This window comes from Moschus berezovskii, chromosome 2, assembly GCF_049115385.1.
Source record: "Moschus berezovskii isolate FMDL1 chromosome 2, NW_MosBer_1.0, whole genome shotgun sequence".
In the NCBI taxonomy this organism is placed as follows: Eukaryota; Metazoa; Chordata; class Mammalia; order Artiodactyla; family Moschidae; genus Moschus; species Moschus berezovskii.
Window position 1 is genome coordinate 77,075,996 of NC_142461.1, and position 1,153,433 is coordinate 78,229,428.

General features: G+C 39.1%; 1 protein-coding gene, 2 non-coding genes and 2 pseudogenes across 3 annotated transcripts; 3 read left to right on the forward strand and 2 right to left on the reverse strand.

Moving 5' to 3' along the window:
- Window positions 1-18,444: 18,444 nt before the first annotated feature.
- Window positions 18,445-972,161, forward strand: THSD7B (thrombospondin type 1 domain containing 7B). The gene is made up of 27 exons (XM_088842327.1): window positions 18,445-18,590; window positions 230,681-231,491; window positions 276,301-276,549; window positions 294,438-294,607; window positions 353,810-353,965; window positions 365,035-365,232; window positions 465,379-465,570; window positions 467,743-467,977; window positions 474,993-475,108; window positions 511,131-511,260; window positions 515,972-516,075; window positions 651,788-651,982; window positions 675,960-676,223; window positions 707,767-707,945; window positions 841,834-841,967; window positions 848,046-848,196; window positions 918,022-918,163; window positions 919,477-919,592; window positions 923,216-923,333; window positions 941,901-942,046; window positions 948,984-949,143; window positions 950,249-950,422; window positions 950,522-950,617; window positions 953,370-953,452; window positions 956,871-957,063; window positions 960,760-960,847; window positions 971,688-972,161. The coding sequence occupies exons 1-27, from the start codon at window positions 18,452-18,454 to the stop codon at window positions 971,767-971,769; spliced, it is 4,821 nt and encodes a 1,606-aa protein (XP_088698453.1). The 5' UTR covers window positions 18,445-18,451; the 3' UTR covers window positions 971,770-972,161.
- On the forward strand, window positions 516,547-516,653 carry LOC129538700 (U6 spliceosomal RNA). The gene has a single exon (XR_008682257.2). It is a non-coding gene; the product is annotated as a U6 spliceosomal RNA (small nuclear RNA).
- Window positions 522,970-523,042, forward strand: TRNAR-CCU (transfer RNA arginine (anticodon CCU)). The gene has a single exon. It is a non-coding gene; the product is annotated as a tRNA-Arg (tRNA).
- Window positions 972,162-1,030,138: 57,977 nt separating the features above from the next.
- Window positions 1,030,139-1,030,451, reverse strand: LOC148778551 (alpha-ketoglutarate dehydrogenase component 4 pseudogene; annotated as a pseudogene).
- A 2,265-nt stretch (window positions 1,030,452-1,032,716) lies between these two features.
- On the reverse strand, window positions 1,032,717-1,033,756 carry LOC129538534 (vigilin pseudogene; annotated as a pseudogene).
- Between the last annotated feature and the right edge of the window lie 119,677 nt (window positions 1,033,757-1,153,433).

The window sequence follows — 1,153,433 nt, forward strand, 5'->3', positions numbered from 1 at the left end:
GCTTCCTACTTTTTCTGTACTTGAAGAGCTGGCTTGATTTTCTGCTTCATGGACTTGAATACCAACTTTAATAGGCCTGATTTTCCAGATGACCTCTCTAACTTGGACCCCTCTCAGCTCTACTTCTCCAGCTCCCCAGTAGATGCTATTGCTTGAATGTTACATCGTTATATTAAAGTCATGACAAAGCTAAACTTGTTATCACTTTCCTTTACCAACTTCTTCCAACTCTATTTCTCATCTTGAGACCTCATTGTTAGCTATGGACACTTCTTTTCTTCTGTCAGTTTGCACTTCATTTGTCTCATCTCTTGCTGCCTTTCCATTTTTCTTTTTCTATAGTGGTCTCTCTACAGCTCCAGCAGGTCTTCTTCACATATGAGTTACTTCCAGTATCTTCTACTTTGAGTTCATTTTCTTTAATCTGCCCAATATATTGTTGTCTGTTATATCCCAAAGTACAGTGTTAAGTTGTTTCCTCTTGGAGAAACACTTGATCACTTCACCATTGCCTATTGAGTAAAATCAGAAGTTTTTACATTTCAGATTATTTACCTTGTGGTCAATTTATTTCTAAAGCTTCACCCCCAATATCAGTACAAGACTTCATGCCATTCCCTTTCTTGAAATTCCATGTATTGTCCCATGTTTCAGTTTTTTTAAATATCTACCTATTTTTCAAATTTTCCTCCTTGAAGTCACCCTAGAAACACTGAGGATACTTTTGGTCTGTAATGGGAAATTGGCACTTCACTTACTATATGTTCAGTTCAGTTCAGTCGCTCAGTCGTGTCCGACTCTCTGTGACCCCATGAATCATAGCACGCCAGGCCTCCCTGTCCATAACCAACTCCCGGAGTTCACTCAAACTCATGTCCACAGAATCGGTGATGCCATCCAGCCATCTCATTCTCGGTCGTCCCCTTCTCCTCCTGCCCCCAACCTTTCCCAGCATCAGAGTCTTTTCCAGTGAGTCAACTTGTCTCATGAGGTGGCCAAAGTATTGGAGTTTCAGCTTTAGCATCAGTTCTTCCAATGAACACCCAGGGCAATTATAATTCCTTGGTGAACATGCTAGAAGGGGCCGTCTGCAACCCTTCTTGTTTTCACCTGAGTCCAACACTCTTCCTTTGTCTCTACATTCTGGTATTTATTAAAGATTTTATGATTACATTCTTTACTATGAAATACTGCATTAGAGGGTCTTCCCTTGTGGGTTAGCTGGTAAAGAATCTCCCTGCAATGCAGGAGACCTGGGTTTGAGCCTTAGGTTGGGAAGATCCCTGGAGAAGGGCAAGGCTACCCACTCCAGTATTCTGGCCTGGAGAATTCTGGGGTCGCACAGAGTCGGGCATGACTGAGTGACTTACATTTCACTGTGTTAGAGCAGGAACAGAATCCTGAGGTTCTGTTCACTGTGTTGCTGAGATGTAATATCATGGAGTTACGTTTGTGTCAGATTTTAACAGCATTCAGGGGACCATCCAGATGCTTTTGTGCTAGAATTCATATAATATTAAGTGAAATCAGCTGGCAGTTGGCTGGGGGAAGTGACTATCACTATGGTAGAATTTGGCCCCAATTTTCTGACTTGCCATCCAACTGGAGCACAGAATGTTGGGAAAAGATATTGTAGTGGATTTGGGTTGGCTTTGGAGACTAGGAAGTGGGTCCCATGGCTGGCTGTAACTATGAGGAGTGGGAAAGGAGAGCAGAAAGGGTAGACATGTTGATCTCTGATTCTAAGCTTTCATTGTTGAGCCCAGAATCGCCTTCAACACAAATAAATCAAACTTAGATTCCCTTCTTGAAAGAGGAAAATCTTTTCCATTTATTTTAATTTTCATGATAAAAGATATAAAAGTTAACCCTGCAACAAGCCTTGATTATATCTGTGGGATCATAAAACCCAAGGGTCTGCTTCCTGTCTTGCTCGAAGTCATTTCCATTAAAAGTTGATGGTAGCTGTGTGTTTAGATGCACTTTGTGAAGCACATGGGAGTGGGGAGCACATCCCCTCTTTGCTACTTGGGGAGGAATGGCTACACGGGGAGACAGCACTATTTTAAAAACAGTCATTAAACTTTCTTCTGCGGCAGATTATTTTTCTTCCTGGGAAAAACATGGTTTCGTTGACAAATTGCCAAAATCCACACAGTGCAGTGAAATGGCCTGACTGAGCTGGCTGCTTCAAATAGGCACCAGGTGCTTATTGAGCATGCAATACACTGTCCAAGTTTGTGCCTCGTTTGGTGTTGGGAAAACACAGTATTCTCCAGGTTTGCTTTCAAGAACCTGTAAAATGAAGGTAGTCTGAAAGCATGAGTGAGTAAGGACACAAAGAGGAATAAAATCTCTCATGTTTCTACCACTTAAACACAACTAACATTCTTCATGTGGTTTTTTTTTTCTGAAATAAATGTAATGCATACATTTTCTCTCATCATTTTAATCACATATAATAAATATTGAAGTTTTAAAAAGCATATCATATGCACAGTTTCCATATTTTTATACCCTTCTTAACAGCATGACATGGTTTTGAGATGATGTAACAGTGTTAATCATTTCTTTTGAATAAACATTTAGGTTGCTGTCTTTCTAATTAACATTAACCATGTTTCTAATTAACATTAATAACAATCCCCGATGAGAATACTTCTGTGCACAACTTCCCCTCCTGTTTCTGGGCCAGTCGTTCCCCCACTCAAATCCCCTGTACATGGCCAGTGACTGTGATTCTGGATGCCAGTGGCTCACAGCCCTGTCCTTCTCTAGAGAACTGACCTTCACCTTCTGGAGGCATGTCTGGATAGAGAGTTCATATTGGTGAAGGATGTGGAAACCAAGAATAATGGGCATTAGTTGAAAGAGCTGGACATGTTTAGCCTAGAAAAGAGGAAAGTGGAGTTTTGTCTTGTTGCAGACAGATGAGATATCCTTTAGCTATAACTACATAGGGAAGAGTTAAGATCGAAAGCTTTAGATAAGGAAAGAACAACTATTCTGGGTTAAGACACATGTCCTAGTAATTGAAGCTATCCCCAAATAGAATGGGTAGCTTTGTAAGGCATTGAATTAATTCCCTGTCACTGAAAATATTGAGTTACTGCTAAGAGTATTTGAGAAGGTTTGAGTTATAGAAATCTCTTCTGCTGCTGCTGCTGCTGCTAAGTTGCATCTCTCTTAGTGACCCCATGGACTGCAGCCCACCAGACTCCTCCGTCCATGGGATTTTCCAGGCAAGAATACTACAGTGGGTTGCCATTGCCTTCTCAAGAAATCTCTTCTAACTTCCTTTTAATTCTTTGACCTTTGTGTTTGTGTCAGTAATATTAATATTCTTTTACACGTTTCAGCATTGATTTTAGCATCCATTTTTTGTGTTTGTGAGCTAGAAGGTGCAAGAAAAGTTGCTCTCCAGGAAGAGAAGAAGCAGGTGTATAGAAAACCAGTGGCATATATTGGAAATTGTCAAGGGACTGTGAAATCATCAGTTAAGAAGTGATGTCATCATTGGAAGCTGACATCACCAGTTTGAAGTGGTATTCTTCTCGTAAGACTATTGATCCTATGTAAATGTCAAAGATTTAAAATAGTGTCAAAGATTTGTTGGAGTGAATCACCTCCCCTTATATAGGCTTAGTCAACACCCTTACCCTTTGACAATGAAAATTTCTAAAGCAGATGGTGTATTAAAATACATCTGTGGCCACAGAACAAAGTGATAAAAATGACCCACAGGTGACATATTATTCTACTTCTTGTCTCATTAATGTACTATTCCACCTGAGTATGATTTGATCAGCTTGGATGATGAACTTTATCCTCTGCTTCACTCCAAAATATTAACACCTATGGAGTTAGTGTGGTTGTCACTTTTCCAGTGACATGACCAACAGGTTGAAATGGAGATTCCTTTTTTAAATATTTGTGAGAATGGGTGTTTTAGTTTCACTCTTGTCATTTACCTAGTTTTTCATAAGCTCATCTTGTGCTTGCATTAGTGCATTCAGATTCTATTATTTTCATTTGAATGACTTTAAGAGGTTTCTCTCTCTCAGACTATAGCTTTTATTCCCACATACATCTTTTCCTGACCTTCAGATTTCTAAGCATTATTCCTCTCCCTGTAACCAACTAGAGGTCATAACAGGTTGCTGTTAATATCTGTTGCTCTGTTACAGCAAATAGAGAAGATGTGTAGGAAGTTATATTTTGAATTTTAATAAAAAACACTGTGCTTACATTAAAGATACAGATCCTTTGATGGCTTCCTGAGATTTATTTTTAACTCAGGAAAAGTGAGTCATTATTTCTAGAAATTATAAGGCATCCGGCAGTTCAACAAAACTACTAGTCCAGGGGACACAAATAATTTTATTTTCTTTATGAAATTTACTAATGTTTGCTTGTTTTATCAAAGTATGTGCTTGGCATTTCATTTTCCATGTACTGTTACACTCAGAAAAGTTACCCTCCATGGGACCCTAAAGGTCCTGCAACATTGCACCTCATTCCAACTGTGGAATTGGCAACAGTCTGGAAAGTGTATGTTAGAAAAAGTGTAATGTTGACATTCTGCATGCTCAGTCATGTCTGATGCTTTGTGACCCCATGGACTGTAGCCCACTAGGCTCCTCTGTCCTTGGAATTTTCCAGGCAAGAATACTGTAGTGGATTGGCATTTCTTCCTCCAGGGGATCTTCCCAATCCAGGGATCAAACCCTTGTCTCCCAAATCTCCTGCATTGGCAAACAGATTCCTTGCCACTAAGTCACCTGGGCAATCCCTAATGTTGACAGGATGGAGAATAAACATTAGATCTAAGAAAGTCTGTGGGAATGGAATTTTTCAGTGTTCAGGGAGAAGTGTAATTAGAATAAATATGTATTTTTTTTGCATCTGTTTGAAGTTACTGGCTTTCTGAGCCCATTTTTTTTCTGTTAATTATGATTTTATTAGAATAGAAGGCATCCTTTTGTACCTTTCACTGCATTAATTTCTCCATTTATTCAACATTGGCTTTGTACCTACTGGGTCTAGATAAGAGACTACAAACTCAAAATACAAAATGGAGAAAATATGACCCCTGCCCTTAAGGAAAGAACTTTTTGGTTGGACATTACAGAAACTCAGGAATATTGTTGAGGATTTTGAAAATGCGTCTTTAACAACCTAGTGAAATGGCTACCCACTCCAGTATTCTTGCCTGGAGAATCCCCAGGGAGAGAGGATCATGGTGAGCTACAATCCACGGGGTCACAAAAAGTTCGACATGACTAATTAACTAAGTACAACAATCTAGTGAAAGTGTTAGCCATTCAGTCATGTCCAACTCTTTATAACCCCATGGACAGTAGCCCACCAGGCTCCTCTGTCCAAGGAATTCTCTAGGCAAGAATACTGGAGTGGGTTGCTATTCCCTTCTCCAGGGGATCTTACCAACCCAGGGACTGAACTTGGGTCTCCTGCAATGCAGGCAGATTCTTTACCATCTGAGCCTCCAGGGAAGCCCCGACATAGTACCCCAAGTAAATACTTGAATTCATGCCAAAAATGGAAGTGCAGACAAGTGACATAATTAAACTGATCTTAGCCATCCTCTTGGTTGTTCCTAATGGACCAAGCTAACATTCAGTGTACTTAGGTGAATAACTTAGGTGGTCACTACTGGCTCATTTGACTTCTCCTGAAGCCCATGGGTCTTCATGCAGTGAGGAACCACTTCTGGCTCAGTTGACCGAGGATAGCAGGCAGAGATGTTTTTTTCATTCCCACATTTTACCAGTGGATCTTTTCTCTCCTCCATACCCACAATTTTCTGCCCTCATAATGAAGGTTTAAACATACTTTCCAGAGTGAATGGTTTCAAAGAATTTATTATTAATATGTAGTAAATATTTTTAATGAACTATGGGTTAATAGAAATATAATTTCACAGAAGAGATGCATCCTATTGCTGTTTAATTAAAATCTTTCTGCTGATGGAGAGTTCTCTCTCTGGTGTTTTCTTTAATGCATTCATGATGTTTCTGTCTGGGCTCCCCTGCTAGAGATATTTTTCATTATAATCCACTTATCTAAGTTTGTAATTAAACTTCTAAATGTAAAATTTCCAGTGGAAAATTGCCAGAGTACCTAGTGAACTTTTCCTTTTTCTCTGAGAGAAATCACTCTTTGAAAATTTTGGTTTTTTCTCTTGGTCTCTTGGTCATTTTATTATTTTAAAAGTATCTGTGGGTGCATGCATGTGTATGCACTTTTGTGAAGTACTTTTTATTTAGTATGATCAGTTTCTGCCTGTTTCTGTGAAATTGGAGGTAGATGGTATTGATTAAATAAATGTACTGCATTTTTTTAAGGTATGAAGGTGGTAAATGAAATGTATTTCAAAACAAGTGCCTTCAGTCTTTGTTGATCTGTTTGAAATGGCTAGGAACAATGAAAAACCAAAACAAAACCCTTGGATATGCTGGTAGAAAGAATATAGTCCATTTTCCATTGGTCAAGCATGTTCTTGCAACTTTCCTTATAGTTTATGCAATAAAGGAAGAATCTAAAAACAAAATGTGCACTTCAACTTCGTTTGAAATGTTCTCTTGCTGATATCACTCCATCCTTTTGGGAAGAATGACATGATACAGGATGAAAATAATTTCTATCAAATCTCCTGCATGTGATGAGCAACTTGTTAATGGTCAATGCCCAGTCGTAATAAATGAACATTTATAAAACATAATGGAAAAGACTGCTGGAGAACTATTTTATAGGCTTATAAATATGTTATTATTTTTATGTCAGCTGTTAACACAATTCAAAAAGTTCCTTTGCAACAGTAGATGCATAATTAATCAAGAGAACACAAAGCTATATTTACAATTTAGCTGTATAATTCTCCTGACATTAAATATTTAGAATCTTATATTGGAGAAAATATTACTGAGTAATTATTTTTTTTTTAATTTCAAAGGTCAATAGTGTTTGAGCAGAGAATTTTATCTTGTTCACACATTCAAGTTCTCCTGAATTCTTATAAACCTCTTTAGAGTAACTGTTAAATATAAGCCCACATAAAATTATGCTGTGTCTACACGCATACATATAAAACACATATAAATGAATATTTATCTGTTTGTAAGATTTGGTAAAAAGAGTTTATCAAATCCTTCCCTGCATCTTCAAAAGGCTGGACTACTACAGGCTAACACCATGAGGTGCCTATTTTATTTCCTAAACTATCTCCAGAAGTGATTGCACTAATTTTATTACTCTTCTAGAATGCAATGCTTTAAAATTGAATGCAATTTCTTTTTATTAACCTAAGCTGCTCTGAACAGGAGATGACATAGATTTTATTTTTTCTCTAATGACTTCATTATGTTTTTTTCATATAATTTCCATCAATCTATTTAACTTTTATTTTTTTCTACTTTGTAAAAAAATAGATTATTTTGCTTGAGGATTTAAAAAGTATAGACCATATCAAATTTTTTATTCTTTGGATCTTTTCTTAGTAGTACACTGGGATGTTTGTAATTTATTTGTAAAGTAGAAAGAATCTTTCAGCTATCTACTGTTGCTCATACTGATTTTTACAGTTTCACAAGTTATCTAAATTAACTTTACTGAGCACAGAAAAGAGAATTGAGAAATTCAAACCAATGTGGAAATATGGGCTTCTCCATCCATCTATCTCCCATTGTATGGAAAAGACTTTTCCTCAGGATTGTGGTCTGCGATCAAGAGAATTTAGGAAAAAAATCTACAAATGTAGACTCCGTAATCCTTTCATTTGCTTAGCTAATATTGAATGAACACTTACTCTTTTCCAAGCAATATACTAGGTGCTGGGCATATGACAATGAGCAAGATAAACTATTTAGATGATACTAGAGGAGAGGAACGGAGAAGGCAATGGCAGCCCCCTCCAGTACTCTTGCCTGGAGAATCCCAGGGACAGAGGAGCCTGTTGGGCTTCCATCTATGGGGTCACACAGAGTCGGACACCACTGACGCGACTTAGCAGCAGCAGCAGAAGCAGAGGAGAGGAAAATAAACAAACCAATACACACTAGATTGATCAGTCCTGGGTATTCATTGGAAGGACTGATGCTGAAGCTGAAACTCCAATACTTTGGCCACCTCATGCGAAGAGTTGACTCACTGGAAAAGACTCTGATGCTGGGAGGGATTGCAGACAGGAGGAGAAGGGAACGACAGAGAATGAGATGGCTGGATGGCATCAGCGACTTGATGGACATGAGTTTGAGTGAACTCCGGGAGTTGGTGATGGACAGGGAGGCCTGGCATGCTGTGATTCATGGGGTCGCAAAGAGTCGGACACGACTGAGCGCCTGAAATGAACTGACTGTCAAGTATAGCTTTTCTAAGTGTTACAAAGAAACAGAAGAAACACACATCAAGGGGATGGAGTGCTTGCAATTGTGCTGAACAGATTGGTTTGGGAAAGCCTTTGAGGTTAATGAACTGAGGAAGCAAGTCATGTGAATGGGGACCTAAGAAACAGTAGTGCAAGGACCTCGAGAAGACATATCCTTGAGGAACAAGCAAAGGTCCAGTGTGCCTGGGCTACAGAAATGAATGGAGAATGGTCAGAACGAGAGAAAGCAAAAGTCCAACCAACAGAATCTTTAAGTTTTATTCTAAATTGGAAGTCATGAGAGGACTTTAAAGAGGAAGGTGCATTTTTCTTCCTAAAGATTATCCTGGATTTTCCGTGAGAATGCCTAGAAACACCCCAGAGTGAAGGCAGGAAAACCAGGTAGGAGAATATTACCATGGCTCAGGTGAGAAATGATGGTGGCTGGCCCTGAGCAAGAGGATGGGAAGTGGCTTGATGCTGAACAGATTGGGAAGGTTTTGCCCACTAGTTTCACAGATGGATTGGTTTTCAGGTATGAGAAAAAGAAAGGAGTTTAGGAGAACTCCTGGTCTTCTGGGCAGTGTGATGCCTCTATGGAAATGGGGACACTGAGGGGAGAATTAGACCGTGGACAATATAGAATCAGAAGCGTCTTGATGTATGTTCCATGTGAGTTGCTCTCAGATATCCAAGTGGTGATATTCACCAGTAAGTTGAGTGTGTGAGTTAAGGAAAGAAGTCAGGACTGGGGATACGGGATTGAATATGGAGAAATGAGAAGCATGAAGTATGGTATGTAAAACTGAATGGCTACATACGATCTATTGGGGAGTGAGCAAAGCTAGAGAAGAAGAGGAATTTGAGGATCTTGTTAGAGGTATACTCATTTAGAGCTCAGAATAAGAGGAACTATTTGGAAAGGACGCTGAGAAGAAGTGGATAGTGAGAAGTTAAAAAATAGAGAGAGATTTGGTGGCTCGGTTCTGACTTAAAAAAAGCCATTAAGGAGGGAATCATGAAAGATTTGAGCAACAACCAGGAATTTAGTCATGAGGATGTGATGCCTTGAGGTATCAAGATGATTTTCCATCAGGTGATAGTGAGTTGGTTCCAAAATTACAAGAATGTGTCTTAATACCTTCCAAACCAGGGGGACCTTGGCAACTGTGTAGAAGGTTGCTCCAGAAATATGTTCTTATTTTAGACTCTGTCTCTCTGGGTGGATTGTTCTTATTGGGGAATCCGAGGCAGTTTGCTAGGATAATTGCTACCGTTCTCTCTTACATCTGATTCATCATAGAGGACGTGCCCCTTTTTTCACTGTGACGACACTCATGAAAATAACGACATATCTGGCTACTTTTCTTTGGATGATGCATGTATTACCTAAAAAAGCCAGCATGGGGAAAAAACCAACCTCGCTTGCTTTGAAATGGGGACATACTTGTCCAAGTTTCCAGAGAGGTTAGGTGTGTTGGTTGAATCATGAGAGATGTTGTTTCAATCTATAGAAGTCGCAGAGACAGAAACACACACACAAATAGGTCTGTCTATAGATAGACACCATGAATCCAGGGACCTTGGTGCCGTAGGTGTTAGAGTTGCTTTCAGCTCCTGTAACAGAAAACACACAAAAAAGTGGCTTGGAACAAAGGAGTCTGTTTTTCACACAAATCAAAGTCCAGAAACTGACAATCTAAGACAGATCAGAGAGTCCAGAAGTAGTGGCTGTAGCTCCATCATGGGGTCTGAGTCTCAGGCTTTGTCTGCCCCCTGCTCCATCTCTCTTAGCGGATGGTGTTCATCCCATGGTTTTCGGATGCCTCTGGCACCTCCAGACATTACTGTCTGTGTTCCACGCAGGGGTCATAGGAAAAGGGGCCAACGGCAAAGAACCACATTTATTCCCCAAACTTTTGGGGGGTTTTATATATATATATATATATTTTTTTTTTTTTGAAGAAAAATTGCCTCCTCTCCTTGACACCTGTAGATCATTGGCCAGAACTGTGTCATGTGGCCACCTTTGCTACAAGGAAATCTGCAAATGTGGTTTGTTTTCAAACAGGGCTGGTGGACAGTCTTTAAAAAGTTGTAATTCTGGAAGACAGGGTAAAAATAGCACCGTCTGCCAGAGCTACCAAGTTGGTTTTGGCAAATTGATTTCTATCAGTAGTATTTCCTGTGGCAAACATTTGTTTGGAGATATGTAAAGCATTTGTGTGTATTTTGTGAAAAATTTTCCGAATTTACTATGTGATGCAAACCTATGGCTTTGAGTCGTACTGTAAACCAAAAAACATGTGACTGGATATTTTTTGTGATCTTCTTACAGGTCCCCCATGCTTGTATTTGATATAATTTAGGATTCTGCACAGAAGTTCGTGGAGGAAGAGGCTGGTGGTTAAAAGACTTAAGGAAGTTACTAAACATCTTGTGATTGTGAGGCTAGAGGTTACCCTCTCATAAAATAGAGATGATAATACCTGTTTTCTCCTTCACAGTGTCAGTGTGAATCTTTAATGGGGCTCTTGGTATAGAGTGCTTTTAGCTCTTCAGAAATAAGGCACAAAGTCACAGATAGGGGAGGTTGAAAATATCATCCCCCAGTCCTTTGTCACTGGGCAGGATAACATTCAAACCCTCCCTGAAATGTTCCTTTTGTCAGAGTTTTATTTTTTCTTTTATTTAATATTTATTATTTTATTTATTTGGCTGTGCTGGGTCTTAGCTACAGCATGTGAGATCTTCAATCTTTGTTGCAGGATTTGGCATCTTTAGTTGAGGTGTGTGGGATCTAGCTCCCCAATCAGGGATTGAACTCTGGCCCCTTGCATTGGGAATGCAGAGTCCTAGTCACTGGATCACTAGGGAAGTCCCACAGGATCAGGGCTCTTCTGAATTTTGAGAAAATCATGATATTAGGGAGCCTCCCCAATGGCTCAGCAGGTAAAGAACCTGCCTGCAGTGCAGGAGATGCAGGAGACTTGAGTTCAATCCCTGGGTAGGGAAGATACCCTGGAGGGGGAAATGGCAACCCACTCTAGTATGCTTGCTTAAAAAATCTCATGGACAGAGGAGCCTGGTGGGCTACAGTCCAAAGTGTTGCAAAAAGGCAGACATGACTGAGTGATTGAGTATGCAGGCACTCATGATAATAAGACCAATGATTCCCTTTTAGGGAGTGCTCACTTTTTGGCAGTTGCCTGGCAGGTGCTCATCTGGGAATCTTCCCTCCATTATTTGATTCCATCCTTACCCCCCTAGGACTGTGGGATGATGGCCTTCATCAATTCGTAGGTGGGACCCTGAGGCTCCCAGGCTGGTGACCCGCCAGAGTCACCATGTGTGATGCTGTAAACAGATATGGGCTGTGGGGTCAGGGCCATTTTGTAATTCAGCTTTGATGTTTTCTAGCTGAGGTGACCTTAGGATAATTATTTAACATCTTCAATGATCAGTCTCTTTTACATTTGAAAAATAGGAATAGTTGCTCATAGTATAATGTGAGGATGAAGTGGAATGATATGTAAATTGCCTTGTACAAGCTGCTGAGAGACCCTACACAGGGTTAGAAAGGATCTACATTTTTAAGGCTATGAAAAATGACTTATGTTGGCATTGGGTCACTGAGATTAATCACAAACAACTTACTGCCTTTGTGCCCTGGGGCTTGTCACTTACCTCTCCGTGCCTCAGTTTCCTTATCTCTAAAACAAGGGATAACATGAATATCTATTTCATTAGGCTATGGTAAGAGTTCAGTGAAGTGCTTAGGTCAATATTTTGTATATTGACAGATTATGCGGGATGGAATGCAGTGCACAATACTGCAATCAGACATTAAGCAAATGGCTGAGAAAAAGGAAATGCTTCTGTAGTTTCTTTACCAGTGTTTAGTTAACAATCACTTGCCCTTGGCAACTGGTTGGAGTTCCCATCCTGGTCAACAGAGTTGATCTGAACAGTGGGCATCCTCCCCTCTAGCCGCTGCTACTCAGGCATCTTCATTGAGCCATTGTCTCTGCAGAGTTGCCATGAGGTGGCGCTATGGGGATGTGCACAGTCAAGTGTGCGTTTCTCCTCATTGCTGTTCCTTCAGGCTGTAAGCAAATTGCAACAGTTTTTATTTTATTTTAAAGTTTTTTACCTTTTTAAATATTCAAGGACTTCAACGATAAGAATACACTTAAAGGAAAATGAAATGCATATGAAGTGTAAAGCACATTTTTCATAGTTTGAATGGCCTTTAAGTGATTAGAAAACTGAGGCTAAAAGGAGAAACTGTTTGTTTTTTTTTTAATTTCTCTTAGTATTCATCAGTTTAGAGCTAACCTTGCAAATACATTTTGGATGCTAAGATATATAGTAAATAAGTTGATTTGGAGACTCAACGACCTTCCTGATATAAATTATTCATGCCGTCGTGAGTAGCACATGCTTCCTGAATAATATATTTTTTCATGGCAGTTACAGCATTTTTCCAGTTGTGTTTTACAAACAGAGAAGTGGCAGCTCTAATTGTTTCTAGTTTCCTCTCATTGTGTTTATTGTGAACTCTTGTGTGGCTTTTAAAATAATGGATACAAGTATGGCTCCTAGTGTCTTCCCAGGAATAATTTAGTGAGTTTCAGGTCTTTAGAGGGAATAGAGGCAGCATAGTTTAGTGGAGTAAGACAAAACTGTGTTCAAACTCCATGCTATACACTCCGTCAACTCAGCAGAGATTCTCCATATTTACTAGTGGATGTAAAGCATGGTAAATGGTGGAAACTTCTTCAAACCTCATTTCTTGTCCTAGTTCTCAAGTTTCTTGGGAAAAGAGACGTAACGAGGTATAGGGTTTTAGCTAGTACAGATGCTAAAAATGTGTGGATGTTTTTAGGAGTAAAATTGCTATGGCCTCCTGAACTGAGATGCTTTGGTACATTCTCTAAGATCTCCATTTCATTTTTTTTTTAAGTCAAGATTAGTGGTAGGGTTCTACTGTCACTATCCTTTTTTTAAAATTAATTTTATTGAATTATAGTTGATTTACAATATTGTGTTAATTTCTGCTGTACAGCAAAGTGAATCAGATACACACATCAGTTGAGTTCAGTTCAGTTCAGTCGCTCAGTCGTGACCAACTCTTTGCGACCCCATGAATCACAGCACGCCAGGCCTCCCTGTCCATCACCAACTCCTGGAGGTTACTCAAACTCATGTCCATCGAGTCGGTGATGCCATCCAGCCATCTCATTCTCTGTCGTCCCCTTCTCCTCCCACCCCCAATCCTTCCCAGCATCAGAGTCTTTTCCAGTGAGTCAACTCGATGCATGAGGTGGCCAAAGTATTGCAGTTTCAGCTTTAGCATCAGTCCTTCCAATGAACACCCAGGATCGATCTCCTTCAGAATGGACTGGTTGGATCTCCTTGCAGTCCAAGGGGCTCTCAAGAGTCTTCTCCAGCACCACAGTTCAAAAGCATCAATTCTTCAGCGATCAGCTTTCTTCACAGTCCAACTCTCACATCCATACATGATCACAGGAAAACCGTAGCCTTGACTAGACAGACCTTTGTTGGCAAAGTAATGTCTCTGCTCTTTAATATACTATCTAGGTTGGTCATAACTTTCCTTCCAAGGAGCAAACGTCTTTGAATTTCATGGCTGCAATCAGCATCCACAGTGATTTTGGAGCCCAAAAAATAAAGTCTGACACTGTTTCCACTGTTTCCGCATCTATTTCCCATGAAGTGATGGGACCAGATGCCATATCTTTGTTTTCTGAATGTTGAGCTTCAAGTCAACCTTTTCACTCTTCTCTTTCACTTTCATCAAGAGGCTTTTGAGTTCCTCTTCATTTTCTGCCATAAGGGTGGTGTTTGCATATCTGAGGTTATTGATATTTCTCCTGGCAATGTGAACCGTGAACTTCCAGATGTTCAAGCAGGTTTTAGAAAAGGCAGAGGCACCAGAGATCAAATTGCCAACATCCGCTGGATCATGGAGAAAGCAAGAGAGTTCCAGAAAAACATCTATTTCTGTTTCATTGACTATGCCAAAGCCTTTGACTGTGTGGATCACAATAAACTGTGGAAAATTCTGAAAGAGATGGGAATACCAGACCACCTGACCTGCCTCTTGAGAAACCTGTATGCAGGTCAGGAATCTACAGTTAGAACTGAACACGGAACAACAGACTGGTTCCAAATAGGAAAAGGAGTACGTCAAGGTTGTATATTGTCACCCTGCTTATTTAACTTATATGCAGAGTACATCATGAGGAACACTGGGCTGGAAGAAGCACAAGCTGGAATCAAGATTGCTGGGAGAAATATCAATAACCTCAGATACACACATAGATGTGTATATAGTTCTTTATATGGTTTATCACAGGATATTGAATATAGTTTCCTATGCTACACAGGACGACCTTATTGTTTATCCATCCTCTATATAATAGTTTGCAGCTGCTGGTCCCAAAGTCCCAGGCTCCCTCCCTCTTGACAGCCACAAGTCTGTTCTCTGTGTCTTTACTGCCATTATCCTTATTAATGAGTGATAGCCAGGAGATAATGCTGAGGACAGGAGTCTGTAAGACCCTCTCTTCAGAGTTCTTCCACTGGCTTAGGTGAACACAAAAGGACCCTTAAAGCCAGTGGGTCCCTTTGCAGAGTTAGTACAGAGCCCTGTGCCAGAGAGGAAGCCTACTTCTTGTAGTCTCACAGCAACTCTGTTCAGGTCTTGCAATAAAAAACCAAAGATTGATGAAAAATTCAAAATATTTTATATTCATTTATTTATACACAAATTATTGGCTAATCAATCCAGCTTACATGCAGTCTCACTGGAACTCCAAATCCTTTTAAATCTTTTTTTTGGCTTCTCACTTGTGGCCATTTAGAGTTGAACAAACATGCTTTTGGCCCTCCATCTCTTTGGCTTACCTTGTAATGACATGAGTATGCTCTTAGATATGCCGAAAGTCTGTCTCCTACTAATGAGAATGAACAAAGTCATCACCTATACCCTGGTGATTTCCTATCACAAAAGAAGTGGTCTCAGTAGAGAGCTGGTCCTGCTGGTTAATTAGTATATTAACAGTAATAATAATAGCATAAGATCAACTGCCCTAAAACACAAATCATCCTTTCATCAAAAGTTCTCTAATGTTACAATGACTTAAATCCATCATTATACAGAAAGCCAATTCATTTGCTTTCCCAGGGATATATGTTTTTTTAGCTAATTTGATTTGTAGGATTCACTAGGAAGTTATCTTGTCTTAATTTTTTTTTCATTGAAATATAGTTAATTTACAATTTTGTATTATTTCCAGGTGTACAGCAAAGTGATGCAGTTATACATTACATATGTATTCTTTTTTAGATTATTTTTCATTATAGATTATTAAAAGATATTGAGTATAGCCCCCATGTTATACCGTAGGTCCTTGTTGGTTATCTCTTTTCTGTATAGCAATATGTATATTTTAATCCCAAACTCCTAATTTATACCTCCCCCTTTTCCTTTTTGGTAATCAAGTTTGTTTTCCCTGTCTGTGAGTCTACTTCTGTTTTGTATATAAGTTCATTTGTATTATTCTTTTTTAGATTCCACATATAAGAGACGTCATATGATATTTGTCTTTCTCTGTCTCCTCTAGATCTACCCATGTTGTATTACGGGGGCAGTATTTAGATATTTTTCAGCTGCCTTTCTGGAATTAATGGCAATGTTACCTTTTAAAACATGTGCACACCAAAGTTTTTGTAGCAAATCTATATTATGAGGAATGAATTGACTACTTGCATGCATGTGTATGTGTGCAGACTTTAAAATATCATAATTAAATTCCCAAACCATTCCTTGTTGTGTTGCTTGTTAAGCACGTGGTTTCACCATTAGCAACCTGAAATACCCATCATCTAAAGTGCATGTGTGTATATGTGCACAAAGGTGTCTCATGTAAGGGTACAGCGTGTGTCTCATCCAGAGGTTTATGAAGTGTGTCCAGTAGTGCCTCACAGGTTCCATGGGATAGTCTAATAGGCCACTCCTGGGAACAAACAGTCAAGCAGAGGAGCTCTGTTTCATTTTATCGGCAGCACTCCACTCTTTCGATATTGGTATGCAATGCAGAAAGAGAAGAGAAGCTTTGGTTGCTTATCCAAGTCTTCTCTTCATCCCTGGACCAAGTCAAGTCATCAGAGAGCTATGTACTTGAACTTCATTGCTTGACTCCTTGCAACATCATTTTCACTGACTTGTACTTTGTCACTGTACCCTTCGAGTGTTCTACAAGAGTCCGAGACCCCACTGACTACAGATTGCTGTTGTCTGTTTTATTGATGAAGGGATGCATTGAGTGCATGACAGCACAGCATCTGTGTTGATGAGAACTCTCGGGGTTAATTCCACCACTGCTTGGGAGCAGGGTGATGGCTTCTCCTAAAACAATATGAAAAGAACATATGCTTTACTCCTCTGTATATGAGGGCTGTAGTAGCCACTTTTTTTGTCTTTTTTTTTTTTTTATCTAGGAAATTCACAGTCAGACTTGCTCCCCACTTTCAGCAGTTCTTTGGTAAAAGTTTATGGGCAATAACTTCTGTCCTTGACAATCTATCTTACTGTTTTATCTTTTTATCACCTTTTATCTATCAGTATATTTGTCTAATATATGTAACATTTTTCTAACATATCCTTTTTTCGCCTTTTACCTATCAGTATATTTTTCTAACATTGTGTATTGTGGCAGGTCAGGAAGATCCCCTCGAGATGGAAATAGCAACCCGCTCCAGTATTCTTGCCTGGGAAATCACCTGGACAGAGGAGCCTGGCGATTATGGGATCACAGAGTCAGGCACACTGAACCACCAACTTTCATGTTCACCCTAGATCTCTTTACCTCGGTGTAGAATCTTCTTACGTCTTTTGGGAAACTACCTGCAGGATTGTGTCCTGCAGGCACATCTGATTTGATATTCTCTTAAGGAAATTGTTTTTATCTTCTCTTGAAAATCTGCCCCTCTTCCTGTTTCTCCTTTTTGGTGGAGGAGTCCCATCAGCTCTGGAATCTGTCTTTTCTATCTTATCTCTCTCATACATTCCATCCAGTTGGTAACCAAATCTATCACACCTAGCCTGTAAACTAAATTTTGAAATTTCTTCTGATCCTTTCATTTACCAGTACTTGTCTGGAATATTTACCTAGTTTCCTAACTGGCCTCGATTTCTCTGTGATCCATTTTGTTCACTGATGTCAGTTATTTACAATTAATCTGCTGTCCTGTGATTCTTATTGTTATTTACCTAATGGACCCCAAAGCCCTCACATGACATTCAAGGCTCTTTATAATTTGCTCTCCGACATACATGCTAGATCTCATCTCTGTCCATTCCACCCTCCCTTCATTGTAGCCACTGGCCCACTCCCCAGTCCCAAATTCAAAATGCGTTTCAGCACCTAGTCCTCTCAGCCAGCCTGAAATGCCTTCCTGACACATGCAAGCCCTTTTCCTCTGGCTTGTCTCAGATGTTACCTTGTGTGAGATTTCCCTATTTTGTTTTTTTCTCATCACAGAAGAAGTAATTGCCTCTTCTAAATCGTTTTCTCTCACTTTCTTAATACCACTGTTAGAGCATTCATTGCTTTATTTTGGACTTTGCTGTATATGCTAATCTTTCTCCCCAAATCATGGGATCCTCAAGGAGTTTGACTCAGTAGGAGAGAGTATACTAGGTATCTGCCAGGGGGACTGTGGATAGTGCACTCACACACAGAGTCCTTAGAATTGATAGCACCTTCCATGGGTAAGGGCTTCCCAGGTGGCACTTGTGGTAAAGACCCTGCCTCCCATGGGAAACGATGGAAAATATGGAATAATTCACGTCTGACCTTAAAATATTATTAACAATATTCTATATACTCTCTTTATGATCTTGAACATTTATAATGCCATTTTGCTAAAAGTTCTAGCGGTTGAAGTGAGTTTTTGTAATTTCTTTACAGAAGAAACTTACATGATGTTCTTTTTTTCTTTTAGGAATAGGAAAGTCAAGAGGTTGAATTCTGAAGAATGTTTCCAAAGTGTAATCTGGCTGTCACTGGCTGGGTATGGAGGAGCATGAGGAAGCTATTTCTGTTACTTTCTCTCTTGCAGTCCCATGCTGCTCATTTGGAAGGCAAAAAGGATAATCAGTTCATCTGGAAACCAGGTAGGAATGTCCTGGATGTTCCTTTGTCCCATTTTCATTAATGAGAAGAATATTCTTTCCATTCTTGTCCTTCTTACTCATGGAGGAGTGGGAAATCTCCAGAGAGGAAAAAAATAGGTTCTTCTTTATAATACATTTGATTCTTATTCCTGTATAATTGTCACCGCCATCCATGATGCTTGTTATCCTTCTGAATTTTCATGTTGTTGTCAATTAAAGTTATGATCTCCATAGTTACGTCTGCTTCTCCTTTGTCAATATAGCACCACTGTGTGGCACATTTGTAGTGAAAATGGCATCTGAATTTAGTTAATATCCTCAGTTGATATCCTCAAAATGATTTGAAATATTAATGTATGTCTCTTTCTTTTACAGTATAAACTAGCTAGGTATTCATTATTGTACATTTTCTAGCATACATTCTGTATTTCTAAGTTTTGAAGCATGGAAAATTATCCCAACAGCTTTGCCCATTATTTGTGATTATACAGTGGCCTCAATGTGTTTGGAGATCCTTAGCTACCTTGAACATAAGTATGAATAAGTTGAGGTTTGGAGACTTGCATATAAATTATGTTCTTTTCTAAATATTTCCTTAATGTGACTGTGGAAGAGCACTGTTTAATTTTAAAGGCTAATACTTTATCAACTTATAAACCCAAACATCTTGGCTCTTTGTATCACTAATGTTTTTCTTTGTTATAGCTTTTAATTTTCTTCAAGTTTCACAATCAGATCATTTAAAATACATATTACTGTTTCAAGAGTCCATTCTAGCAAATACAGATAACTTATACACCTAATATCTTAGAATTGGAAACTGTGATGTCATAGAAGATCTATGGTCCTTGGAGAATTTTCATTTTAGGCTCATCATCTGTAAATTGAATAGACTGCAAACATATTATGTCACCATGGAAATATGTATAAAAGTGATATTTGTAATATTTAAATGGCTTTGCAAAAATGAAAGTGAATTATGCTTTAAAGTAAATTAAGTAAAACCCCAGCACCATTAGAGATACAGTCTGGAGGAAATTTAATTGCATTAAAGCCCTTATAAATTAATTTAATTGTGGACTCTAATACCACATTAGTGATTTTCATTTTTTACCTCACAGTAGTTTTAGAAAGCTTTGGAAATAGTTCTAAAAGTTATGATTGCATTTTTGCAAAGGGTCTGTTTTATTTTAGTCAGAAAAGACTACACATTTTATCAAATCTAAATAAGCACATTTATATGGATGTACTCTGGTCTAAAGTTCTCAAAAAAGTGCCATTAAGATGAGAAGTAGAAAATCTGAAACGTGAATGGGATGTATTAAGAAAATGGGTTTATTTTGAAGCAAATTTTAAAAATAGGTCTGCTTTTCTAAAAGTAGGTCAATGGAACAAAATGGCACAGACCCACTCTACAGTAGGGGACGCTGTGGTTAACTGTCACACTTAAGTTTTAAAAGTGAGAATCCTTCCCATCAGATGCTTTGCACTGTTCAAAATGAATGTCCATGTCATCACTCTCATTTTCCCTGGTATTCATTACTTCTTTTTCTCATTTATGTGCCATCAAAAAGGTAATAATGTATGTTTTCCTGTGTGGTTTCATTTATAAATTGTCAATTTATTCCTTGTATGTGATCAGTCATTTTAAAAGTAAAAAAGATCTCAGAGATATAAAATTAAAAGACAAAGTATAGGCTATGTATTCCAACTTCTTATATATCCTTCAGAAATATCCCTTGCACATGTAAGGAAGTACCTCTCTATGCATAGTTGTGTATATAAATCACACAAAATATACACACATATGTTTTATTATTATTATTACTAGTTATGGTTCTGACTTCTGGGTGGGAAGCTGAGTGTGGAATGGTAGAGAATGTGGCTGTGAAAATTTCTGATTTGTACATACCTCTGTGTACATATGAGCTTCTCTGGTGGCTCAGTGGTAAAGAATTCTCCTGCCAATGCAGGAGATGCTGGTTCGATCCTGGGTCAGGAAGATCCCCTGGAGAAGGAAATGGCAACCCACTCCAGTATTCTTAGAGCCTGGGAAATTCCATGGTCAGTGGAGTCTAGCAGGCTACAATCCATAGGGTTGCAAAAGAGTCGGACACAGTTTAGTGATTAAACAGCAGCAACAATATGTGCATACAGACAAACAGTACTTCATACAATCAGAATCATGCTTGGCGGTATCTTACTCTGCATGTTGCTTTCAGCATGGAATGATGACTTGGTGAATATTACATACTAGTGCACGTGGGTCAATTTCATCTTTTATTGGTTACATAGTTTTCTTTTGCAGTTTTATGAATTTATTTAATCAGTGCTCCATTTGCTTATCTATTCTTCCTCTATTGCATGGCCATTTCACTAGCTTTTAGTTTTTTGTTATTATGAATAATACTGATGTGAATGCACTATTCTTTTAAAGATAAGAGATAAATCAGTTTGAGAAGTCATATACCCTAGAGCAATTCTGGGTTATCACCTTGAAAGACAACCTCAGGGCTTTCCTAGGTGCTGCTAGTGGTAAAGAACCTGCCTACCAATGCAGGAGGTGCCAGAGACATTGATTCAATCCCTGGGTCAGGAAGATCCCCTGGAGGAGGGTGTGGCTACCCACTCCAATATTCTTGCCTGGAGAATTCTGTAGACAGAGGAGCCTGGAGGTCCATAGGGTTGCAAAGAGTCAGACATGACTGAAGCAAGTTAGCCTGCTTAGAATCTGTACCTACTTATGTGTGATTTATTATATTTTATTTGATTTAAAAACTCAATTGCAGTTGAAATTAGCTGCATTTTTGGAGTATATTATCAAACCCAACAACTCAGGTCCAGTATAATCTGGAATTTGAACAGATTTCCATGGAAACCCAGATAAATATACCTTATTTTAGAAACCTAGAAACCATTCTCCCTGTTTAGATTGTAGTGCCAGTCATTTAAGCTCTTTGCTTGTATCTATTGTCTTTCCCGCATCCATAGATTAGGTATTAGTCAACCTCAGCCAAATCAGAGGCATTTCTAAGTGTGTCTTGGCTGTGGAAAAACAATGGTTTGATGAATAATAAGTGAGTGATATATTATGTTGCTATGTTTTCTCTACTAAGAGAGAGTCTGGTGAGGTACAGGCTGTGGGGTCATTGATCCAGCAAGGCTATTGAATGCCTGTCATCATTGTGATGAGATCCATTGATCTATATTTAGTGTTTGGCTTCTGTCAGCCAAGAAAGAAGGATCATGTCAGCAAAAATATCAGTGATGCTGTTTGTTGTTTTAGGTAAACATATACTATTGCTGTCTGCTTGCTTCCTGGAGGTTTGAGCAGATTATGGTCTCTGAAGCTATGATAACTAGTGATCTCTTTAAAAATTCCTCAGTACTGGTTCTGAGAGGTTGCTTCATTCTTCTGATCCTTGATGAGACCTCACTATGTGCCAGGTCTCTTAGAAATAAGTTGAGCATAAAAGAGACAAATCCTTGATCCTCATGAACAGATTAATAAACACAGTCCAGAAGTTAAACAAGAGTGTATTGATTGGTGATGAGGGCTTAGAAGGAAAGGTAAAAAAAGGAGGAGGGATATGTAATGAAAGATGAGAGATGACTATTTTTTTTTGTAGTTTTTAAAATTTATTTTTTATTAGAATATATTTGATTTGCAATGTTCTGTTAAGTTTCAGGTGTTCAGCAAAGTGATTCAGTTATATGTATATTCTTTTTCATATTCTTTTCCCATATAGGTATTACAAAATGTTGAGTAATAGTCCCTGTACTATACAGAGGGTTCTTATTGTTTATCTGCTTTATGTATAGTGTGTATCTCTTACTCCCCAGTTCTTAATTTTTCCCTCCTCCCCACCTTTCCCTTTGGGTAGTCATGGGAAATAGATGGAAAAACAGTGGAAACAGTGTCAGACTTTATTTTTTTGGGCTCCAAAATCACTGCAGATGGTGATTGCAGCCAGGAAATTAAAAGACGCTTACTCCTTGGAAGGAAAGTTATGACCAACCTTGATAGTATATTAAAAAGCAGAGACATTACTTTGCCAACCAAGGTCCGTCTAGTCAAGGCAATGGTTTTTCCCGTGGTCATGTATGGATGTGAGAGTTGGACTGTGAAGAAAGCTGATCGCCGAAGAATCTATGCTTTTGAACTGTGGTGTTGGAGAAGACTCTTGAGAGTCCCTTATACTGCAAGGAGATCCAACCAGTCCATTCTAAAGGAGATCAATCCTGGATGTTCATTGGAGGGACTGATGCTAAAGCTGAAACTCCAATACTTTGGCCACCTCATGCGACGAGTTGACTCACTGGCAAAGACTCTGATGCTGGGAAAGGTTGGGGGCGGGAGGAGAAGGGGACGACGGAGAATGAGATGGCTGGATGGCATCACCGACTCTGTGGACATGAGTTTGAGTGAACTCCGGGAGTTGGTGATGGACAGGGAGGCCTGGCGTGCTGTGATTCATGGGGTCGCGGAGAGTCGGACACGACTGAGCGACTGAACTGAACTGAACTGAACTGAACTGAAGTTTATTTCTGTTTGGTAAATAAGTTCATTTATATCAATTTTCAGAGTCCACACTTAAGTGATAGGCGAGAGAGTGACATTTGAAATAGGTGGGCTAGGGGCTCCCTCACTGAGGAAGGGAATTTGAGTAAAGACCTAAAGGAAGTGAAGGAGACAGCCATGGGAATATCAGGATGAATATTCCACAGGAAGAGAACCACAGGGTCAAAAGGTCCTGAGCCAGATGTGGGTGTGCCTTGTTTGAGGACCAGAGAAGAGTCCAGCATTCTGGAGCAGAGCAAACATGGTGGGCAGTGATGGGAGGTCAGGTCAGAGGAGAAAGTGCACCCACATCAGGTATGTCTTCATAGATCAGGATACAGTTTTGGCTTTTGCTCTAGGGTGAGATAGAAAGGCATAGGGAGTTTTTAGAGAGTGGTGACATGATCTTTTTTTTTTCCTTTTTCTTTTGTAATACTTTTTAAATTTTTATTTAATAAATGGTACAAAGCACAATGCCAAAAACATTAACAGTTAAAATTTCAGCAAATGAAAAAATACTATAGAATACACAGTTGTAAAAAGCTGCTGCTGCTGCTGCTGCTAAGTCACTCCAGTCGTGTCCGACTCTGTGTGACCCCATAGATGGAAGCCCACCAGGCTCCCCCGTCCCCGGGATTCTCCAGGCAAGAACACTGGAGTGGGTTGCCATTTCCTTCTCCAATGTGTGAAAGTGAAAAGGGAAAGTGAAGTCACTCAGTCGTGTCCGACCCTTAGCGACCCCACGGACTGCAGCCTACCAGGCTCCTCCATCCATGGGATTTTCTAGGCAAGAGTACTGGAGTGGCTTGCCATTGCCTTCTCCATGTAAAAAGCTACATTAAGTTATTTCACAACTGCCTCAAGCTGCAAAAAGAAAAAAAAACCCAATGCCATACCTAAGTTATCTGTCTCTCAAAATAATGCCATTTATGTTATAAACCATGAGCACCCCATCAAAAGATGGGAACTGCTTTTGTTAATTCATATATATATATATATATATATATATATACATATGAATGTATCACTTTGCTATACACCAGAAACAAACACAACACTGTAAATAAAATATAGTACAAATAAAATAAAAATAAGTAACAGACCTTTGGGACTTTACACAAAGTTAGAGTTCCTATCAGAGGAATAACAGCACCACAGCCGTACTGAATCCACATGAAGGAGGCACACGAATGACTGAATTACAAGAGTTACAGGAATGAGAGCTGGTCACTTCCCAGAAACTACAGCTCACAGAAAGCCAAAAAAGGCACAAGATACAGACCATTTACTTATGAATGTGTAAAACTCAAGAACTACACTTATGAATTCATACACTTATGAATGTGTAAAACTTCCTAACCAGTCTCCTTGTTTTCACTTCCTAGACTGACCACCCAATGTAATACTTTAATAGGATTATCTTGGGTGATCAGTCTAGGAAGTGGAAACAAGGAGACTAGTTAGGAAGCTACTCTAGGAGTAAGGACAGTTGATGATAATAGCTTGAACCAAGGTCATGTCAGTGAAGGTGGTAAGAAGGAGTTGAGTTTGGGCTATATATAAGGTCTGGTTTTCAATCAGGGAAAATTTTGCCCAGCAGAGGACATTTAGGATTGTCACAACTGGTTGTCACAACTGGGGTGTGCTACCAACATCAAAATAGAAGCCAGGGATGTTGCTAAATATTCTAAAATGCACCAGACAGACCCCCACAACAAAGAATTATCCCTCCCCAACTTGCCAATAGTGCCCAGGTTGAGAAACAGTGTTTTAAGGTAAAACCATCATGATTTACTGATGTGGGGAGGAGGAGGGAAAGCGATACAAGGGCAGTGTCCTGAAGCTTTGCTTTGAGCAGCTCGGAGAGTGGAGTTGCCACCATTTAACCTGGGCTGACTGGGAAGGAGCCTGCGTGGGGGAATATGAGGAACTTGGCAGAGGACAGGTTGGATTTATAAGCCTGTTGGAAATTCGCATGGATATATTGATCAGGAAGTTGGGTCTGAATTCAGGAGGCAGGTTTCTCCCAGAACCAGATGTTTGGAAGTCCATATCAGCGAGGTCAAATTTAAATGTACAATGTTAGAAATGTAGAGGCAGCCTTGAAATCTGTAATCCTGTGTAGGTAAAGGGTAAGTTTCTAAAGTATTTCCTTGGGGCCAAATGCCTTTTAAAAAAATTGCGGTGGTAAAATACACACAACATAAACTTTACCATTTTAACCGTTTTAAAGTGTACAATTCAGTGACATTTAGCATATTCACGGTGTGTTGGAAACATTGCCACTATCTAGTTCCAGAACATTTTCACTATTCCAAATTACATTTTACAAGTATTTATAAAAAGACTGGAATACTATTTGCTATGAATAATGAGGTATGAAAGGAAAAATAAATCTGTATTTGTTTCTTTGTGAGAGGTTGTTCTTTTTTATTTTTAATATAAAAGTATTTATTTTAATTGAAGGCTAATTACTTTATAATATTGTACTGGTTTTGCATACATTGACATGAATCCGCCATGGGTGTACAGGTGTTCCCCATCCTGAACCCCCCCTCCCACCTCCCTCCCCTTCCCATCCCTCTGGGTCATCCCAGTGCACCAGCCCCGAGCATCCTGTATCATGCATTGAACCTGGACTGGTGATTCGTTTCACATGTGATTATATACATGTTTCAATGCCATTCTCCCAAATCATCCCACCCTCACTCTCTCCCACAGAGTCCAAAAGACTGTTCTATACATCTGTGTCTCTTTTGCTGTCTCACACACAGGGTTATCATTACCATTTTTCTAAATGCCATATATATGTGTTAGTATACTGTATTGGTGTTTTTCTTTCTGGCTTACTTCACTCTGTATAATAGGCTCCAGTTTCATCCACCTCATTAGAACTGATTCAAATGCATTCTTTTTAATGGCTGAGTAATACTCCATTGTGTATATGTACCACAGCTTTCTTATCCATTCGTCTGTTGATGGACATCTAGGTTGCTTCCATGTCCTGGCTATCATAAACAGTGCTGCAATGAACATTGGGGTACACGTGTCTCTTTCAATTCTGGTTTCCTTGGTGTTTATGCCCAGCAGTGGGATTGCTGGGTTGTATGGCAATTCTATTTCCAGGTTTTTAAGGAATCTCCACACTGTTCTCCATAGTGGCTGTACTAGTTTGCATTCAGTCTTAAGTCATCTTCAGAGATCACTCAGTATACTAGGCAGAGTGTACTTTGTATACTTAGCACACAGGAAGACTCACATTCAAGTCTGGATGAGAGGAGAAAGTTCTTTAATCTGTCTGAGCCCTATTCATCTATCAAAATGAGGGCAGTACATACTTCAGAGAACTGTTTTGAAAATTACAGTAAAACAAATGTATTGAAAAACCTAGTGCATAGTAGCTCATAAATGTTAGCTGTTATTTTTATCATTGTCATACATTATTTGATATTTGAAATATTTATTCTTGCTTTCATGTTATACAATTTTGTATAGTTTTTGCGTTTAGACTCAAAAAAGAGGTGAGATCAATCTGACAGCTATATGTTCTTTATTAGTAAATGATCACAAGTAATTTGTCTGACATTTTAGCTCTAAAACTTTCTATATGAGACTATTGGAAAGTTTAGTTCAGTAGATCCTTCCCAGTGAATAAAAAGGGTGAAAAAAATGACCTGTGTTCTAGGAACCAAGTAGATAAGTCAAAATTAATCAATCTTTTTGGAAGAAAAAAAGATTATGAAAACGATGTTGGATAAGAAAAAAAGATCTTAGATTAATATTTAATTATAGATTACATAATAATGTTTTCAGTGTTGAAAGCACTTTAAGGAAAAATGGTATTTTATATATTTTCATATATTTAAGTTTAGGAATCTTAGAGACAATACAACTTTCTTAGGAGAAACCTGATTTTTTTAACATGTGCTAGAATTTTGTGAAATATTTCTTCTGAGAATTTGATTAAATTGGAATCATTTAGTTACATCTATTGATATTAATTTGTCTTAGAACCATGTGTGTAGTAAATTCTCAGTGGTGTTATTTCTGTGATATCAAAAAAACACAGACTTACATGGCATGGGATTCACTTCTAATCATTTTTCCTTGGGGACCACAAGCACTAATTTTATAATACTCTCAGTAAGCCAGAAAAAGTCTATATTACCTAAATAATTTGAACTAAATTACTCTGATTTTTTGTAAATAGTACTAAATGGAGGCTCCCTGAGGAAAGAGATGTTATTGATTTTATTCACTGATACATTCTTAGTACCTAGAACATGAGTAACTGTTGCACAAAATATCCCTAGCACATTAAGTACTTGAGAATGACAGCCACTGTGTGTGTGTGTGTGTATTTACGGAAGTTGAGAAGTAGAGTAAAGAGACTGAAAAAATAGAACATAAGATCCGTGTTATTCTAGAATCTTAAATACATATCGAGGAAAGGATATGAAATGATGAAAACCCAAGTCAACCTTATAAATCAGTAAATATGAAAATTAATGACCCTTATTTTCTTGTTCCTTGGTTCCAGTACCATTTTTGATCATCTCTAGAAAAGGTATTGAACACAACTGTTATAAAAAAGAAAATAGGTACACAGAGTAAGAAATTTATTTCTGTAATTTTTATGTTGAGATATTACAGTTGCATGTTGTCTTCTATTTAATTTCCTCAGAGGCAACCAGTTTTGTCTTTTTGCTGTTTATCCTTGTGTTTACCTCCATATTTCTAAGTAATGTACTGATTATTGATGTTCCTTGATTTATATGTTGAATATTTGCAATTGATTTTCTCTTATGTTAGTTGAGACTTTCTCTCTCATCTACCTATCTCTTTCCCTACTTACTGCCTCCCATGAAAGCAGTTATATCAGAATACTTACAACAATGAACAGTGACTGTATTATTATTTCTACATAGATACCGTTCTCTGCTGAGTCAAGCAGTGTACTACAGCCTCCTTTCAACTTTTTGTTTTATATAGAAATTAAAAATTACCTCATCTTTTCTTTGCTTTGCCTTCTTCGAGTTTATGCTGCTTTCCCCCAATACTCCAGTTGACATGCTCATTATTAGTTTTTGAAATTTCAGCACAGTTCCAAACATTCTATTATATTTTTTCTTTGGGAGATATTTCCACAGCCCCGTGTCCTCCATTCAGTGTGGACTGCTGCAGTTTCTCATCCTGAACTCCTTGTTTTCCTGGTTTTGTGTTTTTCTGCTTTTGTTGCTTTATTTTCTAGAACTGCTAAAATAGGATACACTAGAAGTAATTTTTCATGTCTGAAAGGGTCTCTGCTTGTCATATACTTGACTGATAGCTTGGGTGTAGAGTTCAAGGTTAAAAAGCACTTTTCCCTCAGAATTTTGAAGGTTTTGCTCGACTGTATTCCAGCCCCCTGTGTTGTGGCTAGGAAGGTTTATGTCATTCTGATCTCATCTCTGTATGTCATATGTTTGTTCTTTTCCTCTTTCTGAATCTTCTTTTTATCCACAAAATTCTGAAATTTCTTAATTATGTACTTTGGAGTGAGTCCTTTCACCTTTATTTTATTGGTCATTAGGAGAATATTTTACCAGTATGCTCATGCTTTGCAGTTCTGAGATTTATTTTGTGGTCTGTCTTCCTTCTGAAACACCTTAGATAGGTGTTTTACCTCTCTAATTGATCTTCAGTTTTCCCGTTTTTTTAATTTTGTTTGCATTTTTATTGTAATTTGTAAAATATTTGTTTCATCTTTCAGACGTTCCTTTGAATATTTTTTATTTCAATGAGTTCTATACTTTTAAAATTTTTAAAAAAGATTTCTTTGATGTGGACCATTTTTAAAGCCTTTATTGAATTTTTTACAGTATTGCTTCTGCTGTTTATATTGTAATCTGTTTGCAATGGGGTATGGGGGATCTTAGCTCCCCAATCAAGGATTGAACCCATACCCCCTACATTGGAAGGCAAAGTCTTAACCACTGGATCACCAGAATAGTCCCTGTTCTGTAAAATTGAATCTTCTTCACAGATGCAGTGTGCTTTCATTTAGAGGATGTTAATAATAATTTGTTTCCTTTTTATGCTCTGTACCATTTATGCTTCCTCTAAATCTATTTTCTTCTTTTATTAATTTATTTGTTTGACCATAGCTTCTGCTGTGGGGAGCTTTCTTTTAATGTCTGTTGATCATTGGCTACTATCTCTTTAGTGTTTTTGATTATTGAGGGTGAGACATTAAAAGCTGATTGACATTCTGTGTTCCTGACTCAGACGTTTGGGCTTTACTGTCAGACTCTTTTAAGTTGTGAGCTGGTTTTTTTATTGGAAGATGGGTTTCTCAAAAGTTTATATCCATCAGTACCTGAAGGTCTTTTCTTCAGGGCCTATTATGGGTGTTATTTAAAGTGAAGGCTAAGCTGCTGTAACAATGATGATCCCAAATATATGGCTTAAAAAAATTAGCAGCTCCTATCTCACTCATGAGAAGGTTTCTTTGTGGGCCAGATTGTCCAGTGGTTCTGCTCCATATGTTCATTCAACCACAAAGCTTTCTTCTATCCTGTTGAAGGACATCATCATTCTTTGCCCATTCAAGCTGGATCACAGACATTTCCATATTTTGGTGATGAAAAGAGCACAGAGCTAAAATCTAAGAAAAGACATTTCAACAAATGACATAGAAGTTCCATACATGTTCCAGTTCTAACAGCCACTCCAAAAGTGGTTTCAAGCAATTGCAGACTGTCTTCAATTTGGCTTTTGCATCTGGGGGTGGGTGGGTGCAGCTGGGTGTTCTCCCTTGTGTTTGGATAAGGGCAGAGAGTGGCTCATCTGAAAGGCTTCTTTATCCGCTTATCTGGTACCTGGACCGGGAAGACTCATACAACTGAGGCTGGAATGATGGGGACTTTCTCTTCACATGTCTTTCTCTGCGTGGCTGTGTCTGAATATTCTCTCTATGCGGAGGCTGCAGGGTGATGGGAGTTCTTACATGATAGCTGAAGCTTCCAAAGAGAAACAGGCAGGAGTTGCATGGCTTTTTCTAATGTAGACTAGGAGTCACTCATGGTCACTTGTGCTGCATTTTTTTGGGGTTGGAAGGGCACCTTTAAGCAGGGGACCTAGATTTCATCTTTTGACTGCAGGAGTGGCAAAGAATTTGCAGATAGATGTTTTAAATTTGACATGATCCATCATTTCTGGTCACATTCCATTGGTGAGAATGTGCTCCTATGGTTGCTGCTAGCCAAAAGGGAAAATACGGAATGTAGTTTATAGTCGGACAGTCATGCGAGAAAGGCAAATAGATTCAGTCATGATTCAGTTCAGTTCAGTCGCTCAGTCGTGTCCGGCTCTTTGTGACCCCATGAATCACAGCACGCCAGGCCTCCCTGTCTATTACCAACTCCCGGAGTTCACTCAAGCTCATGTCCATCGAGTCGGTGATGCCATCCAGCCATCTCATTCTCTGTCGTCCCCTTCTCCTCCTGCCCCCAATCCCTCCCAGCATCAGAGTCTTTTCCAGTGAGTCATGATTAACAGTCTTTATAACATGGACTATTCAATGTTTGGGTCATTCAGGGATTTCCAGAGAGAGAGGAAGACAGAGAGGGAGGGGGAGGCAGGGGAGGGATGGGCCTGATTTAGTATAAGGAATTGGCTCATGCAGTCATGGAGGCTGAGAAGTCTGGAGGCCAACAGGAAAGCCATTGGTGGAGTCCAGCCTGAGCCCAAATACCTGAGAACCAGGGGAACTGATAATATAAGTCCTAGTCCAAGTGCAAGAGGAGAGCAGTGTTCCAGTTCGAACAGGCAGAGAGTAAGTTCTTCCTTCCTTTGTATTAATATTTTTATCCTATTTAGACTTCCAACAGATTGGATGATACCCACCCACACTGAGGAGGGCCATCTGCTTTACTCAGTCCACTGATTTAAGTGTTAATCTCATCTGAAAGGACCCTCATAGATACACCCATAAATAATGCTTAGTCTTGGCATTCTGTGGTCCAGTCAAGTTGACACATGAAATTTACCATCATAGTGTCTCCTGAAATGAACCCTGCCTACACTGGACTACTGATAAAAGAATAAGGGCAGAATCTTAGCAGAAATGGCTCAACGCTTAGTCCTCAGCATTTCTCTTAATTCCTCTCTTTTAAACATGATACCTCGTCACTCTCTTTGACTTTGTGTGCTTGCCTCAAAAATGTCCTTATTGAGTGCTGAATTCTGTTGTCTCTTTTCCTACAGATGTTGAGAGAGGGACAGAGCAAATGACTGGGGGGCGGGTAGAGGAAAGGATTGTGTGTGTGTGTCGGGGGGGGGCTAATTGACTTCATTTATAGGCTTTAATTATCCCCCATTTCAAGCCATAAGCCTTATTACTTTTTTCTTAGGGTCTCTAGGTTTCAACTTGCCCAGAGTTCTGCTAGTATAGATTAGCTTTTTCTGTTGTATTCATCTGTGGGCAGAATCTCTGGTGTCCTGCACATTTCAAATTACTTACTGCTCCTCTACTTGCTCTGAATGTTCCAAAGTTCAGTGCTGCTTATTCACCTCTCACTCTATATTTTTGGCCCTTATTGAGTTTTATCTTGTAATGCCTTTACTGTCATTTCAGGAGAGTGTCAAGAGAGGAGTGAAAAAAAATATAGGTGTGTGTGTGTGTCATGTCCTCCAAGTTAATTGGACATCTTTAACTTACTTGTCCTAAAACTTCTGTTTTAGGATATTTATTATGGAATAAAAGGATGTTGAAATGTTAATTTTTTGTGGTGACCAACTCCCTTATTCTGTTTGGGCATGTACTAAAAAATCTGTTTATAACAAAACTGACCAGACTTTTCCCAGGTTAAAATTTGTTTTAATTTAAATGTTCACTGGGTCTGTATGATTGGTTCAGACTGAGCTGTTGGATTAGAGATAAATACGGGGAACAATTTCTCCCTAAAGGTCAGATTATCAATGGAGATTTCTTTATGACTCCCTGAAAATTATCTTCCTTCAACTTTTCCTTTCATGGTAGAATTCAAATATTTAACATAAGATTGAATTATTCTTAACTAGGAAAATAAAGGATTCCATTCAAAGAAATAGAGAAGTCAAAGATGAAAACAAGTCTGATCTAACAAAGTGGGACTGAAATATGAATTAAAGACCAAAAGGCAGTATTGCAAATTCATAAAGCAACCTGAAAAGCTTATATTATAAAGCTCTTCATAATCTTATTTACCATGAAGCACAGGCAATGTTGATTGGAATTAAAAAAGGAAAAAAAAAAGCCTACCTTCTTGTAGCTTGATTATGGATTTACTCAGTTCATTAAGTTATTTTGATATATGAACAAAGTTCTCCAAACTACAGCCACAGGTGACATCTGTGTGATAGCTGTTAGTGCCACTGATAATATCTAAGACTTAATCAGAGAAATAATTTCAAAAGTGTATGTTTAACACCATTCATGTTTATTACTCTCTTTAATACTATATCTGTTAAAGCTTATTTTCATAGCAAGGGTATGAAAATGAATTAACCATCTCATCCTTTTGTTTCTTTTCTTCTTTGGAATTACTATGGTAACCAAACTGTGGTTCCTTTAGGGAATCTGTGATATTATTACCCCCTTATCTTGATTCTCCCAAAAGAGGTGACTAATAAGCTGTTGTGGAAATAAGTAGCTTTATCACCCAACGGTGAATTTCATTCATGGATACACTTCACTACAAAAGCAACACAACAACTGGTAGCAATAACATATGGATGTGTTTTTTTTGTGTGGATTTTCCCTCAAGGTTAATAATTTTTTTTAATTGAATGCAGCTGCTCAAGAATTTTTGTTGCTAAGTATGCTCACTTTTTGAAAACAAATGCTTCCTTCTAAATCATTTTTAGATAAATGTTTTGAGGCTTAATTACCTAGCTGCATTTTTAGAGAACCAGTAAACAATAGAGATGTTGGCTCCATATACTAGGTAGGGTGATGGGGTGGTTCAGATCAAAGATACCAAAGTCAAAACTGTCCAGGTGCTATGTGAAGGTGTGTGACCGCAAACTTATGCCTTTACTTTCTCATCAATAAAATGGGAATAAATGAAGGAGTCTATGTAAAGCATAGTTCATATTTTATACTACATACTAAGGTATACATTTCTATACTCAAAGTATTACATGATAAAAGTTACATTAAGTACTCAATTAATGCTACCTTTTTATTTGTATTTAATGGATGCTGCTCTAAGAGATTATTTCCTATTCCTCCCACCTGACATGTGGAACTCAAGTTAGTTTGGATATATAGAAATGCAGCTATAATGAATGTAATTTCTCTCAAGATGTCATTTGCTATTCTTTTTCTTCATTTTAATGTTCTAAAATAAGTTATTTTAAAATTTTCCATTTTATTGCTTATTTCTACTGGCCTTCATTATGAACTAGCTGTTTCAAATATTGAACCTCCAATAATATCGTCCCCTGATATTTGTTTATAGAATTCTTTTACTGTTTTTCAAAGCAAAAGCTGGAGATGTTATTCAAAATGGTTACCGAGAGTAGAATATGGTCTCCAAGCTTTCTAAGAGCCAAGAATGTGTAGCCTGTTTCACCAGACTTAAGATTGAACTTCAGTTCAGTTTAGTTCAGTTCAGTTCAGTCGCTCAGTCGTGTCCGACTCTTTGCGACTCCATGAATCACAGCATGCCAGGCCTCCCTGTCCATGCATCTATATGATTGACTTTCTTCATCTTCAAATTTGGAATGAGAAAAATCAAGGATGTGAGTGACAACTTCATATTTGATGATAAGTTCAAAAATTAACATAATGCCTTCTCTTTTATCTCACATGGTCCTGACAATAGCCTGAGATGTTCTGGGAAGGGTAGGGAAGAAACCAAGTTTGAATAGCATACATATTAAGTGATGGAACCAACACTAGCCCACTGCCGATTTCAAAGTTTGGTTAGGTTTTCATTATGCAAAGGTTTTTCCTTGTTTGAAACTTTGAACTTAGAGCTACTTATGGTGTTTCCATTCTCAATAGAAAGGCTTGTGAATCAAAAGAATTACCACTTTTTAGTCCTTAAGATTTCACATTAGTTGGTTATCATTTTGCTGGTTGATAATCCAGATAAATGTTTTATGCCCAGTGGAGGCTTCTCTGCAGCATTCTGTGCTGTTACAATACTAGTAATTATTAGCATGAAAGAATGATTCCTTTTTATCAACTTTATTGAAGTATAGTTTATATGCCCAACATTTACCCTATTTTAATTATTTTTACTACTTTAACCAAGTTGAGCAACTATCACTACCATGAAACTATTTACAGTTAATCCCTATTCCTATTCTCCAGCCTTAGGCAAGAACTGACCTAGTTTCTGTCTCCATGAATTTGCCTTTTCTGGATATTTTATGTAAATCGAATCATACAGGAAGTGTTCCTTTGTGATTGGCTTATTTCACATAGCATAATGTTTCTGAACTTCATATTATAGGACTATCAATGTTTCATTCCTTGATATTGCTAAATAATATCATGTTCTGTTGTATTGATATGGCATTTTTAATCCATTTACAAGTTGATGGACATTTGGGTTGTCTTAAATTTCTTTGGCTACAATGGATAATGCTGCTGTGAATATATGTGTACAAGTCTTGGTATGATCATACATTTTCATTTTTCTTGGGAGTGGTATTGCTGGGTTGATGATTAATTTTTTTAAGAAATTGAAAGCTGTTTTCCAAAGTGACCAGAGCTTTTACATTACCACCAGCAATATATCAGGGTTCATATTTTGTCATACTTTCTTGCTAACAATTGTTATTGTCTATATTTTTTTATTAAATTTATTTTAGTGGGTATGAAATAGTATCATATTTTGATTGGCATTTCATTAATGACTAATGATGATGTCTTTTCATGTATTTATTAGCTATTTATATACTTTTTTTGAAATGTGTATTCCAGTCCTTTGTGCATTTTTAAATTATATTAGTTGTCTTCTTGTTATTCAGTTTCAAGTGTTCTTTTTATGTTCAAGATACAAGACCTTCATTGGATATGAGCTTTGCAAATATTTTCTTCCTCTCTGTGACTTGCCTTTTTGGTTTTTAATGATGTCTTTGAAGTACAGAAGTTTTCAATTTTGAAGTTCAGTTTATCAATTTTTCCTTCATTTATAGATTGTACTATAGCTAGGATGACTGAGCGACTGAACTGAACTGAACTGATAGCTAGGAAATCTTTGCCTTATTCAAGTTGTCAGATATTTTTCTTCTGTTTTCTAAAATTTTTGTAGTTTTGACTCTTGCATTTAGGTTTGTGATAAGTTTTAAAATACTTATTTTTTTTGTACGGTGTGGGTAAGGGTTTAAATTCATTTTGGGGGTCATATGGATATCCCATGTATCAGCATTGCTTATTGAGAAGACTATACTTTCCTCATTGAATTGCCCTGCATCTTTGTGAAAATCAATTAACTCTAAATATCAGAGCTTATTGCTGGACTTTGAGCTCCGTTCCATTGATCTATATGTCTATTCTTATGCCATAACTACACTGTCTTGATAACTGTAGCTTATTTTGATAGTTTTATAATACATTTTGTAATTGGAATGTTCTCCAACCTCATTTTATATAAAAATTCCTTTTGCTATTCTGAGTCTTTTGCATTTCTGTTTCCATTTTAGGATTAGTTTGTCTGTTTCTGTAAAGCTTGCTGGACTTTTGATAGGGGATTATGCCCAAATCTATAGTTCAGTTTAGAAAGATTTGCTATCTTAGCAATATTGAATCTTTAATTTATGAGCATGGACTGTCTCTTAATTTCTTTTATTTCCCCTGGTAATATTTTGTAATTTTTAGTGGATAAATCTTATACTTCTATTATTAAATTTATTCATAAGTATCTTATTCATTTTGAGTGAAGTTGTTCTCTTGATTTTAAGATTATTTACTGATAGTACAAAGAAACGAAGTTTAATTTTATATTGATCTTGTATGTTGCTAGGATTGGTTATTAAGCTTATTATTTGGTGATTAAACTATTATCTGATTTAAAATTGATCATACTAGGGAACTATGTAGAATTTTCTGGACTGCCAGGATCTTAAATGTAGGGGTAAAATTTATTTGGACTACTTCCTGCCTAATAAAAGAAATGAGCTTGTAGTGTGTTACAACTCACTTGGGATATAATAGTGGGAAACTGAGCCTTTTAATGATCTTTGCTACCTCTTGTGCCCAGAGGTTTCTCCTAGTACCTTATCAAGGCAAAAACCTTTTTTCCAGCTAACCGATAGAGAACACATCCTTTAAAGTATCAATGAACCATGCTACAAAAAATACCCTTTGTTAAGTGAATAGACTATTAAAACATAGATGAATTTATGTTTATAATATATTAGGGTTTTTTTCTTCTTAAAGCACCTCTACCATTAGCAAAGATTCTGTAATAAGTGAAAAGCTCTGATTGCCAGCTGAATTGGGAGCTATTCTCCATTAACTCCTTCTAAATACTAATTTACTTTAAAAAAAAATGACATAGCAGAACTTGGCCAGTTTCTTTTAGCTTATATATATTTAAGTGTACCTGGCTTGTGTGGAAAAAAAATGTATTGTTTTTCTGTTTCCTAAAACTCTTTAAAGATCAGTCCTATAGTCTGTGTCTGGTGCTCTATTATTCTAGCCTCTTGGGAGTTAAGTGTCTTGTTTTTGTTTTAATATCTATCTCCATTGTGTATTATTATATGCTTCAAGTAACTACTATTTATCATTTCAACTATATAATGTAAAGATGTTTATTGCATTCTTAAATGTGATTTTAAAAATGTATTCTGACACTGTAACTTTTATTCTGGGGACTCTTGTCCAGTTTTATAAGATAAATCTGTTGGACAGCATATTTCAGTTAACAAAAACTGGTTTTGTTAAAAAATATGCCTTTAGTTTCCAGTGAATCAAGCTATATTTAGCTTCCTGAAATAGTGGGAGGTTTTTAAAAGTTCAAAAAGTAGCAAGTAGGTGCGGAGAAGCCAATGGCAACCCACTCCACTGCTCTTGCCTAGAAAATCCCACTGATGGAGGAGCCTGGTGGGCTGCAGTCCATGAGGTCACTACGAGTCAGATGCGACTGAGTGACTTCGCTTTCACTTTTCACTTTCACTCACTGGAGAAGGAAATGGCAACCCACTCCAGTGTTCTTGCCCGGAGAATCCCAGGGACGGGGGCGCCTGGTGGGCTGCAGTCTATGGGGTTGCACGAGTCGGACATGACTGAAGCGACTTAACAGTAGCAGCAGCAAGTAGGTGAGAATCTTGTACCTTGCGTTTATGTTAAAGCTGTAAGTGGGGTTCCTAAAATTGTTGGAGGGGAAACTTAAGAATTATGATTAACTAGATATTAATGTGTTTGATGGGTTTCCAAGGTGGCACTAGTGGTAAAGAACCTGCTTGCCAATGCAGGAGACTTAAGAGACTTGAGTTCAATCACTGGGTCGGAAAGATCCCCTGGAAAAGGTCAAAGCAACTCACTTCAGTATTCTTGCTTGGAAAATCCCATGGAGAAAGGAGCCTGGCAGGCTATACTCCAGAGGTTTGCAAAGAGTTGGACACGAGTGAAGGGGCTATCCTGGAATGTGAAGTCAAGTGGGCCTTAGGAAGTATCACTGAGAACAAAGCTAGTGGAGGTGATGGAATTCCAGTTGAGCTATTTCAAATCCTAAAAGATGATGCTGTGAAAGTGCTGCACTCAATATGTCAGCAAATTTGGAAAACTCAGCAGTGGCCACAGGACTAGAAACGGTCTTTTTTCATTCCAATCCCAAAGAAAGTCAATGCCAAAGAATGCTCAAACTACTGCACAAATGCACTTACCTCACACGCTAGTAAAATCATGCTCAAAATTCTCCAAGCCAGGCTTCAGCAATACGTGAACCGTGAACTTCTAGATGTTCAAGCTGGTTTTAGAAAAGGCAGAGGAACCAGAGATCAAATTGCCAACATCGGCTGGATCATGGAGAAAGCAAGAGAGTTCCAGAAAAACATCTATTTCTGCTTCATTGACTATGCCAAAGCCTTTGACTGTGTGGATCACAAGAAACTGTGGAACATTCTGAAAGAGATGGGAATCCCAGACCACCTGACCTGCTTCTTGAGAAACCTGTATGCAGGTCAGGAAGAAACAGAACTGGACATGGAACAACAGACTGCTTCCAAATAGGAAAAGAAGTACGTCAAGGTTGTATAGTGAAACCCTGCTTATTTAACTTATATATAGAGTACATCATGAGAAACTCTGGGCTGGATGAAGCACAAGCTGGAATCAAGATTGCTGGGAGAAATATCAATAACCTCAGATATTCAGATGACACCACCCTTATGGCAGAAAGTGAAGAAGAGCCTCTTGATGAAAGTGAAAGAGGAGAGTGAAAATGTTAGCTTAAAGTTCAGCATTCAGAAAACAAAGATCATGTCATCCGGTCCCATCACTTCATGGCAAATCGATGTAGAAACAGTGGCTGACTTTATTTTTCTGGGCTCCAAAATCACTGCAGATGCTGACTGCAGCCATGAAATTAAAAGACGCTTACTCCTTGGAAGGAAAGTTATGACCAACCTAGATAGCATATTAAAAAGCAGAGACATTACTTTGCCAAACAAGGTCCGTCTAGTCAAGGCTATCGTTTTTCCCGTGGTCATGTATGGATGTGAGAATTGGACTGTGAAGAAAGCTGAGCGCCGAAGAATTGATGCTTTTGAATTGTGGTGCTGGAGAAGACTCTTGAGAGTCCCTTGGACTGCAAGGAGATCCAACCAGTCTATCCTAAAGGAAATCAGTCCTGGGTGTTCATTGGAAGGATTGATGTTGAAGCTGAAACTCCAATATTTTGGCCACCTCATGCGAAGAGCAAACTCATTTGAGAAGACTCTGATGTTGGGAAAGATTGAAGGCAGGAGGAGAAAGGGATGACAGAGGATGAGATGGTTGGATGGCATCACCGACTCAATGGACATGGGTTTGGGTGGACTCCGGGAGTTGGTGATGGACAGGGAGGCCTGGCATGCTGCAGTTCATGGGGTGGCAAAGATTCAGACACGACTGAAACGACTGAACTTAACTGAACTGAACTGAAGGGGCTTAGCATGTGTGATTCTGAAAAAATCTTATTATATTAGGAAAAGAAAATACCCTAACATATTATAAACATAAATTCTGTGTTTCAATAGAAATGCACATGTGTTTAGTACTTACCAGCCTTTATGTTAATTTCAGAGAATCAGAAGGATTTTGATATTCCTAGAATACTGCATGATAAGTATTATATGTTAAGATTCAGTCATAGAATAATTTAAACAAAGTATAGGTACTATAGGACTTCCTAGGTGGTACAGTAGGAGAGAATCCACCTGCCAGTGCAGGAGCTACAGGACATATGAGTTCAATCCCTGGGTCAGGAAGATCCCCTAGAGTAGGAAATGGCCACCTGCTCCAATATTCTTGCCTGGGAAATCCCATGGACAGTGGAGCCTGGCTACAGTCCTTGAGGTCACAAAGAGTCAAACACCACTGAGTGACTAAGCACAAACGCATGCACGCTCACACACGTATGTTCTATAATTATTAACATGTTGATAACATGCTTGTGGATACTTCGTTGGCTGCCTTGGTAGTGCAGCCGTCTGAACATAGCATGTCTGGTATGACTGATCATGAAGAATGACTTTTCAAATTAGAATTTAATAAACAAAATTTCCTGGTTTGAACACGAAGCTCTCCTCCCTGTGTGATGAGTGGTTTCATTTCTTTCTCAGCAGTTGGGTAATGATTATGGCTCCAGATGCAGTGAGAGTGATAAAGAGATTGATTAATTTCACTTGAAAGGCCATGTGTTCAAAGAGCATCCTATTGGAGTGCCATGAATGAGGATCTGACATCTTTGTAGTGGAGAGTTATACCTTTACTTGGTATCCCACCAGTGCTGGAAACAGGATCTCCAAACCAATGATACTTATCTACTTGATCTATCAAGTAGTGAGTCTGACTCATAAACTAGTGCACACTTGTGTGAGTATATCTCTTCTTGCTATCTTTCTCTGAATTTGCAACAAGCTGTTTTTGACTGTTGAAAAGATTCCTTCTGCTCCTTTGCCCTAGGGATGTCTTTGAGTTGTATGTTGTTATTGATTAATAGCACCAAAGTTGCTTCAGAACCATGGCTTAATTTAAGACACACACACAGACATAGCACATAGCTCAGCACAGTACAATGAAGACTCTCTATATTTTAGTGTGGAAAAACATTTTCAATATTAAAGCAGTGTGATCGTAATGAAAACCTTTTATTACATTTTATAAAAATCACACAAAAAAGGGTCTATTTATCTAATGCTTTGTCAGCTTGCATCTATTTGATACTTCATAGTTTCAAGGAACACTTATCTTAAATATATCTTTTACATACCACTCCCTTTCATTTTCATATATTCTGTCATTTTTAAAATAAATCTGTTATTACAATTTAGTAAGAAGTGACTGAAAATTTAATTTTTAAAAGAAAAATAAAACATCCATCAAAATTGACTGTCTCAAATTTTGATGAAAGAAAGATAAGGATGCACAGCTGTGATTTTAGCATGAAGCTTAAACTTAATGAGTTTTGTTTCTGAGTCTGAAAATGAGTGGATGTGTATCCCTGAATAAATAAAATACATGCATCCTCTTAAAATACATGCAATCTCTCTCTCAAGGCATGAAGTGAGAGGATTGTATAAGTTGATTATGCTTTGAAGATCGTCATAAGAACTTATACTCAATGCTTCTATAAATCGGGAAAGTATTCTCACTCCTTGGATTTGTTGATTTTAAGTTTTAATAGAGACGTTTTGATCTGTGATATCTTAGCTTTTTTTTTTCTCTTGCCTTTATGGTTGAGTGATCAAGTTCTATTCATGCAGCAAATATTAATAGTTCTTGAGTGTGTGCTGTGAAAGTTACAGAGTAGAGTAAGACACAGCTCCTGTTTTTAGTAGGAAGGCTGCCGTTGACTGATTTCAGCGTGGAGCAAATAGACCACGGCCCACGAAGACCCATTCTCAAAAAACACCAAGATCGTTCCTCTGAGTTATATTGATGACAAAACTTTGGATATTTTAAGAATACATCCTTTCTTTAGTGCTTCACACTTTTTTTTTTTTGTTTTTTAAAGCTCTGGGATATTTTCTGAGAAAATCCAAGTACTTCCTAATCATTGCATTGTGAAACAGACAAGGCCAGTAAAAGGTGGTAACAAGATGACTGGAAAGGGGATGTTTGAGAAGAACTTAAGATATACTTGAACATTCCTCAGCCCTTAGGTAAAAATGTTATAATTTATTGAGGATATCGTTTTTGCTCTCTAATCAAGTTTTTCTGATATTTTGAGGATATTTCCATTAGGGTGAATTTTGACAAGGAGAGATGCTTCCCAGGGAGTTTTATTTGTAGCACTCAAGAAAAATATATATCCTCAATAAGAGTTTCACAAATTCAGGGTATTTTTTTGAAAGTATTTTTGAAGATAATTTTGTACTCAATATTAAAGCCACTCATGCATTCAAAGGTAGTCTTTTCCATCTCATTCCATTTTTGTTGGACTCTCTGATTTGTTTGTCCTTGATTGATTTTTAAATAGGTGTGCCAGCTTTCAGAGCAGGAGAATGATTTAATTATTTCAGAACCCAAGGCCCCAAATCAGATTTGATGGTGTGTTGAAACAGAGTTCAGGATGAGTTAGTGAACAGCTGTGGTGTACATGTGACTGATATCTGATATCCCCGTGGTGACCTAACAGTGGTGCCTTTCCTTTTAGGTCCTCAGTTCTACATGTCAAAAGGTTGAATTTATTGGTGCCTCTTAATCTGGGATGAGTCCATTTAAATCTCATCATGGAAACTGGGGGCTGATAAATAATCTAGAGCTTAGACAATGGAGGTGATGACAAATGCAAGATATACTTAATTTCCTGGATGGGTAGAGGCCACACCATAGGATGCTTAGATTAGCAGCCTGAACACAGATACCACTGCTGACACCAGACGTTAGTTAATGTACAATGCATTTTCTAGTGGCTTCAAAAGTTATTATGAATTATTTGGACCCTTATGAGACATGTATTTAAGCGTACATTTTCATAGAGTTTTAGAGCTGGAGGATGGAACCTTGAGATCAGCAAACCTGGCCTTCTCAACAACAGGTGAACAAACTGAGGGCCAGGAAGGCAGCTTGGGGCATCAAGGATGGGATGGGAGATGGAGGCTTTCAGTCCATCCTTCGCACTCCCTTTTAGGTATAGTTCACTTTCCTCTTCCACATGTGCTGATGTTAGAAAGACCAGAGCCTGGATGTGGGGGAGCAGATAGTGGATTTTAGTGGTTTCCATTCCACATTCCATAGTCTACATAATAGCAGCTCATTAAAAGTGAAAGCTGAAATCAGTGAATTCATAGAGTCCTCAGGAAAAAAGATGGATGAAACATACAGCAGAGATGTCCAGAATGGCTTGCCAGAAGGTCAGGATTCTTCTCCCATCATTAGATAAAGGAGGAGCATCTGAGAACCTGGACCGGAGTTGGCAGCTCTAGAACCTGATGAAGAAACGTGGCTACTTAAAAATGTTTATGTGGGGGAAAGCTCATTTAATTTTACTTTATTTGGTTTCTTTTTAAATTGAAATATAGTTAATTTGCAATGTTTAGTTTCAAGTGTACAGCAAAATGACTCAGTTATGTATATGTGTATATATATATTCTCATATATGTATGCTTATGTATATATTCTTCTTCAGATCCTTTTCCATTGTAGGTTATTACAAGATGGTGAGTACAGTTCCCTGTGCTCTATGGTAAGTCCTTGTTTATCTGTCTTATTCATAGTAGTGTGCATGTGTTCAGCCCAAACTCCGTGTATCTCTCCCCTTACCCCCCTCTACCACTATCCCTTTAGTGGCTAAACTAAACATTGCAAATTAACTATATTTCAGTGTAAAAAGAAACCAAAAAAAAAAAAAACAGTAAAAGTAAATGAGCTTTCCTCCACATAAATATTTTTAAGTAGCCACCCCTTCTACCACTATCCCTTTTGTCTCCTGTGTCTGTGAATCTATTTCTATTTTTTTTAATAAAATGAAACTTCATTTTAAAATCAGTGCCAACAAGTTTAGGCCAGGACAGAGGCATTTCCAGATTGGATGAAACTGGTTTGTGTCTGAGCTTCGTTCTTATTAGTTTGTGAGTGTGGGCGACTTGTGCATCCTCCCCATGCTTCAGTGTTCTCCTTAGATCTGTCTTCCTTCCCCCACTCACTTGATAAAACACTTATATAGCATTGATTATGATCTCTATCATATTTTTCTTTCAAATTGGGTTATTTATATGTACCCCAGAAAGCTGTTTTAAAATGTGAAATTGGATAAAGTAGTAAAATATTTAGCAAAAATTAGGAGATAAATTTGAGCTGGAGTTGCACTGTTGGCATGGGGAAACCATGGTGGCACCTGGCTGAGGCTTCCTGTCCTGTGGCAGGTGCCGTCTCTGGCCTGACCAGGACTCCCAGGTGTGGGGCAGCTGGGGCTGAATCACTGATGGTGCATCCCAATTGGGGAGGAGTGAGTATGGAGACTTTAAAAAGCCTTCAGTGATTAACCCTCAGATCTCACTGGGAAGTAATCTTGGAACAGATGAAATAATTTGGACAAAGGAGTTAGCACAAACTGAGAGAAAAGAAAAAAAAAAGCCTCCAGCAAATGTATGTTTCATTTGATGTAATTTTGTTTTCATTCATCTGAGAGCTTCTTTAGCAGCTCTTTTGGTGTAGGAATTCCTCAGACTCTTACAGTGCTGGATCCAATACACCGCCTATTTTTTCAGCTAAAGAAACTGCATCTGTGGGAAGGGAAGTGACTCTGTGATGGACCCTTTGGCCTTCATCTTCATGTTTGTCTAATGTGATCCTTATAGCAACTTTAGGGGACGTATAGGTAAGTTTGGAGAAGGCAATGGCAGCCCACTCCAGTACTCTTGCCTGGAAAATCCCATGGGTGGAGGAGCCTGGTGGGCTGCAGTCCATGGGGTCGCTAAGAGTCAGACACGACTGAGCGACTTCACTTTCACTTTTCACTTTCCTGCATTGGAGAAGGAAATGGCAACCCACTGCAGTGATCTTGCCTGGAGAATCCCAGGGACGGGGGAGCCTGGTGGGCTGCCGTCTATGGGGTCGCACAGAATCGGACACGACTGAAGCGACTTAGCAGCAGCAGCAGCAGCACAGGTAAGTTATTGTCTCCACTCCATGTGGGTTGCTTAAGATATTGCAGGAAATCATTGGTAGAGGTGGAATCAAAATCCAGCTTTCCAGATCAGTAATTGAGTGCTCTTCTCATCATCCTACTTCATTGGTAGTGAACTTTGCAAAACTTGACCTTCATTCCTTCAGTTGACTGTCAGATATTTATGAAGTGGTTGCCATGGTATTTACTGTTATACTTGCTAGGCCCTGAGGGTCCAATGATGATATCCTTTTATTCACATTCAGGAAGTTAACCATCTAGTTGGTTACATAGCACATTAAGCAGACAATTACAGAAAGAAAAGCCAACAAAGATATCAAAGGCATTATGAGAATATTGTATGAATAATAATGCTTTGGACAGTGGAAAAGAACTATCATCGTCTGCATACCAGACACTGTGCTAAATGCTTTGCACAGATTATTTTATAACTTAGAAGTTTTCATTGGTCCTGAGTTAACATCTAGGTTTATAGTCATCCCCCGTAATCAAGATAGTGCCCGTTCTCTTAGCATATATCAGGAATAACACATCACTTTTTGTTGTGGGCAGATAAACCAGTGATAACCAATTTGAGACAAACTCCTCATTATACATTGAAACACATCATCCTGGATTATCTAAAATCAAGGGAATATGCAGTCTCTTGCAAAGACAGAAAAACAGTGGGAGTCAGATGGAAGGGGACATTTGCAGCTAGCATGAAAACGTCTTTACACTGGGGCAGAGGGGGAGACATGCAGGTGGCTCTGAATGTTGGAGAACAACGGGAGACACTCCCAGCCACAAGCAGAGGCAGACTGGGGCATTTTCCTGTGAATGAAAAATGAAGTTCTCGGTTGCTGGTAGGAGAACCCAGCCTCAGCATTCTGGACCATTTATCCTGGTTTCCCCCACTTTCTCTGCTCTCCTTTTTGTGACCTCTTTTCTCATTTCCTCTCCATTTCTTAATAAAAGTCTTTACAGTGTTCCTTATTCCCATATTTGTCCTATTTCCCTTGTTTCAGGTGAATTTTTAGGGAAATCTGAGGTTAGGAATGGACTTTCAATATTCAGCTGCAGGCAGATATCCTATGACAGTCTCCTAACTTAAAAAATATCTGGCCTTCCAATGTGTGTTCTGAATATTATATAGAAATAAAAAGTATGTGTCTTTATATATATATATATATAGCATATATGTGTGTGTGTGTGTGTGTGTGTGTGTGTGTGTATGAAGAGGTAGAGGGAGAGGTGAGAGTTGAGGGACAGGGAAAGGCAGAGAAAGGTGTTTAAGTGGGGAGAGTGCACACATTGACTTTCTTGTACTTGCAGGGTATTCCCTAGTAGAGAAAGAGGATTTATTTGAGGCAGGATAGGGGTCACATAAAATAAAACTGAAAGTTTGGAGGTCATTATGCATACAGCCTTTTCCTATTTGGAACCAGTCTGTTGTTCCATGTCCAGTTCTAACTGTTGCTTCCTGACCTGCATACAGGTTTCTCAAGAGGCAGGTCAGGTGGTCTGGGATTCCCATCTCTTTCAGAATGTTCCACAGTTTATTGTGATCCACACAGTCAAAGGCTTTGGCATAGTCAATGAAGCAGAAATAGATGTTTTTCTGAAACTCTCTTGCTTTCTCCATGATCCAGCGGATGTTGGCAATTTGATCTCTGGTGCCTGGACAGGGAGGCCTGGCGTGCTGTGATTCATGGGGTCGCGGAGAGTCGGACACGACTGAGCGACTGAACTGAACTGAACTGAACTGATGCATACAGCCATTATGTAAAACAGTATGGAGGGTCCTCAAAACTTAATGTGATCCAGCAATCCTATTTCTAAGTATATATCCAAAGGACATGAAATCACTATCCTGAGATACCTGAACTCCCATGTTCACTGCAATATAATTTACAATAACCAAGACATAGAAACCACCTAAGTTACTAGTGACAGATGAATGGATAAAGAAAATGTGTTTTACATAGGAGCATGCACACACACACACATGAACACACACCCAATAGTATTCAACCATAAAAAAGGAAAAGTCTGCCATTTGAGACAACATGGATGGATCTTGAGGGAATTATGCTAAGTGAAGTAAGCTAGGCTACAAATACAAATACTGTAATGATTTCCCTTATATGTAGAATTAAACACATACAGAAAATTTCTAGATAAGAAATGTGAAAAAGGTTTCATTAGCTCTGTGATTAAAAATGGACAATGAAGGAAGCATGTAGAATTAAGTAGTCTTCAAATTTTATTCATTGAATCAGTTGCAAAAGTAGGAAATATTGATTATTTTTAAAATTTTAAACAAATATTTAAATTTTGTATTTTCAAATCCATACAAGTCAATACATTTCAATCCACTTGTTTCTTCACCTGCATTGGATCATTGGCTTGATAACCAAGACAGAAAATGCAAAACAAAACAAGACAATGATAAAAAGAAAATATAATAAAAGGCATAGAATAATTTTGATTTTTAATGTTTAAATAATAAAAATGTATTATCTTAATAAAATTTACACCTAGAAATAATTGACAATTTAGCTTCGTGAACTGTTTTGTCAATTTACTATAGTAGTGAAAATCGACTTAAAATCTGAAAATTTTTATTTTAAGAGAAGCTAAAGTGAAAATTTAAAGTGATAATTTAAAGTGATAATTGGGCTTCCCTTGTGGCTCAGCTGGTAAAGAATCCTCCTTTAATGCAGGAGACCTGGGTTTGATCCCTGGGTTGGGAAGATCCCCTGGAGAAGGGAAAGGCTATCCGCTCCAGTATTGTGGCCTGGAGAATTCCATGGACTGTATAATCCATGGGGTTGCAAAGAGTTGGACATAACTGAGCGACTTTCACAAAATGATAATTATGGTATTAAATAATGAAGCATTGTTTTTCTTCTTCTTTGGAAAAGACAACTGCTGTATTTCACTGGCCTACAAAGCTTTCAGTTTAGAGGTTTTTGTTTTTCCTTCTTAAGCTGAAAAATAAACATCACCAACATTGAACAGTGGGATGTCAACTTTGGTGCAGTATTTTAGATGATAGGTATGACACTAATAGTAGAGGAAATTTGACACAGGCAGCTCTATCTGATGAAAAACATTTATCTGAAGTTTTTTATTTGTCTGAAAATTTAGTATCTTAAAGTTCTCAAAAATTGATTCAGTTTTCATTTAATCTTTTCAGAGAGTTTATAAGACAACTTTGATTTAAAACACTTCATGTTTTTTAATAGTTTTAATTTTTTTTATTTTGCAGAGAGTGTTGAGTAGAGATGCCAAAATTTGCTTCCTAGGCTCATTTAAAAATCTCTAGAGCTACATAAAATACTGTGTCATGCACAGAATTAATAACCTATAAAGTAAATCTTATAAAAATTCCCACAGATGTACTAGAAATAATAGCAGTGATAATAATATTTATATTGATTGACCAGTTATTACACCCTGGTTTCTTTTAGTTGCTTTATTTCATTGACACTTCATAAATATCTTATGAGATTATTATCTCCAGTGAAATCTGAGGAAACTGAGTCACACAGGGAGGTGAGTAGTAGATTGGACTTTGAACTAGAATATTCTTTGTTCACTTTTATTGGAATATAGTTGATTTACAATGTTTTATTTCAGATGTACAGTAAAAGTGCATCAGTTACACATATGTCCAATCATTTTGTGTGTGTGTGTTCAATTAAGTTTATTAATCAGTAGAAAAACAACATGTATTCAATTTTAAGTTAATCCACATATACTTCTTGGTCAAATTTATGAAAAGCAGACTAGGTTTAGATTCTTTTCCCATATAGTTCATTCAGTTCAGTTCAGTCGCTCAGTCGTGTCCGACTCTCTGCGAACCCATGAATCACAGCACGCCAGGCCTCCCTGTCCATCACCAACTCCCGGAGTTCACTCAAACTCATGTCCACAGAGTCGGTGATGCCATCCAGCCATCTCATTCTCTGTCGTCCCCTTCTCCTCCCACCCCCAACCTTTCCCAGCATCAGAGTCTTTTCCAGTGAGTCAACTCTTCGCATGAGGTGGCCAAAGTATTGCAGTTTCAGCTTTAGCATCAGTCCTTCCAATGAACACCCAGGATTGATCTCCTTTAGAATGGACTGGTTGGACCTCCTTGCAGTACAAGGGACTCTCAGGAGTCTTCTCCAACACCACAGTTCAAAAGCATTAATTCTTTGGCGATCAGCTTTCTTCACAGTCCTACTCTCACATCTTACAGAGTATTAAATTCCCTGTGTTATATAGTAGGTCCTTAATAAGTTCTCTGTTTTATATAGTAGTGTGTATATGTCAGTATTCTTAATAAAAGCCTTGTGCTCCTAACCAATTGCTTTTAAAAATGGAACACTGAGTCTGCAGATGGGAGTCCATCATGGCCATCATGAACCTTGGAGTCTCATTTGGAGGAGACAGCCTCCCCTAGATCTGTACATCATACACATAGGGCATCACTTGCACATGCATGCATGCCCATAAATTGTAATTATTGAATGGATAGATAGAGAACATAGTTTTGAATGAAGGACCTTATACCTTAATCAGTTGCATTGGCTGTATCAACTGACTACAAGGACTAAGTGAATTGGAGTTTCCTGTATGGAGAAGAAGTTGGACATTTTAGAGGCATGTTATAGAGACTTATATTTTCTGAATACATAAGGCAGAATATCCCTTGATAAGACATGTTATGGAGACGATGGGGCAGATTTATTAAAAGTAGTACTGCCCTCAAAAATGCCCCTGAGTATTCCCTTTAGCTTCTGTCACCAGAGAGTAGGACAGGAATGAAATGGGAAGTTCAGGTGCCTAAAAGATGGCAAGATATGAGAGGGGTCAGATAAATGAAGGGTGGAGGGTGAGAGATGAGGCAGGGGGAAGTGCCAGAGAGACAGGAAGAGGATGTTTCTTGTCTTGTCCATCACAGATAATTTCTGGTACCTGCTGTTCACACTCCTAGAGTAGAAACCCTTTGTGGGCAAGAATATTTCTTACTCATCTTTGTACTCCTCATAGTTTGATTCCAGAGTCTTGCTCAGTTTTTTAAAACTTAATTTTTATTGGAGTACAGTTGATTTACAATGTTGTATTAGTTTCTCCTGTACAGCAAAGTGAATCAGTTGTACATACACATATATCCACTCTTTTTAAGATTCTTTTCCCTTATATATCGTTACAGAATATTGAGTAGAGTTCCCTGTGCTGTACGGTAGTCCTTACTAGTTATCTATTTTAGATATGCTGCTGCTGCTGCTAAGTCACTTCAGTCGTGTCCGACTCCGTGTGACCCCATAGACAGAAGCCCACCAGGCTCCCCTGTCCCTGAGATTCTCCAGGCAAGAACACTGGAGTGGGTTGCCATTTCCTTCTCCAATGTGTGAAAGTGAAAAGTCAAAGTGTAGTCGCTCAGTCGTGTCCGACCCTTAGCGACCCCACGGACTGCAGCCTACCAGGCTCCTCCATCCATGGGATTTTCTAGGCAAGAGTACTGGAGTGGCTTGCCATTGCCTTCTCCAATTTTAGATATAGTGGTGTTTATATGTCAGCCCCAGTCTCCCAATCTTTCCCTCCCTTCCCCTTTCCCCCTTGATAACATAAGTTTGTTCTCTAATCTGTGACTCTGTTTCTGCTTTGTAAATACGTTCATTTGTACCAAAAATCTACAAGAAATAAATGCTGCAGAGGATTTGGAGAAAAGGGAACACTCCTACACTGTTGATGGAAATGTGAATTGTTGCAGCCATTATAAAGAATAGTATGGAGGATCTTTAAAAAAACTAGAAATAGAACTACCATATGATCCAGGAGTCCCACTCCTGGGCCTTTATCTGGAGAAAATCTATAATTTGAAAAGATATATGCACCTCAATGTTCTTGTTCGGTTTTGAAGTGAATGAACCTGCAGTGAATAGGAGAATGAATGCGTGACAAAATACACACGTGCTTGAAAATCCAGTTTGAGCTTCTATTTATTTTTAAAATCCTGAATATATTTAGTTTGTTTAATATATAGTAAAAAAGAAAAATAAGAAATAAAGGGAAATGTGGCATTGTTAATGGAAATTGTGTGAATGTGCTGTGACAATGTTCAAAATTCAGTTCAGTCAGTTCAGTCGCTCATTTGTTTTGGACTCTTTGCAACCCCATGAACTGCAGCATGCCGGGCCTCCCTGTCCATCACCAACTCCCGGATTTACCCAAACTCATGTCCATTGAGTCGGTGATACCATCCAACCATCTCATCCTCTGTTGTCCCCTTCTCCTCATCTTTCCCAGCATCAGGGTCTTTTCAAAAGGGTCAGCCCTTCGCATCAGGTGGCCAAAGTATTGGAGTTTCAGCTTCAACATCAGTTCGTCCAATGAACACCCAGGAGTGATCTCCTTTCGGATGGACTGGCTGGATCTCCTTACAGTCCAAGGGACTATCAAGTGTCTTCTCCAACACACAGGGCAAAAGCGTCAATTCTTCGGCACTCAGCTTTCTTTATAGTCCAACTTTCACATCCATACATGACTACTGGAAAAATCATGGCCTTGACTAGCTGGACCTTTGTTGACAAAGTAATGTCTTTGCTTTTTAATACGCTGTCTTGGTTGGTCATAACATTCCTTCCAAGGAGTAAGCATCTTTTAATTTCATGGCTGCAGTCACCATCTGTGGTGATTTTGGAGTCCAGAAAAATAAAGTCAGCCACTATTTCCACTGTTTCCCCATCTATTTGCCATGAAGTGATGGGACTAGATGCCATGATGTTAGTTTTCTGAATGTTGAGCTTTAAGCCAACTTTTTCACTCTCCTCTTTCACTTTCATCAAGAGGGTCTTTAGTTCCTCTTCACTTTCTGCCATAAGAGTAGTGTCATCTGCGTATCTGAGGTTATTGATATTTCTCCCGGCAATCTTGATCCCAGCTTGTTCTTCTTCCAGCCCAGCGTTTCTCATGATGTACTCTGCATATAAGTTAAATAAGCAGGGTGACAATATACAGCCTTGGCGTATTCATTTTTTAGTATTCATAACATGACAATTGACTAAGTCATTTTATGTTGTTGTTTTGTTCTGATTTTGGCTATTGTTGCTCTTCATTTTTCTGCATGATTTTCTTGAGGATGAACACAAATTACTGACATTTTGGGATGACTCAATGAGAACCTTGAGAGTAGAATAGCCTATGAAGGAGTTGTTGGCAGGCAGAGAAGACAGTCATGTTTTTAGATTTATATATACTGCTGGGGCCCCTGTGGAGTAGGGGACTTTCTCCCTTGGTTTGAGCCACTTTCAAGAGCAGAGCTGAGGTTTCCCAGGAAAAGAGGAATCAAATAGTGTGTCATCTATGGAGAATTCTGTGGGAAGGGAGAAAACATCTTCAGCTACAAACATCTAGAACTGAGACTAGTTTAGCAACAGACGTGGGGCAGGAGAGGAGCCAGAATTAAGAGAGTTCAGACAGGAAGGGCTGAGAAAAGCCAAAAATGTAGATGGTCCTGAAACTTGTCCTTTTCCATGGTACAGTCATTCTAGAAGGTAGCATACTTCTAGGGATAAGGGGCAATGTTCTGGTAGGGACTTACTCACCTCCATGTGGGATTTGATGGTTCCTGTATATATTTGAGAATCTAAAGTAAATTGAAACTCAAGAGCATTTTCTAATTTGCACGTGGGTTTTGTGGTTGATCATGTATGGATAAAGCTTCACTGAATCTACAGAATTCATGGTCCTGAAGCATTAATTAATATTAAGAAAATATTTATTTATTCAGAGGGTTTTTTTGGTGCATGGTGGAGATTCAAAGTACTTTGTGTATACAGACTGTTCTTGGGGTTATGAACGTGGGTTCTGGAAACACACAAACATGAGTTTGAATGCTGGCTCTGCCATCTCATAGTCATATAATTTGGGGTAAATTTCTAAAATTATCTTACTTTCTTTGTGTATAATGTTGCAGTTTATGGTACCTGAATTATAAGATCAAACAAGATAATACATAGTTCATGATTTATTCAATAACAGGTACATAATAAGGGATGATGCTAAAAGAACATGGGGAGATATTAATTTTGGGTCAGCAAAGTCAACTTGAAGGCCAGCTTTTGTTGAATGAATATATATGCCCTTTCCTCTAACAGTATCAAATTTATGTTTTGCTCATGGAAATTTTTTAATATTTTTGCCCACTGAGAACATTCAGAATGATGACTATGTTGATATGACCCAGATTCACATCGAAATTCCTCTCTAAATACCATTCTTTAGTAATTATTTGATCATCTTTGTGTTTAACAAAATTGATAAAATTGCTTTCATTGTTTCTTTATAATATAAACCTTTTGGTGTTCCTCTGGAGATTGTATTGATAAACTCTCCCTTAAGCATACATCCAAATTAAATGTGAGAACCTGCAGCTAAAAGAAATTGCTTCGAGGCAATGATTCAGTAGCATGAAAAATCAATAGCAGTTTCATTAAGGAAGGAAAAATAGTTTAGACATACACCTACCTGGCTTTCTTCTTAGTGAAAGAAAAGAATAATTGTTGATCATGTCTTTCCTTTCAGATATAATGTTCATATCTTTGTAACGTGATCGCTCTGTAGTAAGATTGTATACATCCCTTCAAATCTCCTGGGTTTCTTGAATAAAGCCAGTTGTTAGGTTTTGAAAAATTGATACTCATTGAAAGCACTGTTTCTTTAATAATGTATTCTATGCTGAACCTACTAGAAGTGGGCACTTTACAGCCACCAAATCCTACTGATATATTAGAATTAGTTAAATTCCAAATTTCTTTCTAAGCAATGCTTAATTCCTTCTTCTTTCCCCTCTACTGCTTGGTTGATAGCTGGATGAGGAGACAGGCAGATAGACAAAAGGAGAGATGGATGATGGAAGACAGAAAGGAAGGAAGGAATTTGAACTTAGGGTAGTGGTAAATGTGCTTCCAGCGCTGTGCTTTCCATCTCTACGACCCTGAGCCACTTACTCACACTCTCTCTGCCTCACTATTATCACCTTTGAAAAGGTCATAATAATAGGCATATAATATTGACTGTAATATAGTGTTATATTATAGTTCTATGACACTTGATATTGTATAGTATTATATAGCTATTATAATATAGCTATTACTATGACTTTATAACATAACTATTATGAAATTGAAAATGAGTTATGTGAATTGTGATTATTCTGTACCCAGTGATAGGTACTTTATAGTTATATAATTTGAGCTATATGATTAGTAACATTACTGAAAAGATTAAGAGATAGATAAGATAAATACAGTGAAACTTTTAAGATGCCCTTTTGTACTAGGACAATTGAAGATAATAATTGCACTCTGGCTAGAGGGAACACAAATATGGCTTCTGGGTTATCTTAGATGTTGTGCAATAAAATATCCCAAATAGAAGTGTGTGAGTAACTCAGTTGTGTCTGACTCTTTGCAACCCTATGGACTGTAGCTTGCCAAGCTCCTCTGTCCATGGGCTTTCCTAGGAAAGAATACTAGAGTGGTTAAAGTGCTAGATCTTCCTGACCCAGGGATTGAACCCGGGTCTCCTGCATTGCAGGCAGATTCTTTACCATTTGAGCCACCAGGGAAGCCCATATGATATTAGATATTGTATAATATTACGATACTATTATTATGACTTTATGACATAATTTTATTATCACAAAGGTGAAAATGAGTTATGTGAATTGTGGTCAGTGTCTATCTGATGATCTGTATTTTATAGTTATATAATTTCAGCTGTGATTAGTAACATTATTCAAAAGAGGGAAAAGAGGTAGATAAAGTAAATACAGTGAAATTTTTAAGATGCCATTTTGTACTAGAGCAAGTCAAGATAAAAATAATTGCACTTTAGATAGAAGGAACAAAAATATGACTTCTGGGTTATCTTAGATGGGAGATGGTCTGTTTGTGCAATAAACTGTCTCAAACAGAAGAGGGTTTTATCTGTAGGGTGGGATTTCAGAGAGGTGGAGGGAAACCACCTCCATGCAATGGAGTGAGGTACCAGTCTTTTTCAGGACACTTCAGTGTGAAGGAAACATTCATATTGGGGTTAAACTACTCCAAAATGAGTTATGAGACTTAAAACAATCTTTTTCAAAGCAAAGTGCAATGGTTAGTTTTTCAGTGTAGCGATGATCAGGGCACTCAGTCAAGAGACGGAGAGATCACTTTATCATACATTGCTTTATGTCCTGTATCAGGTGTAAATGCGGTGATAGGATTCTGTCTCTCCTGTGTTGCAGCAGGCACCATGAATATGGGAGAGTTTTTCAGTGACTTTACTATAAAATGTTGTTTCAGACTCTCAAGAGTTTAGCACAACCAGTCTTTATTTATCACATTTCTCTCAAGACCTATGGGATTCACTCAGTAATAACTAAGCATAACTGCTAACATTTACTACTTTTCTTAACAGTAAGGCACTGTTCCAATTGCTTTGCATGCATTTTTGTATTCTTTTGTGGCTGGTGCTATCAGTATTTTGATTTTTGTCAAACTGGAGACTGAAGTGCAGAAAGGTTAGATACTTAACCCCAGGTCACACAGCAAGTCAGTAGTAGAGCCAGGATTTAAACCCACTCTGATTTCAGAGCCTGGATCCTAAACTAATGCCTTATAAGTGCCTAATATTTTCAGATGGTTATGATAATATCTACAGTTAAATATAGCCAAAAAAAAAAAAAAAGACATCTCTGCTCAGCATGACCCTTCATTTCCAGGCTTGTAGGTTTCTGTCAAGTGTGTGAACGTGAATCACATTTAATAATGATCGCAGAAGTAACCGACCATTCCTTTCCCTTCTGGGGAAACAGAGTCAAAGCGCCATTCTTCCTTTGCCTATACTTGTTTGATTGCTTTCTTTTTGATTTAAATTTTGCTAAAGGGAGGAAGGAGATCAGAAACTGCAGGATTTTTAGTTTTCAATCTACTTCTATCTACAGAAAGAAAATTACTAGAAAGCATATTTCAGGGTGCTTGTTAGATGTAAGGTTGTTTTGATTGTCTGTGGTTGTCTTTGATTGGATAGGAAGAGCATGTTCTAGCCTCTACCCATGATGGACAATGAGAATATCAGGTTTATTGGTTCAGATTGAACTTTGTGGTCTTGAAAGGATTTGGTGGCTACAAACAGCAAGCACAGAAAGAAAGGTTCTGTTTGTGGAGGAGCTACCACACCAGGTAGACTAGTTAAGCTGTGTTTTCTCATTCCTTACAACAATGTCAAGAAGACATGGTTATCCTATATTGTAGATGAGAAGAGCAAGGCATCAAGAAGTTCAGAAATTTGCTCCGAGTCACAGAGCTCATGAGCAACAGAGCTCAGCTATGAACTTAGATCTCTGGAACTCCTACCCACTTCCCACCTCTCATCGTGCCTTTTATAGTAGTCCAAGCAAGTGATATGGAAAATGTTTTGTCCCCATTGCTTCTCACTGGACATGAAGAGTAGCTTCCAGCAAATGTGGTTTTTCTGGAGTCTCTCACCTCTCCTTGACTCCTTTTTGATCCCAGTAGTTCAGCCGTGTTGGAGCTGCATCTGGACACAGCATTTAGCCACGCTGCACACTCATAGTAGGGATGCAGAAGGCCAATAGCATTTAGTACTTTATAGTGGAAAAGGACCTGAATTCTGATCCTGGTGGCCATGAATCAGTGGTTTCATTCTCCAGTGATGGCATTGCTCTTCTTTGAATTAAAACTCAGGGCTCCTAATTAAATGGCTATTTAGTGTTATCCAGCCCATTATAGTCAGCATTATTATGAGGTTCTCAAAAGAAATTTTGTAGAAATAACTAGAAAAATAGCACTCAAAATTGAGGCTGGTAGTAGCAATCCCATACAAGAAGCAATTTGGATAAACCATCAGTTAGTTGCATAAGGAACATTTCAATTATACTTTGACTTTTTCCAGATGATGAAAGTACCCATTCTCAAACTTTGGAGCAGAACTTTTGAATTTACATGAGCTCTCTAGGATGGTAGTATTACCATTCCCCACTTTATTCCTATTCTTCTAGTTCTTCTTAGTAAATGGACATATATTTGCTGCTACAGTGTTTGTAGATATTCTTTAGCTTATGGAGATAGCATATGTTATTGGGTTCTTTCATGTGGGAATGACAAAGGCTGATGGATGTTTGGTTTTGTCTATGGCCTCCCAAAGCTAGCTCTTGTCTAATTGAGTCAGTGAGTCAGCTTCTATTTATTGATCTCTCAGCTGGGAGTAGGGTAGAACCAGGCATTTTAACCAGAACTGAGCATCTTCTCAGTACATTAGTAGCATGAGCCTCCAGACTCTGGCTAGCCTAATGGACTCTCCACTGTGTCTCTGCTGTTGAACAGTGATTACTATACAGATTGGGGCATATTTGGTTTCAGTTCAGTCTGTTCCCACAGATGAGGCCTGAGTATGATCACATTGTATAAATTTTTTAAGGTGCGGCATCTGTGTAACCTGAGCCATAAGTAAAAGTTGGCCCTCCGTCTGTTCTGTCACCCTGGAGGACTCTTTGTTTTCCAAAGGAAATAGTCCATCTTGTGAACTGACATCATTAGAGTCATAAAAATTCAAATGTGCCTTGAGCTATTTCTTTACTTTGGCATAAAGTCTCAAGTATAATATCCAAAAGCTTAACATCCTTTCACTGAAATACAGTGATTTAGGTTTGGGTGGAAGAAATTTCTGGAACACTAATAAAGCAGTGCTACCAATTGTAATCTGCAGAAACTTGAATCTGTACACCATTCATTTTTATGGACTCTGAGAAAATATTTTTTCATTTGTAAAATTACTTTGATTATAAATATATTTAGTCACAGATTACTTGGAAAATGAAACAGAGCACAGAGATTTTTCTCCCATAATCTCTTTAATTTGAATGTGAAGAACTCTGGGTCTAGAAACAAAATCTACTTGTTGAAGTTCACACCACAGCCTAAGTCACCTGATTTCTGGAGTAACCTTTCTGTTACATCGTGTCCCACTCACATAATCTTATTTCAGAAAAGAATCAAAGTCTGGGTCTCTTTCACATACATTTCTCCACTCTCTTTCAGCAAGTTGGAAATAGAAAAGTAAAGAGGAGCTAAATCCATCTCCCCTTTCCTCTTTTTGAGTTACTTGCTAAATATAGTCATTACATTCTATCTATTCTTATCTTTGTCTGCATAAGACCTGTTCATTGAGCCTGTCCTTATGTTTTCCTAAATGAGTGTAATAAAGACATTGGGGTAGAGTGTAGCAAGGGACAGCATCCCTGAAGTTATAGGTCTCATAGTTGTAAACTCTTGCTAAAGGATTTATAACTTGCACTCCTTGCAGTGAAGGATAATGACTGAAAGTGTCCGAGGCTTTTCATTCTTCTCTGTGATAGGTCTAAATTTGAATGGAGGGGACAAGACGGGGAACCTGGCCTCTGGTGATTTTCCAGAAGTGCTGTATTAAATTGGCTGTCCCACTTAAGGAAATTATCTAGTCTCAGCCAATGGAGTTCAAAGGAATGTTAGTTTCTTCAAATTGATCTCTTCCCTTTCTTAGTATATATACCGTCCTTGTCTGGCCTGGGCGAATAAAAGTAGACAGCTCCTTTTTAACACTCAGAGGCCTGAGGCGTGAGTGTGGTGAGTTTAGTGCTGGCAAGACTTAGCATTCTCCAGTGGAGGCATTTTAACCTCAGGTCTTCCTTGTTAAACACTCTATTTAGAACTCCTTTAAAAAGTAGCTTTAAGTCCTTTAAAGGACTTTAAAGAAGTGCTTCCTAAACCCCAAAGCAAAATTATTTCCCAAATGATGAATTCCTTAAAAATGCATGTGATTTAGGATAGCCTAGTAAATAATTGGCAATTCAATAGCTTTAGTCCTTTTTACTCTCTTGAAACCCTTGACTGAAGATGGCACTCAGATAAAACCACCATAAAAGAACTAGTTGCTTAAAATAGTAATACCATGGAGTATATTCTTCCCTCTGCCACAATGGATTCTTGATTATTTCCTGGTAATTACCCCTAATCTCCTGCAGGACCAAAGGAGGTGATTTCTCTTGCAGGGCTCCCCTTCCCTTTCTTATCTACACTTATTTTAACCTTAAGCATTCTGCTTTTTAGGAGCCTGGCTTGCTACATTCTGATGACCCAGATCAAGTTATGTTAATGACTGTTTATCCTGTCATTTTTTTCTCCTAAGAATGCTTACCTCCCAATAGATTTATTCTAAATGTGCAGTATCTTAATTCAGAGGACTCCATCTGTGATTGTGGCAGCAGGCGTGTCCAAATAGAAGTTCACGAAATATTTCATCCTGGAGACTAACAAAGAATATAGTATTGACAGTCATCCCACTTTGCTAATGTGCACAGCTTTCATACACAGCAGAAACTGGATTTTATTTCTCTTGTGAGGTCACATAGGCCAGGTAAGAATACTAAGCTAGGGAATGTGGAAAGCACAGTTTGATAATAAAGAAGGTAAAATGTTTGGAATTTGTTACAGACGTTACTAACTCCTGACAGTACTGTCTTAAGGACTAGATGGCAATTTCAATTTGGCATTTCCTTGGTTATCTAGGTTTTTAAGATTTTTTTCACATTTTCATAATTATGAAATTAATTAGCATGTTAATGGAAAATCATTAGATAATGAAATTCATAAAGGCTCTGTTTTTGCAAACCATCGTTTACAAAACAGAGCACTGTGGTTTTAGTCAGTAGAACATTGGGCCAAATTGAACCCTGTCCCTAGACTATGAGGACTTAAATATCCCTTATCTTTCTGATTGGCTGTCACTTTGCACAGGAATGGATATTTTACTTAAAAGCTTCCGAGTTGTAAATCTTTCTTGGAGAAATTGGAGCCTGGGTTTGCTTCTGTGTTTTATAATATTTGTTTCTTTTTAGTTTTTATTACCTAATCTCAGGTATGTTTTCATGCACCTTAGCAAAGGAATAAAAGGCTCCAGTGTTGTCTGCAACATTTGTTTTAATTGAACTGTAGTTGATTTACAATGCTGTGTTAATTTCTGCTGTAAAGCAAAGTGATTCAGTTATACACACACACGCACAACCCCCCCCCCCCCAACACACACATACACATACATGCATACACTTTTTTTTTACATTCTTTTCCCTTATGGTCTATCAGAAGACATTGAACGTAGTTCTCTGTACTATACAGTAGTACCTTGTTTTCTGCAATATTTTTTTTTAATTTCTCCTTCACTGCTTGACTTCTTGGTTCTCAGAAACCTGCTTCCCACCTCTGATGGAACTGAGCGACCAAGTCCAATGTGACTATGTCTGGCATGGCATCAGTTTTTCCTTAATTCCCTCTTGGCTACCTGGTCTACTGTGTGAACTCAGAGTAGATGGCTACTGCAGCCATTCTCAGACCAGAAGGACTGATGCCACACAGTGTTATAATGTGTCATGTAGTTATATATCATAAATTTAGCCCCCATTCTCCCACCTGATTCTACTGGGATCATGCCCTTCCTATTCCCTCCTCCCCATAGTCAGTGTCCCTAGGTAGGAATTTTGTGAATTCCAGCTTTCTGAAGGTATTGGAAAGGAAAAGGGAAGTGTATCTAACAAGTTACATTATTTTGAAGGGGAATATCACTTATTTGGCTATGATGTAATTTCCAGTTGATAATCTTTTCAGCCTATAAACCAGAAATTATACTTTAAAAAATGTAATAAGCTTCCTTATCTCTATATGTTTCCATTTTCAGTTTCTCCAGTCAGCTGGAAATAAAGAGATGAGATGTACATTCTGTTTGCGATACTTGATTGATAACTGTTGTTTGCTACATTTAACTTTTAATGTAGATAACCTTGACAGAATTATATACTTTTCTAAAGTAAAACTGTGTACTATGCTCTTTTCCATGACTAGTCTCTATTTTTATCAAGCTAGCTATAGCCCACCTTTGCAGTAAAATAACAAAGCCAAACTTCTAACCCCTTTATTTGCAAGTCAGAGAACATTGCTGCCCTATAACATTTCTTTCACCCCAATTGCCCTTCCTCTCTATGTTCACATGAGCCTGTGGTTGTTTTCCAGTATTTTTTTATTGGGGTAAAAAGCACGTACCATAAAATTTAACATCTTAACCAGTTTTAACTGTGTAGTTCAGTGTAGTTGCATATATTCACATTGTTGTGCCACAGATCTCCAGATCTTTTTCATTTGTAACACTGAAGTTCTTTACCCATTAAACAGTAATCCCCCAACCTCTTCCTCTCAACCCTTGGCAACCTACCTCTGTTTCTTTGATTTTCACTACTTTAGTTATTTTGTATGAGTGAAATCACACAGTATTTATCTTTTGTGACTGGCTTATTTTGCTTAGTAAAATGTCTGCAAAATTTATCCATGTTATAGCATATGACACTATTTACTTCTTATATAAGGCTGTGTAAGATTCTGTTATCGGAGAAGGCAAAGGCAAGCCACTCCAGTACTCTTGCCTAGAAAATCCCGTGGATGGAGGAGCCTGGTAGGCTGCAGTCTGTGAGGTCGCTAAGGGTCGGACACGACTGAGCGAATTCACTTTCACTTTTCACTTTCACACATTGGAGAAGGAAATGGCAACCCACTCCAGTGTTCTTGCCTGGAGAATCCCAGGGACGGGGGACCCTGGTGGGCTTCTGTCTATGGGGTCACACAGAGTCGGACATGACTAAAGTGACGCAGCAGCAGCAGCAGCAAAATTCTGTTATGTTTATATAGCATATGTTCTTTATCCATTCATCTACTGAAGGACATTTGGGTTGCTTTCAACTCTTGACTGTTGTGAATAAAGCCATGATAAACATGGATATGCAGGTATTCCATGGATATGCAATCTCAAAAATGACACAATGATCTCTGTTCATTTCTAAGACAAACCATCCAATATTACAGTAATCCAAGTCCATGCCCTGATCAGTAATGCTGAAGAATCTTAAGTTGAATGGTTCTATGAAGACCTACAAGACCTTCTAGAACTAACATCAATAAAAGATATCCTTTTCATTATAGGGGACTGGAATGCAAAAATAGGAAGTCTAGAGATATCTGGAGTATCAGGCAAATTTGGCCTTGGAGTACAAAAAAAAGCAGGTCAAAGGGTAATAGAGTTTTGCCAAGCACCCTCTTCCAACAACACAAGAGAAAATTCTACACATGGACATCACCAGATAGTCAATACCAAAATCAGATTGATTATATTCTTTGCAGCCAAAGATGGAGAAGCTGTATACAGTCAACAAAAACAAGACTGGGAGCTGACTGTAGCTGAGTCTTGCTAAATTCAGACTTAAATTGAAGAAAGTAGGCGAAACCGCTAGACCATTCAGGTATGACCTAAGTCAAAGCCATTATGATTATACAGTGGAAGTGAGAAATAGATTCAAGGGATTAGATCTGATAGACAGAGTACCTAAAGAACTGTGGACAGAGGTTCATGACATTGTACAGGAGGCAGTGATCAAGACCATCCCCAAGAAAAAGAAATGAAAACAGGCAAAATGGTTGTCTGAGGAGGCCTTAAAAATAACTGAGAAAAGGAGAGAAGGTAAAGACAAAGGGGAAAAGGAAAGATGTACCCATTTGAATGCAGAGTCCTAAAGAATAGCAAGGAGAGGTAAGAAAGCCTTTCTCAGCGATCAATGCAAAGAAATAGAAGAAAACAATAGAATGGGAAAGACCAGAGATCTCTTCAAGAAAATTAGAGATACCAAGGGAAAACTGCATGCAAAAATGGGCACAATAAAGAACAGAAATTGTATGAACCTAACAAAAGCAGAAGATATTAAGACGAGGTGGCAAGAATACACAGAAGAACTGTACAAAAAATTTCTTCATGACCAAGATAATCACCATGGTATGATCACTCACCTAGAGCCAGACATCCTGGAATGTGAAGTCAAGTGGGCCTTCGGAAGCATCACTATGAACAAAGCTAGTGGAGATGATGGAATTCCAGTTGAGCTATTTCAAATCCTGAAAGAGGATGCTGTGAAAGTGCTGCACTCAATATGCTAGCAAATATGGAAATCTCAGCAATAGCCACAGGACTGGAAAAGGTCAGTTTTCATTCCAATCCCAAAGAAAGGCAATGCCAAAGAATGTTCAAACTACCACACAATTACACTCATCTCACACACTAGTAAAGTAATGCTCAAAATTCTCCAAGCCAGGCTTCAACAGTATGTGAACTATGAACTTCCAGATGTTCAACCTGGTTTTAGAAAAGGCAGAGGAACCAGAGATCAAATTGCCAACATCCGTTGGCTCATTGAAGAAGCAAGAGAGTTCCAGAAGAACATCTATTTCTGCTTTATTGAGTATGCCAAAGCCTTTGTCTTTGTGGATCACAACAAACTGGATAATTCTGAAAGAGATGGGCATATCAGACCACCTGACCTGCCTCCTGAGAAATCTGTATGCAGATCAAGAAACAACAGTTAGAACTGGACATGGAGCAACAGACTGGTTCCAAATTGGGAAAGGAGTACATTAAGGCTTTATATTGTCACTCTGCTTATTTAACTTATATGCAGAATGCATCATGCAAAATGCCAGGTTACATGAAGCAGAAGCTGGAATCAAGATTGCCGGGAGAAATATCAATAACCTCAGATATGCAAATGACACCACCCTTATGGCAGAAATTGAAGAAGAACTAAAGAGTCTCTTGATGAAAGTGAAAGAGGAGAGTGAAAAAGTTGGCTTAAAACTCAACATTCAGAAAACTAAGATCATGGCATCTGGTCCCATCACTTCATGGCAAATAGATAGGGAAACAGTGACAGACTATTTTTTTATACTCCAAAATCAGTGAAAATGGTGACTGAGTCCATGAAAATAAAAGATGCTTTCTCCTTGGAAGAAAAGCAATGACCAACCTAGGTAGCGTATTAAAAAGCAGAGACATTACTTTTCCAACAAAGGTCTGTCTAGTCAAAGCTATGGTTTTTCCAGTAATCATGTGTGGATGTGAGACTTGGACTGTAAAGAAAGCTGAGAGCTAAAGAATTGATGTTTTTGAATTGTGGTGTTAGAGAAGATTCTTGAGAGTTCCTTGGACTGCAAGGAGATCCAACCACTCAATGCTAAAGGAAATCAGTCCAGAATATTCATTGGAAGGACTGATGCTAAAGCTGAAACTCCAATAATTTGGCCACCTGATGCGAAGAACTGACTCGTTTGAAAAGACCCTGATGCTGGGAAAGATTGAAGATGTGAGGAGATGGATATGACAGAGGATGAGATGGTTGATTGGCCTCACCGACTCAAAGGACATAAGTTTGATTAAGCTCTGGGAGTTGGTGATGGACAGGGAAGCCTGGTGTGCTATAGTCCATGGGCTCACAAAGAGTTGGACACGACTGAGCGACTGAACTGAACTGATCCACGTATCTGTTCCAGTTCCTGCTTTGAGTTCCTTTGGATGTATATCAAGGAGTGGGATTACTGTATCATATAGTAAATCTTTTTTTAAATTTTTTGAGGAACTCCCATACTCTTTTCCATGAAGGCTGCCTTGCTCTACATTCCCATCAACAGTTCACAAAGATTACATTTTCTCCACATCCTAAAAAATACTTGTTATTTTTTGTTCTTCTGGTAGTACCTTTCCTGATGGGTGTGAGCTGGTGTCTCAGTGTAGTTTGGGTTTGTATTTCTCTTATGATTAGTGTGTTGAGCATCTTTTCATATGCTTGTTGGTAATTCATACATAATGTTTTTTTAGAATTATCTACTCAAATGATTAATTTGACTACCCCTTTTCTAAATTAAATCATTTTTTTTTGTTGTGGAATTGCAGAATTTCCTTTTATACTATGGATAATTACCTTTATCAGATATAAAATTTGTAAATACCTTTAGCTTTTCTGTAGATTGATTGCCATTTCACTCTATTGTTTCCTTTGTTGCACAGAAATTTTAACGTTTTGCTGTAGTCCCATTTGTCAGTTTTTGATTTTTGTTGCCTGTGCTTTTGATGGCATATCCAAGAAATCATTGTCAAATCTAATGTTCTGAGACTTTCCTTCTGTGTTTTCTTCTTAGGAGTTTTATAATTTTAGTGCTTACATTTAGGTCTTCAATCCATTTTTAATTATGTCTCCCGGATTGGAGGTAGACGCTTTAACCTCTGAGCCACCAGGGAAGCAGATTAATTAAGTTTAGTATATGGTTTAAGGTAAGGGTACAACTTCATTTTTGCATGTGGATATCCGGCTTTCCCAACACCATTTTTTGAAGAGACACTCCTTTCCCCATTGCGGAGTCTTGGTTTGTGGATAATTATCTGAATATATATGTAAGAGGTTATTTCTAGGTTCTCCCTTATGTTCCACTGATGTATAGATCTGTCTTTATGGCAGTTTCATATTGTCTTGATTACTGCCACATTTTGTACTGTGTCTCCAGCTTTGTTGTTTTTCAAGATTGTTTTTTCTGTTTCAGGTCCCTTGAGACTCTGTATGGATTTTAGGATTTTTTTATATTTATAGAAAAAAAGTCATTAAGATTTTCATAGGGAATGCACTGAATCTGTAGATCACTTTGGGTGGTATGGACATTTTAGCAACATTAAGTCTTCCAATCCTTGTGTATGGGGTATCTTTGATTTATTTGTACCATTCTTGAGTTCTTTGAACAATGTTTCATAGTTTTTAGTGTGCATGTTTTACACCTCCTTGTTTAGGGGTGAGACCCCCTTTTTAGGGGTTTATGTTTCTAAATACTTTATCCTTAAGATGTCCTATCAGTTCAGTCGCTCAGTTGTGTCCGACTCTTTGCGACCCCATGGACTTCAGTACGCCAGGCTTCTCTGTCCATCACCATCTCCCGGAGCTTCTCAAACTCATGTCCATTGAGCTGGTGATGCCATCCAACCCTCTCATTCTCTGTTGACCTTTTCTCCTCCTGCCTTCAACCTTTCCCAACATCAGGATCTTTTCCAATGAATCCGCTTTTCTCATAAGGTGGCCAAAGTATTGGATTTTCAACTTCGACATCATTCCTTCCAGTGAACATTCAGGGTTGGTTTCCTTTAATTGACTAGTTTGATCTTGCAGTCCAAGGGACTCCCAAGAATCCTCTTCAAGACCACAATTCAAAAGCATCAATTCTTTGTTGTTAACCTTCCTTATGGTCCAACTCTCACATCCATACATGAGTATTGGAAAAACCATAGGTTTGACTATATGGACATTTGTCATCAAAGTAATGTCTCTGCTTTTTATTATGCTATCTCGGCTCATAATAGCTTTTCTTCCAAGGAGCAAGTGTCTTTTAATTTCATGGCTGTAGTCAACATCTGCAGTGATTTTGGAGCCCAAGGAAATAGTCTTTCACTCTTTCCATTGTTTCCTCATCTATTTGCAATGAAGTGATGGGACTGGATGCCATGATCTTCATTTTTTGAATGTTGAGCTTTAAGCTAGCCTTTCCACTTTGGTTCAAAGTTATCTTTATAAAATGCACATCTGCTTCTAAAGTTTTCCTTTAGAAATTCTCTACCAGTTTTAGTATAAAACCTGGATTCTTTTGTATACCAATATGTACAATATTATACTCCTTATATTATATCTTCTGTCTCAGCTTTATGTTCTGTCTTCCATCACATTTGTGCAGTTGCAAGCCCTTGTGCTTCCAGAAAAATAAAGTTCTCTTCATTGTTGTTTTTTAACCCTCCCTCTCTTCCTCTGTTTCTTTTCTTGTCTACCCCCTTCTTCTTCATTCTCTCCTGCTCTTCTCCTTCATTCCAATTTCTGACTTTCTTATCACTACATCCTCTAATTTCTTATCACTTCTCCAGGGGCTTCCCTGGTGGTTCAGATGGTAGAGTGTCTGCCTGCAATGTGGGAGACTGGGTTTTATCCCTGGGTCAGGAAGATCCCCTGGAGAAGGAAATGGCAACCCACTCCAGTACTCTTGGCCAGAAAAACTCTATGGATGGAGGAGTTGAAGAATTGATGTTTTTGAACTATGGTGTTGGAGAAGACTCATGAGAGTCCCTTGGACTGCAAGGAGATCCAACCAGTCAATCCCAAAGGAAATCAGTCCTGAGTGTTCATTGGAAGGACTGATGTTGAAGCTGAAACTCCAATACTTTGGCCACCTGATGTGAAGAGCTGACACATTTGAAAAGACCCTGATGCTGGGAAAGATTGAAGACCGGAGGAGAAGGGGACAACAGGGGATGAGATGGTTGGTTGGCATCACCAACTCCGTGGACATGAGTCTGAGTAAACTCTGGGAGTTGGTGATGGACAGGGAGGCCTGGAGTGCTGCAGTCCATAGGGTCGTAAAGAGTTAGACATGACTGAGCTACTTCACTTTCTTTCTATCGCTACATAGTTAACTCATTTTACTCTTTTGCTACCAGCTACATCTTTTACTACCTGCTATATGAAGGGGACGACAGAGAATGAGATGGCTGGATGGTATCACCGACTCTGTGGACATGAGTTTGAGTGAACTCCAGGAGTTGGTGATGGACAGGGAGGCCTGGCGTGCTGTGATTCATGGGGTCGCGGAGAGTCGGACATTACTGAGTGACTGAACTGAACTGATATGAACTTTACCCTCACCACCTACCTTGCACACATACACACTTGGTCAGAACAGGCTTACTGCAGTAGGACATTCAGGCATGCTGATTTCCACGGGAAATTGACTTTTCATTGTCATGTTGCCTAAGACATGGTTTGAGTTTCAGGCAAATTGACTTCTGGAATGCTAACAAGTGGATTTTCTTCTACTGCTGCTTTACTAGACTGAACATCTTTTGACCTTTAGATAATGGTATGGGATCTCCACTAAATGATTGGCTTCAGAAATGGAGCACTTGTTCAAAGTGCAGAAAAGATAAAGCCACCTCTATCTGTTTAAGTTTCAAAGGGCTTAATATTGTCAAACTGCAGGGCATTTAATTAGCATTTCTGAGCTGTGGGTGTTGACTTCTGAGAAGGGTTGACTTGAAGTGGAGATTTTCCAGATCAATTTTTGACAAAGCTTATTTCAAAACATTTGTTTCTAAGGTGTGGTCAAGTTAAAGTCCTTTTGATAGTCTGTCAGGCCACACTGGATTATATCCATTCTTTTCATTTGCATCCTCTCCAGGACTGAAGATCAGGAGGGAGGGAGGTGGGAGAAAGAGAGGCATTTTGTATACATATATATATTTTCTTCTAAAAGTCAGCCTCAATCTGATTTTTTACAACTTTGTATATAGTCATATAGCTTTTAGTATTTTGAGAGCATTTGTATAGCTTGTTTTTTTTTTCCCCAGTATAATCCACTGTATTCTACTTTTGATGTTATCTTAAATCAATTTACAATCATATATTAACAACAGTATATGATTATATCCCTGGTATAACTCAAAGATTATATAGTTAATGGTCTAGGTTTGAAGAGGCATTCCTGATTTGGAAAGGTAATCATTTATTTATGTTAGTGATTTAATGAGATTATAACTGCATTTTACCTATAGATGTATAGCCCCAGAATTCATAGTTGAGTGGTATGCATCTTATTTCATTTTGAGGAATTCTAATAGTAAAAGATCCATTCAGGGGAAAAAAGAAAACAACAACAGCAAGTATTTTTAAAAGGAAAGTCATAAAATAAGTTTATTGCAGATTTTGAGGAGCCCAACTCAAATAAATCTACAAAGTAGGCTGATGGAAGAGTCGTAATGCATACAAAAAGGAAAAGAGCTATGGAAAGAATCACACTTCTCTTTTTTCCCCTTTATTTTAATTATTAAAAATCATGGAAATTGTTCTATAAACATGAGTGAGCTAAAAAATATTACCAGAGTATTAGTTACTAGAGAAACAGAAATGAAATTTGGAGTTGAGATTTATCATCTTCTCACTTTAATTTGTACTCCTGCTGTACTGTAAATGTAATAACCATCAACATGAAAAATGTAACAGATTGATAATACCATTGAGTTTTAATTAAACCGCTGAAATGAAGAGGACCCAGATGGATAACTGGGAAATGTAGTTATCCTTTATGAAATGTGCTAGATTGCCCGTTTGTTCTGTTTCTTATAAATTAATGCTCTGCCAAAAACAGTGCCCCATCAGAAGATTTACTAAAAATTAATCATTTCAGTTTATAAAACAGATGGTTGCTTTAGTTTATTCAATTTGGGTTTGAAACACTTATCACTGCAAATCAGCGGTTGTTACTTTCCTGATCTCTTCCTGATCTGACTTCCCATTTCTGTGCTTTCTACCTAAATAGATCAGTACATATATTGTGTTTTTCTGCAGGGTCATTGGTCTAATCTCTTTGCTTCAGAATGACAGGTGTCTGCATCTAATTTTTAGTAAGTTTTATGTTCTCGGGTATTTTTCAGCTAAGAAAAGAAAAAGAAATGGCAGCGTAAGAAGCCACTCAGTTGGAAAGTTTTCATCACTCCTTCAGAAAGTAGCGACAACTGACATCAGTTCAGTGAAGACATGATGAACTGGTGTTTTTCTTATTAGCTTGATGTAACGCTGAACTGGCTACTTAGGATTCAGGAGTTAAGGTTTTCAGATATATTTAGGAGATGGTTACTGGTGAGATGGTTACTGGTGTCCCCATGGCAGACTGCTGCCGATCTGTTTGTGTGAGAGAATACTGGGTCTCCCCTGTGCAGGAGTTGCATGGCAGGAAACGGTTGTAAACATGTGCAATTTCCAGCTCCTAGCTCCCCCAATATCACATGACCATCTGAAGATGACCTTTATCTAGCAGCAGAATTGGACTTAAATGTTGAATTAGAAACATAACATTTTCATGATAGCTATAGAGAAATGAAACAGATGAGTTTAATCACAGAGCAGTTCTGTTTGTTTTTATCCTAGGGTTAACTGTTTAGGGCATCAAAGTTCTCTGTTTGCAAAGGAAAATCTAATATTTGTTGTTGGTGCTGGTTATGCTTGGTACTGTGAGGACAAGGTTTCTAAAGGAGGTATCAGAGAGGAAAGTGATTCTGAGATGTGTGTGTTGTCTCACTCAGAGCACCTGTAACCTAAATGGAGAGATGGAAAAACAAATAAATAATAAATTGTTATATAACTGAATCCACTTGGATGCTGTAAGAATGCAAGGGCAGGGAGGATCAGTATGAGTTGCATATCAATACAGGACAAAATTGGAACATTCGTTTGTAATGGATGAGTGGTATTTGGAAATGGAAGAGAAGATGAGTTTAGCTAATGAGATTAGCATAATCAGAGGCTTGGGGGAGAATGATTGTGACATGACAGGGAATATTAAAGTATTTGAGAAGAATGGTTCATCTTAAGGAATAAGGATGGCTGTAAAGGACAGCCAGACATTAAAGGGGCTTTAAGGCTGTATGGCAGAGGTTTGATTTCTTACGACAGGCCACACAACCATTGTTGGTTCTTGAAAACTGAAAGTAATCTGAAAGGACAGTGATGGGAAGATGAATCTAGAAGTGGTACCCACCTAGAAAACTACTGCAGTCGTGCAGGCTGATCAAAGTATTTGAGCCATGAATAGTGATGAAGTTAGTCACTAAGTCATGTCCTACTCTTTGTGACCCCATGGGCTGTAGCCTGCCAGGTTCCTCTGTCCAAGGGACCTTCCAGACAGAAATACTGGAGTGGGTAGCCATTCCCTTCTCCAGGGAGTCTTCCTGACCCAGGGATCGAATCCAGGTCTCCTGAATTGCAGGCAGATTTTTTACCATCTGAGCCAACAGGAAACCACCCCTCCCCCTCACCCCCCCAAAATGGAAGAGTATATTAATTTTAGAAAATGAGGAATCCAAGATGCCAAGGTGGTCTTTGTAAAGACCAGCATCCATTTCCCCTCAAGAGGCCCACTCAGTCTCTGTTGGCTGAGACCTCATGCTCCTTAAGTCCTGCTCCAGCTGTTTCAGTACATTAGCACATTCCCTAGGGTAGAGAGATTTGTCTAGCCTTAAATATTTAACTCAATGTGGGACAATAAGAGTGCTTTCCCAGTTTTTTTTTTTTTTTTCTGATTATCCTACTTAGACAAAATCCTATTTTCCCTCTGGTCATGAAGCTGTAAAGATACAAGATCAGATCTGCCTGACGCTATCCTTCCAGCTTCCTGGGAGAGCAACCTGAGAAAGTGAAGTCAATGCAGGAAGATGGAATGAGATCAGTGATTAAGGATTTGGGGGGAAATGTGTGTGTGTGTGTGTGTGACAGAGAGAGAGAGTATGTGTGCATGCACGTGTTCATGAATACATTAGTGCAGTCCTAGGAATATAAGCCTTTCTAGCTCCATTTAAAGAAAAAATATTGAAATGCAGTTGATTTCTGATGTTGTGTCAGTTTCAGGTGCTTACAGCCTCATATTGCAGATGAGGAAATCATTGCTCAGAAAACCAAGCAATTTGGTCAAGGCTAAATAGCTACTAATCTGGTAGATTGAGAATTAAAACCTAAGTTTAATTCCAAACCATCGCCTTTTTTTTTTTTCTTTATGAGACTGCCTGTTTTTATGGTGGTAGAGGGTCTGTTCAAACTAGATACATATTAGTTGCATCTTCCTGGTGTTTCTTTTATGCTTCTAGGGTATATTCTCAGCAAACACAGCCATTGTCATTCTGCTCTTTACTGTAGGAAGGTGATATTTTCTTCTTCACGTCCATGTGACTCTCACAAGAATGACACATGGAGAGCTTTTCTGTCTAGAAAAAGTGTCACAAAGAGTACTGAGTCAAACGTTAGCCAACAAAAGTCTATCATCCATATTACAATCTGTAGTAATAAAATATTCCGTGTTAATAATAAAAAGTGGAATGTGGTGTTGCCAAAGAAAAAGCAGCAAAATTAAACTAGGACTAGCTTTTGATGTGTAACACTTATAATATACAGGTTAAAAGGAGTTAAAAGGTTTTTTCTAGATGGGGAAACAGTAGTGGAATTTTCTAATGACATTGGAGGAGCTTTTCAAATTATTTAATATAGACAGTAGTAACTGATATCTTCTCCATTAAATTTAGTGTAGATTTACAGGTCTAATGTTTTTAAAAATTACATTTAATGTAGAGAGTACTTGTGATATTTATTTTAATTACATTTGTAATTTTTTTCTCAGTATAGTTATGTCCCATTTATGTCTCTTTGGTATAATTTTCTAAAGTTCTGGCACCAGAAATAATACACTTATTAGTGATTATTTACCTGAACCATAAGCTCATTAATCCATTTTTAGCTCATTATGGAGATCAAAGTGAGGAGGAAAGAAGGGTATAGAGCAAGTTAGAAAGTTGTTTTCCTAAAGAAAATTTCCTGAAAGTTGGAAGAGATATAGAAGTTGAAGAGATAGATAGTTATGGGAATGAAACTGAATATTGATTTCTTGAGGTGAAATTATTTGAGTCAGACTGGAAGACATAGAAACTGTGAAAATACAAAGTGAATTCTTTAAGATGGTTAAGGAAGCAAGAGGGATCAGAAGTTTCCCTTTCTGGCCACCAGGGGATGGTGATGTGCCAAAGAAGCTTGGAGGGCACCTCACTGGGGTGAGGTTATAAGAAGAGAAAAGTAATACTTGTAAATTTGGTTTCTATCACTCAGGGGGTATCTTAATAGCAGACTTTATTCAGGGGTAATTACTTCATTTATAGATTGCCTATTTTTTTTTCTATTTAGCACTTAACTATTTGTTTCTTTAATGCATTGTGTTTTTTAAATGACAGACTTTTTTTCTATGACTTTTTAAAAAAATGAAGTATAGTTGACTTTACAATGCTATGTTAGCTTGAGATGTATAACACAGTGATTTGGGTATATGTATTTATATTAATCTATATATTTTTTAGATTTTTTCCCCTTGTAGGTTATTACAAAATATTGAATATAGTTCCCTGTGCTTTGCAATAGGTCCTTATTGGTTTCCTATTTTATGTCACAAACTCTTAACTTATCCTTCCCTCCTCCTTTTAATACATTCTTACGTAGGTTGGACTCAAAAAACAAAAGCTAAGTTTAGATCTATTGTGATTGCTATATGGCGGTGGTCATAAAAAATTCTTTATTTGTGAAGAGGTTCCTAGATAGATTTTAATTACATGAATCTCACTTCTGTAATCAATATCTTTGTCTCTTTTTCTCTGCTTCCCATCTGCAATCCTGCCCCCAGTCATTCAACATTATCATAGAAATGAACAATTCTACTCTTTTTTCATATCCTACTGCTGGATTATATTAACCTAATTGGTTGTGGACCTAATTGATTGAATTTTAAAACAATTCCTAATCTATTCTACTGACCTCAAGTGAAGTCGCTCGGTCATGTCTGACTCTTTGCGACCCCGTGGATGGTAGCCCACCAGGCTCCTTCATCCATGGGATTCTCCAGGCAAGAATACTGGAGTGGGGTGCCATTTCCTTCTCCAGGGGATCTTCCCAACCCAGGGATTGAACCCAGATCTCCCACATTGCAGGCAGATGTTTTAACCTCTGAGCCACCAGGGAAGCCCTGACCTCAAGTGACAAGTAAATAAGAAACAGGTATAAAAGTCCATGGATCTTCCAAATCCATAGCTATTTAGGTTATGCTGTTAACTGAGGTTCCCAAACTAGAAGTGTGTTAATTTCCCCCCTCTTTGGAGATACATCAGTTCACAAATTCAGACAGTTTGTCAGGCAGCCTTTCTCTACAAGCCAGTCTACATGAAAGGCATTAGTCTAATTAAATTAGGGGCTATTAAATCCACAAATTAGCATACAAAGTTAGAAAAATCAATATCTTATTAGTTTCAAAACCTTTCATCTAGCTCCTCTTGAATTTTTTCCAGAAACTTCTTGTACTGAAAAATTTGATTGAAAGCTTTCCAAAATTTGATAATCAATAATTGTTTTCTAGTCACTGAGAAATTCATTAACCTCTGTACTTATTGCATTGCCACATATCCGTATTGAACTCTCTTCTAATCACCACATTATTCTTGACTGAAAACACATTAGCTATAAAAATTCATGAAATGAGAAACATAACATTATAAAGACTTTGTTTAGGTGTAGTAGTTAATGGATTGTGCAGAACTCCGGAACACTCTCTCATTTCCAGTAAAAATAGATTTATATCTTCCATTGTTTTATGCTTAAACATGGATAACTTTACTGCTATATCTTTGCATAAACAAATTATTGCCAAATGAGTTTGTAGACCCACAGAATTTTTGTCTAACATGATGCGGGGATCTTAGCATCTCTTTTAGACGAAGATAGACAACAATTGTATATGCACTGGGGAAAATTCATTTTTAATAAAGAGAGATTATTGATCAGAATTAACTTTAGAAAATAGATGTAGGGTAGCAAAAAGAAATGAGGGATACCTAAGCCATTTAAGTATTTTAGCATATAATTTCCCTTCTTTTTTTTCTGGGTGCATGTTAAATTATAATCATTTCAGTCTAGTTCAAAATTTCTACCAGTTCATTCTATAAAAATGCTAAATCATGTATTTTGATTTTTATTCTTAAAGCACATCATAATTTTAGCTACTGAATAGGCAAGCTAATGCTGACTTTATAATTCATTATTTCTAGAGCTTTCAGGAAACTTTTAAAATTAGGATGAATGTAAAACTGCTGTATTTATGCAGAATGTGATCATGAGAATAGCTTATGGATCCAAAGAAAATTAAGGGTTCATTTTCATACTTGAAAACTTCCAAAGATATTTAAGAAATGATTCAGATAGAAAACTACCTTCTTGTCTATGTTCTGACTTCAGCCAATGTTTGTACTTATGTACAATTCTACTCTATTTCCCTTTGAAATAGTTTTTGATAGGCTTTGGGTCAGATAGACCTTCTTGAACTACTTCCTATTGGTGGGGAAAATATTATTCTATACTTTTCTGAACCTCAACATTTTCAATCTATATGATAGGGGTTCTTATACCTCTATCATAGCATCGTGGTTAGGATTTGATGAGGAGAGTATCTGAAAAATGCTAATAATAATGCTAATAACAATGTAGTTAGGCTAGTTTTATTATGTCATTTTTATAACGTAGGGGATAGAGCTAGATGGAGTATATTGAATATATTCCAGGATCCACCAATCACTAGCCACTTCAAGATATTTGTATATCAAGAGAATGGATGAATTTGGGGACACATGTTTATAATTTTTTTTAATTTTAATTTTTAAAATAATTGTTTTCAATTAATTATTTTAGTTGGATCATTACTTTACAGTATTGTGATGGCTTTTTGCTATATATCAACATGAATCGGCCATAGGTACACATGTCCCTCCCATCCCCTCCTTCTGGGTTGTCCCTCCCCACCCCATCCGTCATCCTTCTGGGTTGTCCCAGAGCACTGGTTTTGGGTGCTGTGCTTCATGCATGGAACTGGCACTGGTCATCTGTTTTACATATGGTAATGCACATGTTTATAATTTGATGGAAACGATCCATGGGCTTAAAGACAGCAGACTATTGAGATTCAGATATGCTGTGAACTTAGTTTTGTTTCTCTAATATGAAAAAAATTCAGATGCAACTAATATAGTTTGTTCTTCCCAAAACCATGATGAATGTTAACCAAGTCCATGCTGAGTGTGCTTAGTCACTCCGTCATGTCCGACTCTGTGACCCCATGGACTGTAGCCCGCCATGCTCCTCTGTCCATGAGGATTCTCTAGGCAACAATGCTGTAGTGGGTTGTCATGCCCTCCTCCAGGGGATCTTCCAAACTTTGGAATAAAAAAGAACATTGGTGAGAAATATATTCTGTACTCTGTGAAGAATGCCAGGGAGTAGACTTAAGGAACAATGATGGTCACACAATTTTTGGTATATGCAGAGATATTTGTTAGATTTTAGACTAATTATAAGAGAGAACTTTGAAGATCCTTCAGTGACAAGGATTGTCAAGACCCTTTTCCCTCCCTTCTTTGAAAAAACAGCTTTATTCAGATAGCATTCGTGTACCATAACACTCAACCATTTAAAATGTTTGTTACACAACTGTATTCTAGCTTTAAAATTTTTGTCACCCCCCACAAAAGAAGCTCCATATCTATTAGCAGTCATTTTCCACACCCCGAGTCCTGTTATAGGTAATCACTGAAAGTCCCTTGGACTGCAAGGAGATTCAAGTCCATCCTAAAGGAGATAGTCCTGAGTGTTCATTAGAAGGACTGATGTTGAAGCTGAAACTCCAGTACTTTGGCCATTGCGAAAAACTGACTTATTTGAAAAGACCCTGATGCTGGGAAAGATTTAAGGCGAGAGGAGAAGGGGACGACAGAGGATGAGATGGTTGGATGACATCACCAACTCAATGGACATGAGTCTGGGTAAACTCCGGGAGTCGGTGATGTACAGGGAAGCCTGGCGTGCTGCAGTCCATGGGGTTGCAAAGAGTCGGACACGACTGAGTGATTGAACTGAACTGAATCTATTTCCACTTTCCCCCCTCATTTTTGAGCTTTCTCTTGCATTTTCTCTGATTAGAATCTCTACTCCAGCCTCTCTGCTTTACTTCAGTTCTCCAGGAAATGGTTCTGCTTTGCCATTTCTGTCTGTCTCATCATTTCCTCCCTCCCTCCTCCTTGCTAACCATGTCTCTTTCTTTTCTAATTGTGTCGACCCAATTAATCCTAGTTCACATCTCATCTCCTCTGTAAAACCTTTGCTGACATCTCAGGGTGAATTGAATTATGTCTTCTCTGAGCCTGGATCACTTCAGTTGCCAGGCATATTTTATACAGTCTCATGCCAAACCTTCCACTGTTTTAAACGGAAATCTTATTTAATTGTTCATATGTCAGCGTTATTTTCCTAAACTAGTTACAGGATGCTTGATCCCTAAGTATCCTACAGAGTATATAATTGTTCCTTGTATGGAATGGCTATTCAATAAATATTTGTTCATTTTTATCTTAAAGCACAAATTAATATTAACTATCTTCTCTATTCACTCATCTGTTTGACACAGTTACTCAAATGAAGCTTTAAGTCATTTCAATTTTGTTATGAAAGAGATCTGTCTTGGACCTATGGTGGATACTTTTTGTCTGGAAAAAAACCTGTAACTTCACTAGCAATGGAAGAGATCTTGAGTTTAGCTATCAAAGAAACAGTTGAGTTGAGCACTTGCTTGATTTTGTGATTGATTAAATAAAATATGTGCATAGTTGGGCAATGGCCTTAAATAGGTACATCTCTTATGAGTAGAGTTTGTATCAAGACACTCTGCTCCTATCTTACTTGATGCGGTTTGAGTTTGAGTAAAGGAAACATATAAGGATACTAAAACAGGTAAAAGATGTCCACCAAAAAGTATGAGGTACAGGAAAAGGTGAGAAGTCCAACTCAATTAGACTTGAGCTGTGCTTCAGAATCTGCCTTTTGGCTACACTGAAGGATACTGACATGGATGGATGGTCCTAATAACTAGAGAGACAGTGCCAGGAGAGAATAAAGTGCCCATCCTTTGTAAACAGCTGAATATGGGGTTTTAAGAGGAGGCAGGCTTGAAAAGAATAAAATAAGCCTTAGTTACTAAACAGATGAGAATGCTAAGACAGGAGAGGAGAAGGAAAGGAAAATTGCTGAACCTAGAAACTGAGGAGCCAAAGGAAGATAAAGGGCATAGTTCAGTTCAAGTTTATCCTTCAGTGGGTAAAGGCAATCAGAAATGTTTTATCTTCCTTTATTTAAAACACTTAAACCTTAATATTGGAGAAGGCAATGGCAAGCCACTCCAGTACTATTGCCTAGAAAATCCCATGGATGGAGGAGCCTGGTTGGCTGTAGTCTGTGGGGTCGCTAAGGGTCGGACACGACTGAGCGACTTCACTTTCACTTTTCACTTTCACACATTAGAGAAGGAAATGGCAACCCACTCCAGTGTTCTTGCCTGGAGAATCCCAGGGATGGGGGAGCCTGGTGGGCTTCCGTCTATGGGGTCGCACAGAGTCGAACACGACTGAAGTGACTTAGCAGCAAACCTTAATATGGACAGGGAGGCCTGGCATGCTGCAGTCCATGGGGTCACAAAGTCGGACATGACTGAGCGACTGAACTGAACTGAAACCTTAATATTAAGGCTTCCCTGGTGGCTCAGATGGGAAAGAATCTGCCTGCAATACAGGAGACTGGGATTTAAACCCTGGGTTGGGAAGATTCCCTGGAGGAGGAAATGGCAACCCACTCCAATATTCTTGCCTTGAGAACCCCATGGACAGAGGAACCTGGCAGGCTAATTCATGGGGTTACAGATTCAGACACCACTGAGCGACAAACCCTTTCACTTTTCAACCCTTAATATTAGCACTGCCTCATTTTTCCTCACATGCAATATTTTTATTCATTCCATATGTGTATCATACCCACACACACACATTTTTTCATTTGCTTCACTTTTATTCAGGTACTTGTGGTACGTAGGATCTGAAATAGATGTTCTTTTCCTTTAGTCTGGAGTCACATCAATGTTCTTGGCTATTGTTACAACAGAGATTAGAATGTATTGAAACATATTTTCCCTTTCTATACCATGATACATTGCTGGGAAGGCTGTTATTTGATGCTGCAAGGAGTGGACAGGGCTTTTGTAAAGAAAAATAAGATGAAGACCTGAATTGATGAAGCCTTCATTGTGTCTGTGTCCGTAACAGAGTAATGATGAATAAACCAATCTGACTTTGTGTGGCATAACAGAGATGGCTGCCAAGATAGAACTTTTGTTCTCATGCAGTCAGAGAATTAATGGGGAAAAAAGAAAATAATGCAACCCACAGTGTTACAGAAGGCAAGATACATCTATGCGCCTTGACAATAGTAATGGAAAGGATCTTACATAACTTCTTTGCCGTTCCTTGATTCACTCCTGGTCACTCATCCACCTGGCCATGCAAAACAGGATTCCATGGCATCTTTCAGCAGGTTTCAATAAAACTGACTTTCTCATCCCTTTCATTGGCTTCATCATTTATCTGGTTACCTGAGTTCTCATTCCTATTGATCCTAGTTCCCTCAGTTCCCTCATTTGTCTCTCAGGTCTAATGAATTTCCATGTGAGACTGAGAATTTCTTCAAATTACCTTCGCATTCCTATTGCTGCCACCCTAGAAGCAGCCTCTAGATTTTTCTGCATTGTCTGAACATGTTCTTCAGTAATCAACTCTGGAATGAAAAACACTTGATTCATCTTCTCCAGACACAAACGCTCATATGTTATCCTGCTACTGGGGTTTTTTAACTACCCTCAGGCCCATTACCTATAGTTAGGAGTCCCTTTCACTTTACCAGCCTTTATGACTTTATTACTTGATGCCCTGTGATTTTTTTGTCTTTTCCTTTAAAGATTTTTTTCATTTATTTTTTTGCCTGCACTGGGTCTTTTTTCCTGTACACGGGTTTTCTCTAGTTGTGGTAAAGCGGGGGCAATTTTTGGTTGTGGTGCTCAGGCTTCTCATTGTGGTGGACTCTGTTGCTACAGAGCATGGGCTGTAGGGCATGGTCTCAATAGTTATGGCACATGCGCTTAGTTGCACTATGGCATGTGGGATATTCCCAGAACAGGGATTGAACCCATGTCCCCTGCACTGGCAAGCAGATTCCTAACTACTTGACACCAGGGAAGTCCACCCTGTGATTTTCTAGAACCATTCATAACAAGTTAGATCTTTCCTATTACCATAAATGTGTTAGACACCTTTCTTCAGTTCAGTTCAGTTCAGTCGCTCAGTCGTGTCTGACTCTTTGTGACCACATGAATCACAGCACGCCAGGCCTCCCTGTCCATCACCAACTCCCGGAGTTCACCCAAACTCATGTCCATCAAGTGGGTGATGCCATCCAGCCATCTCATTCTCTGTCGTCCCTGTCTCCTCCTGCCCCCAGTCCCTCCCAGCATCAGAGTCTTTTCCAGTGAGTCAACTCGTCTCATGAGGTGGCCAAAGTATTGCAGTTTCAGCTTTAGCATCAGTCCTTCCAATGAACACCCAGGACCGACCTCCTTTAGAATGGACTGGTTGGATCTCCTTGCAGTCCAAGGGACTCTCAAGCGTCTTCTCCAGCACCACAGTTCAAAAGCATCAATTGTTTCTTCACAGTCCAACTCTCACATCCATACATGACCACTGGAAAAACCATAGCCTTGACTAGACGGACCTTTGTTGGCAAAATAATGTCTCTGCTTTTTAATATGCTATCTAAGTTGGTCATAACTTTCCTTCCAAGGAGTAAGCGTCTTTTAATTTCATGGCTGCAATCAGCATCCGCAGTGATCACCAGCTATTTCTTGAGCCTCAGCTCATCTCTTCCATGAAGTCTTTGTTTCTCTCTGACACAAAGCAATGGTCTTTTTCTTTTCAAAACCATCATAGCAAATGCTCTTTTATAACTCTCATTATTGTAATGTAGCTGCATCTCACCATCTCCCATCTGGACTGTTTGCTCCCTTCTCTCTGTTTCACAGACAGAAATTGTACCCCTAACTCTGTTCAGCCCTCTTGTAAAGATGAAGCATTTATTAGAGGGACCTCCAGGCAAGATAATTTAAATTATTTAGTACTCCTTCTCCCCTCACTTCCTACCGACTGCCCCTGCCATCTCATTCCAAAGGACTCAATGGTGATCCAGAGCTTTAATTTTTTGCGTAAAAAGATGCATATATTAATGTGTGTAACTGCTATCCTAGCCAGGACATCTTTCCTTGTGTGTAATAAATGGGGTTTGAAGAACTAATCATCAAATAGGTTATTTTTTAATATAATCTTAATATATGTGATTTTATGTAGCTAAGATAAAGTCTTTCTTCAATCAGGGAAAGTATCGCAAACTTTATTTCCTGTTTTTTGCTATCAGGTGTTACCATATTAAAAAGCAAAACTGGAGAGGTGAAAAATGGCACAGACAGAAAGGGTAGTTAGAAATATTTGGTTAATTGAGATATTTGAATAATTTTTGAGATTATTTTTCTTCTCATGTTGTAAAATCTCTGAATATTAAATATTTCTTTCACCTTTAAAATACTTCCTTAAGCAAACAGGTGAGGGCATCACATTTCAAACTGTTTTCCAAATTTGTTGGAATGTCTTCATAAACAATGTTACCTTTTGTAACAGAGAAAAAATATATCAAATGCCCATCAAGGATTGAATTTCCATTTAAAATACTCTGTTATAGATTTCACTTCCTGGAGGGGAGATAGGTTAAATATAGGGATTTGTGTTAACAACCTACCCTGATCAGAAAATTATCCAATTTGAAGATTACTTTGGTTTCTCACTCTCTTCTGTTTTTCTTGGTTCTGGTCATCTCCCATTAAGTGAACAATCAAAAGAAAGGAAATCCTACTTTGATCATTGATTCTAAGATGCATATATAAATACATATGCATCAGACTGAACTTCTATAATCTGTTAATTTCTATAAATCATGAGGGATTTCTATAGATCACTTTTTATAAAATAGTGGCTCTGTGTGTAATAACTGATGCATTTTTCTCTGTCACTTTTTCTATCTTGTAAACATGGCACCCTAAATAGACCATTCACAAATATGTCTCTCCCTGCCATGTTCCAGCTTGCCAAGAATGTCCTGCAGGTATGTCACCTTCAGTTCAGTCAGTTCAGTCACTCAGTCGTTTCCGACTCCTTGCAACCCCATGAATCACAGCACGCCAGGCCTCCCTGTCCATCACCAACTCCCGGAGTTCATTCAAACTCATGTCCATCGAGTCAGTGATGCCATCCAGCCATCTCATTCTCTGTCGTCCCCGTCTCCTCACACCCCCAGTCCCTCCCATATCAGAGTCTTTTCCAGTGAGTCAACTCGTCGCATGAGGTGGCCAAAGTATTGGAGTTTCAGCTTTAGCATCAGTCCTTCCAATGAACACCCAGGATTGATCTCCCTTAGAATGGACTGGTTGGATCTCCTTGCAGTCCAAGGGACTCTCAAGAGTCTTCTCCAGCACCACAGTTCAAAAGCATCAATTTTTCGGGAATCAGCGTTTTTCACAGTCCAACTCTCACATCCATACATGACCATAGCCTTGACTAGATGGACCTTTGTTGGCAAAGTAATGTCTCTGCTTTTTAATATGCTATCTAGGTTGGTCATAACTTTCCTTCCAAGGAGTAAGCATCTTTTAATTTCATGGCTGCAATCAGCATCCGCAGTGATTTTGGAGCCCCAAAAAATAAAGTCTGACACTGTTTCCACTGTTTTTCCATCTATTTCCCATGAAGTGATGGGACCAGATGCCATGATCTTTGTTTTCTGAATGTTGAGCTTCAAGCCAACCTTTTCACTCTCCTCTTTCCCAAATGGGCTCTGTCACTTCTGCCCCACACCTGATTCTTGGGCCTATGTGAATGATGTCACCATCAGCTCTCTGTTGATGTGAATATCTTTGTGTTCTTTGTAAACTGAGTCTTATCAGTGTTGTAATCAAAATCTAGGAAAGCCCAGATAGTAACTTCCAAGTCTACATGATCTTATTTTGTTGGGAATGATGGTATGATAGTGATGATGGGTTTTTGAATTCAGATATTTCAGTTAGGGTAGTCAGCGGCATTATCCTTGCTCCTTGATGGTCAGAAAGAAGAGCTATTAAAATTTCACCTAAATAATAAATCAACTTCTCTCTGCCATTACAATGCAAGTGACATCATCAAGATTTAAAAAAAAATTCAAATAAAGATACTTTATTAAGTAAAGAGTAAGCAGGAAAAAAGTAGCACTTGCAATGTACTCATTTAAATCCCATTCAGTTCAGTTCAGTTCAATTGCTCAGTCGTGTCCGACTCTTTGCGACCCCATGAATCACAGCACGCCAGGCCTCCCTGTCCATCACCAACTCCCGGAGTTCACTCAAACTCATGTCCATCGAGTCGGTGATGCCATCCAGCCATCTCATTCTCTGTCGTCCCCTTCTCCTCCCGACCCCAATCCTTCCCAGCATCAGAGTCTTTTCTAGTGAGTCAACTCGTCGCATGAGGTGGCCAAAGTATTGGAGTTTCAGCTTTAGCATCAGTCCTTCCAATGAACATCCAGGATTGATCTCCTCTAGAATGGACTGGTTGGATGTCCTTGCAGTCCAAGGGACTCTCAAGAGTCTTCTCCAGCACCACAGTTCAAAAGCATCAATTCTTTGGCGATCAGCTTTCTTCACAGTCCAACTCTCACATCCATACATGACCACTGGAAAAACCATAGCCTTGACTAGATGGACCTTTGTTGGCAAAGTAATGTCTCTGCTTTTTAATATGCTATCTAGGTTGGTCATAACTTTCCTTCCAAGGAGTAAGCGTCTTTTAATTTCATGGCTGCAATCAGCATCTGCAGTGATTTTGGAGCCCAAAAAAGTAAAGTCTGACACTGTTTCCACTGTTTTTCCATCTATTTCCCATGAAGTGATGGGACCAGATGCCATGATCTTTGTTTTCTGAATGTTGAGCTTCAAGTCAACCTTTTCACTCTCCTCTTTCACTTTCATCAAGAGGCTTTTGATTAACTAAACCTATTTCAGTGGATCATGATATGGAAATAACTTTGGGATTTAAATTGTTCTTTGTCAGATTAATTATTTTAATGAGCTTGTCCTGTACTTGATGTGAGTTATATACTGTAGCTTCTTTTTCTCAGTTTCTATAAAAGACCATAAATGCACTGAGAAACATAGTCTGGGTAGAAGACTGTCTTGTGTGTGAGTATTGTTACCTTGTTGTTTATTGAATCTCCTTTCCTAGAAATCTCTGAGTTGATTTAAGTACAGGCTTGTTCAGTAGCAGAGTACTAATATTTGGAGGGTTTTTGCATAGAAAAGTCTGAGGAACCAGCAAATTGCCAGCATCCATTAGATCATAGAAAAAGCAAAAAAGTTCCAGAATAACATCTACTTCTGCTTCATTGACTATGCTAAAGCCTCTGACTGTGTGGATCACAACAAAGTATGGAAAATTATTTAAGAAAGAGGAATACCAGACCACCTTACCTGTCTCCTGAGGAATCTGTATGCAGGTCAAAAAACGACAGTTAGAACTGGACATGGAATAATCGACTGTTTCCAAATTGGGAAAGGAGTATGTCAAGAATGTATGTTGTCACCCTGCTTATTTAATATATGCAGAGCCCATCATGAGAAATGCTGGACTGGATGAAGCACAAGCTGGAATTAAGATTGCCGGGAAAAATATCAATAACCTTAAATATGCAGATGACACCACCCTTATGGCAGAAAGTTAAGAGGAACTAAAGAGCTTCTTGATGAAAGTGAAAAAGGAGAGTGAAAATCTGGCTTAAAATTCAACGTTCAAAAAACTAAGATCATGGCATCCGGTCCCATCACTTCATGGGAAATAGATGGGGAAACAATGGAAACAGTCACAGACTTTATTTTCTTGTGCTCCAAAATCACAGCAGATGATGAGTGCAACCATGACTTTAAAAGACACTTGCTCCTTGGAGAGCTTCCCTGGTGGCTCAGATGGTAAAGCGTCTGCTTGCAATGCAGAAGACCTGGGTTCAATCCCTCGGTTGGGAAGATCCCCTGGAGAAGGAAATGGCAACCCACTCCAGTACTCTTGCCTGGAAAATCCCATGGATGAAGAAAGCTATGACCAACCTAGACAGCATACTATAAAACAGAGACATTACTTTGCTGACAAAGGTCCATCTAGTCAAAGCTATGGTTTTTCCAGTAGTCATGTATGGATGTGAGAGTTGGACCATAAAGAAAGCTGAGAATGGAAGAATTGATGCTTTTGAACTGAGTTGTTGGAGAAGACTCTTGAGAGTCCCTTGGACTGCAAGGAGATCCAACCAGTCAATCCCAAAGGAAATCAGTCCTGAATATTCATTGGAAGGACTGATGCTGAAGCTGAAACTCCAATACTTTGGCCACCTGATGCGAAGAACTGAGTCATTGGAAAAGACCCTAATGCTGGGAAAGATTAAAGGCAGGAGGAAAAGGGGATGACAGAGGATGAGATGATTGGATGGCATCACCAAGTCTATGGACATGAGTTTGAGCAAGCACAGGGAGTTGGTGATGGACAGGGAAGCCTGGTGTGCTGCAGTCTGTGGGGTCAGAGTCAGACATGACTGAGCCACTGAGCTGAACTGAAGACAATAAATCGTCTAAGAGGCCTAAATTTATCTTAATGTTTCTACACTGTGAATTACTAATACTGTGCCAAATGCATGATTTATTGCACCCTGAAGAACTTCTCAAAGAACTTAAAATTCTTTGCGTATTTTATGTTGATTATGGTAAAAAGGTGTTATTCTTTTTTTGCCTTGATGATGTTCTCTGGAATAAAATTCTATGAAGATCTTTAATCCATTTCACCTTTGACTTTGGACAGTCTGTGAAGTTTGACACTCTAGAGGTACCCATGAAGGACATTGAGATAGTGGATTACCTTCTCCCTTGTGTATATCTGAAATTTGTAATTAGTGGGATTTAAATACTCTAGTTGACTCACTGGAAAAGACTCTGATGCTGGGAGGGATTGGAGGCAGGAGGAGAAGGCGACGACAGAGAATGAGATGGCTGGATGGCATCACCGACTCGATGGACATGAGTTTGAGTGAACTCCGGGAGTTGGTGATAGACAGGGAGGCCTGGTGTGCTGTGATTCATGGGGTCGCAAAGAGTCGGACACGACTGAGCAACTGAACTGAACTGAACTGAAACCACTTAGAATTACAGTTTCATATGGATGCTTTCAAAACAAATGTTTATGTTAATTGATAACTTTAACCAAATCACTTTAGATACATCACATGTCATTTGGATAAAGCTATACATTCCTTAGGAGAAATTAAAGAACAGGTAAATAAAGTAATATGTGATCTTGTGTTAACATGGCAAGAGACTCTATTACTGAGCCAATAAACAGTGGCAGAACATTGCGAAATTAAAGGAGAAAATGTATAAATAGAAAAATAGTAATAAAAACGTGGTCAAAATCTTTCACTTACAGTTTTTAACTTGTACTTTAAGAACAAAGGTATAGATAGTCATAGACTCTCTCTTGGTATGAAAATTCACTCCTAGATTAATTTTGTAGGAAAGACAAGCTTCTTTATTTGACTTAAAGGCTAAATAACTCCTTTAAAGACCCTGCTGCTTAATCTGATTACTGATTTCAAAGAACACATTAAACTATTTTCAGTTCAGTTCAGTCGCTCAGTCGTGTCCGACTCTTTGTGACCCCATGAATCACAGCACACCAGGCCTCTGTCCATCACCGACTCCCGGAGTTCACTCAAACTCATGTCCATCGAGTCGGTGATGCCATCCAGCCATCTCATTCTCTGTCATCCTGTCTCCTCCCGCCCCCAATCCCTCCCAGCATCAGAGTCTTTTCTAATGAGTCAACTTGTTGAATGAGAGAACAACTATTTTCAGTTTTGGGAACTTACCATCATATTAGTTTACAGTATTTACTACCCAAGTAATAAGGGACTCAAACAGAGAAACAGAAAGAATTATGTATCCTAATATTTAAGCTTTTCTGGTAAACGCAGAGATTATTTCTAGAGTCATTTCATTATTATGCTGCTTTGCTTATTTATAGATGCATGTGACTCATTAGTGGGGGATCATGTGGGTCAGGTTTAAATGGATCATCATAATGGAAGAAGGATGACCCCTCGGAGCCAATCCACCATTTTCATGCATCAGCCAATCATCACTCAATTCTTAATTAATCTCCTCCACCCTGAAAAACAAGTATGCATGTATTCCCAAAGCACCAATAATTCCTAATCCTTAAATAGCTTTGTTATTCTCCTCTGAGAATCTCATGGACATTATTTTGTTTACTATGCTCATTCTTTTCTAAGAGGTTGAGAGTAGTTAAAATTGCCGATATTGCCAGAGCTGGAATGGGAGATATGTTTGCTTAGTAACAGACATGTCAGAAATACAGCCTCACCCAGTCATCTAAACAGTGATACGCTTCAGAATTTTATTCTAGAATCATATTCTAGGGGATGGGAGAGTTAGATGGTTCATTTAGTTGTTCACTCAAAAATTGCTTAGTGTGTTATTTATTGCATGGCTAAATGCTGGGGAAGTAGGCAAGATCCATGCAGTCACTGAGTCTGCAATATAGTAATCAGATATTAAAAAAAACAAACTTTATTCATCATGAAGTCTTGATTGTAAAATGTGCTCCAAAAGAGAAAAATGGACTACTATAGGAGTTTAATGGGGATGGAGTGGTGGGCGGCTCATTTGGCCTGGGATTCAGGAAGGTTCTCTGAGGAGGTCATGTTTCAGCTGAGATTTAAAGAAACCCATCAAAGGGTAGCCAGGTGAAAAAAGGTAAAGTGTTTTGCAAATATTCCTTGGTTTATTCATTTCATAGTAATTTTCCTCATAATTTGAAATATTGACTAGTTAGTATCTCTACTTTGTTTTTAAGACATTACATAAAAGGTTTCCTATTCTTCTGTTTTTTTTTTTTTTTTTCTTGTCTCTTCTATTAGACAGTAAAGCAATACATTTCTGGGTTCTCAGGTTTTATGCTATAGTATCCAGATCTTTTGTTTCTGATTGAATATTTGCATATGGTTGCCTGTAGTCATTTCTTTGTTTGAACAGGCTCTAGAGTGCAACCATTTTAGTTTTTATCAGTAGATTATAATCTTGCTGTCTTAGTGGTTTTTTATCCTTCAATGAAATCCAGCTATTTGTATTGATTTTATCAGTCCACCTGGAAGACTATGATAGAGAGTGAAGGGGGGATCAGTCATCCTACTGGTGTGGAAATGAGGACCACCCATTGGTAAACCTACGTCCCGACTTGGGAAACTCTGCCCTTTTCTGAAACCAAAGACTTAGCAGTAGAATTGTGTGCAATTTAAGGTGACTCTCAAATAGCAGGAATATATTGGGTCACCTTGATAGAGCTGATATATAAATGGAAATTTCAAGAGCTATTGTTTGCTCTGATCTTTAACTGAGTAAGTTTCAGCCTGTAATAGCCAGTTGTTGTAACTTAATTTAGAAAATCACCTAGCTAAATTAGCCTCACTCCAGAAGGGAATTGGATTTGATATGACTAACATAATCTACTCTGTATAGATTCTTCCCATGTGTTAATAATAGCTTCCCATGTTCCTTAGAAAGGAAACTCTCAGAGAAACAGATGTGCCGTGTCAGGAAATCCAGTCACAGAATCAGTCCTCAGAGTTCCTATAAAACTGTGGGTTTCTTAATTTTTTCAGTATCAATTAGTTTTAGGATGTGTTTTTTAAATCATTTTTTTTTCAAATTTTAAATTCTATAGAAATTACCTAGAGTGTGTGTACAAGGGATGTGAATATAAAAGTAGGTCAAAAGTGAGAGCATTTCATCCATAAGAGGCAGCAGAAGAGAATATAAAAACTACGTGTTTTCTTGCACATAAAAAAGTTAATGTTCTTACTCTCAGGCAGTAGAAATTTAATAAAAAAAAATCAGGCATGGAGTAAGATTAAATTTACCGTCAATTCTTTAAATACATAAAGAGGCCAGCTGTATGAATTCTGAACTAAACCTTTGATCTCTAAGGTACTTTGCAAAGCAGATATGACTGGTTTTTAACTGCCCGTCAGCAACATCAATTCTTTGGCCTCACACAGTACCAGTTTGGCCCCAAGTGAGAATGGAACTTACATTGGCTGAAATGGAAAATGCGATTGCATGGCTTGCAAATCTGAAAGAGATCTCTTGGCTATTTGCACCTGGAAACATCGCAAGCTTGCCTATTAGTCTCACTGATAGCAATCTACCTCTGTTTTATCTGGCAACGTGTTGTCTTGTGGGGAGCGTATCGTAAGATTTTGATGACGCTTACATAGTACCCATCTGAGGTTTGGGCCCATTCAAAATCCATTGGCTCTTGTTACAGTAGCTCAAATTCCCACTGCCTTCCTCAGATTCCTTCCACTGCTTTCCTCCTGTATCCCAAAAGCATGTGAGTTGTTCTGGCCAATCAGTGTCATTTAGTTCCTATGTTGGTTTATTTAGTTATTCCCAGACCTTGAGCTGGTGTTACCACAAGGAGGCATGCTTTTCCAACCAGGAATTGATTCTAAGAAGTCTTAGAGTACCAGCTACTAGACCCCACCTTGATCCCTTGTGCAGCCAGCATGGAGGGAAACAGAACCCAGAGATGAAGAGAAACTAGGTCCTGATGGTACCCTGTGAGCCCAGAATTCTGCTGTGGGCCTTTGTAGACTTTTCAGTCAAATGAGCTGATTCAATCTGTTTTGCCTTGACTGGTTCAATGATCAGCATCATTGTTTTCTAAGAAATATTTATTTGTGTATTTTATGTGGCTGTGTAGGGTCTGAGTTACGGCTCACAGGTTCTGTAGTTACAGCACTCTGGCTTAGTTCCCCCTCAGCATATGTGGGATCTTAGTTCCCAGTAAGGGATTAGACCTCTGTTCCCTGCACTGGAAGGCAGATTGTTAACCCCTGGACCACCAGGGAAGTCCCTGATTGTCATTCAGTTCAGTTCAGTTCAGTCACTCAGTCGTGTCCGACTCTTTGAGACCCCATGAATCACAGCACGCCAGGCCTCCCTGTCCATCACCAACTCCCGGACTTCACTCAAACTCATGTCCATCGAGTCGGTGATGCCATCCAGCCATCTCATTCTCTGTCGTCCCCTTCTCCTCCCGACCCCAATCCTTCCCAGCATCAGAGTCTTTTCCAGTGAGTCAACTCTTCGCATGAGGTGGCTAAAGTATTGGAGTTTCAGCTTTAGCATCAGTCCTTCCAATGAACACCCAGGACTGATCTCCTTTAGAATGGACTGGTTGGATCTCCTTTCAGTCCAAGGGACTCTAAGGGTCTTCTCCAGCACCACAGTTCAAAAGCATCAATTCTTCGGCGATCAGCTTTCTTCACAGTCCAACTCTCACATCCATACATGACCATGGGAAAAACCATAGCCTTGCTAGACGGACCTTGGTTGGCAAAGTAATGTCTCTGCTTTTTAATATGCTATCTAGGTTGGTCATAACTTTCCTTACTATTACTATTTTCTTTCTGAATATTAAGCAGAGTCCCATGAAAGAGTTTTGTTGGTCTGACTGAAGCATTTCATTTTCTTTGTTGTTAGGTTGCAAAGAGCCTCATGAGTTTTGTATCTGGATTAAGCCTCTCTACATCTGCATTAATGTGGTCATGTACATTTCAGTACATTACATGATGCCATATCTCATCAGTTTGTGGGTAAAATTTGAAAAACTTGACCCAAATGATAGTCCAAAGCTAGAGGGACTCTTGACTAATGAAGGGCTGTACTTGAATTGTGAGGAGATAAGCTGCCATATTACCCAATACTAGTTGCTAATAGCATGCCTTAGGGCTGGTAGTAATTTAAATCTTGTAGAATTTTTCTCAGCATTTTGCATTTAACCATTAATGAAGACATTTATGAGTGGGACAAAAGCGAAAAGTGATGATTAATGTTTTGCATACCTAAATCAAGACATGCAATGGTCTTCAATAACTAGGGTAATTATTTTATGTAACAAGGTAAAATTTAGTGGAGTTCTAATTTTTTACAGTGGTACACAGAGGTAAGATTTGTCAAGCTTGTTTTTCTTATTAATTACAACACATTTGAGCTTCCCTGGTGGTCAGCTGTTAAAGAGTCTGCCTGCATTGCCGGAGACATGGGTTCAATCCCTGGGTTGGGAAGATCCCCTGGAGGAGGGCATGGCAACCCACTCCAGTATTCTTGCCTGGAGAATCCCCATGAATAGAGGAGCCTGGTGGGCTACAGTCAGTGGGGTCACAAAGAGTCGGACATGACTGAGCTACTAAACACAATACAACAGGAACAGCATGTTTAATGTATTTACCAAAACAAATTAATATTTATTTCCATCTGAAGTAATTTACTTTCTGGAGACAAGTTAAAATGTAGAAGTAATGAATAAGGAGACAAGAAAGATGTTTTTTAATTTATCAAAATGCAGATATTGGAAAGTCCATTTTTTAAAAAAAGTGAAAGCAAAAGTAGCTCTAAGGATTTCTGTAAGTACAGATCTAGAGTTATGTCCTTCAAACAAGCTGCAGACTGCCTGAGCACATGATAAAGAAGGTGTGTGGTTCAGCAACAGCACTATGAAAATAATTCAGTGGTTTCAGTTGATTGCAAGAACAAATGACTTAACAATCTGGTGTACTGGCCAAAGCAGTTAATTTGGACCCATAGATTCAGATGTATGTTGGTTTAATTCAGTAGGGAGGTAAACAGTCACCTTTTATTCTGGGATCATTATCCCTCATCTGAAGAATCAGGTGGTTGTTTTGGCTTTGTGCTTGATGGATATTGATGAAAGTATGGGCTCAGAGGAAAGGGAAAACAAGGCGGAGAGAATCCATCATTATTCTGAGGAAATTAGAAATGTTTGCCTTAGAGGACTGAAGACTTAGGGTGAACATAACTGTCTTTAAATATTTGAAAGGTGCTTATACTGGAGAGCGAGTCAGTTTATTCCAGGCAACACTGAGGAACAAAACTGGGTCTAATATCCTAGTAGGTTTCCTAGGAGTCTCATAGTCAGAACTGCCCCACATTGGGCTGAATTTCCTCCAGAGTGGGTTCAGACAGACAGGTGTCAGAGAATGGCAATGATGGTGGAGGAGGTTGTAGGGAGGGACATTGTTCCTGGCTTTTAGGATTCCATCCATCCTGAGAGTCTGGAACATTCTTTCAGAAGTGGAATAGGTTCCAAGTGGTATCAGTGGCAAAGGCACAAGGAAACATAAGCGATTAGACTCTGTCTCAGAATCCTTAGCACATCTGAGAGCCAGGAACTACTTTGATATAACACAATTTCAACTCATTTGCTTCAGTCATGATGGCATCATCATTTCCTGCTGCTTTGTCTGATTGTCCAGCTTTCTTCTCAGAATAATAGTCTTGGTCGCTTGTGATGCTCTCAGTCTTGTCTGACTCTGTGACCTCATGGTCTGTAGCTCGCCAGGCTTCTCTTGTCCAAGAAATTTTCCAGGCAAGAGTACTGGAGTGGGTTGCCATTTGCTACTCCAGGGGATCTTCCTGACCCAGGGATCGAACCCACATCTCTTGAGTCTCCTGCATTGGCAGGCAGATTCTTTCCCTGCTGAGCCACTGTGGTCACTTAGGGCAGTAGAAATTGATTCAGATAAGCTCCTGCTCTCTGCTTGGAACATAGCTCAGCATCTTTTCACTCCAATTTACAGCATTTGTCGAAGTGAATCACTGAACTGTACTCTGATGTCCTGTCTCTTCTTGTCATGGAACTTCTCATTCTCTGAATTTACTGCTTCATTTTTCCCATAAACACAGGTTTTAGAGAAACCTGCTACTTTCCACATTCTTTTAAAATTACCTGGTTGTCAAAACACTCATTGCATGAACTTTTTCAAATAACGCATTTTATTTGGTTGGAGGAATCATTTTGAGTTTCTTTGTTGGTGTTTCAACAGAGTGGGCTGAACTTCAAGTCACTTAAAGCCATTTACAGCTCCTCAGCCAAATGTTTTTTGACCTGGAATCTGAGTGACCAGAAATAGACTGCACATCTAAAAAGATGGAGGTGTTCCTGCCCCTGTCAATTCCCCAATACATGTATTGCAGAGTTAGTTTGGAGTGCTTCTGTGCTTGAAATAATTCTGAAATTTTTCTTCAAGTGGAGTGAAGTCTGGCAAGAAAAGCAAATTCTGTAGGGGGACTTCAGAGACTTCTACAGGCATCAGATATTAAGTTTGTGGAAAGGACCAGGACAATGGGCTAGAGGAAGGATTTCCTGATGTAGAATTATGATCGCCCAGATTAAGAACTCAGAGCTGAAATGCTCACCATTCTGAACTTATGATTCTAGATGGTGTTTGGGTGATACTGCAGTGGATGGATGACTCATAGGTTTCCAGGGACTGTTTATCCCTGCTGGTAAAGATAAGACGGCTTTGGGATAGGAATGCCTTTAGGCTTTCCATGAGCTTCTTCAGCTTTGCTCTGTTCTTGAAAAAGGGTATTTCACTGTCCTTTCTGATAAGCACTTTTCAAAGAGTAGCTTTTGTGCACAGCCCTTCATGCCAGGGCTTCCCTAGCCAATGTGTTTCCTATCCTGTTTGTGTGGAGAAATTCAGGAGCTGCCACTGTCACTTTTGGTCCAACAAATGAAAGAATGGAGGATGACATGTGGGCTTGTGGGGGTGGCGGTTGGGTGGGGTGGGTAATGACTTAATGGAAAATGTGAGACCAAATATTTTGGAAAGTTCTCAGGTAAAAGTCAAGGTTTTTGCTTCTGATGGAAAGCTGTCATATTGACTTATACGTGTTATTGGAATTTCAGTTCAGTTCAGTTCAGTCGCTCAGTCGTGTCCGACTCTTTGCGACCCCATGAATCACAGCACGCCAGGCCTCCCTGTCCATCACCAACTCCCGGAGTTCACTCAAACTCACATCCATCGAGTCGGTGAAGCCATCCAGCCACCTCATTCTCTGTCGTCCCCTTCTCCTCCTGCCCCCAATCCCTAACAGCATCAGAGTCTTTTCCAGTGAGTCAACTCTTCGCATGAGGTGGCCAAAGTATTGCAGTTTCAGCTTTAGCATCAGTCCTTCCAATGAACACCCAGGACTGATCTCCTTTAGGATGGAATGGTTGGATCTCCTTTCAGTCCAAGGGACTCTCAAGAGTCTTCTCCAACACCACAGTTCAAAAGCATCAATAGTTTCTTCACAGTCCAACTCTCACATCCATACATGACCACGGGAAAAACCATAGTCTTGACTAGACAGACCTTTGTTGGCAAAGTAATGTCTCTGCTTTTTCATATGCTATCAAGGTTGGTCATAACTTTCCTTCCAAGGAGTAAGCGTCTTTTAATTTCATGGCTGCAATCAGTATCTGCAGTGATTTTGGAGCCCAAAAAAATAAAGTCTGACACTGTTTCCACTGTTCCCCCATCTATTTCCCATGAATTGATGGGACCAGATGCCATGATCTTTGTTTTCTGAATGTTGAGCTTCAAGTCAACCTTTTCACTCTCCTCTTTCACTTTCATCAAGAGGCTTCTTAGTTCCTCTTCACTTTCTGCCATAAGAGTTTAGGCACATGATTTTAAATGTAAATAGTTCAACTAGAAGGCATAACCAGAATGGATCAATCCTGGCAGGACTTGCTGCCCTTTACTGAGGAGGTTTTCCAACATATGCATGTCCAACTGAAGCAGGGGGACATTTGTTTCTGTGCATTTATCGATTCTTTAGCTTTATATTTAAGGAAGATAAATGATCACAGAGGAGGGAAGCCCAAGTGGGCTGGTTATGAACAGGGCAGTGTGGTAAGCTCCATTTTCTCTAATAATGGAAGAGAATAGAAGCCTCAGACAACTTCCAATTACTTACTCTATCAGCAAGGGGATTGAGAACTAAAGGAAATGAATTTGAGAACTTAAAAGAGATTTCTTAGATTTTATCATCTTTGTTTCTGTGGTAGGCAAAATAATGGCCTCTTTGCCCACCTAATACCTGGCACATGTTGTGTTACATAGCAAAATGGAACTAAAGTTGCAGATAGAATCAAATTTGCTAATCATTTGAACTTAGAATGAGGAGATCATCCTGGATTTTCTGAATGAGTCCAACGGATGCCCCAAGGTGTTTCTACATGAAAAAAAGGAAGAGTGAGTATTAGAGTGAAGCCCCATGAAATGGACTAGACTGGCTATTGCTGGCTTTGAAGATGGAAGGAGGCTGTGAGCTCAGAACATAGGTAGCCTCTAGAAACTGCAAAAGGCAAGTGTGTGGCTTCTTCTCTATAAGCTCTAGAAGGAGCATTGCATTGAGTACATCTTGATTTTAGCCAAGTAAGACCCATTTTAGACTTCTGGCCTCTGGAATTGTAAGATAATAATTTTGTGTTGTCTTAAGCCACCAAGTTATTGAAAGTTTGTTATAGCAACATAGGGAATGAATACACTCTTTATATTATTAAAACCTGTTGTCTGTTTCTTCACAGTGGATGACAATGTAAACCCTAAAAGTTGAGTAAGCTCTTGCCTTTAGAAACACCATAGTTGTGAAAAGCTGGGGTGACTTTACCCTACCCCACAGTCAGTCTTGAGTGGAAAGGATGAGGGCAGCAACTCTGAAATAGTGCCTGTCATGTCAGTCTCTGAAGACACAGCAAACAGTGTTGTAGATGGTTGAATAGAAGAAAGGGAGGGAGATAGGAGTCACTCTGGGCTGGGGAAACTTCCCTAAGACTTCAGTGTAGAAATACAAGACGTTTGAGGAAAAATTCTCGGTAAAATGGCGTTACATTACTATATATTTTTGCTGAGAAATTTAACTTCATAAAGTTAAATGATCTATGATTTTTCTTATGGGAATAAGTGTGTAGCAGTATTTTTGTCATTTGTAAAATGTCCATACATGAAAAAGAAGTATTTGTATAACCAAATCATGTTTCTATACAGCAGAAATTAACACAATATTGTAAATCAGCTGTACATCAATAAAATTTGAAAAATACATAGAGTTTGAACAAAGGAGCTTGAAAACTAATGCTTCAGTTTTGATTATAAAATGTTTTTCTTGAAATTCAGGTTTTTGTTGTTGTGTTGATGTGCTGTTTGTTTCAACAAAAAATCAAAGTATAAGTTCCGATGGAATTGCAAATAGAGTTTATAGTACTGCTTCTGAATATTATTCCAGAGATAGAGGTAATAGTTCAAAATAATGCCCTTTGATTGGTATAAGAATCGCATAATGAAAATTATATCACAGGGATGAATGTATGAAATTTTACCATTGCTTTCCTGTCCCATGGAAAACTTTGAACTGGCCTGTTTGGCCTGTATTGTCTCTTACATCTTCGCCACCCTGCCCTTCCTTTTATTTTGCTGGTTACAATAATTAGTAGGGAAGAATAAGAGAAGGAAAGATAGAAAATTTATTGAAAAGGCTCAGGACTTGCTCAAGAAAAGTGAAAGGGATGAAGACAACAGGAAAGGGAAATGAAGATAAAGGAGCAGCCCCTGTTCCTTCCCTGTGTCACGGACGTTTTGACTGGGAGAGTTGAATAAATTGTGGCAGAGAGTTTCAGGGTATCCCTGGGTGAGAGAGTTACTGAACAGAATGGGAATGTAGTGTTCATATGGTTTGAATTGCATCTTCTCAAGTGTTCTTTGAAAGGTATGAATAAATAATTCCTTCTGATTACTAGACTTTGTGTATGTCTGGGTTAATGTGCTAACGTGGTTAGACTAGGCCATAGGAAGCTCTGCTGTTTACCTGGGTTGCAACTATATGCATCACTGTTATCACTGCTAGTCCTGGTGGTTAAACCCAACCCTTCATCCACTAAACAGTTGCACCCGTGCAACTGAATATAGCTGAAAAATATTCCTCAATTTTGCTACTCAGTGTTCTCATTTAAAATTCCATACCCCCCAATTCCCATTGGCACTCAATAATATCTAAGGATTTTATACATTTCCTTAGTAGATTCTTTTTCTCACACCTATGGTAACTTTTTAGATCTTATTTTTTTTTCATATATTCTTAAATCAGACTCCGTTTTCCTTTTACTAAGAAAGGAATCAGAAGAGAATTGCCTTATCTTTAGTCAATTTGCATCCAGGCTAGACGTTGCTGCCTTTCCCAATGGGGTCATTGTCTTTCCTTCTGATTAGGGGGCTGCAGTTCCAACCATGTGCATCAGAATTTACCCCCTCTTGACTTTGAAAGTGAAAGTGAAAAGTGAAAGTGAAGTTGTTCAGTCGTGTCCAACTTTTTGCGACCCAATGGACTATAGCCTACCTGACTCCTCCATCCATGGGATTTTCCAGGCAAGAATACTGGAGTGGGTTGCCATTTCCTTCTCCAGGAGATCTTCCCAACCCAGGGATTGAACCCGGGTCTTCTGCATTGTAGTCAGACGCTTTACAGTCTGAGCCACTAGGGAAGTCAGGGTATCATTTTATTAACTAGCCCGCTTCTCTTCTTTTAATAACTTGAACATCCTTATACAAATATTCTATAGCATCACCCATCTCCAAATAAAACAAAACCAAAGACATCTCTCTATCATCTCATTTCTCTTTTTCTCTATATAGCAAACCTTCGGAGAAGGCAATGGCAAGCCACTCCAGTACTCTTGCCTAGAAAATCCCATGGATGGAGGAGCCTGGTAGGCTGCAGTCCGTGGGGTCGCTAAGGGTCGGACACGACTGAGCGACTTCACTTTCACACATTGGAGAAGGAAATGGCAACCCACTCCAGTGTTCTTGCCTGGAGAATCCCAGGGACGGGGGAGCCTGGTGGGCTTCCGTCTATGGGGTCACACAGAGTCGGACACGACTGAAGTGACTTAGCAGCAGCAGCAGCAGCAGCAAACCTTAGAAGAGTTGTTTGTCCTAGGTTTACCTCCTCCCTATCCATGAATTCTTTTACCCATTCCAGCCTGGTATTCTTTTATTCTGCTCATTTGAAATTGCCCTTGTTTAGGTCATCTTCCAAAATCATGTTGTCCATTCTCTGTCCTTGTGTTATCTGGCCTTTCTTGTAACGCAGTTAATATACCTTCCTCTCGATATACTTTTTCGACTTAGTTTTCAGGCCATCCTCTGTACAAGCACTGTTCTAGGTCCTGGAGTGATACACACTAGACATAAGTTCCTGCTTTCATGGGGTTTATATGGGATGAGATGGAAAGAAAAAAAATATAAGTAACATGCATGGTGATAAGTGCTGCTGTGAACATAGAGCATGGGGATGAAGGAGGAGTGCTGAGGGCTGAAGTTTCCAGTAAGAGGATTAGGGAAGGTTTCATTAAGAAGATGACATCTGTGCAAAGATATGAAGGAGGTGAAGGAGCAGCCATGGGGAAGAGTGCTCGGGTAGAGGGGACCAGTGCAGAGCTCTCCCCTCCCAGTGTGGCTTCTCTTCACTTCACGTCAATGGAACTGCTTTCCTAAAGTGTACCAATGACTTTCTGATTGTTGATGGCATTTTTTTTTCTCAACTTTTTTTTTTAAATTGGAAGCTATGAACTGAACTGATTTATTTTACAATATTATATTGGTTGGTTTTGCCATACATTGACATGAATCTGCCCTGGGTGTACATGAATTCCCCTTCCTGAACCCCCCTCCCACATCCCTCCTCCCCTTATCCTCCCTCTGGGTCATCCCCGCACACCAGCCCCGAGCATCCTGTAACATGCATCGACCCTGAACTGGTGATTCATTTCACATATGATAATATACATGTTTCAATGCCATTCTCCCAAATCATCCCACCCTCACCCTCTCCCACAGAGTCCCAAAGACTGTTCTATACATCTGTGTCTCTTTTGCTGTCTCGTATACAGGGTTCTCATTTGCATCTTTCTAAATTCCATGTATATGCGTTGGTATACTGTACTGGTGTTTTCCTTTCTGGTTTACTTCACTCTGTATAATAGGCTCTAGTTTCATCCACCTCAGTAGAACTGATTCAAATGCATTCTTTTTAATGGCTGAGTAACATTTTAAAGATCCCTTCTGTGTCCAATTCTCCTTGACCTCTTTGTTGTATTTTCACTATTAGTCTTCCTTCAATCACTTTTCTTTCTAGTTGAGATAATCTTGTTTTCTTTATTTATTTATTTGAGTTTTGTCTCTTATTTTCTTGGAATATACCTTAAGTTGTTTTATTGTGAAAAGAACACTTAATGTGAAATCTACTCCCTTAATGGGTTTTTTCCAGATGACACTAGTGGTAAAGAACCTGCCTGCCAATGCAGGAGATATAAGAGACGTGGCTTCAATCCCTGGGTCGGGAAGATCCCCTGGATAAGAGCCTGGCAACCCATTCTAATATTCTTTCCTGGAGAATCCCATGGACAGAGAAACCTGGCAGACTACAGTCCATAGGATAGCACAGAGCTGGACATGAGTGAAGCAGCTCAGCATGCATAGGATCGTTAATTATAGGCACAGTGTTGTATAGCAGATCTCTTGATATTGTTTTTCTTGCATAAATGAAACTTTCTATCTGTGCTAGCTGAGGTATAGGGCTGAGGGTAGTGGGGAGTCGCTCATCATGGTAATTCTTAAATGTTTTTCTTCTTCTCACTTCTAAAATTTGTGCATTTCTTCTACTTTCTCCCTATAATGCTTTTTCTCTATTGTTAATTCAAAGTTCCTGTAATGATATGCCACACGTGGTTGGTGCTTAATACATGATTTTTCAGTAATTTCATTAGAGATCCTTTTACTTCTCTAGATTCAGCTTCCACTTTTCTGTGCATACATCTTCTGCTGAGCTAACTTTTTTCCTGAGTTAATGTTTTAATTTTCCAAGACCATATTGGACTTTTGGGCTTGATTAATCGGGTTCTGTCTCATTATCTTCTCAGTGCTTAAAATTGAACTTATGTCTCTCTCCAGAATCTCCTCTTCCTGCCAGCCTTCTTTCTCACAGTGGTCTCAAGGGTCTTGCTGTCTAGACTTTAGACCTCAGAGGTGGCTTTAGGTTTTGTCTCCCCTACCAGCAACTTTATATTAATTTTTCCTAAATAATATTCTTGAGCCAGTTTCTTCAGTTTCATTTTTAGCTCAGGTCTTTGTATCTTTTTGTCTTGACTGCAATAGTACTACGATCTCTGAACGGTGTTCTTTATCTTCTGTTTTCTCATCTCCTCTTCAGCTAATGAAAAAAAAATTTGGCTTCATTCTAACATCCCTATGTTGTGTTTGCCGTTCCTCTAATTCTTCCCAGACTGGTTTGTTTAGTGTCTTCTGAATATACTATTTAGCACCATCTCTGACTGGAAATACTTTTTTCCCCCTTCTATCTAAGTTCTATTCATGTTCCAAGATGCATATCAAAAGAATGACCAGTCATAAATGGTTTCCTTTCTCTCGCCTACCTGTCCAACCATCTATCCTTCCTTCTCCCCTATTAAACTCTCTGTCACTCATCATCTCTTTAATTCATTTACCTTTGCCTTTTATTTAACTGTTATTTCCATTACATATGATCCATGTCCTTGGCTAACATTTAAGCTTCCAGGGGAAGAGTATACTGCTTATGTTTTAATTGTCCTTTACAGTACTCAGCATGGTACCTTGTAAGTGGGAGGTCCTTGAGAAAACAGTTCTGGGTTGTCTTGAAAGAAATGATTGCAGTGGAATTATATTCTCAATGAGTATTTCAAGCCTATTGGGTATCTCTACAGAGAAGTCCACAAAAGGGGTTAAACTCAGTTTGCCCGAGCAGTTCTTATCATCCTCACCACCCTTCTCCTGTTGGGTGAACTTTCCCACCTCCCTCTATTGTACTAGATGGTGTATTTATCCTACTAGTCACCTAAAAACCATCTTGAAGATATCTCTACATCTGTTTCTCCTTGCTATTGCAACTAGCCATTCACCAAATCCTTTCAATTCTGTCTCTATTGTGGTAACTCTCAGATGCATTCCTTTCCCTCCTCCTCTCATTGTCCAAGACCTCAGGTCTCCTCCTGAGTTGTTGCAATAACCCATTTTCAACTTTTGATTTTTTTTTCCCTCCAAATCTGTTGCCTTATTCATGTATTCAAAATCTTTATGTATTTATTTTGTTTTTTGTTGGTTGATATTCTTAGGGAAAATACATATAAATGTAGGTTTATAGAATAATTGTAAAATGAACCATGACGCAACCATCCACACCAAGAAGTATTGTCTGTACCCCCATGTGCTTTATCCTTATCACAATCTACTCCTTTCCTTATCAGCCAGAGGGAAGCACTTTCCCTGATGTTTGTTATAATGTGTCAATTTCTTTTCTTTAGAGTTATCACTGATGGATGCTTCCCTAAAGAAATTGCTTGGTTTGAACTTTATGTGAATAAAATGAAATTCTGTGTGGATATTCTGTGATTTGCGACTTTTACTCCACTTGGGTTTCTGAAATTCATCCATGTATCACTGCATGTTGTTATTGCAGCATTATTCTATTGAATAAATATTCTATAAGCTGCTTTCTCATTATGTTATTAATGAACATTCAGATTGTTTGCATTTTTTACTATTGTGAATGGTACTGCTCAGAACATTTTAGAGATTTATCATAATACAGAAGTGCATGCATTCCTGTGGGATTTGCGTGTTGGAATAGATTTGCTCAGCATGTATCTTTTTTCTTTTCCATTATGGTTTATTACAAACTATTGGATGTAATTCCCTGTGCAATATACTATGACTTTATTGTTTATTTATTTTACACCTAGTAGTTTGCATCTGGTAATTCGAAACTCCTCATTTATCCCCCACCTCCTTTCCCTTTAATAAGCATAAATTTGTTTTCCATGTCCTGTGAGTCTTTTTATTTTTTTAAATAAGTTCATTTGTACTCTATTTTATATTCCACATGTAATTGATACCATATCATATTTGTCTTTCTCTGTCTGACTTACTTTACTTGGTATGATAATCCCTAGGTTCATCCATGTTGCTGCAAATGGTGTTTTTTTTTAAATGGCTGAGTAATATCCCCTATATATATGTACCACATCTTCTTCAACCATTCATCTGTTAATGAACATTTAAGTTGCTTCTATGTCTTGGCTATTGTAAACAGTGCTGTTATGAACAATGGGGCACATGTATCTCTTTGAATTAGAGTTTTCTTCATATCTATGAACATGTATATCTTTAATCTATCATTAGTGACAAGCTTTTTCCAAAGTGATGAAACCAATTTACATTAGCTTTGGCATTACATGGGTGTCTGTATTATTCTATAAACTGATAATATATGTTGTAACCAGCCTTTTACAACTTTTGTTTTTATTTATGTGTGAATATCTATGTGTTTAAAGTCTTTATAGCTGTTTGTTGTTGGCCTCATTGGGTGGCATGTGGGATCTTAGTTCCCTGATCAGGGACTGAACCTGTGCCCCCTTCTAGGGAGCCACAGAGCCTTAACCACTGGACCACCAGAGAAGTCCCTCTGTTTGTAGTTTTAATTAGCATTTTTGTGATTGCTGGTGAACTGGAGGATCTTTTCATGTTTATTGACAATTTGGATTTTCTTTTTGCTAAATACCTCTTCAAGTCTTTTTCCCACTCATCTATTTTGTTTTCCCTTTTGCTCACTTATGTAAAGAATTCCTTATATGTCCCTGCATTGAACCCTCTGTTGGTCATATGTAATATACGTGTATTTTCCTGCTATATATTTTCATTACTTTTTTAAAAATCGAAGTTAAGTTTAATATAGACAAATTTAATCACTTATATTTAGCACACTTAGAATCTAAGAAATCCTTTTCTATGCTGAACTTATGCAGATTTTTTTCCCATATTATTTTCTGGAAGCTTTTAATACTCATCTTTATTCTATCTTTGGTTCTTGTTTAAGCTGTTAAATAGAAGGAAGCAGCCTTTTAACTCTTTTTGGTTTGCCCTGTAGTTTCTCTCCCCTCTCATCTACCATATTTTGTGCCAGACTCATGGTCTCTAAAATAATAACTTGGATGGTTTATGTGTGGAAAGTATGCAGCGTATAAGTCAGCACACTGTAAGAATTAACCTCAAAAGTCTAGCTCATTCTCAAAAGCTTTCCAAGTCCCTTTGGTGGGATATGTCTGCTCTGCTCTTCTACTACCTCATCGTGTCTCCCAGCGCTGGTTAAGGAACACCTCTATTGCCGGACTTCCCTTTCTGAAATACCGCAGAACAGATCTTGTTTTAAAGTTGGTTGTGCTGGTGTCTCCCTCCTGAAGACTGTCAGCTGTTTTGCAGAAAATGTTTAAATCTTAATTTTTGAATCTCAGAGAGCATCACACCTGCCTTACATATTGTAGGATCTCAAAAAAATATTTTTTGAATCCTTTTGATCATCAGTTCATCCTCTTTCTTTTTTTTCTTAATATGAAGTTATAAAGGTTATCTCATTATGAGTAATTTGTCCCAAAATTATTTTGTGAAAAATAGTGAAAGTGTAAAGAAAGGAATAAATGGAGACCTCCAGTCCTCATTTGCTGTACTGTTTCCAGAACATGTCAGGCAGGACATAGAGGACTTTTCTTCAAAGAAACTGGAAAAGCTAAGAGTAAAGTCCTAGAAATACCAGTATTGGAGAAACCAAGGTTCCCCTAACAAAAAGCTACCACCTAATCACCTTAAGTGAAGCCCATCAGTTGACAAGCTTCCAGCCAGCTTTTCAGTGTTTCATGTGCCATATCACTGAAAATCCAGGGAACACTGTACATGTGAGAGAAGCCTGCAACATGAAAGTCACAAACTGGAATAACGAGGCAACACACACCACAGCAGCTGGAAGGAAGACGAGACAATGCAGAAAACAAAATACTTTCTGACATTAATATCTTGAGAGAAATAGGAGAAAATATTGAATGCATGACACAAAATCAGTATACTTAAAAAAAAAACCCTCAGAATATTGATGTGCCTTAGAAAATTAAAAATAAAAGAAAAAACATCAGACAGTGATGTCACCAATATGGTGATATAGATCACCCCTGACTTTGCTCCCTCCATAAGAGCAACTAACAGCTGTTTAAGCCTGAGAGGCCACCGAGAGAACCCCCTGCGCAACAGAGACTGAGACTTCATCAGAAGAGTCAGAGGAGCGGCTGCACACGGACCGCCCCCCCAAGGCCAGCACAGCGCTGCAAAGAGAGGTCGCCCTGAGCTGCTGGTTCCTCCAGTGGGAAAAGAGAACCCCAAGTGACAGGTAGGTACCCCCAGCCTTGTAGGTTTCTTTTTGGCATCCCCTACCGACTCTGTGGACATGAGTTTGAGTGTACTCCGGGAGTTGGTGATGGACAGGGAGGCCTGGCGTGCTGTGATTCATGGGGTCGCGGAGAGTCGGACACGACTGAGCGACTGAACTGAACTGAACTGATTCTGATCTCACCTCCACCCTGCCCCCTAGGGATTACAGGGAAATCTGATGAACTGGACTGTTGGGATGTGACTGTGACTAAGGAGGGAGGCACTTGTAACAGCCAGCACATGGATACTGGCAAATAAGTTCATCTTTGCAGTGCCCAAGGAGTCATCCCATCCAAGGCCTTTGCTCATTTGCAGAATCAAGTGGTGATGCACTCTCTCACCAGGGACCTTTACAGGTGCCAATTTGCTTTAGTTTAATCCTCAAATGAGGAATTTTGGTGGCCCTAGAGCCTGGTTTAGTCATGCCCAAGCAAGGAGCTGAGTCATAGCCCCATCTGCTGTGGAGAGTGTCTCCTGACCACACCTAACCAGAGGGGCTGGTGGAAACACCTGGAAGCTGTGTACCTCAGTTATCCCTGAGCTGAGAGGTGAGTTGGTGGAGCTGATTGCCTTTCGACCAAAAACAATACTGGGCAAGGAGAGTTCCCTTGCAGGGAGTACCTCCATAAGCAGGTATTAATTCAGAACCACGTCTGAGATTAGCTTCTGCTGCTGCTAAGTCACTTCAGTCGTGTCCGACTCTGTGCGACCCCATAGACGGAAGCCCACCAGCTCCCCCGTCCCTGGGATTCTCAAGGCAAGAACACTGGAGTAGGTTGCCGTTTCCTTCTCCAATGCATGAAAGAGAAGAGTGAAAGTGAAGTCGTTCAGTCATGTCCAACTCTTCACGACCCCATGGACTGCAGCCTACCAGGCTCCTCCATCCATGGGATTTTCCAGGCAAGAGAACTGGAGTGGGGTGCCATTGCCTTCTCTGGAGATTAGCTTCTAGCCACTTCCAAAAGAAGAACCTGTTGTGAGTTTGTTACCTGGAGTGTCCCATCCCCTTCCCACTCAGACAGGGAAACAGATAAAGCCCTACCCACTGAGGCTCCTGGTCCCATGTGACCAGAAGGGATGGCAAGAATATCTGCGATCTCTGTGGTCAGAGGTGCTTGAGCTGAGAGGACAGGCAGAACTGAAGTTTGTAGAGCAAAGTCAATAGTCTTGTTCAGGCATGGAACTTGGGGTGCAAGTTAGCTTGATTTAAGGCATGTAGGGCTTTACCAGGTTTGGTGATACAGCTCTAACTATGGCCAGACTAGGAAACTAATCCATTACCATGCTCAATGCTGAATACAGTCTTCAGTCTACCTGACTAGGGAACCTAACCATAGCATATGCGAAGCTATGTAGCCCATCTAGCAGCTCTGTTTACAGTGACACTTAACATAAAGCACAGCCTGTGGCTTTCCATGTCTGGAGGGTAAAACAGATGGCCTCACCTGACCAGGGAATGCAGGGCACATTCTTGCCTGAATAAGGTCCCTAAACAATTAGCCATATAGGACCTGGTTTCCTTCCTATTGCCCTGATAGGGAGGGAAGCTAATTCATTGTCCCATCTACTGCTGTATAGAGTACCCAGTCCTGACCATCTAGTAATCTTGACCAGGGAATTCTGGCAACTGTGGAGCCCATTCTCAACTGGGAAGTAAAGCAGGCTAACAGTCCTATCCAGCTATTCTTAGCCTGTATCACACCACCTGCTTGGACCACAGAGCTTGAATAGTCACCTCATCTCAAAGTAGATCACAGCAGTAGGCCTCACCCAACCATGGACATTACCAGCAGACATACCCAGAAACCCAACTGAGCTATTTAATAAGTGGTGAAGATCTGTCTTTACCAAAACAAACCTATAAAGTTTGGAAGAGGAACTCAATTATACAAGTGCACAGATACCAATGGAAGGAATGAAGGAACCCCCTCCCCCCAAAAAAATAAAACAGGTAAATATGATACTACCAAAGGAAACTAACATAGCCCTAATCTGTTCTGTGCATATGGTCAGTCGCTTAGTCATGTCCAAGTCTTTGTGACCCCATGGACTGTAGCCCTCCAGGCTCTTTTGTCCATGGGATTTGCCAGGCAAGAGTACTGGAGAGAGTTTCTATCTTCTTCTCCAGGAATCGAGCCTGCATCTCCTGCCTTGGCAGGCAGATTTTTTTATTACTGAACCACCTGGGAAGTCAAATAATAAAGCCCTATTAACTGTCCTTAAAGAAAAGGAAATCTACCAAGCTTAATACAAGGGATTCAGAATAATTATCTTAAAGAAGTTTAGTGAACTACAAGAACACTCAGACAACTACATGGAGTTAGGAAAATGATGCATACACAAACAGGTTCAACAAAGCAATAATAGAACCATAGAAAATGCTGAGGTCCTAGAGTTGAAAATAAAGAAGCTGAATAATGCAGCAGTTTCAGAAGACTCCACTATGTAGCAGAAAGAATCAGTGAACCAGAGGATAGGACTTGAGAAACCTAGTAGAAGAGCAAAAAGAAAAAAAGAATGAAAAAGTGAAGAAAGCCCATGATACTTATAGGACACAATGAAAAGAAATACTACTTACATTGTGTGAATTCTCTAGAAAGAGAACAGAAAGGGATAGATAGTATATTTAAAGCAATCATGGGAGAGAACTTCCTAATCCTGGTACAGAAATGAACATACAGATCCATGAGGTCTTGAGGACCTCAAACAGGTTGAAAATGAGTAGAGCTCCACTGAGAAATGTAAAATTAAATTGTCAAAAGTCAAGGGCAAAGAAAGAATTTTAAAAGCAGAAAGAAAAGGGAAGTTACATACAAAGGAATCACCATAAGACTGTCAGTGAATTTTCTTAACAGAAACATTTCAGTCTAGGAGAAAATGGTGTGACATATTCAAAATGTTGAAAGAAAACTACTGTCAACCAAAAATACTGTACCTGGCAAATCTATCCTTCAGAAATAAGGAGGAATAAAGATTCCCAAACAAAAGCTAAAGAAAATCACAATACTAGCTTCTCTTACAAGAAATACTAATAAGAGTTATTTGAATGGAAGTAAATGGATGCTAATTAATGTCATAAAAACATAAAAAGATAGCCTACAACTTACTGCTAATGGTAAATACATAGTCAAAGTTAGATTCTGTAATTTGATGATGGTGGTACATAATTCACTTACAGCTCTTGTTTAAAAGGCAAAAAAATGCACATAATAATATCAGTAAGGTATTAATATCCAACATCTATAACCATCTCACCCAATTTAACATGTAAAAAACAACTGATTAAAATTGGGCAGAAGAGCTGAATAAGACATTTTTCTAAAGAAGAAATGTAGATGGCCAACAGTCACATGAAATAACACTCAACATCACTAGTCATTAGGGAAATGTAAATCAAAACCACAATGAGATATCACCTCACAACTGTCAGAATGACTGTTGTCAAAAAGTCTATAGATAATAAATGTTGGCAGGATGTGGAGAAAAGGGAGCCCTCCTACACTGTTTGTTGGAATATAAACTGGTACAGTCACTGAAGAAAACACTGTAAAAAGCTCTTAAGTAAAAATAGACCTATCATATGACACGGCAGTTCTACTGCTGAGTATATATATCCAGAAAGCACAAAAATACTAACTAGAAAAAATACATGTACTTCAGTGTTCATAGCAGCATTGTTTACAATTGCCAAGATATGGAAGCAACCTAAGTGTCCATTAACAAATAAATGGATAAATAAATGTGGTGTGTGTATATATATATATGTATACACATATATATATCAACAGTAGAATACTATTAAGCCATAAAAAGAATAAAATTTTGCAGCAACATGGATGTACTTGCAGGGTGAAGTAAGTCAGAGAAAGAAAGGTGCTGTATGATATCATTTATATGTAGAATCTAAAAAAAATAAAACAAACTAGTGAATATAACAAAAAAGAGGATTAAATTATCTAATCAAAAGATATAGAATGGCTGAATGAATTTTAAAAACCAATATCCACTGCCTCATTACAGAATTTTAAAAGTATTTAAAGAATTAACACATTCTTCTTCAACTCTTTCAAAAACTCAAACAGGAGGGAACAGTCTCAAACTAATTTTACAAGGTTGACATTATCCTGATACCAAAACCAGAAAATGATACTACTAAAAAGGAAAATGCAAACCACTATCCTCGGTGAATGTAGATGTAAAAATTCTCAATAAAATACTGGCAAACCAGCAGCACATTGAAAGGCTCATTCACTATTATAAAGTGGGATGCAACAGTGATTCAAATGTATCCAAATTAATCAATGTGATACATAGCAGTAATTCAGTTCAGTTCAGTTCAGTCGCTCAGTCGTGTCCGACTCTCTGCAACCCCATGAATCACAGAACGCCAGGCCTCCCTGTCCATCACCAACTCCCGGAGTTCACTCAAACTCATGTCCATCGAGTCGGTGATGCCATCCAGCCATCTCATTCTCCGTCGTCCCCTTCTCTTCCCGCCCCCAACCTTTCCCAGCATCAGAGTCTTTTCCAGTGAGTCAGCTCTTCGCATCAGGTGGCCAAAGTACTGGAGTTTCAGCTTTAGCATCAGTCCTTCCAATGAACACCCAGGATCGATCTCCTTTAGAATGGACTGGTTGGATCTCCTTGCAGTCCAAGGGACTCTCAAGAGTCTTCTCCAGCACCACAGTTCAAAAGCATCAATTCTTCGGCGATCAGCTTTCTTCACAGTCCAGCTCTCACATCCATACATGACCATGGGAAAAACCATAGCCTTGACTAGACGGACCTTGGTTGGCAAAGTAATGTCTCTGCTTTTTAATATGCTATCTAGGTTGGTCATAACTTTCCTTCCAAGGAATCAGCGTCTTTTAATTTCATGGCTGCAATCAGCATCTGCAGTGATTTTGGAGCCCAAAAAATAATGTCTGACACTATTTCCACTGTTTTTCCATTTATTTCCCATGAATTGATGGGACCAAATGCCATGATCTTTGTTTTCTGAATGTTGAGCTTTAAGCCAACCTTTTCACTCTCCTCTTTCACTTTCATCAAGATGCTTTTTAGTTCCTCTTCACTTTCTGCCATAAGGGTGGTGTCATCTGCATATCTGAGGTTATTGATATTTCTCCCAGCAATCTTGATTCCAGCTTGTGCTTCTTCCAGCCCAGCGTTCCTCATGATGTACTAGTAACTGAATGCAAGAAAAGAATCATGTTGTCTCAACAGACACTGAAAAAGCACTTGACAAAATTTAACATCCATTCATGTTTAAAACTCTTAACAAATTAGGCATAGAAGGAACATATCTCAACATGATAAAGATGTTATATGACCAGCCCTTAGCTAATGTCATACTCAATGGTGAAAGGTTGAAATCTTTTCTTTTAAAATCAGGAACAAGACAAATGTGTCTGCTCTCACTACTCCTATTCCTTATTGTACTGGAAGTCCTAGTTAAAGCAATCAGGAACAAAAAAGAAATAAAAGTATCAGAATTTGAAAGGAACAAGTAAAATTGTCTCTATTTGTGGAAGCCGGTTTGCAGATTACATGATTTTATATAGAGAGGGTTCTAAAGACTCAAAAAAACAAAAACCACATTTTTTTAAAAAAATTGGAGGATAATTGCTTTACAATGTTGTGTTGGTTTCACTGAAAAAAGCTTTTAAAACCTATCAAGTAATTCAACAGTGTTGAAAGATACAGAGGTAGTGTATAAAATCAGTAGCATTTCTATATATTCCCAACAGATTTTCTGAAAAAGAAATAAAGGATTTAATCTCATTTACAACAGCATAAAACAATGAAATTCTTCAGTTCAGTTCATTTCAGTCGCTCAGTTGTGTCCGACTCTTTGCGACGCCATTAATCACAGCATGCCAGACCTCCCTGTCTATCACCAACTCCCGGAGTCCACCCAAACCCATGTCCATCTAGTCAGTGATGCCATCCAGCCATCTCATTCTCTGTCGTCCCCTTCTCCCCCTGCCCCCAATCCCTCCCAGCATCAGAGTCTTTTCCAGTGAGTCAACTCTTCGCATGAGGTGGCCAAAATATTGGAGTTTCAGCTTTAGCATCAGTCCTTCCAATGAACACCCAGGACTGATCTCCTTTAGAATGGACTGGTTGGATCTCCTTGCAGTCCAAGGGACTCTCAAGAGTCTTCTCCAGCACCACAGTTCAAAAGCATCAATTCTTCGGCAATCAGCTTTCTTCGCAGACCAACTCTCACATCCATACATGACCACTGGAAAACCATAGCCTTGACTAGACAGACCCTTTGTTGACAAAGTAATGTCTCTGCTTTTTAATATGCTGTCTAGGTTAGTCATAGCTTTCTTTCCAAGGAGTAAGCATCTTTTAATTTCATGGCTGCAGTCAGCATCCACAGTTATTTTGGAGCCCAAAAAAATAAAGTCTGACACTGTTTCCACTGTTTCCCTATCTATTTCCCATGAAGTGATAGGACCAGATGCCATGATTTAGTTTTCTGAATGTTGATCTTCAAGCCAACTTTTTCATTCTTCTCTTTCACTTTCATCAAGAGGCTTTTTAGTTCTTCTTCACTTTCTGCCATAAGGGTGGTGTCATCTGTATATCTGAGGTTATTGATATTTCTCCCGGCAATCTTGATTCCAGCTTGTGCTTCTTCCATCTCAGTGTTCCTCATGATGTACTCTGCATATAAGTTAAATAAGCAGGGTGACAATATACAACCTTGACGTACTCCTTTTCCTGTTTGGAACCAGTCTGTTGTTCCATGTCCAGTTCTAACTGTTGCCTCCTGACCTGCATACAGGTTTTTCAAGAGGCAGGTCAGATGGTCTGGTATTCCCATCTCTTTCAGAATTTTCCACAGTTTGTTGTGATCCACACAGTCAAAGACTATGTGATCCACATTGTCTATGAAGCAGAAATAGATGTTTTTCTGGAACTCTCTTGCTTTTTCCATGATCCAGTGGATGAAATGTTTAGGGATAACTTTAACCAAGGAGGTGAAAAATCTCTATTTTAAACGTGATAATACTCTGATGAAAGAAATTGAAGACACAATTTGAAATGTGTTCCTTGCTCATGATATCATAATATCAATAATATTGTTAAAATGTCAGTACTTCCAAAAGCTATATGTGGACTTAATGGAACTCTTATCAAGATTCCAGTGGCATCTTTTGACAGAAGTTAAAAAAAAAAAAAAAAAACGGTCCTGAAATTTATATGGAACCTCAAAAGACCTTGAGTAGCCAAAGACATTCTGAGAAAGAGCAAAGCAGAAATTTTCACACTTTCTGATTTAAAGCTATACTTTGGAGCTATAAGAATTAAAGCAATATGATTTGATATAAAAACATACCAGTTTTAACAGCCTAGAAATAAACCTAAACATGTACAGTTATTTGGCAAGGGAGCCAACAAAACTCAGTGGAGAAAAGACAGTCTGTTCAATAAATGATGCTGGAATAATTGGATATTGGCATGTGAAAGAATGAAATTAGACCTATATCTTAACAGTGGAAACAGTGGCTGACTTTATTTTTCTGGGCTCCAAAATCACTGAAGATGGTGATTGCGGCCATGAAATTAAAAGACACTTACTCCTTGGAAGGAAAGTTATGACCAAGCTAGACTGCATATTGAAAAGCAGAGACATTACTTTGTCAACAAAGGTCCATCTATTCAATGCTATGGTTTTTCCAGTGGTCATGTATGGGTATGAGAGTTGGAATATAAAGAAAGCTGAGCACCAAAGAACTGATGCTTTTGAACTATGGTGTTGGAGAAGATTCTCAAGAGTCCCTTGGAATGCAAGAAGATCCAAACAGTCCATTCTAAAGGAGATCAGTCCTGGGTGTTCATTGGAAGGACTGATGCTAAAGCTGAAACTCCAATACTTAGGCCACCTCATGCGACGAGTTGACTCATTGGAAAAGACCCTGATGCTGCAAAAGATTGAAGGCAGGAGGAGAAGGGGACGGCAGAAGATGAGATGGTTGGATGGCATCACTGACTCAATGGACATGGGTTTGGGTGGAATCCAGGAGTTTGTAATGGACAGGGAGGCCTGGCATGCTGAGGTTTATGGGGTTGCAAAGAGTCAGACACAACTGAGCAACTGAATTGAACTTATGCCACTCACAAAATTAACTCAACATGGATTGAAGACTTAAGACCTAAAACCATACAACTTCTGGAAGAAAACATAAGGAAAAAACTCCTTGATATGAATCTTGGTAATGAATTTTAAGATGTGACACAGGCAGCAAAGTAATTCAGTGAGACTATATCAAACCAAAAAGCTTCTGTACAGCAAAAGAAACCATCAACAAAGTGAAAAGACCACCTGTGGAAGGGAAAAAAAAAAACATATTTTCAAACCTTATATCTGATAAGGGGGTAATACTCAAAATATAAAAAGAATTTATAGAACTCAATAGCGACAAAAAGAACAAGTAATCCAATTTAAAAAGTGGTCAAGGAACTGAATAGACATTTTTCCAAAGAAGATATTCAAAAGTCCAGTTGATAGATGAAAAGATGCTCCGCACCACTGCTTATTAGGGAAGTACAAATTAAAACCAAACCACAGTGAGCTATCACCTCACTCTTGTTAGAATGACCATTATCAAAAAAGATTAGGGATAACAAATGTGGCATAGATGTTAGCTGAATCTATTGTGGTAATCATTTCACAATAAGCAAATCATCATGCTGTATGCCTTAAACTTATACAGTTATACATATATATATACATATATATATATATATATATCGTTTATTTCTCACTGAAACTGGAAAAAAACAAAAAGATCAAATAAAAATTTTGAAGATAAAGTTGAAGAATGCTCAGAATCTAATAAAACACACAAAGGTAACAAAAGAAAAAATGTAAGAAAGAATTAAAGCAAAAGAAAATATAAAACCATTAAAAAATTCAACTTTAGGGGTCTAACACTTGACACATAATTTCAAAAATACAGAACTAAAAAAAGAAGTGCTAAAATAGTGTTATAAGAAATTTCCCAGAATTGAATTATATCAGTAACGAGATTGAAAATTCCTGTCAAGTTCTGACTCACTAAGCTAATGAAACAAATCTCGTCCGAAAGCTCCTCTGTCCATGGGATTCTCCAGGCACGAATTCTGGAATGGGTTGCCATACCCTCCTCCAGGGAATTTTTCCAACCCAGGGATCAAACCCAGGTCACCCACATTGCAGGCAGATTCTTTACTGTCTGAGCCACCAGGGAAGCCGACTCCAAAGTATAGATAATGAGATGCATAACATCAGAAATAAAGAGAACATCATGATTTTTTTTTTCAGAGAAAAAGAACGAAAAAAATTTTATATACTGAGAACTGAGAATAAAATTGCTTTGGACTTCTGGACAGGAAGATATTAAAACTTTTAAAATTCTAGGCAGGTAATTATACTTAAATATAGAATAAAGAAACTTTCATACTTTCAAAAATTAATTTTTCAGGAAGCTACTTAATGATGTGTTCCAACAGAGCAGTGTACTTCTCTCAGAAAGCAGAATCTACTGTAATATATTCTCTGCCTAAATAAAGAGAAAAGCAAAAGAGACATATACAGAATATCGAAAACAAGAAGGAGTAAGACAAAGGGAATTCCCAGGAAATCTGTGATGGGACGTTTCAGAACTATGGCTTGCTGTCCTAAAAAGCAACTGGTCTAGTTTGTGGCTGGAGAAAGGGGAACACAAGGAAGGAGCTCCTTAATTAAAAGTATCTTGATAGATTATTAGGTGTATTTATGGAGACTGTCTTGGTTTTCCGGGTACAACCCTAATTTATGCTGTTGTTCTGGTACAATCATTGATAACACATACTTTCACCCTTAGAAATGTCCCAGGTAGGATATTAAATTATATGGTCACACCAGACGTGTTCTATCATGTGAAAAATTATCACTAATGACTTATGTATGGTATAAGAAGAAAAAGATATAGACACAAAGTAAACTAAGCAAATGAAAAATGTGACACTTTTAAATTCCAAGAAAATTAGCTATTGCATAGAAAAGCAAACATAAACATTGTTAGTCATGGTACAAAACAGTCCAGAAACAGAAAGAGGATCATCTCTGCAGAAACCTCTTTCTTAGGATCTAGGAAACCTTTCCCAGTAACAACCCAGAAACCTTTGCATCAGTCTCCATGTCAGGATTAGTTATATGCCTGCATCTAAAACCCTGTTACTGTCAAGGAGAAAGGACCACCACGATGGGCTTAGAGTCTTAGAGCAAGGCTGAAAGTTGGATACGTAACCAATATAATGCTGAACTTGGCTGCATACTTCTGAATTCTTCCTATAGTGAGAGATGTGTTCTGATATACAGTGGAAGTTAGAATACGATGTTCAATTTGATGAATTAAGATATAGAAGTATGAGTATATTCTTTAGAAATTTGGTGGTCGGTATCAGCAGTAAAACCAATTTCAAAGCAGTTACAGGAAACAGGGACAGTAAAAGTTTTTTTTTAGAAAATACTTTATTATGTCTTTCAGTGTTATTTGGTATTTTAAACAATGTACATGCATTTGATAGAATTCAGTTTAAAAAGTAGAAAATAAAAGATCTAATACCATAATTTTAAGTAATAGCATAACCTTCCATTACATAGTTTCCCGTAACATTTAACCAGATTATTATTGGTTGAAAAGTATTTAGATTGTTGAAAAATTTTCCCATTGTAAATCATGACGGGATCATGAAGTGTGACCTTTAGTTCATTGAAAATGCTTCAGACACACTTATAAATATTAAGTAACCTTGGGTTTAAGGCAAGTTAATATTAGGGAGAAAGTTACAGAGGGTTAAAGTGGTGGCTTGATTCTCAAATGGTGTAGCACATTTGCATCATCTGCAGGGATTTTCTTGTTGTTGTTCAGTCATTAAGTCCTGTGCGACTCTTTGCCTCCCTGTCCTTTGCTATCTCCCAGAGTTTGTTCAAATGCATTTCCATTGAGTTGGTGATGCCATCCAACCATTTCATCCTCTGTTGCCCCCTTGTCTTCCTGCCTTCAATCTTTCCCAGCATCAGGGTCTTTTCCAAAGAGTAGGCTGTTCGCATCAGGTGGCCAAAGTATTGGAGCTTCAGCTTCAGCATCAGTCCTTCCAGTGAATATTTTATAATATCTCAATACTAGGGCTGTACCCCAGAGCAACTGCATCAAAACTTCTTTTGGGGGTGAGGCAGATTCAAAGACATGTGTTTGTTTTGAAAACTCTTCCAACGCAGATTTGAAAATCACTGGATGCAGGGAGAACATTACCCTCCCCCTCCAAAAAAATCATGATTTAAAACATTCATTAAGACACTAGCATAAATTATATGATTCTTACACCCATTACTTCCCAATAAATAATCTTCTCTCATCTCAGTCTCGCCCTTCCTGGTCACTCACAGTTTTACCCCCATGCCTCAAGGCAAGGAATATTGGAAAGTGCAAAGGTTATAATTGGGAGGTATGGTTTCTTTCTTCGTCCCTTCCTTTATATTGTCACCAGCCTTTCATTTTTCTAGAGGAATAGATGATGTCTTGTCTGTACTGGCTATTCAAAATTCTGTGCTCTTTCTTAACTGACCTAATTCTCTGGAGTTAATGTCTTATCCATTTTTATACCCCTCACATTTGGGTTCTTTTACTATGAAGGGGTCCTGGATTTCAACATGGAATACTTAATTTTGAATTTTACATCCTACTTTGGCAAATAGATTGAATTTAAAGATTAACTATTTGGTTGGCCAAAAAGTTCATTCAAGTTTTTCCATAAGATGACACAGAAAGACTGGAATGATTTTTTTGCCAATCAAATAGCTTTGTTTTTATTTATTCTGTACTTTTTTATAATGGTGTTTTTAAAAATCAGTGTTTTTCATTATAGGGCAAGCACAATTCATCATTTTCCAAAATTATTTGTAAAAATAGATTTCTGTCTTTAACATATTCATGTTATTATTGTACCAGTAGAAAAGTGTTTTCAATTTACTTTTCTGATCAGAACCAAACTTGACAAATATATTGTACTGCTATGCCATCTGTAGTAAGCTGTTGTAATTGCCCATCTGTTTCAAATTGCTGTTTTGTTAGCACATTATTGCATTTGGTGTTTTCCATAATTAAGTTCATTAAAGTAACACCCTTGAGTTATAATATTTATGGTAATATTTTTGAACTCTAGCATTCTGGAGAGTACAAGTTATTATGTTGGGTTTTGGTGAAAGCAGTTATTTTATTCCTTAGTGACCTGTATAGGTTAGGGAAACAATATTTTGAAACTAAAGTTCCATGAGAAAATGCTCTCTATAGCCACAGATTTCAAAAGAATTTTATCTTTAATGGAAGTAGATCAAATGGAAGTGGTTAAATAATGATGATTCAGATTATGCTCTTTTGCTTGTTATGGTTTATGTACGAATTTAATGAATATTCATCTGAACTTATGACATTTGTTTATCCTGCTATTGAAAATTATTTGCTCCTTACATTGTATATTGTTATATCTGTGATATTTTGGTATTCTTAGGATTCAAAAATGCTTTTATATGGTTTGTGTCAAAATATGTGTGTGTTTGTGTGTGTAATGTTAATTGTTCAGTTGAGTCCTACTCTGTGGGACCCTATGGACTGTGGCCCTCCAGGCTTCTCTGTCCATGTAATTCTCCAGGCAGGAATACTGGAGTGGGTTACCATTCTCAAGATAAACCATTTTGCTTGTATAAAAAGTTTTATACCTTATATTTTATATTGAAATAATGTAAAAATGTGAATTTATTTTTCTTAGGTAAAATTTAGTAATTAAGAAACTAGAGATATTTAAGTTTTTTTGAGTAAAGGTTTCATGTTGATCTTAAAATATAAAAGAATAAATGTAGACTATTCTGTGATGCTTTGTGTAAAAATCACAACTTTTTCTATATATTAAATTTTAGAATTATGGTTTATTAGAAATTGATTTTTTTTCTACATATGTTTTGCAAATATGCACGATCATCTGGCAACACTGGATAGAATGTTGCATTTGGTGGATAATAATAATGATAATAATGTAAACATCTATTGTTTTTCACATGCCAGAAACTGTGTTGAAGCATTAACCTGCATCTTTTCTTTTAACCTCATCTAAAACAAACAACAATAATAATAACTTATTTTATATACATTGCTATTGTATTTAGTTTATATGAGAGAATAGAGGTTTCCCAGGTGGTGCTAGTGGTAAAGTACTCGCCTGCCAACACAGGAAACATAAGATGCCCAGGTTCGATCCCTAGGTTGTAAAGACCCCCTGGAGGATAGCATGGAAATCCTCTCCAGTATTCTTGCTTGGAGAATCCCATGGAAAGAGGAGCCTGGAGGGCTACAGTTCATAGGGTCACAAAGAGTTGGACACAACTGAAGCGACTTAGCATGCACACATGCGAAGACTTAGAGGTTATGGAATTTTTCCAAATCCATATGTCTAAGGGCAAATATAAGTTAGAAAAAAATTGTGTGTCTTACTTACTCTTATACATTTAACAATTGCTCTTTCAAAATACATTATATAGTATGTTAATCATGCTCCATTCAAGATAGTACATATTGTAGGTACTTAAAACAGAATAACTTTAATATGCATGAATGCTCAGTCACTTCATGTCTGACTCTTCGCAACCCATGGACAGTCACCAGCCAAGCTCCTCTGTCCATGGGATTCTCCAGGCAAGAATACTGGAGTAGGTTGACATGCCCTCCTCCAGGGGATCTCCCTGATCCAGAGATCGAACCTAGGTCTCCTGCATTGCAGGCGGATTCTTTACCTCTGAGCCACTGGGGAAGCCCTACTTTAGTATAGGTATTGGGACATTGAGAAAGTATCAGGTAGACAAAGAGATAACCAAGAAATGGCTACTTGTAATTGTGGAAAGTATTAACAGCTAATACTCCTATGGCTGGGGTAACAAAGGGAAGAGGTCAAGCCATGAGAACCTAAGTAGGTCAAGGAATGGCCACCAAGGAAGCAGGACTGGTAACTGAGAAACACTACTCAGTGGGCTAGGACCTTTGGGAGAGTTCTGCAAAGCTGGTCTTGGTCTTCCGGGTGGGTCATGGGGCTGCTCCTCAGACGCCAAAGGGAAGGGAAAGAGCCAGCCACTGTTAGAAGAGTACCGACAGGGTTTGGAAACAAAGCCCTGGCTCTCCTTTGCTCTCCTTTCCATCTTGCTCGTCTTCCGTCAGTCTCCTATGGACAGAAGCTAACCAAAAGGTGACTGTCAAGGGAATCTGAGAAACATATGTAGTTCTCAGACTTCTAGCCCCAGTGTCACAAAGCAGAGCACAGAAGGTGTGGACTTGGGTAGATACAACTGATAAATAAATGGAGCATATATTCTGAAGTTTGAAAGACGATATGTCTAAGATTACCCCTGAGGAGATAGCTTATTACTTTGTTTTGAGACGAAAAAATGTTAATTATTGAGCAGTTGATCAGATTGTTGCACAATGTGTGTGATTTGTTAGGCTGGTCAAAATAAATGAATTTGTGCATCTTGGTAACTGAACAGAATGGTACAGTGATCAAATTTCTTAAGAATTGGCTACTATTGCCAAATGGCTGAAATAGTTGGGAAATGATCAATTTGAGTTTGTCATATCATTCAGTTCAGAAGCATAGTGAAGGAGAGAGAAAAAGTATATAATTCAGTTTTTTAAAAGAGTGTTTTGTTTGATGTAATTTGTCTCTATCGTTTAATTTGTTTGCATTGCCTAATATCATTATTTGTTTTATATATGAATGCTTGTGTGTAGGTATGCCACGATAGAAAAATAATGTTACATAGGAATTGGAGTGAGTAATCTAAAAAGGTGTAATTACTGTTAATCTATAATGCCTTTGAAAATACTTTGAAACAAAAAAAAATACTTTTAGGTAATTGTTTATATTTTTTAAAATGCTTCCCAAAGTTTTCTAAGACGGACAGTTGCTTTAGCTAGTATATACCCCTCTGTCTTCATAGTTGGTTCTATGAAAGGTGCATGCATGTCTACTCAGTCATGTCCAATTTTTGTGACCCCATGGACTGCAGTCTCCCAGGCTCCTCTGTTAATGGGATTTCCTAGGCAAGAATACTAGAGCAGGTTGCCATTTCTTCCTCTAGGGGATCTTCCTGATCCAGGGATTGAACTTGTGTCTCTGTATACTTTTAAATTTGGGTCTCCTGAATTGCAGGTGGATTCTTTCCCATCTGACCTACCAGGGAAGCCCAAAAATATATAGATAGTATAAATATACTCAAACCAAGAGGTGACAAAATAAATGAATCCTAATCTTGTTAGACATGTAGGGAATACAATTAAATATTGTTATTTTTCTTTAAAAATTACCTTTTAACTCAAAATAAATACATGCTTTACAAATATGTTTACTTATTTGGCTGCCCCAGGTCTTAGTTGCAGCATGTTGGATCTTTGATCTTCATTGCAGCATGTGGGTTCTTTAGTTGTGGTATGAGAACACTTAAATGCTGCATGTGGGATCTAGTTCACTGACCAGGGATTGAACCAGGGCCCTGCATTGGGAGTCTTAGCCATTGGTCCACCAGGGAAGTCCCAATACATACATAATTTAGATATTAAAGTTAATTGTCACCTTACACTGTATTTTGCAGAGGTCAGGTCTCTATATTATTATTAGCCATGCCTTATCTTTATGCTGCTGTTGCTGCTGCTGCTAAATCACGTCAGTCGTGTCCAACTCTGTGCGGCCCCACAGACGGCAGCCCACCAGGCTCCCCCAGCCCTGGGATTCTCCAAGCAAGAACACTGGAGTGGGTTGCCATTTCCCTCTCCAGTGCACAAAAGTGAAAAGTGAAAGTGCAGTCGCTTAGTCGTGTCCGACTCTGCGCAATCCATGGACTGCAGCCTACCAGGCTCCTCTGTCCATGAGATTTCCCGGGCAAGGGTACTGGAGTGGGTTGCCATTGCCTTCTCCATCTAGGAGAAGGTTCAGTTCTTCAGTTCTAACCTCTATGCTAGGTTCAGTTTTATAAATCTTGAATGAGTACCTTCTATGTTTTCTCTCTATACATTTTCTCTTTGTTATGAACTTATCTGGAAAATCTAACCTGTCTCCTTTGATCTTTTCCCACTCAAGTTTGCAGGTCACCTGTGTTACAGAGCCTCATGTGCCTTCTTGTGATCATTGGTTTACTAACTCTCTTTCTTATTGTCCACTGACAGGAGGACTTTGTTTTACTCATCTGTTGTCTGGTGCCTATCATACTGCCTGACTCTGACAGAGGTCTTGAGAGCCATTATGCACTGGGTTGTGTTTTCAGGATACCACGATGAATGTGATTCCATTGTGTTCTCAAGGAGCTCACAACCTAGTTAAAGGGCAGATACACAAATCACTGACACATAGTGTGAGATATTTGTCTAGAAGATTTCACTTATATGTGGAATCTAAAAAAAATTATATAAAGGAATTTATTTACAAAACAGAAGTAGACTCACAGACATAGAAAATAAATTAATGGTTACCAAAAGGGAAAGGGGAAAGGCATAAATTATGGACTTGAGATTAACAGATATGCAGTACTATAAATAAAATAGGACACCAACAAGGACCCCCTGTAGAGCACAGGGAGATATATTCAATGTCCTGTAATAAACTTTGATGGAAAAGAATGTGAAAAATATTTACTACATATGTTTTATATATATATATATATATATACATATATATAAATCACTTTGCTGTACATCTGAAACATTGTAAATCAACTATATTTTAATTAAAAAAATAGTATGCAGAGAAATGTCCTGTATTAGAATGAAGAAATAGCATGATATACATGATGTGGTAAATAGAATGTGATAAGTCCCTCCTTTCAGGAACCATTGTTTGCTAATCTGGACTTCAAGAGTGTGCTTAGTACATAGTGCAGCCATGTGGAATGGAAAGTCTGGACAATCCAACACCTCAAATTAATAAAGGTTCATTGGGCATTGAGTGTGCAATCTGATATGTTTTGTAAGATGCAAAGTGTAAGCATACTTTTTGCCCTTAAGTTAGAAATCCTCAGACAGGAAAACAGGATATGAAAGCGTGGAAATAAAGCCTTTTTAAAGAAATATTCCATAAGCACTAACAAGAAAGTCTGATAATTTATCAGATGGACAATGTGTATGATGTATGAAGTCCATGTTTTTTCACTTCAATAGGTATTATCTGTGCATTGCATCTTATATAATTGTCTAGCTGCAAAGAATGTGAAATAAGCAGGTATGCAGACACAAATAACATAGGCCTGCAAAGGTAGAGGTGGTTGGAATGCTTCTCCTGGATTTTCTACAGAAATGTCAAACAGCAATGATGCTGTTCAGAGTCAGTTCAGTATATGTTATCTGAGAACATGAATCACAGGGTAGGTAGCCATTCCTGCCAGCATGAATGGGAATACCTTTGTAAACCATCATCTGAGAAAGTTTATTTCTGTTACTGTGTCAGTTCCTATTTGTAAGAAAGTATGACTCTAAGGATAACGTATGATTTTGGAAATAGAGCTAATGCTATTTTGACACACGAAAAATTTGTCTAGTGGGTTTGGGGAGTAAGTTAGTGCCATCCCAGACCCCAAGATACTGGTAACAGCCAAAGTGGGGACCGTATTATTTCAGTTCAGTTCAGGTACTCAGTCATGTCCCACTCTTTGCGACCACCAGGACTGCAGCACACCAGGCTTCCCTGTCCATCACCAATTCTGGGAGCTTGCTGAAACTCATATCCATTGAGTCGGTAATGCCATCCAACCATCTTATCCTCTGTCATCCCCTTCTCCTCCTGCCTTCAATCTTTCTCAGCAACAGGGGCTTTTCAAATGAGTCAGTTCTTCACATCAGGTGGCAAAAGTATTGGAGCTTCAACTTCAGCCTCAATCCTTCCAATGAATATTCAGGACTGATTTCCTTTAGGATTGACTGGTTTGATCTCCTTGTAGTCCAAGGGACTCTTGAGTTCTCCAACACCACAGTTCAAAAGCACCAATTCTTCGGTGATCAGCTTTCTTTATAGTCCAACTCTCACATCAATAGATGACTCCTGGAAAATACATAGATTTAACTAGATGGACCTTTGTCGCCAATGTCTCTGCTATTTAATAAGCTGTTTAGGTTGGTAATAGCTTTTCTTCCAAGGAGGAAATGTTTCAATTTTATAGTTGCAATCACCATCTGCAGTGATTTTGGAGCCCCCACAAATAAAGTCTTTCATTGTTTGCATTGTTTCCCCATCTATTTGCCATGAATGATGGGACCAGATGCCATGATCTTAGTTTTTGAATGTTGAGTTTTAAGTCTGTTTTTTCACTCTCCTCTTTCACTTTCATCAAGAGGCTTTTCAGTTCCTCTTCATTTTCTGCCATGAGGGTGATGTCATCTGCATATCTGAGGTTATTGATATTTCTCTCAGCAAACTTGATTCAAGCTTGTGCTTGATGCAGCCCAGCATTTTGTGTGGTGTACTCTGCATATAAGTTAAATAAGCAGGGTGACAGTATACAGCCTTGAAGTACTCCTTTCCTGATTTGGAACTAGCTTGTTTTTTCATGTCCGGTTCTAACTTGCTTCTTTGTCTGAATACAGATATCTCAGGAGGCAGGTAAGTTGATCTGGTATTCCCATCTCTTGAAGAATTTTCCACAGTTTCTTGTGATCTATACAGACTGGAGATCTACAGAGACTGTAGGTAAATTGGATGTGGTCAAACAAGAGATGGCAAGAATGAAGATTGACATTTTAGGAATCAGTGAAGTAAAATGGACTGAAATGTGTGAATTTAACTCAGATGACCATTATATCTACTACTGTGGGCAAGAATTCTTAGAAAAAAAGGAGTAGCCATCATAGTCAACAAAAAAGTCCTAAGTACAGTTCTTAGGTGCATTCTCAAAAATGACAGAATGATCTCTGTTCATTCCCAAGGCAAACCATTCAATATCACAGTAATCCAAGTCTATGCCCCAACCAGTAATGCTGCAAAAGCTGAAGTTGAATGGTTCTATGAAGACCTACAAAACCTTCTAGAACTAACACCCCAAAAAAGATGTCCTTTTTATTATAGGGGTCTGGAATGCAAAAGAAGGAAGGCAAGAGATACCTGAGTAACAGGCAAATTTGTCCTTGTAGTACAAAATGAAGCAGGGCAAAGGCTAACAGTTTTGCCAAGAGAATGCACTGGTCATAGCAAATACCCTCTTACAACAACACAAGAGAAAACTCTACACATGGACATCAACAGATGGTCAACACCGAAATCAGATTGATTATGTTCTTTGCAGCCAAAGATGGAGAAGCTGTATATAGTCAGCCAAAAATAAAAATAAAGAAAGACTGGGAGCTGACTGTGGCTTAGATCATGACCTCCTTATTGCCAAATTCAGACTTAAATTGAAGAAAGTAGGGAAAACCACTAGATCATTTCAGTTCAGTTCAGTTCAGTTGCTCAGTCGTGTCCAACTCTCCGCGAACCCATGAATCACAGCACGCCAGGCCTCCCTGTCCATCACCAACTCCCGGAGTTCACTCAAACTCATGTCCACAGAGTCGGTGATGCCATCCAGCCATCTCATTCTCTGTCGTCCCCTTCTCCTCCCGCCCCCAACCTTTCCCAGCATCATTTAGGTATGACCTAAATCAAATCCCTTGGGATTATACAGTGGAAGTGACAAATCATTCCAGGAATTTCATCTGACAGAGCACCTGAAGAACTATGGACAAAGGTTTGTGACATTCTACAGGAGGCAGTGATCAAGACCATCCCCAAGAAAAAGAAATGCAAACAGGCAAAATGGTTGTCTGAGGAGGCCTTATAAATAGCTGAAAAAAGAAGAGAAGCTAAAGGCAAAAGAGAAAAAGAAAGATATACCCATTTGAATGCAGAGTTCCAAAGAATAGCAAGGAGATATAAGAAAGCCTTCCTCAGTGATCAATTCAAAGAAATAGAGGAAAATAATAGAATGGGAAAGACTAGAGATGTCTTCAAGAAAATTAGACATACCAAGGGAACATTTCATGCAAAATGGGCACAATAAAGGACAGAAACAGTATGGACCTAAGAGAAGCAGACAATACTAAGAAGAGGTGGCAAGAATACCCAGAAGAACTATACAAAAAAGATCTTCATGACCCAGAACCACGGTGGTGTGATCATCCACCTAGAGCCAGACATCCTGGAGTACGAAGTCAAGTGGGCGTTAGGAAGCATCACTGTGAACAAAGCTAGTGGAGGTGAGGAATTCCAGTTGAGTTATTTCAGATCCTAAATATGATGCTGTGAAAATGCTGCACTCAATATGAAAGCAAATTTGAAAAACTCAGCAGTGGCCACAGGACTGGAAAAGGTCAGTCTTCATTACAATCCCAAAGAAAGGCAATGCCAAAGAATGCTCAAACTACCACACAATTGCACTCATTTCACACGCTAGCAAAGTAATGTTCAAAATTCTCCATGTCAGGCTTCAACAGTACATGAACTGTGAACTCCCAAATGTTCAAGCTGGATTTAGAAAAGGCAGAGGAACTAGAGATCAAATTTCCAACATCCATTGGATCATTGAAAAAGCAAGAGAGTTCCAAAAAATCTACATGGCTTTATGGACTACGCCAAAGCCTTACTGTGTGGATCATAACAAACTGTGGAAAATTCTGAAAGAGATGGGAATACCAGACCACCTTACCTGCCTCCTGAGAAATCTGTATGCAGGTCAAGAAGCAACAGTTAGAACTGGACATGGAACAGCAGACTGGTTCCAAATAGGGAAAGGAGTACGTCAAGGTTGTATATTGTCACCCTGCTTATTTAACTTATATGCAGAGTACATCATGCAACATGCTGGGCTGGATGAAGCAAAAGCTGAAATCATGATTGCCGGGAGAAATATTAATAACCTCAGATACACAGATGATATCCCCCTTATGGCAGACAGTGAAGAAGAACTAAAAAGCCTCTTGATGAAAGTGAAAGAGGAAATGAAAAAATTGGCTTAAGACTCAACATTGGGCATCTGGCCCTATCCCTGCATGGCAAATAGATGGGGAAACAATGGAAACAGTGACAGACTTTATTTTGGGGGGCTCCACAATCACTGCAGATGGTGACTGCAGCCATGATATTAAAACACTTGCTCCTTGGAAGACAACCTATGACTAAACTAGACAGCATATTAAATAGCAGAGACACTGGTGACAAAGGTTCATCTAGTTAAATCAATGTTTTTTCCAGTAGTCATGTATGGATATGCGATTTGGACCTTAAAGAAAGCTGAGCACTGAAGAATTGATACTTTTGGACCGTGTTGTTGGAGAAGACTCTTGAGCATCCCTTGGACTGCAGGGTGATCAAACCAGTCAAACCTAAAGGTCCTGAATATTCATTGGAAGGACTGAAGCTGAAGCTGAAGCTCCAATATTTTGCTGCCTGATGTAAAGAATTGACTCATTGGAAAAGACCCTGATGCTGGGCAAGATTGAAAGCAGGAGGAGAAGGGGATGACAGAGGATGAGATGGTTGGATGGCATCACTGACTCTGTGGACATGAATTTGAGCATGTTCTGTGAGCTGGTGATGGACAGGGAAGCCTGCGTGCCACAGTCCATGGCGTTGCAGAGTCAGACACACCTGAGCAACTGAACTGCACTGAACACAAACTGTGTTCTTTAGTCCCTTGAAATTCACTCACTTGTGACAGCATCATGTTGTTGTCTTCATCCCTGTCGTCAATACAGGAAGGTAGTTACCATTATCTCCATTTCTTCAGTGAGAGCCCTTCGATTCACAGTGGTTCAAAGAATATTTCTATATGTCCCAAATCTAGATCTGTCCCAAATGGCAGTCAGAATGTGTCCTAGAGAGCAATTGAAAGAGAGCTCTTTTGATTTTTCAGTCATTAACCAGGAAAGATAACTATGACTGCTACAGAATCAAAGACTGTTATGTCCTTTTTGGGAAGTAAACTGGTGGAAACTGCCGGAGTATTTATTACCTGATACATAAATAAATTTTTTACCTGCAAAAGTGTAAAAAAGAAGAAAAAGTGAAAACTGAATCAAAATGTCACCACAGGGAATGGTAACAACAGAATAAGAAATCAGCATATTAGGCCAGGTTTAAATGGGAAATGATGATCTCATCTTTACTACAAGGAGAGAGAGAGAGTTGAAGCAACCTTCGAGATTAGAAACATTAAGTTGGGAAGGGAATAGAAATAAAGGGGTGGAAGGCCATCATTTTTAGCAGTATTTCATCACACAACCAGGCTTCTGACTTTTGCTTCAGACTGGTGTCAGTTTAACTCAGTTTGGATTATTCACTCAGCATTTCACATAACCTCGTAATTGTGTCCTTTTGGATTTGATCATGGATGTGTGCCAGATTTTACTTTCTGTTTGCCAAAAAATTAGTAAAGAAGAAATGACACATTATTTTTTGGAGTGAAAACTACATCTCTAGCAATATTGTCAAGTGGTTTATTAATAAAGGGTCCTTAGATTCAACTGAAGGAAGAAAAGAGGAAAAAAAATCCTTTTTCACTATATGGAAATACTGTTCTGCTTGAAACTGAAAGCCAGGGAAACCCAACTGATTAAGACCAAAAATTTAATTTTAAAGCAACAGCAGCAAAGCTTTATTGAGGTCTATTTTACATTCCATAAAATTCACCCATTTTTAAGCATTCAATTTAATTGTTCACCCAATTGTTTCTAATTCTTTGTGACCCCATGAACTGCAGCACACCATGCTTCCCTGTACTTCACCATTTCCTGGAGTTTGCTCAAACTCGTGTCCACTGAGTTGGTGATACCATCCAACCATCTCATCTTCTATTGCCCGCTTCTCCTCCTGCCCTCAGACTTTCCCAGAATCAGCATTTTTTCCAGAGTCTGCTCTTCACATCAGGTGGCCAAAGTATTGGAGCTTCAGCTTCAGTATCAGTCCTTCCAATGAATATTCAGGACTAATTACCTTTAGGTTTGACTGGTTTGATCTCCCTGCAGTCCAAGGGACGCTCAAGAGTCTTCTCCAGCACCACATTTCAAAAGCATCAATTCTTCAGCCCTCAGCCTTCTTTATGGTCAAACTCTCACATCCATACATGACTACTGGAAAAACTATAACTTTGACTGTATGGACATTTGTTGGCAAAATGATATCTCTGCTTTTTAATATGTTGTCTAGGTTTGTCATCGCTTTTTTCCCACGGAGTAATTGTCTTTTAGTTTTGTGGTTGCAGTCACTATCCGCAGTGTTTTGGAGCCCAAGAAAATAAAGTCTGTCACTGTTTCTATTTTTTCCCCATCTACTTTCCATGAAGTGATGGGACTGGATGCCATTATCTTCATTTTTTGAATGTTGAGTATTAAGCCAACTTTTTTACTCTCCTCTTTCATCTTTTTCAAAAGGTGCTTTAGTTCCTCTTTGCTTTCTGCTTTAAGGGTGGTGTCATCTACATATCTGAGGTTATAGATATTTCCCTCGGTAATCTTGATTCCCACTTGTGATTCATCCAGCCCAGCATTTTGCATGATGTAGTCTGCATATAAGTTAAATAAGCAGGGTGACAATATACAGTCTTGATGCACTGTTCCCTCAATTTGGAATCAGTCTGTTCCATGTCCTGTTCTAACTGTGGCTTCTTTTCCTGAATATAGGTTTCTCAGGAGGCCGGTTAGGTGGCCTGGTATTCCTATCACTCTAAGAATTTTCCACATTTTTTTGTGAGCCACATGGTCAAAGGCTTTAGCATAGTCAATGAAGCAGAGTAGATGATAATGTTTGATATATATACTGAGTTACCAGGAAATCATGAAAATTCAGATTTAGGTCACATCCACCAACCTAGTATGATCCATGGTGCCCTTTTTTAGTTAACCCACTTCCCCTTCAGCCCAAGGCAACCATGAACATTAGATTTCTACAGATTCACAAAGGCTTTACTTTAAGGAGAGCAAGATGGACCAGGAAGATTTTAGGTTGAATTTGGTTGTCTCTGACCTCAGAAGTAGGATGGGGATTCTATGATCAGGTATTATAATCTGAATTTTATAAGACTTTTGGTTTTTTATCTATTTTACAAGAGATAGACACGAGTATTGGAAGAAACAACATGTAATCTGAATTTGCGAGGAAAAACTCACAAGCCCAATTGTGGAAATCCATGAGAGGTTCTCAAGGTTATAGATAAATTTCTCTGGAAAATGAAAATATTTTCAGAAGATGAGGACAGAGTTCTCTGATCTGTACACTCCGAGGACATTCTTCGCTGGAAGCTCTGCACACATGAGCCAGATTACTACATCAGTGGAGGCCAATAGTGGAGGCCAGAATCACCTGAGGCCACACTCTGGCCAGAGAAAGGACAAAACAATATCAATCCACACTTTTGAAAAATTAATTTTTATGGAAGTATGGTCACTTTATGATGTACTTTTACTGTACAGAAAAATGAATTAGCTATATTTACACATATATCACCTCCCTTTTGGACTTCCTTCCCATTCAGGTCACCACACTGCATTAAGTGGAGATCCTGTCTAAACTTCTGAACTCTCTCCCTGGCAGATTTAGAAGTAAGGATGGCCTGTTGTTTATTTTCCATTCAAAATCTGTTCCTCTCCGTTTGTATTCAGAATCAAGTCTGCCAAATCTCCAAGAAGGCTTTAATGCTCTAGTAACTCTCCTTCTTTTATTCATTTATTGAACAAAATTTTGTCATTGAGAACACTGTTCTGTTCTGGATAATAGGGAAACAGGTGTGGATATGGAAAAAGAAAAAAAAGAAGAACAAAACTTTTCCTAGAAGTTTCCCAAAAGTTGTTCCCCAAAAGTTTATGTTTTAATAAGGGGGAAGAAATAATAGACAAATAAATATGGTAAATTTAGACAGAGGTCGATGATACAAAGAAATCAAAGTGGGGTCTTAGAAGAGATGTGATTGGTGATGCAAGATGGCATGGTTAGTATAAATAGGGTATCAGGAGAAAGCCTCTAGGAGGAGATGGACATTTTAGCTTAGACTGGAATCACATAGGGAGCCAGCCATTTGAAAGTTGGCTAGATGGGCATTCTAACCAGACAGTGTAGCAGTCACCATAAGTAGAAGGGCATGAATTTGGCGTGTTTGAAAGACCCAAGCAAGATGTCTGTGGCTGCAATGCAAGAAGTGAGAGAGTGATCCAACATGAGATCAAAGAGGCTGGGCCCTGTGGCATTTGGAATTTATTCTAGGTGAAATAGGAAGCCATGGGGGAGAGAGAGGGGGGATGTGATCTGATTGATACTTAATCGAGATTACACTAAGGGTTAAGTATAAAATACTGTCTAGGGCTCGTGGGAGGAACCTGGGAGATCTGTTTGGAGGTAATAATGGCAGTCGCTCATATTAGGATCCTAGTGCCTTCTGGCAGTTTCACATGTTGATTCTTCTTTTTTTTTAAAAATGTATTTGGCTGAGGCAGGTCTTAGTTGTGGCCCATAGCATCTTGGGTCTTGTTGCAGCATGTGGGATCACTAGCTGTAGCACTTGAACACTAGCTGTGACTTGCAGTGTCTAGTTCTCCAACCAGGGATTGAACCCCAGCCTCCTGCATTGAGAGCCCAGAATCTAAGCCACTGGACCACCAGGCAAGTCCCCACATATTTATTCTTTACATGGTGCTTTCTCTCCTCATTCTTGGTGCATCCATCCTGTTAGTTTATCTTTTTTTTATTTCCTTTTTTTAAAATAGTCTTATGCAATTGGCTAACTTACAGTGAAGATGACTTTAATCATTGAGTTAGAAATATTCTTAGAGATAATATAGTGCAAACTCCTTATTTTAGAATTAAGGCAGCTGAGGTTAAGAGCAAAATTGATGACTTGTTTGAATTTCTACATCTAACTAATGATGGAGTCAAGATAACTCAGGACTCCAAGTATTTGATTGCTCCTTCCCCTAAGGTCCAGCCTGATTTCTGTGCTCAAAAAAATCTACTCATTTTAGTATTCTGTGATATGAGGATCAGACAGATGGGTCAATGGAAAAAGAGGCCTGAGCTAATAGGACATGCTGGCAGAGTTGATCATTGTGCCTGTCAAGGTGATCAAGATGCCTGAACAAGGGTGGTGGAGAGTCAGCAAATCGACGGGACTTTAAAAGGTCAGAGCGATGATGAAGACAGCAGATGGACAGAATGGTAGGGGGCAAACGCCAGGCAGGGAGCCAATGAACCTGAGCTTGTCTAAGGACATTACAGGACAGTCAACAGCTTGGATGCGTCGACACATGGGGTGCATGGCACTGTCGTTGACACTAATTACTTGTGATGGAGATGCTTTTCAAAACGTGGGGGGAAATGGCCTTATTTCATAGGATATTTCCTGTTAGGCTGGACAAGTTCACAACAACTTTTTACACTAAATGCACTTGATTGAGAAACCAGAGAAGTAGTTGCAGTTTGCCCTCCCCCTTCACATTCCATGTTTGAGATGAAGAGATACCAATTAGGACCAAGGTCTGGCCAGTGGTATTTCTTCTCAGTACTGTGCATTTTCACAAATTGAAATTCCCTTAAATCTAAAATATTCAGAAGTGAAACAGTGCAAACCTGATAGATAAGGTGCTTTCTTAACACAAATCAGCAGTTAAAACAGGAGATTCAGACATAGGAAAGACATTGAAACTATCACAGCATCTCCGTTGGCACAGTTGGATAGCAAAAAAAAAAGAAGAAGGATGTGTGAATGTGTGTTAATTGCTCAATCAGGTCTGACTCTTTGTGACCCCAAGGACTGTAGCCCACAAGGTTTCTCTGTCCTTTGAGATTCTCCAGGAAAGATTACTGGAGTGGATTGCTGTTTCCTTCTCCAGAGGATCTTCCCGACTCAGGGATTGAACCCTCGTCTCCTGCATTGCAGGCAAATTCTTTACCATTTGAGCTACAGGGTTGTCTGTTAAATGTAATGAGTCTGAACAATTACAGGATTCAATATAAAGGCTATGCTTTTTAGCTTATCAAGAAGTACTAGATGATAATTCAGTATTTTAACTCAAGATTTTTCTTTTTTCTGAAAATTCTGAAAGAGATGGGAATACCAGACCACCTGACCTGCCTCTTGAGAAACCTGTATGCAGGTCAGGAAGCAACAGTTACAACTGGACATGGAACAACAGACTGGTTCCAAATAGGAAAAGGAGTACGTCAAGGTTGTATATTGTCACCCTGCTTATTTAACTTATATGCAGAGTACATCATGAGGAATGCTGGGCTGGAAGAAGCACAAACTGAAATCAAGATTGCCGGGAGAAATATCAATAACCTCAGATATGCAGATGACACCACCCCTATGGCAGAAAGTGAAGAGGAACTCAAAAGCCTCTTGATGAAAGTGAAAGAGGAGAGTGAAAAAGTTGGCTTGAAGATCAACATTCAGAAAACAAAGATCATGGCATCTGGTCCCATCACTTCATGGGAATAGATGGGCAAACAGTGGAAACAGTGTCAGACTATTTTTTGGGGGCTCCAAAATCACTGTAGATGCTGATTGCAGCCATGAAATTAAATTGCAGCTTACTCCTTGGAAGGAAAGTTATGACCAAGCTGGATAGCATATTAAAAAGCAGAGACATTACTTTCCCAACCAAGGCCTGTCGTCTAGTCAAGGCTGTGGTTTTTCCAGTGGTCATGTATGGATGTGAGAGTTGGACCGTGAAGAGGGCTGATTGCCGAAGAATTGATGCTTTTGAACTGTGTTGCTGGAGAAGACTCTTAAGAGTCCCTTGGACTGCAAGGAGATCCAACCAGTCCATTCTAAAGGAGATCAATCCTGGGTGTTCATTGGAAGGACTGATGCTGAAGCTGAAACTCCAATACTTTGGCCACCTCATGCAATGAGTTGACTCACTGGAAAAGACTCTGATGCTGGGAGGGATTGGGGGCAGGAGGAGAAGGGGATGACAGAGAATGAGATGGCTGGATGGCATCACCGACTCGATGGACATGAGTTTGAGTGAACTCCGGGAGTTGGTGTTGGACAGGGAGGCCTGGCGTGCTGTGATTCATGGGGTCACAAAGAGTCGGACATGACTGAGTGACTGAACTGAATTGAATGGGCCAAATGCAGTGCTTAGTTCTGGTGAAGCAAAGTTAAGCACCGTAGGATTTTAGATCTCAAATCTCTCACCAGTAGTCAGGTAGAACACATACAAATTTTTTCTAACATAACTGCTATTATGGAGGTAGGTAAAAAATGCTTTAGCCCCATGAATTATAAGCTTCTGTGATAATGAGAGTGAGAAAATATATTAAAATATTGAGGTCATTTTGAGAAAGATGAGTTGACTCAATGCTACATTTGCAAAAAATAGTCTCTTCTTTAGTTCCTTTGGTGTTATTGGAAGGTATGAGTCTAACTGGGTGGGCAGATAGAGGTGAAATAGAGGCGACCTCTTCTCCCTCCCTTTCTGTACACGCATCCCTTTTGCTTCCAAGTAAAAAATCTCTGAGTGGTAGCTGGGTGAGTCCCAGTGCATCCCTGAGGAGCTGGAAGAGATGGGTAAATTGAGTCCCATGGGTCCACTGGTTTGTAAGCCGGTTTGTTTCCTAGTCCTTGTTAAGGCAGCAAGAATTACAAACACTACGTAGCCCTGTTTGCATTTAGTCGTCATTGCCATTCTTTCATCCCATCAATTTTTCTTCTGCTTCTCTTCTTTCCTTCAAATTTTCTTATTTCCTAAGTCAGACAGAGAAAGACAAATACTGTCTAATATAACGTATATGTGAAATCTAAAAAATGCAGCAAGCTAGTGAGTAAAACAAACAGAAAAATAGACTCACAGGTATAGAGAACAAAGTAGTGGTGGCCAGTAGGGAGAGGGAAGCAGGAAGGAGCGGACAGGGGTAGGGGGTAAAGCAGCTATTATGGGATCATATGAAACGATGTGTGTGAAACGTTTGAAAATTGTAAAGTACTCTAGAATTTAAAGGATCTTCAACTCAGTTTTTGAAAAGCCAAAAAAAACCTCTCATTTCCTCACTATTGCCCCATGACCAAATGAAATTTGTCAAGAGTATTTTGGAAGTTATGTTTAGGTTCATAAACTGAATGCCAAACCACCACATTGGTTTTCACAATTTTGGGAAGCTTGTCTGGCCCTCAAACAGGGTTTCTTCGTTGGTTTCTGCCTCTTACATTAGTCACTTCACTAGTGTTAGTCGCTCAATCGTACACTTGGTGTGTGTGTACACTTGGTCATGTCCAACTCTTTGGGACCCCATAGACTGTAGCCTACCAGGCTTCTCTGTCCATGGGATTCTCCAGGCAAGAATACTGGAGTGGGTAGCCATTCCCTTCTCTAGGGGATCTTCCAGACCCAGGGATCAAACCCAGGTCTTTTACCATCATGAAGATTTCAGAGTCCCCTTCAGTAGTTACGTAAGCTACAAAGTGACACTCAAGAAAACAAATTAAATGTTATCCTCACTGTCTCTATTTCCCAACACAGCAATACGTAATTTTATCTCAGACTTGGAAAAAATCATTTAGTTGATTGATACAGCAATAAAAAGACATTTTAGATCAACCAAGATAAAAAGCTTGACTAAAGAGTCTTTGTTTCACAATAATCTTCCTTCTTCAGTTACCAAGACCTTATTTAAATTACTAAAGTATGGCACATAAAATTTGTTCTCCAGCAAAACTCCTACTGATGGAAGGCTGTAATGGATCTGAAAGTATTTCCATCTTAAAATGTCATTTGGGCTCTGTGGAAATCATGGGAACCAATTTACTTGTTTGTTTCATGATAGTCTAGTATTTCTAATGTACATATTTACTGTGGGTCTTCCAGCAGCAGATCCAAAGGTCAGAATTGAGGGAATAAAAGTTACTTGGTAAGTATAGGAAAAGCCTATAGGTGTGCTATTAAACCAGCCTTACATTGGGTGTCTGGAATATAGTGTAAAACACACAGCACCCTGAATCTCAAGACATTGATTGAAGACTGCCCTGTCCCCAAGGGTATTAGCTCCTTGGCACTTCTGGCCTGCCATGCAGTAGCACATCTGGGCACACCTTTATATCATTTCAGGAGCAAATTTCAACCGCTGGCAGTTGGCACTCAAACTGCACCCAGCACACAGAACGGTTCCAGGAAAATGCAGGGGCCATTGACAGAATCTACTACAATTGGTTGGTCCATTTTTTTTGTTGTTGTTGTTAAGTCACTAAGTTGTGTAGGACTCATTGTGAACCCATGGAGTGTAGCCCACCAGGTTTCTCTGTCCATGGGATTTCCCAGACAAAAATACTGGAGTGGGTTGCCATTTCCTTTTCCAGGGGATAGTCCATTTTTAGATTATCAGGAAAACTGAGGCGTTTTTAAGCCATTAGTTGTCTTTTCTATTTATCTATAGTCTAATCAAGAGATTTGAGTTCCTTCTATTTATACTCTTGCCCTGGAGGAAATACTCAGATGATCAAGCAGTGGGCAAAATGAATAGAAACAAAGCTACCTGAATGATTCATAAACTGGGGAAGCAGACCATGCACAATCAAGGGTTGTCAGAACAGGCCTTTTCAACTAAGAGGATACTTTAGCTATTTCAGCTGAATATAAGAACAAATCAGCTAGTGCTTGTATCACTGTCAGAATGTCATACATGTAGTAGGGATCTCCATTTGAATATGACACTTTTAGGCAATATAAAAAGCAAGTCAAACCAGTGTTCTTCTTGCCTCTTGGAGTCTAAAATCTGAGTAACACACTGAAATGCATATAAAGTATAGTTCAGGGTGCACAAAAACAAGTGCCCATAATGGCCATGAAGGTAAAGTGAGTTAAAAGCAAGCCAGGCATAATATGACAAATTAGTAGGTAACACTTAGCCTCAAGGTCAAGAATGGAATAGTGAGAAGTGATGTTCTTGAGTAAAATGAAGAATTTGAGCTCTATCTTAACTGAACAGGTTGCCATAAGGAAATGTGGTCCCTGCAGTTATGAATCAACTGGACTTTCCATGTTGTTCAGTAGATCAGTCTTGTCCAACTCTTTGCAACCCCATGGACTAGCATGCCCTCCCTGTCCTTCACCATCTCCTGGAGCTTACTCAAACTCACGTCAATTGACTTGGTGATGCCATCCAACCATCTCATCCTCTGTCACCCCCTTCTCCTCCTGCCCTCAGTCTTCCCCAGCATCAGGGTATTTTCCAATGAGTTGACTCTACACATCAGTTGGCCAAAGTATTGGAGCTTCAGCTTCAACATCAGTCCTTCCAATGAATATGCAGGGTTGATTTCCTTTAGGATTGACTGGTTTGATCTCCTTGTAGTCCAAGGAACTCTCAAGAATTTTCTCCAACACCCCAGTTTGAAAACATCAATTCTTGGGTGTTCCGCCTTCTTTATGGTCCAACTCTCACATCCATACATGACTACTGGGAAAGTCATAGCTTTGACTATGTTGGTCTTTGTCAGCAAAGTAATCTCTCTGCTTTTTAATGAGTTATCTAAGTTTGTCATAGCTTTTCTTCTATATGGAGCAAGCATCTTTTAATTTTATGGCTGCAGTCACTATCCTCAGTGATTTTGAAGCCAGAGAAAAATAGCCTTTCACTGTTTCCATTGTTTCTCCATCTATTTGCCATGAAGTGATGGGACCAGATGCCATGATCTTCATTTTTTGAAAGGAGTTTTAAGCCAGCCTTTTCACTCTCCTCTTTTCACCTTCTTCAACAGGCCCTTCAGTTACTCTTCACTTTTTGCTATAAGGGTGGTGTCATCTGCATATCTGAGGTTATTGATATTTCTCATGGCAATCTTTAAGGTTTGTTTCTTTCTTTTAATTTCTTTATATTTTATTGAAGGATTATTGCTTTACAGAATTTTGTTGTTTTCTTTCAATCCTCAATATGAATCAACCATAGGTATACATATATCCCCTCCCTTTTGAACTTCTCTCCCATTTCCCTCCCCACCCCACCCCTCTAGGTTGATACAGAGCCCCTGTTTGAGTTTCCTTAGCCATACAGCAAATTCCCGTTGGTTATCTATTTTACATATGGTAATGTAAGTTTCCATACATCTCACCCTCTCCTCCACTCTCCCCATGGCCACAAGACTATTCTCTATGTCCGTTTCTCCATTGCTGCCCTGTAAGTAAATTCTTCAGTACCATCTTTCTAGATTCCATATATATTCATTAGAATATGATATTTGTCTTTCTCTTTCTGACTTACTTCACTCTCTATAATAGATTCTAAATCCAGCTTGAACATGTGGAAGGTCACGGTTCATGTATTTGTGAAGCCTGGCTTGGAGAATTTTGAGCATTACTTTGCTAGCCTGTGAGATGAATGCAATTGTGTGATAGTTTGAACATTCTTTGGCATTGCCTTTCTTTGGTGTTGAAATGAAAACTGACCTTTTCCAATTCTGTGGCCACTGCTAAGTTTTCCACATTTGTTGACATATTGAGTGCAGCACTTTTGCAACATCTGTTAGGATTCACTCCAGGATGTCTGGCAAGTGATCACACCATCAGGGCTATCTGGGTCATTAAGATCTTTTTTTGTATAGTTCTTCAGTGTATTCTTGCCACCTCTTCTTAATATCTTCTGCTTCTGTTAGATCCATACCATTTCTGTCCTTTATTGTGCCCATCTTTGCATGAAATGTTCCCTTACTATCTCTAATTTTCTTGAAGCGATGTCTAGTCTTTCCTATTCTATTGTTTTCCTCTATTTATTTGCATTGTTCATTTCAGAAGGTTTTGTTAGCTCTCTCTGCTATTCTTTGGAACTCTGCATTCAGTTAGGTATATCTTTCCTCTTCTCCTTTGCTTTTAGCTTCCGTTCTTTTCTCACCTATTTGTAAGACCTCTTCAGAGTACCGTTTTGCCTTTTTCCATTTCTTTTTCTTGGGGATAGTTTTGATCACTGTTTCCTGTACAATCACAAACCTCCATCCATCGTTCTTCAGGCACTCTGTCTATCAGATCTAATCCCTTGAATCTGTTGCTTCCAGTGTATAATTGTAAGGAGTTTGATTTAGGACTTTCCATGGTGGGTATATGGATGCTCATGTGACATTGTTGAAAGTTTCAAATGAGTAGGTAATTCGTAAACATTTAATAAACACTATGGAGCCCAAATAAAATATATTTTCTGTGAAGATTCAGCATACAGGCCAAATTTAGTTGGAATTCTCTGACACAATGACATATATGACTACCAGATGACTTCCATTGCTGAATTGGAAGAGTTGTGTGTGTGTGTGTGTGTGTGTGTTCATATAAGACAGACAGAATAGCCTTTGGTTCATGAGGAATATATATATATAGTGAGTAGTAAAGCCAAAATCCAAGAGAAGCAGAGACCAGCATCCCTGAGAAATGGAGAGAGTAACTAGCAGTGTTTATTCTTCTCTTGATTCTCTGAGATAAATACATGTATATTTATGTGTATAAATGTATACATATATATTGAAAGCAATGAAATAAGTATATTTTCTGAAGGGATAAGTAGGGAGGATGTACACCTGCCATTTAAATCATGTTCCCACTCAAGGCCAATTCAACTGTTGCTACATCACTGACTGGAGAAGGAAATGGTAACCTACTCCAGTATTCTTTCCTGGAGAATCCCATGGACAAAAGAGCTTGGTAGGCTACAGTCCATGGGGTCACAAGAGTCAGGCATGACTTAATGACTAAACCACCATCACCACATCACAGACACCTTACCTTTATCAGAAAAGATTTTTGCAAGAGGGATTTCTTGGCATGCACACATATTTGGAGGGAAATCCACAATTGGATGGATCTGGTGAAAGAGGTTTACCCTGCTCATTTTGTAATAGAGGGGAAAGCATGAGAGGTTTGTAAGGACTTCAGATCATGGTTTGAGAAGAGAAATAGCATATATCGAAAGTTTCTGGGTACTGAGTCCTGAGAGAGGTATTTTGCCATTGTTATGTCACTTGGTTTCAATAACAATCTGGTATGGTGTTAAGGGACAATTGTAGGAAAGGGAAAATATTCCCCTCTATTTATCCATGGACGCAAAGACCTAGAGTTTAAATAACTTGCTCTAGATTATATAAATAATGCATATAAGTACCAAGGTTCCCATACAGATCATACTCCTTAAAGTATGTATGCAGTCCTGTATATATGGTTTTCTAAGCATCCAGAATTGTTTACATTTTCCAGAAAGTAGGACACTAGGCATTAATTTGTATTTGTGTATTATATTCTGGTCTGGAAGGTAGGTTGATAAACGCTCTTCAATTTGGGGACTTTCATAGAGCTTGTACCTTTCATGGTTCCTGAGCTAACCTGACTGCATTATTCCCCATGACCCATTTGTCTTGCGGAGTCTTTCCAACAGTTTAGTTCAATTTTCAGAGCAGTGTGTTAAGCTGTCAAGAGACATCTGAAGCATTTCAATACTTGCCCCTGGCGTAGAGGAGGAGGGTCATTCTCTTTAACCCAGAACCTGATGGCTGAAAATGGCTGCCTCAGAGCAAATTCTGGTGGGCACTGTGACCAGAAGGTGGGACATGGATGTTTGCCAAAGGCCACTGAATGGGATGTGTCACCAGAGCAGCAAAAGTTGGGATGGATGTCGAGGCGGAGAAGGGGAGATGAACAGATTGTGAGTAGTAAAGTCAAAATCCCAGAGAGACGCAGGGACCAGCGTCACTGAGAAATGGAGCAAGTAACAGTGCTTCCTCATCTCTTGCTTCTCTGGGCTCAAGTTCTTCTTTCTTCCTGTATTTCAGTTTTCTTAATTTTTCCACTAAATAGCTATTTTTAATTCATACTAGTCTGAGTATGTTTCTCTTTCCTGAAACTGACTGACCCGATCTGAGGGGGCATTTCTTGAGGGAGATGTGATTGTAAATCAATGTGGAAGCCATCATTTTCTCCTGACTTCATCCTTTTCATTGGGAAAAGGACATGATTGTCACCTTCTACTGACTTCATCATCTTCCAAGGACCCCAAATCTCATGCATCTCACTAAGAAAGAAAGGTGGTTGTTATCTGCTTTTGTCCTTCTCATTTTAGTGAGGAAATCAAGGGAAAAAAAAAAAACTTGTTGAAGGCAGAATTCTACATGCTATATTGAGTCGATTTTCAGGGCTATTCATTTTTAATGCTAGATCTTATTTATAGCTGAGTGGAAGGAGAATAGAGTACATGTCATCACTGAAATCAGAATCAATAGTAGTGTGTCCCATGTTCAAATTTTTTTTCAGCCCTCATCTTTAGATCCACCAACTGATTTTTCTCCTAAAGGTTTTAAGGAATTTGCTTTATTTTTCTTCATCTCATGTAATATTTTGCATCTTTGAACAACAACATATAATTTTAAAATGTGAGGGTGTTATTTTAAGTTACACTAATTTTTTAATGCATGAATCCTGTATGTGTTGACAACTCTGCTAAGATGCTGCTGGAGCATTAATTTCTATTTTCCCTGATCTGTCTGCACACAAGGTTAGCAGACAGGAATAAGTTACTTCACAATTCAGTAGGTAATTGGAAAAGACATTGCAACTGTTTTAATAACTAACAAACGAGTCAGACTATGTTTTTAACACATGATTTAGAAACACACCTAAAATGCAGATTGGTTCTTTTAATAACAGAATTTCATCGTTAATCGGTACTCATTGGCTGCCTTGAAAAGAGTGTGTTACATGCCAAAAAAATACATCTAGCACATATATAAAAGTGTAAATAAATGATTGAGAGAGAGCTATCCTTTAACTTTACTAATAAAATATTGTAGCTCTCTCTGATGTTGGCCTGAATTGGAAATATTCATGATTACATTTTTATGCACTGGAGTGATATAAGGGAGAGGGTTATCTTTCTGAATGAATTTTCTAAGTAGTAATGGCAATTATTTTTTCTTACTTATTTTTGAACATCTCTAATGGTTCATCGTCCTGAGAAAAACAGTCTAGTTATGAGCTTATAACTCTAGATTTCAGAATCTTCTTTCAGTACTACAAAATTAGTCATAATAAGCATCAAGGATTATATAAAATTGAGGAGTAGAATAAACTGTGGTGAATCTGTAGCAAGCTGAGAACATTTCTCGTGTGGGAATGTGCTTCTATTTTCTTCCTCCCTCTTTATCTCCTCCTTATCCTATGTTTCTCTGCTTCCTTTTTAAGTTAAAATCCTACTTACAAAATTGTTTTATTGACATTTCCTTTATTCTTGTAAAACTAGAGTACAAATAGAAGACAAAATCCATATGCTTGAGTGATTTGTTTAATCGAGGCTTAAAGTATAAAATGGTGATTGCAGCCATGAAATTAAAAGATGCTTACTCCTTGGAAGGAAAGTTATGACCAACCTGGATAGCATATTGAAAAGCAGAGATATTACTTTGTCAACAAAGGTCCATCTAGTCAAGGCTATGGTTTTTCCAGTGGTCATGTATGCGTGTGAGAGTTGGACTGTGAAAGAAGCTGAGCACCAAAGAATTGATGCTTTTGAACTGTGGTGCTGGAGAAGACTCTTGACAGTCCCTTGGACTGCAAGGAGATCCAACCAATCTATCCTAAAGGAGACCAGTCCTGGGTGTTCATTGGAAGGACTGATGCTGAAGCTGAAACTCCAATACTTTGGCCACCTCATGCAAAGAGTTGCCTCATTGGAAAAGACCCTGATGCTAGAAGGGACTGGGGGCAGGAGGAGAAGGGGACGACAGAGGATGAGATGGCTGGATGGCATCACAAACTCGATGCACATGAGTTTGTGTGGACTCCGGGAGTTGGTGATGGACAGGGAGGCCTGGCATGCTGTGATTCATGGGGTCACAAAGAGTCAGACATGACAGCAACTGAACTGAACTGAACTGAAAGTATAAAATACCTTTTACAAGTTATGGCCTTTATTTTGAGTGCATGTTATAGCCTCAACTCAGTGGGGACAATGTTTTGAAAATATATAAACAATGTAGTTTTTTTTTTAATTGTCTGTATCCATTGATTTTCTGGTCCAAACACTTGGAAAGTGGGAAGCATGTGCAAGGACACCAGTAGAAGGTGGCAGAGGAGGTGATGAAGCCTTGAATCTGAGAGTAGAAGAGTGAAGAAAAGTAGAAAAAAGTAGTAGAAACAAGTGGTCAGTCACTATGTCCTAGTTTTCGCCCTTTAGTCACAGCAAAATAAAAGTGTTTGGTCACAGAGATGTGTGTGCATGCCAAGTTGCTTCAGTCGTGTTCGACTTTTTTGTGACCGAATGGACTGTAGCCCATCAGGTTCCTCTGTCTATGGTCTGTGGGGAAGTGTCCTGGAGTGGACTAAGAAAAAAAAGCTGGAGATTCAGCAGTCACATCTTAGCAACAACTTCACAAGTACTCAGGAATGGGTAGCCTAGCTGAAGACACTGACTGAAGACCCACGCAAAAATCAGGGACCCCATTTAATCCCCATGGCATCACCTAGCTCTCCACTCCCCTTAAGATGCCATTTTGGGAACAGATTTCATTAGAAACCCCTAAACCCTATAATTTATCAATAAAAAACAGAGTGTACCTCCTAAAATAATCTTAGAACGCAACGGAAAGAACTTGTGCGTTCACCCTTAAATCTGCCTATTTCCCTGGTGCCTCACCATTCCCATAAACAGACTGTGAGCATCCAGACCAGGTGACAAGGTGCCCCTTGCCACAAATTCTCCTTCTGACCTTCCTCTGAGTGACCTAGTGACATTCATTCACGTTGGTGTGGACCCCGCCCCCCCCGACCCCGGCACACACACTACTCCCGAGCAAGCCACTTGCCCCCAGCTCCTCATTCTCTCTGATTCCCACCTGCTTGGCTGAGCCCACTCCCTGGGCGCTTTCCACAGGTCGTCCCGTCATGGACTGATGTAACTGTCTCTCTGGGCTCTCTCAGTATAATATATTCTGTTCTCTCCTGAGCCTCTTTTCTATTTCCTCTGTGTCCATCCCTGATTGATCATCTCATAAAAGAATATAAAACAAGACAGAGGGAAGAAAAACTGAAGACACCTCAATTAGAAAATTTAACATTCTTTTCTCCTTGCTTTTGATGGAGTATGAATATGTTTTTCTGTACATCTGATCATGACATGTATAAATTCCACCCCCTAACTCCCATGGGAATGTCTAAGACTCTCTTCTCTGCTTCCTGTCTGTAGAGAAATGGGAGAAGCACTGCTAATGGTGGAGGTTGGAAGATTTTGTAAAGTTGTAATGAGAAATTTGACTTTAAACTTAAAGCTTTATAGGATCAACTTATGTGGAGTAGTGGTTTACCTGAACACCTTTTTGAGAGGGAATCTTTGCTGGCTAGAGTAGCAAATGGTCCTCCTGGCATTCATTTACAAGCTTGCTTTCATTTACTGCTTAGGGCACTTTGTGGTTCCTTTCAGGAGAGTGGGAAGGTCAGGTCTCAGGTTCTTAAGTCCTGAGTCTAAAGCTGTTGCAAGAAGCAAAAACCTAAGTGACAGCTTTGAGAAGCTTAAAAACACAATTAGTGGGTAAAGAAGAATTTAGTGGCATTCATTTTTGTCGTCATCTATTTTATGTTCCTTGCAATAATCCTCATCACACACGCATACATGTGCTTGCTTTCCTTTTGTCCAAAGTGCAAGTGTGGGGAAGATTCTGTTCAAGACTCTCGTTGTTGGAGTCCTAGCCACACATCTCATTCCTTCTTTTCAGTATCTATTTTTTTGCCTTCCCTATTTATGGACTCATTTTGCCTCAGGAGTTATCAATAGTATTATGAGTATTGCTGCTTCCTCAAGAAAGATGATAAACCCCATAAAGACAGCACCCATGCCTTATGATCTCAGCCTACACTTCTGGGCACAAAGGAGATCACCTGAATCTTGATAACTAAAACAAAAGCCATGCAACTATCCCAAATATAGAAAAAATCTTTTAGACATTCCTGGTGAATCCTTTTAATCAGCTCTACTAAATCATGTTTAATAAAAGATTGAGCGTGATAAATTTGTGTGTTGACAAAAAAAAAAAAAAAGGAAACAGAACTAGGAACTAGGAATGTTCTGCCTGAAAGTGTGGAAGGTGATAGATGAAGTCAGATTTTGTTACCTGTTCAATCATGGTGATGGTTTTGATTTATCCCTTTGGCATATCTGTGTGAACTTTGCTGAACTCACCCTAGAAATACTGACAAATGACAGCAGGTAAGGGATTAGTTAATTCCCCAAATCTAAAAGCCTGTTCCCCTATCCTCCTAGCATATGATTTTGGCATCTGTCTCGGCGGCAAGCTGCTATGAATTTGCAGTATTGTGAGAAGAAACTCAAAATATTTAAGAAATACGAGCATACTGTTTAGATTACATATTTCAAATATTGCACCTCCTGCTTAATGTCTGACTAAAGCCCAGCTGGGAACTCATTTTCGTTCAGTGAAAGTTGTATGCCAATTTGTATTTTTCAAGTTTTACTTCAAGGCTCAGTCAAGAGAATCCATCCTGTGCTAACGTGCTCACTTTGGTACTTTTTGGAAATAGATGGAGAACAGTTGGAGTTCCAAATCTAATTATGTGAAATAGTCCACACTTTTTAAGGGTGGATTCCAAAATTCCATTGGAGAAATTTCACTGGAGAGTCCTACTGTGTTAAGAAAAATTCTATTTACTGACTTTTCAGAAATTGCAACAGGAATGTCTCAATACATATATGTATGTATATATATATATATATATTTTTTTTTTTTTCCCTCTCCAGAGGGGTTCAAAACCATTTCACGAGGCTGAAAAAGGAAAGGAATCTTACAGACTTAGGATGTTATGGACAAGACATTACACTTGCTTGTTACGCTCTGAAGGTTGCAAAGCAAAAATGTTTACTAAGTTCTCCTCCCCTTTACTTTTTTCCCTACGCTTAATTTTTCAAAAGTTATGGCCACTATAATTGAATTTTGTTACATGATCTAGAAACTGTGGAATTCATACCTCTCGGGAGCTGTGTTGACACCAAAGAACCTTCAGTATCTTGGAAAGTCTTTAAATGCTTAATCTCATTAAGAGTAGCATATTTTAACATTCTTTACAATTGTGACTATCTTTAGCACTTAAGAAAGAAGACTGATCCAGTGAGGTTTGATTATTAACTCAGTTTTTATGTTCCTGGTATATTCATGAAGATGTTTTGTAATGCACCCATAATTTATTTTTATTTTTTATTTTGGAAGCATTGTTATAGGTTAATTGGTTCTATATTTTACAAGTTTGCATCACTAATACCAATTAAAATCTGTTGATATTGTTCTTCTGGGATTCTGATTGCATTAAGGAATGATTAGTCCTAATTATATTCTGTAGTCTGTGCTAATTACAATCAAATAAGACTTTACATAAAAATGTGAAATCGTGAAGTCACTGCACTTTTGATTGTTAATTAAACTACCAGGTATACCTTTGCAGATGTTCTTATTTTATTTTATTTTTTTATTTTTAGTTACAAGAAGAAACTTCAGCAAGCCATTGCATTTTGAGTGTTTCTCATAGTTGTTACATAAATAATCTGGTTAATTATAAATGTGAGTGATGTTCTTCTATTTTACTCCTCCTGAGAACTAAACTGACCTCAGTTGTTTCTCATCCACCCTCCAGGTAGTAATATTATGTTTATATTACAGAATAAAAATGGGAGGCTGAAGGTTTTAAGAGCATGTGTTCTATTAGATTGCCTCATTTAACTTTTATGCACTGAAGTCCTTTTCACGTTTGACATTTCTTTGAGTTCTTTTTAATGCCATGGATTCATTTGGCCTCTCCTGTGTGACGTGGTAATGATACCTCTACCCGTTCTTCCCTGGTGTGGTGACAACTAATGGAGAGTAGACTTTTGCCCTAAACACCTAGCTTTTGTTAATAGTCTTGCTTACTAGGAGTGTTGAATTTCATATATAAATGTGGATATGGCAAGCAGGCTGGAATCACAGCTTATGGCCACTTACAACTTTTTCTCTTCTTTCACAGGAAGTACTGAATGAGATGGTACCTTTAAAATAGCTTGGTTCCTGGTGCATGGAAGGGTTCAATAAATGTTAGCTCAGATTATAATTATTGTTTGAATTAATCGCATTTGCTATTTCTGGAAGTCCAATTTTAGGCTGATGAATTGTTTTTGAGCTTTAGGAGGAAGAAAATATGTTTTATCAGAATTTTCCAACAGTTTCACTTCCTCATCTACACTCGTACTGCTTGGAGATGCTGCAAATTTGGCAGTTAAAATATTTGCAGAAGCCAAACTCTTTTGGCTGTTTCAATGACCCTGAAATGCCCATTTTGATGCAGTACTTAAGGCTGCAATTCAGAAATAATGCTCGATCTCTGACCATTTATCTAACTTTTAACCTGAATCCGCTTTTGCTAAAACACCTCCTCATTCATATCTCTTGTTTATCAACCCAACAGCTATTTTTCTACTTTTCTGACTTTTTATTGTTGTTGTTCAGTCACTCAGTCATGTCGGACCCTTTGCAACCTGATGGACTGCAGCATGTGAGGCTTTCCTGTCTTTCACCATCTCCTGGAGCTTGCTTAAACTCATGTCCATCAAGTCGGTGATGCCATCCAACCATCTCGTCCTCTGTCATCCCTTTCTCCTGCCTTCTATCTTTCCCAGCACCAGGGTCTTTTCCAGTGAGTCAGCTCTTCACATCAGGTGGCAAAAGTATTGGAGCTTTAGCTTCAGCATCAATCTTTCCAATGAATATTCAGGATTGATTTCCTTTAAGATTGACTGGTTTGATTTCCTTGCAGTCCAAGGAACTCTAAAGAGTCTTCTCCAATACCACAGTTCAAAAGCATCAACTCTTTGGCTCTCAGCTTTCTTTATAGTCCAACTCTTAACATCCATACATGACTACTGAAAAACCATAGCTTTGACTTTACAGACCTTTGTAAGCACAGTGATGTCTCTGATTTTTAATACGCTGTCTAGGTTTGCCATAGCTTATCTTCCAAGGAGCAAGTGTTTTAATTTCATGGCTGCAGTTACCATTTGCAGTGATATTGGAGCCCAGGAAAATAGAGTGTGTCACTGTTTCCATTTTTTCCCCATCTATTTTCCATGAAGTGATAGGACTGGATGCCATGATCTTAGTTTTTTGAATGTTGAGTTTTAAGCCAGCTTTTTCACTCTCCTCTTTCACTTTCATCATGAGACTTTCTAGTTCCTCTTCACTTTCTGATGCAAGGGTGGTGTCATCTGCGTTTCTGAGGTTATTGATATTTCTCCTGGCAAACTTGATTCCAGCTTGTGCTTCATGCAGTCCAACATTTCACATGATGTGCTCTGCATGTAAGTTAAACAAGCTGGGTGACAGTATACAGTCTCAACAAACTCCTTTCCCAATCTTGAACCAGCCCATTGTTCCATGTCTGGTTCTAATGTTGCTTCTTGATCTACATACAGGTTTCTGACTTTTAATTGCACCTAAATTTCTTTGTTCCCTTTGTTCAAACATTTTTCTCTTGCCCCTAGAAAATATTTTTCTCATTTTTCAGATACTCTTTTCATTATTTTATACCTATATATTTTCTGAGGTTGCCTTGTCTCCACTTGAGCTTCTGGTCTCCAAGACTCTCCCCTATTTCCCACCTCTCATTATTGTTATTTCTGACTGAGTCCACATGGCAGCTGACCAGGTAGGAGTTCTATCTTTTTCATATGTTTCTCATTTCTTGCTTTGGAGCTTTTTACATTGTTTTGCCTATAATTTTCTCTTTGACACTTTGTCAATAATCCACTCCTCATCCTCTTTTAAATTATACTCTGCCCCATCTCCCACAGAATAACTAAATACATATATTTCTATTTATCCATTTTTACCACTTAATCTATTCTGAAGACTGGGTCCATGCACACTGAGGCATAGGTCCATCATTCCTTTTAGTTCACTGTAGTTAATTTAACCGTTAGCAAACTTCTTTATGAACAGACATTTAGAAACTATACTTAACAGCATAAATTCTATAATCAACCTGCTTGAGTTTGAGTATGATTTCAAGCTTACCAGCTGGGAAACATTGAGTAACTGCCCTTATAAGGTTCTTGTGCCTTGGTTTTCTCATTACTATATAGGGGTGATATAGACTATCCTTAGCCAGACATCTGGGAATTTGAAGTCAAGTAGGCCTTGGAAAGCATCACTGCGAACAAAGCTAATGGAGGTGATGGAATTCCAGTTGCGTTATTTCAAGGATGATGCTGTGAAAGTGCTGTACTCAATATGTCAGCAAATTTGGAAAACTCAGCAGTAGCCACAGGACTGGAAAAGGTCAGTTTTCATTCCAATCCCAAAGAAAGGCAATGCCAAAGAATGCTCAAACTACCGCACAATTGCACTCATCTCACTAGTAAAGTCATGCTCAAAATTCTCCAAGCTAGGCTTCAGCAGTACATGAACCATCAACTTCTAGATGTTCAAGCTGGTTTTAAAAAAGGCAGAGGAACCAAAGTTCAAATTGCCAACATCTGCTGGATCATGGAAAAAGCAAGAGGGTTCCAGAAAAGCATCTATTTCTGCTTCATTGACTATGCCAAAGCCTTTGACTGTGTGGATCACAATAAACTGTGGAAAATTCTGAAAGAGATGGGAATACCAGACCACCTGACCTGCCTCTTGAGAAACCTGTATGCAGGTCAGGAAGCAACAGTCAGAACTGTACATGGAACAACAGACTGGTTCCAAATAGGAAAAGGAGTACGTCAAGGTTGTATATTGTCACCCTCCTTATTTAACTTCTATGCAGAGTACATCATGAGGAACGCTGGGCTGGAGGAAGCACAAGCTGGAATCAAGATTGCCGGGAGAAATATCAATATGCTCACTTATGCAGATGACTCCACCCTTATGGCAGAAAGTGAAGAGGAACTCAAAAACCTCTTAATGAAAGTGAAAGAGGAGAGTGAACAAGTTGGCTTAAAACTCAACATTCAGAAAACAAAGATCATGGCATCTGTTCCCATCACTTCATGGGAAATAGATGGGGAAACAGTGGAAGCAGTGTCAGACTTTATGTTTTTTGGGCTCCAAAATCACTGTAGATGGTGATTGCAGCCATGAAATCAAAAGACGCTTACTCCTTGGAAGGAAAGTTATGACCAACCTAGATAGCATCTTAAAAAGCAGAGACATTACTTTGCCAACAAAGGTCTGTCTAGTCAAGGCTATGGTTTTTCTAGTGGTCATGTGTGGATGTGAGAGTTGGACTGTGAAGAAAGCTGATCACCGAAGAATTGATGCTTTTGAACTGTGGTGTTGGAGAAGACTCTTGAGAGTCCCTTGGACTGCAAGGAGATCCAACCAGTCCTTTCTAAAGGAGATCAGTCCTGGGTGTTCATTGGAGGGACTGATACTAAAGCTGAAACTCCAATACTTTGGCCACCTCATGCGACGAGTTGACTCACTGGAAAAGACTCTGATGCTGGGAGGGATTGGGGGCAGGAGGAGAAGGGGACAACAGAGAATGAGATGGCTGGATGGCATCACCGTCTTGATGGACATGAATTTGAGTGAACTCCGGGAGTTGGTGATGGACAGGGAGGTCTGGTGTGCTGTGATTCATGGGGTCGCAAAGAGTCATACACGACTGAGCGACTGAACTGAACTGAACTGAGACTATCCTCAAACCATGGTTATGATGAGTTAGAATTTGCATGTGTAAAATAGTAACAACACCTGGCACAAAGTAACCACTCAATAAAGTGACTTTTTTAAAAAAAGTGATATTCTTTCAATAATTTTTTTCTCAGTTATGGAGTATGCCCCCTCGGTAAACCGGACTTAGATCTCCTCATGTTACATGTGAGAAAACTGAGGTCCAGAGTGACTCACTTGGGTGGTCCCAGGTCATGAGAACATTTAGTGTCAGAGCAGGGCCTGGGTGACTGCAAATTCCATGCCTTTTCCTTGAACCTGATGTATCTCAGACCAGTCATGCATGCACCTTTTCCCATCTCAGTTTTTTTAATAAATTCTTAACAATTGGTAGCTATACCTTTTTCTTTTTGTCTTCCATCATCCTCTATAATACTGAACACAAATTGAATTCTCTAGAGGTATTCACTGAATTTTGATAAATGACACTAAATATTGTCTAGATCACTCTACTATTTTTGTTTTCTGTTTTCTTTAGAAATATAGTTAATTTCTATTTTTTTTTTAATTTGACATCATTGTTCCCATTTATTTTCCTTCTTTTTCTCTGTTTTTTGGCCCATTCCCATTACGTTGAAAGTTATAGTAATCTAATTCATGCTAACTTTATATTTTGTGCTCAGATGTTTTTCTTATATTTCTCATATCTTATCTAGGTTTTAGTTAGAAAATTAAAGGTAGTTTATGACTTCTTTTTTTAAGCAGGTGAGCAGCAGAGGGTCAAGTACTATGGAAATGTAGAAGCCCTTAAGTTTTGTTTGGTATCTGAATAAATTAAGCCTCTATGTCTAGCTCAAGTCTTTTGTCTAGTCAACAGTAGTTCCTTCATGAACTTTTGATGTTCTTGACATTTTTCACTGGGAAATTTATTTATTGGTTTGTAAGCCAGTTAACAACAATATGGTAATCTGCCTAATGGGAAATTTATTTATTGGTTTGTAAAATAGTTAACAATGTTATGGTAATTTGCCTAATGGTAAGAGTTGAACATGATGCTATTTTTCTGTGTTGACATAATGGGAGCATCCAGACATTACTTTGTATTTTTTAACTTTTTTTGAACTTTTAATTTTATATTGGAGTATATATACTGACTTAAGGACATGAGTCTGAGCAAACTATGTGAAGTAGTAAAGGACAGGGAAGCCTGGCATGCTGCAGTCCGTGGGGGTTGCAAAGAGTCAAACATGACTTAGCCATTGAACAACAACAGCAGATACCCAACTAACAATGTTGTGATAGTTTCATGTGGACAGCAGGCAGTTCAGCCATTCATATACATTTATCCATTCTCCCCCAAACCCCTTCCCAGACATTGCTTTTTATAAATGCAAAACATAGAAAACTCAGATGTAATTTGTCTTGAGTCCTACTCTTTTAAAACAATATTGAAAAGGAAAAGTTGAAAGTTCTGCTAAGGAAGTGGGAAAACCATTCCAAGAATGAGAAAAGGCAGAATTAACTGCTTAGAAGAGAAGGCGGGAGCAGGTTACTGTGTTTCCTGCCTTTAACAGACATGAGAGAGTGGGTTAAAGAGAAAATAGGGTCTCCAAACAGAAGAGTGCTCAAATTCTTGATGTCAGTGAGCAAAAATCTCCTATTTGGTATCAAAAGGAAATAGAAGGTAAAACATGGCAGCTGTTGGGATGCAAACTCAGTTAAATGAAAGTTTCTTTTCCTTTGCGAAACTAGAAAGGCTCTGACTTTCAAGTTAATTTCTTTGAAGTACCTTCTCTGGATGATCTTCTTCACATAGACTCTTCCTAAGCCCCTGCTTAATGTACCTACTCTGTGTTACATCTTGCTTTGCATTGATCAGCTTATCAGTCATCACAGCTAGTCCTGTGGGGTGTGTTATCAGTTCCATCTTGAGGAAAAGGGAAAAGGGTTACCAAGAGTCAAGCAACGTGCCCGTGGTTAAGCAATGTAGATGGTAAAGTGAAGGTTCAAATTTGACGTTTAGTCTGACTTTACAGCATTAAATTTTTTTCTCCATGTTTTTTACTTCTTGGTATCAAACATATAAGTTCAGTTCAGTCGCTCAGTCATGTCCGACTCTTTGTGACTCCATGAACCACAGCACGCCAGGCCTCCCTGTCCATCACCAACTCCCAGAGTCCACCCAAACCCATGTCCATTGAGTTGGTGATGTTACCCAACCATCTCATCCTCTGTCATCCCCTTCTCCTCCTGCCCTTAATCTTTCCCAGCATCAAGGTCTTTTCCAATGAGTCAGCTCTTCGCATGAGGTGGCCAAAGTATTGGAGTTTCAGCTTCAACATCAGTCCCTCCAATGAACACCCAGGACTGATCTCCTTTAGGATGGACTGGTTGGATCTCCTTGCAGTTCAAGGGACTCTCAGGAGTCTTCTCCAACATGACAGTTCAAAAGTATCAATTCTTCAGCGCTCATAGGTTGTGTAAATTTTAGTCACAAAACACTACCTGGCCTATTCTTTTCCTTTGATGCCAAAAAACAACACCCTTTCCTTCCCCCACCCCTACCACTGCTTCCTGAATGTAGTTGTGTGGTCAGATTCAGTTATAACTCTGCCTTCATGTCTCAATTGTGAAAAGATGGAAAGTCTCTGGAAAGTCAACATTAGCTGATAATTACAGAGGGAATTACTTTTTATCAGTCAAAAGAAAACATGCCATTGCATTGAGGGTTCAAAGATGCCTTTGTATAAAATTAGAAGTATGCACATTTACATGTTCATAGATAAGGTTGCTGACCTTTATCCACCTTTATCCTTCTTTCCCTGATCGAGTATACACATGTATGCACACACACACGCACACACGTGCACAGACATACACACATTGTCACTCACACATACTCATACTCATCATTCCAGAAGAATCACTGTAAGGTCATGTGGCTATACCTCTTTGTTCTATGAATCACATTATTTGTTCTTAAGGGGCCAATTATTTACTTATTGGTTAGTAGAGGTTACTAAAATATTTCAAAATACTACCTAAGATGGATTTTTAAAAAGCCAGTGAAATACAAGGAATAGGCTTTCTCCATAAAGGAGAAAACAGCATAATCTGACTCAGATATAGTTGTCTTTCTGCAAAATTATGATTCTGTACCAAACTATGAAAAAATCCCAATGACAGTCTTCTTTTGGATAAATATTGTGATGATACAATTTTAAATTCTGTTCAAAATAATCAGTCAGCCACATGGACACTTCACTGAACCCAATGATTAGAGAAAAATTTTCAATTTTCTTATGAATACTACTTTCAAGACTATACAGTCTTCATTTGTTAGGTTTTTATAATGATTTGAAATATATTCATGAATTCACTGAACTTTTATTGTAAAATGTATTCCAACTTACTTAGATCATATTTAAATCATTATATTGTTCTTTTTTGAAGTTGGGTATTATGTAAAAGTACTATTTCCTCATTCATGAAGTCATTTTATGACTTTTTTTGTAAAATATTTTTATAAGCTAAACATAGTCTTATTAAACAAATATTCATCACTGCTTAGAAAATCCTATGGAATATGTATATTATATACCACAGGAGACTCTTGTGTCAATCCTTTAAAGCACTATTTGGTACAAACCAGGAGAAATGGAAGGTTTTCAGGATATTTAAATGAAAATATGGTTTTAGTTCTCGGCCAATTTAACAATTGTTTTCCTCCTGAGCCAACAAATGTTTATGAAGAAGTCAGCTGATGGAGTTGAAAGATTTTGAAGCCTGCCAAAGCATGTTGGTTGTTTTATGTTTTAATTCCTCAAGGACAAGGAAAGTAGGGTATGAAGCAGAAAATGTGTGTATTATTTGCTCAGTCGTGTCCAACTCTTTGCAACCCCATGGGAAGCAGAAAATATCATCTGCTATCTTGTATCCCCAGGGCATTAGCTCTGTTTGGCCATCAGTGAAACTGCCCATCCCTTAAGACTTTGTGGTCTCCTTGTGACCTTTAACATCAGCTGAACTGTGAGATGTTAGAAGACTTGGAAACCAGGCTACATGTGTTGGCATAATTGTAGGGAGAAATTGAGATATCTGAGCAGAAGTGATTGTGTACCCATATTGATGACTTCTCTGTGCCCTAGTGACTTCTGAAGATGCCAAGTTACATGAATTTCAAGTTAGCCAATTAATATGGTTTCTGGTATAGAAAAAAATGAACCTGCAATCAAGGCTTCTCATTATATACAGAAGAGGAAGAAAAAGCTTATTTTTCTAGATTCTTTTGTACATAGCTCAAATAGCACAGTTGTTTTATGATGTTAACTGAAGTTTCACCTTCAAAAGAATTTCTTTTTGTCTCTGCTTGAAAATTAAGCTAAATCAAATGAAGTATTGATTACATAGTTTTATGTGTTACTGGAGTGAAGAGAGAACTCATTTGAGATTTTATGTGTGTATGTGAGTGTGTGTATACACATTTATAATAAATCATAGAATTTACATCTTTTTCAAATTGTTAATAAAGATCTGAGCTAATAACAATATTGAATATAATAGAAAACCATTTTCACACCTCTAAATACAAAGGCAGTGAGAACTGTCTCAAACAAAAAAATGTGCCATCTGAGCTGTTTAAGGAATAAATCTGGGTTGTTTGTATGAAGCATGTGCATTTGATTGTGACATGGACTAGAATTTGTGTAATGAAAGTTAAAGAATGCCTCTTGTCATTTTCATCCTACAGGCTTGACAAGTCTGTGCTGTACTTCTAATCCATCCTCTGCCACTAATGTTGAAAGAGAAGATGTAACCAACTCTCTTAACATCAGGAGGACATAACTAAGTAATTAAATATTTATTTCAACTTAGGTTAACCCTGTAACTGCTGCTGCTAAGTCACTTCAGTCGTGTCTGACTCTGTGTGACCCCATAGACGGCAGCCCACCAGGCTTCCCCATCCCTGGAATTCTCCAGGCAAGAACACTGGAGTGGGTTGCCATTTCCTTCTCCAATGCATGAAAGTGAAAAGTGAAAGTGAAGTTGCTCAGTTGTGTCCGACTCTTAGCAACCCCATGGACTGTAGACTACCAGGCTCCTCCGTCCATGGGATTTTCCAGGCAAGAGTACTGGAGTGGGGTGCCATTGCCTTCTCTGAACCCTGTAACTAATATGAATTAATTAAATGTGACATATCTCATTTCATATTTATTGGCCATTTTACATTTTTCAAATTTTGGGTCATTTAGTTTTCAGTGTTCTCTATAGCTCTATAGTTCAAATATTTCTCAACATCAGTTCAGTTCAGTCGCTCAGTCGTGTCTGACTTTTTGCAACCCCATGGACTGCAGTATGCCAGACTTCCCTATCTATCACCAACTCCCAGAGGTTGGTCGAACTCCTGTCCATTGATTGGGTGATGCCATCTAACCATCTGATCCTCTGTTGTTCCCTTCTCCTCTTGCCTTCAGCCTTTCCCAGCATCAGGGTCTTTTCTAATGAGAAATCTTCTCATTAGAGATTGGAATATTTTTGAAATTATAATCATGGCCTCTATGAATCTGTGACATCAAAGGCTAGAATATAAATAATTTAAAGTAAAGTTTTCCATGATAAAAATGTAAATTTTGCTCAAATCCATGTTGTCCACAACATTTTCTTCCTAACTGTGTAGTTGATGGGCAAATTAATCTTAGCGTCCTTTTAGTTTTGAAGAAATTACATTTAAATTCATTAGGTATATACAGAGTGAAGTCAGCCAGAAAGAAAAACACCAATACAGTATACTAACGCATATACATGGAATTTAGAAAGATGGTAACGATAACCCTGTATACAAGAAAGCAAAAGAGACACAGATGTATAGAACAGTCTTTTGGACTCTGTGGGAGAGGGCGAGGGTGGGATGATTTATGAGAATGGCATTGAAACAGGTACATATCATATGTGAAACGAATCGCCAGCCCAAGTTTGATGCATGATACAAGATGCTCGGGGCTGGTGTACTGCGAGGAACCAGAGGAATGGGATGGGGAGGGAGGTGGGAGGGGGGTTCAAGAAGGGGAACATATGTACACCCGGGGCAGATTCATGTCAATGTATGGAAAAACTAATACAATAATGTAAAGTAATTAGCCTCCAATTAAAATAAATAAATTTTAAAAAATCCATTAGGGTAACTTAAAAAAATTTTCTATGTCACATCATTGCCTGTGACTAATAGTAAAAATTTGCATGCAGACAGATATTCCTGGGTGTGAATGTGTAGGCTGTCTCAGTTCTAAGATGGCAAATATTCATATTATAAAAAGGGGCAGTAGTGAATGAAACTGGAGTTAAGTCAAACATTTGTCACTTTAAGGGAAAGTAAATTTGTGGGCAGCTTAAATTAGGTTTGAGAAAACTTTGATGACTAAAATGTATACTAATTATCACAGGAATGTTTAAATTACACTGTAAAGTATTTTAACAATTAAAAGTTTCCTGTGGATTTGAATCACATTAACAAAAGTTCCATCTTGTCAAGGCTCTGGTTTTTCCTGTGGTCATGTATGGATGTGAGAGTTGGACTGTGAAGAAATCTGGTCACCAAAGAATTGATGCTTTTGTACTGTGGTGTTGGAGAAGACTCTTGAAAGTCCCTTGGACTGCAAGGAGATCCAACCAGTTCGTTCTGCTGCTGCTGCTGCTGCTAAGTCACTTCAGTCGTATCCGACTCTGTGTGACCCCATAGACAGAAGCCCACCAGGCTCCCCCTTCCCTGGGATTCTCCAGGCAAGAACACTGGACTGGGTTGCCATTTCCTTCTCCAATGTGTGAAAGTGAAAAGTGAAAGTGAAGTCGCTCAGTCATGTCCGACCCTTAGCGACCCCATGGACTGCAGCCCACCAGGCTCCTCCATCCATGGGATTTTCTAGGCAAGAGTACTGGAGTGGCTTGCCATTGCCTTCTCCGCAGTTCATTCTAAAGGAGATCAATCCTGGGTGTTCATTGGAAGGACTGATGCTAAAGCTGAAACTGCAATACTTTGTCCACCTCATGCTAAGAGTTGACTCACTTGAAAAGAATCTGATGCTGGGAAAGATTGGGGGCGGGAGGAGAAGGTGACGACAGAGTGAGATGGTTGGATGGCATCACTGACTCGATGGACATGAGTTTGAGTGAACTCCGGGAGTTGGTGATGGACAGGAAGGCCTGGCATGCTGTGATTCAAGGGGTCGCAAAGAATCGGACGTGACTGAGCGACTGAACTGAACTGAACTGAAAGACAGATGACCATCTAATGGAGGAATGAAGGCAGGGACTCTGTGGAAAAAGATTAGAAGTGCCTAATTTAATATGCTTCCATATGATAGCATAAGCAACTCACAAAAAAAGTACAAGCTGAAAGAAGATCGCTTGTAAAGTTTGCGTCAATGAAAAAAAATGAAGTCTGTAGCTTAGCCAGACCTTGAATTCTATCAGTTCAGTTCAGTCGCTCATAGTGTCTGACTCCTTGCGATCTCATGAACAGCAGGACACCAGGCTGCCCTGTCTATCGACAACTCCCAGAGTCCACCCAAACCCATGTCCATCAAGTCAGTGATGTCATCCAACCCTCTCATCCTCTCTCGGACCCTTCTCCTCTTGCCCTCAATCTTTCCCAGCATCAGGGTCTTTTCAAATGAGTCAGCTCTTCCCATCAGGTGGCCAAAGTATTGGAGTTTCAGCTTCAACATCAGTCCTTCCAATGAACACTCAGACTGATCCACTTTAGGATGGACTGGTTGGATCTCCTTGCAATACAAGGGACTCTCAAGAGACTTCTCCAACACCACAGTTCAAAAGCATCAATTCTTCAGTGCTCAGCTTTCTTTATAGTCCAACTATCACATCCATACATGACTACTGGAAAAACCATAGCCTTGACTAGATGGACCTTTGTTGGCAAAGTAATGTCTCTGTTTTTTAATATGCTGTCTAGGTTAGTCATAACTTTCCTTCCAAGGAGTAAGTGTCTTTTAATTTCATGGCTGCAATCACCATCTGCAGTGATTTTGGAGCCCAGAAAATTAAAGTCTGACACTGTTTCCATTGTTTCCCCATCTATTTCCCATGAAGTGATGGGACCAGAGGCCATGATCTTTGTTTTCTGAATGTTGAGCTTTAAGCCAGCTTGTTCACTCTGCTGTTTCACTTTCATCAAGAGGCTCTTTAGTTCCTCTTCACTTTCTGCCATAAGGGTGGTGTCATCTGCATATCTGAGGTTATTGATATTTCTTGTGGCAATTTTGATTCCAGCTTGTATTTCCTCCAGCCCAGCGTTTCTCATGATATACTCTGCATAGAAGTTAAATAAACAGGGTGACAATATACAGCCTTGACGTACTACTTTTCCTATTTGGAACCAGTCTGTTGTTCCATGTCCAGTTCTAACTGATGCTTCCTATCCTGCATATAGGTTTCTCAAAAGGCAGGTCAGTTGGTCTGGTATTCCCATCTCTTTCAAGGCTTTGGCATAGTCAATAAAGCAGAAATAGATGTTTTTCTGAAACTCTCTTGCTTTTTCTATGATCAGCAGATGTTGGCAATTTGGTCTCTGGTTCCTTTCTCTTTTCTGAAACCAGCTTGAACATCTGGAAGTTCACAGTTCATGTACTGTTGAAGCCTGGCTTGGAGAATTTTGGGCATGATTTTACTAGCGTGTGAGATGACTGAAATTGTGTGGTAGTTGGAGCATTCTTTGACATTGCCTTTCTTTGGGATTGGAATGCAGACTGACCTTTTCCAGTACTGTGGCCTCTGCTGAGTTTTCCAAATTTGCTGGCATATTGAGTGCAGCATTTTCACATCATCATATTTCAGTATTTGCAATAGCTCAACTGGAATTCTATCACCTCCACTAGCTTTGTTCATAGTAATGCTTCCTAAGGCCCACTTGAATTCACATTCCAGAATGTCTGGCTCTAGGTGAGTGATTACACCATTGTGATTATCTGGGTCATCAGTTCAGTTCAGTCACTCAGTCGTGTCCGACTCTTTGCGACTCCATGAATCACAGCACACCAGGCCTCCCTGTCCATCACCAACTCCTGGAGTTCACTCAAACTCATGTCCATAGAGTCGGTGATGCCATCCAGCCATCTCATTCTCTCTTGTCCCCTTCTCCTCCTGCCCTCAAACTTTCCCAGTACCAGAGTCTTTTCCAGTGAGTCAACTCGTCACATGAGGTGGCCAAATTATTGGAATTTCAGCTTTAGCATCAGTCCTTCCATTGAACACCCAGGATTGATCTCCTTTAGAATGGACTGGTTGGCTCTCCTTGCAGTCCAAGGGACTCTCAAGAGTCTTCTCCAGCACCACAGGACAAAAGCATCAATTCTTCAGCGATCAGCTTTCTTCACAGTCCAACTCTCACATACATACATGACCACGGGAAAAACCATAGCCTTGACTAGACAGACCTTTGTTGGCAAAGTAATGTCTCTGCTTTTTAATATACTATCTAGGTTGGGCATAACTTTCCTTCCAAGGAGTAAGCGTCTTTTAATTTCATGGCTTCAATCAGCATCTGCAGTGATTTTGGAAACCAAAAAAATAAAGTCTGCCACTGTCTCCACTGTTTTTCCATCTGTTTCCCATGAAGTAATGGGACCAGATGCCATGATCTTTGTTTTCTGAATGTTGAGCTTCAAGCCAACCTTTTCACTCTCCTCTTTCACTTTCCTCAAGAGGCTTTTGAGTTCCTCTTCACTTTCTGCCATAAGGGTGGTGTCATCTGTGTATCTGAGGTTATTGATGTTTCTCCCAGCAATCTTGATTCCAACTTATGCTTCTTCCAGCCCAGCGTTCCTCATGATGTACTCTGCATATAAGTTAAATAAGCAAGGTGACAATATACAGCCTTGACGTACTCCTTTTCCTATTTGGAACCAGTCTGTTGTTCCATGTACAGTTCTGACTGTTGCTTCCTGACCTGCATACAGGTTTCTCAAGAGGCAGGTCAGGTGGTCTGGTATTCCCATCTCTTTCAGAATTTTCCACAGTTTATTGTGATCTACACAGTCAAAGGCTTTGGCATAGTCAATGAAGCAGAAATAGATGTTTTTCTGGAACTCTCTCGCTTTCTCCATGATCCAGTGGATGTTGGCAATTTGATATCTGGCGCCTCTGCCTTTTTTAAAACCTGCTTGAACATCTGGGAGTTCACGGTTCACGTATTGCTGAAGCCTGGCTTGGAGAATTTTGAGCATGACTTTACTAGCGTGTGAGATGAGTGCAATTGTGCAGTAGTTTGAGCATTCTTTGGCATTGCCTTTCTTGGGATTGGAATGAATATTGACCTTTTCCAGTCCTGTGGCCACTGCTGAGTTTTCCAAATTTGCTGGCATATTGAGTGCAGCACTTTCACAGCATCATCTTTCAAGATTTGAAATAGCTCAACTGGAATATCATCACCTCCACTAGCTTTGTTCATAGTGATGCTTTCTAAGGCCCACTTGACTTCACATTCCAAGATGTCTGGCTCTAGGTCAGTGATCACGTTATCGTGACTATCTTGGTCGTGAAGATCTTTTTTGTACAGTTCTTCTGTGTATTCTTGCCACCTCTTCTTAATATCTTCTGCTTCTGCTAGGTCCCTACCATTTCTGTCCTTTATCGAGCCCATCTTTGCATGAAATGTTCCTTTGGTATCTCTAATTTTCTTGAAGATATCTCTAGTCTTCCCATTTTATTGTTTTCCTCTATTTCTTTGCACTGATCACTGAGGAAGGCTTTCTTATCTCTCCTTGATATTCTTTGGAACTCTGCATTTAAATGGATATATCTTTCCTTTTCTCCTTTGCTTTTTGCGTCTCTCCTTTTCACAGCTATTTAAGCCCACCTCAGACAGCCATTTTGCTTTTTTGCATTTCTTTTTCTTGGGGATGGTCTTGATTCTTGTCTCCTGCACAGTGTCACGAACCTCCATCCATAGTTCATCAGACTGTCTGTCAGATCTAGTCCCTTAAATCTATTTCTCACTTCCACTGTATAGTCATAATGGATTAGATTTAGGTCATACCTTAATGGTCTAGTGGTTTTCTCCACTTTCTTCAATTTTAGTCTGAATTTGGCAATAAGAAGTTCATGATCTGAGCCACAGTCCACTCCCAGTCTTGTTTTTGCTGAATGTATATACTTCTCCATCTTTGGCTGAAAAAATATAATCAATCTGATTTCAGTGTCGACCATCTGGTGATGTCCACGTGTAGAGTCTTCTCTTGTGTGTTCAAAGAGGGTGTTTGCTATGACCAGTGTGTTTTCTTGGCAGAACTTTGTTAGCTTTTGCCCTGCTTCATTCTGTACTCTAAGGCCAAATTTGCCTGTTACTCCAGGTGTTTCTTGCCTTCCTACTTTTGCATTCCAGTCCCCTATAATGAAAAGGACATCTTTTCTGGGTATTAGTTCTAAACAGTCTTATAGGTCTTCATAGAACCGTTCAACTTCAGCTTCTTCAGCGTTACTGGTCGGGGCATAGACTTTGATTACTGTGATATTGAATGGTTTGCCTTGGAAAAGAGCAGAGTTCATTCTGTCATCTTTGTGACTGCATCCAAGTACTGAATTTCGGACTCTTTTGTTGACCATGATGTCTGCTCCATTTCTTCTAAGGGATTCCTGCCCACAGTAGTAGATATAATGGTCATCTGAGTTAAATTCACCCATTCCAGTCTATCTTAGTTCACTGATTCCTGGAATGTCAGTGTTGACTCTTGCCATCTCCTGTTTGACCAGTTCCAATTTGCCTTGATTCCTGGATGTAACATTCCAGTTTCCTATGCAATATTGCTCTTTACAGCATCAAACCTTGCTTCTATCACCAGTCCCATCCACAACTGTGTTTTTTTTTTTTTTTTTTTTTTTTGCTTTGGCTCCATTCCTTCATTCTTTCTGGAGTTATTTCTCCACTGATCTCCAGTATCATATTGGGCACCTACCGACCTGGGGAGTTCATCTTTCAGTGTCCTATCTTTTTGCCTTTTCATACTGTTCGTGGGGTTCTCAAGGCAAGAATACTGAAGTTGTTTGCTATTCCCTTCTCCAGTGGATCACATTCTCTCAGACCTCTCCACCATGACCCGTTCATCATAGGTGGCCCCACACGTCATGCCTTAGTTTCATTGAGTTAGACAAGGCTGTGGTCCATGTGGTCAGATTGGCTAGTTGTCTGTGATTGTGGTTTCAGGCTGTCTTACTTCTGATCCCCTTTCTTAGTGCCTACTGTCTTACTTGGGTTTCACTTACCTTGGATGTGGGGTCTCCCTGCGTGGCTGCTCCAGCAAAGCGTGAATTCTATATTCAGACCATTGATTGTTGCAAAGGTACAACATAAGGAGATGAGAATTACAAAAAGAAATTCTGTGCCATTTTTATGGTGACATAAAAAAGTGGAAATTAGGGCATACACTATAGTAGTATTTCTATACATATCATATTGGCAGTGAAAAAGTTGGACAAAGAACTCCATGTGGTGAATTCATGAGACTAGAAGTCTTTTGATATACCTATCAATCGTATAAATATCACTTTAATTCCAGATTAATTGATGATATCACTAGTTCTTTATCTATGAAACAAATGTCCATTAAAATAAGGAGTGATGTGTGGACTACTTTTCTGAGCATAATTGATGTTAGTTGGCTTGGTTTCAGCAGTAATCACTTGAAGAATTCTGCTATCCAGATAAATTTTATATGATGTCAAAGCTATGAGCCTAAATGGCTTACTATCTAATCCATTCCATTAGCAAGGGCATGAATAAGTATTGTATTATCAGAAAAAGAATATATCCTAGAGTGGATAAGGAAAATATCCTGTGGCCAAAATCTCTATTTGCAACTCAGAGTGGAAAATTCTTTCCAGATCCTCTACCTTTTGCAGGGCATTTGTTAAATTATTTCATGATAAAGGAGTGGATAGGATAACATCTTAATGAGAATGTTCTTTTAACAATGAGTATATAGAAACAAATGATTTTAAGAAGTCCCATATTGTACAAAAAGAGTTAAATAAAATATAAGATGGAAATTAACTTTAAAGGGAAACAATGAAACACATCATTAAATCTTTTGGCTACCCTGCATTTTCAAATGTCTGTCTCTGTTAGTTGTTAATAAAACTGAATTTATAACATATAGGATAAACTACGGAGAAGGCAATGGCAAGCCACTCCAGTACTCTTGCCTAGAAAATCCCATGGATGGAGGAGCCTGGTAGGCTGCAGTCCCTGGGGTCGCTAAGGGTCGGACACGACTGAGCGACTTCACTTTCACTTTTCACTTTCACACATTGAAGAAGGAAATGGCAGCCCACTCCAGTGTTCTTGCCTGGAGAATCCCAGGGATGGGGGACCCTGGTGGGCTTCTGTTTATGGGGTCACACAGAGTCGGACACGACTGAAGTGACACAGCAGCAGCAGCAGCAGCAGGAGAAACTAAAGTACTTGGTTTATTTCTTTAGTTCTCCACATGAAGTAGGGTCTCTCAGTTCTGTTCAGTTCAGTCGCTCAGTCGTGTCCGACTCTTTGTGACCCCATGAATCACAGCACGCCAGGCCTCCCTGTCCATCACCAACTCCCGGAGTTCACTCAAACTCATGTCCATCGAGTTGGTGATGCCATCCAGACATTTCATTCTCTGTTGTCCCCTTCTCCTCTCGCCCCAAATCCTTCCCAGCATCAGAGTCTTTTCCAGTGAGTCAACTCATCACATGAGGTGGCCAAAGTATTGGAGTTTCAGCTTTAGCATCAGTCCTTCCAATGAACACTCAGGATTGATCTCCTTCCATCACTTCATGGAAAATAGATGGGGAAACAGTGTCAGACTTTGTTTATTTGGGTTCCAAATTCACTGTGGATGCTGACTGCAGCCATGAAATTAAAAGACGCTTACTCCTTGGAAAGTTATGACCAACCTAGATAGCATATCGAAAAGCAGAGACATTACTTTGCCAACAAAGGTCCGTCTAGTCAAGGCTATGGTTTTTCCCGTGGTCATGTATGGATGTGAGAGTTGGACTGTGAAGAAAGCTGATCACTGAAGAATTGATGCTTTTGTCCTGTGGTGCTGGAGAAGACTCTTGAGAGTCCCTTGTACTGCAAGGAGATCCAACCAGTCCATTTTAAAGGGTCTCTCAGCATAAGATTAAATTTGACAGCTCTTTTGTTGATGTGGTTGATTTCTCTGTGTGTGTGTGTTCAAAGTAAAAAGATAGAACTCAACTTTTCTATAAGAGCTTATCTTATAGTAAGATTTCTATTTACATAGATATCATAATTTACAGAGCACTTTGTCTAAATAGGGCTTCTATGGTGGCTCAGATAGTAAAGCGTCTGCCTGCAATGTGGGAGACCTAGGTTTTATCCCTGGGTCAGGAAAATCCCCTGGAGAAGTTAATGGCAACCCACTCCAGTACTCTTGCCTGGGAAATCCCACAGAGTGAGGATCCTGGCAGGCTACAGTCCATGGGGTCACAAAGAGTTGGATATTACTGAGAGACTTCAGTTTAAATTTGTCTAAATAAATGTGTTGAGTCATATTAAAGTGATAACTGCTTATGAAGGATATCAGTTCAGTTCGGTCACTCAGTCATGTCCGACTTTTTGTGACCGCATGAACCGCAGCATGCCAGGCCTCCCTGTCCATCATTAACTCCCAGAGTTTACCCAACTCATATCCATTGAGTCAGTGATGCCATCCAACCATCTCATCCTCTGTCATCCCCTTCTCCTTCTGTCCCCAATCTTTCCCAGAATCAGGGTCTTTTCCAATGAGTCAGCTCTTTGCATCAGGTGGCCCAAGTATTGGTGTTTCAGCTTCAGCATCAGTCCTTCCAATGAATACCCAGGACTGATTTTCTTCAGGATGAATTGGTTGGATCTCCTTGCAGTTCAAGGGACTCTCAGGAGTCTTCTCCAACACCACAGATCAAAAGCATCAATTCTTCTGTGCTCAGTTTCTTTATAGTCCAACTCTAACATCCATACATTACTACTGGAAGAACAATAGACTTGACTAGATGGAACTTTGTTTTCAAAGTAATGTCTCTGCTTTTTAATATGCTGTCTAGGTTGGTCATAACTTTTCTTCCGAGGAGGAAGCGTCTTTTAAATTCATGGCTGCACTCATCATCTGCAGTGATTTTGGAGCCCCCCAAAATAAAAGCCACTGTTTCCCCATCTATTTGCCATGAAATGATGGGATCAGACACCATGATCTTAGTTTTCTGAATGTTGAGCTTGAAGCCAACTTTTTCGCTCTGCTGTTTCAGTTTCATCAAGAGGCTCTTTAGTTCTTCTTCACTTTCTGCCATAAGGGTGGTGACATCTGCATATCTTAGGTTATTGATATTTCTCCCGGCAATCTTGATTCCAGCTTGTGCTTCCTCCAGCTCAGCGTTTCTCATGATGTACTCTGCATATAAGTTAAATAAGCAGGGTGGCAATATACAGCCTCAAAGTATCCTTTTTCCTATTTGGAACCAGTCTGTTGTTCCATGTCCAGTTCTAACTGTTGCTTCCTGACCTGCATATCTGTTTCTCAAGAGGCAGGTCAGGTGGTCTGGTATTCCCATCTCTTTCAGAATTTTCCACAGTTTATTTTGATCTACACAGTCAAAGGCTTTGGCATAGTCAATGAAGCAGAAATAGATGCTTTTCTGGACTCTCTTGCTTTTTTGATGATCCAGCAAATGTTGCCAATTTGATCTCTGATTCCTCTGCCTTTTCTAAAACCAGCTTGAACATCTGGAAGTTTACAGTTCATGTATTGCTGAAGCCTGGCTTGGAGAATTTTGAGCATTACTTTACTAACGTGTGAGATGAGTGCAATTGTGCAGTAGTTTGAGCACTCTTTGGCATTGCCTTTCTTTGGGAATTAAGGAGATCAGTTCAGTTCAGTCACTCAGTCGTGTCCGACTCTTTGTGACCCCATGAATCACAGCACGCCAGGCCTCCTTGTCCATCACCAAGTCCCGGAGTTCACTCAAACTCATGTCCATCGAGTCGGTGATGCCATCCAGCCATTTCATTCTCTGTCGTCCCCTTCTCCTCCTGTCCCCAATCCTTCCCAGCATCAGAGTCTTTTCCAGTGAGTCAACTCGTTGCATGAGGTGGCCGAAGTATTAGAATTTCAGCTTTAGCATCAGTCCTTCCAATGAACACCCAGGATTGATCTCCTTTAGAATGGACTGGTTGGACCTCCTTGCAGTCCAAGGGACTCTCAAGAGTCTTCTCCAGCACCACAGTTCAAAAGCATCAATTCTTCTGCAATCAGCTTTCTTCACAGTCCAACTCTCACATCCACACATGACCACGGGAAAAACCATAGCCTGACTAGACGGACCTTGGTTGGCAAAGTAATGTCTCTGCTTTTTAATATGCTATCTAGGTTGGTCATAACTTCCTTCCAAGGAGTAAGCTTCTTTTAAATTCATGGCTGCAATCAGCATCCGCAGTGATTTTGGAAGATAGTGATAGCTAATATAATGCACCCCTTTTTCACCACTGGAGATGTAAGTGACCTTAAGTGGTCTCCTTTCTTTCTTTTCTTTTTGAACTAAATCCTTTGTTCTACATTCATGTATAAACTACTGTGTAATTTCTGTTATTTGAAACATCAGCATGGGATGTTAAGAAACCATTAAGAAAATAATTGACATAAAAATGCTTCTGACAGTCTCTAAACCTAAAATGGCGCATGGGGATTTTTTCGTCCTACAGAGAGTAAAGAACTTGAATGAGGTAAAAATCACTGGGAGTGAGTTCTATAAGTCTCTGATGTAATACCTGGCACTAGAATTTAAGACCCAGATACATTATAACATAGGAGTCATTTTGACTGAAAGCTAATGTAGAGAACCACAGTTTCCTCTTCTGACTTTCTCAGGAGTCTGGAAACAGGTACTGCTTCCCTAGTGCTTCTAAAGCATCTTAGTATTGTCTATTATGGGGCTTAGCCTGTTGAGAGTCTTTGAGGGCAGAATTTCTTTCTTGTGAACTTTATGATCTACACCAGGGTTTCTCAAGCTTGGTACTGTTGATGCTTTTATCCAGATAATTCTTTGTTGTGGGCCTGTTAAGTCGCTCAGTTGTGTCCGACTCTTTGCGACCCCATAAACTAGCCTTCCAGGCTCCTCTGTCCATGCAATTTTCCATGCAATAGCACTGGAATGGATTGCCATTTCCTTCTCCAGGGGATCTTCCCAACGCAGGGTTTGAATCTGTGTCTCCCGCATTGTAGACAGATGCTTTACCATCTGAGCCACCAGGGAAGTCCGTGCTTTGGGACCATATCTGACCTCTATTGATCAGATGCTGCAATGCCTCACCCAACAGTCATGACAATCAGAAATGTCTCCAGACGAATAACAGCTTGATATCTGGCACATAGTTTACATTAAATATTTTCTGGCAGTTGATGATGCTTCATAAAATAATACTAGTGAACCCAGTAGTCTATTCTGGGCTTAAATGACTCTGAAAGTATCATTTGGTCACATCCGAGGGTTTCCCTGGTAGCTCTGCTGGTAAAAAAAATCTGCCTGCAATACAGGAGACCCCAGTTTGATTCCTGGGTTGGGAAGATCCCCTGGAGAAGGGATAGGCTACCCACTCCAGTATTTGTGGGCTTCCCTGGTGGCTGTGACAGTAAAGAATCTGCCTGCAATGCAGGAGACCTGAATTTGATCTTGGTTTGGGAAAATCCCCTGGAGGAGTACATGGCAACCCACTCCATTATTCTTGCCTGGAGAATCCCATGGACAGAGGACCCTGGCGGGCTGTAGTCCATAGGGTTGCAAAGAATCGGACATGATTGAGTGACTAAGCATAGTCATGTCAGAATGGAAAGGCAGACTGATTTCCAAACCCCAATTCTGTTATTTAACTCTGAATGAATGTGGATGGCTTCCCCTGTTGCCCTTTCCATTCCCTCCATGTTCCTGCTTTGGGACTTGTGGCTTTGCAATGCTGGCAGACTGCTGACAGTGGGTCATCTCACTGTGTAGACAACTCCAGCTCATTTTGACTTGAGAAGTGGTAGAATACATTACAGTCAGATACAGAGCCATGCATAGACACCCTCAGAGCCAGCACAGGTGGAAGAAACTAGATATTGACAGAGTGAAGATGAAACTCCATCTTTACTTATGTGTGTACTTCCAAATAATAACATGGTACAAATCTTAATATCTAAGGTGTCTGTATATAGTTATGAGAATCTCATCTTCACCTTTAAACTGTGTAATTTTGGATGATTCTGCTTAGCTATCTGACCTGCTATTTTCTCACTGATAAAATTAAAAGAATAGTAATATCTGCCTCCCTTGACCCTGTTATGGATCCCTATGATTCCCTCTTACTCTCAATATTCTGTATTGGAATATGTATCAGTTGGTCATAATTTTTCCATTGATTGCACTCTTTGATCTCTTACTCACCAGAGTTAGGGTCACAATACTAGTGCACGTTATTCTTGAAGTAAAGACATGAAAAATGAAGTGAAAGTGAAAGTGTTAGTGACTCAGTCATGTTCAACTCTTTGTGACCCTATGGACAGTAGCTGCCAGGCTCTTCTGTCCATGGGATTCTCCAGGCAAGAATCCTGGGGTGGGTTCCCATTCCCTTCTCCAGGGGATTTTCCCAACCCAGGGATCAAACCCAGGTCTCCCGCAAGTGCAGGCGTATTCTTTATCATCTTAGCCACCAGGGAAAGTGCTCTGTAATGGGAGAGGCTATATAAATGTTAGTGTGCATGCTCAGTTGCTTAGTCATGTCTGACTGTTTGCGACTCCCTGGACTGTGGCCTGCCAGGCTCCTCTTTCAATGGAATTTTCCAGTCAGGAATACTGGAGTGGGTTGCCACTTCCTACTCTAGGGGATCCTCCTGACCCTGGGATCAAACCCACTTCTTTTGCATCTGCTGGCATTGGCAGGTGGCTTCTTTACCACTAGTGCCACCTGAGAAGCTCCATAAATGTTAGTAATCATCATTTATTCATTGAATAAATGTTTAATGAGCACCTTTTCAAAGCCAAGTTGGGGGACTTGGTAGATCCAGAAATACCTATAGCAGGGAATAGATGAAAGTGCCTTCCTTCAGGAAGCTTGCATTCTAGTGGGTCAGGCAGTCAATAAGAACCTAAACCTCTATTCATCATCTCTCTACCAGTGACTTACCTATCTTTTTAATAATTTCTGATAGCTGTAAAATGGGTAAGTGCTATGAAAAATTATACCAAGATGAGATGAGCATGATGGAGGGACCTATTTTATAGAGAGTGGCAAGGGAAGGTTTCTCAGGAAGTAATAAACATCATAATTTTTTGTCATTAGCATAATTAATATTACCATCAAGGTGATGCTATTAGTCTTTAATTAGGATAACTTGTGCTTTGACTTATCTTCCTTATAGAGATGCTGAACTACTCACATTCTCTGACCGGCTTCCCCTTGAGACCAACAATAGGAAATAAGGTTAGGGGTAGATCTTATTGCTTTCATAAGACATATTCACAGAGTGAATCAGACTTATGGCCAGTAAGTCTTACTGGCCTCAATAGGCCAGTGTGCATAGGAAGCCCTCTATAAGGAAGCTTTACTTCTAAACTTAGAGGTAAATTTATATACTGTTTGTTTTCTAAACAGCCCCCTTTCTCCATTGTGTTTCTCTCTGCTGGTATAAAGATGGCAAGTTCAAAGGTAGCATGACTGAACAGTCTAAGAAGGCAATTACAGTGAGCCATTTCAATCCTTTTAAATCTCTTCTTCAAGCAAGGTTTCTCAACCTTGGCACCCTTGGCATTATGGGGCAGGTGAGGGTTGTTGTGTACATTCTAAGATATTCAGCAGTATTTCTGACCTGTACCCACTAGTTGCTATCTCTTAAGAATTAAAAATGTCTGTGGACATTGTCACATTACCCTTGAGGACCAAAGTCAGCCTCAGCTGAAAAGTGGTGTGCTGTATGAATCTTTTCAGTCTTTTCAACTGTCGTAAGCAGTGCCTCCTGCAAAGGCTGTTGCTTCCCCAATCGTGTTTGCTAGTGGAGCATCACAAGCACCTTTATCTTCTTCCATTCTATGAATCCTCCCCTTTCTTTAAGAATCAGTGAGAGCTTTCCCTACTGCCTAAAGCCTCCTCGACGCACTCTAGCCTGTTTCATCTCTTTTACTTCTGAATTCCTATTTTGAGTCTTTCCTGTTTGATCATTCTCCATCTTCATCCATTAGCCAAGCCTACTGTTATTTATAGAAAGTTTACAGCTTTTTATCTAAACTCGATTATAAATTCTTGGAGAGACCATGCCTTAGTCACCTGTGCATGAGCACCTAGAAAAATCTTCCACCAGCAGTTCCATCCTTAACAAAGAGAAGTGACAGATGACCTATGGTATTGTCTTCATAACTATCAGCCATTCTGGGAAGTTATTTTCTCTAAATCCAGCATCTGATTCCAGTGTAGCTAATACCATGGAGGCTTAGTAACTGATACCAGAGGGATTGAACTTAGAGGACTATATGTTCTGAAGGAAGATAATAACTAGGGTGAGTCAGAGTTTGGAGAGTCAGACACTGTATGTAGTGGTCTTTTACCTCAGCAGTGAGAGTCCACCTAATTTAGCTCTATATGCAATAGGTGGTCACATAACCATTTAGGACCCAGAGGTTGACCATTATTAGTAACAAAGTAAAGAGGTCTTTTGAGGAGAGTATTTGGAAAGGGACATCCATTCAGGCAAATTGTACATGTATCTTTCTAGAAGTTGATGTGCATGCTAAGTCACTTCAGTCATGTCTGACTTTTTGCAACCCTATGGACAGTAGCCTGCCAGGCTCTTCTGTCCATGGGATTCTCCAGGCAAGAATACTTGAATGGGTTGCCATGCCCTCCTCTGGGGATCTTCTCAACCTAGGGATCAAACCTGAGTCCCTTACATTCTCCTGCATTAGTAGTGGGTTCTTTCCCACTAGAACCACCAAGGAAACACCTAGAAGTTGATGGTTTGGATTAACTCTTGGAGGGAAGGCATATAGGTGTCACTAGAAGAAAATCCTGCGTATTCAATTCTTTATCTGTCTGGGAACAGCTTTTAAACAGATTTTTATTTATTTGGCTTCATTGGGTCTTCATTGCGGCAGGCAGCATCTTCACTGTGTCCTGCCGGATCTTTTATTGCAGCGTAGGAATGCTCTAGTGGTTGCAGTGCACAGATTCTCTAGTTAAGACACACAGGCTCAGTAGTTGCAACACGTGGGCTCAATTACTCCACGGCAGTTGGAAACTTAGTTCCCCAACCAGGGATCAAACATGCATTTCCTGCATTGCAGGGCGCAGATTCTTAACCACTGGACCACCAGGGAAGTCCCTGAACACAGCTTATTATTCAGAGTGTATCGATTTGTTCAGTAAATTCAGTACTCATGTGACATTCAGGTGATTGTTAAAGGTTGGTGAACCCAATTCAAGTTCTTTGTAATGACATTTGAGAAGCGTAGGGCAACCAAAGCTTTCTGACATCACCTTCAGGTCTCCTGGTGGTTTTCTTCCACTTAATGTCATGACTGATAGCTATTCCTCTGCTTTCAGATGCACATTTCACAGGCTGTGTAGGGATGTCTGAAGCACAGTCCTGTCTCTTACTGCTCATAAATAAATTCTTTTAAATTGTCAAGTAAATTGTTTTATTTCCAAATATAACAACTGGATATAAACTGCCTGCGGTCTGCTGCCGCTGCTGCTAAGTCGCTTCAGTCGTGTCCAACTCTATAGACGGCAGCCCACCAGGCTCCTCTGTCCCTGGGATTCTCGAGCAAGAATACTGGATTGGGTTGCCATTTCCTTCTCCAATACATGGAAGTGAAGAGTGAAAGTGAAGTCACTCAGTCGTGTCCGACACTTTGCGACCCCATGGACTGTAGCCTACCAGGCTCCTCCATCCATGGGATTGTCCAGGCAAGAGTACTGGAGTGGGTTGCCATTTCCTTCTCCAGCCTGCGATCTAGACTTACCTAAGAATTCCCAGTGTGGTGATAAAGGCCATACTTACCGAGACAGATTCATTTTAGCTGTCAGGATCTTTCTGCATAAAATTAAGCGTTTACTAAAATCATTGTGAGGGTACAGTAAATGTCTAGGTTATAATATCTGGATTATTTTATGTGCTAGGTGATTCAAATGTAGCCATTAAATAAATCCTAAACAAAAATTTTCATGAGGTTTCCCTGTAGAGGATCCCCGTTTGGGGGTTGCTTCTCATTTTCTCCCTCCAAGAGAGCTCTGGGGCCAGACAGGTGTGTGTGATCTACTGCCCCTAGGACAGAGGTGGGCACTGGGGTTCTCGCCTGGGAATTAGGAGTTATGGTTCGTAGAAACTAGTTGGTCTCTTTTAATAACTAAATGTTAACCCAGGGGTTATGGAGAGCCACAGTTCATCAGGTTCAACGTGGAGGAACAGAAGATGTGGAGGAGAAAGTAAAGGGGGGTGGAGAATCAGAGCCTTTGAGAGAGTAATTATTTTCCACCAGCTTTCTTGTTTCTGCTTCCATTCCCCTGGGAGACCTGACTGCACGTCCTACCAGCAGGTTCCATGTCATCATCCACATTCTGAAAACAAAGTCATCTTATTTTCCTTGTGTTGGTTGACTGCGTTTCTGCCTGCCATAGAGCCTTGAAAGACCATTTTCTGTTTTCCTAATGAGAAAAGTTCAAAGAGCCTAGTAAGTCACCCAGAGCCATGCAACTGGAACATGGCTGAGTCAGGATTCAATCCCCATGCACAATGTTCAGATATTGCTGCTGGTTTCCATAAGTGAAGATTAATGTGGCTGCAGATAATTTTAAAGAATAGATTCGTTGTGAGTGGTCTTGGGATGGAACATTCATGTGCCTGGTGGTCCTCACTTTGTTGCTGCAATACCTGTGTCCAGTGGGCTTGTTGCTTAGGGTGCATCTCCTCTCCTGCAGCCCAGGATTGCTAGTTCTCTTTTCTGTTTTTTCACAAGAACTTAGAGCCGTGCCTGCTCAGAGTCATTCATTCTCTCAGCTTAGAGTTTTCAAGGGTTATCAGCCCTAGAGTACTCTTATTTTGTCCATTAAAAATGCAAATACCTCTTTTAGCTTAGGCTATTTTAATAAAATACCCATAGTCTGGGTGGCTTACACAGAACAGGTATTCATTTCTGACAGTTCTGGAGCCTGGAAAGTCTGAGATCAGTAAGCCAGCATATTTGAGTTCTGGTGAGGGCCCACTTCCTGGTTGGTGAATGGCTGTCATCTGGCCCTATCCTCACATGGCAGGGGGGATGGGAGGTGGAGAGAAGGAGAGGGAGCTCAATGGTCTCTTTTTTTAAGAGCTCTAATTCCATCATGAAGTCTTCTGTCACTGTTTCCACTGTTTCCCCATCTATTTGCCATGAAGTGATGGGACCAGATGCCATGATCTTAGTTTTCTGAATGTTGAGCTTTAAGCCAACTTTATCCCTCTCCTCTTTCACTTTCATCAAGAGGCTCTTTAGTTCTTCTTTGCTTTCTGCCATAAAGGTGGTGTCATCTGCATATCTGAGGTTATTGATATTTCTCCTGGCAATCTTGATTCCAGCTTGTGCTTCATCCAGCCCAGCGTTTCTCATGATGTAATTATCATCCAATCCTAATTCCCACCCCAAATCTGTCTCCCTAGTATTATCACAATGATTATTAGGGTTTCATTATATGAATTTTATGGGGACATGAGCATTCAATCCATGACAGTACCCTGGACTAGAAATATTTCGTATCCAGTAGGGGAGAAATCTATTCCCTAAATCAATTTCCATTTAATGCCCTCATTAATTTATAGGAGCACATACCACCCAAGGGCTTATACATTGCCACCACATCTAGCTCTTTCAAGCTTTGCCCAGGCTTCTCTGGTCCCCCTTTATGGTCCCCATCCAAGCTGCTCAGCATCTGCCTCTCCCTCATCTGATCCCTGAGGGCTTTACCTGATTTTCATGGTCATGGCAGCAAGGACTGCCCTGACCTAACCATGAACTTCCCTGGTCAATTCATGGGAGTCATTCAGAAAAATTTGTCATCCTCAATCAGACCTCAGCCTCCCACAGACCTCATTTAAGTACATTTCCTTCTTGCTTTCTGTGCTGTAGTCTAACTAGACATCTTCTGTTTCCTTAACTACATCACATTCTCTCTTCTTACCTCTGGAGCTTTGACCATGCTGTTCTCCCAACCTGGCACACTTCACCTGCCTAACTCCCCCTCACATTTCCAGGCTCAGTTTTCTGTGCATTACCTCAGAGAGGTCTTTTCTGACTCCTAGGCTTGTTTCTGTGCTCTTGAATCCACTTTTATCTCCGATTTCCTGTATCATATGAACGCTGCTTATTAAAATTACTGTTAAAGTTGTCTCTCTCCTTTATTAAATGATAAACTCCCAGGAGCCAAGTGACCCTATCTTCTGCTCACTCATGTGTGCCAAGCATTTATCACAAATAGGAGTACAGAATCATAATGCTGCTAACTGAAGCAGAGGTTTTCAGTCTTATCCTAAGAAACAGGCGTCCAAGAAATGTGGCCTTTATTTATTGCTATGAGTCGACATAATTTTTGATTCTGAGTTACTCTGATAGACTGTTAGGGAATTCCACTTGGTTAGACTTGATTGTGTCATAACATTGGAGGTTTTCTACTTATTACTTCCATCCCATGTGTCCACAGAGATTAGATCCATTGTTTCTACAGCTTTCTGGTGTTTTGGTATCATGAGTGGGACTAGAAATCATTGGTGAAGATGGATACCTCAAGGCCTTCAGAACTCACCTCCCTCGACATACCATATTTCACAAGAAATTCTGTATGAATTTCATTCTCCTTTGTCATACCACATTTCATTCTTACTTGAAAGTAATTTCTGCCTCCATGGGTGCAGTCAGTGTCATAAGAACTGAACACTTATTATTCTAGAACCCAAGACTTCTGTTATTACTCCTCCTTTAAAGTTTCTTTCTAGTTTCAGGAGACCTCTCTTTGCCTCCTGCTTCTATGACTCTATCTCTTACTTAAACACCAGCCACTCTCTTTTCTTTCCAAAGTAGACTTTGGTGTCCTATAAATTTCAGCATCTGAACTAGTAGCACAGAAATCAGTTCCCCTTTCCTGGAGATCAGGGAGGGCTTAATCATCAAAACTTTCTGAGAAATGAAGAGAAATGGAAATATTTGTGTTCCTTTCTTCTAGTGCAATTGTGAGTGGTAAAACAAAATAATTGTATTTGCATAAGAGCCCGAATATTCAGGTTCTGCTACACTGACATTTGTTGAATGCTTACTTACACGTTAGGCACTCTGTTAAATGCTTTGCATAGAAAATCACGTATAATTGTCACAAGAACCCTTTGAGGTAGGTAATAATCTCACATGTGAGGAAACAGAGGCTCAGAGAGGTTAAGTCATATTGACTAAGGGTTTGTCAAATGAATAATTAGATAAAGGAGACCCTTGAGAGCTTCCCTAACCAACTAATACTAAAATGAATTTATACTAGCAGCTTTTTGGAAACAGGTAGCCTATTTTATTTTCTAAAATAGAAGAATAACAACAAGTTATAGCCTGAAAGTTTCAGGCTATAAAGAATATTGTTTCCAGTAGACTTTTGGAGACATTTTTGACAAATATCACCTGTCACCATCTCTCTCAAAGTATGTCTTTTAGAGAGCTTCAATTTTGACCTCAGTTTGAAATGATGGTGCATATCTGTTACTCACCTCCATGGTAAGTTGGACAAACATTGACATCTGACTGGAAAATTCTGTCACTACTCTACCCACCTTTCTGGGCAAACTGATCTACAAGGCTCCTAGCTGGGAGAGTAGCCATGGTGATTCTCTCTTTTTAATCTGTTGATTCTCGTGGGAATCATCAAGGTTTATTTTATTAAGATAACTCTCCATACTTACACCAGAGGACATACTCTGAGAATATTAAATGGTATTTGAAGAGTGTCTAGACATGTTAATGTACCTTAATGTCATCTTGCAGTGTGAATTAGACCACAATTCTTTAGACGGCTTCTTAAGTTGGAAACCACGGGTGTTTGAAATCAGCCTCTGTATTTATCAAAGACATAGTGTAGATACTTCTGTAATTGCTCCTAAATATTGAGATTTATATGAAAGATAGTACAGGTTTATAGTTCTTTCCTCCAAATACTCGGGGCCAGATGTTTTCAAAATACAGGTGTTTTAAAATGTAATAGAGTGCACACAGACTTTATGTTCTAGAGCACCCCTTCCCCAGGACACTGTGTCAACCTTCCAGATAAATATTTCCACAGCAGAATATGATTCTTCCTGTCAAGTGTCATTTTAGATTTTACTGCCAAATTAGAAGATCAGGTGTGGACCTCAAATGAGTTGCAAAATAACTTGTTGATTTTTCACAGCTTTCTGTACGTTAGCATGTGGATGAGAGATTGTGCACTTACAGTATGTATCCCCTGTTATTAACCAGAGAGAAAATAAAAATGATGTAATCGTAACTTGAAGCAAAACTGCAATTGAAAGAAGGGGTTCTGTGTGTTCTCTGTGTCTTTCTTTTTGTAAGAAAAATTAGTCATTAGTAGGGATGGAAACAAGTTTGGGAAGAACTTGAAAGAGAGACACATGCCTTTGAGAGAACAGGAGAGAAAGGACGGCCAACTGTCAGGCAGGAGGAGAGCATGAGTGAAGGACTGGCTTGTGTGACTTGAATGGAGGCGGGACATTGAGGTACAGACCTGGTGCTCTGGTCCTCCAGTTATTGTGTGTGCGTGTGTTAGTCACTCAGTCACGTCTGACTCTCCGTGACCCCATGGACTGCAGCCTGCCTGGCTCCTCTGTCCCTGGGATTCTCCAGGCAGAAATACTGGAGTGCGTTACCATTTTCTTCTCCAATGCGAATTATAGGGGCCTAAATTCCCTGATGGGTCAGATGGTAAAGAATCTGCCTTCATTGCAGGACACACGGGTTCGATCCCTGGATTGGGAAGATCCCCTGGAGAAGGGAATGTTTACCTACTCCGGTATTCCTGCCTGGAGAATTCCATGTACAGAGGAGACTGGCAGACTACAGGTTCATGGGGTCACAAAAAGTTGGACACAACTGAGCAACTAACAATATCATCTGCTCTGTGTCAGAAGGGCAATATTCAGGTTGGAAATGGCAGATGCCAATGTGTGAAACAGACTGTCAAGCAAAAGAACAGAATAGAAGAGACAGCTGAAGGGTGGATTCCTGGTTCTTGCACTTTTGATGTCAGGGCATCCCTCATGTTTTGTCCGCTGTGTTGTATAGGCCTTATTAGTCCCTGGGGTGTTATGGGTACTTCTCTCCTCAAAGTGATATGGTGTCACTGTGTCGGATGCTTCCATGGCTTTTTTTTTCCCCACTCCTAGTTTGAAAAGTTTTCGAAAATCATTTTTAGCTTCTAAATGTCTCATCAGAAAGGAATATCCAATTCCTTTTTCTTTAAATCCTGAGCAGTTGGATTAAAAATTGATGCTGCATCTTAGTTTGCACTGTTATAAATATGCTTCCAAGGTGTCTGGTGTATGAGATGCAGAAAGAGAAATTATTAACATCTGTGAGGCCAAAGGAGTAGATTCTCCCCTTTCCTCAATCAAGAATTCTGCTGTTTTTCAGCCTCTTTAAATGCCAATAAATGATACTGTGCATTGAAAAACTGAGTCTTCAGTTCTCTCTTAAAAAAAAGAAAAACAGCAATCTGTCCTTAAATTGTAAGGAAAATGCATTATAAATGCATTTTATTTTACTTTATTTTTTTTCATTATTTAGAGAATACTTTATTAGTTTCTGTAATCAAACCCATGTAGATAAGACCTTACATATTTAATACAGCGCGTTACCCCTGTACAAATGGAAAAAATTATGTTTAACGTTTCTAGACCAATATGGCTGTTAATTTCTGTACAATGCCAACCCAACATGGTACAACTGGGATACTTTTTCCAAAGTTGACAGCACAGCTAAAGTTTCAAAAAATTCAAGTTATATATATATGTGTGTATATATATAGATTTATTTATATAAAAAGACCAATAGCAGTATGTTATGCATCAATAGCAGCAACAGCTTTTCCAAGTTCTGCAGTCATCTGAACAAAATTATAGAGACATCCAGCACACTCCATTAAAAAAAAAAAAGGTAAACAAACAAAACCTCAGAAAACAGCAAAGTTCTGTTACTGTTGTGGTACCTGGCACCATTTTTTTAATTACGTTTCTCAATCATCATCTGGAAAGAAAACATTCTAGAATAACATCATTAAAAACAGATCTGATAAAGCACGGTCACTACTACATATCATAAAGCAGGTACAAGATTCACAGAGGTATGATACAGTACTGTCCTACATCTATAATACTAGAGGATATAATTAAAAAGGCATTATTTGAGACTTAATAACACACAGATAGCATTTTAAAATTTGTAAAAATTTGAAAACAATTTAAGAATATTGTAAAATAAGACAGCAGAGTATACTTAGCGCTTAGTATGTTTCCACATAGGCATGAGAACGTTTGTAAGATTTCAAAACAATGATTTATTGGTTGGTAATGAGGTTACAAAGATGGTAGTTGCTGCTGCTGCTGGTGCTGCTAAGTCGCTTCAGTCATGTCCGACTCTGTGCGACCCAGTAGAGGGCAGCCCACCAGGCTCCCCCATCCCTGGGATTCTCCAGGCAAGAAGACTGGAGTGGGTCGCCATTTCCTTCTCCAATGCATGAAAGTGAAAAGTGAAAGTGAAGTCGCTCAGTCGTGTCGACTCTTCACGACCCCATGGACTGCAGCCCACCAGGCTCTTCCACCCATGGGATTTTCCAGGCAAGAGTACTGCAGTGGACAAAGATGGTAGTAGGTAGATCCAAAGAAGCCTAATAAGACCATAGTTGAGTACTGAAAACAAGCTGAGTTTATCTTTGGAAATGTAATAACTATGCTCTAAACACAAAACTTTGAGAAACACACAAGTATACATAAGCACACATCTGTCATGTCAGAGTGATGCTGTCATCAAATGAAATATAACTTCTAGAAAACTCCATTGTAAACTTGTAAGTGCAGGTTACAAATTTGCAATGAATTCATGTTTTGCTGTGCAAGAGACCTAGAGCAATAAAACGAATAAAATAGGATTTGTTATTTTAGTAAGCTCAAACATGTACTATTTCGATAAGTGAGATGGTTAAATATTTACCATGATTGCTAACAGATCCAGTGATTAGTATTAAAAAATAATGTAAGTATGATAATATTATCTGGCATTCCATTTTTTCTTTCCAATATTTTTTCTATTCAATTTTCTGTTTGTTTTGTTTGTGAATTATGGGCAGTTTTCTCTTATTGTGTACAAAGCTGAATGTAGACTCTTCTCTGCAAACTTACTGTTTTTTCTGTTCCCAATACCTTGCCTCTCTATGAACTCAGTGGACTAAAGATTTGCATCACAATGCCTACTCTTCTCTCTACTTCTTCCTTGATCCTGCCCACTTCTCTCTGCTTCTTCCTTGTACTGATACTTTCTACTAATATTAAAACATTAATATTATTTACTAATATCAATTTTTACTAGTAAAAATTACTAGTAATTTTTTACTAAATATTTTAATAATTTTTATGAGATAACTCTCAACTGTTCTCAAATATATTTTCAATTCCCTCATTTTATCCCCTATCTAACACCTTCTGGTCCATCCTTCAGTCACTCCTAGAGTAACATCTCCTCTGGGGAGTCATTTCTGACACCTGTAACCTCCTGCCATTCTGACCAGTGCTCCATCCTCTGTGCCTCCTATCACCCGGCACACAGCTCTGTCCAGAAGTCACTCTATTTTTCTCTGATTGTTAACTTATTTGATTCTTTCCACCACCCAACTGGAAACTCTTATTTATATCTCCAATTTCAATATGATACTTGGTACTTGATATATACCTAAATATACTTGATATATACATGTATAAGTGAAAGAGGTGCCCATGTGTTCTGACCACCTTGTGCCAAAAAAATCCTTTCTGTGGCTCTGTTACCCACAGAATACCTTCCAGCTCCTGTGAGTGACAAAGCGAGCCCTTGTAACCTGTCCTTGACAGTGTTTCTCTCATGCTGCTGGACTATTTTCAGCCCTCTGTGGACTTTTCTAATTCCTTGCCTTTGCACATGAGTTTTCTTCATCTAGACTATATCACCCTGTATCTCCCCACCCCCATGCCATGACTTTGATCAAGTCCTTTCCACCTGCTAAACTTTCATACATCTTGCAAACCCACCATAAATGGCATATTTCTGAGAATCCTTATAATTCTTAGGTGAAGTACATATCTTCGCCAAATGTACTTACTGTATTGCGACCATATTTAATTTATCATTTGTTGTGTCCTTAGAGCCTAGCTCAGGGCCTAGTGTCTATCAGATGCTCTGCAAATGTGGTTTGATTAAATGATGTGTCCTGAGTTAATGGAATAGTACAGGAATAAAAGTTAGGCTTTTTGGAGCCAGAAAAACAGATTTAGTGTGAGTACTGGCTATAACAGTCATCCAGTGTGTGACCTTAGGCTAGCTACTTAATAGCTTTCATCCTTAATTTACTTGTCAGGAAAATGGGGGTAATGATTCACACCAAACAGGTCTGTGAGGATGAAGTTAAAGAATAGAAAAATGCCATAGAATTGTCAATAGATAGTTGCCCAGCAAAATACAGCTCTTATTAGCAATAGGGTCTTTCAGAAGGCAAGGTCATTCACACTGAGGGTGTATTTCCAAGAACTGTGGTTTTTGTTGGTGTTCAGTCACTCAGTTTGTGTACGATTCTTTGTGAACCCATGGACTATAGCATGCCAGACCTCCCTGTTCCTCACCATCTCCCAGAGCTTGCTCAAATTCATGTCCATCGAGTCAGTGATGCCATCTAACCATCTCATCCTCTGTCATCCCTTTCTCCTCCTGCCTTCAGTCTTCCCCAGCATAAGAATCTATTCTAATGAATCAGTTTTTCACATCAGGTGGCCAAAGTATTGGAGCTTCAGCTTCAGCATCAGTCCTTCCAATAATTATGCAGGATTTATTTCCTTTAGAATTGACTGATTTGATCTCCTTGCAGTCCAAGGGACTCTCAAGAGTCTTCTCCAACACCGTGAAGGAGGAATGAGATCCAAATAAAACTAAACCTTTTTTTGGGGGGGTTATGTCAACAGAGTTGACTCACTGGAAAAGACTGATGCTGGGAGGGATTGGGGGCAGGAGGAGAAGGGGATGACAGAGAATGAGATGGCTGGATGGTGTCACCGATTCGATGGACATGAGATTGAGTGAACTCTGGGAGTTGGTGATGGACAGGGAGGCCTGGTGTGCTGTGATTCATGGGGTCGCAAAGAGTCGGATACGACTGAGCGACTGAACTGAACTGAATGTCAACTCTTATTTTAAAAAGGGTGTACATTTCAGTGTTCATAGCAGCACTATGTACAATAGCCAAGACATGAGGCAACCCAAGTATCCATTGGTGGATGAATGAGTAAAGATGTGGCACATATACACAATGGAATGTTACTCAGTCATAAAAAAGAAAATAATGCAATTTGCAGCAACATGAATGAACCTCGAAATTGTCATATTAAGTAAGTTAGACAGAGAAACACAACTATCATATATTGCTTGTAGGAGGAACCTAAATAATATACAGATGAACTCATTTACACAATAGAAACAGACTCACAGACATAGAAAACAAACAGTTACCAGACAGGAAAGAGGGGGAGGGATAAAATAGGAGTTTGGGATTAACATACACACACTAGATAATCAATAAGGACCTATTATAGAGCCCAGGTAACCACACTCAATATTTTGTAAAATCCATAAGGGAAAATAATCAGAAAAAGAATAGCTTTATGTCCCTTCTGATTGGTGTGAGGTGATACCTCATCATCAAAAAGGCTATAAATAATAACTGCTGGGGAGTGTATGGAGAGAAGGGAACCCTCCTGCATGGCTGGTGGGAATGTAAATTGACACAGCCTTTATGGAGAACAGTATGGAGATTCCTTAAAGAAAACTAGGAACAAAACTACCATGTGACCCAGCAATCCCACTCCTGGTCATATACCCTGAGAAAAATAACAATTTAAAAAGACATGTGTGTCTCTTTTGCTGTCTCGTATACAGGGTTATCATTTGCATCTTTCTAAATTCCATATATATGCGTTAGTATACTATATTGGTGTTTTTCTTTCTGGCTTACTTCACTCTGTGTATAGAACAGTCTTTGGGACTCTGTGGGAGAGGGTGAGGGTGGGATGATTTGGGAGAATGGCATTGAAACACGTATGTCGTCATATGTGAAACGAATCACTAGTTCAGGGTTGATGCATGTTATAGCATGCTCGGGGCTGGCGTGCGGGGATGACCCAGAGGGAGGATAAAGGGAGGAGGGATGTGGGAGGGGGGTTCAGGAGGGGGAACTTATGTAAACCCGGGGCGAATTCATGTCAATGTATGGCAAAACCAACCAATATAATATTGTAAAATAATTTGCCTCCAGTAAAAAATAAATTAATTACTTAAAAAAAAAGACATGTGTACCCCACTGTTCATTGTAGCACTGTTTATGAAAGCAAAAGACCCTGACACTGGGAAAGATTGAAGGCAGGAGGAAAAGGGGATGGCAGAGGATGAGATGGTTGGACGGCATTACTGAATCAGTGGACATGAGTTTGAGCAAGCTCCAGGAGATGGTGAGAACAGGGAAGACTGGCGTGCTCCAGTCCATGGGGTTGTGAAGAGCTGGACAGGACTGAGCAACTGATTAGCAACAAGGACATGGAAGCAACCTATATGTTCACTGACAGATGAATGGATGCAGAGGATGTGGTGCATATATGCAGTAGGGTATTACTCCACCATAAAAAGGGGTGAGGTTGAGTCAGTTGTAGTGAAGTGGAGGAACCTAGAACCTATTATGCAGAATGAAGCAGTCAGAAAAACAAATATTGTATATTAATGCATATATACAGAATCTAAAACATAGTACTGATGAACCTGTTTTCAGGGAAGGAATGGAGATGCAAACAGACTCGTGGGCACAGAGGGATTAAGAGAGTTTGGGATGAATTGAGAAAGTAGCATTGACATATGTATACTATCATGTGTAAAAAAGCTGGTGAGAAGCTGCTGTGTGACATAGGGAGCCCAGCCTGGCACTTTGGGATGACCTAGGAAGGTAAGATGGAGGGGAGGGGAGAGATACTCAAGAATTGTCAATAGACAGTTGCCCAGCAAAATAAAGCTCTTATTATTATTATCAATAGGAGTCTTTCAGAAGGCAAGATCATTCACACTGAAGGTTGATTTTGCATTATTTGTATGGTGGAAACCAGCACTACATTATAATTTCCCTCCAATTAAAAAATAATTTAAAAAAGAATAACTTTATGTATAATAAAATCATTTTGCTGTACATCTGAAACTGACACATTATAAATCAACTTCAATTGAAAAAATAAAGACAAAAATAAATTATTTTTAGAAAGATAAATGAAACAGGTGTCACTGTAGACAGAGGGATAGCCTGAGCAGTGTTAAAACAGGTCAGCCAGGCAGGGTTCTGAGGGAAGAAAGGAAATAAACCAAAGTGGAGGGTGGAGGCACATAAAGGCAGCAGGCAGAAAGGTCCAGATGGTGGGGGGCCTTGCTTGATAGACTGAGGGGCTGTTGACTTCTGTCCAGAACTGCTCAGCTGCTGCAATCTAAAGAGACCATTGTTCCTGCTGATTTTCTCGCAATGTGATCCGTTGCTGTCCAGTGAAAAGTCACATGGATCACCCAAGTCCCCACCGATGGGAACATACATAAGTAGTGCAGCACATTGAAACTGTGCCAGGCTTCCCATTATTTCCCAGAGAAACTAACCACAGTGGTCACCCAAGAGAGCAGAGCCCCTGTACCTCTCAGTTGCTCCCTTAGCAGAAGACAGTCCCCACCTGTTTCCTGTGGCCCTTCTGTGTGGCCGGCAGCCAGTGCATGGAGGAGCCACAATTTCATGTCATCTTCCAGATTCATTTGTCAGCTTGTCAAAGAGCCTGTTGAGCTGAGCATCAGCTTCTCTTTGTAAATGCGTGTCATCTCTGCTCATCATGCTAAACTGCATTGTTCATGCAGAAATAGGGGTTGGTGGGGGGACGCCGTAATCTAAAATAATTACCTTTTATTTGTTTTAATCATTTTTTTTAAACAAGCGAGTTTAAGGAGGAAATGTGCATCTTGTCTAGGAGACAGCATCCTGTTAGCTGGCTGAGGAACTGTCTAGAGAACAATACATCTCTATAAGCAGTTTGTCACAACTGGTTAGTTTTTAATACCATGGAGGCTTCATTACCTCTTTTGGAATTGCAGAGTGTTTAGAATAGAAATGTTCGTTTCTTTGTAGGAAGTATGCTTTCTGGGAGTAGTATTGTGTGGCCATTTTCCTTTCTAATGCCTCAAATTTGGCTCTATTTTTAGTCGTCCTAGCCCAAAAAGAGGATCTCAAATTACTCTGTATAATGCTTTGACAACTAGTTGTATGTGGCAACCCACTCCAGTATTCTTGCCTGGAGAATCCCAGGGACGGGGGAGCCTGGAGGGCTGCCGTCTACTGGGTCGCACAGAGTCGGACACAACTGAAGTGACTTAGCAGCAGCAGCAGCATTGGGTACTTGAAATGTGACAAGAGGGATTAGAGGATTGAATTTTTCATTTTTAAAATTTAAAAACTGATATTTGGTTCACTTATTGAAAGACTTTCAGCTATTGGAGAAACTTGATTATGTGAATTATTTTTATTAAAATTAAATGTTTTATTTTGTAGATGTACATGCAGGTGTAAGAAATAGGAGAGAGAAATCCCATGTCTCCTTTACCCAGTTTCTCCAATGAACAATACCTTGCAAAATTGTAGCACCAGACCATAAACAGGACCTTAACATTAATGCAATTAGAATCAGAGCACTCCCATCACCAGAGGGGTCCCTCATGTGCTCTTCTGTACTTTCTTAGTCATATCACATCCACACCTCCCTCCCTCACTTCTGACCTTGGCAACCACTACTCTGTTCTCCATTTCTGTAATTTTGTCATTCCAAGAATGCTATAGAAATGGAATCATAGACTAAGCATCTTTTTGAGTCTCAATCCTTTCACTAATTCATTTGAGAGTTACCCATATTGTTCCATGTTTCAATAGTTAGTTCTTTTTCATTGCTAAGTAATAGTTCATGGTTTGGTTGCATTACTGTTTGTATAACCACTGACCTGTTGAATAGCAGATGCAGTTTTTTCAGGTTCAGGCTATTATGAATAAAGCTATCTTAAGCATCTGCATACAGATTTTTGTGTGATCATAAATTTTTATTTAACTGGGATAAAAGCCCAGGATTGCAGGGTTATGTCATGGTGTAGGTTCATGTCAGTTTTATAAGAAACTGCCAAATTATTTTCAGGGTCCCTCTACCGTTTTGCATTTCTGCCAGCGTTGTGTGAGTGAGCCTGTCAGTTTCTCTGCTTCTTGGCCAGCACTTAGTGTTTGTGACTGCTTTTTTGTTTTATTCATTCTGCTAGGTATGCAGTGTGAATCTGCTTTTTCAATTGTAGATTTCATGGTATCTCCATAGAGTTCAAGTATTTGTTATGAAAATTTAGCATCCAATATGAAATGTGCTTACGTATAAAATCCTCCCTGAACTTTGAAGATTCAGTACTAAAAAATGTAAAATATCTCAACAGTTTTGAGATCAAACCAATCAATCCCCAAAGAAATCAACCCTGGATATTCATTGGAAAGACTGATGCTAAAGCTAAAGCTCCAACACTTTGGTCATCTGATGCAAAGAACTCACTCATTGGAAAAGACCCTGATGCTGGGAAAGATTGAAGGCAAAATGAGAAGGGGGTGGCAGAAGATGAGATAGATAGCATCACCGACTCAATGGGCATGAATTTGAGCCAACTCCAGGAGATTGTGAAGGACAAGGAAGCCTGGTGTGCTGCAGCCCATGAGGTCACAGAATCAGACAAGATTTAGCAAATGAAAAGCAAAAGGATTATAGGATGCATTGGTCTAGATTAATAAAATAGATTTATATTTTTAAAATTAATTTAACCTGTTTGTTTTTTTGAGTATGGTTACTAGAAAATGTAAAATTACAAGATGTCTTAGACCAGGGGTTCCAAACTTCCTTAGGAACTGGGCTACACGGCAAGAGGTGAGTGGCGGGTGAGCAAGCAAAGCTTTATCTGTACTTACAGCCACTCCCCATCAGTGGCATTACCACCTGAGCTTTGCCTCCTGTCAGACCAGTGGTGGCATAATAAACATGAAATGTGCTTGAATCATCCCCAAACCATCCCTTCTACCCCCCTGCCCAATCCATGGAAAAATTATCTTCCACAAAACCAGTCCACGATGCCAAAAATGTAGGGGACTGTGGGTTTAGACCATGTTTCTATTGGACAGTGCTGGTCTAGACTGATTGGATCACATAGCCCACCTGGGCCTCTCAGTCGAGTGTCTTGTTTTATTTATTACAGGAATCAACGGACATGTTCTACGAAAGGCCAGCCAGTAACCATTTTAGACCTCCATGTGCCATAAAGTTACATAAAGCTTTATGCTCTCAGAGTCCATCTGGTGGGAACCACTGCCATGTTGGGGGCTTCCATTAAGGGTTGGAACTACAGAGAGAATGATTCTTACGTGGGAACACACTCTGGAGGAAGTCCGCTGGCTGCCAGAGTTTCCCCCACTACCTTCTGTGTCTCCAGTCTTCCACAGGTGCCTGGCAGTGAGTGGTCTTACATCAGGAATGGAATCTGACAAATGTGGTGCCCCACAATGTGCAGCAGAGCCTGGGGTGCATGGGGATGACATCGGAGGGCAATGCCTTTTCAGTTCACAGATTGAACGTAGATGTAGAGGGAAGTAAGGGACTCTGAGTTAGACTGGTGGCCAAAACAGCCTTTTGTGCCACATATTTCCTCCCTTCGTGTGCACTTTTTTTGAGTATTTTTACAGGTTAATCCCTCAGGGAAGATGGTTGGTCAAGAATAAGATAAAAGGCCTGAGGACTAGAGTCTTCAGAAAAGTGAAAGTCGCTCAGTCGTCCCCGACTCTTTGCGACCCCATGGACTGTACAGTTCATGGAATTCTTCAGACCAGAATACTGGAGTGGGTAGCCTTTCCCTTCTCCAGGGGATCTTCCCAACCCAGGGATCAAACCCAGGTCTCCCGCATTACAGGAGGATTCTTTACCAGCTGAGTCACAGGGAAGCCCAAGAATACTGGAGTGGGTAGCCTATCCCTTCTCCAGGACCCAGGGATCGAACTGGGGTCTCCTGCATTGCAGGTGGATTCTTTACCAACTGAGCTATGAGGGAAGAGTCTTCAGATGGAGTTATCAATTCTGTCAGTAAATCATCAGGAGCATTGAAGATGTGAGACATTGATGGAATATGAGCTGGCAGTTTGTGGCTGGAGGAAGTGTGACAATTTTTCCTTCTGGGTATGAACCACCATATAATATGAGATTGGAAAATAGGAAAACAGAATTTCACCCCATGTCCAGCTAGTGGACTTTTTTTTTTTTCTCTTCTAGTTTTTTGCCTTTTTCTCTTACTACCTGAAAGAAGGTTAAATCTCAATTTGGCTTCAATCTCTTCCTGAGGTCCAACAGCTGGGTTTGAAAGTGTAAAGGAAAAGGCCATTGATGACATGTTCATTCTTCTCTGAAATGATATCCATCCATTGAAAATTTCTCTCTTTTCTCCTCATTGTATCCTGTGGTTTAATGTGGAATAATTGTATCCTGTGGAATAATGTGTGGTTTCAGCACTTTTGGGCTTGTTTCTTCGAAGGCAGCATTGGCATAATCTGAGTATATGTTTAGGGACCTCACTTATAGTGTCGGCATGCTTTTGTTCAGAGCTGCCTGCCACAGGTAAAGAAGTGGGGCTTAATATAAGTAGGGGTACTTAGTTGAGGATCTAAATTTATATTCCCTAATCAGCATCATTCATTATACATGTGATATTTAGATCTCTGTACAGTTGCTCCCTGGATTTGTTTATTAGTTGGTTTCAAATTTTGGAAGAGTAGAGGGATATGATAAATTTATCTAAATCTCCAATGTTAAGCAGCCCTCTATTATTCTAATAGGGGTGATCTGAGAGCAAAAGACGTATATTAGCATGCCTATATTCAAAGTTGACATTTAATGCATTACCTGTGTCAGGGACTCTGATAAACACACACACACACATGATTCCTAGTTCTCTCACATCTAGTCAACTGACTATTCCCCCAGTTTTTCAAATCTCAGTAAATAACAATACTATCCACTCAGCTTTTCAGGTCAAACATATAAATATCATTGTTTTCTCATTGAACACATGAGAAATGAGGATATCCACAATATCCAATCTATGATTTTCTTCACCCACAATACCCATATACAGGCGATTTCAGCTGTAGCTTCAAGGTACAGCCCAACCTGACCACATCTCGCCATCAACACCACTGGTCTTTGGATACCACCATCCCCCCCAGGCCTTGTCTTGCAGTAGCCTCTTGTCTGATCCTATCCTTCCATTTTGCCTTCCTAAAGCCACTTTCCATGCAGCCAGAAGGATAAACTACATCATTTATGTCATGCTTTTGCTTAAAACCTTCCAAAAGTTTCCTGTCAGACATGACTGAGTGACTTCACTTTCACTTTTCACTTTCACACATTGGAGAAGGAAATGGCAGCTCTCTCCAGTGTTCTTGCCTGGAGAATCCCAGGGACGGGGGAGCCTGGTGGGCTTCCGTCTATGGGGTCACACAGAGTCGGACACGACTGAAGTGACTTAGCAGCAGCAGCAGACTTAAATCTAATTGTCTCACCAAGTAAGACCCAGACACTGGCTAACTCTCTCTATCTCCCTGTGCTCGTCCACATGGGCCTTTTTGTTTTTCCTCAGAAAGCATAAAATTGGTTTACACCTTAAATGTTTCACATGCTATAGTTTTTGCTCTGACACTTGTCCCATAGATTTTGCCAGACTACTCCTTGTTCAGCTAAAATTAACCTCTTTAGAGAGACCTTCTCTGATCTTTGTATTTCAAGAGGTCACCCCAACTAATTGGGTTATAGTTCTATCCATCACCCTGTTTGGTTCTGGTTTTTCCTAAGACTGTCACTATTTGGAATTTTATGTGTGGATGTGGATTATTTAGAAAAGGCTAAATGGTAGAAACAGAGAGATCCACAAATAGTATCCTAGTTGTAACAGTACAGAAGTTAATTTGTTGCTCATGTAATAGTTCAAGGTGGGTGGTCTTATTTGGAAGACCACTCCCCTTCTTGTGAGGCTTCAGAGTCCAGGTGCCTCTCATCTTGTAACTCTGCTTTTCTCTTGAGTCTGTAATCAGCAGAGGAAGAAAATGAGTGTGTGGGAAGCATGCGTGCATGTGTGTATGCTCAGGCACTCAGTCATGTCCAACTCTTTGCAACCCCACAGACTGTAGCCCACAGGCTCCTCTGTCCATAGGATTTCCCAGGCAAGAGTACTAGAGTGGTCTGGCATTTCTTATTCTAAGGGTTCTTCCCAACCCAGGGATCTAATCCGTGTCTCCTGCATTGCAGGCGGATTCTTTACCCCCAAGCCACCTGGGAAGCCCATATGGGAAGCATGCATTTTCTTTTTTTCTCACGAAGAGCATAACTCATGCTCAGCCAGATATTTCAAAGCTCCTTTTCAGGTACTGCATCCATCTCAACATCCGGAATCTCTGAGCCATGCTCAGTTCTTTCCATCCGACCCTGATATTGTTTGTCATGTTCTGAGGACTTAATTGGAAGATGAACTACCATCTCCTACTGCTAAATAAGACAGAAGAACAGGGACATAATGCGTACGCCCCGAGACCCAGTCAAAAAGGGAAGATTGAGATTCACACAGTCCATAGTGCAGAACAGTGATAGAATCTCTGGGACGGGGATCACAGACTCTGCTTTTGCAGTGAAGGAAGTTTCCTCCTTGGAACTTAGATTGCACTGGGAGGACTTCCCTCATCCATTGTTCTCTGTGGTTCTTTAGTTTGCCTTCTTAGAAACTTCCCCTTGCTCGGTTTCTTCCACGGCCATATCTATAGTGAACTTTGCGAGCTGGACTTCCTTGGATTCTGTGCAAATTTTGCAACTTGTTTACTGCTCATAGCAGATGTTTGGGAAAATATGGACGGCTTTAAAGATTTGAGAGTCCAAAGATTTTTAAAAGCCAAACTCATTGTATCTTCGGCAATAAAATTCATCAATACTTATTAGCCTTTTCATCTGTTTGCTTCCAATCAGAATTGTGTGTCTGCTTCTCTACCCATTTTTCCCCCCTATTTATCCCTTTGGAAGCTTCTTTGGTTCTTTGCTTCTTCAAGCCTATGCCTCTCACTCACGGCCTGACAGCAGCCTCCTGAAACTATATATTGGAAAGCAACACTCATAATCATACTTTTGTTTCTAGCTGAGTCTATCTGTTTAAATTAGAATTTTTAATAAACATTCGTTCTCATTTTTTATTCTCGTCTCATGTTTGTGGTCATCGATCATTTGTCTCTCCACCCCAGCAGGTCCCCTAGTTTCTGTTTGCTAAGCAGTCACCTTTTCCCCCAGTTTATTAGTTTTTATTATACATTGGAAAAAGCAGTAGCTATAACCCAATACTAACTAATACTCAGAAGTTATGCTTCTTGGAACTATAAGCTAAGTAGATCCTAGGTCAGCCTTCCCAGTTGTTGTAGGCAACAGTGTTCTCAAGTATGTAATTTTATATTATAGAGCTTCATATTCCTAGTCTGTGATATCTGTTCCACGCCATTCAATGCTTGGCCATTAAATTAATGCAACGTATTTAGGTTATTTTCATGGCAGGAACCAAATCAAGGCACCACTTTCTTTATGGTTTAGGATAGTGTTAACAGCTTTAACAAATAGTGTGTGTGTGCTCAGTTCCTCAGTTGTGTCTGACTCCTTGCAACCCCATAGACTGTAGCCCGCTGGGCTCCTCTGTCCATAGAATTTTCCAGGCAAGAATAGTGGAGTGGGTTGCTGCTTCCTCCTCTAGGGGATCTTCCTAACCCAGGGATCTAACCCGTGTCTCCTGCATTCGTGGGCAGATCCTTTACCACTGAACCACTTAACCTCATGTTATAATGGCTGAGCCCATAGTTGGCTGTTTGGGCTTCCCTGGGCAGTTGGTAAAGAATCCGCCTGCAGTGCAGGAGATCCAGGTTTGACCCCTGTGTCAGGAAGATCCCCTGGAGAAGGGAATGACAACCCACTCTAGTATTCTTGCCTGGAGAATTCCATGGACAGAGGACCCTGGTGGGCTACATCCATGGGGTTGCAAAGAATCAGACGTGACTGAGCAATTTACACACACACACAAACATACATGGCTGTTTATCACTCACAGAGTGGTCCAGGATATGTCTTCCTGATTGGCAGACATCTTTCCTTCAAGTAGTGATTTAGAAACTCAGGCAAATTCCCTGCAGAGGCTCCTCTATTTCTCAGGACTTCATTGTTGTTACTGTCTTCATTCATATCACAGAAGGAAGATGATAGGTGGGGATTGCACCCCACACCAGATTTCTTGAAACCTTTGTTGAAGAGGAACACAAATCTCTTTAACTCACATTCAGTTGGTAAGAAGTAGTCACATGGTCATATCTGCATGCCAGAGCAACTTATAAATTTCATCCTGGCTGAACAGCTGCTTCCCAGTGGCAAATATATTCTATGAAACAGGAAATAAATGTTTTGGTGGACTTTCAGCCATCTTTGCCATATGCCTGCCTGTGCTTAGGTTTCTGTCTATCTTGATTAAAATGTAAGCTCTAGAAGCCCAGGGACTTTCTGTTTGCTCTGTGTCTTGGGAATATACCAATAAACAATGTCTTGATTAGAGTAGGTACTCAGTAAATATTTGTAGAGGGAATGACTGTGATTAATAAGTTGGACTCTGGGATATATAATCCTGACTCTGGCATTCATTCTAAACTTAAGATAGTTGTTTCAATTTCCCCATCATCAAAGAGTAAAATCTTATTATCTACTTCATAAAGTGAGGGTTAAATTAGATAAGTTATATATATATATATATATATATATATATATATATATATATCACTTAGCATCATTTCCAGCACATGGTAAGCATCTAGTACATGTTAGGTATGTTAGGTAATATTATTATTATTCCTGTTATACACACACACACACACATATCCCAAGTACCATATCTTGAAAATTTGAGGAAAATTTAATAGAATTTCACTAGAATTAAGTATTAAATAGAATTTAAAAGTTCCAAATAATTCACTGTTTTGGACTAAAAAACTTAGAGGATTTCATTCTGAAAGTAAAAGTGTTAGTCATTGACTCGTTTCCAACTCCTTGTGACCTCATGGACTACAGCCCGCCAGGCTCCTCTGTCCATGTCATTCTCCAGGCAAGAATACACTCTAATATGAAGCAAATTAAGAGCTTCAAACAGGACTACCTATTAACATTATAGTACCTAGGTTGTCATGCTGATAAAATGTAACAAATAGCAGCAGTGCACATATAATCTTATAGTACTTAGTCATGCTGGGAGAATTATGTAACAAATAGCAGTGACCCCTATTACCCTTTAACTTCGTATGGAGGAAATGACTTATAGATAAAGTTTCCTGGGAAATTTAAAGTACTGGCAAGTTATCCCAAAAATCAGCTACCTTAATGAAAGATATCACTTAAAGGGGGGAATGATCATTGTTGTTCCAGAATACTGATATTTCTTTGCCACACTTTATGCAACACATATAGGAAATGAGAAAACATCCAAACTTTCAACTTTTAGTAAATGTTTAACACTTACAATGTACATACAATCACTGTGTTAGACACTGGCTTACAGTGATGAACTGGAGACATCTATAAACCTAGTCTAGAATGTCAAGAAACAAGTGTTGAGAAAATGGAATTCTAGGTTGTAAATGCCATGATTGGAAAGAATGCAGCATAGGGTGTCTACGGCAGATATGGATTCCTAGATGTTTTCTCGGAAGAAATTGAATCTAACCTCAGACCTGAAAAATAAGGCTAGTTAGGTGAATAAAGCTTTGGCTCCCTGATGACCTATAGTTGGCTTTTTATTTTGCAGTGAGTTATATTCAGATATTAAAATATAAAAAAAAACATACAGATACATGCATATATTTTATGTATCCCATCAACTAAAGAAACAACTGTTAACATTCCAGTTTATTTCATCCATATATTTCTGGGTAAGTTATATATAATTGCAATAGTACAATATAAAATATTTTGTGTTTTTTCACTAAGAATAATATTAGAAGCATTTTGCATTTTCTTAGAAGCATTGTTTTAATGGCTAAAAGATAGCCCATCTTTTGAACAAACCCAACTGTTACCTCGTTAGTGTATGTTTAGGTTTTTCCATATTTTCCATTTTAAAAATCGCTGAAAATTAATATTCTATTCTAAAGACATTCAAAGGTATGCAGTAATACTTGGTCATAATATGGCAAAATCTGTATTTATTGGGGATAGCTCTAAAGGTAAAATTAAGGAAGAGTTAATATTCTCTGGCTACCATGACTGCATAAGTAGAATCTTCTGATATTTTTAATCTCTCTATTAAAAATATCTTATAGCATCAGTATCCCCCTCTTTCCCTCTGTGTTGTGTGAACTGAGAGGGTTTTTAGAATGTTACTTTGTGTCAAAATAGTTTATTGTGGGATTTCTTGCAACCATTAGTGTGCAAGCTCCCTTGCTAATCTCCAAAACAGGAAGTCTCTCACCCCATGTGATTCCCAAAGATATTTGATCATGGTATCTTACTTATGTAGAGCTCCTGATAGGGCTAGTGTTCTATGGAGCATAGATCTATAAAGACTGATTTATTATAACTTGTAGGCAGCCTGCTGCTGGGTGAAAGATTATGTTAGCGAAGGTAGGAAGAGGTGTGCCTTAATTCAACTCATGTTTGGAAAATATTTGTGTACTATTTAATACTGAGCTACACCCCTTGGGGTATATGTTGGCATATGAGAAGCAGATCCTGTCCTTAAGGGCTGAGTGTATCAAGATAGCTGTTTATGAGTGCATGTGCATGTGGGAGGGCATGAACGTATGCATATAGAGAAGGCTTAATGTTATAAACACAAATACACAAATGTCTATAGTATACACACTCTGTCATGTCTGACCCTTTGTGACCCCATGGACTATAGTCTGCCAGGCTCCTCTGTCCGTGAAGTTCTCATCCAATCAAGAATACTGGAGTGGATCGCCATTCCCTTCTCCAGGGGATCGTCCCAATGCAGGGATCAAACTCAGGTCTCCTGCATTGTAGGCAGATTCTTTACCATCTGAGCCACCATGGAAGCCCATATTGTATATAGAGCACAATAAATACTCCAGGAGAGAGACATATAAATACTTAGAGAAAGGAAATTTCATAGCTTGCCACAGAGCTTAGGAAAATATATTTTAATATACATGTGGGTGTTGGGGGCATTTCCTTTTAAACTCTTCACTGTTAGTGATATGAAGTATTAGATTAGGTTTAACCAGAATATTTATAGATACCAGTCAAGAGAGCCTGCTGGTTAAGAATTTAGGCTGTGAATCAGAAAGTTGTGCATGTAAATTTGATCTCTGCAATTCAGGAGCCAGGTGAACTTGACAGATATTTTAACCTTGCTAGGTCCCAGCTTCCCATATGGGGATAATTGGTGTATTGTGAAGATTTAGTGAAAATATATGTTAAACACTTGACACAAAGTAAATTTTCCATAAACACTAGATTGTAGTTCTTGTCATTACTATTATATTAATTTTTAATACTCATGCCCCTACTACTGGCCTACCATAAAAAACTAGAGTGAAATGTTAAAACAGCAAACAAATCTTAATGTACCATTACCAATTCTCTGTGGCTAGTGGTCTCTTATTTTTATTGATGCCCTTATATTTTGTCACCTCAGAAACAGTGTGATAGGGATGACACTACAGTGTGATCTCCATGAGAACAGTGACTCCATGAGGACACATATACTCAGTGACTAATACAACATCTAGCTAACAATTGGACCTCATTAAATATATGCACAAAGGAGAATAATAAAATATATTTGGAAAATATATCTGCTTTAAAATTACCCATGTCAACACATCACATACATTACATCATTACTGAACCACTGCATGCTTTTTAATAAGCTGGGACAGGGTCTCAGAAACCTTCTTCATACAGTATTTTCTGAGCACTCTGATCAGTTGAGGCATGAGGTTTAAAAAGTATCCTTTGTTTTGTGATGATATTTGGCTGTGGGTCTTTTGTTTGTTACTTAGATCACTGACTCAGACTTGATCTCTCTAAAGAGATCACATTTACTCAAGGACAGCAGCCTTGTCTTCATTATCTCTATATATATTCATATCTAACACTGTACCAGGCGTGTGATAGGTGCTCAGCAAGTATTTTTTGAGTATGTAAATGTTGCCAAATCCAAATTCATTCTGCTTCCTACACTATAGGCCAATAAATTGGGAGATAAATTTTTGGGACAAAGAATAATGACGTTGTTTGGAAAGTCAGCAGACTGAGAGGATGGTGGACTAGTGTCCCAAAGAACAGTCTTATCCCAGTCACAATTCAGGCTTCTTTTATATTAAAAAAGAGAGAAAGGGTGATTGTTTGCTGCTGTTCTTGCAGCTGTCCATGTAGGTCAATTCATGATGTTCCTGTAAACCTCCAACAAGACAGATGTTATTCTCTGTTCTGCGATGTTTTTTCTCTCTATGGACTCTTAAAGATCAGAGCCCTGATGGTAGGCTATCCTCTATATATCAGGCTATACACTACATTCCTTTTCAAGTTGTATAGAGTGAGCATGACTAAGCAGAGGCCACAGAGCACAAAGGTTAAAGAGAAAGAAACAGATCCAACATGGAGTCAGATTTGCTCTTCCCTATTACATAAGGGATTGAGTAATTCCCAGCTGGTAACTCATAATATTCTCTGTCAGTTCCAGGTCTTCCCCCAAAGGAAAAATGCCTCTCCCGCAGATGGTCACCAGTGCCCCACTTCTCCTAGAATAGCCTCATGACTTCCTTAGGATGTATTAGAATACTTAGTCAACTTAGCTCTCTACAACTTGGCACAAAAATTCCTCCAGTAAGGCCCTAGTTGGCCTGGAGTCCAGATAATAAAGTGTTCCCCTATCATACAATGTGTTTCCAAAAAATTGCTTGAAAAGTAGATTATTCAAAAATTAGATTATAGTTTAAATGCCTATTAGAGCCATCTAATAGATTTTTTACAAAGCATGGTAATATCCTATAATATGTCCAGTACTCTCTAATTTGTCATTTTTATAATTGTGATTTTCATGTCTAGCAAAATTAAGATTATATGGCACCCTTATGAATAAACCATACTGGATAATTGGAGTTTTCAGAGGTTTTGGACTTTTTCCTTTTATGTATTTTTAATGGCTCCTTCAATGGAAATACCTCTAATGTGTTCATGTATCTTTGCCTTACTCACAAGAGGATCAGGGTAGAATTTAATCTTTTCTAGTGATTCAAGTTCATCATTATGCAACAGATAATATTTGCTGAAATTCAGTTACATTAGTTATTCAGTTCAGTTCAGTCGCTCAGTCGTGTCCGACTCTTTGCGACCCCATGAATCACAGCACGCCAGGCCTCCCTGTCCATCAACAACTCCCAGAGTTCACTCAGTCTCATGTCCATCGAGTCGGTGACGCCATCCAACCATCTCATTCTCTGTCATCCCCTTCTCCTCCCACCCCCAATCCCTCACAGCATCAGAGTCTTTTCCAGTGAGGTTATTACTATGTAACAAATACTTCAAAATCCACTGGCCTAAACTAATAATTCTATTATTTTATTTGTATCTGCAGACCAGCTAGGTGGCTCTTCTTATTTGAGCTGGACCCAGCTGATCTGGGCTGGACCTGCTCTTATATCTTTAGTCAGTGAGAGCATCTGCTAGAAGTTGGCTGAGCTAAGATGGTCACAACTGGTATGATTCATGTCTGCTCCACATGGTGTCTCATCTGCAAGCAGGCCAGCCCGGGCTTGTTCACATGACAGTGGCAGAAGTGTACAGGAAACAGGGGTATAAGGCCTCTTGGGACCTCTGTCAGAACCGGCAAAATTACTTCCTCTGCATTCTTTTGCAAAGTAAGTCATGGGGTTAGCTCGGCTTCAGGAGGTGAAGAAGTAAATAGCACATCTTGATAGAATTGCTGCATAGTCATGTTGAAAAGAGTATAGATGCAGGGAGGGTTGAAACTTTCGGGGCTCTTTCTTGCAAATAATCTACTATTGCATCATTAAGAAAGCATGAGCTCCAAGACTTCAGCACCTGATGCTAATTGGCTTCAGACTAGTGTGAACGTTGAGTTTTTCTGTTTGCTTTTGGGGGAATTGTGTGGGACTCTTCTCTTTAGGCTCTCTAAATTATCCTCACTGTTGATGCACCTGCTTCTCAAAGCCATTCAATTATATCTTTTCTGATTTTCTTGGAAATTTTTTACGAATTTTTCTAATTTTACTTGGATTCACTTGCTTAGAATCCCATTGACGAACGTGGGTTAGGGATCTGGGTAAAGTTAATTCTCAGAAAGGTTTATGGAGGAGCTGTGCTGTCTGTAATGCATTTTTACTACTTGGAAGCTTAGATATTTTGCTGCTAGAAAATATTGTTGAGAGGCATGTTTTCAGATTTCAAGAGTGAAATCCAAATCAGAGGAAAGGTATTATATTGTTTTGTTTCCCATAAATGAAAGCATTTCACATATTTCATAGTAAGGTTCAAGAGGGAGGCCAGGAATGGTGCCTTTAGTATTTCCACAGCATTCTATCCCCAGGTCCTAGCATAGTCTGAAGCTCATTCTAGTAGCGTGAATGAATAAAGGCATGAATGATTTAGAGTATTTCTAAACCTAGGTAGACTTGTGAAAATCCCCAGTGCTCTTTATTTTCTAAAAAAGGTTTTGTGGGTATACTTCCTTGCCTCTGAGGGTATTTGAAGGCTTAACTAATGTCAGGAAAGGGCTTTGATAAGTCTAGATGAAGGGCGTCCCATAACTATAATGTTTTATTGTTATAATACTATAAAATGCTTTTTGGGACATATAGCTTACATATTTTCCATAAAATTAATCCATAAATCATGTGCAAAATGTATCAAATCCAAAAGAAATAGCTTTGACCTTAGAATTGCTGCAGCGGTGGTTTGATGATATACTACCTACTACATCAGCAGTACTCCAAAGTACATAAAATGTGCTTCCATATATTCAAAATGTGCAAACACTTAAAACAAATGACTAGCTGCTTTCAAAAAAAAAGATTAAATGATTCAGAGGTTTTTCATGTGCAATTATTTTTAGGACTATCACAAACACTGCAATTTTTAGTTATTTTCACCAGTTCCCTTGAAATACTCACTAATCACTTAAAAATATTTGCTAGAGCTATCTTATGATCTCTCTCTTTTATTTATTTATTTTTTTTAATTTTTCTTTTTTTTTATTTTTTCAAAAGCAATTTTAGGAATCTTTACTTAAAAACAACCTTATCTTAAAATGGAGTAACTTTGGTTTTACGAGCAGCAAGCAAAGTACAGAAGCAAAAATGCATTACAGGAGCATTAAGTTCTACATTAGGTCACAGCGTCTAATCTGAAATCACACCCATAATATCATTTTTCAGGATATCTGAGAAATAGTTATTTCCCAGGATGTCTGAATGATAGCTACTCTATTTTGACTTTTAATTGTAAAAAAAAAAATTTTTATTTTTTAATAGTCATAGCAGATATCACCATTAATGACGTCAGTGTTTTTCTAGGTATGAGAAGATGCAAGAATTGGAACTCATAAAACCTTTTTCTGAAAAGATCTAACTATCTGAAGGCCTGTTCTGCCAGTTTTTTTTTTTTTTTTTCAGAGCACAGAGTGCCTCATTCCTGACTTTCACCCTGAACTTCTTTCAAGGGGTGTTGAAGGTCAGCAGCTTGCAATGGTCATGATGTAATCTTTGTAGAGGCAGCTGGCAAGTACCAACTTCCAGTCAGCAGGGTCCCTTCATAGCCACATATCTGACCATGTGACACCATTTCATGGCCATTGTGTCCCGCGTTGCTGGGAAGGCTCATTCCCAGGTCTAGGGAAGTGATGGGGCCACTCAGTGTGCTAAAATTGGGCCAGGCCTTGCAAGTAGCAAAAGTCTCTGGACCACTGTCTTACTAGCCTCCTGGTCCAGGAAAATATTTCCTCTTGTTGCTTTTTCCCATACCCAGAGTCACATTATTACAATTATTGATCTCATATGGAACTGTCAGTTCAGCATTATATCACAGGCTCAGTGAAACAAGTGACATAGAAAATAATATAGCCATAGCTGACTTAGCAGCAGCAGCAGAAGCAGTTATTAGTAAAATAAGAATTATAAGTCAAGAACTTTCATTAGATAAAGCCTGGTATACCCCAAGTCACCTGACTTCATTCGTTAAATGATTATAGTCTGGTATTAATCTCCTGGTTGTACATTATGGAGCATCCGACCTTTATCTGAAGATTGGTTACTGAGATAAGCCTTAGAAACTAACCTGGAGTGTCCTTTTTAATAACTTAATTAAATCTTTTAGCAGTATCACTTAACAAGGAACTGTCTCAGCAGTGAGTCTTAGTAAACACTGCTGCTGCTGCTGCTAAGTCACTTCAGTCGTGTCCGACTCTGTGTGACCCCATAGATGGAAGCCCACCAGGCTTCCCCGTCCCTGTGATTCTCCAGGCAAGAACACTGGAGTGGGTTGCCATTTCCTTCTCCAATGTGTGAAAGTGAAAAGTGAAAGTGAAGTCGCTCAGTCATGTCCGACTCATAGCGATCCCATGGACTGCAGCCTACCAGGCTCCTCCATCCATGGGATTTTCTAGGCAAGAGTACTGGAGTGGCTTGCCATTGCCTTCTCCGTAGTAAACACTAGACATTAACAAAACTAGAAACTTAATTTCGGAGAAGGCAATGGCAAGCCACTCCAGTACTCTTGCCTAGAAAATCCCATGGATGGAGGAGCCTGGTAGGCTGCAGTCCGTGGGGTCGCTATGGGTCGGACACGACTGAGCGACTTCACTTTCATTTTTCACTTTCACACATTGGAGAAGGAAATGGCAACCCACTCCAGTGTTCTTGCCTGGAGAATCCCAGGGACGGGGGAGCCTGGTGGGCTTCCGTCTATGGGGTCACACAGAGTCGGACACGACTGAAGTGACTTAGCAGCAGCAGAAACTTAATTTAACAATTTACAAAACTTAATATTCTGTGATTTTTCATTATGGAGGCCCTGTAGCCAGGGAGGCTTTAACCCATCAAATAAAAAATGAGGTTTGTCAGGGAGCTGGAAAAAGCCATGCAGCCATCTTGGATTTCCCATAGCCCTGACTGATTTCCAGCTATTGTTTTTAATTTTCCAATTTAGAAGCAAACTGTTGCCATGGTTTAAGGACATTAGGATGGCACGAGTCTATCCCAGTTTGTTAATGGCGGTCTACCAATGGTGGTCTTCACTGGTGGCTCAGAGGTTAAAGCGTCTGCCTGGAATGCCGGAGACCCGGGTTCAATCCCTGGGATGGGAAGATCCCCTGGAGAGGGAAATGGCAACCCACTCCAGTCCTCTTGCCTGGAAAATCCCATGGAAGGAGGAGCCTGGTGGGCTACAGTCCATGGGGTCGCAAAGAGTCGGACACGACTGAGCGACTTCACTCACTCACTCATTCACTCACCAATGGAGGTAATAAGACTCATTTCTTGGATAGTTCCTTGCTGTTATGTGATATTAATGTAAAATTTAATTGAATTCTTAAAGAACACCCTAAGTTTGTTTCTGAAGCTTATCTCAGTGATCTATCTTTGGATGAAGATCAGATGCCTCATGACCTGCAACCAGGATTAAAAAAAAAAAAAAAAAAGACATAATTTAAAGGACTGTCTCTAACCTGGATGGAAGGACTTTTTTCAGAAGAAACTACACTACACCAGGATGAGAAGACGACATCAGAGGTAGACAGCTTGCCCAAGATGCTGGACCTGATTCCTATGATCATTTATAATGTTTTCTTGTCTTCTTAGCCCTCTGCATATAAATCAAATGCTTTTCTACCATAGGCCTGATCCTATGCTAGTTTTAGAAATTAATCCAATTGTCAGGTTTGTAGACATGTAAAAGCTCATTCTGCTTATACAAAATCGCTTTTTTTTAAAAGATGGTCTTTATTTTCTGATGTTCCTGCTTAATAGCTGTATTAAATATCCAGATGTACAAATGTACAAATGTCCAGAAAGGTTTTAATGGAATGTCAGCACACATCATCTTTTGGTTACACCTTTGTTTTATGTCACCAACATGGTAAGTATGTGTGCAGTTTTTTTCTGAGAAATACTAAATTTCTCTTTTTTTAGCTAGACTATCCAACTTATGAGGGATGAACTGTGAATGATGGAAATGTTATCATCATTACCAGTGTTGCAAAAAGTGGTTATTCACTTACATTGAATGAACTGTAACAACTTTCTGTGATTTTTCAAAAACGTAGAAAGATATACCTGTCACAAGTAGAATTTTTGCTTAAATAAGGTTATTTTGAATACGACTGAGCGACTAAACTGAACTGAACTGCTGCATAGGGTCTGTAGAAGAACATCATTCTACAAGTATTAAATCAGAATGGTGTGTTCATTCCATTCCCAGAACAACTTAGCAAAGGGCTGGAATATCATTGAAAGGGTATTAAGAGGGTATACCTATCATGAATGCAAGGTGAAAAAAAAAAAAAAAGCTGTCACGTTTAGAGGGATGATGACTCATCTCTACCAGATTTCTCATCTGTTTCACTGTGGCTGAGTTGAAACCTTCTCTCTGCTTCCCTCCCATTTGATTAAAAAGATCAAGACACTTTGGAATGAATTGCCCACATCATTCCCATTTTCAACCTCTATCTTTGCAAAGAAAGTGTGGTTATCACTTTCTTCTGTTCATGAGATATCTCATTTTCTGAGTGAATAATTTTTCAGATTCAAGGTTTCTGAAGGTTTTGTAGGTTGGATGTGGAGCAACTACTCATTTTTCTTTATATTAACATTATTTTAGCTAAGTTTTCTTCCTCTCTGTAATTCTAAGCCATCTTAGGAGGTGGGAGGGGGGTTCAAGATGGGGAACACATGTACACCCGGGGCGGATTCATGTCAATGTATGGCAAAACCAAGACAATATTGTAATTAGCCTCCAATTAAAATAAATAAATTAAAAAAAAGAAATGACTTCTTGTGTATCAATTTTTGATATTTCTAATTTAATTTTGATATCTGTATTTTCTTCTTAGCATTTTCTTAATACTAAGTTGAATTAAGTATATATATGAATACTATATATAGTACTATAATGCTACAGTAATAAATAGTATTACAGTGCTAATTATAGTACTTACATTGTACTGTGATGCTATTTATAGTACTTAATACTGAACTGAATATTTTATATAGGTAGATACTTTTACAACTCTTCAAATATTTTATGCATATATGCTTTAAATATAAATAGACACTAGATTATTTTACTTGGACTCTGAAGGGCCATGTGAAATAAAGCTCATGTTTTTTGAACTGAAAATATATATGATATTAACATATTGATTTAAAGTATACAGGACGATGTGCATAAGTTCCATGCAAATATTATACCATTTTATATATGGGACTTGAGCATCCATAGATTTTGGTATCTGTAAGGAATCCTAGAACATATCCCCTGCAGATACCAAGGGACTATTGTGTAGAAATATTATACACACACACACACACACACACACACATATATGGCTTCCCAGGTGGCACTTCTGGTAAAGAACCTGCCTGCCAATGCAGAAGACATAAAAGATGCGGGTTCAATCCCTGGGTTGTAAAGATCCCCTGGAAGAGGGCATGGCAACCCACTCTAGTATTCTTGCCTGGAGAATCCCATGGACAGGGAAGCCTGGCGGGCTACAGTCTATGGGGTCGCAAAGACTCAGACATGACTTAGTGACTGAGCACACACGTCAGCATACATTACACACACACACACACACACACACATATATATGGCTTCCCTAGTGGCTCAGACAGTAAAGAATCTGCCAGTAATGTGGGAGACCTGGGTTCAATCCCTGGATTGGTAAGATTCTCTGGAGAAGGGAATGGCTACCCAGTCTAGTATTCTTGCCTGGAAAGTTCCATGGACAGAGGAGCCTGGTGGCCTATACAGTCCTTAGGGGTCACAAAGAGTCTGACAAGACTGAGTGACTAACACTACTGCTACTATTTTATATATGTATCTATCTATATTATATATATATATATATATATATATAATGAATATTGCACTTTTATGCTAAAAGGACAGACCTTTGTGAATACAGTTTGTTTTACCATGTAACTAGTCTGCTGTTTTTAGTTTTCTCACTTCTGTATCTGAAAGTCTTGTTTTTATTTCCCAACAGGTCTTAACCTGTTGTTCAGTCACTCAGTCATGTCCAACTCTTTGTGACCCCATGTACTGCAGCACACTTCCCTGTCCTTCACCATCTCCCAGAGGTTGCTTAAACTGATGTCCATTGAGTCAGTGATGCCATCCAACTATCCCATCCTCTGTTGTCCCCTTCTCCTCCTGCCTTCAATCTTTCCCACCATCAGGGTCTTTTTTAATGGGTCTGTTCTTCACATCAGGTGGCCAAAGTATTGGAGCTTTGGCATCAGACCCTTCAATGAATTTCAGGGTTGATTTCCTTTAGGATTGACTGACTTGATCTTCTTGCAGTCCAAGGGACTCTCAAGAGTCTTCCCTAACACCACAGTTCGAAAGCATCAATTCTTCAGTACTCAGCCTTCTTTATGGTCCAACTTTCACATTCATACATGACTATTGGTAAAAGATAGCTTTGACTAGATGGAACTTTGATGGCAAAGTAATGTCTCTGCTTTTTAATATGCTGTCTTGGTTGGTCATAGCTTTTTTTCCAAGGAGCAAGCATCTTTTAATGTCATGGCTGCAGTCACCATCTACAGTAATTTTGTCACCCATGAAAATAAAGTCTGTCACTGTTTCCATTGTTTCCCCATCTATTTTGCCATGAAGTGATGGGACCAGATGCCATGATATTCATTTTTTGAACGTTGAGTTTTTAGTCAGCTTTTTCACTCCTCTCTTTCACATTCTTTTTCACATTCCTCTTTCACCTTCATCAAGAGGCTGTTTAGTTCTTCACTTTCTGCCATAAGGGTCGTGTCATCTGCATATCTGAGGTTATTGATATTTCCACTGGCAATCTTGATTCCAGCTTGTGCTTCATCCAGCCTGGCATTTTGCATGATGTGCTCTGCATATAATTTAAATAAGCAGGGAAACAATATACAGCCTTGACATATTCCTTTCTCAATTTGGAACCTGCCCATTGTTTCATGTCTGGTTCTAACTGTTGTTTCTTGACCTGAATACAGATTTCTCATGAGGCAGGTCAGGTGGACTGGTATTCTTATCTCTTAAAGAATTTGCCACTGTTTGTTGTGATCCACACAGTCAACAGTTTTTGCATAGTCAGTGAAGAAGGTGTAAATGTTTTTCTGGAATTCTGTTGCTTTCTCTATGATCTAGTGGATGTTCACAATTTGATCTCTGATTCATCTGCCTTTTCTAAATCCAGCTGAACATTGGAAGTTCTCGGTTCACATACTGTTGAAGCCTAGCTTGGAGAATTTTGAGCACTACTTTTCTAGCATGTGAAATGAGTGCAATTTTGAAGTAGTTTGAGCATTCTTTTGCACTGCCTTTCTTTGGGATTGGAATGAAAACTGACCTTTTCCAGTCCTGTGGCCACTGCTGAGTTTTCCAAATGTGTTGGCATATTGAGTGCATCACTTTAACAGCATCATCTTTTAGGATTTAATATAGCTCAACTGGAATTCCATCATGTCCATTAGCTTTGTTCATAGTGATGCTTCCTAAGGCCCACTGGACTTCTCTCTCCACTTGATCTGGGGGCCTAGAAATCACAATTTTGTTTTTTCCCCTCTTCTCTTCAAGAGAGGAAGAGAAGATAAATAAGTTCTCTTCAAGTCTTAAGGAGATAAATATGGATTTACCTGGCTAAAGTACTTACTGCAGTAACAAGTTGTATCTTCAGATTGCTTTTTCCTACATACTCACATGATTCCAATGTGAGAAGGCAGTATAAATAGCGCAGTTTGTTCTAGCTGCATTCTTAGAGTATGGTAAAGTGTATTTAGTTAGTTAGTTCAGTTGCTCAGTTGTGTCCGACTCTTTGCGACCCCATGGATCACAGCATGCCAGGCCTCCCTGTCCATCACCAACTCCTGGAGGTCACTCAAACTCATGTCCATTGAGTCGGTGATGCCATCCAGTCATCTCCTTCTCTGTCATCCCCTTCTCCTCTTGGCCCCAGTCGCCCCCAGCATGAGAGTCTTTTCCAGTGAGTAAGCTCTTCGCATGAGGTGGTCAAAGTATTGGAGTTTCAGCTTTAGCATCAGTCCTTCCAATGAACACCCAGGACTGATCTCCTTTAGAATGGGCTGGTTGGATCTCCTTGCAGTCCAAGGGACTCTCAAGAGTCTTCTCCAACAGCACAGTTCAAAAGCATCAATTCTTCGGCGATCAGCTTTCTTCACAGTCCAACTCTCACATCCATACATGACCACTGGAAAAACCATAGCCTTCACTAGACAGACCTTTGTTGGCAAAGTAATGTCTCTGCTTTTTAGAGGACATTAAAAATAACTTTAAAAATGTTAAGGAAGATGTTTTGAAATAGGGCTAATATGTAAAGCAGAATCTGCTTTGGTCATATCACCTATGGGAAGGATAATCCCGAGTGTTCTTATTTATGTGTGAAGATTTTCATCTTATTTAATGCTTCAGAAAATAAAAATGTTTTGTTTGCCACTGTCTTCGGAAAATCACTCAGAATTTTTTTCTTAACTTGGTATAATTTTAACCGAAAACAGAACTCTTATTCATAGTTTTTCATATCATTTTGCATTTGGGACTCAAAATGGTGATAGAGTTATTACTCAGTTTGGAATTTAAGGGCTGTGTTACTTTAAAATTGTCCTTTCTCCAGAATGTTTCTTGAGTTTTTAAGTTGTAGAAGTGGAAAGTGATTGGAATATTTGACATTTTCTCTGTGAGATTTATTTGAGCATCTTGTTAAATGTCCGATTCAAAGTCACTACATGGAAAGGGGTTGAAAGCCAGTCAAGTTCAAGCACACCTGATGAGAAGGAATTATTCCTCTGTGCTGCGCAACAGGAATTTGCTGCTCCCTTGTGGGCAGTTCCCACTGGTTATAAGCCTGGCCCCTTTCCTTGTACAAGAGCCACCAGTGCTTTTGGCCATTAACAGGCACGATTGCTGGGTCCATTTCCACAGTCTCTTAGTCATAAACTAAATGGGCAGTTGGGTTATGTTTGACTTGTGTTCAATTTGTTGAGGAAGTTGGATTTTAAAAAAATTTAGAGTGTAGTTGACTCACAGTGTTGTGTTAGTTTCTGTTGGGTATTGCAAAGTGTACTGTTAGTTTGTTGTGTACTGCAAAATAATTGTTACTCGTGTACATACATTCATTCTTTTCCAGATTCTTTTCTCATATAGGTTAATACAGATGATTGAGTGAGTTCCCTGTGCTGTACAGAAGGTCTTTATTGGTTGTCTATTTTATATTTTTGATTTGCGTTTCTGTGGGGAAGATATGACAAATCTTTAGAGCTTGTGGATGGGCAGAGTATACTGAATGAAGGGGAAAGCACCACACGGCCTGTGCTGGGGGTTCTGCAGGAGAGGGTTGAGGGCAGGGTTTCGCTCCACAGCTCCAGTCGTGTACCTTTTACAATTGTGCTCTGCATAGCAGGTTGCCCGGGAGAGATGGCTATCTACTCACCTGGGAAGTCCACAAAATCCAGTTTGTTTTTGTGTAGGATACAAAGGTGAGATTAAATTACCTGCCTGAAGCCACATAGCTAGGAAGTGGAAGAACTGCTGTTCAAATCTAGGCTGTTGGATTGCCAAGTTCAGGTTGTCTTTGGAGGGAAGGAGGAAGAGGAAGGTAAAGTGGACCTTAATGAAGTAGCACTGAAATATGTGGGAGGGTAGCCCTGAAAATATGATTATTGAAAGTTAATAAAAATGGAGTAAAGGTGAGACCTCTAATCACATAAACCTTGCTTTGGCCACTCAGAAGTTGAACTTAGAATGCTGAGTACACATCAGTGGTACTTCGATTCGTCTTCTTTAAAAAATACCCATTTTAAAGATGTGGAACGTAGGAGTGGAGTTCAGGCTCATGCCCCAAGGTCCTGGATCTCCCCTTATTACTGCTGGGATCCATCACAGTTCATGTGGCTTCTTTGTAGAATGGACAAACCACCCATCTCCAAGGGTTTTTTTCAGGAATAAATGATGCAGTGATGATCAGGGGTTTTCACTTGGGGCACTTTTGCTCCTAGGGTGCATTTGGCAGTGTCTGGAGACACTTTTGATGGTCACAACTGGGGATGGAGGGGTACCAGCGGCATTTAACATGGAGAGGCGAAGAATGCTTCTAACCATTGTGTAATGAACAGAACAACCCTCCACACAAAGAATCATCTGACCAAGTGTCAAACAACAAACCTGAGGTCAACAAATGTGTAAGTCAAGAGCCTGGTAACATATAACACCTCCCACGTGGACCTGTTGTTCATTCAGGGCTCACTGTGTGCCAGGCACTGTGTCAAGGAGCTTTACATACATCATCTCAGTTCTCTCCAGCCTATAGGTTAAAATGGTTGAAGATAGAGTCCAAAAATGCTGCTCAAGGTCACAGAGTGCTGAATGGCAGAATTAAGATGTGATCTAAAGTCTGCATACCTCCGAAGCGTTGCCTACAAACCTTTCTTCCTGGTTTAACGTAGTTGTTGTCCTTGGCTCTTCACTTTAGATGGTTAAAAGAATAAATTAACAGAAGCGTTTAGGGTGAGTTTGTCAAGATGTCCCACCCAATACACTGTGTTTCTGTCCACCCAAGCCTGGGTCATCAGGAAAGGCCCTAATGTTCTCATTGTAGTTACCTGCGGCTTCTTACTCCCTAGTCAGGACAGGCCTCCAAATGAGTGTTCCATCTGTAGTCAGCCCTTAGTAGAGCTAAAAGTTTGGCCACACCATGAGTGATGCCCTGCCTCCACTGTTTGTTGCAGTTGTCACAAGAAAAACGTATGTCAAAGAGGAGTTGAGTAGTTCACTCCCAAAGGGGCTGTTTAGTGATGACTCCAAAGGCTGACCAGTACTTAAAATGTGTTCCAATGGAAAAGCAGACAGGACCTCTGGGATCACCGTCACCACCAGACAATATATAAAAGCTAATTTTGATACTTCCTCTCCCCTAGATGAACAGCAAAGACATAGCATGATCTCTTTCTAGGACCTAGTAGATCCCTTGCCTGGCCCATCCCATGGTTTATGTGGTCCAGTTGGAAAAAGTAAATGACAGGGATACATGCTGAGACTACATCTGTCTTGAACAGAGTAAGGGGAAAAAAAAAAAAAAAACTCAAATAAATCTTAATGTAGATTAGGAAGTGTGGACTTCAATTACTTCCAAGTGGTATAAGCTTTTGATAATGTGTTTCAGCAGGGTAGGAATTATGAGGTGCTCAGACTAATTCTCTGAAATCACAAGAGGGATAAAGAGTTCTAATAGCATGTTACAGTAAGCTAGTGCTCAGGGAGTCGAATTTTATGGTTCACATTAAATTTCCTCACATCAAGACCATGAATTAAGTATTGATTTTTGGAGAACACAGATTTAACAGAGTATAGTTCACTCTAAAATGACAATGAATGTAAATTAATCATTTTGTGCATGATTCAGTAATTCAGCAGTTTCTGTGTGGTCTCTCTATGGAGAGAGAACAAAAGTTTCTTACATGTTGAATATTAGTATGCTGATGTTTGTATTCATAAGCATAGTATTTTAACTAACGGAGATAGTTGCCCATTTGTGTAGAAGAAAGAGAAGCAGAAAAATGTTTCTTGAGGTCCTTGGTGGTGGGATGAGCTTGGCAGATGCTGAAAAGCAGTTCTGTCTATAATTGAGTTGATGCATATTAGGAGGAGTATTGAGATGTGGGGATGACAGAGAATGAGATGGCTGGATGGTATCACCGACTTGATGGACATGAGTTTGAGTGAACTCCGGGAGTTGGTGATGGACAGGGAGGCCTGGCATGCTGTGATCCATGGGGTCACAAAGAGTCGGACACGACTGAGTGATTGAACTGAACTGAATGAAATATACTCAGAGGTTAACAGAATCAGTAGAAAACATACATGTGTCATTGTGTGTGTGTGTATGTAGGTATGTATTTATACATACACATGAGCTCAATACAATGGGAAAGACTAGAGATCCCTTCAAGAAAATGAGAGATACCAAGGGAAAATTTCATGCAAAGGTGAACACAATGAAGGACAAAAATGGCATGGACCTAACAGAAGAAGAAGATATTAAGAAGAGGTGGCAAGAATACACAGAAATGCTATGCAAAAAAAGATCTTCATGACCCAGTTAACCACGATGGTGTGATCACTCACCTAGAGCCATACATTCTGGAATGTGAGGTCAAGTGGGCCTTAGGAAGCATCACTACAAACAAAGATAGCGGAGGTGATGGAATTCCAGTTGAGCTATTTCAAATCCTAAAAGATGATGCTGTGAAAGTGCTGCACTAAATATGTCAGCAAATTTGGAAAACTCAGCAGTGGCCACAGGACTGGAAAAGGTCAGTTTTCATTCTAACCCCAAAGAAAGGCAATACCAAAGAATGTTCAAACTACCACACAACTGCACTCATCTCACACGCTAGCAAAGTAATGATCAAAATTCTCCAAGCTAGGCTTCAACAGTATATGAACCATGAACTTCCAGATGTTCAAGTTGGATTTGGAAAAGGATAAGGAACCAGAGATCACATTTACAACATCTGTTGGATCATCCAAAAAGCAAGAGAGTTCCAGAAAAGCATCTACATTGCTTTATTGAATACACCAAAGTCTTTTACTATGTGTGTCACAACAAACTGTGGAAAATTCTTCAAGATATGGGAATACCAGACCACCTGACCTGTCTCCTGAGAAATCTGTATGCAGGTCAGGAAGGAACAGTTAGAACTGGACATGGAACAACAGATTCGTTCCAAATCAGGAAAGGAGTATGTCAAGGCTGTATATTGTCACCATGCTTATTTAACTTATATGCAGAGTACATTATGCAAAATGCCGGAATGGATGAAGCAAAAGCTGGAATCAAGATTGCCAGGGGAAATATCAGTAACCTCAGATACACAGATGACACCACCCTTATGGCAGAAAGGAAAGAGGAACTAAAGAGCCTCTTGATGCAAGTGAAAGAGGAGAGTGAAAATGTTGGCTTAAAACTCAGAAAACTAAGATCACGGCATATTGTCCTATCACTTCATGGCAAATAGTTGGGGAAACAGTGGAAATAGTGAGAGACTTTATTTTGGGGGGGCTCCAAAATCACTGCAGATGGTGAGTGCAGCCATGAAATTAAAAGACACTTGCTGCTTGGTAGAAAAACTATGGCCAACCTAGACAGCATAATAAAAAGCAGAAACATTACTTTGCCAACAAAGGTCCATCTATTCAAGTCATGTATGGATGTGAAAGTTGTACTATGAAGAAATCTGAGTGCAGAAAATTTGATGCTTTTGAACTGTGGTGTTGGAGAAGACTCTTGAGAGTTCCTTGGACTGCAAGGAGATCTAATCAGTCCATCCTAAAGGAAATCAGTCCTGAATATTCATTGGAAGGACTGAGGCTGAAGCTGAAACTTCAATACTTTGGCCACCTGATACGAAGAACTGACTCACTAGAAAAGACCCTGATGCTGGGAATGATTGAAGGCGGGAGGAGAAGGGGACGACAGAGGATGAGATAGTTGGGTGGCATCACCAACATGATGGAAATTAGTTTGAGTAGGCTCCAGGAGTTTTAGATGGACAAAGGAGCCTGGCGTGCTGCAGTCAATGGGTTCACAGAGTCGGACACAACTGAGTGACTGAACTGAACTGATAAGCTCATACACATGTATTCAACTCATACATATGTACTGTGTCTATGGTTTTATTGTAATTATGTGTTTATTTATATACTACATAGTATATATAATGAAATATGTAAACTCTTGTTTGCATAAGAAATGTTGTTGTTTAATCCCTCAATTGTGTCTGACTCTTTGTGACCAAAGGACTGTCACCTGCCAGATTCCTGTCCATGGGATTTCAAAGTAAGAATACTGGAGTGGATTGCTATTTCCTTCTCCAGGGAATCTTCTGGACCCAGGGACTGACCTTGCATCTCTGACATTTACAGGCAGGTTCTTTACCACTGAGCCAGCGGAGAAGCCCCGTGCATAAGAAATAGAATTGTCGAAAATGTATAATTTATATATAATATTAATGTCATGTGTACTATATATTTAATATAATATAATGCTAATATAATTACATAAAATATGTATAAACCAGTCCTGTTTGTTGTGTTTTATTGTAGAATATCAGATTCATGTAATAGTCCCTGCATGTCATACAGTCAATAAGCTGTGTTCCAAACTTGGAATCAATAATTACTTTGTTGCAGTTCACTAATGTGTTTCCCACAATTTACACTTTGTCATATCCTGAAGTAAAACCCAACATGGTGGCAGTTGGTTGTTGAGTCACTCAGTCCTGTTCATTTCTTTGCAGCCCCATGGACTCTTTGTACAATCCTCCTGCTAGGCTCCTCTGTTCTTGGGATTTCCTAGGCAAGAATATTGAAGTGGGCTGTCATTTCCTTCTCCATGGGATCTTCCTGACCCAGGGACTGAACCTGCATCTCCTGCACTGCAGGCAGATTCTTTACTGACTGAGCCCCAGTGAAGCCCAAAACCCAGCATAACACAAACTATGTCTGAAATGATACAGAAAACCTAAACCTTGATGTGTACTACATTTTGAATCCTTTTATTGAGCTGTAAATTAATGATGTGTTCAGTGACTATTCTGAATTGGCTCGTGCCTTTCTGCTGTTAAGCCTTGTCACATTCCATGTGCTTTGATCTTGTGTTTTGGGTCTTTGAAAGTGCTCAGCTAGTGCCTAACAACTGCTATCTCTGCTGTGTGCTTTATGTCATCTCCTTCTTTGTGGACAGGTGGCAGATTTCTTACTTCTGATGCATTCTTTGCTATGTGGTTTTGTGTGCTTGTATCCTGGGAGGAATGTATGTGCTAGTCTTCGGACTGGAAGTTGCTATTTAACCTTAACTTAAGATATGGACTCTGAAATTAAAATTATAAAAATGTTTTTCTTTCATGTTATCTCTACTTATTAAGGTTATAAAATATGATCAAGTACCTCAGCTAACAAGAGAAAAGCATCACATATGCAAAATATTTTTTCTGTGTCTGCCTCTAGGGAATGAGTGAAGTAGGCAAAGATACTTCTGAGTTGTACACACTAGGGATAAATTGTTAGAAATTCACCATGTACATTAAAAGATTTTACATAACTTTGCATCGTCTCCAAATTTATTTAATATCAGAGTCCTTCTTTGGATTTTTATCTCAGAGGATGTCTTTGTTCCTCTGAAAATATTTTAGGAATTCCTGAATGATGACATGTCATCTCTGATGAGAATCTGAAATGGTTAAAATCCAGCAGGTTTTTTTTTTCTTGATTATTTGTGTATTAAGTCTACAAGTGATTATTAGTTGTCGTTCAGTTGCTAAGTCATGACTGACTTTTTGTGATCCCACGGACTGCAGGACACCAGGCTCCTCTGTACTCTGCTATCTCCTGGAATTTGCTCGAATTCATGTTTATTGAGTTGGTTATGCTATCTAACCATCTCATCCTCCATCACCCCCTTCTCTTCTTGGCTTTAATCTTCCCCGGGCATAAGGGTCTTTTCCAATGAGTCATCAGGTGGCCAAAGTATTGGAGCTTCAGCATCAGTCCTTCCCTTCAGGGTTGCTTTCCTTTTGGATTGACTGGTTTGATTTCCTTGCTGTCTAGGGGACTCTCAAGAGTCTCCTCCAGCACCATGTTCAAAAGCATCAACTCTTTGGTGCTCAGCCTTCTTAATTGTCCAACTTGCACCTCCATACATGACTACTGGCGAAACCATTGCTTTGACTATATGGCCCTTTGTTGGCAAAGGGGTGTCTCTTTTGATATGCTCTCTGGGTTTGTCATAGTTTTTTTCCTTTCCTTTCACTTTCCTAAGTGACTCAGTCAGTTCAGTCGCTCAGTCGTGTCCGACTCTCCGCGACCCCATGAGTCACAGCACGCCAGGCCTCCCTGTCCATCACCAACTCCCGGAGTTCACCCAAACTCATGTCCATCGAATTAGTGATGCCATCCAGCCATCTCATTCTCTGTCGTCCCCTTCTCCTCCTGCCCCCAATCCCTTCTAGCATCCGGGTCTTTTCCAGTGAGTCAACTCTTCTCATGAGGTGGCCGAAGTATTGGAGTTTCAGCTTCAGCATCTGTCCTTCCAATGAACACACAGTACTGATCTCCTTTAGGATAGACTGGTTGGATCTCCTTGCAGTCCAAGGGACTCTCAAGAGTCTTCCCCAACACCACAGTTCAAAAGCATCAATTCTTCGGCGATCAGCTTTCTTCACAGTCCAACTCTCACATCCGTACATGACCACTGGAAAAACCATAGCCTTGACTAGATGAACCTTTGTTGGCAAAGTGATGTCTCTGCTTTTTATATGCTATCTAGGCTGGTCATAAGTTTACTTCCAAGGAGTTAGCGTCTTTTAATTCCTAAGTGACTATTATCTTATAATAATTATTATTATGTGAATGCAAACTACCCCCATATCTCAAATGACATTTCTTCAGTTCATTTTCACTGTAAATTAATTCCCACAAAGCACTCTGGGAAATTCCCATCATGCATGAGTGGGTGGGTTGAGGGACTAAAAGGAGTTGTCCCAGGCTTCAGGCCACTGCCGTGTGCTCACCTAGCTAGAAAAGAATCTTGAGGATGGATTTTCTCAGTGTGCTATCGAGCAAAGGGCTTGAATGTCCCATAGGACTCTCAGCTTTAAGGATGCTTGGGACTTTAATTAGTGTTACTCCTCTGATTCCCTTTTACTGTTCTATGTGGTGGTGATACTCGGTACCCATTGCAGCTAAGAACTTTGGGTGCACCACTATGTAGACTGAATAGATCATGAACCCAGGTAGGTCTTCTTCATCTCATGTCAATCCATGGCCACTTATAAGAATGTCTGATATGCCCCTGCTCTTGAAGACATAGGCTGCCAGTTCTGCCAATGGCAACCTTCACCTTGATGAGATGCTTTCTTGAGGTTCCGCTTCTTCCAAGGAGGACAATGTCTATTCAAGGTTTTCTTGTTTAATATTTAGGCAGCCAAGTATTCAAGTTCTTTGTCCTAATTTTTCTTGAGCTCAGAAATGAGTCAGCTTTATCTGTTCTTTGGTGACTGATTTTCATTTTGTTCCTCAGTCTTGTTATGCCCAGAATTAAGCACTGGCCTTAGAATGAGTGGCTCAGATGGTAAAGAATCTGCCTGCAGTGTGGGAAATCTGGGTTCAGTCCCTGGGTTTGGAAGATTTCCTCATGAGGGGAATGGCTACCCACGCCAGTATTCTTGTCTGGAATTCCATGAGCAGAGGAGCCTGGCAAGCTACAGTCCATGGGGCTGTAAAGAGTCAGACATAACTGAGTAACCTTCAGTTTACAATGAGTAATGACAAGGAGTGATTAGTTCCTCTATTTGGAGTCCACCAGGGACCAGACCTGGTTGGCCTCACCCTTTATCGCTCTACGCTCCTGCTTCTGCCTTACTGACTGGATGCATTCTAATGGCATTATCCTTCTAGTTTTTGCAAGATTTCCTCAGAATAAAGGAGTGAAACACCACCAGAAAATTTAGGTATGCAAAAAATACATTTTTCATTCATCTTTAGATTAGTTTGATTATTTGAGCCCTCTTACCACCAGAGTCCCTCCTCCTTCCTCTGGGAGGGCTACCTATTCCTCAACCATCAGTTCATACTGGCCACCACTTAGATGGCCCTTATTCTTGACAGGCTAGCTGTCAACTCTCTCTAGAACTTCTGTGTCATAACTGATTCTTTGTGTAACTTTTCCACTGTGCTGGATCTCTCAGAGGTTCCCATTGGCCCTGGCCTTATCTTCCTGGACATCCACAACTGCCATTTTCTTTCTGGGGAGGGAAGATACAAGGTCTCTATCTCTCTCTCTCTCTCACTAACATCAGGATCTCTATTATTATCAGTTTTGTTCCAGGTAGCAGAAACATAAGGGATAAACTTTTATTTTTGAGCCAGGAGGCATGTGCCAGGGGAAGGAGACCCATTCCTCAGGAACATCCAGCAGAAACTTAATGGACTAGACTTCTGTCTACACAGAAGTCAGAGGCTCATTGTGCTATGTTGGGTTTCAAAAATATCTTCAGATCACCATCTAATAAATCTCTGTGCTTCTTTAAACAAAATATACCTTTCAACCATGGTTCTTCCATCTGTCAACCCCATAGGAATGTGGGTACTGGGTCTTTGACCTAAACACCCTTCTGAATAATGTTGCCACTCAAATCCCCCTAAGATGTGAGCATAAAGGTATTTCCATAGAATGTTTGTGGTCCTGTATCATGGCAGGTTTCTCAGCTTTACCTCTGTGTCTGGGGCTTCCTCCTCAGGCTGAGCAGTGTCCCAAGTTAACAGTTTTAAAGCAAGTCTTCCAGACTCTTCTTTTCTTAGGTGTTTTCCTGGGTGTCTGAGAATGTTATCATGTCAAGAAATGGAAAAGACCATATTTGCTCTCTTTTTTCTCTTTCTGTCAAATTTCCTGAAAATATCTAGGGAACTTAGGGCATCTAGGAGTTCTTTCTAAATTAGCCTACTTTTCAAGGCTGCTTTTGGGATTGAGTAACATGATTGTTATTAAATATCAGCCACAGTGTGTACTACTGTGTCAGTGCTATTATTATAACAAGTTGTGACCACCATGATAATTCTACCCCCTGTCACTTTTTAGGGTTGTGAGCCATAGACTGGGACGATAAAATCTGATATATAATTCTTTTTTTAAAATTTTTATTGTAGGCTAATTATTTTACAATATTATATTGGTTGGTTTTGCCATACATTGACATGAATCCGCCCTGTGTGTACATGAGTTCCCCCTCCTGAACCCCCCTCCCACCTCCCTCCTCCCCTTATCCTCCCTCTGGGTCATCCCCGCATACCAGCCCTGAGCATCCTGTAACATGCATCAACCCTGAACTGGCGATTCATTTCACAAAAATAATATACATGTTTCAATGCCATTCTCCCAAACCATCCCACCCTCACCCTCTCCCACAGAGTCCCAAAGACTGTTTTATACATCTGTGTCTCTTTTGCTGTCTCATATACAGGGTTATCATTTGCATCTTTCTAAATTCCATATATATGCATTAGTATATTGTATTGGTGTTTTTCTTTCTGGCCCACTTCACTCTGTATAATAGGCTCCAGTTTCATCCATCTCATTAGAACTGGTTCAAATGCATTCTTTTTAATGGCTGAGTAATAAATAATTCTTATTTATTTGAATACTCTAAGAGAAAAAGGATAATAACATCTTGTTCAGTAATGTGCCTGAAGCAATTAGTATATTCTGATTAGAGCTATGACTAAGATCAACAGTATTTCTGTAGACATGTATTTCATTTAACTAACAACCTTGAGAAGATTGGACATCCTGTCCCTGATTGCATGGGCTTCATGGAGCCTGGCAATAAGGAGTCAAAAGAGTTGCAGCAAAGAATAATGGGTATTACAGGTAGAGTTTTGTAAAACCAACATTTAAGAATCCCATTGGGCATTATGTTGGATGTTTGTTCTTTGAAGCATAAGCTAAGGAAACACAGGAGCCTCCGTGGTGACTCATTGGTAAAGAATTTGCCTGCAGTGCAAGAGATGTGGGTTCAATCCCTGTGGTAGAAAGATCCCCTGGAGAAGGAAAGGCAATTCACTCTAGTATTCTTGCCTGGGAAATCTGATGGACAGAGGAGCTTGGAGGCTACAGTCTATGGGGTCACAAAACAGTTGGGCATGACTTAGTGACTAAACAGTGACAAATCCAATGGACTATTACTCAGACATAGAAAGGATTTATGTTTTCTTAAAGCCTACATGCATAATGCCAACATTGCTGCCTTTTCCGTGAGCCTCTAATAGACAACAATAGGCAAGGCCTTCCTTGTGAAGCCCAGCACATATTGATTATTCACTGTGGAACTTGGTTCCTATTTTCTGGGTGGAGGCACAGCCTACAAATTTCAACATCCTAAGCATTTGCTCCACTTTGCTTTCTCTGTGGTATAAAACAAATACATCTCTGATCCTCCTGAAGTGTCATCACTGCCTAGTGATAAATAAGGAAAGGGAGAAAGTGCTTTAGAATACTGGGCAGAGTTCAGCTTTACTCCATGTCTGGCCTACTTTTCATTGCCGTTCTCACTTAACTAATGCAAAACAGCTGGATAAATGATTTGTGTGTGTGTGTGTGTGTGTGTGTGTGTGTGTCTTCAGGGAATTGAGAGGGCTTACCTGAAGTGTTTACTGCAAGTAAAGTCAAAGTTGAGTGGAGCATATATATGGGATGAGAACATCACATCAATATCCCTTGACAGGTATCAAAGCCCCATGAGTTCTGGGGCCATCAGGGAGCTGGGCCATTGAGCTGGGACTCCAGCAAGGCTGAGGAGTGTAGGCAGGAGAGGAAGAGCAGGACTCCGAGCTCCTCACACCAGCTACCCTCAGAATAGTCCTCCTCCTAAATATATTTTACGTAAGGGGCTTTGCATGGCTTTATTTGCTCAAGAGATACGGCTTCTAAAAATAGGTAAACTGCAGTTACAGTGGGAAATATTTGGAGTCGATAAAACTGAAGAGTACAGTGTCAGGACAACGGAACCATTTACCCTGAGAAAGCTCTTTGACCTCAGGCTTTGATGACCTCATCGAGCACAGCACACCAATCTCCGTAATGATATGGCTGCTGCTAAGTCACTTCAGTCGTGTCCGACTCTGTGTGACCCCATAGACGGAAGCCCACCAGGCTCCCCCGTCCCTGGGATCCTCCAGGCAAGAACACTGGAGTGGGTTGCCATTTCCTTCTCCAATGTGTGAAAGTGAAAAGTGAAAGGGAAGTCGCTCAGTCGTGTCCGACCCTTAGCGACCCCACGGACTGCAGCCTACCAGACTCCTCCATCCATGGGATTTTCTAGGCAAGAGTAATGATATGGGGAAGATAGTAAATGTTGCAAAAATGACAGCTGCTACTATTAATGCTATATTTATTCTAAGGACACATCACTTCCTATTGGTGCCTGTGACTTTCTTTGAGTGCTGAACCCCTGAGCCTTGGTGGATGTATGCAAATAGTAACTTTGTCCATATTATCACACACACAGAGGCAGGCAGGATCCCATTTCATGTAATCAACTGTGAAGGGCCTCTGGGAAGCTGTGTGTTCCTAGCTGGCGATCTAGGAAATTAAATTCCCTCAGCATTCACAGTTAGTTTGTTGCTTATATAAAGTGCATTTTTATGGAATTTCCATTTGTTTGTTCTGTTTTTCTTCCCTTTCTACCTTGGATGGCAGACCGTTGATGGAGCCTTTTTCTCCCCTTGCGGTTGTAGAGTGTTATGACAGAAACCAGTGTGATACACTGTAAAGAGCACTGAATTGGGCTTCTGGAAGGCCATCATCCATTCCATTTCTGCTCCAAATGACTGTGTGACCTTGAGCAAGTCATGGAATTTGTTTGGACTTCATTCACTGCCCCAAAAACTGGGCTATAAGATTTCCTTTCCATTCCCACAGTCTTGGTGGTTTGCAGGCTGTAGATGTGAGGGATCTGAAAAGACTCACTTTATGTCAGGATGCAATGAAGTATATGAGGTTTGAGATGCCCTTTTAGGCTTAGAATTTTTAGAAACCGGAAATATTAATAAACAGTTTTTAAAAGGTAGTTTTCTGTCTCTGTGGTGTTTGCATGAACTGATTAGTCATTCAGAGAGATTTCTAATCTGCTCCACTGTCAAGCTTCTTTTAATGGATGTTCTGGCTACTGGCAACTAATAATTTATAATCATAAATGATAAGTGACAGAGGCATCTGCCCATAACTATGAAATGGACTTAGAATGTGCTGTTAGATGTCAAATAGAACACAATCATGCAAAAAGAACTTGGGATGTTAACAGCAATGTATATGTTTACTAGAAGTGTAAATATGCAGTACGGATACTCTGTGGTGCTCTGGAATTTGAAATCATGAAGAATATTCAAAAGTATATCTTTATGCTTATGAAAATAATGTTTAGTATCTCTCAACTGTTGCTGTTAAATTTTTCCACACTTATTTTTCAAGGTCCCAAATATGTATTTTTAAAGTAGCTTTAGTATTAATGAGGATTTTTTGATTGCTATGAAAAGTACAAAGGAATTTTTTTAAATGCTATTTTATGCTTTTTCAGTTCAGTTCAGTCACTCAGTCTTGTCTGACTGTGACTGCAGCACTCCAGGCTTCCCTGTCCATCATCAACTCCCGGAGCTTGCTCAAACTCTTCTCCATGGAGTCGGTGATGCCATCCAACCATCTCATTCTCCGTCATCCCCTTCTCCCGCCTTCAATCATTCCCAGCATCAGGGTCTTTTCCAATGAGTCAGCTCTTTTCATCAGGTGGCCAAAATATTGGAATTTCAGCTTCAGCATCAGTCCTTCCAATGAATATTCAGGACTGATTTTCTTTAGGATGAACTGGTTGGATCTCCTTGCAGTCCAAGGGACTCTCAAGAGTCTTCTCCAACACCACAGTTCAAAAGCATCAATTTTTCAGCACTCAGCTTTCTTTATAGTCTAATTCTCATACCCATACATGACTACTGGAAAAACCTTAGCTTTGACTAGAGGGACCTTTGTCAGCAAGGTAATGTCTCTGCTTTTTAATATGCTGTCTAGGTTGGTTATGGCTTTTCTTCCAAGGAGAAAGTGTCTTTTAATTTCATGGCTGCAGTCACCATCTGCAGTGATTTTGGAGTCCAAGAAGAGAGTCTGTCACTGTTTCCATTTTTTCCCCATCTATTTGCCATGAAGTGATAGGACCGGATGCCATGATCTTCGTTTTCTGAATGTTGAACTTTAAGCCAACTTTTTCACTGTCCTCTTTCACATTCATCAAGAGGCTCTTTAGTTCTTCTTCACTTTCATCCATAGGGTGCCATAAGGGTTATTGATATTTCTCCCGGCACTCTTGATTATGCTTTTTTATGTGATGGTAAATGGGAATGTTTCTCTGATTTCTCCTTCTGATCCTTTATTGTTAGTGTATAGGAATGCAAGATATTTTTGTTCATTAACTTTATATCCTGCAACTTTACCAAATTCATTGATGAGTTCTAGTTGTTTTCTGGTGGCATCTTCAGGGTTATCCATGTATAGAATTATGTTATGTACAAGTGATTATAGTTTTTCTTTTCCAATTTGGATTCTTTTTTATTTCTTTTTCTTCTTTGATTGTCATGGCTAGGACTTCCAAAACTATGTTGAATAATAGTGGCCAGAGTGGACATCCTGTCTTATTCCTGATCTGAGAGGAAATGCTTTCAGTTTTTCACAATTAAAATGATGTTTGTTATGGGTTTGTCATACATGTCCTTTATTAAATTGAGGTAGGTTCCTTCTTTGCCTACTTTCTGGAGAGTTTTTATCATAAATGGGAGTTGAATATTGTCAGAAGCTTTTTCCACATCTATTGAGATGATAATTTTTTTTTTTTTAGTAAATTTTTCTGTCTCTTTTAATTTATCTTTTTCTTGGAGGATATTTGCTTTACAATATTGTCTTGGTTTCTGCCATACATAAACATGAATCACAGGCATACATATGTCCCTCCCTCCTGTAAGCCCTCTTATCTTCCTCCCCATTCTACCCCATCCTGCTCTGAGGCTGTCACAGAGCCCTGGGTTGAGCTCCCTGTATCACACAGCAAATTCCCACATCCTATCTATTTTACATTTTATCTATGGTAATGTATATGTTTCCATACTATCCTCTCAATTCGTCCCACCCTCTCCTTCCCTGACTGTGTCCACAAGTCTGTTCTCTATGTCTGCGTCTCTGCTGTTGCCCTGCAAATAGATTCATCAGTACTATCATTCCAGATTCCATAAGCATGTGTTAATATTCAATATTTGTCTCTTTCTGACTTAACTCTGTATAATAGGCTCTAGGTTCATACACCTCATTAGGACTGACTCAAATGTGTTCTTTTTAATAGCTGAGTAATATTCCGTTGTGTATATGTACCACAATTTCTGTATTCATTTATCTGTCAGTGGACATTTTTCGATGGATCGTATGGTTTTTATTCTTCAATTTGTTGATGTGGGGTGTCACATTGATTGATTTGTGGATATTTTAGACTCCTTGTATCCCTTGAATGAATCTCAGTTGATCATGGTGTATGATCCTTTTAGTGTATTTTTAGATTCAGTATTTTGTTTAGAAATTTTGCATCTATGTTCATCAGTGACATTGGCCTATAATTTTCTTTTTTTTTGTGGTACAATATCTTTATATGGTTTTATTATCAGGGTATTGGTGACTTTGTATAATGAGCTTGGGTGTGTTTCTTTCTCTACAATTTTTGGAAGAGTTTCAGAAGGGTAGGTGTTAATTCTTTTCTAAATACTTCATAAATTCTCTTGTGAAGTCAGCTAATCTTAGACTTTTGTCTGTTGGGAGATTTTAATCACAATCTCAATTTCAGTACTTGTGATTTCTCTGTTCATATCTTCTATTTCCTTATGGTTCAGCCTTAGAAGGTTGTACCTTTGTATGAATTTGTCCATTTCTTCTAGGTTGGCCGTTTTATTGGTGCATAGTTGCTTGTAGTAGTGTGTTATCCTTGATATTTCTGTCATGTCCATTGTAACTTCTCCTTTTTCCTTTCTAATTTTATTGACTTGAGTCCTCTTCCTTTTCTTCTTAATGAGTATGGCTAAAGGTTTTGTTTATATTCTCAAAGAAGCAGTTTTTACTTTCATTGATCTTTGCTGTTGTTTTCTTTGTCTCTATTTCTTTTATTTTTGCTCTAATCTTTATGGTTTATTTCCTTCTACTAACTTTGGATTTTGTTGGTTCTTCTTTCTCTAGTAGCTTTAGGTGTAAGGTTGGGTTGTTTATTTTAGATTTTTCTTGTTTCTTGAGTTATTATTGCATTGCTATAAATTTCCCCCTTAAAATTGCTTTTGCTGCATCAATTGTTTTTGGATCATTGTATTTTCATTTTCATTTGTATCTAGGTATTTTTTGATATTCTGTTTGATTTCTCCAGTGATCCACTGGTCATTTATAGCATGTTTAACCTTTGTGTCATTGAGTTTTTTACAACAGAGACATGGATAAAGAACATGTGTTACATATATACAGTGGAATATTGTTAACCCATAAAAAAGAATGAAATAATGCCATTTTCAGCAATGTGGATAGACCTAGAGATTGTTATGCTGAGTGAATTAAGTGAGAGAAAGACAAGTATCATATGATATTGCTTATATGTGGAATCTAAAAGAAGGGTACAAATGAACATATCTACTGTGCAAAACAGAAACAGAGATACATACGTAGACTACAAATTTATGGTTACCAGGTGTTAAGATGGGGAAGAATAAATTGGAAGATTGGGATTGAAGTATAGCTACAGATAGCTAATAAGGACGGAGAAGGCAATGGCAAGCCACTCCAGTACTCTTGCCTAGAAAATCCCATGGATGGAGGAGCCTGGTAGGCTGCAGTCCGTGGGGTCGCTAAGGGTCGGACACGACTGAGCGACTTCACTTTGACTTTTCACTTTCACACATTGGAGAAGGAAATGGCAACCCACTCCAGTGTTCTTGCCTGGAGAATCCCAGGGACGGGGAAGCCTGGTGGGCTGCTGTCTATGGGGTCACACAGAGTCGGACACGACTGGAGTGACTTAGCAGCAGCAGCAGCTAATAAGGATCTACTCTATAGCACAGGGAACTCTACTCAATACTCTGTAATGGCCTATATGGGAAAAGAATCTAAAAAAGAGTGGGTGTTTGTATTTGTATAGCTGATTCACTTTTCTGTATATCTGAAACTAATGTGCTGTGCTACTTGGTAAGTTGCTTCAGTTGTGTCTAACTGTTTGCAATCCTGTGGACTGTGAGCCTACCAGGCTCCTCTGTTCATGGTGCCCTCCTCCAGGGATCTTCCCTATCCAGGGGTTGAACCAATGTCTCTTGTGCCTCCTGCATTGGCAGGCAGGGTCTTTACTACTAGCACCAACTGGGAAGCCCACTTGAAACTAACACAACATTGGAAATCAACTATAATAAAAAAAAAAAGTCTAATAAAATCCATAAAATAAATGAAATGCATTAGGGTTTAAATTCCTTCCCATTAATTTTTTTTTTTTTGTCTCTCCCTTTTCTGTGTTGTGTGCCTGTTGCTATCAGAGGCATAACTCACAAATGGATATATCTGATGAGCAGGTTTGTTCTGAAATGTTAGGAAGTGTTGGGTGACTTTATACATCCCCTGCTAGTGGAAGTTATTAATTATCATAATATATTTTGAAACGTAGACTCAGGAACTATCATCTCTTCTGACTTTCATCACTGTACCTGCCTTCAGTGGTCCCTCTCAACTTCTGGGCTTCTGCTTTCAGTTTAATAAACTCTGGGAAACCAAATTAAGATTGTTAATACTGTGTACAAGCTAAGTGTAGACAACCCGGAGGGGCCTGATGTCCTTTCATAAGCATGTAGGCATTATATTTAGTGCACAGTTATTATGAGATGTATTTAATGTCTCATTCATTTTTATATTCCCAGAGTCTAATACACTACTTGTCAAATAGCAGATAATGAATAATGGTTGTTTCAGTGAGTAAATGCTCACTCACCACTTTTTCTCATCCCTTGGGTTCTTTGATGTATTTTAGAAAGTGTGATTTCCTAGATAATTGTCCACTGTGTAATGGAGATATTACTTTAATTTCTCTATGATCAGTGTGAAAGCTTTTTGAGATGTGAAAGTTATGACAGAAATTCCAAGCAATTTCTTGTAGATGAGACATCTTACAAGTGGATCAATGCTGTTTTATGTCACATTGTGTAATGCTCAGGTTTCTGAGTGCTTTGGTACAGTAATTATCCACCAGTAATTTGTTTAGAACAGTAAAGCTCAGCCGTGTCATCCATGTCATTCCTCAGTGTTCTTGGTCAAGTTAAATATAAACCATTGTCGGGATAATAAAAGCTGTGGTTGAAAGAAAGTGAATAATAAAACAAACATCTCTTCCTATTGTATGAATGGTATTAAATCAAGTTTGCTACTTCAAATAGTGGCAAGAACAGTGTGAACACTCCTGGGACTATGTTTATTTCCTGTTCTCTGGAGTGCTTTTTTTCCCCCCTTGGTTGTAGGCTTCTTAACACCACATCTAAAATTCAGGCATCCAGTGGGCTGCCTTAACTGTGATGATTTAGATTGGGTGATACATTCATCAGAACTAATCCACTTAAGGATAACTTAATTAAGAGAATACAATTTGCTAGCACTTTTCTACTTTTAGAGGAATATTACATTAGAACATTCACAGATTTGCACTTTCTTCAAAAACCCAGACCAAAAAAAGTGGAATCATAGAGTTTTAAAGATGAATGTAACTTGAGATTTCATCAGTGATACCCAGTGTCCAAAAATTTTACATCTATACAAAAATATTAGCATGTTAATTAGAACTGATGTGACTTGAAATAATTCACAGTTTATTGCAGAGTAGCTGTGTTTATCTCATAGAAAGGGTAATGAGTCACAGGTGGATGGTGATTTTATATAACCTTAGTGCAGGTAAACAAGTAGAGAATTACTATTCCTATTACACCATTGAAATGTTTTCAAGTTTTAGTTTAAAAATTATATATGTAATTATGTATGTAATTAAACTTTTAAACCTTTAATCGTTCTCAATTTAGTTTTGTGTTTGTTTAAAATTTTTTATTTTATATTGGCGTAGATTTGATTTGCAATGTTGTATTACTTTCTGCTGTATAACAAAGTGATTCAGATTCAGTTCAGTTCAGTTGCTCAGTCATGTCTGACTCTTTGTGACCCCATGGACTGCAGCACACCAGGCTTCCCTGTCAATCACCAACTCCCTGAGGTTACTCAAAGTCATGTCCATTGAGTTGGTGATGCCATCCAGCCATCTCATCCTCTGTCATCCCTTTCTTCTCCTGCCTTCCATCTTCGCCAGCATTCAGTTCAGTTCAGTTTAGTCGCTCGGTCGTGACCGACTCTTCGCGACCCCATGAATCACAGCATGCCAGTTCTCCCTGTCTATCACCAACTCCCGGAGTTCACTCAAACTCATGGCCATCGAGTCAGTGATGCCATCCAGCCATTTCATTCTCTGTTTTCCCCTTCTCCTCCCGCCTCCAATCCTTCCCAGCATCAGACTCTTTTCCAGTGAGTCAACTCTTCGCATGAGGTGGCCAAAGTATTGCAGTTTCAGCTTTAGCATCAGTCCTTCCAATGAACACCCAGGATCGATCTCCTTTAGAATGGACCAGTTGGATCTCCTTGCAGTCCAAGGGAATCTCAAGTCTCCAGCACCACAGTTCAAAAGCATCAATTCTTTGGTGCTTAGCTTTCTTCACAGTCCAACTCTCACATCCATACATGACTATTGGAAAAACCATAGCTTTGACTAGATGTACCTTTGTGGTCAAAGTAATGTCTCTGCTTTTTAATATGCTGTCTAGGTTGTTCATAGCTCTTCTTCCAAGGAGCAAGCATCTTTCAATTTCATGGCTGCAGTCACCATCATCAGTGATTTTGGAGCCCCCCCAAATAAAGCCTGTCACTGTTTCCATTGTTTCCCCATCTATTTGCCATGAAGTGAAGCAGAGACATTACTTTGCCAACCAAGGTCCGTCTAGTCAAGGCAATGGTTTTTCCCGTGGTCATGTATGGATGTGAGAGTTGGACTGTGAAGAAGGCTGATCGCCGAAGAATCGATGCTTTTGAACTGTGGTGTTCGAGAAGACTCTTGAGAGTCCCTTATACTGCAAGGAGATCCAACCAGTCCATTCTAGAGGAGATCAATCCTGGGTGTTCATTGGAGGGACTGATGCTAAAGCTGAAGCTGCAATACTTTGGCCACCTCATGTGACGAGTTGACTCACTGGAAAAGACTCTGATGCTGGGAAAGGTTGGGGGCGGGAGGAGAAGGGGACGACCGAGAATGAGATGGCTGGATGGCATCACCGACTCTGTGGACATGAGTTTGAGTGTACTCCGGGAGTTGGTGATGGACAGGGAGGCCTGACGTGCTGTGGTTCATGGAGTCGCGGAGAGTCGGACACGACTGAGCGACTGAACTAACTGAACTGAACTGATGGGACCAGATGCCATGATCTTAGCTTTCTGAATGTTCAGTTTTAAGCCAACATTTTCATTCTCCTCTTTCACTTTTACCAAGAGGCTCTTTTTTTTTTTTGCTTTCTGCCATTAGGTTGGTGTCATATGCATATCTGCATATATATATATGCACATATATATATATATTCTTTTTTCAGATTCTTTTCCCATATAGTTTATTACATAGTAATGAATAACATTCTTTATGCTGGGCAGTGGGTCCTTGTTGATTATCTGTTTTACACATAGTTGTGTGTATATGTTAATTCCAACCTCCTAATTCATCCTTTCTTCTCCCTCCTTTTCCCCCTTGGTAACCATAAATTTGTTCTCTAAGTCCATAAGTTTCTGTTTTGAAAATAAGTTCATTTGTGTCATTTTTAGATTCTACGTTTGTCTTTCTTTGTCTGACTTCACTTAGTATGATAATCTCTAGGTCCATTCATTTTGCTACAAATGGTATTATTTCATCATTTTCTATGGCTAAGTAATATTCCATTGTATATATGTTTATATATATATTATATATATATACATTATATATATATATAAACACATCTTGTTTATCCCTTCATCTGTTGATGGACATTTAGGTTTTTTTCCATGTCTTGGCTATCGTAAATAGTGCTGCAATGAACTTTGGGGTGCATATATATATTTGAAGTATGGATTTCTACATATATATGCCCAGAAATGGGATTTCTGGATCATATGATAGCTCTATCTTTAGTTTTTTTAAGGAACCTCCAAACTCAAAATGAATTAAAGACCTAATTATATGACCAGATTGGAGAAGGCAATGGCACCCCACTCCAGTACTCTTGCCTAGAAAATCCCATGAATGGAGGAGCCTGGTGGGCTGCAGTCCATGGGGTCGCTGAGTCAGACTTGACTGAGTGACTTCACTTTCACTTTTCACTTTCATGCATTGGAGAAGGCAATGGCAACCCACTCCAGTGTTCTTGCCTTGAGAATCCCAGGGACAGTGGAGCCTGGTGGGCTGCCGTCTATGGGGTTGCACAGAGTCAGACATGACTGAAGCAACTTAGCAGCAGCAGCAGCGTATGACTATGCTATAAAATTCTGGAAAACATAGAACACTCTGACATAAATCAGAGCAGTATCTTCGAGGGTCCATCTCCTAGAGTAATGGAAATTTTGTTTTATTTGTGTTACTTGAAACTTATTTCCAATTAAATATAAAATGATTATTGTTTGCACATAGGTTTCTCATTTATTTGTTTATCTATCTCAGATGTATATTCTGAATATAACCATATGTTTTATATATATGTCAAATTTAAAAGTGATATTCTTTTTCTTCATGCAACTGCTCAAAATTTTAATCAGCTCTTCTATTTCTGCAATTGGACAAGGGATTTAAGATTTGTCATACTGCAGGTCATATTTTACTTCAGTATGCATGTTTTTTGAAAAGGCAAAATCCCTCAGGGCTGTGCTATTTTCACTATTGTGTGTTTTTTAAGTTCATAGCCAAACACAACTGAATAAATCATGGGACACATTTTTCTCTCCATGTCTGAAAAATGCAAATTGTTATAGGTCAGTTGCTGAGAGGTCTTGTCATATCTCAGATGTCTTGTTTACAATTTGTTTTTCCTTTTTTCCAAGCATAGCCAATTCATGTTACATTTACTTGTTATTCAGATTCTTTTCAGTTGTCTGCAAAGTTAGCTTTAACATGTGGAAAAACTATTCTCCCTCGACTATGCCTTCCTAAATGCACTGACTAAAGTTTATAAACATGCATGTGTCTTAGTATGCAAAAACTGCTGTCCTAAATTCCCAGGGTCAAGAGGGGGAAATCCTGCACTGCCACAACCTTGATGACTTGTTCAACTCACATCCAAAGGAATATTAACAAATTGGAGAGATTGTAGCTAAGTGAAGAAATGCATTTGCCTTGTGATTTTAGGATCACACATACCAATGAACACCATAGAAAAGGGTTTTTTCAAATGTAGGGCAGGAGCCCAAGCATTGGGTCTCACAGATCTGGAGTTTCATTCTAGTCCATCACACACTAGTTGTGTAACTTGGGTGTGCATTGTACCTTCTATGAGTTCCATTTCCCTCAACTGATAAAATGAGCAAAGTAGCCCCACTTCATGGGATTGTTATAAGGAACAGAAGGAAGGAAGGCACTTATCAAGTCATCAGTGATGTAAGATAAACCAACTGGCTCACTGTTTAAAAAAAGAAAAAAAACCTTCATTTGCCTTGATTTGTGGTGTGATGTAAATATTCCCACCATGGCTGATTTTAAATCATGAATGATTTAATGACCACCTGGTAAAATTCCTGAATTTTTAACAAGAAAACAAATATAGCCAGCAACACTACTAGCCTTTAACAAATGGTAGTAATTATTTCTTTTTATTTATTTGTTTTTAATTGGAGGAAAATTGTTAATAATTATATTTTGTCTTCCATTGATCTAGAAAAAAAATTTGGCTGTTTGGAAAATTCTATGTAGATGGATGGAGAAATGAAATGTAAGGGAAGAATAGCAATTTATATAGTTTAAAATATTAATGATTTCAAATAATAAAAAAACAACAATTTTGAAAATGGGCAAAAACTTAGAAGAAAACAGAATGTTAATAGTAAGAAAATATGTTAATCAAATATTTTAAAATTAAGAATAAGGGTCACTTTGTACAAAGTTCTAGATTGATTAAATTTACTGTTAGCTTTTCAAGATTGGTTAGAAGAGGCTCCACTATTTTGGTCTTACATTCTTTAATATACGGGAATAAATCCTAAGTATAAAGTTGTGTATACTTGATACCGAAACAAATAGAAACTTACAGCCTATATTTTAAAACCCAGTGTTTTTGCAAAAAGAGCTTTGTTTTCATTTTAACTAATGACTGTTTTAGATCATTCAGAACAGATTTTATTTATTTAATTGAAGTGTAGTTGATTTACAATGTTGTGTTAATTTTGGGTGTTCAGCAAAATGATTTAGTTATATACATGTTATATACATTATATATATAGTTATTATCTATACTTATATATATTGACTTCCCAGGTGGTACCAGGGTAAAGAATCTGGCTGCCAGTGCAGAAGACACAAGAGACCTGGGTTTGGTCCCTGGGTCAGGAAGATCCCCTGGAGTAGGGAATGGCAATCCACTCCAGTATTCTTGCTGGGAAATCCCATGAATAGAGGAGCCTGGTGGGCTACAATGCATAGGGTCACAAAGAGTCAGACATGACTGAGTGACTAAGCACATAATGCAGTATGTATATATATAAACTGAACATATGTACATATCAACTATATATATAGTCAGTTTTATATACATATATATATTGTCATATAGTCAGTTACATATATAAACATTTTTATATATGTTCTTTATATATATATATATATACATACACACTATATATATGTTTTTTCAGATTCTTTTCCTATGTTGATTATTATAAAATATTGAGTACAGTGCCCTATGCTATACAAAAGGTCCTTATTGGTTGTCTATTTTATATATGCTAGTATGTATATGTTGGGCTTTCCTGGTGGCTCAGGCAGTAAAGAATCTGCCTGTATATGTTAATCCCAAACTCCTGGATGGATCAAAAAAAGTTTCCTACAATCATATATTTTTTGAAATAGTAACCGTGGATTTGGGTTTTGTATTTTGTTTTTTTAATAATAGTAAATATTCGCATGCATGGTCTGGGATGCTGGAAAGCGGGTGGCATATTGAACCTGAATCTGTTCCAGAACATCTAGACACCTGGAGCCTGCAAATAACTATCATGTCACAGTGAACATTTCAGTGTACAGAATACTAAGCTGTGGGTGATTCAGGAGGAAATAATCAGAATTAAAGATGATTGATTCAATCAGCCTGTGTTGAATGCTGCACTTTCCATGCACACTGACTGTACCTGAGGAGACAGTGCAGGGACAGCTCACCCAGGAAAGAGTGTGGGAAACCAAAGGGCATTTTGGTGATTGTAGGCTGACTTCATTCAGTAAAACTCTGTTTCAATAAGAAATGGAACACCACATTCAAGTGTGGGGGTACCAAAAGAAGATGAAAGTACATTTTATTCTCTTTCACAAAGTGACAGAAATCATCAGCACTGAAATTATCAACATGTTACTGCCTAGAATAGTAGGTCTGCACACCCAGGGCTCGGGGAAAGAACTGGTGGACTTTACATTACATTAAATTACAACCTCAAAAGTATTGCCTTGCCACAGTGAGAGATCCTCATTGCAGCAAATGCAAATACCTCTTTCTCTGGGGAGGCACATGTCTCTTCCTAAATGCATGTTACTATACACATTTACTGCTCCTAGAAATGTACTGGATGTGCTTGAAAATACATTCCAGGGACTAATTAAGTGACATGTTGGAGTTTGATCAGATTTGAGGAAAGAAAGACCTCACCTTCTTTCTCTTGCTTGTGGAAATTAAATGATTTATCAGGGTGTGAGTTGCCTTTATGATGATTCCAAACCTAGTAAAGGGGCAAACATACAGTGATAAACTTCTTTTTTCAGGCTCTTATTAAATATTTACGTAAAGAGAAAAGGAGGAAACTATTTTTTTCCCATTAACACAAATGTGATTACTTGCTGTCTTTGTGGAAAGATCGATGATCAGCCTAATGGACGAGGCCAGCTAGTGTGTTTATAGTTAGGATGCAAAAAGAAAAACAAGAAACATCAATGGGTAGCTCTTTTATCTGTCCATTTCTTGAAACTTTCTCATAAAACTAATTCATTAATTAAAAGATTTGGCATATTACAAGCTAATGTTGGAAGTTATTGTTGTTTAGTTGCTAGGTCATGTCTGACTCTGCGACCTCATAGACTGTAGCCCGCCCTGTTTCTCTGTCCTTGAAATTTTCCAGGCCAGAATACTGCAGTGGGTTGCCATGCTTCTTCTTCCAGAGGATCTTCTTGACCCAGGGATCAAACCCTCGCCTCCTGTCTCCTGCATTGGAGGATTCTTTACCACTGAGCCACCAGGGATGCCCTTGGAAGCTTTACCCAGCCAGTATATTTCAGGGATTGTAGGGGCTGAATTTCCACAGACAGTTCAGTGCTGCTACTTTTATTAACTTCACTTTTACCCCTGTACATATTTTTTTTTTCATTCTGTACTTAAAAACCAAAACTGAGGACAGTATTTAGAAAGCGAATATATATTTAGGATGCTTTTGAAAGTTATTTTTTAAAATGTCTTTTTCTTCTGAGCTTATTATACTTAGGTTGTGAGCTGAAGAATTGGAAACATGAAAAATCCTAGTTTATTAAAATCCTGGATTTGGGGCTTTTCTTTTAGATGAAACTCTCCCTAACTTTAATTATCTTCTCCTGTAAGTGGGAAACTAAGACTTAGAAAGTTGAGGTAATTCACCCAAGTTGACATTGCTATAAGAGATGTATTGGCGATTTCAAGAAGGGCCAACTGATGTAGAATCCACTTTCTTAATCACTGCTGCTGCTGCTAAGTCACTTAAGTCGTGTCCGACTCTGTGACCCCATAAACGGCAGCCCACCAGGCTCCTCTGTCCCTGGGATTCTCCAGGCAAGAACACTGGAGTGGGTTGCCATTGCCTTCTCCAATGCAGGAAAGTGAAAAGTGAAATTGAAGTCACTCAGTCGTGTCCTACTCTTAGCGACCCCATGGACTGCAGCCCACCAGGCTCCTCCATCCATGGGATTTTCCAGGCAAGAGTACTGGAGTTGGGTGCCATTGCCTTCTCTGTCTTAAACACTTTTTTTTTTTTTTTCGTATTTCACACTGCTTGTGTCTCAAGATGTACAGATTGACCTGTTTTTGTGTGAATGGTGGCCTGGGATCTTGGAGTAATCGCCTCCTTTGTCTTTTCTGCCCGCAGGCCCCTGGGGAAGGTGTACAGGGAACTGTGGGCCAGGCGGAAGCCAGAGTCGTGCCCTGTGGTGTTTCCACTCTGAGGGGTGGACGAGCCACCTGTCTAACTGTGATGAGCACAGCAGACCTCCGAAGGAAAGAAGCTGCTTCCGAGTCTGTGACTGGCACAGAGACCTCTTCCAGTGGGAGGTTTCCGACTGGCACCGCTGTGTACTCGCTCCTCCTGCCCTGGGCCCAGCCAGGCCTCGGGCCGCAGAGTGTGTGACCGCCCAGCACGGGTTGCAGCGTCGGACGGTGCAGTGTGTTCAGAAGCTGAACAGAACCATGGTTGTGAATGAGATATGTGAACACTTTGCCCCTCAGCCCCCCACGGAACAAGCGTGCCTCATCCCTTGCCCGCGGGATTGTGTGGTGTCTGAGTTCTCGCCGTGGTCTCCGTGCCGCAATGGGTGTGGGAAGCAGTTACAGCACAGAACTCGCTCAGCCATTGCCCCTCCTCTCTATGGAGGGTCACAGTGCCCTAACTTGACCGAGTCAAGAGCCTGTGATGCTCCCATTTCTTGTCCGCTTGGGGCAGAGGAATACACCTTTAGCCTTAAAGTTGGACCGTGGAGTAAATGTAGACTGCCTCATCTCAAAGAACTTAACCTAAGTGGAAGACCCGTTCTGGATTTCAGCTCTGAGTCGAAGGAGTTGGTCACTTTCAGACATCACAGTTACAAGGCGCATCACCTTTCCAAGTCCTGGGACGTAGAGATCGGTTATCAAACCCGCCAGGTCTGGTGCACAAGGAGTGATGGAAGAAATGCTGTGTTAAGGTAGGAGGTCTTCAGTGTTTATATCATGATTCACCTAAGTATTTTACAGTGTAATTTTATAAAAAATTTCTTCATGGTTTTCTACATTGGGAAAATTGTAATCAGGTTTGGGATTTGAGTTTTTAAAAGTTTCTCTAGAAAAGCTTTCAATGTCAAGTATAAAAATTTTTGAGTCTAAACCAGAAGTACCCTGCACTCCAGAGTAATTAATAGTGCGACTGTATAGGATAAGTCATCCATTTTCACATTTTATCAATATATCAGTCTGCTAAAAAATTAGATCTAGTGCCCTAAATGCTCATTAAGAGATGAATGGAGAAAGAAGGTGTGACAGTAGAATACAGCTCAGCAATAAAAAAGAATGAAATTCTGGCATTTGTAGCAACATAGATGGTCTCAGAGGGCAATATGCTAAGTGAGATAAGTCAGAGAAAGACAAATACAGTATCATATCATTTATATGTGGAACCTAAAAAAATACAACAAACTAGGGAATAAAACAGAAAAGAAGCACACTCATATTTGGAAGACAAACTAGTGAGGTTACCAGTGGGGAAAGGGAAAAGGCTAGGATAATATAGTATTAGGGGGGAAAAGGGTTATTATAGGATTACATGAAATCATATGTGTAAAATTTTGAAAATTGTAAAGCACTGTTGAATTTAAAGAATCTTTCCTTCTGTAAAAAAACTGTTTTTTTTTTTGTTATTACAGTAATAGAAATACTAATTGATTTATTATAATGACAAAATTTAAATAATTCTCAAATTTAGGATATAAACTATATAAATATTTTTCATTTAAACTGATTTTTGTTTGTTTACTTTGTGTTGAGGATTAAGAAGATTCTCTTATTTCTGGGTTGTAGATATTTGATAGTAAGAATAATACCAATAAGTTAATCCAAGAATGTTTTCTTTGGCATTGATTTGATAGAAATATTATCTTGCACAGCAATAATTAGAAAGACAGATTTTAGAGGGAATGGACTAAAACTTTTAAAAGCAATAGTTTAGGCTTCAAAATTATTTGCAATTGTTTTACTTTGCATTGTATTATAGTGTCATGACATAAACCATAAAAGTGTATTAAAAGTAGTATCTGTTTAGTTTTCCCTCAGAAGTTCTTAAGTGTAATCACTGGTATATTGCTAAATTTCTTCCAAATTAAGATGGCTTTCAATAGTTGGAATTATCAAACAATGAAACACTCATGGATGAAATTAATCATTATCATCAGTTGCTGTTTTCTTAGGATCCACAGCTGGCTCAAAGGATTATTTCTGCTATTTCAGAACAAAGTAATGCGATGGTTGTTTTTTGTTTTTTTTCCCCCATTCTGCTTTACAAATGAGAATATTTTGTCTTTGATGCTTCATTCTGATTTATGCCATATAACTTGGCAAGTCCATTGAAGAGTGATTTTCTGCCTTTTATTGCCTGCCTCTGTGAAACAAAAGATTAAGCAGATGATTGGGGTGATTATTGTCTCAGTATGTATGTGGGATCTGTACAAACATTGTTTGTTAATATTCTCTATTGGAATATTATATAGAATGTTTTCAGCCTATACTTGGTTTTTTTTTTAACTAAAAAATGTTGGCTTTTTTCTGTTTTTAAATTAATTTCTGTTTAAATTAATAGACTTTATTTTTTAGAGTGATTTTGTGTTTACAGAAAAACTGAACAGCAAATCTAGAGCTCCCATATATCTCCTCATCACTCACTCTCCACACATATACTGTTTCATACATACATCTTGCATTAATGTAGGTTGTTTATTACATTTAATACAATGGATGAACCGATACTGATACATTACTGAAACTCATGGTTTACATTAGAGTTAACTCTTTGTGCTGTATGTTCTGTGAACTTGGACAAATGTATAATGGCATGTATCCAGCAGTATTATATAATACACAATAGTTTCACTACTCTAAGAATCTTCTTTACTGTCTCTACTAATCCACCTTTCCTCTCCTCAAACCCTTGGCAATCAGCGATCATTTTACTATCACCACCAAGTTTCAGCAATTTACTATCACCACCAAGTTTCAGCAATTATAAATAAAGTTGCTGTAAACATTAGGTGCCAATTTTTATGTGAATGTAATTTTCAACTGATTTGCCTAAATACCAATGGGCACTATTCTTGCTATGATGATGAATTTATGTTTAGTTTTGTAAGAAATTGTCAAACTCTCTTCAAAAGTTACTGTGTCATGACAGCACCTTTTGCTTCACATCCTAGCCAACATTTGATGTTATCAGTGTTTTAGATTTTAGCTATTTTAATAAGTGTGTAGTAGTATCTTGTCTTAATTTGCAGTCACTTCATATCATATGATGTTTAGCATCTTTCACATGCTTATTTTCCATGTTTTTCTCCTTTGGTGAGGTGTCTATTCAGATCTCTTATCTGTTTTATTTTTCTTATTGTTGTGAGTTTAGAGTTCTTTGTATATTTTGGATACCAGCCCTTATCAGATATATGTTTTGAAAGTAGTTTCTTCTAGGTTTTGATCTGTCTTTTCATTCTTTTAACAGTGTCTTTAACAGAGAAGTCATTTTTTATCTTAATGAATTCCAATTTATCAATATTTCTTCCATGGGTTGTTCTTTGGCATAATATCTGAGAAAGCATTACCAAACCCAAGATCAACTAGATTTTCTTCTATGTTATCTTCCAGGAGTGTTTCAGCTGTGCATTTTACATTTAGGTCTATGGTCCATTTTGAGTCAATTTTTATGAAAGTCTTGTGTTCTGTATCTGGATTTTTCTACATATGGATGTCCAGTTGTTCTAGCACCATTTGTTAAAAAGACTGACTTTTCTTCATTGAACTGCCTTTCCTTCTCTGTTGAAGATCAATCAGTTGACTATATTTGTGTGGATCTGTTTCTGGTCCCTATATCATTATTCCTTTCTTGTATTTATCTATTCTTTTCCAATAGCACACTGTCTTAAATGCTTAATCTTTATAGTAAGTCTTCAAGTTGAATAGTGTCAGTCCTCTGAATTTGTTTATATTTAATTATTGTGTTGATTTTTTGGAATTCTTGCCTTTCCAAATAAACTTTAGAATCAGTTTGTCTGTATTTACAAAACAATTTGCTAGGATTTTGATTTGAAATGATTGTAATGTATAGATCAACTTCGGAGAAACTAACATCTTGATAATATTGCATGTAGTCATATACACGGAATGTTTCTCCATATATTTAAAACTTCTTTATTTCTTTCATCAGTTTTGTACTTTTTCTCATATAGATCTTATATATATATATATAGTTAGACTGCTACTTAAGTATTTTATATATTATTGGTTCTAATGTAAATGTATTGTATTTTTACTTCAAATTCTAATTATTCATTGTTTTATATTAGAAAGCAGTTGACTTTTTATATTAACCTTATATCCTGCATCTTGTTATAATTTATTTGTTCCAGAAGGGTTTTTTTTTTTTTTCCATTTTGGTTATTATTGTTTTGTTGATCCTTTGGAATTATCTGTGTAGACAAGTGTGTAGTTTTCAAAAAAAGACAGGTTTATATCTTTCTTTCCAATATGACACATTTTATTTCATCTTTTTGCTTATTGCATTATCTAGGACTTCCAGTATGTTATCAAATAGGAGTAGTGAGAAGGGACATTCTTACCTTACTCCTCATCTTAGCAGTACAGCATCTGGTTTCTCACCTTTAAGTATGATGCTAACTACAGGTGTTTTATTGATATTCTTTAGCAAGGTGAAAACTCTTCCTATATTCCAAGTTTGCTGAGAACTTTTAAACATACATAAGTGTTGGGTTTGTCAAGTGCCTTTTGTGCATATGCAGGTATGATTATATGATTTTTTTCTTTTACTTAGTCTGTTGATAGGATAGATTACATTGGTTGATTGTCATATGTTGAACCTATATTGTATACCCAGAATAAATCATACTTGGCTATGATGTATTACTATTTTTATATGTTGTTGGATATTATTTGCTAATATTTTATTGAGAATTTTTGCATACATGTTCATGAACAATATTAGAGAGTCTTCTTTTTTTATAATGTCTTTGTCTAGTTTTGGTAATAGAATAGTGCTGGCCTCATACAATGAACTGAGAAATCATGTCCTCTGTTTTAATTTTTAGAAGTAAGTTGTCAAGAATTGATAGTATTTTTTTTCCTTCTGGGGTCACAAAGATCCCGTGACTGAGCAACTAACACTTTCTTTAAATTTTTGGTAGAATTCAACCCATCTGGGCCTGATTCTGCTTTGGTAGGTTATTAATTATTTATTTTCTTTAATATATAGACCTATTCACATTATAGATTTCTCCTCGCGTGAGTTTTAGCAGATTGTGTGTTTTAAGGACTTGGTTCATTCACCTAAGTTAAGCAGTTTGAGGGTGTAAGTTTGTTCCTAGTGTTGTTTTAGTATCCTTCAGTAGCCTGGGAATTTCAGCGGTAGTCACGACCTCTTGTTCGTTACTGGCATCAGTGCTTTGTCTTCTCTCTCTTTCTCTTATTCCCTCTCTCCTCCTTCTGTTCCTCCTTTGTTCTTAGTTAACCTGTCTAGAGGTTTATCAATTTTATTGACTTTTTAAAAGAAACAGCTTTTGCTTTCAGTTATGTTCACTATTGATTTTCTGTTTCTCATCATGTTGATTTCAACTCTAATTTTCAGTATTTTCATTCTCTTATGTGAATTTAATTTGATTTTCTAGTATTCTAAGGTAGAAGTTTAGTTTATTGATTTTAGATAATTCTTCTTTTCTAATATGTGAATTCAGTGCTGTAAATTTCCCTCTAAGTGCTGCTTTTACTGCATTCCACAAATTTTAAAAAGCTCTATTTTCATTTTGATTTAGTTCAAAATAATGTTTAATTTATTTTGAGATTTCTTCTTTGCTCATGTAATATTTAGAGATGTTCTATTTAATCTTCAAGCATTTGAGTGTTCCACAACCATCTTTCTGTTTTTGATTTGTAGTTTAAGTGCATTGTGTCATGAAAGCATGCTTTGTATGATTTCTTTTCGATTTGTTAATGTGTGTTTTATGGCCCAGAAATATGGTTTGTTTTGGTGAATGTTCTTTATAAGCTTGAGAAGAATGTGTATTCTGCTATTGTTAGATGAAATATTCTATATAAATGTCAATTATATTCAACTGATTGGTGGTGCTGTTCAGTTAAGCTGTGGCCTTAACTGATTTTCTGCTTACTGTATCTGTATGTTACTGACAGAGGGGTGTTGAGGTCTTCGTCTATAATAATCAATTCATCTTTCTTTCTTTGCAGTTCTATTAGTTTTCGTGTCATGTCTTTTGATGCTGTTGTTAGGTGCATGCATATCAAGCTTCTTGGAGAATTTACCCCATTAGAGTTTTGCAGTGCCTCTCTTCATTCCTGATAATTTTCCGTGCTTTCAAATCTGCTCTCTCTGGAATTAATATAACTATTCCAGCTTCCTTGGATTACTGTTAATATGATATTTTTTCTCTATGACTTTACTATTTAATCTGTCTGTATCTTTTTACTTAAAGTAAGTTTCTTATAGACAACATATAGTTGGATTGTATTTATTTATCCACTCTGAGAGTCTCAGTCCTTTAATTGCTATATTTATATCATTGACACTTAAAATGATTATTGTTATAATCGGATTAATAGCTACCACATTTATTGTTGTTTTCTGTTCTCTGCTGCTGTTGTTCTTTGTTCTGCTTTTTATTTTCTGTTTTCCCATTTCTCTAATTTTAATTAATATTTTATAATATGCCATTTGTCTCTTCTAGTATCAATTTATATTTTTTGAAATCTTTTTCAGTGGTCACCCTATGATTTGCCATGGAAATTCATAACAAATCCAAGTCACTTTCAGATACAGTATACCAGGTCACACATAGTGAAATGCATTATAGAGTATTCCCCATCCATTTTCCCCATCCCTTGAAATACTGTTGCCTTTAATTTCACTTACCCATAACCTATAATCACCAAATACATTGTTATAATAATTTTGAATAAATTATCTTTTCTCAATTAAGAAGAAATAAAATATTTTATTTTACCTTCATTTATTCCAATAGTCCTTTATGTAGATCCAAGTTTCTGAGTATCAACAAAATCCGTAAACAAGATATAGTGAGGAATAGAAGAGAGTTTTACTCAAGCCAAACTGAGGACTGTAGCGTGGGAGATACAGATTCGAGAAATGCTTGAATTGTTTTCTATCAGACTACAAAATGGAGGAGACATGTATAAATGAAACCACAAAACTGCATAATTTATTTGTCAAGAATTAGGGTTGGAACTGTCAAGAAGTGAGGGTGCTTGATAAGCAAGTTTGCATAGTTACCAAGGGGGAACTTGAGACTGCACCAGGCAGCTGCTAGCAGATATTTTTTTTGAAAATGGCTGGTGGTGTTCTTAAGTTTGATATATTTCAGAAAACTCAAGCTTTCAGTGATGCAGGAACATGGCTGAAACCATGTTCATAGTGGCCACCTGGCTCCAGTTTGGATGCCTGAGCCTTAGTTACTTCATTTTTATTTTAAAGTATGGTCATGAGCTATATTATTTTCATTTCTCCGAAGAGCTTCTTTTAACATTTCTTGCAAGGCAAGTCTCCTGGTGACAAATTTCCTGAATTTTTGTTTGAGAAAGTCTTTATTTCTCAACTTTTGAAAGATAATTTCACTAGATGTCAAATTTAGGTGGTGGTATTTTTTCTTTCAACACTTCACTCTCATTTTGCTGAAATGGTTTCTGAAAGAAATCTGATGTAATGTTATCCTTGTTCCTCTCTAGGCATTATTCCACCACCCCCATTTCCATACCCAGTTTCTTTCAAGAATTTTCTCTTTGTATTTGATTTTCTGCAATCTGAATATGGAATACCCAGGTGGTATTGTTTGTTTTGTTTTTATTTATCATGTGCTATCTGTTCCCTGAGTATCCTGGTTATGTGGTTTGGTTGTTTGTCATTAATTTTGGAAAAGTATCACTGATAGTTACTTCAAATAATTTTTCTATTCCTATTTTTCTTTTCTTCTAATATCCCCATTAAACGAATGTTACACCATTTTTATTTGTCTTATAGTTCTTGGATATTCTATAATGTCTTTTTCACTCTTCTATTTTCTTTACATTTTAGTTTTTGGAGTTTCTATTGATGTTTTTCAAACTCAGTGATTCTTTTCTTACCTTTGTCCAGTTTATTGATGAGTCCATCAAAGGGCATTCTTCATTTCTGTTTCAGTCTTTGATACCTTTCAGTTCATTTTGATTCTTCCATTGAATTTATATCCCTGTGCTTGTAATGCCCATCTTGGGTTGCACTTTGTCATTTTTTATTTTTATTTTTTTAACTTTAGAGTCTTTAGCGTATTAATCATAGTTGTCTTAAATTCCCATAGTTGTGATAATGCCAGAATTTTGCTATATCTGGGTCTGAATGGGGTGCTTCCTATATCTTTTAAACTGTGTTTTGTATTTTAGTACATCTTTTGTTTCCTTTCTTTTTTGGAAAGCTGTACTTAATGTACTGAGTGTAAGGAATGGCGATAACTCGATTTTTAGTGTGCACTTTTGTACTTACATAGCTAGGAGTTAGGTTGTGTTTGCTGATGCTATAGGTGTTAAAGTCTAAAATTTTCCTCTGGTGTCCTTGTTATTTTCCTCTTCCTTCTTTTTCTAGGGGAGATTCCTTAGAGAAATCTCCCTAAACCTAGGACATGCAATTCTTTCTGTTTTAATCTCCTTTTATTATGCAAGACACTTATTGATGATATGTCAGATTTTGAGGAGAGGAGGAGTGTTTTCTAGTCCTATGATTATATCTCAATCTTTTATTGAACTTGTATCCCAGCAACATGGTCTTCACAAACACTCCTCAGTCCTTCTTCCCCCAGAGGTAAAACAGGAAGACTAGAGGGTGGAGTTGAATGTTTTCCTTCCAATAGGCTAATTAGGCTTGGTAAAATCCCAGCTGGTTAGGCTTTGGTAAAATAGTTTCCTTTGAGGACAGGCCTTTAAAAAAAATTCTCTGGGTGTATTTCAAAATGGCTAGGATTCCCATTCCCTGCTGGAAGCATGAAGAGATTTTTATCTTCACTATGATAACCTGGTAGGACTTCTGGAAGTGAAACTTGTGAAAATGTAGATAGGATATCTACTAGGACTCTCCCCATCTACCCCAGAGATTGTAACTGAAAACCTTGTCCATACTGAACCATCAGTATGAAATTTGTCAATTTCAGTTCAAGTTTTCCTACCCTGGTACTGACTCCAGTGGCAGTTTCTGCTTCTGGTCTGCTCTTGCAATAGTAATTTGTAGTACCCCGTATCCGCCTTTGTCTCTTCAATTTTTGGAGCCGTCATCTGCCTTGTGACTACAGTTCTCTGATGGATCTAAGATTTTTAGTTTGTCCAGTCCTGTTGTGAGGACGGGAGTGATGCCTTCCAAGCTGTTTACATGCTGAAATGGGAGCCAGAAGTCACCCTGTTCTCTTTTGAGCGTGTTTGTGCTCAGTCACTCAGTCGTGTCCAACTCTTGTGTGACTGTAACCCACCAGGCTCCTGTGCCCGTGAAGTTTTCCAGTCAAGAATACTAGAGTGGGGTGCCATTTCCTACTCCAGGGAATCTTCCTGATCCAGGAATCAAACCACATCTCTTGCATCTCCTGCATTGGCAGGCAAATTCTTTACCAGTAGTGCCACTTGGGAAGCCCTCTCTTTAGAGTACTAGGCAGCGTATCAAACCAAAGCAACCTTTTTAAAACCATTATCCCATGAAATTGATTGTATTCATTCCATTTAGTCATTGAAGCATTATAAATTGACTCATGAACTAGGGAAATATGGTGTTGCTAGACTTACTTAGGAAAATACAGTGTTCTGTTTCTCTCTCTTCCACTGTAATCAACAGAAATATTATCCTAGAGAGTTATGTGGTTGAGTTATTGACAATATTGTCTTATTTGTATCAAACCTGATGAACTATGTAAACATAGTCCACAGGATTTTTGCCAAAAAGACTCAAATCCATTTCTAAAAAGCAAACATTTTTCTTTTTGTGGGTCTGGTTCATTTAAGAAAATATTATCATTTATATGTGATTGTTGACCTCTAGGATGAACTTTGTTTCCCTTAATAGGTACCAGTTTTCCTTAAGTACAGATACCTTTTACTCTGTACTTGTTCCACCTTTAGATGACTTATTTTGGTGTCCTCTGTGATACTGTAGGAATAAATGTCATTTTGCTTCCCCTGTTTTGATTATGGCAATGATTGTCCTGGCATTTAGAATAGGAAGACCTCATCTTTACTTCCATAATGCATGTTCCTGCTTGTGCCTTGCTGGAATGTCATTTTATTCATCTAGGAAACCACAGAGCTTTAATTAATGTCCTTTGGTAGCTCTCTCATTGATTTCTTTAACTTTTGATAATCACATCAAGCAATTTTCCCTTCAAATTTAAGTTTGCAATGTGATAGGCAGTTGTGTTACTCATGGTGCCACTCTGCTCCCTCATCATTGATTTGCCTCTTGGGTTTAAAGATCTTTTGTTTTTAATTGTCTCATTGCATATCCTATTTTTCCTTTTATTTTGACAGGACTTTCTCTGAGGTTTCATTATTACATTTTAAAATAGCTGCTTACAGCCTGTTAGCCATTCCTTTTCTCAAATATCAATGATACTGTTATTGAGCTTTTTATAAAGCCTGACTTAATGAGATGAAGTAGTTTTCTCTATTCAGGTTTTTTTTTTTTTTTCCTTAATGCTTCACTTTGTTTCTTTTACTTTATTTTCTTTAAGTAGAAGGACATCTGAGTTAGAAATTCTGATCTGGTGACTAGACAATCTGTTCATATGAGTAGGAAAATGATTCTTATATATTTTTGGATGAATAAAATTCAGATGAATGAATTTTACTTTTATTTTAATATAGAGGGAAATTTGGCCTGGACAATCTTTTATAAGCTGTAATCATTTGATTTTTGTTAAACATGCCTTCATTTCTCTGACCACTGTGGTTGAATAAATACTTTGATTTCTCCTGAAAAGAGTTTCTGAAAGATAATCAATTTTAAGACTATAAAGGAAACATCATTTCTAAAGCTCAAATATTATTGTTACTGTGTTTGTTTGCATTTTATCTCCACCACAAAAGTAGATTTGGAAAGAAATTTTCTATTTTTATAGTCCCCCAAACATAAAAAATGCAGACCCAAAATGAAAGAATTATTTTCATACTTTGTTCTTTGAAAGCAGTAGAGAATGTTTTTGTGGTAGGATTAGAATGGAAGCAGAGTGAGAACAAAATAAATTTTGTTTGTTCTTTTTTTCCAATTTTAAGTTTTATATTTTAGTTTTCCCCTCCTCATTTTATTGATTTAATTTTTTAAATGGTGTATCATATATCTAAAGCCAAATGTATACATAAAGTTAAATTCAAAGAAGTATTACTCCATTCAAAATACTTTCATCCTGTCTTCTACTTCTTGTAGATAATGTACTTTCTTGTTTTCCAGCTTTTACTCCTTGTATTTCTTTATATTTTCTCTTCTTTTTTACACAAAAGAAAGCATACTATCTAATCTCGTTGGCATTTTTTTTTTTTTTACTTAATATTATTTACTGGAAATTGTTCCACAATAGTTACTGAGTGGTTCAAGGTGTTCTTCCTTTTTTGACATTTGCTTAGAATTTTGTTGACTCCCTAAACCGCTTATTTGAACAAATTTCTATGCTTGGCCATCTTGGTAGTTTCCAGTATATTTTAATTACAAATAATTATTTGGCAAGTAAACTCTGGATCATGTATTTTGATACTGTTGAAGGTATATCTTTAGGATAAATTCCTAGAGGGTGATAGCTGGATGAAAGGATTAATACATACAAATTTTTTTAGGTTTTGCCAAATTTCCCTTCATGGAAGGGAACAAATTTACAAAGAGAATGTTTTGTCAAACTTTTGGAATTTTTGCCAATCTGAATTATGAAAAATGATATCATAATTGTATTTCTCTTAATATGTGTGAATTTGAACATTTACCCATATATTCAGGGGCCACATTTCTAGTTCATTTTGTAAATTGTCTATCTGTTTTGTTTGCCTGCATTTCTATAGGAAGTTTTGTTCAAGGTGTCATTTCCAAGTCTTTGTATCAATAGTTAAGGATATTAACACTTAATCTGGGATATGTGTTTTCACATTGTCTTTTGGTTGCCAATTTGTGTTTCAACTTTGCTTATGATATTTTTTATGTAAAAGTTTAAAATTTTTTCTAAGTAGTCTTATTGGTCTCTCTATATAATTTATTGCATTTGAAGTTTAGTTATCGCCTTTTCCAAATCCAGTTTGAATGTGTTTATGGTTTCAAGGTGCTACTAATATTTATGCCAGAACAAATGGGTAATGTGGGATTTTCCCAGGCCATCTTTTTATTATGTCACCCTACATACCCTTTGTGCATAGACCCTAGATAACCTCTTGACTGTGGGTCCTGTGTGTGTGTAAAGTTACTATTTATTTATAAGAGCAAGATATAAGGAAGAATGTCAAAAGGGAATACCATAACTAAAACTTATAATACAGAACACTAAAGAGCAAAGAAAAGAAATAAACTAGATTTCTCTGTATATCGAGATTCATAGATATCCAAGATATAAATGTAAGGTGTGAATACAAGATTCTAGAATGTTATGGATAAATATATTTTTTACATAATAGTAACTGATACTTGCAATTAAATACAGTCCCAAGTTACAATAGTGGTTCCTTCTAGTACTTGGAAAAGGGAGTCCTGGTTATGGTGTAAGGGGAATTAAGCTATTATATTAACATCTTATTTTTTTGAAAATAATTTGAAGCAAGTATGACAGATGTTAAAATCAATAGATCTAGATTAGGGTGAGGTTGATGCTTTTGAACTGTGGTGCTGGAGAAGACTCTTGAGAGTCCCTTGGACTGCAAGGAGATCCAACCAGTCCATTCTAGAGGAGATCAATCCTGGGTGTTCATTGGAAGGACTGATGCTAAAGCTGAAACTCCAATACTTTGGCCACCTCATGTGACAAGATGACTCACTGGAAAAGAGTCTGATGCTGGGAAGGATTGGGGTCGGGAGGAGAAGGGGACGACAGAGAATGAGATGGCGGGATGGCATCACTGACTCGATGGGGGTGAGTGTGAGTGAACTCCGGGAGTTGGTGATGAACAGGGAGACCTGGCGTGCTGTGATTCATGGGGTCGCAAAGGGTCGGACACGATTGAGCGATTGAACTGAACTGAAATGTATATTTTAAGAAACATTATTCTTTATATTTTCAGTGACTTTTTTTCTCAAAATAAAGATAAAATAACTCCTCAAAAGTGTATCCGTGGTTTTGATAGGTTACAGTGAATGGTGTCGGATTCGTGATCTCTGAAGAAGAAGATTTAACTTCAGGACCAGGGACCAGGCTTGATCACTCAAGAACTTTTGTATAGCAGAGTTTTATTAAAGTATAAAAAGGGGCGGAGAAAGCTTCTGACATAGACATCAGAAGGGGAATGGAGAGTGCCTCTAATCCCTAGTCTTAGCAAGGGAATTATATACTTTTTAACTGGTTATTACAATAAATCAAAAGAATGTCTCAAGGTTGTAAAGATCTTACTAGACCCACTCCCATAATAAACATTTTAAGATAACATGATTAATCAGAAGGTTTTCACGAAGGAGAAACATATCCTCAAGCAGGATACATTATTCTTATATAATCCTTACTAAGGAATGTAGAAAGAAATATTTGTCGTTTCCTCCTCCTTAAGAATTCCAGACCACTTTCACCTCCTTGGGGATCCTGGACTTCTTATCAACCTGCCTAGGACTTGACTCTCTCTTTCCCCCTTTTCTTTTAGCAGAATTATGTTGCCAAGGGAAAGCAGTGTCGTTTTCGTTCCATAACCACTTTCTGCTATTGAGGGGCATCAACCCTAAATTTGGAGAAGGCAATGGCAAGCCACTCCAGTACTCTTGCCTGGGAAAATCCCATGGATGGAGGAGCCTGGTGGGCTGCAGTCCATGGGGTCGCTAGAGGTCGGACACGACTGAGCAACTTCACTTTCACTTTTCACTTTCACACATTGGAGAAGGAAATGGCAACCCAATCCAGTGTTCTTGCCTGGAGAATCCCAGGGACGGGGCAGCCTGGTGGGCTTCCGTCTATGGGGTCACACAGAGTCGGACATGACTGAAGTGACTTAGCAGCAGCAGCAGCAACCCTAAAGTGTTGAAGCAACATATTCTCCTAATCTTCATATTAAGAGTCTCCAATCTATGGGCCCGACGTAATAGTTGGAGGAGGCTGTGGTACTCACAGGAGCCTGGGCAACCATTTGTAACTTAAAAGCTTTCAGACAGTTAGAAACAAACCCTGTTTTACAGTTACGGATGTAAGGTAAAATAATCATTAAACCAAGTAAAAACCTAATCAAAATTAAAAGTCACATTATGTCCATAGTTGAGGTACAATATGTTTATCTTAGGATTGTTAGATATCATCAGATCAAGAAGAGGTGTCACATACAATTGTTGTTGGTGAAGGTATTCGAAGAGTTGAAGAAACTTGCCTTGAAGTGGAGAAATCCACCATGGGAAATCTTCAGTTGATGAGGAGATTAAGAAGCTGAAAGTTGAGTCACATAGTTAGTTACAAGGCTTCAGGATCTGTGACAATATCTGTGTGCAAAAACAGTCTGTCATAGAGACAGACTCTTCTTCTTTAGGGTGCTTTATAAGAGCTATGGGGAAAACTTTAAACAAACTTGTAGTTCCTGAGTTAGCTTTCACAGATGCCTCTGAATAATGTCATTAGCCTTTTTAACTTTGAGACAGCAAAAGAGACACAGATGTATAGAACAGTCTTTGGGACTGTATGGGAGAGGGTGAGGGTGGGATGATTTGGGAGAATGGCATTGAAACACGTATGTTGCCATATGTGAAACGAATCACTAGTTCAGGGTCAATGCATGTTATAGGATGCTCGGGGCTGGCATGCGGGGATGACCCAGAGGGAGGATAAAGGGAGGAAGGAGGTGGGAGGGGGGTTCAGGAGGGGGAACTTATGTAAACCCGGGGCAAATTCATATCAATGTATGGCAAAACCAACGAATATAATATTGTAAAATAATTTGCCTCCAATAAAAAATAAATTAATTACCTAAAAAAAAAAAAGGCTATGACCACATCCCTTGAGTTACAGTAGCTTTAAGACAGAATATTGTTGCTCTGAACTTTAGAGTTTAATGATTTCTCAATCATGAGAAGTCAGTACAGTAACATTTTGCCCATCAGTAAACTTATGGGCTTTCAGTTCAGTTCATTCAGTTCAGCAGCTCAGTTCTGTCTGACTCCTTGTGACCCAATTAATCACAGCACGCCAGGCCTCCCTGTCCATCACCAACTTCCGGAGTTCACTCAAACTCACCTCCATCGAGTCACTGATGCCATCAAACCATCTCATTCTCTGTCGACCCCATCTCATCCCACCCCCAATTCCTCCCAGCATCAAGGTCTTTTCCAGTGAGTCAACTCTTCGCATGAGTTGGCCAAAGTATTGGAGTTTCAGCTTTAGCATCAGTCCTTCCAATGAACACCCAGGATTGATCTCCTTCAGCATGGACTGGTTGGATCTCCTTGTGGTACAAGGGACTCTCAAGAGTCTTTCCACCACCACAGTTCGAAAGCATCAATTCTTCGGCGATCAGCTTTCTTCACAGTCCAATTCTCACATCCATACATGACCATGGGAAAAACCATAGCCTTGACTAGACAGACCTTGGTTGGCAAAGTAATGTCTCTGCTTTTTAATATGCTATCTAAGTTGGTCATAACATTCCGTCCAAGGAGTAAGCATCTTTTAATTTCATGGCTGCAATCAACATCTGCACTGATTTTGGAGCCCCCAAAAATAAAGTCTGACACTGTTTCCACTGTTTCCCCAACTATTTCCCATGAAGTGATGGGACCAGATGCCATGATCTTTGTTTCTGAATGTTGAGCTTCAAGTCAACGTTTTCACTCTCCTCTTTCACTTTAATCAAGAGGCTTCTTAGTTCCTCTTCACTTTCTGCCATAAGGGTAGTGTCATCTGCATATCTGAGGATATTGATATTTCTCCCGGCAATCTTGATTCCAGCTGGTGCTTCTTCCAGCCCAGCGTTCCTCATGATGTACTCTGCATATAAGTTAAATAAACAGGGTGACGATATACAACCTTGACGTACTTCTTTTCCTATTTGGAACCAGTCTGTTGTTCCATGTCCAGTCTAACTGTTGCTTCCTGACCTGCATACAGGTTTCTCAAGAGGCAGGTCAGGTTGTCTGGTATTCCCATCCCTTTCAGAATTGTCCACAGTTTATTGTAATCCACACAGTCAAAGGCTTTGTCATAGTCAATGAAGCAGAAATAGATGTTTTTCTGGAACTCTCTTGCTTTCTCCAGGATCCAGCGGATGTTGTCAATTTGATCTCTGGTTCCTCTGCCTTTTCTAAAACCAGCTTGAACATCTGGAAGTTCACGGTTCACATATTGCTAAAGCCTGTCTTGGAGAATTTAGAGCATGACTTTACTAGCGTGTGAGATGAGTGCAATTATGTTGTAGTTTGAGCATTTTTTGGCATTGCCTTTCTTTGGGAATGGAATGAAGATTGACCTTTTCCAGTCCTGTGGCCACTGCTGAGTTTTCCAAATTTGCTGGCATATTGAGTGCAGCACTTTCACAGCATCATCTTTCAGGATTTGAAATAGCTCAACTGGAATTCCATCACCTCCACTAGCTTTGTTTGTAATGATGCTCTCTAAGGCCCACTTGACTTCACATTCCAAGATGTCTGGCTCCAGGTGAGTGATCACGCCATCATGATTATCTGGGTCATGAAGATCTTTTTTGTACAGTTCTTCTGTGTATTCTTGCCACCTCTTCTTAATATCTTCTGCTTCTGTTAGGTCCATACCATTTCTGTCCTTTATCGAGCCCATCTTTGCGTGAAATGTTCCCTTGATATCTCTAATTTTCTCGAAGTGATCTCTTGTTTTTCCTATTCTGTTGTTTTCCTCTATTTCTTTGCATTGATCGCTGAGGAAGGCTTTCTTATCTCTCTTTGCTATTCTTTGGAACTCTGCATTCATAGGCTTATATGTTTCCTTTTCTCCTTTGCTTTTCACTTCTCTTCTTTTCACAGCTATTTGTAAGGCCTCCTCAGACAGCCATTTTGCTTTTTTGCATTTCTTTTCCATGGGGATGGTCTTGGTCCCTGACAGAATGTGGTTCACTGGAGAAGGGAATTGCAAACCACTTCAGTATACTTGCCTTGAGAACCCCATGAACAGTGTCAAAAGGCAAAATGATAGGATACTGAATGAGGAATTCCCCAGGTGGGTAGTTGCCCAGTATGCTACTGGAGATCAGTGGAAAAATAACTCCAGAAAGAATGAAGGGATGGAGACAAAGCAAAACAAATACCCATTCGTGTATGTGACTGGTGATACAAGAAAGCTCCAATGCTGTGAAGAGCAATATTGCATGTGAACCTGGAATGTTAGGTCCATGAATCAAGGCAAATTGGAAGTGGTCAAACAGGAGATGACAAGAGTGAATATAGATGTTCTAGGAATCAGTGAACTAAAATGGACTGGAATGGGTGACTTTAACTTAGATGACCATTATATCTACTACTGTGGGCAGGAATCCCTTAGAGGAAATGGAGTAGCCATCATGGTCAACAAAAGAGTCCGAAATGAAGTACTTGGATGCAATCTTAAAAATGACAGAATGATTTCTGTTCATTTCCAAGGCAAACCATTCAATATTACAGTAATCCAAGCCTATGTTACAACCAGTAATGCTGAAGAAGCCGAAGTTGAACGGTTCTATGAAGACCTACAAGACTTTTTAGAACTAAAACCCAAAAAAGATGTCCTTTTCATTATAGGGGACTGGAATGCAAAAGTAGGAGGTCAAGAAACACCTGGAGTGACAGGCAAATTTGGCCTTGGAGCATGGAATGAAGCAGGGCAAAGGCTAATAGAGTTTTGCCAAGAGAACACATTGGTCATAAGAAACACCCTCTTCCAACAACACAAAAGAAGACTGTTCACATGGACATCACCAGATGGTCAACACTGCAATCAGATTGATTATATTCTCTGCAGCCAAAATGGAGAAGCTCTATACAGTTAGCAAAAACAAGACCAGGAGCTGACTGTGGCTCAGATCATGAACTCCTTATTGCCAAATTCAGACTTAAATTGAAGAAAGTATGGAAAACCACTAGACCATTCAGATATGACCTAAATCAAATCCCTTATGATTATACAGTGGAAGTGAGAAATAGATTTAAGGGACTAGATCTGATTGATAGAGTGCCTGATGAACTCTGGACGGAGGTTCGTGACATTGTACAGGAGACAGGGACCAAGACCATCCCCATGGAAAAGAAATGCAAAAGAGCGAAATGGCTGTCTAAGGAGGCCTTACAAATAGCTGTGAAAAGAAGAGAAGCGAAAAGCAAAGGAGAAAAGAAAAGATATAAGCATCTGAATGCAGAGTTACAAAGAATAGCAAGGAGAGGTAAGAAAGCCTTCCTCAGTGATCAATGCAAAGAAATAGAGGAAAACAACAGAATAGGAAAAAACAAGGGATCACTTCAAGAAAATTCGAGATTCCAAGGGAACATTTCCTGCAAAGATGGGCTCGATAAAGGACAGAAATGGTATGGACCTAACAGAAGCAGAAGATATTAAGAAGAGGTGGCAAGAATACACAGAAGAAATGTACAAAAAAGATCTTCACAACCAAGATAGTCATGATAACATGATCACTGACCTAGAGGCAGACATCTTGGAATGTGAAGTCAAGTGGGCCTTAGAAAGCATCACTACGAACAAAGCTAGTGGTGGTGATGGAATTCCAGTTGAGCTATTTCAAGTCTTGAAAGATGATGTTGTGAAAGTGCTGCACTCGATATGCCAGCAAATTTGGAAACTCAGCAGTGGCCACAGGACTGGAAAAGGTCAGTCTTCATTCCAATCCCAAAGAAAAGGAATGCCAAAGAATGCTCAAACTACCGCATAATTGCACTCATCTCACACACTAGTAAAGTCATGCTCAAAATTCTCCAAGCCAGGCTTCAGCAATACAAGAACCATGAACTTCCAGATGTTCAAGCAGGTTTTAGAAAAGGCAGAGGCACCAGAGATCAAATTGCTAACATCTGCTGGATCCTGGAGAAAGCAAGAGAGTTCCAGAAAAACATCTATTTCTGCTTTATTGACTATGCCAAAGCCTTTGAGTTTTTGGATCACAATAAACTGTGGAAAATTCTGAAAGAGATGGGAATACAAGACAACCTGACCTGCCGGTTGAGAAACCTGTATGCAGGTCAGGAAGCAACAGGTAGAACTGGACATGGAACAACAGACTGGTTCCAAATAGGAAAAGGAGTATGTCAAGGCTGTATATTGTCATCTTGCTTATTTAACTTATATGCAGAGTACATCATGAGGAACGCTGGGCTGGAAGAAGCACAAGCTGGAATCTAGATTGCTGGGAGAAATATCAATAACATCAGATATGCAGATGCCACTACCCTTATGGCAGAAAGTGAAGAGGAACTCAAAAGCCTCTTGATGAAATTGATAGAGGAGAGTGAAAAGGTTGGCTTAAAGCTCAACATTCAGAAAACTAAGATCATGGCATCTGGTCCCATCACTTCATGGGAAATAGATGGGGAAACAGTGGAAGCAGTGTCAGACTTTATTTTTGGGGGCTTCAAAATCACTGCAGATGCTGATTGCAGCCATGAAATTAAAAGATGCTTACTCCTTCGAAGGAAAGTTATGACCAACCTTGATAGTATATTAGAAAGCAGAGACATTACTTTGCCAACCAAGGTCCATCTAGTCAAGGCTATGGTTTTTCCCATGGTCATGTATGGATATGAGAGTTGGACTGTGAAGAAATTGGATCGCCGAAGAATTGATGCTTTTGAACTGTGGTGTTGGAGAAGACTCTTGAGTGTCCCTTGTACTGCAAGGAGATCCAACCAGTCCATTCTAAACGAGATCAATCCTGGGTGTTCATTGGAAGGACTGATGCTACAGCTGAAACTCCAATACTTTGGCCACCTCATGTGATGAGTTGACTCACTGGAAAAGACTCTGATGCTGGGAAAGGTTGGGTTTGGGAGGAGAAGGGGACGACAGAGAATGAGATGGCTGGATTGCATCACCGACTCTGTGGACATGAGTTTGAGTGAACTCCGGGAGTTGGTTATGGACAGGGAGGCCTGGCGTTCTGTGATTCATGGGGACGCAGAGAGTCGTACTCGACTGAGCGACTGAACTGACATCCAAAATAGGAGTGTTGCATGGACTATAATAGAGAATTAATAGCCTTGTTCTTTAAATTTTCAGTGATGTATTTTAACCCTTCCTTAATCTCAAGCATTAATAGATACTGCGTTTGATGTGGACATAAGTGAGTTTCTGTGAGCTCGATAATGACAGGAACAGCATTTTGTGCTCGACCCACAGTTTTTCCATCAGCCCAAACTGTAGTATTTACATTTTGTTCAGTAACGACAGTGGGTTCCATATTCATGAAAACAGAGGCCTGGACCTTCTTCAGTATATCCCTCTTTAGAAGGGGTGAGGGATACTGGCACAATCAGAAACTCCTGTGAAAATAGCACAGAGTCCCAGTTGCAGCTTAGAGGATGACTGAAATAATAATGTTTGGCTTGTCCTGACAGTCCCGTTACAGTAGGGGATTGGAAGCAAAGCAGGCCAGGGGCTTCTGTGAGCACAAAAAAGCTGCCCTAGTGGCCAAAAGAAAATCAACTGATTGGACCCCCACAGTTATTAATACCCAGGATTCCTCAGGTGTTTTTAGGATGGGAGCTTGTGTGGGGATGCCCAGGCATCTTCAGTCCTGATTGTCCTGAGGTCCGACCCCTGGGGCCTACGCCTCTGGGGGCAGACTCTCCTCCAGTATGGCCCTTTACCGACCAGACATGGAGCCAGGGGTGGCTTAGATGCCTGAGGGCAATCCCGCTAGAGATGCCCCTCCTTTCCACAGTAATAGCAAGTCTGTCCCTTTTCACCTGGGTACCTCTGGGCATTTTTCCTCAGCCTGTTTCATCGCAGTTTTCATAGCCATCACTAGAGCCTGGGCCTTGTGTTTGGTTCTTTTCTGTTGTCATTTTCCTCCTCATATTCTCTACTGTAATATACTGTCTGAGTCAGCTGTAACAGTTTTTCCAAAAGACTGATTTGGTCCAAATGCCTGTTTTAGTAGCTTACAGCAGACAGCTGGAGTCAACTGAGTGAAAAATCTGTCTTTTAAGATTATTTCTCCCTCTGAACTTTTGGAATCAATGTCAGTAAACTTGTGGCGAGCCTCCCATAGTCTATCTAGGAATTTACCAGGAGTTTCGTGCTCTCCCTGTCTATGTTAGCCTACTTAGCATAGTTTAAAGTCTTAGCATGTGTTTGCTTGAGTCCTACAAGGATACATCCAGCAAAGTGGTTCTGTTACGGGAACTGTTTGCCTCCCAGTAGGGAGGAGAGCTATTTTGTGTTCCCTCTTTCCCTTTGTCTCATGTACAAGCCATTCGACTCCAAAAGTTAGTCGCTTCCCCCAAAACTCAAGCTCTTGAGTCTGAAGTCAGCGTCTGTCTCAAGACATACATTACATTTCTCCAAGTAAGCTCATAAAGTAAAGTTAGTCCCATAAAGGCTTCTGTGTATTTTCTGGACCCTCTCAATAATCTTGACTGCAATTGGGACTGTTTGCATTTTTACCACGACTGAGGCAACCCCTTCTGGAAGTACCCTGATTCTCAGTCTATTCAATTGGGAGTCTCAGATACAGGGGCAAAATAAGAGAATAAGAAGGAGCTGAAGGTTTCATACCCAAATCTGTACACTTAAGACATAAATCTGGCATGTCTCGCAGAGAGATAAAGAGCAACACATACGTCACTTCTGCCCATTTGTCTTGTTTTGTACAGAACTGATCTAATTGTAAGACAGTATTATAATTGTGATTCTTTAACTGGCCAGAGTTCCCGTCTTCCAAAGGATACTGTGGCCATTCAGTATCACATAAAAAGATCAGGTGTGTCTTTTTAAATTCTGGGGATCAAACTTGTCCCAGTTTTTTGAATACATTTTAAAGAAGTGGTTCTGGAACTGTTAGCTCCCATCTGTAAGAGAGAAAAAAAGCGGCATCCACAGCTGTGGCTTCTTTCCACTGGAGGTGTCCCTCCCTGTTCTAGATGAGGGTGTTCAGTTCAGTTCATTTAGATTGCTCAGTGCTGTCCGACTCTTTGCAACCCCATGGACTGCAGACACACTTTACACTGAGGCTTTCCTTCCCAGGTTGGACTTAGTCTGTCCCTTATGAACACAGGTGCCATACTCGTCCCTCCCAGCTCTGCCACCAAGGTGGGGTGGAGATGCACCAGGGGTAGACATGATGTCATCCCAGACTGATTTAGTTCCATCCCACCAAGACCTTTGTTTGATTTGCCCTTTTCTGTGATGCCACCTGGGGTGGAGCAGAGTAGATTTTGGAATGTTTTCCAAGCTAGTGCTACTAGGGGAAGCATCTGTCTTACCTGTGCACATTCCTGAGTACGGTCCTGACCTCAGTGGAATGGTGAGTCATAAAGGGATGAACAACACTAAGATGTCCCTTCTGAGTGTCACCACACCAGTATAGCAGAAGAGGTGGTGGAGGGTTGGCCAGCGAGGAAGAAGTGATATTTGTCCTCAAGCTACTAGGGCCAGTCCTTCCAGTTAATTCCCACAGATTTCACAAAATGAATATCTAGAGAGTTGAGACAAAAGCCACCAGAGGGCCTCCTCTGGTCCACTAGGAGCTAGCACTACCGAAGGAAGAAGCTCATTGCACTTTCAATCTGACCATATCCTGCAATTCCCAATCTGTGTCCTCAAATACCTTATGGTCACCAGCAGTGCTTCTATCCACATAGATTGGAGTAAAAACCATGACAAAGACTCACTTTCAGGTCACTGGTCCCTGAGGTAGCCAGCCAAGAGTGTGATCTCTAGCCTGAGAGACGTTCCTGGAGCTAGAGCTTTGACCTCAGTCCCAAACGTGCTCTTGTAATTTTTGGCTCCTAGCAAGACAAGGCGCTTCCATACATGGGGTCTAAGTAAAAGTGCATATTAACACCATGGATCACAAGTCTCTTGAAAGCCTATGATCTGACAGATTAGGTTAGTAGTTCTAATTCCCCATGAAATTATGAAATGGTCAAAGAAACCAGGAAAAGTTGACCAAGAAAGGAAAGTTTGGTTCACATGCTTCGCCCATTTCTGGCCACTCCCCTCGCAGGGACCTTGGGGTCTCTTGGCAATGGTAGGTTGGTATAACCCCAGCCAAGTTGCCCCTTTCTGGGGCTGCCTTCAGTCATTATGAGGCACTGTGAAACTGCAAAGCAGGGCTCATCTCTTGCTTTGAATCAGGGCATGTTATTCATTCACACAAGCACACCTTAGAGTTAGTAAGTGAACTGAAAGTCACTCAGTTGTGTCTGACTCTTGTGACCCATGGGCTACATTCCATTGAATTCTCTAGGCCAGACTGGGTAGCCTTTCCCTTCTCTAGGGAATTTTCCCAACCCAGGCCCACACTCAGGTCTCCCACATTGCAGGCAGATTTTTTACCAGCTGAGCCACCAGGGAAGCCCTGGTGGAGTAAGTAAAGTAAAGCAGAAAATTTGTTTACTGAGAAAGCAGAGTCTAGAGCTCTGAGTGTTCTTACCTTGTCCTGAAGATCCCAGACGAGCCCCCAAGATAATAGCTTATAGTGAACGGTGTCGAATTCGTGATCTCCCAAGAAGATTTAGCTTCGGGACCAGGCTTGATCACTCAAAAACTTTTGTATAGCAGAGTGTTATTAAAGTATAAAAAGGGGCAGAGAAAGCTTCTGACACAGACATCAGAAGGGGGATGGAGAGTGCCCCTAATCCCTAGTCTTAGCAAGGGAATTATATACTTTTTAATTGGTTATTACAATAAATCAAAAGAATGTCTCAAGGTTGTAAAGATCTTACTAGACCCACTCCCATAATAAACACTTTAAGATAACAGGATTAATCAGAAGGTTTTCAGGAAGGAGAAACATGTCCTCAAGCAGGATACATTATTCTTATATAATCCTTACTAAGGAATGTAGAAAGAAATATTTGTCCTTTCCTCCTCCTTGAGAATTACAGAGCCCTGTTTCCTCCTTGAGAACCCCAGACCCCTTTCTCCTCTTCGGGCACCCTGGACTTCTTATCACCCTGCCTAGATTTGACTCTTTCAGTTTCTCCTAGTGTGTGACTAATTTTGTTTTTATGTTTGAATCTTTGATCAACTTACACTGGGTTCTTATATATGATATAGAAAATGGATCTTATTTAATCTTTTCCTGAAAGTCTTTCCAGTGTTCCAGTTCTATTTATTTTTTAAAAACGTGTCTCCCTTTGACACTATAATTGAGATACTACCTTTATTATGTATTATATTTTTATACATAGTTGGGTCTCTTACTGGGCTTCTATTCTGTCTATTTATGAGCTGCTGCTGCTGCTAAGTCACTTCAGTTGTGTCCAAATCTGTGCGACGCCATAGATGGCAGCCCATGAGACTCCCCCATCCCTGGGATTCTCCAAGCAAGAACACTGGAGTGGGTTGCCATTTCCTTCTCCAATGCATGAAAGTGAAAAGTGAAAGTGAAGATGTTCAGTCGTGTGTGACTCTTAGCAACCCCATGGACTGCAGCCTACCAGGCTCCTCTGTCCACTGGATTTTCCAGGCAAGAATACTGGAGTGGGTTGCCATTGCCTTCTCCATGTATGAGCTAGTCTGGAACTATTTTAATTAGAGGGTCTTTGCTAACATAATATCTCATTGGGTAGTTATTTCTCATAACTATTCTTTGTATTTCTTGACTTATTTGAAAGATAATCATTCCTTATAAAATTTGTGATCAATTTGTCTAGCTCAATAAAGTTAGCTTACTGGAATTTTTATTGTGATTACATTAAATTTATAAATTAATGTAGAACTAACGTTTTAAATAATACACATTCCTTTATTTTTTATATCGAGATATATTTTATAACATTATGTTATATATATAGGTATTCAGTATAATGATTCAATATCTGTGTATATTGCAAAACAGTCACAATAGTTTTAGTTAACATCCATTGCCATACATAGTTATAAAAGTATTTTTTTCTTGTGATGGGAAGTTTTAAGAACTACTCTCTTAACAACTTTCAAATATTGAATACACTGTTATTATTAACTATAGTAACCGTGCTGTACATTATATCTCCATTTTTATTTTAAAACTGGATGTTTGTACCTTCCTTTACCCATCTCTCCCCTCACTCACTTCCTATCTCTTCAAGCACCAATTTGGTTTCGTATCGATGAATTTGGTGTTTTGTTTTAGATTCCATATGAGATCTTGTGTTATTTGTCTTTCTCTGCCTGACTTACTTCACTTAGCATATTGCCTTCAAGGACCTTCTGTATTGCTGCAAATGGCAAGATTTCATTCCTTTTATGACTGAATGATATCCCATTATATAACATTATATGTAGAATATGTAATATATATGGAATTATATAGATACACAGGCTTCCTTGATGGCTCAGAAGGTAAAAAATATCTCCCGCAATGGGGGAGACCCAGGTTCGGTCCCTGGGTCAGGAAGATCCCCTGGAGAAGGGAATGGCAAAATGCTCCTTAGAGAATTCCAAGGATCGAGAAGCCTGGCAGGCTGCAATCCACGGGGTTGCAAAGAGTCGGATATGACTGAGCGGCTAACACTTTCACCTTTGTATAGATACACAGATGGAGAATTGCTAGGTTCGTATGGTAGTCCAACTTTACTTTATTGAGGAACCTCTCTACTGCTTTCCATAGTGACTGCACCAACTTACATTCTCAACAACAGGGTACAGTGGTTCTCATTTCTCCACCTCCTTGCCAACATTTGTTATTCTTTGTCTTTTTGATGATAGCCATTCTGACAGCTGTAAGGTCATACCTTATGATTTTGATTTGCATTTCCTGAATGATTAGTAATGTTGAATGGCTTTTCATGTACCTGTTGGCATGTACCTATTTCTTTTGTCTTTTGCGGTTTCATAGAAATGTTAGGACTGTTTGTTCTAGTTCTGTGAAAAATGCTGTTGGAATTTTGAAGATATTGAATTGAATCTGTACATTGTTTTGGCTGGTATGGACTTTTTAACAGTATTAGTTCTTCCAATCCATGAGTGTGGAATATCTTTCCATTTATTTATGTCTTTTTCAATTTTTCGTCTCCTTAGTTAAATTTACTCCTAGATATTTTCTTCTTGTTTATGCAGCTGTAAATGGGATTTGCTTTCTTAATTTCAGATAGTTCAAAGAACTAACATCTTCACATTGAGGCATCATAACTATAAGCAAGGGATGTTTTCATTTGTATCGTCTACTTTTGAATCTATCAGTTTTTTATAATTTTATTTATAGGATTTTTTAATAACTCAATTCTTGTTTTCTTAAGAATTTTATTTTTTTGTTGCTATTATAGATACTATTATCTCATAAGTTGTATTTGCTAAGCAGTTAATAATAGAAAATGCTATTGATTTATGTATACTAATTTTATAATTTATATCTTATTGAATCATTTTATTATATGAGTCATTTTTATCATTTATTTTATACTGAGTTTCAAATATAATGTCATGTTATCAGTAAGCAGGGACTTCCCTGGTAGCTCAGAAGATAAAGAATCTGTCTTTACCAGAGACTCAGGTTTGATCCCTAGGTTGGGAAGATTCCCTGGAGAAGAAAATGACAACCTACTCCAGTAGTTTTACCTAGAGAATTCCATAGGCAGAGGAGGCTTGTGGACTACAGTCCATGGGGACAAGACTGAGTGACTAACACTTGCACATTAAAAAAAATAAAATCTAATATCATGCCTCTCATTTTTTTCTTTAGTCCAATGTATTGAATTCAGAAAAAATATTAAATAGCAATAAAGACAGCATTCTGACCTTTCTAAAACTCATTGAGAATGCCTCCAGAATTTTTCCATTAAGTGAAATTCTTATATTAGGACTGAGGTGTTTGTTGGCTTCTATCATTGCTGTAACAAGTTATTAACAATTTAGTGGCTTGAAACAATCTTTTATTATTTCATCGTCTGGACATCAGAAGTCTGGAATGGATCTCACGAAAATACGATTAAGTTGTCAGCAGGCTGCTTTATTCCAGAGACTCTAGTGGAAAATCTGTTTCCTTGCCTTTTCCAGCTTCTAAAGACTGCTTGTGTTCTTTGGTTCAGAGTGTAGTTTCTTCAAGTCTTCTCTGAAATGTTTCCGTGATTCTCACCCTACTGCATCTCTTTTCACTTATAAGGAACCTAGTGATTACATTGGGGTCACCAAGAAATTCCAGGGTCATTTTCCCATTTCAATATTCTTAATTTAATCCTATATGCAAAATACCTTTCTGTCATTAAGATAACACATTCACAGGTTCTGAGGATTAAAGTATGGACCTCTTGGGGAAGTGGTCTTCTCCCTGTCACAGGTGTGTGTGTGTGTGTGTGTAGTCATATTCAGGTGTTATCAAGCCATTCTTGTTTTTGCCAAGAGTTTGTATTAGGAATGAATATTGAATTCTGTCAAAGACTTTTGGTGTCTTTGGATATGATCTTGTGATATTTTGACCCTATTAATATGGTGAATTGTATCAATATATTTTTGAATATTGAATAATTTTCATTTGTAATACGTAAAGTCCAATTTGTCATTTTCTTTTCCACTTTTGCTCTTTTTATCTAGTTGAGATATTATTATACTTGCTTTTTAAAAATGATTTGGAAGTTTTCCTTGATTTTCTATGTTCTAAACAACTGACATAGGTTTGGGACCATTTGGTAGCTAAAAGTTTGGTAGAATTTCTTTGGGAATCCAGCTGGACTTGATACTTTGTGAGGTACTTCTTTGAAAAAACTTTTTTTTTTGCCCTCCTATGGAAACTAGTCTATTTGTACTGGGAGGAGTTTTGGTAGACTATCAATATATTCTTAAGAGAAATAACTCATTTCCCCTGTATGTTCAAACATGGAATAATTTAGCATATTGGTATATTTTTCTATATATCCTATAATTTGGTTCACAGGCATTCAATACTTCTATATCTTCATTGTGGAAGGTGACTTTTAGCATTATGAAGTATCCTTATTTGTTTCTTCTTGGCTATTTAACTTTTTCTGATATTAGGAGCACAGCATGTACATTCTTATTGTTTTCTTTCAATTTCCTGAAAAATATTTTTCTGTCCCCTTTTAGCCTTTTTTAATCATCTTAGTTTAGACATCTCTCCTACTCAGCATCAGTGTGGAGTTGAGTTTTGCTTTGTGAGTCAATGCAAATGTTAAATTTATTTTAATAAATTACTTTAAAATATTTTATGTATTTAAATTTTAGGGTTTATCTTTGTATTGACACTTATTATAGTGCTCTTCGCTCCCATATCTATTACTGTGCATTATATCAGTTTTTAAGTGACTTCCACCGAAGACCTTTAATTTTATTTTACTTTCCTGTTTTCTCCTCTCTCTTATCTTTCCATCTCTTAGGTGAGTTATTTCTACTTGTCAGAACACATAATGTTTACATATTATTCCTCTATGCATGCTCCCAGCCTCACTGTAGTCTTAGATTTACAGTTATATATGTAACATGTTTGCCACAGCTTGTTGTTCTGAGTCAGATTTCCATGGTACCTACTGGGCCCTTTAAATATATTGATTTAGGTCTTCTTTTTGTATAGATTTATTGGGGATTAGAACATAAATTTTTTCCAGTGTATTGATTTATTTTTTTCCCAAGTATATGTAATATATATGTGTTGGACCTCCTTGCCTACTTTTCTACTTTCTCTGACCTATTTTACTTGTATTTCATCTTATTTCTCTTTGTGTTTTTCCCCCTATTTTCCTACATTGGAATTGTTTTCATTTTAATTTGTTCTTTCTTGGGCATCTTGTAATACAGTATTCATTTTTTAAATGATCTTTTTCCTTCTATTTTCTTCTGAATTCAGTGAATTCTTATTCTTGTTTTAAATCCATTGTGGTCTTAGTTTTTGTATTTCTACTTCAAGTTAAGTTGTTGTTGTTTAATATCTTTAAATGTTTATTTGAGGATATTTACTACAGTTTCATGTGTTGAATGATAGTGTTTTTCTACTTTGTTTCTGGTTGTTTAGAGCAAACTTCTTACCTAAAGAAAATTTTTCACACTTTTAGAATTTTGGTTGTAGTTTAGAATGAATGTATTGTGCTCTATTTCTGTTTTTATTGATTTCTTGAACACGTTTCTTATTTCAAAAATGTCCTCTTATGCGAGTACTGCCTTCTTTTGTGATGTGTCATTTGTGGGCCTTGTTGCTGGTGGTGGTGGGGAAAGTTTGATGTGTCTTATTTCACCTTTTTTTGTGTGTAGGATCCTTAATTTCTTCCATTCCTTATTTTCCTTTCTTGCCCCATCTCCATGACTACCAGCCATTCTCTATATAATTATCCTTCAAAAGAATAATTCTCCAAGATTGCCCCTTTCAGTCATGCATACTTTTGAGCTCCTCCTCCATATTTCTGCTAGGACTACCAAATTCTGACCTGTATTTTGTGTTTTGAAATTTGATGAACTTACTTTTTCTGGAAAAGACTTTTCTGTGGTTCATCTAAGTCTTTAACTCCTCTGTACTTTCTCTCAATTGAAGTATAGTTGATTTAAAATGTTGTTTTAGTTTCAGGTGTATGGCAACACACACACATATGTATATATATTTTTTCAGATTCTTATCCATTATAGGTTATTACAAAATATTAAGTGTATTATCATATTACAATATTACAAAATATTACAGTATTATAAACTATTGAGTATAGTTCCCTGTGCTATGCAATTGGTCCTTGTTAGTTATCTATTTTATCTATAGTTAGTGTATGTCTGTTAACCCCAAACTCCTAATTTATCCCTCCCCCAACCCTTTCCTCTATGATAAACTTCCCAGGTGGTGCTGCTGCTGCTGCTGCTGCTAAGTCACTTCAGTCGTGTCCGACTCTGTGTGATCCCATAGATGGAAGCCCACCAGGCTTCCCCGTCCCTGGGATTCTCCAGGCAAGAACACTGGAGTGGGTTGCCATTTCCTTCTCCAATGCGTGAAAGTGAAAAGTGAAAGTGAAGTCGCTCAGTCATGTCCGACCCTTAGCGACCCCATGGACTACAGCCTACCAGGCTCCTCCATCCACGGGATTTTCTAGGCAAGAGTACTGGAGTGGCTTGCCATTGCCTTCTCCGCAGGTGGTGCTAGTGGTAAAGAATCTGCCTTCCAGTGGAGGAGATGTAAGACATGTGAGTTCAATCCCTTTGTCAGGAAGATCCCCTGGAGGAGGGTGTGGCAACCCACTCCAATATTCTCACCTGGAGAATCCCATGAACAGAGAAGCCTGGTGGACTACATTCCATAGAGTTACAAAGAGTTGGACAAGATTGAAGTGACTTAGCACACATACGTGCAACCATAAGTTGTTTTCTATGTACGTGGATCTCTTTCTGTTTTGTATATAAATTCAATTGTATCATTTTTTTAGATTCCATATATAAACAATGTTAGTTGTCTTTATCTGTCTAGCTTACTTCACTTAGTATGATAATCTCTGTAATCATTATCATGGAATCTTTTAGAAGACCTGTCCTCTACTTTCTGCACCCAGTAAATTGCATCTGAAGGGGGTCAGTGGATAATCTGTTAGAATATTTTCTGTTTACTTGTGATTTGAAGGTAAAGGTGTGTGTGTGTTTGTGAATTTTTATGTGTGTATGTTCTCTTTATCCAGTAATGGTGAACACAACGGTAATGTGTGGTTTGTTTAACTCTTACTGTTTTTTGGTGGGTAATTGTGGTAGGAGAAATTCAGAGTTAGGTAACTACCATTGTTTTCCAAACCTGAAGTCAAGATAGACTTTTTTAATGCAACTTTCAGGTCTTCTACATTTGAGTCTCTAACAAGAGCTCTGACATGGATCAACTGTAAATAAAATTTTAGCTTAAAAGCCAGAGAAATTTAATCTTAGTCTTGGCCATTCTGTATTCTTGCTGTGTGCCCATTAGAAAATCACATAACATTTTTGGGACATGAGTGTCCTTTTCCATAAATTGAAAGTAGAAGCTAAGACCTTCAAATGATTGCTGATATTGCTTTCATCTCTAAGCATTCACAAATATATACCAACATATCATTCTTAGTACTCTAAGAAATTTGGAGAAGATAAAATCCATTTTATTCTGAGACTTATACTGCACTTTAAATTCTGTTGAATAATGTTTTCTGGTAACAGGAAATGAGCACAATACTAAAAACATTCACTTTTGATATAATATCACTCTCAAGGATATTTCTTCTCAAGAATGTAATATCTCAGTCTGTGTTCTGATCTCTTTATCTGTAGAAAAATCTGTCTATCCCACAGAAGCAACTGAACAGCATATTTAAAATAGAATTTCATGTTGCTATTTTAGCTCTAGTGCATGAGTTTAGGTTTATTATCTATTGAATAGTTTAAAATGATATAAATCACAATAAGAAATTAAGATCATTTTAAGAGCTCAGCTTTACTATATTGAGGATTAGAAGAAACAACATATATCTCAATCAGAGGCTCCCATTAGTAATAAATTCTAACCTAACATAAATGCCTTTTGTCATATAAGACATAAATTATCTCAGGTTACTGTGACCAGGAAGGGCGTTTATAAAAGGAAACTCGTAATATTCCAGTTAAAATTTCTCAGGAATTCTTAATTATTTTCATGATAATTTAAAACTGTTTCTTAAATTTTCAAAGTTGGTTTCCAGAAAAAATTTATAAAACTCAACTTTTTCCAATGTCTTTACTCATTGAATCATACAGGTAGTAGGCAGCTTACTTTTAGTCTAGTTTCTGAAGTGGCCAGGGATTTCACATAAACCTGATACATGCATGTTTTTCTTCTTCAGGTTATTATTCTTATTTTCTCAGCTATTCCTATTAGTTTGACTGATGGGAGAAAAATGCAACCAATTTGGAGTCAAAATCATTAAAAAGAAATAGCATATATTCTATCTGGTTTCCCAAATTTATTCTCCCTTAAGCCTGTCTGGCTTCTGATTCTTCTTTCTCCATTTTACCATTCACATTTTATTCCCTGGTGTTATTTTCACAATGTGATCTTGCAATCATTCTCTAAGTTAGAATGTGTAAGCCCTAGAAGCAACTGTTCTCTGCTTATTATGCTATAATTTGGGTAGCTGCTACCATATGGATAGCAGTATTTTTGCTAAATAATTGGAATATCTGTACATTTGAACAGCACCCAGTTTTATTAAGCTTGCTAAAGTACTTTCTTAGTTAGTTGCAATTGTGCTTCTATAAAAATAACCTTTTAACTGTAAAGTGTATTTTGCAAGTACTAAAGCCTATAAACAAATGTTACATAATTTAGAACAAGCATAATGGAAATGAAAATTCTCTCACAATTCAATATTTCACTCATCCATTTTTAATTACTTCTAGCCAGTGTTTTTCCACATGTAGGGAAAATTGAGCTTTGAAGGAATATGTTGATTTATTGAATAGATAATTATGTGGCTTTTGCAAAGCTTTGTGTCAAACGACTTTTTCAGTTTTTGGTTAAATACATCAAACTGAGCATAACCATTTATTACTGCTGTATTCTGGAACCCCACTTAAATAACAGTAAAGGAATAAAAAAGGCATGAACTCTCAAGGAGAAATATAATAGAAAAGGATATAATAGTTTAAATGAAATGTCAGCAAATATGGGAAGCTGGAAAGTAGATGGATACGTGGTGGTTTACCTGGCAGGGTGGAAAAAGCTGAATGTTCCCCCTTCAGTTGGACGACCTGCCAAAAGCAGACCAGTTTACATGACACAGCTGTATCAGACACAAAGCCATTTTCCTGTCACATTTTTGCCTCTTCCATCACACACAGGATATTTCACTATGCTCTTCGCAGTTACACTGGAGCCATTTGATTGAGCTCTGGCCAGTGCAATGTGGGCAGGAGTAACATAAGTCATTTACAGGTCAAAATCATAAATCACTTTGGGCTATCCTCTTGCTCTCTCTACCTTTCTACCTAAAGGTGAACTTGGAAGCCACATATTCTAGACGGTCCAGTGGCTAAGACTCCATGCTCCCAGTGCAGGGGGCCTGGGTTCAACCTCTGGTCAAGGAACTATATCCCACAAACTGCAGCTAAGAGTTTGCATGCCACAACTAAAGTTTGAAGACCCAGGGTGCCACAACTAAAGAATCCACATACCGCGATGAAGATGCAAGATCCTGCCTGCCACAGCGAAGATGTGGCAGAGCCAAATTAAAAAGAGAGAGAGAGAGGAAGAAGGGTATGAACTGAGTCCTGAAGTCTTTAGGTAGAAGAGAGTCTTCTAGGAAGGCTGATAAACTCCATCAAAGACCAAAGTGTTTGTGAAGGGAAAATGAACATTTATTTTTTTAAGTCATAGAGATTCCAGGGTTTATTTGTTACCAGAATATAACCTATTCTACTCTCACCGATATAAGATTCTTAGAAGGTTTAAGAATTATAGGCAGTAGTAAGCAACTCTGATGACAAATGTGTTCAGTGTGCCTAAAATTTATTCCCTTCTCTGCAGAACATAGTCTTAAGTGTGAAACATTGTCCTCTGCACATGCAGGTTAAGTGAAAACCCCTCCATAGTGTGTGAGTATTCTGATAGCTCTTTCTCTAATCAGTTTTCATAAAGCTGATGACTGGCTCTATACACATAGTGCAAGAGATAGCAGAATTCCTATCTTAGGGAAGATGTGAGCTACAGAGTAAAGACTGATGGAGACCAACATTTGATGGTCTCCAATAAAATAGTCTGAGTTCTGCATAATCAGCCAACAGAAATGTTTCAGTGAACCTCACCTGTGATCAAAGAGCTTCCCATCTGTGCTTATGGTACTTCATTTTACTCCATAAGAGTAAAGGATCACTAAAGTAAAAAAAAAAAAGTTATGTGTATAATATTGTCAAAGATATTAAATATTTCATTCATGAAATAAAAGTAAAATAATATAAAAATAAATTAGGAAATAAGAAAGAAATATTGGACATTAAAATTTGACTGTAAAATATGTTTAAATTAAAAGTTTAAAGATAATTGAGGAAATCTCTTTGAAAGAAAAAAAATACTGAAAATAGGGAAAAAACAGAATTATATAGGTTAAACAAGGACAAATGTGTTTAATGTTGATGTTTCCAAAATAGGAGGTCCTTCCTATAAAACGCCACATATGAAAATATATATCAAATTGAGTGATAACCTAAATAGTAAATCAGAAATGTAAAAGTTCTCTAGAAGGAAAAATATGAGAGTATAACTTGTGACATTGGGATAGGAGAAAAAAGTTTTGTACATGGTGAAAAATAAAAAGGCACAAACTATAAAGGGAAAGACTGAAAAACAAACTATTGCATACTACAAAAAACACTAGATACAAATTAAACATAATATTATGAAAAAGTTATTTGTAGCATAAAGAAGAAACAACAGGTTACTATGTAGAATTTGTATTTCTCTGTATTTACTTTTATCAGCTATAATGTGTGTAAGTTTTCATCTTAAATAAGAAAAAGTCATCCCACTAGAAAGATGTATTAGTTTCCTACAGATTCTATAACAAATTACAATAATTAAGAGGCTTAAAACAATGTAAATGTACTAACTTATAGTTTTGGAGGTCAGAAGCCTTAAGGTTAAGAAATCTTGAAATGAAGATATTATTCTGCTTTTCTCTGGAGGTTCTGCTGCTGCTGCTGCTAAGTCACTTCAGTCGTGTCCAACTCTGTGTGACCCCATAGACGGAAGCCCACCAGGCTCCCCCTTCCCTGGGATTCTCCAGGCAAGAACACTGGAGTGGGTTTCCATTTCCTTCTCCAATGTGTGAAAATGAAAAGTGAAAGTGAAGTCGCTCAGTCATGTCCGACCCTTAGCGACCCCATGGACTACAGCCTACCAGGCTCCTCCATCCATGGGATTTTCTAGGCAATAGTACTGGAGTGGCTTGCCATTTCCTTCTCCGCTGGAGGTTCTAGGGGCGAATCTATTTCCTTGCATTTTTTCTGTTTCTAGAGGCTACTCACATTCCTTGGGCCATGGCCTTATATTAGCCCAGCCTCTGATTCTGTTGGGCTTCCCAGGTGGTGCTAGTGGTAAAGAATCCACTTGCCAATGAAGGAATTCATGAGACACAGGTTCTGATTCTATTGTCACATCTGCTTCTCTGTCTCTCGCCCCTTTACCTCTCTTGGGACTCTTTTATAGTTACACTGGGCTCATCTCAATAATCCAGGATCGTCTCTTCCTCTCAATATCTTTAACAGTTGCATCTGCAAAGTTTCTGTTGGCAGGTAATGTTCATAGCTTAGACGTGTTCACAACTTTCAGGAATTAGGATATGGACATATTTGGGGGACCACTAGTCTACCTATCACAATGCACAAATAATATGAATGGTAAATTCATAGGATAGAAACCTGAGTAGTCACTAATGATTCAAGAAACATGTAAATACAGCTCAGTGGTAACCTGGAAAAAAACAAATACAATTACTCAACATTTGGGAAAAAAATAAGTCTAATAGTAGCAAGAAATTTAGCATGTAGGAAAGGAAAAATATCACAATACTTATTATTTTGCTTTACATGAATATTTATGGCCCAACTTCAGGCAAAAATACTAGGGTATTTGCTCACAGATGTATAGCAACACAGAGACATGCAAAGGGAAGTTTAAAACCTAATCCTGTGGAATCAAAAGAAATTAAGCACAACCAAAAGGTATACTAATTAGAACATGAATAAATAAATTGCCCTGTATTCTTGTTGGAATATTGCTCACTAATAAAAATGAATGTGCCATATCTGCATTTTTCAAATGGATGTAGAAGTCATAATATCAAATGAGAAAAATGATTTCCAGAGTAATAGGAATAATAAAGGAATATTTAAGTAAAAAATTTGAAAACATACCAGACAATAAATGTTATTACTGAACGTATACGCACTTAAAATATAAAAATGTGTAGAGAATAGTAGAAATCAATTTCAAGATAGTGGCTGTGTATGAAGAAGAGAGATGGAACTAAGATTATAAAAGACATAGGTTATTTACCTGAATTTATAATTTTTAAACATTTATTTAATGAAATCTGAAGCTAAAAGTTAGCTTTTGCTAGTAGAGTGTGGGAGTGTTTGTTATATTTCTCAGCTTTTATGAATGTTTCTTTAATATTATCTTAAAGTAGTAATTGAAGCGTAAATGAAATGAGGGTAATTTTCTGTTGGTTTTTATAAGTGTTTCTGTCCTTATTTTGTAAGTAAAGAGATTTCCTTACATTTCCAGAGGAAGTAATATTAACTAGAGTAATTTTTGGTTTCAAAGGTTTCCTTTACAGTTGAATACTTGTGAAGTAATTTGCAAATGACAACATACTCTATAAATGTCAAGGAGGTTTAATTACCTTGGCTTTTCTGTCTTTTTTTTAAAGTTAAATTAGCAGTATATGTCTGTTTTATTAAAAAGGCATATCATCTTCTGTGAAAGAATTGAGTCTTATTTGTGTATCGACAATAATCTTTGCTTGGAGCTTTAGTTTATAAGGTGACTCTACTTGGGCTGAAAGATGTTAATACTATAACTCCGGACAGGGTAAGCAGATCACATTTTATTATTCTTTTTCCCATAGATAATGAAGCCAAGTAAAATTGAGACTAAGGTCATTCAAATGTTTTTGACACAGAATTCAGAATACAGATATTTCTGATATACCATTTAGTGCTTAATCCACTATTTCAGAAAAAGAACTAATCTCACTGATTATGTTAGACCAGGGCTCTATGTGGTACCTTTCATGATTACTCTTTTCAATAAAGGAGGTAAGTTGGTAAAAATAATATTAAATATTGCTATTAAATTATAACATTAAAATAGTAAATATGTAATCATTAAAACATATGCCTTTCCTAATTCCAAGAATTAGAAGCTGTTTTCAGAATTACAAAACCCCTTGATTAATTCATCAAACTCCATGCAAATGCTTGTACTGTTGGAGTCTTACCCCTTCTTCTGGTCCAATAGGAAAAGTTGGTTCAGGGAAGATGAGAATGACAATTGGTAAATAGTGAGGAAGAAAGCACTACTTCTGTAGACAGAGAACTGTATAGTGTGGAATCTTCATTATGAAAAGAAGAAGAAAATCAACTTTGGAAATTAAAACTCTTTAAAAGTATGCACAAATTTAAAGACTTTATTAAATCCATTTATTCAGTTCAGTTCAGTTCAATTTCTCAGCCATGTCCGACTCTTTGCGAACACATGAATCACAGCACGCCAGGCCTCCCTGTCCATCACCAACTCCCGGAGTTCACCAAACTCATGTCCATCGAGTTGGTGATGCAATCCAGCCATCTCATTCTCTGTGGTCCCCTTCTCCTCCCACCCCCAATCCCTCCCAGCATCAGGATCTTTTCAAATGAGTCAACTCTTCACATGAAGTGGCCAAAGTATTGGAGTTTCAGCCTCAGCATCAGTCCTTCCCATGAACACCCAGGACTGGTCTCCTTTAGGATGGACTGGTTGGATTTCCTTGCAGTCCAAGGGACTCTCAAGAGTCTTCTCCAGCACCACAGTTCAAAAGCATCAATTCTTCGGCGATCAGCTTTCTTCACAGTCCAACTCTCACATCCATACATGACCACGGGAAAAACTATAGCCTTGACTAGACGGACCTTGGTTGGCAAAGTAATGTCTCTGCTTTTTAATATGCTATCTAGGTTGGTCATAACTTTCCTTCCAAGGAGTAAGCGTCTTTTAATTGCATGGCTGCAGTCACCATCTGAAGTGATTTAGGAGCCCCCCAAAATAAAGTCTGACACTGTTTCCCAATGAAATGATGGGACCAGATGCCATGATCTTAGTTTTCTGAATGCTGAACTTTAAGCCAACTTTTTCACTCTCCTCATTCACTTTCATCAAGAGGCTTTTTAGTTCTTCTTCACTTTCTTCCATAAGGGTGGTGTCATCAGCTTATCTGAGGATATTGATATTTCTCCTGGCAATCTTGATTCCAGCTTGTGCTTCTTCCAGCGCAGCGTTTCTTATGATGTACTCTACATATAAATTAAATAAGCAGGGTGACAGCCTTGACGTACTCCTTTTCCTATTTGGAACCAGTCTGTTGTTCCATGTCCAGTTCTAACTGTTGCTTCCTGACCTGCATGCAGGTTTCTCAAGAGGCAGGTCAGGTGGTCAGGTATTCCCATCTGTTTCAGAATTTTCCATAGTTTATTGTGATCCACACAGTCAAAGGCATTGGCGTAGTCAATAAAGCAGAAATAGATGTTTTTCTGGAACTCTCTTGCTTTTTGCATGATCCAGCGGATGTTGGCAATTTGATCTCTGGTTCCTCTGCCTTTTCTAAAACCAACTTGAACATCTGGAAGTTCATGGTTCACGTATTGCTGAAGCCTGGCTTGAAGAATTTGGAGCATTACTTTACTAGCATGTGAGATGAGTGAAATTGTGTGATAGTTTGAGTATTTTTTGCAATTGCCTTTCTTTGGGGGTGGAATGAAAACTGACCTTTTCCAGTCCTGTGGCCACTGCTGAGTTTTCCAAATTTGCTGGCATATTGAGTGCAGCACTTTCACAGCATCATATTGCAGGATTTGAAATAGCTCAACTGGAATTCCATCACCTCCACTAGCTTTGTTCATAATGATGCTTCCTAAGGCCCACTTGACTTCACATTCAGGATGTCTGGCTCTAGGTGAGTGATCACACCATCGTGATTATCTGGGTCATGAAGATTTTTTTGTACAGTTCTTCTGTGTATTCTTGCCACCTCTTCTTAATATCTTCTGCTTCTGTTAGGTCCATACCATATCTGTCCATTATCATGCCCACATTTGAATGAAATATTCCTTGGTATCGCTAATTTTCTTGAAGAGAGCTCTAGTCTTTCCCATTCTGTTGTTTTCCTCTATTTCTTTGCATTGGTCACTGAGGAAGCCTTTCTTATCTCTCCTTGCTGTTCTTTGAAACTCTGCATTCATATGCTTATATCTTTCCTTTTCTCCTTTGCTTTTCGAGTCTCTTCTTTTCACAGCTATTTGTAAGGCCTCCTCAGACAGCCATTTTGCTATTTTGCATTTCTTTTCCATGGGGATGGTCTTGATCCCTGTCTCCTGTACAATGTCACAAACCTCTGTCCAGAGTTCATCAGGTATTCTATCAAATCTAGTCCCTCAAATCTATTTCTCACTTCCACTTTATAATTATAAGGTATTTGATTTAGGTCGTACCTGAATGGTCTAGTGGTTTTCCCTACTTTCTTCAATTTAAGTCTGAATTTGGCAATAAAGAGTTCATGATCTGAGCCACCTTCAGCTCCCGGTCTTGTTTTTGCTAACTGTAGAGAGCTTCTCTATCTTCGGCTGCAAATGATATAATCAGTCTAATTTCAGTGTTGACCATCTGGTGATGTCCATGTGTAGAGTATTCTCTTGTGTTGTTGGAAGACAGTATTTGCTATGACCAGTGCATTTCTTGGCAAAACTCTGTTAGCCTTTGCCCTGCTTCATTCTGTACTCCAAGGCCTAATGTACCTGTTACTCCAGGTATTTCTTGACTTCCTACTTTTGCATTCCATTCCCCTGTAAAGAAAATCCATTTACTAGGGCTCAGTTCAGTTCGGTCGCTCAGTCGTGTCTGACTCTTTGCTACCCATGAATCACAGCATGCCAGGCCTCCCTGTCCATCACCAACTCCCGGAGTTCACTCAAACTCATGTCCGGGCTTCCAAGTCGGTGATGCCATCCAGCCATCTCATTCTCTGTCGTCCCCTACTCCTCCCACCCCCAATCCCTCCTAGCATCAGACTCTTTTCCAGTGAGTCAACTCGTCACATGAGGTGACCAAAGTATTGAAGTTTCAGCTTTAGCATCAGTCCTTTCAATGAACACCCAGGATTGATCTCCTTTAGAATGGACTGGTTGGATCTCCTTGTGGTACAAGGGACTCTCAAGAGTCTTCTCCAGCACCACAGTTCAAAAGCATCAATTCTTCGGCAATCAGCTTTCTTCACAGTCCAACTCTCACATCCATACATGACCACGGGAAAAATCATAGCCTTGACTAGACGGACCTTGGTTGGCAAAGTAATGTCTCTGCTTTTTAATATGCTGTCTAGGTTGGTCATAACTTTCCTTCCAAGGAGTAAGAGTCTTTTAATTGCATGGCTGCAATCAGCATCCGCAGTGATTTTGGAGCCCCCAAAAATAAAGTCTGACACTGTTTCCACTGTTTCCCCGTCTATTTCCCATGAAGTGATGGGACCAGGTGCCATGATCTTTGTTTTCTGAATATTGAGCTTCAAGCCAACCTTTTCACTCTCCTCTTTCACTTTCATCAAGAGGCTTTTGAGTTCCTCTTCACTTTCTGCCATAAGGGTGGTGTCATCTGCATATCTGAGGTTATAGATATTTCTCCCAGCAATCTTGATTCCAGCTTGTGCTTCTTCCAACCCAGCATTCCTCATGATGTACTATGCATATAATTTAAATAAGCAGGGAAAAAATATAAAACCTTGACGTACTCCTTTTCCTATTTGGAACCAGTCTATTGTTCCAAGTCCAGTTCTAACTGTTGCTTCCTGACCTGAATATATGTTTCTCAAGAGGCAGGTCAGGTGGTCTGGTATTCCCATCTCTTTCAGAATTTTCCACAGTTTATTGTTATCCACACAGTCAAAGGCTTTTTGGCATAGTCCGTGAAGCAGAAATGGATGTTTTTCTGGAACTCTCTTGCTTTCTCCATGATCCAGAGGATGTTGGCAATTTGATCTCTGGTTCCTCTGCCTTTTCTAAAGTAGGAAGTCAAGAAACACCTGGAGTAACAGGCAAATTTGGCCTTGGAGCACGAAATGAAGCAGGGCAAAGGCTAATAGAATTTTGTCAAGAGAATGCACTGGTCATAGCAAACACCCTCTTCCAACAACACAAGAGAAGACTCTACACATGGACATCACCAGATGGTCAACACCGAATTCAGATTGATTATATTCTTTGCAGCCAAAAATGGAGAAGCTCTATACAGTTGGCAAAATCAAGACCTGGAGCTGACTGTGGCTCAGATCATGAAATCCTTATTGCCAAATTCAGACTTAAATTGAAGAAAGTAGGGAAAACCACTAGACCATTCAGATATGACCTAAATCAAATCCCTTATGATTATACAGTGGAAGTAAGAAATAGATTTAAGGGACTAGATCTGAAAGATAGAGTGCCTGATGAGCTCTGGACGGAGGTTCGTGACATTGTACAGGAGACAGGGACCAAGACCATCCCCATGGAAAAGAAATGCAAAAAAGCAAAATGGCTGTCTGAGGAGACCTTACAAATAGCTGTGAAAAGAAGAGAAGCAAAAAGCAAAGGAGGAAAGGAAAGATATAAGCATCTGATTGCAGAGTTACAAAAAATAGCAAGGAGAGATAAGAAAGCCTTCCTCAGTGATCAGTGCAAAGAAATAGAGGAAAACAACAGAATAGGAAAAACAAGAGATCTTTTCAAGAAAATTAGAGATATCAAGGGAACATTTCATGCAAAGATGGGCTCGATAAAGGACAGAAATGGTATGGACCTAACAGAAGCAGAAGATATTAAGAAGAGGTGGCAAGAATACACAGAAGAACTGTACAAAAAATATCTTCATGACCCAGATAATCATGATGGCATGATCACTCACCTGGAGCCAGACATCTTGGAATGTGAAGTCAAGTGGGCCTTAGAGAGCATCACTACGAACAAATCTAGTGGAGGTGATGGAATTCCAATTCAGCTATTTCAAATCCTGAAAGATGATGCTGGGAAAGTGCTGCATTCAATATGCCAGCAAATTTGGAAAACTCAGCAGTGGCCACAGGACTGGAAAAGGTCAGTCTTCATTCCAATCCCAAAGAAAGGGAATGCCAAAGAATGCTCAAAATACCACACAATTGCACTCATCTCACACACTAGTAAATCATGCTCAAAATTCTCCAAGCCAGGCTTCAGCAATATGTGAACCGTGAACTTCCAGATGTTCAAGCAGGTTTTATTAGGGCTACCTTAACAAAATACCATAGAGTGTAACTTAAACAACAGACATTTATTTGGTCGCAGTTCTGGAGGGTGGGTCAGGTGTTAGCAGGACTGATTTCTTCTGAGACCTCTCCCCTTTGCTTGTAGAAGGTTGTCTTCTTTCCATGTCTTCTCATACTCTTCCCTCTGTTTCTCTTTGTGTCCTATTCTCTTCTTATAAGGGCACCAGTGATACTGGATTAGGGCCTACCCTCATGACCACATTTTAACTTAATTGCTGCTTTAAATACTCTGTCTTCAAGTACAGTTACATTTTGAGGTACCGAAGGTAGGACTTCAACATATGAATTTGTGTCAGGACGTGACTCAGCCAATTATGATTTCTGAAAAGTCAAAACCTAGAAACTTGTTAATCAACAGCTTTCTGCTCTGTCATAAGTTTAAAAGAGGTGGCCCTTCCCTCTGTTCTCCCCATTGTACAGTGATGGTATATTATGATTTAGGTGGGAAATTTTGAACAAAGGTTCTTCCTATTTTTCTCAATCCAAAGACCCCAAAATTTCTAATTGAAGTGAGTAATAATAATGAGGTATACATTGCTTTTTTCATTTTGAAGGGGATCATATGATCCAAATAGACTTTAAAAAATATTGTACCAAAAGTTTGTATCATTGTGAAATTTGAAAACCATACTAACTCTCTGTAGTTTCATGAAGGATGCATGCACGCATGCTTGCTGTTTTTTTAGTCATGTCCGACTCTTTGAGACCCTATGGACTATAGTCTGTCATGCTCCTCTGTCCATGGGATTCTCCAGGCAAGAATACTGGAGTGGGTTGCCATGCCCTCCTCCAGGGAATCTTTCCCACCCAGAGTTCGAACCCATGTCTCTTATATCTCCTGCAGTGGTGGGGTGTGGTAGGGTTCTTTACTGCTAGTGCCACCTGGGAAGCCCCTTCATGAAGGACATCTGTATTGAAATTTTACCATATTTTACTCATTGATCTGGCCAAATATAAACATATATTATTCTCCCCTGTACTATCTTCTATAATCTATTTCTTTATTTGGCTCCCTTAATTTTCATTATTTTTCCAAGTCAGAAATTTGGAAACATTTTAATACTTCGGTTCAGTTCAGTTCAGTCGCTCAGTCATGTCCAACTCTCTGCGACCCCATGAATCACAGCACGCCAGGCCTCCCTGTCCATCACCAACTCCTGGAGTTCACTCAAACTCACGTCCACAGAGTCGGTGATGCCATCCCGTCATCTCATTCTCTGTCATCCCCTTCTCCTCCCGCCTCCAACCTTTCCCAGCATCAGAGTCTTCCAGTGAGTCAACTCGTCGCATGAGGTGGCCAAAGTATTGGAGTTTCAGCTTTAGCATCAGTCCTCCAATGAACACCCAGGATTGATCTCCTTTAGAATGGACTGGTTGGATCTCCTTGCAGTCCAAGGGACTCTCAAGAGTCTTCTCCAGCACCACAGTTCAAAAGCATCAATTCTTCGGTGCTCAGCTTTCTTCACAGTCCAACTCTCATATCCATACATGACCACTGGAAAAACCATAGCCTTGACTCTTTTTAAATACATACAAAGGTAACCCTTGCCAAACTCTGTTGGTAGCTATTGCTCCACCAGGTTTCATAGGCCCAGTTTTGAAAGTCAGTGTTTGAACGATGTTTGAATACTTTGTTTGATTTATATTCCTGTCAAAATTATGCTTTTCTTTCTTCCTAAGTAATGGATGTCTTTGACTGAAAAAGGGAAATACTAACAAAACAAAATGAAAAAAATGAATGTCAATTAATACTTAAATTATTATCTTCCTACATGAATCTGACTTCCTCCACTTAAAATTATTTAATACTCAATTAAATTCAAAGTCCTTAGTCCATGACATGAAGCTTTTCCAGACATACGTTTTACATAACTACATTCCTAATATTTATCCACTTTTCTCTTTGAATTTTATGTGCCATAAATATGTCCCTTTATGGTTTTTACTTTCTCCTATTCATGTGCTTGTGGATATTTGACCACCAGTTCTGTTGATTGAAGGGTCAGGATAAGGTCAGGGGCTTGATTGTAGCATTTGCTGATTTCTGTAGTGTAACTGGAGAAGGCAATTGCAAGCCTTTCCAGTACTCTTGCCTAGAAAATCCCATGGATGGAGGAGCCTGGTGGGCTGCAGTCCATGGGGTCGCTAAGGTTCAGACACGACTGAGCGACTTCACTTTCACTTTTCACTTTCACACATTGGAGAAGGAAATGGCAACCCACTCCAGTGTTCTTGTCTGGAGAATCCCAGGGACAGGGGAGCCTGGTGGGCTTCCGTCTATGGGGTCACACAGAGTCGGACACGACTGAAGTGACTTAGCAGCAGCAGCAGCAGCAGCAGTAGTGTAACTACTCTGACCATGGCTAATTTTAAGCTAGTTACATGAAATCAACTGGCTTGCAAAATGCTGAACATTTTACAGTTGGTCCTTGTTGAATAGTATATCCAGTTCTAGCATACCACTGGTTCCTTTGCCCACAGATCTTATCTCAAGGCTTCAAATATTCTACTTCTTGACTTAATTTTAAGTCTTCTTCTGTGCCTGAGAAGTTTGCTTTAATTTTTTAAAGTGTGTTTCAGATGTCCATCTGTTTTAGAATTGCCCCCCTACCCTTACCTCCAGCTTTCCAGTGTAGTCTATCACTGCCTCATTAGTTTTTCTCTTCATCATTGGAAATGATTTTATGTTGAGTTCACACATTATCATATCTTTTTATTTATTTATCTGTTTTCCAATTACATTGTTAGCATTTAAAAGCACTTCAGTTTTTCAGATGAGGAAATTGATGCGCAGAGCCTAACAATATGGGGAAACATAATGCCACATTTGTTTATTCTTAATAGACCAGTATGTAAAAGAATGGACAGATTAATGCTCAAAAACTTACATTTACTTTTCTGTGACCTTACACAAATGATTTAGCCTTCCTGACCCTAAGTTTTCTCATCTACAAATGGACGTAATAATAGGTAAACTCATGAGACGGTTGTAAGGAAACGCCTGTGAAGCACAGTGCAGTATGTGACACCGAGGAACCACTGAACAAAGAATAACTGAAGGCTGTATCAGAAAGTGAAAGCACATGAGATGAACCTCCGTTATTTTGGAGGATGCTTTGGACAAGGTGCAAGATAGACTCATCTTACTTATGTGTCTTGTGAGAGTGAAACATTGAAACTTGACAGTTTCAGATGAAATCCCATGTTCATTCTTAATGTGAAAGACCTTCAATAGGTTTATCATGATGCCTCTAACATTTAAAAAAACATTTTTTTTCTCTTACTTGAGAGCTTATCTTGAAAACTTGAAAAACCCAGGTTTCAGGTTTGTTTGTTTTTTTAATCCAGACTAGGTACTTCATAATGTGATTGCACTCATTTAGCCCACGGCCTGCTGTTTTCTGTTTCTGTTCCTTCAGCCTTTGCATGCAAGATTCCTTCCCTTTGGCTGTCCAGTCCTGCATCATGCCGAAAGACTGTGAAACCACTGAGTGGTCTTCCTGGAGCCCCTGCTCTAAGACCTGTCGTTCAGGGAGTCTCTCACCAGGATTTAGGAGCAGGAGCCGCGATGTGAAGCACGTTGCTGTTGGAGGTGGGAAGGATTGCCCTGAACTTCTCGAGAAAGAAGCCTGCATTGTCGAAGGAGAGCTTCTGCACTTATGTCCCAGGTATTGTGTATTCTTTGCATGAGTGTTCAGTTGTTCCATATAATCTGATTTTATGTGATATAGACATGTTACCAATCACTGTGGCTGTGTCTCACACTTGTCGAGTCTTTACTCAGTGCAAAGTTTCATATTAGGCAGTAGAATGCAGTGGGGTAAGGGCATAGGCTGCGTTGATTCCCTGGCCTCCAATCCTACTTCTGAGACTTTCCAGTTATGTGCATTTTTGCAAGTGAGTTAAATCTAGTGCCTCACTTTACTCTTCTACTAGCCGTATTCACTTCATCTAGCACCTGCCACATCATAAATGTTTAATAGCCATTAATTCGGAGAAGGCAATGGCAAGCCACTCCAGTACTCTTGCCTAGAAAATCGCATGGACAGAAGAGCCTGGTGGGCTGCAGTCCATGGGGTCGCTATGAGTCAGACATGACTGAGCGGTTTCACTTTCACTTTTCACTTTCACACATTGGAGAAGGAAATGGCAACCCACTCCAGTGTTCTTGCCTGGAGAATCCCAGGGACGGGGGAGCCTGGTGGGCTTCTGTCTGTGGGGTTGCACAGAGTCGGACACGACTGAAGTGACTTAGCAGCAGCCATTAATTATCATTACCTGATGTGCCAGACCTAATTTTTCTGATAACCTAAGAAGTCATTCATCAGCATCTTCATTTTGTAAATAAGGCCATTGATGCTCAGAGAGATTGAGCAATTTCCGAGGTTACACAATTAATGAATGACAGCCCCCTGATTCTAATGACACCCTTTCTCTGAAATTCACTGCCACCTTGGGGCACTGCTTCTATTTCAGGTCCCTAGGGAAATGGAAAATGTTGGAAAAGGGTTGACATGAATTAATAGCTAAATTGAAGACCTTGATATTGGTTATATTTTGCCTGATTGTGTTGCCTTTGGTGAAGACCCCAGTGTATTTTCATCTGGTTGTTGGCTTACAATGGACTCAGTCTGACAGTGATAGAAGTTGTGCATTCAGTTGGGGATGAATTTGTGATAATTCCTGCTGCACAGCTGCCCTGAACTATATCTTAAGTCTGTAGTTATATTAGATCTTTTCTAGTTTCTTATTGTTTCTAAGATTTGAGACTATTTCCTCAAATAGTGAAACAGTGAAAAAAAACATAACTTACTGTAGGAATTAATCACCTGGGATAAGTGTAAGCAGGTTACAGACTCACCTGGTGTTGTTAATGGGCCTGGCTATTCCTTATACTTGAAAGAATGTACGTAAGAGGAGGGCAGAGGTCGGGGAATTGGGTATTCCTGAGCAAGTTCCTCTTTTCACATTCTTGGTCTCTCACTTCTTCCACCTCACCATAGAAATCTGGGTCGATTCAACATACTCCTTACATATTGATTGTTCATTTTTTAGTAAGATGACTACTTAGATTTACATCATTTCTTGCCTGAAAAAGCAGAGAACGCAGATGTAGTTCCTGATTCTTGACAGGTTAACTTATTGTCACAGAATCCTTCCTAATTGTACTGAGTATATGTTCAATCTTTCAAGACACTAATTTTGGGGCAAAGCATGAAGTTGGAAATAAAAGCTGAGTCCTCTGTCCATTTTGAACTTGGATAGACCTTGGGTTAAAATTGTATACCATTACTTACTAGCTTTATATGTTTGAAAAAGCTGTACAACTTCTTTAAGACATTCCCTGCTTCAATAACATGTGTAAATATGCTGCCTGTGTTGGAGGTTGAAGAGCTGCAGACTAGCACTGTTTATCCCACTGCTTAGCACGTAGGAGGCACTACAGGTGTATTGATTCTTATTGTTGTTATTTTCAGGTGGGTTCATTTCCACCAGTAAGAGAATCTCCTCTTGGGAGGTATACTGTAACGAGTTCAATTCAGTTGCTCAGTAGTCTCTGACTCTTTGCAACCCCATGTACTGCAGCATGCCAACCTTCCCTGTCTATCACCAGCTCCCTGAGCTTGCTCAGACTCATACCATCCAACCATCTTATCCTCTGTCGTCCCCTTCTCCTCCTGCCTTTAATCTTTCCCAGCATCAGGGTCTTTTCCAATGAGTCAGTTCTTTGCATCAGGTGGCCAAAGTATTAGAGCTTCAACTTCAGCGTCTGTCCTTCCATTGAATATTCAGTACTGATTTCCTTTAGGTTTGACTGGTTTGATCTCCTTGAAGTCCAAGAGACTCTCAACAGTGTTCACCAATATCATAGTTCAAAACCATCAAATCTTTGGCACTCAGCTTTATAGTCCAGCTCTCACATTTGTACATTTATACTACTGGAAAAACAATACCTTTCATTAGATGGACCTTTGTCGGCAAAGTAATGTCTCTGCTTTTTAAGATGCTGTCTAGGTTGGTCATAGCTTTTTTTTTTCAAGGAGCAAATGTCTTTTAATTTCACGGCTGCAGTCACCATATGCAGTGATTTTGGAGCCCAAGAAAACTAAGTCTGTCACTATTTCCATTGTTTCTCCATCTATTTGCCATGAAGTGATGGGACTGGATGCTATGATCTTAGTTTTCTGAATGTTGAGTTTTCAGCTAGCTTTGTCATTCTTCTCTTTCACTTTTTTAAAGAGGCTCTTCAGTTTCTCTTCACTTTCTGTCGTAAGGGTGGTGTCATTTTTATATCTGAGGTTGTTGATATTTCTCCTGGCAATCTTGATTCCAGTTTGTTCGTCATCCAGCCCAGCATTTCACATGGTATACTTAAATAAGCAAGGTGACAATATACAGCCTTGATGTATTTTTCCCAATTTGAAACCAGTCCATTTCCCAATTTGAAACCATTTCATGTCTGGTTCTGACTGTTGCTTCTTGACCTACATATAGATTTCTCAGTAGGCAGGTGAGGTGGTCGATATTCCCATCTCTATAAGAATTTTCCAGTTTGTTGTGATCCACACAGTCAAAGACTTTGGCATAGTCAGTGAAGCAGAAGTAGATGTTTTCCTGGAACTCTCTTACTTTTCCTATGATTCAGCAGATGTTGGCAATTTGATCTCTGGTTCCTCTGCCTTTTCTAAATCCAGCCTGAACATCTGGTAGTTAGTTCTTGGTTCTCGTATTGTTGAAACCTTGACTTGGAGAATTTTGAGCATTACTTTGCTGGAGTGTGAGATGAGTGTAATTGTGTGGTACTATGAACATTCTTTGGCATATTATCTATTCCATAATAACTTAGTAGAATTGAAAGTTATTCTTCTGAGTGATTTGAAGATTAGTTTTTTCCCCATGGAGGCCTCGTTTAGGAAGATTCTCAATGTTAGGCTGCCAGGAATAGAATCTGAGTTAAATGATAACTTCACATGTGTACTTTTTTCCTTCATCCTTTTCAAGGAATGGCTGATGACCTTTTCCTGATATTTTCAACAGTTTTTTGATTTATAAATATCCTCCATTTTTCTCTTTTCTTTGTCAATAACTATGCAATTCTCTTGTAAATAAGAGTGGTACCTCCCTGAAGATGTTGAAAAAGTTGAGTTGTATCAACTTTTGTTAAGAATGACTGTCTTTTATTGAGTATATGCTTTAGGTCAATAACTTTACCAGAGATGTTATAAAGACTATTTAGAATGATACGAGGTTTATCATCTAACTGGGACATGTTTAATAGTAAAAGTGACACAAATTGGTATTGTCTCTTTTGATTCAAGTTCAAGTCCATTTGGCTTCAAGGTCAGTGATCTTTTCAATACCTCAACACTGACTCTCATGTTAGTGAAGGCATACATCCAGATGAGGGTATCCGTTCCGTTCCGTCGCTCAGTCGTGTCCGACTCTTTGCCACCCCCTGGACTGTAGCCTACCAGGCTTCTCCGTCCATGGGATTCTCCAGGCAAGAATACTGGAGTGGGTTACCATTTCCTTCCCCAGGGGATCTTCCCGACCCAGGGATCGAACCCGGGTCTCCCGCATTGGGGGCAGACGCTTTAACCTCTGAGCCACCAGGGAAGCCCAGATGAGGGTATCAGTTCAGTTCAGTCGCTCAGTCGTGTCCGACTCTCCGCGACCCCATGAATCACAGCACGCCAGGCCTCCCTGTCCATCACCAACTCCCGGAGTACACTCAAACTCATGTCCACAGAGTCGGTGATGCCATCCAGCCATCTCATTCTCCGTCGTCCCCTTCTCCTCCCGCCCCCAACCTTTCCCAGCATCAGAGTCTTTTCCAGTGAGTCAACTCGTCTCATGAGGTGGCCAAAGTATTGGAGTTTCAGCTTTAGCATCAGTCCCTCCAATGAACATCCAGGATTGATCTCCTTTAGAATGGACTGGTTGGATCTCCTTGCAGTATAAGGGACTCTCAAGAGTCTTCTCCAACACCACAGTTCAAAAGCATCGATTCTTCGGCGATCAGCTTTCTTCACAGTCCAACTCTCACATCCATACATGACCACGGGAAAAACCATTGCCTTGACTAGACGGACCTTGGTCGGCAAAGTAATGTCTCTGCTTTTTAATATACTATCAAGGTTGGTCATAACTTTCCTTCCAAGGAGCAAGCGTCTTTTAATTTCATGGCTGCAATCAGCATCTGCAGTGATTTTGGAGCCCAAACAAACAAAGTCTGACACTGTTTCCACTGTTTTTCCATCTATTTCCCATGAAGTGATGGGACCAGATGCCATGATCTTTGTTTTCTGAATGTTGAGCTTCAAGCCAACCTTTTCACTCTCCTCTTTCACTTTCATCAAGAGGCTTTTGAGTTCCTCTTCACTAGATACACATATATGTGCATTCATATGTGTTGTTTTTCCCAATAAAATACCATGGAATGGTAATACTGCAAGATATTCAGTTCAGTTCAGTCACTCAGTCATGTCCAAATCTTGGACCTTTGTTGGCAAAGTAATGTCTCTGCTTTTTAATATGTTGTCTAAGTTAGTGATAGCTTTTCTTCCAAGTAGCAAGCGTCTTTTAATTTTGTGGCTGCAGTCACCATCTGCAGTGATTTTGGAGCTCAAGAAAACAAAGTCTGTCACTGTTTCCACTGTTTTCCCATCTATTTGCCATGAAGTGATGGGACCAGATGCCATGATCTTTGTTTTCTGAATGTTGAGTTTTAAGCCAACTTTTTCACTCTCCTCTTTCACTCTCATCAAGAGGCTTTTTAGTTCTTCTTCACTTTCTGCCATAGGGGTGGTGTCATCTGCATATCTGAAGTTATTGATATTTCTCCCAGCAATCTTGATTCCAGCTGCACTTCATCCAGCCAGGAATTTCACATGATATACTCTGCATATAAGATTTATCCAAGATTAATTTCTACTTTGAGCTTCATTTGATTGAAACTTCACATCGGAAAACAGGTCCTGACAAAAAGTTCATTGGAGATTAACCTGGACCTCTAGATCTGCTGTATAGAAATGTTACTGATTATGATGTTTTCTAAAAACCTTCTCAAATAGTGAAATTTGTAGAAGAGATGAGTCTTAAAAAATTCACTGAATACCAACCAGTTTTTCCTAGGGAGAATGATGTGTTTACAAATGATTCTAGTTGGTGGTGGGAAGGAGCACACTTAAATAACAACAGCAAAATTAACATTGGCTGACCTTCTTCTTTGTCTGAGATTTGAGCTGTGGCCTCTACCTCAGGAAGGCATAAAGACTATATGTTAACTTTTGTTGCTAGTTTGACACTGGTGATTAAAATTCATCACCAACAAGGGAAATAGAAGAAAAAGTCTCTTAGGGATCAAAAATGTCCATTTCTCCTTTCCCAGAATTCATGAGCACTTCATATGTATCAAGAAATTTAATTCACCATCCTTCTCCTTAGTAGGAAAATGTCCTCTCTTGGAATGTCATTTGGTTTTACCCTTCTATCATCTTTGCTGTAGGAAATGTTTTCCTTTATTCAGTAAATATACTCTTAAACTCTTGCCATGTGCCAAGCACTACATTAAATGTTTGGGATACCTCAGAAAATAGATTGGACAAAGTTCCCTGTTAGAGTCCGGAGTCGCCCTTCCCTCAAAGGAACAGAGGACACTCATGATAATGCAAGACACACAGCGAGGTTTATTTCCAGCTAGCTGGGGTCCAAGTGTCTGCCCGACGCAGCGGGTTTCAACAAGGACCCTGAGCACTCAGAGCCAAGGGGTTATATAGCATTTTCAAATCATGATATTTCTAAATTACCTAACTCACAGGAATTTTTCACACACACACACACACACATAGCTGTGCATATCTCTATCCTGGTGTCTTAACAAGATAAACTTAGCAGACCTGTTTACCTAATTTTCAGTGTCGCAGCCGCCCACATTCTTGGTATTTAAGATTAACTTGTTTCCCAGGTTTTATCTAGTTCTTCTTCCCTCAAGTCACATACTCAGTAAAAATGGTTTTTCCATCCTCTAAGATGGCCGTTCTTATGCTAACCCATTCTTACATTCTCTTCCTATTATGGGACCTAAATTTTAGTGAAGATATACTAAATAAATGTAATAAATAAAATAAACTATATATTTTGCGTATGAAATATAGAAAAAAATGAATCATTAGAACAGGGCAAAGATAGAGACTTCTGGAATGATGTAATGGGGGTCAGCTCAGGTTATAGAATTAAAAAGTGTCATTAGAGAAACTTCATTTGAACGAGCATGATCAGGGACTGGGGTTTGGGGGAGGACTTGAAGGAAGTGAGTAAGTGAAAGTAAGTGAAGGAAGTGAGTAAGTGAAGGAAGTGAAATTAGCATTTCAGTTAATGAGAGGAAGAATATGTGTTCCAAGAAGAGATGAGCTAGAGATGTGCTTACTTCCTACTTCCTCCAATAATAATACTGTTCACAATGGTTTTTAGTTGTGTAATTTGGGGGCAACTCTTTTCACTAGCTAGACTCCACTAATCAACATTTTCACTTGATCACTGTGAGTGCCAGTCCCTGAGACATGATTCCATGAAAGCAGTTGTGACCACGAAGAACCCCTGCTGGAAGAGCGCCCTGACTCCGAACACTTTGGCGATTCCTTGAGGCACTGAGCATAAGTTAACCTGAAAGGCTGAGGCCAGCCTGTGTTAAGCTAACTTGGGAAACTTTAGAACTACAGTTGATACTTGAACAACCGGGGTTTGAAATGTGCAGGTCCTCTAAGACACAGATTTTTTTCAATACTAAATCATACAGCACTACAGAATCTGAGGTTGGTTGATTGCATGGATATAGAACCTTGGATACAAAGGGTGGACTAACAGACCAAATTTTCTGACTATGTGGAACTTCATCACCCTTAACCTCTTATAGTTGTTCAAGAGTCAACTATATAAGGGAGTTAGCAGTATAGCTTTAAGATCTTTGTGAGAGAAAGAGCTTAAGGCTACTTTCACAGAGTCATACACGACTGAGCAACTAACATACACACTCATGTACACACACATATAGCCTTAAGTTTGTTTTCAAAAGAATGCTGTTTTCCAGTCTATTTGCCATGAAATGATGGGAACAGAGGCCATGACCTTCATTTTTTGAATGTTGAGTTTTAAGCTAGCTTTTTCACTCTCCTCTTTCACTTTCATCAAGAGGCTCTTAAGCTCCTCTTCACTTTCTGCCATAAGGGTGATGCCATCTGCATATCTGAGATTATTGATATTTCTCCCAGCAATCTTGATTCCAGCTTGTTCTTCATCCAGCCCAGCATTTTGCATGATATACTTTGCATGTAAGTTAAATAGGCAGGGTGACAATATACAGCCTTTGCATCCTCCTTTCCCAATTTTGAACCTCTGGTTACTGGATAGCATAAGAAAAGGCAGAGGACACAGACAACTGGGACCTGACCTGATGCTACAACAGCTATGACTCCAGACCCTCTGTACTTAAGCAGAGAGCCTGTTCTGGCTGAACACACTGTAACAGACAAGAATACTGAAAAATGTCAGCATCTTTCTTGGAATTGACACCTTGGATGACCTACCAGCAACTTCTACAATCTCCCCAGGAGACAACAGCTTTCACACTGAAAGGACTGTTGTATTTCTTAAATGTTAATTTAACATTTAAAATTTAATTTAAGACAGTGCTGTTAAAAGGAAACAGTGACCAATATAGAATGAAACTTTTAGGATCTCTAGGCAGACACTATGTGGCTGATATTTCACATAGAGTGTGTGAATTACTGCCCAGAAAAAATAATTTCCTAAACATTGCTTCAGCACTCTAGTCTGACACGGAAAAATATGTGGCCTCATAAACTGTCTCTCCTTACCTCTACTATGTGTTAATTTATCTCTGTTTTGGGTGAACTAGAGATTCTTCGCAAAAGGTCTGTCTGTGCAGACTCTGAGAGGTCTATGTGGGTCTTCTACCCACTTTGATATGCTTTTAAAACAAACAACCTGCTGTGGCCAGGCTCTTCCTTCCTATTTTCTCTTTAAGGTATTGAAACTGATTTTATGTTTTCTAGATAAAGTTATTTTTCCTTGAGAAAACTCTGGGGATCAATTGATGACATTTTTTTTTTTTTTTATATATAACTGTTAAAGCCAAGTAATGGTGCCAAGAGAAGGGATGGTGGATAAAAGTTGGCTTAGTATTTGGCTTCCTTTGCCCATTGTAATGAAGTGAGTTTTAGAAGAGGGATGTTGTGTTTTGAAGAGATGGTTGTTCAACACCTGCTTAGCCTTCACTGTGCTAATTGGTGGAGGACTCAGGATATTTTAGTCTGTCTTAGTTTATTCATTTTAAGACTCCTGTATAATACTCTCATTAAAAACTAGTGTGTCTTCAAACCTAATAGCTATGTTCTTTAAGAGTGTTTAATAGTTGCTAATGTTCCCATTACTCATCCCAAACATATGGATTTTTGCTAGTTGTTTTTTTTTTTTTTCTGCCTCCTCTACTTCAGAGTGGGTAGCATCTAAAAAAGTGCCTGGCTTAGAGTAAATGCTCAGCAGACAATGGATAGATCATCAAATGTAGGGCAGTTCCAGAACAATTTTATGCACAGGGTGCTTTATTCCATGCTGATACTTAATATGACATGTGTGAAGAATTCAAGTCAGTTTGTATAACAGGCATCTAAAATTGGCTTCATAAAGAATATTCAATATGGACATCTACCCAGGGAAGAAATGAACATATAGAACTTGATGTAAAGTGGTCCCTGGTGGCTGCCTTGCTTTTGCTAAGTGTGTCTGGATTTCCAGAAAAGAAGTTTCTGTCATCATTGGTTATAAGAGTAGGTTCAAGAAGGGTGAGAAATGAGATCACAATTAGTCAGTTGTGTCCAACTCTTTGTGACCCCTTAGACTGTAGCCCACCAGGCTGCTCTGTCCATGGGATTTCCCAGGCAAGAATACTGGAGTGGGTCGCCATTCCCTTCTCCAGAGGATAAAGGGTCTCCCATATTGCAGGCAGATTCTTTATTTGTAAAAGTCTGACTTCTGGAAAAGAATGGCACCCACATTGCCTACCACATCTATTGATCTTTTCCCATTGACTGTCTACCATAGTCCCTAACACCTTGCACATAATAGAAGCTCAATAAATGGTGGTCAAATGAATTAATGAGCTCTTAAAGGAAGCTTTTTAAAATTGTTTTAATTAAGCAGCTTTTCTACAGCACTTGAGGAATAAAGGAGTCATGGCCTGGAACCCTCAGGAGAATCTGTTTGGGAAAGAAATAGCAGTTTCAAAGAATCTGTAAATTGTTTCAGCAGAAGGAGACTGATGCCTTTTGATTGAGTCCATCTTTTATTGGTGCATATTTTTTCATGAGTCCCTGTTGTGCCACTTTCAGTTCTCCTGGTTGGAAGATTTGTTCCCCTGTTAGTGTAAGAAAGCTAACGTATTGCTAAGTGCTGTGCATAGTGATAGAAATCTATTAATAATGCATACATGGAGTTTGACTGGCAAAGTCATCTGCTGAAGAGCAAAGAGCTTTGAACTTGAGAGTAGCTTACCATAATCAATAGTCCCACTCTATTCAATAAAAAATTACTAGAGCGTAAAACACATAAAGCTCGATCAGTTCTCTTTATTTTGGTCTTCTGTTCAGCAAAAAATGACAAATTAATTTTTTTCTAAATGCATTTACAATTTTAAAAGGACAACAGACATTATCATAAATTAGTCATGCTGCAGTACACTGATTTTTAATATATGCACATTTAATTTGAATGCATTGCACTAGGGTTTCAATTCCAAGAGTGTTTGCAAAGCTATATGTGCTTAGTCAAAACATGACCATTCACTAATACAATTATTCTTTCAATCTGTCATTGTTAGATCACTGAAGATTCTATTCCATGTTACTTTGCTTTAGATCTAAGCCTTTAGAAGGAGAAAAGAATTCCATGCTTTGTAAGCAATTCTAAGCCTTCTGAAAGTGACAAAGCATACATTCTAAAGGGCAAGGGTTGCTATAAAACTCTGATGGTCCTGCCATACTACTGCTATTAAAATCAGTTTATGTCACCTTAGTAGGATGAAAGTCTTTTTAAAATAGTCACTAAATGTACCTACTTTTCTAATTTGACTTTGCTAATTTAGAATGTCTCTATTCCTTGCTTCAGAGCAATACATTCATTCCTTACCCTTTCTAGTCTTCCCCTATAAATTTGGAGAATAGTTTGAGTACAGGATTCCTAGGGTTAGACAACAGTACTCTCAGGAAGACAAACTGGCTATCCAGGGGATGAGATTTTCAGGCCTTGAGGAGCTTTTCCTAATCCAGAAATTGTCTCTTCTATTTCTTTGTGGAAATATGTATTCCCACCACTAGAGATTTCTTTCTTTGGTTTAATCTTGATTTCTTCTTGTAAATTGCATATACCTTTTCAGAATGATGAAATATTTAATAACAACTCTTAATATGTGGAGCTTCCTAGGTACCACAGTTGGTAAAGTATTTGCCTGTCAATGCAGGAGACACAAGAGACCTGAGTTCGATCGCTGGATCGGGAAGATGCCCTGGAGTAGGAAATGGCAACCCACTGCAGTGTTCTTGCCTGGAAAACTCCATGAGTAGAGGAGTCAGGCAGGCTATAGTCCATGGGGTGGCAAAGAGTTGGATATGACTGAGAAAGTACACATGTGTAACTTAATATGTATCCCATGAATACATTTATTGACCATTTCCTAACAGTAGACTTAAATTATGGGGGACATATGAAGAAATTGGCCAGTGAGTTCCAGGTGTGGGAGACAGCTTCAGAAAGCAGAGTATAGAGTGAAATTCAGGTTTTATTCATTTATCTGATAGCTGAGTTCTTGTCCCCTTTCCTGGGCTGTTTCAGGTAAGAATTCAGTGCCAAGAAACTGTGCTACTAGTACTTGGGGCAAAGTAATTTGGAATCGTTCTTTTTTATTTATTTATTTTATATGGCTACACCTGGTCTCACTTATGGCATACAGAATCTTTGGTCGTGGCATGCAAACTCTTAGTTGAGGCATGAGGAAGCTAGTTCCCTGAACAGGGGTTGAACCTGGGACCCCTGTATTGGGAGTACGAATGTTTAGCCGCTGGACCACCAGACAAGTTCCTGGAATTATTCCCCACTCCTCTCTTTCTCTCCCACTTGTGTTTAGTTGCTCAGTTGTGTCCAACTCTTTGCGATCCCATGGACTCTAGCCTGCCAGACTCCTCTGTCCTTGGGATTTTTCAGGCAAGAATATTGGAGCGGGTTGCCATTTCCTTCTCCAGGGGATCTTCCTGACCCAGGAATCGAACCTGCATCTCCTCTGTCTCCTGCTTTGAAGGCAGATTCTTTACCTGCTGAGCCATTGGGGAAGTCCTCTCCCACCCACATCTAATCATCAGAAGGCTGTCTCCACCTTCACAGAATATCCAGAGTCTGATCACTTCTCATATTCACTGTGAGTGCCCCAACTGAAGCCTTAGCAGCATGTTTCCTAGAGTAACAAATGCCTCCAAATTTATCTCCCTTCTTCTGCTCCCCTGTAGTACGTCCTTCGGTCAGTTGCCAGGATGACTCTTTCACCCTCCTCAAAACTTGACAGTGATTTCCTAGCACATTTGGAATAACACTCATAGTCCTCCCTCCATAGCCTGGCCCCTGTCTGCCTCTCCCTCTTTCTCCCTCCTACCTTGACCTGCTTGTTCCAACCACACTGCCATCTGAGCTTTCCTACAAAGTGCAAAGCATTCTCCTTCCCTGGGACCTGTGAACATACTCTCCTCTAGAATGCTCCTTGTCCATCCTTCTTGTGCCCACTGCTTTATTTTATTCTGAAGGCTTTCCTGGGCACAGCATTGAACTTAGCTCTCCTCATCCATCTGTCTCTGATAGATGTTATCTGGTGCCGTCTTCTGTTTTGGTTCATTTCTGTCTGTCTACCCCACTAGAAGTTCGTCTCTTCAAGGTCAGGTGCTTTCTCTTGATCATTGTTATGCATTTCTATTGTCTGAATCCAGCCTTGACATATAATTAGAGTTCAAGAATTACTTCTTAAAAGAAAAAAATAAATGCATGGTTGAGTAAGTGATTTGCTTACTATTGGGCAGGCTTATTTCTGTTCCTAGGGAGTCCTGCTTTTAATTCCTTTCTGCCATCCATCTCACATACGTACCTTAGCATTGACTGAAATATTCTTACACAAGTTGTTTCCCTTCGGTATTCAGTATATAAGTGGCTGACAGTGTGACGTCTCACTAATGGTGAGATCATTGGAATCATGTTCACATAAAAGGTTGATGGCAGGTTTCCCTTACACTCACAGAAACCAGGCAGCAAAACAGTGAGTTTGATTTCAGGGATTTGAAAAGACATTAGTCTTCAAAAAAACTGTCATTTAGGGACACCTGGCGTGCTGTGATTCATGGGGTCACGGAGAGTCAGACACGACTGAGCGACTGAACTGAACTGAACTGAACTGAATTTTTACAATTAGATACATTTATTTGGTTTATATATTATTTTTCTCTTTAACTTGTTCTTATCTCCTGAAAATGCTCGAATTTGACCCTATGTGACCACAGTGTTCAAATTCTAATGGTGTGCTTTAGTCCATGGGGTTGCAAAGAGTCGGACATGACTGAGTGACTGAACTAAACTGAACCTAACTGATGATATTCTCAACAAGTCTCTTTATAGACTTGTTGGGAAGACTACATGAAGTTATACACCTAGATTTGCTAATGCGGTGCCTGTAACAGACTTAGCATGCAGAAAACTTCGATTGTTATTATTGCTTGGGGTATATGTCAAGCGTCTTTTAATTTCATGGCTGCAATCAGCATCTGCAGTGATTTTGGAGCCCCCAAAAATAAAGTCTGACACTGTTTCCACTGTTTTTCCATCTATTTCCCATGAAGTGATGGGACCAGATGCCATGATCTTTGTTTTCTGAATGTTGAGCTTCAACCCAACCTTTTCACTCTCCTCTTTCACTTTCATCAAGAGGCTTTTGAGTTCCTCTTCACTTTCTACCATAAGGGTAGTGTCATCTGCATATCTGAGGTTATTGATATTTCTCCCAGCAATCTTGATTCCAGCTTGTGCTTCTTCCAGCCCAGCGTTCCTCACGATGTACTCTGCATATAAGGTAAATAAGCAAGGTGACAATATACAGCCTTGACATACTCCTTTTCCTATTTGGAACCAGTCTGTTGTTCCATGTACAGTTCTGACTGTTGCTTCCTGACCTGCATACAGGTTTTGCAAGAGGCAGGTCAGGTGGTCTGATCCACACAGTCAAAGGCTTTGGCATAGTCAATGAAGCAGAAATAGATATTTTTCTGGAACTCTCTTGCTTTCTCCATGATCCAGCGGATGTTGGCAATTTGATTTCTGGTGCCTCTGCCTTTTCTAAAACCAGCTTGAACATCTGGGAGTTCACGGTTCACATATTGCTGAAGCCTGGCTTGGAGAATTTTGAGCATGACTTTACTAGCGTGTGAGATGAGTGCAATAGTGCGGTAGTTTGAGCATTCTTTGGCATTGCCTTTCTTTGGGATTGGAATGAAGACTGACCTCTTCCAGTCCTGTGGCCACTGCTGAATTTTCCAAATCTGCTGGCATATTGAGTGCAGCACTTTCATAGCATCATCTTTCAAGATTTGAAATAGCTCAACTGGAATTCCATCACCTCCACTAGCTTTGTTAGTAGTGATGCTTTCTAAGGCCCACTTGACTTCACATTCCAAGATGTCTGGCTCTAGGTCAGTGATCACGTTATCGTGACTATCTTGGTCGTGAAGATCTTTTTTGTGTATTCTTCTGTGTATTCTTGCCACCTCTTCTTAATATCTTCTGCTTCTGTTAGGTCCATACCATTTCTGTCCTTTATCGAGCCCATCTAGATATCCTAGAAGCCTTAATAAACGAACGCCTTGTCTCTCCTGTTCAGTCAGGCCATGTGACAAGACAAACCGCTCCATTCATGAGTAGCCATATTCATGAGGGGCTATGAGGATCGACTAATTGGTTTCATGTCATGGCCATTTACTTTACTTGAGGCATTTGTACAGTTGGTTTCAAAGTGTTCTTTATTGACAAGAGGCAAGATCTTGGCCTTTGAGACACCTCCTGTTTCTCTCTTGAGCAGAAAGACAAAGTAAGGCTTGAAAGGCAGCAGAGTTGGGAGAGAGAGGGTGGAAAGGCCTGGGCTTTGATGTGGACTTGGACATTGATGAGGATGTCCCTTGCAGTCAGGAAGCCAAGTTGTCCAGAGGCAGGAGGGCTATTCCTGTCACAGCCTCTGAGGGAGAGAGAGCAGGCAACATTTAGCTGAGAAGACTCCTTTGATTTCTTATTCTGTCAGATCCTAGAGATACTTTCCCAGGTTGGATGAGTTCCGAATGTTCAGTTTTCCTGGCTTCTAGGTGATTTGTGACTGAACATACTGCATTTGAAAATAAATAAATAAATAAATAAGCAAAGACTATGAAAAGACTGGCATGTTAAAAAGGAATATAGAAGTCCTTCACTAGTGTGCTTTTTCCTTTGCCTCTTGCTAGGTTGGTATTTTCTCTGAGGTGGTAAGCAATAGCAATCATGATAAATGTCTTCTTCTTTTCTCTTTTTTTTTCTTTATGGAATTTATTGTTTGCCAGTGAATGGAATTTGAGTGTGTTTTTGGTTAAAGAGCTACCACCAGGGTTTTTGTTACTTTATAGAAAATCATAGTCATTAAACTTTTTTTTCATTTATCTCTAAAATGACTTCCAAAATTTCTCCATTGCTAATTCTTATAGGGTCATGATAAATTAATTGAAAAAGCAGTTTATGCAGCATGGCCCATTCCTTTCAAACAAGTGAGCAAATTGCTGTAACTTGCTATGATTCTAAATGCTTCAAGTTTCTTTTATGCTCTTTATTGAATTTTGATTCTTGGAGGTAAGACTATGGCTTTCCTGGATCCCTAATATTAACTTCTGATAAAAGCAATTAAGTTCTCATAAGTACAGTGTTGGGGTTTGTGTGTGTGTGTTTTCTATGTCAGCAGGAGACCAAAAAACAGGTGTAAAAGGACATAAAAAAGGGAATTAACATTTACTGAACGTTTGTTATGTGCTTTGATCCTCATTAAGTGTTATTACCCTTATTTTACAGATAGGAAAATAGAACTGAGCCAAAGTCACTTGACTAGTAAGTGGAAAGGCTCAGATTCAAACCGTGTCTGTTTGATTCCAAGGTGTGCTTGTCGTCCACACCTTCCTGAACCTTTTCTCCACCTTATTTGCTCACTGTATCATAGGAGCTTTAGGGTAGGACTGCATCTGACCTCCTTAACAGCTAGAGAGCTCTTTTAGGCAATCAGTGAGGGGGGAGAGGATTTGAAATTAGAATGAGGTAACTGTCCAACTAACCCACTACCCCTACCACACTGTGCCTTGCTTTAGAGTCCAGAGACAAGAGAACTTACCTGTGCCCTGAGACTCAGAGACGCAAGCGACAAGCCTTCTGCCTGAGTGACCATGGAGTCTAGGTGACCCCTCTGTCTAGTGAGGAGAAAGAGTTTTGGATCATCATCACCTCTGGAGGAGGACCATCTCTGGAAAGACTTAGGCTTTTATCAATCTTTCTTGCCCAGGAATTAGAAACATATAATTCTCTATATTCACCTAGTATAAGCAGGACTTAGCTCTATACTTCAGACTCTTGTCCAGCTCTCTGACTGATTTTCTTTTGGAAAACCCTGTGAAAATGAAGTAGTGAGGCAAAGGGAGCAGAATCCTGTTACAACAAACCCCACAGGATTATCCAGATTCTTTTACTACAATGGGCTTTTCACAAGACTGATGATCCTCAGCTTTCAGGCCTTTTAGGATGACAACCCTCATTGTCAAGGGCTTTGCTCACTCTTAGGTATTTTAGAGATTTGCTTCGTGATTTTGATGTCTGTTACTTGATTTCAGTTTTACTCTGGTTTCTATAAGGCCAGAGCCTTGGTGAGGTATGTTTATTTTTTAGTGCTATTATTTTCTTTGAATAATCCTCAAACTGAGAAATGTTTCCTAAAATATGAAATGGGACAGCAGATATGAGAATGTTCTTAGGTTTGTTTTGTTACTCCAGTAACTAATGAATCTGCTGGTATTTATGTGAATTCTGTAGGGTTATATTAATGACGTGGGCTTGAGGAATGCTCTCATAAACCACAAAAGGAGATTCTGTCTGAAATCATTCTCTAGGTATGAATGTAGTCTTATTATCCTTTGATTTTCTGTAAGTTGCATAGAAACTTCATTATGTCTTCCCCCTTATTTGCGTGTGCATGTGCATGTCTATCGCTGTGTGTCTCAATCAGCTGTAAACCAAGAAGGCATATTCTAAGTCAGTATAACAGTGGCATGTCTGTATATGTGTGAAAAAAAGAAAAACAACTCACCAATTAAATATAGTGGTGCATGGAAGCTGAGCACTAAAGAATTGATGCTTTTGATCTGTGGTGTTGGAGAAGACTTTTGCAAGTCCCTTGGACAACAAGGGTATCAAACCAGTCAAACCTAAAGGAAATCAGTACTGAATATTCATTGGAAGGACTGATGCTGAAGCTGAAGCTCCAATACTTTGGCCACCTGATTCAAAGAACTGATTCACTGGAAAAGACCCTGATGCTGGGAAAGATTGAAGGCAGGAAGAGAAGGGGATGACGGAGGATGAAATGATTGGATGGCATCACTGACTCGATGGACATGAGTTTGAGCAAGATCCAGGAGTTGGTGATGGACAGGGAAGCCTGGTGTGCTGCAGTCCATGGGGTCACAAAGAATTAGACACGACTAAGTGACTGAACTGAACTGATGGTGAACTCATTTTTAATACATATACCTTTATTCCAATGGGGTCGAACTGATAGAAATACCTGTATCAATAAGGTTGAAAAGTTGGAGGTAGTCTCTGTTCATTTAAAATAATATACTCATACATTCATATACTGTCGTACTAATTAAAAAAGAAAGCCCAACTTTCACACAAAGTCATCTAAAAGTTTGTGGAATTAAACCTCATGATGAGTTTACCTGCTGGGAATTAAGCTCATTTGGTTTCCAGCTCCTTCCTCTGATTTTTTTGGCCATGCCACGTGGCATGTGGGATCTTCGTTCCCCAGCTATGGATCAAACCCATACCTGTTGCATTAGAAGCATAGAGTATTAATCACTGAATTACCAGGGTCCTTTCTCTGATTCTTTATTCTCTTAGAGCTTTAAGTCTGAGACATCTCTACTATTTACCCATATTTTCCTTCACTCAGTCTTCTGGTCCTGTGCTATTAGCATGATCGACTGCCTACTTTTTCTCAAGGAAATAAAAGAGGTTTAGTATTCAAAGCTGGTAAATGTCTTTATCCATAGGCAGATTTGATACTAGAAAGAGAGATGATTACATACATTTGATGTCAATAACTTGAGTTTCCTGTGGAATTCTGTGTTTTCCTTACTTCTTCTTCTTCTTCTTTTAAACAAATCACACCAAACAGGTATTCCTGGAAGACCTCTGAATGGAAAGAATGCCAAGTCTCTCTCCTTCTCGAGCAGCAGTACCTCCACTGGCATGAGACGGGACCCATTTGTGGAGGTGGGATCCAGACCCGAGAGGTGTACTGTGCCCAGAGCACACCAGCGTCCACAGCACAGAGGGCCAAGGAAGGTAGGCAGCCAGTACTGGGGCTAGAGTCTGCTGCTGATTGGAATGGAAATGCATTCCAATACCATCTCCTCATATTCTCCTTGGTATAATGGACCTTCAGCATTCACAAATTTAAAATTTTATTGCCTATTTGCCAACTATCCTTAAGTTCTGCTACTTTCAATAGTTAGGAATAGTTAAAAAATCCTAGTGATAATAATTTCCTCAATTGCAAAGGATCATTGTGAAAATTAAATGAGAAAATAGACCTAAGATCAGGAAGAGAAATAAATGCAACATGCTAAGGGGATAGTACATGCCAAGAGGATAGTATGCTGGAGTCAGCCAGTTGGCAAAGTAGTAGTAACATTCTTTTTCTTTCTATAAGAGATTTTTTTGTGAATGTGAGAACTTCTATGGACATATCATTTTCAGATATCAAGGATCCATTCTCTTATTGTCAGAGTTTAAATAATAAGAAAATAATAAGAAAATGGGGGAGGAAAAACAACTTTCTCCATGGTAGGCTCTCATTAGGTGTATACAGTCCTTTTGTTTCAGAGTTTGGCACGGTGATAACATATAAAAACTGAATAACTGGGCCAGATTTACTTAAGTCAATGGATTGAAAAGCCAAGAGTGTGCAGTAATGCTTCCAGTCTAGAAAAAATCTACAGTCTGTACCAGACACATTGGAGGGGCACTCAGCAGTGCCCTCTGTAGAAGTGGTCAAGATGGAAATGCTTCCTTGAGAATGTGCATGTACATTTCTCTACTGTAGAACTTGGTTAGGAAGAGAGATGTGAGTTTTCTTACTGTGGTGATATATCCATTTTATCCTGTGAAGTTTTTCGTACCAGGTGCCTTTTTTGTGTGTGACATGGCCTCTCATCGTTTCAGAGGCCATGACCATAGCCTTCTATGATTCACTGCATGAGTAATACAGGGGTCAACTTTACAGACTCCTTAGAATTTGCTTCAACAATTGAAGTTACAGTGCTGCATTTATAGGGTTAGAATTATTTAATTCGTGAATTGTCTTCCTTCTCTAATGTCACTTTTGGAAAGTGAAAATTTACACACTTTCTCTCCTAGGATAGACATGACTATGCTTACTTTTCTAAATTTGGAGGAATAGAATTTAGATTAAAAAATTCAAATTTTTCTTTCAGACCTTCGTGATCTTTCTATTTCACTTTCTCTTTCTTCCCCTTTAGTGTTGTCTACAGTAATAGGGTCTTCAGAGGTCAAAACATATATAAGAATTTTTTAGAATTTATATATTATGATCTATTTTCAGCTTCAACATTGAATGTTGTATTGACATCTTCCTAAAGTTTCTTTAGTAAAAATAGCTTTCTTATCTTCAGTTCAGTTCAGTTCAGTTCAGTATCTTATGGATCAACTATTTCTAAAGTTTTTTCAACCTTAGTCTTTCCAGCTTTCTTAATGGAAACATGCTGGTCAGGAAGTTTGTAATTAGGAGGAAATTGGAAGGATGGTGTTCTAGGGCTGGGAATCATATGCTACATGTTGGGAAATGTTAAGTAGAGGAAGGACGTTAAATACACATTTAGCAGCCTATTAAGACCCAGTGCACTATGCTTCAAGCACCTAGAAAAGAGGCAAAAATCTTAGGACAAGGTATACTTCTAAATTAATACTTCGGTTCACATGGAAACAGAAAGTGATTAGAAAGCCTAAACTTGGTAACCCAGGTCTTGGGGGGTGGTTGGTGGAGATGCTTAGATGTGGGGACAAGATACATACCCATGGATGTATATGATGAAACCATGTATTCTTGTAGAAATTTGAATAAAGTAGTCAAGCTGTTGCTGCATTGGAAAATACAGGACAGCCATATTGGATTAAAGGCATGGTATAGCTTACTACTTATATTTGTAGTCATTAACAAAGGTCTGATTTTGCTGTTGTGTGGAAGTGAACAGAAATATTATTTATTAGTTTTGTTTCTTATAAATGTTTTCATTTTCTACTGTTATCTTTTATGGATTGTTGTTTAGTCACTAAGTTGTGTCTGACTCTTTTGCGACCCCATGGACTATAGCCTACTACGCCCTTCTATCCGTTTCCTCCAGGGGCTCTTCCTGACCCAGGTATCCAACCTGTGTCTCCTACTTGGCAGGCATATTCTTTACCACAGAGCCACCTGGGAAGCCTGTCATTTATGGATCAGTTCAGTTCAGTTCAGTCGCTCAGGTGTGTCCGACTCTTTGCGACCCCATGAATCACAGCACGCCAGGCCTCCCTGTCCATCACCAACTCCCGGAGTTCACTCAAACTCATGTCCATCGACCTGGTGATGCCATCCAGCCATCTCATTCTCTGTCGTCCCCGTCTTCTCCCGCCCCCAATCCCTCCCAGCATCAGAGTCTTTTCCAGTGAGTCAACTCCTTGCGTGAGGTGGCCAAAGTATTGGAGTTTCAGTTTTAGCATGGATATACCTTGACAAATCTGGTAATGTGAAAATTTCTTCTTGGCTCAAGTAAAATACAAGAAAACAATTGAGTTGCAACTATAAGAGACCAAAGAGTGTGTTTTCATAATTAAAGAGGCAGAATTTAAATATTTCTAAACTTTCTGCTAATGCAATAACAAAGGCCAAACTTGGTAACTTTTTTTTAACATTTATATTTTTGTGAAAATCAGCTTTTTTTTCCCCCCATTATTGTGTCAGATTTTGTTTTGAAGGGAGAGGGACATTTAATGGCATTGATTTTGGTAAACTTTTCTCAGTCACAATTGACTTTCCCACCATGTTAAGTTTACCTTTGGCTCCAGAATATTCTGCTTACTTTCTGGAGTGGAATTTCTTGATTTGTCTTCCTTGAAAATCCCACCATCCACTGGTAACTAGATGCTCTGCATTCCAAGAATCTGATCTTAGAGGAACCTACAATCTTCAAAAAATAAATAAATAAATAAGGTTTATTTCCAGGATCTCTCATGAGATAAGATGCAATATAATTTCTAAATACCAGATGGAAAAAAAATTGAAAAGACTACTGATTCTCTCCCAAGGTCCTCCAAGTCTCATTCTGGATGGTGAGGCTGAATTAGGACCTCAGTGCAGTTCTGTTGTCAACTTATTCTTGTTGATAGCCAATTCTCCATTTGACCTCAGTTCATCGTATGTGTCGAAGTAGTGTAACGTGGCATATTTACCTGGTTCTGCTATTCATTGACCATGTGGTATTTTAATTGCACGCAAATTAATGCTGTAATTGAATATGAGAAGTGTTGCTAGTAACAGTAACAAGCCAAGCCAATAGTAATAGTAATAGCCAAGTCAATGTGTGACTCAAACTATAGCAGAATATTTATGATTTTGTTTAACAGTTGCTATTGTAGTAGAGAAAATTGTATTCAGAAGCACCTGCAAGAGTGATACTTACCTATGAAACAACACTTGAATTTGTTGAGACCATTTTCTTCTTGCCCCTTTCTAAGGTGAAATTAAAACCACTCACCCTACATTCAAGAGTCATTTCTCAGATGGTAAAATGTTGAAACAAGGGACATGCCATCATTAATCTAATAGAGACAGGGAAAAATGTATTTCATTCAAGATAATGTGGCCTAGAGATTGGCATATCAACAAATGCAGGTTGAAATAGCATAGAGATATAATGTATTTATATGGTGAATAAAACAGAAACATAAAAGCTAAAAAAGAAAGACTGGAAAAAGATACTGGTGTGGTGGCAGTTAATCAGAATATTACCTAGATATTCTCCCATGTTTTAGATTTATTATTTGCCATTAAATGGACTCAATGACTTCAGAATGGACGCAGTTTAGCTTTGAATTGTTAAGTATATTTAGTTCACCACACCAGTTAAGAGTAAATAGATCTTGAGAGTCCTATGTCTTTATGAAGCTAGGCCCAGAGTTGGCATTAAGGCAGTACATGATATGTCCTAGTTTTAAAAGTTCTGGTTTGTTGAGTAAAAAAATGGATGATAGTCACACATACATTTTTTTTTCCCAAATTATTTGTTATGTATTAGCTATATTTTAGGTCCTATCCTAGACACAGGAATATAAAGATGCCTCATTAAATTATAGTCTTTTAATTGTGACAACAGTTGTACTAACAATTATGCTATAGAGTCTTCAGTTCAGTTCAGTCGCTCAGTCATATCTGACTCTTTGCGACCCCACGAATTACAGCATGCCAGGCTTCCCAGTCTATCACCAACTCCCGGAGTTCACCCAAATTCATATGCATCGTGTCAGTGACACCATCCAGCTATCTTATCCTCTGTCATCCCCTTCTCTTCCTGCCCCCAATCCCTCCCAGCATCAGAATCTTTTCTAATGAGTCAACGCTTCACATGAGGTGGCCAAACTACTGGGGTTTCAACTTTAGCATCAGTCCTTCAAATGAAACCCAGGACTGATCTCCTCTAGGATGGACGGGTTGGATCTTCTTGCAGTCCAAGGGACTCTCAAGAGTCTTCTCCAACACAACAGTTCAAAAGCATCAATTCTTTGGCGCTCAGCTTTCTTCACAGTCAAACTCTCCTCCATACATGACCATGGGAAAAACCATAGCCTTGACTAGACGGACCTTTGTTGGCAAAGTAATGTCTATGCTTTTTAATATGCTGTCTAGGTGGGTCATAACTTTCCTTCCAAGGAGTAAGCGTCTTTTAATTTCAAGGCTGCAATCAGCATCCACAGTGATTTTGGAGCCCCCCAAAATAAAGTCTGACACTGTTTCCACTGTTTCCCAATCTATTTGCCATGAAGTGTTGGGACCAGATGCCATGATCTTAGTTTTCTGAATGTTGAGCTTTAAGCCAACTTTTTCACTCTCCTCTTTCACTTTCATCAATAGGCTTTTGAGTTCCTCTTCACTTTCTGCCATAAGGGTGGTGTCATCTGAATATCTGAGGTTATTGATATTTTTCCCGGAAATCTTAATTCCAGCTTGTGCTTCTTCCAGCACAGCATTCCTCATGATGTACTCTGCATATAAGTTAAATAAGCAGGGTGACAATATACAACCTTGACATACTCCTTTTCCTATTTGGAACCAGTCTGTTGTTCCATGTCTAGTCCTAACTGTTGCTTCTTCACCTGCATACAGATTTCTCAGGAGGCAGGTCAGGTGATCTGGTATTCCCATCTCTTTCAGAATTTTCCACAGTTTATTGTGATCCACACAGTCAAAGGCTTTGGCATAGTCAATAAAGCAGAAATATATGTTTTTCTGAAATTCTCTTGCTTTCTCCATGATCCAGCGGATGTTGGCAATTTGATCTCTGGTTCCTCTGCCTTTTCTAAAACCAGCTTGAACATCTGGAAGTTCATGGTTCACATATTGCTGAGGCCTGGCCTGGAGAATTTTGAGCGTGACTTTACTAGCGTGTGAGATGAGTGCAATTGTGTGGTAGTTTGAGCATTCTTTGGCATTGCCTTTCTTTGGGATTGGAATAAAAACTGACCTTTTCCAGTCCTGTGGCCACTGCTGAGTTTTCCAAATTTGCTGGCATATTGAGTGCAGCACTTTCACAGCATCATCTTTCAGGATTTGAAATAGCTCAAGTGGAATCCCATCACCTCCACTAGCTTTGTTCATAGTGATGCTTTCTAAGGTCCACTTGACTTCACAATCAGGATGTCTGGCTCTCGGTTAGTGATCACACCATCGTGATTATCTTGGTCGTGAAGATATTTTTTGTACGGTTCTTCTGTTTATTCTTGCCACCTCTTCTTAATATCTTCTGCTTCTGTTAGGTCCATACCATTTCTGTCCTTTGTCGAGCCCATCTTTGCATGAAATGTTCCCTTGGTATCTCTCATTTTTTGAAGAGATCTCTATTCCTATTCTATTTTTTCCTCTATTTCTTTGCATTGATTGCTGAGGAAATCTTTCTTGTATCTCCTTGCTATTCTTTGGAACTCTCCATTCAGATGCTTATATCTTACCTTTTCTCCTTTGCTTTTTGCTTCTCTTCTTTTCACAGCTATTTTTAAGTCCTCTTCAAACAGCCATTTTGCTTTTTTGCATTTCTTTTCCGTGGGAATGGTCTTGATCCCTGTCTCCTGTACAATGTCATGAACCTCCGTCCAGAGTTCATCAAGCACTCTATCTATCAGATCTAGTCCCTTAAATCTATTTTTCACTTTCACTGTATAATCATAAGGGATTTGATTTAGGTCATATCTGAATGGTCTAGTGGTTCTCCCTACTTTCTTCAATTTCAATCTGAATATGGCAATAAGGAGTTCATGATCTGAGACACAGTCAGCTCCTGGTCTTGTGTTTGCTCATTGTATAGTGCTTCACCATCTTTGGCTGCAAAGAATATAATCAATCTGATTTCAGTGTTGACCATCTGGTGATGTCCATGTGAAGAGTCTTCTCTTATGTTGTTGAAAGGGGGTGTTTGCTATGACCAGTGCATTCTCTTGACAAAAGTCTATTAGCCTTTGCCCTGCTTCATTTCGTGCTCCAAGGCCAAATTTGCCTGTTACTCCAGGTATTTCTTGACTTCCTACTTTTGCATTCCAGTCCCCTATAATGAAAAGGACATCTTTTTTGGGCGTTAGTTCTAAAGGTCTTGTAGGTCTTCATAGAACTGTTCAACTTCAGCTTTTTCCACATACTGGTTCGGGTATAGGCTTGGATTACTGTGGTAGTGAATGGTTTACCTTGGAAACAAACAGAGATCATTCTGTCGTTTTTGAGATTGCATCCAAGTACTGCATTTTGGACTCTTCTGTTGACCATGATGGCTACTCCATTTCTTCTAAGGGAATCCTGCCCACAGTAGTAGGTAAAATGGTCATCTGAGTTAAATTCACCCATTCCAGTTCATTTTAGTTCACTGATTTTAGAATGTCAATGTTCACTCTTGCCATTTCCTGTTTGACTATTTCCAATTTGCCTTGATTCATGGACCTAACATTCCAGTTTCACATGCAATATTGCTCTTTACAGCATTGGAGCTTGATTTGATCACCAGTCACATCCACAACTGGGTACTGTTTTTGCTTTGGCTCCATCCCTACATTCTTTCTGGAGTTATTTCTCCACTGATCTCCAGTAGCAATTGTGCACCTATCAACCTGGGGAATTCCTCATTCAGTATCCTATCATTTTGCCTTTTCATACTGTTCATGGGGTTCTCAAGGGAGCAATACTGAAATGGTTTGCCATTCCCTTCTCCAGTGGACCACATTCTGTCGTATATATATATATATGTATATATTTGGGCTCCAAAATCACTGCAGATGCTGATTGCAGGCAGGAAATTAAAAGATGCTTACACCTTGGAAGGAAAGTTATGACCAACCTAGATAGCATATTAAAAAGCAGAGACATTACTTTGCCAACTTTGGTCCGCCTAGTCAAGGCAATGGTTTTTCCCGTGGTCATGTATGGATGTGAGAGTTGGACTGTGAAGAAAGCTGATCATCAAAGAATTGATGCTTTTGAACTGTGGTGCTGGAGAAGATTCTTGAGAGTCCCTTGGACTGCAAGGTAATCCAACCAGTCCATTCTAAAGGAGATCAATCCTGGGTGTTCATTGGAAGGACTGATGCTAGAGCTGAAACTCCAATACTTTGGCCACCTCATGCGACGAGTTGACTCACTGGAAAAGACTCTGATGCTGGGAGGGATTGCAGACAGGAGGAGAAGGGGATGACAGAGAATGAGATGGCTGGGTGGCAACACCTACTCGATGGACTTGAGTTTGAATGAACTCCAGGAGTTGGTGCTGGACAGGGAGGCCTGGCGTGCTGTGATTCATGGGGTCGCAAAGAGTCGGACACCACTAAAAGACTGAACCAAACTGACTGATGTATATATATATATGCGTATGTTATATATATGATGTTGTTTTGTCACCAATTCATCTCCAACTCTTCCGCTATCCTATGGATTATAGTCTGTCAGGCTCCTCAGTCTGTGGGATTTCCCAGTCAAGAATACTGGAATGGGTTGCCATTTCCTTCACCAGGGGATATTCCCAACCCAGGAATTGAACCTGGGCCTCCTGCACTGCAGGCAGATTATTGCTGAGCAACTGGGTAAGCCCCATAAAAGTGGCATAGTTAGAACCATTTAATGATGCCTGACATTAATCTTCACAATGCAGATGATGCTTAAAGAGAGTTTGGAGAATCAACAGGAAAATAAGTCGAGATTGGGAGAACAGATGAAAATATGTAGAAATGTTTATATTCAACAGTGGCATGTGAACTGTTATAAGAAGAGCATAGGAAGTTAGATACCACTTCAAAACTAGGCTCTGAGAAGAACATTACATAATGATTAAGGTATCATTCCAAGTTGAAGATACAACAATGTATATGCATGCAACATAGGAACACCGGAATACATAAAGCGAATAACAACAGATATAAAGGGAGTAACTGACAGATACATAGTAATAGTTGGGGACTTTAAGATCCCACTTACACCAATGGACAGATCAGACAGAAAGTCAGTAAGGAAACACAGACCTTTAATAACATATTAGACCAATGGACTTAATAGATATTAATAGGTCTATAGAGCGTCCAGTCCCAAAACAGCAAAAAACAAACAAAAACATTCCTTTCAAGTGTACATGGAGCACTTAAACAGGATAGACCACATGCTAGGGAATAAAATGTCTCATTAAATTTAAGAACATTAGAGTAATATCATGCATCTCTTCTGGCCACAAAGATATGACTCTATAAATCAACTACAAGAAAAAAATATTCAGAAAATATAAAGACATGGAGGTTAAACAATATACTACTGAACAGCCACTGAAAAAAATAAAAAATACTTGGAAACAAATGAAAACAAATAAACTAAAAAGCACAATGATCTGACACCTGTGGGACACAGGAAAAGCAGTTCTAAGAGAGAAATTTGTGGGACTTGTGAATCTATGTCAGCTATTTGTAAGGCCTCCTCTGACAACCACATTGCCTTCTTGCATTTCTTTTTCTTGGGGATGGTTTTGGTCTCCACCTCCTGTATAATGTTATGAAACTCTGTCCATAGTTCTTCAGGCACTCTGTTTACCAGAGCGAATCCCTTGAATCTATTCATCAACTCTACTGTATAATCATAAATTATTTGATTTCGGTCATACCTGAATGGCCTAGTGGCTTTCCCTAGTTTTTTCAACTTAAGTCTGAATTTTGCAACAAGATGCTGATGATCTGAGCCACAGATCTTGTTTTTGCTGACTATATAGAGCTTCTACATCTTTGGTTGCCAAGAATATCATCAATGTGACCTTGGTACTGGCCATCTGGTGATATCCATCTGTAGAGTCATCTCTTGTGTTGTTGGAAGAGAGTGTTTGCTATGACCAGTGCATTCTCTTGGCACAGTTGTTATCCTTTGCCTTGCTTCATTTTGTCCTCCAAGGCCAAACTTGTCTGTTACTCCAGGTACCTCTCTACTTCCTACTTTTGCATTTCAGTACCTTGTGATGAAAAGGGACATCCTTTTTTGGTGTTAATTCTTGGAAGTCTTGTAGGTCATCATAGAACTATTTAACTTCAGCTTCTTCAGCATTATTGGTTGACGTATAGATTTGGATTACTGTGATGTTGAATAGTTTTCCATGGAAACAAACTGAGATCATTCTGTCATTTTTGAGATTGCAACCAAGTACTGCATTTCAGACTCTTTTGTTGACTATGAGGTCTACTCCATTCCTTCTAAGGGATTCTTGCCCACATTAGTAGATATAATGGTCATCTGAATTAAATTCACCCGTTCCTGCCTGTTTTAGTTCACTGATTCCTAAAGTGTCAATGTTTACTCTTGCTGTCTCATTTGACCACATCCGATTTACCTTAAATTATGAACCTAGCATTCCAGATTCCTATGCAATTCATTCTTTATAGCTTCAGACTTTACTTCCGTTACTATATGAAACCACAACTGGGTGTTTCCACTTTGGTCAGCCTCTTTCCCCAGTAGTATATTGACCATCTGCTGACTTAATGAGGGGGGTCATCTTTCAGTGTCATATTTTTACCTTTTCATACTGTTCATCAGATTCTCAGGGCAAGAATACTGAAGTGCTTTGCCATTCCCTTCTCCAGTGGACTATGATATGTCAGGCCCTATCTAGCAGAGACATGGCCTTCAGTCACTTAATGTAGCTGGATGACATGCCTGGTGCCCTGGTTGTCCCATGCTGGTCCTTGTTAGGCATGCAAACCATTTTCCATTGAGTATCGGTCAGTGTGTGCCCAAGGGTGGAGGCAAAGGTCCTGCTAGGGTGGGTGGGAAGAGGGTCTGGAGAAGGCTGAAACTAATGTTGGAGGATGCCCAGGAGCAGAGGGTATCCTGGCCTCATCACTGCTGCTGTTGCCTACTGAATGCAGAGTTCCAGACAATAGCAAGGATAGATAAGGATACATAAGAAAGCCTCCTTAAGTGAACAATGCAAAGAAACAGGAAAGCAGTAGAATAGGAAAGACTAGAGATCTCTTTAATGAAATTGGAGATACCAAGGGAACATTTCACACAAAGATAGGCACAGTAAAGGACAAAAACAGCCAAGTACATAACAGAAGTAGAAGAGATTAAGAAAAGTTGGCAAGAATAAACAGAAGAACTGTGCAAAAATGCTCTTAATAACCCAGATAACTACGATGGTGTGGTCACCCACATAGAGCCAGACATCCTGGAGTGTGAAGTCAAGTGGGCCTTAGGAAGCATTACTACAAACAAAGTTAATGAAGGGGATGGTATTCCAGCTGAGCTATTTCAATTCCTAAAAGATGATGCTGTTAAAGCACTGCACTCATGCTAGCAATCTGGAAAACTAGCAGTGGTCTCAGGACTGGAAAAGGTCAGTTTTCATTCTAATCCCAAAGAAAGGTAATACTAAAAATTGTTCAAATTACCATAGAAATTGCACTCTTTTCACATACTAGCAAGATTATGTTCAAAATTCTTCAAACTATATTTCAGTAGTATGTGAACTGAGAACTTACGGATGTACATGCTGGATTTAAAAAAAGCAGAGGAACCAGAGAACAAATTGTCAACATACACTGGATCATAGACAAAGCAAGGGAATTAAAAAAGAAAATCCACTTATGCCTCATTGACTACTCTAAAGCCTTTGACTGTGTGGATCACAACAAACTGTGAAATATTCTTAAAGAAATGGGAATACCAGACCACCTTACCTGCCTCCTAAGAAACCCGTGTACAAGACAAGAAGCAACAGTTAGAACTGGACAAGGAACAACAGACTGGTTCAAAATTGAGAAAGGAGTATGTCAAGGCCGTATGTTTTCACCTTGATTATTTAGCTTATATGCTATGTGAAATGCCAGGCTGAATGAATCACAAGCTGGAATCAAGATTGCTGGGAGAAATATAAAAAAACTTAGATATGTAGATGATACCACTTTAATGACAGAAAGTGAAGAGGAACTGAAAAGCCTTTTGATGAAAGTGAAAGAGGAGAGTGAAAAAGGTGGCTTAAAACTCAACATTCAAAAAACGGAGATCATGGCATCTAGTCCTATCTTTTCATGGCAAATGGATATGTAAAGTGTGGCAATAGTGTCAGGTTTCATTTTATTGGGCTCCAAAATCAATGTGGACAGTGACTGCAGCCGCAAAATTAAGTGTCGCTTGCTCCTTGGAAGAATAGTTACGACAAACCTAGATAGTGTATTGAAAAGCAGAGACATCACTTTGCCGACAAATGTCTGTATAGTCAAAGCTGTGGTTTTTCCAGTAGCCATGTATGGCTGTGAGACTTGAACAATAAAGAAGGCTAAGAGCCAAACAATTGATGCTTTTGAACTGTGGTGTTAGAGAAGACTCTTAAGAGCCCCTTGGACTGCAAGGAGAACAAACTAGTCAATCCTAAAGGAAATCAACCCTGAATATTCATTAAAAGGACAGATGCTGAAGCTCCAATACTTAGATCACCTGATAGAAGAGCCAACTCATTGGAAAAGACCCTGGTGCTAGCAAATATTGGTGATGAATGGAGAAGGGGCAACAGTATATGAGATGGTTGGATAACATCACCGATTCAGTGGATATCATTTGAGCAAACTCAAGGAGACAACACAAACAGATGGAAAGATGCACTGTGCTCATGGGTTGGAAGAATTAATGTTGTGAAAATGGCCATACTATGCAAGTCAGTCTACAAATTCACTGTAATCTGTCTTAAAATTCTAGTGGCACTTTTTATAGAAGTAGAACAAATAATTAAAAAAAATATGGAACCACAAAAGACTAGCCAAACAATCTTAAGAAAGACAAATAGAGTTGGAGATATCACACTATCTGCCTTTAGACCATGTTACAAAGATACAATCATCAAAATAGAATGGCACAGAAACAGACACATAGATCAACAAAACAGAATTAAGAGCCTAGAAGTAATCACACACACTTGCAGTAAATTAATCCATGTCACAGGAGTCAAGAACATACACTGGGGAAAGGACAGTATCTTTAATAAATGGTGCTGGGAAAATTGGATGGCTACATGGAGAAAGAATGAAATTAGAACGTTCTCTAATAGCATACAAAAATAAACTCAAAATGGATTAAATACCATATGTAACATTGGAAACCATAAAACTCTTAGAAAATATAGGCAGAACACTCTTTGACATAGATCATAGCAATATTTTTGTATCTGTCTTCTAAGGCAAAAATAAACATAAAAGCAAAAGTAGGACTTCCCTGGCAGTCCAGTGATTAAAACTTTGCCTACCAATGCAGGGGGTACAGATTTGATTCCTGGTTGGGAAACTGGGATCTCACAGCCCTTGTGGTCAAATATCCAAAATATATAATAATAAGAAGGAATATTGCAACAAAGTAATTTAAATTTTTAAAAAACGGTCCACAAAAAGTCTTTAAAAAAATAAAAGGAAAAATAAATAGGGCCACATTAAATTTAATAGTTTTTGCACAGCAAAGGAAACCATCAGTGAAATAAAAAGCCAGCCTACTGAATTAGAGAAAATATGTGCAAATGATGTGAACAATGAGGGGTTAATATCCAAAATATATAAGCAGCTCATACAACACGACTTCAAAAAAAAAAAAATCATCCAATTAAAAAATAGAAGACCTGAATAGACACTTTTCCAAAGAAGGCATACAAATGGCCAAGAGACACATGATAAGATGTGCAACATAATTAATCATCAGAGAAATACAAATCAAAACCACAATGAGATATCCCCTCATTGTCAGAATGACCATAGTCAAAACGACCAGAGATAACAAATATTGGCTAAGATTTAGAGAAAAGGGAACCCTCATACACTCTTGATAGGAGTGTAAATTGGCACAGCTTCTGTGGAAAGCAACACTGAAGCTTCTCAAAAAACTAAAAATAGAACAAACCTGTGATCCAGCTATTTCACTCCTGGGTATATATCTGAAGAAAATAAAACACTAATTTAAAAAGATATATGCATACCAGTGTTCATTGTGCATTATTTATAATAGCCAAGTTATGAAATCAACCTAAAAGTTCATCAAGTGTATGAGTGAATAAAGAACATTTATACATTTATACAATGAAATACTTTTCAGCCATAAAAAAGAATGAAATTTTTTGTTTGTAAAAACATGGATGGATTTGGAGAATATTCAGTTCAATTCAGTCGCTCAGTCATGTCCGACTCTTTGCGACCCCATTAATCACAGCACGCCAGGCCTCCCTGTCCATCACCAACTCCCGGAGTTCACTCAAACTCATGTGCATCGAGTCGGTGATGCCATCCAGCCATCTCATTCTGTCGTCCCCTTCTCCTCCTGCCCGCAATCCCTCCCAGCATCAGAGTATTTTCCAGTGAGTCAACTCTTCGCATGAGGTGGCCAAAGTATTAGAGTTTCAGCTTTAGCATCAGTCCTTCCAACCAGTCCATTCTAAAGGAGATCAGTCCTGGGTGTTCATTGGAGAATATTATGTTTATTGAAATAAATCAGGAAAAGACAAATAGTGTCCTAATTCCATAATGTTATATGTGGAACATAAACTATAAAGCAAATGGATGAATATAAAAACATAAATAGACTCAGATATTGAAAACAGCTTAATAGTGGGGAGAGGGTAAAGCGGAGGGGCAGTATAGGGGTAAACGATTAAAGAGTACAGATGTCAGTGTGCTAAGAGAATTATTATGAATGGTCATGTCCTATTTGCAGATTTATTTGAGTATACAAGAATGTTTTGAGATATGAAATAATGTACATTATAAACAGATGAACAGATTTCTTAAGAGAAAGTTGAAGGAGCTGCTCAACCATCATTTGAAGGTCTAAAAATGTCCTTTACCTGTGTTTCGAAATTGATTGAAAAGTCAGTAACCTCATTGGGTGTGAGAAAATTGTCAGAAAAATAATGTGCTTAGAAATTTCCTTAGTGTCAGTCTTCGTTCCAATCCCAAAGAAAGGGAATGCCAAAGAGTGCTCAAACTACCGCACAATTGCACTCATCTCACACGCTAGTAAAGTCATGCTCAAAATTCTCCAAGCCAGGCTTCAGCAGTATGTGAACCGTGAACTCCCAGATGTTCAAGCAGATTTTAGAAAAGGCAGAGGCACCAGAGATCAAATTGCCAACATCCACTGGATCATGGAGAAAGCAAGAGAGTTCCAGAAGAGCATCTATTTCTGCTTCATTGACTATGCCAAAGCCTTTGACTGTGTGGATCACAATAAACTGTGGAACATTCTGAAAGAGATGGGAATACCAGACCACCTGACCTGCCTCTTGAGAAACCTGTATGCAGGTCAGGAAGCAACAGTCAGAACTGTACATGGAACAACAGACTGGTTCCAAATAGGAAAAGGAGTATGTCAAGGCTGTATATTGTCACCTTGCTTATTTACCTTATATGCAGAGTACATCGTGAGGAACGCTGGGCTGGAAGAAGCACAAGCTGGAATCAAGATTGCCAGGAGAAATATCAATAACCTCAGATATGCAGATGACAATACCCATATGGCAGAAAGTGAAGAGGAACTCAAAACCTCTTGATGAAAGTGAAAGAGGAGAGTGAAAAGGTTGGCTTGAAGCTCAACATTCAGAAAACGAAGATCATGGCATCTGGTCCCATCACTTCATGGGAAATAGATGGGGAAACAGTGGAAACAGTGTCAGACTTTATTTTTTTGGGCTCCAAAATCACTGCAGATGCTGACTGCAGTCATGAAATTAAAAGATGCTTACTCCTTGGAAGGAAAGTTATGACCAACCTAGATAGTATATTAAAAAGCAGAGACATTACTTTGCCAACAAAGGTCCGTCTAGTCAAGGCTATGGTTTTTTCCGTGGTCATGTATGGATGTGAGAGCTGGACTGTGAAGAAGGCTGATCGCCGAAGAATTGATGCTTTTGAACTGTGGTGTTGGAGAAGACTCTTGAGAGTCCCTTGTACTGCAAGGAGATCCAACCAGTCCATTCTAAGGGAGATCAATCCTGGGTGTTCATTGGAAGGACTGATGCTAAAGCTGAAACTGCAATACTTTGGCCACCTCATGCGATGAGTTGACTCACTGGAAAAGACTTTGATGCTGGGAAAGGTTGGGGGCAGGAGGAGAAGGGGACGACGCAGAATGAGATGGCTGGATGGCATCACCGACTCTGTGGACATGAGTTTGAGTGAACTCCGGGAGTTGGTGATGGACAGGGAGGCCTGGCATGCTGTGATTCATGGGTTCGCGGAGAGTCGGACACGACTGAGTGACTGAACTGAATTGAACTGAACTGGACCCTTAGAGGAGAAATGAGACTGTTTAAATGGGGTTACAGAGTTTTTCCTTGTTTTATAGTAATAGAGATGCACAGATAACTAGACAAAGTAATTCCTGCCAATTAATAGCTGGGTATTGAATGGCAGTTCACATGAGACCAAGAGACAGGAAGGTCTGCTGACCTACAATCTTTTTACCTTGGAAACATACTCAATTATTGGGAATATATAGCGTATATGCGAATGTATTTCAAATATTCTCTCCAAAAGTGTGAAAGCTAAGAAAAGTTGAAAATGAAATACTTATAGGGAATTAGGTCATGAGGAGTCTAAATTGAGATTGGTTTCTACTGGTTCTGTTTCACTGCATTTGTATCTCTGATTTTTTAAATCAAGTGTAACAAACATCTTAGTATTATATAGCAAATGTTTTGAATTATTGAACTTAGTAAAAATTTTGAAGAGTGTCTACTTTAAACATTCATTAGATTATCAACTTGTTCTCGACATTTGTTGCTGTTTTTCAGTCACTAAGTCGAGTCTGATTCTTTGCAACATGGACTGCAGCATGCCAGGCTTCCCTTTCCCTCACTATCTACACGAGTTTGCCAAGTTCATGTCTATTGAATCAGTGATGCTATCCAACCATCTCATCCTCTGTTGTCCTCTTCTTTTCCTGCCTTCAGTCTTTCCCAGCACAGGGTCTTTTCCAATGAGTCAGCTCTTAGTATCAGGTGGCCAAGCTTCACCTGAAATTGAAGGAGCTTCAGCATCAATGCTTCCAGATGAGATGACAAAGAGTCTCTGTTCCCCAGTCATGTCATCTCACTGCATTATAATTGCACTGCTTGTGTTCACTGTTAACCAGGCTACTGTGCAAGATCTGTGAGGTCTGTGATGTCACTGTCCCACCACCCCAGCACTTAGCACAGTATCTGACACATAAAAGATGCTTGAACTAACTCAAGCTTTGTCCTCTCTCATGTTTCTTTTACCACCTTCATCTTTCTCTTGGCTAATGCTCTGCAATAATGTGATTCTTAATCCACTTTCAGACAGGTAAAGCACCATGTTGTTGTTCCTGGGATCTGGCTTCCTGAGCAGCAACTGAGGGGCTGGATAGTTCAGACTGGGAAATAAAACCCAGGAGGAGAGGAGACTTGGATCCTTGAGGAATGAAACATCATAGGAGGGAAATACAATTTAGGAGTGACGTAGGCTATTCCTGGGGCTTCCCTGGTGGCTCAGTGGTAAAGAATCTGCCTGCCAATGCACAGATGGTCTCTGGGATGGGAAGATCCCCTGGAAAAGGAAATGGAAACCCACTCCAGTATTCTTGCCTGGATACTTCCATGGAGAGAGGAGCCTGGCAGGCTACAGTTCATGGAATTGCAAAGAGTCAGACGCAACTTAGCAACGACAACAACAGGTTATTCCAAGTGTACCTGTATATGATTCCAATACATTTTTTTCTTTTACCCTTCTAGAGAAATTGTGTTTTCCAGATACTCAAATCTGCTGTGTATCATTGTGGTGTATTATAAAATGGTAGCCTACAAAACAAATCACATAGCTTTACTTCTTATTTTCCCTGCTTTACCCCTACTGTTTTTTTTTTTTTTTTTCCTTCTGTTACTGCCTGGTAAGCCTTATACCTCACAGATAAAGTATTAACACCTTAATTCTCATCATAAGCTCTGCTTTCTAGAGAGCCCAGCAACAACAAAACTCAAGTATGTATCACAGGAAAAAATGAGAGATACTATTTTGAAGGACTTATTATAACAATCTACACGAGACATAGTATGAGCCTGAAGTACAGTGGCAGCTGTAAAAATTCTTTTTCTCCTTCATTTTCATTCTCTCCCGCCCCCCACAACCTCATTTTCTTTCCTCTTCCTTCTATACATTCCTCCTTCCTCATCATTCATTTTTTTCCCCATTTCTTCCCATTCCTAGTCATTTTCCTCTTCTTTTCATCTGACATGAATCTTTGTGAGCTGTAACATTTTCAGTACCTTTGGCCAACTTCACAGCAGTTAGTATATCATCCAGCAAAAGTAGGAAGAGCTCAAGTAGGTGTTTCTTGAACAAATGAATAGAAACCTCTGCATCTAGTCTTGCCATTCAGTTTCAGGCATTTATTTTCACTTTGGAACAGTTTTTCTCTGCATTGCAGTTATTCACATATACCTGCACTTCATTAATGAACAGTTAAGTTCTCCATTCAGAGTTGAAGATCATATTTGGGAAAAAAAACAAACAAACAAAGAACATGTTGAGACTGGTGCATTTACAATCTTTAGTTAGGTGTCTTTCTAAACTTTATTTTGTCAGCTGGATTACATTTTCCTCAAACATCAAGCCAAGAGGTAATGAGGTTTCTGTTGGCAGTGCAGTTTCTGAAACAAAGTTGTTCCTTCCAAATCTATTTCTCCAGCCTTTTTGAATATGTGAATGCAAGTAGGACATTGAAGACATATCAACTTTTTGTCCAACTCTTCCTTCAGAAAAGTTTTGCAACTTTCTCACCAACTTATTTTAGTCATAGGCTTTCTTCTCTGCTCTAGGTTTGGACTTCTTGCCAGATTCTGTCCTCAAGATGGAAGAGTCATTTAGATCTTAGTTGTAAGGTCTCTGTGTATTTAAGAATGGTTAGATGACTGTTTATGTCTTCTGGCCATTTTCTCAATACTGGAGTGGAGAATCAGTTTCCATGTTAGGAAAAAAACTGAAAAAAAAAAAAAATAGCCAAATCATGATACCCCTTCTAATTCTGAGTCTCTGTGTTTCTTTGTGGAATATATCATTGTAGTTCATTTTATTCTTTCAATTTCTGCTTTTCTAAGACTTAAATGCTCTTTCTGACTTGAAATGTTTCTGAGTTGTCCTAGTTATTTTAGGCTTGGAGGTCAGTACAGAACCCAGATATTTCTTTTGGAATAAACTATAGCATTTTAACTACAATGTTCCCCATATTGGACTTTTCATTGTTCTGCCCAACAGCATATCAGATTATTTTCCAGGGCTCCAAAATTCAGAAAATTTTCTTTCTTCCTACAAAGATTTGTACTAGAAACCTGAACAATATCCTTGGCACTTCTCTTATCATTCACCTCTTTGCCCATATTTAGTTTTTCACTAAATTTTGTTAATTTTGTTGGACCATACTGAAATTTGCATCTACTCACCCACATACACTAAAGCCAGTCTACTGACACTGGATTGTGGTAAAGAGTACAACGTTTATTATAGGGCACCAGACAAGGAGTCTGGGACAGCTAGTACTCAAAAAGCCTAAATTCCTGGATGAATTTCAGAAAAATATTTTTAAAACCAAGGAGGGAGGGGAATTTCAGGGTATGTGATCACCTCGTGCGTGATTCTCCAGTTGGTTGATGGTAAGGTAACAGAACAGCGTCACAGGGCTTAAGAGTATCAACCCTCAGGTGCCAAGAAGTCTGGAGGGCCATATACTTTTGGTCATCAAGAAGTTAATTTCTTCCATTTGATGGGATTTGGGGCATCTGTAAGACAACTCAGGAAATATGAATCAGATACTGCTATTCTAGGTACTTCAGAGGAGCTAGAGGAGAGGATACGGGGAGGGGTCTGTATTCATTGGAAAAACTGATGCTAATGCTGAAGTTCCAATACTTTGGCCACCTGATGTGAAGAGTTGACTTATTGGAAAAGGCCTTGATGCTGGGAAATATTGAGGGAAGAAGGAGAAGGGGGCAACAGAGGATGAGGTAGTTGGATGACTTCACCAACTCAATGGATGTGAGTTTGAGAAAACCCTGGGTGTGAAGGACAGGGAAGCCAGGCCTGCTGCAGTCCATGGGGTCACAAAAAGTCAGACATGACTGAGCAACTGAACAACAGCTGTTCTGGAAAGGCTCCACAGGGTCTTGCTTGGTTACATCTCTACTTCTCTCTCTCTTTCTTTGTTTATTCTGCTTATTTCTATCTCCCCTTCTAGCAGTATTTCTCATATGGACTACTATAATAGTTTCCTGACTTATTTCCCTCTTTGTACTCTTCAGTTCAGTTCAGTCGCTCAGTCATATCTGACTTTTTTGTGACCCCACGAACTGCAGCATGCCAGGCCTCCCTCTCCATCACCAACTCCCGGAGTTTACCCAAACTCATGTCCATTGAGTTCGTGATGCCATCTAACCACCTCATCCTCTGTCGTACCCTTCTACTCCTGCCTTCAATCTTTCCCAACAACAGGGTCTTTTCAAATGAGTCAGCTCTTCACATCAGGGAGCCAGAATATTGGCGTTTCAGCTTCAACATCAGTCCTTCCAATGAACACCCAGGACTGATCTCCTTTAGGATGGACTGGTTGGATCTCCTTGCAGTCCAAGGGACTCTCAAGAGTCTTCTCCAGCACCACAGTTCAAAAGCATCAATTCTTTGGCGATCAGCTTTCTCCACAGTCCAACTCTCGCATCCATACATGACTACTGGGAAAACCATAGCCTTGACTAGACGGACCTTTGTTGGCAAAGTAATGTCTCTGCTTCTCTTAGCCCCATATAAATAGAGTGGGGTGTATTTAATGTGGTTCATAGACAGATTACCTCTGTCCAAATTTTCACTCTACCCCTTACAGGGGAGATGTGTAGAATGATAGTCATTCCTAGCTTATAGAGTGCTTGAGGATTAAATGAGCATACATATGCTTACACATCACTTACAGCCTTTGCAATAAGCACTGAATAACTACTATTATTCTTTTCCACTCTCCAGATGAAGCAGCTTCACAAGAAAGCTAATATGAATCTATCGTTCCCATGCAAAATGACTTCAATGCCCCATCTGATTTAAAACTTAACCTCTGTCACAGAGCCATGTATGATCTGTCCCTTGTCTGCCTCTCCTGGCTACACTCACCCTTCCATCCATCCTATCCCAGCCACACAGTGTGGCCTTGAGCAAGTTAGTTGACCTTTCTGTGTCTGAGTTTCCATGTTGTATGGCAAGAAGATAGCCTTGCGTCATACAGGCAGCAGAGAACAGGGAACTCATTTTGATTCAGAGCTGACACTCTTGCACAGTATACTGAAAAGACTAGTGATTTTTGTCCCTGTTTCAACGCAGAAGAGTAAGGGAATGGGGATTAGAGGTCCTTGAAGGGTGTGACCTCTGGCTAAGTAGCCATTTTCTAGCAATAGCTGTACACTTTGGAAGATAACTGGAGGGTAGCTAGCTGTCTTTGCCACAGGTATTCTTTACTATTAATTACACCCCTGTATTAATTTTCTATTGCTGCTATAGCAAACTTAATGACTTAGCATAAATTGATTAATAGTTCTGGAGGTCAGAATGTGAATGGATCTCACTGGTCTAAAATCAAGATGTGAACAGAGCTCAGTTCCTTCTGGAGACTCTCAGGGACAGTCTTTCCCTCACTTTTATCAGCTTTGAAAGGCTCCCCTTATTTGTTGGCCCATGACTTCTTCCTCTGTCTTCACAGCCATCCAGCAACATAGCATCCTCAGATATCTTTCCATGACCCTTATTCCTCTCTCATCCATTTATAAGGATCCTTGTGATTATACTGGTCCCACCTGGATAATCTAGCATAATCTCCCCATCTCAAGGTCAGATGATGAACAGTCTGAATCTACGTGTTATGGAGTTCCAGCTCACTCTACTTGCTGCGTGATGCCAATCCACTGGGAGATGTGGTGTCGAGGCAGGGGATAGCAACTTTATTTGGAAAGCCAGCCGACTGAGAAGATGGTGGACTATTGTCCCCAAAAACCATCTTATTGGGGTCTGGATATCAGTTTATTTTATAGAGGGAGTAGGTAAGGAAGTAAAAAGGCCATTAGTTTTGCAAAATGTTTTCTGGCTTGGCCAGCATCAGGAAGGGGATATGTTAATTTCTTCTTGTTTGCAGCCATTCAGGGGTAGGCAGAGTCTGATCTCCCTATGAACTGAATAAAGGCACTTTAGATAAACATTCAGACAGAGGTGCAGGATTCCCTGAGATAGGTCATTATGTATGATTATAATAACAAAAGCGAGAAAAAGCAAAGGTTCAAGAAAAGAAACAGATAAACCATGGAGTCAGGTTTTGCCCTCCCCTGTTAAGGTACACAAACTCAGTTACCCTTTGCCATGTAACCTAATGTATCACACACAGTGGGGAGTAAGATTTAGATACTATTCTCCCTTTTGAAACACTTTATTGAGAAATCAATACTTGGGGGTTACTAAAATTAAACTAGAGGGTGATTCTTGTGAATATATGGGTTATATGTCATGATGTTAAGACTACATAGGTCCAATTAGCTTTTAATTAAGAATTTAAGATCTCAAGTAGGAATTGGAACATTTGAGCACTAGCTCTCCCATTTACTCCCTATATGATGTTGGACTGGCTTCCTTGGTGGCTCAGTGGTAAAGAATCTGCCTGCCAAGAGGCATGGGTTGGATTCCTGGGTCCAGAGTATCCCCTGGAGAAGGAAATGAAAACCCACTCTAATATTCTTGCCTGGAAAATCCCATTTACAGAGGAATGTAGTGGGCTACAGTCCAGGTTGCAAGGAGTCATATACAACTTAGTGACTAAACAAAAACAATGATATTGGGCAGGTCACATAGCCAGCCTAAGTCTCTAGTATTCTCATCTGTAAAATGGAGATAACATTAGTTACTGGAGTAAATGAGATATCTATATTTAAAGGAGGAAAAAATCACAGCCCAGTGCCTGATATATAGTAAACACTCAATATGTAAACAGTGTTGTGATTATTATTTTTTTCTTTTTTATACAATAAAGGCTTTGCTTTCTTGGGCACTCACACATTTATTGGAACCTTGCCATAGGCAACACAGTGAATCAAATATTAGGGACAAAAGGATGAACAAATCAACCTTGGTTATTAGGAGTCAAAGCCATCCAATTTGGAGAAGGAAACACAAAAATAAATTATGCAGGTATAATATAAAGAATATTATATTACAGGTAAGTAAAAGTATTTTTCAAGTGCAAGATTAAACAACAAGCCACCCAGAAAAGGAAGAGTGTGTATTTTAAAGTTTTTGTTAAAATGCAAATGGTTCAGCTTCTCATCTGTAAATGAGGAAATTAGAATATGATCCAACAAAAAAGTTTCTTTCAGTAACAAGATTATATGATCATTTCTGTCTGGGAAAGGACATGACCCAGGATTGGCCAGACACTTTGCTACCCTGAACCTGGTAAGATGGATATAGGAACTCCTTAAATTCTGTGTCAGTTAACATCTACCTGAGATTAGTCAGTCACCAAGAACGTGGCACTAATCTGTAAATTCTGTCTCAATGCCTTCAGAATCTACAACTAACATATTTGGTATTTCCCTAGAAATTTGAATGGGATCTCTTTCAAACCATCTCGTTTGACTTTAACAGATGAATTCTATAGACCATGACTTAAGCACTCTGTTGCCATAGTTTGACCTAAAAAAAAAGGGTGGTAGATGAGAATTTTGGAGTAATATAATAAATAGAAAACATAACAAAATTTTTGACTTCTTCAGAATAGTGCCCAAGGCTATTCAGTTAATTAATTGAGATGACAAGTCATAAAATGATGCTCCTGGATTTCTTAGTATGTAAATAAAGTTGAAAGACAATTCTGAAGGAATTATACAAAGTCTTTACAGCAACAGCTATCAGTAAGCTCAAATGTGGATAGCTGACACACACATGTCAAGAACAGTAAAGGGTCTCAGATATTATTCTACTTGCCAGCTAACATGTTTGCCTGCAGCCTTTTCATAGATGCTGGCAGAAGACATAATATCCCTTGGTCAGAGACAAAGGGCATTTGTTGCTTATAGGCACGTCAATTGCCAGAATATCATCAATTGGACTGCTTTCTGGAGCCCTGGTTCCCATAGTGCAACACACAGGGGCTCTGTAATGCCTGCACACATGGTGAGTTATATAACAGGAGGGAGACACTGAGCCTCCACGGTGGTGGTTGTGGTGGTTTAGTCACTAAGTTGTGTCTGACTCTCTGAGACTCAATGGACTGTTGCCCACCAGGCAGCTCTGTCCATGAGATTTCCTAGGCAAGAATACTGGAGTGGGTTGTCATTTTCTTCTCCGGAGGATATTCCCAGGCCATGAACCAAACCTAGGTTTTCTTCTTGGCAGGTGGATTCTTTAACACTGAGCCACCTGGGAAGCCTAACATTGAACCTTAGAGACCCCAAGCCTTTAAAACAGGCTGAAAGCAAACCTGTACAACCTTTGCCCCAGAGGGTGACAGAGCCTTTCTTTCCAAGGCTATTCACTATATAAACATACTTTAAAAAATAGTCTGAAACAAAAGCTGTCAGTATCTCTGATCACAGGGTATGCAGAAATAAGAAAGATCATGAAGAAACTGTCTCTCCAAAACAACAGCAACACACACACACAACATAGACACATATTGGTTAATATGTCCCTTTCAATGAAAAATATAACAAATTATATATAGTGAGTGATCTGCTGGTTTTCTGATTATAATCAGGAAGTAGTATCTCCACTGTGGTGGTGGTAATGTACAGTCGCTATGTTGTGTCCAACTCTTTTGAGACTCCATGGACTATATCACACCAGGCTCTTCTGCTAAGGGGATTTCCAGTCAAGAATACAAGAGTGGGTTGCCATTTCTTTCTCCAGGGGATATTCCTAGACCAGGAATCAAACCCATGTCTCCTGCATTGGCAGGCAGATTCTTTACCATTGAGACACCAGGCAAGCCCTCCAATATATAAAACCATAAAGTGACTCCCTGCCCTTCAAAATCTTTGATTGGCTAAAAGCAACCTTATTTTTCAGTATCCTGTTTTTGATGTTAGTTCATATAATGCAGTTATTACAGTAAAATACATACATACATACAATCAACAGATACTTCTATTCAGAAAATGTCATTTCTCTTTTGAAAATTGCAGCATTCAGACTCCTGGGAACTCTGTTCTGTTTCCCTGAATCAGACAGATACTGTAGAGGTATTGGGGTATTGATGTGTGGCTTTATCTAGCAAACTATAAGAAGAATTTATTAAGGATAGAGAAATAAATATGTAGCAGATTGGCTTTTCCTGCAGAAATTTTTGAGATGTGAACTTTTAAATGTTTCTCCCAAAACTGTTGGTTAGTAGAGCCAATATTCTGGAAGTTCTGCTCTAGAAAATGAAAGGTTTCTATCTATAAGTTCGCCCCTTTTATCTCAAGGTAATATTTTAAAAAAATTATTGTGGGAATTTTCAAATGTACATGAAACTGAGATAATAGCTATTACACTTTAATAAAATGAAGTTATGTGTAAAGAAATACCAGACTGGGAGTGAATAGAATTCTAATTCTGTCTGTGTCACTGTTGATGATCCCTAGCCTTGGGTAGATGGGTTACTCAATTCTGGCTTCAATTTATCCTTTTATAAAGATGATAGAATGTATGCATTGTCATCTCACAGGTATATGCAATATTAGTGTAAATATAAGTGAAAGAAATTGTTGCATTCTGAAGAAAATTTGTTTATATGCATTCTTGTTATCATATAATCTCCTTTCGTTGAAATAGAATTGATTGAGGACACTAAAGGTACATAATTTCCCCAAAATTCTATGTCTTCAACTTTCTTTTATTTTAGTTAGGATATATTATGAAATTGGTCAGACTCATTTAGTGTTCTTTAGACCGGATGTGAAACCACATCTGTCATGTTTAAGACTGATACATTCATTTAAATATGAATTATTTGTTGATTTAAGAGTACTTTCCCACATTTATGTGTTTGGGCTATGAGAAACTATTCTTTGAAGCAAGATGTAAAGAAATGTAATCTTTACTGAGAGAAAAATTAGCTATCATTTAACATAAATTATCAATAAACCCAGTGATACGGATTACCTGTAATACTTGGCAAACGCATGCCTTCCTCGGCCCCTCTCCTGACATTCTGTTTCCGTTCATCTACTGAGATCCTTGAAACTTGTACGTTTTTAAAGCGATAAAATAGGTGATCCTTATAAATGAGGAAGATTGTGGAAAATTGACACAATTCAGTACTTTTATCCTGAATATGCAACTTGCAACCTACAGTAGATGAACTTGCCTGATTCTCAAATTTGATTAATTGCAGACCTAAGGGTAAAGCCCATGCCTTAGACTTCTAATACCAACCTCTGCATTCATTACCCTGGCCTAAAAGTTAATGTGCTTAACAAAGTATGCGCCATCTGAAATAACCTACACTGATTTTCTTCATACAAGTTTAACAATTTTCTTTCAAGCTCAGTTTAGCAAGTATTCAAGTTCTAGGGGCTGGAAAGCAGCCCCAGGAATTACAGAGTTGCTATAAGAACTTGTTTCAATGACAACTTTGTATCAGGACTCAGTGTGGGGTTTATCGTTTTAGCATCAAAGCTTCTAATGACTTGCTAAGGAAATGGCAACCCACTCCAGTGTTCTTGCCTGGAGAATCCCAGGGACGGGGGAGCCTGGTGGGCTTCCGTCCATGGGGTCGCACAGAGTCGGACACGACTGAAGTGACTTAGCAGCAGCAGCAACTCTTAATTGTTTTTCAATTAGGATTCTATGGATTTCTGTTTCCGTTATTCTTACATCTTATATAAGGTATATGGTTTTTTCTTTATGACCCCGCAGAAATTGTCTAATGTGATAATATGGTGTCAAAGATACTTGAAAATCTATATAACCTGTTACAAAGACGAAGATGATTATTTTCGTACTCAGATTCCAAATGGCTGGAGGTAGACTTAAAGCTTAAAAAAGCATGGTGGCTGTATACCAGCCATCAATCTGATCACTCGCATCTTAAAACTGTGAAGCTCAGTTTAGTAAGACTTTGTTTGGCTTTCCCTTTTATCTTTAGTAGGAGGGAAAAATTTGTACAGTATAATTTAGACCTTGTTATCACAGGTCAATGTGTATTTTGCTTCTTTTATGTCAAAAAGAGGGCTTCTTATAGGAGCTTTCTTTTCTTGTTCTTTTCATCCTATTTTGAACATTATGTGATCCTTTTAAACTCAGTTTTCCACAGCAATTTTCTTATTCCATTTACAATTACAAGCATTTTCTACCTATGCATTGACCATTTTTGTCGTGGGTGGGGGAACCTATGAAATACATCTGTTTTTGAGTTCCTCATGATCATTTCCAAATAAGAATATGGGTGAGTTTTTTGGGGGAAACATAGGACGTGAAAGAAATTTTTATTCTAATACACTTGGTATTTGATGTTAGAGGACATACTGGAATATGGCTGAGTTTTGATGTTTTTCTAGAAGATTGTTGAAGTTGTGTGAGAAAGGAGATGCTTTGTAACTCAAGTAAATAAGAGCCACTCGAGAGGGGGTTGCAGTGGATAGAGAGAGGGGAGCATAAGGGGCAGGTGGGTGAGACCATAACTAATTTTGGATATGGGAAGTTGAGGCTGATTTCAAAAACTTGGATGGGACAGTCACTGAAAAGACACATGTTGCACGATGAATTCCTTCATATATTTTAAACAGTATATTGTTGCCTTACTTGCTCAAAGGGTTGTCCTGGACAATGATTTATAATCCCTGTAATTAGTAGAATCCCCACTCCTTCTTCAAACCCACTTCCATTTTCAGAAACAGCTTGTAACTATTTGTTCTTAGAAGTGTTTCTCTTTTATTGGGGAATAAAGACCACAGTGATTTCCTTTTGAAGCATTTCTCAATATGGTTTCAGATTGCATGCTGCTGCTGCTAAGTCGCTTCAGTCATGTCCGACTCTGTGTGACCCCATAGACAGCAGCCCACCAGGCTCCCCCGTCCCTGGGATTCTCCAGGCAAGAACACTGGAGTCGGTTGCCATTTCCTTCTCCAATTTATGAAAGTGAAAGTGAAGTCTCTCAGTCATGTCTGACTCTTAGTGACCCCATGGACTGCAGCCTACCAGTTTCCTCTGTCCATGGGATTTTCCAGGCAAGAGTACTGGAGTGGGGTGCCATCGCCTTCTCTGCAGATTGCATGCTAGTGATAACTAGTATATTATGCTATACATTTCTAATTACTACACAGATGTCTCTCATGTTGTATAGCTTCTTGTTAATTTCTATCCATTTCTCCCAGTTCTATACTTAGGAGCTACCTAAAATTGATCTATTTTGCATATGAAAACACTTCAAAAATTTAAAGCTAGTCACACTATACTCCTTACTTTTTTCTCTCTATACCAAACACTTCCAGTCTTCAACTTTTTCTTCAAGGGTCATATTTTCTATTCTTTCATCATAAAGGATGCTTAATGAACCCTAATCATCTCATAATGAAGTATGATTTCCTTTCTGTGTGGTTACTGCCTATTTAAAAATAAGCCTTTGAATTTGGCCTGGGATTATTATCACACTGAATATCCCTTGGAATTCACCCTCTTTCCCTGTTCAAAATTGGTTTGTTTTCTACCTCCATTTTCATGTCTAAAATTTCTCATGTAGTAAGGCCCAGAATAACTTACCTTGAAGCAGCCTAAAAGGACAGAGTTCCTTTGGTAAAGGTGGGTAGTAGCAGTTTTTTAAGTGGTCTTTAACTGATAGTTATGTGAAATGTGAAGTCTGTAAAAAGGAGAAGTTGGGTAACGTGTGTGCTAAGTTGCTTCAGTTGTGTCTGACCCTTTGTGACACCATGGACTGTAGCCCACCAGGCTCCTTCCTCTTCCGTAAGATTTTCCAAGGCAAGAATAATGGAGTGGGTTGCCATGCTCTCCTCCAGGGGAACTTCCTGACCCAGGGATCAAATCCGTGTCTCTTAACATCTCCTGCACTGGCAGGCAGGTTCTATACTGCTAGTGCCAACTGAGAAGCCTGAAGTTGGCTGGATGGGGCCTTAATTTCTTTATCTAGTAGAGTGAAAAGGAATTCCCCTCTCTGCCAGGCAGACAATGTAAAAGGATACCTGGTTTTCCCTTTAGAATGCTGCTTCTCAGATATAACATGCATAAAATTACCTGACTATCTTTTAAAATACAGATTGTGATTCTATAGGTCTGGTGTGGTATTGGGATCCTGCATATCTAGGCTCCTAGAAGATTGCCTGCACTGTTTGTTCCATGGACCACACTTTGAACAGCACTATCCAATAGAAGGCTAATACTCAGTTCAGTCAGTTCAGTAGTGCAGTCGTGTCCTGCTCCTTGTGACCCCATGAACCGCAGCACGCCAGGCCTCCCACTCCATCACCAACTCCCAGAGTTTACCCAAACTCATGTCCATTGAGTCGGTGATGCCATCCAACCTCTGTCGTCCCCTTCTTCTTCTGCCCTCAATCTTTCCCAGCATCAGGGACTTTTCAAATGAGTCAGCTCTTCGCATCAGGTGGGCAAAGTATTGGAGTTTCAGCTTCAGCATCAATCCTTCCAATGAACACCCAGGACTGAACTCTTTTAGGATGGACTGATTGGATCTCCTTGCAGTCCAAGGGACTCGCAAGAGTCTTCTCCAACAACACAGTTCCAAAGCATCAATCCTTTGGCGTTCAGATTTCTTGATAGTCCAACTCTCACATCCATACATGACTGCTGGAAAACCATAGCCTTGACAAGACAGACCTTGGTTGGCAAAGTAATGCCTCTGCTTTGTAATATGCTGTTTAGGTTGGTCATAACTTTCCTTCCAAGGAGTAAGCGTCTTTTAATTTCATGGCTGCAATCACCATCTGCAGTGATTTTGGAGCCCAAAAATATAAAATCAGCCACTGTTTCCACTGTTTCCCCCACATCGCCATGAAGTGATGGGACCGGATGCCATGATCTTAGTTTTCTGAATGTTGAGCTTTAAGCCAACCTTTTCACTCTCCTCTTTCACTTCCATCAAGAGGCTCTTTAGTTCCTCTTCACTTTCTGCCATAAGGGTAGTGTCATCTGCATATCTGAGGTTATTGATATTTCTCCCAGCAATCTTGATTCCAGCTTGTGCTTCATCCATCCCAGTGTTTCTCATGATGTGCTCTGCATATAAGTTAAATAAGCAGGGTGACAATATACAGCCTTGACATACTCCTTTTCCTGTTTGGAACCAGTCTGCTGTTCCATGTCCAGTTCTAACTCTTGCTTCATGAGATGCATACAGGTTTCTCAAGAGGCATGTCAGGTGGTCTGGTATTCCCATCTCTTTCAGAATGTTCCACAGTTTATTGTGATCCACACAGTCAAAGGCTTTGGCATAGTCAATAAAGTAGAAACAGGTGTTTTTCTGGAACTCTTGCTTTTTGATGATCCAGTGGATGTTGGCAATTTGATCTCTGGTTCCTCTGCCTTTTCTACAACCAGCTGGAACATCTGGAAGTTCACGGTTCACATATTGCTGGAGCCTGGCTTGAAAAATTTTGAGCATTACTTTACTAGCATGTCAGATGAAAGCAATTGTGCGGTAGTTTGAACATCCTTTGGCATTGCCTTTCTTTGCAACTGGAATGAAAACTGACCATTTCCTGTCCTGTGGCCACTGCTGAGTTTTCCAAATTTGCTGGCATATTGAGTGCAGCACTTTCACAGTATCATCTTTTAGGATTTGAAATAGCACAACTGGAATTCCATCACCTCCACTAGCTTTGTTCGTAATGATGCTTCCTAAGGCCCACTTGACTTCACATTCCAGAATGTTTGGCTCCAGGTGAGTGATCACACCATCGTGATTATCTGTGTCGTGAAGATCATTTTTGTACAGTTCTTCTGTGTATTCTTGCCATCTTTTCTTAATATCTTCTGCTTCTGTTAGGTCCATACCATTTCTGTCCTTTATTGTGCCCATCTTTGCCTGAAATGTTTCCTTGGTATCTCTAATTTTCTTGAAGAGATCTCTAGTCTTTCCCATTCTATTTTTTTTTCATCTATTTCTTTGCAATGATCCCTGAGGAAGGCTTTCTTATGTCTCCTTGCTATTCTTTGGAACTCTGCCTTCAAATGGGTATATCTTTCCTTTTCTCCTTTGCTTTTCACTTCTCTTCTTTTCACAGCTGTTTGTAAGGCCTCCTCAGACAGCCATTTTGCTTTCTTGCATTTCTTTTTCTTGGGGACGCTCTTGATCCCTGTCTCCTCCGTCCATAGTCGAGAACAATGTCACGAACCTCCATCCATATTTCATCAGGCACTCTGTCTGTCAAATCTAGTCCCTTAAATCTATTTCTCACTTCCACTGTATAATCATAAGGGATTTGATTTAGGTCATACCTGAATGGTCTAGTGGTTTTTCCCACTTTTCAATTTAAGTCTGAATTTGGTGATAAGGAGTTCATTATCTGAGCCACAGTCAGCTCCCATTCTTATTTTCTCTGACTGTATAGAGCTTTTCTATTTTGGCTGCAAAGAATATAATCAATCTGATTTTGGTGTTGGCCATCTGGTGGTATCCATGTTTAGAGTCTATTGTGTTGTTGGAAGAGGGTGCTTGCTATGACCAGTGCGTTCTCTTGGCAAAACTCTATTAGCCTTTGCCTTCTTCATTCTGTACTCCAAGGCCAAATTTACCTTTTACTCCAGGTGTTTCTTGACTTCCTACTTTTGCATTCCAGTCCCCTATAATGAAAAGGGCATCTTTTTTGGTGTTAGTTCTAAAAGGTCTTGTAGGTCTTCATAGAACCGTTCAGCTTCTGCTTCTTCATCATTACTGGTTGGGGCATAGGCTTGGATTACTCTAATATTGAATGGTTTGCCTTGGAAACTAACAGAGATCATTCTGTCATTTTTGAGATTGCGTCCAAGTACTACATTTCGGGCTCTTTTATTGACTATGATGGCTATTCCATTTCTTCTAAAGAATTCCTGCCCACAGTAGTATATATAATGGTCAATACTAGAGTCACAAATGTAAGTCACATAGTAATTTTTCTAGTAGCCACATTAAAAAATTCAAAAATAAAAAAATTGGTGAAATTAATTTTAGTAATATTCTAACCCAACATATCTAAAACCTTATTATTTCAACATGCAATCACTATAACAGTAATTGACCTATTTTAAATTATTTTTTGTATTAAATGTTGAAAATTTGTATATCTTTTGTATTTATAGCACATCTATTGGATTAACCATATTTAAAGTGCTTATTAGTATATGTGGCTTTTTTTATACTGGCTACCATTTGGATAGTACAGTTCAAAATCTAGAGAGTTGGGTTTCTTAGAACCCGGAAATAATACAAATAACTAGTATTTGTTGATGCTTGCTTTGCACATGGTAGTGCTAGGAGATACAAGTACCATATAAATGCTTTAGATGAGTCATTACTGTCCCCATTAAATCTATAAGAAAGTGAGGCCTTGAGCTGGTAGTAACTACCCTAAGGTCACAATGGCAGGGCTAGGATTTGATCTAGAATCTGAGTCTGGATATTGTGTTCTTCACCGTTACTCCAGGGCAGGGGACCTCTGAGGGTAGCAAATCCTCAAGGAGTGGGAGCATCAGGCTTGGCATTCCGGAAGGAAAGACGATTCTGTGAGCTGATGTGGCTACTAAACTCTCACCTCGAGGTGTAAATCACTTTTTAAGGATGGGTACATGTAGTTTCTATATGATATCCTTAAGCCTTTGGTGGTGTTGATTAACTTCTACAGTTTGGTAACAGAGGCCTCCTATTGACAGAGCCTCTGGGGATTGAGGTTGGTGGGAAAAGGAGGGTTTGGGGCTCACACTTGCAGCCATGGGAATAAGGCCACAGAGGCGCCTGGGTCATCTGGCCCAGTGTCTAGAGGGAGATGGGTCTGCCCCAGGAGGTGCTTCTGCTCCCTAGGGGAATTCTTACACCCATTCCCAGGTATCAGGCCTTCTATACCCGTGTGGGATGAGGGCATGGATGATTTTTGTTTTCATACCAAAAGGAAACAGTGAATCTGCGGCTTCCTTTCGCCCATCTCAACACTGGTCGAGGCATTGATTATGTAAATTCCACCTCTTCTGGGTTGTAATTTTACCTGGAGCAGGAGGCTGATTTTATTTTGAAAAGTTGCAGCATCTCTTTACCTGCTTTAGATGTCTGATCCCTTCTCAGCCAAGATGTTTCTAGCTTTTTCACCTGTAGACTTGGATTTCAGTAATAATAGCAACTATGAGTGTACTCCAGGAGTTGGTGATGGACAGGGAGGCCTGGCATGCTGTGATTCATGGGGTCGCCGAGAGTCGGACACGACTGAGCGACTGATCTGATCTGATCTGATCTAATGAAGTTTGAAAGGTAAACTACTGTGTGGTGCTTCCAAGAGCAGGGTCTGGACTCTGAATGCTGTGTTCAGACAGGATCGTGTCCCCCACTAGCTGTGTGACTTAGAGTCACTTACTATCTTCTAGGAACCTACTTTCTCCAAGTCTAAAATAATGCTAGTTAATGATAGCACTGGTTTCACAGGGCTGTTGTAAGCATCATATAAAATAGTGAACATCCAGTGCTTAGCTTAGTACCTGACATTGAGAAAAAATTCCATGAAAATCGACTATTAAATTATCATTGCTTTTCTATCCCTTATATCTCATTATTCTATTTGCCCAAGCTGAAAAATCATTCAGTTGTCTTATTTATTTTTCTTACCATAAAACTTTTAAAGTACCCTTTGCCCTCATTTGCATTCTTTAACATTTTTACAGGCCCATTTTATTCCAAGCTTTAGTTCTTATAATGTTATTATACTGCCATGCTAAAGTCACTAACATATGGTCTTGGCTGTGTTTCCTTCTTTCTAAATTTGTGCAAGACTTTAACTGTGTGCTCCTTGGAGAGTTCCCATGCAGCCCCACAAAACCCCTTGGAGTTTTATTCTGTCAAATCTTTGGTGTTCTTGTAATATTTGGGAGGATCAAAATTCCCTTCAGGGTGAGGCATTCACTTTAAAATGTGTGGTGCTTGCAAGATAATTCCATCTTTTGAGAGATTTAGCCCTTGGCTTTTGGAATTTGTATTTCTGAATTCTGGGTGCAAGTCTTGCTCAGCTCTCTGCCTCTGTCATAGACTCTTAAGAACTTGAAGGGAAACCAGGGGGCAGCAGGACCTGACCATGGCTGGTCCCAAATTGACTCATCTCCATTTTAGAACGAGACTCAATCTCTGAACATAGCCTCCAAATAGAGTTCCAATAAAACAATATTTAATGTGAAACTGATGTTTTCCTGAAGATTTGAAGAAATCAAAAGTGAAGAAACATGTATTACATCAAACTCTTCAACTCAATACATTCCTCCTTAGGCCATTAGACACATTGTTCTGCTTCAGTTTTTTTTTTTTAAATTTATTTATTTCTAATTGGAGTATAATTACTTTACAATGTTGTGTTGTTTTCTGCCATACATCAACAGGAGTCAGTCATGGGTATACATATGTCCCCTCCCTCTTGAACCTCCCTCCCACCTGCCACCCCATCCCAACCCCTCTAGGCTGTCACAGAGCACTGGATTGAGCTCCCTGCTTCATACAGCAAAATCCCACTGGCTATCCCTTTTACATATAGTAATGTATATGTTTCAGTGCTATTCTCTCAGTTCGTCCCACCCTCTTCTTCCCCTGCTGTGTCCACAAGTCTGTTCTTCTGTATGTCTTCTGTCTCAGTTCTGTCTTTGGTATTCTTATTCTCTTCTGGCTTCTTTATCTTTTTTGTCTTCTTTCAACTCATATCCTCCTCCTCCCCCTGCCCCACAGTCCTCCCCCATCCTCCCCTCCTCCAGAACAATTCAGTTCTTTTCATGTTAACCAAGGACTTTGCAGGTGGCTCAGCAGTAAAGAATCCCCCTGCAATGCAGGAGACAGAGGAGACATGGATTCCATCCCTGGGTTGGGAAGATTCCCTGAAGGAGGAAATAGAAACCCACACTAATAATTTTGCCTGGAGAATCCCATGGACAGAGGAGCTTGGTGGGCTGCAGTCCAAGGGGGTCACAAAGAGTTTGACATGACTGAGCACATACTCATACTATACTGAGACAATCACAAATTTGAGGACTAGAAAAATAGTGTCTGTATACTTCCACTAAATAGAACTGTAGGGGACAGAATCTCAGTTAATCCAATTCAAAGGCTTTCTTTCTGCACTCTTGTTATGTCTTCAGTACCAAAGATAACCTCTCATTTGTCAGACTTAGTTCTGGGGTGGCAGCTCCTTTCCCTACTTGCTTTAAACTTCCACTATGCATGTACTGCCAACAGAATATTCCAGAAATTTTGGTTTTAGTTGAATGAGATTTTCATAAAATATTTGCACAGCTCAAATTCCCATTTTGTCTTAACATAGCTCTGTGATTTTTAATTAAGGTGTATTTTACATACGTACATTTTATATTCAATAAAATATTCAGAAGATAAGTGTATATTTTAATGAATGTATCTTTCAGTTCAGTTCAGTTGCTCAGTCGTGTCCAACTCTTTGCGACCCCATGAATCACAGCACTCCAGGCCTCCCTGTCCATGTATCTTTAGACACCAACATTTCTGTTGCTCCCAAAAGTTTTCTCTGTCCCTTCCTGGTCAGTCCCATTTCACTTCCAACCCCAACTTCCACTAGAAGCAACCATTTATCTATCTATAACCTTTAGTCAGTTTAGACAGTTCTAGACTTTTATATAAATAGAGTAATATATCATGTACCTTTTTGTGTTGTTCATTCAGCATGATATTTCTGAATCTGACTCATGTTATCCTCATATTATAGAGTAATATTTTAGTGATGAATATAACACAATTTGTTTTTCTCCTATCAATCAATATTATGTTTTTCATCGTTGTTTATAAAGCTATAAGCATTCGTATGCTTATTTGTTCACAGAAAAACCCATTTTTTTTGTGAACGAATTCCTTTATTTATCTAGGGTAACTAGCTAGGAATGGAATTTCTAGGTAATAGGTTATATAGTTTTATTTTTTTTTAAATCTCAATTTTTTCCCCCAATAGATTATACTCTTTTACACACCTTTCAGCTGTGTGTAACAATGAGATTCTCATTGCTGTATATCTTTACCAGCATTTGGTAATTTCAGTCCTTTTACTTTTGACTATGTTGGTAGATGAATGTCTTCTTGTGGTTTTAATTTGTGTTTCCTGGTGACTTGGTTGGTTTTTTATGTGCTTATTGTATGTTTTGTGAAGTTGGAATTCTTACTCATTGGAAGAGAATTGAGATGGTTTTCAGTCTAAAATAGAAATGTCCAAGTCCGTTAGCAGCTTGGCTGTGTTTACCAAGGTTGCTAAAGGTTGCTTCTCTTCCTTTGTCCCTGTTGGTGCCTCCCCTTGAGCAATACATCACATGTTTAGATCCATTAATTTCCAAGCAGGTAAGCAGAGCTGTGGCATTTAGTGAGAAGTGTATGTAAAAACATTATATTCTGTCAGTTTTACAGATTTGAATTATTTTCCTCCATCTTTCTGAATATAAAATTGTGGAGGGGTATGTAGGTACCATACACCAGTTGAATGCTTTAGCCCAGCAAGTCATGGTATTACTTACTACATCTTATTTACCTCATCTCATTATATTTCTAATACATTCTGTATGGTGGTATTACTGTGTTTTTTTTTTTCAGACTTTAAAAAAATTTTTTTTTATTTATTTTTATTGGAGGCTAATTACTTTACAATATTATATTGGTTGGTTTTGCCATACATTGACATGAATCCGCCCTGGGTGTACATGTGTTCCCCATCTTGAACCCCCCTCCCACCTCCCTCCCTATCCTATCCCTCTGGGTCATCCCAGTGCACCAGCCCCGAGCATCCTGTCCCATGCATCGAACCTGGACTGGCGATTCATTTCACATATGATAATATACATGTGTCAATGCCATTCTCCCAAATCATCCCACCCTCGCCCTCTCCCACAGAGTCCAAAAGACTGTTCTATACACCTGTGTCTCTTTTGTTGTCTCATATACTGGGTTATTGTTATCGTCTTTCTAAATTCCATATATATGCGTTAGTATACTGTATTGGTGTTTTTCTTTCTGGCTTACTTCACTCTGTATAATAGGTTCCAGTTTCATCCACCTCATTAGAACTGGTGTTATTTTAAAATTTCCCAAGTATTTACTCCTGTGTATTACTGAACATGTCTTCTACTGTTGTCTTTTTCTATCATCTCATTCAGCCTTCTGTCCTTCGTCTATTCCACTTTACAGCTTTACATGATTCTTTTCCTTTCTTTCCTCACGTTTTCAGCTTGAAGGTTACCCTATAGTTATTCGTTGAGAGTAAGTGATGTGTTAAAATTCAGCACCTACCATTTGGACACGTTATTGGTTGAGAGTAGGGTATGTATGTAGAATTGTTTTCAAATAATATTAACTAGATTGCCATTAGACATCCCCACACTCCTAGTAGATTATCTGAAAAGTTCTTTTGGGAATTTCTTTGTGGGAAAAGCTAAATACTGGGAGGATCTGCTCTCCTAGATCTAAAGGAATGCATTTTGAAGGATGTAGTATACAACCAGTGTGAAACAGTTGTGAATTCGCCCAAGGAACAGTGCTACAAGTGCTACTAGCTGAGCTAGGAATTAGCCCAGTCACAGTAGGTGTCTGGTATTAAGATGGTTAAGAAACTACTGGGACTTCCCTGGTGGTACAGTGGTTAAGACTGCACTTACCATGCAAGGGCCTTGGTTTTAATCCCTAGTCTGGGAACTCAGATCCCACATGCTATCTGTAGCAACCAGAAAAAATACATTTTAAGAAGTCATCTAAAAAGATATATATATATATATATATATATTTTTTTTTTTTTTTAAGAAGGTTAAGGGACTATCTATTGGTAGTCATTTAAATTCCAGGTATGGAATCCTGAATGCTCCCTTGCAAGCCCTTGAATAGTTTGCATGTAATGGGATGAAAAATAAAAGGAGATTTAGACATTCCTATATACTGCTCTTTGATTGATGCAGATATGGAATGATCCCTAGGAAACCCTCCACAGTAGAAATATTCTAGCTGAAATTCTGCCATTAAGATTTTATTCCTTTGACTTATGAACTATGTTTGAATGAAAGTCTCTTCGTTAAAAGGATAGCACATTGTATCATATATCTTATAACATTATTTGTCAAATGTACTTTAATCTGAAGTAATTTAATGAGACTACATTCCATTTAATTTTTACTTTATTCTCATCAGATTTTATTTATCAAATAAATGCACTAATATAAAATTTATATAGAAAATATATAGTACAAAAATTTAACCATTTCCCTCAAGTTTGGTCTAGTAATCTCACTGATTACTAGATTCTAGTGATTCTCAGTTATTGTAAATGAATTTGTATAAATACTTCCTGGTCTAATTTTGTATGTATGGAGTACGCACACACGTGCACACACGCACACAGACATACCTACATACACACGCATCATATGATAAATGTGCATTCAGATCTGCTTTTTCCTTATCACATATGATAATTATACCTAACATAATTTTCTACAACTTACCTTTTGTTGTTTCATTTTTTCCGTGATAGTAAATATATAGGGATCTCTCATAATAATAATTGTATAATATCCATGGTAAGATCTTAGTTAATTTAATTATTTTACATTTGAAGGGCATTTAAGAGGTCTTTTTTTATAATGATAACAAAGAAGTGTTGAGGAAAACATCTAGCTATACACCTAGCTTTGTTCAAATTTTAAATGTCAGTATTTTAATAAGATTCCTAGAAGTGAAGTTATTGCATTTGGGGATTTCAAACTTGATAAATACTGCCAAAATTACTTCTAAAACTGCTGTGCCATTTTAAATTCATTAACAGTGTCTAAGGATGCCAATTTCTTCATATTCTTGCCAGTACTAAGTGTTTTCATTTGTTTTTAGTTTTTGCCAACTGGATAAGAGAGAATTGTAGTCTTTGTATTTAAAGTTTCTTTCTGTGATCATTTGTGAGAATTTATTTATTCAACAAATATTTATTAAGCATCCATTATGTGTAGGAAATATTTTAGATACTTGGAACATAGCTGTAAACAAGATAGTCAAGTCTTTTTTGTAATATTTATATTCTGATGAAGAGAGAGAGATAATGACTAATTTGGAAAAAAAAATACACATTGAAGGATGATAGATGCTATTAAGGGACTTCCAAGTTTGGCTCAGTGTTAAAGAATATACCTGCCAAGCAGGAAACACAGGAGGCATGGGTTCGATCCCTGGGTTGGGAAGATTCTCTGGAGGGCATGGCAACCCACTCTAGTATTCTTTCCTGGAGAATTCCATGGACAGAGGAGCCTGGTGGGCTACAGTGTATAGTGTCACAAAGAGTAGGACACGACTTAACAACTAAACAGAAGCAACAGCAAGCACATGCTATGAAGAAAACTAAAGCAGACTAAGAAGATAGAAACTGCTGAATATGTGAGTAATAACATGAACTGCTTCAAATAGTGATATTAAACATTCTTTCTCAAGAGGTGATATTTGAGCAGAGACTTCAGTAAAAGAAGAAAATGAGAGTGGTTCTCTGGGAAAAGTGTTCCAGGCAGAGGGAAAAAGTACAAAGTTCCATGGTAGCTGTGTGCTTGTAATGTTCCCTGATGACGTAAAGAGCCTCTCACACAGAGGCCTGTGAAACAGGGGAGATAGGCAGGAGGTAATGGTGAACCCAGTTAGAAGAAAATAGACAACGGAGTAGTAGGTGTCAGATGAGCTAGCGATGCGCGGGCGTGGGCATGGCAGTGAAGGCGTCACAGAGAGGCCCTTGTGGTGCTGGAGCCTTCTGTGTCTTGATGGTGGTGCAGCTATAGTATTGCATCACTACATACAGCAGTGGCCACAGGACTGGAAAAGGTCAGTCTTCATTCCAATCCCAAGAAAGGCAATGTCAAAGAATGTTCAAACTACCGCACAATTGCACTCATCTCACACGCTAGCTAAGTAATGCTCAAAATTCTCCAAGCCAGGCTTCAGCAGTATGTGAACCGTGAACTTCCAGATGTTCAAGCTGGATTTAGAAAAGCCAGAGGAACCAGAGATCAAATTGCCAACATCCGTTGGATCACTGCAAAAGCAAAAGAGTTCCAGAAAAAAAAAAAAAACAAAAACATCTACTTTTGCTTCATTGACTATGCCAAAGCCTTTGACTATGTGGATCACAACAAACTGGAAAATTCTGAAAGAGATGGGAATACCAGACCACCTGACCTGCCTCCTGAGAAATCTGTATGCATGTCTAAGCAATAGTTAGTACTGGACATGGAACAACAGACTGGTTCCAAATCAGGAAAGGAGTACGTTAAGGCTGTGTATTCTCACCCTGCTTATTTAACTTACATGCAGAGTACATCATGTGAAGTGCTGGGTGGGCTGAATGAAGCACAAGCTGGAATCAAGATTGTCGGGAGAAATATCAATAATCTGAGATACACAGATGACACCGCCCTTATGGCAGAAAGTGAAGAAAAATTAAAGAGCCTCTGGATGAAAGGAAAAGAGAGTGAAAAGTTGGCTTAAAACTCAACATTCAGAAAACTAAGATCATGGCCTCCAGTCCCATCACTTAATGGCAAATAGATGGGGAAACAATGGAAACAGTGAGAGAGTTTATTTTGGGGGCTCCAAAATCACTGCAGATGGTGAGTGCAGCCATGAAATGAAAGACACTTGCTCCTTGGAAGAAAACCGTGACCAACCTAGACAGCATATTAAAAACCAGAGACATTACTTTGCTGACAAAGATCCCTCTAGTTAAAGCTGTGGTTTTTCCAGTAGTCATGTATGGACGTGAGAGATGGACTATAAGGAAAGCTGAGTGCCGAAGAATTGATACTTTTGAACTGTGGTGTTGGAGAAGACTTTTGAGAGTCCATTGGACTGCAAGGAGATCCAACCAATCAATCCTAAAGGAAATCAGTTCTGAATATTCATTGGAGGGACTGATGTTGAGGCTGAAACTCCAATACTTTGGCCACCTGATGCAAAGAACTGACTCATTAGAAAAGACCATAAGCTGGGAAAGAGTGAAGGCAGGAGAAGGGGACGACAGAGGATGAAATGGTTAGATGGAATCACTGATGTGATGGACATGAGTTTGAGTAGGCTCTGGGAGTTGGTGATGGACAAGGAAGTCTGGCATGCTCCAGTGTATAGGGTCGCAGTGAGTCAGACACAACAGAGTGACTGAACTGAACACACATGTACATATGCATATGCCATTAGTATATGTAAAGTTGTAAACAGTACCCATGTCCATTTCTTGGTTCTAATATTGAACACCAATTATGCAAGAAGTTGCCATAGAAGAAACTTTTGAAAGTACACATGCATGCATATTTATTCTTATTTTTTGGTAACTTCCTGTGAAAATATAATTAGTTAAAAATTAAAAGTGAAAAAAAAAATGTATCACAGGGAACCTATGATACTTAGCAACATGAATGATAAAATATTCTGTCCAGGGAGCAGACTACTCCCCCACCCCACACTTGGTACTTAGTCCTACAGCTTCCAACTTACGTGCAATGTTTTTTGTTTGTTTAATTATTTTATTTTAATTGGAGGATAATTGTTTTATAGTATTGTGATGGTTTTGCCATACTCAATATGAATCAACCACAGGTATATGAGTTCCCCCCATTCCCAACCCATCTGCCACCTCCATCCCCATTATGTCCCTCTGGGCTGTACCAGAGCACTGGCTTTGGGTGCCCTTCTTCATGCATGGAACTTGCACTGGTCATCTATTTGCAATGTTCTTTGTTGCCTTTGTCTGCAAAGCACTTGAATAATGGATAGAGGGAACTTAGGTTTTAATATAGATCAAGACATGCATATAACTAGAAGTTTATTTAAACTCTTACCAAAAACTTTATAGTGTATAGTTGTTTTATATATGAAGCTCCATACTTTGATAAACAATATGCTAACAGTGAGCTTCCCAGGTGGTACCAGTGGTAAAGAACCTGCCTGACAATGTAGGAGAAGTAAGAGCCTCGGGTTCCATCCCTGGGTCGGAAAGATACCCTGGAGGAGGGCTTGGCAACCCACTCCAGAATTCTTGTCTGGAGAATCCCATGGACAGAGGAGCTTAAAGGGCTACAGTCCATAGGGTTGCAGAAAGTCAGACACAACTGAATCAGCTTAACATGCACACACTCGTGCTAATATTTTTTATTAGCAGAGAGAGCATTGTTAGAAAATACAGTAAGTAGCTTTAAAAAGTAAACATAAGGGAAGACTAAGAAAATAAAGATAATATATAAAACATTGTTAGACAGTCCTATAAATTCTTAAGATTTTTTTGATAAAAAAAGTTTCTTAAGAATATTTAAAATTCTTAAGTTATCTAGGCAATAATCATATAAATGGTAATGTTTATCTTTTCTCATTTGATATTTATAACTATTGTATCTTTTTAAGTTTTATTACACTGGCAAGACAATACTATAGAGTTAGGTCATAAAATGTAGCTGGTATCCCTGCCTTGTTTCTGACTTAAATATCTGGAGTTTTTCATTTATAAATATGATTTGGTCGTGTTAAATGACATTTACTAAGAGAATTTGTTCTTTTATTTTGGGGGGAGTATTGGGGTATTTTTTATTAATGACTATGAAATTCATATATAAATAACATTTGTATATTATATCATATTTATTATACCATATTATATCAAGTATTATGTCATTGTAAATATATGTACATATATTTTTTTTTTCTGAGATGAATTTTTGTGTTTCTTCCTTCAAGCTGTTCTTGTAGTAAGTTAAATTAGCAGATATACCAATGTTGAACCATCCTTGCAATTTTAGGGAAAACCATTTCCTTTTTTAAGTTTCAAATTCTTTTAGTGTTTTAATGTGCTACTGAATTAAATTTGCAATATTTTAATATGTTGAGTTAAATATATAGTTCTGTGAACATAGTTGATGTCCATAGTAGATGATTATCATTTGGGTTTTTGCATATTTATTTATAAGTGCAATTTCCTTTTATAAGAATGTTTTTTCTTCTGATGTCCTCTAGCATCAGGTTACAAAATACCAACTGTGATGAGTACATGGTGGTGAGAGTGGAAATTTAATAGAGTAGAGAGAATCATGTTGGAGTGTTAAGAAGCCCAGGCTTGCATCCCACAAAAATTAACTTGCTGTCCCTGATCTTTTTTCTTCTGGGAATACCAGCCTCCCGTACAACAAGTACTAGGCACGTGATTGCCTAATTGCATACCTGTTGTTTAAAAATCCTTAGTTTGTATATGTAAATCTAGTTCATTTGTTCAGGTTCTAAGGTCAACGAGATAGGGGATGGTATGGCCTCTCCTCCAGCACTTTGTACTGGTGCCTAGAGAAAGGGCTGGGTATTAGTAGCTGTGTTACCTTGAAGAATCAGGCAGTGGGATGGGGAGGGGGATTTAGTGGTTCTCCACTTTATTACAATTTCAGCTCACTTGTTTTGTCTTATTTGACAGTGATTTGTGTTCAGCAGGTCCTTTCTGCTCCCAGAATATTTCCTTTGGTGATGAATGTAGCCTTTCCTTTTAACATGACACTGCTGCTGCTGCTGCTAAGTCACTTCAGTCGTGTCCGACTCTGTGTGACCCCATAGACGGCAGCCCACCAGGCTCTGCCATCCCTGGGATTCTCCAGGCAAGAACACTGGAGTGGGTTGCCATTTCCTTCTCCAATGTGTGAAAGTGAAAAGTGAAAGTGAAGTAGCTCAGTCTTGTCCGACTAGTAGCAACCCCGTGGATTGTAGCCCACCAGGTTCCTCTGTCCATGGGTTTTTCCAGGCACTGCTTATTGCTAAAAGGTTACAAAAGGTAAATGGCCTCATGTGGACACTTTTACACTGCTTCTATTTAAATTTTTGGACTTTGGAATCATTAACAAAAAATATAACATTCTGACTTTTGATGAATGTCTCTATTAAACTCATTCTTTGTTCTTCTAGCCATGTTTCACGCCATGCCTTAGTATCTTAACACTGAAAAACTACATTAACTAATCTCAGACCCTAATAATCGGTTAGTGATTACTTCTTTCATCTACTGTGTTTTTACAGTGAATGGGGTATGGTAGGGCTAATCAAGAAAATTAAAAAAAAAATCTAGAGGCAGCATAAATAAGTAAACTAAGTAGCAAGACAGAATTCTAGGTTGACACTACACAAACTATCTGTTGATCTTGGACTAGTTATAGAACCCCTATAGACCTTGATTTTCTTACGTTTCAGTTCATTTCAGTTCAGTCACTCAGTCGTGTCCAACTCTTTGCGACCCCATGAATCACAGCACGCCAGGCCTCCCTGTCCATCACCAACTCCTGGAGTTCACTCAAACTTATGTCCATCGAGTTGGTGATGCCATGCAGCATCTCATTCTCTGTCGTCCCCGTCTCCTCCCACCCCCAATCCCTCCCAGCATCAGAGTCTTTTCCAGTGAGTCAACTCTTTGCATGAGGTGGCCAAAGTATTGGAGTTTCAGCTTCAGCATCAGTCCTTCCAATGAACACCCAGGATTGATCTCCTTTAGAATGGACTGGTTGGATCTCCTTGCAGTCCAAGGGACTCTCAAGAGTCTTCTCCAACACCACAGTTCAAAAGCATCAATTCTTCGGTGATCAGCTTTCCTCACAGTCCAACTCTCACATCCATACATGACCACTGGAAAAACCATAGCCTTGACAAACCATTACTTTGTTGGCAAAGTAATGTCTCTGCTTTTTAATATGCTAACTAGGTTGGTCATAACTTTCCTTCCAAGGAGTAAGTGTCTTTTAATTTCATGGCTACAATCAGCATCTTAGAAATAGAGTATTGTGTAAGATACTATTAAGATCTCTTCCATTACAAGATTCCATGAGGGAGCTTATCTCAGAGGGGAAAGACGTTTCAGGTAGATTACCATTTTCTTTAAATTCTGGCTGGTTACTTTTTGAGATATAAAACTTTCTCAGACCAAACAAGCATCAACTCAGAGTAGGATTTATGTTTCTTTTTTTCTAAAACTGTAGCAGTGTATATCTGGTTTAATCATTACAAACTGACAAAATAACTTCAGATGAGAGGTGTCATATATAATTAATTTGTTGGCAGGCCATGTTAAATAAAGAGGACAAAGTTGGTTATGGCCTGGTGGCCTGCAGGATGTGGTCCTGTCTTTGTTCTCAGCATAAGACATATGTTAGAGAGCAGGAGTGGTGATGGTAGAAGTCTCTGTAATGCTTGGATTCTGTTTGGCTAGAGAGGATGCAAGATGGTTCTGGTTGGTAACCACTTGGTCCTCAGGTGAAGTGACTCATCATTCTCTGTAAGGCCCCATAGGGAGTCCTGAAGGCTGACTTTCATATTAAATTGCTTTCTGTACTTTAAAGATCTCTAGCTTCCAAAGGTCTGAACATTTTCTGAGCAATCGTGCTTATGGTTCTTTCAGGGTCCCCTCCACCAAAAAGTATAACCATGATAAACATGTCTTACCTTTGATCTTTACCAGATTGAACAAAACAGTGTTATTGTTAGAGAGACTCAATTAAGATATACAAATATTAGAAAAAAATCAATTGTTGCATGCAGTGGCATCTCATTTTATGATATAAAAAATCTATATTACTTTGGAAAATTCAGTTCCCTCTCCCTTTTAAAAATAGGTAGGAACACTTTCAGAATTAATATTTATTTGTATTTAAATAGCCTATGGATATTCCCATACTGCTTTAATATAATATCATCTATTTTTTAGTTAAATAATTATTTCAACAAAATAATTTGTTGTTTTTCTCCCAAATTAAGACTTCATAGAAAAGAACTATAATATTTTAAAATATAAATCACTGTCCTCTTGACATTGTAACCTCTTTTGCTCTGATAATATATTTAAATATACACAAAATTAGAATAGGCAACTTCTCAGGACAGATTTTTAATAACTTGATTACCGTTTAAATGAAAGACAACATTTACAAAATTCTACAGCCTTTCAGCTGTTTTAAATGTCTGTATTCTCTGCATATATCAGTATTCTACGAGACAATAGTTTATCTTATTATTAATGTGTTATCTTGTTAATGTATTATATCCTGATTATTGCAAAAAATTAGCATGTAGATTCCAAATTCAAGCAAAATACAGGTATTGAGGAGCACTGGAGTCATATTTAAAAAGATAGATTCCAACCTACAGCCATGAAAACATGCACTGGACCCAAGAATTTCAGAGCTTTGAACTGGAACAGCCTAACATGGTAAAAACAGGGCAAATCAGAATCACACTGGCTGGGTTCAGGGCTTGCCTCTGCTTTTGCTAATTATAGAAACTTCGGCAGAGTTTTAAAATTTCAGTTGTCTCATTGGAAACTGGAGACACTGGTAGTACTTGCTGCATGGAACGTTTTGCTAATAAACTCAGAATATACTTGTAGATTGCTCAGTCTACAAGCTCAAGTTCAATATATGGTCTAGTCCATGCATTCCCAAAGGGGATGATATTGCCCCCAAGGGTACACAAATGGTTCTTGGGATGAAAAAATCTTTTTACAAAAGTCTACATGTATCTATATATGGGCTTCCCAGATGGCGAAGTGGTAAAAATTTCACCTGCCAATGCCGGAGACACGAGTTTGATCCCTGGGTCAGGAAGATCCCCTGGAGTAGAAAATGATAACCCACTCCAGTATTCTTGCCTGGAAAATTCCATGGACAGAGGAGCCTGGTGGGCTGCAGTCTGTGGGGTCACAAAGGGTTGTAAGCACACACGTATCTATATATAACCAATTTCAGTTCAGTTCAGTTCAGTCGCTCAGTCGTATCCGACTCTCCGCGACCCCATGAATCACAGCACGCCAGGCCTCCCTGTCCATCACCAACTCCCGGAGTACACTCAAACTCATGTCCACAGAATCGGTGACGCCATCCAGCCATCTCATTCTCCGTCGTCCCCTTCTCCTCCCGCCCCCAACCTTTCCCATCATCAGAGTCTTTTCCAGTGAGTCAACTCGTCACATGAGGTGGCCAAAGTATTGCAGTTTCAGCTTTAGCATCACTCCCTCCAATGAACATCCAGGATTGATCTCCTTTAGAATGGACTGGTTGGATCTCCTTGCAGTATAAGGGACTCTCAAGAGTCTTCTCCAACACCACAGTTCAAAAGCATCGATTCTTCGGCGATCAGCCTTCTTCACAGTCCAACTCTCACATCCATACATGACCTCGGGAAAAACCATTGCCTTGACTAGACGGACCTTGGTTGGCAAAGTAATGTCTCTGCTTTTTAATATACTATCAAGGTTGGTCATAACTTTCCTTCCAAGGAGCAAGCGTCTTTTAATTTCATGGCTGCAATCAGCATCTGCAGAATTTAGACACAACATATTTGTGTTGTGAAAATGTCATAGGGGATGGAAGGACAATTAGATAAACAATGTTTACAGAAGCTCACAGGGAGAAGATAATATAACAAAGATGAGAAACATTGGATAGTCTATTTTGTTGTTTAATCATTAAGTCATGTCCAACTCTTTGCAACTCCACGGACTGTAGCCTGACCAGGCTCCTCTATCCACAGTGATTGCTAACCGAAAATACTAGAGTGGGTTGCCATTTCCTTCTCCAGAGGATCTTTCCAGATCAAGGATCAAACCCGTGTCTCCTTCACCGGCAGGGGAATTCTTTACCAGTGAGCCATCAGGAAAGCCCATAGTCTGTTTTACAGAAGCTCAGTTGCTAAACAATTTGCCCAATTTACACAAGCAATGGTAGACTTCCAATTTAATGGATTTTAATGATAGTGTTTGGCCAGTTGGCTTTTCAAAAATCATGCTCCAGAAGTTATTCGGGACATTGACTTTCCAACCTGCTAATCATAAAGAGTTTCAAAGATTTAAGTTCTAACTATACTCTCTGTTACCCACTTCCCAGTTCTGACCCAATTCTTCTGAGTTGGGTCTCCCTTTGATCCCATTGGCTTAGTCAGGTTGGAAGCTACTACTTTATAACATTGGCCTCGACATAGTGAAGAGCTCACAAGGTAGGGCTTACTATATCAAAATAGGAGGAAAAGAGGAAAAGAGCTTTCATCAAGTTTTGCAGTGCAGAAGTTTTGGTTTGTAATTTTTGTGTTTCTCATACAAATACATAATGCTGTTTCTCAGATGAAAGAATTAACTATTCTGCATTTAAGAATTTATTAGGTGGTGTCTCATTCCTATCACTACTTTGGGACCTAGTGAATCCCATGAGGCTTCCTTTGAAGTCAAATTAACTTATTCAGTCTAAAAGGATTTGCAGATTTAAAACAGCATATGCTAACAAGGCAATCAGGTACAGTGAGCCCTTCGTTTAAAAATGAGATTGTATGCATATTTATTTTAGAGAGCAGTAGTTTTTTCTTGGCTCTCTAAAATCATTATCACATATTTCCCCACTGGTTTTTTGGTCCTTGGAAGTGGCTTTAAGCTTTGGAGTTCGTAATGTTCTTGGAGGACTGTGTCATCTCAGAGAGTATGGGTTTCCTCTTCTTACCATTATTAAAAATTTCCATTTAGTTGTTCCCAAGTTGAAACATCTGTATTCGAAATCCACACATATGAAGACCTGTCTTACTGATGGACTCACTGGGGCATCCTGTAATTGGTACCGAAGCCTTGGAGACCTAGGTCTGCTTTCTTTTGCCATCTCTTATCTTTCTTACCATATCTCACTGTTCCCTGCTCCTGCTCTCTGACATACTCTTAATCTCAGTCATTTAAAAAAAAAATACCTTTTTCTGGATTTCCCTAGTGATCCTGTGGTTAAGACTCCATCCTTGCAATGCAGGGGGAACAAGTTTGATCCCTAATTAGGAGAGTTCCACGTGCCTCAGGGGGTGGCCAAAAATAAAATAATTAATTTAAGAAGTATATCTTTCCAATTTTTGCCCAATGAACTTAGAAACATTTTACTGTTACCTGTATTTTTCCTCTGTTGAAGGATTAGATATAATTGATAAGGAAAAAGACTTGTGCTAGTGATGCTAGGTACCCAATGGAGGATGAGCTTTTCACCCACTTGCCTTCCTCTTCAGGTTCCAACCTGCCTTAATGGCTCCTTTGGTCATCCTTTGCTCTTTAAGAAAATCTTGGTGGCAGTGGGAGGGAGTGGGTCTTATTGTGAACTCATTATAATCCCTTGGGAATAGCTCTAAACTTAAATTTTATGATGAAAATAGTCATTATGCTCTAATTTTATTCTCTCCATCTACCCGTTAGTAATAATTTTAAGTACCTTTCAGAATCACATCGAAAATACTCAACTGGATCCTTAATTTCCTTTAATAACACTTACTTTTCCGTGTTTTGGCCTTTACTACTCATATTTTTTTTAGATCTATTAAAAAATTATCTCAGCTTAAGAATTTCCTTAGGGAATTCCTTGGTGGCTTTGTTGTTGTTCATGTCCGGTTCTTTGCCACCCTTCCCTGGCCTTCACCATTTCCTGGAGCTTGCTCAAACTCATGTCCATTGAGTCGGTAATGCCATCCAAACATCTCATTCTCTGTTGTCCCCTTCTCCTCCTGCCTTCAATCTTTCCCAGCATCAGGGTCTGTTACAATGAATTTACTCTTCATATCAGGTGGTCAAAATATTGGAGCATCAGGCCTTCTAATGAAATCAGGATTGATTTCCTTTAGGATTGGCTGGTTGAATCTGCTTGCAGTCCAGGGGACTCTCAAGAGTCTTCTCCAATTCTACAGTTCAAAAGCATCAGTTCTTCAGTGCTCAGCCTTCTTTATGGTCCTACTCTCACATCCATACATGACTACTGGAAAAACCATAGCTTTGACTATATGGACCTTAGTTGGCAAAGTAATGTCTGCTTTTTAGTATGCTGTCTAGCTTTGTCATAACTTTTCTTCCAAGAAACAAGTGTCTTTTAATTTCCATTTCCATTTTCCCTGGTGGCCTTGTGGTTGGGATTTTGGGCTTTCACTGCCATGACCCAGATTCAGTCACTGGTCAGGAAACAGATCACCAAACCATATGGCACAGTGAAAAAAGCAAAAAGAATTTTTTTTAAGGGGGCAAAACATCTACTTTTGCTTTATTGACTATGCCAAAACCTTTGACTGTGTGGATCACAACAAACTGTGGAAAATTCTTAAAGAGATGGGACTATCAGACCACCTGACCTGCCTCCTAAGAAATCTATATGCAGGTCAAGAAACAATAGTTAAAACTGGACATGGAACAACAGACTGGTTTCAAATCGGGAAAGAAGTATGTCAAGGACGTATATTGTCACCTGCTTATTTAACTTATATGGGAAGTACATCATGCAAAATGCTGGACTGGATGAAGCAAAAGCTGGAATCAATATTTCCGGGAGAAATATCAATAACCTCATATGCATAGATGACAGCACCCTTATGACAGAAAGTGAAGAAGAATTAAAGAGCCTCTTGATGAAAGTGAAAGAGAAGAGTGAAAAAGTTGGCTTAAAATTCAGCATTTAGAAGACTAATATCATGGTATCTGGTCCCATCACTTTATGGCAAATAGATGGGGAAACAATGGAAACAGAGTTTATTTTGGGGGGCTCCAAAATCACTGCAGATGGTGAGTGCAGCCATGAAATTAAAAGATGCTTGCTCCTTGGAAGAAAAGCTATGACCAACCTAGACAGCATATTAGAAAGCAGAGACATTATTTTGTCAACAAAGGTCTGTCTAGTGAAAGCTGTGGTTTTTCCAGTAGTCATGTATGGATGTGAGAGTTGGACTATACAGAAAGTTGAGCACCGAATAATTTATGCTTTTGAACTGTGGTGTTGGAGAAGACTTTTGAGAGTCCCTTGGACTGAAAGGAGATCCAACCAGTCAATCCTAAAAGAAATCAGTTCTGAATAGTCATTGGAAGGACTGATGCTGAAGCTGAAACTCCAATACTTTGGCCACCTGATGTGAAGAACTGACTCACTGGAAAAGATCCTGATGCTGGGAAAGATTGAAGGCAGGAGGAGAAGGGGATGACAGAGGATGAGATGGTTGAATGGTATCACTGATGTGATGGACATGAGTTTGAGTAAGCTCCAGGATGGACAGGGAAACCTGGCATGCTGCAGTGCATGGGGTCGCAAAGAGTTGGACAGCACTGAGTAACTGAACTGAACTGAAAGTGTTCACTTATTTTCTGACTAATTATTAATGCTACAGTATCTCTTTTCTATCCTAACTTTTATTGCCAATATAAAATCATAGTATAGCATAGTGTTAAAGGGCATTGGCTTTTAAGGGTCCTGGACCTGGATTGTCATTTATTACTTTTGCCATGCTCTGCAATAGTTTGTCCTCAGTTGTTTCATCTATAAAATGGGAATAATGATTTTACTTATCTTGCAGTGATTTTGATGAATAAATGAGAAATTGCATTTAAGTGCTTCTTACACATTTGCAGTCATTCATGGGAAAACTGGCTCTCTTTTTTAAAATTTATTCATTTATTTTATCTTTTTAAAGATACTTTATTGTATGTACTCATTAAATGTGAGAAATTACTATATAGCATGATAATCTTCTTTGAGAAAAATCACAAAGCTTAGTGTGTTTTGTTTGCTTGGGTTTGTTTTTTGTTTTTTCAGCCATGTATACAGGCCTCATTCTCCCCCAAACTCCCTTCCTATCCAGGCTAAAACTGACTCTCATTTAAATCTTGTTATTGTTTCTATTACAAAATGAATTCCAGGTTGCAAAGTGCTGAGAAGAAGAGTGTGTGTGCTAAGTCACTTCAGTCGTGTCCAACTCTTTGTGACCCTGTGTAGCCCATCAGACTCCTCTGTTCATGGGACCCTTGCTCTAAAACCTCCTTAAAAGCTGTGCTTCCCTGACGGTGCACATTTCTATCCTTGATATCTTGGAAGATAATTCTTTCTCTTACCTGCTTCTCTACCTTTTTACTTTTTCTCTTTGCCTGACCACTTCTCTACTTTCTCTTAGTTCTTTTCCATTCTCTCTCAACAATAATGGTATTTTTAACTCTGCAAGATGTAAAAGATACCATTTAGGTCAGCTGTTATTCTTTCCACCCTCTCTATACCTCCGTTTTTGCTCTGAGTTAAGAATCTGAGAAATGATCAAAATGAAATACTCAAAAGAGGAACAGAGGAGAAACCAAAGAAATATGTGAATATAGGGTTGAAAACTCCTGTATTTCTTCCTTAATTTCATAATTGTTGAATATTGATCTAATTACTTCTAAAACTGCATACATACATTTATTCTGTATTCATTTTTATTCTGAATATTGTTTTCAATCTTTAGTTAATCGTGTTGTTACTCCATAACATTAAGAAAATCACTAGTCAGTAATCATTTTATAATTTGCTATGTGAAATGAAGGAAATTTGGAGAATGTTTTGACATGTGGCCAAATTTCACATAATTATTTTTAATTGCAGGAATTATTTTTAGATATTATATTTATTGTAGGTATACACACAATCCTCCTGCCAAACTGAATTGCACAGTACTTTGCCAAGAGTCACAATATGGCTAAAATTAAGCTTTATTAGATATAATAGGATGAGATGTGATTTAATTATTTAAGGTGCCTATAAGTGCTAGAAGACGTATTTGCTTTAATCCTACCCACTAAGTTAAAAGAATGATACATTATTTTGCAAATCCCAGTGATGAAGGCAATTGAAATAATACATGAAGCTTCTTGAAGGAAAATAGCTTTCTTGTTAAAATTGTAATTTTATTTGTCTTTTTTCTTCAACTGTTTGACTCCTTCAGTTTGTAGAAGAAGTCTATTTATTTTAGCAGTAAGGTCAATTGAATTTCTGCCAAGTCAGTATACTCCCCTAAATGAATATGTCAGAGGCAATATTGTTTCTCAAAAGTCATTTAGAAAGCAGGATTTTTACATAAGTAGGCCCTTTCATTAGTTTTGAATTAAATCTGAGCAATTGCTGCTTATATTATGGTGCTTTCCTAGATATTCTGTGGAATGTGGGGGTACTGAATATTGAGTGAGAATTCCTTTTGGGGTTTACAGGGCCTACATTTGATTCAGAAAATTGAAGCAAATATAACATTTCTATCTGTTTTTTGTGAAGGCTGATGTCTTTCTGCAAATCAAATATGTAAAATAAGTTGACTGTAGAGTGTAGGGTACTCAGGTACTCCTCAGATAGAAAGCAGGAAAAATCATCAGGGTTTTAAGAGTTCTCAGGAAATTGCATCTTTCTTTTCTTCTTTACCTCCCTGAAAACACTGGAAAAAAATAATAATCAGTATCTTTGACTAATTTCTCACCCATGATCAAGATCTTTCTTTCTGTCCATAGGGAAAGCTGAGTTCCATTCTGCCACAGCACAATTGCCTCAAATATATCCTAAGTTTTTAAAGACTGACTTGATGTTTTATCCAGTAATAGACATTTAAAGAAATAATATTGAATCCTGTGATAACATTTTTACGTTAAGCAAACATTCCTCATTAAAAAAATAAACTACAGAGGTGTACCTAGTTATTAAATATAATTAACTAATTATCATGATGATGTTGCAATTTTATGTAATTTCTTTTTGAGGCATTAAATGGCATTGAAATTTAGATCTTAAAAAATGACCAGCTGTAGGGTTGGAGGATAATATACTCTTATTGAATCTTTGCCAGTTTATTTCTGTGTTGATCAGAACTTGATTTAATTTCGAAGAATGAAACATGAGGTACTTTTCTTTACAGTGGTGGTCACATGCTAATGATCACAACAGGCATTTTTCTTCTTAATTACAAATCATTTCAATTGAATTTGTATGTTCATGTAAGATCACTTTATGATTAAGGAAAAGTATGAACTTTGTACATTTCTGAAATTAGAACAGTTTTTTTCTTTAACATTAAATATAGCAGCTACCCAGAATATTTCCTCCCCTTTGTCAATTAGCATTCTGTCCATGGAGTAATTCATTATTTAAGGTTACTTTGCAATCATTAGTAGCAGACTTGCACATTTCTTGTCAGGCAGGTCAATTTAATAATTTTCTTATTGCAAATGAAAAGTTCCAGGTTAGGCACCAAAATATTCAAAGCATTAATGACTACTGCATATGTACAATCACTTATACTGTAATGTATTCCCTAGCATTTAAAAAGCCACTGCTATATAGGGATCTCAGTTGATCTGAGTGAAAAGTTATTCTTTCTCTTTAACACTTTGTGGCCATGAGAAGTCTTCATAGGGACTAACATTGCTGTATACAAAACCTAAATATCCTATAAAACTTTGGGCAATTGTTAACCTAGTCAGGCAGTTGGTCAACATAAGAGTGGCAGCAGATGTCAAGGTGACATGGTCAAAGGCAGCTGGAGCAAGTAGGGCCAGCACAGACCTTCACTGAACAAGTACACTGATCACATCAGGGATCCACTGCATTAGAGCAGATAGTTAGCAAATAGGAATAAAGTTGTTTCAGTCAGTCTGTCTAAAGCAAGGACTTCAGATGACTCTTCTTCCCACAAACATCATGACTGGAGTTTGGTCAAGAAGAATTGAGGGCTCATAAAAAGCAACAAAATGAGAGCATTTGTAGTGATGTGGATGGACCTTGAGAGTTTCATACAGAGTGAAGTAGGTCAGAAAGAGAAAAATGAATATCATATATTCACACATGTATGTAGAATCTAGAAAAATGATAGAGATGATCTCACTTACGAAGCAGAAATAGAGACATAGATATAGAGAACACAGGGAAGAGAGGTGGGATAAATTGGCAGATTGGGATTCACACATATACACTATTTATGCTACATCAAAAACGGATACCTAATGAGAAGGTACTGTGTAGCACTGAGAACTCTTATTTAATGCACTGTAGTGACCAGAATGGTAAGGAAGTCCAAAAATGAGGGGTCATATGTATATGTATGGCTGATTCATTGTGCTGTACAGTATAAGTTATTATAATACAGCATTGTAAAGCAACTATTTTTTGTTTGTTTTGTTCAGTTGCTCAGTCATGTCTCTTAGCGACCCCATGGACTGTAGCATGCCAGCCTTCCCTGTCCTGCACCATTGCCCGGAGCTTGCTCAAACTCATGTCCATTGAATTGGTGATGCTATCTGACCATCTCATCCTCTGCCATCCCCTTCTCCCCCTGCCTTCAGTCTTTCCCAGAATTGGGGTCTTTTCTGATGAGTCAGTTCTTTGCATCAGGTGGCCAAAGTATTGGAGCTTTGGCTTCAGCATCAATTTTTCCAGTGAATATTCAGGGTTGATTTCTTTCAGGATTGACTGGTTGGATCTCCTTTCAGTCCAAGGGGCTCTCAAGAGTCTTCTCCAATACCACAGTTCAAAAGCATCAATTCTTCCACACCCAGCCTCCCTAATGGTCCAACTCTCACATCTATACATGACTACTGGAAAAACCATAGCTTTGACTAGACGGATCTTTCTTGGCAAAGTTAAACCACCTCTCACAGCATGAATGCTGCAAATAAAAGAATAGCTGTTTAAAGTGAGCAGATTTTGGTCTCATTACCTTTTGCTTAGTTGGGGAGATCTGTGATGGGGCTTAGAGGGGTTTTGAAGTAGCAATGAAGTAGGAACAGAATTTGGATTTTGTTTAACGGGTTAAACTGAGCCTTCAACTTTGGTAGATATCTTTGATCTGTTGTGTCACTGGTTGCCTCCACTGAGGTCACTGTAATTCATAAACAAAATAACCTCAGTCCAGAAGACCTCATCTGTTCTGTCAGTTGCCCTCTTCCATTGAAGAAATGCCAAGAGGGACATGTGGAAATGAGCCAGCCACCTGGGACAAGGCTCAGGTCTTACTCTGCCTTCGACTTGCTGAATGAACTTAGAGAAACTACCTAAGGTCTTTAGAGTACGGTTTTTCAGTGAAATTGATGAGTTAAACTAAATTAGCTCTAAAGCTCCCTTCTAGCTCTACAAGTCAATAGGCGTAGCAATATCCTGTGTTCACTATTCTCAAGGAGATGATTACCTAAGTGTTCTGAAGCTGGTAAGTGCTTCGTGACTTACTCATGATTTATTTCTAGAGAAAATGTATCCTGGGAGGCTGAAATAGAGAAAGGTTGACTGAAACCCATTGATTCAATGCCTAAATGAAGCATTTTAGACTTGTCTCTAGGCTGGAAGAATTTATTGATATGGATTAAGATCAACTGTCTTTCAAAGCAGCAGGTGCTGAAGCTGCATGCATGCTCTGACAAATGGCCTCACTCACACTCCTGAGCCTCCAGTTATGCCACTGAGTAGCCTCCAGGGAAATGCCCCCATTCCTCACCAGCATACCATGTCTCTCCCTACTTTCCATTAGCCCTAATGTCCAACAGTCAATTGACTGACAGTTAAGTGTTTATCAAAAGGGACCTTAGAGGACTTAACCTCTCACCTCCTCAAAATCAATAGCCCTCCAAAATAAGCCAGAGAAACATAATATCTGTAAAAGCATTGTCCTTGACAAATGCAGTTTCAGGACAAGTTCCCCAGTTTCTTTCTAAATACACTGCCAACCCCAAAGCTTAACTGCCTTCTGGACAGTTAAGCCATTCTGGAGCTTCTAAAGAGATTTAGTGCAGATATACTCAGAGCCTGGGGATTGCACTGGTTGATTGGCCAGTTTCAACTTCAGGACCTAACATCAAGTTCAGTGACTGTGGCAGCGAGTGTCTGCTAAGTCACGGAGCTGAGAGTTTGGGGCATCTTCTAAGCATCAATCATCAGATCCTTAAGGTCTAACTGGTGTTACAGGGAGACAGCCATGGCAAAGAGAAGCAGCAGTAAAGCATATCCAGTCTTGTTGAGGCACGTGGACTCATGAACATTTAATATCAATTCACATTGGAAAATGGGCTCCCTGAGGACAGGGATCGTGTGTGTTTCACTCACTAATCTGGCTTCAGCATCTAAAAGAATCTAACACCTTCAGTCGGAGAAGGCAATGGCAAGCCACTCCAGTACTATTGCCTAGAAAATCCCATGGATGGAGGAGCCTGGTGGGCTGCAGTCCGTGAGGTCGCTAAGGGTCGGACACGACTGAGCGACTTCACTTTCACACATTGGAGAAGGAAATGGCAACCCACTCCAGTGTTCTTGCCTGGAGAATCCCAGGGATGGGGGAGCCTAGTGGGCTTCCGTCTATGGGGTCACACAGAGTCGGACACGACTGAAGTGACTTAGCAGCAGCAGCAGCAACACCTTCAGTGTTAACTCATGGAAGTACTTAGCAGTGTGGTTTGAATGTCTGATGATGAGGCCACATTGTGCAGTGGTCCACAGGACAGATTCTAGGGCTAGACCATTTTGTTCCAAATTCTACTGTTCACTGATTGGGAACATGAGCAAGTGTGTAACCTATGTCTCAGTTTACCTATTTTAAATTAGGTCTAATAATAATACACATCTCAAAGTTATGCAGGTTAAGTGAATTGATGTTTATAACCAGTACCTAGCATGCACTGTAAATTTTTGTTAAACAGCTGGATTAATCATTTTACACTCTCCACTTCATTTTCCATCATTGACTTAGTTTTTGTTTTTGCGATTAAAGTTTGAGTTTATGACAATACATGCTAACCAAACATGGGCCTGGGCCCAGATATACTTCTGCCTTAAGACCTCTGGCTGTCCACCTTTCTATTTATGCAATGTTCTAAAGCATCTCTTTCTAACAATTCTGTTAAAATGCTATTTGACTTACCCTTCTTGACCGAGAGTTCCTTCAAAGCAGACAACATCCAGGAGGGCATGATTTAGACGGGTGCCCAGTAGTTTTGGAATGAATGTGTGATGCACTCAGTGAATGGTTGCCTTGTGATTATTTTACTCTTGGAGAAGGAATTACAGACTTCTGTCTCATCTCTCAGGTTGTTCTTTACCTGCGTGCAGTCTATCAGTGTCATATATGCATTGATAGTTCTGGTTACCCCATCCTCCCCACCAGCTGTTTTCTTTAGCCCAGTCTCTGAGCACCAACACTCCTCAGCCTCAGGAAAACCTTTTACTCTCCCCCAATATCTGTTCTCTCTTCCTTTGTTTATCATTTCCACATGGCTTGCAAGCTTTGACATTTACATTAGCAATGTTGCTTTTGCCCCTCTCTAAGTCAGGTCAAATTCTTTTGATAAACTAAAAGAATTCTAAAACTAAAAGTGATAAACTCACTTGCTCGCATTCCCAATCAGTGAGAAGTTAAGCTAAAAGAATTAGTTGCAAACAAACCATTATTATTTTTCTTGACAACCTTTTGTTTTTCCCATTCACTCTCATCAACACCTCAAGTCCCTCCATTGTTCACTAGAGACACTTCTTTCCCAATGGGTTAGCACATCTCAGAGATAGTATTTTTTGATTTTTGCTCTTGCTTTGGTTTATATTCAAAGTTCTGCTGATCAGAGTTGTGATTTTTTGCCATCTCTATCTGCATCTTATGTAAAGGGTGAGGAAGCAAAATAGATCAGGTGATTTACCACCCTATTGTCTCATACCAGTCTCCATCTTTGAAGTATTTCTGATCTGCTTAACTGGAGAGAAGTGCTATATAGGAAATATTTCAACCATAGTACAAGGCAATCTGTAAGATAAAACCATCTGATCTTAAACCATTGGCTCACAAACTCTGAATTGCTCTAAAACTTGCTTATGTGGGATCACACTGTGCAAGTGTAGCTATACATTTGGGTGTTCTTTTATTGGGTCATTTTGGAGTACTGCTATCCATGCTCCTAATATATTATCATCTCCATATGAATCAGGATCCTATCTTCTTCATCTGTGTATTTCCATGGTTCCCAGGATGGGTCTGCCTAGACAGGACACTTGACAAGCACCACCACTGGACAGATGGGTACTCCCTCCTGCAGTGACCCAGTTCTGGGTGTTCTCTGGGTGCAGGAGCACATCAGGAAGGACTGGAAGATTCCTAGTTGGCATTCCTTGTGGCTCCTCAGACACTCCTTGTGCCTCTGGGTAGCTTCACTAATGAAACTGACTTCCAGGGGCTAATTCTGAAGTCACAGATCCTGATTTTTCTTCTTATTCTAAGAGCCATTTTTCTTCTGTGTCTTCAAGAGCTCCACCCCTCCAGGGAGTAATAGCGGTAGATTGGTTATGCTAAACAACCAACCTCAGGGTTTGATTTTGACTTTTTCACAGCAACTTAGTCATTTGTATAGTCGAGATAGAATCATCTTAAAGTTTCACAGAGCCACTTAATTTTTTTTTTAAATTCATAACTCTAGATAATTTGTACCTAAATTTCTAGTCCTCTCCTGGATTCCCAGGGAATACTCTGTCAAACAGAACACTCAAATGCATGCCCTTCGTCACTGTCTTGTCTTGCCTTTCCTCGCCCCAAATGCTAATAACGAAGAGCTAAGTAGCACCTATTGGAAGAGTGTTGATGTTTTGTTTGCATATAACTGTTTAACCACAAAGCTGATGTGAGCAAAGCAGGTATACAAATAAAGACAGGGAAAATTCTAGGGATGTTCAGAGAATGTGACTCAGGCCATTCTTTTCTCATTCATGCAGTCTCTAGACCTGTGGCAAAGACATTATGTTTGGGACCTGCCCCTTCGGCCTCTCAGCTCTGCAATATCCCTTGCTCTACAGACTGTATAATGTCTTCCTGGTCGGCCTGGGGCCCGTGCGTCCATGAAAACTGCCGTGATCCTCAGGGGAGAAAAGGTGAGTGCCTTGTTTACACGTGCTTCATTTCCTTCCAGTGCACACAGGTTTATTCTGGTCGCTGAAAAGCTCCTTAAGTTTGCTTAGGATAATATGTGTCTATAAAATGTAGATAACTAGCTCTGACAGCATTCAGTTATTAAGGAGACATCGGGGATACTTCTTTGGAGCATAGTATCCCACTTTAGTTGACCTTTAATTAGGCTTATAGCTGATAAAGTGATTATTATGTAAAAATGATGTAACTTAATTCTGTGAGACATTTGTTGTTGACCAAAACACCTAGAAGACATTTAGTTCACACCAAAATGTCCTTGATAATTTCTCCTGTCCAAAACATCCATCAGCATACTTGGTCCATGCTGCCTAGGTTTGGTTGGGAATAAATTTCATGGACCTTTTGTCTTACACCAAATATCTTATGGATATTTTGGACCAAAGCAGATATTTGCTAACCATAATGTAATCTTTTTAGCATATAATGTTTATACTGCAGAAATTAGACATGGTTTCTGTAATCACATCAAGAAACAACTGTTTTGTATATATTTTTTAGTTTTAGATTTCCAAAGGCTGAATCACATGCTCAACTTGATGTTATGGTTCAAATTTTCACGAAGGGCACTTATTATTGTTTCCTTTTCTGATGTTGTCCTCAAGCTTAAATGAAATCATCAAACTTTGTGTCCTTGTTTAAATGTGTAGTTCTCGGCAATCTTGTTTTGTTTTGTTTGCTGTTATATACACATGTGCATCTTCAAACATTCATCTTTGGTGACATCTTTTATTGACCTTTCAGTTTGTATTGATATCATGCTCTCTTCAATGGCAGTGCTAGAAAGAAATATTACCTTTAGTAAGAGAAATGAGATCCAAGGGCATTCTGCAAGTTTGGTTGTGCTTAGCACTAGTGTGTTAAGCACTAATTCCTCCAGTTTTCCTATACAAAGAAAAACTATTGTGGCCAAGTGCATGATGCTACAAGACTCGTGCCATCAGCTTAATTTTATGGCCATTTGAAAACCCAAGTTTCAGCACTCCCCAGAGGGCTCACAGGCACACATGGGCATATCTAGGAAAATGGGGAGATATTGATTAAAGGGTACAAACTTCCAGTTATAAGATAAGTACTATTTGAGGAACTAATGTCCAGTATGGTTTACTGTAGTTAACAGCAGTATATTATGTACGTAGTTCCTAAGTGAGTGAATCTTAAAAATACCCACCACACATACACATGTAAGGAAATTTTTATTTTCGATAATAAATAAAATAGAAAGAATTATCTACCTTAATAATTTCAGGAAGAGTCCTGGAGTTGAATCTCATTGGCTGCTTTGTGTCATGTGCTCCTCTCTGACCCAAATATTCTGACTGCAGGATGTAGGACTGACCCAGCCAGGTCCTGAGCATGTGGCCACCACTGCAGGAATAATTCTATCCAAGTTTCACAGACAGAGTAGGGGAAGGACAACTTCTGCAAGAAGCTAGAGCCAATGCAGGGGTCAAACTAAACAGATGTTTATTAACTGCTTTCTGCCCTTTGTTCTGGCCCATAGAGTCTTTGTAACGATTCAGAAAATACTTCTTTTTCCAATTCTATGTTGCTATTTTGGTCACTTGAGTCAAATTTTCATAAAACCCTTTGTGAAAAACCACACTTTCAACCTTTATTTCAGTTTTCCTCTTCTGCGTAACTCAGAACAGGTCTGTGGAACTCATCTGGGGAACTCAAAATATTCCGGCTCTTTCTTTCATTCGCCCCATTTGCCCAAGACGTTTTTATGCCAGAACTCTTCAGCGTTGGCTTCTATCCCCCTCTTGTATAAGTCAACTCTGACAAAGGCACTGTGGTACACTGTTCATCGGACCTCACCTGTTGTGGTTAAATTGTGTTCTCCAGAAAGATATGTTCAGTACCAACCCCTGGGACATGTGAACAGCCCTTATTTAGAAATAGGGTTACTGGAGAAGTAATCAGGTTGAGATGAGGTCATATTAGATTAGGGTAGGCCCTATTTTAATGACTGATATCCTTATGCAAAGAGGAAAATCTAGACACACAGCTACGCTCAGAGGGGAATGCTTGTAAAGATAAAAAGACACTGAAGATGCAAGGAGAGGTCACGTGAAGACACAGACAGACATTAGAGTCAGGCCTGTACCAGCCAAAGGTTGCTGGTAATTACCATAAGCTAGGAGAGGGGTGTGAAAAACAGTCTTTCCCTGGAGCATGGCTTCAGTCCTTCCCTTCGGAGGGAGCATGGCTCTACTGACACCTGGACTTGGGGCTTCTGCTCTCCAGAACTCTCAGGTAAATTGTGTTGTTGTATGTTATTCTGTTTATGGTAGTACTCCTGCCTGGAAAATCCCATGGGTGGAGGAGGCTGGTAGGCTGCAGTCCATGGGGTCGCTAGGAGTCAGACACGACTGAGCGACTTCACTTTCACTCTTCACTTTCATGCACTGGAGAAGGAAATGGCAACCCACTCCAGTGTTCTTGCCTGGAGAATCCCAGGGATGGGGAAGCCTGGTGGGCTGCCGTCTGTGGGGTTGCACAGAGTTGGACATGACTGAAGCGACTTAGTAGCAGCAGCAGCAGGCAACTTTCATACTTCCCAACTTTGTGTCAGCATTTAGGCTCAGCAAGGATCCAACACTTCCTAAAATGCCAAGACCAGAGTGAGAAGTAAAGCAATTATCCTAAGTCCTATAGTGACTTAATAATGGCCAAGCCAAGGCTAACATGCTTAGTCCAGTGTTCCTTCTAACACTGGTTTCCTTAGTGATTTTTCTCATAAGTCTGAAGACGTTTGAATCAAGATAGAAGTCCAACACTGAGCTTAGCAGAGAAGCCCTCTGCCCATGGGTACCACATTGGCCAGTGGGAACCACTGGCTATGGGTATGAATCACTGTGCTGATGAAGGAGATATGGCATGAGGCATGGGATTAAGTTTAGCTTCAGTGTGTCATCTTTAGAGAGAGACAAAAAGTAGATTGCAGTTATATGATAAGGGGAGGGTGTTCCAAGAACAGCTTGAGAGCACCAGGTACTGGGATGTGTGTTTTTTGCCTTCGTCAATATATTTTTCAAAGAAAAGCTCAGCCTCAGGACTGAAGGTAAGCACAGAGACAGAAAAACTTCTTACATGAAGATAGTAGTGTCATCAGCCACCTGCAGAGTATGGAGGCATGTTGGAGTTGATGAGAATTACTGAGGCTAAGTGACCTTCCCTAGGAACTAAGTAATCATAGCCAGGAGAGAGTAGAAGCCTCGGTGATTGTTATTTGAGTCTCAGAGTGTGCTCTTTCATAAATGTTTCACCAGAGCAGAGATAATTTTGATTTTTAAGATCTTGCTAAAACCTTCCAGGACCACCTGCCTATCATCCCTCTTGGGAAGAATAACAAATAGAGTTTTCCCTCCAGGGAAATGATTCTCTGCCTGAAAGGAATCCAAGCGAGTTATGATAAGGCTAAGTTATCTTGTTATTTCTACCAAGTCATTGTGAGCATGAGTTCTGGGATCCTCTCAATCTCAGCATGTCCCATGGTCCTGCCATGGTTTCTGCCAGAGTCTTTGATAGGCACACACTAAATGTAGTTGAGAATTCCACAGAGGCTGGAATACAGAGCTAATGCATTAAACATTACACAACTCTAGGATGTAAACCGAACTGCTTAGTTTCATATTTGAATTGCCTACCTCAAAGAAATGCAGTGAACCTCCTCACAGCAATCTGGGATAGTCATACTTTCCTAGATATTTTTATACCCCCTTTTTGTGTGGATGATGGAGGATTTGAAGAGAAAAAACAGCCACACCCACAAGTGCAAGACATAAATGTGTAATGTTGGAGGTTATGACTTTTTCTTCTCACTTGTCTTTTTTACAATTACGTGTTATTGCTTTGGTTTTTCCCTGTGTTCACACTTTTTTAAAAAAAGGTAGTAAAGGATGGGAAAGCAGGAAATTATTATCTAACAGAAGAAATTAGTTATTATAGAAATTATCTTCACGTGGCTGATATTCTTAGGCAGACATCCTTCAATCAGGAATCATCTGAGGTTTGTGGCTGTCAGCTGTTCAGAGTACATTAGAAAACCTGCCATTGTACACAGCCTTCACGCCTTCCATCATCTCTGTGACAGGCAGACAAGGGGAACAGTGCTTGGCAGGCCAGTGCTTGTCACGTGAAGCTAGAATGACTTTCAGAGGAATTTAAATTGGATCAGGTTTTATCATTCGTTGCTTTATCTTTGATATTCTCCCCGAGAGTTATAATTAGAGATATATGAAAGAGAAATAACCTGAAAAACTTGCTGATGGGTGAACTCCATAAGTATAGTGCAGTTTTTAAAAATTATTTTTGATACACAGACCTATAGTTATATGACCTCCTTGTCCTCTTACAGACACATTCTAGAAAGGCAACCTTGTGTACAGAAGTTTTAGTAAAGTGGAATTTGATGGAGGCTTCTTGATATAGTCTTACAATAGGGAATGCTTATGAGGTAGGATTTCAGAGAATCCTAAAGTATCCCTCACCCCCACCCCTGTTATAACACCTTGTTGTTTTTCAGTCGCTAAGTCATGTATGATTTTGTGACTCTGTGGACTCCAAGACGCTAGGCTCCTCCCAAAGTTTGCCCAAATTTATGTCCATTGAATCAGTGATGCCATCCAACCATTTCATCCTCTGCTGCCCCCTTCTCCTTTTGCCTTTTCAGTCTTCCTAGCATCAGGGTCTTTTCCAGTGAGTTGGGTCTTTGCATCAGGTGGCCAAAGTGTTGGAGCTTCAGGGTCGATCTTTACAATGAATATTCAGGGTTGATTTTCTTTAGGATTGACTGGCACCTAACGGTCTAAAAATCCCCATAGGAAAAGACACTGTGAAACAGAACCTGTGACCATCTTCATTAATACAGTCTTTTATGCTCTCAGACAAATAAATTTAGATAATATGCTGAAGCAGGGAAATGCTGACATGTTTTAGATCTTATGTAACAATGATGGAAAAAATTTCCTTTTCCATCTGTGCCTCCTAGAAAGTTCCACCATTATGAGAAGTCTGTGAAATAATTTTGCTTTGTCACAGATTATGTGTAAAATATTTATTTTTTATTTTTCCTTTTTTCCATATTTGTGTGTGTTGGAGCTTGTAGGGGGCTATACCTATTTCTCATTCTGAACATTGAGGGTTCTCATGCTCACGATCTTTGGCTTCTTATTTTCTGCATTCATAACAGAGTGTCAACTTATAACATTAATACAAAATGCAACACTTGCAGAAATGGTGGCTGATAAGAGCTGGAATCAAAGATTCAATCTGCTCAGGTTCTTTGACTCAGAGTTGTTCCCCAGTGTCCAGGGCTGCAGAGTTCACGAGCAAATGGAATGCTTAGAGAATAAACTTCTGTATTTCATCTTTGGTCAACCTGCTGGGTATTGCTTCAAGCCTGTCCTGGTGGAGTTAGTAGGGGGACAAGTGTTGGCCATGGTGGTTTCGTAGAAGTTCACATGGACATTTTTGGGCTTCTGACATGTGAAGATATAGGTCCTTATACCTGGATTGATTCTCTGGAGCCTTCTTTAATTTTTCTGTGGCTTCAGTTAAAAAAAACATTGACCTATCTTCAACCATTTGTGCTTCTTTCGCTTTCTCGCCCCATCTCACAAATCACTCTTTTCTCATTTTCCTCAGTAGAATATGCACTAAAATAGTAGATTACATACTAAATCCTTGGGTCCAAAGGGAAAAAAAAAACACTCTCAAATGTTAGTTTCACTAAAGGTGAACTGAAGCTCTGCTCAGAAAGTAATTATTAGAATTCTTTCTTGCTACCCAGCACCTAAAATTCAGCTATCTAATCTGTACAACTTTATTTTAAGGAAATGATCCATGGTAACTTTCATACTCACTGTTTGAAGTGGGGATAGAACATGTAATAAAGTGCTGAATTGAATTCTTTCTTATAAAGAGGTCACAGATCAAGAAGACCTCAACTGGATTTCATACATATCCATTTTTTATTGAAGTATAGTCGATTTATTGTATTGTGCTAGTTTCAGGTATATAGCACAGCTTTACATATATACATATATATACAGGTAAGTATGTGTATATATATCAGTTATATATGTATGTATATATGTGTGTGTGTATATATTCTTCAGATTCTCTTCCTTTATAGGTATAAAAAAATTGCAAAATATTGAGTCTAGTTCCCTGTGCTATATAGTAAGTCCATGTTGATTATCTGTTTTATATATAGTAGTATGTATATGTTAATGCTAGCCTAATTTATCCTTCATACATATCCATTTAATCAGCAATGTGCCATAGGAGAAGTAATAAGGTATCATCTAGTCTTAATTTTCACATGTGTAAATGAGAATAGTAACTAATGACATAGTTTAGGGGATTCATTAATTTTGAGTAATAGAACTAAAGTGGCTTGGTATAGGGTAGATGCTTAGTTAACATATATGCTCTTTGCCTTCTTGGACTGTATGCTCTGTGAAAAGTGGATTTATGTTTTCTGTTCCTCTTGTGACTTCCCACAGTATGTTACTCTGATCTACATATGGCAATTAATATATATTGAGTGATACTCTGTGATTAGTATGAAATTCAGTAAATGAAGGTAAGTGGTTGGCTGGCCTCAGCTACCATGGACTTGGCAGTTGTGTATCTTTCAGAACAGAAGCTCCCAGGGGAGGCCTGACATCTGTTGCAGCCATGAACACCAATGTGTGATTAAAGCTAAGTGCTAACAAGAGAATCCAAGGTTTTTGTTTTATGCTGAGCTTGTACTTTGATGTGATCCTGGTTAGAGTCAAGACAAGGGCAACACAAATGAAAAAGTGAAAGAATTTATTGACTGAGGAGATATAATCTATAGATTTATGGTGAGATGGATGCAACTTGATTTATAGAGGAAAACTGCACCTGCCCCTCAATGGCGTTGAGCTCTAGGTAATAGGACAGCCAGCCTCCCTCTGTAAAGATGGCTATGTTTCTGAGCCGATTGTCAAACATCATAAATCATGGAGACCCAGGATGCAGCCTGCTCAAAGATATAAACTTAAAGCAAGCACAGGCATAAGACAATAAATAAGCAGCGTGTGGGTCTTACATGAAAGAACAGAGGTCATCCAAGTTGTATGGCAGGGAGGGCTCAGAGGTCATTGTAGGTTGATGTCCATCAAGTAGAGTTCAGTCCTGTATGTTTCCTGCTGCTCTTCTCAAGGTGGCCTGGGAAGAGAGCTGAACTCTCCTGCAGGTTTTATTTTTGACTAATGAATGACATAGACTTGGAGGTATGAAGTGTGGTAGAAGTCATCTACTGCTTTAATTACCTCTGACCTTAATACTGTCCATGCCTGTAGGATATGGTCTCTGATTGACTGAATGATGCCTCCCCACAGGTGGTCATTCCACACAGTAAGAGTCTAAGAGTCTCTTTTAAAGGGTGCACATGGGTTAGCCCTAGACAAAGAAAACAAATAAAGCCCTTAGGACTGTCTCTAAAACACTTACCCAACCCTGCAATATTCTAAGGGAGCGTGGCTCCCTTTTGTGGCCTACAAACGTGTGTCCATTTGTTTCACCCTCCTTGACTACTTTACCGGAGCCAGTCTTTTGCCAACTACACCTTGAGCTTTCTATCCTTTCGTGTGGGAAAATAGACACAGCCCCGGCAAACTGATAGATGTACACCTGGCTTAGTTACTGCTCGTGAACCCAGACTTGTCTTTCTCCCCTTCTCTTGTGGGAAGGGTTGTGGGGTATCACAGTCTTCGGCTCTAAGTTCAGTGTTCTCAGGCATTCTATCTTCCTAGCTAAATCTGTCTGCCTACCTTTTTATATATTTACCTATCCCAAGAAAAAATTGAGTAATAACATCTCAAGATGCTATTATGTAATAAGATTGGGTTTCATTTTTTTTGAAAGAGAAATTAAATCTGTTGATTGAATTTGGAGAATGAAAGGATGGACAGTAAAATATGAGATCCATGGGAGGTAAGCCTAGCTCTTTTTTTTTAAAAAAAAAAAGATATATTTATGTATTTATTGGCTTGTGCCAGTCTTACTTGCAGCAGGTGGGATCTTTACTCTTTGTTGTGGCACACTGGATATTTAGTTGCAGCCTGTGGGATCTTTCAGTTGACGTGTGTGTGCCCTAGTTCAGTCACTAAATCGTGCTGAACTCATTGCAACCTCATGGACTGTAGCCCACCAGGCTCCTCTGTCCACAGAACTTTTCAGGCAAGAATACTGGAGTGGATTGCCACTTCCTTCTCCAGGGGATCTTCCCGACCCAAGGATTGAACCCATGTCTCTTGTTTCTCCTATATTGGTAGGTAGATTCTTTACCCCTGGGTCATCTGGGAAGCCCTCTTTAGTTGCAGCTTTGTGGTATCTAATTCCCTGACCACTGATGGAACCTGGGCCCCTTGCATTGGTATTGTGGAGTCTTAGCCGCTGGACCACCAGGGAAGTCCGAGGCCTAACTTTTAGAAGTGATATATCCTAAAGGCCAGAAATGGAAAACTCAAAAACAAAAGGGTTACATCTTGTTCTCTGTCACATTTTAAAACTTATGTGGCTTTTAAAAACATAAATTTGTTTCCATCATTTAAAAATAGATTTCATATAAAAACGGAACATAGCTTGGATTTCTGGCTTCTTAGAATCAGAAGACTTGACAACAGAGGGTTCACATTTTCTTGTGGTAACTGCCAGTGGAGCCTGAATGATATCCGTACACTTTAAATTCAGCACATATCCTTCATTTTACCACCGACTTCACCACTTCCTACGGTCTTGTGGTTGACCCATATCCCTCTATTTGTATCTGATGAGTTTGTGTCTATAGGCTTGTAGCATGGAAGGTCCATTCATATCCTTATTATGGCATAACTTTGGTCTCTAATTCCACAAAACATTTTTTAAAAACTGAGTAATTGTCCAGAGACCAATGTCTAGCCAGGGTGGGGCACGCAGCCCAAAATAGTCCTGACTTCACAGGGCAGGCTGACCTAGAAATCTCAAGAGAGTGATACAGGGAACTCTCAAGGCCTGAAAGAGTGACCAGAAATGTGTCAAAATGTAGATGTATTTCACCTTCATGCAGACTAATAAGAATGTGAAAAACAATAACAAAAGAACATGGGGTTTATCTATGTTCAGGCTATTTCTCTGTTGTTTAGTCACTAAATCGTGTCCAACTCTTTTGTGACCCCATGGACTGTAGACTGCCTGGCTCCGTTGTCCATAGGTAAGAATACTGTAGTGGGTTGTCACTTCCTTCTCCAAGGGATCTTCCCTACCCAGGTATCAGGAGTCTGTGAGTCTTCATTTATTTGTACCGGTTCACTGATACCCTTGAGCATTTGCTACTTATTAGTGCATTTGATTCTGCCTGGCCTCTTCAACCCTAGACTGTAAACTCTTGAAAGACAGTTTACTGATCTAGTTCTTTTCCCTTCTGTCTTTTGTTCTTCCGCTTATCTCCCAATTTCCCATAAAATAAACACATTAAAAGAATATGTGGTTTTGATCTTTCAGTCAGTTCAATCAATTATTCATGTCCAACTTTTTGAGACCCCATGGACTGTAGCATGCCAGGCTTCCCTGTCCATCACTAACTCCTGGAGCTTGCTCAAACTCATGTCCATTGAGTTGGTGATGCCATCCAACAATCTCATTCTCTGTTGTCCCCTTCTCTCCCTGCCTTCATTCTTTCCCAGCATCAGGATCTTTTCCAATGAGTCAGTTCTTTGCATCAGGTGGCCAAAGTATTGGGGCTTCAGCATCAGTCCTTCCAATGAATCAGTTCAATTAAGTTCAGTCACTCAGTCATGTCTGACTCCTTGTGACCCCATGGACCGCAGCACGCCAGGCTTCCCTGTCCATCACCAACTCTTGGAGCTTGCTCAGACTGATGTCCATTGAATCAGTGATGCCATTCCAATGAATATTCAGGACCGATTTCCTTTAGGATTGACTTGTTTTGATTTCCCTGCAGTCCAAGGGACTCTCAACAGTCTTCTCCAATGCCACAGTTCAAAAGCATCAATTCTTTGGTGTTCACCTTTCTCAGGAGGCAGGTAAGTTGATCTGGTATTCCCATCTCTTTAAGAATGTTCAACAGTTTGTTTTGATCCACACAATCAAAGGCTTTGGCGTAGTCAATAAAGCAGAAGTAAAAGTTTTCCTGAAACTCTCTTGCTTTTTCTATGATCCAACAGATGTTGGCAATTTGATCTCTGGTTCCTCTGCCTTTTCTAAATCCAGCTTGAATATCTGGAAGTTCTCGGTTCACGTACTGTTGAAGCCTGGCTTGGAAAATTTTGAGCATTACTTTACTAGCGTGTGAGAAGAGTGCAATTGTGTGGTAGTTTGAGCATTCTTTGGCATTGCCTTTCTTTGGGATTGGAATGAAAACTGACCTTTTCCAGTTCTGTGGCCACTGCTGAGTTTTCCAAATATGCTGGCATATTGAGTGCAACACTTTCATAGCATCATTTTTTAGGATTTTAAATAGCTGTACTGGAGTTTCATCACCTCTGCTAGCTTTGTTCATAGCGTTGCTTCTTAAGGTCCACTTGACTTCACATTCCAGGATGTCAGGCTCTCAGTGAGTGATCACCCATTGTGCTTCTGTATAGTTCTTCTGTGTATTCTTGCCACCTCTTTTTAATATTTTCTGCTTCTGTTAGGTCCATACAGTTTCTGTCACTTATTGTGCCAATCTTTGCATGAAATGTTCCCTTGGTATCTCTAATTTTCTTGAAGAGATCTCCAGTCTTTCCCATTCTATTGTTTTCCACATTTCTTTGCATTGATCTCTGAGGAGGGATTTCTTATCTCTCCTTACTATTCTCTGAAACTCTGCATTCAGATGGGTATATCTTTCCTTTTCTCCTTGCCTTTAACTTCTGTTCTTTTGAGCTGTAGATGTATAAATAAAAGTTTCATCAATTTCCAAGCTGCTGCTTCTTTTCCTTTGCTAGATCAGGATGGAATCCTCAGAACCTTTTGTTCTTTTTTGTTTTAGGTTTTAGAATGAGACAGCGCCATGTCCTCATGGAATCAACGGGGCCTGCGGGCCGTTGCCCTCACTTGGTGGAATCTGTTCCTTGTGAGGATCCTGTGTGTTATCAGTGGCTGACGTCAGAAGGGATCTGTATCCCTGACCATGGCAAATGTGGCCCCGGACATCGCATCCTGAAGGCTGTCTGCCAGAATGAGCAAGGTATGACTCAAAGAAACATGGAGATTGAGTAATATCTGCCAAATAACACATTACCACTCTCAGATCATCTTCCACAAGGAGAGAAACAGTCTTTCCTAGTCTTGAATATTCATGTTTGAGTGGATGACAGTGACATATTTCTGCAGAGAAAGCTGCTTTGACTTAATATAGAGCTGTGTGCTCTGTGACAGAAGAACACTGTTGATACCTAAATGCACTGCAGAGAACTCCGAGGTTTCTGGAGTTCTTAGTTTATTAAGATATGCACAACATAAAAATTGTCTGGAGCGCTTCCAACTCATTAATACAAAAAGATTTATTTGTGTTTATTGATGTTATTATGTAATATACTTTTTATATGTTATAATTATTAGCAAATACCACCTTGTGAATTGCAGGGCTGAAGCCCCCTCCAAGTTGAAAGGAAAAAAAAATGTACAAAGCTGCATCTTTTCAGTTATATAGCATTAGATTACAACCAGTTCTAGACATAATGCTAACAATTCTAAAGAACTGTGTTAAAATATAAGTTGTCAAGATTAACAAAACTATTAACAGTGGTGTCTTTCCTTCATCACCAAACTTCTGGTACAGTGGTTTTGTGCAATGAAGGGTGATTTTGCAAATACATAAGTCACGTGGAAATGAGAAAAAGTGACATTTGAAACCTTTATCTTAGTATTAAAAAATATTCTGTCTCCTGGAAGAGTATTGAGTATGTCTATTAATCAGTCCTGTCATGAGTAGTCGTAATTTATAATGCTCATGGTGTGTGGAGTGAAATGTTTTGACTTATGGAATGAAGAGATCCACAGAACAGAAGGAAATTACAAAGCGGATTCAGAATGGATATTAGCACTCACACAGGGTTGGCATTCAGCAGTGCATTAATATCTCCTCTTCCTTCCTCTTGCCTCTTCTCTCTCTCATTCCCTCCTTCTCTCCTCCATACATCCTTCCTTTTTTAAATCACTGCCATAACAATACCAATAAACATTTATCAACTGATGTAATCGATTACCTCATGAAGCCACGTAGTTGTTTAATTAAATAGCCACACCAGATTGTACTAGCTATAGTCCTTTTTGACTAAATAGTTTAACTGTAGATTCTAATATTACCAAGCAATTTTTGAATTGTGGTGACATATATGAGAATTATTAACAGCAGCACCTAAGGTCAGTTTTTGAATTCAAAAAGAGCAGCACAGGTGTTTAAAACCATAGCTCTAGAGTCAGACAGGTTGGAATTTCCAGTCTGCTACTGTTCTGGTAGATGGTCTCAGAAAACTTATTTAATTGTGGAGACATCTTTTCCTTCAGCTAGAAAGTAGGGATAATAAAAACCTACCTCTCACTCTCAGATTGTAAGAGTTAAATTACTTATATGACAGTGATAAGTGAAGTGCCTGGCATGTAACCATTCAAAATAAGCTGTGAGCTTATTTCATTTGTAATGCACACTTATTGTTTTCTGTCTTAGGGGATTTGTGCAAACACCATTCTTTTATACTAGTAAAACGGAAATAATAATGAAGATTAGAATAACCATACTAGTTCATCTTCCCAACCTCTAGCTGTGAAACAAGATCATTTGTTTGATTGAGACCCAGTGACAGATGACTGTCCAGGTTTGTCATAGCAGTTTTGAAGATTTACACAGCTGTCATACAATGTCCACAGGACTGGGGACTCCTTTCACAATGTATACTGCCCCTGATACAGCATTGCACAGTGTGAGATTCTGATTTATAATTAGAAACATCTATCTACTCTCCTTCCCTATTCTAGCACACAGCTTCTAAATCATTGGCATTTCTTGAGCAGTAAGAGCAATGGGATCCAACCAGTCCATTCTAAAGGAGATCAATCCTGGGTGTTCATTGGAAGGACTGATGCTAAAGCTGAAACTCCAATACTTTGGCCACCTCATGCAACGAGTTGACTCACTGAAAAAGACTCTGATGCTGGGAAAGGTTGGGGGCGGGAGGAGAAGGGGACGATGGAGAATGAGATGGCTGGATGGCATCACCGACTCTGTGGACATGAGTTTGAGTGAACTCCGGGAGTTGGTGATGGACAGGGAGGCCTGGCGTGCTGTGATTCATGGGGTCACGCAGAGTCGGACACAACTGAGCGACTGAACTGAACTGAACCGAAGAGCAATGGGAGCAGCTTTTGTTATAATATTTGCCCATTGGTCCTCAGTTCCTGAAATCACATCCATAAAGTTGAAATTCGTATCTTGTTATTCACATCAAGCCCCTTTCTACCACTACTGGATTTATAGTAATGAGGTGACTTTCGGAAAGTACCTAAAGGTGAGGTCTGGTTGCCCCAGGCAACCATGAATAGAGGATTAGAACTTTCAACCCCATCCAGTGATATCTGGGGAAAGGGGAGGGGCTGGAGGTTGAATCAAACACTAATGGCTAATGATTTAATCAGCCATGCCTGTGTAATGCTGCTGCTGCTGCTAAGTCGCTTTAGTCGTGTCCGACTCTGTGCAGCCCCATAGATGGCAGCCCACCAGGCTCCGCTGTCCCTGGGATTCTCCAGGCAAGAACACTGGAGTGTAATGAGACATCCCTAAAAATCCAAAGAACATGGTTCAGAGAGCTCCCAGATTGATGAATACACAGATATTCGGGAAGAGTAGCAAATGGAGGCTCTTTGCCCCTTCCCATACCTTGCCCTGTGCGTCTTATCCACCTCATTGTTGCTGAGTTTTATCCTGTTTTAATAAAATGATTGTCTTGTAAGCAAATGGGTTTTCTGAGTTCTGTGAGCTACTCTAACAAATTTATCAAGCCTGAGGAGGGGGTCGTGGGAACTGATTTATAGTCAGTTTGGTGAGAATCACAGGTAACCTGGACTTGAGATTGGTGTCTCAAGTGAAGGGCAGTCTGGGGGAGTGAGCCCTTTACCTGTGGACTTTGATGCTACCTGCAGATAGACAGTATCAGAAATAAGTTGAATGGTAAACCAGCTGGACTGAACAATTTGCTTGATGTGTTGTGGGGAAACCAGCCCCTCCTGCACATACACGTACATGTACACCTTGGAGCTGAGGGTAGAACACTTTTGACAGAGCTATCAATTTTACCATTTTACAGCAGGTCTGGAGTTCTATTGCTTATTCCTGTGAAATAACCAATTTTCAGCATGAGCTTACACTCACAGTTTCTATGGGAGAAGTAGGAATTACTACTTGTTCAGATCAGTTTCATGAAGTCTGTGTAGTTTTTAAGTACCTGGATGGTTCCTTCATCATTTATGGGGCAACAACCACAGTCATGGTTACAAAAATACAGTGGCCTCAACGTGGCTGAAGTAGTCTTTTATTCACTGAGAAGCTGAAAATGTGATTTGGTTGCACTTTTTGAAGTTCATCATTTATGAGTTTCTAGATGATTGATGACTCAAATTTGCCGGAGAAGTTCTCCTGTTTGATTCTCCACATATTGTCATAAGGACTTCCCTGGTTACTCAGATGGTAAACAATCTGCCTGCAATGCAGGAGATCTGGGTTTGATCCCTGGGTGGGGAAGCTCACTTGAAGAAGGAAATGACTACCCACTCCGCTATTCTTGCCTGGAAAATTCCATGGGCAGAGGAGCCTGGCTGGCTACAGTCCATGGGGTCGCAAAGAGTCAGACACAACTGCGTGACAAACACACGCATATTGTCATAGCCTTTACATAATTATAGAAGTTGACAGAACTCTTGACATTCATTTAAAGGCTTAGAGGGGAAAAAAGAGTTGAGGTCTGTTCAATGAATCTCCTGTGATTTTTTCTTTCTTTTAACAATTGAGACTTTTCATTACTCTGAGTCTATTGTTTCATAGGCTTTTATTAGACTTGAGACTTGCTGTAATTTGCAAGGTTACTTGCTTTGTTCTTTAAGACTTGTCCATATTGACTCACTCCAGGTATCCCTTATACCAAGAAGATTCAGTATCCTTGCAGAAGTGGACAACCCATTCAGATTGTGGAGCCAAGAGATTTTCTCATATCTGTGATCAGGATTCTGTAGGACTCTTGACAGTGTCTTGTTCAGCATAACTCCTCTCACTAGAAAGGCATGTTTCTCTTTCCCTCAGAAGTTCATTCCTACCATTAGCTTGGGGACTTAAAAATATCTGTACTACACTGAAACTACGAAGTAGCTATTATCCCTAAAACCTGTGAGTTTAAAAACGAAATCTACTTTGGATTATTTAAGAGTCAAGTAGTCATATATGATTTTCTACAGTTATGTCTGTAGATATCTAGTAATTTGACCCTTTCTCTATTTTTATTTATCACTGATACTCTTCAGTGAGTCTCACTAAAGTTTCTATTTCTCACCCAGCCTGTGATGGTAACAGATAATGCCAGTCAGTAGTGTTTATTTTGAGTAATAAAATTATATCATAGATTATATGAATGAGTATTTTGATATGAAATCTGATTTCTAGTACTTTGGTAAATTAGCTTTGATTTCTCTCCTCTGCACATCTAATAATTATTATGAATCAAAAGAAGTCTACTGTGTATAGAGTACACATAGGTTTTTCTTGTCTCGTTAACAAGTATGTTTCCTACATTTCAAAGAGGGCATTTAAGTTTCCATGAAAATTTTTAAATTGTTTGGTCTAATTCTGTAGAAAATGCCATTGGTAATTTGATAGGGATTGCATTGAACCTATAGATTGCCCTGGGTAGTATGGTCATTTTAGTAATATTGATCCTTACAATCCTATAGATTATCATACTAAGTGAAATAAGTCAGACAGAGAAAGGTAAATATCATATGATATCATTTATATATAAAATCTTTAAAAAATGATGCACGGACTTATTAACAAGCATAAATAGACTCACAGACATAGAAAATAAACTTATGTTACCAAATGGGGAAAGAAAGGAAGGGATAAATTAGGAGTTTGGGATTAGCAGATACACGTGACTACATATAAAATAGGTAAATGACAAAGTCCTACTATATAGCACATTCAGTTTATGTAACTGAATCATTTTGCTGTACACCACAAGCTAGCATAACATTGTAAATGGTTTTTACTTCAATAAAAAAGGGGGGCATTTGAAAGTAAATGAAGTGTGATGCAAACTGCAAGCTGACATATATCTCCCTTAGATTATAAAATTATTTCACTGTTTTCACCTTTGTTTCTTTACCATGTAACTGGTTTATTGTTGCTAGGTTTCGCTTGCAGTTGAAGAAGATTTAACATTAGGGGGCATCTTCCCAGAGCAGGTTGGGAAAATGCCCATAATGCCAGGGCAGTGGGCAGCATTCCCAGTGACTGGCAGGTGACCACTATTTACCACTGTTCATGTCTCCATGATGCGAAATGGGCAGAGGACACTGCAGTGTCATTGGATAAATACTAGACTTCTCACTGGAGTGATCAGATTCTGAGTACTCAGCACATATTTAGCTCTATAATTTGCTAAATAGGCTGTTTTAAAAAAAAGTGTATATTTCAGGAAACATCTTTATTCAGGAATAATGCAGTGTACATTTTGTACTTATAGAAAGCAAATACCCATGCTGGAGAAGACTGCAGTACATCAGGAAGAACAAGATTCACATGCTGACAGGTACATGGAGTTAAGTTCTCTGGTACCTCTGTACTGCTCCCTTGAATACAAGGTTTCTTTTTTTCACAGTTTGACTAACCTTCCCCGTGCAAATATTTTCCTTAAGTGGTATATATGTTTGCACAGAAAGCATGAGGAATGATTTCCCATCATTACAGGGACTTGGCTTTTATTTTCAGAGACATATTTCTGTGAGTTCTTGCCTTGCATCATTAACCTCGAACAAGCCAAAAATGTGATCTTTAATCTTAGCTAAAATGGCATGTGTTTGCAATCCTTGACACTGTAGTGCCTTTTCTAGGATAACTTTAATTTGTGGAAAGCATACTAGAATAATCATTTACTTGAGTTGGTTAAAATGGTTAGACATGTTTATACATCTGTGATTGGAATTGGAAGTTTTGTTTATTTTTATCTTTAAATCCCAAGAAATATTCTTGGGCTGACCTGTGAGAATAAGGTCAAACTTGATTCATATGGGATTTGGTTGATCAGAATATTTTGTGATTCACCAGAATTCTAAATAGAACCCCCTTTGTATTTTCAACTTATTATTTTTTAAAAAAACTTTGATCATGTTGTGCCTTATTTGGTCAATAAGCACTATTCTACTTTTCTGCATATCTTTTTTTCTTTTTTAAATAAGACTTTCTATTTCAGCATAATATTTATTTTCTTATATTTTATGAAGAGAAAGGAATAGATTATTCATCAGATATTTCTTTGCCATACAAGTATATTCTTGCAATCAACCTATTTAAGAGACATCATAAAATGAGAGACATGATAGAGAATACAGTACCTATAAATTAAATTTCAAATACAAATCTTCTAAAAATTTTGAATAATGGCAGCATGGTTTACATAAACATACAGTTTATTAAGATGTGCATTTTGGAAAGGATAATAGTAATTGGAATTCTGTTTTAAAGAAAGTAATTATCATTTCTCCTATTCTTTTGATTTTTTATTTCTATTTTGAGTTAAAAAAAAGCAACTTATCTTTTGTGCAAGGTTTGGGAATCTTAGAACTATGTTACCTGGTGTTCAGAGGAATTCAAAAAGAGAAGAGAATAAACATGGATATGCAGTTTATATTAGCAGTGTAAGTTTATAGAGTAATGACTTTTTGGAGCAGTCAGACTTAGCAAGTACTCTTCTTTCCTGGCCAGATCCTCTTAGCCATACCATGTCTGTGCATGCAAGCCAGAAATTCAACTGACACCACCTGTATCTCTTTGCCTAAGGAATTTCTCCAGTCACTGGAGCCTTCATTGCTCACATATGAAGTCAGAAGTGCCAGGGAATTAACAGTTCCAGGGATCAGCCTTCAACCAGTGATTGAGAGTTGGTATATAAATGCCAGTTCCCTTACCCCTCAGATGGAATAACCTTGACATTATGTTCTATGCTGTATCCTACAATTATTGAGATGAAGCACCAGTCACTAATAGTCTGATTTTTTTTTTTTAAATGTACACCCTTGGTGGCAGCAGTAAAGAATCCACCTGACAGTGCAAAAGACATGAGTTCGATCACTGGGAAGATTCCTTGGAGATGGAAATAGCAACCCACTCTAATATTCTTGCCTGGGCAATCCCATGGAAGGAGGAGGCTGGTGAGCTACAGTCCATGTGGTCGCAAAAGAGTCAGACACAACTTAATGACTAAATAATGACAATCAGCCTCCTTCTGTTTACTGTCTCACTCCCCTACTCTTGCGCTGGTTCCTTGGCATTATTGCTCAGTACATACAATAAATAAATGCCCATGACTCTTTGTCACAGAGTTTGGTTGTAGTGCAACTCAAACTGTGACAAGGATACTTGAAAAGATATTTAATGGATCCACTCCTGTAAGAGATAGAGGGTTCAATTCAGATCATACCATAGTGATAATGATGTTTATCATCATTATTATTATTAAAGATTTTATGTGGAAAAAATTTCAATATCTTTATTGAATTTATTGCAACATTCAGTTCAGTTCATGAACTGCAGCACGCCAGGCCTCCCTGTCCATCACCAACTCCCGGAATTTACCCAAACTCATGTCCATTGAGTTGGTGATGCCATCCAACCATCTCATCCCCTGTCGTCCCCTTCTCCCCCCGCCCTCAATCTTTCCCAGCATCAGGGTCTTTTCAAATGAGTCAGCTCTTGGCATCAGGTGGCCAAAGTATTGGAGTTTCAGCTTCAACATCAATCCTTCCAATGAACACCCAGGACTGATCTCATTTAGGATGGACTGGTTGGATCTCCTTGCAGTCCAAGGGACTCTCAAGAGTCTTCTCCAATTACAACATTGCTTCTGTTTAATGTTTTGGGGTTTTTTGGGCCCTTAGGCCTGTGGGATCTTAGCTTCCTGCTGCTGCTAAGTCACATCAGTTGTGTCTGACTCTGTGCGACCCCATAGACGGCAGCCCACCAGGTTCCCATCCCTGGGATTCTACAGGAAATGTTGCCATTTCCTTCTCCAGTGCATGAAAATAAAAAGTGAAAGTGAAGTCACTCAGTTGTGTCCAACTCTTCGCGACCCCATGGACTGTAGCCTACCAGGCTCTTCCGTCCATGGGATTTCCCAGGCAAGAGTACTGGAGTGGGGTGCCATTGCCTTCTCCCTTCACTCCCTAACTAGGGATCAAACCTGCACCCCCTTCATTGGAAGGTAAAGTCCTGACTACTGGACTGCTAGCGAGGGCTCCATGATGTTTAAAAATCACTTTCTAAGGAAGAAATGATATAGTTTCTCATGTGATTTCATTCATTATTTTGAGAACCTCTTACTATTTATCAGTTATTGGGTAATATCTGAAGGGGTTCAATGTACTGCTTGTATCCTTCCTTTGAAAATGTAAAACAAAACAAAAAACAACTAAACATCAGTGAATCCTATTTCTTTCACAGTTAGTACTGGTAACTTATACCATCCTCCTGAGTCTTGTTTTCCAACAATCAAGTCAGTTTATGCCTCTCAGAGGAGGACTAGGTTATTCATATTTTCATTTTGTAGTAATTCCAGAGGGTATTGGAATGTTTTTGAAGAAGAACAAGAAAAACAGACTCTTCTGAATATTAGCAGACTTATTTGTGTAGAAAAATTGGGTCTGAAGTGAAAGGGGGACATGTTGCTTTATCTCCTTTATTCTAGATCGTTGTTTCTAAAACTGATTATGTATAAGATGAATATTATATATCCATCACTCAGATGGATTATAAAAGTGCAGGATTCTGACACCGCCTCCCCCCACTTCAGAGTTTCTCACCCAGTAGGTCTGAGATAGAGCTCAAGAATTTTATTTCTAGCAAGTTCTCAAGTGATGCTGATGGTACTGGTCCAAGGACTGTACTTTGAGAAACACTGTTCTAGAAAGAAGGGGACCTACGGGCAGCCTCATCATGTTAGTACGTAGCAGAGGTAGACTGCAATAGTGAAAGGTATGTCTTATACTTCATCATAATCAGCAGTGATATTGATTCTGTTTTTTTCTTCTTTCCTGCTGGGAAACTTTTTCTTGAAATCTGTGAAATATATTACTGCCATTCCAGAAGTAAGCAGTGAGTAAATGTTCTTTTATTTCTTTGTTGTTACCTAGATGGATTACTAAAAGATCAAACAGTGGAAAGCAATAGTGTACTCTTGCAGAAACAGAAGATATATAATATATGGGATGAGTTATTTAGGTTTAGAGGAGAGAATTTTCATTTCCCGCAAGCTATCTTTCTCAGACCACCAACTGGTAGCAGTTTGGTGTCAGTGTCCTTACCGATGGAAGTGTGGTGATGACAAATACATTCTATTAAATTTTGAAATGAATCTGGCATTGCAGTTGAAAGTGCCAATAAGATCAGGCTGCTATTCACACTACAGGAATCAGACTGCAGAGATTAAATTTGAGAGTTCCTGTAGCCAAGTTCATCATTCCCTTTCATTTAGATGTCTTGCAGTGAAATTAAAGGTGAAACTTTAATAATATTTGGCAATGAGGTTGATCCAAAAGCGGAAAATAAAGATTCATTTGAATCAGAGTTTTCCCATACATATTTGAGGGGAAGGTGGTGAGTGGATGTAAACTGGTGAATCAATTTAAATGCTAAGGAGAGAGGAACTGCAGTGCAGTTTTAAATATATTTATTGTATGTTGTCTGTTGATAAACAGGTATTGTATTTGAAATTATTTCCTCTTTCCACTCTGCTACCTACCCAGACTTTGCAGGACAGCTTTTGTCTATTTTCTCTTTTACTGAAATGCCTAAAGAATGACTGTTTTCACATCACTACCCAGAGGTATTCCGCAATCAGACTAAATATAGTGTGATTTCTCCGGATTTATAATATTTAGAATAGCTTAGAGTAAATTGCTTCCTGAGTGTGCCTACGTCTCTCATAGAAAGAATGCTTCCTTTTCCTATCTCTTCTGAAATTCTCACTAGGCAATCTACTTTCTGTCCCCATTCCTTATGATTCAGAAAGCAAACTAAATCATAAGTTATACTGATGCTTCAAAATGTAGCTCATACGATTAAGTGGTCATCTTAGCCTTTCAGTGGGAATTACTGTGAGATCATTACCATTCCCATGGCTTTCGACTTTCTGAATGTACTCTGAATTTTCCCTATTCCATTATGGGTTCCACTAGTATTGCTAACAGGGGTTACTTACAACATTAGTCACAAGGATGTAATTTTGCTTTCATTTAAAATGCATTTTAAAGTTGTATATGGCTGTTTCATTTGGTCTTTGGGTAGATATTCCTGACATACCATCTCTCTGGTTTTTTTTTTCCTCTGTGTAAACATAGGATATGTAAAGAACATGGGTTAAAACATGATGCTAGGATGATGGAGTCATTTCCACTGATAAGATAGCCAATATGACTTAATTAGAATATGCAGTAAGAGGCTACCTGTGCTGTACCCACTTGAGTGTTTTCAAGAAAATATAACGAAATAAATCTACCCTGGAAAGGCTAATCTATCCCACACAAAATTAATTAGAAGAGCATTTTTCTTAGACTTATATTTAAGAACATTTGTCTTTCTAAATTAACTGATGATTCAAAATTGAGAGTTATTAGCGTTTTACTCTTTATGCTGCATAGTTCATTCCATACACTGAATTGTGTGCTGTGCCCAAAGAATTGCATAATTTTCTGTGGAGAGATATCTAAGAAGTAGAAACAAAAATATTTAGAGAAATCATATATTTGATAGTAAAGAAACAAAGTAAAAATGTTTTGAAAGGTAATTTAGTGACATATTAAGACCATGATACTTCTCTTACTCTGTAGGTAGATTTCAATCAACCACAAGTATTTCGGAAATCTATGCTGCTGCTGCTGCTATCCATAGCTCACTGTAAATGCTACCTCTACCTGTTACTGCTATGGTAATTTGCCTCCACAATCATGATCATGTTATTCCCTTGTCTGGAGATGCTCATCCTCCTCTTCTTTCTTTGGCCAAATTCTTACTCATCCTTTAAAAACGTGGATTGATGTCCTACAGAAAACCATCTCTCTACTCCCACTTCACATCTTTCAACTGGTTTGGAATCTCAAGTGAATATGACAGTTACCACCTGTCACCAATTCTGTGTCACAGTGAATAATGATAATTCCATTTCCTTTATAGATGATTAGTTCAGAAATGTGTCAGGTTAAATATGTTTGAACCAATGAGATGAGGGAAAGGGAAATACGTAAGGCAAGGAATTTAAATTGCTGTCATAATCCATTGTGTAATTTGGCTTCAAGATGAAGGCACTGCTGCTTACAGTAGGCAGAGATTGAAGACACTGAGTCCTGGAAAACACCATTGAGCCACTGACTCAACATTATGAGCCCTGGCTGTAATGTTAGTCAATAGATTTCCTTATTATTAAGCCAGTTTATATCAGCTATTGCAGAAATCATCCTAGTTGATAGGGTGACTGTCTTCTGTATTATTATAATGCTCTGTGACTCAGTTATCCATGTCTTTGCTACATTATACTGGAATCATCTGCTCACTTAATCCTTTTTTCCCATTTGATTCTTAACTTCTCAAGGTCAGAGAACTTCACTTATTCCTTGTGTTATACTTGGGGTGATGCTAGAGTGTCAGGCATATTAGAATGTACTCAAATATTTATAGAACTTAAAAAGAGTTATTTCAATTGATTTTCACAGCAGCCCAATTGGGAATTATAATTATTATTTTTATTTTATTGATGAGGGTGTTTTAACCCAGAGATATTGATAGCCCACTGTCACTCAGCCAGTAAGTTTTAACACCAGAATTCTGAAATCCAAACCTGGGACTCCTAATTAGTAGTTGTTCTAACTGTTCAATGTCAGCAAATACATATTGCATGTACCAACACTGAGTTACTGTGTCTCAGACCCACACAATAACTTTTATTGGTTAAGATGTTATTTTTTGTTAAGTGAGGCTTGGGCTGAGATTCATTCTTAATGCAGCACTAAAGGCAACCACTGGCAACTGACTGGTATAGGTCCAAAACATGAAACCCATTTCTATATACACAGGAAGCATTTTGACTCTTTCTCCTGATGTGAGCTAAAAACAAGAGAGAGATCCCTGGATGCAATGAAAACATAAAGCCCTCGCATGCTTCCTGTTTCCACCTGGCACAAACTGGCTTGGAGTTTGACATATAGGACTTGGTTATCTGTTCTCGTTGGCAACTTTACTTCTAATCTTGATTGTATTCAGACAGCTAAGCAGCACGGAACTTATTCATCATACTAGACTGAGAGTACAAAGAGAATGAGATTCTCTGAGAAAGGAGATATGTGAAACCATAAAGGAGAAAGTAGGAAAGACAACTCACTGGGGACAGCCAGCTTTTCTCAGCTTCATAGTAGAAGAGTTACAAAGAGAATCAACAACAGAACTGCTAATAACACTGTATCATGAAGTTTGGGGGAGTTTAGTGAAAAGCAAACAATTTCTTTACACAAAATGGTTCTTCCTATTACACCAACATTCTTAGACCATTGGGCCTCCCTGGTGGCTCAGCTGGTAAAGAATCTGCCTGCAATGCAGGAGATCTGGATTCAGTCCCTGGGTTGAGACAATCCTCTGGAGAAGGGAATGACTACCCATTCCAGTGTTCTTACCTGGAGAATTCCATGGACTATATAGTCCGTAGGGTCACAAAGAGTCAGACACAACTGAGTGACTTTTACTCACTTAGACCATTACTTAGAGTTAGACCATTACTTCACTTAGACCATTAGTATAGTTTAACCCACATCTGACACAATAACAAGTTGATGTGAATCTTTTAAGAAGACTTCCTATTTCTTTTACTTCAAGAATGTTGGGAATCATGCTCACTGCAAAGAAGGAAAGTAGCCTAGCACTAAAAACAAAGAAAAATAAAGTTGTAATAATATTTTAATAGGCATGGTGAATATGCATGAAATCATTACAACATTTTTCTCAACACCTATCATTGTTTTACTTAACCCATGTTAATTTCATTTTGTTCTTTTTTGATTGGAATATAGTTTCTTTACAATGTTGTGTTGGTTTCTACTGTACAGCAAAGTGAATCAGTTGCACATATACATACAGCCCCTCTTCCTTCGATTTCCTTTCCACTTAGGTCACCACAGAGCATTGAGTAGTTTTCCCTGTGTTATACAGTAGTTTCTCATTAGTTGTCTATTTTATACATTGTAGTGTATATATGTGGAGAAGGAAATGGCAACCCACTCCACTGTTCTTGCCTGGAGAATCCCAGGGACGGCGGAGCCTGGTCGGCTGCCATCTATGGGGTCACACGGAGTCGGACACGACTGAAGCGACTTAGCAGCAGCAGCAGCAGCAGTGTGTATATGTGCTAATCTTCCCATCTATCCCACACCCCTTACATTTATTTAAATATGCTTTAATAGTAATTCATTGAGGACATAATTTCCTTATAACACTGTTCCAGAAAACAAATGGGTAGAAATTAAAAGATAACAAAATTTGGCTTAACGTCTGACTATGTGTCCCACTGGTATCTGGCAATGGTGATTAGCATGACAAGCTCATTTTCACTTAAGGCATTTACATAGAGGCTGGAGACCTCCTCTCAGGGTTACTACCATGAGAATCTCCATACTATTCTGCCAGAGAGGGTTGTTATATGGATTTTCTGTTACCATTTTGGACAGGACAGTTCAACATTGTTCTTAATTTTCCTACACTTGAAGATAATTAGCATATCCATTTCTCCCCTTAAAACACCACTTGTCTTTTCTAACCATTGTGTCAGCCCAAATTAAGACTCATGTATTGTCAGACACCCCCAGGAGAATTTCTCCTGATGGAAAATCAAGGACAAGGAAATGCCCAGTTCGTTCCAAAGTTACCAAGAAAAGGTTAACCTTAATTAAATAATGAATTCTAATGAATTGATTGATTTTAAATACTTAAGATAAATTAAGACAGGGAAATTTTTGGCATATTTTGAATGCATTGCAATTTAAAGAACTTAAATAAGGATCATGCTGCAAGTTAAACTTTTAGATTTCGGTAAATAGGAATTTCACTTGTCTAGAAGAGCCAATTTCATGATTGGTATATAAGGTTTTTTATGTTACAGGATGTTCCAGGGGATGTGAGAGAAATAATGTGATAGAGAAGTGTGTCTTCCTCTTTATAGGAATTGTATTGCATGTGGGAGTGTATTATTGAGACAAGTAGAACCCCTTTCTTTAGGCACCTAGCAGGAGCACAACTTCATATCATTTCCATCCAACATTTCTCACAAGTGCTGCTGAGAGAAACATTATTAGTCCATATAGTCTGAAGTCTTTCCCTGAATTAAGTGAGGGAAGAGGAGAGCTGTATGCTCGGAGCATATAGTTATTGACAATCTACACATTGTTTTTGCAGAGTCATATTTCTGTGACATCAGTTGCCCATAGTTGTTAAGTTGTGTCCGACTATTTGGGACCCCATGGACTGTAGCATGCCAGGCTTCTCTGTCCTTCACCATCTCCTGGAGCTTGCTCAAACTCATGTCCATTAAGTCGGTGATACCATCCAATCATCTCATTCTCTGGCATCCCCTTCTCCTCCTGCCTTCAATCTTTCCCAGCATCCGGGTCTTTTCCAATGAGTCAGTTCTTTGCATTGGATGGCCAAAGTATTGTAGCAGTTTCAGCATCAGTCCTTCCAATGAATATTCAGGGTTGATTGCCTTTAGGATTGTCTGGTTTGATCTCCTTGCAGTCCAAGGTACTCTCAAGAGTCTTCTCTAGCACCACAGGCTCTTTCCCACAAAACTCATTGTCATTTCCTCAGAAGGTCTGAGAGTTAAGTCCTTCAAATTATAAGTAGCAGCATCTTGCATGAGGATCCCTAGAAGAAGGGCTGGCTTGGCCTAGATTAAGCATGCTTACCATAACTTGATCACATAGTGGGCTTTTGTTGAACTCACTCAGAAAACTGCACTGTTGACTTGATACCCAAATTGCCTCCCTTCTGGATTCACTTCATATTCACTCTCTTAGCTCCTGCATTTCTTCCCTGCCATTTGAATGTTGTCATGTATCCTGGGTATCATCCTCATTTCCCCACTTGTTAAATATGTGACCTTAAGAAGATTACTAATCATCTTGTCATCTCTGTTTTCTCATGTGAAGTAAAATTAGAATGGGACCTACATTATAGGGTTGATGTAGGTATTGATTTGATCTATGTCAGATTTTTAGGACAGTTCCTGGCATGTGGTTACTGCTGCAAAAGTGTTAGCTATATTTTTTGTTACAATTATTATCTTCTATCTTATGTAAATAAACTTGTAAATCCTTACAGAATGAATTGCTGGTATAAAATAATGGAAATGTTTATTGACTTAAGGTAAATGATTACCTAGTATCTAGACTCTTGGAAATAAGATGCTATTTTGTGAGATTTTTAATTTTTTTTTTTTACTTTGTATTCAATATTTTGAGCTAATTTTGGACTTACAGAGGAGTTGCAAAAGCAGTACAGTCACACACCTCCCCCTCTGTTAACATCTCACATGACCGCAGTTCAATTGTTCAAAACCAAAAATTAACACTGTCACAATAAACCTGGATTTGAGGGCTAAATAGAACAATAAAAAGGCCTAAAGGACAATCTGGCAGCTATTTTGATTTTTCTAGAAGTGGATCTTGATTACAAAGAGTAGGGTGTATGGTAATCTTTAGTAAGGATGTTTGAAAGCATCACTTAAAAATGATGATGATATTTTTTGAATTCATTTATTTTAATTGGAGGCTAATTACTTTACAATATTGTAGTGGTTTTTGCCATACATTGACTTGAATCAGCCATGTGTGTACATGTGTTCCCCATCCTGAAGCCCCCTCCCACCTGCCTCCCCATCCCATCCCTCTGGGTCATCCCAGTGCACCAGCTCTGAGCACCCTGTCTCGTGCATTGAACCTGGACTGGCGATCCATTTTGCATATAATAATATACATGTTTCAATGCTATTCTCCCAAATCATCCCACCCTCGCCTTCTCCCACAGACTCCAAAAGACTGTTCTATACATCTGTGTCTCTTTTTCTATCTCACATATAGGGTTATCATTAACATCTTTCTAAATTCCATATATATGCATTAGTATACTTTATTGGTGTTTTACTTTCTGGCTTACTTGACTCTATATAATAGGCTCCAGTTTCATCCACCTCATTAGAACTAATTCAAATGTATTCTTTTTAATGGCTGAGTAATATTCCATTGGTATATGTTCCACAGCTTTCTTATCTATTCGTTTGCTGATGGACATCTAGGTTGCTTCCATGTCCTGGCTATTATGAGCAGTGCTGCGATGAACATAAGGGTACACATGTCTCTTTCAATTCTAGTTTCCTCAGTGTGTATGCCCAGCAGTGGGATTGCTGGGTCATATGGTAGTTCTATTTCCAGCTGTGTCCACTCACCCTCTGCACAAGCTCTCTGGGCTTGTCAGACTCTAGTTAAGCCCCCAGGTGAGTGATGTGCATTTGATCATCTATCAAAAAAAAAAAAAAGAAAGAAAGAAAATGCAAGTAGTATAAAATGGTAAAAATATAAAAAAACAATGATGATGCTTAGCTGAAGCTTCAGGCTCAGATTGTATTCCTGAAAAGGATTGCTTTTGTTTTTTTTTAATTAATTAAAGAAAATGCCTTGGTAGCAGCAGAGTTCACAATTAATCCTGTCATATCCCTGTAGTAATAGGGAGGAAGCTTAGTGGCCTCAGGCTCGAGAGTAACAGTGAGTCAAGCGACTGTGTGATCAGCTGTAATTATACCCAGTGTCAACACCGAGGACCCAGGCATTGATGGATATGAATCTTTACATGCAAAAGGAAAAAGCATCTACAGAAAATCAATTTCTTTGTTGTGAAAAATGACTCATTGTCATTTTTAACATTTTACTTTGGGCCGATTTCATTTTTAGAGTTCAAAATTTGTTTATGGTATGCAATAATGATGAAAAATACATATGTTTTTGACAATTTTGATTAAAGATAATGGTACCTTCCATTTTTATAGTACTTACACTTTACAAAACACTTTCACTTACATTATTTCATTTTATCTTTCACAGTTGCCCTGCATGGTAGTCAGGAGTTAGTGGCTTACCCGCATCTATAGCAGAGGAGATTGAAGATGTGAGAGGTTAAGTGGCTTGTCTCAGGTCACAAGGCAAATGCTTGTGTTGCATTCTTACTCCTAAGCCAGTATATTTCCAAAGTCTGGCTACAGAATCCTGAGATTCTAAATGGGAAAACAGAGTCAAGACAATTACTACCAAAAGATGAAATATAGATGAGACATTGAGTAATATCTATATCCCTTTTGGGGAAGTTTTTAAAAATCCACATCTTTACATCCATCCCTATCTGTATCACCTATGCCTATATTTGCATCTATAAATCTATATCTGTACCTGAATGTATGCATGTTAAGTCACTTCAGTTGTGTCTGACTCTTTGCAATCCTGGAATGTAGCTGCCAGGCTTCTCTATCCATGGGATTCTCCATGCAGGAGTACTGAAGTGGGTTGCCATGCCCTCCTCCAGGGGATCTTCCCAGACCAGGGTTTGAACTCATATCTCTTACATCTCCTGCATTGTCAGACAGGTTCTTGACCACTAGTGTTGCCTGGAAAGCCCCGTATCTATACCTAGCTACATCTAAAGCCCTGATTGCCTAGACTGTATCTTGGGAAAGTGGAAGAAAGAGAGTCATGGATCCAGAATAAGGAACCATAATACAATGTCCGCTGTTCTAAAATGTTTTTGTAAGGCATAAATTGGCCAAAATTAATTTGAAATATGGTTGGAGGTGATGATAGGTTTGGGGGATCCGAGACTTCATTTCACTCACCCCAAATGAAATTATTGGGAAGAGTTCTTTACTCTCTCTTTAATTGTATGTATTTATTTATAGTCACAGATAACCACTTGTTAGCTTTCTGTTTTCTTTTGTCATTTTCCTATTGACTCATACACTACAACAGCTAGTGTAGAATTATACTCTGGAGAACAGGAAGGTGGTACTTGGTCAAATGTTTGAATATCTCCCAAAAGGAATCCCAGAAATGGCAAATGCCAACTTAAAAATAATAAGTTCCCATAATACAGTCAACATTAAAGAAGAAAATGTGGGGACTTTCTAGCCACAGAGCTAGCAACAGGGCTAGCAGCAAACTTTTATCCCTGGTGCCTTTTAAAAACCCTGCTCAGAAAAGCCAGGTGGCTTTGGAGACAGGATAAAGAGAGTGTGGGCTGGGCTTCCCTACGCCTTGCTGTGATTTGTTCACGAGTAGATGCCATTTGAAAGCATTTTGTGTCTGTGAAGCTTAGTCTATTGCCTAATCTTTGATACTGAGTGGCTACAGCTCTTGCAAACTGCTTTGTGAAGAGAGAGGGAGGCACCAGGGAGCGGCAAGATCTTGTCTCAAGGGTTAGGAATGACAGTGGGCGTGTGAACCAGGCAGAGTGTGACTGCATGTCGGGAAAGGATGAAGGAGGTATGGGGCTATGCATGGCGACCCACCAAACAGACCGTGTGGCAATGTTACAGCAAGCGCAAGAGCAGTGCCACCTTCTTCTAGTTTAGAGTTCAGGGAGTGTTTGGAATCTAAAGTACTTTGTTTTTTCTGAAGTTCTGTTCTGAAAGGATGTTATGCAAACTATAATATATAGGCTGGGCAAAACACAAGGTCCTAATGTATAGCACAGGGAACTATATTCTATATCCCATAACAAACCATAATGGAAAAGAGTATGAAGAGTGTGTGTGTGTGTGTATAATGCACATATCCATATGGAGCTTCCCAAGTGGCAGTAGTAGTAAAGAATCCACTTGCCAATGCAAGAGATACAGGTTCAATCCCTGGGTGGGGAAGATTCCCTGGAGAAGAAAATGGCAACCTTTTCTAATATTCTTGCCTGGAAAATCCCATGGACAGAGGAGCCTTGTGGATTACAGTCCATGGGGTCGCAAAGAATCGGACCTGACTGAGCACACCCTTAAACATACATATACCTAAATACATGCATGTATGTATGTAGGTATGTAGGAAGCATAGGCTTCCCTGATAGCTCAGCTGGTAAAGAATCCACCTGCAATGCAGGATACCCCAGTTTGATTCCTGGGTTGGGAAGATCCCCTGGAGAAGGGATCGGCTATTCATTCCAGTATTCTTGAGCTTCCCTTGTGGCTCAGTCAGTGAAGAATCTGCCTGCAATGTGGGAGACCTAGGTTCGATCCCTGGGTTGGGAAGATCCCCTTCAGGAGGACATGGCAACCCACTCCAGTATTCTAGCCTGGAGATTTCGATGGACAGAGGAGCCTGGTGTGCTGCACTCTATGGGGTTGCAAAATGTCAGACATGACTGAGCCACTAAGCACACACATTTATACATACATACATATACATATATAGATATATATACATATATGTGTATATTTTTTGCTATACACCAGAAACTAACCCAGTATTGTAAATCAACTATGAATCAATAAAATGTTTAAAAATGAAAAAGTGTTACTAATATTGAATAAATGCTACAGGCCAGTGCACAGCTTGTTGTTCAGTTGCTCAGTCATGTCCGATTCTTTGCAACCCCATGGACAGCAGCACGCCAGGCTCCCCTATCCTTCACTATCTTGCAGTTTGCTCAAACTCACGTCCATTGAGTCAATGATGCCATCCAGCCATCTCATCCTCTGTCACCCTCTTCTCCTCCTACCTTCAATCTTTCCCAATATCTTCAGCTTCAGCAACAGTCTTTCCAGTGGATATTCAGGACTGATTTCCTTTAGGATTGGCTGGTTTGATCGCCTTTCTATCAAGGAACTCTCAAGTCTTCTTCGACACCACGGTTCGAGAGCATCAAATTTTTGGCACTCAGACTTCTTTATGGTCCAACCTTCCCATCCGTACCTGACTACTGGAAAAACCATAGTGTTGACTATACAGACCTTAGGCAGATATATATATTCCAGAATCCCTCTGCTTTTTTAAGAAACTAGAAGTCCAAGATTTGGAGATGTGATTTGGAGGGCCTGAAATGAATGCCAGCTCTGCTGCCATGCCAGACCACACATTAAAATCCTGAGAGAGGGGGCTGAGCTGTGGTGAAAGAAGTATGTTGTCATTAATTTTTCATGAAATAATATCCTGTGCTGATTAGAATATATGTAGTTCAATGTTTTTCAATTTTTAGCTATATTCAATTTTCTTTCAAATGTGCCCTCTATCCACACCCTTTCCTAACACTGTATATATTCAAGATGTAAGATTTTTTTGCCAAGTTTGAAAAAAAAAAAGATTTTGTTTGTTTTCCATGGGAAACCCCCAGAGTACAAAGATATCAGCTCCTGACACTACAAAATAGGTATCATTGCTCATCTTATAGTTTTAAAACTGTTGTAAAGAACTTGACATACATTAAACAATAAGGATTTGTTTGATAAGTTAAAAGAATGCTACATTGGCACACAGAAATCCTAAGATTTATGAGCTGAATGACTCTTAGGCATTAAATTCAACCCTGCCATTACATTGAGATTCAGAAAAGCTTGATTTCTCAAAGTGACAGAGTTGAATTTGGAATCTAGTCACCTAGCAGCCTGCCAAGTCCTCTTTCCCCCACTTCATTTATCAGCAGATGGAGATTCCATTTCTCAAAGCAGAACCACTTTGATGTTTCTCGTTTTATGTGTTGGGACATTGTGAGTAGATATTATATCTGGAAACCTAACTTATCCTTTTAACAGAGTATTTTCCAAATTATGTACCATGGACCATTAGTTACAGTGCTTTCCAATGATCAAGCTAAAAAAAAGAATAATAAGTTTCTGGTTAAATAAAAGTGGAAAGTGCTGTACACTTTATCTTTCTTATGGTAACTCCTACTGCACATAGTTACAGAGAGGGCTCCAAGAAGAATATATTTGAAAAAACCTACTTAACTATGTTTCCTTGGGAGTTTCTTAAAATTGTTGGAGCATTGAACACTTTATTTGTTATGTGTATACTGACCCTTTGTAGAACAGTGTTTCCAGAGATGATGTTTTGGGGACTGCTGGCATCTAACTCCCAGAGCTGAACAAGTTACCCAATAATATTCTGTGGATCTTAGGAGCAACCTATTTCCTATGCTACTGTGTCTACAGATAATATGAAGGCAGAACTGAAATTTGTTTGCCAAAAGATATTAGTCATACCTAAGCATAAGACTCTGATGCTGGGAGAGATTGGGGGCAGGAGGAGAAGGGGACGACAGAGAATGAGATGGCTGGATGGTATCACCGACTCGATGGACATGAGATTGAGTGAACTCTGGGAGTTGGTGATGGACAGGGGGGCCTGGCGTGCTGTGATTCGTGGGGTCGCAAAGAGTCGGACACGACTGAGCGACTGAACTGAACTGAACTGAACTGAAGCATTTGGTAAAAGGAAGGACAGAAGAAGGGTTTTGTGTAGAGTGGCTGTTCACCTGATTTGCTAAGTAAAACCAGGGTATTCTTTTGTTCTTCCATAAACACAAATGCCACCCATTTTCAGTCTCAGAAGTGTCCTTGTGTGGATCCATAGTAATTGTCCCAAGCTCAGCCCCACCATATTTGCCACCATTCCTCTTCAGCTCTTCTCTCCTTTGGCAGCTAGCTCCCATCCTGTCTTCCTCCTTGACTTTCCTCCATAACACATTCAGTTCTCACTGCTTCTATTGCGACTGTGTTAGGCTAGCTTTGTGAAACCTGAGGACCAGTTTTTCACCAGAAGTGAGGCTTTCAAAATTCTTGATATGGAAACTGGTTTCTCTCTACATAAGAATTGTCATGTTTGTTGTTAAGAACTTATAAAGCGGGAAAAAAATCAGAAAATTAAAACCAACAAACAGGCAACTGTATATAAACCGGCCCTGTAACATAATCTCTGGCTGAGGCCCTGTACTGTCCACACCCATTATGATCTCCACGATAGGCCCTGCCCTTTCTCGTGGGGCCTGCAGGCTCATTGTTCAGGAGCACACGAGACTCACATCTTCCACGGCCTGCACTCTCCAGAGCTCAGGTTCAAGTCTGCTTCATCCACACTATTCCCTTCTTTCCTTTCCTACTTATCCTATTTCCGTGTGGCTATTACTACACAGCTTTACATTTAATTCTTTAACTGTATTTTTTTAACCTGAGCTGCTTTCTTACAGTGTATGCTCCTTGGAAATAGAGACTGTTTTAATGATTCTAAGTTGCCTGCCTTGCCTCATATATCATAATGCTCAAATGAATTAGGGAGTTTCAATCATAGAAGGTGTTTTAGACATCATCTTATTCAGCTCTTAAATGTGTACAGCAACTTGCATGAAGTCACTTGTGTGTCGAAGGCCAGTCCAGGTTGCCAGGAAAAATTGTTCATACAGTTAAGACTGGTTATTCTGGCTTTGACTGACTAGGGAATCCACCCTTTTTGTGGCCTCACTGTTTCCCATTGTTGGTGGATGGAGATGATTTTATGAAATTTGAAAGCTTGAACTGAGGGTTACACATAATACAGTGTCCCTGTCAAGTGTTCAAAATCTTGGGCATATCAGGCACTTACTATATTACAGTTCATATCAGTTATTTACCAATGTTCAATTCTTCAGTGTTGATTGAAAACTGAAGCAAATTGCCTGAGTTGAGGCAGCATGTGATGTGGCATCAACATCAGAACAGCTGTTCCCAGCTCTCTCTGAGGAGGGTGGGGACTGTGGGGTTGCTATGGTGAAAAGGATTCTGCCAGACCCGCCTGCAGCAAACGACTTGCTCTTTTTCTGAACCCATTGACTTTGATGATACTTGGCAAAAGCCTCCTTGGGTGTTTATGGCTTCAATTTGATTTTTGTACTGCATGGCTTTTCTGATTATCCTTTTCTGGGCTTTCATGAGTCAGAGTGACAACTTCAGCACTAAATACAGACAAGGTTCCATGCGGGTCTGGTTATGCATGCCTACCACTTGAATTCATAGAGGAAATGAGTTGTAGTTCACACTATCAGAAAATCACATTTCTGAAAAATGCAGGCTTTTTTTTCCCCCCTGGGCTTTAAGGGGATTATACCTTTTCCCTCATGTGCAGAGTCGATGGGTACATGCCCCCATCAGCTGCCACTGGTGCCCTGGGAGACGGCTGCCCACTGACTTCCTGCTGGCTGTTAGCTGGCAGTGAATTGCTGTATGTCTCCTGGGGGCAGACCACTCTATCGAGGGCCAAGTCACGGTTGAGAGCTGCCACATTTCACGGCCACACAGCTGCTGACGGGATTGTGCAAGACAAGCTGCCCATTGCAGTGTGCCATTTACCTTACAAGAGGTCTTGGGGACCAGGAGGGGGCATCCCTCTTCATGAGGGTTTGCTCATTCTGCAGAGAAGCTGGTGATAATCTCAGCAGATGAAATCAGTCTTCTCAAGAATGGGAAGCAGGTTTAAAAGCAGATATTTTGCCACCCTAGTGACCGTCACTACTGGCCTGGGGAATATTTATACAATAAGAGACCTGTCCGTTAGTGGCAGGATTTATGATTTTCTCCTGCACTTCATCATCTCCACCCTAGTTTGTTACAAAATATCATTGTGTTTTTTTTTTTCTATAGTTCAAATATAACTTTCAGAAGTTTGCATGAATTCTCTCATTATCACTTGTATTCATTTGTTCCTTTGTCATAGCCTCAAGATTCAACTGGGAACTTAGTCTGGGACTTAGGTTGGACTGAGGGCTACCTGCTTTGCCCCAGCCTGGCATAGGAGTAGGGAACCTTGTGCTTGTCCTAATCCTGCTGTTTTTGTGTTTTTTTAACTAGACATTTCTGCATGTTTAGTAAACTACATTGTGTCCCCCAGACTTAGGCTTCTTCTTGCCTCTGGGGTTTTATTCACAGTTTTGCGTCTTTATAACACTCCCCCATGTCTGCCTTCCATCTTCCATCATCACTCAATCCCTCCTCTCCGTTTAGATGTTGTCTCCTCCAGGAAGCACTCTCTGGCCCTCCACTTAGTTGGGGACTCCCCTTTATTACCCCCATTGTAGCGTGAGTGCAGTCTTACTCAGCCCAGATTCTGCAGAAATGGATTTTAGCATGTATACTGAATAACCCCCTACCACTGTGTTATGAGCAATTTATGTATCATTTATATGCTTTTCTGAATCATTTTGATGACTTCATTATGTATCATAGGACAAATGTGATTTATTTAAGACTCATCTATTTTTGGATACTTAGGATGTTTTGGTTTGGGGGTTATTTAAACAATGCAGGGATGACTATGTATGTAACCCAATCTTTTTGCTTTCCTTAGAATGAATTGTTAGAGAAGGAATTACTGCCATCACCACTTATTTTTCATGAGTTTTAACCTCCTGTGTTGTTACTGGGATTGGAAATTTAACCTCAGAGTGGGAGAAAAGATGGAGATAGGGAGAGTTCTGTGACTGTGTAAGTTTATTCCAGTTTGATCATGGGTGTATCATAAATAATATGCTATTAAACAGCATATGTTGATTCAAAAGAACATAGTGAGGGCATGTGTATGAGTTCTAGAATGTGGGAAGATGCGTAAAATAATCACTAAGGATTTTATTGGAGGTGAACAAGATGCATTCAGAAATGGTATAAGCAAGGAAAAAACCCATAAGGGAAGAGTAGTTAAAGTGCTGTTGGTGATCAATCATGAATGTCTTTTCTGGCCAGGGTGATTGGGGTTAGAGGAGCTTTCTGGATAAGGTGGCATTTCAAATGAGACTCAAAGCACTGTGTGATATACTGAAGGAGAAAACTGGGAGATGGATAGGAAATTCTAAGTGGAGAGAATTGTGAAACAAAGCTTGGAGGCAGAAAAGCACTTGGCATCTTTCCAGAATGGTGAGAATTTCCAGTTGCTACATGAATAAGAAAAATCTGTGCTTATTTCTCTAAGCTCCTGTCACTTGCATACCACCTTTATGCTTCTTGCTGTAACTGTGTGATTTGTTCATCCTATACGTATTTTGAATTTAATAACTTAATTAAATAATTATATGAAAATATTTTCATTAAAAGTAAAACCACTGTTACCTTGTTCATCTGTGTTTCATTGCTCAGTTGTGTCCAACTTTTTGCAACCCCATGGTCTGTAGCCCATTGGGCTCCTCTGTCAATGGGATTTTTCAGGCGAGAATACTGGATTGGGTTGCCTTTCCCTTCTCCAAGGGATTTTCCTGACCCAGGGATAAAACCTGGGGCCTCCTGAATTGTAGGCATATTGCTTACCAACTGAGCCACCGGGGAAGCCCTTGTTTACCTTAACCTTTGGTTTTCCAAAGGGACAAAGAAGGGAGCCATAGAAAGTGCTTAGTGAAGTTTTTCCACCATTCAGTTCAGTTGCTCAGTCGTGTCCGACTCTTTGTGACCCCATGGCCTGCAGCACAGCGGGCTTCCCTGTCTATCACCAACTCCTGGAGCTTGCTCAAACTCATGTCCATCGAGTTGGTGATTAGACTAAATTATTGGACATACTATTTTGAAGCCTGGTCTTGACATGTTTTCCCATAGCCTACAAAGGAAAACTTGACTATTTGTGTATATGTATGTGAGTTTTTATGTGTTTGCTTGGCAGATAATCAGAGGGTATGTACTAGTTGTGAAAATATTAAAATAGTTTAGCATGCTTGGTAAATAGTTGCTTATCCATCCACCCATAGATGGATGGGGTACTATACTCCTACACAGCCCAGCACCTGGTGAATACCCATGCCACACCAGTAGGTGTGTGTGTATGTGTGTGTGTACATACACACCTCTGAGCATTAATGTATGTGTGTAAGCTGGGTTATATGTGATTGTATACTGGTTTATTTTGGAGAGGACTGTGAAGATGGAAGTTACAGGATAAATCTGATTGAGAAGAAAACATCTTGAGGCCATAGACCCAGATTTTGAAGGGAAAGAATGGCTACAGATTCTCTTGGCAGTACTAGGTCCTATCTTGTTGATGTCCTCATTAATAAGCATGCCCTAGACTTTGTATAAACAGAGTAGATTCTTATGAAATCAAGAATTTGTTATTTAGGGTATGCTGGTCATGTATGGATGTGAGAGTTGGACTGTGAAGAAAGCTGATCGCCAAAGAATTGATTCTTTTGAACTGTGGTGCTGGAGAAGACTCTTGAGAGTCCCTTGGACTGCAAGGAGATCCAACCAGTCCATTCTAAAGGAGATCAATCCTGGGTGTTCATTGGAAGGACTAGTGCTGAGGCTGAAACTCCAATACTTTGGCCACCTCATGCGACGAGTTGACTCACTGGAAAAGCCTCTGATGCTGGGAAAGGTTGAGGGCGGGAGGAGAAGGGGACGACAATGAGATGGCTGGATGGCATCACCGACTCTATGGACATGAGTTTGAGTGAACTCTGGGAGTTGGTGATGGACATGGAGGCCTGGCATGCTGTGATTCATGGGGTCGCAGAGAGTCAGACACGACTGAGCGACTGAACTGAACTGAGTTACATAAACTGGGTTATGAAAGCCAGAAGTCATAGTATAGGGGGTGTATATAAAACTTCTGATCTTCACATCTTGAAGCATCAAACTTTTCTTAAACCTAGATGGAAAATCATAGAAATAAACTTGTGCATCTGAGATAATACTCTAGACTCTATATTTTTTAAGTTCCTTATCTCTGTAGCTATTTGACAGTGGATGAGAGTGTGAATTTTCAGTTTCAGTTTCTTATCTGAGAATTAAGTTGACAGACTAACCTCACAAGTTTCCTGTAAAGATTAAATGAGGTACTGGCCAAGGCAATGCAATCCATGTAAAATTGATATTCCCTACTTCTCCTTCACAAACAATAGGAAATGGTGAGAATAACAAGTAAAACCACACACAATCCACAGCCTAAGTATAACTAGAAGACAGAAAAGAACCAAACCATTTCATCAAGTAGAAAAACTACCACCAAATCCGATGGGTTGTCTCCAGAACCCTTGCCTTCAGGGAGTTCAAGTGTAGGGAGAGACCGGTGCAGTGTAGGAAGAGAGAACAGATGAGCCAACATCAGAACTAAAATTGCCATAAAGTCACCGCAAGGAAGGAAAAAACAATTACTACATATGAAAATATTTTTAAAACTGCCCTCCAGTTGAGAGTTCTTACTTCTGGGAAGAGACTTAACAGTGCATGCCTGGGGAACTTGCCTGGAAACTTTGTGCTCCTCATGTAGGGAGACCAGGTTCGATCCCTGGTCATGGAACTAGATCGCACATGTCACAACTAAGAGTTCTTATGCCACAGCTAAAGATCCTAGAAGTTGCAACTAAGATGCAGTGCAGCCAGATAAATAAATATTTCTTTGCCTGATCTGAGAAGCCGACCCTGGAAAGATAATAGTCCTCAGGCAGAAAGAAGTTTGTTTGTTTTATCTTATTTTGACTTTGTCTCACAGCTTGTGGAATCTTAGTTCCCTGACCAGGGACTGAACCCATAACCTCAGCAGTGAAAGTACAGAGTCCTAACCACTGTGTTGCAAGGGAATTCCTAGTATTTTTATTTGGATTGCATTAATTTTATAAATTAACCTAGGAAACAGTTCCATCTTTAATGTTGATTCTTCTCATTAAAAACAAAGGTGTCCTTACCTATGTTCAAATCAAGGTTTGTGTTTTTCAGCACTGTTTTAATATTTTTCTTATAGAGATTTTATAAATTTCATATTAAAGCGATTCCTAAATATTTCATTCTTTTGTTGCTGTTGTAAATAGTTCATTATCCTCTCTTTGTGTCTTCTAATTATTTGTGTAAGTGAAGACTATTGATTTATGTTAATTTTATAGCTTGCTATTTATTAAATTATTTTGTTATTTGCATATCTAGGGTTTTCCAAATACATAATTTTACTCACACAAAAATATTATTTTACTTTTTTTAGTTCAGATTTTATCCAAGTAATTCATTTATGTTGTCTAAGTGCATTGATTAATGCATGATGAATAGTGACAAGACTGAGAAATTTTGCTTTTATCTGATCTTAGTACAGATATATTTAGTATCTCCCCATTAAGAAAGATGCTGGCTTTGGGGCTAAGGTAAATGTATTTTAAGAATACATCTATCAATTCCTGTTTTATTATTTTTTAACTGAGAATGCAGGTGGAATTTTGTCAAATAGTGTGTTATATAAACAGATTCCCTAATGTTGAACCAACCCTGCTTTTCTTGGATAAGTCCATTGGCTATGGTGTATTATTTTCTTGGTATGATATTAATATTAATCATATTATTATAATTGTGTTCACTAATATTTTGTTTTTAATATTTCCATTAATATTTAAGCATATTTTGCTATTCCTTATTATTTTAAATAGTTTTATCAGGTTATTAATGATCTTTTCTTTAACAATATACAATATAGAGCATGAGGGTTATCTCTGCTTTTTGAAGGTGGAAAGAATTCCCTTATGAAATGGGTATGATGTGGGTCTATAATAACATACTTTATTTATTCTAGGAAAATTCATCTGTTTCAGCTTTCTATTTTTAATTAGGTGAAAATTGGTAAATGTTTCTCTAGGAAATTATTTGTTTCTTTTGATCTTCAAATTTATTTGTATGAAAGCCAATTGAAATAATTTCTTGTTTTTATTGAAATCTCTTCTGACTGAAAAGTTATTATTTCCTTGGCATTATTTTATATATCATATCTGAAAGGGAAACACTCCTACTATATAAAGAATTATTCTAAAACTGGGAGAAAAACATAAGAAAACCAGTATAAAATTTTGAAAACGCATAATAGACAATAAACAAAAAACACATATATCAGTCAATGGTCCTTGAACATATAAAAATTCACCTTTACTTACAATGGTACAAATGAAAATGAACCTGAGATATGATATCTCATTTATCAGATAGATTGTCATGTGTTAAAAAATTATAACACAATCTGTTGATGAAAATGTGGGGGAAAAGACATTAAAACATATTGCTGGTTGGAATAAAAATTAGTATTAACCTTTATGAAGTGAAATTTGGAAATACCTAGAGAAATTATATATGTTTTTATATTTTGGTTTAACGTGCCCAGTTACAAGTATTTACCTAGAAAACGTGCCTCCCATAGTATATATATAGCACAGGCTTCATTTTGGCTTTGTTTGTGATTTAAAAAGGCTTGTAAATATCTATATGCCCATAGATAGGAGAGATGTCGAATGGACAATGGTTAATAAGCTATGATATATCCACATGTTGATGTCATATACAGCTGTAAACAAAGAATGAGGAAGATTTCATGAACTGCTGTAGACTAATTTCTAGGACATATTGTTAAAGATACAGAGTGCAAAAAAGTTTACTGTACTGTACTACCTCTAGAGTAAAAAATGTTAAGAAATGGAGAAAAGAAACCTCAGAAATAAAGATCAGTTACCTACAGTGTGTGAGTAGGGACTGAATGGAAAGAATAGAAGGATTTGGGGATGGTCATGGTAGATAGAGAATGACACTTTTGAATATATCTTTTAAAAACAAAATATTTATTTTTGACTGTTCTGGGTCCTCATTGCTGCAAGCAGGCTTTCTCTACTTGCAGAGAGTGGGGGCTGCTCTCTAGTTGTGGTAGCTGGGCTTCTCGCTGTGACGGCTCCTCTTGTGGAGCTCACGGGGTCTAGAGCACAGGCTCAGTGGTTGTGGTTCACGGGCTGAGTTGCTCCATGGCCTGTGGGCTCTTTCTGAATCAGGGATCAAACCCTTGTCTCCTGTGTCAGCAGGCAGACTCTTTACCACTGAGTCACCAGGGAAGCCCTATCTCTTTTATAGACCTGATCATTAGAATCATGTTAATGTTTCACGTATTAAAAATATAAAAAAATAGGATCAAAAGAAATAAAGTGCACAGAGTGCACAGGGAGGTGGAGTTAAATCAAAACCAAATTGAAATAAATAAACTGAGAACTGTATTTAAAATGAGTAAATATAATGAAAGAGGGGGAGAACTAACTCAGGTAACTTTAAGCAGAGTATTTGAAACATATGCTTTTGGTCAAAAGACAAAAAATAGCAAATAACTCTAAAGGTATATTGAACTCTAATTGTCTAACAAAAAGTTTCCTCTGCAGAGGCATAGTTTAGCAATTCTGAAACAATTTTTTATTTCTTCTGTGGGGCTGGCTTTTCACTGTTGGATAAATGAATTTCAAATCTGGAAAGGGGAAATCATGGAATAAACTCTAGGTTTGGTTTATTTTTTTCCCCCTTTTTTCAAGGCATCACCTTTTTTCTTTTTTAATTGTAGGCTAATTATTTTACAATATTATGTTGGTTGGTTTTGCCATACATTGACATGAATCCGCCCTGGCTGTACATGAGTTCCCCTTCTTGAGCCCCCCTCCCACCTCCCTCCTCCCTTTATCCTCCCTCTGGGTCATCCCCGCACACCAGCCCCAAGCATCCTGTAACATGCATCGACCCTGAACTGGCAATTCGTTTCACATATGACAACATACATGTTTCAATGTCATTCTCCCAAATCATCCCACCCTCACCCTCTCCCTGAGTCCCAAAGACTGTTCTATACATCTGTGTCTCTTTTGCTGTCTCGTATACAGGGTTATCATTTGCATCTTTCTAAATTCCATACATATGCGTTAGTATACTGTATTTGGTGTTTTTCTTTCTGGCTTACTTCACTCTGTATAATAGGCTCTAGTTACATTACCTCATTAGAACTGATTCAAATGCATTCTTTTTGATGGCTGAAAAATACTCCATTGTGTATATGTACCAAAGCTTTCTTATCCATTCATCTGCAGATGGACATCTAGGTTGCTTCCATGTCCTGGCTATTATAAACAGTGCTGCGATGAACATTGGAGTACATGTGTCTCTTTCAATTCTGGTTTCCTCGGTGTGTATGCCCAGGAGTGCGATTGCTGGATCATATGGCAGTTCTATTTCCAGTTTTTTGAGGAATCTCCACACTGTTCTCCATAGTGGCTGTACTAGTTTGCATTCCCACCAACAGTGTAAGAGGGTTCCCTTTTCTCCACACCCTCTCCAGCATTTACTGCATGTAGACTTTTGGAAAGCAGCCATTCTGACTGGTGTGAAATGGTATCTAATTGTGGTTTTGATTTGTGTTTCTCTGATTATGAGGGATGTTGAGCATTTTTTCATGTGTTTGTTAGCCATCTCTATGTCTTCTTTGGAGAAATGTCTGTTTAGTTCTTTGGCCCATTTTTTGATTGGGTCATTTATTTTTCTGGAATTGAGCTGCAGATGCTGCTTGTATATTTTGGAGATGAATCCTTTATCAGTTGCTTCATTTGCTATTATTTTCTCCCATTCTGAAGGATGTCTTTTCACCTTGCTTATAGTTTCCTTTGCTGTGCAGAAGCTTTTGATTTTAATTAGGTCCCATTTGTTTATCTTTGCTTTTATTTCCAATATTCTGGGAGGTGTGTCTTGGAGGATCCTGTTGTGATTTATGTTGGAGAGTGTTTTGCTTACATTCTCCTCTAGGAGTTTTATAGAATCTGGTCTTACATTTAGTTCTCTAATCCATTTTGAGTTTATTTCGGTGTATGGTGTTGGGAAGTGTTCTAGTTTTATTCTTTTACAAGTGGCTGACCAGTTTTCCCAGCACCACTTTTTAAAGATACTGTCTTTTCTCCATTTTATATTTTTGCCTTCTTTGTCAAAGATAAGGTGTCCATAGGTGCATGGATTTATCTCTGTGCTTTCTAATTTGTTCCAGTGATCTATATTTCTGTCTTTATGCCAGTACTATACTGTCTTGATGACTGTGGTTTTGTAGTAGAGCCTGAAGTCCGGCAGGTTAATTCCCCCAGTTCCATTCTTCTTCCTCAAGATTGCTTTGGCTATTCGAGGTTTTTTGTATTTCCATACAAATTGTGAGATTATTTGTTCTAGTTCTGTGAAAAATATTGTTGGTAGCTTGATAGGGATTGCATTGAATGTATAAATTACTTTGGGTAGCATACTCATTTTTACAATATTTATTCTTCCAATCCAAGAACACGGTATATTTCTCCATCTATTAGTGTCCTCTTTGATTACTTTCACTAGTGTTTTATAGTTTTCTATGTACAAGTCTTTTGTTTCCTTAGGTAGATATATTCCTAAGTATTTAATTCTTTTCGTTGCAACCGTGATTGGAATAGTTTCCTTATTTTCTCTTTCTATTTTCTCATTATTAGTGCATAGGAATGCAAGGGATTTCTGTGTGTTGATTTTATATCCTGCAACTTTACTATATTCATTGATTAGCTCTAGTAGTTTTATGGTAGAGTTGAGAAGGTAAATAAAATTGACAAACCACTAGCCAGAATCATCAAGAAACAAAGGGAGAAGAACAAAATCAATAAAATTAGAAATGAAAATGGAGAGATCACAACCGACAACACAGAGATACAAAGGATTGTTAGAGAATACTATCAGCAATTATATGGCAATAAAATGAATAACCTGGAAGAAATGGACAAATTCCTAGAAAAGTACAACTTTCCAAAACTGAACCAGGAAGAAATAGAAAATCTGAACAGACCCATCACAAGCACGGAACTAGAGGCTGTAATCAAAAATCTTCCAGCAAACAAAAGCCCAGGTCCAGATGGCTTCACAGCTGAATTCTACCAAAAATTTAGAGAAGAGCTAACACCTATTCTACTCAAACTCTTCCAGAAAATTGCTGAGGAAGGGAAACTTCCAAACTCATTCTATGAGGCCACCATCACCCTAATCCCAAAACCTGGTAAAGATTCCACAAAAAAGAAAACTACAGGCCAATATCACCGATGAACTGAGATGCAAAAATTCTTAACAAAATTCTAGCAATCAGAATCCAACAACACATTAAGAAGATCATACATCATGACCAAGTGTTCTTATCCCAGGAACGCAAGGATTCTTCAATATCCGCAAATCAATCAACATAATACACCACATTAACAAACTGAAAAATAAAAATCATATGATTATCTCAATAGATGCAGAGAAAGCCTTCGACAAAATTCAACATCCATTTTTGATAAAAACTCTCCAGAAAGTGGAACTAAAAGGAACATTCCTCAACATAATAAAAGCTATATATGACAAACCCACAGCAAACATTATCCTCAATGGAGAAAAACTGAAACCATTTCCCCTAAAGTCAGGAACAAGACAAGGGTGCCTGCTCTCACCACTGCTATTCAACATAGTTCTGGAAGTTTTGGCTACAGCAATCAGAGCAGAAAAAGACATAAAAGGAATCCAAATTGGAAAAGAAGAAGTAAAACTTTCACTCTTCGCTGATGACATGATCCTCTACACAGAAAATCCTAAAGACTCTACCAGAAAACTACTAGGTTTGGTTTAGAATTGACAGTATAACTATGAAATTATGGCCTGAACTATGTGACGACCAATGGAGACAGAGAGAGAGAAATAGGTTTGTAGATAGACAGACAGACAGACCGACAACTAACAATATGATAGAGACACCTGGCTTCAATTCTATCATGTAAAGATCTTGAAAGTCTTTGCTTCCATATTAAAATAGGAACAAGTGGGAAAAATTGAAAACTAATTTTTTGGATGCATCAGAGATCCAAGGTCTCAGCAAATTGTCATTCTAACATATGGAGAGATAAGTGCATCAACAGAAATACCACACCGGAGATCTGTGTATATTGAGCAGAAGCAGATGGAACTATAAAAAAATAGGAACACATAAATAATAATTTTGACCAATTATTAAAATTGGCATGTGGGTTAGCTTAAAAGTGAGCAACTCCTAGAAGCTATAGTCTTAAGGCGTGGGCCCACATTGTTATGGGCTCTCCCTTCAGGAGCCTGAACAGGTTCTTATGTTAAGATGCCAGAAGCTTTATCCCAGCCAGGGAAAGAGGATTCTTCCCTCCTCCAGCCCTTTTCTCACTTAAGTGGGGATACATACAAATAAGCTAACAGAGTGAATCCATTAGAGTATATTCTAGCTGCAGCCAGAGAAGAGACTAGGGGGGAAAAAAAAGTTTAGTATCATAGAAACACTGTGAAGGTCACAGTCTCAAGGCACAGGATCACAAAAAGACTGAGATGTAATCAGAATATTGTAGATTGCTCCTCCTTCCTTGAATTTTAGCCCTTACCACCAGTGCTCCATGATAATAACAGTAGATTTCCTGGTGACTCAGATGGTAAAGAATCTGCCTGCAGTGCAGGAGACCTGGGTTCTATCCCTGGGTTGGGAAGATCTCCTGGAGAAGGGATTGACAACTCAATCTAGTATTCTTGCCTGGAGAATTCCATGGACAGAGAAGCCTGGTGGGCCACAGTCCATGGGGCTGCAAAGTTGGCTTACAATTAGTGACTAACACTTAGGGCTTCCCAGGTGGCACTAGTGGTAAAGAACGCAGCTGCCAATACAGGAGACATAAGAGGCTTGGGTTTGATCCCTGGGTTGGGAAGATCCCCTGGAGGAGAGCATGGCAACCCACTCTAGTATTCTTGCCTGGAAAGTTCCATGAACAGAGGAGCCTGGTGGGCTACAGTCCATAGGGTCACAAAGAGTCAGACATGTCTGAAGTGACTTAGCACAGCACAACTGAAAATTCTGTAAAACACAGACTCTATTCAAGGTGGAATATTTGAGCAACCCCAAAGTCAAAAGTTGGTGATGGACAGGGAGGCCTGGCATACTGCGGTTCATGGGGTCGCAAAGAGTCGGACACAACTGAGCGACAGAACTGAACTGAACTGAACTGAATTGAAAGTCAAGAGTAAGACAAAACTAAGGATCTAATGATACTTTAAAAAAACACACAAAAACTGGAAGCCTTTGATATTTATATTTAGAAGCAAAATTAAACACAGTCCAATTTTTATCCAGGTTAACATAAGCCCACACGATAAAGTTTTGTTTACCTCAGTTCTTACTGCCTGGTACAGCATGTCCAACTTTCAGTAAAAAATCACAAAGCATGAAAAAAGCAAGGAAAAAAAAAACACTCTGAAAAGAAAAGCAATCATTAGAACCAGACTCACATATGACACAGCTGATGGAATTATCAGACAGGGAATTTAAAATAATAATTAAAATGTTAAGGGCTCTAGTAGAAAAAGTAGTAACATGCAAGAATAGGGGGGTAATATAAGAAACAATCAAAGGAAGTGCTCGAAATAAAAATTACTGTAACAGAAAGAAAGATGCCTAACTTCATAGACTACACAATGAGGAAAGAATCAGTTAGCTAGAATATAAATCAACAGAAATGTCCCAAAATGAAATGAGAAAAGAGAATGAAAAAGATAAAACATTCAAGAACTATGGGACAATTTGAAAAGGTATCAGTTCAATTCAGTTGCTCAGTCTTGTCTGACATTTTGCAACCCCGTGGACTGCAGCACGCCAGGCCTCCCTGTCCATCAGCAACTCATGGAGTTTACTCGAACTCATGTCCATTGAATCCGTGATGCCATTCAACCATCTCATCCTCTGTCATCCCTTTCTCCTCCAGCCTTCATTCTTTCCCAACATCATGGTCTTTTCAAATGAGTCAGCTCTTCTCATCAGGTGTCCAAAGTATTGGAGTTTCAGCTTCAGCATCAGTCCTTCCAATGAATATTTAGGACTGATCTTCTTTAGGATGGACTGGTTGGATCTCCTTGCAGTCCAAGGGACTCTCAAGAGTCTTTTCCAACACCACAGTTCAAAAGCATCAATTCTTCGGTGCTCAGCTTTCTTTATGGTCCAGTTCTCACATCCATACATGACTACTAAAAGAACCATAGCTTTTACTAGATGGACCTTTGCTGGCAAAGTAATGTCTCTGCTTTTTAATATGCTGTCTAGGTTGGTCAATCTTGATTCCAGCTTGTGCTTCATCCAGCCCAGCGTTTCTCATGATGTACTCTGCAGATAAGTTTAAAAGGCATAATATGATATCAAAAGGTATGCTGCTGCTGCTAAGTCACTTCAGTTGTGACCGATTCTGTGTGACCCCATAGATGGCAGCCCACCAGGCTCCCCTATCCCTGGGATTCTCCAGGCAAGAACACTGGAGTGGGTTGCCATTTCCTTCTCCAATGCATGAAAGTGAAGAGTGAAAGTGAAGTCGCCCAGTCATGTCCAACTCTTAGCGACCCCATGGACTGCAGCCTACCAGGCTCCTCTGTCCATGGGATTTTCCTTGAAAGAGTACTGGAGTGGGGTGCCATTGCCTTCTCCGATCAAAAGGTATAATATGATATATTTGACAGGAGAATGGGAAAGTGGAACAGTATAGGAAGCTCTAAAATAGGATAAGTACCAGGAGCAATTGACAACAAAAACCCTTGGGTAGTTTTCAATGAAACTGCAGAAAACTAAAAGAGAAAATCTTCAGAAAATCCATAGCGGGAAAATATATGTTTTAATAATTCAGGATGAAATTCAAACTTTGACGAAAGATCTGTGTTACACTGTTTGAGATTTTTCACTTAAGAGTGAAGCAGTTACCTAAGTAACTTTGAAAATGACTGAAAGTATTAAAATAAGGGCAAAAGGAATGATACATAAGCAAGTCCAGATGATTAGGCTGTTTCTCACATGCAACGGTATAGGTTAACAGCTCTGAAATCATTATGCATGTATACTGGAATTGAAGATTTAAATACATGGTGAATAATGGGAACCAAATTTCTCACTATAAGAATGGATGATTACAAAGAGAAAAGGGTTAGAAAGATCCATATGGTAATAGGTGAGAGTTTGAGACATCAGGAGGAACTCAGTTTTACTTCATAGCAGTGAATACTCCTGGGCTTCCCTAGTGGCTCAGGCGGTAAAGAATCTGCCTGCCATGCAGGAGACCCAGGTTCGATCCCTGGGTCAGAAAAATCCCATGGAGAAGGGAATGGCAACCCACTTCAGTATTCTTGTCTGGAGAATTCCATGGAGAGAGGAGCCTAGCGGGCTACAGTCCATGGTGTCACAAAGAGTCTGACACAACTGAGCCACTAACACTTTCACTTTCAATGACTACTTCTATATCCCAGATCTTGGTTTCTAAATGTCATTCTTCACTAAAATGACTCTGGGCTCCTTGGAAAAATAGCCAGTTCCAGGACTGAGTTAGAAAAAGGATAAGCTGAGATTGGAAAATCTTCTGTGCCAAAAATAAGAAAATAATCAAAGAATGGTATCATATCAAAGAATGGTATGGTTATTACAAAAGAATGCAGGGGCTGTTTTGAAGTGGCTCCTACTAGCCAAATCTTGGATGATTGGAACCTCAAATCAATTATAGTTAAGTATTAGAATCTATTGGTTAAAGTATAAATCTGTTTTGATTGAATGAACGAGCAGAAGGAAAAGCTCTTCTTGGCAGAAGAGAGCTAACTAATAAATATACGATAAATTAGAAACTCACATTTGGCACCATCATAATAATAATTTAGTCAGGCAAGAATATCAATGGCTATTGAGACTAGTGGATGAATGTTGGAGGAGGAACACAATACTTATGTGGGGTTTCCCAGGTGGCATTAGTGGTAAAGAGTCTGCCTGCCAGTGAGGGAGACACAAGAGACTTGGGTTTGATCCCTGGGTTGGGAAGATCCCCTAGAGCAGGGAATGGCAACCTACTCCAGTATTCTTGCCTGGAAAATCCCATGGGCAGAGGAGCCTGGTGGGCTGCAGTCCACAGGGTCCCAAAGTGTCAGACATGGCTGAGTACCAGCACCACCAGGATATTTACATACTCTGAAAGTCTATGCCCACAAGATGCCTTTTCATTTCAAAGAGAAAGTGTCAACTTTACAAGTGAACAAAACTGGCAGATATCACTATGAACAATTAAATACCAGCAATGATGAGGCTAATGGACAGTCCTCTTGCTATGACATCCTAAGAAAAATTCAGCATCATTTCTGTGGTAGCCCTGCTAACCAAAGCTGTGTACCCTGAATCTAACCCTGATGGATTACCTAATGGAATCAAGGAGAAACTTTGGACAAACACAAATTAGAAATATTTTGCAAACAACCTCAAAAAGGTCAGCGAGGAAATACACAGAAAGACTGGGGAATTTTTTCAGATTAGAGGAGAAAAAGTGTCCTGATAACTGAATGCAAAATATGGGATGATTTTGGATTTGCATTATTGGTGTAAGTACCAAAATCTGAAAAAGACTTGGAAATTTGATGATATTATTTTCAACATTAAATTATATTGTTTATGAAACAGAGACAGAGCAATAATCTACTTTAGTGTATAGTAAAATATAATATTCAGGCATTCGTGTGGAATGGTTGGCAGGAATAGTTTACTTTATTCTTATAATTTTCATATGAATCTGTGTCTTAGTCCATTCAGGCTGCTCTAATAAAACACTACAGACAGATTGGAAAGTTTAAAATCAAGGTAATAACAGATTTTGTGTCTGTAGAGGGCTGGCTTCCTAGTTCATAAATTGTCATCTTTTCTCTGTCTGTGACATGAAAGATGGCCCCAGGGAGTTCTGGGGTCTCTTTTACGAGGATGCTAATTCCATTCATAAGTGTTTCACCCTCATGACCTAATCACCTCCCCAAATCAAACATTCAGATACCATCACATTGGGGACTGGACTTTAAATAACATGTGAATTTGGGGAGACAGTCTATAGTAGTGTGAAATCATGTACAGATTTAAAAATAAATTAAAATTAAATGATCAAAATATATGTCAGTTAAAAAGCATTTATTAGATAGGATTTCCCTGGCATCCCAGTGGTTAAGTCTCTGTACTTCCAATGCAGGGGTCATGGCTTTGTTCCCTGGTTGGGGAACTGAAAACCCACATGCTTCATGGTACAGCCAAAATGAATAAATAAATACAATATTGTTTATAAATAAATATGATTCATCCACCAAAAAAAAGCATTAAGCAGAATAAATAGAGACACCAGACTATATATAGACAGAAGTTTGGATATTATGAAATGGGAAGTTATTGAAGGTTTGAGTAGGCGATGTCACAGTGTCATGAGTCTGATGAAGATGAATCGGGGTTGCATTAAGCACAGTTAGCATCTCAGAAATGCTCTAGTCAGAAGGCACAGGAGGAATCTTTGTTCTTGGGTTCAGGGTGAGTAAGAACATCCATGTAACAACCTCAACATTATCTTCCCTTAATCTTAGAGCATCAACATTTGTTGAGAGACTTTGGAACACATTGTTTGTGAAGGCTGGGGATGCATGATTCCCTTTAGCGTAGGCAGTGCCTTTTATATTAATGAGAGTAAGATTATGTCTGCGGGGTCATTGATAGCCAACTGAGTCCTGTATCAAATCAAATTATTTGGGCCACTTCCTGTGTAACATGCAGTCGTGCTCGTGTGTATGCATGTACACAGTGTGTGTGCGTGTGTGGGATGGGGTGGCGAATGGCTGGTGGAAAGTTCAGTATTTTTATTTCCAAGGACCAGCAAGTACATCCTTCATGCCTCTGTTTCTACTTCATCTTTCTGCTTGCCTGCTCCTCAATTATTTAGTTCCTACTTTTCATTACTTCTTTACCAAAGGGGAAAAAGTGAAGCAGAAATACTAATGAGTCTATATGATCATTTATCAGAAATTCTTCAGAGGCATTCCGGGTACAGAAATCAATGGGATGAGTGGGTTTCTCTCATCCTCATTTGTTTTCTTCCTTTTGGGAATCCTCTCTCCACTGCCTGTCTATCTCCCCTGATTTTGAAGAGTGAATATGAGAAGTGGTATTTTCTCCTTGTAATTGTTCAGTGCTATAACTACCTCATCATCCCTAAACCTCTGAAGGGAGACCTGAACACTTAGAGAGGGATGAGAGAGGGATGACTTATATTTAATGAAAATCTGCTCACTGACAGTAAATGGCAAATTTTACATGTCTTCTGCAATTCCTCCCAAGCTTTTAGAAGCTGCACTTACAGAACTATTCTGCTGCTGCTGCTGCTGCTACCACTTAACCTTCTGAGGAAAAGAGACTCAGGGTTTTAGCAGCTAGTTTGCAGTCACCTGAGTGTCAGACCCTTCCCTCCGTGTCCCCAGTGTAGATGCTCTTTGAGTGGTAAAAAATGTATTTAGAAAAAGGAAAGGGGAGGAGTTTTATACATATAATGGGAAGATGTATATTGATTAGCTCCTAACTTCTGTGGACTCTCATTAAATGGTTATATCACTCAACACAAACCTTTACTCTGAGGTTGATAAGTGAGAAGTTATATGTGAAAAATCTTTTCGAAGATGCTTTAGTTTTCTAGACAAGGAATTTAGATTACCATACTGTTTATTTTTCTTATTTTTTTGAAAAAATTTTTTTCCTGAAAATGAAGGTTTTAAAAATTTTTTGTTGGTTCTCTGTTTTAAATACAGCAGTGTGTACATACTGATCCCAAACTCCCCATCTATCCCCATCCCCCAGTAGCTGTAAGTTCATTCTTTAAGTCTTTGAGTCTGTTTCTGTTTTATAACTAAGTTCATTTGTATACTTTTTTAAAATTCCACATGTTCAGTTCAGTTCAGTCACTCAGGTGTGTCCGACTCTTTGCAACCCCATGAACTGCAGCACACCAGACCTCCCTGTCCATCACCAACTCCCGGAATTTACCCAAACCCATGTCCATTGAGTTGGTGATGCCATCCAACCATCTCATCCTCTGTCGTCCCCTTCTCCTCCTACTCTCAAATTTTCCCAGCATAAGGGGCTTTTGAAATGAGTCAGCTCTTCACACGAGGTGGCCAAAGTATTGGAGTTTCAGCTTCAGCATCAGTCCTTTCAATGAACACCCGGGATTGAGCTCCTTTAGGATGGACTGGTTGGATCTCTTTGCGGTCCAAGGGACTCTCAAGAGTCTTCTCCAACACCACAGTTAAAAAGCATCAATCCTTTGGTGCTCAGCTTTCTTGATAGTCCAACTCTCACATCCATACATGACTACTGGAAAAACCAGAGCCTTGACTAGACAGACCTTTGTTGACAAAGTAATGTCTCTGCTTTTTAATACACTATCTAGGTTGGTCATAACTTTCCTTCCAAGGAGTAAGCATCTTTTAATTTCATGGCTGCAGTCAGCATCCACAGTGATTTTGGAGCCCAGAAAAATAAAGTCAGCCACTCTCTCCATTGTTTCCCCATCTGTTTGCCATGAAGTGATGGGAAGCGATATCATATGATATTTGTCTTCCTCTCTCTGACTTACCTCACTTAGTATGATAGTCTCCAGGTCCTTCCATGTTGCTTCAAACAGCCTTATGAAAAAAAAATGAAATAAATTACTTTACTGTTATTTTTACTCTTATTATTTAAATATTAAGATACCTTTGGAGGAGATATTGCTATGGTTTCAGCTAAGACTTTTGAGGTGGGGAATTTGAATGTCCTGGATTTGAATTATTTATTTGAAATGAACAACCAAATCTGGAAAACTCACCAGTGGCCACAGGACTGGAAAATGTCAGTTTTCATTCCAGTCCCAAAGAAAGGCAATGCCAAAGAATGCTCAAACTACTGCACGATTGCACTTATCTCACATGCTAGCAAAGTAATGCTCAAAATTCTCCAAGCCAGGCTTCAATAGTATGTAAGCTTCCAGATGTTCAAGCTGGATTTAGAAAAGTCAGAGGAATCAGAGATCAAATTGCCAACATCCCTGGAAAAAGCAAGAGTTCCAGGAAAACATCTACTTTTGCTTTATTGACTCCACCAAAGCCTTTGACTCTGTGGATCACAACAAACCGTGGAAAGTTCTTCAAGAGATGGGAGTACCAGACCAACTGACCTGCCTCCTGAGAAATCTGTATGCAGGTCAAGAAGCAACAGTTAGAACTGGACATGGAACAACAGACTGGTTCCAGATCTGGAAAGGAGTATGTCAAGGCTGTATGTTTTCACCCTGCTTATTTAACTTATATCCAGAACACATCATGCAAAATGTCAGGCTGGATGAAGCATGAGCTGGAATCAAGATTGCCAGAAGAAATATCAATAAACTTAAATACACAGATGACACTACCCCTATGGCAGAAAGCAAAGAAGAACTAAAGAGTCTCTTGATGAAAGTGAAAGAGGAGAGTGAAAAAGGTGACTTAAAACTCAACATTCAGAAGACTAACATCATGGCCTCCAGTCCCATCACTTCATGGCAAATAGATGGGGAAACAAAGGAAACAGTGTCAGACTTTATTTTGGGGGGCTTCAAAATCACTATAGCTGGTGACTGCAGCCATGAAGTTAAAAGACACTTGGTCCTTGGAAGAAAAGCTATGATCAACCTAGATAGCATAATAAAAAAACAGAGTCGTTATTTACCAACAAAGGTCCGTCTAGTAAAAGCTATGGTTTTCTCAGTGGTCATGTATGGATGTGAGAGTTGGACTATACGGAAAGCTGAGCACTGAAGAATTGATGCTTTTGAACTGTGGTGTTGGGGAAGACTCTTGAGGGTCCCTTGGACTGCAAGGAGATCCAACCAGTTCATCATAAAGGAGGTCAGTCCTGAGTGTTCATTGGAAGGACTGATGTTAAAGCTGAAACTCCAATACTTCGGCCACCTGATGAGAAGAGCTGACTCACTGGAAAATACCCTGACACTGGGAAAGATTTACGGCAGTAGAAGTAGGGGATGGCAGAGGATGAGATGGTTGGATGACATTACCAACGTTATGGACATGGGTTTGAGGAGGCTCCTGACTTTGTGATGGACAGGGAGGCCTGGCGTGCTTCAGTCCATGGGGTTGCAAAGAGCTGGACATGACTGAGCAACAGAACTGAACTAAACCGATCAGAATAATGGATGATTTTATGTCTCCTCACCATTCCAGGAGAGGGCTGAGTTGAGTTATGCATCATGTCCAGCACAGAACTGTGTGACCTACCATGTGATTGGATGCTTAATGGCTTTGCCCTCCCATTATACAAGTGAGTTGTATTCAGTATCTTGTGTCTAGCTCTTCACTGGCAATGGTGAACCTGCTTCAGGAACAATGCTTTTCTCAGGCTTTTATTTTTGTTTCTCTTTCTTTTTTTTATTTTGTTTTTATTTTTTTATTTTTGTTTCTCTTTCTTGTTTTTATTTTTGTTTCCATAAAAAATATATTGAAAGAGACTATGAGGAGCTTAATCTTTTAGAGGGCATCCTGGTGGCTAAGCATTAAAGAATCTGCCTTCCAACCCACAGGAGATGTGGGTTCCATCCCAGGGTAGAAAAGATCCCTTGGAGAAGAAAATGGCAACCCACTCTAGTATTCTTGTCTTGGAAATACCATGGACAGAGAAGCCTGGCAGGCTACAGGCCATGGGATCGCAAAAAGAATTGCACACAACTTAGTGACTAAACAGCAACAGTCTTTTAGAACTTTAATAAGAATATGCAGTATACAAATTTTGCTATGAATATTTTTAAAATTAAGAATATATGTAACGTTGAAAACGAGTTTGCCCTTATCAAAACCCTTTCCCCAATCAACATCTACTCCCAATAATTGATATGACTTGACATATTGACTTACTGTCTTTAAAATTTATTTTTCATGTTTACCCTGGTAGCTTAGATGGTAAAGAACCCACCTGCAATCGAACCCAGGAGACCTGGGTTGGGAATATCCCCTGGAGAAGGGAATGGCTACTCACTCCAGTATTCTGGTCTGAAGTATTCCATGAACAGAGGAGCCTGGTGGGCTATAGTCCATGGTGTTGCAAAGAGTTGGACATGACTGAGTGACTTGAACTTTCACTTAATATCTATAAATATATGTTTATATTTGTCATGGATAAAAATTCAGACTTACTAGGTAATTCCTTTTAGCTGATCTCTAAGGATCCTAAATATTTGGTTTTAGTGGTGAGCATTCTGAAAGGATTGTGAAAGTTAATTCCAGTACTCATTACATGTCAGTTCAGTTCAGTTCAGTTCAGTCACTCAGTCGTGTCTGACTCTGCGACCCCATGAATCACAGCACACCAGGCCTCCCTGTGCTGCTCCCGGAGTTCACTCAAACTCATGTCCATCAAGTCGGTGATGCCATCCAGCCATCTCATTCTCTGTCGTCCCCTTCTCCTCCTGCCCCAATCCCTCCCAGCATCAGAGTCTTTTCCAGTGAGTCAGCTCTTTGCATGAGGTGGCCAAAGTACATGTAGTGGAGAAAGAAAACAAACAAACAAGCAAACATCAGGCTGTGATGAATATTCCTAAGAGAATTTTGAAAATAAACATACCATATTTCATCTTTGCTTCTGATAAGTGAGGGTAATTTGTTTTCCTATCTCAGATTTTTGAAAATTTCTCTTTATATTCTGCTTAACTAAGGGAAATGTGCAAATATAAGAATCTTGCATTATAATTTTGAACTTTACATGGAAATAGGTTTTATAGAGAAAATGAAAAATATGAAGTTAGTGAAAAATATTTCCAGTGGCCAGGTGACTAGAATTATTAATAAGAAAGAAATGCTAGTGGTCAAATATTTCTAGAGATATATGTAATATTTGGGAAGAAAGAGTCTCAGAATCAGACCTGAATATTGCAGAATCTTCACATAATGTTATTTTACTTCTACAAGGAACATTGGAAACTTGAATATTTTTCAGTCTTTAAAGATTTTCCCTTGACCAAATTCTTACATCTGTACCACTGAATTCTGCCTTAAATATTTCAGACATATACATCCTTTCTCTCTGATGGCTATAAATTATTCAAGATCATGGAAGTGCCTTTTTATCTTGTATATTTCTATATACCTTTTGCTGTATATTCATTGCATTAGGAATATACAAGATGAAAAGACACTTCTGGGATCTTGAATAATTTATTTATAACTTGGTTTAGGCTACTTACTCTTCACATTTTTATTCTTTCTTGGTTTTTCAGTAACTGATTTTTTAAAATGAGTTTATCCTATTTGTGAAGTAAATCTTTATAAACTATAATATACATATGGAAATCAGCATAAAATGAGTTTCTTTATATTTAAAGTTTTAAAATATATTTGCATGTTCACACAGTACTCATATTAAGAAATAGAACATTCCTAAGGCTCAGAATATCTCCTTATGCCCCAATTCTTTATATGCATTCTCCAAGGTAGCTATTACTTTGACTTTAACATCATGGCCTAGTTTTGCCTGTTTTTGAACTTTATGCAGAAATAACATATCTTCTGTATTGTATTTGTAGGATTCAACCATGTGGAATATTACAAATATACACATAGATTTTTGTCTTTCATTAGTAAAAAGTATTCCATCTTTGGGTTATAATAGGTTTATCTATTCTGTGTTGACAGTTGTTTCTAAGAGTGACTTTTTTAAAACCTCAGTGCAGAATTGTTGTATCATATGTTGTTTATGTATTCACTGTTAGTCAAAGCTGCCCACAGTCTTCCAGTGCAGCTCTGCCCAGTGAGAGCCGCAGCATCAGTGGATCGTGCTAGGTTCTACACACGTGTGTCAGTTTGGTACCATTATTTTTTTTTCCCCCTTTTAACCACTCAGTGGGAAAGTAGCAGTGTCTGATGTGTGGTTTAATATTTATTAAATGAAAAAGATAGCTTTCCTTATCTTTGTCCGCCATATCTATTCTGTGAAATTCCTTTTCAGGTCTTTGTCCGTTTTCCCTGATGGACTCTCTCCCTTTTTCTTGTTACTCTCTAAGAATGCTTGGTTCTCAACATATTCTGAAGATGGGTTCTTTGTTTCTCACAGTTGTTTCCTCCACTGTATACTGTGCAATTTCACATTCATCACAGTGTCTTTTGAAGAAAAAATTTTTCATTTCCATCGAACAAACTTATTACAGTTTTCTTTTAATGATTCTGCTGTTCCAAATGATCTCATGTATAATTTTTTAATAAGATTTTTTATCTTCCTTTAGTTTATAGTAGCCTGAACAGTACTTCTCAAAAAGATATCTGCATCAAATCTCTGGAGACTGTGAACATTACTTTATTTGGAAAAAAAAGGGTGTTTTCATGTGTGATTTTGAGTTTAAGGGTCTTTAGAGGAAGAGAAGCAGCAGCAGAGGAAGATAAAATTCTGGATTATCTCAAGTGGGCCCTAAATGCTGTTCCAAGTATCCTTATAAGGCAGACATCCAGAGGAGGAGACTCAGAGAGAAGGCAGAATAAAAAGACAGAAGCAGGTTCTTATGTGACCATAAGCCAGAGACTGGCTGAAGTTAATAGTCACTAGAAAAAGAAAGGAACAGTTTTTCCCCTGGAGCTTCTGTAGACAGCACAGTACCACTGATAACTTGATTTTGGATACTTGGTCTTCAGAACTGTGAGAGGATATGTCTCTGTTTTCTGAAGCACCAAGTTTATAGTCATTTGTTATAACAGCCCTAGGAAACTAAAACAGGTTTTATCAGGCTTCTTATGTTTATGACTGCATAAATGTAGCCCAGATTCACAGCAAGAATTGTCTAATGAGCTAAGCGTATGAGATTCTAGTCTCACCCCTGTGATTCCATTTTTCTGGAATCCTGACCTACAGATTGCTTTATGACTTGACAATTCTTGTATGGCAATCGGTCAATGGATTGATAAACAGATAGATGAACAGTATTTTATTAGACTTCTCTGTTTTGTTCTCAGTGTAATTGTTGGTATGTATCCAACTATTCCATCAGAGCCCAAAGCAGAAGTCTTATGTAAACTGTCGTTAAAATGGAAATTCTTCCCAGTTTTTCTCTGAATTTACTTTGTTCTCTAGAAAGAAAAATAACTATTTCTAATTGTTGTAAGAAGTATTTCTTGATTTAAGGTAGAAAGCAGTGTATAGATTAAGAACTATCTTTCTTATTGGTATTTTAAATCCCTGAAATAAGGTTGTTTCTTGATTTATTCTTCCCTAGATAGTAAAATGATAATTATGTTCAATTTCCAGAGATTGATATGAGTATAAGGGAGTGAAGACAGATCGTTCAAATTTTAATAAGGTACATTTTTCTAGTTCTCGGTAGTGGAATGGAAAGTAAATAATATCTAATTATATTTGTTAAATAAAGAGTAATTTATTAGTAGGTATGCAGATAGTTTAAGGCATTTAAGAACTGAGATAGCTGATAATAATACTGGGAACTTTAATTTTTAAATTGGAATAGAGTTGATGTCCAATGTTGTGTTAGTTTCTGCTGTAGAGCCAAGTCAGTTATGCATACACATGTGTCTGCTCTCTTTTAGATTCTATTCCCATATAGGCTATTTCAAAGTATTTAATAGAGTTCCCTGTGATATTTGGTAAGTTTGTATTAGTAATATGTTCTATATATAGCAGTGTGTATATGTTAATCCCAATCTCTGAGTTTATCCATCTCCCCCCATTTTAACCACAACTTTGTTTTCAACATCTGTGGCTCAACTTCTGTTTTATAATTAAGTTCATTTGCACCATTTCTTTAGATTCTACATATCAGCCATATCATAAGATATATGTTTATGTCTGACATCACTCAGTCTCTAAATCCATCCATGTTGCTACAAATTGCATTATTTTGTTCTGTTTTAGGACTGAGTAACACTCCAGTATTCTTGCCTGGAGAATCCTGTGGACAGAGGAGCCTGGTGGGCTGCTATCCATAGGGTCACACAGAGTCGGACACGACTGAAGCAACTTAGCATGCATAGCATGCAATATTACATTATATTTATGTACCACATCTTCTTTATCTGTTCTTCTGTTGATGGGCATTTAGATTGATTCTAGGTCCTGACTATTGTAAATAGTGTTACAATGAATGTTAAAGTGCATGTATCCTTTCAAATTATGGTTCTTTGAATACACGCCTGGGAATGGGATTGCTGGGCATATAGTAGCTCTAATTTAGTTTTTGTTTTTTTTTTAAGGAATCTCCATACTATTCTCCATAATTATTGTACCAATTTACATTCCACCAAGAGTGTAGGGAAGTTCTCTTTTCTCCACACCCTCTCCAGCATTTATTGTTTGTAGATTTTTTTTTTTTTTTGATGAAGGCCATTCTAACCAGTGTGAAGTGATAGTTCATTGTAGTTTTGATTTGCATTTCTCTAAGAATTAGTGATGTTAAGCATCTTTTCATATGTGTTTTGGTCATTTGTATGTCTTCTTGACACTGGAAACTTCAAATCATGCCAACAAGGAATAAGGGGTAGGTGTTTGTTAAATAAAGTAGGGTCTTACCTAAACAGACATTTCTTCAAAGAAGACATATGGTGGCTAACAGACACATGAAAAATGTTCAACATTACTTATTATTAAAGAAATGCAAATCAAAACTACAATGAGATACCACGCCAGTCAGAATGGCTATCATCAAAAAGTCTACAAACAATAAATGCTGGAGAGGGTGTGGAGAAAAGGGAATGTTCTTGCACTGTTGGTGAGAATATAAGTTGATGGAAGAGAGTATGGAGATTCTTTTAAAAACTCGGAATAAAACCACCATATGACCTAGCAATCCCACTCCTAGGCATATACCCTGAGGAAACCAAAATTGAAAAAGACACATGTATCCCATTGTTCATTGCAGCACTACTTACAATAGCGAGAACGTGGAAGCAACCTAGATATCCATAGGCAGATGAATGCATAAAGAAGTGGTGGTACATCTACACAATGGAGTATTACTCAGCCATAAAAAGGAACACATTTGAGTCAGTTCTAATGAGGTGGATGAACCTAGAACCTATTATACAGAGTGAAGTAAGTCAGAAAGAGAAAGATAAATATTGTATTCTAATACGTATATGCAGAATCTATGAAAACAGTACTGAAGAATTTATTAACAGGGCAGCAAAGGAGAAACAGACATAGAGAATAGACTTATGGACACGGGGAGAGGGGAGGAGAGGGTGAGATGTATGGAAAGAGTAACATAGAAACTTAAATTACCATTCATAAAATAGATAGCCAACATGAATTTGCTGTATGGCTCAGGAAACTCAAACGGGGGCTTTCTATCAACCTAGAGGGGTGGGATAGGGAAGGAGATTGAAGGGAGGTTCAAAATGGAGGGGATATATGTATACCTATGGCTGATTCATGTTGAGGTTTGACAGAAAACAACAAAATTCTATAAAACAATTATCCTTCAAAAAATTAAGAAAAAAAGTAAGGTCTTGGAACTCAAGAAAATAGAGTCTGGTGGGAGCATGAAGGCTGCTCAGTGAGAAACAGAAGTATGTAAAAGAAAGATTATCATAGATAACCTCAAGGGAAAAGTAACAATTTCAAGCAGCAAGGAAAATAAAGTCAAATTTTGTTTTTCCTGAATGTTAATTTGATGATAATTGGAATGGAATGACAGACAAGAAGTTGTGCTATTGAGTCCTCTGAGATTTCTAAATAGAAGACAGTCTGTTGCATGGTACCTGGGGTGGGCATCATATAAATAGCATTCCAGTCTGTTTAGGTGGCTACTTTTTCTTTTTTTCCAAAGAAAAATCAATTTTTGAAAAAGTTGCTTTACTGTTTTTCTAAACAAGCTTAAGATATGAATACATCCAAACTCTACTGAGGAACCACAGAGAAATATTTGTTCTCACCCTTATTTTTGGCTTCCAGTAGGAAATGCCTTTTAATAGTCCGGAGGCCCATGGTGTATGTTATTTTCCCTTGGTGCTGTGGTCTTCAGATTTCCATATCTTTTGTGCGGCAATGTCAGCTGTGAATTTTTATTAGCAACCTTTTGTATGCTGAATGCTCTGCTGTTCAGTTGTCTATGTGTGATTGAGATCTGAGGTGAGTTAGACTTGAGAAATTGTAATTGAAATTCTACAGTTGATGTTTATTCAAAGGAAACCATTTCAAAAATGAGACTGTTTCTTTTAGAAATACATCTATAATTTCTATTTGTATACACATACAGTTATTTAGTATAGATGTGGCTTTGTTCAGGCATATTACCTACATGAACTATATAAGGAAACCAGAATCAATTCAAGATTTTAAGAAGTTACACTTGTAAAGTGTGATTGTGATATGTAGCATTTTTCATAGCTCATGATGTAGTAGATTTCATAGAGAATTTTAGCAGATTTACTGAAAAAAAAATCACTAAAATATTAGCATTTGTAAGACTATAAAATGATTAACAAAAATTGGAGTCAAGGAGAATCACTAATGCATGATAAAACCTACATCATCACAGAATACTGGATCTGAATATGACACCCACTTACTGTGTGAGAAGAGAGAGGTCAGGGTACACTGCAAGTTGTTGTTGCTATTGTTCAGTTGCTCAGTCGTGTACAACTCTTTGTGACTCCATGGGCTGCACCTCACCAGGCTTCCCTGTCCTTCACCATCTCCTTGATCTTGCTCAAACTCACGTCCATTGAGTTGGTGAGGCCATCCATCCATCTCTGCAAGTAGATGATCTAAAAACAGGGTCTTTGATCTATTACCCTCATCAGTTTCTTTGTTGTCTCTGCATTTACCAGGTTTAAATCCCCTATTGTCCACATCTCAGTGGAAGGAAGATGGCAGGATGCTACTGGGTACCATTTTTCTAATGCCGATTTTATTGCTGAATAGAGTGTTGACAGTGGTTAAAGAGAAAAAAAAAGGATTCTTTAAGAGAAGATTCCTGGGACTTATAAAAGTTGTCGTTAGGCATTTAAAAGTCTGCCATGTAGAACATGTGTTAAACTTGTTCTATTTGGTCCCATGGGGACTTGACAAAATCCCAAGGATTCTTCTTGTGCAAATGAGTGGGATTTGTAAAACATCATTTCAGTAACTATAAGAGAGATTTCAATTCATTGCCGCTGGAAAAATTCAAGTAATAATGAACCACTCACTGAAAAGTTTTCCAAGAAATTAAGGAAATTGGATAGTTAAACCCATTCCTTTGATTCATATTCTATTTTTTAATTCTATAAATTTTTAGTTTTTAGTTCTCATTTGGTTGGTTTTCATACAGTAGAGGCAAATGCTTTTTCTCACTGTTATCCTTGAGTTAAGTATATGAGATCTTCTCAGTGTTATAGGTTTGGATGACTTTCACCATCTCAAATATGGTTGTTCTTTATCTCCTAATATGTTCCTTTTTAAAAAACTTCAGGTGGATAGAAATGGTTCCATATTTTAAGATTCTAGGGTCCTGGAGAGCCCTAATTTTGCATCTAAATATTTTTACTTTTAACATTGAAAGTGAGAGTGAAAGTCACTCAGTGGTGTCCGACTCTTTGTGACCCATGAACTATGCAGTCCATGGAATTATCCAGGCCAGAATACTAGAGTGGGTAGCCTTTCCCTTCTCCAGGGAATCTTCCCAACTCAGGGATCGAACCCAAGTACCCCTCATTGTGAGCAGATTCTTTACCAGCTGAGCCACAAGGGAAGCCCACTTTTAACATTATGTGCATCTTAATCCCAGGGAAGTGATTTTATAACAGTTAAACATTTATTTTACAGTAGTTTGCATTAATTTAGACCCTACTTGCTCTAATACATTATTTATCATTGTGTTAAGAATAATGTCAGCAGCAAGATTGTTGTCAGCACATTTCTTCATATTAATAGCATCTACTAACTTATTTCCTTATATTACTCAAGTTCATTGCCAATACAAATATATGCCTCTTTTGACAAAGAAAGTAGTTATATTTTCAGCAAAGATTCTTTTTTTAAAAATTTCTGTCTAATATTTCCTTCTTTTTTATAGGAAGTAGATTGAGGTGGATCATTTTGGAGGCAGGGCATTTTATTTTTAGTGGGTGCTTCTTTAGAAGCTGTTGAATACTCTATATTTACTTTCCAACTGCACTCTTAATTCTTGACACTCCCTGGGAGTGGGAGGCCCCATGAAGTTCTAAAAATCAGGATGCTTGATTATGGGAGGTTAGATGACTTGCCTAAGGCTAATGCATCTAGTACCTGGACAGACTTAATATGGAAGTGGTCTTTATATTTAACTATGAGCGAGATGCAAGAAACATAAATGAAAATATTAAAAGCTCCAAACATACAATCCTTTGTAGTCAGTTGTCACTCTCAGATTCTTAAGACTCATTGCACATTTGAATTACCTGGTGAGCTTTTTTTTTAACAAAAGCACATACATTGAGCACATCCTCTGTGCTTTTTCTGTGCTAGGTCATTCATTTTGTTACCTTTTAATGCCTGTGCAGTGTGTGGGATGTTAGTTCCCAGACCAGAAATCTGTCGGGTCTGTACCCCTTGCATTGGAAACACAGCATCTTAACCACTGGACCACCAGAGAAGTACCACCTGATAAGCTTTTAAAAATATCGTGGGCCCAATCCCCAAACACACTGATTTAATTCAACGTGGATTGAACCCTAACATCATTATATATTTTTAAAATTCCCAGGTGATTCTACTATGCAAAGAGGACTGAAAAGCACTGTTCTCTATATAAAAACTGAACAGAGCTCATGGTTGAACAAAATAAACTCTTGGAAAGTTCAGTGTAAAAGGGATTCTGAATAGGGAAAAGAGGTATGTTTTATGGTAATGAATCTGAGTATGGGTGAGGATGTGTTTTGTTTAACTTTAACAGACAGTCCATTTCATGGGCACATTGTTTGCGGAGACTCACTCAGTAGTTGAAGTTGAGTCAAAGAAGAAAAATAGACGCAATTTTGTGGTTGGAGCTGTGAATGCAAATTAATATACTGAGAGAAATAAGAGCAATTAGATAAGCAAGGATTTGATCTAATTAGAGCAAGAATGTGTATTATTCACAGAAGGGATGTGAACTGATTAGGTGAGGCTTGAGCAAAGTTATCACTGGTTTTCTAGAAAGGAAAGCATAGAAAATACTGATGTTAGAAAGAAATAGATACTTAAAATATATAATTTAGGACAGTGTCACAATGAATGAAGAGACGAGGCAAGTTGTAAAGGTAAAGAGGAGTAAGATGATGGTAATACATCAGCTAACGGGATGTATTGTGTTTTGGTGCCTTCGTATGTTAATGACTGAATCAAGTAGAGTGCATTATCAACATATTTTTTCCTACCAGTGAGGAATTTGAGCTTAGCAAAGTTCCATGATTTGCTCAAGTTCAGAAGATTAGAAATGGGTGATGTTATTACTCAAATCTAGATGTTTTTGCTCCAAAACTTGGCTTATTTTATTATTGATACATTTCTTTTCTACAAAACCCCATAGCCCTATAACACAACAAGAATGGATAAATATTATAAAGAACCCTCAGTTAATCAAAATTTATTAAATTAATGCACATGAGGCAGCAGGTGGTGATAAATTCCTGCATACTGTTTCTCTGTTCATCCTTTGGCCACCAGAGGAGGAGGCAGATCATTTGCAAGAAGAAAAAGATATCAACAAATCATGCAACTTAAAAACAGGTGGAAAAAAAGAAAAGAGAAATGAAGGGTAGCCAGTGTGGCTTTAGGTATTAAGAGAGGGCATTGAATTGAATATTTTATAGATATTGGGGGTTGAGGCTCCCTCAGTTCCTTTGCCACCACTTCTATGAAGCCATCTCAGGTCTCTGCACATGTAACGAACCGCATCCTCCTTTGTGCTATCACTGCTATTCTCAAATACCTGTAACACTGATTAAATAAGTCTTTGCCTACATAGCTGACTCCACTGGAATCAGACCCTCTTTAATGCAGGAATTATGCTTTAATTCTTCTTGAATCCATAACTTCAAGCACAGAAAGTTTTCAACATGAAAAAAAAATGTGTGAGTGAATGGACTGAGTTTAATCTCTTCAGTAGTGACTATTACTAGGCCCCACACTGTGCCTGATTTGTGATCAGACATAGTTAAGAGGGCTAGCAGTAATTATGTTATTTCCAATGTAGTTGTGACTACCTTGCTTACCTAGAAATAATGTAATTATTGCTATAGCTTTTAACTGTTTTAAAAATCTGGTAATAACTAGAAACTCATTTGTGTAACATTTAAATTTAAGAATGGGAACTAGGTACTGATAGATTCTACAAGTGATTAAATCGCTTAAATAATGCTCAAATAATCATTTAACGTACCTGTGATTCTAACTACAAGGAGACAGAGAGCAGGTTACCAAATAGTATCTGAATTTAGGAAGCTTGAGAGTTACAGCAACTTGGCACATGTGATGTGTTGAATTGAGTTCCCCTGAAAATTCATATGTGGAAGTCCTAAACCTCAGTGGCTCAGAATATGACTGTATTTGGAGACAGGACCTTCCACCAAGTGGTTAAGTTAAAATGAAGCAGTTAGAGTTAGGGCCATAATCTAGTGTGAGCAGTATCCATATAAGAAGAGGAAATTTGCATTCACAGTTGGGCACCAGGGGGGTGCATATACAGAAGAAAGACTACATGAGGACACAGCTAGAAGGATGCTCTCCCCAGCCACAGAGAGAGGCCTCAGAATACTAAGTCTGCTGCTGACACCCTGATCTTGAACTTGCAGCCTTCAGAAATGGGAGAAGATATATTTGTGTTATTTAAAGCCACCAGGCTGTGCTATTTTGTTATGGCAGCACAAGCAAACTAAGACAGCATGCTGTTTATTTTTCCTCAGTGATGCTGCATCATCTAAGTTCCTCATAGTTTATCAAGCTTTCACTTTTTGACATTTAAGTAGCTGTTACCAGTAATCAGTAAGCGTTTAAGTAGCTCATGCCTGAGTACATGGGCATACGTTATTAACAAGTTCTGCAGCCTATAGTTGGAAAACATTTGCATAATTGGTGCAGAGATATTTGGAGAAATGAAGTTCCCTAAAAAGTGAGGTTAAAATATATGCATTTGTTTTAAATTATCTATTGAAGTTGATTCAAGTATTTGCTGTTATAGTTACATAGGAACCTCTGTTATTATTTTTTCTTTTCGAGTTTAAACATTGAAACCATTCAAGGATAAATCTCTTTCTAAAATACCTATAAGTCATTGTCAAAACTTTGTAAACTATGAGTGGGAGAATTTTATAAGAAATTACTAGCCTGACTTGCTTTGATGTATGGCAATATTTTTACACAGCATTTAAACTAGAGATGAGAGGTATATCAAAGACAATGGTGATAAACATTAATTTCTTCTGAAAGTGCTTAATGTTTCTCTTGTACAGTTTTTATGTTCACTTCTGCATTATGCCATTTCATGAAATTAAATTCTATTTGGAGTTTTTAAAATAGTTATTTCAGAAGATAAAACTTAGCCCTCTAGGTACATCAGGCTTTGGGATGTCATATGGCTTTTGAACTCAGTATCTGTCTTTCAATTTATTTTGAAGAATTTTTAGAATAATTCATTTTGGGCAAAAAAGACATTTTTTCCCCTACTATGATTGCTTCTTTCAAACTTTGATCCTGTTGATTGCAGGAACATTAGCCATTCTTTCTTAGCTTTGTTTTTGGGACTTGTTTTTTGTGTGTCTCTGGAGTTCAGCAGCTTGTGAAGGTGAACATTCATTGAGAATCTATTATATGGCAAGGTGCTTCCTAGTCATTTAATGTTTCAAAGGTAGCAAGTGATCTCAAATATCTTTCACATCTGCTTAGGAGGTGAGATTTGCACAGATACTGGCCATGAGAAAATGTTTGATAGTTTTGTTCATAAAATTTGACATTGAACAATGGGACATAGACCATTTATTAATCGATCTTCACTGTCTGTGACTTCACTTCTATTCTACCCATCCTACATTCATAGCACACACACACAAACACACAAGATTATGCCTTAATTATGTTTTTAATGTTTTAAACTCAAGACATTCTCAATAAAGCCAGTATTTTATATGAAAAGTGTTGTATAACACTAATGATTTGGGACGCATATATGTATGCTGTATAATTTTTATTTTAAATAATGTATTTTAATATTATGTCTTTTAATAATTTAGATGAACTTTTAGTATAGAATTTATAAATGATATTAGTAGGAAGACTTACATTTGACTATGGCTCGCCCATGTGTCAGCTGACTTGGCACAACCCAGTTAATCTTGTACCTCAGATTCCTTGTGAAAATAAGATGATAAAGAAAATAAGATGATATGACTCACAAATGGGAAATAGGCTAATTGACAGATAAGTGCTCCTTAAGTTTATTTTTTGCTGGTGGTGGTGTTACTTTTTTCATTGAAATTATGGTTATTATTTCAAGAAGTTTTTCATGGACTTTGCAAGAGTACCTACCTACTATCAGGTAACAAAAAGAAAATTGAGGATTGAAAAACAGCCTTAAGGCAATTGAATTGAAAAAGTAAAAGTAAAACTGCCTCTCTGGAGATGACGTGATCTTAAATGTAGAAAATTCTAAGGATTCCACCAAAAAATTTTATTAATAACGCAAAATTAGTAAAGTTTCAGGATACAAAATCAACATACAAAATTCCATTCTATTTCTATACACTAACAATGAACTGTCTGAAAAAGAAATGAAACAGTTTGTTCAAACAGCATCAAAATACTTAGGAATAAATTTGATCAAGGAGGAGAAAGATCTATGCCTTGAAACTACAAGACATTGATGAAAGAAGTGAAAAGATATCCTGTGTTAGTGAATAAGAGGTGTTAGTATTATTAAAATGTCCAAACTATCCAAAGCCATCTAGATTTAATGTAGGCCCTAGCAAAATTTAATTAGAAAAAGAATCTTAAACTTTGTATGGAACCAAACAAGACCTCAAATAGCCAAGGCAAACCTAAGAAAGTAGAATGATGAAGGCATCACACTTCCCGATCTGAAACTATATTACAAAGCTAGATGCTGATTGCAGCCATGAAATTAAAAGACACTTACGCCTTGGAAGGAAAGTTATGACCAACCTTGATAGTATATTAAAAAGCAGAGACATTACTTTGCCAACAAAGGTCCGTCTAGTCAAGGCTATGGTTTTTCCCGTGGTCATGTGTGGATATGAGAGTTGGACTGTGAAGAAAGCTGATCACCGAAGAATTGATGCTTTTGAACTGTGGTGTTGGAGAAGACTCTTGAGAGTCCCTTGTACCGCAAGGAGATCCAACCAGTCCATTCTGAGGGATATCAATCCTGGGTGTTCATTGGAAGGACTGATGCTAAAGCTGAAACTGCAATACTTTGGCCACCTCATGCGACGAGTTGACTCACTGGAAAAGACTCTGATGCTGGGAAAGGTTGTGGGTGGGAGGAGAAGGGGACGACCGAGAATGAGATGGCTGGATGGCATCACTGACTCTGTGGACATGAGTTTGAGTGAACTCCGGGAGTTGGTGATGGACAGGGAGGCCTGGTGTGCTGTGATTCATGGGGTAGCGGAGAGTAGGACACGACTGAGCCACTGAACTGAACTGAACTGAATAATCAAGGCAAGATGACACTAGCATAAAATCAGACACATAGAACAAGGGAGCAGAATTAAGGGCCCTTAAATAACCCCATGTGTAGTCAACCAGTATTTGAGAAGAGACCCAAGAAAACTCAGTGAGGAAAGGATAGTCTTTTCAATAAATGTTATTGGGAAAACTGGATATTCACATGTAACAGAATGAAATTGGATCCTTATCTTATACTACTTACAAAAATTTACTCAGTGGATTAAAGACTTAAAAGTAAGATCTGAAACTACAAAACTAGAAGAAAACAGGGAAGAAACTCTTTGGCATGCATCTTAGCAATGATTTGTGGAGTATCACACCAAAAGCACAGCAACAAAAGTTAAGTTAACAAAGGAAGACTATGTGAAGCTAAAATGTTTCTGCCCAACAAAAGAAAACAACAAAGTGAAAAGACAACATATGGAATGGGAGAAAGTATTTGCAAGCTACATATCTTGTAAGAGGTTAATATCCAAGATATATGAGAAACTCATACAGCTCAATAGCAAAAACAAACATAAGATCAAATAGCTACAACTGAAAAATGAGCAAAGAACTTAGATAGACATTTTTCTGAAGTGAAAGAAAGAAAGTGAAAGTCTCTCAATTGTGTCAGACTCTTTGTGACCCCATGGACTATATAGTCCATGGAATTTTCCAGGCCAGAATACTGGAGTGGGTAGCCTATCCCTTCTCCAGGGGATCTTCCCAACCCAGGAATCGAATTGGGGTCTCCTGCATTGCAGGCGGACTCTTTACCAATTGAGCTATCAGGGAAGCCCATTTTTCTGAAGAAGACATACAAATGGCCAACAGGTACATGAAAAGATACTCAAGTTCACTAATTATCTGTGTGTATGTACTCAGTTGTATCCAACTCTTTGTGGCCCCATGGACTGTAGCCCACCAGACGCCTCTGCCCATGGAACTTTCCAGGTAAGAATATTAGAATGGGTTGCCATTTCCTATTCCAGGGCATCTTCCCAACCCAGGGATCAAACCCATGTCTATTGTGTCTTCTGCATGGCAGGCAGATTCTTTACCACTGGTGCCACCTGAGAAGCCTTAATTATCAGGGCGATATAGATAAAAACCATAATACAATACCATTTGATACCTGTTAAAATGGCTAATATCTCAAAGACAAGAGTATCAGTGAGGATGTGGAGAAATGGGAGCTTTCTTGGTGGGAATACAAATTGGTACAGCCACTATTTGAAAACAGTATGAAGATTTCTCAAAAAATTTAAATAGAGCTATTATATGATGATCCCTCTTCTGGTTATATATTTAAAAGAAATGAAATCCACTTCCCATTTTCCTTGCACCATTACTCAGAATAATCGAGACATGTTGTTTAACCTATTGAGAGAGAAGGAAAATGTGGAATATTCATACAATGGAATATTATTTTGGCCACAAAAAGAAGGAAGTGCTTTCATTTGTGACTACACTGATGAATTTTGGGTGCATTACACTAAGGGAAATAAGTCAGACAGAGAAAGATAAATACAATATAATTTCACTTATATGTGGATTCTAGAAAATTGAGTTCATAACAGCAGAGAGTAGAATGATAGTTGACAGAGGCTAGAAGGTGGGAGAAGTGGGAGGATGTTGGTCATGGTACTAACATTCAGTTATAAGATGAATAAGTTATGGTGACTTAATATACAGCATGGTGACTACAACACTGTATTGTGTACTTGAAAGTTCCTAAGAGAGTGAGTCTTAAATGTTCTCACCATCAATGCAACAGAAAAAAGATGTTGATTAGATGAGGTGAAGTATGTGTTAACTAATCATATTGTGGTGATCATTTTTTGGTATATATGTGTACCAAATCATCACATTATATATCTTAACCTAAAATAGCGTTATAACTCAGTTATACCTCAATAAAGATGGAAGGAAAAATCAGCCTTTCCTGTTAGTCCTACATTCAGTGAACACATATTTATTGAGTTGATATTATGTGCTATGATCCATGATGGGAGGGAAGATACTATGCTGAAGAAAACAGAAATAGACTCATCTTGTAGCTTAATAAAAGGAAAGGGGCATTTTACATTAAACCAACATTTTTTAAAAATCACACAAATGTAAAACCACAGTATTTGTGCTGATGTCTTCTAATATATTCTTGAAAAGTCAACAATTAAAAAATATTTATTTTATTAAATATCTTTAAAAGCTACATTTTGTATAGTTATGTCACATTTTTTGATTCTGAATTTAATACCCTTCGGTACTAGTCAGTTTTTAACTATTGTTTTTGGCAGATATAATAATTATATATATATATATATATAATATATATATATTCTCCTGGATTTATTTGGTTGTGAGTGAACTTTTGGTTTAATTTTCAAAGACCATATCTCCATTAGCATTTCAGAGCTGCTGAAATGGTACAGAATTGGCTATTCACAACAGAATTATCAAAAGACTTCTCAAGGAAACCCTTTATCCATATTTGGAAAAATTTGAGAATACTTGAAAATTATTCAGAACTAATTTGATTTGTCAAGAAATTTTGTCAAACTGGGTAATTGAAAATATGCCCAAGAGAAATAATATGTAATACAATTTTAAGGCAAATTGAAACAAGTGATTTTGAGACCAGTGGCTTTGAAAGTTGATGGTATTGAGAGCTGATATGGTAATACCAAGTGCTTTAAGGCTGGCCCCACCTCTAACTTGGCATTTCCTTTACTACACAAAGAGTGTCATTTTTGTCCTATGACTTTTAGTTCAAAAATTATGTAGCTCAAGGCAACCTCTAGTCAGTCATGAACATAAAGTATATTTAAGAAGAGTTCTGAGTATGTTTGATATGTAAAATGATGCACTAAGTCTTAAGAACAGCTCCAGGACAAAACTTAAAATGCTAGAAAGTGGAGGCCTGAAAAAGAACCGCAAATCATATAAAATTATGGCTTAGTAATTAAAATAAAAACTAGAATACTTTTTTTTTATTTATATAGCTGGTACCTGAATAAGGGTTCAAGGACAGGAATATAGTTCAATTCAGGCCCAGATTCATAGAATCTGCCTAAACAGAAATTGTGGTAAATTCTATAAGCTAACATCTATATGTTCAAAAAAGTTGCATGGAAACCTTATCAGGTATGTAATATCTTTGAAAGTTGCATTTGAAGAAGAGTGTGAGATATTTCTAAATACACTGAGGAGTATTAGCCTATTGGGGCTAACAAAAATTTTCTTTTACCAAAATTTAGGCAAACTCCTCTGAATCCTCAGCTCAACTAGGTCACATCTTGGACTTTCTTCTCTGTCCTAAGAGAGTCCAGTTTTAGAAAGAATCCTGCTAAGTCAAGTTAGAAAGAAGCCATGTCATTATATCTGATCACCCTCAATAACTGACAAAATTCCTCATCTGTCCAGGTAATATCTAATCATCTTGGCCTGTCTTCAGCAAGAATCCTCTTAGATCATTTTAGCAAGGATAACACTACCCACTTAGGAGTTTACACCTATCAGCTCTCTGCTCTGTTCTTTGGCTATAAATCGCTACTTTTCCTTATTGTGTTCAGAATTGAACCCAGTTCTATACTGAGGTCTCTTTCTCCCAATTACAAGATTCCTGAATAGAATCTGTTTTTATCACTTTAACTATTGTCCAACTTTGGTTTTTGTTTGACAGAACACATAAGTTCCATCAAAATTTTCTGTGATTACTTTTAAAATTTATATTCCAAACAATATATCCTGGAACGTGAAGTCAAGTGAGCCTTAAGAAACATCATATGAACAAAGCTAGCGGAGGTGATGGAATTCCAGTTGAGCTATTTTAAATCCTAAAAGATGATGCTGTGAATGTGCTGCACTCAATATGTCAGCAAATTTGAAAATTCAACAGTGGCTACAGGACTGGAAAGGGTCAGTTTTCATTCCAATCCCAAATAAAGGCAATTGCAAAGAATGTTCAAACTACTGCACAGTTGCACTCATCTCACACGCTAGTAAAGAAATGCTTAAAATTCTCCAAGCCAGGCTTCAGCAATACGTGAACCGTGAACTTCCAGATGTTCAAGCTGGTTTTAGAAAAGGCAGAGGAACCAGAGATCAAATTGCCAACATCTCCTGGATCATTGAAAAAGCAAGAGAGTTCAAGAAAAACATCTATTTCTGCTTTATTGACTATGCCAAAGCCAAAAGAGATGGGAATACCAGACCACCTGACCTGCCTCTTGAGAAACCTATATGCAGGTCAGGAAGCAACAGTTAGAAGTGGACATGGAACAACAAACTGGTTCCAAATAGGAAAAGGAGTACGTCAAGGCTGTATATTGTCACATTGCTTATTTAACTTATATGCAACGTACATCATGAGAAACGCCAGGCTGGAGGATGTACAAGCTGGAATCAAGATTGCCAGGAGAAATATCAATAACCTCAGATATGTAGATGATACCACCCTTATGGCAGAAAGTGAAGAAAAACTAAAGAGCCTCGTGATGAAAGTGAAAGAGGAGAGTGAAAAAGTTGGCTTAAAGCTCAACATTCAGAAAACTAAGATCATGGCATCCGGTCCCATCACTTCGTGGAAAATAGATGGGGAAACAGTGGCTGACTTTATTTTTGGGGGCTCCAAAAATCACTGCAGATGGTGATTGCAGCCATGAAATTAAAAGACACTTGCTCCTTGGAAGGAAAGTTATGACCAATCTAGACAGCATATTAAAAAGCAGAGACATTACTTTGCCAACAAAGGTCCATCTAGTCAAGGCTATGGTTTTTCCACTGGTCATGTATGGATGTGAGAGTTGGACTATAAAGCTGAGCACCGAAGAATTGATGCTTTGAACTGTGGTGTTGGAGAAGACTCTTGGGAGTCCCTTGGACCGCAAGGAGACCCAACCAGTCCATCCTAAAGGAGATCAGTCCTGGGTGTTCATTGAAAGGACTGATGTTGAAGCTGAAACTCCAATAATTTGGCCACCTGTTGCGAAGAGCTGACTCATTTGAAAAGACCCTGATGCTGGGAAAGACTGAGGGCAGGAGGAGAAGGGGACAACAGAGGATGAGATTGTTGGATGGCATCACCGACTCAATGGAAATGGGTTTGGGTAGACTCCAGGAGTTGGTGATGGACAAAGAGGCCTGGCATGCTCAGTGCATGGGGTCGCGGTGTCAGACACGACTGAGTGACTGAACTGAACTGAACTGATACAGATATATGTGTGTGTATATATATATAGATATCAGCTCTCAGTTGTATCTACAAGAAGGGAATGGCAACCCACTCCAGTGTTCTTGCCTAGAGAATTTCATGGACAGAGAAGCTGGGAGGACTGCCGTCCACAGAGTTGCAAAGAGTCGGCCACAACTCAGTGACTAACACACACACACACATCAGATATATATCTGACATATCTTTAGTATATCTAATATTCTTGTTGTGGTTCAGTCACTAAGTCATGTCACACTCTTTGCGACCCCATGTACTGCAGCATGCCAGGCTCTTCTGCCCTCCATTATCTCCAAGAGTTTGTTCAAATTCATGTCCATTGAGTCAGTGTTGCTCTCCAACCATCTCATCTTGTTGCCCCCTTCTCCTTTTGCCTTCCATGTTTCCCCTCATTAGGGTCACTTCCAATGAATCAGCTCTTCATATCAGGTGGCCAACGTATTAAAGCTTCAGCTTCAGCATGTCTTTCCTATGAATATTCAGCACTGATTTCCTTTAGGATTGACTGGTTTGATCTCCTTGCTGTCCAAGTGATTCTCAAGAGTCTTCTCCAGCAATGCAATTTGAAAGCATCAGTTCTTCAGTGCTCACCCTTTTTATGGTTCAACTCTCACATTCACACATGATTATTGGAAAAAAACAAAACATAGCTTTGACTATATGAACTTTGTTAGCAAAGTTATATCTATGCTTTTGATATGCTGTCTAGGTTTGTCATAGCTCTTATTCCAAGAAGTGTCTTTTAATTTCATTGCTGCGGTCACCATCCTCAGTGATTTTGGAGTCCAAGAAAATAAAATCTGTGAATGCTTCCACTTTTTCCCCTTCTGTTTGCATTAATTGATGGCCATGATCTTAGTTTTTTGTTTAATATTCAGTTTCAAGCTGGCTTTTTCACTCTCCTCTCTCACCTTCAACAAAAGTCTCTTTAGTTCCTCTTCATTTTCTGCCATTAGAATGTCATCATCTGCATATTATAGACTGGTGGCTCAGATGGTAAAGCATCTGCCTACAATGCAGGAGACCCGGGTTCAATCCCTGAGTTGGAAACATATCCTGGAGAAGGAAATGGCAACCCATCTGCATATCTTGAGGTTGTTGATACTTCTCCTGACAGTCTAGATTCCAGCTTGTGATTAATACAGCCTGGCATTTTGCATGATGTACTTTGCATAGAAGTTAAATAAACAGGGTGACAATATACTGCCTTGTTGTACAGCTTTTCCAATTTTGAACCAGTCAGTTTTTCTGTGTCCAGTTCTAAGTTTTATTTCTTGACCTGCATACAGGTTTCTCAGGAGGCAGGTATGGTGGTCTGGTATTCCCATCTCTTGAAGAATTTTCCAGTTTGTTGTGATCCACACAGTCTAAGCCTTTAGTGTATTCATTGAAGCAGAAATAGCTATTTTTGTTGAACTTCCTCTCCCTTGCTTTCTCCATGATCCAATGAATGTTGTTAATTTGATCTCTGGTTCCTCTGCCTACTCTAAATCCATCTTACACATCTGGAAATTCTCTGTTCACATAGGGCTGAAACCTAGCTTGAAGAATTTTGAGCATAATCTTGCTAGTATGTGAAATGAGCACAATTGTATGGTAATTTGATATTCTTTGGCATTGCCCTTCTTTGGGATTAGAATGAAAACTGACCTTCTCCAGTCCAGTGGCCACTGCTGAGGTTTACAAATTTGCTGACATATTGAGGGCAGCACTTTAACAGCATCATCTTTTAGAATTTAAAATAGCTCAGCTAGAATTTCATCATCTCCAATACCTATGTTCATGGTAATGCTTCCTAAGGCCCACTTGACTTCACTCTCCAGGATGTCTGACTCTAGATGAGTGACCACATCATCATGGTTATCCAGGTCATTAAGACATTTTTTGTACAGTTCTTCTGTTTATTCTTGCTGCCTCTTCTTAATCTCTTCTGCTTCTGTTACATCCTTGCCATTTCTGTCCTTTATCATATCCATTCTTGCAAGAAATGTTCCCTTAATATCTTCAATTTTCTTGACGAGATCTCTAGTCTTTCCCATTTCATTGTTCTAATATATTTCTTTGCACTGTTCATTTAAGGGCTTCTTATCTCTCCTTACTATTCTCTGGAACTCTGAATTCAGTTGGGTATATCTTTCCCTTTCTCTTTTGCCTTTTGTTTCTCTTCTTTCCTTGGCTATTTGTAAAGGTTCCTCAGACAACCACTTTGCTTTCTTGCATTTATTTTTCTTGGGAATAGTTTTGGTCACTGTCTCCTATACAATTTTACAAACTTCTGTCCATAGTTCTTCAGGCCCTCCATCTACCAGATCTAATCTCTTGAATCTATTCATCAGTTCCACTGTATAGACATAAAGGATTTGATTTAGATCATATCTTAATGGCCTTGTGGTTTTCCCTGCTTTCTTCAATTGAAGGCTGAATTTTTCAATAAGGGCCTCATGATCTGAGTCACAGTCAGTTCCAGATCTTGTTTTTGCTGACTGTATAGAAGTTCTCCATCTTCAACTACAAAGAATATGATCAATCTATTTTTGCTATTGATCATTTGATGATGTGGTTGGAGTTGTCTCTTGGGTTGTTGGAAAATGGTGTTTACTATGACCAGTGTGTTTTCTTGACAGAGCTCTATTAGCCTTTGTTGTGCTTCATTTGGTACTTCAAGGCCAAACTTGCCTATTAGAGCAGGTATTCAGTTCAGTTCAGTTTAGTCGTGTCCGACTCCTTGCGACCCCATGAATCACAGCACACCAGGCCTCCCTGTCCATCACCAACTCCCGGAGTTCACTCAAACTCATGTCCATCGAGTTGGTGATGCCATCCAGCCATCTCATTCTCTGTCGTCTCCTTCTCCTCCCTCCCCCAATCCCTCCCAGCATCAGAGTCTTTTCCAGTGAGTCAACTCGTCGCATGAGGTGGCCAAAGTATTGCAGTTTCAGCTTTAGCATCAGCCCTTCCAATGAACATCCAGGACTGATCTCCTTTAGGATGGACTGGTTGGATCTCCTTGCAGTCCAAGGGACTCTCAAGAGTCTTCTCCAGCACCACAGTTCAAAAGCATCAGTTCTTCAACGATCAGCTTTCTTCACAGTCCAACTCTCACATCCATACATGACCACTGGAAAAACCACAGCCTTGACTAGACAGACCTTGTTTGGCAAAGTAATGTCTCTGCTTTTTAATATGCTATCTAGGTTGGTCATAACTTTCCTTCCAAGGAGAAAGCCTTTTAATTTCATGGCTGCAATTAGCATCCGCAGTGATTTTGGAGCCCAAAAAAATAAAGTCTGACACTGTTTCCACTGTTTCCCCATCTATTTCCCACGAAGTGATGGGACCAGGTGCCACGATGTTAGTTTTCTGAATGTTAAGCTTCAAGCCAACTTTTCACTCTCCTCTTTCACTTTCATCAAGAGGCATTTAGTTCCTCTTCACTTTCTGCCATAGAGTCGGACACGACTGAGCGACTGAACTGAACTGAACTGAACTGAATCTGCATATCTGAGGTTATTGATATTTCTCCTGGCAATCTTGATTACAGCTTGTACTTCTTCCAGTCCAGAATTCCTCATGATATACTCTGCATATAAGTTAAATTATCTATCACTAATTCTCTTTCTCTCTCTGCTTAAATGTTTTTACTAAATTAACAGATAATTATATGTATATAATTGCAACATATAGTATATAATATATGGTATGTAAAATATTTAATACCTTTGAATGCAGTTGATACTATTAGTCTAACCTATATAATATAAAGGTAATGTATGATACAATATTTTTAGGTTATAACATCAAGTTAATACTATGTTATATGTAGTATATAATATAATATACTTTATAATGTACCATAATACAATTAATAAGTATGGTATGGCATATATAATAGCAGATAATCACATATAGTAGCATGGTAACAGATGGTCTATCGATGAACTGTGTGATTATCTGCTATTATATATGCCATATCATACTGTTCATTGCATAAGTATATCATCATCTACTAATGCTAAAATAAAATTCAAGTTGTAAAGCCAAGAATTGCCCTCTTCATCCCCAGTACTCTCTTAGCCGAATAGAGCTGATAAAACCAGTACCAACAAGCTCATTGTGGAATCTTGATATTGATTCTGAAAATCTCAGCCAGCCTTAGGATCTAGAATTGTTCCCATTCTCATCTAAATCAAAGTAGACAATAGCTATCAAGTGATGATAAATGGCAGGCTGAATTGGGTCACAGATCCAGTCCCAGGAGAACCTACCTGATTACTCAGGCTCATCCCAGGCATTTCTTTCACCTCACAATAAATGTAATTCTATATTTTATGTGATTAAAGTTTTTAGGGTTCACTTATTGCATTAGGATGAAAATTTAATATACTGAAGTCATGAATTCAAGTTCTATTTATATCTTAATGTCTATAAAATTAAATTCTGTGCTGTTTAAAGTTAAATAAGATAGCCTTTTTAACCTCCAAAAGTATGCACAAAAGTCTCATCTTCTTTTCAAATAACAAAGAAAAAATTAAAGATCAAAATTAAACAAAAGACCTCAGCCTGTTTTATTTGTTCATGCTTGTCATTAAAGTGTCTCAATTAAACAAATGATATACAAGCATAGCTTTTAAAAATGCTTATTCTTGTTATGTGTATTTAGTAGGATGTGGATGTGCTGGATATGCATATAAGGAAACACCTATATATTGTATATTACATATGCCCTTTAGAGAATGACAGAAGTCTTTGTTTTTAATTGGATCATTATATTTTGTTTCCTAGAATATATGGAACATCAAGTTAACATAATAGAAAGAGGAAAGATTACTGATAATAAGCTAACATTGAAAGTTAAAAGACTTTTATAAATGTTTTCTTTGTAGTAAAATTTAGAATCTCATGTAATTTTAATAATAGTTATATTGTTGTATTTTATTATGAGAATCTGTATGCCTGTATGTTTCAGGTGTGAGGGAAAGAAATTAATAACTTGAAGGCTCTGACTCTAACTGTAACCTTATACCATAGATTTTATCTATTAATGGCAGTATATGGGCTTTCCCATATAAGCTGTTTTTCTTTTTGGCAAATAAGGAATACTTAATATTGTTACTATATGTATTTGTATACTTTTATCTGGATTTTCCTTCTGCTTACCATCTTTCGTATGTTTAACATATAAAGTTACTGACATTAAGAATTAGATAAGATTAAGAAGTAGGAAATCAACCTATTAAATAAGAATATGAACTCTAATAAGAATCTCTGGCCTGATGTATAATAAATATTCAAGTTTTAAAAGTCATGCCTTTGGTAAGAGCTAAAGAGACACACAAAGAGAGATGTAAGCACTTTAATAGGGACTGTTCTCACCTTCTTCTACAAGCAGGGCAGATTCCAAGGCAGGTTATACAAATTTTAAAAACTAACACTCAAAATCCCCATAGAGGGAGAAGTCGTTTGGAACAAGGTATTCACTTTCTGTAATAGAGGAGAAATGGTGGCCTGAAGAGCGCTAAATGCCTTCAACAGAAGGAGATATATGGATTAGGAAATTAGAATAATACAATAAGTTTGAAAATGCTCATGTAATAAAGATTACCATCTGAAGGTAATCTTTACTGTCTTGGAAAGGTTTTGATTCAATTCTAGGCCTTGCAAGATGGTGGGAGACATACTTTCTTTGGAAAGTTTGTGTTAAGACATTGGCCACATTTATTGTCTTCTTTAATCTCTTGGTCTTTATGGACTAGTTTTTTGGCTTCTTTTGGACAAGTGGAAATGTTATTTCTGCGTTTTGCTTGAATATTTCTTCTCTAAGGTGCTGTAAGTAATTTATCAGGATAATAGTCTAAGAAATCATGGCTTCCTTAACTAGGTTTTTAGATTAAACTATGAGATAGACCCAGAAGTACATAAAGATAGTGAAATTCTATTTGCAGTTTCAGTGTTTCAATATTTTATGAAATTAGCAAAGCTTTATTGTATTTTCTGCCTGGGTACTCAATTGAATAAAGGGTATAATAAATAAGAATTCAAAGGCAGAATTTTGTTGAGGAGGAAAATAAATTAGAAACAGTAATGCAATCATGCTCATATATATTTTATGAATTTCATGCATTCTGTGTTTGGAAGTTTGTCAAGATATGCTTGGATATTAAAATATAGATTAACATTTAAAGTTTTATATTTTTCTCTGTTTACATACTTATTCATTTGCACACATAAGTACAACAACTTCTGCCAAAATCAGTTGTCAGTATATTTTCTTCCATTATAATAACTGAATAATGAAGAATATTTTCAAAGTTAAAGCAACAATATTGCCTTCTCTAACTTTGGGGCTTTCTGCCATAAGGGTAGTGTCATCTGCATATCTGAGATTATTGATATTTCTCCCAGCAATCTTGATTCCAGCTTGTGCTTCTTCCAGCCCATGTTCCTCATGATGTACTCTGCATATAAGTTAAATAAGCAGGGTGACAATATACAACCTTGACGTACTCCTTTTCCTATTTGGAACCAGTCTGGCAGAAAGTGAAGAGGAACTCAAAAGCCTCTTGATGAAAGTGGAAGAGGAGAGTGAAAAGGTTGGCTTGAAGCTCAACATTCAGAAAACAAAGATCATGGCATCTGGTCCCATCACTTCATGGGAAATAGATGGAAAAACAGTGGGAACAGTGTCAGACTTTATTTTTTGGGCTCCAAAATCACTGCAGATGCTGATTGCAGCCATGAAATTAAAAGACGCTTACTCCTTGGAAGGAAAGTTGTGACCAACCTTGATAATATATTAAAAAGCAGAGACATTACTTTGCCAACAAAGGTCCGTTTGGTCAAGGCTATGGTTTTTCCCATGATCATGTATGGATGTGGACTGTGAAGAAAGCTGATCGCTGAAGAATTGATGCTTTTGAACTGTGGTGTTGGAGAAGACTCTTGAGAGTCCCTTGTACTGCAAGGAGATCCAACCAGTCCATTCTAAGGGAGATCAATCCTGGATGTTCATTGGAAGGGCTGATGCTAAAGCTGAAACTGCAATACTTTGGCCACCTCATGCGACGAGTTGACTCACTGGAAAAGACTCTGATGCTGGGAAAGGTTGGGGGCGGGAGGAGAAGGGGACGACCGAGAATGAGATGGCTGGATGGCATCACCGACTCTGTGGCCATGAGTTTGAGTGAACTCCGGGAGTTGGTGATGGACAGGGAGGCCTGGTGTGCTGTGATTCATGGGGTCGCGGAGAGTCGGACACGACTGAGCGACTGAAATGAACTGAACTGAACTGAACTGAACTTTGGGGCTTTTGTATTTTGAGGCAAATTAGCACACATATTCCTTTTCAATTGACTTATCTCAGTTTGGAAGAGTGGGTCAAAATTGTTTTTTACAGATGTGAAATTTGGGATAAAGCAATTAATGAGGAAAACATAATAGATTTCCCCTTCCATGTTGCTGAAATTTCATAGGCATGGAATTATAGAAGCCTCTGTCAAACCTGATAGTAAAAAATGTACAGTTACTTCTGAGTTTGACACAGTACCCCATGTTACCCAGATGTCCAATGATGGGTTCGGCATGCTTAGCAAAGATCTCGTAAGTCAGCCAGACATTCACTTGCTTTATAAAACAGGTTGGTGATTCAGTTCAGTTCAGTCACTCAGTCATGTCTGACTCTTTGTGACCCCATGTACTACAGCATGTCGGGCCTCCTTGTTCATCACCAACTCCTGGAGTTTACGCAAACTCATGTCCAATGAGTCGGTGATGCTATCCAACCATCTCATCCTCTATCATCCCCTTCTCCTCCCGTCTTCAATCTTACCTAGCATCAGGGTCTTTTCTAATGAATTAGCTCTTCGCATCAGATGGCCAAAGTATTGGAGTTTCAGCTTCAACATCACTCCTTCCAATGAACACTCAGGACTGATGTCCTTTAGGATGGACTGGTTGGATCTCCTTGAAGTCCAAGGGACTCTCAGGAGTCTTCTCCAACACCACAGTTCAAAAGCATCAGTTCCGGTGTTCAGCTTTCTTTATAGGCCAACTCTCACATCCATACATGACTACTGGAAAAACCATATCCTTGACTAGACAGACCTTTGTTGGCATAGTAATGTCTCTGCTTTTTAATATGCTATCTAGATTGGTCATAACTCTCCTTCCAAGGAATAAACATCTTTTAATTTCATGGCTGCAGTCACCATCTGCAGTGATTTTGGACGCCAAAAAAATAAAGTTGGCCACTGTTTCTACTTCTTCCCCATCTGTTTCCCATGAAGTGATGGGGCCAGATGCCATGATCTTTGTTTTCTGAATGTTGAGCTTTAAGCCAACTTTTTCACTCTCCTCTTTCCCTTTCATCAAGAAGCTCTTTAGTTCTTCTTCACTTTCTGCCATAAGGGTGGTGTCATCTGCATATCTGAGGTTATTGATATTTCTCCTGGCAATCTTGATTCCAGCTTGTGCTTATTCCAGCCCAGCATTCCGCATGATATACCCTGCATATAAGTGAAATAAGCAGGGTGACAATATACAGCCTTGACATACTCCTTTTCCTATTTAGAACCAGTCTGTTGTTCCATATCCAGTTCTAACTGTTGCTTTCTGACCTGCATACAGATTTATAAAGAGGTAGGTCAGGTGATTGGTGATTATGCTTTTGCAGTTTGTGAGGTTTCATCGGGAAAGAAAATGTGGTTTCCTGAGCTTTGGCTGATCTGTGCAAAGGAGTTTGGAAAGTCGCATGAAGCCAAGTCTGTAAACAAAATAACACATCACATACTCAGACTACCAATGTCAGTTCATATATTTTCAGTTCAGTTCTGTCGCTCAGTCGTGTCCGACTCTCCGCGACCCCATGAATCACAGCACACCTGGCCTCCCTGTCCATCACCAACTCCCGGAGTTCACCCAAACTCATGTCCACAGAGTCGGTGATGCCATCCAGCCAGCTCATTCTCTGTCGTTCCTTTCTCCTCCCGCCCCCAACCTTTCCCAGCATCAGATATTTTAAGGATGCACAAATAGTACTGTCTCTGTCACCTCTTCTGACTGTCTCAGAGCAAGTTTGCTTCTGTATCTTTTGAGAACTGTGTATAGTGGGAGTTTGACCCTTTTGTAAAATATTCTTCTCTCTTCCCTTTGGCACTTTCAGTCATTTTTGATTATCTAAGTGAGACCCCCTGTTGTAACATTTCTTTTTGACATATTCCTATTGCCAGTCAGCATTGTTTCTTAGCATCTCTGCATGAGGAAATATATGCTAATGTAGTATTACCTGAAGCAAAATAAAAACCACAGATAGTTGAACCCACTGCTTACCCAAGCAAACTGACACATCAGATGAGGCCTTGCATATCTTTACATAAATGCTTTTTGGTATATGTATTATTTTCTACATTCTTCCTAACTTCTCTCCTGTGCTAGAATAATCTTTCACATATTCATTTATATCTGTGATGAACTTATGCAAAATCTAAAGGCATTAAAAGAGGTTGGTAGACATATATCATCTTCATTGTTTTCATCAATTCCCATATGTAGGTAAGGAAACCATTTTGTAGAGAATTGAAATAACTTACCCAAAGACACCCAACTACTAAGGACAAGCTAGAATTGAAACTCATGTCTTTCTGTTTCTAAATCAATGTTCTTATTCACAATAGTAGGACCTTTATCAGATATATTTTGTTGCTCATTCCTAGGTATTTAAAAATGTCTTCAATTTGTGCTGCCCCTGTGGATACTAGAAATGACTCAGACTCTAAAATATCTGTTCATCTCAATTACAAAATTCACATTTATTGAATATTTATTATGAAGGATGTACTGTTCTAGGCACTGGGTGTTCAGAAATACATAAGATACATCATTTTTCTGGCCAAGCAAGCAATATAATGTGCTAAAGATTTAAAACATTATACAATCTTACATTTGTTGAGCAGATGTTTCCTTTCACTTATTATGTCTCAGGAAAAAAGTGCTTATTTACAAATAACCTAATAAGTGCTGTTTTAACTGCCTGGAAAGATTAGAAAATTATTCTTCTAACCAATGGACCAGTTAGAATAAGACAAATGATCTGAAATATCTAGTGCTGTTAAATTGCTTCCAAAGAAACCATGCCTTGCAGGCAGTAAATGTCAACATAATTATTAATGATGTAATTAAGGATTTGACCTCTTAAGTAAAGCAGACACCCCCCCAAAATAATATTTATTTCATGAAATCAGAGCATGTTTCTTTCTGGCCTCAGTGCAGAAGAAAAAGGAGTACACAGATTTCAAATGTCTGTATTCATCATTTGTTACTCTGAGAATACTGCTTGAATCAATTGTCATAATTACTCTTATAAAGTATCGAGGAGAATTTGGCAGTGGTATAAAGTGAGACTTGGATTTTTGAAATATTTGCTTGAGTTTGTGCCTTGTGTTTTAAAATATTTCAGCATACATTTTATTTTGATATTTTAAATTTCATTGATTTTTTGGGCTACTTGAGATTGGCTTGAAAAAATGGCAGTGCCAATTGAATTATCATTATAATTGTAGATAAGTTTGGGGAAGATAGACAAATAGAGATAATGTTTATTCCACTTTCAGTTCAGTTCAGTTCAGTTCAGTCGCTCAGTCGTGTCCGACTCTCTGCGACCCCATGAATCACAGCACGCCAGGCCTCCCTGTATTCATTCAATTGCTGGAAGACAACAGTATCAGTCTGAAGATAATACTAGTGATGTATAGTAGGTAAAAATTATAGTAGAAATTGAAAAATGTTTGGACCTCATACCATCCATGTAATTAATCTAGGTATAAAAACTTTTTATTGTACATACAGATTTCCACCTGATATCAATTTGACTTGAATAAAAACTTTAATAAACCTTCAGTGTTCATTTTTTCACCATCTTGTTCTTCTAATTATTATTTACCTAATTTTCATTTGGAGGTTTTACTTTTTTTTATTTGCTTGTTTATAAAAGACCAAAGTACATTTTTAAAAGCTATTTGTTTTCTGTTTTGATCTCAAATTCTGACCAATAATAAAACATATTCTGAAAATCAGTTTGTGTGCCCTCTGGTCTTAGGTACAGTAATCCTGAATTTGAAAATAAGTTTGTGAAAAAGACCGGAAAAGTAGTATCCAGTCATTATTTTAGAGCCTTAATTAGTTTGCAGCATTTCAATGAGAAAATGATAGAGTATGATTTTCCACTAGATCAAGATGGCAAAACATCACGTAGATTTGCAGTTTGGTATTTTATTATACTTCTTCAATATGGTGCAAAAGTAATCATTAGACCCCTGCTATGTTCTACAAAATTGAATAGGAACAGTTTAATAGCCAGGGGATAAGGAATAGAAAAAAGGCATCAACAACGCTTTTGAAGGGAAATAGTATAGTTGTCTTCTGAGAATTATATGATCAGGAATATTTCTCTGCTTTAAAATGTTCTGCTTTTGTAGAATTTTTCCCCAGTAAAAAATCCTTAGAAGATGTTGGTAAACTATACATATTCTTCTTAGATCCCAAATTGTACAGAGTCTGAGGGGAAGGATTGGCAATTTCACAGTTCCCACAGTTGCAAGCCTGTGAAATAGACACAAAATAAAAGCATAGACCAACTAAAGAAAAAGGCAAGCCTATTTCGCCTTTCTTGTAATTTATTCAAAGACAAGCTTCCCAGAGGCTTGAGCTGCAACTTGTGTTTGGATGAAAATAGTTTGCCATGGTCTGTAACTTTCAGTATGTTTCTCCCACAGTTATATTAATATACAACTATTTGTTCAGCCGCTAAGTCATGTCTGACTCTTTGCAACCCCAAGGACTTCCCTGGGTTTAATTTCTGGGTTGGAAAGATCCCCTGGGAAGGGAATGGTGTTCAGTCACTCAGATGTGTCCAACTCTTCGATCCCATGGACTTCAGCTCACCAGGCTTCCTTTTCCTTCACCATCTCCCAGAGCTTGCTCACACTCATGTCCACTGAACCAGTGATGCCAGCCAACCAACTTGTCTACTGTCGTCCCCTTCTCCTGCCTTCAATCTTTCCCAGCATCAGGGTCTTTTCTAATGAGTCAGCTGTTTGCATCAGTTGGTCAAGGTATTGGAGCTTCAGCTTCAGCCTCACTCCTTCCAATGAATATTCAGGTTTGATTTCCTTTAGTATTGACTGGTTGGATCTACTTGCAGTCCAAGGAACTCTCAAGAGTCTTCTCCAACACTACAGTTAGAAAGCATCAATTTTTTGGTGCTCAGCCTTCTTTATGGTCCAACTCTCACATCCATACCTGATTACTGGAAAAACCATAGCTTTGACTATACCAACTTTTGTTGGCAAAATAATATCTCTGCTCTTTAATATGCTGTCTAAGTTTGTCATAGCTTTACTTCCAAGGAGCAAGCATCTTTAAATTTCATGGCTGCAGTCACCATCTGCAGTGATTTTGTAACCCAAGAAAATTAAGTCTTTCACAGTTTCCATTGTTTCCCTATCTATCTGCCATGAAGTGATGGGATCGGATGCCATGATCTTAGTTTTTTTGAATGTTGAATTTTAAGCCAGCCCTTTCACTTTCCTAAACCTCCACCAAGAAACTCTTTAGTTCCTATTTGCTTTCTGCCATAAGGTTGATGTCATCTGTGCATCTGAAGTTATTGATATTTCTCCTGACAATATCAACTTGTACTTCATCCAGTCCAGCATTTCACATGATGTACTCTGCATATAATCTGAATAAGTAGGGTGACAATATACAGCCTTGATATATTCCTTTCCCAATTTAGATAAGTGTCAGAAGTAGGGTTAGAGGAACTTCACTGGTGGTACGAGAGCTTCCCTCATAGCTCAGTCGGTAAAGAATCTGCCTGCAATGCAGGAGATCTGGGTTCGATTCCTGGGTTGGGAAGATCCCCTGGAGAAGAAAATGGCAACCTGCTGCAGTATTCTTGCCCGGAGAATCCCATGGACAGAGGAGCCTGGCAGGCTACAGTCTATGGGGTTGCAAGAGGTGGATATAACTTAACGACTAAACCACCAGCACCCCTGTGTTATAGTGGTTCAAGACTTTGCCTAAAGTGCGCTTGCCGGTCCCGCAGATCTGTCTCTTGCTTCAACAGTGCTTGGACGGAACAGACCCAGCGACGCCCCTTGCTCCAGCCTCCGACCACCCGCCAACCTTTTTTCCAGTCGCAACCTCCGGAGTCAGCCACTCAACTGTCCGCGATCACCGGGACCAGCCACCATTTTTTACTCCTTCAGTTCAGTTCAGTTCAGTCGCTCAGTCGTGTCTGACTCTCCGCGACCCCATGAATCACAGCACGCCAGGCCTCCCTGTCCATCACCAACTCCCGGAGTACACTCAAACTCATGTCCACAGAGTCGGTGATGCCATCCAGCCATCTCATTCTCCGTCGTCCCCTTCTCCTCCCGCCCCCAACCTTTCCCAGCATCAGAGTCTTTTCCAGTGAGTCAACTCGTCGCATGAGGTGGCCAAAGTATTGCAGTTTCAGCTTTAGCATCAGTCCCTCCAATGAACATCCAGGATTGATCTCCTTTAGAATGGACTGGTTGGATCTCCTTGCAGTATAAGGGACTCTCAAGAGTCTTCTCCAACACCACAGTTCAAAAGCATCGATTCTTCGGCGATCAGCTTTCTTCACAGTCCAACTCTCACATCCATACATGACCACGGGAAAAACCATTGCCTTGACTAGACGGACCTTGGTTGGCAAAGTAATGTCTCTGCTTTTTAATATACTATCAAGGTTGGTCATAAGTTTCCTTCCAAGGAGCAAGCGTCTTTTAATTTCATGGCTGCAATCAGCATCTGCAGTGATTTTGGAGCCCAAAAAAACAAAGTCTGACACTGTTTCCACTGTTTTTCCATCTATTTCCCATGAAGTGATGGGACCAGATGCCATGATCTTTGTTTTCTGAATGTTGAGCTTCAAGCCAACCTTTTCACTCTCCTCTTTCACTTTCATCAAGAGGCCTTTGAGTTCCTCTTCACTTTCTGCCATAAGGGTGGTGTCATCTGCATATCTGAGGTTATTGATATTTCTCCCGGCAATCTTGATTCCAGCTTGTGCTTCTTCCAGCCCAGCGTTCCTCATGATGTACTCTGCATATAAGTTAAATAAGCAAGGTGACAATATACAACCTTGACGTACACCTTTTCCTATTTGGAACCAGTCGGTTGTTCCATGTCCAGTTCTGACTGTTGCTTCCTGACCTGCATACAGGTTTCTCAAGAGGAAGGTCAGGTGGTCTGGGATTCCCATCTCTTTCAGAATGTTCCACAGTTTATTGTGATCCACACAGTCAAAGGCTTTGGCATAGTCAATGAAGCAGAAATAGATGTTTTTCTGGAACTCTCTTGCTTTCTCCATGATCCAGCGGATGTTGGCAATTTGATCTCTGGTGCCTCTGCCTTTTCTAAAATCTGCTTGAACATCTGGGAGTTCACGGTTTACATACTGCTGAAGCCTGGCTTGGAGAATTTTGAGCATGACTTTACTAGCGTGTGAGATGAGTGCAATTGTGCGGTAGTTTGAACATTCTTTGGCATTGCCTTTCTTTGGGATTGGAATGAAGACTGACCTCTTCCAGTCCTGTGGCCTTATTACCGACCAGTCATGAGCTCCCAGATTCGTCAGAATTATTCTACCGAGGTGGAGGCCGCCATCAACCGCCTGGTTAACATGCAACTGCAGGCCTCCTACACCTACCTCTCTCTGGGCTTCTATTTCGACCGCAACGATGTGGCCCTGGAGGGTGTGGGTCACTTTTTTCACGAATTGGCCAAGGAGAAGTGCGAGGGTGCGGAGTGTCTCTTGAAATTGCAAAACCAGCGTGGCAGCCACGCCCTCTTCCTGGACGTGCAGAAGCCATCTCAAGATGAGTGGGGTAAAACCCAGGACGCTATGGAATCCGCCCTTCTTGTAGAGAAGAACCTGAATCAAACCCTGTTGGATCTGCATGGCCTGGCTTCTGCCCACAGAGACCCCCACATCTGTGACTTCCTGGAGAACCACTTCCTAGATGAGGAAGTGAAACTCATCAAGAAGATGGGTGACCACCTGACCAACCTCCGCAGGCTGGCTGGTCCCCAGGCTGGGTTGGGCGAGTATCTCTTCGAAAGGCTCACCCTCAAGCACGACTAGGAGCTTCTGGAGACCAGTGGCCTTTGAAGAACCCACCTAACATCAGGGCTGCCTGAAGCCCCTCTCTGCAGCCACGCGGCAGCTTTTTAACACTCTGGAGCCCTCTCTCAAGCCTTGGACCAAATGGAAACAATAAAGCTTTTTGCAGCATAAAAAAAAAAAAAAAAAAAGACTTTGCCTTCTAATGCAGGGGGTGTGGATTTGATCCCTGGTCAGGGAGCTAAGATACCACATGCCCCTTAGTCATAAAACCAAAATTTAAAACAGAAGCAATACTGTAACACATTCGAGAAAGATTTTTAAAATGGTCCATATCAAGTAAATCTTAAGGGAAAAAAAAAAAACGAGTAGAATTGGAGCCCAGGCAGTCTGACTCCAGAGTCCTTTATGCTGTGCTCTGTCTCAGTTAATAGTGGGTTATTAACCCTGACCTGTCTCCCAGTTAGTGCCTGACATCCCCTAGATGGATTCATCACTGTTATTGTTATGCCCTGAGTCTGGTCCCCCCATACTGGTAGAATAAGACACTCGCAGCAATGCAAAAGCAAGAATGGGGTTTATTTCTAGCTCAAGCTAGGGCTCATGCCTCCTCCAGCGCAATGGCGTGGGACAAGAGCCCCGAGCCCAGGTCACAGCAGTTTTTATAGTCTTAGATTACACAAGTACCTATTTTTGTTCAAAAGATCAAGCTGACAGAAGCTCATTGGCCAGTTCATGCGCGCGTGGGGTTTTTCTGGGGGATTTCCCTTTTTCCTCTGATTGGCCTGATTTTTGGCGCTGGTGGGATCTTCTTAGGGAGGAGTTTCTGTGAACTTAGCCTCCACCCTGTCTCCAGGAAATCGAAACTTAGGCCTAAGCAAGGTCTCAGGCCTACCCCGGCTACTCAGATGTTAGGGCTCCTAACATCTCCCCCCTTTTCTGTTGTTCAAACGGAGGAATCTTCCTCCGTGGGTAGAGTTTGATCCAGGAATCTTTATACAGCCTTACTCAAAAACAATTTTAGGAATCTTTACTTAAAACAACTTATCTAAAATGGAGTAACTTTGGTTCTATGAGCAGCAAGCAGTAAGCAAAGTACAAAAGCAAAAATTCATTACAGGAGCATTAAGTTCTACATTAAGTTACAGTGTCTAATCTGAAATCACACCCATAATATCATTTTTCAGGATATCTGGGAAATAGTTATTTCCCAGGATGTCTGAACCATAGCTACTCTATTTTGACTTTTAATAGTAAAATTTTTTTAATAGCCAAAGCAGATATCACCATTAATGACGTCAGTGTTTTTCTAGCTATGAGAAGATGCAAGAATTGGAACTCATAAAACCTTTTTCTGAAAAGATCTGACTATCTGAGGGCCTGTTCTGCCAGTTTTTTCAGAGCACAGAGTGCCTCATTCCTGATTTTCACCCTGAACTTCTTTCAGGGGGTGTTGAAGGTCAGCAGCTTGCAATGGTCATGACATAATCTTTGTAGAGGCAGCTGGCAAGTACCAACTTCCAGTCAGCAGAGTCCCTTCATAGCCACATATCTGACCATGTGACGCCATTGTGTCCCGCGGTGCTGAGAACGCTCATTCCCAGGTCTAGGGAAGCGTTGGGCCACTCCGTGTGCTAAAATTGGACCAGGCCTTGCAAGTAGCAAAAGTCTCCGGATCACTGTCTTACTAGCCTCCTGGTCCAGGAAAATATTCCCTCTTGTTGCTTTTTCTCATACCCAGAGTCACATTATTACAATTATTGATCTCATATGGAACTGCATATCAGCATTATATCACAGGCTCAGTGAAACAAGTGACATAGAAAATAATATAGCCATAGCTAGCAGTTAAGAGTAAAATAAGAATTATAAGTCAAGAACTTTTCTTAGATAAAGCCTGGTGTACCCCAAGTCACCTGACTTCATTTGTTAAATGACTATAGCCTGGTGTTAATCTCCTGGTTGTACATTATGGAGCATCTGACCTTTATCTGAAGATTGGTTACTGAGATAAGCCTTAGAAACTAACCTCCGTTCCGTTCCGTTCCGTTCCATCACTCAGTCGTGTCCGACTCTTTGTGACCCCGTGGACTGTAGCCTACCAGGCTTCTCCGTCCATGGGATTCTCCAGGCAAGAATACTGGAGTGGGTTACCATTTCCTTCTCCAGGGGATCAATTAAATCTTTTAGCAGTATCACGTAACAAGGAACTGTCTCAGCAGTGAGTCTTAGTAAACACTAGACCTTAATTAACAAAACTAGAAACTTAATTTAACAATTTACAAAACTTAATATTCCATGATTTTTCATTATGGAGGCATTAACCCTGTAGCCAGGAAGGCTTTAACCCATCAAATAAAAAATGAGTTTTGTCAGGGAGCTGGGAAAAGCCAAGCAGCCATCTTGGATTTCCCATAGCCCTGACTCTGATTTCTAGCTATTGTTTTTAATTTTCCAATTTAGAAGCAGACTGTTGCCATGGTTTAAGGACATTAGGATGGCACAAGTTTAACAGAGTTCATAAGCAGAATGAGCTTTTACATGTCTACAAACCCGACAATTGGATTAATTTCTAAAACTAGCATAGGATCAGGCCTATGGTAGAAAAGCATTTGATTTATATGCAGAGGGCTAAGAAGTCAAGAAAACATTATAAATGATCATACGAATCAGGTCCAGCATCTTGGGCAAGCTGTCTACCTCTGATGTCGTTGTCTTCTCATCCTGGTGTAGTGTAGTTTCTTCTGAGAAAAGTCCTTCCATCCAGGTTGGAGACCATCCTTTAAATTATGTCCTTTTTTTTTTTTTTTTAAGTCCTGGTTGCAGGTCACGAGGCGTCTGATCTTCATCCAAAGATAGATCACTGAGACAAGCTTCAGAAACAAACCTAGAGTGCTCTTCAAGAACTCAACCAAATCCTATATTAATATCACATAACAGCAAAGATCCATTCAGGAAATGAGTCTTAGTAGATACAGACTTCCATTAACAAACTGGGATTTAACACTCATTGAAACGTCATTTTTTCCCTAAAATTACTCTCATTTTTATCAAATATAACCAAATTAAGACTTGTTTACAAAATAGATCTGTTCTCAATAAACTTGACCTGATTATTTATATAACCATAGACTTTTCTTTTTTTTTTTTTTTGCTTTGCTTTGCTGAAACTTTTATGGAGTCTCAAACTTAACTTTAAAACCTTTCAGGGCTAGGAAAGTCATCTCAAAGGCTTATCACAGATTTTGCCTAACAGATGTGAGTGAATTCCTCCCTTTCTTAAGGTCTCCAAAACTGAGATTTCTGTACCTGTTAGTGAGATAACCTTCTTAGTTTATCTGATAAAGCTACTGGAAGCCTAAGAGTTTCCAGTCTCTGAAGGGGTCAGACAGAGAAAAATGTTAAATGCTTCAATTTGTCTATTAAATACCATTTTACCAAATTACTGTTAAGTCATAATTAGTTTGAGGGGAAGGTTTCCTAAAATCTGGAAAACACAGATTCAAACCAGTAATTTTTCAGAAACCATAAAAGTTATAAGCATATTTTCCAGTTCATTCAGTCCTTTTGTTAACCTTTGTACAGTCATCAGGTTTCTCACTAGAATCTTTTAATTTCTTACCCAGTTCAGAAACTTGTATTTATCCAAAAGTCCTTTTTATAAATCTTCTGGAAGAGGAAGCATTTTCACAAGAAACTTGGTTAGTGCTGTGACAACACTTTAAGATAGTAATCAGAATTAAGGCAACATTTTACCTGAATATATCAGAATTTATATATAAATTGTTTCTAGGATATCTGTATTAGTAACATTTACCATACAATATACCCGGGACTTACTATTCACTTGACAATACTTCCCATGTAATTTAACATGGAAGTTGAACCCAATTAGTGTAATATCTCCCTTTGTAATGTTTCAGGGGCCCTCTGAAGCATCCCAAAGTCAGCTAGAAGCCAAAAGTGCTTCATCAGATTGATTTAGGAAGTTTTGTCAACAAATATCAGAAAGGTTTAGAGAACTCAGTCAGATGGGATTATAGGTCACTGTGAAACAATAGCTATTCACTCAGCCCTAGTAACAATATAGGATTCCAGAGGCAAAAATGGAACAGACCATTTAAGAGGCAAATAAACTTAAATCTATTGTCAAATGCAGTTTAACATCTCAAGAAAACGTTTATTAATACACAAAACTCTTTCCTTGGGGTCCACTTTCCACAAAACCTTTTTATCACTTTCTGTACCCATTTGTTCTCCCATCCTGGAACAGCCAACTGTAAGTCAGACCTACTACCTTTTTCCTTCATAAAATGTAATTTCATTCTTCATGCCTTCTTTACTGAACACATACATCTTACTTCCCTTAAGCAACCAAGAATTGACCTTTATATTAGCATTCTATAGATTGGTGAACATAAATACCAGTGATAACTTAAAAAATTTTAGCAAACATCTCAAGATGGCATCAAACATTATTTATTAATAGTCTAAAATCTTTAGTTTTTCTGTAAGTTAGTATTCAGTAGTGAATGTTTCAGAATCTTATTTTATTTGGAAATGACCTAGCTATTCAATAAACTTTTGTTACTTAATTTAGCACAACCTTAGAAATTCAGGTTACCAAAATCTAGAGAAACTGTTTTAGACAGACATTTTTAATCTTAAAGAGTTTATTTAAAAGCTCATGTCTCATTTACATTTCTTAGAAGTTTGTTTTTTTTTTTTTTCACTCCAGGTAATTTCTTTGTTGACAAACTTGTAACAGGTATGATATTTAATTTATATTGAACCTAGGTGCAATGAAAATATTCTACTTAATGTTAATTACTCTAAGACATGTCTATATTAGATAGATCAACAAACATTAATATCAGGTATTTAATACTGAATATTTTCCAGTTTACTTGAACGTGGAATTTATTATTTAATTTAGAATTATTTGATTTGTAAACGCTTACCCTTTTTTAAGCCAATTAAATAGAGCTCATTTACAAATTAACTTCAAAAATATTACTCAGAGACAAAGACATACCAAGACATATTAAGACAGACACAGTGCGAGTCTTTAGTCATGAATTAGATATTACAATATAAAATTTACTAGTTTATAAAAACAGTTGGACCGATTCTATAGGGGGTCGGCGGAGGGACCCCATAAACAATAAAAGGGCATAAGGAAGGAGAGTCACCCAGTCCCCGCCAGTCTCAATTGCCAATTTTGCCAATGTTTCTTTTAGGGTCCGATTCATCCTTTTTACTTGACCCGAGCTCTGGGGATTGTATTCGCAGCGTAATTTTCATTTAATCTCCATAGCCAAAACCAATCCCTGAACAACTTTATCTTAGCCAAATTCCTTGGTCTCCAGGCAGCTACTCGGAGGCCTACTGTAAGAGTCTGGTGGTACACTCGGAGATGCTCCCTACCTTCTGCACACTCAAAGTCCCACTGGGGCCGGGTCAATGGAAATCCCTCATCAATTAGGTTCGGCTTCAGGGTGGGCCTCCCGTCCACACCCGGGACATGTTTCTGAGCTTCCGATAGAATCCGCTCCCGTTCTTCCGTGGTGAAGAGCACCTGTAACAGCTACTGACAGTCATCCCAGGTGGGATTATGGGTGAAAAGGATAGAAACAAAAGGCTTTATCCATGCCGGTGGGTTTTCCACCAGATCTTGCCAGACCAGGATATAGGGCATCTGGTCCGGGTGGCCGGAAGGGCCGGGCATGAGAACCTTCCCAACAGCCCGGATGGTGGGCAGGCTGAAGGTTCCCTCTCTCGGCCACCCGACATTAAAAGTGGGCCACTCCGAGGAGCAGAGCGTCACCAGCTTATTCCTCTTCACTAGCAGAGACAAGTCTCGCACCCTAGATTTAAAGTCAGAGAAATGATCCATCATGAGGGAAAGCGGGGTAGAGCTTCCTTGACCCGTGACCACAGAACAGATTACGGGAGAGAAAAGACACAGGAGAGAGACAGAGACAATGCCGGCACACACGGTAACATGACAAACGGAGGACAGACAAACGTCTACCGAAAACACACTACTAGGTCTCTGAGACCTCTGAGGCTTCCTGCAGTTTAAAGTAACCTTACCAAAGGGCGTCCATTGCCCACCAGATTCCAGATCGGGAGAGACCTCCTCTCTCCCGCAGAGCCAGCTGCCTTCCAGCGCGAATGCTGGGCCTCGGCCTTACGCTGGCTTCGGCGATCAATTCGCCCCTGAACAGACCTTGCACCGGTGCTGTAATCAGCCCTCCTCCGGGCTGATGAACACCTTCTGCCGGGAGAGCGTTATTCTCCCCAGTCAGAGGGATCCTGGACGAGCCCCCAAATGTTATGCCCTGAGTCCGGTCCCCCCATACTAGTAGAATAAGACACTCGCAGCAATGCAAAAGCAAGAATGGGGTTTATTTCTTAGCTCAAGCTAGGGCTCATGCCTCCTCCAGCGCAGTGGCGTGGGACAAGAGCCCCGAGCCCAGGTCACAGCGGTTTTTATAGTCTTAGATTACACAAGCACCTATTTTTGTTCAAAAGATCAAGCTGGCAGAAGCTCATTGGCCAGTTCATGCGTGCGTGGGGTTTTTCTGGGGGATTTCCCTTTTTCTTCTGATTGGCCTGATTTTTGGCACCGGTGGGACTTTTCTAGGGAGGAGTTTCTTAATTTTGGCGCCAGCGGGATCTTCTTAGGGAGGAGTTTCTGTGAACTTAGCCTCCACCCTGGCTCCAGGAAATCGAAACTTAGGCCTAAGCAAGGTCTCAGGCCTATCCCGGCTACTCAGATGTTAGGGCTCCTAACATTATCTCTCAGTGCATAGTGCACTGAGGTTCAGTTGCCTACTACAAAGCATAAACTGTGGTTTAAACCTTAAACAGGCTAAATATCTTTCCTTTCTCATTCATTTCTTCAGTCAGAACTTGTTCAGACCTAATAGACACCATACATTGTGCCAAATGTTTGATGCTATGTCACAAAAGACCAAATCCCATCTTCATACTTTGTCCATTATACTGTGTGAATACTACATAAGTTGTGTACCCAGAAGCTAATTATCATTGCATCACACATATCATCAGTATGTTATAATGCTGAATCTCAACTCTTCCATCAGTAAATACTTGCCATGGAAACACAATGCAATGTTTGCCAAACGTGTATGTTTTGTTAGACACTAGGACACACTGGTTAGTCAGTCAGTCAGTCAGTCAGTTCAGTCGCTCAGTCGTGTCCGACTCTCCGCGACCCCATGAATCACAGCACGCCAGGCCTCCCTGTCCATCACCAACTCCCGGAGTTCACTCAAACTCATGGCCACAGAGTCGGTGATGCCATCCAGCCATCTCATTCTCCATTGTCCCCTTCTCCTCCAGCCCCCAACATTTCCCAGCATCAGAGTCTTTTCCAGTGAGTCAACTCGTCGCATGAGGTGGCCAAAGTATTGCAGTTTCAGCTTTAGCATCAGTCCCTCCAGTGAACATCCAGGATTGATCTCCTCTAGAATGGACTGGTTGGATCTCCTTGCAGTATAAGGGACTCTCAAGAGTCTTCTCCAACACTACAGTTCAAAAGCATCGATTCTTCGGCGGTCAGCTTTCTTCACAGTCCAACTCTCACATCCATACATGACCACGGGAAAAACCATTGCCTTGACTAGACGGACCTTGGTTGGCAAAGTAATGTCTCTGCTTTTTAATATACTATCAAGGTTGGTCATAACTTTCCTTCCAAGGAGCAAGCGTCTTTTAATTTCATGGCTGCAATCAGCATCTGCAGTGATTTTGGAGCCCAAAAAAACAAAGTCTGACACTGTTTCCACTATATCCAAAATTATGAAGTTTTAGATCCTGATATGTAAGTTTCAACTAAGTGTTTGTTTTCAGCAGACAATCCACTTTCTGTTCCTTCCTGAAAATTTGTCTTTTTGGAAAGCAAACTGGATATGGTGTCAAAGCACAATGCATGAAGGAGAAGTTGACAAATGGAACTTAAAAGTTTAATTAAAAATGAAAACTTTGCTTTGAAAAAGATACTCTTAAGAAAATGATAAGAGGAGCCACTCAGACTGTGAGCATATATTTACATATCACAAGTCTGATGAAGGACTTATATCTAGAATATATGCAGAACTCTTGAAACTCAGTGAGAACAACCTGTCTTAGCTACCGCTGTTGTAACAAAATACCATAGACTGGGTGAACTGAAAACTGACATTTATTTGGAACTGTCCTTGAAGTCCAAATTCAAGGTGCCTATAGATTGGTGTCTGATGAGGGCCTGCTTCTTGGTCTGTAGACAGCCACTTTCTCACTGTGTGCTCTTTCTTCCTCTTCTTATAAGGACATTAAGCTCATAATGAGAGTTCCACTGTCAGGACATCATCTCCCAAAGGCCCTATCTCCAAATACCATAACATTGGGGGTTGTGAATTTTGGAGTAATAGAAACATTCAATCCATAACTTAATCCAAGCAAAAACAGAGTCAAAGATTTGGATAGATACTTCACCAATGAGAATGTAAAAATGGTAAATAACAACATAAAGAGATAGTCAACATCATTAGTAATTAGGAAAATATAAATCAAAATGACAATATATTACCACTATATCCCTGTAAGAATAATACAAATTAAGCAAGCAGCAAAAGAGTTGTCATACCAAATGCTGGTAGGAGACAGAGCAACCAGAAAGGTCATACATTGCTGATGAAATGAAAATAGTCTGGACACTTTGGAAAACAGTTTGACAGTTTCTTATAAAATCAACACTTTGGAAAACAGTTTGACAGTTTCTTATAAAATCAACACTTATATATGATCCAATATTTACCCTCCTAATTATTTACCCAAAGAAATGGAAATTTATATTTATACAAGAACCTGTATATCAACTTTGTTCATAGTTACCAAAATGTGGAAACAATTCAAATGTCCTTCAGCTGAGTAGACAAACAAAATGTGCTATATCCATGAAATGGAATACTACTCAGCAACAAAAAATAATGAACTATTCTTCTTATATGCAGTAACACGGGCATATCTCAAATGCACTTTGGTACAAAAACTACAAGCTGTATAATTCCACTGTTGTGATGTTCTGGGGGACAGAAACAAAACTGTAGGAACGGAGATCAGATCAAGGTTTTTTGGGGAGATCAGAGGATGTAAGGGATGACTCCAAAAAGGCAGCACAAGGAAATTTTTTGTGGTGATAGAATTGTTTTGTCTCATAGTTTTGATAATAGATACAAGGCTCTATGCATTTGCCAAAATCCACAGGATTGTACAGCACAGAGAGTGAATTTTATTGTATGTAAATTTTAAAATGAAGGTAAGATAAGAAATAAACAACTAAAAAGCAAACTGGAACTATTTTCCATGCAGTTCATATTCTTTGACTTTATTTTTCCATTTCTAGAAATTTATTCTTAGGAAAGCAATCAATGATTTAGTCAGCAATGTTCTTTGTAGTATTACTTATCAAAAGAGAAATCAAAAACATCTTAATTGTGCCATTAAAGTGAGGTAAATAAATCATAATATATTTCCCACTTAAAGGCATTAAAATTATGTTTCTGAAGGTTAATTACCGAGAGAAAATGGCCATTCTTTACTGATCGTTTATTGGTTTACTCTGTTGACTTCCTCAGTTTAACTTAATAATATTGATTTTCAGAAAGCTTTTAGACAAATTTAGGGGCTTTCTAAAGGTATACCACATATTCAAGCTGGTCCAAATCCTCTTCTTAATAGCAAGTTATATAGCTAGATAAGTAGATAGATGAAATGAGTAACGTTATTTCTTTATAATCATTTCAGTGCCTCTTATTTTTCTAGCTATAACAAAATTGAGATGGAGAAGAAAGATAGTATCTTTGACTCAAATCATTTTCCTATTTGGAGTGCCCTTTAGCCCCATTTTCACCAATAATAAAAAGCTACATTATATATAAATGATGCTTTGCAATTTCCAAAGCATTATTTTACATTAGCCTCTTTGATCTATCATCTGACCAGATAATATAATCAAGGATGATAGCAGTGCCCCACCTCCTACTTATACAAGGCTTCTGGAGCCTGAAAAAGCTTAACCATTTTTCATGACCACATTTTGTTAAGTGTTCAAGGCAGAACTCAAACCCAGATGTCACAGCTCCTCCCAATATTCTGTCCATTATCATGTGCTATTTATTTACTCCAAGATTTTCTCTTTTGTAGAAGCATGTCTTGCATTATTAAGGATATTTATTCCATTATTGTCACTCTGGATTAATCTTTTTAAAAATTAGACAGAATCTCTATCAAATTTTCATGAGAAACAGGATTTCCACACTAAGCAGATGTCCTCAAATTATGTTTTAAGATGTGTGAGTGCTTTTCTTTCAGTGTCTGCTTCTGTGCCTTACTGGACAGGACCTCCCCCACCCTCCTGCCCCACCTCAGTAAATTTCTGAGCTATCCACCGTGTCCACAGAAACTTAGGTTGTTATTATATCTCAGATGCAAACAGAATAAGTCAGTGCCCAAAAATGAGATCTTAAAGCTCTCTTCAGGGACAATAATCCTGAAAAATTTACTTTCTTATGCAAGAGGCAGGTGTATAGAAGAAAAGTGTTTTATAAGTTCTGAAGCACTCCCTCCAGAGATCAAGATGAGAGGCCAGAAGTCTCAGAATACAGATTTAGCACAAGCCAGACTTCTGCATTTGGTGGTTTCCTGGATCAGAAATAAGGAATCTAAGGAGGCTGTTGAGAAGAGGTAAATGGACATGAGGTCCCTTGGCTCCTTTTCATTCTGCAGTTGAAATGCTGGGCTGAGAAAATGAAAACTATGGACATTTCAGATAAGTTAAAGGGAAAACCAAAGCAGTGGGGCCAGTACCTCCTTCTCCAGTTTGAGCCTGCAGAAAGTGACTGCACACAGAGTACCTTGTTTCCTAACAAAAAGCAATGGGGCTGCCACAGCGAAGCAGTGATTGCTGTGTTCAGGCACAGAGTGGATCTGAGCCAGCTGCTCACCACCTTCCCAATGTGGTCTCCCCAGTTTACTGGTAATATAGGGGCAGTCCTGAAATCATGCCCCACTATAGGGTGTGGAGGTGCTGACCCCTCCAGGAAACTGGACCTAGCTTGGAGCCAAGTCTAAATGAGTATAAAGTGTGTGGATTAGAAATTCAGAAGCTGCGATAGGAAATCTTGAAATTAGAGCAGATGCAGACGCACCTTCAAGAACTAGGTACAGCAAGACCAAGTTGATGGAAATGGCTCAGTAGGGATCCAACAAGATTCAAAGGAGACTGTGCAGCTCTGAGACAGACATTCCTCTTAGACTCAGCTGCCACCCAAAGAGAAGGGAAGAAAGGAGAGAGGGAGAAGCATTGAAAAACTGAGATGGCGTTAAATTTGAAATGATACAGTTTGATCATGAGTTGCTAAGTTACTTTAAATGGATATGTTTCTGTTCCTCCTCTCCTTCCCCAACTCCCATCTGGCCCTGACTATCAACCAGAAACTGGGGCTTGTGAGCAAACTGATGTCATTGTTAGAAAAGAAAAAGTTATTTTTCAAGGTCACCTTTTGGAAGGTGTCAAAACCAGAAATATATAAATATTCTTTTTCCAAACCTAAATCAGAGTGCATAATTTTCAGACCTTTTTCACACACATAAAATAGTGGTTACTTCCCCCTGGAATGTGTGACTGAGACCAAGGAAATGTGATGTTTCCCCACTAAGAGTTTTATTAGGTTTTACTTGGAGTTTTTTTGAGCAATTGTAGTTTGCTCCTAAATCATAGACTGTTTCTGCCCTTTTGCATCTTCTCTCATCCTGAGTAACACACAGAATTCATGAGCTAAATGTGTTGGGATGCTTCACAGTTCACTGACTCTCCACTAGATCGAGTTTTGTACAGCCAGGTACATAAATTGTCCTGACATTGAGTTGAAGATGTGCATGTCAATAAAGCGTTGCATTTAAGAAATGGGCTCTAGAGCCAGGTTCCGTTCCGTTCCGTTCCGTTCAGTCGCTCAGTCGTGTCCGACTCTTTGCGACCCCATGGACTGTAGCCTACCAGGCTTCTCCGTCCATGGGATTCTCCAGGCAAGAATACTGGAGTGGGTTACCATTACCCAGGTCCAAACTCAAACTCTACCATTTTACTTGTGTTTGACTTTGGGCAGGTAATTTTAACTCATCTAAGACTCAATATTCTCCTCTATATAATGAACATAATGGTAGTGCCTATGGCATAGTATTGTGACGTCCAAATGAGTTGATATATGTAATTCACTTAGAGTAATAACTAGCATCTGTTATGTACAGTATACATGTTTATTATTTTGATGCTTTTGAGAGTCAATGAGTTAATAAATACATGTAAAATGTAACATTATGCTGGGTACATTCTAAATGATCAAAGTGTTAGCTTCTATTATCAATATATTCTTGTATGCTGAGAAACTTGATACAGCTGCTCAGTTAGGCAGACTTCTGAGCAAACAGCTCACCTGCCATTAGATGCAATTTCAGCTAACTTCTGGCCTTTGTAAATATGTTTACCTTGGAAATATTGTTTTCTTATATTTAGCTATTATTATTTCTTACCCAAAGTCTTTTTCCTTTTAATGTTTGAGTTTTCCCCTATATTTATTTTAGCCTTTGCTCTTATGTTCTCCTTTCTTTTCTTTGATCAGCTATTAGAAATGTATTGTTATTTTGCTTTGTGGGCATCCTTAATCATCACGGGGCTTCCCAGGTGGCATAGTGGTAAAGAATTCACCTGCCAACACAGGAGATGCAAGAGATGGGGGTTTAATCCCTGGGTCAGGAAGAATCCCTGGAGTAGGAAATGGCAACCCATTCCAGTCTTCTTGACTGGAAAATTCTATGGACAGAGGAACCTGGTGGCCTATAGTCCATAAGATCACAGGGTCAGATATGACTGACCATGCATGCATACAGTTGTGTTCGTGTGCTCAGTCATGTCCAGATCTTTGTGGCTCCATGTGCTGTAGCCCACCAGGCTCCTCTGTCTGTGGGATTCTTCAGGCAAGGATCCTGGAGCGGGTTGCCTTTTCCTCCTCAAGAGATCTGATCAACTCAGGGATCAAACCTGCATCGCTTGTATCTCCTACATTGGCAGGCAGGTTCTTTACCTCTAGTGCCACATCATTTTTATATGTTTATACTTGCCTTCTATCTTTTTCTTCCAACTCAGCATTATGAACTCTTTTTCATCTGCTTATCTTTTCTATTTTTGAAAAATATCACCCTATTCTGCCTCAACTTATGATGCAGTTCCTACATAAGTAAGCTGCTCACTCCTTTGGGCTCATTCTTTCCAATACTAAATATACTGACTATCTGACAATGGACTGTATAGAGTTCTTTCTTCATAGTTTAGTACCAATTAAAAGTAATATGATGGGAAAGGCATATGTGAGCTATGAACCAGGACACAATACAGCAAAGTGGTTAAGAATATAGCTTTTCGGGCCTAGTAGGCATGGAAATGGCAACCCACTCCAGTGTTCTTGCCTGGAGAATCCCAGGGAAGGGGGAGCCTGGTGGGCTTCCGTCTATGGGGTCACACAGAGTCGGACACGACTGAAGTGACTTAGCAGCAGCAGCAGCAGGCATGTTTTCCAGTTCTCGGTCAGACACCTAACAAGCCACATGACTCTTGAACCAGTGGTTCTAAGCTCTCTGTAACTGAGGTGTGATGGGAGCCCTCACTAGTGATGTCAGTAGGGCAGCAACGGAGACACAGACACAACGAACAGACTTTTGGATACATCAGGTGAAGGAGACGGCGGGACGACTACATATTATATATTACCATGTATAAGATAGACAGTCAGTGGAAGTTTGATGTATGACACATGGAACGCAAAGCCGGTTCTCTGTGACAACTCGGAGGGATGGGGTGAGGAGGGAGGTAGGAGGAGGGTTCTGGAGGGAGGGGACACATGTTTAACTATGGCCAATTCATGTGAATGTATGGCAGAGGCCATCACAATATTGTAATTATCCTCCAATTAAAACTTTAAAAAATTTGAGAAGAAAGAAAGCAATGTGGTTTGTGCAGTGTACAGCCCACTCTATCCTTTTCCAAATATCACATGCTGATGTTATTTTATTATTGCAGTTGTTTTGGTTATTATAAATATGATAATACTTAACATCATATTTTTAACATTTGCCTTCCTGTGTGTAAAACTAGATAGATAAGCTTCAAATGGTAAAATTCACAAGCAGAAGCATTAATTGCATTGTTGGCATTGCATAGTTGCACATAACTTCTGTTTAGCCCTTAGCTTTCTTTCATATTTTGTTGGTTTGAAGTATAAACATTTTCTTAGCTGAGTAGAGTCCCAGTCCAGAAGTGGCTAGGGGCTACTTACGTTTAAGGAGATAATATTTAAATTAAAAAAATGAAATTAAGTGCATATGAATTTCAGGAAATTTGCTATATACCATCCGCTGACATCTTACTAGCTGTTGGCAAGCATTTAATCAACGTTTATTGGCATTCTTCTCAGATTTAAATAAGACATAAAATTTTATGACGTGTAAAGTATTTTGGATAACTGCTTCGTTATTTTCTATAGATAGTGTAATAGTACACAAGAGGAAATATCGATGAAATACCCAAATTGCATTATGTTTTGAAACAGTTTGAATTGTGTATGATGACAAAATGCTAGTCTACTTTTAAATCAGACTATAGATTTGTAGATATCTGGTTTTTCATTTTATTTCTATTTTGTCTATATCTTTTCTCATTTTGGACACATACTACATGTCAGAAAAATAAGAAACATAGCTGTTTGTTCTATTATTATAAAGAGAGATGGTGACTTTTAATATTAAATTCTAGTTCCTTAGTATTATAATATAAAGGATTTCACAGGACACAGTATATAGCATAGGTATGGCTTAAACATTAATTTTATGTGGAAAGTCCAAAGTCTGAAAGTTATGTTAGTGTTAAATTTACATGGCCACCATAGAGAGTCTGCCATGAGCTATTTATACTTTAAATAGCATATACATTTGAACCGGAAGAAAGAAACTTTTTAAGGGAATCTTGAGTTTATTCATATGTTCAAGAATCTTTCTCTCAGTTCTACCTAGAGATTACCATGCTAAGTGAAGTAAGTCAGACACAAAAAGACACATATCTTATATCTGTTATATGTGGAATCTAAAAAAAAAAGGATACATATGAACTTATTTACAACACAGAAACAGACACATGAATATAATAAACACAGTTATGGTTACCAAAAGGGAAGAGATAGGAGAAAGGATAAGTTTGGAGTTTGTGATTAATAGATGCACACTACAGGCTTCCCAGGTGGCCCCAGTGGTAAAGAATCTGCTTGCCAATGCAGGAGATGTAAGAGATGTGAGTTTAATTACTGGGTTGGGAAGATCCACTGGAGGAGTAAATGGCAACCCACTCTAGTACTCTTGCCTAGAAAATTCCAAGGAAAGAGGAGCCTGGTGAGCTACAGCCCATGGGGGTGCAAATAATCAGACATGGCTGAACATGCACACATGCACAAAACACTCTACTGTATGTAAAATAGATAAGCAACAAGGACCTAGATTTCAGATCAGTTTAGTCACTAAGTCGTGTCCAACTCTGCGACACCATGAACCGCAGCACACCAGGCCTCCCTGTCCATCACCAACTCCCGGAGTCCACCCAAACCCATGTCCATCGATTTGGTGATACCATCCACCATCTCATCCTCTGTCGTCACCTTCTCCTCCTGCCCTCAATCTTTCCCAGCATCAGGGTCTTTTTAAATGAGTCAGCTCTTCGCATGAGGTGGCCAAAGTATTGGAGTTTCAGTTTCAACATCCTTCCAAAGAACACTCAGGACTGATCTCCTTTAGGATGGACTGGCTGGATCTCCTTGCAGTCCATGGGACTCTCAAGAGTCTTCTCCAACACCACAGTTCAAAAGCATCAATTCTTCGGTGATCAGCTTTCTTCACAGTCCAACTCTCACATCCATACATGACCACTGGGAAAACCATAGCCTTGACTAGATGGACCTTTGTTGGCAAAGTAATGTCTCTGTTTTTTAATATGCTATCTAGGTTGGTCATAACTTTCCTTCCAAGGAGTAAGTGTCTTCTAATTTCATAGCTGCAGTCACCATCTGCAGTGATTTTGGAGCCCAGAAAAAATAAAGTCTGATACTGTTTCCACTATTTCCCCATCTACTTGCCACGAAGTGAAGGGACTGGATGCCATGATGTTAGTTTTCTGAAAGTTGAGCTTTAAACTTATCCACTCTCCTCTTTCACTTTCATCAAGAGGATCTTTAGTTCTTCTTCAATCTCTGCCATAAGGGTGGTGTCATCTTCATGTCTGAGGTTATTGATATTTCTCCCTGCAATCTTGATTCCAGCCTCTGCTTCCTCCAGCCCAGCGTTCCTCATGATGTACTCTGCATATAAGTTAAATAAGCAGGGTGACAATATACAACCTTGACGTACTCCTTTTCCTATTTGGAACCAGTCTGTTGTTCCATGTCCAGTTCTAACTGTTGCTTCCTGACCTGCATACAGGTTTCTCAAGAGGCAAGTCAGGTGGTCTGGTATTCCCATCTCTTTCAGTATGTTCCACAGTTTATTGTGATCCACCCAGTCAAAGGTTTTGGCATAGTCAATATAGCAGAAACAGATGTTTTTATGGAACTCTCTTGCTTTCTCCATGATCCAGCAGATGTTGGCAATTTGATCTCTGGTTCCTCTGCCTTTTCTAAAACCAGCTTGAACATATGAAAGTTCATGGTTCACGTATTGCTGAAGCCTGGCTTGGAGAATTTTGAGCATGACTTTACCTGCCTGTGAGATGAGTGCTATTGTGTGGTAGTTTGACATTCTTTGCAATTGTCTTTCTTTGGGATTGGAATGAAGACTGACCTTTTCCAGTCCTGTGGCAAACTGCTGAGTTTTCCAAATATGCTGGCATATTGAGTGCAGCACTTTCATAGCATCATCTTTCAGTATTTGAAATAGCTCAACTGGAATTCCATCACCTCCACTAGCTTTGTTCATACCAATGCTTCCTAAGGCCCACTTGACTTCACATTCTAGGATGTCTGGCTCTAGGTGAGTGATCACACTGTCATGATTATCTTGGTCATGAAGATCTGTTTTGTACAGTTCTTCTGTGTATTCTTGCCACCTCTTTTTAATATCTTCTCCTTCTATTAGGTCCTTACATTTCTGTCCTTTATTGTGCCCATCTTTGCATGAAATGTTCCCTTGGTATCTCTAATTTTCTTGAAGAGATCTCTAGTCTTTCCCATTCTATTGTTTTCCTCTATATCTTTGCATTGATGACTGAGGAAGACTTTATCTCTCCTTGCTATTCTTTGGAACTGTGCCTTCAAATGGGTATATCATTCCTTTTCTCCTTTGCTTTTTGCTTCCCTTCTTTTCACAGCCATTTGTAAGGCCTCCTCAGACAGCCATTTTGCTTTTTTGCATTTCTTTTTCTTGGGGCTGGTCTTGATTCCTGTCTCCTGTACAATGTCACCAAACTCCATCCATAGTTCCTAGTTCCATTGTAGACCTAGAGTTACTGTGTAGCATAGGGAGCTATATGCAATATCTTGTAATAGTCTATAATGGGAAAGAATCCAAAGATGATTCTCATATACACACACACACAGACACACACACACACATATAATTGAATCACTTTGCTGTACACCTGAAACTAATATACCATTGTAAATATACTGTACTTTGAAAAAAAGAAAATAATCTTTCTCTCATCTAAGAACTGTTGTTTTTAGTCACGAATGGGCAAGCATGAGAACTGTACTATGACCCACGGGCATGACCAAGTCACCCAGTCATCTAAGCCAAGGTCTCTAGAATCACAAAGAATAGATATTATGGACTGCAAAATAATTGTGATTTCCTAATTGCTGCTGAAATATTTACTCTAAAATGGTTAATTTTATGTAATGGTTTGTCACTGTATTAAATTATTTTTAAAAATGTCACAAGGTTGGAGCAGCACCCTATCCCTTATTTTCAGAATCACAACTAATTTAAAGAAGTCTACTCCTTGAGGAGAGAGAATCTAGTTTGTCATTATTGATCTCAGGGAGCCTGATGAGGACAAGGAACAATTTTAGAGTCTTCTTGAAAGATGAATTCAGTTTTTCCCTTAAATATATTCAGTTTTATTGTGACATTAGATTATAAGAGCTTGTGAAAATCACTTTTAATGGCTAAGTTTCTGTCCCATGTGCTGCTTTATTTTCCACGCTTGCCTGAGATTTCAGTTGGTCTCATTGATCCATCCATGAAAATGAAAACGGGAAAGTATAAATGCTCCTCTTTTGAAATGAGTTCTCTCTGCAGTAGGAAGATAATTATACCAGTGTAGATGGGCCAGTGAGCTTGTTCAGGCTCAAGTGCTTTATTTTTGGCTTTCAAATGGTTTAGATGAGTCACATATAAGCAAAGTTATCTGGATAATTGTAAGCATTCTTTATATATTATGTGAACTAGTCTGTGAAGCTGTTGCTGTTAATTTGTGCATATATATGCATGTCAGAGCAAGTGCTTCTCATGGTTACAGCCTCAACCTCTAGATTTTTAGGTCAAGAATGCCACTAGGTTTTGGTGGTGTAGTGCTGTGTAGTGTAGTGTTAGTTGCTTAGTTGTGTCCCACTCTTTGTGACCCCATGGACTGTAGCCCACCAGGCTCCTCTGTCCATGGGATTCTCCAGGCAAGAATACTGGAGTGGGTTACTATTTCCTTTTCAATTTGGTGGTGTACATCTTTGCAGACATTAAAAAATAATTAATTTATTTTAATGGGAGGCTAATTACTTTACAGTATTGTAGTGGTTTTGCCATACATTGACAGGAATCAGCCATGGGTGTACCTGTGTCCCCCATCCTGAACTCCCCTTCCACCTCCCTCCTCATCCCATCCCTCAGGGTTGTCCCAGTGCACTGGCTTTGAATGCCCTTTCATGCCTCGAACTTGGACTGGTCATCTAGTTCACATTCCTCTACATTGTGTCCTCCCTCTGTTGTTGGAAACACTGCCGTGTATTTTGTATAAGTGACTTCCAATCCTTAGACTATCCCTGAAAGGTAGGTGTTATTATTTCATTATTGCAGATGAGATAACAGAGGTTCAAAGAAGTTACGTGATATGCCCCAGAGGATAAGCTCCACCTTCAGATACTTAACTCTGTCTGACTAGGTTACCCATAACTAAGATCCCATTGTGATCTTTTATTTGGCAAGGTTTCTTATAAAATAGCTCACACATGAATTGAAGAGCCTGCTTATGACTATTAGCTTGGCTTCACTAAAGAACAACTTATCTGATTGCTCACGTTTCTGCATTAGCCCATATAGACAAGCTGTCAAAGTGTTGGTGGGAGTATTGACATTTCACTGCCCTGTGTAAATGGACGTATCAGTTTATAGGAAAGCTTAGGTTTTAAAAAGCATTTAAGCACTGGAGGTGAATACTAAAGGTACTAGATGATGGATGACCTGGAGAATATTAAATTTGGGTCATGGGAAACCTGGGCATTTGGGAATTGGATGAAGGTGGAAATAGAAGTGGGGTTTCAGTCTAAGTTATGCAGAATTTGATGTCAAACAACTCTTCCAACACATGCTTTCCGTTTTCCCCATGGAGCTTCAGGTTTAACTGCCTCCACATAGCTTGTGTTTTCCTATCACTATGCCTTTGTTGACACTTGTATTGACTGACATGCCCTCCCTGGTTGCCACCAGTTCCTAATCTTTCTCTTTCTCCTTATTGAGAGCCTTCTGCTCTCCAATTAGGTCCCCAGAGAGCTTTCTCTTCCCTAAACCACTACAGGATTCTTTATTTAAAACACACAGTACTTGACATTTACTTTTGGACTAGGTTTTATCTTTTTGTATTTATAGTTCATCTCTATTATTAATCATGAGCTCTGGAGGGATAAATCACAGTATCTTCATTTATATTTATCCCATTAATCCTTGAATGTAATACATGCTCATCAAATAGTAGTTGATAATTTTATAACTCTTGAAGGCAGGATTTTTCTCAAAGCGTATTGATAAAAATAAAATTTCTGGGAGAAATGCTCCCCCAAAAGGAAAGCCATTAGTCAAATAAGACTGAAAAATACTACATGCTATTTGCGTCAAAGAGAGTTTATGTGATAATTGGTATTTTTAAACTCACTACTCTCCAGTAAGGAGACCAGTTTTACTATTTTAATTTAGTACTTCTCAGCTCCACCCCCACCCTTTTAAAATAAGAACCTTCAAATATCTTATTCCTCAAAATGTTTTTTGCAAGATACTGCTTTGAAATATTTTTGTGTAGAAGTTATGCTCATAATATTCACAAATGTGGAAATTGAATTTTGGTTAGATGTAGCTTGTATGTTTTGTTTGTCCTGCCTACTTCTGTACTTGGGAAAGCCCTCCCCCTAAGTTGTATTGGGGTTGTGTGTGTGTGTGTGTGTGTATGTGTGTGTGTGTCTGAGTCTGTGTTTACATATAGTATACAGTGTGGATTCAACAAGAAAATAGATTGAGACTGAAAAGAGAGTGATTGGACCTGGTCTTTCAGTGGGATTATCTGCTAGAATTTCTATTACTTCCTATAATATGCTTGAAAAGTTTTATTTGTACCTCAAGGGCAGTGAGCCTGGCCTCATTTACAAATATGAATGCACATCTTAGGAGGGCACTAGCTTCTCCTCCAGGGAGTCTTGCACACTGACAGTTTGTTTTATTTATTTGATTGGCCAAAAACTTTGTTCAGGTTTTTCTGTAAGATTGGGTGTAAAATACTGACCTTTTGGCCAACGTGGTACTTCCTTTAAAAAGAGCTATCCATCTCTTGGAATTAGACACAATATGGTTAATAGAGAAACCAAAATTTTTGGAGTCAGAAAGTGTTCATTTGCTTCCCTACTCAGGCCTGTGAGCAAGTTTTGTGACCCTGAGCAAGTTTTCCTTCCAGAGCCACAGACTCCTCATCTACAAAACAAGATGTGTCACACCTGTCTCTAGGAGCATCTTATGAGGACAGTGCCTTGCACAAGGGAGATGCCCTTTTCACAGTTACTTTTTGTGTCAGATTATGACAGGAGAATCCCACGGGCATGAAGTCAAAAAGAGGAAACTGCCTGTCTCCTAGAGCTGCCGTTCCACATTCCATGTTGTTGCTTCAGACCGTAAATGTTTTTACTATTGTTCATGTCTCCTGTATTTATGAGGTGACTGTGAATGAGGGGATAGTAAGAGTGAAACTGCTATCTATAAAGAGGAATATTTGAATTATAAAAATAGTGGATAAATAAAAGAGAGTTTAGAAAAAAATTCATTATAATCATTTGTGATATAGAATAGCAACTTAGAAATGATCCCCTTGGCTGTGTCTGTTAATTGTAAAACTCCATTCCACATTATCGCGTGTGTGTGTTTTGGTTTGAGTAGTTCATCAAAGGGGGAATAGATTTGGGAAAATTGGGGGCTTACTTTCACCATTTGTTTCAACATAGTGTATAATTTTAGCCACAGGTTCATTTCCACTGTGGTTTTGGATTATTTACCACTATGCACAAATAGAATAAATGAGTCATTGTGCAATAGTCTTCATTAAGATTGCATATTTAAAGATGGGGCTTCCCAGGTGTCACGGTGATAAAGAATCTGCCTGCCAATGCAAGAGCTGCAGGAGACACGGGTTTGATCCCTATGTTGGGAAGATCCCTTGGAGTAGGAAATAACAACTCATTCCAGTGTCTTTGTCTGAAAAATTCCATAGACAGAGGAGCCTGGTGGGCTACAGTCCATGGGGTTGGAAAGAGTTGGAGATAACTGAGTGAATAATCACTCACACATGCATTTGGAGATGAAAACACCCAGAAGAAAATTAGATTGATAACTTGGGAAGGGGGTACAATGGATGGCTCAGCGTAAGTTGTGGTTTTTCAGGTCAGTAGATGCTTCTAACTCCAATTTTGCAGAAATGCATGTGCTTGTTACATGTGGTTGTCAATAGCACGTCAGTCTTGTCCCCAGCCATCTAGGCTAAATTGTTCCTGGAAGAAGCCCACTTGTCCCTGGGAAGGATGACAAAAGGCAGTTTTCCTATTGTATCTACCTATCTAAATGCCAAATTATCTCCTAAAAGTATTTCTTGACATAAATATTGTGAACAGCTGAACAACAACAACAAAAAATCATTATTGGTTTAGACACCAGTTGAAGTCTTCTAAGCTAAGCTGAAGTAATAGAGGAAGAGATGAATCTAAATGTTCGTGGACTGGCCTCGGTTTTACATTCCTCAGCATCTGTCTTGATCTGGTTGATTACAGGAGAAGATGTATCAGGGAGTCTCTGCCCAGCATCTCCACCTCCTGAACAGATGGCATGTGAGATTCCCTGCCGGATGGATTGTGTGGTGAGCGAGTGGACAGAGTGGTCATCCTGCTCTCAGTCTTGTTCAAGTAAAAACTCAGATGGGAAACAGACCAGGTCAAGGACTATCCTGGCATTGGCTGGAGAAGGTGAGTAATAGGAAAGGTTTCTAGTCCCTAAATCTAGGTAAACAATTTGCTTTCCAAGCATTTTTCTCTAATCCCCTAGTTAATCTATCTTGAGTTCCCATAATTGACATGACTCATTTCGGTAAAGAATCCACCTGCCGATGAAGAAAATGCAAGAGACGTGGGTTTGATCCGTGGGTCTGGAAGATCCCCTGGAGTTGGAAATGGCAACCCATTCCAGTATTCTTGCTGGGATAATCCCATGGAAAGAGGATTCTGGTGGCTTACAGTCCAGGGGTCTCAAAGAGTCAGATACAACTGAGTGACTGAGCACGCACGCATGTATCATAGTACTCATGCACGTACAGGCCATGGCAGGCAGATGGGTGTTAGTTGTTATGTTTTTAGGGAAGAAGACAAGACTTCATTGGTAAACATCCAGCTTCTGATAGCTCAGGTAGTTGGGAACATAATTGGAATATGCCTGGTAAAATGAGTTCAAAATTAGGAATCAAGAGATGTGGCTTCTTAACCTGGAGCCACCACTAACACTGGCAAAGTACCCGATCTGCATGTCCTCATTTCCTGCTCTGTCAGGCTGGCACACTGTAAGAGGGAAAAAGATGAAGGCTGTGAAAATGGCATTGAAGAAGCTAAAATGTGCTATGGGACTGTAAACGGGTGACGAGGACACATTAGAGGAGCAGCTGTTTCTATCACTTAGAGCAATGGTCTCCGTCCCCAGACACACATGCCACTTCATTTCTTTTAGGCTTTCCCTTGGCTCTGTCTGCCAACAGCTCAGTGAGGACAACAGAGCAGTATGGCCACTGGCTTTGAGGAACTCCTTTTAAGATAAGATTCTGTTCTGTGATCATAAGAAATGGGGCCAGGTCCAAGAGGAATGAAAATTTTCATGTTCTCAAAGTGCAGTGGTTTCCTCCTCTTGTCTGTTATTTTTCTGGAAGGAGAAAAAAATCAATAGTATTTAATGGGGGGGAAATAACAAGAATAACAAAACCAAGGTCACAAATCTTCTCAAGCATTTGGCCCACTGAATAAAACATTATGCTGTGGGAGAGTAAGGGGAAAACATCAATGCTTTAGATAAATGCCAGTTTTTACATAGATATAAAATTGTGAAAGAAAAGATAGTAATGAAATGTGATTGTCTGACTCACCCAAGAGTATAGGAACGCACAATCGTCTGGTCTCCCTGCCAGTGGATAACACATTGTCAGATATTATTTCAGAGTTTAAGGGTGAACTCTCTCCTGCCAAACTTGAAGAGAGATTTCTGGATTTCTCAAATTGCAGTAAAATGCACTGCTTGAGGGAGGATGGATGTCTTAAAGTGGTTCTCTGAGAAAAATCATGCTGTCTTAGGAAAGAGAACCCATATGCAGGTAATGTGTGTGAGTATTTGTGTTTGAATAATATCACTTCAAGGTCATGGTCTATCATATCTAACTGGCTAATTTATGTCAGCATAATAATATTAAGATAAAAGCAGGTATCTTTGGGATTTATCTCAGAAACACATGACATGGAGGTGAGCAGAAGAATCAATTGATCTTTTTTCAAGCAAGGATTTTTCAGGGTCTCTGCTGCACCAAGGGGTAGTGGGAACAAACAGCAACAGGTTCCCTAACTTGCTCACGTATGTTGGGGTGAGGATCAGGGTGTGTCCAGGGGTCATGGCTGGAGGGGTAGTTTAGCTGCTTTGCCACTTAATGTTGTGTGCAGGAGGCCTGTACAGTAACCTGCTTTTTGCTCCAGGCTCTTCAAAAGTGACAGTTGGATGTTTTCATCTCTTTGTACCTTGTGTTCCAAATTTGTCCCAAGTGTGAGTGCACAGTGTTATTTTTAGTCCCATACAGTTTCTTTGTGTTTTGTTGCTGGAGGAGAGGTATGTCCAGGTGAATTGATTTTTTTTTTTTTTACATACTGTTGCCTGTTACTGAGGAGAGAAAGGTGCAGCATATTGTCCTCAGGTTGTTACTCATGACAGAAGAACCATGACCAGACAGTCAGAAACACTGTACAGTGGCTCAGGTCTTAGGAAGATTGTATCAAAAGGCCCTCTTTCTAGAACATTAAAGCAGGAAAAGCAACAATAACAACAGGAATAACAGCAGCAATATGCTAATAACAGCAACAACTATGTATTCTTTTTTATTTTGATATTCGCAGGTGGAAAACCATGCCCTCCTAGTCAGGCCCTCCAAGAATATCGCTCATGCAATGACCATTCATGCATGCAGCTCTACTGGGAGACATCGCCTTGGGGCCCCTGTTCTGAAGACACATTAGTAACTGCCCTTAATGCAACCATTGGCTGGAATGGAGAAGCTACATGCGGTATGGGCATTCAGACACGGAGAGTCTTCTGTGTCAAGAGTCACGTGGGACAAGTGATGACAAAAAGGTATGATCGATAGTTTATTGAAAGTACATAGGATGATTGCATAGTTGAGTGCTTTTAGTCAGATGCATTTTTGAGCACTGAATATGTCCCAGTTTGTACTAGAGTAAGAGGTTTTTGTTTTGTTCTGTTGGAGTCTTGTCCAAAGGTAGATACTTTTCTGAGTTCGAATATATGCATTCATTGAAGGAAAACAGTAAATATAATACCCACAAATTTGAATCTGTTTGAATAATCAACTTCAAGAGTTGATGTCAATATTTCTGACTCTTTTCCAATCATATGATGACTAGGTCCACAACAAGGTAGGTTATGTACTTTGAAATATGGGGCTGTGTTGTACTCTTCTTTAGATCCCTTTGGCCTTGTCTGAGGTGAGCCATAAATCCATACAGCCATTTTGAATAGACTAATTCATGCCCTCCAGTATGTTTACAATCTCAAGGTCACTCTGCTCTGCACATAGAAATGTAAATTGAAAAAAAAAAAAACTGTAGGAGAATTTGGACATGGGGTCTAGGATAAGAAAAGGCTCAGGAATAATTGCAAGTGATGGAGGAAAAAAGAGTAATTGACTGGAGAACTCGGCTGTGGGGGTTTCTTTTCTAGACCAAATAAGAAAACATAACTCTTCTGCAAGTGCGTGCAGGAAGGCTCATGGAAAAGAAAAAGTAAGTGACCTAGTTATTTACAGAGACTGGGTGACCAGCCTGTCCATAGAGATTTGCAAGTGGCCATGCTGAAAGACCCTACCCCAACCACAGCAGTGGTGGGTAACCAGGATGGGTTGGTTCAAGCCCTGGTCTAGAGTCACAACTAGGCAACTTAGAACTATTCCTCCAAAATGTTTAAGTTGAGAAAATGAACTCTCTCTTCTTTCTGTTCATGATGCTCTAAGGATATGAGTGGAGAGTTGCCATGCCATGGTCACACCTGGTGGAAAAAGCACGAAGAGAGAGTAAAACTAGAAAGAGACAGAAACTGAAACAGAACAAATATCAAGTTCTGGTCCCTTCTCACTTAAGTGCCCTCCTGCTTTTCCTGGCAACTTACGCAACTACATTTGCTCTTCTGCCTAATTCAATCCAGTTTGTGTTGCTGTCATGGGCAACTTAAACCTGATTAATTTCATCTCAGGGCACCATGATGACAAGCTCTGGGCCTTATCCATGGTTTCATGGAAACTACTTGAGCTGTGTGTAAGGAAAGTCATAGAAGCTCAGTTAAGGGAAGCAAACTGCTAATGGCAAAAATAGGACAGATTGGCCAGATACTGCTGGTGTTGGAGCATCAAATGAGCAGATGGCTATGAAAATGGAAGGGAAGATAAATTTGACTTGAAGCACAATCAAAAAGACTTCCTCTCTTTCCCCTCCTAAATGTGGCTTCCAAAGGTTGGATGTAGCTGGGGCTGGATGATCTTCCTTATTGCCACTGCAGATTTTAGAACCATGACTGGCATGTCATTATTGTCTATAAACATATTTAGAATTCATGAATTAATTAGACCTGTGTGTAGGAAAGTAAAAAGATTTGACAGGGGATGGATATGAGTTGCAGAAGTTTGAGAAGCTGATGTTTATCTTTTGCTTTAAGAACAAATATTTTATCTACCATGATAAAGTTTGGCAAAGGGGACTGCCATGAAAAGTAATAAACAGAGCACATGAATGACCTTCTGATCTTATTATCTCATAAATGTTAATTCTGCTTTAGCATATAATTCAGGGTTGCTTGTGATATTTTTAGAACATCAAATTATATCACTTGTGTGTTTTAACTTATCTGGTATCCATAACACCACGTGGACCGATAGAGTCAATGGGAGATATAGGCAAATATGAACAATAATGTTTGCATATCACTTTATTCAGGTGATAATCTAATTCTTGGAGTTATGGTAAAATCCTGAAAGATTTATAAAGATATTATGCAAACAAGAGAACTAGTTTTATCTTGAGAAGGATTGTAGCCCTGATAATGTTCATTTTCATAATGTAGATTTTTCAACTACTTAAAAAAGATGACATAATTATTAGCTTGAATATACAAATAAAAATAAACATAGCTTAGATATAGGAATAAATGCTGTGTGAAGTGCAACAAACTATTGTTCTTTAGAATGATGAGAAAAATTAGCATTCCTGAGGGCTGATCTCCTGTCCATAAAACTTTTCACCTCTGGACCAAAATAGGAAATATCCACACTTGATATGAATGTAGTTTATTTTTTTCTTAGCAAAGGAGCATTAGAATTGAGACTGACAACTATCAAATACATTATTAAAGGCTATTTAGACATGAAAGGTTGGATTATATGTTCAAATAGCCCTCTGCTTCCTTATCTAGCCTTATGATTACATTGAATGATAGTTTTTTTATAAAAGTTTCTGAGCTCATCAGCTTATACAAGTATTAACTGAATGATATTTTGTGACCAGAAAAACCACAGGGTCAAAGGGTTATAGTTTAAACATAATGCACAAATACATATGGATTTGTTTGATAATTTTCATAAAACTAGAATATTATTGCAGTGAATAACCTATGGTGTTAACTCAGTTTTGCAGTAGAGAAAAATGAATTGCACAGATGTTTTCCCTAACACACACACACATACATGCCCACACATAAGGACATTGCTAATTACTTTTTGCACTTTTAATGAGGCTAGAGACTTAACAGCCTAGTTTTAATTCTTACTGTATGTCTCCAAACAATCCTGCTAAACAAGAGGAGGCTGCATTGACTTAAGTAAAGCTAATTAAAATTCTTGAGGTTAATGAGATTAATTGAGCTAAGAAAATAATACCTAGTGTCCAGTGAAGCACATAGTGAGATTAGCAGCAAGAGAAAGTATCCTTTGCTTTGTTCTTTCAAAAAGTATGCTTTTGCTCTTTTTTATGTGAAAGCTGTTGCAGAGAAAAAAAAATTCCCTGCCATTTGTTAAATCCTTTGGGTGAGGGTAATGGCAATAGGAAAAGAAAATATCCTAAAGAAAGAGTGGCCTTCAGAGTAGAAAAAAAGAAATGTGTCTCCATAGACTGGATGGGCTTAACAAGATGTGTTTGATACTCTAAACCCATTGTACTGGGGTGCACAGAACTCCTTGAGGTTCTTTGCTCCCCAGGATTGGTGTTCTGGTTTCCTTGTAATTGTATAGGTGAGAATGTTACCATTGTATGAGTAATAGAACTTATCACATCAGAAAATGGGGACTAGCTAGGGTGCAACTCAAACTGGAGTGAGAGCTTGAGAGCTTGTTGGGATATGTGGTTCTGTTTCACTACTCTTTCTTTTTTTCCCAGTTGCAACGTGTGAAAAAATAATAAAGATTAAAATCACACAACTCAGAACCTTCCAAAGGTCATGTAAGGCACTTTCTGCCTTTTGTGAGAAAACACTGGGCGTTTGGTGAGATATAGTAATGGGGAGCTCCATTAACACATTGAAAGTTTACAAAGTTGGCAGGTTGGGATGGCCCCTCAGTCCCTGGGATGAATAACTGTGTCTACCTCATGATTATGGGCACATAACTGAGAAATGGCAGGCCCCTGTAGATAAGTTTGATGCATTTCAGCCCAGGAATGAATGCCTCCAGGGCAACCAGGAGGCAACTGTGGAATACTCCAGTGCAAGTTCCAGAAAAATATATGGGTTGAAATGAAATGCATTCACCCTTTTAGCAAGAGTATTGCCAATCTAGGATCAGAGTGTTATATAACAGTAAAAAGTATAAATTATGATAAAAGGCAAGAAGCCATACTGTGTTTACTAACTAAAATGTGAATCCATATGTTACCCTAGTTTTTGAGGTTTCAATTTTGTTTTGGAAATGACTAGATAAATTTGCCATATCTCCCCAGGGATTTGTCTTCAGGCTCCAATAGCATAGAATGCTTTTCAATCATTCAGTTAGTATTATTAAATATTTACACAACATTAAGATCTGGCATTTTTTAAGAAATGATACGAGGTGAAATTCTACAATGAAGGCATTAAAATTAGTATCTATACAACGCATGCCTACGTGCACGTGCATGCACACACACACACACACACACACACACACAAAAGCAGCAGTGCAACAGATATCAAAAAATCTTTTAGTCAGTGTCACTAAATGATAAATTAAATAAACATTATGTTTCTTAGAAGTGGAGGGCACGTAAGTTGCTAATGGGCAAGGAGAATATTCTTGATGATTCAGAGAAAATTTATGAAAGTTGAACATGTGATCCTGGGAGGGGTAAACATCATGTAAATAGAAAGGAAGAGGTAATTGAACCTTTAAGGAAATTGATGTCTTCTCAATAAACGTTATTGGCAGAAGAAATGAACAAAAGGTTTCACTAGCAAGAGAATATTTGGCTCTTATCAGACCAGAAATCACACTTCAGGAAAGCCCTTAGGTCATGGCCTCTATAAAAGCAAGATAACCTGAGTTTGAGCTTTGTCCCTGAGGGGATGATAGTGTTTCTGTCTTATGGACTTAGATGAAGAACACTGATAAAGGGGACCATAATACAAATAATTGATATTATGCACACTGAGTATTTATTGTGAGTGATGCTAATAAATCAGAAATTTAGAAGTAGGCCATATCAATTCCCCCAAAGAGATTAACACCCCACCTTACACAAAAATAAAAACCGAAACCAAGGGACACAAGGACACTTTGGGAGGTGTGGAATAGTCCCATCACCTCGCTTGTAGACACGGAAACACAGGGGTTCGCTTATATTCAAACTCATCAGGTTAAATGGGTGCAGTCCTTTCCATATCAGGAATACACAGAGGTAAAGAATCTGCCTGCCAATGCAGGGGATGCAAGAGATGCCAGTTCAGTCCCTGGGTTGGGAAGATCCCCTGGAGAAGAAAGTGGCAGCCCACTCCAGTATTCCTGCCTGGGAAACCCTGCAGGCAGAGCAGCCTAGCATAGTCCATGGGGTTGCAAAGAATTGGACACAAGTGAGCGCACACACACACACACCAACATAACAATATACCTCAATATAGGTATATTTAAAAGTTGAAAAAGGGATTAACACCTACTTATAAACAGTGGAAACAGTGTCAGACTTTATTTTTTTGGGCTCCAAAATCACTGCAGATGCTGATTGCAGCCATGAAATTAAAAGACGCTTGCTCCTTGGAAGGAAAGTTATGACCAACCTTGATAGTATTTTAAAAAGCAGAGACATTACTTTGCCAACAAAGGTCCGTCTAGTCAAGGCAATGGTTTTTCCCGTGGTCATGTATGGATGTGAGAGTTGGACTGTGAAGAAAGCTGATCGCCGAAGAATCGATGCTTTTGAACTGTGGTGTTGGAGAAGACTCTTGAGAGTCCCTTATACTGCAAGGAGATCCAACCAGTCCATTCTAGAGGAGATCAATCCTGGATGTTCATTGGAGGGACTGATGCTAAAGCTGAAACTGCAATACTTTGGCCACCTCATGCGACGAGTTGACTCACTGGAAAAGACTCTGATGCTGGGAAAGGTTGGGGGCGGGAGGAGAAGGGGACGACAGATAATGAGATGGCTGGATGGCATCACCGACTCTGTGGCCATGAGTTTGAGTGAACTCCGGGAGTTGGTGATGGACAGGGAGGCCTGGCGTGCTGTGATTCATGGGGTCGCGGAGAGTCGGACACGACTGAGCGACTGAACTGAACTGATAACTGAAATGAACAAAGTCCCTGCGGAATAAACCACCCTCTCCAGAAAACCTGAAGCCAAGCCAGCACCACAGGCATTTCTGAACTATTTGTGATGTCTGAGCATGTCCTGGCTGGGGTCACTGTACCCTCAAGCCCTGCTGCCCAACTGGGAACACAGGAAATTGATGTTTCAAGTTGCACTTTCGTTTCCAGACAGATACCAGGAGAGATTGAGGGGGAGATGGAGTAAATAGCAGTTCAATTTAATTTTAGTAGCTTTCAAGGGATGAATAAGGAACTTGGGAATGAGTTTAGTGCTTTTTGCTAGTTCTACTAAAGCATGACCTCAGTTTTCCTTACCAGAATAGCTTGTTTAAATAATACTTTATGCTCTAAAGACACTGGTTTTTCTATTGTTATGTTCATTGTATTGACCTACTTTATAGACAGTTTTTTTGTATGTATATTAAGGATGATTAATAATAAGGCCACTAATAATTAATTTGTTGAACAGTTCCTTTTCTGTCAATATATATTGTTTTCAAGTATTATTTGCTTCTATATATTATTATACAAGCATAAAATAATACAAAGGGACTGGGTGAAAATTGGCCATACCTTCCTCCACTTAGCATCCCACATCCCAGATACAACCCCTTTTTAATGATTTTTGTGTTTCATTTCTTCCTTTCTCTGTCTTTATTTTGACTGGGTAAGCATTCACATGGTTCATAAATTATAACAAAATACAAGGAGACATATAATATACAATGATGAATGGCCTTGCACTCAACCCTGCTCTCATCCATCCCCTTCCTGCCTCCTATCCTGCCCCTGGCAACCACTTTATTACTTTCTTGTGCTAAATCGCTTTAGTCACGCCCAGCTCTTTGGGATCCTGTGAACCTTTGTCCATGGAATTCTCCAGGCAAGAATTCTGGAGTGGGCTGCCATGCCCTCCTCCAGGGAACCTTTCCGACCAAGGGATCGAACCCACACCTCTTATGTCTCCTGCATTGACACAGCGAGTTCCTTACCACTAGCACCACCTGGAAAGTTCTTATTACTTTCTTACCTTGCAGATATAGCATTATGGCAACCAACCCCCAAGTGTATATCCTTACCCCACTCCCTGTCTGATGCTTTAGTCTCTAGGTCAAGAGAAATGAAGTTTGTTTTATGCTCTGCCTCCTGCTCTGAGTCCTTGGGCAAGTAGCTTCTCTTTCTAGATCTTTCTCCTCATGTCTGTAAAAAGAACAATATGGTCTCAGTGTTTTCAGTTCTGAAATCCTATGGTTCTGTGTCAAACTACTTACTTTCTCCAGGAGACACTGATTGAGTCTTTTACATTGGCAGATGTCCAGAATCTACTCGGCCAGAAACTGTGCGTGCTTGTCTACTTCCATGCAAAAAAGACTGTCTTGTGACTGCTTTCAGTGAGTGGACTCCCTGCCCGAGGCTGTGCCAGCCAGGTAAGTGGATGCTGTTTCCTTGGTGCTCTCTGCTTCCTGACCGCTTGACTGCCTCCTCCACTACTGAGTCAGTGAGAGATGGGGAGCAAGGGCTCCCTTCTTTTCCTTTTGCATATAATCCAGGGAATGAAGTTTGTAAAATTTGTAAGTGAAGTCTTAGATTTCTAGAACCATTATAATTTGGCAGGGAAAATATATTTGGTTGTTGTATGCCATGATTTTACAGGTGTGTGGTATAGGAGTTCTTGTCTTTTGTTAACACTGTTGTGGTATTTTGAACAGCCATTTAAATGTGGTTTCTTATAAAGCATGAATACCATCACAATTTATTTGTGGATCCTGTGTGCTTAAGCCTGACTCCATTCATTAGAATGCAGGGCCTTAAGCACCACGCATACATCACTGATAAATATAAGCCTGTGGAAGAAGAGGGGCCAATACATTAAAAAGTATTGAACAGGTGCAGAAGTCAGAAGTATATGATTTGTATTTCTTTACTCTTAATGGTGATGCTTTATACACTTGGATATATTTGGCATGCTATGATCCACGATATTTAATAGCTAAGTCCTGACAAATGCAGAGGAGCACTTTGTAAAATGACTCCCTTTCTTAGAATAGGTCTTCTCCCCCACACCTATTTCAGTTCCCTGATGAGCTAGTCCCTGTGGAGATACAAGAACTCCTAGTTCTAAGGCCCTGTTTTGACCTAAGACCTGGAATTAATAACTTGGTCCCTTTTCCTTAATCCCATACTCTTCTCTTGGATCCTGTGGATCTCACTATTGCCAGAGTAAGAAAAGGCACACCCAGGAGAAGGAAGGATGGAAGAGTATTAACACTAGTGCTCAAAGCAAAGTGGGTCTCATCCACACCTCCCTGGCCTTGTCTTGGCAATAACATCCTCTCATTCAGGGCCTGGCTCTTCCTGTGTCTCTTCATTAGCCTCCTGGAAGAAGGGAAAGGAAAGCAGGCCATTCTGCACGGAGAGAACCTGCCACAAATACTGAGCTTATTAATATGTTTCCTTGGAAGTCCGGCCTTGTGCCTCTAGGATCTCCCGGTTGTTCTTTGACTTACATATCTTCACAGCAGTGACATAATGTTACTGCAAACACTGAAACAGATCTGTCTGCCACTTCAAACCACCTCTCAGTGATTGGCAAGGGGGCAGTGACAGCTCTTGAAGGTTATCATTATCAATGTCTTATATTGCACTGGTGAGGTACCCACATAAAGTTTTTATGACTGTACCATTTCATCTTTTTAATGATCTTCTGTCACAGTGTTAACAGAGTAGCATCCGGTAAATGTTGCTTATGGGTAGAATCAGAACTAAACATATTGAATATAGAAGAGCTTGAAAAATACAGTAGGATATTTTTCTGATCTTTTGAGGGGTGGAGACAGCAATCTCTTTTAGGAACTCTCCAAAATTTGTTTTCCTAAATAAAAATTCAAAGTAATTTGATGAATTACTGGATGAATAGAGTTTGTGGAATAGCCAGGGGAATGGTATTTCCAAACAGAATGGGACAGAAAAACTGTGATCTCTACTCTAAACCATTTGAAAGGCAACATCTAGGAGGATGGATTTTGAAATTTTAATAGTAGTGTACCTGAATAACATTCACGCTTTTAAAGATAAGTCTTGGAAAAATGCAGGTAGATAAAATAATATATGAAGATGGAGGTTTATTGAAATGCAGCTGTTTCTTTTAGTTTCTGTCTCATAAGAGATTAGCGTAATTCCTCTGTTAAATGGCTTTAAGAAAGGAAAAGGTTGAATTAAAAATAATACCCTACTGGCAGCCAGATATTGGTGTTAGAGCTGTCAAGGTCCCTTGACACTTAAGGAGTCATATTAGTTTTGTTGAGTCTGTGTGCCCCAGTGGTCAGAGATTACTTTAGCTATTGCTATTGCATGCATTCTATTAGTACTTTTGAGAAAATTCTCTCTGCTGCATGAGCATCTTCTCCTAGCACTGTGTAAGGATGGAGGAGTCATAAGCCATGTGAAATAATTGCTCTTCCAGCAATTTCAGATTTTACTCCAACTTCCAGAGATTCAATTAGTTATTTAAATGGTTGGCATTATAATGAAAATAGTTCTAAGCCTCTGTGGTCTCTTTTTAGCCTCCAGTTTTTCAAGTCTAGATAATTCTTTTCACAGTCAGACAGTCAGGGGACCTGGAGAAGCATAGATTCAATTTTCAGATTTCTTTCAGCTTCAATCCTATTTACCCTAATGTTTAGTTCATATTTTGGGACCAATATATTATTAAATAACTGTGGGTTAATTAGGGGAGACTATGATAGGGAGGTTATTGGAGGAACTGATACTGCTAATTCTATGGTTTTCAAATTGTATTGACTCTGAATCACCTTGAAGCATTATGAAAATGCAGGTTTTCAGCTCCATGGCTAGAAATTCTGATTCAGTAAGTATGGGATGTTTCTAAAAATTTGTGCTGTAAGAAGTCACAGTTGAATGGTGATGTATTATAGTTTCACCCTTAAGATAAAAAAGGATCATAGATCTGTGAATAAATGCTACTTGAACTCTAGGCACACAGCCTGTTTTTCAGCTTCCTGAATGCACCATATTCTTCCCAGCTCAAGCATGCTGGAGTGTGATGGCTAAGAACAGAGCTGCTGGAGGCAGATGGCCAGAACTGAGTTCCAAGTTTTGCTCTGTGACAATGGATGCATTCCTTAATCTCTCTGTGCCTCAGTTTCCTTATCTGTAGAACAGGGTTCATAACTGCACCTACCAAAAAGGAAAATACTTAGAGCACACACTGCCTTGAATGGAGTAGGCATGGGGCAAGTATTTCTATCGTTCCAAGCCTCTGCATCTGCCTTGTGGGATGCTGGAGCTGTGTTCAGCTGCCTCTCCTTGGTCCTCCAAACTCTGTATCAGCACGGAACTGCTGTAGCAGCCTTTTTTGAGGAATGTCATGTTAACCTTCCTAACTTCATTAGACCCTCCCCATCCATCTCCCCATCCACCTTAACTAGATCATCCCACAGAGTCCTACATATCCCCTTTATGACACTCCTATACTTAGCCTTCCATGTTAATGTTGCCTTCCTAGACTGCAAGTCCACAAACACAGGGACCACTTCTGTCATCTTCACCACTAGATCCTTTAAACCTGACATAGTGTAGGGTATAGTTGTCACTGAATAAATATTTTTTGAATGGACAGATGTGCCATAAAGAGAGAAAAAAGTGTGTCTTTCTTTGAATCCAGGCAGTAGATTCTCTGTCCTTATGAATGTCCTTCAAAACATACTTTGGAAATAATGTTTTAAAGCAATACTTATCAAATGTAAATGCTTAAACAAGTCCCCAGAGGATTTTATTAAAATATTATATGAGTTCTAATTCAGTAGACTTGGTCAGGACCTGGAATTAGACTTTGGTAAAAGCTCCCAGGTGATACCTGTATGTTGATTACAAAACTCCAGAGGTGAGGGTAGGGTAAGGTAGACATTTTTGACCAAGGCAATGACCTGACCAAAGTTATAAAGTGAAAAGGGTAGACTAGGGACAGACTAAAAGGTGGGGACACCAGTAGGGTGGGTTGAGGGGTGGAAAGAAATGATTTAGCCTAAGTTGAAAGATGAGAATAGGATGGGGGTGGCGACTCAACTAGTGAGGATGGAGGATGCGAAGATGGATGAGTATAAGAGTTTACATTCCTACCCCCAGATTTGCCTGCACAATGGGATCATTTAGAGATCTCTAAAATGTCCCGACGCATGGATCCTTCTACAAGATATTACGATTTATTAGGTTTTTTCTATGACCAAGGAAGTCACATGATTACATGACTTCAAAACCAAATCCATTCTAAACCTCTTAGAAAGCCAAGTTGGCTTCCTAAGGGCGACTGTCCCCGGAGTGACTTAGGTCTTAGCAATGGATAAGTTGCATCAGGTTTCATTTGGTCCTGGCTGGGTTAGTAATCCAAATTCTTACAACTTAAAAGTATTCTCAAGCCATGAATAATCTCCAGCTTGTAGCTAGTCATGCTTCCTGTCTTTTTACTCCTGTTCATCTGAGTATCTCCTTAAAGGATTAGTGGTAGTCCCACATTCTTCTAAGCAAATCAAATAGCTACTAAGCTGTGGTCCTATTGTGGACTCTCCAAATTTTAAGTCCCAGTGAAAACATTAGCTAAATAATCAAGAACCATTTGGTGATGTTCTTGTTAATTTCTCTATTCTTCCTTCTGTCTGTAAAGCAAGTCAGTCAGTTCAGTTGCTCAGTCATGTCCGACTCTTTGTGACTCCATGGACTGCAGCACCCAAGCCTTCCCAGTCCATTACCAACTCCCAGAGATTGCTCAAACTCATGTCCTTCAAGATGGTGATGCCATCTGACATCTCATCCTCTGTCATCCTCCTCCTGCCTTCAATCTTCCCCAGCATCAGGGTCTTTTCCAATGAGTCAGTTCTTTGCATCAGGTGGCCAGAGTATTGCATTTTCAGCTTCAGCATCAGTCCTTCCAATGTATATTCAGAATTGATTTCTTTTAGAATTGACTGGTTTGATCTCCTTGCATTCCAAGGGACTCTCAAGGGTCTTCTCTAACACCACAGTTCAAAAGCATCGATTCTTCAGCGCTCAACTTTCTTTACGGTGCAACTCTCACATCCATACATGACTACTGAAAAAAAAACATAGTTTTGACTAGACGAAACTTTGTGGATAAAGTAATGTCTCTGCTTTTTAATATGCTGTCTAGGTTTGTCATAGCTTTTCTTCTAAGGAGCAAGTGTTTTTAATTTCATGGCTGCAGTCACCATCTGCAGTCACCATTTGCAGTGATTTTGGAGCCCAAGAAAATAAAGTCTGTCACTGTTTCCATTATTTCCCCATCTATTTGCCATGAAGTGATGGGACCAGATGCCATGATCTTAGTTTTTTGAATATTGAATTTTAAGCCAGCTTTTTCACTCTCTTCTTTCACTTTCATCAAGAGGCTCTTTAGTTCCTCTTTGCTTTTTGTCATAAGGGTGATGTTATCTGCATATCTAAGGTTATTGATATTTCTCCCAGCAATCTTGATTTCAGTTTTTGCTTTATCAAGTCTGGCATTTCTTATGATGTACTCTGCATGTAGTTAAATAAGCAAGGTGACAATATACAGCCTTGACGTACTCCTTTCCCAATTTGGAACCAGTCTATTGTTCCTGGTCTGATTGTAACTGTTGCCTCTTGATCTGTATACAGATTTCTCAGGAGGCATGTAAGTTTATCTGGTATATCCATCTCTTCGAGAATTTTCCACAACTTGTTGTGATCCACAAAGTCAAAGGCTTTAGTGTAGTCAGTGAAGCAGAAGTAAATGTTTTCTCCAGAATTCTCTTGCATTTTCTATGATCCAATAGATGTTGGCAATTTGATCTCTGGATCCTTTGCCCTTTCTAAATCCAGCTTGAATATCTGAAAGGTCTTGGTTCATGGACTGCTGAACCCAACTTGGAGAATTTTGAGCATTACTTGGTTAGCATGTGAGATAAGTGCAATTGTGCAGTAGTTACAACATTTTAGGCATTGCCTTTCTTTGGGATTGGAATGAACACTGACCTTTTCCAGTCCTGTGGCCACTGCTGAGTTTTCCAAATTTACTGGCATATTGAGTGCAGCACTTTCACAGCATCATCTTTTAAGATTTGAAATATCTCAGTTGGAATTCCATCACCTCCACTAGCTTTGTTTTTAGTGATGCTTTCTAAGGCCTGCTTGACTTTGCACTCCAGAATGTCTGGGTCTAGGTGAGTGATCCCACCATCGTGGTTATTTGGGTCATTAAGATCTTTTTTGCATAGTTCTTCTGTGTATCCTTGCTGCCTCTTCTTACTATCTTCTGCTTCTGTTAGGTCCATACCATTTATGTCCTTTATTGGGCCCATCTTTGAATGAAGATTTCCCTCAGTATCTCTAATTTTCTTGAAGAGATCTCTAGTCTTCCCATTCTGTTGTTTTCCTCTATTTCTTTGCATTGATCACTTAGGAAAGCTTTCTCATCCCTCTTGCTATTCTTTGAAACTGCATTCATTCAGATGGATATCTTTCCTTTTCTCCTTTGCTTTCCACTTCTCTTCTTTTCTCAGCTATTTTTAATGCCTCCTCAGACAACCATTTTGCCTTTTTGCATTTCTTCTTCTTGGGAATGGTTTTGATCACCACCTCCTGTAAAATGTGTCAGAAATCTCTGTCCGTAGATCTTCAGGCACTCTATCTATCAGATCTAATCCCTTGACTATATTTGTCACTTCTACTCTATAATCATACTTCCTTCAATTTGAGTCTGAATTTTGCAATAAGGAGCAAAAATAAAGCAAATGCCTGAATAAATATTCAATATTATTTGCTTAATAATAGCTGCAGTTTATTCTCAGACCCAGGCCTGCCCTGATGGCTCAGACTGTAAAGAATTTGCCTGCAGTGCAGGAGATCTGAGTTTGATCCCTGGGTCGGGAAGATCCCCTGGAGAAGGGAATGGCTACTCACTCCAGTATTCTTGCCTGGAGAATTCCATGGACAGAGGAGCCTAGCAGGCTACAGTCCATGGGGTTGCAAAGAGTTGCACATGACTGAGGGACTATCACATTCTTTTCATTTCTCAGACCTGTGAAGTTTTGTTTTGCTTTGTTTTTCAATGAACAACTATCTGAGACTCACCTCATCCCACGTTAGAATCTTTTCACGTTAAAGGGACATTTTCAATTTTAAAACCTACCGTTCATGACACCTGTAATGGGGCAGGGATGAGACACACTCATTTAGTACTTTATCCTTTCAGGGTATCTTCAAATACATTTTAGCCTATCATTGATAATTGCCTGGTTAGCCTTTAGAAATTAATTATCTTGGCCAATGACCTCATAACCATCACACTTAATGTTTTTACTTTAAAGTCACAAATCAGGAATGATTTTCCAAAATTTCTCTCCAATTACCTTCAAAGAGTTTCACTTTAAAGTTTCAACATTTAATAATACAAATATCAGACAGGTAATAAAATTAATATAATGCTAATAGAAAATGTTACTGATTAATAGAATGTAGTCTTTTGTGGCCATCACCAAGTAAAAATGATCACCAATTCATGGCCACCCTTGTTTTCCTTGTATTACTGTTATCCGTCTTTTCACTGCCAGTGGATAATTTTGTAATGATTCCGAGATGTGTATATCACGTCCATTGAGGGTAAAAATATGTAAGTGGTAATGTTACTTCACAGTTTGGTAGATAAAATGTGACATATTCAAAATAGCTTTTCTTATAGATTCCTAGAAACTATGGAGCTAATGATTATTTGTAAATTTATAGTAATTTTAATAATTTAAAGATGAGGAAACTCCTTTAACCTTCCTCTCTAAGGGGCAAGCTGGTGAGCAGTGTCATAGTAACTGGAAGACCGAAGGCAAACTGCTGCTGGGATTTGCTAGGACATTTCATTTGGTGAGATCCTTTCCTCCTGCATCAGACCTCCTGGAGTTACACCTTGAGTTTCCATTATCAATGACAGTATTTTTTTTTTTTCAGTGTCCAGGTGGTGTACTCTATAGTGGTTAAGAGCATGGAATCTCAAGTTAGACCCCCTTGAGTCAATGCCCATTTCTACTGTACAAATCACTTTAGACTCATTTTCAGTTTTGTTGTGTTTCAACTTTCTCCTCTCTAAAATGAGATAATATCGACACCCGATTCGTAGCCTGGTTATAAGGATTAAATGAGAATAGGACACATGGCAGAAATTCCAATGGTACTGATTATGTAAGTTCCTTAAAATCTGGTAACTTGTCTTTCATTATGTTGTTACCCTGCAGTGTCTAGTCATCCACGTGCTAGTGTTATGGCACTTATTTCCTGTCTGCATTTTTCCTGGACAGATTATAACATCCAGAGGGCACATCATGGGCATTCAGTAAGTGTTGTTGGATGAATGAGTGAATAAACTCCATATCTTTCCCATTACCAGTTCTAATTCCTAAAGATGTTGCTTCCAATTAAATGAAGCCAAAGCACTAACAGGTTGTTCAGTTGATCCAGGCCAATTAGGGGAAAAGCTATTGGTCATTCAGAATGCCAGATCCATCAGAAGTCCCATTCAGTTCAGTTCAGTTCAGTTCAGTCGCTCAGTCGTGTCTGACTCTTTGCGACCCCATGAATCACAGCATGCCAGGCCTCCCTGTCCATCACCAACTCCCGGAGTTCACTCAAACTCATGTCCATTGAGTCAGTGATGCCATCCAGCCATCTCATTCTCTGTCGTCCCCTTCTCCTCCTGCCCCCAATCCTTCCCAGCATCAGACTCTTTTCCAGTGAGTCAACTCGTTGCATGGCATACTAGCATCAGCCTCTGTCTTTATTTACTCTTTTCACGCATATATGGTCCCCTCCTTCTCCCTATAGACTCATGCATACTTTTTAAAAAATTGATTAATTCCTTTTAATTGGAGGCTAATTACTTTACAATATTGTGGTGGATTTTGCCATACATTGACATGAATCAGCCATGGGTGTACATGTGTCCCCCATCCCGAAACCCTCTACCACCTCCCTCCCTATCCCATCCCTCCGGGTTATCCCAGTGCACTGACTTTTGTCCTCCTGGAAAACAGAAGATGGAATGCTTATTTACACCCAAGTAATGGTGTTTGCATAATCAAAGATATGGGGCCTGGTACACCAACCCCCAAATTAGGGTTGAAGGCGATATAATGATCTAATGTCTTACTTTAAGAAAGTGACTTAGTCCACATCTAAGTTACAACCCCTATAAATTCTGGATATTTTCTATTTCCAAGTGTTTTTGATAAAATAAGATGTGAATCTCACATATATGTACCAATCCACAACCCAATACCCAGAGTATAGGTGCCTTTGTTTTTATAGGCTCCATTAGGGGAGGCTGTGCCCCCTTTAGTGTATAATTTAAAGCCCATAGATCACTACATAGCCTGGTACTCAATAAATATTCTTGAAAATTTAGCAGGAGAAATGACAAACACTCAGGCTTGTAGAAATTACAGTTCTCAATCATCCTCCTGCCAAACTGAGGAGTTCTGCCGATAAAATTCATAAAAGACACTTTCCCTCAATTTATACATAGGTAAAAGAAAGATATTATATCATTTTTTCCCTCACCTGTGTATGTGTGTTTCCTTAAAAATTAGCACCTTCTGTCTGTCCCTATTAAAAGTCTGTATGTGGTAGATTTGATTTGGCAAAAAAATCATGTTTGGCAAAAAGAAAATATATTTTAGTACAGTTCACTAGAGCCCTATGATCATCCAGTTGTGGAAGAACACCTTTGGGTTATAAGGAGAAATGTTGCTTACAGGGCAGGGCTTGTAGTTGGCTTTACCTGCATCCCCCACTCAGAGGAAATTTTAGTCCATATGAGAGCTGACAGCGAAGCCTTCTCAGTCCACACTCTTCCTCCTATCCCGTACTCCCTCTTCTTTCTGGGCCAGAGATAGATGTATATTTACAGGAACTTGGAATTCACAGTATCTCTACTGGGGTTTATCTTTGCCTCCTCCAGTGGCCCCAGGCATGCACGTATCCGCAGTCACTAATTCCTGTCTAACTCTTTTGCAACTGCATGGACTGTAGCCCATCAGGCTCCTCTGTTCGTGGGATTTCCCAGGCAAGAACACTAGAGTGGGTTGCCATTTCCTTTTCCAGGGGCTCTTCCTGACCCAGGGATTGAACCCACTTCTCATGTATTGGCAGGCGGATTTTTTTTTTTTTTTTACCACTGAGTTACCTGGGAAGCCCTTGGCTCCAGGAGGTAGATTTAATTGTATGTGATTAACAGGTGAGGAATGCCTAGCTTAAAAAGGTAAGGTAACTGGTCTGAGGTTACCCAGCATGTCAGAAGCAGAGCCAGGGTTGGAAGCAAGATTTCTCTGACTCAAGGGACTACCTGTTTTCATCCCACAACAAGCCCTGTTTTCACATGAGCACAACTTATCTTGCTTTTTTACTAGCAATTCAAGAATTCCAAGCTGGATATCCTCAAACCTATGGCAAGGCTCTGTACAGCACAGATCTGCCCCATAGAACTTTTACTTGTGCTCTCTCATTGACCACCAGGACAGTTTCCTGATAAAGGAGCAGCTGTTGTGTTAGTCCTATTTCATAAAAGAAGCAATGGGATCTTCAAGGAAAGCACTCCTGGTCGCCTGGTTCAATGGGAGCAAAGACTGAGTCAAGATACCTAGTTTATTATTTTTTTATCTTTTAAAATTATTTTATTTTTTAATTATTTTTATTTATTTATTTTTATTTTTTGTTTATTATTGGAGGCTAATTATTTTACAATATTATATTGGTGAGTTTTGCCATACATTGACATGAATCCGCCCTGGGTGTACATGAGTTCTCCTTCTTGAACCCCCCTCCCACCTCCGTCCTCCCCTTATCCTCCCTCTGGGTCATTCCCGTGCACCAGCCCCGAGCATCCTGTATCATGCGTCGAACCTGGACTGGTGATTTGTTTCACATATGATAATATACATGTTTCAATGCCATTCTCCCAAATCATCCCACCCTCTCCCTCTCCCACAGAATCCCAAAGGCTGTTCTATACACCTGTGTCCCTTTTGCTGTCTCATATACAGGGTTATCATTTCCATCTTTCTAAATTCCATATATATGCTTCAGTATACTGTATTGGTGTTTTTCTTTCTATCTTGCTGCTGCTTAGTCATTTCAGTCGTGTCCGACTCTGTGCGACCCCAGAGACAGCAGCCCACCAGGCTCCCCTGTCCCTGGGATTCTCCAGGCAAGAACACTGGAGTGGGTTGCCATTTCCTTCTCCAATGCATGAAAGTGAAAAGTGAAAGGGAGGTCGCTCAGTCTGTCCGACTCCTAGCGACCCCATGGACTGCAGCCCACCAGGCTTCTCCGTCCATGGGGCTCTCCAGGCAAGAGTACCGGAGTGGGGTGCCATTGCCTTCTCCGTCTTTCTATCTTACTTGGAGGCTAATTACTTTACAATATTGTAGTGGTTTTTGCCATACATTGACATGAATCAGCCATGGGTTTATATGTGTTCCCCAACCTGAACCCCCCTCCCACCTCCCTCCCTATCCCATCCCTCAGGGTCATCCCAGTGCACCAGCCCTGAGCACCCTGTCTCATGTATTGAACCTGGACTGGCGATCTGTTTCACATATGATAATCTACATGTTTCAATGCCATTCTCCCAAATCATCCCACCCTTGCCTTCTCCCACAGAGTCCAAAAGACTGTTCTATACATCTGTGTCTCTTTTGCTTTCTCGTATACAGGGTATCATTACCATCTTTCTAAATTCCATATATATGTGTTAGTATACTGTATTGGAGTTTTTCTTTCTGGCTTACTTCACTCTGTATAAAAGGTTCCAGTTTCAGCCACCTCATTAGAACTGATTCAAATGCATTCTTTTTAATGGCTAGTACTGCAAGGAGATCCAACCAGTCCATTCTAAAGGAGATCAATCCTGGGTGTTCATTGGAAGGACTGATGCTAAAGCTGAAACTGCAATACTTTGGCCACCTCATGCGACGAGTTGACTCACTGGAAAAGACTCTGATGCTAGGAAAGGTTGAGGGTGGGAGGAGAAGGGGACGACCGAGAATGAGATGGCTGGATGGCATCACCAACTCTGTGGACATGAGTTTGAGTGAACTCTGGGAGTTGGTGATGGACAGGGAGGCCTGGCGTGCTGTGATTCATGGGGTTGTGGAGAGTCAGACACGACTGAGCGACTGAACTGAACTGAACTGAATATTCCATTGTGTATATGTACCACTGCTTTCTTATCTATTCATCTGCAGATGGACATCTATGTTGCTTCCATATCCTGGCAATAGTAAACAGTGCTGTGATGAACACTGGGGGTACAACGTGTCTCTTTCAATTCTGGTTTCCTCGGTGTGTATGCCCATCAGTGGGATTGCTGGGTCATATGGCAGTTCTATTTCCAGTTTTTTAAGGAATCTCCACACTGTTCTCCATAGTGGCAGTACTAGTTTGCATTCACACCAACAGTGTAAGAGGGTTCCCTTTTCTCCACACCCTCTCCAGCATTTATTGTTTGTAGATTTTTGGTTCGCAGTCATTCTGACTGGCGTGAAATGGTACCTCATTGTGGTTTTGATTTGCATTGCTCTGATAATGAGTGACGTTGAGCATCTTTTCATTTGTTTGTTAGCCATCTGCATATCTTCTTTGGAGAAGTGTCTGTTTAGTTCTTTGGCCCATTTTTTTTTTTTTTATTTCTAAAAAAGAATTTTATTAAAAAAGCACAAATGCAAAGAAATGAACAGAGGAAAATTTATGCGTCGAACCCGGACTGGTCACTTATGATAATATACATGCCACAATGGAATTGTGGCCCATTTTTTGATTGGGTTGTTTATTTTTCTGGATTTGAGCTGCAGGAGTTGCTTGTATATTTTTGAGATTAATTCTTTGTCAGTTGCTTCATTTGCTATTATTTTCTTCCATTCTGAAGGCTGTCTTTTCACCTTGCGTATAGTTTCCTTCATTGTGCAAAAGCTTTTGATTTTAATTAGGTTCCATTTGTTTATTTTTGCTTTTATTTCCAATATTCTGGGAGGTGGGTCATGGAGGATCCTACTGTGATTTATGTCGGAGAATGTTTTGCCTATGTTTTCTTCTGAGTTTTATAGTTTCTGGTCTTACATTTAGATCTTTAGTCCATTTTAAGTTTATTTTTGTGTATGGTATTAGAAAGTGTTCTAGTTTTATTCTTTTACATGTGGTTGACCAGTTTTCCCAGCACCACTTGTTAAAGAGATTGTCTTTTCTCCATTGTATATTTTTGCCTCCTTTTTCAAAGATAAGGTGTCCATAGGTGTGTGGATTTGTCACTGGGATTTCTATTTTGTTCCATTGATCTATATTTCTGTCTTTGTGCCAGTACCATGCTGTCTTGATGACTGTAGCTTTGTAGTATAGCCTGAAGTCAGGCAGGTTGATTCCTCCAGTTCCATTCTTCTTTCTCAAGAATGCTTTGGCTATTCGAGGCTTTTTGTATTTCCATACAAATTGTGAAATCATTTATTCCAGTTCTGTGAAAAATACCATTGGTAGCTTGATAGGGATTGCATTGAATCTATAGATTGGTTTGTGAGATACCCAGTTTAAATCTGACTTGATACATTGCTTTGCCTGGTGAGCCTGTAAAGTTACAGAAAAAAAAAGCCAGATAAATTCACACTCATCGCTAAAACCTATAACTCCTACACTGCTTTGCTTCATATCACTGCCTCTTCCTATAAAAGTAAAAATAGCTATAATATTGACATGTACAGTCCTTGTTAATAGTTACCTCAATTCTATATGGAAAGGGCTATTACAACCCCATCTTACACAGGAGGAAACAGAGACTTAGATATGGATCCAAAGATTTCAAAATGAATAAATGACAAACCATGTAGAATCCTAGGCTCTTAACCATTCATTCAGCAATAAGTAATTGCTGAACAATCACTGTGTTCCAAGCACTGTGCTAGGTACTGTGTGCATGTGTACCTAGAGTGGTGAGTGAAACACGGACAGCCCTGTCCTGTGGGTAGTGCTGAGTAGTGGAGGAATATAGAAGCAGTGAACACATAGTTGCCTAGATGAATGTGCAGTTGCAAAATACAGTAGGTGCTCTGCAGAAATGCAGGGGCCTATGAGAAAATGTAGTAAGGAAAATCAGAATTTCCTGTGTGTAGATTATCTTTCTCCTCATCTCTATTCATTGCCCATCTTACTAGATTTACAGCCTTGCTTGCTCCGTAGAACTTGACCTGATCATACTGCTGGAAATAATCACATCTCACTCCTGAGTCTCATAACACTGTCTGAATGGCTTGCATTCTCACTATTGGTAAATGTGTTTCGTGTCCCTCTGAAGAAACATGAAGGCCGTGAAGGCTCAACCCTTTCCGTTTCTATTCCTAAAGTGCCTGGTAATAAACGTAACAGAATAGAATTCAGTATATCTGTGATAAATAAATGGATGCCAGTTAGAACTTACTTGCTTCAGCAAACCTAACAGACTTCTAAAAGGAATGACGATCTGCCTTTGCAATTAAATTTCTTTGTAACACAAGACGAAGCTGGCAGTGGAAGATGTGGGAATTTGGAAATCCGATGTCGTCGGTTTCCTGGGAAATGGGGTTAAAGTGGAGACTCATCCCGTCTCCTTTACTCCCTCACTCACTTCCTCGCTCATTCAGTCACTCCTTTTTGTCTAGTAAGTCTGGGGGTTTGGCTATTAATATTTCAGTGAGTTTATACGAGTATCTTAAGGGAAGCAAGGGCTATTGGATTTCTAATTCCTAAAAGTATGTTCCTACGAGAACTCCACACTTTAACTGAGGTCACCAACTGAGGCAGAATATCTAAGGAAATGCAATAAAATCAGAGTATTTTTAATATACAACTGGAGGGTATAATGTTTAATTGCAAAAGTATGATCATTATAGTCTTTCAGTGGCCTCAATTGATTCAGAGATAAAACTTAGAATAGTTAGAATGTAGTTTCTGAAGGTTTGGACAATATAATTCTAGCTCAGAATTACCTGGAATGCATGTTAAAACCCTAAGAGATTCCGATTTTGAAGTCGAGATTGAGAGTTCCAAATCTTCATATTTAAACAAACTGCCTAAATCATTTAAGACACATTAATGTTTGAGACCCACTGACCTGGAGAAACGTTTAATTTAACTATGAGTCAATGGATTCTTTAAAAATGGTGTAACTTGCCTCTACTATATTGTTCTAATCCAGTCTGTTTTGGTTTTCAAGGAACAGAGGTCTTTCTATAAATCTTTCAGAGCTACAATAAGTAAAAAGAGGCTTGATGGGAAATTAGAACAGGAAATCTCACAGATTCCGAGTGTACATGTAAGAATTAGAAATGCAAACAGGAGCTGAGGGTTTTTGCTTCAACTCTCAGAGCCAGTGTGATTCTCCCAGCTCTGCTTCTCTGTGTATACCTGCTGTTCTACCCATCCTAACAGGTGTCATTTGAATCTCTATTCTTCCAAGTAGGAGAAATAAAGTTCCCAAATGACTGTCTGTTCCTTACTCTACAAAATGTTTTAACTCAAGAACCGAGCATGACAGAAGCTTCTTTCCCTTCAGGTTCTTTATTCAACTTATTACCAAGCAAGAGACTTTGTTGGCCTGGTTTGTGTCAGTTTGGTCCTTCTGTCACACAGCAGCCCGTGAATTCATCATTCCCCTCAAGTCAGGAGCCTTCTAGAAGGAGAAGGCAGCAGGAACCGATAGGGACAGTGATTGTTCACTGCTGAGACCAACCTCTCCAGGATACCCATGTTTAGCCCTTTGGGAGAGAATTCAGAACCTAACTTCCTCCCTTCGGTTGCTGTCCACCCCTCTCGGTGCTGAACTATAGGCAGAGGAGTAACTGAACCTGCCAGCCTGCTTCAACTCCAAAAGTCATCCTTTTTTCACGTCAGAGTTTCACTTTGGGAAGAGAGCTGTTGTAAATTAAGTGGAAATGCAGAGAAGGAAAATGAAACTGCAGGGAATATAAATGCAGTAGAATGACAGCTTCATGTAGAACAGAAACGGGGAGGAGAGAAGGCATTCACCCTGAACGTGATCTGGGCCAGAAATTTTACTTCAAACAGACAAAATATGGAGTCTCCATGTACTTGAATTCATATCAAAATGCTTATGCTATTATTCCTATCCATAGTCCATCATAAACAGTCTTGTCTTTGTTGTCTTTTTAAGAAAAGGTAACATACCATACAAAATCAAATCAATAAAAAATCAAAAGAATCGAATGTAGATTTGATGGCTGAAGTTCTGTCTTTTACACCTGGAATCCACTGTTGTACCTTCTAGTTTGCATTTAAAAGTTGCTTTCAAGCACTATTAATCTCCTTCATTCAACAGTCAAGCTACACTACCATAAATAAATCCTGTGGTTCACATGGATATTCATAATGATTTATTGTTAGCCTTGGTGGCAAAAATCTGTGTTTCTTTGAAGGTGAATGCTCTTTCTTTTCAATATGTTTTTACTTCTGGCTGCTTTCTTTCTCACATCTCTAGAATTCTCTGCAGACAATACAATGCAACAATACAATATAATCCTTATTTGCCTATACAGGTGAATAAGTTGCCTTTCAGAAACTGAGGTACCCATTCTAATTAGTAGTTTATTTTTAGACTCTCAGTGTACTTTCTACAAAGAAATAGAATAAATTGCTTTTGCTTTAGCTTGGGTATTACTTTCAGTTTATTAAATAGTTTTCTACAGTTAAAAAGGATAAATTAATTATTTTTCACTTCCTTGGCTTTGGTCCAATGTAAACGTGACTTTCAATGAGAGTGTGGTTTCAGGCGATCTTTGACTCATTGGATTAGCTAATATGATGGTAAGTTTTTGAATGATTTAATTTGTATTACTAAAACAAAGCCTAAAGTTGAGTTAAATGTTGGGGTCTTAATATATCAGTTTGGAGCTACAGGTTTTATAAGGACATCAAATAATTTATGCATGATAACAAATCAGGAAGATATGAAATCCATACTCAAAATGAAGCAGGTGGTTAATGGTTTGGACAACCAACTTTTAAGTGTTCAGTAGAAAAAGTATCACTGAATATCCTGCTAATCTCTTGAGGTTCATTCACAATTAAGTTACTACATGGAGATGGTTCAGATAGAGTAACTACTGAATGACATGGTTTCATTGATAAGGAAGGAAAATATCCTCAAATCTATACGCTAGGAATGACAGATCCTCTGCCATTTGAAACCTAAGTTTAATTTTGTTTGCTCTGATACCTAAAATGTGTATTATCATACATATTATTATAACTTTATTTGGAGACCTTGTGGGTGACAGCCAGGGTCCAAATGTAGCTTGCATGGGTGTGATGACAAGTTCTGTGGGAGCTATGATCTAACTTGAATTAACAATACCTCCCACACTGCTGAACAACCACAGCACTTTTTCAACTGATATTTGATTACATTCCATTTCACACTTAATTATATCCTGTCTTGACCTTCTTTCTAATTTGTTTATGTGTAGTGCGAGAAGTTCAAAGACCTTGGGAATCTAACACACAGAAGGCTCCTGATGTTGCCTTTTCTCAGTTGTGTGTTCTGAAATTTAGATAACCTCTCTGAGAATCTGTTTGCTCATCTTTAGCAAAAATATAACGTGTAGCATTGCAAGGCAGCTTGGTTCCTAGGGTTCTCTTACCCTCTGTGAAGAGGCTGCCTCAATAATAGTTGCTCATTTGATAATCCCTACCTTGTCCTCCCACTCATAATTTATCTCCCCTGGCTAAGCTGTAGAATCTGTGAGTACTCAAGTGCAAGCCATAAAAATTACCTATTTTATAAACAGGAGATACTTCAGGGAATGTGTGTGCATGCACACATATTTTTAAAGAGAAAATGAGAAAGAGAAGGAGAGAGAGAACACACCTCTTTCTAGCAGGACAATAACAAGAATTTAGTAAATATTGTATTACATGGCATGGAATATGAAATAACATTGTACGTGACCAAGAAACTCACACAGGGTCTTAGACTTTGAGGAAGTTCATCCTTCTCACCCAACTCTCCCTCACTCTGATTCAGTAACAATTGAGTTCATCAAAGCTGAGGGAGATCAGAATATCAGCTGATTCTCAACCCTAGAATTAATTAAACAGACTTAACTACCTGGCCTGGTCACAGTCCCTGTTGAGCCCCTAAAAACTTGAATGAGTGTGGCTGAGAACAGGTCAGAATATATGCCTCCTCTGAGTCTATGTATTATGAGAAAGAGATGGTGAGAGAAAGAAGGGCCACATATGTCCACTTCCTTCTCCCAAAGTCGTGATTTAGGTGCCATTCATCATTCCCAAAGAAGGCACCTCTCCTTCTTGGGAGGTGGTGAGAGTTCAGGGATGATGAAGGCCGTATAAATGGAGCTCCCTTCACATGGACGAAATCATCCGGAGGTCTCCACCCTTGTTCTTTCTTGCTAAGCAACTTTGTGAACTCAGGCACTAACTTTCACCATTTCTTTCAATTCCCTCCACTGTGCTGGCCTCATTTCTGACCAAGCTTGTTCAGAATTTCATTTACTTCTCTTTCTTGTTCATCACCCCATGTTAATTTTCTCACTGCACTGCCCTGTGAGGACAACTAGACCAAATAGGCCCTAAGTACTATGGTCTCCCAACTAGACCATAAGTTCTATGTCTTGTTCACTGTTTAGACACACAAAAGAGTGGCAGCCACAAAGTGGTAAAGTGCCTAAATGGTTATTGAATGAATGATAATGGATGATAATATCATTAGTTTAGTGAAAGTTTGCATAGGGCCTACTATACCAGATTTTGTGCCTACTGCCAGTAACATTAAGATGAATAAGATGAGGTTACTTTAATCAGGGGGCTCTTTATGAGGGCATTCAAGTGTGTAAGCATATTCTTTAACTAAGGGGACTGAGCAGAGTATATTCAGCAAACAAGAGGAGAATGTCTTCCCTTAGCAAAGTGATTAAAGGAGACAAGATTCGGCAAATTGGGAGTTTCCAAGTAAACATGGGGTACAATTATCTTAAAGATGGGGATATGTGTAAAGAGGCTTGGCAATGTGAAAATCTATTTTAATTAAATGACTTACCGGCAGCTTGAAATGCTTGGGTTGTGTAATGCATATTAGGGAGTGATAAGAAATAGGGTTAGAGAGACAGGCAGAAGCCAACTCATGAAGAGATTTATGCTATTCTAAGAAGTCTGGACATTACCCAGAATTCTGGTAGACAATTTAAATTTGAAGCATGGGTGTGATAAAATCCGACTTAGTGTTTTAGGGGGAAAAGAAAAGTACAGAAAATAATGAGGTTAGACAGCATTGGAAACCAATGGGAAAAGTATGAGTCTATTCAATTATCTGGCTAAGAAATAAGGAGACTCTGTTTTCTCAAATAAAAAATAAAATGTGTAGGTAAGCATATAAATTTCCATATCTCAACATTGTTTAATAGCATGTCTTTGTGACCCAGAGCTCTTCACCCGTCCTGTGGAGTTCACGTAACTGGAGGATTATGCAGATCCTCTTTCCAGCTTGAGAGATGTCCGTGGTAAGAGAGAAATACACAGTGAGCAGCTCCAGGATGGAGCAGATACTTCCTGGTCATCCCTCTGAGTGTATACTTCCAAGCAGTAAGATAAGCCCAAAGACAAAGAAGCCTTCACTGTTTCATATTACCATCATCTATTATTATCAGGACCAGTGCATAATTTGCAGGATCCAGTAAGATGAGAATGTGGGTGCCTTGTTCTAAAATTACTAACACTTTTAAGGTGTGGGAGAGCATTAAACTAAGAGCCCCAAGAGCCCCATTGAGCCTGTGCAAACTCACATGGATCATGTACCCACTGTGCTGCCCCTGGTCCTCACCGGCTTCCTGTGGGGGTCAGGTTCCTCACTGACTTTAAGTTTTGATTCCTGGGAACAGTTGTCATATCCTGTAACTATGACATTAACCCAGGTTACTAGATTACTGTTGCATTGGATCGCAATTCTTCCTGTGCTCAGCTGAGAAGGTTAAATGATCCCTCCTGGGTTTCAAATCTACTCTATCACTTTCCTGGTGCCTTGGACAAAGGACGAAATCTCAGTACCTCCATTCTCTAACCTGCAAAATGGGAATGATGAGAGGAACTGTGTTTTAGGATTATAATGAGGACTAAGTGATTCATACTTGGCAAGTGGATGAAACATGGTAAGTGCTTGGATCATTTTTCTTATTGTTTTGGAGATTGTATTCTGGAGAGTGAAGCTTACTTGGTTCCCTGTAATGCAACAATTAACCATTCAAGGTGAGGTTGGTCATTCAGTGGGCAAGAATGCTTAATTTCAGTGAGGTTGAATTTACCAGTCATCTACTTTATAATCGATTTCATTGTTGTGTTTTAGGATATGTTTTGTTATCTCAAAGACATAAAGCTTTGACCCTATCTTTATCTTTGGAAAATTTTATGTATATCTGTAATAATTCATTCTATGTATCATATTAAATCGATTTCTAGGGGAATTCACTAGTGGTCCAGTGGTTGAGACTGTGCACTTTGCCTTCAGAGGGCATGGGTTGTATACTTAGGGATCTAAGATCCCACATGGTGTGCAGTATGGCCAAAAGATAAAGTTTTAAAACAGAATCCAATTTCCTTTTCTATATGGAGTCACTGACCTTTTGTTTCTTCCCTTTGCACCCCAATATAACCAGTGATCTAGTCGTTCTTCTCTCCCTTGCTCTTTTACTCTGGGCCTTTGCAAAATTATTCCCTCTGCCTAGATTTCTCTTCCCTTAGATACTATACAGATGAGTGCCTCAACCTCCTTTATGTTCCAGCTCAAACGTTCCTTTCTTATTGAGGCTTTTAAGCTTAAAATTACCCCCAACACACACACACTTTCCTTAGCACTTCCTTCTACATCATCTTTTGTGTTTGTTTTTTCACAGCATTTAATTGTCATATGAAACACTAAATATTTGACATTTATATTTTGTCTTTCCATTAAAATGTAAAGTCTATGAGTAAGGGGATAATGTTTTTTCTTGTGTTGTATTCTCAAATTCCCTTTTCAGAATAATCCAGAACAATGTATAAACAGTTATATCTTATTATTTTTCTATATAGAATAGTAAAAATTCTAGCTTCACACATGTATTAATAGAAGTCGTCTGATTAGGAAATCTCTGGCTGACTTCCTTTTTTTCCCTTGATTCCTTCTGGAAGCGAGGCCAAACAGACAAGCATCTCTACTCTTTCTGTTTGTCAGCATAGGTGATTTCCTGGTTCACACATGAAGGGATTCAGGCTCTGTGTGTGTGTGTGTGTGTGTGTGTGTGTGTGTGTGCGCGTGTGCATGTGTGGAGTGGGGAGTGCTCTGGCTACAGGATTTCTCTCGTTATCTGATTTACCACATCCATTAAAAAACAAGCTCTTAGAACTAGCAATGGAGATATTTCCCAAAAAGCAGTGCACCAAAATTTTTCCTGAATGTCCTATATTTTAGCAATGCATTTATAAAATATTTTAATTATTTCCATGAAAAGTGCAAAGGAAACAAAAATGAGGAGACTCCTGTAGGACATATCAACCAGTTGTAATCCAATTGACAACTGGGACCCAAATTGTAGCCCAAAGACAGTTGAGTATTTGCAGATATTTGGGGATAATTGATAGCAATATTTCTATGTATAATAGTGTTCCTATATTTATTGGGGATAAATTATAGTAATATTTCTATATATGATAGTATTCCTGTGGTTCTGTTTTTAAAAAAGAGTTCTTATCCTTTATGAATCTATTCTGAAATATTTATAAATGAAACCATATGATGTCTTTGAAATGATCTGAGTGTGAGTAAATGGTTTTTCCTGTGGTCATGTATGGATGTGAGAGTTGGACTGTGAAGAAAGCTGATCGCAGAAGAATTGATGCTTTTGAACTGTGGTGTTGGAGAAGACTCTTGAGAGTCCCTTGAACTGCAAGGAGATCCAATCAGTCCATTCTCCGGGAGATCAATCCTGGGTGTTCATTGGAAGGACTGATGCTGAAGCTGAAACTGCAAACTTTGGCCACCTCATGCGACGAGTTGACTCACTTGGAAAAGACTCTGATGCTGGGAAAGGTTGGGGGCGGGAGGAGAGGGGGACGACAGAGAATGAGATGGCTGGATGGCATCACCGACTCTGTGGACATGAGTTTGAGTGAACTCCGGGAGTTGGTGATGGACAGGGAGGCCTGGCGTGCTGTGATTCATGGGGTCGTGGAGAGTCGGACACGACTGAGTGACTGAACTGAACTGAACTGAAATGCGTACGGGTATAGATGAAACAAGCTTGGTTATATAATTATCAAAGCTGATGGATGAAAATATTAGGTTTATTTGATGTGTTTGAACATTTCCAAAATTAAAAATGATAAACTTTTAAACTGAATTAAAAATTCAGCAGTGATATGTATTTTCCCTGTGCTAGTAGTGTTTCTCCGTACATGTTCTCTGCCTTGTGGGTGCTGCTGCTACTGCTGCTGCTGCTACTAAGTCACTTCAGTCGTTTCGGACTCTGTGTGACCCCAAGATGGAAGCCCACCAGGCTCCCCCTTCCCTGGGATTCTCCAGGCAGGAACACTGGAGTGGGTTGCCATTTCCTTCTCCAATGTGTAAAAGTGAAAGTGAAGTCGCTCAGTCGTGTCCGACCCCTTAGTGACCCCACGGACTGCAGCCCACCAGGCTCCTCCATCCATGGGGTTTTCTAGGCAAGAGTACTGGAGTGGCTTGCCATTGCCTCCTCTGGCCTTGTGGGTAGAAACTAATATTTCCAACTTTGCTTTTAAGAAAAACAAATATTTGGTTGATGTTCATACATTCATGCAGTCGTGACTGTTACTTCATCTTTTTATTCATTCAGTAATCATTCTTTAGCTGTGTACCAGGCTTTACAGACTACAACAAAACCTGGAGAGGCTTCCTATGTGGAGACAGAACAAGACAGTAGGATGCTATGGGGATTTTATAGAGATGTGGAAGCATTGGGAGAGAGCTCCTTGGCTGAGGGTAGGATGGAAAGACTTCTTGAAAGAAAGACTTTGTTCAGTGTCAAAGGAAGTTTAGTGGTTATCTAGATAAAGAGGAAGAGGAAATGCACTTGTCCCATTCTTGACACTAACTTGTCTACCAAAGAACAATTTTATATACATCAGTTCAGTTGCTAAGTCATATCTGACTTTGCAGCCCATGGGCTGCAGCACACTAGGCTTCCTTGTCCTTAACTATCTCCCAAAGTTTTCTCAAAATCATGTCCATTGAGTTAGATGACATATAATCATCTCATACTCTGTCACCCTCTTCTCCTCCTGCCCTCAGTCTTTCCCAGCATCATTCAGTTCAGTTCAGTCGCTCAGTCGTGTCCGATTCTCTGCGACCCCATGAATCACAGCATGCCAGGCCTCCCTGTCCATCACCAACTCCTGGAGTTCACTCAAACTCATATCCACAGAGTCGGTGATGCCATCCAGCCATCTCATTCTCTGTCGTCCCCTTCTCCTCCCGCCCCCAACCTTTCCCAGCATCAGAGTCTTTTCCAGTGAGTCAACTTGTCGCATGAGGTGGCCAAAGTATTGCAGTTTCAGGTTTAGCATCAGTCCTTCCAATGAGCACCCAGGATTGATCTCCTTTAGAATGGACTGGTTGGATCTCCTTGCAGCCAAGGGACTCTCAAGAGTCTTCTCCAACACCACAGTTCAAAAGCATCAATTCTTCGGCGATCAGCTTTCTTCACAGTCCAACTCTCACTTCCATACATAACCACGGGAAAAATCATAGCCTTGACTAGATGGACCTTTGTTGGCAAAGTAATGTCTCTGCTTTTTAATATACTATCAAGGTTGGTCATAACTTTCCTTCCAAGGAGTAAGCGTCTTTTAATTTCATGGCTGCAATCAGCATCTGCAGTGATTTTGGAGCCCAAAAAAATAAAGTCTGACACTGTTTCCACTGTTTTTCCATCTATTTCCCATGAAGTGATGGGACCAGATGCCATGATCTTTGTTTTCTGAATGTTGAGCTTCAAGCCAACCTTTTCACTCTCCTCTTTCACTTTCATCAAGAGGCTTTTGAGTTCTTCTGCACTTTCTGCCATAAGGGTAGTGTCATCTGCATATCTGAGGTTATTGATATTTCTCCCAGGAATCTTGATTCCACCTTGTGCTTCTTCCAGCCCAGCGTTCCTCATGCTGCACTCTGCATATAAGTTAAATAAGCAGGGTGACAATATACAACCTTGATGTACTCCTTTTCCTATTTGGAACCAGTCTGTTGTTCTATGTACAGTTCTGACTGTTGCTTCCTGACCTGCATACAGGTTTCTCAAGAGGAAGGTCAGGTAGTCTGGTATTCCCATCACTTTCAGAATTTTCCACAATTTATTGTGATCCACACAGTCAAAGGCTTTGGCATAGTCAATGAAGCAGAAATAGATGTTTTTCTGGAACTCTCTTGCTTTCTCCATGATCCAGCGGATGTTGGCAATTTGATCTCTGGTGCCTCTGCCTTTTCTAAAACCTGCTTGAACATCTGGGAGTTCACGGTTCACATATTGCTGAAGCCTGGCTTGGAGAATTTTGAGCATGACTTTACTAGCGTGTGAGATGAGTGCAATTGTACGGTAGTTTGAGCATTCTTTGGCATTGCCTTTCTTTGGGATTGGAATGAAGACTGACCTTTTCCAGTCCTGTTGCCACTGCTGAGTTTTCCAAATTTGCCCAGCATCATTCAGTTCAGTTCAGTTCAGTCGCTCAGTTGTGTCCGACTCTCCGCGACCCCATGAATCACAGCAGGTCAGGCCTGCCTGTCCATCACCAACTCCCGGAGTTCACTCCAACTCATGTCGACAGAGTCGGTGATGCCATCCAGCCATCTCATTCTCTGGTGTCCCCTTCTCCTCCCGCCCCCAACCTTTCCCATCATCAGAGTCTTTTCCAGTGAGTCAACTCGTCGCATGAGGTGGCCAAAGTTTGCAGTTTCAGCTTCAGCATCAGTCCTTCCAATGAACACCCAGGATTGATCATTACCAAATGCCAAATGCTGAGCTACTTTACATCCCTTTACCTGATTCTTCTTGTTAAAAATACCAAACAAGGTATTCTAGTTGTTAGAATAGAATACCTTATTTCCGTTTGATATACCAGGATTTAAATAATTTTTCCAAGTTCATAAACCTGGAATTCTAGATTCACTGAAGTCATGTTATCCCACCAGTACTAAGCCAAAAAAGGAGTTTCAAAACCTATTGAGTTTATGTTGACATTGGCAAATAATAAAGATAGTAAGATAGCAGATAGCACGTACCTAATGTATAAAAGGGATAATTAAGTGACTTTTTGTCTACATTATTCTAAAATTTATAGTTGAAAATGAAAACCTTTATTTTGACTATTGGCTTTCATAGTTATTTTACTTTAATGTATCCTACCACTATTCCCAAACCAACTTTTATTATCACAGCTGATATTAATGTGTGATTGATTCCCTGCATGTTACATTGATTCCCTGAATTTTGCATGTAGATGCTTCCTGGAAGGGACATTGCAAAAACTTGCAGAAATCAGGATTTATGTGGTTGAGCCATCATGCTTGATGATGCATTTAAAGATGTCAGACTCCATACTGCAAATGCCCAAATGCTACACTTTACTCTCTTGTAAAAAGATCGGGGGATCTGAAGTTCTAAAGTTTCTATCCCCAAAGGTTCTGAAGTCTCTGTCCTTACTGTGCTATGACACATGAGCTTAACCTGGAAATGCTTCTGTCCTCTGGCTGTCTTCACAAGACTGGTCATAGACATCATCATTCCATGCCCATGAAAGCATGAAGCATTAATGGGCTAGGGCAACACACATTATTTAAAAGGATTCTTCTAATGTATAGTTGTGGATCCATGCCTAATAATGATGACAACTTCTTGAGCCTGTGTCTTAGCTGACATCTGTGTTCCCTCAAAACCTGCCTGTTTACAGTGCAATATGGCATTGCAGTATAGTTCAGTCTTAGTGTTTATAGAGTGCAACATATGAGGGAGCATTGTGGCAGGCAACCTCTAGACCCTTCATCTGAGAAAATGAAAAGGAGTCTGGTTGGGGGGAAAATAAATCCCCGTCATTTCCTCACTGACTGCCAAGAAGAAAAGACAAGTGCAACGCGTGGTTTTGTTAACCCTCCTTCTTTATAGCACACATTTCCAATTATACTCATTATAATGTACTTAGCTAGAGGGCAGGTTGCATTTTTTTAAATGTGTTGAGAGCAGTCTTGATTTAGCTGGTTCTCATTTGTTTTCTATTGCTTGGTTAAGCATGTTGCATTCTTTTTCCTATTTTACATACTGGATGAATATGAGATGCTAGCTCTCAACGAACTAAATCAGTGGTTTTCTGCCCTGGAGATTTTTTAAACAGATCAATGCTTGGGCCCCACCCCTGAGATATTCTGATTTAAATGGTTTGGATTGAGGGGTATTATGAGTCTATAAAAGCACTCTTTGAGATTCTAATATGCAGCTCCTGTTAGGGACCACATGGCCTGAGTCCATGCATGGCAAGATTAGCTGTGCAGGACTTAGTTTTGATATTTAGCAAGAGGAAGGACTGGCCACTATTTGGAAGGTTAGCTCTCCAGATTGGAGATATTTTAAGTACATTGGTAGTTGAGGATAGCAAGTAGAGGAAACTGGAGTTAGTCCCTAGTTCAGTTCAGTTCAGTTGCTCAGTCGTGTCCGACTGTTTGTGTCCCCATGGACTGCAGCATGCTAGGCTTCCCTGTCCATCATTAACTCCTGGAGCCTGCTCAAACTCATGTCCATCGAGTCGGTGATGCCATCCAACCGTCTCATCCTCTGTTGCCCCCTTCTTCTCCTGCCTTCAATCCTTCCCAGCATCAGGGTCTTTTCCAGTGACTCAGTTCTTTGCATCAGGTGGCCAAAGTATTGAAGTTTCAGCTTCAGAATCAGTCCTTCCAGTGAATATTCAGGACTGACTTCCTTCAGGACTGACTGGTTTGATCTCCTTGCAGAGATTAGAACTATTGCTTAGGCCTCCATGAGTGCCTGCCATAGAAAGTGTTTATTTGCCTTGACTGTCATCCCATGCAGATGTAAACATGAATTGTTCCTTTTGAAATCTATGTTAAAGACTTGCATTATATCTAGTAGTTCTGAATATTTTATATATAATATATATAACATTTTCAAACTGCTTTAAATCTCACTTAATTAAACATTCCTGTCAACTATCTTGTGAATTGGCTTGACAACATTATCCATATAAGATAAGCAAAAAAATGAAGTTCTAAAAGGTTAAGTGTGATGCGCGAGGTCATATAATGTTTCAGTAATGAATTGGGTTTAGAAGCCAGAGCTCTGGAGGTCTTGTCTATTGCCAGAGCCATTGAATCTGACCTCTGTTGCAAAGTGAATGATGATTATGAAAATTTAAGAACATAGAATATATTTTTTTCAGGCAACATTTCAAAATGAAAGATGTATATGGATATCCTGGAGCCTTTTTTTTTAGCATTCCTGGGAATTTTAACAGAAAAGCTTTGAAATTTTAATTTTATCCATATATAAACAGACTCAGTCTTCATTTCTTAAAAATTTTGGTTTCTGCTATACAAAAATGTGAATCAGTCATAATTATATATTTTTTATTTTATACATAATTTTATAATTTATACATAAATATATATATATATCCCTTCCCCCCTGAGCCTCCCTCCCTTACCCCCATCCCACCCTTCTAGGTCATCACAAAGTGCCAGTCTGGGCTTCCTGTGTTGTTTAGCAACTTTCCACTATCTATTTGACACTCAGTGTCCATTTTGAAGTACTTGGAGTTGTAAGCTGGAAGGGAATTCTGGGGGAAGAGGCTGCTCTTGATCTATTTGCTTTATATATGGAACACCAAAGTGAATAGGGAGGAAGAGATGAAAGCTTCCTACTCATAGTTGTTCTAGGACATTGCATTTGCTATTACTATGAAGAAGGCTGATCACCGAAGAATTGATGCTTTTGAACTGTGGTGTTGGAGAAGACTCTTGAGAATCCCTTGGACCGCAAGGAGATCCAACCAGTCCATTCTAAAGGAGATCAATCCTGGGTGTTCATTGGAAGGACTGATGCTAAAGCTGAAACTGCAATTCTTTGGCCACCTCATGCGACGAGTTGACTCACTGGAAAACACTCTGATGCTGGGAAAGGTTGGGGGCGGGAGGAGAAGGGGATGACAGAGAATGAGATGGCTGGATGGCATCACCGACTCGATGGACATGAGTTTGAGTGAACTCCGGGAGTTGGTGATGGACAGGGAGGCCTGGCGTGCTGTGATTCATGGGGTCACGCAGAGTCGGACACGACTGAACGACTGAACTGAACTGAAACCTTCTAATTCCCCTTGAGCAAAGAGAGAATATACCAGATTGATGGCCTTTGGAAAATAAATACAATGTTTAACTATCTTTTCTGAATGCTTATAGAACTATGGAGAACTTCTACATTATCATCTCTCAATCATGTTTCACTTTTGCTTTACTGGGGAGATTTAATACTACATAAGTGTACACTTCAGTATAACACATAGCACTTAGGTATGTATCCTCCATGTATGGTGTGGCATGGTGTTAGTCACTCCATTGTGTCCAACTTTGCGACCCCATGGACTGTAGCCTGTCAGGCTCCTCTGTCCATGGAATTCTCCAGACAAGAATACTGGAGTGGGTTGCCATTCCCTTCTCTGGGGCATCTTCCCAACCCAGGGATTGAACTCGTGTCTCCTGCATTGCAAGCAGATTCATTACCACTAGTGCCAAACATGTTGGTAGCGCCATGTACAGCAGACACATGATAAAATATTTATCAATAATGACAACACTGTATGTGGTAATTACTTGCCTCTGAGAACTCAGGGTCACAGTATGTATTTTTCCAAATTTAAGTGAGAAAAAGTTGGGCTGGTGAATCCTGGTTTGGTACTTTTTCTGAAAAGGAAATCAGCTTCAAATCTCAAAAATCGTTGTGAATAAGGTAGAAAGGGGCATTCTCTTGTGTATAGTGAATCAGTAAACAGAATCTACATTTTAGGGGATTTGATGTTGATGAAACCTGGACTGCCTAATATCATATTACAGTCTCTGTCTATAGAATTGACTTAGAAACAGACTTCTAAGTAACCATTTGGAATTTTTGCCAAATGAACCTTTTTCCTCTGCTGCTCCACTTTGATTCAGTGTTGGTTCCCTTTAGTTACATAGCATCTATTTGTGATGTTTCTATTATAACGACACATATCAAGTAGGTCGAGTTGATGATTTTCGAGTAAGTCCTATATTCTTCTTTCCCTTTAATTTTTAATTTTATGATTTATAAGGAAGTGTGCTTTAGGCACAAAACAGTTTTCTTCAACTGCATGAATTGCTATCTCAAGCAGAATTCTGTGGCATAAGATAATAAGATCAAATAATCAGATTGAATAGATAATTTTAAGAACGAGGCAGTCTACTTTTTCCACACATTTGAAATGCAACCCTTTGGTGCAATGAGAAACAAAATGTGCTTGTTTTCTTGCATTCACATGGAGGTGATGGTCTTTTTCTGAGTTATCATTTAATTTTTTATACAGAGGTCTTTCTGAAAGTGAGTAGATGAGCTATTAATATTTAAGCCAAGATAATAGGCATTAACAAAGACTGTCCTGAGCAAACAGGATTGTTTGATCCCCCTACCCATTCCTCTGCAGTGAATTCAGAAGGTGGTTGAAGCTAACTGCCTTGTAGTTTGAATTTAATTTACCTGAAACATGGAATGATTTCAAGCCACTCATGGTTCACCTGTAGATGCTCAGAACATGAATGCGACCCACCATTGTACAGAAGACTGTTTTGCCATATTTTTATTTTAATTAGAAAGAGCCTCAACTATTGAAGCTTTTCTCCTCCTCTTTTCTTAAACATTTTCTTCTCACTTTCTCTCATGAACTTTTATTACTCTGGAGAAGATTCCCTGTACCAGCAGTGTTGACCTGCTTTACATGTGTATCTCATTTAATCCTTAAAACAGTCATATGAAACAGGAGCTGATAGTCACCCTGTTTTACAGCCAAAGAAACTGAGGTTCCGAGTGATTAAAGGAATTGTCTGAAATCTAATATGCACTAGAGTCATAACTCCAACCCAGGAAGTATTTAATGTATGGATGTTTACAAGCCCAGGTAGCACTAGTGGTAAAGAATCTTTCTGCCAGTGCATGAGACACAAGAGACACAGGTTCATTTCCAGGCTTGGGAAGATCCCTGGAGGAAGAAATGGCAACCTAGTTCGATATTCTTGCTGGAAAAATCCCATGGACAGAAGAACCTGTCAAGCTACAGTCCATGAGTTGGACACAACTGAGCACACACACACACATTGGCTTGTTTATATGACACAAATCTTAAAATATCACTGGTACCATCCTTTGGCTTCAAGATCCACTGGTTAAAGAGGAATAATCAACAGACTTGACTTTCTTTTTAATGGTGAATTGGGTAAGTGGGGAGGAAGAAGAAGAGCCCTAGGTGGCAACCAAGAGTTACAAGTCTATAAGCCTAGAAGGGATATTGGTGCCTAGAAGCAGAGTGGGTTGCTGAAATCCATTAAACCTATTAGTAACTGAAGCAATAGAGAAACCAGGGAAAGACAGAGAGGTCATTTGTTATGAATGTATCATCAAAAGTCTACAGATTGGTATTGGAATAACTTCCATGATTTGCTGATGTCCATCTATCCTGCATCCCCTTTGCACATGCTCTTTTTATTTATTTATTTATTGAGATATATTTGGTTTACAGTGTTATGTTAGCTTCTGCTGTACAATGAAGTGAATCAGCTATGTGTATGTATATATGACCGTCCTCTTGGACCTCCCTCTCAACCCCCCAACCTCATGCATCTAGGTCATCACAGAGCACTGAGCTGAGCTCCCTGTGCTTTACAGCAGCTTCCTACTAGCTATCCGTTTTACACATGGCAGTGTAATACATGCACATCCTCTTTCCTTTAGGAGCACTTGCAAACCTGCCTCCCTGTCAGCCAGTGCTTATGCTCACCGTGCTCTACTTGCTCCCTGCTCTCACATTTCAAATCAATCGGAAATATAAAGGTTAAAGTCTTTATTTCAAATCACTGATTAAATAACCCTGGTATCAGGGCTCAACACCCTTGACTCTTCGGGTCAGTGTAATGTGCCCCAGCTTCTCTGGCTGTGAGTCATCCAGGGGTACTCTTTTCCTCCACCTTGGCTACCATCTGTCTAGGAAAGACTTCACTGAGAATCTTTAAATATCCCTCAGTGTTTGTAGTCCACTCATATATTTTCCTTATGAAATATGGCTGTTGATCTTTAAGTTACCATCTTTTCTAAATGTTATGTATTTTGACTATAATTAATAACTTAAGTTTAATTATGCTCAATGACCTATTAATGACAAAGTATGTGTAAATTAAAGCTGAATGTAGACTAGTTGTTTATTAGCCATAATCATGCTTGAGCAATTGTTTATGTTTGCAAAGAGGCACTTTCATTTATTGTTATTTTTCATAGGCCTAATGAGGTTGAAAGCATCACTCACAAAGCCCTACAAACATTGCTTTCAATGATACTTGAAGCCTTCTGCCAACAGGGTACTGCTGAAGAATTGATTAGGAAAGAATTATCCCTTGGAAATAACAGAGACCCTGTGACATGAACTCCTGCTTGGAATGCCCCTTTCTCTTCATATTACTCTAAAATCTCTTTTATGGAAAAGTCATGGTTTTTGATGTCACCTAGCTATTCTTTTCATCCTAGATAGGAAATTATTTTGTGGAAAATATTTTGTGGAAATTATTGACCCCTTCTCACCTCAGTTTTCATGTCTGTCAAACGGGTATCATACAATAATGGTAATAATACCAACCTCATAAAGTGTTACAGTAAAGGAATGAGATAGCATATGAAAAATGCTCAGAAATGGATCTGACATAGATTAAACTGATAATTCTAAAAAATCTCTAACGTGTTCTAGGTACATATGTAATACAAATGTTTTCCACCTGCAAAGCCGTTATCTTTGCCTCTCAGTATTACTTCTCAGACATCATTTTCTTATGTATTCAAAGGCAACAGAAACTGACATCACTTCCTGAGAGCTTCTACTTGGCCTTTTGCTCATTCTCTCTTGTCTGACTTCAAGCCATGATATTGGGTGCTGTCAGGAGCGTCCACTTCTTTTGTTGCTAATTACCACTCACGTTTCTGAAAGTATTGTTCTACTTTGATACAAAACTGCTACCCTCATGCTGCCTTCAAAATTCTTGTGTGAGAAGACGATTGGCCGCTTCATCTCATGTGTAGACCTGCCTGGTCTTGAGCTTCCCATGACATCAGCTAAATGTGTCCATTCTGGAAAACCAATTCTGTTGTCATAATTTGAAGCTCTGTACATCATAGGGAAGGGGAAAATCCTTTAAACCTGAATGCTAAATTTGACTATTCCAATGTTCAAGAAAAAAGAAACACGTGTTCACTTACAACAAAGAAGTCTTAACTGGTGTCTCGCAGATCCTGGGGATGTTTCCCTCTATTTAGAGGCCTCTCTTATTTGTCTCTCTCTCTTCAAAGACATGAAATAATTCTTAATTTCTGTGGTGCCAATCAATTTTTTCTCTGGAAAAATGTGACCTCAGTTCTAAAAGTTTTTTTCCCATAGAGTCCATCCTTCTCAACCTTCACCTGAAGATCTATAGAACGTGATAATCAATGTGACTACTTTTCTAAAACTTTGAATTATTTGACCTGGAATTACACCATAAGATAGAATACATCAAGTGTGAGCTTGCACTCTGTATGTGTGGTGTGGGGTGTGTGTGGGTATGGGTGTGGGTGTGTATATGTATGTCCTGTGAAGGGAGAAGCATTGATCTATGTTCTCTCTCAATATGGGGTAAAGTCAACCCCTTAATTGTTCCTATTGTCTTCAGAGTTATAACACTTGGACAAAGCAAACAGACACACACACACACACACACACACAACCCCGTACATCCTAAGGGTAAGCAATAATTACCAGAATAAGTACAGTGTAATTGGAATTAACTGGGGTGGGGTGGGGTGGGCAGTGTGGAGACTTTTTCCTAAAGGCACAATTATTTATCCAGATTGTCCCCACCCTGATAAAGATAGCTTGCATATTATTATAGAGAACTGTTTTAATTATACTTCTCCCCCCTTCTTAGCCTTATTTTTCTATACTCCTCACTGGGCCTGAACCACATTAAAAAGAGGTTAATTATACCATCTTCTCAGCCAAATAATAGCAACTGTCCTTTGGTTTGATAAGCATGTCCTGGTAGGAAATAGGTGGCCCACTCAAATGGGGAAAATTTAATGAAGGAACAAAGGAGAGGACAGGGTTGATGGAAACTAATAGTACCTGGCTAGGGACAGTCGGGAGCCTGAAAGTTGATACCTGTAGGAGCTATTAGAAGAACTCGAAGAAAGTCATTGCAGGTGAGTACCACTCTGTTAGAACTGTGGCTCTGGGGAGCAAGGGAACCAACTTTGAGGTGATTTAGATGATGAAACCTGGTGGAATAAGTACCCTGATCTTTCTTCTCTCTCTGTCTCCTCTTCCTCTGTCAAGTTTTTTCTTTCCACTGTGTGCCCCAAACCACCTTTGACCAAAGCTGACCAGAAGCCAACGAACAAGGTGGCCACTAATACATACCTTCTGTCATTGGATCTCTGAGTGCAAAGAAGGGTCAAAAAAGGCAGCAAATGGAAAGCACCTCATGGCAGTGATGGTGGTTTAGTCACTAAGTCATGTCCAACTCTTGTGACCCCATGGACTGTAGCCTGCCAGGCTCCTCTGTCCATGGGACTCTCTAGGCAAGAATACTGGAGTGGGTTGCCATGACCTTCTCCAGGGGATCTTCCTGACCCAGGGATCGAACCCAGGTCTCCTGCATTGCAAGCAGATACTTTACTGATTGAGCTATGAGGGAAGCCCCCGAAGACCTCATACATCTCCTTAACTTTTAGTCTCCCCTTCTCATAATCTCATTAAAGTGGTAGAAATGGATTTTAAAATTCCCAATTCATTGTCAAAACAAAGAGAGTTCCATCAGGGATTGAGATTTCTAATCTTGTTTGTGAAAGATTCCGTGGACAAAGACTGGAGCATAGAGACGACCATGCAGCCCAGAAGACAGGACTTAATATAGCAGAAAGTGGATGGCAATAAAAAAGGGAGTTCATCTGCCTGGAAAGACCCTTTAGAAACATGGTGGCTGATCTGATGGAGGATGGGAGTAAGAAGTGGGACAGAAAAAAGTGCAGGTTATATAAAATCTTTGAATAATGAGGAGAGGCATAAAAATAGTGATACAATTATTTAAAAAATTGAACAGTAGTGGAAAATAAATATTCATCGATTACAGAAGAAAGTCAATAGATGATGTCTAAAGTTAATAAAACAAGTGATGACATATATATATATATATTATTTATAGATTTGGAGATAACCACAGAAGAACTAAATACAGATAGAGTTCAGAATGTTCTGGAAGGAGGAAGACAGGGAATGGCATGTAGGTCTGTTGCTTCTCACTATAGTAAGTCTTTTTGCACTAATTATTTTTTAGAAACCTTGTGAATATGTAATTTTAATAAAAACTCCTTTTTTTCCTTTTTTTTTTGGACTCCACTAATTTGCTGGCTATAGAAATTTCCTTCTTTGTATCGTTAGGTCCATTAGCTGTCTTAAACCTAAAAATTAATTTGGTTTTCTTCTAGGCATCTCCTTCTCTCTATTCTTTATAACCTTCTCTGTGTTCTTCCTCCAGCCACCAGAAGCTCCCACACACAAGCCCCACACACATACATCTTCCTCCTGAATGCAGTTATGTTCCCTTTCTCTGTAAAGTCCATGCACTCTTACAACTTTGTGTCTTTTCTCAAACTGTTTCTTTGACCTGAAATGACTTCCAACTTTACTTTTTTTCTTTTTTTTTTAATTGAAATACAGTTGTGTTAATTTCTTCTGCAAAGTGATTCAGATATATAAAAAATATATTTTTCCCATTATAGTTTATCACAGAACATTGAGTATAGTTCTCTGTACTATATAAGAGGACCTTCTTGTTTATCCATCCTATATATAATAGTTTACATCTGCTAATCCCAAACTCCCAATTTTTTCTCCCCCGCCACCTGGCCTTGACAACCACAAATCAGTTTTCTATGTTTATGAGTCTGTCTGTTTCACAGAGGTTCCTTTGTGTCATATTTTTGAGTCCACATATAAGCAATATCATCTGGTATTTCTGTTTTGCTTTCTGAAAAAAAAAAAAATTTTTGTTTTTCTACTTATCCCTCAAATGCCAGAATAAAATCTACCTTATCTAGGAACCGTCTTTGGTTTCCCCACATGATTATGCTTTCTTCTGTACTCTCCTAATACTGTACCAGTGTCTGACACATCTCACTCTGCAAAGCCTTGTAACTAGGTGTGTATCTGTCTGCCCCTTCTTCTCTCCATTTCATTGTAAATTCAAGAATTTGTATCTGTGTATCGAACACAATATCTTACACATGGTAATTGAAATACTTGCTAAGCACCGTCATTGATTTTGGAAGTAGTTGTTGATTAGAAGGCATTTAAAGATTATGAAATGAATGCCCCACACATTAAAGTGAACATCAACTGTCTTTTTATCTAGGTGCCTATTACTACTTCTGTGGGTCAGCAAAATAACCAGGAAGATAATGTTTTGTTCTGTTGTAATTTTACTGTCTCTTCTCTAAATTCCAATTATACACACATTACCTCAGGTTGTAAGGAATAAGAAATCTAATAAACTAATTCCCATAAGTAAATATGTTAGTAATGTATTAATTTCAATAAGTGTTTGCATAGTAAAAAGTAGCCTAAAGAAGCAAGTACCCCACCTGAGGGAGAGAATTGCTAATAGTAAAATGTTAACCCCCTGACTGACTGAACCCCCTGAGCTGTTGCTTTGAGATCAAAGAGTGTTTCAGGGGCCTTTCAGATTATGCTGAAAAATATACAAAATATAATATATATTCTGATTAATTAAAATATATTATCAGTGGGAAACAATATTCGCATATTATAAATACAGATTTGAAATCATGGTAGTGTGATGTGTCTTTCTCATAGAAGTAAGATTGAGTATTAATCTCCGGTCTTTTCTTATTATTCTCATTTCCCAGGTAGTCTTTCCATAGGTTCTTATTTTTTCTTTTTTTTTATATTTATTCAATTGCTCCGTATCCCTGGACTTTTCTTTGCCTCCACATAAAAGGGCATTATTATTTTATTTTTCCTTTACTTCAGGAAATGCTACAATAAAACAGTCTCGATATAGGATCATCATCCAAGAAGCAGCCAACGGAGGCCAAGAATGCCCAGATACCCTATTTGAAGAGCGAGAGTGTGAAGATGTGTCATTGTGCACCACATATCGGTAATTAATTGCTTTCAAAATAATCATTAGACCTTAGTATAAGCCATGACCTATTTGCTCTTATATAGTGTGTGATTATTATATGAAACACTCGTAGTGAGAAATACAAAGAGGTAGTATATTTTTATCTTCAAATATCTCATCATTTTCCCCTTTTCTGGAGTATATTTTGAAAGAGTAAAGAGTATGAAAGCCTAATTTAAAACGAAAAAGGTAACAACCACATTTTGATTGCAGTTGAGCTGCTTGACTTCAGGCACCCAGGTAATCAGTTTTTAGGATTAAGATTCAAAGATATGTAGGTTGAGGTCCTTACTAGACACACACACACACACAAAACTTAGCTCATTCTGTTTCTCTCATCCTAAAGCCTTTAATCCGGAGAAGGCAATTCAAGCCACTCCAGTACTCTTGCCTAGAAAATCACATGGACATAGGAGCCTGGTGGGCTGCAGTCCATGGGGTCGCTACTGGTCGGACACGACTGAGCGACTTCAGTTTCACTTTTCACTTTCACACATTGGAGAAGGAAATGGCAACCCACTCCAGTGTTCTTGCCTGGAGAATCCCAGGGACGGGAGTGCCAGGTCGGCTGCCGTCTATGGGGTCGCACAGAGTCGAACACGACTGAAGCGACTTAGCAGCAGCAGCAGCAAAGCCTTTAATCAAGAGCTAAGAACAAATGTATACTGCCTTAACAGTTGTTTATTTTAGTTCAAAAATGGTTTTGGTTCTCAAGTTTTATCATGTACACATTTTAAGAAATCTTAGGAAAAAAATTTAACCTATGGATAAATTTTTGTCTTTAGAAAAATAAAATGAGTAACATTTAAACTATATATGTTACCTATATTTGCCCCTCTGGGAAGTAAGTGATTATTATTTATAAAAACAGTACCTGAGGTTTGTGTATTTAGTCATAAACTTTCATTCTTTTAACATCAGATTGAAGCACTGCTTTAAAGTATTAATACTTCTGGATTAAATTCAATCACTGTTGGGTTTTACTGATTTGTGGAAACAAGCCCAGGGTCTTAATAATTGTGTTGTTATCAGCACAGTTAAAAATGCCTTTATTTGAAATGTCTAAGGTTTTTCCTGATTGAGAAACTGTATCTTAAATCTATGTGATTTAAGAGTTAATTTTTTCTAGGGACTTCCTGGTGATTCAATGGCTAAGAGTCCAAGCTCCCAGTGTAAGGGGCCCAGGTTCGATCTCTGGTCAGGGAAGTAGATCGCACATGCCACACCTAAGAGTTCACATGCCTCAACTAAAGATCTCACGTGCTGTAACTAAGACCTGGTGCAACCAAATAAATAAAAATAAATATATTTTTTAAATGAGCTAATTTATTCTGGAAAATATAAGTTTTGTTGTGTTTTGTTTTTTAAGAAGGCCTCCCATTAGCTAGAAAGAAGTCCCAATCATGATCAATTTCATCATCATTTCCTTCTTTTGTTTCTGTCTAACAACCAGTTTGGAAAAGACATGAATCAGCACTGGAACAAGCCCAGACTGCCAGTATTTCTTCATCAATCGCCAGGCCATTGTGGGAACACTGTCAATATCCATCCTATTGTGCCACGTTTAAATATTAAAACTTGTAGCTCAATGAAAGAACTCTCAGAGAAAGTAGTCAATTGAAGACAAATTAGCCAAATCAAATAATGTTAGACATTTTCTGAACCCAGTGCTATTATAATCAGAGATAATCTTGGAAACTGTTACTGGTCTGTTTTCCTTCTGTCCACTCTCTTTGCCCTCATTGGTACTTCAGTGTAGCCACTCAATCTTGAACTAGTTTCCATAAATGACCTCCTTCCATTTTCCCGAGAAATTGGTTCCACTCTGCCTGGATTGCCTGATTGTATCATGTCTCCTGATGCTGCTAACTGTGTCCAACCTATCAGCATGAGTCTCTTAGTCAAACACCCTTGAATTTTGAGTATACAGTTCCTCTTTAGGTTTTGCCTTCCCTTCATTGGTTGGAGAGGCAAGTCAATATAGACCTTTCCCATTTTCTTCTGATTCCTCCTTTTTTACTCCATTAAGATGAGACATTCACAATTTAAAACAGAATCACAATGTCTATAGAACTTCTTCCATGAATTTGAGCATTTCCCACCATGGTAATTTTAAGTTAGTGTTGGGGAGAGGAAATTTTCCCCTCTACGCTTCATGAGTTCTTATAGCTCGCTTAATAATAAAATTGACATGACATAGATTATCATGAGATAGGTTACTATTAAAATGCAGCAAATGTTAATTCATGTTCATGGAGATCCCATAGAAACTGAACCTAAGAAGTGGCCAAAGCAGGCAGCTTTTATACTTTTTAGGCAAAGAAACAATAAATTAGTAAAGAATTGACGGGATGAATAAATGTCAGCTTTGGCTGCTCAATCTGTAAAAAATCTAAACAGAGTCTGAGCTTGGGATAGTAAATTTTAAAAGTAACAAGGTTTATATAGCCTGAATTTCCTAGTGGTAAGGGTTTCCTTCTACCTTCAGATGTGGGTGGGGAGGGCACCGCTCACAGGAGAGAATTATTTTCTGCTTTCAAGGGGAAGTAGAAGGAAGGAGGCAGAAGGAAGCAAGCAGAAGGAAGGTCACAGTGTCCCTCTTGTGTTGGCCATTTCTTAAGTAACTCTCATTCAAGATAGGCAATATTCAATTGAGTCACATTTGGGACGGCTGACATTGTAAACAAGAGGGAAGACAGTGTGGGTGATATAACCCTAAATAGAATTGGCAGTGGGATGTCTCCAAGAGTCTGTGGCTGAGCATCTAAGGATTTAGGACTGACAGCTGGCCTGCCCTTTCATGTGCAATCTCAGGCATGTCACATAACCTCTCTGAGCCCAGGCTTATCCTTCTAAAACTGTGAATCTAACAAGAGTTCTGGACATTTCTCCCTTCTATTTAGTGCACTAAGCTAAACTGAATTCCTTGGTCCCACTTTAGTATTTTATGAACTTGAGGGATCTGAGTGAATGACATATCCCAGTTGAAAAGCTAGACTAAACTCCCTTACCATTTCCGTGTCTGTGTTTTAGAATTATACTTAATGAGTCTATGCATGTACAAAGCAAATTTCTAACTACTTAAAAAGTCAAAGATGATTTTTTTTTTAATGGGACAGGTTTTTCTGTTGTTTCCTGGTTTCTCTCCAGCTCTTCATTTGTTCTCAATATGGAGCCCACTTGAGTGAGGTCACTGATATGTATTTTTTTTTAACTTTTACATTTTAATGTACTTTGCTTTATTCTGCAAGACAGTCTGTATCTATCTCTTAACAACCTCACTGCCTCACCTCCAGTAAGTGAGACTCCCTCAGTCTAGACAGAGGAGAGGGTGGTGATTGTTGAGATAAATTATATTAATTAATTAATATGTGGGTTATACTAAGTGATATACACATGCTATATTAATCTATGTTCACATAACTAAGAGGGTTCCTTAGGGTGATTTTTCCTGAGCAAAAGAAGTCTATTCCATGTTCTGTTATACATTATTCTTTCTCCTGCTGAGATTTCATTATTATTGTGATAAAAATCATATAACATAAAAGTCACATTTTAACCTTTTTTTTTCTAAATTAGCTTCTTTTAATGGAAGTATAGTTGATTTACAATGTTATACCAATCTATAATGGAAAAGGATATTAAAAAATGAATGCATATATGTGTAAACCAGGATCACCTTTCTGTACAGCTTTTAAGTATACAATTATGTAGTTTTAATTGTATGCACATTGATGTACAACAACTTTCTAGATGTTTTTAATCCTGCCAAACTGGTCAATAATATTTTTGCCTCATGGTTCTGTTTCATTTTTTTAAATTAGCACCTCTTATCAGAGGTATTGGCTTATGTGAAAAAGTACAAAAATGTACTCAGTGAAAGAGCAAAATCTGTGGCTACATTTAGGGTTTGGGTTTTCTGGAACATTCTGAAGACACAGGTTCAAGGGCCAAGTCATAGTCTGCCCTGCAGGTCGTAAAAGTAGAGTTCTGTTCAGCTTAAACATGCACACACACACACAGACACACACGCAGCAAAGCCAGAATTCCGTACGTACTCTTTCCTCTGTGGAGAAGAAATATGGGTCATTCCTCAGAGACAGTTCCATTTCTCTTCTCTGAGAGAAACTATCTCATAAGTCCTTATGGCCTCCTGCCTTGTCTTTACAACCTATTGAGATGTTTGAACTACCCTAAAGTCCTAGGAAACACCTTGTAAAAATTTTGAAGCAGAAGATCAAGTATGAAGGCTTGTACCTAAAATTTTCAGATGTTCACTCCTTGATTCTCTAATGCTCAGATGGGGCATAGGAATTTTCTTTCTTTGATTTTTTTTTATATTGTTTTTCTTTAAACAATTTTAAGTTCATACAGAGCTAAACCTTCTAGATTTGATCTGTGCCTCTAATGTTTCTTTATGGCCACTTTGCTATATCCACTAAGGCTTATGTGCAAAATGTCCACATTTTTGAAAAATGGAATTACTGCTTTAACTATGGGTCTGGGGCACAGAGACTGATGCCATCCCTAGTGTGTGCCAGGGCTCCCTTTTATGGCATCGGAATCAAATCCATTTTTATTGAATTACTACCTTTATGCTTTGGGTTTCAAATTCACCTGTTTCCAGTAGTTCTTTTGTATGTTTGCCGTGGTGAAATTTCCAGTCTGCTGTTCTTTGTCATCACAGATGGAGGCCACAGAAATGGAGCCCCTGTGTCCTAGTGCCAGAGTCTGTCAGGCAGGGGGCAATGGGCACCAGTGAAACCTGCGGAAAGGGGGTGCAAACAAGAGGTAAGGGGATTTCAAAACAGTTTTTATAATCAAATGTAATTCAAAGTTATGTTGCTTTTATAAATTGATATCTCTTCTTATATTTGGATAAGGTGTGATCTTACTGGATTGGATTGTTTATGAGTGTTTGAGTTTAAGGTTGGTGTTAGTTAATGCTGATATTAGACCACCTTTTAACCATAACTAGCTAGTGCACCTAGGGACTAATGCAATGTAAGAAAGTATATGTTCTCGGTCATTAGCATACCCTCATGCTGATGGTCCAAATGCTCATTGGGTATTAGTCAAAGAATGAAGGGATGTGTCGAAATTGGATCTGATAATACAAATTGTGCATTTTAGATGCTCATTAAATCCTTGCTGAATGAATTAACTAATCATAGCAATCATGACTTACACCTGATTGTTATGTATGTGCTTGCTGTATGTTTCATATGGAATATGCCTAGAAAGGAACTATTAAAATTTCTGGTGCTTGCTTCTGCAGCACATATACTGAAATTGGACCAATACAGAGAAGATTAGCATTTCTCCTGTATAATGATGACATGCAGATTTGTGATGCATTCCATATTTTAAAATTTTTTTCTAGAAGATCTTGTGAATTGACTTCTGGATCTGTATATAAGTGCCTTTTATCATCAATGTCTAGAAGGTGTGGCATATTGAAATCTTTGAAAAGCACTCAGAAACTCATTGGGTTGCTCACTGTTCTGTTTCTTTCAGAATTCACATTCCAGTAATATAAGTTTTAACAAGAAGGCTTTGTTCTTAAAATCCAACCACTCTGTCACTAAAGGGATGTATGTCGCCAAACTCAGACCTTGTAAGACCAGCTGTGTATCACTGGTTTCATAATTCAGCTGAAAGGCATATTGAGAATTATTTCTCTTCCTATTGCATAGGTTATCATATTAGTCGGGATCAGTCATCTCAGCCAGCATAATAACTCCCTTCGTTGTTGATTCCACAGTATGAGAAGCTCAGTGTGGGTGGGTAGCAGTTTCCAATTCCAGTTCAAGGAAATCATAGCTATGTTTTTAGTGGAAGCATTCCTCCCTCTGGAAATAAGACCTATAGGGCAGCAGAACCTAAGACTGCAGAGGAAATGGAAGCAAACATTTTACTAATGGATCACTAGGGGAAGAGTAAGTTATTCCAGTGCCATTTCCACCCTTGACTCCTGGACCTGCGAATCCTGGATATGGGAGAAAAAAGAAAAACACCACATGTTGGATGTTTCTAGAAAGCTTTCTCCTAGTCCTGCAAGGTACTGCCCCCTAACTGGTGTTGTAATTAAGTCTTCAAAAGATCTTTTCACCATTATATCAAATCAGGATGGTGGGGGACTTGGTAAGACCAGTGCAATCAATGAGCATGGGCTCATTGCCAGATCTCAGTTGCTGGAAAGTGAGATCCTTGATCCAAAACAATGTTGTGTGGAATATTATGATGATGGACAAGGTGTCCTGTAAGTCCATGGATGAGAGTGTCAACTGAAAAAAATGCAGCAGCATAAGAATTGTGAGTTAAGTAGCTGAGGAGCTACTCCAGAGAGGGAGTGGGGGAGGTCAGATTATGTGTATGTTTATAGTGAAGGGGGATACATTTTATCAAGCACACCTTTTGCCAGAGACTTGCTGCTAGTCTTGAGTAGCAGATGTCTTCATTAATGATTTCAGTGCTTTGCTAGATATAAGATGCAAGAATTTGAGCTCACAAAATCTTCTCTTGGAAATATGTAACGATCTGAAGGCCTTCTCTGCTAGTTTATCACAGAGCACAGAGTGCCTCATTTCTGATCATTGCCCTGAACTTTCTGAGTATGTTTAAGGTCAGTGACTGCAGTGACTAGTGACTTCATTCTTGTAGAGGCAGATGGCAAGTGATCATTTTTATCTTGCAGTGGGTAATTTTGATAGAAGCATTGCATGCAGGAAAGGCAGATCCTTATCCTATTTGAATAAGTACCTATCTGATAAAAACAAAACACTGCACCTCCTATGATGGAAGTAGTCCAGTATAATCAGCCTGCCACCGTGTAGCTAGCTGATCACCTTGGGGAATGGTCCATATTGGGGGCACAGCACTGGCCCCTGATCCTGGCAGATTGAGCACTCAGACATGATTATAGCCAAGTTTCTCTGGATGCGTGGAAGCCTATATTGAGTCCATGCATAACCTTCCTTAACACCACCATGGCCACTTTGTGCGGGAGCTCATTAGGTGATGGCAGGGGTAGCTGAGGACAGAGGCTGACTCATATCCACAGGATGGGTCGTCCTGTCCAATTGCTTATTAAAATCTTTCTCAATTGAGGTCAGTCTTTAGGAAGCATTCACATGGGATACAAATATTGCATACAAATATGTTCACATTGTTGCCAATTCAGAGAAATCTATCCACATACCACTTGCCTACCTTTTCTTGTCACCAGTTTTCTAATTGTGTTCCTTTAAGAATCCCTTGGACTGAAAGGAGATCCAACCAGTCCATTCTAAAGGAGATCAGTCCTGGGTGCTCATTGGAAGGACTGATGCTAAAGCTGAAACTCCAATACTTTGGCCACCTCATGCAACAAGTTGACTCACTGGAAAAGACTCTGATGCTGGGAAAGGTTGGGGGCGGGAGGAGAAGGGGACGACAGAGAATGAGATGGCTGGATGGCATCTCCGACTCGATGGACACGAGTTTGAGTGAACTCCGGGAGTTGGTGATGGACAGGGAGGCCTGGCGTGCTGTGATTCATGGGGTCGCAAAGAGTCGGACACGACTGAGCAACTGAACTGAACTGAACTGAACTGAATTCCCAGCCATCCAGCAAAATCATTGGCCATAGCCTATGAGTCTATACTTTATTCCACGGCAGGCCATTTCTCCTTCCAAGCAAAGTGAACAACCATACATGCTGCTTGAAGTTCTATACATCAGGATGTCTTCCTTCACTCTGTCTTTCAGGGATGTCTCAGAAAGGGGTTAGTGTCACAGTTGTCCATTTGGGTGCCCACATATCATTCAGAACCATCCATAAACCAGGTCGAAGTCTTCTTTTCCTCTGTCAACTGATGGTAGGAAATTCCCCATGACTTTTTATGTCCAGACTGGAAGAGAGAGGATAGTTTAGCAAAGGTGGGGACCATGGGCAGTTGGGCCACTTCTTCATGTAACTTACTGTGCCTTCAGGTCCTCCTTGGGTTTGATTATGTAAATACCATGTCCATGGGATGATGGAGTGCTGCTGTGCATGCCCTACCTGTGGCTTGATAGCTCAGATAATATCCAGTTCATGATGGGCAGCTCAGGGTGTGTGGTTAAGCATGCAGCCTCTATGAAGGCCCAGTAGCTGGCCAAAAGCCGTTTCTCAAATGGAGAGAAGCCCTTTGCAGAGGACGGCAGGGCTGTACTCCACAGTTGGAAGGACCTAAACAGAAATTCACCTATAGGAACCTCCCATGCACCCCAGAGAGCATCTGTACCTGCCACTGACACTTCAGGCACCACTGGATCTGCTGATCCGATGGCCCAAGTAGCAGAGCAGCTTTCCCAGCAGCCTGAACCTGTTACAGAGTTTGTTTGTTTGTTTTTCTTTCCTAGGACCCATGCAAAACTAGCAGCTTGTCAGATCCCTTGGCAAATGGGCTGGAATAACACACCCAAATGAGGACTGTGTTGCCTCCAAAATCTGAAGAGACACAATACGCTTGATGTTGTATCTCTATTTCAGTTGTGGAAGGGGCCATATATAATAAGGTATCTTTCCCTTAGAAGGGATTCTCAGCATGCCTCACATGGCTGAACCTTCAGAACTTTCACTGGAGTTGAAAGTCCCTGAACTTTCTCAGGGCTTCTCTGGTGGCTCAGATGGTAATGAATCTGCCTGCAATGCAGGATACCTGGATTCAGTCCCTGGTTCAGAAAGATCCCCTGGAGGAGGGCATGGCAATCCATTCCAGTATTCTTGCCTGGAGAATTCCATGGACAGAGGATCCTGGCAACTATAGTCCATGGGGGTCACATGAACTTTCTCAAATTTATTTCTAACTCTCTGACATGAAAATGTCTTGCCAGTGAGTCTAGAGTTGTTTCTTCTTGCTCATTATGTCCAATTAGTATAAAGTCACAAATGTAATGGGCCAGTGTGATATCTTGTTGAAGGAAAAATGATCAAGCTTGGGTTAGAATTCAGTCCCTAATAATTACACCTTGGAAATGATGTCCTTGTCGGAACATTTGCAGATGTAAATTTGATGTGCAAGGTAGTTAGATTTAGGACTTTTCAGAGGCTATACAGTGGCTATAAATTACAGGAAGGAACCACTTCCTAATAACATTTTGTTTCCGTATGTCAGAAAATTGTTATAATAATATAATCTTGTTATTCCAAGGCTTGTACTTACTTTCTGCTGCACAGTTGTTATTAAATATTTAGATCAGCAAAATCTACATAAATGAAGTATTTTAAAAATGGTATCTTTGGGACTTCTGTGACCGTCCAGTGGTTAACACTCTGTGCTTCCAACACAGGGAGTGCGGGTTTGATCCCTAGCTGGCATCCCTTATGCCATGCTGAGCAGTCAAAAATAAAATGGTACCTTTGTGCAAGACCCAGTGCACCTAGACTTTGACGCTGTGTGATTAACTAGAGATAATTATGGTTTGTTTCCATTGCAACATCATAGTGAATTCTGCAGAGACGTTTCTCTTAAATTATGTAGCAAGTTATCCTATAGTAGCAAATTATTGTATCTATCTTAGAAGTGTTTTCAGTGGATTCTAGCTAGAGCCCAGATAGTCCTTCAAAGTAGACAAGGTAGATACCTGTTTTTGTTCAGTCACTAAGTTGTGTCTAACTCTTTGTGACCCCATGGACTACAGCCTGCCAGGCTTCCCTGTCCTTCACTATCTCCTGGAGTTTGCTCAAACTTATTTCCATTGATTTGGTGATGTCCATCCAACCATCTCATCCTCTGTTGACTCCTTCTCCTTCTGCCCTCAATCTTTCCCACAATCAGGGTCTTTTCCAATGAGTCAACTCTTCCCATCAGATGACCAAATTATTGGAGCTTCAGCTTCAGCATCAGTCAGTCCTTCCAATGATTATTCAGGGTCAAATTCCTTTAGAATTGACTGGTTTGATCTCCTTGCTGTCCAAGGAACTCTTAAGGGTCTTCTCCAGCACCACAGTTCAAAAGCATCAATTCTTCAGGCTCAGGATTCTTTATGAGTTTTCCCCAAGTTAGACCCCAACATCAGAGAATTCCTAGTATTGGCTTGTTTGGAAATTTGTACTTCTAAATCAGTAGGATAGATCTCCAGTTTTAAGACAGTGGAGCAAAGGTATTTCTACTCTATTCTTTTCTCTAAAATTACTTCAAAACCCGCAAGAAAAACGTGAAAGAGTAGCAAAAATGTAAACTTCAATGAGATTCCTTTTATAAAATTGTTCCAGAGAACAAGAAGCACAATAAGCTCACTTTCAAGCAAATTTAGGAGTTGTTTATAACCTCAGACATATGATGTGGAAAGTGGATGGAGATATAAGTACAATATGGGGTAACATCTTATGGAAAAATCTGAACAAACTTTTTGGCCAACCCAGTAATTTTCAGAGCAGGGTTATACCTAAGTGTGTATGGGGATGGAGGGTTGAAGAGAAACAAGGTTCTCTGGCCTAAACAACTCCAAACAAGCACCACCTTCTACAGAAGGAAGTGTAGAAGGAAGTGCAGGCTGTATGTGTGTGTGTGTGTGTGTGTGCACACGTGCAAGTATGTGTTGGGGGTGGGGGCAAAATCAGGAGCTTTTGTGAGTCTGACTAAAGAGCCAGCCGTGTGCACTTGCCACACCCTGCCCCTCACGCTGCAGAGTCAGGCTCCCAACTTTTCCTATTTGTGTAGGAGTCTAGAGGTTTTTTTCTGCAGATGTAGAACCAGAGAGGTTGTGGATTTAGGACTACAGTCAGAGGAGGAAGGAGCCAAGGGGCTGCGTGAAGTCAGGAGGATCAAAGTAAGGAATTAGGAGATGCTCAGCCCCTTCCTCCACTGCTGTAACACTCTGGTCAGGTGGCTTTTACAGCCTTCTGTCCCATGGAAGCCCAGGAATCTGGAAGCACTTACCATTTATGTTTTTCTTTGAGGATTTTTTGAATCACAGAAGGAGCATGAATTCAGACCCTAAAATCCTGGAAAGGCCACCTTGAGATTATAAATTCTTACAAAAGGGTTTGGTCCCCTCACCATCTCAGATTAAATTGTAGACATACAAGTAGCCATAGCAAAATGTGTTACTTGGCATGTCTCTTTCCAGTCTAGCCTTACACTGAGGACCAACCTTTGTGGTCATCACTTCTGGCATGGAATATTTTTTTAAATTCTCCATAACAGGCCTTAAAGTCATGAAAGTGGAAACTTAAGTCTCCAAGATTTTATAGAAACCCTGAGGATGAAGTTTGTCTCTCTTGTGTTCCTTGCATCTTGAACTTTTACTTTGCTTGTGCTTTATCAGTTCCTTTCTTCTGGGTCAACCCTGCAATCTATTTAGAACGGGTATATCTTACCCAATGTCCTTTCTTTTTTCTTTTTCATGAAGAAGGCTTTTTATGATTTCTAAGCAATTATGCCATCCAAAACAGAAGTGCTCCTTGTTTTATCTCACTGTGTTTATATCTCTGATTAACTGATTTGCAGTAAGAAAATCTTTTTGCTCAAAAACAGGAAAACAAAATATAGAAGGACAAATAGAATTACAGCTGTCACTTAATATCTATACAGTCTTCAAGGAAATGGGCAATCAGATTCCTTTGTCCTAACTGTGTCATCCTTCAAGGAAAGCCTGGGTATTCTCTCTACACAGCTTCTTGTGCTTGATCTGAATTAAGAAGGGATGATAGGGACTTCCCTGATGGTCCAGTGGCTATGACTTTGCTCTCCTAATGCAGGGGCCCTGGGTTCAATCCCCAGTCAAGGAACTAGATCCCACATGCCATAACTAAAGATCCCCCAGGCCACAACTAAGATGTAGCGCAGCCAAATAAATATAATCATAATTGTATAAAAAAGAAGGAATGATAGCTCAGCTTCTACAGAAAATGAAAGTATAAGAGGAAGAAACCTAAATATTCCAGCGTACTTTGATGTGTCTACCCTTCATAGGGTAGAATATCAGTACTAAAACAAGAATGAGTAAGAATGTGGGCATGTTAGAAGGGAAGTGAGTTTGTCTGTGGATACTGTGGTCTGATTCTTGTTTTGCTATTCACAGTGACTACTTTAAAGCTAGTTTAATGGACTTAGCAGTATTTTTCTTTAGGATAGTGCTTTCCTCTCATTCAGAAGTTTGTGGGTATACTCTATCATAGCAGAGAGACTTGACATCTATGACACTATAATGGATACAGAGTAAGAAATGGAGATCAAAATTGTGCTGCCTTAGATATTCTTGACTTCCAAGAAGTACCTGCATTCTCTTATGGTTTGTTCTCACTGAACAATGTTTATGGGGCCAAGGGAGGCAGATCTCTAATCTTCTATCAAATCCTTTTGTTCTTCCTTAAATTGGTTTTTATCACCATGAGAGGCATAGACTTCTTCCACAATAGTTTAGATGGAACCTGTGTGTTTTCTCTTTGTTCAGAGCATCTCGTTATTTTTTTTAATTGTGTTATAATAAACATATTAGTCTCGGGCACAACGGTGATTTGATATTTTTATTCATTCATTTTATTCACTATTCATTGTGAAATGATTTCAGCAAAAAGATCAGTTATCATCCATCACCATACAAAGTTGTCACATTATAGCCTGTATTCCCTATGCATACATTACAACCCCCTGGCTTATTTTATAGATGGCAATCTGTACTTTTAATCAAGGGTTCTCTTTAAAAGTTTTGATGTATAATGCAGGGCACCCAAAGTCTGTGCTCTGTGACAACCTGGAGGGATGGGGTGGGGAGGGAGGTGGGAGGAGGATTAAGGGAGTCAGGGCCATATGTATGCCTATGGGCAATTCATGTTGATGTGTGGCAAAACCCATCACAATATTATAATTATCCTCCAATTAAAATAAAGATTTTTTTTTTTACTTTTTTAAAAGGTGTTCTTTCAGAAAAGAAAAAAAAACAAAAAACCCTTGGGCAGAGTAATCCACTTTCAGTATAAGTTCCAGTTCCATCCCTGGGTCGGGAAGATACCCTGGAGAAGGAAATGGCAACCCATTCCCATATTCTTGCCTGGAGAATCCCATTGGACAGAAGAGCCTTTCTATAGTCCATGGAGTCACAAAGACTCGGACATGACTGAGTGCACACATATATATGCACACAGATACACAGGAGGATTAAGTTTGCTAATATTCTTTCATTTTAAGAGTTTAAGAGAATATCTCTGAATGATTAGGCTTTTTAATCTCCAGGTGGAGGCAGTCATAGTCCTTTAGCCATATAAGTTGCACAAATTTATTTTTTGTCATATTCATCTACATAGATCACAGCAAGAAATTGTTTTAGTGGATTCAGAGAGGAAAACAAATATACAGAATTTATGACTGAACAATAGTCAAAGACAAAGATTGTCGCTGTCACCTCTGTTTTTAAGGAGGGAGAGGGGGAAGATAACTTCTTCCATTTAGCTTCAAAACTTGAATGAAAATGAGCTACATTAGCTATGAACTGTGGGCATTTCCAGGAGAGAGTCAGGAGTAACTCTAGCTGCCTCCAGAACTCTGTCCACAGATGTAACTGTTTCTTAAATGATTAAAGATATTTGGTGATATCTTTCCTGTCTATTTCAAGAAGGGAGTACTCATTGATACTACTTGTGACCCCATATCAACTAGGGTTTCCAGTCTAGACAGTGACAAACACTATTTTCAAAAACTTTCAGATTTTCATTTTTTGGTAACTGTGTGCTCATCTCACAGACAATAAATTAGCCAACCCCGGAATTCTTTGTGTCAAAGATCATTCTTGGAGGAATTTGTAACTTCTGTTCTGACTTCAACATCAGAATCACCAGTTGGAGGACATGATGTTCTTTGTTAATTTGTCTTACTAATCATCACCTGATCCGGAAACAATTTATTATAAAGATTCTAAGAAACTTTAAAAATCTCTTTTATAATATAATTTGTTAAAGTATGTAAATTTAAAAAAATCAGGTTAGAGTGTAGAAATTAAATTGACAATGTAGGGCAGCTCTCTAAGTGAAAATATCTTGGATTTTAACAAAAGAGCAGATTTTACAATACCTTAGGCATTGGTTTAGAGAGTAAGGTGTGGGACTTATAGCAAAGATTGCATTTTAATAAGTGAATTATGATTCTGAGTGGTTATTTTTCATTTCCTTTGCATGTTTTAGGGTAGGATTAGCTATGTGGCTTTCATGGTTCCTGCAGGTAAAATATGCACATTTTTTCAAAAATTGGCAATAAATTAGAAATAAATATTAAAGGAGGTGAGTGACCTAAGGCATGGGCATGATGCTTTAGTTAATGTAATGTGAACTAAAATTCAGAGATGTTGTCTCATGCCTGCCTCTCTATTTTTAACATAATAAGCTATCATGCAAAGCACAAAGTAATTCCTCTGTCCACCTCCACCCCACCCATATCACCAGCAGGTATTTTTCCCTGATGGAATGAGGAGTGGAGGGTGGGAAGGGACTTTTTTTTTTTCCTTTGAGGAATACAGTTATTTGCTAAACCAGGAGCAATAATTTTCTCTTATGACTTGCATGGCTCTTAGTTACAGAACTGTCTTCCCTACAGGAATATTAATATGAATTTCAAAGTCTACTGCAAGCTGTGTAAATGTAATAGGATTATGCTTCTCTTGTTCAGAACCAGAATTCAGTATCTTCAAATAGATATGAATCTCCAGGCCTCCCTAAGCTCTCAGGTTACTAAGGTCAAGGTATTCATTTCTATTTAGCCCAGGAGCTATTTTGGGGTTGTATCAGAAGGAAGTTAAGTTTACATTTTTATTTGCATTTCTAAAGGAAACAGAAACCTCAGCGTTCCTCTAGTAGCAGCAAGAGGACAATGGGCCCTCACTTACATAAAAGGCTCTAAAAACTAACAGAAGAGGAACAAAACTCAGAAAAACCTCTGCTCTGGATATGAATATGGTTGACTCTTGAATAAGATGGGTTTGAAATGCATGGGTCCACTTACATGCAGATAATTTTCAATAAGCATGAAGGTAGCTCTCCATATTCATGGGTTTCATAACCAAGGATTCAAACAACTGTGGATCAAGTCTTCATTTGTGACTGGTTGAATCCACAGATTAGCCATTGGTTTGATCAGTGGATACAGATGATCATTTTAGATAAGGGATTTGAGCATTAGTGGATTTTGGTATCTGAGTGGAGCTCCCAGAACCAAAGCCTCCCATACACCAAGGATTGACTATAGTTTCAAAAGTTGTAAAACAATTGTTTTTTTAAAGCCAATCACATTTTGAAGGATTCACATGGTGAGACACAAAGCAGCCTTTTAACCCAGATGTATACATGTGTATGTGCTCAGTTGCTTCAATCCTGTCTGACTCTGTGTGACCCTATGGTCTGCAGCTGCCAGGCTCCTCTGTCTATGAGATTTTCTTTAGGTAAGAATACTGGAGCAGGTTGCCATTTTCTCCTCCAGAGGATCTTCCCAATCCAGGGATTGAACCCATGTCTCTTGTGTCTCCTGCATTGCAGACGGATTCTTTTAACCATTGAGCCATCTGGGAAGCTGTGAAGAGTGATAATTAAAACTCTATTATAGTCAGTTAAACTCAGTAGGTTTAAGGATGATCAACCTCATAACAAGATCCTGAAAGGAGAAACTCAAAGCAAGAAGGCTGGGTTGGGATCAACCAAAGCTTTGTAATTACACCACAAAGGGTTTTGAAAGCCTATACCACAGTAATAACTTTGGGAATGGATCAGAGGGAATATACATAAAGGAATTTTATGGAAAAATAAGAATGTATAGCTACAATTATACACAGTGTTGTACTGTGCTTAGTCACTCAGTTGTGTCCAACTCTTTACAACCTCGTGGACTGTAGCCCGTCAGGCTCCTCTATCCATGGGAATTCTCCAGGCAAGAGTACTAGAGTGGATTGCCATGTTCTCTTCCAGGGGATCTTCCCAACCCAGGTATTGAACACAGGTCTCCCACATTGCAGGCAGATTCTTTACCATCTGAGCCACCAGGGAAGCTTCATTTACATACAGAGTAAAGGATAATGAGGACTTTAAAAGATTCAATGGTTTTAAAATGTCCAATGAAAACAGTATCATCACAAAAATTTGACATAATTGACATAAATACCCACATAAAAATGGGAAGAAGGAGAGAGAGAGAGAGAGAAAAGAGATACACACTATTTGAGTATTGTTTAAAAGAAAAATCAACCTACTAGATTTGAAGATGTAATTGTGTTATTAGGTGATTCATGAATCAGGCAGCAGCCCATCTAGTAACTAGCAGGGTGCTCCAAGGAGTTGTACAAATTGGAAGATTTATATAGGAAGAAGGATGAGGCAAGGGAGCTATTAACAAAAGAAAAGAAAGGATTTTGAGGCCAGGACTTCCATTTTGTGGGGGAGAAGGGATGTTAGAGTGGTATCACGCAGACTTTTTCTTCCTCTGGGGTTACAGAGGCCCTATATGGCAGATTACCTCATTGATGTAGACCAGACAATTCTAGACTGGTACTTTTCTGGAAAAGGTCAAAAGTTCAATTGCATTAGGTATTAAATCTAGATTTGCCATCATCGGCTTTAGCACAGGTAACACCATTTGGCCCTGTTTTTTTCTCTTTAATAATTATCCCCTTTTGATCAGATATTCAACCTAACTGAGAAAGACGATAAAAATTTAAGGCCTTAGCATTAGTCTCAGCTACTGCTTTGTTGACCTTTGATGTGGTAATCATAGGTCATGATCATGATGTTTTTGCTGAACCATAGTGTTATTCACAGGTCACAACTTCAGATACACAATTTTTAAGTTGGTTATTCTCATTGCTTCTTTTCTGATGTTTTGGTCTTAGGGAGATCATGTTCCTGCTGGTCAGTGGCTGCAAACATGCATTTGAAACTCATGAGAGGATACAGTGCACCAGGGAGATTATTATTCTTATAAACAGGATAATTTCCAGTGTTTGCAGTGCATTTCAGAGCCCTGGTCTCCAAGACCCAAACCAGTCAGAGAAACACTTTGAATGAGTCACTCTTTTAAGCTAAGTGGCTTACTCATTGATCTTACATACTGAGTTTCAGCTTCCCCAGAAGTGTCAATCCAGGTACAGCAAGTACAACACAGCAGAGGGACCTCCTTGCTCAGCCCAAGAATGATTAAGAGCCATCCTATTATCAGAAACAAGCTTGGCCTGAGAGTCCAGTAGTTTTTTTGGAGGAAGCTAATATTTTCATAATGGAATCTGCGGTGTCTCTAAGAGTTAAGGAAATGTTCCTGATCATAATCTCATTTGTTATTAACTCTTAACCGGGGAAGTGGAGTCCTGCCAGAGGAATCAGTTCCTGAATCTTGAATGCCTCCTGGTGGTTCCTTCCTTGAGCCCTTAGGAGCATAGTTAGGTAGCCTAAGATGGGAACCAGCCGTCTAGGCATTGATAGGCCTAAGGAGAATAAGGAGAATGATTACTATCACAAACACAAGACTTACCAGTGCACAGTTCATTCCTGTTTGGAGGTATAATGAATGGCTTCATTCACAAGGACTGTTCTGTTTACCCATTCAAGTCAGGAGTCAATCAGATTTTTAGCACACATTGGAAGACAGTGTCCTAGCCTGCAATCCGTTCCGTTCCGTCGCTCAGTCGTGTCCGCCTCTTTGCGACCCTGTGGACTGTAGCCTACCAGGCTTCTCCGTCCATGGGATTCTCCAGGCAAGAATACTGGAGTGGGTTACCGTTTCCTTCTCCAGGGGATCTTCCCGACCCAGGGATCGAACCCGGGTCTCCCGCATTGGAGGCAGATGCTTTAACCTCTGAGCCACCAGGGAAGCCCAATAAGTCATCCTAAATTCTAGAGGTTGCTCCCTCACACCCCTGTACAACGCCTTATAGAAATGACAGCATTATCTTCCCAGGCCAATGAAAACATGAGGAAAAGAAAAAGAAAGGAAAGCTTTCATGTTTAGCTAAAGGAGGAAGTGTTGATCTGGCATCTTGAACCAAAGCCATAGGTGTACATATCCATAGGTATCCCCTTCCTCTTGAGCCTCCCTCCCACCTTCCTCCTATCTCACCCCTCTAGGTTGTTACAGAGCCCTGGTTTGAGTTCCCTGAGTCTTATAGCAAATTCCCACCAGCTATCTATTTTACCTATGGTAATGCAAGTTTCCATGTTGCTGCCTAGTCATTGATATAAGTGAAGCAAGAATAATGATTGATCATAAAAATTATCTTTTAAGACAGCTTTGCTGAAACCTTATAAGCCAGGTACCAGGTTGATTTTTCCAAGCAGTTGCTTAAAGCCCTATGGTCATATGTGAGTCTATTCACAGCTCTCTCAAAGATGACATTGCAGTCAAAGTGATGGGGATAGAGCTAGTCTTTCTAAGTGTGCCCTATTACAAGGACAACAGATTCTTGCTAAACTTATGTAGACAAATATATTGTCATGAAAATAATACTCACTGAAAATTTCTGAATTTTGGAGGGACCAGGTAGGAAGAAAACACTAGTGTTTCATCGTTATAAAGCATAATTTACCAAGTTCATGTAAGTCACAAATAGCTTAAGAGAAAAGGTCTCCTTAAATCTGGAAAAATGAAGCGTTAGAGCATCCTACTCCATTTAGTGGTTTCATGTAACTACTACTTGTTCTGCTTGAATTCAGTTTTTCCATTAGTTCTATCCGTCTTGCCTGGTGATTGAGGGTGACAGGGTGATGACGATTCCCAGAAGTTTGCCAGGTTTTCATTAAGGCTGATATGATTTACCCAATGAAGTGGTACCTCGATCACTGGAGATAGTGGAAGGTGCGTCCCAATCGAAAAACACATTTTCTAATGCTTTCTTTGCGACTGTGAGGGCACCAGCCTTGTGACAGGGGATGACTTCAACCCATTTAGAGAACATGCATACATACAATAAGAACACACTGAAAACTCACACTAAGTGACAGTTGAACAAATTTCTGCTATAGATGTGCAAAGGGTCCCCAGGGAGGATATTTGAGCCCTCTAAGGGTGAAAAGCAAGGAGATCCAACCAGTCCATTCTAGAGGAGATCAATCCTGGGTGTTCATTGGAAGGACTGATGCTAAAGCTGAAACTCCAATACTTTGGCCACCTCATGCGACGAGTTGACTCACTGGAAAAGAGTCTGATGCTAGGAGGGATTGGGGGTGGGAGGAGATGGGGACGACAGAGAATGAGATGGCTGGATGGCATCACTGACTCGATGGACATGAGTTTGAGTGAACTCCGGGAGTTGGTGATGGACAGGGAGGACTGGCGTGCTGTGATTCATGGGGTCACAAAGAGTCGGACACAACCGAGCGACTGAACTGAACTGAACTGAAGGGTGAAAATAGTTTTGCTTAAATGTATACTATGATAGATGAAGAAATGCAAAGACGTAAAAATGGGGTTTACCAGAGGGTCAGGAAGAACTAACTAAGTGGTTGTCTTGGGTTTCCCATAGTTTGAACTGTTTGTCTCATTTATGGTTATTGTTTACTCATCTTAATTTCTCTGATTCAAGAGCAGATGGTTGCCATGTTACAAGGACATCAGGATGGCAAAAGTTTGGTAATGAGAGGTCATGTCCTGCAGAAGCAGAATGAACTTCATCCACTTGTGCCACAATCGTTACAGATTCTGTTGCGGCTGCTTTTATATGAAAGTCAGTGAGAGCACCCCCTGACACACACACACATTTCTCAGGTTCATTTATTCCTCTTAGTTTTAGCATCAATTTTGATGACAGGCAACAGTTTATGCCAGGGCATATCAGACTTCTAGGAATTCCACATAATTTCATGTATTCCTAAATAGACACAATGTCACAACTTATTTGACTGTGTTTCCCATGTGATTTAACACACTGAATATCAAGTAAGTCTAATTAGCTTGACAAATAGTTTGGGATGTTCCAGGGGTTCTCTGGAAAAATCCTATGGTTGCTTCCAGGTCGTAAAGACTTTATTTTTAGAATTTGATTTGGGGAAGTTTGTCAAAGACATCCAGGCTTCCAGGTACCACTAGTGGTGAAGAACCTATCTGGCAATGTAGGAGACATAAGAGATACAGGTTCCATCCCTGCGTTGGGAAGATCCCCTGGAGGAGGCCGTGGCAACCCACTCCAGTATTCTTGGCATGGATAATCCAATGAAGAGAGGAGTCTGGTGGGCGACATCCCACAGGGTCACAAGGAGTCAGACATGACTGAAGTGACTTAGCGTGCATGTAGCACACACATCAAAGATATCAAAAGGCTTAAACACTTGACCAAATGGGATCAAAGATCAATATGAAACAATAGTTATCCATTTAGCAATTGAAAGAAATTAAATTCTAGTTTTATATATGTACACTATTGATTTTAAAGCATAATTAAAAAATAAACCCTTATAATAGTTTAATTTTTGCCTGCCTGATTACACAAGGAAAAATTCTCTTTCTCTCTTCAGCCTTTTACACATACTTTTGGAGCCTTTTATATACTTTTGATTTATTTTTTATACCCAAAAGTTCCAGTTTAGACAAAATTACTCTCATTTCCCTGAACACAAGTACATCTTTATTTCTCATCCTTTTCTTTAGTCAAAAACACATCCTACTCTTCTTGCATGAGGAAAGGTATCTTTTTTTTTTTTTTGGTTTTACAATTTTCAATTACATTTGAATTTCTAACCCTTTAGAAACTTAAATTTTTAGTGAAAATTTAGGAAGTAAAGAATCATGGACTGTCTTTTAAATGATTATTTTTTTAAATGACTGTTACATTAACAAAATAATAAATATTTTTACAATCTCTAGAGACATGGAAACTTCTCAACATGACACTAAACATGTTTACTGATAGAACCAAATTTATCTTTAGTATCTTTGTAATAAGAAGCCCAAAGTAAATAAACCTATGTTTGTTAATGTTTCCATAATTTTTTTCTTATTTGGAAATACTCTAGATATTCAATGAATTCTCATCATTTAACTTAATTTAGCAAAGCTCTACGATACCAAAAAGAATTTTGGAAACTATTTTTAAGTACATATATTATAAAATGTAATTGTTGCTAAAATGTTTTTCTGTATCTCTTATCCAAATTATACTACACCTATCTGAGTCATTTGCTCCCACAAATTAGGTTTAGATTACCTATGAAAACTTCATCATACCAAGTTAATTTTCTTCCTGACAAATTGTAAGCCTATTCAGAATAAAAATATTATATTTAAAGCTGATAGCTCCAAAGATATGTCTGCTTTAATAACCCAACAAAGTTAAACTAGCTTTATTTACCAAAGATAATCTTAGAGCACATGAACTTGAAATAATCATTTGGATTGGTTTCCGTATTTCTGATGAGAGTTTTAGAATAGTGAGTCCTTAAAGTGCTTGACCTTCAACCCAATTAAGTAGAGTTCCTTTATAGATTAATTTTGATATGCTGTCTTCAGTTCAGTCGCTCAGTCATGTCCGACTCTTTGCAACCCCATGAACCGCAGCATGCCAGGCCTCCCTGTCCATCACCAACTCCCAGAGTTTACCCAAACTCATGTCCATTGAGTTGGTGATGCCATTTAACCATCTCATCCTCTGTTGTTCCCTTCTCCTCCTGCCCTCAATCTTTCCCAACATCAGGGTCTTTTCAAATGAGTCATCTCTTCGCATCAGGTAGCCAAAGTATTGGAGTTTCAGCTTCAGCATCTAGAGTAGGAAAATACCACTTATCTACAACATACATACATGTGGGCATATAGGCAGACAAGTAGATGCAGACACCTTATATTTTTTAATATCTGTTGAGACTTGTAGATTTGTGAGACTTCTCATTAGCCCAGTTTCCAAATGTTTTCTGTTTTCCCTTCTGATGAGACCATTTGCATTTTAAATAATGGTTCTTAAGTTCTAGAGAAGATGGGTGTAGAAAATCTATATCACAAAGGCACACATAAGGTATCCAAGATTCTTCTGACATGGAGTTTTGGGAGCCAGATTTGCAGGACATTTCTGTTTCAAGTGTCCCGATACCTACAAGTATTTTGAGATAAATACTTACTTTTAGGACTGGCAAAAGGACTGACATCCTCAGTCCACATATTATTGGAGTGTTTCTTTCCATCCTGGTATACCTAGCTTGGAAAATCCCATGGACGAGGTGCCTGGTAGGCTGTAGTCCATCGGGTCGCTTAGAGTCGGACACGACTGAGCGACTTCACTTTCACTTCTCACTTTCATGCATTGGAAAAGGAAATGGCAACCCACTCCAGTGTTCTTGCCTGGAGAATCCCAGGGACGTGGGAGCCTGGTGGGCTGAAGTCTATGGGGTTGTACAGAGTCGGACACGACTGACGCGACTTAGCAGTAGCAGCAGCAGCAGCATACCTAGCTTAGGAGGAGAACTTAAAAAAATCCTAGCAGGTACTGATAGTCATGGCCAAATTTCAGACTTGTGAACTCCCATTTTATTTTTCACCTTTTTATTTATTCATGGATTTCAGGAGGTAATCCATTTACGAAACCTTTTGAGGATCCTCCTTGGGTTTAGGAAAGTAACTATGGCCTTTCAATTGACCTTTGACCTAGTAGTGAAAGGTGTCTGAGTAGTCTCCTGTAGTTTCAAGGTATTCCTATTGTAAAATGTAGAGTACTCAAATAAAAGGGGATTGAGCAGAGCCATAGAGAAAGGGGGATCGAGCGGAGCCATAGAGAGGATGCCAGGCATCAGGAGACTCCAACCTCTGGCAGCTGATGCCTGATGAACTCAGATGAAGCTGATGTAATAACAGAAATAAAGTTTACAATAAATATAGTGCACTTGAGATATCTCAAAACTATCCCTCCTCTGAATGCATGTAAAAACTGTCTTCCACAAAATCAGTCCATGGTACAAAAAGGTTGTGGACCTCTGTATATTCAGTCTTACCATATTTTCGTTTCAGGCACCTTTAATCTCTAATTTGTCAGTAGCCTTTTGCAATGATTCAGTGAAGCTATTTTGAAAACATTTGGAGGCTTCAGTATAATCCTTGTTTTTTATTTTCCCCATAATTTTTGCTTTTAAGTGTACTTTTTAAATGATTTTATCTGTTTGGAACATTCCCCCATAATTATCATTTTAATTCTAGGTGGTTTTAGTAAAACTTTGCCATTTTGTTAAATATATTCAGCTCATAGGACCATCGTTCTTAAACATAAATTAAGCAGTTGTGCCAGAAAGTAACACACTCCACTCTTTGTATATAAAATACACCATTTCTTTTAGCTGGGACTTTGTGTTTCTCAGAGCCACATTAATCAACTTCCAGTTACTTCTGATACTCCCACCAATAACTTTTCTTTATTGAATATCTACCTGAGGCTTCCCACTGAACCCAGCCCAGCAAATGCCAGACTCAGTCTGGTTCTTAAATCAGACAGTCTGATCCCAGAAACAGTCCTGTTCTTAAGTTGGACCCAGTTTAACCCCAAGGTAACCACCACCAATTCCCGTGGAATTTTGGACTGAGGAAAACCCAGCATACCTCAGAGAATGAGGATCATGGACTGATTCCACACAAGTGGAGCACTGTAGCTGCCAGCAGTTCCCAGCATGTAATCTGTGGAAGGGTCATAAGCAAAGAATTATTGACTACACCATCAGCCATTCCCAGTGTGAAATCCAGAGGCAGAGGCCTAGGGTTTTCCACCCAGGGAATTACTGTCTGAAAAGCCATTTAGATCTGGAACTCAAAAGCAAAAATGTGGAAGTCAACCGAGAGGAACTCACCAATAGTCCTTGGATATGGGAGAAAGGCTGTGAACTCAAAGGATCACAGGGCGCTTCACCTATATTTCTCCTTGCCCCCAGATGCCATCAGAAGTTCACGTAAGATCTCGTTGCCACCGATTTGTTAAAAAGCAAAACTCAGCTGAGTAAATTTGAATCTCTAATTAGCTTTCTTAGATGATTCTTGAATCAGACAGCATCCCATCAGCAATTAGAAGGACATTCTAAGGGGTTGTACAAAATGGAAGGTTTATATAGGAAGAAAGGTGGGTCAAGGGAGCTATGCCCAAAAGAAAAGAAAATAATTATCTTCAGGTTATCCAACTTCTTTGGTGGTGTGTGTGTGTGTTGTGTTAGTCGTGCTCAGTCATGTCCGACTCTTTGTGACCCCCATGGACTATATGTAGCCCACCAGGCTCCTCTGTCCATGAGATTCTCCAGGCAAAAATACTGGAATGGGTTGCCATTTCCTTCTCCAGGGGATATTCCTGACCCAGAGATTGAACCAGGGTCTCCCATGTTCCAGGCAGATTCTCTACCATCTGAGCCATCAGTACGTGTTTATGTGTGTGTGAGAGAGTGTTTTAAAAAAAATATTGCACAATGGTTGATTTACAATGCTGTGCTAGTTTCAGGTGTACAGTAAAGTGAATCAGTTATACATATATCCACTTTTTTTAAAGATGTGTTTCCCATATAGGCCGTTGCAGAATACTGAGTAGTTTCCTGTGCTATACAGCAGATTCTTATTAGTTATCTATTTTATATATAGTAGTGTGTATATACAGACCCCAGTCTCCAAAGTTATCCTCCCTGATCTTATCCCCTGTGTTTTCTACACCTGTAACTCTATTTCTGTTTTGTAAATAGGTTCTTTTGTACATTTCTTTTTATATTCCATGGATAAGTGATATAGGGTATTTGTTTTTCTGTGACTCACTTAACTTCACTCAGTATGATAATCTCTACGTCCATCCATGTTGCTGCAAATGGCATTATTTTGAGTTTTTATTTATGAGTGAGTAACCCTTCTAGAGGAGATCAATCCTGGATGTTCATTGGAGGGACTGATGCTAAAGCTGAAGCTGCAATACTTTGGCCACCTCATGTGACGAGTTGACTCACTGGAAAAGACTCTGATGATGGGAAAGGTTGGGGGCGGGAGGAGAAGGGGACGACGGAGAATGAGATGGCTGGATGGCATCACCGACTCTGTAGACATGAGTTTGAGTGAACTCCGGGAGTTGGTGATGGACAGGGAGGCCTGGCGTGCTGTGATTCATGGGGTCGCGGAGAGTCGGACACGACTGAGCGACTGAACTGAACTGAACTGAATAGTCCATTACTCAGCAATGGAATGGTAAAGGTTTTATCATTAAGGGGTAGAGAGAGCCCACAGGACAAGTTACCTCATGCTTGCTAACTAGAAAATTCCAGACCTGTTGGCAAAGAGTACATTTCTGGGGGAAGCTGATACTGCATCTAAGTTAGCTATTAAATCTAGATTCTATATCTAGGCCTTTACCATGAATAGTCATTTCTTGTGAAAAATATAGACTACAGAAAAATAGCCTGTATTTCTAAAAGTTGTAGTTGTTGCCAGTTTTGTTTTTCCTAAGTGAAAGCATGGGCTTCCCTGGTGGCTCAGAGGTTAAAGCGTCTGCCTCCAATGCGGGAGACCCGGGTTCGATCCCTGGGTCGGGAAGATCCCCTGGAGAAGGAAATGGTAACCCACTCCAGTATTCTTGCCTGGAGAATCCCATGGACGGAGAAGCCTGGTAGGCTACAGTCCATGGGGTTGCAAAGAGTCGGGCATGACTGAGCGACGGAACGGAACGGAAGTGAAAGCGTAGAGAAAGAGTAGAGGTCTAAGACCTAGAGGTGGTCTGGTGTGGTGTCACGGAGGCTGTTCCTTTGCTTTGAAATATGAAAGACTCAAATAACAGTTATGGCACTCACTATTTGTATAGGTTTGGTCAAATCACTTAACCCATCTGTGCCTCAGATTTCCCTTCTACACTGGAAATAATAATTTCTGTTTCTTGCTCTTTGTACCAGTGATTATAGTTGCTGGATGTGTTAACCTCCTTTCGGAAGATGGGAATGTTTAGAAACGAGGGAGAATGAACATATTGCAAAATTGGATTTGTTTAAGTAAATGAGTGGGAATGAGTAGATAGAGTCATTGGTTACATTAAAAAAAGTGTTCTGTGATGGATCAAATAATCTTCCTCTTGGAAATTCTCAGAATTAACATACTGAAGGCTCTCAGATGGGCTGTGGTGAAGAGATCTATTACTTTTATTTTTAAGCAGAGAGTTTTCCCAAATCCATTTGTCCACAGAATCTGCTTTTCACAAAGTAGCAACTGACATCTTTATGTTTTTGAAAAATGTGGGTACTTTATCATAAATACCACAGCATGGAACTTTTTAGAACATATGTATATGGTGCTGCCAAATGTTTTAGAAATAATTTTGTAAATAAAGAGGGAAGAAATGATTTGACAACTAAGGGGATATATCTGAATATTCAGATCTAGTCCTCAGAGCTAATCCTCAGGTCTAGTCTTAGCAAAGTATTAGTAGTCATTGAATAAAAAAAGAAAAAATTGGAGACTTCTCTGGTGGTCCAGTGATTAAGATTCTGAGCTTCCAAAACACTGGGCATGGGTTTGATCTCTGGTTGGGGAGCTAAGATTCCACATGCCAGATAGTGCAGACAAGAAGGCAATAGCAATAAAAAACAAAACAGCCCCACTGCCCCAAAGAACACAGTTTTAAAACCAAGAATTGAGGGAAAACAGATTGAATAAATGACTTTACAGATTATTTGTCAAAGGAAAGAAGTAGTCTTATAGTTCAAGTTTCAAAGAATGGAGATAAGACCACTTTGCAAAAATAGGAAGAACAAACAGAAGTAAGTGGTGGGGAAAATATATTGAAGCCATTCAGTTCAATTCAGTCACTCAGTTGTGTCTGACTCTTTGCGACCCCATGGACTGCAGCACTCCAGGCCTCCCTGTCCGTCACCAACTCCCGGAGTTTACTCAAATTCATATTCATTGAGTTGGTGATACCATCCAACCATATGATCCTCTGTCATCCCCTTCTCCTCCCGCCTTCAATCTTTTCCAGCATCAGGGTCTTTTCAAATGAGTCAGTTCTTCGCATCAGGTGGCCAAAGTATTGGAATTTCAGTCCTTCCAGTAAATATTCAGGACTGATTTCCTTTAGGATGGACTGGTTGTATCTCCTTGCAGTCCAAGGGACTCTCAAGAGTCTTCTCCAACACCACAGTTCAATTGAAGCCATTAAAGAGGGGTAAAATACTAAAATGAGCAAGATTCTAGAGCTAGGAGGGTATGTAACTGCATGTAGAGGCAAATACAGAAGTGAAAAAGAATAAAGTCTTTGTTGTTTCTTCTGAACCCTAAAGTAAAATATCAGAACACAGATGCAGGGTCAGGAAAGAAGATGAAAGAACTTTTATAAAATGCCTCAATGTCCTTAGAAACCACTTCTCCAGTAGTAATTGATAATATTTTAATTTTAAATACAGTCATTTTCTTTAAAGGCCCAAAGGGTCTAGCTTTCATTATGAGATTCTTTACCTCTACTTTCATGTCCCATTTTCTCCTAGAACATCTCCATTTCTCTTAAATACTTATATTCCAGTTTTTAAGCTTGACTTCTCTTTCTTCACTCAAACTTTATTTTAAATTCTTCACTCTCTATCTATAATGTCTCCCCAAGTAACCCCAGTTTTCCCCAGGATTTAAGCCCTTGAGATAATCAGTATGTGTTTGTTTCAAGGAAAATATCTCTCTTAACTGGAGATGAGAATTTTCCATGTGCTCAACATTCATCATCATACAGTCAACTAATCATTTAAATTCATTGTTTCCAAAAGTGAATCTACTTTCTACCTCCTGAAATTAGATTTCTTTCTCCAATTTTTTCAGTCTCAATGAGTTGCATATCCATTCATTAATAGTGTCAGCCAACAAATCCTGTCAATCCTATCTTCATAAGACCTCCACTGTCTCTTTCACCTTTTCTAGAACACATTTAATGTCTCCTCCCACTTGTTCTGTTTCCAGGCACGTTTCTTTCCAATTGAAAGCCTTTCAGTTCAGTTCAGTCGCTCAGTCATGTCCGACTCTCCGCGACCCCATGAATCACAGCACGCCAGGCCTCTCTGTCCATCACTAACTCCCGGAATTCACTCAAACTCATGTCCATCGAGTCGGTGATGCCATCCAGCCATCTCATTCTCTGTCGTCCCCTTCTCCTCCCGCCCCCAACCTTTCCCAGCATCAGAGTCTTTTCCAGTGAGTCAACTCGTCACATGAGGTGGCCAAAGTATTGGAGTTTCAGCTTTAGCATCATTCCTTCCAATGAACACCCAGGACTGATCTCCTTTAGAATGGCCTAGTTGGATCTCCTTGCAGTCCAAGGGACTCTCAAGAGTCTTCTCCAACACCACAGTTCAAAAGCATCAATTCTTCGGTGATCAGCTTTCTTCACAGTCCAACTCTCACATCCATACATGACCACTGGAAAAACCATAGCCTTGACTAGACGGACCTTGGTTGGCAAAGTAATGTCTCTGCTTTTTAATATACTATCAAGGTTGGTCATAACTTTCCTTCCAAGGAGTAAGCGTCTTTTAATTTTGTGACTGCAATCAGCATCTGCAGTGATTTTGGAGCCCCCCAAAAATAAAGTCTGACACTGTTTCCACTGTTTTTCCATCTATTTCCCATGAAGTGATGGGACCAGATGCCATGATCTTTGTTTTCTGAATGTTGCGCTTTACCATGCCCTAAATATCTCCCTAACTTCTGTTTCACTTCTCCCACTATTGTCTCTCAGAGTCCCCAACACCTAGCCATTGCCTAAGCCATAACACAGGGCATAACATAAACACAGGGCACTTATTTCAAGCTTCCCTTTTGGCTTAGGACTACTTCCATTCCTCCACTTGTTGACATTCCATACTTCCTTCTGGTCCCATCTCAGATGTTAGCGCCTTCTCCAAATAGTTCCATTCTTTTTGTTATAAGTAAGCATTTCTCAGTGTACACTTCCTTCTTACCCATACTTTATGTTTTGTAATTATGCCCTGAATGTCCACCTTCTTATTTTTGGTTGGCTAAAAAATTCATTTGGGTTTTTCAGTAACATCTCATGGAAAAACCCAGATGAAGATTTTGGCTAACCCAATATTTTTCAATTCCTAAAATGCAGAGTGTGTACGGTATTTATCTTTATATCACCAATGCTCCCCAAATATCCCTCTACTATGTACATAGTAGTTGTTCATTACATTTTTGCTCAATAATCATTACTCTGTGTACCAGCACAGAAAGTTCAGAACTTTGGCCAAGTATAATGAATAAAGGTACATGCATTGCATGTCTAGTTTTTATTCAGTAAATGCAAAAATAGAAATTATGCGGTATTAAAATTGCTATGATAAAATATTATATCTATGCTTAGATCGAGTATTGGGAAAAGGAACTATAGCTCTGAGAGTTTAGCCTCCTAGAGAGTAGAGGCTTTATAGGGTGCATATTTTATGAAAGTGAAAGCTGCTCAGTCGTGTCCAACTCTTTGCCACCCCATGGACTGTACAGTCCATGGAATTCTCCAGGCCAGAATACTGGAGTAGGGAGCCTTTCCCTTCTTCAGGGGATCTTCCCAACCCTGGGATTGAACCCAGGTCTCCAGCACTGTAGGTGGATTCTTTAGCAGCTGAGCCACAAGGGAAGCCCAAGAATACTGGAATGGGTAGCCTATCCCTATAAATTACTTCAAAAATGTATTTCTAGTGAAAAATAATGAAATGATGATAAAATGCTAATCATACAAGCTGGTTTTCTCCTGTCAAGATCAGGGACTGAACTTACATAGTTGCCAAAGAAAGGAAGTGAAGTCGCTCAGTTCTGTCTGACTCCTTGCGACCTCGTGGACTGTAGCCCGCCAGGTTCCTCCATCCATGGAATTTTCCAAGCAAGGATACTGGAGTGGGTTGCCATTTCCTTCTGCAGGGGATCTTCCCAACCCAGGTATCAAACCCAGGTCATCTGTACTGCAGGCAGACTCTTCACCATCTTAGCCACCAGGCAAGCATAGTTGTCAGGTAGGTGACTTTCCATGAATTTATGTAAAAGTGGAAGGATTTTGTCCCTCACCTATACCAGAGTGGACAAAAGGTGTTGCTTCACTTTCTCTAGAATAGAGGTTTTCTCTGATCAGTGAATCTGCTCCCCTGGGACATATGCCAATATCTGAGACTTTTTTTAAATTTATTATAATTTTCGCTGCGCTGGGTCTTTGTTGCAGCACATGGGCTCTTCGTTGTTGCATGCAGGCTTTTTCTAGTTGTATTGAGTGGGAGCTACTCTTGGTTGCAGTGCCTGGGTTCTCATTGCAATGGCACGAGTGCTTCAGTAGTTGTGGTAGATGGGCTTAGTTGCTCTTCCGCGTGTGGGATCTTCCCAGACCAGGGATCAAAACCATGTCTTGATTGGCAGGAAGATTCCTAAGCACTGGATGATCAGGGAAGTCCCATGGAGACATTTTTATTGTCATGACTGGGGAGCATAAGGTACAACAGACATAGCTCTGATACACCAAGAGTGCTTGGCATACCATGGTTGAGAAATCCTGCTTCTAGAACCAGAAGTATAGTGTTCATACACTTCCTCCTGATTAAACAACTCTAATTAAAAATGGTTTTTCATTTAAAGGACTGATCAGAATGTTTCCCATATAAATAATATTTCTTATAGCTTATACACATTGTTAATAATTGGTTAACTGCATGCTTAGTGGTAAATTCATTACAAATGTATTTTAAGCTGGAGTCATGCTAAGTGCTTTTTTAAAGAATTTGTGAATCCAGAGCACTTCAGACTTTACAGTTGGAAGGAGGATGGTAATATGAAAATTTCAGACCTGCAGACTCATAATTAATTCTGAAACACTTGTGCAAACTGAAAATTTGAGTACTGTGCCATCTTATGAGCAACTTTTCTTGAAAGTCTGGGTTTGGGGATGATATAAATATCATTGTACTTCACATAAAGAACTGTTTATTCTGTGTTTATATTTTAGAACCTGCTAAGTTTAATTTGTATTGGTATTATTTTAATCATCTAATCTACCATTAACACAGTTGGCATTTAATAAATACTTTTTCTTCTCTATATTGCCAGAAAAATAACTTGGTCTCCACAACAGTTTTTATCTTCTAATGTTTTATTAGGCTATTTATTCCCTTGTACTAACTACCCATATTTATTGGACATAAAGACCCTCACATTTCCCTAACTTTCAGCAGCAATTCCATAAACCCAGTTATCTCTAATTGCTCTAAACCAAGACCTTGTTATGACCCCTGTGTTGGCCTCTATATATGTAGCATCACTTGCTCTTCATTTATTTCATCTTATAGGTTAAATTTGTACATTACCACTCTGTATCTCCATCTTCAATCTAATATGAGCAGTAAATTTTCTTATGTCTTGGCAGAACTATCAATCAAATTGCCTACCCTCTCTTTGCCAAGGTATAGATGGCATAATTTCCTAGCCAGTCATTAAGACTCTAGTCTCCTAGGTTTTCAATATTAAGTTAAATGAACCAACTGATTTCAAAGAATCAGATTTCAAAAGAATCTCCTTGTTATTCAGACTTAAAAACTGCCCTGGGTTTTGGTTTATGATATGGTATAACTATTTTTTCTTCTTCTGTTCATTAAAATAACTTATATCCCTCCTTTCTTCCTGCCTTTATCTCTGTTTATCTCTTTTGTCTCTTTCTCTCACTGGCCCTTTGGCTTAAGTTCAGTTCAGTCTCTCAGTCGTGTCCGACTCTTTGCGACCCCATGAATCACAGCACACCAGGCCTCCCTGTCCATCACCAACTCCCGGAGTTCACTCAAACTCATGTCCATTGAGTCGGTGATGCCATCCAGCCATCTCATTCTCTGTCATCCCCGTCTCCTCCCACCCCCAATCCTTTCTAGCATCAGACTCTTTTCCAGTGAGTCAACTTGTCGCATGAGGTGGCCAAAGTATTGGAGTTTCAGCTTTAGCATCAGTCCTTCCAATGAACACCCAGGATTGATCTCCCTTAGAATGGACTGGTTGGATCTCCTTGCAGTCCAAGGGACTCTCAAGAGTCTTCTCCAGATTAGTTGGAGTTAATTCTCTTGATTGCAGCTTTAAACCCCTAGCTGATATACACCAATACTCTGAACTTATTATTCCAGTATCCTGTTTTTAAAAGGATGGTGTCACTGTAAAATTATTCTGGACTCGTCTCGATTCTTAACTAATTATATCTTATTAATCATAAGATCCTACAGATCCTATCTCAAATCTTCCTTCTACCTCAAATGATCTTCTCTGGCTTCTTACTACTGCCAGTTTAGTTCAATGCCTCATTATTATTTTTAGACTCTATTACATCAATTTAAAAATCTTTGCCCAATATTTCTAAATGATTTTTCTAGGATTAATATTTCCTTGCGTCACTAACATTTTGAGTACATCCCTATTCACTTCTAAAACATGACATATGGAGCTGCTTATGATCTGCCCCCGATTTCACTCAACACCTTACCTGGAGCTACCCCTCCAACACCTAACTCAGCCACACACTGAATTTTCCTGGATTGCTTGTCTGCTCACTTCTGTTTGGTCAAACACTTTACTGTGCTCTCAGAATAGGAGATCTTCCCCCTCCCATGCCATCCTCCTTTTAGGCTCATTTAGTGCAATGGCAAGCCACTCCAGTACTCTTGCCTAGAAAATCCATAGATGGAGGAGCCTGGTAGGCTGCAGTCCGTGGGGTCGCTAAGGGTCGGACACGACTGAGAGACTTCACTTTCACTTTTCACTTTCACACATTGGAGAAGGAAATGGCAACCCACTCCAGTGTTCTTGCCTGGAGAATCCCAGGGATGGGGGAGCCTGGTGGGCTTCCGTCTATGGGGTCACACAGAGTCGGACACGACTGAAGTGACTTAGCAGCATCAGCAGCAGCAGTGCTAATAGTCATCGTTGGTTTCCTTATCTGTCTCCTGAAAAGAAAGTGAAAGCAGCTTAGTTGTGTCCAACTCTTTTTGACCCCATGGACTGAAGTCTGCCAGTCTCCTCTGCCCATAGAATTCTCCATGAAAGAATACTGGAGTGGGTAGCCATTCCCTTCTCCAGGAGTTCTTCTCGACCCAGGGATGGAATCGAGGTCTCCTGCTTTGCAGGCAGATTCTTTACTGTCTGAGCCATGAAGCACAGATGATCTGTCTCCTAGTGGTGGGTTAAAATTGCATTTTATCCATCTCTGTATCCCCTATACATAGTATCCAGCACATTCTAGGTGCCTAATAAATACCTAGAAAATTGGTCACTTGTTGATTATCTTCTTTTATTGTCATGGAACTCTAAATAATGCTGACATCTTACTTTTTATTCTGGAAAGAGTTTCAAAACTCCAGGTCTCCTGCATTGCAGGTGGATTCCTTACAGTCTGAGCCACCATTCAGAGCCTATTCACCACTGAACCAAATACATACACATATACCCATATTGGAGATCAACCCTGGGTGTTCATTGGAAGGACTATGCTAAAGCTGAAACTGCAATACTTTGGCCACCTCATTCGACGAGTTGACTCACTGGAAAAGAGTCTGATGCTGGGAGGGATTGGGGCGGGGGAAGACGGGGACGACAGAGAATGAGATGGCTGGATGGCATCACCGACTCAATGGACATGAGTTTGAGTGAAATCCGGGAGTTGGTGATGGACAGGGAGGCCTGGCGTGCTGTGATTCATGGGGTTGCAAAGAGTTGGACACGACTGAGCGACTGAACTGACTGACTGACTGACTGATAACCATATTAACTACTAATTATTAATGCACTACTTTCATGTTTCCTTTATCCCTCTTCTTCTGCTCCTACTATCACTACTGATATTTGTTCATGTGTCTTGAGTGTAATTTCTTAAGTGAGCTTCTAATTTTCTCCATTTTCTTCATATTTCCTCTTTGGAGTCACTATAGACAAACAACAGAGTCTGTAGCAATTAAAACGCTAGCACATCCAGGAAAATCATAACAAATGCTAAAGAAATAGTCTAAATAACATGAAGTGTCAGTTGAATAAATATTTATGTTTTTGTTTTATCTAGTTTATAATACTGTTTTGGAAAGACAGATTCTTTGCCATTTTCTCTAAAATACATTTAATGTACATATGTGATATGCATCTTTTTTTATATTCTTTGTATCTATTCCCTTGGGAATTTTTCTATGTATCACGTTCCCATCCTTTAAGCACAGTACAAATACCAAGCAGACAATGAAAAATGTATCAGTGTTAAAGAGAACAGCTTGCCCTAGTGAAAAAGAAATCCTTTTAGTTCATAGACTCTCCAGGCTTATGCTTCGCTAAATGGTCAAGTTCCCGGTGGCTGATTTGTTTCCATTAATATCCGGATTCCCCAAATATTTTGTCTTCTGTTGGTTGAGCTAGATTAAGCTATGTAAATCTGTGTCCTGCATGACCTGATCTCTTTCACCCACTGAGGACTGAGTTCTTCCTTTGAATTTTTTTTACACTATATGTTTTATGGGTATCAGTAAGTCATGATATGGCTTACTAACCTAGGCCATCAGAAGTCAGATACCACTAACTCCTGTTGCAAGTGGATCACAATTCTTTGGGGGAAAAATTCCATTTGTATTGAAAATGACTTTTTCACGGATTTCTTTCAAATATTTTCCTTTGACCCATGAGCTCATAGCTGATGAAGAGAATGTATGCCATATTATTTGTAAATTTATTAAGTCATGTACTACATTATGTTTAGCTGGAAGTTTTTGCTAATTTTCCTCAGCTTGACTCTTACTACACATAGAGATTACCTTTCTTTCATCTATTTCTTAAACATTGTCTGGTGTTACTCTCTTGGTTTCAGTGACTCAGTTTGCTACCCAACTTACATAGGACTTTCTGCCAAATAGATATATCCCATGATGGGAGGCGTTAATATGTGAGTTAACAGGGCATATTTATGGAGCTATTGAAGATAGGTAATTATCTCTCAGTTCAGTTCAGTCGCTCAGATGTGTCTGACTCTGCGACCCCATGAACTGCAGCACGTCAGGCCTCCCTGTTCATCACCAACTCCCATAGTCCACCCAAACCCATGTCTATTGTGTCGGTGCTGCCATCCAACCATTTCATCCTCTGTTGTCCCCTTCTCCTCCTGCACTCAATCTTTCCCAGCATCAGGGAAATGAGTCAGCTCTTTGCATCAGATGGCCAAAGTATTGGAGTTTCAGCTTTAACCTCAGGTACTCTGATGAACACCCAGGACTGATCTCCTTTAGAATGGACTGGTTGGATCTCCTTGCAGTCCAAGGGACTCTCAAGAGTCTTCTCCACCACCACAGTTCAAAAGTGTCAATTCTTCGGTGATCAGCTTTCTTCATAGTCCAACTCTCACATCCATACATGACCACAGGAAAAACCAAAGCTTTGTTGGCAAAGTAATATCTCTGCCTTTTAATATGCTTTATAGGTTGGTCATAACTTTCCTGCCAAGGAGCAAGCGTCTTTTAATTTCCTGGCTGCAATCAGCATCTGCAATGATTTTGGCGCCCCAAAAAATAAAGTCTGATACTGTTTCCACTGTTTCCCCATCTATTTCCCATGAAGTAATGGGACCAGATGCCATGATCTTAGTTTTCTGAATGTTGAGCTTTAAGCCAACTTTTTCACTCTCCTCTTTCACTTTCATCAAGAGACTCTTTAGTTCTTCTTCACTTTCTGCTATAAGGGTGGTGTCATCTGAATATCTGAGGTTATTGATATTTCTCCTAGCAATTTGATTCTAGCCTGTGCTTTTTCCAGCCCAGCGTTCCTCGTGATGTACTCTGCATATTTAGTTAAATAAGCAGGGTGACAAAATAGAGCCTTGACATACTCCTCTTCCTATTTCGAACCAGTCTGTTATTCCATGTCCAGTTCTAACTGTTGCTTCCTGACCTGTGTACAGGTTTCTCAAGAGGCAGTTCAGGTGGTCTGGTATTCCTATCTCTTTCAGAATTTTCAAGTTTATTGTGATCTACACAGTCAGAGGCTTTGGCATAGTCAATAAAGCAGAAATAGATGTTTTTCTGGAACTCTCTTGCTTTTCCGATGATCCAGCGGATGTTGGCAATTTGATCTCTGGTTCCTCTGCCTTTTCTAAAACCAGCTTGAACATCTGGAAGTTCACTGTTCACATATTGCTGAAGCCTGGCTTGGAGAATTTTGAGCATGACTTTACTAGTGTGTGAGATGAGTGCAATTGTGCTGTAGTTTGAGCATTCTTTGGTATTACTTTTCTTTGGGATTGGAATGAAAACTGACCTTTACCAGTCCTGTGGCCACTTCTGAGTTCTCCAAATTTGCTGACATATTGAGTGCAGCACTTTTACAGCATCATCTTTTAGGATTTGAAATAGCTCAACTGGAATTCCATCGTGTCTACTAGCTTTGCTCATAGTGATGCTTCCTAAGGCCCACCAGACTTCACATTCCAGGATGTCCGGCTCTAGGTAAGTGTGAGTGAAGTAGTCAAGGCATTCCTTTTGCCTTTCAGATAGTACAATTGAAAACAATGTAGCTGCCTTAGACTCTAACCCTGTGATTCTAGAGAGGATTTTAAATAATTTTCTGCAGCTTATATTTAGCAGTTAGTTGTTGGTTAGAACCATTGGGGCTTCCCAGGTGGTTCAGTGGTAAAGAATCTGCCTGCCAATGCAGGAGACACAGGTTTGATTCCTAGGTCAGGAAGATCCCCTAGAGGAGGAAGTGGCAATTCACTCCAGTATTAGCACCTGAAAAATTCCATGGACAGAGAAGCCTGGTGGGTCACAGTCAATGGGGTTGCAAAGAGTTGGACTGATTGAGTGGCTGCACACATAAACAAAGGGTTAACGCCAATAATGTAGTTGAATACTAAATAACAAATTTGACAAGAATATACTCTGTATATATATGGACAGATAAAATGAAGATATTCTGAAGAATCTCTTTAATTCCCTCACCATCATCATAGTTGGCAATAAATACTAGAAGAGTTGTCAGGGGTTTCCCAAATGTTGCCAGTGGTAAAGAACTCACCTGGTGATACAGGAGACGTAAGAGACCTGGGTTCAATCTCTGAGTAGGGAAGATCCCCTGGAGGAGGGCATGGCAACCCACTCTAGTATTCTTGACTGGAGAATCCTCACGGACAGAGGAACCTGCCGGGCTACGGTCCATAAGGTCACAAAGAGATGGACACGACTGAAGTGACTTAGCATGCATGCACACACAGGTACTATCAGATGCAGAATTGGACTCCTATCCCCTGGGCCTCCATCTGGTTTCTATAGAGAGAGACAGAAAGAAAGAGACAGAAATAGAGAAAGAGAAAGAGAAAATGAGAAGTTGATTGATTATAGGGAATTGACTCACAAGATTTTTGAGGCTAGAAAGTGCCGAAATCTGCAGTGGTAATACTGGAGACCTAGAGGAGTCAATGGTGTAAATTTCCATCTGAGTGAACCTGGCTTGAGACTCAGGAAGAGCCAGAATGAAGCAATGTTCTAGCTCAGACAGACAAGAGACGTTCCCACCTACTCATTTTTTTTTTCTTTTTTATTCAGGCTTTCAACTTATAGGGTGAAGCCCATTCACACCAGAGAGGGCAATCTGCTTCACTCAATCTCCTCTGCCCCTCAGTAAACACTGAAACCTCCCCCCCAGATCAACCTGTCTTCTAATTTATTCTTTTCTACAGTTGGTATAGCGGATTACTTGGCTCATGTTTACTGCTTTGCCTTTTCTGTTGGTTTCTCCAGCAAAAGAGTTTGTTTGTTTTTTATTTTGGCTGGACGAGTCTTCTTTGGGCTGAGTCAGCTCTCTAGTTACGGTGTATGGGCTTCTTTAGTTGTGGCACACAGGCTCCAGAGCGTGTGGGCTTAGTTGCACCGAGGCATGTGGTATCGTAGTTCCCCTAAAAGGGTTGAAGCCCATGTCCCCTGCATTGGAAGATGGATTTTTAACCACTCAGCCACCAAGGAAATCTTGGTGAATGGTTTTATTATTATTCTTTTAATGCTTATATTTGCGCACTCTTGTTTAGACCTGTTGTCGTTTCCAGAGAATTATAGATGAGAGGGTCAGAGGGGATCTCAGAAAATATCTACTAGGGTGACCCCACTGTCATACCATTCTTTCCTCAGCCTGCCCACATATTTTATAGGTAAATATACTGAGTTCAACTAGGTCAAGTTTGAAATTTTTTTAAAGCCAAAATTCCAGGTGAGTAATACTTATACATTTAAGAGGGAGTAAATTGATCACCAAAAGATGATTCCATAAATATGACAATTTAAATATTTAAAATCAAGTTCCATCATGACTCAATACATGATATTGAAATTTGTATTGACATCATTTCCTCTTCTCATATTCTTGGAGTGACTCCAAAGTGCCTAACTTCTATTTGTGTGTGCGTGCTAAGTCACTTTAGTCATGTCCAACTGTGTGTGACCCTATGGACTCTAGCCCTCCAGGCTCCTCAGTTCATCAGGATTCTCCAGTCAAGTATTCTGGAGTGGGTTGCCATGCCCTCCTCCGGGGATCTTTCCAACCCAGGGATGAAACTTATGTCTCTTATGTCTCCTGCACTGGCAGGGGGTCCTTTACCACTAGCGCCTCCTGGAAATCTCACCTAACTTCTATAGCACAGTCAGCATTCTATAACAATTTTACTAATTTGTTGTAGTCTTTATTTAAACATGTATAAATATATTATTAACTATAAGAGCTCTTGATTTTATTTTATGTTATTGAAAGCTTCTATTTAGGCTATTCAGATCAAGAAATCTCTGAGAGCGAGGTTTTAGAATAGAAAAATTTTAGTGCAACTATCAGCTACTTTAAAAGATATAGAAAGATTTGATGAAACATCTTTTATTTGAGAACAATGTTATACTCTTACTACACTTTAAAAATATTTAAACTCGTGGGCTTAACTGACTGTTAAATATAAACATTATAGATATTTTAAACTTTGAATCGTCTCTATTGTATCATGGGTTTTTCTCTATTCAGTATACCAAATTGACCTGGCACCAGTGAATGATAGATATGATCTTTAAACTTTCTCTATAGATTTGGTATGTTTTTGAAAAATTGTTTTTACCATAAAATATGACATTATATGCAATCTTTTATATCTATTCTCTCAACTAGGCAATAAAGTATCGAACAATGTTCCTTACAGGAGCATTACTGTGTCTCACTGCTATGTGCTTGATGAAAAATACTTAATCTACTTTTTGGAATGAATAGGAGTAGATAAAGGTTGATTATGATTTCTCAAAAAATCTGTTTCATAAGTGAAATTATTCCTCTACATTTTATGTGCTAAGGGAAATCACATAGGAATGTCATACTTGGTGTTTATAAATTTAATGCTATTTGAATTGATTCATTTTCCTACCTGCCCCTGTACTCTAAGCTTCTAAACTAAAAGAAAGCAAAAAGTTAACTTTTCCAGCCTAAGTATCCACACTGATTATTGCAATACTGTTGAATCAGAAAAAAACGGACAACTTAACCCGGCCAAGTTACTGTGTAATTTACACAAGGTTATGAAAATTTAAAAGCTTTCCTTTCCTCCTTCCTTTTTGAATAATAACTGTATGCATCTCTATTGCATCTGTCCTTTTAGTGACATAACTCAGTCCAGAATTCTCGGATAAGTTTGTGTGTGTGTGTGTGTGTGTGTGTGTGTGTGTGTGTGTAGGTATCCATCCAACTGCTGTTCCTTATGGTGTTTCACATGGAAAGTGAAATTTCAAAATTTTTTACCAATCCTATGTGAAATAGAGGCAATAAATTGTCCTTATCATGTAATTTATACTGGCTGAAAATCTAGAGAGGGGAAATTTATAAGAATTGTTTAGAGGATAAGAGTAATAGAAGGTACATTCTGGAAAAAGGAAAAGTGAAACCAGCCAAGAAAATTCACTCATACTTATGATGGTCATTGATTTGAATATTGCAAAAATAAGAGATGATGGGGCACAGGTGCATAGGAAGAAGAAATGAAAGGTGTTCTGCAATGATTGAGGAAAGTAGAAGGCCACCAGGACAGTCAGGATGGAGACAACAGGGGGTATTCAGGATAAAGCTCCAGAAACCGTACTGGAGTGGGTGTAGGGAACAAAGTAGAGGTAGCTGTAATAGGCATGAAGTTCTTTATTGTGATTCTCATCACTGACAAAACGTTAAGTCTTTTTGCAATTGGAATTTATAATCTTTCATATAATTCATAAAACAATATAAAAACCTCCCTCCCACTGGCTCTTTAAAGAAATTACTGCACCCAGCACTGCATCACAGCCAGTCCATTAATGTTTATTATGGGCATTAACCCATCTGCCCTCAGCTTCTTTGGGAAGTGCTGTGCTTGCTTTTCCTTTCCTGACTCTCAAGTAACTGACTCTGGACCCCAGTTTTCAGTTCATACTCATGGGTTAGTAATTCATTCACTTATTTATTTAGTTATTAATAAATATTTATACCTACTCTATCATGAGCACCAGTTCTAGATGCTGAAATATAATAATAAGCAATTTAATTCCAGAAACTTATGTATCATGAAGATAAATCTGTTAACCACAACAACAAGAAAAGGAATGATATGTATGCCAGATGGTGATAAGTGGTAGAGAAAAACAAATCAAGAAAGAGGGATTGTGAATGCAGGAGCTTGTTGAAGAGAACCATTGAATTTGAAATATGTTGATCTTGGAAGTTCTTGTTAAGAAAGTGGTATTTGAGCAAAGATTTGGCAGAGGGGACAGAGTGAATGATGCTTATATCTGAAACATATAAAAGTCCAGAAATATTAAAGAACCGGTTGCATTCAGGAACAGCTGAAAACAGTGAAGCTTGAGGAGAAAGGCTAGGGGGAGAAAAGGGAGCGAGGAGGCCAGAAAGCTGAAGGAGACAGAACATATTGTGAACAGCTTTATAAAGACTTTTGATTTGTATTCTGTATGAAATGGGCAGCCATTGAAGACATCATGCAGAAGACTTTATGATCTGACTTATATGTCTGCTGAGTGGATGGTAAACTATAAGTGGAAGGATCCAAGCAAGAATCCAGTTAGGAGAATACTAGAATGATGTAAGCAATGAGGAGGATGATTTTGGCCAAGATATTGAGTTTAGAGATGTGAAATGGTCAAGTGGTCAGATTTCAAATATGTTTTGAAAGCGGGATTGCTGGGTATTTGCAAAATATTGGATACATGTTATGAGAGGAAGGTTATCCTAGAATGACTGAAGATACAACTTTGGGAGTCGTAGGCCCATAGTTGTTATTTCAACCATGAGACTGGATGAGATCACCAGAGGATTCCATGTAGCTGGGGAAGAGTTCAAGGATTGAACCAAGGCTAAGATGTTGGGGAAATGAGGAGTAACCAGGAAAGGAGATAGGAAAAGAGATCAGGAGTATAGCAGGAAGCCAGGAAAGGGTGAAGAGAAAGAATTATTTTAGAAGGAGGAGCTATTGATTGCACTGAATTTTGCCAAAGGAATAAATAAAAGGGGACGGAGAATTGTCTGTAAGATGTAACAATGTGGAGGTCATTGTTAATCTTGACAGGAACAGTTACATAGAGGGGTGGGGATGATTGCAAGACTATGAGTACAGTGAGTTTAAGGGAGAGTTGGAGGGAACCCCCTGGTGGTCCATTGGTTAGGACTCTGCTTTCACTGCTGAGGGTGAAAGTTCAATCTCTGTTTGGGAAACTAAGATCCTGCAAGCTGCATGGGGGACTAAAAAAAGAATGTGGAAATAGTAGTAACTGGTGAAAATAAAATAAAAACCTTATAACAACTTTGTGAAAGGAATGAAGAAGGGAGTTGTTCACTTATTTTCTTTCCAATATTGGAAACATAACAGCTGAAGGGAATGATTCAAGAGAGAGAGAGAAGCTCCTGATGGACAAAAAGAAGAGAATTGCTGAAAGGATGTCTTTAAAGGCAAGAAGGGATGAGTCTTACTTTATACTTCTATGTATTAAACAATGAAGTTATGATCATTAAAAAAGAAAAGGAAAAATATATATAGTATAAATGCAATCCTTAACCTTCATTCCTCCCACCACAATCTCACTTCTCTAATAAACTAAAGAGTAACTTGATGGAATACCAGACCACCTGACCTGCCTCTTGAGAAATCTATAGGCAGGTCAAGGTGCAACAGTTAGAACTGGACATGGAACAACAGACTGGTTCCAAATCTGGAAAGGAGTACGTCAAGGCTGTATATTGTCACCCTGCTTATTTAACTTATATGCAGAGTACATCATGAGGAACGCTGGGCTGGAGGAAGCACAAACTGGAATCAAGATTGCCGGGAGAAATATCAGTAACCTCAGATATGCAGATGATATCACCTTTATGGCGAAGAAGAAGAACTAAAGAGTCTCTTGATGAAAGTGAAAGAGGAGAGTGAAAAAGTTGGCTTAAAACTCAACATTCAGAAAACAAAGATCATGGCATCGGGTCCCATCACTTCATGGCAAAAAGATGGGGGAACAATGGAAACAGAGACTTTATTTTGGGGGGGGCTACAAAATCACTGCAGATGGTGACTGCAGCCACAAAATTAAAAGACACTTGCTCCTTGGAAGAAAAGCTATGACCAACCTAGACAGCATATTAGAAAGCAGAAACATTATTTCGTCAACAAATGTCTGTCTAGTCAAAGCTATGGTTTTTCCAGTAGTAAAGAGAAACTAAAAAGCCTCTTGATGAAAGTGAAAGAGGAGAATGAAAAAGTTGGCTTAAAGTTCAGCATTCAGAAAACTAAGATCATGGCATCTGGTCCCATCACTTCATGGCAAATAGATGGGGAAACAGTGGAAACAGTGTCAGACTTTATTTTTTACTTTTTGGCTCCAAAATCACTGTAGATGGTGACTGCAGCCATGAAATTAAAAGACGCTTACTCCTTGGAAGGAAAGTTATGCCCAACCTAGATAGCATATTAAAAAGCAGAGACATTACTTTGCCAACAAAGGTCCATCTATTGAAGGCTACGGTTTTTCCAGTGGTCATGTAAGGATGTGAGAGTTGGACTATAAAGAAAACTGAGTGCCGAAGAATTGATACTTTTGAACTGTGGTGCTGGAGAAGACCTTTGAGAGTCCCTTGGACTGCAAGGATATCCAACCATTCCATCCTAAAGGAAATCAGTCCTGAATATTCATTGGAAGGACTGATGCTGAAATGACTCCAATTATTTGGCCACCTGATGCGAAGAACTGACTCGTTGGGAACGACCTTGATGCTGGGAAAGATTGAAGGCAGGAGGAGAAGGGGATAACAGAGGATGAGATGTTGGATGACATCACCAACTCTATGGACATGAGTCTGAGTAATCTCTGGGAGTTGGTGATGGAAGGGAAGCCTGGCATGCTGCAGTCCATGGGGTGGCAAAGAGTCGGACGCGGCTGAGTGACTCAACTGAACTGAACTTGATATTTATCTCTACAGAAATGTATGTGCAAATATCCACAGAGACACACAAAGAGGCACTTTAAAAATACAAGTTCATACTGTGTTACAACCTTTGCAGTTTTGTTTACTAGAGAAACAATAAGTTGGTGTTATTATCTTATATATGTGTTTCTTAGTGGTCATATGTTTACTTTCATTAATAACACTTAGTCTATTGTTTCCTAAAAATTAGAATGCACCACTGATGTCTAAATAGCAAAGTTCAGTTCATTCAATTCAGTTCAGTCGCTCAGTCGTGTCCAACTCTTTGCGACCCCAAGAATCACAGCACACCAGGCTTCCCTGTCCATCACCAACTCCCGGAGTTCACTGAAACTCATGTCCATCGAGTCAGCGATGCCATCCAGCCATCTCATTCTCTGTCGTCCCCTTCTCCTCCCGCCCCCAATCCTTCCCAGCATCAGAGTCTTTTCCAGTGAGTCAACTCGTCGCATGAGGTGGCCAAAGTATTGCAGTTTCAGCTTTAGCATCAGTCCTTCCAATGAACACCCAGGATTGATCTTCTTTAGAATGAACTGGTTGGATCTCCTTGCAGTCCAACGGACTCTCAAGAGTCTTCTCCAACACCACAGTTCAAAAGCATCAATTCTTCGGCGATCAGCTTTCTTCACAGTCCAACTCTCACATCCATACCTGACACTGGAAAAACCATAGCTTTGACTAGACCGAACTTTGTTGGCAAAGTAATGTCTCTGCTCTTTAATATGCCATCTAGATTGTTCATAAGTTTCCTTCCAAGAAATAGAAAAGTAAATCTTCCTTAATTTTCAAAATTAATTAACTCATTCAAGAAGTATATCTCAAGCACTGTATGCTAAGCATTATTTTAAAAAATGCAAATGCAGTACTTTCAATGTAGGTAGAATTCTTGCCTTATAGAATTTACAATTATTTTAAAAATAAGAATACTTTATTAGACATAAATCTATTTTTAGGAATAGGAATGAGGAAGGTTAAAATCAAAAATTTCATAAATGATAAAATATTTTCTGGTGGCTTAGATGGTAGAGAATCAGCCTGAAATGCAAAAAACCTGGTTTTGATCCCTGGGTCAGGAAGATCCCCTGGAGAAGGAAATGGCAACCCGCTCCAGTATTCTTGCCTAGAGAATTCCATGGACAGAGGAACCTGGCAGGCTGCATGGGCTCACAAAGAGTCAGATACAGCTGAGTGACTTTCACATTCAGAGGGATGGGATGGGGTGGAGCGTGGTAGTAGAAGTTCAGGAGGGAGGGGGCATACATGTACCTATGGCTGATTTGTGTTGATGTATGACAGAAACCAACATAACATTGTAAAGCAATTATCCTCAACTTAAAAATAAAAATCACATGACTTCATATTCTCTTAGACCTCTAAATTTCTGCAATTTTTTCACTAGTCTGTTTATTATTGTATTTCTAGAAATTCTTTTATATATTATTTTTTATTTTTTTTACCTTATAATTCTCTTGTTTATTACCTATAAGGAAGAAAGGAAAATCTGACAAAGAGATCTATCTGTTTATAGAACTGTCCATGCCCGACAATTGGATTAATTTCTAAAACTAGCATAGGATCAGGCCTATGGTAAAAAAGCATTTGATTTATATTCAGAGGGCTAAGAAGTCAAGAAAACATTATAAATGATCATACTAATCAGGTCCAGCATCTTGGGCAAGCTGTCTACCTCTGATGTCATCATCTTCTCATCCTGATGTGGTGTAGTTTCTTCTGAAAAAAGTCCTTCCATCCAGGTTGGAGACAGTCCTTTAAATTATGTCCTTTTTTTTTTTTTTTTAGTCCTGGTTGCAGGTCACGAGGCATCTGATCTTCATCCAAGATAGATCACTGAGATAAGCTTCAGAAACAAACTTAGGGTGTTCTTTAAGAATTCAATTAAATTTTACATTAATATCACATAACAGCAAGGAACTATCCAAGAAATGAGTCTTACTACCTCCATTGGTAGAGCGCCATTAACAAACTGGGATTTAACATTTATTGAAACATTATTTTCTCCTTAAAATCACCCTCATTTTTACCAAGTATAACCAAATTAAGACTTGTTTAAAAAATAGATATGTTCTCAATAAACTTGACCTGATTATTTATATAACCATAGACCCCTTTTTTTTTTTTTTTGCTGAGACTTTTATGGAGTCTCAAACTTTATTTTTTTAAATTTTTTTTATTGGAGGCTAATTATTTTACAATATTATATTGGTTGGTTTTGCCATACATTGACATGAATGTCAAACCACACCACATTTAGCTTGTTTGTCTGTGAGTCATGACTCTTGTTAGGACTACTTTTCCTAAAGTTTCCTTTTTTGTTTTTGTGTTTAAGAAATGATGTTATGCATTTTTCATAGGAACTGTGTATAACAACTGTACTTTCAAGGTTTTGATTATTCAGTCTGTTTGATGGTGAATGCTATCTTTTTGAGCATGTGTCTGTGGAACTTTCTAGACCTAGTACTTGATTATAAAGTTAAGACTTGAACTTAGATTTAGTTCTGCTTCTTTTCTCTTGAATCTATATTTAATTTTTCTTGGCTTAGTTTTTTGGGAGCCCTGATATGGTAAATTTTCTGATATCTTATGTGTTCTAAAATGATTTTATTTTCTCATCAAAGTGAAATGACAGTTTGACTGAGTACAGCAATTCTGGATTTGAAATCATTTTTCCCATTTTGCAAGTCAGAAATCTTATGCCAACCAGATATTCATTATACCAGTTAGGAATCTATTCAAAAAGCAGAACAATTCGGAGATGTGGATTTATTGAGAGGCTTGGCTTATGTAATTATGGAAACTGGTTAAGCTATCTCTGTAATGTAGTATATGATACTGAAGGTTGAAGTTTCCAGGGTAGGCATGCAAGAGGAAGAAATTATGAATAGCCTGACTTCATCAGCACTGTTTAGAGGATAAATTGGCACTCTGGTCTGTCCTGACCTTGAGGTATCCTGCGGAAGCTGTTTTCTTGTCAAAGTTAAACACACAACCTGGCACAAGAGTGTGAGACCCTAAAATCGGACCCAGATGAAGGACAAACAGTTCCAGTTTAGCTGCTGCTTCATTTCAAGGAAACAAGTCAGCAGATCAGCGACAATGTATATGAACTATGGAATGGTTATAGCTTCTTCTCCCCCTTTCAAATCTAAAAATCTCCCTTATGTGTCAGTACAATCTGAAATATACAACTAAGGGAATTCTGGGAAAACTAGGCAAGTTTCTGGGAAGCTAGCTAAGTTGACATGATACAAAACCATCACATGCTTTCTTTTTTAAATTTATTTTTTAAATTGAAGGGTAATTGCTTTACCGAATTGTGTTTGTTTCTGCCAAGCATCAACATAAACCAGCCATAGATATATATATGTCCCCTTCTTCTTGAACCACCTTCGTACTTCCTTCCCCATCCTTCCCCCTCCCACCTTAGTTTATACTTTCTTTTCAGGTAGCCTGTGTTTGTGACCTTTTATTTCTTTTCTCAAACTTTATTTTTTACTCTGTACTTCTAAAATTTTATCAGAACTTGTGAATGTGTTTATCGTCACCATAATCTTCATTCTCCTCCTCATCTATATTATTTATTGTTATAATAAGACTTTGTTTTTGTTATTTTAGTCTTTCTGTAAAGTTAGTGGGCAAAATTTGAAGGTTTATACGTATTTTCTGTGGTCTAGAATTTCTGTTCTTTTTTATGTGATATCTTTAACTGATAGATAACGTCTATCTCTATCTTCTATACCTTAATTTTCTCTTATCGTCTCTTTTTCCTTTGGATCAAGAACAATATTGTTTTATCTGATATGGTTTTCAGCTTTATGATATGGTTTTCAGCCATGTGTATTCTATTTTTAACATGTTTATTGAGTGTTTGTAAATATCAATCATGTTTATTTTTAGTTTAAATTTTTTCTTTTTTTTTGTTTCTTTTTTCAAAATGTATAAGGAAGACATAGGTAGATAGGTAGGTATGTAGGTACATAGGTAGGTAGGTATATAATAGAACATAAAAATACTTTCAAGTACCAGCCTTTTAATAAATGATGCAATGTCAAATCTTAAAGAATGGGATTGCTTTAAATTCTCTTCTATAATCTGCATTATCTCTGTTCATCTTGGCCTTTAAGCCTTGGTTTTCCTGAGAGGTCTGGGCATCCTTCATTGTTTATTTCTATTTCCTCTGAAGGACTAATTTGAAGTATAGGGTTCTGCAGCAGGTTTACAAATTGGTGTATTCCCATGGAAAGAAAGGATTATTTGGGGATTAGCCCTTCATTCAGTTTTAACAACACATGCAGTTTCTTAATGGAAGAACAGTTCAAGCTGACTTTTTGTTACTAATACCTTTGTTGCTGGTGCTCCCAGCAGACCCACATGAGGCTCCTTTTTCAGCCCTCCTAGCAGAGACCACCTTCAGGCAAATTAATTCCCAGAACCCTACTAATGTTGCCAAAACTTGGCCTCTGTTCACCAGTGCCAAATAGAAATGTGGAGACAGAGTTTTGGGTGAAGTATAAAAGAGTAGCTCTTATTGCTTTGCCAGGCAAATGGGGCCACGCTGGGCTAATGCTCTCAAGACCATGTGACCCACACTGGAGAGGGAGAGGGGAGTTTTATAGTGTTCAGGGAGCAAGGTGTGATCAGCTCGTGGATAGGTCTTAGATTGGTTGATATCAAGATGAAGTTTCAACCATCATCAGTTTACTGATTTCAACTAGTCTAAGGTTTATGTTGCAGCCAAGGAAAGTTATGACCAACCTAGATAGTATATTAAAAAGCAGAGATGTTACTTTGCCAACAAAGGTCCGTCTAGTCAAGGCTATGTTTTTTCCAGTAGTCAAGTATGGATGTGAGAGTTGGACTGTGAAGAAGGCTGATCGCCAAAGAATTGATGCTTTTGAACTGTGGTGCTGGAGAAGACTCTTGAGAGTCCCTTGGACTGCAAGGAGATCCAACGAGTCCATCCTAAAGGAGATCAGTCCTGGGTGTTCATTGGAAGGACTGATGCTGAAGCTGAAACTGCAATACTTTGGCCACCTCATGCGACGAGTTGACTCACTGGAAAAGACTCTGATGCTGGGAAGGATTGGGGGCGGGAGGAGAAGGGGACGACAGAGAATGAGATGGCTGGATGGCATCACCAACTCGATGGACATGAATTTGAGTGAACTCTGGGAGTTGGTGATGGACAGGGAGGCCTGGTGTGCTGTGATTCATGGGGTGGCAGAGTCGGACACGACTGAGCGACTGAACTGAACTGAACTGAAGATTTATGTTCTTGTGGTCGTCAATTTTTATCTGGAGGGGTTCTGCTTCCTATAAAAACAGACCAGGAATATTTTTCAGACCTTTATATCTTTCAGGGAACCTCGAGTTCAGTGATCCTGTTATATGGCAGAATCATAGTCTGAATAGTTACAAGTTCCCTAGCCCAATATCTATTCTTTGTTTCTACATCTTTACATTTCTTAATCTTAACTCTTTCTTTTTAAAATTAATTATTATAATTGGAGAATAATTACTTTACAACATTGTGTTGTGTTTTGCCGTACATGAATCAGCTACAGGTATACACATGTCCCCCCCATCCTGAACCCCCCTTCCACCTTCCTCCCCACCCTGTCCCTCTGGGTCATTGCTGAGCACCAGCTTTGGGTGCCCTGCTTCATGCACTGAACTTGCACTGTTCATCTATTTCATATATGGTAATGTACACGTTTTGCATTGTCTCAAATCATCCCACCCTCGCCTTCTCCCACTGAGTCCAAAAGTCTGTTCTTTACATCTGTATCTCCTCTGCTGCCCTGCATGTAGGATCGTTGATACCATCTTTCTAAATTCCATACATATGCTTTAATATACAGTGTTTGTCTTTCTCTTTCTGACTTACTTCACTCTGTACATTAGGCTCCAGGTTCATCCACTTGGAATTAGAAATGACTCAAATTTGTTCCTTTTTATAGCTGACTAATATTCCCCTATGTATATGTATCACAAATTCCTTGTTCATTCATCTGCTGATGGATATCCAGGTTGCTTCCATGTCCTAGCTGTTGTAAACAGTGCTGCAATGAACATTATGGGTACATGTATCTCTTTCAGTTCTGGTTTCCTCTGAATATATGTCCAGAAATGGGATTGCTTGGTCATATGGCAGTACTATTCCAAGTTTCTTAAGGAATGTCCACACTGTTCTCCATAGTGGCTGCTGCTGTTGTTGTTCAGTTGCTCAGTTGTGTCTGACTTTTTGCAACCCTATGGGTTGCAGCACACCAGCCTTCCCTGTCCTTCACCATCTCCTGGATCTTGCTTAAACTCATGTCCATTGAGTTGGTGATGCCATCCAACCATATCATCCTCTGTAATCTTCTCTTCCTACCTTCAATCTTTCCCAGCATCAGGGTCTTTTCCAGTGAGTCAGTTCTTTGCATCAGGTGGCCAAAGTATTGGAGTTTCAGCTTCAGCATCAGTCCTTCCAATGAATATTCAGGACTGATTTTCTTTATGACTGACTGCTTTGATCTCCTTGCAGCACAAGGGACTCTCAAGTGTCTTCTCCAATACCACAGTTCAAAAGTATCAATCCTTTGGTGCTCAGTCTTTTTCATGGTCCAACTCTCACATCCATACATGACAACTGATAAAGCTATAGCTTTGATTATACAGACCTTTGTTGATGAAGTAATGTCTCTACTTCTTAGCATGCTGTCTAGGTTTATCATAGCTTTTCTTCCAAGGAGCCAGTTTGCATTCCCACCAACAGTGTAAGAGGGTTCTCTTTTCTCCACACCCTCTCTAGCATTTATTGTTTGTAGACTTTTTGATGATGGCCATTCTGACAAGTATGAGATGATACCTGTTGTGGTTTTGATTTGCATTTATCTAATAATGAGCGATATTGAACATCTTTTCATGTGCTTATTAGCCATCTTTATGTCCTTCTTTGGAGAAATGTCTGTTTAGGTCTTTTGCCCACTTTCTCATTGGGTTGTTCATTTTTCTGGTATTGAGCTGCATGAGCTGCTTGTATTTTGGGGGATTAATTCTTTGTCAGTTGTTTCATTTGCTATTATTTTCTCCTATTCTCAGGGCTGTCTTTTCACCTTGCTTATAGTTTCCTTCATTGTGCAAAAGTTTAATTATGCCCCATTTGTTTGTTTTTGCTTTTATTTCCATTACTCTAGGAGGTGGGTCATAGATGATCTTGCTGTGATTTAGGTCAGGGAGTGTTTTGCCTATGTTTTCCTCTAAGAGTTTTATAGCTTCTGGTCTTGCATTTAGGTCTTTAATCCACTTCAAGTTTATTTTTGTGTATGTTGTTAGAAAGTGTTATAGTTTTATTCTTTTACAAGTGGTTGACCAGTTTGATCAGCACCACTTGTTGAAGAGACTGCCTTTTTTCAATTGTATATTTTTGCCTCCTTTGTCAAAGATAAGGTGTCCATAGGTGCATGGATTTATCTCTAAACTTTCTATTTTGTTCCTTTGATCTATATTTCTGTCTTTGTGCCAGTACCATGCTATCTTGATGATGTAGCTTTGTAGTATAATCTGAAGTCAGAAAAGTTGATTCCTCCAGTTCCAGTCTTATTTCTCAAGGTTGCTTTGGCTATTCAGGGTCTTTTGTATTACCATACAAATTGTGAAATTATTTTTTCTAGTTTTGTGAAAAATGTCATTGGTAGTTTGATAGAGATTGTGTTGAATCTATGCATTGCTCCGGATAGTATAGTCATTTTCCCTATATTGATTCTTCCAATCCAAGAACATGGTATATTTCTCCATCTATTTGTGTCATCTTTGATCTCTTTCATCAGTGTTTTATAATATTCTGTATACAGGTCTTTTGTTTCTTCATGTAAATTTATCCCTGTGTATTTTATTCTTTTAGTTGCAATGGTGAATGTGATTGTTTCCTTAATTTCTTTTTCTGAATTTTCACTGCTAGTGTACAGGAATGCAAAGGATTTCTATGTATTAATTTTGTACCCTGCAACTTTTCTATATTCATTGATTAGCTCTAGTAATTTTCTGGTGGCATCTTTATGGTTTTATGTATAGAGGATCATATCATAACTATTGAGTCAGCATTTTACTTCAGAAGACACGCGCACAGGGCTTTGTACATGATTCCACTAAGACAGGGAGTGCAAGGTGACCATAAGCATGCAAAGAATAAAAGAAACACTAAACTTTACAGGAATGTGTGTTGACAAGTCAGGAATAAGAGGCATCTCTGAATCAATATCAATTTCTACTTCATTCTGAATCGAAAGGTGGTGATAACTTACCTCCTGAAGACATAATGTTAGAAAAATCATGAGACTGTTCTAGATAAACTGCAGTGTTACTTATTCAAGTGTGGACTTGGGAAGCTCAGATGCCAAAGGTGAAATGTGTCCCTAAAAATCCTATTAGGCTTCCATTCCTAGGAGACTATCCAGATATTTTCATGAAAGGTAAAAGCAATGGTCATATACTACTGAACGTGATTTTACTATTCTGTGTGCAATTTGGACACTGTTAAGAGAAGACTCTTGAGAGTCCCTTATACTGCAAGGAGATCCAACCAGTCCATTCTAAAGGAGATCAATCCTGGGTGTTCATTGGAAAGACTGATGCTGAATCTGAAACTGCAATACTTTGGCCACCTCATGCGATGAGTTGACTCACTGGAAAAGACTCTGATGCTGGGAAAGGTTGGGGGCGGGAGGAGAAGGGGACGACCGAGAATGAGATGGCTGGATGGTATCACTGACTCTGTGGACATGAGTTTGAGTGTACTCTGGGAGTTGGTGATGGACAGGGAGGCCTGGCATGCTGTGATTCATGGGGTTGCAGAGAGTCGGACATGACTGAGCGACTGAACTGAACTGAACTGAAGCATCAACTGGATTTTTGTTGCACAAACATCAGATAAATTCTTCTCAGAGTGAACTGTAGGATTAGCATGTATTTTAGGATTTATTATTCTTGGCTTCAGTGCCTTTGTCAGTCAGAGGATTCCAGAATCTCACCAGCAAGGATGTCCCTCTCTGGGGACTTTTTTCTGATGACAGAGGAAACCTTAACCCTCACTCACAAGAACTGCTATCACCTGTCAACAGGAGGTAAGAATTCTTCTGGGAGATAGGAATGCAAACAGGGAAAGATTTCCTGTCATACAAGCTGTTATCCTGTTTATCATGCTGTCCCTGCCATCTCATTAGATAAACATTTGTGATGCACCATAGGGAAAAATACGGAGGCTCCATTACCCTTCCTTCCAGGTGTTCAATTGATATCTTCTTGTTTCTCCTTCTTATCCTACAACACTGTGCAGATCACACTCATATAAACTCAAGACACAGACCCAGCTGCAATGGAGATGGCCCCACTCTATTTGAGCTTCAAGTAGAAAGGATCTCCAGGAGGAAAGGATTGAGCCTTTTCAAACAGTACATGATGATTCATTTTATTGGCTCTGAGTTTCCTGATCAGGTTCCAGACCAGGTTATTTCATCTGTGAATAGAGATCCAGCAGGAAAAATTCTCTACTTTGGAGTTGTGTAGGGACTTTCTAAGTGATGGGGTACCATTAGCTATCCCAAGCCACACTTAAGAAGACTTATTTTAGCTTTTATTCAGAATCACTATGCATATATGATGTACCATAGCCTTAAATTGTCCCTTAGCACACATTAACAGATAGTTGTCAAGTTACAGTTTTCAGACAAGCAACTTATATTTTTGGCTTGTTTTATACATTTATACAATTTTCTTGGTTTCCAAAATAAAAACTTTACGACTCTAAAAGTGTTATATATTGAAGAAAATGCCCTTATTTCATAGAATTCTGAAGAAAATGATATCATAAAGTCACCTGAACTATTTACTTTAGTAACCAAACTTCTAAACATCTTTTTGTACTTATATACATGGAAACATACGTGCATTTTTCCTTCCTAATAGTTCCTAGTAGTAATAGACATTTCTGAGTGCATTTATTATGATACAAAACCACTGATTATATGAAGGTTCCATTTTGTGGTAACCAACTTATTACTGACAGATGTGATGGTGTTCTTCTATCAGGAACAACACTCACTACAACTTTGCTCACTTTTGACTTGAATTTACTTCTAGAAATGCCAAGTCAGAGAACTTGTATCTTTAAAAATTTCACTAAATATATCCAAGTTGGCTTCTATAAATGTTGTATCATTTTATTTTCTCAACATAGGAGCATAGGGTTCTGCCTATTCCCCATGCCTTTAGCAAATGCTAGGTCTAGCCAATATTGGAGAAGGAAATGGCAATCCACTCCTGTGTTCTTGCCTGGAGAATCCCAGGAATGGCAGAGCCTGGTCGGCTGCCATCTATGGGGTCGCACAGAGTTGGACACAACTGAAGCGACATAGCAGCAGCAGCAGGTCTAGCCAATAGTTTTAGCATTTGTCAATCAAAATGGATAAGTGTGTTGAATGAAAAAATACAAACAACCTAAAATTGGAGGGTTATGTTTTATTTGGCAGAAAGTTTTAGGACTTCAGGCTCTGGAGTCAGCACCTCAAGTAACCCTGAGAGAAATGCTCTGAAGAGACAAAGGTGGCAAGCCAGGTTATATAGAAATTTTGCAACAGAGGGCAGAAGGCAGATTATTCAAAATCATATTTTGAACGTCAAAAGATTATTATTAATTAAAGGAAAACCCAATATTTCAAGTTAAGGAATTTAGTCCTTTTCTATGGAAAGATGCAAGAGTCCGGGATCACTGAAATCTTTAGTTTGATACACACTTCATCTATCGGGGGCCAGTGTCTTGTGCTTTCACATCCTGAGTTTCCTCAGGGCTCACCGTAGGGAGTGGCTACAGTCTGATGACTGCTAGATGGCAGATATTCTTTTCTTCCTGAGTTCCCTCAAGGTTTAACAGCTTACCATTTGTGGTAGCTGCAATAGCTGATGACTGTGACATCGTTTGTTCACTGTTATGGCAGGAAATACTCCATTTCTCAAGTGATAGCTTATTTTTCTACTCGTATTTCTTTCATCGCTAGTTTTTCTTAGCCAATTATATTCCTTTGTAAACACTGTTGTTGTTCAGTCACTCATTTATGCCCAACTCTTTGTGACTCCATGGACTGTTTGTAAACATTGCTTCTCACGTTTATTTGTCTATTTTTATACTAGATTTTTGTCTTTGCCTATGTCAATTGAAAAGATGCAAAACCTGAAAGCTGAGAATTACATTATTTGGTGGATTTTCGGAGGACTCAAGCCTGGGAAACTAGACTCTGAGATAGCTCTGAGGGACTACACAGGAGAGGTAGGGGAGGAGCCAGGATATATAGGAATTTTTGCAACAAAAACCAAAGAAAACATCAAAAGATGACTATTAATTAAAGAAAACCAGGCATCTCACATTAAGAAATTTAACACTTTAAAATGAGAAGATGCAAGAGTCTGGTGTTATTGAAATCATTCCTTTAACATTACCTTACCTATCTAGGGCCAATATTCTGTTCCTTCCCATCCTGATTTCCCTTAGGGCTCACCTTTGGGGGTGGCTGTAGTGGCTAATGGCTGCAGCATCCTTTGTTTGCTGACATGACAGTCAACCTTTTTCTTTCACACATATAGTTTTAAAAAGTCGTTTAGAATATTATGAATAATAAAACTTTATGTGCACTATATTTAAAAAATATGCTCCCAACTTGATATTTGCTTTCAACTTTGTTTAGGATTTTTTTAATGTGTTTTAAAGACTTATTGGACAAGGTTCAGGGATTGATGTATTTAATGTTTTTTTAATTTTTGTTTAATAAATGGTACAAAGCACAATGCCAAAAACATTAACAGTTAAAATTTCACCAAATGAAAAAAATACTATAGAATAAACAGTTGTAAAAAGCTACATTAAGTTATTTTACAACTACCTCAAGCTACAAAAAGAAAAAAAAACCCAATGCCATACCTAAGTTATCCCTCTCTCAAAATAATGTGATTTATGTTATAAACCATGAGCTCCCCATCAAAAGACGGGAACTGCTTTTGTTAATTCATATATATGTATGACTGTATCACTTTGCTATACACCTGAAACAAACACAACACTGTAAATAAAATATAGTACAATATAAAATAAAAATAAGTAACAGACCTTTGGGGCTTTACACTGAGTTAGAGTTCCTATCAGAGGGATAACAGCACCACAGCCGTACTGAATCCTCATGAAGAAGGCACATGAATGACTGGATTACAAAAGTTACAGGAATGAGAGCTGCTCCCTTCCCAGAAACTACAGCTCACAGAAAACCAACAAAGGCACGAGATACAGACTATTTACTTATGATGAGTAAAACTCAAGAAAGTCCACATTATTCCTACAACATGTTGAAAGTGCCTCAGAATTCACACAATACTAATTTTCTTATGATTCTGGTTAAATTATATAGACCAGTTTATAACAAATGGTAAAATCTGTAACTCTGTTCAAAGTTTTAAAAGATTACTCAAGAATAGTATCTTGTATTTCTATGCCACCTTAATAGTTCTGGTTTCTCATTTCTTAATTAGTAAATTCAGCATGCAGGTTCTATCCCAGGCTAATTTATACATATCCGGAAGGAATGGCATCTTAAATCCACAGAGTGTTGAGGGGGGAGCCCCCAACCAAGTAAGATTCGTTTCACATATGGTAATATACATGTTTCAATCCATTCTCCAAAATTATCCCACCCTTGCCCTCTCCCACAGAGTCCAAAAGACTGCTCCACAATTCTGAGTCTCTGCTGTTGTCTTGTATACAGGGTTATTGTTATCCTCTTGCTATATTGCATATATATGTGTTAATATACTGTATTGGTGTTTTTCTTTCTGGCTTACTTCACTTTGTATAATAGGCTCCAGTTTCGTCCACCTCTTTAGAACTAATTCAAATTTATTCTTTTTAATTGCTGAGTAGTACTCCATTGTGTAAATGTACCGCAGCTTTCTTATCCATTCATCTTCAGATGGACATCTAGGTTGCTTCTATGTCCTGGCTGTTATAAACAGTGCTGCGATGAACATTGGAGTACATGTGTCTCTTTCAATTCTGGTTTCCTCAGTGTGTATGCCCAGGAGTGGGATTGCTGGGTCGTATGGAAGTTCTATTTCCAGTTTTTTAAGGAATCTCCACACTGTTCTCCATAGTGGCTGTACTAGTTTGCATTCCCACCAACAGTGTAAGAGGGTTCCCTTTTCTCCACACCCTCTCCAGCATTTATTGCTTGTAGACTTTTGGGTAGCAGCCATTATGACTGGCGTGAAATGGTCCCTCATTGTGGTTTTAATTTGCATTTCTCTCATTATGAGTGATGTTGAGCATCTTTTCATGTGTTTGTTATCCATCTGTATGTCTTCTTTGGAGAAATATCTGTTTAGTTCTTTGGCCCATTTTTTGATTGGGTCGTTTATTTTTCTGGAATTGAGCTGCAGGAGTTTCTTGTATATTTTTGAGATTAATCCTTTATCAGTTGCTTCATTTGCTATTATTTTCTCCCATTCTGAAGGCTGTCTTTTCACCTGGCTTATAGTTTCTTTTGCTGTGCAGAAGCTTTTAATTTTAATTAGGTCCCATTTGTTTATTTTTCCTTTTATTTCCAATATTCTGGGAGGTGGGTCATGGAGGATCCTGCTGTGATTTATCTCGGAGAGTGTTTTGCCCATGTTCTCCTCTAGGAGTTTTATAGTTTCTGGTCTTATGTTTAGATCTTTAATCCATTTTGAGTTAATTTTGGTGTATGGTGTTAGGAAGTGTTCTAGTTTCATTCTTTTACAAGTGGTTGACCAGTTTTCCCAGCACCACTTGTTAAAGAGACTGTCTTTTGTCCATTTTGTATTCTTGCCTCCTTTGTCAAAGATAAGGTGTCCATAGGTGCGTGGATTTATCTCTGGGCTTTCTATTTTGTTCCAATGATCTATATTTCTGTCTTTATGCCATTACCATACTGTCTTGATGACTGTGGCTTTGTAGTAGAGCCTGAAGTCTGGCAGGTTGATTACCCCAGTTCCATTCTTTCTCAAGATTGCTTTCGCTATGTGAGGTTTTTTTGTATTTCCATACAAATTGTGAAATTATTTGTTCTAGCTCTGTGAAAAACACCGTTGGTAGCTTGATAGGGATTGCATTGAACTTATAAATTACTTTGGGTAATATATTCATTTTCACAATATTTATTCTTCCAATCCATGAACATGGTATATTTCTCCATCTATTTGTGTCCTCTCTGATTTCTTTCACCAATGTTTTATAGTTTTCTATATATTGGTCTTTTGTTTCTTTAGGTAGATATATTCCTAAGTATTTTATTCTTTTTGTTGCAATGGTAAATGGAATTGTTTCCTTAATTTCTCTTTCTATTTTCTCATTATTAGTGTATATAGTGTATAAGAACAAATCATTGAAGATAACGAACAAATCATTGAAGAGATCAAAATATGCATAGAAATGAATGAAAATGAAAACACAACAACCCAAAGCCTGTGGGACACTGTAAAAGCAGTGCTAAGGGGAAGGTTCATAGCAATACAGGCATACCTCAAGAAACAAGAAAAAAGCCAACTAAATAACCTAACTCTACACCTAAAGCAACTAGAAGAGGAAGAAATGAAGAACCCTAGGGTCAGTAGAAGGAAAGAGATCTTAAAAATTAGGGCAGAAATAAATACAAAAGAAACAAAAGAGACCATAGCAAAAATCAACAAAGCAGAAAGCTGGTTCTTTGAGAGTGTAAATAATATTGACAGACCACTAGCCAGACTCATCAAGAAACAAAGGGAGAAAAACCAAATCAATAAAATTAGAAATGAAAAGGGAGAGATCACAACAGACAACACAGAAATACAAAGGATCATAAGATTCTATTATCAGCAATTATATGCCAATAAAATGGACAACTTGTAAGAAATGGACAAATTCTTAGAAAAGTATAACTTTCCAAAACTGAATCAGGAAGATATAGAAAATCTTAACAGATCCATCACAAGCATGGAAATTGAAACTGTAATCAGAAATCTTCCAGCAAACAAAAGCCCAGGTCCAGATGGCTTCACAGCTGAATTCTACCAAAAATTTAGAGAAGAGCTAACACCTATCCTATTCAAACTCTTCCAGAAAATTGCAGAGGAAGGTAAACTTCCTAACTCATTCTGTGAGGCCACCATCACCCTAATACCAAAACCTGACAAAGATGCCACAAAAAAAGAGAACTTTAGGCCAATTTCACTGATGAACATAGATGCAAAAATCCTTAACAAAATTCTAGCAATCAGAATCCAACAACACATTAAAAAGATCATACATCATGACCAAGTGGGCTTTATCCCAGGGATGCAAAAATTCTTCAATATCCACAAATCAGTCAATGTAATACACCACATTAACAAATTGAAAAATAAAAACCATATTATTGTTTCAATAGATGAAGAGAAAGCCTTCGACAAAATTCAACATCCATTTATGATCAAAACGCTCCAGAAGGCGGAAATAGAAGGAACATTCCTCAATGTAATCAAAGCTATATATGACAAACCCACAGCAAACATTATCCTCAATGGTGAAAAATTGAAAGCATTTCCCCTAAAGTCAGGAACAAGGCAAGGGGGCCCACTCTCAACACTAGTATTCAACATAGTTTTGGAAGTTTTGGCCACAGCAGTCAGAGCAGAAAAAGACATAAAAGAATTCAAATAGGAAAAGAAGAAGTAAAAGTCTCACTGTTTGCAGATGACATGATCCTCTACACAGAAAACCCTAAAGACTCTACCATTAAATTACTAGAGCTAATCAATGAATATAGTAAAGTTGCAGGATATAAAATCAACACACAGAAATCCCTTGTATTCCTATACACTAATGATGTATTTAATTTTTAAACATTTTCTGGTGGCTTATCTATCGACTTTCACTTTTCAGCTTCTAAATTTGTTATAACTAGAAAAGTAAAAAAAAAAAAAAAACTAACCTTAATATTGAGCAGTTAGTCACAAATTTGATCAAGAGGCTTTGATCAAGAGGCTTTTGAGTTCCTCTTCACTTTCTGCCATAAGGGTAGTGTCATCAGCATATCTGAGATTATTGATATTTCTCCCAGCAATCTTGATTCCAACTTGTGCTTCTTCCAGCCCAGCGTTCCTCATGATGTACTCTGCATATAAATTAAATAAGCAAGGTGACAATATACAGCCTTGACGCACTCCTTTTCCTATTTGGAACCAGTCTGTTGTTGATCAAAGTGAAAGAGGAGAGTGAAAAGTTTGGCTTGAAGCTCAACATTCAGAAAACAAAGATCATGGCATCTGGTCCCATCACTTCATGGGAAATAGATGGAAAAACAGTGGAAACAGTGTCAGACTTTATATTTTTGGGCTCCAAAATCACTGCAGATGCTGATTGCAGCCATGAAATTAAAAGACGCTTACTCCTTGGAAGGAAAGTTCTGACCAACCTTGATAATATATTAAAAAGCAGAGACATTACTTTGCCAACCAAGGTCTGTCTAGTCAAGGCTATGGTTTTTCCCGTGGTCATGTATGGATGTGAGAGTTGGACTGTGAAGAAAGCTGATCACCGAAGAATTGATGCTTTTGAACTGTGGTGTTGGAGAAGACTGTTGAGAGTTCCTTGTACCACAAGGAGATCCAACCAGTCCATTCTAAGGGAGATCGATCCTGGGTGTTCATTGGAAGGACTGATGCTAAAGCTGAGACTGCAATACTTTGGTCACCTCATGCGACGAGTTGACACTGGAAAAGACTCTGATGCTGGGAAGGGTTGGGGGCAGGAGGAGAAGGGGACGACCAAGGATGAGATGGCTGGATGGCATCACCAACTCTGTGGACTTAAGTCTGAGTGAGCTCCGGGAGTTGGTGATGGACAGGGAGGCCTGGCGTGCTGTGATTCATGGAGTCGCGGAGAGTCAGACACGACTGAGCGACTGAACTGAACTGAACTTAACTGAGTCACAAATTATGATGGAAAGTCTTTAAGTGACTGAGATATTTAGATTCTTCAAAGTGACAATTGTACAGTGCTTAACAAAGAGGTAAATTAGAGGACAATGAAAAATTAGCAATGAAGAATTAAATAATAACTTTGAACTTTATTTGCAATATCAATAACCTGAGCTAAGGGGAAATGATTCAATCCTGCTAAGAGATAGCTCAGCTAATCCATCAACAAATATTTTGAAACCAAAAAATTAAAAAAATTATGTTCATTCAAGAATAACCTTTTCAAATAATTTGTTGAAAGATTTCCAAAAGTTGGTAATTAGACAATTTATCACAAAGAAAGGGAAGCACCTAAAATGTAGGTATTATTATTTATCCACTCTGTAGCCTAAATCTTTTAATAGATTAGTAAAACAGTCATACTTTTGGTTGTACAACTACCTTTTGTTTGCTTTCACTTGGTTGGCTTTCAAAGGAAAAAGGTGTTTGTCCTTTGAAACATTTTGTATGCAATCTGGAGATAAATATTTTGATGACACAATTTCAGCTGAAGAGTATTTTTTTTTAATAAGCAAAACATGGAATTTTGTGTCGTTAACGACTTTTTACAATAAAAAGCATATTTAGTCTGTGGGAAGAAGTCCCTCTACACAAGATTATAAAAATATATTTTTATTCTTTCTCTGTTATGTTAAAATGTTTAATTACTGTATTATGTTGGAATATATTTGGAGGAAAGGTTGAAAAAGAGATTGAATGTTTTGTTTTTTATGTAGCTGGCCAGTTATCCCCAACTATCCTATAATCTTAAAAACTACCTACCACAATTTCTCATTAGGGTCTGTTATGGGCCTTATTTTCTTTCTTTGATCCTTCTATCCACATGCTAGTAATTCCACTGTTATAATACTCGTACTTTTGTAATATGTTTTAATGTCTACTAGCCCATTTTTTTGGCATTTTACACTTATTTTCAGAATTTTCTATATTTATTCTTGTGAATTTTGAATCCTTTATTAAATTTTTATTTTGACTTTTATGTATTTCATATTGTGTATATTCCATAGAATTTATATCACCTCAGATTATTATTTGGATTAAATTTAGGATTTTTGCAAGATAAGTCTGATGGAAATATATTGTCAGTTATAGCTAAGATGTCTATATTATCACAGATTTGTAGCAGTAGTCTTCATACAGGTTGCATGTGTGTTAAAAATATTAGCATAAATGGTAGGTTCAAATGAATCCTTAAGACTAAGAAGCTATAGGACATGGTGAAGGTTGAATGATTTATCTGAGCAAAATAAACCATCTTCGTTTCTGTCGTAAAAATAACCTCTGACACTTAGTCAAAATAAATTATTAAGAAATTACTGGAAATTCTCTGGTTATCCAATAGTTAAGACATTGACTTTGGCTCTCCACTGCAAAAAATTTATATTTTGTATGGGCATGGGTTTGATCCCTGATTGGGAAGCTAAATTCTCAGATACCACGTGGTACAGCCTTAAAAAAAATGGTGTGGCCATTTTCCTAGAGTGCTTATTTCCCTTTCCCCAATCTTTTCTATAATGTTGCCCAAAATATTGAAAAAAATCTAGGTTCACATAAGTCTGTTGTCTAAATAAGGACTAATTGCTATGAAACAACACAATCAGATTTATATATCTTTTAACTTGGGTGGTAAAAATGAGAGGTGAAGAGAGTGAACCAGTTAAAGAAACAGAATTTATAATCACTGAGTGTTGTTAACACTATATAAGTTTATTACTCCCAGTGGATAATTAAGGCTTTTTAATTTTATGACTTGATGGGTTCTGACATAATCTGTATTTCAAGAGTAAAACCATAGGGGGAAAGTCTGTAGAATTTAGAGTATAAATTGAAAAATTTTATAAATATAATTCTTATTCAGGGTGTTACACTGATCCTTGAATGCAGTTGACAGTTTTTCCCCATGTGATGTTGATATATAAAATTTTGTATAGCGTGATTTTTTCTGTTTCTTTATCTTTGCAGACTATTGACCAGGTATTATTTTTTTATCCATAAACTCACTTTGTCCTACATAGTAGTTGTCTGATCTATTTTTATTTTCCTGAAATATCTGTGAGCAGTGACTTCAAGTAGTTTCATATATAAAATAGAAAGAACATCTTTATGAAATCAAGATGTTTGGATAGTGTTTATTGATAATTGTATAAGGAGCCTGCTACCTATAAACAGTTTTCATGGTATGTTGTTATTATATTTTCTACAGTTGCCTACTTGTAGATGCACTTTATGAAATACAGTGCATGGACAGTATTTATGGAGTGTTTATTTTAGAGGATCAAGTGATATCAGATCAGAAAAATATAAGGACTCTAGAAGGTTCTTTATAATCAAATACTTTTATAGTTTATGCACAAACATGTCCAGAGGGGAAAAAGTCCCAAATCTGCTCAGAGTAAGACAGTTCTACTAACTCACAACACATGAGTTCTAAAAATTATGGATCTAGATGGTGTGTGCGTGCGTGTGTGTGCACCCACTCAGTCGTCAGTCATGTCTGACTCTTTGTGACTCCATGAACTGTAGCCCAGCAGGGTCCTCTGTCCATGGAGTTTTCCAGCCAAGAATACTGGGGTGGGTTGCTACTCTAGGGGATCTTCATGACCCAGGGATCAAACTCACATCTCCTCCTTCTTCTGTATTGGCAGAAGGATTTGTTTCCACTGAGCAACCAGGGAAGCCCTAGGTTACATGTATAGTATTTCCTGATTCAGTCCTAAATAATCAATATTAGTTACATCATATATTTACATCCTATCTTTTATGTTTTATAAACTGACTTTATTAGGTGACATTGTTTTCATTGCTACAACAGAAAATATAGCAAACTAGGTCAATTATTAAAAAAAAAAAAAGGAGCTTACTGTCTCATGTAGTTGAAAACTCTAGAATCTAGATCTTGTGTCAAGCGTGTCTGAATTTGAGGAATCAAACGATATCATCAGGACTTGAGTTTTCTGCTACATTCTCTGACTGTCCTCAGACATGAGAAAGTACCTCTCTGGTTCAGGCTTAATAACCACAGGACAACAAGAACTTTTCCCTTCCAAAAAGTGCAGCAGGTTGAGGTTTAATATCTTGATTTGGGGTCATGTCCTCAAACCAGTCACCACTATGTTCCTATGCCAGCCCTTAGTCTGGTATTCACCCCAGGAGGTGTGACTTGGGGTTGTATCCCAAACACATTTACTATAAGCTAGTCCCCCTCCAAGGAAAATGGAGGCTGCTGGCAGCAGAGGCTGAGGAGGAGGGAAATGTTCACTGGGTGACAGTAACTTTGGAAAGCCTTGATACTATATCATTTATCCCTTTCTGATGGAAACAGTATAGAATTTGGATTTTGCCTCTATAGTTCATAGCTGTGTAACCTTGATTTTAACCTTTTAATCTCGATGTCCCTCAGTTTGCTCATCTCTAAAATGGGAGTAGTTTCTCTCAGAGGATGTTGTTATGCCTGTTGCATTGCATCAAATTTGGAAAGGTGTCATGTCAGCCTACCTAGGAATAAGACTCATTAAGCAGAATTTTGAAATGAGGTTGCCTGTCTGTCTTACTGTTTCTGACCCTAAATTCTTTACTCAGAGTGTAATACCTCCTACAAAGTATCTCTCCATACTCTATAATCCCATGAAGAATAGACTGTTTTTAAACTTGGGGCTTTTTGAAGACACACACACACATTTTAAAAAACCTCATGTGTATTTCTGTGAAGGACGTGCAGCGGGTCCTGAGGTCCAGCTTGTCCTCACTAAGATACTAAGAACATTTATCTCACATTGAGTTTTGGAGGTGTTTTGTTCTGTACTCCTATGTCTTGGGGGTGCTGTGGTCTCATTTGTCTTACTGCACATGACCTGTATCATGTCGTTGGCCTCCAGCTTCAAGGCTCTTGCTTCTCTCTTCAGAAGAGTGCGAGTCTTGTTTTTCTCTTACTCCGAGCACTTATTCACTATGCTCTCGTTCAAAGTTTTAGGAATGATTTCTCTGGAAGGTTTCTTCTTGCCTCCAGTGTTCTCTGCCAGCTGCTGACTTTCTTTTCCATATGATAACAAACACAGATGTATGTTGCTACCTACAGCTGTAACTCTCACCTGAGGATAGTATATCTCTGTTCACCTGCCACTTTGCCTGAGATAGACATAGAAGAGCTCTGCAGAATGCCCTTAGCGGAAAGAATCACTTATTAGGTATCCCTCATGACAATTGCTGTATCTTAGTATCTGCATGCTCAAGCCCCTTTAATCTGGGTGATTCCTGTTTAATCGCCTCAATTTCAGTATCGTGTAGACTGCAAAAGCACTTTATAAAGAGTAAGACACCACAAAGAATCCATCATTACTCTTACTGCTATTTTTTTCTCAACTCATTTAACAGTTTGGATTTTTAATCACACACTATGATCACACACTATGGTGGAGACTAGCTGTCTGCTTAATTTTTATTCTCTTTTCCCCTAACAACAGATTTTGATATTTTAGGGATTCCCAACTTTAAAAAATATCATTGCTTCCAAGGCTTCCTCAAGGAAGTTTCAAGGCTCAAAATTACTGACTGGGCTTTCTGGGAAATATCCTCAAATAGAAGTGAACTGGCTTGTCCCTCAGCTTGTTCTTGCCTAGCTCATGGGTGAGATTGTTGGAGCTCTAGCTGCCACATTGGATCCTTGAGGATGGAGGGCATGCACCAAGGATTACAGAGCCAAAAGACAGAAAAAGTCTAAGGGAGTTGTTCTAGCAGCCTTGGATCACTTATCACTGCTTTTGTTTTATGAGAGAATGAAATTGGAAGAGGATTTCATGCATTCAAACCACAGAATGGATTTCTGTTACTAGCAGCTGAATATAATTCCTGTTAGGCTCCCATATAGACTCTTCCTTTATTTTATTTTTTTTATCATAGTATCAACATTTTGCACATGATCTCACAAAGTCTAAAGTTATCATAATTATATTACATTGTAGCCCATCATATATTCTATCAAATATTTTTTCTATATGTATTTTCTAATTGTATTTTGTTACACAGCACAGCGCTATTAAAGATTTTTAGCCTACTATGGGCTTCCCTGGTGGCTCAGAGGTTAAAGCGTCTGCCTCCAATGCGGGAGACCCGGGTTCGATCCCTGGGTCGGGAAGATCCCCTGGAGAAGGAAACAGTAACCCACTCCAGTATTCTTGCCTGGAGAATCCCATGGATGAAGAAGCCTGGTAGGCTACAGTCTACGGGGTCGCAAAGAGTTGGACACGACTGAGCGATGGAACGGAACGGATACCATACTTAAACAAGAAATGTGCCCTTTTTCTCCAAAAAGAATCATCCAAGTTTATTGGAAAGTATTGTTGTTGTTTAGTCACTAAGGCATGTCTGACTCTTTGTGACCCCATGGATTGTAGCCCACCAGGCCCTTCTGACCGTGGGATTTTCCAGGCAAGAATACTGGATTGGACTGCCATTTCCTTCTCCAGGGGATCTTCCCAACCCAGGAATCAAACCTGTGTCTCCTGCATTGGCAGACAAATTCTTTACCACTGAGCTACCTGGGAAGTATGTTGGAAAGTATAACTGTTTTGAAATCACAACCTTCAGTAAAATTTAACAGTCTTTGATTAAGGAAATAACATTAGATGAAGAATTTATCCTTGATTTTGAGCTCATGTTTGTATATTTAGGCCATATTCAATTTGACTATAGTATTTGGACTAATGTTAGGGTTATAAATTTATATAAATGCCAAGGTTGGGCTTCCATGGTGGCTCAGTCATAAAGAATCGCCTGCCAATACAGGTTTCATCCCTGATCTGGAAAGATCCCATGTGCTTCAGAGCAACTAAGTCCATGCATCACAACTATTGAGCCAGGACCCTAGAGTCTGGGAGCCTTAACTACTGAAGCCCATGTGTCCTAGAGCCTGTGCTCCGCAACAAGAGAAGCCCCCACAATGAGAAGCCCCCAATTGCTGCAACTAGAAGAAAGCTCACACAGCAGCAAAGATGAGGCACAGCCATAAATAAATAAATAAATAAAATTATTAAAAAAATAAATATCTGAGGTCATGCTTTAATATCTAAATTGAAGAAGAAATTTATATATATAAATATATGTGTGTGTATAAACACACACACATATATATGTAAATAAAATGAAATGCTTACAAAAGTGAGCTGAAAGGAAGTATATCCAAATTAGAACAAATTCATTAATTTTTCTCTATACCTGGCTTTACCTTGAATGCCCTTTGCCTTCTTCTTTGTCTGGTAAAATCCTACTTATCCTCAAAGCCCCAAGTGAGTGGCACTTTTTCTATGAAGCCTTCCTAGCTTCCAAGACAGAATTATTCCTCCTCTTTTCTTGCTTCCCAGGGCACTGAAGAAAAATGCATTTGGGCTCTCATCCAGGCTCTCTGACTTTGAGCTTTAGACAAGTTTTGTGCCTTAGACAAGTTATTAATATGTTAACCCTCAGGTTTCTCGTCTTAAAAATAACCATAATAGTACCCATGCCATAAAATAGCAATGAAATTAAATGAGGTTAGTTATATAAGGTCTTCACAAAGCAGTCAACCCCTATTTAACATTCAAATTACAGAAGCTTTCAGCATTCTTATCTTCTTCATTAGCCTTATGAGAATTATTCTTTTCATTTTAGCACTTCACATATACTGAAGTTTAAAGCATTGTGTCTCTTAGAGGCTCAATTCTGTACAGTGTAGAATTATTCATCTTTGAGTAGCCTCAACCTAAATGGTGGAATAACATAGTTATTGAACAGGATAAGTGTACTGATGAAACAAGTATCTTCTGAATGAATGGGTTTAGTATTAATAATTGAGTTTGCATACTTTGTACTTTGTATACAAAGATCATGTATATGCATTCTGAACTATTGTAAGAGATGTGTTTTGTTTGTGTGACTGAATCCATATATTTTTTATCTGGTTACCTACTCCATAAGGAGTGCAGCAGGGGTGAGATGCTGAATCAAACTGACACCCCAGATGGGAAAGATACCCATGCCAACAACAGAGCCAGCCAGTCACTGGCATCTTAAGAGTGAAACAAGTGTCAATGTGTAAAGTGGATTCTTCCAGAGTGAAATATCTGTGAAGTGGTTGGCAATAGGAAAATCCAGCCCACAAGGACATTCAAATCTACACTCTGGGATGGTGGGCATCCTTTCCAACAACCACCAAGAAATACAGATATACCAACCATATTGTATTATTTTAGTCCAGGCTGAATTTCATGGAGTATAAATTCTTGTCCAATCTAAGCACATCTGTTCATAATAATTAACTCCTGTGCCTTGTGAGCAGAAAAGCGGCATCAGCTATACAGTGAGATGCATTGGCTTTATTTCTGTTTGTCATAATGATTCATTGAGACATTATGGGGAAGCAGATGCTTTTTCTGCACTCCCAGTCACTGCATTGTGGCTGCCTATGCATTGCTATTACTCCTCATATGTTGAATTAAACAGGGTTTTGAGGTTGTAGAGCACTGAGGTTGTCAAGTGTTAATGCCACGGTGGGAGTATAATTTTGAAACTTTAAAAAGTAATTTGCTCATTCCAGAACTCTTTTCCCTTTTCCTCTCTGGTATGGGATCATAATTTCAACCTTAATCTTGATTTTGAGTAGAAGCTTTTATAAAGTTGCAAATCACTGGACTGGAAGTTCCCATGAAAACTTTAATTCCAGTCTGAGGTCCACCAACTTCTGGTGTCAAAGACAGGCAATAACACTTTCCCAGTAGAGATGTTATGATGATTGAAATGCAATCATGGGAGTAGAGCATGCAGTGGGGAGCCTGGCATATAGTAATAATAATAACTAATTAAAGTGACCTTTTAGCTCTAACTATATGAATTGTATTTTATGCTCAAGAAATCCTATTAGGTGGGTACTACTTTTGTACCCACTTCATATATGAGAAAACTAGAGAATGAACTCTGTCAGGCTCATTTATCAAGAAAGTTTGGAACCAGGATTCAATCTCAAGCAGTTTTACTCCAGAGTTGGCATCCTTAACTGTGCTTCTTTTTCCCTTCATGAATGTTAGCTGATAAATCTTTGACCTAAGGTGAAAAAAAAATCATTTGGACCTTGAGTTGAGATGTCATGGGACATTGATTAACCATAACGTTGGGATGGTTATGATAAATTTAGATGAATATAAGAAATTTCCAGGAAAATCCTCTAATCCATTTCAATTCCTAGACTTAGATCATTACTGAACATCACAGAGTCTCACCTTGTCTTGAAGGTACAGAAACCTAGTTTTAATTGGTGTGGGAATTGAACACAGAGGAGAGGATTTCATTATCTCTACCATAAGCACATCAAGAAATTGACTGACACACAGCTTCTGTAAAGGAAAGTCATTCCAAAGCTCCTGTTGAAAGGGCATTCCTTTCCCAACCACTAGTATTACTGTTTGGCTCCACATTCCTGGCTCCTGGAAAAGGCCATTGACTTAAGTCAGTTAACACATAATGATGCACATAGTTCAGTGGAATCTCAAAGAATGTGATGAAAAACAAACCGAAAAATTTATGATGGATCATGTTCAATACGAAATTTTGAATGAAAAAAATTATGAGTGGACAGAAATCTTGGGATTAAAAATAATTTACAAAATAGAAGAACAGCAACACACACACACAAACAAAACCCAGCAGAGATGTTAGATAGTTGTTTAGTTGCTAAGTCAGGTCCACCTCTTTTGCGGCCTCATGGACTGTAGCCCTCCAGGCTCCTGTCCTTGGGATTTTGCAGGCAAGAATACTTGGAGTGGGTTGCCATTTCCTTCTCGGAGGGATCTTCCAGACCCAGGGATTAAACTCCCTGCATTGCAGGTGTATTCTTTACCACTGAGCCACCTCAAAAGCCCTGACAGAGAGAGTAGACTGGAACAAATAATGTAGAAGTAAAGTTAGTGTGATTGAAATACCATCCAGCCTATGAACGTGGAAACAAGTAGCCTAACCTTCTACATGCCGTGGACCCTAGAGTCTTTCTCACACTGGGAGCTAGGTATCAAAGTGTTCCCATGAAATTTCCTTCACTTATTGCCTGACAGAATAACCTTCCAGCACTCTCCCCCTCTCCCATTGAAATATCATAAATAACTCTCTCATGTTCAATCAAAAGAATGAAGTAACGCTTCTGTTCCTCTCTGACTGTGCTGGAAGGTAGTGTGTGGCATTAAGGAAAGAATTTTAGCTGCACACAGCTCTCTTCTTTGATGCTTATTAGCTATTGAGGGCCTGAAGGAAGCTATTTTGATGAAGTAGTTGTGACTAAATGAGTGTTTCATCTCTTGCTTATATGAATGAATTTGACTGGAAACTGGGTGACAAATTGGTATCCAAGCCACAGTGGAAACAGACTGCAGTGAATTGGTAGTTTTGAAAGATATTAATTCCATAAATTTCACAGATGAATATTCATCATTTGATATAAGAAAATTGAGGAAGATGAATGAGACTCTAGTTGACAAGAATAAATGGTCCAGTCCTGGCAAAGAAAAATGCTGCGTTATTGTCAGCAGTAATGCCTTTCATTTATTTCCATGTTTTCCCTAGGTCATAATCATTTTGCAAGTGAATTTTAAATAGGAAAATACATCACTCTCTGAAGCTCATAGCAATGAGTGGCCCAAAAAGACATGATCATTTTAGACTTAGGTTTCTTTTCCCCTGTTGTCAAAACTCTTAGGGATATAACATATTTCAAACGTTGAAAGTAAGAGGTTGCACTGGGAAGTTCATGCTCTATTTTTCTTTCACTTATCACATTGTTTTACAATTTGTAATTACTTCTTTTGTCCTCAACACTCAGGCAGAGAACAAACCCTTTAACATCTACAGCCCTGAAGTCCTGAGTAGTTGAACACACAGTTGGCGCTCAATCAATGTTTACAGACTTAATGAACAAAAAATAAACTAATGATGCTGCTGCTGCTGCTAAGTCACTTCATGATATCTCATCCTTAATGAGTTATGTGTTCATGGTTATAATACTAGAATTAATACTCCTGTGGAGAAAAAATGTAGTCAGCCAATAAATAATGAAATCTATCATGCTTATTCCATTCAGTGAGAAATTATTAAATATTTTAGAACCCATTCATTCATTGCTTTGGATTCTATTAGACACCTTTTGAAATAACAAGAAAAAGAAAGTAACATTTATAGTTCCTATGCTTAAAATGATTCTGTTTAATGGAAAACTAAATGGCGTGATCACTAACAGACATACTTTTTGGAGGGATTGCCACTTACTCATTGATTCGTAAAGCAAAGTTTTTCTTCCTTTGCTAATAGTGAACTATTTAAGAAAACAAATGTGTATTCTCATAAAAAAATACAAATTCAAAGACTATTGTACACCCGGGGTGGATTCATGTCAATATATGGCAAAACCAACCAATATATTATTGTAAAGTAATTAGCCTCCAATAAAAAAATAAATAAAAATAAACAAAGCAGGAGGAGATTAGTTCAAAGAAAGAACCAAGAAGACAAAATGGAGTCAGAGCAAAAGAAAAGCTCCACATGACTGACATTTTTTCCAAGAAGGTTTCCCCCAAGAGGAAGAATACCTCAGACCTGAGTCAACTTTGTCAATGCAGGCCTCTTCCTTTGGAAGAAGAGCCAACTCAATTTCATAGCTAACTGCATTCAACTGGTTGTTTGTTTTTTGTGATATGGTATGACAGATTTACTTAAATTCAGTGTTTTTTATTTCTAATCCAGTGTGGTTTTGCCATAAGTGTTGTCATTAATTGTTGGGTCTGTTTGGGATTTTGTTGCTATAGAAAGAAATAGTCACTAGACAAGCAGTTACAGGTTAATGAGAAATTATCTCTGAATTCCATTAATAGCTGTCTTCCCACCTCCTCTTAAAAAAAAAAAAAATCTGGTCCCAGACAGAAGGTCTACATCCAGGGCAGGGAGATAGCTCTAAACTGAAGACAAAGTAAGTAGTTGACCTGTACTTTGGCTTGCTTTTCATTCATAACTTTACACTATTATTATTTCTATTTTTTTTTTCCCATGGAAAAAAGCAAGAACAGCAGTGAAATCAGGTTGAAAATCCCTGTGCCCAACAAAATGATTTTTCTGAAGGAAATGTGATGATGGGGTTCACCAGCCTTGCACTAGTTTTATTTCTTTTTTTTTTTCATGCACTAGTTGCTTGACAGTGGTGTAATTACATATCCTTTATCAGTTTCATTATCTTTAAAATGAGGAGACACAATGTCAGATGATTGTTTCAGAGCTTAATGAGATTATCTGCAAAAAGAAGTTAACACAATGTAAAACAGATTTCCCAAGTGACACTAGAGGTAAAGAACCCACCTGCCAAGCAGGAGAGATAAGATAGGCAGTTCGATCTCTGGGTCAGGAAGATCCCTTAAGGACAGCTTGGCAACCCACTCCAGTGTTCTTGCTGGAAAATTGCATGGACAGAGAAGCCTGACAGGCTATAGCCCATAGGGTTGCAAAGTCAGACTAGACCGAAGCGACTTAGCATGCAGCAAAATGGGAATGCTACCTACTTCTTGTATTTGATGAGATGAAATGAGATGCAAAAACTGTACTTACAAGGGTGTTTTTGGCTGCACACTCTCTTCAGATTATCCCACTACCCAGATGTCAGGATATGGGTCTGCTTCATTTTTTACCTGACTGTCTTGACTCTGTTCATTGCAGCCTCTTTACTGGCTTCTCCATGGCTGTACAATTCCAGAGTTAACATCCATATGTTACCATTACATCCAAAGGAAAGGAAACATATCTTTCCAGTGTCCTCTTTTAAGTAAGAGGGAGACTTATCCATAGAAACCCTTGGAAATCTTCCTACATGTATCACTGTCTTCGTTTGGGTTGTAAGCCTCTTCTAGAAACAATCTTATTGATAAAAGAATATCAAAAAATTATTTGTTTGAGTTCTTGATTCAGTCAATAGTTCTAGGAATGTTACCTTTAGAGTCTTCAAGCCTCACTTTAACACTGGCTAGGACCTTAACTTTTACTGAGGTGTAAGATCGTGGTCGGAGAAGGCAATGGCAAGCCACTCCAGTACTCTTGCCTAAAAAATCCCATGGATGGAGGAGCCTGGTAGGCTGCAGTCCGTGGGGTTGCTATGGGTCGGACACGACTGAGCGACTTCACTTTCACTTTTCACTTTCACACATTGGAGAAGGAAATGGCAACCCACTCCAGTGTTCTTGCTTGGAGAATCCCAGGGACAGGGGAGCCTGGTGGGCTTCCGTCTATGGGGTCACACAGAGTCGGACACGACTGAAGTGACTTAGCAGTAGCAGCAGCAGCAAGATCGTGGTAGAGAGGGGTAGATGCTCGAAGGAAAATCAGGGTTCCATCAGGAAGAGAAGGGGAAGAGTGAATACCTAATGTGTGAACATCTAGCATCATTTCAACACAATTGTGAACATGTTTCATCTTTTTCAGGAATGTAGTTGCTCAATGTGAACTTAAGCAATGAAACATCATAGTAGGTTATATAAGGCCACTTAGATTCCTAAGTCATAGGTAAATGATTGATAGAGAACAGTGCTCTATTTTTTTTTAATTGTGATATCCTCCCAAAATCATGTCCTCGGGTTCTACCGTACTACCCTTCTTAGTATGAAAAATTGTCAGTTAATCCAAGGCATTGATTTCAGACCCATCAATTGCAGAGCTCTTTGGAGATATCAAAATAAATAGAAGACACTGGAATGAACTTTCTTTGGAAACAAAATGCTTGATGAAACTAGATGTACACAAGTGAAAATGACTTGAGTCTTCACAAAATAGCAAATAAACCAGCACAAATCAATATAAGAATGTCACAAGAATGCACCCCTCCCTTGAAAAAATAGTCATTTCAAAGGCTGCTTGTCAGCCTGTTAACTTGTATGTGTCTGTGTCCTTTTTTCTTTGTAAATACTGGATCTTCTAAGAGTGTATGCTGGAGAGAAGATTCCTACACACAACAGACATGCTTAAATGTGTTTTATGATAAATATTAAAGTGTGAAAATAAGAAATGCATAAAATCTTTCTGTGGGTCAATGCTGAAACACTTAAGTTGATTCTTTCCTGGAAAACACATTTATCCACACATTTAGTGGTTTTAACTCAGTTGAGTCATATTTCCTTCCATAGTGGCTAGTAAGTTATGTGTTATTGCCAAATGAAAGCTGAGTATTCTTCTTGCAGGTTTCACTTTTCTCCTACTGAGGTTCCTGTTTTAAAAAGCAGACAAGCATTAGATCAGGGTGGGCAATCTGGTCGGATGAGGGTCTGGCAAGCTCAGGTCACTGCCAAGCTAAAGAGATTAAGTGACATGTCCTAAATATTATGGACTTCACTTTTAAAAATTTAATTTTATTGAAGTGTAGTTGCTGTTCAGTGTTGTGTTCATTTCTACTGTACAGCAAAATAATTCACTTATATATCGTTTCTTTTTCATGTTCTTTTCACTATGGTTTACACAGGATATTGACTATAGTTTCCTGTGCTACATGGTAGGAGCTTGTTTAGCCAAGTGGACCCTCATTAATCTTGCCCAAGAGCATTAGTCCCTACCAACTAGCCAATGGATTCAGGGTGTAATTGGTTAGTTTGATTCATTATGATTAATATTAGAAGCACTCACATAGTTGTTTTTTTTTAACTTTCCATATGATACCAAGGAGTGAAAGCTCACATTGTCTTACTATGATTAGTTAATCCAACCTGTGGTTCATGCTTTTCCAGTGATGTCTTTCTCCTCTTCCTTCCATTGATTCTGCTTTCTCTCGTCCATCTACATTTCCTCTTCTTCACTACCTCTATTCTCCTCCATCTCTCCTCTCCTTCTACCCACCCTCTTTTCATGTTTCTTTCCTCCTTTTGTACTTCTTCCCTCTATCTCCCTTCCTTTCTCCTCTCCATCATTAAATATTTATTGCAAGCTTATTGTAGATAGATCAATAAACATTTGTAAGACTGTGATTTATAGTGTGTAATATTGTGGTGTTGGAGAAGACTCTTAAGAGTCCCTTGTACTGCAAGTAGATCCAACCAGTCCATTCTAAAGGAGATCAATCCTGGGTGTTCATTGAAAGGACTGATGCTAAAGCTGAAACTGCAATACTTTGGCCACCTCATGCGACGAATTGACTCACTGGAAAAGACTCTGATGCTGGGAAAGGTTGGGGGCGGGAGGAGAAGGGGACGACAAAGAATGAGATGGCTGGATGGCATCACCGACTCTGTGGACATGAGTTTGAGTGAACTCTGGGAGTTGGTGATGGACAGGGAGGCCTGGCGTTCTGTGATTCATGGGGTCGTGGAGAGTCGGACAGGACTGAGCAACTGAACTGAACTGAACTGAATTTTAAATGAGCTCTGACTTTCTAGAGCTGGATGTACTAAAAAGATGTTTTCCAGTAACAATTTCAGAGCTGTTAGAGACTGAAGAAAATCATTCTAATCATTAGTCTAACATGTGTATTTCTTTACAGCACAATAGCTGAACAGCATTATTTATTTTGAATAAAAGCTGTCAAATTCTACAGATTTGGCCTTTGGAGGTTCTTGATTATTCTTCAGGGGTCTTTTCGTGAAAGGTATGCTGACATTTTGTAAAGCAAATAGTCCAAGTTGACATTTCTTCCTTAGTTGGATGAATTTTCAAGACACCACTGAGGCAAAAAATTATAAAGTTCTCACCCTGTCTTTCTGGTATCAATATGGGGATTTTGGGTTCTAATTAGCTATTTAGAAGTAATTGGCATTTTTCATTGCTTCTTCTTTGTAAGTGAGACACGGTTCTGTAAGATTTGACATCTTATTCTCAGAAAAACATGTGTGGACCTAATCAATTAGATAAAGAAAACACGATTTTAGAAAATAAATTAAAAAAATATCTACTCATTTTCATTGGATTTATCACATAAGAATTTCTCTACTAAAAATTAGACATAAAAATGTTCATGAACAAATACAATAGACAGTTTCTGGTAGCAACAGGTTATCCTTACTCTAAGGATTGATTATATTGTATTTCTTGGGGAACACTTCTGAAATTTCACATAAAATAATCCAGTGTTGGTCCTATCAAGTATTGTTAAGAATGTGGAAAAATTGGAACTTCCAATGACAATGAAAATAGTACAACTGATGAGAATGAAAAAAATGGTGCAGGTACTTCAGAAAACAATTTGGAAGTTTCTTTAAAAAGTTATATGCCTATGATATAATCCATCCATTTCATTCCTACATAGTTACCCAGAAGAAACGGAAATACATGTCCATACAATGACTGTACACAAGTGCTGATAACAGTTTTTGTATTAATAAAGAAAAAAAGAAAAGAAAAAAAAATAATCCAGTGTTAAATAGGACACTATTAATTATCCCATTTAAAAATTAACTTTATTTTTATTTAGCTATGACAAATAAAACCAAAATGTTTTTATTATCAATCTAAAATATGAATGTGAATCAAGAAAACAGAAAAGATACAAATGAACTTATTTATAAAACAGAAATAGACCCAGAGACATAGAAAACAAATATGATTACCAAAGGGGAAAGGGGGTCAGGGATAAATCAGGAATCTGGGACTAACCTATATACACCACTATATATAAAACAGATAACCAACAAGAATCTATTGTACAGCACAATTTTATAGTAACCTGTAAAAGAATCTGAAAAGGATATATATATAGATATAACTGAATATATATAAAGCTGAATTATTGCGCTACATAGCTAAAACTAATATACTGTAAGTCAGCTACACTTCAATAAAAAAGGAAAACATATTTGCAAATGTATACTAGTAGTGATTATATTTCTTAGAAGGTCCTGCTCAGTGATGCCTGACTAGTTTTCCAGTTCTCCACCATACCTTCTCAAACTCTATTAACGCAGAAAATTCTAGCAAGCCACAGAATGTGTTAGGTGTTCATGGAGTCATATGTATCCAAGAACTAAAGAAACTAACTGCATAAATTCACCATAAGTTGTCCAGAGAAATACTGGGAGAGTCTGTGAGGTGGAGGAAACTGCAATACCAGTGGAGAAGTTGGCCCAGGCTGGCAGTTCTGGGGTCATTCCAAACATCTCTCCCCCTTCATCTCCAGCCCAGCCCCAAGTTCCCACACATCTGTCTTCTAAGAACTCACCATCTCTATCACCACCACCCCAGTTCAGATGAATATTTCAATCCATACTCTCCTCTACTGCTCAGGTGTAGTCTTAAATGATACCATTTACTTGCCTAAACCCACTAGTGATTTTCCTTTACTCTTAAGATAAAGGCACAGTCTTTTTTTAAGTTAATACAGTTTTGCTGACTATATTCACTATGCTTATTTATCTACTAGCTGTAAACTTCATTTAAACATCTCTCCAACTTCTCCCCACCAACCCCAGCCTCTGGTAACTACCATTCTACTCTCTGCTTTTATGATAGTGACTTTTTTAGATTCCACATTAAGGTGAGATCATACAGTATTTTTCTTTATTTTTAAAAATTTTTACTGGATTCCAGTTGCTTTACAATGTTGTGTTAGTTTCTGCTGTGCAGCAAAGTGAATCAACTATACATATACTCCCTCTTTTTTGGATTTCCTTCCCATTTAGGTCACCACAGAGCATTGAGCAGGGCTCTCTGTGCTATGACAGTAGGTTCTCATCTACTTTATACATAGTTTCACTAGTGTATATGTGTCAATCCCATCTCCCAGTCCATCCCACCCTCCTCCCCCCCACCTTGATATCGTTCTCTACATGTGTGTCTCTATCTCTGCTTTGCAAATAAGTTCACCTGTACCATTGTTCTAGGTTGCACGCATATAAAGGCACAGTGCTCAAAATGGTTGGCAAAGGCCTGAATGTCAGTGCCCTTTTCCAGGCCTGGAAAACCCCTTCCTACCTCAGACTCCATGATTGAGCCATACCCGTTTCTGCTCAGATCTTAGAACAGGTACTGCTCTCTTCCACCTCCAGCCCTTTGCAGCACTCTTCTTCCTTCCTGAGAGAGCCTTGCCTCAGTGTGAAAAACTTCTTTCTCTCCTCGACTGCTAAGATCTTTCTATGACACCTCGTGTCTTTGTAGCACTTACCACAACTTTCATTTATGAATTTGTAGAGAAGGCAATGGCAAGCCACTCCAGTACTCTTGCCTAGAAAATTCCATGGATGGAGGAGCCTGGTAGGCTGCAGTCCGTGGGGTCGCTAAGGGTCGGACACGACTGAGCGACTTCACTTTCCCTTTTCACTTTCACATACTGGAGAAGGAAACGGCAACCCACTCCAGTGTTCTTGCCTGGAGAATCCCAGGGACGGGGGACCCTGGTGGGCTTCCGTCTATGGGGGTCACACAGAGTTGGACACGACTGAAGTGACGCAGCAGCAGCAGCAGGATTAGTTGATTAATACGTACTTTTTACTGAGTGATTTGATAAGACCAGATTGTAAACTCCATGATATTCAAATTATAAATTTGTGTCTATTGTGCCAACTCCTGGTTTCCCAGTATCTAGTATAATGCTTGGCAACTCTAGTTGATGTGTATATAAAATAAATGACTGCTCATGCAAGGAAAGTAGAGAGTAGTAGATGTGAGTTCTGGTTTTGATATCAAAGAGACTGGAATTCCAGTGTTGGCTTCCTTGCTATCTAACCTTGGTCAACTTAGGTAATCATCCTTAGACTTAGTTTCCAACAAGGTTCATAATGTGACACATGGTGATTGGAAATAGGTTTCCCAGGTGGCTCAGTGGTAAAGAATCTGCCTGCCAATGCAGGAGACCCAGGAGATGTGGGTTCAATCCCTGGGTCAGCAAGATTTCTTGGAGGAGGAAATGGCAACCCATTCCAGTATTCTTACCTGGAAAATCCCACAGAGAGAGGAGCCTGGCTGGTAAAGTCCATGGGGTCACAAAGAGTCAGACATGACTTAGCAACTGAGCATGCCCGTGTGGTAATTGTAAAGATTAAATTAGATAATATCTCATTAAAATTATTGTCAGGAATGTTATGCTATTACTTACATTTAGCTCTATGTTAATATTGCATTAATCAGCACTTTAATTTCCCTTAAGAGCAGTTTATAGTAAGCTAGTCAAGTGCACGGTTAGTATGATGCTAAAAATTCAGTCTTTTATTTGCAAGTATTTCTTTGAAATTCTTTTGAGCCATCAGACATTAGGAATTGAACATTATTCCTGCATCTTTTTTCTTTAGTTGTCTATGCTATACAATTTTGGGTTGTGGGTTTTATCTACTTTTTTCTAGTCATCTGTGCTATAAAATTTTGAATGTTTTCTACTGTTTGACTCTCTTTTAACTGGCTTTCTTTTATCATTGAAATGTTTCCATTGTATCTTTTCTTCAGCATGAAATCATTCAGAAAGTTGTGAATGCTGGCATAGTAAGCATGCAATGAAGAGACAATATTGAAATGAAAAATATTAATGATAAAATGTCCACCTTTTCAGAATGCAATTTCCTAAAATGGTTAAGAAATAAAAATCTTTAATGCAAATACATTTTTTTTTTCCAATTGCAGCCTCTTGAAATTCAGGAAAATTTAGAGAAGATTATAAAAATAGTGGTACTTCAGATTGTACATTCTGAAAATTTTCAGGGATGCTCACCTGTCTAAATTAACTCTTATATTTACTTGTCTCTGAGCACTTCTACACAAATAAATAGCTTCTGTCCCTAATCCATCAACTGGTCACTCTTGATTATGTTCCTCAACCTGTGTATGGACTGTAACAGACACCAAGGAAAGCATAAAAGGCAGATAGCTTTTTCACATAGAGAAGATACTGCCTAGTTGAGAAAATAAGATCCACATGTGGTTTGAAAAGAGAGCCAGAAAAAAGACAATATCCCAAATTTTATAGTGTACACAAGTAGATAAAAGAGAATGGCAACCCATTTCAGTATTCTTACCTGTAGAATTCCATGGACAGAGGAGTCTGGCAGCCTGTAGTCCATGGAGTCTCCAAGAGTTGGACATAACACAGTAACACTAACACACTGAGAGTCTTCATTTGACTTTTGGTAAGAAAGGTGGCTTACCATGGATGACGAAAGATACTCCATTTTCTTCTGATTTCCCGGGTACTTTCTCTACATTTCTCATGCACTTAGGACCACTTATCATCCTGTCCCTTATCTCCCTGGTATCCTTCTGTTTCCTGCCTTGTCGCCTTCTTCTGCATGAATCCAGGGTCACAGTAGCCTACATCAGGAGGTGCCTGGTGATGGTGGGTGAGGTGGAGAAGAGAGGGTTGGATGGAGAAGTTCTGTCTCTTGATGTGACTTTCCTTAATCTGTACTTCAACCCATTCTCCAGTATGGATCTAAACTAGGAGTCAACGAACTTTTTCTGTGAAGCTCCAGATAATAGATATTTTTGGTTTTCTCAACCATATGGTTTCTCTCATAACTACTCAACTTTGCTGTGAAGCACAGAAAGAACCATACATGGATATAGGAACGTGACTGTGATCCAATCAAACTTTATTTACAAGCCAGTAGCAATCCAAATCTCTCCCATAGGTTGTTACCTGGCTGCACCCCAAAGACCTACAAGGAGTGCACTTGCCAAGGTTTAAGATTGAAGAAAGAGCCTGGAGTCAGCAAAAAAAGACATCAGTTCAGTTCAGTTCAGTCGCTCAGTCGTGTCCGACTCTCCGCGACCCCATGAATCACAGCACGCCAGGCCTCCCTGTCCATCACCAACTCCCGGAGTTCACTCAAACTCATGTCCACAGAGTCGGTGATGCCATCCAGCCATCTCATTCTCCGTCGTCCCCTTCTCCTCCCGCCCCCAACCTTTCCCAGCATCAGAGTCTTTTCCAGTGAGTCAACTCGTCGCATGAGGTAGCCAAAGTATTGCAGTTTCAGCTTCAGCATCAGTCCTTCCAATGAAAACCCAGGATCGATCTCCCTTAGAATGGACTGGTTGGATCTCCTTGTGGTACAAGGGACTCTCAAGAGTCTTCTCCAACACAGCAGTTCAAAAGCATCAATTCTTCGGCGATCAGCTTTCTTCACAGTCCAACTCTCACATCCATACATGACCACAGGAAAAACCATAGCCTTGACTAGACGGACCTTTGTTGGCAAAGTAATGTCTCTGCTTTTTAATATATTATCAAGGTTGGTCATAACTTTCCTTCCAAGGAGTAAGCGTCTTTTAATTTCATGGCTGCAATCAGCATCTGCAGTGATTTGGACCCCCCAAAAATAAAGTCTGACACTGTTTTCACTGTTTTTCCATCTATTTCCCATGAAGTGATGGGACCAGATGCCATGATCTTTGTTTTCTGAATGTTGAGCTTCAAGCCAACCTTTTCACTCTCCTCTTTTACTTTCATCAAGAGGCTTTTGAGTTCCTCTTCACTTTCTGCCATAAGGGTAGTGTCATCTACATATCTGAGATTATTGATATTTCTCCCAGCAATCTTGATTCCAGCTTGTGCTTCTTCAAGCCCAGCATTCCTCATGATGTACTCTGCATATAAGTTAAATAAGCAAGGTGACAATATACAGCCTTGATGTACTCCTTTTCCTATTTGGAACCAGTCTGTTGTTCCATGCACAGTTCTGACTGTTGCTTCCTGACCTGCATACAGGTTTCTCAAGAGGCAGGTCAGGTGGTCTGGGATTCCCATCTCTTTCAGAATGTTCCACAGTTTATTGGGATCCACACAGCCAAAGGCTTTGGCATAGACAATGAAGCAGAAATAGATGTTTTTCTGGAACTCTCTTGCTTTCTCCATGATCCAGCGGATGTTGGCAATTTGATCCCTGGTGCCTCTGCCTTTTCTAAAACCTGCTTGAACATCTGGGAGTTCACGGTTCACATATTGCTGAAGCCTGGCTTGGAGAATTTTGAGCATGACTTTACAAGCATGTGAGATGAGTGCAATTATGCGGTAGTTTGAGCATTCTTGTTTTTTATTTTTTTTCATTTTCATTTTTATTTTTTTAATTTATTTTTTATTGGAGGCTAATTATTTTACAATATTATATTGGTTGGTTTTGCCATACATTGACATGAATCTGCCCCAGGTGTACATGAGTTCCCCCTCCTGAACCCCCCTCCCACCTCCCCCCTCCCTTTATCCTCCCTCTGGGTCATCCCCGCACACCAGCCCCGAGCATCCTGTGAAATGAATCACCAGTTCAGGGTCGAGACGTCAGTGGTTTAAAGGATAGGGGAACTTAGACATCTGAGGCAAGGTTCTGGAGTGATACCCCACAGTGTGTATCACAGGGCAGGCAGAACATGGCAGGCCGTCTTTGCCCCTGGGAGTTAGGGGAGATTACCAGTTACAGAGAAATTGAGTTCAGGTGGGCACCTTAGTTAGCAGGGAAACCAGCAGAGAGGCCCACGCCTCACCACCCCTTTGATAAGCTATTCTGATCTAATTAGAGCAATCACTAAATGAGTGCAGACAGGTATACAGGAAGATCAGTCATGTGAGTAGGGTGTAGGTGAAGCAGGTCGAGCAGGGGAGGTGCAGCGCACAAGGAAGCGGCCATCTTGAGTGATCTGACCATACAGTTGTTCGATATCAGCCCTTTTCTACCCCCATGCTATTGACCAGAGAAAGAGGAGGAAAAGTCAGGGAAGCACTTGATATATTTTATCCTACCACCTTTCCTTCCCTGCTCAGCTTATCCAGCCCAGCACCTGCTCCACTGGAGCAGAGCAGGGAGAAAGAAGGGAAGTGATGGGAGGGGAGAAACCGTCCCTGTCTTTGTTCTCCGTACTCCGAGTCCACTCCCAAGCCCGTCTATCCTACCCTGTGTCTTGTGCTGAATTCTTCCCAACCCTCCAGCCTATTATTAACTCCTCAGCATGCCTCCCACAAATGCTTACGTTCTCTGCATACCCCAGCTCCCCTCTCCTGTGAGCTCTGCCCCACCAGGTCAGCAGCAGTGACTGGCCCAGCGGGACATCTGGCAAGGATATGTACTCCTGGTATTCCAAGGTTATTTCTCAGTGCATTTTCTCCATAGAGATTGTTACAGAGAACAGTTAAATATGCTCGAATTGCAGCCATGAAATTAAAAGACGCTTGCTCCTTGGAAGGAAAGTTATGACCAACCTTGATAGTATATTAAAAAGCAGAGACATTACTTTGCCAACCAAGGTCCGTCTAGTCAAGGCAATGGTTTTTCCTGTGGTCATGTATGGATGTGAGAGTTGGACTGTGAAGAAGGCTGACCGCCGAAGAATCGATGCTTTTGAACTGTGGTGTTGGAGAAGACTCTTGAGAGTCCCTTATACTGCAAGGAGATCCAACCAGTCCATTCTAGAGGAGATCAATCCTGGATGTTCATTGGAGGGACTGATGCTAAAGCTGAAACTGCAATACTTTGGCCACCTCATGCGACGAGTTGACTCACTGGAAAAGACTCTGATGCTGGGAAAGGTTGAGGGCGGGAGGAGAAGGGGACGACGGAGAATGAGATGGCTGGATGGCATCACCGACTCTGTGGACATGAGTTTGAGTGAACTCCGGGAGTTGGTGATGGACAGGGAGGCCTGGCGTGCTGTGATTCATGGGGTTGCGGAGAGTCGGACACGACTGAGCGACTGAACTGAACTGAACTGAACTGAGTTAACTAGATTTCTATAATATATCTGAGGAAAATTGTATTTATACAGGCAAACACAGTAGTTATTTGGAGATTCAAATTGAGTTAATCATGACATATGAACGTTTAGTTAATCATGACATAGTTTCATAAGTTAGAAACTATTGATACTTCTGCATCCCAGTTAAGCCAAGAATTGCTCAGTGCTGGAGTTTTTTGAGCACTCACAGATAAAGTAACCAAGGCACTGTTTGTGAGTCAGAGATGATCGAGGAGGGAAATGCTCTCCATGGGTTCTGGAAACAGTCTCTGACAGTCATCTTTCTGCTGTCTCCATGAGGGTTCATAGCAGAACAGAGAACAGATTAGCAGCTGATGCATCCAAATCTTGCTTATTTTCTTTCTCATCTCTTGGAAGGAGTTTTATTTTAGCCTTTCTTTTATCTTCTCCTCTTGGAAAGAGTTTTTTGTTATCCACATTGAATTTTCCTGCCAAAGTGAATAACCCATGCTCGCAGCCTCTAAATAAATCAGCAGCAGTTGGTGATAATATCGGTTTAGGAAGAATACATGCTTGGCATATATTACATTAGTTAGACAGATTGGAACCAGATTAAGGACAGAGAGGGCAGTAAGGTGATTTTGAGTTGTAGTTATTGACCTTCAGTGCACCTTGTGTAAATGGGCCAAATGCTGGTTTTCTAAGATAACAAAAACCTAAGAAAGACCAGAATATTGATTTGAGATGATTTTACCTGCACAGAGAATGGTGATTAGGATTCAATGGTACCTTCAGAGGAAACATTTCTTGGGTTTTAAGTGAAGAACATTGCCCTGCCAAGTTTGAAATGTTGTTTGTTTGTTTTTTCATGGTTTTAGTATTTTTTTTTCTGATGCTCTATTTTTAAATTTTCTTAATTCACTTGGGACTTCATTCTTGTGGCAAGATATTCCACTAGTGCATCATTAATTAATATTATTTAATAGCTTTAAATTTCAAAGAACACAGATGCTTCTTAATTAGATGAGTATTAAAAAAGTATAAAGTCTTAAAAGCTGTTGATCATTAAAAGTTAAGTGTTGCTTTCTTGAGACAGAAGAAAGTTCTCAATTGTCAATACTAACACGTCAAGTGTTAGTCGCTCAGTTGTGTCCAACTCTTTGTGACGCTATGGTCTGTAGCCCACCAGTCTCCTCTGTCCATGGGATTTCCCAATCAAGAATACTGGATTGGTTTGCCATTCTCTTCTCCAGGAGATCTGCATGACCCAAGGTTTGAACCTGGGTTTCCTGCATTGCAGGTGGATTCTTTCTTGTCTGAGTCACCAGGGAAGCCCACTAATGTGTCAGAGAAGCAGTTAGTCATGAGAATTAAGTCATCCAAAATATTTAAGGTGATTTTCAATGTTTGGGGACTATTAACAATCTAATATTTATGTCTGATGTTAAGGAAAATAACTGTTTGCCAAGTCTGAATTATAAAGAGCTGAAGCAGTAAAAGCTAGTAAGTGATCTGCCTCCTCCCCACCTCTACTTTTGTTAATCTTTGGAAACCCTGCTGGAGCTAAACAATACCTTCTGACTGACTCCACTTCAACTGACAAATTTTATTCTCATCTTTCAACTCTTGGTTCAACCTGTGATCACTGAGGCAGGACTTTGCAGGATTCAAGTGCCAGTCAAGGATCCATCCTGTGCAACAAGAAAATTCTTTACGCAGCTGGTATTAGAGTACCTATACCTTCTTGCCTTCCATGTGTACCTTCAGAATGATTTGCATAGCAAACCAAAATCAAGACCTGTGTAAAACTGTCAACAGCTCAATTGCAGTTGCAAGATGGCAACTCTTTTCATAGCCTTACTCTCTGTGCTGGGAACCTGAAAGGCAGCAATGACAGAGACCACAGGACAGGCAATAAGTTATGAAACTGTTTTTGGATAGAAGATCACACAACTGTGTTTGTCAGTTTTGACTTATATAATCAACTTTTTTTCAACTATTTATTGAAACATTACATATATGAAAAATCTCATTTTTTAAAATGTCTTTTAAAATAGCCATTTAAATGTCTCTTCTGCAAGAATAAAATGAAACAATTTTGAGGTCACACCCAATCCTCCTCTGATGTAATTTTTTGATTATTGATATTTGCTATCTCTTTAAGATAATTTGACCTAAAAAAAGTTGCAAAGTGGAACATGGATCTTTTTGTATGCCAGCTTTTCCTTCTGTTAACATCTTACATGATAACAGTGATCATATAGTTATCTAAGCCAGGAACATAGTATTTATACAATAATATTAGGAGTCTTCAGACCTTACTCAAGTTGCACAAGTTATTCCATGAATTCCTTTTTAGTTTTGTTTTTCTGGTTTAAAATACAGTCCTAAATTCCACATTAAATTTTGTTTTCATGCATCCTTCCTTTCCCTCCATCTGAGAGTTTCTCAGTCTCTCTCTGGTGGCCCTGGCAGTTGTTAAGATCATCGTTTACTTTTGCACTATGTTTCCCAGTTTGGGTTTGTCTTATTTTATTTATTTTTTCTTATGAGTAGATTAAGGTTACACATTTTTTTTTAAGCAGGAATAGATTATACCTTTTTTTAGCAGGAGTAACATAAAATCAGGAGTTACAGCATGGTATCAGCATGTCTTATTATAGATTCATCTTGATCTCTTTGCTAAGGTGGTATCTGACAGGTTTCTCCACTATGAAATAGCTATTTTTTCTCATAATAATAAGTATTTCTGTGGGAAGTTTGCATGCTAATTCGCTTCAGTCATGTCCAACTATGTGCCGCCCTATGGACTGCAGCCTGCCAGGATCTTATGTCCATAGGATTCTCAAGGCAAAAATACTGCAGTGGATTGCCATGCCCTACTCCAGGGGATCTTTCTGATCGAGACTGTGTCTCTTAAGTCTACCTGTACTGGCAGGTAGTTTCTTCACCACTTTTTGAGGCTATACAAATATCCTGTTTCTAGTTATTCTTTGCCAATTGAATTTAGCAGCCATCAGTGATTCTTATCAGCAAAAATTATATATGTGATATTTGTCAAGTGGTGATTTTCTATCATTCTAACTGTATTTATTGATTTGAATACTGCTGGCAAGAAAATTGTCTTTTCTTCCCCATCAATTTAGTTATTCAATTATTTATATCAGTATGGACTCAGGGATAGTTATTTTAGCCAATGAGAATCCATTACTATCATTATGCTGTTGCTCAAATGTTCCAAATTTGGCCTTTGGGAACTCCTTCAAGTTGGCTCAATATATTAACATTTTCCTAAAAAGAAAAAATTATGGACAAGATTCTGCTTATTTAATGATATGTAACAAACCCCAAACTTAGTGGCTTAAAACAGCATGTTATTATTATTTCTTGTGCTTCTGAGGATGGACTGAGTTTGGTGGTTTTCCCTTAGGACCCCTCAAATAGTTGCCAAGACTGCTGAAGGCCTCTGTCCTTCATGTCTGAAGCCTGACCAAGAATTTAGAAAAAGTGGGGCTCATCAGGTACTGCGTTTTCCGTGTCTTTCCTTCACATGGCTAGTTAGGCTTCCTCATATTATGGCAGTCTCAAAATAGTTGGACATCTTAGATGATAGGTAGCTTTGGACAGAGCACATGTCCCAAGGGATTCAAATGAAAGCTACAGATGCTGGAGAACCCAGCTTCAGAAGTCACATAGTATTACTTCTGCCATGTTCTGTTAATGAGAACAGCGACAGGCCAGTGAATCCATGTTTGGGGATTTAGGGTGCTGGCCTTCTACTTTCTGTGGGGGAGTGACCTGTACAAAATGGAGATAAGAAAATGAGGCCATCTTGGAGATGGACCACTCCATGTGCCCAGTTTTGATTTAAATTAGTTTAATTTTAATATCATTTGAGTTTAAATATATAAAGCTAAGAAATATTCTCTATGGGCTTTTGATTGTAAACTAATGCAAGTTAAATGTAAGAAAAATTAAAAGTCCCATGTATTTTTAATGAACAATATTAATTTAACATGACAGTTGATGTTGTTTCACTGAAACCAAAATTCTGCTTAGGATGTGGTCCTGAGTGATGTGGATAAGGAGGTTATGAATCTGACACACCACAACCTCATTGTTTAATTAATTACAAAGCCTCTAGGTATACTGTGCATCATGAAATCATTTACTAATGGAGGGAAATAGATGGGTTGGAGGATAAAAAGCTAGTAAAGCTTGTGTCTTTACTAGTGCATTATTCTTCAGAAATTTTATTAAGGTCCCTGAGCATCAGGAAGTTATATTTTCTATAATTCTGTAACTTATTACTTATATGTATAACTGATTACTTATATGTAGTTACAGATAACACATATAATATTAATAAATACAGGTCTCCACTCTCAAGGAACTTATAATCTATTTCTCTGTAACAAGGAAGTACCAGCCTGAACTTTCTCTTAAAAACTGACACAGGATAAACTTTTCTTTTCTGGGAAAAAAAAATAGCTTTTGAAGACAAACTACAGACTGACCTCTGGTCCTTGTCTTCTGTGAACAGTGTCATTAATCGGAGTCCTGAGCCATTAGCAATGCAGTCCTTCTGCTCAGACAAATAAGCACAACTGTTTCTGTCAGATGGCGGGCATCCAGTACATCCAGAAATCACTGGAGCAGGTGTGATTGTGGTAGATACAAAAATAACTGGAAAAGAGCAAATGAGCACAAGCTCCTTAATGCTCTGCTGAGTGCTGGGAGAGAAGGAGAAACAGAAACAGCCAGACCAAGTCTTTCTTGCCGTACTTGGGAATATAGGATGGGATGAAACAGAGGGAAAGCATAGGACTGTGAAGAGAAGGATTGGGAACTGGGGTTATTCAGGTGAATGCCTTCATCTCTAAATTGATTTATAAAAAGGAAAAATGACTCTTCACTTGGGGTTTGAGGTTGGGGGGAAATTTAAAAGGCAATTATTGTTAATAAATTGGTGTCTTAATGAGAATAATACAGGAAAGTGCTTTTAGCCAAGTGATTATTGTGATGTGACTCTAGGAGTGGGGCCACCATGGGGAGGAAGCAACAAGTTATATTTTCTAGACACAGACTTCTCTGAAAAAATGGCAAGATGTGCTTCAGAAAGAAAAAAAAAATTTAGGAAAATAATGGGATAGTTTCTGTATCAGATAGACCTGAAATTTCATCCCAGTTTCTCTAAGTACCAACCAGGTGTTATTTGGCAGGTCGAGGAATCTTCTAATACCCTAGTTTTCTTTTCTCTAGAGTGATGATGATTTAGTAATTACATTTTAGGATTCTTTTGAAAATGTTTAGTTTCTCTATCCCTAGATACCAAATGCCACGTAGTTGTTGTGACAACCACGATGCTTCTCATTTTTAAATCCTATCTTGAGCAGGACTGTTCCCACCAGCTGAGAACTTCTGAACTAGACTAGATAAGTATTTGTTTTAGAAGAAGGGATATGTTTTCAGATGTTAGGCTGACTACATGCTGTAGTGCATAACTCCCTCACTTAACCCTTAGAAATGATAGAAGAGTGAATTTAACTAATGCATAACTTTCAGTTCAGTTCAGTTCATTTCAGTCACTCAGTCATGTCTAACTCTGCGACCCCTTGAACTGCAGCACACCAGACCTCCCTGTCCATCACCAACTCCCAGAGTTCACCCAAACTCATGTGCATCAAGTTGGTGATGCCATCTAGCCATCTCATCCTTTGCCATCCCCTTCTCCTCCAGCCCCCAATCCTTCCCAGCATCAGGGTCTATTCCAGTGAGTTAACTCTTCACATGAGGTGGCCAAAGTATTGGAGTTTCAGCTTCAGCATCAGTCCTTCCAATGAACACCCAGGACTGATCTCCTTTAGGATGGACTGGTTGAATTCTTTTGCAATATATTGATTCCTTGGTGGATCAGAAATTGCTAAAATGGAAGATTAGAAAGGTGGAAATGCAAACTAGTACAACCACTATGGAGAACAGTGTGGAGATTCCTTAAAAAACTGGAAATAGAACTGCCATATGATCCAGCAATTGCACTCCTGGGCATACACACTGAGGAAACCAGAATTGAAAGAGACACATGTACCCAAATGTTCATTGCAGCACTGTTTATAATAGCCAGGACATGGAAGCAACCTAGATGTCCATCTGCAGATGAATGGATAAGAAAGCTTTGGTACATATACACAATGGAGTATTACTCAGCCATTAAAAAGGATACATTTGAATCAGTTCTAATGAGGTGGATGAAACTGGAGCCTATTATACAGAGTGAAGTAATCCAGAAAGAAAAACACCAATACAGTATACTAATGCATATATATGGAATTTAGAAAGATGATAACGATAACCCTGTATATGAGACAGCAAAAGAGACACAGATGTATAGAGTCTTTGGGACTCTGTGGGAGAGGGCGAGGGTGGGATGATTTGGGAGAATAGCATTGAAACATGTATATTACCATATGTGAAACGAATCACCAGTCCAAGTTTGATGCATGATACAGGATGCTCGGGGCTGGTGTACTGGGATGAACCAGAGGGATGGGATGGGGAGGAAGGTGCGAGGGGGGTTCAAGATGGGAAACACATGTACACCGGGGGCAGATTCATGTCATTGTATGGCAAAACCAATACAATAATGTGAACTAATTAGCCTCCAATTTATATAAATAAATTAAAAAATAATAATAAATAAAAATAAAAAGAAAGAAAGGTGATGGAAAACAATGGTCTCAAATACCCACGTTCAGCTCTAAGGTGTCTGATACACAGTGGTTTGCTTTACTCCTTGAGTTCTGAATCAGTGGAGAACAAAGACAATGGGCTAAGACTCGGAATGACATATTTGGCTTCTTGAAACTGATACTGGAGAATGTGGCTTGCACGCTATCTTGGGACAAGTAAGTTTGTGTACAGGAGCATGAAACAGACCTCCCAGCCATTCATGGCAACACCAGACTGGAGCAGACCTTTCCACATGAAGAGATGTGGTTGCTACCCTTGTAAGATCCATAGTATAGCAGAACAGAGAAGATGTCATGATTTTTGAAGGCAGGCACTTTGGAGTGAGGGAAAAAAGAAGTTTCTGGGTTTGGTTTGCCCACGTTATTCTAAATACCTCAATCTATGTCCTCCCTTCTAGGGGAGGGATATTTAAAGTCAAGAGATAGACCAGAAGAGTTACAGCTAGCAAAACTTCCTTCATGTAGAGGAAAGATCTTCAGTTGGGAAGAATCATTTTTCTCTAATGACAACATAAGAATTGACACACCTGGAAAGAGTGAATATAAAGAGTGTGAGAGTGGTCCAAGGGCAAATGAAAGAATGTGTAGTTATTAACAGAATCAGAATGGGTTGACCCTTGCCTATTTTTTCTACTCGAGTCTGGGTCAAACAGCAGTGGTGGAGAGACAAGTTATAAGATGGAGCCTTGTATGTGGTAACTTATATGGGAAGGACAAGCTAGTGATACCCAAGTGGAATAAGGAGTGTGCCGTGCAGACTAACCCCAGGGTCTTTGACTACATATTCAGCTTCCTACTCCCTCCTTCTTAAAAGAGATGTGAGTACAAACCACCAAAGTCATTTCTTGCCTTCCCTAACCTCTACCCTCAGACACACTGTATGTACTGATCAATCCAATAGTCATGCAGAAAATTTCAGCTACAAACTAATCCAAATAGCTATTAGTCATTGAACATTTAAGGAAAGACAGCATCACCCAAGCAAGGAAGAAAATTGAATGAATGGAGGAATCGCCTACAAAGGGGTTAATGGAAGAAGCACACATAGAATAAATAGTGATTTTGGTTTTCTATTTCAGCATTTTGGCTACACGAGGAGAATGGAACAGTGCCTCAGAGAGCTAAGGGAAACAACTTGCCACCTCAAATTTTATGCCTAACTCCTCTGTTCTATTCCTGTGTGAAGAGAAAATAAGGCTTTTTAAAAATTAGACATGCAAAAATATGTAGTGCTTTCTAGACACAGATCTCTCTAAGGAAACGCAAAGATGTACCTCAAAAAGAAGAAAAATAATTTTAGGAAAATAATGAGATATAAGAATCAAAGCTACTTAAGTACTTAAGGGTATGATCAATGGAACTGGGGTCTCTTGCACTGCAGGTGGATTCTTTACCAATTGAGCTACCAGGGAAGCCCTCAATGAAAATTAGAGATAAACATTTAAAGGGCAAGAGGAGAGAGAGAGAACATGAATGAGTGAATTAATGAATAAATGATTGAATATAGAGTCCAAGCAGTAGTTACTGTGAACAAGAAGATGAATTAAACAAAGACAGCAAGGAAACATAGGCATTCATCAGGCCTCCGTTCTGTTCCGTTCGGTCGCTCAGTCGTGTCCGACTCTATGCGACCCCGTGGACTGTAACCTACCAGGCTTCTCTGTCCATGGGATTCTCCAGGCAAGAATACTGGAGGGGTTACCGTTTCCTTCTCCAGGGGATCTTCCCGACCCAGGGATTGAACCCGGGTCTCCCGCATTGGAGGCAGACGCTTTTTTAACCTCTGAGCCACCAGGGAAGCCCTCATCAGGCCTAGATAGCTAGGAGGGATTGGGGGTAGGAGGAGACGGGGACGACAGAGAATGAGATGGCTGGATTGCATCACCAACTCAATGGACATGAGTTTGAGTGAATTCCGGGAGTTGGTGATGGACAGGGAGGCCTGGCGTGCTGTGGTTCATGCGGTCGCACAGAGTCGGACACGACTGAAGTGACTTAGCAGCAGCAGCTTTCTAAGGAGTTGCTCTCCTGTTTTCTTTAGTGGTTGCACCATTTTATATCCCTACCAATGGTATACAAGGCTGCCAGTTTCTCTACACCCTCACCAAGATTGTTTTCAATTTGTTTTTTTGGTATTTGTTTTGTTTTCCTGATAGTGACCATCCTAGTGGGTGTGAGGAGAACTTCATGGTGGTTTTGATGAGCATTTCCCTTATCACTAGTAATGTTGGAGAGCTTTTGATATGCTTGTTGGCCGTTTGTGTATCTTATTTAGAGAAGTGTCTATCCCAGTTTTTTGCCCATTTTTAATCAATTGATTTGTTCTTTTTGTTGTTGAGTTGTAGGGTGTGGCATGTGTACAAGTGGCATTACTCAGGGAATCTAGCCTGGCATTTCACAGTAACTGCACTTAAATTGGACCATTCATCATTTTGTTTGTGTTAATTCAGCAATGTGGAAAAGTCTATGTGGAGGCATTTGATCCATCTTAAATGTGCTCATGTGAAGAACGATACTATGATAGAATCAAATGTAAAATTTCACAGCTATCCAAATGCTGTAGACACTCAACAAAAGATATGATTAATATGTCACCAATAGACCATATAGATTCAGGGAATACAAGGTGGTGTCAAAAGACAAGCCTGATTTACTAACTAAAAAGCAATTGTTTGCATTGAATGCATAGTGACAATATTCATAACTGTAAGGCCAGATGTTTAGACTCATGCTTTTTTCTTGGTGTTTTCACTCTTTTTTGATTTCCTGAAACCTGTTAATCATGTGCCCTCGATATGCTGTGTTCAACCCATTTTGCTAGCCTTTTATCATTTTAAACAGCTACAGATTATGTCTCCATGGATTTTGCTAGAAATGCCCTTATGTTGCACCAGCCTATGCTATGTGAGATAAACAAATGAGTAATTCAAGCTTTGCAGTGTGTGCATGTGTCACATAAGGGCCACTCGTAATTTTTGCATTTTCTGCCAATGCACATTAAATCAAAGTGTCTCTCTGAAACAGTGGTCATATTTCATTGGCTAGATAGAATAGTTCATTATCCTATCTCTAAGAATGCCTCTCTTTTTTCTTTTTAACCTTTCAACTTTTACTTAGGCAGTGGTGGACCAAAGACATTTTACTTAATTAAGGTCAAAGTCAAGGCACTGGAATCTAAATGCTGGGTTTTTCATTCCTATTATCTTCAAAATTTAGATAAAACAGATAACTAGTAAGAGTTTGATGTATGTAGCAGGGGACCCAAAGCTGGTGCTCTGTGACAACCTGGAGGGATAGGGTGGGGAGGGAAGTGGGAGGGGGGTTCAGTATGGAGGGGATACATGTATCAGTTCAGTTTAGTTCAGTCGCTCTGTCAGTCAGTTCAGTTGCTCACTTTTGTCCGACTCTTTGTGACCCCATGAACTGCAGCACGCCAGGCCTTCCTCTCCATCACCAAATCCCAGAGTCCATCCAAACCCATGTCCATCGAGTCAGTGATGCCATCCAACCATGTCATCCTCTGTCGTCCCCTTCTCCTCCTGCCCTCAATCTTTCCCAGCTAAAGGGTATTTTCCAGTGAGTCAGCTCTTTTCATCAGGTGGCCAAAGTATTGGAGTTTCAGCTTCAATATCAGTCCTTCCAGTAAACACCCAGGATTGATCTCCTTTAGAATGGACTGGTTGGATCTCCTTGCAGTCCAAGGGGCTGTCAAGAGTCTTCTCCAACACCACAGTTCAAAAGCATCAATTCTTCAGCACTCAGCTTTCTTTATAGTTTAACTCTCACATCCATACATGACCACTGGAAAAACCATAGCCTTGACTAGACGGACCTTTGTTGGCAAAGTAATGTCTCTGCTTTTTAATATGCTGTCTAGATTGGTCATAACTTTCCTTCCAAGGAGTAAGTGTCTTTTAATTTAATGGCTTCAATCACCATCTGCAGAGATTTCGGAGCCCAGAAAAACAAGTCAGCCACTGTTTCCCCATTTATTTGCCATGAAGTGATGGGACCGGATGCCATGATCTTAGTTTTCTGAAGTCGTGTCTGTGTCTTTGTGATCCCATGGACCACAGCATGCCAGGCTTCCCTGTCCACCACCAACTCCTGGAGCTTACCTCAATTCATGTCCATCAAGTCGGTTATGCCATGCAACCATCTTATCCTCTGTCATCCCCTTCTCCTGCCATCAATCTTTCCTAGCATCAGGGTATTTTCCAGTGAGTCAGCTCTTCTCATCAGGTGGCCAAAGTATTGGAGTTTCAGCTTCAACAAAAGTCCTTCCAATGAACACTCAGGACTAACCTCCTTTATGATGGACTGGTTGGATCTCCTTGAAGTCCAAGGGACTCTCAAGAGTTTTTTCCAACACCGTAGATCAAAAGCATCAATTCTTTGGTTCTCCGCTTTCTTTATTGCCCAACTCTCATATCCATGCATGACTACTGGGAAAACCATAGCTTTGACTAGATGGACCTTTGTTGACAAAGTAATGTCTCTGCTTTTTAATATGCTGTCAAGGTTGGTCATAACTTTCCTTCCAAGAAGTATGCATCTTTTAATTTTATGGCTGCAGTCACCATCTGCAATGATTTTGGAGCCCCCCCAAAATAAATTCAGCCACTGTTTCCACTGTTTCCTGATCTATTTGCCATGAAGGTATGGGACCAGATGCCATGATCTTAGTTTTCTGAATGTTGAGCCTTAAGCCAACTTTTTCGCTCCCCTCTTTCACTTCCATCAAGAGGTTCTTTAGTTCTTTTTTACTTTCTGCCATAAGAGTGGTATCACCTGCATATCTGAGGTTACTGATATTTCTCCCAGCAATCTTGATTCCAGCTTGTGCTTCATTCAGCCCAGTGTTTCTATGATGTACTCTTCATATAAGTTAAATAACTGCTGCTGCTTCTGCTGCTAAGTCACTTCAGTCATGTCCGACTCTGTGTGACCCCATAGACGGAAGCCCACCAGGCTCCCCCATCCCTGGGATTCTCCAGGCAAGAACACTGGAGTGGGTTGCCATTTCCTTCTCCAATGTGTGAAAGTGAAAAGTGAAAGTGAAGTCATTCAGTCATGTCCGACCCTTAGCAACCCCACGATTGCAGCCCACCAGGCTCCTCCATCCATGGGATTTTCTAGGCAAGAGTCAAGAGGCAGGTCAGGTGGTCTGGTATTCCATCTCTTTCAGAATTTTGTACAGTTTATTGTGATCCACACAGTCAAAGGCTTTGGTATAGTCAATAAAGCAGAAATAGATGTTTTTCTGGAACTCTCTTGCTTTTTCGATGATCCAACAGATGTTGGCAATTTGATCTCTGGTTCCTCTGCCTTTTCTAAAACCAGCTTGAACCTCTGGAAGTTCACAGTTCACATATTGCTGAAGGCTGGTTTGGAGAAGTTTGAGCATTAATTTTCTAGCATGTGTGATGAGTGCAATTGTGCGGTAGTTTGAGCATTCTTTGGCATTGCCTTTCTTTGGGATTGGAATGAAAACTTACCTTTTCCAGTAGCACTTTCACAACATCATCTTTTAGGATTTGAAATAGCTCAACTAGAATTCCATCACCTCCACTAGCTTTGTTCATAGTGATGCTTCCTAAGGCCCACTTGACTTCACATTCCAGGATGTCTGGCTCTAGGTGAGTGATCAACCACTGTAATTATCTGGGTCGTGAAGATCTTCTTTGTACACTTCTTCTATGTATTCTTGCTACCTCTTCTTAACATCTTCTGCTTCTGTTAGCTCCATATCATTTCTGTCCTTTATTGTGCCCATCTTTGCATGAAATGTTTCCTTGGTATCTCTAATTTTCTTGAAGTGATCTCTAGTCTTTCCCATTCTATTGTTTTCCTTTATTTCTTTGCACTGATAGCTGAGTAAATGTTTCTTATCTCTCCTTGCTATTCTTGGAACTCTGCATTCAAATGGCTATATCTTTCCTTTCCTCCTTTGCTTTTTGCTTCTCTTTTTTTTAACAGCTCTTTCTAAGGCCTCCTCAGATGGCCATTTTGCTTTTTATGCATTTCATTTTCTTAGGGATGGTCTTGATCCCTGTCTCCTATATAATGTCAAGAACCTCCATCCATAGTTCATCAGGCACTCTATCAGATCTAGTCCCTTAAATCTATTTGTCACTTCCACTGTATATTCATAAAGGATTTGATTTAGGTCATACCTGAATGGTCTAGTGGTTTTCCCCACTTTCTTCAATTTAAGTTTGAATTTGACAATAAGAAGTTCATGATCTGAGCCACAGTCAGCTCCCAGTCTTGTTTTTGCTGACTGTATGGAGCTTCTTCATCTTTAATTGCGAAGAATATAATCAGTCTGATTTCAGTGTTGATCATCTAGTATCGTCCATGTTAAAGTCTTCTCTTATGTTGTTTATTAATGCGTTCTCTTGGCAAAACTCTATTAGCCTTTACCCTGCTTCATTCTGTACTGCAAGGCCAAATTTGCCTGTTACTCCAGGTGATTCTTGACTTCCTACTTTTGCATTCCTGTCCCCTATAATGGAAAGGACATCTTTTTTGGGTGTTAGTTCTCAAAGATCTTATATGTCTTCATAGAACTGTCCAACTTCAGTGTTACTGGTTAGGTCATAGTCTTGGATTACTGTGATATTGAATGGTTTGCTTGGAAACGAACAGAGATCATTCTGTTGTTTTTGAAACTGCATTCAAGTACTGCATTTCAGACTCTTTTGTGGCTATGATGGCTACTCCATTTTTTCTAAGGAATTCCTGGCCACAGTAGTAGATATAATGGCCATCTGAGTAAATTCACCCATTCCAGTCCATTTTAGTTTGCTGATTCCTATGGCCAATTCATATTGATGTATGGCAAAAACCATCACAATACTGTAAAGCAATTATCCTCCAATTTAAATAAATTAATTAAAAAAATTTGTGCATGTCAGTAGAACATCCTTGGGTACCGAATATTGTTTTTTACTTTTCATGAGGTTTTAAGAAGTGATAATAATCAGAAAGTCTTGTAAAATCAATAACAGTATAAAATAACTGTAAAATAATAGTTTTCTGGCCATGTAAAATGGTAATTTTCTGAATGTGAATTTGTGTGCCTGTGTGTATTTGCCTAATTATTTCCACAGTCTGTGATACATTTAGGTAAGATTGGTGATTTATTTTATCCTTTGGCAAAACTCTTTATTTGACTCAATGATCAAAATGAAAAATGTTTTCAGAGGCATCCATTGAAGTCTATTGCTTTAGGAAATCATGTAGAAGTAATCATGGGGATCATCAAATCAAACAAACATTTTTCCTATGGAGACATCATTTTGTGATTTTTCTCACAGCATTTCTTTACCAGTTTGTCATTTCTTTATGGAACAAAATGACCATGAAAAGGAATATTATTAATTTGTGGTGCTGATTGCATTCCTTTTCAGTTGATTAAAGCCAGCCAGGACACAGTACCCCAGTGCTGTTTGTAAGAATCATGCCTGGCATGTGCAGAGTTCAGGAAAATCCTTGGCAATTTGTTAAATAATGTGCCAGGTGATGGCTATAGATTTGTAATATTTTAGAAAGGTCTATCTTTAATTCATGAATCTCTCAATTGCCTTAAAAACTTATGCCAGGAGGGCAAAGCTGTCTGACCCACTTACTGGAAACTCTGCTTCCAGTTACAGTTTCAAAGTAGGCTATTGCCATTGCCTGCTGTGTTCAACATTTTATTGAGACCATTTTTCTTTGACTCTTGAATACCCAGGTAGTTACTTGTGATAGTTATTTCAAGTTTCTATTCTTTCATTTTAAAAATGAGTCCATGCTTTTTCAAAATCTTGTTCAATGATAAGCCAACAAGAACTATAATATGCTAAAGGTTTAAAAAGAACTTATTTTAAAGTATCTTCTCTTGCCTGCTAACTCTGAGATAAATCGTAAGGTGTGGCCATTCTTTTTTTTTTCAGGTGAATAAATTTATTTATTTATAATTAATTAATTAATTTATTTATTTTTTATTGGAGGCTAATTATTTTACAATATTATATTGGTTGGTTTTGCCATACATTGACATGAATCCGTCCCAGGTGTATATGAGTTCCCCCTCCTGAACCCCCCTCCCTCCTCCCTCCTCCCTTTATCCTCCCTCTGGGTCATCCCCGCACACCAGCCCCGAGCATCCTGTAACATGCATCGACCCTGAACTGGTGATTCGTTTCACATATGACAACATACATGTTTCAATGCCATTCTCCCAAATCATCCCACCCTCACCCTCTCCCACAGAGTCCCAGAGACTGTTGTATACATCTGTGTCTCTTTTGCTGTCTCGTATACAGGGTTATCATTTGCATCTTTCTAAATTCCATATATATGCGTTAGTATACTGTATTAGTGTTTTTCTTTCTGGCTTACTTCACTCTGTATAATAGGCTCCAGTTTCATCCATCTCATCAGAACTGATTCAAATGCATTCTTTTTAATGGCTGGGTAATTCCCTTGTACCGCAAGGAGATCCAACTAGTCCATTCTAAGGGAGATCGATCTTGGGTGTTCATTGGAAGGACTGATGTTAAAGCTGAAACTGCAATACTTTGGCCACCTCATGCGACGAGTTGACTCACTGGAAAAGACTCTGATGCTGGGAAATGTTGGGGGCGGGAGGAGACGGGGACGACCGAGAATGAGATGGCTGGATGGCATCACCGACTCTGTGGACATGAGTTTGAGTGAACTCCAGGAGTTGGTGATGGACAGGGAGGCCTGGCGTGCTGTGATTCATGGGGTCACGGAGAGTCGGACACAACTGAGCGACTGAACTGAACTGAACTGAATACTCCATTGTGTATATATACCAAAGCTTTCTTATCCATTTGTCTGCAGTTGGACATCTAGGTTGCTTCCATGTCCTGGCTGTTATAAACAGTGCTGCAATGAACATTGGAGTACATGTGTCTCTTTCAATTCTGGTTTCCTCGGTGTGTATGCCCAGGAGTGCGATTGCTGGATCATATGGCAGTTCTACTTCCAGTTTTTTGAGGAATCTCCACACTGTTCTCCATAGTGGCTGTACTGGTTTGCATTCCCACCAACAGCGTAAGAGGGTTCCCTTCTCTCCACACCCTCTCCAGTTCTTAATCATTATTTGTTAAACTATATTTCTCATACTTTTACTATGGCACACACAGTTAGAGACTATAAATCGTGATATTGCTATCAAATATCACTAAAAATGTCTCTTAAATGTTACATTTTTCTTATAAATTATTTACAAAAGGAAGTACTATTTGATAGCCTGCTATATTCCAAGGTACCAGGGATAGAATGGAGAACAAAAAACAATACAGATCTTTTAATTTAATGATGCAATTATGTACTGAACCAATATATTTTTAGCAATTCTTATTCTTATAAGTGTTATAAATGAAAAGTTCAGAGTGAAATGAGTGACTGTAATGATGTGGAGACAGGATAAAAGGAACTTGATTGGTCAAGAACAGGAGACAAGATAGTTCCAACAAAGGAAATAGTATGTGTAAATCTGTATGTAAGGATGTTGTTTACTGCAATGGAATAATCAAAATATAACTACTTTGACTGTAGTTGGAAACAGAGTGTTGGAAGTAAAGCTACAGCAGTGGGAAGTGAAGGAGGCTCATAGGGGAGCATGTAAGCCATGGTAATAATGTACTTAGACATTACAATGGAAACAGTGCAGTGTTTGGCTGTAGAGTGGCATGATGAGATTTTTGTTTTAAAAAGATCACTCTAACAGCAATATGGAGAATAAATCGAGAGGAATGGTGACAGGAGTAAGAGAGACTAGGTAAGAAGCTGTTTTCATAATCCAGGGAAGATAGGAGAATGGCTTTGATTATCAAGACAACAGTGGAAATAGAAAAGGATATGCTGGAGACATATTTAAAAAGTAGAATACCCAAGATTAATTGAATAGGAAAGTAAAAGGGAGAGAAGTATTTAGGACAGCACTCAGGTTTCTGCTTGAGCACGGACAGCATTGATGGTGATTCCATGAGTGAGTTAGCATTTAGAGTGGAGCAAGATGCAAAGAAGGTCATTAATTAAACTTTGGACACGTCATGTTTACCTAGCCTGAAACAAATACTCTGGAGGAGATGCCTAGACAGCTGGGGCTAAATGGAAAGGTCTGAGTTACAAATTCAAGCCTGGTGTTACCAATGGTAATTGAATTTTTGGAAGTGAGTGTAATCTGCTATTCTAAGAGTGTATGTTAAGTGAGAAGAGATGAATGCTTAAGACCAAGCCCAGAAGAACTCCAACATTTAAAGGTCAAATGGCAGAACATGAGTTTAGGTGCCATTTAATAAGTAAGTAATTAACAAGAAATGTGCTTAACACTGAACATCAAAGTCATATATTTAATACATTTTTTGTTTTTTTATTTTTTATTGAAGTACAGTTAATTTACAATATCATATTAGTTTCTTTTACCTACACCGTAGTGTAGATCTACACCATGGTAATTCAGTTATGCCTACATATATATGTATATATATACATACACAGATATACATATCTGTGTATGTATATTTTTTCAGATTATTTTCCCTTATAGGATATTACAAAACACTGAGTTCCCGGTGCTATACAGTAGGTCCTTGCTGTTATCTGTTTTATATGTAGTAGTGTGTATATGTTAGTGGGGCTTCCCTTGTGGCTCAGATGGTAAAGAATCCGCCTGCAATGCGGGAGACCTGGGTTTGATCCCTGGGTTGGGAAGATCCCCTGGAGGAAGAAATGTTAACCCACTCTAGTATTCTTGCCAGGAGAATCACCATGGACAGAAGAACCTGGTGGGCTGTAGTCCATGGGGCTGCAAGAGTCGAACACAACTGATTGACTAAGCCCAAACACAAGCACAATGCAGGAGACGCAGGAGATAGAGGTTTAACCCCTGGGTCAGAAGGATCCCCTGGAGGAGGAAATAGCAACCCACTCCAGTATTCTTGCCCGGAAAATCCCATGGACAGAGGAGCCTGGCAGGCTGCAGTCCATGGTGTCTTAAAGAGTTGGATACAACTAAGTGACACATATACGTTAATACCAAACTCCCAATTTATTCATTCCTGTCTTTCCCCTTTGGTAACCATAAGTTTGTTTTTGTGGTATATATTTTTAAACTGCCATGCAATGAAGTACTGTCTTTTCACCTGGACATAGACAGTATTTCTGAGACTTCAAACAAGTCATGGCCTCCAAAGCTTCAGTTTATTTGTCAGTAAAATTAAAGACTACCCAACTGTGCATAAGCAGAGTAGATTATCGTTTTAGCAGACATTTTTACTAAGGATGACTTCCAGCTAAATAGAAAAGAGTTCTGATAGAATGAACCATCGGATGAGTGAGTCTTGATAGAGTTTAGGAAATAGGTGAAATGTAGAGACTAGGAGCTGGGACTCTGGGTGATTGGCAACATGAGGACGCTGAACACATGGGAGGGAGGCAGAAGCCCTGCATGCAGCTAAGACAGCTGGGAGGTGGGACAGCATGGAGATAAATGGTGCCAGCTACAAGCTTTATTTAAGGATGGCCTTTCAATAATACTGAGAGTTTTATTTTAATCCTCCCTCATACTACCAAATTGAATTATTTATTCTGTATTCAAAGCACCAATTTACCTAAAAAAAGAAAAGGAAAAGAAAGAGGGAGGCGGGGAAGCATTTTATATAATTATAAATGAAAGATGGATTCTTATATATATATATATATTTAAATTGGAGTATAGTTGCTTTACAATGTTGTGTTAGTTTCTGCTGTACTACAGTGTGAATCAGCTATATGTGTATTTACATCCCCTCCTTCTTGGGCCTCCCCTCCATCCCCCATCCCACCCTGCTAGGTCATCGCAGATCGCTGAGGCGAGCTCCCTGCGCTATACAGCACCTTCCCCCTAGCTGTGTATTTTATGAATCATAGTGTAAGTGTGTCAGTGTTACTCTCTTAGTTCGTCCCACCCTTTCTTTGCCCATGCCGTGTCCACAAGTCTGCTCTCTATATCCACTTTTCCTGCCCTGCAAATATGTTCATTAGTGTCTTTTTGGGGGGGAGAGAGGGAGATGGATTCTGAGTGCCAGAGGACAAAACAGAGGTTCTGCTCTCTCTTTTCTCATCTACCTGTATGATCCAAATGAAGTTAATGGATGGACGAATCACCTGAGATGACCATAGCTGCTTCTGAAAGTCCCCAGGTTTGAATGCATCTCTCTCAAGGAGGGACAGAAACTTGTTGCCTTCCTACTTAAAAACAGTTTGGCTTTGTTGGGACTTCAGAAACCTGAGCTGGCTCTGGCATCACATAACTTAATCCCCTCATCCTTGGTGACTCTGTAACCAAGTTATTTCTAAGTCATTGTCTCACGGTTTATGGGGTTTGCCTAGAGTGGGATTGACAGGATTCAAAGTTCCTTCCATGACTACAGCCCTCATTCGAGGCAAATGTCCACCAGTGGATCCTGACATATAAACTGCTGAGTATGTGTCATGTATCTCTGACCCTCGGACCACAACTCATGGAAGCAGATCTCAATATTCTAGTGGAAGCCATCTCAAGCAGTGCTTCCCAAACTAAAGATTAAGTTCTTTATGGACACGCTTTTAAATGTTCAGTTTGATAAAAAGTTTTCAAGACAAAAATAAACTCTTATCTTAAAAGAGATTCCTTTAACAATTCAATACAGTTAAAAAGATTTTCTTTTTTTCTTACTGAAATACTTTAGAGTCTTTATATTTAAATCCACATTGTGAGTTTCCAACAAGTATGAATTTTCCCCAGCTATTTTAATGCAGAGCAAACTGATTAACCTCTCCTAGAAGCAGTGTTCCCTGGAATATAGTAAAATGTTGAGTTATCTACACAAGGGAGTGTGAGTGAGTGAAAGTCGCTCAGTCCTGCCTAACTCTTTGCAATACCATGAACTATACAGTCTATGGAATTCCCCAGGCCAGAATACTGGAGTAGGTAGCCTTTCCCTTCTCCAGGAGATCTTCCCAACCCAGGGATTGAACCCAGGTCTCCCGCATGGCAGGTGGCTTCTTTACAAGCTGAGCCACCAGGGAAAAGGAGTAGGGACCTATTAATTGGCCTAGATCTGGAATTCTCTTCAATTCTAGTGTTCTATATAACTGATTCAGCTGGACTCTCATTTTTGGAAAGACAGAGGTGAAGAATTGGAAAGAAATCAGGAATACCTGGAGATGTGGATAACAAGAAAAGCAGTCAGAAAGAAACTGAGTGTTAGGTATGGTGGAATGCTAACAGGGAGACACAGACAACCTCCTCTGAGAGTTTAGCAGCTTGTGTCAGTTAGATGGTTCCTGTTGTTGTTGGCATCTGGTTGGTGGTGAAGCTTGTCCTGTTATCCACGAGGCCAAGTGTTCAGCCATGGGCAGTGATCCATGTGTTCCAGCCTCCCCCCTTCACTGCCCTGTCCAACCAGACTCCTTTTCCTAGAAGCAAGAGGGTGTGCAGAGTAGGAGGTGGCTTTCTTATATGCTGAACAAGGGTCTGAATTTCCCCAAAAGAATCACAGGACTGAGGAGTCATTCTTCTGGACCTCCTGCAGCCCCTTGTATTGATAGATTAGGTTGTTTGTCTTCATGCCTGGCACTCTTTAGCACTGAGAATCTACCTGGATTCATTCTGTTCATTTTTCTAGTTAAAGACTTGTAAGTAAATACGTGAATAAAAATGATCTTGAACTTACTTCTGCCAAACAAAATAGAAGCTTCAGCCACAGAGAACCCTTCCTTCAAACCTTTCAGAATCCTCATTTTAAATATTGCAGTAGCTTCCACATATGGTTGGAAAAGAGTATATTTTAGAAGAATTAGTAGGCTATAGCCACAAGGAAAAAATACAACACGTTGAAATCAATTTCTATGTCACTTTTTATTAGAGAAGGACGATTTTCCAGCCATATGGTCTGCTTTTCCAGCCCCCCACTGCGTCTGATGTCTGATCTTGTCTCGGACTAACCCTGTTTGTAACTACATGACTGGCCCTAGAGGCAAACTGCGTGTTTCTCTCCCCTCTGCTTCTCAACAACTATGTGCATCTCTCCACTGAAATATTTCATTACATTGTTGTTATAGTCACTCGTTTATGTATTTGTCTTTCCCATGAGATAATGAGCTTCTTAAGGACATAGTGGCTTTTTAAAAAAGAAAAGCATTTATTTAGTTAGTTATTGGCTGCATCGGGTCGTAGTTATGACATGCGGGATATTTTCTTGTGGTGCATGGACTCTCTAATTGTGGCGTGTGGATTCAGAAACTCTATAGCATGTGAGGACTTCTCTGACCAGGGATCAAGCTCATGTCCTCTGCACTGCAAGGCAGATTCTTAACCACTGGGCCACCAGGGAAGTCCTTGGTGTAGTGTCTCACTTGCCTTTGTCATCCCCATGGCCTCATAGATCTTGGATGTTCAATGCATGAATATAATTAATACAGTCAGGAAAGAACTCCTTACTCTGGATATCTTAATTTCAGTAAATGTGTAGTGGATGGCACATTACCTTTTAAAAGTCTCTCTTTTAAGGAGAAAAGGAAATTGCTTAAATACCCTATAGGTAGACTGTTGGGAAGAACCAATAACTTGTAATCATATTCATAATTTGACTAAATGGATAGATTTTTCTTTAAAACTCATACATGCAAATCCTCTGCTAAGCAATATAAAAATCACATATTCTTACAGTTAGATTCTTCACATTTTAGATTTTACTATAATTAACTTTATACTTTTCTCCTTTTAAATAACAAAGGGTACATCTGGCATGTAGAAAATAGCTTCAAGTTAAGAGTTTTACATCAGGTTTCATCATAGTTTGTGATTGAGTTGTTTGGCAGTTGCCTTTATGGTTATATATTCTATTATGAAGTCTATGGTAATCTTGAATATTTTTGGTAGCCGTGAAATTTACAATCAAGGTGGGACTATTTTTGTTCAAAAAACAGCTGACAAACTCAGTGCTATTTGATTGAAGTTTGAATTTCAGGTCCCTCTGGGTATCTGAGCAGTCATTTTTTTCTGTCTTGATCATTCTAATCAAAATGGAATATTCTAAATGCATTTTCATTTTGCCTGAAATTAACAATGAGTCTGCAAGCAGATGTTGTAAGAGATTAGAAATAACTATTAAATAAAAAGAATAACAAGGGACTACTGCAGTTTAGCAAGGAAATGGCAAACTAAACAACAAAATAAGAAAAATTTAGTTAAGAACCCACTGCAAGTGTCTTTAGTAGATTTATTTTGAATAATTCAAGTTTTTGATGGTTTGTGAAAGAACAATCATAAATAAATTTCAGACTTCAAATATTTATACTTAAGAAGAGCCATGCACTTTAAAGCTTTTAAAGTACCTCGTGTTCTTAGGTGGGTTTTATTTTTGCTGGAACCAAGGCAATAAAACTAAACCAGTTGCTGTCAACTCTAACATTGAAATGTGGATGGTCATTTAAATACCAGAAGGCCAGAAGATCAGAGTGGCCCATAAAAGTTGTGTTACAAAATAAGTCATATTGTATGATTGATATTTACTTAATATGAACTAAACGACATGCTTATAAGTAGGAAGATTTCCATAAGAATAAAAAATTTCTCTTTTTAAAGATACATTTTAACACCTATATATTCTTTATATTTAATTGGAAGTTAATTGCTTTACAGTGTTCTTTTAGTTTCTGCTGTACAACTACGTGAATCAGCTATAAGTATACATACATCTCCTCCCTCTGAAACCTCCCTCCCACCCCTCATCCCACCACTGGAAGTCATCAAAGAGCACAGAGTTGAGCTCTCTTTGTTATATGGTGGCTTCCCACTAGCTATCTATTTTATTGATGGTAATGTATATATGTCATTGCTACTCAATTTCCCCTACCGTCTCTTTCTCCCACTGTGTCCACAAGTCCATTCTCCACATCTGTGTCTCTATTACTGCCATGCAAATAGGTTCATCAGTACCAGTTTTCTAGATTCCTCAGTTCAGCTCGGTTCAGTCACTCAGTTGTGTCTGACTCTTTGCAACCCCATGAACTGCAGCATGCCAGGCCTCCCTGCCCATCACCAACTCCCAGAGTCCACCCAAACCCATGTCCATTGAGTTGGTGATGCCATCCAACCATCTTATCCTCTGTCGTCCCCTTCTCCTCCTGCCCTCAATCTTTCCCAGCATCAGGGTCTTTTCCAATGAGTCAGCTCTTAGCATCATATACGTGCATTAATATATGACATTTGCTTTTCTCTTTCTGGCTTACTTCACTCTGTATGACAGACACTAGGTTCATCCATATCATTTGTATAAATGACCCAATTCCGTCTCTTATCGTGATTGAGTAATATTCCATTGTATGTATGTACCACATTCTCTTTATCCATTCATCTGTCAGTGGGCATCTAGGTTGCTTCCTTGTCCTAGCTATTGAAAATAGTGCTGCAGTGAACCTTGGGGTACATGTGATTTTGGTTTTCTCGGGGTTTGCACCCAGTAGTGAGATTGCTGGTTCATATGGTAGTTTTATTCCTAGATTTTTGTGGAATTCTCAAACTGTTCGTTATAGTGGCTGTATCAATTTACATTCCCACCAACAGTGCAAGAGAGTTCCCTTTTCTCCACACCCTCTCCAGGATTTATTGTTTATAGGTTTTTTGACAATGGCCTTTCTAACTGGTGTGAGGTGATACTTCAATGGAGTTTTGATTTGCATTTCTCTAATAATGAGCAATGTAGAGTATTTTTCATGTGTTTGTTGGCCATCTCTATGTTGTCTTTGGAGAAATGTCTGTTTAGGTCTTCTGCCCATTTTTTGTTAGGTATGTTTGTTTTTCTGATATTGAGCTGCATGTCCAACTTGTATATTTTAGAGATTAATCCTTTGTCAATTTCTTCATTTGCTCTTATTTTCTTCTATCCTGAGGGTTGTGCTTTCATCTTGTTTATTGTTTCCTTTGCCATGCAAAATCTTTTAAGTTTTATTCAGTTCAGTTCAGTTCAGTCGCTCAGTCATGTCTGACTCTCTGCAACCCCATGAATCACAGCACACCAGGCCTCCCTGTCTATCACCAACTCCTGGAGTTCACTCAAACTCATCTCCACAGAGTCGGTGATGCCATCCAGCCATCTCATTCTCGGTAGTCCCCTTCTCCTCCCGCCCCCAACTTTCCCAGGATCAGAGTCTTTTCCAGTGAGTCAACTCGTTGCATGAGGTGGCCAAAGTATTGCAGTTTCAGCTTTAGCATCAGTCCTTCCAATGAACACCCAGGATAGATCTCCTCTAGAATGGACTGGTTGGATCTCCTTGCAGTACAAGGGACTCTCAAGAGTCTTCTCCAACACCACAGTTCAAAAACATCAATTCTTTGGCGATCAGCTTTCTTCACAGTCCAACTCTCACATCCATACATGACCACGGGAAAAACCATAGCCTTGACTAGACGGACCTTGGTTGGCAAAGTAATGTCTCTGCTTTTTAATATACTATCAAGGTTGGTCATAACTTTCCTTCCAAGGAGCAAGCGTCTTTTAATTTCATGGCTGCAATCAGCATCTGCAGTGATTTTGGAGCACCCAAAAATAAAGTCTGACACTGTTTCCACTGTTTTTCCATCTATTTCCCTTGAAGTGATGGGACCAAATGCCATGATCTTTGTTTTCTGAATGTTGAGCTTCAAGCCAACCTTTTCACTCTCCTCTTTCACATTCATCAAGAAGCTTTTGAGTTCCTCTTCACTTTCTGCCATAAGGGTAGTGTCATTTATTTATATATATATATATTCTTCTAAAAATATATCAAGACAGGATGAAAAGGAGAAGAAACATCAGTTATTACTGAGAAAAATAAATATATCTTTGCCCAGACGCAGACATTTTGGAAGGGAGTAGAGGTATGGTTAATGTTAAAACATACTAATGGACAATTTCCAATTCATGAATGCTTTTTAAAATTAGCATGGAATTTCCAAAGAGTTGCAAATATAGTTACAATATTAGTTTTTGTAATTAATTAGCCCCCTACAAAGTGAGAATGACTAGTGGTTCAGAGTCCAGGTTCTGGAATCACACTTCTATATTTTGAGTCCTAACTCTGCCATGTAACACTATCTTGGAAAGTTAATTACCTTTTTTTTTTTTTTTTGCCTCTAATTCCCTTTTTTATAAAATTGTAATGATAATAGAATCTAAATATACTGTGTATACTAGAATCTGGCACATAGTAAGAGCTCCATAAAGTTAACACTGGTTTTTTGCACATCTGCCTGGATCTTATTTGTTCCTAAAAATTATGGAGGTAGTAGTTTGTCAGGCAATCCAAAAAGGCAGAGAATGGGCATGCATGAAGTCCACTGCAGGCATGGCTTCTCAGTGAGGCAAAGACTTGCTATTGAAAGCTGATCTGCTATTGTGGTCCTGTGGTTCATCCCTGCTGAGTGTCACCTGGCCACCAGGGTTCTTAGTATAAAGTCAGTTTTACAACCCTTGGGATGAATTATAGCCAAGAGAGCACTGTGGTGGGTTACCAGTTTTGCATATCTTTATGCTCAGTACTTTTATTCTCACACATGTGCACATCTCAGTGCCTTACCTGGTCTAGGGTGTCCACTGAGGACAGAGGACAAGATCCAGCAATTCCTGGGTAAAAGTTTACCCCTTCTCTCTATAGGAATCACCCTAAAAGATTAGACAGCTTTTCCCTTAAATCCTCACTGTCTGCAGATGACATGATTTTATAAATAGAAAATCCTAAAGATGCCAACAGAAAACTACTATGTCCCATCAATGAATTCAGTAAAGCTGTAGGATACAAAATTAATATACAGAAATCTGTTGCATTCTTGTACACTAACAACAAACTATTAGAGAAATCAAGGGAACATTCTCATTTACAATTGCAATAAAAGATTTAGGGATAAACCTACCAAAGGAGATAAAAGACTGATAATGTGAAAACTATAAGAAATTGATGACAGAAACTGAAGACAATAAAAATAGAAAGATATATAATATTCATAGAGTGGAAGAATTAATATTGATAAAGTGACCATACTACCTAGGCAATCCCCAGGTTCATTGCAATCCCTATCAAAGTGCCGAGGGCATTTTTCACAAAACTGGAACAGATAATCTTAACATTTGTATGGATACACAAAGACACTGAGTAGCTAACAGAATCTTCAGAAAGAACAACAAAGCTGGGGTAGTCATGCTCCCTGACTTCAGATTATACTATAAAGCTGCAAATATCAAAACAGTATGGTACTGGCACACACACACACACACACACATATAAGACACAAAGATTAACAGAGTATAGACCAGAAATAGGCATACAAGCATAGTCAATTAATTCAAGCAAAGGAGGCAAGAACATACAGTGGAGAAAAGACAACCTCTTCAATAAGTGGTGTTGGAAAACTGGACAGTTACAAGTAAAATAGTGAAATTAGATTATTCTCTAACACCATATAAAAAAAAATAAACTCAAAATAGATTCAGTTCAGTTCAGTTGCTCAGCTGTGTCTGACTCTTTGAAACCCCATGGACTGCAGCACTCCAGGCTTCCCTGTCCATCACCAACTCCCAGAGCTTGGTCAAACTCATGTCCATCAAGTCGGTGATGCCATCCAACCATCTCACTCTCTGTCATCATCTTTTCTTCCGGCCTTCAATCTTTCCCAGCATCAGGGTCGTTTATAATCAGTCTGTATTTCCCATCAAGTGGCCATAGTATTGGAGCTGCAGCTTCAGCATCAGTACTACCAATGAATATTCAGGACAGATTTTCTTTAGGATTCACTGGCTTGAACTCCTTGCAGTCCAAGGGACTCTCAAGAGTGTCCTTGAGAGTGCTCAGCATTCTTTATGATCCAGCTCTCATATCCATACATGACTACTGGAAAAACCATAGATTTGACTAGACATAACTTTGTTGGCAATGTAATGTCTCTGCTTTTTAATATGCTGCCTAGGTTGGTCGTAACTTTTCTTCCAAGAAGCAAGTGTCTTTTAATTTCATGGCTGCAGTCACGATCTGCAGTGATTCTGGAGCCCAAGAAAATAAAGTCTCTCACTGTTTCCATTGTTTCCCCATCTATTTGCCATGAAGTGCTGGAACCAGAGGCCATGATCTTTGTTTGTTGAATGCTGAGTTTCAAGCAAGCTTTTTCACTGTCCTTTTTAAACTTCATCAAGAGGCTCTTTAGTTCCTTTTCACTTTCTTCCATGGGGGTGGTGTTATCTGCATATCTGAGGTTATTGATATTTCTCCCAGCAATCTTGACTCAAGCTTGTGCTTCATCTAGCATGGCATTTCTCATAATATACTCTGCATATAAATAGACAAAGTATATATAAACAAGCAAAGTTAAATAAGCAAGGTGACAATATACAACCTTGACACACTCCTTTTCCCATTAGAAACCAGTCCATTGTTCCATGCCCAATTCGAAGTGGAGCTTCTTGACCTGCATACAGATTACTCAGGAGGGAGGTAAAGTGGTCTGGTGTTCCCATCTCTTTAAGAATTTTGCACAGTTTGTTGTGATCCACACAGTTAAAACTTTAGCATAATCAATGAAGCAGAAGTAGATGTTTTTTGGAATTCTTTTGCCTTTTCTATGATCCAGTGGATGTTGGCAATTTGATCTCTGGTTCCTCTGCCTTTTCTAAATCCAGCTTGAACATCTGGACATTCTCAGTTCACATACTGTTGAAGCCTAGCTTGGAGAATTTTGAGCATTACTTTGCTAGAGTGTTCACTTCAGTTTAGTTGCTCAGTCGTATCTGACTCTTTGCGACCCCATAAGTCACAGAATGCCAGGCCTCCCTGTCCATCACCAACTCCTGGAGTTCACTCATACTCATGTCCATTGAGTCGGTGATGCCATCCAGCCATCTCATTCTCTGTCATCCTCTTCTCCTCCTGCCCCCAATCCCTCCCAGCATCAGAGTCTTTTCCAGTGAGTCAACTCTTCGCATGAGGTGGCCAAAGTATTGGAGTTTCAGCCTCAGCATCAGTCCTTCCAATGAACACCCAGGACTGATCTCCTTTAGAATGGACTGGGTGGATCTCCTTGCAGTCCAAGGGACCCTCAAGAGTCTTCTCCAACACCACAGTTCAAAAGCATCAATTCTTCAGTGATCACATGGTGCAATTGTGCTATAGTTTGAACATTCTTTGGCATTGCTTTTCTTTGGGACTGGAATGAACACTGACCTTTTCCATCCTGTGGCCACTGTTGAGTTTTCCAAATTTGCTGGCATATTGAGTGCAACACTTTCACAGCATCATCTTTTAGGATTTGAAAGAGCTCAACTGGAATTCTATCACCTCCACTTGCTTTGTTCATAGTGATGTTTTCTAAGTCCCACTTGACTTCTCACTGCAGGATGTCTGGCTCTAGGTGTGTAATCACACCTTCATGGTTATCTGGGTCATTAAGATCTTTTTAGTAGAGTTCTTCTGTGTATTCTTGCACATCTTCTTAAGATCGTCTGCTTCTCTAGTTCCATACCGTTTCTGTTCTTGATTGTGCCCAACTTTGCATGAAATGTTCACTGTGGAATTCTAATTTTCTTGAAGAGATTTTTAGTCTTTCCCATTCTATTGTTTTCCTCTAAATTTCTTTGCATTGATCACTTAGGAAGGCTTCCTTATCTCTTCTTGCTATTCTTTGGAACTCTGCACTCAAATGGATATCTCTCTCCTTTTCTCCTTGCTTTTTGCATCTCTTTCTTTCTCACCTATTTGTAAGGTCTTCTCAGACAACCATATTGCCTTTTGGCATTTCTTTTTCTTGGGGATGGTTTTGATAACTGCCTCCTGTACAGTGTTACAGACCTGCATCCATAGTTCTTCAGGCACTCTATCAGACCTAATCCCTAGAATCTATTTGTCACTTCTGCTGTATAATCATAAAGGATTTGATTTAGGTCATATTAATGGCCTAGTAATTTTCCATATTTTCTTCAATTAGAGTCTGAATTTTGGAAATAAGAGTTCATGATCTGAGTCACAGTCACCACCCAGTCTTGTTTTTGCTCCATCTTCAGCTGCCAAGAATATAAAATAAATTAAAATGGAATGCAAAATGTATTAAAAACATAAATTTAAATCAGAAGCCATAAAACTCCTAAAATAAAACATAGGCAGAACACTCCCAATATATTTTTCAAAGAGGAATTATTTCCAGTGGTTTCATTTAAAGTATCTCCAGATGTTCTCAAAACTAGTATATGGTAAGAGGAAGAAGAGAGACGTTACTATATGACTACTAAGACACTCGATGATTTTAAATGGTGGTGTTGGAGAAGACTCTTGAGAGTCCCTTGGACTGCAAGATCAAACCAGTTTATCCTAAAGGAAATTTGTCCTCAATATTCATTGGAAGGACTGATGCTGAAGCTGTAACTCCAATATTTTGGCCACCTGATGTGAAGAACTGACTCATTGGAAAAGACCCTGATGCTGGGAATGATCGAAGGCAGGAGGAGAAAGGGTCAACAGAGGATGAGATGGTTGGATGGCATCACTGACTCGATGAACATGAGTTTGAGCAATTCTGGAGTTGGTGTTGGGTAGGGAAGCCTGGAATGCTGCAGTCCATGGAATGGCAAATAGTCAGACATGATTGAGAAACCGAACTGAACTGAACTAAGACATTAAGGGCCAAGTGTACAACATTTAGTGATTCATAATTTTAAAATGTTGTACTCTGTTTAGAGTTATCACATATTGGATACATTCCCTGTGTTATGCCATATATCCTTGTAGCTATTTGTTTTTTGTGTACTAGTTTGTCCCTCTTCATCCTCTTGTCCCTCCCTGCTTTCCTCTCCTGACTGGTAATCTCTATGTTCTCTGTATCTATGAATCTGCTTTTTTGTTGTTGTTGTTATATTCACTTATTTGTTTTATATTTTTAGAGTTTACATACAGTGGTGTTGTATGTTATTTGCTTTCTCTAACTTATTTCGCTTAGTGTAATACTTCTAAGTCCATCCATTTTATCGCAAGCAGCAAAGTTTCATTCTTTCTAATGACTGAGTGATATTCCATCGTATATACCTATATACACCCCTTCTTCTTTATCCTTTCATCTGTTGATAAACATTTAGGTGGCTTCCATATCTTGGCAACTGTAGATAATGGAGAAAATGAATATTCTAATTTGTCACTCTTTTGATCACTAGTGAAGCGCCAGTGCTGCTCCTGCAGTCTCTAATGTTTTATATCCATATGTCAAGATGTTGATCAACACTGTTGTAGGCTAAGACAGATAATAGTGATGGAATTGCAGGAGCCTTGTAATACCTGTATAATTTACTCTGCAGCTCATACTATTCACACCTGTTAGAGCATTTCAAGTGGTGGGGTTTTACCCTGTACTTCAAATATCTTCCTTCTCCAGTTTTTCACATTTCAGAGCAAAATATTTCTCTATTTATTCTCTTGCACTTTTTCCCTTTTTAATGGTAATTTTTTGTTTGTTTTTGTTTTTGGCTTAAGTGAGCATTTGTGCCCTGAGGCACCAGTCCTGGATGCTGCTTGTTTCAAATATTTGAGAACAAGTAAAGCAAGCCTCTTTTTCAGGGTAGAGTGCAAAAGGGAAGACTTTGTGTCAGTTTTTTTTAACCTAAAAGGAATTCTGAGATTCCTACTGAAATTTTCTTGTGGACATGTTCCCTGAAAAGACATATCTTTAAATTGGTAGTCAAGGCTCTAATGAGAACCTTATTTCTCTTTTTCTTGTTTTATAAAGTGGGTCAAATAGACCTAACCTTTCAATCTCATGTAATAGCATTTGTGAGATCATTTTTGGCCATGATTAAGATCTAATTTAATTTGCAGACAGTAGCTGATTTTGATATAAACTTGTTACAACTACAAAAAAAATGTGTATTTAAAAGCAGGTAGAAATATGCTAAATTAATTTGAAAACAAACATCATAAATGCTTCCCAGGTGGCACTAGGGGTAAAGAATCCTCCTGCCAATGCAGGAGATGGTAGAGTTTCAGGTTCGATCCCTGGGTCAGGAAGATCCCCTGTGGAGTAGAAAATGGCAACCTGCTCCACTATTCTTGCCTGGGAAATCCCATGGGCAGAAGAGCCTGGTAGGCTACAGTCCATGGGGTTGCAAAGGGTTGCTGCTGCTGCTGCTAAGTCACTTCAGTCGTGTCCGACTCTGTATGACCCCATAGGCGGAAGCCCACCAGGCTCCCCCTTCCCTGGGATTCTCCAGGCAAGAACACCGGAGTGGGTTGCCATTTCCTTCTCCAATGTGTGAAAGTGAAAAGGGAAAGTGAAGTCGCTCAGTCGTGTCCGACCCTTAGCGACCCCATGGACTGCAGCCTACCAGGCTCCTCCATCCATGGGATTTTCTAGGCAAGAGTACGGGAGTGGCTTGCCATTGCCTTCTCCCTGCAAAGGGTTAGATACAACTGAATGATTGAGCACAAATCTTAAACAATGTTAAATGTGTTATTGGTTTATGAAGATAACATCCCAGGGAAATAATGGGAATACATTCTAGAGAAAGAAAGTGAAAGTCACTCAATTGTGTACAACTTTTTGCGACCCCGAATTCTGCAGGCCAGAATACTGGATTGGGTAGCCGTTCCCTACTTCAGGGGACCTTCCCACCCAGGGATCAAACCCAGGTCTTCCAGACTTCAGGTGGATTCTTTACCAGCTGACTACCAGGAAAGCCACACATTCTGGAGAGTGGCTCTCAAATGAGAAGTCCTGTTGGCAGCTCCAATGACTTACTGCATTCTGGTTTTGATGTCACTTGTAACCACCTGGAGGTTTGAGGGAAATGAGACCTATTAGGAGTTGCTTGTAAACCCATGGAGGGCAGAAGCCATATGTTACACTTTGGATACCTTCAGTGCCAATGCAGTATCTTGGGAAGGTGCTTGGTTGAAATTTATTCCGTGGGTGACTGTTTCAACAAAGTTTTATTAACTGCTTTTTCAGGCATCTTAACATGGTTGTCAACTTTCATAAACCATTTATATCAATGTTCTTTATTGTAAACACATGTATTTGTGGGTTCTTTGACTGAGTGCAGCTGTTCTCAAAGAAAGTTATTACTTATGGACATTCATCATACATCCTGAAACACATATTCCTCTGCTAAAATCAAACAAAACAATTTTCACAGATTCTCATTATCTGTAGAGACCAAGCCCTTAATAGAGCATCCAGGTCCTTCCACAGTTTTGTGTGTGCTTACTTTGATAGTCTTATTTCCTACCTTTCCAACTTATTTCAATATTTGGGTTTTAGCCTGAGAAGGACTAATTAGCCTTGTTATTCCTTCTCTGTAGGATCTCCTTCCTCATGTTATCAGGCAGAATTGCATGCATTCTTCCTAGGTTTCCCTGGTGGCTCAATGGTGAAGAATTTGCCTGCAGTGGAGGAGACATGAGTTTGATCCCTGGGTCAGAATATAGAATTTCATAATTATTTTTACTTTTTAATGCTATTTCCTTTGCTATCATCTCTTTTATCATATTTTCCTACCAAAATACCTTTACTTTCTTTTTGAAGTCAATATTAACAAAATTGCTTCAAAAAACAGAGTATGAGAATTTTTGTTTTGCCTTTTTACTACCAAAATGATGATATTTCATATTCAAAATTACTATGTAATTTTTCAGGATTAATTCATCTGGACAGATAAATAGATAAGGTAAAAATTAAATGACTCATTTTTTCCTTTTTTGCTTGATATTTCCCCCTGGTCTCCATGCTTCAAGTAGCGAAATTATTTGCTAGCCTAATGTCCTGGTGCTATGGTTAACTAATGCATCCCTTAGGTGGACTGTGTAGCAGAAAACCAGATAGGTTATCAAGAGATCTGGATTCTAGACCCCTTTTTCATTTTAATTACTTTCTTTAGCTTGGTTAAGTCACCTTATGTTTCTGAACTTTATTTTCCTCATGTATAAAAGGAGAGGATCAGTAGTAACCAGAGTAACTAGCATGAATCAAGTTACACAGATGTCTTATTAGGGCAGGACAATGCAGTTGACAATCATGGGGCTTATATGAAACTATGGAAACCCAGGTTCAATCCTGGGGTCAGGAAAAATCCCCTGGAGGAGGAAATGGCAACCCACTCCAGTATTCTTGCCTGGAGAATCCCATGGACATAGGAGGCTGGTGGGCTACAGTCCATGGGGCTTCAGAGTTGGACATGACTGAGTAACTAACACACCACCCCTAAAGTATTTTTTGAGTATTTTTTAACTCTATGAATACCTATAGGCTAATTCAAAATGCCACCAGTTTTTAATCCCTTGGTATGGATATCCACGAGTATGTTTCCAGCTTTAAAATCCTGTAATATTTATTACCTATATTAGTGAACTCAGGGCTGTCATAACAAAATGCCACAAACTGAATGTCTTCAACAGAAATTTATTTTCTCACAGTTCTGGAAACTGGAAGTACAAGATCATGGTGTCAGCATGGTCAGGTTCTGGTGAGAGTTCCCTTATATGCAGATGGCTGCCTTCTACCTGTGTCTTCACATGGTCTTTCTTGGTTAAATACATGTAGAGATCTCTCTGTCTCTTTCTTCCTCTTCTTATAAGGCCATTAATTCTATCTAAACCCAATTATTCTCTAAAGATGTCATTACCAAATATCATCATGTTGGGGGTTAGGTCTTCATGTTGAATTTTAGGGGACATAAATATTCAGTCCATAGCATAACCATTTAGTGTGTCTTCCTGGAAATGTCGGAAATTATAGGTTAAGCAGTTAAAGGTTCTGAAGGACTCACTGCCATTTTTCTTTGATGATGTATGACTGAAAAGGAAGAAGAGCATTCCTACATCTGAAGATTATGCAGATAATGTGAGCTTGTTGTTTTCTGTCTCGGTTATTGAAAGAACAAGGAACTATCTTCCAAATTAAGGAAGGATGAATTTAGGATATATAAAAGAAAAAAAAAATCTAAAAGTTAACCAAATCTGATTAAAAAAAAATAGGGAATTTTATGCTAATGTTCCTTACCAAAAGACTAATCTATTTTTCCTCTCCTTTTCTCCTTCATTTTTTTCATCTTAAAAGTAAAACAAAAAAACAAAAAAAAAGCAACTAGGAATCAGTAAACAGGCATTTGTCTAAACTTTGGGGTTCTTCAAGCCATATGAAAATTATGTTATCAATAAAGAGTATATTAGGTAAATTATTGCTGGATTCTTCCACTAGCTTCCATGCAAATGTTTGCAAAAGGATAACATATAAACTCAGTTTATTTTAATGCAGACTCATTTTGTCAATGATGTCATATTCATATGTTTGGGTTTCATTCCAAACATATTTTTACTGTGTTAATTTAGACAATCAGAATTGAACATTATAGAATCAAGAGCATTTAACAGGTAAAAAACAGATGTAATGAAAGTTTCCACCATTTGGAAAGTAACTTGAAACTAAATTTTCATGTCAATCCATTCATTAGTTTAAAGACTGTGTATTTTAGCTTCATCCTGATTCATTCAGTTCAGTTCAGTCGCTCAGTCATGTCCAGCTCTTTGCGACCCCATGAACTGCAGCACTCCAGGCCTCCCTGTCCATTACCAGCTCATGGAGTTTACCCAAACTCATGTCCATTGAGTTGGTGATGCCATCTAACAATCTCATCCTCTGTCGTCCCCTTCTCCTCTTGCCTTCAATCTTTGCCAACATCAGGGTCTTTTCAAATGAGTCAGCTCTTCACATCAGGTGGCCAAAGTATTGGAGTTTCAGCTTCAACTCAGTCCTTCCAATGAACACCCAGGACTGATGCCTTTAGGATGGACTGGTTGGATCTTGTTACAGTCCAAGGGACTCTCAAGAGTCTTCTCCAACACCACAGTTCAAAAGCATCAATTCTTCGGCGCTCAGGTTTCTTTATAGTCTAACTCTCACATCCATACATGACCACTGGAAAAACCATAGCCTTGACTATATGGACCTTTGTTCGCAAAGTAATGTCTCTAGGTTGATCATAACTTTGCTTCCAAAGAAAGCGTCTTTTAATTTCATGGCTACAATCACCATCTGCAGTGATTTTGGAGCCCCAAAAATTAAGTCAACCACTGTTTCCACTGTTACTCCATCTATTTCCCTTGAAGTGATGGGACCAGATGCCATGATCTTAGTTTTCTGAATGTTGAGCCTTAAGCCAACTTTTTCACTCTCCTTTTTCACTTTCATCAAGAGGCTCTTTAGTTCTTCACTTTCTGCCGTTAAGGGTGGTGTCATCTGCATATCTGAGGTTATTGATATTTCTCCTGGCAATCTTGATTTCAGCTTGTGCTTCTTCCAGCCCAGCGTTTCTCATGATGTACTCTGTATATAAGTTAATTAATTTCTGATTATTCCCTATCCAGAAAATCTGTCCATTATGACCACAAAAATGCTACCATCATGTAATTTTCAGAATCTTCCATCATATTTATTATATATATATATATATATATGTATAGTTCATTTACAATATTGTGGTAGTTTCAGGTGTACAGCACAGTGAATCGGTTATATATATATATATTTTTTTTTTCAGATTCTTTTCCCTTTTAGATTATTATAAAACATTGAGTATAGGTCTCTGTGCTATACAGTAGATACTTGTTGGCTATCTATTTTATGTATTGTCCTGAGTATATACTTATCCAAACTGAATGAAATAATGCCATTTGTATCAACATGGATGGACCTAGAGATTATCTTAAGTGAAGTAACTCAGATAAAGGCAGATATCACATGATATTTGGAATCCTTAATCATATTTAAATAACAGTCTGCATAGAATTTTTCAAACGCACTCTCATTTTGATGTAGATTACTGAGTCTTCTTGGTCTCCTTTAATGTGGTTCACATTTTCAGAAAAATAAGCTATTGGAAAACTTGAATGTTAGTGCTACCTAAATGGGTTAAAGCCAAATGTTTTAAGAATATTTTCATCATTTTCACATCTAGGACACCAAATGCTTTCTTGGATATTTAGGTTTGCACATGCCCATTATCCTTCCTTGTTTTTGTTTTATTTTGTTTTGAAACAACTTCAGATAGCATCAGACATTTGCATCCCTTTTCCCCAAAATGTTGCACAGTTTGAACAGAAGCAGATCCCTCACAGTCACTAATGAGATTTTTTTTGGCTGAGACTAAAATGAGATTATTTTGGCTTGGCTTTGTTAATTGTGGTCAGCAGTCTCTTAAATTGATGTCTGGTGTTATTTGCTTTAGCAGGCAGCAGCTTGGAGGAGTAGAATGCCCTCAAAAACAGAATTCGTGTCCAGTGTCTGGGATTTGCACTGTGACTTGTAAAATCAAAGGGATACAGAAATTAAAGCTACTTTCTTAGAGAAAAAGCAACATGGAAATAGAATCTGAGATTATGTGATTTTTAAGTTAGTAATTGTCAGGGGCTAGATGTCCTGAAAAAGGCAGAATAGCACTAAATAAGGAAATTAACTTAGTGAACTCACTAAGGAAAGAACTTGTAAGTAACCAGCTATCTTTGCCTTTCCACGAAGATCAGTAATAATTATTCTCTCATGTAAGCCCAGGTGTTCCTGCTAGTTCCTGTCTCGTTATGAGCCAATGACCGTTGCATTTTATATTCATCTTTTTGATCTCTGTCGTCAGCAGTTTTCACTACATCCTGTTCTAGCTTCTCGTTTGGGGGTTGAAAGTAAATTACATCACCCATCTAACCAACCTCCTTCCCCACTAACCACTTAATTTGTCAAAAGCCAAGAACTGGAATTCTTTTTCATGTTTTTACTTTATAATACTTAATAGAATAACTGGCACATAGTAAGCCATTAATAAAGGAAATACATGGCTAGCTGTTTCTGCTTTTTTCACAAAGTTGGAAGAAAAAAAAATCTGCCACTTTTTTATGCTGTTGTTTTTTTCTTAGAAAGAAAAGTAATAAATAGAATATTAGAGTATCAAAATATAGAATTATGCCATACATTGACATGAATCCCCCCCGGGTGTACATGAGTTCCCCCTCCTGAACCTCCCTCCCACCTCCCTCCTCCCTTTATCCTCCCTCTGGGTCATCCCCACACACCAGCCCTGAGCATCCTGTAACATGCATCGACCCTGAACTGGCGATTCGTTTCACATATGATAATATACATGTTTCAGTGCCATTCTCCCAAATCACCCCACCCTCACCCTCTCCCACAGAGTCCCAAAGACTGTTGTATACATCTGTGTCTCTTTTGCTGTCTCGTATACAGGGTTATCATTTGCATCTTTCTAAATTCCATATATATGCATTAGCATACTGTATTGGTGTTTTTCTTTCTGGCCTACTTCACTCTGTATAATAGGCTCCAGTTTCATCTACCTCATTAGAACTGATTCAAATGCATTCTTTTTAATGGCTGAGTAATACTCCATTGTGTATATGTACCAAAGCTTTCTTATCCATTCGTCTGCAGATGGACATCTAGGTTGCTTCCATATCCTGGCTATTATAAACAGTGCTGCAATGAACATTGGAGTACATGTGTCTCTTTCAATTCTGGTTTCCTCGGTGTGTATGCCCAGGAGTGAGATTGCTGGATCATATGGCAGTTCTATTTCCAGTTTTTTGAGGAATCTCCACACTGTTCTCCATAGTGGCTGTACTAGTTTGCATTCCCACCAACAGTGTAAGAGGGTTCCCTTCTCTCCACACCCTCTCCAGCATTTATTGCATGTAGACTTTTGGATAGCAGCCATTCTGACTGGTGTGAAATGGTATCTCATTGTGGTTCTGATTTGCATTTCTCTGATTATGAGGGATGTTGAGCATTTTTTCATGTGTTTGTTAGCCATCTTTATGTCTTCTTTGGAGAAATGTCTGTTTAGTTCTTTGGCCCATTTTTTGATTGGGTCATTTATTTTTCTGGAATTGAGCTGCAGGAGCTGCTTGTATATTTTGGAGATTAATCCTTTATCAGTTGCTTCATTTGCTATTATTTTCTCCCATTCTGAAGGTTGTCTTTTCACCTTACTTATAGTTTCCTTTGCTGTGCAGAAGCTTTTGATTTTAATTAGGTCCCATTTGTTTATTTTTGCTTTTATTTTCAATATTCTGGGAGGTGGGTCTTGGGGGATCCTGCTATGATTTATGTCGGAGAGTGTTTTGCCTATGTTCTCCTCTAGGAGTTTTAGTTTCTGGTCTTACATTTAGCTCTCTAATCCATTTTGAGTTTATTTTGGTGTATGGTGTTAGGAAGTGTTCTAGTTTCATTCTTTTACAAGTGGCTGACCAGTTTTCCCAGCACCACTTGTTAAAGAGACTGTCTTTTGTCCATTTTATATTCTTGCCTCCTTTGTCAAAGATAAGGTGTCCATAGGTGCGTGGATTTATCTCTGGGCTTTCTATTTTGTTCCATTGATCTATATTTCTGTCTTTATGCCAGTACCATACTGTCTTGATGACTGTGGCTTTGTAGTAGAGCCTGAAGTCTGGCAGGTTGATTCCCCCAGTTCCATTCTTCTTCCTCAAGATTGCTTTGGCTATTCGAGGTTTTTTGTATTTCCATACAAATTGTGAGATTATTTGTTCTAGTTCTGTGAAAAATATCATTGGTAGTTTGATAGGGATTGCATTAAATGTATAAACTACTTTGGGTCGTATACTCATTTTCACAATATTTATTATTCCAATCCATGAACACGGTATATTTCTCCATCTATTAGTGTCCTCTTTGATTACTTTCACTAGTGTTTTATAGTTTTCTATGTACAAGTCTTTTGTTTCCTTAAGTAGATATATTCCTAAGTATTTAATTCTTTTCGTTGCAACAGTGAATGGAATAGTTTCCTTAATTTCTCTATTTTCTCATTATTAGTGTATAGGAATGCTAGGGATTTCTGTGTGTTGATTTTATATCCTGCAACTTTGCTGTAATCATTGATTAGCTCTAGTAGTTTTCTGGTAGAGTCTTTAGGGTTTTCTGTGTAGAGGATCATGTCATCAGCGAACAGTGAAAGTTTTACTTCTTCTTTTCCAATTTGTATTCTTTTTATGTCTTTTTCTGCTCTGATTGCTGAAGCCAAAACTTCCAGAACTATGTTGAATAGTAGTGGTGAGAGTGGGCACCCTTGTCTTGTTCCTGACTTTAGAGGAAATGCTTTCAGTTTTTCACCATTGAAGATAATGTTGGAAAAACCCCAAACTCTGATGATTCAGTAAATGTTTCCTCAAGATGATATGATCCATCAGTTTCATATTTCAGAAAAAGCTCTCATGGCATTTCTGACCTATTCAATCTTAGCTCAATTATTATATTTATATCTGTCATCCTGGTACCTCTCACCTCATCCACTTTTCTTATTCTCTCCTCTGTTCCTGTTTGATTTACTCTTTTCTTTTAGTGAAATTCACCCTTCTGTAGTTTCCTGAGAAAGGATTTGGAGTTAAAGTTTTCATAACCAGGAATGTCTGAAAATACCTTCATTCTATTCTCACACTTGAATGATAATTAAATGAGGTATAGAAGTTTAAGCTGGAAAAACTTTTCCTTCAGAATTTTGTATATGTTTTCCTTCTGGATTTCATTAGGGGCAAGACATTAGAAGCTTTTGAGATCTTTGTCTACATTGTTCTAAAATTTCACTAAGATTTACCTTCGTAAGGATCCATATTAATTGAATTTACTAAGCATTCAGAATTTCTTCTAATTTAGAAATACACATTCTTGACATTTTCATGAACTATTTTTGTTTTAATGATTTGTTTGCCTAATTTCTTTTATTCTCTAGCTCTGGAACTCCTAAAAGCCAAATGTTAGACCCTCTGGATATGTTTTCTAAATTTTTTTCTCTTCTTAATTTCCATCTGTCTTTTTATTCTACTTTGAAAGACTTCCTCAACTTAATCTTATCCTCTAGTGAGTTTCTCTTTCAGTTTCTGCTGCTTTGTTTAAAGTCTTCCCTGATTGTTCAGTTGGTAAAGAATTCACCTGCAATGCAGGAGACCCCAGTTTGATTCCTGGGTTGGGAAGATCCACTGGAGAAGGGGTAGGCTACCCACTCCAGTATTCTTGGGCTTCCCTAGTGGCTCAGCAGTAAAGAATCTGCCTGCAATGTGTGAGACCTGGGTTCGATCCATGGGTTGGGAAGATCCCCTGGAGAAGGGAATGGCTACCCTCTCTAGTATTCTGGCCTGGAGAATTCCATGGACTCTATAGTCCATGGAATATAGTCCATGGGGGAATATAATCCATGGGGTCACAAAGAGTTGGACATGACTGAGCGACTTTCACGTTCACCTTTCTCTTTGTTTAAACTTCTGAAAGGTCTTTATTTGCTCCATATTCTGTTTTCAGAGTGTCCACTTCCAGTGACATGGCTGAAATATATATATGAAAAAATGGTTTTAGTGATAGCCTTTTATTTTCTGTTTTCTCCCCATCAAGGTTTTCTCAAATGTATTTTTTAATTGGAATATAATTGCTTTACAATGTTGTATTCATTTCTACTCTACAGCTATGTGAATCTGCAATATGCATACATAAATTCCCTCCCCCTTGAACCGCCCTCCCACCAGCCCCCATCCCACCCCTCTAGGTCATCACAGGGCACTGAGCTGAGCTCCCTGTGCTACACAGCAGCTTCCTACCAGCTCTTTGTTTTACACATGGTAGTGTATATATGTCAGTGCTACTCTCTCAAGTCATCCCAAGCCCTCCTTCCCCAACTGTGTCCACAAGCCCATTCTTTAAATCTGTATCTCTATTCAGTTCAGTTCAGTTCAGTCGCTCAGTCGTGTCCCACTCTCCGCGACCCCATGAATCACAGCACGCCAGGCCTCCCTGTCCATCACCAATCCCGGAGTTCACTCAAACTCATGTCCATCGAGTCGGTGATGCCATCCAGCCATCTCATCCTCTGTCGTCCCCTTCTCCTCCTGCCCCCAATCCCTCCCAGCATCAGGGTCTTTTCCAGTGAGTCAACTCTTCGCATGAGGTGGCCAAAGTATTGGAGTTTTGCCCTGCAAATAGGTTTACGAGTACCATTTTTCTAGATTTCATATACATGCGTTAACATATGATATGTGTTTTTCTCTTTCTGACTTATTTCACTCTGTATGACTGGCTCCTGGCTCATCCACATCACTACAGATGACCCAATTTCATTCCTTTTTATGGCTGAGTAATATTCATGGGGCCGCAAAGAGTCAGACACGACTGAGCAACTGAACTGAACTGAACTGAACGTTCTATTGTATAGAGCGCCACATCTTCATCGGTTCCTCTGTCAGTGGGCATCTAGGCTGTTCCGTGTCCTGGCTATCGTAAATAGTATTGCAATGAATATTGAAGTTCATGTTTCTTTTTTAATTTCCCTTATAAGATTTCAACGTGTCCCAACTTATTTTTATTCTATAGTTTGAATTGGTTACTCTTTTTATGTTAGACATTTTCCTCAGATACCTGATCATTCTTATTTTTCTGCCTCTCTTTAGAATTAGCAAGGTTGAGATATATGAAGTTGGCTGCCCATGCTAGTTTAAGAGTAGAATATCTACCAGGGGATGTTCAGTTGGAAAACTTCTCATGTCAACAGAGTTAGGTCTTTCCTCTTGAACTTTGTATTTCCCAAAAGAGACTTCCAAATTGGCTGCCTGGAGGAAGAAGACTTAGTTTTCAGTCTCTGGTCTGAGTTAGGGAAGCTGGTGAGAGATTTCAGTATGACCGTGATAAAGTAAACTTCTCAAATAGGTGTTTGGCTTCTGGTTCAGTGAGCCTGTAACCTACTCATTTTAAAATCCAGTCTTTTGCAAAAAGGGTAGGTAGAAGGGAGTCAGTATCCTTGCTATGTGGCCTGGCAGTGAGTTGGGGAGATGACTGCTTTGTATACACTCAAGGTAACTTCTTATTTTTTTTAAAAAACACCTATTTCCCCTCATTCAGCCACACTTCTAGATATTCTATGATATGTCAGATTTGGCTTTTGCTGTTTCTACTTTAAAATTTAATATTTTTTTCAGTCTGTTTAATCCTTTAACTCTGCTCCCCTGATACACAACTTCGGGAATCATGACACCATTCTGTTATTTCTCATTTTTTCAGTGTGTTAAGTTTTAATGATATTTAAGATAGTGCAAGTGGTAAAGAACCTACCTGCCAGTGCGGGAGACATAAGAGATTGGGTTCAATCCTTGGGTTAGGAAGATCCCCTGGAGAAGGGCCTGGTAACCCACTCCAGTATTGTTGCCTGGAAAATCCCTGTGGACAGAGGAGCTTGGTGAGTTACAGTCCATGGAGTCTCAAAGAGTCAGATACAACTGAAACGACTGAGCATGCACACAAGCAAATAGCACAAGTGCATGTAAGTTTCTTCTCTGCCATTTTTACCTGGAAGTCTAATTTTTATGTTATCTAAAACGATTCCAGAGATAAGTATGGATTTTTTTTACTAAAATTAGAATATTTTTCATTGTATGTTAGCATGCTATGTGTACTTAGGATGTCACTAAGTGAAAGAGAAACAATTATGCATGAATGTTTGGTTACCAAGTGTCTGTGCTAATCTTACAAGTTTTCAATAGAACCATGAACTGTAACGCACCCACCAGAGTACTTTGTACATCCATGTACTCATAATCAAAGACTATTCAAGCTCAAAGAGACCCAACACATACTGGTCCATCTCCTTCATTTTGCATATAAATACTGGAGTTTCCAGGAGACTAGCCCCATGGGTCCTGCAGCTATTATAGGAAAAGCCGGAGCCAGGCTCACCCTCTTGGCTGGCCATGTTGTATCCTCAGATTGTCCTGGTCACTGACATGACCTCTGGTGGAAAAGCAAGTTTCATGTGGATGCTGTGAGGACTTGAAGAAAATATGTAAAATAATGTAATTTTTAGGAGAACATCTGGTTACAGGGTCCAGTTAGCTTTTGGTGTAAAGTATTCAAGATGTCAATACTTCCTCAAGAAGTATGTGAATTGAATGGTTAGTCACATTAAGATTCATTATTTCTCAGTACTTAAAGGTAAAAATAGATCAATTTCCTGACTTTACTCATAACTGGTAAGATGCTGGAAGACCATTTTAATCTTAATTCAGCTAATTTTAGCTATTAAAAACTTATACATAAGATATTGGAGGCATTTGATTTTGAGGTATATATCATTTTAAACAAACTCAGTTTCACATAAGCACAACATTGACTGTTTACGTTGAAAAATGCACCTTTGAGGTTTAGAGGTCATTATTCTGAATAAAAAGTCTTCCCCTTAGCAGGCTTCACTATTGCATTAAAATAGATTCATTTCCTTCACATTTCTTGCATACAATTTTCAGGATTTCATCCACATGTTACATGAAGTGAATTGTTCTTTATTAAAAAGTCTTGTGAGAGAAAAGAAATTGCATGACCAATGAATATATACAGTGCATATGATCTTCTGAAGTCTCCATTATTCAGACTTTCATAATGGGGTTTTATTAAGTTTGAGATTCTCGAGCTGAATTAAAGTGTAACAGTTGTATTTATCATAAAGAATGTCACAAATGCATGGTCTCCAGAGGCCCAAAGAGGAAATGGAAATGAATAAACGTAATTGCAGCAGCATTTTGGCAGAGTGTATGGAGGAGGAGACAAGAAAATGAAAACAAATGTCTTCTTGACATGACCTCAGCTTTATACATAACTGACAATTTATTATAACGCCGGTGATTATGGTTCTATGTAAAGCATGAGTACCCATAGTGATCTACAAAGAGGAAACCATTTGTAGAAAAAGGATAGTTCCTTAGAGATGTTTTCGTAGACAGAACCATAAGAAAATGTAGTATGCTTTAATAAGGGGGGAAGATAAATATGGATATGTGGCTGATTTATTGTTTCTTTGTAGCAATGCGATAATTAATATCCTAGGTCTTTGAGGTTGTTTTTCAATAGAGAACACCAAATTATTTCAAAATTTGCATTTCACATCTCATTGGTTACCTAGTTACTGTTACTGGGACGATTATATGACATGATGTTTAGCTTTCTGATGAATGATACAACACTCATTATCAAGATAGCTTATTTCCTGGCAGATATAGTTACAATTTTTGTTTCACAAAGGCTTTGAAGAACCTTACCTCTTAAGCTCCTGAAGTAAATACTTAAAAAAAAAAATCTGCTGCAGCGATTTGGCCCAAGTCTTCCCTGTGGGTTTCTGTGAAGTGCAGTAGGTAAATAAGCACCATCCATCTGTCAAACTCAGAGCAACTGTTAAAAAAATACCCAGCCCATTTTTTTCTCCTGATTTGGAAGTTGGTTACACAACAGCTGTTAGCAGAGATACAGGTGAATCTTATGTAAATACTGCCATATTCCTTTAAAACTGGAATAAATCACTTTCTACATGCAGTGTGTGAATTAGCATATTAATTCTTTCACACCTGCCAAATATGCATTTCTCTTGTTCATGTACATAAAATAGGGACTGGAGAAGCATAAAGCTTCTAGCATATTGCATACTTATAGACAATATTCTGTAGAATGAAGTGTGCATGAATTTTCTCTGACATATATGAAAGAAATGTCAAAAACTTCCATACTTGACATGAGGATTTCATTTGACACAAGACAAGAATTTAGATGTGGGAGATATTTCTGAAGAAATCTGATCTGATGTGTTTTTAGTGGCTGTGAGAAAAATGACTTGGAAATACTAGAAAGCATCTCATCATTAGTTTACACCTCTAATGAGCCCATGAAATAGAAAGAAGGAAAAACACATTTTTAAGGGGAGCTAGGTGATTTCTTACATGAAAGATTTTTATAACATGGTAAGAAATTAACTCTTAACTACCATGCAATGATTGTGCATACTGAATATATTTAAAACACAGGTGGTTCATAGATATTTGTATATTTAGTGAGTTTTTTTCACCCCACTTGCTGGAATTTTAGTATTCTGTATAAATTATTATTATTCTGTATAGATTATTATCTCTCATAGAGCAGAGATTCTATCTTCTATTAAACTGTTATGTTACGTCCTCAAAATAGAATTCTTCAAAATTCTAACTTAATACAGCACCACAGAAAGTCTAGGCAAATGTATTTTTCCCTTAATGGAGGAAAACATTTTAAAAAACTTAATGTTCTTACTAATTGTCTATGAAAGCTAATATAAGTGGTTTGGGGCATAACTTTCGGGAGAAAAATTTATTTTCTTACTGGTAAATAGTTAATTCCCAGGATTTCTGGACATGCAACGTCTAATTGAAAATTTTGTGCCATGATTTCTGAGCTCTTTCTTCTAAAATTTTATTTGATTCAGAAAGTAATTCAGAATAGTTACATGATGAAGTTTTCCTAGTAGCTACATTGAGAGAAAATTTACTCTTTAAAGTGTATAATTTAGTAGTTTGTTTTTTTTTTTAAATATGTTCATATTTAAGCAACCATCGCCACATTCAAATTCCAGGACATTTTTATCAACTTCCCTCCCCCACCAAAAAAAAAACACTCTACCATAAGCAGTCATTCCCCACTGAATGAAAGAAAGTCAACTGAGATGCGTGAAGCTACTCTAAGGTATTATAAAACCAGAGAGGGAGTCACTGCTGTACAAAAAGCTTGGTTGCAATGATGACTCCTTCATATTCACTGTCATGATTTAATTTATAGTTATGGCTGCAAATGTGATGAATTGATGCATTTTTAAATGATGGTCTTCAATACAGGTTTTAATGTTTCTCTGTAGGAGGAAGGACTCAGAGAGGCAGTTTAAATTGAAGGAAAGGCTAAGAACTTTATAGCTGACTTTTCATAGCCTAGTCTGGTCTACTCTGAGTATATATTTCTGGAGTATCGTTTAGGGGAGAGGTGGTTGGAGGTTAAGAAACTTGTCTTGTACAGTCTTCAACAAGGGAGCTACCCTCTGTACTTAAATCTTTTATTTTGAGTAGTTTCACTGTGGTTAATGGAAATCACTGGGGGTCTAAAGCTTGTGCAGACATCATTGTCAGGCGACGTTGTGTCCTAGCAAAGGACAATGTAATGCTTTTTTCCCTTAGATTTAAGATTCCTGATGATGACTCCTTCTCTCCTCGAGTTTTTGAAGGTGCCAGCCATACTTGGCTGGAAGCTCTGGTTTCCTGACTTGATTTGTTAGTCAATGTGGTCCTCCTGTGTTTCCCACTCCCCAAGGCCCACAGCTCATCTGGCTCAGTCTGCTTCCAGCAGCGGCTGGGTATCTGGACCACAGTGCTAGCATTCCCTTCTGGAATCTGCCACACCAGACCAGCAGTCGGAGCTTCAGATGCCCTGCCCTCTCTTGTGACTCACCTGTTTTTGGTATCCTTTTTGTTTGTTTTTCTTTTTGATATAATTTTTGTATCAAAATTATATCAAAATTTGTAATTTTATTTTGACCACTTCTTTCCTGAAGTATTTAATTCTAGCCAGTATTTTTCGGTTAGGGGACAAATCCTTTGAAGTAAAGAGCCCTGCCTGTATATGCTTCCTTGGTTAGCTGTGGATAGAGAGAGCTTTGGGCCTTAAAAATCCCCTGGAATAAAATCAATGGGCATTTTTAACTGTTCATTTCCTGATCTTGCATTAGAACCTAAATAAAGTGCTTCAAGGGACTAAGTCTACATTATTAGCTTACTAAGCATTTCTTATTTATTCGAAAATTCTTTTTTCTTTTTTTCTGGGAGGGCACCAATAATTGGGGAATATGTTTCCAACATGCAAAATGAGTTGTATCTTTCCATAAGCAAGCCTATAATTGGGCTCCTGCAGCCACACAGCTTCTCATATGGTACTTATGAGTCAATTAAAGCACCCTAACAAGCAATTACGGGTTTATTGTTTAATTCAATTTCCACAACTCACGCTGTTCCACTCAAAAGTTGCATATATGTCATTCAGCATGTAATAATAAGCACACATTTTATTCAAATATAGTTTTTGAAGAATGGGATCTCCAAATACCATGCTTTCACCCACTGTGCTCTGCACAGGAAGAGAAAAAATACCAAGAGGAAATGAAAACACTTGGAATATGGCAAGAACTGGCTTTTCTTTCCAAATTGACTCATTTGGATAATAGCAAGTGAAAATGTCTTCTCTACTACCTATAGTCACAGAAATGGAGTTGCTGGGACATCCACTGAGAGAACTAGGGTACGTGAGATGGTTGGTAGTTTGAGCTTTGGTGGTTGACGTCTGAAGGAGAAGGGCCTAGGTTTGGTCCTTGAGTGAAGTTGGCTTGGTCAGTCCTGGGTGACCCCAGTCTCTGCCCTGGGAAATGCCATGGTGGGGGCCTCCTTCCCTGTTGCCATGATGATACCAGGGTTCCTGGCCATGCCCCACATCAGCGTTGGCCAGTTGCATGAAGGATTAGAACAGAGGCCAGAGTAAATAGGCACAGATGAGCTGGGAAGACAGTTGCACGCAGCATGTGGGAGCCCATATTGATATACATCCCATCCCTGGCCAGCTTGTGGCTCTTGAGCTTGGATGGTGGGAGTAGCTCAAGGCTCTCCTTTCTCATGGTAGACAGTTCAGAGCAGGAGCAATGAGGCATGCTTCCTGTGAATGAGAGCTTAGACTTAGCCTTCTTTTCCAGGACTTGACTCCTTGAGACCTCATGAACTTTAGCCCACCAGGCTCTTCTCTCTATGGGGATTCTCCAGGCAAAAATATTGGAATGGGGTGCCATTTCCACAGGATCTTCCTGACACAGGGATCTGAACCCACATCTCCTGTATCTCCTGCATTGGCAGGCGGGTTTTTTTTTTATCATTGAGCCACCAGGGAAGCCACTTTTCCAAGACTTAGAGCTTCCTATTCCATCTAACTATTCTCACTCCTTCTCAATTTTAATATTTCTCTGCAGAGACTGTTCCTTCATTCATGAAGCCAACAATCCAGGGTTACAGTTGGATGGGGGGAAAGTGGCTCTGCATTTCCCATGGCTCAGACTGCCCCCAATCCTGGTATTTGCCACTGAAATGCATTTTTGTTTAATATAGATATATGTATGTCTTCCTTATGCTTTGTCTTGAATATTAAATAAATCTGTTTTCCCTAAGGGTACCCAACAGAGGGTGGGGAGAGTAATTCTAAAGGTGCCTGAGTGGCTGAGGGAAGTCAGGCTGGGTGATTGAAAAACCAGAGAATTAAAACAAAACCAACCTGTTGTGAGAGCAAGGACGAGGGAAGGTGTGGTAAGCCTAATGTGTCAACTCTGTTTTTCTTCTTATTTTTGGAAGTAGATGAGATAGGCTTGGTTCTTATTCCAGTGGATAAGCTACGAAGAAATAGCTTTGCCCTATATTGTAGGCTGGCTGCTGCTGCTGCTAAGTCACTTCAGTCGTGTCTGACTCTGTGTGACCCCAGAGACGGCAGCCCACCAGGCTCCCCCTTCCCTGGGATTCTCCAGGCAAGAACACTGGAGTGGGTTGCTATTTCCTTCTCCAATGCATGAAGGTGAAAAGTGAAAGTGAAGTTGCTCAGTCATGTCCGACTCTTAGCGACCCCATGGACTACAGCCTACCAGGCTCCTCCGTCCATGCGATTTTCTAGGCAAGAGTACTGGAATGGCTTGCCTTTGCCTTCTTTGGTAGGCTGGCTGCTGCTGCTGCTGCTAAGTCACTTCAGTCGTGTCCGACTCTGTGTGACCCCATAGACGGAAGCCCACCAGGCTCCCCCGTCCCTGGGATTCTCCAGGCAAGAACACTGGAGTGGGTTGCCATTTCCTTCTCCAATGTGTGAAAGTGAAAAGTAAAAGTGAAGTCACTCAGTCGTGTCCAACCCTTAGCGACCCCACGGACTGCAGCCTACCAGGCTCCTCCATCCATGGGATTTTCTAGGCAAGAGTACTGGAGGGTAGGCTGGCTAAAAGTCCCCAAAATGCACAAGCCCTAATCCCAGGAACCTGTGAATATCTTATTTCCATGGCAAAGAGGACCTTGCAGATGTGATTAATTAAGTTAAGCCTGTGAGGGGAGAGTATGCTGGATCACCCAGGTGGATCCAATGTAATCACAACAGAGCTTCTAAATAAGAGGGAGGCACGACGCCCTTTGATGACGCAGAGAGAAAGTGACCTGCTCACATGCTCGTGCCACACTCTTAGATCTTAAGGCTGAGGAAGGGGCTAGGAGTGAAGGATGCAGGCAGCTGCCAGAACCGGAAAGGGCCTGGTGCCTGATTCTCCATAGAACCTTCAGAAGGAACTGATCCTGATGACATTTGGACTTTAGCCCACGGAAACTCATTTTGGACTTCTGACTCCTAGAACTGTAAGAGAAAATATTTCTGTTCTTGCAGGCTGCTAAGTTTTTGGTAATTTGTAACAGTGACAACAAAAAATAGTAATACCCTGGAAACAGTAACATTAGAAAGCATCTCATGGGTCTTTCCTGAAACTAAAGACCAATAGTTGAGCTGTTCAGTAGAGCAAGGGTCCCCAAACTCTAAGCTAAACACTGGCATCTCCTGTCAGAGCAGTAGAGGAAATAGACTAGAAATAAAGTGCATAATAAATATAATGCGCTTGAATCATCCCCAAGCCATCTACCCCTTTCCCCTCATCCCCCAGTGTGTGGAAAGACTGTCTTCCATGAAACTGGGTCCTGGTGCCAAAAAGGTTGGAGACCACTTCAGTAAAGCATTAAAGTCCTTCAGCACCTAACACCCAAGGCAACATGCCTAGTGACCCCTGCCTCCTACATTGTGGTGGGGTTTCAAAAAACCCTTCTGTTTTATATGTGTGTGTGTGTGCATGCGCACACACACACTCAGTCATGTCCAACTCTTTGTGATCACATGGACTGTAGCCCACCAGGCTCCTCTATCCTTGGGATTTTCCAGCCAAGAATACTGGAGTGGGTTGCCATTTCCTTCTCCAAGGGATCTTCCTGACTCAGGGATCGAACCCATGTGTCTTGTATCTCTTTCATTGGTAGGCGGGTTCTTTACCACTGTGCCACCTGGGAAGTCCTCTACTGTATTAAGGGGAAGGAGCACATTAATTTGTAATAAACATCCTTACACCAGCCAGTCACAGGCTCTACTCTCCAGATCTCAGCACCTAGTGGTAAAGCACATATGTGTCAGGCTTCATATTTTTTAAATGCCTTTAAATTTGCATCCTTAATCCAATCAGATTTTTCTCTCTGCATCCTGTTATTATGGCTTCATGGAAAGGGACAAGATAAATATCATATCAGATAGGAGATGGATGTGTCTATCAATCAGAAAGAATGCAAAGCCCTTGTCTTTTTGCCTGGGTGGGTTATTAGTAGTATGATATTTGGACTTCAGTCCACCTGGGTGATCCAACATATTCTCCCCTCACAGCCTTAACTTAATTAATCTCATTTGCAAGGTCCTCTTTGCCATGGAAATAAGATATTCACAGGTTCCTGGGATTAGGGCTTGTGCATTTTGGGGAACTTTTAGCCAGCCTACAATATAGGGCAAAGGTATTTCTTCGTAGCTCATCCACTGGAATAAGAACCAAGCCTATCTCATCTACTTCCAAACCCAGAGTATTAAAACAAAACCAATGTGTTGTGAGAGCAAGGACGAGGGAAGGAGTGGTGAGCCTGATTTGGAAAAGCTGGGGTGGGGAAGCCAAGCAAAAGTAACTTGTGTCATAGTTTTACCTGACTTGGGACTGATGTAAGAGGTGGAGAGTTTGGTTAAGAAACCAGCAAAAAACTGAAGGATTTCTGCTCCATGTCTTCTTCAGAACTCTGGGAAGAGATGCCCTACAGGGGTGCCACTCCAGGAGGAGGGCCTCATTGCCTCCTCAGAAGCTCCCAGAGTTTCCTGTGTTAGTCTGCAGAATTGCCCCCAGGCCCTGGGAAGGGTGTGGTAGCTGCTGGTGTGGGCAGGCTTCACAGCAGAACATACTCTGACTTTCCCAGAGCACTGATCATGGGGCCCCAGCTGGAAGTTCCACACCAGGAGGCACCAGGTGGGCTGAGCCCTCATCAGCTTAGAGGACAACAGCCCTCTGATGAGGATCAGGCTGAGAGGGGAGCGTTCGTGTGATTTTCACCCTGAAAGGAGACTTTCCTGGTGGGTGAGGGCCACTCTCACTGTAGACACTGGCAGTGACCCAGGGCACTTCTGAAGGACCTTAATACAGATCTGAGACCCCTGATAGCTATTGGGCACCCATATTCCTTCCTGGAGGGAAGAGGGGGAAGTGGTTGGAAGAGAAACTGCACATTTACCTGAAAATAATTATTTTAACTAGGAAGGAGGCTAATTAAAATGGCCAAATCTGAGATAGCTTTAATTGGCAATTGCACCTTTCCTGATTACCGACAAGGAAGGGTGCTCTTAAGAAAGATTGCATCAGTGTATGATGAAATAATTGGAGTGGAGTAAAGTTCTGCCCTTAGTCTCAGTAAGAGCTGACCTTAGAGCAGGGGTGTCATCCTTTTGGCACCAGGGACACTTTTTCCATAGATAAAGTAGAGAGTATGGTTTAGGGAGAATTTGAGCACATTACATTCATTGTGCACTTTATTTCTATTATTATTTATGTCAGCTCCACCTCATCAAGCCTTAGATCCTGGAGGGTGGGGACCTCTGCCTTAGAGGACCCTTCTCTGGCCCCCTTCCAGTCTGTTCCTTCTCAGAAGCAAGGATGCCATGATTCCTCATCCACTCCTTATCTAAACTCTGCCTAGTTGTCAGAACCTTGGAATCCCCTGCCTTAAGAGCCCTGACGGAGAAGGCAATGGCACCCTATTCCAGTACTCTTGCCTGGAAAATCCCATGGACTGAGGAGCCTGGTGGGCTGCAGTCCATGGGGTCGCTGAGGGTCGGTCACAACTGAGTGACTTCACTTTCACTTTTCACTTTCATGCATTGGAGAAGGAAATGGCAACCCACTCCAGTGTTCTTGTCTGCAGAATCCCAGGGACGGGGTAGCTTAGTAGGCTGCTGTCTATGGGGTCGCACAGAGCTGGATGCGATTGAAGTGACTTATCAGCAGCAACAAGAACTCTGAACCAGCTTCAAGAACTTACAGGAGCCTCTTCTCTGCGTCTAGCCTGTGATCAGCATTTTTTCTGCCTCCATATACACCGTAAATCTGATGGGTGTACAAGGGTGGCCAGTTTGTGAATTGAGCTTTGCAATATTGGCTGTAGTGCCCACTCACAAATGTAAGATATTCCTTCTGGAGGTGGAATCCAGCTGGGAGTGAGGAGAGGAGGACTGGCCAGAGACTCAGGCCTGGGCCCACAGTTTCTGAGTGCCACATTCCAGCCTGAAACTCCAAGTCATCCCAGAATTTATATTGGAACTTCATGTTCCAAGTCATGAAGACATGTATTTTAATTAGAACTGATCTATTACAGGCTTGTAAATTTCAATGATAACATCTAACTGTTTAGACTTATGATCTGTGACCTCCTCTTGTATTCCACTGCTGGTCCCCACATCTGTAAGGGGCAACCTGGCATTGCATCATTAAATTAGTTGTTACACAGACATGGAACAGGTAGTCACAAATGTTATGAGCCTTATCAAAGAAGAGGTACCGGATCTTAGAATGTGTATAGCAAGGGCCAGTGCATCCGCTTATTCCTCTGCATAGCTATAAGCTGTGCCAGGCTTCTGGTCAGGCTCATATCTTCACTGTGTACATTCTTCAAGCCTCCCCTCCATCCAGGAAGGCTCCTGTCTGCCTAGTGCCTGAGGCCCCAGAGTCCTGCCCTTGCAAGACCCTGCGTGGAATGAGCTTTTACGTCCATGTTTCTTTCATCTGTGTATCCCAAGCCTCTGTTGCAGGGTCTGCCCCGTAGAATCCATTGTTCGGACGTTGTGTGAGCTGAGCAGTAGCTGCCCTCTCCGTTTCGATGTACATATATTGAACTCTACCTGAACTGAAGTGGTTCACAGTTTCAGAACAGCAAGCTAATAGAGCTCTTCTATTTTTCTGGCATGTCACCCTCATTTCCTGGAAATCATGACCTCTTGAATCAAGTTTTTCCTACCTTTTCTTATGAACTATTAGAGTTGGACTCTATCTAGGAACAACTTTGGGAAAGTAATGTGCCCTTGGTGAAGGTGATGAACACGAGTAGATCTGAAGTAGTGGATTCCATCACTTATTTAGTCATTCCAGGTAGAATATTACCATTTCTTATCATAAGGCCAGCAACCCCTGCCCTCTTCATATCATAATTGAATAGAAGATAAACTTATCATGGCATGTCTCACTATCAGAGTTTCGAGGTGATGGGGGCAGAAGGTCTAGTCATTTAGTGGTAGTTAATAATCTGCTGATTTCAGTCATCATTAAAGCCTAAGAAGGCTGCCTAACCATCTCACATTGACAGCTGGTGTCCTCCAAAAATTAACTAGGAATCACACTGAGAGTACATACAGATCCTTGCTTTATTTCTTTTGCTAAATTTTCAGGTAATTTTACATTTCCTGCCAGGCCATTCCTTTTCATGCTGATAGAATTGAAAAGAATCATATAACATGGGAAAGCAATTAGTAACTCTTTTCCCCTCTTTGGTGATTTTCTTTTTTTCTCCAAGGCTCAGGCTATGTCATGATTAAGAGAAAGATAAAGCTGAACTCAATTCTGTGCATTATGCTCATTGCTAGACACAATGAATAGGAAAATCACACAGACATTTGGAGGGTTCCAGTTCATCTGACCACACCCACATACCAGGTGACCGTTCTCATCTGAGAACTTCTGTCTCAGTAACTTAGTTCACCCACCCACTTCTCCATCATTCCTTTAATGAGAATACCCAGCTCTTCCAGGCAGCCAGTCTGACAGCTTTCTGTCCAAAGCTTAAGATAGCTAAATCTCAAACAACACACAATAAGATTGTTCTAAAGCTATTTGAGCTAATTTTACTTGGGAGTACAATTTTCCTCCAGTAAAGTGAGCCATATTTCAAGTTTAATTAATAAAATATAATTAAGCATTGATTTGCTGTTCCTCTTAAAAGATTCATTTTGGGTAGAAATATATGACAGAGATGATCAATAGTAAATACCTCTTCCTTGCCTGATGAAAAGACCTTTCCCACTAGTATAGTACAGTGCTTTAAATACTTAAAAACACCAAAAGAGACATCATTTCTCTAGATTGTGACCTTCAAGTTATGTGCTATGATCCAAAAGTTCCAGAACTCAGAGTGTGACTAAATAGCAGATGTCTGACAGGTCCAGTCTCTTCATATTTCTTTCCTGTCTGCACCTTACACATCATTTCCATCCAAGACTGAAGTACCTGTTTTTCTCTTGTGTACCAGGATTTCCCATTGGTTATTGCCATTAGGGAAACCGCACTAATGTGTTAGCTATTATCTGTGTATATGCCTGCCACTGCCACTACAGTAGCGTCCTTGAAAGCTAGATGTATATGTACATGTATATTTCCTTGCACACAGAAAATGCTTTTATAATTATTCATAACTCCTTATATTTTGTAACCAAGTGAGCGGATGGATGGATGAATAAATTACTCAATTTCAGTAACTTCTATTAGGGGAAAAGGTGTTGATAATAAAGGCCCAAAATTTGATAAGTATATCTACTTACCACCTCTGATTTAGTTCTCAAAAAAACTCTGACTTAAGGAATTTATACATGCTTAATATTGCCCACAGAACTATATGTGCATGTGTGTACTCAGTTGTGTCTGACTCTTTGTGACCCCATGGGCTATAGCCTGCTAGGCTCCTCTGTCCTTGAGATTTCCCAGGCAAGAATACTAAAGTGGGTTGCCATTTTCTTCTGCGGAGGAGCTTCCCCACCCTGGGCTCATACCCACGTCTCCTGCATTGGCAGGCAAATTATATATCACTGAACCACCAGGGAAACCAATATAGTTGAATATAGACATTCATAAATCCATTTGTACTCTAATTTAGACACTTGCTGAACTTAAAAATATCATTGAATGTTTATTGTATAGTTTTCAAATTTTAAACTTAAATGAAATTATAGAAAGTTAAATGTTTTATCATTGGAAAAACTCTTAATCTGTATATTTGTAGAGGTTTAGTTTTCAAACAGCAATATTTTTTCAAAGTGTTTAAAATTTCTCCTTATGTTATTCATTACATTGTCATCTTGGAAAAAAAAATAGCATGGTAAAAATCCCCTAAATTGACTCCAAATTAGTTATCTAAGCATGAAATTCAAGTAAACATACGCTTGTACCCTACTTGAGAAAAGATCTTGCAATGTATTCATCATTAATGGCTATAATATTCCTAACAAAGAAAATGCAGGTGATGGTGGTTTGATGTGCAATGGATTTTGTTCCTAGGATATGGACAAAAACAAGAATAAAAACTATTCAAAATGAATGAATAGCCCCACCTGCTTCAGAGCAGATGTACAAACTGGGACGTATTGTGTGTGCAGCCATTGTTATTTTAGCTAATTCCTTGGTCCTAAAGCATTAGATACATTTGGCTTTCACCACTTCATAAATAATAAATAAATGGATGGATAAATGTAGAGATGATATTCAGATTGACTTGTTTTTTGTTGTGCTCCAGATAAAGAAATTCAGAATATAAGAGAAATGGGCAACTGAAGGTCCTTACATATACTTACCCTGTGCTAGAAAAGTTTATATAAACAGTTCTTAACAACAATGTTCCTAAGCTATGGTCTCTTTATTCCTTTTAATTTGGTAGATTTTAAAGAGCTGTAATAAAAGTGATCCTAAACAATTTGTTCTTAGGATGCTAAACTCAGCAAATATCTATTAACACATACCATTTCCAAAGACATGACGCCAAAGGCAGGTGGTCATTGGACAGACTGGATCAGAACCACCTGGGACACTTAAAGACAAACATATTTCCAGACATCTTTCCCAGAGATGCTGTTTGAGTAGATCTGAAGTTATGCCGTCAAATCTCTATATTCTCAAAGACATCCATGGTTAGAAATCAGTTGAGAAGTGTAGTTGTCAACCAGGGGAACGTGTCAATATGTAAAGTCATTTCTGGTTTTCAAAACCAGGAGGGTATGTGTGCTATTGGCATCGAATTGGCTACAGCCAAAAATGCTGCTAAGTATCTTACTATGTGCAAGACAAACTTGTGTACCCACAAAATGAAATTATCCAATCTAAACTGTCCCTGATGCCAAGTTTGAGACATGCTAGTCTAGAAAGTAAAGACATATTCTTTGACTCTATAATTAGGGTGAATCAAAGAGGCACAAAATATCATTTGTTCATAATTGAATAAAATGGCATTAGTCTAAAGACTCAAAATTTAAGCAAAAAAAAAAAACTTTTACCTTGAAATAAGTTCAACATTCAGAAAACAAAGATCATGGCATCTGGTCCCATCACTTCATGGGAAATAGATGGGGAAACAGTGGAAGCAGTGTCAGACTTTATTTTTTGGGGGTCCAAAATCACTGCAGATGCTGATTGCAGCCATGAAATTAAAAGACGCTTACTCCTTGGAAGGAAAGTTATGACCAACCTAGATAGCATATTAAAAAGCAGAGACATTACTTTGCCAACAAAGGTCCGTCTAGTCAAGGCTATGGTTTTTCCCGTGGTCATGTATGGATGTGAGAGTTGGACTGTGAAGAAAGCTGATCGCCGAAGAATTGATGCTTTTGAACTGTGGTGTTGGAGAAGACTCTTGAGAGTCCCTTGGACTGCAAGGAGATCCAACCAGTCCATTCTAAAGGAGATCAATCCTGTGTGTTCATTGGAAGGACTGATGCTAAAACTGAAACTCCAGTACTTTGGCCACCTCATGTGATGAGTTGACTCACTGGAAAAGACTCTGATGCTGGGAGGGATTGAGGGTGGGAGGAGACGGGGACGACAGAGAATGAGATGGCTGGATGGCATCACTGACTCGATGGACATGAGTTTGAGTGAACTCCGGGAGTTGGTGATGGACAGGGAGGCCTGGCGTGCTGTGATTAATGGGGTCACAAAGAGTTGAACACGACTGAGTGACTGAACTGAATTGAACTGAAGTTCATGGTATGACTGCAGACATTCCAGTTGTAAAAGTATGTGAGAAGCATTGAAGTGTTATCTGCAATTGGTAGGATATCCGTAATGGGGATTATCTGGAGACATTATGCCTGTACTTGAAAAAAAATGATTAAAAAATTTAACTGATCCTGAAATGTTAGTAAGGGAAAAAAATGATTTACTTGTAGAAAAGAAAATTTACTTTTAAATACTGACTGACAAACATAGGACCATTTAAACATAAGTGCTATTTAACAAGTTAACAAAAATCATATCTACAAAAAATGCAAATGATTTTTTTCATGGTTTGATCCTTTTTCATCTTTGTATTGTTCTGTTGTCGATTCTGTTTTATAGTTTTATACCATCTCTAGAGATCAAATGCTCACAAGCAGGACATACAGAAAATTACAGAACATTATTTTGGTTGCTGTCAGTGCAGGGTTTGGATTAATAATGAAACCAATTAAATTATCAAATACCTCCATGGCAACAATAAACATTTCCAGAGAGAAATAAGATTAGCTATGTTGAACACCTTTTCCAATCACAGTGATAACAAAATTTTTCAAACATTGGGGAATTCTGCTATTTCATCCAAGAATCAGCAGCAGCTTGATTTAATTAAAATAGCAACAAAAACATCCTTTTTTTGTTTTTTTAGCTGTCTCATGCATCTCTGATAATAACCAATCAGCAGAAATGACAGAATGCCTCAAGCAGATAAATGGCATGCCTCCCCTCATGCAAGAATGTATAGTCCCATGTCGTGATGACTGCACCTTCACTGCTTGGTCCAAGTTTACACCCTGCTCCACGAATTGTGAAACAACTCGAAGTAGAAGGCGACAGCTCACAGGTAGGTTGTGCATTTTATTCTTTAGCTTTAAGTAGGTGATGCTGTCTTGAACCTGTTGAGAATGTCCATTCCAGAAGGATGGAAATTTATATCATCTCTCCCTCTCCCCCCACCCTCCCTGCCATTATGTATCTCCCAGGCATATGATTGACACACAATATGTACTCAATTAATACTTGTGAAATAAATGAAAGATTTGAACCCTTCCAAAGCTATGAAGTTTCTCTCTGTATAGCTTTATAATTTTTGTAGTGATAAATGACAGTATATCAACCAACTTCTTTGGAATAGTTAATGGCAGAGTTTCTGTTACTTTTCATGCCAGGATCTCAGTAAGCTTGAAAGAAGTACCTGATTTGTTAAAAGCATCAAAGACAGACCTCACCTATATCATTATCTTTTGCCATTGCCTTATTGTTGTGTTCAGTTGCTCAACCATGTCCTACTCTTTGTGACCCCATGGACTGCAGCGTGACAGGTTTCCCTGTCCTTCACTGTTTCCCAGAGTTTGATCAAACACATGTCCACTGTGTCAGTGATGCCATCCAACCATCTCATCCTCTGTTGTCACCTTCTCCCACTGCCTTCAATCTTTCCCAATGACAGGGTCTTTACCAGTACCTTATAAGTAACTTGATATTTTAAAACTTTAGTAGTGGAAGGCAAAAATTGATTATATAAATAGATTCTGCTTTTGTGCGTGTCTGCTATGTTGCTTCAGTCATGTACAACTCTTTGTGACCTATGGAGTGTAGCCCACCAGGCTCATCTTTCCAAGGAATTCTGTAGGCAATAATATGGGAGAGGGTTGCCATGCCCTTCTCCAGAGGATCTTCCTGACCCAGAGATTGAACCCACATTTCTTGTGTCTCCTGCATTGGCAGGCAGATTCTTTACCACTAGTACCACCTGGTTGACAAGAGACTACTGGATCTCACCATAAAAAGATACCCCATATCCAAGGGCAAAGGAGAAGCCCCAGCAAAATGGTCAGTTCAGCTCAGTCGCGACCAACTCTTTGCGACCCCATGAATCACAGCACACCAGGCCTCCCTGTCCATCACCAACTCCCGGAGTTCACTCAAACTCATGTCCATCGAGTCGGTGATGCCATCCAGCCATCTCAATTTCTGTCGTCCCCTTATCCTTCCTGCCCCTAATCTCTCCCAGCATCAGAGTCTTTTCCAGTAAGTCAACTCATCACATGAGGTGGCCAAAGTATTGGAGTTTCAGCCTCAGCATCAGTACTTCCAGTGAACACCCAGGATCTATCTCCTTTAGAAAGGACTGCTTGGATCTCCTTGCAGTACAAGGGACTCTCAAGAGTCTTCTCCAACACCACAGTTCAAAAGCATCAATTCTTCGGCGATCAGCTTTCTTCACAGTCCAATTCTCACATCCATACATGACCACGGGAAAAACCATAGCCTTGACTAGACTGACCTTTGTTGGCAAAGTAATGTCTCTGCTTTTTAATATGCTATCAAGGTTGGTCATAACTTTCCTTCCAAGGAGTAAGCGTCTTTTAATTTCATGGCTGCAATCAGCATCTGCAGTGTTTTGGACCCCCAAAAAATAAAGTCTGACACTGTTTCCACTGTTTCCCCATCTATTTCCCATGAAGTGATGGGACCAGATGCCATGATCTTTGTCTTCTTAATGTTGAGCTTCAAGCCAACTTTTTCACTCTCCTCTTTCACTTTCATCAAGAGGCTTTTTAGTTCCTCTTCACTTTCTGCCATAAGGGTGGTGTCATCTGCATATCTGAGGTTATTGATATTTCTCCCGGTAATCTTGATTCCAGCTTGTGCTTCTTCCAGCCCAGCGTTCCTCATGATGTACTCTGCATATAAGTTAAATAAGCAGGGTGACAATTTACAACTTTGACGTACTCCTTTTCCTATTTGGAACCAGTCTGTTGTTCCATGTCCAGTTCTAACTGTTGCTTCCTGACCTGCATACAGGTTTCTCAAGAGGCAGGTCAGGTGGTCTGGTATTCCCATCTCTTTCAGAATTTTCCACAGTTTATTGTGATCCACATTGTGATCCACACAGTCAAAGGCTTTGGCATAGTCAATGAAGCAGAAATAGATGTTTTTCTGGAACTCTCTTGCTTTCTCCATGATCCAGCAGATGTTGGCAGTTTGATCTCTAGTGCTGCTGCCTTTTCTAAAACCTGCTTCAACATCTGAAAGTTCACGGTTCACATATTGCTGAAGCCTGGCTTGGAGAATTTTGAGCATGACTTTATTAGTGTGTGAGATGAGTGCAATTGTTGGTAGTTTGAGCATTCTTTGGAATTGCCTTTCTTTGGGATTGGAATGAAGACTGACCTTTTCCAGTCCTGTTGCCAGTGCTGAGTTTTCCAAATTTGCTGGCATATTGAGTGCAGAACTTTCACATCATCTTTCAGGATTTGAAATAGCTCAACTGGAATTATGGTAGGAGGGGCAAAATCACGTTTAGAATCAAACCCCATACCCACCAGAGATGCTTGGAGGGCTCAAACAAACCTTGTGTGCACCAGGACACAGAGATGCCATAGAACCTGAGCCAGAGCTGTGTTTGCATGTCTCCTACAGAGGTACGAGTAAGCAGTGGCCTGCTGCAGGGGCAGGAGCTCTGAGTTTAGCAGACTTGGGTATGACATAAGCCCTCTTGGAAGAGGTCACCAATAACCCAACCATAGAGGTGCCAGAACTTTCATAGGATGGGGGAAACAGACTCTTGGAGGGCACAAAGAAAACCTTGTATCATTACCTCCACCATAGTTTTGGCCTCATGTCAAACAACAGGGAGGAAAAACAGCCCTGCCTATCAACAGAAAATTGGGTTAAAGATTTACTGAGCATTGTCCCGCCCATCAGAAAAAGACCCAGATTCCCCCTCAATCTCTCCCATCAGGAAGCTTCCATAAGCCTCTTATCCATCAGAAGACAGACAGAATGAAAACCACAGTCACAGAAAACTAACCAAACTGATCACATGGACCACAGCCTTCTCTAACTCAATAACACTTTGAGCCGTGCCGTGTAGGGCCACCCAAGACAGATGGGTCATGGTGGAGAAATCTGACAAAATATGGTTCGCTGGAAAAGGGAATGGCAAACCACTTCAGTATTCTTGCCTTGAGAACCCTGTAAACAGTATAAAAAGGCAAAAAGATAGGACACTGAAAGATGAACTCCCCAGGTCTATAGGTTCCCACTATGCTAATGGAGATCAGTGGAGAAGTAACTCCAGAAAGAATGAAGGGATGGAGCTGAAGCAAAAACAACACCCAGTTGTTGATATGACTGGTAATGGAAGTAAAGTCCAATGGGGTAAAGAGGAATATTGACTAGGAACCTGTAACGTTAGGTCCATGAATCAAGGCAAAATGGAAGTGGTCAAACAGGAGACGGCAAGATTGAACACTGATATTTTAGGCATCAGTGAACTAAAGTGGACTGGAATGGGTGAATTTAACTCAGATGACCATTATATCTACTACTGTGGGCAAGAATCCCTCAGAAGAAATGGAGTAGCCATCATAGTCAACAAAAGAGTCCAAAATGCAATACTTGGATGCAATCACAAAAATGACAGAATGATTCTGTTCGTTTCCAAGGCAAACCATTCAATATCACAGTAATCCAAGCCTATGCCCTGACCAGTAATGCTGAAGAAGATGAAGTTGAATGGTTCTATGAAGACCTACAAGACCTTCTAGAACTAACACCCAAAAAAGATGTCCTTTTCATTATAGGGGACTGGAATGCAAAAGTAGGAAGTCAAGAAACACCTGGAGTAACAGGCAATTTGCCCTTGGAGTACAGAATGAAGCAGGGCAAAGGCTAATAGAGTTTTGCCAAGAGAACACATTTCTCAGAGCAAGCACCCTTGTCCATTAGCACAAGACAAGGACTCTACACATGGACATCACCAGATGGTCTATACCAAAATCAGATTTATTATATTCTTTGCAGCCAAAGATGGAGAAGCTCTATACAAGTAAGCAATAAACAAGACCAGGAGCTGACTGTAGCTCAGATCATGAACTCCTTATTGTCAAATTCAGACTTAAATTGAAGTAAGTAGGGAAAGTCACCAGACCGTTCAGGTATGACCTAAATCAAATCCCTTATGATTATACAGTGGAAGTAACAAATAGATTCAAGGGACTATATCTGATAGACAGAGTGCCTAAAGAACTATGGATGGAGGTTTGTAACATTGTACAGGAGATGATGATCAATACCATCCCCAAGAAAAAGAAATATGAAAAGGCAAAATGGTTGTCTGAGGAGGTCTTACAAATAGCTGTGAAAAGAAGAGAAGCAAAAAGCAAAGAAGAAAAAGAAAGATATAAGCATCTGAATGCAGAGTTCCAAAGAATAGCAAGGAGAGATTAAAAAGCCTTCCTCACTGATCAATGCAAAGAAATAGAGGAAAACAACAGAATGGGAAAGACTTGAGATATCTTCAAGAAAATTATAGATACCAAGGGAATATTTCATGCAAAGATGGGCTTGATAAAGGACAGAAATGGTATGGACCTAACAGAAGCAGAAGATATTAAGAAGAGGTAAAAGAATACACAGAAGAACTGTACAAAAAAGATATTCATGACCCAGAGAACCATGATGGTTTAATCACTCACCTAGAGCCAGATATCTTGGAATGTGAAGTCAAGTGGGCCTTAGAAAGCATCACTATGAACAAAGCTAGTGGAGGTGATGGAATTCCAGTTGAGCTATTTCAAATCCTGAAAGATGATGCTGTGATAGTGCTGCACTCTGTATGCCGGCAAATTTGGAATACTCAGCAGTGGCCACAGGACTGGAAAAGGTCAGTTTTCACTCCAATCCCAAAGAAAGTCAAGGTCAAAGAATGTTCAAATCACCACACAATTGTACTCATCTGATACACTAGCAAAGTAATGCTCAAAATTCTCCAAGGCAGGCTTCAACAATACACGAACTGTTAATTTCCAGATGTTTCAGCTGGATTTAGAAAATTCAGAGGAACCAGAGACCAAATTACCAACATCTGTTGGATCATCAAAAAAACAAGGGAGTTCCAGAAAAAAATAAAAAGCGTCTACTTTTGCTTAATGACTATGTCAAAGCCTTTGACTGTGTGGATCACAAAAAAATGTTCTCATGATCAACTCAAGTGCTAATTTTCTTGGTTTCACAACTCCCCTTTGTTTGGATGTATTAGATACATGATTATTTTAGATTTAACTTACTCTAAAGGGTTGAGAAAATCCATGAGAGTCCTTAACAGTCTTTCTGCATGCAGATCTGGAACCCATCTGTAAGTAAGGTGAAACATGCAGTCACAAAGAGAAACATTAAATTATGTTATACTTTTATATTTTGTCTATTAAAAGTGTTCATATATAATTTTATGCAGCATAAAACATATCTTCTGCTTATAAGATAAAACAGATTTTTTTATTATCTAACAATATAGTGGGATAGCATATATGTAGCAGGAATAATTCCATGTTAAGGGACAGTTTAATGGAACTTGGTTTACATGTTCATGTGTAATGTTTCAGAAGCCATTGTCTTAACAGCTTTGTCCATATATTTGAGATGAGAAAGAATTTCCTTGAGAGGGAAAGAAAGTTTTTAATTTGTGGCCAATTTTTTCTTCCTTTTGAAGGTTTGTTAATGATAATTTGTACCTACCAGTAAATTGATAATGAAATAATTGAAAATCCTAGAATATTTATTTTACAGCCAGTAAGTTTGTGTTATCAATTGTCAGAACTTTAATGACTTTTATTTAACATATACTTTTAAGGTAAATATTGAAAACCCGTTACACTCTGTCCTAAAAATTACACACACACACCAAAAAAAAAAAAAAATCTAGGCTTCATTTTCTAAATCATTAACTACTAAGCTTTTGCCTAGCTAACTGATCTTTGTATGTCTGAGTACCTAGATGACCTAAACAACTGGCCAATTTCATGAAATACATGAACTGTTTAAAAAAATCAGTCAGCTGAATTCTACCAAAAATTTAGTGAAGAGCTAACACCTATTCTACTCAAACTCTTCCAGAAAATTGCTTAGGAAGGGAAACTTCCAAACTCATTCTATGAGGCCACTATCACCCTAATCCCAAAACCTGGTAAAGATCCCACAAAAAAAGAAAACCACAGGCCAATATCACTGATGAACATAGATGCAAAAATCCTGAACAAAATTCTAGCAATCAGAATCCAACAGCACATTAAGAAGATCATACATCGTGACCAAGTGGGCTTTATCCCAGGAATGCAAGGATTCTTCAATATCCGCAAATCAATCAACGTAATACACCACATTAATAAACTGAAAAATAAAAATCATATGATTATCTCAATAGATGCAGAGAAAGCCTTTGACAAAATACAACATCCATTTATGATAAAAACTCTCCACAAAGTGGGAATAGAAAGGACATATCTCAACATAATAAAAGCTATATACGACAAACCCACAGCAAACATTATCCTCAATGGTGAAAAACTGAAAGCATTTCCCCTAAAGTCAGGAACAAGACAAGGGTGCCCACTCTCACCACTACTATTCAACATAGTTCTGGAAGTTTTGGCTACAGCAATCAGAGCAGAAAAAGACATAAAAGGAATACAAAGTGGAAAAGAATTAAAACTTTCACTGTTCACTGATGACATGATCCTCTACACAGAAAACCCTAAAGACTCTACCAGAAAACTACTAGAACTAATCAATGATTACAGTAAAGTTGCAGGATATAAAATCAACACACAGAAATCCCTAGCGTTCCTATACACTAATAATGAGAAAATAGAAAGAGAAATTAAGGAAACTATTTCATTCACTGTTGCAACGAAAAGAATTAAATACTTAGGAATACATCTACCTAAGGAAACAAAAGATTTGTACATAGAAAACTATAAAACACTAGTGAAAGTAATCAAAGAGGACACTAATAGATGGAGAAATATACCGTGTTTGTGTATTGGGAGAATAAATATTGTGAAAATGAGTATACGACCCAAAGTAATTTATACATTCAATGCAATCCCTATCAAGCTACCAACGATATTTTTCACAGAACTAGAACAAATAATCTCACAATTTGTATGGAAATACAAAAAACCTCGAATAGCCAAAGCAATCTGGAAGAAGAAAAATGGAACTGGAGGAATTAACCTGCCAGACTTCAGGCTCTACTACAAAGCCACAGTCATCAAGACAGTATGGTACTGGCATAAAGACAGAAATATAGATCAATGGAACAAAATAGAAAGCCCAGAGATAAACTCACACACCTATGGACACCTTATCTTTGACGAAGGAGGCAAGAATATAAAATGGACAAAAGACAGTCTCTTTAACAAGTGGTGCTGGGAAAACTGGTCAGCCACTTGTAAAAGAATGAAACTAGAACACTTCCTAACACCATACACCAAAATAAACTCAAAATGGATTAGAGAGCTAAATGTAAGACCAGATACTATAAAACTCCTAGAGGAGAACGTAGGCAAAACACTCTCTGACATAAATCACAGCAGGATCCTCCAAGACCCACCTCCCTGAATATTGGAAATAAAAGCAAAAGTAAACAAATGGGACCTAATTATAATCAAAATCTTCTGCACAGCAAAGGAAACTATAAGCAAGGTAAAAAGACAGCCTTCAGAATGGGAGAAAATAATAGCAAATGAAGCAACTGATACAGGATTAATATCCAAAATATACAAGTAGCTACTGCATCTCAATTCCAGAAAACTAAGTGACCCAATCAAAAAATGGGCCAAAGAACTAAACAGACATTTCTCCAAAGAAGACATAAAGATGGCTAACAAACACATGAAAAAATGCTCAACATCCCTCATAATCAGAGAAATGCAAATCAGAACCACAATGAGATACCATTTCACACCAGTCAGAATGGCTGCTATCCAAAAGTCTACATGCAATAAATGCTGGAGAGGGTGTGGAGAGAAGGGAACCCTCTTACACTGTTGGTGGGAATGCAAACTAGTACAGCCACTATGGAGAACAGTGTGGAGATTCCTCAAAAAACTGGAAATAGAACTACCATATGATCCAGCAATCGCACTCCTGGGCATACACACCTAGGAAACGAGAATAGAAAGAGACACATGTACTCCAATGTTCATTGCAGCACTGTTTATAATAGCCAGGACATGGAAGCAACCTAGATGTCCATCTGCAGATGAATGGATAAGAAAGCTTTGGTACATATACACAATGGAGTATTTTTCAGCCATCAAAAAGAATGCATTTGAATCAGTTTTAATGAGGTGGATGAAATTGGAGCCAATTATACAGAGTGAAGTAAGCCAGAAAGAAAAACATCAATACAGTATACTAATGCATATATATGGAATTTAGAAAGATGGTAACCTGAACCCTGTATACGAGACTGCAAAATAGACATAGGCATATAGAACAGTCTTTGGGACTCTGTGGGAAAGGGTGAAGGTGGGATGATTGGGGAGAACGGCACTGTAGCATGTACATTATCATAAGTGACCAGTCCAGGTTCGACGCATGATACAGGATGCTTGGGGCTGGTGCACGGGGATGACCTGGAGGGAGGATATGGAGAAGAAGGAGGTGGGAGGGGGGTTCAAGAAAGAGAACACATGTACACCCAGGGCAGATTCATGTCAATGTATGGCAAAACCAACCAATATATTAATGTAAGGTAATTTGCCTTCAATAAAATAAAATAATAATAACAATAAAGTTTAATATTTTTACAGAAAAAAAAAATCAGTCAAATGGATTACATAGTAGTGTCAATTGAAAGAGGAATGCACAATGTGAGAGTTAAGGTGTATTCATGGCCTTAGGAGAAGGCAATGGCACCCCACTCCAGTACTCTTGCCTGGAGAATCCCAGGGACAGGGGAGCCTGGTGGGCTGCTGTCTATGGGGTCGCACAGAGTCAGACACAACTGAAGTGACTTAGCAGCAGCATGGCCTTAACTGGGGACTACAGCCCTGGAGACAGCCTCTCAAGTAGCTCTGAGAAACTGCTCCAAGGAGGTAGAGGAGTAGGCTATTTTATATGTGATTTTGTTTTTCTTAGAGAATATGATACAGCATACCTCTTGGTAAAAACTACTAGTTACAGAGAACAGAAGTCTCAAGTTAATGATCAGAGTGCTCTTCTATGTATGGGGATATGCAAGAAGTGAAGTTTACTAAAATTCTTCCTGAAGTACATGTAACTATCTATGGTTCTGTTTGTCCAAAGTACACAGTCTCTTTATTTTCTTTAATGTCCTCTATTGAAAGCATAGAGTGTGCTGAGTCAGTCAGGGACTATTGTGGATTCATCTTTGTGGACTTGGGTGGCGAGTGGGATCTTCTTTGATCTTGTTCTGCTTGAGTGCCCCCCTTTTGGCCATAAATTCAAAGTTGGGGAAGCATTTCATGTCCCATAGCCCTAGGAAGATTCATTCCTATGTCAAGGTCAGATTTCATTGATAAACATTCCAATGTGCTATGATTAGGTTCTTCTAATGGTAACCATAAATGGCTCCGGACTACCTGTCTTACTAGTCTGTTATGGTCCAGGAAGTGATTCTTCCTTGTTTCTTCTTGTATCTACTATAGCACTATTATAAACATGCTAATTCTATATAGAACTGAATATTCAGTCAGTCATTTCCAGTCTCTTAGTAATCATTACTTTTGTCAGAGACTCAGCTTAGAATTGGGTAACACAAGAAGAAACCATCTTATAGAATAAGCAGAATACATGTTACATTACCAGAAGTAATAATAAGTTCTAATGGGGATTCATGCAGTGAACAGCCAGCATCAAACCAGTTCTTAAGGCATCACCAAGACTAGGTAACAGACTGTTTAAGGCAGAAATCTGATTTTCTTTTTTGTTTTTAATGTGGGTGATTAAATGTGTTCTATTAACAAATCCAGTTAAGTCATTACACTTAAGTGACTGTTGCCATATAAATCCAGTCCATAGCTGAGGAAAGGCCCCTCCTGATAAGTGGGAGGTTATGGTTTTCTAGTAAAATTTAGCTCATTGTTCTGATTTGAGCTTGAATAACTTTGATAGAAAATTCATATTTATGTTAAAATTTTCAAAGGCACCATCCAATCAGAGTGTTAGGAGAAATCTACCAAGGTGAACTAGAAGTATTGGACATAGATAATTGACCATAGATCAAAACTTTAGATTTTTTAAATTTTTCATAGGATTGTGCCTATGTTAGAAAAACATTTGATTCCTATGTAGAAGTTCCAAGAAATCAATATCCGCTCTGGTACTTTGGAATAAATATCTGCTTCTGATGCCCTGATCTTCTCTTCCTATTGTGGATGTTGTTTTTCTTCTGTTTGAGCATTTGTGTCAAGGTGAGTTTGAGGTCAGCAGTCCTCTCTATAGACAAGGCTGGTTCAGGGGCCTTTTTTAAGTGGGAAATATGAACCTAAGAGTCAATTCCCTTTAGTTTTGTTATGCATAAACAAGCTAAGAGTAGCTGATAAGAGTCTTTCCATCTAGGCTGAAGAGAGTCCTTTAAATGATATTTTATTTTCCAGTATATATTATCCAAAATGTAGTTCATGGGGTGTCTGATCCTTATCCAAAGACAAACTATGATAAACTTCAGAAACAAGCTTAAAATGTCCTTTTAACAATACATTTAAACTTTTGTGACAATATAATGTATCAACAGGAGCCATCTAGGACTATAAAGGTATATTCCTGAAACATTTTTTTCTATAAAATTATCCTTATTTCCACCAAATACAGCCAAACTAAGACTAATTTATTTGTAAAGTAAGTCTGGTTTCAGTAAACTTGGCCTGATTATTTATATAAGTGTACCAAGAATAGCATTCTTTGGCATTGCCTTTCTTTGGGATTGGAATGAAGACTGACCTTTTCCAGTCCTGTGGCCACTTTTGAGTTTTCCAAATTTGCTAACATATTGAGTGCAGCACTTTCACAGCATCATCTTTTAGGATTTGAAATAGCTCAATTGGAATTCCATCACCTCCACTAGCTTTGTTCATAGTGATCGTCTCTAAGGCCTACTTGACTTCACATTCCAAGATGTCTGGCTCCAGGTGAGTGATCACGCCATTGTGATTATCTTGGTCGTGAAGATCTTTTTTGTACAGTTCTTCTGTGTATCCTTGCCACCTCTTCTTAATCTCTTCTGCTTCTGTTAGGTCCATACCATTTCTGTCCTTTATTGAGCCTATCTTTGCATGAAATGTTCCCTTGATATCTTTAATTTTCTTGAAGAGATCTCTTGTTTTTCCTATTGTGTTGTTTTCCTCTATTTCTTATGTATGGATGTGAGAGTTGGACTGTGAAGAAAGCTGATCACTGAAGAATTGATGCTTTTGAACTGTGTTGCTGGAGAAGACTCTTGAGAGTCCCTTGGACTGCAAGGAGATCCAACCAGTCCATTCTAGAGGAGATCAATCCTGGGTGTTCATTGGAAGGACTGATGCTAAAACTGAAACTCCAATACTTTGGCCACCTCATGTGACAAGTTGACTCACTGGAAAAGACTCTGATGCTGGGAGGGATTGGGGGTGGGAGGAGACGGGGACGACAGAGAATGAGATGGCTGGATGGCATCACCGCCTCGATGGACATGAGTTTGAGTGAACTCCGGGAGTTGGTGATGGACAGGGAGGCCTGGCGTTCTGTGATTCATGGGGTTGCAAAGAGTCGGACACGAATGAGCAACTGAACTGAACTGAACTGAACCAAGAATAGCAATTGTTTATATAGGCTCTTTAAATTTGGTTGCTTTTTTTTTTTAAACTTATAAACAGTACCAGACTAAAGTTTGTAAGATTTCTCAAAGCCAGGAAAATTATGCCTAGGACTTGCCATCAGATTTACCTATGATACCTATAGATTTGGATGAATTCCACTCTTCTCAAGTCCCCCAAATAGCTTGAGAGTCCTTTCTTATTCACCTGATAAGTTCCTCAGTCAGATCCAACTCTGTTACCCCATGGACTGTAGCCCACTGGTCTCCTCCATCCATGGGACTTTCCAGGCAAGAATACTGGAGTGGATTGCCATTTCCTTCTCCAGGAGATCTTTCCGACTCAGGGATTGAACGCAGATCTCCTGCATTGCAGGCAGACACTTTACCTTCTGAGCCACCAGCCAGAGTTGCCGAGAACCCTGCAAATAAATGAGTAGGCTGTCTCTCTAAGGGGTTTCATGGCTTCATAAATTCTTTCTTGGGTTTCCCACATGATTCAGCGGTAAAGAATTCACCTGCAACAAAGCTAGAGGCTCAGGAGACACAGGCTGGATCACTGGGTCAGGAAGATCCCTTGAAGGAGAAAATGGCAACCCACTCCAGTATTCTGCCAGGATAATCCCATAGCCAGAGGAGCCTAGCACACTACCGTCCATTAGATCCTTAAGAGTTGGGTATGGACGTGAGCCCAACTGAGCAACAGAGCAAACACACACGCACGAAGTTTATATTAGGTTTTTAAAGTTGACTGGTTATATCTGATGCTATGTTTATTCTGAAACACAACATTCCAGTCAAAGCTATGATAATATAACCAACTGCGCCCTGTTAAAAGGAGAACAGATTTTTGTTGAACTTATGCAAATAACTTTATTTCCATGAAAATAAGAATAAGAAGTATCCAATTCTGGAGGGATCAGGTAGGAAAAAAAAAATGTTTCACTTCTACTTACAAAGGTATAATTTATCAAATGGTTGCTAGTCATTGTACTAGAAAGATTTCCTTATATCTAGAAAACAAAGAAAGCAGTGATATTTTAAACAAAAAGTCTAAAGAGAAAAAAAATAGTCTAAAAAATTATAACCCTATCATCAGTTCATTCAGTCCTATGCAATTAATTTTGTTGCTTTCCTGTTAACAATTTTATGAATTCATCAGATTGTTCGTTAGAATTCTTTAATTTCTTACCCAGTTCAGTAGCATAATCTGAAAGTTGTCAAAAACCGGTAATTGTCTGTAAAGCAATTTTCCTTCAATAAAAAATAGATTTATCTTTAAAAAAACCTATAATTGTCCCCAAAAAAGCCCTTTCTATGAATCTTCTTGAAGATGAAGAATTTTAATAAAAGTAACAGAATAAAATAACTATAAATGACCAAAGACTTTTAAAATGTCATCTTTAAGGATCCAATTACTATTGACAAAAATATTTGGTTCTTTCTGTTACATTTTAAGATAATTTGGACTATGAATGATAATATAGGACAACTAAATTTTAGCAATTTCATATAAACTCTAGAATATTTATATTACTCATATTACCTAAGATTCATCATCATTCATTTAACATTACTTAAGATTCATCATCATTCATTTAACAGTGTTAATCATATAATTTAATATATCCAATAAACCTAAATAGTTTAATAACTTTCTCTGCTTTTTTCATTTTACTTTGATTTTTCTGGGGCTCTCTGAGAAATGCCAACATTAGCAAGAGGTCATAACAGAGAGATTGAAATTCTAGTTTTGCAAAAGTTTAATATTAGAATTCTTTCAACCAATTAAGTTCATGTTAATCTTAGCCAGCCCTAACCATACATCAAATTCTTTCTCAAGATTTCTTTTCCATCAATAATTTGCCTTTTTTTTTTAGATTTTATCCTTTGAGTTCCCTTTTTTCTTTTTCTCTTAGACTCTTTTTTGAAAATAATTACTTTGTTTTCCCTCAATAGAATGCATTTCCTTTCTATTTACCCTTTTAAAAGTTTTTTGAATATGAAAACATTTTCTTTATTTTAGTGGTTCTAATTTCATGTATTAATCATAATTTTCAAAACTTAAGAACTCCATCTTTAGTGAGAACCAAGAGAAAACAGTTGTGAACTGTCATATTAGCATGCCTGATTGGCAAACTTAAGAACATAATTCGTTACCTCTAGAAACAAACATTTTTCCACAATGTAATTTTTTCTCCAATGTGGTACAAGACATGCACCCAGTGAACCAAACATCTTTAATTTTTTTGTAAGAATGTAAAATTTGAGACTTTAATTGCTAAGCAAGTATAAATTTTCCTGTATTTTATTTGGAAATAATCTAGACAGTTGATCAATCCCTATCATTTAACTTAGTAAAACTCTAAAGTTTCAAGTTACCAGATCTAGAGAAACTATTTTTAAGTAGAAATAGAAATAATCATTCTTAGCATTCACCTAAAAATATCCTACCATGCTTACATGGAAATTTCTTTATGAAAATATCATTTTTCTTGCTGACAAATTTTGTTAGTGGTAACATGATCTTTTTTGACATTCAGTATACATAGATACAATAACATTTTCACATGTAATGTTGTCACACTTTTGGTTTTTCAGTTAAACCAATAAGCTTGTTTTTATTGGGTAATGATTAATCCTCAATCATGTAATCTTAAAAAAATTGGGATAATTTATATTTCTGAGAATTTCTTGAAGCACTTCATTAATTTAAGCCAATTAAATAGGTTTCTTTTACAGTTTAATTTTTATAACACATCACCAAAGGTGGAAACATATAATATTCCATAATATATACACAGACATATAATCAGAGATCTCACAGCTTCATTTTCAAACTTAAGACATGAATCGGGTATTACAATATAAAACTCATTAGTTTATAATAACTGTTGCAGTGAGTTTACTCTTGAATAAAAGCTGCTCCCCCGACCCTGTTTTTTTCAATCTCAGAAATTAGAGATGGTCTAGATAAGAGTTTCCTGAGAAGACCTGGTAGAACATTTCCATCTCAAAGACTCAGGGAGATCATTGTAATTTCTTCCTGCTGCTGCTGCTAAGTCACTTCAGTTGTGTCTGACTCTGTGTGACCCCATAGATGGCAGCCCACCAGGCTCCCAGGTCCCTGGGATTCTCCAGGCAAGAGTACTGGAGTGGGGTGCCATTGCCTTCTCCAATGCATGAAAGTGAAACGTGAAAGAGAAGTCGCTCAGTCGTGTCCAACTCTTATGGACTTTTGTTCCCTTAGGGTCAGAATTTTGAAAGAATATTATATAAAGCCAGCTTTTTCTCTAACTGCATATGCAAAAGCCACTGTTGGAATGTCAGGAGAGTCCCATCATGACCTTTTTAAGGATGAAGTTTTCTTAATTTCCAAACTACTTGCAAGTATAAGCTCTTAAATATATATATATATATATATATGAACCTGGCAGGATATGAGTCAGAGGTTTATCTGACACCTCTTTCTTCTGCTTTGAAGCCTTGGTTTCCCATTTCAATGTCAGTTTGTCAGAATAAAAGACTGCATGGTGGGCTGGTGTGCTGTTGGGCTTAACACTTCTAGGAAGCCCCCTGGATTCATTTCAGCTCTTTCACATGTCTGTTTCTCCCTCTGACTGTATAAAATTACCATGGATATTTGGAACACTGGATGATGACCAATGTTATATGTGTCCCCGAAGCAAATTTCTTTGAATTAATGAGTGGGTCGCCTTATGGGACCATTGCATGGTGTGAGGGCTTGCCCTTGCCACTGTCATAAGTTTCCCAGTTGACTAAGAAAGCTGTAACTGATTGGGGAAAGCTGTGTCTCTTATCTTTGGAGCTGAAAGTGCTCACATGGTAACTTATTCGGACAAACTCTGCTTAAAGTATTCAAGAGAAGATGCCAATCAAGCCTCCTATGTAATCACCCAGTCCAAACTACTCCGTGTTTTTCAACTGAGCAACCTCCCAACCTCTATCAACTGGAGTAACCCACTCAGTGGCTTTTAACTGAGCAAAATCTTCCCATTGTCTTTCATCCGGGTAACCTATTTACTTCTTCTTGAATCTAAGTTGAAGGAAAACTTACTCTTCATGGCAAGGAGTTTAACAATCACCAAAAAAAAAAAAAAAAAACCCTTAAGAACTGTGAACCAACACAGGAGATCTAAGACCTAGGAGAGACTTACCCAGTTGTCTAGACACCTTGAGCGGGTAGACTAGCAAAAAGGGCCTTTTGGGGGGAATCAAGGCCCCAAATAGAGTTCAGGCAAATAAGACAGGTATATTCTGAGACCCTTAGTGGTCACCAAAATTTTCAACTGAAAGGCAAATGCACAACACTTATATTGTGAGTTAAGCTTTATCCAGGGTCTGAATGAGAACTATAGCCCAGGAGATAGCCTCTCAGATAACTCTAAGGAACTTCTATAAAGAGATAGTGGTGAAAGCTAGTTTATATGTGACTTAAAGGAAATATTTCATGCAAAGATGGGCTCAGTAAAGGACAGAAATGGTATGGACCTAACAAAAGCAGAAGATATTAAGAAGAGGTGGCACAGAAGAACTGTACAAAAAAGATCTTCACGACCCAGATAATCACGATGGTGTGTTCACTCACCTAAAGCCAGACATCTTGGAATGTGAAGTCAAGTGGGCCTTAGGAAGCATCACTACGAACAAAGCTAGTGGAGATGATAGAATTCCAGTTGAGCTATTTCAAATCCTAAAAGATGATGCTGTGAAAGTGCTGCACTCAATATGCCAGGAAATCTGGAAAACTCAGCAGTGGCCACAGGATGGAAAAGATCAGTGTTCATTCCCATCCCAAAGAAAGGCAATGCCAAAGAATGCTCAAACTACTGCACAATTGCACTCATCTCACACACTAGTAAATTCATGCACAAAATTCTCCAAGCCAGGCTTCAACAATACATGAACTGTGAACTACCACTTGTTCAAGCTGGTTCAGGCAGAGGAACCAGAGATCAAATTGCCAACATCTGCTGGATTATCCAAAAAGCAAGAGACTTTCAGAAAAATATCTATTTCTGTTTTATTGACTATGACAAAGCCTTTGACTGTGTGGATCACAATACACTGTGGAAAATTCTGAAAGAGATGGGAATACCAGACAACCTGACCTGCCTCTTGAGAAATCTATAGGCAGGTCAGGAAGCAACAGTTAGAACTGGACATGGAACAACAGACTTGTTCCAAATAGGAAAAGGAGTACGTCAGGGCTGCATATTGTCACCCTGCTTATTTAACTTATATACATATTAATTACATCATGAGAAATGCTGGGCTGGAAGAAGCACAAGCTGGAATCAAGATTGCCAGGAGAAATATCAATAACCTCAGATATGCAGATGACACCACCCTTATGGCAGAAAGTGAAGAGGAACTAAAAAGCCTCTTGATGAAAGTGAAAGAGGAGAGTGAAAAAGTTGGCTTAAAGCTCAACATTCAGAAAACTAAGAACATGGCATCCGGTCCCATCACTTCTTGGCAAATAGATGGGGAAACAGTGGAAATAGTGGCACACTTTATTTTTGGAGGCTCCAAAATCACTGCAGGTGGTGATTGCAGCCATGAAATTAAAAGAGGCTTGCTCCTTGGAAGAAAAGTTATGACCAAACTAGACAGCATATTAAAAAGCAGAGACATTACTTTGCCAACAATGGTCCATCTAGTCAAAGCAATGCTTTTTCCAGTAATCATGTATGGATGTGAGAGTTGGACTATAAAGAAAGCTGAGCGTCAAAGAATTGATGCTTTTGAACTATGGTGTTAGAGAAGACTCTTGAGAGTCCATTGGACTACAAGGAGATCCAACCAATCCTTCCTAAAGGAAATCAGTCCCAAATATTCATTGGAAAGACTGATGTTGAAGCTGAAACTCCAATACTTTGGCCACCTGATGCAAAGAACTGACTCATTTGAAAAGACCCTGATGCTGGGAAAGATTGAAGATGGCAGGAGAAGGGGACAACAGATGATAAGATGGTTGGATGGCATCATCAACTCAATAAGGTTGAATAAACTCCATGAGTTGGTGATGGACAGGAAGGCCTGGCATGCTGCAGTCCATGGGGTCAGTAAGAGTCGAACATAAGTGAGTGAACTGAACTGAACTTGTTGTTGGTAATGCAGTCAGCATGCATCTTGGTAGAAACTTACTGCTAGTCACACACACACACACACAAAAACAGAAATCTCAGTGTAATGATTGTACTGCTTTTCTATGTATTGGAAGATTTTAAGAAGTGTGATTTATTGGAATTCTTTCTGAAATGCATGTAACTGTCTAAGGGTCTGTTTGTCCAAACCACAAGCATTCTGTCATTGTCTTTAATTTCCTCTGTCTGAAACATTGAGTTCACTGTCAGTCAGCAACTACAGTCGGAGAAGGCAATGGCAAGCCACTCCAGTACTCTTGCCTAGAAAATCCCATGGATGGAGGAGCCTGGTAGGCTGCAGTCCATGGGGTCGCTAAGGGTCGGATGCGACTGAGCGACTTCACTTTCACTTTTCACTTTCACACATTGGAGAAGGAAATGGCAACCCACTCCAGTGTTCTTGCCTGGAGAATCCCAGGGACGGGGGAGGCTGGTGGGCTTCCGTCTATGGGGTCACACAGAGTCGGACACGACTGAAGTGACTTAGCAGCAGCAGCAGCAGCAGCAACTACAGTGGGTTAATCTTTGTAAAGTTGAATTCAGGGCAAAATACTCTTTGCTCTTCTTTTGTTTGCCATATCTTTGTAGAAAAATAAGTCGTGAAAAATGTGCACTTCTGAAGCCTTGTTTTTATTGTGATACTAATGCCTGTGTTTTGGTTTCTCCCATGTAATTTGGTAGTAAATTTAATAAGCAATCTCAAACATGAATGATAGTATTAAAAATCATGGGCTTAGACTATAAAGGTATGTAATTCTCTAACATAGAAACACACACAGAAGCATACAAACATGACTACAAGCCCTCTGTTTTATAGGGGACCATCTAAGGTGTTTATTTTTTCTTTTTCCATTTTTTTAACTAGAGTTTTCAGTTTAATATCTGAGTGTTCTCTGTGTTATATGTAAACTAGATAATCACAAGTTATTAGATTTAGTGGGAAATAGATGGGGAAACAGTGGAAACAGTGTCAGACTTTATTTTTGGGGGCTCCAAAATCACTGCAGATGCTGATTGCAGCCATGAAATTAAAAGACGCTTACTCCTTGGAAGGAAAGTTATGACCAACCTAGATAGCATATTAAAAAGCAGAGACATTACTTTGCCAACCAAGCTCCGTCTAGTCAAGGCTATGGTTTTTCCCGTGGTCATGTATGCATGTGAGAGTTGGACTGTGAAGAAAGCTGATCGCCGAAGAATTGATGCTTTTGAACTGTGGTGCTGGAGAAGACCCTTGAGAGTCCCTTGTACTGCAAGGAGATCCAACCAGTCCATTCTAGAGGAGATCAATCCTGGGTGTTCATTGGAAGGACTGATGCTAAAGCTGAAACTGCAATACTTTGGCCACCTCATGCGACGAGTTGACTCACTGGAAAAGACTCTGATGCTAGGAGGGATTGGGGGTGAGAGGAGACGGGGACGACAGAGAATGAGATGGCTAGATGGCATCACCAACTTGATGGACACCAGTTTGAGTGAACTCCGGGAGTTGGTGATGGACAGGGAGGAATAACGTGCTGTGATTCATGGGGTCGCAAAGAGTCGGACGCAACTGAACTGAACTGAAAGCAGTTGCTTATACAGTACTGTAAATTATCAGTCTAAAAAATAGAAAATCTACCTAGGTTACTAAATAATGTTATATTCAAAATAACTGGTTAACTAATACCTTTAAATATTGTAGATTTGTGGTTTTGTAGAATAAGTTATAAATTTCTAATTTAAGGTGAAAAATGTCTTCAGAGTTAGTGGAGATTGATTTTTTAAAATAGTTTTAAAATACTAGCTGGTTCTGAATCCAAAGATTAATACTGATTATGACTAGAATGTAATCAAAATTAGTTCAGTTCAGTCACTCTGTTGTGTCTGACTCTTAGCTACCCCATGGACTGCAGCGCGCCGGGCCTCCCAGTCCATCACCAACTCCCGGAGTTCACTCAAATTCATGTCCATTGAGTTGGTGATGCCATCCAACCGTCTCATCCTCTGTCATCCCCTTCTCCTCCTGTGTTCAATCTTTCCTAGCATCAGGGTCTTTTCAGACGAGTCAGTTCTTCACATCAGGTGACCAAAGTATTAGATTTTCAGCTTCAACATCAGCCCTTCCAATGAATATCCAGGACTGATTTCCTTTAGGAAGGACTGGTTGCATCTCCTTGCAGTCCAAGGGACTCTCAAGAGTCTTTTGCAACGCCACAGTTCAAAAGCATCAATTCTTCGGCAATCAGCTTTCTTTATAGTCCAACTCTCACATCCGTACATGACAACTGGAAAAACCATAGCCTTGACTAGACGGACATTTGTTGACAAAATAATGTCTCTTTTTTAATATGCAGTTTAGGTTGGTCATAACTTTTCTTCCAAGGAGTAAGTGCCTTTTGATTTCATGGCTGCAATCACCATCTGCAGTGATTTTTAAACCTCAAAAGAGAAATTGTGCCACTGTTTCCCCATCTATTTGCCATGAAGTGGTGGGACCAGATACCATGATCTTAGTTCTCTGAATGTTGAGCTTTAAGCCACCTTTTGCACTCTCCTTTTTCACCTTTGTCAAGAGGCTCTTTAGTCCTTCTTTACTTTCTGCAATAAGAGTGGTGTCATCTGCATATCTGAGGTGATTGATATTTCTCCCAGCAATCTTGATTCCAACTTGTGCTTCATCCAGCCCAGTGTTTCTCATGGTGTACTCTGCATATAAGTTAAATAAGCAGGGTGACTATACAACTTGACGTACACCTTTTCCTATTTGGAACCAGTCTGTTGTTCCATATCCAGTTCTAAGCATTGCTTCCTGACCTGCATATAGGTTTCTCAAGAGGCAGATCAGGTGGTCTGGTCCCATCTCTTTCAGAATTTTCCAGGCAAAGTTAAGGACCACTGATTATTTGTTTTTTATTGTGAGAATTGTGTCTGCATTAACTAACTTGCTCAAAGCCTTCTTCAAACAGTGATCCCAAGTAATTAAGAAAGATATCACAAACATAGAGATGGCATATATTTTACAGAATATTTGTTCTGCCAATAACTTCGTTACATTGCACATAAAGATTTTCCTTATTCCTATTCTTTCTGTCTCTTATGCCTTCCTTTTTTTTTTTTACCTTTTCAGAAAACTTTGTTCAATTATTCAAGTAACAATTTTTATCATTTATGTGTGCTAGACCTTGGAGCTCTACAAAGGAACAGATAGACTTGATTTTAATTTAAGAGCTTCCGGTATAATTTAGGTAGTTTTGGTATGGATAGTGACAACACAGTACAGTACCTGCTACAATAGCTTTTATATAGGGTGACTCCTCCAGAAAGGATGACTTTCTGGAGGAGTAATCCCAATTTGGACCTAAAGGACAGGTAGTCATTAACTAGGCTATAGAGAGAGGGTAGAACTGGTGACCATTCCTGGAATAGAACATGCAAAGCCCAGAAGTTAAATGAGTGGCTTTTAGGAACTAAAAATGCTCAGTATTATTTTTAACATGACACAAGCAGAGTGGTGCAGCATAGTTATGAGAAAAATATCAACAGACCCGATCCTCTGGAACTTTGATGACCAAAGTGAAGAGTCTAGACTTTATTCCATGAACTGTGGTAAGCCACTAGAAGGTTTTAAGTAGATTAATGATGTGATCAGATTTCTAACTTTGTAAGTTGGCCCTGGCTGAAGTGCAGGGAAAGGATTGAAGGAAGTGAGTTATGGTGGCAATATAATCTTGAAAGGAGCCAGTATAGTGATTTAAGCTGGGAATTTGGTGGGGGCTAAATATGAGTATTGGTAGAACTGGGAAATGTAGAAGGAGAAGGAAAAGTTATGATGGTAAGAGTTAATGAATGTGGCTGTTGCCAGGTTGAGTTTGATCCTTTAGGTATAGATTTCCAGTTTTGGTAAGAAATCTGGGCTGAAGATAATAATTAGGGACTTAAGGGGTACAGAGGATAATCCTCTTTGTGAGGATCAGAAAAGAGAATCTAGGTCTATGCCCTTAGGAAAACATCAGTTAAGAGAGGTACAGAGGGAGAAGAATTCAACAAATAAATGAACAAAAAAAGATGTGCCCAGAAAGAGGGTAGGGGTGTGGAGCAGGGGTGAGGGACAGAAAGGTAAGGTGTGAAAGGATATTTCAAGAATGGTGTGTAGTCAATGCTCCAAGGCTATTATTGAATATCAAGTCTGAAAGATAAAAAGTAAAAGATATTTCAGGATGTTATTACTTCGGCAAGAGTTGGCAGTTTTAAGGAATAGGTAGACTCAAAATCTAGGGTTAAGATATAGTGTTGAGAAGAGAATGGACACATAAGAGATGGCGAAAACTGTACTTTTTGGACATTTGAGAAGCACCAGATACTTGGGTATGTTGAATGCTGATAAGGTGCTAATCCTCCTCACCCACTGATATGTCTCCCAGGAAGTAAATGCTCACAGCAGAGATAGAGGCAGTGCTCCTCAAACTTATTCTCACCAAGTGGCCCTAATGGTAGATGCAAGAAGTACATCCCCTTAGAGAGACAGTAGTGTGGCCAAAACTTCTACAAGATCTTTTCAGAACATATAGGAATCCTTATTTATTGTGTCCAGAAGCATCACAGAAGAGATACAGCTAGTCCTCCAGGTGACAACTGTAGAATTGTTGTGTGTAATGTAAACTATCTCAGCCTCCCTGATAGCTTATCTGGTAACGAATCCACATGCAACACAGGAGACTCTGGTTTGATTCCTGGGTCAGGAAGATTCACTGGAGAAGGGATAGACTACCCATTCTAGTATTCATTGTCTTCCCTAGTGACTCAGAGGGTCAAAAATCAACCTGCAATGAGGGGGACCTGGGTTTGATCCCTGGCTGGGAAGATTCCCCTGAAGGAGGACATGGCAACCCACTCCAGTATTCTTTCCTGGAGAATCCTCATGGACAGGGGAGCCCGGCAGGTTATAGTTCATGGGGTTCCAAAGAGTTGGACAAGACTGAGCAACACAGCACATATAAACTATTTCACAATGAGAAAGTAGTCTATGTATCAGCTTATAGCAAGCATTTCCAAAACAGCCATTTAAAACTGGAAGTAGATTAATAAAGCTCCCTACTATTTAAAATAACCAGCCATGACTCTCACTAATGGCCCACTAATGAAGAAACAAAGAGAAATTATTAGACCTAGGAAAACTTAAAAATCTAGAGGAAGTGTGTTAGTAGCAAAGTTGAATCAACTTACAGACTTAGAATCCATTAAACATAATTATCAAGTACTCACAGCTTTGAAAAATGACTCTGCCTTGTCATTACTCAAAAGTTGGGATTACACCTAAACGGCCCATCAAAGTCAACTGGTAATGTAAGGTCATATTCTAAAATCTTTAAGTTAAAAATGTCTCTCAAAGTGCACATCATATCTTTTTCTCAGATTAAATTACCCAACTTGCTTTGAGCATTTATTTCAATATATTGTTTCTGTCAGCATTTCTGATAACAGGTACAAAAATAAATTACACTTTGTCCACCAAACCCCAGGTGACACCCAGGTTAACTCCAAGGCCATTGTCTGGGAGGATATAATTTTTTTCCTTGAATAAACAAACTATTTTTTAAAAAGTTACTTGAAAAAAAGGCAGACTTATACTTACCCCATTTTGTTCACTTCCCTGGAAACCATTAATTTCAAGGAAAATGGAGACAAGGTAGCCAGTTTTTATCAGCAAATTATAAAGACATCAATATAAATCAACAAGAATTTTTCTAGTTGTAAAGCCACTGTTTTTCTGAGTGACTGAACTGAACTGAACTGAAAGCCACTGTAGCAATTTTTTTTCTGAGTATTTTTTGCCACTTTCCAACATGAAGCCTTTTTTCCCCCCAATTAACTAAAATTTCACAGTTGCTGTGGGAATTGCTTCATTGTCCTAGGATTTACTTCTGTGTTAAAGAAAAAAAAAAGTGAAAAAAAAAGAAAGGCTTTATTTTATTTGACTTAATTGCCTAAGAGCTTTGAAATGTGAACAACTTAACAAAACAACAGATGTGAAATTAACACATCCATGTCTCTTATTGGAACAGGGAAAAGCAGAAAGAAGGAGAAATGCCAGGATGCTGACTTGTACCCTCTAGTGGAAACAGAACCATGTCCTTGTGATGTGTTTACATCTCATCCTTATGGAAATTGGTCAGATTGCATCCTTCCTGAAAGCAGAAAGGAGTCTCATAGAGGACTGCGGGTACAAGGAGACACCAAAGAATGTGGAGAAGGCATGCGCTTTCGAGCAATAGCCTGCTCTGATAAAAATGGAAGACCTGTTGACCCTGTCCACTGCAACAGTTCTGGTAAGGAAATGGGTGAGGAGGAACACATGAGAACCCTGACATATAGCCCAGGATGTGTATCCCAGGTCTAGAACTCATAACCTTGTTTCTTAGTAATTGCTTCAGTTTTCCTTTGTCAAAAACACTCTGCCTCTTGTTAAGTATGAATACAGGAAATGCACATATCCACTGGTTATCTGGAATGTGAGTGTTTGGGATCTTGGACTCACCTCTCTCTATACTTCACCTCCGATCACTTGCTTTTATATGTGAGCACAGGCTTTCTCTGAGAAAGCCAAAGCCCAACACAAATGAATATATTTTATGCTGTTTATTGGTGCTTTAATCACATATATAGAAGGCATCAGGCCTTAAATGTCTTATAAGGGTGTTGACAAAATACCAATGAAAAAGTTAATATTAAATGTTGTACAGTACAATGTGTAAGTACACCTAAATTAAGACTAGAATTATAGGAAAGAAATTAGGCAAGCTGGAAGAATTTTTGAAACTTTAATCAGGGAGAAGACTCTTTTATTATTTTTGAACCTTGACATAATTTAAAAGATATGGGTGAAAAGAGAATGATGGTTAAATACAGTTAAATGCAGTTGGTATAAACACTGATCGAGGAGGCTTTGACTATTGATAGCAACGGAGCTTATCTAGTTCCTGTTCTACTTTTTGGTTTTTAATTACCTTTAAACAAACAAAAACTAAAGAAGTTAGGGATTTTATAGAAGGTATGAATAGAGAAAATTTATGTTTGAGTGGTAAACTCTAAAAAAAATAACTGATAGATTTTGGTCACTATCATCAAGGCTTTTATATTCTAGTAAATTTTCTCAGTAATACCAGAAATAACAAATTGAATTAACTTTTAACACACAAGTAAATGATAGTATGTCTTTATTCTATATTGATAATGTATCAGCTCATTTTATTTAGGCTATACCTGGATCATTATAGGAACGCAATTTAAGATTTAATAATTTTTAGTTAGCACAGTCATTGCGTTGCCTGTTGAGTTAGTCTGCGGTGTTATATTCAGTGATTTTACTTTCAGAAACATTAAACACATCACAGACAAGTAATGGATCCATTTGGGAAAAGCTACAGTTGGTTTCCACTCCAGGGTTCTTGCCTGGAGAATCCCAGGGACAGCGGAGCCTGGGAGGGGGCCATCTATGGGTTCATACAGAGTCGGACACGACTGAAGTGACTTAGCAGCAGCAGCAGCAGCAGAGTTGGTTTACTCTGATCATTGTTTTTCACCTTTAAAATACATTGTTGTTGTTAGGGCTTCCTGTTGACTCAGATGGTAAAGATTCTAACCCCTGCAATTCAGAGGTCCTTGGTTTGATCCCTGGGTTGGAAGGATCCCCTGTAGAAGGGAATGGCTACCCACTCCAGTTGTTTAGTCACTAAGTTTTATCTGACTCTTTTATGACTCCATAGACTGAAGCCCTCTAGGTTCTCTCCATGGGATTTTCCAGGCAGGAATAGTGAAGTTAGTTGTCATTTCCTTCTCCAAGGGATCTTCCCAACCCAGGGATTAAACCCAAGTCTCCTGCATTTCGGTAGGTGGATTCTTTACCACTGAGTCACCTGAGAAGCCCTTAGTAGACATAGTGGTCTATTTTTTAAATTTTCTTGAAATATATTTGATGTATATCATTCATTGCATAAATTTAAGGTGTACAATTTAATTCAAGACATTTGTAGGTTGTAATATGATTGCAATTATAGTGATGATAAACACATATAATATTACATAATTATCTTTTCAGTGTTTGGAATAATTCTATTCTTAGTAAGTTTGGTTATAAGACTATATTGTTGTCCATATTATTGTACTGTGCATTAGATCTCTTTGGCTTCTTCACTATTCATTCCAAGTTCATACTGTTAAAAAAAATTATTCTATCCTTATCTTATCCCTCCACTCCTATCCCCTGGAAACCACCATTTTACTGTTTTTATGAGTTTGTCACTTTGAGATTATACGTATAAGGTGATATAATACAGTATTTCTCTGTCTGACTTGTCTCAGCGTACTATCCTCTAAGTCCATTTACATTGTTACAAACGGTGAATGTCTTTCTCGTGGCTGGATAACAGTCCATTGTTTATAAACACTACAAATTATTTGACTCATCTGTTGATGGGCACATAGATTGTACATATAGCTGTGGGCAACACAATTCAGTAAATTCTGAATTACTTATGCTAATGGATTTTATGGAATATGCAAACCACAGATAATATTAGCCCAGTCTCTTTGTCTTTAGGAATATCACTGAGGGGACCAGTATTAAAATTATGCCTCATTTAAGACAAACAGAACACTTAAGAGTGGAATTTGTGTCTGTATTCTGTCAGCAGTTGTTTGCTGCTATTGAGTTCCATCACTGCCTGTTGTCAGGGTGTTGGATTTAATTCCCAACTGTGTGTGACAACAGGCCAGATGTTGACTCTGGATGATAACCTAATTCAGTCAACAGAATAGAATGTGCCAAAATAACGATACTTTAGGTGAGTTACTTCCAATTATGTCTCTTATCCCAGTGATATTATTTTCAAAGACTAGGACATGAAAGCACCCTCACCTCAACACCTCAACATACTCCATTCTTCTCTCCCCTATTTCCTGCCTTCATCCCTTCCTTCATTCCCATCTCTGCTCATAACAAATCTTTGCCCTGCTCCTCTAATAGATCATTCTATTTCATCACCTCCTATTCCCCATGCATGTATGTGTGCTAAGTTGCTTTAGTTGTGTCATACTCTGTGCGACTCTATGGAAAGTAGCCCTCCAGGCCCCTCTGTCCATGGGAGATTCTCCAGGCAAGAATACTGGAGTGGGTTGCCATGCCCCCCTCCAGGGGATCTCCCCCACCCTATGTATCTTATGTCTCCTACATTGGCAGATGGGTTCTTTAACACTAATGCCACTTGGGAAGCCCCTTATTCCCCTTACCGGTCTTTATCTTTCTTCATGGTACTTAATCACTAACTAAAATATTATGCATTTACATTTTAAAAATACTTTATCTCTCTCTCCTATGATTGGATAGTAAAATTCCAAGAAAGAAAGAACTGCTTTTTATTTTTCACTTTTCTTTTCAGCTATATCCACAGCACCTAGAATGATGCCTGAAAGTTAGTAGGTATTTAAAACATATTTGTAAATACATGACTAGACCATCAGGTCTTGGTAAGTTTGCCTCTTAAGCATTTTCTCAAATTTTTCTTTTCCTCTTGCTGTCTCCCAGTGACAGATGTTACCATATTGTCTTAACCACCTGATGTCTATTATTCACTGAGAGCCATCAGAGTCGGACACGACTGAAGTGACTTAGCAGCAGCAGCAGCATCAGTCATCACACTAAAAGACACAGTGACCATGCCAATGCTGTGTTGGCAGTTTCTCCTAGTCTCTTCCACATATACCAGCTCCTTAACAGGACACCAAAGGAGGTCCATGACTATATATTCCACCTGGCACACTCTTCTTCCTCCTTTCATGAGGCTCCTCTTCCTTTGGGATAAGACAAAGTGATGCCTGATCCAGGAAGCACTTTTCCTACTTTCGTTTACAGGGTAGGGGAGAGGATCATCCTTTTTGTCGTTTATCAATATATTTAGATTTTTTTTTTAGCCATATACTTTTCTGTTTCTCTTACTAACCTGAATGTTTATTGAATCAGGTTCATTTCAATTCAGGTGTATTGACTCAAGTTCATTTCTCCATCCCCAGGGCTTAACACAGGGTCTGGCCCACCACAGACTGTCAGTTATGTTGGTTGAATGAATGAAAAGGTGAATCTAGATATGACCAGAGGCAACACACATGCCTTGATAAAAGTTTTGAGTGTGTGTGTATATTAAGAGTTGTTTGGGTAGAATAGCTGAATATAATAAATAAGAAGCCACAGAGAAGTTGACTCTAAAATACATGGCTAGACAGACACTAGAATATTTTGTTCTATTTTGCCCTTAAAAAATGTTTGGGATTAAGGGGAATCCTAATTGTACTGGAATGAAATTGTTTTGCTACCAATAGACAAGGAATATTTTTGAAAGAATGGGGAAAATGCAGAAAAACAATTTTCTTAGTGATCCAGTGAGAACTATGTGAATAACATTTTAATTCATCAGATTATAAAGTGAAAATGGAATCTGTTTCCTATCTGATTCCAGATAAATTATGATTGAGTTTGAGAGGCAATTAATTATCTTCATTAATATTTCACCCAGAAATAACTTGGCATTTGAAACTTAAGTCTAGTACAGCAATTTGATTAATTTGCTATTATATATAAGGAGGTAGGGATAGCAAGTGAAGAGGAACTAAAAGGCCCCTTGATAAAAGTGAAAGAGGAGAGTGAAAAAGTTGGCTTAAAGTTTAACATTCAGAAAACTAAGATCATGGCATCTGGTCCCATCACTTCATGGGAAATAGATGGGGAAACAGTGGAAACAGTGTCAGACTTTATTTTTTGGGGCTCCAAAATCACTGCAGATGCTGATTGCAGCCATGAAATTAAAAGATGCTTACTCCTTGGAAGGAAAGATATGACCAACATAGATATCATATTAAAAAACAGAGACATTACTTTGCCAACCAAGGTCTGTCTAGTCAAGGCTATGGTTTTTCCCGTGGTCATGTATGGATGTGAGACTTGGACTGTGAAGAAAGCTGATCGCTGAAGAATTGATGCTTTTGAACTGTGGTGTTGGAGAAGACTCTTGAGAGTCTCTTGGACTGCAAGGAGGTCCAACCAGTCCATTCTAAAGGAGATCAGTCCTTAGTGTTCATTGGAAGGACTGATGCTAAAGCTAAAACTGCAATACTTTGGCCACCTCATGCAAAGAGTTGACTCATTGGAAAAGACCCTGATGCTGGGAGGGATTGGGGGCAGGAGGAGAAGGGGACGACAGAGGGTGAGATGGTTGGATGGCATCACCGACTTGATGGACATGAGTTTGAGTGAACTCCAGGAGTTCGTGATGGACAGGGAGGCCTGGCGTGCTGCGATTTTTGGGGTTGCAAAGAGTTGGATACGACTGAGCGACTGAACTGAACTGATGGATAGCAAACAAAGCACAATAATCTAAGATACCTTAGTGATTTAAAGAATAATATTTCATGTACTTGCAGTTACTGACAAAATGTTAATTTAATCTTAGTACCTTTAGAAAGTTTAGTTTCTGTGACTATATTGAATTTTATATTATTGAAAAGATTTAGCTCAACTTCTTATGGGCTAGTTTATTTTGGCCAAGGTAGGAGACTGAAATTTACATCTTTATTAACTGAATTGTTTAAAAGAGCATTTTATGAAGTGTCCTGGCAAAGAGTTGTGTGTATCAAAGACAGGACGAACTTTTAAAAGTATTGTGAGCTCACCTTTATGAGTGCACCAGGCAGAGAGACTGAATAATTATATCTCTTGCAGAAGGAAATAGAAACTCTTTAGTCATCTACAGCTTTTGCCAAATGACCTGTTTCCTAAATCTTCTGCACCTGTATGTTTTTTCAGATGTTGAAAAGCTCTTCAAATCATCACTTGAGGAGGAATAATAGTGTCTACTCCTTAGCAAGTAAATTTAAGTTTGACAAGATGGATATGCTTCTGTGTTTTCTATCTTGAGATTTTGCTTCCTTTGCTTCATTTTTACTGTGAATGTTGCTATAAAAATTCATGTGAAATCACTACTTAGAGATGCTTTGATCCTCTATCCATGGTTCTCCATTCCAGTGGTTCTTCCTGACTTGCTCAGACTTCTTACCCTTCCCTTAGATCCACCTGGCCTTACTCAGTCCTTCCTTCCACCACCCTTTGGTCCCATTTCAATGAGCAGAATCTTTCCCACAGGCCGGTATGATGATCACTGCCATAGGTTTTTAAACTCTCATTGTCAACTGACTGCCCAGGTCACTTAATGTGACATACAAGACCCTTCATGATTTTGCCCTTGATAACCCCTGAAACCTCATCCTTTTTCCTTCCCATGCTGAGCCCCAGCCATCTTAGAATCTTGCCAATCTTAATACATACCATTCCTTCTCATGAGGCTTTGCCTTCTCTCCATACACTCTTTAATTTTCCCCCCTTGCAACCTAATTCTCTAGTAGACTCCTAGCAACCTCTCAGGACTTATGTTAGAAATGTCACCCTTTCTGGGAAATTCAAGCAGTCTTGCTAGTCAGTTCTTTCCCAAATCCTAGTACTTATTAAGAGTTAAGTATATCTGCTGTATATCCCTTAAAAAAAAAAAAAAAAACAGGCCCCCAATCGTAGTACTTCTCATATTTTACCTGCTGTATGTCTAGTCTGTCCTGCCACAGAGGAGTATGGTATCCTTCAGGGAGGGACTGTGTCTACTTCATTACTATGTGGCCGCAAACACCTGGCAAAGAGTCAGCGCATCTACATACTCGTAATTTACAAAACATAGAATATAAATCTATGCTTCTATGTAAAGAATTTTCATATACATAAATGTAGTAGTTTGTTATGACTGCTCTAAGAATACCACAAACTTGGTTGCTTAAGATGACACACTTACTTTTTCACACTTCTAAAGATCAGAAATCCAAAATCAGTATAACTGAGTCAAAATCAAGGTGTAGTCAGAGCTTCGCTCCCTTCAAAGCCTGTAGAGGGAAACCTATTTCCTGAACTTTTCCCAGCTTCTAGAGCTGCATTCCTTGGTTCATGGCCTCTTTCTCTGTCTTCAAAACCAGTGGTATAGCATCTTACTTTGGTGTCTTATTACTTCTTCAATGTCAAATCTGTCCCAATCTCTGTTTCCCTCTTGTAAGGGCACTCGGGATAGCCCAGATTTATATTCCCACCTCAATACCCTTGATTTAATCACACCTGCAAAGTCTCTTTTCACATATAAGGGGCCATTCAGAGGTTCCAGAGATTAGAACTCAGATACCTTTGGGGGCCGTTATTTAGCATACCAGAATATGTTCAGTTCAGTTCAGTCGCTCAGTCGTGTCCGACTCTCCGTGACCCCATGAATCACAGCACGCCAGACCTCCCTGTCTATCACCAACTCCCGGAGTTCACTCAAACTCATGTCCACAGAGTTGGTGATGCCATCCAGCCATCTCATTCTCTGTCGTCCCCTTCTCCTACCTCCCCCAACCTTTCCCAGCATAAGAGTCTTTTCCAGTGAGTCAACTCGTCGCATGAGGTGGCCAAAGTATTGCAGTTTCAGCTTTAGCATCAGTCCTTCCAATGTTAAGGCTGTTGTATTTTTGCAACTAGACCTTTTAAAGATGTGCAAATGAAAAAGAATTGGAAACTTCTCAAGTATTAGAACCACTCGCAAAGTGTTATTTTCTTTTTTTTCCTGTGTGTAGTGTCTGCACAATAGGTTTTATGTGTGAACAGTTGATACCATAATCTGCAAATTATTAGACAAAGTATCATGGCTAAAACGTAATGAAGAAAGCAAATAGAATGTATAGAGTCTCACAGAACGGAAGATGATATTTGCAAATGTGTATCTGATAAGAATAGATTTGCATCCAGAATAAGGTCTTTTTAGTCAACAACAAAGACAGCCTAGTTGAAAAATGGTCAAATAATTTAAATAGGCATTTCTCCAAAGAAGATATGTTAAGTACACATGGCTTTTAAACTTCTGACAAGACGCTCAATATCATTACTCATTAGGGAAATGGAAATCAAAGCTGTAATCAGATGTCACTTCATATCCACTAGTCAAAAAGGCAATGTGTTGGTGAGGATGTAAAAAAACTGGAATCTCCATACATTGCTGATGAGAATGTAAAATGATGAAACTGCTTTGAAAAAGTTTGACAGCTCCTTAAAAAAGATAAACACTGAGTTGCCATATGACCCAACAGAAATGAAATATACACCCAAGAGAAATGAAAGCCTGTATTCTCATAAAACATAAGTATTTTGCAACATTACTTGTGAAGTCAAAATGTAGAAACATCCCATATTTTAAATTGCTAATAAATGGATAAATAAAATATAGCATATATATTTCAAATTAGCTTGGCAGTTAGAGGAATGAAGTACTGATACCTAGGATATACTCATTTAAAGTATTAAGAGATGGTCCCTACAGGCTGCCTCCCAGGTGGTGCTAGTGGTAAAGAATCTGCCTGCCAATGCAGAAGACATAAGGTGCATGGGTTCAATCCCTGGGTCAGGAAGATCCTCTGGAGGAGGGCATGGCAACTCACTTCAATATTCTTGCCTGGAGAATCCCATGGACAGAAGACACTGGCAGGCTATAGTCTGTGGGTCGCAAAGAGTCTGCATCATAGATAAGATTGCCAGAGGGTAAGAGAAACCCAAAAGTCCTTGTCCTAATGCTACCTTTCTCCTACTGATTCTTCAAATCCAAAACACTCAAGACGTTGCTGCTTTAGAAAGTAGGGTTGTTAACCAGGGCTGTGCTAGGGTTCTGTATTTATTTTAGCAAAGTATTTCTGGCTCCAGAGTTGAGGTTAGATTAGATAAAAGAGAAAGGTAGAGAAATCATCAGAAGAGGGTTGCAGTCGCCCCTGTGAGAATGAAAAAGGAGAGTCCGTGGAGAGGGGAAGAGGAGAAAGTATTTGAAAGTCAGGAGGGATAACACTTATTAAAGTTGGGGAAACAGGGCAGAGTTGGGAGAACTTTTGAAAACTAGGTCAGTGATGGATGTTGACATTAATAAGGGTAAGGTACAATCTTGAGAGTAGAAAGTGGAAAACTCAGTATTGAACAGTTTGAGGACTGAGCAGAACAATTATTAGAGATGTGAAAAACCCACACAATTGAAAATATTTGAAGTCAAAGAGAGAAATTTCTGTAATTACAGTTTGGGAATATAGATTTTAGAATAGCTTACAGGTGGCAATGTAGGTGATACAGATGACATTGACAGGTGAAAGTGATGACCCCCCTTCAGACTAAGAAATATTTTTATTTGGAATGGTAATAGAAGAGTCATGTTCCTTCTACTTAAATCTTCTCACCAATTAGAAGTTTATTACTGTAACGATCAGCTGAAGTGCTCTAAAAATGGCAAAGATTTTAATTTTTTGTACTCAAAATGCCTTCCTTCATTGGTTCCAAATTAACTTTATTCAATTAAAATAGATTTAAAATATTGTCTGCCTAAGGTCACTTCCAAAATCTGAAAATATATGTAATGCCCCTCATATTAATATCAATAAATTTTTAAATGTTTTATTTTCCAGGTTATCCAGAGTGCTTTGTACTCTGACTCATGTGTAATTTCTAGTTTCTTCATTACTGTGCTTATTTTTCTTCAATATGTTTCGTTTTGGCAGTTAGTGCTTAAATGATAGTTGAGAGGACAAAATGTCCCAGTGTCACATTCAGCCCCTCCTTTCCTGTACCATATGCCACCTCCACGCTGGACTCCTCCCACCGTTCCCCACACACCTTCTGTCCTTTGCCAATGTTCTTTCCTTTGTATGGTGTCTTTTTCTTTTCAAAGTGAACTCCTGTTCATCTTTTTGAGCCAGAAATCAAGTTGATTTCTTCAAAAGGCCTTTTCCCCAAGTTCACTAAGACCAATTCTATATTTTCACAGAAACAGCGTCATACTTTCATGTAGAACATTATTCATATTAGACTTTACCTTTATTTTTGGCCACACAAGGCACGCAAGACCTTAATTTTCCCACCAGGGATCAAACCCACACCCTTTGCAGGGGAAGCAGGGAGTCTTAACTGCTAGACCAGCAGGTTCCACCAGGGTATTCCAGACCTTATCTCTTTACATGTCTTCTTCCAAACTATTAGCCCCCAGTTCTTAGCTTATTTATTCATTGATTCAGGATTTATTTATTGCAATGTACTATGTGTCAAATCTTGAAAGATGATGCTGTGAAAGTGCTGCACTCGATATGCCAGCAAATTTGGAAAACTCAGCAGTGGCCACAGGACTGGAAAAGGTCAGTCTTCATTCCAATCTCAAAGAAAGGCAATGCCAAAGAATGCTCAAACTACCGCACAATTGCACTCATCTCACACGCTAGTAAAGTCATGCTCAAAATTCTCCAAGCCAGGCTTCAGCAATATGTGAACCGTGAACTTCCAGATGTTCAAGCAGGTTTTAAAAAGGCAGAGGCACCAGAGATCAAATTGCCAACATCCGCTGGATCATGGAGAAAGCAAGAGAGTTCCAGAAAAACATCTATTTCTGCTTCATTGACTATGCCAAAGCCTTTGACTGTGTGGATTACAATAAACTGTGGAAAATTCTGAAAGAGATGGGAATCCCAGACCACCTGACCTGCCTCTTGAGAAACCTGTATGCAGGTCAGGAAGCAACAGTCAGAACTGTACATGGAACAACCGACTGGTTCCAAATAGGAAAAGAAGTACGTCAAGGCTGTATATTGTCACCTTGCTTATTTAACTTATATGCAGAGTACATCATGAGGAATGCTGGGCTGGAAGAAGCACAAGCTGGAATCAAGATTGCTGGGAGAAATATCAATAATCTCAGATATGCAGATGACACTACCCTTATGGCAGAAAGTGAAGAGGAACTCAAAAGCCTCTTGATGAAAGTGAAAGAGGAGAGTGAAAAAGTTGGCTTGAAGCTCAACATTCAGAAAACAAAGATCATGGCATCTGGTCCCATCACTTCATGGGAAATAGATGGAAAAACAGTGGAAACAGTGTCAGACTTTATTTTTTGAGCTCCAAAATCACTGCAGATGCTGATTGCAGCCATGAAATTAAAAGACGCTTACTCCTCGGAAGGAAAGTTATAACCAACCTTGATAATATATTAAAAAGCAGAGACATTACTTTGCCAACAAAAGTCCGTCTAGTCAAGGCTATGGTTTTTCCTGTGGTCATGTGTGGATGTGAGAGTTGGACTGTGAAGAAAGCTGATCGCCGAAGAATTGATGCTTTTGAACTGGAGTGTTGGAGAAGACTCTTGAGAGTCCCTTGTACTGCAAGGAGATCCAACCAGTCCATTCTAAGGGAGATCGATCCTGGGTGTTCATTGAAAGGACTGATGCTAAAGCTGAAACTGCAATACTTTGGCTACCTCATGCGACGAGTTGACTCACTGGAAAAGACTCTGATGCTGGGAAAGGTTGAGGGTGGGAGGAGAAGGGGACGACGGAGAATGAGATGGCTGGATGGTATCACCGACTCTGTGGACAAGAGTTTGAGTGAACTCAGGGAGTTGGTGATGGATAGGGAGGCCTGGCGTGCTGTGATTCGTGGGGTCACGGAGAGTCGGACACAACTGAGCGACTGAACTGAACTGAACTATGTGTCAAGTACTGTGCTACACCTTGATTACTCAGTTTAGACAAAGCCCTCGGTCCTTGTCTTCGTGGAGTTTGCAGTCTAGTGACAAGAGAGATTAAGAGAATATAAGCACAGAATATGTAAGTTCCATTTGTCCTAAGTGGTATGACAAACTTGACCAGGATACTATAAAAGAATAGTAAAAAGGAGTATCATTTAAATTGGGGAATCAGAGAAGGCCATTATAGGATATAGAATTTAAAGAATAATTGTCCAACAGGCAAAAAATACTCTTTCAGCCGGAGTACATGCTCAGATAATGTCTTTTGTATAAATGGAAGTACAATATTCCTAATATTGTATTATATTTTTCCACATTCTTTGGACCATTTTAATAGTATTTTTGTTCAGGTTCTGTCTTGTAAACCATCTCAAATACTTCTTGGTAGATGAAGTTTACATTAAAATTTAATTAAATGATTAATGTATAGTGACTATTTGATGTATTTTCAGTTTGCATTAAAATAAAAAATTCTGAAGCCTTTTACTTAGGAATGGCTATAACATTTTGAACCCTATTCTGAGTGTATACATTCAGCTATCTTCTGGACACCATAATGCAAAACTATGCTTCCCACTGTGTTGCCTTTCATATTCTTAGTTGCAGCTCATTATTCCAGCTTGTTAAGCTCTCCAAATCTTGATTCTGACATCCAACATATTAGCTATAACTCTCAGCCTTATATCATCCCCAAATTTGATAAGCTTGCCATCTGTGTCTTTATCTGAGGTGTTAATCAAAATGCTAAACAAAAAAGAGCCAAGCATTTCCCCCTCAGCATCCAGCTTCATGGAGCCATCCCTCAGGGTGGTCCTGATCCATTAATCAACATTGGCTAACTATAGAAATTCATCCAGCTCCTTTTAGTTGTTTATGAGGGTATCAGGAAAGATTTTGGGGGGGTGGTATATTGCTTTCTACCTGTAGCATCTTCTCCTTTCTTCTCTACTAGTCTAGTAAATCTATCAAAAAAAAAAAGAAAAGAGATAGCTTTTTCTGAATTGATCTCAGCCAGGTGGTGCTAGTGGTAAAGAACCTGCCTACCATTGCAGGAGACATAAGAGACATGAGTTTGATCCCAAAGTCGGGAAGGTTCCCTGGAGGAGGGCATGAGAGCCCACTCCAATATTCTTGTCTGGAGAATCCCCAAGGACAGAGGAGCCTGGCAGACTACAGTCCATGGGGTCACAAGGAGTAGGACATGACTAAGTGACTTTGCATGCATGCACATGAACTCATTTTGATACCCAATACCCACTTCTATTTTAAAGTACCAAATTACTCTTTAATATATATTTATGGGCTTTTGCCAGAATTGGGCACTTCCATGGCTTTATGTTAACCTCCTCTTGACTAACTCTAGCCATACTAGGCCAAGGTAGCATCTCAGTGACCTGAATCCCAGGCCAAGCTGCACAGAGCCCAGTGAGGATGGATCCCTTAAGAGCTCATTGTTCCTTTCATACAGTGATGCTATTCAGGAGCCTGGTCAGACACCGTAGTGATGTTCCTACCCTGATTTAACCCACATTTTAGTTTTACTGTGTTTGCTCTCCATATGCTGTGTGTTGGTCTACAGATAATATTGGCTACAATTATTGTTCTTCAGTTATTGTTCTGTTACCTACTCTCTTTTTAAGATTCTGTTTTTTGTTGTGGGCAATTTTAAAAATCTTTATTGAATTTGTTATAGTGTTTCTTTTATGTTTTGATTTTTTTGGCCAGGAGTTGTGTGTAATCTTGGTTCCCCAACCAGGGATCAAACCTATACTCCCTACATTGGAAGGCAAAGTCTTAACCACTGGACTGCCAGAGAAGTCCCCCCGTTCTATTATTTTCTCTACGAAAACTTGAGCCTCCTCTACCCTTGATTTTAGTCTTGTACTCAGTTTTATACTTTTCTTGTCCATTTTTTTCCCTCTACTTCAAATTTGGCTTAAATTCCTACAGTTCATCCAAGTTGGAAAATATTTTTAGATTCTCCTCTTTGTACTTAATTGTTGGCCAAAATATCTATTATATTTCTAAGCCTGCTACTGCTAGCTAAGTTGCTTCAGTTGTGTCCCAACTCTTTGTGACCCTATGGACTATAGCCCGCCAGGCTCCTCTGTCCATGGAATTCTCCAGGCAGGAATACTGGAGTGAGTTGCTGTGTCCTCCTCTGTGAGTTTGTTAGCCTAAACTACTCAGCTATTATCTTCAGTAGTATCTATACTGCCAGCACTTTACTTTCTATATTTTCCTTCCTCTTCTTTGCCGAAGGCTTCTTCTGGGAAACAAACAAAAAACAGTACCATCTGCATCCCCCTAAGGTCCTTATCCTCATATCTAAGACTATTAAGTCCCAGGAACTTCATTCCAGATTTCTCTTCTATTCCTTTTCACTTATGTGATCTATGTAAGTAGCAATCAATTAATTTTACAAGTTTGGTAGGTTTTTCTTGGATATTGGAGTCATGATTGGGGAAGGTTAAAGTTAAGATCTTAGCTTTTTTAATGCATGTTATACAGTGGAAACTGTGTCAGACTTTATTTTTTGGGGCTCCAAAATCACTGCAGATGCTGATTGCAGCCATGAAATTAAAAGACACTTACTTCTTGGAAGGAAAGTTATGACCAACCTAGACAGCATATTAAAAAGCAGAGACATTACTTTGCCAACAAAGGTACGTCTAGTCAAGGCTATGGTTTTTCCCGTGGTCATGTATGGATGCGAGAGTTGGACTGTGAAGAAAGCTGATCGCCGAAGAATTGATGCTTTTGAACTGTGGTGCTGGAGAAGACTCTTGAGAGTCCCTTGGACTGCAAGGAGATCCAACCAGTCCATTCTAAAGGAGATCAATCCTGGGTGTTCATTGGAAGGACTGATGCTAAAGCTGAAACTCCAATACTTTGGCCACCTCATGCAATGAGTTAACTCACTGGAAAAGGGTCTGATGCTAGGAGGGATTGGGGGTGGGAGGAGACGGGGTGACAGTGAATGAGATGGCTGGATGGCATCACCAACTCCATGGACATGGGTTTGAGTGAACTCTGGGAGTTGGTGATGGACAGGCAGGCCTGGCGTGCTGTGATTCATGGTGTCGTAAAGAGTCGGACATGACTGAGCAACTGAACTGAACTGATATATAGATAATCTGCTCAGGATTTTCCTTTGATTATTTTACAACACCTGTTTAACAGGAATAAAATCTCAAGGCCCATACACCTTACTCTTGATATCTTATCTTATTGGAAGAAATTAAAATATTAAAAATTTTTCATATCTTGATACAAAGGGGTGGAACAGTGGATTTTAGGCACAGAGATCTTAAATGCACCATTCTTCCCATTTCTGTCCCAGCAACTGTCCCCGTGGGGCTTTAAGCAGGACAAAAATAATAGTTTTCTTAAAGGTCATTATAGTAGTTTTCAGTGTTTGTATAATTTATGTCTCAAGTTGAACCAAAGCACTTTGTCATGTATGCCCTAGGCAGATTTCCTCTGAAGTGTCACACCAAACATGTAGTATTGGGCTATTTTTAATTTCAATGGATGAGGACAAACAAATAACCTCAGGTCTTAGGGCCCGTTGCTAGGTACGTGGAGAGCTAAGGGAGCCAAGAAAATCCCCTCCACCTCAGGAGGAAACATGCAGTGATGCCAGTTCTGCCCTTAGATTCTACTCCCCGCAGTAAGACTCTCATTTTCATGAACGTGCCTTTGGTCTGCTGAGTCTTGCTTGACAACCTAGCCTTTCCCTTCCTCCTCTGTATCTACCCAACTTCTCTGTGTCTCTCATTTAAAATTCCTGGAGAGAGGATCTGACTAAGGTGCTGCATTCTCTCATTTTCAGTCCATGTACATCCTTCTTTTATTTTTAATTTAGTTTTATAATTTCCCCTATTACTCTGTATGTCCAATCCTATTAGCTTCCCTCATATTTAATTTATAACCTTCCAGCCCTCTCTACATCTGTTTATGTTGAAGTCTATGTGTTCCTGAAGTATCAATATAATTAGCTTGTTTTGATGTACATTTAGAGTATATACTTTTTTACCTTTATTGGAATATAAGTGACACATAAGGTTGTATATATTTAAGGTGTACAATTTGATCTTTTGATATATATATACATAGTGAAATAATCCCCACAGTCAAGCTTATAAACATATACATCACCTTACATAGCATTTTTTGTATGTATGGTAAAAATAACTGAGATCTACTCTCAGCAGATTTCAAGTATATAATACAGTATTATTAACCATCATGTTGTACGTTAGATTTCCAGGGATTATTCATCTTGTGCAAATAAAACATTGCCTCCTTTGACCAGCATCTCCCTACTGCAACCTCCATTCTACTCTGTGATTTTATGAGTTCAACTATTTTTAGATTCCACATGTAAGTGAAAGTATGCAGTATTTTTCTTTCTGTGTCTGGTTTATATCACTTAGCATAACACTCTCCAGGGATTCCAGGTGGCTCAAGTGGTGCAGAATCTGCCTGCCAATGTAGGAACCACAGGAGAGGTGGGTTAGATCCCTGGGTTGGGGAGATCCCTTGGAGGAGGAAATGGCAACCCACTCCAGGATTCTTGGCAGGATGATTCCACAGACAGAGAAGTCTAGCAGGCTACAGTACATGGAGTTGCAAAAGTCCAACAGCATCAAGCATGTCAGCAACACAAAATGTAACACCCTCCAAGTTAATCCATGATGTCACAAATGGCAAGATTTCTTTCTTAGGTTGAATAATATTTCATTGTTTGTATAGACCACATTTTCTTTATCATTCATCCATGGATGGACAGACAGATTGTTTCCGTAGCTTGGCTATTGTGAGTAATGCTGCAGTGAACGTGGGAGTATAGATGTTTCTTTGACACATTGATTTAATTTTCTTTGTATATGCCCAGTAGTGGGACTGCTGAACCACATGGTAGTGCTATTTGTTTGTTCCCTGATAATAATAACTAACATCTATTGAACATTTAAAACAGGCTCTACCTGTCTCTAAATGTTCTCTGTTAACTCATGCTGTTCTTATCAATAGTCTAAATTAGATGTCAGTTTTATCATCAGGTTGCTGTTATTCAGTCAATAAGTTGTGTCTGATGCTTCGAGACCCCATGGACTGAAGCATGCCGGCCGCTCTGTCCTTCACTATCTTCAGGAGTTTCCTTGAACTCATGTCCATTTGGTCAATGATGCCATCCAACCATCTCATCCTCTGTTGTGCCCATCTCCTCTTGCCTTCAAGCTTTCCCGGTTTCCGCATCTTTTCCAGCGAGTTGACTCTTTGCATCAGGTGGCCAAAGTATTGGAGCTTCAGTCCTTCCAAAGGAAATTAAGGAACAGGGAGGTTAAGGATCTTGCACAAGCTTGCTCAACTAAGAATGTCAAGCTTGTTTTCTCTTCCAGGCAGTTTGGTTCCAGAATGTGTCTCTTAACATATTAACTGCCTCTATTCATTCTTCTTTATGTAGATTTGTTTAATCTTTTGGGGGCACTGAATAGTATTCTATCCTTACACATATTTATCATTTTATATTTCTTTTCCCATAATGATAAACTATCCAGGCTTTATTCCAGTCTTAACCAATCAATGAATGATGTGAATAGCCTGTTATGGCACCTGTGCTGCAGTATGATTATTAGGTAGATAGTAAGAGAGTATTAATATAATTTACCAAAAAGAAAACCAACAACAACACTAAGAACAATAACATTAACAAAATAAGGAGAAATATACCAAAACAATAATAGCTGCGAGCCTTTGAACTCGATATTTTCTCCTTCCAACTGCTTTTTACTTTTGCTTTCCATTTCTATACCTCTACATTTATAATTGTACTGTTGACAACTCTCAGATTTTTAGTCTTATATATGGAATCAATGCTAGAACAAAATTTTTAGGTCTGCTGTCTGTATATTATGTCCCTGGAGTTCTGCTTAATCCAGGTGTGGGTTGGTTTCACCTGATTATTTCTAACAGCTCCAAGACAAAAATTCACACCTTAAAATATCTTAGTTTGTACTGTCTCAATCCTCTTAAATGATAAGACTTGAGGATTTTGTCTCCTTTCTTTTTCTGAATCATCTTTTGGGACACTGGAAGGATGAATGCAGACATGTTAACTCCAGATGGCATACTCAGCACATTCTTGGACCAGAGTTACACTCTGAAAGTGTCTATTTGATGATGATTGTGAGGAAAGGAAAGTGAAAGTCACTCAGTCATGTCCAACTCTTTGCAACCCCATGGACTATTCAGTCCATGCAGTTCATCAGGCTAGAATACTGGAGTGGTTAACCTTTCCCTTCTCCAGGAGATCTTCCCAACCCAGGGATCAAACCCAGGCCTCCTACATTGCAGGCGTATTCTTTACCAGCTGAGCCTCAAGGGAAGCCCAAGAATACTGGAGTGGGTAGCCTATCCCTTCTCCAGTGGATATTCTGGACCCAGGAATTGAACCAGTGTCTCCAGCATTGAAAGCAGATTATTTACCAACTGAACTATCAGGGAAGCCCTGATGATTGTAAAGAGATCCCCATAAAGCGAGGATGGTTGTGTACAGCATGAAGTAGAACAAAAGAAGCTGTCTTCAGTGCTTCCTGAATTCTATCTCCATATTTTGAACTTACTACCACCTGTTGAACATTGTAAAGTACAGAGTTTCATAATGGAGAGACACTGAAGCAGTAGATTATAGAAGTCCCTGTAAGTCATTTCAAAACAGCTGGAACTTTAATAAAGGAGCAGGATGGGGAAGAGAAGGAGGAACATGATTGGTTAGGACTGGGGATGATAATGTGCATCACTGTGAGATGATGGAGGTTCACTTAACTTATGGTAATAATCATTTCATGATGTATGTAAGTCAAATCCTATGTTTTATACCTTAAATGTATATAGTGCTGTATTTCAATTACATCTCACTAAAAGTAAAGGGAAAAATACACTTCTCTCACAGTGAAGGAGAAATAGATTTCTCACAAACTTACCCAGAACATTTGTAGTCTTGCTTCCCCAAGTTAAATTTTTTCAAAATATTTTTATTTTTAAAGTATAGTTGATTTGCAGTGTTGTGTTAGTTTCAGATGTGTAGCAGGGTGATTCAGTTATGCATACCTATTTCAAATGCTTTTCCACTATAGGTTATTACAAGATATGGAATTTAATTCCCTGTGCTAAGCAGTGGGTCCTTGTGGTTTATCTATTTTATCTGTACTAATATGTATCTGTTAACCCCAAGCTCCTAATTTCTCTCTCACTCCCTTAAGTTTTTAATGGATTATATCAAGTTGTATAGTCCCATATTCCCTTGGGATTTATCCCAACTGGGAATGTGAGGCAGAGAATACCACAATAAAGAAATTTAATTAGCAGAAATTGTAAAGCACAATACAGTCTGCTTGTTACTCGAATACTTCGAGTTTGCAATATGAAGCAAAGGATGACCATGGCTTATAGTTGTCATGCTGGATGGACATTGCAATAACAGATGCTGCAAGGTTATTAGGGGGAGACTTTTTCCAATAATAATGATAATACTTGACCTATATTGAGCATGTGTTTGCCTGACAGGTGCTGTGCTTTATCTTCACTCTCAATATGTTTTTCTTTAAAAATCTTATAACATCACTTCAGTCTCTAGTGGCCTTCAAGCTCTGTTTGTTCAATATTCTAAGTATTTCTATTATAATTGGCATGGGATTATTAGTTGTCATGTACCAAAAGATGATCATTACCTCTTCTGTTTGTTTGATCAACAGACAAAAATTCACATGCACACTTTCCTCATTCCCCTATGAAACAGAGGTCTGGGTCTTGATGTGAAAGTAGCTTTCTTGCAAAGACTCAGGATGTTGGATCTTCTCCTTTATGTGATTTCTCAAGTTGGGACTGTCTTCCTACCTGCCACCTCCATTTCATACACCAAAGATGATACTATAACTTCTTTGTAATGAATAAGAATAGTAGTCCATGCTGTTTGTTAAGTTGTTTCAGTCGTATCTGACTCTTTGCAACCCTATGGAACATAGCCTGCTGGGCTTCTCTTTCCATGGGGTTTCTCCAGGCAAAAATACTGAAGTGGGTTGCCATGCCCTCCTCCAGGGGACCTTCCCCACCCAGGAATCAAACATGCATCTCTTATGTCTTCCGTATTGGCAGGCAGGTTCTTTACCACTAGTGCCACCTGGAAATAGTAGTCCGTCCATGGGATTCTCCAGGCAAGAATACTGGAGTGGGTTGCCATTTCCTTCTCCAGGGGATCTTCCCGACCCAGGGATCGAACCCGGGTCTCCTGCATTGAAGGCAGACGCTTTAACCTCTGAGCCACCAGGGAAGCCCAAAAATAGTAGTAGCCATGGTTAATTCCGCATTCCAGACGCTCTAATGCACAAAGCAATTCTTTGAAGTTGGTAGTAATTACCTCCATCTGGCAGATGTGAAAGTTGAGACTTGAAGGGATTCAATGACAGCTGCAAATTAATACCACGAGTAGTAAGTGTCCTGGTTGACTTTGAAATTAGCTCTTTCCCATTTTCAGGCTGATGCTATTATCCAGCATGGCACCGTTCCTGTCTTATAGAAAGTGAGTGTTCACTGTGTGGTCAACACTGTTTAGAGCACTCAATTAGTCCTCATAATAATCTTATGCAGTGGGTACTATTACTACTCCCATTTTATAAATCTGATGTTGTAAACACTGTTGTGGAGATCTGGATGATAAATATGTTTAGCTTTGTGGCTCATACTGTTTCCATCACAGCTAGGCACCTCTGCTGTTTCAGTGGAAAAGTCACTGTACACAGCACTTAAATGACTGTGGCTCTATTCCCACAAAACTACTTTAAAAAGTCAATTTGGATTTGACCTGCAAGTCACAATTGTCCAATCTTTGTTTTAGATGATACACGTGAACCTTAGGACTTCACGGGTGGTCCAGTGGCTAAGAATCCATCTTGCAATGCAGGGGATGTGAGTTCAGTCTCTGGCAGGGAACTGGGATACCACATGCTGCAGGGCAAGTGGGTCCATGAGCCACAACTACTGAGTCCACAGACCACAGCTAGAAAATCTGTGCACTTCAACCAAGTTCCCTCAGGCTGCACCTAAGACTTGACCCCACCAAATAAATGAATATAACTTTTAAAAATGTTCCAAAAAAACTGAAGCTGAGAAAATTTAGCCACCCAGTGGCTCAGTGGTAAAGATTCTGCCTGCAGTGCAGAAGATGTGGATTTGATCCCTGTGTCAGGAAGATCTTCTGGAGGAGGGCACAGCAACCCACTCCAGCACTCTGGACTGGAAAACCCCATGCACAGAGAAGCCTGGCAGGCTACAATCCGTGGGGTCACAAAAGAGTTGGACACAACTTAGTGACTAAACAACAACAGAAGATTTAGATCAGTTCAGTTCAGTCGCTCAGTTAAAATGGGGGATAGGCCTAGGAAGACATGATATCCAAGGTCAAACCATCATCCAGGTGTTAACACTTTTTCTTACCATAGTCTTTATTCCTCTCTCTAATAGGTTGAATTTTATCCCCCAAAATATGTTAAATACATTAAAGTCCTAGCCTCCAGTACCTGTGAAGGTGACCTAATTTGCAACCAAGGTGTTTGCAGATACAATTAAGACAAGGAAATTAAGATGAGAGCATCCTGGATTTAGGGTGTACTCTAAATCCAATGACTGACATCCTTCTAAGAGGAAGGAGAGGGAGGTTTGAGGCATAGGCACTCAGGGAAAACGACCTTGTGAAGAGGAGACAGCGACTGAGGGTGTGCTCCCACAAGCCAAGGAATGCCTAGAGTCATCAGGAGCAGGAAGGGCAAGGAAGGGGGTTTTCTCCCACAGACTTTGCAGGGAGCACAGCCCTGCTGCTGCTGCTGCTAAGTCACTTCAGTCGTGTCCGACTCTGTGTGACCCCATAGACAGAAGCCCACCAGGCTCCCCCATCCCTGGGATTCTCCAGGCAAGAACACTGGAGTGGGTTGCCATTTCCTTCTCCAGGAGCACAGCCCTACCAATACCTTAATTTCAGACTCCCAGCCTCCAGAACTATGAGAGGATATTTTCTGCTTTTTTAAGCCACCAAATTTGTAATTGTTGATTATGACAGCCCCAGGAATTGAATAAGCTCTTTTCTGTCACTTTTTGTTCTCTCTTCTGAAAGACACTTCTGGTCACTCTTGAGACTTTCTCCTGATGTAAAAGGCCCTCTCTTTTTGTGAACTGGGATCATCCTCAGTTCCTTGACATGATTACTATAACTAGAAGATTATTTACTATTTCAGTTTTCTTCTAGGAAAATTAATTAAACATCTCATCCTTTCTTTGCATCTTCTTTTGTTCGTTTAGCAGTTAAATCATGAAATATCAGTAAATAAAATCATCAGATATCTGTTTGTCTATAGAAACCAAGAGAAACCTAAATGTAAATCTCTGGACTGGGTCCACCATCCATTAGGAGACAAATTTATTGGTGAGTGAAACAAATTCACCATTATCAGCATGCGGTATAAATCAAGGCTAGGAGTCCTATTTAATTTTACACCTTGGCGATATTTTAAAGGTTTTTTACAGTAACTTGCAAGGAGTTAATGTGCTATGAATTCATTCCAGTACATTGATTTCTGTATTAGCTCAGTGAAAGATGCAATTCTTTGGCAAAAGCAAAGTTTTGGAGGTAAATTTGATTGGTCATGTAATCCATAATTTAGAGTCTTTAATAACAACTTATTTCATTGTTCATGGATAAAAATTGCTGTCTGAGTGACCCAACATTCCAACAAATAAAAAGATAATTGATGTTTCATTCTGAAGTTTATTGTATGCACACCTCAGCACAGAATGAGCTTTGTTCTCTGCCCCAGGGCTTGCAGGACGGTGGCACTGAATGAGGATGTTGTCATCTGCCTCTGTATAGGTATTCATTCTGTAGGAGGTATTTTTGATGCCCCTTTGTTGCCACCTTTAGGAATTATGTTTAAATGCTGTTGCTCGTAAAATGCAGGTTACTGATGGCCATAGAACTCAATCCACTCAGTGACGCTTAAACTTCAGGACCTCTCTCTTGCATGCACCTTTTCCGAGGTGGAGCTTTCTAGGTAGACTCCTCCTGTATTCCTTTATGTGATCAGATATGGAATGGGTTAAAAGAGATTGGAGACCTGGAGTCCGGGTAAGGAGTCATTATAATAGTCCAGGTGAGAGATAATGAGCATCTGGCCTTGGCTGGTGGAAGCAGACTTGGAAAGACAGAGATGGACTCAAAACACAATTGATTTACTGATCCAGTAAAAAACTGCTCATTTTGTCAATGTTATCTTAGCCTTTAATTTATATGGAAATGATCTGGAATGAGAAATGGCACCCAAATTTGAAAATTATTACCCTATAATTTTTCTGCTTAAGCATCTTTACAGAATTATGTTCTCTATCAATCACTAGCACCAAAAACAAGATAAGGAAAAAACATTTTTACCTTGCTATATAGCTTTTGGTGTGGTGAAATATTAATATGTTGCTTGTATTATATTTTTCCAAAAACTCCTGCTTATTATATTTTCGACCGTATGTATTAAAGAGAATTTTAAAAAAGGACATGCATTTTACATTTTTATTTTCACAAGAGAAAATTGAATGATTTTATTCCAGATCACATAAGGTCAGACCTTGATTTATAATCCATATCACTAGTCCTTTTTTAAAATAATAAATTATACATTTTCCTGAAATACATATCTATAGGCTCAACTTTTGCAAAGTCACATTCTCATTGGATGGTGCTGCCAGACTGTGCTAACTGCTGATACAATTTAATCTTATTTTCCTAGGACATTATGTATAGATGCTCAAACTACTCTAAATATTTGTCCCATAGTGCTCTTTACTTGATCTTCTGAAGATATACTTTCTTATGCCACTATTGATGCGTTAGGATAAGATAGGTTATGGTATGGTAACAAATGAAGCCAACAGTTTCAAAATCCCAGAGACTGAAAGCCATTAAGATCGTTCAGTATCCGTGTCCATTGTGCATCGGCTGGTGTTTTTGGACCCCCTGGTATATAGAAACAAAGAGGGGGACAAATTATACTCCAGCTCTCTTCTATTAAAAATAACTCATTACTGAATTAATTTACTTGGTTGCTCCTGATCTTAGTCGCAACATGTGGAATCTAGTTCCCAGACCAGGGATTGAACCTAGGTCCCCTGCACTGGAAATGTGGAGTCTTAGCCACTCGACCACTAGAGAAATCCCTGCATTTGAGCTCCTAAAGCTGCCACCTGGAAACAACACACTTCACTTCTATTTACACTTCACAGGATAAAGCAAGAAGATCACATCTCAATTCTAGAGTCAGGAAATTGTAATCATGCCATGTGTCCAGAAGCAAAACCAAAAATATTTGGAGAACAGCACTGATGATGTGACAAGAATAACAGTATCTCAGATGTGCTCTGAGATCAGCTTTCAGAACTTTGAAAGAAAATGTAAATTACTGATTGTTGTAATTTGAGTCAAGATTTTCTAAGGGCAAGGAGATGTCATGAGAGGACTTTATACAGGCTCTTGCAGCCACAGTCCTGCAAATTACCCAGTAATATTGTCTTGTCTACAATCTCCAGCTTTGCAGTGTTTCAAATGCCAAGTTTATTATGTGGTTAAGCGTTCAGTCACTTTAATTCTAACAGCATTTATTTGCAGTAATGATTAAACCTGCTTTGGTACATACAGTCCTAACTGAACAGTTCAAATGGTTCTGTGTCTAGTGTTTCATTTGTCCTAACATCCTTAATATCTTCTAAGAGCAAAATATCTCTTCTGTCTGCCTAGAGGAGCCAGATACAAGGCTATTAATGCTGTAACTCTGTCTATATGAACACCTGCAGACACCATCTATATTAAATTGCCTGCGTAATTCAATTTAGAAGATCAGTTCTTTATATGACTTGGTTGATTGATTAAATTGACACTGATCCATTTACTTTGAGTAAGTGAACCAGGTTGAGCAATTAGTCAAAAACCTGTGCTTCCTGAAAAAATGTGTCAATCTTTTATTTTCATGTGATATACTTAGACAGTTGAAGCCAGAATTCGATACCTCAGATTGTTGTATAATTTATATATATTATTTGTATCATATAATTAAACTCATTGATTATATATTATGTGTTTTGGGGTTTTTTTCTTATTTATGAGACTTGCTTTCTAGCAAAATGCAAATTTCTTTAGGGCCAGAGTTGATTTTCTGATTTGTCACTCTAGAACCAAAGAGAACATTCTGGCGTTACATAATACATAATAATGATTTTTACCTACTTGATTGTGAGCTGTGTATCTCCATCAAGTCTGGATTCAAGTTCCCTTTCTAATTCTAACCAGTCTATAAGTGGAAGCTTTTGACCTTAATGACTTTCAATAGCTTTTCATCTGAAAGTTCACCAATAAATTATATTTTTAATTGAGAAAACTAGTTGACATTTATATGATTTTCTATCTGGTAGATGGAATAAAATTTAATACATAATTATACTGTGAAATATTTGACTTTTTGGGAATCCAGAAAACTTTTTCCTTAATGTGATTATTAGAACTTTGTATGACTTCTTATTTAGCTGTATTCAGGTTATCTGATAAGGTTATGGATCCAAATAAGCTACTTTGTTATTTGCAGTACCATAACCATCTTTTATAATGGTTAATATTAGAGAGTCTGTGCCAATGGGTTTTCATATATGCAGTAAAGATAGTCTTCTACCAGTAGGGAGTATATTTTCAAAACTGTTCTTTTTATTGTTGCTATTGTTATTCAGTCGTTCAGTTGTGTCTGACTCTTTGCAACCCCATGGACTGCAGCACGCCATGCTCCCCTGTCCTTCACTATATCCTGGAGTTTGCTCAAACTCATAACCATTGAGTCGGTGATGCCATCCAACCATCTCATCCCCTGTTACCCCCTGCTTCTCCTGCCCTCAATCTTTCCCAGCACCAGGATCTTTTCCAATGAGACAGCTCTTCCCATCAAGTGACTCTTCACATCAGGTGGTTCTTCGCAGCAGCTCCAAAGTATTGGAGCATCAGCATCAGTCCTTTCAGTGAATATTCAGGGTTGATTTCCTTTAGGATTGACTGGTTTGATCTCCTTGCTGTCCAAGGGACTCTCAAGAGTCTTCTCCAGCACCACAGTTCAAAAGCATCAATTCTTCCATGCCATAAGTCAAAATTTTAAAGGAAGAAACAATGATATTTTAGGTGCTTTCCAACTGTTCCCCTCTCAGGCCTCCAGATGCCTAAACAAGGTTGGGCCCACTTTTGAAAGACTGTATCTTTGAAAGAATGTAACTGCTCTTCATGAGCAGTATTCTCAGTTGAAAATATAAACGCACAACAGTAAGCTGGCACTTCAGTTCACACTACCTAGCCACATGCTAATGGACTGAGATTTTAAACAGGTGTTTGTCAGTGTTTCCCTTGAGAACGATGACAAAACATTGATCTGATTTCTCAAATTCTTTCCTGTGATAATATTAAAACATCTGCCCCCATGCTTTCCCCACCTTTCCTGAAGAATATCTAAACCATTCTGACTTAAGTCATCACAAACTTTTAAGTACGATATATTTTGCTAGATAAATGATAGGACTAAAATGTATAAATAAATCTTTAAATATGGACAAATGAAGACATGATATCATTCAAATTCACCAAGTTCTCCCAGATCTTCACTTTGAACTGGGGAAGAGATGAGCAACATTTTATTTTTGGTAGTGTGTTTTCATTCTTTTAGTAGTGTTAGTCAATGGAACATTCACTGTCTAGGCAGATGTTTGCTATTACTTTACACAGTAGGAAAACATAAGTAAGTTAACCTAGGTTATTTCCTCAGGCTTAATATCATCAATATTTCCTTCTTTCACATCTTCCAAAACAAGATTTTCAGGGGGCAGTGAGAGGTGTGAAGAGGAAGTGTTAGTACTTGAATGCTAGAAGAAAAATATTCACAGCACATAATATCCTGAGAAGTGGTCTTATCAGTGAGGCCATTATATTTAGAGAGCTGTGTTTTCACCTACATCTATTGAACTAACCTAAAGAGCAATATGTGAGGGTTAGTAATATAGATTCAAGCCAGGTTCCTGGGCTTCAGCCCTATTGGGGGTAAGTCATTAAATTCCTCCAGCTATAACATACAGATTATATTAATAGATTTTATTCAGCTCATCTTTCTCTGTAATATCAATAGATACTTTTTGAATACCTACTATGTACAATGTATATGGCTTATAAAATCACTATGTTGGTTGCATTCTCTGATAATTTTGTAATAACTCAATTTCATATGCATCAGTTCAGTCACTCAGTCGTGTCCGACTCTTTGCGACCCCACGAATCACAGCACGCCAGGCCTCCCTGTCCATCACCAACTCCCGGAGTTCATTCAAACTCATGTCCATCGAGTCGGTGATGCCATTCAGCCATTTCATTCTCTGTCGTCCCCTTCTCCTCCTGCCCCCAATCCCTCCCAGCATCATAGTCTTTTCCAGTGAGTCAACTCTTCGCATGAGGTGGCCAAAGTATTGGAGTTTCAGCTTTAGCCTCAGTCCTTCCAATGAACACCCGGACTGATCTCCTTTAGAATGGACTGGTTGGATCTCCTTGCAGTCCAAGGGACTCTCAAGAGTATTCACCAAAGCATCAGTTCTTCAGTGATCAACTTTCTTCATACAGATAACTAAAGTAGAACACGAAGGCATCCACAGGCCAAGTAATATGTTGGTCCAAGCAACATATTCTGCTTATAAATTATAGTGTAAAATATTTTTGGTAGAAAAAGTGCTTCTTTCATAGCAATTGGATTTAGATTTATGAATGTTGCCAATGCAGCTAGTCTGTGGTATGTTTTATGGAAATGAACTTTTAAAACATTATTGAAGTTTCCATAGTCAGAAATTGGAATTCACTTATGGAGGGTTAACTTATAGGTAGTCACATTTGATCATATTCTGCTACCAACAGTTGTAGGTATTATGTAGATATAACTAATACTTTCAATTATAAGAAAGGTATAAAACTATGCAGTTATTAATCATTCTTAGTATGGTCTTTCCTTTGGAGTATACTCTAGCATGCAAATAACTTCTGAAAAATAGATGTCACTGTTGCTCAGATCTGTTGAATTTCAGAATTATATTTTACTCATTGAATTTATGACCTTGACTTTCATAGAGATCCTCTGGGTTCATGTCTTATCACAGGAAAAAAATAGGAAAAACATATCACTAAGAGGCCCTGTAATTAAAAATCTTTCAATATGTAAATATAGATGATATTTATTTTAAGTCTCCTTGATTTAAAAGAGCATCTAATTCAAAGTCTGCTTTAAAATAGAATCTAAATAGACCCAAATAATAATAATTTATTTATATGAAGTCTCCTGAAATTTCATATTTGAAGCATTTGCACAATGAAAGTTAATTTCACCTAATTACGAGTCTGCTTTTTTCACTCAGTAGCAAATGGAATCATTTTGTGACTCAGTTTCTCTAGAAAACCAAGTGATGCCTATGGCCTCTAGTTAATCCTACAGTTAGCATTTTGTATATACCTAGTACTAAATTAATAATCAAAACTCCTTAGTAATGACTGTACAATTATAGCTATGATAAACAATAGAGAATGTTAACAATCCCAAATAGAATTTGTTTTCAACCTCGGAGGGATCCTTCTTGATGACTTAGGTGTTTAAAATGTGTTCTTTCTTATCAGTGAATTTTATTTGGGGAATGTACAATCATTCTAGTATTAATGCACGAGAAATATAACTCTAAAATTAGTGAGAGAGTGTAGACAGCAGGTGGTGAAAAGATGGCTTATTTAGGAACATGAGTATCTTTTCCATTGTGATATGAAAATAGGAGAAAAATGTGGAAGTTCATACAAATATAGTCATAGAAAATTAAAAGAGTTCGTACTCATTCCTATTTCTTCTGAAAAAGAACAGATCTTAAAAGTTTAAAGATAGGAGAGAAGGTTTGGTAAAGCTGTCATGTGGAATGGAAGTGAGAAGAAAATTCAGAAGAATCACCAAGCAGTGTGGCATTAGCACTGCCTTACTCTCCACTTGGTTTCCAGTATTAAGCACAGAGTAGGAATGTAGTTGGACCAATTTAGATCTGAAGTTTTGCCAGACTGGACATGGCAGAGGAGTGATGGGGCCAGAAGGTCAACTGTACTTCAACAGAGTAGTTGAAGTGTGTGTGTGTGTTAGTCGCTAAGTTGTGTCCAATTCCTTGCGACCCCATGGACTATAGCATCTGAGCCACTAGGGAAGTAAGGAAAGCTAAACTGGTTAGAGGAAGAGCAGAGTGTTTTCATGAAGAAAGGCATAAATATTATTGGAGAAGATGAAGTAGTCTATGGGGAAATATTTCAAGATATAGGAGAGGGAAGGACAGGAGGAAAACAAGTCAGGGAGGTTGTTCTGAGACTAGGTTACACATTAGAATTCTCTGGGGATCTTTGAAAACTACCATTGCCTAGGTCCCATCCTCTGAGATTTGGTTGAATTAGTCCATAGTATAATCTGGCCAATGGGAACATATTTTGTGGCCAAAGTTGAAAATCTTTGTTTAGAGCCACTTATGAAGAATCTTGGAGAAGGCAATGGCACCCACACCAGTACTCTTGCCTGGGAAAATCCCATGGATGGAGTAGCCTGGTAGGCTGCAGTCCATGGGGTCGCTAAGAGTCGGACACGACTGAGCGACTTCACTTTCACTTTTCACTTTCATGCATTGGAGAAGGAAATGGCAACCCACTCCAGTGTTCTTGCCTGGAGAATCCCAGGGACGGGGGAGCCTGGAGGGCTGCCGTCTATGGGGTCACACAGAGTCAGACACAACTGAAGCGACTCAGCAGCAGCAGGATAAGAATCCTGTAGTTTTTGCAAACTGGTTGTCACTTTATTTTCAAGACAATAGAGAATCAGCAAAGGTTATAAAAGGACTAGTGTAAATTATTATGTATTTTAGAAAAGTAACTTTTTCTTCAGAGTGACTGACCGATACCAAAGAGAATCATTAGGAGAAAGGGAGACTCGTGGAGAGAATATTTCAGTATTCTGGGTCAGAAAGAGTTGAACCAGGGATAAACCAGAATTATAGAGTAGGGGACATTGTTGTGATGCTTCAACATAAGAACTAATTAGTATATGTGTAAAATGATGGAGGCTGGTCTAAAGTAACTGAAATTTTTTTTTATTTTGGATAATCTGTTAGCTTTCAATTGTTGCATGACAATTTAACATAGACATAGCACTTCAAAACATGTATTATCTCACAGTTTCCATGGGTCAGGAGTACAGCCATGGCCTCTGTAAATTCTTTGCTGAAGAGTCTCACCAGACTGTAATCAAGTTGTGAGTCAAATTTAATGCTCTGCAGAGGTGTGATTGAGGGAAACTCCTCTTCCAAGCTCCTTTGTAATTGTTGGCAGAATCATCTTCATGTATTAAAACCTGCACATCTGAGACCCCTGTTTTCTTGCTTGCTGAGAGCCAAGGGCTGTCCTCCGGCCCTAAAAGCTGCCTGTAATCCCCTGCCCTGCGGCCACAGTACAGGCATTTTATAGCTCATATATCTGCTTCTTTAAGACTAGTAGGAGAATTTTGTTCTACACACACACAGACACAGAGCCAAAAGGCCTAACCACTCTTTTAAAGATTTTCACCTGATTAATTCAGGACCCCTCAAAATAATCTTCCTTTAGGTTAATTCAAAATTTGGCATATTAGTAATATCTGTGCACTCCCTTCCCTTTTGCTACATACCGTAATCTAATCACAGGTCTTGCCCAAATTCAAAGGGAAGAGATTATACAGGTATATAGACCAGTATGAGCTTCCCTGGTGGCTCAGACGGTAAAGCGTCTGCCTGCAATGCGGGAGACCTGGGTTCAAGCCCTGGGTCGAGAAGATCCCCTGGAAAAGGAAATGGCAGTCCACCCCAGTACTCTTGCCTTGAAAATTCCAGGTCTGAGGAGCCGGGTAGGCTACAGGCCATGGAATCACAAAGATGGACAAGACTGAGAGACTTCATACACCAGTATACAGAAATCAGATATGTTGCAGTTAATTATGGTGAGGAATATAAGAAAATTAGAATGTTCTAGGAGAAAACTGTTGACCTCAGCTTTAGACATGTTAAATTTGAGGGTAATCGGGCATCCGAGTGGATCAGTAGGTGGCATAGAACTTATTGGAGAGATAGAAATTGGGAATACATACCTGGTAATGATCTGCAGCTGCTACTGCTAAGTCACTTAAGTCGTGTTCCACTCTGTGTGACCCCATAGACGGAAGCCCACGAGGCTCCCCCATCCCTGGGATTCTCCAGGCAAGAACACTGGAGTGGGTTGCCATTTCCTTCTCCAATGTGTGAAAGTGAAGTCGCTCAGTCATGTCCGACCCCTAGCGACCCCACAAACTGCAGCCCACCAGGCTCCTCCATCCATGGGATTTTCCAGGCAAGAGTACTGGAGTGGCTTGCCATTGCCTTCTCCGAATGATCTGCAGAGGTGATGGTTAATCAGAGAAAGACTGTAGCAAGAAGTAGGCTGAGGACAGGAATAAGAGCTAGTAAAGGTAGAACATCTGCAATTGTATTTCAACCCTCACCTTTTGATTCCAGTCCAGAATCTCATGTACAACCTTTCACTATTCCTCTTTTTTTCTTTCAGTAGTATCCTGCTGTTCCTAATCCGTGTTTCAGTCCTTGCCCTCCTCCTACCTTCAAGTCACACTACATAGCAGTGAAACTCAAGATCTTTCTTTGTAAAAGCATTGAAGATCGAAAGCACTGATATTGACTATATTATGCTCTCTGTTCTGCTAAAGGAAATGTAGATCTAGTGCAGGGGGAGATAGTACCATCATTAACCCTGAGCTGCTTTATTTCTTCTTATCAGAAAGCAAGACTTTGCACTTTTCCATTCTTCCTTCCTCAATCCCAGATTTGCCTATGAAGTAAGCAGATGGCACAAATTTGGAATGGAGAAGTAATCATATGTATCTCTCTTGGAAATCTTTTGTCTATTTATTGAAACCCCTGCAGCAATATTGTTAGCCAATCTGATCTCTAATAATGGAAACAAAGTAAATTTGATCAGTACATTTTGATCAGACTTTCTTTACTTCTTTTAAATCTTTTCCAGGCTATATTCAAGAAGAATGTGTCATTCCTTGCCCATTTGATTGCAAGTTAAGCGACTGGTCAAGTTGGGGGTCTTGCAGTTCATCTTGTGGGATTGGAGTGAGAATTCGATCAAAATGGCTGAAAGAAAAACCTTACAATGGAGGTCGCCCATGTCCCAAATTGGATCTTAAGAATCAGGTAAAGTACATGAAACAACAAATACAGAGCTGAAAAAGTATCTCCTTTATTATTTCCTATTGAAATTGAAGTCATTATCTTGTTATAAATAGCTCATAAAAAGTTATTAGTTCAGAAGAGTGGATAAGAGGGTAGAAATTAATATAATAGAATTAGTAATAGAAGTTTTGCCCACTCCTAGGCATTGCCAAGAACAACTTGGTAATATTAGCTATAATGATGTTTACAAAAATTAAATCCAGTTGGTTTTTAAATTATCTTGAAATGTTATTTGATTAATCATATTTTAAAAGGTTTGTGTGTGTATGTGTATATAATAATGTTGGGAGAATGTCATTACTTTATGGCTATAGATATAATTAGCGGTCTCATCTGCATACTCCAAAACTGGTGTTCTGTTTTTCCTTTACCTAACTCTTCATCCTAATTTTCTTTGTTCCTAATCTTGTCAGTGTTTTCACAGCTCTTTTTGTCTCTTCTGAGCTATTTTTCTACCTTTTCCCCCTAAATCAAAGTTGTTCTCATAAATGGAACCTAAAGCATACACTGTCATGTAGATACCAAATAAAATTGCCATCTTAATCAAAGTTGATTAGAATATTTCATTTAGCTTTACCCATACAACAGAAACTAACATTTAATTAAGAATTATGATAGAGAACTCAAATTTCTCCCATGATTGCATACTGCTATTATACATGGACTGATATATACATTTTAATTATTTGAGTAGGTGAAGTACAAGATGACAGTTGTTAATAAGTTCTTTATTCTTAAGTGAAGTGTGTCTTAAACATGGGCCTGCAGATCCTTTATGACTCTGAAACTTTTAGCAGAATAGCTACACAGGCTTCTGTTACTAAGTCTGTTTGTTTCTTCCCTCTAATCCCCATTTTGATCAGACTTTCTATAGAGATTGCTTAATGGAAGGAAAATCCAATGTCTAGTTAATTAATATAAATAACATATCTAGTACTACTTCTATTTAGATATCATTTGTCATTTCAAGACTGACATCTCTAGCTGTTTTTGTAAGTTTTGATAAAAGATACATAACTTGCTGAAAATTATTATAATGGCAAAAGATGTTTGTTTTCTAAGACAGGGCAAAGTATTAGGCTAGTCTTGTTTTTTTTGAAGTTACATGGAGTAAAATGATGATCCTGGTTTCTCCATTCGAAGCAAATATAAAGCATATTGGGGAAAAACAATTCAGAGGATTACAAAATCCACACAAATTTTGTGGAAAAAAAGGAGAAAAAAACACAAGTACAACAGTTTGGGGAAGGGAAGGGAAGGGTGGGATATGATTAATGAAAACAGGACGGAAACAACCCAAGTAGGGGGAGTTTGAGGATAGAAACCTCAGTATGAAGAAAGGTATGACCCAGGTTGATGATCAGAAAGAGGACTTTGAAATGAATCCTCTGTCTGAAGACTAGTTTACCCTCCCTAGGGGATTTTCCAGGCATTTGAAGAAGGAAATAACTGCTAGGCATTTGTAATTATAAATAATGTGTGATAATTCTTTTGTCTCCTCAAAACCATAAAACAAGAAGCTTTTATAAAACTAGTGTTAAACACTAATTTTTATATGCTACTTTTATGAACTAGAAAATTATCCAGGAAGTAAAAGGACTTCATTTGAGCGCAGATCCCAAAACTGTATTCTTACTGTGTGTATGCAAATGTATCAAAAACTATCTATCAAATTTGAGAGTATGTATAAGATAAAGTACTTGTATCCCTGTTAGGACTTAAAGGAAACTTGTTCTAAACACTTAACTGATGTTAAGTTGTACCCTTAAGTAGTACACACTAAAAATTAATTCCATGTTCAAGAATAATTTAGATAAATCCCATATGTGAAAGCTAAGCAGATGGGCTTGTCTGCAGGAGCTGTTTCTAGCTTTTGCATTAGCATTTGGGAAGGAAATGGATAGCGTTCCAAAGACATTGGTTGTGCTGCTCAGAAGTGAATCCTGAGATTTAGTCATCAGACATCAAATTTAACATGGCATGTATTGTGATGCAAAGAGGTTTCAGGTATCTATATGTGGTTTAAACTTGAAAAACTTCATCCTAATCCATACTTGATATTTTAACATAATTGATCAAGATAGTAAATAATAAGCCCTCCCTCTCACTTAAAAGTCTATGAATGGCAAGGAAAAATGCTACTGTAAAAAATACTAAGCATAAAGAAAATTATCACTAGAGGCCTTAGCATACTTTTACTTAAAAGTGTATTTGTGGAAAGCTGTCTGTGGATTTCACTACATTTTTGCTCTTATGTATTGCAGACCACCCCTTTCTGTGTGTGTGTGTGTGTTATTTGTTAAAATTTGTTGAAGTTATCCACATTTTCTTAGTTCACTGAAAATAAATTGTCGGGAATTTTCATTATTTAAGAAATATTCCCCAGCTTCTATTATTTATGGCAGTTCTTCTACAGAAGAGCTCGCTATTTGTTTCCCTAAGCTGGAAATATGATCTAGGAGAGGTACACCCACTGAGGCTGTTTTGTAAAGTTCAATTTTACTACTGGCCTTAGGTTATTGGTCTTCTTTCCGATTGGTATTTAGGTCTCAATTTATTGTCCTATTTCTGGAACTAGACTAATATTCTCTTATGTATTCACCCATAAGAAAAAGCTTAAAAAATATAACCAAATTATAGCAGTGAGAAAAGTTCATATCTTTGGTACCTGTGCATAAAGAAGATTCAGTATATGACAGATTGAGCCTAACACAGCATTTGTAAAAATATTGAACTTTCTTATGTGTGTGTATTATATATACTTATTATACACACATATATGTATACATACATATATTATGTGCAAGCTGTGTAAATGTTAGTATACCTGCATGTACTTAGTCACTTTCCTCCTTTGTTTCGTTTTAGAACATGGGGTCTTTCTGAGGGCAAGGGCTGTCTTTCTGCTTTCGTAACTCATTCTAGCCCTGGTACACCATCCAGTGAATTGTCAAATTATATTCTATGGGTGCTTTATTTGAAAAGAAGCTTTCTCTCTGGATGAGTGGGTGGCTAGCTCTATAGAAAGAATAAAATATATTTTAGAACTCTGGTCTCTTAAGCTGTGATTTGTCATTCGAATTCTCAAAAAGCCTTGAGCTCTTCAGGAAGACTTAAGAACTCCAAATTGTCCTAAAGAGTCGTTCACGATTTGCCTGAAAAATCCTGTGTTTGTATCTCCATTGAAATTTAACTCAGTGATATAAATGAAAGAGTTGATATTATGTACACAAGCTCATAAACTGCTCTGAGTCAGTTTGTGAAATCAATATTTATAATCTCTCATAAAAGGCCTCCTTTTTAAACTAAAACTTATCAACATGATAGCTCTTTCTCCAGAAGCACCAAAGTGACAGCAATACTTTGATGGTTTTCTGCTAAGTGTATTTGTGATGCTAAATAGCTCCAACATGCAGCTTACCCAAAGCTTTCATTTAGCTAGAAAACTTCTAAATAGTTTATTGAATTATCAGGTCAGTTGCCTGATGTCCTTGACTCTACTGTGCAAAATCAAATAGATAATATATTTTAATTTTTTACAATCTATAATGTAGTGAGTGGATTTAAGTGCACTTGTACTATATATTTTTGCTGTATTTTTCCTTTTGTAATTCTGCTTATTAGAAGATTAAATATGAGGACATTAAAGTTCCATTGGATTGACATTTCCCTTTATGTGTTCTTTACACAATTGAAAGCAAGGGAGGGGCATGAAATTCCATGTTGTTTATATGTTGCAAATCTGTGTGTTCAATGCGCATGAACAGAAATCTTACATTGGGATTCACTATCTATACTTTTTGAAAAATCTACCCTATCTATTTAAACACATTTTTGAAAGAGTTTTGATTATGTTTGCATTTGAATGAGAGGATATAAATTAAATGAATGTTTTCTAGAAACAATTTCTATTTTAAAGGTGTGTCTTTACCCCAAAGAGGTGGCCTAAATTTGTAAATGATGAGTATAATTCATTTTATTTTTCATAGCTAGGTAATGCTATTTTAAAGAATACTTTCTTTCCGAAGATAAACGGCTGTATTTTAGCAAGAGCATTTCTCCCTTAGAAGGCAACTTCGGATGCGAAAAGTTTTCCATAGAGAAGTAGCTTATGTTCATTTTAATATTGCTTCATTAATTATTAGTAGCATGTTGGGATGTGGAAAGAGGATAACTGTCATTCAATCTGAATGTTTGTTTACCCAGAAAAATATGGCTACACTTAACACTTAATTTGATTTAGCCAATTTTGGCCTCTTGGTTCCTTTGGACCTGCCCAACTTCCACTCATCCTAACCTAGTCCAAATCATTCTTGGCAGAGTTCTGCTCACTCTGGATTTGGCAGGAGCCCCAGACTGTACTGGAGCAAGAAGTCATCTTCTTGAGCATTAATATGGAAGGCCCACACTGATCCATGATCAAGTACATTCAGGTGTACTGTTCTTGCATAGGGAGGTAGGGGTTGGTGATTGATTATATCTTTGATAAGAACTCTTTTTAATTATGAAATATCATAGGTCACAAAAGAAAGAGATGCAGGTGATTTATTTCTTAGGGTTACTTGGGAGGATTTAATAAAGACAAAGATACTACTAAAACATTTCACCTTTCCCTGACATAGTAATTATTATAGCAGAGTCCAGATACACGTCACCCCATCTCATAGGCAGAGTGAAATGATTCCTGAAGGCTGGTGTTCATCCATTCATATCCTTTTTAGCTGTCTGCCAATCTAAATGCTGTGCTTTCTACTTGTGACAAACCACTAACTGAGCTGAGTAGAGCTTGCGGGAGACGCGATCTTTCATTTTTGTTCTTGTCCTGTCGCCATTTCCAAGCAAAAAAAAAAGAAAAAATCATTTTTTCCTTCTCAAGAGCTTCCTCTCCCCCCTATACTTGTATCTACATATACCCTATTGTTGCTTATTCCAGAAGGACTGCCCCTCAGACTTGTTGAAATCTTAAGCAACGTTGATCATGTTTCTTGAGAACTGCAAGTGTCACTCATGAGAAGCAGTTGTCCTCTATATGTTGTCCGTTCTCTTGCATTTTCTGTGTTTTTTAATGCTAGACATTGCCGCTCTGCACATACTCAAACTCATTTTTAGTTTTTATGTAAGAGATTCCTATGTACCTCTAGAAAGATCTCTACTAAGTTGGCTTGACAAATTTCCCTAATGCTGTTGCTAGGCAGGGTTTCCAGGATTGGCAGGAGTTAGCTATAAAATCGTGAAATGGGCAAATTTTGTCAAATTTTGTCTTTGGAACACTTTCAAATGTGCTCATATTATTCCTAGTCCCTTAACTCCTGAATTTCTGAAATATTATATTAGGTAATATTAGCCTCACATTGGAGACGGCAATGGCAACCCACTCCAGTACTCTTGCCTGGAAAATCCCATGGACGGAGGAGCCTGGTGGGCTGCAATCCATGGGGTCTCAAAGAGTCAGACACGACTGAGCGCCTTCACTTTCACTTTTCACTTTCATGCATTGGAGAAGGAAATGGCAACCCACTCCAGTATTGTTGCTTGGAAAATCCCAGTGACAGAGGAACCGGGTGGGTTGCTGTCTATGGAGTCACACAGAGTCGGACATGCCTGAAGCGACTTAGCAGCAGCAGCCTCACATCATCTGTATTGGAAATTTTGCAAAACTGACTTCTTAACCAAGTACTCAAGTAGAAGTCCTCAAGTACTTTTCTAGAAAAAAGTATTGGCAGAATCTACTTTTCAGATCTTTCCCAAATCATCCTACCTTTTAAGTTTTGAATGTAAATTGGAAAATTCCCTCCTCCTGTCATGCATTAAAAATATGACTTTAACCACAAGCATTAAGAAAGTTAAGCCATGTACTGATGGGATTTTTGCTGCGTGTGCATGCTCAGTCATGTCTGACTCTTTGCAACCCTGCCAGCCTCCTCTGTCCATTGGATTTCCCAGGCAAGAATACTAAAGTGGGTTGCCATTTCTTCCTCCAGGGCCTCTTCCCAATACAGGGATCAAAACCGAGTCTCCTGCCTTTCCTGCATTGGCAGGCAGATTCTTAACCACTGAACTACCTGGAAGCTCTTCTAAACATAGCCTACTTAAGACTCATTTCAAAGAAAGGTTCTAAATGGCACATTAATTTTCCAGTTCTTTTTTTTAATTGAGATATAATTAACATATAACTGTGTAAGTTTAAGATGTACAATGTGTGGATTTGATAAATGGCAACCCACTCCAGTACTCTTGCCTAGAAAATTCCATGGATGGAGGAGCCTGGTGGGCTACAGTCCATGGGGTCGCAAAGAGTTGAACACGACTGAATGACTTCACTTTCACTTATAGCATTAGTTAAAACACCTCTCACATCACTTAATCATCATTTCCTTTTTTGTGGTGAGAATAATTAAAACATAGACTCTTAGTCACTTGGAAATTTATAGTACAGCATCATGAGCTATAATCACTATGCTGTGCATTTGATCTCCAGGATTTATTTATCTACTAATTGTAAGCTTGTGCCCTCTAGATTTTTCAAGCTTTATCCCTTGATTGAATTACCAAAAAGCCAATTACCAAGGTCTTGACTAGATCCTCTGATCGATCCATGCAAAAACACTTGTTCAATCAAGATTTAGTATTTTCTACATGACTTAGTGCCAGGCTGGATGAAGCACAAGCTGTAATCAAAATTGCCAGGAGAAATATCAATAACCTCTGATATTCAGATAACACCACCCTTAGGGCAGAAAGTGAAGAGGAACTAAAGAGCCTTTTGATGAAAGTAAAAGAGGAGAGTAAGAAGGCTGGCTTAAAACTCAACATTCAAAAAACTAAGATCATGGCATCCAGTCCCATCACTTCATGACAAATAGATGGGTAACAATGGAAATAGTGACAGACTTTCTTTTCTTGAGTTCCAAAATCACTGCAGATGGTGACTGCAGCCATGAAATTAAAAGACACTTGCTCCTTGGAAGAAAAGCTATAACAAACCTAGACAGCATATTAAAAGGCAGAGACATTACTTTGCCAACAAATGTCCATCTATTCAAAGCTATGGTTTTTCCAGTAGTCATTTGTGAATGTGAGAGTTGAACCATAAAGAAGGCTGAGTGCCAAAAGATTGATGCTTTTGAACTGTGGTGTTGGAGGAGACTCTTGAGAGTTTCTTGGCCTAAGGAGATCAAAGCAGTCAGTCCTAAAGAAAATCAATCCTGAATGTGGTTAGTTGAGAATAGTCAGCGGTTAATGAGTCATTGGAAAGTCTGATGCTAAAGCTGAAGCTCCAGTACCCTGGCCATCTGATTTGAAGAGCTGACTCGTTAGAAAAGACCCTGATGCTGGGAAAACCTGAAGGCAGGAGGAGAAAGGGACAGCAGAGGACAAGGTGATTCAATGGCATCACTGACTCAATGGACATGAGTTTGAGCGAGCTCCAGGAGATGATGAAGGACAGAGAAGCCTGGAGTGTGGCAGTCCATGGGTCTCAAAGAGTTGGACATTACTGAGCAACTGAACAGGAAAAAGAACATGACTTAAGAGTCAAGATAAAAATAGTCTCTCTGAGAAGCTTATCTAAATCTTTTGGAATATAGAGTTTGCTTCATTACGTTTACTGATCATGAGAGTAGAAAAATCACCATGGGTGGAGGAAAAGTTGGTATAAAACAGTTTCCCAGGCCCCTGCTCTGCAAACTGTGGTCAGCACAAGTTCAAGAAGGCATATTTGTTAACAAAGCTTTGTCTTTGCTTCTTTTTCTGATCAGGAACATTGATGAACACTGCTGAATTGAGAAACTTGTCACTGAGGTGATACTTTTTGCTGAAATCAGCTCTGGAAAAGATTTTCCCTGCAGTTGACTTAGCATGCCCTTTCTAATTATCAACAGTGAACACAACCACTAGTTCTTTTCTACTCCAAGCAAATTTGGGAGTACTCTCCCATTTCACAGAGGAATAGACTAGGGCTTAGATAACTTGCTCAGATTGACCCACTGATGTGTGAGGTGAACATGATAACCACTACACTATGGAAATGATGTGTGTAAGGGTTAAAAGTCATTCAGGTCTGAGGTCAAGTGCTGCTGCTGCTGCTAAGTCACTTCAGTCGTGTCCAACTCTGTGCGACCCCATAGATGGCAGCCCACTAGGCTTCCTCGTCCATGGGATTCTCCAGGCAAGAACACTGGAGTGGGTTGCCATTTCCTTCTTCAACACGTGAAAGTGAAAGTGAAGTCGCTCAGTCATGTCTGACTCTTAGTGACCCCATGGACTGCAGTCTACCAGGCTCCTCCGTCCATGGGATTTTCCAGGCAAGAGTACTGGAGTGGCTTGCCATTGCCTTCTCCTCTCCCGTGCCCCATTTTAGCTGTGAGAACATGAGAAAATTATTTAACCTTACTAAATCTCAGGAAGGTTATTTAACCTTACTCAGTTTCAGTTTCATAATTTGTCAGATGAGTGTAACAATAACAGTTACCTTTTAAGATTATTGTGTTAATTAATATAAAACAAAAAAAAAATAAACTTCCTGTTATGTTGTTTGGCAAAGATTTAAGTGCTTGATAAATATTAGGATTATTTTTTCTTGGTCTCTGACACATAATTTCTGTTTCCAGTTCAGTTTGTTTTCACCTGTATTATTTGCTATTACATTTTTTCCTAGTGGAAAAAAGGGATGTAACTTATTATATATTTGTAACTAATTTCCTATGAACTTGAGGTTCTTTGAATCTTTATTTATATAAATGTTATTAAGACGTGTAACAGGAAGACACACAAATCAATATGAGTAGAGCTCCATGACTTCTCACAAAGTGAATCTTCCCATCCAGTTACCACCCACATCAAGAAGTAATGCATTATCAATATCTCTCATGCCACCCTTGAACTCTATCTTCTTCTCACCAAATGGAACTATTAGTCGGACTTCTAACAGAATGAATTAGTTTTTATAATTTTTAAAGAAACTTTACATAATGGATTCTGCACTATGTACTCTTTTTCTGTCTGCCTTTTTCTCCTCTGCATATTTGTGAGATTTGTCTATGTTGTGATGGATAGAAATAATTTTGTCCATTTCCATTGCTTTATGTAGTGTCCTTGTGTATATCCCATTATTAGATTGTATACCACATTTTATCTGTTCTCATTAATGGATGGACATTTGGATTATTTCCAATTTAGGGTTATTACAAAGAACATTGTTGTAGCCATTCTCACACATGTCTTTGGTGCTCACATGTGTGCATTTCTATTGGGCACAGACCTAAAAGTAGAATTCCTAGGTCACATGCTATGCACGTACACAACTTTAGTAGATAATTGGCACTTCATTTTAACTTATACACTGGCACAGATCATTCTGAATATAGGTAGCACATAATTCTAGATAATGACTTGAAATATGACCCGTCTGACATCATGTAAAGAGGTGTGAAAGCCTTATGGGTGTATTAAGTATTTATCTTATCACCTTCCATATCACAGCACATCTGTCATTGCTGTCTCCTACCACATATACATCTCTTCCCAAAGAGAACAAATGTGTGAGCACTGCCTTCTTGCTGCTATACCCATCAGGCTTCCTCTGCTTCTTTCTTATTATCTTCAAGACAAAACACAAACTACATGACATAGTTTGTAAGACATTCCATGATTTTGCCTCAACCATGTTCTATGAGCCCAGAGTCATGGTGAAATCAGCAAGGCCCTCAGGCCAGGGAAGCTGCTGCTGAGTCAAGAGGAAGGGGTCACTTCTGTCTTTCTATCCACTCATCAGCCCTCACACAGGCTTTTTTGTAAAGAGTGAGAATTTCACATTCTCAAGATGATCCTATAAATCAGTTAATTGGTATCTGCTATGACTGGGGGAGAAGGCAATGGCACCCCACTCCAGTACTCTTGCCTGGAAAATCCCATGGACGGAGGAGCCTGGTGGGCTGCAGTCCATGGGGTCGCTAAGAGTCGGACACGACTGAGCAACTTCACTTTCACTTTTATGCACTGGAGAAGGAAATGGCAACCCACTCCAGTGTTCTTGCCTGGAGAATCCCATGGACGGGGGAGCCTGGTGGGCTGCCGTCTATGGGGTCGCACAGAGTCGGACATGACTGAAGCGACTTAGCAGCAGCAGCATGACCGGGAGTTGATGATGGACAGGGAGGCCTGGTGTGCTGTGATTCATGGGGTCGCAAAGAGTCGGACACGACTGAGCGCCTGAACTGAACTGAACTGATGATCTCTTTTAGCAGATGCTGCCTTTCAATTACAAATCACCAAACATTCTTAATAAAATTAGATCAACTGTATCACCTTTACCCTAGAACTACTTATCAGATCCCTCTACATTGGATTAAAATCAAGCTTTGCTCCCATTTATTGGGTTGGCCAAAAAGTTTGTTTGGGGTTTTCTGTAGGATGTTACAGAAAACCTCAAATGGACTTTTTGGCCAAACCAATAAATAAAGATTGCCCAAGGCAAACTGGAGTTGTTTCCTTCCCTGAAGAGGAATATTTCTCTTTGATGATGAGGCAGGAGTCACCTGTTCTGAAAGCAAGTGTGAAACCAACTGCAAAGTCTGCCTCCACAGGATGTCCCTGAACAGCAGAAGTGTTGTCCACAGCCAGCTTCCATGCTAATAGACACCAATCTTGTCATCCTTAGAACTGAAGGTAAATTAGTATGAATAGCAGTCTCAGGCAAGAATTGAGAACTGAACCAACTCTCCAATGCTCTGTATGTCAAATAGAGGCCAGCAGGGGCCATGTGTCATAAACTAGCATAGCAGACACACAGAGTGAAAGTTGCTGTTTCTTTTCTGCATCTTTAAAACAAGGGAAAACAACTATTTTGAAGTTATTGTAGGTTCAAAATTTTAAATTTTATTGATTTGAAAGGATACTCGATACTAGCCTAAATGTATTTTTCTACTTTTAAATCTTTGGTCAAATTTAGCTTCTAAATATAACCTACCTGAGCACCTGTTTTGACTTACAATGGGGTTATGCCCAGATACACACACTGTAAGTTGAAAACATTATAGTTGAAAATGCATATTTTGTTTAACCTGTCAAACATCATAGATTAGCTTCATCTACTTTAAAAGTGCTCAGAACAAGTACTCACATTAGCCTACAGCATTTTTTAATGAAGTGTTGAATATCTTATGTAGTTTACTGAATTGTATAATGAAAGGGGAAAAAAAGAAACAGAATCATTGTCTGTGTACAGAATGGTTGTAAGTGTATTGGTTGTTTATCCTTGTGATCACTTGGCTGACTGGGACTGCTGCTCCCTGCCTCTGTCCAGCGCCATAGAAAGTATGTACCATGTATTGCTAGCCCCTGGCTTCCCCAGTGGCTCAAGCAGTAAAGAATATTCCTGCAATGCAGGAGACACAGGTTCAATCCCTGGGTCAGGGAGATGCCCTGGAGGAGGAAATGACAGCCCACTCCAGTATTCTTACTGGGAAATCCCATGGACAGAGGAGGCTGGTGGGCTATAGTCCATGGTGGTTGCAAAGAGTCACGCATGACTGAGCATACAAGTAAGCAAACCCAGGAAAAGGTCAAAGTTCAAAATTTGAAGTATGATTTCTACTGAGTGCATATTGCTTTTGCACCATTGTAAAGTAAAAAATTGTCAAGTTGGGGATCCTCTGTACTGTATTCTGCCTCCCCGACCATCCTCACGTCTCCCATTCACATTTACTTGACTCTTTTTCCCCTACTAGTTGGTTTCCTTATTTATTCTTTATTTTTCAGCTGTCTCTCCACACCACCCCCAAAACAGATAAACTGTCTTTGACGAACACCTTGAGAGCTGATAACAGTGTTGTGTTAGGGTGGATTCTCCCAGAAGCAGAGCCTAAGATCAGATTTGTGAACAAAAATTGTGTTTATCAAGTGCAGGTCACACCATTACAGTAGAATAAGAAGTGCTATAAGGAAGGTAAGAAACAATATGGTACCCATGTAATGAAGCCAGGTACATGGTGGCCACTGAAGCCTAAACTTGTGGAGAACTCTGGGAGACTATGCAAAATACATGCCCAGGTTTGATCAGACCTGAAAGGCCAGGAAACTGGGGTATTCATATGGAAATTTCTGAGTGCTTCACTGAGAAGAATGTTCAGTCTATGCCTTTCTGGTTAAGTACGGGCATTCTTCTGTTTTGGAAAAAGCTCTTAGGCTTCCCTGGTGGCTCAGGCAGTAAAGAATTTGCCTGCAATGTGGGAGACCTGGGTTCAATCCCTCAGTTGGGAGGATCCCCTGGAGGAGGGCATGGCAACCCACTAAACTGAACTGAGGTGCCTTCAGTGTAACTATATCCCTTTCTCTATGGCTACTACCAAGTTTTGTTGGGCTGAAAATAGCTCTAATACCTCCAATATTCTTGCCTGGAGAATCCCCATGAACAGAGGAGCCTGGCAGGCTGCAGTCCATGGGGTCACAAAGAGTTGGACACTACTGAGCGACTGAATGCTAACATAGGCACTAAGATCCAGATACTGGCAGTTGGAATTTGGCCAGGATGCAGTGAAAGGTTGCTCTTTCTGATGTTATCCCTCTGTGATTTTAAAGTACTAAGGTGCATTGAAGTTGCTCTGTTAATATTTTTTTTTTAACTGGGGTTTGTATGTTGTCTGTGTAATTCATGTCATAACTAAAGTTCACTTTTTTCCAATAAAAGTACACTTTACTACAGCCCAGTGGCCAGTTGAATGTGTATTTTGAGTGGTTTGCATTTGGAGTAAACATAGATTTATCATCACCTGGCTGTGCAGTCTCATTTGGTCTCGCTTGAAACTAATCAAATGCCCTTTGTGGATGCTGGACCAAAGCGATGGGAAAGAGGAAATCTGGGTACAGGAGCAAAATATTTCCCAATTCATGAGCTAGAGAGAAGATAATTTAAATGGCTTCAGAAACACCTGCCATATATCCTTCTCTTCTCCTTCAGGTGCCTCAGTTCAGTCGCTCAGTCATGTCTGATTCTGTGGTCTCACAGACTGCAGGATGCCAGGCTTCCCTGTCATCATCAACTCCCGGAACTTACTCAAACTCATGTCCATCGAGTTGGTGATGCCTACAGTGTATTATATCCCTACACCTATTTAGGTGCCTATAGTGTATTATATACCTATTTAGAACTGTGGTGCTGGAGAAGACTCTTGAGAGTCCCTTGGACTGCAAGGAGATCCAACCAGTCCATTCTAAAGGAGATCAATCCTGGGTGTTCATTGGAGGGACTGATGCTAAAACTGAAACTCCAATACTTTGGCCACCTCATGCGACAAGTTGACTCACTGGAAAAGACTCTGATGCTGGGAAGGATTGGGGGCGGGAGGAGAAGGGGACGACAGAGAATGAGATGGCTGGATGGCATCACTGACTCGATGGAGATGAGTTTGAGTGAACTCCGGGAATTGGTGATGGACAGGGAGGCCTGGAGTGCTGTGATTCATGGGGTCGCAAAGAGTCAGACACGACTGAGCAACTGAACTGAACTAAACTGAACTGAGGTGCCTTCAGTGTAACTATATCCCTTTCTCTATGGCTACTACCAAGTTTTGTTGGGCTGAAAATAGCTCTAAGAGAAGGCCAAGTAGGTAGGATGTGAGGCTCGTAAGCAGCATTCTCCATGCCTGAGAAAAGAGTGTCTAACTGAACAGTACTAAGAAATTCTTTAGGACAATCATATATGAGAATAGCTCAAGTTAGGAAGAAACCTGAAAATATCTGGTCTCCTACTTCTCAATCATGGCTGCACGTATGATTTACTGGAGAAGTGTTACATTCCTATCCTACACTCAGTCCAACTAAAGCAGAAATTTTGCTGGTAGAATCCAACAGTCTGTTCTTTTAAAATCCTAGGTGATTCTAATGTAGAGTTAGGGCTGAGAACTACTGTGGAATGAAACCCCACCCTCTTGTGAAAGAGGTAACTGGGGCTCAGGAAGGTGACTTGTCACCTAATTAACAACTGGAACAGGGCCACTGCCTGCCTATTGTTCCTTTCCTCTTTGAACACCTATTATATCCAAATGAACACAAGTGCAGTAAGAAATGTCAGTGAAATGAATGTGTTCTTTATGTGTTATTCACTTAGGGAAAGAAGTAACTAAGGGACACTCTGACCTCATCCTGTAATATACACCCCACTGCGCTCGCCCACATGGTGACTCTCCCTACCCACTAAAGGCAAATGGCCTTTACCATGAGCAAGTGACCTCTTTGAGATTAACTGAACATGTGGTCATTTCCTGTGTGAGAGAACTAACCTGGAGGATGTGCAAATACCTCTGAATAGGTGGAAACATATCACGTGGATCCATGGTTTGGGTTGGTATGATAAGATGGTAGATATATTTTGCTTTGTAGTACTCAACAAATATCACATGTGAATTATCATGCTGTATAATTAGGGACATTGGGAAGAGACATATAAAGTTGTAATGTGGCAGGTACAATTATGTAAGTCATGGTGTGGACAGGGACTTCTAAGCAATAGTAATTTATTAATGAGCCATGGTAGCTTTCAAAAAGAGAAGAGGTAAAAATAAAATTGAATTTAGGGTAATTATAAATACTTTGGAAGATAACTCTAATTCTCTGCACCTGTGTTGCTATTCATTCATTCAGCATATGCGTCTCTAGAATGACAAGCCAGGAAGAGTTTGCTATTCTGCTGTTCAGTCCCTCAGTCATCTCTGACTCTTTTGCGACTTCATGGACTGTAGCCCACCAGGCTCCTCTCTCCATGGGATTTTCCAGGCAGGAATACTGGAGTGAGTTGCCATTTTCTCCTCCAATTTCTATTCCACTGCCCCACAAGTTTCCACTGGGAGCTTGCATTCCTAGAAACTCAAGAGAGAGGTTGAATGGGTTGAAAATATAGACGGTCAGGCCATAGATGCTTTCCATTTTGAAAAATACATAAAACCAACATGGATTCAATCAGAAAAATTTCCTGCTTCTCCTCTGTATTAGGATGCTTTGCAACTAACCAAAGCTTCAATCCAAACTGGATGAAACAATAAGGAAATGCATTACCTACCCAGTGGTTATGTGGGCTCCAGGGTTGATTGGTTCTGTGGCTCAGCAATGCCATCAAGGACATAATGTTTTTTTCAGTTTCTCTGCTTTTTCATCATCAGTGTTGGTGTGAAGTCAGCTGAAGAATGAAAGATAAACCTCAGGATGACAGCACAATCAGCAGTGTCAGGCATAGCCTCCTGATGTAACAATGACTAGAAGAATAAGAATTCTCTCTAGAGAATCTTAAAAGCAGTAAAGTTTTCAAGAGCCTCCTTCACTCCCCTAAAGGACTATAACTCACATCTCAGTCACTGAAGTTGGATATTGACAGAGCTTGCTAAAATTCAGACTCTCAGTTGGTCTGGTTGCCGCTATTGTTTTAGTCGCTCAGTCATGTCCAACTCTTTTGCAACCCCATGGACTGTAACCTGCCAGGCTCCTCTGTCCATGGGATTTCCCAGGCAAGAATACTGGAGTGAGTAGCCATCCCCTCCTCCAGGAGATCTTCCTGACCCAAGTATAGAACCTGCATTACAATAGGATTCTTTACCCCTGAACTACCAGGAAAGGCCAGTGGCTCTGTGGGGAAGGGAAAAAAGGCTGCAATTTTAACAGGCTCCCAGGTGGTGGCAAGGCTGCTAGTTTGCAGATTATACCTTGAGATGCTAATATGTGTGACCTGGAAGTTCTCCCTTAGGCTAATCATTTGGGGTGGAATGCATGATGAAAGAGTAAACCAAAATGTCCACTGTATACTCTTGATTTTACTCTTTTTGACATTTAACTTGATAAGAATATAATTTGCTTTAAATAACATTTTGAGCCTTAAAGCTAGATGAAAAAATTAAGTAATGTTTTTTTATTGAATATCTGAAAGTCTATTGTGTTAAGAAATATGAGCTAATACTTTCCCTATGAAGATATGAATTGCCTTGACTAGGTCTATTTCTTGATACTTTTTTTTGACAAGGACATGGTTCCATTTTGTAAATTATTTGGCATAACCAATCTACCTGTGCCTCACTCTATATGATAAATAAGCAGACAACTAGCAGATAAGTAATGCATTCTTATACCACATGTCTCTCCTGTTTTCCCTGTTCTGTGTAGCCCATAAACCCTTTTTTGGGCTACTTATCAGTAATTTAAAGTTATGTTGAAATTATGCACCTAATGGGAAGAGTTCAAAAGAACTCTGTTGAAGGAAACCAAGGGCAATATATTCTTTAGATATGTTCTTTAGAATGTTCCTGCAGAACATTCCAATCCAAGTAAACCTTCTATAGATTATTCAATGTTGCGACACCATTTGGTAATGAGAGTAACAATAGCAGGTGGTAAGAATAAGTAGAATATCATTTTGTAGGAGGTGAAATAAGAGCCCATATTTATAGAAAAGAAATCTCAGTGAAATTGTTCATTTAAAGGATTTATATATTTAGATTGAGATATATAGCTGCATTAAAACATGTTAACAGCCCCTGAGGGATGATACATTCAGAATAGGTACAGGTGGAATCTTAGAAAATGCAAAACAATGAGACATCAGACACTTGGAGTGTGGTTTAATATGTACATACCCATGTAGTTATTTGTAATCTTTTTCCTCCTTTTTTTTTTGTCTGTCCCATTTCATCCTGCGACTTTTGGCTTTTACAAAGTAGATATTGTTTTCTATTGCCATCATAATTGTTCTAAGACTGAACACTCACAACAGTGTCACTAAATTCCATGTGCTCTCCTAACAACAAAAAGGAAAACAAGGAAAATATTTTAGAAGCAAATGGATTTTTTTATATGTGTATAGAATATCTTATTCTTATTTTTGGCTGCATCAGGTCTTAGTTGCAGCATGAGGGCAGTTCATTGTGGTGGGTGGGCTTCTCTCTAGTTGCAGCATGCGGGCTCTCAGTTGTGGAGCATGGGCTCAGGAATTGGCCCAGGGCACTTGGAATCTTAGTTCCCCAACCAGGAATCAAACCCACATCCCCTGATTGGAAGGCAGATTCTTAACCACTGGACCACACAGGGAAATCCCTGTGTGTAGAATTTCTGACATGGTGAAAGTGTAACACTCCTTGCTTTGAATCATTTATGAGTCATTGGAGGGTAGGTTGCCTGCTGTAGACTTGGTGTTTGTTTCCACCCAGTGTATATATTTTGATCCCTGATTCCTAATGTGATAGAGCATTTGGAGATGGGGCTTTGGAAGGTGATTAAGTCATAAGGGTGGAGCGCTCTTGAATGGAATTTGTGCCCTTATAAAAATTACCCTGGGAGCTCCCTAGACCCTTTCTCCAAGTGAGCAAACAGAAAAGATGTCTGTCTCTGGACAAGGAAGTGGGCTTTCTGAAGACATTGAACTTACTACCACCTTGATCTTGGACTCTTAGCCCCCAAAACTGTGAGAAATAAATCTCTGCTTTTTAAAAGTCACCCAGCCTATGGTATTTTTGTTATAACAGCCCAAACTAAGATGGTGGTGCATGTATATTTAGATACTTTATGTTCAGATTCCATTTTTAGTCATATTTACTGCCCTTATGGCTTATTTATGGTGTTTGAATTTATCACTCAGAAGTAGCAACTAGACAAGCAGAAGCAATCCCTGAGTTCTAGAGTAAGAAGGGAAGTTTAGTGCAGTCATTTTGCTCTATCAGTATGGTTCATTCTTCTCTTTTTGGTTAAAAGAAATTGCAAATTTTTATTAAAAACTGAATTGCCAACTGTGTCTACTTTTTTAAAAATGGTGATTTTTTTTACATGTAGTGACTGAAGCAATGTCTATATGAATGACCGATTCAGTAAAGTACAAGGAAGAGAATCCACAAACACGGAACATTTGGTGACCTGAATATAGATCTATCTGCATTCTACTTTTTTTCTCCTTGTAATTATAGACATTGGAATTAAAACTCTCCATGTCTAGGAAACTGAACCAGAAAGATAATTGAGTTAAAATGCTGAATAATTCTGGGGAAACAATTGGTCAAGTTAGCTATTTAATGTTAAATAAGAATAGCAAAGAACTAAGAGGAACTGAAACAGCTTTGGAATGTAAAAATGAAATATACACATCTTGAACTCAATATATGATAGTCTTTGCATGAATTATTGCCTGTCATTTGAAATGCACATTAATCAAAAGTATAGAAAAATCTGTTCTGGCTTATTACTTAATTAAAAGGAAGTTATGAGCATTTTCAATCTTTATGTAATTTATATCATTTGCAAGTCATGAATTTCCCATGATTCTATTGGCCTTAATCATAAGGAAAAAATAAAACTATTGCTGTACTTAAGTAAAACCTCTGTGCACTTTTTCCCTACTTTCTAGCAGATGCTACACAAGCTATCACAGCTGGTGAAAATTGATATTCAAAAGAATAAAACATGGCAGTGGAAAGATTAATTTTCTGTACTTAATGCCCTTGATGCTTGAAAACTTTAAACTTTCTTCACAGTCAGGCCAGTGGTTTCATTGTCTGGTTGGCAGTGGGCAGATGATAATGTTCTGCTCTATTTTACTTTACGATGAACCAAAGAGGACTGGTTGTTTTTCTAATGATTTTGTAAGAGATGCTTCAGTGCTGACACATGAGCTGCATCCCTTGGACTGCCATGATGGGGAAGTGAAAGGCAGTTCTAACAACTTGCTAAAATTATCACCATTAGAGCGAATGAAGCACTAAAATATATATACCAGATGTTTAAAATGGTTAGATTTGGGAGAAAACATACAATTAATTTACATTTTAGTGCTAAGTACAAATTTTAATTTATTCTGATTAACTACTTTATAGCCCATCTAGAATACCATTTGAAGGAGTTATGGAAAGGCTATAAACGAAGTCATAATCAAGAGATGACATTTTATTGGCATAGAAGCAGAAGAGTTTTTGCTCAGAAGGGTTCAGGTTTCACTTGCCCAGAATCTGTTATTGAATAACAGACTTGGAATCAATATGGAAAACAGATTAATACACTTAATTACCACGTGTGCCAAAGTTTAAGACCTCCAGAGACCAGATAAATTGTTCTAACCTACGTGCACATACTTTAACCTTGCCATAGTCAAGTAACCATGAAAAAGCATAAACAGAATTCTTGATAAGACTTATTACAGAATAGACTGGTTAGGTGAAAATTGATGGTTGAACTGCAAAGCTTTCTCATAGATGAAAACACATTTTAAAATATGAATGCTGTTGAAAGAATGTGTTCAGTGTTCCTAATATAATGCCTGGGTTTGTATGAGGCATTCTCTAAGTACTGTCTATTTCCATCATTATTAATCATGAGTCTGGTGAGGATTCTGAGAGAAAGTTTTTGGAAACTTTCTTCAAGCCCATATATTATAACCTGGTGGTCCATAGGCAAGCGCTATATGTCAAAGTGTTCTTTGTACTGTTCTGGGTTTGCTACCAGGTGTTAATACTTTTGATTAGTTGTCAAGTTTTTATTTTTTTTTTATTTTTTTTATATGAATTTCACGTAATTTTATTTTATTTTTTTTGTGACTTTCTCAAAATTTATTTATTTATTTATTTATTTTTATAATTTTTTTTTCTTTACAGTTAAAAGTATTTTTATTAAAAAAGCACAAATGCAAAGAAATGAACAGAGGAAAATTTATGCGTCGAACCTGGACTGGTCACTTATGATAATATACATGCTACAATTCCATTCTCCCCAATCATTCCACCTTCACCCTCTCCCACAGAGTCCCAAAGACTGTTCTAAATGCCTATGTCTCTTTTGCAGTCTCTTATACAGGGTTCAGGTTACCATTTTTCTAAATTCCATATATATGCGTTAATATACAGTATTGATGTTCTTCTTTCTGGCTTACTTCACTCTGTATAATTGGCTCCAATTTCATCCACCTCATTAAAACTGATTCAAATGCATTCTTTTTGATGGCTGAGAAATACTCCATTGTGTATATGTACCAAAGCTTTCTTATCCATTCATCTGCAGATGGACATCTAGGTTGCTTCCGTGTCCTGACTATTATAAACAGTGCTGCAATGAACATTGGAGTACATGTGTCTCTTTCAATTCTGGTTTCCTCGGTGTGTATGCCCAGGAGTGCGATTGCTGGATCATATGGCAGTTCTATTTCCAGTTTTCTGAGGAATCTCCACACTGTTCTCCATAGTGGCTGTACTAGTTTGCATTCCCACCAACAGTGTAAGAGGGTTCCCTTCTCTCCACACCCTCTCCAGCATTTATTGCATGTAGACTTTTGGATAGCAGCCATTCTGACTGGTGTGAAATGGTATCTCATTGTGGTTTTGATTTGCATTTCTCTGATGATGAGGGATGTTGAGCATTTTTTCATGTGTTTGTTAGCCATCTTTATGTCTTCTTTGGAGAAATGTCTGTTTAGTTCTTTGGCCCATTTTTTGATTGGGTCACTTAGTTTTCTGGAATTAAGCTGCAGGAGCTGCTTGTATAATTTGGAGATTAATCCTGTATCAGTTGCTTCATTTGCTATTATTTTCTCCCATTCTGAAGGCTGTCTTTTCACCTTGCTTAGAGTTTCCTTTGCTGTGCAGAAGCTTTTGATTTTAATTAGGTCCCATTTGTTTATTTTTGCTTTTATTTCCAATATTCTGGGAGGTGGGTCTTGGAGGATCCTGCTGTGATTTATGTCGGAGAGTGTTTTGCCTACGTTCTCCTCTAGGAGTTTTATAGTTTCTGGTCTTACATTTAGATCTTTAATCCATTTTGAGTTTATTTTGGTGTATGGTGTTAGGAAGTGTTCTAGTTTCATTCTTTTACAAGTGGCTGACCAGTTTTCCCAGCACCACTTGTTAAAGAGACTGTCTTTTCTCCATTTTATATTCTTGCCTCCTTTGTCGAAGATAAGGTGTCCATAGGAGCGTGGGTTTATCTCTGGGCTTTCTATTTTGTTCCATTGATCTATATTTCTGTCTTTATGCCAGTACCATACTGTCTTGATGACTGTGGCTTTGTAATAGAGCCTGAAGTCTGGCAGGTTAATTCCCCCAGTTCCATTCTTCTTCCTCAAAATTGCTTTAGCTATTCGAGGTTTTTTGTATTTCCATACAAATTGTGAGATTATTTGTTCTAGTTCTCTGAAAAATATTGTTGGTAGCTTGATAGGGATTGCATTGAATGTATAAATTACTTTGGGTAGTATACTCATTTTTACAATATTTATTCTTCCAATCCACGAACACGGTATATTTCTCCATCTATTAGTGTCCTCTTTGATTACTTTCACTAGTGTTTTATAGTTTTCTATGTACAAGTCTTTTGTTTCCTTAGGTAGATATATTCCTAAGTATTTAATTGTTTTCGTTGCAACAGTGAATGGAATAGTTTCCTTAATTTCTCTTTCTATTTTCTCATTATTAGTGTATAGGAATGCAAGGGATTTCTGTGTGTTGATTTTATATCCTGCAACTTTACTGTAATCATTGATTAGTTCTAGTAGTTTTCTGGTAGAGTCTTTAGGGTTTTCTGTGTAGAGGATCATGTCATCAGCGAACAGTGAAAGCTTTACTTCTTTTCCAATTTGTATTCCTTTTATGTCTTTTTCTGCTCTGATTGCTGTGGCCAAAACTTCCAGAACTATGTTGAATAGTAGTGGTGAGAGTGGGCACCCTTGTCTTGTTCCTGACTTTAGGGGAAATGCTTTCAGTTTTTCACCATTGAGGATAATGTTTGCTGTGGGTTTGTCATATATAGCTTTTATTATGTTGAGGTATGTCCCTTCAATTCCCACTTTCTGGAGGGTTTTTATCAAAAATGGATGTTGAATTTTGTCGAAGGCTTTCTCTGCATCTATTGAGATAATCATATGATTTTTATTTTTCAGTTTGTTAATGTGGTGTATTACGTTGATTGATTTGCGGATATTGAAGAATCCTTGCATTCCTGGGATAAAGCCCACTTGGTCATGATGTATGATCTTCTTAATGTGTTGTTGGATTCTGATTGCTAGAATTTTGTTAAGGATTTTTGCATCTATGTTCATCAGTGATATTGGCCTATAGTTTTCTTTTTTTGTGGGGTCTTTACCAGGTTTTGGGATTAGGGTGATGGTGGCCTCATAGAATGAGTTTGGAAGTTTCCCTTCCTCAGCTATTTTCTGGAAGAGTTTGAGTAGAATAGGTGTTAGCTCTTCTCTAAATTTTTGGTAGAATTCAGCTGTGAAGCCGTCTGGACCTGGGCTTTTGTTTGCTGGGAGATTTTTGATTACAGTTTCAATTTCCGTGTTCAAGTTTTTAAAAATGGGAAAACTTGCATTAAAATTTGGATTTCTAAAATCTTTGTAAAAATCAGAAACTCTGGCCAATTTTCTGAATCTGAGAATACCTGTCCTCTCTGTCCACAGAGCTCTCCTATGCCTAGACCAATATCCAGGTTCATCCCTAAACATCTGTAAGCTGGGGAGAGAACAGAAAAAGATATCCACATTTCCTCCATTTCCATAATTAAGTTACAAACTAAGGTGAAAAGAGTTTCTATGAAATACATTTTTGTTTTTACCTTACCAAATGGGCTTCCCTTGTGGCTCAGCTGGTAAGGAACACACCTGCAATGCAGGAGTCCTGGGTTCAGTCCTTGGGTTGAGAAGATCCCCTTGAGAAGGGTAAGGCTACCCACTCCAGTATTCTGGCCTGGAGAATTCCATGGACTGTATAGTCCATGGGGTCGCAAAGAATAGGACACTACTGAGTGACTTTCAGTATACCTTCAGTCACAACCAAGAAGGCTAAATTCAGATTTGAGATTCTCAAAATTCTGTTGTGGAATGTGATGCCATTGGAGAGCCAGTTTTCAGCCTGTGGTTTATGCTTCCACTCTGGCATATTCAGCTCTGTCCAGACACCCTCGTCTACTTGCACAAGATCTGTCCACTGCAAACAGACACCCTGGTCCCAGTCTTCAGGCCTAGGGATACTCATGTGGGGAAAGGGTTGCAGCCTCACTCCATAGTTTTCAAATGGAGATTATTTTACTTATTTATGTCATATGCCTTGTAACTTGTTTGCAGGTGTTTGAGTTTGAAGCACTTGGTTTAGTCATCTTCCTCCTACCTGAATTGCAATGTGTTTTTTTTATGGTACTTAGTGGCTGCTGGAGTGGAATGTTAGTCACTCAGTCATTTCAGACTCTTTGTGACCCCATGGACTGTAGCCTGCCAGTCTCCTCTGTCCATGAAATTCTCCAGGCAAGAATACTTGAGTGGGATGCCATTCCCTTCTCCAGAGGATCTTCCTGACCCCTGGATCAAACCCAGATTTCCAGCGTTGCAGGCAGATTCTTTACTGAGGTACAGGAAAGTCCCTTAGTGGCTACTGCTGCTGCTGCTGCTAAGTCACTTCAGTCGTGTCCGACTCTGTGTGACCCCATAGACGGCAGCCCATCAGGCTCCCCTGTCTACTGGTGAATATTAATTGTTTGTCACAATGCCAGAGTGTAAGAAGGAAATTAGGAGAGTTTCATCTAAAAAAAACATTTTAGGGAGTGCTCTTAAACCAGTGGTTCTAGGAACCTTTAGACTCTCAAAAAAGCAAGAGGATCTCAAAGAGCTTTTGTTCATATGGGTTGTATCTACTTACGTTTACTGTTCTCTATATTTAAGATATTTAAAAAATTAATTTATTTTAAAATACTAAATATTAATCATAAAGAAATTCCTTACATGCTAACATCAATAATGCTTTTATTAAAAATAATATTTCAAAGCAAATAGTTTTAAAAAGAGGTACTGTTTTACTTTTTGCAAATTTCTTTAATAACTGGCATCATAGAAGTTAGCTAAATTCTCAGTCTGCCTCTGCATTCCACCTTTGTAATAGAATGCTTTAGTGAAGTAGATGAAGAAATTCTAGACTTACACATATACGAAGATTAAAAAGGCCTTTAACAGGCCTTTTTTAGGTAACTTTCTTATAATATTTTTATTGGACTATAGTTGAATTACAATGTTGTGTTTAAAGTGTACAGAAAAGTGAATCAGATATACATATAACCAGTCTTTTTAGATTCTGTCCCTTATAGATCTTTATAGAGTATTGAGTAGATTTTCCTGTGCTATACAGTAGGTCCTTATTAGCTATTTATTTTATGTATGCTGCTACTGCTAAGTCACTTCAGTCGTGTCCAACTCTGTGCGACCCCATAGACAGCAGCCGACCAGGCTCCGCCGTCCCTGGGATTCTCCAGGCAAGAACACTGGAGTGGGTTGCCATTTCCTTCTCCAATGCGTGAAGGTGAAAAGAGAAAGTGAAGTCGCTCAGTCGTGTCCGACCCTGAGCGACCCCACGGACTGCAGCCTACCAGGCTCCTCCGTCCATGGGATTTTCTAGGCAAGAGTACTGGAGTGGCTTGCCATTGCCTTCTCCGATTTTATGTATAGCAGTGTATATATGTCAGTCCTAGTCTCCCGATTTACCCAGCCTCCCCCGCCCCCCCGCTGTACCCCCGCCCAGGCTTATCCACTGGTAAACATAAGTTTGCTTTCTACATTTGTGACTCTGCTTCAGTTTTGTAAGTTCATTTGTACCCCTTTTAAAAGATTACGCATATAAGCAATATCATATGATATCTGCCTTTCTGTGTTTGACTTTCTTCATTCAGGGTGAAAATCTCTAGATCCATCCATGTTGCTGCAAATGGAATTATTTCATTTTTTTCAAGGCTGAGTAATTATTCTATCATATATATATATATATATGTACCACATCTTGTCCTTTCTTCTGTTGATATACATTTATATTGCTTCCGTGTCTTGGCTGTTGTAAATAATGCTGCAGTGAACACTGGGGTGTATGTATCTTTTCTAATTATGGTTACAGGTATATGCCCAGGAGTGGGATTGCTGGGTCATATGGTAGTTCTAATTTTAGTTTTTTACTGTTCTGCATAGTGGCTGTACCAATTTGCATTCCCACCAACAGTGAAGGAAGGTTCCCTTTTTTTGACACCCTCTCTAGCATTTATTGTTTGTTGATTTTTTGATGGTGGCCATTCTGCCCAGTGCAAAGTGATACCTCATTGTAGTTTTGATTGGATTTCTCTGATCATCTTTTCATGTGCTTTTTGGCTATCTATATGTCTTCTTTGAAAAATGTCTATTTAGATCTTCCACCCATTTTTTGAATGGATGGTTTGTTTCTTTATTGAGCTGCATGAGCTGTTTGTGTATTTTGGAGATTAACCCCTTGTCGGTTGCTTCTTTGGAAATACTTTCTCCTATTCCAAGGGTTGTTTTTTCACTTTGTTTATGTTTTCCTTTACTGTGCAAGAGCTTTTAAGTTTAATTAGATCCCAGATGTTTATTTTTGTTTTAATTTTCATTACTCTAGGAGGTGGATCAAACAAGATCTTGCTGCAATTTATGGCAAAGAGTGTTCTACCTATGTTTTCTTCTAAAAGTTTTATAGTGTCCAGCCTTACATTTAGGTCTTTAATCCATATTTAGTTTATTTTTGTTTATGGTACTAGGGCATGTTCTAATTTCATTCTTTTAACTTTTTTACTTACCTAAAAAGGTAATTTTGGATAGTGTTTGGTAGTGTAAGCAAACTTGGCAGGTGGTAAATTTTTCCAAGTTGAGTTGCAGTGTGAAATCTGAAATCTAAACAATCCACTTTTCCTACACTGTTACATTAAAATACATTGGACTACCTGGCACTTTGAATAAGTCATTAATCCATACATGATTTTCTAACCTCATGCACTGATCCTTTGGAATGTATTTGTCTATTGAGTTCTGCTGAAATGTTGACCTATTTCACTCCATAGTATCAAAAATTCCTTTTATTCACATCGCCATTGATCTTATCAGAAAAGTCATTATGTATTGAGAAGCTCCCAAGCTTATGGTGACAGAATCTTGTTTTCCAAAATTTTAGTTTTCACTTAACAGCTTGAATTTTATCATTGCAAACAAATACGCTTAGTTGTTTTACTTAAAATGATGGACTCATTTCATTTTTTGAGAAATTGTCTGCTAAATATTTAAGTCTCTATAACCAGTTTGTCTGCAAAATGTTCTTTTTAAGTAAAAGTGTTATTTCATGATCAAAGGAGCTCATCCAGCCTGTACTTCAATTGCACAAATATCTTTTCTCTACAGACCCATCAGACTTCTGTATGCAGCGTGCTTCATGAATACTTGAAAATTAGGCAGAATATTATAATGATGTATAATTAGAGTGGAGTGGTGAGGAATACAAAGATAACTAGTATAGTTTTGTGCCACTCCTTGGTATATTTAGGGACCACCATTTTTACACACCGTTGCTTTTGAATTGTTACAAATGTGTTGAGTTAAAAAAATGACATCTCTATTATTATGAAAATAATTGTGAACTTTAGACCCTCTGGAACGTGTCAAGCACTCCCTATCTATCCACAAACCATACTTTGAAACCAGATCAGTCCTGGGTGTGCATTGGAAGGACTGATACTAAAGCTGAAACTCCAATACTTTGGCCATCTCATGTGAAGAGTTGACTCATTGGAAAAGACCCTGATGCTGGGAGGGATTGGGGGCAGGAGAAGGGGATGACAGAGGATGAGATGGCTGGATGGAATCACTGACTCGATGGACATGAGTTTGAGTGACCTCTGGGAGTTGGTGATGGACAGGGAGGGACCTGGTGTGCTGCGGTTCATGGGGTCGCAAAGAGTCGGACATGACTGAGCTACTGAACTGAACCTTAAAAGTAGAAGAATGAGTGTAGAACCCTTTGAAAGAAGAGAGAGGAAAAATTGCATTTTCTACTTCGATTTCCCTTTTAGTCATTAAAAAAAAATCATCATAAAACAATTCAAGGTTTGTTGTTGTTTTTCTTGTTGTTTTAAGAATACTACTTAACCACTTTTTCCAAGACATCACAATTCTTATGCTCCTCACTTTCAGAAAACCATTTTCACTCATAACTAAAATCCTCCCACTTGACTTTTCTTTGTGTAAGTACATAGTCTTCCCATGTCATTTATAATTCCTCTCTGCAAATACTGCTCTTAAGTTACTCCTCAATCTTCTATTTGTGTGTGTGTGTAATTTTCAGCTTTTTAAAAACTTTTATAAGTCTTCAATTAGTCTTTCCCCTTGGATTCTTTTCATCTTATTCCCAGTCTTATTTAAGTCACCAGACCTGAAAGGAAGCAATGGAATGGTTTCAGGTTTTACTTGCCAAAGTCTACAGGCTTTTCTCTCTCTTTTTTTCCCTCCCCTAGCTTTACCAGTGCCACTTTCTTTCTCCATTCTCCGAAGATAGACTTTATATAAAGTCAACTGAACTTGACCAAGATGTATGGAAATGTCAAGTATTTCACAAGAACCATTCCTTTATAGCCTCTTCTAATATTGGTGTTAGTTCAAAACTCTGATCAAATGACAGATACATTAGGTTGTTAAGATTTTTAAAGAGCTAATAGTACTTTCTTGACCCATCTTTTGATTTCCTCTAATTAGTTAACCTCTCTTCAGTGTCTTAGGACACAGCTAAAAGGGCCTGGGCATTGGATTCTGGTAAACATATCTTAAAATCAATAGTCATTTATTTATTATTTGATCTCTAGCAAGATTAAACTTTCAGCATCCCAATATCCTGATCACAAATGGTGATGATGGTATTTATATTATTAGTACATAAAAATAATACACAGATGTCACAGTCTGTGACTAGATTAATTTTCAGTAAGTGGTAGCTGTGATTGTTAATGTCAATAAATTATTCTGAGAGTTATATTCCGTTTCTATTCACTTTTTGTCTTATTTCTGTAATTTTATAATTCTGTCCAAATGTAAGTCTCACCAGGACTGGGTGTTCTTTTTTTCAGGGACTCTAAGAAAAACAGAAACTCTTTTCAGAAAGGCCAGTGTCCTCAGTGTGCTTGAGTGATGTCATTTATTCTCCTTATATATTTCTACATAAGGAGTCTTCGTCATTTATATTTAGATATACACTCAATGTTAAATTCTTCAAACTTTTCACTTTTGAAGTACTTTTAGAACGTTCTTTAACATTTGGGATAAGAATATAGGATTAGACTACCATTTGTGATTCTAAAGAGAATATGCTCAGGATATTCTTTTATCAGCAATTTAAAATCATAGCTATTGTCTCCACATTTACAAAAAGTCTGTGTCCATGCTATCTTACAGAGTTTTCAGACACTCGTTTTGATTTATAGTATATTACACTAATTTAAAATACCAACACTATGTTTATCATAGTGCTCACGTAGTTCTTATCAAATTCTGCAATTCAACAACAACAAAAAATACTAGTGCTAAGTATTAGATTTTTTTCATTAAATTTACATGTAGAGTGTTCTACATACTGAGCAATTACTCTGAAGTTCTATATTTATTGAGAAAAGATGAAAAGTTTCACTTTTGATTAAGCTAAATTGTATATTTCAAGAACTTTCTAATTAATTATATTTCAAATAGAGATTTTCATTAGTGTTCAGAAGAGGTTACATTTAAGTGTACTAATAAATTAACAAGATTAAAATTTTAACCATGTGAAGGAATGTGGGAAGAGCCTGGATTTTTAAAGAGAGTACTTTGTGAAGTTTTTAAAATGAAGTCAAAATTATGGGGAAAAAACTCTCCCAGAAGTACTCTGTGTTTAACTGTTAGTTACCTCTTAAAACTCTGAGACTTTCTTATTCTATGACTTTTGTGACTCATATAGAAATACCAGTTTTTGATGTTTTAGTTTTACTCCTATGACAGTTTTAAAGTTTTGTGCTGGCACTAGAGGAGGTTATTAACTAGGCATTTTCCATACTGAAATAATGTGGATAAATTCTGTAAGATTATTTTTAGAAAGATGTCATCTAATTCTTAAAAAGTAATCTGAGAAGTCAGGATCCGCAACCTTCTTCTATGAAGAACCAAATAGTAAATATTATAGGCTTTGCAGGCCACATGATCTCTGCCAGCACTACTTAGTTCTGCTGAGGCATGGCAAAGGCAGCCATAAACAATAAACAAGTAAACATGTCTGGATTACATTTTTAAAAAAAAGAAAAATTTTACACAAACAGGCAGTGGACTGAATTGGGCCTGTGGACTGTAGTTTACCAGCCCTCAAGCCCCCTATAAATGAAGAATTGTTTAGAATATCTGGAGTTAGAAAAGATATTAAAAATCAGAGATCACATAAATAACAGATTCCCTTCACACATCTGAGGACTGTCAGGAACAATGCCTCTAAAATTAGATGCTGCGGTTCCTTTGGGCTAGTGGAAACTGCATTCTGTGTGAGCTTAGCCATAGGTTCATTTTTGCTTATAAAACCGTTGGCTACTTTAGTTATTAGTATAGGCTAGCTTTTCAGCTATAATCTTCATGTTCTCTAAGAAACTAACCATAAGGGTAGAGGGGATTATGTAGATTCTCATGTCCAGATTATTTTCAGAAACACAGGTTTTATCAAAATTAAATGTGCGTGTTTGCTTTTTATTTATAAAACTTTTTATATATACCATGATGCAATGACAGTGTGACAGGTGACAGTATGGTGATGATATATTTCTCAAACTTATTTAATCATAGAATCACCATGGGGCAATCACTGAAAATGCATGGAACATAATTTGAGAAGTGCTAGTCTAGGTAGTCCCAGCTTGAGTGTATGCCTGACAGCTTTCTAATTCTGACTTGGCCTCTGGAAATAACTTTTCCAGCTGAAAGGTTGTATATCCTCCTAAGGATAACTGTTTCTTCTCGTCAGCTTCCACTTAGGTCCGTCTATTCTCAACCTGTACTCCCAGACCTCGCTTTCCACCTTGATTATGTTCCAACCTCTCTCTTTGCTCCAGAACAGAAAGATTCGACAAGGGTGAGGTGAAAAGAAATAAGACTGGGGTAGATCCTTATACCCAAAGCAACCTCGGTTCTCTGAAATACAAATGAAGGATACTTGAGACCCCTGGACACATACACATGTGGAGTGCTCTGGTTCTAACAGCCTAATGAGGCAGGAGGGCTGGGGAGTTATCAAGAGACAGAGCCATAGGTAAAAGCAAAGAGAGTATGTTTTGTCCCCTGTGGAATGGAGAAGTGTCCCTAAGAAGACACCTTGGGACCTACACTGCTCTTCCCTTGGCCCTTTTCTGCACCGTTATTTTGTTCTGGTGTTTGGTGACTCTACTGCTCAAGGGAATTATGGTAATAAGAGTCTCAACTAGGAAGCAGAATGTTTTACCTCTATCATCTGTTTTAGTTGTTGGATTAATCCTCCGAGGAAGGTGCTTCTCTCCTGCTGTTTTTAAGGATGAGGAAAAAGGTTTTAATAATTACCTAAAGTTATATAGCTAGTAAGTCATAGATCTGGGATTAAAACCCAGGGAAGCTTGTCTCTAGAGTCCTAAATAATGCCTGTTTCTAATGACCCAGTGCATGAGGGAGCAGAAGCCCCTAATCCCATTTGAAGTCTGTAAAGATCACTCAGTGTGCTGAGGCACTGTGGGGGAAGCAGGACACTCAGAAGTGAATATCATCTAGCCCTTGCCCTGGTAACACTTACCCGTGGCACCTTCTTCTTTGAACTCTAGTTACTGTTTATTTGTTTTTATATTTTTATGAATGGATTTTCAGAAGCTCTTCAGTTCAGTTCAGTCGCTCAGTCGTGTCCGACTCTTTGCGACTCCACGAACCACAGCACACCAGGCCTCCCTGTCCATCACCAACTCCCCGAGTTCACTCAAACTCATGTCCATCAAGTCGGTGATGCCATCCAGCCATCTCATTCTCTGTCGTCCCCATCTCCTCCCATCCCCAATCCCGCCCAGCATCAGACTCTTTTCCAGTGAGTCAATTTAGGGAGAAACAATTGATTTTAGTTAATGAAGTTAGGAAAGCTTCCATGGAAGAAGTAGTAACTGTATCTAGGAGAATTTTAACAAATAGCAAACAGAAGAAAGTCCTTCTGGAGAGGAGAAAACAAAAAGGTCCACAGCCCTTGGTATAGGCAAGGAACAGTGAGTTGTCAAGTACAGCTGGTTATAACCTATGGAATCATTTCAGAGACAGAATTTATAAGACATGTTGATGCATTGGAACTTGAGGCAGAGAGAGCCAGGGAAGGATCAACTTTCATGCTTGGATGGTTGGTGAAATGCTAACACTGTTAATGTAAAGAGAACACCTTGAGGGCTGGACATGATGCAGTTACTTTCAGACACGTTTAACTTGAGGTTTCTTAAGGTAGTTAGGTGCAGATTTCCAGTCAATAGATGGATTTTTAGATCTGAAGCGTAGGGAAATGCTTAATATGGGGCACACTGAGGATGGGAGTTGGTGATGGACAGGGAGGCCTGACGTGCCATGATTCATGGGGTCGCAAAGAGTCGGACATGACTGAGCGACTGAACTGAACTGAGGTGGAACTAAAAGGGTGAAATATTTCAACTGATAGTAACTTTTATAATAAAATCAGAAATAACTTCTTACACTTAATGTTATGAAATAAATAATAATATTCTCAAATATATATGTATACACATACTATATGTGTGCATGTGTCTATATATTTAGTATCTACTATATATATATAAAATCTATGAGAAAAAGCACTTTGTTTTTCTAAATACTGACATAGAAGCAGATTTGTGGGTGTGACTTTGTTTCAGAATAGACCTCTAGTAATTTACAGTGGGTATAATTATATTGCTAACAAGTAGAAAAGACATAGCAATCAATGATTTCTTCTAATATATCTCTTCTTCTCAAGAAAATAGTGAATCCACCCAAACCCATAAAAAATAAGAGATGATTAATGATTTGTTTCTCTACTGTTTATGAATTTTAGTGAATGCAAATTGCTTTGTTTTTAAGAATTGCACTTTAAATCAAGTATATATTTACTTTTTTTTTTTTTTAACCATAGCTTTTAGGATCACTGTTGAGTCACTCTAAAAATGATATTATCTAGAAAAATCATGATTTGAATAGTTAAAAATAGGAAATCCTGACATAGGGCCTATAGTTAATAATACAGTGCTGTGTACCTAAGAATTTTTTAGAAGGATAGATCTCATCTTAAAGATACTTGCAAAGAAAGGGGCACAAAGAAACTTTTAGAGATGATATATATGTTTATTCCCTTGATTGTGATTATGATACCATAGGTTGATGTGCACATGTCAAGCTAATGACATACACATGCCAAACATCAAATTATATATATCAAACATGCAGTTTTTAATATGTATCAGTGCACACACACACACACAATGGAACATTACTCAGCCAAAATGAGAATGCAATGATGCCATTTGAAGCAACATGGATGGACCTAGACATTATCATACTAAGTGAAGTTAGAAAAAGACAAATATCATATGATATCACATATGTGGAGTCTAAAAAGATGATATAAATGAACTTATTTATAAAACAGAAATAGATTTATAGACAGAAAGACAGATCTGTCTTTTTCAAACCTATGGTTACCAAAGGGGGAAGAGGGGAAGAGGGATAAATTTAGAATATGGGATTAACAGATACACAGTACTATATATAAAACAAACAAGGACCTACTTAATAGCACAGGGAACTATATTCCTTATCTTATAATGAGCTATAATGGAAAAATCTGAAATGAAAAATATATATATATAAAAAACTGAATCACTTTACTCTATACCTGAAATATTGTAAATCAACTGTACTTCAATCAGTAAACCAATAACTTTTCTAAATTGGAAAAATAGAAAGGAATTCTTGAATTGCAACCCAGCACTATTCCTGATGTGTATACACATGCATTCACACACTTACTATAGAATAGTATGTATTAGAATAAATATAGAAGTTTTTGTGTTGTCATCCTGAAATTACTGATTATATTTCAAATCACTCAGAGTTTGAGGAGAAAACCTCTCCTCCTTCCATTGTCTCCTTTGGCAATTGCTACACAAACATCACAGATTGTGAAGTTCAGGGAACAATGTTCTTTTTTTTCTTTTTTTGGTCCTGGTATCATATAGAGAAATAGTTGAGCAATTCAAGAACAATAGATATTCATTAGAAAAACTCATCAAAGAAATCAATGGTGATTTGAGTTTGCCAAGGAGAAATGCACATAAATTGAACAGAACATAAAATCAGAGTAATCACCAAGCTAACATGGGAATACCAGACCACCTGACCTGCCTCTTGAGAAATTTGTATGCAGGTCAGGAAGCAACAGTTAGAACTGGTCATGGAACAACAGACTGGTTCCAAAGAGAAAAAGGAGTACATCAAGGTTGTATATTGTCACCCTGCTTATTTAACTTATATGCAGAGTACATCATGAGGAACATTGGGCTGGAAGAAGCACAAGCTGGAATCAAGATTGCCGGGAGAAATATCAATAACCTCAGATATGCAGATGACACCACCCTATGGCAAAAAGTGAAGAGGAACTAAAAAGCCTCTTGATGAAAGTGAAAGAGGAGAGTGAAAAAGTTGACTTGAAGCTCAACATTCAGAAAACTAAGATCATGGCATCTGGTCCCATCACTTCTTGGGAAATAGATGGAGAAACAGTGGAAACAATGTCAGACTTTTTTTTTTTAGGGCTCCAAAATCACTGCAGATGCTGATTGCAGCCATGAAATTAAAAGACCTTTACTCTTTGGAAGGAAAGTTATGACCAACCTAGATAGCATATTAAAAACCTGAGACATTACTTTGCAAACCAAGGTCCATCTAGTCAAGGCTATGGTTTTTCCCATGGTCATGTATGGATGTGAGAGTTGGACTGTGAAGAAAGCTGATCGCTGAAGAATTGATGCTTTTGAACTGTGGTGTTGAAGAAGACTCTTGAGAATCCCTTGGACTGCAAGGAGATCCAACCAGTCCATTCTAAAGGAGATCAATCCTGGGTGTTCATTGGAAGGACTGATGTTGAAGCTGAAACTCCAATTCTTTGGCCACCTCATGTGAAGAGTTGATTCACTGGAAAAGACTCTGATGCTGGGAGGGATTGGGGGCAGGAGGAGAAGGGGACGACCGAGAATGAGATGGCTGGATGGCATCACCGACACTATCGACATGAGTTTGCGTGAACTCCGGGAGTTGTTGATGGACAGGGAGGCCTGGCGTGCTGTGATTCATGGGGTTGCAAAGAGTTGGACACGACTGAACACTGAACTGAACTGAACATGGATGATGATGTTATAAACAGTGATCAAGTGAGTACAGCTAAAATGTGTATATTTCCTGGCCATTAATTAGCATTTAACCACTAACATTCAAAAGATACCCATTAAGTTCCAACTAGGAGTCTTTGGTAATTGATAGGATGGTGACTTTTTAGAAATTTACTTTTGTTAGATGTTATAAAATTTGAAGTATATATTTTAAATGTTTCATGTTGATAATTCACAGTTTAAGTACACAAGATCATACTCTTAAAAATTCATTCCTAATGATATTAGAAAGAAAGAAAGTTAAAGATTTTAACAAGATGCCAGAACTTTTGAAATTAAATTGATTTTGTTGTTGTTTCTTGGTCCTTCAGAAGATCCTAATAGAAGCATTGTTGTTGGAAAGTAATAAGTAAGCTAATTTTCTATATGAAAATTTATTCCTCTGGAGTCTGAATATCCCCATAGGATAATGCACATAGTCTAGACAGCCCATCAATTTTTCAAGAGAACTATGCAGGCATGTGTTTATGATTATTTTAATTACAAAGATAATTCTTGTGAAAAGAATACATTTATGTATTACTTATTCTGGCTTATTCATATAAATACTATATATGCAAGCAAGTGATATGGTTAGTTGAATCATTTTCACATTTCTTTTTCTGAACACACTAATAACAAGTAATTAAATGATTTATTTTAAATCTTAACTTGAGATCCATAGACTAGTGATGGTTACAGTTAACTCTCTCTCTTTTTTTCTTGCAGTAAGAACACTTAACATGAAATATGCCCGCTTAGTAAATTTTTAAGTGTACAAGACAGTATTGTTAACTAAAGGCACAATGTAATATAGCAGGTCTCTCTGAAACTTTATGCCTGTTCAATAGCAACTCCCCAGTTCTCCCTTCTTCCAGCTGCTGGCAATGACCATTCTGCTCTCTGCTTTTCTGCTTTAAAGACCTCATATAAGTGGAATCATGCTGTATTTGTTCCTCTGTGACTGGATTATTTCACTTAGTGTGATATCCTTAAGGTTCATCCATGTTGTCCCATACTGCAGGGTTTCTTTCTTTTTTAAAGCTGAAGAATATACCACTGTATGTATAATATATACTGCATTTTCTTTCTCCATTCATCTGTTATGAGCATGTCGGTTGTTTCTATTAATAAATCCTGGCTATTTTAAATAATGTTGCAATGAACATAGAAATGGAGTTTTTTCTGTGTATGTCCCTGTGTTTTGAACTTAGAGACACATTGTTCCTCATTATTACAAGGATGTATTCTTCAGCACATAGGCTGCTTTTGATATGAGTACTTACTGTGTACAAGCACTGTGTAATAAAGCTAGGAACTCCCAACAAAAAAAGATGAAGTTTTCAGTTGATCCTTGAAGGAAACACACACACGTGTGCAGCCTATACACATACACCAGAAATAGTGATCTTTTTTTTCACCTTTGCCAGGTTTAAAGTGAAAACAGAAGAGGGAAGGGTGATGAGAGAGAGAAACCATGTTCATCAATTTTTCCCCTGAATTAACTGCTGAAAAAGACTATGAGGAATTATGGTGTGGACATCTCTTTTAATTGGACTATCAATGGACATTTAGGTTGTTTCTATATCTTGGCTTCTGTAAATAATGCTGCATGAATATGGGAATGGAGTTTCTGACTTGTCCATTAATCTGGGCTTATGTAATAGCTGGAAACCAAAGGAAACATATAAAGTGAACTGCTCAGTTCTATTTACATGATGCCAAGCATTGTGTTAACTGATGACTTTTACTTCCCAATCCTCAGTATTTTTATCTAGATGGACTATTATCCTTCTGTCATATGAATACAAGTTTGGATGCTAGGTAGCCAGTAGGTTTAGCTGTTGACAGTTTTCATCCTGTGGGCTTCCCTGTTGGCTCAGATGGTCAAGAATCTGCTTGCAATGCAAGAGACCTGTTTTGATCCCTCGTTTGGGAAGATTCCCAGAGAAGGGAATGGCTACCCACTCCAGTATCTTGTCTGGAGAATTCCATGGACAGAGAAACCTGGTGGACTACAGTCCATGGGTTTGCAAAGAGTCAGACACAACTGAGCGACTAACACTTTCACTTTCTAGCTTCACCCCAAGCTGCTGGAAGCCATCACACTTTGATCCAAAACCTGTTTCATGCTACACTGGTTGAAATTATATTCCAATTCCATTTTGAAAGATTATGCCTTTCCTGATTTCAGTGTCAATTGAAAGAAAGTGAAACTATTTAAAAGTTACAAGTTGGGGGGAAATTGTTTGAAGGAAATGAATTACATTGTTCCTAGAATATTAGTGTACAACTCTATTAATTTCCAGATTGTTTCTGGTATTCTATGTACTGTGACTATTATCTGATTTTATTAAGCAATCCATGCTGTTTGATCTTTGCAAAATCTAAAGCTGTTCTTCATTATTATTATTTTTTTCTTAAGAGTACTACTTCTAATCTGGTTTTGGTCTAAGCTAATCTTTGCATTTCAATAAGGAAGACCAGAGCAATTTCTTGATTAGCTCTATTTTCAACTGTATCCATCCTTTACAGTTTGACATTTAATGCTGAATTCCTTTTCTGCTTCTTCCAGGTAAAGTACATAGCCAGTATTGCAATGGAACAGAAATGAGACTATCAACTGAATGGAAAATATACAATATAAAATATATGAATTGTGTTATTCAGGACTCTCTAAGGACTATAGCCCAGGACATGGGTTCTCAGTAGCTGTAAAGAGACTGCTCCAAAGAGGCAGGGGAGCAGTCACACACACATATATGCACATACATGAAGGATAATTGCTTTACAGAATTTTGTGTTTTTCTGTCAAACGTCCACAGGAATTAGCCATAGGTACACCCATGACCCCTCACTCCTGAACCTCCCTGTCGATTCCACCCTTCTAGACTGTCACAAAGCCCCTGGTTGAGTTCCCTGAGTCATACAGCAAATTCCCATTGGCTATCTATTTTACATATGGTATTGTAAGTTTCCATGTATATATATACATATATATATTTATATTACATGTTTTATATATATATATATATATACTCACACACATATATAATTTTTAATTATACATACGAATTTTTTGGCTGGGAAGCACATGTCGTCAAGCATATATCACCGGAAAAGATTACTGGTAACCACAAAGAACAGATATCTCATGTTAGTGGTTTTAGTGCTTTCCTATATATGGGAAGATACAGGAATCTGGGGTCATTGAAATTTGTCTTTAGATATGCATCTTAAGTGTGTAGGGGCGTATATATCCAAAGCACAGAATCCTTCATCCTGTTTTACCCCTCCGGAATTCCACTCAGGGCACTTTCTGAGGGCCACTGCACTAGATTGTATACCCTTTGTATTATGGGATAATGAATGACATTCTTTGTCTTGTTTGTTTATAGCTTCTCCCTTTTGATCATAAATTTGGCAAGGGCTTTGGAGGCATTTCATGACCAGTTTGTCCCATGGTGCTGAGTTCAGTTCAGTTCAGTCATTCAGTCGTGTCTGACTCTTTGTGACCCCATGAATCACAGCATGCCAGGCCTCCCTGTCCATCACCAACTCCCGGAGTTCACTCAAACTCATGTCCATCAAGTCGGTGATGCCATCCAGCCATCTCATTCTCTGTCGTCCCCTTCTCCTCCCGCCCCCAACCTTTCCCAGCATCATAGTCTTTTCAAATGAGTCAGCTCTTCCCATCAGGTGGCCAAAGTATTGGAGTTTCAGCCTCAATATCAGTCCTTCCAATGAACACTCAGGACTGATATCCTTTAGGATGGACTGGTTGGATCTCCTTGCAGTCCCAGAGACTCTCAAGAGTTTTCTCCAACACCACAGTTCAAAAGCATCAATTCTTTGTTGCTCAGCTTTCTTTATAGTCCAACTCTCACATCTATACATGACCACTGGAGAAGTCATATCCTTGACTAGACAGACCTTTGTTGGCAAAGTAATGTCTCTGCTTTTTAATATACTGTCTAGGTTGGTCATAACTTTCCTTCCAAGGAGTAAGCGTCTTTTAATTTCTTGGCTGCAATCACCGTCTGCAGTGATTTGGAGCCTCAAAAAAGAAGGTGTGCCACTGTTTCCCCATCTATTTGTCATGAAGTGATGGGACCAGATGCCATGATCTTCGTTTTCTTAATGCTGAGCTTTAAGCCAACTTTTTCACTCTCCTCTTTCACTTCCATCAAGAGGCTCTTTAGTTCTTCTTCACTTTCTGCCATAAGGGTGGTGTCATCACATATCTGAGGTTATTGATATTTCTCCGAGCAATCTTGGTTTCAGCTTGTGCTTCTTCCAGCCCAGAATTTCTCATGATGTACTCTGCATATAAGTTAAATAAACAGGGTGACAATATACAGCCTTGCTGTACTCCTTTTTCTATTTGGAACCAGTCTGTTGTTCCATGTCCAGTTCTGAATGTTGCTTCCTGACCTGCATACAGGTTTCTCAAGAGTCAGGTGCTCATTCCCAGGACAACTCAGGATTTCACTGATAGGCCATTTCAAGTGCTATATCTGGATTAGGCCCTGTTAATAATATAAAAATCTTTGGATCATCTGTTTTGCCATTCTGTTATGATCCAATAAATGCATTTTCTTGTTTCTTCTTGCCATAACTATATTTGAGGTTTGAAATGATTTCAATAAATTTGGCCTGATTTTTTTACATAATTATATTTGATCAGACAGAGTCTTTTAAATTAATTTTGGACCATTTCATAAGGAGTCTCAGGTTGAACTGTAAAAGGCTTCTCAAGACCAAGAAAGCCATGCCAATGACTTGCCGTCACATTCTGCCTATAATACCTAAATATTAGGTGGATTCCTCTCTTCTTGAGGCTTCTAGTGTATCTTGAGATTCCTGCACCTGCCAGGAAGTAGCCTTCCTTATTCACTTGAAAAGGCTGCTTGGATGGCCTTTAAGCACTAGGTTGTTTTTCTAAGGGGCTTTACTTCTTCATAAAGTCTACCTTGGTTCTTTGAAGCTGTCTGGCTATATCTAATTCTATCCATATTCTCAAATACGAAATTCCAGACAAATCCATAGTAATATAAAACTGTTTCCTTTTATAAGAACAGGTTCATATTGAACTTATGCAAATAACTATATTGTTATGAAAATAAGAATATTAGGGGGGTGGAAAGAATGCTCGGTAAAAATCTCCAAATTCAGGAGGGATCCAGTAGACCGCAAAGATAAATATTTCAGTTCTGCTTAAAAAGTTATAATCCCCCTAATTATTGTAAGGGATAGATCAAGGGGAAAAGGTTTTTCTTATATCTTGAAAACAAAATTAAAAGCCAGTTATATTTCAGACAAGAAGTCATAAAAATTATCATTCAACCGATATAACTAATTCTTATAAGATCTTCTGTTAACAGTTTTATGAAGCCATCAGATTTTCCATTAGAATTCTCTAATTTCTTACCCAGTTTAGTCATGTGACCTTAAAGTTTTCAGAACTCTATACTTGTCAAAACTACTTTCTATGAAACGTTTTCAGGATGAAGAATTTTTATAAAAGTATTAGAGTAAAATAATGTCTATACATGACAAAAAACTAAGTGGCAAGGTTAAAGAACTCATTGCAATATGATTAAAAAGGAAATTGGTTATTTCTGTGACATATAGCATTTTAAGATAATAACTAGAAATATGAGTTTTTAACATACCAGGACATATACTCAGTTCAGTTCAGTCACTCAGTCGTGTCCGACTCTTTGCGACCCCATGAATCACAGCACAACAGGCCTCCCTGTCCATCACCAACTCCCGGAGTTCACTCAAACTCACCTCCATCGAGTGGGTGATGCCATCCAACCATCTCATTCTCTGCCGTCCCCTTCTCCTCATGCCCCCAATCCCTCCCAGTATCAGAGTCTTTTCCAGTGAGTAAACTCTTTGCATGAGGTGGCCAAAGAATTGGAGTTTCAGCTTTAGCCTCAGTCTTTCCAATGAAAACCCAGGACTGATCTTCTTTAGAATGGACTGATTGGATCTCCTTGCAGTCCAAAGGACTCTCAAGAGTCTTCTCCAGCACCACAGTTCAAAAGCATCAATTCTTCGGTGATCAACTTTCTTCACAGTCCAACTCTCACATCCATAAATGAACACTGGAAAAACCATAGCCTTGACTAGACGGACCTTTGTTGGCAAAGTAATGTCTCTGCTTTTTAATATACTATCTAGGTTGGTCATAACTTTCCTTCCAAGGAGTAAGCATCTTTTAATTTCATGGCTGCAATCACCATCTGCAGTGATTTTGGAGCACCCAAAAATAAAGTCTGACACTGTTTCCACCATTTCCCCATCTATTTGCCATGAAGTGATGGTATGAGATGCCATGATCTTAGTTTTCTGAATGTTGAGCTTCAAGCCAACTTTTTCACTCTTCTCTTTCACTTTCATCAAGAGGCTTTTTAGTTCCTCTTCACTTTCTGCAATAAGGGTGGTGTCATCTGCATATCTGAGGTTATTGGTATTTCTCCTGGCAATCTTGATTCCAGTTTGTGCTTCTTCCAGCCCAGCGTTCCTCATGTTGTACTCTGCATATAAGTTAACTAAGCAGGGTGACAATATGCAGCCTTGACGTACTCCTTTTCCTGTTTGGAACCAGTCTGTTGTTCCATGTCCAGTTCTAACTGTTGCTTCCTGACCTGCATACAGGTTTCTCAAGAGGCAGGTCAGCTGGTCTGTACATATATTAGTAATGTCCAAATTTTAATAATTGTATGTAATAATATTTACCTGTGTAGTATAACCTGAGAAGGTTTATCATCACTCATTTGATGATGTTTGCCATTTAACTTAATAAACCTAATTAGTATCTCTCTTTGAGATGTTTAGTTGGCTCTCTGAAGCATCATAAAGTTCTCTGGGATTCAAAAGAACTTTAGAATGTGATTGAAGAAGTTTTACAAAGCTATTAAAAGGTTTAAAACACTATGTCAAATAGGACTTGTCACTGTGAAACAATACTATTCACTTAACCAAAATGACAATAAAAGATTTTAAAAACAAATATTGATAGTTTTATAGGATTGCATAATATTTTGCAGTCTGTTTTCAGAAGTAGGTAAATATTTCAAGAAAAGTTGTCCTCTTAACAAAGAAAGAAAACCTAATTGTAGTTTGTATTACCTAACCTTTAATATTAAATTTACTCAGTTAATTTTTTTCTAATATTATTCAGTCCTAACTACATATTAAGCTCTTTTTCCAAGGATTTCTTTTCCACAGTCTTCTATAAATTTCTTTCTTATCTTCTGATTTTGTCTTATGATTTTTTCTCTCTTTCCTTCCCCCGCTTTTTCTCTCTCTTTCTGTCTCTCTTAATCATTCTCTAGAGCAAAATTACTTTCTTTTTGTTATTTTCTACAACAACATGCATTTGCACTTGTTATACCTTCTTTTCTCATGCATACAAGGGTGTTTTCCTTATAAGTTTTTGGTGGTTTTAATCACATATTTTAATTAGAATCCTTGACCTTTCAAAACCTTAATTTCTAATGAAAGCTAAGAAGTAAGCAATAATGAATTTTTACATTAGCATTTGTGTATTGGCAAACTTCAAAATACTATTTGTAGCTTCTAAAAACATGTGCTTTCTTACAGGAAAATGTCTCAATGTAGCAACAAACATATTTATTAATATCTTTTGGACTGCAAGGAGATCCAACCAGTACATCCTAAAGGAGATCAGTCCTGAGTGTTCATTGGAAGGACTTATGTTGAAGCTGAAACTCCAATACTTTGGCCACCTGATTCAAATAACTGACTTATCTGAAAAGATGCTGATGCTGGGAAAGATTGAGGGCAGGAGAAGGGGATGAAAGGATGAAATGGTTGAATCAAATCACCGACTCCTTGGACATGTGTTTGGGTAAACTCCGGGAGTTGGTGATGGACAGGGAAACCTGGCATGCTGTGGTCCACAGGGTCGCAAAGAGTTGGACACAACTGACTGACTGAACTGAACTAGACTTACTTTCTCTGTAAAAGGAAATCTGTTTCATAATTAAATTTTCAATATTTTATCTTATTTAGAAATGATCTAGACAGTAAATTTTTATCATTTGGCTTAATTCAACAAAGTGCTCAAATTTCAAGTTACAAAAATCTGAAGAAACTATTTTTTAGGTAGTCATATCATAAAACATGATTATTCTTAAAAATTATGCTTAAAAGCTCTTAGCCTGTTTATATTTATTGTTTTCAATACTTATCTTTAGATTTCACTTTTAGAAATTTCTAGAGAAATTATACTAACTCCAAGCTATTATTCTTGCTCATTAATTTTGTAACAGAGTTAACGTGAGCTTATCTGAATTTTGGTAAACCCAGGTGAGATAAAAGTAAAACATCTCAGTAGTAATTAAACCAACATACGTAAAGTAACCTTAATCAGTTCAGTTCAGTAGCTCAGTCACGTCTGACTCTTTGCAAACCCATGGACTCAACACGTCAGGTCTCCCTGTCCTCACCAACTCCCAGAGTCTACTCAAACACATGTCCATCGAGTTGGTGTTGTCATCATCTTCTCCTCCCACCTTCATTCTGTCCCAGCATCAGGATCTTTTCAGATGAGTCAGCTCTTTGCATAGGTGGCCAAAGTATTGAAGTTTCAGCTTCAGCATCAGTCCTTCCAATGATTTTTCATGACCGATTTCCTTTAGGATGGACTGGTTGAACCTGTTGCTGTCCAAGGGACTCTGAAGAGTATTCTCTAACACCACAGTTCAAAAGCATCAATTCTTCAGTGCTCAGCTTTCTTTATATTCTAACTCTCACATCCATACATGACTACTGGAAAAACCATAGCTTTGACTAGATAGACTGTTGTTGGCAAAGTAATGTCTCTGCTTTTTAATATGCCTTCTAGGTTGGTCATAACTTTTCTTCCAAGAAGCAAGTGTCTTTTACTTTCACAGCTTTAGTCACCATATGCAGTGATTTTGGAGCCCCCCAAAATTAAGTCAGTCACTGTTTCCATTGTTTCCCCATCTATTTGCCATGAAGTGCTGGGACCAGATGCCTTGATCTTAGTTTTCTGAATCCTGAGCTTTAAGCCAACTTTTTCACTCTCCTCTTTCACTTTCATCAAGAGGCTCCTTAGTTGTTCTTCACTTTCTACCATAAGGGTGGTGTCATCTGCATATCTGAGGTTATTGATATTTCTCCCGGCAATCTTGATTCCAGCTTGTGCTTCATCAGCCCAGCATTTCTCATGATGTACTCTGCATATAAGTTAAATAAGCAGGGTGACTATATACAGCCTTGACGGATTCCTTTCCTGATTTGGAACCAGTGTGTTGTTTCATGTCCATTTCTGACTGTTGCTTCCTGACCTGCATATAGGTTTCTCAAGAGGCAGGTCAGGTGGTCTGGTATTCCCATATCTTGAAGAATTTTCCAAAGTTTGTTGTGATCCACACAGTCAAAAGCTTTGGTGTAGTCAACAGCAGAAAAGATATTCTTCTGGAACTCTCTTGCTTTTTTGATGATCCAACCAACGTTGCCAACTTGATCTCTGGTTCCTCTGTCTTTTCTAAAGCCTGCTTGAACATCTGGAAATTCATGGTTCACGTATTGCTAAAGCCTGACTCTGAGAATTTTGAGCATTACTTTACTAGTGTGTGAGACGAGTTCAGTTGTGTGGTAGTTTGATCATTCTTTGGCTGTAAAGAGCATTATTGCATAGAAACCTGGAATGTTAGGTCCATGAATCAAGGCAGATTGGAAGTGGTCAAACAGGAGTTGGCAAGAGTGAACATCGACAATTTAGGAATCAGTAAACTAAAATGGACTGGAATGGGTGAATTTAACTCAGATGACCATTATATCTACTACTGTGGGCACAAATCCGTTAGAAGAAATGGAGTAGCCATCATAGTCAACAAGAGAGTCCAAAATGCAATACTTGGATACAATCTCAAAAACGACAATGATCTCTGTTCGTTTCCAAGGCAAACCATTCAGTATCACAGTAATCCATGTCTATGCCCCAACCCGTAATGCTGAAGAAGCTGTTGATGAATGGTTCTGTGAAGTCCTACAAGACCTTCTAGAACTAACAACCAAAAAAGATGTCCTTTTAATTATAGGAGACTGGGATGCAAAAGTAGGAACTCAAGAAATACCTGGAGTAACAGGCAAATTTGGCCTTGGAGTACAGAATGAATCAGGGCAAATAGCTAATAGAGTTTTGCTAAGAGAACGCACTCATCATATCAAACACCCTCTTCCAACAACACAAGAGAAGATTCTACACATGGACATCACCAGATGGTCAATACCGAAATCAGATTGATTATATTCTTTTCAGCCAAAGATGGAGAAGCTCTATACAGTCAGCAAAAACAAGACTGGGAGCTGCTGCTGCTGCTAAGTCACTTCAGTCGTGTCCGACTCTGTGTGACCACATAGACGGAAGCCCATCAGGCTCCCCCGTCCCTGGGATTCTCCAGGCAAGAACACTGGAGTGGGTTGCCATTAGCTGACTATAGCTCAAATCATGAACTCCTAGTTGCCAAATTCAGACTTAAATTGAAGAAAGTAGGGAAAACCACTAGACCATTCAGATATGACCTAAATCAATTCCCTTACAATTAAACAATGGAAGTGATTCAAGAGATTAGATATGATAGAGTGCCTGAAGAACTATGGACAGAAGTTTGTGACACTGTACACGAGGCAGTGATCAAGACCATCCCCAAGAAAAATGCAAAAAGGTGAAATGGTTGTCTGAGGAGGCCTTACAGATAGCTGTGGAAGGAAGACAAGTAAAAAGCAAAGGAGAAAAGAAAAGATATACCTTTTTGAATTCAGAGTTCCAAAGAATATCATGGAGAGATAAGAAAGCCTTCCTCAGTGATCAGTGCAAAGAAATAGAGGAAAACAGTAGAATGGGAAAGGCTAGAGATCTCTTCAAGAAAATTAGAGGTACCAGGGGAACATTTCATACAAAGATGGACACAATAAAGAAAAGAAGTGGTATGGTACTAACAGAAGCAGAAGATATTAAGAAGAGGTAGCAAGAATACACAGAAGAAATATCCAAAAAATATTAGTGACCTAGATAATCACGATGGTGTGATCACTCACCTAAAGCCAGACTTCCTGGAATGTGAAGTCAAACAGACATTAGGAAATATCACTACTACTAAAGCTAGTGGAGGTGATGGAATTTCAGTTGATCTCTTTCAAATCCTAAAAGATGATGCTGTGAAAGTGCTGCACTAAATATGCCAGCAAATTTGGAAAACTCAACAGTGGCCACAGGACTGAAAAAGGTCAGTTTTCATTCCAATACCAAAGTAACCTTAATACCAAATATTAATTTAATTTGAACATTTCCCAGATCATATGAACTTGAAATTCATTTGGGTTGGTTTTTATTATTTAGAAATATTTAATTTATAAAGTGCTTACTTTTAAGTTAGTTAAATAAAGCTCTTTTATTAACGAATTTTGATAATAACATCTGAAAGTATAGACATAGCATATCTATAGGTACAAACAGACATAAAAATAGATACAAGCATAGATCTCATAGCTTTATTATAAACTTAATTATAAATCTGATATTACAATATAAAACTCATTAGTTTGTAAATAACAGCTGGAGTAAGCTAAGTTTACTTGCTTGAGTTTAAAGAAGACCTATTCCACCACTTCCTCTCCTAATTCCTAGAATTAGAGATGGTCTAGATGAGGGTTCCCTGATCTGGTAGACTATTTACATCTCAAAGGCACTGGGAGAGAAATGTAAGCTTCTCCTAGAAGGACTTTTGTTCTCTCCAGTTTTGAAATGTCAAATGTGCCCCACTGTGAAAGGAAGAGTTAGGGAGTTTGGGATGTACATGTACACACTGCTTATTTAAAATGGATAACCAACAAGGTCCTACAGGGAACTCTGCTCAGTGTTATGTGGCAGCCTGGATGGAGGGTAATTTGGGGGTGAATGGATACATGTATATGTATGACTGAGCCCCTTTGCCGTCTAACTATCACAACATTGTTAATCAGCTATAATGCGCTATAAAAGTAAAAGTAAAAAAAAAAAAGTGCCCCATACTGGCCATTTCGGGGCAAAATTTTTTTAGTTCCCAGTTTACTAAGTACTTACAAGTATATGTTCTATATGTAGGTAAACAAGGTTGGGGTGTTAGTTGGAGGTTTGTTCCCTAGCACCCCTCTTTCTTCTGGTTTGGAAACTTGGTTTTCCATTTCAGGATAGAATTACTGTTGAAGACTGTGTGATGCACTGGTGTGCTATTTGTGAGCCTAGCTCCTCTAGGTGGCACCCTCCTCCAGGTAGCACCTTCGTTTCGTCTCTTCTATGTCTTGGCTTCTCCTTCTAGTAGTCTAAAACCACCCCAGGCATTTGGACCACTGGATGGTCAATCCTCTTGTGTGTGTTTCTAGATGTGCTAGTTTATTTAAATTAATGAGTGTGTTTCCCTATGGCACTATTGCACAGTGTGAAGACTTGCCTATTCCACTCCCATAAATTTCTCAGTTGCCTGAGAAAGTTATAATCAGCCAGAAGGAGTTATGCCTCTTACCTTTGGAGCTGAGAGCTTTCACTTGGTATCTTCAGTTTTATTCCAACAAATTTTACTTGAGTAGTCATTTCAAAGAAAAATGTCAGGCCAGCCTCCTACATATTCAAGGGGCGGGCTCAAGGGACCTTTGATCCAAATCCTCATGGAGTTCAAGTGAGGGAGAAACGTCTGCTTTGTGTCCCTTCATTGTTGCCAAAACTGTTGACTGAAAGAAAAATGCACCCTGTAAAAGGTGTAAGTTAGGTTTTATTCAGGGACCTTACTAAGGGCTTCAGCATGGGAAACAGCTTCTCAGTGTCTCTGAGGGTACTGCTCCAAAGAGGCAGGGGAGGAGTCGGTACATATATATGAGGTTTTTCACTGAGAAATATATCTTGTCAAGCATACATCTTGGAGAAAGATCACTGCTAAGGGAAACAGCTTCTCAAGTTAATTATTTTGGGGCTTTTCTATTTAAAGAAAGATGCAAGAAACTGGGATCATTGAAATTCTTCCTTAGATATGCATCTTAACTATCTAGGGACCCATATGTCCAAAGCACAAAAATGCTTCATCCTGTCTTTCCCCTCCCAAATTCCCCTCTGGGTACACTGTCATTGAATAACTTTGGTGGGTTGTAACAGCTACCGTCTATGGGGTCACACGGAGTCGGACACGACTGAAGTGACTTAGCAGCAGCAGCAGTAGCAACAACCCTTTGTATAACAGGATCATGACTGACACCCTTTGTTCTTTTTGTTTACAAGACTTTATCTTCCAACTTTCAGAACAGACTGCAACCCTAATTAAGTAGAACTGGCTAACAGCAAAATGTTTCATTTTAAAAACTTCCTCTTAATTTTATCTCATACTTATTTTCCAGAATTTAGTGTTCCTATCCACCAAATGCCCATTGTGTTTCTGTGCCTGTTAGGAGCCTCTTTCATTTCTGTTTAGACACCTTTCTGCTCCCACCCTTAAATCAACTAAACCAACTCCAGGGAAGAAATCATCTGAAATGAAACAAGTCTGACTAAGGTGAAAGTGAGTAAGTGGCTAGTAGGCATAGTGTTGTCATCTGCCCAGTATTCTTTTTTGCCTTGCAAAGGAAAAATTCCTAATTCAAGCTAAGTAAAGAGGTGGTAGAAGGTCTGCATGAAAAGAGTTTGAAATATGAGTCAAGAACAATTTAAAAATACATATATATTTAATGTTTATTTGTTTGGCTGCACCCAGGCTTCGTTGCACCATGTGCTATATTTAGTTGTGGTATGTGGGATCTAGTTCTGTGATTAGAGATTGAACTTGGACCCCCTGCATTGGGAGCTCAGAGTCTTAGCCACTGGACCACCAGGGTAGTCCCAGGATCAGGAACACTTGAATAATCATTCCAGCACCATTTATTCCTCAGTTTCCTTTGTAAAAATATTTAGCAATTTCTACTTTTCAGGAATCTTGCCATGATTAAATTAGATGATATAGCTAAAGTGTCAAACATAGTGCTTATTGATTAGCAGTTAATGCAAAAGTTAGCAGTTAGAAATAATTCAATTTTAAGTACTGTGGCAATAAACTAAGGAAGATATTTTCGTACAGTAGATCTTTTTTTCTTTTTCTTTCATGTTATATCCACAGTATTCTTTGAATCTCTTGTTTTTCTGGATAGAGATTTATAGGAAACTAGGAGCCAAATTCACAGAGACCTTTCCTTTATAGTTTTAACAGTTGTTTTCTCTAAATCTTGTAGAATGGGTCTTATTATTTTGGCCACAGAAATGCAGGTTAAATGTCAGCAAGAAATTAACTTTATTGTATGAAATCAGAGAATATTGTAAGGCTAATAAACTGTGATGCAGCCATGCCTGGCTTCTGTTGTCCTAAGAAAGGCTTCCTCCTGCTCCCCACTGCTATCACCACTTCACACACTTGAACAGTAAGGTAAGTGAGGGCATTCATGGCTCATAAGCTCTACCATAAGAAAAATCTATTATCATGTTCAAATAAAAGAATGACTTAAAGGTCAGCTCATGAGTCCAGTTATACCTTTAGTTCCTGGTTCAGAGAGAAAGTCACAACATAAAAGGCAAGGTGCTGACAACCTTTAAGAGCCAAAATTTTCCAAAAGGCAAAGAAGAGTAACATAATGGAAATGTGTTATCCCTTGTTCCTACTTTTTTTTTCATTTCAATTAGGATTTACTTTAAGAAGAGTGATACCAATACTCAGGAAAAGCTGTGTACCATTAGATTATTTTACCTTCTGCATTATTTTGGAAAATGATAGTGTTAAAAGTTCAGCTTAAATCTTCACATTTCATATGACTTTACTCTTTTGTATGCAATGATCTGCTTAGTAATTAAATTTGATGCATGATGTTTTTGACTATACATTTTTACTAGTAAGAAAATTGAAGAATGGCTTATCATTTTCCTAAGAGAAATCAATCTTCCTCCTTCTTGATTAACCAAGATGCATGAAGAAAAGACATTTCTTATTTTATTTTAAAGTGGTGGTTAACAGAAAGGTACTAATTTAATCTTTGCTGTTTAAAATAGCTTAAAAAGTATTATTCTGCTTCATAGCCTTATTAAATAGAGCATGGTATGCTGGATATAATGAACAGGATATTCTGTGATGATTGTATCCTTATATTTCCTTAATATCTATAATATATTCCTTAGAATTTATTTTTAAAAAATTCGATTGGTACATAATGGCAATTTTTCTTCACATCTTTATTTCTAGAAGATAAGTACAAAGGAAAGAGGATAGTATTTAGTTGAGATCTTATACATTCTGTACCCTAATCAGCAATTATCATGTGTGATATATAGACAATACAGTCTGTCTACTTATTTTACTGCCTCTTTAAGGATCTAGATTAGCAGATAAAAGCAAAAGACAAATTTCACTTTCCCTAGGAAGCATATGCATTTATTAAACATAAATTGACCATGTCTGCTCACCACCCTTTTTACTCTTCCTGCATATTTTTCCTAGCTTGCATCCACTTTTTCTTAAGCTATATTTTGCTTCCATAATTTTTATAGAAAAGAAATTGGTGAGTTGTAGTTTAAGCCCTCCTTTGAGATTCTGTAAGTAGAGAGGTATCAAAGAAAGTTAATTTTTAAAGCTATCAAAGACTTTCAAGCTCCAGTAATGAGCTCCCTTATTTTACATGCAATGGATAAAATCCAGACTCGATGCTCTTAGGTGACTTTCTTGAGGCCCTCCTTTTACAGCCAAAAAGTGACGGACTTTTGTTCATTTCCTGACAACCAAATCAATATACTTTCTATCCTAGCTAATCTAGGTCTGTCTCCTCTTACATTTTAAAGATAGACTCAAGTCTAGGTGTATTAATCAGGGCTCCCTGTCAAAATGTTGTTCCCTCCCACGTTATAGACCCATTTCTTAACTATTTGAGTTCTCTTTGTTTTATAGATTTTTTTTATGCACTAAAACTTCTCCAACTTTTATTATATTTAGATTTCTTACATACAGCCAACTCTTTTAAGTTATTGCTAGTTATAATTACCATTATGTCAATAACTTCTCTCTTTCAACTGCACTTTTAAACAACCATGGGCAGTATTTAATCTTTCCAGTAGCATCAATCTCTGATCCACTTATTTATAAGATAAACTCTTATAATTGGAAAAATTCTAAAGTGCTCATTATGTTGTAAACATGCTGTGAGTGTGGACCATTTTAAAAATTGAGTGTAATTTATAGCCATAGAGTTGTGGCTTCTCATTAACTTTTTTCATAAATAATTTTTAATGTAGGCATAATTTTGTACAGCATACCTGACTTAGAGATTTAAAAATTAATACATTCAGTGATTACCCTTGAGAGATTTCAGACATCTATTCTTCTGGGGTCAGTGAATCACTTGAAATAGTAGGGAAAATTTCTGTGATTGTTTGATTTGTTTACTTTCTGCAAAAAATAGCATAATTTTCATTTAGTTCTTCAAAAGTTAGCAATAATTTACAACAAAACAACAACAAAAATAGGTTAAATTTAATCCCAGCTAACCATTGGCCAAACTCAAATGCAGATAAAGATATCCACAAAGATTATTGGTTACAGTGTTAGATTTCTTACAGGTGAAACTAATACACAAATTCACTTTAAGCCTCTTTTTGCTTATTAAAGAATATAAAATACTGTTTATTAACATTAGGGGGCGGGAGGAGAAGGGGACGACGGAGAATGAGATGGCTGGATGGCATCACCGACTCTGTGGACATGAGTTTGAGTGTACTCCGGGAGTTGGTGATGGACAGGGAGGCCTGGCGTGCTGTGATTCATGGGGTCATGGAGAGTCGGACACGACTGAGCGACTGAACTGAACTGAACTGAACATTATTATATATAGTACAACTATATATAGTTTAATATAATAAATATAATCTGAGATTCTAAAGTTTTTTTTTCAACTTGTTGGTAAATTGCATAGATCGAACCCAGGTCTCCCACAATGCAGGTGGATTTCTTTACCAACTAGAACCAACAGGGAAGCCCAAGAATACTGGAGTGGGTAGCCTCTGCCTTCTCCAGGGGATCGTCCCAACCCAGGTTTCAGACCGGGAATTCCTGCATTGCAGGTGGATTCTTTACCAGCTGAGCTACCAGGGAATATATATATATATTATATAATTAATATAATCTGAGATTCTAAAAATAATTTTCAACTTGTTGGTAAATTGTATAGATACCTGTGAACAACATATTATTGGCCATGGTTATTTTAGCCTTGTTTTGAGACTAGATTAATTTCCAAATACACCCGTTGCATATAAACTTTCTGTAATAGAATACAGGAAAAAAATTACCCAAGTGAATAATTTCCCCTGGAAATATGAGGAAAATTATTGACTCCTTTAAAAAATCTCTAACAGTAGTATAACTTAACTCCAACTGCCAGAGGCTACTGAGTAAAATTACCCTTATGACATAAAGGCATTATTAAATAGCAGGAAAGTTTCATGACTCCTTAAATGGGTCCCATTTTTAAAGTCACATATGTTCAGCTTTAAGAGAGTAAACTAATATTGGTTTTCATGGAAAGCTGGTTTCCTTTTAAGGTTCAGAAATCCCAAAGAAATATTTTCTATCAAAATGAAACAAAATGTAACCTTCCTGTTGAGACTATATATTCGACGATACTTCACTTTTCTTGTAACCCTGAATGCTCAGCACCACAGGATAGATAGCTCAGTGAACCATAGAACACTGGCTTCACTACCATTTCAATTTGAATGTCTAAGGCATAAAAAACTTGGCCAGATGTAAAATAGTGGTATGATAACTAATATTTCTTGAGATTTTCAAATATTTTTAGATAAATATGAAATGAAATTATTTAGAAATTATAATACCTCCTCTGGTTTCATTGAAGATGTACTTTATATTATGATTCCATTCTTTGTTAATGCATTTTAACACAATTTTAAAAGGTTATACTCCATTTATAGTTATAAAATATTGACTATATTCCCCATGTCGTACAATACATCCTTGTAATCTGTCTGAACCCAGTACTTCCAAACTCCCACTCTCCTCCCCTGTATTGTCTTTACCCCTCCCCACCACCATAGGTATTTTTTGCACTGTCCCCCCTCCCTTTGCGCCAAGGTTTTATGTTAGGCACAGAGAACAAAAAGATAATTTAAGACTATTGAGTTTAGTATATCACATCTCTGTAAAGGAAGAATGGAATCCTGTTTCACATGTAGAGCATTTATTATCATGATTTGGAAAATTCTAATTGATTCCATAACCAAGGAGCTCCAAGACATTGCTTATACCTCTGAGGTCTCAGACTCTTATCCTTAAATGAAAGCATCAGATTAGATGATCATATATCATATATATCTTCTAAATTTGCATAATCTAAAACAGATGTCCTACCAATCTCAAACCAAGCTTCAGAATTAACAAGTTTACTGGCAGTGACCTTCTTTGGATATTGTATGGGAGTATTTTCGATGAGAGGATTCAAAGGTGGGAGGTTCAGTTCAGTTCAGTCGCTCAGTCGTGTCCGACTCTCCGCGACCCCATGAATCACAGCACGCCAGGCCTCCCTGTCCATCACCAACTCCCGGAGTACAATCAAACTCATGTCCACAGAGTCGGTGATGCCATCCAGCCATCTCATTCTCCGTCGTCCTCTTCTCCTCCCGCCCCCAACCTTTCCCAGCATCAGAGTCTTTTCCAGTGAGTCAACTCGTCGCATGAGGTGGCCAAAGTATGGCAGTTTCAGCTTTAGCATCAGTCCCTCCAATGAACATCCAGGATTGATCTCCCTTAGAATGGACTGGTTGGATCTCCTTGCGGTATAAGGGACTCTCAAGAGTCTTCTCCAACACCACAGTTCAAAAGCATCGATTCTTCGGTGATCAGCCTTCTTCACAGTCCAACTCTCACATCCATACATGACCACGGGAAAAACCATTGCCTTGACTAGATGGACCTTGGTTGGCAAAGTAATGTTTCTGCTTTTTAATATACTATCAAGGTTGGGAGGAGGAGGCTTTTAATTTTCCACTGGACGTTTTGTGGTCACCTACAGAAATCATTCAGAGAAAAAGGAAGACAAAAAGGGAAAGGGTAGGAACTGGCTATTGGATTCAATGTGAGTGAAGGAAATTATGTTCATGGTAGATATTGTGAAACTCTAGGAGAGAGAAAAACCATCTCAGGGCCTAAACGAGGGTGAGATGTACCATGTTGGGAAAGGGGATCTATTCTCCACTTCTGCCAAGAATGCAGTGATGTTTTCTCCTCTGAGAGGTTGAGACAGACAACATTCAACATGGATGTAAGCATGACCATTACTACTAGCAGAGGCAGTACTAAGACACCCTTGGGTGGTGTCCTGGACACAGATACGGGTGAAGAGGTTCTGCAGCTCCTGGATATGCTTGTGATTAAGGGTTTATAAGCATCTGTAGCGAAAAGAAAGAAGAAAAGGAAAGATATAAGCATCTGAATGCAGAGATCCAAAGAATAGCAAGGAGAGATAAGAAAGCCTTCTTCTGCGATCAATGCAAAGAAATAGAGGAAAACAACAAAATAGGAAAGACAAGAGATCTCTTCAAGAAAATTAGAGATACCAAGGGAACATTTCATGCAAAGATGGGCTCGATAAAGGACAGAAATGGTATGGACCTAACAGAAGCAGAAGATATTAAGAAGAGGTGGCAAGAATACACAGAAGAAATGTACAAAAAAGATCTTCACGACCAAGATAATCACAATGGTGTGATCACTGACCGAGAGCCAGACATCTTGGAATATGAAGTCAAGTGGGCCTTAGAGAGCATCACTACGAACAAAGCTAGTGGAGGTGATGGAATTCCAGTTGAGCTATTTCAAATCCTGAAAGATGATGCTGTGAGAGTGCTGCACTCAATATGCCAGCAAATTTGGAAAACTCAGCAGTGGCCACAGGACTGGAAAAGGTCAGTTTTCATTCCAATCTCAAAGAAAGGCAATGCCAAAGAATGCTCAAACATCGCACAGTTGTACTCATCTCACACGCTAGTAAAGTCATGCTCAAAATTCTCCAAGCCAGGCTTCAGCAAAACATGAACTGTGAACTTCCAGAGTTCAAGCAGGTTTTAGAAAAGGCAGAGGCACCAGAGATCAAATTGCCAACATCTGCTGGATCACGGAGAAAGAAAGAGAGTTCCAGAAGAACATCTATTTCTGCTTTATTGACTATGCCAAAGCCTTTGACTGTGTGGATCACAATAAATTGTGGACAATTCTGAAAGAGATGGGAATACTAGACCACCTGACCTGCCTCTTGAGAAACCTGTATGCAGGTCAGGAAGCAACAGTCAGAACTGGACATGGAACAGCAGACTGGTTCCAAATAGGAAAAGGAGTACGTCAAGTTTGTATATTGTCACCTTGCTTATTTAACTTATATGCAGAGTACATCATGAGGAACGCTGGCTGGCGGAAGCACAAGCTGGAATCAGGATTGCCGGGAGAAATATCAATAACCTCAGATATGCAGATGACACCACCCTTATGGCAGAAAGTGAAGAGGAACTAAAAAGCCTCTTGATGGAAGTGAAAGAGGAGAGTGAAAAAGTGGGCTTAAAGCTCAACATTCAGAAAACGAAGATCATGGCATCTGGTCCCATCCCTTCATGGGAAATAGATGGGGAAAGTGGAAACAGTGTCAGACGTTATTTTTTTGGGCTCCAAAATCACTGCAGATGCTGATTGCAGCCAGGAAATTAAAAGACGCTTACTCCTTGGAAGGAAAGTTATGACCAAGCTAGATAGCATATTAAAAAGCAGAGACATTACTTTGCCAACCAAGGTCCGTCTAGTCAAGGCTATGGTTTTTCCAGTGGTCATGTATGGATATGAGAGTTGGACTGTGAAGAAAGCTGATCACTGAAGAATTGATGCTTTTGAACTGTGGTGCTGGAGAAGACTCTTGAGAGTCCCTTGGACTGCAAGGAGATCCAACCAGTCCATTCTAAGGGAGATCAATCCTGGGTGTTCATTGGAAGGACTGATGCTAAAGCTGAAACTGCAATACTTTGGCCACCTCATGCGACGAGTTGACTCACTGGAAAAGACTCTGATGCTGGGAGGGATTGGGGGTAGGAGGAGAAGGGGACGACAGAGAATGAGATGGCTGGATGGCATCACCAACTCGATGGACATGAGTATGAGTGAACTCTGGGAGTTGGTGATGGACAGGGAGGCCTGGCATGCTGTGATTCATGGGGTCGCAAAGAGTCGGACATGACTGAGCAACTGAACTGAATCATCTCATCCTCTGTTGTCTCCTTCTCTTCCTGCCTTCAGTCTTTCCCAGCATCAAGATCTTTTCTAGTGAGTCAGTTCTTTCCATCAGGTGATCAAACTATTGTAGCTTCAGCTTCAGCATCAATCCGTTCTTTCAGTGAATATTCTGGACTGATTTCCTTTAAGATAGACTGGTTTGATTTCCTTGCAGTCCAAGGAACTCTCAAGAGTCTTCTCCAGCACCACAGTTCAGAAGCATCAGTTCTTCGGTGTTTAGTCTTCTTTATGATCTAACTCTCATATCCATACATGACTGTTGGAAAAACCATAGATTTGATTCTACAGGCGTTTGTTGGCAAAGTAATGTCTCTGCCTCTAAATATGTTGTCTAGGTTTGTCATAGCTTCCCTTCCAAGGAGCAAGCATCTTTTAATTTCATGGCTGCAGTTACCATCTGCAGTGATTTTGAAGCCTAAGAAAATAAAATCTGTCACTTTTTGCACATTTTCTCCATTTATTTGTCATGGAGTGATGGGACTGAATGCCATGATCTTAGTTTTCTGAATGTTGAGTTTAAAGCCAACTTTTCCATTTTCCTCTTTCACCTTCATCAAGCAGCTTTTTGGTTCCTCTTCACTTTCTGCCATAAGGGTGGTGTCATCTGCAGAGAAGGCAATGGCACCCCACTCCAGTTCTCTTGCCTGGAAAATCCCATGGACGAAGGAGCCTGGTAGGCTGCAGTCCATGGGGTCGCTACGAGTTGGACACGACTGAGCAACTTCACTTTCAATTTTCACTTTCATGCATTGAAGGAGGAAATGGCAACCCATTCCAGTGTTCTTGCCTGAAGAATCCCAGGGACGGGGGAGCCTGGTGGGCTGCTGTCTATGGAGTCGCACAGAATCTGACACGACTGAAGCGACTTAGCAGCAGCAGCAGCATTTGCATATCTGAGATTACGGGTATTTCTCCTGGCAATCTTGATTCCAGCTTGTGCTTCATCCAGCCTGGCATTTCACGTGATGTACTCTGTGTATGGCATCTGGTCCCATCACTTCATGGGAAATAGATGGAAAAACAGTGGAAACAGTGTCAGACTTTATTTTTTGGGGCTCCAAAATCACTGCAGATGCTGATTGCAGCCATGAAATTAAAAGACGCTTACTCCTTGGAAGGAAAGTTATGACCAACCTTGATAGTATATTAAAAAGCAGGGACATTACTTTGCCAACAAAGGTCCGTCTAGTCAAGGCAATGGTTTTTCCCGTGGTCATGTATGGATGTGAGAGTTGGACTGTGAAGAAGGCTGATCGCCGAAGAATCGATGCTTTTGAACTGTGGTGTTGGAGAAGACTCTTGAGAGTCCCTTATACTGCAAGGAGATCCAACCAGTCCATTCTAAAGGAGATCAATCCTGGATGTTCATTGGAGGGACTGATGCTGAAGCTGAAACTGCAATACTTTGGCCACCTCATGCGACAAGTTGACTCACTGGAAATGACTCTGATGCTGGGAAAGGTTGGGGGCAGGAGGAGAAAGGGACGACGGAGAATGAGATGGCTGGATGGCATCACCGACTCTGTGGACATGAGTTTGATTGTACTCCGGGAGTTGGTGATGGACAGGGAGGCCTGGCGTGCTGTGATTCATGGGGTCGCGGAGAGTCGGACACGACTGAGCGACTGAACTGAACTGAACTGACTCTGTGTATAAGATAAATAAGCGGAGTGACAGTGTATAGCCTTGACACACTCCTTTCCCATTTTTGAACCAGTGTGTTATTCCATGTCTGATTCTAACTGTTGCTTCTTGACCTGCATACAGGTTTCTCAGAAGGCAGGTAAGATGATCTGGTATTCCCATTTCTAAGAATTTTCTACAGTTTGTTGCAATCCACACAGTCAGAGGCTTTAGTGTAACCAATAAAGCAGAAGTAGATGTTTTTTTGGAACTCTCGGTTGGACAGACATGGACAATTTGATCTCTGGTTCCTCTGCCTTTTTTAAATCCAGCTTAAACATCTGGAATTTCTCAGTTCACGTACTGTTGAAGCCTAGCTTGGAGAATTTTGAGCATTCCGTTGCTAGCATGTGAAATGAGTGCACTTTTGTGGTAATTTGAGCATTCTCTGGCATTGCCTTTCTTTGGAATTGGAATGAAAACTGACATTTTCCAGCCCTTTTGCCAGTGCTGAAGTTTCCAAATTTGCTGGCATACTGAATACAGCACCTTCACAGCATCATCTTTTAGGATTTGAAATAGCTCAGCTGGAATTCCATCACCTCCACTAGCTTTGTTCATAGTCATTCTTCCTAAGGCCCACTTGACTTCACATTCCAGGACATTCCAGGATATCTGACTCTAGGTTAGTGATCACACCATCGTGGTTATCTGGATCACTAAGACCTTTTTTGTATAATTCTTCTGTGTATTCTTGCCACCGCTTCTTAATATCTTCTTCTTTTGTTTGATCCTTACTGTTTCTGTCCTTTATTATACCTATCCTTGCATGAAATGTTCCTTTGATAGCTCCAATTTTCTTAAATTCTCTTGTCTTTCACATTCTATTGTTTTCCTCTATTTCTTTGCATTTTTTATTTGAAAAGGACTTCTTATCTCTCCCTGTTAGCCTCTGGAACTCTGCATTCAAATGAGTATATCTTTCCCTTTCTCCCGTGCCTTTTGCTTCTCTTCTTTCCTCAGCTGTTTGTAAAACGTCCTCAGACAATCACTTTGCCTTCTTGCATTTTTTTTTCCACCTTTGGAATAGTTTTGATCACCACCTCCTGTACAGTGTTACAAATCCCCATCCATAGTACTTCAGGCACTCTGTCATCTAATCCCTTGAGTCTATTTGTCACTTCAACTGTATAATCATAAGGGATTTGATTTAGGCCATACCTGAATGGCCTAGTGGTTTTCCCTACTTTCTTCAATATATGTCTGAATTTCGCAATGAGTATATCATGATTTCAGCCACAGTCAGCTCCAGGTATTATATTTGCTGACTGTATAGAGTTTTGCTATCTTTAATTGCAAAGAACACAATCCATCTGATCTTGGTATTGACCTTATGATGATGTCCATATGTAGAATTATCTCTTGGATTGTTGGAAAAGGGTGTTTGCTATGACCAGCTTGTTCTCCTGACAAACCTCTGTTATTTTTTGCCCTGCTTCCTTTTGTACTCCAAGGTCAAACTTGCTTGTTATTCTGGGTATCTCTTGATATCCTACTTTTGCATTCCAAACCCCTGTGATGAAAAGGACATCTTTTTTACTTTTTCTTTTTTTTTTGGTGTTAGTTCTAGAAGGTGTCATAGGTTTTCACTGAACCAACCAGCTTTGGCTTCCTTGGCATCGGTGGTGGGGCATAGACTTGGATTACTGAGATGTTGAGAGGTTTACATTGGAGACAAACCAAGGATATTCTGTCATTTTTGAAGCTGCACACGAGTACTGCATTTTGAACTGTTTCGTTGACTGTAAGGGCTACTCCATTTCTTTCTAAGGGATTCTTGCCCACAGTAGTAGATACAATGGTCATCTGAATTAAATTTACCCATTCTGTCCATGTTAGTTCACTGTTTCCTAAGATGTCCATGTTCACTCTTGCCACCTTCTGCTTAACCGTGCCCAATTTACCTTTATTCATATGAACCTAACGTTTCAGATTTCTGATCAATATTGTTCTGTGTAGCATCAGACCTCACTTTCACCACCAAGCACATCCACAGCTGAGTGTTGTTTCTGATTTGGTCCAGCTGCTTCATTCTTCTGGAGCAGTTAGTAATCTCTACTCTTCTTCCCCAGTAGCATGTTGGACACTTCCAACCTGGGGGGGAGGTGCTCATATTCTGGTGCCACATATTTTTTCTTTTCATACTGTCCATTGGGTTCTCTGGGCAAGAGTACTGGAGTGGGTTGCCATTTCCTCCTCCAGTGGACTGTACCTTGTCAGAACTCTTCACTATGACTCATCCATCTGGGGTGGCCCTGCATGGCAAGGCTCATAGTTTCAATGAGTTACACAAGTAATAAATAGCTTGAGTTCTTACCAGTGTCTATCTGTGGATAACACTGTTCTCTCCAACTTCTCTACTTGCCATGACAACCTCTTTCAAGCCCTCGTGAATAGCACAGGGGCAGTGCGACACGTGAGCTGAGTCAGAAGAGAAATGACTGAGAAATTCCTCATGGTGACTGCAGATGAATGACAAGATGTGATTAGAAGTAGCTGTACACCTTGAAGGCTATCAGATATTCTTGCAGAAGGAGTGCATTGCAAGAGGTCAGGCAATACAGTGTGATCCAGAAAAAAATGATACTATGAGGAAACTATGTAAATCCTGGGGGAATAGATGAGGGTAAAATCTTCTAAGACCAAAAAGAAATTCAGCTCATTAAGAAAAATAGGATAATGTATAAAAATCATTGTGGTGTCTAACCCCTGATAATATAGAGAAAAATTAACAAAAGCATGTTCATTTTAAGACACTGTTTCAGGAAAGAATTGAGACAGAAACCCTCAATTCCAATTAAAGTCTCCACATCCTTTGGAAAAAAACATCACTCACTAGTGAAATCCTGGCCTAATTAAAATACTCATTTTGAAATCTTATTCTGAATAGAGAATTGAATGTTGAATAACAAAGCCTATGTGAGTGCATAAGATGAGATATTATAACAACCTAACAAAAGTATAAACTTTATGTTTAGATCTCCTATAGGAAACACATGTTAAAGCAATTACTTGGATATGCTCTCGGGTGGCATCAGTCTGAAATTACTGGAGTGGGTCTTGGATTCCCAGCCAGAGATTAAGGCTGTGATGCACCACATCCTAGCCACTAGACCAGTGGTCAGTGACAAGGGCCCTGGCTCTTCACTTTACAGAAAAGAATTTCCATAAAAATGGGAAGTAGTAAAGCAAGTAAATTATTTATTAAGAGGAAAAGAATTCGGTGTGTGTGGATAGACACACGGGCAGACTCAGATGCAGAGTCCCTGAGTTGCACCCTTATGACAGTTTAATCACTTATATGGGCATTTCTTTTGGTTTTCCTTTGACCAATCATTTTGATATGCCTGGTTCACAGTCCATATGTGGTGTTTCTCAGGATCTTTCCATATGTGTGCATGCATCTCTTAGCCAAGATGGATTCTACCACAAAGGCATATGGGTAAAGCATCCCTTGACATTACTCCCCTTTGGCCTCCAGGGACCTATTTGCACATGTGTGGTGCAGAAGAGGTATGCAGACTTCGGGAATGAGACATATGTGGTCTGGGCAGGGCCCAGCCTCCTCCCTTAGTTTTCCTACTATTCTCATCTTGGAGTTTCAGTCAATAGGGAATGAATTTCCAATTGCTTTACCCTGGGTAGGGGGGAAGTCTACCTCCTGCCTCAGATAATTCAGAGATGTCTTTTGACTCAGTAGCAAAGATCTTGATATGTAGGTGTGTATATTCAGGCTGATAGCTCAGTTCTCATTTCAGCTCAGTATGTGTCACTCTTCTGTTGAGTTTCCAGGGTTTAGAGTTGACTCACCGATAAAGCACAGGAAGCAAAAAAAAAAAAAAGATCTGTCAGACCCTGCAGCTCAGTTACTACCACTCTCTGAAGTTACTTTATAAATCTGTAAAATAGGCATATATACTGTATTTTTCTGAGGTTTTCTATGAGGATTAAACAAAATAATAATTTCACATTTTCTAATATAGAAACTGACATTCAGTAAGCTTTCAGTAATGCGTATCATTTTGTTTATATACAGATTAATAAAATACGTTTTGAGCATTTCTAAGTTCTGTGGCACACATGAGAAGTGCATGCCATATATCCACTAAGTTTATCACCTAGTGACTTGTTATAGACTAGAATGTGGCAGTTACCCAAGAAGGAATTATTGAAAATGTACATTGTAACTTTAAGCTTAGAATTTATAGATTGTGTGGCTTCTTGTATTTTAAAGGGGGGAAAAATTAAAAAAAAAAAAGCCCACAGGAACATCTTCCAATTTTGTTAGAATTGTAAAATTAAATATTCTATTGCCTCACACAAGAGGAAAATCAACTGCTTGGCAGGCATAGTTAACATTTAGAATAACCCTGAATTGTGACATTTACTTTAAAAGGGCAGTTCTTTTAGGGCTTTACCTAGCACCCATTTATAAAATCATGTAGCTAAGACCTCTTTCCTCTTAGAATTAGATACCATTGATATAGGGAAACAGCACCAAAAAAAAAAAAAATACAGCCTTAGAGTTATCAGTTAAATTTTATTTGGGGCAAAATGAGAACTATAGCCCTGTAGACAGCATCTCAGAGAGCTCTGAGGAACTGCTCCAAAGAAGCAAAGGGGATATCAATATATATGTGATTTGCGTGAAGAAGGATACATGCAGTCAAACATATGTTTTGCAGAGGCTGGCTGCTGGTCATAAGAAGGCTGCTGCTACTCATAAGAAACAGATGTCTCCATTATTTATTTTAGTCCTTTCCTAGATATGAGAAATCTAGTTTCAGCTGATACTGAAGCTGAAGCTCCAATACTTTGGCCACCTGATGTGAAGAGCTGTTTCATTGGAAAAGACGCTGGGAAAGATTGAGGGCAAAAAGAGAAGGGCGCGGGAGAGGATGAGATGGTTGGGTAGCATTATCAACTCAATGGACAAGAATTTGAGCAAATTCCAGGAGATAGTGGGCTTCCCTGGTAGCTCAGCTGGTAAAGAATCCACCAGCAATGCAAGAGACCCCAGTTTGATTCCTGGGTTGGGAAGATCCCCTGGAGAAAGGATAGGCTACCCACGCCCGTATTCTTGGACTTCCCAGGTGGCTCAGTGGCAAAGAATCTGTCCACAATGCAGGAGACCTGAGTTTGATCCCTGAGTTGGGAAGATCCCCTGGAGGAGGGCATGGCAACCCACTACAGTATTCTTGCCTGGAAAATCCCCATGGACAGAGGAGCCTGGTGGGCTACAGTCAATGGGGTTGCAAAGAGTTGGACATGACTGAGCGGCTAAGCACAGCACAGCCAAGAGATGGTGGAGGACAGAGGAGCCTGGTGTGCTGCAGTCTATGGATTTGAAAGGAGTTGGACATGACTTAGCAACTGAACAACAACAACCCAGTTGGCTCAACAGTAAAGAATCCCCTCCCAATACAGGAAATGAAGGAGATGTGGGTTTGATCCCTGGGTCAAGAAGATCCCCTGGGTTGGGAAGATAACCTACAGAAGGAACCTGCTCCACTGTTCTTCCTTGGGAAATCCTGTGGACAGAGGGGCCTGGGAGGCTACAGCCCATGGGGTTGCAAAGAGTCGGACATGTCTGAGCAACTAAGCATGCACACACACAATAAAATAGGTGGGTTTATCTCTCCCCACAAAGTATCTAGTGAAATGCTAGCTCAGTATGTGTGGAATGCTAAATGAATTTATTCCTAATATTAGAATCTCTTCAGTATTAGTGGAGGTATTCTGTATCTTTCGAAAGGAAATAATACATTTGATAGAGGTATTTTTTCAGAGGTCAAAATAGATAATCTCAAAGTTTTTTGATTCAGTTTTACTCTATGACATGAAAATAAATGCATTCCTCCATTTATTTTGCTTTATTCATATTGGTCAATGCCTCTTTAGAGATGGAAAACTTTCCTTAAAGTAGAACAAAAGAGATGCTCTTCCCATCCTCCCCTCCCTAGCCTGCCCCCACCACACACACACACACACACACACACACACACACACACACACACACACACACACACACACACACACACACACACACACACACACACACACACACAAAGGGTCATCAGTGTATTAGCAATTTTATTGAGTTTATAGGAATCACTCAAGTAATTTGCATGTAACTCAAGATTCCTTCAAGAAAATTGCCTATGCTTTACTCCTCTAATTGTGGGTTAGCAAGAAAATTAACATTTCTGAAACCACAGCAGAGCAGAAGCAAGTTAAACTCAGCAGCTTAATATAAGGGAAATTGTTGTAGAAATCGAAGCTGGCCTCACTCTCAGTGAAGAGCATTGAGTTTCCCTGAATGCAGGTGGAAGTATCTTGGCTGTTGTGGTCCTGCTAATGAATTGAGTAAACAGGAAAGGATTAAATGGGCACTGATGATCAATGCATAAGATGAAAAGCGTTGATTTGTCAGCTCTTAGTGTTTATCCTAAGCCTAAATACAAGAATGTCCTAAACCAATGAATGAGGCACAGTGAAACGTTTTAGCATAAACTGAAAATATGTTAGCTAATAAAACCAATGATGATGAAGTCAAGTTCTGTGGATTAAGGATAGGATCCTTGTATTTATTAGTCTTCCAACAATGTTCTTTCATCATAAATTTTTTTTTTGCACTTTAGCAGTTCTCTTACTAAGTCAGAGAATAAAATCAGTTTAGGAGTTCACATCCTAATGATAGAGAACTAGATACATATACATACTGTGTGTAAATACATATACATACATGTGTATATACATGCATGTGTATATATATAGACATGTATTTATTAATATGTATTTGTGTACATCTAGAGAATGACAGAGACCCAGAGAAAGAGTAGAAACAAGTCTGACATTTGAAAGAGGGTGCATTGATTCTATTAATGAAACCTCAAGGGCAAAATGAATATAATCTAACTTGTTGCTAAACTTGACCCTGAGCACTAAGTAAATGCTTTCCAAGCACTGTTTTTTTTTTTTTTTTTTTGTGGATTAAGATTAAAATATGGTGAAAACAGCTGCCTCTGCCAAGTTAAAATTGTCATCATGGCTGCAATAAATATTAGCTGAATAAATTCAAATGAATTGAGATTTTTATACCTTGGGACAACCCCCACTTTAATTAATACAATGCTGATGTTACCAAACAAAATTTATGTGCCAAAGCCCAGTGAGGTCAAACAAACCAAAATATCCAAGTTTGGAGCAGAGAAAGGTTTATTGCAGTACAAAGCAAGGAGAACTTGTGACTTATGCTCAGAAACCCTGAACTCCCCAATAATTTAGGGGAAAAATTTTTTGCAGACAAAATTTGGGGTGAGGACTGCAGGGTATATGACTTTCTTCTGATTGGTTGGTGGTGAGGTATTAGGGCTGGGCTCTAGAAATCTTGTGTTCAGCCTGAAGATTCCACTTTTTATCTGGCTGAGGGTCTTAATTCCTGAAAAAGGGCTCAAAGATGATATTCTGTGTATTCCTTGAGGAAGAAACAGGCCCCTGCCCCAAGACTGCACCCGTGTTTCTGGAGTGCTCCTCCCCTGTTCCTGCATCCCCTCCCCTCCCTGATTAGCAACTGTTTGAACCTTCCCTTTAGAACTCAGGGAAGATGCTGGAGGATAAATGAAGCCTATTTCATGCAAACTGGAAACAGAGGACACAGAAAGGATTTGTACCTGGGAGCCCCAAAGTGTCCTGCTTGGTTTCATTGACACACTTGGTCCTCTAATTACTCTGAAGACCACTTCTAGGCAATCTCAGCCCTGTATAATATCTCTGACTACATGGATCGTGGTTGGTAATATTTATTTTCAAATTGAAGAATTTATGTTCTTCGAGTTCTAAGAATATCTTGTAAATTGTGTATGTTCATAGAATACAATGCAATCAGGAAAAAAAATCCCTATGTCATTTTTAGAGGATGAGAGTCATTATTATATATTTTACATAATAACAGGCTATAAACAGTAAGAAATCTTTTCAAAGAAGCAGGCAGGGGAAAATGCATATTTTTAAGTAAAACTTTCCTTCTGTCATTGCTATTTGCAGAGATTTATGCATCCAGAAAGAACATATAATCTTCAGGTGTTACCATTATTATAAACCTGGGACTTTTTTTTAGTCATATTATTAATACCAACTTTAGAGATTTAATTTATATATAATGAAATTCATTCCTAAGTGTACAGTACAGGTCAGTGAGTTGTGACAAACGCATACACTTGTGTAACTGCCAACTGTAATAGTCTTGCCATTTAATGCAAAGGCTAAATATTTCTACCACCGGAAGAAATATGTAGAATGTTCTTCCCAAAAAAGGTTTCCTTATGCCCTTTTCTCAGGCACCATCATTCTTGCTTCAGTTTCTACTATACGGTTTAAAATCAAAGCTATTCCCCATTTTAAGCTTGTCTTTACATTCAGTACTAATCATGCTGTGGGTTCAGGAACAGAGACATATGGAAGTATTTTGAATATTGTACTTGTATATAGTACAGTTTTAAACTTTATGTTTATATTTTTCTCATGGGAAAAATATTAAGCAATACAGATGGAGAGTAATAAAAACAGCCCTGGGTTTCAGTGCTTTCAGATTCCAGATTACTTACTTGCTTGGTGCATCATTTTCATTCAAGTTGCGTAACCTCTATGAACCCTGGTTCTCTCCCCTGTTAGACAGAGATGACATCTACTTATAGGGTATAGAAAAAAGTGGCAAAAAAGGAAGTATATTAGACCCTAGGGATGATTCATTCAGGGCAGTGATTTTCTCCTTTATGATGTGAACCATGCCTTATCCTCAAATTAGTTTTATCCTGAAAACTACTGGTCACTCTTCACCGTGGACAACATCTGTAACTCCATGGGTCATCATTTGTAATATTTATGTTCAAGATGATGAATTTATACCGTTCTTAGGCTACCCACTCCAGTATTCTGGACTAGAGAATTCCATGGACTATACAGTCCATGGGGTCACAAAGAGTCAGACATGACTGAGAGACTTTCACTTCACTTAGAATACTGCAGAAATTGATGAGAGGTATATATGTTAATACATGGGTTACAGTGTTTTCTTTTCCCTGTGTAGTTTCTAGGAGATGGTAGTCTTTCTTATATCTAACTAATCCAAGTTTAATCTCACCATTCTCCATCAACTCCTATGGTGCTTCTGAGAGATGAGTTTCTAAGGTTAGTGTTGGATTATTTCCTTCCCATCTAATCCACATAGATTGACTATTTTTTTTTTCTTTATGAGCTAGCCCAAAATAACAGTAGAAACTTCAACATTTTTTAAATTGAAGCATAGTTGATTTATAATGTTGGTTAGTTTAAGGTGTACAGCAAAGTGACTCAATTATTCAAATACATATATGTGTATATTATTTAGATCCTTTTCCATTATGTGCTATGCTGTGCTTAGTTGCTCAGTCTTGTCTGGCTCTTTGTGACCCCATGGACTGTAGCCCACCACACTCCTCTGTCCATGGGGATTCTCCAGGCAAGAGTACTGGAATGGGTTGCCATGCCCTCCTCCAGGGGATCTTCCCAGCCCAGGGATCAAACTGAGGTCTCCTGTGTTGCTGGTGGATTCTTTACTGTCTGAGCCGCCAGGGAAGTCCATTATAGGCTATTACAAAATATTGAGTATAGTCCCTGTGCTATACAGTAGGTCCTTGTTGGTTATCTACTTTATATATAGTAATGTACGCATGCTAATCCCAAACTCCTAATTTACCACACCCCCCATTAGTTTGTTTTCTATATCTGTGGATCTATTCATGTTTTGTATATAAGTTTTCATTTGTACCATGTTTTTAAATTTCACATGTAAGTGATATCATATGGTATTTGTCTGATTTACTTCACTTAGTATGATAATCTCTAGGTCCCTCCATGTTGCTGCAAATGGCATTATTTCATTCTTTTTATGATTGAGTACTATTGCATTGTACATATGAACCACATCCTCTTTATCCATTCCTCTGTTGATAGACATTTAGGTTGCTTCCATGTCCTGGCTATTGTAGACAGCGCTGCAATGAACACTGAGGTGTATGTATCTTTTTGAATTATGGTTTTCTTCAGATATATGTCTAATCCTTGGATTACAGGATAATATGGTATCTCTATTTTTATTTTTTTAAGGAAGCTCTATACTGTTCTCCATAGTACGCCTATTCTTTAAACAAGGATATTTATTACTCTCTTTACTTAAAATAGCTATTGATGTAATACAAATACAATTGAATTAAACAAAAATTAGATCCTCACTGCGTATTTGGTAAACTGTAGATTTTTTTATCATTTTTGTGTAGTTATCTTGGATCCAACATCCATCTGTATAGTATTTAGTCTTGGATCATAAACTCAGAAAGGAATATATAAAACTGCTGCATTGCTAGTGAGGCATTATTTGGGAGACATGTATATCTGTGTATATATATCTGTCTATCTCCTCAATCATGTAACGCAATTCCAACCAGTTTCTTTGTGTCAGTTTTACAACCTCTGCAGATCTAGAGAGCTGACACTTGAAATGGTGCAGGTACAGGCCTGCATGTTACCCTAAAGACAAACTTTAAGACAGAAGAAATGCAATGTGTTGAGAGAGCTGTTGGACCACCATGAGGGTCTGACCCGGGGTGAAGTATAGCAGGAAAGAAAGAAGGATGGGGCCAACATCTTAGGATCTAGCCCTAAGGAGAATTCACCAAGGCCGTCATAGAGTCCTTGAGCCAAATTTACCTGTCAAGGGAACCCGCATTTCCTAAGGATGGGACTGCGTGGTATTCCTGTTGATATCAGTCATAGGTTGGGAGTGGCCCATGGAAAGCCTGGTCTCTGTGCAAACACTGTGAAGGATTTCAGAGTTCAGCACCTTGCAGGTCTACTACACATGGATGGTCCTTTTCCAGCTCCAATGAGCATACAAACCACTTAGGGTTTCCGTTACATGCAGGTTCTGATTCAGGAGGTCTTCAGAGGGAACTGAGATTCTGGAGCTCTTACTAGCCCACAAAAGCTGCTGAAGCCACTGGTCCAAGGACCACCATTGGGTTGCAGTGGTAGGATCACTCCATATTTATGGATTCATTATTCCTTTGTTCACTTGCAATCAAGGAAGCCTGGTTACATAGAGCTTTTGTCCCAGACCAATTCCTAGGCCAGTGTCCAGTCTGTAGATGGCTGCTTCATGTTGCATGGTCATCCCTGGACCAATAATCTGTGACCAACTTTCTGAGATAATGTTGTACAAAGTGTGGTACCCATGAGTGATAAATAGCTCATATTATAAAATATAGTAAATGAATAGATAAGTATATGTCTAGGATGCCAGCAGATCAGGAAAATGACTGCCATTGAAAAAAATAGTTTCATTGATTAAAAGGAGGGGACATATCAAACCGTGAGGAACCACACTGAACAGGACAAAGGTTGGCAGGTAGTATAGGAAGAGATGCGGGGACAGTGGGCAAGAGCCTTTATGATGGTTTCTACAGGAAGCAACAGGCAAGGCAGATAGTCAAGATTAGAATAGATGATAGGCAGGCTTAAATGATTCCAGCAGGCTGTGGAACATAGGCACTGTCTTAAGTTGTCTGGTATTTGGCCCTGGGGTGATCAGATCAGGTGTATAGTAGTCCAGCGTATAAGAGCCCATTAAGGAGATGGTTGAGAGTGAGCTATGAATTGATTGTTTGTGAAGAATGCCCATGAGAAAAAAAAAAAAAAGGATACCTCCAAAGGAATGGTTGGACTGGATAAAGGACTCAGGAGGCCATGGCTGGGTGACTGTGGCACATTGACAGATTGTCCAGAACTAGGGATGTCTAGCATAGGCATGTGGGTTAGATATTTCAGTGTCAAATTTATAGAAGCTAGAACTATATTTAATACAAGTGAGCAGTGACTTGTGGGTACAAAAAGCCCTTAGATGCCTCTTCATCCTAGGCATTATTACTTGTACCCGAGGAAGATTAGCTCTGGAATTTTGTTTTGCCCTTGCGAGAACTACTTTCTAGTTAGAACAAGAATTTTCCGAGAAGGAACAAGATGGCGGAGGAATAGGATGGCGAGACCACTCTCTCCCCCACAAATTCATCAAAAGAACATTTGAACGCGGAGTAAAGTCCACAAAACAACTTCTGAATGCTGGCAGAGGACGTCAGGCACCCAGAGAAGCAGCCCATTGTCTTCGAAAGGAGGTAGGAAAAAACATAAAAGATAAGAAGCGAGACAAAAGAAGTAAGGACGGAGCTCCGTCCCAGGAAGGGAGGCTTTAAAAAGAGAGAACTTTCCAAACACCAGGAAACACTCTCACTGGCGAATCTGTGGCGAGCCTTGGAAGCTCAGAGGGCCACATAACCCTCTTTTTTTTTTTAAGATTTTTTAAAAACCCACAGATTACCCGCCAAACGGTAACAACCAGCGGAGAAGCAGCGCAGACGCCTGCATACGCCATTAGCAAGCAGGGGCTGGGCAGGGAGGAGCCGGCTGAACTGCTTAGAGAGAGGACTGGGATTGAATGCCGCGAGAACAATTTGAGAGAACTGGGGAGAGCAAAGCAGACTGTGGGATAGCTTCCCCACGAAAAGGCAGAAAGCTCTGACCTACGACTCGGCCAGCCCCACTCACAGAATAAAGGACTGAGCAGAGTGAGCCGGCTGCGGCTGGCCCATCCCCCATCCCCCGCCAAGACAGGCAGGGAGCGCAGCCAGAGCCGGAGTGGGCAACCACGGCCCCAGAAAGGCATCTGATACAAACTGCAGACAGGCTTATTGCTATTCAGGACTTCTTGGGCTCAGGCCTGTTGATATCCCCCTGAGAAGGTGCGCCGGTTGTACACCCAGAAAACTGAGTGGCGGGGACTGGGGAGGCGATAAGTCGCAGAGACCGTGCTCGCCAAACACCTGGTCCCCTGAGCTGCTCGGACCGGGGAAGGCACAAAACGCAGGCCCAACCAAGTCTGCGCCTTTGTGGAGTACCTGAGAACCTGAACTTGAGCCGCTCAGACCTGGGAAGTGCATACAACCCGGCGCCGGCCTCAGACAGTTCCCGGCAGAGCAACCTAGAGCCTGTGCAGTGTAGACTGGGACAGCATATGTGCTGTGAGCAGGGGGACACCCAGTGTGGCCGAGACGCTGCGAGCACTCCCCACAGATGCCAGAGATATTCGACTGCAGCGTTCCTCCCTTCCCAGAACAGGACTGAACAACTGAGCCTTAAAAAGTGTCCACCCACCCCCTAGTATCAGGGAGGAAATTAGACACTGAAGAGACCAGCAAACAGAAGCTAAAACAGAGGGAACCACCTTGGAAATGACAGATAGAGACGTCTAGAGGCTACTCCAAGAATAAGACCAAAAACCAGAGGCAAGAGGCTTAAGGCCGAATCCTGAGAACACCAGAGAACTCCTGACTCCAGGGAACATTAATCGATAGGAGCTCATCAAACGTCTCCATACCTACACTAAAACCAAGCACCACCCAAGGGTCAACAAGTTCCAGAGCAAGACATACCACGCAAATTCTCCAGTAACACAGGAAACTAGCCCTGAGCTTCAATATACAGGCTGCTCAAAGTCACTCCAAACCCACTGACATCTCGTAACTCATTATTGGACACTTCATTGCACTCCAGAGAGAACAAATCCAGCTGCACCCACCAGAACACCAACACAAGCTTCCATAACCAGGGAACTTTGACAAGTCACCTGTCCAACCCCACACACAGAGCGGAAACTACATAATAAAGAGATCTCCACAAACGGCCAGAAGACGGAAAGGCCACACCAAGCAAAGCATTATAAGCAAGACGAAGAGGCAGAGAAATACCCAGCAAGTAAAGGAACAAGATAAATGCCCACCAACACAAACAAAAGAGGAAGATATAGGGAATCTACCTGATAAAGAATTTCGAATTTTAGTGGTGAAAATGATTCAAAATCTTGAAAGCAAAATGGAGTTACAGATAAATAACCTGGAGAAAAGGATTGAGAAGATGGAAGAAAGGTTTAAGAAGGACTTAGAGGAAATAAAAAAAGAGTTAATATACAATGAATAATGCAATTGATGAGATCAGAAACACTCTGGAGGGAACAAACAGTAGAATAACAGAAGTAGAAGACAGGATAAGTGAGCTAGAAGATAGAATTGTAGAAATAAATGAAACAGAGAGGAAAAAAGAAAAACAAAAGAAATGAGAACAATATTAGAGACCTCTGGGACAATGTTAAATGCTCCAACATTCGAATCATAGGAGTCCCAGAAGAAGAAGACAAAAAGAAAGACCATGAAAGAATACTTGAGGAGATAATAGTTGAAAACTTCCCTAAAATAGGGAAAGAAATAATCACCCAAGTCCAAGAAACCCAGAGAGTCCCCAACAGGATAAACCCAAGGCGAAATACTCCAAGACACATATTAATCAAATTAACAAAGATCAAACACAAAGAACAAATATTAAAAGCAGCAAGGGAAAAACAGCAAATAACACAAGGGGATTCCCATAAGGATAACAGCTGATCTTTCAACAGAAACTCTTCAGGCCAGGAGGGAATGGCAAGACATACTTAAAGTGATGAAAGAAAATAACCTACAGCCCAGATTACTGTACCCAGCAAGGATCTCATTCAAATATGAAGGAGAAATCAAAAGCTTTACAGACAAGCAAAAGCTGAGAGAATTCAGCATTACCAAACCAGCTCTCCAACAAATGCTAAAGGATCTTTTCTAGACAGGAAACACAGAAAGGGTGTATAAACTCGAACCCAAGGCAATAAAGAAAATGGCTACGGGATCGTACTTATCAATAATTACCTTAAACGTAAATGGGTTGAATGCCCCAAACAAAAGACAAAGGCTGGCTGAATGGATACAAAAACAAGACCCCCATATATGTTGTCTGCAAGAGACCCACCTCAAAACAAGGGACACATACAGACTGAAAGTAAAGGGCTGGAAAAAGATATTCCATGCAAATAGAGACCAAAAGAAAGCAGGAGTAGCAATACTCATATCAGATAAAATAGACTTTAAAACAAAGGCTGTGAAAAGAGACAAAGAAGGAAACTACATAATGATCAAAGGATCAATCCAAGAAGAAGATATAACAATTATAAATATTTATGCACCCAACATAGGAGCACCGCAATATGTAAGACAATTACTAACAAGTATGAAAGGGGAAATTAACAACAGTGCAATAATAGTGGGAGATTTTAATACCCTACTTACATCTATGGATAGATCAACTAAACAGAAAATTAACAAGGAAACACAAACTTTAAATTATACAATAGACCAGTTAGACCTAATAGATATCTATAGGACATTTCACCCCAAAACAATGAATTTCACCTTTTTCTCAAGTGCACACAGAACCTTTTCCAGGATAGATCACATCCTGGGCCATAAATCTAGCCTTGGTAAATTCAAAAAAGTTGAAATCATTCCATGCATCTTTTCTGACCACAATGCAGTAAGATTAGATCTCAATTATGGGAGAAAAACTATTAAAAATGCCAACATATGGAGGCTGAACAACACGCTGCTGAATAATGAACAAATCATAGAAGAAATCAAAAGAGAAATCAAAATATGCATAGAAATGAATGAAAATGAAAACACAACAACCCAAAACCTCTGGGACACTGTAAAAGCAGTGCTAAGGGGGATGTTCATAGCAATACAGGCACACATCAAGAAACAAGAAAAAAGTCAACTAAATAACCTAACTTTACATCTAAAGCAACTAGAAAAGGAAGAAATGAAGAACCCCAGGGTCAGTAGAAGGAAAGAAATCGTAAAAATTAGGGCAGAGATAAATGCAAAAGAAACAAAAGAGACCATAGCAAAAATCAACAAAGTCAAAAGCTGATTCTTTGAGAAGGTAAATAAAATTGAAAAACCTCTAGCCAGACTCATCAAGAAACAAAGGGAGAAGAACCAAATCAATAAAATTAGAAATGAAAATGGAGAGATCACAACTGACAACACAGAAATACAAAGTATTATTAGAGAATACTATCAGCAATTATATGGCAATAAAATGAATAACCTGGAAGAAATGGACAAATTCCTAGAAAAGTACAACTTTCCAAAACTGAACCAGGAAGAAATAGAAAATCTGAACAGACCCATCACAAGCACAGAACTAGAGGCTGTAATCAAGAATCTTCCAGAAAAAAAAAGCCCAGGTATAGACGGCTTCACAGCCGAATTCTACCAAAAATTTAGAGAAGAGCTAACACCTATTTTACTCAAACTCTTCCAGAAAATTGCTGAGGAAGGGAAACTTCCAAACTCATTCTATGAGACCACCATCACCCTAATCCCAAAACCTGGTAAAGATCCCACAAAAAAAAGAAAACTACAGGCCAATATCACTAATGAACATAGATGCAAAAATCCTTAACAAAATTCTAGCAATCAGAATCCAACAACATATTAAGAAGATCATACATCATGACCAAGTGGGCTTTATCCCAGGAATGCAAGGATTCTTCAATATCTGCAAATCAATCAACGTAATACACCACATTAACAAACTGAAAAATAAAAATCATATCATTATCTCAATAGATGCAGAGAAAGCCTTCGACAAAATTCAACATCCATTTATGATAAAAACTCTCCAGAAAGTGGGAATAGAAGGGACATAACTCAACATAATAAAAGCTATATATGACAAACCCACAGCAAACATTATCCTCAATGGTGAAAAACTGAAAGCATTTCCCCTAAAGTCAGGAACAAGACAAGGGTGCCCACTCTCACCACTACTATTCAACATAGTTCTGGAAGTTTTGGCCACAGCAATCAGAGCAGAAAAAGACATAAAAGGAATACAAATTGGAAAAGAAGAAGTAAAACTTTCACTGTTCGCTGATGACATGATCCTCTACACAGAAAACCCTAGAGACTCTACCAGAAAACTACTTGAGCTAATCAATGATTACAGTAGCGTTGCAGGATATAAAATCAACACACAGAAATCCCTTGCATTCCTATACACTAATAATGAGAAAATAGAGAAATTAAGGAAACTATTCCATTCACTGTTGCAACGAAAAGAATTAAATACTTAGGAATATATCTACCTAAGGAAACAAAAGACTTGTACATAGAAAACTATAAAACACTACTGAAAGCAATCAAAGAGGACACGAATAGATGGAGAAATATACCATGTTCATGGATTGGAAGAATAAATATTGTAAAAATGAGTATACTACCCAAAGTAATTTATACATTCAATGCAATCCCTATCAAGCTACCAACGATATTTTTCACAGAACTAGAACAAATAATCTCACAATTTATATGGAAATACAAAAAACCTCGAATAGCCAAAGCAATCTTGAGGAAGAAAAATGGAACTGGGGGAATTAACCTGCCGGACTTCAGGCTCTACTACAAAGCCACAATCATCAAGACAGTATGGTACTGGCATAAAGACAGAAATATAGATCAATGGAACAAAATAGAAAGCCCAGAGATAAATCCACGCACCTATGGACACCTCATCTTTGACAAAGGAGGCAAGAATATAAAATGGAGAAAAGACAGTCTCTTTAACAAGTGGTGCTGGGAAAACTGGTCAGCCACCTGTAAAAGAATGAAACTAGAACACTTCCTAACACCATACACAAAAATAAATTCAAAATGGATTAGAGAGCTAAATGTAAGACCAGAAACTATAAAACTCCTAGAGGAGAACGTAGGCAAAACACTCTCCGACATAAATCACAGCAGGATCCTCCATGACCCACCTCCCAGAATATTGGAAATAAAAGGAAAAATAAACAAATGGGACCTAATTAAAATCAAAAGCTTCTGCACAGCAAAGGAAACTATAAGTAAGGTGAAAAGACAGCCTTCAGAATGGGAGAAAATAATAGCAAATGAAGCAACTGATAAAGGATTAATCTCAAAAATATACAAGCAGCTCCTGCAGCTCAATTCCAGAAAAATAAATGACCCAATCAAAAAATGGGCCAAAGAACTAAACAGACATTTCTCCAAAGAAGACATACAGATGGCTAACAAACACATGAAAAAATGCTCAACATCCCTCATAATCAGAGAAATGCAAATCAAAACCACAATGAGATACCATTTCACACCAGTCAGAATGGCTGCTATCCAAAAGTCTACATGCAATAAATGCTGGAGAGGATGTGGAGAAAAGGGAACCCTCTTACACTGTTGGTGGGAATGCAAACTAGTACAGCCACTATGGAGAACAGTGTGGAGATTCCTCAAAAAACTGGAAATAGAACTGCCATATGATCCAGCAATCGCACTCCTGGGCATACACACTGAGGAAACCAGAATTGAAAGAGACACATGTACTCCAATGTTCATTGCAGCACTGTTTATAATAGCCAGGATATGGAAGCAACCTAGATGTCCGTCTGCAGACGAATGGATAAGAAAGCTTTGGTACATATACACAATGGAGTATTATTCAGCCATTAAAAAGAATGCATTTGAATCAGTTCTAATGAGGTGGATGAAACTGGAGCCTATTATACAGAGTGAAGTAAGCCAGAAAGAAAAACACCAATACAGTGTACTAACGCATATATATGGAATTTAGAAAGATGCAAATGATAACCCTGTATACGAGACAGCAAAAGAGACACAGATGTATAGAATAGTCTTTGGGACTCTATGGGAGAGGGTGAGGGTGGGATGATTTGGGAGAATGGCATTGAAACACGTATGTTGTCATATGTGAAACGAATCACTAGTTCAGGGTCAATGCATGTTATAGGATGCTCGGGGCTGGCATACGGGGATGACCCAGAGGGAGGATAAAGGGAGGAGGGTGGTGGGAGGGGGTTCAGGAGGGGGAACTTATGTAAACCCAGGGCGAATTCATGTCAATGTATGGCAAAACCAACCAATATAATATTGTAAAATAATTTGCCTCCAATAAAAAATAAATTAATTACCAAAAAAAAAAAAAAAGAACAAGAATTTTCTACCTCTCCTTTATTTCTTTAATATTCCTGGATGAAAACTTAACCAAATTCTTCCTTCTCAACAAATACCACTTAATGTCAATAAAAACAACCCTTTTATTTTCCTAAAAAGGCTGAATTTGACTCTGGGTTGTTATCAGTTCACCATAAGTTATCAGATAACATGGCAGAGCAGCAGCTGGCATCACCCACTCTTCACCAACCAGCTAAGAGCGCCACAACCAGTGACTTTTACAACCACCCCCCATACCCCCATTTGCAGATGAGGGAACAGAGCCTCAAAGACTTCAAGTAACCCACCCCATGTCACACAGCTGACAGGTGACAGCACCAGGATGTGAACCCAACTGTCTAACCACAGAGCTCTCCCTCATAAGCACCTAAAAAGTTGCTTTGTGGAGAACAAAGGAGATAGTGAAAAGTCTAAGATAAACACTCAGGAGGGAAGGTCAGGAAGGCCCAGCGGCTCATCCATTAGCATTTACCACAAAATAAAGCTTCAGAGTGGGCATCTTTTTCTCCAGAACTCTTTATCCTACAGTGTCCTTTTAGTTTTTTTGATGACCTCATGATGAAAACCTGATTCAGTGGTGGTGGACTTGAAGCCTTTGTTGTCTGGCAATGTCTTAGAAGCTATAGTGAGTTGGCTGGGCTCCTATGTTCCAGAGACAGCAAATAGTAAGAATCTCTGCATCAAAAAGGAGTCCCACGCAGCAAATTTAAAGAAAGGTGAATTGGCAACCTTAAACTCAGCAAACACACTCATCCCCAGAGGCTTGTGAGACATAACAATCCCATAATTGGTGTTCTCTGAAGAAAGTCATGTTTACTTTAGAATAACAATAGAAGCTCAGCTGACAGACTCAAGGTGCTTGAAGATATTTGGGAGGGCAGCACTGTACATAATTATATCCTTGTAAAGAAAATAGATAATCCCTCCAGGAATGGAGTATTCTCATTCATCCAAAATCTTGTCTGTCAGCCTTCATCTTACAATGACAGCAGGAGGAGGGCTAAGTTACAAATGGGTTTCACGCCAGTGCCAGTAAGTAACAGTCCTTCCTTCTGGCTTCTATTCAAACTGCTGAAATAGAGCCACCTCAACACAAAGTCCAAGAATTGCCAGCCTCAGGGATAGGTCAAATCACAGTCACACACTGTGGCTTTGGGATTTTCAGAATTTAAATCATCCTCAGAAAACAAAATCCCCTGACTTTGGTGGTTTGAAAATTCTGGAGTGCCATTTGATGGAATAAACTTGGTGGGGTCCAAGTCAGTTCTTCTGTGTACTAGCTATTCTGTGACTTAGGGCAGGTAGCTTAACCTCCATGAAGTCATCGATCTCTGCTTCTTCCCTTACGACTTTAATAAAGGCCCGAAATAGATAATAAATGGTAATCAATTGGGAAGATCCCCTGGAGTAGGAAATGGTAACCCGCTCCAGTATTCTTGCCTGGGAAATCCCATGGACAGAGGAGCCTGGCGGGCTACAGTCTATGGGGTTGCAAAGAGTCTGACATGACTAAACAACTGAGCACACACACACAAGCTCATTGAAAAGTTATAATTTCTCTTGAATAGCAGATTCATTTCAAACCTGAATCCTTCTTGCTATGTTCAAATCCATTTTCTTTTCTCTTTCTTTCCGCCCTTTAAAAAATGATTTGTAGTTCATGAAAGAGATTTCTTTAGAAAGATGTTTTGAGTTGAAAACATTAGCCCAATCAATATTTTTTCTGTTTATATGGGATATATAGCCTTTAACTCGGAGAAGGCAATGGCAAGCCACTCCAGTACTCTTGCCTGGAAAATCCCATGGATGCAGCAGCCTGGTAGGCTGCAGTCCGTAGGGTCGCTAAGGGTCGGACACGACTAACGTAGCATAATGATTAAGAGCAAGTATTATGGAACCATGCTGCTGCTGCTAAGTTGCTTCAGTCATGTCTTACTCTGTGCAATCCCGTAGACGGCAGCCCACCAGGCTCCCCCGTCCCTGGAATTCTCCAGGCAAGAATGCTGGAGTGGGTTGCCATTTCCTTCTCCAGTGCATGAAAGTGAAAAGTGAAAGTGAAGTCAGTCGAGTCCGACTCTTACCAACCCCATTCACTGCAGCCTACCAGGTTCCTCCGCCCATGGGATTTTCCAGGCACCTGTACTGGAGTGGGGTGCCATTGCCTTCTCCATGGAACCATGCTCCCTGGGATTAAATCGTGTCCCCACTAACTAGCTGTATACATAAGGTCAGGTTACTAAACTTCTCTGTGCATCAGCTTCTTTATCTTTAGCATAAGAAAAAAATAATAGCATCTACTTCATGAGATTGTTATAATAATAGAAGTTAATATTTGCCAAAAAATTAAGAGTAACTGGCATACAATAGTTGCTATATTTGTTAAATAAGAAGATGCCTAAAGTATTATTTGAAAAGTAAGTAACAGGTTGAATTGACCTGAGTTTAGATTTCAGTGGTTTGAAAGAAATAATTTTGAAAGTAAATTAGTTAAATTGAATTTTTGTGCATAGGTATAGTCTCAGCACTGCCCTTAGACCTAGGAAAGCAAGGCTTCTGTCTCTTCTCAAGGACTTGGAGTTTTGGAATACCCTCCTTTATTCAGTCCACGGGGCAACAAAGAGTCGGACCCAACTGAGTGGCTGACCATGCACGCACCTTGATAGAAAAGGTGGCATCATCTAGCCACAGTAACTATCTGAGTGGGGTCCTAAGCCAGAGCTGCTCGAGGTTTTGTCTTGTTTGCCACCTTAGAGAAATCTTCAATTCTCTGTTCCATGCAGGGTTGTTGTTGTTGTTGTTTGGCTGAGCTGGGTCTTTGTTCCTACATGCAGGCTGTTTCTAGTTGTGGCGAGTGGGGGCTACTCTCTAGTTGAGGTGTGCGGGCTTCTCATTGCAGTGGCTTCTGTACTTGCAGACCATGGGCTCTAGGGCGTGTGGAGTCATTAGCTGCAGCAAATGGACTTGGTTGCCCTGCAGCATGTGGAATCTTCCTGAATCCACCTGCATTGGTAGGTGGATTCTTAACCATTGGACCACCAGGGAAGTCCTCCACGCAGGGTTAACCAAGAATTCCCCGGACACACAGCTGTCTTAGTGTATGATAGAAGGTTCTGGCCAAGTTCTGGTTCTTGAAGGAAAACCTGGCAAGGGAATTATTCTTGCCAACCTGAGAAATATTTATTTTTCAGGCAAGAGCAGGCTTCCATAAGAGCGCTGATATTGATTTTGGAAGACTCATTTGTAGAGACAGGAGCACCTTCAAAAATAATTTCCCAGAGATTTGCAACCTCTATGACAGCCCTTGTAGTCTAAGATCACCTTCCTGTGTGTGTTTCTTCCCTTTTTTCTTATATTTATTTAGTGATGCTGTATTTATGTACAACCATTCTAACTATAAAATGAGCGAGGAGAGTTCTGGCCACTACCAGGATCAAATTTTAGAAAATTTCCATTATCCCTTACATTTTCCTCTTGCCCTTTTGCAATTACTCCTCTGGTTAGAAACATCTACTTTTATAACTGTTAAAGGCTTATGATTTATTATTCCTTTTATTATTAAACATGAAATTCCTTTCTCTAGTAATATTTCTTCTCTTGAAGTCTATTTTGTCTGCTATCAGTATAGCAATCCCATCTCTTCATTATTGTTTGGTTAGTTTAACTTTTTCTATCCCTTTATCCTATTTATGTCTTAGAATTTAAACCCCATTTCTTAGAGACAGTATATAGTCAGAAATTTTTGTCCAGTCTGAAAATCTGTATTATTTAATGTTTTGTAAATTCACATTAATATAATAATTGATATGGTTTGATTTAGATATATTATTTGGCTACTTGTTTTCTATTTCACTCATTTTGTATTCTATTTTTCCTTTCATTTATTTATCTTAATAATTTTGCCCTCTACTGACTCTTTAACTATATTACTTTACTTTTTTAAAGTGGTTGCTCTAAAGATTTTAATATCATTTTTACCTTGTTATAATCTAAGATAAAATAGCACTGACTTCTGATAAAAAACAGGAAATTGTCCAAATGCACCTCCATTTCCCCCATCCTTGCATTGTTAAGTATACTATATCTCTATGTATTATAGGCCCCCAAATATAATTTTATAGCTTCTGTTTTATGCAATTCTTAATCTTAAAGAAGTTAAGAAAAGAGTGTGTGAGTGTGTGTGTGTCTGTGTGTGTGTGTTTGAGAGTGTGTGTCTGTGTGTGTGTGTGTCTGTGTGTGTGTATGTGTGTGTGTTACACATTTACCCTCTATTTACCATTTCTATTGCTCTTTACTTTTCCCAGTGTAGCTAAGTCATCATTTTGTGTTATTTACCTTGAGCCTAAAGGACTTCTGTTGGTTGGTTTTGCCATACATTGACATGAATCCACCCCGGTTGTTGAGTTTGCTGGATGTAGACTACTTCATTGATTTTTTTTTTTTTCCTGTTAGTTCTTTGAACGGCATTCCAATGTCTCTGGCTTCCACTTTCTGAAGAAAATTCTGCCATTAATCATATAGTTTTTCCTTTGTATATGTTTTGTCATTTTTCTCTTCTATTTTCAAGATTTCCACCTTATTTTACAATAGTCTATATCAACAGTAGACTATCATGTATCTAGGTACAGTCTCTCGGAGTTTATTGAATTTCCTGTGTACATAAGTTAATTTTTTTTTTTTTTTTTTTACCAATTAGGGAATTTTTGACCATCAGTGTTAAAATATTTTTCTTCCTCCTTCCCTATTTCACTTTCTTCTGGGGCTCCAAATATTTGAGTGTTGAAATGCTTGATACTGTATTACAGATTTCTAAGACTCTAGTTCATTCTTTTAAGCACTTTTGCTCTGCTCTTTTAATTGAGTATTGATCTGTTCTTAAATTCATTTGTTTATTATTTTCATGTTTTCAAATGCTTTGAATGTGTTTTCTCTAATTCTTTGTATACATTTTCCTTCAGTGTAAGCAGATTTAAAAGAGCTACTTTGAAGTCTTTGCCTTCTAAATTCACTTCAAGTCAGTTTCTATTGACTTCCCCCCCCCCCCCCGCCCCAGGCATTGGTAACTTTCTTATTTCTTAACAAGTCTAGTAATTTACTTTGTGAGAAAATGAACCATGTAGATGATGGTTGTGGTTACTTTTATGTCAGTGTTCTTTTATTCCAAGGATTGTTGTACTGTTTTGGCAGGCAATTAAATTTCCTGGATTTAAGCTGCAATATCTGTATGCCCTGCAGTGTACAGTCCCAGTGTATTTACTCAGTGTTTGATAGCTTGGATCTCTTGCAGAGTTCATGGTCAACCAGTGATGTATACAGACATTATACTCCAGTAAGATTTCCATCCTCTGTCGCCTGAGCTATGTGTTGGTTGACAAATGGTCTCAAAAGCATGACAAATGCTCGGTGCTCCCCACGTTTCCAATTTTTACTGTGATCCCTGGTGTGTCCTACCTGCATTTGTAGTTTAAGAATAAGCCAGGGATGTGTGGAGAGTTTCTTTTTCCAGGCTTTCTACATTTTACTCACTTCCAAACTTCCTTCCAGAAATTTCTAGTTGTTTTGCCACCTGCTGTATTGAGTCTGCAAACACCAATTGATACAGCTACAGGATTGTGCCACCTGAGATTAAGGAATGGAAATATATCTAGCATTATGGCCATAAAATCACCAGTCTTATGAATGAATTAGCAGTTTCACAAATAACCCTCAAGTCATTGCTTATCTTTAGTCATTTTTCAATGTCCTGAAATGATTATTTTTAATAATTCTGACCTATTTAAATTTTTTCTTTTTATTTTAAATGTTTCCATAAATTATTTTAAATCATTCATAGAATCTTTAGGTATTTAAGTTTATTTTTTTGTAATTATCATTGGAGATTTTTAAAAGACCCTGAAAAGGCTATAATTAAAACATACTATGTATTTAAAGTGGAGAAGGAAATGGCAGCCCACTCCAGTGTTCTTGCCTCGAGAATCCCAGGGATGGGGGAACCTGGTGGGCTGCTCTCTATGGGGTCGCACAGAGTCGGACATGACTGAAGTGACTTAGCAGCAGCAGCAGCAGCATGTATTTAAAGATTAACTTAATGCAGGCACAATTCTACATTCATCACACATAATAATTTTATCTTCAAAGCATTCCTGTGAGGAAATATTTTTATCCTCATTTTCAATGAGTAAATCAGGATAAATGACTTCCCAACGATCACCAGCTACTAAATTACAGAACCGAATTCAAATTCAAGCATTCTGGGATAATCACCATTACATACAGTCTCTTATTTCATAATATTAGAGAAACAAACCTGACATAATATCAAAAGTTCTCAAAGATTGTTACAAAAACCTCATAAGGGTGTACACTGTGATTTCTGATATTTCCCAGTGTCTTCCTGAAGCTTTCATACATTGAAAAAACTCAAGGTTCTTTAGCCACTGGGGTATATTTGCCGTATTTTTTAACAATGCTGTCTATTTCTCTAATTCACATCCCATACTTTGTACCATCAATCAGTCAATAATAATATACAGTCAGTTACATTGCAATTCTGCATGAATTTTTGAGGTCAAGAATTTTGGGAAGTTGGGAAGTTTTACTGCAACATATATCTGAAAGGGCATAGTAAAGTGAATTGTTGAAAAATTCATGACATCTCTATAGCATTGATGTTTTAATTGGAGGTAGGAGAAATGGAAAATATAGGATTTAGCTTCACCTAAAAGTCTAGACTTGATCAATGGAGCAGAAAAGCAAAGATAAAATCCTAAAATTTATAGTCAGAAAACTATGATCCAAATAGTGCAAGTAGACATAAATATGTTATGTACATAGACAACTTCAAACTTTCAATAAACTAGTAATGTGTATAGTCTAAATCTAACAAGAATCTTGTGATATAAATTTGACCAGAAAACATTAACTCACATAAGTAATTTTTTTCTATGAATGATTTTCTTTGCCTTATGTCTTATTCAATGTACTCTAGAAATCAGACTGACACAAATCTAGAGGAAGTGTGAAGGGTGTTCTGGAACCAGATGCTTAATCAGGGGTTGTCTAGACAACAAGTAGAGTTTGCAGATGAGGCGGCGGTGGAAGCAGGGAATCTATGAACAAAGCCAGAGTACCAGGAGGCATGTCATAGCCAGAGGCTCTAGGAGGGGACGTGAATTGTGTCAGACACAGTTTGACCATACCATTCCATTTACCTTTATAAAATATAATGTTTATATGTTTCAAAGTTGTCTTCCGCCTCTGTATCTCACTTTATTTCTCTTTCTCTCCTCCATTCTTTGACCAATGGTCTAATTTCATTTCTGATAGTGTTTTCTCACTGGACAGCAACTGAAAGTTGATGAATACCTTAGAATTGACCTTACATCCTCCTTTACTGCTGATATATATGACAGAATATGTGATATGTGCTATATTGTGCCTGTGGGCTAAGTTGCTTCAGTCGTGTCCATTTCTTTGTAATCCTATGGACTGTGACCTGCCAGACTCCCCGTCCATGGAATTTTCTAAGCAAAAATACTGGAGTGGGTAGCCATTCCCTTCTCCAGGGGATCTTCCTTGACCCAGGGATCAAACTCTGGTCTCCTGTATTGGCAGGAGGGTTCTTTACCAATAACACCATCTGGGAAGCCACTTTCCCTGGTGCCGCATACAGAGGCCTATGGGAAATGATCAAAGTGCTGCTCAATTCATTTGGAGACTTAAAAAGCAATGTTTATTTCTTGTATTTTTCCAAGTTTTATAAATTTACTATGGATTGTTTCAAAATTACAATAAAATACACTTAAAATGTTCATAACATGCTTAAATAAGTGGTACCTAACATTGAGATCCAACCAGTCCATTCTAAAGGAGATCAATCCTGGGTGTTCATTGGAAGGACTGATGCTAAAGCTGAAACTCCAATACTTTGAGTCATGCGACGAGTTGACTCACTGGAAAAGAGTCTGATGCTAGGAGGGATTGGGGGTGGGAGGAGATGGGGACGACAGAGAATGAGATGGCTGGATGGCATCACCGACTCAATGGGCATGAGTTTCAGTGAACTCCGGGAGTTGGTGATGGACAGGGAGACCTGGCGTGCTGTGATTCATGGGGTCACAAGGAGTCGGACACGACTGAGCGACTGAACTGAACATTGAATAATGAGGGTATTTCAGCCTAACAGATCTTTAGTTCTAATTCTTGCTAGCCAGATTGAGCTGGGTACATAACTTTTCTAATTATTTTTCTCATCTGTAAAGTGGAAGTAAAAATACACTTTTGAGAAGTTATTATAAATTTGTAAACATCATTGTAAAAATTAAGTGTACCTTAATCCAATATCACTGTCAGTCAGGAAATGAACACCAATCTGATATTTAAGTCAGAGAATGATTTTTTAATAGAAAAGTATTAGAAGAGCTGGAGAAGTGAAAGGAGAAGATGTTACCCAGATGAGAGGTGGATACTACCATTCCTGGACTGATCCCCATAAGAGCATTCTTGCCCCTAAGATTGTTAGAACAATCATCTTTAAAGCTACTGGAACCATAGCATGTGGCTGCAAGCAGGAGATGTCATCTCTTCATCTGACGGAACTGCTGCTTCTAAACTGCTTAATAGTAGAACTTGGGCTGATGATCGTGTCGCTGTTGCTACCACTTATAGCAGGGGTCACTAACCTGCTGGCCAAGGACCGGTACCTCCTGTCAGATCAACGGCAGCACTAGGTTAGAAATAAAGCGCATGATACATGTAATGCACTTGAATCATCCCAAAACCATACCTCCTCCCCAGTCTGTGGAAAAATTGTCTTCTGTGAAACTGGCCTCTGGTGCCAAAAAGGTTGGGGACCGCTGACCGACAGGATTGTCCACCAGATACAGGATGTCTAACTTTTTACTGATTTCCGTTTCAGCATGAGTAATTTTAAGTGACGATATAACCAGAAACTTGCTAGCAAGAAAACCTGCAAATTGAAGTTTTCAGGCTTCTGCTACTAGCAGTTTTGAGGAGAATCTAGAAGGACTAGTTTGGGGCTGAAAAGTATTAGGTAAATGTCTCACACATTAAAAGGAAACAAAAGAATAAAGTATCTGTCATGAGGTAGGTGGTTTTAGTGTTCCTATTCTTTTATATATTTGCTGCCTTCTTATATATTTGATGCCTTTTAATGGTTTCTGAAGCAGTTCATAAATACTTAAAATATAGAAACAGTAGCTTTACTTGGTCACTGAGACTTTTAAAAGCAAATGTTTGTCAAAGGATGAGTGGGGATTCCCTGGTGGTTAAGTGATTTAAGACTCCACCCTTCCAGTGTAAAGGGCGTGGGTTCAATCCCTTAAGGTTCCACATGCCATGTGGTGTGACCAAGAAAATATTTTTAAAAAAATAAATGAATGAATGTCAGCAAAAGACTATAAAAATTTTCAATGCCGATTGCCATTTCCTTGCTGACAGAGAGCCCTGAGTTATGGGAAGCATTGTCACAGGAACTTGGCAAGAGAGATGGTAACAGAGACCTCCTGGTCCAGTACCCTTGCTGTTCAGTGGCTCAGTTGTGTCCAACGCTCTGCAACCCCAATGCCTTTAGTAACCTAAAAACATTTTTTAAAAAATCATTTAATAGTTGTGTGAAAAAGCTCTCAACTTAGAGTTAGGATGTATTCCTATTGTAATTTTTCTCCCTGCTTTCTTGAATGATTTTGGTGTACTCTATTGGTTAACATCAGCTTCCCAGGTGGTGCTAGTAGTAAAGAACCCCATACCAATGCAGGAGACGTAAGAGACACGGGTTACATCCCTGGGTTGGGAAGATTCCCAGGAGGAGGGCATGGCAAAGCACCACAGTATTCTTGCCTAAGGAATCCCATGAACACTGGATCCTGGTGGACTACAGTCCCTAGGGCTGCAGAGTCAGACACTACTTGGCACGCGCATTGGTTAACACAGTGTACTCTCTTCTCTGAAGAAAAAAGAGAGCTTGGATTAGTTAAGTCTCTTAAGGTCTCATCCAGCTTTTGTTCTGTGTGATTGATGATGACAGATTCTATAACTAATAGAATCTAATTGTTAAATGCTAGCTAACCATACACCAGATGCTAGAATATACACTGAACGTAAAATTATCATCTTTATGATTACATTTGAATCACCCGTTTTTAACAGAAGAGCAAATTAGGTATGAGGAAGTGAACTAGTTACTCTTCTTACGTGAAGACAGCTGAACCCAGAACTGAAACTAATTTTCAGCTCTCCACTAAGAGCTTTGAATGGGTACAAGGAAGATGCCCATAACTACTACATGTGGTTTATGTATGAAGGCTCCTAGTAGGCACGGTGAGAGGAGAAACACTTGGAAGAACGATAAGGTCAGTCTTTGATTGATTTCTATTCATGTACTATTCTTTGCTGTAAGAAAGTTTATCTTTAGTATCTTTGTCTCTTTATACTTCAGCACAGCATATGTATTAGGAAGCCAATAAAGAGTGCAGAGCTTCATATTAAATTGTAATTATATGCAATTATATATTATTACTTTCATAATACTCAAGACTGATGAAATTTCTACAGAATTACTTTTGATAATTTAATATACTGGATGATTAGTGCTTAAAAATCATCAGCACTTGGACTTTTAATATATTTCCAAATTGCTTGAAAGTTATGTCTAGTAAACTCTGTGGTCAGACAGAGAGAAAACATTAGCACCCCAGATTTCCAGTCCTTTCTCTGACCTGGAGTGGGGCTGGGGTAGGGTGGTAGTTTCTGCTGTCTGGCAGTACAGCTGGCACGGGCCTAAAACTGCTACAGAGGCACTTAGTCATTTCGGCACAGTATGTGCAATAATGTAATTTGTATGACTTTCTGGGTGAGAAGGGACTGTTCCTGGGATCTTAGGGCCCTATTTTATAGAAATGTCACAGTCCTTGTTCAGTAGGAATTCTGCCTCAACTCATCATCACAGCATCATTTTTCACCAAAAAAAAAAAAAAAAAAAGCACAAGAAGGGAAGGTGGGGCTGGGATAGACTGGGAGATTGGGACTGATGCATATACACTGTTGATCTCGCTGAGTGTGCAGTCTCTTCAGTTGTGTCCAACTCTTTGTGACCTTCTGGCCATAGCCCACCAGGCTCCTCTGTCCACAGAATTCTCCAGGCAAGAATACTGGAGTAGGTTGCCATTCCCTTCTTCAAGGGATCTTCCCGACCCAGGAATGGAACCCGTGTCTCTTACATCTCCTGCATTGGCAGTCGAGTTCTTTATCACTAGCACCACCTTAGATAACTAATGAGAACCTACTGTATAGCACAGGAAACTCTACTCAGTACTCTGTGGTGACCTAAATGGGAAGGAAATCAAAAAAAGAGGGGATCTATGTATACATATGTCTGATTCACCTTGCTCTACAGCAGAAACTAACACTGTAGAGCAACTATATTCCAACAAAAATTTTAAAAAGTAGCAAAACATACTTATTGAACTTTCACTCTGTGCTAGCCATAGTGTCAGCTGGGAGCTGTGACCATTGAAGGCAGTGAGACCTTCTCTGTCAGCAAGAAGAGGGGACTCTGATAAGTAGGGGGAATCACTCAATAGTTAAATTAGAATAGGTCACACAGAGTGCATCACTGGCTTGTCTAAGGAAAAGTCCAGAGGAAGGCCCATCACTCTCCCCTTGCCTCTTTGCCCTCTCTTTGGACCCCTTCCCTGCCCATGCATTTGTTGCTCACTGGCAGGGCTGCCCTGATACAGGGAATAGAGCTGTGAGCATCTCAACCCTGTTTGTTGTCTGTGATCAGAGCATGGCTGGTGGAGGCCGAGATGCCAGCTGGCAAGGCTGTTGCTGGTAGATCAGGGACAGTGGAAGGATGCATGTTCTGTGTCACTTTTGAGCATGATATGACCAGTGCTTGAATACATCCCGTGGAGGTTATAAAGCACACTCCAGGTCTTGCTTGGCCCTGCCCTCTATAAACATGTACAGCCTTCTACATGGAGTTAAATTTCCCTTTCTCCTGAACTCAGTCTGAGGACTGTATAGGTTGGGCCATCTTTTTCTGAGGTTTGGACCAGCTCAGATAACCCTCTCTTGATGCAGTAGCCAAAGTATCCCCACAGATGCTCTGAATTAATAGCATCCTGGAGTTAATTATGTAAGCTTAATTCCTAACTTTGTACATGTTTCTGTTGCTGAGGAGTAAGTCAGTTTAAGTGTCTCAATTCCTTTATCTCAAACACAGAATGATAACAAGCCAGAAATTAGTGTTGTGACTGCCTTGAATGTTTTTCTTCTCTGTGGTTACCATATTTCTCACCATGGAGGAATTACTTAATAGATGTTTGTTGAGTGAATTTCAGGTGAGAGAAAGAAAGCAATTCCAGGGTTTTTTTTTTTTTTTTAAGTGAGGAAAGAGGTAGGGATGGGGCAAAAGTGAAATTCCTTAGTGATTAAAAACTTTACTGCAACTCCTTTGCTTTTGGACTTTTCATTCCTTTGTATTATGTCACTGACGTTGTTACAAACCCAGCTTCATAAGGGCACAGTTATGTAGTAAACGCATCTGCTACTTGACTGAGAACAAAGCACATTTTGATTAGAAATCTCTCAGCAGAGCAGAATGGTGCAGTTAGAATCACACGTTGTGACACAATATTCATTTACTCCAAATAGATCATTTCAGCACTTAAGATTCTACCAACTACTACCATTTGTGCTGGATGATTGCATTCACACTGTTTTTTTATCTGTCTGATGGCAAGGATCACCTCTTATTCATCTTCAAATATTCCTATCATATGGCAGAGTACATTCTACATAGTGGCTACTAAGCAGACTGTGTCTTCAGTGAATACGCTGAGGAGTAGAGTTTAATATTGTAAATGCCACAATCTAAAAATCTGCACAGGAATGACGTACTTTCTTTAGGCCACATGAGTTTGAGTGAACTCCGGGAGTTGGTGATGGACAGGGAGGCCTAGTGTGCTGTGATTCATGGGGTCGCAGAGAGTCGGACACAACTGAGCGACTGAACTGAACTGAACTGAATGCTATAAATATCACTTCAGATTCATGGATACAAAAATACACTATGCAGATATTCAGTGCTATGATTATAGATTGCCTTTGTTATTTTACCACCTTTTTCTTTTGTTAACTCAAACTTCAAGTTTTGCTACATTAATTTTATTTGTCAGTATAGTCTTCAAATGTGTCCATGATATGTCTCCATAAGAGATCATCATATTTTCAGTGCCAGAAAGCCTTGGTCCTTCTCACACCTGAAATTTCCCATAGTGTCTTGAATCACAGGATTTTACAGGTAAGAAGATTTGTTGTTCAGTTGCTCAGTTTTGTCCAGCTCTTTGCTGCCCCATGGACTGCAGCACACCAGCTTTCCCTGTCCTTCACTATCTCCTACAGTTTGTTCAGACTCATGTCCATTGAGTTGGTGATGCCATCCAAACATCTCACCTTCTGTCGTCCCCTTCTCCTGCCCTCAGTCTTTCCTGGCATCAGGTTCTCTTGCAATGAGTTGGCTGTTTGTATCAGGTGGTCAAATATTGGAGCTTCAGCATCAGGCCTTCCAATGAATATTCAGGACTGATTTCTTTTAGGATTGACTGGTTTGGTCCTTGATGCCAAAGGACTCAAGAATCTTCTCCAGCACTGCAGTTCGAAAGCATCAATTCTTTGGTGCTCAGCCTTCTTTATATCCAGCTCTCACATCCATACATGACTTCTGGAAAAACGTTAGCTTTGACTAGATGGAAATTTTGTTGACAAAGTTATGTCTCTGTTTTTTAACATGCTGTGTAAGTTTTTCATAGTTTTTCTTCGAAGGAGCATGCATCTTTTAATTTTATGGCTGCAGTCACCATCTGCAATGATTTTGGAACTCAAGAAAATGGAGTCTGTCACTGTTTCCATTGTTTCCCCATCTATTTGCCATGAAGTGATAGGACTGGATGCCATGATCTTAGTTATTTGAATGTTGAGTTTTAAGTCAGCTTTATCACTCTCCTCTTTTACCTTCATCAAGAGGCTCTTTAGTTCCTTGTCTCTTTCTGCCCTTAGGATGATATCATCTGTATATCTGAGGTTATTGATATTTCTTCAGTCTATATTGATTCCAGCTTGTGAATCATTCAGCCTGGCATTTCTCATGATGTACTCTGCATATAACCAGGGTGATACTATATAGCCTTGACGCACTCCTCTCCCAATTTTGAACCAGTTCATCGTTCCATGTCTGGTTCTAACTGTTGCTTCTCGACCAGCATACAGGTTTCTCAGGGGGCAGGTAAGGTGGTCTGGTATTTCCACCTGTTTAAGAATTTTCCACAGTTTGTTATGATCCACAAAGTCAAAGACTTTAGATTATTGAACCCAATCCATAGTTTCCTGAGCCATTGTCAGTTACTTTGGATGCTCACACAAAACAGGAAGTGTACTAGAAGAATTGATATGATAAATATTGTTACTTTCAAACCATGTTTTGGTAAGTTTCCCATCTCACTCTGAAATTGTCTAAGAATCATTTGAAATACTTAGAGTCTATGGCAGACACAGTCAGTTGTCCAGCCACTGCCCAATAGCCATTCTTCCTTCCATTCCTTTCTCATGTCCACAGAACCCAAATGTGTTCACTCATTTTTATACATCCAACTTCCCTGAGTATATCAAGATGGTCTAACTGAGACACGGTTATTCTATTATGCTGTTTCAGTCAGCCCATGATCTAGTTATTGCAATCTTTACATATGAATACATCTCTAAGGTAAACTCTTTTAAGCCCAAGGGTGGGGCTTGGGAATCATCATTTTTTAAAGATCATTTTATATTCTAATTATGAAGCCAAGTTGAAAAACCACTGCTGTGTCATATTCTAAATGTTCTTAACACATGCCTCTTAGTTAAAAAATACATTGAGGGGATTTAATTTCATGTCAAGGTAGCTTTTTTTTTTTTATGGATTTTCTCCCCATTAAAATTGTCTACTAATCAATTTCTGGATTTCATCCAAACTCTATTTACAGTCTACAGAGTGAAACTGCACATGTGTTTACAGCATTGAAACCCAAGCAATGGCAGAAAATGGAAAATCCTGCTGTTTTGAGTTTTGTAACTGTCAAAATGTCAAAAGATTTGGCATCGAAACCTCATTTTAAAAGAATGCCTTGAGATACTAATAGGATATTCGGTAAGCCACTGGAAAAATTCCAGCCTAGCATGGGGAGGCCGTGCAGTTAGCCTAAGAGACATTTTCCAACTCATGAAGAAGTTTGTCATGTGGAGCTCCCTCCTCCCCATTCCTGCCATGGGCTACGGGAATTTGCTGCTTGGCAGTCAGCACAACGGGGCTCATGCACGTTAGAGCTCATGGTTTGATTTTGTTTTCTTTCCTGCTCTATACTATTTTGGGGTTCAAGATATTTTGGAGTACAAGGTGCCTCCTCACCTTCCCACACAATCCAGAACAGAAGTGTCTAGAATTGTAATAGGTGGCTGCAATGTCCTTGTTTCTGTTTGTCAAACCAAGGTTAGAGGGTCAACTGCTGTGCATTAAATGTTGAATATGAAACAATGCCAACTTGTGGAAAGCTTATATTCTGTTTTGTAAGCATTGAGTGTGCAGAGAAAAAAAATGTTCATTCCTAAGGTCAGGAAATTCATGTGCAGTGGTTCAAAGTGAGCTTCCAATCTTAAGTTGTCCCATCCTCTTAGGACAGACCAGCCATGGGTGGGTACCTGTTGGTACTTCCTCTGATATTTTGGTGATTCTCCTTATTGGTGTGTCCTTGACAAAAGGAAAACTGTTACTCTTCACCATACTTCTGACAGCAAATGTGTGAGGGATGTTTTTATAATACCAACCAGTTCTCCAGCTCTCTGGACACCAACCGGGTATCTTACAAGTTCAGTTCTGATAAGAACTACTCAGGGTTGGTGTCAGATGTTACAGGCTTAAGGACTCAGTCCCTCAGTCATAGCTGTTGGGTCTCCAGGGTACCTATCCCTCCATCTGCCTTGGCTATAAAGTCAAGGGTTCATATAATCCTTCCCCACTGAAATTTGATAATTTGCTAGAACACCTCACCAAAGTCAGGGCAACATTCACTGATTTATTATGAAGAGTATTACTGTAAAGGATACAGATGATCAGCCAGTTAAAGAGGTACTTAGGGTGTGGTCTTAAAGGGTCTTGTACACAGGAGCCCTTGTCCCATTGAAGGTGGGATGTGTCAACCCCTGGCAAATGGATGTGTTCCCCAACACAGAAGCTCTCTGATCCCCTTTATTTAGAATTTGTGGAATTCCAATCCATAGGCATGTCTGATTAAATCATAGGTCATTGGTGGTTAATTCAACCTTCCAGCTTCACTCTCCACCTTGAAGATCAAAAGTTGGGGCTGAGAATCCAGGCTTCTAATCATGACTCATCTCCCTGATGACCAGTCCACATCCTGAAGCTATCTGGGAGCCCAAAAAGAGTTTCATCATTAGAACAAGGGATGCTCCTATAACCCAGAAAACTCCAAGAGATTTAAGATTTAGGAGGTCTGTGTCAGGAATAGGGGACAGACTAAATATATATTTCCTCTTATGTTACACAGCCAGGGAGGCTGAAGTATTTTAAATATCACCACTGTTCTAGACTTGTCAGTTCAGTCACTCAGTCCTGTCTGACTCTTTGTGACCCCATGGGCATTTGCATGCCAGGCGTCCCTGTCCTTCACTATCTCCTGGAGTTTGCTCACAGTCATGCCCATTGAGTTGGTGATGCCATCCAACCATCTCATCCTCTGTCACCCCCTGCTCCGCCTGCCCTCAATCTTTCTCAGTATCTGGGTCTTTTCCAAAGAGTCTTCTCTTTTTATCAGGTGGCCAAAGTATTAGAGCTTCAGCATCAGTCCTTCCAATGAATAGTCAGGATTGATTTCCTTTAAGATTGACTGGTTTGATCTCCTTGCTGTCCAAGGGACTCGTAAGAGTTCTCCAGCACCATATTTCAAAAACACCAATTCTTTGGTTCTCAGCCTCCTTTATGATCCAGTTTTCACATCTATACATTACTACTGGAAAAACCATAGCTTTGACTATATGGACCTTCGTTGGCAAAGTAATGTCTCTGCTTTTTAATACACTGTCAAGGTTCATCATAGTTTTTCTTCCAAAGAGCAAGCATCTTTTAATTTCATGGTTGCAGTCACTGTCCACAGTGATTTTGGAGCCCAAGAAAATAAAGTTTCTCACTGTTTCCATTGTTTCCCCCTCTATTTGCCATGAAGTGATGAGTCAGATGCCGTGATCTTTGTTTTTGGAATGCTGAGTTTTAAGCCAGCTTTTTAACTAGAACTTGTATTCAACTGAATTATGGAGAGCTTTTTTTTGGCTATTTTCTCTCTTTTTCATGAATGGTAACAACCAGGACTGAAGATAGGAGTTTGCACTGCATGTTCTGGGGTTGTTGTTTGTGTGACATTTTTGTTTGTTCCTTGACTTGAATCTGATTTATGTTTCCCACATACTTGGCACACCCTTGGTACTTAGTATGAAATAAATATTTGTTGTTTGGTTAGGAGGTTCAGCATACCAAGAGTAGTGGTATTCATGCCTGCTCTTTAGCAATATTGTTCCAGTAGATGGCTTTGTGGACAGGCAATGTTGCCTGCCATTCCAGTAAAGTATCAAGCCATCAACTCCCCATCCCCTTGAAAGTGTGCCCTGAGAGGAATTCAAGATAGAGAAAAACTGGAAGTATTATGGATACTGTCCCTAGAAAGTTAATTTGCATATCTAAGGAACAATTCCTTGAGCCCAGAGTCTTGCATTTTCCCATTCACAGAAAAGTGATGAAATCATTAACTTGAGATGCCTGGTTTTTGTGATTAACAGTAGTTTTCTGATGTTTGACTACATGTTTTGTTTTGTTTCTCCCCAGTCAATAACTCCTATATATCCTGGCCCATCCTTTACCTCTTTGGAGCAATTCCTGAGAACTGTCTTAGAGGCTTTCTCCCAGGCTCTAGGCTTCTATAAGTTCCCCCTAATTAAACTTAACTAGCAACATTTAGGCTTTATGTTTTTCTCCAGTAGATGGTTTTAGAAGATGAATTGCCAGAGAGACAATAGGTAGCTCAAAAGGTAAAGAATCTGCCTACAAAGTGGGAGATCAAGATTTGATCCCTGGGTTAGAAAGATCCCCTGGAGAAGGGACTGGCTACCCACTCCAGTATTCTTGTATGGAGAATTCCGTGGACAGAGAAGCCTGGTGGGTCCCAAAGAGTTGGACATGACTTAGTGGTTCTTCCACTGTTTTTGTTTTTTGTTTGAAGTTTGACTACAGTTTTGTTTTTGGTTTTGCTTTTCTTTCCCCAAAGTCCCAAATCCTATATGTTTTGGCTCCTCCCTTACCTCTTTGGAGCAGTTCCTCAGAGAGATCTGAGAGACTATCTACCAGACTCTAGTCTTCTGTAAGTTCTCCTAATTAAACTTAACTGGTAACTTTTAGGTGGTGTGTGTTTCTCCAGTCGATAGTTTTAGAACATGACCCCCTAAAGTGACAACAAAATAGACACCATGCACAATTTCTAGCACTCTGTGTCACCGACCACAGACATCTCAGTTCAGTTCAGTTACTCAGTCATATTCGACTCTACATGACCCCACAGATGGCAGCCCACCAGGCTCCCCCGTCCCTGGGATTCTCCAGGCAAGAACACTGGAGTGGGTTGCCATTTCCTCCTCCAATGCATGAAAGTGAAAAGTAAAAGTATAGTTGCTCTGTCATGTCTGACTCTTTGCGACCCCATGGACTGCAGCCTACCAGGCTCCTCCACCCATGGGATTTTCCAGGCAAGAACACTGGAGTGGGAAGCCATTGTCACTGACCACAGACATCTCAGTGGATTCTAATTCTTAACATCACAAAAGAGAACCACAGCCCCAGATGACATCTGAGGTGAGAACTTTCACTTCCTTGGTAGCAGCAAATCTCTTCTCATTTTGCCAGCAACTTACTGGCATGCCTTTGGAACACACAAGGCATGGGGCAAACCCTTTTGCAAGAGCTGGTTACTTATTTATCCATTTCCCAATCGTGTACAGTTCTTCTCTCTTCTCTTGAAACTCCTAACTGACACTCAGGGACAAATTTTAAAGAACTCTGTCATTATGCAGCTTTAAGTAGTGCTTTGAATTTCTAATTTGTTGTGTTGAATGATGTGGGCCACACTTGGCCAACATAATAGTGCATTTTAATTTGTTTAAATATCATTAATACCAATATTTCATGATCTACCGTGCTTACAAATGGAAATAATATAGTCAGAAAGTAGCAACTAATGGGAAGAAAATCTGGAGAGCAAAGAGCTGCTGGTGAGTTCACACAAGTATAAGTATTAATGAGTCAGAGGGGGCTGGATAAGTAGGTGTCTGTGTAACCAAATGACTCCCTCTGTTCCTAGCTTGTAATACAGTCATACATCCCAATTTAGGAATCACATAATAGCCAGCTTCACCCAGGTGTCACAGTCGGAGCACCAGCAGCCCCTTCCTCCTGAGTCTAGTACCTCCTCTCTTATCCCTGATCTTTGCTTCTAGGCACTCCAAGTTCAGCTTCAGACATTTGCATCAACCTAGCTCCTCCCAAATTCACAGCCATATGGCCTGTTTTCACTGCCTCACTTCTCTCTCCTTTCCCCAGTGTCATTACATTTACAGCCTGGAGAGAAGTGGGGATAAAGCCCTGCCTTGCAGGAATAGGAAAATGACTCCTGTGTATGTTCCCTTTCTAACCTTTTCATCCAGGAGGATGGAGCAAAATCAACTTTTTGAAAATATGAAATACTCAGTTACCACATGACATATATCTTAACTCATTCAACCAGCCTTATGATTTATAAGATACTGTTCTGGAGGCTGAAAAATCAGAGCTGTGACCTCAATGAGCTTTCACTTGATGCAGGAATAAACTGTTATTTTAGTTTAATTAATCTTATTTGTGTAATTAATTTTATTATTATGGTATGCATACTTCAGTGTGGCATACTGATAAATTTTTGGAATAAGGGGCTATCAGTATAGAAGGGTGGTGTCTTAGAGGTTTGAACTATGGTTTGAAGAATTAGCAGGTTGAAAATTAATACTTATACTCAGAAGTATATAAAATATTGCAAAAGAGGAATATGCCCAGAAATTTTGAAACAAAATTCTGAAACAATACACCAAAGAGTTTGATCACTAAAAACCTTACACTTTCTTTAGAGAAATGAATGATTTTGGAAAAAGAATAAAAGATATGAATTGCTAGAAGGAAGTATTGATTAAAGAATTAATTTTGATTGAGGAATGATTGTAGCTCTATGTGCACACAAATTAATTTAAAAAAATTTTAAGTGCTTGAATTCGATTGATCAGTGGGTTATTTTGAAAATGAAATGACAGAATTCAATCAGTTGTTTACATAATAATCTTATTTGAATGGATTCAATTCATATCAACAAAGGCATCTTATAGATATGTGTGTGTGTAGAGAGACCATCTAAAAGCACATTCTTTGCTAAAATATATTTTATTTATTTTGGTGGTGTGTGATCCTAAGGGAAAAGGGCAATTTAGGAAAGTGTCATCTAACTCTGTATGACCCTATGGTCATAAAGATGGCCTACCAGGATCCTCTGTCCATGGGAATTCTCTAAGCAAGAATACTGGAGTGGGTAGCCATTCCCTTCCCAGGGGATCTTCCTGACCCAGGGATTGAAACCAGGTCTCCTGCACTGAAGACAGATTCTTTACCATCTGAGCCACCAGGAAAGCCCAAATTCATCAAAGAGTGTAATTGATTCTGTCATAAAATATAAAACCATATTCAGTTACCTCGCTCTTTAGCTGAACACAGAAGTTATTTGCTAGTGTTGTTGTCTCGAGGTTGAAACCCCAGTTTTACTTCAAACAACAATCTTCCCCTACTTCTTTGAGACGTTTGACCAACTCCATGCTGGACCCACAGGTAAATTGTAGACTCCCACATGGAGAATCAGAGCACTGAGTAACACTGGATATGGGGTTGACTGAGGGATGGACATGTGACCCAGTAAGAACTACAATTGATCTTTGACAGAGAATGCTGGGGAGAAAAATGTGCTTTCATTAGACTTGAACTTTGGAAGGTTTGAGGCTGGAGCTCTAGAAGAAACCATCTTGCCAGGACCAATGGAGCTACACAGGAAGACAAAGAAAAAGCAGTCAAGAGATGAGGAGGGAGAAACTGGTTTCTAGAGTATTTTTAGTTTCCTGAATCAAGTAATACCTGGAGTCTATCATGGACTTCTCAGCCCTAAGAATCAATACATTCCCACATTGCTTAAGCCGTTTGGGCTTGAGTTTTTGCTGGTTGCAATAAGGACAGTCCTGATACAAGCAAGTTGGATACCTGTATTTTTAAACTTTAATAATATTGAGTTCATGTTAAACTTTGTCATGCACAAAACCGATGTCTGCTGCATCTCATTGCATATTTTGAAAGTTACTTTGCAGTTATTTGGAAAAGCAATATGGTAATCATGGAAAGGAGTCAGACAGACCTAGATTTTAATCTGCACTCCTATCATGTATGTATTGGGTAACATACAATACAATAAGCTTGTCATTTCAACTCCTGGAGCCCTTATTTCCTTAGAGATAGTAAGGACTACCTCCTAGGGTTTTTATGAGGCCAAAGTGGGATTGTTATTGTTGGGCACTTGCTAAGTCATGTCTGACTCTTTGCAACTTCATGGACTATAGTCTGCCAGTCTCCTCTGTCCATGGGATTTCCCAGGCAAGAATATTGAAATGGGTTGCCATTTTCTGCTCCAGGGGATCTTCCAGGACCGGAGATTGAACCTGCGTCTCTGGCATTGGCAGATAGATTCTTTACCACTGCACCACCAAGAAAGCCCTTAAAGTAGGATAGTATATTGTATAACAAGGTAAGAATGATAGATGCTAGAATATTGTGAATCAAACATAAGATATTTCAGTACCTCTATTTATAGATCATTCAGGTGCAATCTTGTTTTGTGCAAGAATGATAGCAAGGAGTTAAAGCTGTTTATAATCATTATCATTAAAATTTACCTCTCTTGCCTGATCTAATGTCAAAGGCTGTTAGCAATGGAAAATTAAACCTCCCAGCATAATGCAGCCTCAGTACTGCCTGTTTAATAACCCCCTTAGGTTTCCTATTGACACACATGGCATTTCTCATGATGTCATCTGTGGACAACTTGAATAAGAACCACCAGAGATGTTGCAAATATATATTCCTGTAGACCTCCTCCATTAGAATCCTTAGGAATTTCTAGAGTGCATGCCAAAGTTCAAGACCTACTGTCCACTGGGTAAAGAGCTCACTGCTTGGGATGGCACATAAAACATTCAGCTGTTTGGCACTTTTTAGACTCCTCTTTCTAGCATTTTGTTATTCCTCCATCTGCTACATTCCAGCCACACAGAAAATTCTTGGCATTCCTTGAGCATACAATTATCTTCAGTCATTAAATTTTCATTCATGTAATTATTTTCACCTTCAAAATCTTTCTCTTCACTCTTTAGCAAATCCCCACTTATCACTAGCGATAGCATGCATGCCTGCTAAGTAACCTCAGTCATGTCTGACTCTTTGCAATCCTATGGACTGTAGCCTGCCAGGCTCCCCTGTCCATGGGATTCTCAGGGCAAGAATACTGGAGTTAGTTGTCTTGCCCTCCCCCAGGGATCTTCCCGACCCAGGAATCAAACCCATGTCTCTTATCTCTCCTGCATTGGCAGACAGGTTCTTTGCCACTAGTGCCCCCTGGGAAACCCTATCACTAGCAATAAATCTTCCAATTTAACTAGTAAGTTGAATATTCCAGGATTTCCCCACTATAAAAGAGTCCTTTTCCTTTTTAAAACCATTTTCACTTTCATGAATTGTTTTTCCATGACCGTCATGCACCCATGCGCCATCATTTTCTCCACTGGACTATGAATGATCACGATATGATCATTACTATATAATGAGGTCCTCTGTAGATAGGTGTTGAATAAAAGATTGAATGATTCATTGTGACAGGCATTAGAAATCTAATGACACAGTGAGGCTTTTCAATCCAATTGGGGAATTAGCTCTTTCACCTAAGGTTTATTTAACAAGATAAGGCCTATTTGTGCTAAGGGACTAATGATTGTTTGAAAGATAAAGGCTAAATAATTTCACTATGCTTAGGGAAGCCTCATAAAGGAAGTAAAGTAAGAGTTGAGCCTTGAAGGAGAAGAATAAGCAAGCAGTAAAGACAGGCTAGTGTAGAATATCCAAGGAATCTGGATATTTTAAGGAATTTAGAATCCTCCGCTTTTTTATTTTTTATTTTTTTAATTTATTTATTTTAATTGGAGGCTAATTACTTTACATCATTGTACTGGTTTTGCCATACATTGACATGACTCTGCCCCAGGTGTACATATGTTCCCCATCTTGAACCCCCCTCCCACCTCCCTCCCCATCCCATCCCTCTGGTGCATCCCAGTACACCAGCCCTGAGCATCCTTGAAGTAGAGTTGATTTACAATGTTGTGCTAATTTCTGTTGTACAGCACAGTGACTCGGTTACACACATATATCCCTTTGTTTTATATATCCTCTCCTGTAATGGTTTATCCCGGGAAATTGGATGTAGTTCACTCTGTGCTATACAGTGGGATGCTGCTGTTTATCCATTCTAAATGTAAGAGTTTGCATCTGCTAACCCAAACTCTCAGTTCACTCCTTTTCCTCCCCACCTCTCCCTTGGTAACCTCAAATCTGTTTCATCTTGAGTGCATCTGTGCTCAGAAAAACATAGGAAATTCAGAAATTCAGTTTGAAAGTTGAAGCTTTTAGAAGGGGATGTTTTTAACCATCAGGAGAATAGCACTGTCCATTAGATATCACATTTACTTTTCTTGCTGTGGTTGAGATGCGAGGTGAGAAGAGAGATGTGTGGGCTTAGAGTGTGGCCTTCTAACTACATGGCAGCACTTAGAGAAGTGTCCTGTCACCCAGTTGAAATTTGAGTGACAAGTAGATGATCATTCAATTAACATTAAAAGGGAGGAAAGTGCCTTTTAAGTAGTTCATGGAAAAATTAAGTGGAAAGGAGCTTTTTAAAAAATTTTAACTGCTCCCTCTAAATATCGACTGTTAATTTAAAAATTAGTTAGTTATGCAGCATATTCTGTAGTATACCTGGGAGGATTAGCGTTTAAAACTGTGCAGATCTGTAGGAAAAAATCAGAATCCTACTGTGGCTCTTGCAATTAGTGCCGATATGCGTCTGTCTCTTCTGCCCTTTGTAGTCGTCAATTGTGGACTAAATAATGGATAAAGAAGCTCGAGGGGCCCAAAATGAGTCAACCGTGTTTACAAATGGAACTTTTGAATAATGCTTTTCAGAGCATGTTCCAGGGATGTTATAAAGGCTATTATCAGATACTCTGCTTCCCAAATGATTCCGTATTAAAATAAGTTGGAGAAACATGGATTTTAACAAATTTAAACGTGTTTCTTTCTCGTAGTCTCAGAACTTATATATGAATATGCATTATGAAAGAAAGGTGAGATACATATATATATATATAGAGAGAGAGAGAGACACCTTTTTAAAATTTGTGAATGTTTCATAGGTTTACAGATTTTCCTTTGACAACAAAGATGCTGCAGTGTGATCTGTTATGTCATTTGTGAGATTTGCATGAAGATGTTGCTGCACATGGCTAAAAGACCTGCCGGGCTTCACCGTATTTCTCAGTGACAAAGTGTACTATTCATATTGATGTCCTTGTTCCTGAAAATGGTGTTGATGGAGCATGCCTGAAATGAGACAAAACTGCAGTAGAAATGATGTTTCTTGGATCTGTCAGGTGAACCTCCCAATGACAAGATAATGCTTCATTGACTTTGCTTGGATAATGATGCTGTTTTAGCACCAGAATCTTTTATTTACTCAGATAGGAAAATGAATTATAGCATTGAGGGAAAAATTAGGAGGTCCAAAGAGGCAGCATTAAGGAGACTCCTGGTGATTGATATTGCAGGTCTGGTTTGGGGGGCGAGGATGCAGAAGAAGGACCACAGGAAGCTCACTGCAGATGGTGATTGCAGCCATGAAATTAAAAGACGCTTACTCCTTGGAAGGAAAGTTATGGCCAATCTAGACAGCATATTAAAAAGCAGAGACATTACTTTGCCAACAAAGGTCCATCTAGTCAATGCTATGGTTTTTCCAATAGTCATGTGTGGATGTGAGAGTTGGACTATAAAGAAAGCTGAGTGCCGAAGAATTGATGCTTTTGAATTGTGGCATTGGAGAAGACTCTTGAGAGTCCCTTGGACTGCAAGCAGATCCAACCAGCCCATCCTAAAAAAGTCAGTCCTGGGTGTTCTTTGGAAGGACCAATTTTTTTTTTTTATATACCAAAATGCTTTTTTAATTTTTTTAATTTATTTATTTTAATTGGAGGCTAATTAGCTGAAACTCCAATATTTTGGCCACCTGATGCGAAGAGCTGACTCATTTTGCAAAGACCCTGATGTTGGGAAAGATTGAAGGCAGGAGGAGAAGGGGACGACAGAAGATGAAATGGTTAGATGGCATCACCAACTCAATGGACATGAGTTTGAGTAAACTCCAGGAGTTGGTGATGAACAGGGAGGCCTGGCATGCTGTTGTTCATGGGTTCTCAAAGAGTCAGACACGACTGAGCAACTGAACTGAACTGAAAGCACAAAGTTGACTAAAGCATACAGGAACAAGAATAGGACCTGTGATTAGAATTATGGTGAGGGATAGAGTCCCACCAGGAATATGGCCAGACATTAGTAGTTGGAATTAGAACAGAGAGGAGTACAGGCACCATTGGTCCTTCAATTCTGCTATTTAACCAGGTAGATTGTCCATTCTCAAATATCCAAACAGGCAATATTTGGGTTCTATTTTCTATCATACTGAGCATTTTTGTAGCCTAGAACTTTTTTCTTAAAAACTGGGCTTAGCAATCACTGCTTCATTGTTTCCATCACCGGAAAAAAAATCACAGAGAGCAAGCCAATTCTATTAGGTTGGTCAAAAAGTTAGTTTGGTGATGCCATCCAGCCATCTCATTCTCTGTTGTCCCCTTCTCCTACCGCCCCCAACCTTTCCCAGCATGAGTCTTTTCCAGTGAGTCAACTTATCGCATGAGGTGGCCAAAGTATTGCAGTTTCAGCTTTAGCATTAGTCCTTCCAATGAACACCCAGGATTGGTCTCCTTTAGAATGGACTGGTTGGATCTCCTTGCAGTCCAAGGGACTCTCAAGAGTCTTCTCCAACACCACAGTTCAAAAGCATCAATTCTTCGGCGATCAGCTTTCTTCACAGTCCAACTCTCACATCCGTATATGACCACGGGAAAAACCATAGCCTTGACTAGATGGACCTTGGTTGGCAAAGTAATGTCTCTGCTTTTTAATATACTATCTAGGTTGGTCATAAGTTTCCTTCCAAGGAGTAAGCGTCTTTTAATTTCATGGCTGAAATCAGCATCTGCAGTGATTTTGGAGCCCCCCAAAAATAAAGTCTGACACTGTTTCCACTGTTTTTCCATCTATTTCCCATGATGTGATGGGACCAGATGCCATGATCTTTGTTTTCTGAATGTTGAGCTTCAAGCCAACCTTTTCACTCTCCTCTTTCACTTTCATCAAGAGGCTTTTTAGTTCCTCTTCACTTTCTGACAAGGACACTGAACTATAAAATATTTACAATCCTTGGATTCTGAAGATCAGTAAAGCAGTCTTATCAGAGTACAATGTTTTCTACAATAAATGGTGGCATTTAGGCTTAATACTGAGCCCAAGAAGATATCCTGTCACCGATGCCCTTGCCATATCACTTTGTTGGAAAACCTACAGGGATGAATCAACCAATGATTGACTGTAATACAGGCCCCTAGACTAAAAACTTAGTGTGAAATTCAGTTCTTAAGCACAAAACCCAGAAGTGCTCTCTATTACTGAAAATTTTTATGAAAACTTATGTTCATATCTGAGTTTCTGTGCTAGAGTTTTCTAAGCAATAAAATCATATGGAAATTCATTTAATTATACCTATAATTAGCTAATAATTGGCATAATTAACCAAAGACTCCCTTGGGAGGATGCAACTGACCAGTTACACCTACAGTCAGTTAATTTCAAGTGCAATTTATATCTGCATGCAATTTTGTACACCTGCAGTTAATTGTAAGTGTTAAAGGTACATATAAGGAAGAGAAGTCTATGAGACTGTATTTTCTCAACGTGTTTGGGTTTTCTGCCACTACTTAGTGTCTTATGCTTAATTCAGCTTTATTTTATATTCTCAGTAGGTAAAGTTTCTTCTTGGAGTGACATGTAGACTTTGGGTGGGTTGGGATATTTTACTCACAGAATATCAAGTAGTGCTTTCTTGGAAGAGAAATGAGCTCTAGTCTAGGACTCAGAGTCAAATAGAGATGATTAGACTCTTATAAAATAAACAGAGAGAGTATATTTGACAGAACAAGGTGTACTTGAAAGGAAGAATTCATTTTAATTGTATTTTTGGAGTTGAATCTTGAAGAAGTGAGGTTAGGAGCTCTGATTTACCAAGTTAATTGCTTCGCATGATATTGAGGCCACAGTTAAGTGTCAGTAAATGTTTGGGGAATGCAATTAACTTTAGGACCATTTTGAACATGCATCTTGGGGGATCATTAGAACCATCTTGATCAAATGTATTTTGCTAGTTTCTCTGCATATCAAATGCCAGTAAAGGATGTTTTTCTAAACAGATAAAGCTATTACTGACTAGCTCCTAAAAGAGCAATTCTTAGATCTTTGTTATTACTAAAGACTGAAGAAACTAGAGATACTCTAATTATAGAAAAGGTAAAACTTTTAGATTAAGAAAAAATTAGAATTATTCTAGATTATTCTGATTCTATTTGTTTTACAATTTACTAAATTTCTATAAAGCACATTTAATTTAGATTTAATTCAATGAGATGACAGCCTTTGGGGAAAAATTAATATCTTGGAAGTAGGATTTTCTTATTAGAGAGTGCATGGAATTAAATGCTTCTCTATAAACAATTAAAATGCTTGGTTGTGAAATTTAGACTAAATGCATTTTTCCCATCCCTCAGAGTTTGTCTCTAGGTACAGAGTATGGTTGACTTTCTCCTTGCATCTTCATTTCTCTTACTTATTTTGACTCTGCTCTTATCTCTAGGATCATACAATATCATTTGTGTTTTTTTTAATGATGAATGATTTAGAAATTTTATAATAACTAACTGAACATGATGAAAACAAATCCATAAACTTGCTAGCAAGTGACTGTATGAACAAAACCACAGTGATTAAGACAAATAATTCTAATGACAAATAATGAATCAAAGTAGTGGATAAGCCATGATTTTGATATTAAAAATTTAATTCATACATCTTAAAATATTTGGGTTAGAAAAATGGGGAAGTGAGTATTTGACCCACACATTGCTCAGATTGTGGTTCAGCTGGTAAAGAATACACCTGCAATGCAGGAGACCTGAGTTCAATCCCTGCATTGGGAAGATCCCCTGGAGAAGGGAAAGGGTACTCACTCCAGTATTCTGGCCTAGAGAATTCCATGGACTATATAGTCCATGGGGTTGCAAAGAGTTGGACACGAGTGAGTGACTTTCACTTTGTTTGCTCAGATAAGGTATACATACATACACACACACACACACACACACACACACACACACACATGCACACACATATATATGGTATAACTATCTGGCATATCTATAATATATATATACACACGTATCATATATATATATAATATGATATGGGTATAAATGACTTCCAAATGCTAATTTAGTTTCTCTAAATTGCATTGTTCTTGGCACGTTCCTTTAGTATTAGAAATGTTCCAATTCCCTATTACATGACTGTCCAGAATATTGTCTTAGAAAATAAGTAAAATACAGAGTAAAACCTGTTACTCCTACACTGGTTAAATCTACTTCTCTTTATATTCAGATGAATAAAAACTCCTCTGTCATGTTATTATACAACTTTCAGACTTACCTTAATCCACTAACTTCTTCATCTCAGCACCCTAATTAAAAAAAAAAAGATCCTTGCCCTTCTGATAGCTAAAAGTTAAGCAAAGCTATCGAAGCATTAGTTGTTGTTGTTATTGTTTCAGATTTTGCCTTGTTTGTTTTAGAACTCCCATTCCAACACAGGCTTTGTTTAGTGACTCAGTCAACTGATATACAAAGCAGAATATTTCAAATGTTATGTAAATAAACTCCCTGCACAAGAAGGAAGTAATAATCCCCCAAATAGCTTAGTATATTTGTCTTAATATAGTCATAGGATGCCCATCCTAAGCCTGGGCTGCCACTGGGCTTTCTGTTATGAGATTTCAGGAAGTTGCATCTGATTAAAGGACTCAGCACTAGCAGTTTGCTTCTGATCATGTTATTTGTTTGACTGCCTGATTGGTTCTCTCATTAGATGGAAGTACAACAAAAACTTTGACTAAACACTTGATTTGTCAGCTCCAATCTTTGGCGCTTCTCTTTCCTATATCACTCTTGTTTATTCAAATATTTTCAAAGTATATGTTAAATAACTCTGTCTGTGCACTCATGCTCACACATGTGCCCATATGCATGGATGTGCATACAGACACACACACACACACACACACAAATGCACACACACAGTTAACAATGTTGGCAAAGTAGCTTGTTTTGTTCCAACTTTGATTTCCACAGAGTTTGAGACACTGATTATTTTCCCAGTCCTTCCATTTCCCCTTTGCCTTTGATCCGAGTTTATTCCTCCAATTTTAGTTTCTGTACCATCAAATAGAAAGAGTCATTTCCTTTTCTGCCTTCCTACCTAGCCGGTGTCTCTTGCATCTGCGCCACTGGAGCCAGCGTCTCTTACGTCTGCACTGGTCAAACAGGAGATGACAAGAGTGAATGTGGATATTCTAGGAATCAGTGAACTAAAATGGACTGGAATGGGTGAATTTAATTCAGATGACCATTATATCTACTACTGTGGGCAGGAATCCCTTAGAAGAAATGGAGTAGCCAACAAAAGAGTCCGAAACGCAGTACTTGGATGCAATCTTAAAAACGACAGAATGATTTCTGTTCGTTTCCAAGGCAAACCGTTCACTATTACAGTAATCCAAGTCTATGCCCCAACCAGTAATGCTGAAGAAGCCGAAGTTGAACAGTTCTATGAAGACCTACAAGACCTTTTAGAACTAACACCCAAAAAAGATGTCCTTTTCATTATAGGGGACTGGAATGCAAAAGTAGGAAGTCAAAAACACCTGGAATAACAGGAAAATTTGGCCTGGGAGCATGAAATGAAGCAGGGCAAAGGCTAATAGAGTTTTGCCAAGAGAACTCACTGGTCATAGCAAACACCCTCTTCCAACAACACAAGAGAAGACTCTACACATGGACATCACCAGATGGTCAACACCGAAATCGGATTGATTATATTCTTTGCAGCCAAAGATGGAGAAGCTGTATACAGTTAGCAAAAACAAGACCAGGAGCTGACTGTGGCTCATATCATGAACTCCTTATTGCCAAATTAAGACTTAAATTGAAGAAAGTAGGGAAAACCACTAGACCATTCAGATATGACCTAAATCAAATCCCTAAGATTATACAGTGGAAGTAAGAAATAGATTAAAGGGGCTAGATCTGATAGAGTGCCTGATGAGCTCTGGACAGAGGTTTGTGACATTGTACAGGAGACAGGGATCAAGACCATCCCCATGGAAAAGAAATGCAAAAAAGCAAAATGGCTGTCTGAGGAGGCCTTACAAATAGCTGTGAAAAGAAGAGAAGCGAAAAGCAAAGGAGAAAAGGAAAGATATAAGCATCTGAATGCAGAGTTCCAAAGAATAGCTAGGAGAGATAAGAAAGCCTTCCTCAGTGATCAATGCAAAGAAATAGAGGAAAACAACAGAATGGGAAAACAAGAGATCTTTTCAAGAAAATTAGAGATATCAAGGGAACATTTCATGCAAAAATGGGCTCGATAAAGGACAGAATGGTATGGACCTAACAGAAGCAGAAGATATTAAGAAGAGGTGGCCAGAATACACAGAACTGTACAAAAAAGATCTTCACGACGAAGATAATCACAATGGCGTGATCACTCACCCAGAACCAGACGTCTTGGAATGTGAAGTCAAGTGGGCCTTAGAGAGCATCACTACGAACAAAGCTAGTGGAGGTGATGGAATTCCAATGGAGCTATTTCAAATCCTGAAAGATGATGCTGTGAAAGTCCTGCAGTCAATATGCCAGCAAATTTGGAAAACTCAGCAGTGGCCACAGGACTGGAAAAGGTCAGTCTTCATTCCAATCCCAAAGAATGGGAATGCCAAAGAATGCTCAAATTACCGCACAATTGCACTCATCTCACATGCTAGTAAAGTCATGCTCAAAATTCTCCAAGCCAGGCTTCAGCAATATGTGAACCGTGAACTTCCAGATGTTCAAGCAGGTTTTAGAAAAGGCAGGGGAATCAGAGATCAAATTGCCAACATCCTCTGGATCATGGAGAAAGCAAGAGAGTTCCAGAAAAACATCTATTTTTGCTTCATTGACTATGCCAAAGCCTTTGACTGTGTGGATCACAATAAACTGTGGAACATTCTGAAAGAGATGGGAATACCAGAACATCTGACCTGCCTCTTGAGAAACCTGTATGCAGGTCAGGAAGCAACAGTTAGAACTGGACATGTAACAACAGACTGGTTCCAAATAGGAAAAGGAGTACGTCAAGGTTGTATATTGTCACCCTGTTTATTTAACTTATATGCAGAGTACATCATGAGGAACGCTGGCTGGCGGAAGCACAAGCTGGAATCAAGATTCCTGGAAGAAATATCAATAACCTCAGATATGCAGATGACACCACCCTTATGGCAGAAAGTGAAGAGGAACTCAAAAGCCTCTTGATGAAAGTGAAAGAGGAGAGTGAAAAGTTTGGCTTGAAGCTCAACATTCAGAAAATGAAGATCATGGCATCTGGTCCCATCACTTCATGGGAAATAGATGGGGAAATGGTGGAAACAGTGTCAGACTTTATTATTTTTGGCTCCAAAATCACTGCAGATGCTGATTGCAGCCATGCAATTAAAAGACTCTTACTCCTTGGAAGGAAAGTTATGACCAACCTAGTTAGCATATTAAAAAGCAGAGACATTACTTTGCCAACCAAGGTCCATCTAGTCAAGGCTTTGGTTTTTCCCATGGTCATGTATGGATGTGAGAGTTGGACTGTGAAGAAGGCTGATCGCCAAAGAGTTGATGCTTTTGAACTGTGGTGCTGGAGAAGACGCTTGAGAGTCCGTTGGACTGCAAGGAGATCCAGTAAGTCCATTCTAAAGGAGATCAATCCTGGGTGTTCATTGGAGGGACTGATGCTAAAGCTGAAACTCCAATACTTTGGTCACATCATGCGAAGAGTTGACTCACTGGAAAAGACTCTGATGCTGGGAAGGATTGGGGGCAGGAGGAGAAGGGGATGACAGAGAATGAGATGGCTGGATGGCATCACCGACTCGATGGACATGAGTTTGAGTGAACTCCGGGAGTTGGTGATGGACTGGGAGGCCTGGCGTGCTGTGATTCATGGGGTCGCAAAGAGTCGGACACGACTGAGTGACTGAACTGAACTAACTGAAGTGAACCTATTTTTGGAGAATTTCAGGAGATTAATGAGAACCAAGGTTCTAATAGCAGTACATCTATTTTTTAGGTGTCACTGGTGGCTATTAATTAATGTGTAACAATCTCTTTTATGTCATTGTGGATGTTGAATAGTGTATTATGACCAACTAAGAATTGTATTCTTTGAAAAATAACACCGATGAGATTCCTGGGCAATGCAGTTGTTTTTTGTTTTTTCTTGTTTGGTCTTTGAGGAGACAACAGAAACAGGTACTCTAAGGAAAGAGGTAGCATGTTTGAGCTTTGTCTTCATTAAGCTTTTCTATCTTGAATTGAAAATGTGTATAATACCGAATTCATTCTTACCACTGTGCACCAAATACCAAATAAATGCATAACTTAAGGGGAAATTTTCTGTGTGTGGAGGGTCATGTGGCTGGAGTTGAATGAGCTAGAAGGAGAAAGTTGTAGATACTTTTAGGCAAATGGCGGGTGGGGTCACTTAAGGCTCAGTGGGCCACAAGGAAGAGAACCACAGGTATGGTTTCTAAGGGTGATATGAGCCCTGCCATATTTTGAGTGGTCACGTGAATTGGTCTGAACTTGTCTAATGGAAGTGCTATGGATCCCAGTCTCAAGATAGATTTGGACTTCATCTAGGGATATAGAACATATGTAATTAAAAATCAAATCTGTTGAGCCTCAGAAATTCAGGGTAGTATGGAGGCACACGTTTTTGGAAATTTAAGGTAAAATAAAGCAAGACCTAAATTGATCTTTAAAGAAAGAATAGTATTTAGATACGTGGAAATGGAGTTGGCCCAGTAGGAATGTTAAGCAGTATATCTTTAGGCACGTATATGATAGTAGTATTTAAACTAGAAGTAGCCAAAAGTAGTTGTATAGCTGATTCACTTTGCTGTACATCTGAAATTAACACAACATTGTAAATCAACTCTACTCCCATAAAAATTTAAATAAAGCCAAGGAGAAAGTGGAAGCTGCAAATAGAGGTAAAGTTGTTAAAATATCTTGAAATTTTACATATTTTAGCCAGATGTTAAATAATTATAGAACCAATATATTTTTAAGCAGAAAAAGAAAAAGTAATAATTGTAATTTCTGGAGAACGAGTCAGTTCTTCAAAGTAGAGTAAGATTCCCATACCTAACATGTTTAACAATACTTTGGAAAACTTCTTTAGTATGTGTCTTGGGGAATAAAAAAAGAGGTACTTTTGATGCTTTTATGCATTGCTTTGTAGAAATTTAACCATCTGTATTGAAAAAATTACCTACTATTTTCGTGGAGAGAATTCTTAGTCTTTAATGTTAATAATATATTTGTTTTTTACACATATCCCTACATACTTGCTCTGGAAGTACAGTGAACTGAAATTGAAGAGTTTTAGCAATCCTTGAACCATGTAGCTATATGCCTAGAATCCTACACTTGGAACTCTAATGCTGGACAGTCAAACGTGTAGGATAGCTGCACAAAAACTGGAGTAAAAGAAGTAATAGACTCAAGTTTCTCTGTTCATTGATTTAAATTCCATCCATGGGCAGTCATCATCACATTTTGGAAGTAATATTAAAATAGTACATAAATCATTTCCAAAGAGTGATTCTAATGTGCAATAAAATAATCATGTGAACATTGTTCATTGTTCACTAAGCACTTAACTCTGAGTTAATTGTATCTAACTGCTATCCTGAAAACAGATATTTTCTAACATTAGAGATTTTCCTTAGCTGCTTATCATTAAGGACTTTTAATCCTTTTGTTATCTCTAAGCCAAAGATATTCTTCTTTTGATTAACCTATATAATTTAGAGCGGGCAGATGTATGAATTTTAATACTATCTATGAAACAGTAATAGTAAGTGTGGTCACCTTGTTTGTTTGTGAAGCCCTTTGGGTTCAGTGACTTCTGATTTTAAACAATCATTAATTATACATTATGATGATGGTGGGTTGATTCAAATATGGTTAGAATTTCCAAGATGCAGGTAAATGGATATTTAATCAATTTACCCAAACTAGTTCCTTTGGAACTATTATTCTGTAAATTAAGATTTCTGATATGTCACATAAAAGAGTAAAACTTGATTTCAGATTGAAAATGAATTTATGACTAGGGTTATAATTTTTCAGTTCAGTTCAGTTCAGTTGCTCAGTCATGTCTGACTCTTTGCTACCCCATGAATCACAGCACACCAGGCCTCCCTGTCCACCACCACCTCCCGGAGTTGATTCAAACTCATGTCCATCGAGTTGGTGATGCCATCCAGCCATCTCATTCTCCGTCGTCCCCTTCTCCTCCCGTCCCCAATCCTTCCCAGCATCAGAGTCTTTTCCAGTGAGTCAACTCATCGCATTTTAGATGTATTTAAATGCAAATAAATAGAGGAAAACAACAGAATAAGAAAGACTAGAGATCTCTTCAAGAAAATTAAAGATACCAAGGGAACATTTCATGCAAAGGTGGGCTCTATAAAGAACAGAAATGGTATGGACCTAACAGAAGCAGAAGATATTAAGAAGAGGTGTCAAGAATACACAGAAGAACTATACGAAAAAGATCTTCACGACCAAGATAATCACGATGGTGTGATCACTCACTTAGAGCCAGAATCTTGGAATGTGAAGTAAAGTGGGCCTTAGAAAGTATCATTATGAACAAAGATAGTGGAGGTGATGGAATTCCAGTTGAGCTATTTCAAATCCTGAAAGATGATGCTGTGAGAGTGCTGCACTCAATATGCCAAAATTTGGAAAACTCAGCAGTGGCCACAGGAATGGAAAAGGTCAGTCTTCATCCCAATCCCAAAGAAAGGCAATGCCAAAGAATGCTCAAACTACTGCACAATTGCACTCATCTCATATGCTAGTTAAGTCATGCTCAAAATTCTCCAAGCCAGGCTACAGCAATACACGAACCATGAACTTCCAGATGTTCAAGCTGGTTTTAGAAAAGGCAGAGAAACCAGAGATCAAATTGCCAACATCCACTGGATCATGGAAAAAGCAAGAGAGTTCCAGAAAAACATCTATTTCTGCTTCATGGACTATGCCAAAGCCTTTGACTGTGTGGATCACAATAAACTATGGAACATTCTGAAAGAGATGGGAATATCAGACCACCTGACCTGCCTCTTGAGAAACATATATGCAGGTCAGGAAGCAACAGTTAGAACTGGACATGTAACAACAGACTGGTTCCAAATAGGAAAAGGAGTATGTCAAGGCTGTATATTGTCACCCTGCTTATTTAACTTATATGCAGAGTACATCATGAGGAATGCTGGGCTGGAGGAAGCACAAGCTGGAATCAAGATTGCTGGGAGAAATATCAATAACCTCAGTTATGCAGATGACACCACCCTTATGGCAGAAAGTGAAGAGGAACTCAAAAGCCTCTTGATGAAAGTGAAAGAGGAGAGTGAAAAAGTGGGCTTAAAGCTCAAATTTCAGAAAACTAAGATCATGGCACCTGGTCCCATCACTTCATGGGAAATAGATGGAGAAACAGTGGAAACAGTGTCAGACTTTATTTTTGGGGGCTCCAAAATCACTTCGGATGGTGATTTCAGCCATGAAATCAAAAGACGCTTACTCCTTGGAAGGAAAGTTAAGACCAACCTAGATAGCATATTAAACAGCAGAGACATTACTTTGCCAACAAAGGTCCGTCTAGTCAAGACTGTGGTTTTTCCAGTGGTCATGTATGAATGTGAGAGTTGGACTGTGGAGAAAGCTGATCACCGAAGAATTGAAGCTTTTGAACTGTGGTGCTAGAGAAGACTCTTTGAGAGTCTCTTGGACTGCAAGGAGATCCAACCAGTCCATTCTAAAGGAGATCAATCCTGGGTGTTCATTGGAAGGACTGATGCTAAAGCCGAAACTCCAATACTTTGGCCACCTCATGCAAAGAGTTGACTCACTGGAAAAGACCCTGATGCTGGGAGGGATTGGGGGCAGGAGGAGAAGGGGACGACACAGAATGAGATGGCTGGATGATATCACCTACTTGATGGACATGAGTTTGCTTGAACTCCAGGAGTTGGTGATGGACAGGGTGGCCTGGGGTGTTGTGATTCATGGTGTCACAAAGAGTCGGACATGACTGAGCAAGTGAACTGAAATCTTTATCATTTATATTGCCTTGGGACTGTGTTCATTCACTCACCTTTTTAATATATTTTTGAAAACTGCTCAATCTGAAGTACTGGATATGTATTGAGAATAGAGTGAAGAAAAACAGAAAAATGATACTAATCCTGCCCTCAGGGAGCATACAGTCTATTTGTAGAGATGATAGTAATTAGATAATATTTAACTAAATTCAAAATTTTATTTGTCATAAGATTGAGGAATAAAAGTGCATGATGGGTTGAGGAGTGAGCAGTAAGGCCAACTGTCATTGCATCGATATTCTAAGATCTAGTCTGAACTGTATGTGCTGCAAGCTTCAAAAATAAATCTTATGTACTTTTTTCTTTTTTTTTTGCCATAATAGATAAGCTGTGACTAATACTTGTGCTACTTCTTAGGGAGTTTGGGTTAAGCTTCAGGGCTTTATAGTATTCCCTTAAGTAAATACTCAAATTCAAGCTAAAGTGGAAGATGTTAATTTTGAATAACCTGGGGAAAGAATTTCTACTTTTTTTCTATTTTGCATTATAATAGCAGCTTAACTAATGCATATATAATTTTCTTTCCCTTTTGCTTGTCATGCACTGCCAACATGGACTTCTACAAGGCTCAGGTTGGTGTTGCAATCTGTTTTGATCTTTGCTGTTTTCATTTAGTGAAAAGCAGCTTTGATGTTGTTTTTCACAAATCATCATTTTTCTCTTGGTAAATCCTGATCAAAACGTTGTTCACACATGGAAGAAAAAAATTCTCCCACAGGAGAGTCAGTTACTTGTATGTTGCTGTTGAATGAATTCCTTTACATCAGCAAAGTAGCTATTTCAGAAATCCAGAAATTTGATATCTATCTTCTTAAATTGACCATGCTGGGCTTATCTTATGATGTAAAGAAAACAATACTCTGAGATTTTAGAATCAGCAAAATATACCAGACTTCTAAAACATTTCTGACATTAAACTTTCTACTTTCAGAGTATACGAGATGGCATTGTGCATGATCTCTGTAACTCCAAACTTAGTATTGCGAATTCCATATATAGCTTCCTATCAATATGCTGATTCTAGGATCAACAAATTCTTAACAAATAGTCTTCAGAATATCAGTAGCTTTCTCTCTTTCAATCTCTCTGTCATTTTCTTTTTAAAGATATTAATCTTTTTTTCAAGATTACATCAATATCTCATATAAATCTCAGGTTCTTCACTTTTATAGTTTTAATAAATCCACATGCTATTTCTGTCCACCACAATTTTATTTGAAATATTGTTGGTCATATAATGAACAAATACATCAGTAACATTTTCAGAAGATACCTGTATAGTAGACTAGAGTGATGTTTATGATGCCTTAGGGACCAGGAGCTAAGTACAGCTAAAGTGAGTTTGTCAGTCACAGGAGACTCCAAATTTTTTCAGGTGCAAAGTTTTACAGGGACTAACAAAGAAAAATAAAATAGCTTAGTAGTTTGGATTCCATGTACTGGGGAAGGAATAAAATGTACAACTCCAGACCTACCAGTCTTCTGTTAATTGGGGGCTAAGTGATAAATTCAGACTTTTATGATATCATAACTCCTGTTGTGGCTAAGCTTCATCTAAGTGCTCAAGTGTCTTGGGGATATAATATAAACTATGGAGAATATAGTCAGTAATACCGTGTTAACTTTGTATGGTAACAGATGGTAACTAGACTCACTGTGATGAATATTTAGAAATGTATATAGATATTGAATTGCTGTGTTGTACACCTGAAATTAATATAATACTATATGCTAGTTATACTTCATTTTTTTACATGCTTAAAAGGAAAGGCTAGGGGATAAGATGTCCACAGGGGTTTTGAAAAATCCTGACTATTTTCTGAAAATGTAAAAGGCTATACACCTGCATGGGGCAGTGCACATATTCAGGAAAGCCCTGACAAGACCTTCTCTGCTCAGACCTTGAGTCTCTGTGCAAGCAGAAAGTGAAGACAAAGGTGGAGTTGTAAATAGACTAGCTGAGTGTTGAGTGTGTGCTCCAACATATAGAGCCCCTTAGCATTTACTAGAAGACTTATTGATGCCAAGCATTAAAGGAAATCTCTGTCAGATCATTAGGCAGATACATCTTTAGACATGATAACACAGATTCCTGATAATTACTTACCAAAAGTTATTCAACAAACAATAGCAATAATAAATAGCAAAGCAACAAACACTACAGAGAGGAGGGAAATCTGGTCTCCAGAATTGCCATAGTATGTTAAGTATTCAGTTTTCAGCCACACACACACTCACAAACATGAGACATGCAATGGAAAATATAAGGTCCATATACAGCAAGCAGGGAATAGATACTGTTTATGAGAAAGCTGAGAAGTTGGATTTATTAGACAAAGATTTTTGAATTGATTATTTTAAAAATGTTTAGAGAACTCAAGGAAAATACAAGCATGGTGCCAAACAAAACAGGGAATATCAAAAAAATTGAAATTATAGGAAAGAATCAAACCGATAATCTGATGTTAAAAAGTACATAAACTGAGATTAAAAAATTAACTAGAGGGCCCAGACAGTATATTTGGGAAGGCAAGAATAAAGAATCATTTAGTTGGATGATACACTACTTGAGATTATCCCGTCTGAAGAATAGAAAAAATGAAGGTAAATTTATAGAGCCTCAAATCTATGAGACACTATCAAGAATACAGACGTATGCATAATGGGAGCCCCAGGGAAAGAGGAAAGCTGAAACAAAGATTGATTTTTTTTTTTTTTTTAAGAAACAAGGGTCAAAACTTCCTAAAGTTGGTGATAAAACATTAACCTACACATTCAAAAACTCAACCAACTCAAGGTCAGGATAAAGTCAAAGAAATCTACACATAGATACACCATAATAAAAACTGTCAGATACAAAAAATCTTAAAAGAGCAAGAGAGAAGGGACTCATCATATACTCATGATCACCATTGTCAGGAATAACAGTTAAGTTCTCATCATATAGCATTAAGACCAGAAGACAATGGGAAGACATATGGGAGAAGATAAAAAGATTCAACCAAGAATTCTATATCCAGTAAAATCATTCTTCAGAAATGAGGAAAACCTTAAAAACTCCCAAATAAGCTAAAGCAGATGGAAATCATTGCTAGCAGGCTGGGCCTATACAAAATGCAAAAGGGGACACGTCTTGTCACAATGAAAAGACTCTAGACAGTAATTCAAGTTTCCATGAGAAAATAAAGAGTGCTAGTAAAGGAAAAGGGAAACTATAAAGCACTCTAGCAAATAACATCAGAATACACATTCTTCTCAATTGTGCATGGAACATTCTTCAGGACAGGCAGTGTGTTAGGGCACATAACAGTCTCAGTAAATTTAAGTGGACTGAAATCATACAAAGTAAAATATTCAAGGGAACTAGAACAGCTAAAATAGTCTTGAAAAAAAACAAATTTTGAGGATTCACTCTTTGAAATTTCATAACTTACTACAAAGTTACAATAATTAATAGTGTGCTGTAACTAAGGACAGGCCTGTAGATCAATGGAGTAGTAACAGAAATCTTGAAATAAACCCACACATTTATGATAGTTGGTTTTTGATGAGGGTGTTGCATTAGTTTCCTGCTGCTTCTGTAACAAATTATCACAAATTTAATGACTTAAAACAACATGAGTTATCATGCCATCCAGGAGGTGAAAAGTCCAAAGTAAGTCTCACTGGCGTCAGCAGCACTTGTCCCTTCTGGAAGCTTGAGGGGAGATGCTATTTTTTTCCTCTCCCATTTTCTAGAAGCTGCCAGTATTCATGGCTGTGCATGTGTGCTAAATCACTTCAGCCATGTCCGACTCTGGGACTCTATGGACTGTAGCCCATCAAGCTCCTCTGTCCATGGGATTTTCCAGGCAAGAATACTGGAGTGGGTTGCTATACCCTCTTCCAGGGGATCTTCCCAACCAAGAGATTGAACCTGTCTCTCTTATGTCTCCTGAATTGGCAGGCAGGTTCGTTACCACTAGCACAATTTCTGCTTCATTTTCATATCAGCTTCTGTATCTGACTATTCTGTGATCCTCTTACAAGGACTCTTTTAATTACATCTGGCCTACCTTATATTCCAGGAGTATCTCTGGATCACAAAATACTTAACCATATCTGCAGAGTCCCTTTTGCTATATAAAGCAGCATTCATTAGCTCCAGGGATTAGGACATGGATATTTTTGTCAAGGTTTGTGAAATGTAACACAGATGTCAATGCAATTTAATGAAGAGAAAATAGTCTTTTAACAAAAGGTTTTTGGACAACTGGATATCCACATGCAGAGTATGAATTTATACCGTTCTCTCAGGGCATGTATTAAAGTTAGCTCAAAATAAATCAGAGATCAAAATGTAAGAACTAAAACTATAAAACTCTTAAAAGAAAACATTAGCATAAGTCTTTGTAATCTTGGCTCAGGCCATGGATATCTCTAAAGGTCAGGCAACCAAAGTGAAAAAAGAAATTTCATCAAAATTTAAAACATTTGCATTTCAAAGGACATGATGGAGAAAGTACAATCACAACCCATAGAATGGGAAAAATATTTGGAAATTATACATTTTATAAGGCTCTAGTGTCCAGGGTATATAAAGAACTTTTGTGATTCAGAAGTAAGAAGACAAATAACCTAATTAATCAACGGACACTGGGCTTCAATAGTCATTTTTCCAAAGAAGATAGACAGATGACCAGTAAGCACATGGGAAGATGCTCAGATGCTAGCATAAGTATTTATTAGGGAATTGTGAAACAAAACCACAATGAAATGTCACTTCACACCTACTAAGATGCTTATGATACTCATGTCAATGTATGGCAAAACCAACCAATATAATATTTTAAAATAATTAGCCTCCAATAAAAAAAAAAAAACCAACAACAATAAGTGTTAACAAGAATGTCAAGAGGATAACTATAACTATTGTAACCCTCATGGATTGTTGGAAATTTAAAATGTTGTAGCGATTCTGGAAAACTCATGGACATTTCTTCAAAAAGATAAACAGAGTTTCCTAAATATATTTAGAAGTAGAATCGACACAGCAATTGTACTTATAAGTATATAACCAAGAGAACTGAAAATATATACTTGTACACAAATGTCCATAGCAGAATTTTTGATAAGATCCAAAAGATGGAAACAACACAAGTGTTCATCAACTTGAAGAATGGGTAAACAAATTTGGTATACCCAAGTAATTGAATGTTATTCATTCATAAACAATAATGAATACTTATTGATGTTGTGACTTGGATGGGCTTTGAAAATATTATGCTAAGTCACAGTAAAAAGATACAGAAAGCCATGTATTGTATGATTCCCATTTATATGAAATGTCTAAATAGGTAAATCTCCATAGAGGCAAAAAGTAGATTAGTGGTTAGCTGACAGGGGAGGGGAAAGCAGGGAACAGGTAGTGACTGCCTATAGACAAAAGGCTTCTTTCTCAGGTGAATAGAATATTATGAAATTAGAGATAATGGTGATGGTTGCACAACTTTTTAAATATATTAAAAGCTGTACTTTACACTATAAAAGAGTGACTGTTTTGGTATATAAAATATATATCATTTATTTTTAAGGAAAAAGATTGGTGGCAAGTCAAATCTGACCCATGGACCATACATTTTCCAACATCTACATTAGAGAAAATAATTCATGTCATCTTTGCCCGATGTCTAAGGAGATTCTGGGTCTTACAGAGTAGAAATTCAGTAAATGTCTAACTAACTGACCCCTTAGTAAAAAAGTAAATATAGGAGATCGAGTTGCAACTATCAAAAGTCCCCACTATCAAAAGATTAACTGTTATCAGATGACATTTATCTTTAATGAAAAATAGTTTTCATGATAGTCATGCTTCCTTTTCTTTCTATTCCTAATCAATACCCTTTTCTTTACCTTTATGTAGCAAACAATTCCTAAATACTAATAGTTTTTGACTTTAAGCATAGTGTACTTTTTACATTTCAGCTAGGAAATTAAAGAATTTTCCTTTCTAGGAGAAATCATTTCATGCTAAAGAGAAATTTCAAATATTGATGTGACTATGGAATAGTAATTGGAGAAGGAAATGGCAACCACTCCAGTGTTCTTGCCTGGAGAATCCCAGGGACGGCGGAGCCTTGTGGGCTGCCGTCTATGGGGTCACACAGAGTCGGAAACGACTGAAGTGACTTAGCAGCAGCAGCAGCAGCATGGAATAGTAAAAGGCCTTTGATGTCAGTTTATTAGAAATAACAATGCTATTTCTAGAATGACTCAGGTGGTTTTGCTGATTTAGCTGTTCCTGATTGGGCTTCTTTTTCTAATCAATATATTAGGTGGTGTGGAGGATGAAGAAGGATAAAAATTCAAGGCATTTGTCTCTTCCCATCTGTCACCTCTCCCATGTTTTGAGGTTATAGTGTTAACAACTATTCCAAGTTTATTAGGTTAATCTAGATGAGAATACAGGTGTATTTTTGATGAAGAAAATAATGCAGTTGAAACATGATCATATGGTTTACTTCCACCTCCAAAATGTCTTCAGCTCATATGTATGTGTGTGTGCTCAGTTGTGTCTGACTCTTTGTGACCCCCTGGACTATAGCCTGCCAGGCTCCTCTGTCCATGGTATTTTCCCAGCAAAAATACTCAAGTGGGTTGCCATTTCCTACTCCAGGGTTTCAATTCCGTGCCTCAATGCTAATCTTATTCAAAAAATACTACTTTTTATAGTGAACCCTTTCGGATTTTCTAAGTTCATATACCTTACTGAAATTCTCTTGAGAATAAGTGTTAACATCAGGTTATAGAGAGAAAAGCTAAACCCCAAGAGATCCTTAAGGAAACTGCCAGGAAATTAATGGCAGAACCTGAATCATATTTGCTTTCTCATTGCTCTCTTCATATCTTCTGCTCACTAGACCACAGATAATCTTTAGCACAGAGTAAAGGATCACTTCACCCATCACTGAAATGAATCCACCCCTACAGAGGACCACATTATCAATTTAATAGAATCTAACCAAGAAATCCAATAATGGAGGACAGGAATCCAATACAAGTAAAGTAGTTGATGCTGCCCATCTCCTAAATTGCTCTACAGATGCTGTGTCATCAATCCAAACCAGTGTGGTTCCTGCTAAGGAAGTATATTATAGCAGACCCCTCTACCGCGGCAAGTGAGATACCAGCTGAGATCTAGAACAATGAGCCCTATACTTCCTAGTGTTCAGTTGGACATGCACTTAATTATGAGCCTATTATTGTCCCTTCACGTGTCAGATGCTAATTGCAACATAAGAGATGTGCGAGAAATGGCCCTTCCCTTCAGAGAGATCCAGTTGTCACTGTGAGCCTGGCTCCCTTGTGCCAGCAGGGTCTGCCTTTAGTTAGCAGGCATGGTGAGTCCTGAACATCTTGAATATTATCTGCCTACAGGGAAAGAAACAGTCCTTTTAGAAGCTTATGCATTTTATAATCCATTCAAGGCATCTGTGATTGGGATGGGGAAGTGGGGTAATACTGTCCAAGAACCATCATCTCTATTCAGAGAAGTTAAATGAAATCAGAGATGAGAAAAATTGTAAATCACAAAATCTAAGGAATATAAGAAATATTCAATTCATTTGGATATTTACTTTCAAATGTTGGACTAGGGTACAGTTACAAGCAATTAGACTTGAATACTTTATGCATAATATCAACATTCCTATACAGTTAATTGCACTTGATCTTAGCCAAAAGGCCTAGAAGCGATTATACAGTTAATTACAAAGGACACAAATTTGAGCTTCAGGTGATGCCAGAATCATGGTTTGGTCTATGTAAACTATTCAGGAACATGCTTAGAGAATATTTCTGTACTCATTTCTTCATATTTCTGCCAATATATATCTACTGAGTACAGAGTGTAAACCAGAGACACTATAAATTATTTTATTTGGGGGTTAGGGATAGGGAAAGGATTGTTTGTAGAAAATATATCTGGAAATCTTAGTTCTCAGTAAATATCTCAGAAAAGCTGTCATTGGTTCCACATATTTTGTGTATTTATGTTTTAGCTTTTATCAAGTCCAAGTCTGCAGATACTTGTCCACTCTATGTAAATGGCTTAATTCATCATTCTGTAATATATTTTAAGAACTCTTTTGTCAAGTTTTTCAAATAACCTGTGTTTTGCAAGTCCAGGAATAGGCTCATCATTTATGTTGTATAGAAATGATACTTGCTTGTTAGACATGACTTCTACCTTATCATCAGCTGTCTTTCCTTTGATCAAAACAAAATTTACTAAAACAGAGGCCAGGTACAGGTCTGCCCTTAAGTATCATTTTCCTTCAGCAATGTCCTGTTTTTATTTTGTGAAGAAACTAAAAAGGTCTGCATCAGTCCCTGTCTTTTCCTAACTTTCTACCTCAGGGGAAGACTGTTGCCAATAAAATGCTCTTTATTCCATAAAGAGGCAGCTTTCAATTATCCCCTAATAAGAGTCTCCAACTGATGAAATTAGGGTGGGAATCAGAGCCAAGATCCCAATTTATCACCATGTAAGTGAATGGCAGAGATTCCGTTAGCCAATCAATCTTGTCTCTCATTTCTGCAAAGGTCAGGCTGTGCCATCCTTGGTTATAAAACATCACTTGAGGCTCTATGTTTCACTTTAACTTTGTCTTAGACACCTCAGCTTTGTTATGGAATGACTCACACCAAGAGTTCATATTTTAAAAAGTCATTTTGTGCTGTGCCTGGCCTTGTATTTCAACAAGGAAAAGTGTTAGAGCGCAATACAGCCTTAGAACTGCTTACTTGTGCCTTTATCTGTAGAAGAAAAAGACTACTCTGTGTGTGTGTCTGTGTCTGTGTCACACATAACATTTTGTGCAAAAAGTCTCTAGGGATATTTTATAGTACTTTTTTTTATTTTCTCTTTTGCCTCACACTACATATAAATAATAATTATCTGCGTTTTGTTTTTCCCCTTAGTTGGAAAGATAAACTGTTCCTCTCCTCTTCTGCCTTTTGTGATGTCAGGAGCATGTATAAATTAGCCAAAATAGGAATAAAGTTTGCAGACTGAAATTCTTATCTCATTCCTTCTACTATATAGAATAAAGGCCATTTCTGATGGTTCGTTCTTTTGTTCTATTCTCTCTAACTCTCTGATAGACTTTGGAGTAAGTGGTATTTGAGAACCAATGCATTTTAGAGTAGGAAAGATTTGTTTGTTATAGTGATTAAGAGATAGTAACATGGTGGGCCCAGAGCTCCCACTGCATGATAGGAAATACGTGAAAAGTAATTTCTTGCCAATTATGGGGTTTTCCTTTTAGACTTGGTCCTAGAAGCCAGGTTTGTCCTTGCCTACTGTGAATACTGGGAAGTTCTGAGCAAACCCTTCAAAGACTAGAATGCTTTCAGGTCAACCATGACCTCAGATTTATCCCCACTAAGCCAATATAGGATAAAATAAGACAGTAAAAATATTTATAAAGAAGTTTTCTTGGCAAACACCCAAGAGTTTCTGCTGTTATGCTGATTAGCAATACTCCCTGGAATTCAGGACATCAGGAAAGCTGATGTCTTGTCTTCTTACTATTCTGTTGGTAAAAAAAAAAAAGAGAGAGAAAACTTTAATGTGTCACTAGGTTCTAGAATATATTAATCTTAAATGATTTCAAAAAGTAGTCCTAGGTTTACATAAGTTCCCCCTCCTGAACTTATGTAAACCTGGGGCGAATTCATGTCAATGTATGGCAAAACCAACCAATATAATATTGTAAAATAATTTGCCTCCAATAAAAAATAAATTAATTACCAAAAAAACAAAAAACAAAATAAACCTTTGAGACCTTAAAAAAAAAAAAAAGTAGTCCTGCCACCTGATGCAAAGAACTGGCTCATTGGTGTAGACCCTGATGCTGGGATAGATTGAAGGCAGGAGGAGAAGGGGACAACAGAGGATAAGATAGTTGGGTGGCATCATCGACTCTATGGATATGAGTTTGAGTAAGCTCTGGGGGTTGGTGAAGGACAGGGACGCCTGGCATGCTGCAGTCTGTGGGGTCACAAAGAGTTGGACACGACTGAGCAACTGAACTGATTAATGTTTTACTTGTCTCTTTCATTTTCACCACCAAATCTTGGTATTTCTTCTTTCTTGTTATGTTGGAAGTTTTATGGAAAAGGTAGATCATGATCATTTTTTTTGGTAACCATAATCTCATATTGGAACCACTTCCCCTTTCCCAGCCTTCTCACGCATTCCCATCTCATCTCCCTCATGTTGGAGGTGATTTATGTTCCCCAAACTTCATTTGGAATATACTCTCATGCCATAAACTTCAGAAGTCTTCATGGCTCCCATTGTCTACCAATTAAATTCTCCCTTGTCAAATTTCCTATTTACTTACCCCAGGTAGCTGCAGTCTTCAAGCTTCATCTTGTAGGTACCAGAGCCTTGTACATAGTTTATGAGATTTCAATTTTGGTTTGTTTGCTTGCTTGCTTGACAAATTTCTCATCCAAAGAAGGTCATGGTAGACTAATTCCAACGAGAGCTACTTATCCTTGTCCTTGTGTATCTGATAGTTCATCCACACAAAACAGGATGTCTTTACCTAAGGAATATTCAACTTAGATCATACTGCTTCTTTATACAAATTTATTTTTTATAACTCAAATTAGATTGATTTCCTAGGCATGCTTCAATAGGCTACTATATTCATCGAGTGAAAGGACAATTGCCTGCATCCTAGAGTAGGGATAGCATGATGCTCTCAACTATTGAGAATGGGTGAGAGCTGTACAAGACCCTCTCTCAGCAAAGGCCCCTAAAGAAAGTAAAGGTTTTCCCCAAAACTTCCCTTTTGTTAGATACTTACATAATGAGTTTCAAGTTTATATGTAAGGACTTAAATGCCATTTCCTCACTTTCCTGTTAAACTCCAAACAATATCATATACTGTTCTGACTTACCCTTTGTACATCTATTTTGGAGAACTGAGATCTTCTCATCTCTGCTTTAGCATTGACTCATGGCTATAACGTAAAAGTTTTGTAACCGGCAGAAGAAAAGCAATCTCTATTTCAGGCTCTCCTTTCTGCTCCATCAGAGAAAGAAGACTTTCCTTTCTCACCTGATTTCTGATGGTCATATTCTGGACCCAGACTTACATTGCCTGTATATTTTCCCCCCATATCTATCTGTCTGTCTCTCCATCCATCCATCCATCCATCTATCTAATCTCTGTACTAGAGCCCTCCGTTCCGTTCCATTCAGTCACTCAGTCGTGTCTGACTCTTTGCGACCCCATGAATCACAGCACGCCAGGCCTCCCTGTCCATCACCAATTCCTGGAGTTCACCCATGTCCATCGAGGCGGTGATGCCATCCAGCCATCTCATTCTTTGTTGTCCCCGTCTCCTCCAGCCCCCAATCCTTCCCAGCATCAGAGTCTTTTCCAGTGAGTCAACTCGTCGCATGAGGTGGCCAAAGTATTGCAGTTTCAGCTTTAGCATCAGTCCTTCCAATGAACACCCAGGATTGGTCTCCTTTAGAATGGATTTATTGGATCTCCTTGTAGTCCAAGGGACTCTCAAGAGTCTTCTCCAGCACCACAGTTCAAAAGCATCAATTCTTCGGAGATCAGCTTTCTTCACAGTCCAACTCTCACATCCATACATGACCATGGGAAAAACCATAGCCTTGACTAGATGGACTTTTGTTGGCAAAGTAATGTCTCTGCTTTTTAATATGCTATCTAGGTTGGTCATAACCTTCCTTCCAAGGAGTAAGCGTCTTTTAATTTCCTGGCTGCAATCAGCATCCACAGTGATTTTGGAGCCCAAAAAAATAAAGTCTGACACTGTTTCCCTAGACAATATCTAACAGATGCTAAGAACAGAAAGGTTCTTTCACTGGTCAGTTTTCCATGGTACAAGCCAAACCCCTGTAAGATATGTAACTCTTTTTAATTTTATAGAAGTAAGAACCGTTAATATAAGATAACCCTCCCCACATAACAGTTTTTTTAAGTATATAATGCAGTGTGTTTATCCATAGGCTGTATTGTACAACAGATGTCTAGAAATTATTCATCTTGCATCCCTGATATACACATTGATTAGTGATTCCCTATTTTCCCCTCCCTGCAGCCCCTGATAACCACTATTCTACTCTTTGCTTCAGTGAGTTTGACTATCTGATATACCTCATACACATATATTCATGCAGTATTTATCCTTATGTGATTGGCTTATTTTATATAATATGCTCAAGATTCATCCAGAACCTCTTTTCTAAAGGGTTATGAGTATAGCTCTTACACAGTATTCTGGAAGTATCAATCATATTTGGCACAGGTTTGCTTATTTTTTTTTCCACTTCAGCTTGGTAACTGCAATCTGTTCTGTTAAGATCCAAAGGGCAGCCATGACAGTAGTCATTGGCATACTGTGAGCAATCTACAAAATTCCTTCTGATCTCATCTCACAGCATGGCCGTGGGTGGTACCTCCCAGGGGATTGGAGAAGGCAGTCCAGATTCTGGAGTGAGTCTCCTTCTCTCATTCTACTGGTCATGATTGTTTAGAGTACTATGATACAGAGTGTGGGCTTTATAGTTCAACTTGCCCCAAATTGCCTGTGTCACTATGCTCCCTCAGTTCTGTATCACATACCAGGTGCAGAGGGATTCTGATCAGTGCCTGTGTGTGTGCACTCACTCACACACACACACACACACACACACACACACACTTTATTGTAGAATACCCTGTGCATTATGAGATCTACACAGCAACAATTTTTGTTGCTGATGTCCCTTACCATGTAGTTTGCTTTAAGGCCATGGATTACTTTTATGGTCACTTAAATGATATACAATAAAAATGTAAATCTGTTATAAGGGGAAATATTATGCAATAAACACTAAGGCAATTATACTTATTCACCATTATAAATAAACTGCACCAGCACAAATTACTGAGCTTAGCCATGGCCATTTGGATGAGGGCTTTGTGGTTCCCCTCCATTAAATACTCTCTGTAACGGGTGACACCCTTGACAGGGAGGAGGAAGCATAGGGAAGGAGAAGAAGTACTTGTATGACTTGGAGCCATGCTTATTCACTGTTACTTACAGCTCCCCCACCTCGCATCTCTCCACCCTCTACCATGGGAGAAGGAAAATTGTACTACGTGGATGTTAGAGACGGCTTAGCTGTGCGTGGGTGTTGGTCTTGATAATGAATACCCTGTGCTTAAAACATCATCAGTGATATTCAGACCAGAGGGAAGGAGTAAAGTGCCATAGGCCACTAGAAAAGGAAAAGTAAAAAAATCTGGAGGTTAGATCTTCTCAGGAAAAATTTATTTCAATGCATGGTTTTGGAAGGAGGGCTATTCTATACAACACATTTTATCAGAATATAGAGTATAGGGCATAGATGTCTTGTTAGTTATTTATTCTCTTCTTTATATGAAAAGACAGTGGTTCCCTGAGTGAATATGAGGACCTTGTCCTCTAACCCAGGACCAGTTAGCCTAGGTTGAGAAAATTCTTACTGAGTGACTTCAAATTCAGCAGTTCCTTCAAAGAGAATTAAAACTTTTAAAATCACAGCATTCCCTGCATTCATGTGACAAGTGGTGGGACTAACTTTTATGAGATTATATTATTCATTGAGACTACAGAGATTTGGAATGAGAATGCATTCACAGGCCCCTTTAAACAATGTGACAATTCTCCAGGTATGCACATTAAACTTGGGAACCACGATTCTTAGGAGATGGAGAATGAAGCTACCATGGTCGTTATTTTAATAAACTTCTCATAGCCTTTAATGTTCAACAGTTTATTTGTCCATAAATCTTACAGATAAAACTCATCCAGCATTATTATTGTCATTTTTAGATTTTTAATATCAAGATTGAAAAGAACACATATAATGCACATTTAAAACCAATGGTGCATCTTATAAACCAGGAATGTGGGTAAGCTCAGAGAATTCTGAGGAAGTCTTTTTGGTTGCTAGGTAGCTGAGAAGAGAGTGTGAGAAAACATCTGGCAAGAGGGGCTTAGCTAGGGCCATAGACTTGAACATCTGGGCTGACACTGACAGTTACCCAAGCCCTGTACATATCACCAGACTTCAGAACATTCTGACTCCAATTGCTCCTCTTTAGAGCATCTCTTTGGAGAAGGCAATGGCACCCCACTCCAGTACTCTTGTCTGGAAAATCCCATGGATGGAGGAGCCTGGTAGGCTGCAGTCCATGGGGTCGCTGAGTTGGACACGACTGAGCGACTTCACTTTCACTTTTCTCTTTCATGCATTGGAGAAGGAAATGGCAACCCACTCCAGTGTTCTTGCCTGGAGAATCTCAGGGACAGGGGAGCATGGTGGGCTGCCGTCTATGGGGTTGCACAGAGTCGGACACGACTGAAGCGACTTAGCAGCAGCAGCGGCAGCAGAGCATCTCATAGCACAAAATCACAGACATAATTATTTTCCCCAAAATACCAATTTTAAAACATTTGTGGATATATTTTTTTAACTCATCATCTTCACACACAGAGTTGAAGCCATTCAAAAGACAGAGGCCTGGTCTTGCTTTAAATTTGCGTTAGTTTTCTGAGCCATTTTTGAGGGTTTTGAAAAGAGATTCCATACCCAAAGACTAGAAATGAATTGCTTAGGCAATTTTTTTTTTCTGTTTAAAGTTAACAGGATTTACTATATAAGCATCTTTTAATATTCAGCTTTGGGTTTATAAATTTATAATTGTTTTAATTAATAAATTTATAAATGTTAGCAGTATCTTCATCACTGGTATTCTCATTCAATCTGAACAGGCAGAGCCCATGAACTCTGGACATCACCAGAGTGGGATTCTCAAATCTCAGTTTGAGCACCAGCCTTGTGTTTTATAAGCCATAAATGAAGGACTTAGCTTCTTCTAATTTCAGTTATTTTTGCCTGTAAATCAGGCAAAAATCACAGCAACCTTGTCTAACTCAAGGTTGTGATTCTCTAACTCATGATTTTGATGATCAAGACCTAAGACATAGAATATCTTGCACGTAAAGATCCATAGAGCATTACTGTGTTACCATTGATGACCAGGGACTGGTGAATGATAGGCACATTGTGGCTGCAGTTGCATCAGGCCTGATTTTTTTAGCATTGCATAGACATACTACACCATGGGACCAAACAATTATTGATGCTTTCTGCTGCTAAGTCACTTCAGTCGTGTCCAACTCTGTGTGACCCCATAGACGGAAGCCCCCGTCCCTGGGATTCTCCAGGCAAGAACACTGGAGTGGGTTGCCATTTCCTTCTCCAATGTGTGAAAGTGAAAAGTGAAAGTGAAGTCGCTCAGTCGTGTCCGACCCATAGCGACCCCACGGACTGCAGCCTACCAGGCTCCTCCATCCATGGGATTTTCTAGGCAAGAGTACTGGAGTGGCTTGCCCTTGCCTTCTCCAATTGATACTTTCTAGCTAGTCAGATAAAAAAATGTTAAGGAGAGAGAACGTAACTCCTTAGCCGACGGAATAAGAAAAGAGACAGAGGGGCTTCCCTGATGGCTCAGCAGTGAAGAATCTGCCTGCCAGTGCAGGAGAAACAGGTTCCATTCCTGGGTTGGAAAGATCCCCTGGAGAACGGAATGGCAACCCACTCCAGCAGCCTTTCCAGGAAATCCCATGGACAGAGGATCCTGGCAGGCTATAGTCCATGGGGTCGCAAAAGGGTGAGACACGACTTAGCTACTAAACAAAAACAACTAGAACTCACATTTTTGAGGAGAAGGAAACCCAGAGTGCTTTACTGATCTTAACAGACCTTGTTTCTAACTGGCAGGAATTTCTAGTCTCAGTTGGGCCTGTGAACTGGTTTTCAGGTTCTCCTACGTAGCCACAGTACCCAGCATGGAGTCTCAAGCATGAAGATCTCTACTGCGGTCTTGCCTGGCAGCTTTACCGGAGCAGAACGTTATTGCTACAGAAAACTGGAGGCTGTGAATTTTCCTTTCTTTATTGTGTGTGTGTGTGTGTGTGGTTGGTGTTGGATTATTTGCTTTGTTTGAGCCCTTGAACCCTAAGACTCTGACATATAATAATGATACCCGCTGAACCCAAATGAGACACTGCCTCCAAGTTTTTACCAGTAAGTCTATAGTTGGAGAGTTGTATCAGAAAACTGTACTAGTTGATCAGTTACAGTAAGTAGAGGTTTACTTAATAAATATTAAAATGATGACTTAATGAATGAGTTTAAGATGTGATTCTGGAAATGTGAAATTATAAAAACAGCATTCCCAATAAAGAAATAACACATAGGACTCATTAGCAGGAGAATGAAATGTTACTTCTCTCAGAGATTTTAGATTTTTCAGTGGCATTTCTTAGCATTGGTGGCCCTATTAAGCCCTTTTATTTTCTTCCTAATTTGCACCATTTAGAAATGGTTTTCATTTAACTTTCCCATGGCTCATTTCTCTCCTTTGGATCATTTCCATATGATTCCCTGATAAAGTCCATGCTTTAACACATTTCCATTATGAAGCTATAATAAGGACCAACTAAATAGCAATATGAAATAGCCAGAACATAAAGGACTGACATGAGAAGAAATTGGGCATCTGGAGAGTACATTTTTATTCTTGAATGCCTGCTGCCTTTTTGCCCCTTGTGGGTGTTGATCCTCTAAGTAAGAATCCGTGCCTGATGAGCAAGGTCTCTAAAGAAACAACTCTCACAATTCTTTAAAGACAGCCTTTCTTTCCTGTAGCTAAATCATCAGGCAGCACCTTTTGATAACACAATGATGGCTATCCTTCACCAAAGCCCTATAATGGAAAGAAAAGGATTTCATTTTTGTTTCCTCTTAATATCCTTTGAGCTTTGTAAAATACTTACGTGTTCCATTCATGAACTTGTTTTCTCTAGGAAATTAAGTGAGGGTCATTTAGCAATCAGTGCCCCTTCAAAAATTAGTTTCAATTCAACAAATACTGATTGGACATCACCCCCTCCTCTACAATATAAACATCATAGAAACACAGTCCCTGCCTTCCTAAGATTTACAGGTTTTGTTCAGGTACTCATGTAAACACACACTGATAGTCCAGGTCTGACTGGTTAAAACCAGAAGCATATTTATGAGTGGAGTTTCAAATCATGTTTCTCTTGGCATGATCTTTCAGTATGATTTACAGTACAAAGTAGACATTAAGACTAGTGAGAAAAAAAGAGCTCCAATAAGTGATAAAATAGGAGAAACAGAGAGATGAGTCAGTATTTTGGTCATCTGATGTGAACAGCTGACTCACTGGAAACGTCCCTGATGCTGGGAAAGATTGAAGGCAGGAGAAGAGGCATCAGAGGATGAGATGGTTGGATGGCATCACTGATGCAATGGCCATGAACTTGGGCAAACTTCAGGAGATGGTTAGGGACAGGGAGGCCTGGCATGCCGCAGTCCATGGGGTTGCAGAGTCATACACAACTGTGTGACTGAACAACATAAGAGGTGATGACTTCACTGAATGAGTTTGATCCCCCAGCTCTGCACAGTGTGGCCCTAAAAACTGAAACTCTCACTGAATACCAAGGGCTTCCCAGGTGACTCAGTGGTAAAATTATCCACCTGCCAGTGCAGAAGACTCAGGAGATGTGGGTTCATTCCCTGGGTCAGGAGGACCCCTGGAGTAGGAAACCACAATCCACACCAGTATTCTTGCCTAGAAAATTCCATAGAGAGAGGAGCCTGGCATGGTGCCATGGGGTCTCAAAGAGTCGGACGTGATTGAACAAACAGCTGAGTACCAAAGACATGCCAGCTGGAGTCATGGGAAAGGCCTTGTGGAAGTGGTGGGATTTACTTGAACTTTGAAGGATGGTAGAGGTGTATCAGCCAGAAATGACTGTGAAAGAAATATTAAAATGGCAGATGCATACAGGGGAAAAATATCAGGCAAATCCATGTGATGGAGAATCTTCTTCAGGAAATCCTATTTTTCACACCATTATTTGAGAAGGTGGGTCCACATCTACCTACACAGACCTGCTGCCTCTCTTCCCATAGCCTGTCAGCCAAGTTAGTGACTTCACTACATGTCGATTACTGGAGCATGAAGAATAAAACCAGTAAACTAGTACAAGACCAGGAGTTCAAATGTGTATATCAAAGATACATGCAACTAAACAGGTTTTCATTTTCCATCTGACCTTGGGGCTTAATATGGGAGGGAGGGTGAAAGTGTAAACTGCCCTTGCTACTGAGAGCTTTAGAAAAATGGGTCCCTCTCACAGAGAATATCCCACCCATTTGTTCTCAGATCCGTGCATGAGCTGTGGGGAAATTACTTTTTTAATTAAGTTCTTCACCTCCCCCATTTGTGCAAAGTGCTCTAGCAGGCTTTCTTCTGTCTCATGCATGTGTACTCAGGTGCTCTGTCGTGTCTGACTCTTTGTGACCCCATGCACTATAGTCTGCCAAGCTCCTCCATTCATGGGACTATCCCAGCAAGAATATTGGAGTAGGTTGCCATTTCCTACTCCAAGAGATCCTCGCAGCCCAGAGATCAAACTCGTATCTCCTGTGGCTCCTGCATTGGCAGGCAGACTCTTTACTGCTGCGCCACCTGGGAAGCCCCCTTCTATCTCATAGGAAAGCCAAAAAAGCTTTCTTTAAATTATCTGATACATATTGAAGAGGTTATAGAACAAACTTGTAAATTCAGTGAAAGCTTAATTTCCATGGTGAAGTTGGGTCTGCTAAACCCTCAGCCATCATCAGCTTAGTTTCCTAGGGTATCTTGGATTTGGGTCATGTCTTTTCATTTTTACAGATTTTTCTCTCACCTCTACTACCCTATGAGTTTGGGGGGAGGCGGACTTTTCTCCCTTACAAGTTGTCACTTCCTTATTCTAATGCAGGCACTACTTCTAACCCTTTCATTCTGTTCTTATCAGCATTCACAGCATGGAATGTGATTCTTCTATTACTTAATTCCTTCCTTTCCTCTCACTCATTTCCACTCCTATTTTCCCATCTCCTTTCATTTCGCCCTCACATATTTTTCACTTTGCAGTTTTCCTTATCATCATATGCTCGACGTGAGAGAGCCAAATCGAACCCCACAGTTAAAAACCGTTTCTGACATTATTTGTGATTCCTAAGATGTAGTCTCGCAAATAACCTTTTCCCGTCTGATTTCCATCTCACATGCTGACAGTGCTCCAATCTCGGTTTCTGATTATCCCATTACATAGTGCTTTCCCTTACATTTAGAGGAAGCTTGCAAGTAATGGTTCTGTTTGGATAGCACTGCCTAGTCATCATTTACAATTTTATGGAACTGGAAAGGCCAGGAGAGGAAAGACATGGGGCTCAAGTTCTTTTTTAAGAGGGAAAGCATTAAATAACTATTTTGGTAATAGTTAGAATCACTACTCATCATCGTGCTACACTTGGAGCCCCCGTTGTGATTGAGAGTAACATACCACATTGCTAAGTTGTGAATGACTCTTTTGCGATGCCATGGGCTGTAGCCTACCAGGCTCCTCTGTCTACGGGATTTCCCAGGCAAGAATTCTGGAGTGAGTTGTCATTTCCTCCTCAAGGGGATCTTCCTGACCCAGGGATTGAACCTGCATCTCCTACATTGCAGGTAGATTCTTTACTGCTGAGCACTGGGAAATCCCCAACATATTAGTATCATAGGACAGAATCTGATTTTCTTACCCAGGGGGAATGCTGTGTTCTCTGTTGAGGAGTAATGCATTTAAAATTCATTCTTAAAAAGGCAAATGCAATTACCTACACAATGTTATAATATTTCAGGTAAAACTCATCACAAATAAATGCTTAGGAAATAACCTAACAATTCATTTACTGCATTCATTGTTTTTACTATATAATCTGTATGTATTCACAGTGTCATCATGCACAGCATTTATCATGTGTGTATGTTTGTCTTGTGTATGTGTGTGTCTGTGTGTTTTAGCTATGCTCTTAAAACATCCTATAAATAGCTAAATTCATGTAAAGTCACAATGCCCAGAAGGCTGAATGATTGCCTGTTAACATTGATCGTTTGGGTATAGAAAAAGAAATTTCTAATACAAATAATACCATTTTTCTTATGCATTCTAAGAATCTCTTATCTTCAAGAGTAAATTTTCCTTATACATATTTATTTCAATTGACCTCGTAAAGTACATCTGAGAGTATAGTATATCATGTAATTGAGAGCTGGACATCTAATAGATGCTGTGTGAGAGCTTTGGGAGAATGAAAAGGTAATGGAATTTCTATTCTTGATAGGAGATAATGACTGTCCTTTTTTCTCTTCTGCAAAGGCACACTATCATATTCTAGTTGATGATCCCCATATGTTTTTTTAGGTACATTAGTAATTTCAGAGAAGCCAAATATATCTTGCTTTGGGGGAATGCAGTTTGGCTCTTGGGGCCAGACTATAGCTCCTGGATTATGTTCAGCAGACTTTACTAAAAGATAGGCTGTTTTTCCATGACTTGGATACTTCCACATAATTTTCTTCTCCTTTCCTGTTCTTGACAGGTGCATGAGGCAGTCCCATGTTACAGTGAGTGCAATCAGTATTCCTGGGTTGTAGAGCACTGGTCTCCATGCAAAATCCACAATGAGCTGAGGTCCCTGCGCTGTGGAGGAGGAACGCAATCTAGGAAAATCAGGTGTGTGGCCATGGAGACATTTGCGAAATGTGACGGTGGACCTTACATATTTTTATGAAAACAACAGTGTTGCTGATCCAAGTACACTTTGACTCTCAAACCATATCTTCTGGCTTTTGCCCATTTAAAAAAAAAATGTATGTATTTATTTAGCTGCACCAAGTCCTTGCTTTAGCATGAAGGACCTATTTCCCTGACCAAGAATTGAACCCAGGCCCCCTGCATTGGGAGCATGGAGTCCTAGCCACTGGACCATCAAAAAGTCCCTGCTCATCTTTAAGTATTCCTGAACACATAGGACACTTGAGCTGCCATATATATTGTCGGATTTTATCTGCATGGCAGCCACAATCCTGAACATTTCTTGCAAATGACTTCAGTGGAAAAGCCGACTACATGGAAGATCATTACATCCCTCCAATGATGTATGGCCATCACTGCTGACAAATTAGATGATTTGGACTATGATTCCAGGTCACTCTTTTGCTCTATGGTTAGTATAGATGATGGACATTATCTTAATTTTGGATGTCAATACATTGAAAAAGTCAATTTAAACCCCCACAATTAGACTTCAGAATGCAATATGAGAATAACCTATGACCAACCTAGACAGCACATTAAAAAGCAGAGACATTACTTTGCCAACAAAGGTTCATCTAGTCAAAGCTATGGTTTTTCCAGTTGTCATGTATGGATGTGAGAGGTGGACTATAAAGAAAGCTGACCACAGAAGAATTGATACTTTTGAAATATGGTGTTGGAGAAGACTCTTGAGAATCCCTTGGACAGCAAGGAGATCAAACCAGTCAATCCTAAAGGAACTCAGTCCTGAATATTCATTGGAAGGACTGATGCTGAAGCTGAAACTCCAAAACTTGGCCACCTGATGTGAAGTGCCAACTCATTGGAAAAGTCCCTGATGCTGGGAAAGATTGAAGGCAGGAGGAGAAGGGGTTGACAGAGGATGAGATGGTTGGATGGCATCAGCGACTTGATGGACGTGAGTTTCAGCAAGCTCCAGGAGTTGGTGATGAACAGGGAAACCTGGCATGCTGCAGTCCATGAGGTCGCAAAGGGTCAGACATGAGACTGAACTGATTGAACTAGTGGTCCAGTGGTTAGGACTCAGCACTTTCACTGCCAAGGGCACAGTCTTAATCCTTGATCAGGGGACTAAGATCCCACAAGCTGGTTTGTGCAGCCAAAAGAAAAGGTCTATTTAGAAATGATTTGGGAAGAAAGAAGGATAATTTTATTATCAACTGAGGAAAATAGCAATGAATGTTCGAGAAGAATCATAAGCCAAAATATTAATTGTAAACAATGATTTAGTATGTAAGCTCAAGAAGAAATCAAGAATAGTGTAGTCATCTTTTCAGTTGCCTGAGTGTAGTATGTCATTTTGCTTTATTCAGGAAGTTTCGCTTCAAATTGACACACTATGCCCGAATAGGGTAACTCCCTAATGGGTTATCTTCGAGATTGAAGTCAGTTGCCAGGGCACACCCAACTTCCATGTGCTGGTGTTATTTGACACCAGTGAACTTAGTTTATTCAGTGATTTAGTATATATCCACCATTTCTGAGACTTGGTCCCATTGTCATAAAGTCACTGGTAGACACGGTGAAAGAAATAGTCACTGGCAAAATTGCAGAGGTGCTCCTCATCACCATCCCAGGCAAAGGGCTCAGAAACATATTGTCTTTCTTTCCCATTGTTCACTGCCTTTTCCCCTGGGCACTAGTTGCTCAGGCTGTCACAAACTTGGGCTTCTACCTCTTTTTCTTTAAAATCTGTCTCTTGTGTCCTATTTTCTCACGGCTTTGAGAAATGACTGACTAGCCTAGCTTATCAGGTAATACGTGTAAATGAGCTGTGGCATCTCTCACTCTCATCCCAGCCTGGCCTTTAGCAGTATTAAAGCAAAGTCCCAGGAGAGAGAGGAAAGCTTTAAGAGAATAAATTGCTACCGGCAGAATTGTGGCAGGTTGATTGAGGAAAAACACACTTGAACAAGAGGGCCTTTAAGCCATACCTCTCAGCTCAAATGGATGAAGCCTGGTATAATAAAAATAGGACAGCTACCAAATATCATGTGTTGTGGGTTGAACTGTATCTCCCCCCCAAAAAAAATCTAACCTGTAATACCTGAGAATGTGGCTGTATTTGGAACCCTAACCCTCAACCCAAAAATGGCAAGAGGAGGGATTTTCAAAAAAGAAAATGTAATCAATGGTTTTAATGGTTCTGAGAAGTTTACTAAAATAAGAATTGACTATTTAGTTTGGCAAAGGGGAATCTACTGATGATATCAGTTTTGTCTGGAATGATGATAAAAGTGTGATTAAAGTAAGTCCAGAGGTAATAAGGGAGGAGGAGGATGTGGGGATAGTGAATATACCCATGCTTTAAAGAAGTTTTGTAATGACTTTGAGTAGAAATGAAAGTGATGACCAAAGGGGGAGATATGGCAAGGACATTGATGCAGGATATGTAATTGCAGGGGCATTTTCATTTGAGAACACCTTCAGTTTCAGTCTATGTAAGTCTTTACTTTTGTGCTTGTCAGAATCACTGGAAGACTGTCTTCTTAAATCACATGTTAAATACATAATCCTAGAAACCTGTATTTTGGGAACCCAATGAAAGAAGACTAATGTGGTAAACAGAATGATAGCTCCCAAAAATATTCACATTCTAACCCTTGAAATTTGTGAATATGTTAAGTTAAATAGGAAAAGGGTCTTTGCAGATGTGATTAGGGAAGATTGTCCTGGATCCTCTGGATGGAAGTAATTTATTCACAAGTGTCCTTAAAAATGGATGAGGGGATGGGAAACACAAAAAGCAAGACACAGAGAGATACAAGGCTTTGAGGAGAGAGACAGGGGCCATGGCCCCAAGGAACGTGAGTGGCTTCTGGACTATGAAAGAGGTTAGGAAACGATTCTGCCCTAGAGCCTCCAGGAAGGAATGTAGCTTTGCCAGAGTGCTGATGTTAGTCTAGTGAGTTCCATGTTGGATTTCTATACTACAAAATTATAAAATAATAAATGTGCATTGTTTAAGTCATGAAGGTAGTGATCATTTTGTTCACTATGTTAACTTTCCTTAAACCTTGTTATCAGTATGATGTTCCCATCCTTAGTTGGGCCATGTGTTCTCTAACTTAAAGACCTGTTTTGTGACCCTATACAGATACTAAACCTTCAGTTACCAGCAGGGGCAGGGCTGGGGTCATCACCTAGCTCCACGTATTGGGAAAGGGCATCTCAGAGCTTAGGCACTTCTTAAACATAAACATACTTACAATAAATCCTCCAGTTTTTCTGCCTCACCTTCTTTCACATCTCCAAAGGTACTTGGTGCCACCGATTCCTGAATTTTTCATGTATTCTGATGTGTAAATGGAATTACTTTCTTTGTTTTCTTTTGAAGCCTTAGTGATCAGTTTTCTTTGTCTGCTAAGACACCACCAGCCCATTTATTTCCCCTCGTTGCCTTTGTCCTTTCCTGTGGTTTTTGTCCTTGCAATATAATGCCTTTCCTTCTCCCCTGGGTTTTTTTTTTTTTTTTCCTTTCTCTTTTTGTAATAAATTCCTTTGCTATTGTTTTTGTGGCATATTGGGAGCCAACAAAGACTAATGCATATGTCCAACTGGACACCATTGACCAGAAGTATTACCTCTTCTTTTTTCAGCGAAATCATAAAGGAATATCAGCTGAAGAGTGTGCAGGCAAGAAGGAAAGCAATTTTCAGCTTTTAAGTTTGCCCAGGGAAAGGCATTAAAGCCATTTAGTGGTTCCTCCTTCCAGTATTGACTATTATCACAGGAGAAATTAAAGTCTATAGATGACTCTGTACCTTGCCTCCCTACATTAGTAGACATGACTTACATCTCCTCTCTGTTCACCGTTTTCTGTTAACCTGCTTTATACAGTATCTATTTCTTTTTTTATTACTTAGCACCTCATAAAGTTTATTTTGTACCAGGTCATAGACTTCGGTGCAGTTTTCCTTAATAAAAAAATTATATAAAAGAAACTCCTAATGCATAGGATAATTCATTCCAGCGTAGCATGATTTGGAAAAGCTAAAATCTTTTCCAGCTAAAGCTCTCCAGCACAGCCTTCTTAAGTTGCTTATTCCTTGGCTGTGGCTTTGTATCTGAAAGTAGCAGATCAACAAATGACACCATTTATCTTATCAGCATTGTCATTTTCACCTTTACTTTGATCCTTATCATTGGAAGAAGGAATCTTGTTTTTTTTTTTTTTTCAGTTCTGTACTCTAGCACCCAACTAAGGGCATGGTACAAAGTAAGCCCCTCAAAATATTTAATGAATGAATCATTATTAACAAATCACTTTGTATTCCAACACCAAACAAAAGAGGCTTATATACAGCAAGTCTTTATTAAATATTTTTGAGAAAATAATTTAAATATTAACTTTGAGTTGGGATATAATATAAATGGAGAGAAATGCCCACAGCATAGGGTACAACTCCATGAATTTTCACAATATGAACTCATCTGTGTAACCAACCCAGAGGCCAAGACACAGTTTTACCAGGACTACATAAGCCCCAATGGGTCAATAACCATTCCCCCAGGGGTAACTGCTATTCTGTCTTCTGACACCATAGATGAGTATTGCCTATTAAGTGTCTGTAAAGGGAACTGTACAGTCTGTACTCTTTTTGTGTCGAGCTTCTTTTGTTCAACATTGTGATTGTGAGCTCCATTCATGCTCTTTCTTGGAACAATAGTTAATGAATTCTTATTACTTAATAGCATTTAATTCAATAAGTTTATCACAATATACTTGTCTATTTTACTGTGGCTGAATACCTATTGTAGATATACTACTATTAATTCTACTTTGGCTAATTATAAATACTGGTGCCATAAACATTTCCAGGCAGGTTTTTTTTGTTTTTTTTTTTGGTGGGTGGGGGGGAATCCACATTTCTCTTCTGCATATCAATAGAAGTGGAACTGTTGGGTTTCATGGTGTTTATATGTTTAGTTTTAAGAGACATACTACCAATTAGATTGCCAAAGAGATTATGCTCCAACCAGCAGAGTGAGAAGAGTTACAGTTGCTCCATATTCTTGCCAACCCTCGCTATTTTCCATGTTTTTGATATAAGCCATTCTGGCAGGTATATAGCAGTATAACACTTTGGTTTTAATTTGATTAAATCAGCAGCATGGTTATTTATCCCATCCTCATCAGCATCTATCGCAGAGCAACAATAGCATGCATCAGTAGCACATGCTCAACTGCTGAATGAAAATGCTTGCATGTTGCCCATTGGTTTATAATATGAAAATTCCTTACTGAAAGGCAGAAAATACCTAAATGAAAAATGTGTTCAAATGTTTTCTCAGTACTTTGCCATGACCTTAAATATATTGAACAAAATCTAGGGAACCTTAGATGCTCTGAGCTAGAAGTCCAGGAAAAGTCTGAGAGAGTCATAGGAACGACGTAAGGTCTAATTATTACAAAGTGATGGATTTATTCAGAGGAGAGCATTCAAGATTTGTTACAATGAAAAGACCTAAGTAAATATATTGTAGATAGTTCTCCTTAGATGGAGAGTTCTTCAAAGATGAGTATTGTCTCTCGTCTTTTCCTGCTCTGCTGAATAAATGGCTCTGCTCTGAGTTACCACTCAATAAAGCCTGGTTGGGCTTCCCTTGTGGATCAGCTGGTAAAGAATCCACCTGCAATGCAGGAGACCTGGGTTCTATCCCTGGGTTGGGAGGATCTGCTGGAGAAGGGAAAAGCTACCCACTCCAGTATTCTGGCCTGGAGAATTCCATGGACTGTGTAGTCCATGGGATCGCAAAGAGTTGGACATGACTGAGTGACTTTCACTCACTCACCCAAAGCCTGACTGACTGAAAGGATATTTTGTTTGTTTGTTGCCCTGGTCTCTCTATCAGTCTTATTTTGCATTTAATTATCTATGAGGGGTAAATAATTAGGATATATCATAACTATTTTAAATTCACTTCTCACTGTTTTAAGTGTTCAAGCTACCTTATGATTTTGCATTATAGATGCATGAATGCTGCTGACCGTGAAGGGGGAGCTGTGGATAACAGCCTGTGCAACCAGGATGAGATTCCCCCAGAAACCCAGTCCTGCTCTCTTCTGTGTCCCAACGAATGTGTCATGTCTGAGTGGGGACCTTGGAGCAAATGCCCACAGGTAATTTCTCTTCCCTTGTCACTGTTCTAATCCTCCAGGACTGCATCACTTTTGTTCTCTGTGCTTTCACAGTGCAGCTCTCCCAAGCATCCTTCTTGTAACATGGGAAAATAATTTTGCCTAAGAAAGAAAATAAGAAACAATTCAGCAAGTGACATAGAGCAATTTAAAATGCCAGTGCTTCTTTTAAGGCCTTTATCCTGGGAGTATGAACAAGGAAAAGGAACCTAAAATGGTCACACTAGGATTCAAATGTATGCCCACTGTTAAAGGGGCTTCCTTGGTACCAAAATCATCCTCATTATAATCTGCTGGCCCTGCTCCACTTTTCCCCGGCACAATCGGTATGTCTTAGTACCTCACTGTGTTGTTTAGCTTCTGTTATGGGGCAGGAGGAGAAGGGGACGACAGAGAATGAGATGCTGGATGGCATCACCGATTCGATGGACATGAGCTTGGGTAAACTCCAGGAGTTGGTGATGGACAGGGAGGCCTGGCGTGCTGTGATTCACGGCGTCACAAAGAGTCGGACACGACTGAGCAACTGAACTGAACTGTACTGAATTGAGTGACGAGTGAGCCCACTAAAGTGTTCTTGCCTGGGGGAGCCTGGTGGGTTGCAGTCTGTGGGGTCACACAGAGTCGGACACAACTGAAGCGACTTAGCAGCAGCAGCAGCAATGATGAGTGATGATCTGTTTTGCCTCGTGCTGTTTTCCCAAAGATAAAGTGTTCTTTTGCCATGTTCTTCTTCCAAACCTGACAAAAAGTCCTTTTTTGAAAGTCTAAAGCATTTACCTTTTCCCTATTTTTCAAAAAAAAAAAAAGTATAACAGGAGTGTAGCAAAATAAATATTCTTTAAGTTCAATTTAATATTCTCAAAAGATAAAGTTGGATATTTTAGACTTATGTTTCTGCTTAAAAATCTAAAAGAGAAATGAGGATAAGGAGCATATTATATGGCTCCAAATGTTGAGAGGGAAAGAATTAGGACACTTTGATTTCAGTGGTGATACTGATTTGTGAAAAGATTGTAGAAAATCTTTGTATGAAAATGGAAAATACATTTTTAATTTTATTGAAGTATAGTTGATTTAGAATGCTGCATTAATTCCTTCTGTACAGCAGAGTGACTAAGTTATGCATATATGTATCTTTTCCATATTCTTTTCCATTATGGTTTACCACAGGATATTGAATATAGCTTCCTGTACTATACAGTAGGATCTTGTTTTTTATGCATCCTATACATATATAATAGTTTGCCATTCATAATCTCAAACTCGCGTTCTTTCCCGCCCCTCCCTGCCTTGACAACCACAAGTCTGTTCTCTATATCTGAGTCTGTTATCTTTCATAGATATGTTGATTCAGTTCAGTTCAATTCGGTCTCTCAGTCGTATCCGACAGTTTGCTACCCCATGTATCACAGCATGCCAGGCCTCCCTGTCCATCACCAACCCCCGGAGTTCACTAAACTCATGTGCATCAAGTCGGTGATGCCATCCAGCCATCTCATCCTCTGTCATCCCCTTCTCCTCCTGCCCCCAATCTCTTCTAGCATCAGAGTCTTTTCCAGTGAGTCAACTCTTCGCATGAGGTGGCCAAACTATTGGAGTTTCAGTTTCAACATCAGTCCTTCCAATGAACACCCAGGACTGATCTCCTCTAGGAAGGACTGGCTGGACCTCCTTGCAGTCCAAAGGACTTTCAAGAGTCTTCTCCAACACCACAGTTCAAAAGCATCAATTCTTCAGCAATCAGCTTTCTTCATAGTCCAACTCTCACATCCATACATGACCACTGCAAAAACCATAGCCTTGACTAGACGGACATTTGTTGGCAAAGTAATGTCTCTGCTTTTTAATATGCTATCTAGGTTGGTCATAACTTTCCTTCCAAGGAGTAAGCGTCTTTTGATTATATGGCTGAAATCAGCATCCACAATGATTTTGGAGCCCAAAAATATAAAGTTTGACACTGTTTCCACTGTTTTTCCGTCTATTTCCCATGAAGTGATGGGACCAGATGCCATGATCTTACTTTTCTGAATGTTGAGCTTCAAGCCCACTTTTCCACTCTCCTCTTTCACTTTCATCAAGAGGCTTTTGAGTTCCTCTTCACTTTCTGCCATAAGGGTGGTGTCATCTGCATATCTGAGGTTATTGATATTTTTTCCGGCAATCTTGATTCCAGCTTATACTTCTTCCAGCCCAGCATTCTGCATGATGTACTCTGCATATAAGTTAAATAAGCAGGGTGACAATATACAACCTTGATGTACTCCTTTTCCTATTTGGAACCAGTCTGTTGTTCCATGTCCAGTTCTAACTGTTGCTTCCTGACCTGCATACAGGTTTCTCAAGAGGCAGGTCAGGTGGTCTGGTATTCCCATCTCTTTCAGAATTTTCCACAGTTTGTTGTGATCCACACAGTCAAAGGCTTTGGCATAGTCAATGAAGCAGAAATATATGTTTTCTGGAAGTCTCTTGCTTTTTCCATGATCCAGCAGATGTTGGCGAATTTTGAGCATGACTTTATTAGTGTGTGAGATGAGTGTAATTGTGCAGTAGTGTGAGCATTCTTTGGCATTGCCTTTCTTTGGGATTGGAATGAAAACTGACTTTTTCCAGTCCTGTGGCCACTGCTGAGTTTTCCAAATTTGCTGGCATATTGAGTGCAGCACTTTCACAGCATCATCTTTCAGGATTTGAAATAGCTCAACTGGAATCCCATCACCTCCACTAGCTTTGTTCATAGTGATGCTTCCTAAGGCCCACTTGACTTCATATTCCAAGATGTCTGGCTCTAAGTGAGTGATCACACCATTGTGAATATCTTGGTCGTGAAGATCTTGTGTTTTAGCTTCCACATATAAGTGATATCATACGATTTGTCTTTCTGACTTCATTTGGTATGATAATCTCTCGGTCCATCTGTGTTGATGCAAGTGGCATTATTTCATTCTTTTTGATGACTGAGTAATATTCCATTGTATATATACCACATTTTCTTTATCCACTCATCTGTCTATGTACATTTATGTTGTTTCTATGCCTTGGCTACTGTAAATAGTGCTGCTATGAACATAGGGATGCTTGCATCTTTTTGAATTATAGTTTTTTTTTCTGGATATATGCCCAGGAGTAAGATTGCTAGATCATATGGCAACTGTATGTTTGGTTTTTTTGAGAAACCTCCATCTTTGTTTCCGTAGTGGCTGTATCAACTTACATTCCCACAGTGTAAGATGGTTGTGTTTTCTGCACATGCTCTCTAGCACTTGTTACTGGCAGAGTTTTTAGTAATGACCATTCTGACTGCTGTGAGATGGTACCTCATTGAGGTTTAATTCACCTTTCTGTAATAATTATTGACGTTGAGCATCTTTTCATATGCCTATTAGCTACCTGTATGTCTTCTTTTGAGAAATATCTATTCTGCCATTTTTTGATTGGGTTGTTTCTTTGTTGTTGGATTATATGAGTGGCTTGTATATTTTGGAAATTAAGCCCTTGTCAGTCACATAATTTGCAAATATTTTCTACCATTTCATAGGTTGTCTTTTCATTTTGTTTATGGTATCCTTTGCTACTCAAAAGCTTTTAGGTTTCATTAGGTCCCATTTGTTTATTTTTGGTTTTGTTTCTATTGCCTTGGGAAACTGAACTAAAAAACATTGGTGTGATTTATGTCAAATAATGTTTTGCCTGGAAAATATTTTTGAAATCAGTTAATATCCTATATTTGCAGTTTTTGATTATTGATTCCTTATCAATTATTGCAATTTTATCTTTGTTGTTTCTGTTATTCTCTTCATGAAAGACTTTGTCCCTGTTCTTTTGTGTTTAGTCACTTAGTTGTGTCCAACTCTTTGCAACCCACGGAGTTAAGCTTGCCAGACTCCTCTGCCCATTGGGATTTTTCAGGTGAGAAAACTGAAGTGGCTTGACAGTTCCTCCTCCAGGAGATATTCCTAACCCAGGAACTGAACCCATATCTCCTGTATCTCTTTTATTGCTGGCAATTTCGTTACCTGCTGAGTCATAGGAAATCCCTTTGTTCTTTGGAGATTGGTTCATACAATGTTAAAACAGGCACCAATAAAGGGTAACTTGTAGGAATGGAATGTCCTACTAAGTCATATATTTTGTGTGTAACTTGAATATAATAAAAATTAATATTTCATGAACACTTATTTTGTGCAAGGCAAGAGTAAGAATGCTTCCCTTTAGCCTTTGCAATAATCCTACTTAAGTACATACTGTTATCAGTCCCATTGTATAGCTGAAGGAATTGATTCTCACAAAGGCTCTTTAAGTAGCTTGCATAAGTTTTCACATTTCATAAGTGATGGAGCAGTTACTGAGTCATCTGATGGAGCCAGTGACTTTGATCTCACATTCTCATCTCACTTATCTTAGAAGAATTAAGGTGGATCTAGACTCAAAACTTGTTTCTTTACGATGCAACAGTTGCTTTAAGAACAAAGCTAGTTACTTGAGCTAGCTATATGATTATTCCATGATGGAGGACATAAATTCACACTTTATAAAGTGTGGCAGCATATATTCTTTATTAATCAACTTGTAGAAGAATTAGCAACCTGAAAAATAATTGTAGAGGTTACTATCTTCCTCTGAATTTTGCAGTAAGGAGTTCATTATCTGAGCCATAGTTAGTTCCTGGTCTTGTTTTGCTGACTGTATAGAGCTTCTCTATCTACATCTGCAAAGAATATAACCAATCTGATTTTGGTATTAACCATCCAGTGATGACCCTGTGTAGAATTTTGTCCTGTGTCCTTGGAAGAGGATGTGTGCTATGACTAGTGCATTCTCTTAACAAATCTCCGTTAAATTAACCTTTGTCCTATTTCATCTTGTACTCCAAGGTCAAATTTGTCTGTTACTCCAGGTATCTCTTGACTTCCTACTTTTGCATTCCAATCCCCTATGATGAAAAGGACATCATTTTTTGGTGTCATTTCTAGAAGGTCTTGTAGATCTTCATAGAATCGTTCAGCTTCATGCTCAAAATTTTCCAAGCTAGGCTTCAACAGTACCTGAACTGAGAACTTCCAGATGTTCAAGCTGGATTTAGAAAAGGCACAGGAACTACAGATCAAATTTCCAATGTCTGTTGGATTATAGAAAAAAACAAGAGATTTCCAGAAAAACACATAGTTCTGTTTCATTGACTATACTAAAGACTTTGACTGTGTATATCACAACAAACTGGAAAATTCTTACAGATAGGAATACCAGACCACCTGATATACCTCCTGAGAAACCTGTATGCAGGTCAATAAACAAGAGTTAGAACTGGACATAGAATAGCAGACTGGTTCAAAATTGGGAAAGGAGTATGTAAAGGCTTTATATTGTCACCCTGCTTATTTAACTTATATGCAAAGTACATTATGCAAAATGCTGGTAGAATTACCAATGACCTCAGATATGCAGATGACACCACCCTTATGGCAGAAAGCAAAGAGAAACTAAAGAGCCTTTTGAAGAAGGTAAAAGAGAGATCATTTCAGTTCAGTTCAGTCGCTCAGTCGTGTCCAACTCTTTGTGACCCCATGAATCACAACACGCCAGGCCTCCCTGTCCATCACCAACTCCCAGAGTTCACTCAGACTCATGTCCATCGAGTCGGTGATGCCATCCAGCCATCTCATTCTCTGTCATCCCCTTCTCCTCCCGCCCCCAATCCTTCCCAGCATCAGAGTCTTTTCCAGTGAGTCAACTCTTTGCATGAGGTGGCCAAAGTATTGGAGTTTCAGCTTTAGCATCAGTCCTTCCAATGAACACCCAGGATTGATCTCCTTTGGTTACAGACTTTATTTTCTTGTGCTCCAAAATCACTGCAGATGGTGACTGCAGCCATGAAATTAAAAGACATTTGCTCCTTGGAAGAAAAGCTATGGCAAACCTAGACAGCATATTGAAAAGCAGAGACATTACTTCAGTGACAAAGGTCTGTCTAGTCAAAGCAATGCTTTTTCCAGTAGTGATGTATGGATGTGAGAGTTGGACCCATAAAAAAGGCTGACCAACAAAGAACTGATCCTTTTGAACTGTGGTGCAGTAGAAGACTCTTCAGTTCAGTTCAGTTCAGTTAAGTCGCTCAGTCGTGTCCGACTCTTATCGACCCCATGAATCACAGCACACCAGGCCTCCCTGTCCATCACCAACTCCCGGAGTTCACTCAAACTCATGTCCATCGAGTCAGTGGACATCCAGCCACCTCATTCTCTGTTGTCCCTGTCTCCTCCTACCCCCAATCGCTCCCAGCATCAGAGTCTTATCCAGTGAGTCAACTCGTCGCATGAGGTGGCCAAAGTATTGGAGTTTCAGCTTTAGCATCAGTCCTTCCAATGAACACCCAAGATTGATCTCCTCTAGAATGGACTGGTTGGATCTCCAAAGACTCTTAAGAGTCCCTTAGACTGAAAGGAGATCAATCGTGTCAATCCTAAAGGAAATAACTTTGAATTTGGAAACTTTGGAAAGATTGATGCTGAAGCTGAAACTCCAATACTTTGGTCACGTAATGTGAAGAGCCAATTCATTAGAAAAGACCCTGATGCTGGGAAACATTGAAGGCAGGAGGAGAAGGGGACAACAGAGGACGAGATGGTTGGATGGCATCACTGACTCGATGGACATGAGTTTGAGCAAGCTCCCAGAGATAATGAAGGACAGGGAAGCCTGGCATGCTGCAATCCATGGGATTTCAAAGAATAGGATGTGACTAAGTGAGTGAACAACAAGAATAACTATCTCCCTCACTTTTTCTTTTGTAGTTTGCTCACAGAAAACTCCATTAAGCTATGATCACTTGGCCATGAAAGCATGGCCCCTTTAAGTCAATGTATCTTGCCCTCACTGAGCGGAAATGCTTGTGTCAGGAGCATGTTATGATGGCCTGGCATTCCGCGTTTCCTTCTTCAAGTTTCTTGGAGGCAATTTTCTTTAAGGTTTGCTTCTCTAAACATAAGCACTCTATTTCTGGAGTGTTTGGAAACTGGAGCTGGAGAAGAAAGTTTAACCTCCTTTCATGTGTCTAGAAGATGACACAGACATTTACTCGCCTGTCAGCATGAAGTGAGGGAGTCGTTTCGTTAAGTGTTTGTATTCCTTCTAAGTTACATATTAATAATGGTATCTCTGACACCAGCAACAGTACTGTCCTTGAGCCCACCGTATGTAACTGGCACTGTGCTGGAGTTTCCTAACCGCACACTACCATGATGGCAGAACACTTACCCACGGTCACTCAGGTCTGTCCAACCACAATGGCCTCATTCTTTCTCAGATGCACATTGCTCTCAAGTGTAAATAAAGACATTAAAATGGAAAAGAAAGGTAATCAGGGCTCGTGCCTGATTATTTTCCCTAGCTTGAAATATGTTGCATCATTTTAATAAATTGCAGCATCTTAGCATAATGCCCCAACATCATGGGCACTTTAAGTGGTGCTCAATGGTGATCATCATCATGATTATACAAAGTTAGTGAGCTGAATCTGCGTGCCTGAAGTTTAACGAGCACTTCAATGAACATTTTCTGAGCAAAACAGAAACAATTATTGTAAATTGTTCTGTGTACTGTGTGCTGATTCTAAATATTGGCCATTATTTGCCAAGCTCTCCTTTGACAGTCTGCAGTGTGACATATGTTAATGAAACCAATTCACTGCGTGATTTTTTTTCTTACTCTTTTTTCTCCCCCAGGTCAGTTCTTTAAAGACAAATACATAAACATATAAACAGAAAATAATTTTTTTAAAAAGCCAGAATATTTTTGAGACAAATACACATTTATCTTATATATCCACAAAATCTGAAATTTATATTTTGATGATAAGAAAGTTATTTAATGTGAAATAAGCTTAATATTTTAAGACATAGTTAAGTAAATCAATTTGGCATTTAGTGAAAGAAACTTAGCAAAACCAGTTAACTAATTAAAACTGTTTCTTGAATCCCTGTATTTGTCTTACATTCTGAGGCCAAACATATATATCCAGACTATCAGTGCATCGAGGAGTTTACAGTTCTCAGTATCTTTGTAAATACATACTGTTTAGGTGTAGCAAAGGGTTCAGTAAGTACTAGCAGTCTGTTTATTAGTTCACACAGTGTTCACTAATAAGATGGTAAGCACGATATAAAATAATTAAAAATATACTTTCTAACCTCTGGGTCAGCGATTTTTACCCAGCTCCTCTGTCCCAGTCCTGATATTGAGTCAGTCTGTCCGGGGTGTTTCCCATGAGTTCCCATGTCTAATAACTTTCCAGATAATACTGGTTCTGCCATTCTAGGGACATCCTTTAAGTCACAAAGCTCTTAGTCATTGCTTCAAATCACGTTCTTTGTCTATCTCATTTTAATTACATTTTTTTCTTAATCCTACTTATTTATTTATTTTGAGGGGAAATGGCCTTTAAAAATTTACTTCTATGTTTATTGAGATATAATGGACATACAGCACTGAGTAGTTTTAGGTGTACAGCTTCATGCTTTGGCGTTTTTATGAATTGCAAATTAATATGTAATTTGACATAATGACACACATTATGAATTGATTACCGCAGAAAAATTAGTGAGCCTCCATCAACTCATATAGATACAAGATTAAATACATAGACAAAAGTTTCATCTTCTGATGTGAACGCGTAGGATTTACTCGCTTATCAAGTTTCATGTATAACACACAGCAGTGTTAATTACATGTTTCATGTGGTACATCATGTCCCTAGTGCTCGTTTCTCTTTTAGCTGGAAGTTTGTAGCTTTTGATTGCCTTCCTCCAGTTCCTCCCCTCCGCACCCCTGCTTCCGGTAATCACATATCTAATCTCTTTTGCTATTAGTTTTTGAAAGATAATTGACCTACAACACTGTGTTAGTTCCTGTCACACAGCGTGGTTTGTTAAGAACTGAATTGTGTGCCAAGTATAACAAAGAGGACATAAGATGGTGGCATTGAAATTTGGAATGGGGCCATTTTAACTGTCCTGGGAAAAACTGGGGATCAAAAACGGATCAAGCAAAAACAAATACAATTCAAGACAGAATGTGAAGAAAATGGAAAACTATGTGTTTAATTTATTTTCATTTCTTGTTTTTTCTTGTTCGCATAAGATACACACATATACACACACACACTAATCAATATATATATGTAATTTATTTTTTGATTCCATTGTGCTCACTTCTGTAGAATGCTTCAATGTGAAAGGATTCTCATAGAATTATACATGTAAAATTTTTTGAAATCCTGTTCACTCTTTAAAGATATGTGTGTATAAAAACACATATGCATATATATGCATCTATGTGTATATCCATATTTATATTTTGTATATATAATAATTTGTTGTTTATTGCACAATATTCCTCTCTTATCTACCTAATATTTTTCCTAGTTTTTAATCCTTAGCCTTCATACTTCAAAATTATGCAAGTGAATATTCATAAAATCTCCAGGAGAGGTTTACAAATTTCTGAATTCAGAAATTGCTTCATCCCTGACACTTCTGAAGGACTACATGGTTCTGTTTATTTATGATGTCATTCCTTACAGGAAATTTCCAATGAGTAATAAAGATTTCCTATTTATGAGTCTCCCTGGAGGCTTGACAAAGAAATTTCTTAAACAATTATACAGATTAGAAAAAACAAGGAGGGTCTTAGAGATTAATTTCCAAACTGCTATGAACTTTACAGAAGCAACCTTCAGAAACTCTCCCCAGAACTATGACTCAAGTTTTAGCAAACCCATTTGAACTTTAATTGATTCACTCTCAGCTGAATGCATCAAAGGCAGGCTAATACCATCGCTGGGCATCCTCTCACACTGTGAGAACTGGAGACTCTTTAAACAGTGTTCTGAATGCAACCTCATGATCAAACAGTGACTCAAATCTTTGCATTATCACCAGAACAACCTCTGGAGAAAAATCACAAAGGGAAAATTTGCAAAGAAACTATGGAGGGCTTGCTGCTGCTGCTGCTGCTAAGTCGCTTCAGTCGTGTCCGACTCTGTGCAACCCCATAGACGGAAGCCCACCAGGCTCCCCTGTCCCTGGGACTCTCCAGGCAAGAACACTGGAGTGGGTTGTCATTTCCTTCTCCAATGCATGAAAGTGGAAAGTGAAAATTGAAAGTGAAGGCGTTCAGTCGTGTCCAACTCTTCGCGACCCCATGGACTGCAGCCTACCAGGCTCCTCGTCCATGGGACTTGCCAGGCAAGAGTACTGGAGTGGGGTGCCATTAAGTATCAGCAAATCTAGATTCTATCATAGTCTTAGTGTACTTCCAAAATACATCTTTTTCCTATACTTTACTTTTCTCTCCAATTCTTTATGTATGTGCCATATACTAGTGAAACCAGTGTAGAGATATGTAGGCACATAAAGACCACCATTAACCACGCAAGTGAAGACAGAAGACACTGCTTTAAAAAAGAAAGAGAAATGCATGCTGGTTTTCTGAGAGTGCTCCAAAATTAAGTGTTTGAGGTTAAGAAAAATACCTTTCTTTCCCCGCCCCCATGGTGCTCATGTGTTATTTTTGGTAAGGGCTCTGGCGTGCTGTGATTCATGGGGTCGCGGAGAGTCGGACACGACTGAGCGACTGAACTGAACTGAACTGAACTGATCAACAGCTACATTCAGTTACTGATGACTCAGCATGTTTAGCACCTTAGCATTGCCTCTGAAGTTATGTTTCCAGGGAAACAATTTACCCCAATATTTATGACTAGTCTTCATCTCCAAATGCTTCATCAACCTCTCCTCACAGTCTGTAACATGCACATGACAACCTGTATTTGTCTCTGGAGGACGTGTCTAATGGTCACAACCCTCAAGCTGTCTGGTGCTTTTCCTATACTCAGAACTAAAAGCCAGAGGAGAAAGACGATAGTTTTCTATGTTCTGATTGCAAATTCTGGTTGCCTCTGTTACACTGATACTGGCTCTTATCAGAAGCCAATAAGTCATTACTCAGGGACTTGAGTATTTTACCCCTGTGAGCAGTGAGCTTTCATAAAACTCAGAACTATTCTTATTTCCTCAATCAAATTAGGTCCTACAAAAATAGGTGTCTCATTTCACGCAGGTTAGCAGCAAATGACAGTCCTATAAAAGCAGCCTGTGAGCTGCTTCAGTTTTTAAAGTTTAATATGTTTGTTATCACTTTTTATACAGTACAATTTCTTTTACTATCACTATTACCTATTTAAAGTACAAAATAAGGTTTCCATTGCTCTCAATCTCTCTCTTCTCTCTCTGACTCTCTCTCTCTCTCCCTTTCTTTCTACCTATTTTTATCTATCTCTGTAATTTATAAAATTATATTAAAAGCCCCCTAAATTAATCACTCAACTTCAATATTGATCAATTTCAATATTGATCACCCAGCTTCAATAATTATCTACATGACAGTAGATATCTACAAGAAATTTCCTACAAGACATTTCCTCTTCCCAAGTTCTTATCCCTTCTCCTATAAGTAAGTAATTTTAAAGTATATTCCACACTTCATCTCATTTCATCTCTAAATATTTTTTCTATATCTTCCTGAGAAATATGACTAATTACAACAAAACTAGGAAGCCACAGTGTTTTTTTATACTTTGTAGGAGGATGGTTTTCAAAAACTTAAAAACATGATTCTCATCAGTTCAGTTCAGTTCAGTTGCTCAGTCGTGTCTGACTCTTAGCGACCCCATGAATCACAGCACGCCAGGCCTCCCTGTCCATCACCAACTCCTGGAGTTCACTCAAACTCATGTTCATCGTGTCGGTGATGCCATCCAGCCATCTCATTCTCTGTTGTCCCCTTCTCCTCCTGCCCCCAATCCTTCCCAGCATCAGAGTCTTTTCCAGTGAGTCAGCTCGTCGCATGAGGTGGCCAAAGTATTGGAGTTTCAGCTTTAGCATCAGTCCTTCCAATGAACACCCAGGATTGGTCTCCTTTAGAATGGACTGGTTGGATCTCCTTGCAGTCCAAGGGACTCTCAAGGGTCTTCTCCAGCACCACAGTTCAAAAGCATCAATTCTTCGGCGATCAGCTTTCTTCACAGTCCAACTCTCACATCCATACATGACAATGGGAAAAACCATTGCCTTGACTAGACGGACCTTGGTTGGCAAAGTAATGTTTCTGCTTTTTAATATACTGTCTAGGTTGGTCATAACTTTCCTTCCAAGGAGTAAGCGTATTTTAATTTCATGGCTGCAGTCAGCATCCACAGTGATTTTGGAGCCCAAAAAAATAAAGTCTGACACTGTTTCCACTGTTTTCCCATCTATTTCCCATGAAGTGATGGGACCAAATGCCATGATCTTTGTTTTCTGAATGTTGAGCTTCAAGCCAAACTTTTCACTCTCCTCTTTCACTTTCATCAAGAGGCTTTTGAGTTCCTCTTCACTTTCTGCCATAAGGGTGGTATCATCTGCATATCTGCAGTTATTGATATTTCTCCCAGCAATCTTGATTCCAGCTTGTGCTTCTTCCAGCCCAGCGTTCCTTATGATGTACTCTGCATATAAGTTAAATAAGCAGGGTGTTGATTCTCATACAAAGTGTCAAAAATTAATTAACTCATAATAATTAAAGCAGCATGATTGTAAGGTTCAGGGATTGGAGAGGACAGAAAACTATTAGCAAGGTTGGAATAGCAATTGTTTTATTTGGATTAGACTGCATTTATGCTCCTGCTATAAACAACTAAAGAGCAAAATATATAAAACAGCAGTTTTAAGATATTGGCTCATATGTTGCATGCAACCATGACCCTAAGAGAAGAAAAACAAATGATGTGAGTCTTATAATTACCATGGCTTTCAGGGTAAAGGAATTGTCTGGATGGTGATGCCAGGGATGCGATGCCTACAAGATCATGGTGAGGAGGCAGGGGTCAGAAGTCATAGAGGTGGAGAAGGCTGAAATTTGAAGAGTAAAATACTGAAGGTGTGTGTGTGCACGCTCCATCGTGAAGTCATACCTGACTCTGCAACCCCATGGACTGTACCCTGCCAGGCTTCTCCGTCCATGGATTTCCCAGGGAAGAATACTGAATTGTCAACTGAAGAGGGTCAGTTCAGTTCAGTCACTCAGTCATGTCTGACTCTACAACCCCATGGACTGCAGCATGCCAGGTTTCCCTGTCCATCACCAACTCCCAGAGCCTGTTCAAACTCATGTTCATTGAGTCAGTGATGACATCTAACCATCTCATCCTCTGTTGTCCCTTTCTCCTCCTGCCTTCAGTTTTTCCCAGGATCAGGATCTTTTCCAATGAGTCAATTCTTTGCATCAGGTGGCCAAAGTATTGTAGCTTCAGCTTCAGCATCAGTCCTTCTAGTGAATATTGAAGACAGATTTCCTTTAGGATTGACTGGTTCAATCTCCTTGCAGTATAAGGGACTCTCAAGAATCTTCTCCAACACCACAGTTCAAAAGCATCAATTCTTCTGTGCTCAGCTTTCTTTATGGTCCAACTCTCACATCCATACATGACTACTGGGAAAACCATAGCTTTGACTAGATGAACCTTTGTCAGCAAAGTAATGTCTCTGCTTTCTAATGTGCTATCTGTTTGTCTAGCTTTTCTTCCAAGGAACAAGCGTCTTTTAATTTCATGGCTACAGTCACCATATGTAGTGATTTTGGAGACCAAGAAAATAAAATTTGTCAGTGTTTCTATTGTTTCCCCATCTATTTGCTATGAAGTTATGGGACCGGATGCCATGATTTCATTTTTTGAATGCTCAGTTTTAAGCCAGCTTTTTCATTCTCTTTCATCAAGAGGCTCTTTAGTTCCTCTTTAGCTAGGCAAAAGAAGAAATCTATTGTTGGCCAAAAAGTTTGTTCTGATTTTTCCAGAAGTTATTTCAGAAAACCTTGAACAAACTTTTTTGCCCAATCCCATAGACATCTCTCTAGATGGAGGTCTCTTTAAATTCTTGTTTAAATACTAATTTACATATCCATGGAGTAAAACTCCATAAGTCCACACAAGAAATGGCTCCTGGGGAGCTACAAACCGTATACATTCCACATATCACCTAAATCTGAGAGATATTTCAATTCTATCCAACCTGTAAAGAGGTAGTCCTGTAAGCTCTCAAGGATCTAACAAGGGTTATGCCTTAGGAGGAGGGCCAAAGTAGCCCTAAAGTCTACTCTAGAATTACCCTAATAAAATTTACACAAACCTAAGAATGATAGAATGATTTCTGTTCGTTTCCAAGGCAAACCATTCAATATTACAGTAATCCAAGCCTATGCCCCAACCAGTAATGCTGAAGAAGCTGAAGTTAATCGGTTCTATGATGACCAATAAGACCTTTTAGAACTAACACCCAAAAAAGATGTCCTTTTCATTATAGGGGACTGGAATGCAAAAGTAGGAAGTCAAGAAACACCTGGAGTAACTGGCAAATTTGGCCTTGGAGCACGGAATGAAGCAGGGCAAAGGCTAATAGAGTTTTGTCAAGAGAATGCACTGGTCATAGCAAACACCCTCTTCCAACAACACAAGAGAAGAATCTACACATGGACATCACCAGATGGTCAACACCGAAATCAAATTGATTATATTCTTTGCAACCAAAGATGGAGAAGCTGTATACAGTTAGCAAAAACAAGACCAGGAGCTGACTGTGGCTCAGATCATGAACTCCTTATTGCGAAATTCAGACTTAAATTGAAGAAAGTAGGGAAAACCACTAGACCATTCAGATATGACCTCAATCAAATCCCTTATGATTATGCAGTGGAAGTGAGAAATAGATTTAAGGGACTAGATCTGATTGATAGAGTGCCTGATGAACTCTGGACGGAGGTTCGTGACATTGTACAGGAGACAGGGACCAAGACCATCCCCATGGAAAAGAAATGCAGAAGAGCGAAATGGCTGTCTGAGGAGGCCTTACAAATAGCTGTGAAAAGAAGAGAGGCAAAAAGCAAAGGAGAAAAGGAAAGATATAAGCATCTGAATTCAGAGTTCCAAAGAATAGCAAGGAGAGATAAGAAAGTCTTCCTTAGTGATCAATGCAAAGAAATAGAGGAAAACAACAGAATAGGAAAAACAAGAGAGCTCTTCAAGAAAATTAGAGATTCCAAGGGAACATTTCATGCAAAGATGGGCTCGATAAAGGACAGAAATGGTATGGACCTAACAGAAGCAGAAGATATTAAGAAGAGGTGGCAGGAATACACAGAAGAACTGTACAAAAAAGATCTTCACGACCAAGATAGTCACGATAACGTGATCACTGATCTAGAGCCAGACATCTTGGAATGTGAGGTCAAGTGGGCCTTAGAAAGCATCACTACTAGCAAAGCTAGTGGAGGTGATGGAATTCCAGTTGAGCTATTTCAAGTCTTGAAAGATGATGCTGTGAAAGTGCTGCACTCAATATGCCAGCAGATTTGGAAAACTCAGCAGTGGCCACAGGACTGGAAGAGGTCAGTCTTCATTCCAATCCCAAAGAAAGGCAATGCCAAAGAATGCTCAAACTACCGCACAATTGCACTCATCTCACACGCTAGTAAAGTCATGCTCAAAATTCTCCAAGCCAGGCTTCAGCAGTATGTAAACCGTGAACTCCCAGATGTTCAAGCAGGTTTTAGAAAAGGCAGAGGCACCAGAGATCAAATTGCCAACATCCGCTGGATCATGGAGAAAGCAAGAGAGTTCCAGAAAAACATCTATTTCTGCTTCATTGACTATGCCAAAGCCTTTGACTGTGTGGATCACAATAAACTGTGGAACATTCTGAAAGAGATGGGAATCCCAGACCACCTGACCTGCCTCTTGAGAAACCTGTATGCAGGTCAGGAAGCAACAGTTAGAACTGGACGTGGAACAACAGACTGGTTCCAAGTAGGAAAAGGTGTACGTCAAGGTTGTATATTGTCACCTTGCTTATTTAACTTATATGCAGAGTACATCATGAGGAACGCTGGGCTGGAAGAAGCACAAGCTGGAATCAAGATTGCTGGGAGAAATATCAATAACCTCAGAAATGCAGATAACACTACCCTTATGGCAGAAAGTGAAGAGGAACTCAAAAGCCTCTTGATGAAAGTGAAAGAGGAGAGTGAAAAGGTTGGCTTGAAGCTCAACATTCAGAAAACAAAGATCATGGCATCTGGTCCCATCACTTCATGGGAAATAGATGGAAAAACAGTGGAAACAGTGTCAGACTTTATTTTTTGGGGCTCCAAAATCACTGCAGATGCTGATTGCAGCCATGAAATTAAAAGACGCTTGCTCCTTGGAAGGAAAGTTATGACCAACCTTGATAGTATATTAAAAAGCAGAGACATAACTTTGCCAACCAAGGTCCATCTAGTCAAGGCAATGGTTTTTCCCGTGGTCATGTATGGATGTGAGAGTTGGACTGTGAAGAAAGCTGATCGCCGAAGAATCGATGCTTTTGAACTGTGGTGTTGGAGAAGACTCTTGAGAGTCCCTTATACTGCAAGGAGATCCAACCAGTCCATTCTAAAGGAGATCAATCCTGGATGTTCATTGGAGGGACTGATGCTCAAGCTGAAACTGCAATACTTTGGCCACCTCATGCGACGAGTTGACTCACTGGAAAAGACTCTGATGCTGGGAAAGGTTGGGGGCGGGAGGAGAAGGGGACGACAGAGAATGAGATGGCTGGATGGCATCACCGACTCTGTGGACATGAGTTTGAGTGTACTCCGGGAGTTGGTGATGGACAGGGAGGCCTGGCGTGCTGTGATTCATGGGGTCGCGGAGAGTCGGACACGACTGAGCGACTGAACTGAACTGAAGAAGGATCAAGGGGATCCACCCACTGTTTGGCAAAACAAACTTCAGCATACTTAAATGGAAGACAAAAAATTTAATTAAAAACAGAAGTTTAACAGTGTAGCATTCAGAGTGTCTAAGGGTGGTTGCTGCTGCTGCTGCTGCTGTTAAGTCGCTTCAGTCGTGTCCGACTCTGTGCGGCCTCATAGACGGCAGCCCACCAGGCTCCCCCGTCCCTGGGATTCTCCCGGCAAGAACACTGGAGTGGGTTGCCATTTCCTTCTCTAATGCATGAAAGTGAAAAGTGAAAGTGAAGTCGTTCAGTCGCATCTGACTCTTTGCGACCCCATGGACTGCAGCCTACCAGGCTCCTCTGTCCATGGGATTCTCCAGGCAAGAGTACTGGAGTGGGTAGTGACTAGTAAAAGGCATGATCTGGGTTTAGGCAGTCCTGATAATATTTTGTTTCTTGAACTCTGGGCTGGTGTCTAATTAAACTATTTGATGTTTTATGTATATCTTGCATTCACCATATTTCCTAAATTTTCTTATTTCGGTTGCTTTCTTTATTGGTTTGCATATTTAGGTTTTCCTAATCATATGATCATAGAAACTATATATAATCATATAACCTGCAAATAACTACTTTTATCTAACTTTTTTATATTTACATAGCTTTCTCTGGACATATTTTATTAGAAAGAGCTTTCTAAATAATGCTAAAAATCAAATTAAAATTATTTTGTTTTTTTCCTGGTGTTAATCACAATATGATGTTTGAGCCTTTTTTTTTTTTAAATTAAAGTTTAGTTTATTTACAGTGTTATATTACTTTCAAGTGAACAGCATAGTGATTCAGTATTTTACAGATTATACTCCATTGAAAGTTATTATAAAATAATGGCTATAATTCCCTATGTTATACAATGTATCATTATTGCTTATCTATTTTATACATAACAGTTTTTATCTCTTCTACTTACCTGTCCCCACTGGTAATCACTAGTCAGCTTTCTTTATCTATGATTTTATGCCTGTTTTGCTATATACATTCACTTTATTTTTTTTTAGATTCCACATATAAGTGATATCTTACAGTATTTGTGTTTCTCTGTCTTATTTCACTGACCATAATATTCTCTAGGTTCATCCACATTTCTTTAAATGTCAAAATTTCGTTCATTTTAAGGGCTGAATAATCCTATTTCATTGCATACATAAAACACATCTTCTTCATCCATTTGTCTGTTGATGGGCATTGAGGTTGCTTCCATATCTTGGATATTGTAAATAGTACTAATATCAACACTGGGGTGTATGCATCTTTTTGAATTACTGTCTTAGGTAGGTTTTGTTTGCTTTTATCTTTTTTTTCTGTATATATGGCTGGGAGTAGAATTGCTGATTCATATGGTAGTTCTGTTTTTAGTTTTTTTGAGGAACCTCTATACTGTTTTTCATAGTGACTTGGCTGATTTACATTTGCACCAACAGTGTACAAGGGTTTCCTTTTCTCCACATCCTTGCCAACATTTGTTATATGTAGATATTTTGATGATAACCATGCTGACTGGTATGAAGTGGTATCTCATTGTGATTTTGATTCACATTTCTCTAGTAATTAGTGATATTCAGAATCTTTTCATGTGCCTGTTATCCATTTGAAAAAAAATGAATTTTCAGTTCTGCCCATTTTCTTTCTTTGGGTTGTTTGTTTTTTGGTATTATATTGTATGAATTGTTTATATAATTTGAATATTAACCCCTTGTTAGTCATATCTTTTACAAGTCCTTTCTCCCATTCCATAGATTGCTTTTTCATTTTGTCACCAGTTTCCCTGATACTTGAAAATGTTTCAGTTTGTCCCGTTTGCTTATTTTCACTTTTATTTCTTTTGCTTTCAGAGATAAATTCCCCCCAAAATAGTGCTATTGATTTATATTATAGTCTTCTGCCTATATTCACTTCTATGAGTTTTATGGTTGCAGGTCTTACATTTAGGTCTTTAATCCATTTTGAGTTTATTTTTGTATATGTGTGGGGTAATGTTCTAATCTCACTGTTTTTCAATTAGTGGCCCAGTTTTCCCAGAACTATTTATTGAAGAGAATGTATTTAATCTATTGTATATTCTGGCCTCCTTTATTATAGATTAATTAACCATAAGTGTTGTGTGCTTAGTCGCTCATTTTTGTATTTGTATTGCATCAAATATGTAGACTGCTTTGGGCACTATGGCCACTTTAACAATATTCTTCCAATCCAAGAGCACTAGAATATCTTTCCATTTCTTTATGTCATCTTCAATTTCCTTTATAAATGTTTTATACTTTTCAGACTATAGGACTTTCATCTATTGGTTAAATTTATGCATAGGTATTTTATTCTTTTTGATATGATTTTAAACAGGATTACTTTTTTACTTTCTCATTCCTATAGTTCAATATTAGTGTATTGAAAATAAACAGATTTCTGTATATTAATAGGGTATCCTCAAACTTTGCTGAATTTATTCATTCTAATAATTCTCAGGTGGAGACTTTAATGTTTGCTATACAAAGTATCATGTCATCTTCTAGTAGTGACAGTTTTACTTCTTTCCAATTTGAATATCTTTTATTTATTTATTGTTTTTATATCATGAGGACATATTAAGAGTGGGCATTTTTGTCTTGTTCCCGAATTAAGAGGAAAGACTTTCAGCTTTTCGTTGTCAAGTATGATGATAGCTAAGTGTTTGTCATAAATTGTCTTTATTATATAGAGAAAAATTCCCTCAATACACACTTGGGTAAGAGTTTTTATCATATATAATGTTGAATTTTGTCAAATTCTTTTTCTGCATCTATTGAGATCTTTCAATATTCATCCCATTTGTACTTGAAAAGAATATGTTTTCTGCTATTTTGGAATGTAATATCTTGTAGATGTCTGTTAAGCCTATTGTGTCATGTAAGACCACTGTTGCCTTATTGATTTGTTTTCCCCTCTCTATGATCTGTCCAGTTATGTAAATGAGGTATTAAAATTCCCTGCTACTATTGTAATATTGTCAATTTCTGCTCCTATGACTATCAGTTCAGTTCAGTCGCTCAGTCGTGTCCGACTCTCCGCGACCCCATGAATCACAGCACGCCAGGCCTCCCTGTCCATCACCAACTCCCGGAGTTCACTCAAACTCATGTCCACAGAGTCGGTGATATCATCCAGCCATCTCATTCTCTGTCATCCCCTTCTCCTCCCACCCTCAACCTTTCCCAGCATCAGTGTTTGTTTATATATTTAGGTGCTCCTATATTTGGTGCACATAAGTTAATGAGTGTAAACCCTCTTCTTGTATTGATCCCTTTATCATTATATAATGCCCTTCTTTATCTTTCATAATAGCCTTTGTTTTAAAGCCCATTTTATCTGATATGAGTATTTCTACCCCTGCTTTATTTTTTCATTTTTCATGAAATATTTTTAATGCCCACTTTCAGTCTATGTGTTTCTTTAGCTCTAAAATGAGTCCCTCGTTGGCAGCATATTGAATGATCTTGTTTAGCTATCCAGTAAATATTTGTCCAATTCATTGATATTTAAAGTAATTATTGAGAGCATGTACCTATTTCATTACTCTTGTTTAGATGCTTTTTTAACTCTTTCTCTTCATGGATTATTTTTGTTTCTTTCCCCTACAGACTGACAACTTACTTTAGGAATAGAGTTGTGTTTCTTTTTAATTTTAACTATTATAGATTTTGATTCATGACTACCATGGGGTTCATACACGTTGACCTATATCAATCTGTTATAAATTGATAATTGTGTTCAAACATCCTACAAGATTTATATTTTTTACTCCCTTCCCCTACATTTTGTGATTTTATCATATTTTGCATCTTTATGCTTATCACTTTACTGTTTATTTTAGCTATATTTGCTTTTACAATTTTTTTATCTTTTAATCTTCATATTTACTTATTTAAGTGGTTGACCATCAATCATTACTATATATTTGCCTTTCCTAGTGGAATTTTCTTCCTGGTTCAGTCTTGGAAGATTGAACTTTTCTAAGAATCTGTCCATTTCTTCCAGGTTATCCATTTTATTACCATATAGTTATTCATAATAGTCTCCTATAATCTTTTGTATTTCTGCATTGTCTGTTGTAACCTCTCCCTTTTCATTTCTAATTTTGTTAATTTGATTTCCTCTCTCTTTTTTTCTTGATGAGTCTGGCTAAAGGCTTGTCAATTTTGTTTATCTTCTCAAAGAACCAGTTTTTACTTTTTTTCATCTTTATTATTGTTTCTTTCATTTCTTTTTCTTTTACTTCTGCTTGAATCATTATGATTTCTTTCTACGAATTTTGCGGGGTTTTTGTTCTTTTTCCAGTTGTTTTAGGTGTAAATATAGGTTGTCTATTTGATGTTTTTGTTATCTGAGGTAGGATTGTATTGCTATAAACTTCCCTCGTAGAACTGCTTTCACTGCATCTCATATGTTTTAAGTTGTGTTTTCATTTTCATTTGTTTCTAGAAATTTTATTTCCCTTTTGATTTCTTCAGTAACCTGTTGGTTATTTAAGAAATGTGTTGTTTAATCTACATGTGTTTGTGTTAGTTTTTTTCTTGAAATTGATATCTAGTCTCATAGCGTTGTGGTTGGAGAAGATGCTTGATATGATTTCAGTTTTCTTAAATGTACTGTTTGATTTGTGACCCAAGATGTGGTCTATCCTGGAGAATGTTCCATGTGCATTTGAGAAGAAGGTGTATTCTTCTCCATTTGGATGAAATGTCTTGACGATATATATGAGATCCATATCATCTAATGTATCATTTAAGACTTGTGTTTCCTTGTTAATTTTCTGTTTTGATGATCTGTCCATTGGTGTGAGTGGGGTGTTAAAGTCTCCTACTATTATTGTGTTACTTTCAATTTCTCCTTTTATATCTGTTAGTGTTTGTCTTATGTAATGAGGTGCTCCTATGTTGGGTGCATAGATATTTATAATTGTTATGTCTTCCTCTTGGGTTGATCCCTTGATCATTATATAGTGTCTTTCCTTATCTCTTATAATCTTCTTTATTTTAAGGTCTATTTATCTGAGGTGAGGATTGCTACTCCAGCTTTCTTTTGCTTCCCATTTGCTTGGGATATATTTTTCCATCCTTCTACATTCATTCTATATGTGTCTTTAGGTCTTAAGTGGGTTTCTTGTAGACAGCATATATATGGGTTTTTATATCCATTCAGCCAGTCTGTGTATTTTGGTTGAGCATTTATCCATTTACATTTAAAGTAATTGATATATATGTTTATCGGGGACCAGCCTCGATATGGCCAGGGTATCCTCGGGATGAACGGCGTCGGCGTCAGAGAGAGAAAGAGAGAGACAGGGGCTGATGATTCCTTGGTTTACGCTGGAAACCAATAAAACCCCAGCACGGGGTTTGCTCTGTTTACGTAGGCCGCAGGCGTCCTCTCGAATCACTGGAGGCACCCCACCATGGCACCCCCTCGAGTGGGTCTTAGAGGCCCAGGCAGATAAGTAAACTCAGAGGGCCCAGCGCTCCAAGGATCTCAACCAGAAAAAGGAGAATAGAGAAAAGGACGGAAAAAGAGAAAGAACGACTTGGGGAGACCAAGCTTCAGTGAGCAAGGCCCAAAACTTTATTTTCCAGTGCTGCTTTTATACCCTAAGTTATGCGCATAAGAAACAGAGAAAGGGAGGTATAGAGTCACGCCAAAATCACGTGGGGTCAGCAGTCTTGACCCTTATCAGGATCAGGGCTTATTTTTGTGTGTCTCGTGATAAAAGTTTTAGGTGGTTTACATCATCTTCTGGCCAGGGGGCCTGCTAACAGTTTATGGCCCTCTCTCCCTACAATAGGTTAGTTAGCAAGTAAAAGGCTTATATTCTTTTAAGGTGACTGTCCTAGAGTCAGGTGCTAGACACATAACAAAATTACATTCCTATAAGGCACCGGTGTAGTGAGCTACAAGAAAGGAATTTATTAACTTAAGATCTGATGTGGTTAAATCAAAGGCTACTACTTATATTCTCTATATGTGATTAATATATTTCCAAGGATACAATAGATAGAGGAAACTTTGCAGCAAGCATTGATTCAACAATGAAATCTTTTTTAGTACTATTCTAATGATTTTAACTTCTTCAACAGATTTCTGTATTTTAGAATATTAGGCTTTCTGTCCTTGCATGGCTGGGAGGCTATAAACAGTCACATTCGTAGTTGTAAGAGCCCGGACAAACTTGTCATGCAAGTTAGAAAGCTATCAGAGGGGCTTGGATTGGAACACTCCTATTAAGCTGAGGAGAACTTTTAAACTACAGCTCTGAATTAATGTTTTCAGAGAAAGGTGGTTGGGGGGAAGCCCCCGTAAGTATTAGAAGACTTGGTAAGAGGCGTAAGATAGTAAAGCAGTCAGACTCCGGTTTTCTTTGGGGTAGATCCTCAGGTAAGTCCAGGGGGTTCCTCGAGTCCTGATCAGCCTTTGCCTGTCAGGCCTCTTCCCCAGTTGACCTTTGCCACGGATAGGATTTCCCTCGCTGGCTCCCGGCATATGTTCCTATTGCTATTTTCTTAATTGTTTGGGGTTGATTTTGTAGATCTTTTTTCTTCTCTTGTATTTCTTGACTATGTAAGTCCGTTTAAAATTTGTTGTAAAGTTGGATTGGTGGTACTGAATTTTCTTAACTTTTGCTTGTCTGAAAAGCTTTATATTTATCCATCAATTCTGAATGAGATCCTTGACGGATACTCTAATCTTGGTTGTAGATTTTTCCGTTTCAATATTTTAAATATACTCTGACATTCCCTTCTGCCCTGCAGAATTTCTGCTGAAAAATCAGCTGTTCAGCATATAGGATTTCCCTTGTATGTTACTTGTTGCTTCTCCTTTGCTGCTTTTAATATTCTTTCCTTGTGGTTAGTCTTTGTTAGTTTGATTAGTATGTGTCTTGGCATGTTTCTCCTTAGGTTTGTCCTGTATGGGACTCTTCGTGCCTCTTGGACTTGACTGACTATTTCCTTTTCCATGTTGGGAAATTTTCAACTATAATCTCTTCAAAAAATTTCTCATACCCTTTCTTTTTCTCTACTTCTGGGACCCCTATAATTTGAATGTTGGTGCATTTGATATTGTTCCAGAGGTCTCTGAGGCTATCCTTGGTTCTTTTCATTCTGATTTACCTCTTCATAAGTTATTTCCACCATTTTATCTTCCAGCACACTGATTCATTCTTCTGCTTCAGATATTCTACTATTGATTCCTTGTAGAGTATTTTTAATGTCAGTAATTGTGTTGTTTGTCTCTGTATGTTTATTCTTTAATTCTTCTAGGTCTTTGTTAATTGATTCTTGCATTTTCTCCATTTTATTTTCAAGATGTTTGATCATCTTTGCTATCATTATTCTGAATGTTTTTTCAGGTAGTTTGCCTGTTTCCTCTTCATTTATTTGGACTTCTGTGTTTCTAGTTTGTTCCTTCATTTGTGTAGTATTTCTCTGCCTTTTCTTTTCTTTCTTTTTTTTTTAACTAATTGTCTTTGAGGTCTCCTTTTCCCAGGCTTCCAGGTTGATTCTTTCTTCCTTTTGGTTTCTGCCCTCCTAAACTTGGTCATTTGTTGGCAAAGTAATGTCTCTGCTTTTTAATATACTATCAAGGTTGGTCATAACTTTCCTTCGAAGGAGCAAGCGTCTTTTAATTTCATGGCTGCAATCAGCATCCGCAGTGATTTTGGAGCCCCCCAAAATTAAGTCTGACACTGTTTCCACTGTTTTTCCATCTATTTCCCATGAAGTGATGCGACCAGATGCCATGATCTTTGTTTTCTGAATGTTGAGCTTCAAGCCAAACTTTTCACTCTCCTCTTTCACTTTCATCAAGAGGATTTTGAGTTCCTCTTCACTTTCTGCCATAAGGGTGGTGTCATCTGCATATCTGAGGTTATTGATATTTCTCCCAGCAATCTTGATTCCAGCTTGTGCTTCTTCCAGCCCAGCGTTCCTCATGATGTACTCTGCATATAAGTTAAATAAGCAAGGTGACAATATACAACCTTGATGTACACCTTTTCCTATTTGGAACCAGTCTGTTGTTCCACGTCCAGTTCTAACTGTTGCTTCCTGACCTGCATACAGGTTTCTCAAGAGGAAGGTCAGGTGGTCTGGGATTCCCATCTCTTTCAGAATGTTCCACAGTTTATTGTGATCCACACAGTCAAAGGCTTTGGCATAGTCAATGAAGCAGAAATAGATGGTTTTCTGGAACTCTCTTGCTTTCTCCATGATCCAGTGGATGTTGGCAATTTGATCTCTGGTGCCTCTGCCTTTTCTAAAACCTGCTTGAACATCTGGGAGTTCACGGTTTACATACTGCTGAAGCCTGGCTTGGAGAATTTTGAGCATGACTTTACTAGCGTGTGAGATGAGTGCAATTGTGCGGTAGTTTGAGCATTCTTTGGCATTGCCTTTCTTTGGGATTGGAATGAAGACTGACCTCTTCCAGTCCTGTGGCCACTGCTGAGTTTTCCAAATCTGCTGGCATATTGAGTGCAGCACTTTCACAGCATCATCTTTCAAGACTTGAAATAGCTCAACTGGAATTCCATCACCTCCACTAGATTTGTTAGTAGTGATGCTTTCTAAGGCCCACTTGACTTCACATTCCAAGATGTCTGGCTCTAGGTCAGTGATCACGTTATCGTGACTATCTTGGTCGTGAAGATCTTTTTTGTACAGTTCTTCTGTGTATTCCTGCCACCTCTTCTTAATAGCTTCTGTTAGGTCCATACCATTTCTGTCCTTTATCGAGCCCATCTTTGCATGAAATGTTCCCTTGGAATCTCTAATTTTCTTGAAGAGGTCTCTTGTTTTTCCTATTCTGTTGTTTTCCTCTATTTCTTTGCATTGATCACTGAGGAAGTCTTTCTTATCTCTCCTTGCTATTCTTTGGAACTCTGCATTCAGATGCTTATATCTTTCCTTTTCTCCTTTGCTTTTTGCCTCTCTTCTTTTCACAGCTATTTGTAAGGCCTCCTCAGACAGCCATTTCGCTCTTTTGCATTTCTTTTCCATGGGGATGGTCTTGGTCCCTGTCTCCTGTACAATGTCACGAACCTCCATCCAGAGTTCATCAGGCACTCTATCAATCAGATCTAGTCCCTTAAATCTATTTCTCACTTCCACTGTATAATCATAAGGGACTTTATTGAGGTCATATCTGAATGATCTAGTGGTTTTCCCTGCTTTCTTCGATTTAAGTCTGAATTTGGCAATAAGGAGTTCATGATCTGAGCCACAGTCAGCTCCTGGTCTTGTTTTCGCTAACTGTATACAGCTTCTCCATCTTTGGTTGCAAAGAATATAATCAATCTGATTTCGGTGTTGACCATCTGGTTATGTCCATGTGTAGATTCTTCTCTTGTGTTGTTGGAAGAGGGTGTTTGCTATGACCAGTGCGTTCTCTTGACAAAACTCTATTAGCCTTTGCCCTGCTTCATTCCGTGCTCCAAGGCCAAATTTGCCAGTTACTCCAGGTGTTTCTTGACTTCCTACTTTTGCATTCCAGTCCTCTGTAATGAAAAGGATATCTTTTTTGGGTTTTTCCCGTGGTCATGTATGGATGTGAGAGTTGGACTGTGAAGAAAGCTGATCGCCGAAGAATCGATGCTTTTGAACTGTGGTGTTGGAGAAGACTCTTGAGAGTCCCTTATACTGCAAGGAGATCCAACCAGTCCATTCTAAAGGAGATCAATCCTGGATGTTCATTGGAGGGACTGATGCTAAAGCTGAAACTGCAATACTTTGGCCACCTCATGCGACGAGTTGACTCACTGGAAAAGACTCTGATGCTGGGAAAGGTTGGGGGCGGGAGGAGAAGGGGACGACGGAGAATGAGATGGCTGGATGGCATCACCGATTCTGTGGACATGAGTTTGAGTGTACTCTGGGAGTTGGTGATGGACAGGGAGGCCTGGCATGCTGTGATTCATGGGGTCGCGGAGAGTCGGACACGACTGAGCGACTGAACTGAACTGAAACTTGGTCCAGTGGTTTATGTAAGTTCCATATAGTGTGAGATTTGTGCTGAGTGTTTGTTTGTTTGTTTGTTTTTCCTCTGATAGGCAAGGCTGAGTGAGGTGGTAATCCTGTCTGCTGATTATTGGGTTTGTATTTTTGTTTTGTTCATTGTTTAGGTGAGGTGTCCTGCACAGGGTGCTACTGGTGGTTGGATGATGCTGGTCTTGTATTCAAATGGTTCCCTTTGTGTGAGTTCCCACTATTTGATACACCCTAGGGTTAGTTTTCTGGTTGTCTAGGGTCTTAGAGTCGGTGTTTCCACTTCAAAGGCTCAGGTGTGATCTCTCTCGAAACACCAGCCTAGGTCCAATCTACCAAGAAGAATTTCACCCTAAATGAAAGGGCCTTTACTTGAGTTCCAAAAGCCAGGGCACAAGAACACAACAGAGATCTCTGACTCAGTGGAAATTTGGTATTGTCTGCCACATGGACAGGCCTCCTTGGATTGCAACAGATGACTAGAGGGTCTGTCCTTGGCAGTGGTCAGGAGAACTCTCTTTCATTCTTAAATTTTAGATATTCCATTGGGTTTGTAGTAATATCTCATGATTTTAATTTGCATTTCTCTGAAGAATAATAATAATTAATAACTTCTCATAGGCTTATGGCCATTTAGATATCTTATTTGTAAAATGACTGTTCAAATCATTTAACTATTTGTTTTTTAAATCCATTGATTTATTTTGTGGGTTGGGGGAGGTGGTTTTATTCCTCCCATATTTATTGAATAATAATTATCAAATATCATTGTATAAGTTTAAAGGTATATAATGTAATAATTTGCTATGCATATATATTGTGAAATGAGTTCCACAATAAAGTTAGGTAACACATCCTTCAACTCATATAAATACCTTTCTAGCTTTGTAGTGAGAAATTTATTTTAGCAAATTTCAAGTGTACAATATATTATTATTAACTATAGTTATCATGCTATACATTAAATCCCCAGAACTTATGTATTTGTCAATGAAAGCTTGTACCTTTGACCAATATTTCTCTGCTTTTCCTACTTCCTAGCCCATGGCAACCACTATTCAACTCTGTTTTTATAAATTTGACATTTTTGATTCCACATATAAATGACATCATACAGGATTTTTCTTTTCTGCATATGACTTATTTCACTTAGCATAATGCCCTCAAGTTTCATCCATGTTGTTGCATACGGCAGGATTTTCTTTTTTAAGGCTGAATAATACTACATTATATATATGTGTATATATATATTATGTGGGCTTCCCAGGTAGTGCTAGTGGTAAAGAACCTGACACGTCTACCAATGCAGGAAACATAAGAGACATGGTTCATTCCCTGGGTTGGGAAGATCCCATGGAGAAGAGCATGGCAAACCATTCCAATATTCTTGCCTGGAGAATCCCATGGACAGAGGGGTCTGTCAGACTACAGTCCATGGGGTTGCAAAAAGTTGGACACAACTGAAGCAACTTCGCAGGCACACATATGTATATACTGCATTTTCTTTATCCATCTGTCGACTGACACTGGCTATTTCCATAACTTGGCTATTATGAATAATGCTACAGTGAAAATCAAGATACAGATAACCTCTTCAAGATAGCGATTTCACTTCCTTTGGTTATATACCTAGATATGAGATTGCTGAATATTATAGTAGTACTATTTTAAGTTGTTTGAGGTCCCTCTCTACTATTTTCCATAATAGCTGTAGCAATTTACGTTCACAGTGACAGTACACAATGCCCAGTGGTTTTCTCCACATCCTTGCTAACACTTGTTATTGCTTATATTTTTGATGGTAACCATTCTAGCCGGAGAAGGCAATGGCAACCCACTCCAGTACTCTTGCCTGGAAAAGCCCATGGATGGAGGAGCCTGGTGGGCTGCAGTCCATGGGGTTACAAGAGTCGGACACGACTGAGCGACTTCACTTTCACTTTTCACTTTCATTCATTGGAGAAGGAAATGGCAGCCCACTCCAGTGTTCTTGCCTGGAGAATCCCAGGGACAGGGGAGCCTGGTGGGTTGCCATCTATGGGGTTGCATAGAATTGGACACAACTGAAGCGACTTAGCAGCAGCAGCAACCATTCTAGCAGCTAAGAAATGATATTTCATTGTGATTTTGATTTGCATTTTCCTAATGTAACATCTCTACAGATGTTATGCATTTTTTCCTATATCTGTTGGCCATTTGTATGTCATTTTTAGAAAAGATATCTAGTTGGGTCCTTTACCCTTTTTAATTTGATTATTTGATGTTTGCTATTGAGTTGTATGAGCTATCTTTAAACTTATGTATGACTTGCAAATATTTCAGTCAATCCTATGTGTTGGCTTCTCATTTTGTTGATTGTTTTGTTGTACTCTTTTGTTTTCAGGGTAATGCTGGCCTTTTAAATTGATGTTGAAAATATTGCCTACTCTTCCATTTTTTGAAAGAGTTTGATAAGGATTGGAATGAATTTGTCTTTAAATATTTGTTAGGATTTTCTGGGTATGCCATCTGGTCCTAGGGTTTTCTGTGTTGGGAAGTTTCTGATTCTTGATTCCATCTCTTTATTGATGTTGGGTCTATTCAGATTTTCTATTTCTTCATGATTCAGTCATGGTAGATTGTATGTTTCTAGGAATTTACCTGTTTCTTCTAAGTTGTCTAATTTATTGACATGTAATTGTTAATAGTTGGCCTTTATGATCATTTTGTATTTCTATGGTATCAATTGTAAATCTTCTTTTTCATTTTAAAATTTATTTGAGTCCTCTATCTTTTTTTCCTTGATGATCCTCTCTAAAGGGTTGTAAGCTTTTAAATCCTCTTGAATAATCAAGTCTTATTTTTCCTGATATTGTCTATTGTTTTTATTCTGTACTTTTTTCTGCTCTCATCTTTATCCTTCCTTTTTGCTAACTTCAGGCTTAGTCTATTCTTTGTTTGTAGTTCTTTGAGTGTAATGTTATTTATTTGAGGTTTTCTTTTATTTATTTATTTTAGTGTAACCTTTTATAGTTGTCAACTTCCCTCTTAGAACTGCTTTTGTTGAATCTCATACTTTTTTTTTTTTTTTTACATTTTGGTAGGCTGTGTTTCCATTTTATTTGTCTCAAAATATTTTTGGATTTTCCTTTTGATTTCTTCTTTAACCCAGTGATCATTCAGGAGGGAGTTGTTTCATTATGACATACTTGTGAATTTTCCACCTTTTCTCATGGTGCTGATTTTAGTTTCATACTATTGTGCAGGAAAAAATAGTTGATAAAATTTAAATTTTCCTGAATTTGTTTGGACTGGTTTTATGACCTAACATGATCTCTCCTGAAAAATATTCTGTTGAAAATTGAGAATAATATATATGCTACTGCAGCTAAGTGATATGTTTATATATGTCTGTCAGGTCCATTTTGCCTATGATGCTGTTTAAATCCACCATTTACATTTTGACTATCTGTCTGAATGCCTGTCCTTTTGATAGAGTATTAAAAAGTGAAAGTCGCTAAGTTGTGTCTGACTCTTTGTGACCCCATGGACTATACAGGCCAGAATACTGGAGTGGGTTGGGTTGCCATTTCCTGCTCCAGGGGATCTTCCCAACCCAGGGATCAAACCCAGGTCTCCCACATTGCAGGCAGATTCTTTACCAGCTGAGCCACAAAGGAAGCCCTTACTCTTACTATACTATTTATTTTCCTTTTAGTTCTGTAGGTATTTGCGTTATATATTTAGGTGCTCTAGTGTTGGGTGCATACTTATAATTGTTTCATCTTCTTGATGAATTGACCTATTTATTATTCTATAATGACCATTGTCTCCTGTGACTGTTTTTAACTTATAGGCCACTTTGTCTGACATAAGTATAGTCACTTCTGCCCTCTTCTGGTTTCCATTTTCTTGGAATCTTTTTCTTCCTTTCATTTTCAACATATGTGTGTTCTTAAAGCTAAAATGACTCTCTTGTAGGCAGCATATCGTTGGATTTTTTTAAATCTCCATTCAATTATTCTGTGGTTTTTTATTTAGAGAATTTAATCAGCTTATGTTTGGTGAAAGTGAAAACGTTAGTTGCTCAGTCATGTCTGACTCTTTGCAACCCCATGGACTGTAACCTGCCCTGTTTGTCTGTGCATGGAATTCTCCAGGCAAGGTGACTGGAGTGGGTTGCCATTCCCTTCTCCAGTGGATCTTTTCATCCTAGGCATTGAACCCAGATCTCCTGCCTTGAGGTGGATTCTTTACCACAGAGCCACCAGGGAAGCTGCAAATCTATTTCTAGGCCCTTCCCTGGTGGCTCAGTGGATAAGAATTTGCCTACCAATCCAGGCAACATGGATTCAATCTCTTGCCCAGGAAGATTCCACATGATGTAGAGCAATTAAGGCCGGGCTTATTTTTGAAGTATTAAAAAGTACTCATGTATCATCTTCTGGAGAAGGAAAATGGTAACCCACTCCAGTATTCTTGCTTGGAGAATCCCATGGATGGAGAAGCCTGGTAGGCTACAGTCCACGGGGTCGCAAAGAGTCGGACACGACTGAGCGACTGAACAGAACAGAACAGAACATGTATCATCTTATTGCCATTTTGTTGATCATGTTCTGACTATTTGGTAGTTCATTTCCTCCTCTCCTGCTTAACTTCCTTTGTGATTTGGTAACTTTTTATGGTGGTATCCTTCGATTCTTTTATCATAACCTTTGGTGTATCTACTACAGATTTTTCCTTTGTGGTTACTATAGGGTTTGCATAAAATACTTTACAGTGATAATATTTTAAGCTAACTTTGTTAATAATATTTTAAAAACTCCATTTTTACCCCTCTCCCCCACTCATGTTTTAGGTTTTTGCTGTTATAACTGACATACTTTATTAATATTTGATATCCAATAATAAATTATTATACTTATAGCTATTTTAAATACTTTTTACTCTACATTTGAAACTAGAGTTGAAAGTGATTGTTTTTCACTGAAAGTAGGGGTCAGGCTAATTGCTCCTTGGAAGGCAATAAAAAAGCAAGGTTGTTAGAAGGCAAGTTTGCTTTATTTTGGATGCTGACAGCTGGGGAGATAAGGCAGACTCTTGTCCAAAGCCTGACTTTTATAGATAGAAGGAGGGGGCTACATGCAGAAACAGCAGTCAGTTGTGACAGTCATCTTGAAGTTGGTCATGTGGTGGTCTGATCAGCATCATCATAATTGTTTTAGGTACTGTTAATCTTGAATTCCAGGGCCAGTTCATTCCCATTTCTTTGAGGCCCATTCTCAGAATGGTGGAAGTTTATGTTATGGCTGTAGTTAACTTCTTCAACCTGGTGAGAGTTTCAGTATCTATAAGACGGCTCACAGGATATGCCTCAGTTGTATCTATAGCTCTTGAGAAGGAACTAAAGGTCCTTGCCTGATGACTAAACTATTATACTGTCCTGTTTGACTGCTTTCCTTTGCTTCTGCATTTTCTCACTTCTCTGATTAAGCTTGTTGTTTGGCTTAAGTTTCTCCACAGGCAAAAGGCAAGCAGAAGACATGGGGAGTGGGGACCATAGTAGGGCCCTCCTCTGTTTAAATTTATGCACCATCAATACATACTAGAGAATCTGACCTTGACTATATCTTTCAGTTCAGTTCAGTTCAGTTCAGTCGCTCAGTCGTGTCCGACTCTCCGCGACCCCATGAATCACAGCACGCCAGGCCTCCCTGTCCATCACCAACTCCTGGAGTACACTCAAACTCATGTCCACAGAGTCGGTGATGCCATCCAGCCATTTCATTCTCCGTCGTCCCCTTCTCCTCCCGCCCCCAACCTTTCCCAGCATCAGAGTCTTTTCCAGTGAGTCAACTCGTCGCATGAGGTGGCCAAAGTATTGCAGTTTCAGCTTTAGCATCAGTCCCTCCAATGAACATCCAGGATTGATCTCCTTTAGAATGGACTGGTTGGATCTCCTTGCAGTATAAGGGACTCTCAAGAGTCTTCTCCAACACCACAGTTCAAAAGCATCGATTCTTCGGTGATCAGCCTTCTTCACAGTCCAACTCTCACATCCATACATGACCACGGGAAAAACCATTGCCTTGACTAGACGGACCTTGGTTGGCAAAGTAATGTCTTTGCTTTTTAATATACTATCAAGGTTGGTCATAACTTTCCTTCCAAGGAGCAAGCATCTTTTAATTTCATGGCTGCAGTCAGCATCTGCAGTGATTTTGGAGCCCAAAAAAACAAAGTCTGACACTGTTTCCACTGTTTTTCCATCTATTTCCCATGAAGTGATGGGACCAGATGCCATGATCTTTGTTTTCTGAATGTTGAGCTTCAAACCAACCTTTTCACTCTCCTCTTTCACTTTCATCAAGAGGCTTTTGAGTTCCTCTTCACTTTCTGCCATAAGGGTAGTGCCATCTGCATATCTGAGGTTATTGATATTTCTCCCAGCAATCTTGATTCCAGCTTGTGCTTCTTCCAGCCCAGCGTTCCTCATGATGTACTCTGCATATAAGTTAAATAAGCAAGGTGACAATATACAACCTTGACGTACACCTTTTCCTATTTGGAACCAGTCTGTTGTTCCATGTCCAGTTCTAACTGTTGCTTCCTGACCTGTATACAGGTTTCTCAAGAGGCAGGTCAGGTGGTCTGGGATTCCCATCTCTTTCAGAATGTTCCACAGTTTATTGTGATAGACACAGACTATATCTTTACTTGGGATTTTTATACATGTGTATGTTTTTATGTATGTTTTGTGTTGTGATTACAAAATTCTCTCTTTGTATTCCACTTTTGACAATTTATTTATGTCTTGGTATAACTCATTTCAATTTCAGCCTGTCTGGGATTTGTGGCTTCATAAATCTGGATGTCCATTTTTCTTCCCATATTTGGAAAAATTTTCTGCCATGATTTTTAAAATAGAGATTCTATCCCTTTCTATCCCTCTTCTTCTGGGATTCCCATAACATATATATTGTTTCTTTTGATGTCTCTTATGTGCCAAAGGCTTTCTTCACTCTCATTCTTTTTTTTTTTTTTTTTTGCTTTAACTGGCTAAGTTCAAATGACTTATCTTTGAGTTCTCTGATTTCTTTTCTGCTTTGTCAAGTCTGCTGTAGAATCTCTCTATTGAATTTTTTGGTGTAGGCATTGTATGTGTCAGCTCTGGAGTTTCCTGTTTTGTTTGTCCAATTGTTCTTCTTTTTTTTTTTTAATCTTTGTTGAACGTCTCATTTTGTTCATATAATGTTTGCCAAATTTGTTTGTTGTCTGTATGTTCACTGAAATTTTTAAGAGGATCATTCTGAACTGTTTGCAGACAGTACCTGGATCTTCATTTATTTAGAATCAGTTTTTGGATTTTATTATTTTTTTGGTATTGTCATGTTTTTCTGTTTACCTTATTCTTTGTGATCCTTGTGTCTCTGCATTGGTATCTGTGCATCTCAGGAAGCAGCCTCTTCTTCCAGCTTTTAAAGTTTCCCTAAGCAAGGAAAGACCTCACCAGTCAGCTTAGTTTGGGGGTTTGGATGGGTTACCTGGTAATGTATACAAGCAGATGAGGCTTGCTGTTCTGATCTCTAATTGGGCCAGGCTGTTTCCCAGGCTCTGAGGTCAGGGGTGTGCTGGCCAGGCTCCACATTCAAGTGGGACCGTGGGATTGGCTCACTGGGCTCAGTAACCACTATTGGTTGGACAGGGTTGCAGGCTGTGTTCCATGACAGCATGGTGCCACTTGTTAGACTCCATAATTGCACAGTGTTACTGGTAGTGTTCCCTGCCTGGGTGAGGGCACAACTGCTCAGCAGTTGGGTATTACCATAGGACAAACTCTGTTGCTGGGTGCTGTGGTATACTGAGTTCCAAAATGTAGGCTTGGCTGCAAGCCTGCCCATGATAACTGTCAGGCTCCATGGTTAGGCAGGCCTGGAGGTTATGCTTTGCATTTGGGTTAAGCTGCTGGCTTGCTCTTGCCTGAGCAAGGCTGTAGGATGACCTCCATGGTGGCCCAGGCTGTCTGGCTGGAATAACTGATCAGGCATGACTGGAGGCTCTCCCTAACAGCTGTGGAGGGCTGCTGGCTTGGTCCTCTAATAAAACTGGCCATTGGATGAACTCTGTAGCTAGATATGGTCTCTGGCAGATTCCTGGTTAGGTGGGACTAGAGGCTTGGCTCAATAGTTGAGCAGGGCTGCTGATTTGCTTCATTGTCCAGCTTGGGCTATAAAATGGTGTCCATGGGGAGGGTGGCCCATTTGCTGGGGACCCAAATCAGGTCTGCTGATTGGGCTTCCCGGCCACAGAGAGCCACCAGCTCAGCTATGCACATGGCCAAAGCATATTGGGTGCCACGAGCAGAAGAAACATTGTCTGCCAAGATCTGTGTGCTCGTTGCTGTGTCCCCTCTACATTCCTGTCTGTAGCTGATCCACTGGCTTATGATTCTCCCAGTGATCCCCATGAGGCAAGACCTAAGGGGGCCTTCTGAGAGCATCCTGCAACAAGGGAGAAGCCAGTTGCGCATCCTGGGCTTTCTTGCTACCACTGGAGGAACTGTAGGTCCAGGGCAACCCTGTGGAGGCAGCAGTGTGCCAGCCTGGGTGGGGGCGGGGAACTGCAGTCAAAGTGAAACCATTCGTTTTATTTTCTAATGTAGTTTTTCTGTTTCTGTAGTCCACAGGGTCGCTTCAATCTCATCCTCGGGTTCTGGGATTTTTACAAAGGCATCTTGTCCACAGATAGTTATTTTCACCATTTTGCAGACATCAATCTATTTTTATTATTGATTTAAAGAAATTCCTTAAATATGCTAGATATAAGTCCTTTGTCAGATAAACACATTATAAATATTTTCTCCTAATAACCTATAGTTTATCTTTTTTACTTCATTACAATGGGTTTTTTGTTTTATTTTAGCAGAAGATTTTAGCTCAATGTCATCCAATTTATTGTTTTATATTATGCTGCTGCTAAGGCAATGGCAAGCCACTCCAGTACTCTTGCCTGGAAAATCCCATGGATGGAGGAGCCTGGTAGGCTGCAGTCCGTGTGGTCGCTAAGAGTCGGACACGACTGAGCGACTTCACTTTCACTTTTCACTTTCACAGATTGGAGAAGGAAATGGCAACCCACTCCAGTGTTCTTGCCTGGAGAATCCCAGGGACGGGGGAGCCTGGTGGGCTTCCGCCTATGGGGTCATACAGAGTCGGACACGACTGAAGTGACTTAGCAGCATCAAGTCACTTCAGTCGTGTCCGACTCTGTGAGACCCCATAGACGGCAGCCCACCAGGCTCCTCCGTCCCTGGGAGTCTCCAGGCAAGAACACTGGAGTGGGTTGCCATTTCCTTCTCCAATGCATGTATGCATGCTAAGTCGCTTCAGTTGTGACCGACTCTGTGCAACACCATGGACAGCAGCCCACCAGGCTCCTCTGCCCACAGGATTCTCCAGGCAAGAATACTGGAGTGGGTTGACATTTCCTTCTCTGGTAATATATTATGGATCATGTCTATTTTACCTAACCCAGAGCTGTAAAAGCATTCTTCTTTATGTTTTTCTAAAAAGTTTAAAGATTTCATTTTCATATTTAGATCTATGGTCCATCTCAAAAGTGTGTGTGTAAGTGTGTTTGTGTAACATGGTTTAGGGTATATCAGGTTGGGTTCTTCCAAAGTTGGAGCCTAAGCCAATAGTTCAGTATAAATGATTTAATAAGGAATATTCTAAGGAGGAACCAATAAGGTAGTTCAGTTCAGTTCAGTCGCTCAGTCATGTCCGACTCTTTGCGACCCCATGAATCACAGCACGCCAGGCCTCCCTGTCCATCACCAACTCCCAGAGTTCACTCAAACTCATGTCCATCGAGTCGGTGATGCCATCCAGCCATTTCATTCTCTGTCGTCCCCGTCTTCTCCAGCCCCCAATCACTCCCAGCATCAGAGTCTTTTCCAGTGAGTCAACTCGTCGCATGAGGTGGCCAAAGTGTTGGAGTTTCAGCTTTAGCATCAGTCCTTCCAATGAATACCCAGGATTGATCTCCTCCAGAATGGACTGGTTGGATCTCCTTGCAGTCCAAGGGACTCTCAAGAGTCTTCTCCAGCACCACAGTTCAAAAGCATCAATTCTTCGGCAATCAGCCTTCTTCACAGTCCAACTCTCACATCCATACATGACCATTGGAAAAACCATAGCCTTGACTAGACGGACCTTGGTTGGCAAAGTAATGTCTCTGCTTTTTAATATGCTATCTAGGTTGGTCATAACTTTCCTTCCAAGGTAGTAGGGAAGCAGAATTGAAAAGAAAATGAAACCACATAAGGGTCCCATTTCAAATGATTCAGCCTGATTTTGAAAGCAGAACTGGAGCATAATTACACACAAAAGTTGTTCCTTCTTGATGCAAAGTGATAAAAAGTAACTTGACTCATGTATCTTGCTACTAGTCTTTCACCTACCATAAGCTGCCTTTTTGGGTCACAAAGAGTCAAACATGACTTAGGAACTAAACCACCATTAAATCATATAGGCACTTTTGATTCTCTTTACAGGTTCAGAAAGGTAGGAAAATGTCCAAGGAAAATTATCTGAGAGTCTCAGGTATAAGTCGTTAGCAGCAGAGCATGCAGAAGCAAAAGAAAAAAAAAAAAAGGAAACTCAGAGCTATTACAAATATGCAAAGTAATCTGAATGCACTAACAATATATACTATAAAATGAATGTTCCCTGCCTCCACACAAATAGCTTATTTATCCAGCATAATTTATTAAAGAGACCTTCTTTTCTTCTCTTTGAATACCATCAAGTGAACAGTTAGGTGTGTTTCTATTTCTGGACTGTCTATTCTATTTATCTGTTTATCCACATACCAATATCACATTGTCTTAATTATTATAGATTTAAAGTAGAATGAAAATCTTCCATTTAAAAAAAATTTCTTTAAGATTATCATAGTTATTCTGTGTCTTTTGCATTTCCATATAAATTTTAGAATGCAATCAGCAATTTCTTCTACCAAGGTCACTGTGTTTTGAGTGATATTGCATGGAATTAATAAATCAGTTTGGAGAGGATGACTAACTTAACGATAGTTTTCTAATCCATGAACCTGCTATATCTCTCCATTTTAAGATCTTTCATTCTTTTCAGCACTGTTTTATAGTTTTCCATATAGAGGTCTTGTATTTCTTAACTTATTCCTTCTGTTTTTATATTTTCAATGTTACTATAAATGAAATTGCTATTTTCATTTTCCCATTGTTGATATTAATTTTCAAAAATTGTCCTTAAATGTCATTACTTATGCTAAAATCACTAGTGATAAAAGCACTCTTTTTCTGCAGAAATCACGATCTTTCCAGTGTTCATAAGATAGACTTCCTTCCTCATATTTCATCACCATAGTGCCTATCATGTCCTCTAAAACCTAAATCCCTCTCTTTGATGCATTTCCTATGCTTCTTTATTCCAAAATGACACTATTTAATTAAAAGGAGATATGAAAATGTTACATCTGCTCCTGTTATTTGCCAGTCCATTCATATCTTCTCGTGGAAAGTAGTATGAAAATTGTGGTGACTTTCATAAATCTTGATGTACTTTATTATCCGATATATAGCATATGGCCAAATAAGGAGCTCAATATTAGACACATCTTAACACACAAGAGAAACAGAGTCTCAAAAGACTGAGAGTGATGTAATACATAAAAGTGTTTCTGATTGCTAACATGTTGTTGTCTTATTTGTGTAAGTCCAAATCAGTTTTGGTTTAGCTTAAAATTTTTTAAAAAAATGTTTATTCAGAACAATTTAAGTAAAGATTTACTATGTCGACTTGGTTTGGAAGTACTCAACTTTCACTTTGATCAGGATGAAGTATCTTTGCATATAAACTAATATCCTTTTTTGCTGATTGTCCTTTATGAAGAATCTGATTTTAAAAATACACATACACATATACATTTCCACATATAATGATGAAGATATTAATAGGTATATAGATCCATCATGAATGATATGTTAGTCACACAAAACCTCTTAAAATAATATAGTTTATTACAAAGTCCTTTAGGGGAGAGTTATATTAGATGCCTACTTAATATGTTAATGTTCAAGTGATTAAGTATTGAATATGGAATAATGGCACAAGTGCAGAAAAATAGAGATTATACAAAATAGTCAAATATACTTCAGTCTTTAAATCTTATTGCAGTGTCACAGAGCCTTCCCTGGTGGCTCAGGTAGTAAAGAATCTGCCTGCAATGTAAGAGACCCAGATGCGATCCCTGGGTCAGGAAGATGCCCAGGATACGGAATTGGCTACCCACTCCAGTATTCTTGCCTTGAGAATCCCATGAACAGAGGAGCCTGCCGGGCTACAGTTGATGAAATCACAAAGAGTCAGACACACTGAGAAATTAATCTTTTCATGTAGAGTCATAAGATCACTGTAAACCCAAGAAGTGGAGAAAGACAATAGTTAGTCATTGCTGCTGCTGCTGCTAAGTCGCTTCAGTCGTGTCGGACTCTGTGCGACCCCACAGACGCCAGCCCACCAGGCTCCCCCGTCCCTGGGATTCTCCAGGCAAGAACACTGCAGTGGGTTGCCATTGCCTTCTCCAATGCATGCAAGTGAAAAGTGAAAGTGAAGTTGCTCAGTCGTGTGTGACTCTTAGCCACCCCATGGACTGCAGCCTACCAGGCTCCTCTGTCGACACAAGCAAAAAGCATGAATACATACTGTATGATATAGCATCTTCCATGGATAGGGAAGAACATGTCGTACCTGAAGTACAATGTAGCTATTTTCAAACTTCAGGGATTCTTCTAAACCGGAGCAGAGAACAGAGGTTTTGAATGGCAGATTAAGAAATTATTTTTAAATTGCTGGCATATAGAATTAGCATGTGTTTTGAAAACTGCACATTTCCTAAAAACTTCCATTAAAAGTATTCCTTTAATTGCACTTCATTTAATGGTGTGTGCAAACATCATTTTCTGATTGCTCAGATGAGCAGGTAAACCTCCTGAAACCAAAATCTTACCATCATAGTTAAACATACTCAGATCAGATATCAAACAGTTCCTACCTGTATCTCAACTCATATTTATCTTGGGCTTCAGTGATAGCCCAGTTGGTAAAGAATCCGCCTGCAATGCAGGAGACTCCGGTTCCATCCCTGGGTCAGGAAGATCTGGTAGAGAAGGAATAGGCTACCCACCCCAGTATTCTTGGGCTTCCTCTGTGGCTCAGTGGGTAAAGAAGCCACCTGAATGCGGGAGACCTGGGTTCAATCACTGGGTTGAGAAGATCCCCTGGAGAACGGAAAGGCTACCTACTCCAGTATTCTGGCCTGGAGAATTCCATGGAATGTACAGTCCATGGGGTCGCAACGAGTTGGACATGCCTGAGCAACTTTCACCTCACAAAATAAAATTAACTGAATTCAATCAAATTGATCCAAATACACACAAGTTGAGTTAATGTGCGAGTTGAGTTGTGTTCTGAGTTTCTAATATGTAGTTTCTTTTACTTTTCCTCCTTCTCTCTCCTTTTTCTTCTCTCTCTCCTTGATTCTCCCAGTCCATCTCCATCCCCCTTTCCTCTGTTCCTCCTCATGCTCCTCCCACCTCCTCCTCCTCTGACTTCTCCCCTCCCTCCTTCTTTCCCCTTCTTTTTCCTCTTCCTACTCCTCTTCTTCCTCTATTGTATTTTTTTAAAATTTTATTGGAGTATAATTGATTTCCAATGTTGTGTTTCAGGTGTACAGCAAAGTGATCCAGTTATACATACATATATATATATATATATATTCATTCTTTTTCAATTATTTTTCTCATATAACTTATCACAGAATATTGATTAGAGTTCCCTGTGCTAGACAGTAGGTTATCATTGGTTATCTATTTTATATGCAGTGTTGTGTGTGAATCCCAAGCTCCTCATTTATTCCTCCATAACCATGTTCCCCCTTTGGTAACCATAAGTTTGTTTTTGATACCTGTAACTTTTGTAAATAAGTTTATTTGCATCTTTATAAATTAGATGTCACCTATGCATGATATCATATGATATTTGTCTTTGTCCAACTCTTTACTTAGTTTGATGAAGTCTAGGTCCATCCATGTTACTGCAAATGGCAGTATTTCATCCTTTTTAAGGCTGAATAATATTCCATTGTATAAATGTACCACATCTTTTTAATCTATTTATCTGTCAATTAATATTTAGATTGGTTCCATGTCTTGGCTATTGTGAATAGTGCTGTTATAAACATAGAGTTGCATGTTATCTTTTCAAATTATGGTTTTCTCCAGATATATGCACAGGAGTGAAATTGCTGGATCATATGGAACTTCTGCTTTTGTTTTATGTTTAAGGTTATTTAGGGAAATTTATCCTTTCTTTCTCTTCATAATTGGTAGTACTGTGTGGTATTTTCTATGGTCCAGTAACAGTGGATTGATCAGTACATTTACTCCTCCATTACTATATACTTGACATTATTTATAAAGGTTTGAAATGAGATAATGAAAGTAAGATGAGTATGTATAAATTTCAGAGATGCTACATGTGTATTGCCATAGAAACAATAGAATATAAGAATGTAATATTTGTTCATCACTTTTGTAAATATTTAAGTTATTTTATGGTATTTCATACACAAAAAACATTTTATAAATAGTATTTCTGTTAGTACAGGTTCCAAATTCATGGGTATGAGGTAATGTCTTGTGTGGTTTTAAAATTTTGTTAGAATGGATATTAGTAAATTGGAAGTAGCTAATGTTAGTGGTAATTTAAGAGTAAATCTTAGCACCACTTTGAAAGAGATATATGGAAGCTAGAAAAAAAGGTAAATTTTATTATATAATATATATGCATTTTATCTCTGATCTTCCTACATGTACACACACACACAAACACACAAAGTCACCAAAGAAAACTATCAAATACAGAAAAAAGCTAGTTCTTCAGAAAGTGTTGAGTGCTGAGGAAACCGCAGTAACATTATAATTGCATACCTTCACATATATGATCTTACAACCATACTATGGGAACCTGGGACAGATATGATCACAATCATATTGTATATACGAATACAAGGCTAACTAGCTATCCTAGAGTACAACAGCTAGTTATGATCTAGTCAGTTTTCAAAAATTAACTTATTCTGATTATTTCCTCTATTAAGGGGTTAGTGAAATCTTAGGCCTATTTTTAATAAAGCACAATATAGCACTTTAATTTGTATTAATAAAGAGTTCTCTGCCCTTTTTCTGCTTTTCCCCGACTCAGACTTTGACTTTTCAAAAGAAGTAGTACTGAGAATTACTTTGTGCATATAGTACACTGTAACACTCACTTTATTCTCATTGTGAATGACCCTTAGTTTGAAAGAAATGGGCTGAAATTTTAGTTGAGCAACTTTTTGTAATAGAACACAATTGTAATTAATACAACAAATTTTACTGTTGTCATGGACAATGAATGAGTCAGGGAATTATAACAGAGTGTTGGACACAATCTTTATCATAATGGCATTTAGAATAATGGAATTCTGCCTGTATTATCAAACACCTATAAAACTGAGTTATAATTCTCTGACTTTAAAACAATCTTAGACTTTAGAACTCTCATTTTTCCATCAGGCCTCAGGGCATGGTCCTTTAGGGCTTGAAAACAGATGTCTTTGTATTCAAAATGCATCAGCTGTATGAGCTGTCAAAGTCATTTACTAATCCAAGAAGATTTAATGTGCAAATGTGGGGGAAAACAACTGTTGTTTTACAAAAGATGGTGCTTGTTTGTAGCTATCTCCTGGCTGCAATACAATTTATCTGGGAATCATAAAGAGAGTCAACTTGTAGTTCACTTTCCCCTTTGCATAAATGACAAGGATTGTCTTGATCAGTGGCCAAGAGACAGAAAATACAAAGTTCAAGCAATTGCAAGCATCATAAAGACACAAATGGCAAAGAAATATATTATGTTCCAAACACATAATATACTTCCCTTTTGTAAAATTTAGCCATCTAAACTTGTAAAAGAGCAATGTTCTTTTCCCTGAGTTTTCTAATTTGAAATTTATAAAGGATACACAGTTTTGGTGGTTATATGTTAATTACCTTAAAGCAGGGCTACAAGGTTTATTGGTAAGACACTGACTATTCAATTGTAATTATCTATATCTAGCAACGTAGTCCTTGCATTTTATATCTATAAAAAGTTATTTAGGTAACTCTAACTCAAACTGCAATACTTTGGCCACCTCATGCGACCAGTTGACTCACTGGAAAAGACTCTGATGCCGGGAAAGGTTGGGGGCGGGAGGAGAAGGGGACGACAGAGAATGAGATGGCTGGAAGGCATCACCAACTCGATGGAGGTGAGTTTGAGTGAACTCCAGGAGTTGGTGATGGACAGGGAGGCCTGGCGTGCTGTGATTCATGGGGTAGCAGAGAGTCGGACACGACTGAGTAACTGAATTGAACTGAACTGAACTCAAGGAGTTCCTGAGAAATAAACAATAGGACATATGGTGATTTAGCATAGGGCTTCCTTTTCCTCCTTCCGTTTCCTCCCTCAGTCTCTCTCTCTCATGCCTCTCCCTTGTCTCTTCCTCACTCCCACTTTCTTCTTTTCTCTCTTTCTTCTTCACCTAAGTCTTCAAGCCTTATGCATGTGGTTATTTGACAAAGAACTCAGAAAAGCCCCAAACAGTTTTGTCTTGGTGCAGGTAGAATGCAAATTGGTCTAATGCCATAGTAGCCTGCCAGTTGGTACATTTTCCAGACAGTTGCCAAATATGCTGAGAGATCTTCAGAATCTTGAAATACATCACTCTGCTACATCTTGCACATCTAGGATATAGGATCAGGAATAAAAGATGATTTTCTTTTCCACACCTTAGAAAATTTCAGCAAGGAAAGGAGGCTCTTTGTCATTCAGAAAACTTTGTCAGACTACAGATTCTGCCATGCATTCCAGAGCTGATCGCTAACTCACAGAATAATGTGCTTACAGGATAGCTAGTGAACATTTACATTGGCTGTACAGTAAGTTAGGAGACAAGCATTTATTAGACAGTTAAAACTGTTCAAAACCCACTAGAGATGCATTCACTTTCGTTTAAGGGTTGCACATTTCCCTATAAATGGCTTGTTGTGAATAATGTAAATGTGCCTCCCTGAGAATAAATTAAATACATTTCCTGCTATTGTTAATGTGTTAGAACAGTTGTGCCATAAATCACCCAAACAGCATTTATAGATTACTATACTGTATCTAGGCCAAGCTTGTAAATATCAGTGTAAATCATAATTCAATGATTTGTAACCCTCCAAAGAAAACCTTAGAGATTTTTCTCTTGTTTTTTTTTTTCCTCCCTCCACATATGATATCGACAAATATCTAGCACAAAGAAATTCATTTTGGATGCTTTTATAAAGCATTTTAATAGAAGCTAGATGATTTAATATATAACAAGAAGGAATCCACTAGAAGTATATGGAGTGGCTCACTGTTCATAGCTGGGTCATCACTCATGTATCCTTCTGCCCTTTCCCTACCAAGCCATACTTCTTAGAAGACTCAGGAATTCCCTGCAAGCTTGTAGTAACAGGGAGTAACCATTTTCCAATGCCTTTAAGTTTCCTTTGTGCTCTGTCTTTTCCCCTCCTACTTTTCCTCCTCATTCCTTCCTCCCACATCCCTCCACATACATTATCATATGGGAACCAATGCAGACACTTTTTGTCTACTCTGAACTCCATCAATTCTATTAGAATTTAGGGCTCACCAGAAGTAAAATGGGCTCTGAGCTTTGGAAACAATATAGACCATTTATTTCTGTTATAACCTTGGAATCAACCTTCTAAATACCTTTGTGCTAGGCCTTTTGTATGCATTATATCATTTAATACTCATAATATATCATTATTGGCTCCCTTTTATTAGGGAGGAAAGTGAAAAATACAGAAGTAAAATAACTATGAGTAATTATAATACCTGAGGTTGCAGAGTCCGAATTTGACATTGAGCCTACTTCAAAAGCCAGAATCTGTGTTCTTTCAACTTGACTTATTTGTTCAAAACTATCACAGGTTATTCTGCTCTTATGAAAATTCATCATGTCTATTCAATAGACTGTTCTGAGATTTTGACTCCATTAACCATGCTTGAGTTTCCAAACTTGCAATGAGCCACCCTCTCTAACGTTTACTTCTGTTGCTTTCCTTTGGGTCTATCTGTCACATGGACCTCCATAATAAGAGAACATACCTTGCTTCTTAAGGGAATAAATACACTGCAAATTATCATTTTGAAGTGTTGTTTATTTCTGAGTCTGGGAAGTTCAGAGATTGCTTGCAATGGGGCATTCTATTGGTGCCACACATGTGCATTCACTGTCCCGAAAGACTGCTTCAGCAGGTATCAGCCTTCCTAACGTGCACTCAGTCAAATGCCAGGATCTGACTGTCATCTATTTTGTGCTCCACAAATTTTCAGTTTGTTTCTGATGACACTTGATTGAGTGGCTGCACCTTTGGGTAACTGGTGAAGAGTTAGAACTTGATAGCTCTTGATTTTCATTTAGATGATACTTTGTTGAGCCACTGTCTCACAGCACAGATCAGCCAACCCTCCCCTGTCACCTGAACGCTGTCCAGTTGCAATATGGAAAGCGTTACTTTGTGGAATGCCTTTTGTTCTTCAAAGTGCTCTCAAGCTTGTCTCATTTCACTGTCTTGACTTCACTGTGAATTATGTGTTAGTTGCTCAGTTGTGTGCAACTCTTTGCAATCCCCTGGACTGTAGCTCACAAGGCTCCTCTGTCCATGGAATTATCCAGGCAAGAATACCGGAGTGGATTGCCCTTCCCTTCTCCATGGGATCTTCCCAACCCAGGGATTGAACCCAGATCTCCTACATTGCAGGCGGACTTTTTACCATCTGAGCCACCAGGGAAGCCCACTGTGAATTATACATAGGGTAAATCAATGAGTGAAGAAGCAAAGACCCAGAAAAGAAAATGACATTTATTTATTTTTGGAGGCAATAACTTTAGGCTTGACTTCTGCCAATGTCTGCTGTTTAATCACAATGTGATAACATAGGATCTCAAAATCTCTGTCTTTATAGGACAGTTTTGACATCAGTTCAGTTCGGTTCAGTTCAGTCACTCAGTCTTGTCCGACTCTATGCGACCCCATGAATCACAGCACGCCAGGCCTCCCTGTCTATCACCAACTCCCGGAGTTCACTCAAACTCATGTCCACTGAGTTGGTGATGCCATCCAGCCATCTCATTCTCTGTCGTCCCCTTCTCCTCCTGCCCCCAACCTTTCCCAGCATCAGAGTCTTTTCCAGTGAGTCAACTCGTCGCATGAGGTGGCCAAAGAATTTGTTTCAGCTTTAGCATCAGTCCTTCCAATGAACACCCCTAAGTGAGTGAGTGAGTGAAGTCTCTCAGTCGTGTCCGACTCTTTGCGACCCCATGGACTGTAGCCTACCAGGCTCCTCTGTGCATGGGATTTTCCAGGCAATAGTACTGGAGTGGATTGCCATTTCCTTGTCCAAGGGATCTTCCCAACCCAGGGATCGAACCCGGGTCTCCCGCATTGTAGACAGATGCTTTACCATCTGAGCCACCATGAACACCCATAGGAACACCCAAATCATTGAACAGTGTACTTGGAAGATTTTAGTCATTTAGTCAATTTAAAATGGGCAAATGACTATTTAGCCACTGTTAGAATAAAAAAATTAGTCATCTTGGTGTTGAATGAATATTGATCAAACATTATTCATGAAACAGGTATATAAAGATAGTAATTGATGAAAGTGATTTGTTTAATAAATGAATATGTTGATGTTAGGAAATTTTTTTAAAAATATAGTACTGGATGCAATTCTTGACATTTAGGAAGAGCAAAGAGGGGTTTTGGTTTCTGGTTTTTTTCGAGATTCTGGTTTCTGTTCTGCTTTTTGTGTTGTGTCACTTTGACAGCTTGCCAATACTTTTGAAACTTAGTTTACCGGTCTGTAGAAGTGAGTATTATAATTGCTTTCTGGAATAACAAATGTGATTTTTTGGGGATTACAAATCATGAAAAATTATTAATATTGAAAATTTTAAAAGAGGCAGAACCCAGATTCACTCGAAATAAATGCTTCTAATTGCTCATAGCTTTCTGAAAGTAAGTACAGTTTTATTCAAAAAGTATGAAATGAGTGACTATTCCAACTTTTTAAAATAATGAAATATAAAATTTAATTTTTAAAATGACTCAATTTTTCATTGATCTTTCTAAGATGTCTTCACTATCAATGATATTTCATTATTATGATGGCTTTTATTAGCTTTAGTACCAAACCACTATGTTTATTAATGGCTTTGAATTCAGGTTTGTGATCTATATTCCATTTTACTTGTGATTTTTATTCCATCTCAAATGTATATTTCATGTCCAAGAAGAAAAGGCCATGTTATTACTTTGAATTTTAAACATATGTTTACAGTACATGAAGATTATCCTACAAGTCCTTCTTTGTATCATTTCAATCCCCCAGGTTGGTTATATGGGGGGAAAAATGCAGAAAAGTAATTTCCCCTGTGGTGCATCAGGGCTTCCCTGATGGCCCAGATGGTAAAGAATCTGCCTGCAATGTGGGAGACCTGGGTTTGATCCCTGGGTTGGGAAGATCCCCAGAAGGAGGGAATGACAATCCACTCCAGTATTCTTGCTTGGAGAATTCTGTGGACAGAGGCTACAGTCCATGGGATCACAAAGAGTCAGACATAACTGAGCAACTAACACTTTCACTTTCTTTCACGTCGTATACTACAGCATTGATTGCCGGGGAACCTCTCCATAACATGGTGTGTCTGGTGGGTCTTAATGGACAGAGAGACCTCTTGCTGATTTCTATACAAGATTCAGCTTTTATAAAGTTATGTGTTCCTCTCCGAGTCTGAACTTTCTTTCCATTTTGGTTATAATATACATATGCCTTGAAAAATCCCTATGAATAATTCTTAAGGATGAAATATGTTTAACTATATTAGATTTATCATATCCTATTGGTATTCATTAGTTTTTCATATTTGTAGTGTTTTTTTTAAGTTGTAAAATACCGCATTCATTATATGATAGAAATAGAGAAAAAGATAGTACTTGTAGATAGAAATACTGATGTTTTTACCTTAAAATTAGTTTATAATTAGTTTAAAATTAGTTTATAATCCAGATTTTGTGGAGGCCATGGACCCTCTCCTAGATTTTTTTTTTTTCCAGTTCCAGGAGATGCCCACATAAAATGCAATTTGATTGCATGTCTTATTTTTGAGTTCCTAATTTCCATGTGGAAAGGCAAGTGTTAGGTACATAGTAACGCTATATGAACAATTATAGGGAACAAGTCTGAGATTTAGAAACAGCCCAAATTCACTGTGTTTTCTTTCCTTTGTGTTTCCCTTCTTAAGATTGGTACTTCAGGCAAGCTATTTAATCCCAGTAAGTTAAATAGTTGGAGTAGTAGTGCACATCTAAGAAGTTAGAGTAAGGACTGATATGTGTAAATCATTTAGCACAGTGTCTAGAATATAAGTACAAAATGAATTGTAAATATTACATGAATACCAATATTAAGTGCCTTCTCTGTGCCAAATACTATGGTAGGCATTGGGATTATGGCAATGAAGTTTCCTTGTCCTCAGGAACTTCCAGTCTAATGAGGAACACAGAAAATCCCTTATAAATTTCAAAAGAGTAGAAGATATTAATAGAGAAAAAAGTAAAAGGTGTCATGAGAGCATATGATGGCACATTTTCTAAACCCAGGAAAGATTGGGGCAGTTTTCCAAGGAGAGACTATTCATATGAAACCTCAGAGATGAGTAAGGGTGAGCGAGACAAAGGAGAGCAGAGGAGTAAAGGGAAAAGATGGAGGGAGGGCAGGAAGAAAAGAGTCAGTGTGAGTGCAAAGCCTTGAGCAATGTGTGACCAGAAAGAACAAACCCAGATCAGAATCCCATGTGGACGCCCGCTATGTGTTAGCCCCATGTCCACAATTTACTAACACCACTTCCTCTAGTAAACTAACTAACTTTGGTTACCCAAGTATAAGAGGAAAGGGGTCCAATACTCATTGGTGGGAGAGGAAAGGCACACATGAAGAGTGAGATCCCAGACACATTCTGGATGCAATGATGAACCTCTTTTCTTTGGTTTATGGTGGGGACTGAAAACGGAATGGATCACAAACAATAAAACTAAAATATCACGGAACTGACTCCCATTTAGTCTTCTGGGACCCAGCACTCCTATACTGCTGGCAGAGACCAAAACTTTTGTCCTGGTATTCTCATTCTAGACAGCAACCTGGGGCCTATTACAGGCCAGTGCCGTTTATTGCTTATTCTGACTGGTCTTTTTATTTGAATGGGTGGGGTTTAAGAGTAAAGAAAGAGAGGTGAGCATCACATGGAAAAGTTTTGAGAAGGAGAAAAGGAAAGAAAGGAAAAGGAGAGTGATTGAGATTAGGATTTTATCTGCCCTCAGATAGGAGTTGCCACCTCTGGGTGCCTTAGAGATGATTATAAAGTGGACTTTATTTTTTGATTTATTTATTTATCTGGCCATGTCATGTGGCTTGTGTGGTCTTAGTTCCCTGACCAGGGACAAGACTTGGGCCCTCAGTAATGAGAGTGTGGAATCTTAACTACTGGACCACTAAGGAATTCCCTGAAGTGGGCTTTATGTATGTCATTCATTAATGTGCCCTGAACATTGATGTGCCAGTGTCATTTATAATTCTCTCTTACTAAAAAAAAAATTATTTAGAAATATTTTAAATTTAAGGGAAATCCACATCACTTTTTAAGTTAGCCAACTATGTGTTATTAACTTTCTCTGCTCCCCTATACACACATATGCACACATATGAAAAAATAGTGTTATATGTATGCATATATACACACGCTATTATTATTTCTGAACCATTTGAGGATATGTTGAAGGCATCATGCCCCTGTTCCCCATAATATTGTTAATTTGGCATGCATTTCCTAAATACATTTTCTAGCACAATCACAGAATAGTCAAGCAATTTAGGAATATAACATTGATTCAACAGTAATCTCTAGATAATATCTAGGTCATATTCCCATGTTCTAAATGGCCCAAATAATGCCCTCTATAGTATTTATATTCCTTTCATTAAGACTCTAGACCACATTGTATTCAGTAGTCACAATGCTTAAGTGTCTTTCATCTTTCTTTGTCTTTCATGACTTTGAAAGTATTTTGACTTGTGTTTGGACCATTCTCCTTTCTTCATTTCCAAGCTCCAACAATGATATAAACAGGTGACAGCCTCGGATTATCCAATTGGATGTGCCATACATCACTCATATGTTCTAAGGCCTCGATTGGATGATAAATAAGTACCTTCACAAGTTGTTAGTGTCATAAAATATCAAGCAAAAGTACTAGGTGTAGTTACCTCTGACCATTACAAAATCTTTACCCAAATATCTTAGCTAAGCAAAAATCCCCTGCTATTTTTGTGTCATCCTTATCCTGGGTGTTCATTGGAAGGACTGATGCTAAAACTGAAACTCCAATACTTTGGCCACCTCATGTGACGAGTTGACTCACTGGAAAAGACTCTGGTTCTGGGAGGGATTGGGGGCGGGAGGAGATGGGGACAACAGAGAATGAGATGGATGAATGGCATCACCAACTCGATGGACATGAGTTTGAGTGAACTCCGGGAGTTGGTGATGGACAGGGAGGCCTGGCGTGCTGTGATTCATGGGGTCACAAAGAGTCGGACACGACTGAGCGACTGAAATGAACTGAACTGAACTGAACATCCTCTTAGCAATAGGCCAGCAAAGCCTTACAAGGGACTTACACCATCCAATAACATCATAGGTCTATCCTGCTCTTGACAGTCCCATTATACTGAGACGTGTGTCTGTCACTCATTCCAGTTAACTCCCCAAACCTGATGAGGGAGCCCCTAGACTAGGAACATCTTTCACCTTCCATGGGCTCCTCCAAGGCAGGCAGGAAGCCTTAGTCATAGTCCCATCCATCACTGACTCTCCCGTTCTTCAGTCTGTGATTTCCTTTGCTTTGTGGGAGGCTTCTCAGGTATAATAATGCTGCCCAGTGGCTTTAGTGGTAAAGAACCCGCCTGCCAATGCAGGAGATATAAGAGACACGGGGTGGGTTCCTGGATCAGGAAGATCACTTGGAGGAGGGCATGGCAACCCACTCCAGTATTCTTGTCTGGAGAATCCCATGAGCCTGTGGGATACAGCCCATGGGGTCACAGAGTCAGATATGTCTGAAGCAACGTAGGACACGTGCACACATGAACTGTAATTCCTTGTGTCTGTTCTGTCTCTCCTCCTTCTAATTACCATTGTCTCTATTTGCGTGGAATATCTTTTTCCAGCCCGTCATTTTCAGTCTGTATGTGTCCCTCGTTTTGAGGTGGGTCTCTTGAAGACAACATATATGGGGTTCTTGTTTTTGTATCCATTCAGCCAGCTTTTGTCTTTTGGTTGGAGTATTCAACCCATTTACGTTTAAGGTAATTATTGATAAGTGAACGGAACAGAACGGATGATCCCGTTGCCATTTTCTTTATTGCTTTGGGTTCGAGTTTATACACCTTTTCTGTGTTTCCTGTCTAGACAAGATCCTTTAGAGGATCTTGTTGAAGAGCTGGTTTGGTGATGCTGAATTCTCTCAGCTTTTGTTTTTCTGTAAAGCTTTTGATTTCTCCTTCATATTTGAATGAGATCCTTGCTGGGTACAGTAATCTGGGCTGCAGGTTCTTTTCTTTCATCACTTTAAGTATGTCTTGCCATTCCCTCCTGGCCTGAAGAGTTTCTGTTGAAAGATCAGCTGTTATCCTTATGGGAATCCACTTGTGTGTTATTTGCTGCTTTTCCCTTGCTGCTTTTAATATTTGTTCTTTGTGTTTGATCTTTGTTAATTTGATTAATATGTGTCTTGGAGTATTTCACCTTGGGTTTATCCTGTTGGGGACTCTCTGGGTTTCTTGGACTTGCGTGATTATTTCTTTCCCCATTTTAGGGAAGTTTTCAACTATTATCTCCTCAAGTATTCTCTCATGGTCTTTCTTTTTGTCTTCTTCTTCTGGGACTCCTATGATTCGAATGTTGGAGCGTTTAACATTGTCCCAGAGGTCTCTAATATTGTCCTCATTTCTTTTAATTCATTTTTCTTTTTTCCTGTCTGTTTCATTTATTTCTACAATTCTATCTTCTAGCTCGCATATCCTGTCTTCTGCCTCCATTATTCTACTGTTTGTTCCCTCCAGAGTGTTTCTGATCTCATCTATTGCATTATTCATTGTATATTGACTCTTTTTTATTTCCTCTAAGTCCTTATGATCCAGCATTTGCACTCCTGGGCATACACACCGAGGAAACCAGAATTGAAAGAGACACATGTACTCCAATGTTCATTGCAGCACTGTTTATAATAGCCAGGACATGGAAGCAACCTAGATGTCCATCTGTAGTTGAATGGATAAGAAAGCTTTGGTACATATACACAATGGAGTATTACTCAGCCATTAAAAAGAATGCATTTGAACCAGTTCTAATGAGGTGGATGAAACTAGAGCCTATTATACAGAGTGAAGTAAGCCAGAAAGAAAAACACCAATACAATATACTAAAGCATATATATGGAATTTAGAAAGATGCAAATGATAACCCTGTATACAAGACAGCAAAAGAGACAAAGATGTATAGAACAGTCTTTGGGACTCTGTGGGAGAGGGTGAGGGTGGGATGGTTTGGGAGAATGGCATTGAAACATGTATATTATCGTATGTGAAACGAATCTCCAGTTCAGGGTCGATGCATGTTACAGGATGCTCGGGTCTGGTATGCGGGGATGACCCAGAGGCAGGATAAGGGGAGGAGGGAGGTGGGAGGGGGTTCGGGAGGGGGAATTCATGTACACCCAGGGTGGATTCATGTCAATGTACGGCAAAACCAACCAATATAATATTGTAAAATAATTAGCCTCCAAAAAAATAAAAATTCAAAAAAAAATTACCTTTGTCCATTCTAAATGCTTCCCAGGTCAAAATAAATAGCAGTCACAATAACCATAATCTCAGAGAAGTTCTGTGATTCACTGTGTTACCCACTGTCCCTGCCTCAACATTGTCCACAGTTCAGTCACTCAGTCATATCCGACTATTTGCGACCCCATGAGCCGCAGCACACCAGGCCTCACTGTCCATCATCAACTCCCAGAGTTTACACAAACTCATGTCCATTGAGTCAGTGATGCTATCCAACCATTTCATCCTCTGTCGTCCCCTTCTCCTCCTGCCTTCATTTTACCCAGCATCAGGGTCTTTTCAAATGGGTGACCTTTGCATCAGGTGGACAAAGTATTGGAGTTTCAGCTTCAGCATCAGTCCTTCCAATGAACAACCAGGACTGATCTCCTTTAGGATGGACTGGTTGGATCTTCTTGCAGTCCAAGAGACTCTCAAGAGTATTCTCCAACACCACAGTTCAATAGCATCAATTCTTCACCACTCAGCCTTTTTTATAGTCCAACTCTCACATCCATACATGACTTCTGGAAAACGATAGCCTTGACTAGATGGACCTTTGTTGACAAAGTAATGTCTCTGCTTTTTAATATGCTGTCTAAGTTGGTCATAACTTTCCCTCCAAGGAGTAAGCCTCTTTTAATTTCATGGCTACAGTTATCATCTGCAGTGATTTTGGAGCCCCCCAAAATAAAGTCTGACACTGTTTCCACTGTTTCCCCATCTACTTGCCATGAAGTGATGGGACCAGATGCCATGATCTTAGTGTTCTGAATGTTGAGCTTTAAGCCAACTTTTTCACTCTAATCTTTCACTTTCATCAAGAGGCTTTTTAGTTCTTCTTCACTTTCTGCCATAAAGGTGGTGTCATCTGCATATCTGAGGTTATTGATATTTCTCTGGGCAATCTTGATTCCAGCTTGTGCTTCTTCCAGTGCAGTGTTTCTCATGATGTACTCTGCATATAAATTAAATAAACAGGGTGACAATATACAACCTTGAAGTACTCCTTTTCCTATTTGGAACGAGTCTGTTGTTCCATGTCCAGTTCTAACTCCTGCTTCCTGACCTGCATACAGGTTTCTCAAGAGGCAGGTCAGGTGGTCTGGTATTCCATCTCTTTCAGAATTTTCCACAGTTTATTGTTGTCCACACAGTCAAAGTCTTTGGCATAGTCAATGAAACAGAAATAGATGTTTTTCTGGAACTCTCTTGCTTTTTCCATGATCGAGCAGATGTTGGCAATTTGATCTCTGGTTCCTCTGCCTTTTCTAAAACCAGTTTGAACATCTGGAAGTTCACAGTTCATGCATTACTGAAGCCGGGCTTGGAGAATTTTGAGCATGACTTTATTAGCGTGTGAGATGAGTCCAGTTGTACGGTAGTTTGAGCATTCTTTGGCATTGCCTTTCTTTGGGATTAGAATGAAAACTGACCTTTTTCATTCCTGTGGCCACTACTGAGTTTTCCAAATTTGCTGACATACTGAGTGCAACACTTTCACAGCATCATCTTTTAGGATTTGAAATAGCTCAACTGGAGTTCCATCATCTCCACTAACTTTGTTCGTATTGGTGCTTTCTAAGGCCCATTTGACTTCACATTCCAAGATGTCTGGCTCTAGGTGAGTGATCACACCATCGTGATTATCTGGGTCATGAAGATCTTTTTTGCATAGTTCTTCTATGTATTTTTTCCACCTCTTTTTAATATTTTCTGCTTCTGTTAGGTCCATAACATTTCTGTCCTTTATTGAGCCCATCTTTGCATGAAATGTTCCCTTGGTATCTCTAATTTTCTTGAAGAGATCTCTAGTCTTTCCCACGCTATTGTTTTTCTCTATTTCTTTGCATTGATCAGTGAGGAAGGCTTTCTTATCTCTCCTTGCTATTCTTTGGAACTATGCATTCAGATGCTTATATCTTTCCTTTTCTCCTTTGCTTTTCACTTCTCTTCTTTTCACAGCTATTTGTAAGGCCTCCTCAGACAGCCATTTTGCTTTTTTGCATTTCTTTTCCATGGGGATGGTCTTGGTCCCTGCCTCCTGTACAATGTCACGAACCTCCATCCATAGTTCATCAGGCACTCTATCAGATCTAGTCCCTTAAATCTATTTCTCACTTCTACTGTATAATCGTAAGGGATTTGACTTTGGTCATGCCTGAATGGTCTGGTGGTTTTCCCCACTTTCTTCAATTTAAGTATGAATTTGCCAATAAGGAGTTCATGATCTGAGCCACAGTCGGCTCCTGGTCTTGTTTTGCTGACTGTATAGGTCTTCACCACCCTGGTGGTGGCTCAGAGGCTAAAGCGTCTGCCTGCAATGCGGAAGACCTGGGTTCAATCCCTGGGTTGGGAAGATCCCCTGGAAAAGGAAATGGCAACCCACTCCAGTACTCTTGCCTGGGAAATCCCATGGACAGAAGAGCCTGGTAAGTTACAGTCCATGGGGTCGCAAAGAGTCAGACACAACTGAGCGACTTCACTTTCACTTTAGGGCTTCTCCATCTTTGGCTGCAAAGAATATAATCAATCTGATTTCGGTGTTGATCATCTGGTGATGTCCATGTGTAGAGTCTTCTCTTGTGTTGTTGGAAGAGGGTGTTTGCTATGTCCAGTGCATTCTCTTGGCAAAACTCTATTAGCCTTTGCCCTGCTTCATTCTGTACTCCAAGGGCAAATTTGCTTGTTACTCCAGGTGTTTCTTGACTTCCTACTTTTGCATTCCAGTCCCCTATAATGAAAAGGACATCTTTTTTGGGTGTTAGTTCTAAAAGTTCTCGTAGGTCTTCATAGAACTGTTTAACTTCAGCTTCTTCAGTGTTACTGGTCTGGGCATAGACTTGGATTACTGTAATATTGAATGGTTTTCCTTGGAAACAAACAGAGGTCATTCTGTTGTGTTTGAGATGGCAACCAAGTACTGCATTTTGGACTCTTTTGTTGACTGTGATGGTTACTCCATTTCTTCTATGGATTCCTGCCCACAATAGAAGACATAATGGTCATCTTAGTTAAATTCACCCATTCCAGTCCATCTTGCTTCGCTGTTTCCTAGAATGTCTACGTTCACTCTTGCCATGTCTTGTTTGACCACTTCCAATTTGCCTTGATTCGTGGTCCTAGCATTCTAGGTTCCTATGCTGTATTGCTCTTTACAGCATCAGACTTTGCTTCTAGCACCAGTCACATCCACAACTGGCTTTTGTTTTTGCTTTGGCTCCATCCTTTAATTCTTTCTGGAGTTATTTCTCCACTGATCTCTAGTAGCATTTTGGGCACCTACCAACCTGGGGAGTGCATCTTTCAGTGTCCTATCCTTTTGCCTTTTAATACTGTTCATGGGGTTCTCAAGGCAGGAATATTGAAGTGATTTGCTATTCCCTTCTCCAGTGGACCACATTCTGTCAGATCTCTCCATCATGATCCATCCATCCTGGGTGGCCCCACATGTACTGCTCATGGTCAGCAATAACTGCTACTTTGCAAGTAGATCAGTTGAAAATAGGAGCAAAGTAGCCGTCACAGATTCAAATCCTGGTTTGAGTGCCTATTATAAGGTTGTTTCATTCTTTGAGATTCAATTTCATCATCTGTAAAAGCACACATATTCAAAGCACACCTGGATTATTGGGAGACTGAAGGACTTTGGAAGATAATCCTCACAGAGTGTTCACCACAATGCTTGGTGTGTGTGTACAGAATAAAACGGTGGTGGTGGTTATTATTTCTAGGATAGGGACGCATCCAAAAAATAGTCACAGTCTCTCCTGTTATCCATTTAATCTCTCAAAAGACAAACAGAAGCTATAATAGGGTATTCTGCTTTACCTAGGCTTGCAGGTCTTGTTGGACCCCTCAAACATAGGGTTCAGTTCAGTTCAGTCGCTCAGTCGTGTCTGACTCTTAGCGACCCCATGAACCACAACACGAAAGGCCTCCCTGTCCATCACCAACTCCCGGAGTTCACTCAAACTCATGTCCATCGAGTCGCTGATGCCATCCAGCCACCTCATTCTCTGTCGTCCCCGTCTCCTCCCACCCCCAATCGTTCCCAGCATCAGAGTCTTATCCAGTGAGTCAACTCGTCGCATGAGGTGGCCAAAGTATTGCAGTTTCGGCTTTAGCATCAGTCCTTCCAATGAACACCCAGGATTGATCTCCCTTAGAATGGACTGGTTGGATCTCCTTGCAGTCCAAGGGACTCTCAAGAGTCTTCTCCAGCACCACAGTTCAAAAGCATCAATTCTTCAGCGATCAGCTTTCTTCACAGGGTAAAGTATCAGAATAAATACAGAGAAGGCAATGGCACCCCACTCCAGTACTCTTGCCTGGAAAATCCCATGGGCGGAAGAGCCTGGTAGGCTGCAGTTCATGGGATCGCTAAGAGTCGGACAGGACTCAGTGATTTCACTTTCACTTTTCACTTTCATGCATTGGAGAAGGAAATGGCAACCCACTCCAGTGTTCTTGCCTGCACAATCCCAGGGACAGGGAAGCCTGGTGGGCTGCCGTCTATGGGGTCGCACAGAGTTGGACATGACTGAAGTGACTTAGCAGCAGCAGCAGCATCAGAATAAGTAGAGAGATCATTGTAGGACCCAAGAATCCAACCTGTGGCCCTTTTGGTTGACCAGTAATTTAGTTTACAGTATTTTAATTTCTGATCAGGTTTGCTATGGTGTCATCATAAACATTCCTTTGTTGTATGCTATCTTTTGACCTGTGCAAAATACAGTAATAATAAGAGTTCACTGTACTTTCAAAATCTGAAATTTCCAGAAACCCAGAATGCTTACATTCATTAGATCCATTTAACTCATTAAATATCACAAACTCCTAAAGAGATAAATATGATCAATGTTTTTTCTTTTTTAATTTGAGCCAATGAGAAGGTCAGAGTGCCCTTACAGGAGCTGGATTGTCATTTGTACATTGTTTGTGGAAATCTGTTTATTGACTATTTCTTATGGACCTGGGCATATTCCAGGTATTGGAAATATCAGTAATCAATGAGAATATCTCATGGTTTTGATGTGCATTTCTGTGATGATTAGTGATGTTGAACACCTTTTCATATGCCTGTTGACCATCTGGATTTCCTGTTTTTAGAAAATGTCTATTTAGTACTTCTGTCCATTTTTTAAATGGGTTTTTATTTTTTGATGCAAATTGTATCAGCTGTTTATATATGTTGGATATAAGGGATTACTCTATTGGTCATATCATTTGCAAATATTTTCTCCCATTCAGTAGGTTGTCTTTTCATTCTGTCGATGGTTTCCTTTGCTCTGCAAAAGGTTTTAAGCTTAATTATGTCCCATTTGTTTGTTTTTGCTTTTATCTCCTATAATTAAGAAGGAGATGGAGCCAAAATACTGCTGCAGTTTATGTGAAAGAGCGTTCTATGATTTTCTCTACGAGTTCCAGCCCTCACAGAACTTACATTCTAATAGAGAGGAGGGAGATAATTAAAAACAAAACACGTAACCAACACCTAGAACCTAGACTGTAAGTCAGAAAGAGAAAAACACATATCATATATTAACAGGTATATATGGAATCTAGAAAAATGGCACTGATGAACCTATTGGCAGGGCAGGAATAGAGACACAGACATAGAGAATGGACTTGTGGACATGAAGTGGGTGGCAGTGGGAAGGAGAGCATGGGACAAACTGAGAGAGTAGCAGTGATGTTTATATACTACCGGGTGTAAAATACATAAGTGGTGGGAAGAAGCTCTATAGCAGAGGGAGCTCAGCTTGGTGCTCTGTTATTAGAGGAGTGGATGGGAGTGCGGGGGAAGGGCTCCGGAGGGAGGATATATATATAAAACTGTTGTTTTATCCTGAAATTAATCCTGTGTTTAAAAAAGAAACAAAGTTTTAATGATAAAGAAAAGTACTATGGAAAGAAAATAAAATGAACATTCACCTCTTTAAAAAAGTTACAGTTCATATTTGCAAAATAAAAACCACATGCCTATGGCTTCCTTGGTGGCTCAGATGGTAAAGAATCTGCCTGCAAGGTGGGAAACCTGGGTTGGGAAGATACTCTGGAGGAGGGCATGGTAAGCCACTCCAGTATTCTTGCCTGAGAATCCCCACGGACAGAGGAGCCTGGCAGGCTACAGTCCATGGGGTCGCAGAGTCATACACAACTGAAATGACTAAGCACATGTAATAAAAACAACAGTTTTTCAATAATGACCATGACAGGCTATTTAATAGAAAAGCTATTTTGATAACCATTTTTATTAGATCGGTGGCTTCTAAATATTTTTGACCATGGCATATAGTAAGAAATACATTTTATATCACAAATGATCATGTATATAGTCACTTACTTATGGAGACATATATATGCATATATAGAGGTAGAAGAAGAGAGAGATATCTATATATAGATACAGATAAAAATATCTGAAATGTTCCATGAAATTATTTTCACCCGAATATATGACAGATATTTCTTATGCTATGCTTTATCAATTTAGAAAATGCTGATTTTGACCCACTAAACTGAGAGCATAGTCCACATGGACTGTGTGATAACACATTTTGGGAAACATGGACTTGCAGATTTAAAGACATAAATGAATGGCAAGTTCTTGATAAATTACAAGATCATTAATTTATTATCTATAGGAATCAATTATCCTTAAGAACTCCTCTAGTAACTTTTTTTTTTTTTTTTTTTGCCATTCTGTGCAGCTTGTGGAATCTTAGTTCTCTAACAAGGGATTGAACTCAGGCCCTCAGCAGTGAAAGCACAGAGTCCCAACCACTGACTGCTGCTGCTGCTAAGTAGCTTCAGTCGTGTCCAACCCTGTGTGACCCCACAGATGGCAGCCCACCAGGCTCCTCTGTCCCTGGGATTCTCCAGGCAAGAATACTGGAGTGGGTTGCCATTTCTTTCTCAAATGCACGTATGCATGCTAAGTCATTTCAGTGGTGTCCGATTCTGTGCAGCCCCATGGACAGCAGCCCACCAGGCTCCCCTGTCCACAGGATTCTCCTGACAAGAATACTGGAGTGGGTTGCCATTTCCTTCTCCCCCTAACCCCTGAATCACCAAGGAATTCCCTCCATTCACTTTAAACAAATAGTTTTTGAGAATATATTAAATGCAAGGCACTGCACCAATGAATAAAACATCATCTCAGGGAGGATTTTGCTTTTATGCTATCAATTTCCAAGAGCTCATGCCTTGTCTCCCCAAAAGATTTACATTTTACAAGAACATCTTAAGGTTTTAGAAGGAAGTATAGTTATTTTGTCCTCCCTATAAAACAGAAGCATTTACTAAATTTGCCTCTGAGGAAATTAAATTTAATTGACTTAACCAGGTTTAAGCCAAGATTTCAACCCCATCAGTCCAATAGTATGTGCTAAGTCATTTCAGTTGTGTCCAACTCTTTGTGACCCTATGGACTACAGCCTGCCAGGCTTCTCTGTCCATAGGATTCTCCAAGCAAGAATATTGGAGTGGGTTGCTGTGCCCTCCTTCAGGAGGTCTTCCCAACCCAGGGATCAAACCCACGTCTCTCATGTTTCCTGTGTTGGCATGTGGGTTCTTTACCATGAGATACACCTGGGAAGCCCAAACACAAATAACCCCAAATTGTAGCTGATCAAATGGAATATAATGTTATTTTTCTCCCAGCAAACAGTCCTAAGTAGGATTTGCTGGTGGGGAAATGAAACTCTCTGCTCCATACAGTCATCCTGGGATGCAGGCTACTAGATTGTCTACCATCTTCAAGCTTAGCTTTCTAAACCATTCTACTTATCACCTGCTCCCTGGAGAGGGTGAAGGGCATGGAGGAAATATGTGAGAGGTTTTAGGGTGAGAGGTGAAGTGTCACACCTAGCCTCCCATTTACCTTTCATTTATCAGAGCTCAGTTACTTGGTCACTGCTGCTGCTACTGCTAAGTCATTTCAGTCGTGTCTGACTCTGTGTGACCCCATAGATGGCAGCCCACCAGGCTCTGACATCCCTGGGATTCTCCAGGCAAGAACACTGGAGTGGGTTGCTATTTCCTTCTCCAATGTGTGAAAGTGAAGTCGTTCAGTCTTGTCACACCCACCTGCAAAGAAACCTGGGATTTATGGTCCACTCCTGTGCCCTGGAAGAAAGGAGGAAATAGATTTTGATGACTTAATAACAGTGTTGCAAAAATCTTTTTTAAGGACTATTTAGCTCAATATTTCTAAAATGGATCTGATTATGAATTTCTTTTCTCTCAGCACCTATGTATGAATGCACTGTAGAATATAACATACTTTGGGAAAAACTGCAATCTGGAGACTGAAATCCCATAATGAAAAGAAACCTAAACTTCCCAGCATGATAGATATTTTTAAAAACTTTTTAAAATGTTAATTCAAAAAAAATTGTTGGACTATAGTTTATTTATACTATTGTGTTAGTTTCAGGAGTACAGCAAAGTGAATCAGTTATACATATACATATATCCACTCTTTCTTAGATTCTCTCCCCATATAGATCATTACAGAGAATTGAGTAGAGTTCCCTCTGCTATACAGTAGGTACTTAGTTATCTGTTTTATATATATATATATATATATATATATACACACATATAGTGTTCAGTTCAGTTCAGTCGCTCAGTCATGTCCAACTCTTTGCGACCCCATGAATCACAGCACGCCAGGCCTCCCTGTCCATCACCAACTCCCAGAGTTCACTCAAACTCATGTCCATCGAGTTGGTGATGCCATTCAGCCATCTCATTCTCTGCCGTCCCCTTCTCCTCCTGCCCCCAATCCCTCCCAGCATCAGTCTTTTCCAGTGAGTCAGCTCGTCACATGAAGTGGCCAAAGTATTGGAGTTTCAGCTTTAGCATCAGTCCCTCCAATGAACACCCAGGATTGATCTTTACAATGAATTGGTTGGATCTCCTTGCAGTCCAAGGGATTCTCAAGAGTCTTCTCCAGCACCACAGTTCAAAAGCATCAATTCTTCAGCAATCAGCTTTCTTCACAGTCCAACTCTCACATCCATACATGACCACGGGAAAAACCATAGCCTTGACTAGATGGACCTTGGTTGGCAAAGTAATGTCTCTGCTTTTTGGTCATAACTTTCCTTCCAAGGAGTAAGCATCTTTTAATTTCATGGCTGCAGTCAGCATCCACAGTGATTTTGGAGCCCCCCAAAATAAAGTCTGACACTGTTTCCCTATCTATTTCCCATGAAGTGATGGGACCAGATGCTCAAAATGTTGAGCTTCAAGCCAACATTTTCACTCTCCTCTTTCACTTTCATCAAGAGGCCTTTGAGTTCCTCTTCACTTCCTGCCATAAGGGTGGTGTCATCTGCATATCTGAGGTTATTGATATTTCTCCCTGCAATCTTGATTCCAGCTTGTGATTCTTCCAGCACAGCGTTTCTCATGATGTACTCTGCATAGAAGTTAAATAAGCAGGGTGGCAATATACAACCTTGATGTACTCCTTTTCCTGTTTGGAACCAGTCTGTTGTTCCATGTCCAGTTCTAACTGTTGCTTCCTGACCTGCATACAGGTTTCTCAAGAGGCAGGTCAGGTGGTCTGCTATTCCCATCTCTTTCAGAATGTTCCACAGTTTATTGTGATCCACACAGTCAAAGGCTTTAGCATAGTCAATGAAGCAGAAATAGATGTTTTTCTGGAACTCTCTTGCTTTTCCCATGATCCAGCGGATGTTGGCAATTTGATCTCTGGTGCCTCTGCCTTTCCTAAAACCAGTTTGAACATCTGGAGGTTCACGGTTCACATATTGCTGAAGCCTGGCTTGGAGAATTTTGAGCATGACTTAACCAGCGTGTGAGATGAGTGCAATTGTGCAGTAGTTTGAACATTCTTTGGCATTACCTTTCTTTGGGATTGGAATGAAGACTGGCCTTTTCCATTCCTGTGGCCACTGCTGATTTTTCCATTTTTGCTGGCATATTGAGTGAAGCACTTTCACAGCATCATCTTTCAGGATTTGAAATAGCTCAACTGGAATTCCATCACCTCCACTAGCTTTGTTCGTACTGATACTTTCTAAGGCCCACTTGACTTCGCATTCCAAGATGTCTGGCTGTATGTGAGTGATCACACCATCGTGATTATATTGGTCTGAAGATCTTTCTTGTGCAGTTCTTCTGTGTATTCTTGCCACCTCTTCTTAATATTTTCTGCTTCTGTTAGGTCCATACCATTTCTGTCCTTTATTGAGCCCATCTTTGCATGAAATGTTTCCTTGGTATCTCTAATTTTCTTGAAGAGATCTCTTGTCTTTCCTCTTCTGTTGTTTTCCTCTATTTATTTGCATTGATTGCTGAGGAAGGCTAATATACAGTATTAGTCATTCAGTTGTGTCCAACTCTTTGCAACCCCATGAACTGTAGCCCTTCAGGCTCCTCTGCCCATGAAATTCTCCAGGCAAGAATACTGGAGTGGGTTACCATTTCCTTCTCCAAATACAGAAAGTCATGTAAAACAAATTGTACAATTTATTTATCAGGCAGACACTGCTGAAACAGCCACCCAGGTTAGGAAATAGAAACTTGCCAGCATCTCACAAAGAGCTTCACAGGTTATATCCTTCTCACTCCGGTAAAATTAAACTCTGTAAAGACTTCTGTGATAATCTTTTTTCTTAATTTCCTTTAGATCTGTAGTCTGAGTGGGCCAGCCATTAAGTTCAAGCCTGTTTTTACATATGCCTTTAAATCTTTTAACCTAGCTTCTTTCATTGCTTTCTTTTTTTCTTCCCAGCAATTTTACTGGTAAGGAAATGGGTCACTTTTTCTATTGAATTTCCCAGTATGTCTCTTAAATTGCATCCTTGTGGTGAAGTTTAACATGTTCCTCTGTCCTTAAATTTCCCATAAATTGGGAATAGCATGCAAAGGCTTAGTCAGAATCATGTCTTTGGCAAGACTTCTTCATAGAAGATGTGCTCTTTCTCAGGAGGCACATAATGTATGGTTATAGCTTTTTATGTGCTTGGCTAACATTGATGGTCAAAGCTTAAACTCATCATTTAGGAAACACAAAATGACAAACTACCAATTCTATTATCCTTTCTCATTTACTTGTGGGAGTACTACTATAAGGAGAAATTTTTGCCCCAACTGATATTTATTCACCTACTGCTCTATTATGTAATAGAAAAGGCAAGAAAAAATACTTATTCGCCTTTTATTTACCAGTTTTCACAACGAGGAGTTGTTTACCTAGCATCTTTGACTATATGTGACTATTTGTGTATCATAATGAAATCATAGATTTAAATAAATTTGATATATTTTAACCATTTTCAATTGCCACCTATACCAATGCTCAGGTTGTCCTAGTCGTAGTGCTTTTTAAATTTGTTTATGAACGCTTTTGTAAAGACTCTGGTGGCCTTTGTTAGCCTCCTTGTTATCCACTATGGTGAGATGTTTCAGGCTTATTTTATACATTTTCTTTTCCAGACTTAGAATCAGCTATTTCTTTCTAAAAATCCCTGGCTTCTTTTAGTGGAAATGACTCTTTGGTGCCACAAGAACTTAAGGGATACTGAATTTACTGGGTTCCAGAGCGGCTAGACCGTTTCACTGAGTGGAATTTTTGAAATATATGCTATTATTTCCTTTATTTTGAAGATGAAATACTTCTTGAGTTCATGTTATGAACTAAAGGTATTTACTTAAGTTCTGACTTACATCTTACATAAAATTTGCTTTATTTTATACTAAAAATCCACTTTTTCAAAGATACTGGAGATAGAATATTTCATAATTATACACATGCCATATTCCATATAACACAAAAAACAGTCCCTATACTCCACCAACATGAGTTAAAATGCTAAAATGTAATAAAATTTAAAACGGTCATATCTTTTACATAGGTTCTCTCATTCTTTAACATTTGTATTTTATCTGTGTTTTATTTATGTGTTCTTTCATATTTTGTCATTTCTGAAATGACCAACCACTTATTTTTGAAATAGGAGTTTTCATCTGTTTTTTAATGCATGTCTTTCTTCTGCAGTTTCTTATCTATGGAGATGTTATTCTCTCATCCACTTTTTCCTCTTAACACCATTTTGTGGGATCTGAATTTGATTTCTTTCTTCACTTATTTTTCTGGGAAATCAATTTTTGTGAACTTTTAGAAGCAGGTGTGATTGAGGCTTGTTTTTACCTAATTTCATTTTCATGGTCCAGGGTTCTCTGCTTCTCTTTGTTTGTTTGCTTTGAGTGGTCAAAAATTTAGCAGATTCATGAAATTTACTGGATCCGTTTTCCTTCCAACTTTGTTTACTGGCCTTTCTTTTCCTTCACTGCTCATCCTCTTGTTTTGAGCAGTTTGGAAACTTTTCCCACCAGTTTCTTTTCAGTGCAGAAAATTGTCCTGGAAGGCAGTTTTGGCTTATAGTGTTGAGAATTCATTGGATTCAGGTTGCATCAGCCCCCAGAACCTCTCCATGGATTCCTTATATTTGCTTGCTTTTGGAGTATGCAAAAGCCTCCTACTCCATGGTTTAGTTTTCCAGTTTGGTGTTTTGGGGTATACCAGATACCCTATTTTTACCTTCTCCTTTCCCCTGCTGGATGCTGATATCACATAGGTTCTGTAGCTTCAGTCCTTGTTCCCTTCCTGCTCAAATTTTGAGGTTTGTGAAGACAATGTGTCATTAATTTTACTGAGCATATGGTTGGTCTATATGGTTTTGATTTTGTTCTCCTTGTTGCACTGTGATATGCAAAAAAACTTTTTTTTTCCCACTTTCTGTAACCATTTTCTCAGAATCTCTGAGGAAGTTTCCTTACATAGCATTATTATACTATTTGGCATCTTTTATCCCACTTTTTCAAAAAAAAAAAAAACCAAGACTCAACTTCATAGCATATATATTCCCTTATTTGCCTATTGAAAGATAGAGAAAGGGCTAATTATCTAAATGGAGAGACCATCTCAGAATTATCAGAATTTTCCAGTCTGTAACAGAATAAAAACCTTGGGTTTCAATATCTGATGAAAGTTGACAAGGCCAGGCCTTGGGGATTCATGCTTACCACCAGACAAGAAATTTAGAGAGTGAGTTAAATTCACAAGTACCTGGACTTATGCCAGGTTTTATTAAATTATCATTGTTAATATTAATAGTTCAGTGTTAGAAAAATACCAAATTATATATTCTTCATTGGATTTATTTAGGATATAGCATCTAAGTTATCTTTTATTTTTATATGGGTAAATTAAAACTCATTTACTGTTATAATTTATTAATCTAATGGTAAATTCTATTATTCTGGGAGCTATCATTTGGATTTTATGGAAAAGGTATGGGAAAGAGAGAAAATATTATATTCTATTTTTATCAAGATTACACACCTATGGAGAATCCTTACATTTAGGCAATGTGATCATAGTCCAGGGTTAACCATTTGTCGCTAAGGGCAGTTTACAAAATTCCAGTCTTATTACTCAGGAAGAAGCAAATTATCCTACACCAAATATTTATTATTTAGTTTTTAGGATAACCAAACATTATCCTACACCAAACATTTATTATCTACATACTGTTGTCTGAGACAGAACAAAGTTCTCAATGTCCAAGAAAATTAAGACACATATTCTCCAAATAGCCCATGGGAAGGAATGCACACATATCAATACAGTACACTGGAAATGTTTACTTGATAAGGCGATTCCACTTATAAGGGTGCAAATAAAGCAATGGAGGCTCGCAGAAGGAATATCTGATTAATTTTGACAGATGAATATTCAGGTCAGGCCCAGGGATAGAGGCCTCATTGCTAGAGAGAAAAAAGGTACGAAGGTGCAATATTGTAAGATTAAACTTTAAGGTAAGTGCTGGTTTTCAAAGTTTAAAAACCTAATCTCATAAAAGGACTTATATACCAGATACTATTGGTTCTTATTGGTCATCTCCTTCCCTAGCAAATAAACTTTAGCTATCTAACTTTGTCCTTTATAATGAGACTGGTTTAAAGTTGATTTGAGGTTACTTATGATCGCCGAAGAATTGATTCTTTTGAACTGTGGTGCTGGAGAAGACTCTTGAGAGTCCCTTGGACTGCAAGGAGATCCAACCAGTCCATTCTAAAGGAGATCAATCCTGGGTGTTCATTGGAAGGACTGATGCTAAAGCTGAAACTCCAATACTTTGGCCACCTCATGTGACGAGTTGACTCACTGGAAAAGACTCTGATGCTGGGAAGGATTGGGGTCGGGAGGAGAAGGGGACGACAGAGAATGAGGTGGCTGGATGGCATCACCGACTCGATGGACATGAGTTTGAGTGAACTCTGGGAGTTGGGGATGGACAGGGAGGCCTGGTGTGCTGTGATTCATGGGATCGCCAAGAGTCGGACACAACTGAGCAACTGAACTGAACTGAATCCACACATCACATTCTCACTTCTCTATTTAGGAAGTTGGCAGTGTCTTTTTATGAATATTCTAGGGGAGAGGAGATTCAGGTTTATATTCGAAGAGTTTTGATCCAATAAAGAAATCATCTAGATATAAGGCTCCTTTGTCATTCATTTTTTTCTTAGCTGACCCCCATCTGCCTTGTGACCTAGTCATTATTTTATGAACTTCCTATAAAGAGCTAACAGAGAGAACGGAGTAAGGAGAAACACTAATTCATCTGTTAGTTGTTAGCAGTGCTAGGGCAATTTTTATAAGGTAGAATATACAGATACCATCTGAGATTAGGTTGGATTGTGTTTGTGGATTTCATTCACCTTCTTTGCCTGTTTCTCTGGATAGCGTTAGTAAGAGAGTTAGCTGCAGTGCTGGTTTTCAGTATATTAATTTCTAGAAAGTGATAATTAAAGTCTACATGGTTAAGAATGACAGTTGGAGAGTATCATTCTAAAAGCATATGTAGCAGACTTAGAGAGTGATAAGAGTGTGAGGTATGAGGGAAGGTACTCTTAAAATTACCGAATTATGTCCCTGCCCCTTTCTCCCCAGGTCTAGATGAAGAACTGATATACAGAATATATAAGTGAATTGTTCAAAGTTACATAATTTGAATTGTGTGTGCATGTTTTCATGTGTGTTATTTTCTTTTTGCTTTATTTTGTGGTTTAGACTAAGTTCTTATATACACTCACCTTGTTCAATCATTGATTTTTTAAGGCAGAAAAGTAGTAGAACACTAATCAGGAGTAACTTTTAAGATGCTTTCATTTTCTTTCATTGGTAAATCACTTATCATTCCTTCTCATGAGAACAACCAAATTAATTGCTGAATTAATAGTAAATTATTTGTAAGCATTAGCATGGGATTCCTTTGCAGATAATTAAGAATAATTACCTGGTTTCAATGGCCCTTCTTGATCATCTAGAGGCAATTTGATATAATTAAAATGTAAAAATACTTTATAAGTATTGACAGATTATCCAACCATAAAGTCACATAAATAGTAAATGTGTTTCAATGGCCCCCAAACATTTGAAAATAGAAGAGAATTTTGTAGCATTTTCTATATATTTCAGTGTATTCTAACATTATCACTTTGCTTAGCAGCCAAAATTGTTTACAGGTTGTGTTCTTGCTACAGTGTCTGAAAAGGTAAAGGAATAAAAGTTTTAAAAAATCCCAAATATGGCAATGATGGTTTGATGACATGAATTCAGAGACTTTTCTCTTTCCTGTGGTTTAAACATCTATGTGCCTCTAGATTTCTGGATCTGAATTATGTTGTCTTTACCACATATAATGGTGTTACCTGAACAACCACTGTGTAAAATATATACCAGAATTTTCAGGGAGTGACACAAGAAGTAGAAATCATGATCTATTATGTTCTCAAAGAATTTATAAAGAAAAGGAGGAGATGGTGTAAAAAAGAAACAAAGAATGATCATATAAAGGCAGATGTAACATATATGTTTATGTTTGGAATCAAATGCTGTATAGTAATTCTTGAACATGGGTGGAAGGTTGCTTAGGAAGGAAGAGAAAAACTTGTCATTATTTAAAGAAAGACTGTCAATGATGAAGTCTTGATTAGTGTTCTGAAGAAGTAGGAGGAGGATAGGATATAGGACATGGGAGAGGAGATTATTCTAGTAGGGAGAGCTTCTGAAGGCCCTCTGTGAGTAGAGTAGATGGATGACAGATGGCAGGCAGGTTTACCTGGCTCAAGAATGTCATATGAATTGAGGTGATAAGAGGACATGTAGACCCATAAGTAAAGTGATTTTTGAGGGAGAATTTTGAAGTTCCTATTTATACATTTATTTTGCTGAAAGGGCAACTGCATGAAGTGACTAAACTTCTGTGGATCAGGGGGCCTCCCAAATAAGAGGAAAGTTTTCTTATATTGGCAATATTGATTTCATAATTCCCTCTCTTTGTTCTGTTTTTAAAAAAACATTTTCTCATTAAAGTGTTCTATGTGGTTATTTCTTTGGGGCTAGACTAGCCGGAGGCACAAGGGACATTGTCTTCCTTTTCTCATTCATTTGTACATTCAAAATGCAGTCATCTCTTGCTACATGGCAAATGAATTTGAGAGTACAGAGTGTGTTTAGTGGATGAAAATGGTCCCCACGTGCCTAATTATTCATCATAATGTAGAACAAGAAAGAGTTGTCAGGTGGAAAAACCACAAACTACTTACATTGAATCCCATAATGATTTTTTCTTCTAAATATTCTGTTTCATACTCTATTCAAATAGTCTTTTCCCTGTAGGTGTTGAACATGTGCCTCCACGTATACAGATAAGCACATTCAATTGATCAACAAACATGAGCTCCTTTCTGCCTGTTCTTTGATTTTCATAGTCGTGTGATCCGCACACAACACAGAGAAGAACCCGTCACCTGCTGAGGCCCTCCTTGAGCTCGAGGATGTGTGCTGAAGACTCACAGGTGCGGCCCTGCCTTCTCAATGAAAATTGCTTCCAGTTCCAGTACAATCTAACAGGTATGGCTTTAAACCACAAACCTTGGAATCATGCTGTCCTAGAATGCAGTTCTTTCATGGTTTGTATTATTTCAAGAACCTAAAGCTTGTGATGTACTTGCTCTATGGGGCTTACCAAGGATAAATCGTAGACCTGACTGGACAGGGATATTTTAGAGACCTCCTTTATTCAGACATGGCGTACCACTGTGTTCAGTGTCTGAAACTAAAGGCCTGTATAGCTACATTGATGTGTTCCCTGCAGTAATGATACACAGAATGCCATGAAATATAGAATCAGGTTAAGTCTCAGCATTGACATCAGTACTGATAACCAAATGGCCAGCTGCCTGAAGGGGCAAAACAGTTGCCTTTTTCTGAAACAAATTTTCCACTGAGGCACTACTGAGATTTCCCATTTAGAAAACCTCTAGTAAATTCTATGAGACTGTCTTTATAGGTGAGAGTTGACCTGTTGTATTTGTCCTTTTTATTTCATTAAAGGTCCTTTAGATCATTAGTTTTCATACTAATTTTCCAAAAATACAATAAAATTTGCTTTACTGAAAAAGCATGTCTTTAAAATGTTGATTTTGCTATACATGGACTTGCTCTTCCTATTTAACTTTTAGATCATCTACCAAATATGAAAAATCTTCTTAGGTTCTCACTGCATATGATTGAGGATCTCTTTTTCTACCCACACCAAACTAAAAATTTTTTAAAGAATTAGTTATGGGATGATTTATTCTAACTCTCGCTGTTGAGTTTGTAATACAGTTAGCCAAACCTACAAAACTTTATCTCATGAGAGAATAATTTTATTAAAGTGAGAGTTTTCAAAATGGCTCTTTTCATCATGACTTCTTTCCCTTTGGGGTTACCTTTCTTGGCTCCACTGTACCAAATATACCAAATGGTTTAGATAATTATATTTATTCATTGAAAATATCTTCAAGTTGACATCACAGACTAGCATCATTTCTGTATTTTTTTTCTTTCTCAATTATGCCCAGCAAATAGATGATTCCAAACTGGTTGTCCTTTTGTGCTTATGTTTTTTCCTTTTCCTACCTCGGCCAACTATGAGATGATTTCTATAAACTATTTGGCTTCTGACATCAAGAAAGCAAATTCACTTCTATTTGGTGATCTGATTGATTGATTGTTTTGTAATTAAAGAATTGCATAATGCTTTTTGAAGCCATATAGAAATGGTTTTAGGATTCTGTGTAGTACACTATTCTCCACTGATGCAGAGAATCAAAGGTGTGTTGTCTTTTGCTCACATGGTCATAACTTTGAAACTCACTGTGGTGATCCTATGCCCGTAGAGTGGAGCACATGTCAGCTGAGTGAAAATGCAACCTGTGGGCAAGGCATCAGGACCCGCCTTCTGAGCTGTGTGCGCAGTGATGGCAAGACTGTTGCCATGGACGAATGTGAGCAGGTAAGTTATGTGTATTTGTACCCCACACGCATGGCTTTGATTTTTTTTTTTTAAACAGTGGTCTGCAACCTTCACAATGCTTACTGTAAATGATCCTCCCAGTTTCTTCTCATCACAGCTTAGGTTCAATTAGAGTAAGAGGTACTAGTATTATACAGTTACATCTCACGAGTTTGAACTTAGTTAAAATGACAGGAAAGGTCAATTTGCATTGGAGAAATGGGTTCATTAAAAACATAGTTCTTCATTATTTCTAAGAACTTATTTAGATGTACTTGCTTGCCAACTAACAGTTGACATCAATTGACTCTAAAATCGATTTTTAGTATTGGGCAGATGCTTCAATTTGCCTAAGTAGGAAACACTGTCCCTTGCATGTAAGATGTACAGTGATACTTGCTATTAGAATACTCTGCTAATTTGCTTAGCAAATGTTTGCTAGGTAGTAAACACAGTGCATTTTTCTTCTTAAAATAAGCTAAATGTCTCTCTACCAAGTTGGATAGAGTTGGTAGGTTTTGAATTTTTATAATTTTGTATTTTTCCCTATCACAAAATATGTGGAATTTGGACAAAAGCTATAATCAAATCTCTTCCCCCAAATTTGACATATCCTCCCTAACATATAAGTGAAATGCACATAGTTTAGAAACAAAGATGGCAGTTTAGAAACAAAGATGACCATATGCGATCACATTATAAGAATCACTAAAACAATCTTGGAATGTGAAGTTAAGTGGGCCTTAGAAAGCATCACTACGAACAAAGCTAGTGGTGGTGATGGAATTCCAGTTGAGCTATTTCAAGTCTTGAAAGATGATGCTGTGAAAGTGCTGCACTCAATATGCCAGCAGATTTGGAAAACTCAGCAGTGGCCACAGGACTGGAAGAGGTCAGTCTTCATTCCAATCCCAAAGAAAGGCAATGCCAAAGAATGCTCAAACTACCGCACAATTGCACTCATCTCACACGCTAGTAAAGTCATGCTCAAAATTCTCCAAGCCAGGCTTCAGCAGTATGTAAACCGTGAACTCCCAGATGTTCAAGCAGGTTTTAGAAAAGGCAGAGGCACCAGAGATCAAATTGCCAACATCCGCTGGATCATGGAGAAAGCAAGAGAGTTTCAGAAAAACATCTATTTCTGCTTCATTGACTATGCCAAAGCCTTTGACTGTGTGGATCACAATAAACTGTGGAACATTCTGAAAGAGATGGGAATCCCAGACCACCTGACCTGCCTCTTGAGAAACCTGTATGCAGGTCAGGAAGCAACAGTTAGAACCGGTCATGGAACAACAGACTGGTTCCAAATAGGAAAAGGAGTGCGTCAAGGTTGTATATTGTCACCTTGCTTATTTAACTTATATGCAGAGTACATCATGAGGAACGCTGGGCTGGAAGAAGCACAAGCTGGAATCAAGATTGCTGGGAGAAATATCAATAACCTCAGATATGCAGATGACACCACCCTTATGGCAGAAAGTGAAGAGGAACTCAAAAGCCTCTTGATGAAAGTGAAAGAGGAGAGTGAAAAGGTTGGCTTGAAGCTCAACATTCAGAAAACAAAGATCATGGCATCTGGTCCCATCACTTCATGGGAAATAGATGGAAAAACAGTGGAAACAGTGTCAGACTTTGTTTTTTTGGGCTCCAAAATCACTGCAGATGCTGATTGCAGCCATGAAATTAAAAGACGCTTGCTCCTTGGAAGGAAAGTTATGACCAACCTTGATAGTATATTAAAAAGCAGAGACATTACTTTGCCGACCAAGGTCCGTCTAGTCAAGGCAATGGTTTTTCCCGTGGTCATGTATGGATGTGAGAGTTGGACTGTGAAGAAAGCTGATCGCCGAAGAATCGATGCTTTTGAACTGTGGTGTTGGAGAAGACTCTTGAGAATCCCTTATACTGCAAGGAGATCCAACCAGTCCATTCTAAAGGAGATCAATCCTGGATGTTCATTGGAGGGACTGATGCTAAAGCTGAAACTCCAATACTTTGGCCACCTCATGAGACGAGTTGACTCACTGGAAAAGACTCTGATGCTGGGAAAGGTTGGGGGCGGGAGGAGAAGGGGACGACGGAGAATGAGATGGCTGGATGGCATCACCGACTCTGTGGACATGAGTTTGAGTGTACTCCGGGAGTTGGTGATGGACAGGGAGGCCTGGCGTGCTGTGATTCATGGGGTCGCGGAGAGTCGGACACGACTGAGCGACTGAACTGAACTGAACTGAAAACAATCTTTGGAATAATTGGAAATGGGTAGGGCCAGTGAACTCAGGTTTTATGAAAATGTCTTTAGCAAACTGACAAAATAAAAGTTGTCTCATTCTCCTTAGATAAGTAGAGTCCACAAGTGAAAATTAAAATTATCAGAACAAAACCTCCTCACTGATCCTGAGTTAACCTTATTAAGTATTACCATAACATTACCAATAGTACCATGGACCAACAGTACTCCTGAAACTAGACCATGTAAAATCAGATGTTCCTTTTAATGAAATTCTGAGACTGGTTAATACAGAGTTCTCGCTAACAAGTGTCAGTGATTTATTTTAACATTTTGTTTCATCTCCCTCTCAAGACTGTTGTCTGCTTCAAGAAAAATAAATCACCAAACTACAACAACTCAAATAAGTCAAAAATTTAAATTTAGTGTACATAGTAAATCTTTCCTTTTGATGTCAAAGCAGTATAAACTATTCATTAATAGAAAAATTAGTTTCTCTTCTTTCTGCATACCACATGTTCAACAAATATTTGAAGTCCCAAATTATTAACCTGAGCAGAATACCCATGTATCTCAAATGGATCAAAGACCTTATGTGGTCATTTCTAGTTTGCCCATGTAATCATGCTGTAATCAATAATTTCAGCTCAGTATGGACATTGCTAACCTTTAACATATATTGAATGTTAGCATTTTCCTCAATCACACAATGTGCAATTCCTAAAACTGAGTATTTTTGTATTCTTTCTGTGTCTCTTGGATGATTTACTCTTTCACTAAGACCTCTTCTACAATGGCCATTAGAAAATGTGTGATTTTGCTTAGATGTGGGCTTAAGAGAGGACAAGAGGAAAAGAAACTGTATCATCAACTTTTCCCTTGATTAAGATCATGTTTATGTTTTTAGCTAATCAGTCTTTTATTATGAACTTTAGATGGGTTGTTTATTTCAGTTTTATTCTTCTACTTATTGTTTAGCCTAGGTTGCTGTTAGTGTGAGCTCTCTATATACTATTGGTCTATCCAGAGGGCAAGATGCCTGAATTTAGCACTGAGGCATCCCTCTGGTTTCTTGCTGGCTGAGTGACAGGACAGATCTCTGTGTAACATAATTGCCTGCTTTCCTGGTCCCTTAAATGTGGGTCTATTCTAAAGTTGAAGGTTTTATCAAAAGAAATTTGGACTGACAAGTTTCTGTGTCATGAAGTAAGTAAGGATCATCATTTTTTTAGACTTGCCATCAGTTTCTATAAGCCAGGCTATTTTTCTCACAAAAATATAGCAAAATTATTCTCACAGAATAGAGATTATTATCCCACAAAGGGATAGTGATTTGATTTGATGTTGTGATGAATTCTCCAGTACAATCATATTTCCCTTCCATCTGCAGCGTAACTTGGAGAAGCCGCGGAGGATGAACCTTCACTGCCTGGTGGAGTGTGTGGTCAACTGTCAGCTCTCGGGATGGACAGCTTGGACAGAGTGCTCACAGACTTGTGGCCTCAGAGGTATGTGGCTTTCCTGTGTTGGTTTCCATGAAACAGTTCAGTTTTTAAGTATCTCTTTGTATGCCATAGGTTGATAAATGGGCATCAGGCATGTTGGCCACATTAGGCTGACCCAGGGGAGCAGAGAAAGGGAGCCTGACTCTTAACAGCCCTTTTGTTTTATTGTATTTTATTTATTGAAGTATACTTCACTTACAGTGTTGTGTCAATCTCTGCTAAACAGCAAGATGACTCAGTTATACATATATGGACATTCTTTTTTTTTAATATTCTTTTCCATTATGGCTTATCATGGGATACTGAATATATCTCTGTGCTATACAGTAGTACATTGTTGTTTATCCATTCCATACATAATAGTTTATCTCTGCTAATCCCAAACTCCCAGTCCTTCCCTCCCAAACTCCCTCCCCCTTGGATACCACAAATATGATCTCTAAGTCCATTTGTGTCATATTTTGGGTTCCATATATAAGTGATATCATATGGTATTTGTCTTCCTCTTTCTCATTTACTTCACTTAGTCTGATAATCTCAAATTGTATCCACGTTGCTGCATATGGCATTATTTTGTTCTTTTTTATGGCTGAGTAGTACAAGGCAGAGGGTGAAGAACTGGCCTGGTAACAGTGGCAGACACCAGAGGGGGTGCTGGCCCTGTGAGATGGTGTTTATTCTGAAGGTCCTAAGTTCAACCAACTCAAAGAATGTTGACCTCCATGGTTTTTGGAAGAAGTGTGTGTTCTATAAGTCAAACTGGTTCCTTTATCAGGTAAACCCCTGTCCCTTGTACTTCAAGGAGATCCAACCAGTCCATTCTAAAGGAGATCAATCCTGGGTGTTCATTGGAAGGACTGATGCTAAAGCTGAAACTGCAATACTTTGGCCACCTCATGAGACGAGTTGACTCACTGGAAAAGACTCTGATGCTGGGAAAGGTTGGGGGCGGGAGGAGAAGGGGACGACAGAGAATGAGATGGCTAGATGGCATCACCAACTCTATGGACATGAGTTTGAGTGAACTCCGGGAGTTGGTGATGGACAGGGAGGCCTGGCATGCTGTGATTCATGGGGTCGCAGAGAGTCGGACACGACTGAGCGACTGAACTGAACTGAACTGAACAGTGACTTTGTATCATACAGTGCTGTGCTTAGTTACTTGGTCGTGTCCGACTCCTTGGTTCCTCTGTCCATGGGGATTCTCCAGGCAAGAATACTAGAGTGGGTTGCTATGTTCTCCTCCAGGATATCTTCCCAACCCAGGAATCGAACCCAGGTCTCCCACATGGCAGGCAGATTCTTTACCATCTGAGCCACCAGGGAAGTCCAGAGCTGGAGTAGGTAGCATATATCTTCTCCAGGGAATCTTCATGACCCAGGAATTGAACCAGTGTCTCCTTCATTACAGGCAGATTCTTTACCAGCTGAGCTACCAGGGAAGCCCCCAGTATCATGGGTTAGAGACTAATTTTTCACTCACATAAAGGGAGGGGAGTTTCTGCTTCACAGAGTCCACCAAGAACACAGGTTGATGGAGGCCCTACCACTTTAACATAATCAAATTTTTCTGGAAGGTGATATCAAGCTAGTCCTGTGGAGGTTTTTATGGACCAGGGTGGAAGTTGTATACATCTCTACTATCTTTATTCCACTGAATAAAATTTGGTCCCATTTCTCCAGTTCAGTGCAAGATAGTAGAGCAGGAAATGTAGTTTCTGGATGACTAGTCACTTCTTAACAACAATATTATGGAGGAAACAGTTCCTGTGGAAGAAAGGGAGGATAAACCTTTGCTGAACACATAGCAATTATTACCAAAGTTCCCAGGTAAGTAATGCACGATGGCAGGGAATGCAGAAGGCAACTGGTGCTCGGGAGCTGGGTAAATGGCATCATGGATGGCACTTGAGCCATTAGGCTAAAGTAGGGACCAAGACATGTGTGCGTGTAAAGAGAACGAGGAGAGTGTACCAGGAAAGCACAGAGCTGAGGTTAAGATAGGTTTCTGGTCCCCAAAAAGAGTTACAGTTTATCTAAGGTAAATGACAGAAATCTGGAGTAGGGACCTAGGGAAAATCCTGCTATATAGGTAATCACAAAGTAGAGAAGGAGAAAGAAGAACTGCATGTTGCAAGAATCATGGAATCAGGTAGGGAGATGGGGTTAAAAACCCTGGATCTGATCACCAAACGAAGACAGTCGGAAGGAATTTTTTAGATGCTCTGTGACTGGATCACTGGTACTAGGATATGGGCTCATCTCTAAGCTGCTCGCAAATGAATATGCTGGGACTATTAATACTTCTCTGCCTTAGTTGGGATTGTCTGAGGAACCGAGGCAGGATACATCACGGAAGAGGGGCTCCTCTGTGAACTCAGCTCTCAGAGCCTGGAGAGAACAGAGCTGACAGCAGTACTCAGGATATGTGTTAGTAAAACATAGCTAAGGAAATTGAAATTTACTTCCTTAAAGAGCATGACTTGAAATGAAAATATGAGGCTCACAATGTCCAGTGATAACAACATGCCGTTTCCTGCACGTCTGAGAGCCTGTAGAAGCACATCAGGAAACCAAGTGGTAAATCTTATGACCAAGATTTCAGTGATTGACCTAAACTATTTTCTCAATTATTCTGATTGGCAGCATGGTGTAGTTTCCAGTTAGACATCCACTTTAAGGTTGGATAAATCCAGGTTTGAATTGTAGCTTTTTAGGCAAATGACTTACTCTTTCTGACTCTCAGCTTCTTCATCTCTAAAATGGAATTCATGCACATTAAAGGCTTTGTTTAGGATTTGAGAATTAAATGCTATGAAGTATATGTAGCCATAGAGCACAGTACCTGACACAGCATCGGTGTTTATTGTGTGTTAACTTTCATCTCCACCTTCCTACCCACCAGCAGTAAAGAGTTTTATCAGAGACTCCCTCAGATTTTATAAAGATTATCCTGCAGACTCAGTTTCTCTCATCTACTCTCACATCTCATCCTTTACCCCACTCAAAGTCCATACATGAAAATCACAACCTAAGCAATGTTTTGAAAATGCAAATCTGAATAGTTGTTTTTCTACTGACTTGAGTCATTTACCCATTAAATAAATACTAATATGCCATTCATAGTACAATGAGTTGGATGTAAAGCAGTGAGGGGAAAAAAGACAATTTCCTTATTCCCATGATCCCCTGATACCGATAATCTAGTTGAGGGACAACAGACAACAAGCAAGTAGGTAATAATACGTGGAAATGAATGCACCAAGTGACAGTGCACTAATTATTTGCATTGGCGATGTGAATAACTGGTTGCTACCCTGTCCAGGGATCCACCCTGATTATCCCACAGCCAGAAGCCCTGTAGTCTGATGCTCATGGGCCTCTGCCAGGAGGTGTGACTCTCACAGTGGTAAAGAGTAGCATAGAAAAGCAGAGAAAGGGTGAAGTCCTGTATGGTGAGCACAGACCGCAGGACCTATAGGACCGCACAGTGCCTGTCTCTCTGTTCCCACCACCCTCCGCTATCATGTTGGATCTCTCTGCTGCAATGTAGTATATTTCAGTCATAATCTCGAGTGTCTGCTTCCTTACACTTTGCCTCCCATGGAATATCTCACTGTTCCCCCACTATCACTCGCTACTACTTTAATATGTATAAATTGGATCAATTTTCGTATCTGTCTAAGGAATCAGTGATCTTATTTGAGTTCTTAGTTCTTCATGGGTGAATCCCTCTAGTTCCCATAAAACACACTACATGGCATATCAGGGGAATCTCAGCTAACATTTGTCATTGCCCACGTGGTTCTGTGGGCTTCCCAGGTGGTACAGTGCAGGAGACACAGGGGACATGGGCTTGTCCCCTGGGTCAGGAAGATCCCCTTGAGAAGGGCATGGCAACCCCCACCCCCACCCCCTGCAGTATTCTTGACTAGAGAATCCCATGGACAGAAGAACCTGGAGGGCTACAGTCCATGGAGTCACAAAGAGTTGGACATGACTGTGATTGAGTACACACAGGTGGTTCTGGACCATAGGGGGGAAGCTGGAAGGGGAAGAGCTTGCAGACTGGATCACAAGCCCAAAGGAAGTCAAACCCTGCTAGTGGCTATTTCCCTCTCTCTCCAATTGACATCATAAATCTTAGGTATCATTAGTCCAGAATGTGTTCAATGCAAGGAGACAGATCCATTTATTATCATTTTTGTCCCCAAATCTTAATTCTGCCACTGTACAAAGTCAGTGAAATATGATAGATTTTCATGTTATGCTGATACACAACCTTTGAAAATAGGACCCCAAATTGTAAGTTTAGTGCCATAAAACATTACTTTGATTTTTTTAAGGAGTTCTGTTAGTGCTGTGGACTCATCAGACCTTGTTAGTCTAGTAGAAAAACAAAAACAAACAAGGAAAAGTCCTCTCCAAGTCTGAATCCCACTATTGGAGATTTCTAGGCAATTAGACGGAGAAGGCAATGGCAAGCCACTCCAGTACTCTTGCCTAGAGAGTCCCATGGATGGAGGAGCCTAGTAGGCTGCAGTCCATGGGGTCGCTGAGGGTCGGTCGCGACTGAGCGACTTCACTTTCACTTTTCGCTTTCACACATTGATGAAGGAAATGGCAACCCACTCCAGTGTTCTTGCCTGGAGAATCCCAGGGACGGGGGAGCCTGGTGGGCTTCCGTCTATGGGGTCACACAGAGTCGGACACGACTGAAGTGACTTAGCAGCAGCAGCAGCAGCAGCAGGCAATTAGAGTTTGAACTTAAATTCATCTTTTGTAATCTTTAGAATAATAAACACTCAAAGGTTCCCTGAGGAAAGTCACTGTGTGAACTAAGGCACAGAATGAATTGCACAAAGCATTTGGAAGTCATGTGATAGCTTCTTCTGCACATAAATATAGCACTAGTTACAAATCATTTCTAGCTAGCTTCTAAGGGTCTGCTAGGATAACTTCTTGGGAATCCTTTCTTGACCTTTAGATGCTTTGATCTCCTAAATTAAGATGTAATAGTGTCTTTTAAAAAATTTTCCATAATCCTGATATTTGGCAAAATCTCCAGGAATCTAAATGTATATGTACTCCATTTTCTTTCTTTATTCAATCAAAATTTATAAAGTTTACACCTATTATCCTGACACCAACTGGTGTATACTTTGTCAAAAGTGATATTGTGGAAAAGAAATTATATGGAGATGCTCCTATTCTCACTTCTGTTCTTGAAGACAGGGCTGTAGAGAAGTTTACTCACATATTTCACAACTACTCATTGGAAGTTTCCCCAAAGCCAGGAATTCTCCCAGGAACTAAACACACACTGTGTATAGAAAGGATAAGATCCCAGGGAAACAAAGTCCCCTGAATTCATAAAGCTAATATTGTAGTAGAGAACTAGATGGTAATGATAAGAAAGACAGGCAGATGACAAATAAGTAAATATACACAAGGGTAACACACATCAATAAGTGCTATGCTAAAGAAGTCATGAGATAAAGAATAACAAGTATTCGCAGGGAAGTGAGGGATGAAAGAAGGGAGCCCACGAAGGAGGTATTTCTGTCAGAATTCAATGACAAAGTGATGCTATTCAAGTCAATGGTGTTTTCTTCACTAGGCTTTTCAGGGTTTAATCTCACAAGCCTTTTTGCATACCTGTTGAATCCAAGGCTCTATATCAGGACCTCCAGACAAAAATATAAAAAAGGACTATTTTTCTGATTTATTTGTGCCCAGTCTTAATCTTTAAGAAATAAAATGAAAAGTACAAAGAATAGGACACATAGCCCTTGAATTTTTAGGCATAGTCAGCTACCACCAGAACCATGCTAAGACAGTCTTCATGGGTTCTGTTCTATTCCTTTTATCTATTCTATTCAGTCTACTCCATTCCATTCCATCCCACCAGCCCTCAAGCTACTTCCCCATTCTGGCCTTCCAGGTCTAGTCTTCCAGCACTGCTCTTCCCTAATCACTAATCCCTGGCAGATAGAGAACTCTGTATTTAAGCCATGCCTTAATCCCCATGCAGCACAAGCTAAAAGCAACAAACAGTGAACAGTCAAAAGCCACAACATGTGCCACAGATGAACTTGTTTCTTAAAAGAGACTAAACTCTCAGCACTAAAAAGGTTGGAAACTATCATTGAAAAACATCTGTGCCTTGTCTCTTCTAAAACGGTGTACCCGCAGCTGTCTTTCATATGAGCTGCTTTCTTTTTTCCAACTAGTGATGGCAGTGGGGCAGAGACCACAAGAGGAGACAGAGTTTATTTAGTCACATTCAAATATGCAGACAAGTTGCTTGGGAGTCTGCCTTCAGCACCTGCTGCTCTCTGCTGACTTCTTTATCAAAAGCAAAATGTGCACAATTGTCTCCTTTTAGGAAGTCACTGGGTTGTCAGGCAAATCCTGGTGAGCTAGGTGTTCTGGAAGCTTCCCCAGAGCCACACTTTGCCATCTAAACCAAAGAACTATCTTGATCTAAGAGGAAATTTTGAAATGAGCTCTTTATTTCCAAAAGTCTGGATTGTCTCTTTAATGTACACCAGTGCTTGGCCATATACTTTCTAATTGTGTTAAAGATTTCAAGGTCAGAATAGCTTGAATCTAATTTATTTCATGTTAAAGAGAGACCGATTCTAGGTTTCCACTAAGGGATCCTTTTAGATAGATTTCAAAGATCAAAGGGTGTAAGAGAAGAACTTAAATTTTGGATTAGTTATGTTCTTTGTTGAATTTTCATCAGTTCAGTCTTATGCTGAACTCCCTAAATTTAGCATATCATGAATTATTCATAATTATTATTTAACTGATAACATTCCAAGAGGGTTATTAACCCCTTAAGATTTGTTCCTCTTTCATATTTTAATTCAGTGCACATGAGTTTATAGTATTTTTCTACACTGTGTAATCCAGCCTGCCGCTTGTGTGTCCCAGATGGCATATGATTATCCTGTCAACTCTAACCCATAATGAAAAAATTATTTTATATTAACTGCAGAGAATCAAAAGTTTGTGATTCCAGCTTTTTCATTTTCCTTTTTTTTAAAGATTTTAAAAGGCAAGCCAGTAACCTTCATTTTTAGTGTCAGAATAAATTATGATCACTGTAGTATCCTTGATCATATGCAGTCCAATAGTTATAACAGCTCAAACTTATTTACTATATCAAATAATTAGTTCCGATGACAAGGAACAAGAGGCTAAATTGTAAAATGGAAAAAAAATAAAGACTAGACAAGAATATCTAGTTTTCAAGGTGGCTTTTCCAAAGGCAAGTTGTAAGACTCTGAGCCACCCTTTGCAGAACTCACTTGAACTTTTTATCTGTAAAATGATGAATATTAGAATAATTACTTTTAATATATATTGGTCAAAGGCAGTTATTGGTGCCAGGAGTATTAGAATAACTCTTTATGAAAGTATTTTGAAATTATAGGCATAATTGTACAGGTAAGGTGACAGGCAATTAACCCGCTCAAGGTCACACAGCTTGTTAGTCACGGGAAAGATCTGAACCCAAGTTCAGGTGTCTCCTAAGCTCCATTTTCTCCATTGTGCCCCTTCACATCTGACACTGTATATGTAAGTGTTCACGTTATACATGGCCCTGGGTTGGGTACTAGGTTATTTAATAAAAGTTCTCACAATTTATAGGTATATTTAAGAACAAGCAGAAGAAATGGATTTCAGGTTGAAACACAAAGGGCAGTGAGGGTTTTAAGACTCTCTGAATTGAAGCCTCCTAAATGTATACTTGTTTCCTAATTGACAATGTTGTATATTATCTAGTCCATCTAATTGGAATATAGCTGTGGGGAACCAACCTTCTAGATAGGGAATGTGTGAGACTGATGGACAGAAGAGCTTTATGATTGCCAGAATCACTTTCTGTGACCTTCTTGTATTGTATCCCATGGGAAGAGCCTCACTGGGGGTATATCTGCTGTATATTTACGGTGATCTGTTAAGTATTGATACATTGGATTTGAAATGTGATTGTTGGGAATGGAACTGAAAATAAGCAACTAGAATCAGTTCAGTCTCTCAGTCATGTCCAAATCTTTGCAACCCCATGGATTGCAGCATGCCAGGCCTCCCTGTCCATCACCAACTCCTGGAGCTTGCTCAAACTCATGTCCATTGAGTCAGTGATGCCATCCAACCCTTTCATCCTCTGTAACCCCCTTCTCCTTCTGCCTTCAATCTTTCCCAACATCAGGGTCTTTTCCAATGAGTCAGTTCTTTGCATCAGGTGGCCAAAGTATTGGAGTTTCAGCTTCAGCAACAGTCATCCCAATAAATATTCAGGAATGATTTAGGATTGAGTGGTTGGATCTTCTTGCAGTCCAAGGGACTCTCAAGAGTCTTCTCCAACATCACAGTCCGAAGCATCAATTATTCAGTGCTCAGGTTTCTTTATGGTCCAACTCTCATACATGACTACTGGAAAAGCCGTAGCTTTGACTAGACAGACCTTTGTTGGCAAAGTAATGTCTCTGCTTTTTAATATGCTGTCTAGGATTTTCTTCACTTTTCTTCTAAGTAGCAACAGTCTTTTAATTTCATGGCTTCAGTCAGCATCTTCAGTGATTTTGGAGCCCAAGAATATAAATTCTGTTACTGTTTCCACTGTTTCCCCATCTATTTGCCATGAAGTGATGGGACCAGGTGCCATGATCTTAGTTTTGTGAATGTTGAGCTTTACGCCAACTTTTTCACTCTCCTCCTTCACTGTCATCAACAGGCTGTTTAGAAGAAGAAGAAGAAGGAAGAAGGAAGTTCTTCACTTCCTTCCATATGTCAGGTGTCTGATATTCCCATCTCTTTCATAATTTTCCACAGTTTGTTGTGATCCACACAGTCAAAGACCTTGGCATAATCAATATAGCAGAAGTAGATGTTTTTTCTAGAACTCTCTTATTATGCTCCAACAGATAGAATGCATACTCACTATCATGGAAAAATCTGGAGCTCTATTTCCAAGCAAAGGCAAAAATGCCTAATCTTCTGCCCTTAACACACCCACCTCTCTTCTGTGATACCATGGTCTATCTTACCCTCTAAAATGTGGTTTTGTTACTTCCTTGCCCCACTAACCTCACTCCCAAATACATGGTCATGGCTGGGACTGGTCTCTTTTACTCTGAATAATTTATGGAATCTTTGCCTTGCCTAAATTAAGTGTTTTTTAGGATGAAAGATGTCTGGGTGCCTGAAGCAATTTTTAGACAAGTCAGGGAGTCCCTCTATAGGGGAAAGTTGGGGCTTCCCTGATAGCTCAGTTGGTAAAGAAACCACCTGCAATGCAGGAGACCCCTGTTCGATTCCTGGGTCAGGAAGATCTGCTGGAGAAGGGATAGGCTAACCACTCCAGTATTCTTGGGCTTCCCTTGTGACTCTGCTGGTAAAGAATCTGCCTGCAATGCAAGAGACCTGGGTTCGATCCCTGGGTTGGGAAGATCCCCTGGAGAAGGGAAAGGCTACCCATTCCAGTATTCTGGCCTCGAGAATTCCATGGACTGTATAGTACATGGGGTCGCAGAGAGTCGGACATGACTGAGTGACTTTAACTTTCAGGGACTCTAGCTCTGAATGCAGGAATAATATTGCATCTTCTGTCTCTTGTGATTTCAAACGTATGCTGAAGATCTATCTTTAGCTAGCTGCTCAAGATCATAATTTTTCTCTACCCTGTTACATTAAAAAATAACCTTGATCCCAAATCCATGTCAATACAGGATGTATGCTTAAACTTGGCACTTAAAAATAAATTTGGATAAAAATTCCTTGGTGATGTTTGTGAAAAGTAGTAAAAAACAGATGTCCAGCATAAAGAACTGCATGAAATTAACTGAGCATTTTATATACAATCTAACTTCCTGCTGCTTTTGGAAATTTACTCTGACAAACACCCAAAGTGAATGAGTTGTCACAGAGAAATTACTAGTGACATAATTTTAATTACCATTTTTTTTCTAAAGGAAAAATGAAACACATGAATATAGGTAACACATTTATTGCAGAGGGTAGACCTAGTGTACTTCTCAAAACTGTTCAAGTGGCCTTGAACAGGTATCATCTGATACCCGACTTGGACCAGATAAAATTTGTTGGATAACAGATGATTTTGGAATTGGACCTATTTTTGTTACCATCCTTCTTGCTGTGTGACTTAGCTAATTATTTAATTTTTCTGGGCTTCAGTTTACCACATATGAAATATGAGACTGGGATTCTTGTTGAAGTGATAGATTTGAGGGGCGTGGGGAGAGTGGGTGTTGCCTGGTGAAGGGAGGCAAAGAAATCAGAAGAAGGAAGGGAAAAGAACTAAGCAAGACTATGCTATATCATCTCTATATCCTAGAACACTGTATTCACTCAATTAACTTAGGCCCTTCCTCCATAATGAGGAATACTTTTATAATGACCAGTGGAATTATACAATAAATTGCCTTAACCACAGAAACATATGTGATTAAAATTGGTTAATAGATTGGCATGACTGGCCATTAACAAGATTGATAGTATCCCTTTGTTTCTTTTTCATGTATTTTGTCATCTGCTAGTATTTTCTACTGATTAATATTAGGTGGTGGTTGTTCAGTTGCTCAGTTGTGTCTTATTTTTTGAGACCTGATCTCTTGGAGTTTGCTCAAATTTATGTCCACTGAGTTGATGATGCCATCTAACCATCTCATCTTCTGTCACCCCCTTCTCTTCCTGCCCTCAGTCTTTCCCAGCATAAGGGTCTTTCCCAATGAGTCGACTCTTCACATCAGGTGGCCAAAGTATTGGAGCTTCACCATCAGTCCTTCCAATGAATATTCAGGACTGATTTCTTTTAGGATTGACTCATTTGATCTCCTTCCTCTCCAAGGGATTCTCAAGAGTCCCCTCCATCACCAAAGTTTGAAAGCATCAATTCTTTGGCACTCAGTCTTGTTTATGGTCCAACTCTCACATCCATACATGACTATGGAAAAACCATAACTTTGACTATATAGACCTTTGTCAACAAAGTGATGTCTCTGCTTTTGAATATGCTGTCCAGGTTTGTCATAGCTTTTCTTCCAAGGAACAAGTATCTTTTAATATCATGGCTTCAGTCACAATCTGCAGTGATTTTGAAGCCCCCCAAAATAGTCTCTCATTATTTCCATTGTTTCCCCATCTATTTGCTATGAAATGATGGGACTGGATACCATGATCTTCATTTTTTGAATGTTGAGTTTTAAGTCAGCTTTTTCACTTTCCTCTTTCTCCCTCTTCAGGAGGTTCCTTAGTTCCTCTTCATTTTCTTCCATAAGGGTGGTGTCATCTGCATATGTGAGATTACTGATATTTCTCCCAGCAATCTTGATTCCAGCTTGAGCTTCAACCAGTCCAGCATTTCTCATGATGTACTCTGCATATAAGTTAAATAAGCAGGGTGACAATATACAGCCTTGATATTAATATTAGGTAGCCAAAATATTAGGTGCCAAAATCTTAGGAATAAATTCATAAGAGAAAATACTTAAAGGCAGAAACATTGTATTCAGTAACCTAATTTTTGAGCTTATATAAGGAAGGACCATCATCACAGTCAGACATGACTTACCGACTGAACCACCAAGAAGGACTATCATCACCTTAAGGTCAGTGACACTGAACATCATCATTTGTGGTGTAGGTGAGCCAGACCCTATAGATGTCAGCTCAGGAGGACAATTCCCTGCCAATGATTGTGCACCTGCCTTGAAAATTTAACTCATATTAAAACAAACAATTCCCAGGTGGAAAGCAAACCCGTAATAATAATTTTCAAATAACATTCTTTAATTTCAAAGTGGCATCACATGCTGATGTTTTTCTATTTTTTATGTCTGTGGTTCGTATAAGTATATAAGTATATTTATATGAATTGCTTAGACATTTTATTTAATGATCTGCTTAAGGTTAAATAAGTATGTTCTTTATTGCTCTATTATTCTTGTTTCTTTTCCAATTTCCTATACAAACATATTTGCATTGTTTGTTTGGGTCTTATTCAAATTGTCCAGAGCTATCAAAACCATGATTTTCCACTAATTCCATCAGAATCTGTCAGTATAGTCAGGGGCTTCATTGTTTAGAGCCTCTCACTGTAACAGTGTTGGTGGTTTGCTACCTGGATCTGAAAGTATGGTCAGAACAGAGAACCACTGCATTTGACTCTGTATCTTTTTATGAATGTATGCACTGACAAATATGGAACCAGTTTTGAGGAGTTCTTTTCCTGCTTAAAGTTTCCCACACCTTTCCTTTGTCAGTGGAGCCTCAGAGCAAAGCCTGACTACTGCTGAGTTCAATGGGAGTGTGATCTGGTCCAATATCCTTTAAACTTATGTGTAGGTAGTAGTACTGGCCTCTCTTAGGGTCCATGCATGGGAGAAGGCAATGGTACCCCACTCCAGTGCTCTTGCCTGGAAGATTCTGTGGATGGGGGAGCCTGGTGGGCTGCAGTCCATGGGGTCACTGGGAGTCGGACACGATAGAACGACTTCACTTTCACTTTTCACTTTCATGCATTGGAGAAGGAAATGGCAACCCACTCCAGTGTTCTTGCCTGGAGAATCCCAGGGACGGGGAGCCTGGTGGGCTGCCGTCTATGGGGTCACAAAGAGTCAGACACGACTGAAGCGACTTAGCAGCAGCAGCAGGGTCCATGTATACATGTGTGTGTGTGCATGCACGCATGCATGTGTTACAGCTAGCATGCCTCATTATCTTTTTTTTGTTTCTGGAAGTCTCGTCAGGCAATCCTTTTTCCTTAATTGCAGAAATTATTGCTAATATAATAGTAGGCCTAGTATCACTGTTGCTTATAATGAGTTTTCAATATTCCTCAAGGGAGGAGAGGAAAAGCTTTAGATAGAATTGTAAGCAAACTTAGCCTACTGTAATCTAAAGTCTTTATTCAATTGGAAATGTATTTTAAAACCAATGTTTTTCTCTCTTTTATAGCCTGAAGTGTAGATGAATAAGAGCATCAGTTTCTATATCTCATTGGTATTATCCATTAAACATATTGTCTATATCAACTATTGAATTCAGGTTTCAAACAGATTCAGAAACCCAAACAGGAATTGTCTGGAAAGTGTCCAAGAAATTTCTCTTCTTCTCAGATTGGCTGCATGAGGATGTAGATGGCAGCAACCTTCTCTCTTACACTGAGGGCAGAGGAGTGCAGGTCAGGGTGTAGTGGTTTTGGTGGAACCAAGCTGAATCATTACGGACTTCATAGTTTTGTGCATTTCATGTTATAATGCCCAGTAGAACATGAATATCATACTTTGTATTCCCATTACAGGCTTGTTCCAGGGCCCGGTGAAGGAACTGATATAAAATAGTAGTTGTCAAAATAAATGTTTAAAAATATTAAGACTTAGCCAGCACCTACTATATTTCAGATATGCTGTAGTTTCTATATGGTGCATTTTCATTCATATAACCAACATGAGGTTAGTCCAACGAGTCCTCATCATCCCCTTAGTCTTCACCTGAATCAGCATAATTGGAAGATCTGTAGGAAGCAGAACTCCTCATACTATCAAAATACCCACTGATGAACTGACCACTTATAAAGCCATCCCCCAGTCAATGAGCCTCCTGGAGTAATATATGTGCTCTGCCACTGCATCAGGGTATTTGCTGGTACATCTCTAGCTGCAAATGGAATGTGTACCCATAAGAAAGGGGCACAAAATCAGGCAATCTGTACACCAAAGATTAAAGGGAGCTCTTGAGAAAATGGATGAAAGGTAACTAAAACAATAAAGATTCTATGACCAAACTGTGAAACCCAGACATGATGACAATAAACCCTTCATATCAATATTTATTCTTTGTGTTAATAACTACATAGTTGTAATTATCTTTATGTAATGATACTAGATAAAATATATTAGCTAATGATAGTGGTTGTTGATATTAAATAAAATTAACCCACTTGCATATTTTTAGTTCCAAAATAAGTCCCATTTAGATATTTATTATTTATTTAAAACAATGTAATTCCTATTTGAAATAACCTAATTTTAAGTGGCATTTTCCCCAATGTGAATTATCCTCATATAATGAGGACTATCTGTGTACTTAATTTTATTTTACAGAAGAGGAATTTTATGCTTAGAGAAGTTAAAGTACTTTCATACAGTCACATCATTTACGAGCTGTTAATTTGAGAGAACTGTTTCCAAATAGAGAATTTTGATGCCAAGTCCAGGTTCTTTGCATCATACATCAGCTGTTTTAAAGTGATATTTCTCATATTCTACAATAGATCCTAATTTTAAATATCTTTTCATTTGGCTACATTCTCCACTGTCTTATCTCTCACATGAAAATCACTATCATCAAAACAGTTCCTCAAGTCTTCTGTCTTTAAAGGTCCCTTTTAGAATAATCGTGCTGAGAGATAGGTGCAAGGTTAAGTATTACATCCAGTATGATGCTTAGAATTCCAGAGACTATTGGGAATGGCAGGGCTCCTTGTATTCCATGTAGCTAGATATTATATTTGCAACTTCAGGAATTGTGGGTAAAGTGCCTAATTATGTGACACTTTCTCTGATTATTTAGTTTATAAGATTCCTGATTTAAAAAGGAACTTATTAAAGATAGTACCTCACAGAAACTTAAGGTACAGCAAGTACCTTTTATACTCTGATGCATTTATAAACAAAGTGTTCTTATTGAGTATTAATAGTAGCCAGTTAAACATAATATAAAATATTTGTTTTCTCTTTCTGACTTACTTCCCTCTGTGTGACAGACTCTAGGTGCATCCATATCACTACAAATAACCCAATTTTGTTCCTTTTATGGCCTAGTAATATTCCATTATATATATTATATATCTCACATCTTTTAAATTTGTTTTTAATTAAAGGATAGTTACAATATTGTGTTGTTTTCTACCATACATAAACATGAATCAGCCATAGGTGTACACATGGTCCCTTCCTCTTGAGCCTCCCTCCCACCTCCCACCCTATCTAGGTAATGTTGGACTTCTCCAATGGTTCAGTGGGTAAAGAATCTGCCTTCAATGCAGGAGATAAAGAAGACACAGGTTCAATCCCTGGATCAGGAAGATCCCCTGGAGGAGGAAAATGGCAACCCACTCCAATATTTTTGCCTGGAAAATCCCATGGACAGAGGAGCCTGGCGGGCTACAATCCAAAGGTTCTCAAAGAGTTGGATACAGCTGAGCGACTACTTCTTTATCCTAGAAAAACAGGACAGATGAACATAATAGCAATGCAGGATTAGAGATGCAGACATAGAGAACAGACATGTAGATATGATGAGGAAGGGAAGGGTGGGGCCAACTGGGAAATTAGGACTGACACTAATTAGGACTGTACACTGTACACCACCATGTGTAAGATAGATGGCTACTGAGAAGCTGCTGTATGGCACAGGAAGCTCAGCTCTGTGCTCTGTGATGACCTAGAAGGGGTGCGATGGGGATAGGGGATGAGAGGGAGGCTCAAGAGGGATGGGATATGTGTATACATATAGCTGATCCACTTCGTTGTACAGCAGAAACTAACACAACGTTGTCAAGCAATTATATTCCAATAATAAAAAAGAAAAAAATCATGATAATATACTTCAAAATATAGAATTATATGCTTCTTTGTAGTATTTGACATTGTTTGAACTTATCTTTGTGTTTGGATAGCAAAAGGCAGAGAAATCTTATGGCTGTCCTTTCAGTGAGTGGTTATAGGACTTCATTATTTTTTTTTTCTATTGACTTCATTAGGTTCCCCCCACCACGTCTATGTCCAGCAGAAAATATCTGTCACTTTAATGGAAATAAATAAAATAGTCCTAAAGGAATGGCAGTGATGCATGCCATCAGTTCAAGAACAAGCTTGAAGTTATTTGTTTTTAATGAAATAGAACCTCTTTAGCTGTGATAAAGGTGACACCACATTGTCATTAGTTTTACAAAGATGGATAGAGAACAGGATGCAATTATAATGACATTAGAATAATAGATATTTAGTTCAAGAGAATAAACATAAAGATTATTATAAAACTGGAGTATTTAAGTAAGAATTGATGTGAAATATTGAGCCAAATGCATTCATTGAGCAGAGACAATGTTTCATATGAATAAGGTGATGTACAACCAGTATGATTTGATTTGAGTGATGTTGGGAGGGAACATTGGTCTAAATGTAAATGTTCTGCTCTGTGCCCAGGAATGCATAATTTGTAGATTCTGTTGTTCACAAAGCCTAAGTTACCGATGACACAAATTTTACTGCCACCTCAAGTTTCTTTTCTGTTTCCCATACAAGACCTAGATCAGTCCTTTCCTTGCTGTCTTGTCTGGGTCCTCGTGTGATGTTCTCTTCTATTAGCATCTTGGCTAATACAGTCACCTCTGTAGCAAAACTTCCTGAGTGTGAATCCTGCTCTGCAACATACTATGTTTTTGACCTTAAAGAAGTGACAAACTCTGTGCTGCAATTTCCTTATTGATAATATGTGAAAATAATAGAATTTTCCTCTAAGATTGTTATGAGTCAGTATGTAAGTATTTAGAAAATTGCTTAGCAATAGCAACACACATGTTTGTACACCAGATAACATCATAGAGACAGTTTACAAAAATATGAATTAAACAAATATTCAATTAGTGCTTAATATATAGGGAGTCTCATGTTAGGGACAGAATCTCAGGGAATTTAGAATCCAGTGATGAGAATGTCCTAGTTTTCTTCAAGGGTCTTCTTAAAGAGAATTGGTTTTCTACCATATCTATGATAATATTCTGGTGACCACTAAGAGATCTAGTCCACTGAATGTGTTAATTACCCTTACTTCTCCCTGAACTCGGAGAAGGCAATGGCAAGCCACTCCAGTACTATTGCCTAGAAAATCCCATGGATGGAGGAGCCTGGTAGGCTGCAGTCCGTGGGGTCACTAAGAGTCGGACAACACTGAGCGACTTCACTTTCACTTTTCACTTTCACACATTGGAGAAGGAAATGGCAACCCACTCCAGTGTTCTTGCCTGGAGAATCCCAGGGACAGGGGAGCCTGGTGGGCTTCCGTCTATGGGGTCACACAGAGTCAGACACAACGGAAGTGACTTAGCAGCAACAGCTCCCTGAACTTGAGACCATCTGAGAATTATGCTTACCTAAGGTTTTCATGTAAATTCTATGCAGAAGTGAAGTCATTGCTATCTTCCCATTTATCTTAAAATATAAATGTACACTCTTTGATTCTCACTTTTAATAGCTTTAACAGTATTCCCTCAATCTATTCTGTTCCTTGCTCTCTTTGTCCAGCCACACTAGCCTTCTGTCAGGTTCTCAAACCTGTCCTTCTCCTTTGTATCTCAAGACCTATTCTCATGCTCTTTCTTCGGTGTGGGTCACTGGGCCACACTCTCTACATCATGTCTGACTTAATCCTTCAGATTTCTGTTTAAAGCTTAACTGCTCAAGGAAATATTCTCTGATTCTTTCGCAGACTGGATGGCATCCCCATAACATGCTCTTGGAGAACCTTCAGTTTTTCCTTTCACATTTATGACAAATACAATCACATAATTAATTGTATAACAACAGTGGAAGGGCATTGGATCACAGATAACTAATATTAAGGAAACTATATGCATACCGTAGTTCATCAGTAACAAATGAGTCAAGAGTGCGTGGGAGAGAGAGCAGGAGCACGAAATGTTTAAATTCCATCCATTATTCCTATTAGTGAGCTTATGACATGATGCCTAGCAGAGGGTATAAGATGACATGAGAGTCCTGCTCTTTCCTGAACCATTCTTATTAACCAATTTCCTCTCATTAGGAAATGGAACACGAGTATTTGAAAAAATGTTTTTCAAACATCATGGCTTCTTCACACAAGTCAACAACTTTATCTTATATTCAGTGAAAAAGAGAAATTGGCCCTAAACTCTAGGAAAACTGGTCATCTTGAATTAATAGAGTGACACTATTGGAACCACACTAGGGAATTTTCTAGGGTAATTTGGATTATGTGCAATTTTCTAGCTCACTTGATGATTTAGAACCTAACATAGGAAATACCATTCTCTTTTTGCTTAATATTGGTGATCCCAGCCTAGAATCTAAGGTTTGTGAAGGCAGGAGGTACATCAGGCTGTTTTATCACTGCACCCCCTAGCAAATGGCAGGATGCTTTGGTTATTCTAGAGCTTAATAAAGAAATATTTATTAAATGAATTAACATTCTGCCAGTATTTACGGCGGTCAGTCTGTTTGGCAACAGTACAGAGTTTGGATGTAGGATGGCTGAAGTAGAAAAGAGTTTCAGATCCACAAGCATATACAGACCTTGGATAACCTGTATCTCCATGGAAACCTAAATTAAAATAGCAAAATAACTGAAACCTGGACATAACAAAGTTCGTGTTTTAGTGAAGACTTTTGTATATATGGCAACATTATGTTCTTTAATTCCTTTTTTAGCCAAACTCTAACAGAAAAGTTAACATTGTCGGAAAAGTTAACATTGTCCTTCTCACTTTAGGTCAAAGGAGCCGGACTCGATTTATCCTTATGCCAACCCAAGGAGAAGGCCGGCCATGTCCCACAGAGCTTACCCAGCACAAAACCTGCCCAATGATCCCCTGCTACAGCTGGGTCCTCAGCAACTGGTCTGCATGTAAACTGGAGGTAAGTCATATAATGACATTTAAAGAAATGTTTCTGTCTGTCCAAAGTACTTGTCTGTTGAAACATACAAGGTGATGAAACAAACTTCACAGCACCAGGGGCCTGGCACAGTGTATTTTTATGCAATAGAGAGCATGGAAAAAAGAACCAAATGACTTAACTTCATACAGAGTGATATTGCTAGGAAAATAAATGCCCATCGTTATCAACTATTTGTAATAAGTTGGATCAGGGGACTTTCAGTCTTTCTAGCATCTTAAAGAATTCTCTATCTTCTTGGCTTGTTGGAAATAGCAAAGCATTATGCAATTAGGCAAAACCCTGATGCTATAGAAATGCACAACTTGTCGTAGACTGTATTTCTTACAAAAGCACTTTTAGGCTTAGACAAAATCTTACATGTGGGCAGAAAACCAAAAGTGTATGAAAGATATATTTTAACATTATTACACAAACCAAGGTTACTACATTTTCCTCAATGATTGCTTTTTATTGACCTGAAATATAAATGCCTAGTAACATCATAATATATCACATACCCAGAGCTTTTGCTGGGTCAGCAATGATGCTCTATGGCATTTTCTCTCTGGTTTCTTGTGTAAGAAAAAAGCACATTGATTTTTCTCTATTTTCTTGTTTTACTAGTTTATCCTTCAGTTCGTATTCCAAGGCAGATTTAATTAGGTAACAATAATTTTGATTATGTATTAATATATCTGCAGAGTATTCTCAGTGTTCCTGTCAGGATAACATTGTTGTGCGGCATCATTATCTTGCAGAAGTTAAATGCCCATGTATTTTAATAAGTCTCAGAGGAATAAAAATGTGTGGTACATTTGTTCAGTCTCCTTTTTACAGAAAATAAGGTACCATGCTAATTAACTCAACAGTAACCTAATGGCTTTAAATATGAATACTTTGTGTACTTAGTCCCAAACTCTCTTTCTTAAACCTTCAACAGTTTTTTCAGTACTGCTTAGAATCACAAATAAGAAATGGAAGGAAGATTTCTCGTAATAATTGTTGAGAGAGTAGAGAAAACAAATTCAAAGAATTTAGGAACCCATTGCAGGAGAAGGAAGAGAAAAGACAGGAAGAAGAAGGGAAGGATGGGGGACAAACTCCACACTCTGTGTCTCACCAGCCATATGGCTGCTACTATACCTCACTTGTTCTTTTGTATTGAGTTGGCCAAAAAGTTCATTTGGATTTTGCCATAAGATGTTACAGAAAAGCCCAGGTGAACTTTTTGACCAACCCAATACTTTTCCTTTTATCTTCCTGGGTATCAAGAGCTCTTTTTTTTTTTTTTTTTTTAATAGACAAATCTGCCAGTTTGTCTCCTAGGAACGTGCAGGGGAAATGTCAAATGTAATGTTTGAGATTTTGCTGTCACATACTGAACTTTAGCTAGAACCATAGGGGCCAGAGTGGTGAGTTGTGAACATTCTCTACAGCAGTACTTGTGGAGCTGGGGAGAAGGGGTTGTTGCATCTGATGGAGATACCCAGGCACAGGGGCCCTGGAGACCATAGGAGCAGGTGTATCCAGAGATTTCAAAGGTACCTTAGATTTCTAGATGAGGTCATTCCATTCACTGACATTTCCAGTCAGGAGGAAACTGGAGTTAGACTCAATCCAGGCAAAGCTATCAGAAAACATGTCTGTATTAATTATTCCTGTGTGGGTACCTTAGCTGAACGAGATCAACAGCATTCTTCCCCAAGAATTTGGAATGGAATTGAAGCTGTTCAAAGGTATTATATTAAAAAACTCTTCGCTGTCACATATTCCCACCTTATATAATAGATAAAGTCAGTAACTCAGAGGTAAAAGAGAAAGAGAATCTTGATGATATTTGAATTTTTGCTGAGTTTGAACTGCATTCCTCTTCTTCCTGAAGCCTGATTTTGAATGCTTTGGACATTTTCAATGAGTCCCCTTTTCTTACGCATCTGTGGAAGCTGAGTTTGGGGAATTACTGATCAAAATACACATGAACCTCCACATACAAAGCAAGTACACCTCTCTCACAGCTGTCCTTTTGCTTCTCCTTGTTCTGTAATATCCTGCCTGCCCGATGTGGGTTGCAGACTTATTCACTGGAGGTGGTGGTTGTGATCTTGAAGTGGCTGATTGCCATCAAGTGGATCAAACGCCAAACAGAGGAGCTTGCCCAGTGCATGGTGGATATGCCAGTGCTGTCACCATCGTCTGTGGAAAGAGATTTGCAAACCAAAGTGTTTATCCTCAGGCTTCATTTTGTTTCAGGGTTTCCTAACTCCTTCCAAGTTTCTTAGCTGATAACACGTATCCACACATATGTTGCAAAATCAGTTTCAGAGCTCAGACACTGGAGTCTCTCAAGTCTAAATTTTTTAGATTTTATTTTATATATTCTTAAATATTATTTTGTAGACTTCTTCATCTATTCCTTAGTATTTCTCAGAACTTCTCATTTTGAAAAGTGGAAAAACATGAAGTGACACCCTCTACTCCTCACTAGATTCACCATTTTACATGTATGTATATTTATAGACTCACACACATATTTCGTATTTATTATTTAAATATATAAGTAGACTTTTATTTTTATTTATTTAAAGATACTTAAGTGTTTTTAATTTTTTTTTTTTTTTTTTTGCTTGTTTTAATTGTTGGCTGCACCCTGCAGCATGTGAGACCTTAGTTCCCTGACCAGGGATTGAACTTGTGCCCCCCACATTGAAAAACGGTGTCTTAACCCCTGGACTATCAGGGAAGTCTCTAGACTGTATTTTTTTTAAGTAGTTTTAAGTATACCAAAAAACTGAGCAGAGAGTTTCCATAGGCCCCTTAATTTCCCAAACCCGCAAGCTTCCGCCTATTATCAGCATCTTTGAAGGCCCAATTTTAGTCAATATTTTTTCCAGTTCCTCACGCTGCACTTTTTGCCAGGTTTTCAAACTCTCCAAACTCTGTTTACTTATATATGCCACAGGAGGAGCAGTAGTACCTTTTTTGCTGGGGGTTTTGATAGCGATTAGACTAGTCATCTAGGTTGTTCATAACTTTCCGTCCAAGGAGTAAGCGTCTTTTAATTTCACGGCTGCAGTTATCATCTGCAGTGATTTTGGAGCCCAAAAAAATAAAGTCTGACACCGTTTCCACTGTTTCCCCATCTATTTCTCATGAAGTGATGGGACCAGATGCCATGATCTTTGTTTTCTGAATGTTGAGCTTCAAGCCAACTTTTTCACTCTCCTCTTTCACTTTCATCAAGAGGCTTTTGAGTTCCTCTTCACTTTCTGCCATAAGGGTGGTGTCATCTGCATATCTGAGGTTATTGATATTTCTCCCAGCAATCTTGATTCCAGTTTGTGCTTCCTCCAGCCCAGCGTTCCTCATGCTGTACTCTGCATCTAAGTTAAATAAGCAGGGTGACAATATACAGCCTTGACGCACTCCTTTTCCTCTTTGGAACCAGTCTGTTGTTCCATGTCCAGTTCTAACTGTTGCTTCCTGACCTGCATACAGGTTTCTCAGGAGGCAGGTTAGGTGGTCTGGTATTCCCATCTCTTTCAGAATGTTCCACAGTTTATTGTGATCCGCACAGTCAAAGGCTTTGCCATAGTCAATGAAGCAGAAATAGATGTTTTTCTGGAACTCTCTTGCTTTTCCCATGATCCAGTGGATGTTGGCAATTTGATCTCTGGTTCCTCTGCCTTTTCTAAAACCAGTTTGAACATCTGGAAGTTCACGGTTCACGTATTGGTGAAGCCTGGCTTGGAGAATTTTGAGCATGACTTAACTAGCGTGAGAGATGAGTGCAATTGTGTGGTAGTTTGAGCATTCTTTGGCATTGCCTTTCTTTGGGATTGGAATGAAGACTGACCTTTTCCAGTCCTGTGGCTACTGCTGAGTTTTCCAAATTTTCTGGCATATTGAGTGAAGCACTTTCACAGCATCATCTTTCAGGATTCAAAATAGTTCAACTGGAATTCCATCACCTCCACTAGCTTTGTTCACTGTGATGCTTTCTAAGGCCCACTTGACTTCACATTCTAAGATGTCTGGCTCTAGGTGAGTGATACCTGACATAAATTTAGAGCTCAGTAAATTGATATTGTTATTATAGGTTTGATTAAAACTGATTATGAGTATTAGCACCACCTTCTGATCCACATCTGGTGATGCTGATGAAGAGTAGACAGGAATCCATTAACGATCTGGACAGCAGAGACTTGGTGACAGAATCCTGACTGTTGACCATCTTGTTCTAAGAAGCCTGGCTCTGTTTTCAAGTCCTGGTGTGTAAAGTCTCATGAGTGAGACTGGATGAATGCTTGCTTTATGAATGAAATTATCATTCTGCTGCTGATTTCTCCTCATACTCTGGCTGTTGTTGTCAAAGGTGTAAGAGATTAAGGTGGAACATGGATACATACTGGAAACATTATTGTTTGTCTTGGTTTTGAAAATGCTCCCTGATGTTGACTAGTTTCCCTTCGTTTCTGCACACTCCATCTCCTGGAATGTCAAACAAAGCTCTAATCAATTGCATCTCCAGTTACCTGAGGTTCTAGAGAGCAGTCACTTCAAACTTCAGACATGCTACAGTATCTGCAGACTCCAAGTTCATGAACTCTGACATTCTACACTGAAACATATACCTTAGGCAATTTGGCCATGCAATGGCCAAAAGTTACAGAAAGAACCCTCCCCCAAACCCAAATTTAATTTATGCTAGTTATTTGGGGTATAAATATTTACTAAAACATTTGGTTTGGATGAATATATTGTGAATTGATTTTGAACCTCCATTTCTCAAAAAAAAAGGGCACTTGGGTTCATAACTAGGGCACATTTTTTTAACCATTTCACAATGGTTAGAATGGTTATGAGACATTGAGATAGCAAGTGTGGGGATTGCCATCTTAGATAAACAAAGCAAAATTCTTGTTAAAACATCTATAGAAAAGGGTGTGATGGTCCCAGTTTGTGTGTCTGCTCAGATGATCAGTCTCTAAGTTGCTGTAACTTAGACCTCCTCCAAGTTGCACCTTTTCTTTTTTTTTGCCAGTATAACTTTGAATCTGACAGAATTTTTCTCAACAGCCTCTGTACCATCCTGCACATCCGGCAGCCCATCCGCAATCTGCCCTTGATCCTTAGCAGCTGCTGCCACTGTGCCTTGACCTGGCTGGTGCTCAGCAGGCCCATCAGCCTCTGTGTCACCTGCTCCATACCCAGGAGCACTGTCATGACTGCTTTAGCTGCCCACCATGTCCCTCTTCAATCCTGCTGCTGCCAGAGCCACAGAAGCTCCAAGGTCTAGCAATGTAGTTTCTGAGTCCTGTGGTGGGAGGGAGAAATAAGGAGGAGCTGAAACTCAGGTTCCCAATGCAGAGCCTAGTTGTCCAATTATCACCTAATAATGGGTTGTAGCATGTAACATCGGAGAAGACAATGGCACCCCACTCCAGTACTCTTGCCTGGAAAATCCCATGGACGGAGGAGCCTGGTGGGCTGCAGTCTATGGGGTCGCTGTCGGACATGACTGAGTGACTTCACTTTTACTTTTCACTTTCATGCATTGGAGAAGGAAATGGCAACCCACTCCAGTGTTCTTGCCTGGAGAATCCCAGGGACGGGGGAGCCTGGTGGACTGCCATCTATGGGGTCGCACAGAGTCGGACACGACTGAGGCGACTTAGCAGCAGCAGCAAGAGCAGCTTGTAGCATCCTTGTGTGCAGCAACAAAGTCTGTGCAAATGTTCTTTTTCTCTCTGTCCATCTATACCAGAAGTAATCATAAAAATTCTTGGTCTTCCACCTATTTCCTGGCTTAGTGGGAGCTGAGTAACATACCTTGGAAGTACAGGGGAGTTAATACTCCCTGGGATGAAAGTTGATCAATGAGAACTGGATCCATGGAAGAGCTGGCATATAAATGCCTCTCCCTTTCTCCTGCTACCGCGTCTTGGATGATCCGTGTGGCCTGTCTAAATAATGTTGTGATTGACCAAGGAACCAGCTGTGTTTACTATGAAGTTGAAGCCAGTTGACAACACACTGCCTTATATTTGCTTTTCCTCTGCACCTGCGATGGCTCTCTCAGCCTCACTCTTGCACCCCTGGGATTTCACCTCCTTAGAATAGAAGCTTTGCCTTGGGCTCTGTTTTCTAAGGCATTTATGCAAAAAAAAAAAAAACCCACAAAACTACCCTCTACAGTTGTCCAAATATCCAATGGACTTCTTTTGAAATATGAGCACCTGACTAAAACTGAGGAGATAATACTCACCTCATGAGTATCTGCTAAAAATGTTAGAGTAGGAAGGCTTTCATCAGGCAGATGGCTGAGATAACCACAAAGCTTCTGTTTCTGTGAGAGACTGCACATTTTTTTTCTAATTGGCCAGAAAAATCTGAGTGGGATTTGTATAAAATGTCTTCAAAGAATAATATTCAGCACAGAAGCATTCTGAGAAAATCAGCGTTTTACTGGAAACCCCAATCTAATCCACATGAAAAAGTACTGAATTCCCTACAAAAGAAAAACAAGCAAAGCAAAAGAGAAATGTACACCCTGTGGTTGTACATGCTCTTTTGGGGGCTGATTATGGATTAGGCCACTTTATCACATACACCTAGACAAATTAGGCATTGTTTCTTTTTCAGTCAATCCTGGCTGAGTTCCAGAATGAATCGTCATATTCTGAGTGCATAAATTTCAAGGCATAAATTTGCATTTCTGCTTCAGTTGCTCTGTCAGCTCTAAGAGAATTGCTCAGGGATGCCTTATTGTCAACAACTGAAAGATAACTCTCAAAAGGAGGAAGCTAAAGAAATATGCAACTGTGTTTTTTTGGTTTTTTAGTTTCTTTTGCCCAAGAGGTGGCTGGAGCTAACACTTTGAGATGTTCCTGATTTGAGTAATGCTTTCCTTTGACAGGGTGGAGACTGTGGGGAAGGAGTCCAGACTCGTAGCCTCTCCTGTGTGGTCCACAATGGTTCAATATCTCCCTGGACTGTACGTGTAGACGATGCACTGTGTAGAGAAATGCCCTTTCAAGACAGCATCTTGAAACAGCCATGTTCAGTGCCTTGCCCAGGTAGACAATTTTAAATGATTGGGAGTGCCTTCCATGGTAACCTTTTATTTATTTTTCTGTTTTTTGGAGTTCTGTCTCATCCAAGTTGAAGTTTGTAACTAACTTTAATACATGTATCATTGGTTATCACTTTGGAATATACCCAACAGCTTATATAGAGGCAAAGTAGGCTGGCAGGGCGAGTCAGGGGGGAAGCACTGGACTTAGAAATGTAAGGGCTAAGTTAGAATCTTGTCACTATCATGTCACTGGCATTTGCCTGGGACATATACTCTCGTCGCTTTGAGCAGTGGTTGCTCCATCTAGAAAATGTGTTAATTATACCTGACCACACCAAGCACATTTCCAGCATTCAAAAAACATTGACTGAATCCATGAGTAATGAACCCTGGCTGATGACATGGTAACGACAAGTAAGGCTAAAAGTTCATGAAAGCACTCTGTTAAACAAGCAAGTTCTATGTAATTGTGAAGGTTATTCTTAGTTACATAAGATTTATGAGTTTATTTTAATCCTAATAACACAACTTAACCTTGCATGCCAGGAGCTTAAGGTGGCTAACTATATCCTTATGTATTCTTATAATATGGCATGTAACATATATTGTGTATACATACAGTTATACATAAAGAAATATATATATACACACACACAAATTGTGCATGTTTGGATTATTAAATGAAACATTCTTTAAGTTTAAAGCTACTCTACTTCTTTCCTTTATATAATTTCTATGAACATCCATTTGATGATGTTATGATGCTCTCTAAAAATTGAGTTGCTGTAATCTTTACACTTCCTTTTAAAAATTTTATTGTCACTAGTAGACACTAGTGTCTCTAGATAAAACTGCCATGATTTGAGGCAAAATAATGGCAGTATAGTGCTTGGTGCTTTTCATTCAACTAGATTCAACCATAAATTACTTTCTCACTCCTAGTGCTTTCTAATTAGAACATTTGTTAGCATAGAATTTGTAGTTTCTGGAATGCACCTGGCCACTGTGGCACCACACAAATCCCAGTGTGAACGCTGTGTGTGTAAATGGGGTCCGGGGCCAGTTTTCACACTGTTTCCTCTGCTCTGTGCTGCATGATCCTCCAGGAGACTGCCATTTAACAGAATGGTCAGAGTGGAGCACATGTGAGCTAACCTGCATTGACGGAAGAAGCTTCGAGACTCTGGGTCGCCAATCTAGGTCAAGGACATTTATAATTCAGTCTTTTGAGAACCAAGACAGCTGCCCCCAGCAGGTTCTAGAAACACGCCCTTGTACAGGTACCAAGAGCACTTTTCAACTCTCAGCCTTGATTGATCAATGCTTATTCTGCTTTGATTGAGGCATAATAGAACCGCTGTTATCGTATTTACTTGCAGGAGGTAAATGTTATCACTACACATGGAAAGCAAGTCTTTGGAACAATAATGAACGAACTGTGTGGTGCCAACGTTCAGATGGCATTAACGTCACAGGTATTCCTGCCTAAGATTCATGTGGGCACTTCGGAAAGATCTCTGAGTGTTGCTGTTGGTGAGAAGAATTAGCTTAAAAATTATAAGCAAGGGAAGACTGGGGAGTGGACTTAGATGAGCTTCATGGCAAGTTGCCATTAGATCTTTGCATCTTAGAAAACAAACAGTTCTATATGAAGTCCCATAATATATCAGATGGGCTACCCGGGTGGCACAATTGTAAAGAATTCACCTGCCAATGCAGGAGCCATAGGAGACAGGGGTTCAATCCCTGAGTCGGGAAGATCCCTTAGATAAGGAAATGGCAACATATTCCAGTATTCTTGCCTGGAGAATTCCATGGACAGAGGAGCCTAGTGGGCTGCAGTCCATGGAGTCACAAAGAGTTAGATATGACTGAGTGACTGAGCATACACACAGACAGTATATCAGACAACTTAAAGAAGTAGTTCAGTTCAGTTCAGCCACTCAGTCGTGTCCAACTCTTTGCGACCCCATGGACTGCAGCATTCCAGGCTTCCCTGTCCATCACCAACTCCCAGAGATTACTCAAACTCATGTCCACTGAGTCGGTGATGCCATCCAACTATCTCATCCTCTGTCGTCCCCTTCTCCTACTGCCCTCAATCTTTCCCAGCATCAGGGTCTTTTCCGAGGAGTCAGTTCTTCACATCAGGTGGCCAAAGTATTGGAGTTTCAGCTTCAGCATCAGTTGATACATAATCAAATTTCCTTGAATATCATGATCTAAGACAAAAATGGAAAGACACAGATGTTGGTTTAAAACAGTGGTCTCTAAAATTTTAAAAGATGTACCTTTTCAGTAAAAGGTATTTGAGAACAGACCTCAAAATATCCTAAATTGCCACACTACTCTGCCAATGTATCATGTTATGAAACAAATACAGAAATTGAAATTAAAAGAGTTGATAAAGATATAATAAAAGCTAAAATATATTAATGATTAAAAACATTTTCCTGTAAATTATAGATACTTATGTTCATGTACTGAAAGCTTCATTTTTTAACAATGTGGTAGCCTTGATTATTATTTAATATCTGAATATATATTGAAGGAAGGGTTTCTCATTCATGACAGTGAATGCAATTAGATTCTACAATTGGTCTTCTCAATCATTTTAAAGGGTTTTGTTTTGATGCCTTCTTATTAAAGAAAATCAAATTGTCATTCTTTTTACTTAGTACCATGGCTGACTAAGAGCTTGTCAGATAAGAAGAATCTCGATTTTTCTATCGGAATAGAAAGACTGTCTCCTTCACCTTATTCCAGTTTACTTGTTTTTTTTTATTGGTTGTCCCTTTAATCCAAAGTTTTTCCATAGACTCATTTAAGTGACTGGCCAATTGTGTAAGTTATTGTTAAAACTAAATATACTGTAAATCTGCCTAACCAGGGACACAGAAAGCATAACTTGCTGCAGTATGCTGAGAGTTAACCAACCGGTGAGGGTTCCACTATCAGATTCTCTGCGTGGAGTACCTCGTGCCCAGTGTACATCCCAGGGCCACCTGATGAATGAGTTCAGGTTGCCAGTGTCAACTGCTAAGTATTATCACAGCTTAATTTCATTGTTACAATTTAAAATGTTGGCTAAAATATACAAATTCTAGCATGTTTTTCCTGGCTCCTAGTTGATCCTTTCCCCATGGAGTATACACACTGCATGGTGGAGATCCCTGGTTTAAGCAGGGAAAAACACCTCCAAACTCTGTTGGCAGTGACAAGGCTGTGTGGTTACTGCCACTAACACATGATCAGTTTCACACCTACCTGCTCATTCTGGATCCTGGTGTTTTTTTTTTTTTTTCCCCTGTGGAAATTATTTTTCAAGTAACAGATTTTAGCTGTTTCATTTTTCAGAAAAATGTAGATGCAAAATTCCCTACGCAGCCTTAAGCACAAAACTTTCTCTAGTTACAGAATCATAATTGGTTATGTTATGGTTATATACTATATAATTGGTTGACAATTATAATAATGCAGAGCCTAGAACCTATAAATGCAACTAGTGGTATATAAATGTAGCTTCAATGGTGCCCTTGAATAATATGTCAACTTCTTTGCTGCTACCTTGAATCAGAGATATTATTCAATCTAGTTACTCAAAGCTATTTTAATAAGGACCTGCAAGTACTAGTGTCAGATGTATGATTATCCCTGCTGGAGTGTATACATTTGCTCTTAAAAGTACGTGTGGCAATCTGTATGTAACTCTGCATGTGTGTGTATATGTGTGTATTCTGGCTGAAATACATTTAAAATGTTACCAAAATGTTTAATATTGTGGTCTCATGAATGAACTAGTGGCATTCTTTTAGTGTTTGGTTGTTGGGAATTGGTCTAGTGCCTAGTTTGGGAGCTGGAAAAAAATCTATGTAGACAGATCTTCGAGCATATATATTTTCTGCTCTTGAACTTCAATTGAGATTTCATCAATTCTTTTACTGATCCTGACACTCACAGGCTTTGCCCTCAAGTGAAGCCATATGATAGAATCACCTGGCCAACACGCAGGTATAAAATCTCAACTGTAAACAACTTCTGTTAGCAGAGCCTCCCATCTCAAACAGCCCTTCCTAGAATAATCAACAAAATAAAACTGAGTCACACTGTCAGCAAACAGATTTTTTTAAAAATAATACTGTTACAAGGTAGTCAGTGCCAGAGAGGAAATGAAGTGAATATTTATCTTAGAAAAATCTGTAAATGATGGTGGGATTTCCTTTGTAGGAGGCTGCTCCCCTCAGGCACGCCCTGCAGCTATTCGGCAGTGTAACCCAGCTTGCAGAAAACCTTTCTCCTACTGCACACAGGTGAGTCAGGTGCTAGAGGCTTGGACAGGTAATTTAATTGTGTTATATGTATGTTTTCTGATGTTTTCCAGTCTCCTGTAGCCCAACCAGCAATTCCATGGGCCCACGATACCACCTAGAGGCATTTGCAGAAGTAATCATAGCTATTAAGAATTTCTTTGCATGGCCATGTGTTCAAGAAAGCTGTCTTTTTTACTCTAAACCCATTTACAGCTAACCTCTCTTTCAGATATGTAATCTCTGTTAGCTCTATTTCTCCTCTGATTATTAATGTGTTCTCAGTTGATTTTATTTCCTCCATTCTTAGCCTTTCATATGCCTAAACTATTTTGCAAAATCTTTAAAAGGATATGTTCATGTTTGCTAAACATTAGGTACTAAAATTGATTACACTGTGATTAATGTGTATAAATTTTAGTTGATTTTAAATAAGTTGATAGTATGGTTATAGGTAATAATTATGTGTGTGTGTGTATATACACATTTTTTTAAAGCAGAACTTTTTCTCCTTTTCCTTCTTCAATTCCCACCCATTACTGCTCAGGATTTAATGCAGAATGTACCATGTATTCTAATCAGTGACACTCACAATGTACAGTGTATATAGAAGAAAGGTGTGCCCTGTCTCTCAAAGAAAGAAGTTTCTTCTTATAGTGGGTTCTTAAAAAAATTATTTGGTTAAAATGATTCAAGTGTTCCATTCTATTTTATGGACCTTCTACTTAGAAGGCAATGGCACCCCACTCGAATACTCTTGCCTGGAAACTCCCATGGACTGAGGAGCCTGGTGGGCTGCAGTCCGTGGGGTCGCTAAGAGTCGGACACGACTGAGCGACTTCACTTTCACTTTTCACTTTCATGCATTGGAGAAGGAAATGGCAACCCACTCCGGTGTTCTTGCCTGGAGAATTCCAGGGACAGGGGAGCCTGGTGGGCTGCCATCTATGGGGTCGCACAGAGTCGGACACAACTGAAGCGACTTAGTAGCAGTAGCAGCAGCAGCTACTTCAAGTAGGTTAATTCTTTGACACAGGAAAGCTAGGGATTAAGCTTCCAGTAGAAAAAAGAAGGAAAAGAGATCAGCAATGACTTCATGGACTAATGATGTTTGTGAAACAGAAGTTGTGGCTTCCCACCTACTCTCTGAATACCCTCTGTAATAAATATAAAATATCATTTCCCTTGAACCTTTGGCCTGTATAACTGGTTACAGCTTTTCACTCAGACTAAATAGAGACACATCTTGAAAAGATGGCTTTCATATCTGAGCTTGTACCAATTTTCTTCATTAGTTTCTCCCCATTGAACACTGAGTAACATCTTTAATTAAAACCACTGGAAATATTTACATTGATAACTGTCATTATACAATCTCTACCTAAACTTTAAGCATTTATTAATTATTATTTTTTTAACTTCTAATTTTCAGTTTTAGTATCTGTTTCTCCTCAAAATCATGCATTCAGTCAACAACTGATGACCTAAGTAAATAGTTCAGTTCAATTCAGACACAGTCGTGTCCGACTCTGAGACTCCATGGACTGTAGCACGCCAGGCCTCCCTGTCCATCACCAGCTCCTGGAGTTTACTCAAACTCATGTCCATTGAGTCAGTGATGCCATCCAACCATCTCATCCTCTGTCGTCCCCTTCTTCTCGCGCCTTCGATCTTTCCCAGCATCAGGGTCTTTTCAAATGAGTCAGTTCTTCACATCAGGTGTCCAAAGTATTGGAGTTTCAGCTTTAGCATCAGTCCTTCCAATGAATATTCAGAACTGATTTTCTTTAGGATGGACTGGTTGGATCTCCTTGTGGTCCGAGGGACTCTCAAGAGTCTTCTGCAACACCACAGATCAAAGTATCAATTATTCGGTGCTCAGCTTTCTTTATGTTCCAACTCTCATATCCATACATGACTACTGGAAAAACCATAACTTTGACTAGATGGACCTTTGTTGGCAAAGTCATGTCTCTGCTTTTTAATATGCTATCTAGGTTGGTCATAACTTTCCTTCCAAGAAGTAAGCGTCTTTTAATTTCATGGCTGCAGTCACCATCTGCAGTGATTTTGAAGCCCCAAAAAATAAAGTCCATCAGTTTCCACTTTTCCCCATCTGTTTGCCATGAAGTGATGGGACCAGATGCCGTGATCTTAGTTTTCTGAATATTGAGTTTTAAACCAACTTTTTCACTCTCCTCTTTCACCTTCATCAAGAGGCTCTTTAGTTCTTCTTTGCTTTCTGCCATAAGGGTAGTGTCATCTGCCTATCTGAGGTTATTGATATTTCTCCCAGCAATCTTGATTCCAGCTTGTGCTTCATCTAGCCCAGCATTTCTCATGATATACTCTGCGTATAAGTTAAATAAGCAGATGACAATATACAGCCTTGACATACTCCTTCCCCTATTTGGAACTAGTAAGTAAATATGGCTGATGCATTAAGATTGATATAAGTTACCATTTAAGATTAAGGTATGTTGAGAAAATACCAGACATAGTTTTATGAAAGGAATCCTAATAGCAAAGTCATAGAGATTCATAATCTCATTCTTATTTTCTGTTCTCCTCTATTGCCTTTATTTTTCCTGGAGGAAGGAAGAGCAGTTATTTCAGTTTCACTTCCAGAGACAGATAGAAAATCTTTGTCCATTACACTGTATCATTATCATTTTCTTCAGAAGGCTTATTGTGCATGATAATTACCAGGAATCCACAGACAAATATGAAAGACCCATTGTCATGATCCCAACTAGGAATGTGATGATGTGGTGTGACACTCAGGTTCCTTCAAGATATCTATCTCTCTGTCTTTCCTCCCTTTCATGGACATGTGCCTTTGGTGAAGTTTTTTCCCCCCCTTTACAGCCTTGGACTGTCTCCTCTGAGTGCAGAACTAAGCCTACGAGTGGAGAGCCAGTTCAGACTAGTTCGTGATCAACAGTAGAAGATGATAGAGGCAGAAAGAGACCTCAAAGAGCACAAAACGCAGAGAAGATATGCACATAATTTCTGTTGCTTTGCTTCTCAATGTTAAGGACAGATTGGAGTCAGTGGGCAGGAATCTGAAATAGCTGGGGGAAGAACCAAAGTAAATTTTTAATTAAAGCTTGAAACACCTCTATAAGAGAGAAAAGGATGTAGTTCATATTCTCTATTGACAAAAAATTATGATTTCAATTTGGAAGGTGCAAGAATGATCAGCCACTAGAAAGAACTGATGATTTATTGAAGTGTTGACTTTGGAAATCAGAAAGATGAACTATTTATTGAATTTTCATCTCTTTGGCAAGTCTGGTGCTGAAAAACCCTAAATTGCCATGACATATCATGAAACTATTAAGCAATTCCAACAATTAAGGTGTTATTTTTCATCTATATAACTCACTGTGTAACCATAAATGTATTTTTCATGCTGTAGGGTGGAGTCTGTGGTTGTGAGAAAGGCTATACAGAGATCATGAGATCAAATGGTCTCCTGGATTACTGCATGAAGGTACCGGGATCAGAGGATAAAAAAGCTGATGTGAAAAACCTTGCTGGGAAAAACAGACCTGTGAATTCAAAAATACATGATATTTTTAAAGGATGGTCTCTTCAACCCCTTGATCCAGGTACATATCAGTTATGAGTAAGAAATGTGAATTTTCTCTTGCGGGATTAGGGTTCTTATTGTGACCACTGCCCATGATGGAAAGCATGGAGGGAAGAAGGGACAGAAAAGGCAATATGGTCTCGTTCAACATTTCTCACATTTGAGTGCCATGTAGTGTAAAACGTTCTCGTAGGCGGTTGAGAATAAGTCTGTCAACCCCAGTTTGAATTAAGGAACCATAATATTAATCTTTGAAAATGTGTCAATTGTAAATTATCTTGGCCAAAGACTTTATAACTGTGAAGTTTTATATATAATTGAAAAACAAGAAAAGTAATAGACTATCAGGAACATGGAGTTATGTAGGGAAATTCCAGGTACCCTATCTGGTTTGAGAAACACTAGTGATATAGTAAAACAGCATCGATTTCAGAGGCCAAGAGACCTTATGGGTATCATGGATCAGATGTACTTCCTTTGTGATTGCATGTAATTTCTTTACCTCTCTGGAACTGTTTCCTCATCTATGAATCAATCTAGGCATCTGTCCTGCAGAATTTTCATGAGTATTAGCACAGTGTCAGGCCTGTATGACTCAAAACTTAGTGGAGATTAAGGATAAGAATGAACAGTACTAGATAACTTCTCTGTACCCTATGATTCCTTGCTTGTTGTATTGTATGACTCATCTCATTACATTCTTGCAACATGATGAGATGTTGTTATCCCCACTTTAGAGGTTAGGACTCTGAAACTGGCAATGCAAACTAATTTGACCAAGGTCACACCACCAGTAAGTGACAGGAAGGTATGAAAGGCAAGCCAATAAGATCCTTACACAGCACTGGTCTCTACTTCCCTCTTTAAGACTTGGACAAAAAAATGAAAAGCAAAATTCTCTGTGCCTAATGTTTATACTGCAAGGAGATCCAACCAGTCCATTCTAAAGGAGATCGATCCTGGGTGTTCATTGGAAGGACTGATGCTGAAGCTGAAACTGCAATACTTTGGCCACCTCATGCGACGAGTTGACTCACTGGAAAAGACTCTGATGCTGGGAAAGGTTGGGGGCGGGAGGAGAAGGGGACGACGGAGAATGAGATGGCTGGATGGCATCACCGACTCTGTGGACAAGAGTTTGAGTGCACTCCGGGAGTTGGTGATGGACAGGGAGGCCTGGCGTGCTGTGATTCATGGGGTCACGGAGAGTCGGACATGACTGAGCGACTGAACTGAACTGAACTGAATGTACATACCTCTTCCAGAAAACAGAGTGCTGTGAATGACTGAGGGAGATAGCATGACTGAAGGAGGGAACCTTGAGAGGGAAGACACACATGAAGCCCAGACAAAATATACCCTGGGAACTTTCTGCCCAGACCCTAAGCCTTGGTCATACAAAGTGACCTGATGACATGCTTAAATGAAGCAAAACTAGAGCCCAGGCACAAAGGACCCTAGATCTAGTGGAAGAAACAAGACATTCTGTGACTAGCTTATAAGGATGACCACAACATCTTAAGTTTTGGTTCCCAAGTACGTCTGGGCATGACATAGATATTAAAAATCATATTCATTCTGTGATGTTTAGCTAATTTAGAGAAACAGACTTAAAGTTGAGGGAAGCATGCTATGAAATGCAGCCAGGCTCACTCACTGCTTCTGGACCCTATTTCAGGGAAAGAATTAGGGGTGAGGTTCCAAGGAAATGAGTTTTCAAATCCACAAATGAGGTCCTTAAACTTTGGAGATCTAACTGAAGCATCAATACCATGTATGTGACTATACATGTGTGTACACATATATGCATAAACAGACACATACATATACGTATACCCATATATATACTTGTATATGTATGTGTGTATATAAACATGTGTGTAAAATATATAGTTTGGGAGAAAGTTTATAACTTTCATTAGGTTCTCATAATGGGGTTGAAAATTTGAACAACCTCTCAGGAAGGCAATTAGCCAAAAACTATCATACATTTTGACCTAAAATTTTCCTCCTAGGAATTAATCATACAAATATACACAATATACTAAGAGAAGTATGTAAATGATATTCATCATATGATTGCTTATTATATAGCAAATGAATGGAAATAACATAAATGTCTACAAACAGAATAACAGAAAAAAAAATATGATACAACTGTGTAATGTCTCTTAGGGGTACTAAAACGGATGAGATGCACCTGCCTTTATGAACTAACATGGAAATATTTTTATTATGTATTGTTAGGTGGAAAGGTAGTACCAAAGTGAATGATAAGGACAATTTGTGTCTTTTTTAAAAAGTGCATGTATGTTGTGTATATACCATTTGCTTGCATTTGTGGAGAAAACTATGAGATGGTTCATAAATTGGTAACAGTGGTAGCACCTGGGTAGGGAGCTCAGAGATTGGCAAGAAGACTAATTTTCCACTATATATCTTTTTAAATTATTTTTTATTGTAGTATAAATGCTTTACAGTGTTATGTTAGTTTCTGCTGTCCAATGAAGTGAATCAATCACATGCACACAAATATCCCCTCTTTCTTAAACGTCCCTCCTCACCGCATCTATCCAGGTCATTACAGAGAACCAAGCTAAGCCCTCTGTGCTATACAGCATTAGCTTCTTATAAACAGCTATATTAATTCTTCTTTAAGTAACATGATTTAAAGGTCACCCAGATCACATACCTCTGCAACAGGGATTTAAAAGCACTGGATCTTACAATACTTCAGCTCTATGAGGTTTAGGGGTAATAAGATGAAAGGTGCATTCTCACTCAGGGAAGACTTTTTTTAATGGCCAATGTAAAAAATTCAGAATAGGGGATCACATCATTAGTGTTTAAAAGAGATCAAAATCAAAGCTTTGTTAAAAGTTTTATGACCATAAAAAAGGTCATTACTATGGTGAAAACTCATTCTAAAACCCGATTGACGCTTGAAAGTGTCTTGTAAGCAAAAACTGTAATAGTCACAATATAATTGAAAGTAATAGTGATTTTCTTTCAAACAAATGTTTACAATAGATTTTGTTTTTTATCCCATAAAGGTCTTAAGAATCTGATATGTGTTTTTTTGGACCGACAGTTAATTACTTTCAATGTAGTATAATGAAGATTTATGTGTACATCTTTCAGAAAGGAACATAATTCCTTTTGGGATGCTAAGGCATTACTATTATCAGTGCAATTCTAAGTTTAGTTAACTGTGTGCTCATGTAAAACATAGCAAAAACCATGTGTTTTCCAGAAACAACTCAAATTTATACATACACATACCATACATACAGTCAAGGTGTATGTCATATAGTTAAAAATCACAAAATAGATCAGACTATTTGGTTCTTTTTTTTTTTTAACCTCTTGCAGATATCAAATCCAAAATAATATATACTTCTACATGTGGATATGTTTTGTAATACTTTTGTATTAGAAGTATATATAAATGAAAATAAATTCAAAATATCCTGCCAGTTGTTAGATTTTATGAAGTACTGATTTCTGGTCTTTGGCACTGTGAAAAAATTGATAACCTATATTTAATATTTTCACCTATTTTTTGGACATTTGATAGTTGTCACATGTGAATATTTCCACGTATGCTTCTGACTCATGCAAATTTCAGAATTCAGATGAGAAATAAATAATACACTAATTAAATGAGAAATAAAAGCTTTTGTATGCTAAGCCTATTATTTTTTATTTTAAACAGATGGCCGAGTGAAAATTTGGGTTTATGGCGTTTCAGGTGGTGGTTTTCTTATCATGATTTTCCTAGTATTTACTTCCTACCTTGTTTGGTAAGTACTAACTAGTAAAAAGTTTATGCTCTATATTTTCATTGGTGGCATATTATACTAAAAGAAAACTTATGTTGAAATCTGGTCATTATAACAGGATGCTTAAACTCACAAATAATCACCAATGTTAGAATTGCTAAATAGTTGAAGTGGGGAAGTATTATCTTTATTGTCCTCATTTGAAATAACATTTTTGTATTTGGCTTTCATATATCACAGGTATACGAGGCAACTTATTAATCAGAGCTTTCCCATTTTACAATTTTGATTTAGATCAGTACCATTTTAACACACTGGAATTTCCTAGTACCTATGAGTACCAGGACTTAACCACAGAGATTCTTTTTTTTTTTTTAATTAAGTGTAGTTGATTTACAATGTTGTATTAATTTCTGCTGTTAGACTAAGTGATTCAGTTTATACACACACACACACAAATACATACACACACCCTGGAGAAGGAAATGACAAGCCATTCCAGGATTCTTGCCAGGAGAATCCCATTGACAGAGAAGCCTGGCAGGCTATAGAGCATAGGGTCACAAAAAGTTGGACATGACTGAAGCAACTCAGCACGCACATATGTATACACACACACATTCTTTTTCGTTTTCATTATGGGGACAGGATATAGAAAAATAGTTCTCTGTGCTGTATATAGTAGGACCTTGTTGTTTATCCATTCTATACATAAAAGCTTACAACTACTACCACCCTCCCACTTGGCAACCACACATCTGTTCTATATCTCCATGAGTCTGTTTCTGTTTCATAGACAGTTTCATTTATATATTTTAGATTTCACATATAGTGATATCGTAGGATATTTTTGTCTTTCTCTGACTTACTTCACTTACTGTGTTAATGTCTAGGTCCATCCATGTTGCTGCAAATGGCATTATTTCATTCTTTTTTATGGCTGAGTACTATTCCATTGCATATTTGTAAAAAACTTTTCTTTATCCATTCATTTGTCAATGGACATATAGATTTTTTCCATGTCTTGGCTATTGTGAATAGTGCTGCTATGAATATAGGGGTGCATGTATTTTTTTAAGGTTTTGTATGGATGTATGGCCAGGATTGGGATTGCTGGATCATTTGGTATTTCTATTTTTAGTTTTCTGAGGAACTTCCATACTGTTTCACACAGTGGCTTCACCAACTTATTTAATACAGTCCCACTAACAATATAGGAGGGTCTCCTTTTCTCCATGCTCTCTCCACCATCTGCTATTTGTAGAGTATTTAATGATGGCCATTCTGACTGGTGTGCAGTGATACCTCATTGTGGTTTTGATTTGCACTTTTCTAATAAATAGTGATGTTGAGCATCTTTTAATGTGCCTATTGGCCATCTGTATGTCTTTGGAGAAGTGGCTACTTAAGTCTTCTGCCCATTTTTTTTAATTGGGTTGTTTTCTTGTTGTTGAATTGTGTGTGTTATTTGTACATTTTGGAAATCAATCCCTTGTCAGTCACATGATTTGCAAATATATTCTCTCATTTGTAGGTTATCTTTTCGTTTTGTTTATGGTTTCCTTTACTGTGCAAAGAGCTTGTAAGTTTGATTAGGCCCAATTTGTTTATCTTTGTTTTTATTTCTATTGCCTTGGGAGACTGACCTAAGAAAATATTGGTACAAATTATGTCAGAGAATGTTTTGCCTATGCTCTATTCTAGGAATTTTATGATATAATGTCTTATGTTTAAGTCTTTAAGCCCTCTTGAGTTTATTTTTGTGTATGGTGAGAGAATGTGTTCTAACTTCATTGATTTACATGCATCTGTCCAGCTGTCCCAACATCCCTTGCTGAACAGCCTTTTTTTTTTTTTTCTTTCATTGTATATTCTTGCCTCCTTTGTCAAAGATGAATTGACCATAGGTTTGTGGGTTTATTTCACCTTCTTGATCAGGTTTATTCCTGAATATTTTATTTTAGGGGGGTAAGATTTTACAAGGTACTTTTTTTAATTTCCTTTCTGGTATCTCTAGCTCCAGGGATTCTGATTTAAGTATCCAGACAACTTGGCCACATGCAGGAGTAATTAAAAGAGCCCCAGGTAACTCTAATAGCACGCAAGGCTGAGAAAATTCTAGTTCTTAAATTTTCTTCTCAAACTGACCCATTTTCACCAAGTATGTTAAGTTGACCAGTTGGTTCAAAAAACCAATTAGTATATTTTGGATAGTAGAGCCAGGTGTTTATCTACAGTGACCAACTATAAAAGAAAATTTGATTGTCCATTCCAGGAACCCTGTTTTGTAAGTGACTAGTTCACTTACAAAGTATATTATTCTCACAAAATGATGATTGGTTTATTGTATAGAATATATTTTATTTGATGAGCTGATCTTGAAACCAGACAGAAGTAAATACCTTTGAATGTTTTTAAATGTGTTGAGAATATTTTATTAGCTTCCTGAAATTTTTCAAAGGATTTTCTTTTAATTTTCATAAGATCAGAGTGTTACTTTGCTTTTTTCTCTAAATCGAGATATTTATATTCTTCATCTGTCTCAAACTGTTTCCTTGAGAATTTTTGCCCAAGTTTTTAATCTCAATTTGAATCCAGTCTTTGTATTTTAGCTCATACTTCCAAGGTTACACAGGTTTTTAAGCCTTAGCTTTTGGTCAGTGAAAGTTAGTGAAGATAATCAAGTGACTTTAATTCTTTCTGCCACCTATAGTGATTGAGATTGAATTTTGAGAAGTTGGATTGCTATCCAGCTAATACTTCCACAGTGTTGCAATAAAAAAGTAACACCTTCAGTTAGTCATTTACCTTAAAATCAAATGATTTGACCAATTATGTTTGAACTGATTAATTTTGTATTGTCTAGATCCTGTTTTAATGAACAAATGTGAAGTGGAAACCTTTATATGAGCTTGGGGGAGTGATAGGAAGCATTCACCACTAGAAAAGATGAGGAAAAGGTCTTAAATTGAAACAAAGAACATAAAGGCTTGATAGATGAGAAACTGCTCTCAAAGCAATGGCCCAGTACAGTTAAGATAATCAGCTAGTCTATTAGTCTGTGAAAGCTGAGATGTATTTTACTTCATAGTCACATCCCCAATTCCAGATTCTATGATTCCTTCTTCCTTGAATATATAAAAGAGTAAAAATTAAAATGTAATTAACAGTCATAAATTCTGCCCTTTTACATTTCTCCCTTTCTTTCAACTTAAAAGTACATTACCCATAATTCATTCCTTCAATAAATACTTATTGTAGCCCTTTTTAGGCTCTGGGGATTGATTATAGGTACCTCAATGAATTGTGATAACAAACATAATTTTCTAGAGAATTTTTAATGTAAAGGTCAAGGGAATCATCCCTTACTGTTTAGTGACCAAATTATATAGATATTGATGTATAGTGTATCTATTTTTTTCATCCTCAGTATCCACCCTTAATAATCCCCCATTGGAAGTAGCAGTTAGCTGCATATTTGGAAGCCCTATAAATCCTCCTTTCCACTGTCTGTAGCCAGATTAGTCTTCTTAAAATGTAGTCAAGTGATCAGCCCCTTTCCTCCTCAAATGCCAGCAGTGGCTTTCCATTGACAGCAACATGAAAGTCATGTTCTGGCTGCCTTGCAAGTCAATTAAAGCCTTCCCCTATTTGAACCCAAACAACTCTTTCAACTTCATTTTCTACTATTTCTCTATGTCCCAGTGTGTTGCATAGGCTTAGATGTATTTGTGGCTTTATCATTGAAGAATTTAAAATCTTATTCTACATCGAAGTCAATATTTCAAGTTTACTCATGCCCATCCAAGTTGGTTGAGATACAACACTTCTTTCAATCTTTATGTTGCTATTTCAGAGGTTTTATCTCAAGATGCAAGTATCTATTAACATATACTTGCGAAGTTTGTCATTTTATTTGTACTGCTCATGTATATTTATGATCTCCATTTAAAATACTTGTTATATTGTAATCTTTCATAATATTTATAGGAGTTGAATATAAGACTACAACCTCTTTCTGAAGGATAGTGTTTTGGGAGACATTACCTTTCATTAGGGTACATAGTATGGTATCTTATTTCACAAGAAAGCTTCTGCTTGCATGGTTTACTCCTTACAGTTCATTCTTCTAGAATTAATTTTCATAAGTTATTGGCATTCTAACAGTTCTTCCCAATAAAAATTTAAATGCCAACTTTTCCTTATGAAACAGCCTGGAATAACTTGTATAAGCCACCAGCCCTGTGGCATTTACTCTATGCTGGCATTGTAGTTACTTGTATAAACGTCTTCCACCATCTACCAAACCATAAGGACGTGGGGGTCGGGGAGAAGAGGTATAATGACTTATTTTATAGAGTACAAGTTTCACAAATATTTATTAAATAAGTGAATGAATAAATTAGTAGATAAGCTAAAAAAATCTATTGCCCATGATCTTTAAAGGTCAAGAAAAAATCTAATATTCACATATGTCAAAGTGCTTTATATAGGTTGCCTTATTTGTTCTTTCCAATAATCCAATAAAATGTTGTTAATATCATCTTTATTTTAAAGAGGGAGTAAGCCATACTCAGAAAAGTTTAATAACTTATATAAGGGTATCAGCCTGGTAAAATCAGCTCCAGATTTGTCTTAACCCCTATCCACTGGACTTCCACTCTCTGTAATTTCTTGTCCTTGAGTAATCCTGAAAACTCTTTAGACTCAACTTAATGTCTACAGCTTCTCCATTTTTTAGCGGATCTTCATTTCCCAAGTAAAGTAAGGTATAGACCTGGGAACAGACCTATTGATATCAAAACACTTACTGTTAACATATGAGCTGCCTAAAGAATCCAAATAGGTTTTCACAGCATCTATTTCTATTAAATAGCTTGCAGAAGAGTTAGAAGATGACAGTTTTGGAGATTTTATATTTACTCCTCCAAAATAAAAAGCTTAGGACAAGAGAGCTGCTATAACATGCCAGGTGTTAGGTGTATACTTTAGATGAAAGCAATTTATAATAACATTTGGAAATGTTTTTGAGAAAATAGAGAAAAATAGTGTTCTCAAGAACTGCTTTGTTTAGATATGATCCTTTGTATGTCTGCCATAAACATTTGGGTTTCTTGAAATATTACTGATGCCCTAACTCCCCTGGAAATAAAGATCCATGGGATCATTTAGTGGGGACGACCACTGGGTGAGCTTTTAGTTAATCTAGATATAGTGCCTGGAAGTTACTTGGAGAACTACATCTATTCTACGTAGATCAGCACAATGCAGGTAATGGGCTCTCAAGTTTAAAAGTTTGAATGTGGTGCTGCCACTTCCAAGGCTCAGCCCTCATGAGTGGCTGACTGTTAGTGTCTTCTGGTCTGGGTCCTGTGACTTGAAATCAAGGGTGGTGAGAAGTGCCAGCACTTACCTGTCTTTTCCTAATGAACTCATTTTTCTGGCCTAATGGGTTTATCCTTTGCTAAAATGCAAATGATCATGGAAAAGGTGACTTTAAAACGTGTCAGTCAATGATCTCTTACAGCCAGAGCTGCATAATGGTTTTCTCCCTTGTGCAAACTCTAAAAGTGGTAGTGGCTGTCAAGAGTGCTGCATTAGGAAGAATTATGAGGCTATTCCTGGGCTCAACAGGAAAGAAGTGTGTGATGGATGGGAGATGGCCACCGCAGGCACAGGATGCCTGGGGGTGGCGGCAGCCCATGGGCCAGGCATTTATGGGTCCTGATTTAGTGTGAGAGAGGTGGTCACACCTTACCTGATAGCAGAGTTGAAGAGAGAAAAATAATTTTAAAATGATTTCTAAATGAATTTCCTAATAAAGATCAGGAAGGAAGAAAGGAAAGGGAGCAGAGGCTTCTGAAGAAAAGTTTCCTATTTGCTGACTTTGCAGAGGGCAGGCCCCTACTCAGTTCTTCCTCTTAGGGTTCTTTTTAACCAGCCAGGAAGCTCTAAAGCCACAACTTCTCAGCAGAATTACCACATTATTCAGGGGTTGCTAACTTTTAAACTCTCTAAAAGTTCTCAGATCTCACACATTCATGTGTGTGAAAGTCACTCAGTCATGTCTGTCTCTTTGCGACTCCATGGCCTATACAATCCATGGAATTCTCTAGGCTAGAATACTGGAGTGCGTAGCCTTTCCCTTCTCCAGGGGATCTTTCCCACCCAGGGATCGAACCCAGGTCTCTCACATTGCAGGCAGATTCTTTACCAACTGAGTCACAAGGGAAGTCCCTCACACATTCATAGCTGTAATTTTAATACATCAATTGAGAGCTTACATGGTATGAAGAGAGACGTCATGAAATGACGCCTTTATCACAACCATCCCAATACACACCACAAAAATCCCAGGCCTACACACCAGGAGCCCCCCCTTTTTTTTCCTAGAGGTGAGCACAATGTTCACAATTCCACACCTGCAAACTGGTGTAAAAATTCAAGTAATGTTTGAGCTGAATTTTCTAGGCACAGCTCCTAGAGGCTGGCCAAGTTTAGATGTCTCCTATGGACAGGGAGGCCTGGCGTGCTGTGATTCATGGGGTCGCAAAGAGTCGGACACGACTGAGCGACTGAACTGAACTGAGGCAATATTGTTGTCTCTTTGGTGGCGGGGGGCAGTTGGGGGGTAGAATTTTATTTTTTATTGAAGCATACTTACTTTACAATGTTGTGTTAGTTTCAAGCGTACAGAAAAGTGATTCAGTTTTGTGTGTGTGTGTGCACGTGCAAGTTCAGTTGTTGTGTCTGACTCTTTGTGACCTGATGGACTATAGCTGCCAGCCTCCCTGTCCATGGAATTTTCCAGGCAAGGATACTGGAGTGGGTTGCCATTTCTTTTTGTGTGTGTATATATATATATACATATGTGTTCCTTTTCAAATTCTTTTCCATTACATGTTATTACAAGATACTGAGTAGAGTTCCTTGCTATAACGTAGCAGCAGCAGCATAGTATATATGCATAGTAGTGTGTATATATTAATCCCAATCTCCTAATTTATCTCTAACCGCCACCTCCTTTGGTAACCAGTACTGTTGTCTTTTCATAAAGAGCTATCCCTCTCTACCCCTCTTCTCCACACCCCAGGACTTCGTTTTCCCATTTTTCTACTATGTACCTTGTGTGTGCTAAGTTGCTTCAGTTATGTCCAACTGTTTTTGACCCTGTGTATTGCAGCTCACCAGGCTCCTCTGTCCATGTGAATTCCCAGGCAAGTTCTTTACTACTAGTGTTGCTCAGTTCAGTTCAGTTCAGTTCAGTCGCTCAGTCGTGTCCAACTCTTTGCGACCCCATGAATCACAGCACGCCAGGCCTCCCTGTCCATCACCCAGTTAGAACAAAATAATGTCATTTTCAGCAATATAGACAGACCCAGAGATTGTCATACTGAGTGAGGTAAGTCAAAGACAAATATCATGACAAATATTATAATCACTTATATGGAGAAGGAAATGGCAACCCACTCCAGTGTTCTTGCCTGGAGAATCCCAGGGACGGGGGAGCCTGGTGGGAGGCCATCTATGGGGTCGTACAGAGTCGGACATGACTGAAGCAACTTAGCAGCAGCAGCATATATGGAATCTAAAAAAAAAAAAAACAAATGAACTTACCAACAGAAATACACTCACAGACACAGAAAACAAACTTATGGTTACCAGGTGGGACAGGATATATTGGGAGATTGGGAGTCACATGCTTGTTATTTAGTCACTAAGTCATGTATGATTCTTTTGCAACTTCATGGACTGTAGCCTGCCGGGTTCCTCTGTCCATGGGATTTCCTAGGCAAGAATGCTGGAGTGCGTTGCCAATTCCTTCTCCAGGGGATCTTTCTGACCCAGGGATCGAACCCAAGTCTCCTGCACTGGCAGACAGATTCTTTACCCCTGAGCCTAGGTAGCTAATAAGGATCACTGTATAGCTCAGGGAACTCTATTCAGTACTCTGCAATGACCTGTATTGGAAAAGAATCTGACACAGTGTAGATATATGTATGTATATAACTGATTTACTTTGCAGAATAGCAGAAACTAACAACATTGTAAATCAACTATACTCCAATAAAATAATTTTTTTAGAGAAGCCAATTCCGTAAAAAAAAAAAAAAAAGAGTGGATTGCCAAATGTAAACTGTTGAATATAGAATGGACAAACAACAAGGTCTGACTGCACCAGAACCTCTGGAAACACCTTCATTCCTTGCCCCTCTCTTTTCTTCCCCTAAAACAGCAGGAGGTGGGGGAGGCAGAAGATCCCTATGGTCATTCGAAATGAAATTCCTCTTATTCTTTTGGACATTAGGACACCTTCTACTACCATCCCTAGGGTGGATAACAGACTGTCACTTCCAATTTGTTGTAAATTCTCATTTGCGTGAGTTTTTAGTCCCTTTAAATGCAGATTAGTGTGCTCTGAACCCAAGCTGGAGCCTGGCAGTGTGACTATATATGACTGCTGCTGCTGCTGCTGCTGCTGCTAAGTCACTTCAGTCGTGTCCGACTCTGTGTGACCCCACAGACGGAAGCCCACCAGGCTCCCCCGTCCCTGGGATTCTCCAGGCAAGAACACTGGAGTGGGCTGCCATTTCCTTCTCCAATGCATGAAAGTGAAAATTGAAAGTGAAGTCGCTCAGTCATGTCCGACCCTTAGCGACCCCACGGACTGCAGCCTACCAGGCTCCTCCATCCATGGGATTTTCCAGGCAAGAATATTGGAGTGGCTTGCCATTGCCTTCTCCACTATATATGACTACATATATATTAATATAGACAAATTTGGATGTTATTCAGATAATTATGCAGTCCCTATTCTTTGAGAAGGGGAACAGGCCTAGGGTGAGTATACCTCTGCAGTGAATTTTGAAGTTTATTTCTGCCTCTCCACTGTTGAGAATGTTTTTGCCTGCAGCCCATGTCCAGCACTCGGTCATACATAGACACCCGCTGTATGTGGCTGTGGACACTGTAGGATCTCTGGTTCCTGTCAGTAGGCTTCTTAGAAATCATTTCTAATTCACCTCTTCAACATCTATAAATTGCTTCTAGCCTCTATAAATTGCTTCAAACAAAGTTTCTCTCCTGAATTAGAACCTCAGTATTTTAAACTACGAGATTCTCCCTATTAGAAAATGTTATCAAACATGTGTTTCTTTTGTGGTAAAATTCATGCATCATACAATTCTCAACTTTTTAGCCATTAAGTAAAAGAAGCCAGACACAAAAAGCCACACATACAGTATGATTCCAGAGGAAATATTTAGAATAGGCAAATTTACAGAGGCAGAAAGTTGATAGGCAGTTGCCAGGGGTAGAGAATGCCTTATCACCTTCCAAAGGCCCCCACCTCCAAATACCATCACATTAAGGGTTAAGATTTCAACATATGATTGAGGGAAGGTTAATACAAATATTGAGTCCATAACAGTTCCTAATTGCTCCTTTTACAATACATTGCATTTTGTAAAATATATAGCCTTATATAATGCATTGCACTAGTCTCCTCTTTTGGACAAATGCTGGTTTCTCATTTGAAAAGAAAGTGTCCCAAAGGCTACCTGTTCCAAAGTCTAGACTGCTTAGTGGGAAGAGTTTCCCTTTGGGGTAATGATTATGCAACGTTGCAACATAATGTTCAAAATGCCACTCCACTGTAGAGATTAAAATGTTTGTTTTTAATTTAGATTCAAAGTATTAAAAATTAATTATATGTACAGACAAAAGAGTTGTTTCTACCAAGTGCCTAATTAATAATGTGGATACAAGGAGAATGCACTGGAGGGTTAAAAGTGTTTTTCCTGTGTGTACTAGATGCATTTGGATTCTAGGCTCTGCCACTCACTTAGTGACTTGAGGAAGGTAATAACCTCTCTAGTCCTTCTCTGTCAAGTAGTAATGGTAATCCCAGTGCCGCCTCCTCTCACTTTTGGCCAGGGATTTATTGAGGTGTTTTATGTAAAGTGCTCAGCACAGGGCTTGGCACTTAGTATGTGCATCCAATTAATAACATGCCGCAATAAAATAAATAGTATAGAAATGTGGAGACAAAGCCAGAGGTGGCTCCCTCTTGGTGAGGACAACCCAAATAGAGTTGGGCTCTGAAGGCACGGCAAAGCCTAGACACTGAGAACAGAAGGGAGACAGAATGATGGTGGGGAAGGCCGTGTGTAGCAGAATTCAACTGTAAATACTCATTAGTTGACATTTACCCACACTGAGAATGAAAAGACATAATGAAGCATGGTTTGCCCCAGGTCTGGGACATCACTGAGAGTTTGGGGAATGTAACTTGGTTTCAGCTTCTCCCTGTGTGAGAAGCAAGAACAGCCCCCTCTAACCTGGCAAAGATATCAAACTCAGGGAGCACGGAGACCGGAAGAGAATGGTTTTGCCTGGTACAACGTCAGTGAAATTCTCCTGACAGACTCTGGTGACTTGGCAGCTAGATGCCAGGTTTCAAGCCAGAGAAGTATGTTTACTTAACAACAGCAGCAGAGTAAAGCAAGAGAATCTGGCTGTTCTAGCTACTTATGATGTTAAAACATCTGCGCTGTGGAGGTCTTAGTTGCTTAGGAATTAGTGAGCAGCAGATGTTCACATTACAGCATACAAACAAAGGAAAGTGGCCCTTTACCAAGTTCATTGTTTCCACTAAACTATTTTTAAGATTTTTTTGGGGAAAAAAGACTTCTCCTGGTTTAGGGGTTAAAGTACACCAGTATTCCAAAAAGGAACCTGCCAGTCCAGAGAAATCAGTCTTTTGTCTAACCACTTGGATTTCTGTACGTCACAGTTCTCTTTGGCAGATGAAACAGCTGTGTGAACTTTCTTCATCTCAGGAATTCTTTTCCCTTTACAGCAAGAAGCCAAAACCACATCAAAGCACACCTCCCCAACAGAAGCCTCTGACCTTAGCCTACGATGGAGACTTAGACATGTAACCTGAAAAAGAAATCCAAATGTAGACATCAACTGCCTTAACCGCTTTCTATTTTGTAGCTCTCAGACTTCTCAGTTTTTTGAGGAATCTCATGGTGTGATATACTGGGCAGAATACAAATACTGCAAAAGTAATATTGCCTCAACTTCATTTGAACATGGAGTCAAGGATCATTAGGTCTGCCATTTTGCTTTCCAGTTGTTTGTGGGTGTGAGTGTTTAATGGTTTTGATTTTCCCAAGGGACCTGAAAACCCTTCTCTTCCTGTTTGGAAATGGGAGGAAGAAAACACGATGGAATTCCCACAGACTTAAGTAAATTTTATCCTCAGCAGCATGATGACAATCCGGAGAGGCCAAGGCTTTTACTGTAAATGATCAGTCTGACACTGCATTTTTATGCACTATATTAGTGCAAATCCTTATTCTTCCCATACTTCAACAATGAGTTTTCTAGAATTTACATTGGTTCAAAGACTTTCAAATTGGATTGCCTATTTTCATGAAAATAGAGAGAATGGGTTACCATTTCAGAAATTCTGAGTTTTTACCTTTACAAATTGTATTTTGTTTTGTAGCCAGCAGGATGATGGCACTTCATGGGTTGCATCTATTGAAAACAAATGAAATGTGTGTAATTGCTGGACTAGATGAAAGCTAGGTGGTTTTGAATGAAATGTGTATTGAATGTTAGGGTGTACAAATGAAATCAGAGGTTATATTGGAAAAAAGAGGTAAATTATTTAATTACTAAAACTGTATTTTAACAAAAACTTTACCATGTAGATATAGCATTAGCCACACACAGTTGAAGTTCAGTTTAATGATGACGAACTCTGCTTTTGTAATTTCAATTTTCTTATCTGAATATTTATAAATTCTTTTTTTGAATTTAATTATCTGACCTCATTTAATACACATCGAACACCAATCCTGTTTGTAGCAAGTCTTGCTTTTATAAGGTTTCAATAATATCTAAAACAACACATGAAAAAGCTGAAACCATTTTATGAAGATGAATGTTTGTAATCGTAGATGTTGAAAAGTAAGAAGGTGCCATCTTGTGGTATTGACTTGTATTTATAACAAATAAAGTGTTCAAGAGACTGAAATGTTGACTGTTGTAGACTTATTCCCGGGTGAAGAGCCCATGATTTGACAAAGACAGCTTTAATAACAGCTTCCCCCTGTCACTATTTTAGAGGCTGACAGCTGAAATCACTGACAGAGAAAAGGAATCTTTCCCCACATGCTCAATACTATTGGTTACACTGTGAAATGGAGACAGGCATGATTACACACAATAGCTCTGAAGGCATATTTAAAGCTTAGCTAACATTAGAACAAACCACTGTGTAATATTGCAAACACTGATATGTAAATGAACCGGTGGCCTGAGAAAATGGAAATGTTAGAAATATGATACAATGAGCAAGTTAGAGAATGTTTTTACTTATATTGGGACTTTTGCTTTTGCTAATCATTTTGACACTAATTGATTTTCTTCAATGGCACCATGGTTTTACATGAAAAAAGTCAATGAAAAGAGAATAGCTGATGTTAATATTGTGGTTGAGGGAACAACTCCTAGAGTTGTCCTTTCATTACTTCACTTAGGCTAAAAAGCTTCAGAAGACTTCCGGGAAGCCCAAGAGATCCTGTGTCAGAGATCAAATCCTAGCTATGCTCTTTACTGCCTGTGTGATCCTGTGCAAAGATGCTAAATTCTCTCCGCCTCAGTTGTGTGACCCACAAAATGAGATAAATTATTTTTCTCCTAAGGTAGACATTAACAATAAATGTTAAAGGGATTCTGGTTCAAGATGGCCACATAGGAGAATTCTGAACTTATCTACTCCCACAAACATGCCAAATCTATAACTCCCTATGGAACAATCTTCCACAAGAAATCCAAAAACTAGCTAAGTGACTCCTACACATCAGGCACACAAGAAAAAAAATGCACATCAAAATAGGTAGGAGAGACTGAGGCCAAACCTCTCCATAAGTTCCACCTCTGGTGCAGTCTTCCACAGCAGAGAAAACATCCCTGATTCTGAGAAGTAAGGCTTGAGGCTCACCTTTGACACCCAAACTTTTAAGATCTGCACTTAAAAGTTAGGGCTGAATGATAGGCCTCTAATTTAATCCACATCTAGAGGCTAAATGAAATACTTTCCAAAGGCCATGGAGACTGGTAGGCACTATTTTTGAACTCTCCCTCTGTCCTACCCCAGATCTCTAATATCACCTGGAAAGGAGATTGTTCATACATCTAGAACCCTGGTTTTTACAGTGGCCATCCAGGTATGCTGATCATCTTGACTTTGATAAGCCAGTGGGGCTTTACATTAGCAGGTCCCACAGGACTATAACAGAAAGATTTCTTAATCAGCTTTCCCCAACCAGAACACAGCACAGAAGCAGCAAACAGAAATGCCAAGTCATTCCATGAAAGAGAATTATTCCCTTATCTTTGTAGCTGCATCTGAGATTCAGACATGCATTTCGGAGCCAATTGTGGCCCTTTCTGGAGACCAGAGAGACTAAGTTCAGTTCAGTTCAGTCATTCAGTCGTGTCTGACTCTTTGCAACCCCATGGACTGCAGCATGCCAGGCCTCCCTGTCCATCACCACCTCCCGGAGTTTACTGAAACTCATGTCCATTGAGTCACTGATGTCATCCAACCATCTCATCCCCCATCTCCTTCTGCCTTCAATCTTTCCCAGCATCAGGGTCTTTTCAAATGAGTCAGCTCTTCACATCAGGTGGCCAAAGTATTGGAGTTTCAGCTTTAGCATCAGTCCTTCCAATGAATATTCAGGACTGATTTCCTTTAGGATGGACTGGCTGGATCTCTTTGCTGTCCAAGGGACTCTCAAGAGTCTTCTCCAACACCATAGTTCAAAAACACCAATTCTTCAGTGCTCAGCTTTCTTTATAGTCCAACTCTCACATCCATATACGACTACTAGAAAAACCATAGCTTTGACTAGATGGACCTGTGTTGGCAAAGTAATATCTCTGCTTTTTAATATGCTGTCTAGGTTGGTCATAACTTTTCTTCCAAGGAGCAAGTGTCTTTTAATTTCATGGCTGCAGTGATTCTGGAGCCCCCCAAAATAAAGTCAGCCACTGTTTCCCCATCTATTTGCCATGAAGTGATGGGACCGAATGCCATGATCTTAGTTTTTTTATGTTGAGCTTTAAGCCAACTTTTTCACTGTCTTCTTTCACTTTCATCAAGAGACTCTTTAGTTCTTCTTTGCTTTCTGCCATAAGGGTTGTGTCATCTGCATATCTGAGGTTATTGATATTTCTCCCAGCAATCTTGATTCAGCTTGTGCTTCAACCAGCCCAGCATTTCTCATGATGTACTCTGCATATAAGTTAAATAAGCGGGGTGACAATATACAGCCTTGATGTACTCCTTCCCCTATTTGGAATCAGTCTGTTGTTCCATGTCAGTTCTAACTTCTGCTTCTTGACCTGTATTATTTTTCAGCTCTCTCTCTTTACCTCACCCCAGGTTACTGGTATCTCCAAAAAGGAGCTTGTGCACATGCCAGGGACTCCAGCTTTTGTGGCTATTGCCCAGATGACATATCACTTGTTCATGGGATTACCATGAGGACAGCAAGCAAAGAAAGAATTCTTAATTGTCTGTTATCCCAGGGCTAAGTGCAGAAAGGACAAGCAGAAATGTCCATCCCAATCTTTTGCTGGAAGAGGTATTTCTATTCAGTTTAAAAGTTGCTGCTTGCAAACCTAGCAACCATTCATTCATCCTGAATGTGTTACCTGAGATCCTCTCACTTGGGACTCTGATGAGTCTTAGCAACATTGAACTATTGGTAGCCACTACTGATGCTAAAGGTGAAACTCCAATACTTTGGCCACCTCATGCGACGAGTTTACTCACTGGAAAAGACTCTGATGCTGGGAGGGACTGGGGGCAGGAGGAGAAGGGAACGACAGAGAATGAGATGGCTGGATCACATCACCAGCTCGATGGACATGAGTTTGAATGAACTCCGGGAGTTGGTGATGGACAGGGAGGCCTGGCGTGCTGTGATTAATGGGGTCGCAAAGAGTCGGACACGACTGAGTGACTGAACTGAACTGAACTGAAAAACAAAGTAGGCTAAATGGACAACCAAAGAGGTTTGGAAAAGAACCAAGAAAGGTCAGGTTGAATACAAAGTTTCATCTTCTACACAAAACCAGTTTTTCAAGACTGGGAAAGAGGACTAGAAACCAACACACCCCACTCCAGTACTCTTGCCTGGAAAATCCCATGGACGGAGGAGCCTGGTGGGCTACAGTCCATGGGGTCACTACTGAGCAACTTCACTTTCACTTTTCACTTTCATGCATTGGAGAAGGAAGTGCAACCCACTCCAGTGTTCTTGCCTGGAGAATCCCAGGGACAGCGGAGCCTGGTGAGCTGCCGTCTATGGGGTCACACAGAGTTGGACACGACTGAAGAGACTTAGCAGCAGCAGCAGAAACCAACACAAAGAATCAAGGAAAATGAAATAACAGAGGAATCTTTTCCAAATGAGAGAACAAGAAAATCCCTCAGAAAAGACCTTAATGAAATGGGAGACAAATTATTTACCTGATAAAGAGTTCAAAATAATCATTAATGATGCTTATAAAGGTCAAGAGAATAATGCATGAACAAACTGAGAGTTTCAACAAAAGATAGAAAATATAAGATTGTATAAACAGAAGTCACATAGGTGATGGATACAATAACTGAACTTGAAAATAAAGGAGTTCAACAATGGATGACATGAAATGGAAGAATAGACCAGCAAACTTGAAGACAAGACAGACAAATTTATCAAACAGAGTATAGCACAAAGAAAAATATGAAAAAGAGTGAAGATATCTTAAGGGCTTATGGGACAAAATAAGAGGAACAATATTTTCATTATAGTATTTCCAAAGGGAGAGATGGAGTAAAGGGCAGAAAACTTATTTAAATAAATAATCTGAATAATAAATGAGCTGAAAACTTCCCTAAACCTGGGGAAGGAAAAAGATGTGTAGATCCAGGAAGTCTAAAGTTTTCCAAATAGGGTGAACACAGAGAGACCCAAATGAGGGCCCATTATTCTTAAAGTGTCAGAAACTAAAGACAAGGAAGAATCTTAAAAGAAACAAGAGAAACAGTTGTTAGATACAGGAATCCCATAAGACTATCAGTAATTTTCAGTAGAAAGTTTGCAGGCCAAATGGGAGTGGCATGATATAGTGAAAGTACTGGGGGAAAAAAAAAAAACTTGCCAAGAAAGAACACCCAGCAAAGCTGTGCTTCAGAGTCAAAGGAAAGATAAAAAGTTTCCAGACAAGCAAAAATTAAAGTTCACCACCACTAGAAAACTGGACTTACAAGAAATGTTAAGGAACTTTCTTAAGTTAAAACAAAAGGACACTAATTAGTAATAGGAAAATGTATGCAAATATAAGTCTTACTGGTAGAGGGAAATACCCAGCAAAAGAATAATTTAATGTGGTAAAGTTGAGGGGTTAACACTTTATAAAGGTAGTACAAAAGTCAAAAGACAAAAATAGTAGAAATACCTATAACTATAATCTGTTAATTGATATGATACCACTAATGGCAAAAAGTGAAGAGGAACTAAAGAGCCTCTTGATGAGGGTGAAAGAGGAGAGTGAAGAAGCTGGCTTAAAACTCAACATTAAAAAAACTAAGATCATGGCATCTGGCCCCATCACTCCCATAACAAATAAACTGGAAAAACTAGAAACAGTGACAAACTATATTTTCTTGGGGTCCAAAATCACCGTGGACAGTACTTGCAGCTGTGAAGTTAAAAGAGGACCCAGATATTAAGGACCCAAAGTGAGAAATAGACAGAAATATGATAATAGTAGATGACTTTAATATCCCACTTACATCAATAGATAGATCACCCAAATAGAAAACCTGCAGAGGGATTTCCCTGGTGTCTCAATGGTGAAGAATCTGCCTGCCAGTGCAAGAGACACCAGTTCAATCCCAAATCCGGAAAGATCCCACATGCCACAAAGCTACTAAGCCTGTTTGCCACAACTATTGAGGCTGTGTTCTAGATCTTGAAAGTTGCAACTACTGAGTCCATGTGCCACAGATACTGAAGCCCATTCACCCTAGAGCCCATACTCTGCAACAAGAGAAGCCACCACAACAAGAAGCCCATCACACCACAACTATAGAGTAGTCCTTGCTTGCCACAGCTAGATAAAAGCCCACACAGCAGTGAAGATCCAACACAACTGAATAAATAAATTTTAAAGACTAAGAAAATCAGTAGTGAAACATTGGCTTTATATGACATAATAGGTCAGATGACTATCACATACTTATAGAGAACATCACAATCAAAAGCAACAGAATGCACTTTCTTCTGAAGTGTACATGTAACATTCTCCAACATAAATCGGATGTTAGACCACCAAATAGATCTTAATGAATTTAAGAATATTTAAAACATATCAGGTTTCTTCAAACATAACAACAGAAATCAATTATAAGAAGAAAACTGGAAAACATGATATTAAACAACCAAAGGCTCAAAGAAGAAATTGAAAGAGATGAAAAAATACCTTGAGACAAATGAAAACAGAAATGAAACAAACTTATGGGATTCAGCAAAGCAGTTCTAAGAGGGAAGTTCATAGCAATAAACACCCATATTAGTAAACAAAAAAGATCTAAAACAACTGAAATTTAAACTTTAAGGAAATAGAAAAGAGGACCAAATAAAGCTCTAAGTTAATAGGAGGAAGGAAATAAAGCTCAGACTAGAAATAAATGATACACCGTCTAAAAAGACATTTGCTAATATCAGTGAAAATAAGAAATGTTCTTTACCTTTTGAGAATGGCATTAAAACATGTACATTATCATATGTGAAACGAATCGCCAGTCCAAGTTCGATGCATGATACAGGATGCTCGGGGCTGGTGTACTGGGATGAACCAGAGGGATGGGATGGGGAGGGAGGTGGGACGGGGGTTCAAGATGGGGAACATATGTACACCCGGGGCAGATTCATGTCAATGTATGGCAAAACCAATACAATAATGTAAAGTAATTAGCCCCCAATTAAAATAAATAATTTTTTAAATAAATAAAAACCAAAAATAAGATAAACCTTTAGCGACTCAGCAATAAAAAAATAGATATTACCCCAATAAATAAAATCAGAAATGAAAGTGATGTTACAACTGATATCATAGAAATATAAAGCATAAGAGACTATTTGAACAAGTATATGTCAACAAATTAGACAACCTAGAAAAAATAAATTTCTAGAAATGTACAACCTACTAAGAATTATTAAAAAATTAGAAAATCCAACCAGACCAATTACTAATAAGGTGATTAAACCAGTAAATCAAAAACCTCCAAACACACTAACGTCCAAGACCAGATGACTTCACTCATGAATTCTATCAAAACTTTAAAGAGCTAATGCCAATCCTTCTCAAACTCTTCCAAACAATAGAAACAGAGATGAAACTTCCAAATTCATTTGACAAGGCAGCATTATACCCTGGTATCAAACCAAGAACACTACAAGGAAAGATAATTACAGGTGATTATCCCTGGTGAACTGAGGTGAAAAATCCTCAACAAACCATTATCAAACAATTTAAAAATACATTAAAAGGATCATACACCATCATCAGGTGGATTTATCCCAGGGATGCAAAGTAGGTTCAACATCCAACAATGCATCAGTGTGATACATTATCAAAACAAAGGATGAAAATCATATGTTCTTCTCAACAAAAGCAGAAAAAGCATTTGACAAAACTCAACATCTAATTATGATAAAAACGCTCAATAAACTGAGTATAGAGGGGTTGTACTTCAACATAATAAGGACGTAAATTGAGAAGCCCACAGTTAGCATTGTACCTCAGGTTAAAAACTGAAAGCTTTTCCTCTGAGATCAGGAATAAGACAAGGATGTTTACTAAAGCTACATTTATTCACCATTGTATTGGAAGTTATAACAAGAGAAATTGGCAATAAAAGAAATGAAAGGCATCCAAACTGGAAAAGAAGAAATAAAAATGTCTATTTTTAGATGGCATGATATTATACATGGAAAACTCCAAAGACTCCACCAAAAAGAAACACTATAGAATTAATAAATTCAGTTCATTTATAGAATAAAATATAAATGCATAAAAAATAAGTTTCATTTTATACTCTAATAACTATCAGAAAGAGAAATTAAGAAAATCCCATTTATAATTGCAAAAATACAAATAAAAGGCCCATGAATAAATTTAAACAGGGAAATGAAAGACAGTTACACTCAATAAGACATTGATGAAAGAAATTGAAGACAACAAAAATAAAAGGAAAAAGATTCAATGTTCATGGATTAAAAGATTTTAATATTGATAGATTGTGCATACTAACTAAATCTACAGAATCAATGCAATTTCTATCAAAATTTCAATGCCATTTTTCACAGAATTAGAATAATCCTATAATTTGCAGGTAATGACAAAACACTCCAAATAGCCAAAAAAATCTTGAGAAAGGATAACAAAGCTGGAGACATCATGAATTTTTATTTCAAACTATATTACAAAGGTTTAGTAATCAAAAAAGTCTAGCATTTGTATAGAACAGCCACATACATAAATGGAACCAAATAGAGAACCCAGTAATAACCCACACATATATAGCCAATTAATTCATGGTAAAGGAGCCAAAAATATACTATGGGGAAAAGGATAATCTCTTCAATAAATGGTGCTGGGAAACCGGACAGCCAAACACAAAATATTTCAATTGAACCCCTATTTTACACTGTACCCAAAAATTAACTCAAAATGATTAAAGACTGGGATATAGACTTGCAAGTAGAAGACTTCTAGAAGAAAACAAAGATGATAAGCTTCTTGACATCAGTCTTGGTGGTATTCTTTGGATCTGGCATCACAAGAAAGGCAACAAAAGCAAAAATAAGTAAGTGGAATTCCCTCAAATTAAAAATCTTCTGTATTTCAAAGAAAGCCACTAATGTAATAAACATGTAGTCTTCCAAATAGAAGAAAATATTTTCAAATCCTATAACTGACAAGGTATTAATACTAAATATTCAAGGAAAGCATACAACTCAATGGCACAAACAAATAATTCTATTTCTAAAATGTGCAGAAGATCTGAATAGAATTTTATCCAAAGAAGACTTACAGTCAATAGGTACAGAAAAAAAGAGTCAGTATCACCAATCATCAGGGAAATACCAATCAATACCACAATGACATATCATCTCACACCTATTAGAATGGCTTTTCCTAAAAAGACAATAACAAGTGTTGGTGAGGATGTCAGAAGAAAGGGAAGCCTTGTGCACTGATGGTGGGAATGTAAACTGGTGCAGCCACTATGGAAAACAGTATGGAGATTTTTCAAAAAATTAAAAAATAACTGCCATATGATCCAGCAATTCCATTGCTGAGTATTTATCAGAAGGAAATGAGAGACTAACTCCTAAAAGATAGCTGCATCCCATATTTACTGTGGTACTGTTTATAATAACCAAGACACAGAAGAAATTGTTCCATCCATCAACAGATGGATAGATAAAGAAAATATGATATCTATACAACGGAATATTATTCTGCCATAAAACAGATGGAAATTCTGTCATTTGTGAAAGTACAGATGGATCGTAAGGGCTTTGTACTAAGTGAAATAAGTCATAGAAGGACAAATGCCATATGATGTCACTATATGTTAAATCTTAAAAAAATAAAACAGACTGATACTTGTCAGAGTTGGGAGGTAGGCATTGTGGGGGTCAGTGAAATGTGTAAAATGTGTCCAAAGTTAAAAACTTCCAATTATAAATAAATAAGTCCTGGAGATGAAATCCATAGCATGGTGACCATAGTTAATAATATAGTACTGTATACTTAAAATTTTTTAAGAGAGTACACATTAAAAGTTCTTATCACAAGAAATTTGTAACTATATATGGTGACAGATATTAATGAGGCTGTGGAGTGATCATTTCACAATCATTTCTCAAATCACTAGATTGTATACCGGAAGTTAACCTTATGTTATATGTGAATTTTATCTCAAGGAAAAAAGAAAAATGTAGGAAAAACTAAAATTAGCAGTATGTATTATTAGTTCTGTTACTGTTTATAAGCAAAGATTAATAATATGATTTTAAAGAAATAAGTCCTCAATACTATATACATATCTTCAGTTCAGTTCAGTTCAGTCACTCAGTCGTGTCCGACTCTCCGCGACCCCATGAATCACAGCACGCCAGGCCTCCCTGTCCATCACCAACTCCTGGAGCTCACTCAAACTCATGTCCACAGAGTCGGTGATGCCATCCAACCATCTCATTCTCTGTCGTCCCCTTCTCCTCCCGCCCCCAACCTTTCCCAACATCAGAGTCTTTTCCAGTGAGTCAACTCTTCGCATGAGGTGGCCAAAGTATTGCAATCAGCTTTAGCATCAGTCCTTCCAATGAATACCCAGGATCGATCTCCCTTAGAATGGACTGGTTGGATCTCCTTGCGGTACAAGGGACTCTCAAGAGTCTTCTCCAACACCACAGTTCAAAAGCATCAATTCTTCGGCGATCAGCTTTCTTCACAGTCCAACTCTCACATCCATACATGACCACGGGAAAAACCATAGCCTTGACTAGACAGACCTTGGTTGGCAAAGCAATGTCTCTGCTTTTTAATATACTATCTAGGTTGGTCATAACTTTCCTTCCAAGGAGTAAGCGTCTTTTAATTTCATGGCTGCAATCAGCATCTGCAGTGATTTTGGAGCCCAAAAAAATAAAGTCTGACACTGTCTCCACTGTTTTTCCATCTATTTCCCATGAAGTGATGGGACCAGATGCCATGATCTTTGTTTTCTGAATGTTGAGCTTCAAGCCAACCTTTTCACTCTCCTCTTTCACTTTCATCAAGAGGCTTTTGAGTTCCTCTTCACTTTCTGCCATAAGGGTAGTGTCATCTGCATATCTGAGATTATTGATATTTCTCCCAGCAATCTTGATTCCAGCTTGTGCTTCATCTTAAATATCTGTAATATTTTTGTCCCTTAAAGCAAAACAGATTCACATGTACATAAGCATACTACAAAAATATTAGTAAGAAAATATCATTCAAAGTGAAAAATAAAAGTGTTAGTTGCTCAGTCATGTCTGATTCTTTGCAATCCATGGATTGCAGCCCAACAGGATCCTATGTCCATGGAATTCTCCAAGCAAGAATACTGAAGTGAGCTGCTATTCTCTTCTCCAGGGGAACTTTCCAACCCAGGGATCAAACCCATGTCTCCCACATTGTGGGAAGATTCTTTACCATTTGAGTCACAAGGGACGCCCAAATCTGATCTCCAAAGCAGAACATCATACACAAAAATCCTCAGTGTTAGATCTCTTGCCTTACGTCTTAGAGGTTAGGCAATCATTCATTTTCCTTTTCTGTTATCTTGAAAATTATCTAAAATAAATAGTCCTAAATACTAAGAAACACACTAAAAATACTAAGGGTATTTTTAATAAATATATCTGATGGTAAGCTCATAGAAAACTTCTGCCATAGTTTTTTGAAATTGCCTGGTTCATGTGGCTTTGGTATAATCATGGTCTTAGTATAGTTTCTACCTATTCTAAAAATAAAATAATAACAAATATAAACTAATTAGAGCACATATCAAATGTATAATAAATATACCTACTTAGCAGTTTCAGTTAGGGCCCTTAGGTCAGTCAAGGTTTTCATTCATTAGAGATTCAATGATTATACATGTATTGAATTTGTGTTTTTAAATATTCAATATCCATGACATGAGTAGTTTCTTAGATGACACAGTTACTCAAAATTTTTACTACACCTATTTTTCAAATATCATAATTAATAGAGATTTCATTCTCAGAACAATACATATTTATTAAATACCATGTTAGGCACAGAACTAGAAGACACACTAAAAATCAATGAAATATGATCCTTTGACTTTTAGTTTATTTGAAAATTATACCACATAAATCCAAAGATGCAGGAACTCCACACCTGTAGAACAAAACTAAGTAAAGAAGTGCAAAATTATATTCCATAGGTTTACACAGATTCCAAAAGTTCACCCATGAAATTTGTGCACTCTTTTTCTTAGGAGAGCATGTTGCTTCCATAGTGAATAGAATTTTAACATGTATAGTTCTTATAGGAGATAATATTGGAAGTCTTAAGAAGTAACCACAATCTATACTGCTACTAACTACCCATTGCCCTAAACAAATCACATAATTCACCTTTCATACTGCACAGTGTAGAAAAGAAACACAAGCAAAATCACCAAATGATTCACTCCATAAATGTATGTGGAAGTCCTGGATAACTAGGTTGAGAAGTATTTAGTTCGACATGCAAATGTTTTTAGGTTTTTTATCAGTTACAGTCATTTGAAATTAAGAAATTTTAAACATAAATTTGTGTCTCTGTCTTCTCTAAAAAGTCAGAAGAGTGAGTAGCAAACACCCCAATCTTTCATGATTATACTTTGCTGGAACTAAAGAGGCTGCTCTCTTTAGAATGATATTCACTCTTCACTCATTCACCTAACAAATGCTATTGAAAATATACTATGTGTTATCACTATTCTAGATGCTGAGCAAAGAGGAAGCCAGCTCTTTGGCACCTTAAATACTCATTAGGAGAGATAAAAACAAAGCTTGACAACAAGCATCCAGATAAAACATATTAATGTGATGATAAATGTAAGGACAGAAACAGCAAGTGCCTAACAGAAGCAGAAGAGATTAAGACAAGGTGGCATGCACACACAGCATAACTATATTAAAAAAAAAAAAGGTCTTAATGATCCAGATAACCACTATTGTGTGATCACTCACCTAGAGCCAGACATCCTGGAATGTGAAGTCAAGTAAGCCTTAGGAAGATTACTATGAACAAAGCTAGTGGAGGTGTTGGAATTCGAGTTGAGCTATTTCAAATTCTAACAGATGATGCTGTTAAAGTCCTGCACTCAATATGCCAGCAAATTTAGAAATCTCAGCAGTGGTCACAGGACTCAAATATGTCAGTTTTCATTCCAATCCCAAAGAGCAATGTTGAAAAACATTCAAACTACCATATAATTGTGATCATTTCACATGCTGGCAAGGAAACACTTAAAATCCTTCAAACAGTCTTCAACAGGATGTGAACCAAGAGTTCCAGATGTATAAGCTGGATTTAAGAAAGGCAGAGGAACCAGAGATCAAATTGCCAACATCTTCTGGATCACTGAAAAAGCAAGGGAATTCCAGAAAAACATCTACTTCTGCTTCATTGACTACACTAAAGCTTTTGACTGTGTGGATCACACACACACACAAAAAAAAAAAACTGGAAAATTCTTCAAGAAATGGGAATACCAGACCACTTTACCAGTCTCACGAGAAACCTGTATGTGGGTCAAGAAGCAACTGTTAGAATCAGACATGGAACAATGGACTGGTTCCAAGTTGGGAAAAGAGTATGTACATCAAGGCTGTATATTGTCACCCTGCTTGTTTAACTTATGCAGAGTACATCATGTGAAATGCCTGTCTGGATGAAGCACCAGCTGGATTCAAGATTGCTGGGTGAAATGTCAACAACCTCATATATGTAGATGATACCATTCTAATGGCAGAAAGCAAAGAACTAAAGAGCCTCCTGATGAGGGTGAAAGAGGAGAGTGAAAAATATGACTTCAAACTCAACATTCAAAAAACTAAGATCCTAGCATCCGGTCCCATCACTTCATGGCAAATAGATGGGGGGAAAAATGGAAACTGTAGATTTTATTTTCCTGGGCTCCAAAATCACTGTGGATGGCAACTTCAGCCACAAAATTAAAAGACACTTGTTCCTTGGGGGAAAAAAATTAAAAACTATGACAAACCTAGATATTGTATTAAAAAGCAGAGACATCACTTTACCAACCAACATCCTTATAGTCAAAGTTATGGTTTTTCCAGTAGTCATGTATGGATGTGAGAGTTGGACCATAAAGAAGGCTGAGTGCTACAGAACTGATGCTTTTAAACTGTGGTGCTAGAAAAGACTCTTGAGAGCCCCTTGGACAGCAAGAAGATCAAACCAGTCAATCCTAAAGGAAATCGACCCTGAATATTCATTGGAAGGTTGGATGCTGAAGCTGAAGCTGCAATACTTTGGCCACCTGATGCAAAGAGCTGACTCATTGAAAAAGACTCTGAAGCTGGGAAAGATTGAAGGCAGAGGAGAAGGGGGACGACAGAGAATGAGATGGCTGGATGGCATCACCGACTCTGTGGACATGAGTTTGAGTGACCTCCGGGAGTTGGTGATGGACAGGGAGGCCTGGCGTGCTGTGATTCATGGGGTCGCGGAGAGTCGGACACGACTGAGCGACTGAACTGAACTGAACTGAACTGAAAGTCATTGCCATAAAAAACTTATAAAAGTTCTGTTCGTAAGTAAAATTGAAAGTACATATATAAATGTGAATTTAAAGATGCACATATATGCGTATACATGTATGTATACACACATATACATAAGTATGTATGCATATCCTCTGGGAACCTAAATTTAAGACCAACAAGAGGCGATCTGAGACCAGTCAAGAGCTAATATATTAATACATTATAGAGTCACAACATTAGGCAAGAAAGAATTATCCTCACTTTACAGATAGGTACTTGATTCCATGTGCCCACCAATAAGTTGTAATGAATCTACTAGAATAGGCCTGCAGGTACCTATTCTAGTAGAATAGGGATTCATCTAGTAGAAAAGGAATTCATCCTTTAACCAATGCGATGGGCTACGATCTGCCATCTCCTAGACCAATGTCAACAATGGTTGTGTATCACATTGGAAATGAGGATCTTGATGCAGGGTTGTCTGTGATGCCAAGCAAGAACATGTGACCGTGGTCCACATAGGGTGGCTGAAGAATCCTGGGTTTATTGTTCCCATTCTTTTATCGTTAACAAGAAAAGAGTCTAGTTCCTCTTAAAGGCTCTGTATTGCATCTTCCCTTGGACACAATAACAGGAAAACCAATTAGGTTAATCACCTGCAGTGAATTGGAGGAGATAGGTATTTTAAAGAGCTGTCAATAGCGGAGTGGGGGGAGGGGGGAAGGGGGGAGTGGCCAACTAATGAAAAGTTTCAAATCCTCCTCTTTATGTACTTGATACAAAAGATGAGAAACATTCACAACTCTCATGGAGGCTGCAGGGCCTTGCCCAGCACCAGGGAGCTCCTTTCATGAGTAGTTGCTCAGCAGGGCTGCCATTTTCTATGTGAACAATTCCAACTACAGTTGTGCAAATTGGCATCCCTGATGGTCATCATCATGTGGAATAATTTCCTCTAATTCTGGTGTTTTCTTAAATAAATTTATCATATTTTATATTTTAAATGAAGAAAAATACAGAATGTTTTACATTGAAACTAGTGTACCAAAGAGAGACTTGAAGTAAAAGGGAAAAAAAAAAAAGTTTTATAAATTTATTTTTAACATGAAAAACTGCTTTGTTGATTTTATTATTTAAACAGAATGACTTTAAGTGTGAGATCTTAAATGTATCAGCTTTTCATCTACACTGTATTTTTTGAACATTATAACACTACACCAGCATCTTGCCTCATCCTAAGATTCAGAATAGATGAAAAATAATTTTTAAGTACTAAATACTAAATAGTCATCCCCAATTCCTTAGCTTCCTGCTGCTGCTGCTGCTAAGTCACTTCAGTCGTGTCCGACTCTGTGCGACCCCATGGACGGCAGCCCACCAGGCTCCCCGTTCCTGGGATTCTCCAGGCAAGAGTACTGGAGTGGGGTGCCATTGCCTTCTCTGCCTTAGCTTCCTAGATTTCCCTTAAAAGACCAATTTCTTATCCATTTGCAGAAACATTAAATATACACATGACTTGGTATTTGGTGTGCTTTCTTCACTACCATTGATCACTCTGACTCTAAGCATTATATACCATATATTCACTTTCTCCATCTCCCAAACAAAATGAAAACCTTCATAATTAAAGTTAAAAATTTTACCAATTATACCAAGGAAGAAATTGAAAAGTAGCATGTCAACATTAATTACTTCTATGGACACAAAATATTTCCATAACTCTGTAAGGACAAACCTTTCAGTTTAATAAAAATGACAGATTTATGCCTCTTTCAAACAAGTTTAAGAAAGATTTTGATTGCAAATAATTTGTAGAAACCCTAGCAGGGATATGCTGAGTGCAGATACATGGTGCTAGATTTATTTGAATTCAATTCAATAGCAGAATTGATTTTCCTTCCTGGCAGTTCTCTGAAATGTACATTATGGCTTTGTTAAACCAGTTATGACACTTGAACCTCTGAAATGCTAATATACCTGTACACAGACTTTGAGTGTGTTGACTTTGTTTCCTTGGTGGAACAAATTTCAATCCTTTTCATGCAGAAAAACCAAGATGAGCAGATATTTGTATAATGTATATGTTAATTAAAACATACTGTTCTCTGGGGGCTGCGAAACAAAGAATGTGTTACTATGAGTATTTTTAAGGCAGACATTCACTCATCAAATTGAAGAGAAATAGGGGATGCTGAAAAGTGGCTTATAATAATAATGTATTTTAAGAAATAAGAGAAAGTCATGCTTTTAATAGAAGTGAACTTGGATGCCTTAATGTAACAGAAATGTGGTTTCTGTCAAATACTTTGTCACCAAGATGTTATAACTGCTTAACCTGAAAAATGTTCTTCACAGCCCTACTCAGTCCATGGTTGATGGATTGATATTACCATAATAAAGAATTAGCTTTTTCATATGAGCAGAAAATTATCATCAAACTGTCACCATTCTGCCCATGAGTAAACCGTGGGCTTACAGATCAAGAGACAAAATACAGCATATCCCAATTACTGCTATACTTTCATGCCAGCTCAATACACAAAGCAAGTAGTGCCTGTCCATAAAGATAATGTATAAAAAATTCTCTGGGATCCAGGCTGTCATCCCAGAACATACTCACTAGAAGCCAACTCACTTTCATCTGGTCATTGGTCCATTCCCAAATTTTAAGGGATTTTTTTTTACTTATTGTTTAATTCTAATGTTGGTTCCTGTTCCCCAGGTTCAGTTCAGTTCAGTCACTTAGTCATGTCCGACTCTTTGCGACCCCATGAATTGCAGCACAGCCAGGCCTCCCTGTCCATCACCAACTCCTGGAGCTCACCCAAACTCATGTCCATCGAGTCAGTGACACCATACAGCCATCTCATCCTCTGTCATCCCCTTCTCCTCCTGCCCCCAATCCCTCCCAGCATCAGGGACTTTTCCAATGAGTCAACTCTTCACATGAGGTGGCCAAAGTATTGGAGTTTCAGCTTTAGCATCAGTCCTTCCAATGAACACCCAAGACTGGTCTCCTTTAGGATGGAATGGTTGGATCTCCTTGCAGTCCAAGGAACTCACAAGAGTCTTCTCCAGAACTACAGTTCAAAAGCATCAATTCTTTGGCACTCAGCTTTCTTCACAGTCCAACTCTCACATCCATACATGACCACTGCAAAAACCATGGCCTTGACTAGACGGACCTTTGTTGGCAAAGTAGTCTCTGCTTTTCAATATGCTATCTAGGTTGGTCATAACTTTCCTTCCAAGGAGTAAGTGTCTTTTAATTTCATGGCTGCAATCAGCATCTGCAGTGATTTTGGAGCCCAAAAAAATAAAGTCTGACACTGTTTCCACTGTTTCTCCACCTATTTCCCGTGAAGTGATGGGACCAGATGCCATAGTCTTCGTTTTCTGAATGTTGAGCTTTAAGTCAACTTTTCACTCTCCTCTTTCACATTCATCAAGAGGCTTTTGAGTTCCTCTTCACTTTCTGCCATAAGGGTGGTGTCATCTGCATATCTGAGGTTATTGATATTTGACTTTTGGGTTGGAATTGCCAACAAATTCACTCTCCTTCAGACCAAAATGATCTTCCTGTTTCCTCCATAATCAACCCTGTATAAGCGCATTCTTTCTTTTGAAGAGAGATTTCTGATAAGTGTGTGTCTTAGAAAGAATATACAAAGGATGCCACAAAGTTTCAAGCTGATCCACAATATTATTTACAAGGTATTGGGTATTTAGCTCATGATTATGGATAGGGGGCTTTTGGAAATGTGTGTTGTTGGGCTCTATGTGTGCAGTGACTAAAACTTGGCACCACTGGCACCCACAGAGCAAACAGCACAGAAGCAAAGTGACATGTGCAGGGCTCTGTTTCAGCCTTGCTAACGCTGCTGCTGCTAAGTCACTTCAGTCGTGTCCGACTCTGTGCGGCCCCATGGACAGCAGCCCACCAGGCTCCTCTGACCACAGGATTCTCCAGGCAAGAACACTGGAGTGGGTTGCCATTTCCTTCTCCCCTCTACAGGTCATCATTTTGAGGAATTTCTGAACTTTGTTTGGTGGGTGAAGATAAAGCTGAAGACTACTAGAAGACCAAGAAGGCTATCTTGCTTCTTTAGAAACTTAGGGCCTGGAATGATATCAAAAAGCTCTCTCAGTAAATGAGAGCTGGCAATGCAAAATGAAAAGATGTCATTGTATTGAGAGCTTCCCTGATGGCTCAGTGGTAAAGAATTCACCTGCTAATCCAGAAGATGTGGGTTCGATCTCTGGGTCAGGAAGATGCCCTGGAGAAAAAAATGGCAACCCATTCTAGTATTCTTGCCTGGGAAATCCCATGGACAGAGGATTCTGGCAGGCCACAGTCCACAGAGTCACAAAAAAGTCAGACATGATTTAGTGACTAAATAAGAACAACACTGTATTGAGCACAGAGGAAACATTCTTATAATTCTTCAGAAAGATTCTTATAGTCACTCCAGTCCCATCACTTCAGGGCAAATAGATGGGAAAAATGGAAACAGTGACAGACTTTATTTTCTTGGGCTCTAAAATCACTTCAGTCAGCGACTGCAGCCATGAAATTAAAGGCGTTTCCTCCTTGGAAGAAAAGCTATGACCAACCTAGACAGCATATTAAAAAGCAGAGACATCACTTTGCTGACAAAGTTCCATATAGTCAAAGCTACGGTTTTTCCAGTAGTCATGTATGGATGTGAGAGTTGGACTGTGAAGAAAGCTGAGCAGCAAAGTATTGATGCTTTTGAACTGTGGTGTGGGAGAAGACGCTTGAGAGTCCCTTGGACTGCAAGGAGATGCAACCAGTCAATCTTAAAGGAAATCAGTCCTGAATATTCATTAGAAGGACTGATGCTGAAACTCCAATACTTTGGCCACCTGATGTGAAGAGCCAACTCACTGAAAAAGACCCTGATACTGGGAAAGACTGACGACAGGAGGAGAAGGAGACTACCAAGGATGAGATGGCTGAATGGCACTGTTGACTCAATGGACATGAGTCTGAGCAAATCTAGGAGATCGTGAAAGACAGGGAAGCCTGGCATGCTGCAGTCCACGGGTTGCAAAGAGGCGTGACAGAGTGACTGAACAGCCACAATGAATAAGTAAATTGAGCATTCTGAAATTTATTCCTGGTGTCACTCATTTGGAATGAAAGCACTTTCCACAAGTGAGATGATGTGCGTGGCACTTGGTGCAAAGTTGCCTTCCTCAAGAGTGACTGCAACCTCCCCATACATAAGATGCTCAATACAGACATTAGCAGAGTTGGAAAACAGCCCAGAGACCCAAAGACACCTCCAGGCACCACATAAGAAGATTCATCACAGACTCATACAGAAGAATCCACTGAAAAACCTGAGAATCATGTTGGAACTAAATTCATATGCAAAAATCAGGCACTGGAACATCATTATTTGCCAGATCAAGAATCACAAACTCCAAGGAGATAAGGCATACCTAGAAGCCAAACCAGATAAGAAGGGTGTTCCAGGAAAGAAGCCAGTGGTAGTGAAGGAAGAAGAGTGTTGGTGTTAAAAAGCTTTGGTGGGAAAAAATGCTGGAGCTGCCAAGAAACCGCCAGCTGAAAAGAATCAGAAGAAATCAAATCCACAGAAGCAGCTTGCTGCATAAACTAAAATTTATTTACTCCATAAAGGTCTAATCATTCGGACAGTTCAGTTTGAATAAAGATCTGATCAAAGAGGCACTGAAACACAAACAAGCAAAAAGTATGGGAGGAAAGTTATTAGAACTGTGAAATCAGGAAAAGAATATTTACAGATAAAAAGCTGCCTCATAGATAATGCAAAAGAATGTACAGACACACTTAAAATGATAAGAGGATTTAGTAAATCAGTCAGAGAGGAAATCAAAATATTGACATTGCCAGTTCAAGATGGAAACAGAAGGATCCTGAACTCTTACAGACACATCAGATCTACAGAGACATACTGAAGAATTTGCTCTAAGAAAAACCTAAAAACATAGTTAAGCAATGACCATATAGCAGGTGAACTAGGAAGAAAAAGCACATCAAAGTGGGTAGGAGAAGCTGAGATGCATTCTTGCCATAAAGCCCACCCCTAGTGTACTGACCCCCATCAGAAGCTTCTCACTGCAGAGTACAAGGCTTGAGCCCCACATCCAGCACCCCAGCTTTTAAGATGTACACCTGAGATATGAGCTCCCAAACATCTAGTTTTGAAAACCAGTGGGGCTCATGACAATGAGACCCAAAGGCAATAGTAATCTGAGAAATGACTTTTGGAAGGATCACCCACTTGGATGCACTTGCCCAAGGGAAGCCTCTGATCTCGCCCAGAGTTTATATGTGTTGTAGCCACACATTCTGGGAAACGAACTCACTCAGAAGGACAATGCAGTTTATTACACCAGCGGGCCCAAGGCAGAGTCTCCTCTTAGCCAAGGACCCCGAACAGCATTTGTGAAAATCTTTTATACCCCATGTGTACGTGTCCGAACACCCTACCCCAAATTCCTTTAGACTTACATAAACAAAGGAAGGGTAAATACAACCACAATAACCCCATCATTCATGTGTTAGGTGTTCAAACAGTTAATAATCAATAAGCCTGTGGTTACACTCCAATGGATACAGAAAGAATTTATGATCTGTCCATAGGCAGGGGTGATTAGAGTATGCTTTCTCTTAGGGGCTGAGTGACCTGGATGTGATCTTCAAGATTCCCCTGTCCAGAGGGGGTCTTATCTTTCTATTGTAGTTTCAATAGGCACTAAGCACAGAGTTCAGAGTCCATTGGAGAGGTGGCCAAGCATGATCAGCATGAACAGGCCTAAGATGGAGTCCAGGCCCTATGAATTCCTTCTTCATATGAAAGAGGTTCATCTGTTGATCTTAAATTATCTGCCCAAGGGGCAGGCATTGAAATTAACAAAGATCCAGGAGTCTTCTGGGGTCAGAGGCTGGTGGGCACCTTCTTTACACACTGTCTTTCTCTTTTCTAAAACCCTAGGCTCTTCCCGTCACCCCCTGGGGGGTGCCATCTTTATAGTCCCCCTCTCTCATCTCCCCAGTCATAAAACACTACACTTTTTTCCTCTCCAGCAGGCACTATCCTTACGCTCCTCTTCTGCCTTTCTCCAGCCAGCTGTTACCATTCTGACTCTTTCTCTGCTACACTCCAGAGTCCCCTCTCAAAGGGGACATTTTACATGTTTCTGGTGCTCTGGGTTTTTTCCTCTGGTTCTGTTTATTGTGGGTGCCACTCTAGGCATTCACCTTGATTACCTGGCTCTGGAGGGCAGGGGGACAGTCCTATAGGACTATAACAATCAGAGGGACTGTTCTTGGCAGATTACCACCCCCCGACACTAGGCACTATACAGACAGCAGAAGAAATACAGCCTAACCTTTCTGAGAAAGAGGTCTATTTGCTTATCCTGGAGCTTTGGTCTGAGGGTCAGGCTTTTGCTATGGCACACATTGAAGGGCAGAGAAATGGAATATTTCCTGCTATATCAGTAACCAAGGATATTACAGTCATCAACGATTGCAATCCTCCAGTGTGAGGCAGTGAGCCCTGAAGAAACTCAGAAAAGAATACTTGCCATCAAGCAGCCATCAGACTGCAGCCACACCATTTGATGAGTCCTGAGGAAACTTAGGATGTGCAAACACAGGATACTAGGCCCAGATAGCTGAGGTATGTATCAAAGGAATGATTTCATGAGTCCAGACCCTTGCATCTTTTCCATAGAAAAGCACTAAATTCCTTAACGTGAAACATCTGATTTCTTTAATTAACAATAATATTTTGGTGTCCTTGACTGCCTGCCCTTTGTTTCAAAACTCCTATCCTATATATCCTAGCTCCTCCCCTCGCTTCCTTGGAACAGTTTTTCAGAACTATCTGAATGCAGTCTCCTGGGCTGCAGTTCTCATTTTGCCAGAGAAAACTTAACTCAACTCTCACATTGTGCAAAAATTTTTTTTAACAAGGTCGACTTAGGGGCTATCAGAACACAGTAGCCAGTAGAGACAGTCTTTGAACTCTCCTTCCACCTCACTCCAGCCTGCTGGTATCTCCTGGGAAGGAACTGGCACCCTTGTCTGGTGCCCCAATTTAGTGGTTCTATGTCACCTGGCTCTGGTAGCCAGTAGGGCTTATGCTCACAGGTACCACAGGACTATAACCAATGGATAATGAATTCTCAAAAGCCTACCCCTTCCAGGACTCAGCAAAATGCAATAGACCCAGGAACTCAGTCTTTCTGTAAAAAGGCCTATTAGTTTCTGATCATAACTGCAGTCTGAGGAGCAGAATTCTAATTAAACACACATCTAAGGACTGAGTATAATCTTTTCCAGGGAACTTAGAGGGTAAAAATTACCTCTGTGCTCTCCCTCTTCAGTGCTCTGAAGTGCCAATGTCTCTCAGATGGGAGCTTTGCCACACATCAGTCTCTATGACTGCCACCCAGGGGACACCCCTTGAGCACCTGGCTCAGGTGGCCAAGTGACTTGCATTACTAGGTCTCAGGGACTGTAACAATCCCTGCAGTTCTTGCCAGGCTATGCCCCCAGGGCACTGCACAAAAAGCAGACTTAAACACATCCCCAGTCCTTCTGTGAAAGAGGCCTATTTGCTAGTTATGGCACTTGCCCTGAGGGCCAGGCTTCAGTGCACAGTGAGAAGCTTAGAGGGGTAGAATGTAAGCCAATGGGTGGTATGCCAATCTCCCTCTGCCTTGCTTCAGCTCACCCAGAAGGGAGTTCTGGTGACCAGTGGAGCATACGCTTGTGGTCCCATAGTACCACATACTGATCACTTTAAAAGCTCCTTTCATACGGTCTGGCTTGCATCAGCCTGAAACTAGGTGCTGACTGAGATCTTCCTCTTTGGGATACTGACAGGTCTCGGCAAACACTCAACTATTGGAAGCTATTAAAAACAAAATAGGCTGCTGGGACAATCATAAAAATTTGCAAAACAAAGAGCTAGGGAAGGGTTGAACAGTAAGGTTGATCTCCTACACAAGGCCACTTCAAGGTTGGGAGAGTTGGCTGTTTCATCTAATACACAGAAACTAACATGACGAGTCAGGTAAAATGAAGAAACAAGGAAATATTCCAAACAAAATAACAAGATAAATACTCAGAAAAAAATCAGCAAGACATAGATAAGTAATTTAACTGATAAAAAGTTAAAGGTAATGGTCATAAGGATGCTCACTGAACTTGGGAGAAGAATGGATAAATATGGTAAGAGCTTCAACAAAGAGAAAACATAAGAAAGTAAAATAGAAGTCACAGAGCTAAAGAATATACTCAACTAAAATTACACTAAAGGGGTTCAACAACAGACTGGATGAAGCAGATCAATCAGTGAACTTAAAGACAAGCCATTGGAACACATCCAATCAAAGGAGAAAGAAGAAAAACTAATTTTTAAAAAGTAAAGATAGTTTGAGATATGAATGAGACAACACCAAGTAGGCTAACATTCACATTGTAAGAGTCCCAAAAGGAGATAGGGAGGGACAGTGAGAGAGGGAGAGAAAGAGAAAACTGCACATGTCCACTTTCATGTTAAATTTTTTTTCCCAAAAAAATACCATAGTACTACAGAATCCATGATTGGTTGAATCCACAGATGTGGAACCATATATACAAGGAGTTGCCTATGATGTTATACACAAATTTTTTATTTCATGGGAGGTCAACAACACTAACCCCTGTTTTGTTTGAGGGTCAACTGTATAACATTTGTCAATACTTATTCACCCAACACAGAAGCACTTAAATATATAAAAAAATTTAAATAGACCTAAAGAGAGAGACATAAAGCAATACAATAATACTGGAAGACTTTAATGTGCCACTGACAGCAATGGATAGATCATTCAAGCAGACAATCAATAAGGATACATTGACTTTAAATGACTGGTCAGCTAGACCAGATAGACTTGATATATATAGAACATTCCATCAAAAGCAATAGAATGCACATTCTTTTCAAGTACATATTGAATATTACCCAGGATAAATCCTACATTAAGCCAAAAAAACAAGTCAATAAATTTAAGAGGATTGAAATTATATAAAACATCTGTTTCAACCACAATGGAATGAAATTATGAATCAATTACAAGAAGTAAACTGAAAAATTCACAAATTGTGAAGAGTAAATAACATGCTACTAAACAACCAATGGGTCAAAGAAGAAATCAATGCAGAAATAAAAAAAAATACCATGGGACAAATGATAATGGAAATACAATATACTAAAACTTAGATAATGCAGCAAAAGAGGGAAGTCCATAGGAAAACATGTCTACACCAGGAAACAAGGAAAACCTCAAATAATCAACCTAACATTACACCTCAGGGAGATAGAAAAAGAACAACAAACAAAGCTCAAATTTTGTAGAAGAAAGGAAATAATAAAGATCAGAGATAAATAAAATTGAGTCAAAAATATAGGAAAGACAATGAAATTAAGAGTTGATTCTTTGAAAAGATACACAAAATCAACAAACCTCTGTCCAGACTCATGAAGATGAAAAGAGAAAGGAAAATCAGAAATGAAACATATGTTGTAACTGATGCCACAGAAATAAAAAGGATAAGAGACTGCTATAAACAATTATACACAAATAAATTCAACAACTGGAAGAAACATATCTGTTTCTAGAAACGTACACAACCCACCAAGATTAATTCATGAAGCAATAGAAAATTTGAATAGACTGATTACTAGTAAGGAGATTAAATCAGTAAACTAAAACCTCCCTACAAAAAAGTCTGGGACCAGACATTCTACCAAACATTGAAAGCATACATGCCAACCCTTCTCAGGTCTTCCAAAAAATTAGAAGAGAAGGGAACACTACCTAGCTTATTTTACAAGGTAAGCATTACCCTCACACCAAATCAGACAAGGAATCCAAAAGAAAAAAAAAAAAACACCCAATATCACTGATTAGCATAGATTAAAAATCCTCAACAAAATATTAGCAGCCCAAATTCACACTATGATCAAGTGTGATTTATTCCAGAGATGCACAAATGATTCAACATCTACAAAATCAATCAGTGTGATACACCACATTAGCAAATTGAAGAATAAAAATCATATGATCATCTTTATATATAGAGAAAAAGCATTTACCAAAATTCAATATTCATTTATAACAAAAACTCACAACAAACCAGGTACTGAGGAAACAACATAATAAAGACCATATATAACTCGTCGCATGAGGTGGCCAAAGTATTGCAGTTTCAGCTTCAGCATCAGTCCTTCCAGTGAACATCCAGGATTGATCTCCTTTAGAATGGACTGGTTGGATCTCCTTGCAGTATAAGGGACTCTCAAGAGTCTTCTCCAGCACCACAGTTCAAAAGCATCAATTCTTCAGCGATCAGCTTTCTTCACAGTCCAACTCTCACATCCATACATGACCACGGGAAAAACCATTGCCTTGACTAGACGGACCTTGGTTGGCAAAGTAATGTCTCTGCTTTTTAATATACCATCGAGAATGAGATGGCTGGATGGCATCACCGACTCTGTGGACATGAGTTTGAGTGTACTCCGGGAGTTGGTGATGGACAGGGAGGCCTGGCGTGCTGTGATTCATGGGGTCGCAAAGAGTCGGACACGACTGAGCGACTGAACTGAACTGAACTGATAACAAGGATACAGCTAACATTATTTCATACTCAATAGTGAAAAGCCAAAAGCTATTCCTTTAAGATCAGGAACAAGATAAGGGTGCCATTCTTATCAGTTTTATTCAACATAATACTGAAAGCATTATTCAAAACACACAAGAAAAGAAAGAAAAGGCATCCAACTTAGAAGTAAAACTTCCATTGTTTGTGGATGACATATTATATATAAAAAACCCTAAAGGGTTCCACCCAAATCATTGTTGGAGCTAACAAAATAATTCAGAAAAGTTACAGGACACAAAATCAATATACAAAAATTAGTTGAATTTCAATACACTAATAAGAAGTAATCAGAAAGGCAGAATAAGGAAATAATTCCATTTATAGTTGCATCAAAGAGAATAAAATATCTAGGAATAAATTGAATTAAGGAGGTAAAGGACCTGTATACTGAAATCTATAAGACATTAATGAAAGAAACTGAAGAAGACACAAGTGAAAAGATATTCTGTGCATGTGGATGGAAAAAATTAATATTGTCAAATTCCCTATACCATTCAAAGCAATCTACAGATTCAATGCAATTTGTATAAAAACTCCAGTGGCATTTCTCACAGAAACAGAATAAACAATCTCAAAATTTGTATAGAACCAAAAAAAGACCCCCAAAGCAGTCTTGATAAAGAAGAACAAAGCTAGAGGCATCATGCTTCCTGATATCAAACTATATTACAAAATTACAGTAATCACAACATTATGATGCTGGCATAAAATATATACAAAGATCAATGGGACCAGAAGTAAACCCATGCATATATGGCAAATTGATTTATGACAAAGGAGCCAAGGATAAATAATGGGGAAACAAAGTATTTCCAATAAGTAGGTTGGGAAAATCAGTCACAAACAAAATGATGAAACTGGATATCTATCTTATACCTTACATAAAAATCAACTCAAAATGGAATAAAGACTTGAATGTATCATGAAACTCTGAAAAAACCGTGAAACTCCTGGAAGAAAATATCAGTGGTAACGTCCTTGACATTGGTCTTGCTGATGAATTTTTTAATCTCTTATCAAAGTAAAACAGAAGCAAATCAAATTAAAAAGTTTATGAACAACAAAGGAAACCATCAACAAAATGTAAAGACAACCTATCAAATGGGAGAAAATATTTGCAAATTATACAACTGATAATGAGCTAATATCCAAAATATATAAAGAACAGATATAACTGAATAACCAAAAAAAAAACCAATTAAAAATTAGGCAGACCATCTGAATACACCGTATTTCTTAAGACTATCTACAGATGGCCAACAGGTATGTGAAATGATACTGAACATCACTAATCATCCAGGAAATGCAAAATCAAAACCACAGTGAGAAATCACCTTATACCTGAGAGAATGACTACTTTCAAATAAAACCAAAAACAAAGCATTAATAATCAGTGTTTGCAAGGATGAGGATAAAGCAGAACACTTGTGCAGTATTGATGGGAATGTAAATTGGCACAGCCAGTAAGGAAAACTCTATGGAGGTTCCTCAAAAAATTTAAAATAAAACTACCACATTCCAGCAATCCACTTCAGTTCAGTTCAGTTCAGTCGCTCAGTCGTGTCCGACTCTCTGCGACCCCATGAATCAGCTGCTCAGTCCTGTCTGACTCTTGGCAACAGCATGGACTGCAGCACGCCAGGCTTCCCTGTCCATCACCAACTCCTGGAGCTTGTTCAAACTCATGTCCATTGAGTCGGTGATGCCACACAACCATCTCATCCTCTGTTGTCCCCTTCTCCTCCTGCCTTCAATCTTTCCCAGCATCAGGGTCTTCTCCAATGAGTCAGTTCTTTGCATCAGGTGGCCAAAGTATTGGAGTTTCAGCTTCAACATCAGTCCTTCCAATGAATATTCAGGACTGATTTCCTTTAGGATTGACTGTTTGGATCTCCTTGCTGTCCAAGGGACTCTCAAGAGTCTTCTCCAGCACCACAGATCAAAAGCATCAATTCTTTGGCATTCAGCTTTCTTTATAGTCCAATACTCACATCCATACATGACTACTGAAAGAATCATAGGGTTGACTAGATGGACCATTGCGGCTAAAATAATGTCTCTGCTTTTTAATATGCTGTCTAGGTTGGTCATAGCTTTTCTTCCAAAGAGCAAGTGTCTTTTAATTTCATGGTTGCAGTCATCATCTGCAGTGATTTTGGAGCCCAAGAAAAGAAAGTCTTTCACTGTTTCCATTGTTTTCCCATCTATTTGCTACAAAGTGATGGGACTGGTTGCCATGATCTTACTTTTTTGAATGTTGAGTTTTAAGCCAGCTTTTTCACTTTCCTCTTTCACTTTCATCAAGAGGCTCTTCTGTTCTTCTTCGCTTTCTGCCATAAGTGGGGTGTCATCTGCATATCTGAGATTATTGATATTTCTCCCAGCAATCTTGATTCCAGCTTGTGCTTCATCCAGTCTGGTATTTTGCAAGATGTACTCTGCATATAAGTTAAATAAGCAGGGTGACAATATACAGCCTTGACACACTCCTTTCCCAATTTGGAAACATTCTGTTGTTCCATGTCCATTTCTAACTGTTGCTTCTTGACCTGCATACAGATTTCTCAGGAGGCAGGTAAGGTGGTCTGGTATTCCTATCTCTTGAAGAATTTTCCACAGTCTGTTGTGATCCACACAGTCAAAGGCTTTAGTGTAGTCAATAAAAGAGATGTAGATGTTTTTCTGAACTCTCTTGCTTTTTCAATGATCCAATGGATGTTGTCAATTTGATCTCTGGCTCCTCTGCCTTTTCTACATCCATCTTGAACATCTGGAAGTTCACGGTTCATGTACTGTTGAAGCCTGGCTTGGAGAATTTTGAGCATTACTTTTTTGGTGTGTGAGATGAGTACAACTGTGTGGAGGACTGAACATTATTTGACATTGCTCTTCTTTGGGACTGGAATGAACAATGACCTTTTCCAGTCTTGTGGACATTGCAGAGTTTTCCAAATTTGCTGGCATATTGAGTGCAACACTTTCACAGCATCATCTGTTAGGATTTGAAATAGCTCAACTGGAATTTCATCACCTCCACTAGCTGTGTTCATAGTGATGGCCACTTCACTTCAGACTCTAGGATGTCTGGCTCTAGGTGAGAGATCACACCACTGTGGTTATCTGGGTCATTAAGATTTTTTTTTTTACTTTCGACTGTGTATTCTTGCCACTTCTTCTTAATATCTTCTGCTTCTGTTAGGTCCATACCATTTCTGTCCTTTATTGGGCCCATCTTTGCATGAAATGTTCCCTTGGTATCTCTAATTTTCTTGAAGAGATCTCTAGTCTTTCCCATTCTATTGTTTTCCTCTATTTCTTTGCACTGATCACTGAGGAAGGCTTTCTTATCTCTCCTTGCTCTTCTTTGGAACTCTGCATTCAGATGGGCATATCTTTCCTTTTCCCCTTTGCCTTTTACTTCTCTTCTTTTCTCAGCTATGTGTAAGGCCTCCCCAGACAGACATTTTGCCTTTTGCATATCTTTTTCTTGGGGATGGTCTTGATCACTGCCTCCTGTACAATGTCATGAACTTCCATCCATAGTTCTTCAGGCACTCTGTCTATCGGAACTAATCCCTTGAATCTATAGGGATTGATTACATCCCTCCAATGAAGGTCACAGCTTCTGTCAAGTGACTCTCATAAGTTAGAGATTCTTCCTCCTGGTTCTGGTTCTGGCTCTGGTTCCACTCACTCTGTCTCCTGTCCTTTGCTCCTTCAGACATGACTGCTGGTTGGTTCTCTTAATCCTGCTCACTTATTTTAAAATATTTTTATTAAACTCAAATTAATCAACTGAGTAAGCTTATTCTTTCCTGCTTAAGTTCTGAATGATAGAGCAATGTGTACAAGTGACTCCAGGAAACAGGACTCTATTAATAGTATTATATTGCTCATATGTTTAAGGAGAACACAAATTACTTTCTTGCTTTAGTAACTGATGACATGGAATGGATTCACAAATACCCAGATTAACACTTGTGGTAAAATGCTATGGAATGCAAATAAAATGCATGACATTGAGAGATCATCTATGATCCTTTATTGATATGATGACAACAGTGATTATAAAGATGAAGGAGAGTGCAAACATGGAAAAGAAAGAAGTCAAAAGCCCTGAATGCCAATTTAGAATTTAGAAGAAAATTTAGAACACCAATATGCCAGTTGGCGAATCAAGATGATTATGACTAAGTGAAAGTGTTAATCACACAGTTGTCCGACTCTGAGACCCCATGGACTGTAGCCCACCAGGCTTCTCTCTTCAAGGAATTCTCCAGGCAAGAATGCTGAAGTGGGTAGCCAGTCCCTTCTCTAGGGGATCTTCCAACCCAGGGATTGAACCTAGGTCTCCCACACTGCAGACAGAGTTTTTACTGTCTGAGCCACCAGGAAAACCCCTAATTATGATTGAGATATCAGCCTTGGTTATAAGCAAGAAAAAGTAGATACTTTACACTGAAATAAGGTGACTGGTCTGGAAGAAGTGGGACTCTGAAATACAAGGACAGACCATTTATAATCTTATGAAGGTTAAACCAAATACCTCTGAAATTCTTTTACCAGATACCTCCTCTCCCTACTTTTTAATGAAACAAGTTTTCTTCCTACATAGAAACATCTGAAAGTTGTTATCACCTAAAATGCCAACTTTTCTCAGGACCAATTACCATCACTATTTACTTCCTAGAGGCTCACAGGAAAAATAGATTACAATATTAAGCAAGGACCTGGTGAGAAAAATGAAAATATTCACCAGATTTGTTTGGGCAGGAATCTGAAGAGTATTCATGTGAGGAGATTCTAGACAGGTTAGACCCAAAATTAAAAACAATATAAGACTTTATTAACCTGAGTTTATAATGTCACCTTGAATTCGTGATTTAATGTGTTACCTTGAGCATCTAGAAGTCATATAAATACACAACTAGGTTGGCCAATTTAAGCCTGTATTTAATGGTGGATTAAATATGCCCCAGAAGAAGAGACCAAAAGCTCAAGAAGACAGAGATATCTGAATGGAACTACTTTGGAAATGCTCAGCCACCCACTAACTTTTATCTTCACAGAAGGCTCAGAAACGCACAGCAAATTGGGAGAGGGATGTCATCATCTTGGTGATACAGGTTATTCCTGACCTCAATTCCCTTTCAAGGACAATTAAGAACTATTTATGGACACATTGAAAATCCTAATACATGGGGGTATGGCTGAAGCACCCCATGTACTGCAGAGACAGAGGTGGATTCCATTAGAAGGATAAGAAGAGTGGCTACATACTGGCTCTATCGCTGATCCCCCAGACTGGCACAGTACCAAACATAGAGGGCTCCCCTGAGCCAACAACTAGTTCCTCCAGTGGGATAAAGAGAACCCAAGGTGAATATCTGGCTCCTCCACTTAAGTGTCATTATTGTTGTTCAGTTGCTCAATTATGTCTGACTCTTTTGCAACCCTATGGACAGCAGCACGCCAGGCTTCCCTGTCATTCACAATCTCCAGGAGTTTGCTCAAACTCATGTCCATTGAATCAGTGATACCATCCAACCATCTCATCCTCTGTCATCCTCTTCTCCTCATGCTCTCAATCTATCTCATCATCAGGGTCTTTTCTAATGAGTCAGCTCTTCGCATCAGGTGGCCAAAGTATTGGAGCTTTAGCATCAGTCCTTCCAATGAATATTCAGGGTTGATTTCCTTTAAGATTGACTCTTTCAGAACCATCAGTTCTGTGGTTCTCAGCCTTCTTTATGGTCCAACTCTCATATCCATATATGAATACTACAAAACCGTAGTTTTGACTCTAGGATCTTTGTTGGGAAAGTGATGTCTCTGCTTTTTTATATGCTGTCTAGGTTTGTCACAGCTTTTCTTCCAAGGAGCAAGTTTAACATCCAGCAAGCTAGGTGTTAACCAGACTTATTGTGGTGATCATTTCATAATACATGTGTAAGTCAAGTCATTATACTATACAACTTAACCTTGTACAGTGTTCTATGTCAGTTATAACTCAATAAAACTGAAAGAAAAGTTAAAAAAGAAATACATTGACAAAAGAGCACCAGCTTCAACACAAGTTCTGTGTGGAACTTTGGCAGGTCAGAAATTATGGTGAAGGATGCTCAGTGGAATTGGGATCCCTATTTTTAAAGAGAATAATAGGACTCTACATGGGAAGGATCAGGTTGCTATACTGAAAACTCAGCAACATGAATTCAACACAATTTTCCCCAAAGTTCACAGGAGCATGGTAGTAATCGGAATAATCTGATCCATAGGGATATGTGGTGAATGCTAACTTATCACCAGTTCCCCTGGAGAAAAAAATAGATTGAGAAGTTGGATCAAGACAGTAGAGTAGAACATGGAGCTCACCTCCCCCCTACAAACTCATAAAAAATGCATCTGCATGTAGAATAATTCTCACAGAAAAGAAACTGAAAACTGGCAGAATCCCTATACAACTAAGGCCACAAGAAAGACGTCCATATTACCAGGTAGAATGGAAAAAAGGCATCAGCTTGGGACCTGTGACCCAGTGAGGAGTATGAAAGGAAAAGACGGTCTGTAAGGGCAGACCCTCACCCTGAGGAGCCAGTGGGTCAAGTCATAGTCCGTGAGTCCCTGTCCTGGGGTCCCCTGCAGAGAAGACAAGCCCCCTTGGCTGCTGGGAAAACCACTAGGATAGATAAGAGGGATGGAGAAGCCTGGACTCCACCTGCAAGGAGTATGTGCAAATAGGGCAGGAACAGCTCTGCACCAGTGGCTGCCACCTCACTGTTCCCCTGCCCAAGCTGGGTGAACACTTTGGCTCTTCTCACACCACACCAGGACTTGGTGAGGTATCTGGGGCAGACAGGTCCTGGGAGAAGACTTGATCTAAGGATGCAGGGGGCGCTCAGGTGTCTGGGATGTGGTCCAGGAGAGGCAGCAGCAGCCTTGGCACTTGCTCAATCAGCACCACAGGAGCAAACCAGACTTCTGATAGTAGTGCAGCTACTTCTGGTCCTTCAGCCACAATGCCCTGAACCCCAACTCCCTGCACAGGCTTTAGCTCCTCCAAAGAATGGAGCATTCATGAACAAGGCTGCCCATTCATGACACTTTCTGTTTAATATAGTACTGGAAGTCCTAGCCACAGCAATCAGACAAGAAATAAAAGGTATTCAAATTGGAAAAGAAAAGGTAAAACTATCATTATTTGAAGATGACATGGTACTGTGTATAGAGAACCCTAAAGTTGTCACCCAAAAACTATTAGAATAAATGAATTCAAAGTTGTAGTATACAAAATTAACATACAGAAATCGGTTGTCTTTCTATATACTAATAATGAATTATCAGAAAAAGAAAAATTTAAAAACCTTGTTTAAAATTGCATGAAGAAGAATAAAAAACCTCGGAATAAAATGAACCAAAGAGATTAAAGACCTATACTCTGAAAACTATGAAATACTGATGAAGGAAACTGAAGATAATTCAAAGAAATGGAAAGATATCCTATTGTCTTGGATTGGAAGGATCACTATAATTAAAATGGCCATACCACCCAAAGCAATCTACAAATTTAATGCCAGCCCTATCAAAACACCCAGGACATTTCTCAAACAACTAGAACAAATAGTTCTAAAATTTATATGGACCCACAAAAGCCTGACAAAGTCATCCTGAGAAAAAAGAACAAAGTTGGAAATATAACCCTCTCAGATTTCAGACCACACTAATCAAATATTGTGCTATTGACCAAAAACAGATATATAGACCAATGAAATGGGATAGAAAGCCAAGAAATATACCTATGCATCTAAGGTTAATTAATTTATCACAAAAGAGGCAAGAATATACAATGGATAAAAGACAATCTCTTGAACAATAAGTGGTTCTGGGAAAGCTGGACAGCCACGTGTAAAGCAATGAAAATAAAACATTCTTTCACACTATATATAAAAACAAACACAAAATGGATTAAAGACTTAAATATAAGACAGAAAACCATGAAACTCCTAGAAGAGAACATAGGAAGAACACTCTTTGACATAAATCATAGTAGTATTTTCTTGGATCAGTCCCCTGAGGCAAAAGAAATGAAAGCAAAATAAAGAAACAAGACCTAATTAAATTTAAAAGCTTCTGCACAGCAAGGAAACTAACAAAATGAAAAGACAACCTATAGAATGGGAGAAAATATTTGCAAACGATGCAACCAACATACACAAATAGCTCATACGACTCAATATAAAAAAAAATCCGATTTTTTGACATTTTTCTGAAGAAGATATACACATGGCTGACAGGCATGTGACTAGATGCTCAACATCACAAATTAATGGAGAAATGCAAATCAAAACCACAATGAGATATCACCTAGCACCTGTCAGATTTTAAAAAAAGTCTATAAATAACAATATTAGAGAGGATGGGAGAAAAAGGGAACACTCATACACTGTTGATGGGAATATAAACTGGAGCAGCCACTACAGAAAACAGTATAGAGGTTTCTTAAAAAAACTAAAAACAGAACTACCATATGATCCAGCAATTTCACTCCTGCATATATATCCTAGAAAAATGAAAACACTAATTTAAAAAGATACATGCACCTTAATGTTCGTAGCAGCATTATTTATAGTAGCCAAGACATGCAAGCAATGCAAGTGCCCATCAACATAAGACTGTCTTAAGATGTGGATACACATACATGTGCACACACACACACGTTTATAAATGCAATTTTATCAGCCATTAAAATACTAACAATTGCAGCAATGTGTATGGATCTAGAGTATACTGTGTTCATTGAATTGTCAGAGAAAGGCAAATACTATATGATATCACATGTACAGATTCTAAAACAACAATACAAATGAATGTGTTTATATAAAAAAAACAGATTCACAGACCTAGAAAACAAATTCATGACCACCAAAAGGGAGATGGAGGAGAAGAGGGACAAATTATAGGATTAATAGATACAAACTACTATACATAAAATATTTAGATAAACAAAAAGAATTCACTGTATAGCACAGGGAATTATGCCCAATATCTTGTAATAACCTATAATGGAGTATAATCTGCAAAAATACTGAATGCTATACACCTGAAACTAACACATATTTTAAATCAGCTATACTTCGATAAAAAAGACTGAAAGTTTATTAATGACTGCTTTATATATATGGGGAGAAAAATTATATGTCTAGTGACACAGATCTAACTACAGTAGAAAATTGTAGCATCTTATACAATGTGTGCTAAGTTGTTTCAGGCATGTCCGACTCTTTGAGACCCTATGACTGTAACCCAACAGGCTCCTCTGTCCATGGGATTCTCTAGGCAAGAATACCAGAGTGGGTTGCCATTTCCTCCTCCAGGGGATCTTCCCGACCCAAGGATCAAGCCCTTGTCTCTTATGTCTCCTGCATTAGCAGGCAGGTTCTTTACCACTAACAGCACTTGGGGAAGTCCAAGACTTAAACTAATTTAAGAGAATTTGAGTCCCTCGGTAGAAAAGGAGAGCTTACAATGTAAGCAGAGCAGTATACAAGAAATCATAGATCAAACTTTCTGCAGAGATACCTATGATCATTTCCCAGTATCTTTGTGTACTAAAAAATGGCAATGCACAGACTTGGACATGATTATATATTGGCTAGTATTTAATACTGGTGCTAATCCTGAGGTACTGAAAACATTAATATGTTTCATAAGTCACCAAGGGGACTTAAAGATGGTCAGGTGATAGGTAAACTTCTGACTCCAATCTATCTCACAATAAGTCCTGTGAAAACTCAAATACATCCTGTGAGGATTTACCCTGTCCAAGAATTAAGACTTGGTATAGATATGAAGAGGCTTCCCTGGTGGCTCAGAGGTTAAAGCATCTGCCACCAATGTGGGAGATGTGGGTTCGATCCCTGGGTTGGGAAGGTCCCTGAAGAAGGAAATGGCAACCCACTCCAGTACTCTTGCCTGGAGAATCCCACAGATGGAGGAGCCTGGTAGGCAACAGTCCAGGGAATCTTCCAACTCAGGGAAGCAGCCACCAGGTTGCTATTCAGTTCAGTTAAGTTCAGTTGCTCAGTACTGTCCGACTTTTTGCGACCCCATGAATCACAGCATGCCAGGCCTCCCTGTCCATCACGAACTCCTGGAGTTCACTCAAACTCATGTCCATCGAGTCGGTGATGCCATCCAGCCATCTCATTCTCTGTCGTCCCCTTCTCCTCCTGCCCCCAATCCCTCCCAGTATCAGAGTCTTCTCCAGTGAGTCAACTTTTCACATGAGGTGGCCAAAGTATTGGAGCTGCAGCTTTAGCATCAGTACTTCCAATGAATACCCAGGACTGATCTTTTGAATGGACTGGTTGGATCTCCTTGCAGTCCAAGGGACTCTCAAGAGTCTTCTCCAGCACCACAGTTAAAAGCATCAATTCTTTGGCACTCAGCTTTCTTCACAGTCCAAAACTCACATCCATACATAACCACTGCAAAAACCACAGCCTTGACTAGATGGACCTTGGTTGCCAAAGTAATGTCTCTGCTTTTTACTATGCTATCTAGGTTGGTCATAACTTTCCTTCCAAGGAGTAAGCGTCTTTAAATTTCATGGCTGAAATCAGCATCCGTGGTGATTTTGGAGCCCCCAAAAATAAAGTCCGACACTGTTTCCACTGTTCCCCCATAGATTTCCCATGAAGTGATGGGACCAGATGCCATGATCTTTGTTTTCTGAATGTTGAGCTTCAAGCCAACCTTTTCACTCTCCTCTTTCACTTTCATCAAGAGGCTTTTGAGTTCCTCTTCACTTTCTTCCATACGGGTGGTGTCATCTGCATATCTGAGGTTATTGATATTTTTCCTGGCAATCTTGATTCCAGCTTGTGCTTCTTCCAGCACAGCGTTCCTCATGATGTACTCTGCATAGAAGTTAAATAAACAGGGTGACAATATACAACCTTGACGTACTCCTTTTCCTATTTGGAACCAGTCTGTTGTTCCATGTACAGTTCTGTTGCTTCCTGACCTTCATACAGGTTTCTCAAGAGGCAGGTCAGGTGGTCTGGTATGCCCATCTCTTTCAGAATGTTCCACAGTTTATTGTGATCCACACAGTCAAAGGCTTTGGCATAGTCAATGAAGCAGAAATAGATGTTTTTCTGGAACTCTCTTGCTTTATCCATGATCCAGCAGATGTTGGCAATTTGATCTCTGGTGCCTCTGCCTTTTCTAAAACCAGCTTGAACATCTGGAATTTCATGGTCCACGTATTGCTGAAGCCTGGCTTGGAGAATTTTGAGCATGACTTTACTAGCGTGTGAGATGAGTGCAATTGTGAGGTAGTTTGAGCATTCTTTGGCATTGCCCTTCTTTGGGACTGGAATGAAAACTGACCTTTTCCAGTCCTATGGCCACTGCTGAGTTTTCCAAATTTGCTGGCATATTGAGTGCAGCACTTTCACAGCATCATCCTTCAGGATTTGAAATAGCTCAACTGGAATTCCATCACTTCCACTAGCTTTGTCCATAGTGATGCTTTCTAAGGCCCACTTGACTTCACATTGCAGGATGTCTGGATCTAGGTGAGTGATCACACCATCGTGATTATCTTGGTCATGAAGATCTTTTTTGTACAGTTCTTCTGTGTATTCTTGCCACCTCTTTTTAATATCTTCTCCTTCTATTAGGTCCTTACATTTCTGTCCTTTATTGTGCCCATCTTTGCAGGAAATGTTCCCTTGGAATCTCTAATTTTCTTGAAAAGATCTCTTGTCTTCCCTATTCTGTTGCTTTCCTCTATTTCTTTGCACTGATCTCTGAGGAAGGCTTTCTTATATCTCCTTGCTACTCTTTGGAACTGTGCATTCAGATGCTTATATCTTTCGTTTTCTCCTTTGCTTTTGGCTTCTCCTCTTTTCACAGCTATTTGTAAGGCCTCCTCAGACAGCCATTTTGCTTTTTTGCATTTCTTTTCCATGGGGATGGTCTTGGTCCCTGTCTCCTGTACAATGTCATGAACCTCCATCCATAGTTCATCAGGCACTCTATCTATCAGATCTAGTCCCTTAAATCTATTTCTCACTTCCACTATATAATCATAAGGGATTTGATTTAGGTCATATCTGAATGGTATAGGGGTTTTCCCTACTTTCTTCAATTTCAGTCTGAATTTGGCAATAAGGAGTTCATGATCTGAGCCACAGTCAGCTCCTGATCTTGTTTTTGCTATCTGTATAGAGCTTCTCCATCTTTGGCTGCTATAGATATAACCAAGTTTTAATTCTTGGAGATTTCCAGGTGGCGCTAGTGGTAAAGAATCTTCCTGCAGTACAGAAGTGGGTTGAATCCCTAGATCGGGAAGATCCCCTGGAACAGGAAATGGTGACCCACTTATGTATTACTGCCTAGAAAATCCTTGGACAGAGGAGACCAGTGGGCTATAGTCCTTAAGACTGCAAAGTGTTGGACAGAACTGAGTGCACACATATATAGACATAACAAGTAGAGAACAGTAGTTTTCAAAAATTATCAAACACCACCGTCACCTAGAGGATTGCAAAAACACAGATTGCTGGATACCACCTCCAACTTATCTTCCTCAGTAAGTCTTTGATGGAGCCCATTGATCTGCAAGTTTAAGTTGCTAAGTGATAGCAATGCTTCTAGCCTGGGCATCATATTTTGAAAACCCTATTATAATAGACTTCGTTCTTCGGTTCGGGTAACTAATCAGTGTTCTAAATCAGTAGCCCTCAAAAAATGATTTTCCAGCACATGTAATGAAAGTCTCTTATTTCCTTTTGTCTGAGCAGTGCAAAAGCCATCACATCATCTAGTATTAGTTCAGTTCAGCCACTCAGTCATGTCCCACTCTTTGTGACCCCATGGACTGCAGCACTCCAGGCCTCCCCGTCCATCACCAACTCCTGAAGTTTACTCAAACTCATGTCCATTGAGTCAGTGATGCCATCCAACCATCTCAGCCTCTGTCATCCCCTTCTTCTCCTGCCTTCAATCTTCGCAGCATCAGGGTCTTTTCAAATGAGTCAGCTCTTCGCATCAGGTGGCCAAAGATTGGAGTTTCAGCATCAACATCAGTCCTTCCAATGAACACTCAGGACTGATCTCCTTTAGGATAGACTGGTTGGATCAACTCTCAGTCCAAGGGACTCTCAAGAGTCTTCTCCAACACCACAGTTCAATTCTTCAGCGATCACCTTTTTTTATAGTCCAACTCTCACGTCCAAACATAACTACTGGAAAAACCATAGCCTTGCCTAGATGGACACTGCTGACAAAGTAATGTCTCTGCTTTTTATTATGCTGTCTAGGTTGGTCATAACTTTCCTTCTAAGAAGTAAGTGTCTTTTAATTTCATGGCTGCAATCACCATCTGTATTGATTTTAGAGCCTAAAAAAATAAAGTCTGTCACTGTTTCCACTATTTCCCCATCTATTTCCCATGAAGTGATGGGACCGGATGTCAGGATATTCATTTTCTGAATGTTGAGTTTTGAGCCAACTTTTTCACTCTCCTCTTTAACTTTCATCAAGAGGCTTTTTAGTTCCTCTTCACTTTCTTCCATAAGGGTGGTGTCATCTGTATATCTGAGGTTATTGATATTTCTCCTGGCAACCTTGATTCCAGCTTGTGCTTCATCCAGTCTATCGTTTCTCATAATGTACTCTGCATTTATGTTAAATAAGCAGGGTGACAATATATAGCCTTGATGCACACCTTTTTTGGAACAAGTCTGTTGTTCCATGTCCAGTTCTAATTGTTGCTTCCTGACCTGCATACAGGTTTCTCAAGAGGTAGGTCAGGTGGTCTGGTATTCCCATCTCTTTCAGAATTTTCCACAGTTTATGGCGATCCACAAAGTCAAAGGCTTTGGCATAGTCAATAACGCAGAAAAAGAGTTTTTTCTGGAATTCTCTTGCTTTTTTGATTATCCAGAAGATGTTGGCAATTTGATCTCTGTTTCCTTTGCCTTTTCGAAAACTAGCTTGAACATCTGGAAGTTCATGGTTCACATAGTGTTGAAGCCTGGCTTGGAAAATTTTGAGCATTACTTTACTAGTGTGTGAGATGAGTAAAATTGTGTGGTAGTTTGAGCATTCTTTGGCATTGCCTTTCTTTGGGATTGGAATGAAAACTGAATTTTTCCACTCCTGTGACCACTGTTGAGTTTTGCAAATCTGCTGACATATTGAGTGCAGCACTGTCACAGCATCATCTTTTAGGATTTGAAATAGCTCAACTGGAATTCCTTCACCTTCACTAGCTTTGCTCACAGTGATGCTTCCTAAGACCCACTTGACTTCACAATCCAAGATGTCTGGCTCTAGGTGAATGATCACACCATCATGATTATATGGGTCGTGAAGATCTTTTTTGTATAGTTCTTCTGTGTATTTTGCCACCTCTTCTTAATATCTTCTGCTTCTGTTAGGTCCATACCATTTCTGTCCTTTATTGGGCCAATCTTTGCATGAAATATTCCCTCGGTATCTCTAATTTTCTTGAAGAGATCTCTAGTCTTTCCCATTCTATTGTTTTCCTCTATTTCTTTGCATTGATCATTGAGGAAGGCTTTCTTATCTCTCCTTGATATTCTTTGGAACTCTGCATTCCAAATGGACATATCTTTCCTTCTCTCCTTTGCTTTTTGCTTCTCTTCCTTTCACAGCTATTTGTAAGGCCTCCTCAGACAGCCATTTTGCTTTTTGGCATTTCTTTTACTTGGGGATGGTCTTGCTCCCTGTCTCCTGTTTAATGTCATGAACCTCCATCTATAGTTCATCAGGCACTCTATCAGATCTAGTCCCTTAAATCTATTTCTCACTCCCACTGTATAATCAGTTCAGTTCAGTCACTCAGTCGTGTCCGACTCCTTGTGACCCCATGAATCACAGCATGCCAGGCCTCCCTGTCCATTACCAACTCCCAGAGTTCACTCAAACTAACATCCATCGAGTCGGTGATGCCATCCAGCCATCTCATTCTCTGTCGTCCCCTTCTCCTCCCGCCCCCCAATCCCTCCCAGCACCAGAGTCTTTTCCTGTGAGTCAACTCATCACATGAGGTGACCAAAGTATTGGAGTTTCAGCCTCAGCATCAGTCCTTCCAATGAACACCCAGGATTGATCTCCTTTAGAATGGACTGGTTGGATCTCCTTGCAGTCCAAGGGACTCTCAACAGTCTTCTCCAGCATCACAGTTCAAAAGCATCAATTCTTCGGCGATCAGCTTTCTTCACAGTCCAACTCTCCCATCCATACATGACCACTGGAAAAACCATAGCCCTGACTAGACGGACCTAGGAATATGATTTAGGTCATACCTGTATGGTGTAGTGGTTTTCCGTACTTTCTTCAATGTAAGTCTGAATTTGGCAATAAGGAGATCATGATCTGAGCCACAGTAAGCTCCTGGTCTTGTTTTTGCTGACTGTATAGAGCTTCTCCATCTTTGGCAGCAAAGAATATAATCAACCTGATTTCAGTGTTGACTATCTGGTGATGTCCATGTGCAGAGTCTTCTCTTGTGTTGTTAGAAGAGGGTGTTTATTATGACCAATGCATTCTCTTGGCAAAACTCTATTAGCCTTTGACCTGCTTCATTGACTTCTCTGGTGGCTCAGACAGTAAAGCATCTGCCTACAATGCGGGAGACCCAGGTTCAATCCCTGGGTCAGGAAGATCTCCTGGAGAAGGAAATGCAAACCACTCCAGTATTCTTGCCTTGAAAATCCCTTGCATGGAGGAACCTGGTAGGCTACAGTCCAGGGGGTCGCAAAGAGTCGGACATTCCTGAACAATTTCACTCTCCTTTCCTTTTCTGTTTCATTCTGGACTCCAAGGCCAAATCTACCTGTTACTCCAGGTGTTTCTCGACTTCCTACTTTTGCATTCCAGTCCCCTATAATGAAAAGGACATCTTAGTTTGGGTGTTAGTTCTAAAAGGTCTTGAAGGTCTTCATAGAACTGTTCAACTTCAGCTTCTTCAGCATTACTGGTCAGGGAATAAACTTGGATTACCATGATATTGAATGGTTTGCCTTACAAACAAATAGAGATCATTCTGTCATTTTTGAGATTGCATCCAAGTACTGCATTTCAGACTCTTTTGTTGATTATGATGGCTACTCCATTTTTTCTAATGGACTCTTGCCCACAGTAGTAGATATAATGGTCATCTGAATTAAATTCACCCATTCCAGTTTTCTGATTCCTAAAATGGCAGTGCTCACTCTTGCCATCTCCTGTTTGACCAGTTCCAATTTGCCTTGAATCATGGACCTAACATTTCAGGTTCCTATGCAATACTGCTCTTTACAGCATTGGACCTTGCTTCCATTGCCAGTCACATCCACAATTTGGTGTTGTTTTTGCTTTGGCTCTGTCTCTTCATTCTTTCTGAAGTTATATCTCCACTGATCTCCAGTAGCATATTGGGCACCTACTTACCTAGGGAGTTCATTGTTCAGTGTCCTATCTTTTTGCCTTTTCCTACTGTTCATTGGGTTCTCAAGGCAAGAATACTGAAGTGGCTTGCCATTCCCCTTTCCAGTGGACCACGTTTTGTCAGAACCCTCCACTATGACCTGTCCATTTTGAGTGGACCTACACAGCATTCTAAAGGAGATCAATCCTGGGTGTTCATTGGAAGGACTGATGCTAAAGCTGAAACTGCAATACTTTGGCCACCTCATGCGATGAGTTGACTCACTGGAAAAGACTCTGATGCTGGGAAATGTTGGGAGCGGGAGGAGAAGGGGACGACGGAGAATGAGATGGCTGGATGACATCACCAACTCTGTGGACATGAATTTGAGTGAACTCCGGGAGTTGGTGATGGACAGGGAGGCCTGGCGTGCTGTGATTCATGGGGTCATGGAGAGTCGGACACGACTGAGCGACTGAACTGAACTGAACTGAATACAGCATGGCTCATAGTTTCATTGAGTTAGACAAGGCTGTGGTCCATGTGATTATATTCGTTAGTTTTCTGTGATTGTGGTTTCAGTCTGTCTGCCCTCTGTCAGTACCTACCCTCTTACTATGGTTTCTCTGACCTTGGATGTGGGGTATCTCCTCTCGGCCACTCACCACTCCAGTGCCATGCTGGATGTATTCAAGTATACACCAGCACAAACTTAATGATTCAGTGATGTCAATTTCAGTGATTTTTGTGAATGTGGCATTTTTCTGGAACAAAATAACACATTCCTTGGCACCTATTATATAGATATTAACTGGAAGATTTCTGCCTTTATCAACATTATGTGCAAAGTTAGTTAGAAGCTGTTTGTCTTCATGTATTTGGGACAACAGTATATTGTTATCTTGTCACTGAGCTGTACTAACCTTCACATATTTGGGACAACAGAATACTATTATTATCTTGCCACTGAGTCATACTAACCTTCCTAATCTCCATCCATAATAAATTTCAAAGAGAGTTTGATTTTCCTGATATCCCCCCAAAAAACTATGCTGGCTCCTTATATTGATAACATTTTCCTCTTTGTACTTAATAAGTAGGAAGGTGCCAGAGGTGGGCACCAAATACCCATTAACATTAAGTGCCCTGCCACATTGAGGTTCCTGGATCCACTGAACACATTGGGATATCTTCCATATCTTCAAAAAACACCACCACAAAACAAAACAAAATAAACCAACCAACCACCATCACAAAACCCTGCCACACAGTCACCCACTGGTATCAGCAGGGGATTGGTTCCAGTTCCCCTTGGATACCTAGACTTGTGGATGCTCAAGTCCTTTATATAAAAAGCTATAATGCAGCTGGCCCTCTGTATAAGAGGATTCTGTGGATGCAGAGGCCACAGGTAGGACAGCTGACTATACTTTGCTGACTCACCAATGAAAACAGACCCAATGGTTCAGTTCAGTTCAGTTCAGTCACTCAGCCATGTCCGACTCTCCGCAACCCCATGAATCACAGCACACCAGGCCTCCCTCTCTATCACCAACTCCCAGAGTTCACTCAAATTCATGTCCACAGAGTCGGTGATGCCATCCAGCCATCTCATTCTCTGTTGTCCCCATCTCCTCCCGCCCCTAATCCTTCCCAACATCAGAGTCTTTTCCAGTGAGTCAACTCGTCTCATGAGGTGGCCAATGGTAGTGGTCCTCTAAATTTAGGGGTAACTATCATTTATTCTGGCTCACTGTTTCAAGATGTGTACTGTGTTAACTGAAAGCTTTCTGATTTTGAGTGGGGCCTTAAAGCAAAAAGTCTCTGCAGCAAGAATGGGATACAGTGCATGCTGCCCTGTCATTTGGGACCCAGAATTGTAGACACAGTTTTGGAATCATCTGTGCCAGAGAGTTGCTAAATGAAACATCTAACAAACTCCACGGAGAAGGCAACAGCAAGCCACTCCAGTACTCTTGCCTGGAAAATCCCATGGACGGAGGAGCCTGGTAGGCTGCAGTCCATGCGGTCGCTACGAGTCAGACATGACTGAGCGACTTCACTTTCCCTTTTCACTTTCACACATTGGAGAAGGAAATGGCAACCCACTCCAGTGTTCTTGCCTGGAGAATCCCAGGGACGGGGGAGCCTGATGGGCTGCCGTCTATGGGGTCACACAGAGTCGGACACGACTGAAGTAACTTAGCAGCAGCAGCAACAAACTCCCATAGAAGAAGCACAGTGCAGACCCTAAGGACTTTGGAGTTGAGTTATGTCCTGCTGGCCTTCTCTTTCTGACAATTACACTCCATTTGAAATGCAGCCCTTGCTTTTGCTGACTGGGCACAAGAAGAATCTGAATACATGACTGTGGGGTGCCAAGCAGGCAATCTAAATCACTTATTATGTACTTGGTATTATACAATTTACCAATCATAAAATTGGAATATTTTCAGCAGTCATTGCACCATATACAATGGATAAAAGTGGAAATTACACACATTCCAACACTAGCAAGTCCAGAGTACGTGGATAAAAAGCACCAAGAAGTTCAGATTTCAGTGCCTATTCTTGCTTCACTGACTCTTCCTCATCCAGTTTACACGGAAAATACTGCAAGACCTGTTGATGGAAAAGGGAAAAGGAAAGATCTGCATTCATGATGAATCTACGGTGTTCTGTCCAAGGTGGAAATAGTGAAAAGAGACAGACAGTGGTAATGAGATATCTTCCTAGTGGGTTGATTTTCTACTTTACATAAGATAGAGATGGCTCATAGTGAAGACTGACACCAGTTCATATGTGACACTGCATCAGTTCAGTTCAGTTGCTCATTCATGTCCAGCTCTTTGCAACCCCATGGACTGCAGCATACCAGGCTACCCTGTCCATCACCAACCCTCGGAGTTTGTTCAAACTCATGTCCATCGAGTTAATGATGCCATCCAACCATCTCATCCTCTGTCGTCCCCTTCTCCTCCTGCCTTCAATCTTTCCCAGGGTCAGGGTCTTCTCCAAATAAACAGTTCTTAATATCAGGTGGTCAAACTATTGCAGCTTCAGCATCAGTCCTTCCAATGAATATTCAGGACTGATTTCCTTTAGGATTGACTGGTTGAGTCTCCTTGCAGTCCAAGGGACTCTCAAGAATCTTCTCCAACATCACAGTTCAAAAGCATCAATTCTTCAGTGTTCAGCTTTCTATATAGTCCAACTCTTACATCCATACATGACCACTGGAAAAACCATAGCTTTGACTAGACGGACCTTTGTTGGCAAAGTAATGTCTCTGCTTTTTCAAATGCTGTCTAGGTTGGTCATAACCTTTCTTCCAAGGAGCAAATGTCTTTTAATTTCATGGATGCAGTCACCGTCCACAGTGATTTTGGAGCACGAGAAAATAAGGTTTGTCACTGTTTCCACTGTTTCCCCATCTATTTGCCATGAAGTGATGGGACTGGATGCCATGATCTTAGTTTTTTGACTGCTGAGTTTTAAGCTGGCTTTTTCACTCTCCTCTTTCACATTCATCAAGAGTTCTTCAGTTCTTCTTCACTTTCTGCCATAAGGGTGGTGTCATATGCATATCTGAGGTTATTGATATTTTTGTTGGCAATCTTGATTCTAGCTTGTGCTTCATCCAGGCTGGCATTTAGCATGATATATCTGCATATAGTTTAAATAAGCAGGGTGACAATATACAGTCTTGACATACTCCTTTCCCAATTTGGAACCAGTTTGTTGTTCCTAACTAAATTCCTAAAGCAACTAACTATTGTTTCTTGACCTGCATACAGATTTCTTGGGAGGCAGGTAATATGGTCTGGTATTCCCATCTCTTGAATTTTCCACAGTTTATTGTGATCCACACAGTCAAATCTTTGGCGTAGTCAATAAAGCAGAAGTAGATGTTTTTCTGGAATTATCTTGTTTTTTCTATGATCCAACAGATATTGGCAATTTGATATCTGGTTCCTCTGCCTTTTCTAAATCCAGCTTGAACATCTGGAAGTTCTCAGTTCATGTACTATTAAATATTAAAGCCTAGCTTGGAGAATTTTGAGCATTACTTTGCTATTGTGTGCGATGAGGGCAGTTGTGCAGTAGTTTGAGGATTCTTTGGTATTGACCTTCTTTGGGATTGGAATTAAAACTGAACTTTTCCAGTCCTGCGACCACTGCTGAGTTTTTCAAATTTGCTGGCATATTAAGTGTAGCACTTTAACAGCATAATCTTTTAGGACTCGAGTCAGCTCAGATTCCATCACCTATATTAGCTATGTTCATAGTGATGCTTCCTAAGGCCCACTTCACTTCAGACTCCAGGATGTCTGACTCTAGGTGAGTGATCACACCATCGTGGTTATCTGGGTCATTAAGATTTTTTTTTTGCATAGTTCTGTGTATTCTTGCCACCTCTTAATATCTTCTGCTTGTGTTAGGTTCATACAGTTTCTGTCCTTTATTGTGCCCATCTTTGCATAAAATATTCCTTGTTATCTCTAATTTTCTTGAAGAGATCTCTACTCTTTCCCATTCTACTGTTTTCTGTTGACTGATAAGTCAGGAACTTGAACAAAATTTGACAATGAGTCTGAGAGTGAAGTTGATGAATATCTTGGCAGAGTATATTCTACATAAATATGCACCAGAGGTTATCTGCAACATCAGATACTCTCAATAATCAGATGGACAAGATTCCTTCTCTGAAGTCTGACTCTTTGCCTAGGCACTCTGATGTTTGCTCAGTGAGCTCATGTGTAATGAGGCCCTCATACAGGGTGGAGGCTGTACAGAGTTCAATAACCTGTGCTTTATGTCACCAAAACTTACCATTATTGCTGTGTGTGAAAACTGCTAATAACAGAGACCAACACTGAGTTCCAAACGGCACCATTTCCAAGGAAACCAGCTAGCCACTAGATGACTGATTGCTTATAACAGACCTTTCAAGAAGCGGAACAAGAAGTTGATCTTACAGAGATTAGAATACATCCTGAGGTCAAATTTACTATCCCTTCCCTCTTTCAGCAGCTCCATTAGTGAACTTATAGAATGATTATTAATTACCAGATGTTCCACAAAATATTACTTTGAACTAGGGAACTCATTTTATGACACATGAAGTATGACAAAAGGCTCACTAAATTCAGCAGTCTTATAACATGCTTCCATAAACCATAAGAAGCTGGCTCAAATGGTGTAATTATTTATGGATGGTAACAATTAGGAGACTGAGGATGTAGTAAGTTCATTTAAGTTGTCTTACACTAGCAATGGTCTCCCACATGAACTGGTTGTAAAATCAAAGTGCTGGGATGTGTGTTTGGCTACCATAACATAATATCGTAGACTGCATAGCTCAAAAACAACAGAAATTTATTGTTCTTACAGTTCTAGGAAGCCCAAGATGAAGGAACTAGCAGAGTCAGTATATGATGAGAATTCACTTCCTAGACATAATAAGTCTTTTCGCTTTTACCTCAACATGATGGGAACAGGGAGTCCTCTGGGGTGTCTCTTATAAGAGCACTAATCCCATTCACAAAGGCTCCACTCTTATGACCTAATCACCTCCCCCAAACCATCTCATTGTGGATTAAGCTTCAACATTGGGGTGGGGCACAAATATTCAGTCCACTGCAGGGCAGGAGTGATTCTTATTAGGATTTCAACAAATCATCCAACAAAGAAATTTTGACTCCTAATTCATAGCAGCTGGAGAATTAATGTGTTTAGAGGTCTTGGAAGCCTCAACATATTTACCAAATTTACTATTGCTTAAAATGTGATCTGTTTCTAATTATGAGCTTTTGTAAGTTGAATTTTAATGAACATCCTTGTATAAGAAGGTCTTATATAGCAGAATTGCTAGTTCACATGCTCAAATAATAGTAACAGTATTATGAAACAGTAGTAGATGGTTTTCCAACGTGATTGCAGTATGTTAGACTCCCAATACAAGAGTTTCAGAGGCTCTATATCCTCACAAATACTTGGAGTTTCCAGTCTTCCTAATGTTAGCTGATCTGATAGGTGCAGTTTTTGTTTTTGTTTGTTTTTCTTTCTAAAATTTCATTGTGAGTGTGATTTTCATTAGCCATGGCATTGAGAACCTTTTCATATACTTTGTGGTCATAGGATCTCATTTTCTGCAGTGTTCATCCAAAGTTTTTTGCTCATTTGAAGAAAGAGTTACTTGTATTTTATTATTGATTTGTAGGACTTCTTTATTTTTCTGTATATGAATCATTTGCCATATATACTTTTATGAATAAACTTTCCAAGTCTATGGTTTGTCTCTTTACTTCCTTATCTTTATCTTTGGTATTTAAAAGATTTTATTTTTAAAAGTCCACTTTTTCAAAATATTTAAGAATAGAGCCTTTTCCGGTCTAATTAAGAAATATTTGCCTATGCCAAGAGATTTGTCTATATTTTCTTCTAGAAACTTTAAAATAATAGTTTTTACATTTAGGTTTATGATTCATTTTTAAATTAATTTTGGTGTAAGGGGTAAGAATGAGGGGGTCAACAGCAACTGATTTTGTAAGCACTCTTCAATTTGGATATTTGGTTTCTCCAGCAGTATTTGTTGTGATGATTAACATAATGCGTCAGTTTGAATGGGAATCCCAGGGACAGGGGAGCCTGGTGGGCTTCCATCTGTGGGGTTGCACAGAGTTGGACACGACTGAAGCGACTTAGCAGCAGCAGCAGAGAGACCCAGGTAGCTGGTAAAACACCATTTCTGGGTGAATCTATGAGGATGTTTCTAGAAGAGATTAGCGCTTGCTTCAGTAAGCTGCCTAATAATTTTAAATTAAATAACCCTTCCTTATTGAATTGTTTACTGATGCCCTTGTCAAAAACAAGTAATTATATATAGGGGTTCATCTATAGGCTTTCTTTTTGGTTTCTTTGATCTGTTTGTGTATCTCTATATTAATATCCAATTGGCTCAATTAATAGCTTTACTCTAAGTCTTGAAATATGGTACATCAGTCATCCATCTTAATTTTTCTTTATCAAGAGAGCCTTGGCTTTTCTTTCCCCAGATTTATGCATATAAGTTATATTCGTAAATATGTATTATGTTCTACAATTATATAATGTATAACATATTATATATTACAGTTATTGCACTAATTGTATATTAGTGCATAGTATATAGTTACAGATTAAAATTCTTATTAAAAATAAACTCTCCAGTTATAAAACTGGATTTAAATTGGGATGGAATAAGTGGGAATCTATAGATTAACTTTCTTATTACAATTTTCAGAGTTAAATTGAAAGAAGTAAGAAATACCACTAGACCATTCAGGTATGACATAAATCAAATCCCTTACAATTGATACAGTGGAAGTAATAGATTCAAGGGATTAGATTTGATAGACAAATAGATTCAAGGGATTAGATCTGATCCACAGAATGCCTGAAGAACTATGGACAGAGAGGTTCATAACATTATACAGGAGGTGGAGACCAAAACCATTCCAAAGGAAAAGATATGCCAAAAGACAAAATGGTTGTCTGAGGAGGCCTTACAAATAGTTGAGAAAAGAAGAGAAGTCACAGGCAAAGGAGCAAAGGAAAGATATATCCATCTGAATGCAGAGTTTCAAAGAACAGCAAGGAGAGAAAAGAAAGCCTTCCTAAGTGATCAATGCAAAGAAATAGAGGAAAACAATAGAATGGGAAAGACTAGATCTCTTCAAGAAAATTAGAGATACCAAGGGCACATTTCATGCAAAGATGCTCTCAATAAAGGACAGAAACAATATGGATCTAACAGAAGCAGAAGATATTAAGAAGACATGGCAAGACTACAGAGAAAATCTATACCAAAAAATAAATCTTAATGACCCAGATAATCACAATGGTGTGATCACTCACCTAGAGCCAGACATCTTGGAATGTGAAGTCAAGTGGGCCTTAGAGAGCATCACTACGAACAAAGCTAGTGGAGGTGATAGTATTCCAGCTGAGGTATTTCAAATCCTAAAAGATGATGCTGTGACAGTGCTACACTCAATATGCCAGCAAATTTGGAAAATTTAGCAGTGGCCACAGGACTGGAAAATTTCAGTTTTCATTCCAATCCCAAAGAAAGGCAATGCCGAAGAATATTCAAACTACCACACAACTGCAGTCATTTCACATGCTCAGTTCACTTCAGTCGCTCAGTCATGTCTGACTCTTTGTGACCCCATGAATCACAGCACACCAGGCCTCCCTACAATACGTGAACCGTGAACTTCCAGATGTTCAAGCTGGTTTTAGAAAAGGCAGAGGAACCAGAGATCAAATTTCACATGCTAGCAATGCTCAAAATCCTCCAAGCTAGGCTTCAACAGTATGGATGTCACAGTTGGACCATAAAGAAACCTGAGTGCCAAAGAATTGATGCTTCTGAACTGTGGACTTCAAGGAGATCAAACGAGTTAATCCTAAAGGAAATCAGTCCTGAATATTGACTGGAAGGACTGACGATGAAGCTCCAATGGTTTGGCCAACTCATGTGAAGAACTGACTCATTGGAAAAGACCCTGATGCTGGGAGGAGGAGGAGAGGACAGAGAATGAGATGGTTGGATGGCATCACCAGCTTGATGGACATGAGTTTGAGCAATCTTCAGGAGTTGGTGACGGACAGGGAAGCCTGCGTGCTGCAGTCCATGGGGTCGCCAACAGTCAGAAACAACTGAGTGACTGAACTGAATTTAACTGATAGATCAACTTCAGGAGAAATGGCATCTTAATATTCATACTTGTAATTTATGACATAGTTTATCTATTTATTTATAAATAGATAATATATATTTATATCTAGTTATCTGTTTATAAATAGTATTTAGACCTTTACTTTCTTTCAATTTTCAATGTATAGGCCTTACACATAGCTCTTTAAATTATTAGGTATATTTTGTTATTTAGTTGCTCAGTCACATCCAACTCTTTGTGACGCCATGGCCTATAACCCACTTAGCTCCTCTATCCATGGGATTTCCTAGGCAAGAATACTGGAGTGTGTTGCCACTTCCTTCTCCAGGGAATCTTCCCAACCCAGAGATTGAACCCGCATCTCCAGCATTGCAGGCACATTTTTTTACCACTAGCCACCAGGGAGGAGAAGGAAATGGCAACCCACTCCAGTGTTCCTGTCTGGAGAATCCCAGGGATGGGGGAGCCTGGTGGGCTGCCGTCTATGGGGTCGCACAGAATCGGCCACGACTGAAGCGACTTAGCAGCAGCAGCAGCCACCAGGAAAGCCATTATATCATGTTTTGGAGGGTTGTAATTGTATTATTTAACAATTTTATTTTTTAACTATTTATTACTAAACATATATAAGAACTTTTTATAATCTCTTAAAGGGCCCTGATCCCCTACTGCAATTATTATTTCATTTTCTGTGATTCACTTTTAGATAATTCCAAATGACCTTCTTCTAAGTTAATAATCCTTTTATGTGTGTGTTAGGTCTGCTTTTAAGCCAATCAAATGAATACTCATTTAACTCCAGAATTTAAATTTTTCAGTTTTCTTTCTATGCTTAAATTCTTCACCTTTATACCATTTCATCTCTTTTCCTCTAAATTTTTATTAATAATATCTATTATTTTGTTAATTCCTATAGCTGTGTCATCTATGGTTTTGCTTCTTTTTCCCTTTTTACGTTTTAAGTTACAGTATTCTGCTACTTTGCACATCTTTTAGATGCTTGTGTATGCACTGTACTTTAGGTATAAAATAGCAGTAGAGATTCAAGTGGACAAAAATCCTTCCATAAAGGACTTGCTTTGTTCCTTTGTTATGCAGCTAGGGACTTTAATTAGTTAGTTTAGGTGATTTGTATTCTTGTTCTCCACAGTAAGATCAAGCCCTGCCTTCCAAAGGTGCTTTGAAATTTAATCAAACATGAATTAAGCAACTTCTTTTTATTTGCTAACCAGTGTTCAATTTTCTAGCACCCCTAGAAATTCTTTATTTGGAGAATTGGTAAGCAGCCAGTTGACTTGCAGAAGTAAAATCTCAGTGAATCTCCTTTCTCCTTTACGTTTTTTGCCTGTAATGGTCTTATTTTCCCATCCAATCATTGCATTGAGACGTAAAGAATGCTGCTCGTCTTTGCTCATTGCTGATGGCCTACTATCTTTCTAAAATTATTTTACTTAAACTTCTTTGTACCCATAGCTCTTTGATGATTTTAAAAGTGTTTATTTTTAAAGTTTATCTTTTTTTTCTTAATTTACAGTGGTCAATTGCCTTTGTGACTATCCATAACTAATATCAAAATTTCAACATACATTTTTTTATTGTTATTTCAGTTTAGTCATAGATAGTCACACACAAAAAAGAGCAAAGAGCAGTGTTTCAGATTCCAGAAAGATGTATGACCAAACTGATATCTACTAGGACTTTGTAAGGGGACAAAAGAGGAAAGGTAATTCTGACAAAGAGAAAGGAGGCATGTTTACCTTATGTCCCAGAAGATTTAATCTTCACCTTTCTGCACTATGCTCTATGCTCAAAAAAAAAAAAAATTCATAATTTCATCAAGGAGGTCCCTTACCCATTTAACACCAAATGGGTTCAGTCACTAGGCCAGAGGCACTGGTGAGGAAGGGGAGAGGGGCACACCTGAACTTTCTGAGATACCTGCAGTGTTCTCTTTCGGTTGATCCAGTGGTGGTTCCAAAAGTATATATAAATATATGCCAACCTTAATTAGTCTGAAAACCTAATATTTATGCACTTCATTGCATATAGGCTCTATCTCTATTAAAATATATTTAAATGTGTCTATAACAAACATTCTACTTAATAGTTAACCATTGAGATATCCTCATGAGATGAAAAACTAAATGAGGATGTCCACTATCTCTGCCTCTACCCAACATTTTAGCATTGCAAAAAGTCCTCTCTTCTATCATATCATATCATATGGCAAGGGGGAAAAATAAGAAAATGCAGAAGGTTTAGAAAAAAATAACAAATTGGTCATAATTCAAGTATGACATTATATATGTAGAGAATTCAAAATATTATATTAAAAGAATTGAAAAAGGAACTTAACAAGGTCTCTAGATACAATACATAAATAAACATATATTACTATGTAGTAACAGATAAAATTATAAACCCATGTTTTCTTAAAAATGACATCATTTTCATTAGTGTCAAGAACACTAATATATATATCACAGAGTAAAACTGAAGCTAAGACATACACACAGAAAAATTACAAAACATTTTTGAGATAAATTAAAAGTGGCCTGGCTATATAAATGCAGTTTTATTAATCACAATTCTGAGAAGTGTAAAGATACCAATTATCTCCAAATTGATCTATAAATTAAATGAAATCTCAGTGTGTGTGGCGGGGGGTGGGGGCGGCGGCGGGCGTGGTATGTGTACCACAAGCTCGTTCATAACATATATAAGAAAGCAGTGGACCAAGAATAAACAAGATAAATCTGTAGAAGAAAAACAAAGATGGAGGAATTTTATTATCAGATATCAAAACTAACTATAAAGTTACCCCAATTAAGACCTTGTGGTGGTGTTGCAAGACAGACCAATAAATCAAAGGAATAAAATAGAGAACACACACAAAAAGACTCTTTCTATATGTACGGTCACTTGATTAACAGCAAAATTGACTGTAATATAGTGTGGGAAGAATCATCTTTTCAGTAACTGAAGCTGAGTCAACTGGATATCCATATAGAAAAATATTTAATCTTGACACGTACCTCACACCATATGCAAAAATCAATTTCAGAAGGACTATAAATTTAAATGTAACAGATAAAGCAATAAAACTTCTGAAAGAAGATATGCTAGAATACCTTAATAAGCTCATAATTGGCAAAGATTTCTTATACTGGACATAAAAACATAACCATGAAATGAAAGATTGATAGATGAACTACATTAAAATTTAAAGTATCTACTCATCAAAAGATACAATTACAAGACACCAAAACATAAAGCAAGAAGTAGAAGATATATATGTACTAGAATATATGAAAAACTATTATGAGTCAATAAAAGGAAGACAACACATTAGGAAAATAAACAAAAGACCTGAAGAAAGCAATTGGCAAAAGAGAATACTCAAATGTCCAATAAATGAAAAAGTGCTAAATTTCATCAGTCCTCAGCATATTGCAATTAAATCACAACTAGCTATCACTACACATTTGCCAAATGGCTAAAATAAAAATAAAAAGATAAGATTAGGGAATAGTAAGAATGCGGCACAATAGAAACCTTCACATACCACAACTGGGATTGTAAATTAGTACAACTTTAATAAACTTTGTAGATGTTTACCCTTAAGTGGAATAAATGCACATCCTAAGACTCCTGAGAGTCCCTTGGACTGCAAGGAGATCCAACCAGTCCATTCTTAAGGAGAGCAATCCTGGGTGTTCATTGGAAGGACTGATGCTAAAGCTGAAACTGCAATACTTTGGCCACCTCATGCGACGAGTTGACTCACTGGAAAAGACTCTGATGCTGGGAAAGGTTGGGGGCGGGAGGAGAAGGGGACGACAGAGAATGAGATGGCTGGATGGCATCACCGCCTCGATGGACATGAGTTTGAGTGAACTCCGGGATTGGTGATGGACAGGGAGGCCTGGTGTGCTGTGATTCATGGGGTCGCAAAGAGTTGGACACGACTGAGCGACTGAACTGAACTGAACTGATTCCATTTACATGTAGGTGTGGACCTATGTTCACCAAAAGACATGGAGAATGTGCAACTGTACCATCAGTAATAACCCTAAACTGGAAACAGCTCAAATGTTCGATTATGGACTGGATAAAGTGTGGACATACAATCAAGTTATCACACAATGAGAAGGATGCAAATATTTTTACATCTGTGTCTATGTAATGTCCAGCTATAAAGTACTGCTAATCTTCTGTATCTTAAACTATGTGGTACGCACTTACGATCTGTGCACCATCAATGTGTGTGTGTGTGTGTGTGTGTATTATTAAAAGTCTACTGAAAAAGAACCAAATATACCTTTACAAGTTTCCAGGAATCTATTTCCCAGAAAATCATATAATAGAAATTAAATCACCAGTGCATAATGACATATATGTTATTGTTGTTGTGTCCAATACTTTTGCATCCCCATGGACTGTAGCCTGCCAGGGTCCTCTGTCCATGGGATTCCCCAGGAATACTGGAGTGGTTGCCATTTCCTTCTCCAGGGGATCTTCCCAACCCATGAATCATACCCACATCTCCTGCAATGGCAGGTGGGTTCTTTCCCACTGAGCCACCAGGAAAGCCCAACAACATATATAATAATATTAACTGCAGCATTTTTAATAGAAAAAAAAAGAAAGGTAAAAGCCCTTCAACAAGGAATTTTGATATAAGTAATGATATGTACACATAATGGAATATTATACAACTACTAAAGAATTAGAGTTATCACTTGGAAGTATTTCTATGAGATAGCAAGTGAATAAAGCAAAGTGCTATAAAGTAAGAAAAGGTTTTGATGATTAAATTTTTTTTTTACAATTAAGTTTGAGAAAGTTTATGATTATTAGGATTTGTATACATGATCACAATCAAAACAAAGAGATAAAGAACAAGACATTCTTAACCCCCCTGAAAACATAATAAATTACAATTTCTGTTCAAATGTTATTCCTATGCTATATTCATTTTGATCTCATTTCCATTTTATACTCCGGCATTTCTTTTCTGAATACAGGTTACATATAATATTATGCATTAACTCCCTGATCTTAATACCACAAAGTCACCTGTTTTAACATGGGTATATTTTTATCATTTAGAGTAGGATATGCTTGTTAATAAGCCGTTATACTCCAGTAACTTTGTGAATGCAAAAACATTGAGAAGTAAAAACAAATAAAGGAGTTATTATTTCACAGATCCTCACTCAAGTTCAGGAAAATTACTTCCAGAAAGCTGCAATTCTGCCAAGTATATTCTACGTTTAAACGGAAACTGAAAGAAAAGTGAAATTACTAGAAGACTTTGAGAGTTCAATAGACATTGTGTGCTTTCAATAGTTCAACACTGTTATGCTTGATAAAGTAAATTAATAGGCTAACACTTTTAAAGGAAAAGGTCAGTCTTCATTCCAATCCCAAAGAAAGGGAATGCCAAAGAATTCTCAAACTACCACACAATTGCACTCATCTCACACACTAGTAAAGTCGTGCTCAAAATTCTCCAAGCCAGGCTTCAGCAATGTGAACTGTGAACTTCCAGATGTTCAAGCAGGTTGTAGAAAAGGCAGAGGCACCAGAGATCAAATTGCAAACATCCGCTGGATCATGGAAAAAGCAAGAGAGTTCCAGAAAAACATCTATTTCTGCTTCATTGACTATGCCAAAGCCTTTGACTGTGTGGATCACAATAAACTGTGGAACATTCTGAAAGAGATGGGAATCCCAGACCACCTGACCTGCCTCTTGAGAAACCTGTATGCAGGTCAGGAAGCAACAGTCAGAACTGGACATGGAACAACAGACTGGTTCCAAATAGGAAAAGGAGTGCGTCAAGGTTGTATATTGTCACCCTGTTTATTTAACTTCTATGCAGAGTTCATCATGAGGAATGCTGGGCTGGAAGAAGTACAAGCTGGAATCAAGATTGCCGGGAGAAATATCAATAACCTCAAATACGCAGATGACACCACCCTTATGGCAGAAAGTGAAGAGGAACTCAAAAGCCTCTTGATGAAAGTGAAAGAGAGTGAAAAGTTTGGCTTGAAGCTCAACATTCAGAAAACAAAGATCATGGCATCTGGTCCCATCACTTCATGGGAAATAGATGGGGAAACAGTGGAAACATTGTCAGACTTCATTTTTTTGGGCTCCAAAATCACTGAGGATGCTGATTGCAGCCAGGAAATTAAAAGATGCTTACTCCTTGGAAGGAAAGTTATGAACAATCTAGACAGCATATTAAAAAGCAGAGACATTACTTTGCCAACCAAGGTCCGTCTAGTCAAGGCTATGGTTTTTCCAGGGGTCATGTATGGATGTGAGTTGGACTGTGAAGAAAGCTGAATGCCGAAGAATTGATGCTTTTGAATTGCAGTGTTGGAGAAGACTCTTGAGAGTCCCTTGGACTGCAAGGAGATCCAACCAGTCCATTCTTAGGAGAGCAATCCTGGGTGTTCATTGGAAGGACTGATGCTAAAGCTGAAACTGCAATACTTTGGCCACCTCATGCGACGAGTTGACTCACTGGGAAAGACTCTGATGCTGGGAGGGATTGGGGGTGGGAGGAGAAGGGGACAACAGAGAATGAGATGGCTGGATGGCATCACCAACTTGATGGACGTGAGTTTGAGTGAACTCCGGGAGTTGGTGATGGACAGGGAGGCCTGGCATGCTATGATTTGTGGGGTCGCAAAAAGTCAGACACGACTGAGCGACTGAACTGAACATTTTTAAATCTATAATTAAGGAATAAAGCATATAAATAATCAGGTAAGCTTATAGAGAATCTGACCAATATACATAAACTAGGAGATATGTGTCCATCTAAAATTTCTATACTCCATCTTTTTTTTTTTACAGAATATTTATCAAAGTAGTTTAATATACAATTTTTCATTTGTCATTCTGGAAGTCCTTTTTTAGAAAGACTCTTCTTTGTCTGATGACAAACAGCAGCCACATTGTCATCGATTATTTTGGACCTCCATGTTGGATAAATTCAATTTCTTATTGAGACACAAGTTTCCTTCTGTATATCTGAGGTAAAGTTTTTTATTATCTCTGCAGTGTCTGGTGGACCCTGATGTATCAGCCAGTATGGTGATTTACGTCCCTTAGAATGCTGTGAAATTGAAGAAGTATGAGATGGTAGTCCTGCTGATCTTAGAACATCTGATACACTTGGTTTAGGATTGTCTCTTCTGTCAGGGAAACTTATTAATGAAGTATGTGGCTTAATTACCTGAACGACCCTGCTGGCAGATACCATCTTGCTGCCCATCATGACCCCCCAGATGGGGCAGCTTCCCAGGATTAAATTTTTATAAAATCATCCAAACTTCTATATACATGAATGTATATAATTATGTATTTTATATTCATGTACAATTTTATGCATTATTGTGAAGTCATGGAGACATTTTGAATAGGGCCTACGTTTTTAGATAGGAAGAAGGACTGTTACATGAGGAGAGATGAGAACAAGATTAGACACATTTACATTTTTTAAAAAACCTCAATTATATAACCAAATTTATTTGTTTTTGTTACAGTGAATAAACAGATATGTAAACTTAAGATGAACAATAGAAAATGAAAACATTAAAGACTTAAAGGAAAGAAGACCAAAAATTAGACAAAGGGAAATTTATAGGCCAACTTTGACCACAGACATTTTTAAAATATTAGCATATCAAACTCAAACATTTACTTTAAAAAATATGTCATAACTCTATCAGGTTTTCCAAAGAATACACTGATGCTAAACATTTATAAATATATAGATGTAACTTTCTATATTTAGATAGTAAAAAAGATAATCTATTAGCTCAAAATATATGAAAAGCATTTGATTAACTTCAATGCGCATTAATCATAACAACTGCTAGCTAACTAATAATAAATGGGAACCCCCTTAGTCTGAATCATCCACACACTGCTAACGGAGATGTCAGGAACACTCTTCTGAAAATCAGCAGTACATCAAGGATACAGAGTATCACTGCTACTATTCAATATTATAGGTCATATTCCAAGTGGTAAGACAAGACAAATAATGGGAAAAAATTATCATTATTCAAAATGACAGGATTGTCAATATGTAAAGGCCAATATCCAAAAGCAAACTACAATTAAAAAGAGAAGAAAGATTTTTCCTGACAAAACTTATGTCAAAATATATACCTTTGAGATAGCTATAGAAGTTTGTTTACTGCTTGCTAAGATAGAGTCATGACTTCAGGAAGACAATAAAGTTTCACAGGTCATTATAATCTGGAATGTCTCTGTCTTTTCTAGTTTATCTAGGACATGGGGCAGCCACAACATTAGGTGTTGGGGACAGAAAGATTAAGAGAGAGAGAGAGTGTGTGTGTGTGTTTTCCTCAAGAAACTCAGAGTTTATTATGGGAAAGAAAGACTCATAAATTGTATGGTACAATAAAACATTAGGCAATAAAGTGTTTAGTATAATAAAAGCATGTTCAGAATATCTTGGAGGCTCAAAGATGTTAAGTTTGCCTGGAATGATTAGGAGATATCTTCTCAAAGGATTTAGAACTGTTTTGAGACAGATTGAGGAATGACATTCTAGGCAGATGAAACAGAGGCAAGATAATATAGAGGTATATGATACCTGAAATATTCAGAAACTGTAATTAGACCAGAGTTACAGAAGCATAGCTTTAAATGGGACTATGGAATGGACTTCTTGAGTAGAGAAGAGTTGAATTGTAGACAGTTATCCCCAACCAGTCCATTCTAGAGGAGATCAATCCTGGATGTTCATTGGAGGGACTGATGCTAAAGCTGAAACTGCAATACTTTGGCCACCTCATGCGACGAGTTGACTCACTGGAAAAGACTCTGATGCTGGGAAAGGTTGGGGGCGGGAGGAGAAGGGGACGACAGAGAATGAGATGGCTGGATGGCATCACCGACTCTGTGGACATGAGTTTGAGTGTACTCCGGGAGTTGGTGATGGATAGGGAAGCCTGGCGTGCTGTGATTCATGGGGTCGCGGAGAGTCGGACACGACTGAGCGACTGAACTGAACTGAACTGAACTGATCCATAGCAGAAAAGCATGTAGAATCCTACATGCTTTTCAGGGTAAAAAAATAAATATATAGAGAGGATTCTACTTTTTAGGGTAAAAAAATAGGGCCGTCTTCTATTTCCAAATCCCACTGGATTAAAATCTCTCTATGCTCCTTTAGATTAACCAAAAATAAGTGCAATTTTCATACTTTTTTTTTTTTTTTTGGCTTTTATAAAGTCAAGGAAAATTATTTCCTGAGATCATGACAGGAAGCAGGAGCGGCCGCAGCTGCGGGCTCTCCCAGTGGGCGGGAGTTTGGCCGCTGAGCGGGGTGACCCCAAACCACAGCCTCCTTAGTGTTCATGAGGTGCCAAGCGCAGGGGCGGGGCGGGCCGGGGCCGCCAGCTTCGCTGTGAGACCTCAGGGCGGGCGGGATCGACACATACGCGGGGTCCAGTCTCTGGGTCAGAGTGAGACGGACCCTCGCGAGGTGGGTGCAGCTCCTTGGTCATTATCGCTTGGGGCCCCACGGGAGGGTCTTGGGGGCCACCTGAGCCCCGAAGCTGGGGAACTCCTCGGAACTGCTCATGGCGGGAGCCTCTTCGCTGCTGCTGGCGGTCCAGGGGGCGTCAAGAACGACAAAGCCCTTGGACAGCGCCCTGGATTCCTCGTGGGCGGGGGGCTTCATGTGCAGCTGCAGCGCCTCGCTGTCCGCCACGTCGGCCAGGTATTCCCCCTCCAGGTTGAGGATGTGGTCAATGGCTTCCTCCACGTTCTCCGGGAGCTCCGTCACGGTCACGCAGTTGGGGTCGGGCGCCCCACTCTGCGGGAAGCGGAGTCCACCTTGAACTCATCCATGATTTTGTGGATGGCTTTGCCAAGGGCACCGATGACGCGGGCGTGAACCCTGTGGTCTAGCGGGACATCCTCAGAAACCATCTGTTCAAGCTCACCCACGATCTTCAGGATGGCGTCCCGGGCAGCCTCTGTGTTCCTTTCGTAGCCTGGGATGGTGATTTGGTCCTGCGGCTGGCTCCCGTCATCCTGATCAGGAAACTGGATGTTCACGTCGTGCTCCAGGCGGATCTGGGGGATCACCGCCCCCTCCCTGCCGACGATCTTGGGGTGGTATTTGGGGTCCACAGTGACACTCAGCTTAAAGCTCCGTAAAGCCCGGTCCTCCTGCTCGGCCTGCAGCTCCTTCACCCGCTCCAGCAGCCCTGCCTTGGCCCGGTCCAGGTTCACAGCCAGGCCCGTGATGGTGATGATGTCAGACTGCAGCTCAGGCGCCAGGACGTGAATGTTCACCTCAAACTCGTCCATCCTCTTGCGTATCCCACTTCCCTTCCGGCCAGTGATGTAGTGGTGAAGGTCAAAGGGCACCTCCACTTCAATGGTGATGGAAACCAGCGCCTCCAGGGCTTCCTTGGCTGCCACGCACTTCTCTTTCCGGCCGGAAATGACGATGATGTCGCATCTCCTTGGGGAGCCGGGCTCGGTCTCCTTGCCCTTTCTCCCCTCCGCAAATTTTCCAAAGGTCTGGAGAGCCATTCGATATGCTTTAGCAGAACATGACTCAGGTATGATTTTAGTAACAAGGGATAGTGGCAGGGTAATAGAGGCAAAGAGGAAGTTGCTACAGAAAGAAAGGAGAGGACCCTAAAAGTTATGTGCGTCTTGTCTGTGGAAGAAGTTGAGTGGGGGACACATCTGATCTGAGATACCTGTAGGATCAGCAGGCCAAGATCTTTAGACCTGCATCCCTGGAAAAGGGGAATCTACCATCTTTTTAGGGTAAAAAAATAGGGCTGTCTTCTATTTCCAAATTCCACTGGATTAAAATCTCTCTGTGCTCCCTTAGATTAACCAAAAATAAGTGCAGTTTTCCTACTGCTTAAGTTTACCCAAGTCTTTTAATATATTTGTAAAAATATTATTTTCATGATCAAACTAGTTTCATTTTTATAACTAAAACATTTATCTACTAATTCCAGTGAAACTGTATTTTTCGTTCTGCTATCTCTCATCTGAAATACTCAATATATTTATTTGGTTAATAAATATATAGAGAGGATCTACTTTTTTCTAACCTTGATTTTATTTTCCTTCTGAATATTCTTACTCTTCTCCCTCTTTTATGACAAATATTACTGTTTTATATGGATGGTCTTATGTGTACTTAATCTACTTTTGAACCTACTTTATATTTATATAGAAGAAAATAATTGGCCTCTTCCATCTTTATTACTTTTTCTTGGATATTCATTTAAGACACTGAGACACATCATAGATTTTTCCATAGCAAATTCTACTTTCTTATATTATTTTCTTGGATCAAGATAATTTGCCACCAATATATACATTTATCCAAACTTATTTTTTTAAATAACATATATTTTTCTAGCTCATCTTGAATGCTTTTATCACAGCAATAATTCTGCATTATCTTATGGTATTTAAAATGACTCGATATTCATAACTAGAATACAAGATATATTTCAATGTCCAAAGAAGCAGCATTCATTAAAGTGTGGATACTAAAATCTCTGTGAATTGTTATTCTCTTTCTTAATTTTAAGATTATAAAATATTGTAGTTTCAATAGGAAAGAATTCAGCATGACAATTATTCTACTCCTATTTTAATACTGAGTAATTTATTTTTCTCTGTCAGGTAGAACATATTTACATAACTGGTTCAAAATTAGAACAAGATTAATACTATGCTCTATCTGTGTTTATATCCTAATTGCACATTCTAAAAATTCAATTTCCATTTGTAGTTGCTTTGAAAAAATAAAACTCTTCCTGCTACTTGGATGACTGAATGCTTCAGTGATTACAGTTAGAATGCCTTTCACATATTTATTCACCAGCTCACAATGATCCCTTTTTGGAGGGAACTGCCCTCTGATCCACAGGCATGAGAGCCCAGGAGTCATGCCACATAAACTTTGGTTCCATGGCCAAGTTTCCATACAAGCTCTCATATTTAAGCGTTGTATGATCTTGAACAAAGATCTTAGTGAGTGAATCTTAGTTTCCTTTTTCCAAACTGAAGATGATAATTATAATAGTCCCTCATTGAATTGCTGAGTGGATTAAATAATAAATATAATACTAATTCTCCAATGTAACTAAGTAATATTGATACAAATACCAATTTTTAAGACAGTATTGACATACGATTATTATTTTATATAAATCCATGATCCTTTTCCCCTTCTTCTTCCCAGAATGGAATGAATCTGACCAGGGATGATACCTATTTCATGCTGAGTTTGCAGATGATCTCCTAGGAATATGGACTTAATAGTGAGATATCTGATTAGTCTCTGTTAATAAGCTGAATTGGAACACGTGAACCTAGAAGTTGAGGTTATGGCTATGCTTAGTATTGCTGTTATTGATATTGTTGTTATTGATGCTCAGCTGTAGCTATTTGCTGACTTCGAGTTTTAGGGAAAACTTCAGTTCAGTTCGGTTCAGTTCGGTTGCTCAGTCGTGTCCAACTCTCCGCGACCCCAAGAATCACAGCACGCCAGACCTCTCTGTCCATCACCAACTCCCGGAGTTCACTCAAACTCATGTCCACAGAGTCGGTGATGCCATCCAGCCATCTCATTCTCGGTTGTCCCCTTCTCCTCCCACCCCCAAACTTTCACAGCATCAGAGTCTTTTCCAGTGAATCAACTCGTCACATGAGGTGGCCAAAGTATTGGAGTTCCAGCTTTAGCGTCAGTCCTTCCAATGAACAACCAGGATTGATCTCCTTTAGAATGGACTGGTTGGATCTCCTTGCAGTACAAGGGACTCTCAAGCGTCTTCTGCAACACCAGAGTTCAAAAGCATCAATTCTTCGGCATTCAGCTTTCTTCACAGTCCAACTCTCACATCCATACATGACCACAGGAAAAACTATAGCCTTGACTAGACGGACCTTTGTTGGCAAAGTAATGTCGCTGCTTTTTAATATACTATCAAGGTTGGTCATAACTTTCCTTCCAAGGAGTAAGCGTCTTTTAATTTCATGGCTGCAATCAGCATCTGCAGTGATTTTGGAGCCCCCAAAAATAAAGTCTGACACTGTTTCCACTGTTTTTCCATCTATGTCCCATGAAGTGATGGGACCAGATGCCATAATCTTTGTTTTCTGAATGTTGAGCTTCAAGCCAACCTTTTCACTCTCCTCTTTCACTTTCATCAAGAGGCTTTTGAGTTCCTCTTCACTTTCTGCCATAAGGGTAGTGTCATCTGCATTTCTGAGGTTATTGATATTTCTCCCAGCAATCTTGATTCCAGCTTGTGCTTCTTCCAGCCCAGCGTTCCTCATGATGTGCTCAGCATATAAGTTAAATAAGCAAGGTGACAATATACAGCCTTGACATACTCCTTTTCCTATTTGGAACCAGTCTGTTGTTCCATGTACAGTTCTGACTGTTGCTTCCTGACCTGCATACAGGTTTCTCAAGAGGCAGGTCAGGTGGTCTGGGATTCCCATCTCTTTCAGAATGTTCCACAGTTTATTGTGATCCACACAGTCAAAGGCTTTGGCGTAGTCAATGAAGCAGAAATAGATATTTTTCTGGAACTCTCTTGCTTTCTCCATGATCCAGCGGATGTTGGCAATTTGATCTCTGGTTCCTCTGCCTTTTCTACAACCTGCTTGAACATCTGGGAGTTCACGGTTCACATACTGCTGAAGCCTGGCTTGGAGAATTTTGAGCATGACTTTACTAGCATGTGAGATGAGTGCAATTGTGCGGTAGTTTGAGTGTTCTTTGGCATTGCCTTTCTTTGGGATTGGAATGAAGACTGACCTCTTCCAGTCCTGTGGCCACTGCTGAGTTTTCCAAATCTGCTGGCATATTGCGTGCAGCACTTTCACAGCATCATCTTTCAGGATTTGAAATAGCTCAACTGGAATTCCATCAACTCCACTAGCTTTGTTCGTCATGATGCTCTCTAAGGCCCACTTGACTTCACATTCCAAGATGTCTGGCTCTAGGTCAGTGATCACATTATCGTGATTATCCTGGTCGTGAAGATCTTTTTTGTACAGTTCTTCTGTGTATTCCTGCCACCTCTTTTAATATCTTCTGCTTCTGTTAGGTCCATACCATTTCTGTCCTTTATCGAGCCCATCTTTGCATGAAATGTTCCCTTGGAATCTCTAATTTTCTTGAAGAGATCTCTTGTTTTTCCTATTCTTTTGTTTTTCTCTATTTCTTTGCATTGATTGCTGAGGAAGGCTTTCTTATCTCTCCTTGCTATTCTTTGGAACGCTGCATTCAGATGCTTATATCTTTCCTTTTCTCCTTTGCTTTTTGCTTCTCTTCTTTTCACAGCTATTTGTAAGGCCTCCTCAGACAGCCATTTTGCTTTTTTGCATTTCTTTTCCATGGGGATGGTCTTGGTCCCTGTCTCCTGTACAATGTCATGAACCTCCATCCAGAGTTCATCAGGCACTCTATCAGATCTAGTCCTTTAATCTATTTCTCACTTCCACTGTATAATCATAAGGGATTTGATTTAGGTCATATCTGAATGGTCTAGTGGTTTTCCCTACTTTCTTCAATTTAAGTCTGAATTTCGCAATAAGGAGTTCATGATCTGAGCCACAGTCAGCTCCTGGTCTTGTTTTCACTAACTGTATACAGCTTCTCCATCTTTGGTTGCAAAGAATATAATCAATCTGATTTTGGTGTTGACCATTTGGTGATGTCCATGTGTAGAGTCTTCTCTTGTGTTGTTGGAAGAGGGTGTTTGCTATGACCAGTGCATTCTCTTGACAAAACTCTAGGGGTTCTTATATTCATTGTTTACATTTCTCCTTGACTTGATTTTTCTTTCAACAAAACAGACTTTAGTAATACAGTATGTACAAAGGCTAGATATCTTGATTGTAAAGAAGATTTTCAATATTCTCAGAATGTTAAGGTGACTGGATTGATCCATTCAGCATCTTTTCTGCTATCAACATCACTTTAGTTTTGAACTGTGGGGAGCAGAGAAGAAAATCAGATAGAACGCTGAGCAGTGCACTCAAGGCAGACCCACCTCAAAGCTACCTCCCTCATGAACACATCCTTAAATACAGGCACAGAATGGCTTCTCTTTGACTCTTAAAACAGTGGATCTCAGATATTTAGCTGTTTTGTCCATTAAAAGAAAGAGATTGATTCTATCCTAGATGTTCCCATGTTACCATCTGTATCACCATCTTTTCCTAAAAGAATTATGTTCACCTCAAAAGAATTAGGAAAGATCTTACCTTAGAATTACTTCAAGTCCTTTCAATTAAATATTTAACTTTATGAAAAATTTCTCTACATTTTCCTTTTTTTCCTTATTTCATGATCAGTTCAGTTCAGTCGCTCAGTCATGTCCGACTCTTTGCGACCCCATGAATCACAGCACGCCAGGCCTCCCTGTCCATCACCAACTCCCAGAGTTCACTCAAACTCATGACCATCGAGTCGGTGATGCCATCCAGCCATCTCATTCTCTGTCATCCCCTTCTCCTCCCGCCCCCAATCCTTCCCAGCATCAGGGTCTTTTCCAGTGAGTCAACCCTTCGCATGAGGTGGCCAAAGTATTGGAGTTTCAGCTTCAGCATCAGTCCTTCCAATGAACACCCAGGATTGATCTCCTTTAGAATGGACTGGTTGGATCTCCTTGCAGTCCATGGGACTCTCAAGAGTCTTCCCCAACACCACAGTTCAAAAGCATCAGTTCTTCGGCACTCAGCTTTCTTCACAGTCCAGCTATCATGAGAAAAACCATAGCCTTGACTACACGGACCTTTGCTGGCAAAGTAATGTCTCTTCTTTTTAATATGCTGTCTAGGTTGGTCATAACTTTCCTTCCAAGGAGCAAGCATCTTTTAATTTCATGGCTGCAATCAGCATCTGCAGTGATTTTGGAGCCCCCCAAAATAAAGTCTGACACTGTTTCCACTGTTTCCCCATCTATTTCCCATGAAGTGATGGGACCAGATGCCATGAACTTAGCGATCAATGCAAAGAAATAGAGGAAAACAACAGAATAGGAAAAATAAGAGATCTCTTCAAGAAAATTAGTGCTATCAAGGGAACATTTCATACAAAGATGGGTTGATAAAAGACAGAAATGGTATGGACCTAACAGAAGCAGAAGATATTAAGAAGAGATGGCAAGAATACACAGAAGAACTGTACAAAAAACATCTTCACAACCAAGATAATCATGATGGCGTGATCACTGACCTGGAGCCAGACCTCTTGGAATGTGAAGTCAAGTGGTCCTTAGACAGCATCACTACGAACAAAGCTAGTGGAAGTGATGGAATTCCAGTTGAGTTATTTCAAATCCTGAAAGATGATGCTGTGAAAGTTCTGCACTCAATATGCCAGCAAAATTGGAAAACTCAGCAGTGGCCACAGGACTGGAAAAGGTCAGTCTTCATCCCAATCCCAAAGAAAGGCAATGACAAAGAATGCTCAAACTATTGCACAATTGCACTCATCTCACACGCTAGTAAAGTCATGCTCAAAATTTTCCAGGCCAGGCTTCCGCAACACCTGAATTGTGAATTTCCAGATGTTCAAGCAGGTTTTAGAAAAGGCAGAGGCACCAGAGATCAAATCACCAACATCTGCTGGATCATGGAGAAAGCAAGAGAGTTTCAGAAAAACATCTATTTCTGTTTCATTGACTATGCCAAAGCCTTTGACTGTGTGGATCATAATGAACTGTGGAAAATTCTGAAAGAGATGGGAATACCAGACCACCTGACCTGCCTCTTGAGAAACCTGTATGCAGGTCAGGAAGCAACAGTTAGAACTGGACATGGAACAACAGACTGGTTCCAAATAGGAAAAGGAGTGCGTCAAGGCTGTATATTGTCTCCTTGCTTATTGAACTTCTTTGTAGAGTACATCATGATGAACGCTGAGCTGGAAGAAGCACAAGCTGGAATCAAGATTGCTGGGAGAAATATCAATAACCTCAGCAATGCAGATGACACCACCCTTATGGCAGAAAGTGAAGAGGAACTAAGAAGCCTCTTGATGAAAGTCAAAGAGGAGAGTGAAAAGGTTGGCTTGAAGCTCAACATTTCATGATCAGTTGGTGCCAAAGCCCTGGTCTGGTGGTAGTTTTTATTCTTCACTTTTAGTACCTGCCAGTTCAAAGCATCATATTTATTATGTATCTTTCTCTATCATCCATGAAGTGTTATTCTCCTGAGGGGGGAGGGAAGTGTTGCTCTCATTTATTGTTATAATCCCCATCATACCCAGGCAGTCCCTTGTACATGTCTAATATTCAGTCAGTGCTCAGTAATAAGTTGCTAAAGGTTGTACCATGCATGTGATCCAGGAGAAGCTGATTTTTTAAAAACTCAGTGCATGGTTGAGTGAGAATAAAATTTGGGCAAATCAAGACTTTTTTTTACCTAAAATGTCCCAGTCTTTACTGTAGAGACTACCACCTAGCTCCACAATGACACACACTTAAAACAAAGTCTCATTTCACCAATTATCTTTGCTTTATGGATCCAGTGATTTCCTAGGGGATATCTTCAGGGCCATCACTAATTACTTAGCTTTCATTTTAAAAGGCATTCCTATTTTTCTAGTTTAAACGATTTCAAGAGCTCTGGCGTAGACAATAATAAGTGTCTTAGAAATAAATTATAGGCTAAAGGCATTGTCAAGCCATTTGCATTTAAGACTCATTTACTGAAATTATCAGGCTGGGTTATAGCAGATTGTGACTGAGGCACCTGCCGCTTAAGACTTTCAGAAGATGTTTTGACTTAGAAATTATTTCTAACATAACAGGAAACTTTTACTACTAACAATGTGAACTGAGGATAAACTTACTAGTTCTGTTAACCTGTTATCAAAGATAAAGTTCTTGTATCTAAGACTTTTCTTGTTGTTCAGTCGCTCACTCAAGTCCAGTTCTTTGTGGCCCCAAGGACTGCAGGAAGCCAGGCTTCTCTGTACTTCACCATCCCTGGAGTTTGCTCAAATTCAATGTCCATTTAATTGGTGATGTCATCCAAACATCTCATCCTCAGTCATTCCCTTCTCCTCCTGCCTTCAACTTTCCTAGCCTCAGCGTCTTTTCCAGTGAGTCGGCTCTTTGCATCAAATGGCCAAAATATTGGAGTTTCAGCTTCAGCATCAGTCCTTCCAATGAATATTCAGGGTTGATTTCCTTTAGTATTGACTGGTTTGATCTCCTTGCTGTTCAAGGGACTCTCAAAAGTTTTCTCTAGCACCACAGTTCGAAAGCATCAATTCTTAGGCACTCAGCCTTCTTTACAGTCCAACTCTCACACCTGTACATGATTACTGAAAAATCCTTAGCTTTGACTACATGGAGTGAGGTATTTAACACAGTGGAAAGAACCACATATTTTTGCCTTCCTGCAGAAGGGATAGTATATAACAGAAAGATGGAGTTCTGCTCCTACCACTCCTAATTCTCAAACTCTGGGCAACTCTCTGGTTTGCCAAAGAATTAGTCTTAGGAGCTTGCAGCTGACTTATCAGGCTGTCATAAACTGAGAGACAGCCTCATTCTTTTCTGGGCAAGCAGAGACTCATCAAAAGTCATAGTTTTTACATATTTTGAACACACACTCTAATTCTATCTCCAACCTTAAATGTTTCCCACAGGCATATATTTCAAGCAACAGATCCAACACAGGTAGTCTTGCATCAGCTCCAAAGAAATACTCACATAATGAAATCAATTGAATTAATCTCACTTGACCACTCAATTATTGCCAATACACATGTTAAATCATCACTTCAAGGTAATTTGTTTTATAATTACTTGGCATAGTAAAAATTAATTACTTGGAAGCATTACAAAGTAGGTTTTAGTTTTTGCCATACAGAAAAAGTAATTTGCAAGCATATCTCCCACTGCCAACCCAGCCCCACTGAGCATGCTCGCTATGGTCTAACATACAAATATTCTATTGCTTGGGTTCCCTCAGCTCTGTGTTTTCTTAAGTCTTCATTAATTTTCTTCATTGGTTAACTCTTCAAATAGCAAACCCCTATTCATCATTCTGCCCTCAGCCTTAAAGGTGCTTCTTTGGAGAAAATTTCCCCATTTCTAATATTAGGTTAGGTACTTCAGTTATGTGAAAATGCTCTCATTTTAATTACAAGATAACTTATTTGTTTGCTGCTTCTCTCATAATATTACAAACTTCATGTGCCTAGGGGCTTTGCCCCTGCTACTTTTAGATCTATACTCAACAACTACCACAGAGGAAGTGGCAGGAGCCCCATTCACTTCTGTAAAATAACATCTAGAATATCGTGGCAGCAATGAAACTTCCAGGCTAGTACTTAAAGAACAGTAGTAGCTATGTCAGATTTTATGACTATCCTTGTGGAGCAATGAAAAAGATGGTCAGTCAGTCAGTTCAGTCGTTCAGTTGTGTCCGACCCTTTGCAACCCCATGAATCACAGCACTCCAGGCCTCCCTGTCCATCACGAACTCCCGGAGTTCACTCAAACTCATGTCCATCGAGTCGTTGATGCCATCCAGCCACCTCATTCTCTGTCATCCCCTTCTCCTCCTGACCCCAATCCCTCCCAAATTTTCCTGGGCAACTCATCGTTAAATCAAAGGTTTGTAGACTCCTCTCTGGACAGGCACATATGCTATTCAACTGGGAAAAAATAGCAAATCTTAATAAATTGTCAACTGTGGAAATAAACATATGCATTCCCAGGGAATTTTGGAAATATCTGAAGAGGAAGAATCTTTCCATGACTATGTGTTCCTATAAGTTTAATAGATGGTAGCAGTGAGCATAGAACTTTAGGGAAGTTCAGGTAAAGGTGACCTTCTTTGGTGTATGTGTCTGCCAGGATTGCCGTTACAAAATATCACAGTCACATACTGAGTACATGAAACAACAAAAATTCACTTTTCTCATGTTCCTGTCCAAGATCAAGGTGTGAAAAGATTAGGTTTCTCCTGAGTCCTCTCTCCTGGCTTCCAGATGGCCAGCTTCTTACTGTGTGCTCACATGACCATTTCTCTGAGCATGTGCATCCCTGATGTCTCTTCCTTTCATATGGATACTCATCATATTGAATTAGGACATCATTCTTAAGACATCAAGACATCATTTCATCTTAATTAATTCCTTATAGGCCCAATTTCCAAATATAGTCACAGAGAGGGGCTAGGGATTCTTCTAAACATGAATTTAGGAGGGACACAATCCAGCCTATAAAATCTAATAAATCTCATGATTGTTGGATATCATAGGTATCTGCCCTGTCAAAGGAATAATCTTTAATGGTGCTATATTTTGTCATGTATGAAATAAATCATACAAAGGTTATTAGGTAATATATATTTATGCATATAATGATCGTTATACTTATGAAAAGAATCTTAAAGTTTGCATTTTGCTGTTAAGATTACATGGTCAAGAGATGGGATCAAGATGGTGAGACAGCATGAAAAGATGCTCAACATCACTAATTATTCAGTCAGTCAGTCAGCTCAGTCGTGTCCGACTCTCCGTGACCCCATGAATCACAGCACGCCAGGCCTCCCTGTCCATCACCAACTCCCAGAGTTCACTCAAACTCATGTCCACATGCAAATCAAAACTACAATATCTAGAATGGTCAGACTGGTCATCATCAAAAAGTCGATAAACTTTACTGATAAAATACTGAAGAGGATGTGGAGAAAAAGGAATCCTCCTATGCTGTTGGTAGGACAGTGTGTGTAAACTAGCGCAACTACTATGGAGAATAGGATGGAGATGACTTCAAAAGCTAAAAATAGAGCTACCAATGTGACCCAACAATCCCACTCCTGGGCATATATCCAGAGAAAAATTTGAAAGATACATGCACTCCAATATTCACTGAAGCACTATTAATAATACCGAAGACATGGAAGCAGCTTAAATGTCAATCGACAGAGGAATGGATAAAGAAGATATAGTACATATATAAACGAAATATCACTCAGCCATCAAAACAAATGAATAACACCATTTGCAGCAATATGGATGGACCTAGAAATTATCATACTAAGTGAAGTTAGAGAGAGACTGATATCATGATATCACTTATATGTGGGACTTTAAAAAATAATACAAACGAACTTATTTATAAAACAGAAACATACTCACAGACTTCAAAAACAAACTTATGGTTATCCCAACAGACTTATGGTTACCAAAGGGGAAAGGTGTTGTGTGGGAAAGATAAATTAGCAGGGGTTAGGGGTTAACATATGCACACTGCCATATATAAAATAATCAACAATGACCTACTGTGTAGCACAGGGAACTCTACTCAATATTCTATAATAATATATATGGAAAATAATCTGAAAAAGAATTGATATATGTATCTGTAAAACTGAGGGGCTTCCCTGGTGGCTCAGCAACAAGAAACCTGGCTGAAATGCAGGAGATGCAGGTTTGATTCCTGGGTGGAGCTTGGTGGGCTCCAGTCCATGAGGTTGCAAGAGTAGGACACAATTTAGTGACCAAACCATCATCACCACCATGTATAACTAACCAGTTTTCTGTACACTTGAAACTAATAACAATATTGTAAATCAACTATACTCCAATATACAATATTTTTTTAAAAGATGGTGAAGTGGGAAGATCCTAAGATCACCTCCTCCCATAAACACACAAAAATCACAGCAATATGTAGAGCAATGCACTCTGAGAACAACCTAAAGAGTATCAGGACATCTCTTCTACAATTAAGGATACAAAGGGGAGAAAATACATTGAGATAGATAGGGAAAGCAGAGACAACCTCCTGTCAGGACCAAACCCCAGTGTGGTTACCTACAAACAGGAAGGGATATCACAACTCTGGGGATCCTCCCTAAGAAACAAGGAGTTTGAGTCCTCACATCAAACACTTAAGGTCTGAGGATAAGCACCAGGAAGATAAGTCCCCATAACTGGCTTTGAAATTCAATGAGACTGCAGTCTAGGAGAGCCAGAGGGCTGTTCTATATTGAGTCTGCTCTTAAATAGCCCATTAAACTCACTCCAAGTCCCAGTGCAGAAACACCTGGAAACAAACAACAAAAAGAAACAATACAACTCAAAAATGAGCAGAAGACCTAACTAGACATTTCTCCAGAGAAGAAATAGAGATGGTCAATAGGCACATGAAAAGATGCCCAACATCACTAATTATTGTAGAAATGTAAATCAAACCTACAATGTGGTTCATTAGTATAATTTCTTTTTAGATGCCACATATAAGGGATGACATACAAATGAATTTACTTACAAAACAGAAACAGGTTTCCTAGTAGCTCAGTTGGTAAAGAATTCACCTGCAATGTGGAGACTCTGGTTCGATTCCTGAGTTGGGAAGATCCCTGGAGAAGGAATAGATTCCAGTACTCTTGGGCTTCCGTGGTGGTTCAAAAAGTAAAGAATCCGACTGCAATGCAGGAGACCTGGGCCTTGAAGGAGGGCATGGCAACCCATTCCAGTACTCTTGAGCCTGGTGAGTCCCCATGGACAGGAGTCTGGTAAGCTGCAGTCCAGTTCATAGGATCACAATGAGTTGGACATGACTGAGTGACTAAACACAGTGCAGAACAGAAACAGACTCAGACTTATAGAACAAACTTAAGCTTGGCCATGGGAAGGATGGGGGAAAGGGAAAGTTGGGGGGTTTGGGAGGGACATGTACACATTGCTATATTGAAAATGGATAACCAACAAGGACCTCCTGTACAGCACATAGAACTCTGCTCAATATTATGTAGCAGCCCAGATGGGAGGGAAGTTTGGGGGAGAATGGATACATGTATATGTATGACTGAGTCCCTTTTCTGTTCACCTGAAACTATCACAACATTGTTAATTGCCTATGCCCCAAACCAAAGTAAAAAGTTACAAGAAATTACACCTCACACCAGTTAGAATCAGTTCAGTTCAGTTCAGTCGCTCAGTCGTGTCCGACTCTCCGTGACCCCATGAATCACAGCATGCCAGGCCTCCCTGTCCATCACCAACTCCCGAAGTTCACTCAAACTCATGTCCGTCGAGTCGGTGATGCCATCCAGCCATCTTATTCTCTGTTGTCCCCTTCTCCTCCTGCCCCCAACCTTTCCCAGCATCAGAGTCTTTTCCAGTGAGTCAACTCATCGCATGAGGTGGCCAAAGTATTGCAGTTTCAAGCATCAGTCCTTCCAATGAACACCCAGGATTGATCTCCTCTAGAATGGACTGGTTGGTTCTCCTTGGAGTCCAAGGGACTTTCAAGAGTCTTCTCCAGCACCACAGTTCAAAAGCATCAATTCTTCGGCACTCAGCTTTCTTCACAGTCCAACTCTCACATCCATACATGACCACAGGAAAAACCATAGCCTTGACTAGACAGAACTTTGTTGGCAAAGTAATGTCTCTGCTTTTTAATATACTATCAAGGTTGGTCATAACTTTCCTTCCAAGGAGTAAGCGTCTTTTAATTTCATGGCTGCAATCAGCATCTGCAGTGAATGGCCGTCATTAAAAAGCCTACAATGAACAAATGCCGGAGAGGGTGTAGAGAAAAGAGGACCCTCCTACATTGTTGGGAATGCAAGTTGCCACAGTCACTGTGGAAGACAGTATGGCAGTTCCGTGGCAGATATATGAACACAACTAAAATTCAAAAAGCTATGTGTACCCCAATGTTCATAGCAGCACCATTCACAATATCCAAAGCATGGAAACAACCCAAATATCCACCAACAGATGAAAGGATAAGACATGGTACATATGCACATGGAATACTACTCACAGCCACAAAAAAGAATGAAATAACACCATATGCATTAGTTGCAACATGCATGCAACTAGAGATCATACCAAGTGATATCAGCCTGACAGAGAAAGACAAATACCATACCGTATCACTTATATGTGGAATCTAAAATATGAACAAATCAACCTATCTATGAAATAGAAAGAGACTTCCAGACATAGAGAACAGACTTGTGGTTGCCAAGTGGTGGGGATGGGGAGGGGTGAACTGGGAGTTAGAGGTTAGTAGATGCAAACTGTTATGTAGAGAACAGATAAACAATAAGGTCCTACTTCATAGAACAAGGAACTATTTTCAATATCCTGAGATAAACCATAATGGAAAAACTATAAAAAGAATATATGTATAACTGAATCACTTTGGTGTACAGCAGAAATTGAAAGTGAAACTAAAGTTGCTCAGTCATATCTCACTCTGCAACCTCAAGGACTATATAGTCCATGTATATTCTATAGGCCAGAATACTGGAGTGGGTAGCCTTTCCCTTCTCCAGGGCATCTTCCCAACCCAGGGATCAAACCCAAGTCTCTCACATTGCAGGTGGATTCTTTACCAGCTGAGCCACAAGGAAAGCCCGAGAATACTGGAGTAAGTAGCCTATCCCTTCTCCAGCAGATCTTCTTGATCCAGGAATCAAACTGGGGTCTCCTGTATTACAGGTGGATTCTTTACCAACTGAGCTATCAGGGAATGCCTGCAGAAATTAGCACATTATAAATCAACTGTATACACACACACACTCACACACATATATTGTGGCTGAAAGTATTTTAAAAATGAGACTCATGTATAGGTTTCTTAGAAGAGACTCACTTCAGATCTAAGATCACACCAAGACTAAAAATGAAAGGACAGGAAAAGATATTTAATGCAAATAGAAACAAAAATAAAACTGGGATAGCAATACTTTTATCAGACAAAATAGACTTTAAAACAAAGACTAGAACAAAGAGCATTACATATGATAAAAGAACCAATCCAAGAAGAAAACGTGTTTGTAAGTGTGTGTGTGTATTCATGTATATACATAATATATCCAACATAGAAGCACCTAAATGTACAAGGCAAATATTAACACACCTAAAGAGAAGAATAGACACCAATGCAAAAGTAGTTGAGGGCTTTAATACATGGGTAAGTAATCCAGGGAGAAGATCAATAAGGAAATACTGGGCTTAAATGACACCATTAAACTAAATTACCTATTCAGTTCAGTTCAGTCGCTCAGTCATGTCCGACTCTCCACAACCCCATGAATCACAGCACGCCAGGCCTCCCTGTCCATCACCAACTCCCAGAGTTCACTCAAACTCATGTCTACAGAGTCAGTGATGCCATCCAGCCATCTCATTCTCTGTCGTCCCCTCTCTCTTGGAAGGAAAGTTATGACCAACCTTGATAGTATATAAAAAGCAGAGACATTACTTTGCCAACTAAGGTCCGTCTAGTCAAGGCTATGGTTTTTCCCGTGGTCATGTATGGATGTGAGAGTTGGACTGTGAAGAAAGCTGATCGCCGAAGAATTGATGCTTTTGAACTGTGGTGTTGGAGAAGACTTTTGAGAGTCCCTTGGACTGCAAGGAGATCCAGCCAGTCCATTCTAAAGGAGATCAATCCTGGGTGTTCATTGGAAGGACTGATGCTAAAGCTGGAATTCCAATACTTTGGCCACCTCATGTGACGAGTTGACTCACTGGAAAAGATTACCTATTAGGTATCTACAAAACATTCTACCCCAAAATGGCAAAAAACACATTTTTATCAAGTGCATATAGAACATTCTGCAGGAATGATCACGTGCTAGCCCACAAAACAAATCCAAGTAAATTTTAAGAAGACTTCTGAAGTTATGCTAGTCATCTTTTCTGACTAGTATCTTTTCATACAACAGTATGCCAGAAATGAATTATAGGAAAAAGAAACTGGAAAAATATAAATGTGTGGAGATTAAACAACATACAGTGAAAACCAATGTGTCAATAAATAAATCAAAGAGAAAACTCAAAAATAGCTGGAAACAAGTGAAAATGAAAACCCAACATTCCAAAATCAATGAGATGAAGGGACAGCAGTTCTAACAGGAAGCTTATAGTAATACAGGCCTATCTCAAGAAACAAGATAAATCTCAAATAAATAACCAAATTTTTAATCTAAAGGTACTAGAAAAAGAAGAAAAAACAAAGTTTAAAATAGTAAAAGAAAGAAAAATTATCAGAACAGAAAAAAATGAAATCAAGTCTTAAAAAAAATAGAAAAGATCAGTGAAACTAAGATCTTGTTCTTTGTAGAGACAAAACAGACAAATCTTTAATTAGACTCAAGAAAAAAGAGAGGGTTCAAATAAATGAAATCAGAAATAAAAGAATTTACAATCAATATCACAAAAATACAACACTTATTCAATTATAATCAAAAAATTGGATAGCCCTTCTAGAAGAAATAGATAAATTCCTGGAAACATACACTCTTCTAAGACTGAATTGATAAGAAATTAAAAATCTGAATAGACTAATCATCAATAATAAAATTGATTCAGTGACCAGGAAACTCCCAACAAATAAGCCATGATCAGAAAGCTTCACTGGTGAATTCTACCAAACATTTGAAGAAAAGTTAATACCTATTTTTCTCAAATTATTTCAAAAAATTGAAGAGGAAGGGAAGCTTCTGAATCTATTCTACAAGATCTGCCTTAATGTAGTACCAAAACCAAACAAAGACACTATAAAAGAAGAAAACTGTAGTCTAATATCTCAGATAAACATGGATGCAATAATTCTCAACAAAATATTAGCAAACTGAATGTAATAATGCATTAAAAGGACCACATTATGATCATGTGGGATTTATTCCAGGTATATATGGATGATTCAATATCCAGAAATCAACCAACATGATATACCACATCAACAAAATGAAGGAAAAACATAACAAAATTCAACACTCATCTATGGTAAAACAAACAAACAAAAAAAGCCCTCTCAAAACAAGTGGGCATAGAGGCAACAGACTTCAATATAATAAAGTCTATATATGGCAAACCAACAGTTAACATCATATTCAGAGGTAAAAATTGAAAGTTTTACCTCTAATAGGAACAAGACAAGAATGCCCACTCATCCCTTTTATTCAACATAGTATTAGAAGTCCAGTAATAGCAATCAAACAAGAAAAAGAAATAATAGGCATTTAAATTGGAAGGGAACAAGTAAAACTGTCAACCATTTTCAAATGACATGATACTATATATATAAAAAAATCCCAAAACTATAAGAATAAATGAATTCAGCGAGGTTGCAGGATATAAAATAAATATGAAGAAATTTGTTGTATTTCTATACACTAAAAATGAACTATCAGAGTAATAAATTAAGACATCTATCCCATTTACAATTGCATGAAAAAGAACAAAATACATAAGAATGAATGTAACCAGGTAGGTGAAAGATGTGAACTTTGAAAACTACAAGATATTAAAGAAATTAAAGACTACACAAATAAATAGAAAGATATAATGTGCTCATGGATTAGATGAATATTGTTAAAATGTCCATACTAGCTGAAGCAATGCTCTGTTTCAATGCAACTTCTATCAAAGTACCCATGCTATCTTTCACAGAATGAAAACCAGAATGAAAATTTATGTTGAACTACAAAAGACTGAAAAGTTAATACAATCTTGAGAAAGAACAGTATTTCAAACTATACTATCAAGATATGGTAATCAAAGCGTTATGGTACTGGCAGAAAAAGAGACATAGATTGATGAAAGAGAATAGAGAGCCCAGAAACAAACCCAGGCTTATATAGTCAATTCTTGATGGCAAAGGAGGCAAGAATATACTGTGAGGAAAAGACAGTCCCTTTAATAAACAACTTTGGGAAAACTGGACAGCTACATGTAAAAAAAAAAAAGAAACAATTTTTCTATTCTGTATGCAAAAATAAATGGATTAAAGACTCAAACAGAAGATCTGAAACCATAAAATTCCTAAAGGAAACATAGGCAGTATGTTCTTTGATATCATTCTTAGCAATAACTTTTGGATCTGTCTCCTCAGACAGGGATGACAAAGGCAAAAATAAACAAACAGAACTACATTAAACTAAAAGTTTTATGAAGGTGAAGAGGAGAGTGAAAAGGCTGGCTTAAAACTCAATGTTCAGAAAACTAAAATCATGGCATCTTGTCCCATCACTTCAAGGCAAATAGATAACGGGGAAAACAGAAACAATAACAGACTATTTTCTTGGGCTCTAAAATCACTGCAGATGATGACAGCAGCCATGAAATTAAAAGATGCTGGCTTCTTGGAAGAAAAGCTATGATGAACATAAACAGCATATTTAAAAGCAGAGACATCACTTTGCCAACAAAGGTCCATATAGTAAAAGTTATGGTTTTTCCAGTAGTCATGTATGGATGTGAGAGTTGGACCATAAAGAAGGTTGAATGCCAAAGAATTGATGCTTTCAAACTGTGGTGCTGGAAAAGCCTCTTGAGAGTCCCATGCAGAGTCCCAAGAAGATCAGACCAGTCGATCCTAAAGGAAATCAACCCTGAAGATTCATTGGAAGGTCTGATGCTGAAGCTCCAACACTTTGGCCACCTGATGTGAAGAGCCAACTCATTGAAAAAGACCCTGATGCTGGCAGGAGGAGAAGAGGGCAACAGAGGATGAGATGGTTGGATGCCATCATCGACTCAGTGGACATGGGTTTGAGCAAACTTTGGGAGATAATGAAGGACCGGGAAGCCTGACATTATGCAATCCATGGGGTTGCAAAGAGTTGGACATGACTGAGTGACTAAACCAAAAACAAAAGCTTTTACACAGTAAAGGAAACCATAAACAAAATGAAAAGGCCATCTACAAAATGGGAAAAGATATTTGCAAATGATATGTCCAATAAGGGATGAATGAACTTAGAGGGCATTACATCAAGTGAAATAAGACAGAGTAAGACAAATACTATATGACATACACCACTTATATGTGGAATCTATGAAACAATTGAACAAACATAATAAAACAAACAGGCTTGTAGATACAAAGAACAAACTAGTGGTTGCCAGAGGGAAGAGGGACAGACGGATAAATGAAATAGGTCAATGAGATTAAGAAGTACAAACCTCCAGTTACAAAATAAATAAGCCATCCTGATATAATGTACAGCATAAGCACAGTAGTCAATAATAATGTAATAACTTTGCTGGTAAATGGTGACTAGACTCAAAGTAACTAAATCACTAGTGATCATTTTGTAATGTATAGAAATGTTAAATCACAAAGTGGTACATCTAAAACTAATACAATATTGTAAGTCAAATATACTTCATTAAAAGAAAGAACAGTAAATTATGTTGTCACATATTTTAAATTGGGTGTGTTAGTCGCTCAATCATGTCCAACTTTTTGCAACCCCATGGACTGTAGCCTGGCAGGCTCCTCTGCCCATGGGATTCTCCAGGCAAGAATACTGGAGTGGGTAGCCAGTCTCTTCTCCAGGGGATCTTCCTGGCCCAAGGATTCAACCTGGTCTCCTGCACTGCAGGTAGATTCTTTCCATCTGAGTCACCAGGGAAGCCCCAATTTGTTTTTACCTAAAATAAACTCCTCACAGCCCCACCAAAAAAAAAGAATATATAGTCTTCTCTCAGTATTCATGAAGGATGGGTTCCAGGAGTCCCTCTAGATACCAAAATCTCCAAATGCTTAAATCCCTTACATAAGATGGTTTAATGCAAGGAATACACTTGACCTTCAGCCCTCTGTATCCTCTGGGTTTGCATTCACAAATTCAGTTAACTGAATTTAGATCTGTCTTTGTTTGAATCTGCAGATGAGAAACCCACAGATATGGAAGGCAGACTGTCGAGCCAATAGATAGTAGTTTAATCTATTTTAGAAAGATCTTAAGGGGCTTTAATATTTCTCTTGAAATAGCCTTACAAACCTACATTTACAGACACATAAATTCTGCTCTATATCATCCAGTGATCCAGTGCACTTGGGGGATTAAAAAGAAATAGACACAAGACAGCTTTTATGTTCTTTGCATATGAGAATTGAGACCTTTGTGAACTGTTGATATGGCCATGTATTGTACATTTTAATATTTACTGATATGAAAAATATAAAATCCATTATTGTTTTATACAGACATCAAAAATTGCTTTCATACTGAGTAGAATTATTTTCTTTCTTGCTTTGTCTTAATTTGTTACTTCAGATAGACTCTCAGCCTATTCCTGATTGAAGATATTTATTTTAAATACCGTGTAATAGAGCCCATTGTATCCACAAGAAGATAAAAAAAGCTCAACCTGAACAAATTTTCTATGTGACAAGGCTATTGTCTTTACTGAAGGTATCAATAGAAGCTCCAATCCTCTATTTAATATAATCAGAAGTCTATGAACTGTTTGAATTGAAATGAAAAACCATAATGATGACATTTATAACATCTGTCACATTAGATTTGCTTGGTCTATATATCTCTCCCTGGAATAATAGTGATTTATACAAACTGCTTCTCACTGCAATCTATATCAGTATAAAGATGCCACCAGATATATGGAGGATTTTATTTGCTTCAAACTGAATGTCTGTTTAATTGTATTTGCCACTAAATGAAAATACTACCCTCTGGCATATCTGTTTAGATATAGTGGTTAATTTATTTTGTGGTTTTATAACTTCAGCTTCTCTTCCATAGTTGAAAGCCAAACTTTCTCTCTGCAAATATATGTATATGTTTCTATTATGTATAGATCACATACATAAACACCTTTATGTCACAAATATGGTAATTATAAGTTTATTACTTCATGATCTTTATTGGCTAGGTATGTTTTCTTTCCCCTTGCAGAGGAAAGGAAAGAGAAGAAAAAAAAAAAAAAACCTTCCTTGGCTGCTATTAAATTCTAGAAGTACTTCTTGATGAAGGGCATGAGGACAATCTTGCCCTCTAAAGGATATGTTTGATGACTGAAGAAATTCGGGGTTGTCTCAACTTTTGAGGGGTGCAGGGACTATGGATACTGCCAAACAATCCAAATACACAGGACAGTTATACACAACAAAATATCCAGTCCAAAATGTCAATAGTGCCAACATTGATAAATCTTGAATTAAAGAATTGTTTCCTTAGCACTATGGGTTTCATTATTAAGATATGCCTACCTAGAACCAGACATTTCTATTAAAAGTAAACACCTTTACAAAATCTAAAGAAGTTAATTTATATAGACATATATTACATAAATGTATTTCCAATCAATCCAACTGCATTTTTAGTTATCATTTGAAATACTATGGACTTCTGAATTCTTTCTGGCTGTAACCATTCTGTACCCTATAACGCAAGGCCTTCTCTGGCGTTGGCTGAGCCCAAGGGTGTCTCATCCTTTACCCACAGACCCTCTTTTCTTGGAAGGAAGAGTGAACGTGTCCCAAGAACTCATTCTCAAGCATAAATTTGACCTTCTGCTGCCCAGCACTCTGGCATCTTTGCTTTCCATAACAGGGCCCTATCTCAGCTTTTCCTCCACCTCAACAACCCTTTTCTCTGTCCTTTTCACTAAATTCTCTTCTTCTTCCCATTCTTTCCATGTGGCTCTAACACAGAAGTTCTTCCCCGCCCCCTCAGCCCGAGGATGCTCTTTTGAAAATATCATTTACTTTCTGCTTTCAACAGTCATTTCTAGGTGATGATTAAATCTGCAATTTAAATCCCATTCTCTTTTCTGAATTACAGATGTTCTCCTGGGCACCAGCTGCTTTGCATAATTTTGCTTCTTTTCTTAAAGTCATGTCTCATCTCCTTTGCACACCTTCACTCAGTACAAAATCATGCTGGTCGTACCTCATGTACTTGCCTCACCCATCTACTCAGTCTCATATACAAATGGCCGCATTTCAAAAGGAGAGATTCACCGTATGACTGCATTGCCTCTTCACCGTATATATGGAAAAAGTCTGCATCCTGACAATAGGACCTTCTCTAAGGCCCTGAACCAATCTTTTTTAATTCAGCAATGTTTTCACCCAAAGGAATTCAACCTTACAGTCAAACCAACCTGATTCTTGATCCCAAATACACCTATGTGTATATTCTCCATATACCTTTCCCACCAAACTGCACCACGTTGTTGCACATTTCATAGGAAGATTTGGTCCCCACGCTCTACCATCTCCAACTTTTTCTCTCCTGGGAACACCAGAGCACTTGTGGCCACCATTTTTCAGTGCCATCCTGGTGGAGTGGCCATGAGTTTCCTTGTCTCATTTGCATGTCATCTGATGAAGGGCAGAGATGGCATTTCACATATTTGGTTTTACTCTAAAGCACTGAACACAAGGTGCTGCACATCATTCCCAGTTCAGTAAACAGGTCATATTTAAAGCTCAATCTACTTCTTACCCTACATCTTCAACTGCTGATAGCACATTATATTTTCTCCCAAATTCAACTTGTTGCATCTCAGGTTGAACTCATCTTCCCATGATTGTAAAATTCCTCATTTACAAGTCCTTATATTTTTCAGGGTAGGTCATTTTTCTTACTAACCATGTTTTTGTAAAAAGTGGGGAAAAAAAACTACTCAGTCTTCACTTCTACACTTTCCTCCTTTCTCTATAGCCATCAAATGACTTTCACTGAACAATTTATAGCAACCTCTTAATTAATGTTCCTACTGCTCACTTCCTTTATTTGAACACTGACAATAACAGCTAAGTTTGTTTTGAATGCTTCCTCTGTGCTGGGCATTGCCTCAGCACCTCATAATCAGCAATTTATTTAATTTTCACAAAGCTTTTATTAACCATGAGACCCAGAGGGATAGAATATCTTCGCAGTTAGTAACAGAACTATAAAGTGGTAAGCCAGATATAAACCCAGGAAGCTTGGCACCAAGGATGAGACCCTGAAAACACATGCTCTCATTCCCATCCTTGAATCCATCTCCACCTACTATCAGATTAATTATATCACTTTCCACGACATAAAAAAATTCTCCATATTCTTCAGTTCAGTTCAGTTCAGTCGCTCAGTCGTGTCTGACTCTCCGCGACCCCATGAATCACAGCACGCCAGGCCTCCCTGTCCATCACCAACTCCCAGAGTTCACTCAAACTCATGTCCACAGAGTCGGTGATGCCATCCAGCCATCTCATTCTCGGTCGTCCCCTTCTCCTCCTGCCCCCAACCTTTCCCAGCATAAGAGTCTTTTCCAGTGAGTCAACTCATCGCATGAGGTGGCCAAAGTATTGGAGTTTCAGCTTTAGCATCAGTCCTTCCAATGAACACCCAGGATTGATCTCCTTTAGAATGGACTGGTTGGATCTCCTTGCAGTCCAAGGGACTCTCAAGAGTCTTCTCCAACACCACAGTTCAAAAGCATCAATTCTTTGGCGATCAGCTTTCTTCACAATCCAACTCTCATATCCAAATAAAAATCCTATTTCTTGGAATTCTAGATAAACTGTGCTCAATTTCTGCCAAAGGTACTGGTCCAAGTTTGTTTATGCTAGAGTGCTTCTGTCCAGCATGGGTAGGTTCCCTACTCTACCTGAGGTATTAATATGTCCCTCCCTTCAATATCCCTGCCTCTCTGCTTGGTTCAGGCTCCTTTCTCTACTTTTTCTCTCACCCAAACCCTCCACCCATTCATTAATTCAGAAGTCTGACACTATAGCTGATCTGTCAGATCTAGATTTTGCAGTATTGCTTTTACAATGTGAAAGTGGAACTTTGGGTTGCTCAGTCATGTCCAATCTGTGACCCCATGGACAGAAGTCCACCCAGCTCCTCTGTCCATGGGATTCTCCAAACAAGAATACTGGAGTGGGTTGCCATGCCCTCCTTCAGGGGACCTTCCCAACCCAGGGACTGAACTCGTGTCTCCTGCATTGCAGGAGGATTCTTTACCATCTGAGTCACCAGGGAAGCCAAGAAGATATTTAGGAACTTCTTTGGCAGTCCACTGGTTAAGACTTTGCCTTCCAATGCAGTGGGGTGTAGGTTCAATCCCTAGTCTGAGAGCTAAGATCCCACATGCCTTGGGGCCAAAAAGCCAAAACATGAAACAGAAGCAATGTTGTAACCAGTTCAATAAAGACTTTAAAAAAATGGTCCTCATAAAAAAATAAATACATAAACTAAAGATATATAAAAATTATGAGGTTTCACAAAAAGATTCAGATTCCTGGTTCTTCAGAAAAATGGAGAGATCTGGTAACATTGAGTTTGTATGTTGTGTCATAATAACTGGCAGGACCTGAGTAGTTGTTGCTTTATTTAAGTGAAGCAGACCCCCCCCCCCATTCCTACTGTCTCAATACTGAGATCAAGGTAATACTCACTATTTAATTTATGCTAATTTTGTGTGTTTTTTAATAGCAGCTCTAGAGGAAAGTAAAATATATCTTATAATGACATCTATTTGAAAAGTTGGAAAACAAAAGGTAAAATAAGATTTCTTATGATTAAGAAAAATACTTCAAGTAAATATTTCTTATGATTAAGAAAAATACTTCAAGTAAAAACAAGTAAATATTACTCTTTTAATTTTAGTAACCAATAAATGCTTGTCAATGGATTGAGTGAAGAGAAATAAGCATTAGTATGCATGCAACTATTAATAAATACACTTAACACCTTGTAACTAGGCAATTTCCGTATGTCTTTACATTAAAAACTGACCAAATATACCTGAGGCAGGTAGTGTTATCTCCACATAAGAGATTAGGTAACTAAGGTTCAGAAGGGGTGAATAAATTGCCCACAATTACATGAGAATGTAGCTATTTAGTAGTGTGGCCAGGACTCTATTTGGATTGACTTGGCTGAAATGTCTAAGCTTTTGCCACACAGCATTCTTTTAGTTTACCAGATTGCTTAATAATCTAATTGATTGTTAACGCGGAAAACAGATATTGTTACTAATTATCATAGAGCCAGTGCTCACACAGAGCCAGTGGCTCACACTAGCTAATGAGAGCCTCTTGTGTACATCTTTTCTCAGGTCGTCTTTCCATGTCATCTTGCATGGAATCAGCTATGTTCAGTTCAGTTTAGTCACTCAGTAGTGTCCGACTCTTTGCGACCCCATGAACCACAGTACACCAGACCTCCCTGTCCATCACCAACTCCCAGAGTTCACCCAAACCCACGTCCATCGGGGTGGTGATGCCATCCAGCCATCTCATCCTCTGTCTTCCCCGTCTCCTCCTGCCCTCAATCCCTCCCAGCATCAGGGTCTTTTCAAATGAGTCAGCTCTTCACATCAGCTGGCCAAACTATTGGAGTTTCAGCTTCAACATCAGTCCTTCCAATGAACACCCAGGACTGATCTCCTTTAGGATGGACTGGTTGGATCTCCCTGCAGTCCAAGGGACTCTCAAGAGTCTTCTCCAACACCACAGTTCAAAAGCATCAATTCTTTGGTGCTCAGCTTTCTTTATAGTCCAACTCTTACATCCATACATGACCCCTGGAAAAACCATAGCCTTGACTAGACGGACATTTGTTGACAAAGTAATGTCTCTGCTTTTTAATATGCTATCTAGGTTGGTCCTAACTATCCTTCCAAGGAGTAAGCGTCTTTTAATTTCATGGCTGCAATCACCATCTGCAGTGATTTTGGAGCCTAGAAAAATAAAGTCAGCTACTGTTTCCACTGTTTCCCCATCTATTTGCCATGAAGTTATGGGACCAGATGCCATGATCTTAGTTTTCTGAATGTTGAGCTTTAAGCCAACTTTCTCACTCTCCTCTTTCACTTTCATCAAGAGGCTCTTTAGTTCTTCACTCTATGCCATAAGGATGGTGTCATTTGCGTATCTGAGGTTATTGATATTTCTCCTGGCAATCTTGACTCCAGCTTGTGCTTCCTCCAGCCCAGTGTTTCTCATGACGTACTCTGCATATAAGTTAAATAAGCAGGGTGACCATATACAGCCTTGACGCACTCCTTTTCCTATTTGGAACCAGTCTGTTGTTCCATGTCCAGTTCTAACTGTTGCTTCCTGACCTGCATACACGTTTCTCAAGAGGCAGGTAAGGTGGTCTGGGATTCCCATCTCTTTCAGAATGTTCCACAGTTTATTGTGATCCACACAGTCAAAGGCTTTGCCATAGTCAAGAAAGCAGAAATAGATGTTTTTCTGGAACTCTCTTGCTTTTTGCATGATCCAGTGGATGTTGACAATTTGATCTCTGGTTTCTCTGCCTTTTCTAAAAACTGCTTGAACATCTGGAAGTTCACTGTTCACATATTGCTGAAGCCTGGCTTGGAGAATTTTAAGCATTACTTTACTAGAGTGTGAGATGAGTACAATTGTGTGGTAGTTTGAGCATTCTTTGGCATTGCCTTTCTTTGGGATTGGAATGAAAGCTGACCTTTTCCAGTCCTGTGGCCACTGCTGAGTTTTCCAAATTTGCTGGCATATTGAGTCCAGCACTTTCACAGCATCATCTTTCAGGATTTGAAATAGCTCAACTGGAATTCCATCACCTCCACTAGCTTTGTTCATAGTGATGCTTCCTAAGGCCCACTTGACTTCACATTGCAGGATGTCTGGCTCTAGGTCAGTGGTTACACCATCGTGATTAGCTGCATCGTGAAGATCTTTTTTGAGGTGAATGTTTATTCCACAGAAGTTAGCAAATGTTAAACGTTATGGCTTTTTCTTTCTTTGATGGCTAGGCATTAAACACTTACCAGCATATTCTTTTTAGTGAATAATCTGATCATTTGAGGTTTGATCTGAAAGAATCTAATTCTTCATTTATGGGAAATTCTCCCCCTAAAATTAAGAACCTAAAAAGCTGAATAGCACGATGATTAAGAAAATAAACTTCCTGGTTGATGGTTCTTGTTTTAAATACCTGTCCTGCTACTAGCTACATAACCTTGGGTAAGTTATTTAATGTCTCTAACCTTCAGTTTCTTCACAACTCAATATCAAGAAAACAAACAACCCAATCCAAAAAATATGCAGAAACTCTAGACAGACATTTCTCCTAAGAAGACATACACATGGCTAAAAAAGCACATGAAAAGATGCTCAATATCACTAATTACTAGAGAAATGCAAATCAAAACTTCAATAAGGTATCACCTCACATCAGTCAGAATGAGCTCCATTGCAAAATCTACAAACAATAAATGCTGGAAAGGGTGTGGAGGAAGGGAACGCTCCTACACGGTTGGTTGGAAGGTAAATTGATTCAGTCACTATGAAGAACAGTATGGAGGTTCCTTAAACTAAAAATGAGCTCCCATTTGATCCAGCAATCCCACTTTTGGGCATATATACAGAGAAAACTATAATTTGAAAAGACGTATGCACCCTTATGATTCTTGCAGCACTATTCACAATCACCAGGACACAGAAGCAACCTAAATGTACATCAATAGAGGAATGGATAAAGAAGATGTGGTACATATATTCAATGGAATATTCAGTTCAGTTCAGTCGCTCAGTCGTGTCTGACTCTCCGCGACCCCATGAATCACAGCACACCAGGCCTCCCTGTCCATCACCAAGTCCCGGAGTACACTCAAACTCATGTCCACAGAGTCGGTGATGCCATCCAGCCATCTCATTCTCTGTTGTCCCCTTCTCCTCCCGCCCCCAACCTTTCCCAGCATCAGAGTCTTTTCCAGTGAGTCAACTCGTCGCATGAGGTGGCCAAAGTATTGCAGTTTCAGCTTTAGCATCAGTCCCTCCAATGAACATCCAGGATTGATCTCCTCTAGAATGGACTAGTTGGATCTCCTTGCAGTATAAGGGACTCTCAAGAGTCTTCAACACCACAGTTCAAAAGCATCGATTCTTCGGCGATCAGCCTTCTTCACAGTCCAACTCTCACACCCATATATGACCACGGGAAAAACCATTGCCTTGACTAGACGGACCTTGGTTGGCAATGTAATGTCTCTACTTTTTAATATACTATCCAGGTTGGTCATAACTTTCCTTCCACGGAGCAAGCGTTTTTCAATTTCATGGCTGCAATCAGCATCTGCAGTGATTTTGGAGCCGCAAAAAATAAAGTCTGACACTGTTTCCACTGTTTTTCCATCTATGTCCCATGAAGGGATGGGACCAGATGCCATGATCTTTGTTTTCTGAATGTTGAGCTTCAAGCCAACCTTTTCACTCTCCTCTTTCACTTTCATCAAGAGGCTTTTGAGTTCCTCTTCACTTTCTGCCATAAGGATAGTGTCATCTGCATATCTGAGGTTATTGATATTTCTCCCAGCAATCTTGATTCCAGCTTGTGCTTCTTCCAGCCCAGCGTTCCTCATGATGTACTCTGCATATAAGTTAAATAAGCAAGGTGACAATATACAACCTTGACGTACCCCTTTTCCTATTTGGAACCAGTCTGTTGTTCCATGTCCAGTTCTAACTGTTGCTTCCTGACCTGCATACAGGTTTCTCAAGAGGCAGGTCAGGTGGTCTGGGATTCCCATCTCTTTCAGAATTTTCCACAGTTTAGTGTGACCGACACAGTCAAAGGCTTTGGCATAGTCAATGAAGCAGAAATAGATGTTTTTCTGGAACTCTCTTGCTTTCTCCATGATCCAGTGGTGTTGGCAATTTGATCTCTGGTGCCTCTGCCTTTTCTAAAACCTGCTTGAACATCTGGGAGTTCACGGTTTACATACTGCTGAAGCCTGGCTTGGAGAATTTTGAGCGTGACTTTACTAGCGTGTGAGATGAGTGCAATTGTGTGGTAGTTTGAGCATTCTTTGGCATTGCCTTTCTTTGGGATTGGAATGAAGACTGACCTCTTCCAGTCCTGTGGCCACTGCTGAGTTTTCCAAATCTGCTGGCATATTGAGTGCAGCACTTTCACAGCATCATCTTTCAAGACTTGAAATAGCTCAACTGGAATTCCATCACCTCCACTAGCTTTGTTCGTAGTGATGCTCTCTAAGGCCCACTTGACTTCACATTCCAAGATGTCTGGCTCTAGGTCAGTGATCACATTATCGTGATTATCCTGGTCGTGAAGATCTTTTTTGTACAGTTCTTCTGTGTATTCCTGCCACCTCTTTTAATATCTTCTGCTTCTGTTAGGTCCATACCATTTCTGTCCTTTATCGAGCCCATCTTTGCATGAAATGTTCCCTTGGAATCTCTAATTTTCTTGAAGAGATCTCTTGTTTTTCCTATTCTTTTGTTTTTCTCTATTTCTTTGCATTGATCGCTGAGGAAGTCTTTCTTATCTGTCCTTGCTCTTCTTTGGAACTCTGCATTCAGATGATTATATCTTTCCTTTCCTCCTTTGCTTTTCGCCTCTCTTCTTTTCACAGCTATTTGTAAGGCCTCCTCAGACAGCCATTTCGCTCTTTTGCATTTCTTTTCCATGGGGATGGTCTTGGCCCCTGCCTCCTGTACAATGTCACGAACCTCCGTCAAGAGTTCATCAGGCACTCTATCAATCAGATCTAGTCCCTTAAATCTATTTCTCACTTCCACTGTATAATCATAAGGGATTTGATTTAGGTCATATCTGAATGGTCTAGTGGCTTTCCCTACTTTCTTCAATTTAAGTCTGAATTTCGCAATAAGGAGTTCATGATCTGAGCCACAGTCAGCTCCTGGTCTTGTTTTCGCTAACTGTATACAGCTTCTCCATCTTTGGTTGCAAAGAATATAATCAATCTGATTTCGGTGTTGACCATTTGGTGATGTCCATATGTAGAGTCTTCTCTTGTGTTGTTGGAAGAGGGTGTTTGCTATGACCAGTGCATTCTCTTGACAAAACTCTATTAGCCTTTGCCCTGCTTCATTTCATGCTCCAAGGCCAAATTTGCGTGTTACTCCAGGTGTTTCTTGACTTCCTACTTTTGCATTCCAGTCCCCTATAATGAAAAGCACATCTTTTTTGGGTGTTAGTTCTAAAAGGTCTTGTAGGTCTTCATAGAACCGATTAACTTCGGCTTCTTCAGCAGTACTGGTTGGGGCATAGGCCTGGATTACTGTAATATTGCATGGTTTGCCTTGTAAACGAACAGAAATCATTCTGTCATTTTTAAGATTGCATCCAAGTACTGCATTTCGGACTCTTTTGTTGACCATGATGGCTACTCCATTTCTTCTAAGGGATTCCTGCCCACAGTAGTAGATATAATGGTCATCCGAGTTAAATTCACCCATTCCAGTCCATTTTAATTCACTGATTCCTAGAATGTCAACGTTCACTCTTGCCATCTCCTGTTTGACCACTTCCAATTTGCCTTGATTCATGGACCTAACATTCCAGGTTCCTATGCAATATTGCTCTTTACAGCACCGGACCTTGCTTCTATCACTGGTCACATCCACAACTGGGTATTGGTTTTGCTTTTGCTCCATCCCTTTATTCCTTCTAGAGTTACTTCTCCACTGATATCCAGTAGCATACTGGGCACCTACCGACCTGGGGAATTCCTCATTCAGTATCCTATCATTTTGCCCTTTGTTACTGTTCATGGGGTTCTCAAGGCAAGTATACTGAAGTGGTTTGCCATTCCCTTCTCCAGTGGACCACATTCGGCTGTGGTCCATGTGATCAGATCGGCTAGTTTCCTGTGATTATGATTTCAGTTTGTCTGCCCTCTGATGCCCCCTAGCAATACCTACGGTCTTATTTGGGTTTCTCTTACCTTGGTCGTGGAAAATCTCTTCACAGCCGCTCCAGCAAAGTGCAGCCGCTGTACCTTACCTTGGAAGAGGGGTATCTCCTCAAGGCCACCCCTCCTGACCTTGAACGCGGAGTAGCTCCTCTCGGCCCTCCTGCGCCGGCGCAGCCACCAGCCCCGGCGGCGCAGACGCGACGCCAGAGACACCGACTCAGCCATAAAAAGAATGGACTAATGCCATTTGCAGCAACATGGGTGGACCTAGGGATTGTCACAGGGAGTGATTTAAGTCAGAGAAAGACAAATATCATATCAATCACTTATATGTGGACTCTAAAAAAGGGTACAAATAAACTCATCTATGGAACAGAAATAGAGTTAACAGGTGTAGAAAACAAACTTGTGGCTCAGGTAAGTGCATTGAGGGACTAATTAGGAGATCAGAATTGACATATATACACTGCTACTGCTGCTGCTGCTGCTGCTAAGTCACTTCAGTCGTGTCCAACTCTGTGTGACCCCATAGACGGAAGCCCACCAGGCTCCCCTGTCCCTGGGATTCTCCAGGCAAGAATACTGGAGTGGGTTGCCATTTCCCTCTCCAATGTGTGAAAGTGGAAAGTGAAAAGTGAAACTGAAGTCGCTCAGTTGTGTCTGACCCTTAGCGACCCCATGGACTGCAGCCTACCAGGCTCCTCCATCCATGGGATTTTCTAGGCAAGAGTACTGGAGTGGCTTGCCATTGCCTTCTCCAATATATACACTACTATATATAAAATAACTAATAAGGATGTAGTGTATAGCATACACTACTTAATACTCTAATGACCTATTCAGGAAAATAACCTTAAAAAGAGTGAACATGTGTTTACGTATAACTGATTCACTTTGCTGTACACCTGAGACTAACATTGTAAATCAACTATGTGTGTGTTTAGTCGTGTCCGACTCTTTGCTACTCCATGGACCATAGCCCGCCAGGCTCCTCTATACATGGGATTTCCCAGGTAGGAATACTCAAGTGGATTGCATTTCCTCCTCCAGGTGATCTTCGCAATCCAGGCGTCAAGCCCATGCCTTCTATGTCTTCTGTAATGCAGGCAGATTCTTTACTGCTAAGCCATTGGGGAAGCCTAAACTATACTCCAGTAAAAGTTATTTAACAAGAGAGAGAATGAACTTTCTGCTTAATCAGTTCTTGTTTTCAATCCCTGTCCTGCTATTAGTTACATAACATTGTGGAATTTATTTAATGTCACTGAGCTTCAGCTTCTCCACCTATACTTCACAGATATGTTAATTATCTTAGGTAAGGTTTATGCGGTCCAGGTACAGAGAACAGAGGCAGGTGTTCTCACAACAGAGGTTGTGTTCTCAACCTCTAAAATGCAGACCTGGACTGCTGGGTAGGAAATATCTTAATCATCAAGGCTATAATAAAACTGTCAGAAGTAGAAAAATATCCATATAAATAATGAAACATAATTTACAGGTTTTTTTTCTATATTGGTGAAAATATCACAAAATTTCAGTCAAAGACTCCTGTCTCCCTCAAATATTTTAGTAATGCTCTGCTTAAAATACTTAGCTCAAAGTACTGTTTAGAGAGTGAAATGAAATGATATCTTTAAGGCACCTAGCACTGTGCTTGGTATATAAAAAATCATAATAAATGTAGTTATGTTTAATAACCTTGTGGGGAACACACCTCAGCTACTATTGCAAAAAAAAAAAGAATATTTCTCTTCTTTAATGTTAATTACAAAAGCAACCAGAAAAATGTGAGCAAAAGACTCCAGAAAAACATTTGTTGAAAGAAGCCACCAAAGACAGAAGACTTAGCTTCAGAAAGCTCTGTTGGGTCCAATTAGAAATAAAGGTAAGGTTTGTTCTGGATTTCTCTCACTGATGCTCACAGCATTCCCTTGGAACCATGAAGAGCAAGTCTTTGTCCTCATGGAAAACACTGAAGTTCAAACTTCTGGAGCCCCATGACTGTACATTTGTACACTTGTATGCATTTGTACTCTGCTAATATCAACACCCTCAGATATGCAGATGACACCACCCTTACGGCAGAAACTGAAGAGGAACTAAAAGGCCTCTTGATCAAAGTGAAAGAGGAGAGTGAAAAAGTTGGCTTAAAGCTCAACACTCAGAAAACTAAGATCATGGCATCTGGTCCCATCACTTCATGGGAAATAGATGGGGAAACAGTGGAAACAGTGTCAGACTTTATTTTTTTGGGCTCCAAAATCACTGTGGGTGCTGATTGCGGCCATGAAATTAAAAGACGCTTACTCCTTGGAAGGAAAGTTATGACCAACCTAGATAGCATATTAAAGAGCAGAGACATTACTTTGCCAACAAAGGTCCGTCTAGTCAAGGCTATGGTTTTTCCAGTGGTCATGTATGGATGTGAGAGTTGGACTGTGAAGAAGCTGATTGCCGAAGAATTGATGCTCCAACTATGGTGTTGGAGAAGACTCTTGAGAGTCCCTTGGACTGCAAGGAGATCCAACCAGTCCATTCTAAAGGAGATCAGTCCTGGGTGTTCTTTGGAAGGACTGATGTTGAAGCTGAAACTGCAATACTTTGGTCACCTCATGCGAAGAGTTGACTCACTGGAAAAGACTCTGATGCTGGGTGGGATTGGGGGCAGGAGGAGAAGGGGATGACAGAGAATGAGATGGCTGGATGGTATCACCGACTCGATGGACATGAGTTTGAGTGAATGGGAGTTGGTGATAGAAAGGGAGGACTGGCGTGCTGTGATTCATGGGGTTGCAAAGAGTCGGACACGACTGAGTGACTGAACTGAAGAGTCCAGAACCTTGTCATATCTATTAGCAAACAATTGTTCACTAAATGTGTGTATGTGTGTTAGTTGCTCAATCGTGTTTGACTCTTTGCAGCCCCATGGACTATAGCCTGCCAGGCTCCTCTGTCCATGAGATTTCCCAGGCAAGAATATTGGAGTGGATTGCCATTCTTTTCTCCAGAGGATCTTCCCAATTCAGGGATCAAACCTTGGTCTCCTGCATCTCCTCCATTGGCAGACAAGTTCTTTACCTCTAGCACCACTTGGGAAGCCCTGTTCAACAAGTTATGAGATTAAATAAGGGACGTGTGCTAAGCTGCTTCAGTGTGTCAGGCTCTTTGCAACCCCATGGACTCTAGCCCACCAGGCTTCTCTGTCCACGGGATTCTCCAGGCAAGAATACCAAAGTGAGTCACCATGTCCTTCTCCAGGAGAACTTCGTGACCCAGATATCAAACCTGAGTCTCTTATATCTCCTGCATTGGCAGGTGGACTCTTTACCACTAAGGAATTTGGGGCTTTCTGTTGGTGTCCCCATGAGATATGAAGGCTTTGGGAATCTAAGTAAGAGTATGGCCCAAACAGAAGGTAAGAGAAGCTTGTAAAGCAGAAAGTATTGGAAGAGAGGGATGATGTGGTTACCAGAGGCAAACACCCATGAAGGAAGATCAAGTGGTTTAAAATAACATCCAGGGATAGTCCCTGCATGATGTTTTCCTCTTTACCCACATGAATCTTCCTTGACATCATTATTATCTAGCAAATCTTCCAAGGTTGTATATTTGGGATTTGAGTGTTTGGTGATCAAAAGCAGAGACATTACTTTGTCAACAAAGGTCTGTCTAGTCAAGGCTATGGTTTTTCCAGTGGTCATGTATGGATGTGAGAGTTGTATAAAGAAAGCTGAGCACTGAAGAATTGATGCTTTTGAACTGTGGTGTCAGAGAATACTCTTGAGAGTCCCATGGACTGCAAGGAGATCCAACCAGTCCGTCCTAAAGGAGATCAGTCCCGGGTGTTTATTGGAAGGACTGATGTTGAAGCTGAAACTCCAATACTCTGGCCACCTGATGCAAAGAGCTGACTTATTTGAAAAGACCCTGCTGCTGGGAAAGATTGAGGGCAGGAGGAGAAGGGGATGACAGAGGATGAGATGGTTGGATGGCATCACCGACTCAATGGACATGGGTTTGGGTGGACTCCGGGAGTTGGTGATGGACAGGGAGGCCTGGCATGCTGTGGTTCATGGGATCGCACAGAGTCAGACATGACTGAGTGACTGAACTGAACTGATCAAAAGCTAAGCCCAATCTGAACATAAGCATAAGACGGCAGAAGCTGCAAAGGTACACATGTTACTATCAGCAACCCAAAACTTTTTACTTGGTTGTTGCATTATATATGCCCTGAAGTTGCTACCTCTAAAGCATGAATTGGGCTGGGTGGCCACTGATCTATTTATTGAAGTACACAGTGTATATCAAGAACCCTGCTAGCTCCTAGAAGTAGAGATTCTGCTAGTTGCCACACAATATCCATTCTTTACTTCTTCCATAAAAACAGAACTCAATTTTTATTTAGACTGACAGTGTAATTGCCCTTCTAGTTTTTTCCAGCCTTCTTTTCAACAAGGTATGTGTAAGCGACTACATTACAGCCCATAAGATATATACAGGTGTGTGCTGTGGGACATCCAGGAAAGTTACTTAAGAGCTGACTCAGTTCCTTGGCCTTTCTGTCCTTTCTTCTACTTGTGTGTGGTCTGCATTGATGATAAGATGGCTTAACTCCAGAAGTCCTCTCTCTCCATGAAGCAAATTTGAAAATAAAACCCCAAAGGTATTTGAATGGAAAACTGAAGGAATTAGATAACTGAGCCATTTATCAAATCACCACATGAAAATGGACTAGCTACCTTCTATGTGTTTTTATCTCATTGTTATTTTCGTTTTCTTTCATGCAGCCAAACTAATCCTAACTTATTTGTACTATGAAACCCTACTAGAAACTGTCAAATGTGCTTGTAATTTAAAATAAGGAATCTTGCTCACAAACAATTGCCAAGTGTTTCCAGAGATTTGTGGATGTCCATAGCACTGACAGAAGAACTTTTATATTTTTGATTCCTGTTGATTTCATTCATGTAGACAGTTTATTCCTTTACATTTATTTATTTAAGTGCATTTTTCAGCTTTTACCCAGTGATTATTTGGAGTATACTTAAAAGGAAAGAAAATGCAGCCACTGGTAAACATTTAGTTCTCTATTAGTACCCTATACTAAGGTCACAGGTGTGGAGCCCTGTACCAAGGTCACAGGACAAAAATCTCTGGAACTGACCAAGCCCCATAGCAACTTTTGTCATGAACCTCCTGATCTAAACTAGCCAGTTCCCTAACCCCAGATTATATAAAATACCCACCCTACTATACACCCTATAACATCCTAACCAATCATCTAATGCCATCATTCTAGTAGGAATTTTCTCTGTCTTGAGGCTATAAAAATTGGCTGCAATTCTGTGAAAGTGGTCAGCTCTACCTTGATTCGGCCCGCTGTTCTAACAGCCTCTCTACTCTAATAAACTTTATTCTCTTCTCATTCTGCCTCATATCTGGAAATTTTCCAACCCACACATGGACCACAACAAATTATTTTTTCTAAGACATAAGTAATCACTGACAAATGCAATACTTTTACATCATCAGCAAAAAACAACAACAACAACATGGTAGGGCCAGCTCCGTTTATTATTTTAATATCAGTATATCTAAAAAATAATAATAATATCAGTATATCTAATTTCTGTAATTTGAAAAGATCTCCCTACCTAGTATTCAGTCCTTCCTTTCTTTACTGACATCCCAAATTTAAGGGCAGCATAACAGGTCAAGCTTAAACAAACAAACAAACCCCCCTGCATTAGCTTGTCCCCCATCTCAAACAGTGAAGGCCAAGTAATGCAATTCTGACCAACTAGATCTAAGTACAACTAATTAACAGATCTTCCTTAAAAGCTTCTTTAAAGGGAATAGTCCCAGCAGATTCATTCCTTTTTACTCTTTGCCATTGCCTTCCCTCCTGCCTAGTGCTAGAATGAGAGCTGACACTGGAACAGTCATCTTAAAATCATTAATGAAAAGCCAAGAGAGTTGCAGAAACCTGGACATGGATACCTGTTAGTAGCAGTACCAATGCCTGCAAATACCTGCCTTCAGAATTCTCCCGTGTGAATGGACTGTAAATCCAAAGTCAAGCAGACAAATTCAACCTCTAATAGTTACAGGGCTCAGGGAAAATAAATAAAAAGGAAGCAAATTATGTATATTTGAGGAGGTGAAATAGAAGATAATCTTTCAAAGCTATTTTCAAGCCTGCTTTCTGTCCTTTCACTTGAAGGGTTGGCAAGACTTCCTTTTCCCATTATCTCTTCAATCATGAGAGAGGCAGGAGTCATTTCCTTCTTGTCTGTTTCCCATTCTTTAACAAAGACATCCTTCCCTCAGGGAACTATCTCTAAGCCTCTTACTTGCAGATAATTGAGAGACTGTGTCTCCTCGTTCTTTCTTTTGTACTTCCTTTCCCTAATTTCCAATTCTTTTTCTTCCGCATCCCATTACTTTCCTTCTTTTTCTACCGTTCTCCTTTGCTTTTTTCTCTATCTTAACCCTCGTTTCTTCTTTTTTCTTTAATCTATCTTTCCACTTTATGCATTTTAAAATATATATTACAACTCTGAAAAATCAGTTAATTTTTGATTCATTCTCTCTCATACTTCCAAATGCCTGAGGTATTGCAATTTTGGAAAATAAAAATAGGAGGCAATTTAGCAGGCAAACACCATGACTAACATTGTTACTGAAGTGGCCACACACACATATTTAATGTGTATTTATACTTGGTCAGTGGTTTTTGGACTGAGCTTTTGTTATAAAATGATAAGAACACATTTTATTTAAAAAAATAATAATAAAATAGAAGTCTTGTTGGTACATCTTAAATCCTAGTAATTTTCATAGTGTGGCACACCACTTGTTGGCATAAAATGTCAATGTGCATGCATGTACATGAATTTTTACAATTTTATTCCATACCAGATTAAAAGCAAATCTCCCCATTTCTTATACTTAGTTTAAACATGATGTGAGATCTTGAAAGTGCTTACTCAACTCTAACATTCTAATTTGTCAGTGAACTTGATATTGGAACTTCACTCCACACCTTCCACCTACAGCTCTCTCCCAAAGTGAAAATAAAGTAAATGAAAATCAGAATAGCCATTCACCAGCTTTACAATGATTTGTGTAATAAATCGATCTTGCCACAAAATAGTCTCTTTAGGCAAATCTGGTGGGGGAATAACAGTGCCTGCAAATGATTTTATTATTTGTTTATAACTTCAAAATCCTTTACCAGGTTTTAAAGATAATTCATGGCTTATTACCTTAGGGTCATTTCATGACGGCAAAGGTGGTTTTCCTGACATAAAAATGCCACACAGTAACTAAATTAATATAAAAAGGTGCCTCCACAAAAAGAAATGAAGTTCAGATCCTACAGCCTGCATTCTGAAGGGAAAATGAGCAAGAAGGGAAATTGAACTGACAAGGTGATGTAAGTCGTAGGTGAAAGACTGTTACTTCATTAACTGAGCAAAAAGTTCTGACCCCTCACAATGCCTCAAGTTAAGTGCTTGGCCTCTCTCCTTCAAAAAGCTATTTTGCAGCAGAGTTTTGGAAATAGCTTAGCATTTCCAACCTACCCCAGTGTGAAACTTGGAATGAGTTAAAAGCATGTGATGAAAATGCCAAGAATGGACTTTAAGAAGCTTTGTTGCTTCCTTTAAATATGAAAAGAAAAGACAACAAAAACAGCAATAATCTTCTAATCCTGTCTGTGGGAGCCTGGGCTCTCCTGTAAACAGATTTCTGTGGGCGCCCCCATTCCCCGTCTCTTTGTCATCTTCCTCCTGTAATCACCACCCAACCCCCACCTTCCCCCTTAAAAAGGCAAACAGAAAGGGACCATGGCACCACGCACACTCTCATTGTCAAGAGAAAGCATAGAATTCTAAAGGCTTTCTTTCAGCCGAGACACATAGAGGATGTGGATTCCAAGAGAAATCATAGTAAACATTTGTTGATCAATTCTTCTATGCCAAGCTCATCGAAAGCCTCCATACCCATCACCCCCTTTATCCTCCCAACAGCATTAGTCCCCTCATATTACAGGTTGAGTAAACCAAGGGAGAGAATAAGTGACTCAAGGTCATGGAGCAGGTGGCAGAATTAGAATGTGAATCTATATGACCCCAGAACTTTCTTCTGACCTGTCACCAATATTGCTTTAAGGGAAAAAAAAAAAAAAGGTTTAACTCTGGATTCCAAAATGCTGACCTGTATATTCAGCCTTACTGCAAGCCCATTTGTTCAGCTCCTCCTCCTTGGTCGCTGGCATACCAGCTGAACACTGGAAGCAGAGTTTCCCTTTAAATGAGAGATACTGAAAGGGCATGCAGATTTCTAAGCAGCCTGAAAGGCCCAAGGTTTCTGCCTGGTATTTTTAGAAGTGTATGCCTTAGAAGCCTGATCCTCTCCCAGCCCTGCAGGACAATTAGAACTTGTCAGTTGAAGACATGGTGCATTATCCACCCCCTTAACCCTGGCACATTTGCATTTCCTTATCGCAGTGCATAGGCAGCTACTGATCTGATTATTAAATAGGTACTTCACTTTGCTGCCCTAGCCCGTTCAAGTGCTCTCATCTCTCCCAACCAGTCCAGTGGTGTCAGTTTTGGGGGTGACTCGGGTGATGCCTAGTCACCCCAGGTCACTGAGATTTTTGCCTTCTACATCTGTTCTCATCACCCACATAAGCATCCACGATGCTCTCCTTTCTCTCTTCCCTAGAAATCTTGCTTCAAAATGCATTTTCCACAAAGGCAGTCTGATGCTTCAACCCTGTACTCTTCCACACCATCCAGGAATTGAGTCCACAATATAAAATTAAAACTTGGCCAATCAAAACCACCTGACACTCATAGCAGTCTCTCTGGACTTAGTGCAGGCTTCTGAAATCACTCTGGAAATGGGAAGGAGGATGCAAGAGCAAATTAATGATAAAATCACTCCATTTCCTCTCCCACTGGTTGTCTCATCAAATCTAGAAAATGATGTAACAATCCATCCAGGTAGGCTGTAGATATTGCTAGTAGTTTCTAACATACTAGATGGGATCCACTTGATTAATTTGATATTTCCAGGTTACTTATTTTAACAAAACAGGCAGTTAAATTCAATCAATTAACAGGATAATTCAAATAACTTGCTGGTCCACTGCTCTTAGCTAATTGGTCTGTTATTAGGGAATTATGAAAACTATTTTTGCACTGAACCAGTGCCCAATGCTTCCCTTTCAGAGTGTATCCAAGTCAAATGGCCCATGTTTTACCCTAATAAGAAGCTTGATCTTAATTGTTATTAATTGCATAGCTATATACCAAAATGGAGCTGCAGCTTTCCTGATGTCATGATGTGACTGGAGAAGGATGCAGAAGTTCAGTTCAGTTCAGTCACTCAGTCATGTCTGACTCTTTGAGACCCTATGAACCACAGCATGCCAGGCCTCCCTGTCCATCACCAACTCCTGGAGTTTACTCAAACTCATGTCCATTGAGTTGGTGATGCCATCCAGCCATCTCATTCTCTGTCATCCCCTTCTCCTCCAGCCTTCGATCTTTCCCAGCATCAGGGTCTTTTCAAAAGAGTTAGCTCTTTGCATGAGGGGGCCAAAGTATTGGGGTTTCAGCTTCAGCATCAGTCTTTCCAATGAATATTTAGGACTGATTTCCTTAGGATGAACTGGTTGATCTCCTTGCAGTCCAAAGGATTCAAAAGAGTTTTCTCCTACACCACAGTTCAAAAGCATCAATTCTTTGGTGCTCAGCTTTCTTTATAGTCCAACTCTCACGTCCATACATGAATACTGGAAAAATCATAGCTTTGACTAGACGGACCTTTGTGGGCAAAGTAATGTTTCTGCTTTTTAATGTGCTGTCTAGGTTGGTCATAACCTTTCTTCCAAGGAGCAAGCCTCTCTTAATTTCATGGCTGCAGTCACCATCTGCAGTGATTTTAGAGCCCCCCAAATTAAAGTCTGTCACTGTTTCCCCATCTATGTGCCATGAAGTGATGGAACCAGATGTCATGATCTAGTTTTCTGAATGTTGAGTTTCAAGCCAACCTTTTCACTCTCCTCTTTCACTTTCATTAAGAGGCTCTTTAGTTCTTCTCTTTCTGCCATAAGGGTGGTGTCATCTGCAATCTGAGGTTATTGATATTTCTACAGCAATCTTGATTTCAGCTTGTGGTTCTTCCAGCCCAGCATTTTTCATGATGTACTCTGCATATAAGTTAAATAAGCAGGGTGACAATATACAGCCTTGACGTACGCCTTTTCCTATTTGGAACCAGTCTGTTGTTCCATGTCCAGTTCTAACTATTGCTTCCTGATCTGCATACAGGTTTCTCAAGAGGAAGGTCAGGTGGTCTGGTATTCCCATCTCTTTCAGAATTTTCCAAAGTTTATTGTGATCCACACCATCAAAGGCTTTGACATAGGCTATAAAGCAAAAAGAAAGGTTTTTCTGGAACTCTCTTGCTTTTTGGATGATCCAGTGGATGTTGGGAATTTGATCTCTGGTTCCTCTGCCACTTCTAAAACCATCTTGAACATCTGGAAGTTCTTGGTTCAAACACTGGCTTGGAGAATTTTGAGCATTACTTTACTAGTGTGTGAGATGAGTGCAATTGTGCGGTAGTTTGAGTATTCTTTGGCATTGGAATGAAAACTGACCTTTTCCAATCCCGTGGCCACTGCAAAACTTTAGAAATTTGCTGGCATATTGAGTCCAGCACTTTAACAGTACCATCTTTATTGATGGTGGAATTCCATCACTTCCTAAGGGGCTTCCTAAGGCCCACTTGACTTCATATTCCAGGATGTCTGGCTCTAGGTGAGTGATCACACCATTGTGATACCTGGGTCATGAAGATCTTTTTTGTATAGTTCTGTGTATTCTTGTCACCTCTTTTTAATATCTTCTGCTTCTGTTAGGTCCATACAATTTCTGTCCTGTATTGTGCATATCTTTGCATGAAATGTTCCCTTGGTATCTCTAATTTTCTTGAAGAAATCTCTAGTCTTTCCCATTCTATTGTTTTCCTCAATTTCTTTGCACTGATTACTGAGGAAGGTTTTTTTTTTTTTAATCTCTGTTTGCTATTCTTTGGAAGTCTCCATTCAAATGGGTATATCTTTCCTTTTCTCCTTTGCTTTTCACTTCTCTTCTTTTCACAACTATTTGTAAGGCCTCCTCAGACAGCCATATTGCTTTTGTGCATTTCTTTTTCTTGGGGATGATCTTGATCCCTGTCTCCTGTAAAATATCATGAACCTCCATCCACAGCTCATCAGGCACTCTATCACATCTAGTCCCTTGAATCTATTTCTCACTTCCACTGTAGAATCATAAGGGATTTGATTTAGGTCATACCTGAATGATCTAGTGGTTTTCCCTACTTTCTTCAGTTTAAGTCTGAATTTGGCAATAAGGAGTTCATGATATGAGCCACAATCAGCTCCTGGTCTTGTTTTTGCTGACTGTATAGAGCACCTCCATCTTTGACTGCAAAGAATATAATCAATCTGATTTCGGTGTTGAACATCTGGTGATGTCCATGATGTCTAAGAGAAGACACAAGAGTCTTCTCTTGTATTGTTGGAAGAGGGTGTTTGCTATAACCAGTGCATTCTCTTGGCAAAACTCTATTAGCCTTTACCTTGCTTCATCCTCTAATCTAAGGCCTAATTTGCCTGTTACTCCAGGTGTTTCTTGAATTCCTACTTTTGCATTCCAGTCTCCTATAATGAAAAAGACATCTTTTTGGGGTGTTCATTCTATAAGGTCTTGTAGGTGTTCACAGAACTGTTCAGCTTCTTCATCATTACTGGTCGGGGCATAGACTTGGATTACCATGATATTGAACGGTTTGCCTTTGACACGAATAGAGATCATTCTGTCGTTTTTGAGAGCGCATCCAAGTACTGCATTTTGGACTCTCTTGTTGACTATGATGGCTACTCCATTTCTTCTAATGGATTCTTGCCCACAGTAGTAGATATAATGGTCATCTGAGTTAAATTCACCCATTCCAGCCCATTTTAGTTCATTGATTCCTAAAATGTCTTACCATCTCCTATTTGACCACTTCCAAGCAGAGACATTACTTTGTCAACCAAGGTCCATCTAGTCAAGGCTATGGTTTTCCCAGTAGTCATGTGTGGATGTGAGAGTTGGGCTGAGAAGAAAGCTGAGCCCAAAGAATTGATGCTTTTGAACTGTGGTGTTGGAGAAGACTCTTGAGAGTCCCTTGGACTACAAGGAGATCCAACCAGTCCATCCTAAATGAGATCAGTCCTGGGGGTTCATTGTAAGGACTGATGTGGAAGCTGAAACTCCAATACTTTGGCCACCTCATGCAAAGAGTTGACTCATTTGAAAAGACCCTGATACTGGGAAAGATTGAGGGTGGGAGGAGAAGGGGAAGACATAGGATGAGATAGTTGGATGGCATCACCAACTCAATGGACATGAGTTTGGGTAAACTTCAGGAGTTGATGATGGACAGGGAGGCCTGGCGTGCTGTGGTTCATGGGGTCGCAAAGAGTCGGACACGACTGAGTGACTGAACTAAACTGAATCTGCCTTAATTCATAGAACTAGCATTCCAGGTTCCTATGCAATATTGCCTTTTACAGCATCGGACCTTGCTTCTATCACCAGTCACATCCACAACTGGGTGTTGTTTTTGCTTTGGTTCTGTCACTTCATTCTTTCTGGAGTTATTTCTCCAGTGATCCTCAGTAGCATATTGGGCATCTTTCATCTTAGAGAGTTCAATTTTCAGTGTCCTATCATTTTGTCTTTTTATACTGTTCATGGGGTTCTCTAGGCAAGAATGCTGAAGTGCTTTGCCATTCCCTTCTCCAGTGGATCACATTTTATCAGAACTCTCCACTATGAACCGTCCCTCTTGGGTGGCCCTATTAGACATGCCTCATAGTTTCATTGAGTCAGACAAGGCTATGGTCCAGGTGATCAGATTGGTTAGTTTTCTGTGATTGTTGTTTTCAGTCTGTCTGCCCTCTGATTGAGAAGGATAAGAGGCTTAGGGAAGCTTCCTATGGGATAGACTGACTGACTGAGACTGCCTCTTGTTCTGATGGGCAGGGCCATGCTCAGCTCAGTTCAGTTCAGTTCAGTTCAGTGGCTCAGTCGTGTCCGACTCTTTGCGACTCCATGAATCACAGCACGCCAGGCCTCCCTGTCCATTATCAACTCCTGGAGTTCACTCAAACTCATGTCCACAGAGTCAGTGATGCCATCCAGCCATCTCATTCTCTGTCATCCCCTTCTCCTCCTACCCCCAATCCTTCCCAGCATCAGAGTCTTTTCCAGTGAGTCAACTCTTCGCATGAGGTGGCCAAAGTATTGGAGTTTCAGCTTTAGCATCAGTCCTTCCAATGAACACCCAGGATTGATCTCCTTTAGAAGGGACTGGCTGGATCTCCTTGCAGTCCAAAGGACTCTCAAGAGTCTTCTCCAGCACCACAGTTCAAAAGCATCAATTCTTCGGTGCTCAGCTTTTTTCACAGTCCAACTCTCACATCCACACATGACCATGGGAAAAACCATAGCCTTGACTAGACAGACCTTTGTTGGCAAAGTAATGTCTCTGATTTTTAATATGCTATCTAGGTTGGTCATAACTTTCCTTCCAAGGAGTAAACATCTTTTAATTTCCTGGCTGCAATCAGCATCTGCAGTGATTTTGAAGCCCAAAAAAATAAAGTCTGACACTGTTTCCACTGTTTCCCCATCTATTTTCCATGAAGCGATGGGACCAGATGCCATGATCTTTGTTTTCTGAATGGTCAGCTTCAAGTCAAATTTTTCACTCTCCTCTTTCACTTTCATCAAAAGGCTTTTGAGTTCGTCTTCACTTTCTGCCATAAGGGTAGTGTCATCTGCATATCTGAGGTTATTGATATTTCTCCCGGCAATCTTGATTCCAGCTTGTGCTTCTTCCAGCCCAGCATCCCAGTAATCCAAGTCTATGCCCCAACCAGTAATGCTGAAGAAGCCGAAGTTGAACAGTTCTATGAAGACCTACAAGAACTTTTAGAACTAAAACCCAAAAAAGATGTCCTTTTCATTATAGGGGACTGGAATGCAAAAGTAGGAAGTCAAGAAACACCTGGAGTAACTGGCAAATTTGGCCTTGGAGCATGGAATGAAGCAGAGCAAAGGCTAATAGAGTTTTGCCAAGAGAATGCACTGGTCATAGCAAACACCCTCTTCCAACAACACAAAAGACTCTACACATGGACATCACCAAATGGTCAACACTGAAATCAGATTGATTGTATTCTTTGCAGCCAAAGATGGAGAAGCTGTATACAGTTAGCAAAAACAAGACCAGGAGCTGACTGTGGCTCAGATCATGAACTCCTTATTGCCAAATTCAGACTTAAATTGGAGAAAGTAGGGAAAACCATTAGACCATTCAGATATGACCTAAATCAAATCCCTTATGATTATACAGTAGAAGTGAGAAATAGATTTAAGGGACTAGATCTGATTGATAGAGTGCCTGATGAACTCTGGACAGAGGTTCGTGACATCATAGGAGACAGGGACCAAGACCATCCCCATGGAAAAGAAATGCCAAAAAGCAAAATGGCTGCCTGAGGAGGCCTTACAAATAGCTGTGAAAAGAAGAGAAGCGAAAAGCAAAGGAGAAAAGGAAAGATATAAGCATCTGAATGCAGAGTTCCAAAGAATAGCAAGGAGAGATAAGAAAGGCTTCCTCAGCGATCAATGCAAAGAAATAGAGGAAAACAACAGAATAGGAAAACAAGAGATCTCTTCAAGAAAATTAGAGATATCAAGGGAACATTTCATGCAAAGATGGGCTCAATAAAGGACAGAAATGGTATGGACCTAACAGAAGCAGAAGATATTAAGAAGAGGTGGCAAGAATACACAGAAGAACTGTACAAAAAAGAATTTCACGATGGCGTGATCACTCACTTGGAGCCAGACATCTTGGAATGTGAAGTCAAGTGGGCCTTAGAGAGCATCACTACGGACAAAGCTAGTGGAGTTGATGGAATTCCCGTTGAGCTATTTCAAATCCTGAAAGATGATGCTGTGAAAGTGCTGTACTCAATATGCCAGCAAATTTGGAATACTCAGCAGTGGCCACAGGACTGGAAGAGGTCAGTCTTCATTCCAATCCCAAAGAAATGGGATGCCAAAGAATGCTCAAACTACCGCACAATTGCACTCATCTCACATGCTAGTAAAGTCATGCTCAAAATTCTCCAAGCCAGGCTTCAGCAATATGTGAACTGTGAACTTCCAGACGTTCAAGCAGGTTTTAGAAAAGGCAGAGGCACCAGAGATCAAATTGCCAACATCTGCTGGATCATGGAGAAAGCAAGAGAGTTCCAGAAAAACGTCTATTTCTGCTTCATTGACTATGCCAAAGCCTTTGACTGTGTGGATCCCAATAAACTGTGGAAAATTCTGAAAGAGATGGGAATCCCAGACCACCTGACCTGCCTCTTGAGAAACCTGTATGCAGGTCAGGAAGCAAGAGTTAGTACTGGGCCATGCTCAGTAAATTTTTAATCCAATTGTCTTTGATGGGTGGGGCTATCTCCCCTCCCTGCTGTTTACCTGGGTGCAAACTATGGTGGAGGTAATGAAGATAATGACATCCTTCAAATGATCCCATGAATGTACTGCTACACTCACTGACCCCAGTCCCGCAGCAGGCCAACGGTGACCTATGCCTCTGTCGGAGACTCCTGGACACTCCCAGGCAAGTCTGGGTCAGTCTTTTGTGGTGTCACTGCTCCTTTCTCCTGGGTCCTGGTCCATACAAGGTTCTGTTTGTGCCCTCCAAGAGTCTATTTCCCAGTCCTGTGTAAGTTCTGGCATCTCCATGAGGGGGGTTAACGGGAATGGGTTTTGATTCTAAATGCAAATTCACCCCTCCTACCGTCTTGCTGGGGCTTTGCCTTTGCCCTTGAGCATGGGGTATCTCCTCACAGCTGCTCCAGTGTTGCGCAGCCGCCGCTCCAGCGCCTACCGTCATGCTGGGGTTTCTCTGACCTTGAACGTGGGGTATCACCTCATAGCCACTCCAGTGAAGCGCAGCCTCTGCTCCTGACCTTGGACATAGGGTATCTCCTCACAGCCACTCCAGTGCCACACAGCCAGATCCAGGAGGAAGGAATCAATTGTTCCCCCAAGAAGTACTCAGGTTAAGACTTGGAAGTTCCCTTAACATGTTACTCTCTTGTGTTGAAGAAGTCCCAAATTGATAAAGATACCTTATTTGGATACTGCCTTTGGCTTGAGGCAGTATTTTCATATATGTGGAATTTAAGTTGGCCACTGCTTTTGAGGCTGAAAACAAGCACAGTTAGCTAGCTAGTGGTTATCAATAATCAATATATCAGTGGCATTGCTAAGCTGAGTCAACAACGGAAAGTGACCAACAATGGCTATGTTAAAATACAAAGGTTATTATCAAAAGACAAGAGATTTTAGTTCCAGGATGATCCCATCTATATGCCAGGGTTTCATAGAAGGCAGTGAGCATCAGTCCCATATCCTATGGTATTTTTTTAAAACAATGTAAACAGACAGAGAAGTACATATTATTTTCTTATTCCAAGGGAATGAATATGATGGAAAATATATAGGAATTGAAATCATTTTAAAGAAAGAGCTATCCAACTGAGAGGCTGGGATATTACAGAGTGAATATCTGTTTTGTGTCTGTGAATCCACATATTCAAAAGAACCCAGAAGCCATGTGACTTGCTTCCATGAAATGCTGCAAGATGCATTTATACTTGGGCAATGAAATGGTCTATCTTCAGAAAAGCCTGTGAGCTAAGATTCTCAACACAAGTCTGTAAAGATGTGTCACATTAAGACACCTGTCTCTAAATGCTCCTAAAACTATACATAATAGAGCCTGAATCTGAATATTTAGTCTTGTACAAAATATGAAATGCCATATTTCTTGGACAGCCCCAAAATATAGAATGTAGAATAAAACAGGAAGCCCTCAAGTTATTGCTGCTACTGCTAAGTCACTTCAGTCGTGTCCGACTCTGTGTGACCCCATAGACGGAAGCCCACCAGGCTCCCCCTTCCCTGGGATTCTCCAGGCAAGAACACTGGAGTGGGTTGCCATTTCCTTCTCCACAAGTTATTGCTACTGACAGGAAATTACTAGGTTATGTAGGAAGGGTTCCATGGCCCATGTACCAGCAATAAAAGGCCTGTTATACTGTCTGTACTTCATTTTAAAATACCTCAGTACAGACAATATATGTGTGTGTTATTGTTAATCTATAACCCAGGAGCACTGAGAGAACTCCGTGACTGGGAGTACACCAGCCTACAACCCTATAAAGTCTCTCAGCCAGACACTTTAGCTCTCTTTATCTCCAGTCACCATCAGGGCCCTCAGAAGTTGACATACTGGATGATACAGCATGTTTTCATCAGTGAAATGAGTGACATTTAAGATGGGTGTGGGAGAGTTATTGCTTATGGTAGCATGTCCTACCCCATCACCTCTGTAAGAACAGAGGGTAACAGCCTGCAACCCAACAAGCTTAAGCTGACAGAATGCCATCTCAGATTTAACATTATGTATTAATACCTGTATTTTATCACTGTATTAGCATTCTCCAGAGAAATGGAAGTGATTGGAGATTATGACAATTGTTAAAAGGAATTGGCTAAAGCAATTACAGTGGGCGGCTGACAAGATCCAATATTTGCAGTCAGCAAGCCGGAGACCTAGGAGAGCCAATGGTGAAAGTTCTTGTTTGAAAGCCAGCTGGCCTGAGACCCAAGAAAAGCCGATGTCTCAGTCTGAGTCCAAAGTCAAGACAAAACCCATGTCTCAGTTCAGAGGCATCTGGGCAGAAGGAATTTTCCTATTATTAGGGGGAATGCCAGGCATTTTGTTCTAATCAGACCTTCAACTGAAGGCACGAGGCCCACCCACATTAGGGAGAATAATCTATGTTATTCAGTCTATTGATTTAAGTATTAAACACATCTGGAGAGTACCCAAGATAGCAGAGTAATAGGATATAAAGCCCACCTTCTTCCACAAATACATCAAAAATACATCCACATGTGGAATGATTCTCACAGAATACCTACTCAATGCTGGCAGAAAACCTCAGACTGCTGAAAGGGCAAGAAAATCTCCATGTAACTGGGTTCAAAAAAAAAAAAAGAAAGGGAAAAAGAAAGTCAGAAAGGAATCAGGACGGGTCCTGCAGCCCTGGAAGAAGACTGTGAAAAAGGAAAGATTCCTGTACCCTGGGAAGCCTCCTCATAGGCAGAGAGGTTGGCTGGGACAGAAGGGGAGCTTCAGAGCCTCAGAGGAGAATGCAGCAGCTGGTGGGCAGCAGTCAGAGCAAGGGGAGAACTCCACAAATGGTCAGTGCCACCACCCTGCTGTCAGCTTGAGGCATGCATCCACTGGTGTGGGCTGGGTGCTGGAACTTGGGCTTCAGAGACTCAACCCAGGGAGAGACTGGGGCTGGCTGTGTGAAAACAGCCTGAGGTTGGGGTGGGTGGAGGCTGGAATCCAGTACCACCACAAATGAGACTGTGTGGCAGAAGCCTGAGCCACCATGGAGCCCAGTCACCACTGTTTGGGTACACAAGAGGAGGGGCAGAATTCAGACTGCAGCTTTCTTCCGCACATGCACACTTGCAGAGAGCAGGACATCACCTGCACGGGCTCTCAGGGCAGCTGCCACCACTGTCTGCCTAGGTGCCAGGAGTGACTGTGAGACCCTTCCACCTCCCTCCCAGATTTCTAGAGAGGTCACAAGTTGCCATCACCACCTGCCTATACTGCAGTAGTGGTTTCAAACAACTTCTACTCCCATCACGAGCCCTGGGGGCCCACCTGTGTTGCTACTGCCTTCAAGAACCCCAGGACTGGGCACAAATCCCCTCATTGCAAACCCCTATCAAAAATAATGACTAGCACACTCTGAGGAAAGAGGTGACAGGCATCCACACTAAAAGCAGCCCTTGTACCAAATATATTAAACCCTGACAAGCTACACAGGACGCTCCCACATATAAATGAGCCTCCAAGACCACAGTTGATAGTTGTTTCTCCTAAACTCACAAAGAAAGAGAAATAGAAGTAAAATGAAGAAGCGGAGGAAATAGTCCCACTTAAAAGACTAAGAGGATTTCCCTGAAAGACAAACAATGAAATAGATCTCTTCAGTATAATAGACCAGAGAAGGCAATGGCACCCCACGCCAGTACTCTTGCCTGGAAAATCCCATGGATGGAGGAGCCTGGTGGGCTGCAGTCCATGGCGTTGCTAAGAGTCGGACACGACTGAGCGACTTCACTTTCACTTCTCACTTTCATACATTGGAGAAGGAAATGGCAACCCACTCCAGTGTTCTTGTCTGGAGAATCCCAGGGACGGGGGAGCCTGGTGGGCTGCCATCGATGAGTGTGCCGTCACACAGAGTCAGACATGACTGAAGCGACTTAGCAGCAGCTGCAGTATAATAGACACTGATTTCAAAAAGGAGATCATGAAAATACTGAAATAATTAAGAAAGGCTATTAACAAAAATGAAGAATACTGTAAAAATGAACTAGAAACTATAAAGAGGAACCAAGAAAAATTAGAATACTCATTTTCAGAGATAAAAGCTCAGTAAAAGCAATGATTAACAGAATAAATACAATGCGGAAGAATAAAAAAATGACCTGGAAGATGGAATAATGGAAATCACCCAATCAGGAAAGCAGACAAAAAGTCAAATTTTACAAAATGAAAGCAATATATGAGATCTATTGGAAAATATAAAGCATGCCAATCAAGGCATAATATGGATTCCAGAAGGGGAAGAACGAGAAAGAGGGATCAAAATGTACTTGAAGAAATTATGGATGAAAATCTAAACAAGGAAACAGATATTCAAGTACAGGAGAAACAGATGGTTCCAAGAAAGATAAGCCCAAACAGACTATACCAAGACATATTATAATAAAAACAGCAAAATTTAAAGAGAGGATTCTAAAGGCAGAAAAAGGAAAGCAAAGAGTTCCATTATAAGGGAAGCCCCATAAGGGGCTGATAGCTGATTTCTCTGCAGAAACACTGAAGGTCAGAAGGGAGTGGTAAGATATATTCAAAGTTCTAAAAGGAAACTATCTGCAATCTAGGATATTCTGGGGCTTCTCTGGTGGCTCAGCAGTAAAGAATACACCTGAGTGTCAGAGATTCAGTTTCAATCCCTGGGTCAGGAAGATCTCCTGGAGAAGGAAATGGCAACCTGCTCCTGCATTCTTGCCTGGGAAATTCTATGGACAGACGAGCCTGGTGGCTACAGCCCATGGGGTCACAAGAGAGTCAGACACGACTGAGTGACTAAACAACAAAGGATATTCTACCCAGCAAGATTATCATTTAGAATAGAAGGAGAGAGAAAGAATTTCTAAGATAAGCACAAACTAAAAGAATACAGCAATACTAAACCTATCCTAAAAGAAATATTGAAAGTTCCTCTCTAACTTGAAAAGAAGACTCAAAAGGAAAGAGAAACAATTGGAAAGTAAATCACCTAAATAAGCCAGTACACAGATTCAATCAAAACATCTGTAAAAGTGATAACCACAATGAATGGCAAAAGGATTAACATGATGATGTAAAAGAGGACATCAAAATAATAAAATGTAGTGGAGGAGAGTAAGAAAATGTAGATATTTTTTCCTAGAATGTGTTTGAGCCTATATGACTACCTATAAGGTGAGTAGGTATGTCCAAAGAAGATATACATATGACTAAAAAGCATATGAAAAGATGCTCAATGTCACTAATTTACTAATTATTAGAGAAATGCAAATCAAAACTACAATGAAGTATCACCTTACACTGGTCAGAATGGCCATCATCAAAAACTCTAGAAATAACAAACGTCGTAGAGGGTGTGGAGAAAAGGCAATTCTCCTAGACCTTTGGTGGTAATATTGAGTAAGGTGATGTAGCCACTGTGGAAAACAGTATGGAAGCTCCTCAGAAAACTAAAAATAGAATTTCCAAGTGATCCAGCAATCCTAATCCTAGGCATATATCTGGACAAAACTTTAGCTGAAAAAGATGCATGCACCTCTATATTCATAGCAGCATTATTTACAATAGCCAAGACATGGAAACAACCTAAATCAACAGATGAATGAATAAAGAAGATGTGGTACGTATACACAATGGAAAACTATTCAGCCATAAAAAGAATAAAATGATGCCATTTGCAGCAACATGGATGCAATTAAAGATTATCATACTCAGTGAGATAAATTAAAAAGAGAAAAATAAAATATTATATAATATCATTTATATGTGGAATCTAATATATGACACAAATGAACCTACCTATGAAACAGAAACAGAATCACGGACATAGACAACAGAATGGTGGTTACCAAGAGGAAGGGGCTTGAGGGAGAGATGGAATGGGAGGCTGGGTTTAGAAGAGGTAAGCTTTTATATATAGAATGGATAAAACAACAAGGTCCTACTATACAGTATAGAGAACTATGTTCAATATCCTATGATAAGCCATAACAGAAAAAAAATTCTAAAAAAGTACACATATATGTATAACTGAAACACTGTTGTATATCAGTAATTAACACAAATTCACCATACTTTAATTAAAAATAAAAAATTATAAAGTGTATCTGAAACCTCAAAAAAATGTTAAACACAACCAAAAATATCCTCACAGAGATACTCAGAATAATGTTTGATCAAATATCTGGGCAACCCATGGCCTAGTCATGTTGGCGGACAAAATTCACCATCATAACTACCTATCAGAAAACGTATCATCTGCCCCAACTATAACATTAAGTCATTACCTCTAAAATGATGTCACATGTGCCTCTAGTGATCACATAAGATGATGCTGAAACAATGAAGTGAGCAGAGACCTGAGACCACATCAATATTACCAAACATGTTCTCAGATTATTTTTGTGCATGCTTGCTAATAAATCTTGGTATGTATGGTAGAATTTGTTTTCACTGTAACCTACTACCTGGTGATGAGTCAGTAAGGGAGATACTGATAGCTCTTAACCACTTCCAAGGTACTGGAGACTTCCCAGTATCAACCAAAGAACCTCACAATTTTTTTTTTTTTAGAACCTCACAATTTTGAATCATCATATCACATTGACTGCAGCACACTTTCTGTAAAGTCTCTGTGCAGAACATGCTTTTTCTCACTGAAGAGGTTTGAAATGCCTTTCCCATCTCAGCAGCCTCCATGATAATACTGATCTGAGAGAGAGGAGGTGGATGACAGAGAGCAGCCATGGGCCTCACCAAGAAGAGAGAAGCTTGCAAGAGCCCACAGCTATTTTTGATAATACAAAAAAATGGGAAGCTAGCATTGAGTAGAACGTATGGGAGTGAAATACAGCTTCTATGGGAATCAACTGATAGAGGCTGTCCCATGAGCAAAAGTAGAAACAAAATAAGGCATTAAAACAAAAAAGCAGACATTGGAGCAAACCCAAAAACACAACACAGAGAAGAGTAGAACTAGACCCTTATTACATGCTTATAAATTATGATCAGTATTATGATAAATACAACAGGAAATAAAAATCAAAAGACATCAAATTACCTTAGAGCTCATTATATGTGTGCACATGAAATAATATGCAGTTCTTATTGTTTTTTTTTGTCCTCACATACATTCCCAAATTAAAGAAACCTCCCTATTTTGATAAAGGATTGAATGGGAACCATCTTATAAAATTAGAGTCAAGATTCTTGTGTCCTGAGTGGTTGGAATATGTGTGGATGGAAAGCACTATGTGTGGATGGAATACAATCCTAATGAGGCTTAATTCTGTCTTGTACATTCCACACACATGAGGAATAATACAGTCAAAGACACAAATCAATAACTATTCCAAAAACGTATATTTTATCCAAGACTGTACTTTTTAACTCTCTGGAAACACATTTACTTTCCAAAATATTTTCTGTTTAAAATTGAATGTGAAGCCCCCTCACTTTAGCTGATGACATCTCAGCAGGATTGGAAAGGGAAGAAAATTGTAGAATTATTTGATATGGTGCTCTCTCAACTGGCTTTGTAATGCAATATATGTTTCGAGACTTAGGATATGTGCTTTTGGAAGATACAGCAATTCTTATCTACCCTGCAGTGTTTGCTCTAGTAAGTCACCACATCAATGTCTAAAACTGTGTGTATTCAAATGTAGAATACTAGGTGGTTTCCTTCCTAGAATAATCTTTTGTGTACCTGATGTCTCTAGTTCAATCTATATTCAGTCTTCTACTCATTTTTTCATATCTTATCTCTTCAGGACAGTTGGGCTTACTTGGATTATTAATGTCTCTTTTTTCAGAGATGTTATCCCCATGGGCTATTTCTTACTCTGCTGTGAGTTTATAAAGCTAATCTGAACATAGGGCCACCCCTGACATTAAAGGAAAATATGTTCAGAAAACATTTCCATGAAGCTTGGCCCAAAAATAAAAAAAAATAAAAGGGTCATAATGACACAGTCTTCTGTCCAATCAGTTCAGCCCTCCAGGAAGATTTTTATGATGATTTGAGGATGAATGTTTTTGCTTCATGGGTAAACCAAAGCAGCTTTGATTTTGGGTATCATTTATTCATAAATTAGAGATAGAGAAGTTGAATAGCTTTGTATGTGTGGAATTTACTTCAGATTCTCATAATGTGGTAATGTGCTTGTCTCTGTATACTGAGTTGAGAGGGCAGACAAGCTGTAGGTTCTTTTGTGTTATGACTGATTTATGTATCTGGTGTTTTACCTCCTCGGGAAGATAAGCTTTTCCATTACATATAAGATCATTCGAGAAGTAAGGAGAAAAAGATAGCTGGGCATTTTGACAGTACTAGAAGGGGAAAATTGAGGAATAGGAGTAAATAAACCTTTCTGAACAAAATTGGTAGAAAGTTAATTTCTCTTCTTTCATGAATCACTTGAATTCTGCCTTTTCTTACAATTTAAAGCTCCAGGTGGTAGCTTCTCCCCATTCTGAAATATACTTGTCACTCATGCTCAGTCACTTCAGTCGTGTCCGACTCTCTGTGATCCCACTGACTGTAGCCCGCCAGGCTCCTCTGTTCATGGGATTGTCCAGGCAAGAATACTGGAGTGGGTTGCCATTTCCTTCTCCAGGGGATCTTCCTGACCCAGGAATCGAACCCGCATCTGTTAAGTCTCCTGCATTGGCAGGCAGGTTCTTTACTACTATCTGCTACCTATACTTGTCACTAACTGAAGCCAAAGGGAGGAGAACAGGGGGAAGAAATCAAAGACACAAAACCAGATTTACTCCCTTTATGGTAACCACTAAAATCACTCACTGAATTTTAAAAAAAAAGTGCTGTTCAAAGTTAATTTCAAAATGTCTCTGTAATAAGTCCAAAGTCAGTTCTCTCCCTTCCATCTCATTTGTATCCAGTTTGACACCAATTCCAATTTTTCTGTCTTTCCGATTTTTACATTTTTCTCTGTAGGACTTAGGACTGCTCTCTTGTGATAATAAGAGTAACAGATTCAAGTCTGACTCTCTCAGTCTCTACAGTTTTCATCTGTATGTATTTCCCAAGCTGCAGACCTAAGTTTAGCTAAGATAGTATGACTACGGTCCATGAGAATATCAAGAACAAATTACTCTATAATTAAAATGCAGCTCTGTGAGAAGTCAATAGTTGTGTCTTGCTTTTTATCCAGTCTGATTTCTGCCTTTTAATCAGTCTATTGTCCACTTATATATTAATATGCATGTGCTGCTGCTGCTAAGTCACTTCAGTCGTGTCTGACTCTGTGTGACCCCATAGACGGAAGCCCACCAGGCTCTCCCGTCCCTGGGATTCTCCAGGCAAGAACACTGGAGTGGGTTGCCATTGCATGTGCTAAATCTGCCTGAATACTTTTCTATTTGGCTCATCAGTTTGTTACTCTGTTCCTTCTTTCCTTTCCAATTTTAGGTTAATGAATATACTTTGAGTATTCCATTTCAAGTCCTCTTTTGGCTTTTCTGCTGTACTTCTTTACATTGCTTTCTTTAGTGGTTGCTCTAGGGGATGTAATATGAATCATGAAGTTATCACAATTTAATTCATATTTACTTTGTGTAAAGCATAAAAATTTTGTAATAGTATTTTCTTCTAACGCCTTTTGTGCAGTCTTATATACATATGCAAGTGGTAGTGGTGGTTTAGTTGCTAAATCGTGTTAGACTCCTGCAACCTCATGGACTATAACCTGCGAGGCTCCTCTGTGCATGGGATTTCCCAGGCAAGAATACTGGGGTGGGTGGCCATTTCCTTCTCTAGGGTGCCTTCTTGACCCAGAGATCAAATCCTGGTCTCCTGCCTTGCTGGCGGTCTCTCTTCTTTACCAACCAAGCCAGCAAGGGAGCCCCACCACCACCATATTCATATCCATATACATTACACATAGAATGTTAAAATTTTGTTTTAAATATATGCCATTTTTAGAAACTAAGAGAAGAAAATGACAAAGTGTTTGGTGTTTGCTATTTCCCATCATCTTTGATTTTGGAAATACAAGCTATCATCTTGTATCATTTTCCTTCAGACCAAAAGATTCTTTCTAGCACTTCTTACAACACAAAGTACTTGAGATGAATTCTGTACTTTATTTATCTCAAATGTTTTTAGTTTATCTTCTGGTTTGAAGGATGGTTTACTTGATAAAGATTTTTTTTTTTCTTTCAGCAACTTAAATATGCCCTTCCATTTTCTGCTGACCTTTTTTTTTTCTTTCAGGAATTTGGCTAGTATCTTGTTATTATTCTTTAAGTATCATACCACTGTTTTGCTCTTACTGCCTTAAAACTTTTTTTTTTTTTTTTTGCTGCACCATATGGCTTACGGATTCTGGATCTTAGTTCCCTGACCAGGGACTGAACCCAGGCCCTTGGTAATGAAAGCAGCATGTCCTAACCACCAGACCACCAGGGAATTTGTGACTTTCTTTTCAATCCCTAGATTTCAACAGATTGGCTATGTTGTGCCTATGTATAGTTTTCATGATGTCCATATAGCTTGCAGTCTAATAAGTGTTTATCACACACACACACACAAATATCACTTAATGAACTTGATATCAGCAATTTGATAAAATTTCCATGTTCCCTTCCATCTATATATATCTGATATTGTACACTGAAAAATCATTCCCTAAAGTTGTTTATTAGTTTTAGACTCTTCTTTCCTCCTGCCCCAGTCTACTTTAGAGTAAAGCAATTTGGACACTGAATACAACTATCCCCAGAAAAGGATCATCTCCTTTTGGCTGAATCTTGAGTAATGATCAGATTCAAAAGGTAGAAGGTTACACCAACACATTTAAAAAATTCAGGATTCCTTCCTTACCATTTCTGGGCATGAAGCTTTTTACCTTCCCCTAATGGAAAATGGAGGCTAGTTTGGTTGGTATACTCTTTGGATGGGAGCTCAGAAAAAGGGGGCATAAAGGATATAAACTTAATTCTGGTTCAGCCACTTGAGTTCTTTTATTGGACTGACATGGTCCTTAGCCAGGATAATGATCTCCTGTTTGACTACATTGCTTGTTGAGTCCCCCTGCAGTGGTCCACTCAAGACAAACTGAGTAGCATAATAGGTTTCTACAATTTTGTAAAAAATGTCCTTTTCCCCCCTTATACCTGGCCTTTGTGAATCAGAAGTCTAGCTGTGCTTGGGAGATGACTGTAACAAAAAAAAGTGAAGCTGTCATTGTTGTTAAATCACTAAGTCATGTCTGATTCGTTGTGGCCCCATGGACTGTGGCAGGCCAGGCTTCCTTGTCCTTCACTAACTGCAGGAATTTGCTCAAACTCATGCCACTGAGTTGGAGATGTCATCCAACCATCTCATCCACTGTCTCCCCTTCTCCTCCTGCCCTCAATCTGAAATAGGGCACTCCGATTTTGTGATGATGGAGAGAGAACATCCTAGCACCAGAAGCAGAAATTCCTGTGACACCAGAAGGGAGGAATATTAATAATCTTTGACTTTTAGAACTACCTCTGGAGCCTGTTCACAAAGGAAAATTTCCTGATTTTGTTTCTCGGAAATGCTCTAAGAGCTTTAAATTGAACTGATCACTTGAGGTACCATCCTCCATTCTCCACCAGGCATGTGTGACTATGATTTGATCATCATCTTTCTTAACCTTCCTAAGAAGTCTAATGGAGAAAGCATCTCTTATACCTCCCACATAGTACATCTGTCAATACATCTGGATTTTTTTCCTACCTCCATTCTTATAGCCCTTGTTCAGTTTCATGAGGTAAAATTCTCCCAACTGGTAACATAAGCAGGACAGATTGTACTGACTGTCCTCAGGCAGTTCCTCCAAAAACAATTGAGTTAAATCCTCATTTAATTGAACTGGGAACACTTAGATCTATTGGCCAGACAGAGGACCATATTGGAAGCCCTGATAGCCAGGGACCTTGACCAATGGAGGTTTTACTTTGGTGGCACCAACAATTGTAAATAACACTTTATTCCCAAGTATACCATGTCCATTTGCTTCCTGTTGTGTAAGTCAGGTATTAACTTGACTTCCTCCTGAAAACATGGTGACTTAAGAAAGAGCTAGTAGTAGACCATGTAACCCTCACATGACTGTGGAAATCTCTAAAATTTGGTCACCCTTACCTAATCAGGATATTGCTGGAGAGATAAATGACTCATTATTTATACATATCCTGTGGACAATTATTCTTATAATGGGAGACATCTAATTAGAAAAGGTTGCATAAAGTTGGCCCTTAATGGAGCTGATATGATCAATAATACCACCTCAGTTCTAAAATCCATTTAGGTAATCAACAACTGAAAGCCAGAGTTGTGATACAGGATAGAATTGACATAGATTTCCTCTTTAGAGGACAAGATGAAGGCTGTAATCACTGATGCCCCTTATTGTACCTGGATAACAATTATGAACCAAGTAGACAGGTCAGTGTAGGTTTTTAAGAAAATCACCTGTATTTTTAGGATAAACCCTGATGATTTGTGTAATTCATTCAGCTGATTGATTCTAGCTGTGTGTAATGGCCAATACTACAGATTGGCTGCCTCCTGCGACTTGGATTCCTGATGATATACCCTTTTATTCTTTTACTGAAGTATAGTTGACTTACACCATTACATTAGTTCCAGATACACATCATAGTGATATTTTTATGTATTAGACATCAAAGTTATTACAGCACTGCTAACTGTTTTCACCAGAGCTATACGTTATATCCTCGTGACTTTTTTTTTTTAATTTTATAAGGGGTAGTTTGTAATTCTTAAGCCTCTTAACCTATTTCACCCAACTCTCCCACCCCCTTCATTCAGCATGATAATATTTAAAGTGACTTTTCAAAGGAAAAAACCAACAACCTAGGATACTCTCCCTGGTCAGGTTATCATTAAGAATTCCAGGGTAAGGAATCTCTAAAGGACTTCATCACCATTAAGCCAGTCTTACAAGAAATGTTAAAGGGTCTTATTTAAACAGAAAAGGTCATAGCTAGAAATAAGAAAATATATGAAAAAAAAAATTCTTGCTAATAAAGGCAAATATTCAGTAAACTCAATGGATCAACCACTTAAAAAAGCTAGTGAGTGAGTGAGTGAAGTCGCTCAGTCGTGTCCGACTCTTTGCGACCCCGTGGACTGTAGCCTACCAGGCTTCTCTGTCCATGGGATTCTCCAAGCAAGAATACTGGAGTGGGTTACCATTTCCTTCTCCAGGGGATCTTCCCAACCCAGGGATCGAACCCGGGTCTCCTGCATTGGAGGCAGACGCTTTAACCTCTGAGCCACGAGGGAAGCCCAAAAAAGCTAGTATGAAGGTTAAAAGACCAAAAGCCCATAAAATCAACTGTGCATACATAACTCCGTCTTTGTGACCCCACAGACTATAGCACCTACGCATAGTTGATTTGATGGGGCTTTTTGGTCTTTCAACCTTCACACTAGCAATAAATAGCTAAGGAACATTCACAATTAAGGGTATGATGTCAAAAACAAAATGTGGAAGAGGGAGTAAAAAATGTAGAGCTTTTAGAATGTGTTTGAACTTAAGTGACCATAAGCTTAAAAAAATAATTTTACACCTCATAGTAAACACAAACCAAAAACCTACAATAAATATGTAAAAACTAAAGAAAAAGGTACTCAAACATAATGCTGCAGGAAAAAAAAAAATCAAGCCACAAGAGTAGAGACTAAAAGAAGAAAGGCCTGCAGTTTCCACTGAGAAAACAGCTGATAGGAAAATGGAGATGCCCTTATACATGACTCATTGTTTTTCTCTTATTGGTTTCAAAATTATCTAACTTTTGCCATTTTAAGTATGATACATTTTGGTGTGGATCTCTTCAGGTTCGTCTTCTTTGGGACTTTTTGTGCCCTGGCGTGGATATCTGTTTTCTTCCTCAGGATAAGGAAATTTTCAGTCATTATCATTTCAAATAAATTTTCTGCCTCTTTCTTTCCCTCTTTTCCTTCTGGGACCCCTATAATGTGAATACTAGTAGGCTTGATGTTGACTCAGAGGTCCGTAAATTATCTTCATTTCTAAAATTGTTTATTTTTTGCTGTTCTGATAGAATACTGTCAGAATACACCCAGACTTCTATGAAAATGCATGATATAACATGTGTTTTCTATATCTTCTAATCTGCTGTTGATTCTGCCTAGTGTATTTGTCTTTTCTTTTATTGCATTTTTTTCAGCTCTGTTTGGTTATTTTTTATTTCTGACCAAGTTCTCACTGTGTTCCTCCATTCTCTGCCAAATTCAGTGAGCAATTATTTGTATCACTGTTTTCTAAATTCTTTATCAGATAAATTACTTAACATAATTTCACTAGGGTTTTACTGAGTTAGAAATAATTCTTTGGCTTCTCATTTTGTTGACTTTCTGTGTTTGTTCCTATTAGGTGAAACAGTACTTCTCCTGGACTTGAAGATGTAGTCTTGTGTAAGAGCATTCCTGTGCAGAACGAGTATCCCTGGTGGCTTTGGCAGAAGGCAGGAGGCTGGGGCTTGAGCTGGAAACAATCTTGGGATTTTCCTGACCTGGGCTTTTTTCTAAACTAAGGTGGATCTACCTCAGCAGAAGGGGTAGAACCAGAGTCTGGTGCAGGCTGGAGCTTTTACCAGGGTGTGATGGGGCCCACAGCCTCGCCAGGAGAGCTGGAGCTGGATCAAGGTATGGGCCAAGGGGCTGCTGGGGTGGTCTTGGCAGGTTGTCTAGGGCGCCAGGCAACCTGCAGCCTCTACACCAGGACTCACTGAGTAGGTTTGTGTGTGGCCACTTTACACGCAGAATGTTTTCTACAGCCTTAGGGTCTTCTGGACCTTAGCCTCACTGTATTTCAAAGCCAGTTATGGTGGTTCCTCTCTCTGGTGCCAGATCCCAGGGCTGGGGTGTCCAGTATTGGGCTTACACCATTGCTCCTAAAGGGGAAACTGAGTTTGTGATATGCCCTCCATTTTGTGGGTCAGCACACTGTGGGCGTGAGTCCTGACTAGATCCCATCTCTTCCCCTACCTGTTTCAATGTGGATTTTCTTTACATCCGTAATTACAAAAGATCTATCCCGCTTGTCTTCAGGTCATTCTCAGAGTTGTTCGCTACGTAGTTTTGGTGTGTCCATGGGAAGATGTGAGCTCCAGATTTTCTCACTCCACCATCTTGATCCCACCTATAATGGCAATCTTAATTAAACGAAACATGAAGCAAATTAATGGACTTGGTCCTGATCTATGTTGTTCAGATCAGTGAGCATGAAAAACAGTGGCATACTCATGGGGAAACTTGCCAGAAGCCAAGATGAGTACCAGTGAGGAACAGATACAGCTGGGAGAGGATTCTCTAGGGACCTCTTGCATTTTTGAGTGTCTTATAAAAGAATTTTCAGTCATTTTTTCTGATCTGTTTAAAGATGTTTGTAGAGAGAACAATATTGAAGATACAGTGTTTCCCCCCAGAGCAAAGATAAAACACATTCTTACTCTCACATATAATGATGATAAAATTTCCCACTGGAGCAAAGGACAGGCATGCTTATTTCCTATTAAAAACTATTAGGGCTCTAATCACAGTTTCTATACTGTAAAACAATCTAAACATGTGCAAATGCTTTCTGTTCCTCTTCACATAAACATGTGGGAATTGGGATTTGGACTCACAGTACAAAAAGAAAAAAAAGGGAACTACTCTAGCTGCCACTATTACTATGAGTAATAAACAGTTCTTTTCTGAACCAGGAGTCTCTAATCAATCAGCATCCATAAAAATGTGGTAGGTTAACTTGTTAGTCTGCAAGAAGAATAAAATTGCAGAACCTTTAGAATCCTTGACGGTAAGGAAAGGTGAAAAACTGTATATAAGCAGCTAATCAAGTTTCCAGTACAATGAGTAACTTAATATTGAAAGCTGTTAGATATGCCCATCTCAGCTACTTAAAATCTTAAAAGATGATGCTGTTAAAGTGCTGCACTATATATGTTAGCAAATCTGGAAAACAACTCAAAGTAAAGCTTAATGTATACTGACAGGGTGACTGGTGTAATTTGTTAATAAACTATTACTGTGAAATAGTTCTTTTTTTTTTTTGGCTACAGTTACCAACAGTATACCATAAAACAGTGACTACCAAGTATAATTGGATGGGTCCCCCCTAAAATTAATAGCTAATTCTAATTTTTTTTTTAAATGCAACGGATGCCAATCAAAACAACCGTTCTCACAAGCTGACTCCATCTTTTGGTTGATTTTCTATCCAGTAGATGTCAATAGTGATCTTGCTAAGCTGATGAGGCTAGTTTTCTCTATTTCCCTATAAAGTTATTTTCTTTCTCCTAACTCTTACTTGTTTTAGACTTAAGAAATTCTCCTTAGGATTAGGTTTCAATAGTTCTCCAAATATTTTAGTAGTGTAACAATTCATGTCAGCTGAAGACAATATTTTGATAGCATGATAAAGGCCAACGCTCAAGCTTTTACATATCAAGATCATCACCAACCACCTGAGAGAGTTCTTGTTTGTTTAGGATATACCTGACACAGTGAAAGAATAATAGATTATACTACTAATGAAAAGCAGAGGAAAACATGAATTAAGTCTATAGCAGTATTTAAGTACTCATCAAACCAATAAGGTATTTTAGAAGATGAGAAAAGGATGGATCTTCTTTTAGATTATTATATTACTATGCAAAGCCAAAGTGGAAACATGCCCAGTGTGGATGTGTCTGTTGGTGAAATAAAGTTCAACGCTTTAAAATATATATATATATATATTGCGTAGGAACCTGGAATGTTAGGTCCATGAATCAAAGCAAATTGGAAGCTGTCAAATAGGAGATGGCAAGAGTGAACATCAACATTTTAGGAACCAGTGAACTAAAATTGACAGGAATAGGTGAATTTTATTCAGATGACCATTATATCTACTACTGTGGGCAAGAATTCCCTAGAAGACACGGAGTAGCCCTCACACTCAACAGAACAGTCCAAAATGCATTTCTAGGTTGCAGTCTCAAAAACAACAGAATGATCTTGGTTGTTGCCAAAGCAAACAATTCAATATCACAACAATCCAAGTCTATGCACCAACCACTAACGCCCAGGAAGCTGACGTTGAACGATTCTATGAAGACCCACAAGACCCTCTGGACCAGAAAAAACTAACACCAGAAATAGATGTCTTTATCACCGTAGGGGACTGGAATGCAAAAGTAGGAAGTCAAGAGATATCTGAAGTAATAAGCAAGTTTGGCCTTGGAGTACAAAATGAAGCAAGAAAAAGGCTAATAGGGTTGTGTCAAGTGAACGCACTGGTCATAGCAAACATCCTCTTCCAACAACACAAGAGATGACTCTACACATGGACATCACAAGATGGTCATTATTGAAATCAGATTGATTATATTCTTTGCAGCCAATGGAGATCTTTATACAGTCAGCTAAAACAAGACCTGGAGCTGACTGTGGCTCAGATCATGAACTCCTTACTGCAAAATTCAGACTTAAGTTGAAGAAAGTAGGGAAAACCACTAGGCCATTCAGGTATGTCAGTGGAAGTGACCAATAGATTCAGGGGGTTAGATCTGATAGACAGAGTACCTGAAGAACTATGGATGGAGGTTCATACCATTGTCCAGGAGGTGCTGATTAAAACCATCTGCAACAAAAGGAAATGCAAAAGAGCAAAATGGTTGTCTGAGGAGGCCTTACAAATCGCTGAGAAAAGAAGAGAAACTAAAAGCAAAGAAAAGGCAAGATATACCCATCTGAATACAGGAGTTTCAGAGAATAGAAAGGAGAGATCAGAAAGCCTTTTTAAGTGAACATGCAAAGATAGAGGAAAACAACAGAATGGGAAAGACTAGAGGTCACTTCAAGAAAATTAGAGATACCAAGGGAACATTTCATGCAAAGATGGGCCCAATAAAGGACAGAAATGGTATGGACCTAACAGAAGCAGAAGATTTTAAGAAGAGGTGGCAAGAATACACAGAAGAACTATACAAAAAAATCTTACTGATCTAGATAACCACGATGGTGTGATCACTCACCTAGAGCCAGACATCCTGGAATGTGAAGTCAAGTGGGCCTTAGGAAGCACCACTATGAACAAAGCTAGTGGAGGTGATGGAATTCCAGTTGAGCTATTTCAAATCCTGAAAAATGATGCTGTGAAAGTGCTGCACTCAATATGTCAGCAAATTTGGAAAACTCTGTAGTGGCCACAGGATTGGAAATGGTCGGTTTTCATTCCAGTCCCAAAGAGCAATGCCAAAAAATGTTCACACTACTGCACAATTATACTCATTTCACATGCTAGCAAAGTAATGTTCAAAATTCTCCAAGCAAGGCTTCAACAGTATGTGAACCAAGAACTTCCAGATGTAAAAGCTGGATTTAGAAAAGAGAGAGGAACCAGAGATCAAATTGCCAACATCCAAAGGATCATAGAAAAAGTGAGAAAAAGTGAGAGAATTCCAGAAAAACATTTACTTCTGCTTCACTGACTATGCTAAAGCCTTAACTGTGTGGATCACAACAAACTGTGAAGAAGTCTTCAAGAGATGGGAATACCAGACCACCTGACCTGCCTCCTGTGAAACTTGCATGCAGGTCAAGAACAACAGCTAGAACCAGATATGGAACAAAAGGCTGGTTCCAAACTGGGAAACGAGTACCTCAAGGCTGTATATTGTTACCCTGCTTATTTAACTTATATGCAGAGTATATCATGTGAAATAATGTGCTGGATGAATCACAGGCTGGAATCAAGATTGTGGGAAGAAATCTAAATAACCTCAGATATGCATATAACACCACCCTTATGGCAAGACAGAGAAGAAGAATTAAAGAGCCTCTTGATGAAGGTGAAAGGAGAATGAAAAAGCTGCCTTAAAAATCAACATTCAAAAAACTAAGAACATGGCTTCTGGTCCCATCACTTCACGGCAAACAGATGGGGATACAATGGAAATAGTGACTGAATTTACTTTCTTGGGCTCCAAAATCACTGCAGATGGTGAGTGCAACCATGAGATTAAAAGACTCTTGCTCCTTGGAAGAAAAGCAATGATCAACCTAAAAAGGAGAGACGTTACTTTGCCTACAAAAGTCCAGATAGTCAAAGCTATGGTTTTTCTAGTATTCTTGTACAGATGTGAGAGTTGGACTATAAAGAAGGTTGAGCACCACAGAACTGATGCTTTCAAACTGTGTTGATGGTGAATATTCTTAAGAGTCCCTCGGACAGCAGGGAGATCAAATCAGTCAATCCTAAAGGAAATCAACCCTGAATATTCATTGGATGGCCTGATGCTGAACCTCAAGCTCCAAAATTTTGGTCACCTAATGCAAAGAGCTGACTCACTGGAAAAGATCCTGATGCTGGGAAAGATTGATGGAAGGAGGAGAATGGGGCAACAGAGGATGAGATGATTGGAAGTTATCACTGACTCAGTGGACACGAGTTTGAGCAAACGATGGGAGTTTTCTCACGCAAAAGTGAAGGACAGGGAATCCTGGGGTGCTGCAGTCCATGGGGTTACAAAGAGTTGGACATGACTTAGCAACTCAACAACAAGAAATACAAAGTACAACTCAGACAGTTAAGACTCCACCTGCAAGAGACCTGGGTTCAATCCCTGGGTTGGTAAGATGCTCTGGAGAAGTGAATGGCTATCCACTCCAGTATTCTTGCCTGGAGAATCCCATGGACAGAGAAGCCTGGCGGGTTATGGTTCATGGGGTCAAATAGTCAGACAACACTTTCACTTTCATACAAAGTACTCTCTACTTTTCCTGTAGGAGGCTTATGTATCCCAAATTATTACCTTTGGTCTTACCCATAACTTGTTTTGACCAATAAAATGTGAGCAGAAATGATGGGTATTGTTGATAAGTAGAAGCTTTTGGAACTATCATGTCATTTTGCCATTGTTCCCTTTTTGTTCTGCCATAGGATTGAAAAATGTCCCAAATGGGTGTTGTTCCTTCATCTTGTGTCCCAGAATGAAGAAAAGGAGCTGCATTTAACCCAAAATGAACATATAACTTAAACAAAAACTAAATTTCTGTTGAAGTCACTGAGATTTAGGGAGTTATTTGATACTGCAGCAGAATTTAGTATAAGATATCTGACATAGGGGCAATAAGAAAGGTTATTTATCATCACAGAATGTAGATAAAATTAACAAAGAACATTTTGAAATTTTGTATTAAAAAAGAATACAGTTTCTTGAAATAGAAAGCTGTTAGCTTTTACTCTTATTCATTGGCTGTTTTTAAGATTGTCTATTCTATGTCTTTGTTGATGTTGCCTACTATGAATCATAAAATTCTCTCTATTCATTCTTATTCTCTCCTGTCCCCCTTCTTAAGGATTCATTCAAAATACTTTATGTTCAGCCATGTGTCAGCATTGCTTTTTTCATGCCTTCTCATATCCTGAGAAAAACTTGCATGCATGCTAAGTCACTTAAGTTGTGTCTGTGCGACCCTGTGGACGATAGAACACCAGGTTCCTCTGTCCATGGGATTCTCTGGGCAAGAATACCGGAATGGGTTGCCATACCCTCCTCCAGGGGATCTTCCCAACCCAAGGATCAAAACTGCATGTTTTATGTCTCCTGCATTGGAAAGCAGGTTCTTTACCACTAGTACCACCTGGGAAGCTTAACTATTTGTAAAACAACCACTATGTGTGAGGTTCAGCCTTAATGTTTTCATTATCAATATATTTCATAGCAAATCATGTTATACACCATTTTTCTATTATATATGACTCGAAATTCACTTTGGTTAAGGAAATTAAAGACAGTTATATGCCTGTTAAAAGAATAGAATTAAGATTTGAATTTAGTTTGTCAAGTCCTAAAACTTCTGATCTTTCCAGTAAAACATTTTAATAATGATAGCATGAGAAAACTATATGGATTATTAAATCTAATTTTCTCATGAAGCCAGAAATATATGCGATGAAATAGTAACAATGAGAAACTAATACATTTCCATTAAGATTTTAATTCCTAATCTATATATTCAAGTTGTTGAGTTTCTTAATTTAATGCTATAAAATTGTTGAATTGACAGTATTTGGAAAATAATTAAGGTTGAAGAATTTCCTTGGATAAATCTAGATAACCGAGATGAAAATTAATCAGTTGCCTCATAATATATCTTTTAAAAAAGTTAATTTTACATGACCTACCTAGTAATATTTTGAGGGCTGAACTGAGCTTACTCAAATAAGCCTAGAACTGATTTTTAATTTAGTGAGAAGACTCAGAAATAACATGAAAATTTTCATTTCTAGTTTTATATTTAATTGATCTAGAAGATTCCTCACATAAATGTGAAGAAAACTATTATAGGCCCTAGAAAAATTGGAGAAAAATTATTAACATGGAACTAGGTAAATCTTGGAGAAGGAAATGGCAACCCACTCCAGTGTTCTTTACTTGAGAATCCCAGGGATGGGGGAGCCTGGTGGGCTGCCGTCTATGTGATCGCACAGAGTCAGACACGACTGAAGCGACTTAGCAGCAGCAGCAGATAAATCTTGGCTGACTTTTTCTAAGATATATGTAAGAAGGTAATGCGAACAAAAGAAGTAACAAATGTTCTAGATAGGATATAAAAGATGGAGAATAACAAAAGAAAATTGGACATCTGATACACTAGATATAATTTGGTATACCTTCTCACCTCAAAACTTTTCCCCTTCTCTGAGAATTTCATTGGAAATGGTGTTACCAGCCCATTAGAACTAATAAATGGGTTCAACAAGGTTTCAGGATACAAGGTCAATATACAAAAACAGTAATTGTATTTTTATATACATGCAATAATCAAGTAAAACAATTCCACTTACAAAGCATTACAAAGAATACTTAGTTAAAAGTTTAACAAAAGAAGTGCGCAATGTGTACTCATGTGTTGTTTGTTGTTTAGTTGCTAAGTCGTGTCTGACTCTTTGTGGCCCTATGGAATGTAGCCTGCCAGGATCCTCTGTCCATGGGGTTCTCCAGGAAAGCATATTGGAGTAGGTTGCCATGCCCTCTGGCGATCTTCCCCACTCAGGGATCAAATTTGCATCTCCTGCATTGGTAGGCAGATTCTTTGTCACTGAGCCACCAGGGAAGCCCGTATATTCATATACTCATAATATATACAAAATGTTGATAGAAATATCAGGCATACATATACATGTAACCATTCTTCCCCAAATCCGCCTCCCATCTGGGCTGGCACATAACATAGTTTCATGTGCTATACAATAGGCCCTTGTTGGTTTTCCATTTTAAATACAGTAGTGTGTACATGACTTTCCCAAACTTTCTGTCTCTCCCTTCCCTCTGGTAACCCTAAGTTTTCTAAGTCTGTGAGTCTCTGTTTTGTAAGTTCACTTGTATCATTTCTTCTTGGATTCCACATATAAGGGATATCATACAATATTTCTCCTTCTCTTACTTACTTCATTCTGCATGACATTCTCTGGGTCCACTTGAAGAAAGAAATCAAGCTGATTTTTAACACTCATTTGGAGTTTGGAGGAACTTAAAAAGCCAAAACAGTCTTTAAAAAAGAACAAAATTGAAAGACTCACTCTTCCCCGTTTCAAAACTTATTACCAAGCTGGAGTAATCAAGACAGTGTGATGCTGGCATAAGGACATATAGATCAATGGAACAGAAGTGAGAGTCCAGAAATCAACCCGTGTGTCTGTGGTCAATTTATTTTCATCAAGAATGCCATGAATATTCAATGCGGGAAGTAAGCCTATTCAATACATGTTGCTAGGACAATACAATACATGTTGCTAGGACAATACAATACATGCTGCTACGACAATCGGATAGCTACTCATTTTCAAAACATTCCTCACATTCCTAGTCTTCACTCAAGGTTTCACTGCTGCTAACAGTTGCATTTTTATGCTTCAGAAATGGTTTTATATGTGTATTTACTTATATATATAAATATATATATAGTGTTTACATTATTGTGCTTGATGTGTATTTCCTTTATGAAATGATGTACCTCAAGTAATAATAGTTTTTACTTATATACTACTTTTTATGGGCCATGCAACAGTCTAAGTTCTTTAATGTATCTTAACTTGATTTAATTCCCATATAAACCAAGTGCGATTACTATTCACATTCCAGGATAAGGAAATTGAAGTATGTGGAATTAAATAATTTAGCCACGGTTGCCCAGCTGGAAAGAAGCAGAGTTGGGACACAGACAGAGGTAGTCACACTCATTTTCCCTATGCTGGCTGAATCGTAGAAAAGATGGGAGAACTTGAAGTCTTTACATATAATAGCAAGTTTCCTATTTATTTTTATCTGTTCCCATGGTTAAAAACGTGAGGCATAAACATTTAAGTTGAGTCTTTCTGTATGCATTTTAAGTAATGCCACATGAATATTTTGGGGTTATTTTACTGCACAAAATGAGGTAGGGAATCCAACTATGTGTCTTTTCTTGTTATCCAGCCAGAATTTTGTTGCACTTAAAACTGCATTCGTCTGGCTGTGCACCACATGGTCAGCATGTGTATTTTTCTCCTACGCCTACAAAGTGACTAAACTGATATGCTTAAGGAATGGATAAAGGAATGGATGGACAATCTATCTCTTTTATGAATTATTAGCTCATTGAGTTAATCAAGACTGCCAGGAAAAATCAACAACTTCAAATCAGCAGATGATACCACTTTAATGGCAGAAAGTGAAGCGGAATTAAAGAGCCTCTTGATGAGGGTGAAAGAGGAGAGTGAAAAAACTCAACATTAAAAACAAATAAGATCATGGCATCTGGTCATATTGCCATCACTTCATGGCAAGTAGAAGCGGAAGACGTGGAAGCAGTAACAGATTTTATTTTCTTGGGCTCCAAAATCACTGTGGACAGTGACTGCAGTAGTGAAATTAAAAGAGGCTTTCTCCTTGAAAGGAAAGCTATGACAAACCTAGACAGCAGAGACATCCCTCTGTGGACAAAAGCCCATATAGTCAAAGCTATGGTTCCAGTAGTCATGTATGGATGTGAGAGACCATAAGAAGGCTATGCACCGAAGAATTGATGATTTTGAACTGTGGTGTTGGAGAAGACTCTTGAGAGTCCCTTGGACAGCAAGAAGATCAAACAGTCAATCCTATAAGAAATCAACCCTGAATATTCATTGGAAGGACTGATGCTGAAGCTGAAGCTCCAATACTTTGTTCACCTGTTTCTAAGAGCTGACTCATTGGAAAAGACCCTGATGTTGGGAAAGATTGAAGGCAGGAGGAGAAGGGGATGATGGAGGATGAAATGATTAGATAGCATCACTAACTCAATGGCCATGAGTTTGAGCAAATTCTGGGACATAGTGAAGGACAGGGAAGCATGACATGCTGCAGTCCACCATGTTGCAAAGAGTCAGACACGACTTAGCAACTGAACAATAACAAGTTCATTGAGAATCAGTCAAATAATTTACAAAATTGTGACGATCAATGAATAAGCTTTGAAGTGCTAAGAAATGAAAAATGTCATATTCTCCTTCTGTGTACTTTTAAACACTTTGCAGAGTAGGTACTTTAAAAATACCTAAATGTATTCAAAACCTTAAACATTCTTTGATTTCAAAGTTGTATTTTCTGATGCTTCTAAAAGAAATGTCTCAATTTATGTTTTGGTTTTCTCTGATTCTTCAGCTTAATAAAAACTTTCCCTTTTCATTAAATTTCAGTTGGTCTTTGAAAAGACACCCTAGTTTTGTGACTGTCTGCTAATCTAAGTTTGCAAGAAGGAAGCCGTTGGCCACCCTGTTCTTATTGGCTGTGGTACTCTTCCCTGGTTCTATGCTGACACAGCTGACAGTGCCAAGATGATTAAAGGACTTGGGGAATCTGAAGAGCAGAGCACAGAATTTTGAATGTGTGAACTAGTTGTCAAAATTTTATAGTAATTAGGATCTGAGCTAGGAAAAAAAAGAATGTGGTTGCTTAGAACTTGGTAGGATTTCAATGTGATGTATATTTCTTTTGAGATTTTCAAATGGCCTGAATTCATTAAGAAGACTCAAAAACTTTAAGTTCCATTTGGAAGGAAAAAAGTTAATTTGTGTAGTATCTTAGGTAGTGTCCTTTAAATATGCATCTCTACTCGGAAATAGTGTCTTGAAATTGATTACATTGAGAACTTAACCACGTGATCTGCCTTTTTAAAATTTTTAAATTATATTTTTGGCCATAGTGCACCATTAATGTGATCTTGGTTCCCAGATCAGGGATCGAACCTAGGGCCTGGCAGTGAGAACTGAGTCCTAACCACTGGACCACCAGGAAATGCCTTTTCTGACAGGAAATTGACCTTGAACATAACTTTAAACTACATGGATCCACTTATATGTGGATTTTTTTCCTATAAATATGTACTACAGTACTACATGATCAGTGGATGGTTGAATCTGCAGATGTGGAAACTTGGATACAGATGGCTGACTCTAAAGTTATATGCAGATTTTTGACTGTGTGTGGGTCAGGTTGTTGAAAGGTCAAATGTAGTCAGATCTGATGTTGCATTTATTTGCTCCTTCAGTCCATTTTTATGCCATGGGGATAAAAGCATAGACTTTGCATCTGACCTTGTGGAGTTGACAATGTAGTTTGGACATTTCCATAGTTTCTGGTGTATCATTCACAGCTATTTAAACATTTTTAAGCATCACAGTCCTCCATGATTGAGAACTATAGTTGTTAACATAACTCTTTCTCTATTTGGGAACAATAAAGTTGTTGCCATTTTTTCATCAAATAAATCTAAATTTGACCTCTAAATATCTTATCTTTAAATATATTATTTACCTTGCCAAAAGAAGAGTTTTGAGGTGGAAATTCTCACTTAACACAGGGCTAGGTTCAAGTTATCTAAGGCAGTTTTTTCTTAGGGGAGTCCTAATTTTCTGTGTGGCTTTGGCAAAAGGAAATATTTTAAAAGCCCAGTTAGAGGGAATACGATTTAGGAATCAATTTTCCTTCACTTATTAGGATATAAGTTCAGTTCATTTCAATTCATTTGCTCAGTTGTGTCCAACTCTTTGCGACCCCATGAATCACAGCACGCCAGGCCTATCACCAACTCCCAGAGTTCACTCAAACTCATGTCCATCGAGTTGCTGATGCCATCCAGCTATCTCATCCTCTGTCGTCCCCTTCTCCTCCTGCCCCCAATCCCTCCCAGCATCAGAATCTTTTCCAGTGAGTCAACTCTTCACTTGAGGAGTTTCAGCTTTAGCATCAGTCCTTCCAATGAATACCCAGGATCGATCTCCTTTAGAATGGACTGGTTGGATCTCCTTGCAGTCCAAGGGACTCTCAAGAGTCTTCTCCAGCACCACAGTTCAAAAGCATCAATTCTTCGGTGATCAGCTTTCTTCACAGTCCAACTCTCACATCCATACATGACCACGGGAAAAACCATAGCCTTGACTAGACACACCTTGGTTGGCAAAGTAATGTCTCTGCTCTTTAATATGCTATCTAGGTTGGTCATAACTTTCCTTCCAAGGAGTAAGCGTCTTTTAATTTCATGGCTGCAGTCAGCATTCACAGTGATTTTGGAGCCCCAAAAATTAAAGTCTGACACTGTTTCCACTGTTTCTCCATCTATTTCCCATGAAGTGATTGGACCAGATGCCATAGGATATTTATTTTAAACTAACGTGGTTTCTTATCTGCCAGGAACCGATTATTTGTTCCCCTGTTTATAGTCAGAGAACATGAGGTGACATGTTTATTTTGCTTTGTGTAACTGTATGATAATGGATATTTATTCTGTCATCCAAGGTTCCAGAGGAATTTAACAACTTGCATACTTGAGAACACTTTGAAAATTCTGGATTATGGTGGCAAGGATACTGAAAAGAAGACTGCAAACCCTGTAATAGGTAATTGAAAAAATGAAGTAGCGAACTAACTTTCTTGGACAGATGGAAAGGTTTGAGGCTCTATAAAGGTGTGTTGCCAAGGGAATAGGGTATACCTCCCTCCCCTACCTAGATTAAGTGCAATGAATCCTGGAAAACCAATCTCTCTAGTCTATTCTCATAAGAATGGTGTAACCAGTTCACCCTAGCCACAGCAGTTAAGTGTTATTATTTCATTATTTCCATTATGAAAGTCTCCAAGGGAAGAGATTCAAGCTTTTCCAACTAAGCATTCACACCACCTCAGCTGAATTTTACCCATTTCTTTGCCGTTTCCTCAGGCTGTAGAAAAAATAGAAATAATGAAGTACTCAGCTCTTACTATACCTAATGATTAAAAAAAAAAAAAAAAGCCAAGATACACTTCCAAGGGGAGAGTCTAAAAGTTAACAACAATTTATCAGAGCAAACAGAATGTGTAGATGAAATACCCAAAAAGGAGCAAAATAGTAAATAAAGCAATCTTGACAATTAGGCCAGCCTAAAGAAAGAATAAAAGGAGGGACGAAAGAAGAAGAAAGGGAAGGGAGGGTGAAAGAGGAAGGAAGAAAGAACTGGCCCATTCAAAAATTCCACACGAGACACAGTACGCTTGTTTGCGTTTTTACCACCTTAATACAAATACTTTGAAAGTTATGTGTTGAAAATGGTAAAGCCACACATAGAAAGAGCTTGGATTCTTGGGAAGAAACTTGTCAGAGAGCTCTCTACTCTCAGGAACATCCATGTAAGAGATAAACTTCTATCATACATGAAACATTATAGATAAAAATTTTGAATTTGTTATTGCAGCTCACATTACCTTAACAAATGCACTGTGTATGCAAACTACAGAAAACAAGTCCATGATAGATGAAAACATAAATCAAAGATTGGAAGCAAATGTCTCTCATTGTTTCACATTATAAAATCTTAGTGAAATAAGAACTCAGAAATATACTAAAGCAGAATGATGCATAAAAAGTGAACTACTAATGTCTTAACAAAAACCTTTATTATGAGAAAGAGAACCCCAAGCATCATTATGTATTTAAATTAATTAGAAAGTAATGGAATATTTCTGTTACTCAAATTACTGATATAGATGTAAAACATAATATAAAACACAGTAAATAAAAAGACAAATATAGTAAATGTAAGTTAAAGAAATTCAACAGACAACAGTACACCACAATGTTAACTGGTAGAACACTACAGGAAATGGGGAAAACATTCAGAATATAATACCAGAATATTTTAATTTCTAAACACAAAAATGTGCATATCAAGATATTTTCTATTTCATTTTTAAGAAAAAATTTATCCTAAAAGCTTTCTACAAAGATACAGTAGGTAATCTGTAAAAGGTCAAGAACAGAAAAATTATTTTTAGATACTTATGCTGGATACCTAGGCAGAAAACTCAAATTCATTGTCAAGGTGAGACTAAGATTATTCAATTCCAAGCCTTATTCAATATAAGAGACGATGGCAATGACTTCAAAGTTCTGACGAAAACAGTAAAAAAGAAAATTGCCTAGCCAAAATGTCTTTCAAAAATAAAAACCCCATTTCTAGCACTGGTGGGCAAACAATTCAGACCAATTCTCCTTCACTAAATAAAAATGAGTATCTTATTCGGTTCAGTTCAGTTGCTCAGTCATGTCCAACTCTTTGTGACCCCATGGATTGCAGCATGCCAGGCTTCCCTGTCCATCACCAATTCCCAGAGTTTACTCAAATTCATGTCCATTGAGTCAGTGATGCCATCCAACCAACTCATCCTCTGTTGTCCCCTTCTCCTCCCTCCTTCAATCTTTCCCAGCATCAGGGTCTTTTCAAATGAGTCAGTTCGTGGCATCAGGTGGCCAAAGTATTCGAGTTTCAGCTTCAGCATCAGTCCTTCCAATAAATATTCAGGACTGATTTCCTTTAGGATGGACTGGTTGGATCTCCTTGCAGTCCAAAGGACTCTCAAGAGTCTTCTCCAACACCACAGTTCAAAAGCATCAATTCTTCGGCGATCAGCTTTCTTTATAGTCCAACTCTCACATCCATACATGACTACAGGAAAAACAAAGCTTTGACTAGATGGACCTTTGTTGGCAAAGTAATGTCTCTGCTTTTTAATATGCTGTCTAGGTTGGTCATAACTTTTCTTCCAAGGAGCAAGTGTCCTTTAATTTCATGGCTTCACACCATCTGCAGTGAATTTGGAGCACAAAACAATACAGTCTGTCACTGTTTCTCCATTTATTTGCCATGAAGTGATGGGACCGGATGCCATGATCTTTGTTTTCCGAATGTTGAGCTTTAAGCTAGATTTTTCACTCTCCTCTTTCACTTTCAAGAGACTCAAGTTCTTCTCTTTCTGCCACAAGGGTGGTGTCATTTGCATATCTGAGGTTATTGATATTTCTCCTGGCAATCTTGACTCCAGCTTGGGCTTCCTCCAGCCCAGCATTTCTCATGATGTACTCTGCATATAAGTTACATAAGCAGGGTGACAATATACAGCCTTGACTTACTCCTTTCCCTATTTGGAACCAGTCTGTTGTTCCATGTCCAGTTCTAACTGTCTCTTCTTGACTTGCATACAGATTTCTCAGGAGGCAGGTCAGGTGGTCTGGTATTCCCATCTCTTTCAGAATTTTCCACAGTTTGTTGTGATTACATTTAAAATCCACTGGAGAGTAAAGCAATGAAAAAGTGAGTGCAGCGCTAAAAGGATAGAGTGAAGGGAATCTTAAAGAGGTGAAGCCTATATTTGTGCTGCATTTTCACTTCAGACTTTGCTAATTCAAAGTTGTGGCACAGAGTTTGAGAACATGAGCAGAGAGTATAAAAACTGAGAATTTGTGTAGGCCTTGGACTATTTCACAGGCACAATAAAAATTAGAGCTCAGCAAACACCAGGGAGAAAAAGCCTTGTTAATTATTCCAGATTTCCAGTTGTAACCACCTCTAAAGGGCTACACAGTAGGAAGGCTACACAATATAAATAAAAGTAAACTGGAAATAGGTAGCTTTCACAGATAGAAGCCCAAATTCAAATAAGCTCAGTTCCTTACTGGATTAAATTAATCTTCCCTAGCCTAACCTCATAACAGAAACAAAATCAATCTTTGAGTGGGGTGGGGATTAAATCAGAGACAAATTAACTGTAAAAATATCAATGCCAAAAATATATAATATATAGAAGTCAATAACATCACATGATCACATCAATAGTCAAAGAAAAAGCATTCAACAAAATCCAACATTTATTCATAATAAAAAAACTCTTAGCAAACTTGGAATAGATAGGAACTGCCTCAGTTTGATATAATATCTTCAAAAAACCTACCGTTAATATCATACTCAGTGGTGAGAAACTAAATGTTTTCCCCACTAAGATCAGGAACAAGACAAGGATGGCCCCAATCACCACTCTTTTTCAATATCATACTGGAAGCTATAGCCAATGCAACATGAAAGGGAAATAAGATATACAAATTCAGAAGGAAGAAGTAAAGCTATCTTTATTTATGGGTACCATGATGATCTAGGCAGAAAATCTGAAAGAACTGACCAAAAATGTTGTGGATCTAATAAGTAATCATATCAAGGTTGCTGGATACAAAGCCTAAGTACAAAAGTCAATGGCTTTTCATGCAATGAACAAGTAGAATCTGAAATTTCAAACACAATACCATTTAAATTAGTAGCCCCCTCAAAATGAAATACTTAGGTATAAATCAAACAAAATGTGTATAAAATCTATATGAAGAAAACTATGAAATTAATGAACAAACCCACAGAACTAAAAAATAGAGTCCATGTTCATGGATAGGAAGACTCAGTACTGTCAAGATGTCAGTTCTTCCCAAATTTATCTATAGATTCAATGCAATTCCAGTCAAAATAATAGCAAGTTATCTGACAGATATCTAAAAGTGATTCCAGAGTTTTTATGGAGAAGCAAAAGACCCAGAATAGTCAACACCTTGTTATTAAAACAGCATGTACTTTTATAATTTTATACAAGTACTTGTATGTATCTTTATCCGTCTATTTATAAACCATTCATCTATCTTAATATCTAGAAAATAACATCCAATTATGTTGATAATAAAAATATAGATAGCAACAATTTTCTTTGAATAAAAAACACTTCATCTTTGTGTGTGTGTGTGTAATAATTTTTTTAATAGCAGTTCTAGCTTCACAGAATGATGGAATTGAAAGTACAGGGCATTCTCATTCATGCCCCTCGCATCCCTCTCCCCCTCTCCACACACACTAAGCTTCCCCTGCTAGCACCATTCCACATCAGAGTGGCATGTTTACTACAACTGATGAATTTTCATTGCCCATCACCATCACCCCAAATCCAAAGTTTACAATAGGCTTTCCTCTTGGAGTCATATATTCTATGAGTTCTGACATATTTAATAACGTGTATCCACCAGTATTGCATAGTTTTACCATCCTAAAAAAATCTTCTCTGCTCCACCTATATACTCTTATCTTCCCTCATACCCTGGCAACCACTGATCTTTTTATTGTCTCATATTTTTGCCTTTTGTTAGAATGCCATGTATTTGGAACTGAATAGTATGCAGCCTTTTCAGATCGTCACCACTGAACAGTTGAGGCCACAGAAGGGCCTGTGTCCCGAGAGATTGCTAATTTCTCAGCATTAACCTTTTATGTTAAGGCTGGGGGCAAGGTGTGTGGAGGGGGGGCAAGCAAAACCCCTCCACTTTAAGCCTTAAACATTCAAAAAGCAAAAGCAAAGGAGAGAAAGGGGCTGGGTTGGGGGGGGCGTTGTGAATCACAGCCACACTGGCCTTTGGAAAGGTTCATGTGGGTGCTGGTAAACGGAACATACCAGAAAGCTGACTGTCCTTCTATTCCACGGGTCCTGGGGTTGGAGCCGGGAGGAACTGAGACCTCTCCCTCCTCTGCATTTCACTGTTTATCCCTAGAATGAACCTTCTGTGGGTGACTTTCATTCAACTTTTCAGACACAGCTTATATCTTAGTGCTTGTTTGCTGGCATTCCAGCAGCTCTGCTTGATAATTTGTACTGTTTTATATGCTAAGCTGAGGAAATCACTTTAGCTAGACAGAACAAACATCCGGTGATTAAAGGCCTAGGCCCCAGGCATCATCCACCACTCAGTGATGACTGCTGCATGAAAGAGTGCTAAAGCTAAATTCTAAATTAAATGCCTCATCAAAAGGCCCACCTAATCCCAGGCCATCATGAAATACTGTAATATCTGTCGTTCTAGCTCTACTCTGGGGCCTGTGACATAAGAGCAGGCCCGGTGCCTTCCTGGGACCCCTCATAGTTGAGGAGAACATTTCCATGGGAAGGACAAAGCACTGAGTTAAACATGCAAGTCAGTGTCTGCACAAGAACTAAAACATCAACTTTCCTCTGAAATGGTACAGAATTAGGAAAGGAGAGGGCAGGACAGATTGAGAGTAGCACTGACATACATATACTCCGCCATGGGTAAAATAGCTGGTGGGAGCCTGCTGTCCAGCATAGCAAGCTCAACTCAGTGCTCTGGGATGACCTAGATGGAGGCGGGGGTTGGGGGGTAGGGTTAAGGAGAAGAGGCTAAGAGGGAAGGGACATATGTATACTTAGAGCTGATTCGCTTCATTGTACAGCAGAAAGTGACACAACATTGGAAAGCAATTCTATCTCAATTAAAAAATAAAGAGAAATTCTATGGAATCAGACAAATCAGAATCAACCAGAAAAAGTATCCTTCTTTCTTGTTTTTTTTTAATATGCCCAAGGACAGAAATAATGTGAATTTCTTTGTTAAATAACCAAATAAATGTTTGTTTGCTTGTTTTCTCATACTTAGGGAATGCACTGAAAATGACTGATTTGAAGCACAAGATGGAGTTGTAGAAAAATATCTAAGTTGTAGGTTTATAGGCCACTGCTTATATATGAGTGACTTTTGCTTCCCAATGTAACCTGAGCCTTAGTTTCCTCATTTGTAACATGGGTATGTATAGCCTGGAGAATTTTTGTAATAAAAGATAATAAATGCAATAAAGGTGGCACAGAGCCCAGCAAACAATAGGCACATATTAAGTAATGCTTTAAATATTATCTATACACTATTTTTCATGCCAACCCTAATAGTAAGCCAGTGTTGAAAATACAGAAGCAATTTTGGCCATATAACATTAGTGTGTTTGAAAGTACATTAAAAAATCATAAATTCTGAAGAAAATATGTATTATTGATATTGGTCCAAATTTGGTTATTGCCCTAATTTATCTATGAAATAAGGGCTAAATGTTGCAACACAAAAAGACAAACCAGCAAGAAAAGAAGGGAGACTATCAGACTATGTGACCTGAAAGAAGAGAACTGATGTTTCTTTTTTAATCCAATCCACATCAGCCCACATAGAGGGCAACCTGAGGAGAGAAGGTGATCCCTGGGCAATTTTGTGACCACTACCACATCACCACCTTGTCAGTCAGCCATTAGCGCTGATGGTATTTAGAAATGTCCCCCGGGACCACATTTCTTCTCTCTTACATCCTGCTCTCTCCCATAGCTATCACAAGTTTTGAAATTACAGAGAATTTTAGGTTCTAAGAAATGACTGCTCAGACACAACAGTATCCGCTCTTAACAATTTCTGTTTGGCGCATCAGGTAATGTTTCCCTTAACACAGCAGAGAAATCCATGCCTGAGGCAGGTCAGAGCCTGCACACATGGTACGGAAATTCAGACCGTCTCATTCCTCACGAATTGTCATTTGACTCCAGAGCTTTCCTGAAAGCAGCACCTCTTCACGCACCAGGCCTCTCTGCTATGTTACATCTCTGGAATTCACAATCAGAATAAAGAAGGAAGATGCAGCAATTTTAGAAGAACCCTATTTATAAAAAGACACACGCTGTTTCTATTCAATGTGGCCATCATTCGTCCCTGGCAGGCACCATGTTCTGAAGGAAAAACATTTATTATTTATGTCATTTTTCTAAATGTGTAATTTTTTCCTTCAAGGATATATCCCAAATTTCAAACTCTTAAGAGTGCAAGACTGAGAAAAGTGTACACAGAAGAATTTTCCTGTCACTTTACTGTTTCTGTGTGTTTAGCTATGCTCATGCGTTTACCTAGAAAATAAAATGTAGATACCCAAGAACAAGTGGTTTTGCTCAGCCATCCTGCAAAGAAAAGAAAGAAAGATAGCACCAAGTCGTGTCTGACTCTTGCGATCCTATGAGCCTGTCAGGCTCCTCTGTCCATAGGATTCTCCTGGCAAGAATACTGGAGTGGGTTGCCATTTCCTTCTCCAGGGAAACTTTCTAACCCAGGAATTGAACCCACGTCTCCCACATTGCAGGCAGGTTCTTTACCAACTGAGCTATTCAGTCAGTTCAGTTCAGTTCAGTTCAGTCGCTCAATTGTGTCCGACTCTTTGCGACCCCAGGAATCACAGCACGCCAGACCTCCTTGTCCATCACCAACTCCCAGAGTTCACTCAAACTCATGTCCATCACGCTGGCCCTGGCGGCACAGACACTGGCCCCGGGCAACCGACCATGCACAGAAGTGTGGCCGAGAGGAGCTACCCCACCTCCAAGGTAAGGTACAGCGGCTGCGTTTTGCTGGAGCAGATGTGAAGAGAGATCCCACGACCAGGTAAGAGAAACCCAAATAAGACGGTAGGTATTGCGAGGGGGCATCAGAGTGCAGACACACTGAAACCATAATCACAGGAAACTAGTCCATCTGATCACACAGACCACAGCCTTGTCTAACTCAATGAAGCTAAGCCATGCCATGTGGGGCCACCCAAGACGGACTGGTCATGGTGGAGAGGTCTGACAGCATGTGGTCCACTGGAAAAGGGAATGGCAAACCACTTCAGTATACTTGCCTTGAGAACCCCATGAACAGTATGAAAAGACAAAATGATAGGATACTGAATGAGGAATTCCCCAGGTCGGTAGGTGCCAGGTATGCCACTGGAGATCAGTGGAGAAATAACTCCAGAAAGAATGAAGGGATGGAGCCAAAGCAAAACAAATACCCAGTTGTGGATGTGACTGGTGATAGAAGCAAGGTCCGATGCTGTAAAGAGCAATATTGCATAGGAACCTGGAATGTTAGGTCCATGAATCAAGGCAAATGGGAAGTGATCAAACAGGAGAGGGCAAGAGTGAACGTTGACATTCTAGGAATCAGTGAACTAAAATGGACTGGAATGGGTGAATTCAACTCAGATGACCATTATATCTACTACTGTGGGCAGGAATCCCTTAGAAGAAATGGAGTAGCCATCATGGTCAACAAAAGAGTCTGAAATGCAGTATTTGGATGCAATCTTAAAAATGACAGAATGATTTCTGTTCGTTTCCAAGGCAAACCATTCAATATTTACAGTAATCCAAGTCTATGCCCCAACCAGTAACGCTGAAGAAGCTGAAGTTGAACGGTTCTATGAAGACCTACAAGACCTTTTAGAACTAACACCCAAAAAAGATGTCCTTTTCATTATAGGGGACTGGAATGCAAAAGTAGGAAGTCAAGAAACACCTGGAGTAACAGGCAGATTTGGTCTTGGAGCACGGAATGAAGCAGGACAAAGGCTAATAGAGTTTTGTCAAGAGAACGCACTGGTCATAGCAAACACCCTCTTCCAACAACACAAGAGAAGACTCTACACATGGACATCACCAGATGGTCAACACCAAAATCAGATTGATTATATTCTTTGCAGCCAAAGATGGAGAAGCTCTATACAGATAGCAAAAACAAGACCAGGAGCTGACTGTGGCTCAGATCATGAAATGAGCTATTAGGTGCTGCTAATTCAGATTGATTTTATTCTTTGCAACCAAAGATGGAGAAGCTGTATACAGTTAGCGAAAACAAGACCAGGAGCTGACTGTGGCTCAGATCATGAACTCCTTATTGCGAAGTTCAGACTTAAATTGAAGAAAGTAGGGAAAACCACTAGACCATTCAGATATGACCTCAATCAAATCCCTTATGATTATACAGCGGAAGTGAGAAATAGATTTAAGGGACTAGATCTGATTGACAGAGTGCCTCATGAACTCTGGACGGAGGTTCGTGACATTGTACAGGAGACAGGGACCAAGACCATCCCCATGGAAAAGAAATGCAAAAGAGCGAAATGGCTGTCTGAGGAGGCCTTACAAATAGCTGTAAAAAGAAGAGAGGCAAAAAGCAAAGGAGAAAAGGAAAGATATAAGCATCTGAATGCAGGGTTCTAAAGAATAGCAAGGAGAGATAAGAAAGCCTTCCTCAATGATCAATGCAAAGAAATAGAGGAAAACAACAGAATAGGAAAAACAAGAGATCTCTTCAAGAAAATTAGAGATTCCAAGGGAACATTTCATGCAAAGATGGGCGCGATAAAGGACAGAAATGGTATGGACCTAACAGAAGCAGAAGATATTAAGAAGAGGTGGCAAGAATACACAGAAGAACTGTACAAAAAAGATCTTCACGACCAAGATAGTCACGATAATGTGATCACCGACCTAGAGCCAGACATCTTGGAATGTGAAGTCAAGTGGGCCTTAGAAAGCATCACTACGAACAAAGCTAGTGGAGGTGATGGAATTCCAGTTGAGCTATTTCAAGTCTTGAAAGATGATGCTGTGAAAGTGCTGCACTCAATATGCCAGCAGATTTGGAAAACTCAGCAGTGGCCACAGGACTGGAAGAGGTCAGTCTTCATTCCAATCCCAAAGAAAGGCAATGCCAAAGAATGCTCAAACTACCGCACAATTGCACTCATCTCACACGCTAGTAAAGTCATGCTCAAAATTCTCCAAGCCAGGCTTCAGCAGTATGTAAACCGTGAACTCCCAGATGTTCAAGCAGGTTTTAGAAAAGGCAGAGGCACCAGAGATCAAATTGCCAACATCCGCTGGATCATGGAGAAAGCAAGAGAGTTTCAGAAAAACATCTATTTCTGCTTCATTGACTATGCCAAAGCCTTTGACTGTGTAGATCACAATAAACTGGAACATTCTGAAAGAGATGGGAATCCCAGACCACCTGACCTGCCTCTTGAGAAACCTGTATGCAGGTCAGGAAGCAACAGTCAGAACTGGACATAGAACAACCGACTGGTTCCAAATAGGAAAAGGTGTACGTCAAGGTTGTATATTGTCACCTTGCTTATTTAACTTATATGCAGAGTACATCATGAGGAACGCTGGGCTGGAAGAAGCACAAGCTGGAATCAAGATTGCCGGGAGAAATATCAATAACCTCAGATATGCAGATGACATCACCCTTATGGCAGAAAGTGAAGAGGAACTCAAAGGCCTCTTGATGAAAGTGAAAGAGGAGAGTGAAAAGGTTGGCTTGAAGCTCAACATTCAGAAAACAAAGATCATGGCATCTGGTCCCATCACTTCATGGGAAATAGATGGAAAAACAGTGGAAACAGTGTCAGACCTTGTTTTTTTGGGCTCCAAAATCACTGCGGATGCTGATTGCAGCCATGAAATTAAAGGACGCTTGCTCCTTGGAAGGAAAGTTATGACCAACCTTGATAGTACATTAAAAAGCAGAGACATTACTTTGCCAACAAAGGTCCATCTAGTCAAGGCAATGGTTTTTCCCGTGGTCATGTACGGATGTGAGAGTTGGACTGTGAAGAAAGCTGATCGCCGAAGAATCGATGCTTTTGAACTGTGGTGTTGGAGAAGACTCTTGAGAGTCCCTTATACTGCAAGGAGATCCAACCAGTCCATTCTAAAGGAGATCAATCCTGGATGTTCATTGGAGGGACTGATGCTAAAGCTGAAACTGCAATACTTTGGCCACCTCATGCGACGAGTTGACTCACTGGAAAAGACTCTGATGCTGGGAAAGGTTGGGGGCGGGAGGAGAAGGGGACGACGGAGAATGAGATGGCTGGATGGCATCACCGACTCTGTGGACATGAGTTTGAGTGTACTCCAGGAGTTGGTGATGGACAGGGAGGCCTGGCGTGCTGTGATTCATGGGGTCGCGGAGAGTCGGACACGACTGAGCGACTGAACTGAACTGAACTGAACTGAACTGCTTCTCAAGGCAGGTTGGCTCAGTTAGGTCCTTAATTTGAGTCACAAGGACTTTGGAGAAAGAATAAATGCCTTAATTTATTTAAAACACAACTTTTGTTTTTGAGTGTCTGTCTACTCTCCGCCAGACACTAGAAATACATGAGGTAAACCAAAATTGACCCATGTTTTCCAGAAACAAACTGTAATGATGCTGCTAAGCTGCTAAGTCGCATCAGTCCTGTCTGACTCTGTGTGACCTCATAGACAGCAGTCCACCAGACTCCCGTCCCTGGGATTCTCCAGGCAGAAATACTGGAGTGGGTTGCCATTTCCTTCTCCAGTGCATGAAAGTGAAAAGTGAAAGGGAAGTCGCTTGGTCGTGTCCGACTCTTCGTGACACCTTGGACTGTAGCCTACCAAGCCATCCATGGGATTTCCCAGGCAAGAGTACTGCAGTGGGGTGCCATTGCCTTCTCCGATAATGATGCTAATAACCTGATTAAGGATGATATTAATACTACCAGTTGAATTCTTACCATAAGCCTGGCTCTGTACTGAGCCTTTCATGCAGTTTCATATAAAAATCCATGATCAACAATTTTACAGGAAAAGAAAACTAACTGAGGCCCATAGAGGTGACACAAACTTCCCAAGGTGTTTTAAAATGCATATTTCACGATTACTCAGGTATGGAGAAGCCAACAGATTAGGAGACGACTATAACTAAAAAGGCAGCTTGTTACTCAAAGTTCCCAAGACTAGAAGGTATGCCATACCACTGAGTGATGCCCCGCCATGGAAGATCACACAGGAAGCACCAGGGCTGGTCAGGAGGCAGGAGGAGAATGAGGACATGGACAAAAGACTTCATTCTCCTTCCGGGGCAAGGAGCAGGTGAGAGAGGGTAAACAGGCTCAGGATTGGCTCTAGAGCATAAGGGCCACCCCTATTCATCTGGAAGGGGTGATTAAGGCTGGGGGAGAGAGCCCCAGTGTGCAGGAATCCCATAAAGGAGGCTGTTGAGGGTACGGGCTCTGGATTGGTTGGTTTGCAGGGAAAAGGTGCACTTCCAAGTGAAATTGGCTACACTTGGGAGAGGTAGTCTTGATTATCAAAACATCAGAAACACATGGTTAATAAGAAAGGTCACAAAGCTAATAACATAGAAACAGAATTTGAACCCAGATCTGGCTACAGAAGATCAAACCTTTAATGACCCTGCTCTACTGCATCAGAGGAATGTAATAGTACTGCTTCATTCCTTTCATTTTCTGTTCAGTTTACTTCCCTTAGCAGTTGACAAAAGAAAATTTCACATATTAAAGTATGGAGAAGTCATTCTGGCTTATATATGAACTTGAAATTTTATGCTAAGCAAAACAGCCTGTTTTTAGCCTATCAAACACACAAAGTACATCTGCTTTAATTATTATTACTTTTTTTTTTTTAAGCAAAGGGCATACTGAGCAAAACTTAAAAAAAAAAAAATGTTAAAAATAAAGACTAAATGCCTCCCTTCCTGGGACACATTTCAATGATGCGTCCTCTTTCAATGATCAGACTCCTTTCCCAGGTGCCAAGGTCATGCTGACTGCCTATGTATGTGCTGATGCTTTTTGTTTGTTTTGAAACCTTGAAGAAATGCATTCCTGATTTTTTTGGTGTTCTTTGCTCTGATTAGACATAAAACCATGCTGAAAACCAGACTTCTCCAAATCATTTTCTCAGAGTAATCTGAGCAGCTGGATTTCAGGCAATAGACCTCAATTTGGCTCAAATAAAATTTTTCTATTCCTATTTTGGGCTTCCCAGGTGGCACTAGTGGTGAAGAATCCACCTGCCAATGCAGGAGAGAGATACAGGTTCGATCCCTGGATTGGGAAGATCTGGAGGAGGGCATGGCAACCCACTTCAGTATTCTTACCTGGAGAATCTCACGGACAGTGCAGCCTGAGGGTTACAGGCCATAGGGTCGCACAGAGTCGGGCACAACTGAAACAACTTAGCAAGCACATTCCTTTTTAAGACTGTTTATTGATTACTTTTGTTGACACCATAATACAGAAAAGATGCTAATTTTCTGTTCATAGTATGATCAGAAGTAGAATCTCACTCTTTGGAGCTAAATCTTACTGTGTCTACCAACTAGTTTTTTTTAACCTTAAATAAGTTACAAACTCCACTGAGTTTTCTTACCTGCAAAAAGGGAGTGATAATGCTTACCCTGAAGAGCTGTTTTAAAGATTAGAACATGTATTAGCACAGTTTTGGGAGCATAGCAAATGCTTAATAAGCACTCTCTATTTAAGAACTACCCAGCTAAGTTCCCTGTCTGTGGAATTCTTGTTGGCACAAAAATATTAGAAAACACTTAAATACTTTTTAACAAGCATGATGATGCTGGTGGTTAGACAGAAAGTACTGTTATGGACTAAATGCCTGTGTCCTCACAAAGTTCATATGTTGAAGCCTTCATGACAATGTGAAGGTATCCGGAAATGAGGACTTAAGGAAATAATTATGGTTAGATTAAGTCTTATAAAGTAGGAGACACAGGTTCAATCTCTGGGTTGGGAAGATTCCCTGAAGGAGGGCATGCATGGCAATCCACTCCAGTATTCTTGCTTGGAGAATTCCATGGACAGAGAAGCCTGGTGGGCTACAGTCCATGGGCTTGCAAAAGAGTTGGATATGACTTAGTGACTAACCAACAATTGTTCATGTGAATGGGGCCTTCATGACGAGAGTAATGCCTTTACAAAAAGAAGAGGCACTAGACCTACCCCTACCCACAATGAGGTCATAACTAGAACACAGCTATCTGCAAACCAGGAAGAGGGTCTCACCCAATCCAACCACACTATAGCAGCCTGAACTAAGGAAAGAACAGCAGTGCCCTTACCAAGTGGGGGAACTCTACAGCTACCTTCAGGTGTCAAGCAGGGAAGGAAGTGCTAGGTCAGGCGCTGAGATGAGAACCCTGGGCATCATTGCACAGGGAGCTCTGTGTCCCCCAGTTATGACAGATTCTCTGAGAGCACATAAGGCCCAAGGTGATTATTCTGAAAAACATCTTACAGGTCATTTACTTACACTATTTTTATATGTAGCCAATGTGTGAATAAAGACACAATCAAACATTGTTAAAAAAAATTTTTTTTTAAGCTTTCTGACCTTGCTTTCATGCTTATTTTGCAACCTAGAGATGCAGTAAGGTACAGTAGTAAATGGTATGGATTTTGAAATTGAACAGATTTGTTTTAAAATCCCAACCCTGCCAGTGAACAAGTTCCATTACAAATCCTAGAACCCTAGGCTCCTGATCTATAAAATGTGAAAACAGAACATAACTCATGACATTGTTGCAAACTTTAAATAAGCTAATATAAGTACCTAGAGTCTACATATTTGAAAATGGTAGTGCTTTCAGGGTTATGATTATTTTCTTCCTGATCATGTCAGCTTGGTGGTGCTGGATCACCCTGTTGTGGACTAGAGTTCTCAGAATCTTTAATCAATAAAAATTGATGCGAGACCAGACGAGGAGTTCAGGCAAGGCTTTATCGGGTCTTGTTCTGCCGCAGACATGTGTGTAATCTACTCTGCGAGCCCATGGACTGCAACTGGCCAGGTTCATCTGTCCATGGGATTCTCCAGACAGGAATACTGGAGTGGGATGCCATTTCCTACTCTAGGGTATCTTAGGGATCAAAGCTGAATCTCTTGCATCTCCTGCATTGGCAGGGCACAAGAAACTGGTGCCCTGGTCTTTAAATGAGGCGAGAGTAGGTGGGTTGGGCTGGAGGGGTGACTTTGTTTGCCCACTTCTATGGTTGTGCTGTGTGCAGAGTACCCTACCTTTGCTCCCAGCACTTCAGGAGTGGCACTAAGTTTGCAACTTTTTTGTATCTTATTGTTCATAATTGCCTCTGCCATCCAAGTATATAGTTACCTGTTCAGTTACTTTTAGTCCCTTATAGTTTCTTTCTATTCTGTTGCTGGAGGAGACATCAATCCAGATGCAAGTGCAAACACTCTGGTAAAGGGCACCAGGTCCCCAGCCTTGCCCAGTTCTACAAACCTGGATGGACTGATCAGGATGATATGTTCAGTCATTATTCAGTTCAGTTCAGTCACTCAGTCGTGTCTGACTCTTTGCGACCCCATGAATCACAGCATGCCAGGCCTCCCTGTTCATCACCAACTCCCAGAGTTCATTCAAACTCATGTCCGTCGAGTTGGTGATGCCATCCAGCCATCTCATTCTCTGTCGTCCCCTTCTCCTCCTGCCCCCAATCCTTCCCAGCATCAGAGTCTTTTCCAAGAAGATCCAACCAGTCCATTCTAAAGGAGATCAGTTCTGGGTGCTCATTGGAAGGACTGATGCTAAAGCTGGAACTCCAATACTTTGGCCACCTCATGCGAAGAGTTGACTCAGTCATTATTAACTGACTCCAATTATTATTCAGTTAAACTGAATCCAATTACTGATTTCATTACTGTGTCTTACTATACTGTCTGAACTGGCCTCTCATTTTGGTTTCATCCAGTTGGAGTGTCTGTAAGAGACAGGGAATAATCTTTACCTGAATGAGCTAATAAATCCATTTAAGCAGTCACTCTCTTGGCTCTTACCCTGTCTATACTTTAGAGGGACATTTGTAAGCACAGTGAGAAGATGGGCAATTAAAATAGAAGGTTCATTTAGCTTTAATATACTAATTTGTGTGAGGTGATAAAAAAATGGATCTACTATATTAGGCAATGAAGTGGAACCAGTTGTATTTTTCTTCCTGAAATAACAACAAAGCAGGCAATACTTGCATGAAGAGTATAAGTCTAAAATTAGGTGCTTATGCACTTAAAGCCAGTGAAATGAGTTTTGTGTTTTATTAAAGTTCTTTGTTAGATTTTAACTTCCTGCTCCTCTGCAAATCCCAAGTTATCAGCTCTTCTTGTCATAAGGAACCCTCTGGTTCCAGTACTACCAAATCCCATGTTTGTGGTTTTTATCAGTAAATTAGAGATACCAAGGGAACATTTTATGCAAAGATGGGCTCGATAAAGGACAGAAATGGTATGGACCTAACAAAAGCAGAAGATGTCAAGAAGAGGAGGCAAGAATACACAGAAGAACTGTACAAAAAGGATCTTCACGACCAAGATAGTCACAATAACGTGATCACTGACCTAGAGCCAGACATCCTGGAATGTGAAGTCAAGTGGGCCTTAGGAAGCATCACTATGAACAAAGCTAGTAGAGATGATGGAACTCCAGTTGAGCTATTTCAAATCCTAAAAGATGATGCTGTGAAAGAGTTGCACTCAATATGCCAGCAAATTTGGAAAACTCAGCAATGGCCACAGGACGGGAAATGGTCAGTTTTCATTCCAATCCCAAAGGAAGGCAATGCCAAAGAGTGCTCAAACTACCACACAATTGCACTCATTTCACACATTAGTAAATTAATGCTCAAAATTCTCCAAGCCAGGCTTCAACAATATGTGAACTGTAAAATCCCAGGTTTTCAAGCTTATTTTAGAAAAGGCAGAGGAACCAGAGATCAAATTGACAACATCCGCTGGATCATGGAAAAAGCAAGAGAGTTCCAGAAAAACATCTATTTCTGCTTTATGTACTATGCCAAAACCTTTGACTGTGTGGATCACAATAAACTGTGGAACATTCTGAAAGAGATGGGAATACCAGACTACCTGACCTGCCTCTTGAGAAGCCTGTATGCAGATAAGGAAGCAACAGTTAGAACTGGACATGGAACAACAGACTGCTTCCAAATAGGAAAATGCGTTCGCCAAGGCTGAATATTGTCACCCTGCTTATTTAACTTATATGCAGAGTATATCATGAGAAACGCTGGGCTGGAAGAAGCACAAGCTGGAATCAAGATTGCCAGGAGAAATATCAATAACCTCAGATATGCAGATGACACCACCCTTATGGCAGAAAGTAAAGAGGAACTAAAAAGCCTCTTGATGAAAGTGAAAGAGGAGAGTGAAAAAGCTAGCTTAAAGCTCAACATTCAGAAAACAAAGATAATGGCATCCAGTCCCATCAGTTCAGTTCATTTGCTCAGTTGTGTCCGACTCTTTGCAACCCCATGAATCACAGCACGCCAGGCCTCCCTATCCATCACCAACTCCTGGAGTTCACTCAAATTCACCTCCATCGAGTCGGTGATGCCATCCAGCCATCTCATTTCCGGTCATCCCCTTCTCCTCCTGCCCCCAGTCCCTCCCAGCATCAGAGTCTTTTCCAGTGAGTCAACTCTTTGCATGAGGTGGCCAAAGTACTGGAGCTTCAGCTTTAGCATCAGTCCTTCCAATGAACACCCAGGACTGATCTTCTTTAGAATGGACTGGTTGGATCTCCTTGCAGTCCATCACTTCATGGCAAATAGATGGAGAAACAATGGAAACAGTGACAGACTTTATTTTGGGGGGCTCCAAAATCACTGCAGATGGTGACTGCAGCCACAAATTAAAAGACACTTACTTCTTGGAAGAAAAGTTATGACCAACATAGACAGCATATTGTAAAGCAGAGACATTACTTTGCCAACAAAGGTCTGTCTAGTCAAGGCTATGGTTTTTCCAGTGGTCATGTATGGATATGAGAGTTGGACTATAAAGAAAGCTGAGCACAAAAGAATTGATGCTTCTGAACTGTGGTGCTGGAGTAGACTCAAGATTCCCTTGGACTGCAAGGAGATACAACCAGTCAATCTCTAAGGAAATCAGTCCTGAATGTTCATTGGAAGGACTGATGCTGAAGCTGAAACTCCAATACTTTGGCCACCTGATGCGAAGTGCCGACTCATTTGAAAAGACCCTGATGCTGGGAAAGATTTATGGCGAGAGCAGAAGGGGACGAGAGGATGAGATGTTTGGATGGCATCACCAACTCAATGGACATGAGTTTGAGTTGCTCCCGGAGTTGGTGATGGACAGGGAGGCCTGGCATGCTGTGGTCCATGGAGTCGCAAAGAGTGGACACAACTGAGCGACTGAACTGATCAGTAAGCTGGGTGTGACGGAAGTCAATGTCTATGTAATCTCTGTGATCCTTTCCAGATTATCTTTCCCTTCAAGGGAACTGATGGGAAAAGGTACATTTTACACAATATTGGCTAACTTGCATTCTTAGAATAAAATGAAGCTGCAAATGTTTGCTGATCCTCCTGAAGTTAGAATTGATGAGTCAGGAGCTAATCTCACTGGATCTCAGGTGAGCTCTACTAATCTAAATGTCAGGATTAATTCTTCAGTGCTAGGGAATGCATGGATCCTCTTATTTTAAGGGATTTTGAGATGAGGAAGCTTGGGAGTAGATTAAATGGTGGCTTTATAAACCAGTAGCTATGAGTTAATATCCTGTCAAGATTTGTGATATGTGTATGATTTGGGACTTGTTCTGAAATTTCTCTGAGCTAAAAAGTTTTACGTGAAAATGTAACTAATAAGATCTTTAAGTAAACCTCTGCTGTTTCTGCTTATGTAGAGTTGCCAGACTTAGCAAATATAAGTAGAAAACATCCACTTGAATTTGAATTGCAATTACACATGAATAATTTCTTAGTGTAAGTATGTCTCAAATATTGCATGGGACATATTTATACTAAAATTGATTCAGCATTTGGGACATTTATACTAAAAAATATTCGTTATTCGTCTGAGATTCATATTTGAATGAGAATCTTGTGTTTTATCCAGCAAAACTGTTCTCTGAAATTCCTTATTTTCCCTGGGAAACTACCCCACCCTCAAACTAAGCCCATATGTTTCAAGTATAGAGTTTCCTGCCACAACTCTGAACAGGCAATAGAACACAAGTTTGACTAATCAGACACTAAAATCTCCTTGTCAGTGTTTCCTGCTGAAAGTTGGTCATGAGACTCAAAGTGGACTCAATCCTGGGACAGAATGAAGTATCTCTGAAAGATGAATTTGGTTTCTCCTGGGGCTGATGAGAAACAGATAAAAGCCAGGGGCTGCTGGCAACCGTTTCACTAATATATGAGATTGCTGGACAACTGAGCCAGGATGTCATTGTGTAGACTTCAGAGTTGGAGAGAATTGATTCATTTAAATGATATTATATGAACTCCTGAATTCATTTGTGCCTACAACTAGCTTACCCCCTGAATTTGTGGTTATATGGGTCTGTTTTTAAACCACTTTTTGGCTTAAGCCATTTTGAGTTGGATTTTTGGCACCTGTAACCAGAAGAGTTCTGAAAAATACAAGGCATCAACCAAATTTTGTGAATGTGAAATGAGAAATAAGGTAAACAAACAGCTGAACAGAGGTGACATCCTTGAACACTGCAAGATTCCTCACTACCTCCTCTAGGGTGAGATACACAGTTGTGAGGTCATTAGCCTGCTGTGGGCCCCCTTGACTAGCAAAGCAATAAAGCTATTATTTCCTGCTGCTGCTGCTAAGTCACTTCAGTCGTGTCCGAATCTGTGCGACCCCATAGATGGCAGCCCACTAGGCTCCACCGTCCCTGGGATTCTCCAAGCAAGAACACTGGAGCGGGTGGCCATTTCCTTCTCCAATGCATGAAAGTGAAAAGTGAAAGTGAAGTCGCTCAGTCATGTCTGACTCTTTGCGACCCCATAGACTGCAGCCTACCAGGCTTCTCCGTCCATGGGATTTTCCAGGCAAGAGTACTGGAGTGGGGTGCCATTGCCTTCTCCGATTATTTCCTACTTGACCCAAAACTGTCTTCATGTTTCTATTCAGCATCAGTGAACAGAGGCCAAAGTTTTGGCAACACTTTAGGATGAGATGCTTATATACTACCATAAGTCAGAAGGCTATTCACAACATATTCTGATGGGTTATAATATCATTCTGGCTTCTTTAATTACAGTAGTGTGTGTTTGCTTATACTTTACAATCAATCACATAACACAAACAGTGATTTATACTAAAGGTTTTGGAGGTTGATGAAGCTCGCTTAAAATGTAGGTTCTGACACTTATTAACTTTATGGGTGCAAATGATGTCTCTGATACTTTGCAACATCATCTGAAAAATAGGTTTCTGTGAGAATTAGAGATAATCTGTAATGGATATCTGGCAAAATATCTGGAACAAGGTAAAGGCTCAAAGATAGCTGCATCATGGTAACACTGAGTTTTTATAGGTTAGTCTCTGAGGGGATGGCTGCCAGATCCATAAACAGGCAATTCTGTTCTCTTCAAATCCCCTGATGCTAAAACGTGTTACCACCCACAGTTTTCTCCAGTGACACTTGAAATAAACGTTGGTCAATAATCCCAGACAGGGAACCTTATAATATTCCTCATAATTCCAAAACTCTTCCCCTATCCCAATTACTTTCTGGAATTTGACCCTGGTGTCCTCCATTTCTTTCAGTCACCAAGAAGTTGGCATTTTAGTTTCTAGTGCAATATTTTTTTTGTGCCTTGGACACATTTAATGAGATAGTTAGAGGTCTACAATCTCTACTAGAACACAGAGATGGTAAAAAGCGAGACTATCAGGGTAGACAACACTGCAATACCCAGTTCCAGATAATATGGCAGATCATTTATTGACAAAGAGTGAAGACCACAATTTCAACCAGGTGAGAGCAGTGAGCCTCCTAGGGTGCAAAATTGAAGAAGTTCTCACACGAGACCATCATGTGAGTATAGCCTCGGCCCTGAGAGTGTCTCTTAAATTTTCTCCCTGGGAGCTTCACTCATTCCACCTTAGTCCTGGCCCTGAATTGAAACAGTGTCATCACATTTGGCTATAAATGTATAGTAGCATTCAAAGCTTGGAAAAATATCAGCTTTAACTTGTAGTGAATTGTACTACAAGTCAATGCTAAAATGTATATACCATACACAAATATATTTCAGTAACAAACTATAATTAAACAACACCATGTAGGAAATGCCTTTATTCTCTTTGTTTCCAGGACCCACAGTGATTCAGCACAATAGGAAGAAAATCATAGGTCTTGTGAAGGAGTGCTTTTCTAAGAGACATAAGCATAAATTGTTTTCTAACTTGCTTTAGTTGTCAGGTACAGCCTCAATTATTTTTATGAGACATTCAGAACATTTTAAAAGATACCTAATGCTTTTCTCTTCTATGAATTAGTTTTTATAAATTGGCACATTTCAGAAATCCAAATTTGTGACTATATTTGAAAAAAGAAAGAAATCTGAGAGAGGGTTTTAAGGCAGCTCTGATAGCTGAGATAGCTGCTGAGGCAGCTCTCTCTCAGCAGAGAGAGAGAGAGAAAAAATAATAATACTAGTCCAAAATAAACTTAAAAATCAAAAAGGTGATAAGCAGCACTTCAAGTTTCCAAGCTCAGGACTAATTAGTCAGCCAACCTTTTCCCCTAAGATTAAGGCTCAGCTTGCTTAGGATTCAAAGGAAATGTATACTGGTGGTTAATTTCACAGTCTGCATCTGCGTGTGTGCTCAGTCGTTCAGTCATGTCTGACTCTTTGTGACCCCATGAACTGTAGCCCGCCAGGCTCCTCTATCCATGGGATTTTCCAAGTAAGAATACTGGATGGGTTGCCATTTCCAGGTAATCTTCCTGACCCAGGGATCGAACCTGCATCTCCTGCAGCTCCTGCCCTGGTAGGTGGATTCTTTACCACTGAGCCACCTGGGAGGTCCCTGGTTTCACAGAGCACTCTGTAAATTCCCATTATTGTTACTTTCAACCAGTTTCTGTCCTTATGTTCAATGTGCACTGTCCCTAGAAGACTCCATCAGGCTAATCTTTGCTGTCAGATTTTAGGAAATCCAAGTGTTGTACATTTTCAGCAGCTGGCTCCTGTGTCTGCAGGCTGGCAGCTGTCACATACTTGCCTGCCGGTAAGGTTTGGAATGGGGGTCAGGCAGTATAAGCTCTGCCAAAGACATCTGTCTGATGATTTCTGTCACTTTTGTTTTTTGTCTGCCCTTTCCCTTTCTTCTCTTACTGTGTGTTTGTACCTTTTTATTTAGAAGAAATTTCATATGCTGACGGGAAAATGCTGATCGATCTATGGCTGGAAGGAACAGGCGGGGTTTTGATTAAGTCTTAAGTTGTAGCTAGACCTTTTCCACATGTCACTTGGCACAAAATTCATAGACTTTCTAACTGCTAGAGAAGATAGAAAGATGCTCTCATTGTTACATAGATGATTTATTTTAAAAGATAAAACCCTCCTTCTTGCTGATTATCAAAGAGCAGAGGAAAGGGTGAGAAAAGCCAAAACTCTCTGCTTCAACCAAAATGAGTTAAATTGGGGATGGACTTCCCCAGTGCTCCAGTGGTTAAGAATCAGCCGTGCAATGAAGGGGATGAGAGTTTGATCCCTGGTTGGGGAACTAAAAGCCCACATACATAGAGAAGACTGAGCACCCTAACTACTGAACCTTGTGTGCCAAACTAGAGTCCATGTGCTGCAACAAAAAATCCTGGGTGCTGCAACTAAGACTTTATTCAGCCTAATTAATTAATTGGGAAAAATGGGTTAAATGCTCTTTCAAGGAAAACTCTTCAGTTTGACAACTTTGAAAAATGCTCCCCCTCACAAAAGAAGTGGTGAGTTCCGACACTTTTATTTTGGAGAATGCCCCTAAGAATCCCCCGGACTTTAAAGTAATTAAATTTGTCTCAATACATATCAGATCTCAGAGGCTATCTGGTATAATATAAAGAGCATTAGACTTGGGTCAGAATTTTATAGTCAAGTTTCGACAATCTTAACTCTTTAAAAGACACTGGAAAGGTGTTTTTTTCTTTTATGGGTCTCAGTTGCCTTATCCTTAAGTACAGCATTTTAATTATTTCAGCTCAAATAGTCCACAAATCCATGTTGTTCTATGTTCAGTGATATGGGTACACAGAAGAAGTATAAGTCACAGTCATGACTTCATGAATCTACAGTTTGAGATACAAGGTTATGCATGTAAAGTAATAGCAAGCATTATAGTACAGACTATATTTTTTACTCTAATCAGGAAATCAGTGAAACAGAACATGAATGTCAAAACATTTCAAAAGAGGGAGAGATCAGAGTGGACTTGAAGATGAAGAAAATCTTCCTAGAGATGATTAGACTTCTGTGGGGCCTTTAACGTAGTAGCTCCATCACATTAAGAGATGAAAGGGCAAAGGTAGTGGGTAATAGTAATTCAATTAATGGGGACTACATGACCAAGAAAGCCTCAGACTGAGAGTGAGCATGGTAAGGTCAAATAAGCAAATAGGTCAATATATCACCAGTCTCAAATGGTAGAAATGTGTTCATTTTTAACTTGCAAAATCCCTGTTTCCAGCTTTCTAACTGGTTTGGAGAAGAAGCAAGCTCAAGACGGAGTATAATCAACAAAGCTCTCCATATACATGGGTTTTATTTACTTCTTGGGAGAACTTCTCAACATTACAGCTCATCTTCCCTTGCTTCATCTCTGATTCTTTTCCACCTAGATTCAGGAGAAACTTTTCTAATAATTTTCATTTTAGAACTAAAGATTTTATTCCATTCTCTGAAATGTCTCAAAGTTTCAGTCACAAGGGAAAGTACAGAAAATCTAAAGAACAGATCATCTCATTCTTTCATTGTGGCACACAGTCACTGCATCTTGATTTACTACCTAATCCCATAATACCTCATCTTCAATTATTTCATACATTTTGAAGGTCTCTGGATTATGCCCCTGAAACCCTATCCTTCAAGACCTTAGAGAACCTCAGATCTTGTGTTTCTATTACTATTTAGAAGTACTAAGATGTATACCTGCCCTCCCAAGTCATGGAGTAACAACTGACTCATTCATTTTCATGATTCAGACACTGGAACCATATGGCTTGCTGTCTTCCTCTTTTCACCCGCTTATAGCTTCTCAAAACTGTTCTTTCTACCTAGTAGGAAAGAAGGAAAACTGCTTGAAAACATTTGGAGTCAGACAGCAGAATTCTGTACTGAAAATGGATGGGTAGAAATAAAGTACTGTGTCTCATATCTGGGTATCAGAGAGGCCAGGGCATGCTTTTTAGGTTTCCTCCAAAGTTATGACAAAATATATGGGCCCTTTTTTCTGATCCAAGGCTAAGGGAGGAGAAAACTTTCCAAGCTCTGCCTCATTTAACTCTGAGGAAACACCCTCTGATAGATATGGTCTTGTCTTGCATATTCCATCTGGTGTTCATTAATTACAAAGAACATTAATGACAATTCAAAAGCCATTCTGCAAAACAATAAAGTGATAGTTGCTCATCAGAACATTTAATACTCCTTACATTCATTTCACCAATTTTGAACAGGTGGGTCTATTTCATGCTTTTTGCTATTCGTCTCATATGACTGATTCTCACTCTTTCAACTTTCACAACTTCATGCTAAGTGACTAAAAAGGTGCTTAATTAAAATGTGTGCTTGGTAATTAGAGAATTTTCACAAGAAAGTACAGATGGAGCAAATATAATTGGATAAGGGAAGATAGCAACACAAACCACTGAGCTTCTACATAGTTGTGGATTGTATGAGCAAGATATCAAGAGAGGATCTTAGTAGAAATCTAATAATGGACGCTTTTATTTACATACTTCAAATTTAGCTGTTTTGAATTTTTCAGATTCATATTCAATTCAAGGAGAGAAAGAAAAATGCATTCCTAATATATGAGGTCAACAGTAGGGAGACCATATGTTCAGTCCACTTCACCTGGGACAATCTCAGTTAACACCATACAGAAGATGCTATTGGTTTTCACCTATAACACCTTGATATCACATTCAAGTCCATGTCTAAGGTATCCCAGTGCAGGCACCTGGGATTCTCCCCTATAAGAGGTTTCTCTTGGCTCAAAATAGTTTATGTTTCTGAGATTGAGTCTCAGAAAATGAAAGATGGAAGATGAAGAATAAACAGCCTCCTTTCCTTTTTACCTTGGGGGATAACTCTAGAGTGATTTTCTTAGAGATTCTCAGAGGAACTGGGTCTCAGTTGACCACAGTGGTAACTGGCTTGATGTGGATCTACTGTTGGCCTCCCGCCTATCCTTGTCTTGGTTCTTCCATGTTCCATTGCTGCTTTCTGGGATAACCTCTGAAATAAATGGCTTGTTTTTGAACAGTTGTCTCCAATTCTGCATCTGGGGGAAGACACCCCAAGACATGCTTGCTGTCCTTGGGTAATTTTGAAAAGAGCCTTCTTTGTCTCAAGTTCCTCACCTTGTATCCATGTGGATGGATGAAAAGATAGATAGATAGTCATCCGTGTCATTATAAACCAGGATATAGCATTGTTGGACTCAACTGCAGAAAATATTACCTTTAAAGATTCAGCTTTGAGCCAATAGTTTTAAATAGTCCTTCATTTCCTTCTCTTGAAATCTAGGAGAAATCTAATCAGAGTAATCTAGTCATTCTAGATGTGACTCCAGGGTGTTCAACTCATCTTTCTTTCTGTGTTTCAACAACATTCTATTTATATATCTCTTAAAGAACTTCAGTTCAGTTCAGTTCAGTCGCTCAGTCATGTCCGACTCTTTGCAACCCCATGAATCACAGCACGCCAGGCCTCCCTGTCCGTCACCAACTCCTGGAGTTCACTCAAACTCATGTCCATCGAGTCAGTGATGCCATCCAGCCATTTCATTCTCTGTTGTCCCCTTCTCCTCCCGCCCAAAATCCTTCCCAACATTAGCATATCAAATTACAGTGACAATTTACATATCTATCTCTTCCACTTGATTGTAAGCTACTCCAGATCTAAGGACACTAGTTTATTTACCTTTCAATTTCCAGAGTGTAACTGTACCTGGTGAGCTTCTCAGGTGGCTCAGAGGTGAAGAAACCGCCTGCCAACGCAAGAGACTTGGGTTTGACCCCTGGGGCAGCAAGAGTCCCTGGAAAAGGAAATGGCAACCCACTCTAGTATTCTTGCCTGGGAAATCTCATGGACAGAGGAGCCTAGAGGTCTATAGTCCGTGGGGTTGCAATGAGTCGGACATGACTTAATGACTGAACAACTGTACCTGGCATGTTTAAGTGACATTCATTCAGTGAGTGAAAGAAGGAGTGAATTGTTTGCATAAATCCTCAGGTCTCTTCCCTTTGAAAAGTAGGTCTGAATTTCTGATTAGGGAAAGAATGGTCACTGGACAATTAGCCTAATGCTCCTGCCATAAGCCCAGCTACTTTTGCAGGAAAGAAGTTGCAGAAATAAATGTGGCTCATGTATTGTAAAATACCGAGCCTTTTTACCTTAGTCTTAGATTGTTCAGTTCAGTCAGTTCAGTTGCTCAGTCGTGTCCGACTCTCCGCGACCCCATGAATCACAGCACGCCAGGCCTCCCTGTCCATCACCAATTCCCGGAGTTCACTCAAACTCATGTCCACAGAGTGCGTGATGCCATCCAGCCATCTCATTCTCTGTCGTCCCCTTCTCCTCCCGCCCCCAACCTTTCCCAGCATCAGAATCTTTTCCAGTGAGTCAACTCGTCACATGAGGTGGCCAAAGCATTGCAGCTTCAGCTTTATTGGTAGGTCATGGGTTAGAGCTTGAAAGAAAGGCAGACTCTAAATTTTCTTGGGATAAAATTCCACCAATTTGGGTAAGCATTTTTGTTTGGTGGCCAAAGTGTCTATCCATTCCAGGGACTTTCTTGGTGGTCCACTGGCTAGGATTCTGAGCTCCCAGGCAGGAGCCTTGGGTTCAATCCATGGTCAGGGAACTAGACCCTGCACGCTGCAACTAAAGATCCCGCATACTACCACTAAGACCAGGCACAGTCAAATATATACACATGTATTTTAAAATCTACCAGTTCCACTCTTGGGGAAATAAAATCCTAGATATAGAGAGAAGGAAATACATATACCTATCGTGTGACTCGTGAAGAATTTTGAGAGTTTCTGCAGTTTTTTCAAAGGACCTGCCTACATCCCAGTGTTAGAAGTATTGTAAGCCCCCAAAATTATTTAGATGAAGAACCAAAGTTCTTCACCACCTTTTATATCTCAGTACCTTTGAAAGAGCTGTGTTACCAAATGAAACATGTTTATACCTCCTGCCTGCAACCTTGGGAAAAAAATGAAATTCAGATACAGGAGTAGATAAATGGATTGAGTCCAAAGCAAGGTATCACTGTGTCAAAACAAGTGAGGAACAGGAGCAGGAGGAACATGTTCTGAAATATATTCTTTCAATCTCCGTGGTTGATTTGACATTTGAGTGATGTGACTCTGAATTTTCAGTTTGTGTCAGCTTGTGCCTGTAGATATCTTGGTGCACTTGTTTTGTGGAATAATGACTGCTGTCCCTAGTCTGCTTTGGGGATGCTATAGCCTCCAGCATGCAGAACACCTCTCAAACTGAAGACAGAGTAACAGACAAAGCAGCCACTAGGAGCAGAATATCTATCCCAGGCAGGTGATGGGATCTGCAGCCCTCTCCTGGGACATGCAGAGAGTGACACTCCTCCAGGACTACTTGGGGCTTAATGAATCTGTGATACAATTTTATTATAACAGTAGAGCAGAAATTGTTCTATTTTGACAAATTTCTCAGATATGAATGATGACCCCAGAAGTCATCTAAACCAGACTTTGCTACGGTAAAGAGAAAAAAAGAAATAACCATTCAAAGCTAAAGTCAACACAAAAAATTCAGAAGATGTCAACCATCTAATTATGTAGAGCATTCTAAAAAGTCTTTCATATAATTTGTTTCTGTTATGTCTTTGTATTCATGGTGCAATTAATCTACTGAGTGGAAAGGGAAACAAAAGAACACTGGACACAGGGCAAGTAAGCCAGCAGCATGTAGAGCACCTATGTATTGACTGAGTCAGTCCATGAGCTCTTTCTGTCACAAGTTCAGACAGCACATCACTCCAGCTGGTTTCTCCCACTCTATTCAGAGAACCACACTTCCTCAATCTACTTTCCGAAATAGGCGCACGTTCCAAGTCTGTCTGATTATATGCTTTCTAACTGAACAAATGTTTAGGCCAAGAGGTAGACATTCCTTTTTGTTTGTTGACTTCTAGTTTTTGAATTTATTATTTTTTTGATGTGCAGACGCTGAGAAAACAAAACTCCTTTGCACAAGAGTCTATAACTAAAGTATGAATCTGGAACTGTTGGAAGGTGTCTTCCCACCATTTAGAGGGATAATTTCAAAGTGAGAATTAAAAACCAGAAATTGGATTTGAATCCCAGGATTATTCTTGGTTCTTGTAGCTCTTCCTCAAGTCCTGGTATCTTTTCTAACTTCCTAAGCCAAAAAGTGCTTCCTGTTTTGTCAGTTTGTTTAAGATGCTTTGGGTTGTGCTGTTCTCCCTTATAATGTGTTACCCATTAAAATATAAATAAGGTGAAATTATTAATCATCTATTGGAGTACAAAAATGACTCAACCATATAAGAGATTGAAGCTCAAAAGCAGGTATTAAGAAAACATTGGTAAAGCACTCTTTGACATAAATCATAGCAGTATATTTTCAATCTATCTCCTAAAGCAAAGGAAATAAAAGCAAATATAAAAAATGGGGCCTAATTAAACTTAAAAACGTTTTCATCACAAAGGAAACCATCAAAAAAATGAAAAAACAACATACTGAATGGGAGAAAATATTGCAAAGGTTATAATAGATAATGAGTTAATATCCAACATATATAAATAGTTCATAAACTGCAACATCAAAAAGCCTCAATTCAAAAATGGGCAAAAGAACTGAATAGACAATTTCCAAAGAGGATATGCAGATGCATAAAAAGATACTCAGTATCACTAATCATCACAGAAATGTAAGTCAAAACCACAATGAGAATGACTGTTACCAAAAAGAACAAATGTTGGCAAGAATGTGGAGAAAAAGAAACCCTCCTACACTGTTGGGAGAATAGAAACTGGTAAAGCCACTGTGGAAAACAGCACAGAGCTTCCTCAAGAAACTAAAATTAGCACTACCATATGACCCTACAATTCCACACCTGGGAATATATCAGAAAAAAAAAAAAAACACTAATTTGAAAAGATATACACACACTAATGTTCACAGCAGAATCATTTACAATTGTCAAGACAAGGAAACTACCTAAGTGTCCATCAATAGGTGAATAGGTAAATATGTGGTGTGTGTATATATATGTACACACACACACACACGAAATACTACTTGGCCATGAAAAGAATGAAATTTTGCCATTTGCAGCAACATGGATGGACTTGGAAGGCATTAAGCTAAAGTGAAATAAGTCAGACAGAGCAAGATAAATACCATATGATATCACTTATGTGTAGAATTGAAAAAAATAAAACAAACTATTGACATAAACATAACACAAAAAGAAGCAGACTCACAGATACAGAGAACAAACTAGTGGTTACCAGTGTGGGGGAGGGCTGGAAGGTACAAACTATTGGGTGTAAGACAGGCTCAAGGATATATTGAACGACATCTTATATAAATATAGCCAGTATTTGTAATAACTGCAAATGAAAACTAGCATTTAAAATTGCACAAATTTTTTTTAAAATGGATTAAAAGAGTTGCATTAGCTAGGAGATGAAGAAGGCAGTATTGCTAGAGCATAGTTAAGGTTCTATGTCACAGAAGAGAGTCTGAAAGACATGTGGGACAGGTAGAGACAATGGGGCAAAGGAGGATGAAGCTGGTACGGAACATGAAATGTGTCAGCATCAAAGATTTGAGGATAGATTACATGTCAAGAAATAGTCTAGTGCACACAGCTTGTACACTCCCCCAATGTACCCAGTGAATCCAAGGATATCTTGCAAGGTTATGCTGGTCTACATGTTCCCAGTAATGACTGTCTCTGCCTCTTGAGCTTATAATCATGAATGTTTTTCTTTCTCAACCAGCCTCAGTGACCCAATTTGTTCGTTTGTAAAATGTTTGTCTTTGGGCTGGGGTACCAACCAGTCTTCTTTAATACTGCAATCATATGTGAGCACCAAAAAATTGATGCTTTGGAACTGTGGTGCTGGAGAAGACTCGTGAGAGTCCCTTGGACAGCAAGGAGATCAAACCAGTCAATCCTAAAGGAAGTCAATCCTATAGGAAGTCTCCTGAATATTCACTGGAAGGACTGATGCTGAACCTCTAATACTTTGACCACTTGATGTGAAGAACAGACTCGTTAGAAAAGATCATGATGCTGGGAAAGATTGAGGGCAGGAGAAGAGGGCGACAGAGGATGAAATGGTTGGATGGCATCATCGACTCATTCAACAAGAGTTTGAGCAAATTCAGGAGATAGTGAGGGACAGAGAGGCCTGGTGTGCTGCAGTCCATGGGGTCATAAAGAGTCAGATATGAACTGAGAGACTGAACAACACCAACAGCATATGTGAAAATCCAGAGCCTGTAGAAGCCTGCTTTCTCAAGGAAGCACTACTGCTATTGCTGCTAAATCACTTTAGTCATGTCCAACTCTGTGCAACCCCATAGACAGCAGCCCACCAGGCTCCCCTGTCCCTGGGATTCTCCAGGCAAGAACACTGGAGTGGGTTGCCATTTTAAGGAAGCACTGGGCTTATTTAAATCCTACTTAAGGAGCCAAGAAATAAAAGATGCTGAGGAAAATGAGGATTATCCAATATTTTACTCATTTAAGTTTTCACAAAATCTCTTGTTTGCTGAAGGATCACTGCCTCTGAAGTTGAACTGTTACTGAACCATCTTTGTTTTGCCTGACACACTGCAAGCCAAAACACTGAGCCCCCTGTTGTAAATGGTTTGGATGTGGGAGGTGATACCACTTCTGAGGGATAAGTTCCCAGATTCCTTCCAAGGACCAACCTTGCAAACAGGCCTTTCTAAGGATAAGTAGTCATATCTGCTTTGTTAAGTCTTCTCTGCACAGTATCAAAGGGTGATGTTATATATGAAAAGAGGAGAGTGAAAAAGTTGACTTGAATCTCAACATTCAGAAAACTAAGATCATGGCATCTGGTCCCATCACTTCATGGAGAATAGATGGGGAAACAGTGGAAACAGTATCAGACTTTATTTTGGGGGGCTCCAAAATCACTGCAGATGCTGACTGCAGCCAGAAAATTAAAAGACACTTACTCCTTGGAAGGAAAGTTATGACCAACCTAGATAACATATTAAAAAGCAGAGACATTACTTTGCCAACCAAGGTCCATCAAGTCAAGGCTATGGTTTTTCCAGTGGTCATGTATGGATGTGAGAGTTGGACTGTGAAGAAAGCTGAGTGCCGAAGAACTGATGCTTTTGAACTGTGGAGTTGGAGAAGACTCTTGAGAGTCCCTTGTACTGCAAGGAGATCCAACCAGTCCATTCTAAAGGAGATCGATCCTGGGTGTTCATTGGAAGGACTGATGCTAAAGCTGAAGCTCCAATACTTTGGCCACCTCATGCGAAGAGTTGACTCACTCGAAAAGACTCTGATGCTGGGAAGGACTGGGGGCAGGAGGAGAAGGGGACGACAGAGAATGAGATGGCTGGATGGCATCACCGACTCGATGGAGGTGAGTTTGAGTGAACTACGGGAACTGGTGATGGACAGGGAGGTCTGGCGTGCTGTGATTCATGGGGCTGCAAAGAGTCGGACACGACTGAGCGACTGAACTGAACTGAACTGAAAGCTGGAAGGCGCTGAAGAGTCTGATAAAATTATGCAACAAGGATGTTACTGGTGATTTTATAAAGTGCCACTGTTGCATAGGACAGGGTAAGCCATGGGCTGAGGCATAAGTAAGGGTTAAATAATTGAAAATAGTCAGTGTAGAGCCCTTTCAAGAAGATTTGGTTGTGAAGAGGCACACAGAGAATGTAGTAGCTAGAAGTGAAATTTGGAGAAGCGTGCTTGTTTTAAACAAGTCTGGACCATACTGCAAAGCTAGAACACACAAGTTGGTAGAGAAAGAGAGGTTAAAGGTGCCAAAGGAAAGATAGTCAAAACACTGACAGTTGTAAGATGGAGGAGATATATGTATCAGTTCAGTTCAGTTCAGTTCAGTTGCTCAGTCATGTCCGACTCTCCGAGACCCCATGAATCATAGCACGCCAGGCCTCCCTGTCCATCACCAACTCCCGGAGTTCACTCAAACTCATGTCCACAGAGTTGGTGATGCCATCCAGCCATCTCATTCTCCGTCGTCCCCTTCTCCTCCCGCCCCCAACCTTTCCCAGCATCAGAGTCTTTTCCAGTGAGTCAACTCGTCGCATGAGGTGGCCAAAGTATTGGAGTTTCAGCTTTAGCATCAGTCTTTCCAATGAACACCCAGGATTTATCTCCTTTAGAATGGACTGGTTGGATCTCCTTGCAGTACAAGGGACTCTCAAGAGTCTTCTCCAACACCACAGTTCAAAAGCATCAATTCTTTGGTGATCAGCTTTCTTCACAGTCCAACTTTCACATCCATACATGACCACGGGAAAAACCATAGCCTTGACTAGACGTACCTTTGTATACTTATATCTGATTCACATTGTCATATAGCAGAAACACAACGTTGTAAAGAAATTATCCTCCAATTACAAAATAAATAAATTTTAAAATAGAAGATTTTTGCAACAGAAAAAAGGAACAAAAGGAATGAGAGTTCTGAGAAGTCATTAGAGTACCAGAGGGAAGACTGGCCTTCCACTGGGAGAGGCATTTTACGTTCATTTTGACAAGAGGCAAGGCAGAACAGATGGGTTTAGGGGCAGGGAGTTTTGAGGTTTCCAAAAGAAGAAGTTGAAATAGTTTGCTTCTGTTAGCCTTTGTTTACTCAAAGAAATATAAGACTAGATTTTCTACTGTAAGTCCCACAGAGGTAAGTGTTGGAAGATTAAAGAAAATAGGACAGAGTTGAATAGAGAAACTCAGGAGAAGTGACAGTCTGGTTAATGTTAGTAACCACAAATTTATAACTGCAACGAATGCCTAGTTGGGTGACTTATTTAGAGAAAATTGGGAAGGAAGAGATTTTTAGTGAGTACAGGCTATAGTTCATCTTAGGAACCCATGTAAAAATGATGTGGCACTTAGAAAGGTAACAATATGGATGCAAAGAAGCTCTGAAAAGGTTAAAGTGTGAAGCAGGGAGGTAAATCTTTTTTAAAAAAAAGTAAAAAAGATTTATTCTGACTTAGTTTTCTTGCCTTTCATCTCAGAAAAAGCTGGTGGAGGGAGGGAAGGACTGGGAGTATAGGACTACCAAATGCAAACTATTATACAGAGGATGATAAAACACAAGGCCATACTGTATAGCATAAATAACTATATTCAATATTCTTTGATAAACCATAATGGAAAAGAATGTGAAAAAAAATGTCTGTGTATATATATATATATATATATAACTGAATCATTGTGCTTTACAGAAGAAATTATTATAACATTGTAAATCAACTACACTTTAAAGAAATGTTTTAAATATATAGAAAAAAATAGGTATTGTAGGAGTTCAATTCTGTCCAACCATTTACTGAGCACTTTTGTATGCGATAGTCTGGATAGTACAGATGGGGTTGTAGAGAAACTATGTGCAGAGTAAAATAACCAATAGTTTCATTTACAATAGCATAAAAGGAGATAATTAAATCAAAAGCAAAACTGATAGCGTTGATTGCCTGCTCTTTCATAAGGTATAATATCAATAATAATAAAAATAATGTGCTACATTATTTGGAAATAGTATGATATTTTCCTACAGTCCCGTGTGACTGTATACAAACATTCTGGCTTTATATTATTCAGGCTGTACATTCAAATGTCCTATATTTCATTATAATACATCTTGCTAATTAGTTATTTCCTTACTCTACAGTCATTCAAGTTTTATTTTGGTGGCTTGTTATAGATATTGTACATTACAGAAGCAATGCTAGGAGTTGTTATTTCCTCTATTTTAATAAAGCTAGGCTTTAATGAGGTGTCTGGCTGATACATAACCCAGAATTGAGAAGACAAAGCAAACTCTCATTTGAAAATGAGGATCTAGACTTTGCTAAAAATGCCACAATACCTTGGCAGTCTGGAATGACAAGAGAATAAAAGTCTATTTTTAACATTCATTTTATGGTGATGTTATTCTTGAATATGCAGGCATATTCTGATGAAAGCATTTCCATTTTAAGCTTTGGGAAAGTTTTGGGTGTAGAAATAAATTAAGAAAACTGTGTAGCATTTCATTTGTACTTCTCATTTGATCTCAGCAACTCCCAAAAAGAGAAATATTCTAAAATCAGATACAACAAAATTCATGTGGAAGAAATGAATACATCTACATGGCACTGTGTTTATCTCTTCAGCTGACATCCTAAGAAGCAGACTATCACAGATGGATCACATTGTATTTAATACATACCTTCTTAAATGTTGTAATGCAACAACTATATATTTAGGGCCACTATATACCAAGAACAATGCTAACTTCTACGGAAGATACAAATGAACCACAGTCTGAGTCATATAGAGGAAAAATGGAAAGCATGACATTTTTGATGAGTGCAAGACAAGCTGAGTAAGTCCCTGAATAAGTGACAAAGGCTTGAGAAGGGAGTGAATACTCTGGGCTGTAAGATCCATCGCTTCTCAACCTTTTGTCTATGATCAAGTGTGGTCTGTAAGATCCAGTTACCATTTCAGAAAGCAGCAGTTCCAGAATAATGCTCCACAATAAACTCTGCCACAATTGAGCCATTTCCATCTCTAACTCAGTCCTCATCCATTCCCTCACATTAAAAGTCCGGATTAGGCTACAGACTACTTAATGTTCCCCAGGCTCCATTTGGTTTGATGCATCCAGGATTTGCATTTGTTCAGTTCAGTTCAGTTCAGTTCAGTCACTCAGTCGTGTCCGACTCTTTGCGACCCCATGAATCACAGCACGCCAGACCTCCCTGTCCATCACCAATTCCCGGAGTTCACTCAAACTCATGTCCATAGAGTCGGTGATGCCATCCAGCCATCTCATTCTCTGTCGTCCCCTTCTCCTCCTGCCCCCAGTCCTTCCCAGCATCAGAGTCTTTTCGAGTGAGTCAACTCTTCGCATGAGGTGGCCAAAGTATTGGAGTTTCAGCTTTAGCATGAGTCCTTCCAATGAACACCCAGGATTGATCTCCTTTAGAATGGACTGGTTGGATCTCCTTGCAGTCCAAGGGACTCTCAAGAGTCTTCTCCAACACCACAGTTCAAAAGCATCAGTTCTTCGGCACTCAGCTTTCTTCACAGTCCAACTCTCACATCCATACATGACCACTGGAAAAACCATAGCCTTGAATAGACGGACTTTGGTTGGCAAAGTAATGTCTCTGCTTTTTAATATACTATCAAGGTTGGTCATAACTTTCCTTCCAAGGAGTAAGCGTCTTTTAATTTCCTGGCTGCAGTCCGCATCCGCAGTGATTTTGGAGCCCCCAAAAAATAAATCCTAGAAATCTGTACCCAACTCTTTACCCTATGTAGACCATGCAAAAGCAATTCAAACATCACTTATGCTGGGATGCTTTTCAGACCCCACTTGCTTGCTTGGTGTTTCAGTCTTAAAGTTCCTTTTCAGTTTGGTGAATATTACTCAATATTTCTGCCCTCCAACAGACATTAATCCCATCATGCTGTCTCTACTCTTATGACCTCATTTAAAAAGGTCCCACCTCTTAATACCATCACATTGAGGGTTAGGGCTTAAGCATTTTCATTTTTAAATGGTTTTAGTTTTAAATTAAATTAAACATTTTAATTTTTAAACGTGGTTTTAGTGAAAACCACAAATATTTAGTCCATGCAGAGAGTAAACTGAACCTCTGCTTCTTTTGATTGGGAATGGAAGTTGTTCCTCTGTGATTTTTAGTTACTTTACGTACTTTTTGGTTTTGGTCAAAAATTAGCTATCAATCAGAACACGGATACAGATAGCTTACATTACCATATGTAAAAATAGCCAGTGGGAACTTGCTGTATGACACAGGGAACTCAAACCCTGTGACAACCTAGAGCAATGGGAAGGGGTGGGAGGTGGGAGAGAGTTTCAGAAGGGAGGGGATATGTGTATACCTATGGCTGTTTCATGTTGCTGTATGGCAGAAACTATCACAATACTGTAAAGTAATTATCCTCCAATTAAAAATAAATTAAAAGAAAACAACTACCTGTTGGTCAGAAGATGGGTACAGATAGCTCTGCTTTCCATTCATCCCTATTTTAAGCAACAACAGATCAGTTCAAAGGTCACAAATTTTAAAAATTCATTTCAAAGTATCCTGAATATCTTGTGGGAGAAAAAAATCCAATACTTGGAGGATCTATGGTTTATGTCAAACACCTCTATTGTTTTGACATTATACCCAGAAGTTTTACACCCTGTTGATAAAGCCTTATTGAAACAAGATGAAAGATATTTCATCATGTAGATTTCTTCTCAAGCATTCACTCACTCATATTTGAAATATATTTGAATAAAAAAGATAGTAACACAGTAAAAATAGGTGTGGTGGTCTACATACAGAAAACAGCTGGCTTACTGATAAGCAGACTGGCTAGGAAATGAGGCCCCACATCCAGCCAAATTGCTGGAGAGTAATTTAAGGGCCAAACACAGTCAAATAAAAATATCAGGTCTATTCACAAGATGTGGCTAAGAAAGACAACAAATAAAAACTAATTTCAGAGTACTTGCCAGGCATTGAGACCTGGAAGATGCATCCCCAGTGAGTCAGAATTGCAGGGAAAGGCTGTTAGTTGTAGTTTGCATTCAGTAAGTCATTGGTTTGTGCAGCCTTCAAAATTCAAGAAAAGCTCTGTGTTAGTTTTGAAAGCCTCCAAAGGCTTGAAGGCTTTCAAAGGGTCACCTTTTCTTCATATATGCTATGAGGCAGAAGTCCTATTTTAACCACACATGTATTGACTACTTCAAGCAAAGCAGTGTGTGCTGACTATGGGATGTGCAATGATGAATAACAGCAGTCCTATCTTTGAAGGATAAGGAGATTTTTTTAAAAAGTGTGACCAAATATTTTCAACCCAAGGCACAGTGGGTTCTATCCTACAAGGATGGTCTGAAAAAGAAGGTTTGGAAGAAGACAGCTTACCTGAACTAGTCCCTAAAGAAAGTTTTCTGAGAGAAGGTAGCCTTTAAATCAGACGGTGGGAGGTGGGCACGATTTCTGCAGGAGGAGACAGGAGTGAGATGAGAACTTACAAAGAGTGGAAGCAACAAATCATAAGGTGATGACTTAAAATGGTAAGTATCTCTGTGTGCAGAGAAGGTCAATCAGAAGGACTAATGGAAGAAAAACCTGGAGAGAAAAGTTGGTCACAGGGTTATAAAGAAAGTTCCATGATAGACTGAATGGTGGTTGTGGTTAGCTACTAAATAGATCACTTCTGCGTTCCCACCTCTAATGTGCTAGGGTTTTGTACCAAGTTCACAACTTCACATCACATGAATTAAGGAATAGGAACCATTGAGCAGCTTAAATAGACCAAAGACAAGCAAGGGAAAGAAGCCATGGGGGCCTGGATACTCCCTTCATGCCACAAAGAATCATATTGGGGTCAAGGCACTGCTGAACTTGCTGTGTTTCCAAGCAACTGTTGTCAGACCACCCTCCTTTAATACTCTCACTTCTTAAGGATAAGTATGAAAAATGTGCCCATTGATGGACGTATTAGTCAGGGTTCTCCAGAAAAACAGAACCAATAGGGTGTGTGTATACACAGATAAACAGATAGAGAGATAGAGATACATAAGATTTATTATGAGGAACTGGCTCATGTGATGATGGAGGCTGAGATGTCTCATAGTCTGCTGTCTGCAAGCCAAAGACCCAGGTAAGGCAGTGGTGTCATCCTAGTCCAAGGGCAGGAGACTGATGTCCCAGCTCAAGCAGTCAGGCAGGAAGCAAAATGAATCGATTCCTCTTTTCTCTACCTTTTGTTCTATTCAGGCCCTTGATGGATTGGGTGAAAGACACCTCAATAATGGGGAGGGGCATCTGCTTTATTGAGTCACTGATTCAAATGCTAACCTCATCCAGAAGCAATCTCACAGACACACTCAGAAATAATGTCTAATCTGGTACTTCATGGTATGGTCAAGTTGACCCATAAATTAAGCATCACAGTGGGTGAATGTTCAGATTACCTAGTCGGATTGAGTCTCAATTTGTGGAGCCTGCTATTTTTCTGTGGTGTCTGGGGAAATAAGAGAGCTAGGATTTAGAGACCTTGGGACCCATGAAATGTTGCTGTATCCTCTGTGAGAGAAGGAAGCCATATGGGAAGCTGAGATTTGGTGGAGGTACAAGCCCCTGCTACCTGCCAAAGGCACTTTGGGGCAATTTTGCTTGTTATATCATCAAAGGGTTGGAATTAACCAGGTTAACAGAGGTTACAAGTCCAAAACTCTTCAGGCATCAAACAGAATAAAAAGTAAAGGAGGCAGGATTTCCCTGGTGGTCCAGTGGCTAAGACTCTGCCCTCTCAATGCAGAGAGCCCAGATTCAATACTTGGTCAGGAAACTAGATCCCACAGGCCAAAACTAAGAGTACGCATGCCATAACTCAAAGATCCTGCATACCTTAAAGAAGACTGAAGATCTTTCATGCTGTAACTAAGAGCCAGTGCAGCCAAATAAATTAATTATTTTTAAAAGTAAAGGAAATAGTTGGGTTTGTGACATAATGTAAATAATAACATTCAATGTTAAAATTGTAAATACACACACATGCACATATCCATCTTTTTCAGGTCTTTAACATCTGTCACCCTGATTGTGCCAGGAGCAATTGCTGATACAAGAATATGGGTAGTGGGCCTGTAAAATCAAAGAGATTATTGAGAGACTACTGAATTAGAGCAAACAAGATATAGGACAGTGACAATAAAATAGTGGGGAAAAAGTAGGTAGGAGGAGGAGTTTTCTTGATATGTCAATATATCTTTGGAAGTTCAAAGAGCATATGTTAATTTTACAATGGACTAACTCATGCATGTGAAAGAAATGGAATAAAGAGAGAAACTGACAATTTCAACAACAACAACAACAAAAACATGGGTTGGAAGATATCAGCAAGAATCTGAATAACAGAATTTGCTGACCCATCAGATGAAAGAGAGGAAAAAGTCAAGGATGGTTCAACTCATGGAAACAGGTTGGCTCAGAATATGACAGTAATATTAGCAGTCTTAACAAATTTAAGAGAAGAGCTGGTTTTGTGACAAGTGGGCAATAATCTGGGTTTTAGACATGTGAAATTTGAGGATTCAACCAGAATAGCTAGAACACATTCTAAACACCAGGCACTCTGCCAAGCATTTGCTATAAAATATCCATTTAATGCTTATAATTACTCTTGCACTAGAAGCTATTATTATTATCTCCCAGTTTACTGGGAGAAAATTGAAGAAGTAGGGAAATTAAATGAATTGCTAATTATACCATTGACCTAGAATAGCCCCACCAAAAAAGGGCTTTCTGATGCCAAAGCTAATCAATCACTAGATAAATAAAGACACAAGTTCCACCCAAAAGGCCAGATCTCAAGCTCCATCTGAAGGCAGGGACAGAGGCTGTGAATCATGTACCTTATCATGAGAGACACCACAGGAAGCAACTGAAATTGCCTGAAGGGAACATACAGAGATGAACAAGAAGATGGCCATGAAACAAAATGCTAGGATAGCTGAATTTGGATGGATAGTAGGGAAAAGTAAGAACATGGAGAGGCGATAAACCAAAAGACATGAGTGGGTCTGAGTCACAAAGAAATTTCAAGAAAAATTCATAATCCACAGTGCAAACTTTTACCAAAGGGAAGACAAGCAGAAGGGTATTGAAAATTTTGGGGTAACAATGACAAATATTTAAAAAGTGCTTATTATATGTCAGGAACTATTTTAAGTACTTTATACATATTAATTGCATAATAATCACAATTGTTATTCCATTTTACATATTGGAAGCTTATGCACAGAGAAGCACTGACCAAAGTCACCCAGCTAGTAAGCAGCAGAGCTGTGGTGCCACCCACAGTTTGGTATAAGCACATACATTCTTCTCCATGATGCCACAGTTTCAGAAGAATGGCACTTGCACTGACCAGAAATTAGCAGAGCATGTTTACAAAATGGCTAAGTGATAGTTTTTCCCATCTGGCTACACAGTAGTGGTTTATGGAAGAAACTGGTTTGTACTCTTTCTTATCTGCACAATCCTAAAAAAAATACGCCAGGGATTTTGAGTCCAGGAAGGTCCAGGTAGTCATGTTGCCATGGCAACACTACACCATCCATGGCCCAAGGGCTGCTTGTCAAGTCTGACTCTTTGCAACCCCATGGACTGTAGTATGCTATGCTTCCCTGTCCTTCACTATCTCCCGGACTTTACTCAAACTCATGTCCAAGAGATGATGATACCCGTCCAACCATCTCATCCTCTGTCACCCCCTTTTCCTCCTGCCCTCAATCTTTCCCAGTATCAGGGTCTTTTCCAATGAGTCAGCTCTTTGTATCAGGTGGCCAGGGTATTAGAGCTTCTATATCAGTCCTTCCAATGAATATTCAGGGTTGATTTCCTCTAGGATTGACTGGTTTGATCTCCTTGCAGTCCAAAGAACTCTCAAGCATCTTCCCCAGCACCACAGTTTGCAAGCATCACTTCTTTGATGTTCAGCCTTCTTTATGGTCCAATTCTCACATTTGTACATGACTGCTGGATAAACTATAGTTACTATATGGACTTTTGTTGGCAAAGTGATGTCTCTGTTTTCTAATATGCTGTCTAGGTTGGTCATAGCTTTTCTTCCAAGGAGCAAGTGTCTTTTAATTTCATGGCTGCAGTCAGCATCTGCAGTGATTTTGGAGCCCAAGAAAATAGTCTACCATTGTTTTCATTTTTTCCTTACCTATTTGCCATGAAGTGATGGGACAAGATGCCATGATCTTAATTTTCTAAATGTTGAGTTTTAAGCCAACTTTTGTCATTTCCTCTTTCACCTTCAGGATCTTGACAAATGGGCTGAGGCTTCAAAAGCCAGGATCATCACTACCGTAAGAGTTTCTCTGATGACCTGTCACTCTCTTTTGGGCAAATTCAGAAGCCAAGTGGAACCACATGACTGGTAAAAAGGAGAGAAGACACTGGAGAACAAGGGGGCTGAGTCAGTGTTAAACAAGAGAAAGCCCTGAGATCAAGCACAGGGACCTCTTTCATGAAGGGGTCAGGCCTGTTCTACTTGCTTTGCTGTGGACTGCAGAGCACACGCTTGTTGGAACTTAATTGTGCAGCATGGCAGAAAGGCACCAAGGGGAAGGAAAGATTGTAAATAACATTCACCAATCCTCTGTCTTGATAAAGATCCTCCTTAACCAAACTCTAGCCAAGTCACCCAAGTCCTCTTCTCCACAATTCCTGAATCTTGGCCTATAAACACTTGAAAATATTAACATAGTTTCTAACAGCTCAAGGCTACATCCCCAGGAGGACCCTGTGTGTATATCATGTGTTTAGTCGTATCTGACTGTTTGTGACCCCATCAACTATAGCCTTCCAGGCTCCTCTTTCCATGGGATTCTCCAGGCAAGAATACTGGAGTGGGTAGCCATTCCCATCTCCAGGAGATTTTCCTGATGCAGGGATCAAACCGAGGTCTCCTGCATGAGAAAACTCAAGGCTGCTAAAGGAATTTATTGTTTGTTCCAGACAACATCTAAAGATAGGTCCCTTGCCTCCCAGGCTCTTTTGGGAGGGCAGGAGCCCACCTGTAATAAGCTCCAATTTGCAAACCCAGATTGTTTCACATGGACCAGCTGCCTTCCAACCTGTTGTCATTTTCCACTTCCTGTCTACTGAGCACTGCTCGCCCCCTCCTAACGCTTCATTCTCCCTTTCAAAGACACAGTCACAGGTGAGAAGTTGAGTTTGGCTCACACTGGAATCTCTTCCCATTGCCATGCTGCTGCTGCTGCTGCTGCTGAGTCGCTTCAGTCGTATCCAACTCTGTGCGACCCTATAGATGGCAGCCCACCAGGCTCCTCCGTCCCTGGGATTCTCCAGGCAAGAACACTGGAGTGGGTTGCCATTTCCTCCTCCAATGTGTGAAAGTGAAAAGTGAAAGTGAAGTCGCTCGGTCATGTCTGACTCTTCGCGACCCCATAGACTGCAGCCTACCTGGCTTCTCCGTCCATGGGATTTTCCAGGCAAGAGTACTGGAGTGGGGTGCCATCGCCTTCTCCATTGCCATAGTTATTACTAATTAAAATCTGTCCCTATACTTCTAACGTCTGGCTTTTTCTTCAACACTTTCCACAGGAATACTCTGGAACCTTTAATCTCCCTATTCATTAATTTCTCTGAGAAGGAACATTTATGGGTTTCCCTGGTGGCTCAGCGGAGAAGGCAATGGCAAGCCACTCCAGTACTCTTGCCTAGAAAATCCCATGGACAGAGGAGCCTGGTGGGCTACGGTCCATGGGGTCGCTATTAGTAGGACAAGACTGAGCGACTTCACTTTCACTTTTCACTTTCACACATTGGAGAAGGAAATGGCAACCCACTCCAGTGTTCTTGCCTGGAGAATCCCAGGGACAGGGGAGCCTGGTGGGCTGCCATCCATGGGGTCGTACAGAGTCGGACACGACTAAAGCAACTTGGCAGCAGCAGCAGCAGCAGCTGGTGGCTCAGACAGTAAAGAATCTTCCTGCCAATGCAGGAGACATGGGTTCAAACCCTATGGGAAAATCTCCTGGCGAAGGAAATGGCAACCCACTTCAGTATTCTTGTCTGGAGAATCCCATAGACGGAGAAGCCTGGCGGGCTACAGTCCATGGAGTCACAGCGACTTGGACATGATTGAGCGACTTAACACACACACGGGACATTTACACTTTTCTTTGAAAGCTTAGCACTTTTCCATTTTGGCCCATTAGCAGGAGCAAGAGTCAAAATGAAAAGATCCTGGAGGCATTGAGAGAGACTGACTAGGATTTCAATAACTGCTCTTATCATCTTGGAGTCCCACAGGCCTAAATCCCTCCTCTGCTATTTGGCTGAACCTAGGGCCTTTACCTCCCCAACTGCTCCTTGTTTAACAGTTCACATTCTTCCGGCTTCAACATTTTATGGAAGAAAGCTCAGCAATGGTTCCACTGGTGGAGCACATGTACCCGGGGAAGGAAGGCAGACAAGAGTAAGGGAGCCAGGGTCACTGACCTTTCCTGCTAGGCTGTGGAAGTGAGCATGGAGAGGCACTGATCCTACTGATCCTTGAAACTGGTGCTGGAAGAACTGAAGGAAACCATAACAGTGGTTCCCAAACTTTGCTGCAGGTTGGAAATATCCAGCATCTTTGAAAACTATGGATGCCTAATTCCCTTATCCAGATATTCTGATTAACCTAGAATGGGATGGCCATCTGAATGTTGAAAAAAAAAAAATCCCTAGGTGATTCTAATATGCATCCAAGTTTGGGAACCACTGGTCTATATCACACTTAGCTCCCTAGGCAGCTACAGTAACATTATGAACAGGCCATAAATCTTCAAAAATGTCATGCCTGTAACTCCCAGTGATAAAAGTAATAGTAGCAGCAGCAGCCTCATTGAGTGCTCCACAGGTAACAAATACTTCACATTCATTAATTCATCTAACAACCCTGAGGCAAACATTATTTCTCAATTTTATAAATGGGGGATCTAAGTCTCAAATATCTTTCAAATTTATAAGTTAAGTAAAGAATGGGGGCAGGATCTGAACACAAGATTTATCTCAAAGCTGTTAACTTACACTGTTGATACTATGTATGAAAGAGATAACTAATGAGAACATATTGTATAACACAGGGAACCCTAAATAAAACACTGTGGTGACCTGAATGGGAAGGAAGTCCCAAAGGGAGGGGATATGTGTATATGTATGGCTGATTCATTTTGTTGTACAGTAGAAACTAACATAACACTGTAAAGCAACTGCACTCAAATAAAATAAAAATCAATTTAAAAATTAAAGAAAAAACACTGCTAGTCTTAACCACTATATAATACTGCCCCTACTCAAGACCCATTGCTCTAAGTACTTTTAAGGTAGCTTTGAACATGGAGCCTAGAGACTGTCCAGAAAGGGGTCTGGCCCAGGGAAGACTGGATCCAACAAACACATTTATGCTAGTTGGCATGGTGAGCCTTTTCTATCTGGATCTACTATGATGTCATGCTGTTTGAATGACCTTCCTGACCCCTAAATCTCTTAGCAAAAGTGGTCAACTCTCAGGCTTGGTTAGCTGGGGATTGAGATTACAGGAGACACAGCAGGTCTTAGTGTTGAAACTGATTAATTCTAAAAGTCAACAGAAGTCCTAAGAGATGGGTAGCTAAGAATATAGGAGGAATGGAAGAGGCAGAAAGGATGTAATTCAGCAATTCTTATTACATGAGAAATAGCACCGATGCTGGGGATACAGCTTGATTCCAGAGCCAAGACTGTCCTGTGGAAGACAACTGCAAGCAGTTGAACTAGGCTTGAAGCAGGATTTTAGTGGTCATGTTGGGAGATGTGTTGACACAGATTTTCTGATCTCCACCCTATTCATTTTGTATGTGTGGATGATACATATCCAGAGCAAACAGAAATGAATAAAGGAACACTATGAAGCACCAAACCTGGGAATATACATTTAGACAGTGTCATTGGCAGGATGGCCCAGTACATGCAAGATGTGTGATCTTGGACAAGTGACCTAAACTTTGCAAGCCTTTGTTTTTTTATCTGTAAAGGGAGGACGTGATTTGCTCCTATAAACTCCTTGTTGGATTAAGTAAGATAATGGCATAAACATCTTGCCCATTTCTGGGCACAAAACACGGATTCAATAAATATGGTTTCCTTTGCCTTTATCTGTCATATTGTTCTTTTATCTCTGCAATAGAAATGCCTTCCTATTATATTTGTAATATGCAGCAGGTTCCGTATCACTTAAACTTAAAAATATCGTAGGTGATTAAACGTAATAGTATATATAAAAGTGTTTTGAAACTTATCAAGTACTAAATGACTCTAAGGTATCATTATTTTAATTACATAATTATACAGGAGCAGATTCTATCTCATGGCTCTAATATCTCCTGCTGCCGCCTCTCAAATCTGCATTTCTAGGACAAATCCCTGAAGTCCCCCTTTCCTCAGGGGCATTCACAAGTCTCCATTTTGCATTTCCAAAACTTGACTAATCACCTTCCCTCCCGGTGCTTCCTCCTCTTCCTGCTTCTCCTATTCATCCTTTGAATAGATTTTCCCTCTGTCTTTCTGTGATGGAATGACCAAAAGAAGGATGGTTGAAGAATCAGAAAGTGAAAGTGTTAGTCACTCAGTCATGTCTGACTCTTTGTGACCCCATGGACTATAGCCCACCAGGCTCCTCTCTCCCATGGGATTTCCCAGGCAAGAATACTGAGTGGGTTGCTGTGCCCTTCTCCAGGGGATCTTCCTGACCCAGGAGTTGAACCCATGTTTCCTTCATTGTAGGCATATTCTAAAACCTTGAAGAGGCAGAAGAGTACATAGTCCATATAATACATCCTGGAACCTAAGGTCTTTAGTCAAATCCCATCTGTGACCTCAGACAAGCTACCTGACATCGCTGTGACTCAGCAGCTTCATCTATGAAATGGGGAGAGCAATAGCATCACCTTAGAGCCTTGTGGTGATGACTAAATGAGCTAACATAGCAAGACTACTTACAATATTGTGTTCAGTTCAGTTCAGTCCAGTTCAATAGCTCAGTCGTGTCCAACTCTTTGCGACCCCATGAATCACAGCACGCCAGGCCTCCCTGTCCATCACCAACTCCCAGAGTTCACTCAAACTCATGTGCATAGAGTTGGTGATGCCATCCAGCCATCTCATTCTCTGTTGTCCCCTTTTCCTCCTACCCCCAACCCCTCCCAGCATCAGAGTCTTTTCCAATGAGTCAACTCATTGCATGAGGTGGCCAAAGTATTGGAGTTTCAGCTTTAGCATGAGTCCTTCCAATGAACACCCAGGACTGATCTTCTTTAGAATGGACTGGTTGGATCTCCTTGCAGTCCAAGGGACTCTCAAGAGTCTTCTCCAGCACCACAGTTCAAAAGCATCAATTCTTCGGCACTCAGCTTTCTTCACAGTCCAACTCTCATACATGACAACTGGAAAAACCATAGCCTTGACTAGATGGACCTCTGTTGGCAAAGCTTTTTAATATGATATCTAAGTTGGTCATAACTTTCCTTCCAAGGAGTAAGTGTCTTTTAATTTCATGGCTGCAACCATCATCTGCAGTGATTTTGGAGCCCAGAAAAATAAAGTCTGACATTGTTTCCACTGTTTCCCATCTATTTCCCATGAAGTGATGGGACCAGATGTCATGATCTTTGTTTTCTGAATGTTGGGCTTTAAGCCAACTTTTTCACTCTCCTCTTTCACTTTCATCAAGAAGCTTTTTAGTTCCTCTTCACTTTCTGCTATAAGGGTGGTGTCATCTGCATATCTGAGGTTATTGATATTTCTCCCAGCAACCTTGATGCCAGCTTGTGCTTCTTCCAGCCCAGAGTTTCTCATGATGTACTCTGCATATAAGTTAAATAAGCAGGGTGACAATATATAACCTTGACGTACTCCTTTTCCTATTTGGAACCAGTCTGTTGTTCCATGTCCAGTTCTAACTGTTGCTTCCTGACCTCCATACAGGTTTCTCAAGAGGTAGGTCAGGTGGTCTGGTATTCCCATCTCTTTCAGCATTTTCTACAGCTTATTGTGATCCACACAATCACATATCATTATTTGTTTGGTGCTGCCTTTAGAGCTACAGTTTTGGGTAAAGTAGCTGAACCTGGAGCCTACTGGTCATCTGTGAAGTAGAATAACAATGCTTGCCTGTTAGTGAAGGTGATGATTCAATGAAGAAATAAACATGCTGCCAAGGAGTTGGCACCATTCTCTAGGATAGCCATTGTCCAGGAAGATGGCAGATTGAGTCCAGCTGCCTACTTAAGACAGAATACAGATGTGGTCCCCTTCTTGCTTCTCCTTTCCATGGTAGGAGTAGTCATTTCACCTGGGTTTGGCTAGCTGCCCCCTC

Coding starts and splice junctions, on each gene's coding strand:
- THSD7B (XM_088842327.1), top strand. CDS start 18,452: ATGTTTCCAAAGTGTAATCTGGCTGTCACTGGCTGGGTATGGAGGAGC. Junction 841,968..848,045: donor ACGCAATCTAGGAAAATCAG/GTGTGTGGCCAT, acceptor TTTGCATTATAG/ATGCATGAATGCTGCTGACC. Junction 950,618..953,369: donor AGATGGCATTAACGTCACAG/GTATTCCTGCCT, acceptor TTTCCTTTGTAG/GAGGCTGCTCCCCTCAGGCA.